Source organism: Scyliorhinus torazame, chromosome 17, assembly GCF_047496885.1.
Source record: "Scyliorhinus torazame isolate Kashiwa2021f chromosome 17, sScyTor2.1, whole genome shotgun sequence".
Classification (NCBI taxonomy): Eukaryota; Metazoa; Chordata; class Chondrichthyes; order Carcharhiniformes; family Scyliorhinidae; genus Scyliorhinus; species Scyliorhinus torazame.
In genome coordinates, this window is record NC_092723.1 from 144,818,996 (window position 1) to 145,972,428 (window position 1,153,433).

At 49.6% G+C, this 1,153,433-nt stretch overlaps 10 protein-coding genes across 21 annotated transcripts in view; 6 read left to right on the plus strand and 4 right to left on the minus strand.

Moving 5' to 3' along the window:
* Positions 1-1,121: 1,121 nt before the first annotated feature.
* On the plus strand, positions 1,122-30,040 carry LOC140394213 (SUMO-conjugating enzyme UBC9-B-like). Of its 2 annotated transcripts, none has more exons than XM_072481212.1 (7): positions 1,122-1,390; positions 9,447-9,523; positions 10,175-10,258; positions 10,343-10,415; positions 11,479-11,588; positions 23,706-23,785; positions 29,296-30,040. In XM_072481212.1, the coding sequence occupies exons 2-7, from the start codon at positions 9,458-9,460 to the stop codon at positions 29,357-29,359; spliced, it is 477 nt and encodes a 158-aa protein (XP_072337313.1). In that variant the 5' UTR covers positions 1,122-1,390; positions 9,447-9,457; the 3' UTR covers positions 29,360-30,040. The 2 variants fall into 2 exon arrangements, with proteins under 2 accessions (XP_072337313.1, XP_072337312.1); XM_072481211.1 differs by having other exon boundaries at positions 1,123-1,386.
* A 283,229-nt stretch (positions 30,041-313,269) lies between these two features.
* baiap3 (BAI1 associated protein 3) lies at positions 313,270-594,668 on the plus strand. Its single transcript, XM_072481213.1, has 34 exons — positions 313,270-313,321; positions 358,130-358,285; positions 405,254-405,344; positions 414,670-414,744; positions 415,336-415,443; positions 416,441-416,500; positions 426,782-426,848; positions 429,595-429,808; positions 438,223-438,267; positions 455,497-455,574; positions 457,624-457,723; positions 464,996-465,103; positions 466,537-466,629; positions 467,220-467,323; positions 478,024-478,141; positions 479,457-479,581; positions 481,255-481,345; positions 482,939-482,995; positions 498,550-498,647; positions 518,252-518,303; positions 519,336-519,487; positions 523,082-523,205; positions 523,526-523,669; positions 524,570-524,647; positions 531,519-531,734; positions 542,132-542,200; positions 543,402-543,481; positions 552,007-552,115; positions 571,313-571,384; positions 573,544-573,627; positions 576,039-576,159; positions 591,646-591,769; positions 592,785-592,990; positions 593,927-594,668. The coding sequence occupies exons 2-34, from the start codon at positions 358,191-358,193 to the stop codon at positions 594,025-594,027; spliced, it is 3,459 nt and encodes a 1,152-aa protein (XP_072337314.1). The 5' UTR covers positions 313,270-313,321; positions 358,130-358,190; the 3' UTR covers positions 594,028-594,668.
* Positions 594,669-595,519: 851 nt separating this feature from the next.
* Positions 595,520-602,055, minus strand: tsr3 (TSR3 ribosome maturation factor). Its single transcript, XM_072481220.1, has 6 exons — positions 601,902-602,055; positions 601,233-601,446; positions 600,627-600,820; positions 600,042-600,212; positions 599,703-599,763; positions 595,520-595,799 (listed from the first exon to the last, which is right to left on the minus strand). The coding sequence occupies exons 1-6, from the start codon at positions 602,023-602,025 to the stop codon at positions 595,616-595,618; spliced, it is 948 nt and encodes a 315-aa protein (XP_072337321.1). The 5' UTR covers positions 602,026-602,055; the 3' UTR covers positions 595,520-595,615.
* On the minus strand, positions 601,964-864,250 carry unkl (unk like zinc finger). 4 transcript variants are annotated; one of them, XM_072481215.1, is made up of 18 exons: positions 864,148-864,250; positions 863,679-863,888; positions 721,370-721,546; positions 698,577-698,710; positions 687,369-687,504; positions 680,965-681,082; positions 677,724-677,808; positions 673,969-674,150; positions 672,777-672,816; positions 672,628-672,701; positions 670,598-670,663; positions 669,285-669,450; positions 644,058-644,150; positions 642,506-642,724; positions 636,127-636,329; positions 632,856-633,113; positions 629,959-630,223; positions 601,964-602,081 (listed from the first exon to the last, which is right to left on the minus strand). In XM_072481215.1, exons 1-17 carry the CDS (start codon positions 864,213-864,215, stop codon positions 630,068-630,070), a joined length of 2,385 nt encoding a protein of 794 aa, XP_072337316.1. In that variant the 5' UTR covers positions 864,216-864,250; the 3' UTR covers positions 601,964-602,081; positions 629,959-630,067. The 4 variants fall into 4 exon arrangements, with proteins under 4 accessions (XP_072337316.1, XP_072337315.1, XP_072337317.1 ...); XM_072481214.1 differs by having other exon boundaries at positions 672,628-672,816; XM_072481216.1 differs by lacking the exons at positions 677,724-677,808; positions 680,965-681,082; positions 687,369-687,504; ... (2 more) ...; positions 863,679-863,888; positions 864,148-864,250 and adding an exon at positions 675,218-675,517.
* gnptg (N-acetylglucosamine-1-phosphate transferase subunit gamma) lies at positions 604,874-619,055 on the plus strand. Of its 2 annotated transcripts, none has more exons than XM_072481218.1 (11): positions 604,874-604,962; positions 605,580-605,634; positions 609,177-609,244; positions 609,740-609,794; positions 613,071-613,154; positions 614,115-614,208; positions 614,632-614,746; positions 615,048-615,130; positions 615,277-615,405; positions 615,591-615,672; positions 616,273-619,055. In XM_072481218.1, the coding sequence occupies exons 1-11, from the start codon at positions 604,917-604,919 to the stop codon at positions 616,362-616,364; spliced, it is 903 nt and encodes a 300-aa protein (XP_072337319.1). In that variant the 5' UTR covers positions 604,874-604,916; the 3' UTR covers positions 616,365-619,055. The 2 variants fall into 2 exon arrangements, with proteins under 2 accessions (XP_072337319.1, XP_072337320.1); XM_072481219.1 differs by lacking the exon at positions 604,874-604,962 and adding an exon at positions 605,402-605,424.
* Positions 864,251-984,339: 120,089 nt separating the features above from the next.
* Positions 984,340-986,712, plus strand: LOC140394219 (histone H3.3A). The gene is made up of 4 exons (XM_072481221.1): positions 984,340-984,468; positions 985,062-985,204; positions 985,493-985,646; positions 986,358-986,712. The coding sequence occupies exons 2-4, from the start codon at positions 985,077-985,079 to the stop codon at positions 986,484-986,486; spliced, it is 411 nt and encodes a 136-aa protein (XP_072337322.1). The 5' UTR covers positions 984,340-984,468; positions 985,062-985,076; the 3' UTR covers positions 986,487-986,712.
* A 16,049-nt stretch (positions 986,713-1,002,761) lies between these two features.
* Positions 1,002,762-1,017,043, minus strand: uqcc4 (ubiquinol-cytochrome c reductase complex assembly factor 4). Of its 2 annotated transcripts, none has more exons than XM_072481229.1 (3): positions 1,016,849-1,017,043; positions 1,015,600-1,015,792; positions 1,002,762-1,004,658 (listed from the first exon to the last, which is right to left on the minus strand). In XM_072481229.1, exons 1-3 carry the CDS (start codon positions 1,016,904-1,016,906, stop codon positions 1,004,283-1,004,285), a joined length of 627 nt encoding a protein of 208 aa, XP_072337330.1. In that variant the 5' UTR covers positions 1,016,907-1,017,043; the 3' UTR covers positions 1,002,762-1,004,282. The 2 variants fall into 2 exon arrangements, with proteins under 2 accessions (XP_072337330.1, XP_072337331.1); XM_072481230.1 differs by lacking the exon at positions 1,016,849-1,017,043 and adding an exon at positions 1,016,091-1,016,110.
* top3a (DNA topoisomerase III alpha) lies at positions 1,016,589-1,068,733 on the plus strand. 4 transcript variants are annotated; one of them, XM_072481226.1, is made up of 20 exons: positions 1,016,688-1,016,807; positions 1,019,227-1,019,504; positions 1,034,829-1,034,888; positions 1,037,306-1,037,379; positions 1,039,853-1,039,928; positions 1,040,232-1,040,340; positions 1,042,521-1,042,664; positions 1,043,052-1,043,222; positions 1,043,791-1,043,891; positions 1,045,265-1,045,339; positions 1,050,510-1,050,592; positions 1,051,247-1,051,454; positions 1,054,145-1,054,330; positions 1,055,146-1,055,275; positions 1,058,013-1,058,126; positions 1,059,885-1,060,050; positions 1,060,484-1,060,627; positions 1,062,341-1,062,463; positions 1,062,558-1,063,213; positions 1,064,478-1,068,733. In XM_072481226.1, the coding sequence occupies exons 4-20, from the start codon at positions 1,037,321-1,037,323 to the stop codon at positions 1,064,600-1,064,602; spliced, it is 2,670 nt and encodes an 889-aa protein (XP_072337327.1). In that variant the 5' UTR covers positions 1,016,688-1,016,807; positions 1,019,227-1,019,504; positions 1,034,829-1,034,888; positions 1,037,306-1,037,320; the 3' UTR covers positions 1,064,603-1,068,733. The 4 variants fall into 4 exon arrangements, with proteins under 4 accessions (XP_072337323.1, XP_072337326.1, XP_072337325.1 ...); XM_072481222.1 differs by lacking the exon at positions 1,019,227-1,019,504 and having other exon boundaries at positions 1,016,589-1,016,807; XM_072481225.1 differs by lacking the exons at positions 1,019,227-1,019,504; positions 1,054,145-1,054,330 and having other exon boundaries at positions 1,016,589-1,016,807.
* An 8,956-nt stretch (positions 1,068,734-1,077,689) lies between these two features.
* Positions 1,077,690-1,091,992, minus strand: LOC140394221 (mitochondrial dynamics protein MIEF1-like). Of its 2 annotated transcripts, none has more exons than XM_072481228.1 (4): positions 1,091,767-1,091,992; positions 1,089,169-1,089,326; positions 1,088,663-1,088,828; positions 1,077,690-1,082,371 (listed from the first exon to the last, which is right to left on the minus strand). In XM_072481228.1, exons 2-4 carry the CDS (start codon positions 1,089,310-1,089,312, stop codon positions 1,081,320-1,081,322), a joined length of 1,362 nt encoding a protein of 453 aa, XP_072337329.1. In that variant the 5' UTR covers positions 1,089,313-1,089,326; positions 1,091,767-1,091,992; the 3' UTR covers positions 1,077,690-1,081,319. The 2 variants fall into 2 exon arrangements, with proteins under 2 accessions (XP_072337329.1, XP_072337328.1); XM_072481227.1 differs by having other exon boundaries at positions 1,089,169-1,089,330.
* Positions 1,091,993-1,092,233: 241 nt separating this feature from the next.
* Positions 1,092,234-1,153,433, plus strand: part of flii (FLII actin remodeling protein) — a 108,392-nt gene continuing 47,192 nt past the window's right edge. Inside the window, exons 1-15 of one of the 2 annotated variants that reach the window (XM_072481231.1) lie at positions 1,092,234-1,092,348; positions 1,107,563-1,107,673; positions 1,108,717-1,108,788; positions 1,109,272-1,109,352; positions 1,110,530-1,110,615; positions 1,114,390-1,114,551; positions 1,116,360-1,116,463; positions 1,118,606-1,118,781; positions 1,126,033-1,126,190; positions 1,128,664-1,128,748; positions 1,132,129-1,132,276; positions 1,134,264-1,134,397; positions 1,135,919-1,136,131; positions 1,140,449-1,140,628; positions 1,145,849-1,145,928. In XM_072481231.1, coding sequence (XP_072337332.1) covers positions 1,092,286-1,092,348; positions 1,107,563-1,107,673; positions 1,108,717-1,108,788; positions 1,109,272-1,109,352; positions 1,110,530-1,110,615; positions 1,114,390-1,114,551; positions 1,116,360-1,116,463; positions 1,118,606-1,118,781; positions 1,126,033-1,126,190; positions 1,128,664-1,128,748; positions 1,132,129-1,132,276; positions 1,134,264-1,134,397; positions 1,135,919-1,136,131; positions 1,140,449-1,140,628; positions 1,145,849-1,145,928 — 1,853 coding nt within the window. In that variant the 5' untranslated portion in view covers positions 1,092,234-1,092,285. Of the gene's footprint in view, positions 1,092,349-1,107,562; positions 1,107,674-1,108,716; positions 1,108,789-1,109,271; positions 1,109,353-1,109,836; positions 1,109,886-1,110,529; positions 1,110,616-1,114,389; positions 1,114,552-1,116,359; positions 1,116,464-1,118,605; positions 1,118,782-1,126,032; positions 1,126,191-1,128,663; positions 1,128,749-1,132,128; positions 1,132,277-1,134,263; positions 1,134,398-1,135,918; positions 1,136,132-1,140,448; positions 1,140,629-1,145,848; positions 1,145,929-1,153,433 lie in introns of those variants that run through there. The other variant, XM_072481232.1, reaches the window with a different exon arrangement.

A 1,153,433-nucleotide genomic window follows, 5' to 3' on the forward strand; every position in this document is an offset into this window, starting at 1 on the left:
CTCCCCCTCCCTGGGCGCGATTCTCCACTCCCACACCGGTTGGGAGAATCGCCTGGGCCGCCAAAATTTCCGGGGACGCCGGTCCGACGCCCTCCCGCGATTCTCCCAAGTGGCGGGAACGGCGCGGTCGAGTTTCGCAGGCCGGAGAATCGGCGGAGACACCCAAAATGGCGATTCTCTGGCACCCCCGCTATTCTGAGGCCCAGATGGGCCAAGCGGCCAGGCCAAAACGGCGGGTTCCCCCCGGCGCCGTCCACACCTGGTCGCTGCAGTCGTGGGCGGTGCGTGAACGCTGGGGGGGCTGCCTGTGGGGGGGCGAGGGGGGATCCTGCACCGGGCTTCACCTGGAATGTGGGGTGGCCCGCGATCGGTGCCCACCGATCGTCGGGCCGTCCTCTCTGAAGGAGGACCTCCTTCCTTCCGCGGCCCCGCAAGATCCGTCCCCCATCTTCTTGCGGGGCGGATTTGGACAGGACAGCAACCACGGATGCGCGGGTGACGTCCGTTATGCGGCGCCAGCCGCGTCATCTATGCGGCGCTGCTTTTACGCGGGCGACAAGGCCTGGCGCGTGTAGATAACGCGGCCCCGATCCAGGCCCATTGTCAGGGCCTGAATCGGTCGGGGCCGGGGCCGTTCCGCGCCGTCGTGAACCTCGACGGCGTTCACGACGGCGCGGCCACTTCGGCGTGGGAGTGGAGAATCCCGCCCCGTCTTTCAAAGATCTGCAGCGGGATTCTCCGACCCACCAGCCGGGTCAGAGAATCCCCGGGGAGGGAGGGAGGGGGGCGAATCCCATCCCCGACGCCGCACTCCGTATTCTCCCGCGCCGGTTTTGGGGCGGGGGCGGGGTTCACGGCACGCCAGTTGGGAGCCGTTGGCAGTGGACCCGATGGGCCGAACGGCCGTCCATTTCTGGCCAGTCCCGCCGCCGTGGATTAGACATGGTCCCACACGGAGGGACCTGGCAGATAAGTCGTCTGGTGCTCAGTCGGGAGGGTCAGTGCAGACTGGATGGGCCGAAGCACAGCAGGGATTCGATGGGGGCGGGGCAGCTACTGGAGGTCATAGGTTATGGGGCGGAGTAACGCAAGAGCGGGTCAGAGGTTATAGGGCGGGGCAGGAAGGCTCGATTCGTTTCAGGCGACCAGCGTGGTGCCCGCACTGGGATATTTGGCGAGGTTTTCTGGTGTATTTTCCCTGTGCGGCTGAAAATCCAGGGAGGTTAGGCCGCGAGCGGGAAACCTCGACCTGCAGTGACTCGGTGCAGCGACGGATATCCCCGCCGCTCCCAGCAGGCGCTGCACAGGCCACCCCCGGCTGGAGGCCATCGGCTTCGGTTTGAAGAGCGGCTCGAGGTGGAAAGAGCGGGACCGCGAATAGAGAGAGTGAGTGAGTAAAGATCAAAACAGAGAGAGAGTAAAGATCAAAACAGAGAGAGAGAGTGAGTAAAGATCAAAACCGAGAGAGAGTGAGTAAAGATCAAAACCGAGAGAGAGTAAAGATCAAAACAGAGAGAGAGAGTGAGTAAAGATCAAAACAGAGAGAGTGAGTAAAGATCAAAACCGAGAGAGAGAGTGAGTAAAGATCAAAACAGAGAGAGAGAGTGAGTAAAGATCAAAACCGAGAGAGAATAAAGATCAAAACCGAGAGAGAGAGTGAGTAAAGATCAAAACCGAGAGAGAGTAAAGATCAAAACCGAGAGAGAGTGAGTAAAGATCAAAACCGAGAGAGAGTAAAGATCAAAACAGAGAGAGAGAGTGAGTAAAGATCAAAACCGAGAGAGTGAGTAAAGATCAAAACCGAGAGAGTGAGTAAAGATCAAAACAGAGAGAGAGAGTGAGTAAAGATCAAAACCGAGAGAGAGAGTGAGTAAAGATCAAAACCGAGAGAGAGAGAGTGAGTAAAGATCAAAACCGAGAGAGAGAGAGAGAGTAAAGATCAAAACCGAGAGAGAATAAAGATCAAAACCGAGAGAGAGAGTGAGTAAAGATCAAAACCGAGAGAGAGTGAGTAAAGATCAAAACAGAGAGTGAGTAAAGATCAAAACCGAGAGAGAGTGAGTAAAGATCAAAACCGAGAGAGAGTAAAGATCAAAACCGAGAGAGAGTAAAGATCAAAACAGAGAGAGAGTGAGTAAAGATCAAAACAGAGAGAGAGTGAGTAAAGATCAAAACCGAGAGAGAGTAAAGATCAAAACCGAGAGAGAGTAAAGATCAAAACCGAGAGAGAGTGAGTAAAGATCAAAACCGAGAGAGAGTAAAGATCAAAACCGAGAGAGAGTAAAGATCAAAACAGAGAGAGAGTGAGTAAAGATCAAAACCGAGAGAGAGTAAAGATCAAAACCGAGAGAGAGTAAAGATCAAAACCGAGAGAGAGTGAGTAAAGATCAAAACCGAGAGAGAGTAAAGATCAAAACCGAGAGAGAGTAAAGATCAAAACAGAGAGAGAGTGAGTAAAGATCAAAACCGAGAGAGAGTAAAGATCAAAACCGAGAGAGAGTAAAGATCAAAACAGAGAGAGAGTGAGTAAAGATCAAAACCGAGAGAGAGTAAAGATCAAAACCGAGAGAGAGTAAAGATCAAAACAGAGAGAGAGTGAGTAAAGATCAAAACCGAGAGAGAGTAAAGATCAAAACCGAGAGAGTGAGTAAAGATCAAAACCGAGAGAGTGAGTAAAGATCAAAACCGAGAGAGAGTGAGTAAAGATCAAAACAGAGAGAGAGAGTGAGTAAAGATCAAAACCGAGAGAGAGTAAAGATCAAAACAGAGAGAGAGTAAAGATCAAAACCGAGAGAGAGTAAAGATCAAAACCGAGAGAGAGTGAGTAAAGATCAAAACAGAGAGTGAGTAAAGATCAAAACAGAGAGAGAGTGAGTAAAGATCAAAACCGAGAGAGAGAGTGAGTAAAGATCAAAACCGAGAGAGAGTGAGTAAAGATCAAAACCGAGAGAGAGAGAGTGAGTAAAGATCAAAACAGAGAGTGAGTAAAGATCAAAACCGAGAGAGAGTGAGTAAAGATCAAAACCGAGAGAGAGAGAGTAAAGATCAAAACCGAGAGAGAGTGAGTAAAGATCAAAACCGAGAGAGAGAGAGTGAGTAAAGATCAAAACAGAGAGTGAGTAAAGATCAAAACCGAGAGAGAGTGAGTAAAGATCAAAACCGAGAGAGAGAGTGAGTAAAGATCAAAACCGAGAGAGTGAGTAAAGATCAAAACCGAGAGAGAGAGAGTGAGTAAAGATCAAAACCGAGAGAGAGTGAGTAAAGATCAAAACCGAGAGAGAGTAAAGATCAAAACCGAGAGAGAGTAAAGATCAAAACCGAGAGAGAGTGAGTAAAGATCAAAACCGAGAGAGAGTAAAGATCAAAACAGAGAGAGAGTGAGTAAAGATCAAAACCGAGAGAGAGTGAGTAAAGATCAAAACCGAGAGAGAGTGAGTAAAGATCAAAACAGAGAGAGAGTGAGTAAAGATCAAAACCGAGAGAGAGTAAAGATCAAAACCGAGAGAGAGTGAGTAAAGATCAAAACCGAGAGAGAGTAAAGATCAAAACTGAGAGTAAAGATCAAAACAGAGAGAGAGTGAGTAAAGATCACAACCGAGAGAGTGAGTAAAGATCAAAACCGAGAGAGAGAGTGAGTAAAGATCAAAACCGAGAGAGTGAGTAAAGATCAAAACAGAGAGAGAGAGTGAGTAAAGATCAAAACAGAGAGAGAGAGTGAGTAAAGATCAAAACCGAGAGAGAGAGTGAGTAAAGATCAAAACCGAGAGAGTGAGTAAAGATCAAAACCGAGAGAGAGAGTGAGTAAAGATCAAAACCGAGAGAGAGAGTGAGTAAAGATCAAAACCGAGAGAGAGAGTGAGTAAAGATCAAAACAGAGAGAGAGAGTGAGTAAAGATCAAAACCGAGAGAGAGAGTGAGTAAAGATCAAAACCGAGAGAGAGTAAAGATCAAAACCGAGAGAGAGAGTGAGTAAAGATCAAAACAGAGAGAGTAAAGATCAAAACCGAGAGAGAGTGAGTAAAGATCAAAACAGAGAGAGAGAGTGAGTAAAGATCAAAACCGAGAGAGAGAGTGAGTAAAGATCAAAACCGAGAGAGAGAGTGAGTAAAGATCAAAACCGAGAGAGAGAGTGAGTAAAGATCAAAACAGAGAGAGTGAGTAAAGATCAAAACCGAGAGAGAGAGTGAGTAAAGATCAAAACCGAGAGAGAGTAAAGATCAAAACCGAGAGAGAGAGTGAGTAAAGATCAAAACAGAGAGAGTGAGTAAAGATCAAAACCGAGAGAGAGAATGAGTAAAGATCAAAACCGAGAGAGAGAGTGAGTAAAGATCAAAACCGAGAGAGTGAGTAAAGATCAAAACAGAGAGAGTGAGTAAAGATCAAAACAGAGAGAGAGAGTGAGTAAAGATCAAAACAGAGAGAGAGAGTGAGTAAAGATCAAAACCGAGAGAGAGAGTGAGTAAAGATCAAAACCGAGAGAGAGTAAAGATCAAAACCGAGAGAGAGAGTGAGTAAAGATCAAAACAGAGAGAGTAAAGATCAAAACCGAGAGAGAGTGAGTAAAGATCAAAACAGAGAGAGAGAGTGAGTAAAGATCAAAACCGAGAGAGAGAGTGAGTAAAGATCAAAACCGAGAGAGAGAGTGAGTAAAGATCAAAACCGAGAGAGAGAGTGAGTAAAGATCAAAACAGAGAGAGTGAGTAAAGATCAAAACCGAGAGAGAGAGTGAGTAAAGATCAAAACCGAGAGAGAGTAAAGATCAAAACCGAGAGAGAGAGTGAGTAAAGATCAAAACAGAGAGAGTGAGTAAAGATCAAAACCGAGAGAGAGTGAGTAAAGATCAAAACAGAGAGAGAGTAAAGATCAAAACAGAGAGAGAGAGTGAGTAAAGATCAAAGCAGAGAGAGAGAGTGAGTAAAGATCAAAGCAGAGAGAGAGTGAGTAAAGATCAAAGCAGAGAGAGAGAGTGAGTAAGGATCAAAACAGAGAGAGTGAGTAAAGATCAAAACCGAGAGAGAGAGTGAGTAAAGACCAAAACCGAGAGAGAGAGTGAGTAAAGATCAAAACAGAGAGAGTGAGTAAAGATCAAAACAGAGAGAGAGAGTGAGTAAAGATCAAAGCAGAGAGAGAGAGTGAGTAAAGATCAAAGCAGAGAGAGAGAGTGAGTAAAGATCAAAACAGAGAGAGTGAGTAAAGATCAAAACCGAGAGAGAGAGTGAGTAAAGACCAAAACCGAGAGAGAGAGAGTGAGTAAAGATCAAAACAGAGAGAGTGAGTAAAGATCAAAACAGAGAGAGAGAGTGAGTAAAGATCAAAACCGAGAGAGAGTGAGTAAAGATCAAAACCGAGAGAGAGATCAATCCCGGGCTGGGAAGAGAGACGTGGAGAGCGTATAGAACAGTCCGAGCTTGAGGGGAGACAGAGTATAGATCAACCCAGGATCAGGGATGGAGAGTGAGTCTCGATCAATCCCAGTCCAGGGTTAACGGCACAGTGAGAGTGAGAAATTATCAATCCCAGGCCTGGTGAGAGAGAATATATAAATCCCAACCCAGCCGCGGTGGGGAAAATAAATGAACTCCAATCTGGGGTTCACTCCGTCGAGCCTCCAATCTGAGCTGTAGCCTTGGCAGGTGATTTTCTGTCATCTCTGGGGGTTTGTCCGCCGAGCCTGCGGCTCCCCCCCCCCCCCCCCCCCCCCCAGTGAGTGGGTCCAGCCGCCCAACAAAGTTTCCCCACCTCCCAAAGGATCTGCCTGCAGCCACAAAACTTGCATTGGGTTTAATTTCTAAGCTTTTATTTGCTTCTGGATATTCGACAATGGGGGCATCGCAGTCTGGCTTTGATCTATATTGCTTAGGGCAGTGATCCTAGGCAATTCATCTGGCCCCACACTTAGCCAGGCTGTGATCAATAGGGACCTGACTTCTGGTGGCGGCCATGGTGTGAATGGTCACACATTTGGTGGTTCCCACTCGTGGCGGTGTTTTTGGACCTTTTCCCCGGTTAATGGGCGGACTTATTGTGGAAAAAGATGCAGGAGTTGTGGAAGGAGAGGGTGTTCCACCGGTGGATGGATTTGTGGACCGGGAGTGGTTTTAAAAGGAAGGAGCAGTTGCGAGAAGTTGTACCTGTGACACAGAGGAAGATAGTCCGGGTAAGGGACTGGTCCTAATGTCTCAGTGGTGGGTGGAGCAGCTGGTGGACGGCTTGAACAAGAGGTTCACCCAGCAGAGGAAGGAGACTTTGGAGGACCTTGCAAGATCGGTGGACCCGATTAAGGCAGGGATCGACAGCCTGCAAACAAGGCTGGAAGCTCAGAGTCAGGTGATCCAGAGTGTTGAGGAGAGGGTGGGGGAACACGAGGACCAGCTCACCTCGATGGCGGGCGAATTGGGGGTGATGCGTGATACTCGGAGGTGGCTGCAGGAGAAGGCAGAGGATTTGGAGAACTGGTCCCGGAGGCAGAACCGGAGGATCGTGAGGCTGCCAGAGGGCAGCGAGGGAGCGGACGCTGGCTCAGATGCTCCTTAAGTTGCTGGGAGAGGAGACCTTTGAACAGCCCTTGGAGGTGGACCGGGCACACAGGGTGCTGATGAGGAAGCTGCCGAGGGCGATGGTGATGCGGCTGCATCGGTTTTTGGATAAAGGATGGATCCTGAGGTGGACCAGGCAGACAAGGCGATACCTGGGAGGGCAGTGAACTCTGGGTGTATCAGGCCAAGAGGAGAACGGGCTTCAACAAGGTGAAGGCTGCCTTCTTTAAGAAGGGAGTGAAATTTGGAATGTTGAACCCGACTCTCCTCACAATGGCCGCAAACTTTATTTTGGGTCGCCGGAGGAAGCGATGGAGTTTGTGAGGGACAATGGACTGGCAGAAGAATGCGGACATTGAACTTTGGATGAGGTATTTGTTTTTGTTCTTTATGGATTTTTTTCTTTGGTGGCCATTGTCCTGTGTTCTTCAGTGGGGCATGGGTAGTTGCTCTTTTCTTTGTTTTGGGTTTTGAATGTTGATGTTGTTTGCACCGGGATAGTAAATCAGTGGGGGCCAGGATGCTAGACGCCATGGGCGGCTAATTCACAGAAGTGCAGTGGGAGGTGAGCAGTGATTAGAGCGTTAGGTTGGGTTATTATGTTGTGGGGTGGGAGGCGGGGAACTGCTGACAGGGGAGCGGCTTTTGAAATTTTTGGCATGGGGAGGGTCGATGACGGTGGACATCCAAGGGTAGGCCTGAGGGGGTGCGGGACGCGAGCTGGGGGCTGGCCCAGTGGGGGATATGGTTGATCGGCCAGGGGGGGGGAGGCTGATCACATGGAATGTGAGAGGGTTGAATGGGCCGGTCAAGGGGCTTGCGTGATCGCACACCTGAGGAGTCTAAAGGCGGACGTGGCATTTCTGCAAGAAATGCATTTGAAGATTGGGGATCAAACTAGGCTTAGGAAAGGGTGGGTAGGGCAGGTATTTCATTCTGGATTGGACTTGAAGATGAGGGGGTTAGCAGTACTGATAATTGAATGGGTACTTTCGAAGTGGGGAGCATTGTGGCAGACTCTGGTGGGAAGTATGTTATGATGAGTGTGAAACTGGAAGGAATGCCAGTGGTATTTTTGAATGTTTATGCCCCGAACTGGGATGATGTAGAGTTCATGAGGCGGGTGCTGGGGAAGATCCCGGACCTGGACTCGCACCAGTTGATAATGGGGGGGGGGGCCAAGGTCGGGTCCGAGGGCGGGGAGAGTATCGGCGATGGCGAAGGGACTTATGGAGCGCATGGGGGGGCTAGATCTGTGGAGGTTTGACAGGCTAAGGGCGAAGGAATTTTTGTTTTTCTCCCACGTGCAGAGGTTGTACTCCCGAATAGGCTATTTTGTGTTGGATACAACGTTTTTGGCGGGGGTGGTCGGTTCAGAGTACTCAGCAATTCTAGTATCGGATTATGCACCGCATTGCAGGTAAAAGGGGGGGGGGGCGTGGAGGTTGGATGTGGGACTGTTGGCAGATGTGGTCTGTGAGCGGGTGAGGGCTGCCATTCGGGGATGTGTGGAGCTGAACGACACGGGTGAGGTATCGGCCATCACGCTGTGGGCAGCATTGAAGGCAGTAGTAAGGGGGGAGGTTATTTATATCCGGGCACACGGAGAGGACGGAGCGGGCGGAGATGGCGAGTTTAGTGGAGGAGATCTTGCAGGGGACATGAGGTATTCGGAAGCCCCGGCGGCAGGGCTGTTGAGGGAGTGGCAGAAACTGCAGATGGAATTTGGGTTATTATCTAAAGGGAAGGCGGTGGGGCAATTGAGGAGGGAGAAGGGGGAAGTCTATGAATATGGGTAAAAGGTGAGTAGGATGTTGGCACATCAACTGAGGAGGCAGCAAGAGTGATCAGAGGAAGGGAGGGGGACACGGTCTTGGAAATGGTGGGGGTGTTGGGGGATTTTTATAGGAGGCTGTATGAGTTGGAGCCCCAGCCGGGTGGAGGGAATGAGGTTGGAGTTCCCGAGGACCTGGTGGACCGGCCGGGGGCCCCCATTGGGCTGGTGGAGGTGGTGGAGGGTCTTGGGGGCGATGTAGGCCGGGGAGGCCCTGCACCCAGACAGGTTTCAGTGGAATTTTTTGAAAAGTTTTCAGGGGACAAAAGGTTTGGGGGTTGGGGGGGGGGGGGTGGGGGGGTGCGTAGGATCGAGCTATATGCGGATGAGTTGTTGCTGTATATCTCGGACCTGTTGGAAGGGATTAGGAGGATTTTGGAGGAATTCAGACGGTTCTCGAGGTATAAATTGAATGTTGGGAAGAGCGAGGTCTTTCCGATCCAGGCGAGGGGCAGGAGAAGAGGCTGGGGGAGTTGCCGTTTCGGATGGTGGGATTGTTTGGTACTTGGGCATTCTGGTGGTGCGAAGGTGGGGGCAGCTGAATTTCGCTCGGTTGGTGGAACAGATGAAGGGGGATTTTAGGAGGTGGGATGTGCTCCTGCTGTCATTGGCGGGACGGGTGCAATCGGAGAAATTGACGGTCCTCCCGAGGTTCTTGTTTGTGTTTCAGAATCTCCCGTTTTTTATTCCGAAGGCTTTTTTAAAAAAAGGTGAATGCAATGATTTCAGGGTTTGCTTGTATGCAGCAGCCACCTGAGTTGCAGGTTGTTCAACAGGAGGCGCCATCACAGCCAAGCCTTGTCCAGGGCTCTGAAATCCACACATGGTGGAGAGAGGGATTGCACTGTGAGTGGGTGTGGGGCTGGTTCATGTCCAAGCATGAAATACTACAACATTTATGCTGGTACAATGGTCCTTCCCTTCTGAACCTTGTGACCAGGTGCCTGACTCTTGTTGATTTTCTGCATAGCTTTTAACAGTGCTTTATAAAGGGTTCTATGCGGGGTCCACATTTTCATCTGCAATAGAAATAGTCAGATTAAGTCTTCTGCTTACTGTCTTCTCCCCATTCCTAGGGACTCAGAAGATGTCGGGGATCGCCCTGAATCGCCTCTCACAAGAAAGAAAAGCATGGAGGAAAGACCATCCATTTGTACGTATGTTTACAGAGGATGCTATCTAAAAACACACAATGTCTGTCTCTGTGACACTTGATGTAGGTTGATTTTTACAGCCATAAACCTTTTGAGTGAAAAGAAGCAAGAATTTGAATTCATACAGAGGGCAGTAGTATAGTGGCAATGTGACTGGACTAGAAATACTGAAGCCCGGACAAATGCTCTGGAAACAAGAGTTCAAATCCCACCATTGCAACTGGGGGAATTTCATTTAATTAATTAAAAAGCTGGCTATTCAAGAAGGTGGCTCATTACCACCACCCCAAGGAATTAGCGATGGACAACAAAATGCTGCTCTTGCCAGCGACACTTGCATCTCAAGAACAAAAACAATTCATCCTTGGTGCATCCCTGAGCAGTTCACAATCAAACTGCCTCTTGGAGAGCAGTTAACAGAGAGACGGGTGAAATGAGTTGAGGTGTCAAGTCTCTTTAGTGTGTGGGTATTTTGAGGGTCAGTGTCATTAATCTGAGGATCTGGATGGTATTTGGCAGGTCAGTGTCCTTGCGTAGGCTGGATGGTATTTCAGTGTCTCTAGTGCAGGTAACTGAATGGTATTTGAGGGGGCTGTGTTCATAGCATTGCTGTAATTTGTATGTTGTAAGCTCTTGTGACGGTTCTGCAGGGTTTTGTGGCTGTGCCTGTGAAGAATCCAGATGGCACGATGAACCTGATGAATTGGGAGTGTGGTATTCCAGGCAAAAAAGGGGTGAGTAAATTGACCAAGGACACATTGCACAGAATTAATCCAGTAAACTTTGATGTAAAACCATGTTGCCTTTCACATCAACAGACAACTTGGGAAGGAGGCTTGTTTAAACTACGGGTGCTTTTTAAGGATGACTATCCATCTTCACCACCAAAGTGTAAGTATCTGCAAAAGAGGGGCATCCTTGTGTAGAAGCAAAAAGTATGAAACATTCTCTTCTGGTCATCTTGTGTAGTGCAAGACCACTGGTTCCAGGGCAGTCTGCAGAACAGTCACAGTACATTACTGTCACACCGTTGTCTGGAGAAATTCCATCTGAACTATTCATTCATTGTATTTTGCTTTCATATGATGGTGAGAATAAATCAATTTGTTCGTGGGAAGTGAGTGTCACTGGCAAGGCCAAAATCTATCAGCACTTAGTGCTCATCCCTAATTTCCTTGAGAAGGTGATGGTGAGACTCCTCCTTGAGCCAATGGAATCCATGTGGTGTAGATACATCCAAAGTGCTATTAGGGAGAGTGTTCCAAGACCCAGCAACAGTGATGGTACAGTGATACAGTTCCAAGTCAGGATGGTGTGTGACTTCGATGCAAACTTGCGGTTGGTAGTGTTCTGCATCTGCTGCCCTTGTTTCTCTCAGTGGGTTTGGAAAGAGGCTTTGTGTGTTGCTACAGTGCATCTTGTAGATGGTAAACACTCCTTGCTGCTAGCTGTTCAACAGGCACAGACTCACTTAGTATCTGAGGGGTTGTGAATGGTGCTGAACATTGTGCTACCATAAGCAAATATCCTCACTTATGAAAGAGCTGAATATGATTGTGCCTAGGACACATTGAGGTCCAGGAACTGAGCTGATTGGCCTCCAAACACCACAACCATCGTTCTTTGATTTAGATATGACTCTAGTCAATTTAAATTAAGGATCGCTTTTAGATTATTTCAATTTGTAATTTACAGCTTTGTTGTACAGTCTACTCGTTCATTGAGTGTGGTTTAATGCTGATAATTGCAGACCTCATGTTCATGAATTAAGTACATTGTATCTGGGTGAACTCTCTGAGCTAAGTGACAACACGGCTGCATTGTGTGTCAATCACAATCTCAGCGAGTGTGATTTACACTTGCTATGCGTGCACATGGAATTACATCTGTTTTTCATTTGTTTAATTACCTCCATTGCTTTAGTTCCTTTCAAATTTTTGCTCTTTGTTTTAAGGCAAATTTGAGCCACCAATATTCCATCCAAATGTGTATCCATCGGGAACTGTGTGTCTGTCAATTCTAGAAGAGGAGAAGGACTGGAGACCAGCAATCACCATCAAACAGGTCAGTGTGAAATGAAATAGGATGTGACATGGGATTTAATCACAACTCTGCAGACAGCAATTTCACTAATTGTCATTGGATAATTTAGAAGTTTGATCCTTTCCTACTGGTGGGACTGAGGGATAATCTAGGGCATTGGAGGAATTAATCTGTCTAAATTTAGAGAAAGGAGATGCTATCTGCATGGTTACAATATCCTACAGTGACATAGCAGATTCTTTCTCTTTCCCCTTGGTATATTCGAATACTACTGTCTTCCCACTGCACCTCTCGATTCTCTTTGGCCCATTTCATGACCCTCTCCTTCGCCCGATAGCTGTGAAAACAGTCACCGCTTGTGGTGACTTAGTCACCCGTGGCTTCACTGGAGCAACCAGTGGGCCCTGTCCAGCTCGAGGGGGGACCCGATCCTCCTCCCCTAACAACTTTGCGACCATCGCAGCAAAGTACTCAGTTGGCCTCAGGCCTTCCACCCCCTCCGGCAACCCCATGGTTCTGCCTTGTCGACCTATTCTCCAGGTCCTTGACCTTAGCCCTCAGGCCCTTGTTCCAGTCCTCCACCATCAGCAGCTCAGCTTCCAATGAGGCTACCTGGTCGCTGTGTCGCAACAGGGTCTCCTCCAATCCTTTTAGCATCTCACCATTCTCCCGCACTGTCTCCAAGGTTCTTGCTAAAGCCTCCTTTATTGGGACCAGTGCATCCTCCACCAACGTTTTGAGAGTCTCCATCATCTAACCCCCTTGCCTCTCAAAATGTTTGCCAAATTGACTTTCAAATTCACTCGCCAATAACTCCATCAGCTTATCCACCATAATAGGTGCAGCCCCCGCCCATTGAGCTTGTCTCCGCCATCTTTGTTCCCAACGGACTCCGCACCTTTCCAAACGCCTCTGAAGGGCTACCACTCATACTCTTTACAGTATTCTTTCCTGCGGTCTTCGACATCTCCTTGCAAACAGCTACCAAATGGGATGGGTCTGCCCACAAATTACCCCTAGGAACCGGGTTAAAAGGGCCAAAAACCGAGTACTCTGGCGGAATCTACCTTACGTGCGACCTCTTTCTACATTCCGCCACCTCATTCCCCAGTCAGTTGATCCCAGTGAAGATCTCTCTTTGTTAAGTGACTGATATCAGAATTCAGCAGTTCATTTCCCTCAGCGTGCTCCCCTTCCTTCCCTGGAACGAACTCTCACTGGGGGCCCCACTGATATTCTCCCACATTCTCCATGTCACTGGAACATTTGCTTTTTGAAGATAATTGCAACAGGGCCTACCTACTTGTGTAAAAATCTAATTTTTCAGACCAAAAGTCAGAGAATTGACTTTTCCACAAGTAATGTTTTCAAGGGATTTATTTGAACCCAAAAATGGCTGTTGCAATGGAATGAAGTAAAAACCAACAATGCTAAAGAATTCATATTAATTCTCTCATACATTTATTTAGTTTATAATATTACGAACTATATATACATTTCATATAACACAATATAAGTATATAACATAACAAATTCAGTCCAACACTTCCCGCATTGAAATTCTTCAAAATCATCCCGATCACTATATGAATCATTGAGAAATTTGACCCGATATCCTGGTTGTATAACATCATTATATGAATCTTCCTCATCACTTAGCGGTAGTTCTGGTCACTCAGCATCTGTCCATAAGTAATCATCCTTGGTACTGTCAAACATGCTCGAAATTCCATATTTTAGAAATGATTTCTTGACGATGTTGGGATCAAGTTCATTCCACAAGTCTATGACCCATTGGCGCTATGTTGCTAGTGAGGATGTTCACATGTTTCCACCTTTAGTAGATGTTTTTTTTTGCCTTCCAACATCCAATTGTTCCACATCTTTTGGAAACTGCCCCTGAGAGATTTATTCATACATGCATCCTCCTGGCCTCAAATTCCACACTTCTTTGATCCATTTGTTGAATCCACCTTGCCCTTCTTGTGACTGGACAATGCCGTCTTTGTGAAACTGCTTTTTGAGGAGAGCTTTGCACATGAATATCACCTTCAGCTTTAATTTAGTGCCATCAACTACACAAGATGCCTTTTTCACTAATCCTGTCTAACAGTCTTGATTGCCACATGTGGAAGATCATCAGTGTTTCATCCATATTTCTAATGCAGACAATCAATATGCATTTTTCTCTTAATGCTGGATGAATTTGATGATTTTATCCTCTGGTTCCGGTGGTAGACGCTGTGAAACTTTTGTTTTCTCAGAGTACTAAATAATGCTTTTTCATGAATTTTATGCACCTGAAATACCATCTTTCATCACTACTCTGAGGACACAGTCAATGACACCAAGGGTGATATTATGACCATTTTACCGATGCTCATTAACCAATTTTGCCACTTTTTTCTCAAGTTTAAATTGAGCTGGTTACTTGTTATTCTTTCACGAAAGCATCATGATACATCATGTGGTACACTTAGACTTGTCGATTGGTTAGGAGATTGCCGCTAGAATTGGCAAGGAAAGAACGGTTCCAGTGTGTGTCTTCAGATTAATGAGCTGTAGGAATTTGTTTTTAAAATTAATTTATTGGATGTGGGTGTCACTGACTAGGCCAGCATTTATTTCCCATCCCTAATTGCTCTTGAGCAGGTGGTAGATTAGCTGCTTTATTGAACTGCTGTAGTCTCTGTGTTGTAGATTCATCCACTGTGCTGTTAGGGAGGGAGTTCCAGGGTTTTGACCCAGTGGCAGTGATGGGACAGCGATATATTTCCAAGTCAGGATGGTGAGTGATTTGAAGGGGAATTTAAAGGTAGCGGTGTTCCCAGGTATCTGCTGCTCTTGTCCTTCTAGATGGTAGTGGTCGTGGGTTTGGAATGTGCTGCCTAGGCAGACTTGATGAGTTCCTGCACTGCATCTTGTAGGTGGAACACACTGTTGGCATTGTTCATAGGTGGTGGACGGAGTGAATATTTGTGGAAGGGGTGCCAATCAAGCTTTGTCCTGGATGGTGACGAGCGCCTGAGTGTTGTTGGAGCTACACTCATCCAGACAAATGACGATTATTTCATCACACTCCTGACTTGTGCCTTGTAGGTCGTGGACAGGCTTTGGGGATTCAGGAGGTGAGTTACTCACCACAGCATTCCCAGTCTCTGACTTCTTGTAGCCACAGTATTTATCCGAAGAGTCCAGCTCAATTTCTGATCAATGGTAACCCCTAGGATGTTGATAGTGGGGGATTCAGCGATGGTAATGACATTGAGTGTCAAAGGGCGATGGTTAGATCGTCTCTTTTTGGAGATGGTCATTGCCTAGCACTTGTGTGGTGTGAATGTTACTTGCCACTTGTAAGCCTAAGTCTAGATATTGTCCCGGTCTTGTTGCATTTGGACATGGACTGCCTCAGTATCTGAGGAGATGCAATTGGTGCTGAACATGGTACAATCATCGGCGATCATCCTCACTTCTTTTTTATTTTTATTTTTTTTTTATTTTTTATATAAATATTTTATTGAAAATTTTTGGTCAACCAACACAGTACATTGTGCATCCTTTACACAACATTATAACAATACAGATAATAATGACCTTTTTTGTTTAAACAAAAAAAAACAACAACAAATAAATAAATATTAAATAACAAAAATAAAAACTAGCCCTAATTGGCAACTGCCTTGTCTCAGGCCACCCCACCCCCCCCCCCATCCCCCACCCCCCCACCCCCATCTCCTCCCCCCCACCCCCACCCCCAAGTCCTGGGCTGCTACTGCTGCCTTCTTTTTTTCCCCCATCTATCTTTCCGCAAGATATTCGACGACCGGTTGCCACCGCCTGGTGAACCCTTGAGCCGACCCCCTTAGGACGAACTTAATCCGCTCTAACTTTATGAACCCCGCCATGTCATTTATCCACGTCTCCACCCCCGGGGGCTTGGCTTCTTTCCACATTAGCAATATCCTGCGCCGGGCTACTAGGGACGCAAAGGCCAAAACATCGACCTCTCTCGCCTCCTGCACTCCCGGCTCTTGTGCAACCCCAAATATAGCCAACCCCCAGCTTGGTTCGACCCGGACTCCTACTACTTTCGAAAGCACCTTTGTCACCCCCATCCAAAACCCCTGTAGTGCCGGGCATGACCAAAACATATGGGTATGATTCGCTGGGCTTCTCGAGCACCTCGCACACCTATCCTCCACCCCAAAAAATTTACTGAGCCGTGTTCCAGTCATATGTGCCCTGTGTAATACCTTAAACTGAATCAGGCTTAGCCTGGCGCACGAGGACGACGAGTTTACCCTGCTTAGGGCATCTGCCCACAGCCCCTCCTCGACCTCCTCCCCTAGCTCTTCTTCCCATTTCCCTTTTAGTTCGTCCACCATAGTCTCCCCTTCGTCCCTCATTTCCCTATATATATCCGACACCTTACCATCCCCCACCCATTTCTTTGAGATGACTCTGTCCTGCACCTCTTGTGTCGGGAGCTGCGGGAATTCCCTCACCTGTTGCCTCGCAAAAGCCCTCAATTGCATGTACCTGAATGCATTCCCTTGGGGCAACCCATATTTCTCGGTCAGCGCTCCCAGACTCGCGAACTTCCCGTCCACAAATAGATCTTTCAGTTGCGTTATTCCTGCTCTTTGCCACATTCCATATCCCCCATCCATTCCCCCCGGGGCAAACCTATGGTTGTTTCTTATCGGGGACCCCCCCAATGCTCCGGTCTTTCCCCTATGTCGTCTCCACTGTCCCCAAATCTTCAGTGTAGCTACCACCACCGGACTCGTGGTATAGTTCCTCGGTGAGAACGGCAATGGGGCTGTCACCATAGCCTGCAGGCTGGTCCCCCTACAGGACGCCCTCTCTAATCTCTTCCACGCCGCTCCTTCCTCCTCTCCCATCCACTTACTCACCATTGAAATATTAGCGGCCCAATAATACTCACTTAGGCTCGGTAGTGCCAGCCCCCCCCTATCCCTACTACGCTGTAAGAATCCCTTCCTCACTCTCGGAGTCTTCCCGGCCCAAACAAAACCCATGATACTCTTTTCTATCCTTTTGAAAAAAGCCTTCGTGATCACCACCGGGAGGCACTGAAACACAAAGAGGAATCTCGGGAGGACCACCATCTTAACCGCCTGCACCCTCCCTGCCATTGACAGTGCTACCATATCCCATCTCTTGAAATCTTCCTCCATCTGTTCCACCAACCGCGTTAAATTTAGCCTGTGCAATGTGCCCCAATTCTTAGCTATCTGGATCCCCAGGTAACGAAAGTCTCTTGTTACCTTCCTCAACGGTAGGTCTTCTATTTCTCTACTCTGCTCCCCTGGATGCACCACAAACAGCTCACTCTTCCCCATGTTCAATTTATACCCTGAAAAATCCCCAAACTCCCCAAGTATCCGCATTATTTCTGGCATCCCCTCCGCCGGATCCGCCACATATAGTAGCAGATCATCCGCATATAAAGATACCCGGTGTTCTTCTCCTCCCCTAAGTATTCCCCTCCATCTCTTGGAACCTCTCAGCGCTATCGCCAGGGGCTCAATCGCCAGTGCAAACAGTAATGGGGACAGAGGACATCCCTGCCTTGTCCCTCTATGGAGCCGAAAATATGCCGATCCTCGTCCATTCGTGACCACACTCGCCACTGGGGCCCTATACAACAGCTGCACCCATCTAACAAACCCCTCTCCAAAACCAAATCTCCTCAACACCTCCCACAGATAATCCCATTCCACTCTATCAAATGCTTTCTCGGCATCCATCGCCACTACTATCTCCGTTTCACCCTCTGGTGGGGCCATCATCATTACCCCTAACAGCCTCCGTATATTCGTGTTCAGCTGTCTCCCCTTCACAAACCCAGTTTGGTCCTCATGAACCACCCCCGGGACACATTCCTCTATTCTCATTGCCATTACCTTGGCCAGGACCTTGGCATCCACATTTAGGAGGGAGATTGGTCTGTAGGACCCGCATTGTAGCGGATCCTTTTCCTTCTTTAAGAGAAGCGATATCGTTGCTTCAGACATAGTCGGGGGCAGTTGTCCCCTTTCCTTTGCCTCGTTAAAGGTCCTCGTCAGTAGCGGGGCGAGCAAGTCCAAATATTTTCTGTAAAATTCAACTGGGAATCCGTCCGGTCCCGGGGCCTTTCCCGTCTGCATGTTCCTAATTCCTTTCACCACTTCTTCTACCGTGATCTGTGCCCCCAGTCCCACCCTTTCCTGCTCTTCCACCTTGGGAATTTCCAGCCGATCCAAAAAATCCATCATTCTCTCCCTCCCATCCGGGGGTTGAGCTTCATACAATTTTTTATAAAATGTCTTGAACACTTCATTCACTCTCTCCGCTCCCCGCTCCGTCTCTCCTTCCTCGTCCCTCACTCCCCCTATTTCCCTCGCTGCTCCCCTTTTCCTCAATTGGTGTGCCAGCAATCTGCTCGCCTTCTCTCCATATTCATACTGTACACCCTGCGCCTTCCTCCATTGTGCCTCTGCAGTGCCTGTAGTCAGCAAGTCAAATTCCACATGCAGCCTTTGCCTTTCCCTGTACAGTCCCTCCTCCGGTGCTTCCGCATATTGTCTGTCCACCCTCAAAAGTTCTTGCAGCAACCGCTCCCGTTCCTTACTCTCCTGCTTCCCTTTATGTGTCCTTATTGATATCAGCTCCCCCCTAACCACCGCCTTCAACGCCTCCCAGACCACTCCCACCTGAACCTCCCCATTGTCATTGAGTTCCAAGTACTTTTCAATACATCCCCTCGCCCTTAGGCACACCCCCTCATCCACCATTAGTCCCATGTCCATTCTCCAGGGTGGGCGCCCTCCTGTTTCCTCCCCTATCTCCAAGTCTACCCAGTGTGGGGCATGATCCGAAATGGCTATAGCCGTATATTCCGTTCCCCTCACCCTCGGGATCAATGCCCTACCCAACACAAAAAAGTCTATGCGCGAATAGACTTTATGGACATAGGAGAAAAACGAGAACTCCTTACTCCTAGGTCTACTGAATCTCCACGGGTCCACCCCTCCCATCTGCTCCATAAAATCCTTAAGCACCTTGGCTGCTGCTGGCCTCCTACCAGTCCTGGACTTCGACCTATCCAGCCTTGGTTCCAACACCGTGTTAAAGTCTCCCCCCATTATCAGCTTTCCTGTCTCTAGGTCCGGGATGCGTCCTAGCATTCGCCTCATAAAGTTGGCATCGTCCCAGTTCGGGGCACACACGTTTACCAAAACCACCATCTCTCCCTGTAATTTGCCACTCACCATCACGTATCTGCCCCCGTTATCCGCCACTATAGTCTTTGCCTCGAACATTACCCGCTTCCCCACTAATATAGCCACCCCCTGTTTTTCGCATCCAGCCCCGAATGGAACACCTGCCCCACCCATCCTTTGCGCAGCCTAACCTGGTCTATCAGTTTCAGGTGCGTTTCCTGTAACATAACCACATCTGCTTTAAGTTTCTTAAGGTGTGCGAGTACTCGTGCCCTCTTTATCGGCCCGTTAAGCCCTCTCACGTTCCACGTGATCAGCCGAGTTGGGGGGCTTCCCACCCCCCACCCTTGCCGGTTAGCCATCATCTTTTTCCAGCTTCTCACCCAGTTCCCACGCAGCTGTATCTCCCCCAGGCGGTGCCCCCCCGCCCATCCTCTCCCGTACCCACTCCCCCCTTTCCCCAGCAGCAGCAAGCCAGTAATTCCCCCCTCCCACCCCCCCCCCCCGCTAGATCCCCCGCTAGCGTAATTACTCCCCCCATGTTGCTCCCAGAAGTCAGCAAACTCTGGCTGACCTCGGCTTCCTCCCGTGACCACGGCTCGCACCGTGCGACGCCCCCTCCTTCCTGCTTCTCTATTCCCGCCATAATTATCATAGCGCGGGAACCAAGCCCGCGCCTCTCCCTCGGCCCCGCCTCCCATGGCCAACGCCCCATCTCCTCTCCCTCCCCACCTCCCCCCATCACCACCTGTGGGAGAAAGAAAAGTTACCATACCACAGGATTAGAACATAAAACCCCTCTTCGCCCCCCCCCATTCGCCCCACCACTTTGTCCAAACGTTCTTTTTCATAATCCACTCATTCCAATTTTTCTTCTACAATAAAAGTCCACGCTTCATCCGCCGTCTCAAAGTAGTGGTGCCTCCCTTGATATGTGACCCACAGTCTTGCCGGTTGCAGCATTCCAAATTTTATCTTCCTTTTGTGAAGTACCCGCCTTGGCCCGATTAAAGCTCGCCCTCCTTCTCGCCACCTCCGCACTCCAATCTTGATAAACGCGGATCACCGCGTTCTCCCATTTACTGCACCGAGTTTTCTTCGCCCATCTAAGGACCATTTCTCTATCCTTAAAACGGAGGAATCTCACCACTATGGCTCTGGGAGTTTCTCCTGCTCTCGATCCTCGCACCATAACTCGGTATGCTCCCTCCACCTCCAACGGACCCGTCGGGGCCTCCGCTCCCATTAACGAGTGCAGCATCGTGCTCACATATGCCCCGACGTCCACCCCCTCCACACCTTCAGGAAGGCCAAGAATCCTCAAGTTGTTCCTCCTTGCGTTGTTTTCCAGTGCCTCCAACCTCTCCACACATCGTTTCTGGTGTGCCTCCTGTATCTCCGACTTCACCACCAGGCCCTGTATATCGTTCTCATTCTCAGCTGCTTTCGCCTTCACGACCCGAAGCTCCTGCTCCTGGGTCTTTTGTTCCTCTTTCAGCCCTTCGATCGCCTGTAATATCGGGGCCAACAACTCTTTCTTCATTTCCTTTTTAATCTCCTCCACGCAGCATTTCAAGAACTCTTGTTGTTCAGGGCCCCATATGAAACTGCCACCTTCCGACGCCATCTTGGTTTCTGCTTGCCTTCCTTGCCGTTGTTCCAAAGGATCCGCTGCAATCCGGCCACTTTCCTCTCCTTTTTCCATCCGTGTCCAGGGGGAACACCCTTCTGGTTTACCGCACGGTGTTTTTAGCCGTTAAAATTGCCGTTGGGGCTCCTATCAAGAGCCCAAAAGTCCGTTCCACCGGGAGCTGCCGAAACGTGCGACTTAGCTGGTCATCGCCGCACCCGGAAGTCCGATCATCCTCACTTCTAACCTTATGGTTGAGAAGGTCATTGGTGAAGCCACTGAAGATGGTTGGGCCTAGGACACTACCCTGAGGAATTCCTTCAGTGAGGTCCTGGAACTAAGATGTTTGACGTCCAACCAACATAACCATCTTCCTTTGTGCCAGGTATGACTCCACCCAACAGAGAGTTTTTCCCCTGATTCCCATTGACTCCAGTATTGCTAGGGCTCCTTGACACCACACTCAGTCAAATGCTGCCTTTATGTCACTTTTACCTCAGGAGGTCAGCTCTTTTGACAATGTTTGAACAAAGGCTGATTTGAGGTAAGAGGGTTGAGCGACCCTTGCGAAGCCCAAACTGAGCGTCAGTGAGCTGGTTATTGCTAAGCAAGTGCCTCTTGATAGCACTGTTGATGACCCCCTCCACCACTTTGCTTAAAGTAGACTGATGTTTTTTTTTTAAGTGTGTGGCGTAATCATCAAGCCAGGCAATAGCTTCCGTAGTGGCTAAATAGAGCTCTCTAAGCCCTCTGCTGAATTCTGTCAGGGGGCATTGATGTGAGTCATTGGTTTGGGGTGCAATGTTAGACATTTTAGTTGCTGTGATATGAAGAGTCTATGGGGTTCATCTTTCTATTGTAGGTTCTAATTGGGTTTCTGTCTTCATAATTTTCTTGTCTCGGTCTCCTTCTTTAGTCTTGAGCCCTGTTCGTAGCCATACGATTTCGCCATCCTGTTAGTGTATCTTCCATATTCTGCCTTATTGCAGGCTGACCTATTTGGGTCATCAGAGCCATCGGAATCGAATGTTTCCCCAGAAACTTTTGTAAAGCTTTTGTCATCTGTTCAAATAAGGTATCCTTATCAGTAAACTGAACTCCAGTCAAAACCAGGAGCCCATCCATGTTGCTCACTCTAGCACAGTCAAGTAATTTAAAGGCCAACACAGACTGTGGAAATTCCAGGTTGTGTTTCTGCAGCCTTTTATATAGTCTGCCAAATTCCATTATATAGTCGTCCATGGAGATATCCTCCATTTTCCGGAACTTAGCAAAATCCGACCATGCTTCATACGCACTTAACAAATCATCTTTCTTATAAATCTTATCCATATAATGTAATAAAGTCTCCAGACCTTCTTCTGAGTCTAACTCTTCCAATTCCAGCTCAGAAAGCACTTTGTTTCGAATATTACTGCCATATGGTAGAGAAAGAGCCAATGCCATACCTTGTTTTCTCTTTTCCAAAGCAGTTACCTTAGTCCACATAACTACTGCACTTCTCCATTGGTCGTATGATTCCCTTTCAGAAAATAAGGGAGGATAGTTATATCCAGCCACCTTTATCCTCGGTTCAGCCATATATCCCTTTTTATTTTTTTATTTTCTCATTCCTTGGTTTGATCTGGAAAAGTTGTATCTTTCAACCCTTCACATTTACACAGCAACCATCCTCTGCTACCAATTGTTAGACGTTTTAGTTGCTGTGATATGAAGAGTCTAAAGTTCTGTTCCTTTTTCACAAACACACATTTATTTCATTCCTACAGCCTTTGCACAAAACTCTAACTATACATCACCTGCCAGAGGCCACCTGAAGCCCCTTTACATATCAGTGTCAATTAATGGATACTTAACATAAATGAGACAACTAATTGCAATGTCTCTTAACCCATTACTTAACATTCAACACCCAGCCCAGGTTGTAGTCTGGGTTCCCTACAAGGCCCCACTTGTGCCGATTTGCTGCACAACGTCCTTGGGTCAGTGTGGAAACGGTTGAGGAGTGCCCCATGTTGGCATGGCAGGTTGAAGCTGATGGGGCCGTAATTGGCTGGGTTGAATTTGTTCAGATTTTCATGTACAGGACATATCTGGGCAATTTTCCACTTTGCCGGGTAGATGGCAGGTTTGGAGCTGTACTGGAACAGCTTGGCATGTCTTTAGCTGGAATGTTGTCCGGGCCCATAGCCTTTCCAGTTTTCAGTGCCTTCAGCCATTTTTTGATATCATTTGCAGTGAATTGAATTGGCTTAAGAGTGACATCTGTGATGCTGGGGACCTCCGGAGTAATTAATAATCACAACGTGGTTTGATCCCTGGAAAGCCAAGGGTCAATCTCTACACTAGGTATCTGAAAAATGATTTTTTTCTTTGAGACCCAAAATCACGGGGTCAACCTTTGGATGAGTTTTTTTGGTAATACTCCCCTCGTCAGATGTGCATTTGCCAGCTGGGTGGAGATCAGGTTTAGCCCAGTGGGCTAGACAGCTGGTTTGTGATGCAGAACAAGGCCAGCAGCGCGGGTTTAATTCCCGTACCAGCTGAGAATTCTGAATTCTCCCTCTGTGTACCCGAACAGGCGCCGGAATGAGGCGACTAGGGGCTTTTCACAGTAACTTCATTGCCGTGTTAATGTAAGCCTACTTGTGACAATAAAGATTATTTATTTTTTAGGTGCTTTGGGCTTTTAATTTTGCCCCTTTCCCTACCCACACTTCTGCACTTGGATTTCTGCCATGCTCAGATCAGCTAACACCGACTCAGCATCTTCTTGATTTGTGTGGCTCAACTCTACTTTGAGAGGCATTTCTCAAAAGAGCGGGGGCTCTTCCAGTGTCCCGGCCAACATTCCTCCTTCAAATAACTGCAAAAACAATGACCTCATCAGTCAGCTTGTTGCTGTTTGTGTACAGACTACAGCAACTTTGACTGCATGCCATATCTGAAGCACCTTTCAGGTCAGAGATATGACTATTGATATATGAGGAAAGAGTACATGAGGGCCCTGAAGTATTTCAAACCCCAAGGCTTCAAAGCTTTGATATTAGAATTGAGTAGCTCAAGTGACGGGATTATTAATATCGTAATAAACAGCAGTTAACAGTTCTCTTAGCCTCCGGATCCCCGGCCTTCAGGTAAAAAAAGTCTCTGTTTTCTTTCTTTGTTCTTTTGCCGGTCTCCCCAGGAGCATTGTCATTTTGGAGTAATACAAAGTATCTGGACTGCAAAGGTTGCATGCAGTGTTCACATTTTGCTTCTTTATTTTTATTCTCCTAGATATTATTAGGTATACAAGAACTTTTAAATGAACCAAATGTTCAGGATCCTGCACAAGCAGAAGCCTACACAATTTACTGGTAAGCATCAGCTCCTTGTGCATTTTGAACTGCTGCCTTTTTTTCGGGAACAGACCTCAAAATGCATGAGGTGGCCTTTTGTTGAAATTCTGCCAGCTCAGCTACATCTGCAATAGTTTCATTTTTTGTGTATGTCGATCCTGTCACGAAAGCAACCACTGAATGTAGTTTCAGAAGTCACTTTTTTAAAAATCCGATCACTTCATTGAGCTGGCCAGAGTGAATATTCAATCCACTCTTTCCCCTTTACTCCAGTCTGAATGCAGAAGGGCTGTTGTATAAGTGCTGTATTTGACTTCCGGTTGCGGCAATGCCTAGGTAGGTCGCACGTTCGGCAGCTCCCGCCGGGAACGGACCTTTGGGCTCTTCAGAGGGGCCCCAACGGCAATTGTTCGACGGCTTCCACTGTGGGAAGGTGACAGCAAGGTCCCCCCGACATTATATGGATTGGGCCAGGAGTGGAGCGGTTAAAAAAGTGATCCTGGTGCAGCGAAAAGTGCGAGTGAGGATAAGCAAGATGGCGGCAGGTGGAGATCAAGCAGCGTGGTCGCAGGAGTAGCAGGAGTTTCTTAAACACTGCTTTGAGGAGCTGAGGACAGAAATGCTGGCGCCAATGAAGGCGGCGATTGAGAAGCTTGTGGAGACCCAGAAGGCCCAAGGGGCAGCGATCCGGGAGGTGCGGCAAAAAGCCCCCGATCCGGCTGATAACTTGGAATGTGAGGGGCCTGAACGGGCCGGTCAGGAGGGCTCGGTTGTTCGCGCATTTAAAGGGACTGAAGGCAGACTTGGTTATGCTCCAGGAGACACATCTGAAGGTGGCAGATCAGGTTACGCTGAGAAAGGGATGGGTAGGGCAGGTCTTTCATTCAGGGCTGGATGCGAAGAACAGAGGGGTTGCAATACTTGTGGGGAAGCGGGTGTCGTTCGAGGCACTGAATATTGTAGTGGATAATGGAGGTCGATATGTGATGGTGAGTGGTAGGTTGCAGGGGGTGCGGGTGGTAGTGGCGAATGTATAGGCCCCGAATTGGGATGATGCCGGATTTATGAAACGCATGCTGGGTCGGATTCCGGATCTAGAGGTAGGAAGCTTGATAATGGGGGGGAGACTTCAACACGGTGCTGGACCCAGCAGTGGACCGTTCTAGGTCCAGGACGGGTAAGAGGCCAGCTGCGGCCAAGGTGCTCAGGGGGTTTATGGACCAGATGGGGTGAGTGGATCCAAGGAGGTTTGCCAGACCGCTGGCCAGGGAATTTTCCTTCTTTTCCCACGTCCATAGAGCCTACTCCAGGATAGATTTTTTTTCATGTTGAGTAGGGCGCTAATCCCAAAACTGGAGGGAACGGAATATTCGGCCATAGCCATCTCTGACCACGCCCCGCATTGGGTGGAGCTGGAGTTGGGGAGGAGAGGGACCAGCGCCCGCTGTGGCGCCTTGATGTGGGATTGTTGGCGGATGAGGGGGTGTGCGGGCAGGTGCAGGGGTGTATTGAAAGATATTTGGAGGCCAACGACAACGGGGAGGTGCAGGTGGGGGTAGTCTGGGAGGCGTTGAAGACGATGGTCAGAGGAGAGCTAATCTCCATTAGGGCCCACAGGGAGAAGAGAGAGGGGAGGGAGAGGTTGGTGGGGGAGATTTTAAGGGTGGGCAGGAGGTATGCAGAGGCCCCCCGAGGAGGGGCTACTCAGGGAGAGATGGAACCTCCAGACAGAATTCGACCTGTTGACCACTGGGAAAGCAGAGGCACAGTGGAGGAAAGCGCAGGGGCCGACGTAAGAGTATGGGGAGAAGGCGAGTCGGATGCTGGCACATCAGCTTCGTAAGAGGGAGGCAGCGAGGGAGATTGGTGGAGTTAAGGATAGAGGGGGGAATACGGTGCGGAGTGCAGTGAGAATACACAAGGTATTTAGCAACTTCTATGGGGAGCTGTACAGGTCTAAGCCCCCAGCGGGGGAGATGGGGATGCGACGATTCCTAGATCAACTGAGGTTCCCGAGGGTGGAGGAGGAGGAGGTGGCTGGTTTGGGGGCGCCGATTGGGCTGGAGGAGCTGGTTAAAGGATTGGGGAGCATGCAGGCGGGGAAGGCCCCAGGGCCGGATGGGTTCCCGGTTGGATTCTACAGGAAATACGTGGACCTGCTGGGCCCGTTGCTAGTGAGGACTTTTAATAAGGCGAGGGAGGGGGGGTCCTTGCCCCCGACAATGTCCAGGGCGCTGATTTCTTTGATCTTGAAGCGGGACAAGGATCCACTGCAATGTGGGTCGTATAGACCGATCTCACTCCTCAATGTTGACGCTAAGTTGCTGGCTACGAGAATTGAGGACTGTGTCCCGGGGTGATTCATAAGGACCAGACGGGATTTGTGAAGGGTAGGCAGCTAAATACAAATGTGCGGAGGCTCCTCAATGTGATTATGATGCCCTCGGTGGAGGGGGAAGCGGAGGTAGTGGCAGCTATGGATGCGGAGAAGGCCTTTGATCGGGTGGAGTGGGAGTATCTTTGGGAAGTGTTGCGGAGGTTTGGGTTCGGGGAGGGGTTCATCAGTTGGGTCAGGCTGCTATATATAGAGCCCTAGTGGCGAGTGTGGCTACGAACCAGCGGAGGTCGGAGTACTTTCGGCTGTACCGGGGGACGAGGCAGGGGTGCCCCTTATCCCCCTTGTTGTTTGCACTGGCAATTGAACCGCTGGCCATGGCACTGAGGGAGTCCAGGAAATGGAGGAGACTGGTCCGGGGGGGGGGGGGGGAGAGGAACACTGGGTGTCGCTGTATGCCGACGACCTGTTGTATGTGGCGGATCCAGTGGAGGGGATGGCGGAGGTCATGCGGATCCTTAGGGAGTTTGGAGACTTTTTGGGGTATAAACTCAACGTAGGGAAGAGTGAGCTCTTTGTGGTGCATTCAGGGGACCAGGGAAAGGGGATAGACGAGCTACCGCTGAAGAGGGCGGAAAGGAGCTTTCGGTACCTAGGGATCCAAGTAGCTAGGAGTTGGCCCCTGCACAAGCTCAATTTGACACGGTTGGTGGAGCAGATGGAGGAGGATTTTAAAAGATGGGATATGCTGCCACTCTCACTAGCGGGTAGGGTGCAGTCGGTCAAAATGACAGTCCTCCCGAGGTTTCTCTTTGTGTTCCAGTTATGATCCCCAAGGCCTTTTTTAAACGGGTAAGCAGGAGCATCATGGGATTTCTGTGGGCGAATAAGACCCCAAGGGTGTTTCTGGAGCGTAGCAGGGACAGGGGGGGGGCTGGCACTGCCGAATTTGTGTGGCTATTATTGGGCAGCCAATGTGGCGATGATCCGTAAGTGGGTAATGGAGGGAGAGGGGGCGGCGTGGAAGAGGCTAGAGATGGCGTCCTGTGTGGGCACGAGCCTGAGGGCACTGGTAACGGCACCGCCGACAAGGTACACCACGAGTCCGGTGGTGGCGGTGACGCTGAAGATATGGGGGCAGTGGAGGCAACACGGGCGAGGTGGGAGCCTCAGTTTGGTCCCCGATTCGGGAGAATCATCGGTTCGCCCCGGGAAGGATGGATGGGGGGTTTCGGAACTGGCATCGGGCAGGGATTAGAAGAATGGGGGACCTGTTCATCGATGGGACGTTTGCGAGCCTAGGGGCGCTGGAGGAGAAGTTTGGGCTACCCCCGGGAAACGCTTTCAGGTACATGCAAGTGAGGGCGTTTGTGAGGCGGCAGGTGAGGGAATTCCCGCTGCTTCCGGCACGTGGGATTCAGGACAGGGTGATTTTGGGTGTATGGGTTGGAGAAGGCAAGGTTTTGGCGATTTACCAGGAGCTGAAGGAAGCGGAGGAGGACTCGGTGGAGGGGTTAAAGTGCAAGTGGGAGGAGGAGCTTGGGGAGGAGATAGATGAGGGTCTGTGGGCTGATGCCCTGAGTAGGGTTAATTCTTCCTCCTCTTGCGCCAGGCTCAGCCTAATACAGTTCGAAGTTACTCACAGAGCGCATATGACAGGGGCGAGGTTGAGTAGGTTCTTTGGGGTGGAGGACAGATGTGGGAGGTGCTCGGGGAGCCCGGCAAATCATGTCCATATGTTCTGGTCGTGCCCGGCGCTGGATGGGTTTTGGAGGGGTTTTACGAGGACTATGTCCAAGGTGGTGAACGCCCAGGCCAAGCTGAGCTGGGGATTGGCATTATTTGGGGTATCGGACGAGCCGGGAGTTCAGGAGGTGAAAGAGGCCGGTATTCTGGCCTTTGCGTCCCTGGTAGCCCGGCGAAGGATTTTGCTACTATGGAAAGATGCGAAGCCCCCTAGTGTGGAAGCTTGGATCAATGACATGGCAGGGTTCATCAAGCTGGAGAGGATAAAGTTTGCCTTGCGAGGGTCTGTGCAAGGGTTCCTCAGGCGGTGGCAACCGTTTCTAGACTATTATGGACAATAAGGGAATAGTGTAGATGGGCTTTAGAGTGGTTTCACAGGTCGGCGCAACATCGAGGGCCGAAGGGCCTGTACTGCGCTGTAATGTTCTATGTTCTATCTCGCGGAACGCTAGGAGGAGGTCAGCAGCAGCAGCAGCCCAAGGGCGGGGAGGGAGGGGGGGGTTTCTTTTGGGGTGGCGTTTGGGTGAAGGTGGGGGGATTTTCCCTATTTGTGTTTTTAAATGTTATATGGGGGGGTTATTGTATATGGGCGAAACTCAATGTATAATTTCTGATTGTTGTGTTCTTGTTTCTTTCTTTTTGTTGTGGGGGGGGGGGGGGTTTGTTGAAAATTTGTTGGAAAATGTGAATAAATATATATTTTTTTAAAATAAATAAATGCTGTATTCTTCAAACTGCATTCAGTCTGGACTTCTCTCAAATATGCTGTTGAGTTCAGAAAGTGGGTGAGTATGGGGGGTGCCAATATTAATCTGAGTATAAAACCCTGGGAGTGGGGACTGTTAAGGTCTGATGTGTGAGTGAAGCCCTTGGCCAATAACTCACTAGTTCACTGTTCTTTCTGTGGTTATTTTTAAAATGTTTTTATTAAGATTTTTCATATTATACAGAGCAAAGATAAGCGTGAACATACGTTGAAAACAAAAAGAAAAGAAAAAAAATATTATACATTGGTCGTCTCTGTGGTTATAGCAGATTTTGGTAGTGTTCAAAAGTGGATCATTGGCTTGTTACTAATAGACTAAGATTTGGATAGTTGCCATTAATAGACTAAGACTTGATCCATCTTATTGTTAAATAATTACATGCTAAATTATGGGTTCTTCACTGATCTAGCTTGCTAATTGATGGCTCAGTAAGGTTTATTTAAGGAAATTTTAAAAAATAATATGTTAGAGAAAAGCCAGAGGGATTGCACTGGGATAGGTTAGGGTTTCTTAACAAAAATAAGACCCATTTGTGCGTTTGTTAACAATTGTCTCTGGCTGAGCCTCATTCACTTAACAGGGCCTCATTTTCTCCCATTCAGTAGATTGTATAGCCTTGCACGGTTAATGCCCAGTCTTGAACGTCTGGTTGGGTAATGCTGTTCGTATCCCTTTTGCAGCCAAAACCGTGTGGAATACGACAAGAGGATTCGTGCACAGGCCCGACGATTTACACCAACATAGATATGAGCCTGGGTTGTGGAATGGACGACAGAAGATGGCAAGGAAATTACTTGGCAAGACCTTGTGGTTTTTTTTAAACTAAAGTGACTAGGTTTCAAATTGGGCCTTTGTTTTATAAAGTCCCGGTGTATTCTTCCCACCAGGAACTATCTGATGACTGACACTTTGTTTGTTCTCCCTTTCCTTCAGTCCCTGGTTTTTGGTTTTGCTTCATATTGTTGCCCTGTGTTGAAATGAGCATTGGCCACCTAACAAGCCAGATACTTGCTGACTTGGTTTAAACCAAAATTCTTTCTGGCTCCTGACTGACAATTTGTATTTTTGATGGTTTATGATAAAATATAAAGATGAAATAAACTTGCTTTTATTTTAATAAAGAAGAAGCTGATATTCTGAGTGCTGTAAAAAGCTAAAATTTTTATACTTTCTATAATACACAAGTCCAGATAATAATGCCATCTCCATTTATTATTGTCAGTGTTTGATGAGAGGAATACTGTTTGTACTGTGCTGTTTATGCAGATGTAGAAGTCACATTTGAACCTGCTGGGGTTATTTTGTGCTGCACCAGGAAGCGGGTTCATCTCCGACTCGGCACAGTCTGTGCTATATTTCCTCTGTTTACACAGTCTTGTCTTAATTTGTGTCTTTAGAAAGATAATAAAGGATTCATACAAAATATTCTAGTGTGTCTGCTACTGCATCTTTCCTGGGCAGTACTGGTTTACCTGTTGTGTCTGTCCCACGGGGCCTGCCTCTCCTCGCCAACATGGAAGCTCAACGCCTGGCCATTTCTACTTACCCTGGTCCCAAATCCAGGAGCTAATTATATCAAGTCAGGCCGATAAAGAGAATCCAGGTGCAGTGTCTCAATCTTTACCCTTCCCCAACAGTTGTTCTTGCTACTTCTGTGGATTTGGGAAAAGTCTGTAGGGTGACATGAAACTGACCATGGCTCATGATATAGGTCATCATTCAAAGAACTGTGGCATGGAATGTGATAATAGGAGGGAATAGTATAGTCGCTGAGATAAGTACTGTTCTCTGCAGCCATGAACTGGAGTCCTGAAGATTATATTGTCTGCTGTTGCTAGGTTTAAAGACATCTCCTTAGAATTGGAAACAACTTTGAGAAGGGAAGATTCGGTTGGCATGGCCCATGTTGAAATCAACAACGTAGAATCATAGAAACCCTACAGTGAAAACGGAGGCCATTTGGCCCATCGAGTCTAGAACTAGGAATGAGATTCGGCTAGAAGAGTTTGAGGAACTTGTGGCGATTAAAACGCAGAACCTCACAGGTAATAATCTCTAGATTACTATCTGAATCATGTGCAAGTTGGCATAGGAACAAACAATTTAAACGGTTAAAAGGTCTATACCTAAATATGCAGCATTCATAACAAAACAGATGAAATGATAGTGCAGATGGAAATGAATAAGTACGATCTGAGAGCTGTTACAGAGACATTGCGACAGTATGACATATCTTGGGACCTGAATATTGAAGGGTACGTGACATTTAGGAAGGACAGGAAGTTAGGCAAAGGTGAACGGGTGGCTCTGTTAATTAATGATAGTATTAGCACATTAGAGAAGGATGGCCCAAGTTCAGAAAACCAGTTTGTAGAAGCAGTTTGGATTGGGATGAGAAATGGTAAAGACAAGGGGCTGGATTCCCCGCTCCCTGACGCCGAAATCGCCCTGCGATGCTCCGTCCTCAACCGGCTGCATTCCCAACGACGTTGGTTATGTGTGCTCACACCGTTTGGGAACCTCGTGTGGCGGCTGCGGACTCAGTCCGGCACAGTCGGGGGAGGGCCCATCCACTGGCAGGGGGGGCCTTCATTCAGGACTGGGGGCCCGGTGGTCCGGGGCACGCGAGGAGCCGAATGGGGGCACTATTGCGGTCTGAGTCCGCCATGAAGCACGGTGCCGCCGGTGTGCGCATGCACGGCCACGGAACCAGAAATGCTCAGGGCCGTATCGGCAGCCAGAGCTGCGAGCTCTACGCGGCCTCCCTGCGAGCCCCCAGAAATACGGGGCATCGGTGGCCGTTTTGCACCAGTTTTCCTGGCGTACAAGACCAGTGTTTTCAAGCCGGCGTGTGGACGTAGTCTCCCAAACTGAGAATCCAACCCAAGAAGTCACTTGTGGAATCCGTGCACAGGCCCCCTAATTGTAACTACACAGTAGGATAGAGTATAAATGAAGAGATAATGGGAGCTTGTCAGAAAGGTGTGGGGATACTCATGGGAGATTCTAATCTACATTTAGACTGGAAAAATCAGATGGGCAAAGCTAGCGTCTTCAGGATAGTTTTGCAGTGCAACACATTCTGGAGCTAACCAGAGAGCATCTGGAGCCAAACAGGCTATGTTTGTTTTATAAATTTAAAGTGGCCAATTTTTTTTCAAATTAAGGGGAATTTAGCATGGCCAAAATACCTACCCTGCACATCTTCTTTGTGTTGTGGGGGTGAGACCCACACAGACACAGACAGAATATGCAAACTCCAGACAGACAGTGACCCAGGGCTGGGGTCGAACCTGGGTGCTTGGCGCCGTGAGGCAGTAGTTTTAATAATAACCTTTATTGGCACAAGTCGGCTTACATTAATACTACAATGAAGTTACTGTGAAAAGCCCCTAGTCGCTACATTCGGGCGCTTGTTCGGGTACACAGTGGGAGAATTTCAGAATGTCCAAATTACCTAACCAGTGCTAACCACTGTGCCACTGTGTGCCCTCCCACGCAGGCTATATTAATATAAAGGCAAAATCCTGGAGATGCTAGAAATTTGAAATAAAAACAAAAATGCTAGAAAACCTCAGCAGGTTGGGTAGCACCTGTGAAGAGAGAAACAGAGTTAACGTTTCAAGTCAGTAAGGCTTCAGAACTGAAGAGAGATAGAAATGTGATGGACTAGACCTGGTAATGTCCAATGAGATAGGATTAATTGCTAATCTCATTAACGGTGCCCCTAGGTAGCAGCGATCATAATTTTGAATCCACATTCAGTTTGAGGGAGGGCTCCAAGACTAGTATTTCAAACTTAACTAAGGGCAATTATGAAGCTAGGAGAGCAGAGCTAGCTAAAGTGAACTTCGAAATGAGGTTAAGGGATAGGTCAATAGAGATTCAGTGGCAGACAGTACAGTTTCTGTAGATTTTTTAAAAAGAGTTCAAGTGAATGTTGGTCCTATAGAAATGAGTCTGGGGAATTAATAATGGAAAGAAAGGAGATGGCAGGTGCATTGAGCATGTAGTTTGCATTGGTCTTCACTATAGAATAACACCCGAGAAATAGCTGTGACTCAGGAAATTGGAGGGACAAAGAAACTTGGGAAAATTATGATCACATGGAAGTGGCCTTGTCACGACCGGTCCCGAGACGAGGACTCCTAATTTACTAATTCCAGGTGGGGTACCTCCAAATTGTTCTGCTCCTGGGTGAGAAGAGATGAACTGGCTTTGTGTCTTTATTTAATTTAAGGTTAATTTAAAAAAGATCCCTTTTGTGGCCAACCTTTCCCAGTCCAAGTGTACTGATGTTTTAAATGGAGCCAATTTAAGCAAGCTTTCTTGAGATAAAGAAAGTGAGTTTATTAGTTACAAAAACAAGAAAAGAAAATAACAAAACACAACGTACATACACACAGATTAGAAATGAGAAGTGAGTCTGAAAATTAAAGTTAAAAAAGATATATGAGTCAGTCTTTGACTTGTCCTCATGAGTAGATGGTGAAACATTGCAGCTGTAAGTTGGGTATTTCTGGTAGCACTGACTAAACTATAGGCCTCAACCGAAGCACTACATCCAGTTCTGAGCACCATACTTGAGGAAGGATGTGAAGACATTAGAGAGACTGGAGGAAATTCACAAGAATTATTCCTGGCATAAACAACTAGCCGCGAGGATAGATAAGAGAGCTTGGCATTGTTTTCCTTGGAGAAAAGAGAGCTGAGAGATATTCAAGATCCTGAGGGTAAATAATCAAGAATTAGAGGACACATTCAAAATAATGGGAAAAGGAATAGAAGTGATTTGAAGATTTATTTTTACCCAGAGATCTCGGGAGTCTGGAATGAACCTCCAGAGAGGGTGGTGGGACAGGTTCAATTGTGATGTTCAAAACGGAATTGGTTTGCTATCTGAAAATAAATAATGTGCAAGATTACAGGGGTACGGCAGGAGAGTAGGATTGGATAAAGTGCCCTTTTAGAGAGCCAGTGCAGATTTGATGGGTCAAATGGCCTCCTTCTGCACCATATAGATTCTCTGATTCTGTGACTTCTGGAGCTGATCAGTTTGGAGAATCTTGGTTCTGCAGGTTAGCTAAAAGGATTTGTCCTGTTTCCTTTTCAACCATGGCTTTGCTGACTTGCTTCCAGCAATCAGAGAGTGACGTTTTACCTGCAAGCAGCAAGGATGCCTAGTCGAGGTTCTTCAGCTGTGACCACCTCAATAGAGCTAGAACACGGAGACCAGGATTGTAGTTGACTTTTACCCATTTCTTGTTTATTCCTGGAAAGGAAAAAACACAACCTATGTCTGGGATATAATTCACAGGAGAGAGTTACTGCTGAGATGATAATCAGCTTCCATTAACTCCACAGGAGATTACAGTTCAGTTTGCATTGCATTTCTTCCTTTGAAATGTCTCTGAAAAAGGGTGCCACATTCCATTGTCTCTCTCGAAACTGGGTATAATCTGCGTAGGAATTTCAGTAAGTGGTTACTTTGTGGTCTCAGCCAGTTTTTGATGTATGCCCTTTTTTTTAAAAGTTCGATATCTCCATCCTTAATTAGGGTCTATGATCCATTGTCATGACAGTATTGTGCAAATTGTTGGAGTTGCAGACTGAGAAATCCCCAGGTCCTAATGGACTTCACCCGAGGGTCTTGAAAGAAGTAGATAGTGAGATGATTTATGAGTTGGTTTTAATTTTCCAAACTTCATAGATTCAGAGAAGATTCTGTTAGATTGAAAGATAGCAAATGTAACTCCTTTATTCAAAAAGTGAGGGAAACAGAAAGCAGGAAACTACAAGCAAGTTGGCTTAACATCTGTCATAGAATCATAGAATTTACAGTGCTGAGGGAGGCCATTTGACCCATCGAGTCTGCAACGGCCCTTGGAAAGAGCACCCTACTTAAGCCCACACCTCCACCCTATCCCAGTAACCCCATCTAACCTTTTTTGGACACAAGGGACAATTTTATCATGGCCAATCCACCTAACCTGCACATCTTTGGACTGTGGGAGAAACCAGAGCACCCGGAGGAAACCCACGCAGACACAGGGAGAAAGTGTAAACTCCAGATAGACAGTCACGCAAGGCCGGAATTGAACCCGGTCCCTGTGTTAAGTAATGGGTTAAGAGACATTGCAATTAAGTATCCATTAATTGACACTGATATGTAAAGGGGCTTCAGGTGGCCTCTGGCAGGTGATGTATAGTTAGAGTTTTGTGCAAAGGCTGTTGGAATGAAATAAATGTGTGTTTGTGAAAAAGGAACAGAACTTTAGACTCTTCATATCACAGCAACTAAAACGTCTAACAATTGGTAGCAGAGGATGGTTGCTGTGTAAATGTGAAGGGTTGAAAGATACAACTTTTCCAGATCAAACCAAGGAGTGAGTGAGAAAATAAAAAAATAAAAAGGGATATATGGCTGAACCAAGGGTAAAGGTGGCTGGATATAACTATCCTCCCTTATTTTCTGAAAGGGAATCGTACGACCAATGGAGAAGTGCAGTAGTTATGTGGACTAAGGTAACTGCTTTGGAAAAGAGAAAACAAGATATGGCATTGGCTCTTTCTCTACCATATGGCAGTAATATCCGAAACAAAGTGCTTTCTGAGCTGGAATTGGAAGAGTTAGACTCAGAAGAAGGTCTGGAGACTTTATTACATTATATGGATATGATTTATAAGAAAGATGATTTGTTAAGTGCGTATGAAGCATGGTCGGATTTTGATAAGTTCCGGAAAATGGAGGATATCTCCAAGGAAGACGATATAATGGAATTTGGCAGACTATATAAAAGGCTGCAGAAAAATAATCTGGAATTTCCACAGTCTGTGTTGGCCTTTAAATTACTTGACTGCTAGAGTGAGCAACATGGATAGGCTCCTGGTTTTGATAGGAGTTCAGTTTACTGATAAGGATACCTTATTCGAACAGATGACAAAAGCTTTACAAGAGTTTCTGGGGAAAAATTTGATTCCGATGGCTCTGATGACCCAAATAGGTCAGCCTGCAATAAGGCAGAATATGGAAGATACACTACTAACAGGATGGCAAAATCGTATGGCTACGAACAGGGCTCAAGACTAAAGGAGACCGAGACAAGAAAATTATGAAGACAGAAACCCAGTTTCTGTGGAGGAACACAACACCTCTGATGAATTAGAACAGGCCATTTTTCCGAAAGGGCAACTGCCAAAAGTTGGTACAAAAGTGACATACTTGCCTGAAGGGTCTAGTCAATGGAAGGATGCAACTGTTATTAGTCGAGCAGGGAAGGCCACTGGAAAGTATAAACATTGGTTGAATGTACAGCATTCAGGGGAAGGAGTCAAAACAATGGATTGGGAAAACGAAGTTCAAAAATGGAGGGCACAGAAATGCAATGCCAGTTCAGATAGTACATCGGATAGTGAACAGGTCCGCAGGAAAGGGTCGAGAACTATTGAAAGGACATCCCACAGCAGAAGGGAAAGATCAAGCAGTAGCAGTACAGAACGAGATACCAGGCGGGAGAGGGGACGTAGTTTATCAAGATCTCGGAACATGAGTAAGACTACGAATACTAATAGGAGTAGAAGCCCACATGCACGTGAGATTTTGGTGGCTTCAAATAAATTAGATGAAAAAGTTATTAAAGAAGCTAAACAGCAAGAATTGCATAGTTGGAGTGAATTTGGGGTATACACGGAAGTACCGGATAGGGGACAAAGAGCTCTATCCCACAGATGGATTTGCACAGAAAAAGTTCTTCCGGATGGAACTTATAAGGCAAAGGCCAGGCTTGTGGCAAGGGGATTTGAAGAAAACTTAGAAGATCAGGATTTAAGGGTAGATTCACCTACAGCAGGAAAGGTTATTTTAAAGAACTTCTTGGCTCGATAAGCCACAAACGCATGGGAATGCAAATCTATAGATATAAAAGCTGCCTTTTTGCAGGGGCATCAGCTCCAGAGAGACATTTTTCTCCGTCCTAAAGAAGCAGCTAACACAGAAGGGGTACACTGGAAGTTGAACAAATGTGTATATGGTTTAAATGATGCATCTAGAGTCTGGTATTTTTCAGTAAGGTCAGTTTTGTTAAAGTTAGGCTGTTGCCAGTTGAAAGCAGATCCTGCAATGTTTTACTGGCACGATAAAGGAAATCTTTCTGGAATTTTTATGATGCATGTCGATGATTTTTTGTGGGGTGGGACTAGTGATTTTGAAGCTATTGTAATCTCTGGTTTGAGGAAAGAATTCAGGGTTGGAAGTCAGGCTTCCGGTGCATTTAAATATATTGGACTCGAAATTGGACAGACTAAGTTAGGGGCAACTTTACGTCAGCAATCTTATTTGGAAAGCATCAGCCCAATAGCAATTAGTCGTGGCCGAGTTTCACAAAAAGACGCAATGGTTTCAAAGATAGAAAAAGAGCAACTGCAAAGTTTAATTGGGCAACTGAACTGGTTAGGTAGACAGACTAGACTGGACGTGAGTTTTGATGTCTTAGAGTTGAGTACAAAAATGAATGATCCCAAAGTGGAAGACATAAGAGCAAATAAAGCGTTGGCCAAACTAAAAATGCAGGAGTGTGTTTTGATGTTCCTGGTTTTAGGTGACCTTCGGCACTTGAAACTCATAGTTTATAGTGATGCGTCCTACGCAAATTTATGTGATGGGGTTTCAAGCGCAGGAGGTTTTATAATTTTCCTTTTGGGGAACAATGGTAAATGTTGCCCGCTTGTGTGGGAAACAAAGAAAACGAGGAGACTGGTAAAAAGCACTTTGGCTGCTGAGACGTTAAGCCTTGTAGAGGCGGTGGATATGGCCTTTTATATAAGTATGATATTGACAGAAATTTTGGGATGAGGGGATTTGGGTAACATACCTATTGACTGTCACATTGACAATAAATCCCTGTGGAAAAATGTGCACTCTACAAAAAGTGTCAATGAAAAGAGGTTACGGATAGACATCGCAAGTTTGAAGCAGATGTTGGACAGAGGGGAAATAACAAAAATTAAATGGGTCGACAGGAGCTATCAACTGTCAGACTCTTTTATGAAAAGAGGGGCGAGTCAACAGAACCTTTTGGATATTGTTAATGAAGGGCGCTTGTTTCTGTGACTGTTTTATTTTCTTTCTTGTCCAAACAAAAAAAAATGGGGAAATCATGTGTGTGTTTTTGAGTTTCTTGAAATTTTGTTTTCACCTAATTTTTTTTTCTCCAAGGGAGGGAAGACTGTTAAGTAATGGGTTAAGAGACATTGCAATTAGTTGTCTCATTTATGTTGTATCCATTAATTGACACTGATATGTAAAGGGGCTTCAGGTGGCCTCTGGCAGGTGATGTATAGTTAGAGTTTTGTGCAAAGGCTGTTGGAATGAAATAAATGTGTGTTTGTGAAAAAGGAACAGAACTTTAGACTCTTCATATCACAGCAACTAAAACATCTAACACCCTGGAGCTGTGAGGCAGCAGTGCTATCCACTGTGCCACCGTGCCGCCATCTGTCATTGTGAAAATGTTCAGAGTGATGATTAAAGATGAACTTAGAAAAATTCAAGGCAATCAGGCAGAGTCAACATAGTTTTGTGAAAGGGAAATTGTTATCCAATTTATCCAGTTTTTTGAAGGAATCACATGTACTGTGGATAAAAAAGTGGATGTACTGTACTTAGATTTCCAGAAGGCATTTGATAAGGCCTTCAAAGTTTATTGCAGAAAATAAAAGCTCATTGTGTAAGGGGTAACATATTAGCATGAGTAGATAATTGGCTAGCTAACATGACACAGAGTGAAGGTATAAACGGGTCTTTTCCTGGTTAGCAGGATGTGATGAGTGGTGTGACACAGTGCTGCGGCCACAACATTTTACTATTTATATAAATAACTTGGATGAAGAAACCAAAGGTATAGTTGCTAAATTTGGTGATGACACAAAGATAGGTAGGAACGTAAGTTGTGAAAAGAGCATAAGGAGAATCCAAAGGGGCATAAATAGGTTAAGTGAGTGGGCAAATGGAGTATAATGTGGGCAAATGTGAAATTGTCCATTTGGTAGGAAAAATGAAAAAAGCTTATTAGATGGTGAGAGATTGTAGAGCTCTGAAATGCGGAGGAATCTGGAGGTGATAGTGCAGGAATCAGAAAAGGCAGGTACAGGTATAAGAAATAATTTAGAACACTAATAGAATGTTATTATTTATAGAGGAGAATGAATTGCAAACACAGGGAAGTTGCTCACTGCGCTGAGGACTCAGGTTCAATCCTGGCCCTGGGTCACTGTCCATATGGAGTTTGCACATTCTCCCCGTGTCTGCCTGAGTCTCACCCCCTCAACCCAAAACAGATGTGCAGGGTAGGTGGATTGGCCACGCTAAATTGTCCCTTAATTGGGAAAAAAATAGTTGGATACTCTAAAAAAAAATGTTTTATGCTTCAGTTGTACAGAACACCGGGTGTGAGACCACACCTGGAGTAATGTGCACCGTATTGGTCACCTTATTTAATGGAAGATGTAAATGCGTTAGAAGCAGTTCTGAGAAGGTTTATGAGACTAGTACCAGGAATGGGTGGGTTGTCTTATGAGGAAATGTTGGTCAGGTTAGGCTTGTATCCACCAGAGTTTAGAAGAGTAAGAGGCAATTTTATTAAAACCTGTATGATCCTGAAGGAACTACTTTTTAAAATAATATTTTTATTAAGGCAGTATATATATATATATATATATACACATTAAACACAACCAAAATCAAAAAGAAAACACACAGCAAATCTTATAACAGATAAATAACACCTCATCGCCCCAGCCTCCCTGCCGTTCCCCCCCACCTACTCTGCCTTCCCCATTTTTGCCCCTCCCCCCCCACCCCACTGACATCTTAACTATCCTTGAAGAAGTCAATAAATGGCTTCCATCTCCCATCTCCGGGCAAACCCTCCCCCCCCCCCCCCCCGACCCCTCCACACACTGACCCCCTCAAGGCGAACTTGATTTTCTTTACAGCTTAAGGAATTTCGCGAGGTCGCTCACCCACACCCTGGCTTCGCGTCCCTCGTGTCCCTCCACCCCAACAAAATCCATATCCGGGCTACCAGGGAGGCAAAGGCCAAAATGTCGACCTCTCTCGCCCCGGACCTCCGGGTCTTCCGACACTCCGAAAACTACCACTTCTGGATGCTTCAGCACCTCGGACATTACGTCTGCGAACCCCTGCCAGAATCCCCTCAGCTTCGGACAAGCCCAAAACATGCGGCTGGTTCGCAAGGACCCCGGCGCACCGCCCACACCTGTCCTCCACCCCCTCAAAGAACCTGCTCATTCTGGCCACCGTCATATGCGCCCTTTGGACTACTTCGAATTGAATTGTGGTGGTATGTATTAGGGGTAATACGGTACACCATGAATGCCGAGGAGCTATTGGAGGACAGAAGCTGGGTCCCGATTGGATCTGCCGCCTACTGGGCTCCACCCAGATAGGCGGGGTATAAGAACCCGGTTTACTCCCCGCAGCTGCATTCTGTGACTGAGCTGCTGGGGAACAAGTCTGCTCAATAAAGCCTCGATTGAAGTTCTCTACGTCTCGCCTCGTGTGTGATCGATGGTGCTACAATTTATTGAGCAGACTTAAAAAGGAATATGGAGCTCCGGATCGCCCCGGAGTGCCTGCGAATCGGCCCCCAAGCAGATAACGCAACATCGGCGTTTAAACACTGGCTGGCGTGCTTTGAGGGGTACCTCCGAACGGCCCCCGGCAGACCAACGGAAGACCAGAAGGTGCAGGTCCTGCATTCCAGAGTGAGTCCCGAAATCTACGCACTCATCGAGGACGCGGAAGAATTCCCAGCGGCGATCAACTTGCTGAAACAGACCTACATTAGGCCCGTCAACCAGGTCTACGCACGCTACCTGCTCGCGACGAGACGACAAATCCCCGGGGAATCGCTGGATGAATTCTTCAATGTGCTGACGATCCTGCGAAGAAACTGCGACTGCCCAGCGGTAACGGCGAATGAACATCCGGACCTCCTGATCAGAGACGCTTACATAGCAGGTTTGGCATCGTCGCAAATTCGCCAGAGACTTTTAGAGAAAGACTCTCTCGGACTCACAGAGGTACGGGCCCTTGCAGCCTCCCTCGACGTGGCCTCCCAAAATGCCCGCGCCTATGCCCCCGACAGCACTACAGCCCCTTGGGCTCCGTGGACCCCCCGCCGTGACCGACCCCCCCCCCCCCCCCGGCATCCCCCACCCCTCCGCAAGCGTGCGCGGCCAGAATCCCAGACCTCCCGGGGGGCCCCGCTGCTACTTTTGCGGGCAGCCGAAACACCCCCGCCAGCGCTGCCCGGCCCACTCGGCCACCTGTAAAAGCTGCGGCAAAAAGGGGCACTACGCAGCGGTGTGCCAGTCCCGTGGGGTCGCCGCTATCTCCGGGGAATAAACGGGACCACGGGCTCAACCCCCCCAGCGACCCATGGGCGGCCAACGGGCACCGCCATTTTGGACCCCGGACACCACGAGGGGGGGACGGGCGCCGCCATCCTCCTACCCATGGGCCGCGTGCGATCCATGGGAGCGGCCATTTTGTCCACCCCCGGCCGCGTGCGACCCATTGGAGCGGCCATTTTGTCCACCCCCGGCAGCGTGCGATCCATGGACGCCGCCATCTTGGCTGACAGGCAAGGACCCCAGCGTGGACGGCTCCACACTGCCTGAAGACAACGATCTGATGCACCAACCACGTTTGGCATCGGTGACCCTCGACCAGTCGCTGCCCCGGACGCTCCAGGCGACAACGACAAAGGCGCTGGTGAACGGGCACGAGATGCCGTGTTTGATCGACTCGGGGAGCACGGAGAGTTTTATTCATCCGGACACAGTAAGACGCTGTTCCCTGGTAATTCGGCCAAGCACCCAAAAAATCTTCCTGGCGGCGGGGTCCCACTCCGTTGCAATCAAAGGGTTCTGCATCGCAAACCTAATGGTGCAGGGGAGAGAGTTCAAAAATTACCGGCTGTATGTCCTCCCCCATCTCTGCGCTCCCACTCTCCTGGGGTTGGACTTCCAATGCAACCTCCAGAGCTTAATATTTAAATTTGGCGGCCCTATACCCCCACTGACTATCTGCGGCCTCGCGACACTCAAGGTCGAACCGCCCTCCTTGTTTGCAAACCTCACCCCAGATTGCAAACCCGTCGCCACTAGGAGCAGATGGTACAGCACCCAGGACCAGGCGTTTATCAGGTCCGAAGTCCAGCGGCTGCTGAAGGAAGGCATAATCCAGGCCAGCAATAGTCCCTGGATAGCTCAGGTGGTAGTAGTGAAGACAGGGGAGAAGCAGAGGATGGTCGTAGACTACAGTCAGACTATCAACAGGTACACGCAGCTAGATGCGTACTCTCTTCCCCGCATAGCCGACATGGTCAATTGGATTGCACAGTACAAGGTCTTCTCCACTGTGGACCTTAAGTCCGCCTACCACCAGCTCCCCATTCGCCCCGGTGACCGTAAGTACACTGCCTTCGAAGCAGACGGGTGGCTATACCACTTCTTAAGGGTTCCATTCGGCGTCATGAACGGAGTCTTGGTCTTCCAACGGGAGATGGACCGAATGGTTGACCAGCACGGTTTACGGGCCACGTTCCCGTACCTCGACAACGTCACCATCTGCGGCCACGACCAGCAGGACCACGACGCCAAACTCCGCAAATTCCTCCAGACCGCTAACGCCCTCAACCTCACCTACAACGAGGAAAAATGCGTGTTTAGCACCGACCGTCTAGCCATCTTGGGCTACGTAGTGCGTAATGGAGTGATAGGCCCCGACCCTGAACGCATGCGCCCCCTCATGGAGTTCCCTCTTCCCCACTGTGCCAAAGCCCTGAAACGCTGCCTGGGCTTCTTTTCTTATTACGCCCAGTGGGTCCCCCAGTACGCAGACAAGGCCCGCCCACTAATCCAGTCCACTACTTTTCCCCTGTCGACTGAGGCCCGCCAGGCCTTGAGCCGCATCAAAGTGGATATCGCAAAGGCCACGATGCACGCCATCGACGAGTCCCTCCCCTTCCAAGTCGAGAGCGACGCATCCGACGTAGCTCTGGCGGCCACTCTCAACCAAGCGGGCAGACCCATGGCCTTTTTCTCCCGGACCCTCCACGCTTCAGAAATTCGCCACTCAGTAGAAATTCCTCAGTAGAAAAGGAGGCCCAAGCCATAGTGGAAGCTGTGCGACATTGGAGGCATTACCTGGCCGGTAGGAGATTCACTCTCCTCACTGACCAACGGTCGGTAGCCTTTATGTTCGATAATGCACAGCGGGGCAAGATAAAGAACGACAAGATCCTGCGGTGGAGGATCGAACACTCCACCTACAACTATGAGATCTTGTACCGTCCCGGAAAGCTGAACGAGCCGTCCGATGCCCTATCTCGCGGCACATGTGCCAACGCACAAGTGGACCGCCTCCAAGCCCTCCACGAGGACCTCTGCCACCCGGGGGTCACTCGCTTCTACCACTTTATAAAGGCCCGCAACCTCCCGCACTCCATCGAGGAGGTCCGAACAGTCACCAGGAACTGCCAAATCTGCGCAGAATGCAAACCACATTTTTTCAGGCCAGATAGAGCGCACCTGATAAAGGCTTCCCGTCCCTTTGAACGCCTCAGTCTGGATTTCAAAGGCCCCCTCCCCTCCACCGATCGCAACACGTACTTTCTTAACGTCGTTGATGAATACGCCCGTTTCCCCTTCGCCATCCCCTGCCCCGACATGACCGCGGCCACGGTCATTAAAGCCCTCTGCACCATCTTTACCCTGTTCGGTTTCCCCGCCTACATCCATAGCGATAGGGGGTCCTCCTTCATGAGTGACGAGCTGCGTCAATTCCTGCTCAGCAAGGGCATAGCCTCGAGCAGGATGACCAGCTACAACCCCCAGGGGAACGGGCAGGTAGAGAGGGAGAATGGAACGGTCTGGAAGACCGTCCTACTGGCCCTACGGTCTAGGAGTCTCCCAACTTCCCGCTGGCAGGAAGTCCTCCCGGATGCCCTTCATTCTATCCGGTCCCTGCTGTGCACCACCACGAACCAAACGCCGCACGAGCGCCTCCTTGTCTTCCCCAGGAAGTCCGCTTCTGGAATGTCACTTCCGACCTGGCTGGCAGCCCCGGGACCCATCCTGCTCCGGAAACATGTGCGGGCGCACAAATGAGACCCACTGGTGGAAAAGGTACATCTACTCCATGCCAACCCGCAGTACGCCTACGTGGCGTTCCCAGACGGCCGACAGGACACGGTCTCTCTGCGGGACCTGGTACCCGCCGGAGCTCCCCACACCCCCCCAACACCAATCACCACCCCCTCACTCCCGCCGGTGCACCCCACAGCCACCCCCTTCCCGGGGGGATCGGTTCTCCTCCCAGGCCCGTCCAGGAGTAAGGAAACAGAGGGGGACAGCGCGATGCTCCCAGAGTCAACCGGACCCGAGCCAGCACCACCACCACCACCTGGGCTGAGACGATCGGAGCGGGTGACCAGAGCACCATCTCGACTCATCGAGTCGACTTAAGATGTATATAATTCAGTGGCCCAGTAAAGCAGCATTGTTGTAAATTGTTAACGCTGCCAATCGGGTAAAATGTGAATAATTCAGTGGCCCAGTAAAAGTGGCATGGTTGTATATAGTTCAATGGTTAAGGCACCGACCCTGTAAACGCCTACCACCATACCACCCACCACCCCGCCGGGTTCCTTTTTAACAAGGGGAGAATGTGGTGGTATGTATTAGGGGTAATACGGTAAACCATGAATGCCGAGGAGCTATTGGAGGACAGATACTGGGTCCCGATTGGATCTGCCGCCTACTGGGCTCCACCCAGATAGGTGGGGTATAAGAACCCGATTTACTCCCCGCAGCTGCATTCTGTGACTGAGCTGCTGGGGAACAAGTCTGAACAAGTCTGCTCAATAAAGCCTCGATTGAAGTTCTCTACGTCTCGCCTCGTGTGTGTGATCGAACCCGGCTTCGGGTCCCTCGTGTCCCTCCACCCCAACAAAATCCATATCCGGGCTACCAGGGAGGCAAAGGCCAAAACGTCGACCTCTCTCGCCCCGGACTTCCGGGTCTTCCGACACTCCGAAAACTACCACTTCTGGATGCTTCAGCACCTCAGACATTACGTCTGCGAACCCCTGCCAGAATCCCCTCAACTTCGGACAAGCCCCAAACATGTGGCTGGTTCGCAAGGACCCCGGCGCACTGCCCACACCTGTCCTCCACCTCCTCAAAGAACCTGCTCATTCTGGCCACCGTCATATGCGCCCTTTGGACTACTTCGAATTGAATAAGGCTAACCCTGCACACGAAGAGGATGCAATCACTCTCCTCAGAACCTCCTCCCACACCCCAGCCTCCATTTCCCTTCCCAGCTCCTCCTCCCACTTCCGTTTAACTTCTCCTATCGGGGCTCCCTCCCAATCCATTAACTCCTTATAGATCTCCGACACCCTACCTTCGCCAACCCCTGTTTTTGACACCAACTTGTACTGCAGCCCCGAGGGTGGCAAGTCGGGAAAGGACGGCATTTGCTTCCTTTTTTTTTCTTTTTTTTTAAATTTAGAGCACCCAATTCTTTTTTCAAGTAAGAATCAATTTAGCATGGCCAATCCACCTAACCTGCTCATCTTTGGGTTGTGGGGGTGAGATCCACGCAGACACGGAGAGAATGTGCAAACTCCACACGGACAGTGACCTGGAGCCAGGATTGGACCCGGGTTCGTGGAGCCGTGAGGGACACCTGCTTCATGACATAGTACCGCACTTGTAAATACCGAAATCTATTCCCACTGGGCAGCTCATTCTCCTCTTCCAATTCCTCTAGACTCGAGAAGCTGCCCCTCCAGACACAGGTCCCCAAACCGTTCGATCCCGCCTGCCGCCACCCCCGGAACCCCGCGTCCAACCCCCCTGGTGCAAATCTGTGGTTCCCACAAATCGGTGCTCAGACCGAGGCACCCTCCAACCACCAACTGCTCCGTCGACCATTGGGGTGGTAGGGCCGGTCCCTTGTTCTCCACCATCTTTCCCTGTGTTGCACAACGGGTTTCTTGCTCTTCCAGCTCTTTTTTTCTAAATCCACTTCTGGTCCACGAATCCATCCATCGACCTCACCAGTGGAGTATTTTCTTTCCTCCACCACCTCTGCACCCTTTTCCTCCAAAACATCTGCCCGGCAACCGGGGAAAAGAACGGAAAAAACTGCCTCAAGCGGGAGCTGCCAAATGTGCGACCACTCAGTCCATGGCCGCCACTGGAAGTCCTGAGGGAACTACTTGAGAGGGTGGATGTGAAAAGGATGTTTCGTCTTGTGGGACAATCTAGAACTAGGGTTCAAGGTTTAAAAAAAAATTTGTGAAATTTTTTTTATTGAAGTTTTTGCATATTATACACTATACAATCAGTAAGGATAACTGTGCCGATGTACATGTCAATTTCCTTTGTTCCTTAGGGGTTCCTTTTCTTGTGGTCATATTCTCGCCTCCTTGGCTGTTTTCTGGCCTCCCCCTCCTTTTTCCCATAGCCTCCCCACCCGGGCCTCCCTGGCACCGTCACATTTGTCCTCCACCTCCAAGAAGAACCTGCTCAATTGGGATCTTGTCAGGTGTGCTCTGTGCACCAATTTCAGCTGCAGGAGACTTAGCCTTGCGCATGAGGAGGTGGAGTTGGCCCTGCACAATGCTTCGCTCCAGAGTCCCACCCTATTTCCATCCCTTGCTCTTCCTCCCATTTTACCTGAGTATCGTCCAGTGGATTTTTAAGAGTTGTCCATACAGCTTCCCACAGTTTCCTTCCGCAGACTGTCCGCGTCCAGTAACTCCTCGAGCATTTTGCTTCTCAGGGTTCATGGGTCTGTAGTCATCTCCTCGCGGAGAAGGTTTTTGACCTGTGGATGTTGGAGTTTGTTCCCATTTGGTAGTTCCCGTCTCTCTGTCAGCTCCTTTAAGGTCGTTAGTCTGTTGCCGGTGTAAAAGTCCCTAACTGTTAGTGTCCCCTCCGTCCTGTCCCTACCTCCTCAACGTGGCGTCGAGCATGGCTGATGCAAACTTATGGTTACCGCAGAAGGGGGCCATGATGGACACTTCGGTCAGACCCGAAATGTTGTCTCATCTGGTTCCAAGTTCTCACTGTCACTTCCACCACTAGGCTTGTTGAGTGTTTTGCTGGCGGGGATGGGAGCTCTGTCGTGGTGAGGGCCCGGAGGGTCGGACCTGTAGAGGAGGACTCCTCCATCCTCACCCATTCTGTGTTTGGGTCCTTTTCCCATCCCCTCAATCTTTCTGCTGTGGTTGCCCATGGTAGTATTTCACGTTCGGGAGCCCCCCCCTCCCATCTCTGTAGGTCCTTTTGACCTTCCTCCGCCAGACTGATCAGGTTCGGTGTCCAGACGTGGGCAATCTGGATCCCCAGGTAACGGAATTTGTTTGGGGCTATTTTAAATGTTAGACCCTCCAGCTCAGCCCCTCCCACTCTTGAGGTCACCAGGAAAACTTCGCTTTTGCCCAGGTTGAGTTTGTAGCCCGAGAAGGATCCGCGCTCTCCCAGGAACTTCATGATTTCTTTCATGCCGCTTTGCGGGTTCAAGGTGTAGAGGAGCAGGTCATCGCATAGACTCTGTGCTCTCTGCCCCCTCCTCGGATTCCCTTGCTGCTCTCAGGGCATCTTCCATCCATCCCTGGGTGGGGGGGCAGACTTGTTTTCCGGGTCATCGGTCTCCCTCTCTTGGGGCAGGCCGGGGGACCCCTCGGCTCGTGGGTCTGCCGACCCACTTGCTCGCTGCTCCTGTCCCTTGCTGCAATTCTTGGTTGTCCCTGCAGCCTCTCGAGCTGCTGCTTCCTGGCATATTTGTCGTCTGTGCTAATGTTGAGGGTGAGGGGATGTTTAAGTCCGATTTTGCAGGCTAAATTCGGCCAAAGTACCCATTTTTCTGTCTTATGGAGGAGAGCCACCTGATGTGTGACAGCTCAGCACATCACCAGAAGTCCATCATGGTTTAAAAATGAGAGGTCACTCACTTAAGACAGAAATGCGGAGAATTGTTTTCTCTTAGAGGGTCGTGAATCTTTGGAACTCTTCTTAAAAATGCAGTAGCTGCTAAGCTTTTCAATATTTTAAAGGCAATGCTAGATAGATTCTTGATTAACAAGGGGGTGAAAAGTTATTGGGGCAGACAGGAATGTGGGGTTGAGGTTGCAGTCAGGTTAGTCATGATGCTATTGAATGGCAGTGCAGGCTTGGGGAGCCGAGTGGCCGACCCCTGCTCCTAATTAGTATGTTCGTATGCAGGTTAACTTAGTGGTTGAGAGTTGCAATTTGTAAATCAAGGGCACTTGTGATGCACGATCAATGACTACTAAAGCGAGGTTGTAGTCCAACTGAAGGCTTTAATAAGCTAGATGTTTCCCCCAGCAGCTCAGGTACAGAATGAAGGCTGCTGGGGCGGCACAGGTTCTTATACCCCGCCTAGCAGGGCGGAGCTACCAAACAGCCCAACCAATAGAAAGCATACAGTTTCCACCAATAGTGCTTCAGCCTATCAGGTACCGTAATACCTATAATACCACAACCTGTAAGAAAGAGCTGTTCCATTGGCATGGGTTCCACTTCAACTTCAGTGTCCTGAAAAATTGAATAACTAGACCAGTAGATGGGACTTTAAACTGAAACTGTGGGTAGGAAGATTCAGGAAAGGATAAACTCAGTATGTGTAAAGGGCACGGCTGAAGAACAGAGAGGGGATATGGCTAAAAATAGGCAAGAAGGGACAGACAGCTTACAGGTAATAGGGTGTAAGGGCATGATCTGACAGAAACAAAAGAGTCCCTTCTGGACGGATAGGCCCCCCACCGAGGCTGCACTCAGTCGCATTTCCTGCACTAAGGAGGGGCAGGAAGAGATCGGGGCACTATTTTTAAATGTCGTCCCGATCTCTCAATCTCAACGTGACGCCCGAACCCCTCCCCGCCCAACTCATCTGTTGGGACGATCCCCAAGCCCACCGCACTCCACCTCATACAAGCAGGGCACCTCCAGCCCCAATCCCAGTACTGGTGCCACCTGAGCACCTTGGCAGTGCCAGGTGGCAATGCCACAGTGCCCGGGTGGCATCAGCCATGCCAAGGTGCCATCCTGCCCAAATACCAAATGCCCAGACTGGCAGTGCCAATGTGCCAGGCTGGCATTTTGGATGCACCGGAGATTGGGCCTAGGGGGCCCTGCCTGTGTGAGGTGGGGTGCGGGGGATCTGAGGTCTCCCTTATGGGTGCGTTGCGGCCTTCGGGAGGTCCGGGGCTCATTGGATCATTTAAATAAGGATATCTGGATCTTGCCCAGTGAGGGTGAGATCCAGATTGTGATGTCTCACGAGGTTCGGTTGAATCTCACGAAATGTCTCAAATGTCGCGAATCTCATGAGATTCAGCAGTCACATGTCACCTTGTCAGGTGGGACAAGGCTGGTAAATTGCGCCCATGGAATCAGTTTGCATGGAGCTAAGAAATAGCAAGAGGCAATATATATTTGGAGTAGTTTACGAAGTATATGTATATGTATATGTACTCAGGCAGGGTATAAATCAGGAAATTAGAGATGCATGCAACAAGTAATTACTCTCCATGTAAACTAAGCAAAACAAATTTGCAATAATAGTATGGAGGATGGGTTCAGTGAATGTATTCAAAATCAGAATGTCAGGGAAACAACAAGGCATCAGAATGTCAGGGAAACAACGAGGCAACAGACTGTTTTCGAACTAGTATTGAGCAATGAGCAACGTTTAATCACACTAGAAAAACAGGTTCCAGGAAAGTGTGATCATAATATGATTGAGTTTTATTTTGAGAATGATTTAAGTCTGAAACTAGGCTCTTAAATGTAAACAAAGTAAGCTATGTACGTATGAGGGGTGAGTTGACTAAACAAGATTGAGAAACCAGATTAAAAGATATGATGGTAAATATGCAATAAAAACATTTTAAAAATTAATTCATAATTTGCAACAATTATACATTCCCTTAGGAATAAATGACCCATGGGATAAGTGGGCCAAATGTGGCTAAAAGTAAATGACTAGCGTTTATATAGTGTTTTTAATGGCCATCGGATGTCTCAAAGCATTTTACAGTCAATGAAGTGTTTCTGAGGTGTGGTCAATGTTGTAATGCAAGAAATGCAACTGTCAATTTTGAGCACAGCAAGCTCACAAACAGCTATAACTAGATACCCTTTGTGAAGTCGACTGAGGAATAAATATTGGCCAGGCCAGGACCCCTTTAAAATAGTGCTATGGGGTCTTTTCCATCCACCACTGGAGTTGGATAGGGCCCTCAGTTTACAATTTCATCCAGAAGGCAGCACCCCTCCAACAGTGCAGCACGCTAAGAAGTGCGCATGGAGTGTCAACCTTAATTTTTGTGCTCAAGTTCCGGAGTGGGAGTTGAACGTTATGATTCAGAGATGAGACTGCTACCAAGTGAACCACAGCTGATACACAACAATTCCGTATATTACTCTTTTTTGGCATTCCCTCAGGATGGAGGATAACTTGCTGCCATTCCGGTTTGACGGGCTCTGAAATAGTTGGTAAGTCCAATGCGTGATCTGCAGACTCATGTGGGGCAGGTGGTGCTGGAAGGGTTGGGTAAATGAGTTTTTGGAAGGTTTGTGCACTGCACGAAGTCTCTGAATGTGTACGGTATCTTCCGAAATGAACCTTCTCCATTTTGGTCAGTCACAAGCCTAGAATTCCTATGAATTGGTGGAGATGGTTGATGTCTTCAGGAATGGTTTGACAATATCATTAAAGTCTTACCATTGTCCTGGGAGTCTTCTGTCACGATTGAATACCAAGTGAAGCACTCGCTTCGCGAGTCTAGTGTCGGGCATTTAAACAACATGTCCTGTCCAGCAAAGCTGTTTCGAGTGATTAGCGCCTCAATGCTGGGTGCATTGGCTTTGGAGGGGATGCTGCTGTTGGAACACCTTTCTTGCCTTCGGATTTGGACGATGTTGTGAAGGCATTGCTATTGGTACAGTTCCAGTGCTTTGAAGTGCAGATTAATGAAAGAAGTTCATAATATTGCCAGAAAGAGTAGTAAGCCTGAGAATTTTAAGATTCAGCAAAGAAACTGATAGACAGAAAGTGCCATTATCCCAGGGGACCATAGGCTGTTCTTATTTTGAGAGAGAACTGACAGGTGGTGATTTAACCTGAGGGTCACCACACCTCAAGCAAGGGGCATGGTTGAGAAGGTGGGCCTTCATGGTTAATCTCAGCCAGAACAGGAATTGAACCCATAGTGTTGTCGTGGCTCTGCATCACAAACCAGTCATCCAGCCAATTAAGCTAACGGAAAATAGGATAAAGAATAAACTAGTAAGGGAGATAAAAATGGATTGGTAAAGCTTTGATTGGTATGGATAAAGGAAGTGATTAGTAAAAGTGATTCAAGGGGTCCCTTAGAAACAGAGACTGGAGAAATTATAGTGGGAATTAAGAAATGGCAGTGATATTGAACAAATCCTTTCTATCTGTCTTCACAGTAGAAGAAGGCATTAAAACATTACTGAATAGCAAGGGTCTAACAAGAATGAGAAAATTAAATTGGTAGTAGTAAAGAAATTGTGCTGAAGAAATTAATGGGACTAAAAGTCAGCAAATCCACTGGACCTGATGGCCTGCACCCTAGGATTTCAGAAGAGGCATTATAACCCAACAGATGCAATTCCAAAGGAGGGGTGATTGCAGAAGCACAGAGACCTAGGGGTAAAAGTACATAAATCATTGAAGGTGGCAGGGCAGATTACATAAGGCATACTGTAGCCATCTGGGATGGCCACGTCTGGGTTACAAAATGGACACTTGTAAAGAATGCAGGGAAAATTGGACAATACTAAGAAACAAGCAGGTGCAAGGTCTGTCTGTTGATTAGAACCTTGAGCTCTCAGACAGGACAGAAACTGCTAAGCAATCTACATACTAATGAGCCATCTCCGGGAACAAAAGGGAAACATTTAGATGCACAATGTTAAGACAGACACCCCGGCGCCAGAAGAGACTAAAACAAAACAGACCAACGGTCACCTAGGACACGCCCAGCAATCGGAACCACCCCTCTATTGGAGGAACATCGATACAAATGATTGGGAAAGACCCAACTAAGTGAAGCCAAGTTCAAGGCCCGCCCAAAAGCGCGCAAAGCCCTTTTTAGTATAAAAGGTATTCCCCAAGGGAGAATCTTTCTTCTTTGGCTTGGGCTTTCAGCGAAGAGAGAGAGGCCAGCCTAGCAGCTACACCAGACCAAGTAAGTTCCAAGTCAACGCACGCTACGAGATAGACGCTCCTAGTTGCTACCCTGTAAACAGCTCAACCCAGCAGTCTCAGAACCGAGCAACGGCCATTGTTCCCCTGATTGACTGGGCACCCGAAGCGAAGTAGAGGCTTTAGTAATAGTGATAGTTTAGTTTGTAGAGTTTATGCATGAGTAGATTTCACTGTGTGTAATAAATGAGCATTGCTTTTGAACTTACTGACTGGTGTATCGAGTCTGTGATCAGTATTCGGCTCTGAACCTTGTGGCGGTGTCGAAAGATACCTGGCGACTCTTGAGCAAAAGTAATTAAACAGAGCCAAAGTAAGAGACAACACAGCAAAATTAGCAACAATACGGAATCCTGGGCTTTCTAATAGATTACAAAAGCAAGGAAATTATGATTAACCTTCACAAAAAATGTGTTCATCCTCAGCTAGAGTATTGTCTCCTATTCTGGCATATCACACTTTAGGAAGGATGTGAAGGTTTTAGAGAGGGTGCTGAAAAGATTTAGAAGAATGGTTCCAAGGATGAGTGACATCAGTTGCATCGATAGATTGGTCTGCTTTGAGTTTAGAGAAAAGAAGGTTGAGCGGAGATTTGGAGGTGCTCAACATCATGAGGTCTCTAGGCAGAGTGGATGGAGAGAAACTCTTCTTAATGGTGGAAGGGTCAAGATCAGAGGACACTGATTTAAAGTGATTGGCAAAATAATCAAAAGCAAAATCAGGAAAATCTTTTTTATGCAGCGAGTGGTTTTCTGGAATGCATTGCCGGGAATGGTGATAAAGCAGTTTCAACTGTTCTTTCCAAAGAAACTGTGGTTTTCCAAAGAGAGTCAGGTAAGCACCTGAAGGGAAACACTGCAGGTCTACAAGGAATGGGCAATGAAATGAAAGTAGCTAAACTGCACTTGAGAGCCAGCATGAGTTTGATGGGCCAAATGTCCTCCTATACTATACTCATTCCATTAAATAGGTAGCTAGAAAGATAATGATGCATTCACTTTTATCTTCCAGAATTCCTTAGATTCTAGAACGGTTATCATGAATTGGACTTTAGCATTTAGCAAATATAACCCTGCTATTTAAGAAAGGAAGGAGGGACAAAGCAGAGAACTATAGGCCAGTTAGTTAGCTCCACATCAGTAGTAGGGACAATATTAGAATTTAATATTGGGGACATGGTAACAGGGCACTTGGAAAATCATGATATGATTGGACAAATTTAACACAAATTTATGAAAGGGAAATTATATTTGTCACATCTTTGACTCTTTCAGATTGGGTCAGGAGTTGCAGATAATGGTGAACCATGGGATGTAGGATATTTGGATTTTAAGAAAGTATTCAAAGAAAGTATTCAATAAGGTGACATTCAAGAGGTTATTAAGCAAATGAGGGCTCATTGTATCAGATAGTTAGTATGAATTCATGATTGATCAATGGACAGAAAACAAAGGAATACATGGGTCACTTGTAATTGACAGGTTTAGCACTGGGATGGGTTATTACATCAACAGCCAACTATTAACAATCTATATCTATGACTTAAATCAGGGAACTGAATGTAATACATCCAAGTTTGCTAACAATACAAAGTTAGATGGAAAAATGAGCAGAATTCAAAGAGTTGCAAAGGGATATAGACACCTGTGACTTGATAATGTGAGTGGGCATTATCATGTCAGAAGGAATATAACGTGTAGAAGCATGTTATCCACTTTGCTGGGAAGAATGGAAAAGCAGAATATTTTTTAAATGTCAAGAGACGGAAATGTTGGTTTCAGAGGGACCTAGTGTCTTGTACACGTGTCACAAAACGTTAACATACAGATACAATCAGCAATTAGGAAAGGAAACATTATTTTAGTCTTTATTACAAATTATTCTCCCAGGCACAACCATCTTCGGCTGTTTCATCAATGACCTTCCTTCCAACATTAAGGTCAGATGTGGGGATGTTCACTGATGATTGCACCATCGCGACTCTTTGGACACTGAAGCAGTCCATGTGCAAATGCAGCAAGACCTGGGCAATATCCAGGCTTGGTCTGACATTCAAGTGTAGCCACCTGAGTTGGCCACTTCCCGACTTAAAATGGAGAACCGCAAAGGCTGAAGGGAAATTCAGCCAACACAGGCAAAGACTAGCAAATACAGAAATCATGTATATTGGAACGTGCAAAACAACCAGACAGCACCAAAACCAGCAGCCATCTGCATAGTAATGTAGCAGCCATCTACAATGTAATGTGCGATCCCCAGGCACAATGGCAACAGTAAAGGTAAACAAAGCCAAGCCAGACTCCTCGGCGCCAGCAGGAGCCAAGACAAAGGAAGGCCAATGGATACTTAGGACCGCCTAGCGATCAGGGAACCGCTCCAGCATTGGAGAAATCGATCCAAGTGATCGGAAAGTAGTCCAATCACTTGGAACCAGGTACGGGGTCCGCCCCGAAGGGCGGGAAGCCCCTGGGGACTATAAAGTAAAGCCCCCAAGTTCAAATCGTCCTTCTTGGCAGGGTCACTCAGCAGCGAATCAACCCTTGAGAGTGAACTGCCCAAGCTGTCTCCAAGCAAGTAAGTCTCAAGTCAACGCTCGCTACAAGATAGGCGCTCCGAGCTACCAGTCCATGCCAGCTTTTGAATCCCGTAGACTCAGGACCTGAACGAAAGGCCATTTATTCCCCTGACCTGGTGGGCCAGTCCAAAGCTAAGTATCGGCCTGTTAGTTATAGAGATAGTTTATTAAGTAGAATTTATGCATGAGTAGCGATTGACTGTGTATAATAAATGTGTTTTGATTTGAATCTTACTAATTGGTGTGTTGAGTTATTGATCATTACTTGAACTTGAACCTCGTGACGGTATCATAAAGATACCTGGCGACTCTAGAGCAAAGGTTATAAAACAGAGCCAATTGAACCAACCAAAAGTTAGCAACATATTACTGGCGACATCCTGACGGGACCCGATCTAGAAGTGGCTTAACCACTCCAGGAGAACCCAAAATTTGAATTAGAAATCCAATTGGGAACAGAAAAAACCACAAGTGTTCAAGCAGTTCTGATCAATCCTCACAATTCGGAAGTGTGTTAATGCATGTGTAACTAACAGGGCTATAAGGTAAACTGATAGATTTTTTGTTGCGACAAAACTGTCGGGAGTTTGTATTCCGGAAAATAGCGAAAGCCGTACCCGTAATTACAGCACCGCCTTAATACCCCTTGTTCCAAATTTCAAGAGAAGTATTCAGAGAGGAAAGATGGCAATGCAACGCCTCATGAACCCCGAAGTATTCGTGGTTGCAGCGACCAGCAGTAGAGTAAGACAGTGTCCCATTTGGGAAGAGGAAATCAGAAAGTACATCAAAGGGAAAGGATGGCCCCTTTGGAGCGAATTCTGTGAAAATGAGGAAACAGGTCCCGGGAGTATAGGACATACTTGGTGGGAGAACCTGAGCGAAATCCATAAGAAAAGCTTGGGAAAAGCTCGCAAGCCGATGGCAATCGTGGCCTGTTTGGCACAATTGCAAGGCACAGAGGAGGTCGTTAGGACGCTCCGGAAAGAGATAGAAGGCATACATCGAATGAGCAAGGTCGATGTCAGTGAGGTAGAGAAAGAGAATGTAGAATTAAAGAGGAAGTTAGCAGCAAAAGACGGAGAGGTGGATGATGCCAAGAGGGCACACCAGTCTTGTCTGGCGCACTTAAGCAGCTTCCAATCCCAGTATGAAAAGGCCTATCAGGACACGCAACGTGCAGTCCTGGTACGAGAGGAAACCGAGAAGCAGGTAGAGGCATTGCAGAGACAGTGTAGTGACCTGAAGGCAGCGTTAAGAGCACTCCATGCTGCCACCACGGAGCAAAGACAAAGCTCATTAGACCACGCAAAGTGCCAGAAGCAGATTGCACAACTGCAATCTCTGCTTTCAGTTCAAAAAGGATTCCAGGAAACCTTTGGATCACAGCTAGATGAGAAAGACGGCCCTGATTGGGAAGAATTGAGTGAGACAGCGCAGAGATATGTTCAGGGAACATGTGCGCAGGGAATGCCCCAGAAGGGAAAAGCGCCCCAACCCCCCACAGAGCAGATAGTTTAGGCTCCAATGAACCCAGTCACCACCCACCGCACAGCCACATCGGACGACACGGAATTTCTGTACACCACTCCCTTAACAGTGACCCAATTACGGGACGCGTGCGATAAAATCAAACCGTTCCTCTCCACCTCAGGCCCCCACCACTTCTTTGCCAGAATAAAGCAGCAAGCGACCATGTACAGCCTGGATGAGCGAGAGCAAGTAAAGCTCACAGTTTTGAGTTTAGACCCTTCAGTCGTAGCAGCCCTTCCCGACCCACAGAATGTAGGAGGAGGCACCCTTGCAGAAATGCAAACCGCGATCCTAGACGCGATCGGGTATAACAGGGGTGACCCCATAGAAGGCCTCAATAAGTGCAGGCAAAAGAAAACTGAGCACTCCACAGCGTTTGCTGGACACTTGTGGATCCATTTCGCAGCAGTTTTCGGAGACTTAGACCGCGCCCATTTGTCCCCAGACAACATGGCCAAATGGACCCGCACCCTTATCTCCCATGCCACAGAAACAGGACAAAAAGCTTGTGCCAATTATGATCCCTCAGAGGAGGCTCATAATGAGAAATGGGTTGTAAAAGGATTGTCCCGCACCTGGGAGCAATCTGTTCAAAACAAATCTGCGAACAAAAATCCTGAAGAACAGCAGGCGGAAGCAGACATACACACAGTTAAGGCACACCAGAACCCCGCATGGGTAAATGAAGGCAGGAACAACCCCCCACAAAAGCCACAGGAGTGTTACAACTGTGGACAGTTAGGACACTTTGCACGAGAATACAATGCCCCACAAAAGCCACAGAGAACCCTGCAGGCAGGCACTCTGAATAAGAATCATCTATGATGATAATCTATGAAGAATAGGACAGAGCCCATACATAGTGGGAGCACCCGTTCAGCCAAGACGGACCTGAACGGAACGGACTGACGGTGTTCGGGCTCCCCCAGTTGGGTCTGCGACACCCTTTGGGATAGGTCCGGCCGACCAGTAGTTGCAGCAAAGATACGGGGACAGCCCATCGAATTTCTCTGGGACACAGGAGGGTCCCACACCACAATCAATTCCTCCACCATATTCCAGAAAGACACGTGGCCCACTCCAGCCACCATCACCCTCAGCGGCTTTACAGGCCACTCACAGCAAGGACACATCACAGCCCCTGTACCCATTCAAATCGGCAACATCACCACCAGGCACCCCATAGTTTTAGTCAATCTACCCCACACAGCAGAACACATTTTAGGCATAGATTTTATTAATTCCCACAACCTATCCTTTGATCCAGTCAACCAATGTGTTTGGAAAATGGCAAAATCCGCAAGAGCCCCCGCAACGCTCACAATAGGCGAATACGCCAACAAGATTAGCGCGGTCGGCGAATTCTGGTTTGACCCGATCACAATTAGCACAGACAAGCAGGTTAGGGCAGTTCTGCAGAAGCACAGGACAGCATTCGCGACCCACAAACATGAATGTGGCCAGATGACTGGTTCCGTTCAAATCACAGGACCTGACCCTAGCCCCCAAAAGCAATACGGATTTCCCCAAGAGGCAGAGGGAAAAATCGCAAAAGTTATCGACAGCTTATTAGAGCAGGGCATACTCAGATCAGTAGCCTCCACTAATAATGCCCCGATTTGCCCAGTGAGAAAGCCCGATGGATCATGGCAACTGACCATCGATTACCGGGAACTCAACAAAGTCACCTCCGCAGCAGCCCCCACAGTAGCCACAAGTCCCGAGACCATGCTCAAACAGGGACTCAACTCACAATACTTTACAGTTTTGGACATCAGTAATGGATTCTGGTCCATTCCATTGGCAAAGGCGTGCCAATACAAATTTGCCTTCACTTTTAAAAATCAGCAATACACGTGGACATGCCTTCCACAAGGATTCCACAACTCCCCCTCCATTTTCCACCGACAGTTGGCAAATGGTTTGTCAAAATTTTCTCGCCCCGAATGTCTGGTCCAGTATGTGGACGACCTATTACTGCAGACAGACACCAAGGCAGAACACATCGAGCTTCTGGCCGAACTGCTGGAACTCCTGCAGAAAATTGGTTGTAAGGTAAACCCCAAAAAGGCCCAGATTTTGGAAAACAAGGTGATATATTTGGGTACAATTATCACACATGGTAAACGCGAGATCGGCACAAAAGAATTGACTCGATTGCCAAATTGCCCCTTTCCCAGAACCTTTCAGCCCTCCGGTCGTTTTTAGGACTGGTTGGCTACTGCCGAAACCACATTGACAGTTTCGCCAGCAAGGCAGCACCCCTCTCAGACCTCCTAAAGAAAGGAGTCCCCTGGGAATGGCTTCCGCAGCATATGGATGCTGTGGACTCTTTGAAAAGAGCACTCATAGCAGCCCCCGCACTACAAGTTCCAGACCCGCTTTCCCCCTATGCAATAGAGGTAACAAGCACAGACCGCACCCTTTCGGCCGTGCTCCTCCAGGAACGGCACGAACAGTTAAGGCCCATGGCTTACGCCTCCAGAGTCTTAGATGCTGTGGAGCAGGCCTGTGAAAGGCACCTGCTCGCAGTCTTTTGGGCAGTACAATATTTTTCTTACATAGCCGGACTGAACCCCATCACAATCCTGACGGAACACACCCCCACCCAACTTTTACTGGACGGACGACTTAAGGACGGTACAGTCAGTCAAATAAGAGCAGCCAGATGGACCCTTCTTTTGCAGGGACGGGACATCACTGTTAAAAGGACCAAGACCCACACTTTCTTAGCAGATAACCTACAGTACCCAGGCACCCCCCATGAATGTGAAATCATCTCACCACACCACAACACAGGCCACTTTATTGCAAAAACACCCCCCAGAAAGATAGGTAGTCCAACCCAGAGCCCCAAGCACACAGACACGTGCGAACTCATAAGAATGTGTGTGGAGGTAATAAACAAGTTTAGGGAGTTAGGCTGGAAGTTAAAAGCCAGGACAGACAGAGTTGTCATCTCTGGTTTGTTGCCGGTGCCACGTGATAGCGAGGCTAGGAATAGGGAGAGAGTGCAGTTGAACACGTGGCTGCAGGAATGGTGTAGGAGGGAGGGCTTCAGGTATTTGGATAATTGGAGCGCATTCTGGGGAAGGTGGGACCTGTACAAGCAGGACGGGTTGCATCTGAACCAGAGGGGCACCAATATCCTGGGAGGGAGGTTTTCTAGTACTCTTCGGGAGGGTTTAAACTAATTTGGCAGGGGAATGGGAACCGGATTTGTAGTCCAGAAACTAAGGTAGCCGATATTCAGGACGCCAAAGCGTGTAATGAGGCAGTGGGGAAGGGAACACTGACAAAGGAGAGTACTTGCAGGCACGGAGATGGGTTGAAGTGTGTATACTTCAACGCAAGAAGCATCAGGAATAAGGTGGGTGAACTTAAGGCATGGATCGGTACTTGGGACTATGATGTGGTGGCCATCACGGAAACTTGGATAGAAGAGGGGCAGAAATGGTTGTTGGAGGTCCCTGGTTATAGATGTTTCAATAAGATTAGGGAGGGTGGTAAAAGAGGTGGGGGGGTGGCATTATTAATTAGAGATAGTATAACAGCTGCAGAAAGGCAGTTCGAGGATTATCAGCCTACTGAGGTAGTATGGGTTGAAGTCAGAAATAGGAAAGGAGCAGTCACCTTGTTAGGAGTTTTCTATAGGCCCCCCAATAGTAGCAGAGATGTGGAGGAACAGATTGGGAAACAGATTTTGGAAAGGTGCAGAAGTCATAGGGTAGTAGTCATGGGCGACTTTAACTTCCCAAATATTGAGTGGAAACTCTTTAGATCAAATAGTTTGGATGGGGTGGTGTTTGTGCAGTGTGTCCAGGAAGCTTTTCTAACACAGTATGTAGATTGTCCGACCAGAGGAGGGGCAATATTGGATTTAGTACTGGGTAATGAGCCAGGGCAAGTGATAGATTTGTTAGTGGGGGAGCATTTTGGAGATAGTGACCACAATTCTGTGACTTTCACTTTAGTAATGGAGAGGGATAGGTACGTGCAACAGGGCAAGGTTTACAATTGGGGGAAGGGTAAATACGATGTTGTCAGACAAGAATTGAAGTGCATAAGTTGGGAACATAGGCTGGCAGGGAAGGACACAAGTGAAATGTGGAACTTATTCAAGGAACAGGTGCTACGTGTCCTTGATATGTATGTCCCTGTCAGGCAGGGAAGAGATGGTCGAGTGAGGGAACCATGGTTGACAAGAGAGATTGAATGTCTTGTTAAGAGGAAAAAGGTGACTTATGTAAGGCTGAGGAAACAAGGTTCAGACAGGGCATTGGAGGGATACAAGATAGCCAGGAGGGAACTGAAGAAAGGGATTAGGAGAGCTAAGAGAGGGCATGAACAATCTTTGGCGGGTAGGATCAAGGAAAACCCCAAGGCCTTTTACACATATGTGAGAAACATGAGAATGACTAGAGCGAGGGTAGGTCCGATCAAGGACAGTAGCGGGAGATTGTGTATTGAGTCTGAAGAGATAGGAGAAGTCTTGAACGAGTACTTTTCTTCTGTATTTACAAATGAGAGGGGCGATATTGTTGGAGAGGACAGTGTGAAACAGATTGGTAAGCTCGAGGAAATACTTGTTAGGAAGGAAGATGTGTTGGGCATTTTGAAAAACTTGAGGATAGACAAGTCCCCCGAGCCTGACGGGATATATCCAAGGATTCTATGGGAAGCAAGAGATGAAATTGCAGAGCCGTTGGCAATGATCTTTTCGTCCTCACTGTCAACAGGGGTGGTACCAGGGGATTGGAGAGTGGCGAATGTCGTGCCCCTGTTCAAAAAAGGGACTAGGGATAACCCTGGGAATTACAGGCCAGTTAGTCTTACTTCGGTGGTAGGCAAAGTAATGGAAAGTGTACTGAAGGATAGGATTTCTGAGCATCTGGAAAGACACTGCTTGATTAGGGATAGTCAGCACGGATTTGTGAGGGGTAGGTCTTGCCTTACAAATCTTATTGAATTCTTTGAGGAGGTGACCAAGCATGTGGATGAAGGTAAAGCTGTGGATGTAGTGTACATGGATTTTAGTAAGGCATTTGATAAAGTTCCCCATGGTAGGCTTATGCAGAAAGTAAGGAGGCATGGGATAGTGGGAAATTTGGCCAGTTGGATAACGAACTGGCTAACCGATAGAAGTCAGAGAGTGGTGGTGGATGCCAAAAATTCAGCCTGGATCCCAGTTACCAGTGGCGTACCGCAGGGATCAGTTCTGGGTCCTCTGCTGTTTGTGATTTTCATTAATGACTTGGATGAGGGAGTTGAACAAAGAACAACAAAGAACAAAGAAATGTACAGCACAGGAACAGGCCCTTCGGCCCTCCAAGCCCGTGCCGACCATGCTGCCCGACTAAACTACAATCTTCTACACTTCCTCGGTCCGTATCCCTCTATTCCCATCCTATTCATGTATTTGTCAAGATGCCCCTTAAATGTCACTATCATCCCTGCTTCCACCACCTCCTCCGGTAGCGAGTTCCAGGCACCCACTACCCTCCGCGTAAAAAACTTGCCTCGTACATCTACTCTAAACCTTGCCCCTCTCACCTTAAACCTATGCCCCCTAGTAATTGACCACTCTACCCGAGGGAAAAGCCTCTGACTATCCACTCTGTCTATGCCCCGCATAATTTTGTATACCTCTATCAGGTCTCCCCTCAACCTCCTTCGTTCCAGTGAGAACAAACCGAGTTTATTCAACCGCTCCTCATAGCTAATGCCCTCCATACCAGGCAACATTCTGGTAAATCTCTTCTGCACCCTCTCTAAAGCCTCCACATCCTTCTGGTAGTGTGGCGACCAGAATTGAACACTATACTCCAAGTGTGGCCTAACTAAGGTTCTATACAGCTGCAACATGACTTGCCAATTCTTATACTCAATGCCCCGGCCAATGAAGGCAAGCATGCCGTATGCCTTCTTGACTACCTTCTCCACCTGTGTTGCCCCTTTCAGTGACCTGTGGACCTGTACTCCTAGATCTCTTTGACTTTCAATACTCTTGAGGGTTCTACCATTCACCGTATATTCCCTACCTGCATTAGACCTTCCAAAATGCATTACCTCACATTTGTCCGGATTAAACTCCATCTGCCATCTCTCCGCCCAAGTCTCCAAACAATCTAAATCCTGCTGTATCCTCCGACAGTCCTCATCGCTATCCGCAATTCCACCAACCTTTGTGTCGTCTGCAAACTTACTAATCAGACCAGCTACATTTTCCTCCAAATCATTTATATATACTACAAAGAGCAAAGGCCCCAGCACTGATCCCTGTGGAACACCACTGGTCACAGCCCTCCAATTAGAAAAGCATCCTTCCATTGCTACTCTCTGCCTTCTATGGCCTAGCCAGTTCTGTATCCACCTTGCCAGCTCACCCCTGATCCCGTGTGACTTCACCTTTTGTACTAGTCTACCATGAGGGACCTTGTCAAAGGCCTTACTGAAGTCCATATAGACAACATCCACTGCCCTACCTGCATCAATCATCTTAATGACCTCCTCGAAAAACTCTATCAAGTTAGTGAGACACGACCTCCCCTTCACAAAACCATGCTGCCTCTCACTAATACGTCCATTTGCTTCCAAATGGGAGTAGATCCTGTCTCGAAGAATTCTCTCCAGTAATTTCCCTACCACTGAAGTAAGGCTCACCGGCCTGTAGTTCCCGGGATTATCCTTGCTACCCTTCTTAAACAGAGGAACAACATTGGCTATTCTCCAGTCCTCCGGGACATCCCCCGAAGACAGCGAGGATCCAAAGATTTCCGTCAAGGCCTCAGCAATTTCCTCTCCAGCCTCCTTCAGTATTCTGGGGTAGATCCCATCAGGCCCTGGGGACTTATCTACCTTAATATTTTTTAAGACACCCAACACCTCTTCTTTTTGGATCTCAATGTGACCCAGGCTATCTACACACCCTTCTCCAGACTCAACATCTACCAATTCCTTCTCTTTGGTGAATACTGATGCAAAGTATTCATTTAGTACCTCGCCCATTTCCTCTGGCTCCACACATAGATTCCCTTGCCTATCCTTCAGTGGGCCAACCCTTTCCCTGGCTACCCTTTTCCTTTTTATGTACGTGTAAAAAGCCTTGGGATTTTCCTTAACCCTATTTGCCAATGACTTTTCGTGACCCCTTCTAGCCCTCCTGACTCCTTGCTTAAGTTCCTTTCTACTTTCCTTATATTCCACGCAGGCTTCGTCTGTTCCCAACCTTTTAGCCCTGATAAATGCCTCCTTTTTCTTTTTGACGAGGCCTACAATATCTCGCGTCATCCAAGGTTCCCGAAAATTGCCGTATTTATCCTTCTTCCTCACCGGAACATGCCGGTCCTGAATCCCTTTCAACTGCCACTTGAAAGCCTCCCACATGTCAGATGTTGATTTGCCCTCAAACATCCGCCCCCAATCTATGTTCTTCAGTACCCGCCTAATATTGTTATAATTAGCCTTCCCCCAATGTAGCACATTCATCCTAGGACCACTCTTATCCTTGTCCACCAGTACTTTAAAACTTACTGAATTGTGGTCACTGTTACCGAAATGCTCCCCTACTGAAACATTTACCACCTGGCCGGGCTCATTCCCCAATACCAGGTCCAGTACCGCCCCTTCCCTAGTTGGACTGTCTACATATTGTTTTAAGAAGCCCTCCTGGATGCTCCTTACAAACTCCGCCCCGTCTAAGCCCCTGGCACTAAGTGAGTCCCAGTCAATATTGGGGAAGTTGAAGTCTCCCATCACCACAACCCTGTTGTTTTTACTCTTTTCCAAAATCTGTCTACCTATCTGCTCCTCTATCTCCCGCTGGCTGTTGGGAGGCCTGTAGTAAACCCCCAACATTGTGACTGCACCCTTCTTATTCCTGATCTTTACCCATATAGCCTCACTGCCCTCTGAGGTGTCCTCTCGCAGTACAGCTGTGATATTCTCCCGAACCAGTAGCGCAACTCCGCCTCCCCTTTTACATCCCCCTCTATCCCGCCTGAAACATCTAAATCCTGGAACGTTTAGCTGCCAATCCTGCCCTTCCCTCAACCAGGTCTCTGTAATGGCAACAATATCATAGTTCCAAGTACTAATCCAAGCTCTAAGTTCATCTGCCTTACCCGTAATACTTCTTGCATTAAAACATACGCACTTCAGGCCACCAGACCCGCTGTGTTCAGCAACTTCTCCCTGTCTGCTCTGCCTCAGAGCCACACTGTCCCTATTCCCTAGTTCTCCCTCAATGCTCTGACCTTCTGACCTATTGCTCCCGTGCCCACCCCCCTGCCATACTAGTTTAAACCCTCCCGTGTGACACTAGCAAACTTCGCGGCCAGGATATTTATGCCTCTCTGGTTTAGATGCAACCCGTCCTTCTTATACAGGTCAGTAAATTTGCTGAAGGGTGGGTCAGTAAATTTGCAGACGATACGAAGATTGGTGGAGTTGTGGATAGTAAGGAGGGCTGTTGTCGGCTGCAAAGAGACATAGATAGGATGCAGAGCTGGGCTGAGAAGTGGCAGATGGAGTTTAACCCTGAAAAGTGTGAGGTTGTCCATTTTGGAAGGACAAATATGAATGCGGAATACAGGGTTAACGGTAGAGTTCTTGGCAATGTGGAGGAGCAGAGAGATCTTGGGGTCTATGTTCATACATCTTTGAAAGTTGCCACTCAAGTGGATAGAGCTGTGAAGAAGGCCTATGGTGTGCTCGCGTTCATTAACAGAGGGATTGAATTTAAGAGCCGTGAGGTGATGATGCAGCTGTACAAAACTTTGGTAAGGCCACATTTCGAGTACTGTGTACAGTTCTGGTCGCCTCATTTTAGGAAGGATGTGGAAGCTTTGGAAAAGGTGCAAAGAAGATTTACCAGGATGTTGCCTGGAATGGAGAGTAGGTCTTATGAGGAAAGGTTGAGGGTGCTAGGCCTTTTCTCATTAGAACGGAGAAGGATGAGGGGCGACTTGATAGAGGTTTATAAGATGATCAGGGGAATAGATAGAGTAGACAGTCAGAGACTTTTTCCCCGGGTGGAACAAACCATTACAAGGGGACATAAATTTAAGGTGAAAGGTGGAAGATATAGGAGGGATATCAGAGGTAGGTTCTTTACCCAGAGAGTCGTGGGGGCATGGAATGCACTGCCTGTGGAAGTAGTTGAGTCGGAAACATTAGGGACCTTCAAGCAGCTATTGGATAGGTACATGGATTACGGTAAAATGATATAGTGTAGATTTATTTGTTCTCAAGGGCAGCACGGTAGCATTGTGGATAGCACAATTGCTTCACAGCTCCAGGGTCCCAGGTTCGATTCCGGCTTGGGTCACTGTCTGTGCGGAGTCTGCACGTCCTCCCTGTGTCTGCGTGGGTTTCCTCCGGGTGCTCCGGTTTCCTCCCACAGTCCAAAGATGTGCGGGTTAGGTGAATTGGCCAATGCTAAATTGCCCTTAATGTCCAAATTGCCCTTGGTGTTGGGTGGAGGTGTTGAGTTTGGGTGGGGTGCTCTTTCCGGGGGCCGGTGCGGACTCGGGGGGCCGAATGGCCTCCTTCTGCACTGTAGATTCAATGAGAATCTATGATTAATCTAGGACAAAGGTTCGGCACAACATCGTGGGCCGAAGGGCCTGTTCTGTGCTGTATTTTCTATGTTCTAATGTATGGGATGGATTTTCCACAATATTAGAAGGGAAGCGCATAACAGGATGCAGCATTTATGTCGAGGACATGCAGGGACGTGCCCTAGAAGAAATCACAATAAAACTTCCAGGACACTGAGGCGCACATGCGGCAGAACTAGCAGCCGTAGCGTACATTGTAGAACACCCAGATTCCGTCCCCAGCCCAGCAGACATATACTCGGACAGCCTCTATGTCTGCAACAGCCTGACAGAATTCCTACCCCTGTGGAAAGCAAGAGGATTTGTTTCCGCAGACGGAAACCCCCTCCCCTCAGCCCCATTGCTCCGTCACATTTTAGAAAAAGCACAGGGCAGGACTTTTGGAATAGTTAAAGTTCGAAGTCACCACCGTTTCTCCCCCCCTGGAAATGTAAAAGCTGATGCACTGGCAAAAGCAGGTTCCAGGCACGGATATTTTTGGACACCACCCGAGAGCGCACCAGTGAATGCAGTTCAGGTCTCGCAGACTAATATCGAGGATTTAGTACAGGCCCAGAAGCAGGATAACAATCTCAGGGAGATTTTAAAAGGACAATTTACGGCACCTTACGATAGATTTAAAAATGCACTGACCACACATGATGGTGTGTTGTTAAAAGACACCCTTTATGTGGTTCCTGAACAGGACAAGAATCAACTTATTTGTTTGTTCCATGACAGTCATGGACATCAGGGAATTGATCCCACGACAGCCCACCTCAGGCAGCTCTTTAGGTGGCCAAATTTAAAAGAAGACGTAACGCACGACGTTGAGAATTGCCTTATCTGTGCCCAGAACAATCCGGACAGATACGCCACAAAAGCTCAACTTAGTCACACCCGCCCCGTTAATGGCCCCTGGACTAACCTCCAGATTGATTTTATAGGACCATTGCCCCCTTGCAGGAATGTTATAAGTATGTACTCGTTGTGATAGACACGTTTACAAAATGGGTAGAGGCATTGCCATCCAGAACGAACACGGCAAAGACCACAGCCAAGATCCTAACCCACCACATCTTTACGAGATGGGGACTCCCCCGCAGCATTGAATCCGACCAAGGTTCCCATTTTACGGGACGTGTCATGAAGAACGTCCTCACGATATTTGGCATTACCCAAAAATTCCACATCGCATACCACCCCCAGTCAAGTGGTATCGTGGAGCGCATGAATCGGACCCTAAAATCAACCCTCAGAAAAATGGTCCAGCAAAACAACACCACTTGGGATTCAGTCCTCCCTTTTGCGCTGATGTTTTTGCGAAATACGGTTTCAACATCTACAGGTTACACCCCACACATCCTCATGACCGGACGCCCCATGAAAGGCACAGAATTTTTATTGGGATTAGATTTGACCAGCCCCGAAGTGACGGCCCTCACACACGAGAAAGCAGTAGAACAACTGGTAGAGAATGTTAAAACGGCTCAGCTAGCAGCCGCGGTACGATTAGGCACACGAAGGAAACAGAGCAAGGCCTGTTTCGATAAGACAGTACATGCGACTGAGTTCAGTGTTGGACAGCAAGTCATGCTCTCCATATACAACCCCAGCACATTCCTGTCACCGAAGTATTCGGGTCCGTATTCCATTGCGGACAAAGTAAGCCCCTCCGTGTACAAAATTAAGTACCCCAACGGAAAGACTGCATGGTTCCATATTAACCAGCTTAAGGCATATGGCCCACAGTCCAACCAAGCACACCACGTCATGCTCGACGCAGCAGACCACACCCCGCCCACAGCCAACGTATCCCTACACCCCCACAACACGCCCACCACATCCACGGACTCACCCTCGACTCCACCCCCGAACTCCAGACTCTGCCCCGGAACGCCCACAGACAGCAGCAGCAAAGACAGCGACTGAGACTCAGACAACAGCCACAGCACGCCCCCCTACTATCCCCATGCAACAGGACGCACACCCAGCGAATCTGACCACGATTCGAGTGATCTCTTCCTCATCACATTCCTCAATAAGCCCCACCAAAGACCACCACCGCCCTACGATTACGACCCCGATTCCGTCCCCACAGAACTAGACACCACCTTTTGGCACCGTGGCAACTCATACAGGCTCGTCCGGAACGACCAGGTGGACCCCAAATCGCACCATGCAGCCCTATCAGCCCTGATACATTCCAGAGTATGGCATCCGGGAGAAAATGACGACTTTGAGTCTGACTCCCAAAGCGAAAACCCCTTTGCGACCCTGTTCGCAACTGATAACTGAGGTGTCAAGATGATGTTTTAAAAAGGAACCGCTTGGGAGAAAACGGTGTCCTTTCTGATGGAACCTGCAGCATGTTTAATGTTGTTTGTAGTGGTATTGTTAAATGTTGTTTGTAAGATCGGAAATTTTTTCCACGGCCCCACGCCTTATTTTTCGGCCGAAACCTCTGAGAACTTGCCCGCACGCTCATCGGCAGAAACCGCTGAGAGCTTGCCAAACCCCCGTTCATAACTGCGCTTCTGGTTCGAAGGTAGAACCAATACGGCAACCCCCCACAATGACTACATTTCTTGCCCGTTCTTGTCAGTTGCTCAGGCAGTGGAGAAACGGCATTGGGACCCGCCCTGCCGGGAACCCCCCTCTGGTCAGCTACACTCGGGTAGAGCACACACCGCATTGGTCGCCGTCCTGCCTGGGGATTCCATCCAAATCTTACCCGTCGCGGCCCATACGCACCTCATTTCGGCACTTTTGGTTCAAAAAGTTTTGTTTGTTTCAGGCGACCCTTAGGTTGCCAACCCTATGCTATTTACATCCTCAAACATTTGGATGATAAATCGCACAGCCTGCGAGACGGCTCACACTGTTTCAGTATTTTTAAGTGTGTCTTGTCCTGAATATTCGGGTTTTTTTTTTAAATGAGGGAGTCACACATGGTGACAAATTGTAAAGGGAGAATTGGCACAAAAGGACAGACATACTAACAGACGAGATATTAAACCAAGATAGTAACAGACACTATGCTTGATCCCACAGAACCCCAGAAGCTCCAGGAAAAGAGACGAAACGAAGAGAAGAGAAAGAAAAAGAACCATGAGGACATCCTCCGTGTTGCTCATCACCCTAATGAACATTTGGTTGCGCGCGAACGTGAACTCCCTGACCCCAACCCCCCCCCGCCGTTAATGATTCACTTCCCCATAGCACCCAGAGCCCAGTAACAGGCAACACCACACCATCATGGTGTGATAAGCTCATAATGTGGTACCCCCTGTCCTACGTAGTCAAATCCCTATTAGTGTTGGCGATACTCTGCAGCATCGTGCAGACTATCTGCATGAGGACATGGAGAAGGAGAGCCTACTGCGCTCGAACCCCGGTATACAGAATAAGATCCCCAATGTTCAGTTATCCCCAGGACCCCGAACCCGTCGTCTATAATAAAGTACATTCGTTTGCATTCTTCTGTAAATAAAGAAATGGAAACATTGTACAACCCTGTGCTTGACTGCCAAGCCAGGAAAAATGTAAATGCTGCTTTCATTTTGTATTGTTTAGGAAGTTAGTATGATTGAATGTTTGAGTGAGTGTAGTTTAGTGAGGACAGTTAGAGGTACCGTTTTTTTATTTTGTAATGCATGTCCCTGTTTTGACATAGCGCCACTTAGAATGTTAGTTGAAATTTTTCTTGCATAGTTATGGTCAGTGTAGAGGCCATAGAAGAGTGCTCGCCGGGTCAGGGAATGAAGGCAACGCAGTTATGTGATCCTTCACGCTTCACGTTAGGATCACAAGGAGGGAGTGTAGCCACCTGAGTTGGCCACTTCCCGACTTAAAATGGAGAACCGCAAAGGCTGAAGGGAAATTCAGCCAACACAGGCAAAGACTAGCAAATACAGGAATCATGTATATTGGAACGTGCAAAACAACCAGACAGCACCAAAACCAGCAGCCATCTGCATAGTAATGTAGCAGCCATCTACATAGTAATGTGCGATCCCCAGGCACAATGGCAACAGTAAAGGTAAGCAAAGCCAAGCCAGACTCCTTGGCGCCAGCAGGAGCCAAGACAAAGGAAGGCCAACGGACACTTAGGACTGCCTAGCGATCAGGGAACCGCTCCAGCATTGGAGGAATCGATCCAAGTGATCGGAAAGTAGTCCAATCACTTGGAACCAGGTACGGGGTCCGCCCCGAAGGGCGGGAAGCCCCTGGGGACTATAAATTAAAGCCCCCAAGTTCAAATCGTCCTTCTTGGCAGGGTCACTCAGCAGCGAATCAACCCTTGAGAGTGCCCAAGCTGCCTCCGAGCAAGTAAGTCTCAAGTCAACGCTCGCTACGAGATAGGCGCTCCTAGCTACCAGTCCATGCCAGCTTTTGAATCCCGTAGACTCAGGACCTGAACGAAAGGCCATTTGTTCCCCTGACCTGGTGGGCTAGTCCAAAGCTAAGTATAGGCCTGTTAGTTATAGAGATAGTTTATTAAGTAGAATTTATGCATGAGTAGCGATTGACTGTGTATAATAAATATGTTTTGATTTGAATCTTACGAATTGGTGTGTTAAGTTATTGATCATTACTTGAACTTGAACCTCGTGGCGATATCATAAAGATACCTGGTGACTCTAGAGCAAAGGTATTAAAACAGAGCCAATTGAACCAACCAAAAGTTAGCAACAAAAGCCACAGAAGTGCCAGGCAATTATCATTTCCAATAAGAGAAAATCAAACCATTGCCCCTTGACATTCAATGGCATTACCATCACTGATTCCCCACAATCAACATCCTGGGAGTTACCATTGACCACAAACTGAACTGGACTAACCACATAAATACTGTGGCTACAAGAGCAGGTCAGAGGCTAGGAATCTTGCAGCTAGTAACTCACCTCCTGACTCCCCAAAGCCAGTCCACCCCTACAAGGCACAAATCAGGAGAGTGATGGAATACTCCCCACTTGCCTGTGTAGGTGAAAATATTTACAAATAGGCCTTTGAGTGAGTAAAGAAGCAATTTATTAATTTTCAGAGCTCAGGGAGAAAAGGCCTTTGACCCCCACGGTCTGTGCAGCACCTTTTCTCACCTGAGCTGAGGTCGCACTGGGTTAATATACAGAAGGAAAGCGGAATTAGTTTGCATTCGCATTTACATATACCCAATCAATTCTGTTTGCGTCACAATTCATTAAATGCATCTTCAATGCCATAAATGGTTACAAGTTAGCTCCTATAGCCTCTAATTGGCAGTTTGCCGTACCCGATCAATTAATTACATAGATAACGGTTACATAAAGTCATGGGGTCAATAGTCCAGCCACGTTGAACATGCCCTTCCTCATTCCGTGCTAGTTCCTTAATTTGGGGCCCCTTTGTCAGTTACAAGTAGCTAAGAATACAGACATTGGGCAAATTTTGCCAACGGCTCACTGTCTCTCCAGATGCATCTGGTTGTGGATCAATTGTTTTGCACAACGCTTTACTACTTCAGCAGCAGACACTGATAATAACATAGGGCCAAGAACATTGACAGAGTCCATTTTATATCAGGCGGCATCCATTTTGTATCTTCTGTCGTCCGTTCGGAATTCTACCTCTTCACCTGGATGAGTGCAACTCCAACAACACTCAAGCAGCTCGACACCATTAGGACAAAGCAGCCCGCTTTATTGGCACCCCTTTCACAAAAATTCACTCTCCACCACCGACACACAGTGGCATCAGTGTGTGCCATCTACAAGATGCACTGCAGAAACTCACCAGGCTCCTTAGGCAGCACCTTCCAAATCCACGACCACTATCATCTAGAAGGGCAAGGGCAGCAGATACACGGGAACACCAAGACATAGAAGTTCCCCTCCAAGTCACTCACCATATTGACTTGGAAATATGTCGCCCTTCCTTCACTGCTGCTGGGTCTAAATCCTGCAACTCCCTCCCTAATAGCACAGATAATGTACCTACATCACATAGACTGCAGCAGTTCAAGAAGCCACCTCACCACCACCGTCTCAAGGGCAGTTAGGGATGGGCAACAAATACTGGCCTAGCCAGTGAAGCCCACATCCCATAAAAATAAATTAAACAAAATATTGGATAAAGAAGCTGTGCTGCAATTTGTTCAAGGCCTTGGAGTACTGTGTACAATTTTGGTGTCCTTATCTAAGCAAGGACATACTTGTCCGAGAGGAAGGCAATGAAAGTTCACGAGACAGCCAGCATCCTTAAAAGCCACGCCTGAAAATTAGACAGCCCAGGAATGGGATCAGGAATCCCGGTATCGGGGCCTACCCACCATTTTAAAAGGCTCCCAAGTGATCTCAACTCGTTCAAAATCCAGGCCTATGGATTAAATATTAGAGGCTATGAAAAGTGAACAAGAGAAATATTTACTCAAGAGTTCTGGAGCTGTGGAATTCACTTACCAGATTAGAAATTGGGGCACAAAGTTGTTTAGTGACAAGTAGTCTTCATGTTTTTATCCAAGACAGGCATCAGCCCAGTCATTCACTCCAAATATTGATGCAGTGGTTCAAGCCAAGAGGTGCCAGATAATGAGAACAGCAGTGGCAGTGAATAAAAATTAAGTGTAAGGTGGCAATATAGTTTATCTTCAACTATTTCTGGTTTAATTAATTTTTCTGAATGCGGCCAATGCCAAGGGCTCGGACATCAGATTCAGTCCACGATAGGAAATGACTTTTAGACAACTGACCCAAATATGAGACTCACCAACAAAAGTAAGTGTGAGTAAAGGCTAGTTTGCCTCGGGCTACGGGATGGCTGTGATAGTAAGGGCCACTGCAGACAGCCGATGTGTGTATACAAGTGACACCTGGGGCGAAATTCTCCGGAAACGGCGCGATGTCCGCCGACTGGCGCACAAAACGGCGCAAAACTGACGGGCATCGCGCCACCCCAAAGGTGCGGAATGCTCCGCATCTTTCGGGGCCGAGCCCCAACCTTAAGGGGCTAGGTCGGCGCCGGACGAATTTCCGCCCCGCCAGCTGGCGGAAAGGGCCTTTGGTGCCCCGCCAGCTGGCGCGGAAATGACATCTCCAGGCGGCGCATGCGCGGGAGCGTCAGCGGCCGCTGACAGCTTCCCACGCATGCGCAGTGGAGGCAGTCTCTTCTGCCTCCGCCATGGTGGAGACCGTGGCGGAGGCGGAAGGGAAAGAGTGCCCCCACGGCACAGGCCCGCCCGCGGATCGGTGGGCCCCGATCGCAAGCCAGGCCACCGTGGGGGCACCCCCCGGGGCCAGATCGCCCCGCGCCCCCCACCAGGACCCTGGAGCCCGCCCGCGCCGCCTTGTCCTGCCGGTAAGGTAGGTGGTTTAATTTACGCTGGCGGGACAGGCATTTTAGCGGCGGGACTTCGGCCCATATGGGCCGGAGAATCGAGCGGGGGGGCCCGCCAACCGGCGCGGCGCGATTCCCGCCCCCGCCGAATATCCGGTGCCGGAGACTTCGGCAACCGGCGGGGGCGGGATTCACGCCAGCCCCCGCGATTCTCTGACCCGGCGGGGGGTCGGAGAATCTTGCCCCTGATCTCAACATATATATTTTTTTAAATGTTTTTATTCTCCATTTTCCTTCAAAGTTTACACCCCACCCACAGACAGTAAACGGTAACAAATACAAAATCAATCCGCTTAACAATAACAACGATCCCATCCTCCCACCACCCCAAACAACGGCCCACCTGTCAATGTATGCATCCAATAAAACAAACCCTCCCACGGTGGAAACAAAAAACAAAGGAGAAAAAGAAAAAGGAGCCCGGGACCGCCCATGGTCACCATTGACCTATAGAGTCCACTCCCCCTCCCCCCCCCTACACTCAACGCCATCCAACCTCTGAAAGAGTACCATACATGATACCCAAGAGTTGTAAACACCACCCCCTCTCCAACTCTTCCCGTCCACTACCTCTTGTAAAATCCCTCCCCCCAACCTCGGTTCCTTCCCCCCAACTTTCCACCCCGGCTAGACCCCTCGGACCATGTTCTGCCAGGCTCCAATGGCTGCGGCCCCTCCCCCACCTCACTCCCGTTCACTGGCCGGCTTAAACCGGCCAGTGTGGAGGCCCCCGCCCGGGTCCCTTTCCCCCTTGCCCGGCCCTAGGAAAGCCCAGAAACCCCCTTTTAGCACACAAGCCCCGCATATCCACCTACACCCCAAAGAGCCCTAATTTCGAGTGAATGTCCCATCACTTCCCTTGTCCAAATATATACAACATTGGCTCCTTTAGCCCATACACCCGCACGCAGTGAAACAAAAAAGAAGAAAATACAGTCATGAGGTTACATCGGCGCATAGCCATTTCTTAATTTCTCAGTTCTGCCACAGTCCTGCCTTCGCCAACTCCTCCGCTGCTTCCGCTGTTCCAAAATAAAAGTCCTTGAGCTTGTAAGTCACCCTCAGCTTCGTTGGATTTACAATGCCGCACTGCACCTTGCTAATGTACAGTGCCCTCTTCACCCGGTTGAAGGCAGCCCGCCTCCTCGCCAGCTCCACCGTAAAGTCCTGGTATACACGTATACCAGCTCCAGCCCACTGCACCACCCGCTTCTGCTTGGCCCAGCACAGGACCTTCTCCTTCACACTGTACCTACGGAAGCACAGAGGCACTACCCTTGGCGGCTCACTCGCCTTTGGTACAGGCCTCCACGACCAATGAGCCCAATCCAGTTCATATCAGGAGGGATCCTCCCCCTCCCCCAATAGTTTCGCCAGCATCGCGGCAAAATACTCAGTCGGCCTCGGTCCTTCAACTCCTTCGGGCAGCCTCACAATCCTCAAATTCAGTCGCCTGGATCTGTTTTCCAGGTCTCCCATTTTTCCTCGCAGATCCTTGTTAATCTCCATCACCTTCCGCATCTCCTTCCCCATCGAGGTAAGTTGATCAGCGTGCTGCAATAATGTCTCCTCCACTTCCTTCAGCGCCTCCCCTTGCTCCCGCAACTCTGCTGCTGCGCTCGCCACCGCCATCATCACCGGGGAAATCGCCTCCTCCACCAGCACACTCAAAACCTCCCTCATCTCCTTCCTCATTGTCTCCATGTATTTTGTAAACTGCCTTTCGAATTCCGCAGCCATCACCTTAGTTATTTCTTCAGCCGTAAGCAATGCGGCCTCCCCTGGTACTCCAGCCTCCATTTCCCTTGGTGACCCCGCAGTGACCTTTCCACTCCCCGACGGACCTTCAGCTGTTTTTTCTACGGCCGTTTATTTGCTCACTCTCGACATTTTCCTTTACTGTGCCTTCACTGTGCCTCCTCTGTGCCTTCTCCCTGCTTTTGCCGCCTCCGTGGACCCTGGGACCGGGCTTAAAGCCCCGAAAATGCCGTTCCCAAATGGGAGCTCTCTATTGTGCGGCTGCCTCCCGCCCACCATCACCGGAAGTCGATCTCAACATATTCTACATTATAGATCTGATATTAAGGTATTATTATGGGCCAACAGTACGCACACTGGGTCAGGAAGGGGACAGAGTTCTGTACACTTGATCACAGCCCAGTGACCCAGGTCACAAGTATGTGTGAATGGACATCTGTCGACGTTAACGTCAAGTTTGACAGTATTGTGTCCTCATTTGAATAGCCTGACACTGTAATAAGTGGGGAGTGGCTGCTTTGACAACAGATATGGGAGAAACCACTGGAACAGGAGCATTTTGAGAATCGGAATTCTATATTCTCAAATAGAATCTCCCGTTTCAGAATCTGTGGGTGGTTGGGGCTCTCCTGTTTTAGCTCCCTGCTGTGTTATCACTGTGCATATCAATTAACTGCCTTAAGGTGTCAGTGTTGTACACTCTAGAATTCAGTTTGTGCTTTCTCAATTTGTTTTTTTTTCCTGTACACCACCCCCATGCCCAGAGTATTCAATTACAACTTCCATAATATCTTTGACTCCACCTCACACATGGAGGTTATTCCAATATTCATCATGTTTTCAACGCATTTTTTCTCATAACTGCATTCATATGTAAATTATCCTTTTCTTGCTATGGGCCCACTGGACCCAGCTTCCCAACATGAGGAACATCCAACCTTCTAGGAGTTGGTACCAGATGCAATCCAAAACGTCTATGGTCTGCATACGGTATGTGAAAATCAAAACTCTGATACACACGCAAATGACTTTTTAGATTGTGCTGAAGGTGAAACATCTCCTCAAATATCACGCATTGTTTCATCTTTCCTGTCAGTCTTTGGTTCCATTTTACTGTGTCTAGATCTCCTCTTATCCCTTGGACGTTAGCCCTCTTCCTAGTTAGAAATTCAATTTTAGTCTGCTGCTTGCATTACAAATCTGAACTTCATGATACAATGATCATTCTTTCCCGAGTGTACCCCACAGACACTTGGTCTACTCAGCACACCTCACTCCCCAGCACCAGATCCAGCAGTGCCTCCTTCACAGAATCTTCAAAATGAATTAGACACAAGTGCTAGGAAAGCTGCTGATCTCTGAATGAGCCCCTATTTCCCTCAAACTGCTGAACTCCACTGTGTCTCTCCATCTGTGTGCGTGTGTATCTCCCTCTCTGTATCTCTTTATATCTGCCCCTCTGAGTGACTCTAACCATTTGTGTCTCTCTCCATTCCTCTGTGTCTCAATCCATCTGAGTGTGTGCGTGTCTCTCTCTCTCTATGCATGTCTCTCTCCTGACATAGAAAGTACAGAAGGAAGCCATTCAACCCATCAGACTTATCTGAGCCAAAAAAGAGCTCTACAATCTAATCCCACTTTCCAGCACTTAATCCATCATTCAGTAGGTTATAGCACTTCAAGTCTCAAATATTTTAAAAATGGCGATGAGTTTCTGACTTTACTACCTTTTGAGGGAGTGAACTCAAATTCCTCACCATCCTTCATATCCACTTATTCCTAGGTCCCTCATACCTTTTAACAAATTATTTAAATCTCTCGTCAGCCTCCTCAGTTTCAAAGGAAACCCTAGACTATTGCTATGGACAGGAGGGAGACAGGTTTGTTGTATTTATTTCCTCTTATCGCCTGTCCGTAAGCAGAAGTTGTTTTGAATTTGTTTTCAAATTATACAATGGTGTGTTTTCCCAATCCTTTGCTTCTTTTGTGATCCAATTTATTAATAATCCACACTTGAGTTAGGATTAACTAAAAAGGTTAAGCTTATTTCACATTCAAAAACACAGGGAAATAGTGTTCACAACAACCATTCCAAACGCGCACACACACACACACAAAAGAGGGGAATAGAAGTTTTACAGTACAAGAACCACAGAATTTAATATTAGTTCACATGATTCCAGAGTCCAAAGTCAGAGTCCAATCGGAAATTATTGCACATAGAAGGTAGAGTTCCGCAGGCTGAAGAGTAGCATTTGCTTCTCAGTTGGTGCTTACCACAAGATAAAGTAGGTACACAGACTGGGTTGGTTTTGTAGGGGATAATAATTATTATTATTATTGTCACAAGTAGGCTTACATTAACACTACAATGAAATCACTGTGAAAGTAAGCCTTGTGACAATAAAGATTATTATTATTATTATCGCCTACAGAACCACCCCTGGGGATGCAGGATAAGGTGTTGTCGAGAGAGGGGGTAGGGGATGGGAACGTGTCCGAGGTTTATAAGGAGCTGATGGACTGGAAGGGAGCCCTGAGGTGGGGGCATGGGGAGGGGGGATGGGGGTGGGTCACCAGAGTGGTGAGCGCTGGCTGGACTACGTTACCTAGGCCAACCCTACCCACAATATCCACCCATTCCCCCTCTCCAGCCCCTTGCACCCACTCTGCGGCCAGTCCAGACCAGCCCATCCCTCGCCCCCTTCTGACAGAGCACCGAGCCAGGTTGTAACGTTGTGCACAGGTATTTAATGTGAACAAATATATACAGGTTTCTTCTCTAGCCGCAAATGTTATACTGTGGCCTGCACCCGTGCCAACTTAACTATTGTCTAATTTTCTGGCCTCACGGGCTCTATCGCTATGCCAAGGTACATCCCAGGCGATACATCAGGAGAGAAGGCAGCCTGCTGCGGTTCCTGCCCTGTGATCTGGGTCCCCCCTTTGGCAGCTGTCTTCCAGGGCGACAGGGTCTGGATGGGCCCAGCTGCTGCTCGTGTGTCCCAGCTGGCATGGTACTGCCCTGTTCTGCCCACTGCCCATGTGATGTGGCAGGGACAGGAGGGAGATGCCCGAGGCGCTGCGGTGTTCCAGCACCTCCCCTGCAGTAGCTACCAGCAAGGGCCCCCCTCATCGCCTTCTTCCTCGGGGTGCCTGATGGCCTCCGGGCTACTCCATGGGATGGGGGATGCGAATGGAACTAACCCTTGAGACTCCCTCATCACCTGATGCTGCCAGCCCTGGAGGCCGGCTCTCGTCTCGAATAGGGTCTGCATGCTCACGGCCATGGAGCACAGGGAGTTGATCACCTCCTTTGGGACTCCGCCAGATCACACTGCGACTGTGCCACCACAGTCTGGGTCTGTGCCACATCAGCCAGTGACAACGCCATCTCCCTCTGATACTGGGCCACCTCCCTCTAGATCTGTGCCACATCGGCCAGTGCCTGGGCAATGCTGCCGCCGTTCTCAGCCATGGCCCGCTGTGACCTGGCCATGCTCTAGAGCATCGCTGCAATGTCCAGGTGGCTCTGGAACATGGCTGCCTGTGATAGGGCTGTCCCGGGCCTTGGCCACCGCCTGCACAGATTGCCCCAGGCCTTGGACATCGTGACCCAAGGCCTCCCCCGCGGATGCCACCTACGTGGTGTTGGCCTTGGTGGCATGCATGTTTGGCACCACCTCCTGCTCCTGCATGCGGTTGGACTCCTCCAACTGCACCTGCCGGTGCAGGATGCTTGCCGACTACCCCGTCCGCCCCCGTCAGCCCGAATACTTACAGCACAACCTCTCCCCTACGCCTTACTTACAAAGGTGGAAACCAAACTCTGACACTTAGAAAGCTTGGGTATCATACGGCCGGTCCAATTTGCAGAGTGGTCCGAGTGTGTTAATGTTGATTCGTCTCTGCGGCGATTATAAATTGACAGTGAACAGGGCCTCCCGGCTGGACCGATATCCCAAGCCGCGTGTAGAGGATCTGTACGCGAAGTTAACTGGTGGTCACTCGTTCACGAAACTGGACATGAGCCACGCATATCTCCAACTAGAGCTGGACGCAGTATCGTGGTCTATACGAGTATACCTCAGCTCCCCTTCGGGATCTCATCCACATGTGCGATATTCCAAAGGGTAATGGAAGACATCCCCTAGGGACTGCCCAAAGTGGCGGTACCTGGACAACATGCTCATTTTGGAGGCCACCAAGAAGGAACATTTGGACAACAGAGTTCCTCAGGTGGTTCTCTCAAGCAGGCATTTGCCCAAAGAGAGGCAAGTGTATGTTTCAAGCGAAGACAGTTTCATATCTGGGATATCGCGGGGACAAGGGTGGCTTGCACCAAGTGGAAGAAAAGGTCCAGGCCATATAGGGAGCACTGGAACTTACAGGGAGCACCACACCAGAAAACACGTACAAACTGAGATCATTTTTGGGGCTCGTGAACTATTATGGGAAACTTATTCTGAACTTAACTACTCTATTGACACCCCTACACTTGCTGCTGAAGAAGAACCAAAGATGGGCATGGTGAATGTCACAAGAGGAAGCATTTGCAAGGGTAAAGAGGCAGCTACTAACTTCCCAGCTGTTGACGCATTACAGCTCTTACGTGTACAGGTGCATCGCCCGGGTGTCCAGAGAGCAAACGTTGACATCCTCAGTCGACTCCTTCTGCCTGTGAGCCCCCCTCGACACCAGTAATGGCTGAGGTCATGGCAACACTGAATTTCAAAGACACTCTTCCGGTAACGGCCATACATAGACCCAGAGGGATGCTACGTTGGCAAAACTATGCCACATCATCCGGCATTGAAAGTTACAGGGAAGCCCCCTGGCAGTGCTACAGCCCTACATCACAAAGTAGCAGGAGCTCAGTATGCAGGATGGTATCCTCTGGGGAGCTCGCGTGATCATCCCGTGGCCGGATTGAGAGATGATCCTATATGATCTGCATTGTGGACACCCTAGGATCACGAAGATGAAGATGCTAGTGAGGAGTTATGTGTGGGGGCCTGGAATTAGCGATGACATTGAAAGCATGATAAAACAGTGCCCGACATGCCAGGAACATCAGACTTCGGCTTTGCTCCATCCCTGGGAATGGCTAGGGCACTCCTGGGTGCACTTGCACGCGAACTTCGCCGGACAGTTCATGGGGTTCATGTGGCTGATCCTTGTAGACACCCACTTCAAGTGGCTGGACATACACAACCCACCACCATCTCAAAAACTATCATGGATAAATTATGACAATTATTTAGCACCTTTGGGATACCGGAGGTACTAGTCACAGACAACGGGACTCTATTCACTAGTGAGGAGTCCCAATCATTTATGCGCGCCAACGGGGTTAAGCACATCCGGACTGCTCTGTATCACCAGTCCTCGAAAGGTTTGGCAGAGGGAGGGGTTCAAACATTCAAACAAGGTACGAGGAAACAGAATACGGGCTCACTTGATACAAAATTGGCAAGGTTTCTGTTCCATTGTTGGGCCATGCCCCACATCACAACAGGGGTAACACCAATGGAACTATTAATGTGCTGGGGCCTCCGAACCCGCCTGAGCCTGACATTTCCAAATCTAGGCAGGAAAGTAGAGACAAAGCAGGACCTCCAAAAGAAATGCCACGACCACGGGATGCCTGAGAGAGGCTTTAAACCGGGAGATGCTGTGCATGTCTGCAATTCCGGGGATGGCGCCCGTTGGGTCCCTGGGGTTGAGTTGGAGAGAACGGGTTGTTTTGTACATGGTCAGAACCCAAGAGAAGACCGTATGGAAACATATGGACCACCTCAAGGGCAGGGTATGTGCCTTAGTGGAAACATCAGTGCCTCCACCACCCCTCATACCGCCATACCTTCAAGAGATGCAACCCACTGTGGGCCACCATCCGATCCAACAGGAAGATGATGGCTCAGCCTCAAACATGGACACGGAAGCATAAAGGCCCCAGCAGTGACTTACTGCCGTTCATCACGGAAAAGGCGATTGATGACTCGATACACACCCCTCAATCCCACCCCACCCCTGGCAGAGGCGCAGCCACGCGCAAAGCGGCAAAGAAAGCCCCCTCAGCCAGCCACTGGATAGGAACTTTCAGAATTGGGGGAGGGGTGTGTAATAAACCCCATGAGGATACACTAATTGATCTCCACTTGTGTCTCATGGAATACAAGCTTCCCAGCTAGTGGGCGGAGGCCCGACCAGCTGGGGCGCATTCCTGGGCTATGTAAAAGCCAGCTTGGACAGGGACTGGCATCCCGGTGGTCCCGACGGGGATTTATTGTGTATACGCCATCGTAGCGGCCGTTTTCGATGACTACAATAAACTCACGTTTATTCACCGACAAGGGTCTCCTGGGTCTTTATACCCAACTACTCCAATCTAGCCATGTAACTAAAGTCTTTCATCACTGAATTTATTCTTGCAAACCTCTTCTGCACCCTCTCTAAAGCTTTCACATTCTTCCTAAAATATGAAGCCCAAAATTGAACACAATACTCCAGTTATGGCCAAACCTGTGTTTCATACAGGTTCATCATAACCTCCTTGCTATTGTACTCTAATCCTGTGTTTATAAAGCCCAGGATCCCAAATGCCTTGTTTACATCTTTCACAACCTGCCCTAACGCCTTTTGTACACATACTCCCAGGACTCACTGTTCCTGCACCCTGTTTAGAATTGTGCCCTTTATTTTATATTGCCTTTCATCTTCCTACCAAAATATACCACTTCACACTGTCTACGTCTTCTTGAAATCTATCACTATCCTCCTCATGGTTCACAATATTTCCAACTTTTATGTCATCTGCTAATTTCGAAACTGGGACCTGTACACCCAAGTCTGGGTAATTAATATAGATTAAAAAAAGCAGTCATCCTCTTCCAACCTCTGGTGAATCTCACTATATACCTCTCTTCAGTCCAAAAATAAATTGTTTGCCAGTGCTCTCTGTTTTTTGTCACTCAGCCATTGTACCCATTCTGCCACTCTCCCTTTCAGTCCTTTGTTGGCAAGCCAAATATTTATCATTTAATCAAACCCGTTTTGAATGGCCAGAAACACATCAACCACATTACCCGTATTAACCATCTGGTACCTCATCAAAAATTCTCCAATAAGTTAGTTTAACATGATCTGCACTTAACAAATCCATGCTGGTCTCCTTTAATTAATCAGCAACTTAGCGTCCACATTTAATAACGATATTTCCCGGTATTACCCACGCTGCACCAGATCTTGTCTTCCTTCAATATTAGGGATATGGACGCCTGCGATAATGTAAGGGTAGCTCCCCCTTTGCCCTCGCCTCATTATATGCCCTCACCAGCAGAGGCCCCTGATCCACCCCAAAACTTCTTACAAAATTCCACAGGGAACCCATCCGGTCCCCGAGCCTTCACTGCCTGCCCCCATACTCTCCATCATCTCCACCAGTCCAATGGGGGCCCCCAGCCCCTCCACCAGTTCCTTCTCCACCTTGGGGAACTCCAACCTATCCAGGATCCGCAGCATCCCACCCCCCCCACACAACCCCTCGCACCCCTCAACCGGGGGCTCTGATTCATAAAGCCTCCTGTAAAACTCCTCGAAAACCGCATAAAAGCAAATTACTGTGGATGCCCGAATCTGAAACTAAAGAGAAAATGCTGGAAAATCTCAGCAGGTCTGGCAGCATCTGTAGGGAGAGAAAAGAGCTAACGTTTCGAGTCCGATGACTCAAAAGCTTTGCAGATTTGACAAAGAGTTATCGGACTCGAAACGTTAGCTCTTTTCTCTCCCTACAGATGCTGCAAGACCTGCTGACATTTTCCAGCATTTTATCTTTCGTCCTCGAATACTGCATTCACCCCCACCGGATCCAGTGCCACCCTTCCCAGCCTGTCGATCCTCCTTCCAATTTCCCTCACCGCCTCCTGCTCCTTAAGTTGGTGGGCCAGTATCCTCCTCACCTTCTCCCTGTACTCATACACTGCCCCTCTGGTCCTCTGCAGCTGCCCTACTGCCTTCCCCATGGACAACAGCCTGAACTCCACCTGGAGCTCTGCCTCTCATTCAGCGACCTGGTTCCGGAACCTCTCCTTCAGCAACCCTCACCTGCTTCCGGAGCCTCCAAGTACCTCCCGTCCACCCGCAGAATCTCATCCACCAGCCTTGTCACCTCTGCTCGTTCCTCCTTTCCCTATGCGTCCGGATGAAAATGAACTCCCCCCAACAACTGCCTTGAGCGCCTCCCGTAGTGTGCCTGCTGAGACATCCCCATATCATTCAGTTCCACATATCCTCGGATGGCAGCCCTCACCCGCTCGCACACCTCTCCATCCACCAATAACCCCACATCCAATCTCCACTGTGGCCGCTGTGCACCTCGCACTCCCTCCCCCCCAAACCACCACGGGTCCAGCCCCACCCCTCCCATGTTCTCCATGATCCCCTTCACTTCCTTCACCACCGCCGACACCCTCCCTGACCTCGGGGACGACCGCTCCAGATCTGGTTCGATGATCGTGTTAAAATACCCCCCCATAATCAACCGGTGCGAGTCCTGGTCCGGGATCTTCCCCAACACCCAGCTCATAAATTCCACATTGTTCCAGTTTGGGGCATAAACATTAACCAAAACCACTGACAACCCCTCCAGCTTCCCACTCACCATCACAAACCTCCTCCTCTGAATCTGCCACAATGTTCCCCTCCACAAACACCACCCACTTGTTTAGCAGCACCATCACTCCCCTCGTCTTCATGTCCAACCCCGAGTGAAAGACCTAACCTACCCACCCTTTCCTTAACCTTGTCTGATCCCCGATCTTCAGATGTGTTTCTTGTAAAAAAGCCACGTCCACCTTCAAGCTCCTCAAGTGCGCGAATGCACATGACCGTTTGACTGGCCCATTCAGCCCTCTCACATTCCATGTGACCAGCCTGTTGGAGGGCATCTCGCCCCCCTTCCCCTGGCGGCCAACCATTTCCTTTTTTGGGTCAGCCTCCAGCCTGTGTCACGCGACCCTCCAGGCCCACCCTTTGATACCCACCATCATCCCTCCTTTTCTTGCTGTGCCACAGCAGCCACACCTTCGTCAGTAGAACCCCTTTCCCCCACGCTCCCAAACAAAACAACAACTCCATCCCCCTCCTCTACGCTAACCATCTGGCCATGCCCCCCCCCCCCCCCCCCCCCCCCCACTGTGCTCCCGTTAGCTAGCCCACCCAGCATCCTGGTAGCCCCCGCTGAAGGCTAACTAAGCCTCCTGCCTTCCCACTGATTCTGCCCTCCCTCCTTGCTCACACACCTCATTGGAACAAACAACAAAGAATCAGAAAAAAGATGCACTCACCCTCGACACTCCCCAGACATCCTGCCACCGAACCCAACAAAACATCTCACCAGAGAAAAGTTCTCCAAAAACCATCTAACGAAAAGACAGAAAAAGCAAAAAATCTCCTCACACCTCCTCCAAAGTTTCCACTTTCCCTTGCCAGTCCATTGTCTCTTAAAAATTCCATCCCCTCCTCTGGTATCCCGAAATAGTGTTCTCGGGTGTTAAAAGTCAACCAGTGGCAGGCTGGGTTCAGCACCCCAAACTTCACCCCCTTCATAAAGCGGGCAGCCTTCACCCGATTGAACCCGGCCCTCCTCTTCGCCAGGTCCGTGCCCAGATCCTGGTACACCCAAAGCTCATTCCCTTCCCAGGTGCACCTCCTCGTCTGCCTCACCAACTCAATATCTTTTCCTTATCCATGAACCGGTGGAGACGCACCACCATTGCCCTCGGCGGCTCATTCACCTGCGGGTTCCTCGTCAGCGCCCTGTACACTCGGTCGACCTTCAGGGGCAGGTCAACGGCCGCCTCCCCCATCGTGTTCTCCAGCATCTTGGCTACATACGTCCGCTCCCCTGATGCCTTCAAGCATCCCCAAGATTCGTAAATTCTGTCTCCTGGTGGAGCTCTCAAGGTCCTCCACCTTCTCCTCTAACCGCTTCAAAGTCTCCCACATCACACCTATTTCGGCTGTCAACGAGGCAAGCTGCTCCTCGTGCTCCCCCACCGTCTCCTCCACTTTCCGAATAGCCTGGCCCTGGGGCTCCAGCCTCTATACCGTGCGGTCAATTCCAGCTTATAGCAGTTCCACCACCTTGGCTGGATCCTCCTGGGCTTCCCTCCTCTGCTGGCTGAACTTCTTGTTTAAGAAGTCCACCAGTTGCTCCGTCGACACTGGTGGGCAGAACAGGCCCTTTACCCTCCGCCATTTTGATCTCTGGTGCACTAAGATTATCTTACTCCAACTGCACCCTTCTTTTCATGCCACTTCTGGTCCGTGGATCCATCCACCGGCCGCACCAGTGGAGTTTATCTTTCTCCAGTTACTCCTGCTCCTTTTTCCAGCAAAACATCACCTACAAGCGGGGAAAAGGTCCGAAAAACACGCCTCAAACGGGAGCTGCCAAATGTGAGACCACTCACTCCAGGTGCAGACACGGATTTCCTCCGGGTGCTCCGGTTTCCTCCCACAGTCCAAAGATGTACAGGCTAGGTGGATTGGCCATGCTAAATTGCCCTTAGTGCCCAAAAAGGTTAGGTGGGGGTCACTGGGTTAGGGGGTTACGGGGATAGGGTGGATGTGTGGGCTTAGGTAGGGTGCTCTTTCCAAGGGCCGGTGCAGACTCGATGGGCCGAATGGCCCCCTTCTGCATTGTAAATTCTATGGCCGCCATCGAAAGTCCAACTACACTAAATCTTATTGAATTCTGATCACGCCCACCAGAATTCTCCCCCATTGATATCCTTCACACTTTTCCAGATTAATTCCTTCTCTGTGTGGAATTTGCACGTTGTCCCCGTGCTCATGTGGCTTTCCTCCGGGTGCTCCGGTTTCCTCCCACAGTCCAAAGATATGCAAGGTTAGGTGGATTGGCCATGCTAAATTGCCCGTTAGTATCCAGGGATGTGCAGGTTAAGTTATGGGGTTATAGGAATGGGGCACAGACAGAATCCCCTCCCATAATACATAGTCAGAAATCTCAGCTTCTCCCCCCATAAACTCCCCCCTCCATAAACAAATATACAACACAAAATTATACAAAAAGAAAACAGTAAACTTTTAAAAAAATATATATTTTATTCAAGATTTTTGGCCAAATATAACAGTACGTAGTGTTTCTTTTACACAACAATAAAGCAATATAAATAACAGTGGCCAGTTTTAAACAAATAAATAAATAATATATATAAACAAAAACAAAACTGAATGGCAACTGCCTTGTCCAAAATAAATACTCTGTAAAAATACAATCCAATATACAATTACCTATAACAACTACCTATACATATTATACATATACAATAACATTTCTGAGAGTCCGTTCGATTCCCCCCCCCCCCCCCAACCCCCCCCCCCCCCCCCGCCCCACCCCCTCCCCCGGGTTGTTGCTGTTGTCTACTTCTTTCCCATTCCCTCTATCTTTCTGTGAGGTAATCGACGAACGGTTGCCACCGCCTGGTGAACCCCTGAGCCGAACCCCTTAACACAAACTTAATCCGTTCTAACTTTATAAACCCTGCCATGTCGTTTATTCAGGTCTCCACACCCGGGGGTTTGGCTTCCTTCCACATTAACAATATCCTGCGCCGGGCTACTAGGGATGCAAAGGCCAACACGTCAGCCTCTCTCGCCTCCTGCACTCCCGGCTCTTCTGCAACCCCAAATATAGCCAACCCCCAGCTTGGTTCGACCCGGACTCCCACCACCTTCGAAAGCACCTTTGCCACCCTCACCCAGAACCCCTGTAGTGCCGGGCATGACCAGAACATGTGGGTGTGATTCGCTGGGCCTCTCGAGCATCTCGCACACCTATCCTCTACCCCAAAAAATTTACTAAGCCGTGCTCCAGTCATATGCGCCCTGTGTAACACCTTAAATTGTATCAGGCTTAGCCTGGCACACGAGGACGATGAGTTTACCCTACGTAGGGCATCAGCCACTCCTCAATCTCCTCCCCCAGTTCTTCCCATTTCCCTTTCAGCTCATCTACCATGACCTCCCCCTCGTCCCTCATTTCCCTGTATATGTCCGACACCTTACCATCCCCCACCCATGTCTCTGAGATCACTCTATCCTGCACCTCCGGCGTCGGGAGCTGCGGGAATTCCCTCACCTGTTGCCTCGCAAAAGCCCTCAATTGCATGTACCGAAATGCATTCCCTTGGGGCAACCCATATTTTTCCGTCAGCGCTCCCAGACTCGCAAATGTCCCATCTACAAACAGATCTCTCAGTTGTACTACCCCAGCTCTTTGCCATGCTCCAAATCCCCCATCCATTCTCCCCGGAACAAACCTATGATTGTTTATTATCGGGGACCGCACCGAAGCTCCCGTCCTTCCCCTATGCCGTCTCCACTGCCCCCAAATTTTCAATGTAGCCACCACCACCGGGCTTGTGGTGTATTTCTTTGGTGAGAACGGCAACGGCGTCGTCACCATTGCTTGTAGGCTAGTCCCCCTGCAGGACGCCCTCTCCAATCTCTTCCATGCCGCTCCCTCCCCTTCTCCCATCCACTTACACGCCATTGAAACATTGGCGGCCCAGTAGTACTCACTTAGGCTCGGTAGTGCCAGCGCCCCCCTGTCCCTACTACGCTGCAAGAATCCCCTCCTCACTCTCGGGGTCTTCCCAGCCCACACAAAATTCATAATACTCTTCTCGATTCTTTTGAAAAAAGCCTTCGTGATCACCACCGGGAGGCACTGAAACACAAAAAGGAATCTCGGGAGGACCACCATTTTAACCGCCTGCACCCTACCTGCCAATGACAGGGACACCATGTCCCATCTCTTAAAGTCCTCTTCCATCTGTTCCACCAACCGCGTTAAATTAAGCCTATGTAATGTACCCCAATTCTTGGCTATCTGGATCCCCAAGTACCGGAAGTCCCTTGTTACCTTCCTCAACGGTAAATCCTCTATCTCTCTGCTCTGCTCCCCTGGATGCACCACAAACAACTCACTTTTCCCCATGTTCAGTTTATACCCTGAAAAATCCCCAAACTCCCCAAGTATCCGCATTATCTCTGGCATCCCCTCCGCCGGGTCCACCACATATAGCAACAAATCATTTGCATACAGAGATACCCGGTGTTCTTCTCCCCTCCTGAGTACTCCCCTCCACTTCCTGGAACCCCTCAATGCTATGGCCAGGGGTTCAATCGCCAATGCAAACAATAACGGGGACAGAGGACATCCCTGCCTCGTCACTCTATGGAGCCAAAAATAGTCAGACCCCCGTCCATTCGTGACCACGCTCGCCATCGGGGCCCTATACAGCAACTGTACCCACCTGATATACCCATCCCCAAAACCAAATCTCCTCAGCACCTCCCACAAATAATCCCACTCCACTCTATCAAATGCTTTCTTGGCATCCATCGCCACCACTATCTCCGCTTCCCCCTCTGGTGGGGGCATCATCATTACCCCTAGCAGCCTCCGTATATTTGTATTCAGCTGTCTCCCCTTCACAAACCCAGTTTGGTCCTCATGAACCACCCCCGGGACACAATCCTCTATCCTCATTGCCATTACCTTGGCCAGAATCTTAGCGTCCACATTCAGGAGGGAAATGGGCCTGTAGGACCCGCATTGCAGCGGGTCTTTTTCCTTCTTTAGGAGGAGCGATATCATTGCCTCTGACATAGTCGGGGGCAGCTGCCCCCTTTCCCTCGCCTCATTAAAGGTTCTCATCAGTAGCGGGGCCAGCAAGTCCATATATTTCCTATAGAATTCAACTGGGAATCCGTCTGGTCCCGGGGCCTTCCCCTCCTGCATGCTCCCAATCCCTTTCACCACCTCCTCCGTCTCAATCTGTGCTCCCAGTCCCACCCTCTCCTGCTCCTCCACCTTAGGAAATTCCAGCTGATCCAGAAAGCACATCATTCTCTCCTTCCCATCCGGGGGCTGAGCTTCATATAATCTTTCGTAAAATGCCTTGAACACTCCATTCACTCTCTCCGCTCCCCGCTCCATCTCTCCCTCCTCATCTCTCACCCCCCCTATCTCCCTCGCTGCTCCCCTTTTCCTCAGTTGGTGGGCCAGCAACCTGCTCGCCTTCTCCCCGTATTCGTACTGTACACCCTATGCCTTCCTCCATTGTGCCTCTGCATTACCCATAGTCAACAAGTCAAATTCTACATGTAGCCTTTGCCTTTCCCTGTACAGTCCCTCCTCCGGTGCCTCCGCATATTGTCTGTCCACCCTCAGAAGTTCTTTCAACAACCGCTCCCTTTCCCTACCCTCCTGCTTTCCTTTATGTGCCCTAATAGATATTAGCTCCCCTCTAACCACTGCCTTCAGCGCCTCCCAGACCACTCCCACCTGTACCTACCCATTATCATTGAGTTCCAAGTACCTTTCAATACACCCCTTCACCCTTAAACACACCCCCTCATCTGCCAATAATCCCATGTCCATTCTCCAGGGTGGACGCTGTTGTTTTTCTTCCCCTATCTCCAGGTCCACCCAATGTGGAGCATGATCCGAAATGGCTATAGCCGTGTACTCCACCCCCGTCACCTTTGGGATCAGTGCCCTTCCCAAAACAAAAAAATCTATTCGTGAATAAACTTTGTGGACATAGGAGAAAAACGAAAACTCCTTACTCCTAGGTCTACTAAATCTCCAGGGGTCTACTCCTCCCATCTGCTCCATAAAGTCCTTAAGCACCCTAGCTGCAGCCGGCCTCCTTCCGGTCCTGGACCTCGATCTGTCCAGCCCTGGGTCCAGCACCGTATTAAAATCTCCACCCATTACCAACTTCCCCACTTCTAGGTCCGGGATTCGTCCTAACATACGCCTCATAAAGTTGGCATCATCCCAGTTCGGGGCATACACGTTCACTAATACCACCGCCTCCCCTTGCAATTTGCCACTCACCATCACGTATCTGCCCCCACTATCTGCCACTATAGTCTTTGCCTCAAACATTTCCCGCTTCCCCACTAATATGGCCACACCCCTGTTTTTTGCGTCTAGCCCCGAATGAAACACCTGCCCCACCCATCCTTTGCGTAGTCTGACCTGGTCTATCAGCTTCAGATGCGCCTCCTGAAGCATAACCACATCTGCCTTAAGTTTCTTTAGGTGTGCGAGTAGCCGTGCCCTCTTAATCGGCCCGTTCAGCCCTCTCACATTCCACGTGATCAACCGGGTTGGGGGGCTCTTTACCCACCCCCCCCCCCCCCCCCCTGACGACTAGCCATCTCCATTTTCAATCCAGCTCCTCACCCGGTTCCCACGTAGCCGTATCTCCCCCAAGCGGTGCCCCCCCCCCCATACCAGCTCCCCCTTCTCCCCAGCAGCAGCAACCCAGTTAATCCTTTAAGGAAAGAGATAAATGGTTGCCATCGACAAATACATTTCTCTGTTGAACCCCTCATGACATATTTGATCTTCCCCAGATATAAAAAGGACATCAAGTCTTCGAACCAGGATGGGGCACTGGGTGGCTTGGGGGATTTCCAGCTCAATAAATTCCGCCTGCAAGTTATTAATGAAGCAAATGAGATAGATAACATCTGCTTTAATCTTAGTGAGACTGGTCAATATAGGTGAGATTCCGAATATGGCTGTTAAAGGACAGGGCTGTAGGTAAGTATCCAGAAAATTGGAATGAGTACCGAAAAAGGATGACCAGAAGCCAAACAGCTTTCGACATTACCAGAACATGTGGGTGTGGTCAGGGGGGGTAAACAAGCATCTGTCGCATTTGTTGTCTGTGTTGGGGAAAACCAGCTAATTCTGGCCTTGGTAAAGTGAATTCTGTGCAGAACTTTAAATTGAATTAAGCTTAACCGAGGAGATGAGTACATGGAGCTGACCCTAGATAGGGCCTCCTCTCACTTGTCGTCCATGAGGCTTAACCCAAGCTCAGGCTCCCGATCCTTTCTCCCTGTTATAACCCTCAAGGAGGTTACGGTTTCAGGACAATTAGATTCCAGGTGACTGCCTCTGAATATGAGTTCCCCCAGTAACGAGGGGGCGGGGTTCCCCCTTAACTGGGAGATCAGCGGCGAAATTCTCCGGTATCGGCGCGATGCCCGCCGACTGGCACCCAAAACGGCGCAAATCAGTCGGGCATCGCGCCGCCCCAAAGGTGCGGAATGCTCCGCATCTTTGGGGGCCGAGCCCCAACCTCAAGGGGCTAGGTCGGCGCCAGACGAATTTTAGCCCCTCCAGCTGGCGGAAAAGGCCTTTGGTGCCCCGCCAGCTGGCGTGGAAATGACATCTCCGGGCGGCGCATGCGCGGGAGCGTCAGCGGCCGCTGACGGCATTCCCGCGCATGCGCAGTGGAGGGAGTCTCTTCCGCCTCCGCCATGGTGGAGACCGTGGCGGAGGCGGAAGGGAAAGAGTGCCCCCACGGCACAGGCCCGCCTGCGGATCGGTGGGTGGGCCCCGATCGCGGGCCAGGCCACCGTGGGGCACCCCCCGGGGCCAGATTGCCCCGCTCCCCCCACAGGACCCCGGAGCCCGCCCGCGCCGCCTTGTCCCGCCAGTAAGGTAGGTGGTTTAATTTACGCCGGCGGGACAGGCATTTTAGCGGCGGGACTTCGGCCCATCCGGGCCGGAGAATCGCGGGGGGGAGCCCGCCAACCAGCGCGGCGCGATTCCCGCCCCCGCCGAATATCCGGTGGTGGAGAATTCGGCAACTGGCGGGGGCGGGATTCACGCCAGCCCCCGGCGATTCTCCGACCCGGCGGGGGGTCGGAGAACCCCCCCACGACCTCTAATATAAAAACCCCCGATCTGGGAGCAGGTCGGGGAGAGAGACCCTTCGGAGAGTGGAGAGTGTAATATCATAAATAAATATAATCTGTGTTTTCTATCTGCCTGGTCAAATGTGTGCTGCTTTAGCGGATTCTACACTGGCGACGGGAATGGGATAAGACATCTACATACCACCCCGTACCATCCAGCATCAAATGGATTGGCGGAACACACCATCCAAACTTTTAAGTTCAAAATGAAGAAGCAGGCCTTGGGGACTTGGGAGACGGGGCTGGTGAGGTTCCTTGTTTGTTACAGGATGACGTCACACATCCCAATGGGAGTCGCTCTTGCTGAATTGTTGATGGGCCACTGCCTGCGAACATGTTTGAGTTGAGCCCTCCCGGACATTGGCAGGAAATTCCGCCGGGGCCAGGATCGAGCCAAGGATGATGCCGGATGACGTTCACCCTTACACAACTTTGCGGTAGGAGACCTGGTGTACGACTGAAACTTTGGAGAAGGAGCCACGTGGACACCAGGCATCGTGTTGGCCCAGACAGGATGGGTCTCATATCGAGTCCAGGCACAAGGACGCATATCGATCCGGCATGTGGATCACATCCCAAGAGATGCCGGATCTGATTCAGGAGGTTTCAGATCAAAATGTCCCCCAGCTTGAACGGATCCCTCCACCCCAGTCACCATCAATGGTCCCAGGCGAACTTGCCATGGAGAAGCCAAATTCAGACGTAGAGGACGCTGAAATGCCGGACGAAGACCCACTACACTCTGATTCCGAGGTCGCCATGGATATATTGCTGCTGCCAGAGCCAACAGTGTCAACCTCAACGCCTACGACCCCGTCAAGGTGCCCCTCGAGGAAGCACCGCTCCCTAGTTCAGTACACGCTACCGGATATCGCACGTCTGGGCCAGGATGCCTAAGGCACCGTTAGACCCAGGTGCAGACATGAGCATGATGCATCTCCAGACTTGTGGGTGGCAAGGGATGTTATAACCCTCGAGGAGGTCACAAGATCAGGACAATTAAATTCCAGGTGACCGCCTCTGAATATGAGCACCCAGGCAACGAGGGGGCGGGGTTTCCCCTTAACTGAGAAATCAGACCTCTAGTGTAAAATCCCCGACCTTGAAGCAAGTCAGGGAGGGAGACCCTTCGGGAGTGGACAGTGTAATATCATAAATAAATAAAATCTGTGTTTTCTACCTGCCTGGTCAATGTGTGCTGCTTTAGCGGATTCTACACTCACCTTCTAGACAGGGGAGGACCCAGAGGATATCAAGGGTGGACCTGGAGGATGTCATGAGGTTATACAACCTTGAGATGGAACCACTACTGATTTGGGGCACAGACAGAATCCTCTCCAACAATGTACCTGGAGGTGGTTGATGGAAGGATGGAAAGTGTAAGCGGACGAAACCATGGACTTGAAAATAGCCACAGAGACAAGATTTAGGTTAATTAAATTTGTCTGGGAGACCGTTGAAACTGGCTTCAGCAGCGTGGACAACTTCAACGCGATTTATAGGTTCTATTGATAAAGCGAAGAGCAGAGGAGATATGGGACATCCCTGCCGGGTTCCCCTGGACAAGTACTCGGAATGCAAAAAGTTAGTGTGCACACTTGCAGTAGGGGAGATGTAAAGAAGGTGGATCCATGAGATACATTTTTGGCCAAACCCAAACTTACCCGATGTCATGTGACAGTACCTTTAAGAAATGTGTGTTTATAAATGGGTGTATATATAAATATCTGTAGTGAGAGTACCTTTAAGAAATGGGTGTTTACTACTGCAGTGATGTCAGAGAGTGGGTGGAGCTGGGCTGTCTGTCAGCTTTTTACTTTCGTTTTAGGCTGTTTGCTGCAGGGTGTGTTTTAGTTTCGTTTTCAGTGTTGGAGCTGAAGCCAGACAGAGCGGGTGTACTGTTGATCTCTCTGCCATGAAAAGACTATCTCTTGATCATTTGGTGAATTCAGAATTATAAATGTTCTCAGTAGTGAATGTAAACCTAATGTGCTTCTGTAAAAAGGTGTTTCTTTTGTCTTCTGGATGTTGTTTGAGAAGTTATTAAGGATTACTTAGTGTGGTATTCTTAGGGGGTTGCATTTGAATTGATGGTTGCTAAGATGTTCGCTGTATGTTTTAAAAGGGTTAATTTGAGTTCATAGAATAAACATTGTTTTGTTTTAAAAAATACTTTTCCATTTCTGCTGTACCATACCTGTAGAGTGGGCCGTGTGCTCCCCAGGGTCAGGTGAACTCCATGATACTTTGGGGTTCTCTAAACCCTGGCCCATAACACCAAGATTGTAAACAAATAATCCCATTCCACTCAGTCAAAAGCCTTCTCTGCATCCAGAGCGACAACCACCTCAGAGGCAATTGAGGCAGCTGGGGAAAGCATGACGTTGAAGAGACGGCATATGTTTGCAGATAATTGGCAGCCATTTACGAAGCCAGTTGGGTCCTCAGACATTATGTCAAGGAGACATAATGGTGCGCCAATACCCTGGCTCGCAGCTTTATCTCTGCATTTAGGAAAGAGATAGACCAATAAGAGCCGCACTCTTCAGCGGCCCTGTCTTTTTTGAGAATAAGTGAAATGGAGACATGGTTAAAGTCGGGGATAGGGACCCATGTCTAGCAGCAAGGGTGCAAGTTGAGTGGAGGACCTTTTGTAAAAATCAACAGGGAAGCCGTCACGGCCTATGGTTTTACCACTCTGCATCAACATAATGCAATTCATTATTTTGTCTAGGCATCAAGGGAGGGAGTGAGAAGGGATGTCCAGATTATTTTGGAAGTTAGCCATTGCCGAGCAATCCGAAGAAGAATCGGATTTATAGAGTTTACAGTAAAAGGAAGCAACGGTCAGATTCCCACCATGAGAAATACTGCCCCACCTCCTCCTATTAGTCAGCGGAACAATGTGTGCCGGATGTGACGTTAGGAAAGCTAATCACCTGTTGAATAATCTGGGTGCCAATCAGATAGAGCCAGGCAAAATGCTGTAGCTGGCAGTCCTGGCTGTCGTTCTCAACCTAAAAGCCGGTCACTGCCGTTGGGCGCTTCTGCGATCGGGAACGCCACAACCGGTCGCTCCGCGACCCTCCTGACACTTGCCCATGACCCACGAAGCTGAGTTTGAAATACCTTGCTTTAAGTAACCAACCTTGTTAGTAGGTGTAATAACCTGCCTGCTTACCATTGGCTGGGGACTAATGACAACCCCACAATCCTGTGGGAGTATGAGCTTCCCCAATGAGGGGGGCGGAGAAATCATTAGCCCTGGGCGGGATTCTTCACTCCCACGCCGAAGTGGCCGCGCCGTCGTGAACGCCATCGAGGTTCACGACGGCGCGGAACGGCCCCGGTCCCGACCGATTCAGGCCCTGACAATGGGCCAGTATCGGGGCCGCGTCATCTACCCGCGCCAGGCCTTGTCGCCCGTGTAAAAGCGGCGCCGCATAGATGACGCGGCAGGCGCCGCATAACGGACGTCATCCGCGCATGCGCGGATTGGCCAGCGCCAACCCGCGCATGCGTGGTTGCCGTCCTGTCCAAATCCGCCCCGCAAGAAGATGGGGGACGGATCTTGCGGGGCCGTGGAAGGAGGGAGGTCCTCCATCAGAGAGGACGGCCCGACGATCGGTGGGCACCAATCGCGGGCCACCCCACATTGCAGGTGAAGCCCGGTGCAGGATCCCCCCACAGGCCGCCCCCCCCCAGCGTTCACGCACCGCCCACGACTGCAGCGACCAGGTGTGGACGGCGCCGGGGGTAACCCGCCGTTTTGGCCTGGCCGCTCGGCTCATCCGGGCCTCAGAATCGCGGGGGTGCCGGAGAATCACCATTTTGGGTGTCTCCGGCGATTCTCCAGCCTGCGGCCCGCAAAACTCGACCGGGCTGTTCGCGCCGCTTGGGAGAATCGCGGGAGGGCATCCCCGGAAATTTTGGCGGCCCAGGCGATTCTCCCAACCGGCGTGGGAGTGGAGAATCGCGACCCCTGTATAAATAAAGCTGCCCAGTTTGGAACCAGCAGGAAGGAGTAAGCAGCAAGTAAGGTTGCTGCTGTTGTGTATATATATGTTATTGTAAATAAATGTTATTTCTTTGTATCCTTGAAACTCGTGCTGGATTCTTCATGGCCCTCACAAAACTGGCGACGAGGGTTAAAGTGAATAGCTGTCTACACTGCTGAAGCCACCTCCCAGGATTTTTGTTGGATACAGGTTGGAAGTTTTCTATTACACCATGCCTCTGTACGGACGTTTGGATGTTTTTGATGCTGCGCTGGAAAGCTGGGACCAGTATGCACAACAGATGCGTTACTATTTCCGGGCGAACAATATCACCGGAAACGAGCGCCAGGTGGTCATATTGCTCACCGCCTGCGGCCAGCATACGTTTGGGGTGATTAGGAGCCTTACGTACCCAGCTGCGCCGGACACCAAAACGTTTGATGAACTTGTGAATTTAGTGGGGCAGCATTTTAACCCAACCCCGTCCACGATAGTCCAACGTTACCGGTTTAATACCGCTGAGAGGACCCCAGGAGAATCCCTTGCTGACTTTCTATCCAGGCTACGCAGGATTGCGGAGTACTGTGACTATGGCGAGACCTTGTCAGAAATGTTACGCAACATTTTGGTTTACGGTATTAACAATGCGGCCACCCAGAGAAAGTTGTTAGCTCAGCCAACATTGACTTTTCAACAGGCCAGTCAAATAGTATTGTCCTGAGAGAGCGTAGAACGAGGAGTGCAGGAGATACAGGGAATGGAAGTGCATGCCTTGGGGTGCAACCCCTTCCGTCCAAAAACGTCCCCCCGCACTCCTGTGGTACCTTGGGTGAGACGACGTCCGGATCGACGCCAGTGGCTGTCGGACATTCCTCCCCGAAGGGAGCCTTCTCCAGAACCAATGGATGAGGAGCCATGTCCGTGTCAGACTTGTAGGCGCCGACCCCGTCGCGGACGCCGGTCCTGGGGGCGCCAAAGGCGCCGTCGTTCTGACCGAAACTGGGACCAGCCCAGGGGCCGTACCTTCCATGTGGATGAACCTGCGGCGACTACTCCTGAGGACGTGGAGACGGAGGACGACTACCTGCAGCTGCATTGTGTTGCAGCTCCCCGTTAAGGTGACAGTACAGGTCAATGGTCACCTGCTTGAGATGGAGTTGGACACTGGCGCAGCGGTCTCCATGATCGCCCAGAGGATATTCGACCACATAAAGCAGGGTATGCAGACCCTTACATTAACCGACACACAGGCCAGGTTGGCCACCTACACGGGGGAACCATTGGACATCGCAGGAACTACGATGACCCCTGTTGTTTATGGATGCCAGGAGGGGCGTTTCCCACTTATCGTGGTGCGCGGCCATGGGCCCAGCCTGTTGGGTCGGGACTGGTTGCGCCATTTGTGCTTGCAGTGGCAGCACATCCTCCAAACAGTTTCTGGAGGGTGGACTGAGGTGCTAGGACGATACCCAGATATATTCCAGCCCAGTTTGGGGAAAATAAAAGGGGCCGTAGCCCGTATCCAAGTCGAACCAGGAGCCACGCCGCGCTATTTCCGGGCACTACCGGTGCCTTACGCCTTGCTCGAGATGGTAGAAGGGGAGCTCACTCATTTGGAAACTTTGGGTATTATCAGGCCCGTCCGTTTCGCTGACTGGGCAGCACCAATTGTACCTGTAATGAAGCCAGATGCCACAGTTCGCTTGTGCGGCGATTATAAACTTACAGTGAATACAGCTTCCCGACTCGACCGATATCCAATGCCTCGCATAGAGGATCTCTACGCAAAGCTTGCAGGTGGACTCTCGCTCACAAAATTAGATATGAGTCACGCCTACCTACAGTTGGAGCTGGACCCTGCCTCTCGACCATATGTAACGATTAATACACACCGGGGCCTGTATGAATACACACGTTTGCCCATTGGAGTATCCTCTGCCTGCACTATTTTTCAACGCGTTATGGAGGGCATTTTCAGAGGTTTACCGCGTGTCGCTGACTACTTAGATGACGTTTTGATCACAGGGACGTCGGAGCAGGAACATTTGGAAAATCTGGAGGCTGTCCTCAGATGCTTTTCGGAGGCTGGAGTCCGTTTACGTCACACAAAGTGCGTCTTTCAGGCGAAGGAAGTAGTCTACCTGGGTTATCGGGTGGACCGTGAAGGTTTGCACCCCGTCGCAGGGAAGTTCCTCCCCAATCTGGCAACTACCCTGGCCCCATTGCATGTTCTGCTAAAGAAAAATCACACCTGGGTTTGGGGTCAGCCGCAAGAAACCGCTTTCCGGCGGGTAAAACAATTGTCGTCGTCTGGGTTACTAACCCACTATGATCCTGGAAAACCTTTGCTCGTCACATGTGATGCATCCCCGTATGGTATTGGGGCCGGCCACTACCGCATATTGCTTCAGCACGGATCCAGCGCTGGGCTTTGTTGCTCGCTGCATATGAGTATTCTCTGGCGCACACACCAGGAACGCAGACAGTGAATGCCGACGCACTGAGCCGATTGCCTTTATCGACTGGCCCAATGTCGACCCCCATGACCGGTGAGATGGTTGCAACCCTAAATTTTATGGACACCTTGCCTATCACGGCATCACAGATCCGTGAGTGGACCCACACAGAGCCAGTCCTGTCAAAGGTTCGACACATAGTCCTGTACGGTGGGCAGCATAGACAGCTCCCAGGCGCGTTGCGGGCATTTTCCTCCAAGCTGTCAGAATTCAGTGTGGAAGATGTGTAGCGCACAAAGACTCCGAGAGACTAATAGAGTGAAGTCGATGAGGCTTTATTAAGCGTGACTGTTCCCCCGCAGTTCAGTAGTATACTGCCTGCGGGGGAGGACTCCTGGTTCTTATACTCCGCCTTCAGGGCGGAGCTAGAGGTCAACGGCCAACCAGGACCCGGGATCTGTCAGCCAATGACATCACGGCTTCACAGTCCCACATGACCCCTAATGCATACTACCACAAGATGGCATTCTCTTGTGGGGGACATGTGTGATTGTCCCGGAAAAAGGACAGGAGCTGATACTAAGAGACTTGCACAATGGGCATCCAGGTGTGACCAAAATGAAAATGTTGGCCCGGAGTTATGTTTGGTGGTCAGGCCTCGACGCTGACATTGAGAAGGTGGCCCAAAACTGCTCCATTTGTCAGGAGCATCAGAAGCTTCCGCCGGCCGCGCCCCTACATCACTGGGAATGGCCAGGGCGGCCTTGGGCGCGCTTACATGCGGGTTTCGCCGCCCCGTTTCAATTATCGTCGTCTGGGTTACTTTTATTAATCGACGCCCAGTCTAAATGGCTAGAAGTGCATAAGATGCTAGGCACAATGTCCTGCGCAACAATTGAGAAGATGCATTTGTCTTTTACTACACATGGCCTCCCCGAGGTGCTGGTCACGGATAACGGCACTCCATTCACCAGTGAGGAGTTTGCGAGGTTCATGAAGATGAACGGCATACGCCATATCCGCACTGCCCCTTACCACCCAGCTTCAAATGGGTTGGCGGAGCGCGCAGTGCAGACATTCAAAAACAAGGCCTAAAGAAGCAGTCTTCCGGGTCAATGGACACGAGACTGGCTCGCTTTTTGTTTTTGTATAGGACCACCCCCCATGCGGTGACTGGGGTAGCTCCCGCAGAACTCCTAATGGGCCGGAGACGTCGCACCCACCTTAGTATGGTTTTCCCGGACATTGGCGCAAAAGTATGGCGCACACAAGAACGGCAGAGACAGGGTTTTTCTCGGCATCGGCCGGTTCGGCAGTTTGCGCCCGGTGACCCAGTGTTCGTTCGCAATTTTGCTGGTGGTGCCCAGTGGGCCCCTGGCATAATCTTTCGCCAAACGGGCCTTATATCTTACCAGGTGCAAGCCCAGGGTCGTCTCCAGCACAAACATGTAGACCACGTTCGGTCCAGAAGACTATCCCTTCCAAAGATTCCCCGCCCCCAGAGCTCATTTCTACAGCTGCAGAGACCAGAGACAATGGAAAGTAGTCCTCACAATCTTCCTCTGGTGCCTCACTCAAAGCCTGCGCAGATCGTTACAGGACCGCGCGGAGATCGAGACGCCGAGATGAGAGAGGCAGCAGACTCTGACTCCGAGATGGAGACACAGGACGCATCAGAGGGGGAATCCTCGGGCCCACGGGCCGTGGATGTACAACCATTACGCCATTCATCACGGAAGCGCCGGTCTCCGTCTCGTTAAACGCCGCCCGATCCAGCGCCTCGTGCAAATGGTGTCCGGCCTGCGGCAAAACAAGTCCGACGCCCTCCTTTGCCAGGGTCTTCGGTGGATTCCTTGGACTTTGGGGGGGGGGGGGATGTTATAACCTGCCTTCTTACCATTGGCTGGGGACTAATGACAATCCCACAATCCTGTGGGAGTATGAGCTTCCCCAATGAGGGGGGCGGAGAAATCATTAGCAGACTCCCTGTATAAATAAAGCTGGCCAGTTTGGAACCGGCAGGAAGGAGTAAGCATCAAGCAAGGTTGCTGCTGTTGTGTGTATATATGTTATTGTAAATAAATGTTATTTCTTTGTATCCTTGAAACTCGTGCTGGATTCTTTGTGGCCCTCAAAAAAGTAGGATATTCCCCCGAAGAGAAAATCTGCATTACTTAATATGCCAGACAGTTGCTTATTCTAACCACGTGGCAGGAGCAATGGTATAAATCAGCTGCGCTTAATTCAAGCGTATTAAATGGCCAATACAAATGTTGAAGAAAGGAAACCACATATTATACGATACCCAGAAACAAACGATACCGAATTGAGCAAGCCTTTTAAAAGTCAAGTACAGGGCAGCACGGTGGCGCGGTGGTTAACATTGCTGCCTAACTGCGCCGAGGTCCCAGGTTCGATTCCGGCTCTGGGTCACTGTCCGCGTGGACTTTGCACATTCTCCCCATGTTTGTGTGGGTTTTGCCCCCACAACCCAAAGATGTGCAGGGTAGGTGGATTGGCCACTAAATTGCTTCTTAAATGGAAAAAATTAATTGAGTACTCTCAATTTATTTTTTAAAAGTCAAGTATATGCCTCTGTAGAAATGTCTGCCTTGTCTTGTGCGTTGAAGAAATGGTCTTTCCCGTTGAGAGCGATTCAAAGTTGGGCAGGGTGTAGATCATCCCAAAGCCAATTATTTTTTTGTACAGCATGGAGGTGACGCTGCATCACCGGACAATGACCAGCTCCTCCTGATCTTGGAGATTGAAGAAGTGAACATGCAGGTCCACACTTATGTCCCGATATATCCTAATAGAGTGGCCCTGGTAGCCGAGGTCACGGTGTTCTCTCGCCCATTGTAAAAACAGCTCTTTATCTTTGCAGCTGTGGAACCAGGCTATAATGGTTTGTAGGCAATCACCAAGGTGAGGGTACGGTGGGACCGGTCCTACTCCAGAGGCTCAGGGAATGTGATAGCGGCCACCATATTTTTTTAAACCTCAGATATAAACTGAGGGGCTTTTCACAGTAACTTCATTTGAAGCCTACTTGTGACAATAAGCGATTTTCACTTCATTTTCATTTTTTTTTCGAGTAGGGGTGCAGCCTTCAGTCCCTTCTGGTAACCCAACAAAGCGTAGGTTCTGTGGTCTGGACCGGTTATCCAGATCATTGATTCTATTCCGCAGCACCATATTCTCTTTACTCACAGCAGCCGGCTCAGGCTCCACTGCGCTGATCCTGTTGCTGTGGTCAGAGAGGGCTGACTACATATTGGTGATGGCGCTGGCGTGGGAGTCAACAGTTAGGCAAGTGGAGTCGAGGGAGGATCAGATGGGGGGGGCAATGAAACTTTTATCTCCAGAGCCAATCTCCATCAGGACTTGTTCAGCTCGGCGATCAGAAGTTTGCTAAGAGTGTCGGATATTAGTAACGTGGGAGAGGCAACCGGCATCTTGGTTGAATCCAAATCGCCAGAGATGTCTATTTCATTTGAAGTTTATTGTCTAAAATTCTTTACTTTCTTGGCATTCTTAGAAGACATTTATAGCTTGTTCATTTACAACAATTTTTGTGGTCTCAACGGGGAGATAAAAGGGGAAAGTAGTGAGAATGTCAGGGGAGATACCACCTGTGTTACTTCACCTACATCACAAAACCGGATGTCTGCTCGATTTCATCCTTTATTAACAGAGTTTACCCCACCTTCCAAAATGTTAAATACCTTTGAATATTCATGTCCCAGCCACAGTCCCTTTGTAACCTGGTTGTCATATCATACTCATTTATTTCTAACTGTGCTATCAATTTATCCATCTTGGTATGAATGTTGTGTGCATTCAGATAAAGAGAATTTAATTATATTTTTCTTACCATCTTTACCTACTCCAACCTTATTGGCCGGTGCAGTCTTAGGTTTGTACATTCTGTCCCCTTCTGTCTCAATCTGGTTATTATCACCTGCATCACTACCCTGCATGATTGCCCTGTCCTTTCTCTTTAAATTTCCAAATCTCCCTCATATGAAACCCTATTTAGGTTAAAGCCTTCACTATAGCCCTAGCTTTATTGTTCAGTAGTGCACTGATCCCAGTGTGGTTCAGGTGAAGGTCATCCCAGTGGAACAACTCCCTCTTTCCCCAGTACTGGGGTGTCAGTGCCGCAGAATGAAAAGCCATTTTCCCTGCATCAATCTTTGAGCCATGCATTCAACTCTCTGATCTTATTTACCCAATGCCAATTTGCTTCTGGCTCAGATAGCAATCCAGAGATTATTACCTTTGCAGCTCTGCTTTTTAGTTTAGCCCCTATCAACTCATACGCCCTCAGCAGTACCCCATCCTTGGTCCTACCTATGTCATCAGTACCCAAGTGGACCACGCCAACTGGATCCTTAGCCTTCCACTCTAACTTCCTCTCCATCCCAGAGGAGATGTCCTTAACTCTGGCAACCAGGCAAGCACCACAGTCTTCAGGTCTCATGCTCTTTGTAGCAGAGAACCATATTTATACACTTAACTATTCTGTCCCCTACTACAACTACATTCCTTTTATTCCCCCTATTTGAATGACCTCCTGCACCTAAAACTAAGTCCAGAACTTTATTTTCTGGTGTACTCACCTCTACCTCGCAGAGGTTGAGTGGCAACTCTCAGACACCCCTCTACCTCCCCTGGACCATGAGCCCACTATCGAGCATCAAGTCATTGTTTCCAGACTGTCACTGACGTCATCTCCTCCAGAAATCTTCCCTCTAGAGCTTCCAAACTCATAGTCTTCCAACTCCAGACAGCCCGCTTCTACCTCCTCCCCCAAATCCATATACAGGACTGTCCTGGTAGGCCGATCATGTCAGCCTGTTCCTGCCCAACTGAACTAATTTCTTCCTATCTTGACTCCAACTTCTCTCAGTTTTGCCTGTCTCTTTTTGGGAACATTCCTTGTTCAAGTCCTACTCCAGCCCCCTCCCACAGCTCTTTTATCAATACATCGACAGCTGTTTTGGTGCCACTTCATGTTCCCGTCTTCCATTTTCACCCCTCCATCACCTTCACACAGTCCATATCCAACACTTCACTTCCCTGACCCCTTTATCTCCATTTCTGGGGATAGATTGTCCACAAGTATCCATTACAAGCCCACCGACTCCCACAGCTACCTTGACTACATCTCTTCACACACCACATCATGTAAGGACTCCATCCCATTCTCCCAATTCCTTCATATCCTTTGTATCTGTTCCGATGATGCCACTTTCCAAATCAGTGCTGCTGACATGTCTTCCTTAATTGTGGTTTCACACTCACTGTGGTTGACAGGGCTCTCAAGCGTGTCCGACCCATGTCCCGTACCTCTGCTCTCACCCCTTCCCTTCCTAGAACCATGATCGGGTCTCCCTTGACCTCACTTTTCACCCCACCAGCCTCCGCATTCAAGGGATCATCCTCCGCCAGTTCTGCCAACTCCAGCATGATACCACTAACAAACACATCTTCCCCTCACTCTCCCTGCCAACATTCCACAGGGACCGTTCCCTCTGAAATACCCTGATCCATTCTTCCATCAACTCTAACATCTCACTCTCTTCCCACGGCACCTTCCCACGCAATTGTTGAAGGTGCAACATCTGCCCTTTATCTTCTCTCTGCTCATAATCCCAGGGCCTAAACACTCCTGACAGGTGAAGCAGTGCTTCACATGAACCTCCATCAATCTGGTCTATTGCATTCGCTGCTCCCAATGCAGTCTACTCTGCATTGGAAAGACTAAACGCAGACTTGGTGATAGCTTTGTAGAACACCTTCGGTCCATTCCCAGCAGGACTCAGACCTTCCTGTCGTCAGCCATTTTTTAACACATCATCCTGCTCCCATGTCCTCATGTCCATCCTTGGCCTGTTGCAGAGTTCCAGTGAAGCCCAGCGCAAACTGGAGGAACAGCACCTCATCTTCCGATTAGTCACGTTACAGCCTTCCGGACTTAAAACATTGAGTTCAACAACTTCAGACCATGAACTCGCTCCTCCACCTGCACCCCATTTTTATTTCTATCAAGTTATTTTCATTTCTTCCATTGATTCATTTCTCCAACCCCCTTTTCATTCCATTTTACTTTTCACTTACTACGTCTACCTTCCCCCCACTCCACCACACCAGGGCCATCTGTTGCCTGTTCCAGGCTGCCTACACACTGCTTACCTTGTTCTGCCATTAACACTGATCTCTTAATAGGCCATTATCAACACCCTTCTTAGCCGTGATCACCACCATTTACGTTCTCTTTGTCTTTTTGTCCACGACATCTTTGTCAATCTCTCCCCAGCCTGCACCCATCTCTGGCCTTCCTTCCAGCCCATACTGCTCCAACCCAACAACAGTACAAATCTCATCCTATTTCCAGTTCTCTATAGCTTTGACAAAGAGTCATCCAGACTCGAAACATTAGGTCCGTTCTCTCTCCACAGATGCTGTCAGACCTGTTGAGATTTTCAAACATTTTCTGTTTTTGTTTCAGATTCCGGCATCCACAGTAATTTGCTTTTATCTTCCCCGTCTCTTGCTGGGCTTGCTCTGTCCTGGCTAAAATGTTCTCCTCACTCTGTGCCCTCTACACCTTTTACAGTGATAATTTTAAAATAAATTTAGAGTACCCAATTCTTTTTTTCTGATTAAGGGCCAATTTAACGTGGCCAATTCACCTACCTTGCACATCTATTTGGGTTGTGGGGTGAAACCCACGCAGACACGGGGAGAATGTGCAAACTCCACACAGACAGTGACTCGGGGTTTGGATCGAACCCGGGTCTTCAGCATGTAGGCAGCAGTGCTCACCAGGCGCCACCATGCCGCTCCCCACTGTGCCGCCCCCTGAGGCAGCAGTGACAACAACTGCCCTTTTTACAGTGATCTTACTCAATTAATTTTAGAATAATTGAAATCTCCCTACTGTTCCAAGTCTATAGTTTCTGCACTTTTCAGCAACTTCTCTACATATCTATTCTTCAATCTCTCTCTGACTGGGAAAATATAGTATACTGCCAGCGGTGTGACTGCCCTTTTTTGTTCCTCAGTTCAACCCATATGACCTAATCTGATGATACCTCTAGCATGTCATCCCTCCTCACAGCTGTGATTGTTTGTGTGTGTGTCTCTCGTCCTCTCCCTGAAGTGCTGGATACAAGTTCAGTTGCATAAATCTGTGAGCTGTAATTAGGAGCTGTGAGGATGAGATGGACTGAACATTGTGCATTAATGCGGAGGACAGCGCCAAATAGATCCACGAGGCTGTTGGTTACCAAGGTGACAGGCTGAAGATCAGAAACAGAGAGGGCATGAGGGCACAGTATTTTATATTTTGCTCAATCAAATTTTCAGAGAGAGCAAATGTTCACTTTCATAAATTCCTGAATCACATTGTTAACAGGAAATCATCAAGCATCACAATTCTGAATGTGCGTTTTCTAAAGCTATTCATCGATTTAATGCTGACCCCATTCTGGCTGAAAGAATTCAAGAGATTGTCGATAAACTGAGGGGGTACTCATGTTTTCCAAATGCAGTGAAAAATTAGGAAAATGGCACAACCCTGCCTTCAGTGTGAATGCTAAATATTTTGATAGTTTTTCTGCAACATCCAAATGCTGACACCCTGTACACTGGCACACAGTACACAGACACTGTACACCTGCACACTGGCACACCATATACTCACACATTGGCACATCGTACACTCACACACTGTACATCTGTACACTAGCACACTGCACTCAAAAAACTACACTCACACACTACACATTGGCACACTGCACACTCACGACTGTACACCGCCAAACTGTACACTCACACACTGTACACTCACACTATACACCTGGACACTGTATCCTGCCACACTATACTCTCACACACTGTACACACACTGGACACCAACACACTATATACCTGCATACTGTACACTCATACTGTACACTCACACACGGTACACACTGTAAACTCATTCACTGTACACTGGCACACTATACCTGCACACTATACACTTACTGTACACTCATAACACTGTGCACCGATACACTGCACAGTGTATTCATACACACTATACACTTATCCACTGTACAATGATACACCATCCACTGATACACTGAATACAGACATAATGTACATGCACACACTGTACATGGCACACTGTACACCAACACTGTACTCTGGCGCACTACACTGACACACTGTACACATTGTTCATTGACACACTACACTGGCACACTGTACACCCACACACTGTACACTCTGTTAAGAATATGGCCGACATTAAACATTGAAACATAGAAAATAGGAGCAGCAGGAGGCCATTCGGTCCTCCGAGCCTTCTCTGCCATTCATTATGATCATCCAACTCAATAGCCTAATCCTACCTTCCCCCCATATCCTTTAATCCCCTTCGCCCCAAGTGCTATATCTAACTGCTTCTTGAAAGCATACATGTTTTGGCCTCAACTACTTCCTGTGGTAATGAATTCCACAGGCTCACCATTCTGGCTGGGTGAGGAAATTTCTGTTCATCTCTGTCCTAAATGGTCTGCCCAGTAACCACAAACTGTGCCCCCTGGTTCTGGACATCCTGACCATCGGCGACATCCTTCTTGCATCTCCCCTGTCCAGTCCTGTTAGAGTTTTATAGTTTCTATGAGATCCCCCTCATTCTGAACTCCAGAGAATACAATCCTAACTGACTCAATCCCTCATACGTCCACCCTGCCATTCCAGCAATCAGTCTGGTAAACCTTTGCTTTACTCCCTCTGAAGCAAGAACATCCTTCCTCAGATAAAGGAGACCAAAACTGTGCACAATATTCCAGCTGTGGCCTCACCAAGGCCCTGAATAATTGCAGCAAGACATCCCTGCTCCTGTAATCGAATCTTCTCACAATGAAGGCCAGCATACCATTTGCCTTCTTTACTGCCTACTGTACCTGCATGCTTACATTCAGTGACTGGTGTACAAGGACACCCAGGTCTCGTTGCACATTCCCCTCTCCTAATTTATGGCCATTCAGATAATAGTCTACCTTCCCATCTTTGCTACCAAAGTGGATAACCCTGCATTTATCCAGATTATGCTGCATCTGCCATTCATTTGCCCACTCAACTTGTCCAAATCACATTGAAGGATCTTTGCATCCACCTCACAGCTCACCCTCCTACCCAAATTTGTGTTGTCTGCAAATTTGGAGATATTATATTTTATTCCCTCGTCCGAGTCAATAATATATAATGTGAACAGTTGAGGTCCGAACACAGATCCCGGTGGTACCCCAGTAGTCACTGCCTGCCAATCGAAAAAAGACCCATTTATTCCAGCTTTTTGCTTGCTGTCTGCTAACCAGCCTTTTTGGAGATATTACATTTTGTTTCCTCATCTAAATCATTAAAAAAACTGTGAATAGTTGGTGTCCCAGCACCGATTCCTTGAAAAATACCCATTAATTCCTACTCTTTGTTGCCTGTCTGCCAACCAGTTCTAATCATCTCAATACACTACCCGTAATCCAATGTGCTTTAATTTTACATGCTAATCTCTCATGCGGGACTTTGTCAAAAGCCTTCTGAAAAGGGCAGCACGGTGACGCAGTGATAGCACTGCAGTCTCATGGCGTCGAGGTCCCAGGTTCGATCCCGGCTCTGGGTCACTGTCCGTGTGGAGTTTGCGTGGGCTTCGCCCTCACAACCCAAAGATGTGCAAGGTAGGTGGATTGAACACGCTAAATTGCCCCTTAATTGGAAAAAATTAATTGGGTACTCTAAATTTATAAAAAAGAATTTTTTTAAAAGCCTACTGAAAGTCCAAATGAAGCACATGCACTGGCTTCCCCTCATCAACTATGCTTGTTACATCCTCGAAGAATTCCAGTAGATTGCCAAGCATGATTTCCCATTCATAAATCCATGCTGACTCTGTCCAATCCTGCCACTGTTTTCTAAGTGCTCTGCGATAAAATCTTAGATAATGAATTCTGGAACTTTCCCCACTACCAACATCAGGCTTACTGGTCTATAATTCCCTGTTTTCTCTCTACCTCCCTTTTTAAATAGTGGAGTTACATTAACTTTCCCCCAGTCTGTAGGAACTGTTCCAGAGTCTATAGAATCCTGGAAGATGACCACCAATGTATCCACTATTTCTAGAGCCACTTCCTTATGTACTCTGGGATATAGATTATCAGGCCCTGCAGATTTATCCTTCTTCAATCCCATCAATTTCCCCAACACCATTTCTCTACTAATATTGATCTCCTTCAGTTCCTCCCTCTCACTAAACTATGCATTCCCCAACATTTCTGGTATCTTATATGAGTCCTCATTTGTTAAGACAGAACCAAAGTATGTGTTTAGTGGCTCAGCCATATACATTCCCCTGTTTCTGACTGTAAGGGACCTAAACTTGGCTTCACCAATCTTTTTCTCTTCACGTACCTATAGAAACTTTTACAGTCAGTTTTTATGTTCCCTGCAAGCTTACTCGTGTACTCTATTTTCCTTTCCTGAATCAATCCCTTGGTTCTACTTTGCTGAATTCTAAACTGCTCCCAATCCTCAGTCTGTTGTTTTTCTTGGCCAATTTGAATGCTTCTTCCTTGGATCAAATACTATCTTTAATTTCCCTATTAAGCCATGGATTGGCCACCTGTCCCATTTTCCTTTTCTGCCAGACAAGAATAAACAATTATTGCAGTTCCCCCATGTACTCCTTCAATATTTTCCACAGTTGTCCCTTTAAGTAATGTTTCCCAATCAATCATAGCCAGCTCATATCATCGTAGTTTCCTTTATTGAGATGTAGGACCCTAGTCCCAGAATCAACAACTTCACTCTCCATGTTGATGAAAAGTTCTGTCATATTATGATCGCTCATGCCCAACGGGTCTCGCACAACAAGATTGCCAATGATTCCATTCTCATTTCGCTGTACCTAGTCTAGGATGGCCTGTTCTCTAGTTGGTTCCTCAACATATTGGTTCAGAAAACCATCTAGTAAACACTCCAGGAATTCTTCCTCTACGGTATTGTGGCTAATTTGATTTGCCCAATGTATATGCAGATTAAAATCACCCATAATTACCGATGTTCCTTTATTGCAAGCATCTCTAATTTCCTGTTTAATGCTATTCCCAACATGACCGCTACAGTTTGGGGATCTATATTAAACGCCCACTAACTTTTTTTGCCGCTTGGTGTTTCTCAGTTCGACCCATAGTTTCCACATTGTCAGAGTTAATATCCTTCCTCACTATTGCACTAATTTCCTCTTTAACCAGCACTGCAACTCCACCACTTTTCCTTTTTGTCTGTGCTTCGTAAATACTCAATACCCCTGGACATTCAGTTCCCATCCCTGGTCATCCTGCAGCCATGTCTCTCTAATCAATAAATGGCGGTTTATTCCAAATCCCAGAAAGGAAAGCCCTCAGCTATATTTTGCAATTTGATATAACGTGACATATTACGAACCCAGACCCCAACAGTGGATAGGATGCCCTACTGAAACCGCAGTATTTTAGTTTATTTGTAAGACTGTGCGGAAAGAATGATTCACTCCAGGAGTGATTGCATGAAGTAATAGGGCTTAGGTATTTCTACAACAAAACTTTAGTTTGAGTACAATATTAAACATTTTAACTTCACACCCAAAGAGTACAGCTTACTGCTACCCCTTAACACTACTATTCAATTTCCCATTAACCAACAAGAAAAGAAACATACAGCTCTCAATCTATCTTAAAATTAGCATCGCATAGAGTAATACTTGCTTTATAAAACAGACTTGGCTCATGTTAGAACCCCTTCACACTCTGGTTGAATGTCTTCAAAAATCTGGTTCATCTGCCATGTTTCAGCTTCTTCCTTGTCTCCAGTCAAGACTGTTCTGCTTTACAGATTATTACTCTTTTATAACTATCCGAATGCAAGAGAAATGTGGACTCAGTTTCAGGCAGATCAGAAACCAGCTCCTCTCTCTCCCAGAGAATCTCCAAAACTCACTGCCTCGCTGCATTCCTGGGCTCCACCCAGCAATGACCTCATCTCCCCAAACTGAAAAACTTCTCTGCAGGCTTCAAAAGCACAATTACACCCCAGTGACTTCCCCAGTCAAACCACAATCCTCTGGTTAATTTGCTGTTTCCCATAAGTTCCCAGGACTTTTAAAAACATGACCACTTCAGTCAAACACACTATAACCCCAGGCCTTTAACCTTTAAATTGTCCCAATATTCAGAAGCCAATATTGGTTAAAATCCTCCATTTGCCATTGAGTAAAGACTTAAAATCCAATAATCATGCCCCAGATGATTTTAGATAAGATAAATGTTTATAAAGAAATAAAATAAACTAGAAGTGTGCTTGACTAAGACAATGGCTATACACAGTATCACTAAGTTTACCCAGTTCCTAACAACCTTTATTTCACAACCTTCAGAGTGAATTCTCTCTGAAGGTTCCACAACATCTTACTAATTTTAAAAACGCTGAAAGAAAATCCAGTAACAGTTACCACACCTGGCAGTTATACCTCTTTTGGGGTTTCGTCTGAGGTAAAACAAAACAACTGGCTTGTCAATACAGACTTTCTTTCCAGACAATGCTTGCTGGGAGTTAAACAACTATTCCTGCTGTGGATGAGGTCTGAAACAGCTGCCTACATAGGTTTTGTCATCTCCTCATATACAGTTTTTCGCTTTTGATCTCTCTTATCTAAGCTAACTTCTTCAGAAGTCAAACTTAATTACGTTCTTTTTGTGAGTAGCTTTTAGGGTATAACTGCAAAGTTCACACCTTGTCCCTGCCTTTGAACCTCTCACACTTCATTAAAACCTTTATGATCTGTGACACATTGTTACCAGCTCGCCTTAGGTAAATATCTGTTTGCAGTGTAATTAGGCTCATCAACGTATCAAAAGTACTAGTTCCATTAGCACAGCCAAACAGTCCCTGCCTTAAGCAGCTTACATTTTTCCATAATATTGAGAAAACATTACAATTTATTGGGTTTCCCTGATATTTTCATGTCTTCACTATTTTTCCTGATAACTCACACACTGTACACTGACACGCTGTACTCTAACATGCTATGCACTGGCACTCTCTACACTAACACACATTACACTGACACTACACTGAGACACTGTACATTAACACATTGTACACTGACAAACAGCTGGCACACTGTAAACTAACACACAGTACATTGACACACTGCACTGATACGCAACACTGATACACAATATGCACTCTACACTGACACACTGTACACTGACAGACTTCACTGACACTACACTAACACACTGTACACTGACACACTGCACTGACACACTGTACACTGACACATTACACTGACACTACTTTAACGCACTGTACACTGACACACTGTATACTGGCACACTTACACACTACACTAACACATTATACACTGACAAACTGTACACACTGTACACTGACACAATGCACAATGACACACTGTGCACACTTTATACTGACACACTCACTGACATTGCACATTAACACTGTACATTGACACACATTACACTGACACACTACACTGACACTACACTAACGCACTGCACACTAACACACTGTGCACTGATACATTGAACTGTACACTGACACACTACACTGATACACTTACACACACTGACACATTGTACACTGACACAGTACACTGACAAACTGTACATGCGGTACACTGACACTACACTGATACTGTAGACTGACACATTACACTGACACTACACTAACGCACTGTATACTGACACACTGTACACTGATACATTACACTATACACTGACACAGTGTACACCAGTGTACTTTAGTGTATACCGACACTGCACATAATGGACACTGAATATCAGTTTATTGTACACACTGAATACTAATATTGTGAAAACTGTACACTCTGTACACAGCATACTGTATACAGCTTATGCCGACACACTGTACACTACACATACTGTACACATTAGTTACTGACACACTGTAAACACTACATACTGACACACCATACACTGGTACACTACAAACACTGTACACACTAATTACCAACACGCTGCACAATGTATACCAACACACCAACAATGACACACTCTACACGCTATACTGACACAGTGTATATCAACACTGTACATACAATACACATTGTACACTGACACATTGTATACCAGCACACTATACTGGCTGTATACCAACACACTGTCCACACTGAGCAGCAGTGCTCCCACATTCTCAGTGTATCTGCTGGCATTGATACATGAAATGTAGGATTTATTAACTCCATTCACCAACATCCTTTAAATACCCAGCTTCAATATCCATGTAAGGTTTTTTATCACTTCCGAGAGACCCTCTCATTTCCCCTCTTGCTTTCCCACTCAGCCTACCCTGGTTCCTCCAGTGTTACCAATGGCACAGGGGCAAACCATAAAACTGTCATCGTTACCCAGCTTCATTCAAAATTTTCTTTTGAAATTGTGCACGAGAAACAAACAAACTAATTAGCCTTCCTTATTAATCAAAGGTACACTTTGATGGCAATTCAAAGGCATCACGAGAAGCGAATTCTCCCCTTCCATCTCTGCTCCCTTACACAAGCATTATGCAGTACAGTGAAACCAGTCTTTCATCTCTGACAGGATCTCAGTGACAGGATACGTGAGGAAGAGAGCAATTATCTGAACTGATATTTGAATCAAAATGCAAAAGCGGTTGATTCTTGTTCAGATGTTCAATTCTTTTGAAATAATGAGACTGCCTGAGTTCTTTGTTGCTCATGGTAATTGAGGCTATTTTAGGGATATCATGGCAATGTACCAAGAGTTTGTGCAGTTTTAGGTAATTTTGCCATCGACTGGCTGAGCATTTCCCTATTACAAACCCTCCCTAATTAGTCTAGAGAAAGGGGCGAGTAAAGGGAGATTGGTGTCTCATCTTAATGGTGAGGACAATCTTCATTATATAATGCGAAACTAATATCACACTAATTGGAAAAAGATCTATCAACTCAAACCTGGGTCATCAGATGCAGCCACAGAACTGTATACAACAGTATAGAGTATAAAATGACATACTGCCACAGATAGGTGAAGTGAATGAGCAAAGTTCTGAAAGACAAGAGTTTAAGATGGCAAGTGTGAGGGCAACCACTTTGCATATAAAGAAGATAAATCGGAATATTTCCTAAATGGTGAAAGACTAGACACTATGGAAGTACAAAAATATTTGGGTGTCCAAGTGCAGAAATCATTAAAGGCTGGTGCACTGATACAAACAAAACACAATTAAAAAGGCTAATAAAGTTGATTTTTACCCAAAGGGGCAGAATCTGTACAGATTCTCGGTTAGACCCCACCCAGAATACTATGTACAGATTTAGACACCACGTCTCATAATGGATATTTATTGACCTTGGAGGAGGTGCAGTGTGAATTCATCAGAATGAAACAGAGAATTACGGGGAGGCAGTGGTGCAGTGGCATTGTCATTAGACAAGTAGTCCAGTGACCCAGGTTAATGCTCTGGGACAACAAAATCCTACTGTTTTGAATTCCATGAGAATGACTATGTCGTAAAAATCCATCTGGTTCACTAAAGGCCTCTCGCAGCCTTACCCGGTCTGGCCTACATGTGACTCCAGACCACAGCAAAGTGGTTGACTCTTTTTTATGAATAAAGTTAGAGTACCTAATTCATTTTTTTCCAATTCAGGGGCAATTTAGTGTGGCCAATCTACCTAGCCTGCACTTCTTTGGGTTGTGGGGGTGAGACGCACACAAACTAGGGTAGAATGTGCAAATTCCCCACGGACAGTGACCCAGGGCCGGGATCGAACCTAGGTACTCAGCGCCGTGACATGACAGTGCTAACCACTGCGCCACCGTGCCGCCCAATGTGGATGACTCTGAACTGCCTGCTGAAATGGCCTCGCAAGCCACTCACTCCGTTCATGGGTAGAATGCTTCCATTGCATGAATAGAAAAAACAAGTTTAGAGTGTGAATTATGAGACAAGGTTGCATATGTAATGTTAAACTAATACAGGGTATCACACTTATTGGAAAAAGATCCAGCTTCTCAATCCTGGGCCATCAGAAACAGCTGTGGAACTGTACACAATTACAACCTCATGCCCAGAACATTGCTCACTCTTCTATTCATCGTAGTCTTGAAAACCCAAATCGTCCCAACATCATCTTTTGGGGGAGATTTCCATAACCTTTGGGTGATAAGAACATTTCCTGATTTTCCTCACAAACGGCCTATCTATAATTTTAAAATTATGACCCCGACTACATTCTTGATATCCCAATTTATTTTTATCTACTATATCAAATCCATGAAACATTTTAAACACAACAATCAGATCTCTGCTCAATTTTCTAGACTAAGGGAATACAAACCGAATTCATGTAACCTTGCCTCATAATAATGGGTGGCACGGTAGCACTATGGTTAGCACAGTTGCTCCACAGCTCCAGGGTCCCAGATTCAATTCCCGGCTTGGGTCACTGTCTGTGCGGAGTTTGCACGTTCTCCCTGTCGTGTTATGTACTCTGGGATAACACAACTGGATGCAGCTTTAACCAAAAGATACTCCAGACCTTGAAGTTAGTTCAGTCTGATTTATTGAACCAGTAGCACAGTTAGCACAGTTCTCTATCAGTTCGACTCTCTGCTAACCTAAGTGTGGTTACTCTGTCTGACTGAACCAGACTAGCTCTTAGCCACGTGCTGGAGGGGTGATACTGGACATACACCCTGACTCTCTGTAGATGTTCATCAGTGGAAAGAGGCGGGGTGTGAGTGCCTTGTGCCTTTTATAGTGAGATACCACCCCTGAGTGTCCTGCCTGCTCATTGGTCATGTCCTGTTCTCTGTGTTCATTAGCTGGCTGTCTGTGCCTATCTGTATATCATTATCTGCATGTCATGACATCTCCCCCCTTTTTTTAATGTTTTGTTGGCACATGGGAACATATGTGGTGGCATATATTAACATATTTACAAGCGGTGGCATATGTGAACGTATTTACATCTGAAGACAGCTGTCTGATGTGAGAAAACAAAACATAGCAAACAAAACAAATGTTCATAAGTCCAGTCTCTGGGGCTTGCGTCTGATCCCTGTCGACCGCCGGAGAAGTGGTGGTGGGGACGACAGTGCCTTGACAGTGGGGATGGAAGCCTGACTGGTGGCCTCGTAGTTCGAAGTATCAGGAGGTGGCAAAACAACGGACGGAAACGGAGGAGAAAGCGGTTGCGGGCAGGCAACTTTGCACAGTGCCCTTCGGTTTCGTCGCAAAACAGAACCATCAGCCATACGTACAACATACGAGCAGGACGCAGCCTGTCGAACAACGACAGGTGGAGCAGACCAGCCACCATCCGGTATCTTGATCCTGACGGTGTCTGCCGGGGATAACACGGGCAAATCGGTGGCATGAGCATCTGCTTTTGCTGGTTTCGGAGCTGCTGCACCTTCTGCAGCACCGGGAGGTGATCCAGGTTGGGCAAGTATATGGCTGGAAGTGTCGTCCGCAGGTCCCTGTTCATCAGGAGTTGAGCCGGCGACATGCCAGTGGATAGTGGGGTCGCCCTGTACGCAAGCAGCGCGAGGTAGATGTCAGAAGCAGAATCCGCGGCCTTGCAGATGAGCTGTTTCACAATGTGCACCCCTTTTTCAACCTTCCCATTGGACTGCGGATAGTGTGGGCTGGAAGTGACACGTTTGAAATGGTATGACTTGGCAAACATAGACCACTCGTGACTGTTGAAGCATGGGCCATTGTCACTCATGACAGTGAGTGGGATACCATGCCTGGAGAACGTCTCCTTACAGGCCTTGATGACGGTCCGAGATGTGAGGCCTGAGAGCTTCACGACTTCAGGGTAATTGGAGAAATAGTCAATATCAACACGTAGTCACGACCATTCGCACGAAAGAGGTCGATGCCAACCTTGGACCACGGGGAGGTCTCGATTTCTGCTGGAGCGTCTCCTTGCTCTGCGCTGGCTGGAAGCGTTGACAGGTCGCACAGCTGAGGACCATGTTCGAGATGTCCTGGCTAATACCGGGCCAGTAGACAGCCTGCCTGGCTCTGCGTCTGCACTTCTTGATGCCAAGGTGTCCCTCATGGATTTGGTGGAGCACCAAGCTCTGGAGACTGAGTGGAATGACAATCCGGTCCAGCTTGAGGACGATACCATCAATCACCGTCAGGTCGTCCTTTACATTGTAAAACTGAGGGCACTGCCCTTTCTGCCAGCCATTGGCGAGGTGGTGCATGACACACTGCAAGAGGGGGTCTTTGGCTATCTCCTCGTGGATACAAACCACCTTCTCATCAGACCCCGGGAGGGTGCGAGCTCACAGCTGCACCTGTGATTCAATCTGCCGGATGATTTCCAGCGGTTCACTAGGCAATGTGATGGAGCGGGACAATGCATCAGCGATGATGAGCTCCTTGCCAGGCGTGTACACTAAGTCAAAGTCGTACCTTCTGAGTTTGAGGGGGATGCTCTGCAACCGAGGCGTCATGTTGTTCAGGTCCTTGTGGATAATGTGGACCAGAGGCCTATGATCCGTCTCGACAGTGAATGTCGGCAGGCCGTAGACATAGTCGTGAAACTTGAGAATGCCTGTGAGAAGACCCAGGCATTCCTTCTCTATTTGCACATACCTTGTTTCAGTAGGCATCATGGCCCTCGATGCGTAGGCTGCCAGTGCCCAGGATGAAGTGTCATCACGTTGAAGCAGCACCATACCGATGCCATTCTGGCTCGCATCTGTCAAGATCTTCGTCTCCCTCTCTGGGTCGAACAATGCCAAGACGGGTGCAGTGGTGAGCTTGGCTTTCAGCTCCAACCACTCTGCCTGACGTGCTGCCTCCCACTCAAAGGCAGTGGACTTTTGTACCAGATTTCGTAGGGCCGTGGTGTGTGAGGCCAGGTTTAGGATTAACTTGCCCAGAAAATTGGCCATGCCCAGGAAGCGCAGCACCGCCTTCTTGTCTTCAGGGACCTTCATGGCTTCGATGGCCTTGACCTTGTCTGTGCCCAGGCGCACGCCCTGCTGAGAGATCTGGTCACCTAGGAATTTGAGTGTTGACATGCCAAAGCAATATTTGGACCTGTTCAGCTTCAGGCCATTGGCATGGACATGGCGGAATACCTGCTGGAGACGGGAAACATGCTCTTCAGGGGTCGTGGACCATATGATGATGTCGTCCACGTACACACAAACCCTTTCAATGCCCTCCATCATCTGCTCCATGATGCGATGGAAGATCTCCGATGCCGAGACAATGCCAAACGACATGCGATTATGGCAGTATCTGTCAAACGGTGTGTTGAAGGTGCAGAGCCTTCTGCTGGACTCATCCAGCTGGATTTGCCAAAATCCATGTGACGCATCTAACTTGGTGAAAAAACGTGGGTGTGCCACCTCACTGGTGAGTTCCTCCCGTTTCAGGATGGGGTAGTGTCCACGCATTATATTCTTATTGAGATCCTTGGGATCAATGCAGATGCGCAGGTCTTTCGAAGGCTTTCTAACACATACCATCGAGCTGACCCAGTCAGTCGGTTCGGTTACCTTGGAAATGATGCTCTGTTGCTGAAGATCCTTGAGCTGTGCCTTCAGGCGCTCCCTCAGTGGAGCCGGGACCCAGCGTGGTGCGTGGACCATTGGCTTGGCATCAGGTCGTAACAGAATCTTGTATCGATATGGCAGCGTGCCCATCCCCTTGAACACATTTGGATACTGAGCAAGGATGTCGTCAATGCCGGCCTGAAGATCCACATTGGAGGATGTCATTGTGTAAGCCCGCTGCACGAGGTTCAGCTGCTTGCAGGCCTGCGCGCCAAGTCGGGATGCCCTGTCTGGCTTGACAATTTCAAAACGTAACCGTGCATGGGTGCTCTGGTTTGAGACGAGTAGATGGCAGGATCCCAGTGCCGTGATGGCATTTCCGTTGTAGTCCAGGAGCCTGCAGGCTGCTGGAAGGACCTTGGGGGGCTTCTTGATGCATTTAAAATCTGCTTGTGAGAGGAGGTTGGCAGAAGCACCTGTGGTTGACCTGCATCACCGCACACCATTCGTCTGCAGAATCCACAGTGAGGATGGATTGAATTTGTGATGAGTTGGATGTGGCATATTCACATTTGGTAATGATGCCCACACATTAGGCGGAGTCCAGGCACTCTTCCTTCTGGATCCGTTGTGCTGCTAGGATCAGAATCCTGTAATCGTTGTTGCACACTCTGAACGCGCCGTCGTCGGAATTGGGAGCGCTGGCCCCTGACTGGTTGTGCAGACCTGCACAAGGCTGCATAGTGTCCAGGCTTCCCGCAGTTGAAACATCTTGCAGGGCAGTGTTTCTTTAAGTGGGCGTTGCCGCAGTTCGAGCACGTCATGACGTCGGCGTCCTGACGCTCCCCACATCATCGCACATGCGCAGTGCGGGTGTCAGCCCCTTCATTATCCCGTCCGCATCGAGCATGCGTGGAGCCCCGGGAAAAGCGCGCAAAATGGCCGCTTTCATAATGCTGAGGCGCTGCATCCGGGAGATGGCCTGCACACTCTCTGCCTTGTGAGAGGCAAGTTTCTCATTTTCAGCCGATTTGTACTGGGCATAGTGATTTTTGGCGTGCTCATGCACTGCGCATGTTTCAATCGCGACTGGGAGGGTCATATGCTTGATTTTCAGTAGCTGCTCTCTCAGAGGATCAAAGTGAACTCCAAAAACGATTTGGTCTCTGATCATGGAGTCAGCAATATCACCAAAGTTGCAGGACAGTGCTAGCAGGCGGAGGTTAGTTAAGAAGGAGTTGAAAGATTCATCTTTACCTTGTAGACACTGTTTGAATATGGAGCACTCGAAGATTTCATTGGTGTCCACTTCACAATGACTGTCAAACTTGTCCAGAATGGTCTGAAACTTTGTCTTGTCCTGGCCTTCGGTGAAGTGAAAAGAGTTGAAGAGTTCGATGGCTTGATCACCTGCTGTTGAGAAGAGAAGTGCGATCTTCCTTGCATCAGACGCACCCTCGAGGTCTGAAGCTTCGATGTACAGAAGAAACTTTTGCTTGAATGTCTGCCAGTTGGCACTGAGATTGCCGAAGGTCCTGAGCTGGTGAGGAGCCTGAATCTTCTCCATGGTGCCGGGATACATTCGCTGGTTGTCACGGAACGGATTGAGGTAAACCACCTAAATTAACCAGACTCCTGGTAGCATGTCGTGTTATGTACTCTGGGATAACACAGGCTGCAACTGGATGCAGCTTTAACCAAAAGATACTCCAGACCTTGAAATTAGTTCAATCTGATTTATTGAACCAGTAGAACAGTTAGCACAGTTCTCTATGAGTTCGACTCTCTGCTAACCTAAGTGTGGTTACTCTGTCTGACTGAACCAGACTAGCTCTTAGCCACGTGTTGGAGGGGTGATACTGGACATACACCCTGACTCACTCTGTAGATGTTCATCAGTGGAAAGAGGGTGTGTGTGAGTGCCCCGTGCTTTTTATAGTGAGATACCACCCCTGAGTGTCCTGCCTGCTCATTGGCCATGTCCTGTTCTCTGTGTTCATTAGCTGCCTGTCTGTGCCTGTCTGTATATCATTATCTGCAAGTCTGCAGATCATGACACTCCCGTGTCTGCGTGGGTTTTCTCCGGGTGTACCGGTTTCTTCCCACAGTCCAAAGATGTGCAGGGTAGGTGATTGGCCATGCTAAATTCCCTTAGTGTCCAAAAAGGTTAGATGGGGTTACTGGGTTACGGGGATAGGGTGGAGGTGTGGGTTTAGATAGGGTGATCTTTCCATGGCCCCTGCAGATTTGATGGGCCGAATGGCCTCCTTCTGCACTGTAAATTCTAATTTGACTTGTTAAATCTCCATATCATTCTGATGAATTCACACTGCACCCTCTCCAAGGCTGATATATATCCTTCATGAGATGTGGTGTCCCCCCCCCCCCCCACATCGCTCACTGACATCCTCCATCCCTTCGAGCAGCCGGCTCATTTTGTGAGGTGCGCCCTGTACACTACCTTCAGCTGTGTCTGCCCCAGCCTCGTGCACAAAGTCGAGGCATTTACCCTCCGCAGCATCACCCCCAACTCTTCCTCCCACTTCTCCTTAACCCCCTCCATGGACACCCCATCCTCCTCCAAGATCCTCCTGTAAATCGCCACGGTAAGTCCCGTCTCCAAAACCCCCACTGACTGGTCCGCCTCCAGCAACGATGAGGCAGGCTTTATAGGGAAAACCTCCCTCGGAAAGTCCTGCACCTGCATATAACTAAAGCTTTTGCCCCGAGCCAACCTAAACTTCTCGCCCAACTCCTCCAAACTCACATATCGCCCTCCCAGAAACAAATGCTTCATTTCCTGAATCTCCCTCTCTTCCCATCCCCGTAATCTTGCATCCATCCTCCCCAGCTCAAACCCATGATTCCCCCTGATTGGCATCCTCCCTGACCCAACTCCCAACCTAAAATGCTTTCTAAACTGCCTCCAGATCTTCAACGTGGCCACCACCACCGGACTCACCTCCCTGGGACCATTGGGAGCGGAGCCGCTACCACCACCCGAGGCCCCGACCCCTTCAAGAGCCCGCCTCTGTCCTCGCCCACAAAGCCCCTCCCTCCCTGTTCCAACTCAGAACCTCCTCTGGATTTGCCGCCCAATAATAATACATCAAATTTCGGAGGACTATCTACCTTAGCCTTAAACTAGGTCACATCTCCCCTCACACCGCCTTCGGAGCCTCTCAGACTCCGACCGTGTGACCTCCCCTGTGCAATTAAACCCCAGCTGCTCCTCAAACACTTTCCCTACCTTGTCCCAAAAGCTCCGTTCCGGCAGTAACCCTACATCCATTCCCCACCCTGTCATCTGGGCTCCCTCTTCTCCAAAAACACATCCATCCAATGTGGAGCGTGATGACATTTACAGAGTACTCTGACCTCTTAACTACAGCTAACAGCGCCTTTCCCACCACAAAAAAGTCAATCATCGAAAACACCTCGTGCAACGGGGAGGAAAACAAATACTCTAGATCCCTTGGGTGGAAAAAACCTCCCCGGATCCACTCCCCCCATCTCCCTCATGAGCCCAGCCAACACCTTTGCACCCCCCACCCCACCCCCACCAACTGGGTCAGCGAACGCGGCTAGGACCTGTCCACCTTCGTTGCCAGCACTATGTTCCCCTGTCCACCTTTGTTGCCAGCACTATGTTCCAATCCCCCACTACTATCAGCTCATGGGTATCCAGATCCAGGATGACACCCAACGCTCTCTTCACGAACCCCGCATCATCCCAATTGGGGGCATATGAGTTTACCAGCGCCAACTACCTCCTCTCCAATGCGCCCGTCACTATCACGTACCTGCCCCCCTGATCAGCCACCACCATCTCAATTTGAAACCTCGCCCAGTAATATCACCACACCCTGAGCCCTACTATCGAACACCAGATTAAACACCTGACTCTCCCAACCCTTCCTAAGCCTCACCTGACCCTTCACCCTCAAATGGGTCTCCTGTAGCATCACCACATCAGCTTTTGAATTCTTCAAGTGCGCAAAAACTCTTGCTCTCTTCACCAGCCCCCCCTAACCCCCTCACGTTCCACGTCACTTTTCTGACAAGGGTTCTCTCAACCCCCCACCGCCCCTCCTATCCGCCATCACCATTACCCCAAGTCCTGCCCATCAGGCCAGGTCTACGCCATCTTTTTGTTACCGTTGAACCCTTCACACCCTCTCAGAATCGCACCCATCTATTTCTTCTTGCAAACACCTCACCCGGTATCGATCCCCTCCCCCCCACCACCATTCATACCTCCCATGTCCATCGAAACCAACTTGCCCAGGCTGCAACAACCGCGACCCCTCCCCCATCCTGTTCACGAGCCAACCTTTGTCTGCTAATGCGCTGACTCCCGCCAGAGTGCCCCCTCCTCAGTAATCCGACCGCACGTGCCCAAATACACACCTACCTGAAACCAAGAAACAATAATGAATCGCACCCATGAGGAAAGAAGAAAACCAAACCCCAATTAACTAGAAAACCCATCATAAGAAAAAATTAATTCCCGTCCCCACCAACCAAGTCCAAATACCAACTCTCAGCTCAGACCCAGTCCTTCGGCCTTAACAAACTCCTCCGCTGCCTTCACCATTTCGAAATAAAACTCCCACTCCAAATATCACTCTGTTGCCATACAATGCCGCCTTCACCCGTCCAAAAGCAGCCTGCCTTCTCGCCAGCTCCACCGTCGATTCCAGCTTGGGTCACTGTCTGTGCTGAGTCTGCATGTTCTCCGTGTCAGCTTGGGTTTCCTCCGGGTGCTCCGGGTTCCTCCCACAAGTCCTGAAAGATGTGCTGTTAGGTGAACTGGACATTCTGAATTCTCCCTCAGTCTACCTGAACAGGCGCCGAAGTGTGGTGACTAAGGGATTTTCACAGTAACTTCATTGCAGTGTTAATGTCAGCCCACTTGTGACAATAATAAAGATCATTATTATTAGGTCTTGGTATATTCGTATACCAACGCCTTCCCACTTCACATCTCTTCTCTGCTTCGCCCAGCTCGTAACCGTCTCCTTCATGTGGTAACTGAGAAAGCAGACTGTAACTGCCCTTGGTGGCACATTTGCTTTAGGCTTCGGTCTGAGTGACTGATGTGCCCTGTCCAACTCGTAGCAGGAGGATTCTTCCCCCTCCCCTATCAACTCCACAAACATCTTTGCAAAGTACTCGGTCGGCCTCGGGCCCTCCACCACCTCAGGCAGGCCCACAATTCTCAAATTTTGCCTCCTCAACCTCCAGGTCCTCCACCTTGGCTCTGAGCCTTTGTTGACCTTCGCCGCCCTCCGCAGCTCCTCACCCATCAAGGTGAACTGGTCGCTGTGTTACGAAAATGCCTCTTCCACCCCCTTCAACTTCTCCCCTTGCTCCTGCACCTCCACCGTCTTCATCACTGACACCTTTACCAGGGCAATTGCCTCCTCCACACACTCTTTCATCGCAGTCATCATCTCCCTCCAAAGCACCTCCATATGCTTGGCAAACAGCCCCTCAAACTCTACCAATATCACCTCGGTCAGGGTTTTCATCGTGAGGGGAGTGGCCCGACCCGTCAACCCAGCACCTTCCATCTTTCTTCCTGCAGGACTCACACTCTCACTCGATGGCGGACTTTCGCTCGCCCCCTTCTTACCAACACCCATCTTCTGGGTCTTCGACATTACTCGTCTTCCTTCTGACTTCCCACATCAAATCATTCACAAACTACCCAAAAACCAGAAACTAGCAGGAGCCACCTAATGTGCGACCTCCACCTACACATCTCTGCCGGAAATTGGCACCCAACTATTTTTGTTCCTCCACAATTCCTAGTCTTTCTCCATTTAGGAAATGTTGCAATTTATCTTCCTCATATGCAAAGTCGTTTCCCTCACATTTGCCCATCTTTAACTCTAGTCCTTCAAAACTTTGCACACTTACTTCACCTGTCTGTGTCAGTTTTTAATTTTATGCTCTACTTACACCCCACTTACTGACCCTCCTGATCTGTCTTTATTCTATATCAAGCGCGTACTGGAACTGCCAGGGAGTATTTGCTGGGGCAATGCAATTCAATATATAACCTGTGGTGTACCTGTCCTGGGAATGCTTGATGGGACAGTGCAGTGCGAGCTTCACTCTGTATCTAACCTGTGCTGCACTGGCCTGTTGTCGAAACATGGCACCAACCTTAAAAGAATAATTTTTCTCAGTACTGATACCTGTTTGGTAAACATAAAAATTCATCCAAGAATATAAATAAATAATTTCTTAAAAGGAACATTTTTAATTTTAATTAATAATTATGCTATTTCCGCTCCATTAAGGATCACAAGGGTGACATTTGCACTAAAAGATCATGCCATGGTTATTGAGTGAGGAGATGTTAAATTATGCAGGTAACAGAATAATTAAAACATTAGCATTTACAAAGGTGAGAATAGGGAAGGTCAATCCACAGTTTTAAGCATGTAATCTGATGTTTGAACTACAACCTGTAATAAAGCGGCCCTTAATTATTGTATACATTGCAGACACCTATAGTGGCTGAGTTTATCTCAGCTCGTCGTCCTTACTTTTGTCATTAACTTCCTCACTTTCCCCATGTGATTGCCTACTTCATGCTTCATTATAATTCCAATGGTTGTCCTCTGACATTAACCCCTCACAGTCCCACTGTATGTGCTTTGGCGGTAACTACAAGGGATACAATTCAATTAGTTGTTCTTTATTTACGGCTACCTCGACCTGGGGGCTGGTTTAGCTCAGTTGACTGGACAGCTAATTTGCACTCCAGAGTGAAACAAAACAGCATGTGTTCAATTCCTGCTGAGGTTATTCATGAAGGCTCCGCCTTCTCAACCTTGATCCTCAAGTTAAATCACCACCAGTCGGCTCTCCCCTTCAAAGGTCATTTGGGAGTGTGGTGACTTTACTTATTTTACCTCTTATTACCGTACAGTTCTACTGACTGTCCTTGGGCACTGCCCCCTTATTGAGCTACAATTACACTGGCTGCTCTCTTGCACTGACCCTTTACTGAGGTGTAGTTCCACTGGATGTCCTCTGGCACTGATCCCTTACTGAGATACAGTTCCATTGGCAGTGCTCTGGCACCGACCCTTTACTGAGGTACTGTTCTACTGATTGTCCTCTGGCATTGATCATTTACAAAGGTACAATTCCACTGGCTGTTCTCAGGTACTGACCCTTTACTGAATACAGTCCCACTGGCTATTCTCTGGCACTGATCCTTTACTGAGGTATGGTTCCACTAGCTGCCCTCAGACATTGACCCCCTTATTGAGATACAGTCCTATTGACTGTTTGCTGGCAATGACCCTTTACTGAAGTACAGTTCTATTGGCTGTTCTTTGGCAATGACCCCTTACTGAAGTACAGTTCTATTGGCTGTTCTTTGGCAATGACCCCTTACTGAAGTACAGTTCTATTGGCTGTTCTCTGGCAATGACTCCTTACTGAAGTACAGTTCTATTGGCTGTTCTCTGGCATTGACCTCATACTGAAGTACAGTTCTATCGGCTGTTCTCTGGTATTGACCTCTTACTGAAGTACAGTTCTATTGGCTGTTCTCTGGCAATGACTCCTTTCTGAACTACAGTTCTATTGGCTGTTCTCTGGCATTGACCTCTTACTGAAGTACAGTTCATTGGCTGTCTTCTGGAATTGATCCCTTACTGAAGTACAGTTCTATTGGCTGTTCTCTGGCAATGACCCCTTACTGAAGTACAGTTCTATTGGCTGTTCTCTGGCAATGACCCCTTACTGAAGTACAGTTCTATTGGCTGTTCTCTGGCAATGACCCCTTACTGAAGTACAGTTCTATTGGCTGTTTTCTGGCAATGACCCCTTACTGAAGTACAGTTCTATTGGCTGTTTTCTGGCAATGACCCCTTACTGAAGTACAGTTCTATTGGCTGTTCTCTGGCAATGACTCCTTACTGAAGTACAGTTCTATTGGCTGTTTTCTGGCAATGACCCCTTACTAAAGTACAGTTCTATTGGCTGTTCTCTGGCATTGACCTCTTACTGAAGTACAGTTCTATTGGCTGTTTTCTGGCAATGACCCCTTACTGAAATACAGTTCTATTGGCTGTTCTCTGGCATTGACCTCTTACTGAAGTACAGTTCTATTGGCTGTTCTCTGGCATTGACCTCTTACTGAAGTACAGTTCTATTGGCTGTTTTCTGGCAATGACCCCTTACTGAAGTACAGTTCTATTGGCTGTTCTCTGGCATTGACCTCTTACTGAAGTACAGTTCAATTGGCTGTTCTCTGGTATTGACCTCATACTGAAGCACAGTTCTATTGGCTGTTCTTTGGCAATGACCCCTTACTGAAGTACAGTTCTATTGGCTGTTCTTTGGCAATGACCCCTTACTGAAGTACAGTTCTATTGGCTGTTCTCTGGCATTGACCTCTTACTGAAGTACAGTTCTATTGGCTGTTCTCTGGCATTGACCTCATACTGAAGCACAGTTCTATTGGCTGTTCTCTGGCATTGACCTCTTACTGAAGTACAGTTCAATTGGCTGTCTTCTGGAATTGATCCCATACTGAGGTGCAGTTCCTTTGCCTATACACTGGCACTGGTCCCTTGCTTAGGAACCAACCAGGTTGCTACCAGATTAGCCAGGCTGCCACTTATTGGATGTGTTGCTGTAAGAAGGATTGTAAAAACATGTGCTTTTCATCCTGAGTGTGGCATCACATCAGGGAGTTCTCCCAAACAACAATCAAACCTCAACGAACTGAAGCCAAAAATGACAACCAGTCATTCATTTATTATTTAATTAATTTTTTAAAACTCATTTACGGGATGTGGGTGTTTCTGGCTAGGCCAGCATTTATTGCCCATCCCTAGTTACCCTTCAGAAGGTGGTGGTGAGTTGCCTTCTTGGACCTCTGCAGTCCTTCAGTTAAGGTACACCCACTGTGCTGTTAGGGAGCGAGTTCCAGGATTTTGTCCCAGCGACCTTGAAGGAACGACGATATATTTCCAAGTCAGGGTTGTGAGTGACTTGGAGGGGAACCTCCAGGTGAAGGGGTTCCCAGGTATCTGCTGCTCTTGTCCTAGGTGGTAGTGATCGTGGGTTTGGAAGGTGTTGTCTAAGGAACCTTGGTGAGCTACTGCAGTGCAGCTTGTAGATGGTACACAAGGCTGCCACTGTTCGTTGTAGGGTTTGAATGTTTGTGGAAGGGGGAGCAATCAAGCGGGCTGCTTTGTCCCGGATGGTGTTGAGCTTCTCGAGTGTTGTTGGAGCTGCAATCATCCAGGCAAGTGGAGAGTATTCCATTATACTCCTGACTTGTGCCTTGTAGATGATTGACATGTTTTGGGAGGTTAGGTGGTGAGTTACTCACCATAGAATTCCTAGCCTTTGACCTGCCCTGGTAGCGACCATATTAATGTGGCTAATCCAGTTCAATTTCTGATCAATGGTAATCCCCAGGATGTTGATTGTGGGGATTCAGCGGCGATGGTAATGCTATTGAATGTCAAGGGGCGGTGGTTCGATCCTCTCTTGTAGGAGATGGTCATTGCCTGGCACTTGTGTGGCGCGAATGTAACTTGCCACTTGTCAGCCCAAGCTTGGATATTGTCCAGGTCTTGCCGCATTTGGACATGGACTGCTTCATTTTTTTTTTGGAAATAATTTGTTGAAGCATTTGTAATTTTCTCAGTTTACAGTTTAACACATTCCTTAAACAACCGCACGGGCCGACACACGCAAAAAAACGAAAAACGTCCCCTACTACCCCCGCCCTAATTAACCATGTACGAAGTTCCCTGTCCTTATCTTACACTACCTGCCTCCTATTTCCCCCCCCCCCCACCGCCACCTCCTTACTGCTGATGTTCAATTTTTCTTGAAGAAGTCGATGAACGGCTGCCACCTACAGGTGAACCCCTGAGTTGATCCTCTCAAGGCGAACTTAATCTTTTCCAGCCTGAGAAACCCTGCCATGTCACTGACCCACACTCCTGACTTTGGGGGTTCCGAGTCTCTCCATCCCAGCAAAATCCGTCTCCGGGCCACCAGGGAGGCAAAGGCCAAAACATCGGCTTCTCTCCCCACCTTGGCCCCCGGATCTTCCGATACCCCAAATATTGCCAATTCTGGACTTGGAGTCACCCTCCCTTCCAGGACCTCTGACATGATGTCCACAAATCTATGCCAGAATCCCCTCAACTTCGGACACGCCCAGAACATATGTACATGATTCGCTAGGCTTCCCCCACAGCGTCCGCACCTATCCTCCACTTCCTCAAAAAACCTGCTCATCCGGGCTACAGTCATGTGGGCCCTGTGGACCACCTTGAACTGGATCAAGCTAAATCTGGCACATGACTAGGATGAATAAACTCTCTTCAAAACCTTTTCCCATAATTCAATTTCCAACTCTCCACCCAGCTCCTCTTTCCACTTCACCTCCCCGATAGGGATTCCTTCCCACTCCACACTCCATCAACTCCTATATCTCCGAGACCCTCCCCTCCCCAACCCCCATTTTTGACATCACCTTATCCTGCAGTCCCCTCAGGGGGAGGTGAGGAAAGCTTGGAACCTGCCTCCGGACAAAATCCCGTACCTGTAGGTACCGAAACCCGTTCCCACCCGGCTGCTCAAACTCCTCCTCTAATGCCTCCAGGCCTCCTGAATGAAGAGATCCCCAAATCTCTCAATCCCTGCCCGCTGCCACCTCCTAAAGCCCCCGTCTAACCCCCCGGAACAAAACGGCGATTGCCACAGATCGGTGACCACACTGACAATCCCATGTGTTGTCTCCATTGTCCCCACACCCTCAGGGCTGCCACTACCATTGGGCTTGTGGAGTACCGAGCCGGCGGGAACGGCAGGGGCGCCGTCAATAAAGCCTCCAAACCCGTACCCTTACAGGATGCCACCTCTACTCGCTCCCAAATCGATACCCCCCCCCCCACTACCCACTTCCTGACCATCGATATATTGACCGCCCAGTAATAATTAATATAACTCAGGAACACCAAGTCCCCCTCCCCGTGGCCCCGCCCCAGGAATGCCTTCTTCACCCTCGGGGTTTTACCAGCCCACACAAAACCCAAGATCGCCGCATTCATTTTCCTAAAAAAAGCCTTCGGGCCAAAAATCGGGAGACATTGAAAATAAAACAGCAGTCTCAGGAGGACTGTCATCTTCACCGTCTGTACCCTCTGCGCTACTTCCAGCTGCGGAAATCCCTTTTCATCTGATCGGCCTAAAGCTCCTCCGCACCACCTTAAAAGGTAACTCACTCAGTCTCCTTTCCTGCCCCCGTGCCTGAATCGCAAACACCTCGCTCTTTCCCATGTTTAATTTGTAGCCTGAAAACCGCCCAAATTCTTCCAGCGTCTCCATAATCCCAGCCATCCCCCCCCAAGGGGTCTGTGATATAAAGTAGTAAATCATCTGCGTAGAGCGAGACCCTATGCTCCACCCCCCCTCTCACTATCCCCTGCAAACATTCGATGACCTAAGGGCCATTGCCAAGGGCTCTATGGCCAGGGCAAACAATAGTGGGAAGAGCGGGCACCCCTGTCTTGTCCCCATACAGAGACTAAAATATTCTGACTGGACCCGGTTGGTTCTTACATTCGCCCCCGGAGCATGGTATAGCAACCGGACCCAATCCACAAATCCCTGCCCGAACATGAACCTGCCGAAGAATTTCCCATAGCTACTTCCACTCCACCCGGTCAAATGCCTTTTCTGCATCCATAGCTACTATCCACTCAACCTCGCGCCCCTCTGCTGGCATCATTATAACATTCAGGAGCCATTTAATGGTGCCTGCCCTTCACAAATCCTGTCTGGTCCTCCCCGATTACCTCCGGGACACAATCCTCTATAGGTGTGGCCAAGATCTTTGCCAGCAATTTAGCGTCTACGTTCAAAAGGGAAATCAGCCTGCATGATCCACAGCTCTCCGGGTCCTTGTCCCGCTTCAAGATGAGAGAGATTGATGCCTGTGATAGCGTTGGGGGGGAGCACTCTCAGCTCCTTAGACTTGTTAAAGGCCTTAACGAGGAGCGGCTCCAGTAACCCAGAAAACCTTTTATAAAACTCCAACAGTGTTCAGAACTGGACGCAGGTTGAAACTGACGAGCTGGAGATTTGGGACCAGATGTGAGGAAATGCTTCACACAATGGGATCAGCACATGGATTGAGCTAGTAAGCTTCAAGCTGGAAGAAAGCCAGGAAGACACTTTCACGAAACATTAATCAGATTCACTGATCCATTCTGAGGTTACTTCAGAGGGAAAATGAAAATATGCAGAAAGAAATTTAAGAATAAATCCAATCCATTTAGTGTAATTTACATTTCTTGAAAAGACAAAAGAGTTTTCAGCTGTAATGGTAATTAATCAAAGGAATTAGTAAATAGAGCCAGCAAATGCTATTCAAGCCTTCAGTCCCCTGTCACATTGGACTTGATGCTTTACAAGGATATTCTGTTGGGTACAGAGGTCGCTGACACTCAGCCACTCATACAGTCAGAGACCACTGGAAATACGTTTAGCAGATTACTGGATCTCAATTCCAGTGTCTGAAGCTCCTGCCTTTGACCCTGCATTCTGGCCTCTGACTCTGATTCCTAAGTATCCCACTCCATTTGCCCCATTATTTGAACCAGAATCTTCAGCTGCCTTGACCTCCTTCTTGTCTCCACAAAGCTCTGACCCGTTTTTCTTTTACTCCACTGTAGCCATCTGGGATGGCTACTTCCAACTAAGCACAGAGCAACTCGCAAAGAATGATGGGTAAACTGGACAAGCCAAGAGTCAGGCAGGTTCTGAGCCTGAAATGCATATTTGTCAGCAAAGTCCAGACGGTATCGAAACCCTGTCCTATTAGCATGTTAATCAGGCCGATTAGCAGGTGATGGCTCATCTCCCCCAACACAAAGGATTGGTACTCCAGCTACCGGGACAGTCCCAGGCATTTCGGCGCCACTCCCTGTCCAAGGGAAACACAAACAACGGGGTCAATGACCGCTTGAGACACGCCCAGTCATCCAGATCCCCGCCCACTTATTGGCTAAGGAATCAAACGGAGTGATCAGGGATTACCCAATTAGTAAGGCCCAAATCGAAGGACTGCCCAAAAGAGCGTGAAAGCCCCCAAGTATAAAGGAAGAGTTCGCCATATGCTCGCTCTCTTTTGGCCTTGGTACCCCGGTCACGACCATTGCCAACTGTAGCAACACCAGAAGCAAGTTCGAGTTCAACACCCACTACCAGACGGATGAGCCCAGCTGAGCAGCAGTTACCACTTTGAACCCAAGAGATCCTGAACAGCGGCCACTGTTTCCTGATCTAAACCGGGTGCCCGAAGTTAAGTACAGGTTGTCTTAGTAATAGGAGTAGTTACCTAGTAGTGTATGTAGCATGATTGATTGTATGTAAATAAAGTACCCTTGACCTTGAACTAACTAACTGGTGTTTGGCTCTTTGATCGATAGCCGGTTGAAACTTGTGGTGGTATCATTCGATACCTGGCCACTCTAAGCATTCGGACAGAGACAATACAGAAAGAAGGTAAATTCACTGATTGCCCTAATTGGAACAGAGGCAGAGTAAAGAGCATAGTAAAGAGTGGCAACACCACTCTCAGTTATCCTCTTACTGCTCCCTGTTATGCTGTTGTCCCTGTCATCTATTTCTCCCGATTTCTAAAGCATTTGAACACATGACTGGGTACAATCCCAACTCTGGCACTGACACCTCACTGGAGTTCATTCTTCCAACACTGACTTCCCACTATGGTACAGTCCTACTGTAAATACCGTGGTGCTAACTCATGGCTGGTTTAGCTCAGTGGGCTAAACAGCTGGCTTGTAATGCAGAACAAGGCCAGCAGCGCGGGTTCAATTCCCATACCAGCCTCCCTGAACAGGCGCAAGAATGTGGCGACTCGGGACTTTTCACAGTAACTTCATTGAAGCCTACTTGTGACAATAAGCGATTATTATTATTATTATTATTATGTGGTTACATTCCCACTGGCTGTCCTCTGGCATTGACTCCTCACTGCCTTACAAATCTATTGCCTATCCTATGGAGCTGGCTACTCACTGGGATGCAGTTCCACTGGTTTTCCTTTGGCTCCGACCTTTAGTTTTTTATGCTTTCATTGGATCTGAGCATTGCTGGCTAGGCCCTAATTGTTCTTGAGAATGTGGTGGTGAGCTGCCTTCTTGAACTGTTGCAGTCCATGTGATACGGGTACATCCACAGAGCTGTTCGGAAGAAAGTTCCAGGATTTTGACCCAGTGACAGTGAAGGAATGGTGACATAGTTCCAAGTTGGGATGGTGAGTGGCTTGGAGGGGGAGTTGCAGGTGGTGGTGTTTGCATATATCTGCTGCTCTTGTCCATCGAGGTGGAGCGGTTGCAGGTTTTGATGGTGCTGTCAAAGGAACCTTGGTAAGTTCTTGCAGTGCGGAGATTTAAAAAGCGCGGGAGCTGCGAGTCGGAGCGGAGATTTAAAAAGCACGGGAGCTGCGAGTCGGAGCGGAGATTTAAAAAGAGCGGGAGCTGCGAGTCGGAGCGGAGATTTAAAAAGAGCAGGAGCTGCGAGTCAGAGCGTTGATTTAAAAAGAGCAGGAGCTGAGAGTCGGAGTGGAGATTTAAAAAGAGCGGGAGCTGCGAGTCGGAGCAGAGATTTAAAAAGGTCGCGGCCTAGTTTCGGGAGCCGTTCGGAGGAGGAGGAGCAGTCTCTGTCAGGGAGAGAACCTGAGAACATTTAAGACCCTCAGAAGGTAAGAAGGTAAGTAAGTGATTTTTACTCATTTTTACTTTTATTACCTTTTCAAATTGTGTGTGTGTGTGTGTGGGGGGGGGGGGGGGGGCGCTGAGGTGACATCACAGAAAAGCTGTGACCTGAGTGGCTGGTTGGGAATCTACACGAAATTTAAAAAATTAAGCATTGGCAACCAATTAGACATAATTACTTAATCATAATTTCGAGGGGTAACTAAGCCAGAGATCAGAGAGTACTATATTTAGCTTTCACATTTATAGTAGAAATCTAGTGCTAGATAGTTAACAGTAACTTAACTTTTTTTAACTTTTAATTTTAATTTACTAATTAATTGACGCAATGTCAGTTAGAGGAGTGCAGTGCTCTGACTGTGAGATGTGGCAGGTCCGGGAGGCTTCCAGCGTCCCGGATGGCTTCATCTGCAGAAAGTGCACACAACTGGAGCTCCTCACAGACCGCATGGTTCGGTTGGAGCAGCAATTGGATGCACTTAGGAGCATGCAGGTGGCGGAAAGCGTCATAGATCGCAATTATATAAATGTGGTCACACCCAAGGTGCAGGCAGAGAAATGGGTGACCACCAGAAAGGGCAGGCAGTCAGCGCAGGAATCCCCTGTAGTTGTCCCCCTCTCGAACAGGTATACCCCTTTGGATACTGTCGGGGGGGATAGCCTATCAGGGGAAAACAGCAGCAGCCAGAGCAGTGGCACCACGGCTGGCTCTGATGTTCAGAAGGGAGGGTCAAAGCGCAGAAGAGCAATAGTAATAGGGGACTCTATCGTCAGGGGCACAGATAGGTGCTTCTGTGGACGTGAAAGAGACTCCAGGATGGTATGTTGCCTCCCTGGTGCCAGGGTTCAGGATGTCTCCGAACGGGTAGAGGGCACCCTGAAGGGGGAGGGCAAACAGGCAGAGGTCGTTGTACATATTGGTACTAACGACATAGGCAGGAAGGGGCATGAGGTCCTGCAGCAGGAGTTCAGGGAGCTAGGCAGAAAGTTAAAAGACAGGACCTCTAGGGTTGTAATCTCGGGATTACTCCCTGTGCCATGTGCCAGTGAGGCTAGAAATAGGAAGATAGAGCAGCTAAGCACGTGGCTAAACAGCTGGTGTAGAAGGGAGGGTTTCCGTTATCTGGACCACTGGGAGCTCTTCCGGGGCAGGTGTAACCTATATAAGAAGGACGGGTTGCATCTAAACTGGAGAGGCATAAATATCCTGGCCGCGAGGTTTGCTAGTGTCACACGGGAGGGTTTAAACTAGTATGGCAGGGGGGTGGGCACGGGAGCAATAGGTCAGAAGGTGAGAGCATTGAGGGAGAACTAGGGAATAAGGACAGTGTGGCTCTGAGGCAGAGCAGATAAACGTTCCAGGATTTAGATGTTTCAGGCGGATAGAGGGGGGTGTAAAAGGGGTGGTTGCGTTGCACTACTGGTTAGGGAGAATATCACAGCTGTACTACGGGAGGACACCTCAGAGGGCAGTGAGGCTATATGGGTAGAGATCAGGAATAATCATAGATCATAGAATTTACAGTGCAGAAGGAGGCCATTCGGCCCATCAAGTCTGCACCGGCTCTTGGAAAGAGCACCCTACCCAAGTTCAGCACCTCCACCCTATCCCCATATCCCAGTAACCCCACCCAACACTAAGGACAATTTTGGACACTAAGGGCAATTTATCATGACCAATCCACCTAACCCGCACATCTTTGGACTGTGGGAGGAAACCGGAGCACCCGGAGGAAACAATGTTGGGGGTTTACTACAGGCCTCCCAACTGCCAGCGGGAGATAGAGGAGCAGATAGGTAGACAGATTTTGGAAAAGAGTAAAACAACAGGGTTGTGATGATGGGAGACTTCAACTTCCCCAATATTGACTGGGACTCACTTAGTGCCAAGGGCTTAGACGGGGCAGAGTTTGTAAGGAGCAGCCAGGAGGGCTTCTTAAAACAATATGTAGACAGTCCAACTAGGGAAGGGGCGATACTGGACCTGGTATTGGGGAATGAGCCCGGCCAGGTGGTAGAAGTTTCAGTAGGGGAGAATTTTGGGAATAGTGACCACACTGAATAGTTACCTACTGTAAATAAGGCAGTCAATGAGGTTGCCCTCCTTCCTTTGGATATCAATATTCTATTGCTAAGAGTCGCCAGGTATCAAATGATACCACCACAAAGTTCAACCGGCTATCGATCAAAGGGCCAAACACCAGTTTGTTAGTTCAAGGTCAAGGGTACTTTATTTACACACACAATTAATCATGCAACATAAACACTACTAGTTAAACTACATCTATTGACTAAGACAATCTGTACTTAACTTCAGGCACCCGGCTTAGGTCAGAGGAACAGTGGCCGTTGTTCGGATCTGTATCAGGTCTGTAGAAGTAACTGCTGCTCAGCTGGGCTCATCCGTCTGGTAGCGAGCGTTGAACTTGAACTTGCTTCTGGTGGTGCTGCACTTGGAAGCAGACGTGGCCGGGGCAGCAGGTCCAAGAGAGGACAAACACATGGCGGTCTCTCTTTTATTCTTGGGGGTTTTCGCGCTCTTTCGGGCGGTCCTTCAGTTTGGATCCCACAAATTGGGTAATTCCTGATCATTGTGTTCGATTTGAACCAATAAATGGGCGGGTTCCTTGATGGCTGGGCGTGTCCCAAGCGGTCATTGACCCTGTTGTTTATGCTTCCTTAGTACAGGGAGTGGCGGCAAAATGTCTGGGACTGTATCGGTCGCTCAAGTATCAGTCCTTTGTCTGGCGGAGATGGGCCATCAAATGCTAATCGGTTGGGGGTTTCGATACCGTCTGGATTCCTCATTCGCAAATATACATTCAGGCTCTGAGCCTGCCTGAATCTCGCATTGTCCATTTTTCCCGCTATGCTTTGCGACCTTCCCTGTTCCTAGTTGCAAGTGGCCATCCCAGATGGCTACAGGTGGACTCCTGGAGGTTTGGGAGGGCAAAGGAGTTCTTGTATTTCTCCCATGTGCATCGGGTGTATTCTCGGATTGATTTTTTTCATGGTGGACAAAACGCTACTGGCGGGGGATGTAGACTCGGGTAGATTTGCGAGTGGACCGGTGGGGGGGGCACAAAGCACACAGTGGAGGTTGGATGTGTGGTTACCGGCGGATGAGGTGCGAGCAGGTGAGGGTCACGATCCAGGGTATGTGGAACTGAATGATACAGGTGAGGTCTCGGCCATCACGCTATGGGAGGCGCTCAAGGCAGTGGTTCGGGGGAAGTTCATTTTGATCCTGGCGCAAAAGGAAAAGGAGGAGCTAGCAGAGATGGCAAGGCTGGTTGATGAGATTCGGCGGGTGGATAGGAGGTATTCGGAGGCCCCAGAAGCAGCAGGGATGTTGAAGGAGAGGCAGAACCTCCAGATGGAGTTTGGGTTGGTGTCCATGGGGCAGGCGGTAGGGCAGCTGTGGAGATCCAAAGGGGCAGTGTATGAGTACGGGAAGAAGGCAAGTAGGATGCAGGCCCACCAACTTATGAACCAGGAGGCGACTCGGGAGATTGGGTGAAAGGGGTATTCGAAGAGATTTACAGGAGGCTTTATGAATCGGAGCCCCTAGCCGGGGGAGAGGGAATGCAGCGGTTCCTGGGTGGGCTGGAGATCCCCAAGGTGAAGGAGGAACAGGTGGAGGGGCTAGGAGCCACTATTCGGCTGGTGGAGGTGATGGAGAGCATGGGAGCAATGCAGGCAGGGAAGGCCCCTGGCCCAGATGGGCTCCCTGTGGAATTTTATAAGAAGTTTGGGGGGGATCTGGGGCCTCTACTGGTGAGGGCATACAATGAGGCTAGGGCAAAGGGGGAGCTACCCCCTACATTATCGCCGGCGTCCAAATCCGTAATATTGATGAAAGACAAAGATTCGGAGCAGTTTGGGTCAGACCACCCGATATCGCTATTAAATGTGGATGCTAAGTTGCTGGTGAAGATTCTGGCCCAGCTTATCCAGGACTGTGTGCCAGGGGTGATAGGAGGAGGCCAGACAGGGTTTGTAAAGGGGAGGCAATTGTCAGCGAATGTTAGGAGACGACTAAACATGATAACGATGCCCCCAGTGGGACAGGTTGTGGAGGTGGCAGTGGCAATGGATGCAGAGAAGGCTTTCGATCGGGTGGAGTGGGAGTATCTGTGGCAAGTGTTAGTACGGTTTGGGTTCGGGCAGGTTTTGTGGACTGGATCCGGCTATTGTACAAGGCGCTGGTAGCGAGTGTGCGGGCAAATCGGGTAGGTTCGGGGTACTTTGGGTTACATCGTGGGACAAAGCAGGGGTGCCCACTCTCCCCATTGCTTTTTGCCTTGGCAATAGAGCCACTGGCAATGGCGCTTAGAACGTCGCGGAGTTGAAGATGGATTGTGCGGGGTTGGAGATTTAACACAGGATCTCGCTATATGCAGCCGACCTGTTGCTGTATATCTCAAACCCATTGGGGGGTTTGGGGGGAATCATGAGCATCCTGGAGGAGTTTGGCCAGTTTATCGGATACAAGCTAAATATGGGAAGATTGAGGTGTTCCCGATCAAGGCCAGGGGGCAGGAGAGGAGGCTGGGAGAGCTGCTGTTCAAGGTGTTGAGGACGAGCTTCAGGTACTTGGGCATCCAGGTGGCATGGGATGGGCGCAGCTGCATAAGCTGAACCTGGCTCGATTGGTGGAGCAGATGGGTGTGAGTGAGAGACCTGGCGGAGTTCTTGAGATTGGGAAAAATCAAGTTAGTCTTGAGAGGGTTGGTCGATGGGTTTGCCCGGAGGTGGAAGCCGTTCATCGACTTCTTCAGGGAGGATTGAGGAGTCAGCAGCGGGAGGAGGAGGGGGGTGGAAAGGTGGGGGGGGGGGAAGGAAGGGAATGACAGGGGTGTTGGGGTGTTGATTAGTTATTTATTTATTATGATGTTCCTGTTCGTTCTTGTGTTTTTGTATTTAATGTCTTAATAAAAGTATATTTTTTTTAACGTTGGTGGATGAAGTGCCGGTGGGTAGGCTGATTTGTTCTGGGTGGCGTTGAGCTTCTTGAGTATTGTTGGAGCTGCACTCATCCAGGTATTCCATCCCTGACTTGTGCCTTGTTGAAGGTGGACAGACATTGGGGGGTCAGGAGTTGAATTACTTGCCACAGAATTCAGAGCCTCCGATTTGCTATCGTAGCCACAGTATTTATGTGGCTAGTTCAGTTCAGTTTCAGGGTAACCCCAGGATATTGATGGTGGGGGATTCAGTGACGGTGACATCATTTAATATCAAAAGGAGATGGTTAGATTATTTTTTTGCTGGAAATAGTCATTGCCTTGTGCCTGTCTGCCATGAATAGTGTTTGTCATTTATCAGCCTAAGCCTGAATGTTGTCCTTGTATTTTTACATTTGGCCGCGGACTGCTTCGGTATCTGAGGAGTCTCAAATGATAATAAACATTGAATAGTCACCAGCAAACATCCCCATTTCTGGCCTTATGATGAAGGGATGGTCATTAATGAAGCAGCTGAAGATGTTTGGGCCTGAGGAAGGATGTTCTTACTGTAGAGGTATAGTGTACGGTGTTCGATGTCTAGCAAGGAATCCACGGAACTGCTTGTGAATTGTCCAAACCAGGATATTTATTAATACATACGTGGTAAGATAACAATCTGATGCAGAGCAAAGTTATCATGGAGTTTCTTTATACTCCCCTGGAACTACCCCTATGCACGACAGTCTTCATGTACGTACCTTCTGAGGATCACCGGACCTGCCTTGACTTATATCTGAGTGTCTTGTCACATGACCACTGTCTCGAGACCGCATGATGGATCTGTACCTGCTGGTTGGAGGTCGCACCACCAACTATCTACAATATTGTTTATTGTCATATCACCACAAGAGAGGGTGCAGCGAAGGTTTACCAGGCTGATTCCTGGGATAGTGGGACTGTCATATGAGGAGAGACTAAGTCGGTTAGGATTACATTCATTGGAGTTTAGGAGAGTGAGAGGGGATCTCATATAAACTTAGACAGGGTAGATTCAGAAAGAATGATCCCGATGGTGAGGGTTTCAGAACTAGGGGCCATAGTTTGCGGATAAGGGGTAAACCTTTTAGGACTGAGGTGAGGAGACATTTCTTCACCCAGCGAGTGGTGAACCTACGGAATTCACTGCCACAGAAAGTAGTTGAGGCGAAAACGTTGCGGTAATTTCAAGAAGGAATTAGACATAGCTCTTGGGGCTAATGGAAACAAGGGATATGGGAAAGTGGGATCAGGATATTTGATCATAAGAAATGACAGAGCAGGCTCGAAGGGCCAAATGGCAGGTTATTTTTGTGTAAATGCTGCTTAATAGCATCGTCGACGAAAGCTTCTATAACTTTGCTGATGATCGAGACGAGGCTGATGGGGCAGTTATAGGCCGCTGTATCCGTCCCATTTTCTTGGTGGAGCAGCTGCAGGTTCAGTGGGGACTGATCTATTGACTAGCACTACCATGACATCGGTTCCACAAAGAGTTTGACTACCTTGCCTGTTCTTAGTCTCAGAAAACCTTAATCTCACACTTGAATACTCTCAATGCCTTTAATAAATATTTTAAGATGAAATAAACATGGTACCATGGAAACCAGAATAATGAGAATTGAAACGTAAACACATCAATAACAGTTCCCAAATGGCAATTTGATCATAAGGCCATTGCAACCAGATGTCTAGAATCCAATAAAAGACAAATTCATTCAGAAACAAGCAATTTATATCCAGATCCCATTGGGACTAGCCTGCGTCATAGTTGATAAATCACAAGGAGCTCCCAGTTGTATTTTTGAACCATGCACCTTGCCTCTAACCTGCTAAAGGTGAAAAGTCAGAATATGACCCCATAGTCTTGACAGTCTCTACCTTATCAACCCCTGGATTTGCCACCTCCCCACCACAGCAATACACAGCCTTGAAGGTTTGTCATTTTGAAAGATCAGGAACTCCAAACTGTAGCCAGTGATATGAAACTCCAAACTGTAGCCAGTAATAGTGAGTGGTTTCAGAAAGGGAAGACCTTTCATTCATCAAACCCCCATTATCCACAGTATTCCCTTCAGTCCAATGAGCTGCCTATCCCAAGTATTCCCACCTGTCCAGTAGGTCCTCCCCCCCAGTATTCACTTTATCCCATTGAGCCTGCCCCAGTATTCCCTTCGGCCCATCGAGCCCCCCCAGTACTCCCTAAAATCCATCAAGCCCCCCCAGTATTCCCTAAAATCCATTGAGCCGATCCCAGTATTCCCTAAAACCTATTGAGCCCCTCCCAGTATTCCCTTCAATGCATTGAGCCCCACCCAGTATTCCCTTCAGCCCATCGAGCCCCTCCCAGTATTCCCTAAAACCCATCCCCACCCCCAGTATTCCCTTCAATGCATTGAGCCCCTCCCAGTATTCCCTAAAATCCATCAAGCCCTCCCCAGTATCCCCTTCAATGCATTGAGCCCCCCCCAGTATTCCCTAAAACCCATCGAGCCCCCCCAGTGTTCCCTTCAGCCCATCGAGCCCCCCAGTATTCCCTAAAACCCATCCAACCCCCCCCAGTATTCCCTTCAATGCATTAAGCCCCTCGCAGTATTCCCTAAAACCCATTGAGCCCCTCCCAGTATTCCCTGCAACCTATTGAGCCCTCCAGTATTCCCTAAAATCCATCAAGCCCCCCCCCAAGTATTCTCTTCAATGCATCGAGCCCCCCCAGTATTCTCTTCAGTGCATCGAGCCCCCCCAGTATTCTCTTCAATGCATCGAGCCCCCCCCAGTATTCTCTTCAGTGCATCGAGCCCCCCCAGTATTCTCTTCAATGCATCAAGCCCCCCCAGTATTCTCTTCAATGCATCGAGCCCCCCCCCAGTATTCTCTTCAATGCATCGAGCCCCCCCAGTATTCCCTAAAACCCATCGAGCCCCTTCCAGTATCCTCTTCAATGCATCAAGCCCATCACAGTATTCCCTGCAACCCATTGAACCCCCCAGTATTCTCTTCAATGCATCGAGCTCCCCCCAGTATTCCCTAAAACCCATCAAGCCCCCCCAGTATTCCTTAAAACCCATCGAGCCCCCCCCAGTATTCGCTTCAATGTATCGAGCCCCTCCCAGTATTCCCTAAAACCTATTGAGCACCACCCCAGAATTCCCTTCAATGCATTGAGCCCCCCCCCAGTATTCCCTAAAACTCATCGAGCACCACCCCAGAATTCCCTTCAATGCATCGAGCCCCTCCCAGTATTCCCTAAATATTAAATTCTGGAAGTATGTTCTGCAGCCACCATGCTCCACCTATCCCCGCATGTTTTACATATGAATTTGTATTTTTCTCTGCAGATGGAGTTGCTTTAAAGAACTTTAGGAAACTCCATCACTATGTTGTGAGTTATGGTGAAACATCAAAATTGAGACTTGTGACCCGGGTTCGGATCCCGGCCCTGGGTCACTGTCCGTGTGGGGTTTGCACATTCTCCCCATGTTTTACCCCCACAACCCAAAGATGTGCAGGTTAGGTGGATTGGCCACGCTAAAGTGCCCCTTAATTGGAAAATAAAATAATTGGGTACTCTAAATTTACAAAAAAAAAGAAAGAAAAAAAAACTGAGGCTTATGACTGGAATCATAAGTCCCCTATTAACCTTCTGACACCAATCATACCGCTCTAAATTTTCAACGCTCTTCATAACTCTATGCCTCAATTCCTGGGATCATGTAAATGATGCTACACCTTTTCCACCCTTCCAATATTTTGTCATATAACATGGAGCTGTAAACTCCATATTACTCCATATTGCTGGGGAGGGCTTAAACTAATTTGCAGGGGAAGGAACCAGATTGTAATAATAGAAAGAAAAAACAAGGTGTACAAAGGATTAGGAGAAATTGCACTACAGTAAAAAATACTAAAGCAGTAGATGAGTCCGAATAAGATGCAATACAATCAGGTCTAAAGTACATATACTGTGTACGTATGTGAACGCACAGAGTATGGTAAATAAGATTGGTGAATTGCAGGCGCATATAGTCACCTGGGGAATATGATATTGTGGCAATAACAGGCATCTGGCTCAAAAAACAGCAGGCCAGGGTACTGAATATCCCTGCATACAAGGTCGTCAAGAGAGATATGGAAGAAAAGAAAGGAGGGGAAGTGGCAATATTGATAAAGGAGATTATCACAGTGACGGGAAAGGGGGTGGCACGGTGGCGCAGTGTTTAGCATTGCTGCCTACGCTTCTGAGGACCCGGGTTCGATCCCGGTTCCGGGTCACTGTCCCTGTGGAGATTGCACATTCTCCCCGTGTCTGCGTGGGTCTCACCCCCATAACCCAAAGATGTGCAGGTTAGGTAGAGTGGCCACACTAAATTGTCCCTTAATTGGAAAAAAAGAATTGGGTACTCTAAATTTATTTTAAAAAACAGTGACGGGAGAGAGACGATGGCCAGAATTTTCCGCTTTGGAAATAGGTTCAGTGGCGGGAGCAGGGAATCTTCCACTGGAGAGTGGGGCATGTGGACACACTGAATCGTAATTTTGGAGTACCCAATTCTTTTTTTCCAATTAAGGGACAATTTAGCATGACTAATTCACCTACCCGGCACATCTTTTTGGGTTGTGACGGTGAGACCCACGCAGACACGGGGAGAATGTGGAAACTCTGCATGGACGGTGACCCGGGGCCGGGATCGAATGCGGATCCTCAGCGCCGTGAGGAACCAGTGCAACCCACTGTGCCACCGTGCTGCCCCTTACCCGTCACTTCATTAACTATGCAGCTGTCAGCTTAATGTCTAGTCTTGTGGCAGGACGAACAGGAAGTTGCATGAATTGCTGTCATGTTCAGATGCCATATTTATAAGGCACCCAAGCAGCCATTCAGTCTCCTCGCCAAGACCTTTGGATCTCGGCATGTCATCTGACAAAACAGCAAGCTCTGACCCCATGCTTCAGCAATGACTCCCTGGAGATTCTCCACCAGGTGGATAGAGAGAACGCCTTGCCATTGGTGGAAGAAGGAAACCGGTTTGAAGATAATTGGCAAAAGAACCAAAAGTGGCATGAAGGGAAACGTCTTCACCCAGCGAGTGGTTAGGATCTGGAATGCATGGCCTGAGAGTGAAGTGGAGACAAAGTCAATTTGGTTTCCAAAAGAGATTTAGATCATTATCTGAGGAGAAAGGAGCAGGGCTGTGGGGAAAGAGCAATGGGAATGGGATTCGCTGAGTTTCTCTTGCAGATATGGCTGAATGACCTCCTTCTGTGCTCTCACCATTCTATGATTCCTTGATTATTCTCTGGCTGCGATCAATTCAGTGTCTGGATAGATTCATAACCTCTGAATTTTTGTTCCACATCCCAGGGAATAAACTTCCCCATTTTGAGTATGTTGCCCTGTGTCAGGTATATTTTTTTCTATTCCAGTTTAAATAATTCTCTATTCCTGATATGTGTTTCAATTCTCAAGTCTTTATTTGCTATAACTTGAATTTAATTGAACTTGCATTTATTTTAATATGCAATGCAGAGAGAACAGAGCAGGAGGAACAACAGAAATATTCCTGAAATTATATGGTGTACAGTAACTTGTTCCTCATTGTTCTTCCCCTCAAAGGTGCTGGCTTGTGCTGGGTTTCCTGCTCCTAGTCTGGGACTCCTTCCAAGTGGCCATCCTTCATTAGTACAAGTGAAAATTGAGAGGACACCACAGTTGGCAGATTTCTCTCCTCCCATATCCACCACTCATATACACTTCATCTCAGTGGAAAGTGGAAAAGTCACAAGATAACGATCAGCCGTGAGAGCCGAGCTCCCAGCCCAAGGGCCAGGGGTGCAGAGTAGCTAATTCAGCACAGATCAGGATTGAACCAGGAATGTGTGAACTCTGGAGAGAAGTGTATCACAGCTACTGGTAGAGGTGGCAATGCTATTGGCGAGCTCGGCTGTGTGGATTTGTGACCTGAGCTCTGATTAAAGTCCCTAGCACAAGCTCTTTTCCAATTATTTCCTGCAACAGTGAACTCTGCCTCCATCAGACAGCACATGCCCAAATCTCGCCCACGCATAAAAAGTCTCACAGGCGCCGCACCAAACCTTTAACTCTGATCTCAGTTAACAGGGAGTAATATGAAAGGAATGTGATTTGAAGAAAAGCCCTGTGATTCCCTTTCTGTTCAAGCACTTCAACAAAACACAAGAGAACATCAAAAGTATAATTAAAGCAAAATACTGGGATGCTGGTGTAGCGTACAATTACTTACGCGAGACGAGAAGCGATGAAGTCTATCTAGGCTTTATTAAGCGAGACTTGTTCCCCAGCAGCTCAGTAACAGCATGAGGCTGCAGGGAGAACTCGAGCTCTTATACTCCGCCTTCAGGGCGAAGCCAGAAGTCGGCAGATCCAACCAGGACCCGGGACCTGTCAGCCAATAGCCTCTCGGCTTCACAGGTACCATATTACCCCTTATACATACCACCACATTCACCCCTTGTTAAAAGGAACCCGGCGGGGTGGTGGTTCGCATGGTGGTAGGGGTTTACAAGGCTGGCCCTGGAACAAATTTCGAACTGTGGCTATACATATTTAGCCCAACATTTAGCTATGTACAAGTTTGTCAGAACTATTTACAATAAGGAAAAAGAAAATTATTTTACAACAAAATTCTTGCTTTCTTGGTGTCACGCGGATTCCACGAGTCGAGCGGGTGGTCTGGTCTTCCTCGTCGATCGCCTCAGCCCCGGTGGTGGTACAGGTGCTGGCTCGAGCGCTGTCGTCTCCGGGAGCGTTGCGCTGTTTGTTCCTGTTTTACTCCTGCGGGCACGGGAGGAGGACCGATCCCCCCGGGAAGGGGCCGGTCGTGGGGTGCGCTGGTGGCAGGGAGGGGGTGATCGGTGTTGGGGGTGTGTGTGTGTTGCCGGCGGGCGCCAGGTCCCGCAGGGAGACTGTGTCCTGTCGGCCGTCGGGGTACGCCACATAGGCGTACTGCGGGTTCACGTGGAGAAGGTGAACCCTCTCGACCAACAGGTCCGATTTGTGCGCCTGCACATGTTTCTGGAGCAAGATGGGTCCTGGGGCTGCCAGCCAGGTCGGCAGCGACGTTCCGGAGGAGGACTCCCTAGGGAAGACAAGGAGGCGCTCGTGAGGCGTTTGGGTAGTGGTGGCACACAGCAGAGACCGGATGGAGTGGAGAGCATCCGGGAGGACTTCCTGCCACCGGGAAACTGGGAGATCTCTGGACCGTAGGGCCAGTAGGACGGTCTTCCAGACTGTGCCGTTCTCCCTCTCTACCTGCCCGTTCCCCCAGGGGTCGTAGCTGGTCGTCCTGCTCGAGGCAATGCCCTTGCTGAACAGGAACTGACGCAGCTCGTCACTCATGAAGGAGGACCCCCTGTCGCTATGGATGTATGCGGGGAAGCCGAACAGTGTAAAGATGGTGCCCAGGGCTTTAATGACCGTGGCCGCTGTCATGTCGGGGCAGGGGATGGCGAAGGGGAAACGGGAGTACTCGTCCACCACGTTTAGGAAGTATGCCTTGCGGTCGGTGGAGGGGAGGGGCCCTTTGAAATCCAAACTGAGGCGTTCAAAGGGGCGGGAAGCCTTGATCAGGTGCGCTCTATCCGGCCTGAAAAAGTGCGGTTTGCACTCTGCGCAGATGTGCCAGTTCCTGGTGACTGTACGGACCTCCTCAACAGTGTAGGGAAGGTTGCGGAACTTTACGAAATGGTAGAATCGAGTGACCCCCGGGTGGCAGAGGTCCTCGTGGAGGGCTTGGAGGCGGTCTATTTGTGCGTTGGCCCATGTGCCGCGGGATAGGGCATCGGACGGCTCGTTCAGCTTTCCGGGACGATACAAGATCTCATAGTTATAGGTGGAGAGCTCGATCCTCCACCTTAAGATTTTGTCATTCTTAATTTTGCCCCGCTGTGCATTATCGAACATAAAGGCTACCGACCGTTGGTCGGTGAGGAGAGTGAATCTCCTGCCGGCCAGGTAATGTCTCCAATGTCGCACAGCTTCCACTATGGCTTGGGCTTCCTTTTCCACTGAGGAGTGGCGGATTTCTGAGGCGTGGAGGGTCCGGGAGAAAAAGGCCACGGGTCTGCCCGCTTGGTTAAGAGTGGCCGCCAGAGCTACATCGGATGTGTCGCTCTCGACCTGGAAGGGGAGGGACTCGTCGATGGCGTACATCGTGGCCTTTGCGATATCCGCTTTGATGCGGCTGAAGGCCTGGTGGGCCTCTGTCGACAGGGGGAAGGTAGTGGACTGTATTAGCGGGCGGGCCTGGTCTGCGTACTGGGGGACCCACTGGGCGTAATATGAAAAGAAGCCCAGGCAACGTTTCAGGGCTTTGGAGCAGTGGGGGAGGGGAAATTCCATAAGGGGGCGCATGCGTTCAGGGTCGGGGCCTATCACTCCATTACGCACTACGTATCCCAGGATGGCCAAACGGTTTGTGCTAAAAACGCATTTTTCCTCGTTATATGTGAGGTTCAGGGCGTTAGCGGTCTGGAGGAACTTTTGGAGGTTGGCGTCGTGGTCCTGCTGATCGTGTCCGCAGATGGTTACGTTGTCGAGATACGGGAACGTGGCCTGCAACCCGTGCTGGTCAACCATTCGGTCCATTTCGATGCCTTCGGGCATCCCCACGATCCTCAGGTTTTGTCTTCTGGAGCGATTCTCCAGATCTTCCACCTTCTACTTCAACCTCTTTTGGGTTTCCCACATCACCCCACCTCAGCCACCAATGAGGCCAACTGCTCCTCATGCTCCCCCACCGCCTCCTACACTTTCTGGATCGCCTGCCCCTGGAACCCCAGCCTCTGCTCCACTGTCTCGATCCCCGACTTAATCAGATCCACCACTTTGGCCAGGTCTTCCAGGGCCTCCTTCCTCTGCTGACAGAACATCGCATTTAGAAACTCTATCAGCTGCTTCATTGACCTTTCAATTTGAGTTCAGCCATTGCTGCTCAACTCCTGTTCTCATTACAGCCTTGATCCAAACAAAGACAAAAGAGCTGAACTCCAGAGGTGAGGTGAAAGTGACTGTTTTGACATCATGGCAGCATTTGACTGAATGTGGCATTCAGAAGCCCGAGCAAAACTGAAGCCAAAGCGAACAAGGGGGAATGTTCTCCACTGGTTGGAGTCATATCTGGTACAAGTGTTGAGATTGTTGGAGGTCAGTCATCTCAGTTCCAGGACATCACTGCAAGAGTTCTTCAGGGTTGTGTCATAGAAGCGTACAGAGAAACATACATAGAAAATAGGAGCAGGAGGAGGCCATTCGGCCCTTCAAGCCTGCTCTGTTATTCATTATGATCATTATGATCATGGCTGATCATCAAGTTCAATATCCTAATCCCACCTCCCCCCACATCCCTTGATTTCTTTAGCCCCAAGAGCTATGTCTATTTCCTTCTTGAAATTGCACAATGTTTTGGCCTCAAATGCTTTCTGTGGCAGTGAATTCCACAGGTTCACCAGTCGTTGGGCGAATACATTTTTCTTCACCTAGTTCTAAAAGGTTTATCCCTTACGCTCATCTATGACCCCTAGTTCTGGACTCTCCCATCATCGGGAACATTCTAGTGGCGACCCGGTGGCGCAGGGGCTAGCGCTGCTGCTTCACAGAGCCGAGGACCCAAGTTCAATCCCGGCCCCGGGTCACCGTCCGTGTGGGCTTTTCACATTGTCCCCGTGTCTATATGAAAGACAAAGTCCCATCAGAATGCGGTTCCTACAGACCCATCTCGCTGCTAAACAAAGTCGTGAAAATACAGGCCAAGGTCCTAGCCAAAAGGCTGGAGGGCTCCTTACCAGAGGTGGCAGCAGAAGACCAGACGAGCTTGGTCAAGGATAGACAGCTAACCTTGAACATCAGGCGCCTGCTAAACATGATCATGACCCATCCGGGGAGAAAACACCTGAGGTGATCGTCTCCCTGGACGCAGAAAAGGACTTCGACAGAATCGAATGGAAGTACGTCATAGAGGTACTGGAGCGGTACGGGTTTGGATCAGGGTTCACTACCTGGGTGAAACACCTGTACAATGCTCCAACAGCGAGCGTACGTACAATACCACCAGCTCGAAGTACTTCCAGCTGCACAGAGGCACGAGGCAGGGATGCCCATTGCCCCCGCTGCTGTTCGCCCCAGCGATCGAACCACTAGCGATCACGCTTAGGGCGGCAAGGAACTGTAATGCGATCTGGAGAGGAGACAGAAAGCACAGAGTTTCGCTCTATGCAGATGACCTGGTCCTCTACATCTCAGACCCGCAAAGTAGCATATAAGGAATCTTTTCGCTCTTGAAAGTGTTTGTAGCCTTCTCGGGCTACAAACTTAACCTGAGCAAAAGTGAGATCTTCACGGTGAACCTCCGCAAGGGGGAAAGGCAGCTCTGGAGGGAATGATATTTAAATAGGCCTGACACAAATTTCGCTAGCTGGGGATCCAAATCGCTCATGACTGGATAGGATCCACAAGTGGAACCTGACCAGCCTGATGGAGGAAGTAAAAAAGGACCTGCAGAGATGGAACATGTTCCCACTCTCCCTGGCAGGGAGAGTGCAGATGCTCAAGGTGAACGTACTGCCCAGGTTCCTCTTCCTGTTAAGATCTATTCTGATCTACATCCCCAAGGATTTTTCAACTCACTAGAAAAACTGATTATGATGTTTGGGGTGGGGGAAGAAGGCAAGGATCCCAAAAAGAGTACTGCAGAGAACGAGATCCATGGAGGGCCTAGCCCTCCCAAACCTGCAATATTGCCACTGGGTGGCAACCATGGAGAGTAAAGGGGTGGATAAAGGAGCCAGAAGCGGAGGAGGGTTCCTGCAGAGGGACCTCCCTCCGAGCCCTAGCCACGGTGGCACTAACATCCCCACCGAATAAATACTTAATGAGCCCAGTGGTTGTAGCAACACTCCGGTCGCGGAACCAACTGCAAAGCACTTCGGGTTAACCAAAATGTCCAACAAAGCCCCTGTGATAAAGCCAGGAGAGTCCAACGAGCTTCTTAAAAGTCCTTTATTTCAGCAACAGCATCATACATTCACAGGGCCCGGTTACCTTTCATCGGGTCCTCATTCCTTTTTAGCTGGCTCTACAGCTGCCTGCCTTTTATGCTGGTGCTGTGTTAACTCAGTCTAATTGAGCACAGGGAACAATCATCCCCAGCTGGATGAGTCCTGTGCAGGTTACTACAGTGATATACCCTCAATTATGACACGAGAGAGTGTACTCGTAAAACGAAGGCTTTAATAAACAGAGAACTTCGGCAGCCAGAGAGTTGAGTGCTCACTGAGCGCCGCCCACAGGACGTCACCTTATATCCGGCCCCTGGGCGGTGGAGCCGGAGGCGGAGTCCCCCGGAGTTCCAAACCCGGTCTTAAAGGGACATTACATGCATGATCTTAAAGGCACATTACCCATTCATCACATTCACCCTCTGTTTAAGAAAAACACAGAATACGTCGGGGGTGAAGTGGGATTACATGTCCATTCTCTTAGGAGGCCTGATCGTCCTTGTCGACCTTCTCAGCTCGGGCGGTGGTGCGGCGGACACGGACGCCTTCGATGAGGGTACATCCGGGAGCACGGTGGTCGGAGCTATTGTGCGGTGCGGGGGAGGGGGTTGGGGAGTAGGGAGGGTAGCTGGGGGTGGCGGTGACATCGCCGGCGTGGAGGAAGGAGGAGGAAGCGCGACAGGCGGTGTGGGGGTGCAAGGGGGAGCATCAGTAGGGGAACCAGTGGTTTCCAGATCCCGCAGGGAAACCGTATCTTGCCGTCCGTCCGAGTGCGCAACGTAGGCGTACTGGGGGTTTGCATGTAGCAGCTGGACCCTCTCAACCAGATGGTCCATCTTATGGCTCGTCGCGTGCCTCCGGAGAAGGACAGGTCCCGGAGTCGTCAGCCAAGGTGAAAGCGAGACCCCGGGGGTGGACTTCCTGGGGAAGACAAACAAGTGATTGTGAGGGGTCTCGTTTGTGGCTGTGCAGAGGAGTGACCTGTTGGGGTGGAGCGCGTCGGGTAGGACCTCCTGCCAGCGGGTGGTTGGGAGACTTCTAGACCGTAGGGCCAAAAGGACAGCCTTCCAAACTGTCGCGTTCTCCCTCTCCACCTGCCCGTTTCCCCACGGGTTGTAGCTGGTCATTCTGCTCGAGGCGATGCCCTTGCTGAGCAGGTACTGACGCAGCTCATCGCTCATGAACGATGTACCCCGGTCGCTGTGGATATAAGCGGGGAAACCGAACAGGGTGAAGATGCTGTGCAGTGCCTTTATAACGGTGGCCGAGGTCATGTCGGGGCAGGGGACAGTGAATGGTAAGCGGGAGAACTCGTCGATGACGGTTAAAAAATAGGTATTGCGGTTGGTGGACGGGAGGGGCCCTTTGAAGTCCATGCTTAGTCGCTCAAAGGGCCCAGAGGCCTTTACCAGGCGAGCCTTGTCTGGTCAATAGAAGTGCGGTTTGCACTCCGCGCAGATTTGGCAAGCCTTGGTCATGGCCCTGACCTCCTCGGTTGAGTAAGGTAGGTTGTGGGACTTAAGAAAATGGGCGAGCCGTGTGGCACCGGGTGACAGAGGTCATTGTGGATTGCCCGCAGGCGATCCTCCTGCGCGTTGGCGCACGTGCCGTGGGACACGGCATCTGGGGGCTCGTTGAGCTCCCCTGGACGATACTTAATATCGTACGTGTAGGTGGAGAGCTCGATTCTCCATCTCAGATCTTGTCAATTTTGATCTTGCCCCGCTGCGCGTTATCGAACATGAAGGCGACCGACCGTTGGTCAGTGACGAGGGTGAATCTCCTACCGGCTAGGTACTGCCTCCAGTGCCGCACGGCCTCCACAATAGCTTGCGCCTCCTTCTCAACTGCAGAGTGCCGGATCTCGGAGGCGTTGAGCGTTCGGGAAAAGAATGCTACTGGCCTGCCTGCCTGGTTAAGGGTAGCAGCCAGGGCGACGTCTGATGCATCGCTCTTGACTTGAAAAGGAATGGTTTCGTCCACCGCGTGCATAGCGGCCTTGATGTCAGCCTTGATACGGTTGAAGGCCGGGTAAGTAGCCCGCAGCCCGTACTGGTCCACCATTTGGTCCATCGTCCTCTGGAAGACGGAGACCCCATTAGTAACGCCGAAGAGGACCCTAAGGAAGTGGAAAAGCCGGCCGGCTGCTTCAAAAGCAGTATAGAGGCGGTCTTCCGGGCGGATAGGGAGCTGGTGGTAGGCAGATTTCAGGTCGACCGTGGAGAATACCCGGTATTGCGCAATCCGGTTGACCATCTCTGTTATGCGGGGGAGGGGGTATGCATCGAGCTGCGTGAAGCGGTTTATGGTCTGGCTGTAATCCACGACCATCCGTTTCTTTTCCCCGGACCGGACTACCAATACTCAGTAAACGCTGGACCTCTGACTTGATGAGTCATATCTTGGGCACTGTACCGCCGGCTCCTGGTGGCGATGGGCTTACAGTCGGGGGTGAGGCTCACGAATAGTGAGGGGGGAGGAACTTTCAGTGTTGCGAGGCTGCATACCGTGAGGGGGGGGAAAGGGTCCGCCGAACTTCAGGGTCAGGCTTCGGTGGCTACATTGGAAATGCAGGCTGAGCAGTAGGGGGGTGCAGAGGTGAGGGAGGATGTACAGCTTAAAACGGGTGTATTTGCTGACTTCCGGGTGCGGCGATGACCAGCTGAGTCGCACGTTTCGGCAGCTCCCTGTGAAACGGACTTTTGGGCTCTTGATAGGAGCCCCAACGGCAATTTTAACGGCTGAAAACACCGTGCGGTAAACCAGAAGGGTGTTCCCCCTGGACACGGATGGAAAAAGGAGAGGAAAGTGGCCGGATTGCAGCGGATCCTTTGGAACAACGGCAAGGAAGGCAAGCAGAAACCAAGATGGCGTCGGAAGGTGGCAGTTTCATATGGGGCCCTGAACAACAAGAGTTTTTGAAACGCTGCGTGGAGGAGATAAAAAAGGAAATGAAGAAAGAGTTGTTGGCCCCGATATTACAGGCGATTGAAGGGCTGAAAGAGGAACAAAAGACCCAGGAGCAGGAGCTTCGGGTCGTGAAGGCGAAAGCAGCAGAGAATGAAAACGACATACAGGGCCTGGTGGTGAAGTCGGAGATACAGGAGGCACACCAGAAACTATCTGTGGAGAGGTTGGAGGCACTGGAAAATAACGCAAGGAGGAACAACTTGAGGATTCTTGGCCTTCCTGAAGGTGTGGAGGGGGCGGACGTCGGGGCATATGTGAGCACGATGCTGCACTCGTTAATGGGAGTGGAGGCCCCGACGGGTCCGTTGGAGGTGGAGGGAGCATACCGAGTTATGGTGCGAGGACCGAGAGCAGGAGAAGCTCCCAGAGCCATAGTGGTGAGATTTCTCCGTTTTAAGGATAGAGAAATGGTCCTTAGATGGGCGAAGAAAACTCGGTGTAGTAAATGGGAGAACGCGGTGATCCGCGTCTATCAAGATTGGAGTGCGGAGGTGGCGAGAAGGAGGGCGAGCTTTAATCGGGCCAAAGCGGTACTTCACAAAAAAAAGATAAAGTTTGGAATGCTGCAACCGGCAAGACTGTGGGTCACATATCAAGGGAGGCACCACTACTTTGAGACGGCGGATGAAGCGTGGACTTTTATTGTAGAAGAAAAATTGGAATGATTGGACTACGAAAATGAACGTTTGGACAAAGTGGTGGGACGAGTGGGGGGGGGGGGGCCGAAGAGGGATTGTATGATTAATCCTGCGGTATGGTAACTTTTCTTTCTCCCACAGGTGGTGATGGGGGGAGGTGGGGAGGGAGAGGAGATGGGGCGTTGGCCATGGGAGGCGGGGCCGAGGGAGAGGCGCGGGCTTGGTTCCCGCGCTATGATAATTATGGCGGGAATAGAGAAGCAGGAAGGAGGGGGCGCCGCACGGGGCGAGCCGTGATCACGGGGGGAAGCCGAGGTCAGCCAGAGTTTGCTGACTTCTGGGAGCAACATGGGGGGAGTAATTACGCTAGCGGGGGGGGGGAGGGGGGAATTACTGGGTTGCTGCTGCTGGGGAAAGGGGGGAGTGGGTGCGGGAAAGGATGGGCGGGGGGGCACCGTCTGGGAGAAATACAGCCGCGTGGGAACTGGGCGAGAAGCTGGAAAAAGATGATGGCTAACCGGCAAGGGGGGGGGGGGGGTGGGAAGCCCCCCAACTCGGCTGATCACGTGGAACGTGAGGGGGCTTAACGGGCCGATAAAGAGGGCACGAGTACTCGCACACCTTAAGAAACTTAAAGCAGATGTGGTCATGTTACAGGAAACGCACCTGAAACTGATAGATCAGGTTAGGTTGCGCAAAGGATGGGTAGGGCAGGTGTTCCATTCGGGGCTGGATGCGAAAAACAGGGGGGTGGCTATATTAGTGGGGAAGCGGGTAATGTTCGAGGCAAAGACTATAGTGGCGGATAACGGGGGCAGATACGTGATGGTGAGTGGCAAATTACAGGGAGAGATGGTGGTGTTGGTAAACGTGTATGCCCCGAATTGGGACGATGCCAATTTTATGAGGCGAATGCTAGGACGCATCCCAGACCTAGAGACCGGAAAGCTGATAATGGGGGGAGACTTTAACACGGTGTTGGAACCAAGGCTGGATAGGTCGAAGTCCAGGACTGGTAGGAGGCCGGCAGCAGCCAAGGTGCTTAAGGATTTTATGGAGCAGATGGGAGGGGTGGACCCGTGGAGATTCAGTAGACCTAGGAGTAAGGAGTTCTCGTTTTTCTCCTATGTCCATAAAGTCTATTCACGCATAGACTTTTTTGTGTTGGGTAGGGCATTGATCCCGAGGGTGAGGGGAACGGAATATACGGCTATAGCCATTTCGGATCATGCCCCACACTGGGTAGACTTGGAGATAGGGGAGGAAACAAGAGGGCGTCCACCCTGGAGAATGGATATGGGACTAATGGCGGATGAGGGGGTGTGCTTAAGGGTGAGGGGATGCATTGAAAAGTACTTGGAACTCAATGACAATGGGGAGGTTCAGGTGGGAGTGGTCTGGGAGGCGTTGAAGGCGGTGGTTAGGGGGGAGCTGATATCAATAAGGACACATAAAGGGAAGCAGGAGAGTAAGGAACGGGAGCGGTTGTTGCAAGAACTTTTGAGGGTGGACAGACAGTATGCGGAAGCACCGGAGGAGGGACTGTATAGGGAAAGGCAAAGGCTGCATGTGGAATTTGACTTGCTGACCACAGGCACTGCTGACCAGAGGCACAATGGAGGAAGGCGCAGGGTGTACAGTATGAATATGGAGAGAAGGCGAGCAGATTGCTGGCACACCAATTGAGGAAAAGGGGAGCAGCGAGGGAAATAGGGGGGGTGAGAGACGAAGATGGAGAGACGGAGCGGGGAGCGGAGAGAGTGAATGAAGTGTTTAAGACATTTTATAAAAAACTGTATGAAGCTCAACCCCCGGATGGGAGGGAGAGAATGATGGAGTTTTTGGATCGGCTGGAAATTCCCAAGGTGGAAGAGCAGGAAAGGATGGGATTGGGAGCACAGATCACGGTAGAAGAAGTGGTGAAAGGAATTAGGAACATGCAGACGGGAAAGGCCCCGGGACCGGACGGATTCCCAGTTGAATTTTACAGAAAATATTTGGACTTGCTCGCCCCGCTACTGACGAGGACCTTCAACGAGGCAAAGGAAAGGGGACAACTGCCCCCGACTATGTCAGAAGCAACGATATCGCTTCTTTTAAAGAAGGAAAAGGATCCGCTACAATGCGGGTCCTACAGACCAATCTCCCTCCTCAATGTAGATGCCAAGGTCTTGGCCAAGGTAATGGCAATGAGAATAGAGGAATGTGTCCCGGGGGTGGTTCATGAGGACCAAACTGGGTTTGTGAAGGGGAGACAGCTGAACACGAACATACGGAGGTTGTTAGGGGTAATGATGATGGCCCCACCAGAGGGTGAAACGGAAATAGTAGTGGCGATGGATGCCGAGAAAGCATTTGATAGAGTGGAGTGGGATTATCTGTGGGAGGTGTTGAGGAGATTTGGGTTCGGAGAGGGGTATGTTAGATGGGTGCAGCTATTGTACAGGGCCCCAGTGGCGAGTGTGGTCACGAATGGACGGGGATCGGCATATTTTCGGCTCCATAGAGGGACAAGGCAGGGATGTCCTCTGTCCCCATTACTGTTTGCACTGGCGATTGAGCCCCTGGCGATAGCGCTGAGAGGTTCCAAGGGATGGAGGGGAATACTTAGGGGAGGAGAAGAACACCGGGTATCTTTATATGCGGATGATCTGCTACTATATGTGGCGGATCCAGCGGAGGGGATGCCAGAAATAATGCGGATACTTGGGGAGTTTGGGGATTTTTCAGGGTATAAATTGAACATGGGAAAGAGTGAGCTGTTTGTGGTGCATCCAGGGGAGCAGAGTAGAGAAATAGAAGACCTACCGTTGAGGAAGGTAACAAGAGACTTTCGTTACCTGGGGATCCAGATAGCTAAGAATTGGGGCACATTGCACAGGCTAAATTTGACGCGGTTGGTGGAACAGATGGAGGAAGATTTCAAGAGATGGGATATGGTAGCATTGTCAATGGCAGGGAGGGTGCAGGCAGTTAAGATGGTGGTCCTCCCGAGATTCCTTTTTGTGTTTCAGTGTCTCCCGGTGGTGATCACGGAGGCTTTTTTCAAAAGGATAGAAAAGAGTATCATGGGTTTTGTTTGGGCCGGGAAGACTCCGAGAGTGAGGAAGGGATTCTTACAGCGTAGTAGGGATAGGGGGGGGCTGGCACTACCGAGCCTAAGTGAGTATTATTGGGCCGCTAATATTTCAATGGTGAGTAAGTGGATGGGAGAGGAGGAAGGAGCGGCGTGGAAGAGATTAGAGAGGGCGTCCTGTAGGTGGACTAGCCTGCAGGCTATGGTGACAGCCCCATTGCCGTTCTCACCAAGGAACTATACCACGAGTCCGGTGGTGGTAGCTACACTGAAGATTTGGGGACAGTGGAGACGACATAGGGGAAAGACCGGAGCACTGGGGGGGTCCCCGATAAGAAACAACCATAGGTTTGCCCCGGGGGGAATGGATGGGGGATATGGAATGTGGCAAAGAGCAGGTATAACGCAATTGAAAGATCTATTTGTGGATGGGAAGTTTGCGAGTCTGGGAGCGCTGACCGAGAAATATGGGTTGCCCCAAGGGAATGCATTCAGGTACATGCAATTGAGGGCTTTTGCGAGGCAGCAGGTGAGGGAATTCCCGCAGCTCCCGACACAAGAGGTGCAGGACAGAGTCATCTCAAAGAAATGGGTGGGGGACGGTAAGGTGTCGGATATATATAGGGAAATGAGAGACGAAGGGGAGACTATGATGGACGAACTAAAAGGGAAATGGGAAGAAGAGCTAGGGGAGGAGCTCCGTGCTCTTGAAGTCGAAAAAGCAGTCAGGGTCGCGCCCGTTGATGGAGTTCTGCAGGTGCTTTGGCCGCGACTGGTCGAGGGTGATTGCTCCCAGCTGTACGTAGTCTGAGTCTTCTGCCGAGTTGGAGTCACAAAATGGCCGTCCCCGTCGGTCGCACGTGTCAGGTTTAGAAAATGGCCGCCGCCAAGATGGCCACCCCCATGACTCGCACGAGGCCGATGATGTGTCAAAAAGGGGCATGTCCGGACAGCGTGCGGGGCCTGTGGGCCTGTGAGCTCGATTTTCGGGCCTGTTGGGCTCTCTGTTTTTGGGCCTTGGGCCTGGTCAGGCAGACCCTCGCGAAATGCCCCTTCTTTCCACAGTCGCTACAGGTCGCGGAACGGGCTGGTCAGCGCTGTCGTGGATGCTGGCCCTGCCCACAGAAAAAGCACGGTGTGCCCCCGGTCTTGGCGGGTCGCCGCGCGGCGCAGGCCTGTGGCATTGCCGAGTTTGGGGAAGGCCGAGAGGGGCTCGCAGGGTCCACGGGATACGTGCCACGGTTCTGGTAGGCCACCTCCAGCAAGGTGGCAAGCGTTACCATTTCCTGCAGATCTTTCACCCCATTTTCCAGGAGTCGCTGTCTAATATAGTTCGATCGGATTCCTGACACATAGGTTCATGTGGACCTCCGCGGTCACATCTTAATGGTTACAATTTCTAGCGAGCATGGTGAGTTTTTCCAAATACCCGTCCAGCGATTCCCCTGAGCGCTGCCGGCGAGTAGAGAGCAGATGCCGTGCATGTACCTCATTGATGGGTTTTACGAAACGCTTCCTCAGAATCTCGATCGCCGCGCTGTAGTTGGCCGCCTTCTCGATCAGGCCGGAGATTCTGTAGCTCACCCGGGCGTGGAGTAGGCGCAGCTTGCGAGGCTCGGCAACGGGGTCTGCTGAGAAGTCTAGGTAGGCCTCAAATCACCGAAGCCAGTGTTCAAAAATTTCTTTGACTTCCGGCGTACGTGCGTCCAGGTTGAGTTTTTCTGGCTTGAGACCGCTATCCATCCTATCGTAATCTGTTTATTAAATTGATATACCCTCAATTATGACACGAGAGAGTGTACTCGTAAAACGAAGGCTTTAATAAACAGAGAACTTCGCCAGCCGGAGAGATGAGTGCCCACTGAGCGCCGCCCACAGGACATCACCTTATTTCCGGCCCCTGGGAGGTGGAGCCGGAGGCGGAATCCCCCGGGGTTCGAAACCAGGGGCGAAATTCTCCCCCAACGGCGGGATGTCCGCCGACTGGCGCCAAAGCCGGCGCCAATCAGACGGGCATCGCGCCGGCCCAAAGGTGCGGAATGCTCCGCATCTTTGGCGGCCTAGCCCCAACATTGAGGGGCTAGGCCAACGCCGGAGGGATTTCCGCCCCGCCAGCTGACGGAAATGGCGTTTGTTTCCCCGCCAGCTGGCGCGGAAATGCGGCGCATGCGCGGGAGCGTCAGCGGCCGCTGTCAGTTTCCCGCGCATGCGCAGTAGGGAGAGTCTCTTCCGCCTCCGCCATGGTGGAGGCCGTAGCGGAGGCGGAAGGGAAAGAGTGCCCCCACGGCACAGGCCCGCCCGCGGATCGGTGGGCCCCGATCGCGGGCCAGGCCACCGTGGGGGCACCCCCCGGGGTCAGATCGCCCCGCGCCCCCCCCCCCAGGACCCCGGAGCCCGCCCACGCCGCCTGGTCCCGCCGGTAAATACCAGCTTTGATTTACGCCGGCGGGACAGGCAATTTCTGGGCGGGACTTCGGCCCATCCGGGCCGGAGAATCCAGCGGGGGGTCCCGCCAACCGGCGCAGCCGGATTTCCGCCCCCGCCCAATCTCTGGGAGCGGAGACTTCGGCGGGGGCGGGATTCACGGCGGCCAACGGCCATTCTCAGACCCGGCGGGGGGTCGGAGAATGACGCCCCAGGTCTTAAAGGGACATTACATTCATGATCTTAAAGGCACATTACCCATTCATCACATACAGGTTATTACAGCCCCCATCGGCTAAACAACCACAGGTTCACGCCGGCGACAATGGACAGCACCATCAATGGTGGAGACAGGATGGGGGGGACCTGACAGTCAGGGACTTCTACAGTGACAACAGACTGACAACGTTTGAGGATCTGACGGGGGGAACGAACTAAGGTACATGCAGATCAAAACGTTCTTACGCAGGGAAACGAGGACATACCCACGACCACCACAACAATCACTGCTAGAAGACCTACTGGACACGGACATCCTAGGGAAAGGGAACTGTGGCGACATGTATGGGCGACTACTAGGGAGGGCTATCACTCAACTGGACGAGACGAGAGAGAAATGGGAGGAGGACTTGGGGTTTGAAATAGGGTGGGGACTCTGGACGAAGCACTGCACAGGGTCAACTCTACCTCCACAGGGACAAGGCTAATTCTAATGCAGCTAAAAGTGATACATGGAGCCCACTTAACCAGAACCCAAATGAGCAGATCTTCCCGAGGTGGAGGACAAATGTGAACAGTGCCATGGAGGCCCAGCCAACCACGCCCACATGTTCTGGTCTTGCCTCAGACTTGCCGGGTTTAGGACAGCCTTCTTTGAGGCAATGTCCAAGGTGGTGGGAATGAGGGTGGAGCCACGCCCAAGGGTAGCAGTCTTCAGGGTCTCAGAACAGTCAGATCTCTCATGGGGAGGAGGGCCAAAGCCCTTGTCTTTGCCTCTCTAATCACCCGCCGGAGAATCCTGCTCGGCTGGCGGTCAGCAGCACCACCCAAACCTGCAGACTGGCTGTCCAACCAATCGGAATTTCTCCAAAAATTAAATTCACCATTCGGGGGTTGGAAGAGGGCTTCCACAAAATGTGGGAGTCATTCACTGAGTTATTCCAAGACCTGTTTGTAGCCAACAGCCAATAAGCCAAAGCAAAGGAGAGGGTAGTCATGGTACAGCAAGAGAGGGGGGGGGGGGGAACAAAGAGGCATGGAACCCAGCCATGTCCAACAAATAACAAGAGATAAGGCATCATACCAACGCAACTGGAGCAGGGTAAAAGAACAGACACGGGGGGCGGGGGGGGGGGGGGCAGGAAGAAAAGGGGGAGGGGGAAACAGGGGACCCAGCCAGAATCAAAAGCCTACTGGAAAATGAAAGCATTGTAAATAACATAAGACGACTGATGTAAATAACAAAAGCAGACTGATGTATAAATATTTCTCTTTACCCTTTTTTTTCTTTTGTATGTCCACACTTTGTATACGCTCTATATACTACACAAACCTCAATAAAAACACTAAAAAAAGATATTTAGGGGTCCAAGTGCCTTGGGATTGGGCCCAACTTCATAAACTGAATTATACTAGTCTGGTTGGTAGAGACAAGACTATCCCTCAAAGGTGGGATAACTTTCCCCTGTCCTTGGCGGACAGAGTCCAGTTGATCAAGATTAATATTCTGCCACAATTTTTGTTTTAGTTCCAGTGTCTGCTGGATTTTCTTCCTAAATCTATTTTTGTGAGGATTGAGAAGTTGATATCATCCTTTATATTGGTGGGCAAGATCTTGAGGATTCATAGGGCAGTCCTTCAAAGGGATAGACAGTTGGGGGACATGGCGTTGCCGAACCTGATATTTTATTACTGGGCAGTAATGCAGAGAAGGTATTGGGTTGGTGAAGTGATCCAGGAGCTACGTGGCTGCAGATAGTTCATGTATGGGGTCTGATTCTGGGCATTAGTGACAGCTTCGCTCCCGTTCTCACCGATAAACTATTTGTCAAATCCAGTGGCTGTTTCCACTTTGAAGAGATGGAGACAATTTCAATAACATTTTAAATTGGGGCCAGTGTTGAAGCTGGCTCCCATTTGTGCTAATCATTTGTTCGAACCGGCGAGATTAGACGCCATGTTGGCGGGGTAGAAAGGGAAGGGGCTGGGGAGAGTGGGTGGTTTGTTCCCGAAGAATTGATGGAGAAGTTTAGAGTCTCGGGTTCAGATTCATTTAGATATCTTCAAGTTCGTATCTTTGCAAAACGGATTTCCCCGGCTTTCCCCATGGTGTCGCCAACATCTCTAATGGAGAGGACTCTTTCACTCACAGGGTTGGAGGAGGGGAGCACTTCCAGTATTTATGGATGGATTTTGTTGGAAGATTTGGTGTCAATGGAGGGGGTTAAGGCTAGGTGGGAGGCGGAGTTCGGGACCATATTAATGACAAAGTGTGGAGTGAGGCCCTTCGCAGGGTGAACTCCATGTCCTCGTGCGCAAGGCTTGGTTTGATCCAACTTAAGGTTGTTTTTAGGGCACGCCTGATCAAGTCTAGAATGAGTCTTTACAGGGGTGGAGGACAGATGCGAATGCTGTTCAAGAGGCCCAGCTAGCCACGCACACATGTTCTGGTCCTGTCCTAAGCTCGTGGGTTTTGGGTCTGCTTCATTAGCACCTTGTCAGCGATTCAGAAGATTGAGCTGGAGCCCAGTCCTTTAGTGGCCATATTTGGGGTGTCAGACTCGAGGGCCGATGTATTGGCCTTCATCTTGCTGATTGCCCGGAGACAAGTATTGATGTGGTGGAGGTCGCCATCTCCACCCAGTGCATCAGTGTGGCTGAGAGACCTGATGGTGTTCCGATACCTCGGGAAAGTCAAGTACACCGCAAGGGGAGCAATCAAAGGATTCTATCGGAGAAGCAGCCTTTTATTGGTAATTTCAAGGAATTGGTCACCGTTAATTGTTGAGGGGGGAGAAGAAGGGAGGTTAGGTTTTGTGAGGAGTTATTTTATGTTTTTTTATGTATGTAGCTGTGTTTACTCTTGTTATTTTCTATTGTATAAAGGGAAAAATGTGAATAAAAATATTTGTTTAAAAAAAATTTTAAGTTAGAAAAAATCTCAAAGTCTAAAGAAGGTGTTGATATGGCATAAAGGTAAGATAACAAAATGTGTTAATAGCAGAAGCAAAAACAGAAAGTTGGAAAATACAACAAGTTTGGCAGTATCCATAGGGAGAGAAAACAGAGTTAACATTTTCAGTCTGCATGACCCTTCTTCAGAACTAAAGGGAGGGAAAAATGTGATTATATAACAGAGGGGGTGGAACAGCTGGAACAGAAATTAGTGGGAGCTGGGTGAGATCGCAACAAAGATGCAGCAAAACTTCAGAACAGGTGACAGATGGCTGGCTGGGAGCGGGGGATGGAGGGCATTTGCATAGGAACAGAAACTGTTTTGGATATAAAAAGGAGGGGTACAGATGGTGGAGAAAGGTCACAGTCTAAAGTTGATGAACTCAATGTTGAGTCCTGAGGGCTGTAATGTGCCAATGGGATGATGAGCTGCTGCTCCTCCAGTTTGTGTTGGGCTTCACTGGAGCATTGCAGCAGGCCAGGGACAGACATGAGGGCATGAGAGCAAGGTGCTGAATGGTAAAGGCCTGTGACCGGAAGGTTGGGGTCACGCTTTTGAGCTGAGCGAAGATGTTCTGCAAAGCGGTCACCCAGTCTGTGTTTAGTCTCCCTAAAATAGAGGAGAGTGCATTGGGAGCAGCAAATACAATAGACCAAATTGAAGGAGTGAAAGCAAGTGAAATGTTGCTTGACCTGAAAGGAATGTTTGGGGCCTTGAATGGTGAACAAGGAGGTGTTGCACTTTCTGTGGTGGCAAGGGAAGAATCTGTGGGAAGGGGATCTGGAGTTGGGAGTGATGAAGGAATGGACCAGGGTGTCACTGGGTGTTCAGTCCCTGCTGAATGCTGAAAGGTGGTGTTTTCTGGGAGATTCATGCTGGAGTTGGCAGAAATGACCGGGGATTATCCTTTGAATGCAGCGGTTTGTGGGATGGGAAGTGAGGACAAGGGGACCCGATCATGTTTCTGGAAGGGATGAGGCCCGAGGTGTGGGAAATGGGTCGAACCTGGTTGAGTGCCATGTCAGCCACTGGTGGGAGGAGAGTATCCTTGGATAAGGAAGAAGCAGACATGTCAGAAGAACCATTTTCGAAGGTGACATCATCAGAATAGATGTGATGGAGGAAGAATGGAATGGAGTCCTTACAGGGAGCCAGGTGTGGGCAGCCAAAGTCGAGGCAGCTGTGGGAGTTGGTGGGCTTATAATGAGAAATGGAGACAGTGAGGTTAAGGAAGGGAAGGGAAGTGTCGGAGATGGACCCTGTGAGGATGAGAGAGGGCTGGAAATTGGAAGTAAAATCGATAAATCTTTCCAGACCCAGACAAGAGCATGAAACAATATTGATATAGTCATCAATGTGATGGAAAAAGAGATGTGGAAGGTGGCCTGAGTAGGATTGGAGGGCAGATCAGAGAGTTTGGGATGAGTAAGGAAAGAAGGAATGGGATCAGAGGGACGGGAATGTATGAAAGGGGTCTGGATGGGCATTGGTGTCAATAAGTTGTTGGAGCTTGCGTCCCTTAACACTTGAAAAAGTTTATTTTTAAGGTGTGGATGAGGCAGAGACTATAATAGAACTGGGCACCAGGAAAGCTTTGAGACAGGGTGAGTCAGTGCTGCTGGATACAAAATGGTGAACTGAAATGGCAAGCGATCGGGAGGTTGAGGTCATGTTTGTGGCCTGAGCAAAGGTGTTTCACAAAGTGGTCGCCAGTCCATGTTTAGCCTCCCCAATGTAAAAGAATCTGCATTGAGAACAATTAATACAGGAGACCAGATTGAAGCAGATAGAAATGAACCACTGCTTCACCTGAAAGACCTTGGACAGTGAGGGGCAGTTAGGAGTGATGGAGGGATGGACCAGAATGTTATGGAGCGGCCTTATCACGTTTCCTTCCTCAGCGACTGTCTCCTTCCCTGACTTACCCCACATGGATTCCCAACTGAAGTTCCATTCCTCATGTTTTGAATCCACCCAGGATTACCGGTATCTCTGGGATACACAGCGTTCCTCAGAATGCTGTTCTCACTGCATTCTGAGATCCACTCTTTATGTCATGCACCACCACATATACACACTCAACCTCTCTCTCCAGCAGCACTGCCTCACCCTACCTCATAGCTGTCCTTGACCTCAGTTCCTTTTTATTCTTCATCTCATCTGACCCTTTTTCTCTTCCTTTCAAGTGTTAAAGAAAACAATCCCCCAAAACCTTACTGATCCCAACGCCCATCCGGGACCTCCCACACCTTCCCGTACCCCTGATATCATTGCTTCTGCTAATTTCATCTCTTGCCATGCATTCACTATATCCTCTGACCTGCCCCTTTCTGCTGCTGAATGTTCTATACTCAGCAAAGGACACGGCTTCTTCCTCTTACATCCTCACATTAATGAATTTCAGGCCCGGCGCAATGCTGAACTCTTCTTCCATCAGCTCCGTCTCCGTCCTCACTTCTTCAAGCAGGAATCCTCACCCAGTTCAATGGACCCTTTCACCCGCCTCTAGTATTTATCCATCTACCTGGACCCCACCCTTTGGCCCCCTACCTACTCTTTATCTATTCATTGAGAACCGTTGGCACGACATTAGCCGTCTCAATTTCTCTGCCCCTCTCATCCACTCCAACCTGTCTTCCTCTGAACTTGCTGTCCTCTGTTCTCTTAGGTCCAACCTTTACCTTGTGATCAAACCTGCTGACAAGGATGGTGCCTGGCATACTGACTTCCACCTCACAGAGGCTGTGCGCCAACTCTCAGATATTTCCTCCTTCTTCTTGGGCAGTCCCTCAGGGTTGAGGATGACTTGCTTCCAATCCGAGGAGGGGGGGGGGGTGGTTCTGTGGTGGCTGAATAGTCCGATCCTGGATCCGCAAACACTGCCAGAGGTTTGACAGGTGGCGCTTGAGGAGGTGGGTGGATGGGATGCTCTGTATTCTGCACTCTTTCCGCTATTTCCGCTTGGTCTCCGCATGCTCCACCTGTGGCACTCGAGGTGATTGGCACCTTCGTGGATGCTTCTTCTCCAGTTTGTGCGTTCTAAGGCAAGCGACTCCCATGTGTCGATGGGGATATTGCATTTATTTAGGGAGGATTTCAGAGTGTCCATGTAGCATTTCCTCTGCCCTCCTAGTGATCGCTTGCCATTGCGGACCTCAGAGTAGAGCACTTGTTTTGGGAGACTTGCATCGGGCATGCGGGCAATGTGGTCCATCCATCGCAGCTGGTCAAACGTGACCAGTGCCCCGAAAATTCCCAAACTGACACTGCAAAGAAGAAAAATCAAAGGGGGTTTGGCCTTACCAAACCTACAATACTACCACTGGGCAGCAACGGCAGAAAGAGTGAGGAGATGGGTACAAGAACCCGACACAGATTGGGTACAAATGGAGGAGGCATCCTGTAAAGGAACGACCCTCCGGGCCCTGGCTACAGCAGCACTCCCATCCTTCTCAGCAAGATACACAACGATCCCAGTGGCAGCGGCCACGCTGAGAACGTGGACCCAGCTGAGACAGGACTTTGGGATAACTAAAATGACCCCCATGGCCCCCATCTGCGGCAATCACAGATTCCCCCCAGCCATGTTAGATACCACCTTCAAATGATGGAGGCGGGACGGGGGCACACTGACGGTCGGGGACTTCTACGTAGGGCACAGACTGGCGACACAGGATGAAATGACGAGGTGGTGGAAACTAGCAAAAGGACAGGAATTGAGACACCTCCAAATAAAACACTTCCTCCGCAAAGAGGCAGTAGGGTACCCCGGGGCTCCAGAAAACACACTACTAGAGGACCTGATAGGCACAAGCAACGAGAAGGGAGGCCTTTGTGGGAAAATATACGGACAGCTACTGGACAGAGCTCGAACACCACTGGACGAGACCAGACAAAACTGGGAGGATGAACTGGGGACAGAGGTAGGGTGGGGACTCTGGAGCGAAGCACTGAGCAGGGCGAACTCCACCTCCTCCTGCGCAAGACTAAGCCTAATGCAGCTCAAAGTGGTGCACAGAGCTCACCTGACCAGAACCCGAATGAGCAGGTTCTTCCCGGAGATGGAGGACAAATGTGGGCGGTGTCAGAGGGGCCCAGCCAACCACACCCACATGTTATGGGCTTGCCCCAAACTTTCTGAGTTCTGGACAGCCTTCTCCGAGGCAATATCCAAGGTTGTGGGGGTGAGGGCGAAGCCATGCCCAATAGTGGCAATCTTCGGGGTATCGGAGCAGCCAGAGTTACACATGGTGAAGGAAGGTGGGGAAACCACAAGAGAAGAGCAAAGGTGCTGAAGCCAAAGGGGGGGGGGAAGGAAGGGGGGGGGAATTATAGACCTATCCAGAGGGCAACAAAATGTACATAGAGTTAGTTAAATGGAAGACAAAATAAACCTCTCTGTACAATAAAGTAAATCAGCGCGGGCAAGAAAAATGTAATGTATACACATAACTGTTTATAAATAAGAGAAAAGCCAATAAAAAGATTTTCAAGAAAAGAAACGTGACCAGTGCCTCGATACTGGGGATATTAGCCTGGGAGAGGAAGCTCACCAAAAAGAAAATGCTGGATGCTCATGTTGGTATGCCTATCCTGCCAGTGGATTTGCAGGATTTTGTGGAGGCAACGCTGATGATATCGCTCCAAGGATTTGATGATGATGATGATGATTGATGGTTTGGTTTATTGTCACATGTACCGAAGTACAGTGAAAAGTATTTTTCTGCAGCCGAGGAATGTACACGGTACGTAAGATGTAAGACGTGAGATGTCTTCTGTACATTGTTGATGTTTCTGGTGCATACAGGAGGATGGGGACAACGGCTGCTCTGTGGACCATGAACTTGATGGCGGATTTGAGCTCTCGATCTGTTTCTCGGGCGTCCGAAGACTGCATTGGCGTATCAGAGTTGATGCTGGATTTCATCATCGATGTCTGTTCAGACTGATAGGGGGCTCCTGGCGTATGGGAACTGATCCACATTGTCCAGGAGCTCACTGTGGATCTTGATGGAAAGGGGGAGGTTTTGTGTGGCAGGAGTGGGTTGGTAGAGAACGTTTGTTTTCCGGATGTTTAGTCTGAGGCCCATTCTTTCAAATGCCTCAGTGAATGCATCAGCAATGGTTTGTAGCTCAGCCTCTGATTGTGCACGCACCCAGGCATCGTCTACATGCTGCAGCCCGATGACAGAGTTGCGATGGCCTTAGTTCTGGCCTGGAGGTGTAGGAGGCTAAACAATTTCCCACTTGTCCGGTGGGTTAACTCCACTCCAGTGGGGAGTTTCTGGGTGGTGGGGTGGAGTGTTGCTGTGAGGCAGGTGGAGAAGAACGTTGGTGCGATGACGCAGCCCTGTTTGACCCTGTTTGCACATGTTTGAGTCTGTGATGGTTCTCCTGGTGAGGATCATGGCATGCATGGCATTCCGGAGCAGACGGAGAATGGTGACAAATTTCTGTGGGCAGACAAATTTGAGGAGGATGTTCCACAATCCCTCATGATTGGCAGAGTCGAAGGCCTTTGTGAGATCGAAGAAGGCCATTTACAAAGATAGATGCTGCTCCCTTGCACTTTTCATACCTGTGTCGCGTGCCTCTTGATGGACAGAAGTTGCATTGAGACTCAGGGAAGAGCTCTTCAGCTACTGGGAAGAGGTGGTTGAGGAGGATTCTCGCACAAAACTCTCAGATACTTCCTCCTACCTCCTGCTGGACCAGAACCCCACCACCAAACATCAAGCCATTGTTTCCAGGACCAGCACTGACCTCATCACCTCTGGAGATCTTCCCTCCACAGCCTCCAACCTGATAGTCCCACAACCCCGCACAGCCCACTTTGACCTCCCTCCCAAAATCCACAAACTGCACTACCCTTGTAGACCCATTGCGCAGCCTGTTCCTGCCCCACCAAACATATTCCTTGCTATCTTGACTCTATCCCGTTACCCCTCGTCCAGTCTCTTCCCACCTACATTTGTGATTCCTCTGATGTCCTTGGTCATATCAACAATTTCCAGTCTCCTGTCCCCAATCACGTCCTTTTCACTTTGGATGCCAAATCCCTCTATCCCCCACCAGGATGGTCTAAGGGCTCTCCACATCTTCCTTGAGCAGAGGCCCGAACAATTCTCGTCCACCACTCTCCTCTGCTTAGCTGAACTTGTTCTCTCGCTCAAAAATTTCTCCTTTAACTTCTCTCACTTCAGGTAAACAAATGGTGCAGCTATGAGTATACGCAAGGGTCCCAGTGATGCCTCTCTTTTTTGAGGGGTTTGTGGAACATTCCTTGTTCTATTCCCTTGCATGCCCCCTGCCACAGCTCTTTTCCCATGATATTGTTGACTGCATTGGTGCTGCTTCATGTTCTTGTCTGTACCTGGAAACATTGATTGATTTTGCTTCCAATTTCCACCATCTTCACATGGTCCATCTCTGAAACTTCCCTTCTTTGACTTCACTGTCTACTTTACCGGTGATAGACTGTGCACTAATATTCATTACAAACCTACCAACTCCCACAGCTACCTTAACTACAGCTCCTCACACCTACTTCCTGCAAGGACTCCATCCTATTTTCCATTTTTTCTGTCTCTATTGTTAATGTTCCGAAGATGCCACCTTCAAAAATGGTGCTTCTGACATGTTTTAACTTGAGTTCATAGAATAAACATTGTTTTGCTTTAAAAAATACTTTTCCATTTCTGCTGCACCACGCCTGTAGAGTGGGCCGTGTGCTCCCCATACCACAATCTATTAAAAGTTGTGGGTCAGGTGAACTCCATGATACACTTTGGGGTTCTCTAAACCCTGGCCCATAGCAAATTGGGGCTCGTCCGGGTAAAAGATATTGGATTGGCTTTGTGAACTTAAAGATAGTGAGGGGTGAGCATATTGTGGTTGCTTTTCAGGTGTGGTATTTTAGTTTAAGTGGGGAGTGTGTTGTGGACAATGGCTCTTTTAGAGGCTCTGAAGTTTTTGGCAGTGGAGACGGTCACACGCAGTATCCTACGGACAGAGACTAAAAGCAGACTGTTACGTTTGGCAAAAACATTGCAGTTAACATTACCTGACAAAATCCAAAAAGATGAGATCATTATGGCAGTAGCGAAGCATTTAAAGTTGCCTGAGATACAGTTTGACTCATTGGAAATGGCAAAAATTCAGTTACAAATTAAACAAAAGGAACATGAGAAAGAATTAAAGCAGCTTGAATATGAAAGAGAGAGTGAGGAAAAAGAAAGAGAAAGAGAGAGAGAGGAAAAAGAGAGAGAAGAAAGGAAAACAGAATGAATAGCCCTAGCAGAACAAAAAGAAAGAGAAAGGGAGATATAGATCAGGAAAAAAGATAAAGGGAGAGAGTTTGAACTTCAGAAAATGGCCATGAAACATGATAGTCAGTTAAAATTGGCAGACGTAAAGGGAAATGTACAGTTGGTGGATAGTGATAGTGATAGTGGTGGATAGTTTAGGGCAGCACGGTAGCATTGTGGATAGCACAATTGGTTCACAGCTCCAAGGTCCCAGGTTAGATTCCGGCTTGGGTCACTGTCTGTGCGGAGTCTGCACATCCTCCCCGTGTGTGCGTGGGTTTCCTCCGGGTGCTCCGGTTTCCTCCCACAGTCCAAAAATGTGCAGGTTAGGTGGATTGGCCATTCTAAATTGCCCTCAGTGTCCAAAATTGCCCTTAGTGTTGGGTGGGGTTACTGGGTTATGCGGATAGGGTGGAGGTATGGATCTTGGGTAGGGTGCTCTTTCCAAGAGCCGGTGCAGACTTGATGGGCCGAATGGCCTCCTTCTGCACTGTAAATTCTATGAAATCTATGATGAGGATAGTGAGAAAGAGCGTCACAGTCGAAGGCTTGGTGGGAATCTATTTAAACATGTCCAAGCATTGCCAAGGTTTGACAAGAAGGTGGTGGAAGCCTTTTTCATTTCATTTGAGAAGGTGGCTAAACAAATGAAATGGCCACAGGACATGTGGGTATTACTGATTCAAACAAAGCTGATAGGTAGGGCTAGTGAAGTGCTTGCATCTCTACCGGAGGAGGTATCTGAGACGTATGAGGAGGTGAAAAAATCCATCTTAGATGCATATCAACTAGTGCCTGAAGCCCACAGACAAAGGTTTAGAAATTTAAGGAAAGAATTTTGTCAAACATACATGGAGTTTGAAAGGATCAAACAGAGTAGTTTTGATAGGTGGACAAGGGCTTTGAAAATAGACCAAGCGTATGAAGCTCTCAGAGAAATTATACTTTTGGAGGAGTTTAAAACTTCAATTCCTGATGTAGTGAGAACTCATGTGGAAGAACAGAGGGTTAAAACTGCAAGATTAGCAGCAGAAATGGCAGATGATTGTGAATTAGTTCATAAATCAAAGCTTGGTTTCCGACATCAATTTCAGCCTGTGAGGGATAGAAACTGGGGACATGAGAAATACTCAAGTGGTAAAGGTAAAGGTGATCTGATGGGAGATAAATGGACAGTGTACCTCAGATTTAAAAAGAAATCCAGGAGGGTGGAAAAGAAATTAAGCGCGAGATTCTCCGATATTGAGGCCAAGTGTTCACGCCGTCGTGAACGCCGTCGCATTTCACGATGGCGCGAACAGGGCCCGGGCACAACCTATTCTGGCCCCCATAGGGGGCCAGCACGGCGCTGGAACGGTTCACGCCGCTCCAGCCTCCTTATGCGGTGCCAAATGGGCGCCGCACCAACCCGCGCATGCGCAGTTGGGGCAGCTCAATCCTGTGCATGCGCAGTTGGGCCGTGCCATCCTGCGCATGTGCAGGGAACTTCTTATGCGTGCCAGCCCCCACCCAACATGGGGTCGGTGTTCAGGGGCCGGTGGGCAAGTAAGTAGGCCCGGGGGGGGGGAGAGGCCAGCCCGCCGATCGGTGGGCCCCGATCACGTGCCAGACCCCATCGGAGGCCCCCCCAGTTAAGGAGCCCCCCTCCCACCCCCACAGGCTGCCCCCCCAGCCTTCCTGCAGAGTTCCCACCGGCAGCGACCAGGGTTGAACGGCGCCGGCGGGACTGTCATTCTTTTCGCCGGCCGCTCGGCCCATCCGTGCCGGAGAATTGCCGCACAGCGTTTGCGGCGATTCTCCAAGCGGCCCGGCGCGATTCTCGCGGCACTGTTTTCGCCCTAAAAGTTTCACATGTTTTCACTGTAATAAACTAGGCCATGTAAAGTCACAGTGTTGGTGGTTGAAGAACAGCACTGGGAAGGCTGATGTGGTAAAACAGGATAAGACAGTGGGGTTTGTTAAAGTGGTAAAGGAAAGCCCAAGTGAAGCGAAGGAGGTGCAAAAGATTGTGCAGCCTGATCAAGAGGTGATTGATAAGAAGGTGCCAGATCTCTTTAAAGAATTTACTTGTGTGGGTAAAGTTTACTCATGTGTATCAGGAGGAGCAGGCAAAGAAGTCACAATTTTAAGAGATACGGGAGCTAGTCAATCTTTAATGGTGAGAAATGTGGAGTTATGTAGTTTGGGAAGAATGTTGCCAGAAAAGGTGGTAATATGTGGAATTCAAGGTGAGAGGAGTAGTATTCAATTTTATACGGTAAGGTTGGAAAGTCCAGTGAAGAGTGGTGAAGTGGTAGTAGGAGTAATAGATAAACTATCTTGTCCAGGAATACAGTTTATCTTGGGTAATGATATAGCTGGATCGCAGGTGGGAGTGATGCCTACTGTGGTTGATAAGCCAGTGCAAAATCAGACAACTGAAGTGTTGAAGGACGAATATCCTGGGATTTTTCCGGATTGTGTAGTAACAAGGTTGCAAAGTCACAGGTTACAACAAGAGGAGAAATCAAAGAGTGAAGATGAAGTTGAAGTGCAATTATCAGAAACGATTTTTGATCAGATGATTGAAAAAGAACAAGAACAGGTGGAGGATGAGGCGGATATTTTTAGTTCAGGAAAATTGGCGGAGTTACAACAAAAAGGATATAGAAATAAAACGGATGTATCAGAAAGCATACACGGAAGAGGAATCTGAGTGTATATCAGAGTGTTATTACCGTAAAAGTGATGTCTTGATGAGAAAATGGAGACCTTTACATATGCAGGCGGATGAAAAGTGGGCAGACGTTCATCAAGTAGTATTGCCGGTAGGGTATAGAAAGGAGGTGTTGTGAGTTGCACATGAGGTACCAGTGGGAAGTCATTTGGGAATAAGGAAAACTCAAGCTAAAATACAAAAACATTTTTATTGGCCTGGACTACATAAAGATGTAGTTAAATTTTGTCAATCATGTCACACTTGTCAAGTGATAGGGAAACCTCAAGCAGTGATAAAACCAGTGCCCTTAATACCCATTCCAGCATTTGAGGAACCTTTTACAAGGGTCCCAATTGATTGCGTGGGACCGCTTCCTAAAACAAAAAGTGGGAATCAATATCTTTTGACTATAATGGATGTGTCTACTAGACTTCCAGAGGCCATTCCAGTATGCAATATTACAGCTAAGAAGATTGTGGAGGAGTTACTTAAATTCTTTACTAGATATGGACTACCCACAGAAATACAATTGGATCAAGGATCGAATTTTACCTCAAGGTTATTCAAAGAAGTTATGGATAGTTTAGGAATAAAACCATTTAAATCAACTGCGTACCATCCAGAATCGCAGGGAGCGTTAGAAAGGTGGCATCAGACATTAAAGACAATGTTGAGGGCTTACTGTCAAGATTATCCAGAGGATTGGGATAAAGGAATTCCATTCGTACTGTTTGCAATTAGGGATGCACCTAATGAATCAACTAAATTCAGTCCTTTTGAACTAATGTTTGGTCATGAGGTAAGAGGACCACTTAAATTGATTCAGGAAAAATTGGTGAGTGAGAAATCGGAAATTACATTATTGGATTACGTGTCAAATTTTAGGGAACGATTAAACAGAGCAGGTGAATTGGCTAGACAACATTTAAAAGTTGCTCAAAATGTGATGGAACGGGTAGCGGACAAGAAATCCGAAGTTCGTAGTTTTGCCAGTGGAGATAAAGTTTTAGTATTGTTACCAGTGGTAGGTGAACCTTTAAAAGCAAGGTTTTGTGGACCTTATCAGATTGAAAGGAAATTAAGTGAGGTGAATTATGTGGTAAAAACGCCGGATAGAAGGAAAACTCACCGAGTGTATCATGTGAATATGCTTAAAAGGTACTTTGGTGGGGAAGGAGAGAAAAAGGAGGAGGTTTTAATGATTCTAACTCAAAGTGACAAAACAAATCCAGATGACTGTGAATTTGACATACCTTAAATTAAATTGGAAAACAAGGATGTTCTTAAAAATTGGGATAAATTGTTGAGTTACCTTTCAGAGGAAAAACAGACTGACCTGAAAGAGTTATTGATATCACATGGGCAGGTTTGTAGAGATAAATTGGGTAGTACTAAAATGGCTATACATGATGTAGATGTGGGAAATGCTGTTCCAATCAAACAACATCCGTACAGACTTAACCCTTTAAAATTGGCACAGGTTAACAAAGAGATTGAGAGTATGCTTAAAAATGGCATAATTGAAATGGGTTGCAGCCAATGGAGCTCACCCATAGTGTTGGAACCAAAACCAGATGGTACCCAACGGTTGTGTGTGGACTATAGAAAGGTTAACGCAGTTACAAGAACGGACTCTTATCCTATCCCACGTTTGGAGGATTGCATTGTGAAAGTGGGACAATCAACCTTTATTTCCAAACTGGATTTACTTAAAGGTTACTGGCAGGTACCTTTATCCGAAAGGGGGAAGGAGATTTCAGCTTTTGTGACTCCAGATGTTATATACCAATTCAAAGTTATGCCATTTGGCATGAAAAACACCCCAGCCACATTTCAACGGTTAACTAACAAAGTCGTTTCAGGATTATCCAATTGTGCGGTATACATTGACGATCTGGTAATTTTCAACCAGACATGGAGAGAACATTGGTGGTAAACCTAGACAAAAGTGAATTTGGAAAAGCCCAAGTCACTTTCCTTGGCCATACAATCGGACAGGGTTGAATGGTCACACGGGATGTGAAACCAACAGTTATTGAGGAGTTTCCGATACCCTCAAGACGAAGCGAAATAATGCGAGTTCTTGGCATGAGTGGATGTGATCGAATATTTGTACAAAAGATTTGTAGCGTGATTGCTCCACTGATGGACTTGCTGAAGAAGCGTAACAAATTCCAGTGGACAACGGAGTGTCAACAGGCATTTGACTGCCTGAAAGCTTTGATAACAATGCTCCTGTGTTGGAGAATTACAAGGAACTCTGTGATCAGATTGAACTAAAGTATCTGACTTTAAAGAGAAATGCCGAGGTGTAGAGAAATGGACGGATCAAGCAGAGACCTTCTTGTTCAACGAGACTGTCAATTGAGAAGGATTTCAGTTGGAGAAAGAAAAACGAAAAGAAATGGACTATATTATTGTACCTGTTTGCGTGTGTTGTTTTTTGAAACAAAAAAGTATATTTACTGTGTGCATTTCTTAAAGGATAGTTAAAAGGTGAAAAATGAAACCACCTTGAAGTTGATGGGTTTTCTTTCTTGGATGGAGGTGTCATGTGAGAGTACCTTTAAGAAATGGGTGTTTATAAATGGGTGTGTATATAAGTATCTGTAGTGAGAGTACCTTTAAGAAATAGGTGTTTATTACTGCAGTGATGTCATAGAGTGGGTGGAGCTGTGCTGCCTGTCAGCTTTTTACTTTTGTTTTAGGCTGTTTGCTGCAGGGTGTGTTTTAGTTTCGTTTTCAGAGCTGGGTAGCTGCAGTCACAGCCAGAAGGTGTATTAGAGACTCTCTCTGTAATCTAAAGGCTGTAAATTGATCCTGGTGATTTAAAACTAATAATAGTAGTGACTTTAACTTGATGTGCTTCTGGTAAAAGGTGTTTTAAGTCTTATGGATGTTAAAAGGAAAGCTTAAAGGATGACTTAGTGTTGTATTCTTTGGGGGTTGTATTTGAATTAATGGTTGCTAAGATGTTTACTGTATGTTTTAAAAAGGTTCACATGAGTTCATAGAATAAACACTGTTTTGCTTTAAAAAATACTTTTCCATTTCTGCTGTACCACACCTGTAGAGTGGGCCGTGGCCTCCCCATACCACAATCTATTAAAAGTTGTGGGTCAGGTGAACTCCATGATACACTTTGGGGTTCTCTAAACCCTGGCCCATAACACAAGGGTCTTCAACATACTTCACTGAGTTGCTAAAAGAATTGTGTGTGTGCATGTAACTGTAAGTATTTAATTTGTGACAGTGGTTGTGTGTTATCGATATTGCTTGTAGAGTTTTGTATTTTTCTTAACGTCTTTCCAGTTGAAACTGGGAAACCACCAGAACCTTTCCTAAGGTGGTGATGACAAGGAATTGCATGACCGATCTTGCTCCTCTCCTATCCGAACTTCCACAGCACTCGCCAGAAGCCAGAATCAAAGCTGCAACCTTGCAAGTCACTCTTTGTTATGTGTCACTCAATCCCAATCAAGTGGAGGTGAAAACAAGCCCACAAGTTAACTGTGATTTCTGCAACTTCATTATACTTAGCCAATGGAGCTAGATGTGGTGAAAAAGTGGAATGTTGCCCATTCCAAGAGCACCTTCCACAAATGTGTTTGAACATCACACAGATACTAAACACATACAGACTATCAGATGTCACACCCCAAACTAATTTTGAAGAAAGGTTGAGTGAGACACTTTCTGTGACATTTACTTTAATTTTGTTTCATGTACGAGGACAGTAGACTTCTTCAGTGTCTGTTTCTGTGAGAGGCTTTATTTTTAAAAAAAATATATTTTATTCGAGTTTTTTGGCCAAACATAACAATACGTAGTGTTTCTTTTACACAACAATAAAGCAATATAAATAGCCGTGGCCAGTTTTAAACAAATAAATAAATAATATATAAACAAAAACAAAAGAAAAACAAAACTAAATGGCAACTGCCTTGTCCAAAATAAATACTCTCCAAAATTACAGTCCAACAGTCCAATATACAATTACATATACCAAATACCTATACATGTACAATAACATCCCTGAGAGTCCGTCCGATTCCTCCCCCCACCCCCCCCCCCCGCCTCTCCCCCCCCTCCCCCCTGGGTTGCTGCTGTTATCTACTTCTTTTCCGTTCCCTCTATCTTTCTGTGAGGTAGTCGACGAACGGTTGCCACCGCCTGGTGAACCCCTGAGCCGAACCCCTTAACACAAACTTAATCCGTTCTAACTTTATGAACCCTGCCATATCGTTTATCCAGGTCTCCACCCCCGGGGGCTTAGCTTCCTTCCACATTAACAATATCCTGCGCTGGGCTACAAGGGACGCAAAGGCCAACACGTCAGCCTCTCTCGCCTCCTGCACTCCCGGCTCTTCTGCAACCCCAAATATAGCCAACCCCCAGCTTGGTTCGACCCGGACCCCCACCACCTTCGAAAGCACCTTTGCCACCCCCACCCAGAACCCCTGTAGTACCGGGCATGACCAGAACATGTGGGTGTGATTCGCTGGGCCTCTCGAGCATCTCGCACACCTATTCTCTACCCCAAAAAATTTACGAAGCCGTGCTCCAGTCATATGCGCCCTGTGTAGCACCTTAAATTGTATCAGGCTTAGCCTGGCACACGAGGACGATGAGTTTACCCTACGTAGGGCATCCGCCCACAGCCCCTCCTCAATCTCCTCCCCCAGTTCTTCTTCCCATTTCCCTTTCAGCTCATCTACCATGATCTCCCCCTCGTTCCTCATCTCCCTGTATATGTCCGCTACCTTACCGTCCCCCACCCATGTCTCTGAGATCACTCTATCCTGCACTTCCTGCGTCGGGAGCTGCGGGAATTCCCTCACCTGTTGCCTCACAAAAGCCCTCAATTGCATATACCGAAATGCATTCCCTTGGGGCAACCCATATTTCTCCGTCAGCGCTCCCAAACTCGCAAACGTCCCATCTACAAATAGATCTCTTAATTGTACTACCCCAGCTCTTTGCCATGCTCCAAATCCCCAATTCATTCTCCCCGGAACAAACCTATGATTGTTTCTTATCGGGGACCGCACCGAAGCTCCCGTCCCTCCCCTATGCCGTCTCCACTGCCCCCAAATTCTCAATGTAGCCACCACCACCGGGCTTGTGGTGTATTTCTTTGGTGAGAACGGCAACGGCGCCGTCACCATTGCTTGCAGGCTAGTCCCCTTGCAGGACGCCCTCTCCATTCTCTTCCACGCCCCTCCCTCCCCTTCTCCCATCCACTTACACACCATTGAAACATTGGCGGCCCAGTAGTACTCACTTAGGCTCGGTAGTGCCAGCCCCCCCTGCCCCTACTACGCTGCAAGAATCCCCGCCTCACTCTCGGGGTCTTCCCAGCCCACACAAAACTCATAATGCTCTTCTCAATTCTTTTGAAAAAAGCCTTCGTGATCACCACCGGGAGGCACTGGAACACAAAAAGAAATCTCGGGAGGACCACCATTTTAACCGCCTGCACCCTACCTGCCAATGACAAGGACACCATGTCCCATCTCTTGAAATCCTCCTCCATCTGTTCCACCAACCATGTGAAATTAAGCCTATGTAATGTACCCCAATTCTTTGCTATCTGGATCCCCAGGTACCGGAAGTCCCTTGTTACCTTCCTCAACGGTAAATCCTCTATCTCTCTGCTCTGCTCCCCCGGGTGCACCACAAATAACTCACTTTTCCCCATGTTCGGTTTATACCCTGAAAAATCCCCAAACTCCCCAAGTATCCGCATTATCTCTGGCATCCCCTCCGCCGGGTCCGCCACATATAGCAACAAATCGTCCGCATATAGAGATACCCGGTGTTCTTCTCCCTCCCTAAGTACTCCCCTCCACTTCCTGGAACCCCTCAGTGCCATGGCCAGGGGTTCAATCGCCAGTGCAAACAATAACGGGGACAGAGGACATCCCTGCCTCGTCCCTCTATGGAGCCGAAAATAGTCAGACCCCCGTCCATTCGTGACCACGCTCGCCATCGGGGCCCTATACACCAACTGTACCCACCTGATATACCCGTCCCCAAAGCCAAATCTCCTCAACACCTCCCACAAATAATCCCACTCCACTCTATCAAATGCTTTCTCGGCATCCATCGCCACCACTATCTCCGCTTCCCCCTCTGGTGAGGGCATCATCATTACCCCTAGCAGCCTCCGTATATTTGTATTTAGCTGTCTCCCCTTCACAAACCCAGTTTGGTCCTCATGGACCACCCCCGGGACACAATCCTCTATCCTCATTGCCATTACCTTGGCCAGGATCTTAGCATCCACATTCAGGAGGGAAATGGGCCTGTATGACCCGCATTGCAGCGGGTCTTTTTCCTTCTTTAGGAGGAGCGATATCGTTGCCTCTGACATAGTCGGGGGCACCTGCCCCCTTTCCCTCGCCTCATTAAAGGTTCTCATCAGTAGCGGGGCCAGCAAGTCCAAATATTTCTTATAGAATTCAACTGGGAATCCGTCTGGTCCCGGGGCCTTCCCCGCCTGCATGCTTCCAATCCCTTTCACTACTTCCTCCGTCTCAATCTGTGCTCCCAGCCCCACTCTCTCCTGTTCCTCCACCTTAGGAAATTCCAGCTGATCCAGAAAGCACATCATTCTCTCCTTCCCGTCCGGGGGCTGCGATTCATATAATCTTTCATAAAATGCCTTGAACACTCCATTCACTCTCTCCGCTCCCCGCTCCATCTCCCTCTCCTCATCTCTCACCCCCCCTATCTCCCTCGCTGCTCCCCTTTTCCTCAGTTGGTGGACCAACAACCTACTCGCCTTCTCCCCATATTCGTACTGTACACCCTGTGCCTTCCTCCATTTTGCCTCTGCCTTACCCGTAGTCAACAAGTCAAACTCTATATGTAGCCCTGTATAGTCCCTCCTCCGGTGCCTCCGCGTACTGTCTGTCCACCCTCAGCAGTTCTTTCAACAACCGCTCCCTTTCCCTACCCTCCTGCTTTCCTTTATGTGCCCTAATAGATATCAGCTCCCCTCTAACCACTGCCTTCAGTGCCTCCCAGACCACTCCCACCTGTACCTCCCCATTATCATTAATTTCCAAGTACCTTTCAATACACCCCCTCACCCTTAAACACCCCCCCTCATCTGCCAATAATCCCATGTCCATTCTCCAGGGTGGAAGCTGCTGTTTTTCTTCCCCTATCTCCAGGTCCACCCAGTGTGGAGCATGATCCGAGATGGCTATAGCCGTGTACTCCGTCCCCGTCACCTTTGGGATCAGTGCCCTTCCCAAAACAAAAAAATCTATTCGTGAAAATACTTTATGTACATAGGAGAAAAACGAAAACTCCTTACTCCTAGGTCTACTAAATCTCCAGGGATCTACTCCTCCCATCTGCACCATAAAATCCTTAAGCACCCTAGCTGCAGCCGGCCTCCTTCCGGTCCTGGACCTCGATCTGTCCAGCCCTGGGTCCGGCACCGTATTAAAGTCTCCACCCATTACCAACTTTCCCGCCTCTAGGTCCGGGATGCGTCCTAACATACGCCTCATAAAATTGGCATCATCCCAGTTCGGGGCATACATGTTCACCAATACCACCACCTCCCCTTGCAGTTTGCCACTTACCATCACGTATCTGCCCCCACAATCTGCCACTATAGTCTTTGCCTCAAACATTACCCGCTTCCCTACTAGTATGGCCACCCCCTTGTTTTTTGCATCCAGCCCCGAATGAAACACCTGCCCCACCCATCCTTTGCGATGTCTAACCTGGTCTGTCAGCTTCAGATGCGTCTCCTGAAGCATAACCACATCTGCCTTAAGTTTCTTTAGGTGTGCGAGTACCCGTGCCCTCTTAATCGGCCCGTTCAGCCCTCTCACATTCCACATGATCGACCGGGTTGTGGGGCTCTTTACCCCCCCCCCTTGACGACTAGCCATTTCCTTTTTCAATCCAGCTCCTCACCTGGTTCCCACGTAGCTGTATCCCCCCCAGGCGGTGCCCCCCTGCCCCGACCCCCCCCCCATACCAGCTCCCCCTTCTCCCCAGCAGCAGCAACCCAGTTAACCCCCCCCCCGCTAGATCCCAAGCTAGCGTAATTGCACCCCCCATGTTGCTCCCAGAAGTCAGCAAACTCTGGCCGACCTCGGCTTCCCCCCGTGACCTCGGCTCACACTGTGCGAGGCCCCCTCCTTCCTGCTTCCCTGTTCCCGCCATGATTACCATAGCGCGGGAACAAAGCCCGCGCTTCCCCTTTTGGCCCCGCCCCCAATGGCCGGCACCCACAGCTCCTCATCCTCCCTCACCCCCTCCCCCACGACATGGGGAAGAGAGAGAAGTTACAGGGTCGCAGGTTTAACAATCTGGGAAGTCTTCTCTTCCCCCTTTTCCCCCCTTCATCCCACAAATTCACCCCCCCCCCTTTTGTCCCAAACGTTCTTTTTCTTCTGGCCCGCTCACTCCAGCTTCTCCTCGACAATAAATGTCCACGCTTCGTCTGCCGTTTCGAAATAGTGGTGTTTCCCTAGATGTGTGACCCACAGTCTCGCCGGCTGCAACATTCCGAATTTGACCTTCCTTTTATGCAACACCGCCTTGGCCCGATTTAAAGCTTGCCCACCTTCTCGCCACCTCCGCACTCCAATCTTGATACACGCGGATCACCGCATTCTCCCACCTACTGTTCCGAGTTTTCTTTGCCCATCTGAGGACCATCTCTCTGTCCTTGTATCGGAGAAATCTCACAACTATTGCTCGAGGAGTTTCTCCAGCCCTCGGTCTTCGCGCCATAACTCGATAGGCTCCCTCCACCTCCAGCGGACCCGTCGGGGCCTCCGATCCCATTAACGAATGCAGCATCGTGCTCACATATGCCCCGACGTCCGCCCCCTCTGCACCTTCGGGAAGACCAAGAATCCTTAAGTTCTTCCTCCTCGCATTGTTCTCCAGCACCTCCAGCCTTTCCACACATCTTTTGTGTTGTGCCTCGTGGATCTCCGTTTTCACCACCAGGCCCTGTATGTCGTCCTCATTCTCAGCAGCCTTTTCCTTCACGACCCGAAGCTCCTGTTCCTGGGTCTTTTGCTCCTCCTTTAGCCCCTCAATCGCTTGTAATATCGGGGCCAACAGCTCCTTCTTCATCTCCTTTTTGAGTTCATCTACGCAACGCCGCAGGAACTCTTGTTGGTCAGGGCCCCATGTTAAACTGCCTTCTTCCGACGCCATCTTGCTTTGTGCCTGCCTTCCTGGCCGCTGCTCTTGAGGATCCACCGCAATCCGGCTACTTTCGTCTCTTTTTTCCATCCGTGTCCGGGGGGGATTCCCTTCTGGATTACCGCACAGTGTTATTTGCCGTTAAAATTGCCGATGGGGCTCCTATTAAGAGCCCAAAAGTCTTCCACCGGGAACTGCCGAAACGTGCGACTTAGCTGGTCATCGCCGCACCCGGAAGTCCTGTGAGAGGCTTTATTGAACTGATCTTAAGATGCCTGTCTCCAGAGGCAGCCTCGTGGCATAGTCACATGACTACAGAAAGCTAGAGGTGTCAGTCAGACTGGTTGCATTTTAAAACCCAGCTTCCCCTTTTCAACTCAAACAAAAGGTACAAGCATCCCCCTTTCCCTAGCAAACAAAAGTTATATTTGCATACATGATCCTGTGTGACTGTGAGTTGCCCAATTTTCTCATTCTATACCCATAGTTTCCATGCATTAACACTGTTTGTTATGCCAGTCAGTCACTACACCTGCCTAGCACACATAGGGCTCGATCGAACGGCGCGCTGCACCCGAAAAGCAGCCTGCCATGCATAACGTGGCCAATAGAAGCAATGGGAAACTGCTCCCAGGATCTACCTGGCTCGCAATGCCTCGCAAGATCCAACGCTAGTCCCAATGTAATATGCAGTTTCTTGATGCGTTGAGATCTATATCCTTTGCCTCGGAGACTTCAGGTGAGCGCCGTTCTGCACTGATCTCCACAAACGGGGACCAAACAGAATGGCATTCGTGGGGGTCTCCTAGGGAATCAGAAGCCCTAAGGTGCGTGCCCTTTCGACATCGTGGCACCTGGCACTGCTGGTACCACATGGGCACACTGGCACTGCCCAACTGGCACCCTGGCAGTGTCACCTGGGTGCAAACCTGGCACTGCCAATGTGCCCAGGTAGCATTGCCAACTGGCAGGAGCACTGCCAGGGTACCAGGTTGGCAGTGCCAAGGTGCCAATCTGCCATTTTTCACACGACAGCGATCGGGCCGGGCCTCGCCTCGGCCGTACATTCCCCTCTGAGGCCCCCTCTCTGACCCAAGTGCCATTTGAATACGTTGTGTTTCTCGGCACTGCGAGTGCCTGGAAACATGCGGCTAAAAGCGCTCACTATGGGACTTTGTTCCCATTTAGTTAAATCATGCCCATAGACTTTAAATATGTGGGTCTCTCAATGGAACGGGTGCACATTGACATTGGCATTTTGTCTGTGCGATGTTCCTTGTCCGGAGAGGGTCATTGCCATGGCCTTGTTGTTTTCATGACTGCTGTTGTTCCAATGTAATTGTTGAGGGCGCGTGGATCTTTGGGATTTATATTAGTTCTGTACTCAGTACAGCTGGTGAGCTTCCTTCCCGTGACAACCCTATTGCTGTGAAGGAACATCTTTGCAAGTTCGGATGTGCTTCTGGTTGCACTGTATATTTGATTATTCACTTCCACTGCATACAATTGAGGTGGCGATTTCTCTACACATGTGCCAACTTTCCACATGAGCTGACTCCTGTTAAGACTATTGAAGGTTTGCAACCTGACTGGCTCTCCAATGCTCTGTTGTGGTAATGGATTGGCAATCTTGTCAAACTGAAATTTAGCTTTCTGACATTTCACCTTGATCTTTTTCCTCAACCCTGTTACTACTGCTTTTTACTATTGAAAAAGTAGTTTGCATGTGGCATGACATAGTCTCTGAACAGGCCTACTTTCCATGCCTTCAGTCAGTATGTTTCTCCACTCAACGATTGTCTTGTATTTTACAGCCACATTTCCTTCCTCAGCGATTGAGTACGTTTCCAACTTACCCCACATGGATTCCAACTCAAGTTTCACCCCCTCATGTTTTTAACCCGTCCAGGGTTAGAGGTATCTCCAGAATATACAACATTCCTCGGACTGCTGTTCTCGCCACATCCTGAGATCCACGCTCAATGTCATACATTGCCATATGCACACACTCGATATCTCTCTCCAGCAGCCCTGACTCAAGCTCTCTCAAATTTATCCTTGTCCCCAATTTCAGTTCAGTCTTTGTCTCATCCAAGGCCTTAACAAAAAACCTTTTGTCTTCCTTTCAGATGTTAAGGAACCTAAGCTCCAACGACGCATCGATACCAACACCCATTCAGGACCCTCCACCCTTTCCCGTCCCTCGGACCCCATCCTTTCTAACCCCAACCCTTGCCGTGTATTCACCACAACCTCTGCCATTCCCCTCTCTGAGCCTGAGAGCGCTGTACTGAGTCCCCCCATTCAACAGATATTTTTATCCACTCCCGGCATTCTCCCTCCCAGCAGCCGCTTACCTGCTCTTGATCTCCCCATTTAGAACAGTCGGTGTGACATCGACAATCTCAATTTCTCTGCTCCTTTCACTCACTCTAACCTGTCTCCTTCAGAATTTGCTGCACTCCGCGTTCTGAAGTTCAACCTTGACTTTGCCATCAAACCCACCGGCAAGGGTGGGGCTGTTTTTGTCTGGCATACTGACCTCTACCTCACAGAGGCTGAGCGCTAACTCTAAAACACTTACTCCTACCTCCACCTGTACCTTGACCCCACCACCGAGCATCAGGCCATTGTTTCCAGGACCGTCACTGACCTCATCTCCTCCGGAGACATTCCCTCCACAGCTTCCAACCTCATAGACCCCAACCCTGGACAGCCCGCTTCTACTTCCTTCTCAAAATACACAGACAAGATGCCCCGGTTGGCCCATCGTGTCAGTTTCTTCTTGCCCCACTGAACCCATTTCCTCCTATCTTGACTCCATACTCCTCCTTTTGTCCAGTTCCTTCCCATCTACATCCGCGACTCCTCTGGTGCTCTACGTCATATCAACAGCTTCCAGTTTCCCGGTCCAAACCACCTCCTCGTTACCATGGATGTCCAATCCCTCTATGCCCCACCAGGATGGCCTGAGAACTCTTGTTTCTTCCTCGAACAGAGGCCTGAACAATCCCCATTCACCACCACTCCTCCGTCTGGCTGAACTTGTCCTCTTACTGAATAATGTCTCCTTTAACTTGTCTCACTTCCTCCAAAACAAAGGTGTGGCTCTGGGTACCAGCATGGGTCCCAGTTTTACCTGTCTCTTATGGCATATGTGGAACATTCTCTGTTCCAGTCCTACTCCTGCCCCAGCCCACAACTCTTTTATCGGTACACCAACAACTGTTTCGAAGCTGTTTCATGTTGCCTTCTGAACCTGAAAAAATGTATTAATTTCACTTCCAATTTCCACCCCTCTACCACCTTCACATGGTCCATCTCTGACACTTCCCTTCCCTTCCTTGACCTCTCTACCTCTCCAGCTCCATTTCTGGGGATAGAGGGTGGGATTCTCTGCAATCGGCGCAATCTTCGCCGACCGGCGTCAAAAGCGGCGCGAATCAGTCCAGCATTGCGCCGCCCCAAAGGTGCGGAATTCTCCGCAACTTGAGGGGCCGAGCCCTCACCTTGAGGGGCTAGGCCCGCGCCGGACTGATTTCCGCCCCGTCAGCTGGCGGGAAAGGCCTTTGGTGCCCCGCCAGCTGGCGTGGAAATGACTGCCGTGCGGCGCATGCGCGGGAGCGTCAGCGACCGCTCACGGCATCCCCGTGCATGCGCAGTGGAGGGGGTCTCTTCCGCCTCCGCCATAGTGGAGACCATGGCGAAGGCGGAAGGAAAAGATCACGGGCCAGGCCACCGTGGGGGCACCCCCCGGGACCAGATCGCCCCGAGCCCACCCCCCCCCCCCCCCAGGACCCCGGAGCCCGCCCGCGCCGCCTTGTCCCGCCGGTAAGAGAGGTGGTTTGATTCTCGCCAGCGGGACAGGCATTCCAGCAGCGGGACTTCGGCCCATCGCGGGCCGGAGAATCGCCGGGGGGGGCCCGCCAACCGGCGCGGCGCGATTCCCACCCCCGCCGAATATCCGGTGCCGGAGAATTCGGCAACCAGCAGGGGCGGGATTCACGCCAGCCCCCGCCGATTCTCCGACCTGGCGGGGGGTCGGAGAATCCCACCCAGAGTGTCCACTTGTATCCATTACAAACCCACTGATTCCTACAGCTACCTCAACAACAGCTATTCACACCCGACATCCTGTAAGGACTCCGTCCCATTCTCCCAGTTTCTTCACCTCCATTGCATCTGTTGCAATTGTGCTACTTTCCAAAACGGTGCTGCTGACATGTCTTCATTCTTCCTCAATCATGGTTTCCCAACCACTGTGGCCGAAATGGCTCTCAACCGTGTCTAACCCATCGCCCACACCTCTGCACTCACCCCTTCCCATCCCTTCCAGAACCAGAATAGGGTCCCCCTGGTCCTCACTTTTCACTCCACCAGCCACCTCATTCAAAGAATCATCCTCCATCAGATCTGCTAAATTCAGCATGATGTCACCACCAAACATATCTTCCCCTCACTCCCCCGTTAGCATCCTTCAGGGAATGTTTCCTCTGGGATACCCTGGTCCATTCCTGCATTACCCTCACACCTCACCCTCTTCCCAAGGCACCTTCCCATGCAATCGCAGAAGGTGAAACACCTGCCCCTTTGCTTCCTCCCTGCTCACAACCCAAGGGCCTATACGCTCTTTTCAGGTGAGGCAGCATTTCACGTCAATCTGTTCTATTTTATTCGCTGCTCCCAAGGCAGTGTACTCTACATTAGAATCCCTACAGTGCAGAAGGATGCCATTCGGCCCATCAAATCTGCACCAATCCTTGAAAACAGCACCCTATCTAGGCCTACCCTATCCCTGTAACCCAGTAGCCCCACCTAACCTTTTGGACACGAAGGGTCAATTTAGCATGGCCAATCCACCTCATCTGCACATCCTGGGCTGTGGGAGGAAACCGGAGAACCCAGAAGGCACCCACGCAGACATGGGGAGAACGTGCAAATTCCACACAGACAGTCACTCAAGGCCAGAATTGAATCGGGTTCTTGGCGCTATGAGGCAGCAGTGCCACCCACTGTGCCACCATGCCACCCATGGGCCCTAATTTTGCGCAGCCTCATGTGGCACCTTGTTGATTTTGTTTCATGGGTGTGGACATAACTGGCTAGGCCAGCATTTTTCCCATCCTTCAAGAATGTCTTTTAAAAATACAAATATTCTACATCCACTGGCTCCCCTTTATCTACCCTGCTAGTTACACCCTCAATAAATACAGATTTGTCAAACATGATTTCCCTTCTATCAAACCATATCCACTCTGCCTAACCACTAGTGATTTTTTACAAGTGACCAGTTTCCATATACTAAATAGATTCTCACAGTTTTCTTACTATTGATATCAGGCTAACTAGCTCATAGTCACCTGTTTTATCCCTCCTTTTTGAAACTCAAAATCAATGCACTCATTACCTTTGCAGCAATCTCTTTTAAAACCCCACATGTAGACCATCAGGTCCAGGGAATTTGTCAACTTTTAGCCCCATTAATTTCTCCAGCACTTTTGCTTTACCAATATTATCTTAAGTTCCTCATTCTTATTAGATCCTTGGTTGTCCACAATTTTCTTTTAAAAAAATATATTTTACTACAAACATGTATCAAAACAGGTTACAGCAAATTAACACCCCAGGAAGCATACTTCCGAACAGTCAACAATACAGTCTGTACAGAGTTTTCCCCTTTTTCACCACCCCACCCCCTCCCCCACTCCCCCTCCCCCACTCCCCCTTCCACTTCCCCCCACCCCCCTGCGACGAACAGCTCCTCAAACACGGTCACAAACATCCCCTCCTTTTCTCAAACTCCCCTGCTGAGCCCCTTAACTCATACTTTATCTTCTCTAACCTCAGGAAGTCGTACAGATCACCCAGCCATGCCGCTACCTCCGGTGGCGATGCCGAGTTCTCCACAATTTTCAGTTTGATGTCTTAAGTAGGCAAAGCAAAGGTAGATAAAATTCAGTGCAAACACTTATAAAGTACTGCAAAGGAAGTAAATAAAATGGGGAAAATAATTCTCCATGCAACACATATGAACTCCAGTGATCATAAAACTACTGGATTGTCATAAAAAACATTTAGTTCGTGAATGACCTTTAGGGAAGGAAATTTGGAGAAACTAAACACAGACTGAGTGACCACTTTGTAGAACACCTTTGGCCCATCCAGAAGCAGGACCCAGACCTTCCTGACGCTGCCATTCCAACTCACCGTCCTGCTCTCATGTCAATTCTTGGCCTGCTGCAATGTTCCAGTGAAGCCCAGCGCAAACTGGAGGAACAGCACCTCATCTTCCAATTAGGCACTTTACTGCATTCCGGACTTAACATTGAGTTCCACAACTTCCGACTGTGAATTCTCTCCTCCACCGTCACCCATTTTTATTTCTTTCAATTCATTTTCATTTCTTCCATTGATCTGTTTTCTCCTCACCATTCCTGCCCCCACCACCCCACTTGGGCCATTTGACCCCTGTCCCAGATTGTCCTTTGACACACTACTCACCTTTATTCTGCCATTAACACATTCTGATCTCTTAATGTGCCACTATCAGCACCCTCCTTAGTCATTATCTCCATAACTTACATTCCCTTTGTCTTTCTATCCACGGCATCTTTGCCAATTTCTGTCATGATATCAAGGTCAGCATATCATGGTGCAATCACACACACACTGATGGACAGGCATTTGGACCAACCAGCACACACACAACATCGCAGCCAATCACTAGTGAGAGCACACGCACTATAAAAGGGGGAACACGAGAGTTCCCGCTCATTCTGGTAGGAGACAGCTCGGGACACAGAGCTTGCAGCGTGACACTCAGACAGAGACCATGTGCTGAGTGCCTCACCAACATTAGTGATAGGGCTAGGTCCATAGGTTAGCTGGTAGCGAACATACCCAAGTCTATAGTTAGTTTCATTTGTTAGTTAACATAATAAAATCAAGTTGTACCATCTGATGCACTAAGCGTCAAGAACCACAAAGACATGTGAGACTTTAACCAAGGCTTTAATACACTACATAGGAAGCTTACCCGACACAGACGACCCCAGACAAAATGGGTCCGGTCTCAGAAGCTGGGTCTTATACCTAACTCCCGGGGGAGTGGCCAAGGCGGAGCTCTCCGTGGCCAGGTCAGGTTACATACAGGTGACCGAACCTCTACAGAGCTACAGTACAATACACAGTACAATACACAGGATTATTATATAACTATGTACAATGCTAGGGAAGTACAGTGGTGTATCACCACACCATCTACAGCCGTGTTGACTCATTTGTGTATCAGGACACCCAACACGACAATTTCCACCTATCAATGGCCCTCTATACAGTCCCACATACCCCCTACCCCTAGAACAATCGGATCCTATTTCCAGTTCTGTCTAGTTTTGACAAGGAGTCAGCCAGACTCATAATGTGAGCTCCATCCTCTCACCACAGATGCTGTCAGGCCTGCTGAGATTGTCTAGTTTTTTTCTGTTTTTGTTTGCCTTATATATGTCTCTGCTGGGGTGCAGGTTGCCCAGGAGTGCGGGGGGGGGGCTCCGCAGGTACAACATTTCTAGTTTGGTGGGGAGAGTGAAAGCTGATCTGGCAAGGTGGGATGGTCTCCCTCTGTCACTGGCGGGTCAGGTACAGGCGGTTAAAATGAACGTGTTGCCGCGATTTCTGTTTATTTTTCAATGCCCGCCAATTTTCCTGCCAAAGGCTTTTTTCAGAGAGATTGAGGTAAGGATTACTTCGTTCATATGGGGAAGGAAGATGGCCAGAGTTAGAAAGGTGCTGCTACAGAGGGGAAGGCAGGCAGGGGGGGGTGGGGGAGGGGGGGGGGGGGGGGGGGGCTTGGCTCTTCCGAACCTGATGTATTACTACTGGGCGGCGAATGTGGAGAAGGTGCGGAGCTGGGTCAGAAGGATTGATTCCCAGTGGGTCAGAATGGAGGAGAGTTTGTGCAGGGGGTTGGGATTGAAAGCATTAGCAACAGCGCCGCTCCCGATAGCCCCGGGGAAATACTCAGGGAGTCCGGTAATAATAGCTTTATTGAGAATTTGGAGGTCATCGTGGATAGCCCGTAGTCGGTCATATTGCGCGCTGGCGCATGTGCCGTGGACAGGGCATCTGGGGGCTCGTTGAGCTTCCCAGGACGATATACTATATCGTAATTATAGGTGGAGAGTTCGATCCTCCACCTCAAGATCTTATCATTCTTGATCTTGCCCCGCTGCGTATTATCAAACATGAAGGCAACCGATCGTTGGTCGGTGACGAGGGTAAACCTCCTACCAGCGAGGTAGTGCCTCCAGTGCCGCACGGCTTCTATGATGGCTTGGGCTTCTTTTTCGACCGAGGAGTGTCGAATTTCGGAGTTGGTGAGGGTGCGTGAAAAAAACGCTACCGGTCTGCCTGCTTGGTTGAGAGTGGCGGCGAGAGCGACCTCTGAGGCATTGCTCTCCACCTGGAAGGGGACGGACTCGTCCACCGCGCGCATCGCAGCTTTGCCGATGTCCGCCTCGATGCAGTTGAAGGCCTGGCGGACCTCGGCTACCAGTGGAAAGAGAGTGGCCTTAAATAGTGGCCGGGCTTTGTCCGCATACTGAGGGACCCACTGGGCGCAGTAGGAGAAAAATCCAAGGCACCGCTTCAAGGCCTTGGGACAGTGAGGGAGAGGGAGTTGTAGGAGGGGGCACATATGGTCAGGGTCGGGTCCTAGGACCCCGTTTTCCACGACGTAGCCGAGGATGGCTAGCCTGGTTGTGCGGAAAACGCATTTCTCCTTGTTGTAGGTGAGGTTGAGTTTTTGGGCGGTTTGGAGAAATCGGTGGAAGTTGGCGTCGTGGTCCTGCTGATCATGGCCGCAGATGGTGACATTATCCAAGTATGGAAACGTGGCCCGCAGCCCGTACTGGTCCACCATTCGGTCCATCGCTCATTGGAACACAGAAACCCCGTTCGTGACGCCAAAGGGGACCCGGAGGAAATGGAAAAGGCGGCCGTCTGCCTCAAACGCCGTGTAGTGGCGGTCCTCCGGGCCTATTGGGAGCTGGTGGTATGCAGACTTCAGATCCACCGTGGAGAACACGCGGTAGTGTGCGATCTGATTTACCATGTCTGCAATCCGGGGAAGGGGGTACGCACCGAGTTGCGTAAATCGGTTGATGGTCAGGCTGTAATCAACCACAATCCGGAACTTTTCCCCGGTCTTGACGACCACCACCTGAGCTCTCCAGGAGCTATTGCTGGCCTCTATGACCACCTCCCGCAAGAGACGCTGGACCTCGGACCTAATGAACGTCCTGTCCTGCATGCTATACCGCCTGCTTCTGGTGGCTCCTGGCTTGCAATCGGCAGTGAGGTTTGCGAAGAGTGGGGGGGGGGTCAATTTTTAGGGTCACGAGGCTGCATATGGTGAGCGGGGGCAGGGGCCCCCCGAACTTAAGAGTTAGGCTCCTGAGGTTGCACTGGAAGTCGAGTCCCAAAAAGGAGAGGCGCGCAGAGGTCTGGGAGCACATATAGTTGAAAATTAGCATACTCAGCGCCCTGTATCGCTAGGGTTGCAGTAGTGCACCCTTGGATTTGCACCGAGTGCGACCCAGAGGCGAGGGATATGGTTTGTTGCGTCGGGAATATTGGGAGCGAGCAGCGTCTTACCATGTCCGGGTGAATGAAGCTCTCTGTGATCCCGGAGTCAAAAAGTCAAGGTGTCTCGTACCCGTTAACCCGGACGGCCATCATGGAGCTCCGGAGGTGCTTAGGTCGCGACTGGTCCAGGGTGACTGCGCTGAGGTGTGGGTAGCCGGTGGCGTGATCGGAGGTGCTGGGGCGGCCTCGCGATGGCTGTCCGTGTAGGTTGTACGCGTCGAGCGGCATAGCAGATGGCGGCCAAGATGACGGCCCCCGTTGGTCGAGCGTGGCGGGCGGTGAGGAAGATGGCGTCCATGATGGCGGCCCCCATGGATCGCACGTGGCCGGCCACGTGGGGGAGGATGGCCAAGATAGCGGCCCCTATGAGTCGCACATGTTATGCGGAGGCGGAGTCGGCAGACACGCTGCCACCTTGCGGGGTCTGCGGGCCTGTGAGTCTGTGGATCGGGTCTGTGAGTTTGAGTTCTTAGACCTGGCCAGGCAGACCTTGGCGAAGTGTCCTTTTTGCCTGCAGCTGCTGCAGTTCGCGTTGCGGGCAGGGCAGTGCAGTCGGGGGTGTTGGGACTGGCCACAAGAGTAGCAGGGTAGCCCCCCATGATGGGCGGGCGGCTGCGCGGCACAGGCCTGGGGTAGTCTCGGGTCGGGGGCCCACGAGGGGGTCGCAGTAAGGCTCTGAAAAGCGGCCTCCAGAGAGGTAGCCAGTTTTACCGTGTCGTCAAGGTCCTGGGCCCCTTTTTCGAGCAGACGCTGTCTCACATAGTTCGATCGGACCCCCGCCACGTAAGCGTCTCGGACGGCGAGCTTCATATGCTGAGTGGCCGTAACGGCCTGGTAGTTACAGTTGCACGCGAGGGCTTTGAGGTCACGTAGGTAATCATCTAGCGACTCCCTGGGGCGCTGGCGGTGAGTGGTGAAGACGTGTCGCGCGTATACCTCGTTCACAGGCCGCACATAGAGGCGTTCAAGTAGTGCGAGGGCCTCTGTATAGGAAGCGGCTTCGTCGAGCTGGACAGAAATGCGATGGCTCACCCGTGCGTGGAGGAGGCTCAGCTTCTGTTCGTCAGTGACGGATGGTGTAGACGACGCGGCGAGATAGGCCTTGAAGCATCAAAGCCAATGTGAAAAAAATTATTTTGCCTCCGCGGCCTGTGGATCGTGTTCCAGTCTGTCAGGTTTGAGGGCTGATTCCATAGTAGTATTTTAAGCTGATTAAATTGATGCGACCATCAATTCACTTGAAGACACGTGGAGAAGTAAACCGTGGTTTTAATCAGCATAGAACTGAGCCTGCCTGTGACCGGTACAACACTGAAGGCGGCCCCGCATGTCAGCAGCTCTTATACTTCCTGTAAAGGAAGTGGAGCCATGGGCGGAGCCCGTACATGCCCCAACATATCCCCCTGTGGGTGAAGCCACACAATGGCCCATAGGTAGAGCCCACAGGGTTAATAACATAACAGTGCACTGGTGAATTATCAGTAATTATACATTCACCACAGGAGATACAGAGCTTCCCGGTGGAGCCGGCCTCCACATTGCTGGAGGAGGTGCTGACGACAGGGGGACTGGAGAAGGGGGTAGTGTCAGCAGTTTACGGAGCTATTTTGGAAGAGGAGAAGGCACCACTGGAAGGGATCAAAGCAAAGTGCGAGGAAGAGTTGGGAGAGGATATGGAGGAGGGGTTCCGGTGTGAGGTATTCCCAAGAGTTAATGCCTCCACCTCGTGCGCGAGGTTGGGGCTGGTACAGCTGAAGGTGGTATACAGAGCACACCTCACGAGGGCGAGGATGAGCCGATTCTTTGAAGGAGTAGAAGATGTGTGTGAACATTGCGGGGGAGGGGGGGCCCGCTAATTAATCACTTTCATATATTGTGGTCCTGTCCAAAGCTAGAGGATTACTGGAAGGAGGTTTTTAGGGTAATTTCTAAAGTGGTGCACGTGAAACTGGACCCGGGACCCCAAGAGGCCATATTCGGGGTGTCGTACCAGCCACGGTTGGAAACGGGTGCGGAGGCAGATGTTGTAGCGTTCGCCTCGTTGATCACCCGAAGGCAGATCTTGATAGGTTGGAGAGCAACCTCTCCACCCTGTGCCCTGGCGTAGCGGGGGGGACCTGTTGGAATTCTTGACTCTTGAGAAGGTTAAGTTTGAACTGAGGGGAAGGATGGAGGGGTTCTGCAATTCATGAGCATTATTCATTATGCACTTTCAAGAACTGGATAACATCGAACATTAGTTGGGGCGTGTGGATGGGAGGGTTGGGGAGAAGGGGGCTGTGTGTGTTAACGGCGACTATGGATGATCCCTAATTCCTTTTTGTCATTTGTTTGTGTGAACATGCGGGCTAATGTTTGGGGTTTGGTGGGAGGTTGGGATCATTGTTATTGATATGGGGATTGACATACTTGTTACTGATTATTGTTTATTGTTGGTGGGTGTAAATTTGGGAGAAAATGTGAAAAAGGAGAATAAAAAATATTTTAAAAAAATATATATATGTCTCTGCTAGATTTGCTTGATTTCCTGATGAGCACATTGAAGATCTTTACCGCCACCTCAGTCTTTGCATTGGTCTGGAGATAGTGTGGAGACGATGCATGTGCTGAATTTCCCAATCCTTTGTACATTATCAGTATTTCCTTCGTCCTTTTTTCCCACAGCAGCCAGTAATTTCACTTATAGCCTGAGTGTGCTTTTCTTTTGTCCATGTCGTTCAACAACTTTTTTTTGTTGCAGATTTTTATTTTTCTGAGTGTGTTTCTGAGCTGTCTCTCTTGCAACCTTTGTCTGTTTACCTCAGTTCTTTGCAGCAGGTTTTGTTTGCATTCTTGAATCTTTGAGTTCCTGGGTTCATAGTATCTATTCTGCTCCTTTTGCCCGGTTCAAAATCTATTTTTTATCCACTTTTATACACCATATTTCATGTATAAGGACAGCAGTCCTTTTTAGTGCCTTTTTTTGTGAGAGACTTTATTGGACTGATGTTAAGATGGCTGCTTCCAGAGCTAGGCTTATGGCATAGTCACATGACTAAGAAAAGCCACAGGTGTCAATCAGACTGGTTACAGTTGAAAACCCAACATCCCCCTTTCCATCTGAGACAAAGAGTGCAAACAGTCTTGGAGATTTTGAGATTTGAAAGAGTAGTTAGAGAGAAATATTTTCTCTAGTTGGAAGCTGGAACAAAGAGTTGAAATTAGAGCTGGACCATTTAGGAGTAAAATCTGAAAGTGCATTTTCACACAAAGGTTAAGGGAAGCTTGTACCTCTCTCTTCCTGAAAGCGATTGAGGTTGGAGCTGCTGAAAATTTCAAATATGCAAAAAGAAAGATTTTCATTTAAGTGTAAGGGATATGAAGCAAAGAAAGGTAAATGAAGTTAGGATGTAGAACAGCCATGATCTAATTGAATAGCAGACTAGGCTTGAGGGGCTGAATGATCTACTCCTGTTCCTATATTCCTGGTGTGTGTATGAAGCTCCTCTCTGTGTCCTCATGTGTGTGAATGTGTGCTCAGGTGCTTGATTGAGACAAGGTGGCGGAGAGGACACCAACATTTGTTAATTAGATTTTCTTTTTTTTAAATAAATTTAGAGTACCCAATTCATTTTTCCAATTAAGGGGCAATTTAGTGTGTTCAATCCACCTACCCTGCACATCTTTGCGTTGTGGGGGTGAAACCCATGCAAACACAGGGAGAATGTGCAAACTCCACATGGACAGTGACCCAGAATCAAACCTGGGACCTCGGCGCCGTGAGGCAACAGGGCTAACCCACTGCGCCACCATGCTGCCCTATTAATTAGATTTTCAAACACTAGTGAGAGATGGTGATGAGCAGTCCTGATTGCGTTGACTCACATCCCTTTTCCATAAATGCAGTGTAATTCGTCTTCACTGATGGGTCTGTTTTCCTATTGTACATTCTGGATCTTCCATCATTCCCTGAAGCCACATGTTTCATCTGACTGGCTCATTTTACATTTTGGGTTTTGTTTGTAAGTTCCTTGCTCTTAACAGTTGGGATTGATGAGTAATCGTCACAGCAACACTCCTCAATCCAAGTGTTAATAAACTTGTAAAGCAGCCCATCCATGAGAGAGCCCTGGCCATTTGTAACTAAGCAACAGCAGATAGCACTCTACTGATGTCACTCTCAGATGTAGCTGGGCCAGTTAAGTTGATGGGTTTTCTGTGTTCCAACTCCCACTGTGTAACAGGAAGTGCCGTTGGGCCTGGTGATGATAGGCAGAGTACATCTAAAAAAAAAGTTCAAAAAATTATTGGCATCTGACAAGGATGCAGCATGTTGGAGCCTTGATACCCATGTACTTCATTCTCTAGCCTACCAATTTCTCATACTCAGCTATACTATTCTGGAGAGTCATGAGCAGGATGCAGGTACCCTGCAGAATCTTCACTGCACCTTCCTATACACACGGACAACATACATATTATGAGCAGGAGTAGGCCAATTCAAAAAATGAAATGGGTACTTTAAATTATGGGCGGCACGGTAGCACAGTGGTTAGCACTGCTGCATCACAGTTCCAGGGACTCGGGTTCAATTCCGACTTCGGGTGACTATGTCAAGTTTGCACTTTCTCCCCGTGTCTGCGTGGATTTCCTCCGGGTGCTCCAGTTTCCTCCCACAGCCTAAAGATGTGCAGGTCAGGTGGATTGGCCATGCTAAATTGCCCCTTAGTGTTCAGGGATGTGCAGGTTAGGTTATGGGGTTACAGGGATAGGGCAGGGTGGACAGGGGAGTGGGCATGGGTTGAGTGTTCATTCGAAAGGTTACATTACAGGGGTAGGGCAGGGTGGACAGGGGAGAGGACATGGGTTGAGTTTCATTCGAAAGGTTACAGACTTGATGGCCCCTTCATGTTCTAAAGGTTAGGCAGGGTTACTGGGTTACGGGAATGGGGTGGAGGCATGGGCTTAAGTAGGGTGCTCTTTCTAAAGGCCAGTGCAGACCCGATGGGCCGAATTGCCTCCTTCTGCACTGTAGAGATTCTATATCCCACACTCCCTAGTAGGAGTAATTCTATAGGGATTAGGTGCCCAGTATCTGGGCTCATTTTTGCCCCTTACCGACTCAAAGGTAATAAGGACAATGGTTTCACCTTGCTGCTAATAGGCTGGGTTCATCTAACTCGGCAAAGTTTAGGGGCTTTGGGACTAGGCTCTATACGGCTCCATACTTCAAATCAAAAAAGCAGTTCTATTAAAGTTGTAAATAGATAACTCCCTGAGGCTTCACAGTGGGAAACTACAATTTTCAATTGAGAAATCCAATAAATATTCATTAGCAGCTTTATATTGTGTGCTGGCCAAGAGATCGTACGCAGAAGGTTACTGAATTTTATTAATATGCAAATACGACTGATGGGGATTAATACATTTCACAGAAACCAGAGTCTGTTTCTGTGGGTCTAATTAACAACAGTAATTGTAACAGAAAATATTCTCTTTCCTTTCCACAGCAACAGGAATTTGAAAGGAAAACACTGTCTCCATCACAAAGGATTCTCCGGGCATGTACAGCACAGTTACATACAACAACAACCTGCGCTTATAAAGCACATTTAATATAATAAAACATCCCAAGTCATTTCACAGGAGTGTTTACAAACACAATTTGGTGTGAGCTACATACGAAGGTATTCAGACTAATGACCAAAAGCCTGGTAAGTTTTAAGGAATGTCTTAAGGGAGAGGTGAAATAGGACGAGAAACAAGGAGATTTAGGGAGGGGGAAATCCAGAGTTTACAGACCAGACAGCTCAAGGCATGGCCACTAATGGTGGGGTGAAATCAGGAATGCCTAGAGGCCAGAATTAGAGGAACAGAGAGATTTGGGAGTGTTGTGGAGTTGAGGAAGGCTACAGATATAAGGATAGGTAAGGCAATGGAGGGATTGAAAAACAAGGATGAGCTAGTCTTTTGCATGTCCCTATAAAACATTATCCTTCCACTGCACTCCAACCCTCTTTCTGTGAAATAATTTCCCGTCATTTCTTTTCCAGTTCTTTTGTTTATTATTTGAAATCTATGGCCATTGGTTAATGACCCACTATCCTGAGGAAACCATTTCCCGTTAATTACTCTATCAAGACCATAATTTAGAATATCTCTATTATATCTCCCCTCAATCTTCACTGCTCTAGGGAGAACAATCTTAACTTTTCCAATCTCTCCACATTACTCAATCCCTTCACCCCTGCTATTATCCTGATGATCCTTCTCTCTGAGGCATGTCCTTATCATAGAATCATGGAATTTACAGTGCATAAGGAGGCCATTCGGCCCATCGAGTCTGCACCCTACCTAAGCCCACACTTCCGCCCTATCCATGTAACCCAGTAACCCCACCTAACTTTTTATTGGACACTAAGGGCAATTTAGCATAGCCAATCCACCTAACATGCATATCTTTGGACTGTAGGAGGGAACCGGAGCACCCGGAGGAAACCCACGCGGACACGGGGAAAATGTGCAGACTCCGCACAGACAGTGACCCAAGCCAGGAATTGAACCTGGGATCCTGGAGCTGTGAAACAACTGTGCTAACCACTGTGCTACCTTCTCAAAGCGTGGTGCCCAGAAGTGGACACAATACTTCAGATGCGGCCTAACCAGTGACTTGTACAGATTTTTAGTGTGATTCTTTTTATATTCAATGATGCTTTTTACAAAGCCAAGTATCTCATACACTTATTCAACGACATTCTCTACTTGCCCTGCCATTGTCAAGGATTTGTACACATGAATCCCCAAGTACCTGCGCTCTTGCATCCCCTCAAAACAGTACAATTTAGATTGTACATGTATCCATGTTGTTTCATCAAAATGTGCTTATACTTCATACTTACCCACAATAAATTGCATTTGCCGTTTCCATCCATTTCACCACCTATCTCTATCGTCCTGAAGTCTGCTGCTGCCCTCTTCACTCTTTACTAAGTCACTAAGTTTTATATCATCTATAATCTTTGAAATTATACTTCTTATAACCAAGACTAATGCATAAGCAAGAAAAACAATGGTCCTAATATTGACCCCTGAGGGAGCTCAATGTACCCTTCCCTTCAATCAGGAAAAACATTCATTCACTAATACACATTTGCCTCCAATCTCTCAGCCAATTACATTCTCAAGGTATGATTATCCCTTTAATTCCATGCACTTCTACTTTCAAAGTCAGTCTGTTATAAAAAAGACCTTTCAAATATCCATGTGCACTTCATCTACAGCACAACGTTCATCAAGATCCTCTATTGCCTCAACATTGAACTTAATCAGGCTAGTCATACACCATTTTCTTTTAACCATTTTATTCCGGCTGTCCATTATTAAACCAGGCTTCTCAGAAGTTAGAATTATTTTATCCCTTTTATTGAACAAGGGTGTAACATTTATTTTTTATTTATTTATTTATTTAATTTTAATTTTAGAGGACCCAATTCATTTTTTCTAATTAAGGGGCTTGGCCTGTCCACCTACCCTGCACATCTTTGGGTTGTGGGGGCGAAACCCACGCAGACACGGGGAGAATGTGCAAACTCCACACGGACAGTGACCCAGAGCCGGGATTGAACCTGGGACCTCAGCGGCGTGAGGCCGCAGTGCTAACCCACTGCGCCACCGTGCTGCCCAGGTGTAATATTTATAATCACCCAATCCGCAAGGTACCTCTCAAATATCCAAAGAGAATTGAAAGATTGTGGTCAGAACCTCTGCAATCTCCACTCTAACATACCTCAGCAACTAAGATCGAGCCAATCTAGACCAGGTGACTTGTTAACTTTGAGGGACACCAACTTATTTAACACCTACTTTGCCATCTATTTTTATCTCATCCAAAATCATCACTCCTTTGTCCTCCACTGGGAAATTAACTTAATTTTCCTACTTTGTGCAAATATGGCTTTTTTTTCATTTTTAAAATGTATTGTGACTTTCCAGAATCCATCTGGATGACATTTGACTAATAGGGAACCTGGTGAGACAACCTGGTGAGATGGGCTCTTGCAATTTTCAATACTCTTTAGTCAGGCCAAGCAGATCATGTCTCTCTTGTCAGCCCCATCATATTTTGCTTATTGCCTTTCTGAATATTTCACATCCACCACCCTGCCTGATCGAGACCTTGAGGATTTGCCAAACTCATCACCACTACAGTCACCAGCACATCTGACAGATCAATGGAAATTAAAAGCTCAGAACCATTAATAGAACGTTTTATTTTCTGAAATGGTTTTCATTTTCTTCTATTCCCAGGATTGGTACCCTGTGACCTTCATTCAAAACCATTGACCTGGATTCTGACTCCTGAACCCTCTGTAATCATTGCGGCTGAATAGTGACAAGGAGCAGACTCCGCAGACTTACAGATGCTCAGTTCCCAGGCTGGAAATGCTTTTTATTTAAGATTCTCCCTGTTTGGTTTCAAAGCATCTGTCATTCATTTATATCATGATCTTGATTTGCAGCTCAATTCGGTCAGAAGGAATTAAATTCCATGGGCGTACTGTTTGGGATGCTGTTTTGTGCAATTAGTTGTAATTGCAGATGAAAAAGCTATCAAAAATGTGTATTGTGACAATACAATAATAGCTTTCAGACAACTGGGAGTCATTTAGCACGTTTCAAAACTGTTAGCAGCTCTGATGCAAAAACTGTATTCATCCATGGTCCCCAGCAAGGGATTAAACAGCGATAAGAGAAGCTAAACATACAATGGGCCAAAATCTTCCGTGGAATGGCAATCACTATCAGTTTGACTCTCTACTCCTGATGGGTTAGGCAGGTAGGTTCGATGTGGACTGCACTCGATGCAGGGAAGCTAGAAACAGACGTCTAACACTGGAGAAAATCCAACACTGTTTTATTCAATGATAGAACTGATATACATATTCAGCTGTGGGTTGACACTGTACTGAACTGACTGGAGACCTTTTAGTAGCCTGACCAGATTTACTAGCTACTGCATGGTGTTTGCACTTGTTAGCTCTTGGACTCTGATTGTCTCAGTGGCTGGGTCCCGAGAGAGCGGGAAACCTAGTGCCTTCTGGCTTTATAGTGGTAGTGTCCTGTCTGGTGATTGGCTGCACTGTGTTGTGTGCTTACTGGTCATCCTGTGTGTCAATCACTGCCTGTCTGCATCTCATTATATACATGAGTGGATATTATGACAACCCCTATTTCCCTACCTTAGGCTGGAGCTTCACATTTTTCATCTGGACCTCCGACCTGCTGAGAAATGCAAAGTATAACTGCTCCTATAGTGTAGAAGCATCGGGAGAAATATAGAACGCTCCCTTTTTACAGCAATAGTTAATAATCATGCAGTTGGGGATGTTAGGGAGGATGTCGTGAGTGGGGGCGGGGAGGCTGTGGAGAGGGTAGTCGGGTGGCCTGGGGTAGCCAGGTTGCCTGGGGGATTGGGTTCCTCAATGAGGTGGGCATATTTATGGGGTCAGTTTGTAGGGGGATAATTGGGGATGGGGGGTCATTGGGTGGTTGGAGGTCGGGGAGGTGGTTGGGGAGTTGGTGGGTGAGTAGTTGAGTAGTCAGGGGGGTAGTCAAGTGGTGGAGGAGTGAAAGGTTAGTCGAGGGGTGGGAGAGGTAGTCAGGTGATGGATGGGGGGGGGGGGTTTAGTTGGGATGGGGACAGGGGATCAGTAGTGCAGTTACCCAGGTATTATAACCTTACCTGGGTGACTATTCTGCGAAGAGACAGGCGGAACCATTTGAAGTTCAGACTTTAAATCAGAATTTTGGAGGGTTCCAGATGCAAGGTAATTTCCTACGGAAGTTGAAACTTCCTGGACAATTCCCATAAATTCTTTCATGGGGACTTCCAAGCTGTCCCCCCCCCCCCCCAATGCATCTTGTGTGGTACGTCCCCCTCGCCCCTTCAGATTACAGAAACTCTGTTCCATGAGTTCTCCTTCATTTTTGCAGCTTTGATTGGCAGCTTGAGGAGCCAGTCCTTGACACTCAACTCTGAGGGCTGGGGAGAGTGGATGAGGGTGGTGGGCAGATGTTATGTTGTTTTGTCTGTGTCTTTTTATTCAGACAGAGTCACTCTAAAACAGTTTTGAGTCTGAAACATTTTGGGTGAGAAAAATAACTCTTGTTTTCTAAGGTTACTTCACTCAGCTCCGGGAACTCAAGATTTTGTAAAGCGAGTTCAACTCACAACAAAAGATGAATCAATCGAAAATGAATCCTACTGTTTGGTAGGCTCAGCTGTGAAATGAAATGAAATGAAAATCGCTTCTTGTCACAAGGAGGCTTCAATGAAGTTACTGTGAAAAGCCCCTGGTCGCCACATTCCAGCGCCTGTTCGGGGAGGCTGGTACAGGAATTGAACTCGCGCTGCTGGCCTGCCTTGGTCTGCTTTAAAAGCCAGCTATTTAGCCCAGTGTGCTAAACCAGCCCCGTCAATGGTCAATCAAAGTGGCAAATAAGAAAGAGGAGACACACCAATTGCACTCTCTGTTAGCTAAGACCTTACCTTGAATTAATTCAATTTTTTAAAATTAAGAATACAAATAACTTCCATGGTTAATGTTAGCGTTCACTCCTACCTAACCTGAAGAACAACCAAATCGAGGCCAAGCCAAAACAGAAAGTGCTGAACACTCATCAGGTCTGGCAGTATCTATGGAGAGAGAAGGGGGGGGGCATTTTGAGCCCGCGTTAGCAGCACGGGGTCGCGTTGCGGGTGCAAAATCTGGAGAGAATCAGAAAACGTGAATTCTGCCAGCAAGATCACAATTTCCGATTTTCAACTCCCCGCCAGAGGAGTAACGTGAATAACACCGCGGAAGTCCAGAAATCTCATTAAAAAATTGTTTTTTTTTTAATTCTCCTTTTTCACATTTTCTCCTAAATTTACACCCAACAATAAACAATAATCAGTAACGAATGTAATGTCAATCCCCATATCAATAACAACGATCCCATCCTCCCACCAAATGGCAAACATTGGCCCGCATGTTAACATAAACAAATGACAAAAAAGGAATCAGGAATCACCCATAGTCACCATTAACACATATCCCTCCCCCCAAGGGGAATCTCATTTTAATACATTTTAGCATGTCATTATCGAGCACTCACTCCGGGACTTCCCACCTCACTGAATATTCAGGGGTGTCACGCTGGTGTCATTTACAGCAGATTTATCTAAATGTGGGCCTGACCACCTCACCTCTGAAGAGGATATCGGAGCTGTGCGCTCAGGTCACCTACACCTTCACAGTACCAGTCACTGAGGGGGCAACAGAGGCGACACGGAGGATCCAGAAAAGTGTGACTTTGGGTTAGGAGAGGGGTTCAGTATCGCTTTCTTGTGGGTAGGGGCCACTTACAGTCCTTCCCTTCCCTTTATGTCGGGGTGCCTGCCCCTTGGTTTAAAGGGGTCTAGCGATTATCATGGAGGCAGCGTCTCCCTCATCCTCCTTGCTGGGCCTGTGTCGATATCGCCGCTAAGGGAGAGTCCTTCCAGTGTGGGAACTGGAAAGTGGCTGGGAGGAGGTGATTAGAGAGGGCTGTCACTGGGGGTGTCTGTGAGGTTCTTGTCTGGAATCCGATGATAGGTCAGGCTGTAAGGGCAGAATAGGGGATACAGGAAAGGGGTGCACCCTGGCCTGAGGAGGCCTGAAGACCCTCTCAACAGGAGGCAGATGACTGCTGTGAGCTTTGAACCCCACACTCAGGTAGCAGTGTGAGGACAAAGGGGTCAAGCTGCATGGAAGTTCAAGGCTGCTGGTTATAGAGGTTTGACCATCAGGGATTAGTGTCAGAGTAGAAGGCTGTTACAGGGATGGATTGTTTAATCCGCAGCCCTTAATAGATGGGGAAATTAGGGTGCCATCTAAGGATGAGGTTGACATGCTAATTTCAGTCTTCACACAAATCAGGTGTACCTCGCCTGCCACAAGAGGAAGCCAGTTGCCTGATAAGCTCCCTGACCCTTCCTTGACCAGTCAATTGTGCCAATGAAGTCAGCACAGCAAAATATGAGTGCGCCACTGATTGGGCCAAGATCGTAACCTTTTAGAAGCGTGAGCTGAGAGCACCTGGAGCTGGAACTGCTGCTACACTGCCTTTGCGTGGGGAGTAAGACCTCCCCAGGAGGAGGCTGTTACTATCTCTACTAAGTTATTGCTGGAGGTGGAGTGCACCTTTGCAGACCTGCGCCATTACTGAAGGGTCTACAGAACTGCTGATTGTGGGAACATTGCACAGACCTGCAGATTGGAGACAGAAGCCAGGACTGCAGTTTGGACCCTGGGACTGGGTTTGAGGCTGGGCCTGGGCCTGCAGCCCCTAATTACAGCATCCACAGAGGCCTGAAACTTTGCAACCCACAACACAAGGAGAAGAAAGTTGCTGCTTTGTGAAGGAGCGGGAGGTTTTCCTACCTGTTTTTGATTGTGCTGGGACAGGTGTGGAGGTAAAGATAACGGGCCGGATTCTCTGTCGGCGGGATCCTCCATTTCACCGGCAGCACACTCATGTCCACGGATTTCACGACAGCGTGGGGATGCCCACAGTGGGAAACCCCTATTCCTCGGCTGCCGGGACGGAGAATCCCGCTGCCAGAGGGGACGCGCGCACCAGAAAACAGGTGCAACAGGACAGAGAATAACATTTAGGGACATTTAGCCGGGCCCCTCCTTGGCTGAAGATATGTCTTCCCACTCACTGACTAACTGAGAAAACCCTGCAAGTTAAGACCCCCCTCTCCGCCTGGGACATCCATTCAACTTTGTGTCCCACCCATCATCCTCCCTTCTGTGCCTCCCTCTCTTCCCTCTCATCTCTCCTCTCTCTCTCGATCTTTTCAAAAGTCCTCACACCTGTGGGAGGGTGCCTTTTACAATTTGCTCTCCACCCCCAGCCATAAACACACCATTAATCACTTGGGGTGGGTGTAGCACTACCTAGATGGCGACACGATCTTCGCTAGTGCCGGGGCCCTCCAGGGCCCAGTGGCGGACCTACATTTTTGGGGCCCTGAAGCTTGAACTGTTATGGGGGCCCCTTCGCAACCAGCAACGAGGTCTTCAATGGGGTTTTTCCATGACAGATCACCACAAATTTTTTAAAACTTTAACCACTACATCTCAGATTTTGATTAAAATTGCTGTACTGGATTATCTCACATGTCAAAGTCACTGGTGTGCATAACAAATTCCTATGCCTTATAGTTTTCGAGTTATAGGGGGATGAAAATGAGGGAAATGTTATATACATGCTGTGGTATTATAGGTATTACGGTACCTGAGAGGCTAAAGTACCATTGGTAGAACCTGTATGCTTGCTATTGGCTAGAGTGTATAATAGCTCCGCCCTGATAGACGGGGTATAAGAACCCGTGCCGTCCCAGCAGCCCTCATTCTGTACCTGAGCTGCTGGGGGAAACATCTAGTTTATTAAAGCCTTCAGTTGGACTACAACCTCGTTTTAGTGGTCATTGATCGTGCATCACATGCATGATGCATCATAGAATGATGAAATAAAACATAGAAAAGACCACAGTCAATATAATCTTTTATTTTAGACACCTATGAGAATACATATTACATGAAGCACATTTTACAAAATACTCTTTTTTCTAGCAACATATTCACGTATAGTTTTGTCATATGAGAGCTTCCTTGCAATGTCATTTTCTAGAGACAATATGCATAAAGAATTTAAGCGCTCTTCAGTCATGGTAGACTGAAATTTGTTCTTCATAAAGGGTAGCTTTGAAAAATTCCTTTCTGCTTCACAGCTCGTGATAGACATTGTCAAGTACAGCTTAAGCGCAGCAGTAATATTGGGGAACACTTCAATTAGGTGTTGCTCACAAATAAGCTGAAGAACTTCTGCGCATTGCATTTTAGATGGCGTGTTTTCTTCTGTGTTCTGGGATTTCCTAAGGTGCAAATATTCTTTGAACTGATAACACTCGTTTACTAATTTGTGGTCTATATCATCTTTGTAATACAATATTATAAGTTTAATACTGTCCTCATCAATTTCAGAATTGTTCACCAATTCTGAGAGGAACTTGAACCTTTTCGCAGTCTGCTCATATGGGTCAATCCTCTTGCGTCACTGGATTATCAAGCAGTCATAGAGTTGATATAGAACTTCGATCCTAAATTTGTCAGCTCCTCTCAAAGAAGCAATACCACTTGTTCCATCTGAAAATTTCCTTGTAACAATGCGTTTGGAAGCATCAGAATAACTTGAGGTGATATCTTCACACAAACCTTTTGCTTCTGATTCATAGTGTGCAATCCTATCGGCTGAATTTTCTCTGAGTTCTTTAACAAACAAAAGCAAAGATGATAGCTGAAGAAAACCTTCAAATTTCATTTCGATTTTCATTTCATTTCATTTCAATACATGTCTATAATGAACATTGGTGCTGTGAGACCTGTATCACTGACTCTAAAATGAACATTGATACATTGAGACCTGTATGTCTGACTGTATTATAAACACTGATACAGTAAGACCTGTATCTCTCTCTGCATAATGAACACTGGTACAGTGAGACCTGTATCTTTGACTCTATAATGAACATTGGTACTGTGAGAACTGTATCTCTCTCTGCACAATGAACACTGATACAGTGGGACCTGTATCTCTGACTCTATAATGAGCATTGGTACAATGAGACCTGTATCTCTCTCTGCACAATGAACACTGATACAGTGGGACCTGTATCTCTGACTCTATAATGAACATTGGTACAATGAGACCTGTATCTCTCTCTGCACAATGAACACTGATACAGTGGGACCTGTATCTCTGACTCTATAATGAACATTGGTACAGTGAGATCTGTATCTCTGACTCTATAATGAGCACTGGTACAGTGAGATCTGTATCTCTGACTACAATGAACATTGGTACAGTGAGATCTGTATCTCTGACTCTATAATGAGCACTGGTACAGTGAGATCTGTATCTCTGACTATAATGAACATTGGTACAGTGAGATCTGTATCTCCGACTCTATAATGAGCACTGGTACAGTGAGACCTGTATCTCTGACTCTATAATGAGCACTGGTACAGTGAGATCTGTATCTCTGACTACAATGAACATTGGTACAGTGAGATCTGTATCTCTGACTCTATAATGAGCACTGGTACAGTGAGATCTGTATCTCTGACTACAATGAACATTGGTACAGTGAGATCTGTATCTCCGACTCTATAATGAGCACTGGTACAGTGAGATCTGTATCTCTGACTACAATGAACATTGGTACAGTGAGATCTGTATCTCTGACTCTATAATGAGCACTGGTACAGTGAGATCTGTATCTCTGACTACAATGAACATTGGTACAGTGAGATCTGTATCTCTGACTCTATAATGAGCACTGGTACAGTGAGATCTGTATCTCTGACTATAATGAACATTGGTACAGTGAGATCTGTATCTCCGACTCTATAATGAGCACTGGTACAGTGAGACCTGTATCTCTGACTCTATAATGAGCACTGGTACAGTGAGATCTGTATCTCTGACTATAATGAACATTGGTACAGTGAGATCTGTATCTCTGACTCTATAATGAGCACTGGTACAGTGAGATCTGTATCTCTGACTACAATGAACATTGGTACAGTGAGATCTGTATCTCTGACTCTATAATGAGCACTGGTACAGTGAGATCTGTATCTCTGACTACAATGAACATTGGTACAGTGAGATCTGTATCTCCGACTCTATAATGAGCACTGGTACAGTGAGATCTGTATCTCTGACTACAATGAACATTGGTACAGTGAGATCTGTATCTCCGACTCTATAATGAGCACTGGTACAGTGAGATCTGTATCTCTGACTACAATGAACATTGGTACAGTGAGATCTGTATCTCCGACTCTATAATGAGCACTGGTACAGTGAGATCTGTATCTCTGACTATAATGAACATTGGTACAGTGAGATCTGTATCTCTGACTCTATAATGAGCACTGGTACAGTGAGATCTGTATCTCTGACTATAATGAACATTGGTACAGTGAGATCTGTATTTCTGACTCTATAATGAGCACTGGTACACTGAGATCTGTATCTCTGACTCTAGAATGAGCACTGGTACAGCGAGACCTGTATCTCTGACTCTATAATGAGCACTGGTACAGTGAGATCTGTATCTCTGACTCTATAATGAACTCTGGCACAGTGAGACCTGTATCTCTGGCTCTATAATGAACTCTGGCACAGTGAGACCTGTATCTCTGGCTCTATAATGAACTCTGGCACAGTGAGACCTGTATCTCTGACTCTATAATGAACTCTGGCACAGTGAGACCTGTATCTCTGACTCTATAATGAACTCTGGCACAGTGAGACCTGTATCTCTGACTATAATGAACATTGGTACAGTGAGACCTATCTGTATAATGTTTCATCGGATATATTGTGGTTTGGTCTCACGCACAGGACTGCAAAGGGTTTTTTTCTTTTGTCTGTTTATCATTGATTGTCAAGTGCAGCAATCACAATATGTTATGGCAAACCTGAGAACTCATGAAACAAAAGCAGAAGCTGCATGGGCCACCGTACACACTCACAACATCCCAAGTGTCGGTGAACAAAATGAAATTTGTGCATTGAAAAACATATCTAGGCATATTGGAGCTGACAGCACAGGACCAGGGTGTTAACACAGCACATCGCACTTGTGTACGAATTGCACAGCAACAGATAGAGTTTTGCTGGTAAAAACTGAGATGAAGGCTGGGATAGTGAAATAGCAAGCCGGCAAAGGGGGACATCTGGGGCGAAATTCTCCCCCAAGGGCGCGATGTCCGCCGACTGGCGCCAAAAATGGCGCCAATCAGACGGGCATCGCGCCGGCCCAAAGGTGTGGAATGCTCCGCATTTTTGGAGGCCGAGCCCCAACATTGAGGGGCTAGGACGGCGCCGGAGGGATTTCCGCCCCGCCAGCTGGCGGAAATGGCGTTTGTTGCCCCGCCAGCTGGCGGAAATGGCGCTTGTTGCCCCGCCAGCTGGCGCGGAAATGCGGCGCATGCGCGGGAGCGTCAGCGGCCGCCGACAGTTTCCCGCGCATGCGCAGTGGGGAGAGTCTCTTCCGCCTCCGCCATGGTGGAGGCCGTGGCGGAGGCGGAAGGGAAAGAGTGCCCCCACGGCACAGGCCCGCCCGCGGATCGGTGGGCCCCGATCGCGGGCCAGGCCACCGTGGGGGCACCCCCCAGGGTCAGATCGCCCCGCGCCTCCCCCAGGACCCCGGAGCCCGCCCACGCCGCCTGGTCCCGCCGGTAAATACCAGCTTTGATTTACGCCGGCGGGACAGGCAATTTCTGGGCGGGACTTCGGCCCATCCCAGCCGGAGAATTGAGCGGGGGGTCCCGCCAACCGGCGCGGCCCGATTCCCGCCCCCGCCCAATCTCCGGTACCGGAGACTTCGACGTGGGCGGGATTCACGGGGGCCAACGGCCATTCTCCGACCCGGCGGGGGGTCGGAGAATGACGCCCCTGAATTCACACCGCGAGTTCCCAGGTTGAGTGAGCTTTGCGTTTCAAAGGAGGCAGAGAAAGGGCCTTGGGGCAGAATGTATCAACACTATGGCTAAAGACAAAACTAGCAAAGCAGGGCGCCAATGTTTGTGCTGAGGTTTGGAGCCAGCTCTTTCTCATTCCTCCGATACACAGCTGCAAAATATGTGATCCTAGTGAAACTGACCAAGTGAACAGTGCGTGAGGGGAGAGCAGTCCCGTGAGCCAGGCACATCAGCATTCTTTGAATACTCAATCACACACACACTGGCATTAACACAAACACTTACGCCGGGTGACACTCTTCATCGAGACACATCTACATTAGGAAGAGGAGGCAAATTTTGATCCTCAGCATTTCCTGATCGCATTTTTGCAGCAGAATAATCACTTTCCTTTTAACCTGGGACCCAGCACTGACTTATCTGCTGTCAGTGAAGTCCTGCCAATTAATTTATTACTGCCTTGTAAAGTCGCTTCTGGGGCCCCTCCGGGATTAGGGGCCCTGAAGCTTAAGCTTCATTAGTTTCATAGTCGATCCACCCCTGCCAGGGCCACTTATGCAGGAGTGCCGGCTTCCCAGGTCCCCGCTACTCCTGAAGTCCTGTCACCATTCAAACTGCTAACGAGGAAACTTGAGGTGAAATGCTACATCCACCCTACCATGACCATCAAGGCATGCGTGAAAGCAATGGCCGGGGTCGTCGGCCTCTCCACCATTGTCACAGCCTCTAAAATGTATCGTAAAGCCGAGCAGGCGGTCCACTTCTCCCGAGAAAAGGGGCTCATGGAGGGTGGGACCTTCCTGGTGATTGACCCTCTTAAGGCCACCGCTCAGAGAATCATCCTCTTTAATGTTTTGCCCTTCAACCCCATTGAGCGCCTGATCCCCCACCTCCATCAACAGGCAGAGATACGATCTGGAGTGGTGGTGACCCTGTTCGGTCTTAAAGAAGCTTTATTCCTTCTGGCGACAGGTTTATGTCTGCCTGACCTGGGAGGAGTGCACGGAGGGAGGCTACGATGTTATTCATGTAGGGGCCGTCTATCGTATCTTCTGGTCCACAGACATGAGCGGTGCCAGGCCTGCAAGGACGTGGGATATGACAAGGAGAACTGACCCGCCTCCATGGCCGCCAAAGACACCCAGGCGCCTGCAGCTGGCACCGCCGCAACGCCACCCCCACCACCACCACTCGATCTTCTCCCCTGCAAGAGGGAGTGACGCCAGCAGCAAATGAGACCACACCTGCTGCGGTACATCCGCACAGAAGGAAGGCGTAGAAAAAGACCAGGCACACTAATTCCGAACCCTCGCCCAATCCCCAGACACCACAACAGGCCGGCCTGGAGGGGGAATGAGAACTCCGGTCTCTGCATCGTGATCGCGTGTGGTCCCAGACCAGATGGCACCTCAGCCTGGATTTGGACCAGGTGTCATTCTTGTGTAGGATCCTGGGTCCAATGGAAATTGGAGCCAATAGAGCAAGAGAGGGGGAGGTCCTATGGAGGTCTCCTCCGACCACTGACCTCCCTGGAAGAGGCGCCACTCCCTAGAGAGTGGGGGGGGGGGGGGCGGGAGGGCGCGCGGAATTCTCCCACCAGGACAACCAAACCCACACCCACCTCCTGATGAGAGATGAGTGACATCCCCTTCTTCTGTGTCACCTTTCCACCCTCCAGGGGAACAGAGACCCACAATGAACTGCTTCAATGCCCTGAGCGGGGCCCCTCAGGGGTCGAGGAGGATACTGGCTCTGACACTATGCCCCTGAAACTCCAACCTGTGACCCTGGGGAGCCCATTGATTCGTTGGGGGATTGCAACAGCATCCCAAATGCTGGGTCATTGGGTGGTGGTGGTGAGGAGGGTCCCCTTCTCCATCCCAACCTTTAAAACCGGGCACTACCTTCTTGCGTTAGGAGCTTTTCCTGGACTAGCCGGGTAACCCGGCATCTGGGGCGGAGCAGGGATCTGAGCTGCCACCACCCTCCAAGAGGAACCTAGGGAGGACCCCGCTGTCATCGAATCTGCGGGTGGGATTGGGACAGAGTTAGGGCTGGATGGCAGGTCTGTGCTGTTTGCTTCACTCACTTTGGTGCAGGACTCAGACCCGGGAGGCAACTGCCTGGGGGGGGGGGGGACAGTTGCTCGGGGGGGGTGCGCTGGGGATGAGTGCAGTGAGGCAGTGAACTTCCTTCTGTCCCCCACCAAGTCACCCCTCAGCCCCCTGGGGAACTCCAGGACTTTCTGTTCCTGAGCCGCGGTCACCAGAACAGAGGTCAGCTGGTCGGAGCAGGAGCTGCTTGTCCAGTCCATCCACGTCTATAGTAAAGGGGTGCTGAACATGGACCAAAATGAGCAGCACCGGCTGAAAGGCCGGATGCGCATATGCGCCTCCTCTTCCTTCGAGCACTAAAGTGGTTATGGTGAAGTTAGCACTATAACTCTGACATGAAGGTGACCATAGCCAGCCTCAACATTAACGGCAGCAGAGAGGCACTACACAGATTTCAGAACTGGTAGGTCCTTAGGATGTAAAGTATGCGTCGTGCTCCCTGCAGGAAATCCACATCGATCCGGGAAACAAAGCCACGTGGGGGTTCCACATGAGTTACCTGGCCTCCAATTCTAGCAGGGTGGCTCGCTTGTTGGCCCCGCTATTTCAGCCAGAGATCTTGGAAGTCAAGGAGCATATACCAAGCCGATTGCTGCCCCTAACAGTCCACAAGGGGGGCATGGTGCTTCACTTTGTGAATGTCTTCTCTCCCCTGGCTGACCAGCAGCAAATCGCTTTCTTTGAACAAGTGCCCACTCATCTCGGTTCCATCGACATGGGCGAATACACCGTTCTTGGGGGCGGGAGATTTCAACTGCACCATCAAGGCCAGGGACTGCTTTGGAACCCTGCGCTACATGCCAGTGATGGAGAAGTTGAGGGACCTGGTCAGGTCCCTCAACCTGGTGGATGTCTGGCAGCATCTCCATCTTGACTCCAGCGTGTTCACTTACATGAGACCTGGACTTGGAGTGTGCTGAATAGACCGGCTTTACATTTTGAAGGCGTACATTTCTGGTGTAGGGAGCATCTGTTCCACTTTGCATTCTGCTGGGGCCTGTGTACTGGCACTTTAACAACCTGCTGCTGGATGTCGAGCGGTTCCTGGACTCATTTTGCTGCTTCTGGGATGGCAGGAGAAGGAAGCAGGGAGGCTTCGCATCTTGAGGCTAATGTAGGATGTGGGCAAGACTCACTTCTGTTTTCTGTCAGGAGTATGCGAAGGAGTTGACAAAATGGTGGAAATCCAGAATCGAAAAAGCGGAGAAGGAAGTGCTTGACCTGGAGTCACGTCCTGTCAGCCCTGTGGTAATACCAGGTATTGCGGTACCTGAGAGGTGGATGACCATTGGCTAGACCCAGGAGTCTACCATTGGCTGATGTACATAGCTCTGCCCTGAGAGGCGGAGTATAAGAACCGATGCCATCCCAGCAGCCTTCACTTTCTGTCTCAAAGCTGCTGGGGAACAGTTCTAGCAGATTAAAGCCTATTAGTTATGACTCACCTTGTCTCGAGAGTAATTGATTGTGCATCAAGCCCCATGATGACGCAGCCCTGCGGCTGGTGTATGAAAAGAAGAAGGGCGTGCTGAGAGACCTGTAACTCACCGGGCCTAAAGTGCATACATGAGGTCGCAGATCCAGTTCCCGGTGGAGGATCGAACTCTCCACCTACAATTACGAGATCTTGTACCGTCCGGGTAAGCTGAACGAGCCTCCTGATGCCCTGTCCCGCGGCACTTGTGCCACCGCACAAGTGGACCGTCTCCGATCCCTCCACGAGGACCTCTGCCACCCGGGGGTCACTCGTTTCTTTCATTTTATCAAGACCCGCAACCTGCCCTACTCCATCGAGGAGGTCAGGACCGTCACCAGGGACTGTCAAATCTGCGCGGAGTGCAAACCGCACTTCTACAGGCCAGAGAGGGCGCACCTTATAAAGGCTTCCCGTTCCTTTGAACACCTCAGCATGGATTTCAAAGGCCCCCTCCCCTCCACCGACCACAACACGTACTTCCTTAACGTGATTGACGAGTACTCCCGGTTCCCATTCGCCACCCCCTGCCCAGACATGACCACAACCACCATCATCAAGGCCCTCCAGGGTATCTTTACACTGTTCGGTTTCCCCGCGTACATACACAGCGATAGGGGGTCCTCCTTTATGAGTGACGAACTGCGTCAATTCCTGCTCAGCAAAGGCATCGCCTCGAGCAGGACGACGAGTTACAACCCCCGGGGAAACGGGCAGATTGAGAGGAAGAACGGCACGGTCTGGAAGACCGTCCTGCTGGCCCAACGGCCGAGGAATCTCCCAGTCTCCCGCTGGCAGGAAGTCCTCCCCGTGGCCCTTCACTCCATCCGGTCGCTGCTCTGTACTACCACAAATCAGACACCTCCTGAACGTCTCCTTGTTTTCCCCAGGAAGTCCTCCTTGGGGACCTCGCTCCCAACCTGGCTAGCGACACCCGGACCCATCCTGCTTCGGAAACAGGTGAGGGCGCACAAGTCGGACCCGTTGGTCGAGAGGGTCCACCTGCTGCACGCCAACCCCCAGTATGCCTATGTAGCATTCCCTGACGGCCGACAAGACACAGTCTCCCTTCGGGACCTGGCGCCCGCCGGAGCCCCACGTGCACCCACCCCCACCCTCCCCGCAGCACCTGACCGGAGGGTCAGTACTCCCGCTGCCCCTGCCTAGGCCCGAACAAGCACCGACGCCCCCTACAGGCGCCCCCCCCTGCCCACCTTTTGCCCCAACAATGCCGCCTAGGGGTGACAAAGCTGCCTGGGAGGACGACACCACGTTCTCGGAGTCGCAACCGCCGGGACCCCCATCAGGATCACCGCCGAAGCCCAGACGCTCCAGAAGGACGACCAGGCCACCCGATCGACTAATTGCTGCACCATGAACACTTTGCTATTACCCTCGACATCACAGCACCTCCATACCTGGTCCTACCATGCGAAAGGCGACATTAACGCTGGCCATCACCCCGCCGGGCTCTTTTTTTAACAGGGGGTGAATGTGGTAATACCAGGTATTGCGGTACCTGAGAGGTGGATGACCATTGGCTAGACCTAGGAGTCTATCATTGGCTGATGTACATAGCTCCGCCCTGAGAGGCGGAGTATAAGAACCGATGCCATCCCAGCAGCCTTCACTTTCTGTATCAAAGCTGCTGGGGAACAGTTCTAGCAGATTAAAGCCTATTAGTTATGACTCACCTTGTCTCGAGAGTAATTGATTGTGCATCAAGCCCCATGATGACGCAGCCCTGCGGCTGGCGTATGAAAAGAAGAAGGGCGTGCTGAGAGACCTGTAACTCGCCGGGCCTAAAGTGCATACATGAGGTCGCAGATCCAGTTCCTCACGGATCTGCACCGCGCCTCCCCTTCCTCTACTTGCTGAGAAAACGACAGGGGGTCTGTCAGCAGTTCTTTACGCTTCTGGATGGCGATGGATCCCTTGTCCCTGATCCAGAGTGCATTAAGGCTCTAAATTTCTACACTGCCGTTTTCTCTCCAGGTCCGTCCAATGAGGACGCTCACAGAGTTTTGTGGGACTTACCGCAGGTCAGCCTGGAGAGTGCTGGAAAGTTTGATGCTCCTGTGGTCAGCCTGGGGGAGCCCTCGACAGCCACTCCAGGGCAAGACCCCAGGGCTGGACGGCTGACCGTCGAGTTCTTCAGGACATCCTGGGGAATGACTATGCTGGGGTCCGGGGGAAGTGTATCATGACCGGGCAGATGCCCCTTTCATGGTGCAGGGTTATTATCCTGCTGCTCAAGAAGGGAATATCCAGCTGCTAAAAAAAACTACCGCCTGACCTCCCTCCTCAGCCCGGACTGTAAGATTTTTGCCAGTGCAATGTCTTCCCACCTTGGCACTGTTTTGGATTTCAAATTCGGTGGGCCTATTCCCCCCTCACTGCCTGCGGCCTCGCGACCCTCAAGGTCGATCCGCCTTCCCTGTTTGCGAACCTCACCCCGGATTGCAAACCCGTCGCCACCACGAGCAGATGGTACAGTGCCCAGGACCAGACCCTTATTAGGTCGGAGGTCCAGCAATTACTGAGGGAAGGTGTCTTTGAGGCTAGCAACAGCCCCTGGAGAGCTCAAGTAGTGTTGGAAAGACCGGGGAGAAGCATAAGATGGTCATAGACTACAGCCAGACCATCAACAGATATACGCAGCTTGACACGTACCCTCCCCCCGCATATCCGACCTGGTCAACGGGATCGCACAATACAACGTCTTTTCCCCGGTGGATGTAATGTCCGCCTACCACCAGCTCCTCATCCGCCCTAGCGACCGCAAGTACACTGCTTTCGAAGTAGATGGGCGGCTCTACCACTTCCTAAAGGTTCCCTTCGGTGTCACTAATGGGGTCTCGGTCTTCCAAAATCTCGACTGATGCCAGCCAATCCGGCATTGGAGCAGTGCTCCTGCAGCGGGATGACACGGCGTCATGGGCCCCAGTTGCCTCCGCCACCAGAGATTCGGCGGGTGCGGGAATCGCGCCGCGCCGGTCGGCGTACATCGCGCCAGTCGGCGGGCCCACTTCCGGCGATTCTCCGGTCCACGATGGGCTGAAGTCCCGCCGCTGTCAATCCATGCCAGCCGGCGTGGATTGAACCACCTTTCGAACGGCGGGACAAGGCAGCATGGGTGGGCTCCGGGGTCCTGGGGGGGCGTGGGGCGATCTGGCCCCGGGGGGTGCCCCCACGGTGGCCTGGCCCGCGATCGGGGCCCACCAATCCGCAGGCGGGCCTGTGCCGTGGGGGCACTCTTTTCCTTCAGCCTTCGCCATGGTCTTCACTATGGCGGAGGCGGAAGAGACCCCCTCCACTGCGCATGCGCGGGGATGCCGTGAGCGGCCGCGCATGTGTCGCACGGCAAAGACATTTCCGCGCCAGCTGGCGGTGCGCTAAAGGCCTTTCCCGCCAGCCGGCGGGGCGGAAATCACTCCGGCGCGGGCCTAGCCCCTCAAGGTGTGGGCTCGACCCCTCAAGATGCGAAGAATTCCGCACCTTTGGGGCGGCGCGATGCCGGACTGATTCGCGCCGTTTTTGGTGCCGGTCGGCGGACATCACGCCGATTGCGGAGAATCCCGCCCAGAGATTGCAGAATACACCAACACACAGATGGAAGTATAAACCAGCACACAGATGGAAGAATACATGAGCACACAGATGGAAGAATACAACAGCACACAGATGGAAGTATAAACCAGCACACAGATGGAAGAATACAACAGCACACAGATGGAAGAATAAACCAGCACACAGATGGAAGAATACATGAGCACACAGATGGAAGAATACAACAGCACACAGATGGAAGAATAAACCAGCACACAGATGGAAGAATACATGAGCACACAGATGGAAGAATACAACAGCACACAGATGGAAGTATAAACCAGCACACAGATGGAAGAATACAACAGCACACAGATGGAAGAATACAACAGCACACAGATGGAAGAATAAACCAGCACACAGATGGAAGAATACATGAGCACACAGATGGAGGAATACACAGCACACAGATGGAAGTATAAACCAGCACACAGATGGAAGTATAAACCAGCACACAGATGGAAGTATAAACCAGCACACAGATGGAAGTATAAACCAGCACACAGATGGAAGAATACAACAGCACACAGATGGAAGAATACAACAGCACACAGATGGAAGAATAAACCAGCACACAGATGGAAGTATAAACCAGCACACAGATGGAAGAATACAACAGCACACAGATGGAAGAATACAACAGCGCACAGATGGAAGAATACATGAGCACACAGATGGAAGAATACAACAGCACACAGATGGAAGAATAAACCAGCACACAGATGGAAGAATACAACAGCACACAGATGGAAGAATACAACAGCACACAGATGGAAGTATAAACCAGCACACAGATGGAAGAATACAACAGCACACAGATGGAAGAATACAACAGCACACAGATGGAAGAATACAACAGCACACAGATGGAAGAATACAACAGCACACAGATGGAAGAATACATGAGCACACAGATGGAAGAATACAACAGCACACAGATGGAAGAATACAACAGCACACAGATGGAAGAATACATGAGCACACAGATGGAAGAATACAACAGCACACAGATGGAAGTATAAACCAGCACACAGATGGAAGAATACATGAGCACACAGATGGAAGTATAAACCAGCACACAGATGGAAGAATACATGAGCACACAGATGGAAGAATACAACAGCACACAGATGGAAGTATAAACCAGCACACAGATGGAAGAATACAACAGCACACAGATGGAAGAATACAACAGCACACAGATGGAAGTATAAACCAGCACACAGATGGAAGAGTACAACAGCACACAGTTGGAAGAATACAACAGCACACAGATGGAAGTATAAACCAGCACACAGATGGAAGAATACACCAGCACACAGATGGAAGAATACAACAACACACAGATGGAAGAATACAACAGCACACAGATGGAAGAATACAACAGCACACAGATGGAAGAATACAACAGCACACAGATGGAAGAATACAACAGCACACAGATGGAAGAATACAACAGCACACAGATGGAAGTATAAACCAGCACACAGATGGAAGAATACAACAGCACACAGATGGAAGAATACAACAGCACACAGATGGAAGAATACATGAGCACACAGATGGAAGAATAAACCAGCACACAGATGGAAGAATACAACAGCACACAGATGGAAGAATAAACCAGCACACAGATGGAAGTATAAACCAGCACACAGATGGAAGAATACATGAGCACACAGATGGAAGAATACAACAGCACACAGATGGAAGTATAAACCAACACACACATGGAAGAATACATGAGCACACACATGGAAGAATACATGGGCACACAGATGGAAGAATACAACAGCACACAGATGGAAGTATAGACCAGCACACAGATGGAAGAATACACCAGGACACAAATGGAAGAATACACCAGGACACAAATGGAAGAATACACCAGCACACAGATGGAAGAATACTCCAGCACACAGATGTAGGAATACATCAGCACACAGATGGAAGAATACACCAGCACACAGATGGAAGAATACACCAGCCCACAGATAGAAGAATACTCCAGCACACAGATGTAGGAATACATCAGCACACAGATGGAAGAATACACCAGCCCACAGATAGAAGAATACACCAGCACAGAGATTGCAGAATACACCTGGGGCGGAATTCTCCGCAATCGGCGTGATGTCCGCGGACCGGCGCCAAAAACGGCGCGAATCAGTCCGGCATCGCGCCGCCCCAAAGGTGCGGAATCCTCCGCATCTTGAGCGGCCGAGCCCTAACCTTGAGGGGCTAGGTCCACGCTGGACTGATTTCCGCCCCGCCAGCTGGCGGGAAAGGCCTTTGGTGCCCCGCCAGCTGGCACGAAACTGACTTTGCAGGGCGGCGCATGCGCGGAGCGTCAGCGGCCGCTCATGGCATCCCCGCGCATGCGCAGTGGAGGGCACACAGCTGGAAAAATACGCAAGCATGCAGCAGGAAGAATACACCAGCACACAGCTGGAAGAAAACACCAGCACGCAGATGGAACAATACACCGACACACAGATGGAACAATACACCAGCACGCATCTGGAAAAATACGCAAGCACGCAGGAGGCAGAATACACCAGGACACAGATGGAGGAATACACAGCACACGGCTGGAATAATACACCAGCGCACAGATGGAAGAATACTCCAGCACACAGATGGAAGAATACACCAGAACACAGATGGAAATAAAAACCAGCACACAGATGGAAGAATACTCCAGCACACAGATGGAAAAATACGCCAGGACACAGATGGAAGAATACTCCAGCACACAGATGGAAAAATACGCCAGGACACAGATGGAAGAATACTCCAGCACACAGATGGAAGAATACACCAGAACACAGCTGGAAATAAAAACCAGCACACGGCTGGAATAATACACCAGCACACAGATGGAAGTATAAACCGGGGCGAAATTCTCCAGAAACGGCGCGATGTCCGCCGACTGGCGCCCAAAACGGCGCAAATCAGACGGGCATCGCGCCGCCCCAAAGGTGCGGAATGCTCCGCATCTTTGGGGGCCGAGCCCCAACCTTGAGGGGCTAGGTCAGCGCCGGATGAATTTCCGCCCCGCCAGCTGGCAGAAAAGGCCTTTGGTGCCCCGCCAGCTGGCGCGGAAATGACATCTCCGGGCGGCGCATGCACGGGAGCGTCAGCGGCCGCTGACAGCTTCCCACGCATGCGCAGTGGAGGGAGTCTCTTCTGCCTCCGCCATGGTAGAGAACGTGGCGGAGGCGGAAGGGAAAGAGTGCCCCCACAGCACAGGTCCGCCCGCGGATCAGTGGGCCCTGATCGCGGGCCAGGCCTCCGTGGGGGCACCCCCTGGGGCCAGATCGCCCCGTGCCCCCCCCCAGGACCCCGGAGCCTGCCCGCGCCACCTTGTCCCGCCGGTAAGGTTTAATTTACGCCGGCGGGACAGGCATTTTAGCGGCGGGACTTCGGCCCATCCGGGCCGGAGAATCGAGCGGGGGGGCCTGCCCACCGGCGCGGCACGATTCCCGCCCCCGCCGAATCTCTGGTGCCGTAGACTTCGGCAACCAGCGGGCGCGGGATTCATGCCAGCCCCCGGCGAATCTCCGACCCGGCGGGTGGTCGGAGGATCTCGCCCATCCACGCAGATTGAAGAATACACCAGCCCACAGATTGCAGAATACACCAACACACAGATGGAAGTATCAACCAGCACACAGATGGAAGAATACACCAGCCCACAGATAGAAGAATACACCAGAACAGAGATTGCAGAATACACCAACACACAGATGGAAGTATCAACCAGCACACACATGGAAGAATACACTAGCACACAGCTGGAAGAATGCACCAGCACACAAATGGAGGAATACACCAGCACACAGATGGAAGAATACATCAGCTCACAGACGGAATACCAGCACACATAAGAACATAAGAACTAGGAGCAGGAGCAGGCCATCTGGCCCCTTGAGCCTACTCCGCCATTCAATGAGATCATGGCTGATCTTTTGTGGACTCAGCTCCACACCATAACCCTTAATCCCTTTATTCTTCAAAAAACTATCTATCTTTATCTTAAAAACATTTAATGAAGGAGCCTCAACTGCATCACTGGGCAAGGAATTCCATAGATTCACACCCCTTTGGGTGAAGAAGTTCCTCCTAAGCTCAGTCCTAAATCTACTTCCCCTTATTTTGAGGCTGTGCCCCCTAGTTCTGCTTTCACCCGCCAGTGGAAACAACCTGCCCGCATCTATCCTATCTATTCTCTTCATAATTTTATACGTTTCTGTAAGAGCCCCCCGCATCCTTCTAAATTCCAACGAGTACAGTCCCAGTCGACTCAACCTCTCCTCCTAATCCACCCTCTTCAGCTCTGGGATTAACCTAGTGAATCTCCTCTGCACACCCTCCAGCACCAGTACGTCCTTTCTCAGGTAAGTAGACCAAAACTGAACACAATACTCCAGGTGTGGCCTCACTAACACCTTATACAATTGCAACATAACCTCCCTAGTCTTAAACTTCATCCCTCTAGCAATGAAGGACAAAATTCCATTTGCCTTCTTAATCACCTGTTGCACCTGTAAACCAACTTTTTGCGACTCATGCACTAGCACAATCAGGTCTCTCTGCACAGCAGCATGTTTTAATATTTTATCATTTAAATAATAATCCCTTTTGCTATTATTCCTACCAAAATGGATAACCTCACATTTGTCAACATTGTATTCCATCTGCCAGACCCTAGCCCATTCACTTAGCCTATCCAAATCCCTCTGCAGACTTCCGGTATCCTCTGCACTTTTTGCTTTACCACTTATCTTAGTGTCGTCTGCAAACTTGGACACATTGCCCTTGGTCCCCAACTCCAAATCATCTATGTAAATTGTGAACAATTGTGGGCCCAGCACTGAACCCTGAGGGACACCACTAGCTACTGATTGCCAACCAGAGAAACACCCATTAATCCCCACTCTTTGCATTCTATTAATTAACCAATCCTCTATCCATGCTACTACTTTCCCCTTAATGCCATGCATCTTTATCATATGCAGCAACCTTTTGTGTGGCACCTTGTCAAAGGCTTTCTGGAAATCCAGATATACCACATCCATTGGCTCCCCGTTATCTACCGCACTGGTAATGCCCTCAAATAATTCCACTAAATTAGTTAGGCACGACCTGCCCCTTGTGAACCGATGCTGCGTCTGCCCAATGGGACAATTTCCATCCAGGTGCCTCGCTTTTTCTAACTTGATGATCGATTCCAGCATCTTCCCTACTACCGAAGTTAAGCTAACTGGCCTATAATTACCCGCTTTCTGCCTATCTCCTTTTTTAAACAGTGGTGTCACGTTTGCTAATTTCCAATCCGCCGGGACCACCCCAGAATCTAGTGAATTTTGGTAAATTATCACTAGTGCATTTGCAATTTCCCTAGCCATCTCTTTTAGCACTCTGGGATGCATTCCATCAGGGCCAGGAGACTTGTCTACCTTTAGCCCCATTAGCTTGCCCATCGCTACTTCCTTATTGATAACAATCATCTCAAGATCCTCAGCTGTCATAGCCTCATTTCCATCAGTCACTGGCATGTTATTTGTGTCTTCCACTGTGAAGAGCGACCCAAAAAACCTGTTCAGTTCCTCAGCCATTTCCTCATCTCCCATTATTAAATCTCCCTTCTCATCCTCTAAAGGACCAATATTTACCTTAGCCATTCTTTTTTGTTTTATAAATTTGTAGAAACTTTTACTGTCTGTTTTTATATTCTGAGCAAGTTTACTCTCATAATCTATCTTACTCTTCTTTATCGCTTTTTTTAGTAGCTTTCTGTTGCCCCCTAAAGATTTTCCAGTCCTCTAGTCTCCCACTGAACTTTGCCACTTTGTATGCTTTTTCCTTCAATTTGATACTCTGCCTTATTTCCTGAGATATCCACAGTCGATTTTCCCTCTTTCTACCGTCCTTCCCTTTTGTTGGTATAAACCTTTGCTGAGTACTGTGAAAAATCGCTTGGAAGGTTCTCCACTGTTTCTCAACTGTTTCACCATAAAGTATTTGCTCCCAGTCTACCTTAGCTAGCTCTTCTCTCATCCCATTGTAATCTCCTTTGTTTAAGCACAAAACACTAGTGTTTGATTTTACCTTCTGACCCTCCACCTGTATTTTAAATTCCCCCATATTGTGATCGCTCCTTCCGAGAGGATCCCTAACTATGAGGTCATTAATCAATCCTGTCTCATTACACAGGACCAGATCTAGGACCGCTTGTTCCCTCGTAGGTTCCATTACATACTTTTCTTGGAAACTATCGCGGATACATTCTCTCAACTCCTCCTCAAGGCTGCCTTGACCGACCTGGTTAAACCACTCGACATGTAGATTAAAATCCCCCATGATAACTGCTGTACCATTTCTACATGCATCAGTTATTTCTTTGTTTATTGCCTGCTCCATCATAATGTTACTATTTGGTGGCCTATAGACGACTCCTATCAGTGACTTTTTCACCTTACTATTCCTGATTTCCACCCAAGTGGATTCAACCTTATCCTCCATAGCACCGATGGCATCCCTTACTATTGCCCGGATGTCATTCTTAAATAACAGAGATACACCACCTCCCTTACCAACCACTCTGTCCTTCCGAATAGTTTGATACCCGTGGATATTTAACTCCCAGTCGTGACCATCCTTTAACCATGTTTCAGTAATGGCCACTAAATCATAGTCATTCACGATGATTTGTGCCATCAACTCATTTACCTTATTCCGAATACTACAAGCATTCAGGTAAAGTACACTTATGTTGGCTTTTATACCTCTGTTTTGAATCTTAACACCTTGATCAGTAACCTCTCCTAAGTTATTTTACCGCTTAATGTTTCTCCTAATTTTCCTTGTCGTTGAACCCACACAGATGAAAGAATGCACCAGCAGAGAGCTGGAAGAATACACAAGCACACAGCTGGAAGAATACACCAACACACAGATGGAAGAATACACCAGCACACAGATGGAAGAATACACCAGGACACAGATGGAAGAATACTCCAGCACACAGGTGGAAGAATACACCAGGGCAGAAATGGAAGAATACACCAGCACACAGCTGGAAAAATACACCAGGGCAGAGATGGAAGAATACACAGCACACAACTGGAATAATACACCAGCCCATAGATGGAAGAATACACCAGGACACAAATGGAAGAATACAGCAGCACACAGAAGGAAGAATACACCAGGACACAGATAGAAGAATACACCAGCACACAGATGGAAGAATACACCAGCACACAGATGGAAGAATACACCAGCACACAGATGGAAGATTAAACCAGCACACAGATGGAAGAATACACCAGGACACAGAAGGAAGAATACACCAGCACACAGATGGAAGAATACACCAGTACACAGATGGAAGAATAAACCAGCACACAGATGGAAGAGTACACCAGCCCACAGCTGGAAATGTGCATGCGTCCACTGTTGGAAGTGTATGTCAGCTTACATCCTTTTGTGTTCTTGCTCCAGATCCCCCAGCCTGAATGTTTAACTGGCTGTCCTTTGCTGACTCTGTAGATAGTTTCTCTGATTATTTCCCAGTGTGATTCATGTCTGTTTCCTCCCTTAAATTTGCTCAGTCCTTGCCCTCCCTGATGCCATGGACCTTACTTTTCATCTCAGGCAGCGCAGCAACAAATGTCTGAACCACACTCTTGGTCCCATTTACAGTCTCCATGGAAACGGATCAAACTAGATTTGGATGAGCTCCATACAGACCCATCAATTTTCAATACAGACTGGTTTGCTCAAGCTATCGCTGTTCCCTCGAGGTCCCCAAATAGATCTTGGTCAGCCAGACCTGTGCCCCTATATGCCACTGCCCACTCCTCCCAACACACAAACACACATCACATTCTCTTCAGGCCAGTTCCTGCCTTGTCCCAGCAACAACCCTGCCCTGGTCACAGTTCTCAAACTTGCCGCTTGGAACAGTGTTTTTTTAAATTAATTTACGGGATGTGGGCGTCGCCGGTTAGGTCAGCATTTATTGCCCATCCCTAATTGCCCTTCAGAAGATGGTGGTGAGTTGCCTTCTTGAACCGATGCACTCCTCGAGGTGAAGGTACACCCACTGCGCTGTTCGGGAAGGAGCTCCAGGATTTTTCCCTACGACAGTGAAGGAACGGCGATATATTTCCATGTCAGGGTGGTGAGCGACTTAGAGGGGTACCGCCTGGTGGTGGGGATTCCACGTATCCCCTGCTCTTGTCCTTCTAGATGGTAGCGGTCGTGGGTTTGGAAGGTGCTGCCTAAGGAACCTTGGTGAGTTACTGCAGTGTATCTTGTAGATGTCACACACGGCTGCCACTGTTTGGCGGTGTGGAGGGTTTGAATGTTTGCCGAAGGAGAAGCAATCAAGTGGGCTGCTTTGTCCTGGATGGTGTCAAGCTACTTGAGTGTTGTTGGACCAGCACTCATCCAGGAATGTGGAAAGTATTCCATTAAATTCCTGACTTGTGCTTTGTAGATGGTGGACAGGCTTTGGGGGGTTCAGGAGGTGAGTTACTCGCAGTAGGATTTCTAGCCTTTGACCTACTCTGGTAGTGATAGTATTGATGTAGCTAGTCCAGTTCCGTTTCTGACCAATGGTAACCCCCAGGATGTTGATTCTGGGGGATTCAGCTATGGTAATGCCATTGAATGTCATGGGGCGATGATTAGATCTTCTCTTGTAGGAAATAGTCATTGGCTGGCACTTGTGTGGCATGAATGTAACTTGCCACTTGTCATCCCAAGTCTGGATATTGTCCAGGTCTTGTTACATTTGGACATGGACTGCTTCATTATCTGAGGAGTCGCTAATCATACTGAACATTGTGTAGTCATCCGCAAACATCCCCACTTCTGACCTTATCATGGGAGGTCATTGATGAAGCAGCTGAAGATGGTTGGGCCTAGGACACTACCCTGAGGAACTCCTGCAGTGATGTCTTGGAGCTGAGATGATTGACCGTCAATCACCACAACCATTTTCCTTTGGGTCAGATGTGACTCCAACCAGCGGAGAGTTTTTCCCTGAATCCCATTGACTCCAGTTTAGCTAGGGCTCCTTGATGCCATACTTGGCCAAATGTTGCCTTGATGTCAAGGACAGTCACTCTCACTTCACCTCTGGCATTCAGCTCTTTGTCCATGTTTGAACCAAGGCTGTAATGAGGTCAGGAGCTGAGTGACCCTGACGGAACCCAAACTGAGCATCAGTGAGTAGGTTATTGTTAGGTAAGTGCCACTTGATAGCACTGTTCATGACTCCTTCCATCACTTTGCTGATGAGGTAGTGTAGACTGACAGGGCGGTAATTGGCTAGGTTGGATTTGTCCTGTTTCTTGTGTACAGGACACACCTGGGCAATTTTCCACATTGTCGGGTAGATGCCGGTGTTGTAGCTGTACTGGAACAGCTTGGCTAGGGGTGTGGCAAGTTCTGGAGCACAAATCATTAGTACTGTTGCCGGAATATTATCAGGACCCATCGCATTTCCAGTATCCAGTGCTTTCAGCGGTTTCTTGATATCACATGGAGTGAATCGTAGTTGCGGAAGACTAACATCTGTGATGCTGGGGACCTCCGGAGGACACCAAGATGTATCATCTACTCGGCACTTCTGGCTGAAGATTGTTGCAAATGCCTCAGCTTTGTCTTTTGCACGTATGTGCTGGGCTCCTCCATCATTGAGATTGGGGATATTTATGGAGCCTCCTCCTCCAGTGAGTTGTTTAATTGTTCACCACCATTCGCGGTTGGATGTGGCAGGACTGTAGAGCTTAGACCTGATGCGTTCGTTGTGGAATCGCTTAGCTCTGTCTATTACTTGCTGCTTATGCTGTTTGGCACACAAGTAGTCCTGCGTTGTAGCTTCACCAGGTTGACACCTCACTTTTCGGTATGCCTGATGTTTTTCCCGGCATGCTCTCCTGCACTCTTCATTGAACCAGGGTTGATCCCCTGACTTGATAGGAATGGTAGAGTGGGGAATATGCCGGGCCATGAGGTTGCAGATTGTGGTTGAATACAATTCTGCTGCTGCTGATGGCCCACAATGCATCATGGATACCCAGTCTTGAGTTGCTAGATCTGTTTGAAGTCTATCCCATTTGGCTCAGTGGTAGTGCCACACATCACAATGGAGGGTATCCTCAATGTGAAGACAGAACTTTGTCTCCACAACGACTGTGCGGAGGTCACTTCTACCGATATGGTCATGGACAGATGCATCTGCAGCAGGCAGATTGGTGAGGATGAGGTCAAGTATGTTTTTCCCTCTTGTTGATTCCTTCACCACCTGCTGCATTCCCAGTCGAGCAGCTATGTCCTTTAGGACCCAGTCAGCTCGGTCAGTAGTGGTGCTACCGAGCCACTCCTGGTGATGGATATTGAAGACCCCACCCAGAGCATATTCTGTGCCCTTGCCACCCTCAGTGCTTCCTGCAAGTGGTGATCAACATGGAGGAGTACGGATTCATCAGCTGATGGTGCCTTTAACCTGAAGCCATGGGACTTCACGGGGCCCAGAGTCGATGTTGAGGACTCCCAGGGCAATTCCCTCCCAACAGTGTATCACTGTGCTGCCACCTCTGCTGGACTTGTCCTGCCGTTGAGACAGGACATACTCAGGAATTGGACATACACTGTCATACAGTGACAGGACATACACTGTCATACAGTGTCTGGGACATTGTAAGATATGATTCTGTGAGTATGACTATGTCAGGCTGTTGCTTAACTAGTCTGTGAAACAGCTCTCCCAACTTTGGCATAAGCCCCCAGGTGTTAGTAAGGAGGATTTTGCAGGGTCGGCAAGGCTGGGTTGTCATTGTCGTTTCCAGTCCCTAGTTCGATGCGAGGTAAGTCCATCCGGTTTCATTCCTTTTTCGTGTTTTGCAGCAGTTGAACACAACTGAGTGGCTTGCTCAGTCATTTCAGAGGACATTTAAGAGTCAACCACATTGCTGTGGATCTGGAGTCACATGTAGGCCAGACCAGGTATGGATGGCAGATTTCCTTCCCGAAAGGACATTAGTAAATCAAATGGGTTTTAAGACAATCGACAATCGTTTCACTGACATCATTTTAATTCCAGATATTTTATTGAGTTTAAATTGCATCACCTGCCATGGTGGGATTCGAACCCAGGTCCCCAGATCATTATCTTGGATCTTTCGATTACTAGTCCAGCGACAATGCCACTATGACACCGCCTCCCCTGTATCTCTTTTCTTCCTCATCCATTTTCCTGCAGCTCACAACACAGTTGGTCAGCCTGTCTTCCTCCAACCCCTTTCCACCAACTCTGCTCCACTGTCCATCCATGGAGTGTATTCTCTTGGCTGCACTCTTGCCTTAAATTGCTTCCCCTGCCTCCCTCACACAGCGACAGAAGACTCCATCCTTGACCGTCCCCCATTCCTAAACACAGTCCCATCATAGACCTAGCTGTGTGCAGTATAGAGACCCTGCTGAGAAGGGCACTGTAATTAGCTGCTGTTGATCGCCTCCTTGTGTTTGGACGAGGGGCAGAATTGATAGAGATCTCAAACAGGAAATGCTTCTCTTGTATCCCTTCTCTCTCGCATTCTTTTCTGTGTGCATCTCTTTCTCTGTCTCTCCATCTCCACCTTTATCTTGTCCTCTGCCTTCACTATTTCTCTTTGTCTGCCCCTTTCTATATCTCTACCTGTGTCCCTCCATCAATCAATGTTTCCTTACTCTCTTTCTCTGCTTCTCTCTGCCTGTATGTCTCTTCCTCTGTTTCTTATTCTGTCTCTACCTTTCCATCTTATTTTTTCTTTCTTTGTTTCTCTCCCTCTCTCTCTCAGAGAGCAGACAAATGATAAACATATTTGTTTGTTTCAATCACTACTTTCCTCTCTCTGCCCCATGCAAGCCTTCACCTTAATCTGTCTGGTAAACTGCTGCCTGAAGTCATTCCACCACCTCAGACACTGACTTCACAGCCTGTCTGCTCATTAAAATCACTTGTCTTCATCTAACCTTTAGATAATAGTTTCTTGAGTGATTGTAGATCATTTATTTCCTGATATTCATGCCTATTTTTATCACTAACAATTGTCTGTCCTGTTCCTTTTAATTGATGATGTTTTTTATTCTATTGATTGTAAAATTTCAGGTGTATTGTCTGCTGGAGGATGAAACTGGGCTGTAATTTCCACCAGGAATTGATTGTTTGCCTGACCTTTAATGAAGCAGGCGTGTTGCTGGCAGTGGTTCAGTTATTCACTCACAGTCCTCAATCGTAACAGCTCTATTGCTGGTCCAATGCCGACAACATTGCGCTTGTCCTCCTCCATTCCAGTGGGATGTTGTGTTCCTCAGTTTACAGCGACCCTTGTCTTTTCTTAGATCCTTGGTTGGGGCAAGAACTCTTGGCTCAACATGACCATTGACCCTGTATAGGACCCTGGGCCTCACTGCAACCTCAACTCTTTAAGACGATCCTTAAAACCTACACCTTTGTCCTTTATATGATCATCTGTCCTGAAAGAAGCTTCTGGGGTTTAGTGTGAACACATTGATTGATTATTCTCTTTTGAAACACCTTGGGACAATCGTCCCATGTTAAGTGTGCAATATAAAGGCAAGTTGTTGGTGTTAACCCAGACCTGAGTCTGGGTCCCGTGGTGGGCAGCACGGTAGCATTGTGGATAGCACAATTGCTTCACAGCTCCAGGGTCCCAGGTTCGATTCCGGGCTTGGGTCACTGTCTGTGCGGAGTCTGCACATCATCCCCGTGTGTGCGTGGGTTTCCGCCGGGTGCTCCGGTTTCCTCCCACAGTCCAAAGATGTGCAGGTTAGGTGGATTGGCCATGATAAATTGCCCTTAGTGTCCAAAATTGTCCTTAGTGGTGGGTGGGGTTACTGGGTTATGGGGATAGGGTGGAGGTGTTGACCTTGGGTAGGGTGCTCTTTCCAAGAACCGGTGCAGACTTGATGGGCCGAATGGCCTGTTTCTGCACTGTAAATTCTATGATTCTATGATTCTACACAATGCCTGATTGGCTGATTTGGCAGCTCTCAGAGCTCTGAGTCAGAATCTCCATGCAAAGATTACAGGCTGGCATGTCAGTAGTGTTCTGAGGGAGGGCTGCATTGTCACAGGTGCAGTGTTGAGGGAGTGCTGCACTGTCACAGGCGCTGTGCTGAGGGAGTGCTGCACTGTCACAGACACAATGCTGAGTGAGAGATGCACTGTCACGGGCACAGTGCTGAGGGAGAGCTGCACTGTCACAGGTGCAGTGCTGAGGGAGAGCTGCACTGTCACAGGTGCTGTGCTGAGGGAGTTCTGCATTGTCACAGGCGATGTGCTGAGGGAGTGCTGCACTGTCACAGGCACTGTGCTGAGGGAGAGCTGCACTGTCACAGGTGCTGTGATCAGGGAGTTCTGCATTGTCACAGGCACAGTGCTGAGGGAGAGCTGCACTCTCACAGGTGCAGTGCTGAGGGAGTGCTGCACTGTCACAGACACAATGCTGAGGGAGTGCTGCATTGTCACAGGCGCTGTGCTGAGGGAGAGCTGCACTGTCACAGGTGCAGTGCTGAGGCAGTGCTGCACTGTCACAGACACAATGCTGAGGGAGTGCTGCACTGTCACAGGCGCTGGGCTGAGGGAGTGCTGCACTGTCACAGGTGCAGTGCTGTAGGAGTTCTGCACTGTCACAGACACAATGCTGAGGGAGTGCTGCATTGTCACAAGCACTATGCTGAGGGAGTGCGGCACTATCACAGACACAATGCTGAGGGAGAGCTGCACTGTCACAGGCACTATGCTGAGGGAGTGCTGCACTGTCACAGACAAAATGCTGAGGGAGAGCTGCACTGTCACAGGTGCAGTGCTGAGGGAGTTCTGCACTGTCACAGACACAATGCTGAGGGAGTGCTGCATTGTCACAGACACAATGCTGAGGGAGTGCTGCACCGTCACAGGTGCAGTGCTGAGGGAGAGCTGCATTGTCACAGGCGCTGTGCTGAGGGAGAGCTGCACTGTCACAGGTGCAGTGCTGAGGCAGTGCTGCACTGTCACAGACACAATGCTGAGGGAGAGCTGCACTGTCATGGGCACAGTGCTGAGGGAGAGCTGCACTGTCACAGACACAATACTGAGGGACTGCTGCATTGTCACAGGCGCTGTGCTGAGGGAGTGCTGCACTGTCACAGGTGCAGTGCTGAAGGGGTTCTGCACTGTCACAGACACAATGCTGAGGGAGAGCTGCACTGTCATGGGCACAGTGCTGAGGGAGAGCTGCACTGTCAGAGACACAATGCTGAGGGAGTGCTGCATTGTCACAGGCGCTGTGCTGAGGGAGTGCTGCACTGTCACAGGTGCAGTGCTGAGGGAGAGCTGCATTGTCAGAGACACAATGCTGAGGGAGTGCTGCACTGTCAGAGACACAATGCTGAGGGAGTGCTGCATTGTCACAGGTGCTGTGCTGAGAGAGTGCTGCACTGTTGGAGCAACAGAGCTGAGAGGACCCAGTTCGAACCTGGCCCCAGGTCACTGTCCATGTGGAGTTTGCACATTCTCGCCGTGTCTGTGTGGGTCTCCCCCCACACAACTCAAACTGATATGCAGGATAGGTGGATTGGCCACGCTAAATTGCACCTTAATTGGAAAAAAAAGAATTGGACACATTAAATTTTTTTTAAATGAAAAAAAATTGGGGCAGCGTCTCCTGCTCTGTTCTTGTTAATGCTGCATTCTTGTTGACCAAAGTCTATATTCTCTTCTCTTGCTTGTGTGCTGACAGTTCCAACAATGGGCTGGATTCTCCGCCCCGCCACGCCGCATTTCTACCCCGACCCCCCGGCGAGATTCTCCGTTATGCCGGCCGGTCAATGGGGTTGCCCATTGTGGGGCAGCCCCATGCCGTCGGGAAACCCTAGTATTTTTCTTATACTGTTTTTGGGCCTAGCCATGTGCCATATTAGGTTACTGATTAGTTTACTCTCGAGTAGAGATAAAACCGCTTCTGAGCCAACCTGATTAGTTTACTATTATTTTATTATTGTCCTGACTAGTTGACCATTTTCTCATTATTGTCCATTGCTGTGTTGTTAATTTACATGTCCCTCATGCATGATGTTTTTCCTTATTAAACAACAGGCCATTGAACTGTCATGGTTAACATAACATATTTTTTTATCTTTACTATTGTCTTATTATGGAGTTCACCAGACAAAAAAGTTTATCTAAACTTCCAATCAGCCAAAGGTCAGAATACTCCCTGACTCAAGATTTCACAACAGTTTGACATTTCTTTCCACCGCACCCCCACCCCCACTCACAATGCATCAGAAGATGCTTACATTGACTAAATTGTTAACATTATGCATCGTTTCCCAGCATTTCCCGAAGTCATACTTCCATACCAACATGCAATTCATCTCTCAGCTGACATCACTCAACAGCCTGGGCTATAAACCATTCATTGACTGGCCCAACTTAAAGCAAACCTACAAACCTACGCTACTTAAAGCTACCCTGCACCTCTTAAAAACAACTCCACACATCACCTTTTTGTCTGTCCTCACCATCAAAGAGCTGGATACAGCACTGACACTCACCCAGAGTGCAAAGGTCACTTTGATCAGCGGCATCTCCTCAGAATTTCTCAAGAGCCAGGGCCCAAATGGACGAATGTGGTTTGCCAAACTTGCCTCCTTCACACTGAGATAATTCTGGAAGCCTGGAATTCCCCAAATCCACATTCCGGCCGACCCCCAATTACCTTTCACCTCCTTGCTTGTCAAGAATCTATCTAGCTCCGCCTGAAAAATATACAAAAACTTCCACTGCCTTTTGTCTAATAGGGCAGCCCTTATTTATAAACAGTGACCTCTTGTTCTAGATTCTCCTACAAGAGGAAGCGTCCTCTCCACATCCACCCTTGTCAAGACCCCTCAGAATCTTACATGTTTCAATCAAGTAATTTCTTACTCATCCAATCCCCAGTGGATGCTGCTGTGGATTCATGTTTGTTTAAGTTGGAACAAGGTTACTTTAAGAATCTTAGAATCATAGAATTTACAGTGCAGGAGGAGGCCATTCAGCCCATTGAGTCTGCACCGGCCTTTGGAAAGAGCACCCTACTTAAGCCCACACCTCCACCCTATCCCCGTAACCCAGTAACCCCACCTAACCTTTTGGACATTAATTTAGCATGACCAATCCACCTAATCCGCACATCTGTGGGAGGAAACCGGAGCACCCGGAGGAAACCCACGCAGACACAGGGAGAAAATGCAAACTCTATACAGACAGTCACCCGAGGCCGGAATTAAACCCGGGAGTTTGATTATGTGATGTATTGATGACATCATCGGCAGTTTGGGCGGGCTAACAGTCAGTCTATTCTAGGAGCATGTGAGAAAACATCTTTCCAATAAAACTCTTGTTTGTTTTGAACCTGAGTGATCTGCAAGCTTCCCTTTTAAAAATACTACAGATACAAGCCTAACCTGTCCAACCTTTCCTCATAAGACACTCCACTCATTCCAGGTAGATCCTCATACCTAACCCTCCTTCCACTATCCCACTTAACCCTTATCCCAAAATCTCTTTTTATTTACAAATTGCGCATGGTGTAAAAATGCATCTCCTGCTTTCTCTTCACTTACCCTCATCTCAAACCTTGCTCTTGTCATTTTTCTCCTTTCAGATGCCCAAGACTGCAATCTGGCCAGGCAGTGATGGGAGAGCAGCAAGACAGCAAAGATGAAGATTCACCATCACTCGATTTGGCATGAACAACCCCCCAGTTATTGGCCATTGAATTATCTTAGCAGAAAGCATGAAGACATGGTGAGACATTGGGCATTCGTGGTCCACAGCCAGGGCAGAGGGCAAGGATAGTGAAGCGGCTAGCTCACCAGAAGGGAAGTTCTGATGAGAACTTTGATGGTCCATGCTATGGAAGAAGGCTGATGGCTGTAAACAATGGAATGTTTGATGCATCGGCAAGCTTGCCAGAAAGCTTGATTCCAATATCCAGGCAAATGGAGAAATTCAGAACTAATCTGGCAGAGGCCTTACACAGCTTTGTGTGCAACTATTTCACCATGGAAACGGTGGTCAATTCCATCATTACACTTGTGGGCGCAACAATGATGCAGTGCCTGATAGCCGAGCTCTAAGCTTCCTTTACAGTACAAGTAGCTTCCACTAGAATTTTTGAGCACTCCAATGGAATCTCAAACTGAAGTCAGGCAAGGTCAGCTTGCTGACATCATGCCAGTGGACACCAGTATTCAAAGGTCTTGCAGGGTCTCCTAGCCGGTACATTAATCCATTCTCCAACAGATCACTCAGATTACTGAGGCACCACCCCAGGAGAGTGGCAATCACTCCGTGGAGCACAAACCTGTTGTCCTCTCTCAAGATGACAGCATTCATGCTCCCACCCTTGCCACTCCAAGTGCCCTTGCTGATGTCTATCGGTCAGCCATCCCAAACTGCTGCCACACATGTGGAGATGTTGCAATCTGAAGCCAGGCCTTCTGGGTCCAGATCTGCTCAAGGTTGTCCTCCAAAGCCAATGACATCTGCAGTGTCCTCCACGGAATGTCTGCAACCTTCCATCAGCCATGCTGGAGCCACATGGGTAGCACAGCATCGGAGTCATAGGTACACAAAGGCACACATTAGACTAAGGGAATGAAAAATGCTTATTAGTTTATTGTTGCATGAAATAGCACATGATTTAATTTATAAATTTGGACTGGATGGGTGCTTAATGTTCTTTTGTATCCCCCATCATGCTCTCTCTGGCCTCACCTTGTCCATTCGACAAAACTCCTGTTCCCTTGATTCTAATTCCGCTAAACTGCTGATCACCCAATTTCCCTCATGTTAGCCAATGTTGTAAATGGTTCTCTCTCTTCAGGTGTTCTCCCTCTCTCCTTTAATTCTGCCCTCGTCAATTCTCTCTTCAAAAATACAACCTTTGACCCCCCACCATCGTCACAAACTATCATTCTATCTCCAACCTCCCAAACCTCTCTGAGTTCTTTGCTGTTCCCATTTTCCCCAAATCCATGTCTGAACCCCTCCAATCAGGTTTCCACCCCTTCTCTATTACTGAAACAACTCTTATAGAGTCACAAATGGCATCCAGTGTGACTATGATAGAAGTAAACATTCCCTCCTTGTCCTTCTCGAGCTGTCCGCAGCCTTTGACATATTTGGATCACATCATCCTCCTGTAACACTTCTCGACAGTCGCCCAGCTGGGTGAGACTGCTGTCACCTGGTTCCAATCTTCTCTATCTAATCGTAGTATTAGATCAATTGTAATGACTTCTCTTTCCATTCCCACTCCTTTACCTCTGGTGTCTGCCAAGGATCTATCCTTGGCCCTTCCTATTTCTCACCCTTGGTGATATCATCTGGAAGCACAGTGTTAGTTTTCAAATGTACTCCCAGCTCCAACTCATCACCACCTCTTTTCAATCTTCCACAGTTGCTGCATTATCAGACTGCTTAAACGACATCCAGCACTGGATGAGCAGAAATTTCCTCCAAATAAAATATTTGGACGTTTTCAGTTCTTGCTTCAAATTCCGCTTTAATTGCCAACTCTAGCGCTTTCCCTGGCAACAGTCTGACATTAAGCAAGTCTGTTTGCAATCTTGGTCTCATAATTGATCCAAAGATGAGCTGCCAACCTCATATTCATGCTATTACTGAGACCTCCCTATTTCCACCTCCGTAACATCACTGGCTTTGCCCCTGTCTTAGCTCATCTGCTGCTGTAGCCCTCAGTCATGCTTTCATTACCTCCAGGCGCGACAATTCCAACACCACCTTGACATTTCAGTCTCAGTAAATTAGAAATTTACCAAAGCTCTGCTCCCTGTTTGCTAGCTCACAGGAAGTTTACTTCCCCCATCCCCTCGGTGCTCAATGACCTATATCGGCTCCCAGTCAAAGCAATGTTGTGATTTTTAGGTTCTCGGGCGGGATTCTCCGAGCCTCCGCTCCAAAATCGCGATCGGCGCAAGGGAGTAGAAAAGGTGTCAAACCCGAAATGCGGTCCGACCATGCTCCCGCGAGAATCGCCGCGAATCGCACATGCGCGGGCTACGCGGCACAGGTCAGGGGCCATTGACGGGACCCCGCAGCGATTCTCCGACGTAAACTGGCCGAGTTCCCGACGGCGTGGTTCTAACCACGTTTTGCCTATCGGGAACGGCCACCGCCCTGGTGGGGGGCCGGGGGGTATCCTTCACCGGGGGGGTCTCACAGGTGGCCAGGCTATCGATCGGGGGCCACCAATCCATGGGCGTGCGCGATCTCGGGGTTGGGGGGGCTATGTGTTTAGTGCCGGTCCGCGGTGTGGGTTCGCCATGGCACGCGGGGCGGACGACGCTGGCCTCTGCCATGTGCATGCGCGGACCCCCGACCGGAAGTGCAGGGCCCTGTATCAGCAGCCAGAGCGGCGAGGACTACTCTGGGGCCCTGCTAGCCCCCTTCAGGTAGGAAAATCACTCTAGAATTTCTTCAAGAAAGCCCATTATTGGAGAATCCTGCCCCATATCTATGTTTTTAAATCCCCCCCCCCCCATGTTCTCACCCCTTTCTATCGCTGCAATCTCCTCCAGCCCCACAACCCTCCGAGATATGTGTACTTCTCTAATTCTGGCCTCTTGTGCATTCCAATTTTCATCACTCCACCATCGGTTGCCCTATCTTCAATCACCTAGACCTCAAGCCCTGGAATTCCTTCCCTGAACATCTCCAGAAACGATTTACCAGGAAATAAACAGAGTCTCATTTTGCGCATGTTTAGTGGGCTATTTCTTGGCTCCTGCAGCACCGAGAACAACACGACCCCACTATCAATCGGGACTCTGGTTTCTTTTTGGCCTTGGCGAGGAACGCCCCGCCGAGGACACAGATGCCTTCATTTCATTTCTAAATGTCACCTGATCTTTGGACCCGTCTTGGCCATCTCCAGACACCCCACCAACGTATCTGCAAGAGGTCCTCGAGCTCCCCCCCACCCCACCTCATAAGGGCAGGGCACCCATGAGCCCGATCCCTGGCAGGGCCGACCTGACACCCAGGTACCTTTGCACTGCCACCCTGACAATGCCAGGCTGGCAGTGCCAAGGTGCCTAGGAGCCAGCTGTAGTGCCAGGACACCACCTTGCCCAGACCCCAACCACCTGGGGGCCTCCAAAGGCCTGGGAGACCATCCCCCACGTGCCATTACGCCGTGCCATGTTTGTGTGGACCAGTGCTAAACTGCGCCATGGCAGGTTCTCACAGGCATGGGCGTTCGTTCCCGGGCCTTGGGAGAATCTGCCACCGACACATTTAAGTGAGCCTAACTGCTCACTTAAATATGCAAATCTGGATCAGGCCCAGTGAGGGCGAGATCCAGATTGTGACAAATCTCGCGAGGCATCCTGAGTGTCGCAAATCTCACGAGTGGCCTCTAGCGATATTTAACAGCCTCATCCCGAGTTGGGCGCGACGAGGCCGTTCAATCGTCCTCTCCATCTCTCTCTGTCTTTCCTCTTTCCAAATACTCCTCAAAACTTACCTCTTTGATGAAGCTTTTTGGTTATCTGACCTGACATCTTCTTAAGTGGTTTAATGTCATACTTTGGTCTTGGTCTTGGGACATCTGAAAAAATGAAATGAAATGAAAATCGCTTATTGTCACAAGTAAGCTTCCAACGAAGTTACTGTGAAAAGCCCCTGCCTTTCATTGTGTTAAAGGCACTTTATAAATTATGTTGATGTTGGTTTTTATTTTTGATTGATGATCAAGTTGATGATATGGTGCTCAATGGTGTAAGGAAGGGAAGAGATGTACGACTGTTGGTGAACGGGGAATTGTGATTGTGATTACCGGTATTGTTGTTGAAACAGTTCTTTTTTAAAAAAATATATTTTATTCAAAATTTTTGGCCAACCATAACAGTACATTGTGTATCTTTTACACAGTAATATAACAATATAAATAACAATGGCCAGTTTTTTAAACAAGAAATAAATAATATATAAACAACATCAAAATTAAAAAACAAAACTAAATGGCAACTGCCTTGTCCCAAATAAATACTCTCCAAAATACAATTCAGCAGTCCAGTATACAATTACCTATAACAACAACCTATACATATTATACTTATACACTAACATCCCTGAGAATCCTTCTGGTCCCCCCCCCCCACCCCTCCGCCCCCCCCCCCCCCCCCCCCCCCCGGGTTGCTGCTGCTGTCTTCTTCTTTTCCATTCCCTCTATCTTTCTGTGAGGTATTCGACGAACGGTTGCCACCGCCTGGTGAACCCTTGAGCCGATCCCCTTAGGACGAACTTAATCCGTTCCAGCTTTATAAACCCTGCCATGTCATTTATCCAGGTCTCCACACCCGGGGGCTTGGCTTCCTTCCACATCAACAGTATCCTGCGCCGGGCTACTAGGGACGCAAAGGTCAAAACATCAGCCTCTTTCGCCTCCTGCACTCCCGGCTCTTCTGCAACCCCGAACATAGCCAACCCCCAGCTTGGTTCGACCTGGACCCCCACCACCTTCAAAAGCACCTTTGTCACCCCCACCCAAAACCCCTGTAGTGCCGGACATGACCAGAACATGTGGGTGTGATTCGCTGGGCTTCTCGAGCATCTCGCACACCTATCCTCTACTCCAAAAAATTTACTGAGCCGTGCTCCAGTCATATACGCCCTGTGTAACACCTTAAATTGTATCAGGCTTAGCCTGGCACACGAGGACGATGAGTTTACCCTACTTAGGGCATCAGCCCACAGCCCCTCCTCAATCTCCTCCCCCAGCTCTTCTTCCCATTTCCCTTTCAGCTCATCTACCATAATCTCCCCCTCGTCCCTCATTTCCCTATATATGTCTGATACCTTACCGTCCCCCACCCATGTCTTTGAGATCACTCTGTCCTGCACCTCCTGCATCGGGAGCTGCGGGAATTCCCTCACCTGTTGCCTCGCAAAAGCCCTCAGTTGCATATACCGGAACGCATTCCCTTGGGGCAACCCATATTTTTCGGTCAGCGCTCCCAGACTTGCAAACGTCCCATCTACAAACAGATCTCTCAATTGTGTTACTCCTGCTCTTTGCCATGTTCCAAATCCCCCATCCATTCTCCCCGGAGCAAACCTATGGTTATTTCTTATCGGGGACCACACCGAGGCTCCCGTCTTTCCCCTATGCCGCCTCCACTGCCCCCAAATTTTCACAGTAGCCACCACCACCGGGCTTGTGGTGTATTTCTTCGGTGAGAACGGCAACGGCGCCGTCACCATAGCTTGTAGGCTAGTCCCCCTGCAGGACACCCTCTCCAATCTCTTCCACGCCGCTCCCTCCTCTTCTCCCATCCACTTACCTACCATTGAAATATTGGCGGCCCAGTAGTACTCACTTAGGCTCGGTAGTGCCAGCCCCCCTCCCCCCCCCCCCCTATCCCTACTACGCTGCAAAAATCCCTTCCTCACTCTCGGGGTCTTCCCGGCCCACACAAAACTCATGATACTCTTCTCAATCTTTTTGAAAAAAGCCTTCGTGATCACCACCGGGAGGCACTGAAACACAAAGAGGAATCTCGGGAGGACCACCATTTTAACCGCCTGCACCCTCCCTGCCAGTGACCGGGATACCATGTCCCATCTCTTGAAGTCCTCCTCCATCTGTTCCACCAACCGCGTTAAATTTAACCAATGCAATGTACCCCAATTCTTGGCTATCTGGATCCCCAAGTAGTGAAAGTCCCTTGTTACCTTCCTCAGCGGTAAGTCCTCTATTTCTCTGCTCTGCTCCCCTGGATGCACCACAAACAACTCACTTTTCCCCATGTTCAGTTTATATCCTGAAAATTCTCCAAACTCCACAAGTATCCGCATTATCTCTGGCATCCCCTCCGCCGGGTCCGCCACATACAACAACAAATCGTCCGCATACAGAGATACCAGGTGTTCTTCTCCTCCCCTGAGTACTCCCCTCCACTTCCTGGAACCCCTCAATGCTATTGCCAGGGGCTCAATCGCCAGTGCAAACAATAATGGGGACAGAGGACATCCCTGTCTCGTCCCTCTATGGAGCCGAAAATACGCAGACCCCCGTCCATTCGTGACCACGCTCGCCATCGGGGCCCTATACAGCAGCTGTACCCATCTAATATACTCATCTCCAAAGCCAAATCTACTCAACACCTCCCACAAATAATCCCACTCCACTCTATCAAATGCTTTCTCGGCATCCATCGCCACCACTATCTCCGCTTCCCCCTCTGGTGGGGGCATCATCATTACCCCTAGCAGCCTCCGTATATTTGTATTCAGCTGTCTCCCCTTCACAAACCCAGTTTGGTCCTCATGGACCGCCCCCGGGACACAATCCTCTATCCTCATTGCCATTACCTTGGCCAGAATCTTAGCGTCTACGTTCAGGAGAGAAATAGGCCTATAGGACCCGCATTGCAGCGGGTCTTTTTCCTTCTTTAGGAGGTTGAAACAGTTCTTAACTTACAACCGTGGCAAGAAGGTTGCAGCTTCCCTTTGTCAGCCTCCTGTTCTTCATGCTCCTGCTCCTCAGCTTCTTGCCCTAAAGTTAGTGACAAGAGTTGTCCCTTCATGAAGACAAGGTTGTGCAGCATGTAACATGCCACCACAAATCTTGAGCCCACTCCAGCAAGTGCGACAGGATTCCTCCAGAGGCAGCAGAATCATTGTTTCAGCAGACCATTACTTGGCATGGCTCGCATTGTAGGCATACTGCACAAAGTTTTAAAAGTGAATTAATGGGATGTGGACATCGCTGACTGGGCCAGCATTTATTGCCCACACCTGAGGGCATTTAAGAATCAACCACATTGCTGTGTGTTGGAGTCACATGTAGGCCAGACTGGGTAAGGAAAACAGATTTCCTTCCCTAAAGGACATTAGTGAACTGGATGGGTTTTTACATGTTTTGCGGCCATCATTAGAGATTTTTAATTCCAGATTTTTATTGAATTCAAATTTCACCATCTGCCATGGTGGGATTCGAACCCAGGTCCCCAGAGCATTACCTGGGTCTCTGGATTACTAATCCAGCGACAATACTGCTACACACGTGCCTCCCCTATGTGACCTGCTTGTGATCTGGAGTCATCATCCATGTAGTCAGCGAATAGCTCTTGTTACCCAATAGCCATCCTTTGGCTTGTCACAGTGACACAAATGCAGCTGCCACAGTGGGCCCTGCGGAATGAAAGCATCATGATTGCTACGACAATACCTATGCATTGACATGCATGATTCACTGCCTTGGTCAAGTACCAACTGGATGTTGAGGGAGTGGAACCTCTTTTGGTTCTGCTGCATGACAGAATTGGTATGTGCCACCCATAAAACAATGTGCGTGTAGCCAATGGCACTGCAGCATGTGAAACCTGCAATCCTCGTGAAGCTGCATGATCACTTTGCCAGCTGCTCACCGCCGTGATGGATTGAAATGAAGTTACTGCTGTTAAGAGATTGCACAAAAGTTATTGATCCAGGCGAGACCCCTCGATTTGTCACCATCTGGTACAGTAGTTAGCACTGCTGCTGATCACGGTGCCAGGGATCTGGGTTCGATTCCGGCCTTGGGTGACTGTCTGTGTGAAGTTTGCACGTTCTCCCTGTGTCTGTGTGGGTCTCACCCCCACAACCCAAAGATGTGCAGGGTAGGTGGATTGGCCATGCTAAATTGCCCCTTAATTGGAATTCTTTTTAAAAAATTCAATGGATTAGAAATAGAAATTGGGTTCAATGGTAAGTAAATGTAAAAAGTTATATCAAACGGTCCTTGAGTTGTGAGGAGTAGTTGGTGAAACATTGCAGTTGTTACGAATTGATTCCAGTATAGTTGACTTCTGGTGAAAAGTTTATTCTTCAGTTCAGTTGTTCTGTGGTTTGGTAGAGATTTCAGTTCTTTTTTCCAGTTGTGATCCCTTTTTGCTGGCCAGTTGACTTCCACAGTCAGAGGGAGAGTTTTATATATTCCCGCAAAAGATGGTTATTTTCTTTCTTCAGAGGCTTGCATCTGGTACCGTATCTCACAGCATAAACACACACCGGGACAGACACAGGCAGGTGAGCAAGTATTGGGCAACTCTCTCATCTAGCTTTTAACCACCTTCCTTGTATATTCCAAGAGGAAACCAGAACACACTAGTATTCTAGGCAATTACATCCAGGGTCTTTGAGATAGGATAGCTATTACATTCCTTTATCTTTACCAGAAATAGTAATTAGTCTTCAGATTATTTTAGAAGTACCTTGTTTGGAACCACAGGGAGGGGTTCCAATGTTCCTTAGAGAAACCCCCTGCAGCCATTCCTGTTGGTGGCTAACTCACATTGTCTGCCACCTTCAGGGCATGTGTCCATCTTAAAATATAAAACTCAGGGGCAGGATTCTCAATCGGCTGATGCCAGAATCAGAAAACACGATTGGGCGGAGAATTTGGCGATAGCCAAAAATTGAGGTTGGTCCTGAGTGCCTTCAGTGCTGAGTGCTGGCGAGTGCCCCAGCAGCCCATAATTCACCCATACCCACCATCACAGCTTCCGAAGTCAGATTGGCCTTCCTGAAAGTGAACCCTCGGAAGGCGATGGGCACAGACGGGATCCCTAGTCGTGCACTCAGAGCCTGCGCAGACCAGCTGGCAGAGGTATTCACGGACATCTTTAACCTGTCCCTACTCCACTCCGAGGTCCCCACCTGCTTCAAGAAGACTACCATCATACCGGTACCAAAGAAGAACCAGGCAACGTGCCTCAAGGACTACCGACCAGTGGCCCTGACTTCAGTCGTAATGAAGTGCTTCGAGAGGTTGATCATGAAGCGCATCACCTCCATACTCCCAGAACGCCTTGATCCACTGCAATTCGCATACCGCTGCAACCAGTCCACATCAGACACCATTTCCCTGGCCCTACACTCATCCCTCGAGCATCTCGAAAACAAGGACTCCTACATTAGACTCCTATTTATTGACAACAGCTCCGCCTTCAACACCATAATCCCAGCCAAGCTCATATCAAAGCTCCAAAACCTAGGACTTGGCTCCCCACTCTGCAACTGGATCCTCGATTTTCTGACCAACAGACCACAATCAGTAAGAATGAACAACAACACCTCCTCCACAATAGTCCTCAACACCGGCGCCCCGCAAGGCTGCGTACTTAGCCCCCTACTCTACTCCCTGTACACACACGACTGCATGGCAAAACTTGGTTCCAACTCCATCTACAGGTTTGCTGATGACACGACCATAGTGGGCCGAATCTTGAACAACGATGAGTCCGAATACAGGAGGGAGATAGAGAACCTAGTGGAGTGGTGTAGCGACAACAATCTCTCCCTCAATGCCAGCAAAACTAAAGAGCTGGTAATTGACTTCAGGAAGCAAAGTACTGTCAGCATCAACGGGGCCGAGGTGGAGATGGTTAGCAGTTTCAAATTCCTAGGGGTGCACATCTCCAAAAATCTGTCCTGGTCCACCCACGTCGACGCTACCACCAAGAAAGCACAACAGCGCCTATACTTCCTCAGGAAACTAAGGAAATTCGGCATGTCCACATTGACTCTTACCAACTTTTACAGATGCACCATAGAAAGCATCCTATCAGGCTGCATCACAGCCTGGTATGGCAACTGCTCGGCCCAGGACCGCAAGAAACTTCAGAGAGTCGTGAACACCGCCCAGTCCATCACACGAACCTGCCTCCCATCCATTGACTCCATCTACACCTCCCGCTGCCTGGGGAAAGCGGCAGTACAATCAAAGACCCCTCCCACCCGGCTTACTCACTCTTCCAACTTCTTCCATCGGGCAGGAGATACAGAAGTCTGAGAACACGCACGAACAGATTCAAAAACAGCTTCTTCCTCACTGTCACCAGACTCCTAAATGACCCTCTTATGGACTGATTTCATTGACACTACACCCTGTATGCTTCATCCGATGCCAGTGCTTATGTAGTTACATTGTATATGTTGTGTTGCCCTATTATGTATTTTCTTTTATTCCCTTTTCTTCTCATGTACTTAATGATCTGTTGAGCTGCTCGCAGAAAAATACTTTTCACTGTACCTCGGTACACGTGACAATAAACAAATCCAATCCAATCCAATCCTTCAGGAGAACAGTGACCACAACACCACACTATCCTGCCATGGCAACCTCTGCAAGACGTGCCAGATCATCAACATGGGTACACCATTACACCCACCAGGTACGCAGTACACACTAGTGCGGCTCGGACAACCTCATACGCTGCAGGAAAGGATGTCCCGAGGCGTGGTACATTGGCGAGACCATGCAGACGCTGCGACAACGGATGAACGGACATCACGCGACAATCGCCAGGCAGGAATGTTCCCTTCCAGTCGGGGAACACTTTAGCAGTCAAGGGCATTCAGCTTCTGATCTTCGGGTTAGCGTTCTCCAAGGCGGCCTCCAGGACGCGCAACAATGCAGAATCACCGAGCAGAAAGTTCTGCACACATGAGTACGGCCTCAACCAGGAGCTTGGATTCATGTTTTATTACATTCACCCCCCACCATCTGGCCTGGGCTTATGAAATCCTACCAACTGTCCTGGCTTGAGACAATTCACACCTCTTTAACTTGTGAATATTCCTCTCTCCAGTCGCTCCGTCTGGACCTGTAAGGGCTTAATTACCTGCAAAGACTCGCATCCGAAGTGCCATCTTGCATCATTGACTTTGTCTATATATGTGGTTGTGGAACCTACCTCTTCACTCACTTGATGAAGGAGCTGCGCTCCAAAAGCTAGTGATTCGAAACAAACCTGTTGGAATTTAACCTGGTGTTGTAAGACTTCTTACTGTGCATACATTGCTAAGAGGTATGATTATACTATTGTACAAATACAAGGGGCGGGATTCTCCGCCGGCGTGATTCTCTGTTTTGCCGGCACCCAGGAGTTTCCCGACGGCGTGGGGCTGCCCCACAATGGGAAGCCCCATTGACTTGCTCGCGTAACGGAGAATCCCGACGGTGGGTCGAGGCTGAAAAGTGGCGTGGCGGGGCGGAGAATCCAGCCCAAGTTCTTTCTTACCCAGCCCAATGTATTCAGCCCTATAATCCTAGATCTGTGTACCCACGCTTCATAACAGGCAAATTTATTGATTATAATAATAATCTTTATTGCAACAAGTAGGCTGACATTACACTGCAATGAAGTTACTGTGAAAAGCTCCTAGTCGCCTGCTCTAAAACACAGAGGGAGAATTCAGAATATCCAATTCACCTAACAGCGCGTCTTTCGGGACTTGTGGGAGGAAACCGGAGCACCCGGAGGAAACCCACGCAGACACGGGGAGCATGTGCAGACTCCGCACAGACAGTGACCCAAGCCAGGAATCGAACCTGGGACCCTGGAGCTGTGAAGTAAGTGTTAACCACTGTGCTACCATGCCGCCCAGGATTGCAGGTTCCTGCAGGATGGAGATGGGTTCCCTGTTGTCAGGAAGCAGAAGTAATTTTTAAAAAAAAAATAATTTTTATTCAAATTTTCACAAAATATCAACAACAAAATACAGAAAGAAAAGAACAACCCACCCCCCCATATACATAAATAATAAATTAACAGCCTTCATCAACACAAAGGCAAATATACACGCCCACTCAAGAAGAACGAACCCCCCTCCGCCCGCCCCCCAGGTTGCTGCTGACCATCTTCTAACGTTCCGCCAGGAAGTCTAGGAACGGTTGCCACCGCCTGAATAACCCTTGCACCGATCCCCTAAAGGCAAATTTCACCCTCTCCAATTTAATAAATCCCGCCATATCGCTGATCCAGGATTCCACGCTTGGGGGCCTCGCATCCTTCCACTGAAGAAGAATCCTTTGCCGGGCTACCAGGGACGCAAAGTCCAGAATACCGGCCTCTTTCGCCTCCTGCACTCCCGGCTCCTCTGCCACCCCAAATATAGCGGGCCCCCAGCCCGGCATGACCCTGGAACCTACCACCCTCGACACCGTCTTCGCTACACCCTTCCAAAAGTCCTCCAGCGCTGGGCAAGCCCAGAACATGTGGGTGTGATTTGCTGGGCTCCCTGAGCACCTAACACACCTGTCCTCGCCCCCAAAGAACCGGCTTATTCTTGCCCTAGTCATGTGAGCCTTATGCAGCACCTTAAATTGTATGAGGCTGAGCCTCGCGCAAGATGAGGAAGACTTCACCCTCCCAGGGCATCCGCCCACATCCCCTCATCAATGTCCTCACCCAACTCCTCCTCCCACTTACCCTTTAGCACCTCCGCCGAGGCCTCCTCCTCCTCCTGCATCACCTGATACGTTGCCGAGATCCTCCCCTCTCCAACCCACACCCCCGACAGCACCCTGTCCTGGACCCCGCGTGGCGGCAACAGTGGGAACTCCACCACCTGCCGCCGAACAAACGCCCTTATCTGCATATATCTGAAGGTGTTCCCCGGGGGGAGCCCGAACGTCTCCTCCAGCTCACCCAGGCTCGCGAACTTCCCGTCCACAAACAGGTCCCCCCATCCTTCTAATACTTATCCTGTGCCAGCTCAGAAACCCTCCGTCCATCCTCCCCGGGACAAACCGGTGGTTCCCCCGAATTGGGGACCACACCGAGGCCCCCACCTCCCCCCTGTGACATCTCCATTGCCTCCAAATTTTGAGCGTAGCCACCACCACCGGGCTCGTGGTATACCTCGCTGGAGGAAGCGGCAGCGGCGCCGTCACCTGCGCCTCCAGGCTCGTGCCCACACAGGACGCCATCTCCAGCCTCTTCCATGCCGCCTCATCCCCCTCCATCACCCACTTATGCACCATCGCCACATTGGCGGCCCAATAATACCCACAGAGGTTAGGCAGCGCCAACCACCCCCCATCCCTGCACCGCTCCAGAAATACCCTTCTCACCCTCGGGGTCTTCTGCGCCCACACAAACCCCATAACACTCCTGTGAGCCCGCCTGAAGAAGGCCCTAGGGATCAGGATGGGGAGGAATTGGAACAGGAACAAAAACCTCGGGAGCACCGTCATTTTAACTGACTGCACCTGACCCGCCAGGGAGAGTGGCAGCACGTCCCACCTCATTAACCCCTCCTCCATCTGCTCCACCAGCCTCGTGAAGTTAAGCTTATGTAAGGCCCCCCAGCACCTAGCCACCTGGACCCCCGGGTACCTGAAACTCCTCTCCGCCCTTTTTAGCGGGAGCTCACCAATCCCCCTCTCCTGGTCCCCTGGGTGCACTACGAACAACTCGCTCTTCCCCATATTAAGCTTGTACCCGGAGAAATCTCCAAACTCCCTAAGGATCCTCATCACCTCCGGCATTCCCCCCACCAGGTAGCCACATATAGCAGCAAATCATCTGCATAGAGCGACACCCGATGCTCCTCCCCACCCCGCACCAGCCCCCTCCAGTTCCTCGACTTCCTCAACGTCATGGCCAGGGGTTCAATCGCCAGCGCAAAGAGCAGGGGGTACAGGGGCACCCCTGCCTCGTCCCCCGGTGTAGCCGGAAATACTCTGACCTCCTTCTGTTCATGGCCACACTCGCCACCGGGGCCTCATACAGCAGCCTCGCCCACCTGACGAACCCCTCCCCGAACCCGAACCTTTTCAACACCTCCCACAGGTACCCCCACTCCACCCTATCAAAGGCCTTCTCCGCATCCATCGCCGCCACTATCTCCGCCTCCCCTTCCAACGCCGGCATCATTATAACATTCAAGAGCCTCCGTACATTAGTATTCAACTGCTTCCCTTTCACGAACCCCGTCTGATCCTCGTGTATGACCTGCGGCACACAGTCCTCTATCCTCATGGCCAAAACCTTTGCCAGCAACTTTGCATCTACATTTAAGAGTGAGATCGGCCTATATGACCCACACTGTAGGGGATTCTTGTCCCGCTTCAGGATCAGGGAAATCAGTGCTCTAGACATCGTCGGGGGCAGAGCCCCCCCTTCCCTTGCCTCGTTAAAGGTCCTTACCAACAGCGGGCCCAGCAGGCCCGCATACTTCTTGTAAAATTCAACCATGAACCCATCCGACCCCGGTGCCTTCCCCGCCTGCATGTTCCCTATCCCTTTGAGCAACTCCTCCAACCCAACCAATGCCCCTAACCCCGCCAACTGCCCCTCCGCCACCCTCAGAAACCTCAGCCGGTCCAGGAAGCGACCCATCCCTCCCTCTTCCAGTGGGGGCTCAGACCGGTACAGTTCTTCGTAGAAGTCCCTGAAGACCCCATTGATACCCACCGCACTACACACCATGCTCCCTCCTCCATCCCTAACTCCCCCGATCTCCCTAGCCACGTGCCCGCGTCCCCCACACAACCCGTCCCCACAGCGGCCGAACCCCGCCCCGACCTCCTCTACCAACTCCAGCTCCACCTTGGCCATTCCAGCAGCAACCCGGTCCCCCCCCCCCCCCAACTAGGTCCCCCCCGAGCTGCATTGCTCCCCCCATTGCACTCCCGTAAGTCAGCTGACTCCTGCTGACCCCGGCCACTCCCACCGCTCCATCGACCCCCCCCCCCCAGTGTGGAACTCAACCCCCCCCCCCCCCCAGCAGGATCTCATCCATTCCACTCCCAGCGCGAGAGAAAAAGCCCGCGCTTCCCAGCTCCGGCCCCGTCCCTTCATCCCTAAACACGGGAAAAAGCCCGCGCTTTCACCTCGCCCGGTCCCACCTCCCCTGGCGCAACTCCCTTTCCAGGCCCGGTCCCACTACCCCCAACTCAGGCCTCTCCCCCCACCCCATGGGGCCCCATCTCCCCTACCGACCATCAACCCCTCAAGCAGTTTACCTCCCCCCCCCCCCGCCCCCCCGCATGAGCCCACCCGGCAGAACTGATCAAAACACTGCCCAAACAACCCCCAAAAAACAAGGAACCCCGCTCGAAACACAACCCAACAATCCCCAACCATCCTTCTACCGCGACCCCTCGTCCCCGACCATTAGTCCGAGTCCAGTTTTTCGGCCTGAACAAAGGCCCACGCCTCCTCCGGGAACTCAAAATAATGGTGTTGATCCTTATAGGTGACCCACAGACGCGCTGGCTGCAGCATACCGAACTTCACCCCCTTCCTGTGCAGCATTGCCTTCGCCCGGTTGTAACCGGCCCTCTTCTTCGCCACCTCCGCGCTCCAATCCTAGTAGATCCGGACCTCCGCGTTCTCCCACCTGCTGCTCCGCTCCTTCTTGGCCCACCTTAACACTCACTCTCGATCAGCAAACCGGTGGAACCACATCAGCACCGCCCGTGGCGGCTCGCTGGGCTTGGGCCTCCTCGCCAGCACTCGGTGGGCCCCTCCACGTCCGATCCCTCCAGCCCCTCCGGGAGACCCAGGATCCGCGGGTTTTTCCGTCTCAACCGGTTCTCCATCTCCTCGCCCCTCGCCTGCCATTTCTTGTGGAGCGCCTCGTGCGCCTCCACCTTCACCGCAAGGCCCAGGATCTCGTCCTCATTCTCCGAGACATCCTGCCAGACCTCCCGGATCGCCGCCCCTTGGGCCGTCTGGGTCTCCAGCAGCTTATCGATTGAAGCCTTCATTGGCTCCAGCAGCTCTGCTTTCAGTTCCTTAAAACAGCGCTGGAGAAGCTCCTGCTGCTCTTGCGCCCACTGCCTCCACGCTGCCTGGTCTCCGCCCGCCGCCATCTTGGTCCTCACTCGCACCTTTCTTTGCTTCAATACACTTTTTTAATCACCCCACTCCTGGTCCAATCCATACACTATCGGGGGAATGTTGCTGTCCCCTTCCCACACCGGGAAATGTCAAACAAGCGCCGTTACGGGCCTTAAAAAGAGCCCAAAAGTCAGTTTTTAGCAGGAGCTGCCGAACGTGCGACGTAGCTCCGCATAGCCGCAACCAGAAGTCTCAGCAGAAGTCATTTTAAGTGCTCTATAATTGTATTATTAAATGTTAGAAGTATGTATGGATCTAAGTGAGTTTAATTTAGTGTTTTTGTGTAGGAGATGGTATAATTCCCATTAGATTCATGTTAGACAAAGGTGTTTCTCTGTATGGGGATTTGGTTTCACTTCAAACTGTGGCTGTATTGTGCTGAGGACGTTTAAGATTTGAAAAGTAAACATGAGTTTGGGGAATGAGATGTTGCTTAGAAACCAGGGGCCACGTTAGGAGAGACAGACCTGGTGTTGTGTTTTAGCTGAATTCATAGCAGATGGAACTGGAAAGCTAGAGAGAGAACAGCGCTCTCAGCTCTACCAGAAGCAGGAGTAAGACAACGGAGCTCCAAAAAGAACACCAGAAACTAAAGAGAAGCTCGTTATGGAAACTCGAGATTGAAAAGAGGTGTTCTAGGAAGTTTGAAATCAAAGAAACAAACAGAAACTGGAACTGGAACAGAATGCTGTTCATTGAAGTCACAGACAGAGCTGAGAAGAAGGTGGCAAGTGAGAAACCAAAGATATCCAAAGTGATCCTAAGGTTTGTCATATTTTACTACAGCCTGTGAAGTGATAGTTGAAGCGATTAATGGCTGGGTCTCTGAGAGCTTGTGTAAAATCTCAAAAGCATTCAAGACAAAGAAATACTGAAAGGCGAGTTGGAAATCCCAGAGGCAGATCCTTGATGAAAAGAGCTGAGGGAAATCATTGTTTAAAAGAAGATTTTAAAGAGTGTATTTTTGAGGGGGGAAACATCCATGTAACAATCATTGGCAGGGAATTCGAGGGGGAATCCACCGAAGATAGATTGAGTGGCATCTGCCAGTTGGTTTCGGAGTGGGTTGTTGCCTGACCACAATTAGCCTGTTGGGTTACAGAGACTGTGCATTTACTGAAAAACTTATTTGAAACTTGTGTTATCCTTAAGATCTGTGTACATTTTCGAAGTTAAGTGGGAGTGAAGGAGTATTGTAACATAGTCAAACCTTTCATGTTTAACCATTTTTGTGGGGGAGGGGTTGTGCAGCAGGGATTCCAATGGGGATGGGTTCCCATGCAGGAATCCAGATGGAGATGAGTTCCCTGTGCAAGAATCCCAATAGAGACGGGTTCAAATGCAAAATTCCCGATGGAGATGGGTTCCTTGTGCCAGAATTCCTGATGGACATAGATCATAGATCATAGATCATAAATGGGTTCCCTGTGCAGGAATCCGAATGGGGATGAGATCCCTGTGCATGACTCCCAATGGAGATGAGTTCCCTGTGGAGGAACCACGATGGAGATGTGTTCCCTGTGCACGAATCCCAATGGAGATGAGTCCCTGTGCAGGAATCTGAATGGGGATGAGTTCCCTGTGCAGGAATCCAATTGGAGATGACTTCCCTGTGCAGGAATCCCAATGGAGATGAGGTCCCTGTGCAGGAGTCCCAATGGGGATGAGTTCCCTGTGGAGGAATCCCAATGGAGAGGAGTTCCCTGTGCAGGAATCCCGATGGAGCTGAGTTCCCTGTGGAGGAATCCCGATGGAGATGAGTTCCCTGTGCAGGAATCCCGATGGAGATGGTTTCCCTGGGCAGGGGTCCCGATGGAGATGAGGTCCCTGGGCAGGAAACCCGATGGAGATGTGTTCCCTGTGCAGGAATCCCGATGGAGAGGAGTTCCCCATACAGGAATCCTAATGGGGATGAGTTCCCTGTGCACGAATCCCAATGGAAATGAGTTCCCTGTGCAGGAATCCAAATGAAGAGGAGTTCCCTGTGCAGGAACCCTGAATGTGATGGGTTCCCTGAGCAGCAATCCCAATGGAGTTCCCGGTGGAGGAATCCCGATGGAGATGAGTTCCCTGAGCAGCAATCCCGATGGAGATGAGTTCCCTGTGCAGGAATCCCGATGGAGAGGAGTTCCCTGAGCAGGAATCCTGATGGAGAGGAGCTCCCTGTGCAGGAATACCGCTGGAGATGAGATCTCTGCACAGGAATCCCGATGGAGAGGAGTTCCCTGCGCAGGAACCCCGATTGTGATATGTTCGCTGAGCTGGAATCCCAATGAAGATGAGTTCCCTGTGCAGGAATCCCGATGGAGATGAATTTCCTGTGCAAGAATCCCGATGGAGCTGGGTCCCCTGTGCAAGAATTCCGATGGAGATGAGTTTCCTGTGCAGGAATCCAAATGGAGATGAGTTCCCTGTGCAAGAATCGCGATGGAGATGGGTTCGCTGAGCAGGAATCCCGATGCAGAGGAGTTCCCTGTGCAGGAATGCCGATGGAGATGAGTTTCCTGAGAAGGAATCCTAATGGAGATGAGTTCCCTGTGCAGGAATCCCAATGGAGAGGTGTTCCCTGTGCAGGAATCCCAATGGAGAGGAGTTCCCGGTGCAGGAATCCCAATGGAGATGGGTTCCCTGTGCAGGAATCCCAATGGAGAGGAGTTCCCTGTGCAGGACTCCCAATGGAGATAGGTTACCTGTGGAGGAACTCCGATGGAGGGGACTTCCCTGTGCAGGAATCCCAATGGGGATGAGTTCCCTGTGGAGGAATCCCGATGGAGATGGGTTCCCTGAGCAGGAATCCCAATGGAGATGAGTTCCCTGTGCAGGAATCCCAATGAAGAGGAGTTCCCTGTGCAGGAACCCCGATTGTGATGGGTTCCCTGAGCAGGAATCCCAATGGAGATGAGTTCCCTGTGGAGAAATCCCGATGGAGATGAGTTCCCTGAGCAGGAATCCCGATGGAGATGAGTTCCCTGTGCAGGAATCCCGATGGAGATGGGTTCCCTGAGCAGGAGTCCCAATGGAAATGGGTTCCCTGTGCAGGAATCCCAATGGACAGGAGTTCCCTGGGGAGTAACCCCGATGGAGAGGACTGCCCTGTGCAGGAATCCCAATGGGGATGAGTTCCCTGTGCAGGAAACCCAATGGGGATGAGTTCCCTGTTCAGGAATCCCAATCGAGAGGAGTTCCCTGTGCAGGACTCCCAATGGAGATGTGTTCCCTGTGGAGGAACCCCGATGGAGAGGAGTTCCCTGTGCAGGAATCCCGATGGAGAGGACATCCCTGTGCAGGAATCCCAATGGGGATGAGTTCCCTGTGCAGGAAACCCAATGGGGATGAGTTCCCTGTTCAGGAATCCCAATCGAGAGGAGTTCCCTGTGCAGGACTCCCAATGGAGATGTGTTCCCTGTGGAGGAACCCCGATGGAGAGGACTTCCCTGTGCAGGAATCCCAATGGGGATGAGTTCCCTGTGGAGGAACCCCGATGGAGAGGTGTTCCGTGTGCAGGAATCCCGATGGAGAGGAGTTGCCGGTGGAGGAACCCCGATGGAGATGAGTTCCCTGTGGAGGAACCCCGATGGAGAGGAGTTCCCTGTGCAGGAATCCCGATGGAGAGGAGTTCCCTGTGCAGGAATCCCGATGGCGATGAGTTTCCTGTGCAGGTGTCCCGATGGAGAGGTGTTCCCTGTGCAAGAAACCCGATGGAGATGGGTTCCCTGAGCAGGAATCAAAATGAAGATGAGTACCCTGTGCAGGAATCCCAATGGAGATGAGTTCCCTGTGCAGGAATCCCGATGGAGATGACTTCCCCGTGCAGGAATCCCAATGGAGATGAGTTCCCCGTGCAGGAATCCCAATGGGGATGAGTTCCCTGTGGAGGAATCCCGATGGAGATGAATTCCCAGTGCAGGAATCCCGATGGAGATGGTTCCCTGGGCAGGAATCCCGATGGAGATGTGTTCCCTGTGCAGGAATCCCGATGGAGAGGAGTTCCCCATACAGGAATCCCAATGGGGATGAGTTCCCTGTGCACGAATCCCAATGGAGATGATTCCATGTGCAGGAATCCGAATGGGGATGAGTTCCCTGTGCAAGACTCCCAATGGAGGTGAGTTCCCTGTAGAGGAAACCCGATGGAGAGGACTTCCCGGTTCAGGAATCCCAATGGGGATGAGTTTCCTGTGGAGGAACCCCGATGGAGAGGAGTTCCCAATGCAGGAATCCAAATGGAGAGGAGTTCCCTGTGCAGGAATCCCGATGGAGATGAGTTCCCTGTGCAGATATCCCGATGGGGAGCTGTTCCCTGTGAAAGAATCCCGATGGAAAGCTGTTCCCTGTGAAAGAATCCCGATGGTGATGGTTTCCCTGAGCAGGAATCAAAATGAAGATGAGTTCCCTGTGCAGGAATCCCAATGGAGATGAGTTCCCTGTGCAGGAAACCCGATGGTGATGGGTTCCCTGAGCAGGAATCCCAATGGAGATGAGTTCCTTGTGCAGGAATCCAAATGAAGAGGAGTTCCCTGTGCAGGAACCCCGATTATGATGGGTTCCCTGAGCAGGAATCCCAAAGGAGATGAGTTCCCTGTGGAGGAATCCCGATGGAGATGAGTTCCCTGAGCAGGAATCCCGATGGAGCTGAGTTCCCTGCAGAGGAATCCCGATGGAGAGGGGTTCCCTGTGCAGGAATCCTGATGGAGAGGAGTTCCCTGTGCAGGAATACCGATGGAGATGAGATCTCTGCACAGGAATCCCGATGGAGAGGAGTTCCCTGTGCAGGAATCCCGATGGAGAGGAGTTCCCTGGGCAGGAATCCCGATGGAGGTGTGTTCCCTGTGCAGGAATCCCGATGGAGAGGAGATCCCCGTACAGGAATCCCAATGGGGATGAGTTCCCTGTGCACGAATCCCAATGGAGATGAGTTCCCTGTGCAGGAATCCGAAAGGGGTTGAGTTCACTGTGCAGGACTCCCAATGGAGATGAGTTCCCTGTCGAGGAACCCCAATGGAGATGTGTTCCCTGTGCACGAATCCCGATGGAGATGAGTTCCCTGTGCAGGTATCCCGATGGATAGGTGTTCCCTGTGCAAGAATCCCAAGGGAGATGGGTTCCCTGAGCAGGAATCAAAATGAAGATGAGTTCCCTGTGCAGAATCAAAATGGAGATGAGTTCCCTGTGCAGGAATCGCAATGGAGATGTGTTCCCTGTGGAGGAACCCCGATGGAGAGGACTTCCCTGTGCAGGAATCCCAATGGGGATGAGTTCCCTGTGGAGGAACCCCGATGGAGAGGTGTTCCGTGTGCAGGAATCCCGATGGAGAGGAGTTGCCGGTGGAGGAACCCCGATGGAGATGAGTTCCCTGTGGAGGAACCCCGATGGAGAGGAGTTCCCTGTGCAGGAATCCCGATGGAGAGGAGTTCCCTGTGCAGGAATCCCGATGGCGATGAGTTTCCTGTGCAGGTGTCCCGATGGAGAGGTGTTCCCTGTGCAAGAAACCCGATGGAGATGGGTTCCCTGAGCAGGAATCGAAATGAAGATGAGTACCCTGTGCAGGAATCCCAATGGAGATGAGTTCCCTGTGCAGGAATCCCGATGGAGATGACTTCCCCGTGCAGGAATCCCAATGGAGATGAGTTCCCCGTGCAGGAATCCCAATGGGGATGAGTTCCCTGTGGAGGAATCCCGATGGAGATGAATTCCCAGTGCAGGAATCCCGATGGAGATGGTTCCCTGGGCAGGAATCCCGATGGAGATGTGTTCCCTGTGCAGGAATCCCGATGTAGAGGAGTTCCCCATACAGGAATCCCAATGGGGATGAGTTCCCTGTGCACGAATCCCAATGGAGATGATTCCATGTGCAGGAATCCGAATGGGGATGAGTTCCCTGTGCAAGACTCCCAATGGAGGTGAGTTCCCTGTAGAGGAAACCCGATGGAGAGGACTTCCCGGTTCAGGAATCCCAATGGGGATGAGTTTCCTGTGGAGGAACCCCGATGGAGAGGAGTTCCCAATGCAGGAATCCAAATGGAGAGGAGTTCCCTGTGCAGGAATCCCGATGGAGATGAGTTCCCTGTGCAGATATCCCGATGGGGAGCTGTTCCCTGTGAAAGAATCCCGATGGAAAGCTGTTCCCTGTGAAAGAATCCCGATGGTGATGGTTTCCCTGAGCAGGAATCAAAATGAAGATGAGTTCCCTGTGCAGGAATCCCAATGGAGATGAGTTCCCTGTGCAGGAAACCCGATGGTGATGGGTTCCCTGAGCAGGAATCCCAATGGAGATGAGTTCCTTGTGCAGGAATCCAAATGAAGAGGAGTTCCCTGTGCAGGAACCCCGATTATGATGGGTTCCCTGAGCAGGAATCCCAAAGGAGATGAGTTCCCTGTGGAGGAATCCCGATGGAGATGAGTTCCCTGAGCAGGAATCCCGATGGAGCTGAGTTCCCTGCAGAGGAATCCCGATGGAGAGGGGTTCCCTGTGCAGGAATCCTGATGGAGAGGAGTTCCCTGTGCAGGAATACCGATGGAGATGAGATCTCTGCACAGGAATCCCGATGGAGAGGAGTTCCCTGTGCAGGAATCCCGATGGAGAGGAGTTCCCTGGGCAGGAATCCCGATGGAGGTGTGTTCCCTGTGCAGGAATCCCGATGGAGAGGAGATCCCCGTACAGGAATCCCAATGGGGATGAGTTCCCTGTGCACGAATCCCAATGGAGATGAGTTCCCTGTGCAGGAATCCGAAAGGGGTTGAGTTCACTGTGCAGGACTCCCAATGGAGATGAGTTCCCTGTCGAGGAACCCCAATGGAGATGTGTTCCCTGTGCACGAATCCCGATGGAGATGAGTTCCCTGTGCAGGTATCCCGATGGATAGGTGTTCCCTGTGCAAGAATCCCAAGGGAGATGGGTTCCCTGAGCAGGAATCAAAATGAAGATGAGTTCCCTGTGCAGAATCAAAATGGAGATGAGTTCCCTGTGCAGGAATCGCAATGGAGATGTGTTCCCTGTGGAGGAACCCCGATGGAGAGGACTTCCCTGTGCAGGAATCCCAATGGGGATGAGTTCCCTGTGGAGGAACCCCGATGGAGAGGTGTTCCGTGTGCAGGAATCCCGATGGAGAGGAGTTGCCGGTGGAGGAACCCCGATGGAGATGAGTTCCCTGTGGAGGAACCCCGATGGAGAGGAGTTCCCTGTGCAGGAATCCCGATGGAGAGGAGTTCCCTGTGCAGGAATCCCGATGGCGATGAGTTTCCTGTGCAGGTGTCCCGATGGAGAGGTGTTCCCTGTGCAAGAAACCCGATGGAGATGGGTTCCCTGAGCAGGAATCGAAATGAAGATGAGTACCCTGTGCAGGAATCCCAATGGAGATGAGTTCCCTGTGCAGGAATCCCGATGGAGATGACTTCCCCGTGCAGGAATCCCAATGGAGATGAGTTCCCCGTGCAGGAATCCCAATGGGGATGAGTTCCCTGTGGAGGAATCCCGATGGAGATGAATTCCCAGTGCAGGAATCCCGATGGAGATGGTTCCCTGGGCAGGAATCCCGATGGAGATGTGTTCCCTGTGCAGGAATCCCGATGGAGAGGAGTTCCCCATACAGGAATCCCAATGGGGATGAGTTCCCTGTGCACGAATCCCAATGGAGATGATTCCATGTGCAGGAATCCGAATGGGGATGAGTTCCCTGTGCAAGACTCCCAATGGAGGTGAGTTCCCTGTAGAGGAAACCCGATGGAGAGGACTTCCCGGTTCAGGAATCCCAATGGGGATGAGTTTCCTGTGGAGGAACCCCGATGGAGAGGAGTTCCCAATGCAGGAATCCAAATGGAGAGGAGTTCCCTGTGCAGGAATCCCGATGGAGATGAGTTCCCTGTGCAGATATCCCGATGGGGAGCTGTTCCCTGTGAAAGAATCCCGATGGAAAGCTGTTCCCTGTGAAAGAATCCCGATGGTGATGGTTTCCCTGAGCAGGAATCAAAATGAAGATGAGTTCCCTGTGCAGGAATCCCAATGGAGATGAGTTCCCTGTGCAGGAAACCCGATGGTGATGGGTTCCCTGAGCAGGAATCCCAATGGAGATGAGTTCCTTGTGCAGGAATCCAAATGAAGAGGAGTTCCCTGTGCAGGAACCCCGATTATGATGGGTTCCCTGAGCAGGAATCCCAAAGGAGATGAGTTCCCTGTGGAGGAATCCCGATGGAGATGAGTTCCCTGAGCAGGAATCCCGATGGAGCTGAGTTCCCTGCAGAGGAATCCCGATGGAGAGGGGTTCCCTGTGCAGGAATCCTGATGGAGAGGAGTTCCCTGTGCAGGAATACCGATGGAGATGAGATCTCTGCACAGGAATCCCGATGGAGAGGAGTTCCCTGTGCAGGAATCCCGATGGAGAGGAGTTCCCTGGGCAGGAATCCCGATGGAGGTGTGTTCCCTGTGCAGGAATCCCGATGGAGAGGAGATCCCCGTACAGGAATCCCAATGGGGATGAGTTCCCTGTGCACGAATCCCAATGGAGATGAGTTCCCTGTGCAGGAATCCGAAAGGGGTTGAGTTCACTGTGCAGGACTCCCAATGGAGATGAGTTCCCTGTCGAGGAACCCCAATGGAGATGTGTTCCCTGTGCACGAATCCCGATGGAGATGAGTTCCCTGTGCAGGTATCCCGATGGATAGGTGTTCCCTGTGCAAGAATCCCAAGGGAGATGGGTTCCCTGAGCAGGAATCAAAATGAAGATGAGTTCCCTGTGCAGAATCAAAATGGAGATGAGTTCCCTGTGCAGGAATCGCAATGGAGATGGGACCCCTGAGCGGGAATCCAAATGGAGATGAGTTCCCTGTGCAGGAATCCAAATGAAGAGGAGTTCCCTGTGGAGGAGTCCCGATGGAGATGAGTTCCCTGAGAAGGAATCCCGATGGAGATGAGTTCCCTGTAGATGGATCACGGTGGAGAGGAGATCCCTGTGCAGGAATACCGATGGAGATGAGATCTCTGCGCAGGAATCCCGATGGAGAGGAGTTCCCTGTGCAGGAATCCCGATGGAGAGGAGTTCCCTGTGCAGGAATCCCGATGGAGATGGGTTCCCCGTACAGGAATCCCAATGGGGATGAGTTCCCTGTGCACGAATCCCAATGGAGATGAGATCTCTGCGCAGGAATCCCGATGGAGAGGAGTACCCTGTGCAGGAATACCGATGGAGATGAGATCTCTGCGCAGGAATACCGACGGAGAGGAGTTCCCTGTGCAGGAATCCCGATGGAGAAGAGTTCCCTGTGCAGGAATCCCGATGGAGATGGGTTCCCTGGGCAGGAGTCCCGATGGAGATGAGGTCCCTGGGCAGGAATCCCGATGGAGGTGTGTTCCATGTGCAGGAATCCCGATGGAGAGGAGTTCCCCGTACAGGAATCCCAATGGGGATGGGTTCACTGTGCACGAATCCCAAAGGAGATGAGTTCCCTGTGGAGGAATCCCGATGGTGATGAGTTCCCTGTGCAGGAATCCCGATGGAGATGGGTTCCCTGAGCAGGAATCCCAATGGAGATGAGTTCCTTGTGCAGGAATCCAAATGAAGAGGAGTTCCCTGTGCAGGAACCCCGATTATGATGGGTTCCCTGAGCAGGAATCCCAAAGGAGATGAGTTCCCTGTGGAGGAATCCCGATGGTGATGAGTTCCCTGTGGAGGAATCCCAATGGAGATGAGTTCCCTGAGCAGGAATCCCAATGGAGATGAGTTCCTTGTGCAGGAATCCAAATGAAGAGGAGTTCCCTGTGCAGGAACCCCGATTATGATGGGTTCCCTGAGCAGGAATCCCAAAGGAGATGAGTTCCCTGTGGAGGAATCCCGATGGTGATGAGTTCCCTGTGGAGGAATCCCAATGGAGATGAGTTCCCTGAGCAGGAATCCCGATGGAGATGAGTTCCCTGTAGAGGAATCCCGATGGAGAGGAGTTCCCTGTGCAGGGATCCTGATGGAGAGGAGTTCCCTGTGCAGGAATACCGATGGAGATGAGATCTCTGCGCAGGAATCCCGATGGAGAGGAGTTCCCTGTGCAGGAATCCTGATGGAGAGGAGTTCCCTGTGCAGGAATCCGAATGGTGATGAGTTCCGTGTGCAGGACTCCCAATGGAGATGAGTTCCCTGTCGAGGAACCCCGATGGAGATGTGTTCCCTGTGCACGAATCCCGATGGAGATGAGTTCCCTGTGCAGGTATCCCGATGGAGAGGTGTTCCCTGTGCAGGAATCCCGATGGAGAGGAGTTCCCTGTGCAGGAATCCCGATGGAGATGGGTTCCCTGGGCAGGAATCCCAATGGGGATGAGTTCCCTGTGGAGGAATCCCGATGGAGATGAGTTTCCTGTTCAGGAATCACGATGGAGCTGAGTTCCCTGTGGAGGAATCCCGATGGAGATGAATTCCCTGTGCAGGAATCCCGATGGAGATGGGTTCCCTGGGCAGGAATGCCAATTGGGATGTGTTCCCTGTGCAGGAATCCCGATGGAGAGGAGTTCCCCATACAGGAATCCCAATGGGGATGAGTTCCCTGTGCACGAATCCCAATGGAGATGATTCCATGTGCAGGAATCCGAATGGGGATGAGTTCCCTGTGCAAGACTCCCAATGGAGATGAGTCCCCTGTGGAGGAAACCCGATGGAGAGGACTTCCCGGTGCAGGAACCCCAATGGGGATGAGTTTCCTGTGGAGGAACACCGATGGAGAGGAGTTCCCAATGCAGGAATCCCAACGGAGAGGAGTTCCCTGTGCAGGAATCCCGATGGAGATGAGTTCCCTGTGCAGGTATCCCGCTGGAGAGCTGTTCCCTGTGAAAGAATCCCGATGGACAGCTGTTCCCTGTGAAAGAATCCCGATGGAGTTGGTTTCCCTGAGCAGGAATCAAAATGAAGATGAGTTCCCTGTGCAGAAAACCCGATGGTGATGAGTTCCCTGTGCAGGAATCCCGATGGAGCTGGGTTCCCTGAGCAGGAATCCCAGTGGAGATGAGTTCCTTGTGCAGGAATCCAAATGAAGAGGAGTTCCCTGTGCAGGAACCCCGATTATGATGGGTTCCCTGAGCAGGAATCCCAAAGTAGATGAGTTCCCTGTGGAGGAATCCCGATGGAGATGAGTTCCCTGAGTAGGAATCCCGATGGAGATGAGTTCCCTGTAGAGGAATCCCGATGGAGAGGAGTTCCCTGCGCAGGAATCCTGATGGAGAGGAGTTCCCTGTGCAGGAATACCGATGGAGATGAGATCTCTGCGCAGGAATCCCGACGGAGAGGAGTTCCCTGTGCAGGAATGCCGATGGAGAGGAGTTCCCTGTGCAGGAATCCCGATGGAGATGGGTTCCCTGGGCAGGAGTCCCGATGGAGATGAGGTCCCTAGGCAGGAATCCCGATGGAGGTGTGTTCCCTGTGCAGGAATCCCGATGGAGAGGAGATCCCCGCACAGGAATCCCAATGGGGATGAGTTCCCTGTGCACGAATCCCAATGGAGATGATTTCCCTGTCGAGGAACCCCGATGGAGATGTGTTCCATGTGCACGAATCCCGATGGAGATGAGTTCCCTATGCAGGTATCCCAATGGAGAGGTGTTCCCTGTGCAAGAATCCCGATGGAGATGGGTTCCCTGAGCAGGAATCAAAATGAAGATGAGTTCCCTGTGCAGAATCAAAATGGAGATGAGTTCCCCGTGCAGGAATCCCAATGGAGATGGGTTCCCTGAGCAGGAATCCCAATGGAGATGAGTTCCCTGCACAGGAATCCAAATGAAGAGGAGTTCCCTATGCAGGAACCCCGATTGTGATGGGTTCCCTGAGCAGGAATCCCAAAGGAGATGAGTTCCCTGTGGAGGAATCCCGATGGAGATGAGTTTCCTGAGCAGGAATCCCGATGGAGATGAGTTCCCTGTGCAGGAATACCGATGGAGATGAGATCTCTGCGCAGGAATCCCGATGGAGAGGAGTTCCCTGTGCAGGAATCCCGATGGAGAGGAGATCCCTGTGCAGGAATCCCGATGGCGATGGGCTCCCTGGGCAGGAATCCCGATGGAGATGTGTTCCCTGTGCAGGACTCCCGATGGAGAGGAGTTCCCCATACAGGAATCCCAATGGGGATGGGTTCCCTGTGCACGAATCCCAATGGAGATGAGTTCCCTGTGCAGGAATCCCAATGGCGATGGCTTCCCTCTGCAGGAATCCAATTGGAGATGAGTTCCCTGTGCAGGAATCCCAATGGGGATGAGTTCCCTGTCGAGCAATCCCGATGGAGGGGAGTTTCCTGTGCAGGAATCCCGATGGAGCTGAGTTCCCTGTGGAGGAATCCCGATGGAGATGAGTTCCCTGTGCAGGAATCCCGATGGAGATGGGTTCCCTGGGCAGGAATCCCGATGGAGATGTGTTCCCAGTGGAGGAATCCCGATGGAGAGGAGTTCCTCGTACAGGAATGCCAATGGGGATGAGTTCCCTGTGCACGAATCCCAATGGAGATGAGTTCCCTGTGCAGGAACCTGAATGGGGATGAGTTCCCTGTGCAGGACTCCCAATGGAGATGAGTTCCCTGTGGAGGAACCCCGATGGAGAGGACTTCCCGGTGCAGGAATCCCAATGGGGATGAGTTCCCTGTGGAGGAACCCCGATGGAGAGGAGTTCCCAATGAAGGAATCCCGATGGAGAAGAGTTCCCAGGGCAGGAATGCCGATTGAGAGGAGTTCCCTGTGCAGGTATCCCGATGGAGAGGTGTTCGCTGTCCAAGAATCCCGATGGAGATGAGTTCCCTGAGCAGGAATCAAAATGAAGATGAGTTCCCTGTGCAGGAATCCCAATGGAGATGAGTTCCCTGTGCAGGAATCCCGCTGGTGATGAGTTCCCTGTGCAGGAATCCCGATGGAGATGGGTTCCCTGAGCAGGAATCCAAATGAAGAGGAGTTCCCTGTGCAGGAACCCCGATAGGGATGAGTTCCCTAAGCAGGAATCTCAAAGGAGATGAGTTCCCTGTGGAGGAATCCCGATGGAGATGAGTTCCCTGAGCAGGAATCCCGATGCAGATGAGTTCCCTGTAGAGGAATCCCGATGGATAGGAGTTCCCTGTGCAGGAATCCTGATGGAGAGGAGTTCCCTGTGCATGAATACCGATGGAGATGAGATCTCTGCGCAGGAATCCCGATGGAGAGGAGTTCCCTGTGCAGGGAACCTGATGGAGAGGTGTTCCCTGTGCAGGAATCCCGATGGAGATGGGTTCCCTGGGCAAGAGTCCCGATGGAGATGAGGTCCCTGGGCAGGAATCCCGATGGAGATGTGTTCCCTGTGCAGGAATCGCGATGGAGAGGAGTTCCCCGTACAGGACTCACAATGGGGATGAGTTCCCTGTGCACGAATGCCAAAGGAGATGAGTTCCCTGTGCAGGAATCCGAATCGGGATGAGAGCCCTGTGCATGACTCCCAATTGAGATGAGTTCCCTGTGGAGGAACCCCGATGGAGATGTGTTCCCTGTGCACGAATCCCAATGGAGATGAGTTCCCTGTGCAGGAATCTGAATGGGGATGAGTTCCCTGGCAGGAATCCCGATGGAGATGACTTCCCTGTGCAGGAATCCCAATGGAGATGAGGTCCCTGTGCAGGAGTCCCAATGGGGATGAGTTCCCTGTGGAGGAATCCCGATGGAGAGGAGTTCCCTATGCAGGAATCCCGATGGAGCTGAGTTCCCTGTGGAGGAATCCCGATGGAGATGAGTTCCCTGTGCAGGAATCCCGAAGGAGATGGTTTCCCTGGGCAGGGGTCCTGATGGAGATGAGGTCCCTGGGCAGGAATCCCGATGGAGATGGGTTCCCTGTGCAGGAATCCCGATGGAGAGGAGTTGCCCGTACAGGAATCCTGATGAGGATGAGTTCCCTGTGCACGAATCCCAATGGAAATGAGATCCCTGTGCAGGAATCCAAATGAAGAGGAGTTCCCTGCGCAGGAACCCTGATTGTGATGGGTTCCCTGAGCGGGAATCCCAATGGAGATGAGTTCCCGGTGGAAGAATCCCGATGGAGATGAGTTCCCTGAGCAGCAATCCCGATGGAGATGATTTCCCTGTGCAGGAATCCCGATGGAGAGGAGTTCCCTGTGCAGGAATCCTGATGGAGAGGAGCTCCCTGTGCAGGAATACCGCTGGAGATGAGATCTCTGCACAGGAATCCCGATGGAGAGGAGTTCCCTGTGCAGCAATCCTGATGGAGAGGAGTTCCCTGCGCAGGAACCCCGATTGTGATATGTTCGCTGAGCTGGAATCCCAATGAAGATGAGTTCCCTGTGCAGGAATCCCGATGGAGATGAATTTCCTGTGCAAGAATCCCGATGGAGCTGGGTCCCCTGTGCAAGAATCCCGATGGAGATGAGTTTCCTGTGCAGGAATCCAAATGGAGATGAGTTCCCTGTGCAAGAATCGCGATGGAGATGGGTTCCCTGAGCAGGAATCCCGATGGAGAGGAGTTCCCTGTGCAGGAATGCCGATGGAGATGAGTTTCCTGAGCAGGAATCCTAATGGAGATGAGTTCCCTGTGCAGGAATCCCAATGGAGAGGTGTTCCCTGTGCAGGAATCCCAATGGAGAGGAGTTCCCGGTGCAGGAATCCCAATGGAGATGGGTTCCCTGTGCAGGAATCCCAATGGAGAGGAGTTCCCCGTACAGGAATCCCAATGGGGATGAGTTCCCTGTGCACGAATCCCAATGGAGATGAGTTCCCTGTGCAGAAATCCGAATGGGGATGAGTTCCCTGTGCAGGACTCCCAATGGAGATGAGTTCCCTGTCGAGGAACCCCGATGGAGATGTGTTCCCTGTGCACGAATCCCGATGGAGATGAGTTCCCTGTGCAGGTATCCCGATGGAGAGGTGTTCCCTGTGCAGGAATCCCGATAGAGAGGAGTTCCCTGTGCAGGAATCCCGATGGAGATGGGTTCCCTGGGCAGGAATCCCAATGGGGATGAGTTCCCTGTGGAGGAATCCCGATGGAGATGAGTTTCCTGTGCAGGAATCACGATGGAGCTGAGTTCCCTGTGGAGGAATCCCGATGGAGATGAATTCCCTGTGCAGGAATCCCGATGGAGCTGGGTTCCCTGGGCAGGAATCCCGATGGAGATGTGTTCCCTGTGCAGGAATCCCGATGGAGAGGAGTTCCCCATACAGGAATCCCAATGGGGATGAGTTCCCTGTGCACGAATCCCAATGGAGATGATTCCATGTGCAGGAATCCGAATGGGGATGAGTTCCCTGTGCAAGACTCCCAATGGAGATGAGTTCCCTGTGGAGGAAACCCGATGGAGTGGACTTCCCGGTGCAGGAATCCCAATGGGGATGAGTTTCCTGTGGAGGAACCCAGATGGAGAGGAGTTCCCAATGCAGGAATCCCACCGGAGAGGAGTTCCCTGTGCAGGAATCCCAATGGAGATGAGTTCCCTGTGCAGGTATCCCGATGGAGAGCTGTTCCCTGTGAAAGAATCCCGATGGAGAGCTGTTCCCTGTGAAAGAATCCCGATGGAGATGGTTTCCCTGAGCAGGAATCAAAATGAAGATGAGTTCCCTGTGCAGGAATCCCAATGGAGATGAGTTCCCTGTGCAGAAAACCCGATGGTGATGAGTTCCCTGTGCAGGAATCCCGATGGAGATGGGTTCCCTGAGCAGGAATCCCAATGGAGATGAGTTCCTTGTGCAGGAATCCAAATGAAGAGGAGTTCCCTGTGCAGGAACCCCGATTATGATGGGTTCCCTGAGCAGGAATCCCAAAGGAGATGAGTTCCCTGTGGAGGAATCCCGATGGAGATGAGTTCCCTGAGCAGGAATCCCGATGGAGATAAGTTCCCTGCAGAGGAATCCCGATGGAGAGGAGTTCCCTGTGCAGGAATGGCGATGAAGAGGAGTTCCCTGTGCAGGAATCCCGATGGAGATGGGTTCCAGGGGCAGGAGTCCCGATGGAGATGAGATCCCTGGGCAGGAATCCCGATGGAGGTGTGTTCACTGTGCAGGAATCCCGATGGAGAGATCATTGTACAGGAATCCCAAAGGAGATGAGTTCCCTGTGCAGGACCCCCAATGGAGATGAGTTCCCTGTCGAGGAACCCCGATGGAGATGTGTTCCCTGTTCACGAATCCCGATGGAGATGAGTTCCCTGTGCAGGTATCCCGATGGAGAAGTGTTCCCTGTGCAAGAATCCCGATGGAGATGGGTTCCCTGAGCAGGAATCAAAATGAAGATGAGTTCCCTGTGCAGAATCAAAATGGAGATGAGTTCGCTGTGCAGGAATCCCAATGGAGATGGGTTCCCTGAGCAGGAATCCCAATGGAGATGAGTTCCCTGTGCAGGAATCCAAATGAAGAGGAGTTCCCTGTGCAGGAACCCCGATTGTGATGGGTTCCCTGAGCAGGAATCCCAAAGGAGACGAGTTCCCTGTGGAGGAATCCCGATGGAGATGAGTTCCCTGAGCAGGAATCCAGATGGAGATGAGTTCCCTGTAGACGAATCACGATGGAGAGGAGTTCCCTGTGCAGGAATACCGATGGAGATGAGATCTCTGCGCAGGAACCCCGATGGAGAGCAGTTCCCTGTGCAGGAATCCCGATGGAGAGGAGTTCCCTGTGCAGGAATCCCGATGGCGATGGGTTCCCCGTACAGGAATCCCAATGGGGATGAGTTCCCCGTACAGGAATCCCAATGGGGATGAGTTCCCTGTGCACGAATCCCAATGGAGATGAGATCTCTGCGCAGGAATCCCGATGGAGAGGAGTTCCCTGTGCAGGAATACCGATGGAGATGAGATCTCTGCTTAGTAATCCCGACGGAGAGGAGTTCCCTGTGCAGGAATCCCGATGGAGAGGAGTTCCCTGTGCAGGAATCTCGATGGAGATGGGTTCCCTGGGCAGGAGTCCCGATGGAGGTGTGTTCCCTGTGCAGAAATCCCGATGGAGAGGAGATCCCCGTACAGGAATCCCAATGGGGATGAGTTCCCTGTGCACGAATCCCAATGGAGATGAGTTCCCTGTGCAGGAATCCGAATGGGGATGAGTTCCCTGTGCAGGACTCCCAATGGAGATGAGTTCCCTGTCGAGGAACCCTGATGGAGATGTGTTCCCTGTGCACGAATCCCGATGGAGATGAGTTCCCTGTGCAGGTATCCCGATGGAGAGGTGTTCCCTGTGCAAGAATCCCGAAGGAGATGGGTTCCCTGAGCAGGAATCAAAATGAAGATGAGTTCCCTGTGCAGAATCAAAATGGAGATGAGTTCCCTGTGCAGGAATCCCAATGGAGATGGGTTCCCTGAGCAGGAATCCCAATGCAGATGAGTTCCCTGTGCAATAATCCAAATGAAGAGGAGTTCCCTGTGGAGGAACCCCGATTGTGATGTGTTCCCTGAGCAGGAATCCCAAAGGAGATGAGTTCCCTGTGGAGGAATCCCGATGGAGATGAGTTCCCTGAGCAGGAATCCCGATGGAGATGAGTTCCCTGTAGACGAATCACGATGGAGAGGAGTTCCCTCTGCAGGAATCCCGATGGAGATGGGTTCCCTGGGCAGGAGTCCCGATGGAGATGAGGTCCCTGGGCAGGAATCCCGATGGAGGTGTGTTCCATGTGCAGGAATCCCGATGGAGAGGAGTTCCCTGTGCAGGAATACCGATGGAGATGAGATCTCTGCGCAGGAATCCCGATGGAGAGGAGTTCCCTGTGCAGGAATCCCGATGGAGAGGAGATCCCTGTGCAGGAATCCCGATGGAGATGGGCTCCCTGGGCAGGAATCCCGATGGAGATGTGTTCCCTGTGCAAGACTCCCGATGGAGAGGAGTTCCCCATACAGGAATCCCAATGGGGATGGGTTCCCTGTGCACGAATCCCAATGGAGATGAGTTCCCTGTGCAGGAATCCCAATGGCGATGGCTTCCCTCTGCAGGAATCCCATTGGAGATGAGTTCCCTGTGCAGGAATCCCAATGGGGATGAGTTCCCTGTCGAGCAATCCCGATGGAGGGGAGTTCCCTGTGCAGGAATCACGATGGAGCTGAGTTCCCTGTGGAGGAATCCCGATGGAGATGAGTTCCCTGAGCAGGAATCCCGATGGAGATGAGTTCCCTGTAGACGAATCACGATGGAGAGGAGTTCCCTCTGCAGGAATCCCGATGGAGATGGGTTCCCTGGGCAGGAGTCCCGATGGAGATGAGGTCCCTGGGCAGGAATCCCGATGGAGGTGTGTTCCATGTGCAGGAATCCCGATGGAGAGGAGTTCCCTGTGCAGGAATACCGATGGAGATGAGATCTCTGCGCAGGAATCCCGATGGAGAGGAGTTCCCTGTGCAGGAATCCCGATGGAGAGGAGATCCCTGTGCAGGAATCCCGATGGAGATGGGCTCCCTGGGCAGGAATCCCGATGGAGATGTGTTCCCTGTGCAAGACTCCCGATGGAGAGGAGTTCCCCATACAGGAATCCCAATGGGGATGGGTTCCCTGTGCACGAATCCCAATGGAGATGAGTTCCCTGTGCAGGAATCCCAATGGCGATGGCTTCCCTCTGCAGGAATCCCATTGGAGATGAGTTCCCTGTGCAGGAATCCCAATGGGGATGAGTTCCCTGTCGAGCAATCCCGATGGAGGGGAGTTCCCTGTGCAGGAATCACGATGGAGCTGAGTTCCCAGTGGAGGAATCCCGATGGAGAGGAGTTCTTCGTACAGGAATCCCAATGGGGATGAGTTCCCTGTGCACGAATCCCAATGGAGATGAGTTCCCTGTGCAGGAACCTGAATGGGGATGAATTCCCTGTGCAGGAAACCCAATGAAAAGGAGTTCCCTGTGCAGGAACCCCGATTGTGATGATTTCCCTGAGCAGGAATCCAGATGGAGATGAGTTCCCTGTGCAGGAATCTGAATGGGGATGAGTTCCCTGTGGAGGAATCCCGATGGAGAGGAGTTCCCTGTGCAGGAATCCCGATGGAGCTGAGTTCCCTGTGGAGGAATCCCGATGGAGATGAGCTCCCTGTGCAGGAATCCCGATGGAGATGGGTTCCCTGTGCAGGAATCCCGATGGAGCGAAGTTCCATGTGCAGGAATCCCGATGGAGAGGAGTTCCCTGTGCAGGAATCCCGATGGAGATGAGTTACTTGTGCAGGAATCCCGATGGAGATGAGTTCCTTTTCAGTAATCCCGATGGAGAGGAGTTTCCTGTGCCGGAATCCCGAGGGAGAGGAGTTCCTTGTGCAGGAATCTGGATGGAGATGAGGTCCCTGTGCAGGAATCCCAACGGAGATGGGTTCCCTGGGCAGGAATCCCGATGGAGATGTGTTCCCTGTGCAGGACTCCCGATGGAGAGGAGTTCCCCATACAGGAATCCCAATGGGGATGGGTTCCCTGTGCACGAATCCCAATGGAGATGAGTTCCCTGTGCAGGAATCCCAATGGCGATGGCTTCCCTCTGCAGGAATCCAATTGGAGATGAGTTCCCTGTGCAGGAATCCCAATGGGGATGAGTTCCCTGTCGAGCAATCCCGATGGAGGGGAGTTTCCTGTGCAGGAATCCCGATGGAGCTGAGTTCCCTGTGGAGGAATCCCGATGGAGATGAGTTCCCTGTGCAGGAATCCCGATGGAGATGAGTTCCCTGGGCAGGAATCCCGATGGAGATGTGTTCCCAGTGGAGGAATCCCGATGGAGAGGAGTTCCTCGTACAGGAATGCCAATGGGGATGAGTTCCCTGTGCACGAATCCCAATGGAGATGAGTTCCCTGTGCAGGAACCTGAATGGGGATGAGTTCCCTGTGCAGGACTCCCAATGGAGATGAGTTCCCTGTGGAGGAACCCCGATGGAGAGGACTTCCCGGTGCAGGAATCCCAATGGGGATGAGTTCCCTGTGGAGGAACCCCGATGGAGAGGAGTTCCCAATGAAGGAATCCCGATGGAGAAGAGTTCCCAGGGCAGGAATGCCGATTGAGAGGAGTTCCCTGTGCAGGTATCCCGATGGAGAGGTGTTCGCTGTCCAAGAATCCCGATGGAGATGAGTTCCCTGAGCAGGAATCAAAATGAAGATGAGTTCCCTGTGCAGGAATCCCAATGGAGATGAGTTCCCTGTGCAGGAATCCCGCTGGTGATGAGTTCCCTGTGCAGGAATCCCGATGGAGATGGGTTCCCTGAGCAGGAATCCAAATGAAGAGGAGTTCCCTGTGCAGGAACCCCGATAGGGATGAGTTCCCTAAGCAGGAATCTCAAAGGAGATGAGTTCCCTGTGGAGGAATCCCGATGGAGATGAGTTCCCTGAGCAGGAATCCCGATGCAGATGAGTTCCCTGTAGAGGAATCCCGATGGATAGGAGTTCCCTGTGCAGGAATCCTGATGGAGAGGAGTTCCCTGTGCATGAATACCGATGGAGATGAGATCTCTGCGCAGGAATCCCGATGGAGAGGAGTTCCCTGTGCAGGGAACCTGATGGAGAGGTGTTCCCTGTGCAGGAATCCCGATGGAGATGGGTTCCCTGGGCAAGAGTCCCGATGGAGATGAGGTCCCTGGGCAGGAATCCCGATGGAGATGTGTTCCCTGTGCAGGAATCGCGATGGAGAGGAGTTCCCCGTACAGGACTCACAATGGGGATGAGTTCCCTGTGCACGAATGCCAAAGGAGATGAGTTCCCTGTGCAGGAATCCGAATCGGGATGAGAGCCCTGTGCATGACTCCCAATTGAGATGAGTTCCCTGTGGAGGAACCCCGATGGAGATGTGTTCCCTGTGCACGAATCCCAATGGAGATGAGTTCCCTGTGCAGGAATCTGAATGGGGATGAGTTCCCTGGCAGGAATCCCGATGGAGATGACTTCCCTGTGCAGGAATCCCAATGGAGATGAGGTCCCTGTGCAGGAGTCCCAATGGGGATGAGTTCCCTGTGGAGGAATCCCGATGGAGAGGAGTTCCCTATGCAGGAATCCCGATGGAGCTGAGTTCCCTGTGGAGGAATCCCGATGGAGATGAGTTCCCTGTGCAGGAATCCCGAAGGAGATGGTTTCCCTGGGCAGGGGTCCTGATGGAGATGAGGTCCCTGGGCAGGAATCCCGATGGAGATGGGTTCCCTGTGCAGGAATCCCGATGGAGAGGAGTTGCCCGTACAGGAATCCTGATGAGGATGAGTTCCCTGTGCACGAATCCCAATGGAAATGAGATCCCTGTGCAGGAATCCAAATGAAGAGGAGTTCCCTGCGCAGGAACCCTGATTGTGATGGGTTCCCTGAGCGGGAATCCCAATGGAGATGAGTTCCCGGTGGAAGAATCCCGATGGAGATGAGTTCCCTGAGCAGCAATCCCGATGGAGATGATTTCCCTGTGCAGGAATCCCGATGGAGAGGAGTTCCCTGTGCAGGAATCCTGATGGAGAGGAGCTCCCTGTGCAGGAATACCGCTGGAGATGAGATCTCTGCACAGGAATCCCGATGGAGAGGAGTTCCCTGTGCAGCAATCCTGATGGAGAGGAGTTCCCTGCGCAGGAACCCCGATTGTGATATGTTCGCTGAGCTGGAATCCCAATGAAGATGAGTTCCCTGTGCAGGAACCCCGATGGAGATGAATTTCCTGTGCAAGAATCCCGATGGAGCTGGGTCCCCTGTGCAAGAATCCCGATGGAGATGAGTTTCCTGTGCAGGAATCCAAATGGAGATGAGTTCCCTGTGCAAGAATCGCGATGGAGATGGGTTCCCTGAGCAGGAATCCCGATGGAGAGGAGTTCCCTGTGCAGGAATGCCGATGGAGATGAGTTTCCTGAGCAGGAATCCTAATGGAGATGAGTTCCCTGTGCAGGAATCCCAATGGAGAGGTGTTCCCTGTGCAGGAATCCCAATGGAGAGGAGTTCCCGGTGCAGGAATCCCAATGGAGATGGGTTCCCTGTGCAGGAATCCCAATGGAGAGGAGTTCCCCGTACAGGAATCCCAATGGGGATGAGTTCCCTGTGCACGAATCCCAATGGAGATGAGTTCCCTGTGCAGAAATCCGAATGGGGATGAGTTCCCTGTGCAGGACTCCCAATGGAGATGAGTTCCCTGTCGAGGAACCCCGATGGAGATGTGTTCCCTGTGCACGAATCCCGATGGAGATGAGTTCCCTGTGCAGGTATCCCGATGGAGAGGTGTTCCCTGTGCAGGAATCCCGATAGAGAGGAGTTCCCTGTGCAGGAATCCCGATGGAGATGGGTTCCCTGGGCAGGAATCCCAATGGGGATGAGTTCCCTGTGGAGGAATCCCGATGGAGATGAGTTTCCTGTGCAGGAATCACGATGGAGCTGAGTTCCCTGTGGAGGAATCCCGATGGAGATGAATTCCCTGTGCAGGAATCCCGATGGAGCTGGGTTCCCTGGGCAGGAATCCCGATGGAGATGTGTTCCCTGTGCAGGAATCCCGATGGAGAGGAGTTCCCCATACAGGAATCCCAATGGGGATGAGTTCCCTGTGCACGAATCCCAATGGAGATGATTCCATGTGCAGGAATCCGAATGGGGATGAGTTCCCTGTGCAAGACTCCCAATGGAGATGAGTTCCCTGTGGAGGAAACCCGATGGAGTGGACTTCCCGGTGCAGGAATCCCAATGGGGATGAGTTTCCTGTGGAGGAACCCAGATGGAGAGGAGTTCCCAATGCAGGAATCCCACCGGAGAGGAGTTCCCTGTGCAGGAATCCCAATGGAGATGAGTTCCCTGTGCAGGTATCCCGATGGAGAGCTGTTCCCTGTGAAAGAATCCCGATGGAGAGCTGTTCCCTGTGAAAGAATCCCGATGGAGATGGTTTCCCTGAGCAGGAATCAAAATGAAGATGAGTTCCCTGTGCAGGAATCCCAATGGAGATGAGTTCCCTGTGCAGAAAACCCGATGGTGATGAGTTCCCTGTGCAGGAATCCCGATGGAGATGGGTTCCCTGAGCAGGAATCCCAATGGAGATGAGTTCCTTGTGCAGGAATCCAAATGAAGAGGAGTTCCCTGTGCAGGAACCCCGATTATGATGGGTTCCCTGAGCAGGAATCCCAAAGGAGATGAGTTCCCTGTGGAGGAATCCCGATGGAGATGAGTTCCCTGAGCAGGAATCCCGATGGAGATAAGTTCCCTGCAGAGGAATCCCGATGGAGAGGAGTTCCCTGTGCAGGAATGGCGATGAAGAGGAGTTCCCTGTGCAGGAATCCCGATGGAGATGGGTTCCAGGGGCAGGAGTCCCGATGGAGATGAGATCCCTGGGCAGGAATCCCGATGGAGGTGTGTTCACTGTGCAGGAATCCCGATGGAGAGATCATTGTACAGGAATCCCAAAGGAGATGAGTTCCCTGTGCAGGACCCCCAATGGAGATGAGTTCCCTGTCGAGGAACCCCGATGGAGATGTGTTCCCTGTTCACGAATCCCGATGGAGATGAGTTCCCTGTGCAGGTATCCCGATGGAGAAGTGTTCCCTGTGCAAGAATCCCGATGGAGATGGGTTCCCTGAGCAGGAATCAAAATGAAGATGAGTTCCCTGTGCAGAATCAAAATGGAGATGAGTTCGCTGTGCAGGAATCCCAATGGAGATGGGTTCCCTGAGCAGGAATCCCAATGGAGATGAGTTCCCTGTGCAGGAATCCAAATGAAGAGGAGTTCCCTGTGCAGGAACCCCGATTGTGATGGGTTCCCTGAGCAGGAATCCCAAAGGAGACGAGTTCCCTGTGGAGGAATCCCGATGGAGATGAGTTCCCTGAGCAGGAATCCAGATGGAGATGAGTTCCCTGTAGACGAATCACGATGGAGAGGAGTTCCCTGTGCAGGAATACCGATGGAGATGAGATCTCTGCGCAGGAACCCCGATGGAGAGCAGTTCCCTGTGCAGGAATCCCGATGGAGAGGAGTTCCCTGTGCAGGAATCCCGATGGCGATGGGTTCCCCGTACAGGAATCCCAATGGGGATGAGTTCCCCGTACAGGAATCCCAATGGGGATGAGTTCCCTGTGCACGAATCCCAATGGAGATGAGATCTCTGCGCAGGAATCCCGATGGAGAGGAGTTCCCTGTGCAGGAATACCGATGGAGATGAGATCTCTGCTTAGTAATCCCGACGGAGAGGAGTTCCCTGTGCAGGAATCCCGATGGAGAGGAGTTCCCTGTGCAGGAATCTCGATGGAGATGGGTTCCCTGGGCAGGAGTCCCGATGGAGGTGTGTTCCCTGTGCAGAAATCCCGATGGAGAGGAGATCCCCGTACAGGAATCCCAATGGGGATGAGTTCCCTGTGCACGAATCCCAATGGAGATGAGTTCCCTGTGCAGGAATCCGAATGGGGATGAGTTCCCTGTGCAGGACTCCCAATGGAGATGAGTTCCCTGTCGAGGAACCCTGATGGAGATGTGTTCCCTGTGCACGAATCCCGATGGAGATGAGTTCCCTGTGCAGGTATCCCGATGGAGAGGTGTTCCCTGTGCAAGAATCCCGAAGGAGATGGGTTCCCTGAGCAGGAATCAAAATGAAGATGAGTTCCCTGTGCAGAATCAAAATGGAGATGAGTTCCCTGTGCAGGAATCCCAATGGAGATGGGTTCCCTGAGCAGGAATCCCAATGCAGATGAGTTCCCTGTGCAATAATCCAAATGAAGAGGAGTTCCCTGTGCAGGAACCCCGATTGTGATGTGTTCCCTGAGCAGGAATCCCAAAGGAGATGAGTTCCCTGTGGAGGAATCCCGATGGAGATGAGTTCCCTGAGCAGGAATCCCGATGGAGATGAGTTCCCTGTAGACGAATCACGATGGAGAGGAGTTCCCTCTGCAGGAATCCCGATGGAGATGGGTTCCCTGGGCAGGAGTCCCGATGGAGATGAGGTCCCTGGGCAGGAATCCCGATGGAGGTGTGTTCCATGTGCAGGAATCCCGATGGAGAGGAGTTCCCTGTGCAGGAATACCGATGGAGATGAGATCTCTGCGCAGGAATCCCGATGGAGAGGAGTTCCCTGTGCAGGAATCCCGATGGAGAGGAGATCCCTGTGCAGGAATCCCGATGGAGATGGGCTCCCTGGGCAGGAATCCCGATGGAGATGTGTTCCCTGTGCAAGACTCCCGATGGAGAGGAGTTCCCCATACAGGAATCCCAATGGGGATGGGTTCCCTGTGCACGAATCCCAATGGAGATGAGTTCCCTGTGCAGGAATCCCAATGGCGATGGCTTCCCTCTGCAGGAATCCCATTGGAGATGAGTTCCCTGTGCAGGAATCCCAATGGGGATGAGTTCCCTGTCGAGCAATCCCGATGGAGGGGAGTTCCCTGTGCAGGAATCACGATGGAGCTGAGTTCCCTGTGGAGGAATCCCGATGGAGATGAGTTCCCTGAGCAGGAATCCCGATGGAGATGAGTTCCCTGTAGACGAATCACGATGGAGAGGAGTTCCCTCTGCAGGAATCCCGATGGAGATGGGTTCCCTGGGCAGGAGTCCCGATGGAGATGAGGTCCCTGGGCAGGAATCCCGATGGAGGTGTGTTCCATGTGCAGGAATCCCGATGGAGAGGAGTTCCCTGTGCAGGAATACCGATGGAGATGAGATCTCTGCGCAGGAATCCCGATGGAGAGGAGTTCCCTGTGCAGGAATCCCGATGGAGAGGAGATCCCTGTGCAGGAATCCCGATGGAGATGGGCTCCCTGGGCAGGAATCCCGATGGAGATGTGTTCCCTGTGCAAGACTCCCGATGGAGAGGAGTTCCCCATACAGGAATCCCAATGGGGATGGGTTCCCTGTGCACGAATCCCAATGGAGATGAGTTCCCTGTGCAGGAATCCCAATGGCGATGGCTTCCCTCTGCAGGAATCCCATTGGAGATGAGTTCCCTGTGCAGGAATCCCAATGGGGATGAGTTCCCTGTCGAGCAATCCCGATGGAGGGGAGTTCCCTGTGCAGGAATCACGATGGAGCTGAGTTCCCTGTGGAGGAATCCCGATGGAGATGAGTTCCCTGTGCAGGAATCCCGATGGAGATGGGTTCCCTGGGCAGGAATCCCGATGGAGTTGTGTTCCCAGTGGAGGAATCCCGATGGAGAGGAGTTCTTCGTACAGGAATCCCAATGGGGATGAGTTCCCTGTGCACGAATCCCAATGGAGATGAGTTCCCTGTGCAGGAACCTGAATGGGGATGAATTCCCTGTGCAGGAAACCCAATGAAAAGGAGTTCCCTGTGCAGGAACCCCGATTGTGATGATTTCCCTGAGCAGGAATCCAGATGGAGATGAGTTCCCTGTGCAGGAATCTGAATGGGGATGAGTTCCCTGTGGAGGAATCCCGATGGAGAGGAGTTCCCTGTGCAGGAATCCCGATGGAGCTGAGTTCCCTGTGGAGGAATCCCGATGGAGATGAGCTCCCTGTGCAGGAATCCCGATGGAGATGGGTTCCCTGTGCAGGAATCCCGATGGAGCGAAGTTCCATGTGCAGGAATCCCGATGGAGAGGAGTTCCCTGTGCAGGAATCCCGATGGAGATGAGTTACTTGTGCAGGAATCCCGATGGAGATGAGTTCCTTTTCAGTAATCCCGATGGAGAGGAGTTTCCTGTGCCGGAATCCCGAGGGAGAGGAGTTCCTTGTGCAGGAATCTGGATGGAGATGAGGTCCCTGTGCAGGAATCCCAACGGAGATGGGTTCCCTGGGCAGGAATCCTAATGGAGAGGAGTTCCCTGGGCAGGAATCCGGATGGTGATGAGTTCCCTGTGCAGGAATCCCGATGGAGATGGGTTCCCTGGGCAGGAATCCCGATGGAGATGAGTTCCCTGTGCACGAATCCCGATGGCGTTGAGTTCCCTGTGCAGGAATCCCGATGTAGATGGGTTCCCTGGGCAGGAATCCTAATGAAGAGGAGTTCCCTGGGCAGGAATCCGGATTGTGATGAGTTCCCTGTGCAGGAATCCCGATGGAGATGGGTTCCCTGGGCAGGAATCCCGATGGAGATGAGTTCCCTGGGCAGGCATCCCGATGGAGATGAGTTCCCTGTGCAGGAATCCCGATGGAGTTGAGTTCCCTGTGCAGGAATCCCGATGTAGATGGGTTACTTGGGCAGGAATTCCGATGGAGATGAGTTCCCTGTGCAGGAATCCCGATGGAAAGCAGATCCCTTTGCAGGAATCCCGATGGAGAAGCGTTCCCTGTGCAGGAATCCCGATGGAGAAGGATTCCCTGTGCAGGAATCCCGATGGAGATGGGTTCCCTGTGCACGAATCCCAATGGATGTGTGTTCCCTGTGCAGGAATCCCGATGGAGAGGAGTTTCCTGTGCAGGAATCCAGATGGAGATGGGTTCCCTGAGCCGGAATCCTGATGAAGATGGGTTCCCTGTGCAGGAATCCCGATGGAGAGGAGTTCCCTGAGCAGGAATCCCGATGGAGAGGCGTTCTCTGTGAAGGAATCCTGATGGAGATGAGTTCCCTGTGCAGGAATCCCGATGGAGAGGAGTTCCCTGTGTAGGAATCCCGATGGAGTGGAGTTCCCTGTGCAGGAATCCCGATGGAGATGAGTTACTTGTGCAGGAATCCCGATGGAGATGAGTTTCCTGTGCAGGAATCCAAATGGAGATGAGTTCCCTGTGCAAGAATCGCGATGGAGATGGGTTCCCTGAGCAGGAATCCCGATGGAGAGGAGTTCCCTGTGCAGGAATGCCGATGGAGATGAGTTTCCTGAGCAGGAATCCTAATGGAGATGAGTTCCCTGTGCAGGAATCCCAATGGAGAGGTGTTCCCTGTGCAGGAATCCCAATGGAGAGGAGTTCCCCGTACAGGAATCCCAATGGGGATGAGTTCCCTGTGCACGAATCCCAATGGAGATGAGTTCCCTGTGCAGAAATCCGAATGGGGATGAGTTCCCTGTGCAGGACTCCCAATGGAGATGAGTTCCCTGTCGAGGAACCCCGATGGAGATGTGTTCCCTGTGCACGAATCCCGATGGAGATGAGTTCCCTGTGCAGGTATCCCGATGGAGAGGTGTTCCCTGTGCAGGAATCCCGATAGAGAGGAGTTCCCTGTGCAGGAATCCCGATGGAGATGGGTTCCCTGGGCAGGAATCCCAATGGGGATGAGTTCCCTGTGGAGGAATCCCGATGGAGATGAGTTTCCTGTGCAGGAATCACGATGGAGCTGAGTTCCCTGTGGAGGAATCCCGATGGAGATGAATTCCCTGTGCAGGAATCCCGATGGAGCTGGGTTCCCTGGGCAGGAATCCCGATGGAGATGTGTTCCCTGTGCAGGAATCCCGATGGAGAGGAGTTCCCCATACAGGAATCCCAATGGGGATGAGTTCCCTGTGCACGAATCCCAATGGAGATGATTCCATGTGCAGGAATCCGAATGGGGATGAGTTCCCTGTGCAAGACTCCCAATGGAGATGAGTTCCCTGTGGAGGAAACCCGATGGAGAGGACTTCCCGGTGCAGGAATCCCAATGGGGATGAGTTTCCTGTGGAGGAACCCAGATGGAGAGGAGTTCCCAATGCAGGAATCCCAACGGAGAGGAGTTCCCTGTGCAGGAATCCCAATGGAGATGAGTTCCCTGTGCAGGTATCCCGATGGAGAGCTGTTCCCTGTGAAAGAATCCCGATGGAGAGCTGTTCCCTGTGAAAGAATCCCGATGGAGATGGTTTCCCTGAGCAGGAATCAAAATGAAGATGAGTTCCCTGTGCAGGAATCCCAATGGAGATGAGTTCCCTGTGCAGAAAACCCGATGGTGATGAGTTCCCTGTGCAGGAATCCCGATGGAGATGGGTTCCCTGAGCAGGAATCCCAATGGAGATGAGTTCCTTGTGCAGGAATCCAAATGAAGAGGAGTTCCCTGTGCAGGAACCCCGATTATGATGGGTTCCCTGAGCAGGAATCCCAAAGGAGATGAGTTCCCTGTGGAGGAATCCCGATGGAGATGAGTTCCCTGAGCAGGAATCCCGATGGAGATAAGTTCCCTGCAGAGGAATCCCGATGGAGAGGAGTTCCCTGTGCAGGAATGGCGATGAAGAGGAGTTCCCTGTGCAGGAATCCCGATGGAGATGGGTTCCAGGGGCAGGAGTCCCGATGGAGATGAGATCCCTGGGCAGGAATCCCGATGGAGGTGTGTTCACTGTGCAGGAATCCCGATGGAGAGATCATTGTACAGGAATCCCAAAGGAGATGAGTTCCCTGTGCAGGACCCCCAATGGAGATGAGTTCCCTGTCGAGGAACCCCGATGGAGATGTGTTCCCTGTTCACGAATCCCGATGGAGATGAGTTCCCTGTGCAGGTATCCCGATGGAGAAGTGTTCCCTGTGCAAGAATCCCGATGGAGATGGGTTCCCTGAGCAGGAATCAAAATGAAGATGAGTTCCCTGTGCAGAATCAAAATGGAGATGAGTTCGCTGTGCAGGAATCCCAATGGAGATGGGTTCCCTGAGCAGGAATCCCAATGGAGATGAGTTCCCTGTGCAGGAATCCAAATGAAGAGGAGTTCCCTGTGCAGGAACCCCGATTGTGATGGGTTCCCTGAGCAGGAATCCCAAAGGAGACGAGTTCCCTGTGGAGGAATCCCGATGGAGATGAGTTCCCTGAGCAGGAATCCAGATGGAGATGAGTTCCCTGTAGACGAATCACGATGGAGAGGAGTTCCCTGTGCAGGAATACCGATGGAGATGAGATCTCTGCGCAGGAACCCCGATGGAGAGCAGTTCCCTGTGCAGGAATCCCGATGGAGAGGAGTTCCCTGTGCAGGAATCCCGATGGCGATGGGTTCCCCGTACAGGAATCCCAATGGGGATGAGTTCCCCGTACAGGAATCCCAATGGGGATGAGTTCCCTGTGCAGGAATCCCGATGGAGTTGAGTTCCCTGTGCAGGAATCCCGATGTAGATGGGTTACTTGGGCAGGAATTCCGATGGAGATGAGTTCCCTGTGCAGGAATCCCGATGGAAAGCAGATCCCTTTGCAGGAATCCCGATGGAGAAGCGTTCCCTGTGCAGGAATCCCGATGGAGAAGGATTCCCTGTGCAGGAATCCCGATGGAGATGGGTTCCCTGTGCACGAATCCCAATGGATGTGTGTTCCCTGTGCAGGAATCCCGATGGAGAGGAGTTTCCTGTGCAGGAATCCAGATGGAGATGGGTTCCCTGAGCCGGAATCCTGATGAAGATGGGTTCCCTGTGCAGGAATCCCGATGGAGAGGAGTTCCCTGAGCAGGAATCCCGATGGAGAGGCGTTCTCTGTGAAGGAATCCTGATGGAGATGAGTTCCCTGTGCAGGAATCCCGATGGAGAGGAGTTCCCTGTGTAGGAATCCCGATGGAGTGGAGTTCCCTGTGCAGGAATCCCGATGGAGATGAGTTACTTGTGCAGGAATCCCGATGGAGATGAGTTTCCTGTGCAGGAATCCAAATGGAGATGAGTTCCCTGTGCAAGAATCGCGATGGAGATGGGTTCCCTGAGCAGGAATCCCGATGGAGAGGAGTTCCCTGTGCAGGAATGCCGATGGAGATGAGTTTCCTGAGCAGGAATCCTAATGGAGATGAGTTCCCTGTGCAGGAATCCCAATGGAGAGGTGTTCCCTGTGCAGGAATCCCAATGGAGAGGAGTTCCCGGTGCAGGAATCCCAATGGAGATGGGTTCCCTGTGCAGGAATCCCAATGGAGAGGAGTTCCCCGTACAGGAATCCCAATGGGGATGAGTTCCCTGTGCACGAATCCCAATGGAGATGAGTTCCCTGTGCAGAAATCCGAATGGGGATGAGTTCCCTGTGCAGGACTCCCAATGGAGATGAGTTCCCTGTCGAGGAACCCCGATGGAGATGTGTTCCCTGTGCACGAATCCCGATGGAGATGAGTTCCCTGTGCAGGTATCCCGATGGAGAGGTGTTCCCTGTGCAGGAATCCCGATAGAGAGGAGTTCCCTGTGCAGGAATCCCGATGGAGATGGGTTCCCTGGGCAGGAATCCCAATGGGGATGAGTTCCCTGTGGAGGAATCCCGATGGAGATGAGTTTCCTGTGCAGGAATCACGATGGAGCTGAGTTCCCTGTGGCGGAATCCCGATGGAGATGAATTCCCTGTGCAGGAATCCCGATGGAGCTGGGTTCCCTGGGCAGGAATCCCGATGGAGATGTGTTCCCTGTGCAGGAATCCCGATGGAGAGGAGTTCCCCATACAGGAATCCCAATGGGGATGAGTTCCCTGTGCACGAATCCCAATGGAGATGATTCCATGTGCAGGAATCCGAATGGGGATGAGTTCCCTGTGCAAGACTCCCAATGGAGATGAGTTCCCTGTGGAGGAAACCCGATGGAGAGGACTTCCCGGTGCAGGAATCCCAATGGGGATGAGTTTCCTGTGGAGGAACCCAGATGGAGAGGAGTTCCCAATGCAGGAATCCCAACGGAGAGGAGTTCCCTGTGCAGGAATCCCAATGGAGATGAGTTCCCTGTGCAGGTATCCCGATGGAGAGCTGTTCCCTGTGAAAGAATCCCGATGGAGAGCTGTTCCCTGTGAAAGAATCCCGATGGAGATGGTTTCCCTGAGCAGGAATCAAAATGAAGATGAGTTCCCTGTGCAGGAATCCCAATGGAGATGAGTTCCCTGTGCAGAAAACCCGATGGTGATGAGTTCCCTGTGCAGGAATCCCGATGGAGATGGGTTCCCTGAGCAGGAATCCCAATGGAGATGAGTTCCTTGTGCAGGAATCCAAATGAAGAGGAGTTCCCTGTGCAGGAACCCCGATTATGATGGGTTCCCTGAGCAGGAATCCCAAAGGAGATGAGTTCCCTGTGGAGGAATCCCGATGGAGATGAGTTCCCTGAGCAGGAATCCCGATGGAGATAAGTTCCCTGCAGAGGAATCCCGATGGAGAGGAGTTCCCTGTGCAGGAATGGCGATGAAGAGGAGTTCCCTGTGCAGGAATCCCGATGGAGATGGGTTCCAGGGGCAGGAGTCCCGATGGAGATGAGATCCCTGGGCAGGAATCCCGATGGAGGTGTGTTCACTGTGCAGGAATCCCGATGGAGAGATCATTGTACAGGAATCCCAAAGGAGATGAGTTCCCTGTGCAGGACCCCCAATGGAGATGAGTTCCCTGTCGAGGAACCCCGATGGAGATGTGTTCCCTGTTCACGAATCCCGATGGAGATGAGTTCCCTGTGCAGGTATCCCGATGGAGAAGTGTTCCCTGTGCAAGAATCCCGATGGAGATGGGTTCCCTGAGCAGGAATCAAAATGAAGATGAGTTCCCTGTGCAGAATCAAAATGGAGATGAGTTCGCTGTGCAGGAATCCCAATGGAGATGGGTTCCCTGAGCAGGAATCCCAATGGAGATGAGTTCCCTGTGCAGGAATCCAAATGAAGAGGAGTTCCCTGTGCAGGAACCCCGATTGTGATGGGTTCCCTGAGCAGGAATCCCAAAGGAGACGAGTTCCCTGTGGAGGAATCCCGATGGAGATGAGTTCCCTGAGCAGGAATCCAGATGGAGATGAGTTCCCTGTAGACGAATCACGATGGAGAGGAGTTCCCTGTGCAGGAATACCGATGGAGATGAGATCTCTGCGCAGGAACCCCGATGGAGAGCAGTTCCCTGTGCAGGAATCCCGATGGAGAGGAGTTCCCTGTGCAGGAATCCCGATGGCGATGGGTTCCCCGTACAGGAATCCCAATGGGGATGAGTTCCCCGTACAGGAATCCCAATGGGGATGAGTTCCCTGTGCACGAATCCCAATGGAGATGAGATCTCTGCGCAGGAATCCCGATGGAGAGGAGTTCCCTGTGCAGGAATACCGATGGAGATGAGATCTCTGCTTAGTAATCCCGACGGAGAGGAGTTCCCTGTGCAGGAATCCCGATGGAGAGGAGTTCCCTGTGCAGGAATCTCGATGGAGATGGGTTCCCTGGGCAGGAGTCCCGATGGAGGTGTGTTCCCTGTGCAGAAATCCCGATGGAGAGGAGATCCCCGTACAGGAATCCCAATGGGGATGAGTTCCCTGTGCACGAATCCCAATGGAGATGAGTTCCCTGTGCAGGAATCCGAATGGGGATGAGTTCCCTGTGCAGGACTCCCAATGGAGATGAGTTCCCTGTCGAGGAACCCTGATGGAGATGTGTTCCCTGTGCACGAATCCCGATGGAGATGAGTTCCCTGTGCAGGTATCCCGATGGAGAGGTGTTCCCTGTGCAAGAATCCCGAAGGAGATGGGTTCCCTGAGCAGGAATCAAAATGAAGATGAGTTCCCTGTGCAGAATCAAAATGGAGATGAGTTCCCTGTGCAGGAATCCCAATGGAGATGGGTTCCCTGAGCAGGAATCCCAATGCAGATGAGTTCCCTGTGCAATAATCCAAATGAAGAGGAGTTCCCTGTGCAGGAACCCCGATTGTGATGTGTTCCCTGAGCAGGAATCCCAAAGGAGATGAGTTCCCTGTGGAGGAATCCCGATGGAGATGAGTTCCCTGAGCAGGAATCCCGATGGAGATGAGTTCCCTGTAGACGAATCACGATGGAGAGGAGTTCCCTCTGCAGGAATCCCGATGGAGATGGGTTCCCTGGGCAGGAGTCCCGATGGAGATGAGGTCCCTGGGCAGGAATCCCGATGGAGGTGTGTTCCATGTGCAGGAATCCCGATGGGGAGGAGTTCCCTGTGCAGGAATACCGATGGAGATGAGATCTCTGCGCAGGAATCCCGATGGAGAGGAGTTCCCTGTGCAGGAATCCCGATGGAGAGGAGATCCCTGTGCAGGAATCCCGATGGAGATGGGCTCCCTGGGCAGGAATCCCGATGGAGATGTGTTCCCTGTGCAAGACTCCCGATGGAGAGGAGTTCCCCATACAGGAATCCCAATGGGGATGGGTTCCCTGTGCACGAATCCCAATGGAGATGAGTTCCCTGTGCAGGAATCCCAATGGCGATGGCTTCCCTCTGCAGGAATCCCATTGGAGATGAGTTCCCTGTGCAGGAATCCCAATGGGGATGAGTTCCCTGTCGAGCAATCCCGATGGAGGGGAGTTCCCTGTGCAGGAATCACGATGGAGCTGAGTTCCCTGTGGAGGAATCCCGATGGAGATGAGTTCCCTGAGCAGGAATCCCGATGGAGATGAGTTCCCTGTAGACGAATCACGATGGAGAGGAGTTCCCTCTGCAGGAATCCCGATGGAGATGGGTTCCCTGGGCAGGAGTCCCGATGGAGATGAGGTCCCTGGGCAGGAATCCCGATGGAGGTGTGTTCCATGTGCAGGAATCCCGATGGAGAGGAGTTCCCTGTGCAGGAATACCGATGGAGATGAGATCTCTGCGCAGGAATCCCGATGGAGAGGAGTTCCCTGTGCAGGAATCCCGATGGAGAGGAGATCCCTGTGCAGGAATCCCGATGGAGATGGGCTCCCTGGGCAGGAATCCCGATGGAGATGTGTTCCCTGTGCAAGACTCCCGATGGAGAGGAGTTCCCCATACAGGAATCCCAATGGGGATGGGTTCCCTGTGCACGAATCCCAATGGAGATGAGTTCCCTGTGCAGGAATCCCAATGGCGATGGCTTCCCTCTGCAGGAATCCCATTGGAGATGAGTTCCCTGTGCAGGAATCCCAATGGGGATGAGTTCCCTGTCGAGCAATCCCGATGGAGGGGAGTTCCCTGTGCAGGAATCACGATGGAGCTGAGTTCCCTGTGGAGGAATCCCGATGGAGATGAGTTCCCTGTGCAGGAATCCCGATGGAGATGGGTTCCCTGGGCAGGAATCCCGATGGAGTTGTGTTCCCAGTGGAGGAATCCCGATGGAGAGGAGTTCTTCGTACAGGAATCCCAATGGGGATGAGTTCCCTGTGCACGAATCCCAATGGAGATGAGTTCCCTGTGCAGGAACCTGAATGGGGATGAATTCCCTGTGCAGGAAACCCAATGAAAAGGAGTTCCCTGTGCAGGAACCCCGATTGTGATGATTTCCCTGAGCAGGAATCCAGATGGAGATGAGTTCCCTGTGCAGGAATCTGAATGGGGATGAGTTCCCTGTGGAGGAATCCCGATGGAGAGGAGTTCCCTGTGCAGGAATCCCGATGGAGCTGAGTTCCCTGTGGAGGAATCCCGATGGAGATGAGCTCCCTGTGCAGGAATCCCGATGGAGATGGGTTCCCTGTGCAGGAATCCCGATGGAGCGAAGTTCCATGTGCAGGAATCCCGATGGAGAGGAGTTCCCTGTGCAGGAATCCCGATGGAGATGAGTTACTTGTGCAGGAATCCCGATGGAGATGAGTTCCTTTTCAGTAATCCCGATGGAGAGGAGTTTCCTGTGCCGGAATCCCGAGGGAGAGGAGTTCCTTGTGCAGGAATCTGGATGGAGATGAGGTCCCTGTGCAGGAATCCCAACGGAGATGGGTTCCCTGGGCAGGAATCCTAATGGAGAGGAGTTCCCTGGGCAGGAATCCGGATGGTGATGAGTTCCCTGTGCAGGAATCCCGATGGAGATGGGTTCCCTGGGCAGGAATCCCGATGGAGATGAGTTCCCTGTGCACGAATCCCGATGGCGTTGAGTTCCCTGTGCAGGAATCCCGATGTAGATGGGTTCCCTGGGCAGGAATCCTAATGAAGAGGAGTTCCCTGGGCAGGAATCCGGATTGTGATGAGTTCCCTGTGCAGGAATCCCGATGGAGATGGGTTCCCTGGGCAGGAATCCCGATGGAGATGAGTTCCCTGGGCAGGCATCCCGATGGAGATGAGTTCCCTGTGCAGGAATCCCGATGGAGTTGAGTTCCCTGTGCAGGAATCCCGATGTAGATGGGTTACTTGGGCAGGAATTCCGATGGAGATGAGTTCCCTGTGCAGGAATCCCGATGGAAAGCAGATCCCTTTGCAGGAATCCCGATGGAGAAGCGTTCCCTGTGCAGGAATCCCGATGGAGAAGGATTCCCTGTGCAGGAATCCCGATGGAGATGGGTTCCCTGTGCACGAATCCCAATGGATGTGTGTTCCCTGTGCAGGAATCCCGATGGAGAGGAGTTTCCTGTGCAGGAATCCAGATGGAGATGGGTTCCCTGAGCCGGAATCCTGATGAAGATGGGTTCCCTGTGCAGGAATCCCGATGGAGAGGAGTTCCCTGAGCAGGAATCCCGATGGAGAGGCGTTCTCTGTGAAGGAATCCTGATGGAGATGAGTTCCCTGTGCAGGAATCCCGATGGAGAGGAGTTCCCTGTGTAGGAATCCCGATGGAGTGGAGTTCCCTGTGCAGGAATCCCGATGGAGATGAGTTACTTGTGCAGGAATCCCGATGGAGATGAGTTCCTTTTCAGGAATCCCGATGGAGAGGAGTTTCCTGTGCCGGAATCCCGAGGGAGAGGAGTTCCTTGTGCAAGAATCCCGATGGAGAGGAGTTCCCTGTGCACGAATCCCAATGGAGAGGAGTTCCCTCCTCAGGAATCCCGATGGGTATGAGGTCCCTGCGCAGGAATCCTTATGGAGAGGAGTTTCCTCCTCTGGAATCCCGATGGAGATGAGTTCCCTGTGCAGGAATCCCGATGGAGATGAGTTCCCTGCGAAGGAATCCCGATGGAGAGGAGCCTCCTGAGCAAGAATCCTGATGGAGATGAGTGCCCTGTCCGGGAATACCGATGGAGCGGAGTTCCCTGTGCAGGAAACCCGATGGAGAGGAGTTCCCTGAGCAGGAATCCCGATGGAGAGGCGTTCTCTGTGAAGGAATCCTGATGGAGATGAGTTCCCTGTGCAGGAATCCCGATGGAGATGAGTTACTTGTGCAGGAATCCCGATGGAGATGAGTTCCTTTTCAGGAATCCCGATGGAGAGGAGTTTCTTGTGCCGGAATCCCGAGGGAGAGGAGTTCCTTGTGCAAGAATCCCGATGGAGATGAGGTCCCTGTGCAGGAATCCCAACGGAGATGGGTTCCCTGGGCAGGAATCCCGATGGAGAGGGGTTCCCTGGGCAGGAATCCGGATGGTGATGAGTTCCCTGTGCAGGAATCCCGATGGAGATGGGTTCCCTGTGCAGGAATCCCGATGGAGATGAGTTCCCTGGGCAGGAATCCCGATGGAGATGAGTTCCCTGTCCAGGATTCCCGATGGAGATGGGTTCCCTGTGCATGAATCCCGATGGAGATGAGTTCCCTGTGCAGGAAATCCGATGGAGATGAGTTCCCTGTGCAGGAATCCCGATGGAGATGAGTTCCCTGTGCAGGAATCCCGATGTTGATGGGTTACCTGGGCAGGAATTCCGATGGAGATGAGTTCCCTGTGCAGGAATCCCGATGGAGAGCAGTTCCCTTTGCAGGAATCCCGATGGAGAAGCGTTCCCTGTGCAGGAATCCCGATGGAGAAGGATTCCCTGTGATGGAATCCCGATGGAGATGGGTTCCCTGTGCACGAATCCCAATGGATGTGTGTTCCCTGTGCAGGAATCCCGATGGAGAGGAGTTCCCGGTCCAGGATTCCCGATGGAGATGTGTTCCCTGTGCACGAATCCCGAAGGAGATGAGTTCCCTGTGCAGGTAATCCGATGGAGATGAGTTCCCTGTGCAGGAATCCCGATGGAGAGGTTCCCAGTGCAGGAATCCCAATGGAGAGGCGTTCCCTGTGCGGGAACCCCGATGGAGATGGGTTCCCTGTGCAGGAATCCCGATGGAGAAGGGTTCCCTGTGCAGGATTCCCGATGGAGATGGGTTCACTGTGCACAAATCCCAATGGATGTGTGTTCCCTGTGCAGGAATCCCTATGGAGAGGAGTTTCCTGTGCAGGAATCCAGATGGAGATGGGTTCCCTGAGCATGAATCCTGATGGAGCTGAGTTCCCTGTGCAGGAATACCGATGGATGTGAGTTCCCTGTGCAGGAATCCTGATGGATGTGAGTTCCCTGTGCACGCATACCAATGCATGTGAGTTCCCTGTGCAGGAATACCGATGGATGTGACTTCCCTGTGCAGGAATCCTGATGGATGTGAGTTCCCTGTGCAGCAATACCGATGGAGATGAGTTCCCTGTGCAGGAATACCGATGGAGAGGACTTCCCTGTGCAGGAATCCCGATGGAGATGAGTTTCCTGTGCAGGAATCCCGATGGAGATGAGTTCCCTGTGCAGGAATCCCGATGGAGATGAGTTCGTGAGCATGAATCCTGATGGAGAGGAGTTCCCTGTGCAGGAATCCCGATGGAGATGGGTTCCCAGAGCAGGAATCCCAATGGAGATGAGTTCCCTGTGGAGGAATCCCGATGGAGATGAGTTCCCTGTGCAGGAATCATGATGGAAATTGGTTCCCTTTGCAGGAATTCCAATGGAATGAGTTCCCTGTGCAGGAATTACGATGGAGAGGAGTTCCCTGAGCAGGAATCCCAATGGAGATGAGTTCCCTGTGCAGGAATCCCAATGGAGATGAGTTCCCTGTGCAGGAATCACAATGGAGAGGAGTTCCCTGAGCAGGAATCCCGATGGAGATGAGTTTCCTGTGCAGGAATCCCGATGGAGAGGCGTTGCCTGTGAAGGAATCCTGATGGAGATGAGTTCCCTGTGCAGGAATCCCGATGGAGATGGGTGCCCTGAGCAGGAATCCCAATGGAGATGAGTTGCCTGTGCAGGAAACCCAATGAAGAGGAGTTCCCTGTGCAGGTACCCCGATTGTGATGATTTCCCTGAGCAGGAATCCCAATGGAGATGAGTTCCCTGTGGAGGAATCCCGATGGAGATGAGTTCCCTGAGCAGGAATCCTGATGGAGATGAGTTCCCTGTGCAGGAATCTGAATGGGGATGAGTTTCCTGTGGAGGAATCCCGATGGAGAGGAGTTCCCTGTGCAGGAATCCCGATGGAGCTGAGTCCCCTGTGGAGGAATCCCGATGGAGATGAGCTCCCTGTGCAGGAATCCCGATGGAGATGGGTTCCCTGTGCAGGAATCCCGATGGAGCGGAGTTCCATGTGCAGGAATCCCGATGGTGAGGAATTCCCTGTGTAGGAATCCCGATGGAGAGGAGTTCCCTGTGCAGGAATCCCGATGGAGATGAGTTACTTGTGCCGGAATCCCGAGGGAGAGGAGTTCCTTGTGCAGGAAGCTGGATGGTGATGAGGTCCCTGTGCAGGAATCCCAACAGAGATCGGTTCCCTGGGCAGGAATCCCGATGGAGAGGGGTTCCCTGGGCTGGAATCCGGATGGTGATGAGTTCCCTGTGCAGGAATCCCGATGGAGATGGGTTCCCTGGGCAGGAATCCCGATGGAGATGAGTTTCCTGGGCAGGAATCCCGATGGAGATGAGTTCCCTCTCCAGGATTCCCGATGGAGATGGGTTCCCTGTGCATGAATCCCGATGGAGATGAGTTCCCTGTGCAGGAAATCCGATGGAGATGAGTTCCCTGTGCACGAATCCCGATGGAGTTGAGTTCCCTGTGCAGGAATCCCGATGTAGATGGGTTACCTGGGCAGGAATTCTGATGGAGATGAGTTCCCTGTGCAGGAATCCCGATGGAGAGCAGTTCCCTTTGCAGGAATCCCGATGGAGATGGCTTCCCTGGGCAGGAATCCTGATAGAGATGAGTTCCCTGTGCAGGAATCCCGATGCTGAGGAGTTCGCTGTGCAGAAATCCCGATGGAGAGCAGTTCCATGGGCAGGAATCCCGATGGTGATGAGTTCGCTGCGCAGGAATCCTTATGGCGATTGTGTCCCTGAGCAGGAATCCCGATGGAGAGCAGTTCCATGGGCAGGAATCCCGATGGTGATGAGTTCGCTGCGCAGGAATCCTTATGGCGATTGGGTCCCTGAGCAGGATTCCCGATGGAGATGAGTTCGTTGAGCAGGAATCCCGATGGAGAAGATCTCCCTGAGCAGGAATCCCGATGTAGATGAGTTCTCAGTGCAGGAATCCCGATGGTGATGGTGTCCCTGTGCAGGAATCCCGATGGAGAGGAGGTCCCTGTGCATGAATCCTGATGGATATGAGTTCCCTGTGCAGGAATGCCGATGACGATGAGGTCCCTGTACAGGAATCCCGATGGAGAATAGTTCCCTGTGCAGGAATCCTGATGGAGAGGAGTTCCGTGTGCAGGAACACCGATGGAGATGTGATCCCTGCGCAGGCATCCCGATGGAGATCAGTTCCCTGTGCAGGAATCCCGATGGAGCTGAGTTTCCTGTGCAGGAATCCCGATGAAGATGAGTTTCCTGTGCAGGAATCCCGATGGAGATGAGTTCCCTGTGCAGGAATCCCGATGGAGATGGGTTCCCTGAGCAGGAATCCCAATGGAGATGAGTTCCCTGTGCAGGAATCCCAATGGAATGAGTTCGCTGTGCAGGAATCACGATGGAGAGGAGTTCCCTGAGCAGGAATCCCAATGGAGATGAGTTCCCTGTGCAGGAATCACGATGGAGAGGAGTTCCCTGAGCAGGAATCCCGATGGAGATGAATTTCCTGTGCAGGAATCCCGATGGAGATGGGTTCCCAGAGCATTAATCAAAATGAAGATGAGTTCCCTGTGCAGGAATCCCAATGGAGATGAGTTCCCTGTGCAGGAATCCCGATGGGGATGGGTTCCCTTTGCCGCAATCCCGATGGAGATGAGTTCGCTGAGGAGGAATCCCAATGGGGATGAGTTCCCTGTGCAGGAATCCAAATGGAGATGAGTTCCCTGTGCAGGAACCCCGATTGTGATGGGTTCCCTGAGCAGGAATCCCTATGGAGAGGAGTTCCCTGTGCAGGAATCCTGATGGAGAGGAGTTCCCTGTGCAGGAATACCGATGGAGATGAGATCTCTGCGAAGGAATCCCGATGGAGAGGAGTTCCCTGTGCAGGATTCCCGATGGAGAGGAGTTCCCTACGCCGGAATCCTGATGGAGATGAGGTCGCTGCGCAGGAATCCTTATGGAGAGGAGTTCCCTGTGCAGGAATCCAGATGGAGATGAGTTCCCTGTGAAGGAATCCCGATGGAGAGGAGCCTCCTGAGCAAGAATCCTGATGGAGATGAGTGCCCTGTCCGGGAATACCGAGGGAGAGGTGTTCCCTGTGCAGGAAACCCGATGGAGAGGAGTTCCCTGAGCAGGAATCCCGATGGAGAGGCGTTCCCTGTGAAGGAATCCCGATGGAGATGGGTTCCCTGAGCAGGAATCCCAATGGAGATGAATTCCCTGTGCCGGAAACCCAATGAAGAGGGGTTCCCTGTGCAGGAACCCCGATTGTGATGATTTCCCTGAGCAGGAATCCCAATGGAGATGAGTTCCCTGTGGAGGAATCCCGATGGAGATGGGTTCCCTGAGCAGGAATCCCGATGGATATGACTTCCCTGTGCAGGAATCTGAATGGGGATGAGTTCCCTGTGGAGGAATCCCGTTGGAGAGGAGTTCCCTGTGGAGGAATCCCGATGGAGCTGAGTTCCCTGTGGAGGTATCCCGATGGAGATGAGCTCCCTGTGCAGGAATCCCGATGGAGATGGGATCCATGTGCAGGAATCCCGATGGAGCGGAGTTCCATGTGCAGGAATCCCGATGGAGAGGAGTTCCCTGTGTAGGAATCCCGATGGAGATGAGTTCCATGTGCAGGAATCCCGATGGAGAGGAGTTCCCTGTGTAGGAATCCCGATGGAGATGAGTTCCGTGTGCAGGAATCCCGATGGAGATGAGTTACTTGTGCAGGAATCCCGATGGAGATGAGTTCCTTTTCAGGAATCCCGATGGAGAGGAGTTCCCTGTGCCGGAATCCCGAGGGAAAGGAGTTCCCTGGGCAGGAATCGCGATGGAGATGAGTTCCCTGTGCAGGAATCCCAACGGAGATGAGTTCCCTGGGCAGGAATCCCGATGGAGAGGGGTTCCCTGGGCAGGAATCCGGATGGTGATGAGTTCCCTGTGCAGGAATCCCGATGGAGATGAGTGCCCTGGGCAGGAATCCCGATGGAGATGAGTTCCCTGTCCAGGATTCCCGATGGAGATGGGTTCCCTGTGCATGAATCCCGATGGAGATGAGTTCCCTGTGCAGGAAATCCGATGGAGATGAGTTCCCTGTGCAGGAATTCCGATGAAGTTGAGTTCCCTGTGCAGGAATCCCGATGTAGATGGGTTACCTGGGCAGGAATTCCGATGGAGAGCAATTCCATGGGCAGGAATCCCGATGGAGATGAGTTCCCTGCGCAGGAATCCTTATGGCGATTGGGTCCCTGAGCAGGGATCCCGATGGAGATGAGTTCCTTGAGCAGGAATCCCGATGGAGAAGAACTCCCTGAGCAGGAATCCCGATGCAGATGAGTTCCCTGTGCAGGAATCCCGATGGTGATGGTGTCCCTGTACAGGAATCCCGATGGAGAATCGTTCCCTGTGCAGGAATCCTGATGGAGAGGAGTTCCGTGTGCAGGAATACCGATGGAGATGAGATCCCTGCGCAGGCATCCCGATGGAGATCAGTTCCCTGTGCAGGAATCCCGATGGAGCTGAGTTTCCTGTGCAGCAATCCCGATGGAGATGAGTTCCTGTGCAGTAATCCCGATGCAGATGAGTTCCCTGTGCAGGAATCCCGATGGAGATGAGTTCCGTGAGCATGAATCCTGATGGAGAGGAGTTCCCTGTGCAGGAACCCCGATTGTGATGGTTTCCCTGAGCAGGAATCCCTATGGAGAGGAGTTCCCTGTGCAGGAATCCTGATGGAGAGGAGTTCCCTGTGCAGGAATACCGATGGAGATGAGATCTCTGCGAAGGAATCCCGATGGAGAGGAGTTCCCTGTGCAGGATTCCCGATGGAGAGGAGTTCCCTACGCCGGAATCCTGATGGAGATGAGGTCGCTGCGCAGGAATCCTTATGGAGAGGAGTTCCCTGTGCAGGAATCCAGATGGAGATGAGTTCCCTGTGAAGGAATCCCGATGGAGAGGAGCCTCCTGAGCAAGAATCCTGATGGAGATGAGTGCCCTGTCCGGGAATACCGAGGGAGAGGTGTTCCCTGTGCAGGAAACCCGATGGAGAGGAGTTCCCTGAGCAGGAATCCCGATGGAGAGGCGTTCCCTGTGAAGGAATCCCGATGGAGATGGGTTCCCTGAGCAGGAATCCCAATGGAGATGAATTCCCTGTGCAGGAAACCCAATGAAGAGGGGTTCCCTGTGCAGGAACCCCGATTGTGATGATTTCCCTGAGCAGGAATCCCAATGGAGATGAGTTCCCTGTGGAGGAATCCCGATGGAGATGGGTTCCCTGAGCAGGAATCCCGATGGAGATGACTTCCCTGTGCAGGAATCTGAATGGGGATGAGTTCCCTGTGGAGGAATCCCGTTGGAGAGGAGTTCCCTGTGGAGGAATCCCGATGGAGCTGAGTTCCCTGTGGAGGTATCCCGATGGAGATGAGCTCCCTGTGCAGGAATCCCGATGGAGATGGGATCCATGTGCAGGAATCCCGATGGAGCGGAGTTCCATGTGCAGGAATCCCGATGGAGAGGAGTTCCCTGTGTAGGAATCCCGATGGAGATGAGTTCCATGTGCAGGAATCCCGATGGAGATGAGTTCCGTGTGCAGGAATCCCGATGGAGATGAGTTACTTGTGCAGGAATCCCGATGGAGATGAGTTCCTTTTCAGGAATCCCGATGGAGAGGAGTTCTCTGTGCCGGAATCCCAAGGGAAAGGAGTTCCCTGGGCAGGAATCGCGATGGAGATGAGTTCCCTGTGCAGGAATCCCAACGGAGATGAGTTCCCTGGGCAGGAATCCCGATGGAGAGGGGTTCCCTGGGCAGGAATCCGGATGGTGATGAGTTCCCTGTGCAGGAATCCCGATGGAGATGAGTGCCCTGGGCAGGAATCCCGATGGAGATGAGTTCCCTGTCCAGGATTCCCGATGGAGATGGGTTCCCTGTGCATGAATCCCGATGGAGATGAGTTCCCTGTGCAGGAAATCCGATGGAGATGAGTTCCCTGTGCAGGAATCCCGATGAAGTTGAGTTCCCTGTGCAGGAATCCCGATGTAGATGGGTTACCTGGGCAGGAATTCCGATGGAGAGCAATTCCATGGGCAGGAATCCCGATGGAGATGAGTTCCCTGCGCAGGAATCCTTATGGCGATTGGGTCCCTGAGCAGGGATCCCGATGGAGATGAGTTCCTTGAGCAGGAATCCCGATGGAGAAGAACTCCCTGAGCAGGAATCCCGATGCAGATGAGTTCCCTGTGCAGGAATCCCGATGGTGATGGTGTCCCTGTACAGGAATCCCGATGGAGAATCGTTCCCTGTGCAGGAATCCTGATGGAGAGGAGTTCCATGTGCAGGAATACCGATGGAGATGAGATCCCTGCGCAGGCATCCCGATGGAGATCAGTTCCCTGTGCAGGAATCCCGATGGAGCTGAGTTTCCTGTGCAGGAATCCCGATGGAGATGAGTTCCTGTGCAGTAATCCCGATGCAGATGAGTTCCCTGTGCAGGAATCCCGATGGAGATGAGTTCCGTGAGCATGAATCCTGATGGAGAGGAGTTCCCTGTGCAGGAATCCCGATGGAGATGGGTTCCCTGAGCAGGAATCCCAATGGAGATGAGTTCCCTGTGCAGGAATCCCAATGGAATGAGTTCCCTATGCAGGAATCATGATGGAGATGAGTTCCCTTTGCAGGAATCCCAATGGAATGAGTTCCCTGTGCAGGAATTACGATGGAGAGGAGTTCCCCGAGCAGGAATCCCAATGGAGATGAGTTCCCTCTGCAGGAATCCCAATGGAGATGAGTTCCCTGTGCAGGAATCACGATGGAGAGGAGTTCCCTGAGCAGGAATCCCGATGGAGATGAGTTTCCTGTGCAGGAATCCTGATGGAGATGGGTTCCCTGTGAAGGAATCCCGATGGAGAGGAGCCTCCTGAGCAAGAATCCTGATGGAGATGAGTGCCCTGTCCGGGAATACCGAGGGAGAGGTGTTCCCTGTGCAGGAAACCCGATGGAGAGGAGTTCCCTGAGCAGGAATCCCGATGGAGAGGCGTTCCCTGTGAAGGAATCCCGATGGAGATGGGTTCCCTGAGCAGGAATCCCAATGGAGATGAATTCCCTGTGCAGGAAACCCAATGAAGAGGGGTTCCCTGTGCAGGAACCCCGATTGTGATGATTTCCCTGAGCAGGAATCCCAATGGAGATGAGTTCCCTGTGGAGGAATCCCGATGGAGATGGGTTCCCTGAGCAGGAATCCCGATGGAGATGACTTCCCTGTGCAGGAATCTGAATGGGGATGAGTTCCCTGTGGAGGAATCCCGTTGGAGAGGAGTTCCCTGTGGAGGAATCCCGATGGAGCTGAGTTCCCTGTGGAGGTATCCCGATGGAGATGAGCTCCCTGTGCAGGAATCCCGATGGAGATGGGATCCATGTGCAGGAATCCCGATGGAGCGGAGTTCCATGTGCAGGAATCCCGATGGAGAGGAGTTCCCTGTGTAGGAATCCCGATGGAGATGAGTTCCATGTGCAGGAATCCCGATGGAGATGAGTTCCGTGTGCAGGAATCCCGATGGAGATGAGTTACTTGTGCAGGAATCCCGATGGAGATGAGTTCCTTTTCAGGAATCCCGATGGAGAGGAGTTCTCTGTGCCGGAATCCCAAGGGAAAGGAGTTCCCTGGGCAGGAATCGCGATGGAGATGAGTTCCCTGTGCAGGAATCCCAACGGAGATGAGTTCCCTGGGCAGGAATCCCGATGGAGAGGGGTTCCCTGGGCAGGAATCCGGATGGTGATGAGTTCCCTGTCCAGGAATCCCGATGGTGATGAGTGCCCTGGGCAGGAATCCCGATGGAGATGAGTTCCCTGTCCAGGATTCCCGATGGAGATGGGTTCCCTGTGCATGAATCCCGATGGAGATGAGTTCCCTGTGCAGGAAATCCGATGGAGATGAGTTCCCTGTGCAGGAATCCCGATGAAGTTGAGTTCCCTGTGCAGGAATCCCGATGTAGATGGGTTACCTGGGCAGGAATTCCGATGGAGAGCAATTCCATGGGCAGGAATCCCGATGGAGATGAGTTCCCTGCGCAGGAATCCTTATGGCGATTGGGTCCCTGAGCAGGGATCCCGATGGAGATGAGTTCCTTGAGCAGGAATCCCGATGGAGAAGAACTCCCTGAGCAGGAATCCCGATGCAGATGAGTTCCCTGTGCAGGAATCCCGATGGTGATGGTGTCCCTGTACAGGAATCCCGATGGAGAATCGTTCCCTGTGCAGGAATCCTGATGGAGAGGAGTTCCATGTGCAGGAATACCGATGGAGATGAGATCCCTGCGCAGGCATCCCGATGGAGATCAGTTCCCTGTGCAGGAATCCCGATGGAGCTGAGTTTCCTGTGCAGGAATCCCGATGGAGATGAGTTCCTGTGCAGTAATCCCGATGCAGATGAGTTCCCTGTGCAGGAATCCCGATGGAGATGAGTTCCGTGAGCATGAATCCTGATGGAGAGGAGTTCCCTGTGCAGGAATCCCGATGGAGATGGGTTCCCTGAGCAGGAATCCCAATGGAGATGAGTTCCCTGTGCAGGAATCCCAATGGAATGAGTTCCCTATGCAGGAATCATGATGGAGATGAGTTCCCTTTGCAGGAATCCCAATGGAATGAGTTCCCTGTGCAGGAATTACGATGGAGAGGAGTTCCCCGAGCAGGAATCCCAATGGAGATGAGTTCCCTCTGCAGGAATCCCAATGGAGATGAGTTCCCTGTGCAGGAATCACGATGGAGAGGAGTTCCCTGAGCAGGAATCCCGATGGAGATGAGTTTCCTGTGCAGGAATCCTGATGGAGATGGGTTCCCTGAGCAGGAATCAAAATGAAGATGAGTACCCTGTGCAGGAATCCCAATGGAGATGAGATCCCTGTTTAGGAACCCCGATCGTGATGAGTTCCCTGTGCCGCAATCCCGATGGAGATGAGTTCGCTGAGGAGGAATCCCAATGGAGATGAGTTCCCTGTGCAGGAATCCAAATGGAGATGAGTTCCCTGCGCATGAACCCCGATTGTGATGGGTTCCCTGAGCAGGAATCTCAATGGAGATGAGTTCCCTGTGGAGGAATCCCGATGGAGATGAGTTCCCGGTACAGAAATCCCTATGGAGAGGAGTTCCCTGTGCAGGAATCCTGATGGAGAGGAGTTCCCTGTGCAGGAATACCGATGAAGATGAGATCACTGCGCAGGAATCCCAATGGAGAGGAGTTCCCTGTGCAGGAATCCCGATGGAGAGGAGTTCCCTACGCAGGAATCCTGATGGTGATGAGGTCCTTGCGCAGGAATCCTTATGGAGAGGAGTTCCCTGTGCAGGAATCCCGATGGAGAGTAGCCTCCTGAGCAAGAATCCTGATGGAGATGAGTGCCCTGTCCGGGAATACTGATGGAGAGGAGTTCCCTGTGCAGGAATCCCGATGGAGATGAGTTCCCTGGGCAGCAATCCCGATGGAGATGAGTTCCCTGTCCAGGATTCCCGATGGAGTTGGGTTCCCTGTGCATGAATCCCGATGGAGTTGAGTTCCCTGTGCAGGAATCCCGATGGAAAGGCGTTCGCTGTGAAGTAATCCTGATGGAGATTAGTTCCCTGTGCAGGAATCCCGATGGAGATGGGTTCCTTGAGCAGGAATCCCAATGGAGATGAGTTCCCTGTGCAGGAAACCCAATGAAGAGGAGTTCCCTGTGCAGGAACCCCGATTGTGATGATTTCCCTGAGCAGGAATCCCAATGGAGATGAGTTCCCTGTGGAGGAATCCCGATGGAGATGAGTTCCCTGAGCAGGAATCCCGATGGAGATGAGTTCCCTGTGCAGGAATCTGAATGGGGATGAGTTCCCTGTGGAGGAATCCCGATGGAGCTGAGTTCCCTGTGGAGGAATCCCGATGGAGATGAGCTCCCTGTGCAGGAATCCCGATGGAGATGAGCTCCCTGTGCAGGAATCCCGATGGAGATGGGTTCCCTGTGCAGGAATCGCGATGGAGCGGAGTTCCATGTGCAGGAATCCCGATGGAGAGGAGTTCCCTGTGTAGGAATCCCGATGGAGAGGAGTTCCCTGTGCAGGAATCCCGATGGAGAGGAGTTCCCTACGCAGGAATCCTGATGGTGATGAGGTCCTTGCGCAGGAATCCTTATGGAGAGGAGTTCCCTGTGCAGGAATCCCGATGGAGATGTGTTCCCTGTGAAGGAATCCCGATGGAGAGGAGCCTCCTGAGCAAGAATCCTGATGGAGATGAGTGCCCTGTCCGGGAATACTGATGGAGAGGAGTTCCCTGTGCAGGAATCCCGATGGAGATGAGTTCCCTGGGCAGCAATCCCGATGGAGATGAGTTCCCTGTCCAGGATTCCCGATGGAGATGGGTTCCCTGTGCATGAATCCCAATGGAGTTGAGTTCCCTGTGCAGGAATTCCGATGGAAAGGCGTTCGCTGTGAAGAAATCCTGATGGAGATTAGTTCCCTGTGCAGGAATCCCGATGGAGATGGGTTCCTTGAGCAGGAATCCCAATGGAGATGAGTTCCGTGTGCAGGAAACCCAATGAAGAGGAGTTCCCTGTGCAGGAACCCCGATTGTGATGATTTCCCTGAGCAGGAATCCCAATGGAGATGAGTTCCCTGTGGAGGAATCCCGATGGAGATGAGTTCCCTGAGCAGGAATCCCGATGGAGATGAGTTCCCTGTGCAGGAATCTGAATGGGGATGAGTTCCCTGTGGAGGAATCCCGATGGAGCTGAGTTCCCTGTGGAGGAATCCCGATGGAGATGAGCTCCCTGTGCAGGAATCCCGATGGAGATGAGCTCCCTGTGCAGGAATCCCGATGGAGATGGGTTCCCTGTGCAGGAATCGCGATGGAGCGGAGTTCCATGTGCAGGAATCCCGATGGAGAGGAGTTCCCTGTGTAGGAATCCCGATGGAGAGGAGTTCCCTGTGCAGGAATCCCGATGGAGAGAAGTTCCCTGTGCAGGAATTCCGATGGAGATGAGTTACTTGTGCAGGAATTCCGATGGAGATGAGTTCCTTTTCAGGAATCCTGATGGAGAGGAGTTCCCTGTGCCGGAATCCCGAGGGAGAGGAGTTCCTTGTGCAGGAATCTGGATGGATATGAGGTCCCTGTGCAGGAATCCCAATGGAGATGAGTTCCCTGGGCAGGAATCCCGATGGAGAGGGGTTCCCTGGGCAGGAATCCGGATGGTGATGAGTTCCCTGTGCAGGAATCCCGATGGAGATGGGTTCCCTGGGCAGGAATCCCGATGGAGATGAGTTCCCTGGGCAGGAATCCCGATGGAGATGAGTTTCCTGTCCAGGATTCCCGATGGAGATGGGTTCACTGTGCATGAATCCCGATGGAGATGAGTTCCCTGTGCAGGAATCCCGACGGAGTTGAGTTCCCTGTGCAGGAATCCCGATGTAGATGGGTTACCTGGGCAGGAATTCCGATGGAGATGAGTTCCCTGTGCAGGAATCCCGATGGAGAGCAGTTCCCTTTGCAGGAATCCCGATGGAGATGGCTTCCCTGGGCAGGAATCCAGATAGAAATGAGTTCCCTGTGCAGGAATCCCGATGCTGAGGAGTTCGCTGTGCAGGAATCCCGATGGAGAGCTGTTCCTTGGGCAGGAATCCCGATGGAGATGAGTTCCCTGCGCAGGAATCCTTGTGGCGATTGGGTCCCTGAGCAGGAATCCCAATGGAGATGAGTTCCTTGAGCAGGAATCCCGGTGGAGAAGAACTCCCTGAGCAGGAATCCCGATGTAGATGAGTTCCCTGTGCAGGAATCCCGATGGAGATGAGTTCCCTGTGCAGGAATGCCGATGGAGATGAGTTCCCTGAGCAGGAATCCCGATGGAGAGGAGTTGCCTGTGCAGGAATCCCGATGGAGATGTTTCCCTGTGCAGAAATCCCGATGGAGATGAGTTCCCTGTGCAGGAATCCAGATGCAGATGAGTTCCCTGAGCAGGAATCCCGACGGAGAGGAGTTCCCTGTGCAGGAATCCCGATGCAGATGGAGTTCCCTGTGCAGGAATCCCGATGGAGATGTTTCCCTGTGCAGGATTCCTGATGGAGACGCGTTCCCTGTGCAGGAATCCCGATGGAGAGGAGTTCCGTGTGCAGGAATCCCGATGGAGATGTTTTCGTGTGCAGGATTCCTCATGGAGACGCGTTCCCTGTGCAGGAGTGCCGAAGGAGATGAGTTCCCTGTGCAGGAATCCCAATGGAGATGAGTTCACTGTGCAGGAATCCCGATGGAGATGATTTCCTGTGCAGGAATTCTGATGGAGAGGAGTTCCCTGTGCAGGAATCTCGATAGAGATGAGTTCCCTGACGTCCGGGTGCGGCGATGACCAGCTGAGTCGCACATTTCGGCAGCTCCCTGTGAAACGGACTTTTGGGCTCTTGATAGGAGCCCCAACGGCAATTTTGACGGCTAAAAACACTGTACGGTAAACCAGAAGAGAATCCCCCCTGGATACGGTTGGAAAAAGGAGAGGGAAGTGGCCAGATTGCAGTGGATCCTTTAGAACAGCGGCAAGGAAGGCAAGCAAAAACCAAGATGGCGTCGGAAGGTGGCAGTTTAACATGGGGCCCTGAACAACAAGAGTTCTTGAAATGCTGTGTGGAAGAGATCAAAAAGGAAATGAAGAAAGAGCTGTTGGCCCCGATACTACAGGCGATCGAAGGGCTAAAGGAGCAACAAAAGACCCAGGAGCGGGAGCTTCGGGTCGTGAAGGCAAAGGCAGCCGAGAATGAGGACGATATACAGGGCCTGGTGGTGAAGACGGAGACGCAGGAGGCACATCAGAAACGATGTGTGGAAAGGTTGGAGGCACTGGAAAACAACGCAAGGAGGAACAACCTGAGGATTCTTGGTCTTCCTGAAGGTGTGGAGGGAGCAGACGTCGGGACATATGTGAGCACGATGCTGCACTCGTTAATGGGAGCGGAGGCCCCGGCAGGTCCGTTGGAGGTGGAGGGAGCATACCGAGTGATGGCGCGAGGACCGAGAGCAGGAGAAATTCCCAGAGCCATAGTGGTGAGATTCCTCCGTTTTAAGGATAGAGAAATGGTCCTTAGATGGGCGAAGAAAACTCGGAGTAGTAAATGGGAGAACGCGGTGATCCGCGTTTATCAAGACTGGAGTGCGGAGGTGGCGAGAAGGAGGGCGAGCTTTAATCGGGCCAAGGCGGTGCTTCATAAAAAGAAGATAAAATTTGGAATGCTGCAACCGGCAAGACTGTGGGTCACATATCGAGAGAGGCACCACTACTTTGAGACGGTGGATGAAGCGTGGACTTTTATTGTGGAAGAAAAACTGGAATGAGCGGGTTATTAAAAAGAACGTTCGAACAAAGTGGTGGGGCGAATGTGGGGGGCAAAGAGGGGTTTTATGTACTAATCCTGCGATGCGGTAATTTTTCTCTCTCCCACAGGTGGTGATGGGGGGAGGAGGGGAGGTGGAGGAGATGGGGCGTTGGCCATTGGGGGCGGGGCCAAGGGAGAAGCGCGGGCTTGGTTCCCGCGCTATGATAATCATGGCGGGAATAGAGAAGCAGGAAGGCGGGGGCGTCGCACGGTGCGAGCCGAGGTCACGGGGGGAAGCCGAGGTCAGCCAGAGTTTGCTGACTTCTGGGAGCAACATGGGGGGAGTAATTACGCTAGCGGGGGATCTAGCGGGGGGGGGGGGGTGGGAGGGGGGAATTACTGGGTTGCTGCTGCTGGGGAGAGGGGGGAGCTGGTATGGGAGAGGATGGGCGGGGGGGCACCGCCTGGGGGAGATACAGCTGCGTGGGAACCGGGTGAGGAGCTGGAAAAAGGTGATGGCTAATCGACAAGGGGGGGGGGGGGTAGGAAGCCCCCCAACTCGGCTGATCACGTGGAACGTGAGAGGGCTAAACGGGCCGATAAAGAGGGCACGGGTACTCGCACACCTTAAGAAACTTAAGGCAGATGTGGTTATGTTACAGGAAACGCAGCTGAAACTGATAGACCAGGTTAGGCTACGCAAAGGATGGGTGGGGCAGGTGTTCCATTCGGGGCTAGATGCGAAAAACAGGGGGGTGGCTATATTAGTGGGGAAGCGGGTAATGTTCGAGGCAAAGACTATAGTGGCGGATAACGGGGGCAGATACGTGATGGTGAGTGGCAAACTACAGGGGGAGACGGTGGTTTTGGTAAACGTATATGCCCCGAACTGGGGTGATGCCAATTTTATGAGGCGGATGCTAGGACGCATTCCGGACCTAGAGATGGGAAAGCTGATAATGGGGGGAGATTTTAATACGGTGTTGGAACCAGGGCTGGATAGGTCGAAGTCCAGGACTGGAAGGAGGCCGGCAGCAGCCAAGGTACTTAAAGATTTTATGGAGCAGATGGGAGGTGTAGACCCGTGGAGATTTAGCAGACCTAGGAGTAAGGAGTTCTCGTTTTTATCCTATGTCCATAAAGTCTACTCGCGAATAGACTTTTTTGTGCTGGGTAGGGCATTGATCCCGAAGGTGAGGGGAACGGAGTATACGGCTATAGCCATTTCGGATCACGCTCCACACTGGGTGGACTTGGAGATAGGGGAGGAAACAGGAGGGCGCCCACCCTGGAGAATGGACATGGGACTAATGGCAGATGAGGGGGTGTGTCTAAGGGTGAGGGGGTGCATTGAAAAGTACTTGGAACTCAATGATAATGGGGAGGTCCAGGTGGGAGTGGTCTGGGAGGCGTTGAAGCCGGTGGTTAGAGGGGAGCTGATATCAATAAGGGCACATAAAGGGAAGCAGGAGAGTAAGGAACGGGAGCGGTTGCTGCAAGAACTTTTGAGGGTGGACAGACAATATGCGGAAGCACCGGAGGAGGGACTGTACAGGGAAAGGCAAAGGCTACATGTAGAATTTGACTTGCTGACTACAGGCACTGCAGAGGCACAATGGAGGAAGGCACAGGGTGTACAGTACGAATATGGGGAGAAGGCGAGTAGGTTGCTGGCACACCAATTGAGGAAAAGGGGAGCAGCGAGGGAAATAGGGGGAGCGAGGGATGAGGAAGGAGAGATGGAGCGGGGAGCGGAGAGAGTGAATGGAGTGTTCAAGACATTTTATAAAAAATTATATGAAGCTCAACCCCCGGATGGGAGGGAGAGAATGATGGGCTTCTTGGATCGGCTGGAATTTCCCAAGGTGGAAGAGCAGGAAAGGGTGGGACTGGGAGCACAGATCGAGGTAGAAGAAGTGGTGAAAGGAATTAGGAGCATGCAGGCGGGAAAGGCCCCGGGACCGGATGGATTCCCAGTCGAATTCTATAGAAAATATGTGGACTTGCTCACCCCGGTACTGACGAGGACCTTTAATGAGGCAAAGGAAAGGGGACAACTGCCCCCGACTATGTCTGAAGCAACGATATCGCTTCTCTTAAAGAAGGAAAAGGACCCGCTACAATGCGGGTCCTATAGACCTATTTCCCTCCTAAATGTAGATGCCAAGATCCTGGCCAAGGTAATGGCAATGAGAATAGAGGAATGTGTCCCGGGGGTGGTCCACGTGAACCAAACTGGGTTTGTGAAGGGGAGACAGGTGAACACGAATATACGGAGGTTGTTAGGGGTAATGATGATGGCCCCACCAGAGGGAGAAACGGAGATAGTAGTGGCGATGGATGCCGAGAAAGCATTTGATAGAGCGGAGTGGGATTATTTGTGGGAGGTGTTGAGGAGATTTGGTTTTGGAGAGGGGTATGTTAGATGGGTGCAGCTGTTGTATAGGGCCCCAGTGGCGAGCGTGGTCACGAATGGACGGGGATCTGCATATTTTCGGCTCCATAGAGGGACAAGGCAGGGATGCCCTCTGTCCCCATTATTGTTTGCACTGGCGATTGAGCCCCTGGCGATAGCGTTGAGGGGTTCCAAGAAGTGGAGGGGAGTACTTAGGGGAGGAGAAGAGCACCGGGTATCTTTGTATGCGGACGATTTGCTACTATACGTGGCGGACCCGGCGGAGGGGATGCCAGAAATAATGCGGATACTTGGGGAGTTTGGGGAGTTTTCAGGGTATAAATTGAACATGGGGAAAAGTGAGTTGTTTGTGGTGCATCCAGGGGAGCAGAGTAGAGAAATAGAGGACCTACCGTTGAGGAAGGTAACAAGGGACTTTCGTTACCTGGGGATCCAGATAGCTAAGAATTGGGGCACATTGCATAGGTTAAATTTAACGCGGTTGGTGGAACAGATGGAGGAGGATTTCAAGAGATGGGATATGGTATCCCTGTCAATGGCAGGGAGGGTGCAGGCGGTTAAGATGGTGGTCCTCCCGAGATTCCTCTTTGTGTTTCAGTGCCTCCCGGTGGTGATTACGAAGGCTTTTTTTAAAAGGATTGAAAAGAGCATCATGGGTTTTGTGTGGGCCGGGAAGACCCCGAGAGTGAGGAAGGGATTCTTACAGCGTAGCAGGGATAGGGGGGGGCTGGCACTACCGAGCCTAAGTGAGTATTATTGGGCCGCTAATATTTCAATGGTGAGTAAGTGGATGGGAGAGGAGGAGGGAGCGGCGTGGAAGAGATTAGAGAGGGCGTCCTGTAGGGGGACTAGCCTACAGGCTATGGTGACAGCCCCATTGCCGTTCTCACCGAGGAACTACACCACAAGCCCGGTGGTGGTGGCTACACTGAAGATTTGGGGACAGTGGAGACGGCATAGGGGAAAGACTGGAGCCTTGGGGGGGTCCCCGATAAGAAACAACCATAGGTTTGCCCCGGGGGGAATGGATGGGGGATATGGAATGTGGCAAAGAGCAGGAATAACGCAACTGAAAGATCTGTTTGTGGATGGGAAGTTCGCGAGTCTGGGAGCGCTGACCGAGAAATATGGGTTGCCCCAAGGGAATGCATTCAGGTATATGCAACTGAGGGCTTTTGCGAGGCAACAGGTGAGGGAATTCCCGCAGCTCCCGACACAAGAGGTGCAGGACAGAGTGATCTCAAAGACATGGGTGGGGGATGGTAAGGTGTCAGATATATATAGGGAAATGAGGGACGAAGGGGAGACTATGGTAGATGAACTAAAAGGGAAATGGGAAGAAGAGCTGGGGGAGGAGATCGAGGAGGGGCTGTGGGCAGATGCCCTAAGCAGGGTAAACTCGTCATCCTCGTGTGCCAGGCTAAGCCTGATTCAGTTTAAGGTATTACACAGGGCACATATGACTGGAGCACGGCTCAGTAAATTTTTTGGGGTGGAGGATAGGTGTGCGAGGTGCTCGAGAAGCCCAGCGAATCATACCCATATGTTTTGGTCATGCCCGGCACTACAGGGGTTTTGGATGGGGGTGACAAAGGTGCTTTCAAAAGTAGTAGGAGTCCGGGTCGAACCAAGCTGGGGGTTGGCTATATTTGGGGTTGCACAAGAGCCGGGAGTGCAGGAGGCGAGAGAGGCCGATGTTTTGGCCTTTGCGTCCCTAGTAGCCCGGCGCAGGATATTGCTAATGTGGAAAGAAGCCAAGCCCCCGGGGGTGGAGACCTGGATAAATGACATGGCGGGGTTTATAAAGCTAGAGCGGATTAAGTTTGTCCTAAGGGGGTCGGCTCAAGGGTTCACCAGGCGGTGGCAACCGTTCGTCGAATACCTCGCAGAAAGATAGACGGAATGGGAAAAAGAAGGCAGCAGCAGCAGCCCAGGATCGGGGGGGGGGGGGAGGGAGGAACCAGAAGGACTCTCAGGGTTGTTAATATATACTGTATAGTATGTATAGGTCGTTGCTACAGATAATTATATATTGGACTGTTAAATTATATTTTTGGAGAGTGTTACTTGTGACAAGGCAGTTGCCAATTAGGGCTAGTTTTCATTTTTGTTATTTATTATTTATTCATTTTTTGTTTATAAAATAGGTCATTGTTATTTGGGTTGTTATAATATTGTGTAAAGGATGCACAATGTACTGTGTTGGTTGACCAAAAATTTTCAATAAAATATTTAATAAAAAAAAAAGAGATGAGTTCCCTGTGCAGGAATCCCGATATAGAGGAGTTCCCTGAGCAGGTATCCCGATGGAGATGAGTTCCCTGTGCAGGAATCCCAATGGATGTGTGTTCCCTGTGCAGGAATCCCGATGGAGATGAGGTCGCTCTGCAGGAATCCCGATGGAGATGGGTTCCCTGTGGAGGACTCCCGATGGAGATGAGTTCCCTGTGCAGGAATCCCGATGGAGAGCAGTTCCATTTGCAGGAATCCCGATGGAGATGGCTTCCCTGGGCAGGAATCCTGATGGAGATGAGTTCCCTGTGCAGGAATCCCGATGCTGAGGAGTTCACTGTGCAGGAATCCCGATGGAGAGCAGTTCCATGGGCAGGAATCCCGATGGAGATGAGTTCCCTGCGCAGGAATCCTTATGGCGATTGGGTACCTGAGCAGGAATCCCGATGGAGATGAGTTTCTTGAGCAGGAATCCCGATGGAGAAGAACTCCCTGAGCAGGAATCCCGATGGCGAGGAGTTCCCTGTGCTGGAATCCCGAAGAAGATGAGTTCCCTGTGCAGGAATCCCGATGGAGATGAGTTCCCTGTGCAGGAATCCAGATGCAGATGAGTTCCCTGAGCAGGAATCCCGACGGAGAGGAGTTCCCTGTGCAGGAATCCCGATGCAGAGGAGTTCCCTGTCCAAGAATCCCGATGGAGATGATTCCCTGTGCAGGATTCCTGATGGAGACGCGTTCCCTGTGCAGGAATCCCGATGGAGAGGAGTTCCCTGTGCTGGAATCCCGATGGAGATGTTTCCGTGTGCAAGATTCCTGATGGAGACGCGTTCCCTGTGCAGGAGTGCCGAAGGAGATGAGTTCCCTGTGCAGGAATCCCGATGGAGATGAGTTCCTTGTGCAGGAATCCCGATGGAGATGGGTACCCTGTGCACGAATCCCGATGGAGATGGGTTCACTGTGCAAGAATCCCGTTGGAGATGGGTTCCCTGGGCAGTAATCCCAATGGAGGTGAGTTCCCTGTGTAGGAATGCCGATGGAGATGAGTACACTGTGCAGGAATCCCGATGGAGATGCGTTCCCTGTGCAGGAATCCTGATGGAGAGGCGTTCCCTGTGCTGTAATCCCGATAGAGTTGAGTTCCCTGTGCAGGAATCCCGATTATAGAGGAGTTCCCTGAGCAGGAATCCCGATGGAGATGAGTTCCCTGTGCAGGAATCCCGATGGAAATGACCTCCCTGTGCAGGAATCCCGATGGAGAGGAGTTCCCTGTGCAGGAATCCCAATGGATGTGTGTTCCCTGTGCAGGAAATTCCGATGGAAATGACTTCCCTGTGCAAGAATCCTGATGGAGAAGAGTTCCCTGTGCAGGAATCCCAATGGATGTATGTTCCCTGTGCAGGAATCCCGATGGAGAGGAGTTCCCTGTGCAGGAATCCCAATGGAGATGGGTTCCCTGGGCAGGAATCCTGATGGAGATGAGTTCCCTGTGCAGGAGTGCCGAAGGAGATGAGTTCCCTGTGCAGGAATCCCGATGGAGATGAGTTCCCTGTGTAGGAATGCCGATGGAGATGAGTACACTGTGCAGGAATCCCGATGGATATGCGTTCCCTGTGCAGGAATCCTGATGGAGAGGAGTTCCCTGTGCTGTAATCCCGATAGAGTTGAGTTCCCTGTGCAGGAATCCCGATTATAGAGGAGTTCCCTGAGCAGGAATCCCAATGGAGATGAGTTCCCTGTGCAGGAATCCCGATGGAAATGACCTCCCTGTGCAGGAATCCCGATGGAGAGGAGTTCCCTGTGCAGGAATCCCAATGGATGTGTGTTCCCTGTGCAGGAATCCCGATGGAAATGACTTCCCTGTGCAGGAATCCTGATGGAGAGGAGTTCCCTGTGCAGGAATCCCAATGGATGTGTGTTCCCTGTGCAGGAATCCCGATGGAGAGGAGTTCCCTGTGCAGGAATCCCAATGGAGATGGGTTCCCTGGGCAGGAATCCTGATGGAGATGAGTTCCCTGCGCAGGAATCCTGATGGAAATGAGATCCCTGTGCAGGAATCCCAATGAAGATGAGTTCCCTGCGCAGGAATCCCAATGGACATGAGTTCCCTGTGCAGGAGTCCCAATGGAGTTGAGTTCCCTGCACAGGAATCCTCATGCAGATGAGTTCCCTGAGCAGGAATCCCGACGGAGAGGAGTTCCCTGTGCAGGAATCCCGATGCAGAGGAGTTCCCTGTCCAAGAATCCCGATGGAGATGATTCCCTGTGCAGGATTCCTGATGGAGACGCGTTCCCTGTGCAGGAATCCCGATGGAGAGGAGTTCCCTGTGCTGGAATCCCGATGGAGATGTTTCCGTGTGCAGGATTCCTGATGGAGACGCGTTCCCTGTGCAGGAGTGCCGAATGAGATGAGTTCCCTGTGCAGGAATCCCGATGGAGATGAGTTCCTTGTGCAGGAATCCCGATGGAGATGGGTACCCTGTGCACGAATCCCGATGGAGATGGGTTCACTGTGCAAGAATCCCGTTGGAGATGGGTTCCCTGGGCAGTAATCCCAATGGAGGTGAGTTCCCTGTGTAGGAATGCCGATGGAGATGAGTACACTGTGCAGGAATCCCGATGGAGATGCGTTCCCTGTGCAGGAATCCTGATGGAGAGGAGTTCCCTGTGCTGTAATCCCGATAGAGTTGAGTTCCCTGTGCAGGAATCCCGATTATAGAGGAGTTCCCTGAGCAGGAATCCCGATGGAGATGAGTTCCCTGTGCAGGAATCCCGATGGAAATGACCTCCCTGTGCAGGAATCCCGATGGAGAGGAGTTCCCTGTGCAGGAATCCCAATGGATGTGTGTTCCCTGTGCAGGAAATTCCGATGGAAATGACTTCCCTGTGCAAGAATCCTGATGGAGAAGAGTTCCCTGTGCAGGAATCCCAATGGATGTATGTTCCCTGTGCAGGAATCCCGATGGAGAGGAGTTCCCTGTGCAGGAATCCCAATGGAGATGGGTTCCCTGGGCAGGAATCCTGATGGAGATGAGTTCCCTGTGCAGGAGTGCCGAAGGAGATGAGTTCCCTGTGCAGGAATCCCGATGGAGATGAGTTCCCTGTGTAGGAATGCCGATGGAGATGAGTACACTGTGCAGGAATCCCGATGGATATGCGTTCCCTGTGCAGGAATCCTGATGGAGAGGAGTTCCCTGTGCTGTAATCCCGATAGAGTTGAGTTCCCTGTGCAGGAATCCCGATTATAGAGGAGTTCCCTGAGCAGGAATCCCAATGGAGATGAGTTCCCTGTGCAGGAATCCCGATGGAAATGACCTCCCTGTGCAGGAATCCCGATGGAGAGGAGTTCCCTGTGCAGGAATCCCAATGGATGTGTGTTCCCTGTGCAGGAATCCCGATGGAAATGACTTCCCTGTGCAGGAATCCTGATGGAGAGGAGTTCCCTGTGCAGGAATCCCAATGGATGTGTGTTCCCTGTGCAGGAAACCCGATGGAGAGGAGTTCCCTGTGCAGGAATCCCAATGGAGATGGGTTCCCTGGGCAGGAATCCTGATGGAGATGAGTTCCCTGCGCAGGAATCCTGATGGAAATGAGATCCCTGTGCAGGAATCCCAATGAAGATGAGTTCCCTGCGCAGGAATCCCAATGGACATGAGTTCCCTGTGCAGGAGTCCCAATGGAGTTGAGTTCCCTGCACAGGAATCCTCATGGAGATTGGCTCCCTGAGCAGGAATCCCGACGGAGATGAGTTCCCTGAGCAGCAATCCCGATGGAGAAGAACTCCCTGAGCAGGAATCCGGATGGAGATGAGTTCCCTGTGCAGGAATCCCGATGTAGATGAGTTCCCTGTGCAGGAATCCTGATGGAGATGAGTTCCCTGTGCAGGAATACTGATGGAGATGGGTGCGCTGTACAGGAATACTGATGGAGATGAGTTCCCTGTGCAGGTGTCCCGATGGAGATAAGTGCCCTGTGCAGCAATCCTGATGGAGATGAGTTCCTTGTGCAGGAATCCTAATGGAGATGAGTTCCCTGTGCAGGAATCCGGATGGAGATCAGTTCACTGTGCAGGAATCCAGATGGAGATGAGTTCCTTGTGCAGGAATTCTAATGGAGATGAGTTCCCTGTGCTAGAATCCCGGTGGAGATGAGTTCCCTGTGCAGGAATCCAGATGGAGATGAGTTCCCTGTGCAGCAATCCTGATGGAGATGAGTTCCCTGTGCAGGAATACCGATGGCGATGAGTTCCCTGTGCAGGAATCCCTATTGTGATGGGTTCCCAGTGCAGGAATCCGGATGGAGATGTGTTCCCTGTGCAGCAATCCTGATGGAGATGTGTTCCCCTTGCAGTTCACTCTGGTGGAAGCAACGAAAAGGAGAAGAGATGTCCCATAGCCACTGGGGGCCAGGAGACTCTCCAGACACACAATGACAGAGCCGTGGGACATTTAGTTGGGGGTGTCAATGCCAGGAGTCTGGCCCAAGGACCTGGATGTGGTGCCGGAAATAAATTCAATAATCTCACACAAGTGAGGTCAAGGCAGTAAATGCTTTCTCAAATGCTATAACCTACCAACAGCATAATTAATCTCAGCTACTCCTCAATTCACCACACTCACAATACTCACCTACCAACAATCTATATTGATCAGGACTATTAACCTAACATTAAAATGTGTCACCCCATCCTCACACACTTCATCATGTTACAAGATTCACACCCACATCTCACTGCTTGCGCACACTACCAGCTATTCAACCATGAACGCCACATCAACTAAAAACATTATACCATATTCATGAAAACACTTCTCCACCCTTGCAGGAGAAGTAGAAATTAATGAGACGGCGTATCATGACTGCATGTTCTAACTACAATGGACGAGATGACTATGACCATTATTCGGACTATGGCCAACAATGGCTGAAACCATTTTAGAATATGGTATCCTCATAATTTATCCTCCTTCTCACATCCCACTTTTTCTTTATTTATTCTTCCATGGGATGTGGGTATCACTGGCAAGGCCAGCATTTGTTGCCCATCCCTAATTGCCCTCAAACTGAGTGGCTTGTTCAGCTATTGGAAGGTCAATCACATTACTGATGATCTGGAGACAGATGTAGGCCAGATTGGGTAAGGAAGATAGATTTCCTTCCCTAAAGGGCATTAGTGACCAGATGGTTTTTTTAAAATTTAGAGTACCCAATTCATTTTTTCTAATTAAGGGGCAATTTAGCGTGGCCAATCCCCTACCCTGCACACCTTTGGGTTGTGGGGGCGAAACCCACGCAGACACGGGGAGAATGTGCAAAATCCACATGGACAGCGACCCAGAGCCGGGATCGAACCCGGGCTCTCGGCACCGTGCGGGAGCAATGCTAACCACTGCACCACCGTGTTGCCCTATTCAGATGGGGTTTTAAACCAGCGATGATAGCTGGTTACAGAGATTACTAGCTTTATATTCCAGATTTATTATTTGGATTTAAATTCCAGCAGCTGCTGTGGTGGGATTTTAACCCTTGTCTTTGGATCATTAGCCTGGGCCTTAAAGACCATTGTGGAGAGTGGGTGTGGGGAGAGGGGTGTTCTTCAAATAAAACAGAAAATCCTGGAAAACCTCAGCAGGCCTAGCAGCATCTGTGGAGAGAGAAACAGAGATAATGTTTCGAGTCTGCACCACTCTTCTTCAGAGCTAAAGAGAAGGAGAAAAGTGATAGATTTTAAATTGTTTATCAGGGTGTGGAGCAGTATAGTAAATTAGGGATAGGTGGGAACTAGAAGAGATTTGACAAATATGTTGTGGGCACAAGACAAAGAGAGTGTTAATGATAGTGTTAAAGATTAAAGAGGGTGCTGATAGTGACATACAGGTAAGATAAGAGAATGTGTTAATAGCAGAACGGAGATCAGCGCTCTGTGAAAGCAAAACTCTTCTCCATGCTGCTTAACCCATGTTCAGCTGTGTGAGATTAAGCGAGGGCCTGACTGAAGTATTGAGCTTCAGTACAGCAGATTGACATCATGTTGTGCCTGCTCTACATACTAACTGCTTGTATGCTAACACCTTGGCCAAGATGGAGCCAGGAAGCTTAACATGAGAGTGTATAATGTGGGTGGCACGGTAGCACAGTGGTTGGCATTGTGGCTTCACAACACCAGGGACCTGGGTTTGATTCCCAGCTTGGGTCACTGTCTGTGCAGAGTCTGCACATTCTCCCCGTGTCTGCGTGGGTTTCCTCCAGGAACTCCGGTTTCCTCCCACAAAGTTGTGCTGTTAGGTGAATTGGACATTCTGAATTCTCCCTCAATGTACCCAAACAGGGTGTGGCGACTAGGGAATTTTCACAGTAACTTCATTATAGTAAGCCTACTTGTGACACTAATAATGATTATTTATTTATTTAATGGACACCATCTTGCAACCCTAACTTGTAGTGCTCAAAACATGGGTGCTACTGAGCTCAATTTCACTCCTAACCGTGTTTTATTTTATGGCCTTATCAACTTGCTGCTTTTACGTGTCTTGAATCCCAATCCCAATGTCTGCTCTGATCAGAGTTTTATCACTTAAATGTATATTTACTCTCCTTATTCTCTTCCCCTAAAAATAGATCACTTCATATTTTGTTGCAGTAAATTAATTTGCCACCTGCCTGATGCACTAACAATGGTCCTGGTTAGTGGTTTCTGTGTTATTTATAAATGTTGAAATCTGAGCAGATACACCCTTCAATGACAAAGCTCTCTGGCCAAGCAAATACCCGATGACTCTTTGTAATAAATTCCGGTTTGCAGCAGATGTCATAAATGTTGATCGTGGAACCACAGAATCCCTCTGTGCAGAAGGAGGCCATTCGGCCTATCAAGTCCTCATGACCCTCCAAAAGAACATCCTACCTCAGCCCACTCCCCAACATCATCCCGGTAACCCCACCTAACCTGCACACCTTTGGACACTTTGGGGAATTTAACATTTTCCAATCCACTTAACCTGCACATCTCTGGACTGTGGGAGGAAACCAGAGCACCTGGAGGAAACTCACGTAGACACGGGAAGAACGTGCAAACTCTACACAGTCACCCAAGGCCAGAATCAAACCTGGGTCCCTGGTGCTGTGAGGCAGCAGTGTGCACCACTGTGCTACCGTGCCGCCCCAACATGATTGCACTGTGTGCAGTTTTGGGCAGGAATGTAATAACTGCTGGTTTGGACAGGACTGAACATTGAAATGTCTTTAAGGGATTATCAGGTTACATGCTCAGAGGCCATCATCTCTGCTCAGAGATTCTTGAACACAAGTCATTGACCCCAGGGTGAGGGGTCAGTGATTTTGAACTGAGAGTAGGGGAAATTCCTTTACTGGGAAGATTAATAATCCTTGGTATTATCTACTCTGGGATGGGAGGGGTGCTCAATGGTTGAGTATATTTAATTATTAGATAGGTAAATGCTATTGGGATCAATGGGAAGGTGGGGGGGGGGGGTAGATGGAATTGAAAGAGAATATGAGCCGTGGATATCTAAGGAAATAAGGGAGAGTATCAAATTGAAGGAAAAAACATACAAAGTTGCAAAGATCAGTGGGAGACTAGAGGACTGGGAAATCTTTAGGGGGCAACAGAAAGCTACTAAAAAAGCTATAAGGAAGAGTAAGATAGATTATGAGAGTAAACTTGCTCAGAATATAAAAACAGATCGTAAAAGTTTCTACAAATACATAAAACAAAAAAGAGTGGCTCAGGTAAATATTGGTCCTTTAGAGGATGAGAAGGGAGATTTAATAATGGGAGATGAGGAAATGGCTGAGGAACTGAACAGGTTTTTTGGGTCAGTCTTCACAGTGGAAGACACAAATAACATGCCAGTGACTGATGGAAATGAGGCTACAACAGGTGAGTACCTTGAGAGGATTGTTATCACCAAGGAGGTAGTGATGGGCAAGCTAATGGGGCTAAAGGTAGACAAGTCTCCTGGACCTGACGGAATGCATCCCAGAGTGCTAAAAGAGATGGCTAGGGAAATTGCAAATGCACTAGTGATAATTTACCAAAATTCACTAGACTCTGGGGTGGTCCCGGCAGATTGGAAATTAGCAAACGTGACACCACTGTTTAAAAAAGGAGGTAGGCAGAAAGCGGATAATTATAGGCCAGTGAGCTTAACTTCGGTAGTAGGGAAGATGCTGGAATCTATCATCAAGTAAGAAATAGCAAGGCATCTGGGTGGAAATTGTCCCATTGGGCAGACGCAGCATGGGTTCATAAAGGGCAGGTCGTGCCTAACTAATTTAGTGGAATCTTTTGAGGACATTAACAGTGCGGTAGATAACGGGGAGCCAATGGATGTGGTATATCTGGATTTCCAGAAAGCCTTTGACAAGGTGCCACACAAAAGATTGCTGCATAAGATAAAGATGCATGGCATTAAGGGGAAAGTAGTAGCATGGATAGAGGATTGGTTAATTAATAGAAAGCAAAGAGTGGGGATTAATGGGTGTTTCTCTGGTTGGCAATCAGTAGCTAGTGGTGTCCCTCAGGGATCAGTGTTGGGCCCACAACTGTTCACAATTTACATAGATGATTTGGAGTTGGGGACCAAGGGCAATGTGTCCAAGTTTGCAGACGACACTAAGATAAGTGGTAAAGCAAAAAGTGCAGAGGATACTGGAAATCTGCAGAGGGATTTGGATAGGCTAAGTGAATGGGCTAGGGTCTGGCAGATGGAATACAATGTTGACAAATGTGAGGTTATCCATTTTGGTAGGAATAACAGCAAAAGGGATTATTATTTAAATGAAAAAATATTAAAACATGCTGCTGTGCAGAGAGACCTGGGTGTGCTAGTGCATGATTCGTAAAAAGTTGGTTTACAGGTGCAACAGGTGATTAAGAAGGCAAATGGAATGTTGTCCTTCATTGCTAGAGGGATGGAGTTTAAGACTAGGGAGGTCCTGCTGCAATTGTATAAGGTGTTAGTGAGGCCACACCTGGAGTATTGTGTTCAGTTTTGGTCTCCTTACTTGAGAAAGGGCGTACTGGCACTGGAGTGTGTGCAGAGGAGATTCACTAGGTTAATCCCAGAGCTGAAGGGGTTGGATTACGAGGAGAGGTTGAGTAGACTGGGACTGTACTCATTGGAATTTAGAAGGATGAGGGCGGATCTTATAGAAACCTATAAGACTATGAACGGAATAGATAGGATAGATGCGGGCAGGTTGTTTCCACTGGCGGGTGAAAGCAGAACTAGGGGCTTAGCCTCAAAATAAGGGGAAGTAGATTTAGGACTGAGTTTAGGAGGAACGTCTTCACCCAAAGGGTTGTGAATCTATGGAATTCCTTGGAAGCAGTAGAGGCTCCTTCATTAAATGTTTTTAAGATAAAGATAGATAGTTTTTTGAAGAATAAAGGGATTAAGGGTCATGGTGTTCGGGCCGGAAAGTGGAGCTGAGTCCACAAAAGATCAGCCATGATCTCATTGAATGGTGGAGCAGGCTCGAGGGGCCAGATGGCCGACTCCTGCTCCTAGTTCTTATGTTCTTATTGAATGGCAGAGAAGACTGGAGGGGACAAGTCTGTCATGTCCCAAACACTGACCCCATCCCCTTTCTCTCCTCATCCCCTTTCTCTCCCCCCTCCCCATCCCCTTTCACTACCCCCTCCCCATCCCCTTTCTCTCGCCATCCCCTTTCTCTCCCCCTCCCAATCCCCTTTCTCTCCCCCCTCCCAATCCCCTTTCTCTCCCCCCCTCCAGCCCTTTCTCTCCCCCCTCCCCATCCCCTTTCTCTCCCCCCCTCCCCATCCCCTTTCTCTCCCCCCTCCCCGTCCCCTTTCTCTCCCCCCTCCCCAGCCCCTTTCTCTCCCCATCCCCCTCCCCATCCCCTTTCTCGCCCACCTCCCCATCCCCTTTGTCTCTCCCCCCTCCATCCCCTTTCTCTCCCCCCTCCATCCCCTTTCTCTCCCCCCTCCATCCCCTTTCTCTCCCCCACCCCATCCCCTTTGTCTCTCCCCCACCCCATCCTCTCCCCCCTCCAATCCCTTTCTCTCCCCCCCCTCCATCCCCTTTCTCTCCCCATCCCCTTTATTATGCTGTAATAAATGCAGGTTAGCACAGGACTGTGACAATTGTTTGTTTGGGCAAAAGTAATAAAAATGCAGCTTTTGGCTCGGTCTGTATTAATTGGACCAAGAAATTCGTCAACAAGGTTGTCAGCAGCTTGGTCGGTGATTTTAATCTCCAGAAACTTTGGCTCCTCCCGCCAGGCGAGCGATTGATGAGGCCGCTCCTGCTCTGATTGGGCTATGTTAGGTCCAGAGGTCCCGCCCCCGTTCCGCTTCTCCATTCCCGGCGCGATGCTGCCTGCAGCTGGCAGTGTGCAGTGGGCAGGGAGCGGCTGCAGCAGGTAAGGTGCTCGGGGCAGTGGGCAGGGAGTGGCTGCAGGGGGTGAGGTGTCCGGGCCAGGGAACGGCTGCAGGGGGTGAGGTGTCCGGGCCAGGGAGCGGCTGCAGGGGGCGAGGTGTCCGGGCCAGGGAGTGAGTAGCAGCAGTCACACCGCTGCAGGGGCTCTGATGTTCCAGAGTTGTAGCTTCTGGCTTTCTGTCAGCCCCTGTCCTGTTTACATTTCAGTAGCTGTGTGTGTCAGTCCCTCAGTCTCTCCCTCACACTTTCCCTCTCTCTCCCCCTCACTTTCCTTCTCTCTCGCCCTCACACTTTCCCGCTCTCTCCCCCACACTTCCTCTCCCTGTTCTGTGTCTCCCTTATTGCCTCTTCACGCTGACTTCATCCATTTCCACCTGTTGCCCTCCTCACCGCCTCCATCCCCTTTCTCTCCCCCCTCATCCTCTTTCTCTCCCCATCCCCTCTCTCTCTCCCCTCCCCTTTCTCTACCCATCTCCATCCCCTTTCTCTCCCCCTCCCCATCCCCTTTCTCTCCCCCTCCCCATCTCCTTTCTCTCCCCCTCCCCATCCCCTTTCTCTCCCCTCCCCATCCCCTTTCTCTCCCCCCATTTCCCCAACCCCTTTCTCTCCCCTTCCCCATCCCCTTTCTCTCCCCCTCCCCATCCCCTTTCTCTCCCCCTCCCCATCCCCTTTCTCTCCCCCCTCCCCATCCCCTTTCTCTCCCCCCTCCCCATCCCCTTTCTCTCCCCCTCCCCCTCCCCATCCCCTTTCTCTCCCCATACCCTTTCACTCCCCCCTCCATCCCCTTTCTCTCCCCCCTTCCCATCCCCTTTCTCTCCCCCCTTCCCATCCCCTTTCTCTCCCCCTCCCCATCCCCTTTCTCTCACCCCCCTCCCCTTTCTCTCACCCCCCTCCCCTTTCTCTCAACCCCCTCCCCTTTCTCTCACCCCCTCCCTTTTCTCTCACCCCCCCTCCCCTTTCTCTCACCCCCCTCCCCTTTCTCTCACCCCCCTCCCCTTTCTCTCACCCCCCTCCCCTTTCTCTCACCCCCCTCCCCTTTCTCTCACCCCCCCTCCCCTTTCACTCACCCCCCTCCCCTTTCTCTCCCCCTCCCCTTTCTCTCCCCCCTCCCCATCCCCTTTCTCTCCCCCCTCCCCATCCCCTTTCTCTCCCCCCTCCACCCCCTTTCTCTCCCCCCTCCCCATCCCCTTTCTCTCTCCCCATCCCGCCCCCATTTCCCTCCTTCCTGCTCAATCTGGGGGTCTGGCGAATTTCAGACGTCCAATAGGGAAATAGGCGCCCGAAATGACTTGATATCCAAAACGCAGGTGAAAAGATGTCTAATTTCCGACATCGGTGTCTGTGTGTCTTTCTCTGTCTTGTTTCATCTTTCTCTGTCTCATTTTCTATTTTCCTTTCTGTTTTTGTCTCTCACTGTTAATTTATGTTTTTCACTCTACCTTGACCATCTCTCTCCCTCTCCTCCTCTTGTATATGTGTTTGATCATCTCTCTCTCTCCCTGTAGGCTCCTGTGCTGTTTACAGTGTAAAGGACTGTAAATTGTTCTTTTCTGCTAATGCATTTACATCGCAAACACTGGCAGTCTCCATGACCATCTCTGACTCTGCCACACAGCATGTTCTCAACCTTCCATTCTGACTCTTTCGAATATAGTACATTTGCAAGTTGGGGAGGGGGGCTTGCCAAATCAATTTATTTTTGTCCCACTTTGCTATTTTTACTTTTTTTTGTCTTGTTTTTCTTCATTTTCAAATTACCTTGCCTTTGTGTTTGTTTTTGCCTCCACCTGTCCTGTTATTGGTGGGGAGTGCAGCTGTAGCGAGGCACTGAGTGCGGGTTCAGCACTGAGTAAACAGAGTCCGATTGGACAGTGGGACACTGAGGGAAGCTGGGCAGAGAGCTGGAGAACAGGGGCTGCCTGCTCCCCGGGGGGGGGGGGGGGGGAGAGATGCCTGCTCCCCGGGGGGGGAGAGAGGCTGCCTGCTCCCCGGGGGGTGGGCTGCCTGTTCCCCGGGGCGGGGGCTGCCTGCTCCACGGCGGGGGGGGGGGGGGGCTGCCTGTTCCCCGGGGCGGGGGGAGGCTGCCTGCTCCCCGGGGGGGAGGCTGCCTACTCCCCGGGGGGGGGGGGGGGTTGCTGCCTGCTCCCCAGGGGGGGGGGGGTCGGCTGCGTGCTCCCTGGGGGGGGGGGGGGGGGGAGGCGGCCTGCTCCCGGAGGGGGGCTCAGAGAGAGAGACAGGTCATGAGCGAGAAGTTAGGAAACACTTCCTTGCAAAGGCTGTTAAAGTTCGGAATTCTCTTTCTCGCAAAGAGGTGCAAGCTCAATTCACAATTTAAAAATTAGGCAGACAGCATGGATTCAAATACAACCCTGCCAGCCACATCTCATTGAAAGACGGAACAGGCTGGAGAGGCTGAATGGCCTCAACCGGTTCCTATATCCATGTAAAGGTCACTGCATTGGAGATTATTAGTTTACTCTCTTGGTGTCTCCGGTGTTCTGTCTCCTGATTCTCTCCTCTTTGGTACATTTTATCAATTTCATCTAATACCCATGCTGGGAGGAGGGTGGCTATTTCTTCTGGATCTGGCTGGTTTTGATTTGCTTCCTCTGCAGATCCTCTCCATCTCGCTGGGTTTCGATCAGAGAATTCATCTCTGTTGTTAGTCTCGTAAACGTGGTCCTTGGATGATGGCACCAGTGGATTGGTTGGCCATGTCCCTGGTGAGGCCGGGGTGGGATCAAAAACACATTGGAATTTGGAACATATCCATTGGTGAAAAAAATAATCAGAGAGATCTCAGATGAAATGATTGACGTAATCAAATTGTTTAATTTAAGCGACACATTTATGAATCCCCCTCCCCTCTCCCCTCCCCTCCCTCCCCAGGATGTCCAGCTCCAAGTTCACTACAGACTCTCGTTATTGCCATGGTCACTCCTCGGTAAGAGCTTCCTCCCTCTGTGCTTTATTCCCACTCACTCCGGCCATTCCCCGGGTTTCTCACACCATCCGCCAGTGTGGTGTATCTGTGCTCCACACTCAGCCCAGCAGCTCCATCCCCAGACCTGGCTCCTGTCCCCTGTCCCCAAAACCCGCCCTTTGGCTCGACACTCCCCCTCAAGTGGCTGCAGGACATTCTCTCCGAGTCTCTCACTGGACAAAGTGTCCCCCGGTTATTTGTCGCCTTCACATGGACATTGGAACTGGAAGATCCCAACAGCCCCTCTCTTCACTCCAGCGACCTGATTCGGTCCGGATCAGCGCCAGCCTCCAGTCAGAGTCTCTGATGGGAAGCGACCTTGAACCATTCCTCACAGACTGGGAGAAATCCCATTGGAAATCTAACCCTTTTATTTAAGTGGTTCATTTATGAACAATTAAACGACAACCATTTAAACACTGAACAAGGGGGCAGCTAGACAGCTGGACACGGAGAGACCACCCATTAAACAGCTGGACACGGGGAGACCACCTGTTAGACATCTGGACACGAGGAGACGACCCAGTAAACCCGTGTCCAGCTGTTTAATGGGTGGTCTCCCCGTGTCCAGCTGTCTAACAGGTGATCTCTTCGCGTCCAGCTGTCTAGCAGGTGGTCTCCTCGTGTCCAGCTGTCTAACAGGTGGTCTCCCCGTGTCCAGCTGTTTAATGGGTCGTCTCCTCGTGTCCAGATGTCTAACAGGTGGTCTCCCCGTGTCCTGCTGTTTAATGGGTGGTCTCTCCGTGTCCAGCTGTTTAACAGGTGGTCTCTCCATGTCCAGCTGTCTAGCAGGTGGTCTGTCCATGTCCAGCTGTTTAACAGGTGGTCACCCGTATCCAGCTGTCTAACAGGTGATCTCCTCGTGTCCAGTTGTCTAATGGGTGGTCTCCTCATGTCCAGCTGTCAAACAGGTGGTCTCCCCGTGTCCAGCTGTCTAACAGGTGATCTCTTCGTGTCCAGTTGTCTAACGGGTGGTCTCCTCATGTCCAGCTGTCAAACAGGTAGTCTCCCCGTGCCCAGCTGTCAAACAGGTGGTTTCCTCATGTCCAGTTGTCTAACGGGTGGTCTCCCTGTGTCCAGCTGTGTAACAGGTGGTTTCCTCGAGTCCAGCCGTCTAACCGGTGGTCTCCTCGTGTCCAGTTGTCTAACAGGTGGTCTCCTTGGGTCCAGTTGTTTAATGGGTGGTCTCTCCATGTCCAGCTGTGTAACGGGTGGTTTCCTCGTGTCCAGCCGTCTAACCGGTGGTCTCCTCGTGTCCAGTTGTTTAATGGGTGGTCTCTCCGTGTCCAGCTGTCTAGCAGGTGGTCTCTCCGTGACCAGCTGTTTAACAGGCGGTCTCCTCGTGTCCAGGTTTCCTGCCAATCCACATAAATAACAGTTAGACAACTGGACATGAGGAGACCACCTGTTAGACAGCTGGGCACGGGGAGACCACCTGTTTGACAGCTGGACATGAGGAGACCACCCATTAGACAACTGGACACGAGGAGATCACCTGTTAGACAGCTGGACACGGTGACCACCTGTTAAACAGCTGGACATGGACAGACCACCTGCTAGACAGCTGGACATGGAGAGACCACCCATTAAACAACTGGACCCAAGGAGACCACCTGTTGGACAGCTGGACATAGTGAGACCACCCATTAAACAACTGAACCCAAGGAGACCACCTCGTAGACAGCTGCACACAGAGAGACCACCCATTAAACAACTGGACCCAAGGAGACCACCTGTTAGACAGCTGGACATTGAGAGACCACCTTTTAGACAACTGGACACAAGGAGACCACCCGATAGACAGCTGAACACGAGGAAACCACCTGTTACACAGCTGGACACAGGGAGCCCACCTGTTAGACAGCTGGACATTGAGAGACCACCTTTTAGACAACTGGACACAAGGAGACCACCAGATAGACAGCTGGACACGAGGAAACCACCTGTTACACAGCTGGACACAGGGAGACCACCCGTTAGACAACTGGACACGAGGAGATCACCTGTTAGACAGCTGGGCATGGGGAGACTACCTGTTAGACAGCTGGACACAGGGAGACCACTCGTTAGACAACTGGACATGAGGAGACCACCTGTTAGACAGCTGGGCACAGGGAGACTACCTGTTAGACAGCTGGACATAGGGAGACCACTCGTTAGACAACTGGGCACAGGGAGACCACCCGTTAGACAACTGTACATGAGGAGACCACCTGGTTAGACAGCTGGGCACGTGGAGACCACCTGTAAGACAGCTGGACACGGGGAGACCACCTGCTAGACAGCTGGACATGGAGAGACCACCCATTAAACAATTGGACCCAAGGAGTCCACCCGTTAGACAACTGGACAGTGGGAGACCACCCTTTAAACAGCTGGACACGGGGAGACCATCTGTTAGACAGCTGGATAAGGGGAGACCATCTGTTAGACACCTGGACACGAGGAGACCGCCTGTTAAACAGCTGGTCACGGAGAGACCACCTGCTAGCCAGCTAGACACGGTGAGACCACCCATTAAACAACTGGATCCAAGGAGACCACCTGTTAAACAGCTGGACATGGAGAGACCACCCATTAAACAACTGGACCCAAGGAGACCACCTGTTAGACAGCTGGACATTGACAGACCACCTTTTAGACAACTGGACACAAGGAGACCACCGGTTAGACGGCTGGACACGAGGAAACCACCTGTTACACAGCTGGACACAGGGAGACCACCCGTTAGACAACTGGACACGAGGAGATCACCTGTTAGACAGCTAGACACAAGGAGACCACCGGTTAGACGGCTGGACACGAGGAAACCACCTGTTACACAGCTGGACACAGGGAGACCACCCGTTAGACAACTGGACATGAGGAGACCACCTGTTTGACAGCTGGGCACGGGGAGACTACCTGTTTGACAGCTGGACATGAGGAGACCACCCGTTAGACAACTGGACACGAAGAGATCACCTGTTAGACAGCTGGACACGGGGAGACCACCTGTTAAACAGCTGGACATGGACAGACCACCTGCTAGACAGCTGGACATGGAGAGACCACCCATTAAACAACTGGACCCAAGGAGACCACCTGTTGGACAGCTGGACACAGTGAGACCACCCATTAAACAACTGAACCCAAGGAGACCACCTGTTAGACAGCGGGACATTGGGAGACCACCTTTTAGACAACTGGACACAAGGAGACCACCCGATAGACAGCTGGACACGAGGAAACCACCTGTTACACAGCTGGACACAGGGAGACCACCCGTTAGACAACTGGACATGAGGAGACCACCTGTTAGACAGCTGGGCACAGGGAGACTACCTGTTAGACAGCTGGACACAGGGAGACCACTCGTTAGACAACTGGACATGAGGAGACCACCTGTTAGACAGCTGGGCACAGGGAGACCACTCGTTAGACAACTGGACACAGGGAGACCACCTGTTAGACAACTGGACATGAGGAGACCACCTGGTTAGACAGCTGGGCACGGGGAGACCACCTGTTTGACAGCTGGACATGAGGAGACCACCCGTTAGACAACTGGACACGAGGAGATCACCTGTTAGACAGCTGGACACGGGGAGACCACCTGTTAAACAGCTGGACATGGACAGACCACCTGCTAGACAGCTGGACATGGAGAGACCACCCATTAAACAACTGGACCCAAGGAGACCACCTGTTAGACAGCTGGACACAGTGAGACCACCCATTAAACAACTGAACCCAAGGAGACCACCTGTTAGACAGCTGGACATTGAGAGACCACCTTTTAGACAACTGGACACAAGGAGACCACCCGATAGACAACTGGACATGAGGAGACCACCTGTTAGACAGCTGGGCACTGGGAGACTACCTGTTAGACAGCTGGACACAGGGAGACCACTCGTTAGGCAATTGGACACAGGGAGACCACCCGTTAGACAACTGGACATGAGGAGACCACCTGGTTAGACAGCTGGTCACAGGGAGACCACTCGTTAGACGGCTGGACACGGGGAGACCACCTGTTAGACAGCTGGACTCAGGGAGACCACTTGTTAGACAACTAGACACAGGGAGACCACCTGTTAGACGGCTGGGCACGGGGAGACCACCTGTTAGACAGCTGGACACGAGGAGATCACCTGTTAGACAACTGGACGCGAGGAGACCATCTGTTAGACATTTGGACATGGCGAGACCACCTATTGCACAGTTGGACACGGGGAGACCTCTGTTAGACAGCTGTGCATGGGGAGACTACCTGTTACGCAATTGGACACAGGGAGACCTCTGTTACACATCTGGACACGGGGAGACCACCTGTTAGACATCTGGACACGGGGAGGCCATCTGTTAGACAGCTGGGCACGGGGAGACCACCTGTGAGACATCTAGACACGGAGAGACCACCCGTTAGACTTCTGGACACGAAGAGATCACCTGTTAGACAGCTGGACACGGGGAGACCACCTGTTAAACAGCTGGACATGGACAGACCACCTGCTAGACAGCTGGACATGGAGAGACCACCCATTAAACAGCTGGACCCAAGGAGGCCACCTGTTGGACAGCTGGACACAGTGAGACCACCCATTAAACAACTGAACCCAAGGAGACCACCTGTTAGACAGCTGGACATTGAGAGACCACCTTTTAGACAACTGGACACAAGGAGACCACCAGATAGACAGCTGGACACGAGGAAACCACCTGTTAGACAGCTGGGCACTGGGAGACTACCTGGTAGACAGCTGCACACGGAGAGACCACCCATTAAACAACTGGACCCAAGGAGACCACCTGTTAGACAGCTGGACATTGAGAGACCACCTTTTAGACAACTGGACACAAGGAGACCACCAGATAGACAGCTGGACACGAGGAAACCACCTGTTACACAGCTGGACACAGGGAGACCACCCGTTAGACAACTGGACACGAGGAGATCACCTGTTAGACAGCTGGGCATGGGGAGACTACCTGTTAGACAGCTGGACACAGGGAGACCACTCGTTAGACAACTGGACATGAGGAGACCACCTGTTAGACAGCTGGGCACAGGGAGACTACCTGTTAGACAGCTGGACATAGGGAGACCACTCGTTAGACAACTGGGCACAGGGAGACCACCCGTTAGACAACTGTACATGAGGAGACCACCTGGTTAGACAGCTGGGCACGTGGAGACCACCTGTAAGACAGCTGGACACGGGGAGACCACCTGCTAGACAGCTGGACATGGAGAGACCACCCATTAAACAACTGGACCCAAGGAGACCACCTGTTGGACAGCTGGACACAGTGAGACCACCCATTAAACAACTGAACCCAAGGAGACCACCTGTTAGACAGTTGGACATTGAGAGACCACCTTTTAGACAACTGGACACAAGGAGACCACCCGATAGACAGCTGGACACGAGGAAACCACCTGTTACACAGCTGGACACAGGGAGACCACCCATTAGACAACTGGACATGAGGAGACCACCTGTTAGACAGCTGGGCACAGGGAGACTACCTGTTAGACAGCTGGGCACAGGGAGACCACTCGTTAGGCAATTGGACACAGGGAGACCACCCGTTAGACAACTGGACATGAGGAGACCACCTGGTTAGACAGCTGGTCACAGGGAAACCACTCGCTAGACGGCTGGACACGGGGAGACCACCTGCTAGACAGCTGGACACAGGGAGACCACTTGTTAGACAACTAGACACGGAGACTACCTGTTAGACGGCTGGGCACGGGGAGACCACCTGTTAGACAGCTGGACACGAGGAGATCACCTGTTAGACAACTGGACGCGAGGAGACCATCTGTTAGACATTTGGAAATGGCGAGACCACCTATTGCACAGTTGGACACGGGGAGACCTCTGTTAGACAGTTGTGCATGGGGAGACTACCTGTTACGCAATTGGACACGGGGAGACCTCTGTTAGACATCTGGACACGGGGAGACCACCTGTTGGACATCTGGACACGGAGAGACCATCTGTTAGACAGCTGGGCACGGGGAGACCATCTGTTAGACAGCTGGGCATGGGGAGACCACCTGTTAGACAGCTGGACACGGAGAGACCACCTGTTAGGCACCTGGACACGAGGAGACCACCTGTTTGACATCTGGACATGAGAAGACGACCAATTAGACATCAGGACACGGGGAGACCACCTGTTCGACAATTGAACAGGAAGACCCCATCTGTTAGACAGCTGGACTCGAGGAGACCACCCATTAAACAGCTGGACATAGGGAGACCACGCATTAGAATGCTGGACACAGGGAGACCACCTGTTAGACAGCTGGGCACTAGGAGACCACCCATTAAACAGCTGGACATGGGGAGATCACCTGTTAGAAAACTGGACACGAGGAGACCACCTGTTAGACAGCTGGGGACAAGGAGACCACCCATTAAACAGCTGGACATGGGGAGACCATTTATTAGACAGCTGAATGCGGGGAGACCACCTGTTAGACAGCTGGGGACAAGGAGACCACCCATTAAACAGCTGGACACGGGGAGACCATTTATTAGACAGCTGAATGCGGGGAGACCACCTGTTAGACATCTGGACACGAGGAGACCACGAGTTAGCCATCTGGACCCTGGGAGACCACCTGTTAGACATCTGGACACGAGGAGACCACCTGTTAGACAGCTGGACTCGAGGAGACCACCCGTTAGCCATCTGGACATGGGGAGACCACCTGTACCCCCCATTGGACAGCTGGGCATTGGGAGACCATTTGTTAGGCCACCTGGTGGGCCAGATATAGCGCAGTCAGACATGGGGCGAATGTTCCTCGACTGCGACAATTCTTTGGTTCTGGTGTTCTTTGTGTTGTTGGAGCAGGTCAGCAGCAGATGATCAGTAGCCGAGATTCTGGTTAATTAGAACATAAGAACATAAGAACTAGGAGCAGAAGTAGGCCATCTGGCCCCTCGAGCCTGGTCCACCATTCAATGAGATCATGGCTGATCTTTTGTGGACTCAGCTCCACTTTCCGGCCCGAACACCATAACCCTTAATCCCTTTATTCTTCAAAAAACTATCTATCTTTATCTTAAAAACATTTAATGAAGGAGCCTCTACTACTTCACTGGGCAAGGAATTCCGTAGATTCACAACCCTTTGGGTGAAGAAGTTCCTCCTAAACTCAGTCCTAAATCTACTTCCCCTTATTTTGAGACCATGCCTCCCAGTTCTGCTTTCACCCGCCAGTGGAAACAACCTGCCCGCATCTATCCTATCTATTCTCTTCATAATCTTATATGTTTCTATAAGATCCCCCCTCATCCTTCTAAATTCCAACGAGTACAGTCCCAGTCTACTCAACCTCGCCTCGTAATCCAACCCCTTCAGCTCTGGGATTAACCTAGTGAATCTCCTCTGCACACCCTCCAGCACCAGTACGTCCTTTCTCAAGTAAGGAGACCAAAACTGAACACAATACTCCAGGTGTGGCCTCACTAACACCTTATACAATTGCAGCAGAACCTCCCTAGTCTTAAACTCCACCCCTCTAGCAATGAAGGACAACATTCCATTTGCCTTCTTAATCACCTGTTGCACCTGTAAACCAACTTTTTGCGACTCATGCACTAGCACACCCAGGTCTCTCTGCACAGCAGCATGTTTTAATATTTTATCATTTAAATAATAATCCCTTTTTACTGTTATTCCTATCAAAATGGATAACCTCACATTTGTCAACATTGTATTCCATCTGCCAGACCCTAGCCCATTCATTTAGCCTATCCAAATCCCTCTGCAGACTTCCAGTATCCTCTGCACTTTTTGCTTTACCACTTATCTTAGTGTCGTCTGCAAACTTGGACACATTGCCCTTGGTCCCCAACTCCAAATCATCTATGTAAATTGTGAACAGTTGTGGGCCCAACACTGATCCCTGAGGGACACAATTAGCACAATATCCATATACAAAAATCAGGAAATGAGCCCGAGCAGCTTCAGAATGAATCTAAATAAGCAGTCAGCTCTTGCCAGCATTTCTGTAACCAGCTGTCAATCACAGCTTCCTTTTTCCCTGCAATTTAGTAAGCTACTGTCTGAAAATCGATTGTAGTATGAAATTGTAATACCAGCCCTGGCCTCTAACAATGTCTGCAGGTTATAGAGCCCTCCCCACTCCCCAATCAGCCCGTCCCACCGTCAATCCCTCTCAAATACTGTCTAATTGCAAACTCTTGGATCTGTTATTGTTTTTTACATAACAGGGCTCCAACACTTAATTAAACTCCAGCCTTTAACTCACTCCCAGGTATCTGTCATTCTACGTATAATCCCCCCCCCCCCCCCCACCTCTCCCCCCACAATACCTTGATTCAATCCTGTCATCCCAGTCTGCCGCTCATTCTTGGGTATCTGCTATTTTTTATCTAAACATCAACCTCACCCGGAGCGGTGAAGTTGCTGAAAGACTGAAGTTGGGGAGCCCCCAACTCTCATTCAGATAGGAGAGGCGGTGGTGAATGTGGCATTGTCACTGAACTAGTAACCCAGAGACCCACGGTAATGCCCTGGGGAACCAAATTCGAATCCCACTAGGGCAGATTTCGATCTGGAATTAAAAGTCTAATGATGCCCATAAAACCATTGTTGAGTGTTGTATAAACCCATCTGGTTTACTAATGTCCTTTAGGGAAGGAAATTTGCCATCCATACCTGGGATGGTCTCCCTGTGACTCCAGACCCAGAGCAATGTGGTTGACTCTTAAATGTCCTCTAAAATAGTCTTATCAAGCCACTCAGTTCCAAGTGCAATTTGGGATCAGCAATAAGTGCTGGCCCAGCCAGAGTTGCCCACAGATTATATGCCAGACGATAACTCATCCCTGGATTATCTGTTATTCTATGAGTATAGCTTTCAGTTCCACAATGGGGTTCTGGAGGGTATGCAGGGAGAGTACACTCAGAATGTACACAGACACACACGGTCAAACATGTGGGTACTCACAGCTGAAATGCATCCCAAAATGCCGACAGTAGTAAATGCTTCAAGCTGTATCTAATATTGAAAAGCTCTGAGAATTATTTGAATGAACAGTGTCTGGAGAGACTGAAGCTGAAGGAATAAGAAAATGTTTGTTTACGCTTCAATGTCAAATTAAAGATTTTAGTGTGGGAGTGCAACGCAGACCTGGAGTATGGAGGCACTGTAACCCTTTGGCACTGAGTGATTGCTGAGCTGGTGGGTGGGGGGTGTCACCATTCTTCAAGTAAAGAGTGTGGGGGCGAGTTTATGACCAAAATATCTTCATCCGCGTCATGTGACGTCACTGTTGCTATTTTGTTTCGAAGACGTGAGGCTTTCATCAAGAGAATTAATTGGGAGGTGAGAAATGATGCAGAAATTCTCTCTGACACCCTGACCCAGATATTCTCTTTCTAGCAGTCCCTCAAGTGAGGAAGACACTTACCATGGAACCTGACAATTTTTGTTTTTATTTATTCATGGGATGTGGATGTCGGTAAGCCAGCATTTGTTGCCCATCCCAATTGCCCTCGAGAAGTTGCAGCGTAGCTGCCTTCTTAAACCGCTGCAGTCCATGTGGTGTTGGTACACCCACAGTGCTGTTAGGGAGGGAGTTCCTGAATTTTGACCCAGCAACAGTGAAGGAATGGTGATCTATTTCCAAGTCAGGATGGTGGGTGGCTTGGAGAGGAGTTTTCAGATGGTGGTGTTCCTGTGTGTCTGCTGCCCTTGTCCTTCTAATAATAATATATTAATAGGGGCAGCACGGTAGCAAGGGGCAGAGCACGGCAGCACAGTGGTTAACACTGTTGCTTCACAACGCCAGGGTCCCAGGTTCGATTCCCGGCTTAGATCACTGTCTGTGCGGAGTCTGCACGTTCTCCCCGTATCTGTGTGGGTTTCCTCCAGGTGCTCCGGTTCCCTCCCACAAGTCCTGAAAGACATGCTGTTAGGTGAATTGGACACTCTGAATTCTCCCTCTGTGTACCCGAACAGGTGCCGGAGTGTGGTAACGAGGGACTTTTCACAGTAACTTTATTGCAGTGTTAATGTAAGCCTACTTGTGACAATAAACATTATTTTTAAAAAAAGAGACAGCGGGGGTCAGACATTCCTGATCATCGGCAGGGATTGGGAGAAATCTCTTTACCCAGATAATTATTAGATCTTGACGTGCTTTGTTGCAGAAGATGTTTGAGGCAGAAATCATTGCATCTTTTAACAAGAAATTGGATAAATACATGAAGCAGAGGCAGTTCAGGGCTCTGCAAGGAGCTATACAGTTCCTCTGTGTCCAGATACTTAGCTGGGTCAATATCCAATCTGACATTGGTTTTCTTCCCCAGATCCCTCATCACTGACTCTCTGGGCAAAGGAAATAGTCTTCATTCACTCTTTCAAAACCTGCCTTCAGTGAAAACCTGGATTAAATTCCCCCCTCAGCCTCCTCTGCTCCAATCAATGGGAACAGTCCCAGTATTTCATCTCCTCTCATAATCTCCTGCCACTGGCTGCATCCAAGTGAATCTACACTGGCTGCTCTCCACTCCCCCCCCCCCTCCCCCCGGAGGATGGGTTCTTAGGCGGGGCGGGGGAGCACAAAATTGCAATGAGGGGATTCTCTCTGGGATCCTGTCCACCCCAACCCGGACAAAATTTTATGGTGGGTTGAGCAAGGCATCGAACAGGAAGACCGCCCATGCCCCAATTAATGCTCCTAAGTGCGCACTTTAAAAAAAATAAATTTAGAGTATCCAAACCATTTTTCCAATTAAGGGCAATTTAGCATGCTCAATTCACCTACCCTGCACATCGCTTTGCGTTGCAGACCCATGCAGACACGGCGAGAATGTACAACCCTGCATGGACAGTGACCCGCCCCTCCCCTCCCAAGCCTATGGCCTCACGACTCCTCTGGTGTTCCCTCACCTCCCCACCCGAGGACTCTTTCCTTTCCCTCTGGTTCCTGAGACTTAGTGCCAAGTGGCTCCTTTCACTGCCTTTTCAAGCCACTGAAACCAGAGCGATCCACTGAAACCCGGAGCGTTCCACTAAAAACCGAGCATGCCACTGTACCCGGAGCGTGCCACTGAAACCCGGAGCGTGCCACTGAAACCCGGAGCGTGCCACTGAAACCCGGAGCGTGCCACTGAAACCCGGGCTTGCAACTGAGACTCGAGTGTGCCACTGAAATGCGGAGCATACCACTGAAACCCGAGCGTACCACTGAAACCCGAGCGTGCTACTGAAACCCGAGCGTGCCACTGAAACCCGAGCGTGTCACTGAAACCCGAGCATGCTACTGAAGCCCGAGTGTGCCACTGAAACCCGAGCGTGCCACAGAAACCCGAGTGTGCCACTGAACCGGAGCGTGCCACCGAAACCCGGAGCGTGGCACTGAAACCCGGAGCGTGCCACTGAAACCCGGAGCTTACCACTGACACCCGAGCATGCCACTGAAACCCGGAGCGTGCCACTGAAACCCGAGCGTGCCACTGAATCCCGAGCATGCCACTGTACCTGGAGCGTGCCACTGAAATCCGAACCTGCCACTGAAACCCGAGCGTGCCACTGAAACCCGTGCCTGCCACTGAAACCCGAGCGTGCCACTGAAACCCGAGCGTGCCACTGAAACCCGAGCGTGCCACTGAAACCCGAGCGTGCCACTGAAACCCGAGCGTGCCACTGAAACCCGAGCGTGCCACTGAAACCCGGAGCGTGCCACTGAAACCCGAGCGTGCCACTGAAACCCGAGCTTGCCACCGAAACCCGGAGCGTGCCACTGAAACCCGAGCGCGCCACTGAAACCCGAGCGTGCCACTGAAACCCGAACGTGCCACTGAAACCCGAACGTGCCACTGAAACCCGAGCGTGCCACTGAAACCCGAACGTGCCACTGAAACCCGAGCGTGCCACTGAAACCCGGAGCGTACCACTGAAACCCGAGCGTGCCACTGAATCCCGAGCGTACCACTGAAACCCGAGCGTGCCACTGAAACCCGAGCGTGCCACTGAAACCCGAACGTGCCACTGAAAACCCGGAGCGTGCCACTGAAACCCGAGCGTGCCACTGAAACCCGAGCGTGCCACTGAAACCCGAACGTGCCACTGAAAACCCGGAGCGTGGCACTGAAATCCGAGCGTGCCACTGAAACCCGAGCGTACCACTGAAGCCCGAGCGTGCCACTGAAATCCGAACTTGCCACTGAAACCCGAGCGTGTCACTGAAACCCGAGCGTGCCACTGAAACCCGAGTGTGCCACGGAAACCCGAGTGTGCCACTGAAACCCGAGTGTGGCACTGAAATCCGAGCGTATCACTGAAACCTTAGCGTGTCACTGAAACCCGAGCGTGTCACTGAAACCCGAGCGTGTCACTGAAACCCGAGCGTGCCACTGAAACCCGAGCATTCCACTGAAACCCGAGCGTGCCACTGAAACCCGGAGCGTGCCACTGAAACCCGAGCGTGCCACTGAAACCCGAGTGTGCCACTGAAATCGGAGCGTTCCACTGAAACCCGAGCCTTCCACTGAAGCCCGAGCGTGCCACTGAAACCCGAGCGTGCCACTGAAACCCGGAGCGTGTCACTGAAACCCGAGCGTGCCACTGAAACCGGAGCGTTCCACTGAAACCCGGAGCGTGCCACTGAAACCCGGAGCATGCCACTGAAACCCGAGCGTGCCACTGAATCCCGAGCGTGCCACTGTACCTGGAGCGTGCCACTGAAACCCGAGCGTGCCACTGAAACCCGAGCGTGCCACTGAAACCCGAGCGTGCCACTGAAACCGGAGCGTTCCACTGAAACCCGAGCGTTCCACTGAAACCCGGAGCGTGCCACTGAAACCCGAGTGTACCACTGAAACCCGAGCGTGCCACTGAAACCTGAGTGTACCACTGAAACCCGAGCGTGCCACTGAAACCCGGGCTTGCCACTGAAACCCGAGCGTTCCACTGAAACCCGGAGCGTGCCACTGAAACCCGAGTGTACCACTGAAACCCGAGCGTGCCACTGAAACCCGAGTGAGCCACTGAAACCCGGAGCGTGCCACTGAAACCCGAGCGTGCCACTGAAACCCGAGCGTGCCACTGAAACCCGAGTGTACCACTGAAACCCGAGCGTACCACTGAAACCCGAGTGTGCCACTGAAACCCGAGCGTGCCACTGAAACCGGAGTGTTCCACTGAAACCCGAGCGTTCCACTGAAACCCGGAGCGTGCCACTGAAACCCGAGTGTACCACTGAAACCCGGGCGTGCCACTGAAACCCGAGCGTGCCACTGAAACCCGAGTGTGCCACTGAAACCCGAGCGTGTCACTGAAACCCGAGCGTGTCACTGAAACCTGAGCGTGCCACTGAAACCCGAGCGTGCCACTGAAACCCGAGCGTGCCACTGAAACCCGAGCGTGCCACTGAAACCCGGAGCGTGCCACTGAAACCCGAGCGTGCCACTGAATCCCGAGCGTGCCACTGTACCTGGAGCGTGCCACTGAAACCCGAGCGTGCCACTGAAACCCGAGCGTGCCACTGAAACCCGAGCGTGCCACTGAATCCCGAGCGTGCCACTGTACCTGGAGCATGCCACTGAAACCCGAGCGTGCCACTGAAACCCGAGCGTGCCACTGAATCCCGAGCGTGCCACTGAAACCCGAGCGTGCCACTGAAACCCGAGCGTGCCACTGAAACCCGAGCGTGCCACTGAAACCGGAGCGTGCCACTGGAACCCGGAGCGTGCCACTGAAACCCGGAGCGTGCCACTGAAACCCGAGCGTGCCACTGAAACCCGAGCGTGCCACTGAAACCCGAGCGTGCCACTGAAACCCGAGCGTGCCACTGAAACCCGGAGCGTGCCACTGAAACCCGAGCGTGCCACTGAATCCCGAGCGTGCCAGTGAAACCCGAGCGTGCCACTGAAACCCGGAGCGTGCCACTGAAACCCGAGCGTGCCACTGAATCCCGAGCGTGCCACTGAAACCCGAGCGTGCCACTGAATCCCGAGCGTGCCACTGAAACCCGAGCGTGCCACTGAAACCCGAGCGTGCCACTGAAACCCGAGCGTTCCACTGAAACCCGAGCCTTCCACTGAAACCCGAGCGTGCCACTGAAACCCGAGCGTGCCACTGAAACCCGGAGCGTGTCACTGAAACCCGGAGCGTGCCACTGAAACCCGAGCGTGCCACTGAATCCCGAGCGTGCCACTGAAACCCGAGCGTGCCACTGAAACCCGAGCGTGCCACTGAAACCCGAGCGTGCCACTGAAACCCGAGCGTGCCACTGAAACCGGAGCGTTCCACTGAAACCCGGAGTGTGCCACTGAAACCCGAGTGTACCACTGAAACCCGAGCGTGCCACTGAAACCTGAGTGTACCACTGAAACCCGAGCGTTCCACTGAAACCCGGAGCGTGCCACTGAAACCCGAGTGTACCACTGATACCCGAGCGTGCCACTGAAACCCGAGTGAGCCACTGAAACCCGGAGCGTGCCACTGAAACCCGAGCGTGCCACTGAAACCCGAGCGTGCCACTGAAACCCGAGTGTACCACTGAAACCCGAGCGTTCCACTGAAACCCGGAGCGTGCCACTGAAACCCGAGCGTACCACTGAAACCCGGGCGTGCCACTGAAACCCGAGCGTGCCACTGAAACCCGAGTGTGCCACTGAAACCCGAGCGTGTCACTGAAACCCGAGCGTGTCACTGAAACCTGAGCGTGCCACTGAAACCCGAGCGTGCCACTGAAACCCGAGCGTGCCACTGAAACCCGAGCGTGCCACTGAAACCCGAGCGTGCCACTGAAACCGGAGCGTTCCACTGAAACCCGGAGCGTGCCACTGAAACCCGGAGCATGCCACTGAAACCCGAGCGTGCCACTGAATCCCGAGCGTGCCACTGTACCTGGAGCGTGCCACTGAAACCCGAGCGTGCCACTGAAACCCGAGCGTGCCACTGAAACCCGAGCGTGCCACTGAATCCCGAGCGTGCCACTGTACCTGGAGCATGCCACTGAAACCCGAGCGTGCCACTGAAACCCGAGCGTGCCACTGAACACCGAGCGTGCCACTGAAACCCGAGCGTGCCACTGAAACCCGAGCGTGCCACTGAAACCCGAGCGTGCCACTGAAACCGGAGCGTGCCACTGGAACCCGGAGCGTGCCACTGAAACCCGGAGCATGCCACTGAAACCCGAGCGTGCCACTGAAACCCGAGCGTGCCACTGAAACCCGAGCGTGCCACTGAAACCCGAGCGTGCCACTGAAACCCGGAGCGTGCCACTGAAATCCGAGCGTGCCACTGAATCCCGAGCGTGCCACTGAAACCCGAGCGTGCCACTGAAACCCGGAGCGTGCCACTGAAACCCGAGCGTGCCACTGAATCCCGAGCGTGCCACTGAAACCCGAGCGTGCCACTGAATCCCGAGCGTGCCACTGAAACCCGAGCGTGCCACTGAAACCCGAGCGTGCCACTGAAACCCGAGCGTGCCACTGAAACCGGAGCGTGCCACTGAAACCCGGAGCGTGCCACTGAAACCCGGAGCATGCCACTGAAACCCGAGCGTGCCACTGAAACCCGAGCGTGCCACTGAAACCCGAGCGTGCCACTGAAACCCGGAGCGTGCCACTGAAACCCGAGCGTGCCACTGAATCCCGAGCGTGCCACTGAAACCCGAGCGTGCCACTGAAACCCGGAGCGTGCCACTGAAACCCGAGCGTGCCACTGAATCCCGAGCGTGCCACTGAAACCCGGAGCGTGCCACTGAAACCCGGAGCATGCCACTGAAACCCGAGAGTGCCACTGAATCCCGAGCGTGCCACTGTACCTGGAGCGTGCCACTGAAACCCGAGCGTGCCACTGAAACCCGAGCGTGCCACTGAATCCCGAGCGTGCCACTGAAACCCGAGCGTGCCACTGAAACCCGAGCGTGCCACTGAAACCCGAGCGTGCCACTGAATCCCGAGCATGCCACTGTACCTGGAGCGTGCCACTGAAATCCGAGCCTGCCACTGAAACCCGAGCGTGCCACTGAAACCCGTGCCTGCCACTGAAACCCGAGCGTGCCACTGAAACCCGAGCGTGCCACTGAAACCCGAGCGTGCCACTGAAACCCGAGCGTGCCACTGAAACCCGAGCGTGCCACTGAAACCCGAGCGTGCCACTGAAACCCGGAGCGTGCCACTGAAACCCGAGCGTGCCACTGAAACCCGAGCTTGCCACTGAAACCCAGAGCGTGCCACTGAAACCCGGAGCGTGCCACTGAAACCCGAGCGTGCCACCGAAACCCGGAGCGTGCCACTGAAACCCGAGCGCGCCACTGAAACCCGAGCGTGCCACTGAAACCCGAACGTGCCACTGAAACCCGAGCGTGCCACTGAAACCCGAACGTGCCACTGAAACCCGAGCGTGCCACTGAAACCCGAGCGTGCCACTGAAACCCGGAGCGTGCCACTGAAACCCGAGCGTGTCACTGAAACCCGAGCGTGCCACCGAAACCCGGAGCGTGCCACTGAAACCCGAGCGCGCCACTGAAACCCGAGCGTGCCACTGAAACCCGAGCGTGCCACTGAAACCCGAGCGTGCCACTGAAACCCGGAGCGTACCACTGAAACCCGAGCGTGCCACTGAATCCCGAGCGTACCACTGAAACCCGAGCGTGCCACTGAAACCCGAGCGTGCCACTGAAACCCGAGCGTGCCACTGAAACCCGAACGTGCCACTGAAAACCCGGAGCGTGGCACTGAAATCCGAGCGTGCCACTGAAACCCGAGCGTACCACTGAAGCCCGAGCGTGCCACTGGAATCCGAACTTGCCACTGAAACCCGAGCGTGTCACTGAAACCCGAGCGTGCCACTGAAACCCGAGTGTGCCACTGAAACCCGAGTGTGCCACTGAAACCCGAGCGTGTCACTGAAACCCGAGCGTGTCACTGAAACCTTAGCGTGTCACTGAAACCCGAGCGTGTCACTGAAACCCGAGCGTGTCACTGAAACCCGAGCGTGCCACTGAAACCCGAGCATTCCACTGAAACCCGAGCGTGCCACTGAAACCCGGAGCGTGCCACTGAAACCCGAGCGTGCCACTGAAACCCGAGTGTGCCACTGAAACCCGAGTGTGCCACTGAAACCCGAGCGTTCCACTGAAACCCGAGCATTCCACTGAAACCCGAGCGTGCCACTGAAACCCGAGCGTGCCACTGAAACCCGGAGCGTGTCACTGAAACCCGAGCGTGCCACTGAAACCGGAGCGTTCCACTGAAACCCGGAGCGTGCCACTGAAACCCGGAGCATGCCACTGAAACCCGAGCGTGCCACTGAATCCCGAGCGTGCCACTGTACCTGGAGCGTGCCACTGAAACCCGAGCGTGCCACTGAAACCCGAGCGTGCCACTGAAACCCGAGCGTGCCACTGAAACCCTAGCGTGCCACTGAAACCCGAGCGTGCCACTGAAACCCGAGCGTGCCACTGAAACCGGAGCGTTCCACTGAAACCCGAGCGTGCCACTGAAACCCGAGCGTGCCACTGAAACCTGAGTGTACCACTGAAACCCGAGCGTTCCACTGAAACCCGGAGCGTGCCACTGAAACCCGAGTGTACCACTGAAACCCGAGCGTGCCACTGAAACCCGAGTGAGCCACTGAAACCCGGAGCGTGCCACTGAAACCCGAGCGTGCCACTGAAACCCGAGCGTGCCACTGAAACCGGAGCGTTCCACTGAAACCCGAGCGTTCCACTGAAACCCGGAGCGTGCCACTGAAACCCGAGTGTACCACTGAAACCCGGGCGTGCCACAGAAACCCGAGCGTGCCACTGAAACCCGAGCGTGCCACTGAAACCCGAGCGTGCCACTGAAACCCGAGCGTGCCACTGAAACCCGAGCGTGCCACTGAAACCCGAGCGTGCCACTGAATCCCGAGCGTGCCACTGAAACCCGAGCGTGCCACTGAAACCCGAGCGTGCCACTGAATCCCGAGCGTGCCACTGTACCTGGAGCGTGCCACTGAAACCCGAGCGTGCCACTGAAACCCGAGGGTGCCACTGACACCCGAGTGTGCCACTGAAACCCGGAGCGTGCCACTGAAACCCGAGCGTGCCACTGAAACCCGGAGCGTGCCACTGAAACCCGAGCGTGCCACTGAATCCCGAGCGTGCCACTGAAACCCGAGCGTGCCACTGAAACCCGAGCGTGCCACTGAATCCCGAGTGTGCCACTGTACCTGGAGCGTGCCACTGAAACCCGAGCGTGCCACTGAAACCCGAGCGTGCCACTGAATCCCGAGCGTGCCACTGTACCTGGAGCGTGCCACTTAAACCCGAGCGTGCCACTGACACCCGAGTGTGCCACTGAAACCCGGAGCGTGCCACTGAAACCCGAGCGTGCCACTGAAACCCGGAGCGTGCCACTGAAACCCGGAGCGTGCCACTGAATCCCGAGCGTGCCACTGAAACCCGAGCGTGCCACTGAAACCCGAGCGTGCCACTGAATCCCGAGCGTGCCACTGTACCTGGAGCGTGCCACTGAAACCCGAGTGTGCCACTGAAACCCGAGCGAGCCACTGTACCTGGAGCATGCCACTGAAACCCGAGCGTGCCACTGAAACCCGAGCGTGCCACTGAAACCCGAGCGTGCCACTGAAACCCGAGCCTGCCACTGAATCCCGAGCGTGCCACTGAAACCCGAGCGTGCCACTGAAACCCGAGCGTGCCACTGAAACCCGAGCGTGCCACTGAAACCGGAGCGTGCCACTGAAACCCGGAGCGTGCCACTGAAACCCGGAGCATGCCACTGAAACCCGAGCGTGCCACTGAAACCCGAGCGTGCCACTGAAACCCGAGCATGCCACTGAAACCCGAGCGTGCCACTGAAACCCGAGCGTGCCACTGAAACCCGGAGCGTGCCACTGAAACCCGGAGCATGCCACTAAAACCTGAGCATGCCACTGAAACCCGGAGCGTGCCACTAAAACCCGAACGTGCCACTGAAACTCGGAGCGTGCCACTGAAACCCGGAGCGTGCCACTGAAACCCGGAGCGTGCCAATGAATTCCGAGCATGCCACTTATCCCAGAGCGTGCCACTGAAACCCGGAGCGTGCAACTAAAACCCGAACGTGCCACTGAAACCCGAGCGTGCCACTGAAACCCGAGCGTGCCACTGAAACCCGGAGCGTGCCACTGAAACCCGAACGTGCCACTGAATCCCGAACGTGTCACTGAAACCCGAGCGTGTCACTGAAACCCGAGCGTGCCACTGAAACCCGGAGCATGCCACTGAAACCCGAGCGTGCCACTGAAACCCGAGCGTGCCACTGAAACCCGAGCGTGCCACTGAAACCCGGAGCGTGCCACTGAAACCCGAGTGTACCACTGAAACCCGGAGCGTGCCACTGAAACCCAGAGCGTGCCACTGAAACCCGGAGCGTGCCTCTGAAACCCGAACGTGCCACTGAATCCCGAACGTGCCACTGAAACCCGGAGCGTGCCACTGAAACCCGGAGCGTGCCACTGAAACCCGGAGCGTGCCACTGAAAACCGGAGCGTGCCACTGAAACCTGAACTTGCCACTGAAACCCGAGCGTGCCACTGAAACCCGAGCGTGCCACTGAAACCCGAGCGTGCCACTGAAACCCGAGCGTACCACTGAAACCCGAGCGTGCCACTGAAACCCGAGCGTGCCACTGAAACCCGGAGCATGCCACTGAAACCCGAGCGTGCCACTGAAACCCGGAGCGTGCCACTGAAACCCGATCGTGTCACTGAAACCCGAGCGTGCCACTGAAACCCGGAGCATGCCACTGAAACCCGAGTGAGCCACTGAAACCCGGAGCATGCCACTGAAACCCGGAGCGTGCCACTGAAACCCGAGCGTCCCACTGAAACCCGAGCGTGCCACTGAAACCCGAGCGTGTCACTGAAACCCGAGCGTGCCACTGAAACCCGGAGCATGCCACTGAAACCCGAGCATGCCACTGAAACCTGAACTTGCCACTGAAACCCGAGCGTGCCACTGAAACCCGGAGCGTGCCACTGAAACCCGAGCGTGCCACTGAAACCCGAGCGTGCCACTGAAACCCAGAGCGTGCCACTGAAACCCGAGCGTGCCACTGAAACCCGAGCGTGCCACTGAAACCCGAACTTGCCACTGAAACCCGAGCGTACCACTGAAACCCGAGCGTGCCACTGGAATCCGAGCGTGCCACTGAAACCATGGAGCATGCCACTGAAACCCGAGCGTGCCACTGAAACCCGGAGCGTCCCACTGAAACCCGGAGCGTGCCACTGAGACTCGAGTGTGGCACTGAAACCCGGAGCGTGCCACTGGAATCCGAGTGTGGCACTGAAACCTGAGCATGCCACTGAAACCCGAGTGTGGCATTGAAACTCGGAGCGTGCCACTGAAACCCGAGTGTGGCACTGAAACCCGAGTGTGGCACTGAAACCCGGAGCGTGCCACTGAAACCCGAGTGTGGCACTGGAATCCGAGTGTACCACTGAAACCCGAGCCTGCCACTGAAACCCGAGCCTGCCACTGAAACCCGAGCGTACCACTGAAACCCGAGCCTGCCACTGAAACCCGAGCGTACCACTGAAACCCGAGCCTGCCACTGAAACCCGGAGCGTGCCACTGAAACCCGAGTGTGCCACTGAAACCCGAGCGTACCACTGAAACCCGAGCCTGCCACTGAAACCCGAGCGTGCCACTGAAACCCGGAGCGTTCCACTGAAACCCGAGCGTGCCACTGAAACCCGAGCGTGCCACTGAAACCCGAGCATACCACTGAAACCCGAGCCTGCCACTGAAACCCGAGCCTGCCACTGAAACCCGAGCGTGCCACTGAAACCCGGAGCGTTCCACTGAAACACGAGCGTGCCACTGAAACCCGAGCATACCACTGAAACCCGAGCCTGCCACTGAAACCCGAGCCTGCCACTGAAACCCGAGCCTGCCACTGAAACCCGAGCGTGCCACTGAAACCCGAGCGTACAACTGAAACCCGAGCGTGCCACTGAAACCCGAGCGTACCACTGAAACCCGAGCGTGCCACTGAAACCCGAGCGTGCCACTGAAACCCGAGCGTGCCACTGAAACCCGAGCGTGCCACTGAAACCCGGAGCGTGCCACTGAAACCCGAGCGTGCCACTGAAACCCGAGCTTGCCACTGAAACCCAGAGCGTGCCACTGAAACCTGGAGCATGCCACTGAAACCCGAGCGTGCCACTGAAACCCGGAGCGTGCCACTGAAACCCGAGCGTGTCACTGAAACCCGAGCGTGCCACTGAAACCCGGAGCGTGCCACTGAAACCCGAGCGTGCCACTGAAACCCGAGCGTGCCACTGAAACCCGAGCGTGCCACTGAAACCCGAGCGTGCCACTGAAACCCGAGCGTGCCACTGAAACCCGAGCGTGCCACTGAAACCCGAACGTGCCACTGAAAACCCGGAGCGTGGCACTGAAATCCGAGCGTGCCACAGAAAACCGAGCGTACCACTGAAACCCGAGCGTGCCACTGAAATCCGAACTTGCCACTGAAACCCGAGCGTGTCACTGAAACCCGAGCGTGCCACTGAAACCCGAGTGTGCCACTGAAACCCGAGCGTGCCACTGAAACCCGAGCGTGCCACTGATCCCGGAGCGTGCCACTGAAAGCCGAGCATGCCACTGAAACCCGGAGCGTGCCACTGAAACCCGAGCGTGCCACTGAAACCCGGAGCGTGCCACTGAAACCCGAGCGTGCCACTGAAACCCGGAGCATGCCACTGAGACCCGAGCGTGCCACTGAATCCCGAGCGTGCCACTGAAACCCGAGCGTGCCACTGAAACCCGGAGCGTGCCACTGATCCCGGAGCGTGCCACTGAAACCCGAGCGTGCCACTGAAACCCGGAGCATGCCACTGAGACCCGAGCGTGCCACTGAAACCCGGAGCGTGCCACTGAAACCCGGAGCGTACCACTGAAACCCGAGCGTGCCACTGAAACCCGGAGCGTGCCACTGAAACCCGAGCGTGCCACTGAAACCCGGAGCGTACCACTGAAACCCGAGCGTGCCACTGAATCCCGAGCGTACCACTGAAACCCGAGCGTGCCACTGAAACCCGAGCGTGCCACTGAAACCCGAGTGTGCCACTGAAACCCGAGCGTGCCACTGAAACCCGAGCGTGCCACTGAAACCCGAACGTGCCACTGAAAACCCGGAGCGTGGCACTGAAATCCGAGCGTGCCACTGAAAACCGAGCGTGCCACTGAAAACCCGGAGCGTGGCACTGAAATCCGAGCGTGCCACTGAAAACCGAGCGTGCCACTGAAATCCGAGCGTGTCACTGAAACCCGAGCGTGCCACTGAAACCCGAGTGTGCCACTGAAACCCGAGCGTGCCACTGAAACCCGAGCGTGCCACTGATCCCGGAGCGTGCCACTGAAAGCCGAGCATGCCACTGAAACCCGGGGCGTGCCACTGAAACCCGAGCGTGCCACTGAAACCCGGAGCGTGCCACTGAAACCCGAGCGTGCCACTGAAACCCGGAGCATGCCACTGAGAGCCGAGCGTGCCACTGAAACGCGAGCGTGCCACTGAAACCCGAGTGTGCCACTGAAACCCGGAGCGTGCCACTGATCCCGGAGCGTGCCACTGATCCCGGAGCATGCCACTGATCCTGGAGCGTGCCACTGATCCCGAAGCATGCCACTGAAACCCGAGTGTGCCACTGAAACCCGAGCGTGCCACTGAAACCCGAACGTGCCACTGAAAACCCGGAGCGTGTCACTGAAACCCGAGCGTGCCACTGAAACCCGGAGCATGCCACTGAGACCCGAGCGTGCCACTGAAACCCGAGCGTGCCACTGAAACCCGAGTGTGCCACTGAAACCCGGAGCGTGCCACTGATCCCGGAGCGTGCCACTGATCCCGGAGCATGCCACTGATCCTGGAGCGTGCCACTGATCCCGAAGCATGCCACTGAAACCCGAGTGTGCCACTGAAACCCGAGCGTACCACTGAAACCCGGAGCGTGCCACTGATCCCGGAGCATGCCACTGATCCTGGAGCGTGCCACTGATCCCGAAGCATGCCACTGAAACCCGGAGCATGCCACTGAAACCCGAACTTGCCACTGAAACCCGGAGCGTGCCACTGAAACCCGAACTTGCCACTGAAACCCGAGCGTGCCACTGAAACCCGAACTTGCCACTGAAACCCGAGCGTACCACTGAAACCCGAGCGTGCCACGGGAATCCGAGCGTGCCACTGAAACCATGGAGCGTGCCACTGAAACCCGAGCGTGCCACTGAAACCCGGAGCGTCCCATTGAAACCCGGAGCGTGCCACTGAGACTCGAGTGTGGCACTGAAACCCGGAGCGTGCCACTGGAATCCGAGTGTGGCACTGAAACCTGGGCATGCCACTGAAACCCGAGTGTGGCACTGAAACTCGGAGCGTGCCACTGAAACCCGAGTGTGGCACCGAAACCCGAGTGTGGCACTGAAACCCGGAGCGTGCCACTGATACCCGAGTGTGGCACTGGAATCCGAGTGTACCACTGAAACCCGAGCCTGCCACTGAAACCCGAGCGTACCACTGAAACCCGAGCCTGCCACTGAAACCCGAGCGTACCACTGAAACCCGAGCCTGCCACTGAAACCCGAGCGTACCACTGATACCCGAGTGTGGCACTGGAATCCGAGTGTACCACTGAAACCCGAGCGTGCCACTGAAACCCGAGCGTGCCACTGAAACCCGAGCGTACCACTGAAACCCGAGCGTACCACTGAAACCCGAGCGTACCACTGAAACCCGAGCCTGCCACTGAAACCCGGAGCGTGCCACTGAAACCCGAGCCTGCCACTGAAACCCGAGCGTACCACTGAAACCCGAGCGTACCACTGAAACCCGGAGCGTGCCACTGAAACCCGAGTGTGCCACTGAAACCCGAGCGTGCCACTGAAACCCGAGCATACCACTGAAACCCGAGCCTGCCACTGAAACCCGAGCCTGCCACTGAAACCCGAGCCTGCCACTGAAACCCGAGCGTGCCACTGAAACCCGAGCGTGCCATTGAAACCCGAGCGTGCCACTGAAACCCGAGCATACCACTGAAACCCGAGCCTGCCACTGAAACCCGAGCCTGCCACTGAAACCCGAGCCTGCCACTGAAACCCGAGCGTACCACTGAAACCCGAGCGTGCCACTGAAACACGGAGCGTTCCACTGAAACCCGAGCGTGCCACTGAAACCCGAGCGTGCCACTGAAACCCGAGCGTGCCACTGAAACCCGAGCGTGTCACTGAAACCCGAGCGTGCCACTGAAATCCGAGCGTGCCACTGAAACCCGAGCCTGCCACTGAAACCCGAGCGTGCCACTGAAACCCGAGCGTGCCACTGAAACCCGGAGCGTGCCACTGAAACCCGAGCGTGCCACTGAAACCCGAGCGTGCCACTGAAACCCGAGCGTGCCACTGAAACCCGAGCGTGTCACTGAAACCCGAGCGTGCCACTGAAACCCGAGCGTGCCACTGAAACCCGAGCCTGCCACTGAAACCCGAGCGTGCCACTGAAACCCGAGCGTGCCACTGAAACCCGGAGCGTGCCACTGAAACCCGAGCGTGCCACTGAAACCCGAGCGTGCCACTGAAACCCGAGCGTGCCACTGAAACCCGGAGCGTGCCACTGAAACCCGAGCGTGCCACTGAAACCCGAGCGTGCCACTGAAAACCCGGAGCGTGGCACTGAAATCCGAGCGTGCCACTGAATCCCGAGCGTGCCACTGAAACCCGGAGCGTGCCACTGAAACCCGAGCGTGCCACTGAAACCCGGAGCGTGCCACTGAAACCCGAGCGTGCCACTGAAACCCGAGCGTGCCACTGAAAACCGAGCGTACCACTGAAACCCGAGCGTGCCACTGAAACCCGAACGTGCCACTGAAATCCGAACTTGCCACTGAAACCCGAGCGTGTCACTGAAACCCGAGCGTGCCACTGAAACCCGAGTGTGCCACTGAAACCCGAGCGTGTCACTGAAACCCGAGCGTGTCACTGAAACCCGAGCGTTCCACTGAAACCCGAGCGTGCCACTGAAACCCGGAGCGTCCCACTGAAACCCGAGCGTGTCACTGAAACCCGAGCGTGCCACTGAAACCCGAGTGTGTCACTGAAACCCGGAGCGTGCCACTGAAACCCGAGCGTGCCACTGAAACCTGAACTTGCCACTGAAACCCGAGCATTCCACTGAAACCCGAGCGTGCCACTGAAACCCGGAGCGTGCCACTGAAACCCGAGCGTGCCACTGAAACCCGAGTGTGTCACTGAAACCCGGAGCGTGCCACTGAAACCCGAGCGTGCCACTGAAACCTGAACTTGCCACTGAAACCCGAGCATTCCACTGAAACCCGAGCATTCCACTGAAACCCGAGCGTGCCACTGAAACCCGAGCGTGCCACTGAAACCCGAGCGTACCACTGAAACCCGAGCGTTCCACTGAAACCCGGAGCGTGCCACTGAAACCCTAGCATTCCACTGAAACCCGAGCGTGTCACTGAAACCCGAGCGTGTCACTGAAACCCGAGCGTGTCACTGAAACCCGAGCGTGTCACTGAAACCCGAGCGTGTCACTGAAACCCGAGCGTGTCACTGAAACCCGAGCGTGCCACTGAAACCCGGAGCGTGCCACTGAAACCCGAGTGTGCCACTGAAACCCGGAGCGTGCCACTGAAACCCGGAGCGTGCCACTGAAACCCGAGCGTGCCACTGAAACCCGAGCGTGCCACTGAAACCCGGAGCATGCCACTGAGACCCGAGCGTGCCACTGAATCCCGAGCGTGCCACTGAAACCCGAGCGTGCCACTGAAACCCGGAGCGTGCCACTGAAACCTGGAGCGTGCCACTGAAACCCGAGCGTGCCACTGAAACCCGGAGCGTACCACTGAAACCCGAGCGTGCCACTGAATCCCGAGCGTACCACTGAAACCCGAGCGTGCCACTGAAACCCGAGCGTGCCACTGAAACCCGAGCGTGCCACTGAAACCCGAGCGTGCCACTGAAACCCGAACGTGCCACTGAAAACCCGGAGCGTGGCACTGAAATCCGAGCGTGCCACTGAAAACCGAGCGTACCACTGAAACCCGAGCGTGCCACTGAAATCCGAACTTGCCACTGAAACCCGAGCGTGTCACTGAAACCCGAGCGTGCCACTGAAACCCGAGTGTGCCACTGAAACCCGAGCGTGCCACTGAAACCCGAGCGTGCCACTGATCCCGGAGCGTGCCACTGAAAGCCGAGCGTGCCACTGAAACCCGGAGCGTGCCACTGAAACCCGAGCGTGCCACTGAAACCCGGAGCATGCCACTGAGACCCGAGCGTGCCACTGAAACACGAGCGTGCCACTGAAACCCGAGTGTGCCACTGAAACCCGGAGCGTGCCACTGATCCCGGAGCGTGCCACTGATCCCGGAGCATGCCACTGATCCTGGAGCGTGCCACTGATCCCGAAGCATGCCACTGAAACCAGAGTGTGCCACTGAAACCCGAGCGTACCACTGAAACCCGGAGCGTGCCACTGATCCCGGAGCATGCCACTGATCCTGGAGCGTGCCACTGATCCCGAAGCATGCCACTGAAACCCGGAGCATGCCACTGAAACCCGAACTTGCCACTGAAACCCGGAGCGTGCCACTGAAACCCGAACTTGCCACTGAAACCCGAGCGTGCCACTGAAACCCGAACTTGCCACTGAAACCCGAGCGTGCCACTGAAACCCGGAGCGTGCCACTGAAACCCGAGCGTGCCACGGGAATCCGAGCGTGCCACTGAAACCATGGAGCGTGCCACTGAAACCCGAGCGTGCCACTGAAACCCGGAGCGTCCCATTGAAACCCGGAGCGTGCCACTGAGACTCGAGTGTGGCACTGAAACCCGGAACGTGCCACTGGAATCCGAGTGTGGCACTGAAACCTGGGCATGCCACTGAAACCCGAGTGTGGCACTGAAACTCGGAGCGTGCCACTGAAACCCGAGTGTGGCACTGAAACCCGTGTGTGGCACTGAAACCCGGAGCGTGCCACTGATACCCGAGTGTGGCACTGGAATCCGAGTGTACCACTGAAACCCGAGCCTGCCACTGAAACCCGAGCGTACCACTGAAACCCGAGCCTGCCACTGAAACCCGAGCGTACCACTGAAACCCGAGCCTGCCACTGAAACCCGAGCGTACCACTGATACCCGAGTGTGGCACTGGAATCCGAGTGTACCACTGAAACCCGAGCGTGCCACTGAAACCCAAGCGTGCCACTGAAACCCGAGCGTACCACTGAAACCCGAGCGTACCACTGAAACCCGAGCGTACCACTGAAACCCGAGCCTGCCACTGAAACCCGGAGCGTGCCACTGAAACCCGAGCCTGCCACTGAAGCCCGAGCGTACCACTGAAACCCGAGCGTACCACTGAAACCCGGAGCGTGCCACTGAAACCCGAGTGTGCCACTGAAACCCGAGTGTGCCACTGAAACCCGAGCGTGCCACTGAAACCCGTGCCTGCCACTGAAATCCGAGCCTGCCACTGAAACCCGAGCCTGCCACTGAAACCCGAGCGTGCCACTGAAACCCGAGCGTGCCACTGAAACCCGAGCGTGCCACTGAAACCCGAGCATACCACTGAAACCCGAGCCTGCCACTGAAACCCGAGCCTGCCACTGAAACCCGAGCCTGCCACTGAAACCCGAGCGTACCACTGAAACCCGAGCGTGCCACTGAAACCCGGAGCGTTCCACTGAAACCCGAGCGTGCCACTGAAACCCGAGCATACCACTGAAACCCGAGCCTGCCACTGAAACCCGAGCCTGCCACTGAAACCCGAGCGTGCCACTGAAACCCGAGCGTGCCACTGAAACCCGAGCGTGCCACTGAAACCCGAGCCTGCCACTGAAACCCGAGCGTGCCACTGAAACCCGAGCGTGCCACTGAAACCCGGAGCGTGCCACTGAAACCCGAGCGTGCCACTGAAACCCGAGCGTGCCACTGAAACCCGAGCGTGCCACTGAAACCCGGAGCGTGCCACTGAAACCCGAGCGTGCCACTGAAACCCGAGCGTGCCACTGAAAACCCGGAGCGTGGCACTGAAATCCGAGCGTGCCACTGAATCCCGAGCGTGCCACTGAAACCCGGAGCGTGCCACTGAAACCCGAGCGTGCCACTGAAACCCGGAGCGTGCCACTGAAACCCGAGCGTGCCACTGAAACCCGAGCGTGCCACTGAAAACCGAGCGTACCACTGAAACCCGAGCGTGCCACTGAAACCCGAACGTGCCACTGAAATCCGAACTTGCCACTGAAACCCGAGCGTGTCACTGAAACCCGAGCGTGCCACTGAAACCCGAGTGTGCCACTGAAACCCGAGCGTGTCACTGAAACCCGAGCGTGTCACTGAAACCCGAGCGTTCCACTGAAACCCGGAGCGTCCCACTGAAACCCGAGCGTGTCACTGAAACCCGAGCGTGCCACTGAAACCCGAGTGTGTCACTGAAACCCGGAGCGTGCCACTGAAACCCGAGCGTGCCACTGAAACCCGAGCGTGCCACTGAAACCTGAACTTGCCACTGAAACCCGAGCATTCCACTGAAACCCGAGCGTGCCACTGAAACCCGGAGCGTGCCACTGAAACCCGAGTGTGTCACTGAAACCCGGAGCGTGCCACTGAAACCCGAGTGTGTCACTGAAACCCGGAGCGTGCCACTGAAACCCGAGCGTGCCACTGAAACCCGAGCATTCCACTGAAACCCGAGCATTCCACTGAAACCCGAGCGTGCCACTGAAACCCGAGCGTGCCACTGAAACCCGAGCGTACCACTGAAACCCGAGCGTTCCACTGAAACCCGGAGCGTGCCACTGAAACCCTAGCATTCCACTGAAACCCGAGCGTGTCACTGAAACCCGAGCGTGTCACTGAAACCCGAGCGTGCCACTGAAACCCGAGCGTGTCACTGAAACCCGAGCGTGTCACTGAAACCCGAGCGTGCCACTGAAACCCGGAGCGTGCCACTGAAACCCGAGTGTGCCACTGAAACCCGGAGCGTGCCACTGAAACCCGGAGCGTGCCACTGAAACCCGAGCGTGCCACTGAAACCCGGAGCGTGCCACTGAAACCCGAGTGTGCCACTGAAACCCGAGCGTGTCACTGAAACCCGAGCGTGCCACTGAAACCCGAGCATTCCACTGAAACCCGGAGCGTGCCACTGAAACCCGAGCGTGCCACTGAAACCCGAGCGTGTCACTGAAACCCGAGCGTGCCACTGAAACCCGAGCATTCCACTGAAACCCGAGCGTGCCACTGAAACCCGAGCGTGCCACTGAAACCCGAGCGTGTCACTGAAACCCGAGCGTGCCACTGAATCCCGAGCGTGCCACTGAAACCCGAGCGTGCCACTGAAACCCGAGCGTGTCACTGAAACCCGAGCATTCCACTGAAACCCGGAGCGTGCTACTGAAACCCGAGCGTGTCACTGAAACCCGAGCGTGCCACTGAAACCCGAGCATTCCACTGAATCCCGAGCGTGTCACTGAAACCCGAGCATTCCACTGAAACCCGGAGCGTGCTACTGAAACCCGAGTGTGTCACTGAAGCCCGAGCGTGCCACTGAAACCCGAGCTTTCCACTGAATCCCGAGCGTGTCACTGAAACCCGAGCGTGTCACTGAAACCCAGAGCGTGCCACTGAAACCCGAGCGTGTCACTGAAACCCGAGCATGCCACTGAAACCCGAGCATTCCACTGAATCCCGAGCGTGCCACTGAAACCCGAGCGTGTCACTGAAACCCGAGCGTGCCACTGAAACCCGAGCGTGCCACTGAAACCCGAGCGTGCCACTGAAACCCGAGCGTGTCACTGAAACCCGAGCATGCCACTGAAACCCGAGCATGCCACTGAAACCCGAGCGTGTCACTGAAACCCGAGCATGCCACTGAAACCCGAGCGTGTCACTGAAACCCGAGCGTGCCACTGAAACCCTAGCGTGTCACTGAAACCCGAGCATGCCACTGAAACCCGAGCATTCCACTGAATCCCGAGCGTGCCACTGAAACCCGAGCGTGTCACTGAAACCCGAGCGTGTCACTGAAACCCGAGCGTGCCACTGAAACCCTAGCGTGCCACTGAAACCCTAGCGTGCCACTGAAACCCTAGCGTGCCACTGAAACCCGAACGTGCCACTGAAACCCTAGCGTGCCACTGAAACCCTAGCGTGCCACTGAAACCCGAGTGTGCCACTGAAACCCGAGCGTGCCACTGAAACCCTAGCGTGCCACTGAAACCCTAGCGTGCCACTGAAACCCGAACGTGCCACTGAAACCCGAGCATGCCACTGAAACCCTAGCGTGCCACTGAAACCCGAGCGTGCCACTGAAACCCGGAGCGTGCCACTGAAACCCGGAGTGTGCCACTGAAACCGGAGCGTGCCACTGAAACCCGAGCGTGCCACTGAAACCCGAACGTGCCACTGAAACCTGAGCGTGCCACTGAAACCCGAACGTGCCACTGAAACCTGAGCGTGCCACTGAAACCCGAGTGTGCCACCGAAACCCGAGCGTGCCACTGTACCCGGAGCGTGCCACTGAAACCCGGAGCGTGCCACTGAGACTCAAGTGTGGCACTGAAACCCGGAGCGTGCCACTGATACCCGGAGCGTGCCACTGATCCTGAAGCGTGTCACTGAAACCCGAGCGTGCCACTGAAACCCGGAGCGTGCCACTGAAACCCGAGCGTGCCACTGAAACCCGAGCATCCCACTGAAACCCGGAGCGTGCCTCTGAAACCCGAGCGTGCCACTGAAACCCGGAGCGTGCCACTGAAACCCGGAGCGTGCCACTGATCCTGGAGCGTGCCACTGAAACCCGAGCGTGCCACTGAAACCCGAGCGTACCACTGAAACCCGAGCGTGCCACTGAAACCCGGAGCGTGCCACTGAAACCCGAGCGTGCCACTGAAACCCGAGCGTACCACTGAAACCCGAGCGTGTCACTGAAACCCGAGCGTGCCACTGAAACCCGGAGTGTGCCACTGAAACCCGGAGCGTACCACTGAAACCCGGAGCGTGCCACTGAAACCCGAGCGTGCCACTGAAACCCGGAGCGTGCCACTGAAACCCGAGCGTGCCACTGAAACCCGAGCGTACCACTGAAACCCGAGCGTGTCACTGAAACCCGAGCGTGCCACTGAAACCCGAGCGTGCCACTGAAACCCGAGCGTGCCACTGAAACCCGAGCATCCCACTGAAACCCGGAGCGTGCCTCTGAAACCCGGAGCGTGCCCCTGAAACCCGAGCGTGCCACTGAAACCCAAGCATCCCACTGAAACCCGGAGCGTGCCTCTGAAACCCGAGCGTGCCACTGAAACCCGGAGCGTGCCACTGAAACCCGGAGCGTGCCACTGAAACCCGGAGCGTGCCACTGAAACCCGAGCGTGCCACTGAAACCCGAGCGTGCCACTGAAACCCGAACGTGCCACTGAAACCTGAGCGTGCCACTGAAACCCGAACGTGCCACTGAAACCTGAGCGTGCCACTGAAACCCGAGTGTGCCACCGAAACCCGAGCGTGCCACTGTACCCGGAGCGTGCCACTGAAACCCGGAGCGTGCCACTGAGACTCAAGTGTGGCACTGAAACCCGGAGCGTGCCACTGATACCCGGAGCGTGCCACTGATCCTGAAGCGTGTCACTGAAACCCGAGCGTGCCACTGAAACCCGGAGCGTGCCACTGAAACCCGAGCGTGCCACTGAAACCCGAGCATCCCACTGAAACCCGGAGCGTGCCTCTGAAACCCGAGCGTGCCACTGAAACCCGGAGCGTGCCACTGAAACCCGGAGCGTGCCACTGATCCTGGAGCGTGCCACTGAAACCCGAGCGTGCCACTGAAACCCGAGCGTACCACTGAAACCCGAGCGTGCCACTGAAACCCGGAGCGTGCCACTGAAACCCGAGCGTGCCACTGAAACCCGAGCGTACCACTGAAACCCGAGCGTGTCACTGAAACCCGAGCGTGCCACTGAAACCCGGAGTGTGCCACTGAAACCCGGAGCGTACCACTGAAACCCGGAGCGTGCCACTGAAACCCGAGCGTGCCACTGAAACCCGGAGCGTGCCACTGAAACCCGAGCGTGCCACTGAAACCCGAGCGTACCACTGAAACCCAAGCGTGTCACTGAAACCCGAGCGTGCCACTGAAACCCGAGCGTGCCACTGAAACCCGAGCGTGCCACTGAAACCCGAGCATCCCACTGAAACCCGGAGCGTGCCTCTGAAACCCGGAGCGTGCCCCTGAAACCCGAGCGTGCCACTGAAACCCAAGCTTCCCACTGAAACCCGGAGCGTGCCTCTGAAACCCGAGCGTGCCACTGAAACCCGGAGCGTGCCACTGAAACCCGGAGCGTGCCACTGAAACCCGGAGCGTGCCACTGAAACCCGAGCGTGCCACTGAAACCCGAGCGTGCCACTGAAACCCGGAGCGTGCCACTGAAACCCGGAGCGTGCCACTGAAACCCGGAGCGTGCCACTGAAACCCGAGCGTGCCACTGAAACCCGAGCATCCCACTGAAACCCGGAGCGTGCCTCTGAAACCCGAGCGTGCCACTGAAACCCGGAGTGTGCCACTGAAACCCGGAGCGTGCCACTGATCCTGGAGCGTGCCACTGAAACCCGAGCGTGCCACTGAAACCCGAGCGTACCACTGAAACCCGAGCGTGCCACTGAAACCCGGAGCGTGCCACTGAAACCCGAGCGTGCCACTGAAACCCGAGCGTACCACTGAAACCCGAGCATGTCACTGAAACCCGAGCGTGCCACTGAAACCCGGAGTGTGCCACTGAAACCCGGAGCATACCACTGAAACCCGGAGCGTGCCACTGAAACCCGAGCGTGCCACTGAAACCCGGAGCGTGCCACTGAAACCCGAGCGTGCCACTGAAACCCGAGCGTACCACTGAAACCCGAGCGTGTCACTGAAACCCGAGCGTGCCACTGAAACCCGAGCGTGCCACTGAAACCCGAGCGTGCCACTGAAACCCGGAGCGTGCCACTGAAACCCGAGCGTGCCACTGAAACCCGAGCGTACCACTGAATCCCGAGCGTGCCACTGAAACCCGAGCGTGCCACTGAAACCCGAGCGTGTCACTGAAACCCGAGCATTCCACTGAAACCCGGAGCGTGCTACTGAAACCCGAGCGTGTCACTGAAACCCGAGCGTGCCACTGAAACCCGAGCATTCCACTGAATCCCGAGCGTGTCACTGAAACCCGAGCATTCCACTGAAACCCGGAGCGTGCTACTGAAACCCGAGTGTGTCACTGAAGCCCGAGCGTGCCACTGAAACCCGAGCTTTCCACTGAATCCCGAGCGTGTCACTGAAACCCGAGCGTGTCACTGAAACCCAGAGCGTGCCACTGAAACCCGAGCGTGTCACTGAAACCCGAGCATGCCACTGAAACCCGAGCATTCCACTGAATCCCGAGCGTGCCACTGAAACCCGAGCGTGTCACTGAAACCCGAGCGTGCCACTGAAACCCGAGCGTGCCACTGAAACCCGAGCGTGCCACTGAAACCCGAGCGTGTCACTGAAACCCGAGCATGCCACTGAAACCCGAGCATGCCACTGAAACCCGAGCGTGTCACTGAAACCCGAGCATGCCACTGAAACCCGAGCGTGTCACTGAAACCCGAGCGTGCCACTGAAACCCTAGCGTGTCACTGAAACCCGAGCATGCCACTGAAACCCGAGCATTCCACTGAATCCCGAGCGTGCCACTGAAACCCGAGCGTGTCACTGAAACCCGAGCGTGTCACTGAAACCCGAGCGTGCCACTGAAACCCTAGCGTGCCACTGAAACCCTAGCGTGCCACTGAAACCCTAGCGTGCCACTGAAACCCGAACGTGCCACTGAAACCCTAGCGTGCCACTGAAACCCTAGCGTGCCACTGAAACCCGAGTGTGCCACTGAAACCCGAGCGTGCCACTGAAACCCTAGCGTGCCACTGAAACCCTAGCGTGCCACTGAAACCCGAACGTGCCACTGAAACCCGAGCATGCCACTGAAACCCTAGCGTGCCACTGAAACCCGAGCGTGCCACTGAAACCCGGAGCGTGCCACTGAAACCCGGAGTGTGCCACTGAAACCGGAGCGTGCCACTGAAACCCGAGCGTGCCACTGAAACCCGAACGTGCCACTGAAACCTGAGCGTGCCACTGAAACCCGAACGTGCCACTGAAACCTGAGCGTGCCACTGAAACCCGAGTGTGCCACCGAAACCCGAGCGTGCCACTGTACCCGGAGCGTGCCACTGAAACCCGGAGCGTGCCACTGAGACTCAAGTGTGGCACTGAAACCCGGAGCGTGCCACTGATACCCGGAGCGTGCCACTGATCCTGAAGCGTGTCACTGAAACCCGAGCGTGCCACTGAAACCCGGAGCGTGCCACTGAAACCCGAGCGTGCCACTGAAACCCGAGCATCCCACTGAAACCCGGAGCGTGCCTCTGAAACCCGAGCGTGCCACTGAAACCCGGAGCGTGCCACTGAAACCCGGAGCGTGCCACTGATCCTGGAGCGTGCCACTGAAACCCGAGCGTGCCACTGAAACCCGAGCGTACCACTGAAACCCGAGCGTGCCACTGAAACCCGGAGCGTGCCACTGAAACCCGAGCGTGCCACTGAAACCCGAGCGTACCACTGAAACCCGAGCGTGTCACTGAAACCCGAGCGTGCCACTGAAACCCGGAGTGTGCCACTGAAACCCGGAGCGTACCACTGAAACCCGGAGCGTGCCACTGAAACCCGAGCGTGCCACTGAAACCCGGAGCGTGCCACTGAAACCCGAGCGTGCCACTGAAACCCGAGCGTACCACTGAAACCCGAGCGTGTCACTGAAACCCGAGCGTGCCACTGAAACCCGAGCGTGCCACTGAAACCCGAGCGTGCCACTGAAACCCGAGCATCCCACTGAAACCCGGAGCGTGCCTCTGAAACCCGGAGCGTGCCCCTGAAACCCGAGCGTGCCACTGAAACCCAAGCATCCCACTGAAACCCGGAGCGTGCCTCTGAAACCCGAGCGTGCCACTGAAACCCGGAGCGTGCCACTGAAACCCGGAGCGTGCCACTGAAACCCGGAGCGTGCCACTGAAACCCGAGCGTGCCACTGAAACCCGAGCGTGCCACTGAAACCCGAACGTGCCACTGAAACCTGAGCGTGCCACTGAAACCCGAACGTGCCACTGAAACCTGAGCGTGCCACTGAAACCCGAGTGTGCCACCGAAACCCGAGCGTGCCACTGTACCCGGAGCGTGCCACTGAAACCCGGAGCGTGCCACTGAGACTCAAGTGTGGCACTGAAACCCGGAGCGTGCCACTGATACCCGGAGCGTGCCACTGATCCTGAAGCGTGTCACTGAAACCCGAGCGTGCCACTGAAACCCGGAGCGTGCCACTGAAACCCGAGCGTGCCACTGAAACCCGAGCATCCCACTGAAACCCGGAGCGTGCCTCTGAAACCCGAGCGTGCCACTGAAACCCGGAGCGTGCCACTGAAACCCGGAGCGTGCCACTGATCCTGGAGCGTGCCACTGAAACCCGAGCGTGCCACTGAAACCCGAGCGTACCACTGAAACCCGAGCGTGCCACTGAAACCCGGAGCGTGCCACTGAAACCCGAGCGTGCCACTGAAACCCGAGCGTACCACTGAAACCCGAGCGTGTCACTGAAACCCGAGCGTGCCACTGAAACCCGGAGTGTGCCACTGAAACCCGGAGCGTACCACTGAAACCCGGAGCGTGCCACTGAAACCCGAGCGTGCCACTGAAACCCGGAGCGTGCCACTGAAACCCGAGCGTGCCACTGAAACCCGAGCGTACCACTGAAACCCGAGCGTGTCACTGAAACCCGAGCGTGCCACTGAAACCCGAGCGTGCCACTGAAACCCGAGCGTGCCACTGAAACCCGAGCATCCCACTGAAACCCGGAGCGTGCCTCTGAAACCCGGAGCGTGCCCCTGAAACCCGAGCGTGCCACTGAAACCCAAGCATCCCACTGAAACCCGGAGCGTGCCTCTGAAACCCGAGCGTGCCACTGAAACCCGGAGCGTGCCACTGAAACCCGGAGCGTGCCACTGAAACCCGAGCGTGCCACTGAAACCCGAGCGTGCCACTGAAACCCGGAGCGTGCCACTGAAACCCGGAGCGTGCCACTGAAACCCGGAGCGTGCCACTGAAACCCGAGCGTGCCACTGTAACCCGAGCATCCCACTGAAACCCGGAGCGTGCCTCTGAAACCCGAGCGTGCCACTGAAACCCGGAGTGTGCCACTGAAACCCGGAGCGTGCCACTGATCCTGGAGCGTGCCACTGAAACCCGAGCGTGCCACTGAAACCCGAGCGTACCACTGAAACCCGAGCGTGCCACTGAAACCCGGAGCGTGCCACTGAAACCCGAGCGTGCCACTGAAACCCGAGCGTACCACTGAAACCCGAGCATGTCACTGAAACCCGAGCGTGCCACTGAAACCCGGAGTGTGCCACTGAAACCCGGAGCATACCACTGAAACCCGGAGCGTGCCACTGAAACCCGAGCGTGCCACTGAAACCCGGAGCGTGCCACTGAAACCCGAGCGTGCCACTGAAACCCGAGCGTACCACTGAAACCCGAGCGTGTCACTGAAACCCGAGCGTGCCACTGAAACCCGAGCGTGCCACTGAAACCCGAGCGTGCCACTGAAACCCGGAGCGTGCCACTGAAACCCGAGCGTGCCACTGAAACCCGAGCGTACCACTGAAACCCGAGCGTGTCACTGAAACCCGAGCGTGCCACTGAAACCTGAGCGTGCCACTGAAACCCGGAGTGTGCCACTGAAACCCGAGCGTACCACTGAAACCCGGAGCGTGCCACTGAAACCCGGAGCGTGCCACTGAAACCCGAGCGTGCCACTGAAACCCGAGCGTGCCACTGAAACCCGGAGCGTACCACTGAAACCCGAGCGTGTCACTGAAACCCGAGCATGCCACTGAAACCTGAGCGTGCCACTGAAACCCGGAGCGCGCCACTGAAACCCGAGCGTGCCACTGAAACCCGAGCGTGCCACTGAAACCCGAGCGTGCCACTGAAACCCGAGCGTACCACTGAAATCCGAGCGTGCCACTGAATCCCGAGCGTTCCACTGAATCCCGAGCGTGCCACTGATCCCGGAGCGTGCCACTGTACCCGGAACGCGCCAATGAAACCCGGAGCGTGCCACTGAATCCGGAGCGTGCCACTGGAATCAGAGTGTACCACTGAATCCCGAGCGTGCCACTGAAACCCGGAGCGTGCCACTGGAATCCGAGTGTACCACTGAATCCCGAGCGTGCCACTGAAACCCGGAGCGTGCCACTGGAATCCGAGTGTACCACTGAATCCCGAGCGTGCCACTGAAACCCGGAGCATTCCACTGAAACCCGAGCATGCCACTGAAACCCGGAGCGTGCCACTGAAACCCGAGCGTGCCACTGAAACCGAGCATGCCACTGAAACCCGGAGCATTCCACTGAATCCCGAGCGTGACACTGAAACCCGAGCGTGCCACTGAAACCCGAGCGTGCCACTGAAACCCGAGCGTGCCACTGAAACCCGAGCGTGCCACTGAAACCCGAGCGTGCCACTGAAATCCGAGCGTCCCACTGAAACCCGGAGCGTGCCACTGAAATCCGAGCGTACCACTGAAACCCGAGCGTGCCACTGAATCCCGAGCGTGCCACTGAATCCCGAGCGTTCCACTGAATTGCGAGCGTGCCACTGAAACCCGAGCGTGCCACTGAAATCCGAGCGTACCACTGAAATCCGAGCGTGCCACTGAATCCCGAGCGTTCCACTGAATCCCGAGCGTGCCACTGATCCCGGAGCGTGCCACTGTACCCGGAACGTGCCAATGAAACCCGGAGCGTGCCACTGAATCCGGAGCGTGCCACTGTAACCGGAGCGTGCCACTGAACTCCGGGCATACCAGTGAACCCCTGCCACCACTGAACTCAGGTTATCTCCAACCTAAGAAAACCCATTTACCCCCAACTCTTTGTTTATCATTCATAAACCAACCTTCTACCCAAGCAGCAATACTCCCTCTTGTCCAATATTCCTGAATTTTTCTAACAAGAACCTCTTGTGTAACACCTTTTGAAAGTCTGCACACTGCAATACTACATTCCTTATCTCAATCCCATCAGGTCACATCTCCCCAAAACTGCTCAGGTTCTCAAACATGCGTTGTTAACAGACATCATGCTGCAGCCCTTGTTTAACACATGAGTTCCAAAAGGCTTACTAACTTTATCTCACATTAAAGGGAAAAAGAGTAACGAGGGACCGAGTAGGGCCTCTTAAGGATCAACAAGGACATCTATGTGCAGAGCCACAAGAGTTGGGTGAGATCCTGAATGAATATTTCTCATCGGTATTCACGGTGGAGAAAGGCATGGATGTTAGGAAACTAAGGGAAATAAATAGTGATGTCTTGAGAAGTGTGCATATTACAGAGGAGGAGGAGCTGGAAGTCTTAAAGCGCATCAAGGTAGATAAATCCCCGGGACCTGATGAAATGTATCCCAGGATGTTGTGGGAGGCTAGGGAGGAAATTGCGGGTCCCCTAACAGAGATATTTGAATCATCGGCAGCCACAGGTGAGGTGCCTGAAGATTGGAGAGTGGCGAATGTTGTGCCCTTGTTTAAGAAGGGCAGCAGGGAAAGGCCTGGGAACTACAGACCGGTGAGCCTAACGTCTGTAGTAGGTAAGTTGCTAGAAGGTATTCTGAAAGACAGGATCTACAAGCATTTAGAGAGGCAAGGACTGATTTGGAGCAGTCAGCATGGCTTTGTGCGTGGAAAATCATGTCTCACAAATTTGATTGAGTTTTTGAGGGGGTGACCAAGAAGGTAGATGAGGGCAGTGCAGTAGACGTTGTCTACATGGACTTTCGCAAAGCCTTTGACAAGGTACCGCATGGTAGGTTGTTGCAGAAGGTTAAAGCTCACGGGATCCAGGGGGAGGTTGCCAATTGGATTCAAAATTGGCTGGACGACAGAAGACAGAGGGTGGTTGTAGAGGGTTGTTTTTCAAACTGGAGGCCTGTGACCAGTGGTGTGCCTCAGGGATTGGTGCTGGGTCCACTGTTATTTGTGATTTATATTAATGATTTGGATGAGAATTTAGGAGGCATGGTTAGTAAGTTTGCAGATGACACCAAGATTGGTGGCACAGTGGATAGTGAAGAAGGTTATCTAGGATTGCAACGGGATCTTGACCAGTGGGCCGACGAATGGCAGATGGAGTTTAATTTAGATCAATGTGAGGTGATGCATTTTGGCAGATTGAATCAGGCCAGGACCTACTCAGTTAATGGTATGGCGTTGGGGAGAGTTATAGAACAAAGAGATCTAGGAGTACAGGTTCATAGCTCCTTGAAGGTGGAGTCGCAGGTGTACAGGGTGGTGAAGAAGGCATTCGGCGTGCTTGGTTTCATTGGTCAGAACATTGAATACAGGAGTTGGGACGTCTTGTTGAAGTTGTACAAGACATTGGTACGGCCACACTTGGAATACTGTGTGCAGTTCTGGTCACCCTATTATAGAAAGGATATTATTAAACTAGAAAGAGTGCAGAAAAGATTTACTAGGATGTTGCCGGGACTTGATGGTTCGAGTTATAAGGAGAGGCTGGATAGACTGGGACTTTTTTCCCTGGAGCGTAGGAGGCTTAGGGGTGATCTTATAGAGGTCTATAAAATAATGAGGGGCATAGATAAGGTAGATAGTCAACATCTTTTCCCAAAGGTAGGGGAGTCTAAAACTAGAGGGCATAGGTTTAAGGTGAGAGGGGAGAGATTCAGAAGGGCCCAGAGGGGCAATTTCTTCACTCAGAGGGTAGTGAGTGTCTGGAATGTGCTGCCAGAGGTAGTAGTAGAAGCGGGTACAATTGTGTCTTTTAAAAAGCATTTAGATAGTTACATGGGTAAGATGGGTATAGACGGTTATGGGCCAAGTGCGGGCAACTGGGACTAGCTTAATGGTAAAAACTGGGCGGCATGGACTGGTTGGGCCGAAGGGCCTGTTTCCATGCTGTAAACGTCTATAGGTTTGATATGATCCATTTTACACTGTCTGCTTGGCAGCGGGAGGTAGTTAGGGAGTTAAAGTGGTCATTTGGTTCTCGCTCCTGCCTTCCCAACACATTTAGACACTCACCCTGGGGGTCAGTACTTTAGACAGAAATCCTCTGGTAGCAGGTGAGTGTGGGTGGACATAGAACAAACTAAGAACAGGAATCAGGCATACATCACCACAACATCCCAGAATAAACCCTAGTGTTCTTTGTATTTTGAACATTTCAAAAATAGAGATCAGTAATAACAGGGAGCATGGCTTAGACTAGAATTTGCATATTATTTGTTTGAGGATTAGTTTTTGGAGAAGGGCAGGCTGGTGATGAACATTGCTATAAACTGAGGAAGTGGAAGAGATATTGTATATCCACACAGCATGTAGCAGGAAGGGTTCTGTCTACCAGTGAGTGTACACCAGGTGAAGCACCGCCTAACATTGTAGTGTTTACCGGGATAGATTTTGTGTACCCAAGTAGTGTACACCAGGAGAATTTCTGTGTACCTTTGTAGTGGACACCAAGTGAGGCTCTGTGTACACATGCAGTGTACACCAAGAGACATTTTGTGTACCTGTGTGGTGTACACTCGGAGATGTCCTGTGTACCCATGGAGTGCACACCAGAAAAGGTTCTGTGTACCTTTGTAGTGGACACCAGGTGAGGCTCTGTGTACACATGCAGTGTGCACCAGGAGACATTTTGTGTACCTGTGCAATGTACACTAGGAGAGGTTCTGTGTACCCATGTAGTGCACACTAAGAGAGGTTCAATATACGGATGTTGTATACATCAGGGGCTGGATTCTCTGCCCCGCCACGCCAGATTTCTGGTTCAGCACGCCGGCGGGATGCTCCGTTTTGCCGGCTGGTCAATGGGGTTTCCCATTGTGGTGCAGCCCCACGCCGTCGGGAAACCCCCGGGCTGCCGGCAAAACAGAGTATCCCGCCAGTGGAGAATCCCGCCCCAGATGTCCTGTGTACTCATGTCGTGCACACCAAGAGAGGCTCTGTGTCCCCATGTAGTGTACACCAGGAAATGTTCTGTGTCCCCTTGCAGTGTACACCAAGAGATGTTCTGTGTCCCCTTGCAGTGTACACCAAGAGAGGCTCTATGTCCCCATGTAGTGTACACCTGGAAACGCTCTGCACCTGTGTAGTGTACAACAGGAGAATTCCTGTGTCCCCATGTAGTGTATACCTAGAGGTTGTATGTTGCCATGTAATGTACACCAGGAAATGTTCTGCGTACCAGTGTAGTGTGCAACAGGAGAGGTTTTGAGTACCATCACAGTGGTTGGATTGGAGAAGTTAGTACAAATCTAATTTATATATTTGATTGAAATGAAAAGAAGAAGAGCACTTTGAAATCTCCAAAAATATGAACACTAGTTGCTTGGGGTGTGGAATAAGGCCGTCCATATGAGAGTTAAAGTCCTCAACTTTTGACCTTCGTGCCTCAGCATCCACAAGTCTTGTTTGTTTTGGAGTGGACACACTGCAAACTCTCAAAACATATGAAGTTGGGAGCCAAGTGCTGGCAGCTCACTAACCCTGTCTGTAATGACACCAGAGCTACAGAGTGGGTGGGCCACAGCTGGGGAGCTTGCTAAATTCTTGGCGCATTGCCAAGGGCACTCAAATAACTATTTTTATTTCGGTTATTCTTCCTTCAGTTTTGCATCACTTCCTGCTGCTCATTGAGTCTTTCCACCATCGAGGTGCTGTTTAATCTAAATGCAGCAGTTCCAGAGCCGCCAGTCGCACCGCAGGATGACAGCTCGCTCCGCGACCCGTGCAGAGGAAGGCCATGCCACTGCCAGTGAGCCCAGGTAAGGGGGATCAATGACCCACCCACCGCAACCTTCCCCACAGCTCAATACTCCTTTGAGCAATTCTCCTCCTTTTGGATGTAAAAAAAAATACAAGACGAGGACCCTGGACTGCGTTGTGCACTAAAACAAAATCTAAATGATAATTATTTATTGATAATTAATTCCGGGAATTCAGAAACTCTCCAAGTGACTCAGAGGGACTGTTTGGATTCCTGACAAACATTAGGTTTTCCACCCCCGGGAAATGCCTTTAGATATATGCAGGTGAGGGCTTTTGTGAGGCGACAGGTGAGGGAATTCCCGTTGCTCCCGGCACAAGAAGTTCAAGACAGGGTGATCTCGGGTGTATGGGTCGGGGAGGGCAAGTTGTCGGAAATACACCAGGAGTTGAAAGAAGAGGGGGAAGCGCTAGCAGAAGAGTTGAAGGGTAAATGGGAGGAGGAGCTGGGGGAGGAGATCGAGGAAGGTCTGTGGGCTGATGCCCTAGGTAGGGTTAATTCCTCCTCCTCGTATGCCAGGCTCAGCCTGATACAATTTAAGGTGGTCTACAGAGCGCACTTGATGGGGGCGAGGTTGAGTAGGTTCTTTGGGGTGGAGGACAGATGTGGAAGGTGCTCAGGGAGCCCGGCGAACCATGTCCATATGTTTTGGTCATGCCCGGCACTGGAGGGGTTCTGGAGAGGAGTGGCGGGAGCAATATCTCAGGTGGTGAAAGTCCGGGTCAAGCCAAGCTGGGGGCTAGCAATATTTGGAGTAGTGGATGAACCGGGAGTGCAGGAGGCGAAAGAGGCCGGCATTCTGGCCTTTGCGTCCCTAGTAGCCCGGCGAAGGATCTTGCTAATGTGGAAGGAGGCGAAGCCCCCCCAGCCTGGAGGCCTGGATAAACGACATGGCTGGGTTCATAAAGTTGGAGAGGATCAAGTTCGCCTTGAGAGGGTCTGCGCAGGGGTTCTACAGGCGGTGGCAACCGTTCCTAGACTATCTCGCGGAGCGTTAGAGGAAGGCCGGTCAGCAGCAGCAGCAACCTTGGGGGGGAGGGGGCGGGGGCGGGGGGGACACGTCCTGGGAGGGGGGGGGGGGGGGGGGGGAGGGGGGACCGCCTGGGAGGGTGGATGAGCAAGAGATAACATGACGGGTTGGGGAAACTGGCACATACGGGTGAGGGCCAGTGTACAAAGCTGTGTAAATATATCATTTTGCCATCTATATATCTTGCTCTGCACGATTTCTCGTTTTTTTTGTTACGAGGGGGGGGTGGGTTATTGTTTGTAAGGGAAAAAAATTGTGTTAAAAATCTTTAATAAATATATATTTTTAAAAAACATTAGGTTTTCCATTACTTTGTCAAAGAGATGTGGGGGTTCCGGGAGTGAATCCGAGAAAGACCCTTCTCCATTCTGAGCACACTGGGAACTACTCAGCTTTCGGAACACCAACCTCTGAGTCCCAGCAGCATAGGGCTGGAGAGCCAATTCCAAGGCTTTGTCCAGCGAAATGGGTCAGTAGTCTGTATCCCAATCCCCAGGGATTGGGGGTTGCAGAAGTGGGTCAGCAGTCTATATTCCATTCCCTGGGAATGGGGGGAGCAGTGGGTCAACAATCTGCACCCCAGTCCCTGGGAATGGGGGGTGGGGGGGTGAAGTGGGTCAACAGGCTTCAGTCATCAATGGCTATGCTCGTGAGCTGGAAAGGGGACTATAAGCATACACTGGCTCACTTTTCTCTTGGTGGTTTAGTGCCCAGGGCTGCAAGTTGCTTTTCAAAGTCATGTCTGATTTTCACCGGCAAAGTCCTCGAGGGGCAGGTTACAGATTTACTGGAAGTTGCAATTTATTTCAAACAGTGCATTTTGAATTATGTACCCATCAGGCAGCCAGGATAGAAAGAAATGTAATTGTGTCACCACATCCTGCCGAGTGTTTCCTGATCTCAGCTTCTCCGGTTTCCCTCCCACTCCATTCCCCAAACAGATATTTATCCACCTCCATTTTGAAAGCATTGACTGGCACAACATGAACAACCCTTGTCGCCTGTTCTCTGTTGGATTAAAGTTGGGTAATGGCTGTTGGGAGGGATGGGGAGGGGGGTAGAGAGAATCTGTTTCAGCTCTTTTGAAGTTTCTAAACTTCAAAAGTATTGGCTCTTGTACGTTATTTTGATTCTGCATCTGTGAAAGCCCTGGGAATGTTTTCCTATGTTAAAAACTCTTTGCGTAAGTGTAAATCATTATTCTTTAATCCACCACCACCTGATAATAAATGTAACTGTTTAGTGACTGACATGATTCACTATTATTGCTCCCGGGATGGCAGGCCTGTTAATCCAGACCCACACATAATGATTGACCCTTCACCCCTCAGGCCAGCTTGGGATAGGCAATAAATGTGGCAATTGCTGTTAAGTAAACACAGCAAAAGGTCTCCCATAGTTTGATGTTATTAGGTCAGGAAACATTCCCAAGAGGAAATATATATTTTTTAATAATCTACACATGAGGAATTTTAAGTTAGGAATCACAATGATCTTAATCTTCAGTTAGCAGAGGTTCAGCTGTGTGAATCTCTCCTAATAAGTTTACTAGGTTAAAATATTTGGAACTTGTAACATGTTGTTTCTATTTTAGTTGCAGAGATGAAAGATCATTGTTCTGCTTTCTCAATACTGAGCACTATACTCATCCCTCTCACCCTACCCTCACACTTCCTTCGGCTTCTCTTTCTTCATCACCCAGAGTAATTCTTCCTGTTTTTAAATTCCCCTTTTCCACACCCTAACTGGACCTAAAGCACAGGCAGGTCTGGAAGCCGAGGTAAATGGATTGTCCCCGAGGCCAGTGGGCTATTACAGATCAGTGGAAGGATCCAGGTGAACCCAGCTCTCGAAGAAAGCCTGGCAGTGAACAGGGTCAGAGTCAGTGCAGGAAATGAGGAGGTTAAGGTATCGGCGGGGGGCTAGGAACGCACAGGATCAGGAATGGAATGGGAAATCAGGAGATCGGGAATGAGTCAGGAAACCAGCAGATCGCAGATGGGGCTGAAAGCCAATAGGATAAGTGACGAGGATAGGTCGAGAAACCAGCAGGATTAAGGATGGAAACCGGGATAACATGCCGGATGCTGGGAAAAAGTAGCAGACACTGGGAACAATTACCAGATACTGGGAAATTTATACACATGAGGGGCAGGATTCTCCGGTGCCCCAGCTGCAGATTTCTTGGCGGCATGCCGTTCTCTGGCAGCTGGATTCTCCCATTCACTTGTCAATGGGAATTCCCATTGAAGCCACCTCTCACTGCCGGCAAGCCTGTGGATGGGAAAACGGAATCCCAATTGCCAGAGAATTCCTTTTTGTTTTATAAATTTAGAGTACCCAATTCATTTTTTCCAATTAAGGGGCAATTTAGCCTGGCCAATCCACCTACCCTGCACGTCTTTGAGTTGTGGGGGTGAAGCCCATGTAGACATGGGAGAATGTGCAAACTCCACGTAGACAGTGACCCAGGGCCGGGATCGAACCTGGGACCTCGGCGCTGTGAGGCAGCAGTGCTAACCACTGCGCCACAGTGCTGCCCACGGCCAGAGAAACCCTGTCAAGGATTGAACCTGGTCTGCAAGATTCGGTGGGATACTCCCTGACTTTGGGAAATGTGAACTCGGGGAAAGAATGAGTGTCTTGAAGCGGACATCTGTCCTGCAGAATTTAGTGAGGACCTGGATAGTGGAGACAGTCTCCATCAAAATCAGGACCAAGAGATAAAACCAGAAAATGCTGGAAAATTCAGCAAGTCTGGCAGCATCGGTGAGAAAGAAACAGAGTTAACGTTTTGAGTCCATATGACTCTTCTTCAGAGTTAAAGAGGAGTCATATTGAACAAAACATTTACTCTATTTCTCTCCACAGATGCTACCAGACCTTCTGAGTTTATCCATCATTTTCTGTTTTTATTTCAGATATCCGCGCTTGGGAGGGGGTCATTGAGGCTACAACCGGAATCATCGGAAACAGATGGATGAAGAAGAAAATTGGTTGTAGGTGAATCAATGGACAGGGAGAGGACACAATGGGAGGAGGGGTAACTGCAAAACACATAACCGATGGAAGTGTCAGAAATCGGACGTTGGAGCTGAGGCTGTTACGACACTTGGGAACTAGGAAGTAGTGGGAGTAAAACAGTTCTCAGAAGGTTATGGGGCTGCAGGAGGTTACAGAACGAGGAAGGGGTCGGGGCCATGGAGCGATTTGAAAATAATAACGAGAATTTTAACAGTGAGACATTGTTCAACTGGGAATCAGTGTAAACTGGACGGCACAGCAATGATGTGTGATCAACATGGTCTGAAGAAGAACTTTCGGTTGCGGCTATGCGGAGCTTAGTCGCACTTTCGGCAGCTCCTGCTAAAAATGGACTTTTGGGCTCTTTTTAAGGCCCGTAATGGCGCTTGTTCGACGTTTCCCGGTGTGGGAAGGGGACAGCAACTTTCCCCCGATAGTATATGGATTGGACCAGGAGTGGGGCGATTAAAAAAGTGGCATTGAAGCAAAGAAAGGTGCGAGTGAGGAGGACCAAGATGGCGGCGGGTGGAGACCAGGCAGCGTGGAGGCAGTGGGCGCAAGAGCAGCAGGAGCTTCTCCAGCGCTGTTTTAAGGAACGGAAAGCAGAGCTGCTGGAGCCAATGAAGGCTTCAATCGATAAGCTGCTGGAGACCCAGACGGCCCAAGGGGCGGCGATCCGGGAGGTCCGGCAGAAGGTCTCGGAGAACGAGGACGAGATCCTGGCCCTGGCGGTGAAGTTGGAGGCGCACGAGGCGCTCCACAAGAAATGGCAGGTGAGGTTCGAGGAGATGGAGAACAGGCGGACGAACCTGCGGATCCTGGGTCTCCCGGAGGGGCTGGAGGGATCGGACGTGGGGACCTATGTGGTCACCATGCTGAATTCGCTGATGGGAGCGGGGCCTTTCAGGGGCCCTTGGAGCTGGAGGGGGCCCACCGAGTGCTGGCAAGGAGGCCCAAGCCCAGCGAGCCGCCGTGGGCGGTGCTGGTGCAGTTCCACTAGTTTGCTGATCGAGAGTGTGTGTTAAGGTGGGCCGAGAAGGAGCGGAGCAGCAGGTGGGAGAAGTGGAGGTCCGGATCTACCAGGATTGGAGCGCGGAGGTGGCGAAGAAGAAGGCCGGTTACAACCGGACGAAGGCAGTGCTGCACAGGAAGGGGGTGAAGTTCGGTATGCTGCAGCCGGCGCGTCTGTGGGTCACTTATAAGGATCAATACCATTATTTCGAGTCCCTGGAGGAGGCGTGGGCCTTTGTTCAGGCCACAAAACTGGACTCAGACTAAGGGTCAGGGTCGGGGATGAGGAGTCGCGGTGGAGGGATGGTTGGGGATTGTTGGGTTGGGTTTCGAGGGGGGGTTCTTTGTTTTTTGGGGGTTGATTGGGCATTGTTTTAATTAGGTCCGCCGGGCGGGGTCGTGGGGGGGGTAGGTAAACTGCTTGGGGGGTTGATGGTCGGTAGGGGAGATGGGGCCCCGCTGGGGTGGGTGGGTGGGGGGGGGGGGCTGAGTTGGGGTAGTGGGACCGGGCCTGGAAAGGGAGCTGCGCCAGGGGAGGCGGGGCCGGGCGAGTGGAAAGCGCAGGCTTTTTCCCGCGTTTAGGGCGGAAAGGGCGGGGCAGGAGCTGGGAAGCGCGGGCTTTTTCTCCCGCGCTGGGAGTGGAATGGATGTGATCCCGCTGGTGGACAAGGGGGGGAGGGGAAGGTCCACACTGGGAAATGGGCCGGTCAAGCGGGCCCAGGTGTTCGCGCACCTGAAGGGGCTGAAGGCGGATGTGGCCATGCTTCAGGAGACGCACCTGAGGGTGGTGGATCAGGGTAGGGCAGGTGTTTCACTCGGGTTTGGATACAAAAAATCGGGGGGGTGGCGATCTTGGTGGGGAAGAGAGAGTCGTTCGAGGCGTCGAGCATTGTGGCAGACAATGGCGGTAGGTATGTGATGGTAAGTGGCAAGCTGCAGGGGGAGCAGGTGGTGTTGGTCAATGTCTATGCCCCGAATTGGGATGATGTGGGGTCCATGCGGCGTATGCTGTGCCGGATTCCGGTCCTGGAGACAGGGGCCTGATAATGGGGAGAGATTTCAACATTGTGCTGGACCCGGCATTGGATCGCTCTAGGTCTCGGCCGGGCAGGTGGCCGGCGGCGGCCAAGGTGCTGAGGGGGTTCATGGACCAGATGGGAGGGGTGGATTTGTGGAGGTTTGCGAGGCCGGGGGCCAGGAATTTTCATTCTTCTCCCATGTCCACAAGGCCTACTCCCGGATTGACTTTTTTGACATGAGCAGAGCGCTAATTCCGAGGGTGGAGGATACGGAGTACTCGGCGATAGCCATTTCTGATCATGCTTCGCACTGGGTGGATCTCGGGTTGGGGGAGGAGAGGGACCAGCGCCCGCTGTGGCGCCTAGAGGTGGGGTTGCTGGCGGACGAGGAGGTGAGCGGGCGGGTCCGGAAGTGTATAGAGAGGTACTGGAGGCTAATGACAATGGGGAGGTGCAAGTAGGGGTGGTCTGGGAGGCACTGAAGGCGGTGGTCAGAGGAGAGCTGATCTCCATTAGGGCACACAAGGAGAGGGGGGAGAGGAGAGAGAGGGAGACGTTGGCGGGGGAGATGGTGAGGGTGGATAGGAGGTACGCGGCGGCCCCGGAGGAGGGATTGCTTAGGGAGCGGCGTAGCCTCCAGGTTGAGTTTGATTTGTTGGCCACCAGGAAGGCGGAGGCGCAGTGGAGGAAGGCGCAGGGGGCGGTATATGAATACGGAGAAAAGGCGAGCCAGATGCTGGCGCACCAGCTTCGGAGGCAAGAGGCAGCTAGGGAGATCGGGGGAGTTAGGGATAGAGGAGGGAACACGGTGCGAAGTGCGGTGGGTATCAATGGGGTCTTCAGGGACTTCTACGAGGAACTGTACCAGTCTGAGCCCCCACTGGAAGAGGGAGGGATGGGTCACTTCCTGGACTGGCTGAAGTTTCCGAGGGTGGAGATGGGGCAGGTGGCAGGGTTGGGGGTGCCGGTTGGGTTGGAGGAGTTGTTCAAAGGGATATGGAACATGCAGGTGGGGAAGGCACCGGGGCCGGATGGGTTCCCGGTTGAACAAGAAATATGCGGACCTGCTGGGCCCGCTGTTGGTAAGGACTTTCAACGAGGCAAGGGAACGGGGGGCTCTGCCCCCGACGATGTCTAAAGCGCTGATTTCCCTGATCCTGAAGCGGGACAAAGATCCCCTACAGTGTGGGTCATATAGGCCGATCTCACTCTTAAATGTAGATGCAAAGTTGCTGGCAAAGATTTTGGCCATGAGGATAGAGGACTGTGTGCCGCAGGTCATCATAGATTATCATAGAATTTACAGTGCAGATACGAGGATCAGACGGGGTTCGTGAAAGGGAGGCAGTTGAATACTAATGTCCGGAGACTCTTGAATGTTATAATGATGCCGGCGTTGGAAGGGGAGGCGGAGATAGAGGCAGCGATGGATGCGGAGAAGGCCTTTGATAGGGTGGAGTGGGGGTACCTGTGGGAGGTGTTGAAAAGGTTCGGGTTCAGAGAGGACTTCATCAGGTGGTTGAGGCTGCTGTATGAGGCCCCGGTGGCGAGTGTGGCCATGAACAGAAGGAGGTCAGAGTATTTCCGGCTACACCGGGGGACGAGGCATGGGTGTCCCCTGTCCCCCCTGCTCTTTGCACTGGCGATTGAACCCCTGGCCATGGCGTTGAGGGAGTCGAGGAAGTGGAGGGGGCTGGTGCAGGTGCAGGGTGGGGAGGAGCATCGGGTGGCGCTCGATGTGGATGATTTGCTGCTCTATGTGGCGGACCCGGTGGGGGGAATGCCGGAGGTGATGAGGATCCTTAGGGAGTTTGGAGATTTCTCCGGGTACAAGCTTAATATGGGGGAGAGCGAGTTGTTCGTAGTGCACCCGGGGGACCAGGAGAGGGAGATTGGTGAGCACACGCTAAAAAGAGCGGAGAGGAGTTTCAGGTACCTGGGGGTCCAGGTGGCTAGGAGCTGGGGGGCCCTACATAAGCTTAACTTCACGAGGTTGGTGGAGCAGATGGAGGAGGAGTTTAAGAGGTGGGACGTGCTGCCACTCTCCCTGGTGGGTAAGGTGCAGTCAGTTAAAATGACGGTGCTCCCGAGGTTTTTGTTCCTGTTCCAATGCCTCCCCATCCTGATCCCTAGGGCCTTCTTCAGGCGGGCTCACAGGAGCGTTATGGGGTTTGTATGGGCGCAGAAGACCCCGAGGGTGAGAAGGGTGTTTCTGGAGCGGTGCAGGGATGGGGGGGGGTTGGCGCTGCCTAACCTCTGAGTATTATTGGACCGCCAACGTGGCGATGGTGCGTAAGTGGGTGATGGAGGGGGATGAGGCGGCATTGAAGAGGCTGGAGATGGCGTCCTGTGTGGGCACGAGCCTGGAGGCGCAGGTGACAGCGCCGCTGCCGCTTCCTCCAGCGAGGTATACCACGAGCCCGGTGGCGGCGGCTACTCTCAAAATTTGGGGGCAATGGAGACGTCACAGGGGGGAGGTGGGGGCCTCGGTGTGGTCCCCGATTCGGGGGAACCACCGGCTTGTCACGGGGAGGATGGACGGAGGGGTCCTGAGCTGGCACAGGGTTGGGATTAGAAGGATGGGGGACCTGTTTGTGGACGGGAAGTTCGCGAACCTGGGTGAGCTGGAAGAGAAGTTTGGGCTGCCCCCCCAGGGAACACCTTCAGATATATGCAGGTAAGGGCGTTTGTTCGGCGGCAGGTGGTGGAGTTCCCACTGTTGCCGCCACGCAGGGTCCAGGACAGGGTGCTGTCGGGTTTGTCGGTTGGAGGGGGCAGGATCTCGGCAACGTATCAGGTGATGCAGGAGGAGGAGGAGGCCTCGGTGGAGGAGCTAAAGGGTAAGTGGGAGGAGGAGTTGGGTGAGAAGATTGGCGAGGGGATGTGGGCGGATGCCCTGGGGAGGGTGAACTCTTCCTCCTCTTGCGCGAGGCTCAGCCTCATACAGTTTAAGGTGCTGCATAGGGCTCACATGACCTGGGCACGGATAAGCCGGTTCTTTGGGTGCGAGGACAGGTGTGTGAGGTGCTCAGGGAGCCCAGCAAATCACACCCACATGTTCTGGGGTTGCCCAGCGCTGGAGGACTTTTGGAAGGGTGTAGCGAGGACAGTGTCGAGGGTGGTAGGTTCCAGGGTCAAGCCGGGCTGGGGGCTCGCAATATTTGGGGTGGCAGAGGAGCCGGGAGTGCAGGAGGCGAAAGAGGCCGGTATTCTGGCCTTTGCGTCCCTGGTAGCCCGGTAAAGGATTCTTCTTCAGTGGAAGGATGCGAGGCCCCCAAGCGTGGAATCCTGGATCAGCGATATGGCGGGGTTTATTAAATTGGAGACGGTGAAATTCGCCTTAAGGGGATCGGTACAAGGGTTCTTTAGGCGGTGGCAACCGTTCTTAGACTTTCTGGCAGAACGGGAGAAGATGGTCAGAAGCAGCAACCTGGGGGGGGGGTGTTTGTTTTTCTTGAGTGAGCGTGTATTTTGGCCTTTGTGTTGATGAAGGCTGTTAATTTATTATTTTTGTATGTGGGGGGGGGTTTGTTCTTTTCTTTCTGTATTTTGTTGTTGATATTTTCTGAAAATTTGACTAAACATTTTTTTTTTTTAAAACATGGTCTGAAGAAGACACCAGCATTGGTTCTGTCTGGAGGGTCCTAATTCTATCATCTTTCATTCGGAATATATATTTCTAGCTTTCCGTTTCTTCTTGATCCTTTTCACTTAATTCCAGCCTCTTGCCCTGTCGCTTTCTTTTTTTCCCCTCCCCCTTTTCCCTCACTCACTTACCTGCACCTTCTCTCTCACCCTTTCCATGTCCTGGCTGTGTGTTTGTCTTCCTTTATGCTTGTTTCATTCTCTCTCCCTTTCTAACGCTGTTTTCCTCTTTCAATATCTCCAGCAACAGCTGCGAACAATTAAATTGATTTTCTTCCTGCAGATTTTTACTGACTTTTATTGTACGAATTTATTTAAAATCCATGTCTGTTTTTGAATGACTGTCTCTTGCAAATCGTATGAATCTGGCCATCAGGATGATCTGTAAGTGATGGTTCCCTAGCAACAGTTCAAGGTCCATGGTGATAGAACATTTGCAGCCAGAATCTCACTTGGTGGATCAACACTGCCTCTGTAAACCCAAACACACCACCTCCCCAAACAACACCCCCTCCCCAAACACACCACCCCCCCAAACACATCCCCTCCCCAAACCACACCCCCTCCCCAAACACACCCCCTCCCCAAACAACACCCCCTCCCCAAACACACCACCTCCCCAAACAACACACCGCCCCCCAAACAACACCCCCTCCCCAAACACACCCCCTCCCCAAACAACACCCCCTCCCCAAACACCGCCCCTCCCCAAACAACACCCCCTCCCCAAACAACACACCGCCCCCCAAACATAACACCGCCCCCCCAAACAACACCCCCTCCCCAAACACACCCCCTCCCCAAACAACACCCCCTCCCCAAACACAACCCCTCCCCAAGCAACACCCCCCCAACACACCGCCTCCCCAAACAACACCCCCTCCCCAAACACACCACCCCCCTCCCCAAACACCCCCTCCCCAAACAACACCCCCTCCCCAAACACCGCCCCCCCCAAACAACACCTCCTCCCCAAACACACCACCCCCTCCCCAAACACACTGCCCCCCCCCAAACAACACCCCCTCCTCAAACAACACACCGCCCCCCCAAACAACACCCCCTCCCGAAACACACCCCCTCCCCAAACACACCCCCTCCCCAAACAACACCCCCCTCCCCAAACAACACCCCCCTCCCCAAACACACCGTCCCCCAAACAACACCCCCTCCCCAAACAACACCCCCTCACCAAACAACAACCCCTCCCCAAACAACACCCCCTCCCCAAACACACCGTCCCCCAAACAACACCCCCTCCCCAAACACACCCCCTCCCCTAACACACCCCCTCCCCAAACAACACCCCCTCCCCAAACAACACCCCCTCCCCAAACAACACACTGCCCCCCAAACAACACCCCCTCCCCAAACAACACACCGCACCCCAAACAACACCCCCTCCCGAAACAGCACACCGCCCCCCAAACAACACCCCCTCCCCAAACACACTGCCACCCCAAACAACACCCCCTCCCCAAACAACACCCCCTCCCCAAACACACCGCCCCCCCCAAACAACACACTCTCCCCAAACAACACCCCCTCCCCAAACAACACACCCTCCCCAAACAACACCCCCTCCCCAAACACACCGCCCCCCCAAACAACACCCCCTCCCCAAACAACACCCCCTCCCCAAACACACCCCCTCCCCAAACACACCCCCTCCCCAAACACACCCCCTCCCCAAACAACACCCCCTCCCCAAACACACCGCCCCCTCAAACAACACCCCCTCCCCTCAAACAACACCCCCTCCCCAAACACACCGCCCCCCAAACAACACCCCCTCCCCAAACAACACACCGCCCCCCAAACAACACACCACCCCCCCAAACAACACCCCCTCCCCAAAAAACACCCCCTCGCCAAACAGCACCCCCTCCCCAAACAACACGCCGCCCCCCAAACAACACCCCCTCCCCAAACAACACACTGCCGCCCCAACCAACTCCCCCACCCCAAACAACACACCGCCCCTCCAAACAACACACCCTCCCCAAACAACACCCCCTCCCCAAACACACCGCCTCCCCAAACACACCCCCTCCCCAAACACAACCCCTCCCCAAACAACACCCCCTCCCCAAACACACCGCCCCCCTCAAACAACACCCCCTCCCCTCAAACAACACCCCCTCCCCAAACACACCGCCCCCGAAACAACACGCCCTCCCCAAACAACACACCGCCCCCCAAACAACACCCGCTCCCCAAACAACACACCGCCCCCCCAAACAACACCCCACTCCCCAAACAACACACCGCCCCCCCAAACAACACCCCCTCCCCAGACAACACACCGCCCCCCCAAACAGCACACCCTCCCCAAACAACAAACGCCCCCCAAAAACACCCCCTCCCCTAACAACACTCCGCCCCCCAAACAACACCCCCTCCCCAAACACACCGCCCCCCAAACAACACGCCCTCCCCAAACAACACACCGCCCCCCAAACAACACCCGCTCCCCAAACAACACACCGCCCACCCAAACAACACCCCACTCCCCAAACAACACACCGCCCCCCCAAACAACACCCCCTCCCCAAACAACACACCGCCCCCCCAAACAGCACCCCCTCCCCAAACAAGACAACACCCCCCCAAACAACACCCTCTCCCCAAACAACACACCGCCCCCCAAAGAGCACCCCCTCCCCAAACAACACACCGCCCCCCAAACAACACTCCCTCCCCAAACAACACACCGCCCCCCAAACATCACCCCCTCCCCAAACAACACTCCGCCCCCCCAAACAACACCCCCTCCCCAAACACACCGCCCCCCAAACAACACGCCCTCCCCAAACAACACACCGCCCCCCAAACAACACCCACTCCCCAAACAACACACCGCCCCCCAACAACAACCCCTCCCCAAACAACACACCGCCCCCCAAACAACACCCCCTCCACAAACAACACACCGCCCCAAAACAACACCCCCTCCACGAACAACACACCGTCCCCCCAAACAACACCCCCTCCCCAAACAACACACCGCCCCCCCAAACAACACACCCACCCCAAACAACGCACCGCCCCCCCCAAACAACACCCCCTCCCCAAACAACACACCGCCCCCCCAAACAACACACCGCCCCCCCAAACAACACCCCCTCCCCAAAAACACCGCCCCCCAAACAACACTCCCCTCCCCAAACAACACACCACCCCCAAACAACACCCCCTCGCCAAACAACACACCGCCCCCCAAACAACAGCCCCTCCCCAAACACACCGCCCCCCAAACAACACCCCCTCCCCAAACAACATCCCCCTCCCCAAACACACCGCCTCCCGAAACACACACCCTCCCCAAACAACACCCCCTCCCCAAACACACCGCCCCTCCAAACAACACCCCCCCCAAACACACCGCCCGCCAAACAACACACCCTCCCCAAACAACACACCGCCCCCCAAACAACACCCCCTCCCCAAACAACACACCGCCCCCCCCAAACAACACCCCCTCCCCAAACAACACACCACCCCCCCAAACAACACACCGCCCCCCCCAAACAACACACCCTCCCCAAACAACACCCCCTCCCCAAACAACACCCCTCCCCAAACAACACCCCCTCCCCAAACAACATACCGCCCCCCCAAACAACACCCCCTCCCAAACAACACACCTCCTACCCAAACAACACCCCCTCCCCAAACAACACACCGCCCCCCCCAAACAACACCCCCTCCCCAAACAACACATCGCCCACCCAAACAACTCCCCCTCCCCAAACTACACACCGCCCCCAAACAAAACCCCCTCCCCAAACAACACACCACCCCCCCAAACAATACCCCCTCCCCAAACAACACACCGCCCCCCCAAACGACACCCCGTCCCGAAACAACACACCGCCCCCCAAACAACACCCCCTCCCCAACCAACACACCGCCCCCCCAAACAACACCCCCTCCCCAAACAACACACCGCCCCCCCAAACAACAGCCCCTCCCCAAACAACAGCACCTCCCCAAACAACACACCGCCACCCAAACAACACCCCCTCCCCAAACAACACCCCCTCCCCAAACAACACACCGCCCCCCAAACAACACCCACTCCCCAAACAACACACCCCCTCCCCAAACAACACACCACCCCCCCAAACAATACCCCCTCCCCAAACAACACACCGCCCCCCCAAACGACACCCCGTCCCGAAACAACACACCGCCCCCCAAACAACACCCCCTCCCCAACCAACACACCGCCCCCCCAAACAACACCCCCTCCCCAAACAACACACCGCCCCCCCAAACAACAGCCCCTCCCCAAACAACAGCACCTCCCCAAACAACACACCGCCACCCAAACAACACCCCCTCCCCAAACAACACCCCCTCCCCAAACAACACACCGCCCCCCAAACAACACCCACTCCCCAAACAACACACCGCCTCCCCAAACAACACACCGCCCCCCCTAAACAACACCCCCTCCCCAAACAACACCCCCTCCCAAACAACACCCCCTCCCCAAACAACACACCGCCCCTCAAACAACACCCCCTCCCTAAACAACACACCGCCCCCCCAAACAACACCTCCTCCCCAAACAACACCCCCTCCACAAACAACACCCCCTCCCCAAACAACAACCCCTCCCCAAACAACACACCGCCCCCCCAACAACACCCCCTCCCCAAACAACACACCATCCCCCAAACAACACCCCCTCCCCAAACAACACACCGCCCCCCAAACAACAACCCCTCCCCAAACAACACACCGCCCCCCCAACAACACCCCCTCCCCAAACAACACACCATCCCCCAAACAACACCCCCTCCCCAAACAACACACCGCCCCCCAAACAACAACCCCTCCCCAAACAACACACCGCCCCCCAAACAACACCCCCTCCCCAAACAACACACCGCCCCCAAAACAGCACCCCCTCCCCAAACAACACACCGCCCCCCCAAACAACACGCCCTCCCCAAACACAGCGCCCCCCAAACAACACACCGCCCCCCCAAACAACACCTCCTCCCCAAACAACACCCCCTCCACAAACAACACCCCCTCCCCAAACAACAACCCCTCCCCAAACAACACACCGCCCCCCCAACAACACCCCCTCCCCAAACAACACACCATCCCCCAAACAACACCCCCTCCCCAAACAACACACCGCCCCCCAAACAACAACCCCTCCCCAAACAACACACCGCCCCCCCAACAACACCCCCTCACCAAACAACACACCATCCCCCAAACAACACCCCCTCCCCAAACAACACACCGCCCCCCAAACAACAACCCCTCCCCAAACAACACACCGCCCCCCAAACAACACCCCCTCCCCAAACAACACACCGCCCCCAAAACAGCACCCCCTCCCCAAACAACACACCGCCCCCCCAAACAACACGCCCTCCCCAAACACACCGCCCCCCAAACAACACCCCGTCCCCAAACAACACACCGCCCCCCCAAACAACACACCGCCCCCCCCAAACAACACCCCCTCCCCAAACAACACACCGCCTCCCCAAACAACACACCGCCCCCCCAAACAACACACCGCCCCCCCTAAACAACACCCCCTCCCCAAACAACACCCCCCAAACACCACACCACTCCCCAAACAACACCCCCTCCCCAAACAACAACCCCTCCCCAAACAACACACCGCCCCCCAACAACACCCCCTCCACAAACAACACGCCGCCCCCAAACAACAGCCCCTCCACAAACACACCGCCCCCCCAAACAACACACCCTCCCCAAACAACACACGCCCCCCAAAAAAACACCCCCTCCCCAAACAACACACCGCCCCCCCAACAACACCCCCTGCCCAAACAACACACCCTCCCCAAACAACACACCGCCCCCCAAACAACAACCCCTCCCCATCCAACACACCGCCCCCCCAAACAACACCCCCTCCCCAAACACCACACCACCCCCCAAACAACACCCCCTCCCCAAACAACACACCGCCCCCAAACAAAACCCCCTCCCCAAACAACACACCACCCCCCCAAACAATACCCCCTCCCCAAACAACACACCGCCCCCCCAAACGACACCCCGTCCCGAAACAACACACCGCCCCCCAAACAACACCCCCTCCCCAACCAACACACCGCCCCCCCAAACAACACCCCCTCCCCAAACAACACACCGCCCCCCCAAACAACAGCCCCTCCCCAAACAACAGCACCTCCCCAAACAACACACCGCCACCCAAACAACACCCCCTCCCCAAACAACACCCCCTCCCCAAACAACACACCGCCCCCCAAACAACACCCACTCCCCAAACAACACACCCCCTCCCCAAACAACACACCACCCCCCCAAACAATACCCCCTCCCCAAACAACACACCGCCCCCCCAAACGACACCCCGTCCCGAAACAACACACCGCCCCCCAAACAACACCCCCTCCCCAACCAACACACCGCCCCCCCAAACAACACCCCCTCCCCAAACAACACACCGCCCCCCCAAACAACAGCCCCTCCCCAAACAACAGCACCTCCCCAAACAACACACCGCCACCCAAACAACACCCCCTCCCCAAACAACACCCCCTCCCCAAACAACACACCGCCCCCCAAACAACACCCACTCCCCAAACAACACACCGCCTCCCCAAACAACACACCGCCCCCCCTAAACAACACCCCCTCCCCAAACAACACCCCCTCCCAAACAACACCCCCTCCCCAAACAACACACCGCCCCTCAAACAACACCCCCTCCCTAAACAACACACCGCCCCCCCAAACAACACCTCCTCCCCAAACAACACCCCCTCCACAAACAACACCCCCTCCCCAAACAACAACCCCTCCCCAAACAACACACCGCCCCCCCAACAACACCCCCTCCCCAAACAACACACCATCCCCCAAACAACACCCCCTCCCCAAACAACACACCGCCCCCCAAACAACAACCCCTCCCCAAACAACACACCGCCCCCCCAACAACACCCCCTCCCCAAACAACACACCATCCCCCAAACAACACCCCCTCCCCAAACAACACACCGCCCCCCAAACAACAACCCCTCCCCAAACAACACACCGCCCCCCAAACAACACCCCCTCCGCAAACAACACACTGCCCCCAAAACAGCACCCCCTCCCCAAACAACACACCGCCCCCCCAAACAACACGCCCTCCCCAAACACACCGCCCCCCAAACAACACACCGCCCCCCCAAACAACACCTCCTCCCCAAACAACACCCCCTCCACAAACAACACCCCCTCCCCAAACAACAACCCCTCCCCAAACAACACACCGCCCCCCCAACAACACCCCCTCCCCAAACAACACACCATCCCCCAAACAACACCCCCTCCCCAAACAACACACCGCCCCCCAAACAACAACCCCTCCCCAAACAACACACCGCCCCCCCAACAACACCCCCTCCCCAAACAACACACCATCCCCCAAACAACACCCCCTCCCCAAACAACACACCGCCCCCCAAACAACAACCCCTCCCCAAACAACACACCGCCCCCCAAACAACACCCCCTCCCCAAACAACACACCGCCCCCAAAACAGCACCCCCTCCCCAAACAACACACCGCCCCCCCAAACAACACGCCCTCCCCAAACACACCGCCCCCCAAACAACACCCCGTCCCCAAACAACACACCGCCCCCCCAAACAACACACCGCCCCCCAAACAACACCCCCTCCCCAAACAACACACCGCCCCCAAAACAGCACCCCCTCCCCAAACAACACACCGCCCCCCCAAACAACACGCCCTCCCCAAACACACCGCCCCCCAAACAACACCCCGTCCCCAAACAACACACCGCCCCCCCAAACAACACACCGCCCCCCCCAAACAACACCCCCTCCCCAAACAACACACCCCCTCCCCAAACAACACCCCCCCAAACACCACACCACTCCCCAAACAACACCCCCTCCCCAAACAACAACCCCTCCCCAAACAACACACCGCCCCCCAACAACACCCCCTCCACAAACAACACGCCGCCCCCAAACAACAGCCCCTCCACAAACACACCGCCCCCCCAAACAACACACCCTCCCCAAACAACACACGCCCCCCAAAAAAACACCCCCTCCCCAAACAACACACCGCCCCCCCAACAACACCCCCTCCCCAAACAACACACCCTCCCCAAACAACACACCGCCCCCCAAACAACAACCCCTCCCCATCCAACACACCGCCCCCCCAAACAACACCCCCTCCCCAAACACCACACCACCCCCCAAACAACACCCCCTCCCCAAACAACAACCCCTCCCCAAACAGCACACCACCCCCCAAACAACACCCCCTCCACAAACAACACACCGCCCCCAAACAACAGCCCCTCCACAAACAACACACCGCCCCCCCAAACAACATACCCTCCCCAAACAATACACGTCCCCCAAAAACACCCCCTCCCCAAACAACACTCCTCCCCCCCAAACAACACCCCCTCCCCAAACAACACACCGCCCCCCCAAACAACACGCCCTCCCCAAACAACACCCGCCCCCAAACAACACCCGCTCCCCAAACAACACACCGCCCCCCCAAACAACACCCTCCTCCCCAAACAACACCCCGCCCCCCCAACAACGCCCCCTCCCCAAACAACACACCGCCCCCCCAAACAGCACCCCCTCCCCAAACAACACACCACCCCCCCAAACAACACCCCCTCCGAAAACAACAGACCGCCCCCCTAAACAGCACCCCCTCCCCAAACAACACACCGCCCCCCAAACAACACCCCTCCCCAAACAACACACCGCCCCCCAAACAACACCCCCTCCCCATCCAACACACCGCCCCCCCAAAGAACGCCCCCTCCCCAAACACCTCACCACCCCCCAAACAACACCCCCTCCCCAAACAACAACCCCTCCCCAAACAACACACCACCCCCCAAACAACACCCCCTCCACAAACAACACACCGCCCCCAAACAACACACCGCCCCCAAACAACACCCCCTCCACAAACAACACACCGCCCCCCCAAACAACACCCCCTCCCCAAACAACACACCGCCCCCCCAAACAACACCCCCTCCCCAAACAACACACCGCCCCCCAAACAACACACCGCCCCCCCCAAACAACACCCCCTCCCCAAACACACCGTCCCCCAAACAACACACCCTCCCCAAACAACACACCGCCCCCCAAACAACAAACCGCCCCCCCCAAACAACACCCCCTCCCCAAACACACCGCCCCCCCAAACAACACTCCTTCCCCAAACAACAAATCACCCCCAAACAACACCCCCTCGCCAAACAACACACCGCCCCCAAACAACACCCCCTCCCCAAACACACCGCCCCCCCAAACAACACCCCCTCCCCAAACAACATCCCCCTCCCCAAACACACCGCCCCCCCAAACAACACCCCCCAAACACACCGCCCACCAAACAACACCCCCTCCCCAAACAACACACGCCCCCCAAACAACACCCCCTCCCCAAACAACACACCGCCCCCCCAAACAACACCCCCTCCCCAAACAACACACCGCCCCCCCAAACAACACACCGCCCCCCCAAAAAAACACACCCTCCCCAAACAACACCCCCTCCCCAAACAACACCCCCGCCCCAAACAACACACCGCCCCCCCAAACAATACGCCCTCCCCAAACAAACCCCCCCCCCAAACAACACCCGCCACCCAAACAACACCCGCTCCCCAAACAACACACCACCCCCCCAAACAACACCCCCTCCCCAAACAACACACCGCTCCCCCAAACAGCACCCCCTCCCCAAACAACACACCGCCCCCCAAACAACACCCCCTCCCCAAACAACACACCGCCCCCCAAACAACACCCACTCCCCATCCAACACACCGCCCCCCCAAACAACGCCCCCTCCCCAAACACCACACCACCCCCCAAACAACACCCCCTCCCCAAACAACAACCCCTCCCCAAACAACACACCGCCCCCCAAACAACACCCCCTCCACAAACAACACACCGCCCCCAAACAACACCCCCTCCACAAACAACACACCGTCCCCCGAAACAACACCCCCTCCCCAAACAACACACCGCCCCCCAAACAACACCCCCTCCCCAAACAACACCCCCTCCCCAAACAACACAGCGCCCCCCAAACAACACCCACTCCCCAAACAACACCCCCTCCCCAAACAACACACCGCCTCCATACAACACCCCCTCCCCAAACAACACACCGCCCCCCAAACAACACACCCTCCCCAAACAACACACTGCCCCCCCAAACAACACCCCCTCCCCAAACAACACACTGCCCCCCAAACAACACCCCCTCCCAACCAACACACCTCCCCCCAAACAACACCCCCTCCCCAAGCAACACAGCGCCCCCCAAATGACACCCCCTCCCCAAACAACACACCGCCCCCCAAAACAGAACCCCCTCCCCAAACAACACACTGCCCCCCCAAACAACACCCACTCCCCAATCAACACCCCTCCCCAAACAACACCCCCTCCCCAAACAACACCCTCCCCAAACAACACACCACCCCCCCAAACAACACCCCCTCCCCAAACAACACACCGCCCCCCAAACAACACCCCGTCCCCGAACAACACACCGCCCCCCATACAACACACCGCCCCCCCAAACAACACCCCCTCCCCAAACAACACACCGCCCCCCCCAAACAACATCCCCTCCCCAAACAACACACGCCCCCCAAACAACACCCCCTCCCCAAACAACACACCGCCCCCCAAACAACACCCCCTCCCCAAACAACACACCGCCCCCCAAACAACACCCCCTCCCCAAACAACACACCGCCCCCCCAAACAACACCCCCCTCCCCAAACAACACACCGCCCCCCCAAACAACACCCCCTCCCCCAAACAACACACCGTCCCCCCAAACAACACCCCCTCCCCAAACAACACCCCCTCCCCAAACAACACACCGCCCCCCCAAACAACACCCCCTCCCCAAACAACACACCGCACCCCCAAACAGCCCCCGCTCCCAAAACAACACACCGCCCCCCAAACAAAACCCCCTCCCCAAACAACACACCGCCCCCCAAACAACACACCGCCCCCCAAACAACACCCCCACCCCAAACAACACACCGGCCCCCCAAACAACACCCCCCTCCCGAAACAACACACCGTCCCCCCAAACAACACCCCCTCCCAAACAACACACCCTCTCCAAACAACACACGCCCCCCCAAACAACACCCCCTCCCCAAACAACACACCGCCCCCCCAAACAGCACCCCCTCCCCAAACAACACACCGCCCCCCCAAACAACACCCCCTCTCCAAACAACACACCGCCCCCCCAATCACCACCCCCTCCCTAAACAACACACGCCCCCCCAAACAACACCCCCTCCCCAAACAACACACCGCCCCCCAAACAACACCCCCTCCCCAAACAACACACCGCCCCCCCAAACAACACCCCCTCCCCAAACAACACACCGCCCCCCCAAACAACACCCCCCTCCCCAAACAACACACCGTCCCCCAAACAACACCCCCTCCCCAAACAACACACCGCCCCCCTAAACAACACACCCTCCCCAAACAACACACCGCCCCCCCAAACAACACCCCCTCCCCAAACAACACACCGCCCCCAAACAGCACACCACCCCCCCCAAACAACACCCCCTCCCCAAACAACACACCGCCCCCCAAACAACACCCCCTCCCCAAACAACACACCGCCCCGAAACAACACCCCCTCCCCAAACACACTGCCCCCCAAACAACACCCCCTCCCCAAACAACACCCCCTCCCCAAACAACACACCGCCTCCATACAACACCCCCTCCCCAAACAACACACCGCCCCCCAAACAACAAACCCTCCCCAAACAACACACTGCCCCCCTAAACAACACCCCCTCCCCAAACAACACACTGCCCCCCAAACAACACCCCCTCCCAACCAAAACACCTCCCCCAAACAACACCCCCTCCCCAAACAACACAGCGCCCACCAAATAACACCCCCTCCCCAAACAACACACCGCCCCCCAAAACAGAACCCCCTCCCCAAACAACACACCGCCCCCCCAAAGAACACCCCCTCCCCAATCAACACCCCTCCCCAAACAACACCCCCTCCCCAAACAACACCCTCCCCAAACAACACACCGCCCCCCCAAACAACACCCCCTCCCCAAACAACACACCGCCCCCCAAACAACACCCCGTCCCCAAACAACACACCGACCCCCATACAACACACCGCCCCCCCAAACAAAACACCCTCCCCAAACAACACACCGCCCCCCCCAAACAACATCCCCTCCCCAAACAACACACGCCCCCCAAACAACACCCCCTCCCCAAACAACACGCCGCCCCCCAAACAACACCCCCTCCCCAAACAACACACCGCCCCCCCCCAAACAACAACCCCCTCCCCAAACAACACACCGCCCCCCCAAACAACACCCCCTCCCCAAACAACACAATGTCCCCCCAAACAACACCCCCTCCCCAAACAACACCCCCTCCCCAAACAACACACCGCCCCCCCAAACAACACCCCCTCCCCAAACAACACACCGCACCCCCAAACAGCCCCCGCTCCCCAAACAACACACCGCCCCCCAAACAAAACCCCCTCCCCAAACAACACACCGCCCCCCAAACAACAGACCGCCCCCCAAACAACACCCCCACCCCAAACAACACACCGCCCCCCCAAACAACACCCCCCTCCCCAAACAACACACCGTCCCCCCAAACAACACCCCCTCCCCAAACAACACACCCTCTCCAAACAACACACGCCCCCCCCAAACAACACCCCCTCCCCAAACAACACACCGCCCCCCCAAACAGCACCCCCTCCCCAAACAACACACCGCCCCCCCCAAACAACACCCCCTCTCCAAACAACACACCGCCCCCCAATCACCACCCCCTCCCTAAACAACACACGCCGCCCCAAACAACAACCCCTCCCCAAACAACACACCGCCCCCCAAACAACACCCCCTCCCCAAACAACACACCGCCCCCCAAACAACACCCCCTCCCCAAACAACACACCGCCCCCCCAAACAACACCTCCCTCCCCAAACAACACACCGTCCCCCAAACAACACCCCCTCCCCAAACAACACACCGCCCCCCCAAACAACACACCCTCCCCAAACAACACACCGCCCCCCCAAACAGCACCCCCTCCCCAAACAACACCCCCTCCCCAAACAACACACCGCCCCCAAACAACACCCCCTCCCCAAACAACACACCGCCCCCCAAACAACACCCCCTCCCCAAACACACTGCCCCCAAACAACACCCCCTCCCCAAACAACACCCCCTCCCCAAACAACACCCCCTCCCCAAACACACCGCCCCCCCAAACAACACGCCCTCCCCAAACAACACCCCCTCCCCAAACACACCCCCTCCCCAAACACACCCCCTCCCCAAACAACACCCCCTCCCCAAACACACCGCCCCTTCAAACAACAGCCACTCCCCAAACACACCGCCCCCCGAACAACACCCCCTCACCAAACAACACACCGCCCCCCCAGCAACACCCCCTCCCCAAACAACACACCGCTCCCCCAAACAACACACCGCCCCCCGCAAACAACACCCCCTCCACAAAGAACACCCCCTCGCCAAACAACACACCCTCCCCAAACAACACACCGCACCCCCAAACAGCCCCCGCTCCCCAAACAACACACCGCCCCCCAAACAAAACCCCCTCCCCAAACAACACACCGCCCCCCAAACAACAGACCGCCCCCCAAACAACACCCCCACCCCAAACAACACACCGCCCCCCCAAACAACACCCCCACCCCAAACAACACACCGCCCCCCCAAACAACACCCCCCTCCCCAAACAACACACCGTCCCCCCAAACAACACCCCCTCCCCAAACAACACACCCTCTCCAAACAACACACGCCCCCCCCAAACAACACCCCCTCCCCAAACAACACACCGCCCCCCCAAACAGCACCCCCTCCCCAAACAACACACCGCCCCCCCCAAACAACACCCCCTCTCCAAACAACACACCGCCCCCCAATCACCACCCCCTCCCTAAACAACACACGCCGCCCCAAACAACACCCCCTCCCCAAACAACACACCGCCCCCCAAACAACACCCCCTCCCCAAACAACACACCGCCCCCCAAACAACACCCCCTCCCCAAACAACACACCGCCCCCCCAAACAACACCTCCCTCCCCAAACAACACACCGTCCCCCAAACAACATCCCCTCCCCAAACAACACACCGCCCCCCCAAACAACACACCCTCCCCAAACAACACACCGCCCCCCGAAACAGCACCCCCTCCCCAAACAACACCCCCTCCCCAAACAACACACCGCCCCCAAACAACACCCCCTCCCCAAACAACACACCGCCCCCCAAACAACACCCCCTCCCCAAACACACTGCCCCCAAACAACACCCCCTCCCCAAACAACACCCCCTCCCCAAACAACACCCCCTCCCCAAACACACCGCCCCCCCAAACAACACGCCCTCCCCAAACAACACCCCCTCCCCAAACACACCCCCTCCCCAAACACACCCCCTCCCCAAACAACACCCCCTCCCCAAACACACCGCCCCTTCAAACAACAGCCACTCCCCAAACACACCGCCCCCCGAACAACACCCCCTCACCAAACAACACACCGCCCCCCCAGCAACACCCCCTCCCCAAACAACACACCGCTCCCCCAAACAACACACCGCCCCCCGCAAACAACACCCCCTCCACAAAGAACACCCCCTCGCCAAACAACACACCCTCCCCAAACAACACGCCGCCCCGCAAACAACACCCCCTCCCCAAACAACACACCGCCCCCCCAAACAACTCTCCCTCCCCAAACAACACACCGCCCCCCCAAACAACACCCCCTCCCCAAACAACACACGCCCCCCAAAAACACCCCCTCCCCAAACAACACACCGCCCCCCCAAACAACACCCCCTCCCCAAACAACACAACGCCCCCCCAAACAACACCCCCCTCCCCAAACAACACACCGTCACCCCAAACAACACCCCCTCCCCAAACAGCACCCCCTCCCCAAACAACACACCGCCCCCCAAACAACACCCCCTCCCCAAACAACACATCATCCCCACAAACAGCACCCCCTCCCCAAACAACACACCGCCCCCCAAACAACCCCCCCTCCCCAAACAACACACCGCCCCCCCAAACAACACCCCCTCTCCATCAATCACACCGCCCCCCCAAACAACACCCCCTCCCAAAACACCACACCGCCCCCCAAACATCACCCCTCCCCAAACAACAACCCCTCCCCAAACAACACACCGCCCCCCCAAACCACACCTCCTCCCCAAACAACACACCGGCCCCCAAACAACACACCGCCCCCCCAAACAGCACCCCCACCCCAAACAACACACCGCCCCCCCAAACAACACCCCCTCCCCAAACAACACACCCCCTCCCCAGACAACACCCCCTCCCCAAACAACACACCCTCTCCAAACAACACACGCCCCCCCCAACAACACCCCCTCCCCAAACAACACACCGCCCCCCCAAACAGCACCCCCTCCCCAAACAACACACCGCCCCCCCAAACAACACCCCCTCTCCAAACAACACACCGCCCCCCCAATCACCACCCCCTCCCTAAACAACACACGCCCCCCCAAACAACACCCCCTCCCCAAACAACACACCGCCCCCCAAACAACACCCCCTCCCCAAACAACACACCGCCCCCCAAACAACACCCCCTCCCCAAACAACACACCGCCCCCCCCAAACAACACAGCCCTCCCCAAACAACACACCGTCCCCCAAACAACACCCCCTCCCCAAACAACAAACCGCCCCCCCAAACAACACACCCTCCCCAAACATCACATCGCCCCCCCAAACAACACCCGCTCCCCAAACAGCACCCCCTCCCCAAACAACACACCGCCCCCCAAACAACACCCCCTCCCCAAACAACACACCGCCCCCCAAACAACACCCCCTCCCCAAACACACTGCCCCCCAAACAACACCCCCTCCCCAAACAACACCCCCTCCCCAAACACACCGCCCCCCCAAACAACACCCCCTCCCCAAACAACACCCCCTCCCCAAACACACCCCCTCCCCAAACACACCCCCTCCCCAAACAACACCCCCTCCCCATACAACACACCGGCCCCCCAAACAACACACCGCCCCCCGGAAACAACACCCCCTCCACAAACAACACCCCCTCGCCAAACAACACACCCTCCCCAAACAACACGCCGCCCCCCAAACAACACCCCCTCCCCAAACAACACACCGCCCCCCCAAACAACTCTCCCTCCCCAAACAACACACCGCCCCCCCAAACAACACCCCCTCCCCAAACAACACACGCCCCCCAAAAACACCCCCTCCCCAAACAACACACCGCCCCCCAAACAACACCCCCTCCCCAAACAACACACCGCCCCCCCCAAACAACACCCCCTCCCCAAACAACACAACGCCCCCCCAAACAACACCCCCCTCCCCAAACAACACACCGTCCCCCCAAACAACACCCCCTCCCCAAACAGCACCCCCTCCCCAAACAACACACCGCCCCCCAAACAACACCCCCTCCCCAAACAACACACCGTCCCCACAAACAGCACCCCCTCCCCAAACAACACACCGCCCCCCAAACAACCCCCCCTCCCCAAACAACACACCGCCCCCCCAAACAACACCCCCTCTCCATCCAACACACCGTCCCCCCAAACAACACCCCCTCCCCAAACACCACACCGCCCCCCAAACAACACCCCCTCCCCAAACAACAACCCCTCCCCAAACAACACACCGCCCCCCCAAACCACACCTCCTCCCCAAACAACACACCGGCCCCCAAACAACACACCGCCCCCCCCAAACAACACCCCCCCCAATCAACACACCGCCCCCCAAACAACACCCCCTCCCCAAACAACACACCACCCCCAAACAACAGCCCCTCCCCAAACTACACCCCCTCCCCAAACAACACCCCCTCCCCAAACACACCGCCTCCCCAAACACACACCCTCCCCAAACAACACCCCCTCCCCAAACACACCGCCCCCCCAAACAACACCCCCTCCCCAAACACACCGCCCACCAAACAACACCACCTCCCCAAACAACACACAGCCCCCCAAACAACACCCCCTCCCCAAACAACACTCCGCCCCCCCAAACAACACCCCCTCCCCAAACAACACACCGCCCCCCCAAACAACACCCCCTCCCCAAACAACACACCGCCCCCCCAAACAACAACCCCTGCCCAAACAACACACCGCCCCCCCAAACAACACACCGCCCCCCGCAAACAACACCCCCTCCACAAACAACACCCCCTCGCCATACAACACGCCCTCCCCAAACAACACGCCGCCCCCCAAACAACACCCCCTCCCCAAACAACACACCGCCCCCCCAAACAACTCTCCCTCCCCAAACAACACACCGCCCCCCCCAAACAACATCCCCTCCCCAAACAACACACGCACCCCAAACAACACCCCCTCCCCAAACAACACGCCGCCCCCCAAACAACACCCCCTCCCCAAACAACACACCGCCCCCCCAAACAACACCCCCCTCCCCAAACAACACACCGCCCCCCCAAACAACACCCACTCCCCAAACAACACAACGTCCCCCCAAACAACACCCCCTCCCCAAACAACACCCCCTCCCCAAACAACACACCGCCCCCCCAAACAACACCCCCTCCCCAAACAACACACCGCACCCCCAAACAGCCCCCGCTCCCCAAACAACACACCGCCCCCAAACAAAACCCCCTCCCCAAACAACACACCGCCCCCCAAACAACAGACCGCCCCCCAAACAACACCCCCACCCCAAACAACACACCGCCCCCCCAAACAACACCCCCCTCCCCAAACAACACACCGTCCCCCCAAACAACACCCCCTCCCCAAACAACACACCCTCTCCAAACAACACACGCCCCCCCAAACAACACCCCCTCCCCAAACAACACACCGCCCCCCCAAACAGCACCCCCTCCCCAAACAACACACCGCCCCCCCAAACAACACCCCCTCGCCATACAACACGCCCTCCCCAAACAACACGCCGCCCCCCAAACAACACCCCCTCCCCAAACAACACACTGCCCCCCCAAACAACTCTCCCTCCCCAAACAACACACCGCCCCCCCCAAACAACAACCCCTGCCCAAACAACACACCGCCCCCCCAAACAACACACTGCCCCCCGCAAACAACACCCCCTCCACAAACAACACCCCCTCGCCATACAACACGCCCTCCCCAAACAACACGCCGCCCCCCCAAACAACACCCCCTCCCCAAACACCACACCGCCCCCAAACAACACCCCCTCCCCAAACAACAACCCCTCCCCAAACAACACACCGCCCCCCCAAACAACACACAGCCCCCCAAACAACACCCCCTCCCCAAGCAACACTCCGCCCCCCCAAACAACACCCCCTCCCCAAACAACACACCGCCCCCCCAAACAACACCCCCTCCCCAAACAACACACCGCCCCCCCCAAACAACAACCCCTGCCCAAACAACACACCGCCCCCCCAAACAACACACCGCCCCCCGCAAACAACACCCCCTCCACAAACAACACCCCCTCGCCATACAACACGCCCTCCCCAAACAACACACTGCCCCCCCAAACAACTCTCCCTCCCCAAACAACACACCGCCCCCCCAAACAACAACCCCTGCCCAAACAACACACCGCCCCCGCAAACAACACACCGCCCCCCGCAAACAACACCCCCTCCACAAACAACACCCCCTCGCCATACAACACGCCCTCCCCAAACAACACGCCGCCCCCCAAACAACACCCCCTCCCCAAACACCACACCGCCCCCAAACAACACCCCCTCCCCAAACAACAACCCCTCCCCAAACAACACACCGCCCCCCCAAACAACACCCCCTCCCCAAACAACACACCGCCCCCCAAACAACACACCGCCCCCCACAAACAACTCCCCCACCCCAAACAACACACCCCCCCCAAACAACACCCCCTCCCCAAACAACACACCGCCCCCCAAACAACACCCCCTCCCCAAACACACCGCCCTCCAAACAACACCCCCTCCCCAAACAACACCCCCTCCCCAAACAACACCCCCTCCGCAAACACACCGCCTCCCCAAACACACACCCTCCCCAAACAACACCCCCTCCCCAAACACACCGCCCTTCCAAACAACACCCCCTCCCCAAACACACCGCCCACCAAACAACACCCCCTCCCCAAACAACACACAGCGCCCCAAACAACACCCCTCCCCAAACACACCGCCCCCCCAAACAACACCCCCTCCCCAAACAACACCCCCTCCCCAAACACACCGCCCCTTCAAACAACAGCCCCTCCCCAAACACAACGCCCCCCAAACGACACCCCCTCCCCAAACAACACACCGCCCCCAAAACAACACCCGCTCCCCAAACAACACACCGCCCCCCCCAAACAACACCCCCTCCCCAAACAACACACCGCCCCCCCAAACAACACACCGCCCCCCGCAAACAACACCCCCTCCACAAACAACACCCCCTCGCCAAACAACACACCCTCCCCAAACAACACGCCGCCCCCCAAACAACACCCCCTCCCCAAACAACACACCGCCCCCCCAAACAACTCTCCCTCCCCAAACAACACACCGCCCCCCCCAAACAACACCCCCTCCCCAAACAACACACCGTCCCCCCAAACAACACCCCCTCCCCAAACAGCACCCCCTCCCCAAACAACACACCGTCCCCCCAAACAGCACCCCCTCCCCAAACAACACACCGCCCCCCAAACAACACCCCCTCCTCCAAACAACACACCGCCCCCCAAACAACACCCCCTCCCCAAACAACACACCGCCCCCCAAACAACACCCCCTCTCCATCCAACACACCGCCCCCCCAAACAACACCCCCTCCCCAAACACCACACCGCCCCCCAAACAACACCCCCTCCCCAAACAACAACCCCTCCCCAAACAACACACCGCCCCCCCAAACAACACCCCCTCCCCAAACAACACACCGCCCCCCAAACAACACCCCCTCCCCAAACAACACACCGCACCCCCAAACAACACACCGCCCCCCCAAACAACACCCCCTCCCCAAACAACACCCCCTCCCCAAACAACACCCCCTCTCCAAACAACACCCCCTCCCCAAACAACACCCCACCCCAAACAACACACCACCCCCCAAACAACACCCCCTCCCCAAACAACACACCACCCCCAAACAACACCCCCTCCCCAAACAACACCCCCTCCCCAAACAACACCCCCTCCGCAAACACACCGCCTCCCCAAACACACACCCTACCCAAACAACACCACTCCCCAAACACACCGCCGCCCCAAACAACACCCCCTCCCCAAACACGCCGCCCACCAAACAACACCCCCTCCCCAAACAACACACAGCCCCCCAAACAACACCCCCTCCCCAAACAACACACCGCCCCCCCCAAACAACACCCCCTCCCCAAACAACACACCGCCCCCCCAAACAACACCCCCTCCCCAAACAACACACCGCCCCCCCCCAAACAACACCCCTCCCCAAACAACACACTGCCCCCCAAACAACACACCGCCCCCCGCAAACAACACCCCCTCCACAAACAACACCCCCTCCCCAAACACACACCCTCCCCAAACACACCCCCTCCCCAAACAACACCCCCTCCCCAAACACACCGCCCCTTCAAACAACAGCCCCTCCCCAAACACAACGCCCCCCAAAAGACACCCCCTCCCCAAACAACACACCGCCCCCAAAACAACACCCCCTCCCCAAACAACACACCGCCCCCCCCCCCAAACAACACCCCCTCCCCAAACAACACACCGCCCCCCCAAACACCACACCGCCCCCCGCAAACAACACCCCCTCCACAAACAACACCCCCTCGCCAAACAACACACCCTCCCCAAACAACACGCCGCCCCCCAAACAACACCCCCTCCCCAAACAACACACCGCCCCCCCAAACAACTCTCCCTCCCCAAACAACACACCGCCCCCCCCAAAGAACACCCCCTCCCCAAACACCACACCGCCCCCAAACAACACCCCCTCCCCAAACAACAACCCCTCCCCAAACAACACACCGCCCCCCCAAACAACACACAGCCCCCCAAACAACACCCCCTCCCCAAGCAACACTCCGCCCCCCCAAACAACACCCCCTCCCCAAACAACACACCGCCCCCCCAAACAACACCCCCTCCCCAAACAACACACCGCCCCCCCCAAACAACAACCCCTGCCCAAACAACACACCGCCCCCCCAAACAACACACCGCCCCCCGCAAACAACACCCCCTCCACAAACAACACCCCCTCGCCATACAACACGCCCTCCCCAAACAACACGCCGCCCCCCAAACAACACCCCCTCCCCAAACAACACACTGCCCCCCCAAACAACTCTCCCTCCCCAAACAACACACCGCCCCCCCCAAACAACAACCCCTGCCCAAACAACACACCGCCCCCCCAAACAACACACCGCCCCCCGCAAGCAACACCCCCTCCACAAACAACACCCCCTCGCCATACAACACGCCCTCCCCAAACAACACGCCGCCCCCCAAACAACACCCCCTCCCCAAACACCACACCGCCCCCAAACAACACCCCCTCCCCAAACAACAACCCCTCCCCAAACAACACACCGCCACCCCAAACAACACCCCCTCCCCAAACAACACACCGCCCCCCAAACAACACACCGCCCCCCACAAACAACTCCCCCACCCCAAACAACACACCCCCCCCAAACAACACCCCCTCCCCAAACAACACACCGCCCCCCAAACAACACCCCCTCCCCAAACACACCGCCCTCCAAACAACACCCCCTCCCCAAACAACACCCCCTCCCCAAACAACACCCCCTCCGCAAACACACCGCCTCCCCAAACACACACCCTCCCCAAACAACACCCCCTCCCCAAACACACCGCCCTTCCAAACAACACCCCCTCCCCAAACACACCGCCCACCAAACAACACCCCCTCCCCAAACAACACACAGCGCCCCAAACAACACCCCTCCCCAAACACACCGCCCCCCCAAACAACACCCCCTCCCCAAACAACACCCCCTCCCCAAACACACACCCTCCCCAAACACAGCCCCTCCCCAAACAACACCCCCTGCCCAAACACACCGCCCCTTCAAACAACAGCCCCTCCCCAAACACAACGCCCCCCAAACGACACCCCCTCCCCAAACAACACACCGCCCCCAAAACAACACCCCCTCCCCAAACAACACACCGGCCCCCCCAAACAACACCCCCTCCCCAAACAACACACCGCCCCCCCAAACAACACACCGCCCCCCGCAAACAACACCCCCTCCACAAACAACACCCCCTCGCCAAACAACACACCCTCCCCAAACAACACGCCGCCCCCCAAACAACACCCCCTCCCCAAACAACACACCGCCCCCCCAAACAACTCTCCCTCCCCAAACAACACACCGCCCCCCCCAAACAACACCCCCTCCCCAAACAACACACCGTCCCCCCAAACAACACCCCCTCCCCAAACAGCACCCCCTCCCCAAACAACACACCGTCCCCCCAAACAGCACCCCCTCCCCAAACAACACACCGCCCCCCAAACAACACCCCCTCCCCCAAACAACACACCGCCCCCCAAACAACACCCCCTCCCCAAACAACACACCGCCCCCCAAACAACACCCCCTCTCCATCCAACACACCGCCCCCCCAAACAACACCCCCTCCCCAAACACCACACCGCCCCCCAAACAACACCCCCTCCCCAAACAACAACCCCTCCCCAAACAACACACCGCCCCCCCAAACAACACCCCCTCCCCAAACAACACACCGCCCCCCAAACAACACCCCCTCCCCAAACAACACACCGCACCCCCAAACAACACACCGCCCCCCCAAACAACACCCCCTCCCCAAACAACACCCCCTCCCCAAACAACACCCCCTCTCCAAACAACACCCCCTCCCCAAACAACACCCCACCCCAAACAACACACCACCCCCCAAACAACACCCCCTCCCCAAACAACACACCACCCCCAAACAACACCCACTCCCCAAACAACACCCCGTCCCCAAACAACACCCCCTCCGCAAACACACCGCCTCCCCAAACACACACCCTACCCAAACAACACCACTCCCCAAACACACCGCCCCCCCAAACAACACCCCCTCCCCAAACACGCCGCCCACCAAACAACACCCCCTCCCCAAACAACACACAGCCCCCCAAACAACACCCCCTCCCCAAACAACACACCGCCCCCCCCAAACAACACCCCCTCCCCAAACAACACACCGCCCCCCCAAACAACACCCCCTCCCCAAACAACACACCGCCCCCCCCAAACAACACCCCTCCCCAAACAACACACTGCCCCCCCAAACAACACACCGCCCCCCGCAAACAACACCCCCTCCACAAACAACACCCCCTCCCCAAACACACACCCTCCCCAAACACACCCCCTCCCCAAACAACACCCCCTCCCCAAACACACCGCCCCTTCAAACAACAGCCCCTCCCCAAACACAACGCCCCCCAAACGACACCCCCTCCCCAAACAACACACCGCCCCCAAAACAACACCCCCTCCCCAAACAACACACCGCCCCCCCCCCCAAACAACACCCCCTCCCCAAACAACACACCGCCCCCCCAAACACCACACCGCCCCCCGCAAACAACACCCCCTCCACAAACAACACCCCCTCGCCAAACAACACACCCTCCCCAAACAACACGCCGCCCCCCAAACAACACCCCCTCCCCAAACAACACACCGCCCCCCCAAACAACTCTCCCTCCCCAAACAACACACCGCCCCCCCCAAACAACACCCCCTCCCCAAACAACACACGCCCCCCAAAAACACCCCCTCCCCAAACAACACACCGCCTCCCAAACAACACCCCCTCCCCAAACAACACACCGCCCCCCCAAACAACACCCCCTTCCCAAACAACACAACGCCCCCCCAAACAACACCCCCCTCCCCAAACAACACACCGTCCCCCCAAACAACACCCCCTCCCCAAACAGCACCCCCTCCCCAAACAACACACCGCCCCCCAAACAACACCCCCTCCCCAAACAACACACCGTCCCCCCAAACAGCACCCCCTCCCCAAACAACACACCGCCCCCCAAACAACACACCCTCCCCCAAACAACACACCGCCCCCAAACAACACCCCCTCCCCAAACAACACACCGCCCCCCAAACAACACCCCCTCTCCATCCAACACACCGCCCCCCCAAACAACACCCCCTCCCCAAACACCACACCGCCCCCCAAACAACACCCCCTCCCCAAACAACAACTCCTCCCCAAACAACACACCGCCCCCCCAAACAACACCCCCTCCCCAAACAACACACCGCCCCCCAAACAACACCCCCTCCCCAAACAACACACCGCACCCCCAAACAACACACCGCCCCCCCAAACAACACCCCCTCCCCAAACAACACCCCCTCCCCAAACAACACCCCCTCTCAAAACAACACCCCCTCCCCAAACAACACCCCACCCCAAACAACACACCACCCCCCAAACAACACCCCCTCCCCAAACAACACACCACCCCCAAACAACACCCCCTCCCCAAACAACACCCCCTCCCCAAACAACACCCCCTCCGCAAACACACCGCCTCCCCAAACACACACCCTACCCAAACAACACCCCTCCCCAAACACACCGCCCCCCCAAACAACACCCCCTCCCCAAACAACACACCGCCCCCCCAAACAACACACCGCCCCCCCAAACAACACACCGCCCCCCCAAACAACACACCGCCCCCCGCAAACAACACCCCCTCCACAAACAACACCCCCCTCGCCAAACAACACACCCTCCCCAAACAACACGCCGCCCCCCAAACAACACCCCCTCCCCAAACAACACACCGCCCCCCCAAACAACTCTCCCTCCCCAAACAACACACCGCCCCCCCCCAAACAACACCCCCTCCCCAAACAACACACCGTCCCCCCAAACAACACCCCCTCCCCAAACAGCACCCCCTCCCCAAACAACACACCGTCCCCCCAAACAGCACCCCCTCCCCAAACAACACACCGCCCCCCCAAACAACACCCCCTCCCCCAAACAACACACCGCCCCCCAAACAACACCCCCTCCCCAAACAACACACCGCCCCCCAAACAACACCCCCTCTCCATCCAACACACCGCCCCCCCAAACAACACCCCCTCCCCAAACACCACACCGCCCCCCAAACAACACCCCCTCCCCAAACAACAACCCCTCCCCAAACAACACACCGCCCCCCCAAACAACACCCCCTCCCCAAACAACACACCGCCCCCCAAACAACACCCCCTCCCCAAACAACACACCGCACCCCCAAACAACACACCGCCCCCCCAAACAACACCCCCTCCCCAAACAACACCCCCTCCCCAAACAACACCCCCTCTCCAAACAACACCCCCTCCCCAAACAACACCCCACCCCAAACAACACACCACCCCCCAAACAACACCCCCTCCCCAAACAACACACCACCCCCAAACAACACCCACTCCCCAAACAACACCCCGTCCCCAAACAACACCCCCTCCGCAAACACACCGCCTCCCCAAACACACACCCTACCCAAACAACACCACTCCCCAAACACACCGCCCCCCCAAACAACACCCCCTCCCCAAACACGCCGCCCACCAAACAACACCCCCTCCCCAAACAACACACAGCCCCCCAAACAACACCCCCTCCCCAAACAACACACCGCCCCCCCCAAACAACACCCCCTCCCCAAACAACACACCGCCCCCCCAAACAACACCCCCTCCCCAAACAACACACCGCCCCCCCAAACAACACCCCTCCCCAAACAACACACTGCCCCCCCAAACAACACACCGCCCCCCGCAAACAACACCCCCTCCACAAACAACACCCCCTCCCCAAACACACACCCTCCCCAAACACACCCCCTCCCCAAACAACACCCCCTCCCCAAACACACCGCCCCTTCAAACAACAGCCCCTCCCCAAACACAACGCCCCCCAAACGACACCCCCTCCCCAAACAACACACCGCCCCCAAAACAACACCCCCTCCCCAAACAACACACCGCCCCCCCCCCCAAACAACACCCCCTCCCCAAACAACACACCGCCCCCCCCAAACACCACACCCGCCCCCCGCAAACAACACCCCCTCCACAAACAACACCCCCTCGCCAAACAACACACCCTCCCCAAACAACACGCCGCCCCCCAAACAACACCCCCTCCCCAAACAACACACCGCCCCCCCAAACAACTCTCCCTCCCCAAACAACACACCGCCCCCCCCAAACAACACCCCCTCCCCAAACAACACACGCCCCCCAAAAACACCCCCTCCCCAAACAACACACCGCCTCCCAAACAACACCCCCTCCCCAAACAACACACCGCCCCCCCAAACAACACCCCCTTCCCAAACAACACAACGCCCCCCCAAACAACACCCCCCTCCCCAAACAACACACCGTCCCCCCAAACAACACCCCCTCCCCAAACAGCACCCCCTCCCCAAACAACACACCGCCCCCCAAACAACACCCCCTCCCCAAACAACACACCGTCCCCCCAAACAGCACCCCCTCCCCAAACAACACATCGCCCCCCAAACAACACACCCTCCCCCAAACAACACACCGCCCCCAAACAACACCCCCTCCCCAAACAACACACCGCCCCCCAAACAACACCCCCTCTCCATCCAACACACCGCCCCCCCAAACAACACCCCCTCCCCAAACACCCACACCGCCCCCCAAACAACACCCCCTCCCCAAACAACAACTCCTCCCCAAACAACACACCGCCCCCCCAAACAACACCCCCTCCCCAAACAACACACCGCCCCCCAAACAACACCCCCTCCCCAAACAACACACCGCACCCCCAAACAACACACCGCCCCCCCAAACAACACCCCCTCCCCAAACAACACCCCCTCCCCAAACAACACCCCCTCTCAAAACAACACCCCCTCCCCAAACAACACCCCACCCCAAACAACACACCACCCCCCAAACAACACCCCCTCCCCAAACAACACACCACCCCCAAACAACACCCCCTCCCCAAACAACACCCCCTCCCCAAACAACACCCCCTCCGCAAACACACCGCCTCCCCAAACACACACCCTACCCAAACAACACCCCTCCCCAAACACACCGCCCCCCCAAACAACACCCCCTCCCCAAACACGCCGCCCACCAAACAACACCCCCTCCCCAAACAACACACAGCCCCCCAAACAACACCGCCTCCCCAAACAACACACCGCACCCCCAAACAACACCTCCTCCCCAAACAACACACCGCCCCCCCAAACAACACCCCCTCCCCAAACAACACACCGCCCCCCCCCCAAACAACACCCCTCCCCAAACAACACACCGCCCCCCCAAACAACACACCGCCCCCCGCAAACAACACCCCCTCCACAAACAACACCCCCTCGCCAAACAACACACCCTCCCGAAACAACACGCCGCCCCCCAAACAACACCCCCTCCCCAAACAACACACCGCCCCCACAAACAACTCTCCCTCCCCAAACAACACACCGCCCCCCCCAAACAACACCCCCTCCCCAAACAACACACGCCCCCCAAAAACACCCCCTCCCCAAACAACACAACGCCCCCCAAACAACAACCCCTCCTCAAACAACACACCGCCCCCCCAAACAACACCCCCTCCCCAAACAACACAACGCCCCCCCAAACAACACCCCCCTCCCCAAACAACACACCGTCCCCCCAAACAACACCCCCTCCCCAAACAGCACTCCCTCCCCAAACAACACACCGCCCCCCAAACAACACCCCCTCCCCAAACAACACACCGTCCCCCCAAACAGCACCCCCTCCCCAAACAACACACCGCCCCCCAAACAACACCCCCTCTCCATCCAACACACCGCCCCCCCAAACAACACCCCCTCCCCAAACACCACACTGCCCCCCAAACAACACCCCCTCCCCAAACAACAACCCCTCCCCAAACAACACACCGCCGCCCCAAACAACACCCCCTCCCCAAACAACACCCCCACCCCAAACAACACACCACCCCCCAAACAACACCCCCTCCCCAAACAACACACCACCCCCAAACAACACCCCCTCCCCAAACAGCACACCGCCCCCCAAACAACACCCCCTCCCCAAACACACCGCCCCCTAAACAACACCCCCTCCCCAAACAACACCCCCTCCCCAAACAACACCCCCTCCCCAAACAACACCCCCTCCGCAAACACACCGCCTCCCCAAACACACACCCTCCCCAAACAACACCCCCTCCCCAAACACACCGCCCCCCCAAACAACACCCCCTCCCCAAACACGCCGCCCACCAAACAACACCCCCTCCCCAAACAACACACAGCCCCCCAAACAACACCCCCTCCCCAAACAACACACCGCCCCCCCAAACAACACCCCCTCCCCAAACAACACACCGCCCCCCCAAACAACACCCCCTCCCCAAACAACACACCGCCCCCCCAAACAACACACCGCCCCCCGCAAACAACACCCCCTCCACAAACAACACCCCCTCGCCAAACAACACACCCTCCCCAAACAACACGCCGCCCCCCAAACAACACCCCCTCCCCAAACAACACACCGCCCCCACAAACAACTCTCCCTCCCCAAACAACACACCACCCCCCCAAACAAAACCCCCTCCCCAAACAACACACACCCCCCAAAAACACCCCCTCCCCAAACAACACAACACCCCCCAAACAACAACCCCTCCTCAAACAACACACCGCCCCCCCAAACAACACCCCCTCCCTAAACAACACAACGCCCCCCCAAACAACACCCCCCTCCCCAAACAACACACCGTCCCCCCAAACAACACCTCCTCCCCAAACAGCACCCCCTCCCCAAACAACACACCGCCCCCCAAACAACACCCCCTCCCCAAACAACACACCGTCCCCCCAAACAGCACCCCCTCCCCAAACAACACACCGCCCCCCAAACAACCCCCCCTCCCCAAACAACACACCGCCCCCCAAACAACACCCCCTCTCCATCCAACACACCGCCCCCCCAAACAACACCCCCTCCCCAAACACCACACCGCCCCCCAAACAACACCCCCTCCCCAAACAACAACCCCTCCTCAAACAACACACCGCCCCCCCAAACAACACCCCCTCCCCAAACAACACACCGCCCCCCAAACAACACACCGCCCCCCCCAAACAACACCCCCACCCCAAACAACACACCGCCCCCAAACAACACCCCCTCCCCAAACAATACACCACCCCCAAACAACACCCCCACCCCCAAACAACACACCGCCCCCCAAACAACACCCCCTCCCCAAACACACCGCCCCCCAAACAACACCCCCTCCCCAAACAACACCCCCTCCCCAAACAACACCCCCTCCGCAAACACACCGCCTCCCCAAACACACACCCTCCCCAAACAACACCCCCTCCCCAAACACACCGCCCTCCCAAACAACACCCCCTCCCCAAACACACCGCCCACCAAACAACACCCCCTCCCCAAACAACACACAGCCCCCCAAACAACACCCCCTCCCCAAACAACACACCGCCCCCCCAAACAACACCCCCTCCCCAAACAACACACCGCCCCCCAAACAACACACCGCCCCCCCCAAACAACACCCCCTCCCCAAACAACACCCCCTCCCCAAACAACACCCCCTCCCCAAACAACACCCCCTCCCCAAACAACACCCCCTCCCCAAACAACACACCGCCCCCCAAACAACACCCCCTCCCCAAACAACACACCGCCCCCCCCAAACAACACCCCCTCCCCAAACAACACCCCTCCCCAAACAACAGCCCTCCCCAAACAACACCCCCTCCCCAAACAACACACCGCTCCCCCAAACAACACCCCCTCCCCAAACAACACACCGCCCCCCAAAACAACACCCCCTCCCCAAACAATACACCGCCCCCCAAACAACACCCCCTCCCCAAACAACACCTCCTCCCCAAACAACACCCCCTCCCCAAACAACACACCGCCCCCCAAACAAAACCCCCTCCCCAAACAACACATCGCCCAAAACACCGCCCCCCAAACAACACCCCCTCCCCAAACAACACACCGCCCCCACAAACAACACCCCCTCCCCAAACAACACACCGCCCCCCCAAACAGCACCCCCTCCCCAAACAACACACCACCCCCCCAAACAACACCCCCTCCCCAAACAACACACCGCCACCCCAAACAACACCCCCTCCCCAAACAACACACGCCCCCCAAACAACATCCCCTCCCCAAACAACACACCGCCCCCCAAACAACACCCCCTCCCCAAACAACACACTGCCCCCCAAACAACACACCGCCCCCCAAAACAACACACCGTCCCCCCAAACAGCACCCCCTCCCCAAACAACACACTGCGCCCCAAACAAAACCCCCTTCCCAAAAAACACACCGCCTCCCAAACAGCACACCACCCCCCCAAACAACACACCGACCCCCAAACAACACACCGCCCCCCCAAACAACACCCCCTCCCCAAACACACCGCCCACCAAACAACACCCCCTCACCAAAAAACACACCGCCCCCCCCAAACAACACACCCTCCCCAAACAACACACCGCCCCCCAAACAACTCCCCCTCCCCAAACAACACACCGCCCCCAAACAACACACCGCCCCCCCAAACAACACCCCCTCCCCAAACAACACACCGCCCCCCAAACAACACCCCCTCCCCAAACAACACACCGCCCCCCAAACAACACCCCCTCCCCAAACAACACACCACCCCCCAAACAACACCCCCTCCCCAAACACACTGCCCCCCCCAAACAACACCCCCTCCCCAAACAACACATCGCCCCCCAAACAACCCCCCCTCCCCAAACAACACACCGCCCCCCCAAACAACACTCCCTCCCCAAACAACACACCACCCCTCCAAACAACACCCCCTCCCCAAACAGCGCCCCCTCCCCAAACAACATACTGCCCCCCCAAACAACACCCCCTCACCAAACTACACATCGCCCCCCCAAACAACACCCCCTCCCCAAACAACACACCGCCCCCCAAACAACACCCCCTCCCCAAACAACACACCGCCCCCCAAACACACCCTCCCCAAACAACACACCGCCCCCCAAACAACACCCCCTCCCCAAACAACACACGGCCCCCGCAAACAGCCCCCCTCCCCAAATAACCACCCTCCCTAACCCTGCCCTCCTAAACCAACAGCCCCTCCCCAAGCAACACCCCCTCCCCAGCACCCCCTCCACAAACTACACTCCTCCCTTCCCCAACACCCGCCAACAACCCCCATCCCCTCACCCTCTCCGAAGATCCACCCTCCCCAACACATCCTGTCCATAAACACTCCCCCTAAACAACCCATCACCAAACAAACACCCCTCCAGAACATTCCTCGCCCCCCAACAAACAGCCCCTCACCAAACAAACCCTCCCGAACACCCCCAAACAGACCCTCGCTAAAGAACTCACCCCCTACAAACACCCCCTCAAACAAACACCCTATCCAAGCAATCCCCCATACGCAAACTCCTCCTAAACACACCATCTCCAAACAATACCCACCCCACAAACATCGCTTCCCCAAAAGGCCTACTCCCTCCCAAACGCTATCCTTCCAAACCAACCACCCCTACCAAAAAACCCCTCCCCAACCCCCCAACCCTCTAACATTCTTCATATTTAATAAAAGTATACTCCAGATATTCTAACTTCACAACTTTTTGTGAGCCCAAAGACCTCCGTGAAACCCTAACCGGTGTCTATATGGGGCGGGGGGGGGCGGGGGGGGGGGGGGCGGGGGGGGGGGAAACCCAGATCACAGATTCCCCCCAGCCATGCTAGATACCACCTTCAAAAGATGGAGGCGGGAACGGGGGCACATTGAAGGTCGGGGACTTCTACGTAGGGCACAGACTGGCGACACTAGACGAACTGACGAGGAAATGGAGGCTAGCAAAAGGACAGGAAATGAGACACCTCCAAATAAAACACTTCCTCCGCAAAGAGACAGTGGGGTACCCTGGGGCCCCAGAAAGCACACCACTAGAGGACCTGATGGGCACAAGCAGTGAGAACGGGGAGCTATGTGGGAAAATATATGGACAGCTACTGGACAGAGCCCGTACTCCACTGGACGCGATCAGACAAAAATGGGAGGACGAACTGGGGACAGAGGTAGGATGGGGATTCTGGAGCGAAGCACTGAGCAGGGTGAGCTCCACCTCCTCCTGTGCAAGGCTAAGCCTAATGCAGCTCAAAGTGGTGCACAGAGCGTACCTGGCCAGAACCCGAATGAGCAGGTTCTTCCTGAAGGTGGAGGATAAATGTGAACGGTGTCAGAGGGGCCCGGCCAACCACACCCACATGGTTCGGGCTTGCCCCAAGCTTGCTTGGTTCTGGGCAGCCTTCTCCGAGGCAATGTCCAGTGTTGTGAGGGTGAAGCCATGCCCAATAGTGGCAATCTTCGGGCTATCGGAGCAGCCAGAGCTACACATGGGGAAGGGGGCCAACGCCCTCGCTTTCGCTTCCCTAATCGCACGCCGGAGAATCCTGCTCGGCTGCCGATCGGCAGCACCACCCACAGCTGCAGACTGGCTCACTGACCTCTCGGAATCTCTCCACCTGGAGAAGATTAAGTACGCCACCCGAGGGTCAGGGGAAGGCTTCCTGGATACTTGGGGGCAGTTTGTCGGTCTGTTCCAAAACCTGTTTGAGGTCAACAACGAGGAGTAACCTAATAAGAATTTTAAAAACAAACGCCAAGATAGATGAGGTACCAAAAGACTGCGCAACCCGGGGTGGGGGGGGGAGAAGGAAGGTGGGGAAACCATGAGAGATGAGGGGGGGGGGGGCTACTCCCCCCTATTTTTTTTTTTTCTCCACTGTGTCCGGAAAATAAACGAAAGGCACAGTCGAGAGGGAGGGGGGCAACGGTGGAGGCGGAGGAACCATAGACCGATCCAGAGGGTAACGAAATGCACATAGGGTCAGTTAAACGGAGGACAAACTTAAACCTCTTTGTATAATAAAGGAAATTAGCGCGGGCAAGAAAAATGTGATGTGTGTATATACAACTGCTTATAAATATGGGAAATGACAATAAAAAGATTTATGTTTAAAAAAGTATTCCATATGGAGGCTGTGTCTATATGGGGGGTCAGTATTCCATATGGAGGCTGTGTCTATATGGGGGTCAGTATTCAGTATGGGGGCTGTGTCTATATGGGGGTCAGTATTCAGTATGGGGCTGTGTCTATATGGGGGGTCAGTATTCAGTATGGAGGCTGTGTCTATATGGGGGGGTCAGTATTCAGTATGGGGCTGAGTCTATATGGGGGGGCAGTATTCAGTATGGGGCTGTGTCTATATGGGGGGTCAGTATTCCATATGGAGGCTGTGTCTATATGGGGGTCAGTATTCAGTATGGGGGCTGTGTCTATATGGGGGGTCAGTTGTCAGTATGGGGACTGTGTCTATATGGGGGGGGCAGTATTCAGTATGGAGGCTGTGTCTATATGGGGGGGGGGGTCAGTATCCGGTATGGGGGCTGTGTCTATATGGGGGGTCAGTATTCAGTATGGGGGCTGTGTCTATATGGGGGGTCAGTATTCAGTATGGGGGCTGTGTCTATATGGGGGGGTCAGTATTCAGTATGGGGGCTCTGTCTATATTGGGGGGGTCACTATTCAGTATGGAGGCTGTGTCTATATGGGGGGGAGTATTCAGTATGGGGCTGAGTCTATATGGGGGGGCAGTATTCAGTATGGGGCTGTGTCTATGTTGGGGGGGTTACTATTCAGTACGGAGGCTGTGTCTATATGGGGGGGAGTATTCGGTATGGGGCTGAGTCTATATGGGGGGGCAGTATTCAGTATGGGGCTGTGTCTATATGGGGGGTCAGTATTCGGTATGGAGGCTGTGTCTATATGGGGGGGTCAGTATTCAGTATGGAGGCTGTGTCTATATGGGGGGTCAGTATTCAGTATGGAGGGTGTGTCTATATGGGGGGTCAGTATTCAGTATGGAGGCTGTGTCTATATGGGGGGGGGTCAGTATTCAGTATGGAGGCTGTGTCTATATGGGGGGTCAGTATCCGGTATGGGGGCTGTGTCTATATGGGGGGTCAGTATTCAGTATGGAGGCTGTGTCTATATGGGGGGGTCAGTATTCAGTATGGAGGCTGTGTCTATATGGGGGGCCAGTACTCAGTATGGGGCTGTGTCTATATGGGGGGTCAGTATTCAGTATGGACGCTGTGTCTATATGGGGGGGTCAGTATTCGGTATGGAGGCTGTGTCTATATAGGGGGGGTCAGTATTCAGTATGGGGCTGTGTCTATATGGGGGGGTCAGTATTCAGTACGGAGGCTGTGTCTATATGGGGGGTCAGTATTCAGTATGGAGGCTGTCTATATGGGGGGGGAGTATTCAGTATGGGGGCTGTGTCTATATGGGGGGGTCAGTATTCAGTATGGGGACTGTGTCTATATGGGGGGTCAGTATTCAGTATGGAGGCTGTGTCTATATGGGGGGTCAGTATTCAGTATGGAGGCTGTGTCTATATGGGGGATCAGTATTCAGTATGGAGGCTGTGTCTATATGGGGTGGGGTCAGTATTCAGTATGGAGGCTGTGTCTATATGGGGGGTCAGTATTCAGTATGGAGGCTGTGTCTATATGGGGGGTCAGTATTCAGTATGGAGGCTGTGTCTATATGGGGAGGGGTCAGTATTCAGTATGGAGGCTGTGTCTATATGGGGGGTCAGTATCCGGTATGGGGGCTGTGTCTATATGGGGGGGTCAGTATTCAGTATGGAGGCTGTGTCTATATGGGGGGGCAGTATTCAGTATGGGGCTGTGTCTATATGGAGGGGCAGTATTCAGTATGGGCTGTGTGTATATGGGGGTCAGTATTCAGTATGGGGCTGTGTCTATATGGGGGGGGGGCAGTATTCAGTATGGGGCTGTGTCTATATGGGGGGGCAGTATTCAGTATGGGGCTGTGTCTATATGAGGGGTCAGTATTCAGTATGGGGCTGTGTCTATATGGGGGGTCAGTATTCAGTATGGGGCTGTGTCTAGATGGGGGGTCAGTATTCAGTATGGGGCTGTGTCTATATGGGGGTCAGTATTCAGTATGGGGCTGTGTCTATATGGGGGTCAGTATTCAGTATGGGGCTGTGTCTATATGGGGGGCAGTATTCAGTATGGGGCTGTGTCTATATGGGGGGGTCAGTATTCAGTATGGAGGCTCTGTCTATATGGGGGGTCAGTATTCAGTATGGAGGCTGTGTCTATATGGGGGGGGGGTCAGTATTCAGTATGGAGGCTGTGTCTATATGGGGGGTCAGTATTCAGTATGGAGGCTGTGTCTATATGGGGGGGGGTCAGTATTCAGTATGGAGGCTGTGTCTATATGGGGGGTCAGTGTTCAGTATGGAGGCTGTGTCTATATGGGGAGGGGGTCAGTATTCAGTATGGAGGCTGTGTCTATATGGGGGGTCAGTATTCAGTATGGGGCTGTGTCTATATGGGGGGCAGTATTCAGTATGGGGCTGTGTCTATATGGGGGCAGTATTCAGTATGGGGCTGTGTCTATATGGGGGGCAGTATTCAGTATGGGGCTGTGTCTATATGGGGGGGCAGTATTCAGTATGGGGCTGTGTCTATATGGGGGTCAGTATTCAGTATGGGGCTGTGTCTATATGGGGGTCAGTATTCAGTATGGGGCTGTGTCTATATGGGGGTCAGTATTCAGTATGGGGCTGTGTCTATATGGGGGGCAGTATTCAGTATGGGGGCTGTGTCTATATGGGGGGTCAGTATTCAGTATGGGGCTGTGTCTATATGGGGGGCAGTATTCAGTATGGAGGCTGTGTCTATATGGGGGGTCAGTATTCAGTATGGGGCTGTGTCTATATGGGGGTCAGTATTCAGTATGGGGGCTGTGTCTATATGGGGGTCAGTATTCAGTATGGGGACTGTGTATTTGTGGGGGGGAAGTTTTCAGTAAGTGGGCTGGGTCTATATATGGGGGGTCAGTATTCAGTATGGAGGCTGTGTCTATATGGGGGGGTCAGTATTCAGTATGGAGGCTGTGTCTATATGGGGGGTCAGTATTCAGTATGGGGCTGTGTCTATATGGGGGGCAGTATTCAGTATGGGGCTGTGTCTATATGGGGGTCAGTATTCAGTATGGGGCTGTGTCTATATGGGGGTCAGTATTCAGTATGGGGCTGTGTCTATATGGGGGTCAGTATTCAGTATGGGGCTGTGTCTATATGGGGGGCAGTATTCAGTATGGGGGCTGTGTCTATATGGGGGGTCAGTATTCAGTATGGGGCTGTGTCTATATGGGGGGCAGTATTCAGTATGGAGGCTGTGTCTATATGGGGGGGGTCAGTATTCAGTATGGGGCTGTGTCTATATGGGGGTCAGTATTCAGTATGGGGCTGTGTCTATATGGGGGTCAGTATTCAGTATGGGGACTGTGTATTTGTGGGGGGGAAGTTTTCAGTAAGTGGGCTGGGTCTATATATGGGGGGTCAGTATTCAGTATGGAGGCTGTGTCTATATGGGGGGGTCAGTATTCAGTATGGAGGCTGGGTCTATATGGGGGGTCAGTATTCAGTATGGGGCTGTGTCTATATGGGGGGTCAGTATTCAGTATGGGGCTGTGTCTATATGGGGGGCAGTATTCAGTATGGGGCTGTGTCTATATGGGGGGCAGTATTCAGTATGGGGACTGTGTATTTGTGGGGGGGAAGTTTTCAGTAAGTGGGCTGGGTCTATATAGGGGGGGTCAGTATTCAGTCTGGAGGCTGTGTCTATATTGGGGGGGTCAGTATTCAGTATGGGGCTGTGTCTATATGGGGGGTCAGTATTGAATATGGGGGCTGTGTCTATATTTGGGGGTCAGTATTCAGGAAGTGGCGGTGCTGTTTTGATGGCCCATCAAGCTGCTGTGTGTTGCTGACACGTCTTCCTGCTTCGGCATGTTGAAAATATATATTTTATCTATGCAACAGGACTGATGAAGAAGGCGATGGTGATTTCTTTGAAAAACTGACTGCTATTCAACGAAAGCAGGAGAGTATGCAGCGTCTGGACTACACAAAGGTACATTGCTGTCACTGCTCCTCACTCAGCCCCAGGGTAACCTGGCTGAATTCACTGACTTAACCCGTACTACTGTTTTTTCCAGAGTGACTGCTCTGTGATCACTGTGCTGCCTCGTGTGGGGGGGGGGGGGGCTGCCAGTGGTCACTGCCCATACTCAGTGCCAGTGGTCAATGCCCATACTCAGTGCCCGTGGCCAGTGACTGTGGTCACTGCCAATATTCAGTGTGCATGGCCACTGCCCGTGGTAAGGTGCTGTGATCAATGCTCCCAGTAAGTGCCTGAGGTCTGTGCCCAAGGTCAGTGCCCAAGGTCAGTGCCCATGGTAAGTTGCTGTGGGCAGTGCCTGATGCACTAGCAATTACGACTAGACGACAGTAGAATGTAATCAAGACTTTATTACACAGAGATGTGTGGCCTCCTACAGCAGCTTATGAAATGGCTGCAGTTCAGAGAACACACACATTTATACTCTGCCTCCTGGGCGGAGCCAGCAGGCAGGGATCTACCCCCGTACCTGTAGTACAGGGGCCTTACCATAATACCCATATATACAATATAATACAACAGTGGTGACTGCCACATTCACCCCCTGTTAAAAATGAGTCCAGCGGGGGTGGTGGAAAACTATATACATACAGATTGGTTTTAAAATTACAGAGAAGGTTACAAATTTAGACGATCGGGCGACTTGATCTGTCGTTGAGAGCGCCGCAGTGCTGGTGGCAACTCAGGCATCGGTTTGGTCTTCGGTGACTCCTGGAGCGTGTCGAAATCCTCTTCATCCCCGGGTGGGAGCAAGGGGAGGACGGGTTGTCCAGGAGCGGGGGCTGCGGTAGGGTGCGCCGGGGGAGGGGAGGGTGGCGCCGGGGCGGGGGGGGGGGGGGTGGGCAGCTGGTGCCAGATCCCTGAGGGAGACTGTGTCTTGGCGGTCGTCGGGGTACGCTACGTAGGCGTACCGTGGGTTTGCGTGGAGCAGCTGTACTCTCTCAACCAATGGGTCCGCCTTGTGGAGCCGCACGTGCTTGCGGAGGAGGACGGGTCCTGGAGCTGCCAGCCATGTTGGGAGCGAAATCCCGGAGGTGGACCTCCTGGGGAAGGCAAGGAGACGTTCATGGGGGGTTTCGTTGGTCGCGGTGCACAGGAGCGACCAAATGGAGTGAAGTGCGTCGGGGAGGACATCCTTCCAGCAGGAGGCCGGGAGATTTCTGGACCATAGGGCCAGCTGGACGGCCCTCCAAACCGTCCCATTCTCCCGCTCCACCTGCCCGTTTCCCCTGGGGTTGTAGCTGGTCGTCCTGCTCGATGCCCCTGTTGAGCAGGTACTGGTGCAGATCCTCGCTCATAAATGAGGATCCCCGGTCGCTGTGGACGTAGGCGGGGAAACCGAACAGAGCGAAGATGGTGTTGAGGGCCTTGATGACGGTGGCAGACGTCATATCGGGGCATGGGATGGCGAAGGGGAATCGGGAATACTCGTCGACCACATTAAGAAAGTACGTGTTGCGGTCGGTGGAGGGGAGGGGTCCTTTGAAGTCCACGCTGAGGCATTCAAAGGGGCGGGAGGCCTTCACCAGGCGCGCACGGTATGGCTGGTAGAAGTGCGGTTTACACTCTGCGCAGACCTGGCAGTCTCTGGTGATAGCCCTGACTTCCTCGATGGAGTAGGGCAGATTGCGGGCCCTAATGAAGTGGTAAAAGCAGGTGACTCCGGGTGGCAGAGATCGTCATGCAGGGTCCGGTGTCCATCCACTTGTGCGCTGGCACATGTACCTCGGGACAGGGCATTGGGGGGCTCGTTGAGCTTACCGGGGCGATACATAATCTCGTAATTGTTGGTGGAGAGCTCGATCCTCCACCTCAAGATTTTATCATTTTTGACCTTACCCCGCTGTGTGTTGTTAAACATGAAGGAAACCGACCGTTGGTCAGTGAGGAGAGTGAGTCTCCTGCCGGCCAGGTAATGCCTCCAATATTGCACAGCTGCAAGGGCCTCCTTTTCGACGGAGGAGTGCCACATTTCGGAGGCATGGAGGGTACGGGAAAAGAATGCCATGGGCCTGCCTGCCTGGTTGTGGGTGGCAGCCAAAGTGAAGTCTGATGCATCGCTCTCGACATGGAACGGGAGCGTCTTGTCGACTGCGTGCATTGCGGCGTTGGCGATGTCGGCCTTGATACGGTTGAAGGCCTGGTGAGCCTCGGCCGTCAGTGGGAAAGCGGTGGATTGGATGAGTGGGCGGGCCTTGTCCGCAAAGTTTGGGACCCATTGGGCGTAATACAAAAAGAACCCCAGGCATCGTTTGAGGGCCTTGGGGCAGTGGGGGAGAGGGAGTTCCATGATGGGGCGCATGCGATCGGGGTCGGGCCCTAGAACTCCGTTCTGAACCACATAGCCGAGGATGGCTAATCGGTTCGTGCTAAACACACACTTCTCCTTGTTGTAAGTTAGGTTGAGGAGTGTGGCGGTGTGGAGAAATTTGGAAAGGTTAGCGTCGTGGTCCTGCTGGTCATGGCCACAGATGGTGACATTATCCAGGTACGGGAAAGTGGCCCGCAGCCTGTACCAGTCAACCATTCGGTCCATCTCCCGTTGGAAGACCGAGAGCCCGTTGATGACGCCGAAGGGAACCCGAAGGAAATGGTAAAGGCGGCCGTCTGCTTCAAATGTAGTGTATGGGTGGTCCGCCTTACGGATGGGGAGCTGTGGTAGGCAGATTTCAGGTCCACTGTCGAGAAGACCCGGTACTGTGCAATCTGATTGACCATATCAGATAAGCATGGGAGGGGGTACGCGTCGAGCTGCGTGTACCGATTGATGGTCTGACTGTAGTCAACAACCATCTTGTTTTTCTCCCCGGTTTTCACCACTACCACTTGGGCTCTCCAGGGGCTGTTGCTGGCCTCGATGATACCTTCCCACAGCAGCCACTGGACCTCAGACCTGATGAAGGTCCTGCCCTGGGCGCTGTACCGTCTGCTCCTGGTGGCGACTGGTTTGCAATCCGGGGTGAGGTTTGCAAACGGGGAAGGCGGGTTGACCTTAAGGGTCTTACCCCGCAAACAGTAAGGGGTGGTAGGGGTCCGCCAAATTTCAAGGTTAGGCTCTGGTTAGGCCGAGTAGCAAGGCAGCGCAGAGGTTGGGGAGGACGTAGAGCCAGAAGCCGCTGAACTCTACGCCCTGAGGCACGATCAATTGGCCAAAGACGATAGTTGAATCCAACTGAGGCTTTATTGCTATTAGATGTGTGGCCTCCCACAGCAGCTGGCAAAATGGCTGCTAGCTGGAGGACACGCATATTTATACCCCGCATCCTGGGCAGAGCCAACAGGCAGGGACTACCGGCGAACCTGTAGTACAGGTCCTACCATACAACACCTAATACAGGTTCAACAGTGGTTTACCACATTCACCCCCTGTTTAAAATTGAGTCCGGCGGGGGTGGTGGATAACTATATACAACAATGAGTTAATATTTACAAGATTTGAGAAAACAAATGTCCTTTGATGTCCGGTGGACCGGTCAGAGGTTTAGCCGGTCCGGGGCCTTGATGTTCCTCTGGGAGCGACGCAGTGGTGTCGGCGATGTTGGTGCTGATCTGGTCGAAGGTGCCTCTGGGAGGGTGCCAAAATCCTCTTCATCGTCGGGCATGGGCAGAGGGGGGACAGACAGCCCTGGGAGGGGGGGGGGGTTGCTGTTGTGAGCAACGGGGGAGGGGAGGGTGGCGCCGGGGGCGAAGGAGGTGGTGAGGAGGTGGAACCTGCTGGTGCCAGGTCCCTGAGGGAGACGGTATCCTGGCGGACATCGGGGAACGCCACGTAGGCGTACTGGGGGTTTGCGTGGAGCAAGTGCACCCTCTCCACCAACGGGTCCGCCTTGTGGAGTCAGACGTGCTTACGGAGGAGCACGGTTCCCGGAGCTGTGAGCCAAGTCGGGAGCGACACCCCGGATGTGGACTTCCTGGGGAAGGCAAAAAGACGTTCATGCGGTGTATTGTTAGTGGTAGTGCAGAGTAATGAGTGAATGGAGTGGAGTGCATCAGGGAGGACCTCCTGCCAGCGGGAGGCTGGGAGGTTTCTGGACTATAGAGCCAGCTGGACGACCCTCCATACCGTCCCATTCCCCCTTTCTACTTGTCCGTTTCCCCGGGGGTTGTAGCTTGTCGTTCTGCTGGAGGCGATACCCCTGCTGAGCAGGAACTGACGCAGCTCATCACTCATGAATGTGGATCCCCTGTCACTGTGGATGTGGGCAGGGAAACCGAACAGAGTGAAGATTGTGTTGAGGGCTTTAATGACGGCGGCAGATGTCATGTCGGGGCATGGGATGGCAAAGGGGAACCTGGAGTATTCGTCGATCACACTGAGGAAATATGTGTGACGGTTGGTGGAGGGGAGGGGGCCTTTGAAGTCCATGCTGAGGCGTTCAAAGGGGTGGGAGGCCTTCACCAGGCACGCGCGGTCCGGCCGGTAGAAGTGCGGCTTGCACTCCGCACAGACCTGGCAGTCCCTGGTGATTGTCCTTACTTCTTCGACGGAGTTGGTCTACCTGTGTGCTGGCACATGTACCTTGTGATAGGGCGTCTGGGGGTTCATTGAGTTTGCTGGGGCGATACATAATCTCGTAATTATAGGTGGAGAGCTCGATTCTCCACCGCAAAATTTTATCATTTTTGTTCTTGCCCCGCTGTGTGTTGTTGAACATGAAGGCTACAGGCCGTTGGTCTGTGAGGAGTGTGAATCTCCTGCCGGCCAGGTAATGCCTCCAATGCCGCACAGTTTCAACGATAGCTTGGGCCACCTTTTCGACGGATGAGTGCCGAATTTCTGAGGCATGAAGGGTGCGGGAGAAGAATGCCACGGGCCTGCCTGCCTGGTTGAGTGTGGCGGCAAGAGCGACGTCTGATGCGTCGCTTTCTACTTGGAAGGGCAGTGTCTCATCTACAGCGTGCATTGTGGCCTTGGCAATATCAGCTCTGATCCGGGCGAAGGCCTGTTGGGCCTCGGCCGTCAGGGGAAACTGGGTGGTCTGTATGAGTGGGCGGGCCTTGTCCACGTAGTTTGGGACCCACTGAGCGTAGTACGAAACTAACCCCAGGCAGCGTTTGAGAGCCTTGGGGCAGTGGGGGAGGGGGAGCGCCATGAGGGGGCGCATGCGGTCGGGATCGGGCCCCAGAACTCCATTCTGGACCACATAGCCGAGGATGGCTAAGCGTTTCGTGCTGAACACGCACTTCTCCTTGTTGTAAGTGAGGTTTAGGATAGTAGCGGCGTGGAGAAATTTGGCGTCGTGGTCCTGCTGATCATGGCCACAGATGGTGACGTTGTCTAGGTACGGAAAGGTGGCCCGCAACCCGTACCGGTCGACCATTTGGTCCATCTCCCTTTGGAAGACCAAGACCCCATTTGTGATACTGAAGGGGACCCTAAGGAAGTGGTATAGGCGGCCATCTGCCTCGAAGGCGGTGTATGGACGGTCCGATTTACAGATGCGGAGCTGGTGGTAAGCGGATTTCAGGTCTACCGTTGAGAAGACCCGGTACTGCACAATCTGGTTAACCATGTCAGATATGCGTGGGAGGGGGTACGCGTCGAGCAGCGTGTGTGTACCTGTTGATGGTCCGGCTGTAGTCCATGACCATTCGGTGTTTCTCCGCAGTTTTAACCACTACCACTTGAGCTCTCCAGAGGCTGTTGCTGGCCTCGATGATGCCTTCCCGAAGCAGCCGCTGGACTTTGGACCTGATGAAGGTCTTATCCTGGGTGCTGTACCATCTGCTCCTGGTGGCGACGGGTTTGCAATCTGGAGTTAGATTGGCAAAGAGGGAAGTTGGGTCGACCTTTAGGGTCGCGAGGCCGCACACAGTGAGGGGTGGTAAGGGCCTGCCGAATTTCAGATTTAGGCTCTGGAGGTTACACTGGAAGTCCAGGCCGAGGATTAGTACAGCGCAGAGATTAGGGAGGACGTAGATCGGAAGCTGGTGAATTCTACGCCCTGGACCGTGAGCGTGACCGTACAGTATCCCCGGATCGCTACGCAATGGGATCCGGAGGCCAGGGAGATTTTTTGGTTGGCGGGGTGTATTGTGAGGGAGCAGCGCCTTACCGTATCCGGGTGTATGAAGCTTTCGGTGGTCCCGGAGTCCAGCAGGCAGGAGGTTACATGTCCGTCGACTTTCACGCTGGTGGATGCGTTGGTCAGGTTATGCCGACGAGACTGGTCGATTGACATGGAGGCGAGTCTTTGTTGGTCGTTGGGTAATGGGACAGCTGGTGAGCCCGGGTCCTGGAGCGCTGGTGGTGCCCATGTGCTGAGGGGTAGACAAGATGGCGGTGCCCGAAGATCTTGAGGGTAACAAAATGGCGGCGCCCATGGAACACGTTGCGGGGGGTGGAACGAGATTGCGGCGCCCATGAAACGCACGTGTCGCGTGGAGGGGAAGATGGCGGCGCCCACTGGCCGCACGTGGTCTGAGGGGGTGGGATGGTGACATTGTCTGTGACAGAGGGGGTGGGGCCGATAGCGGCTACTGAGCGGGCCTGGCACACCGCGGTGAAGTGGCCCTTCTTCCCGCAGGCTTTACAAAGGGCAGCGCGGGCCGGGCAGCGTTGGCAGGGGTATTTCTGTTGGCTGCAAAAATAGCATTGGGGGCCCCCGGGGTTCGCTGGCTGGCGTGCCGCGCAGGCTGGCCAGCGCCCCCGCTGGGGTGGCTGTCTGTGGGGTCCACGAAGCGCAGGAGGGGTGGGCCATGCGGTTGGGGGTGTAGGACTGGACATTGCGCAGGGCAACCGTCATGGAGAGCGCTAGCGTTTTAGTCTCCCTTCTAGGAGCCGCTGGCGTATGAGATCTGACCCAATTCCAGTCACAAAAGCGTCCCGCATCAGGAGGTCTGAGTGTTCCGTGGCCGTAACGGCCTGACAGTCACAGTTCCGGATTAGTGGGATTAGGGCCCGCCAGAAGTCTTCTATGGACTCACCAGGGAGTTGAGAGCGAGTGGCGAATGCGTGCCTGGCGAAGAGTGTGTTAGTTTCCTGTGCGTAGTTGTCCTTGAGTCGAGTCATGGCTTTGGCGTAGTTTGGCGCGTCCTGGATTAACGGGAAGACTTTGGAGCTCAACCTGGAATATAAAATCTGAATCTTCTGAGCCTCCGGAGCAGGGGTTGGTGCCACGTTGATATACGCTTCAAAGCAAGCTGGCCAGTGCTGGAAGTCCTTTCTGGCATCGCTTGTGTGCGGATCCAGCTGCAGGCGATCCGGTTTAATACGGAGGTCCATCCGTAGAAACTGATAGCAATAAATTGAGGCACGATCAATTGGACAAAGACGATAGTTGAATCCAACTGAGGCTTTATTGCTATCAGATGTGTGGCCTCCAACAGCAGCTGGCGAAATGGCTGCTAGCTGGAGGACACGCATATTTATACCCCGCCTCCTGGGCGGAGCCAGCAGGCAGGGGCTACCGGCGAACCTGTAGTACAGGTCCTACCGTACAACACCTAATACAGGTTCAACAGTGGTTTACCACACGCCCTGGACGGTGAGGGTGGCGATGCAGTACCCCCAGATCGCCACGGAGTGGGATCCAGAGGCCAGGGAGATTCTTTGGTTAGCGGGGTGTACCGCGAGGGAGCATGAAGCTCTCAGTGCTCCCAGAGTCCAGAAGGCAGGATATCTCGTGCCCGTCGACCTTCACCTTTGTTCAAGCGGTCGCGAGGTTGTGCGGTCGAGACTGGTCGATCGTGACCGAGGCGAGACGCGCTGGTTGTCGGTGGTTGCAGGCGATGAGCGGCCCGATGAGGTGCCTGATGGGCAGGGGTCCTGAGGCGGGTACGATGGCGGCGCCCTCGGGCCGCACGCGTCCTGGGGCAGGCAAGATGGCGGTGCCCATTGCTTCTGAGGCAAGCAAATGGCGGCGCCCATGGGCCGCACGTGTTGTGGGTGGAGCAAGATGGCGGCACCCACGGGCCGCATGTGGTCTGAGGAGAGGAAGATGGCGGCGCCCACTGGCCGTACGTGGAGGGTGCAGGGACAATAGCGGCGATTGAGCGGGCCTGGCAAACTGCAACGAAATGTCCCTTTTTGCCACAGGCCTTGCAGAGCACGCTCCGCGCCGGGCAGCGCTGCCTGGGGTGTTTTGTCTGTCCGCAGAAGTAGCACTTGGGTCCCCTGGGGTTGGTTGGTTGCCACACGCGCAGGCGTGGGGTTGACTGAGGACGGTCGCTGATGGGGTCCACGAAGGGGTGGCCACTGGCGGGGTCCACGATGCACAGGGGGGGTGGGCCATGCGGTCGGGGGCATACGCCTGTACGTTGCGTGAGGCGACCGTGAGCAAGAGCGCTAGTTTCTTGGTCACCGCGAGGTCATGCGTGGCCCCTTCTAAGAGGCGCTGGCGGATGCAGTCAGACCCGATGCCCGTAACGAACACGTCTCTCGTTAGCAGGTTCGAATGTTCAGTGGCCGAAACGGCCTGGCAGTCACAGTCTCTCACCAGGGCGAGCAGGGCACGCCAGAAATCTTCCACAGACTCACTGGGAAGTTGGTGCCGCATGGATAGGAGGTGCCTGGCGTAGATCTTGTTGGTCTGCTGAGCTTAATTCTCCTTCAGTAGCGCCACGGCCTCTGCGTAGGTAGGCACGTCCTGGACGAGGGGAAAAACATTGGAGCTCAGCCGCGTGTACAGAATCTGGAGCTTCTGTGCTTCTGATATTGGGTCTGGCTCAGACCCGATGTATGCGTCAAAGCAAGCTAGCCAATGTTGGAAGTCCTTTTTGGCGTTGTCTGCTTGAGGATGCAGCTGCAGGCGATCCGGCTTGATGCGGAGGTCCATCTCTGAAAAATCTCTGTGTAATAAATTGATGCACTATCAATTACGACGAGACGAGAGTAGAATGTAATCGAGGCTTTATTACACAGAGATGTGTGGTCTCCTACAGCAGCTTACGAAATGGCTGCTGTTCAGAGAGCACACACATTTATACTCCACCTCCTGGGCGGAGCCAGCAGGCAGGGATCTACCCCCGTACCTGTAGTACAGGGGCCTTACCATAATACTCATATATACAATATAATACAACAGTGGTGACTACCACAGTGCCCATGGTCAATGTCTGTGGTCAGTACCCGTGGTCAGTGCCTGTGGTCAGTGGCCATAGTCAATGTCTTTGAATGGTACCCGTGATCATTGGCTTTGAATGAGGCCTGCGCTCAGTGCCCATGGTCAGTGCCCGTGGTCAGTGCCCATGGTCAGTGCCCAGACCACAGTTTTCTGCCAGTATTTTTGAATTCCATGTGAAATATAACTTTTTTAATTTTCCCTCTTTTCCACAGCCTCTGGAAGAGGCCAGTGACATCTCTCCTCAAAGGACCGGACACCGAGTTGGGCTGAAGATGTCACATGGCGAGGTAACATTTACCTTCACCTTCACCTACAGCATGGACTATCTGGTGTGGAGAAAGAGAGGCACTGAGATCCAGGGAAGGGTGGGGTTGGTGACTGGGGCTGGGGAGCGGTTGCTGGGTGGTGTGGGGTGGTTGGTGATTGGAGGTGGTTGATGTGGTGAGTGCTGTTGGTGAAAAGGGAGGGGGTTTGGGAGGGTGGTTGTTGGGTGGGATGGGTGGTGGGTGTGGCTGTAGGTGGGGGCGTGATTGAGATGGGGTGAGGTGGTGGGTGTGAGTGTGATTGGGAGCTGGTTGGTGAGTGGGGGTGGGGTGGTTGGTGGGTGGTATGGGATGGTAGGTGATTGGAGGTGGGGGCGGGGGGCTAGTTGGTGAATGGGGTGGGGGGATGGTTGGTGAATGGGGGTGGGAGCTGGTTGGTGAATGGGGTGGGGGGATGGTTGGTGAATGGGGTGGGGGGCTAGTTGGAGAATTGGGAAGGGGGGCTGGTTGGTGGGTAGGGTTTATGGAAAAATGGGGAAGGGAGAGTGTGGTTGACGATGGGACTGGGAACAGTTCAGTACGCTTTCAGCCATTATGCTGTACCTGTCCCTATAGTTGCTGTTGCTGTATGAGGATGTGCTGTACACCCTGATCCACCGAACTGGTGTCCCCTCCGCGACACACATCACAGACCAGGATGAGATGCTCCGCTATTTGCAGAAGGTAATTCCAGAATTACAGTATCCCCACAATGTAACCCCAGCAATATATGCAGTGCCACATTGTAATCTCATCAGTACAGACAATGTCAGACTGTAACTTGAGTGACAGACAGCCTCCTGGGTGCAGGATGTCCTACACTGTAACTGTCACCACACAGACAATCCCACACTGAAATCCCAGAGATACAGGCAGTCCCACACTGAAATCCCAGGGATACAGGCAGTCCCACACTGTAACCTCAGGGGTACAGGCAGCCCCAATCTGTAATCACAGGGATACAGGCAGTCCCACACTGTAACCTCAGGGGTACAGGCAGTCCCAATCTGCAATCACAGGGATACAGGCAGTCCCACACTGTAACCCCAGGCAGTTGTAGGTAAGCATCAACAATATGTACAGTGTAGTTGTCTTGGGGAAAGGGAAGGAGGCAGAGAGGCTGAAATATACAAAAGGATACAGACAGAAAGAGAGCGAGGGAGGCCTGATTTAGAGATAATGTGATGGATTTCAACTTTCCCACCCGGGAATTAAAACTAGCACGGCGGATCAACCTCGCTACTGAAACTGCTTGAGTTTGATTGTGTTGAAGTGGTGTCTATAATGGGGCTGGCCCAGAACTGTAGGTTCACACCTGGATGGCTGGTGTGAAATGTGCACCAGAATAAGGAGTGTATCTATCCTTGCAATGCAAGCATCCAATTCCATAGATTCCTGGCCATCCACCATCCTCTTGGAAGAACTTCCTCCCTGGATAGGATGGGTTGAGAGTGGCCTGGCATTGGTCAGAGTTCTTGCTCCTGCCAGGAATTGCATGGTCATCAATGTCACGAGAATATAGGATCTTACTCAGCAGTGATATCCCCTTTAGTTGAATATGCTCACTGCCTAGGATTGCACCTGAAGACTGACTGCCTGGGACAGGGAATCAGTGCCTGGTGCTCAGTGTATAGTGATGTATTTAGAGTGTGAGAGGATAATGTGATTTTAAATGTTGCAGGTTTTCAGACTGGATGAAGGTGATTATGAGACTGTGATGCACAGAGTGAAAGAAGCAAAGGTAAGGCTATCAGCAGGTGTTAGAGCTCAGCACCAGAGGATTGCTGTCACCGTAAACCTGTGACTCTGATACAGGAAACAAATCCCCAATAAACCCATTCCCAATATTCCCAGTAAACCTGTGCGCTGAGCAGTATTGTTTTAATAAACATTTTATTGAGGTACTTATGGTTTTATAACAACAGAAGAAACAATGTACAAGAAACTATGAACACAGTGCAAAAGCTGTCTTCCTCCCTCACAGGTCCCACCTTTATTATCCCCCTACTCTAAACTAAACTAAGCCCCAACCCCCCCTTTCTGCTGACGGTTAATTTTCCCCAAAGTAATCGAAGAACGGTTGCCACCTCCGGGCGAACCCTAACATCGACCCTCTCAAGGCGAACTTAATTTTCTCCATACAGAGAAAGCGAGCCATGTCCGATAGCCAGGTCTCCGACTTCGGGGGCTTTGAGTCCCTCCATGCTAATAGTATCCGTCTCCCGGCTACCAGGGAAGCAAAGGCCAGAACATCTGCCTCTTTCTCCTCCTGGATTCCCGAGTCTTCCGACACTCCGAAAATCGCCACCTCTGGACTCGGTGCCACCCTTGTTTTTAACACCGTGGACATCATGTCCGCAAACCTCTGCCAAAATCCCCTAAGCTTCGGACATGCCCAGAACATATGAACATGGTTCACTGGTCCTCCCGCAAACCTTGTGCACCTGTCTTCCACCCCAAAGAACCTGCTCATCCGGGCCACTGTCATGTGAGCCCGGTGAACAACCTTAAACTGTATCAGGCTGAGCCTGGCACATGTGGACGTGTTGACTCTACTCAATGTGTCCGCCCAGAGGCCATCCTCTATCTCTCCTCCCAACTCCTCTTCCCACTTGTGCTTTAGCTCCTCAGTCTGTGTTTCCTCTGACCCCATGAGTTCCTTGTAAATGTCAGAAACTCTCCCTTCTCCCACCCACACTCTGGAAACTACCCTGTCCTGTATCCCCCTTGGCGGCAGGAGCGGGAAGGTTGAGACCTGCCTGCGTAGGAAGTCCCGCGCCTGTAGGTACCTAAACTCATTCCCTCCCGTCAATTCAAATTTCTCCTCCAACTCCCTCAGGCTGGAAAAGCTCCCCTCTATAACCATATCTCCCATCCTCTCGATCCCTGCTCTCTGCCATCTCTGGAACCTTCCATCCAGCCTCCCCGGGACAAACCAGCGATTATTACAGATTGGAGACCAGACCGATGCTCCCTCCGCTCCCACATGTTTCCTCCATTGTCCCCAGACCCTCAGGGACGCTACCACCACGGGGCTGGTGGAGTACTGTGCAGGTGGGAACAGCAGAGGCGCTGTTACCAATGCTCCCAAACTAATGCCCTTGCTATATTCGCCGCCCAATCATCGTTACTAAAGTTCGACAGCGCCAGCCCGCCCTCCCCCCGGCTCCGCTCCAGCATTCCCTTTTTTACTCGCGGGATCTTACCCACCCATTCAAAGCCAGTGATCACCTTATTGACCCTTTAAAGAAGGATCGTGGAATAAAGATGGGGAGATACTGAAACACAAACAGGAATCTCGGGAGGACCGTCATTTTCACTGTCTGCACCCTCCCAGCCAGTGACAACGGGAGCGCAGCCCACCTTCGGAAATCTTCCTTCATTTGGTCTACTAGTCGGGCCAGATTTAACTTGTGGAGCCGTTCCCATTCCCGCGCCACCTGGATGCCTAGGTACCAAAAGCTTCCCCCTATCACCCTAAACGGCAGCTACCCCAATCGCCTCTCCTGCCCCCTTGCCTGGATCTCACTTTTACCCATGTTCAATTTATAACCTGAAAACCGGCCAAATTCCCCCAGAATCCTCATAATTTCTTCCATCCCTTCTAGTGGGTCTGAAACATATAGGAGTAGGTCGTCTGTGTATAACGAGACTCTGTGTTCCACCCTCCCCGGACCAGCTCCTTCCATCCCCTTGAAGCTCTCAACGCAATTGCCAGCAGCTCTATGGCCAGCGCAAACAGCAGTGAGGAGAGGGGGCATCCCTGCCTTGTCCCCCGGTGCGGCCTAAAATAGTCCGATGTTGACCTGTTCGTCCGTACGTTCGCCACGGGAGCCTGATACAACAACTTGACCCAGTCGATAAACCCCCACCCAAATCCGAACCGTCTCAGTACCTCCCACAGATATTCCCATTCCACATGATCAAATGCCTTCTCCGCGTCCATTTCAACCACTACCTCCACGTCCCTACCTTCTGGGGGCATCATGATCACATTCAGAAACCTTCTTATGTTGGCCGGCAACTGCCTAACCTTAACGAATCCTGTCTGGTCCTCCCCAATCACGTCCAGAACGCAGTCTTCAATCCTAGAGGACAAGATTTTGGCCAGCAGTTTGGTGTCTACATTTAGTAGGGAGATCGGTCTGTAGTACCCGCAAAGCTCCAGGTCCTTGTCCTGCTTTAGGATCAATGAGATTGTGGCCTGTGACATCGTCGGGGGAAGCACCCCTCTCTCTACCTTGCCTCATTAAATGTCCTCATCAGCAGTGGCCCCAGTATCCCAGAGAACTTTTTATAAAACTCCACTGGGTACCCGTCCAGCCCCGGGGCTTCACCCGACTGCATGGTCTTCAGCCCATCTGCTATTTCCTCCAACCCGATCAGGGCCCCCAGCCCTTCTACCAACCCCTCGTCCACCTTTGGGAACGTCAGCCCGCTAAGAATTGCCTCATCCCCTCCGGCCCACTTGGGGGTTCCGACTCATACAACCTGCTGTAAAACTCCTTGAACGCCTTATTAACCCCTGCTGAATCTCCGACCAGGTTCCCATCTCCCCGTCCCTTAATTTCCCAATCTCCCTGGCCACCTCCCGCTTTCTGAGCTGCTGCGCAAGCATTCTGCTGGCCTTCACTCCATATTCATAAATCGCCCCCCTCGCCTTCATCAGCTGCTCCACCGCCTTTCCTGTAGTTAACAAGCCAAACTCCGCCTGTAGCCTCAGTCGTTCCCATAAAAGCCCTGCCTCTGCATAACTCCTGTTGACCTGTAGTATTTCCCTTATCAATCGGCCCATTTCTGCTTTGTCTGTCTTCTCCCCGTGGGCCCGTATCAAAATCAGTTTCCCTCTAACCTCCGCCTTCAGCGCCTCCCAGACCATTTCAGCCAAGACTTCCCCCGTGTCATTAACTTCCATGTAGTTCTGGATACATTTCCTCAGCCGCCCACACACCTCCTCGACCGCTAAAAGTCCAACATGCAGTCTCCAGTGCAGGCGTTGTTCACACTCCTTGCTCACCTGTAGGTCAACCCAGTGCAGGGCATGGTCTGAGATCGTGTTCGTTGAATACCCCGTGTCCACTACCCCCGCCAGTAAAGCCCTGTTCAAGATACAAAAGTCAATCCGGGAGTACACTTTATGCACATGTGAGTAGAAAGAGAACTCCTTCGCTCTCGGCTGCCCAAATCTCCATGGGTCCACCAGCCCATTTGCTCCATAAACCCCTTTAGCTCCTTTGCCATTGCTGGCACCCTGCCCATCCTTGAGCTCGACCGATCCAGCCCTGGATCAATGACTGCGTTAAAGTCCCCTCCTATGACCAACTTGTGCGAATCCAGGTCCGGGATCTTCCCCAACATCCTCTTTATGAACTCCACATCATCCCAATTTGGCGCACGCACATTCACGAGAACCACCGGCAGCCCCTCCAGCTTCCCACTAACCATAATGTAACGGCCTCCCACATTTGCAACTATTCTTCCTGCCTCGAATGTCACTCGCTTGTTAATCAGGATCGCGACCCCTCTAGCCTTAGAATCCAGCCCCGAGTAAAAAACCTGTCCGACCCATCCCTTCCTTAATCTAATCTGATCAGTTACTCTAAGGTACGTCTCCTGTGGTAAGGTACATTGCCACATCCGCCTTCAGTCCCCTCAAATGCGCGAACATGCATTCCCTCTTAACCGGCCCATTTAGCTCTCATGTTCACGTGATCAGCCTGGTTAGGGGGCTTATCGCACCCCCCCCCCCCACTCCGCCGATCAGCCATCACCTTCCTTGGGCCTGTCTCCAGCCCACGCCCCATGCACCCGCAGGCCCGCCCCCAGGCAGCCTCCGCCCCGACCTCCTCTTTGTCCCACAGCAAAAATCCCTCCCTTGTCAGCAGAACATTTTACCCCCCTCGCCCCCCCTAGTAACAACCCTCTGCAAACCATCCCCTTCAACAAGCATAATATCTGCTCACATCCCATTACGCCTCCATGAGCTAGCCTGCCCAGCTAACTTGGTGACCCCCGCCCATGGCGCCAGACATTTTCCCACCTATTGTTCCCTCCCCCCTCCGTCCCACTCTGACACACATACTCAAAAGAAAAACAATCCCAACACAATTGCCCGAAAGAAACACAAAATAAAATCCAACAGAAGATCTAACATCTAACATTCACACCTCCGTACCCCATCAGTGCAAATGCAAACTTTAGCTCACACAGCTCTGCAGCAGGCCCCAAATCAATACAGAAGGCATTACAAATAACGTCTGAAAAACAAGAAACTTTTTTAACACGAGTGCTGCAGCAAAGTTCGAAGACCTCCCTTTCCTTCTAGCGAAGTCCATCGCTTCCTCGGGCGACTCAAAATAAAAATGTTGCTCCTCATACGTGACCCAAAGACGGGCCGGATACAGCTGTCCAGACTTAACCTTTTTCTCAAAAAGGGTCGACTTTATCTGGTTGAACCCTCCTCTTCTCCTGGCCACATCCGCACTCAGATCCTGGTATATACGCAGGACGCTGTTCTCCCACTTACAGCTCCATGCTTGCCTGGCCCACCATAAAATACACTAATTGTCCAGGTATCTGTGGAATCTCACCACCATTGCCCTTGAGGGGCCCCCCACACGCGGCTTCCTCGCGAGCGCTCTGTGAGCCCTGTCCACCTCCAAGGGTCGGGAGAACGTCCCATCCCCCAGTAACTTCTCGAACATGCCCGCTATGTATGCCCCAGCGTCCGCTTCTTCGGACCCCTCCGGAAGACCAACGATTCTCAAGTTCTGCTGGCGGGACCTATTCTCTAGTTCCTCCACCTACTCCAGGAGCCTTTTCTGCTGGTCTCTCAGCATCCCTACCTCCAATTCCACTGCTGTTTGGTGTTCCTCCTGCTCAGTCTGTGCCTTCGCCACTTTCTGGATCGCCCGATCTTGAGCATCCAGTCTAAGTTCCAGCCACGCAATCGATTCCTTAATCGGGTCCAAGCATTCCTGTCACTGCTTGGCGAAGCTCTGCTGTATGAACTGCATCAGCTGCTCCGTTGACCACTGGGCCGTCAAGCCAGGAATCTGGTCATCCGCCATGCTTTTTCCCGCTGCAGCTTCAGCCCAAGCCTTCTCTGTTCGCCAATTTCTTCCTTTGCGAGCACTTCTGGTCCGCCTCTCCATGCACTGATGTAGGATTCCTTTTCACAATTGCCTCCACCATCAATTTTCCGAATGAAATCCGACAAAAATCGGGGGGAAAGGTCAAAAGGGCCGACCCGAGCGGGAACCACCAAATGTGCAACCTACTCCTTCATAGCCGCCACCGGAAGACTCTTGCGCTGATCAGTTTAAGGGAACTTTTTGCCCATTGTACAGTTGCAAATCTCTTTAGTTTAAATCTCTCCCAATTTACGTTCCCCGGATTTATACTCCTCCATTTGCAGCACCCCCTTGACCAACACTCCCCAATTTACACCCACCCCGCTTTACACCTCTCCATTTACAGCACCCCCAATCTACACACCCCAATTTACATCCCCCGCTATTTACTCCCCCCACCCCCTTATCTACTCCCCCTGATCTACTCCCCCTGATTTACTCCCCCCGATCTACTCCCCCTGATCTACTTCCCCTGATCTACTCCCCCTGATTTACACCCCCTGATTTACTCCCCCTGATCTACTCCCCCTGATTTACTCCGCCCTGAACTACTCCCCCTGATTTACACCTCCTGATCTACTCCGCCCTGATCTACTCCGCCCTGATTTACTCCCCCTGATTTACACCCCCTGATCTACTCCGCCCTGAACTACTCCCCCTGATTTATACCCCCCAGATCTACTCCGCCCTGATCTACTCCCCCTGATTTACTCCCCCTGATTTACTCCCCCTGATTTACTCCACCTGATCTACGTCCCTGATCTACTCCCCCTGATCTACTCCGCCCTGATCTACTCCCCCTGATTTACTCCCCCTGATTTACTCCACCTGATCTACGTCCCTGATCTACTCCCCCTGATCTACTCCGCCCTGAACTACTCCCCCTGATTTATACCCCCCAGATCTACTCCGCCCTGATCTACTCCGCCCTGATCTACTCCCCCTGATTTACTCCCCCTGATTTACTCCACCTGATCTACTCCCCCTGATTTACTCCCCCTGATTTACTCCCCCTGATTTACTCCCCCTGATTTACACCCCCTGATCTACTCCCCCTGATCTACTCCCCCTGATTTACACCCCCTGATTTACTCCCCCTGATTTACTCCCCCTGATTTACTCCCCCTGATTTGCTCCCCCTGATTTGCTCCCCCTGAACTACTCCCCCTAATTTACTCCCCCTGATCTACTCCGCCCTGATCTACTCCCCCTGATTTACTCCCCCTGATCTACTCCCCCTGATTTACTCCCCCTGATTTACTCCCCCTGATTTACTCCCCCTGATTTACTCCCCCTGATTTACTCCCCCTGATTTACTCCCCCTGATCTACTCCCCTGATTTACACCCCCTGATTTACTCCCGATTTACTCCCCCGATTTACTCCCCCTGATCTACTCCCCCAGATTTACTCCCCTTGATCTACTCCCCCATGATTTACTCCCACTGATCTACTCCGCCCTGATCTACTCCCCCTGATTTACTCCCCCTGATCTACTCCCCCTGATTTACTCCCCCTGATTTACTCCCCCTGATTTACTCCCCCTGATTTACTCCCCCTGATTTACTCCCCCTGATTTACTCCCCCTGATCTACTCCCCTGATTTACACCCCCTGATTTACTCCCGATTTACTCCCCCGATTTACTCCCCCTGATCTACTCCCCCAGATTTACTCCCCTTGATCTACTCCCCCATGATTTACTCCCACTGATTTACTCCGCCCTGATCTACTCCACCGGATTTACTCCGCCCTGATCTACTCCCCCGGATTTACTCCCCCCTGATTTACTCCGCCCTGATTTACTCCCCCTGATTTACTCCGCCCTGATTTACTCCCCCTGATTTACTCTGCCCTGATTCACTCCCCCTGATTTACTCCGCCCTGATTTACTCCCCCTGATTTACTCCACCCTGATTTATTCCGCCCTGATTTACTCCGCCCTGATCTACTCCCCCGGATTTACTCCCCCTGATTTACTCCCCGATTTACTCCCCCTGATCTACTCCCCCTGATCTACTCCCCCTGATCTACTCCCCCTGATCTACTCCCCCTAATTTACTCCCACTGATTTACTCCGCCCTGATCTACTCCCCCGGATTTACTCCGCCCTGATCTACTCCCCCGGATTTACACCGCCCTGATTTACTCCCCCTGATTTACTCCCCCTGATTTACTCCCCCTGATTTACTCCGCCCTGATTTACTCCGCCCTGATTTACTCCCCCTGGTTTACTCCACCCTGATCTACTCCCCCTGATCTACTCCCCCTAATTTACTCCCACTGATTTATTCCGCCCTGATCTACTCCCCCGGATTTACTCCGCCCTGATCTACTCCCCCGGATTTACTCCGCCCTGATTTACTCCCCCTGATTTACTCCGCCCTGATTTACTCCGCCCTGATTTACTCCGCCCTGATTTACTCCGCCCTGATTTACTCCGCCCTGATTTACTCCGCCCTGATTTACTCCCCCTGATCTACTCCGCCCTGATCTACTCCCCCTGATCTACTCACCCTGATCTACTCACCCTGATCTACTCCCCCTGATCTACCCCCCCTGATCTACCCCCCCCTGATCTACTCCCCCTGATCTACTCCCCCTGATTTACTCCCCCTGATCTACTCCCCCTGATCTACTCACCCTGATCTACTCCCCCTGATCTACTCCCCCTGATCTACTCCCCCTGATCTACTCCCCCTGATCTACTCCCCCTGATCTACTCCCCCTGATCTACTCCCCCTGATCTACTCCCCCTGATCTACTCCCCCTGATCTACTCCCCCTGATTTACTCCCCCTGATCTACTCCCCCTGATCTCCGCCTTGCTAATTTGAAGCCCTGTTAGCATGATATGAGTTGAATGGAAACATGCCAGAATCTACTATAAGGGATATGATAACTGAACTCTCAATAATGGTAAGATTGTGCAGATTCAACACGGATTCATAAAAAGAAAGTCATATTTGACAAACCTCGTAAACATTTTTAATGGATCAAACTAGCAGAATAGATAAGGGGGGACCAGTATATGTGGCCAGCATATTTAGTTTTTCAGAAGGTGTTTGATAAGATCTCACACAGGAGATTAGTGAGCAATGTTGGAGCATATGGGATTGGGGCAATATACTAGTACGGGCTCATCTTTATTTACTCTGTGAAATCTGTTTGTGATTTTGAACATCCCTATCAAATCTCTTCTTGGCTTCTCTACTGTGTGGAAATAATCCCAATTCCTATACAGAACAGAAGTCGCTCCTCGCAGAGTATTCCGATACATTTCTGTAAAGCATGGTTTCCAGAATTGAAACCAAATCAATGTTTAATGCAAGTTTAGCATAACTTCCTTACTTTTATATTCTATAAAATAGATATATGAACGGGCGGAGAACAGGGGGAAGTAGATCGTTGGAAAATAGGCGACAGGTTTAGATAAAGGATCTGGATGGGCGCAGGCTGGGAGGGCTGAAGGGCCTGTTCCTGTGCTGTAATTTTCTTTTGTTCTTTTATTCCCCTGTTTAAAAAGCTAATTATGTGTCAGTTTTAACAGACTTTTCAACTACCACGCACCCGCCCTCCCCAGTCCAGACAGATCATTCCAAACATGGAAAAAACATAGGACATACATAAATACACAATATGAGTACATAGACACAGGTGAAGCACATAGGAGTGTAGTACTACTCGGTAGAGAAGATGTTTGAAGAGATCAGATCAGTCCATAAGAGGGTAACAGCTGTTTTTGAATCTGTTAGTGTATGTTCTCAGACTTTTGCATCTCCTGCCTGATGGAAGAAGTTGGAAGAGTGAATACCCCGAGTGGGAAGGGTCTTTGATTATGCTGCCCGCTGTCCCAAGGTAGAAGGAGGTGTAGACAGAATCAATGGATGGGAGGCGGTTTTGCGTGATGAACTGGGCGGTGTTCATGACTCTCTGTAGTTTCTTATGGTCTTGGGCCGCGCAATTGCCATACCAGGCTGTGATGCAGCCAGACGGGATGCTTTCTATGGTGCCTCTGTAAAAATTGGTCGGAGTCAATATGGACATGCTGAATTTCCTTAGTGTCCTGAGAAAGTATAGGCCTTGTTGTGCCTTCATAGTCGTAACGTCGATATGGGTGGACCAGGACAGATTATTGATGATGTGCACACCTAGGAATTTGAATCTGTCAACCATCTCCTCCTCAGCACCATTGATAAAGACAGGGGTTTTGTACGATACTTTGCTTCCTGAAGTCAATCACCGGCTCTTTAATTTTGCTGACATTGAGGGGGAGATAGTCGTCGTCACACCACACCACTAAGTTCACTATCTCTCCACTGTACTCTGACTCATCGTTGTTCGAGATCCAACCCATTACGGTCGTATCATCAGCAAACTTGTAGATGGAGTTGGAGCCACATTTTGCCACACAGTTGTGTGTATATAGGGACTACAATATGGGGCTAAGTGCACAGCCTTGTGGGGCCCTGGTATTGAGGACTATCATGGAGAAGGTGTTGTTGGTCCTTACTGATTGTGGTCTATGGGTCAGGTATTCCAGGTAATTGATATCAACCTAAAAAAAAAGGCATCTTAGAACAGTATCAGACAGTCTGGGGGTTCCTACAGCATGAAACCCAACACTGCTGGAAGTTCTCTTCCTGATGCTTGGCCACTTTGCCGTTACTGACCGTCCTGTTGTGTAAAAGGAGTAACTTCTAGTTCTATCAAAAGTCTGATTTTAAAATGTGGAGCGCATGGCTTTTCCTGTTTGATGGTTGGGTTTGTACATCGGCTGCTTCCTTCCTCTCTTGCAGGTGTAGAAAGGAGAGCATTTTTGCCCTGTTCTTCTGGTCAGTGGTCAATAAGCACAAGCTTGGCTAATGCCTGATTCCTTGTGTCTCCTGTAGGTGCCCTCCTGCTCTCTGAAAGCGACAGTCGTGGAGGCTAGAAACCTACTGGCCAAGGATGCCAATGGTGAATAACCCAGAGTTTCCCATCTGACTGAGAGCCTGTGAAGTAGCAGCTGCATTGTGTTCATTTGTCTACTGCCGTTCTATATTAATCTTCAAAGGGGGGGGGGGGGAAAGAGATACTGAACCTGTTCAGTGAGGGGGCTTAAGTGAAGAGCAAGTTTGAAACTTCCTATCTATTTGCTAATGACCTGGGTTGAAAGTTGAGACACAGTAACTAACGTCAAAACAAACAAGGGGTTCAGGTAAATGAAACAATTACTCTGTGTATTAACAGAGATCTTTTCACCCTTGTCCTCAACCCCTCTTTAATATAGCATCCCACATGTGTTCAATTACTTCCAGCACCTCCTCTGCATGGTCAGTATTCAGCCTGAGCTCGGGCACTGAGTGTTAACAAGCTGTTCAACCACAGGTGGAAGCACCTACGAAGGTGGTGGTAATGTTTTAAACCTTACAACACTAACACTGAATGCACCTTTCATTAATAAGTGAAAACAAAGCCATAGTTTATCATCGTGCACAATCCTGACCGAGGAAATATATAGCCAGTGTGAGCACAGTCAACTAATCAGTTCACTTCTCCGTCAATGTAAAGGGACCTGTTAGTCATAATCCCAAATGGGGAGTTTGGGGATTTTTCAGGGTATAAATTGAACATGGGGAAGAGTGAGCTGTTTGTGGTGCATCCAGGGGAGCAGAGTAGAGAAATAGAAGACCTACCGTTGAGGAAGGTAACAAGAGACTTTCGTTACCTGGGGATCCAGATAGCTAAGAATTGGGGCACATTGCACAGGCTAAATTTGACGCGGTTGGTGGAACAGATGGAGGAAGATTTCAAGAGATGGGATATGGTAGCATTGTCAATGGCAGGGAGGGTGCAGGCGGTTAAGATGGTGGTCCTCCCGAGATTCCTTTTTGTGTTTCAGTGTCTCCCGGTGGTGATCACGAAGGCTTTTTTCAAAAGGATAGAAAAGAGTATCATGGGTTTTGTTTGGGCCGGGAAGACTCCGAGAGTGAGGAAGGGATTCTTACAGCGTAGTAGGGATAGGGGGGGGCTGGCGCTACCGAGCCTAAGTGAGTATTATTGGGCCGCTAATATTTCAATGGTGAGTAAGTGGATGGGAGAGGAGGAAGGAGCGGCGTGGAAGAGATTAGAGAGGGCGTCCTGTAGGGGGACCAGCCTGCAGGCTATGGTGACAGCCCCATTGCCGTTCTCACCAAGGAACTATACCACGAGTCCGGTGGTGGTAGCTACACTGAAGATTTGGGGACAGTGGAGACGACATAGGGGAAAGACCGGAGCACTGGGGGGGTCCCCGATAAGAAACAACCATAGGTTTGCCCCGGGGGGAATGGATGGGGGATATGGAATGTGGCAAAGAGCAGGTATAACGCAATTGAAAGATCTATTTGTGGATGGGAAGTTTGCGAGTCTGGGAGCGCTGACCGAGAAATATGGGTTGCCCCAAGGGAATGCATTCAGGTACATGCAATTGAGGGCTTTTGCGAGGCAACAGGTGAGGGAATTCCCGCAGTTCCCGACACAAGAGGTGCAGGACAGAGTCATCTCAAAGAAATGGGTGGGGGACAGTAAGGTGTCGGATATATATAGGGAAATGAGAGACGAAGGGGAGACTATGATGGACGAACTAAAAGGGAAATGGGAAGAAGAGCTAGGGGAGGAGATTGAGGAGGGGATGTGGGCAGATGCCCTAAATAGGGTAAACTCGTCGTCCTCGTGCGCCAGGCTAAGCCTGATTCAGTTTAAGGTATTACACAGGGCACATATGACTGGAACACGGCTCAGTAAATTTTTTGGGGTGGAGGATAGGTGTGCGAGGTGCTCGAGAAGCCCAGCGAATCATACCCATATGTTTTGGTCATGCCCGGCACTACAGGGGTTTTGGATGGGGGTGACAAAGGTGCTTTCGAAAGTAGTAGGAGTCCGGGTCGAACCAAGCTGGGGGTTGGCTATATTTGGGGTTGCACAAGAGCCGGGAGTGCAGGAGGCGAAAGAGGCCGATGTTTTGGCCTTTGCGTCCCTAGTAGCCCGGCGCAGAATATTGCTAATGTGGAAAGAAGCCAAGCCCCCGGGGGTGGAGACCTGGATAAATGATATGGCGGGGTTCATAAAGTTAGAGCGGATTAAGTTCGTCCTAAGGGGGTCGGCTCAAGGGTTTACTAGGCGGTGGCAACCGTTCGTCGAATATCTTGCGGAAAGATAGATAGGGGAGAACAAAGAAGGCAGCAGCAGCGGCCCAGGACTTGGGGGGGGGGAGGGATGGGGGGGGATGGGGGGGGGGGTGTGGCCTGAGACAAGACAGTTGCCAATTAGGGCTAGTTTTTATTTTTTTGTTATTTAATATTTATTTATTTGTTGTTGTTTTTGTTTAAATTTAAAAAGGTCATTATTATCTGTATTGTTACAATGTTGTGTAAAGGATGCACAATGTACTGTGTTGGTTGACCAAAAATTTTCAATAAAATATTATTTAAAAAAAAAAAAGTCATGATCCCAAAGATTACTGCATGATCCTGGGATACTCTGCAATCCTAATGATTGTTCTGCAATCCCAATGATTAGGCTGGGATATGGCCAATATCAGAGGTTAGTGTGCTCTCTCCACCACACCCCACCTCCCTATGCCGCTGTCCCACCTTTGGTTGAACGAGTGGCAACTGTGGTCCAATGAGTTTTGGCGACAGGTTGGGAGGCCACAAAGCATTCACTCTAATTCTCTGTCCAGGCTTCAGCGATCCCTACTGTATGTTGGGAATCACTCTCGGACAGACCATGCGGGAGACCGAGGAGAAGAAAGAGCGAAAATTCAGCTTCAGGAAGAAAAAGGACAGGATCGAGAAAAGGTCAAGCTTCAGAGAAACACTTCCTGCCAAGTACCTTCAGGTCACAGATGTCAAATCAAATACCCTGAATCCAGTGTGGAACCAAAGCTACGTGTTGTGAGTATCAATGCTACTGTGTGATGGGAAAGCTGCCTTGTCGGAGGAACAGTAGTGAGGGAGTGCTGCACTTCACTACTGTGGGAGTGCCACGCTGTCGGGGGACAGTATTGAGGGAGCGCCATGGGTGGCACGGTGGCACAGTGGTTAGCACTGCTACCTCACAGTGCCAGGGACGCGGGTTCAATGCAAGTCTTGGGAGACTGTCTGTGTGGAGATTGAACATTCTCCCCGTGTCTGCGTGGGTTTCATCCGGGTGCTCCGGTTTCCTACAGTCCAAAAGTGTGCAGGTTATGTGGATTGGTCATGTTAAATTGCCCCTCAGTCATAGAAACATAGAATTTACAGTGCAGAAGGAGACCATTCAGCCCATTGAGTCTGCACCGGCCCTTAGAAAGAGCATCCTACTTAAGCCCACACCTCTACCCTATCCCCGTAACCCAACCTAACCTTTTTGGATACGAAGGGCAATTTAGCATGACCAATCCACCTAACCTGCATATCTTTGATGTGGAGATGCCGACGTTGGACTGGGGTGAGCACAGTACGAAGTCTTACAACACCAGGTTAAAGTCCAACAGGTTTGTTTCGATGTCACTAGCTTTCGGAGCGCTGCTCCTTCCTCAGGTGAATGAAGAGGTCTGTTCCAGAAACACATATATAGACAAATTCAAAGATGCCAAACAATGCTTCGAATGCGACCATTAGCAGGTGATTAAATCTTTACAGATCCAGAGATGGGGTAACCCCAGGTTAAAGAGGTGTGAATTGCGTCAAGCCAGGACAGTTGGTAGGATTTTGCAGGCCAGGTGGTGGGGGATGAATGTAATGCGACATGAATCCCAGGTCCCGGTTGAGGCCGCACTAATGTGTGCGGAACTTGGCTATAAGTTTCTGCTTGGCGATTCTGCGTTGTTGCGCGTCCTGAAGGCCGCCTTGGAGAACGCTTACCTGGAGATCAGAGGCTTAATGACCTTGACTGCTGAAGTGTTCCCCGACTGGAAGGGAACATTCCTGCCTGAAGATTGTTGCGCCATGTCCGTTCATTCGTTGTCGCAGCGCCTGCATGGTCTCGCCAATGTACCACGCTTCGGGACATCCTTTCCTGCAGCGTATGAGGTAGACAACGTCGGCCGAGTCGCACGAGTATGTACCGCGTACCTGGTGGGTGGTGTTCTCACGTGTAATAGTGGTATCCATGTCGATGATCTGGCACGTCTTGCAGAGATTGCATTGGCAGGGTTGTGTGGTGTCGTGGTCACTGTTCTGAAGACTGGGTAGTTTGCTGCAAACAATGGCTTGTTTGAGGTTGCACGGTTGTTTGAAGGCAAGTAGTGGGGGTGTGGGGATGACCTTGGCAAGATGTTCATCGTCATCAATAGGGTTCCCGACTCTACGAAAGAAGACACGCAGGACTCCACACCGCAGTCCTTGCACGAACAAGAAGTGACTCCAGTGTCACAAGTCTCCACAGCGAGCTCGTGGACAGACTCCACGATAGAAGAAACGCAAGACTCCTGAGCACAGTCCTTGCAGGAACAAGACTATGAGGGTCTAGCAACCTCCTCTGACCAACTAGCGGCAGACGATGCAAGTCTGCCATTCTCAAGTAAACAGCAAGAAGACTATGAAAGTCCACCACGCTCCAGTGCACAGCAGGACGACCATGATGGTCTATCATGCTACAGTGAAGAACAAAGCGACGATGACAGTCCAAGCCCAAATGAAGGACAACAGCAAGACAATGACAGTCCACCCACATTGTTTGCGCCACCAGATGAAGACTCTGACAATTTACCCAACCCAAGTGAACAACAAGCAGCTACTGAGGATCTACCCACGGCATGTGAGACGAGTGATGACAGCATCCCACTTCCCATGCAAGATGTGCAAAGTGACAGACCTCAGCTCGTGTGTACAGAGGCACTCGACGATCACTGTGAGATCACTGGTGACTCCGGTGACACCATGATACTTCCACCCTCATTCGCTCGAACCTCTCCACACAAGTCAATGCATTCCTGCATGTTCCGACTCCAGATGTACATCTTCAAGAAATCTCAGCTGATTCCAGTGAACCTGCTCCGGACTCCGAGAGTGATTCCGGACTCCGGACGGGGAGCATCAACAAACCAACACTGACTCAGTTAAAACAGACCAGACTCCAGATGGGGAGCAACCAAATGCCGACAGATTCACATAAGCCGGACTTTACTCCAGACAGGGAGTGCTGCAACCTCAGTGATGGCACGCTCAGGGTGACAGCAGATGCCACAACGACAGGAGATGGATCACTTAACAATTACACTGGGTCAGTAATAACAAGCAGCGGCTACAATCCAAGAGGAATACACCAATATTCACCACAGCTATATCCACACATTTTTTCCACACCAGCAGTGCGGCCAATGACAACTCATGCTGGACAAACCCAGTATTCAGGCATGCAGCAGCCAGCAGTCTATGCAGCATACTCTCAAACAGGCCAGCACTACGGATTGCCCACTAATGGAATCAAGACCGAAGGAGGACTACCGCAAGCACAATCTGCACTACAGACTGGATGCCTTAGTTACAGCCCAGGATTTGCTGCACCCCAGCCTGGCTAGACGGCATATTCCTATCAGATGCAAGGTTCTAGTTTCACACCATCACCAGGTATTTATGCGAGCAGCAATTCTGTTTCCAATTCGACAACTTCAACGGTTCTCAGCAGGATCACCCTTCCAGCACAGCACGTGACCAGAACCAGTATGTACAGTCTTATCCAACTTCAACATATGGCACATCCATGACATATGGCACATCGAATGATACTGTTGATGGTACCGCTTCAACATCAACACCTCAGCTACAAGATGCCATCCGACAGCACCATCACAAACATCGAAAAAGAAAGGGACTCCAAATCAGACAGCGAAGTGATTTGACCACTTCTTGGTTCCTGTGGCACAGGGCATTGATGGCGTTCATAACCAAGAGAGACATTTGACCATGATGATTGATGGTTTTTGGACTCACACGAATGATTTGGACTTATTGTTTAATCACTGTTCCCATGACTTGTATATACCTTACCTTATCTACCTGTTCTTTGTTCAATTTTCTTAAAGTGTACAGAAAAGATGAACATATAAAAAAGGGGGGATGTGGTGATGTGCATCAATGTAAATACATGTCGGCTAACTAGACATTAGAGGGAGCACAAGAGACATCACACGCATACACTCAAACAATAGATCAGTTAGATAGGACATGACCAATGGACATTCACGATACACACGGAGGTGACATGACCACAGGGGGGCATTACACCAACCCATATATAATGGACACCACACACATGGTCTGCCTCTTTCCAGTGGAGACAGTCAGTGAATACAGACACAGGGTTGATTCAACATTACACCCACCACGTGGATTTCAGCAACTGGTTTGTCAGTCTGGGTAGCTATAGTAGGATTAGCAGTTGTGTCGAACCCCAGTAATAGAAGTGTAAATAGTTTAATAAACGTGTTGAAGTTATCTCCATGTCTGAACCTTCCTTTGTCAAGTGCACCACAAGGAAGCCGCTTATGTTACACCTAGAACATAACAAATCAATGTAGGTACGGGAAGGTGGCCCGCAGTCCGTACCGGTCAACCATTCGGTCCATCTCTCGCTGGAAGACCGAGACCTCGTTTGTGACGCTGAAGGGAACCCTAAGGAAGTGATAGAGGCGGCCATCTGCTTCGAACGCAGTGTATTGGTGGTCCTCCGGGCAGATGGGGAGTGGTGGTAGGTGGACTTCAGGTCCACTGTGGAAAAGACTCGATACTGCGCAATCTGATTGACCATGTCAGATATGCGTGGGAGAGTGTACTCATCGAGCTGCGTGTACCGGTTGATGGTCTGATTGTAGTCAATGACCATCCTGTGCTTCTTCCCAGTCTTTACTACTACCGCTTGAGCTCTCCAGGGGCTGTTGCTGGCCTCAATGACCCCTTCCCGCAGAAGCCGTTGGATCTCCGACCTGATGAAGGTCCTGTCCTGCGCACTGTACCGTCTGCTCCTAGTGGCGACGGGTTTGCAATCCGGGGTGAGGTTCGCAAACAGGGAAGGTGGATCGACCTTAAGGGCAGCACGGTAGCATAGTGGATAGCACAATTGCTTCACAGCTCCAGGGTCTCAGGTTCGATTCCGGCTTGGGTCACTGTCTGTGCGGAGTCTGCACATCCTCCCCGTGTGTGCGTGGGTTTCCTCCGGGTGCTCCGGTTTCCTCCCACAGTCCAAAGATGTGCAGGTTAGGTGGACTGGCCATGATAAATTGCCCTTCGTGTCCAAAATTGCCCTTAGTGTTGGGTGGGGTTACTGGGTTATGGGGATAGGGTGGAGGTGTGGACCTTGGGTAGGGTGCTCTTTCCAAGAGCCGGTGCAGACTCGATGGGCTGAATGGCCTCCTTCTGCACTGTAAATTCTATGAAATTAAGGGTCGTGAGGCCGCATACGGTGAGGGGGGGCAGGGGTCCGCCGAATTTTAAGGTTAGGCTTTGGAGATGGCACTGAAAGTCCAGGCCGAGTAACAGGGCAGCGCAGAGGTGGGGGAGGACGTAGAGCTGGAAGTTGCTGAACTCTACGGAGTGGGGTGGATGACGCTCTCTGTGCTCCTGGAGTCAAAAAGGCAGGTCGTCTCGTGCCCATCGATTTTCCCCGTCGTTGTTGCGGTCGCGAGGTTGCGGGGCCGGGACTGATCCAGGGTTATAGAGGCGAGCTGCGGCAGATGCTGGGAGGTCCTGGGCTGGTCAGCGGTGGTGGAGGTAGCGGCAGGCGATGAACGGCCAGACAAGCAGGGGTCCTGAGGTGCTGTCCAAAATGGCACCAAAGATGGCGGCGCCCACGAGGCGCACATGGCTTGCGAAGGGGAAAATGGCGGCGCCCCTGGGTCGCACGTGGAGGGTGTAGGAACGCGGGCCTGGAAACAGCGGCGACCGAACGGGCCTGGCAAACAGAAACAAAGTGCCCCTTCTTCCCACAGCCGTTGTAGGTCGCGCTCCGCGCCGGGCAGCGCTGCCTGGGGTGTTTGTTTTGCCCGCAAAAATAGCACTTGGGCCCCCCAGAGTTGGCTGGCTGCCACGCAGTGCAGGCTTGCGGCGAGCTGGAGTCGGCAGCTGGTGGGGCCCACGATGCCCATGAGGGTGCTGCGTGGTCGGGCGCGTACGACTAGACGTTACGGGAGGCCACTTCTATCGGATTAACGAGCTGCCTAGTTCCCGCAAGATCAAGCGTATCCCCTTCCAGTAGCCGCTGGCAGATGTACGCAGACTTCATGCCCGTAACGTAAGCGTCCCGAATAAAAGTTTGGTGTGCTGGACTGCCGAAACTGCCTGGCAGTCACAGTTCCTACCTAGTATGTGCAGGGAACGCCAGAAATCGTCCAGAGACTCCCTGGGGAGTTGCTGTCTTGTGGCCAGGAGGTGCCTGGCATATACTTGAGTGACTGGTCAAACGTAATGTCCCTTCAGGAGCTCCATCGCTTTGGAGTAGGTGCGCGCATCCCGGATGAGAGGAAAAATGTCCTGGCTCACCCGGGAATAGAGGACTTGGAGCTTCTGCGAGTCCGAGGGTTCCTCAGCGGCTGTTCGGAGGTAGCTTTCGAAGCAGGCTAGCCAGTGGTCAAAGGCGAACGTAGCGTTGGCTGCTTGAGGGCTCAGCTGCAGGTGATCAGGCTTGATGCAGAGATCCATCATTTAAAAAAAATCTCGTTCAATAAATTGATGCACTATCAATTACCACAAAGACGAGAGTCGTGGAATAATCAAGGCTTTATTGAGCAAGATGTTGTGCCTCCTGTAGCTGGAACCAGAATGGCTGCAGCACCGGCGAGCACACACATTTATACACCGCCTACTGGGCGGAGCCAGCAGGCAGGGATTTACCCATGTACCTCTACTATACGGGCAGTGCCGTAATACATGTAATAAACTACTAGTGGTGACTACCACAGTGGCTGCCTGCTTTCTCAGCTGGTGAGCCAATAGGCGGCCAGCCTTGTCTCCGTGTTCGTAGTAGGTCTCCCGTATCTGGCGGAGTTGGTACACTGCTTTCCTAGTGGATAGCAGGTTAAAGTCCATTTGCAGCCTATTTCTCTCTGCCAGTAGCTCTACAGTCGGGGCCTCGAAGTATTTTCTGTCGACTTCCAGGATGGAGTCCACCAGTTGTTACCTGGCCACCTTCTCTTCCCTATCTCTACTTGCCTCGTAGGCTATGATCTCTCCTCTAATCACGGCCTTCAGTGCCTCCCAGAACATGGAACAGAGAACTTACAGTGCAGAAGGAGGCCATTTGGCCCATCGAGTCTGCATCAAACCAGTTAAACCTTCACTTCCACCCTATCCCTGTAACCCAATAACCCCACCTAAACTTTTATGGTCACTAAGGGCAATTTATCATGGCCAATCCACCTAACCTGCACGTCTTTGGACTGTGGGAGGAAACTGGAGCACCCGGAGGAAACCGACGCAGACACGGGGAGAACGTGCAGACTCCGCACAGACAGTGACCCAGCAGGGAATCGAACCTGGGACCCTGGCGCTGTGAAGTCACAGGGCTAATTACTTGTGCTACCGCGCTGCCCGTTTTGATTGTTACTAACGTAGTCGCCAATGGCCCGCGATGTTTTTTGACGATGTTTTGTCGGCCACGAAGTCCGTGTCCAGCCTCCACGTGGGGCCGCTGGGCACGGCCTGTCTCCAACCTCACATCCATATCGTGTGGAGATTGTCAGAGATAATGATTGCGGAGTACTTCGTTCCCGTGATCCCTGGAAGCACCGATTTCCCCACGGCAAAGAAGTCGATACGGGTGCATACCTTGTGTACTTGTGAGAAGTATGAAAATTCCTTCTCTCCCTAGTGCAGGGACCTCCATGGGTCCACCGCCCCCATCTGCTCCATAAATGCTCTTAGTCCCCTAGCCATGTCAGTCTTTTTCCCTGCTCTGGGGTTTGATCGGTCGGTCAGTGGGTCCTGTACACAGTTGAAGTCGTCCCCCATGATCAGTCGGTGTGTGTCAAGGTCGGGGATTTCTGCCATGGTCTTCTTTATGAATTCTGTGTCGTCCCAGTTGGGAGAGTACACATTTACCAGTACGACCGGTGCCCCTTCCAGGACACCGCAAACTCGCCCCCTTTAACAAAATGACAAGATGGGAAGATCTCAACATGAACCTGCCGTTTCTCTGGAGAGAAACAGGCCAGTTTTTGGACTGAACCTGACATTATTCCATTTTGGGGGAAAATTTCACCCATATGTTCACCTGAAATCTTTGGACACTTAAGGGCAATTTTTTATTTATTTTTATTTTTTGCATGGCCAATCCACCTAACCTGCACATCTTTGGACTGTGGGAGGAAACTGGAGCAGCCGGAGGCAACCCACGCAGACACAGCGAGAACGCACAAACTCCACACAGACAGTCACTAAAGGCCACAATTGAACCCGGGTCCCTGGCGCTGTGAGGCAGCAGTGCTAACCACTCTGCAGCTGTGCCACCCCTCTGTTAACTCTGTTTCTGTAATAGCCCCACAAGGCCCACGGGGATGCCCTCATCGATCTCCCTGTGGAATACAGGCTGCCCTGCTAGTGGGTGGAGGCCCGGCCAGCTGGGGCTCATAATTAACTTGTTAAAGGCCGGCCCGCATAGGGACCAGCAGGCTGGTAGTCCCGATTGGGACTGATACCATGTGTATTTGCCGTCGTAGCAACCGTTCCCTTTGACTGTGAATACACGAGCGTTTACTCGTCTGCTTGGTCTCCTGGGCCTTTATGCTGGTGACAAGGGTGGGATTCAAAAATACACGTGCAAAATGGCCTCCTCAGACGACTGCTGAAGGGGAACCTTCTGACTTGGGAGGGTGAAGGGTGTAATAACTTCCACAAGGCCCACAGGGGTACCCTAATCGATCTCCCCATGGGACTTGTGGAATACGAGCTTCCCCGCAAGCGTGTCGCAACCTTCTCAGCTGGGGCTCATAATCAACTTGTATAAAGGTCGGCCCAGATAGGAACTGGTACGTTGGTAGTCCCAACAGGGGCTGATACTGTGTGCACTTGCCATAGGAGCGGCCATTTCCATTGACCATGGATAAACTAGTGTTTACTCGGCTATCCGGCCTCCTGGGTCTTCATAGTTTCTCTCTCCACAGATGCTGCCAGACCTGCTGAGATTTTCCAGCATTTTATTTCAGATTTCCAGAGTCTGCAGTATTTTGCTTTCGAGCACTGGTTGGCTGCTGCAATTCCTATATTGTGACTAAAGGTTAAAAGTGTTTCATCAACTGTAAAGTGTTTTGGAACATCCTGAGGTCAATGCAATATCTTCTTTCTTCCTTTCTTTGTTTAATGAATATTGATTTGCTGTTTATTCCCTGTTACAGTGATCTGGATGATATTCACAGTGACCAGCTCCACCTTGATATTTGGTGAGTTTTGCAGCCCTGGCTGTTTTTCATTATAGTATTCTCCATGTTCTGTTTACATTTCCTGCTTTCTTTCTTGGAAAAAATGAATCACTGGAAGAAATGAAAATAAATTGATAGAAATGAAATTGGGGTGAAGGTGGAGGAGAGAGATCACAGTCTCATGTTTTTGAACTCATTATTAAGTCTGGAAGGCTGTAACGTGACTAATTGGAAGACATGTGGACACAACAGCAGGACAGTGAGTTGAAATGGCAAACGACAGGAAGATCTTGATCCAGCTTGTGGACACACCAAAGGTGTTCTGCATAGCGGTCACCCAGTCTGAGTTTAGACTCTCCAATGTAGAATAGACTGCATTGGGAGCAGCGAATGCAATAGACCAGATTGAAGGAGGTGCACGTGAAGCGCTATTTCACCTGAAAGGAATGTTTAGGCCCTTGGATGGTGAGCAGAGAGGAGGTAAAGGGGCAGCTGTTACACCTTCTGCGATTGCATGGGAAGGTGCCGTGGCAAGGGGGTGAGGTGTTGGTGGTGATGGAAGAGTGGGCCAGGGTAGCCCGGAGGGAATAGTCCCTGGGGAATGCTGACAGGGGGAGTGAGGGGAAGATATTTTTGGTGGTGGGAGTTACCCGAACTGTGACCCTTTGAATGCAGAGAAAGGTGAGGACAATCGGACACTATCCTGAGGGAGAGGAAGGGGTGAGGACAGAAATGTGGTCAGACACAGTTGAGAGCCCTGTCAACCACTGTGGGGAAACTACGATTGAAGAAGAATGAAGACATGTCAGCAGCACCGTTTTGGAAAGTGGCATCATCGGAACAGATGGAACAGAAGCGAAGGAACTGGGAGAATGGGACGGAGTCCTTGCAGGATGTGGGGTGTGAATGGCTGTAGTCAAGGTAGCTGTGGGAGTCAGTGGGCTTGTAATGAATATAAGTGGACAGTCTATCCCCAGAAGTTGAAGTAGAAAGTTCAAGGAAGCGAAGTGAAGTGTTGAAGATGGACCATGTGAAGGTGATGGAAGGGTGGAAATTGGAAGCAAAATTCATAAATCTTTCCAGATCCAAACAGGAATATGAAGTGGCACCAAAACAGTCGTCGATGTACCGATAAATGAATTGTTACACAGGACAGGCCAACAGCATTGGTTCAATTACCATACCGGTTGAGGTTATTCATGAAGGCTCCGCCTTCTCAACCTTGCCCCTCGTCTGAGGTGTGGTGATCCTCAGGTTAAATCACCACCGGTCAGCTCTCCCCCTCAAAGGGGAAAGCAATCTATGGTCATCTGGGCCTATGGCAACTTTACTTTTACTTAAAAGAGTTGTGGAATGGGGCCGGAGTAGGACTGGAACAAGGAATGTTCCACATACCCCAAAAAGAGACAGGCAAAACTGGGACCCATGCTGGTACCCAGAGCCACACATTCTGTTTGGAGGAAGTGAGACAAGTTAAAGGAGAAATTGTTCAGGACACGTTCAGCCAGACGGAAGAGAGTGATGGTGGATGGGGATTGTTCAGGCCTCTGAGGAAGAAGCGGAGAGCCCTTGACCATCCTGGTGGGGAATGGAGGTATAGAGGAACTTGACATCCATGGTAAAGAGGAGGCAGTTAGGACCGGGGAACTGGAAGTTGTTGCAATAATGTAGGGCATCAGAGGAATCGTGGATGTAAGTGGAAGGGAGTGGGCAAGAGGGGAGAGGATGGAGTCAAGATAGGAAGAAATGAGTTCAGTGGGGCAGGAACAGGCTGACATGCTGAACCCACCGAGCAGTTCTGTTTGTGGATTTGGGGGAGGAGGTAGAAGCGGGCTGTCCAGGGTTGGGATCTATGAGGTTGGAAGCTGCAGAGGGAATATCTCCATAGGCGATGAGGTCAGTGACAGTCCTGGAAACAAGGGCTTGATGCTCGGTGCTGTGGGCAGGGTCCAGGGGAGGTAGGGAAAGTGTCTGAGAGTTGAAGCTCAGCCTCTGCGAGGTAGAGATCAGTACGCCAGACAACAGCTTATTGTTTAGTTCCAGTTATGCCTGATTCTCATCTCACTGAAATCGGTCCTCCTCCAATTCCATATTTTTACTCTGGATTGCTCGGAGTCCTTTTCCATTGCCAACCTAAACTTTAAGATACTATGATCATCAACTTCCAAACGTTCTCCTGCCGACATTTGATCCACTTGAAACTCCTCATTCCCCAGAACCTGACCCAGCAATGCTAGACTGGAAACATACTGGTGTCGAAAATACTCTTGAACATACTCCAGAAATCCTGCCCCCTCATGCTCTTTGAGCTCTTATTATCCCAGTCTATTAGGGTAATTAAATCCCTTATTCTATAGTTGCTGCCCATTTTGGCAATTTGCTTGCAAATTTTTCATCTACATCTTTCCCACTGGTTTGCTTCATATGGAATACTCTGAGCAGTGTAATGATAATTCTATTGACACGGAGCTGTAAGTGGGACAATAGCATCCTGCGGGTTTACCAAGACCTGAGCGTGGAGGTGACCAGGAGGAGAGCAGGCTTCAATCAGATCAGGGCGATCCTTTTCAAGAAAAAGGTGAAGTTTGGACTGTTATACCCAGCCCGTCTCTGGGTCACGCATGAGGATCAGCACTTTTACTTTGAGTCGCCTGAGGACGCGTTGGACTTTGCAAGAAAGAAAGGGCTGGCGAAGGACTGAGAACTTTTGAACTTGGCTGCAACGTTCGTGTTTCTGTTTTCTCTGTTTTGTTTCTGTTTTTGTGAAAAGTTTCTCGTTTTGCTTGGAACCAGCAGTAGAGCTGGGTGAGTTTAGGTTTTCATTTGCACTGTTGGGGGATGGAGGTGTGCTAGTTTTGATCTTGGTGTTCTTCGGTTGGGCAATTGTGTGGGGATTGTTTGATGTTGGAGTTTGTTTGCATGAGCGGGGGAGGGGGGAACAATAAGTGGGAGACTATCTGGCACCGGGGATGGGGGCCACCAAGCTGGCTGGGTGAGCTAGCTTTCGGAAGCCCAATGGGTGGGGGGGGTGGGGGCTGCATATGTTTGGTTTAGGAAAGGGATTGGGTTACAGAATGTTGTTGCTAGGGGGGGAGGGGGAATGAATGTTCTGCTGGCGAGAGAAGGACTTAGGCTGAGGGACAGAGAGGAGGTCGGGGGCTGGGGCTGCCTGGAGATGGACCTGTAGAGGTGCGGATCACAGGCTGGTGGCGGGCCTAAAAAAGGGGATGGCTGATCGGCGGCGGGGGGAGGCAATGAGCCCCCCAACTAGGCTGATCACCTGGAATGTTCGAGGGTTAAATTGGCCGGTCAAAAGGGCACATGTCTCCGCGCATCTTAGGGGATTGAAGACGGACGTAGTGATGTTGCAGGAGACGCACCTTCAGGTAACGGACCAGGTTAGATTGAGGAAAGGCTGGGTCAGCAAGGTGTTTCATTCGGGGCTAGATTCAAAGACCAGCAGGGTCACAAACCTGATCAATAAGGGGGGGTGTTTGAGGCGGGTAGAATAGTCTCGGACGTGGGAGGTCGGTATATTATAATTGAGATGATGTGGAGTTTATGAAGAAGATGCTCGGGAAGATACCGGACCTGGACTCGCACAGGTTGGTCATGGGAGGGGACTTCAATACAGTTATGGACCAGGGCTTAGACCGGTCAAGCTTGAAAGCGGGCAGGGTGCCAGCAATGGCAAAGGAACTAAGAGGGTTCATGGAGCTGACGGGGGGGGGGGGGGGGGGGGGGAGCCATGGGGGGGGGGGGGGGGGAGAGCAATGGGGGGGGGGGGGGAGAGCCATGGGGGGGGAGCCATGGGGGGGGAGCCATGGGGGGTGGGGGGGGGAGCCATGGGGGGGGTGGATCCATGGAGGTTTGGGCAGCCGAGGGTGAAGGAGTTCTCCTTCTACTCACACGTGCATAAAGCGTACTCCCGGATTTATTTCTTTATTTTGAGCAGGGTCTTTCTGGCTGGGGTAGTGGACATGGGGTACTCGGCGATTACAATCTCAGACCATGCTCCACACTGGGTTGACCTGCAGGTTAGTAAAGACAGTAATCAGCGCCCGCATCCGTAGATGTAGGACTTTTGGCGGATGAAGGGGTGTGCGAGCGGCTGAGGAAATGCTTTTAGAACTACCTGCAGATCAATGACAGGGGGGAAACTTCGGCAGCGGTGGTTTGGGAAGCATTGAAGGCGGTGGTAAGGGGGGAGCTGATCTCGATCCAGGCTCATAGGGAGTGTCATAATATGCACCCATGCACATCATGAGGTAAAAGCAGGCAGTGACAGACACCCAGGTTAGCCAATCAACATACAGGCAAGAACACAACCAATTACCAGACAGAACACCAATGGGGGCTTCCAACTGTAAAACACACGAGGAGGCATCAGCACTCCGCCTCTTTCCACTGGTGACAACTGGAATGACAGTCAGGGTGTATATATCAGTCAGCACCTTCCACACGTGGATCAGAGCTAGCCTGGTCTAGTAAGTTAGAGTTAGTACACTTAGAGTAGTAGAGTGTCAACCCACAGCCAGCTGTGTGCATTGTTACAGAAGTTCAATAAATCGTATTGAACCAACGCCTATGTTTGGTGTATGCTTTACAGTTCCTGCATCCTGGTGCAGTCCGTGTTACCCCAGGGTGAATAACACGACAGGGAGAAGGTTGACAGGGCAGAGACGGACAGACTGGTAAAGGAGATATTACAGATCGATAGGAGGTATGCGGAGACCCCAGAGGCAGGGCTCCTGAGGGAACGGCGGAGGCTGCAGGCGGAGTTTAGCTTGCTGACCACAGGGAGTCCGGTGGAGCAGCTGAGAAAGGCGAGGGGAGCGATTTATGAACATGGGGAGAAGGCCAGCACAATGCTTGCACAGCAGCTTAGGAAGAGGGAGGCAGCTTGGGAAATAGGGAAAGTAAAGGACGGTGAGGGGAACCTGGTTGGTGATTCGGTAGGGGTGAAAAAAGCGTTTAGGGATTTCTACAGCAGGCTGCACAGGTCGGAATCCCCAACGGGGCCGGAGGGGATGAGGCACTTCTTGGAGGGACTGAATTTCCCAATGGTGGACGGAGAGCGGATAGAAGGGCTGGGGGCCCCAATTGGACTGGAATAAATAGTGGAGGGCTTGAAGGCCATGCAGGCGGGTAAGGCCCCAGGTCCAGACGGGTACCCAGTGGAGTTTTATAAAACGTTATCTGGGATATTGGGGCCGGTGTTGTTGAGGATGTTCAATGAGGCAAGGGAAAGTGGGGTGCTGCCCCCGACGATGTCACAGGCAACGATTTAGCTGATTCTTAAGCGGGACAAGAACCCGGAGCTCTTTGGGTCCTACAGGCCGATCTCCCTGCTGAATGTGGATGCCAAGTTGCTGGCCAAAATCTTGTCCTCCAGGATTGAGGATTGTGTTCCGGATGTTATTGGGGAGGACCAGACGGGGTTTGTTAAGGGCTGGCAGTTGGTGGCCAATGTAAGAAGGTTGTTAAATGTGATCATGATGCCCCTGGAAGGTAGGGAGGTGGAGGTAGTGATCGCAATGAATGCAGAAAAGGCTTTTGATCGGGTAGAATGGGATTATCTGTGGGAGGTACTGGGACAGTTCGGATTTGGGCGGGGCTTTATTGACTGGGTCAGGTTACTGTATCAGGCTCCTGTGGCAAGTGTGCGGACGAACAGGACAACTTCGGACTATTTTAGACTGCACCGGGGGACGAGACAGGGATGCCCCCTCTCCCCACTGTTATTTGCGCTGGCTATAGAGCCGTTGGCAATTGCTCTGAGAGCTTCAAGGGGCTGGAGGGGACTGTTTGGGCGGGGGGGGGGGGGGGTGTGTGGAGCACAGGATTTCGCTCTATGCGGATGATCTGCTTCTGTATGTTTCGGACCCAGTAGAGGGGATGGAAGAAAACATGAAGATTTATGGGGAATTCGGACGGTTTTCGGGGTATAAGCTGAACATGGATAAGAGTGAGATGTTTGTGGTCCAGGCGAGGGGACAGGAGGGGCGACTGGGGGAGCTGCCGTTTAGGTCAGTAGGGGGTAGTTTTAGGTACTTGGGCATCCAAGTGGCGCGGGAATGGGACCGGCTGCATAAATTGAATCTGGCCCGGCTAGTGGATCAAATGAAGGATGATTTCCGGAGATGGGACGCGCTCCTGTTGTCGCTGGCCGGGAGGGCACAAACGGTGAAACTGACTGTCCTCCCGAGGTTCCTATTTGTATTTCAATGTCTCCCCATTTTTATTCCGCGGCCCTTTTTTAAGCGGGTCAACAGGGTGATCACGGGCTTTGTCTGGGCGGGCAAGACCCCGCGGGTAAGGAAGGTAATGCTCGAGCGGAGTCGGGGAGAGGGCGGGCTGGCGCTGCCAAATCTTAGCAATTATTACTGGGCGGCTAACATAGCCATGATCAGGGAGTGGGTGGTGGGGGAGGGGTCAGCGTGGGTGCGTATGGAGGCGGCTTCGTGCAAGGGCACCAGTCTGGGGGCATTGGTAACTGCGCATTTGCCACTCCCGTCGGCGAGGTAATCCACCAGCCCCGTGGTGGTGGCGGCCCTGAGAGTTTGGGGCCAGTGGAGGCAGCATGTGGGAGCAGTGGGAGCATCGGTCTGGGCCCCAATTTGTGATAACCACTGGTTTGCCCCGGGGAGTATGGATGGGGGGTTTGGGGTATGGCGGAGAGCGGGGATTGTTCATAGAGGGGAGCTTTCCGAGTATGAGGGCGCTGGAGGAAATGTTTGGGCTGGTGAGGGGAAACAAATTCAGATACTTGCAGTTGCGGGACTTCCTTCGTAAACAGGTGGCAACATTCCCGCTCCTACCGTTGAGGGGGATTCAGGACAGGGTAATTTCCAGAGGGTGGGTAGGTGAAGGAAGCGTCTCGGACTTCTATAAGGAGCTAATGAGGTTGGAGGAGGCGCAGACCGAGGAGCTGAAGCAAAAGTGGGAGGAGGAGCTGGGAGGTGAGATAGAGGATGGTTTATGAGCAGAGTCAACGCGTCTGCAACATGTGCCAGGCTCAGCCTGATACAATTTTTTTTTTCTTTTTAAATAAATATTTTTATTCTCCTTTTTCACATTTTCTCCCGCATTTACACCCATCAACAATAAACAATAATCAGCAAGATATGTCAGTCCCCATAATGACAACGATCCCATCCGCCCACCAACCCCCAAACCTCAGTCCGCATGTTTACAGAAACAAATGACAAAAAGGAATCAGGGATTTCCCATAGTCACCCTTAATCTACACAGCCCCCCTACCCCCCCCCCCCCCCAACTAATGTTCGATGTTATCCAGTTCTTGAAAGTGCATAATAAATAGTGCCCATGACTTGTAGAACCCCTCCGAGCTTCCCCTCAGTTCGAACGTAACCTTCTCAAGGGTCAAGTATTCCAACAGGTCCCCCCGCCACGCCAGGGCACAGGGTGGAGAGGCTGCTCTCCATCCCAACAGGATCCGCCTTCGGGCGATCGACGAGACGAAGGCTATGATATCTGCCTCCGCTCCCGTTTCCAACCCTGGCTGGTCCGACACCCCGAATATGGCCTCCTGGGGACCCGGGTCCAGTTTCACACGCACCACCTTGGAAATTACTCTAAACACCTCCTTCCAGTACTCCCCTAGCTTTGGACAGGACCAAAACATATGAACGTGATTCCCCCCCCCGCCCCCTCTCCTCCCCCCCCCCCCCGCAACGCTCACACACATCCTCTACTCCTTCAAAAAATCGGCTCATCCTCGCCCTCGTGAGGTGCGCTCTATATACCACCTTCAGCTGTATCAGCCCCAACCTCGCACATGAGGTGGAGGCATTCACTCTCCAGAACACCTCACAACAGACCCCCTCCTCTATAACCTCTCCAGATCTTCCTCCCACTTTGCTTTGATCCCTTCCAGTGGTGCCTTATCCTCTTCCAAAATAGCTCCGTACACCGCTGACACTGCCCCTTTCTCCAGTCCCCTTGTCGTCAGCACCTCCTCCAGCAGTGTGGAGGCCGGTTCCTCTGGGAAGCTCTGTATCTCCTTCCTGGCAAAATCCCGAACCTGCATGTACCGAAACACTTCTCCCTGCTCAAGCCCATACTTCGCTTCCAGCTCCCTCAATCCTGCAAACCGACCCCGAAGAAACAAATCTTTTAATCCCCTTCTCTTCCCATTTCCGAAAACTTCCATCCCACCTCCCTGGCTCAAATCTGTGGTTCCCCCGAATCGGCATTTCCCTTGACCCTAAACTCAACCTGAAGTGTTGGCGAAACTGCCTCCAGATTTTCAACTAAGCTATTATTACCGGACTCCCTGAATATTTCCCCGGAGCTATCGGGAGCGGCGCTGTGGCAAGTGCCTTCAGCCCCGACCCCCTGCACAAACTCTCCTCCATTCTGTCCCACTGAGAATCAACCACTCTGACCCAGCTCCGCACTCTCTCCACGTTCGCCGCCCAGTAGTAGTACAACAGGTTCGGGAGACCCAAACCCCCTGCCTGCCTTCCCCTCTGTAGCAGCACTTTTCTCACTCTGGCCACCTTCCCTCCACATATGAACGAGGTAATCCTTCCCTCAATCTCCCTGAAAAAAGACTTTGGCAGGAAAATCGGCAGGCATTGAAAAATAAACAGGAATCGCGGCAACACATTCATTTTAACCGCCTGTACCCGACCTGCCAGTGACAGAGGAAGGCCGTCCCACCTTGCCAGATCGGCTTTCACTCTCCCCACCAAACTAGTGATATTGTACCTGCAAAGCCTGCCCCACTCCCGGGCAACCTGCACCCCCAGATACCTAAAATGAGTCCTTCCTCTACGGAATGGCAGCCCCCCCACCCCTGCCCCCACCCCCAGCCGAGACACCACAAAGTACTCACTCTTGTCCACGTTCAACTTGTACCCCGAGAAAGACCCAATACCCGCAGTAGCTCTAATAGTCCTCCTATCGACGCACTCGGTTCCGACACATACAGCAGCAAGTCGTCGGCATATAAGGACACCCTATGCTCTATCCCCCCCGCACTTCCTTTCCATGCTCCCTAACTTCTCAATGCGATGGCCAACGGCTCAATCGCAAGTGCAAACAGCAGGGGGGACATAGGACATCCCTGTCTCGTCCCACGGTGGAGAGAAAAGTATCTCGAACTGATATTATTTGTGCGGACACTCGCCTTCGGTTCCTTATATAATAGCTTTACCCAGTTCACAAACCTTGGTCCAATCCCAAACCGCTCCAGCACTGCCATCAGGTACCCCCATTCTACCCGATCAAACGCCTTCTCGGCGTCCAATGCCACAACTACCTCTGTTTCCTTTCTTTTCGGCGGTGCCATAACAACGTTCAAAACCCTCCTAATGTTCGAAAACAGCTGCCTCTCTTTCACGAACCCCGTCTGATCCTCCCCTATTACCTTCAGGAGGCACTCCTCCAGCCTACCCGCCAGTACCTTCGCCAACACTTTTACGTCCACATTAAGAACTGATATGGGCCGATACGACCCACACTCCGTTGGATCCTTATCTTTTTTTAGCAACAGGGAAATCGATGCCTGCCCCAAGGTTTGTGGCAACACCCCCTTCCCTTTCGCCTCCTCAAACATCCCCACCATCAGGGGTGCCAACCTATCCTTAAATTTTTTATAATGTTCCACCGGAAACCCATCCGGCCCTGCCACCTTCCCCGACTGCATCCTCCCAATCGCATCCTTTATCTCCTGCTCCACTATTGCTCCTTCTAATGTAGCCCTGTCTCCCTCCCCTAACCTCGGGTACTCCAACCCATCTAGAAATTCTTGCATCTCACGGTCTCCCCCGGGTGGCTCTGACTTGTACAACCTCTCATAAAACTCCTCAAAAACCTTGTTAATCAGCATTGGAGCCACCACCAACTTCCCTGCCCTATCCTTCACCTGAAGAATTTCCCTTGCCGCTGCCTCCCTCCGGAGCTGACCTGCCTTATCTCCATGTTCATAAGCTGCACCCCTTGCTCGTCTCAGTTGGCGCACCGCCTTCCTGGTGGATAGTCGGTCGAAGCTCGCCTGTAGTTCCTTCCTCTTTCCCAGCTTCGACGGGTCCCCATCCTCTGCATACCTCCTATCTACCTCCAACATCTCATCTATTACCCTCTGCCGCTCCAACCTCTCCTCTTTATCCACCCTGGCCTTAAACAAAATTACCTCACTTCTCACCACCGCCTTTAGAGCCTCCCAGACGACTGCCTTCGACACCTCACTCGTACAATTGAAACCTACATATTCCTTAATTACCTTTTCAATTTTCTCACAGAACACTTGGTTCCCCAAAAGCCCCACATCCAGTTTCCACCCCGGTCTCTGCGCTGCCCCCTTCTCTAGCACCATATCCACCCAATGTGGAGCGTATCTGACACTGCAATTGCAGAGTATTCCGACCCCTTGACTCCAGCCAGCAAAGCCTTCCCCACCACAAAGAAGTCGATCTGCGAGTATACCTTATGGACTGCTGAGAAAAACGAGTACTCCCGTTCCCTTGGGTGCAGGAACCTCCAAGGGTCCACCCCTCCCATTTCCACCATTAGCCCAGCCAGCGCCTCCGCCACCCCCCCCCCCCCCCCGATGGGACCAGCGAGCGCGGCCGTGATCTGTCCAACCTTGGCTCCTGCACCAAATTCCAGTCCCCCCTCACTATCAGTTTGTGTGTGTCCAAGTCGGGATGGCCCCAAACACCTTCCTCGCGAATCCCACATCGTCCCAATTGGGACCGTATACACTTAACAGCGCCACTAATCTCCCCTCCAGCGCCCCTGCCACAATCACATATCTACCCCCCTGATCTGCCACCACTTTCTCCATCTGGAAGCGTACCCTTTTGCTGACCAGCACCGCTACCCCTCGAGCCCTTCCATCAAATCCGGAGTGAAACACTTGGCTAACCCAGCCCTTTTTAAGTCTCACCTGGTCCTTCACCCTCAAGTGAGTCTCCTGCAGCATTGCTACATCGGCTTTCAAACTTTTAAGATGTGCAAGCACCCTTGACCTCTTGACCGGACCTCCTAGCCCTCTCACGTTCCACGTGACTATCCTTACTGGGGGTCTCTCACCCCCCCCCCTCCTTTCTTATCCACCATCACCATACCACCGGGCCCTGCCCAATAAGCCTGACCCTCCCCTGTCCATTGTTAACATCGAACCCCTTCCTCCCCTCCCAAGAAGCCCCCTACAAAAACATCCCCCAAAATCCATCCCTCCATCCCCTCTTGCTTGCCTAGTAGGCCCATTGAAGCCTGCTATCCAGGCTCCAACGTCCGCAGTCCTCCTCCCACCTCACCACCGTTCACTAACTGACTTTAGTTAGCTAGCTCCCCCCGCCAAGACCTCTCGCCCCCTTCCACCCAGTCCCAGAGAAAGAAACACCAAAACAAACCCAACAATCCAACCCCTACAATTCACTAACATAACATTTAACCGTCGCAACACAGAACGCCATTAACTTGAACCCTGTAACAATGCAAAGAAAAGTAAATTTCAGTACAAATCAGTAAAAAGAAAGTTGTTAAATTTTGTACATTTTCCAGCCGCTCAAACACAGTCCACAGTCTCTCTTCCAGTTCCGCTCTTCACGTCTGTCCCAAGCCTTCTGCCCTCACGAACGCCTCAGCCGCCTCCGCTGTCTCAAAATAAAAGTCTTAGAACATAGAACATAGAAAATACAGCACAGAACAGGCCCTTCGGCCCACGATGTTGTGCCGAACCTTTGTCTTTGGCGTTATATGTTACTCTCAACTTCGCCGGGTACACCACACCAAACCGCACCCCCTTCTTGTACAAAGCCGCCTTCACTCGCCCAAACGCCGCTCGTCTTTTTGCCAACTCCACCATCAAGTCCTGATAGATCCGAACCGCAGTACCATCCCACAGCACCTCACGCTCCTGCTTCGCCCAGCTTAATACCTTCTCCTTCATGCAAAACTTATGGAAGCAGATAATTACTGCCCTTGGCGGCTCGTTCACTTTGGGCTTCGGCCTTAATGACCGATGAGCTCGGTCTAGCTCGTACAGGGTGGGGCTCTCACCCTCCCCCATCAGCTCCGCCAACTTCTTAGCGAAGTATTGCGTTGGTCTTGGGCCCTCTGTCCCTTCGGGCAAGCCCACAATTCTCAAATTGTGCCGCCTTGAGCGGTTTTCCAAGTCTTCCAGCTTTGCTCGGAGTCCTCTGTTAACCTCCACCACCCGCCGCAGCTCGTCCCCCATCGAGGTGACCTGGTCGCTGTGTCGTGTCACGGCCTCCTCCACCTCCTTCATCTTCTCGCCCTGCTCTCTCACCTCGGCCGATACCTTTGCCACCTCCACCCTCATCGGGCCGATTGCCTCCTCCACCAATGACTTCAACGCGACCGCCGTCTCCTTCCTCAAGGCCTCCATGTGCCTCACAAACTGTTTTTCCAGCTCCACCGCCATCACCTCGGTCATCTTCTCCACCGTAAGCAGTGCGGCCCCGCCTTGCAGTTCGGCTTCCGCCATCCTGTCAACACGTTTGCTCGTCTTCTCTTTCGGCGGCGAACCCACGTTTCCTCCTTTCTTCGACGCTGCTCTTCACATCCTTTAGCGGCTCATTGTTTTTTATCGTCTTTCTTTTCTCCTGTTTTACCCTCCTGCCCTTCATCAATCTGACATTCTTTTTTTGAAATAAAAAGGGGGGAGAAAGAAAAAAAAAACTTTCACCAAACTTCCTGAAACCTTCTTTCTTTCTCCTCTGCATTCACCTGGGACCAGGCTTCAACCTTCTTTCTTCTTCCTAGGTGGGAATCATCAGCAGACGGGGTGGGGGGGGGGGGAGTAGTTTAGGTTAGAGTAGGGGGGTAATAAGGGTGGGACCTGTACGAAAGGCAAACAGTTTTTGCACTATGCTTATGGTGTCATGTATCTTGTCTATTTTGTTGTTGTTTCCATCCCAAAAATACCTCAATAAAATGTTTATTTTTTTTTAAAAAATGATAATTCTATTGTTTCATGGCTCTAAAAGCATAAATTCTGTCCTTGATCTGTCTAGGACATCATGGGCGCGATTCTCCACTCCCACGCCGGTTGGGAGAATCACCTGGGCCGCCAAAATTTCCGGGGACGCCGGTCCGACGCCCTCCCGCGATTCTCCCAAGCGGCGGGAACGGTCCGGTCGAGTTTCGCGGGCCGCAGGCCGGAGAATTGCCGGAGACACCCAAAATGGCGATTCTCCGGCACCCCCGCTATTCTGAGGCCCGGATGGGACGAGCGGCCAGGCCTGGTCGCTGCAGTCGTGGGCGGTGCGTGAACGCTGGGGGGGGCGGCCTGTGGGGGGGCGAGGGGGGATCCTGCACCGGGCTTCACCTGAAATGTGGTGCAGAGGTCCTCTCTGAAGGAGGACCACCTTCCTTCCACGGCCCCGCAAGATCCGTCCCCCATCTTCTTGCGGGGGGGGGGGGACTTAGAGAGGACGGCAACCACGCATGCGCGGGTTGGCGCCGGCCAATCCGCGCATGCGCGGATGACGCCCGTTATGCGGCGCCGGCCGCGTCATCTATGCGGCACCGCTTTTACGCGGGCGACAAGGCCTGGCGCGTGTAGATGACGCGGCCCCGATCCTGGCCCATTGTCAGGGCCTGAATCGGTCGGGACCGGGGCCGTTCTGCGCCGTCGTGAACCTCGACGGCGTTCACGGCGGCGCGGCCACTTCGGCGCGGGAGTGGAGAATCGTGCCCCGTGTCTCCAACACTGTAATATTCTCCTTAATTGACACTCAGATTTCCCGCTTTCTTTCCTTCCCTTTCTTTCGTTACCACGGTGTGAGTATAGAGTAGTCCTGTGTACATGGTGCGAGTATAGAGCAGTCCTGTGTACATGGTGCGAGTATAGAGCAGTCCTGTGTACATGGTGCGAGTATAGAACAGTCCTGTGTACACTGTGTGTGTTTAATCCAGTCCTGTGTGCATGGTGCGTATATAGAAAAGTCCTGTATAGACTTGTATGGCGCCAGTATAGAGGAGTAAGTGTATGCTGCGTGAGTATAGAGCAGTCCTTTTTACATGGCATGTGTATAGAGCAGATCTGTGTATGTGCATGAGTATGGACCAGTCCTGTGTGCACTGTACAAGTATAAAGCAGTCCTGTGTACACTGCGCGAGTATCAAACTGTCCTGTGTACACTGCGCGAGTATCAAACTGTCCTGTGTACACTGCGCGAGTATCAAACTGTCCTGTGTACACTGCGCGAGTATCGAGCAGTCCTATGTACATTGTGTGATATAGAGCAGTCCTGTGTACTTGGTGCGAGTATAGAGCAGTCCTGTGTACATTGTGTGATATAGAGCAGTCCTGTGTACATGGTGCGAGTATCGAGCAGTCCTGTGTACATTGTGTGATATAGAGCAGTCCTGTGTACATGGTGCGAGTATCGAGCAGTCCTGTGTACATTGTGTGATATAGAGCAGTCCTGTGTACATGGTGCGAGTATCGAGCAGTCCTGTGTACATTGTGTGATATAGAGCAGTCCTGTGTACTTGGTGCGAGTATAGAGCAGTCCTGTGTACATTGTGTGATATAGAGCAGTCCTGTGTACATGGTGCGAGTATCGAGCAGTCCTGTGTACATTGTGTGATATAGAGCAGCCCTGTGTACATGGTGCGAGTATCGAGCAGTCCTGTGTACATTGTGTGATATAGAGCAGTCCTGTGTACATGGTGCGAGTATCGAGCAGTCCTGTGTACATTGTGTGATATAGGGCAGTCCTGTGTACATTGTGTGATATAGAGCAGTCCTGTGTACATGGTGCGAGTATCGAGCAATCCTGTGTACATTGTGTGATATAGAGCAGTCCTGTGTACATGGTGCGAGTATCGAGCAGTCCTGTGTACATTGCGTGATGTAGAGCAGTCCTGTAAATGGTGCGAGTATCGAGTAGTCCTGTGTACACTGCGTGATATAGAGCAGTCCTGTGTACATGGTGCGGGTATCGAGCAGTCCTGTGTACATTGTGTGATATAGAGCAGTCCTGTGTACATGGTGCGAGTATCGAGCAGTCCTGTGTACATTGCGTGATGTAGAGCAGTCCTGTAAATGGTGCGAGTATCGAGTAGTCCTGTGTACACTGCGTGATATAGAGCAGTCCTGTGTACATGGTGTGGGTATCGAGCAGTCCTGTGTACATTGTGTGATATAGAGCAGTCCTGTGTACATGGTGCGAGTATCGAGCAGTCCTGTGTACATTGCGTGATGTAGAGCAGTCCTGTAAATGGTGCGAGTATCGAGCAGTCCTGTGTACATTGTGTGATATAGAGCAGTCCTGTGTACATGGTGCGGGTATCGAGCAGTCCTGTGTACATTGTGTGATATAGAGCAGTCCTGTGTACATGGTGCGAGTATCGAGCAGTCCTGTGTACATTGTGTGATATAGAGCAGTCCTGTGTACATGGTGCGAGTATCGAGCAGTCCTGTGTACATTGCGTGATGTAGAGCAGTCCTGTAAATGGTGCGAGTATCGAGTAGTCCTGTGTACACTGCGTGATATAGAGCAGTCCTGTGTACATGGTGCGGGTATCGAGCAGTCCTGTGTACATTGTGTGATATAGAGCAGTCCTGTGTACATGGTGCGAGTATCGAGCAGTCCTGTGTACATTGCGTGATGTAGAGCAGTCCTGTAAATGGTGCGAGTATCGAGCAGTCCTGTGTACATTGTGTGATATAGAGCAGTCCTGTGTACATGGTGCGGGTATCGAGCAGTCCTGTGTACATTGTGTGATATAGGGCAGTCCTGTGTACATGGTGCGAGTATCGAGCAGTCCTGTGTACATTGTGTGATATAGAGCAGTCCTGTGTACATGGTGCGGGTATCGAGCAGTCCTGTGTACATTGTGTGATATAGGGCAGTCCTGTGTACATGGTGCGAGTATCGAGCAGTCCTGTGTACATTGTGTGATATAGGGCAGTCCTGTGTACATGGTGCGAGTATCGAGCAATCCTGTGTACATTGTGTGATATAGAGCAGTCCTGTGTACATGGTGCGGGTATCGAGCAGTCCTGTGTACATTGTGTGATATAGGGCAGTCCTGTGTACATGGTGCGAGTATCGAGCAATCCTGTGTACATTGTGTGATATAGAGCAGTCCTGTGTACATGGTGCGAGTATAGAGCAGTCCTGTGTACACTGCGTGATATAGAGCAGTCCTGTGTACATGGTGCGAGTATCGAGCAATCCTGTGTACACTGCGTGATATAGAGCAGTCCTGTGTACATGGTGCGGGTATCGAGCAGTCCTGTGTACATTGCGTGATATAGAGCAGTCCTGTGTACATGGTGCGAGTATCGAGCAATCCTGTGTACACTGCGTGATATAGAGCAGTCCTGTGTACATGGTGCGGGTATCGAGCAGTCCTGTGTACATTGTGTGATATAGAGCAGTCCTGTGTACATGGTGCGAGTATCGAGCAGTCCTGTGTACATTGTGTGATATAGGGCAGTCCTGTGTACATGGTGCGAGTATAGAGCAGTCCTGTGTACATGGTGCGAGTATCGAGCAGTCCTGTGTACATGGTGCGAGTATCGAGCAGTCCTGTGTACATGGTGCGAGTATCGAGCAATCCTGTGTACACTGCGTGATATAGAGCAGTCCTGTAAATGGTGCGAGTATCGAGCAATCCTGTGTACACTGCGTGATATAGAGCAGTCCTGTGTACATGGTGCGAGTATAGACAGTTGTCTTTTTAACACCTGACATGTGAGAGGAATGAAGACACAATGTGCGATTGAGGAAACAGTCCAACCTCCCAGGCTTCCCTCGCTCATTGCCAGAAGCTGCCTGCCTGTGTCTCTCCCAAGATGATCAAGCTTTAGGTGTGAGCCCAGAGTTGCTGACAAGTTATTTGACAATCTGGGGCATCAAGCTGATCCTACTCCATTTGAACTGAAGGTCCCAGTGTAGACCCAGATAGGGAACCCAGGCTCTCCCTCAACAAGCCAGAGTCATCAGCATCCACATCTCCTAATGCACTGTTGAGCATGCTCAATGCTGCGGCCAGTGTGCACTCACACACACAGCATTCACAGGTTGAGAGGCCTGTAGCACAGTACGCGAGCATTCGTTTAAAATTTTTTTTAGAGTAGCCAATTATTTTTCTTTTCCAATTGAGGGGCAATTAGCGTGGCCAATCCAACTAACCTGCACGTCTTTGGGTTGTGGGGGTGAAACCCACGCAGGCATGGGGAGAATGTGTACGCGAGCATTCATAACTAACTATTGTCATTGTGTCACTTCCCAGGGACCATGATGATGAAGTCTCAGTGGTAGATGCTTGCAAAACACTAAACCAGATCAGTGGGTTCAAAGGAATGGGAAGGTAAGCTAACATCCTGCTCAGATAGGCCCATCCAGCGTCCAATCAAACCCTCCCAGAGCATCGGAGCCACAGGTAAACTGTGGAGTGCCTGCCCCAATAGTTTTAAATGAGACAGTACAGAGGGAGCTTTACTCTCCATCTAATGCACGCTGGAACTTTCCTGGGAGTGTTTGATGAGACAGTGTGGAGGGAGCTTTAACCTGTATCTAATTCGTGCTCTGTATCTAACCATGTTCTGTATTTGTCCTGGGAGTATTTGATGGGGCAGTGTAGGGAGCTTTACTCTGTCTCTAACCCCGTGCTGTACCTGTCCTTGGGGTGTTTGGTGGGACAGTATAGAGGGAGCTTTACTCTGTCTCTGACCTCATGCTGTGCCTGTCCTAGGGGTGTTTGGTGGGATAGTGTATCTAACCTTGTTTTGTACCTGCCCAGGGTGTATTTGATGGGGATAGTGTAGAGAGGAAGTTTTATTCTAACCCACTCCTGTATCTGCCTGGGAGTATTTGATGGGGCAGTGTAGAAGGAGCTTTACTCTGTACCAACCCCGTGCTGTACCTGTCCTTGCCCTTGAAGTGTTTGATGGGGCAGTGTGGAGGCAGTTTTACTCTATATCTAACCTTGTTCTGTACCTGTCCTGGGAGTGTTTGATGGGGCAGTGTAGAGGCAGCTTTACTCTATATCTAACCTCGTTCTGTACCTGTTCTGGGAGTGTTTGATGGGGCAGTGTAGAGGCAGCTTTACTCTATATCTAACCTTGTTCTGTACCTGTCCTGGGAGTGTTTGATGGGACAGTGTAAGGAGCTTTACTCTGTATATAGGACTGTACTGTGCCAGCCCAGGGATTGTTTGATGGGACCATGTAGAGGGAGCTTTGTATCTAACCCCATGTTGTACCTGCCCAGGGAGTATTTGATGGGGCAGTGCAGAGGAAACTCTCCTCATTAGAGATTTTCTGCCGTCTGTATTTGGGTTAATATTTATACAAAGAATTCTGTGTTTGCCAAGATGCATTGGGTTTTGATTGTCATTATTGAATGTAAAAATGCACTCAAATGACAAAGGAATTGTTGAATTTAGGTTTAAAAGAACGTTCTCTGCAGCAGTGTGCCCACAGCTTTCTAACTCCACCTTACAGATTACCTCTCTTTTGTAAATGTCAGCGTTGTGACCAGCTATACTGTTGCTAAGGAAAGGTCTCCGGATTCTCATCTCTAAACTGATAATCCCATTGCAGGGCTAACAGGCAGTGCACTGCTGTCCAATTGCAGGGATAACAGACAGTGCGCCGCTGTCCCATTGCAGGGACAACAGGTAGTGCACTGCTGTCCCATTGCAGGGATAACAGGCAGTGCACTGCTGTCCCATTGCAGGGATAACAGGCAGTGCACTGCTGTCCCATTGCAGGGATAACAGGCAGCGCACCGCTGTCCCATTGCAGGGATAACAGGCAGTGCACTGCTGTCCCATTGCAGGGATAACAGGCAGTGCACTGCTGTCCCATTGCAGGGATAACAGGCAGTGCACTGCTGTCCCATTGCAGGGATAACAGGCAGCGCACCGCTGTTCCATTGCAGGGATAACAGGTAGTGCACTGCTGTCCCATTGCAGGGATAACAGGCAGTGCACTGCTGTCCCATTGCAGGGATAACAGGCAGTGCACTGCTGTCCCATTGCAGGGATAACAGGCAGTGCACCGCTGTCCCATTGCAGGGATAACAGGCAGTGCACCGCTGTCCCATTGCAGGGAGAACAGGTAGTGCACCGCTGTCCCATTGCAGGGATAACAGGCAGTGCACTGCTGTCCCATTGCAGGGAGAACAGGTAGTGCACCGCTGTCCCATTGCAGGGATAACAGGCAGTGCACTGCTGTCCCATTGCAGGGAGAACAGGTAGTGCACCGCTGTCCCATTGCAGGGATAACAGGCAGCGCACCGCTGTTCCATTGCAGGGATAACAGGCAGTGCATCGTTGTCTCTTCATGCCCCTTCACCCATTCACATTATTTGGTTTCTGTGCTGCATTTTTCTGATTGTTATTTTGATTGTGTAGATACTTCAAACAGATTGTGAAGTCGGCTCGAACCAACGCAGCTGCCGGATCGCAGGAAGAAAACGATGATTTCCTTGGCTGTCTTGATATCCCACTCAGCGTAAGTTTGACGGACAGAACAGAGGACTGGAACAGACTTCCAGAACAGTGCACAATGCAATCCTGGTTCATCTCCAGACACGCCCTCTCCTAGGAGTCCCAAACTAGGATGGAACTCCAGACTGTTCCCTCGATTCTGGACTGTACCACAAGCACCAATCTCTGCTTCAGGATCTAAGAGCATAAGAAATAGGAGTAGAGGCAAACCGTACAGTCACTTAAACCACTATTCGATACAATCATGGTTGATCTCCCTCAACACACCTTTCCTGCCTGCTCCTCATGTTCTTTTATTCCCTGAGAGATAGAAAATCTATCCAATGGGCTTCCCTGCTGCTTCGTCCCCCACATTAGGAGTTCCCCCCTCGCCAGCATTTACAACAGGTTTTGCAAAACTTGAACCAGGTGTACCCACTGGGGGATGCACAAGTAAGAATGCCCCCCGGGAGGAGAGGGACATGCCCAGGCAGTACCCTGGCACTGCTCCCTGGCACTGCCCTCAAGGTCAGCGCCAAGGGGTGGCCCTCTGAGGAGCTCCATTGGGGATGGTTCTCCTTATGCGATGGGGGGAGGTATTCCCGTGTCCATGGGTGTGGATCCCCTTGTGCCTGTGGGGGTGGGGGATCTCCGTGTATGTGGAGCGAGGTTGTGGGGGTGGGGGTGAGTGCATTGTTTTTTATTGGAGATCAGTGTGCCCTTCCCCTTCCCGCCAATGAGACAGCGTGGGCCACGCCTGCAGATTTCTGTTGCATCAAGTGTTGGGTTATCTGGCGCGAAAAGCAAGCTGTGCAGTCTCCAAGTTGCACGCCAGTTTCCTTGCCTCAGCCAGCACTTGGTGCGAAAATGGGAAAATTCCACCCTCTGTCTCTTCATGCATTGGTAAAATAGACAAATTCCAGCATTTGTTTGATGGCGGATTTCAGGCTGTCTGGCGTGTAGTTCTCTATTTTCTCTCTTCCTCCCTTCTTGAATAGTGTTACATTTGCTCATTTCCAATCTGCTCGGACCATTCAAGAATCTAGGAAATTATAGTTGGTGCATCGACTGTTTCTGCAGCCACCTCTTCTAGAACCCTAAAGAACCTACTCAGCCTCGCCCTCGTCATATGCGCTCTATGAACCACCTTAAATTGTATCAGGCTAAGCCTGGCACACAAAGAAGTAGAATTAACCCTACTTGGGGCCTTATCAGCCCATAGCCCCTCCTCAATCTCCTCCCCTTCAGCTCCTCTGCCAACGCCTCCCCTTCTTCTTTCATCTCCTGGTATATCGCCGACACCTTGCCCTCTCCGACCCATACACCCGAGATCACCCTGTCTTGAATCTCCTGTGCCGGGAGCAACGGGAATTCCCTCACCTGTCGCCTCACAAACGCCCTCACCTGCATGTATCTGAAAGCATTTCCCGGGGGTAGCCCAAATTCTCCTCCAGTGCCCAAAGGCTCGCAAACGTCCCATTAATGAACAGGTCCCCCATTCTTCTAATCTATGCTCGATGCCAGCTCTGAAACCCCCCGTCCATCCTCCCTGGGACAAACCGATGGTTACCCCTGATCGGGGACCACACCGAGGCTCCCATTACACCCCTGTGTCGTCTCCACTGGCCCCAGATCTTTAGCGTTGCCGCCACCACCGGACTCGTGGTGTACCTTGTCGGCGAGAGTGGCAGCGGTGCCGTCACCAGCGCCCCCAGGCTCGTTCCTTTGCAGGACGCCAACTCCAACCTCTTCCATGCCACCCCTTCTCCCTCCATTTACGGATCATCGCCACATTGGCTGCCCAGTAGTAGCCACCCAGATTCGGCAACGCCAACCCTCCTCGGTCCCTACTGCGCTCCAGAAACCCTCTCCTTACCCTCGGGGTCTTATTCGCCCACACAAAACCCATAATGCTCCTGTCTACCTTCTTAAAAAAGGCCTTGGTAATTACAATTGGAAGGCACTGGAACTCAAAAAGAAACCTCGGGAGGACCACCATTTTGACCGACTGCACTCTACCCGCTAGCGAGAGCGGCATCATGTCCCATTGTTTGAAGTCCTCCTCCATCTGCTCCACCAGCCTCGTCAGATTAAGTTTATGTAGGGCCCCCCAACTCCTAGCTATTTGGATCCCCAAGTACCGAAAGCTCCTTTCCGCCCTCCTCAATGGTAGATCGTCTATCCCCCTTTCCTGGTCTCCTGACTGTACTACAAAAAGCTCACTCTTCCCTACATTAAGCTTATAGCCCAAAAAATCCCTAAACTCCCTTAGAGTCTGCATGACCTCCACCATCCCCTCCACTGGATCCGCCACATCCTCTCCCCTCGGACCACCCCCCTCCATTTCCTAGACTCCCTTAATGACATGGCCAAGGGTTCAATTGCTAATGCAAACAACAGGGGGGACAGGGGGCACCCCTGCCTCGTCCCACGATACAGCCGAAAATACTCCGACCTCCGCCGATTCATAACCACACCCGCCACCGGGGCTCTGTATAGGAGCTTAACCCAACAAATAAACCCCTCCCCAAACCCAAAGCTCCGCAACACTTCCCAGAGGTACTCCGACTCTACTCGGTCAAAGGCCTTCTCCGCGTCCATGGCCGCCACTATCTCCGCTTCTCCCTCCACCGATGGCATCATTATCACGTTTAGGAGCCGCCGCACATTGGTGTTTAGCTGCCTGCCCTTTACAAATCCCGTCTGGTCCTCGTGAATCACCCCCGGGACACAGTCCTCGATCCTCGTAGCCAGCACTTTTGCCAGCAACTTAGCATCCACGTTGAGGAGCGAGATCGGCCTGTACCACCCACATTGCAGTGGGTCCCTGTCCCACTTCAGGATCAAAGAGATCGTCGCCTCAGACATTGTCGGGGGCAGGGTCCCTCCCTCCCTTGCCTCATTAAAAGTCCTCACTAGCAACGGGGCTAACAGGTCTACGTACTTCCGATAAAACGCGACCGGGAACCCGTCTGGTCCCGGGGCCTTCCCTGCCTGCATACTCCCCAGACCTTTGATCAGCTCCTCCAACCCAATTGGTGCCCCCAAACCAGCCACCTCCTGCTCCTCCACCCTCGGGAACCTCAGTTGGTCCAAGAATCGTCGCATCCCCTCTTCCCCTGCTGTGGGCTGGGATCTGTACAGCTCCTCATAGAAGGCCTTGAATGCCTCATTTACTTTCGTCACACTCCGCACCGTAGCTCCCCTTCCATCCTTGACTCCACCTATCTCCCTTGCTGCCATCCTCTTACGGAGCTGGTGTGCCAGCATTCGGCTCGCCTTCTCCCCATCTTCATACGTCGCCCCCTGTGCTTTCCTCCACTGTGCCTCTGCCTTCCCTGTGGTCAACAGGTTGAACTCCGTCTGGAGATGTCGCCTTTCCCTAAGTAGTCCCTCTTCAGGGGCCTCTGCGTATCTCCTGTCCACTCTTAAAATCTCCCCCACTAACCTCTCCCTTTCCACGCCCTCTATCTTCTCCCTATGAGCCCTAATGGAGATTAGCTCTCCCCTGATCACCGCCTTCAGCGCCTCCCATACCACCTGCACCTCCCCGTTGGAAAGGCCTCCAAGTACCTTTCAATGCACCCCCTCACCCTCCCACACACCGCCTCATCTGCCAGCAGTCCCACATCCAACCGCCACAACGGGCGTTGGTCCCTCTCCTCTCCCAACTCCAGTTCCACCCAGTGCGGGGCGTGGTCTGAAATGGCTATGGCCGAATACTCCGTTCCCTCCACTTTCGAGATCAGCGCCCTGCCCAGAACAAAAAAATCTATCCGGGAATAGGCTTTGTGGGAGAAAAAAGAAAATTCCTTGGCCTGCGGCCTGGCAAATCTCCACGGATCCACTCCCCCCATCTGGTCCATAAACAACCTAAGCACCTTGGCCACAGCCGGCCTCTTTCCGGTCCTAGATCTGGAGCGATCCAGTGCTGGGTCCAACACCGTATTAAAATCCCCACCCATTATCAAGCTTCCTACCTCCAGGTCCGGAATGCGCCCCAACATACGCTTCATGAATCCAGCATCATCCCAGTTCAGGGCGTATACATTTACCAATACCACCCATGTCCCCTGTAACTTACCGCTCACCATCACGTATCGACCTCCATTGTCCGCTACAATATTCTTGGCCTCAAACGACACCCGCTTCCCCACCAATATTGCCACCCCTCTGTTCTTCGCATCCAGCCCCGAATGGAATACCTGTCCTACCCATCCCTTTCTTAACCTGACCTGATCCGCCACCTTTAAATGTGTCTCCTGGAGCATGGCCACGTCTGCCTTCAGTCCCTTTAAGTGCGCGAACACTCGGGCCCTCTTTACCGGCCCATTCAGGCCCCTCGCATTCCACGTTATCAGCCGGATTGGGGGGCCTCCCTGCCCCCCCCTGCCGACTAGCCATCCCCTTTTCTAGGCCAGCCCCGTGCCCGCGCCGCCCTCACCCTCCAGTCCCCCAGACGGGGGACCCCCGCCCCGACCACATCTTCTGTGTCCAATTTCCCCTCGGCCAGTGCAGCAGCAACCCTATCCCCCCCCCCCCCCCCACCCCCACCCCGCTAGACCCATGTCTAGCTCTTTTGCTCCCCCCATAACACTCCCGTAAGTCAGCTGACTCCTGCTGACCCCGGCTTCCCCTGCCGTCCCATTGACCCCCCCGTGTGGGAATCTCCCCTTCAGTGTGCGCTCCTTCATTCTCCTCACCCCCCTCCATCCTTCCCTAGCGCGGGAAAAAGCCTGCGCTTTCCTCAGCCTGCCCCGCCCCCTCTGGCGCAGCTCCTGCCGCGGCCTTGTCTCATTTCCCTCATCCCCGAGCCTCCCCTCCCTCCAGCATCGGCGCCCACCGTCTCGTACAGTCTTCTCACCTGGTCCCTTTCCCCATCCCCATCCATCACCCAATCCGTGGAACATTTCCTGCGCGTGATTAACACGCTGTGCAAAACAAACATCGAACATCCCCCCCACCCTCACAAACCCTCAATTTGAGTCCAACTTTTCAGTTTGGATAAAGGTCCAAGCCTCCTCAGGCGTTTCAAAATAGTGATGTTGATCCTTGAATGTGACCCCCAATCGCGCTGGCTGCAGCATTCCGAATCTCACTCCCTTCCGATGCAGCACCGCCTTGGCCCGGTTGAAACCCGCTCTCTTCTTTGCTACTTCCGTGCTCCAGTCCGGGTAGATTCGGATCTCCGCATTCTCCCAGCTGCTGCTCCGCTCTTTCTTGGCCCATTTCAAGATCCTCTCTCTGTCCGTGAAACGGTGAAACCTCACCACAATCGCCCTTGGCGGCTCATTAGCCTTGGGTCTCCTCGCCAGCACCCGATGTGCCCCATCCAGCTCCAGAGGCCTCGGAGGGGCCTCCGCACCCATTAGCGACTCGAGCATCGTGCTCGCATATGCCCCGGCATCGGCCCCCTCCACTCCTTCAGGGAGACCCAGGATCCGAAGATTCTTTCTCCTCGACCTGTTCTCCAGGTCTTCGAATCTTTCCGCCCACCTTTTGTGCAGCGCCTCATGCGCCTCCACCTTCACCGCCAGGCCCAAGATCTCATCCTCGTTCTCATTAACTTTTTTCTGCACCTCCTGGATCTTTACCTCGTGGGCCTTCTGGGTCATCCCTAATCCTTCAATCGCCGACAGCATAGGCGCCAGCATCTCTTTCCGCAGCTCTTCAAAACCGTGCTTAATGAACTCTTGCAGCTCCGGCCCGCCGTCCACTTTATCTCCAGCCGCCGCCATCTTGTTTTTCTTCCCTTGCTTCTCTCGCTGCTCCAACGCCGCTTTTTTAGCCGTTTCACTTCTTGTCCGCTCCATATACACTCTCACCTTCCCACATGGAACGTCTTCAAAAAACTCCCGTTGGGGCTCCTCTGGAGAGCCTGAAAGTCCGTAATCGCGGGAGCTGCCGAATCGTGCGCCTTAGCTCCGCATCGCCGCAACCGGAAGTCATCACTAAATATTTTTAAAGCAGAGGTAATTAGATTCTATTCTTTTAAATTTAGAGTAGCCAATTATTTTTTCTTTTTTTTTCCGATTATGGGGCAATTTAGCGTGGCCAATCCACCTAACCAGCATATCTTTGGGTTCTGGGGGTGAAACCCACGCAGACATGGGGAGAATGTGCAAACTCCACATGGATAGTGACCCAGGGCCGGGATTCGAACCCGGGTCCTCAGCGCCGCAGTCCCAGTGCTAACCACTGTGCCACATGCTGCCCCGGTAAATAGATTCTTGTTGGACAAGGGAATCAAAGGTTATCGGATATAGATAGGAAATATGGAACACAACACAAACAGATCAGCCATGACCTTATTGAGTGGCACAGCAGTTTTGAGGGGCCGAATAGCCTACTTATGCTCCTACTTTGTATGTTTTTATGTGTTAACTCCTGCCTGAGCATAACTTACAATAGGTTACCTGACCTTCAGTATCTTTACTGGGCATGACAAATGCTCAAGGATTTTTCACTCCCCCGAACAGGCGCCGGAATGTGGTGACTAGGGGCTTTTCACAGAACTTCATTTGAAGCCTACTTGTGACAATAAGCGATTTTCATTTCATTTCATTTAATTTCATTCATTTTTATTTCATTACTAATTAAACCTGCCTCATTGCGCAATATTTGATATAAAATAGCTTTAGCCCCAGTTGGTTCCGCAACACATTGTCCCAGGAAACTGTTGTGAAAGCTTTCTCCAAGCTCATCATCCAGACTACCTTTGTCAATTTGATTTGTCCAGTCTATATAAGATTAAAACAATGGTTGTAACATTGTCTTTGTTACAACCACCAATTATATTTTGCTTGATGCTCTGTCCAACAATGTAATTTATTGTTAGGAGGCCGAAAATCTATTCCCACCAGAGTTTTCTGACCCTTGTTATTCCTAATCGCCACCCACACTGTTCCAGTTCCTGATCTTCTGAGCCAAGATCCTTTCTCACTACCATCCTTATGCCACCCTTTACTATATGGACTACTCCTCCTCCTTTTATTCTGTCTGATTTTTAAAAATGCTTTATACCATGCAATGTTATTTTCTCAACCTTATTCACCTTGCGACCATGCGTCTGTAGTGGCGATTAAATCAAAACCATTTATTTGTGCCACCAGGTGACCTACCTTATTATGAATGCTTCCTGCAGTAAACTAAAGAGTCTTTCATTTTACTTTTTTACTGCTAGTCAAACAGTGCACCTGGTCTGAATCCCAGGCCTGACAGTGACTCAAGCGCCAGCTCGCTCCCAGACTCCAGCTGATCTGATTCACAAACTGAATTTTTGCCGTTTGTTTTCCAGGAGATTCCGGTCGGAGGATTTGACAACTGGTTTAAACTAGAGCCTCGATCAAGCTCTTCTCGAGTGCAGGGAGATTGTCACCTCATCCTGACACTGACTATGTCACAGGTAATGGGCCAGGCAGTGAGGGAAAGGGACAGAGACATAATTTACCCAGTTTGCCTTGGGTCAGTGAGGTTTTGTCAAGTCTTCTTAATAATGCCCTTAAAATCAACAACGCCATGGCAGCTGACAGTAAACTCCCTGCCCTGAGTTGTGGACATGAGTTCATGTTGGAAGATTCTGTGAGAACCAACCCGCTGTCTGCACTCATTCATCAACATGGTCACTAGGCTGAGCATACGATTGCCATATTCTGTCAATGGAAATGTGCTCCAAGAGTCAGAGGAAAGGACCCAGACCCCAGTGAGAGTCAGCTCCTTCAGGAGAGATGAGGAACTGTACCCCAGTGAGAGTCAGTACCTTCAGGATAAGAAGGGACCCATACCCCAGTGAGAGTCAGCACCTTCAGGAGAGATGGGGAACTGTACCCCAGTGAGAGTCAGCACCTTCAGGAGAGATGAGGAACTGTACGCCAGTGAAAGTCAGCACCTTCAGGATAAGAAGGGACCCCTTACTCAGTGAGAGTCAGTACCTTTGAGAATGAAGGAGAACTGGTACCCCAGTGTGAGTCAGTACCTTCAGAAGAGATCAGGAACTGTACCCCAGTGAGAGTCAGCACCTTCAGGAGAGTTGGCACCTTCAAGAGAGGAGGTAACCTGTACCCCAATGAGACTCAGTACCTACAGGTGAGGAGGGGACTATACCCCAGTAGAGTCATACCTTCAGGAGAGTAAGGGAACTGTACCCCAGTGAGAGTTGGTATCTTCAGGAGAGGAGGGGAACTGTATGCCAGTGAGAGTCAGCACCTGCAGGAGAGGAGGTAACCTGTACCCAGTGAGAGTCAGCACCTTCAGGAGAGATGGGGAATTGTATGCCAGAGAGAGTCAGCACTTTCAAGAGAGGAGGTAACCTGTACCCCAGTGAGACTCAGTACCTACAGGTGAGGATGGGACTATACCCCAGTGAGGGTCAGTACCTTCATGAGAGGAGGTAACCTGTACCCCAGTGAGAGCCAGCACCTTCAGGAGAGGAGGTAACCTGTATCCCTGTGAGAGCCAGCACCTTCAGGAGAGGAGGAGAACTGTACCCCAGTGAGAGTCAGCACCTTCAGGAGAGGAGGTAACCTGTACCCCAGTGAGAGCCAGCACCTTCAGGAGAGGAGGGGAACTGTACCCCAGTGAGAGCCAGCACCTTCAGGAGAGGAGGTAACCTGTACCCCAGTGAGAGCCAGCACCTTCAGGAGAGGAGGTAACCTGTACCCCAGTGAGAGCCAGCACCTTCAGGAGAGGAGGAGAACTGTACCCCAGTGAGAATCAATACGTTCAGGAGAGATGGGGAACTGTATGCCAGTGAGAGTATGCACCTTTAGGAGAAGAAGTGAGAGAAGTAGGATAACCTCTCGTGATTTGAGACTGTTGTCACTATTGTTTCTTTTGCAGAGAGGTACAGAGTTGTGTAAGAAGATGAGTGGTGAGAGAATCCATGAGTTGTTGCTGAGGCAACTGTTGGAGTTTGAGAACCCTGATTTCCAGGTGAGCATCACTTCATTATAAACAGAAATAAACAGCGAGAGCGGTGGCTGGCTCCAGTGGATGATGTTATACTGGAATATTTAGTGTCCTTGGCAACTCCTGGCCCTCAATATATGAATTTGAACCTTTTGTGCCACCAATGTATGAAAAAATCCTAGCATATTGTCTATACATGGCACTTATAAATTGAAGTATCAGAATTGTTGGGTGGCCTCAGATTCCATTGCCAGGTGCTGCTGATATCAGCCAGGACTGTGCTGGGTTTAGTAACTAGTCTCCACATCCTTGGCTAAGAAGTCAGGACTCCTGCTCTTAACGCAGTGGAGATGGGGTGAAGTGGTGAGGGGATCAAATTTGATTGTGTCTCCCTCACTGTGGAGGAACCTCCTGGCTTCATTCACACCTGTAGAATGGGCACCTGGGTGGGGTGGGGGGTGGGGGGGGGGGGGGGGGGCGCAGAGATACCCTCAGCATCTGGGGACTTGCCGTGAAACACAGTTGCCTCATAGTGACGTCAACATCAGAGTTAAAAATACCCTTGCAAAACTAGTAACTGTGCAACTAATTGTATCACCACCTCTTTGCCACAGGAAGACCAAAACAGCTGGTCTGGCAAACTCAGCAGACATGCTGTGACCATTCTTTCCTACCATGCCATGCAAGTTGACTTTTCACTGCAACAGAAGGCAGCTGTGTGAGTACAACTTTCATATTAGCTTCTGCCTTGTTGGTAATCAGGAATTTCAAAAAGTAAAGCCTGATGTTCTTCTCAGTCATGGCTTTGTTTTAGTTTATTGTGCTCATCCCTTTCTTTAAATTGCTGTAAGTTAGAAAAGTGTATTATTTTTAAAGAAATAGCTACATTTGGATTTAAGTGAGAAACACCAGGTGTAAGGGGAAATTCAGTCCTACAGAAATAAAGTAATATAAATAAACCAAATTAAAATAAAGTTAACGTAAGCAAAGTGAGGTTAAGTAATGGCGGGATAGCTCGGTCAAATGGAATGTGTGGCCTGTAATATGTGGGAAGTCAAGGACACTGCCGGTGTCCTAGACGACCACATATTCAGGAAGTGTCACCAGCTGAAAAAATTTGAGCTCCAGGTTTCAGAGCTCGGGCAGCACCTGGAATTACTGTGGCACATGTACAAGGCCATGAGCTATGTTGATAGCAAATTCTGAGAGGTGTCCACACCGCAACTTAGGTTCCTGGAGACAGAAAGGGAATGGGTGACCATCAGTCAGTACAAGAGAACTAGACAGGCAGTTCAGGAATTCTCTGGTATCCTGCTCACAAATCGGTTTTCAACTTTTGAAGCTTGTGAGGGCACAGGTTCCTCAGAGGAGTGCAGTCAGAGCCAAGTCTGTGGCACTGCAAGCAGCTCAGCTGTACAAGAGGGGGCGGGGGGGGGGGGGCAAGAAGGAAGAGTAATAATTAGCAGGAATTCATTGGTTAAGGGAACAGACCGGCATTTATGCATCCGTAGACATGACGCCAGGATAGCATGTTGGAACCCAGGTGCCAGAATCAAGGATGCCACAGTGGCTGCAGGCCATTTGCGGAGCTAGGTAGAAAATTGTCCCAGAGTGTTCAAGAACAGAATCAATTTGGTTTGAGCTCGGGAACAAAAAGGAGCAATTACATTGTTCGATGTAGTCTATCGCCCACTGCTATGACACATTGGGCCAGTGCTTGGCCAATTCCAGCCCCACGTGACCCTGAGTCACAACACATTTGAATTAACCAATAATTCTTATAAATATCCCCAAAGTCTTTGTACCTTGGCTGCCAATAATTACGGTCACCAGGTTTGTAAGTTTAAACACAGTTACGTTTTATTTATAACAAGAACTATAATGAAATATGCAGTAAATACAACTGGTTAACTATCATTTAATTCTTAATCCCACACTCTAACTTGCCCCCACCCTCTATATGTATACACACACACACACAAGACAGACAAACACAGAGGGGAGGAGAGGGATGAAAATAATAAGTAAAAGGAAAAAGAGTCTTTGTTTGAGATGGTTGTCTTTAAGCAGACCTTCCTGCAAAGTAAGCTTTCAGATCCAAGTCTCTGTTTGCAGCCTGTAATGGTTTCACTGTAGATTCATTCAGGTCTCTGCAGTTTTAGGAATACAGAAACTCCTAGTCTGTTTAACTAGTGTTGAATAGGCTGTCAGTACATAAAGTTGACATGGCACCAGGACTGGATGAGATGCATCCAAGAATATTGAAGGAAGTGGGAGTGGAAATTGCAGGGGCGCTATCCATAACCTTTCAGTCTTTCCGAGACTCTGGGTAGGAACCAAAGGACTGGAGAATTGCAAACATTACCCCCTTGTTCAAAAAGAGTTGTTAGGATAGCCCCAGCATTTACAGACTAATCAGTTTAACCTCAGCTTGTAAGTATTCCAGATAGAATTAGTAGTCATGTGGAAAAGTGTTGGTCGATTAGGAAGAGCCAGCATAGATTCCTAAAGGAGAAATCGTGGTTGACTAATTTTCAGAGGGTTTTGAAGAGGTAACCGGGTGGTTTGATGAGGTTAATGCAGTTGATGTGGTGCACATGGATTTTCAAAAGGCATTCAATATAGTGCCACAAAACAGACTTGTAAGAAAAATTATAGCTCATTGAATAAAAAGTACAGTAGCAATATGGATACAACCTTTACTTGAGTAATAGGAAACAGAGTAATGGAGGAAGGTTTGAAGTGGAGTTCCCCAGGGGTCGGTATAGTTTTTCCTCTTAGAACCATAGAAATGTTACACCACAGAAAGAGGCCATTCAGCCCATCATGTCGGTGTCAGCCAAAAAAGAGAAAAGAGAAACTAGCTGCTCATTTTCCAGCACCTGGTCAGTTGCTTTGCAGTTTACAGCACTTTAGATGTAGATCCTTTTAAATGAGTTGCGCATTTCATCCTCAACCATCGATTTAGGCAGTGAATTCTAAACGCTCCCCACCCTCAGGGTAAAATAGCATTTTCTTGTGTCTCCTCAAATCCTTCTACCAATCACCTTAAATCTATGCTCCTGGTAACTGACCCCTCAGTTAGGGGAAGCAGGACTTTCCTGTCTACCAAATCTAGGAGGCTCATAATCTTTTACACCTCAATTAGGTCACCTCTCAGTCTCCTCTGTTCTTCGGTAAACAACCCTAGCCTACCCAATTGTTCCTCATAGCTGGAATTTTCAAGCCCTGGCAACATGTTTGTAAATCTCCTCTGCACTCTTTCCAGAGCAATTATGTCCTTCCTGTAATGTGGTGACCAGAACTGTGCACAATACCCCAGCTGTGGCCGAACCAGTGTTTTATACAGTTCCATCATTACATCCCTGCTTTTGTATTCAATATCTCACCCAATAAAGGAAAGCATTCCTTGCAAACCCCACACGGACAGTGTCCCAGGGTCAGGGTCGAACCCGGTTCTTCTGCACGTGAGGCAGCAGTGCTAACCACTGCGCCAATGTGCCACCCAAAGGGAAGGATTCTATATGCTTTCTTAACCACCTTGTCCATCTGTCTTGCCACATTCGGGGACCTGTGGATATGCACTCCAAGGTCTTTCATTTCCCAACCCCTCATACAATCATTACAGTGTAGAAGGAGGCCTTTTGGCCCATCGAGTCTGCACCGCCCTTCTGAAAGAGCGCCCTACCGAGGCCCATGTCCCCACCCTATTCCAGTAACCCAACCTAACCTTTTGGACGTTAAGGGGCAATTTAGCATGGCCAATCCGCCTAACCTGCACATCTTTGGATTGTGGGGGGAAACCGGAGCACCCGGAGGAAACCCACACAGACACGGGTAGAACATACATGCTTCACACACACAGTCACCCAGGGCTGGAGTTGAACCTGGGTCCCTGGAGCTGTGAGGTAACAATGCTAAACACTGTGCCGCACTTTCAATATCTTGCCATTGATTGAGTATTCCTATGCTTTGTTTGCCCTCCCCAAATGCATTACCTCACACTTTTCTGGATTGAATTCCATTTGCTACTTCCGTGCCCTCTCAATCAAACTATTGATATCATCTGGAGTAGGCAGCTATCCTCTTCACTATCAACTACGTGGCCGAATTTTGTGTCACCTGCAAATTTCCCAATCATCCCACCCACTTTTAAGTCTAAATCATTTATTCAGGGCAGCACGGTAGCATAGTGGTTAGCACAATGGCTTCACAGCACCAGGGTCCCAGGTTCGATTCCCGGCTTGGGTCACTGTCTGTGCGGAGTCTGCACGTTCTCCCCGTGTCTACGTGGGTTTCCTCCGGGTGCTCCGCTTTCCTCCCACAGTCCAAAGATGTGTAGGGGTAGGTGGATTGGCTATGCTAAATTGCCCTTAGGCCCAAAAAAGGTACGGTAACATGGGGTTACGGGGATAGGGTGGAGGTGTGGGCTTACGTGGGGTGCTCTTTCCAAGGGCCGGCGCAGACTCGATGGGCCGAATGGCCTTCTTGTGCACTGTAAATTCTGTGATTCTGTGATGTATACAACAAACAGCAAGTTCCCCAACACTGGGCCCTGTGGAACACCACTGGAAACTGTTTTCCATTTGCAAAAACATTCATCGACCATTGCCCTTTGTTTCCTGTCACTGAGCCCAATTTCAATTTTGGCTCCAACCTGCCACCTTCCCCTGTATCCCAAGAGAGCTAATTTTTCTGACCAGCTTGCCGTGTGGGACCTTGTCAAATGCCTTCCTGAAATCCATGTAGACAATATCCATGGCACTACCCTTATGAATCCCCCTTGTCACTTCCTCAAAGAATTCAGTTAGTAAGGCGCGATCTCGCCTGTCCCACCCCCTCCACAAAACTATACTGCTTATACCTGATCAGTCAGTGCCTTTCTAAGTGACAGTTTATCCTGCCTCTCACAATTTATTACAATAAATCACCCAGCGCCGAAGTCAGACTGATCAGCCTGTAATTCTCTAGCCTTTTCCTTTCACTTTTGAAATAATGATACAATGTTCGCAACATCCAATCCTCTAGGACTTCACCTGCATCTAGTGAGGATTGGAAAATTATCCTCAGAGCATTTGCTATTTCCTCCCTGGCTTCCTTGACCAGCCTGGGATGCAATCCATCTGGCCCTGGTGATATAACCAAGGATGCCAGACCCTCCAGTACTTCCTCTCACTGCGCTTACCGTATCTAATACTTCACATTCCTCTTTAACTAGAATGTCTGCATCATCCCTCTCCTTTGTGAAGACAGAGGCAGCGTGCTCTGTGAGAATCCAGCCACTCAATCAGCCTGCAAGTTACTTTTTGTACATCTTTGATAGGCTCTTATATCGATTAATGATCTAGATCTTGGTGTGCAGGGGACAATTTCAAAATTTGCGGACGATATAAACTGTTGAGGAGGATAGTATAGAACTTCAAAAGGGTATAGACAAGCTGGAGGAGTGGGAGATAGGTGGCAGACAAAGTTCAATGAGAAGTGTGAGGTGATACATTTTGTCAGGAAGAACATGAAGAGACTCTTCTTCAGAGGGTGCAGGAGCAAAGGGACTTGTGTGTATATGTGCATAGATCATTGAAGATGCAGGACAGGTGAAGAAAGCAGCTAATAAAGCAGATAGTATTCTGGGCTTTACTAATGGGAGCATAGAGTACAAAGATAGGAAGATTATGCTGAACTTGTATAAGACACTACTTATACCTCAGCTGGAGTATTGTGTACAGTTCAGGGCAGGACGAATGTGAACTAAGTGGAGAGAGTGCAGGAGAGGTTTACAAGAATGGTTCCAGGGTTGAGAAACTTCAGTTCAGAAGATAGTTTGAAGAGGTTGGGACTGTTCTCCTTGGAGAGAGGAAGGCTGAGAGGAGATTTGATAGAGATGTTCAAAATCATGAGGGAGCTGGACAGAGTAGACAGGGAGAAACTGTTCCCATTTGTAAAAGGATCAAGAACGAGAGGGCACGGATTTAAAGTGATTTGCAAAAGAAGCAAATGTGATGTGAGAAAAAACCTTTTCACACAACGAGTGGTTCGGGTCTGGAATGCACGGCCTGGAAGTGTGGTGGAGGCAGGTTCAATTGAGGAATTCAAGAGGGCATTAGATGATTACTTGAGTAAAATAAAGTTGCCATAATCCCAGATGACCATAGGCAGCTTTCCCCTTTGAGGGGGGTGAGCTGACTGGTGGTGATTTAACCTGAGGATCACCCCATCACGGGAGAGGGGCAAGGTTCATGAATAACCTCAACCAGTATTTGAATCGAAAACATGTGCAAGGGCACAGGAAAAAGGCGAGAGAAGGGCACTAGTTCATAACGTGCAATTGGAGAGATTCTGTGATGGGAACAATGTTAGTGTTGGGGAGACAATGCTCGCAGAGAGAACTACATCAAAATCTGCCAAGGCAGCTATAGAGTGGGTTGGATACAGAGTAAAGCTCCCTCTGCACTTCCCCATCAAGCTCTCCCAGGGCAGATACACCATAAATTAGGTACAGCAAAAAGCTCCCTTTGCCCTGTCTCTATCAATCGCTCCCAGGGCAGATACAGCACAAGGTTAGAAACAGCGTAAAGCTCCCTCTGCACTGTCCCCGGCAAATGCTCCTAGGGCAGCGATGTACCATCAATTACCACAAGACGAGAATAGTGCAACAATCGAGGCTTTATTGAACGAGGTGTTGTGCCTCCTGTAGCTGGAACCAGAATGGCTGCAGCATCGGAGAGCACACACTTTTATACGCCGCCTGCTGGGCGGAGCCAGCAGGCAGGGATTTACCAACGTATCTCTTAATATACGGGCAGTGCCGTAATACATATAATATACCACTAGTGGTATTCACCACATTCACCCCCTCTTAAAAAAGAGTCCGGCGGGAGTGGTGGAAACATTACAAATTAAGTCTGTCGGGGGCCTTGACCCTCCTCCGCGATCGCCTCAGTCCTGGTGGTGATGTGGGCGTCAACTTGGTCACCTGCGACTCCGGGAGCGTGTTGTCCTCGTCTTCATCGCCCCTGAGTGAATCCAGTGGGAGGACGGATCCTGCTGGGGTGGGGGCTGCGGTGAGGTTTGCTGGAGGGAGGGTGAGTGGCGCAGGGGTGAATGAGGCAACCGGGGGAGGGGGGGTTGTCAGGTCAGGGGTCGCGGGTGGGGGTCCAGCGGGTGCCAGGTCCCAGAGGGAGACTGTGTCTTGGCACCTGTCGGGGTGTGCCACGTAGGCGGGTTAGCATGTAAGAGGTGGACTTTTTCGACCAAGGGGTCCGACTTATGGGTCCGCACATGTTTCCGGAGAAGGACGGGTCCAGGGACTGTCAGCCATGTTGGGAGCACGACCCCGGAGGTGGACTTCCTGGGGAAGGCAAACACACATTCGTGAGGGGCCTCATTAGTCGCGGTGCTAGGAGCGATCGGATGTAGTGGAGCGCGTCGGGGAGGACCTCCTGCCAGCGGGAGACCGGGAGATTTTTAGACCGCAAGGCCAGTAGGACGGCCTTCCAGACCATCCTGTTCTCCCTCTCCCACCTGCCCGTTTCCCCGGGGGTTGTAGCTGGTCGTCCTGCTCGAGGCGATGCCCTTGCTGAGCAGGAACTGACGCAGCTCATCGCTCATGAAAGAGGATCCCCGATCGCTGTGAATGTAGGTGGGGAAACCGAACAGCGTGAAGATGCTGTGGAGGGCTTTGATTACCGTGGCGGAAGTCATATCGGGGCATGGGATGGCGAAAGGGAACTGGGAGTACTTGTCAGCCACGTTCAGGACGTACGTGTTGCAGTCGGTGGAGGGGAGGGGCCCTTTGAAGTCTATGCTGAGGCGCTCAAAGGGGCGGGAGGCCTTCACCAGGTGCGCTCTATCTGGCCGGTAGAAGTGCGTCTTGCACTCTGCGCAGAGTTGGCAGTCCCGGGTCACGGTCCTGACCTCCTCAATGGAGTATGGCAGGTTGCGGGCCTTGATAAAATGGAAGAACCGGGTGACCCCAGGGTGGCAGAGGTCATAGTGGAGAGCCCGGAGTCGGTCCACTTGTGCGCTGGCACATGTACCGCAGGATAGGGCATCAGGGGGCTTGTTGAGCTTCTCCGGGCGATACAAGATCTCATAATTAAAGGTGAAAAGCTCGATCCTCCACCTCAAGATCTTGTAATTTTTGATCTTGCCCCGCTATGTACTATTAAACATAAAGGCGACCGACTGTTAGTCAGTGAGGAGAGTGAATCTCCACCGACCAGGTAATGCCTCCAGTGTCGCACAGCTTCCACAATGGCTTGGGCCTCCTTTTCGACAGAGTGCCGAATTTCGGAGGCATGGAGGGTGCGGGAAAAGAAGGCCACGGGCTTGCCCGCCTGGTTGAGGGTGGCGGCCAGAGCTACGTCCGATGCATCGCTCTCCACCTGAAAGGGGAGGGACTCATCGACTGCGTGCATCGTGGACTTGGTGATGTCTGCCTTGATGCGGTTGAAGGCCTGGCGGGCCTCAGCCGTCAGTGAAAAAACTGTGGACTGAATGAGTGGGCGGGGCTTGTCCGCATAATTAGGGACCCTCTGGGCATAATAGGAGAAAAACCCCAGGCATCATTTCATGGCCTTGGGGCAGTGTTGGAGAGGGAGTTCCATGAGGGGGCGCATGCGGTCGGGGTCGGGCCCTAGGACTCCATTTTCCACTACGTAGCCAAGGATGGCTAAGCGGAACATTTCTCCTTGTTGTATGTGAGGTTAAGGAGTTTGCCGGTATGGAGGAATTTTTGGAGGTTAGCATCGTGGTCCTGCTGATCATGGCCGCAGATGATGACGTTATCTAGGTACGGGAAGGTGGCCCGCAGTCAACCATTTGGTCCATCTCTCGCTGGAAGACGATTGGTGACACCGAAGGGAACCCTAAGGAAGTGATAGAGGCGGCCATCTGCTTCGAACGCAGTGTATTGGCTTTCCTCCGGGCTGATGGGGAGCTGGTGGTAGGTGGACATCATGTCTACTGTGGAAAAGACTCGATACTGTGCAATCTGATACCTATGTCAGATAGGCGTGGGAGGGAGTACGCGTCGAGCTGCGAGTACCGACTGATGGTCTGACTATAGTCAATGACCATCCTGTGCTTCTCCCCAGTCTTCACTACCACTACTTGAGCTCTCCAGGGGCTGTTGCTGGCCTCAATGACCCCCTTCCCGCAGAAGCTGTTGGACCTCCGACCTGATGAAGGTCCTGTCCTGGGCAATGTACCGTCTGCTCCTCGTGGCGATGGGTTTGCAATCTGGGGTGAGGTTTGCAAACAGAGAAGGTGGATCGACCTTAAGGGTCGTGAGGCCGCAGACGGTGAGGGGGGGTAGGGGTCCGCCGAATTTTAAAGTCAGGCTTTGGAGATGGCACTGAAAACCCAGGCCGAGTAGCAGGGCAGCGCGGAGGTGGAGGAAGATATAGAGCTGGGAAGTTGCTGAACTCTACACCCTGGACGGTGAGGGTCGCGATACAGTACCCCCGGATTTCAACAGAATGGGATCTGGAGGCCAGGGAGACTTTCTGGGTGACGGGGTGTACCGCGAGGGAGCAGAGCCTTACCATGGTGGGGTGGATGAAGCCCTCTGTGCTCCCGGAGTCAAAAAGGCAGGTCATCTCGTGCCCATCGCTTTTCGCCGTCGCTGTTGCAGTCGCGAGCTTGCGGGGCCGGGACTGATCCAGGGTGATAGAGGCGAGCTGCGGAAGATGCTGGGGGGTCCCGTGCTGGACAGCGGTGGTGGAGGTAGTGGTAGGCGATGAACGGCCAGACGAGCAGAGGTCCTGAGGCGTTTTCCAAAATGGCGCCAAAGATGGCGGCGCCCACAGGCCACACGTGGCTTGCGAAAGGGAAGATAGCAGCGCCCCTGGGTCGCAAGTGGAGGGTATAGAAATGCCGGGCCTGGAAACAGCGGCGACCGACCGGGCCTGGCAAACAGAAACGAAGTGTCCTTTCTTCCCACACCCGTTGCAGGTTGCGCTCCGCGCCGAGCAGCGCTGCCTGGGGTGTTTGTTTTGTCCGCATAAATAACACTTGGGCCCCCCAGAGTTGGCTAGCTGCCGCGTGGCGCAGGCTTGCGGTGAGCTGGAGTCGGCAGCTAGTGGGGCCCACGATGCCCACGAGGGTGCCGCACGGTCGGGAGCGTAGGACTGAACGTTACGGGAGGCCACTTCTAACGAATTAGCAAGCTGCCTAGTCCCCGCAAGGTCGGGCGTACCCCCTTCGAGTAGCCGCTGGCGGATGTACGCAGACTTCATGCCCGTAACGTAAGCGTCTCGAATTAAAAGTTTGGTGTGCTTGACTGCCGAAATGCCTGGCAGTCACAGTTCCTACCTAGGATGTGCAGGGCAAGCCAGAAATCGTCCAGAGACTCCCCGGGGAGTTGCTGTCTCAAGGCCAGGAGGTGCCTGGCATATACATGATTCACCAGTCGAACGTAATGTCCCTTCAGGAGCACTATCGCTTGAGAGTAGGTGGGTGCATCCCGGATGAGGGGGAAAATGTCAGGGCTCACCCGTGAATAGAGGACTTGGAGCTTCTGCGAGTTCGGGGGTTCTTCAGCGGCTGTTCGGAGGTAGCTTTCGAAACAGGCGAGCCAGTGGTCAAAAGCGGACGTAGCGTTGGCTGCTTGAGGGCTCAGCTGCAGGTGATCAGGCTTGATGCAGAGATCCATCATTTAAAAAATCTTGTTCAATAAATTGATGCACCGTTAATTACCACAAGACGAGAATGGTCGAACAATCGAGGCTTTATTGAACGCGATGTTGTGCCTCCTGTAGCTGGAACCAGAATGGCTGCAGCACCGGCGAGCACACACATTTATACGCCGCCTGCTGGGCGGAGCCAGCAGGCAGGGATTTACCCATGTACCTCTATCATACGGGCAGTGCCGTAATACATGTAATACTGCTAGTGGTGACTACCACACAGAGTAAAGCTCCCTCTGCACTGTCCCCATCAAAAGCTCCTAGGGCAGGTACAGCAGAGGTTAGATACAGCGTAAAGTTCACTCTGTACCCTCCCAATCAAACACTCCCAGAGCAGGTACAACAAAGGTTAGATACAGCGTAAAGCTCCCTCTGCACTGTCCCCGTCAAACGCTCCTAGAGCAGGTACAGCACAGGTTAGATACAGAGTAAAGCTCCCTCTGCACTGTCCCCGTCAAACGCTCCTAGAGCAGGTACAGCACAGGTTAGATACAGAGTAAAGCTCCCTCTGCACCTTCCCAATCAAACACTCCCAGAGCAGGTACAGCAAGGGATTAGATAGAGTAAAATACCCTCTACACTGTCCCATCAAATATTCCCAAGGCAGATACAGTATGGGTTAGATCCAGAATAAAGGTTTTTCTAACATTCCTTCAAACAATCGGAAGTGTTCTGAAGGAAATGATCAGGAGCTGACTCAGCTAAAATGTTAATTTCCTTCTCCTGGCAGCGAGTGGCAGGCTTACAGCAAGCACCATCATTTCCGCTCCGTAGACTATGGTTTCCTTCTCCAACTCCTTGAGGGCCTGGACCAGACTTTGGAGTTTAATGTTCTTCTCAAAGAGCAGGTAAGATGCTCAGGATGTGGAGGAACAGTCTCTCGGGTGTTGGATGAGCATTCTTCACTACTTCACGTGCCTTCACGTGCCTGAATCGAAACAGTGGGTGTGGCAGGCTGTGTGTCTGCTAAAGCACAAGATGTGCAAGCTTTATGCCACTGAATTTTTAAAAGCGTTATTTTTAAACCGAGAATCTTTGATCTGCACGTGTATCTGTATGTGTGCGCACCTGTACATATGTGTAATGCACACACAACAATCCGCTTTAGATCTTACTTAAGATAGATACATGCCAGTGGCAGATTTAAACTCTCTTTCTCAGTGAAATGATCAAATTTCATTACTTGATATTGTTATTTCAATTTATGCATTTCTCAAATTCTAGTCAGTTCGTGTTTATTAGCTGAGAAAAGTTAGGAGCAGGAATATAGGAACAGGAGCAGACCATTGAGCCCAACCAACCTGCCCCATATCCCTTCATACCTTTAGTGAGGAAAGTTCTGTCAAACTCATATTTAAAATTAACAATTGACCCAGCATCCAAATTTCTACCACCTTTTGCACGGATGTTTCTTGAGTTCATTCATGAGAAATCTGGCTCTAATTTGTAGGCTCTGCACTGTAATCCTAGTCCAGGATTTTATGGCCCTGCCGTGACGTGTCTCCCCTGGTGGATGCGGCCAGCCAATTGAATCTTTGGTCAGTTTGACGGGATGATAATATCCCATCTGGCGGGCGGGGCCATAAAATCCTGGCCCGAGACTCCTCAACCAGCAGAAATAGTTTCTCTCCGTCGATTCTATCTGTTAACCTTAATATTGTGAAAACCTAGATCCAACTCACCCCTTAACCTTCTAAATTCCTTGAGGAATCCCAAGGACCTAGTTTGAGTCATCTCTCCTCAGAATGTGACTCTTTCAAGGCCAGGTTTCAGTCTAACAAATCCACTCTGCACTTCCTCCACATATCCTTCCTCTGGTGTGACTCCCAGAACTGCTCTCAGTCCTCAAGGTCTAACCACGGTTTCGTAGATCCAGGTCACCTCGATAACTCACATGTTTCGCAGAGGTTTGCACCTGCCCAGCTACCAAGGTGCATAGTGCACCAGCTGGCAGTCCAGACTGGGCTGTGGAGGACAGGGTGTAGATTGGAGGAGCTGTCCATGCTCCCCTACAACTCCCCTGCTAGCCCCAAGTCACACCAAAGAGTGCCCGGCTCTGTAGGTGATTACAGCATTCTTTGAGTGGCAGTTCACTCCTCACAGGAATCTCCTTTTTGATTGTTATTGCAGTTGTTTCATTTCTTTAATTTTTGTTTGTTGCAGGAAGAGTCCCTGGGTGACAATTTTGTCCTTTTCATTGACTACAGCTGGGACCTGCTGCAGAGGATGAGACACAGTTTTCCCTTCAATGATCCAGTGGCATTGAAGCAGCTGGAACTGATGCTGAGGTAATGCAGACTGAACTGAGCCATGTCAGGTCACACCAGACCGAGCCAGGACAGGTCAGACCAGACCAGACCGAGCCAGGACAGGCTAGACCAGACCAGGTCAGGCTAGACCAGATGTGTTGGGCCAGGCCAGACCAAGTTGAGCCAAGCCTGGGCCAGACCAGACCAGGTTGAGTCAGGCCAGGCCAGACCAGGTTGAGTCAGGCCAGGCCAGACCAGGTTGAGTCAGGCTAGGCCAAACCAGGTTGAGCCAGACCAGACCAACTTGAACCAGTCCAGACCAGACCAAACCAAGACAGACAAGGTCAGGCTGAGATGGACCAGGCTGAACTGAGCCAGGCCAAACTGAGACAAGCAGGCCTCTCAGTTGAGGGGGTGAGTGCATGTGGCAGTGTTTTTCTGTGTGCATCACAGAGGAACAAAAAATAAACCACCTGATCAACCCCGAGGTTTCCACTCATTGGGGTTCAGTCCTGTAATATCAGAGTGGGGCAGGAGATAGATCTTGTGACTCATTGGTAGCATTCCAACCTCTGGGAACACTAGGCTAAAGTCCCACTTCAGGATTCAATGGCCATGGAAGGTGTGTTTCTAATGTGGCCAAACAGGTTGATTATCAGCCTGTAAATTTATACAATACACTTGATGGAAGGTGGTAAGAGGAGGAGAGTTTCCTGGTCAGCCATAATACAGAAGGCAATGGCAGCTGCAGAACTTTGCCACGTATAACCATGGACCAATCCAATGGAAATCCATGATCGCCAGTGCCATCTTAAAGCATGATACCTGAAGGAGGAGGATAGCAATACAAACCTAAACACTTGAGTGTAGACAGATTATTTTACTCTGGAAAGCTTCAGGTGAACCACATCGTTCATCGAGCTCTTCATTAGATAGTGATCAGGAGTAAGAACTGTGGACAATTGTTTTTTTATACCTCTTGAACTCAGCACTGTGGCCAATTATGTTATGACATTCACAAACCTATTTTCAATCGGCTCAGCCCAGCACAGACTGACTCTCAAACCTGGGACTACCTGGTCCGTGTGCCTTAGCTACTCACTCAAAGTTAACTGTTGAGAAAGCAGCTACAAGTGCTTTAATGTAAGTTAACTTGTTTTGCCAAGAACATCTTTGGAATTAAGAATTCTCTCTCTCTCTGTTTCTCTGTCTGTCTATCTCTCTCTCCTTTTCTGTTCTCTTTCCCATTTTTGATCTTTTTACCCCTCTAATTCTCCCAACTCTCACTTCATCCCTTTCCTCCCACTTTCTGTCTCTCGAATGTTTTACTGACTCCCCTCGTCTCTGTCTTCCTCCATCCACCTCCTCCACATTGCCCTTCTCCTTGACACTGCCCTTTCTTTCCCCTTTCTCTTCATCTTCCACTTTCCCTTCTCTTCCTAATTCTGTCACTCTTACCTTGTTCCTCCATCTCTCGCCCCTGCCTGTCTCTCTTTGATCCATTTATCCTTTCCCCCAATTCTGTCTCTCCTGGTTTCCCTCTCTCCATCTCTATCTTACTATTGTTCTCTTCCTCCACCTATTTCCACATTCTTTTTTGTATGTTTGTGTGTGTCTCTCTCTTTCTGCGTCTCCTGGTCTCTCTCTCTCCCAATTTATCCCCCTCCGTCTCTCCTGTTTTATCTGTCTGTACTTGGTTTAATATTTTTCAGGTGTTTGTTAAAGATTTATTCCATGAAAGCCTTTCAAGTGGTCTGTCCTTTACATAACCAGCTACATGTGGATATTGCCACCGTGGTGAAGGTACAGTGTGGACTTCATTGTCAATATTCAGAAACCATGCCAGAATCTGATGATAAATGGCATTGACCTTAAAGGGAGAATCTCACCAAACCAACATTTTTAACGCAAGTTAGTGCAGGGGAGGGAGAATTAATTTGCTATAGTGTACCTCAACTTCCAGAACAGTTTCGAGAAAGTGCCACAGGAGAGACTTCTCCGTACACTAGACTCAGTTATCCCGGGTCTCAGTGTGCCTCAACTTCCAGAAGAACTTTGAGTAAGTGCCACAGGAGAGACTTCTCCACACACTAAACACAATTATCCTGGACGAGACCAAGTGACATTCTGTATTAACTGTTGAACAGAATGAAACAGCAGGCTATTGTAAAGGGTCAAAGGTCAAAGCAGATGGCCAGGGCTCTGTGCTGTTCCTGGTTTACAGAAACAACCTGGAATCGCAGTCACAACATGATTTCAATTCACTGATGGGTGGCACTGTGGTATAGTGGTTAGCACTGCTGCCTATGCCGCTGAGGACCTGGGTTTGATCCCGGCCCTGGGTCACTGTCCGTGTGGAGTTTGCACATTCTCCCAGTGTATGCGTGGGTTTCATCCCCAAGACCCAAAGACGTGCAGGTTAGGTGGATTGGTCACACTAAATTGGCCCTTAATTGGGGAGGAAAAAAAATTGGGTACTCTAAATTTATAAAAAACTAAAACAAAAACAAATTCACTGATAAATCAGTTAAAAATTGACTTGGAGGAGATGGTTAAGAGTTTATCAAAACTAAGCAACAAGATTTGCACTTGGATTGATTAATGTCAAATTAGGTTGATATGAACAATATGGTACAATATATTGGGAAAAAATAGTAGGCACACGGTTTTGATGAGGGAGAGAGAAGCTACCCTCGGGGAAGATGATAGAGTTCTTAGGCACTCACTAACTCCTCTGACACCAACTCCAATCTGAAGCAGAAAGCAACAAAGTGTGTTGCAGTGTTTTTGCACACATTCCAATGTTTATCTGGGGATTTAAACATCACCATCTGCAAGTTCTCCTCCAAGGTACACACTATCTTGACTCAGAACTAAATTTGTCCCTTCACTGTCACTGGGCCAAAATCCTGGAACTATCTTCCTACCACCACTGTGGATGTACCTACAGCACATGGACTGCAGAGGTTCAAGAAGGCTGCTCACCATTCAAGGACAATTAGGTTTGGGCAACAAAAACTGGCCTAGCCAGCGATGGCAGCATCCCGTGAATGAATGAAAAATAAATAAATGGGCAGACCTGTATGTCCGAAGGTACAGAGAGACCCCAGTCCCTCTGGTCACTGAACTGGGACATCCAGCTCTAGTGGCAGTGAGTGCTGAACCTGAGACACATTACCGTAGAGTTTCAGATCCCAATGTAAAGAGGAAGTAGCTTGTACCTTGGGTTCAATTTAGCTGAAAGACTGTCACGCAGATTAAAGAATGTATGCAGTTACACTTTGGCGAGTGGTATTGCATTGAGTGACATTGCATCAAGAGGCGCTACGTTGAGCGCAGTGCGGTTTGACACTACACCAACTGACTTTGCATTGGTTTGCCCTGTTCATTTTACAGAAATCCACAGCTGAATGGTATAGGAAAATGTGTGACAAATTCCAACCAAAAGTGAAGGTACGTGTGACTGTCTGAATAAACTAAACTGTCGATTGGCAGGAGAATTTGACTGTGCCGTATTAGGCGGTGTCTGTTGCTGTTGTGGGAACAGGGGATGTTTTTCATGTCTGTCTTGATCATTAATGAATTAATGAGCGGTTCTGCGATACAAACTGTGTGAAAGCAAGCTGTACTCAGAAGTTGTCAAATTGAGTCAAAGACAGCACTGAGCCAGCTGATCTGAGTTCTCGGAGCAACTGTGTTACCCCGGGATCACAGAGGGAATGGAGCTAATGTTCCTGATCCGAATCACCGTGAATCAGGGCAAATGACGGTTGAGTTCGATTGGGGTGTATTTTTTTTGGGGGGGGGGGGGCGGGGGGGGGGGGGGGGCGGGGGGGGGGGGGGGGGGGATGACAGTTAGGTGGGTTCAGGGAGTTGACAGTGAGGTGGGTTTGGGGGGTGACTGTGAGCTGGGTTTGGGGGTGACAGTGAATGGTTTGGGGGGTGACGGTGAGGTGGGTTTGGGGGGTGACGGAGAGGTGGGTTTGGAGGTTGACAGTGAGGTGGGTTTGGGGGGTGACGGTGAGGTGGGTTTGGGGTTGACGGTGAGCTGGGTTTGGGGGTGATGATGAGGTGGCTTTGGGGGGTGACGGAGAGGGGGGTTTGGGGGGTGACGGTGAAATGGGTTTGGAGGCTGACAGTGAGGTGGGTTTGGGGTTGACGGTGAGCTGGGTTTGGGGGTGACGATGAGGTGTGTTTGGGGGTTGATAGTAAGGTGGTTTTGGGGGTTGATAGTGAGGTGGGTTTGGGGGGTGACGGTGAGGTGGGTTTGGGGGTTGACGCTGAGTTGTGTTTGGGGGGTGATGGTGAGGTGGGTTTGGGGCGTGACAGTGAGGTGGGTTTGGGGGGTGACGGTGAGGTGGGTTTAGGGGGTGATGATGAGGTGGGTTGGGGGGTGACGGTGAGGTGGGTTTGGGGGTGACGGTGAGGTGGGTTTGGTGGGTGACGATGAGGTGTGTTTGTGGGTTGACGGTGAGGTGGGTTTGGGGGGTGACAGTGAGGTGGGTTGGGGGGGTGACAGTGAGGTGTGTTTGGGGGGTGACGGTGAGGTGTGTTTAGGGGGTGACGGTGAGGTTGGTTGGGGGGGTGAGAGTGAGGTGGGTTTGGAGGGTGACGATGAGGTGGGTTAGGGGGTGATGGTGAGGTGGTTATGGGGGGTGGCGTTGAGGTGGGTTAGGGGGGTGTCAGTGAGGTGGGTTTGGGGGGTGACGGTGAGGTGGGTTTGGGTGGTGACGGTGAGGTGGGTTTGGGGGGTGACGCTGAGGTGTGTTTGGGGGGAGACAGTGAGGTGGGTTTGGGGGGTGATGGTGCCGTGGGTTTGGGGGGGGTGACAGTTAGGTGTGTTTGGGGGGTGGCAGTGAGGTGGGTTTGGGGGGTGACGGTGAGGTGGGTTTGGGGGGTGACGGTGAGGTGGGTTGGGGTGTGACAGTGAGGTGGGTTTGGGGGGTGACGGTGAGGTGGGTTTGGGGGCTAGCGTGAGGTGTGTTTGTGGGGGTGACGGTGAGGTGGGTTTGGGGGGTGACAGTGAGGTGTGTTTGGGGGGTGACGGTGAGGTGGGTTGGGGGGTGAGGTTGAGGAGGGTTTGGTGGTTGACGGTGAGGTGGGTTTGGAGGCTGACAGTGAGGTGGGTTTCGGGGGTGACGGTGAGGTGGTTTTGGTGGATGACAGTGAGGTGGGTTTGGGGGGTGATGGTGAGGTAGTTTTGGGGGTGACAGTGAGGTGGGTTTGGGGGGTGATGGTGAGGTGGTTTGGGGAGTGAAAGTGACGTAGGTTTCGGGGGTGACAGTGAGTTGGGTTTGTAGTGTGACGGTGAGGTGGTTTTGGGGGGTGACGGTGAGGTGGGTTTGCGGGGGTGACGGTGAGGTGGGTTTTGGGGGCTGAAAGTGAGGTGGGTTTTGGGGGTGACGGTGAGGTGGTTTTGGGGGCTGACAGTGAGGTGGGTTTCGGGGGTGACGGTGAGGTGGTTTTGGGGGATGACAGTGAGGTGGGTTTGGGGGGTGATGGTGAGGTAGTTTTGGGGGTGACAGTGAGGTGGGTTTGGGGGGTGATGGTGAGGTGGTTTGGGGGGTGAAAGTGACGTAGGTTTCGGGGGTGACAGTGAGTTGGGTTTGGAGTGTGACGGTGAGGTGGTTTTGGGGGGTGACAGTGAGGTGGGTTGCGGGGGTGACGGTGAGGTGGGTTTGAGGGCTGAAAGTGAGGTGGGTTTTGGGGGTGACGGTGAGGTGGTTTTGGGGGCTGACAGTGAGGTGGGTTTGGGGTGTGACGGTGAGGTAGTTTTGGGGGTGATGGTGAGGTGGTTTTGGGGGTGAAAGTGAGGTAGGTTTCGGGGGTGACAGTGAGTTGGGTTTGGGGGGTGACGGTGAGGTAGTTTTGGGGGTGACAGTGAGGTGTGTTTGGGGGGTGATGGTGAGGTGGTTTTGGGGATGAAAGTGAGGTAGGTGTCGGGGGTGACAGTGAGTTGGGTTTGGGGCGTGACGGTGAGGTGGGTTTGGGGGGTGACAGTGAGGTGGGTTTGGGGGGTGACGGTGAGGTGGGTTTGGGGGGTGACGGTGAGGTGTGTTTGGGGGGTGACAGTGAGTTGTGTTTGGGGGGTGACGGTGAGGTGGTTTGGGGGCTGACGGTGAGGTGAGTATGGGGGGTGACAGTGAGGTGTGTTTGGGGGGTGACGGTGAGGTGGGTTGGGGGGTGACGATGAGGTGGGTTTGGGGTGTGACAGTTTGGTGTGTTTGGGGGGTGATAGTAAGGTGGTTTTGGGGGTTGATAGTGAGGTGGGTTTGGGGGGTGACGGTGAGGTGGGTTTGGGGGTTGACGCTGGGTTGTGTTTGGGGGGTGATGGTGAGGTGGGTTTGGGGCGTGACAGTGAGGTGGGTTTGGGGGGTGACGGTGAGGTGGGTTTAGGGGGTGATGATGAGGTGGGTTGGGGGGTGACGGTGAGGTGGGTTTGGGGGTGACGGTGAGGTGGGTTTGGTGGGTGACGATGAGGTGTGTTTGTGGGTTGACGGTGAGGTGGGTTTGGGGGGTGACAGTGAGGTGGGTTGGGGGGGTGACAGTGAGGTGTGTTTGGGGGGTGACGGTGAGGTGTGTTTAGGGGGTGACGGTGAGGTGGGTTGGGGGGGTGAGAGCGAGGTGGGTTTGGAGGGTGACGATGAGGTGGGTTAGGGGGTGATGGTGAGGTGGTTATGGGGGGTGGCGTTGAGGTGGGTTAGGGGGGTGTCAGTGAGGTGGGTTTGGGGGGTGACGGTGAGGTGGGTTTGGGTGGTGACGGTGAGGTGGGTTTGGGGGGTGACGCTGAGGTGTGTTTGGGGGGAGACAGTGAGGTGGGTTTGGGGGGTGATGGTGCCGTGGGTTTGGGGGGGTGACAGTGAGGTGTGTTTGGGCGGTGGCAGTGAGGTGGGTTTGGGGGGTGACGGTGAGGTGGGTTTGGGGGGTGACGGTGAGGTGGGTTGGGGTGTGACAGTGAGGTGGGTTTGGGGGGTGACGGTGAGGTGGGTTTGGGGGCTAGCGTGAGGTGTGTTTGTGGGGGTGACGGTGAGGTGGGTTTGGGGGGTGACAGTGAGGTGTGTTTGGGGGGTGACGGTGAGGTGGGTTGGGGGGTGAGGTTGAGGAGGGTTTGGTGGTTGACGGTGAGGTGGGTTTGGAGGCTGACAGTGAGGTGGGTTTCGGGGGTGACGGTGAGGTGGTTTTGGTGGATGACAGTGAGGTGGGTTTGGGGGGGTGATGGTGAGGTAGTTTTGGGGGTGACAGTGAGGTGGGTTTGGGGGGTGATGGTGAGGTGGTTTGGGGAGTGAAAGTGACGTAGGTTTCGGGGGTGACAGTGAGTTGGGTTTGGAGTGTGACGGTGAGGTGGTTTTGGGGGGTGACGGTGAGGTGGGTTTGCGGGGGTGACCGTGAGGTGGGTTTTGGGGGCTGAAAGTGAGGTGGGTTTCGGGGGTGACGGTGAGGTGGTTTTGGGGGATGACAGTGAGGTGGGTTTGGGGGGTGATGGTGAGGTAGTTTTGGGGGTGACAGTGAGGTGGGTTTGGGGGGTGATGGTGAGGTGGTTTGGGGGGTGAAAGTGACGTAGGTTTCGGGGGTGACAGTGAGTTGGGTTTGGAGTGTGACGGTGAGGTGGTTTTGGGGGGTGACAGTGAGGTGGGTTGCGGGGGTGACGGTGAGGTGGGTTTGAGGGCTGAAAGTGAGGTGGGTTTTGGGGGTGACGGTGAGGTGGTTTTGGGGGCTGACAGTGAGGTGGGTTTGGGGTGTGACGGTGAGGTAGTTTTGGGGGTGATGGTGAGGTGGTTTTGGGGGTGAAAGTGAGGTAGGTTTCGGGGGTGACAGTGAGTTGGGTTTGGGGGGTGACGGTGAGGTAGTTTTGGGGGTGACAGTGAGGTGTGTTTGGGGGGTGATGGTGAGGTGGTTTTGGGGATGAAAGTGAGGTAGGTGTCGGGGGTGACAGTGAGTTGGGTTTGGGGCGTGACGGTGAGGTGGGTTTGGGGGGTGACAGTGAGGTGGGTTTGGGGGGTGACGGTGAGGTGGGTTTGGGGGGTGACGGTGAGGTGTGTTTGGGGGGTGACAGTGAGTTGTGTTTGGGGGGTGACGGTGAGGTGGTTTGGGGGCTGACGGTGAGGTGAGTATGGGGGGTGACAGTGAGGTGTGTTTGGGGGGTGACGGTGAGGTGGGTTGGGGGGTGACGATGAGGTGGGTTTGGGGTGTGACAGTTTGGTGTGTTTGGGGGGTGATAGTAAGGTGGTTTTGGGGGTTGATAGTGAGGTGGGTTTGGGGGGTGACGGTGAGGTGGGTTTGGGGGTTGACGCTGAGTTGTGTTTGGGGGGTGATGGTGAGGTGGGTTTGGGGCGTGACAGTGAGGTGGGTTTGGGGGGTGACGGTGAGGTGGGTTTAGGGGGTGATGATGAGGTGGGTTGGGGGGTGACGGTGAGGTGGGTTTGGGGGTGACGGTGAGGTGGGTTTGGTGGGTGACGATGAGGTGTGTTTGTGGGTTGACGGTGAGGTGGGTTTGGGGGGTGACAGTGAGGTGGGTTGGGGGGGTGACAGTGAGGTGTGTTTGGGGGGTGACGGTGAGGTGTGTTTAGGGGGTGACGGTGAGGTGGGTTGGGGGGGTGAGAGCGAGGTGGGTTTGGAGGGTGACGATGAGGTGGGTTAGGGGGTGATGGTGAGGTGGTTATGGGGGGTGGCGTTGAGGTGGGTTAGGGGGGTGTCAGTGAGGTGGGTTTGGGGGGTGACGGTGAGGTGGGTTTGGGTGGTGACGGTGAGGTGGGTTTGGGGGGTGACGCTGAGGTGTGTTTGGGGGGAGACAGTGAGGTGGGTTTGGGGGGTGATGGTGCCGTGGGTTTGGGGGGGTGACAGTGAGGTGTGTTTGGGCGGTGGCAGTGAGGTGGGTTTGGGGGGTGACGGTGAGGTGGGTTTGGGGGGTGACGGTGAGGTGGGTTGGGGTGTGACAGTGAGGTGGGTTTGGGGGGTGACGGTGAGGTGGGTTTGGGGGCTAGCGTGAGGTGTGTTAGTGGGGGTGACGGTGAGGTGGGTTTGGGGGGTGACAGTGAGGTGTGTTTGGGGGGTGACGGTGAGGTGGGTTGGGGGGTGAGGTTGAGGAGGGTTTGGTGGTTGACGGTGCGGTGGTTTTGGAGGCTGACAGTGAGGTGTGTTTGGGGGGTGACGGTGAGGTGGGTTTGCGGGGGTGACGGTGAGGTGGGTTTGGGGGCTGAAAGTGAGGTGGGTTTCGGGGGTGACGGTGAGGTGGTTTTGGGGGCTGACAGTGAGGTGGGTTTGGGGGGTGATGGTGAGGTAGTTTTGGGGGTGACAGTGAGGTGGGTTTGGGGGGTGATGGTGAGGTGGTTTGGGGGGTGAAAGTGACGTAGGTTTCGGGGGTGACAGTGAGTTGGGTTTGGAGCGTGACGGTGAGGTGGTTTTGGGGGGTGACAGTGAGGTGGGTTGCGGGGGTGACGGTGAGGTGGGTTTGGGGGCTGAAAGTGAGGTGGGTTTTGGGGGTGACGGTGAGGTGGTTTTGGGGGCTGACAGTGAGGTGGGTTTGGGGTGTGACGGTGAGGTAGTTTTGGGGGTGATGGTGAGGTGGTTTTGGGGGTGAAAGTGAGGTAGGTTTCGGGGGTGACAGTGAGTTGGGTTTGGGGGGTGACGGTGAGGTAGTTTTGGGGGTGACAGTGAGGTGTGTTTGGGGGGTGATGGTGAGGTGGTTTTGGGGATGAAAGTGAGGTAGGTGTCGGGGGTGACAGTGAGTTGGGTTTGGGGCGTGACGGTGAGGTGGGTTTGGGGGGTGACAGTGAGGTGGGTTTGGGGGGTGACGGTGAGGTGGGTTTGGGGGGTGACGGTGAGGTGTGTTTGGGCGGTGACAGTGAGTTGTGTTTGGGGGGTGACGGTGAGGTGGTTTGGGGGCTGACGGTGAGGTGAGTATGGGGGGTGACAGTGAGGTGTGTTTGGGGGGTGACGGTGAGGTGGGTTGGGGGGTGACGATGAGGTGGGTTTGGGGTGTGACAGTTTGGTGTGTTTGGGGGGTGACGGTGAGGTGGGTTGGGGGGTTGACAGTGAGTTGGGTTTGGGGGGTGTCAATGAGGTGGGTTTGGGGGGTGACAGTGAGGTGTGTTTGGTGGGTGACGGTGAGGTGGGTTTGAGGTGTGACAGTGAGGTGAGTTTGAGGGGTGACAGTGAGGTGGGTTGGGGGGTGATGGTGAGGTGTGTTTGGGGGGTGACAGTGAGGTGGGTTTGGGGGGTGACGGTGAGGTGTGTTTGGGGGGTGACGGTGAGGTGGGTTTGGGGGGTGACGGTGAGGTGCGTTTGGGGGTGACAGTGAGGTGGGTTTGGGGGTTGACGGTGAGGTGGGTTTGGGGGCTGACGGTGAGGTGGGTTGGGGGGTGACGGTGAGGTGGGTTTGGGAGGTGACAGTGAGGTGGGTTTGGGGGGTGACGGTGAGGTGGGTTGGGGGGGTGGCAGTGAGGTGGGTTTGGGGGGTGACAGTGGTGGGTTTGGGGGGTGACGGTGAGGTGGGTTTGGTGGGTGATGGTGAGGTGGGTTGGGGGTGACGGTGAGGTGGGTTTGGGGGGTGACAGTGAGGTGGGTCAGGGGGGTGACAGTGAGGTGATTTGGGGGGTGACGGTGAGGTGGGTTTGGGGGGTGACAGTGGGATGTGTTTGGGTGGTGACGGTGAGGTGGGTTTGGGGGGTGACAGTGAGTTGTGTTTGGGGGGTGACGGTGAGGTGGTTTGGGGGCTGACGGTGAGGTGGGTATGGGGGGTGACAATAAGGTGTGTTTGGGGGGTGACGGTGAGGTGGGTTGGGGGTGACGATGAGGTGGGTTTGGGTTGTGACAGTTTGGTGTGTTTGGGGGGTGACGGTGAAGTGGGTTGGGGGGTTGACAGTGAGTTGGGTTTGGGGGGTGTCAATGAGGTGGGTTTGGGGGGTGATAGTGAGGTGTGTTTAGTGGGTGACGATGAGGTGGGTTTGGGGGGTGACGATGAGGTGGGTTTGGGGGGTGACAATGAGGTGGGTTGGGGGGTTGACAGTGAGTTGGGTTTGGAGCGTGACGGTGAGGTGGTTTTGGGGGGTGACAGTGAGGTGGGTTGCGGGGGTGACGGTGAGGTGGGTTTGGGGGCTGAAAGTGAGGTGGGATTTGGGGGTGACGGTGAGGTGGTTTTGGGGGCTGACAGTGAGGTGGGTTAGGGGTGTGACGGTGAGGTAGTTTTGGGGGTGATGGTGAGGTGGTTTTGGGGGTGAAAGTGAGGTAGGTTTCGGGGGTGACAGTGAGTTGGGTTTGGGGGGTGACGGTGAGGTAGTTTTGGGGGTGACAGTGAGGTGTGTTTGGGGGGTGATGGTGAGGTGGTTTTGGGGATGAAAGTGAGGTAGGTGTCGGGAGTGACAGTGAGTTGGGTTTGGGGCGTGACGGTGAGGTGGGTTTGGGGGGTGACAGTGAGGTGGGTTTGGGGGGTGACGGTGAGGTGGGTTTGGGGGGTGACGGTGAGGTGTGTTTGGGGGGTGACAGTGAGTTGTGTTTGGGGGGTGACGGTGAGGTGGTTTGGGGGCTGACGGTGAGGTGAGTATGGGGGGTGACAGTGAGGTGTGTTTGGGGGGTGACGGTGAGGTGGGTTGGGGGGTGACGATGAGGTGGGTTTGGGGTGTGACAGTTTGGTGTGTTTGGGGGGTGACGGTGAGGTGGGTTGGGGGGTTGACAGTGAGTTGGGTTTGGGGGGTGTCAATGAGGTGGGTTTGGGGGGTGACAGTGAGGTGTGTTTGGTGGGTGACGGTGAGGTGGGTTTGAGGTGTGACAGTGAGGTGAGTTTGAGGGGTGACAGTGAGGTGGGTTGGGGGGTGATGGTGAGGTGTGTTTGGGGGGTGACAGTGAGGTGGGTTTGGGGGGTGACGGTGAGGTGTGTTTGGGGGGTGACGGTGAGGTGGGTTTGGGGGGTGACGGTGAGGTGCGTTTGGGGGTGACAGTGAGTTGGGTTTGGGGGTTGACGGTGAGGTGGGTTTGGGGGCTGACGTGAGGTGGGTTGGGGGGTGACGGTGAGGTGGGTTTGGGAGGTGACAGTGAGGTGGGTTTGGGGGGTGACGGTGAGGTGGGTTGGGGGGGGTGGCAGTGAGGTGGGTTTGGGGGGTGACAGTGGTGGGTTTGGGGGGTGACGGTGAGGTGGGTTTGGTGGGTGATGGTGAGGTGGGTCAGGGGGGTGACAGTGAGGTGATTTGGGGGGTGACGGTGAGGTGGGTTTGGGGGGTGACAGTGGGATGTGTTTGGGTGGTGACGGTGAGGTGGGTTTGGGGGGTGACAGTGAGTTGTGTTTGGGGGGTGACGGTGAGGTGGTTTGGGGGCTGACGGTGAGGTGGGTATGGGGGGTGACAATAAGGTGTGTTTGGGGGGTGACGGTGAGGTGGGTTGGGGGTGACGATGAGGTGGGTTTGGGTTGTGACAGTTTGGTGTGTTTGGGGGGTGACGGTGAAGTGGGTTGGGGGGTTGACAGTGAGTTGGGTTTGGGGGGTGTCAATGAGGTGGGTTTGGGGGGTGATAGTGAGGTGTGTTTAGTGGGTGACGATGAGGTGGGTTTGGGGGGTGACGATGAGGTGGGTTTGGGGGGTGACAATGAGGTGGGTTGGGGGGTTGACAGTGAGTTGAGTTTGGGGGGGTGACAATGAGGTGGGTTTGGGGGGTGACGATGAGTTGGTTTGGGGGGTGACGGTGAGGTGGGTTGGGGGGTTCACAGTGAGTTGGGTTTGGGGGGTGACAGTGAGGTGTGTTTGGTGGGCGACGATGAGTTGGGTTTGGGGGGTGACAATGAGGGTTTGGGGGGTGACAGTGAGGTGTGTTTGGTAGGTTGCGATGAGGTGGGTTTGGGGGGGTGACGATGAGATGGGTTTGGGGGGTGACAGTGAGGTGTGTTTGGAGGGTGATGATGAGGTGGGTTTGGGGGGTGACGATGAGGTGGGTTTGGGGGGTGACGGTGAGGTGGGTTTGGGGGGTTCACAGTGAGTTGGGTTTGGGGGTGACAATGAGGGTTTGGGGGGTGACAGTGAGGTGTGTTTGGAGGGTGACGATGAGGTGGGTTTAGGGGGTGACAGTGAGGTGTGTTTGGAGGGTGCCGATGAGGTGGGTTTGGGGGGTGACGGTGAGGTGGGTTTGGGGGGTGATGGTGAGGTGGGTTTGGGGGGTGACAGTGAGGTGTGTTTGGAGGGTGACGGTGAGGTGGGTTTGGGGGGTGACGGTGTGGTGGGTTGGGGGGTTCACAGTGAGTTGGGTTTGGGGGTGACAATGAGGGTTTGGGGGGTGACAGTGAGGTGTGTTTGGAGGGTGACGATGAGGTGGGTTTGGGGGGTGACAGTGAGGCGTGTTTGGAGGGTGATGATGAGGTGGGTTTGGGGGGTGACGGTGAGGTGGGTTTGGGGGGTGACGGTGAGGTGGGTTTGGGGGGTGATAGTGAGGTGGGTTTGGGGGGTGGCGGTGAGGTGTGTTTGGAGGGTGACGATGAGGTGGGTTTGGGGGGTGACGGTGAGGTGGGTTTGGGGGGTGACTGTGAGTTGGGTTGGGGGTGTGACGATGAGGTGGGTTTGGGGGGTGACAGTGAGGTGTGTTTGGAGGGTGACGATGAGGTTGGTTTGGGGGGTGACGGTGAGGTGGGTTTGGTAGGTGACGATGAGGTGAGTTTGGGGGGTGACGATGAGGTGGGTTTGGGGGGTGACCGTGAGGTGGGTTTGAGGGGTGACGGTGAGGTGGGTTTGGGGGGTGACGGTGAGGTGGGTTGGGGGGGTGACGATGAGGTGAGTTTGGGGGGTGACGGTGAGGTGGGTTGGGGGGGTGACGATGAGGTGGGTTTGGGGGGTGACAGTGAGTTGTGTTTGGGGGGTGACGGTGAGGTGGTTTGGGGGCTGACGGTGAGGTGGGTATGAAGGGTGACAGTGAGGTGTGTTTGGGGGGTGACGGTGAGGTGGGTTGGGGGTGACATGAGGTGGGTTTGGGGTGTGACAGTTTGGTATGTTTGGTGGGTGACGATGAGGTGGGTTTGGGGGGTGACGATGAGGTGGGTTTGGGGGGTGACAATGAGGTGGGTTGGGGGGTTGAGAGTGAGTTGAGTTTGGGGGGGTGACAATGAGGTGGGTTTGGGGGGTGACGATGAGTTGGGTTTGGGGGGTGACAGTGAGGGTTTGGGGGGTGACAGTGAGGTGTGTTTGGTATGTTACGATGAGGTGGGTTTGGGGTGACGATGAGGTGGGTTTGGGGGGTGACGTTGAGGTAGTTTTGGGGGTGACAGTGAGGTTGGTTTGGGGGGTGATGGTGAGGTGGTTTTGGGGGTGAAAGTGAGGTAGGTGTCGGGGGTGACAGTGAGTTGTGTTTGGGGCGTGATGGTGAGGTGGGTTTGGGGGGGTGACAGTGAGGTGGGTTTGGGGGGTGACGGTGAGGTGGGTTTGGGGGTGTCGGTGAGGTGTGTTTGGGGGGTGACAGTGAGTTGTGTTTGGGGGGTGACGGTGAGGTGGTTTGGGGGCTGACGGTGAGGTGAGTATGGGGGGTGACAGTGAGGTGTGTTTGGGGGTGACGGTGAGGTGGGTTAGGGGTGACGATGAGGTGGGCTTGGGGTGTGACAGTTTGGTGTGTTTGGGGGTGACGGTGATGTGGGTTGGGGGGTTGACAGTGAGTTGGGTTTGGGGGGTGTCAATGAGGTGGGTTTGGGGGGTGACAGTGAGGTGTGTTTGGGGGGTGACGGTGAGGTGGGTTTGGGGGGTGACGGTGAGGTGCGTTTGGGGGTGACAGTGAGGTGGGTTTGGGGGGTGACGGTGAGGTGGGTTTGGGGGCTGACGGTGAGGTGGGTTGGGAGGTGACGGTGAGGTGGGTTTGGGTGGTGACAGTGAGGTGGGTTTGGGGGTGACGGTGAGGTGGGTTGGGGGGGTGGCAGTGAGGTGGGTTTGGGGGGTGACAGTGGTGGGTTTGGGGGGTGACGGTGAGGTGGGTTTGGTGGGTGATGGTGAGGTTGGTTGGGGGGTGACAGTGAGGTGGGTTTGCAGGGTGACAGTGAGGTGGGTTTGGGGGGTGACAGTGAGGTGGGTTTGGGGGGTGACGATGAGGTGGGTTTGGGGGGTGACGGTGAGGTGGGTTTGGGGGGTGACAGTGAGTTGGGTTGGGTGTGTGACGATGAGGTGGGTTGGGGGGTGACAGAGAGGTGTGTTTGGAGGGTGACGGTGAGGTGGTTTGGGGGCTGACGGTGAGGTGGGTATGGGGGGTGACAGTGAGGTGTGTTTGGGGGGTGACGGTGAGGTGGGTTGGGAGTGACGATGAGGCGGGTTTGGGGTGTGACAGTTTGGTGTGTTTGGGGGATGACGGTGAGGTGGGTTCGGGGTTGACAGTGAGTTGGGTTCGGGGGGTGTCAATGAGGTGGGTTTGGGGGGTGACAGTGATGTGTGTTTGGGGGGTGACAATGAGGTGGGTTTGGGGGGTGACAGTGAGGTGGGTTGGGTGGTTCACAGTGAGTTGGGTTTGGGGGTTGACAGTGAGATGTGTTTGGTGGGCGACGATGAGTTGGGTTTGGGGGGTGACAATGAAGGTTTGGGGGGGTGACAGTGAGGTGTGTTTGGTATGTTACGATGAGGTGGGTTTGGGGGTGACGATGAGGTGGGTTTGGGGGGGTGACAGTGAGGTGTGTTTGGAGAGTGACGATGAGGTGGGTTTGGGGGGTGACGATGTGGTGGGTTTGGGGGGTGACGATGAGGTGGGTTTGGGGGGTGACGATGAGGTGGGTTTGGGGGGTGACAATGGGGTGGGTTGGGGGGTTGACAGTGAGTTGAGTTTGGGGGGTGACAATGAGGTGGGTTTGGGGGGTGACAATGAGGTGGGTTTGGGGGGTGACAGTGAGGTGGGTTGGGTGGTTCACAGTGAGTTGGGTTTGGGGGTTGACAGTGAGATGTGTTTGGTGGGCGACGATGAGTTGGGTTTGGGGGGTGACAATGAAGGTTTGGGGGGGTGACAGTGAGGTGTGTTTGGTATGTTACGATGAGGTGGGTTTGGGGGTGACGATGAGGTGGGTTTGGGGGGTGACAGTGAGGTGTGTTTGGAGAGTGACGATGAGGTGGGTTTGGGGGGTGACGATGTGGTGGGTTTGGGGGGTGACGATGAGGTGGGTTTGGGGGTGACGGTGAGGTGGGTTGGGGGGTTCACAGTGAGTTGGGTTTGGGGGTGACAATGAGGGTTTAGGGGGTGACAGTGAGGTGTGTTTGGAGGTTGACGATGAGGTGGGTTTAGGGGGTGACAGTGAGGTGTGTTTGGATGGTGACGATGAGGTGGGTTTGGGGGGTGACTGTGAGGTGTGTTTGGAGGGTGACGATGAGGTGGGTTTGGGAGGCAACGCTGAGGTGGGTTTGGGGGGTGACGATGAGGTTGGTTTGGGGGGTGACGGTGAGGTGGGTTGGGGGGTGACAGTGAGGTGTGTTTGGAGGGTGACGATGAGGTGGGTTTGGGGGGTGACGGTGAGGTGGGTTTGAGGGGTGACGGAGAGGTGGGTTGGGGGGTGACGGTGAGGTGGGTTTGGGGGGTGACGGTGAGGTGGGTTTGGGGGGTGACGGTGAGGTGTGTTTGGAGGGTGACGGTGAGGTGGGTTTGGGACGTGACGGTGAGGTGAGTTTGGGGGGTGACGGTGAGGTGGGTTTGTGGGGTGACGGTGAGGTGGGTTTGGGGGGTGACAGTGAGGTGTGTTTGGAGGGTGACGATGAGGTCGGTTTGGGGGGTGATGGTGAGGTGGGTTTGGTAGGTGACGGTGAGGTGGGTTTGGGGGGTGACGGTGAGGTGGGTTGGGGGGTGACAGTGAGGTGTGTTTGGAGGGTGACGATGAGGTGGGTTTGGGGGGTGACGGTGAGGTGGGTTGGGGGTGACGGTGAGGTGGGTTGGGGGGTGACGGTGAGGTGGGTTTGGGAGGCAACGATGAGGTGGGTTTGGGGGGTGACGATGAGGTGGGTTTGGGGGGTGACGGTGAGGTGGGTTGGGGGGTGACAGTGAGGTGTGTTTGGAGGGTGACGATGAGGTGGGTTTGGGGGGTGATGGTGAGGTGGATTTGAGGGGTGACGGAGAGGTGGGTTGGGGGGTGACGGTTAGGTGGGTTTGGGGGGTGACGGTGAGGTGGGTTTGGGGGGTGACGGTGAGGTGTGTTTGGAGGGTGACGGTGAGGTGGGTTTGGGGGCGTGACGGTGAGGTGGGTTTGGGGGGTGACGGTGAGGTGGGTTTGTGGGGTGACGGTGAGGTGGGTTTGGGGGGTGACAGTGAGGTGTGTTTGGAGGGTGACGATGAGGTGGGTTTGGGGGGTGACGGTGAGGTGGGTTTGGTAGGTGACGGTGAGGTGGGTTTGGGGGGTGACGGTGAGGTGGGTTGGGGGGTGACAGTGAGGTGTGTTTGGAGGGTGACGATGAGGTGTGTTTGGGGGGTGACGGTGAGGTGGGTTGGGGGGTGACAGTGAGGTGGGTTGGGGGGTGACGGTGAGGTGGGTTTGGGGGGTGACGGTGAGGTGGGTTTGGCGGGTGAAGGTGAGGTGTGTTTGGAGGGTGACGGTGAGGTGGGTTTGGGGGGTGACGGTGAGGTGGGTTTGGGGGGTGACGGTGAGGTGGGTTTGGGGGGTGACGGTGAGGTGGGTTTGGTGGGTGACAGTGAGGTGTGTTTGGAGGGTGACGATGAGGTGGGTTTGGGGGGTGACGGTGAGCTGGGTTTGGGGGGTGACGGTGAGATGGGTTTGGGGGGTGACGGTGAGGTGGGTTTGGGGGGTGACGGTGAGGTGGGTTTGGGGGGTGACGGTGAGGTGGGTTTGGGGGGTGACGGTGAGGTGGGTTGGGGGGTGACAGTGAGGTGTGTTTGGAGGGTGACGATGAGGTGGGTTTGGGGGGTGACGGTGAGGTGGGTTGGGGGGTGACAGTGAGGTGGGTTGGGGGGTGACGGTGAGGTGGGTTTGGGGGGTGACGGTGAGGTGGGTTTGGCGGGTGAAGGTGAGGTGTGTTTGGAGGGTGACGGTGAGGTGGGTTTGGGGGGTGACGGTGAGGTGGGTTTGGGGGGTGACGGTGAGGTGGGTTTGGGGGGTGACGGTGAGGTGGGTTTGGTGGGTGACAGTGAGGTGTGTTTGGAGGGTGACGATGAGGTGGGTTTGGGGGGTGACGGTGAGGTGGGTTTGGTAGGTGACGGTGAGGTGGGTTTGGCGGGTGACGGTGAGCTGGGTTTGGGGGGTGACGGTGAGATGGGTTTGGGGGGTGACGGTGAAGTGGGTTGGGGGGTTGACGATGACGTGGGTTTGGGGGGTGACAGTGAGGTGTGTTTGGAGGGTGACGATGAGGTGGGTTTGGGGGGTGACGGTGAGGTGGGTTTGGTAGGTGACGATGAGGTGGGTTTGGGGGGTGACGATGAGGTGGGTTTGGGGGGTGACGGTGAAGTGGGTTGGGGGGTGACAGTGAGGTGTGTTTGCAGGGTGATGATGAGGTGGGTTTGGGGGGTTACGGTGAGGTGAGTTTGGAGGGTGACGATGAGGTGGGTTTTGGGGGTGACGATGAGGTGGGTTTGGGGGGTGACGGTGAGGTGGCTTGGGGGGTGACGGTGAGATGGGTTGGGGGGTGACGGTGAGGTGGGTTTGGGGGGTGACGGTGAGGTGGTTTGGGGGGTGACGGTGAGGTGGGTTGGGGGGATGACGATGAGGTGGGTTTGGAGGGTGACGATGAGGTGGGTTTGGAGGGTGACGATGAGGTGGGTTTGGGGGGTGACGGTGAGGTGGGTTTGGGGGATGACGGTGAGGTGGGTTGGGGGGTGACGGTGAGGTGGGTTGGGGGGTGACGGTGAGGTGGGTTGGGGGGTGACGGTGAGGTGGGTTGGGGGGTGACGGTGAGGTGGGTTGGGGGTGACGGTGAGGTGGGTTGGGGGGTGACGGTGAGGTGGGTTGGGGGGTGACGGTGAGGTGGGTTGGGGGGTGACGGTGAGGTGGGTTAGGTTTCTGCTGCTTTGTTGGTTTCGGAGATAAAAGATCCCTCACATTGTGAAGATTGTGATCTCAGGTTGACTTGATTTTTCAGCATGTACTGATTAAGCCGATGCGAGTGGTACAACAGGTTGACGCAGTTTGCACAGAACTACGTAAAAATCAAAACCAATACAACCAAATATTTGTCAGGTATTGACTCCTATGTTTCTACATTTTAGCATTGCAATTATTTTTTTTCAAATAAATTAAGCATTATAATGCGGGGAATACAGCCGATGACTCTTTGACACATGGGTGCAGCGGCCAACAGTTAGACACTCAGGAGCTGGGCTTCAGCACTGGCAATATCCTCGCAACCAAAGAGTGAGTCTTTGGGTCAGGGGAGGGCACCTGAGCACATGCTCCCTAATGTTCCCGGTAGGGGTCTGGGATCTGGATCTAGGGACTCCTGCTGTGGCTGGGGATGAGTGTGCAGAGCGAGGTTTTCCAGTACAACTGGCTTGGTGATTGGCACTCTGAGAGAAGGCGGGACACGCTAGGGTGGGGGTGGCTTGAGGGATTTAAGGATCCCAGAAGATGAAAGATAGGAAGCGGTGAGGGTTCAGTGTCTGTAGGGCAGGGAGGTCCTCATCCTTGCCCGCTTCTCATCGGACGAGGCTTTGTCCATCCATTTCTCCCCCCCTCCTGTCAGTCCCCACCACACTATTCCCCCCCTCCTCCCCCCGCACTCGCCAGAATGTCGCTGACATCCCCTCCTGAATGTCACAGCCATGCCATAGCGTCTGCATCAGCTCTGGGATAACTTTGCCCAGAGGCTTCCAATCTGATTGGGCCTCAGCTGAGTCCGTGGTTCCAGTGGATCACCGACTGCTGATTGCCTTGGATGTTCCTCCCTCCACATGATGTGCATCAGCATTTGTGTGGTGCTCACCAGATTGTGCCCCAGAAGCCTGTCCACTTGTGTCGCCCACCAAGGTGTGTGTCTCTGAACTGGTGGAAGGTAAGGATGATGGCTGTGACCACTCAATGTTGGTCTCCTGAGAGCTCTCCTCCTGGGTGTTCTCTTGGGTGGCGAGGGAAAGGGACTATCCTGGATGGTCTGGCCACATTGGGCAGAGATCCTGCGACAGAATGGAGATGTGGTCAGTGAAGGATCATTTTGTCTGACATAAAAAACTCACTTGAGGCAGGTCATCTGGGTGAATGGGCACTGGATCTTCACCTCTGCGGGGCAGGCCAACTTCGCAGTCGGTGACTGCCTCTCCTCTGACCACCCCGCGATCTCCAGGGCTTCCTCATAGAATCCCGACAGTGCAAAAGGAGACTTTTCCACCCATCAAGTCTTCACTGACCTTCCAAAAGAGCATCCTACTGTTGCTAATTGTGTTTCTCTGAATTTGGCTCTGAAGATGGCAGCCAATATGGTCGCCTTCCTTAATTCTAATTACGCTTGCTCTAGAGTCGCCAGGTAACTCTCGATATCACCACAAGGTTCAAAACCGAATACTGATCAAAGACTCGATACACCAGTTAGTAAGTTCAAACTCAATGCTCATTTACTTACACACACAGTCAAATATACTCATGCACAAAACTCTACAAACTAAACTATCTGCTAAAAGCCTATACTTAGCTTCGGACGCCCACTCAGTCAGAGGAACAATGACCGTTGTTCGGTTCTGAGGCTGCTGGGGTCGAATTGGTACGGAATAACAGCTAGGAGCATCTGTCTCGTAGCGTGCGTTGACCTTGGACTTACTTGTTCTGATGTTGCTGTTGGGCAGGTCTCTCCTTGGTGAGAGCCGGGGCCGCAAGAGAGCGATTCTCTCTTGGGGGATTCTTCTTATACCCAAAAGGGGCCAGTTTCCCAAAGGGATAGGAATTCCGTTAATTCCATTACAGACATACAAGCTGTCCGAATAGATGTCTGCTGGGGTCGGGAACGAGTTGGGGTGATCTACAATATAAGCGATTGCTGCCAGTTCTGCTGCCTGCGAGCCTAAGTGTCCTGGCAACTTCAATGAAATCTCATTTAGGGCACGTCCCTGCGCATCCTCTACATAAATGCCGCAACCGGTAATTCTCTTTCCATTCAAAACTGTGGAGGAGCCATCCACATAAATTTTCAGGGGTGCGCACGTGTCTGTGGGCTGGGGTCCCTGGGTTGTATTACCTGCTTTCCTGGGAGGTGTTTAAGTATAAATGGGCCTGTGTTGTATTTTGTGGTGATGATCTCACACTCATGAGGGGTTCCTGCATATTGCAAATTATCAGCTAGGAAGGTGTGGGTCTTGGTTCTTTTGACTGTAATGTCTTGTCCCTGTAAAAGAAGGGTCCAACGGGCTGCGCGGATTTGGCTGACTGTGCCATCTTTAAGTCGACCGTCTAATAATAGCTGTGTCGGGGTGTGTTCAGTGAGAATGGTGATGGGGTTGAGTCCTGAAATGTAGGCGAAGTACTGTACTGCACCAAGAACTGCGATCAGGTGCCTTTCGCAGGCAGAAAATCCTTGCTCGACAGGATCTAACACGCGTGAGATGTATGCTACGGGACGTAATTGGTCATGGCGTTCCTGGAGGAGCACGGCCAAAAGGGTTCGGTCGGTGCTTGCTACCTCAATAGCGTACGGGGAATGTGGATCTGGGACCTGTAGTGCGGGGGCTGTGCTGAGGGCTCTTTTTAAAGCATCCACGGCATCTGTGTGCTGTGGAAGCCATTCCCAAGGTGCCTGCTTCTTGAGAAGTTCGGAAAGGGGTGCTGCTTTAGTGGCAAAACCGTCAATATGGTTTCGGCAGTAGTCAACCAGTCCTCAAAATGACCGGAGGGCTAAGACATTGTGGGGAAGGGGCAATTTGACGATCGAGTCAGTTCTCTTTTGCTCGATCTCGCGTTTACCATGCGTGATCACTGTTCCCAAGTAAATCACTTTTTCCTGCAAAATCTGGGCCTTCTTGGGGTTGACTTTACATCCAATTTCTTTTAGGAGTGCTAGAAGTTCAGCAAGAAGCAAAATGTGCTCTCCCTTTGTGTCTGTCTGTAGTAACAAGTCGTCTACATACTGGACCAGACTATCGGGGCGGGAACATTTGCTAGTCCATTTGCCAGCTGTTGGTGGAAAATGGAGGGGGAGTTGTGGAAGCCTTATGGAAGGCACGTCCATGTATACTGCTGTCCCTGGAATGTAAAGGCGAATTTGTACTGGCACGCTTTATCCAATGGAATGGACAAAAAGCCGTTGCTAATGTCCAAAACCGAAATAAATTTTGACTGGAGTCCCTGTTTGAGCATGGTCTCGGGACTCGTGGCTACGGTGGGGGCTGCTACTGGGGTTACTTTGTTCAGTTTCCGGTAATCAATGGTCAGTCGCCATGATCCATCAGGTTTCCTGACGGGCCAAATTGGTGCGTTGTTTGTGGAGGATACTGATCTGAATACGCCTTGATCCAGCAAACTCTCTATTACCTTTGAGATTTCTCCCTCTGCCTCTTGGGGAAAACCATACTGCTTTTGGGGTCTGGGGTCGGGGCCTGTAATATTTACCAAGCCAGCTATTTTGCCACAATCGTGCTTGTGCTGTGCAAATGGTGCTTTGTGTTGCTGCAGGACATCCTTAACCTGTTTGGCCTGACTAACGGCTCGAGGGTCGAACCAGAAGTCTCCCACTGAGCTAATCCTATTTTCATAGTCTCCAACTGTGAGCATGGCGGATGCTCGTGCTGCTTTTGCCATTCTCCAAACACATTTATTAACTGGATCAAAAGAAAGGGAGTGGGAGCTCATAAAATCGATTCCTAGGATGTGTTCAACTGTCTGGGGTAGATCGACCAAAACTACAGGGTGTTTAGTTGTAATGTTCCCTATTTGTATCGCTACAGGGATTTGATGTGTCCTTGTTGTAAATGACCTGTAAAGCCACTGAGTGTGATGATGTCTGTTGTGGACCACGTGTCTCGCTGAAACATCGTGGAGGAATTGAGTGTGGTGCGGGACCCTCCTGTGTCCCAAAGAAATTCTACAGGGTGTCCCCGGACTTTGCCTGCTACGACCGGTCTACCAGACTTGTCCCAAAGGGTGTCGCAGACCCAATTTTGGGATCCCGAACACCGTCAGTCGGTGCCGTTCATGTCTATGTTCTCTGAACGGGCCTAATGCTATGGATTGGCTTTGCCCTATTCTTATTTAGGGTGCCTGTCTGTTGGCTTCTCTGCTGCTTTTGGGGCGCATTGCACTCTCGTGCAAAGTGTCCTAATTGTCCACAGTTGTAACATTCCTGGAGTTTTGGCTGTGGTGGGCTGTTCCTGCCCTCATTTACCCATGCGGGATTCTGGTGCGCTTTAACTGGATTCATGTCTGCCTGCTCTTCATCTGGTTTTGCAAATGCGGTTTTGCCTTGGACTGATTGTTCCCAAGTGCGGGACAATCTCTTCAAAACCCATTTCACGTTGTGGGCCTCGTCTGAGGGGTCGTAATTTGAGCAAGCTCTCTGTCCTGCGTCTTTCGCATGAGAGTCTAGGATTCAAGTCCATTTGGCCATGTTATCTGGGGACAAATGGGCGCGGGCTAACTCTCCGAAAACTGCTGTGAAATGTATCCACAAGTGTCCAGCAAACGCTGTGGGGTGCTCTGTCTTCTTTTGCCTACACTTGTTTAGGCCTTCTACGGGGTCGCCTCTGTTATAGCCGATCGCATCTAGGATCGCTGTGTGCATCTCTTGGAGTGTGCCTCCTCCTACATTCTGTGGGTCGGGATGCGTTGCCATGACTGAAGGGTCGAGGCTTAAAACTGTGAGCATCACTTGCTCCTTTTCGTCCAGGCCGTACATGGTAGCTTGCTGTTTAACTCTAGTGGTTAGGCCACTTCTAAGTCGAGTCCCGTCAGATGTCGCAGTAAATGTTGCTAATTGTGTTTCTCTTAATTTGGCTCTGAAGATGGCGGCCAATATGGTCGCCTTCCTTAATTCTAATTACGTTTGCTCTAGAGTCGCCAGGTATCTCTCGATACCGCCACAAGGTTCAAAACCGAATACTGATCAAAGACTCGATACACCAGTTAGTAAGTTGAAACTCAATGCTCATTTACTTACACACACAGTCAAATATACTCATGCATAAACTCTACAAACTAAACTATCACTACTGCTAAAGCCTATACTTAGCTTCGGACGTCCTCTCCGTCAGAGGAACAATGGCCATTGTTCGGTTCTGAGGTTGCTGGGGTCGAACTGGTATGGAATAACAGCTAAGAGCGTCTGTCTCGTAGCGTGCGTTGACCTTGGACTTACTTGTTCTGATGTTGCTGTTGGGCAGGTCTCTCCTTGGTGAGAGCCGGAGCCAAGAGAGCGATTCTCTCTTGGGGGATTCTTCTTATACCCAAAAGGGGCTTTGTGCACTTTTGGGCGGACCTTGAACTTGGCCCCAATTAATTGGGCCGTTTCCCAATAGTTCCTATTGATTTCCTCCAATAGAGGGGTGGGTGCCCTGATTGCTGGGCGTGTCCTAGGTGGCCATTAGTCTGCTTTGTTCTGGTCTCCTCTGGCGCCGGGGTGTCTGTCTTGGTATTTGTTTACTTAAATGTTACCTTTTTGTCCCTGGGGATGGCTCATTAGTATGGTAATGGTTTTGCAGTATCGGTCTTGTCTGGGAGCTACGGCTCCAATCAACAGACAAACCTTGCACCTGCTTGCTTTCTCAGTACTGTCCATTTTCCCTGCAATCTTTGCAAAGTGTCCATTTTGTAATCCGGAAGTGGCCATCCCAGATGGCTACACTACCTAGGCCCGCTGCACTATCCCCGTAGCCCCATAATCCCACCTAGCTTGTGGATCCAGCGCCAGGGATCCAGGGCTCAATTCTGACCTCAGGTGACTGTGCGGAGTCTGCACATTCTCCCCGTGCCTGCGAGGATTTCCTCCGGGTGCTCCGGTTTCCTCCCACAATCCAAAGATGTGCAGGTTAGGTGCTGGGTGATCAGGCAGTGGATCTGCATCTCTGTGGTGCAGGCCAACCTCAATGTCGGTGACTGCTCTCCCCTCAGACAACCCCGCGATCTCCAGGGCCCGTTACTCATTGAATCATAGAATCCCTACAGTGCAGGAGGAGTGCATTTGACCCATTGAGTCTGCACTGGCACCCTACCTAGGCCCAATCCCCTGCACAATCTCCCGAAGTCCATAATTCCACCTAACATGTGGACACTAAGAGGGGGTTTACTTTTAAAAAATATATATTTTTATTAAGGTATTTGAACATTTTTATAATAATAACAATAACAATGACATAAACATGGTATAATAAACATTTCCACCCCCAGCCCAATCTTCACACACCCCAACCATAAAACAACAATCCCCCCCCCACCCCCCCACCCCGGATATCTGGTGACATTTTAGTTTTCCCCGAGAAAGTCGACGAACGGCTGCCCCCTCCGGGTGAACCCTAACATTGACCCTCTTAAGGCGAACTTTATTTTCTCGAGACTGAGAAACCCAGCCATGTCACTAACCCAGGTCTCTGCACTCGGGGGTTTCGAGTCCCTCCACATTAACAAGATCTGTCTCCGGGCTACCAGGGAGGCAAAGGCCAAGACGTCGGCCTCTTTCGCCCCCTGAACTCCCGGCTCTTCCGACACTCCAAAGATCGCCACCTCCGGACTCGGCACCACCCGTGCTTTTAGTACCGTGGACATTGCCTGAGCAAAACCCTGCCAAAACCCTCAAGCTTCGGGCATGCCCAAAACATGTGGACATGATTGCTGGGCTTCCCACGCACCTCGCACACCTATCCTGTACCCCGAAAAAGTTGCTCATCCCAGCCACTGACATGTGTGCCCGGTGGACTACCTTAAATTGTATCAGGCTAAGCCTGGCACATGACGAGGAGGTATTAACCCTGCTTAGGGCATCCGCCCATAGACCTGCCTCTATCTCTCCTCCTAGCTCGTTCTCCCACTTGCCCTTAAGCTCCTCCACCAGAGTTTCCTCCGCTTCCGATAGCTCTTGGTAAATATCTGAAACCTTCCCCTCTCCCACCCAGGTACTGGAGACTACTCTGTCCTGTATCCCCATGGCGGCAGCAGCGGAAAGGCCCGAACCCCCTTTCTCAGGAAGTCTCGCACCTGCAAATACCTAAACTCCAAGGCTTTCAAACTGGAAATAGATTCCCCATCCTTCTAATTCCTGCCCTTTGCCATCTCCGGAACCATCCAGCCTACCCGGAACAAACCGTTGATTATTATAAATCAGGGTACAAACCGATGCTCCCTCCACTCTTTTATATCTCCTCCATTGCCCCCAGATATTCAGAGCTGCCACCACCACCGGACTTTTGGAGTATTGGGCCGGCGAGAACGGAAGAGGTGCTGTTATCAGTGCTCCCAAACTTGTGCCTTTGCATGGCGCCGCCTCCATCCGCTCCCACACCGACCCCTCCCCCACGACCCACTTCCTAATCATGGCTATATTAGCCGCCCAGTAGTATTTGCACGCGTTCGGCAACGCCAAACCACTCTACCCCCGACTGTGCTCCAGCAACACTTTCTTCACTCGCGGGGTTTTACCCGCCCACACAAAGCCCGAAATAACCTTATTCACCCGCCTAAAAAAGGCTTTTGGGACGAGGATGGGAGGCACTGAAAGACAAACAGAAATCTGGGGAGGACAGTCATTTTCACGGTCTGTACCCTCCCGCCAATGATAGCGGGAGCACATCCCATCTCTTAAAGTCCCCTTCCATTTGCTCTACCAACCGGGATAGGTTTAACTTGTGCAGTGCCTCCCATTCCCATGCCACCTGGATTCCCAGATATACCCCCCCCTCCATGGCCAATGGCTCTATGGCCAGAGCAAACAGTAACGGGCAGAGGGGGCACCCTTGCCTCGTCCCTCGGTGTAGTTTAAAATATCCCGACCTCAGCCGGTTCGTACGTACGCTCGCTACTGGTACCTGATAGAGCAACCGCACCCAGTCAATGAAGCCCTCACCAAACCCAAACCTTCCCAGCGCCTCCCACAGGTAATTCCACTCCACCCGATCAAAAGCCTTCTCCGCATCCATCGCTACCACCACCTCCATCGCACCCTCCTTCTGAGGGCATCATAATAACATAGCATTCGAACATTGGCCTTGAGTTGCCTGACCTTTACAAATCCCATCTGGTCTTCCCCGATCATCCCCGGGACACAGTCCTCTATCCTTGTGGCCAGTATCTTAGCCAGCAGTTTGGTGTCCACATTCAGTAGAGAAATTGGCCTGTATGACCTGCATTGCTCCGGATCCTTCTCCCGTTTCAGGATCAATGAAATCGATGCCTGCGACATTGTTGGGGGGAGGACTCCCTTCTCTCTTGCTTCATTAAATGTCCTCACCAGCAGCGGGCTCAATATCTCTGAAAACTTCTTATAGAATTCCACCGGATAGCCGTCAGGCCCCGGGGCCTTGCCCGACTGCATGCCCTCCAGCCCCTCAATTATTTCCTCAATCTCAATTAGGGCTCTCAGCCCCTCCACCAGGTCCTCCTCCACCCCCGAGAACCTCAACTGATCCAGAAACTGCCTCAGCCCCTCCACCCCAGCTGAGGGTTCCGACTCATATAGTTTACTATAAAGTCCTTAAACACCTCATTCACCCCCGCTGGGTCCAGGACAGTATTACCGTCTCTACTCTTTCCTTTACCTATCTGCCTGGCCGCCTCCTTTTTCCTGAGTTGGTGCGCTAACAGCCCGTTCCGTCTTTTCTCTGTGGGCCATATCAAGATTAATTCCCCTCTGACGACTGCCTTCAAAGCTTCCCAGACCGTCGCTGCAGAGACCTCCCCCGTATCATTTGTTTCCAGGTAGTTCTGGATGGACTTGTTAACCTGCCCACAAATCGCTTTGTCCGCGAGCAACCCCACATCTGGTCTCCACAGCGGGCGATGCCCTCTCTCCACACTAACCCGTAGATCCACCCAGTGTGGGGCATGATCCAACACTGCGATTGCCGATTACTCAGTATCCACCACCCCCGGTCGTGGCGCCCTGCTCAGAACAAAAAAGTTGATGTCCGAGTATACCTTGTGGACATGTGAGAAAAAAGAAAATTCCTTCGCCCTTGGCCATGCAAACCTCCATGGGTCTACTCCCCCTATATGTTCCATAAACCCCTTCAATTCCTTTGCCGCAGCCGGCCTCTTCCCTGTCCTGGATTTTGACCGGTCCAATTCCGGATCAATGACTGTTAAAATTTCCTCCCATAATCCGGTTATGTGACTCTAAGTCTGGGGTCTTACCGAACACCCGCCTCAAAAATTCCACATCGTCCCAATTTGGAGATATATGTTCACAAGTACCACTCGCACCCCCTCCAGCTTCCCACTCACCATTATGTACCTACCCCCCTTGTCTGACACGATTCTCCCTGCCTCGAATGCCACTTGTTTGCTGATCAAGATCGCTACCCCCCCTGGTCTTTGAGTCCAGCCCTGAGTGGAATACTTGGCTAACCCACCCCTTTCGCAATCTCGTCTGGTCTGTAACCTTTAGGTGTGTCTCTTGTAGCATTGCCACGTCCGCCTTCAGCCTCCTCAAATGCGCAAACACGCGAGCCCTCTTGACCGGCCCATTCAAGCCTCTAACGTTCCATGTAATCAGCCTGGTTGGGGGGCTCCCCCCTCTCCCCCCCGACTAGCCATCACCCTTTTTAGGCCAGCTTCTGGCTCGCGCCCTCCGCCTCCTCGAGCCCCCCATCGGGCATTTGCCGTTCCCGACCTCCCATTTGTCCCCTAGTAACGGTTCCGCACCTGTCAGCAAAGCAGCTCCCCACCTCTCCCTCCCCCCTAGCAACAACACTAGATACCCAACCCCCACGTCAAGTAAGGGGGGGTTTAAGACACGTGGCATGTGTGGGCACCACACCTCGACATGGAGGGGTTGTGCTGGAAGGTGCCAGGGTGCGCTGGGGCACAAGCGCAGTGATTGGATATGGGGAGAGGGTGAGGTGCCAATGACTGATTTCTACTGGGGGGGGGGGGGGGGGGTTGGAGATCAGAGAGGGTGGGGGCAGAGGTCAGGGGTGTGGCAGGCAGAACAATGCCAGGGGACCCATGTCCACTTACCGTGACAGCTTGGTGGAGGGTCTTGGTCCTCTTCCTGCACTGTACAATAGTCCTCCTGGTCACAGTGTCCTGAACTGACGGCTGCTGCCATTGCCGCCCAGGCGACATTGGGGGCCCTGCTGCTGCTGAATCTCTAATGTCCTGTCTCGCCTCCATGGCGTGCAGAAGCCTGGCCAAGTCAGCAACCCCAAAGCGTGGAGCAGCTCTGCATGGTACCATGCTTGCATGCTGACTGAGAGTGAAATTTGAGCAAGCATTTTTTAAAAAGCATTTTTTATTCCAAATTTTCAACATTGTTACAATTTGCAACAAACCCACACACCTCCCAACCCACCAAGCACCCCCCCTCCCCCCACCCCCCCAGCAATCAATGGTAACCAATCCTCAAAATGCAAGATAAACAAAGCCGAACAGTTGTAGAACCCAATACTCCCCCCCACCCCCCGCCCCCATCCCCACCCCCAGCAAACTTTATCCAGGGACAAAAATTCCAGCAGGTCCCCCCCGCCACGCAGAGGCACAGGGTTGTTATGGGCCAGGGTTTAGAGAACCCCAAAGTGTATCATGGAGTTCACCTGACCCACCACTTTTATCGATTGTGGTATGGGGAGCACACGGCCCACTCTACAGGTGTGGTACAGCAGAAATGGAAAAGTATTTTTTAAAGCAAAACAATGTTTATTCTATGAACTCAAGTTAACCTTTTTAAAACATACAGTGACCATCTTAGCAACCATTAATGCAAATACAACCCCCCAAAGAATACAACACTAAGTAATCCTTAATAACTTCCTAAACAACATCCAGAAGACAAAAGAAACACCTTTTAACAGAAGCACATTAGGTTTACATTCACTACTGAGAACATTTATAATTCTGAATTCACCAAATGATCAAGGATAGTCTTTTCATGGCAGAGAAATCAACAGTACACCTCTGTCTAGCTTCAGCTCCAACACAGAAAACGAAACTAAAACACATCCTGCAGCAAACAGCCTAAAATGAAAGTAAAAAGCTGACAGACAGCCCAGCTCCACACACACTTTGACATCACTAATAAACATCCATTTCTTAAAGGTACATTTCTTAAACACCCATTTCTTAAAGGTACTCTCACATGACAGGGTAGAGAAGCTGACCTCCACCCAACAAGACCCGCCTGTGGCCGATCAGCGAGGCGAAGGCTAAAACATCTGTCACGCACCTGCCTGCAGCTCCGGCCGGTCCAACACCCCAAATATGGATTCTAGGGGACTGGACTCCACGTCCATATGTAAACCCCCCGAAATGATGCTGAATATCATCGTCCAAAACTTTTCCAGCTTCAGGCAGGGTCAAAGCATATGTACATGGTTCACAGGGCCCTTCCACATCGCTCGCAGACATCCTCCACCCCCTCGAACAGCCGGCTCATCCGAGACTTTGTAAGGTGCCCCCTGTACACTACCTTCAGCTGCGTCAGCCCCAGCCTCGTGACAAAGTCGAGGCATTTACCCCCCGCAACATCACGTTGACCCTCCTCCAGCGCCATCCCCAACTCTTCCTCTCACCTCGCTTTAACTCTCTCTATGGACATTCCGTCCCTCAAACGTTCGCCCCACGCCAGCCCAAACCTCTCGCCCAGCTCCTCCAGACTCACAAATCGCTCTCCCAGAAACAGGGGCGTCATTCTCCACACGGCTTGTGTGTGTGGGTGCGGCGGGGGGGGGGGGGGGTGGTTAGAATAGGCTGGGCTCCGGGGGAGTGCCGGGAGGGGGTCCGTGCCGGGGAGGGGGATGGGGGGTCCGTGCCAGGGTGGAGGTTGGGAGGGGGTCCGTGCCGGGGAGGGGGATGGGGGGGGGGGTCCGTGCCGGGGAGGGGGATGGGGGGGTCCGTGCCGAGGTGGAGGTTGGGGGGGGGTCCGTGCCGGGGAGGGGGATGGGGGGGTCCGTGCCGGGGTGGAGGTTGGGGGGGTCCGGGGAGGGGGATGGGGGGGGGGGGTCCGTGCCGGGGAGGGGGATGGGGGTGTCCGTGCCGGGGTGGAGGTTGGGGGTGGCCGTGCCGGGGTGGAGGTTGGGGGGGGGGTTCGTGCTGGGGAGGGGGATGGGAGGGGGTCCGTGCCGGGGTGGAGGTTGGGGGGGGGTCCGTGCCGGGGTGGAGGTTGGGGGGGGTCCATGCCGGGGAGGGGGTTGGGGGTGTCCGTGCCGGGGTGGAGGTTGGGGGTGTCCGTGCCGGGGTGGAGGTTGGGGGGTGGTCCGTGCCGGGGAGGGGGATGGGGGTGTCTGTGCCGGGGTGGAGGCTGGGGGGGGGTCCGTGCCGAGGAGGGGGATGGGGGTGTCCGTGCCGGGGTGGAGGTTGGGGGTGTCCGTGCCGGGGTGGAGGTTGGGGGGGGGGTCCGTGCCGGGGAGGGGGATGGGGGGGTCCGTGCCGGGGTGGGGGATGGGGGTCCGTGCTGGGGTGGAGGTTGGGGGGGGTCCGTGCCGGGGGGGGGGGGGTCCCTGCTGGGGAGGGGGATGGGAGGGCAAGTGAGTTGGTCCACCTGGCCAGGTGCCAGCCTCCAACAGTTGGACCCATGTGGTCCATGCCACCTGGCTGGGGGGAGGAGGGGATATGGGCAATGATGACATGTCGTCGTTCCCCTCCCCCCACCAGGCCGTCATGTTTTCAGATCATCCAGCGATGTTGGCCGCCGTGGCGGCAGCCGCTCATGTCTATGTTGCCCTGGATGAGGAGGAGGAGGAGCGTGCCAGAGAGGCGGCGCAGGCTGCTGCAGAGGGGCAGGCGGCAGCCGCCCAGGCTGGAGGGACACCTGACCGACAGGACGAGGAGGGGGAGGAGGACGTCGCGGCCCCACGGCAACGGAGGCACCCGAGGGCGCCCCGTGTGTACCGGCCCCGGCAGTCATACCAGGACCTCACGGACCGGGAATGCAGGAGGAGACTCCGGATGAGCCGGGAAACCGTGGCACACATCTGCCACCTGCTGGCACTCCTGTCACCGCGTGGCACTGGCGGGGGACACCCTCTCCCCGTGTCCGTCAAGGTTACGGTGGCCCTGAACTTTTATGCAACGGGGTCATTCCAGGCACCGAGTGGGGACCTGTCCGGCATATCGCAGACATCGGTGCACCGGTGCATCCGGGCAGTGACAGATGCCCTATATGCCATGGCGCACTGCTACATCCGCTTCCCCGTGGACCGGGCCAGCCAAGATGCCCGGGCCGTGGGCCTCTCTGCCGTGGCCGGGTTCCCCATGGTCCAGGGCGCGATCGATGGGATGCACGTCGCCGTGCGGCCACCTGCAGATAACAGGACCGTGTTCACTAATAGGAAGGGGACCTATTCGATGAACGTACAGGTGGTCTGCGACCACCGCATGATGATCCTGCACGTCTGCGCCCGTCACCCAGGCAGTGTACACGACTCATTCGTGTTGTCGCGGTCATCCATCCCCGGCATGTACGAGGGACGCCATCCCCAGCTGAGGGGCTGGATGCTGGGCGACAGGGGCTACCCATTGCGATCGTGGCTGATGACTCCTATACGGAGGCCACGCAATGAGGCGGAGAACCGCTACAATGATGCCCATGTAGCGACAAGGGGAGTGATAGAGAGGTGCTTTGGCGTGCTGAAGATGCGTTTCAGGTGCCTGGACCTCTCTGGGGGCGCCCTCCAGTATCGGTCAGATAGGGTCGGCCGCATCATTGTGGTGTGCTGCGTCCTGCACAACATAGCCCAGCAGAGGGGCGATGTGCCGCAGGCAGAGGAGGGCGGAGTGGAGGAGCAGCAGGAAGAGGCCCAGTCCTCCCCAGATGAGGGGGATGGGGGTAATGGTCAGGGCAGACGGGGTAGACACAGGCGGGTGGCTGTCCACCGTTACCGGCTGGCCCAGCGGGCACGGGACAGACTGATAGACGCCCGCTTCACTGACTAGATGGGTGTGGGAATCGGGTAGTATGGCCACAGACCGCACAGCATGGCAACAGCCGACCCCCCACCCATCCACCCACCCAGCACCCTCACCCCCCCCCCCATTGCCGATCCACCTGCGGCACAACGGGCCGGGCTCACCCAGTTGCGGGTGGATGCGTGTCTATCGCAGGCCATGGAGGATGATGACAACCCGCCCTGCGGTGAGCTCCTGGCTCTACATCGTTGGACTATGTCTGACCCATGGCCACAGTACCACCATCCACCCGGACCATCCCTGCATGCGGCTGTGACACTGCAGCGCACGGTCCCGTCCTCTGCCCGGGGGATGTTGATGGCGGCCCAGGGGGAAGGGGGCAGACTCACCTGGGGCTGACGTAAGACCATCCCTCACACACACACTTGCGCTCAACGTACATGACACCCCCGCACACTTTGGCGAGCTGCCAGCCTGTCCTGCCCGTTGCCCACCCGATGCACCTGGGACGGAAGGGGGGGAGTCCGAGGTGTCGTAGTGTACCGGGACCTCCCCTACAGCGGGAGCCGGGACGGACCACACCACCTCCTCCTCCCTCGGGGTGCCCAATGGCCCCCAGGCCTCTACATGGGTGGGGGATGCGAACGGACTGGCCACCCGACGCCCCCCCGACATCTGGCGCTGCCAGTCCTGGAGGCCCGTGCTGGTATCGACAGGGGTCTGCAGGTTTGCAGCCATGGAGCCCAGGGGGTTGGCAAACCCTGTCTGTGACAGTGCGACGCCGGCTCGCACATGGCCACTGGCGCCGATGCCCTCAGTGATGGCCTGCAGAGACTGGGCCATGGCCTGCTGAGACTGGGCCATGGCCTGCAGAGACTGGGCCATGGCCTGCTGAGACTGGGCTATGGCGTTGAGCGCCTCTGCCATCTGGCGCTGGCACTGGCTCATGGCCTCCTGTGAGAGGGCAGCCATTTTCTGGGCCACAGACGCCGCCTGCACGGAAAGCCCCAGGCCTCGCAAACCGTTCCCCATGTCTGACACCGTCGCACCCATTGCCTCCACCACGGACGCCACCCGTGCGGTGTCGGCCTGGGTGGCACGCATGACCGGCACCACTCCCAGCTCCTGGACGCGGGTGGACTCCTCCACCTGCGACCGCAGCCGCCGCAAGCCGCCCGTCACCCTCTTCGCTTGTCTCCGGGTCGGTGGTTGCATCGGATCTATGTGTGGGTGTGGTAACTCCAGGAACCCGGGATCCATCTGGGCGGCAGATGTTCGCTTGGGCTGGGCTGCCCTCCGACCGCCCGGCCCCTCTGCTGCTCCTACCTCCACCTGCTGTACCGGGACGGCTGTGTTGTGCGCACCAGTGAGTGTACCAGACGCCTCATCACTAAAGTGCCCAACCGAGGTGAGTGTTTCTGCGATGGTGGAGGGTGTTGGTGACAGCAGTGGCGTTGTGTCGTGCTCTTCGTCCCACCCTGAGTCCATGGCACTTTGGGGTGGGGGTTCGTCTCCACCCATCCACTCTGAGTCACTGTCCGGTATTTCGTCTTCCTGGGTAGTGCTGTCCCGGGTACTGCTGTCCCGGGTAGTGGTGTCCCGGGTAGTGGTGTCCCGGGTAGTGGTGTCCCGGGTAGTGGTGTCCCGGGTAGTGCTGTCCCGGGTAGTGGTGTCCCGGGTAGTGGTGTCCCGGGTAGTGCTGTCCCGGGTAGTGGTGTCCCGGGTAGTGGTGTCCCGGGTAGTGGTGTCCCGGGTAGTGGTGTCCCGGGTAGTGGTGTCCTGGCTCGGATGTGACGGGGGCTTGTGGCTGCCCCCCTCATCGCTGGGTGGTCGCTCTCGCACGTGACGGGGGTGTCGTCTCCCTGTTGCTCCAGGTCTCTCCGTCTCCCGTGGTGTGCGAGGGGCATCCTGCGGGCGTCGCATGCTGGAGGGTGCGGGTCTCTCCATCTCCCGTGGTCTCCGAGGGGCATCCTGCGGGCGTCACATGCCGGAGGGTCCGGGTCTCTCCGTCTCCCGTGGCCTCCGAGGGGCATCCTGCGGGCGTCGCATGCCGGAGGGTCCGGGTCTCTCCGTCTCCCGTGGCCTCCGAGGGGCATCCTGCGGGCGGTCTGCATCTGCGGGGATGGGTGCCTGGACGTTTGGTCCTGCGATACACAATGAAGCATGCATGGTTAGACATCAGGCAGTGATCAGGTGATACGGGGGAGGGGGATATAGGGGAGGGGGGATATGGGGATGGGCTGTCGGTGGCTCACTTGCTAGTACGCCCCCGACCTCTGCATCAGCAACCTCCCGGTCCTCAGGTCCGCCAGCCAGTTCCAGGGCCCTTTCCTCGTGTTCGGTCAGTGGCCTCTCATCAGCGGGGTCTCCTCCAGTCCTCACATGCTCCCTATTGTTGTGAGCGCGCTTCTCCTGTGGCGGGGGTGGGGGGGGCGGGGGGGGGGGGGTGGCAGGGGTAAAAGGCAACACTGTTAGGCAGGTATATGAATGCACGCCATCGGTTGCGCGTGCATTGCAGAGGTTAAGGTTAGGGCTGGATTCACTTGGGGATATGGGGGAGAGGGGGATATGGGGGAGGGCGGGATATGGGGGAGGGCGGGATATGGGGGAGGGCGGGATATGGGGGAGGGGGGATATGGGGGAGGGGGGATATGGGGGAGGGGGGGATATGGAGGAGGGGGGGATATGGGGGAGGCTCACCCTGCCTGCTCTGACGAGGTCGTTCACCTTCTTGTGGCACTGGGTGCCTGTCCGTGGTGTCAGGGCCACAGCGGTGACGGCCTCTGCCACTTCCCTCCACAGACGCCGGCTGTGGCGTGGGGCAACTCTGCGGCCGTGCCCGGGATACAGGGCGTCCCTCCTCTGCTCCATCGCGTCCAGGAGCACCTCCACATCGCTTGACTCGAACCTCGGGGCTGAGCGACGGCCAGCCATCCAGTCGGGTGTTGCGGTCGGGTGTTCCGGTCGGGTGGGGGGGAGCTGCGCGACCTTATGAGCCGTCACGCCGTGCGGCGCGTAGGACGCTGCACGGCGTGAACCACTGCGCAAGCGCGGATCCCGTTACGTCGCTGCTAGCCCATTTCAGGCCGGAGACTATCGACCCACTTTTCCGACGTGACGCAAGTCGGATTTGCGCCGTTTTTTGCGCCGATCGGCGGACTTTCCGCCGATAACGGAGAATTTCGCCCCAGATCCTTCATTTCCTTAATCCCCTTCTCTTCCCATCCCCAAAACCTTGCGCCCATCCTCCCCGGCTCGAACCCGTGATCCCCTCTAATCGGCAATTCCCCCCCCCACCCAGCTTCCAACCTGAAATGGTGCCCAAACTGCCTCCAGATCTTCAGCGTAGCCACCTCCACTGGACTCACCGAATACTTCCCTGGGACCATCAGGAGCGGCACCATTACCAGCGTCCACAATCCGATCCCCTGCAAGAACCCACCGTCATCCTCACCCACAAAAGCCCCCACCTCCCTATTCCATCCCTGAATCTTCTCTGCATTTGCCGCCCAAGTGTAATACATCAGATTTGGGAGGCCATACCCCCCGTCCCCCCGCCTGCCGTCCCCTCTTCAGTATTACCTTCCTAATCCTACCCTCCCAAACAAACAAGATAGCCTGTCCACCCCCCTAAGAAACACCTTGGGCAAAAAGACCGGCAGGCATTGAAACAAGAACAGGAATCACGGCAAAACATGAATCTTTACTGCCTGTACCAACCAAGGACAGAGGGAGATTGTCCCACATCAACAAGTCAGCCTTCACCCTCCCCACCATGCTAGTGAAATTAAACTTCCGAAGCCCTGCCCAATCGTGGGCAACCTGCATCCCCAAATACCTAAAATGAGATGCACCAGGCGAAAGGGCAGCCCCCCCCCCCTCCACTTATCACACTCCCGGAGGGGAGACCATAAAGTACTCTCTGTTCTCTGAATTCAGTTTGTACCCTGAAAATGTCCCAAATCAATGAAGCAACCCCATTATACTCCCCACCGAAAAGCTCGGTTCTGAAATATACAGCAGTAAGTCATCTGAATATAAGGACACCCTGTGCTCCACACCCCCCTCTCTCTCCCCTACCACAACCCCGAGCTCCTCAGTGCAATAGCCATGGCTCTATAGCCAGTGCAAACAGAATGGGGGACAGGGGGCATCCCTGCCTTGTGCCCCAGTGCAATGCAAAATATCCTGAATTCATACTATTGGTGCCCATGCTCACCTTCGGCTCCTTATGTAACAGCTGCATGCACGCTACAAGCTTCGACCCAATCTCAAATCTCTCCAATACCGCCATTAAATAACTCCACTCTACCCGATCAAACGCCTTCTCCACATCCATCGGTACCACCGCCTCCGTCTCCCTTCCCTCTGCCCGGAGAAAGCACCATATTCAACAGTCTCCTCGCATTCGAGGCCAGCTGTCTGCCCTTTACGAACCCCGTCCGGTCCTCCCCAATCACCTGTAGAAGGAACCCTTCCAACCTTAACACCAACACCTTTGCCAATATCTTGGTGTCTACATTCAGCAGAGACATAGGCTTGTACAACCCACACTCCACCGGATCCTTATCCTTTTTAAGCAATAACAAGATGGAGGCTTGCCCCATCGTTTGCAGCAAGTCACCCCTGCCCATCACGTCCTTGAACATTCCTACCATCGGTGGCGCCAGCATATCCTTGAATATTTTATAAAATTCAACCGGGAACCCATCTGGCCCCGCCGTCTTCCCTGCCTGCATCCTCCCAATCGCCACCTTCACCTCCTCCACCCTGATCGGCTCCTCCAACCCTGCCCTCTGCACCACCCCCAACCTCAGGCTCTCTAACCCACCTAAAAACTCCCTCATCTCCCGCTCTTCCTCTGGTGGCTCCGACTTATACAGGTCCATATAGAACTCCTCAAACACCCTATTATTCTGTTCCAGAGTCATCACCAACTCCCCCGTCCTGTCCCACACCCAAACTATCTCGCCTCGCTGCAGCCTCCATACGGAGCTGACCTGCCAACATACGCCCTGCCTTCTCCCCTTACCCCCCTCACCCTTGAGAAGCACCCTCGCCTTTATCAACCGACACACTGCTTTCGCCGTGGACAATAGGTCAAACTTTGCATGAACCTCCTTCCTCTTTGCCAGGAGACCCAGGTCCTACTATCACCCCTACTATCAACGCGTGGGTATTCAGAACCAGGATGGCATCCAGCGCTCTCTTCACGAACCCTGGTGAGCGAGCGTTTAAAAGCAGCTCCCCATTGTTAGCGGGGAGGTGCTGGGTGCGAGTCTGGCGAATCAGCTGGTGGGAAGCCAATACCAGCATGAAGCTAGTGGGGGCTGATTTTCGGCACTACGTGCCGTTAGATACGTGCCGCGATCTTGCTGGTGCGGCCATCAGGCAAACACCCAGGAAATCGTGCCCAAAATGACACTCTGAACTTTTTCCGTTAAATTGCGCCCCGTGTGTTTGATTGACACAGCCAGGACATGTACGGGACAGGATAGGTCCCCAGTAAAGTTCCCTCTGCACTATCCCCAATGAATTCCTCAACAGTCTTGTGGGGCAGAGGCAACTTTTGTGGAACACGGCAAGCATTTCTGACTGCACAAATTATTGTGTTTTGACGCAATGGGTAACTGAGCTCAGCTGTAGGTGGCGTTCCCCCACCCCCATGCCTGCATCTCCAACGCACGGAGAGATGCCCTTTCGGTGGGGGTGTCGAGCACAAGTGGTCATGTCAATAAATTCTGCAGGTTGTGCCCCTGTCGGGTGGAGTAACTGAGCAAGGGCTCTTCATACTTGGAATAATTTCTGTCTTTTCCCAGTGTTGTGAAGATTGATTACTTCAGCATCACCTATCAACAACTGGAGAAACTGGTAAGGAGATTGTGTGAGGCTGTGAGTACTCAGAGCACATCTGTCCCCTCCATCCAACCCCATATGCTGGATCCTTCCAGGCCCAGAGAACCCCCCCCCCCCCCTCCCCCCCCTCATTGTGTGAGAAAGTGTGAGAAAGACCGTGTATGAAACTCTGATATTCCCTATGTGAGACTCCAAGCCCCTAACCCACCCAGGGACTTTAATCCCCAGAGACTCCAAGTTCCCTCCATGTGTGTGAGACTCTGAACTTCCCGAGGGAGAAAGACTTGTATTTAGCCAAGAGCTCCACAAACTGGAAAAATAAATATTGTCTCAGTTTATTTGACTCCAACTCCGGTTTTAAGTTGTCTCATTTTAGTTCTCTGTGTTGATTTTTTTTGCCCTCCCTCCATTTCTCTCATCCTCTCTTCTCCCTCTCTCCATTGCTCTGGCCTCTCCCTCCATCCCCTCCCTAACTCCCTCTCCCTCCTTTCCCAATCTCTTTCTCCACTCCCATCTCAGTCCCTCCCCATCTGCCACCCTCCCACCTCCCATTTGCCACTTGCCCATTTCCCCACCAGCTTATTTTGGGTTTCCTGGCTGACTGGATGATCTCGGGTCCCTGGAACCTCTCGGGAGCTGGCTGTCAGGATGTGTGAGGGGTTTGTTTTCTGCCCTTCCCACTGTCTGACAGAGGAGACTTCAGCATTTACTTCATAGTAGCTGCCTGGCCACTCTGGTCAGCACCTCTGGAGTAACATGCTGCCCACCACAACCTCACCCACCAGTCTGAGTGACCAGCTTCACTGTGGTTCCTCACTACAAACCCTTCATTAGAATCGCTCAGTTGCTGATAGACCCCTCCATCGTTGCAGATCTCTCAAAGTCCTGGAAAGAGTGGGGAAGAGCCTAACCCAGGACAGTGCCCAAGACCACCTGATTATCATGAGGAAGATGGGAACTTCTCCCCTCCTATTCCCCCCGCATCCCACCTAAGATAAATAGGTTAATGGCACTAAGTGTTTCCTTAAAACTATCTGCTTGGTGCAGGTCGCCGATGATGTTGTGTCACTGATGGAGGAGTTGGGTGCTGCCGTGGAAGAAGAGAGGTCGAAAATGACCCAGCAGATGGGGGAGACGCTGTTTGAGCTGTACCTGTCCCTCAAAGAACTGAAACATTTCAAGCAACTGATTCCATTGAAGTGAGTCAACAGAAGCTGCAACTACTTAATGGGGTTAAGAAGTCAGACTGAGCAGGAATTCCAGGGAATGTCAGAAGGTGAGGCTGAAATGGTGAGTTATGTAGTGAGGGAGAGAGCAACGGAGACCATTGGTGCTGACGATGCAGAGGTCAGGTGACAGTAACTCCAGTCTCAGAAGTCAAGTCTTGGGACTGGGAGGATTTGTGTGGAGCTTAGTGATGATAGGGGTAATCCTTGTACAATGACCTGGATTTGCCTGATCAGAGGATACAATCATTCAGCACATTCAGTCTTTTCTGCCTGTACCAGTTCTCTGGGAGAGCTATCCAATTATCCCACTCCTCTGCTCTTTTCCCCATAACCATGGCATAATTTTCCCTTCCGAGTGTTTATCCAATTCCTTTTCGAATGTTACTTGCTAATCAGTGAATTTCACGCCCTCTGCTCGCTGTCCTTTCTGCCACCGGAAAGAGTCCTTCTTTATTTACTCTTTCAAAACTATTCAGCATTTTGCACATCTGCATCAAATCTCCACTTACCCTTCTCTGCTTTATTGAAATCGACCCCACTAAACCTCCCAATAACTGCGAATAACTGAAGTCCCACATTTCCTGTACTATTTTGGTATTTCCCCACTGACATCATCCCCAAAAGGCAGTGCCCAGAATTTTAGCACCAGAGTCACGCTGGATCCTGTGGACAGGGAGTGGTCTATCACACTGGATCCTGTGGGCAGGGAGTGGTCTATCACACTGGATCCTGTGGGCAGGGAGTGGTCTATCACACTGGATCCTGTGGGCAGGGAGTGGTCTACACTTTGGATCCTGTGGGCAGGGAGTGATCTATCACATTGTATCCTGTGGACAGGGAGTGGTCTATCACACTGGATCCTGTGGACAGGGAGTGGTCTATCACAATGGATCCTGTGGACAGGGAGTGGTCTATCACACTGGATCCTGTGGACAGGGAGTGATCTATCACATTGTATCCTGTGGACAGGGAGTGGTCTATCACACTGGATCCTGTGGACAGGGAGTGGTCTATCACAATGGATCCTGTGGACAGGGAGTGGTCTCTCACACTGGATCCTGTGGACAGGGAGTGGTCTATCACACTGGATCCTGTGGGCAGTGAGTGGTCTATCACACTGGATCCTGTGGACAGGGAGTGGTCTATCGCACTGGCTCCTGTGGACAGGGAGTGGTCTATCACACTGGATCCTGTGGACAGGGAGTGGTCTATCACACTGGATCCTGTGGACAGGGAGTGGTCTATCACACTGGATCCTGTGGACAGGGAGTGGTCTGTCACACTGGATCCTGTGGACAGGGAGTGGTCTATCACACTGGATCCTGTGGGCAGCGAGTGGTCTGTCACACTGGATCCTGTGGGCAAGGAGTGTGTCACACTGGATCCTGTGGTCAGGGAGTGGTCTATCACACTGGATCCTGTGGACAGGGAGTGGTCTGTCACACTGGATCCTGTGGACAGGGAGTGGTCTGTCATACTGGACCCTGTGGGCAGCGAGTGGTCTAAAACACTGGATCCTGTGGACAGGGAGTGGTCTATCATGCTGGATCCTGTGGACAGGGAGTGGTCTATCACACTGGATCCTGTAGACAGGGAGTGGTCTATCACACTGGATCCTGTGGACTGGAAATGGTCTATCACACTGGATCCTGTGGGCAGGGAGTGGTCTGTCACATTGGAGCCTGTGGACCGGGAGTGGTCTATCACACTGGATCCTGTGGACAGGGAGTGGTCTATCACAATGGATCCTGTGGACTGGAAATGGTCTAGCACACTGGATCCTGTGGACAGCATGTGGTCTATAACACTGGATCCTGTGGACAGGATGTGGTCTATCACACTGGATCCTGTAGACTGGGATTAGTCTGTTACACTGGATCCTGTGGACAGGGAGTGGTCTATCACACTGGATCCTGTGGACAGGGAGTGGTCTATCACACTGGATCCTGTAGACAGGGAGTGGTCTATCACACTGGATCCTGTAGCCTGGGATTAGTCTGTTACACTGGATCCTGTGGACAGGGAGTGGTCTATCACACTGGATCCTGTGGACAGGGAGTGGTCTATCACACTGGATCCTGTGGACAGGGTGTGGCCTATCATGCTTGATCCTGTGGACAGGGAGTGGTCGATCACACTGGATCCTGTGGACAGGGAGTGGTCTATCACACTGGATCCTGTGGACAGGGAGTGGTCTATCACACTGGATCCTGAGGACAGGGAGTGGTCTATCACACTGGATCCTGTGGACAGGGAGTGGCCTATCATGCTTGATCCTGTGGACAGGGAGTGGTCGATCACACTGGATCCTGTGGACAGGGAGTGGTCTATCACACTGGATCCTGTGGACTGGAAATGGTCTAGCACACTGGATCCTGTGGGCAGGGAGTGGTCTATCACATTGTATCCTGTGGACAGGGAGTGGTCTATCACACTGGATCCTGTGGTCAGGGAGTGGTCCATCACACTGGATCCGGTGGACTGGAAATGGTCTATCACACTGGATCCTGTGGATAGGGAGCGGTCTATCACATTGGATCTGTGGGCAGGGAGTGGTCTATCACACTGGATCCTGTGGACAGGATGTGGTCTATCACACTGTATCCTGTGGACAGGGAGTGTGTCACACTGGATCCTGTGGGCAGGGAGTGGTCTATCACACTGGACCCCGTGGACAGGGAGTGATCACACTGGATCTTGTGGACAGGGAATGGTCTGTCACACTGGATCCTGTGGACAGGGAGTTGTCTATCACACTGGATCCTGTGGACAGGGAGTGGTCTATCACACTGGATCCTGTGGACAGGGAGTGGTCTATCACACTGGATCCTGTGGACAGGGAGTGGTCTATCACACTGGATCCTGTGGACAGGGAGTGGTCTATCACACTGGATCCTGTGGACAGGGAGTGGTCTGTCACACTGGATCCTGTGGACAGGGAGTGGTCTATCGCACTGGTTTTTGTGGACAGGGAGTGGTTTATTACACTGGCTCCTGTAGACTGGGATTAGTCTGTTACACTGGATCCTGTGGACAGGGAGTGGTCTATCACACTGTATCCTGTGGACAGGGAGTGGTCTATCACACTGGATCCTGTGGACAGGGAGTGGTCTGTCACACTGGATCCTGTGGACAGGGAGTGGTCTATCACACTGGATCCTGTGGACAGCGAGTGGTCTATCACACTGGCTTTTGGGACTGGGAGTGGTCTATTACACTGGCTCCTGTAGACTGGGATTAGTCTGTTACACTGGATCCTGTGGACAGGGAGTGGACTATCACACTGTATCTTGTGGACAGGGAGTGGTCTATCACACTGGATCCTGTGGACAGGGAGTGGTCTGTCACACTGGATCCTGTGGACAGGAAGTGGTCTATCACACTGGATCCTGTGGACAGGGAGTGGTCTATCACACATGGATCCTGTGGACAGGGAGTGATCTAACACACTGGATCTGTGGACAGGGAATGGTCTATCACACTGGATCTTGTGGACAGGGAGTGGTCCATCATACTGGATCCCACCAAGACTCTAAATCTGATTTGTTTTCCCACCCTCTATAGGGACTCAAAACCTCTGGCACTCACAAATTTCCACGATTGGTTTCAGATGTCCATTAACAAGTGGCTCCAAATCGTTTATGAGAAGTCATGTGAACGTATTACAAAGGCAGTGATGGTGGATCAGGTAAATGACCTCAGTAAGACATGATGACAAAGTTAAAGACCCATGATGTCCTCTTCTGTTCAACTGTGGTCAAGTAATTGTATTGTAACTGTGCCAGCATATGGTACATTGAGGGAACACGGATGAAGACTTGGGTCAGTTAAATCAAGAGAAACATTTGTACTCAAAGGGTAGTTGGATTTTGTGATGGGGAGATTTCACATGGGCTGTGGAAAGCTGAATGGCCTTTTCCCTCAATGGGGAACCTCAGAGAGAATTTTACGTTGCGTGTTGCTTTCTTGATTGACAATGGCGGTGAATGTTTGTGATTTTCTCCCCAGCTCGCTCCTGTTGACACTTTGTCCAAACACAGCAGCTCGGCTGTCGATGTAGTGACCTGTTTCACTCAGATCAAGAGCTTCTGGCTGCAGCTGGCCTGGCCTGACCCCATGGGAGCCTTTGTCTTTGTAACAAAAATCACTGACGTGAGTATGAGCACAACCTCTATGATTACTGCAGGTTTCTGCAATGGTGCTGTTTCTTGAGGGAGCCTCAACTACACAGTATATTGGCCCTGTTCTAGTGTCTCCCTCAATATGTACCCGTCCAACTGGAGTGGAAAGGCTTAGGAATGAGTGGAGGTCAGAGGGCAGGCCACTATTGTTTCACTAGTCCTGGGTTTCCGCTTACAGAGCAAAATCAACATGGCTCAGGAATAGCTCAGGTGTAGGGCCCTGTCACATTTTATTTCAATAGGTCTTGACTTTAGAGTGAGTCTTTGTTCTATATCCATTTCATAGCCCTTTAGTGTGTCCCATCCCTGGCTACACATGACCAGGGGGCAATTGTCACTGCAGGGACCCCCGTCTTTCGTTTCAGTACTTCTTTCTCCTCCAGCAAAAAGGGGCAGGGATATTTTCTGTGTTCGATGCATTATATATATCCAAGTTGCTGCTGTTCAATGTATTGCTGATTGAAGTTGTATTCCTGTGTGCTGTGCTTGTGTGGTTGTTGGGAGTATCATAGAATCCCTACAATGCAGAAGAGGCCATTTGTCCCATCAAGTCTGCACCGATCCTCCGAAAGAGCACCCTACCTAGGCCCAATCCCTGCCCTATCCCCGTAATCCCACCTAATCTTTGGACACCAAGGGGAAATTTAGCATGGCCAATCCACCTAACCTCTGGAGGAAACCCACACAGACATGAGGAGAGCGTACACACTCCACACAGTCACCCAAGGCCAGAATTGAACCCTGGTCCCTGGCACTGTGAGGCAGCAGTGCAAACCACTGTCTAACCGTGCTGCCTGTAATTGCAGTAACCAGTTTGTGTCCTGTGGTCTGTATTCCCAGGACCAATTGATATTTCCATGGTTTCTTTCAGGATATTTGTAATGCAGCCGTGATGTACTCGGAAATGGTGAGACAAAAGGCAGATGATCAGAAGAAAATTACACAACAGGTGAGTTCTGAGGAATTCTTGAGAACAGGAGGCACCACAACCAGATGTGGTTCATCTTTCATGGTGGATATCATATGGTTAATAATTCCATATAGAAACCCAATGAGCCAAACTCCTTCCCATTCACGCCCATTGTATAAATCTCAGTGAGTCAAATGTTTTCCATTCACTGTTAGTTTTGCACTGATGATGTAGAGTGACCACCTATAGTGTCCTTCCTGGGCTCTGGGTATAGTTCTGGATCTGCTCTGTTAGGCTGCTTATGGTGATGTCTCTTGTTCTCTTGTTTCACTGAATCACAGAATTGTTCTGGAGGCCATTTGGCCCATCGTGTCTGATGCACGATCAATGACCAGTAAAGCGAGGTTGTAGTCCAACTGAAGGCTTTAATAAGCTAGATGTTTCCCCCAGCAGCTCAGGTACAGAAAGAAGGCTGCTGGGGCGGCACTGGCTCTTATACCCCGCCTTGCAGGGCGGAGATACCATACAGCTTGACCTATAGGAAACATACAATATCTACCAATGGTGTTCCAGCATTAATCGGTACTACCACATTCACCCCCTGTTAAAAAAGAGTCCGGCGGGGGTGGTGGCTTGATATTACAAAATGGTAGAAATTATAGTTATGGAGGTACCGTAATACCTCCGTACAGTGTTTTGTCTTATTGTCGTACTATTTACAGATTCACAATTAACTATATACACTTTTAAAATGAAGCAATCAGTCGATCGGGGGCCCTGGTCGTCCTCTGTGATCGCCGAAGTTCTGGTGGTGACGCCGGTGGAGGCTCGGGCGTCTGTGGCTCCGGGAGCGTGGCCTCGATCTCTGTGGCAGCTTTGACACCCCTAGATGGCGTTGGTGGGGAAAACGGTTGACCTGGGAAGGGAGCTCCTGCGGGGTGCGTCGGTGGGTGGAGGGGCCTAGATGGGGCCAGCGGAAGGACCGATCCTCCTGGGAAGGCGGCGGCTGTAAGGTGCACCAGTGGGAGGGAGGGTGGGACTAGTGATTGGGGTGTGCGTGGGGTTCCAGCGGGCGCCAGGTCTCGTAGGGAGACTGTATATTGCCGGCCGTTGGGGTACGCCACGTAGACGTACTGGGGGATAGCATGGAGAAGATGGACCCTCTCGACCAACGGGACCGACTTGTGCGCCCGCACGTGTTTTCAGAGCAGGATGGGTCCGGGAGCTGCCAGCCAGGTCGGGAGCGAAGTCCCAGAGGAGGACTTCATGGGGAAGACAAGGAGACGTTAGTGAGGTGTTTGGTTGGTCGTGGTATAAAGCAGTGACCGGATGGAGTGGAGGGCATTCGGGAGGACTTCATGCCAGCGGGAGACTGGGAGATTCCTGGACCGTAGGGCCAGTAGGACGGTCTTCCAGACCGTTCCGTTCTCCCTCTCTACCTGTCCGTTACCCCGGGGGTTGTAACTGGTCGTCCTGCTCGAGGCGATGCCCTTGCTGAGCAGGAATTGACGCAGTTCGTCACTCATAAAGGAGGACCCCCTATCACTATGTATGTAAGCGGGGAACCCGAACAGCGTAAAGCTGCTATGGATGGCCTTGATGACGGTGGTTGCGGTCATGTCGGGGCAGAGGATGGCGAATGGGAACCGGGAGTACTCGTCAATCACGTTCAGGAAGTACGTGTTGCGGTCGGTGGAGGGGAGGGGGCCTTTGAAGTCCATGCTGAGGCATTCAAAGGAACGGGAAGCCTTTACCAGATGTGCTTTCTCTGGCCTGTAGGAGTGCGGTTTGCATTCCGCACAGATTTGGCAATTCCTGGTGGCTGACCTGACCTCCTCGATGGAGTAGGGCAGGTTGCGGGTCTTGATAAAGTGGAAGAAGTGAGTGACCCCCGGGTGGCAGAGGTCCTCGTGGAGGGCTCGGAGGCGGTCCACTTGTGCGGTGGCACATGTGCCGCGGGACAGGGCATCAGGAGGCTCGTTTAGCTTCCCGGGACGATACAAGATCTCGTAATTGTAGGTGGAGAGTTCGATCCTCCACCGCAAGATCTTATCGTTTTTTATCTTGCCCCGCTGTGAATTATCGAACATGAAAGCAACCGACTGTTGATCCGTGAGGAGAGTGAATCTCCTGCCGGACAGGTAATGCCTCCAATGTCGCACAGCTTCTACTATGGCCTGGGCCTCCTTTTCGACCGAGGAGTGGCGGATTTCAGAGGCATGGAGGGTAGGTGAGAAGAAGGACACAGGCATGCCCGCTTGGTTGAGGGTGGCGGCCAGAGCTACGTCAGACGCGTCGCTCTCGACCTGGAAGGGGAGGGACTCGTCAATGGTGCACATCGTGGCTTTTGCGATGTCCGCTTTGATGCGGCTGAAGGGTGGCGGGCCTCTATCGACAGGGGAAAAATTGTGGATTAGATCAGGGGACGGGCCTTGTCCGCATAGTTGGGGACCCACTAAGCAAAGTAAGAGAAAAACCCAAGGCAGCGCTTCAGGGCCTTGGAGCAGTGAGGGAGGGGGAACTCCAGAAGGGGGCGCATGCGCTCAAGGTCGGGGTCTATAACTCCATTTCGCACTACGTAGCCGAGGATGGCTAAGCGGTCGGTGCTAAACACGTATTTATCCTTGTTGTATGTAAGGTCAAGGATCTTTGCGGTCTGGAGGAATTTTCGGAGGTTGGTGTCGTGGTCCTGCTGGTCGTGGGCGCAGATGGTGACATCATCGAGATACGGGAACGTTGCCCGTAAACCGTACCAGTCAACCATTCGGTCCATCTCGCGCTGGAAGACCGAGACCCCGTTACTGACACCGAAGGAACCCTTAAGAAGTGGTAGAGCCGCCCATCTGCAGTGTACTTGTGGTCACTAATGCGGATGGGGAGCTGGTGGTAGGCGGACTTAAGACCCACCGTGGAGAAGACCTTGTAATGCGCGATCCTGTTTACCAGGTCGGATATGCGGGGGAGAGGGTACGTGTCCAGCTGCGTAAACCCGTTGATGGTCTGACTGCAGTCGATGACCATCCTATGCTTCTCCCCGGTCTTTACCACCACTACTTGAGCTCTCCAGGGACTGTTGCTAGCTCCAATGACTCCTTCCCTCAGTAGCCTTTGGACCTCTGACCTAATAAAGATCCGATCCTGGGCACTGTACCGTCTGCTCCTGGTGGTGACGGGTTTGCAATCCGGGGTGAGGTTCGCAAACAGGGAAGGCGAATCGACCTTGAGGGTCGCGAGGCCGCAGACAGTGAGGGGGGTATAGGGCCGCCGAATTTGAAAGTTAGACTTTGGAGATTGCACTGGAAGTCTAACCCTAGGAGTGTGGCCGCGCAGAGATGGGGAAGGGCGTAGAGCCAGTAATTTTTAAACTCCCTTCCCTGGACCTTGAGGTTTGCTGCACAAAACCCCTTTATCTCTACTGAGTGGGAACCGGAGGCCAGGGAGATTTTTTTGATTAATGGGGTGGACGAGTAGAGAACAGCGCCTTACCATGTCGGGGTGTATGAAGCTCTCCGTGGTCCCCGAATCGATTAAGCAGGACGTCTCGTGCCCGTTGATTAGTACTGTTGTTGTAGCAGTTGAGAGTGTTCGAGGCCGGGACTGATCCAGAGTCACCGAGGCTAATCGCAGCAGTTGAGTGTTCTCTTCGGGCGGTGTGCGGTCAGCTGAGCTGGGGTCCTGGGAGTCCATCAAGATGCCGGCTCCCATTGGTCGCACATGGCTGGGGGTGCACAAAATGGCGGCGCCCATCCATCGCACGTGGCGTCCGCAGGACAAGATGGCGGCTCCCAGGGGCCGCACGTGGCCCTGGAGGAGGAAGATGGCGGAACCCGCTGGCCGCACGGGGACCGTGGACAGGGTTGTGGTGGCGGTCCGCATTCGCCACCGGAGACCGCAGCGACCACATGGGCCTGGCATACCACCACGAAGTGGCCCTTTTTACCGTATCCCTTGCAGGTGGTTGAGCGGGCCGGACAGCGCTGCCGGGGGGTGCTTGGCCTGCTCGCAAAAGTAGCAGCGGGGCCCCCCGGGGTTGCCAGGCCTCCTTGCAGCACAAGCTTGTGGGGGGATGGGAGATGTATCGGGGTCGGCTGCGGAGGGGTTCCATGCTGCCCAGGGGGCTGCCGCGCGGTCGTGAACGGGCGGGCGTTTCGGGAGGCCACATCCAGGGAGCCTGCAAGGGCCCGTGCCTCCTTGAGGCCTAGGGTGTCTTTTTCCAGCAATCGCTGGCGGATTTGGGAGGACAGCATACCTGCCACAAAAGCATCCCGGATCAAAGGTTCTGTGTAGTCGCTCGCCGAAACTTGCGTGCAGCTGCAGTTTCTCCCCAACACCAGGAACGCACGATAGAATTCTTCCAGCGATTCCCCCAGGGATTTGTCACCTCGTTGCTAGCAGATGTCGGGCATAGACCTGGTTTACCAGGTGGATATAATGTCCTTTTAGCATTTCCATTGCTGCATCGAAGTCTTCCGCTTCCTCGATGAGGGTGTAAATCTCCGAGCTCACCCTCGAGTGCAGGACTTGCAATTTCTGTTCTCCTGTGGGTGTGTTTTTGGCCATTCTGAGATATCCTTTAAAACACGCCAGCCAGTGCTTGAAGGTTGCCGCTGAGTTCGCCGCGTGGGGGCTGTGTTGCAGACACTCCGGCTTGATTCGGAGCTCCATCCTTTAAAATCTAGCTTACTAAATTGATGCATGATCAATGACCACTAAAGCGAGGTTGTAGTCAAACTGATAAGCTAGATGTTTCCCCCAGCAGCTCAGGTACAGAAAGAAGGCTGCTGGGGCGGCACGGGCTCTTATACCCCGCCTTGCAGGGCGGAGCTACCATACAGCTTGACCAATAGGAAACATACAATATCTACCAATGGTGTTCCAGCATTACCAGGTACCGTAATACCTCTACACAGACTACCACAGTGTCTGCACCGGCTCTCCAAATGAGCATCGTGACTTTATGCCATTCCCCTGCCTTTTCCCCGCACCCCTGCACATTGTCTCTACTCAAATAATCATCTAATGCCTTCTTGAATGCCTGAAATGGATCCTCCTCCGCCACACTTGCATTCCAGACCCGAAAACGCACGTGTGAAAATATTTTTTTCTCACATCACATTTGCAATGGATCCAGTCTGGGGATAGACAGGCTGCCCATGACATCAATGCCCAAAGTGAGGATTAAACTCCAACTCAAGGGACCTCATTGGATCATAACACTGCTGTACTAACAAACAAATTAAGTCAAAGAAAATTCTTCCATTTTATACTGTGGGACTTTTGTAGATGGGAGTTATATAGGGAAGCAGAGTTCCCTGCACACAGTAGAGTATTAACTCCACAATGTGCATCCATTGACAAAATCCCTACTCAGTCAGCCTGATTGATAGATGCCGTCTGATTAGATAGAGAGGATTCCAGAGCAGATTGGTCTAAAGGTCTGATCTATAACCACTATGGCGAGGAGGGGCTCTGCCCCTGAGAAAGTCTCATCTCAGGTCTAATTGGGGGTTCTGATCTGGTGGAAGGCCGAATCTTAAACCCAGGGGCATCTGTATGGTTGGGGCAGTGCGGGGGAGTCAGGGGTATGGTGACATGCCTGTGCACAGTTCTGCATATACTTAGTAATGTGACCTCCAACCAGCTGGTGGCGATAGAGATCCATCACATGACTCAACCCACCCAGCAGTTGGTAGTAAGATGTACAAGAGGATAGTTGTATTTAGAGTAGCCCCAGGAGAATTCATTGAATTCATTTAGTAGCCATCATCTGTATTGTAGTTCCTTAGTTATCTTTTCCACGTGTTTATAAACAAATAATCTTTATAGTTAAACAACTATATGTTCTGTGTACATCATTACAACTGTTACAACACAGAACACAACAAGGGGTAAGCATTCTTGATCCACAAGTAATACTCTTCAAATGCACTGACTTTTGTCTCAAAGCTATCCTCACCTCCCATCAGCTGCTGGGGTTCCCGAAGCCTGGGAAACAGTACTGGCCTGGATTAACCCCGTAAAACAGGTTCAGTCAGAGGCCTGGGAAACATGACTGGCCTGGATTAATTCCATAAAGTACAATCAGAGGCCTGAGGCCTGGGAAACAGGACTGGCCTGGATTAACTCCGTAAAGTTCAATCGGAGGCCTGAGGCCTGGGAAACACGACTGGCCTGGATTAACCCTGTAAAACAGGTTCAATCAGATGGCTGAGGCCTGGGAAACAGGGCTGGCCTGGATTAACTCCCTAAAGTTCAATCAGAGGCCTGAGATCTGGGAATAATGACTGGTCAGGGCTAACCCCATAAAACAGATTAAGTCAGAGGCCACCAGTCTCATTTAAATATTTAAATTGCCCCTACTTCCTGCAAGCGGATTGGTTGCTCTTCCCTTGTCCAGTTGAACCCTGTTAAACCCAGGAGTGGTCAAATTGAAATCTCCGATATGTTTTGTGTTCAAATTCAACTTTTAGTACTTTGAACCGACATTGTCTCTTTCCACAATGATCTCGCTCTTTTGGAAAAAACTTCTTTAAGCAGTTGATAAACATTTGTTTGGATTTAAGATTAAGCGACAGAGTTGGTGAAATACTAATAGAACAATGCAGGGCTGTTCAACCCGTACCTTGGGAATGTGACTGATTAAGGTTCATCGCTGTCAGCTGTGTTGTTGCATTCAAATCCATAAAGTGTACTCTGTCACCTTCAGAACAAAGGGAAAACAGAAGATTGCAAACCTTTCTTGCCTGCTCTCTCTGAAATTCCTCACATCCCTTGGAAGATTGACCTGAATGGTCTAGCGTCATGCCTGTGACCACACTCATGCCCTTTACTCCTATCTGATCTGCAAGATTTTCTGCCATCTTCGAGCTCTTTCTTCCTCCCTGTGACTGTTTTTCTTCTCCCTCCTCAGCTGTGCATTGCCCTGAATAACATCGAGCATGTGCACACATACACCTGGAATTTGCCAAAGGAACTAGACTGGCAGGGAGTGGAGGCTTCCCTAGAGCAACTGTGTGGACAGGAAGGAAAGCAGCAAGTGCAAAGAGCATTGGGCACCCAGCTACAAAGCATCGACGCAGGCATGCAGCGACAGTCTAACTATATGATCAACCAGCTTGTGGAGAAGGTAATTAGCACAGAATGTACTGATGGGTGAGCGCACGATAGCAAAATGTAAGCTCTATTGTGATGGGGGGGGGTTTATTTGCTCTGGTAGAGATCGTTTTGCTTCGCTGGGGATTAGATTAGTTTGGTGGAGATCGGGTTTGTTTGGTGGGATAAAAGCAAATTACCGCAGATGCTGGAATCTGAAACTAAAACAGGAAATGCTGGACAATCTCAGCAGGTCTGACAGCATCTGTGGCGAGGGGACGGAGCTCATGTTTTGAGTCTGGATGACTCTTTATCAAAGCTGGAAAGAACTGGAAATAGGATAAGATTTACACAGTTGTGGTGGGGAGACGGTTGCTGAAGCAGTGGGGCTGGATAGAGGGCCAGAGATAGGTGGAGATTGACAAAGATGTCATGGACAAAAAGACAAAGGGAATGTAAATGGTGGAGATAATGACTAAGGAGGGTGCTGATATTGGCACATTAAGAGATCAGAATGTGTTAATGGCAGAACATGGAGTAAGAGCAGTGCTAAATGAATATTTTTCGTCAGTATTCACACAGGAAAAAGACAATGTTGTCGAGGAGAGTACTGAGATTCAGGCTACTAGACTAGAAGGGCTTGAGGTTCATAAGGAGGAGGTGTTAGCAATTCTGGAAAGTGTGAAAATAGATAAGTCCCCTGGGCCGGATGGGATTTACCCTAGGATTCTCTGGGAAGCTAGGGAGGAGATTGCTGAACCTTTGGCTTTGATCTTTAAGTCATCTTTGTCTACAGGAATAGTGCCAGAAGACTGGAGGATAGCAAATGTTGTCCCCTTGTTCAAGAAGGGGAGCAGAGACAACCCCGGTAACTATAGACCAGTGAGCCTTACTTCTGTTGTGGGCAAAATCTTGGAAAGGTTTATAAGAGATAGGATGTATAATCATCTGGAAAGGAATAATTTGATTAGAGATAGTCAACACGGTTTTGTGAAGGGTAGGTCGTGCCTCACAAACCTTATTGAGTTCTTTGAGAAAGTGACCAAACAGGTGGATGAGGGTAAAGCGGTTGATGTGGTGTATATGGATTTCAGTAAAGCGTTTGATAAGGTTTCCCATGGTAGGCTACTGCAGAAAATACAGAGGCATGTGATTTAGCAGTTTGGATCAGAAATTGGCTAGCTGGAAGAAGACAAAGGGTGGTGGTTGATGGGAAATGTTCAGACTGGAGTCCAGTTACTAGTGGTGTGCCACAAGGATCTGTTTTGGGGCCACTGCTGTTTGTCATTTTTATAAATGACCTGGAGGAGGGCGTAGAAGGATGGGTGAGTAAATTTGCAGATGACACTAAAGTCGGCGGAGTTGTGGACAGTGCGGACGGATGTTACAAGTTACAAAGGGACATAGATAAGCTGCAGCGCTGGGCTGAGAGGTGGCAAATGGAGTTTAATGCAAAAAATTTTGAGGTGATTCATTTTGGAAGGAATAACAGAAAGACAGATTACTGGGCTAATGGTAAGATTCTTGGCAGTGTGGATGAGCAGAAAGATCTCGGTGTCCATGTACATAGATCCCTGAAAATTGCCACCCAGGTTGAGAGGGTTGTTAAGAAGGCGTACGGTGTGTTAGCTTTTATTGGTAGAGGGATTGAGTTTCGGAGCCATGAGGCCATGTTGCAGCTGTACAAAACTCTGGTGCGGCCGCATTTGGAGTATTGCGTGCAATTCTGGTCGCCGCATTATAGGAAGGATGTGGAAGCATTGGAAAGGGTGCAGCGGAGATTTACCAAAATGTTGCCTGGTATGGAGGGAAGATCTTATGAGGAAAGGCTGAAGGACTTGAGGCTGTTTTCGTTAGAGAGAAGAAGGTTAAGAGGTGACTTAATTGAGGCATACAAGATGATCAGAGGATTGGATAGGGTGGACAGTGAGAGCCTTCTTCCTCGGATGGTGATGTCTAGCACGAGGGGACATAGCTTTAAATTGAGGGGAGATAGGTATAAGACAGATGTCAGAGGTAGGTTCTTTACTCAGAGAGTAGTAAGGGCGTGGAATGCCCTGCCTGCAACAGTAGTGGACTCGCCAACACTAAGGGCATTCAAATGGTCATTGGATAGACATATGGACGATAAGGGAATAGTGTAGATGGGCTTTAGAGTGGTTTCACAGGTCGGCGCAACACCGAGGGCCGAAGGGCCTGTACTGCGCTGTAATGTTCTATGTTGGAACAGGGAACAGATGGCTCAAATGGGATGAGGGAAAGGGAGACAATGGGAGGGCAGAAATGGATCAATGGAATAAATGAAAGTAAATTGATAGAAATAAAAATGGAATAAAGATGGAGGCAAGAGTTCACAGTCGGAAGTTGTTGGACTCAATATTAAATCCGGAAGGCTGTAACGTGACTAATCGGAAGATGAGTTGCTGTTCCGGCAGTTTGCGTTGGGCTTCACTGGAATATTGCAGCAGGCCAAGGACGGATATATGGACATGAGAGTTAAAATGGGGACTTCCGGCAGCGATCGCGAATGGAGCGGCTGCAGCAAAGACGCTCCCGCACAGCCACAAAATCACGGCTTTTTTGGGCATGTTTTCCCGGGGAATTTTCAGAAAAAGAAAAATTCTTTAGGCCCCGCGAATTTGGCCCTGCCCAGGCGCCAAAGCTCCGATCCACGGAGCTGGAGAGGAAGAGACAAAAAAAGGAGAGACTGGCCCCGGTGAGCTGCACGTGGAGGAGGAGTGGGGATCGCTCAGAAACAGCCTGAAAGTCGGAGCACGGAGAGGATCACAAGGACAAAATAAGAATTTTTAAATTCAATCTTCCTTGTTCCTCTCCTGCAAATTTTTTTTAAAAAAAGAAAAACTTTTTTAAAGGGAAAAAAAAATTTCAAAAAAAAAAATCCCTTTTTATAAAACAAAAATCGTTTTTAAAAGGAGAAAAAATAAACCCTTGGGGTTTTTTTTTTCTTTGGGAGGAACAAAAATAAAAGAATTTCTTTTTCACACCAAAACCCACGAGAAAAAGAGAAAGGCACAGACAGAAATATGCCTCCAAATAATAAATTGGGAGGACGGTGAGATGTAAGAAGGAACAGCAGCGAAGGCGAAGGAACAAAGCAGGAGCAGCGGCCGCGCAGGCAGACGACCCCATGGGGCGAGGCGGAGGTTCAGGAAGCGGAAAAGTTGGCGAGCCGAGCAGCGGAGCAGGAACAGGACGCGGCGACCCCGCACAGGCGTAGGAATGGGGAAGCGTGCTGAAAACGGAAATAAACGCCATAAAGGAGGAGATAAAAACGGAGATAAACGCCATGAGGGAGGCACTCGGGACGGAGCTCCACACAATGATGAAGGAGATGCTGGCAGAGACAACAGAAAAAATGCAGCGAACCATCAACGGCCTGGAAAGGAAGGTGGAGGTCCAGGAGAAAACTATTCAGGAGTTGGAGAGGGCCGCCTCGGACCAGAGCGACAGGATGGTAACTCAGGAAACCGAGGTGAAAAGGCTGGTAACGACCCAGGGAGCCTAAGAGGGAAAGTGGAGGACGAGGTTTACGGAAACCAAGACAGTTACGGACCCAGGGGGACGGTACGTCATGGTCAGCGGTGTCCTGGAAGGGGCACCGGTCGTACTGGTAAATGTGTACGCTCCCAACTGGGCGACACTGAATTCATAAAGAAGACCATGGCAGAAATCCCCGACCTTGACACACACCGACTGATCATGGGGGAGCAACTTCAACTGTGTATAGGACCCACTAACCAACCGATCAAACCCCAGAGCAGGGAAAAAGACTGGCATGGCGAGGGAAATAGGAGCAATTATGGAGCAGATGGGGGTGGTGGACCCATGGAGGTTCCTGCACTAGGGCGAGAAGGAATTTTCATACTTCTCACAAGTACACAAGGTATACACCCGTATCGACTTCTTTGCAGTGGGGAAATTGGTGCTTCCAGGGATCACGGGAACGGAGTACTCCGCGATCGTTATCTCTGACCATGCTCCACATTATATGGATGTGAGGTTGGAGACAGGCCCCACATGGAGGCTGGACACGGACCTCCTGGCCAACAAGGCCTTCTGTCAGAAAACATCGCGGGCCATAGGCGACTACGTGAGTAACAACAAAAACGGGGAGGTCTCACCCTCCACATTCTGAGAGGCACTGAAGGCCGTGATTAGAGGAGAGATCATAGCCTACAAGGCAAGTAGAGATAGGGAAGAGAAGGTGGCCAGGCAACAACTGGTGGACTCCATCCTAGAAGTCGACAGAAAATACTCCGAGGCCCCGACCGTAGGGCTGCTGGCGGAGAGGAAAAAGCTGCAAATGGACTTTAACCTGCTATCCACTTGGAAAGCAGTGTACCAACTCCATCAGACACGGGGGACCTTCTACGAACACGGAGACAAGGCTGGCCGCCTATTGGCTCGCCAGCTGAGAAAGCAGGCAGCCACAAGGGAAATAGCGCAGGTAAAGGATAGCAAAGGCAGACTGGTAACAGAACCAAAGGAGGTCAATCGGGCATTTGAGACCTTCTCCTGGGGACTGTACACCTCCGAGCCCCCCGACGGGGACACGGGGATGAAACTGTTCCTAGACGGACTGGAACTACCAGTTGTGGGGAAAGACAGATGGGTGGAGCTGGAAGCACCAATAAACCTGGGAGAAATCATGGAGAGTATCAGCTCCATGCAGGCGGGGAAGGCACCGGGACCCGATGGGTTCTCGGCGGACTTCTACAAAATATTTGCACCAGTCCTGGCCCCACACCTAAGGGACATGTTCGCGGACTCACTGGCAAGGGTAGCGCAGGCCACAATTTCACTGATACCCCAAAAAGATAAAGACCTGTCGGAATGTGGATCATACAGACCCATTTCACTGCTGAACGTGGATGCGAAAATACTCGCAAAGGTCCTGTCCAAAAGGCTGGAGGGCTGTGTACCAGAGGTGGTCGCAAAGGACCAAACTGGCTTTGTCAAGGGTAGGCAGCTCACAGCGAACATCAGGCGGCTGCTGAACGTAATAATGACCCCCTCTGGGGAGAGAACACCAGAGGTGATAATCTCCCTGGACGCAGAAAAGGCCTTCGACAGAGTCAAATGGAAATACCTCCTCGAGATACTGGAACGGTTTGGGCTAAGAGCGGGGTTCACCGCCTGGGTGAGGCTGTACAACGCTCCCAAAGCGAGCGTCCGAACTAACACCACCAGCTCTAAATACTTCCAGCTGCAGAGAGGAACAAGACAGGGCTGCCCCCTGTCCCCACTCTTGTTCGCGCTAGCCATCGAACCCCTGGCGATAGCCCTGTGGGACATGAAAAGCTGGAAGGGAATACGTAGAGGAGACAGAGAGCACAGAGTCTCACTCTATGCAGATGGCAATACTGTAAATGCTGAAAGAGTTTGGCACCTTCTCGGGCTACAAACTTAACCTGGGCAAAAGCGAGGCATTCCCAGTGAACCCAAATGGGGCAGGGAGAGAGCTCGAGGGGCTCCCGTTCAAAACAACCCAGAACAGATTCCGCTACCTGGGGATCCAGATAGCCAGAGACTGGTCACAGATCCACAAGTGGAACCTGACCAGCCTGGTGGAGGAAGTAAGAAGAGACCTTCAAAGGTGGGGCTCACTCCCACTCTCCCTGGCGGGGAGAGTGCAGACGATCAAGATGAACGTACTGCCAAGGTTCCTCTTCCTGTTTAGATCCAATCCGATCTTCATCCCCAAGGCCTTTTTCCAAAACGTAGACAGTCTAATCATGGCGTTTGTGTGTGGGGGGGTGGTAAGAACCGGAGAATCCCGAAACAGACACTGCAAAGAAGGAAAATCAAAGGGGACTTTTCCTTACTAAACCTACAATACTACCACTGGGCAGCAACGGCAGAAAGAGTGAGGGGATGGGTACAAGAACCTGACACAGATTGGGTACAAATGAAGGAGGCATCCTCCGGGCCCTGGCCATAGCAGCACTCCCATCCCCCTCAACAAGATACACAAGCCCAGTGGTAGCGGCCACGCTGAGAACATGGACCCAGCTCAGACAACACTTCGGGATAACTAAAATGTCCCCCATGGCCCCCATCTGTGGCAATCACAGATTCCCCCCAGCCATGCTAGATACCACCTTCAAAAGATGGAGGCGGGACGGGGGCACAGACTGGCGGGGACTTCTACGTAGGGCACAGACTGGCGACACTAGACGAACTGACGAGGAAGTGGAGGCTAGCAAAAGGACAGGAAATGAGACACCTCCAAATAAAACACTTCCTCCGCAAAGAGACAGTAGGGTACCCAGGGGCCCCAGAAACCACACTACTGGAGGACCTGATAGCAACGGGAAGGGGGGGGGACTATGTGGGAAAATATACGGACAGCTACTGGACAGAGCCCGGACTCCACTGGACGAGATCAGACAAAAATGGGAGGACGAACTGGGGACAGAGGTAGGATGGGACTCTGGAGCGAAGCACTGAGCAAGGTGAACTCCACCTCCTCCTGCTCAAGGCTAAGCCTAATGCAGCTCAAAGTGGTGCACAGAGCGCACCTGACTAGAACCTGAATGAGCAGGGTTGAGGACAAATGTGAGCGGTGCCAGAGGGGCCCGGCCAACCACACCCACATGTTTTGGGCTTGGGTGGGGGGTAGCGGAAGAAAGGCAGGGAAACCACGAGAGACGATTCCACTCTGTCTGGAAAATAAAAGAAAAGCACAGCTGAAGCCGGGGGGGGGGGGTTTCTTCGCTTGGATCCGTTTCCTTTGCTGGGATCAATTTGCTTTGCTGGGATCAATTTGCTTTGCTGGGATCAATTTGCTTTGCTGGGATCAATTTGCTTTGCTGAGGATCCATTTGCTTTGCTGGGGATCCATTTTGTTTGGTGGGATCCATTTTGTTTGGTGGGATCCATTTTGTTTGGTGGGATCCATTTTGTTTGGTGGATCCATTTTGTTTGGTGGGGATCCATTAGTTTGGTGGGGATCCATTAGTATGGTGGGGATCCATTTGCTTTGCTGGGGATTAGTTTGGTTTGGTGTGGATCAATTTGTTTTGTTGGGAATCAGTTTGGTTTGATGGATATTGGTATTTTCAAAGGGAGAGGTTAGTGGGGGAGATTTTGAGAGTGGACAGGAGATACGCAGAGGCCCCGGAGGAAAGATTACTTGGGGAAAGACAACGGCTCCAGACGGAGTTTGACCTGTTGACCACAGGGAAGGCAGAGGCACAGTGGAGGAAAGCGCAGGGGGCGACCTACGAGTATGGGGAAAAGGCTAGTCGGATGCTGGCATACCACCTCCGTAAGAGGACGGCAGCGGGGGAAATAGGGGGAGTCAAAGATGGAAGGGGAGCCACGGTTCGGAGTGCGACGAAAATAAACGAGGTATTCAAGGCCTTTTATGAAGAGCAGTACAGATCCCAGCCCCCAGCGGGGGAAGAGGGGATGAGACGATTCCTAGATCAGCTGAGATTCCCGAGGGTGGAGGAGCAAGAGCTGGCTGGTTTGGGGGCACCAATTGGGTTGGAGGAGCTGAGCAAGGGTTTGGGGAGCATGCAGGCGGGGAAGGCCCCGGGACCGGACGGATTCCCGGTGGAGTTCTACAGGAAGTACGCAGACCTGTTGGCCCCGCTACTAGTGAGGACCTTTAATGAGGCAAGAGAGGAGGGGACCCTGCCCCCGACAATGTCGGAAGCGACAATTTCTTTGATCCTAAAGCGGGACAAGGACCCACTGCAATGTGGATCGTACAGGCCGATCTCGCTCCTCAATGTGGATGCGAAGTTGCTGGCAAAAGTGCTGGCCACGAGGATCGAGGACTGTGTCCCGGGGGTAATCCACGAGGACCAGACGGGATTTGTAAAGGGCAGGCAACTAAACACCAATGTGCGGAGGCTCTTAAACGTGATAATGATGCCATCGGAGGAGGGAGAGGCGGAGATAGTGGCAGCTATGGACGCGGAGAAGGCCTTTGACCGAGTAGAGTGGGAGTACCTCTGGGAGGTGCTGCGCAGGTTTGGGTTCGGGGTAGGGTTTATCAATTGTGTTAAACTCCTTTACAGAGCCCCGATGGCAAGTGTAGTGACGAACCGGCGGAGGTCGGAGTACTTTCGACTGTACCGAGGGACGAGGCAGGGGTGCCCCCTGTCCCCCCTGTTGTTTGCATTGCCGATCGAACCATTGGCCATGTCATTGAGGGAGTCTAATAAATGGAAGGGGGTGGTCCGAGGGGGAGAAGAGCATCGGGTGTCGCTATATGCGGGTGACCTGTTGCTGTACGTGGCGGATCCAATGGAGGGGATGGTGGAGGTCATGCAGACTCTAAGGGAGTTTGGGGAGTTTTCGGGCTATAAGCTCAAAGTAGGGAAGAGTGAGCTCTTTGTATTACAGGTGGGGGACCTACCGCTGAGGAGGGCGGAGGGGAGCTTTCGGTATCTGGGGATCCAGTTAGCCAGGAGTTGGGGGACCCTAAATAAACTGAATCTGACGAGGCTGGTGGAGCAAATGGAGGAGGATTTCAAAAGATGGGACATGTTACCGCTCTCGCTGGCGGGTAGAGTGCAGTCGGTCAAAATGGTGGTTCTTCCGAGGTTTCTGTTTGTGTCTCAGTGCCTTCCCATCGTGATCACTAAGGCCTTTTTTAAGAGAGTAGGCAGGAGTATTATGGGGTTTGTGGGCGAATAAGACCCCGAGAGTAAGGAGAGGGTTCCTGGAACGCAGTAGGGACCGAGGAGGGTTGGCGCTGCCAAACCTGGGGAGCTACTACTGGGCAGCAAATGTGGCGATGATCCGCAAGTGGGTTATGGAGGGAGAGGGGGCAGCATGGAAGAGGATGGAGACGGCGTCCTGTAAAGGAACGAGCCTGGGGGCGTTGGTGACGGCACCGCTGCCGCTCTCGCGGACCAAGTATACCACGAGCCCGGTGGTGGCCGCAACGCTAAGGATCTGGGGCCAGTGGAGATGGCACCGGGGTGCAATGGGAGCATCGGTGTGGTCCCCGATCAGGGGTAACCACCGGTTTGTCCCGGGGAAGATGGACGGGGGGTTCCAGAGCTGGCATCGGGCGGGGATTGGAAGAATGGGGGACCTGTTCATCGACAGGACGTTTGCGAGCCTAGGGGCACTGGAGGAGAAGTTTGAGTTACCCCCGGGAAATGCCTTTAGATATATGCAGGTGAGGGCTTTTGTGAGGCGACAGGTGAGGGAATTCCCGTTGCTCCCGGCACAAGAAGTTCAAGATAGGGTGATCTCGGGTGTATGGGTCGGGGAGGGCAAGGTGTCGGAAATACACCAGGAGTTGAAAGAAGAGGGGGAAGCGCTGGTAGAAGAGTTGAAGGGTAAATGGGAGGAGGAGCTGGGGGAGGAGATCAAGGAAGGTCTGTGGGCTGATGCCCTAGGTAGGGTTAATTCCTCCTCCTCGTGTGCCAGGCTCAGCCTGATACAATTTAAGGTGGTCCACAGAGCGCACTTGACGGGGGCGAGGTTGAGTAGGTTCTTTGGGGTAGAGGACAGATGTGGAAGATGCTCAGGGAGCCCGCCGAACCATGTCCATATGTTTTGGTCATGCCCGGCACTGGAGGGGTTCTGGAGAGGAGTGGCGGGAGCAATATCTCAGGTGGTGAAAGTCCGGGTCAAGCCAAGCTGGGGGCTAGCAATATTTGGGGTAGTGGACGAGCCGGGAGTGCAGGAGGCGAAAGAGGCCGGCATTCTGGCCTTTGCGTCCCTAGTAGCCCGACGAAGGATCTTGTTAATGTGGAAGGAGGCGAAGCCCCCCCAGCCTGCAGGCCTGGATAAATGATATGGCTGGGTTCATAAAGTTGGAGAGGATTAAGTTCGCCTTGAGAGGGTCTGCGCAGGGGTTTTACAGGCGGTGGCAACCGTTCCTGGACTATCTCGCGGAGCGTTAGAGGAAGGTCGGTCAGCAGCAGCAGCAACCTTGCGGGGGGGATGGGGGGGGGGACGGGACATCCTGGGAGGGGGGGGGGGAGAGGGGGGGACTGCCTGGGAGGGTGGATGAGCAAGAGATAACATGAAGGGTTGGGGAAACTGGCACGTACGGGTGAGGGCCAGTGTACAAAGCTGTGTAAATATATCATTTTGCCATGTATATATCTTGCTCTGCGCGATTTCTCGTTTTTTTTTGTTACGGGGGGGGGGGTTATTATTTGTAAGGGAGAAAAATTGTGTTAAAAAACTTTAATAAATATATATTTTTTTAAAAAGATATTGGTATTTTCTCATTGGGGGGTCTACTTGCCCTGTTGGGGATCAGTTTGCTCTGCTGAGATCAGTTTGCTTTGTTGGGATCATTTCCGTGCAGAAGTGGCCACAAACCAAGCTGTGACTGACTTCCAGGGGAAACGAGACCGTTTGACGAGGGATGTGTGCAACCTCAAACCCCAGTCCAATACTAAACTGTTTCCTGTGTTTGGTTCTTTACAGATGGTCCCTGACTTGCGAAAATACATTCAGCACATCAGCCTATCACCAGACTCCATCCAGCCCGATGATGTAGGTGTCTTGGAGACTATTTCACGCAGAAATATTTGGGAGCCCATCGCAGGAGACACACACCCCAGCTGAAGCCATCCCCTTCTCGTACATCCACCCAGCTCTTTAAGCGGCAATCAATGGTGCTGAGATGCATCAAATCTATAGCAAGGCCTCAGTGAATTTAAAAAGGGAATGGCTGGGCCAGGCTAACCAGGCCAGCAAGGGGTTGACCTGTGCCTCTGATGATCCATCAGGAGAGGGAGCTATCTCCATCTCACTGGGACCAGAGGAGAAAATGGACCCGATTTCCAATAGTTTTTGCTCACGTGTGTCTCTGTGACTTTTGGGTGAGGACAGAATTGAACTCAACTGCGAGGCCCTCTCTCTTGAAAATTTCAGTGTTTCACATAGTTACAGCCACACAATGGGTCCAGAATGAATCGACACCTCCAGGGAGGAACGACACACATGGGAACATTCTGAGCTATGTTTTTTAATGGAAACATTGGGCGGAATTCTGTGTAGCCTGACACCAAAACCGGGAACAGCGATCAGGCAGAAAATGGCCGGAATTGGGGCAGGCGCCGGTTTGATGCCGGTTCGCGATGCTCCGCCCCCTCCAAATCGGCATTATCGGGCCCTGCGCCGCTGCAAGGGCGTTGGCACGTCACTAGCCGGCCCACCCGCGATGCTCCGCCTCCGATGTGCCCTGTTCCCAACGGCACGGGCCACCTGTGGTCCCAGCGGTCATGAGCCTGGCGTGCCGGCGTGCGGGCAATGTCCAGCACCGCCACACTCGGCCGGGATCCGTGCTGCTGGCTGGGGGACCTCTGCTTAAGGCCGGGGGGAGTGGTGAGGGATGGCCAGGGGTTAGGCTGTGGGTTCGGGGTGGGTGGGTATGCGGTCCAGCAAAGCCGGGACCATGTTTTCCGGTGTGAGCGGTGGGGGTGTAGGTGTGCACGGCTGCAGCTTGTCAGCCCTGCGCATGCGTGGCCCGAGACCCAGCGATTTTCCACGCGATCCGCGGGTGTATCACGTGGGGCCGGTGCTAGCCCCTCACCGGTTGCGGAATTGGTGAGGGTTTCGTGCCGATTTTCCCGTCGTGAAACTCCACAGAGCCTTTGTTGTTGCCGGTACTTAGCCTCAGGGACGGAGAACTCCACTTAACTGTGTGAATTCAATTCATTCTTTTAACAACTGTTCCCTGTGTGGTTTGCAGGCTGTCTCTCCTCTTATGAAGTTCCTGGATGACAATCTAATTATCCTGAGTGAGTGGCTAGTGAGGAAGAATCTCAGCAGGTAAGTAGGAACAATGAAATGAATGAAAATCGTTTATTGTCACAAGTAGGCTTCAAATGAAGTTACTGTGAAAAGCCCCTAGTCGCCACATTCCAGCACCTGTTCGGGGAGGCTGTTACGGGAATTGAACCGTGCTGCTGGCCTGCCTTGGTCTGCTTTCAAAGCCAGCGATTTAGCCCTGTGCTAAACAGCCATCAAAGTTCACTGAGATAAATATAGTAAGAGAAGAATGGATCGCATACAATGCAGGTCACTGGCTTCAGTAACAGCTCAATACAGATAGGCCGGAAGTAGGTCTGATAGGCCTTAAACGCTGTCTCTCTTAGGCCCTGTGCTCAAATCCAACCTGGACTGAAAGGTTTCTCACTCTGTCTCCAGTGAGGGAGTTTAGCTTTATCTACTGGCGCTGGGAGAAATTGATGCAACAGTGTAGAGAAAGCATTACTCTGTATCTAACCCATGTTGTACCTAGGAGTGATTGATGGGACAATGTAGAGGGAGGTTCACCCAATGTGGTAGTACCAGGCATTACGGTACCTAAGAGGCTGATGACCATTGGTTAAACCCAGGAATTTACCATTGGCTGTTGTTAAGTAGCTCCGTCCTGACAGGCGGAGTATAAGAAACGGTGCTGTCCCAGCAGCCTTCACTTTCTGTACCGAAGCTGCTGGGGAACAAGTTCTAGTAGATTAAAGCCTTCAGTTATGAAATCACTTCGTCTTGAGTGTAATTGATAGCGCGTCAATTTAATCTACTGGACTTAATCTGGAAGGATGGATCTCTGAATCAAACCGGAGTGCCTTCAACTCAGCCCCCACGCGGAGAACTCGGCTGCAATATTTAAACACTGGCTGGCGTGCTTTAAAGGCTACCTCGAGACGGCCGGAGGCACCCCCACAGAAGGACAGAAAATGCATCTCCTGCGCTCAAGGGTCAGCCCTGGGATCTACACCCTTATCGAGGAGGCGGAGGACTATGATACCGCGATCGAACTGTTAGAAGGACATTATATCCGCCCTGTAAATCAGGTCTACGCACGTCACCTGCTTGCAACTAGATGGCAAAGCCCCGGGGAATCGTTGGAAGGTTTCTACCGGGCGCTACTGGTGCTGGGCCGAAACTGTGGCTGCCCGCAAGTTTCGGGGAGCGAACACACGGAACTTTTAATCAGAGATGCTTTCATAGCAGGTATGAGCTCCCCAGATATCCGCCGAAGACTCATAGAAAAGGACGCCCTGGGACTTAGAGAGGACGTTGCCTACAAAAACGCGCAGTCCTATGCGCCCAACTGCGTGGCGGCCTCCTGGGCTGCGTGGCACCCCGCAGCGGCAGCCCCACAGACCTTCCTCCTGACCCCACAGGCCTGCGCTACGAGACGGCCTGCTAACGCCGCCGGGCCCCGCGGTTTCTTTTGCGGGCAGGCGAATCATCCAAGCCCGTGCTGCCCGGCCCGCACCGCCGCCTACAAAGGGTGCGGCAGGAAGGGCCACTTTGTGGGGATCTGCCAGGCCCGCGCCGTGGCCGTGGTCTGCAGCGACTCCGGACCGCCGCGGCAACCCCCCCTTCAGGCCCTGACCGGCCAGCGCTCACCGCCACCCCGCGGTCTCCAGCGACTCCGGACCGCCGCGGCAACCCCCCCTTCAGGCCCCGACTGGCCAGCGCTCACCGCCACACCCCTATCCTAGGGCCACGTGCAACCCACGGGCATGGCCATCTTGCCCCCGGACACCACGCTGGACGGGTGGGCACCCCCATTTTGTCCATCTCCACCGCCATCTTGTTCATCCCCGGACACCATGTGCGACCCATGGGTGACGCCATCTTGGATGGGGCCCCAGGCCCCCAGCACGGCCGACAACGCGCTGCCCGATCAGAACTCGCAACTACTTCATCTGGCCTCGGTGACACTGGACCAAAGTCGACCTCGGACACTCGCAACAGCTACAACGATGGTCTTCATCAACGGCCACGAGACGTTTTGCCTGATTGACTCTGGGAGCACGGAAAGCTTTGTTCACCCCGACACGGTAAGGTGCTGTTCACTTGTAACCCACCCTGTAAACCAAAGGATCTCCCTGGCCTCCGGGTCACACTCAGTGGAGATAAAGGGGTTCTGCCTAGCGAACCTCACTGTCCAAGGCAGGGAATTCGACAATTTCCGCCTGTACGTCCTGCCCCACCTCTGCGCGGCTACCATCCTGGGGCTGGACTTCCAATGTAACTTGCAAAGCCTGACCTTCAAATTCTATACCTCCTATACCTCCCCTTACTGTCTGCGGCCTCACGACCCTTAAGGTCGACCCGCCTTCCCTGTTTGTGAACTTCACCCCGGATTGCAAACCCGTCACCACCAGGAGCCGACGGTACAGTGCCCAGGACCGGACCTTCATCAGGTCAGAGGTCCAAAGGCTGCTGGGGGAAGGGGTCATCGAAGCGAGCAACAGTCCCTGGAGAGCTCAAGTAGTGGTGGTAAAGACCGGGGAGAAGCATAGGATGGTCATTGACTGCAGCCAGACCATCAACAGGTTTACGCAGTTGGACGCGTACCCTCTCCCCCGGATAGCCGACTTGGTAAACAGGAACGCACAATACAAGGTCTTCTCCACGGTGGATCTCAAGTCTGCCTACCACCAGCTACCCCTCCATAATAGTGACCGCAAGTACACTGCCTTCGAAGCAGATGGGCGGCTCTATCAAGAGTTCCCTTTGGTGTCACTAATGGGGTCTCGGTCTTCCAGCGAGAGATGGACCGAATGGTTGACTGGTACGGCTTACGCGCAACGTTCCCGTATCTGGATAAAGTCACCATCTGCGGCCATGACCAGCAGGACCACGACACCAACCTCCGCAAATTTCTCCAGACCACGAAAATCCTTAACCTGACATACAATAAGGATAAATGCATGTTTAGCACCAACCGTCTAGCCATTCTAGGCTACGTAGTGCGAAATGGAGTTATAGGCCCCGACCCTGAGCGCATGCGCCCCCTTATGGAGTTCCCCCTCCCTCACTGCTCCAAGGCCCTGGAGCTGGCTCGGGTTTTTCAGCTATTACGCCCAGTGGGTCCCCAACTACGCAGACAAAGCCCAACACCAAATCCAGTCCACAACCTTCCCCCTGTCGACGGAGGCCCGCCAGGCCTTCAGCCGCATCAAAGCAGACAATTCAAAGGCCACGATGCGCGCCATCGACGAGTCCCTCCCCTTCCAGGTTGAGAGCGATGCGTCCGACGTAGCTCTGGCGGCCACCCTCAACCAAGCGGGCAGGCCCGTGGCTTTCTTCTCCCGTACCCTCCATGCTTCCGAAATTCGCCATTCCTCGGTCAAAAAAGAGGCACAAGCCATAGTAGAAGCTGTGGGACATTGGAGGCATTACCTGGCCGGCAGGAGATTCACTCTCCTCACGGGCCAACGGTCGGTTGCCTTCATGTTCGATAATGCACAGCGGGGCAAGATTAAAAACGACAAGATCTTGCGATGGAGGATCGAACTCTCCACCTTCAACTACGAGATCTTGTACCGGCCGGGGAAGCTAAACGAGCCTCCTGATGCCCTGTCCCGCGGCACTTGTGCCACTGCACAAGTGGACCACCTCCGAGCCCTCCACGAGGACCTCTGCCACCTGGGGGTCACTCGTTTCTTCCACTTCATCAAGACCCGCAACCTGCCCTACTCCATCGAGGAGGTCAGGACAGTCACCAGGGACTGCCAAATCTGCACAGAGTGCAAACCGCACTTCTACCGGCCAGAGAGGGCGCACCTGATAAAGGCTTCCCGTCCCTTTGAACGCCTCAGCATGGATTTCAAAGGCCCCCTCCCCTCCACCGACCGCAACACGTATTTCCTGAACGTGATTGACGAGTACTCCCGGTTCCCATTTGCCATCCCCTGCCCAGACATGACCACAACCACCGTCATCAAGGCCCTCCAGGGTATCTTTACACTGTTCGGTTTCCCCGCATACATACACAGTGATAGGGGGTCCTCCTTTATGAGCGACGAACTGCGTCAATTCCTGCTCAGCAAGGGCATCACCTCGAGCAAGACGACCAGTTACAACTCCCAGGAAAACGGGCAGGTGGAGAGGGAGAACGGAACGGTCTGGAAGACTGTTCTACTGGCCCTACGGTCCAGGAATCTCCCAGTCCCCCGCTGGCAAGAAGTCCTCCCGATGGCCCTCCACGCCATCCGGTCACTGCTCTGTACAACCACAAATCAGACACCTCATGAACGCCTCCTTGTTTTCCCCAGGAAGTCCTCCTCCGGGACCTCGCTCCCAACCTGGCTAGCGACACCCGGATCCATCCTGCTTCGGAAGCACGTGCGGGCGCACAAGTCGGACCCGTTGGTAGAGAGGGTCCACCTGCTGCACGCTAACCCCCAGTACGCCTACGTGCCGTTCCCTGACGGCCGGCAAGATACAGTCTCCCTTCGGGGCCTGGCGCCCGCCGGAACCCCACGCGCACCCGAACCATTACCCCCCCCCCCCACAGCAGTGGGAGGGGTCAGTACTCCCGCCGCTCCTGCCTAGGCCCGCCCACCCACCGACGCCCCCTACAGGGCCCCCCCCCGTGTCAACCGTTTGCCCCAACAGCGCTGCCTAGGGGTGACGAAGCTGCCAGGGAGGCCAAAACCACGCTCCCGGAGTCGCAACCACCGGGACCCCCACCAGAATCACCACCGAAGCCCAGACCCTCCAGAAGGACGACCAGGCCACCCGATCGACTGATTGCTTCGCTGTGACTTTAACTGTGAACGAACACTTTGTAAATATCCTCGACAGCACGGTACCTCCATACCTGATCATACCATGTTAAAGGCGACTGTTACCACTGGCCACCACCCCCGCCGGACTCTTTTTTAACAGGGGGTGAATATGGTAGTACCAGGTATTGCGGTACCTAAGAGACTGATGACCATTGGTTAGACCCAGGAATTTACCATTGGCTGTTGTTACGTAGCTCCGCCCTGACAGGCGGAGTATAAGAAACGGTGCCGTCCCAGCAGCCTTCACTTTCTGTACCGAAGCTGCTGGGGAACAAGTTCTAGTAGATTAAAGCCTTCAGTTATCAAATCACTTCGTCTTGAGTGTAATTGATCGCGCATCACCCAATATCTAACCCTTGCTGTACGAGCATCATCATCCCTCTCCGAGGATAAAAATCAACTCGCCGTTCTCCTAAACTATCATCCCTGCTCCAACTTCCATACCCACCTTTCCTGTACTCCATTCTTCAGTCCCTCCAATCAGGTTTCCATCCCTGCCACGGTGATCAAAGTCACAAATAACATCCTATAGAACTGTGACAAAGGTAATCATTATCCACCTTTCTGCAGTCTTCCACACTCCCCAGGTCCAACCACTCTCACAGTCTTCCAGCTGGGAGGGCCTCCTCTCTCACGGTCTCTTTTTAGTGATCTAATTGTAGCCAGAACATGGGTTGCAATGGCTTTGCTTCTTGTTCCCACACCATTACCTCTGGTGTTCCACCCAAGGATCTATCCTTGGGCCCCTCCTATTTCTCATCTATGCGCTGCCCCTCGGTGATATCCAGAAAGAACAGTGTTAGATTTCACATGTACGCAGGCAGCACGCAGCTCGAACTAACCCCCACCTCTCTCTCGACTCCTCCACTGGTGCTAATTTATCAGACCCGTTGTCCACCATCCAGTACGGGATGAGCAGACACTTCTTCCAGTTAAACATTGGGAAAACTGAAGCCATTGCTTTAGGCCCCCGCTCCAAACTCCGTTCCCTAGCTATTGACTCCATCCCTAACTTTGATCTCTGTTTAAACTCGAGCCAGACTGACTGCAAACTTGACCTTGAGATGATCTTCCAGCCATTTATACATGCCACCACCAGGACTGCCTATTTCCACCTCCATAACATCGCCTGACCCCACGAAGGTCAGCTGCTGCTGAGACACTCATCCTTTGTTAACTCTACACGTGAGCATTCCAGTGTACTCCTGTGTGGCTTCCCACATTCTATCCTTCCTGCTGAAAGTTTTTTAAAAACGTCTGTTTATTAGAGGTTTTCAAATGTTTATACAAATACGCACAGAACAAACATAAGGAAAAAGACAGCGACAGATGTCAATGTGCAACAGGTACAGCCCAGAACAACAGTTACCACAGAGATAGGAACAGTAAGACGAGATGAATCAGGGACAAAATCCCCAACAGGTTCCCCCTGTGGTATTCTTTGTGTTGCTTATTTCGGGATAGTTGGTGTAGTGTTTCACAAAGATCACAAAATAGCTTTAACTTAGACAAAGCTATGATTTTATTTACACCATTAACTAGAATTCGACACATAGTCCTTAAGAATACACAACTGATCAATAACATCTAATTACACTCATCTACTGCTAATCTCACTAATTGTATAAACTATAATCTAAATTTAGTTGCACTTTCTGCTCTTCTGACCTTCACTAGCTATCTCCTGCATACACGCCTCCCCTAAGGTCTAGCATCACTGCCTTATATAGTTATGTAACTGTAGCTCCATCTAGTGGCTACACTCGACACTGCATTAACCCTTGCAATGCTGATTGTTATGATAATACCACATCCCCCCCACAGATAAATTACTTGTCTGCACCCAAATAGGATACAGGCAACAACTTAGATCTACATCACACCCACAGCTTAAAATAGAGTGACAGAAGAAGAAAATAATACCCGAGAACCCCAGTACAGTGCAACTTGAACTCTTCTCCTGACCTAGACTGGAACAGGCAGCGGCCCTCAAATTCAAGATGACAAAAGATGAAGACAAATTCAAGGAGAGGACTGGGCTCAACCGGAGACCTGTTAATAAACCATGGTCTCCCACAAAGAAAGTAAAAAGTGAGCAAGAACAAGAGCTAATACTGAAGAATTGGACCTCCCACTACCCCATTACCCCGCCCCGGGATCAAGGACAAAACAGAACACCGGACCACTAACACCACCACCACCACAACCACCACCATGCCCCCTCCCCACCCCAACCACTGAGACCATCATCACGAGGAAAGGATTCCGCCACCCAAAAACCAACAAAAATCGTTCCATGTTTGTCTGCGTCACCAAGGTCCACCTTCCAACATCACCGCCACTAGCCCGCAAGGGCATCAAAACTAAGAAGGATATACGTGACATTCTTAACACCTCACCTAGCCCAAAGAAAAATTACGAGGAGGAAGAACTGTCAGAACTAACCCCTCGGATCCACTATATTACGACAAAACAAAACCGGCCAAAAAACCACTACGAGGGCCCGCTTATCTCTCAGGAGGAATTAACCAAGGGTAAGAACTGGGCCCCATCTTCAGACTGACCCCATCTCAACGTCTCTCCAAATGTGGTTCATCCACTTCTAGTCCCCTACGGCCCACCCAAAGGAAGGATCATCGCCAAAGGAGCAACAGGAAAATGACCACAGCACATGAAATAACTGATCTTTCTATCCAACACCACCCCCTCAAAGCTAGGTCCGTCCAGTCCCGTGTGAAACACAGCACCTAAAGAAACCCTCTTGAGAGGGACCACCCCACCAGATACATCACCCACCACCAAACCTATTAAGGATATTAAGGCCGACCTCGCCACAAACTTTCAGACAGCAGAAGAACAGTCAAAAAGGGAGACCCAATTCTGGACAACTGACCAACACCCACCTAAAGGGAGCTCGGCGAACCCCCATTATCAACAGGATAAACTCCGGCTTGGGTCACTGTCTGTGCGGAGTCTGCACATCCTCCCCGTGTGTACGTGGGTTTCCTCCGAGTGCTCTGGTTTCCTCCCACAGTCCAAAGATGTGCAGGTTAGGTGGATTGGCCAGGATAAATTGCCCTTAGTGTCCAAAATTGCCCTTGGTGTTGGGTGGGGTTACTGGGTTATGGGGATAGGGTGGAGGTGTTGACCTTGGGTAGGGTGCTCTTTCCAAGAGCCGGTGCAGACTCGATGGGCCGAATGGCCTCCTTCTGCACTGTAAATTCTATGATCTATGATCTACCTAGGTCCGAAGTTTGAAATTTCTCCGTCTTTCTCCTACTTTCTAAACACTCTTCTTCGACCAAGCTTTTGGTCATCTACCCCAATGTAGCTCGGTATAAAATTGTGTTTTCTATCACTTCTCTGAAGCCCCTTGGGATTTTTATTACATTAAATAAAAGTTGTTTTTGTACCTTCTCTGGGAATGTTTGATTGGTTAAAGTAGAGGAAGTTTTTTACGCTGCATCTAATCTGTGCCTGTCCTGGGAGTATATTTGACAGCTTGGAGGGAGATTTACGCTGTATTTAACTCAGGCTGCATCTTTACTTGCAGTGTTTGATTGAGCTTTGCAGAGGAACCTTATTTAACTCATGCCCAGCCTGGTTACTGACTGTAGTAGAAAGTGTTGGAATTATAGGCACCTTTAAAGGCACCTCTTCTCGATAATGTCAGAGTTAAAGTCGTGTCCAGTACCATGCATCTCAGTGTACATGTTCTCCCCCAGCTAATCTGCCATTGCTTTTTCTGTCTTTCTCCAGGATACTGATTGCACTGTGGAAACTGTTGTTGGATTTGTTTGTTGAGGAATTAGCTACAAACATTGGGATGTCTGCTGAATTCTACGAACGATTTCACTTCACTCTGGAGGTTAGAACAGAGGGGCAAGGATACGGTTAACAGTCACCAGTGTACCACACCTTAATATCCCATTACTGTCCCCTTGTACAGGGTCTCCCAGTGTCCCTGGACAGATAGGGTCTTCCAGTGTCCCTGTACGTGGTTTCCCAGTCTCCCTGTATGGGGTCTCCCGGTCCCAGTGTCCCTGTGCGGGGTCTCCCAGTGTCCCTGTGCGGAGTCTCCCAGTGTCCCTGTGCGGGGTCTCCCAGTCTCCCTGTGCGGGGTTTCCCAGTGTCCCTGTGCGGGGTTTCCCAGTGTCCCTGTGCGGGGTCTCCCAGTGTCCCTGTGCGGGGTCTCCCAGTGTCCCTGTGCAGGGTCTCCCAGCCTCCCTGTACGGGGTCTCCCGGTGTCCCTGTGCGGGGTTTCCCACTGTCCCTGTGCGGGGTCTCCCAGTGTCCCTGTGCGGGGTCTCCCAGTGTCCCTGTGCGGGGTCTCCCAGTATCCCTGTGCGGGGTCTCCCAGTGTCCCTGTGCGGGGTCTCCCAGTGTCCCTGTGCGGGGTCTCCCAGTGTCCCTGTGCGGAGTCTCCCAGTGTCCCTGTGCGGGGTCTCCCAGTGTCCCTGTACGGGGTCTCCCAGTGTCCCTGTGCGGGGTTTCCCAGTGTCCCTGTGCGGGGTCTCCCAGTGTCCCTGTGCGGGGTCTCCCAGTGTCCCTGTGCGAGGTCTCCCAGTGTCCCTGTGCGGGGTCTCCCAGTGTCCCTGTGCGGGGTCTCCCAGTGTCCCTGTGCGGGGTCTCCCAGTCTCCCTGTGCGGGGTCTCCCAGTGTCCCTGTGCGGGGTCTCCCAGTGTCCCTGTGCGGGGTCTCCCAGTGTCCCTGTGCGGGGTCTCCCAGTCTCCCTGTGCGGGGTCTCCCAGTGTCCCTGTGCGGGGTCTCCCAGTGTCCCTGTGCGGGGTCTCCCAGTGTCCCTGTGCGGGGTCTCCCAGTGTCCCTGTGCGGGGTCTCCCAGTGTCCCTGTGCGGGGTCTCCCAGTGTCCCTGTGCGGGGTCTCCCAGTGTCCCTGTGCAGAGTTTCCCAGTGTCCCTGTACGGGGTCTCCCAGTGTCCCTGTGCGGGGTTTCCCAGTGTCCCTGTGCGGGGTCTCCCAGTGTCCCTGTGCGGGGTCTCCCAGTGTCCCTGTGCGAGGTCTCCCAGTGTCCCTGTGCGGGGTCTCCCAGTGTCCCTGTGCGGGGTCTCCCAGTGTCCCTGTGCGGGGTCTCCCAGTGTCCCTGTGCGGGGTCTCCCAGTGTCCCTGTGCGGGGTCTCCCAGTGTCCCTGTGCGGAGTCTCCCAGTGTCCCTGTGCGGGGTCTCCCAGTGTCCCTGTGCGGGGTCTCCCAGTGTCCCTGTGCGGGGTCTCCCAGTGTCCCTGTGCGGGGTCTCCCAGTGTCCCTGTGCGGGGTTTCCCAGTGTCCCTGTGCGGGGTCTCCCAGTGTCCCTGTGCGGGGTCTCCCAGTGTCCCTGTGCGGGGTCTCCCAGTGTCCCTGTGCGGGGTCTCCCAGTGTCCCTGTGCGGGGTCTCCCAGTGTCCCTGTGCGGGGTCTCCCAGTGTCCCTGTGCGGGGTCTCCCAGTGTCCCTGTGCGGGGTCTCCCAGTGTCCCTGTGCGGGGTCTCCCAGTGTCCCTGTGCATTGTTTCCCAGTGTCCCTGTGCGGGGTCTCCCAGTGTCCCTGTGCGGGGTTTCCCAGTGTCCCTGTGCGGGGTCTCCCAGTGTCCCTGTGCAGGGTCTCTCAGTGTCCCTGTGCATTGTTTCCCAGTGTCCCTGTGCGGGGTCTCCCAGTGTCCCTGTGTGGGGTCTCCCAGTGTCCCTGTGCGGGGTCTCCCAGTGTCCCTGTGCATTGTTTCCCAGTGTCCCTGTGCGGGGTCTCCCAGTGTCCCTGTGCACGGTCTCCCAGTGTCCCTGTGCGGGGTCTCCCAGTGTCCCTGTGCGGGGTCTCCCAGTGTCCCTGTGCGGGGTCTCCCAGTGTCCCTGTGCATTGTTTCCCAGTGTCCTTGTGCAGCGTTTCCTTTTTTAAACTTCATTTTTGCTGGATATGGGCTTTGCTGGCTAGGTCAGCATTTGTTGCCCATCCCTAGTTGCCCTTTAGAAGGTGGTGGTGAGCTGCCTTCTTCAACTGCTGCCGTCCATGTGGTGTAGGCACACTTGTGTTTTTAGGGAGGGAGTTCCAGGATTTTGATCCAGCGGCAGCGAAGGAACGGCGATATATTTCCAAGCCAGGATGGTGAGTGTATTGGAGGGGTGTTGGTGTTCCCGTGTATCTGCTTTCCCTGTCCTTCTGGATGGTAACAGTCTTGGGTTGGAGAGGTGCTGCCCAAGGAACCTTGCTGAGTTCCTGCAGTGTCTTGTCGATGGTACATGTTACGTTCTGGTGCTTGGCCGGTCGGAATAAATGCACTAGGGAACATCTAGTCCGTGACGAGTTAAATGTTTATTGTTAAACAATAACGTGGGTAAGATAACAATAAGAAAATTATCAAAAACTATTAGAAATTATCTAAGCGCTAATACAAATGCGACTATCCACTACGACGACTTTCTCCAGACTCCCTGAGGTAGCAGTGTCATGTGGTTATTCCCTACTGCCACCTGCTGGGTGGAAAGCGTATACATTACTATTTACATGATTGCTTATGCATATCATCACAGTACACACTGCTGCTACTGTGCGACGGTGGTGGAGAGAATGAATGGTTGTGGAATGGGTGCCAATCAAGCGGGCTGCTGTGTTCTGGATGGTGTCGAGCTTCTTGAGTGTTTTCGGAGCTGCACTCATCCAGGCAAGTGGGGAGTGGCCCATCACTCTCCTAATTTGTGCCTCTTAGATGGTGGGCAGGCTCTGGGGCGGCAGGAGGTGAGTTACTCGCCACAGAATTCCCAGCCTCTGACCTGCTCTTGTAGCCACAGTATTAATATGGCTAGTCAAGTTCAGTTTGTAGTTAATGGTAACCCGCAGGATGTTGATAGTGGGGGATTCAACGATGGTAATGCCACTGAATGTCAAGGGCGATATTTTGATCCTCTCTTATCAGAGATGGTCATTGCCTGGCACTTTTGTGGCATGAATGATACTTGCCACTTGTCAGCCGAAGACTAGATATTATCCAGTTTTGCTGCATTTGCATGTGGACTGCTTCAGTGTGTAATGAGTCATGCATAGTGCTGAATATTGTGCAGTCATCAGCAAACATCCCCACATCTGACCTTATGTTAGAAGAAAGGTCATTGATGATGCAGCTGAAGATGGTTGGGTTTAGGACACTACCCTGAGGAACATCTGTAGTGATGTCCCGGGACTGAGATGGCTGACCTCTAATAACCCCAACCATTTTCCTTTGTGCTCGGTATGACTCCAACCAGTGGAGACTTTCCCCCCGACTCCCATTGGTGCAGTTTTGCTAGGGCTCCTTTATGCCATAGTCGATCAAACGCTGCCTTGGTGTCAAGGGCAGTCACTCTCACCTCAGGTTACTGTTAAATAAGTGCCGCTCGATAGCACTGTTGATGATCCTTTCCATCACTTTACTGATGATTGAGAGTAGACTGAAAGGGCAGTAATTGGCCGGGTTGGATTTGTCATTCCTGGGTAGATGCCATTATTGTAGCTGTACTGGAACAGCTTGGCTAGGGACGCGGCAAGTTCTGGAGCAGAAGTCTTCAGTACTATTGCCAGAATATTGTCAGGGCCCAGTGCCTTCAGCCGTTTTTAGTGAGGAGCTGAAGGAAATTAGTATTAGTAAAGAAATGGTTTGGGGGAAATTATTGGGATTGAAGGCGGACGAATCTCCAGGGCCTGATAATCTTCATCCCAGAGTGCTTAAGGGAGTGGCCCTAATAACAGTAGATCCATTGGTGGTCATTTTCCAAAATTATTTGGACTCTGGAATAGTTCCTACAGATTGGAGGGAAGCTAATATAACCCTGCTGTTCAAAAGGGAAAAAACAGGGAGCTATAGACCAGTGAGCCTAACATCGGTAATAGCGAAGTTGTTAGAGTCTATTATCAAGGATTTCATAGCACAGCATTTGGAAAGCAGTGGTGTAATCAGACAAAGTCAGCATGGATTTACAAAAGGGAAATCATGCTTGACAAATCTACTAGAATTCTTTGAAGATGATAACTAGTAGAGTTGAACAGGGAGAACCGGTGGATGTGGTTTATTTAGGCTTCCAGAAGGCTTTCGACAAGGTTTCACACAGCAGATTACTATGTAAAGTTAAAGCACATGGGATTATGGATAGTGCCATGAGATGGATAGAAAGCTGGTTAATTGGAATAAATGGGTCTTTTTCTGATTGGCAGGCAGTGACTAGGGGGGTACCGCAGGGATCTGTGCTAGGACCCCATCTGTTCACATTATATATTAATGATTTGGACAAGGAAACTAAATGTATTATCTCCAAATTTGCAGATGATACAAAGTTTGGTAAGATTGTGAGCTGTGAGGAGGATGCAGAGACGCTTCAGTTGGATTTGGGCAAGCTGAGTGAGATGGAGTATTGTGTGCAGTTTTGGTGTCCTTACCTGGGGAAGGATGTTCTTGCTATGGAGGGAGTGCAGCGAACGTTTAGCAGGCTGATTCTTGAGATGGCGGGACTGTCATATGAGAAGTGATTAAGTCGGTTAGGATTAAATTATTTGGAGTTTAGAAGAGTGAGAGAGGATCTCATAGAAACTTACAAAACTCAAACAGGATTAGACAGGGTAGATTCAGAAAGTATATTCCTGATGGTGGGGGAAATCCAGAACTAGGGGTCATAGTTTTAGGACTGAGGTGAAGAGAAATTTCTTCACCCAGAGAGTAGTTGAGGCCAAATGTTACGTAATTTCAAGAAAGAACTAGATATAGCTCTTGGGACTCGAGAGATATGGGGGGAAGGCGGGATCAGGGTATTGCAACTTGATGATCAGAATGAATGGCGGAGCAGGCTTGAAGGGCCGAATGGCCTCCTCTTGCTTCTATTTTCTATGTATGTATGTTTCTACGTATGTTTCTTATCACATGGGGTGAATCAAGTTGGCTAAAGATGGGCATCTGTGACGCTGGGGATCTCCGGAGGAGACTGAGATGGATCATCCACTCAGCACTTCTGGCTGAAGATTGTTGCGAATGCTTCAGCCTTGTCTTTTGCACAGATGTGCTGGACCTCTCCACCATTGAGGATGGGGATATTTTTGGAGCTTCCTCCTCCAGTGAGTTGCTTAATTGTCCACTACTATTCATGACTGGATGTGGCATGACTGCAGAGCTTAGATATGATCTGTTGGTTGTGGGATCGCTTAGCTCTGTCTATCACTTGCCGCTTATGTTGTTTGGCAAGTAAGAAGTCCTCACCAGGTTGACACCTCACTTTTCAGTACGCCTGGTGCTGTTCCTGGCATGCTCTCCTGCACGCTTCATTGAACCAGGGTTGATCCGCTGACTTGATGGTAATAGTAGTGTGGGGGATATAAGACCATAAGACATAGGAGCAGAATTAAGCCACTCAGCCCATCGAGTCTGTTCCGCCATTCAATCGTGGCTGATATTTTTCTCATCCCCATTCTCCTGCCTTCTCCCCATAACCCCTTATCCCATTATTATACCAGGCCAGGAGGTTACAGGTGGTTGAATACAATTCTGATGCCACTGATTGCCCACAGTGTCTCATGGATGCCTATATCTGTTTTGAAACTATCTCATTTAGCACGGTGGTATGTCACATAACATAAAGGACAGTATCCTCAATGTGAAGATTGTACTTTGTCCCCACAAGGACTATGCAGTGCTCACTCCTCCTGATTCAGACATGAACAGATTGCAGCAGTCAGGTTGGTGAGGATGAGGTTTAGTATTGTTGGTTCTGTCACCACCTGTCGCAGACCCAGTCTAGCAGTTGTATTCTTTAGGACTCAACTAGCTGGGTCTGTGGAGGTACTACCTAGCCACTCCTGGTGATGAACATTGAAGACCCCACCCAGAGTGCATCCTGCGCCCCTGCCACCCTCAGTGCTTCCTCCAAGTTCCCAGAAAGTAAAACAAGAGTATGTGCAGTTGAGAAATAAGAGACCTCCCATTTGACACAGTCCGATGTCAAGATTCACACCCTTCGATTCTCAGTTAAACTCTCCCTCTCAATAAGAATGATACTGTTGTAGGGAAAAATCCCTTGTACCAGTGCAGTCAAGAGGCCGAGTCTCAAGGCAAGGTTCAAAGCGTTGTTCTTTATTGTACAATTACTGAAGCCTTCAGGGAGACCCACGCAGCCAGCTCAAACAGTGGCTTGGCCACGTTGATATCGACAATTACACATTCGCTCTGGATTTTTATAGGAATCCAAATTCGAGCGGGAACATTTGCTCATACATAATAGTTAAAGGGTAGTTTTGATTTAGATCTCAGGTTTAAACTGGGAATATGCATCTTTGTCAATTTGCATCTGTATGGTGTGTGTCCGTGTTGATGAGATTATCTGTGCTTGCTCCGCGGGTCCCTCCCTTGTCAATTTGCATCTGTATGGAGTGTGTTCGTGTTGATGAGATTATCTGTGCTTGCTCCGAGGGTCCTTCCCCTCTTTAATTTGTTTCCCATTATCCCCCTGATGTGTCTCCTTAACTAAATCGACCTCCGATGTCTGTGGCTGTGCTATGCGTTTATTTCTGTGTTTGCTAGATGAGGTGTTAATGTCATCTTTGTCCTGTGTGTGGGGGACGCTAATCTAATTTATACATTTCTTTTATTCCTTCTATTCTGGTTTCTTTGCCTGCCTTGGTCGATAGTGAATAACTCTTGTGGGAGCCACCCTGGTGTCGCGATGAATAGGGAGTTTACTGACCGCGCTGAAGGGTAACAAGCGGTCCTATTCCCATAGATCTGAATGTGTGTTCTCAGGAATAGGTTTTCTTCCACGATTGGTGGTGTTGCTCCCATAATCCTCATGTGTTGGATCGTATCTACAATGGTCATGGCTATCATCAAATGTGTCCCTATTCCCATATCGTTTTTTTTTACAACAGCATTTTTTATAATTATAGTATATACAGAAAATAAACCGGTAATTCAATTAAAATTTGTTTGTTTCGACGTCTTGATAGTAGATCTGGTCCTGGTCCCTGTGGAATTTAAATATAAAAGAAAAATAGTATCTTTAATTCATTTGTCTTCATTACAGCTTCAATTGGGTCCAGTGTTTCCAGATTCCCTGTCCCCTTATATCTATACAGGCACAGGTATCTCCGCTAATAACGACCACGTAAGGTCCGTGCCATTTCGGGGCAAATCCTGGTTTTGCAGGAAGCATTTTTGTTAAGACCCGGCTCCCGGCTTTTGGGACCTCCGGTAATATTTCTGAGTCCTCCTTTGTGTCGACCTGTGCCTGATTTAAAATTACGGACCGGCGCATCCCCTTTAATTGGGTGCTAAGGTCTCGGATGCATTGACGGATCTTATCCTTTATCGGGCCCACATCTGTCCCCGTGGAACTCCATCTGGCAGTCCCAGCCCTGGGGCTGAAACTAACCTAGCTTTCAACTCTGCATATGCTGTCTCTTGCTCCTGTCCCCACTTTATACTTTCTAAGGCTGGCTTTCCTCCCTTCGCTAGTCTCTGAATTGGCTCTGCGATTCTTGCGAAGTCAGGGATAAAATTCCTACTGTAATTGAATAGTCCTAAAACTTTCCGACCCCTCTTACTGTAACTGGTCGCGGCATCCTTTTAATCGCGGTTTTGCGATCTTCAGGCATTTCTTTAATTCCCTGGGAAATTAGGTTTCCTAAGTACAGGACCTGAGGTTTTTCAATTTGTGCCTTATGTGGGCTGACTCTCAGCCCGGCATTCGCCAATCCTTTTAATACTGAATACAGGGCTGCTTTGTGCCCTTCTTCTGTTTTGGTCGCTATTAATACATCGTCCACATACTGGAGGACCGTATTGTCCTCATGCAATTTCACCCTACTCAGGATATTACTCATTGTTCTGTGAAATATGGCGGGGCTGTTGTGAAATCCCTGTGGGAGGCGAGTCCATGTGTACTGTTTTTCTCCCACAGTGAAGGCGAATTTGTTTTGGGATTCTGTGTCCAGTGGACGGGGCCAGAACCCATTTGCTATATCCAATACCGTGAAAATGTTGTGGTCTTGTGCCAATCCGTTTAAAATAGTCGAGGGGTTTGCCACAATGGGGTGTAATTTAGGTGTCACTTTGTTCAAACCTGTGTAATCGATGGTGAGCCGGTAGCTCCCATCAGATTTTATGACTGGCCATGTGGGGGAATTGGTGGTACTGGTGGTTTCCCTGAGGATTCCCTTTTCTACCAAACCCTTGACTATGTCTATGTGGTAGTATGCATTAGGGGTCATGTGGGACTGTGAAGCCGTGATGTCATTGGCTGACAGATCCCGGGTCCTGGTTGGCTGTTGACCTCTAGCTCCGCCCTGAAGGCGGAGTATAAGAACCAGGAGTTCTCCCCCGCAGGCCAGTCTGTTGCTGAACTGCGGGGAACAAGTCACGCTTAATAAAGCCTCATCGACTTCATCTCTATTCGTCTCTCGTGAGTCTTTGTGCGCTACAATTTATTAAGCGTGCTTAAAGGACGATGGAGCTCAGGATATCCCGGAATGCCTGAGGATCAGCCCCCACGCAGTGAACTCAGCAGCAGCTTTTAAACACTGGCAGACTTGTTTCGAAGCCTACCTCAGAACGGCCCCCGGCCGGGTCACAGAAGACCAGAAACTACAGGTCTTGCACTCGAGGGTAAGCCCGGAAATTTACCCTCTCATAGAAGACGCAGAGGATTTCCAGATGGCGTTCGCAGCACTAAAAAGCATCTATGTTCGCCCAGTGAACCAGATCTACGCACGCTACCAACTCGCAACGCGACGGCAAAGTCCCGGAGAATCGCTAGACGAAGTCTACGCCGCGCTGCTAATTTTGGGACGGGCCTGCAGCTGCCCGCCGGTAAACACGATGGAACACACGGACATGTTGATGCGCGATGCGTTTGTGGCTGGTATGAACTCTCCCCAAATCCGCCAAAGACTTTTAGAAAAAGAGTCGCTAGGACTCTCAGAGGCACGGGCCCTTGCAGCCTCACTAGATGTGGCCGCGCGAAACGCCCGCACGTACGGCCCCGACCGCGCGGCAGCCCCTTGGGCTCCGTGGACCCCCGTCGCGACAACCCCCCCCCCCCCACCCCACAGGCTTGCGCGGTTCAGACGCCAAGTCGTCCCGGGGGAGCCCGCTGCTATTTCTGCGGCCAGGCGAAACACCCCCGGCAGCGCTGCCCGGCCCGCGCAGCGATTTGCAAGAGCTGCGGGAAAAAGGGCCATTTCGCGGCTGCGTGCCGGTCCCGGGAGGTCGCCGCTGTCCCCGGAGAACAAGGAGTCCTGCGCGTTTCTAACGCTCCCCAACCCCCCCAGCGCCCCATGGACCCGCAAGCGCAACCATTTTGGGTTCCGGCCACCGCTGTCCCCGGAGAACAAGGAGTCCTGCGCGTTTCAAACGCTCCCCAACCCCCCCAGCGCCCCATGTGCGACCCGCAGGCGCCGCCATTTTGGGTCCCGGCCACCACGAGGGGAGGAGGGGCGCCGCCATCTTGGGACCCCCCAGCCCTGTGCGACGCATGGGGGTGGCCATTTTGTCCACCCCCGCCGCCATCTTGTGACCCCCCAGCCATGTGTGATGCATGGGGTGGCCATTTTGTTCACCCCCGCCGCCATCTTGGACGGCAACAATGGACCCCAGCATCGACGGCTCCACGGGGTTCGAGGAAGAAGCTGAAGCACTACGACCACGTCTGGCCTCAATGACGCTGGACCAAGCACGGCCCCGGACGCTCCAGACGACGACAACAACGGTGCTGATCAACGGGCACGAGACACCATGCCTGGTCGACTCCGGGAGCACAGAAAGCTTCATCCACCCCGACACGGTAAGACGCTGTTTTTTGACCATCCGTCCCAGTGCGCAAAGGATTTCCCTAGCTGCAGGATCCCACTCCGTACAGATCAAAGGCTTCTGCGTAGTGACCCTAACGGTGCAAGGGAGGGAGTTTAAAAACTACAGGCTCTACGTCCTTCCCCAACTCTGCGCGCCCACATGACTGGGATTAGACTTCCAGTGCAATCTGCAGAGCCTAACCTTCAAATTCGGCGGCCCAATACCCCCACTCACTATCTGCGGCCTCGCAACCCTCAAGGTTGAGCCCCATCCTTGTTTGCAAACCTCACCCCGGATTGCAAACCCGTCGCCACTAGGAGCAGACGGTACAGCGCCCAGGACCGGACATTCATTCGGTCCGAAGTCCAGCGGCTACTGAAGGAAGGCATAATCCAGGCCAGCAATAGTCCCTGGAGAGCACAGGTGGTAGTAGTAAAGACAGGGGAGAAGCAAAGGATGGTCATAGACTATAGCCAGACCATCAACATGTACACACAGCTAGATGCGTACCCTCTCCCCCGCATATCCGACATGGTCAATCGGATTGCCCAATATAAGTTCTTCTCCACCGTGGACCTCAAGTCCGCCTACCACCAGCTCCCCATCTGCCCAAGTGACCGCAAGTACACAGCCTTCGGGGCAGACGGGCGATTATACCACTTCCTAAGGGTCCCATTTGGCATCACAAACGGGGTCTCGGTCTTCCAACGAGAGATGGACCGAATGGTTGATCAACACGGGTTGCAGGCCACGTTCCCGTATCTCGACAACGTAACCATCTGCGGCCACGATCAGCAGGACCACGACGCCAACCTCCAAAAATTCCTCCAGACCGCTAAAGCCTTGAACCTCACATACAACGAGGACAAGTGCGTTTTTAGCACAAACCGGCTAGCCATCTTGGGATATGTAGTGCGCAATGGGATAATAGGCCCCGACCCCGAACGTATGCGCCCCCTCATGGAATTTCCCCTCCCTCACTGCTCAAAAGCCCTAAAACGCTGCCTGGGGTTCTTTTCATATTACGCCCAGTGGGTCCCCCAGTACGCAGACAAGGCCCGCCCCCTAATACAGACCACGACCTTCCCTCTGTCGACAGAGGCTTGCCAGGCCTTCAGCCGCATCAAAGCGGATATCGCAAAGGCCACGATGCGCACCATCGACGAGTCCCTCCCCTTCCAGGTCGAGAGCGACGCCTCCGATGTAGCTCTAGCGGCCACCCTTAACCAAGCGGGCAGACCCGTGGCCTTTTTCTCCCGAACCCTCCACGCCTCAGAAATCCGCCACTCCTCAGTGGAAAAGGAAGCCCAAGCCATAGTGGAAGCTGTGCGACATTGGAGGCATTACCTGGCCGGCAGGAGATTCACTCTCCTCACTGACCAACGGTCGGTAGCTTTCATGTTCGATAATGCACAGCGGGGCAAAATTAAAAATGACAAGATCTTAAGGTGGAGGATCGAGCTCTCCACCTTCAACTATGAGATCTTGTACCATCCCGGAAAGCTGAACGAGCCGTCCGATGCCCTATCCCGCGGCACATGTGCCAACGCACAAATTAACCGTCTCCAAACCCTCCACGAGGACCTCTGCCACCCGGGGGTCACTCGGTTCTACCATTTTATAAAGTCCCGCAACCTCCCCTACTCCGTGGAGGAGGTCCGTACCGTCACAAGGAACTGCCACATCTGCGCAGAGTGCAAACCGCATTTTTTCAGGCCGGATAGTGCGCACCTGATCAAGACCTCCCGTCCCTTTGAACGCCTCAGTCTGGATTTCAAAGGGCCCCTCCCCTCCACCGACCGCAACACATACTTCCTGAACGTGGTGGACGAGTACTCCAGTTTCCCCTTCGCCATCCCCTGCCCTGACATGACAGCGGCCACAGTCATTAAAGCCCTTAACACCATATTCACACTGTTCGGTTGCCCCGCATACGTCCATAGCGACAGGGGGTCCTCCTTCATGAGTGACGAGCTGCGCCAGTTCCTGCTCAGCAAGGGTATAGCCTCGAGCAGGACGACCAGCTACAACCCCCGGGGGAACGGGCAAGTAGAGAGGGAGAACGGCACGGTCTGGAAGACCGTCCTACTGGCCCTACGGTCCAGGGATCTCCCAGTTTCACGGTGGCAGGAGGTCCTCCCGGACGCCCTCCACTCCATCCGGTCGCTACTGTGTACCACTACTAACCAAACGCCTCATGAGCGCCTCCTTGTCTTCCCCAGGAAGTCCTCCTCTGGAACGTCACTGCCGACCTGGCTGGCGGCCCCAGGACCCATCTTGCTCCGGAAACATGTGCAGGCGCACAAGTCGGACCCATTGGTCGAGAGGGTTCACCTCCTCCACGCGAACCCGCAGTACGCCTACGTGGAGTACCCCGACAGCCGACAGGACACGGTCTCCCTGCGAGATCTGGCGCCCGCCGGCAACACGCACACCCCCCCGACACCAATCACCCCCTCCCTGCCACCGGCGCACCCCGCGACCGCCCCCTTCCCGGGAGGATCGGTCCTCCTCCCAGGTCCGACCAGAAGTGAAGCTGAAGCAGAAACCGTAAAGCTCCCGGAGACGACAACACTGGAACAAGCACCACCACCACCGGGGCTGAGGCAATCGACAAGGACGACCAGACCGCCCGACCGACTTGTGGCACCGGTGTAACACTAGAATGTTGTGGACTTTAACGAGAATTTTTTTCCCTTTTTCCCTCTTACGAATACTGTAAATAGTTCAAAACAAAAAAAAACCCTGTACATACTGTGATGACATGCAAAAGTTTTTCCTCCCAGGACCAACCTTGTAAACCCTACCACCATGCGAAGCACCACCCCGCCGGGTTCATTTTTAACAAGGGGTGAATGTGGTAGTATGCATTAGGGGTCATGTGGGACTGTGAAGCCGTGATGTCATTGGCTGACAGATCCCGGGTCCTGGTTGGCTGTTGACCTCTAGCTCCGCCCTGAGGGTGGAGTATAAGAACCAGGAGTTCTCCCCCGCAGGCCAGTCTGTTGCTGAACTGCGGGGAACGAGTCACGCTTAATAAAGCCTCATCGACTTCATCTCTATTCGTCTCTCGTGAGTCTTTGTGCACTACAGTCTACCACTGCCGCTTGCGCTTCTCGCTTGATAGGGTATTGCCGGTGGGGCTTGTGTTCCGGTCCTGGGACTTTTATCGGTTCTGTGTCGGTTAGCCCGGTATCTAATTTCGTCCTAGCCCAGGCTACGGGAATGGAAGCGCAGATGGCTCCGAACCCTTCTCTTTCCTTATCCCAATCTTGGGCCACAATGGGGGCTATCCCGATCGTCCCCAGGTGGCTTGCTAAAGTCCCTATTTCGGTCTTCCTACCGTCAGGTTGTGGCCAAATTAGTTTCCCTTTCCCACAATCTATCAGCACCTGGTATTCCCGCATTAAGTCATTCCCCATGATTGTGCCCTCATTATTCTGACATACGTAAAATTGCATTGGAATGTACTTGTGGTTGACTTCTACCAATGTGGTCTCGCAAAGATAGGCGGGCATTTTCTCTCCCCCTACCCCGGTTATGTATATTCTTTTGTTGGTCAGTGGCAAGGGCAGGTTTGTAATTGATATTGCTGCTCCCGTATCTACTAACATGTGGCATTCCCTACCCCCCACCAAGGCTTCCACATATATCCTATCTCCCTCTTTACTGCTTTGAATGGGAGCTACGGGTTGTGAGATTTCGACCGGTGTTGGTCTACGCGTGGGGTGTGTGGACACCGGCTTCTGTCGGGATTCACTGTCTTCTGTGGGCGTGGCTACACTAATCCTCCCCTGTCTCCCATCTCCCGGGTTTGGGGTCCCTTCTAGTCACCCTTGTGAATTCCGGGGATGTGGTGCCTCCGGGGCTGGTCTGTAGTGGTCTTGGGGTCTCCCATGTTTCCCCCAACACGTTGCCTCGGTGTGCCCTGCCCTGTGGCAGTGGTCACAGCGGGGTCCGCCATTCTCTGGTCTCCCCCTGAATGGTGCTGCCCTGCAGAATCTAGCCATGTGCCCTGGCTGGCCACACGTGTAGCAGCTGAGCCCGGTTCTCCCCTCCCCTCCGTTATGGGGGGTTCCGGTCCTCTCTGGTCTGGGCTTTGTCTGGGCAACCTTCCCTTCCTTTATCCCGCTAGCCCACTCGACTAAATCGTCATAGTCCTGGGATGCTATCACCCCCATCTTAAGGATCTCTTGGTGTACCTCTGATAGCCCGTCCTTGAATGCCTGGATAAAAGCCCTGTCTCCCCTATCCACATTGTCCTGTCCTGAACACTCCTGATATACCTGGAATAATCTCTCTCCAAATTCCGATGCACTTTCCACCCGTCCTTGTTTAGTATTTGTGATCCTGCTCCAATTAGTGGGGGAGTTCCCTAAGACCCGTTGGATTTCTGTCTTAAATAATGTGAAGGGTGCCTGCTGGGCGTCTATCTCAGCCGTTACAGGAACGGCATGTGTCCACCTTCCTCCATTATAGTCCTGTGCTGCTTGGGTCGCTGGCCCTCCTGCCACTAGCCTCCATTTATCCGCTGGACAGGCTGCCCTGACCAGCTGGTGTATGTCCCTTAAATGTAACTGGTGCCCTACCCAGAGTGTATCTAATTCGCCTCAAAATTCCAGGTTTGCGCTTCTGGGTTTTAACTTCCCCAGTGAGGCCATAATCAGCTGCCTTTCCCCTGGGGTGAAAGGCTTATAGGTTGCTTTCGGTTGTGCTGCCGTCCCTCCTCTGGTGACTGGCGCTAGATTGTAATTTTTTATGTCCCATTCTGATAGTGGAGCGGTTGCATCGCTCTGCACTGACTCGTATGAGGGCAGAGGGTCCGTTTCCTTTGATCTCTGCGCTATCTCCGCAGTGTGGTTTCTGCGTTCTAGTTCCCTCACTCTCTCCTGCAACACCTTAATTTGTTCTATCTCTTTGTGTCTCTCCTCCATGGAGGCATTTACCCTCTCAATTAGTCCAGCTAACTGGGTCACCAACATTACTCCCATTACTTTTGTTTTGTCCCGTTTTACTCCATCCACCCATTTTCTTTGATCTTCCAAAGGTTGTGATGCGTTCCACCCTTTCCGTTTCATCTTTGCAACTATCGCTTCTCTGGCTAACAAATACTTAAAAATGCGAGCTACTGCAGTTTCTCCCTTAGTAACGTGGTCTGCCATTTTTCTGTCTAGCAGTCCTGCAACCCCCGTGTGCTGGTTCTAACAGTAAAAGCGCCCCAACTCTCTCTCTCTTATCACTGATACTGCTCCAGCACCGTCTGTATTGCTGTAGGGTCTCATAGTGGGGCCCCAGTGAGTCTCGGCCCCTGTGCTCCCCCAACTATTCCTGACACCTCACGCTTGGTCTATTTTGTGTTGTCTTATTGGGATGTGTGCTGGTCTTTAGTGGGTTTGTCGGCCCCTGTCCCCAGCCCCTTTAAGTACAACGCCTCCCGCTTGGCCACCACCTCCACTAGCAAGGCTGATCCGTCACCCCAAAGAGGGAGCCTCAGCTCCCTGGTACCCTGCTATGGATTGTGGTGTTCCCTACAAACGAACAAGGTTATCAAACTCCGCCCAGGCCCCTAATGGACTCTCCGTCGTCGTGTCTCTTGGTCAGGGTGGATCGGGTCCCCTTTTCCTCAAAACTTACACATGTGTATCTGTTATCAAAGCCCCTGTTATAATTAATAACTGTGTCGACTCTGCGTTGTTCGCCCCTACAGAGTCTGTGCTGTTACCCGATTTACGCTGTCCGTGCCTTGCACCCTGAGTGCCTGTGCCTCTCAGTGCCCGCTTCAATACCCAACCTTAGCGTGGGAGATTCCTCCTCTTAACGTTCGATTTAAGGTAGGGCACCTTGAGTCAAGCACTCCCTTGTCCTATTGCCTTGGCACAGACAGCGGTTTCACTTACAATCCTGGGTTAGTCACACCAATTAGTTCTGCATGCGGTTCTTATCCTTATTTTAGTCTTAATTCCTTATCCCCGTTATCAAAATACCCCAAAAACTGCTATCTTTACCTCTGGTCCTCTATTACTGCTATTAAAAGTTTCACATAAGGTCTTACTTACCTTCTTCCACGTGGTCGTTTTGACCTATACCTCTTTAACGCACAGTATCTCTGTCCGGCGTCCTCTTTTCCTCAAAAAAATTCTCTGTTTTACTTCAAAAAAAAAACTTAGGCAAGATTATACAATTCTCTAGGACAACATTTAAACAGACAAACCCTAGCCCTTAAAGGTACCTTACTTTGAACGGAGACTTGTACCCGTTGTTGACTGCCCTGGATTTTTATCAGATTCGTTTGAATTTTTTTCCGGTTTCCAGACCGTGGCCACCAGTCAGAAGTCAGATATCAAACCTTGCTCGCAGCGCCATTTTGTTGTAGGGAAAAATCCCTTGTACCAGTGCAGTCAAGAGGCCGAGTCTCAAGGCAAGGTTCAAAGCGTTGTTCTTTATTGTACAATTACTGAAGCCTTCAGGGAGACCCACGCAGCCAGCTCAGAAACAGTGGCTTGGCCACATTGATCTCGACAATTACACATTCGCTCTGGATTTTTATAGGAATCCAAATTCGAGCGGGAACATTTGCTCATACATAATAGTTAAAGGGTAGTTTTGATTTAGATCTCTCAAACAGGTTTAAACTGAGAATGAATATGCATCTTTGTCAATTTGCATCTGTATGGTGTGTGTCCGTGTTGATGAGATTATCTGTGCTTGCTCCGAGTGTCCCTCCCTTGTCAATTTGCATCTGTATGGAGTGTGTTCGTGTTGATGAGATTATCTGTGCTTGCTCCGAGTGTCCTTCCCTTCTTTAATGTGTTTCCCATTATCCCCCTGATGTGTCTCCTTAGCTAAATCGACCTCCGATGTCTGTGGCTGTGCTATGCGTTTATTTCTGTGTTTGCTAGATGAGGTGTTAATGTTATCTTTGTTCTGCTGTGTGTGATGGGGACGCTAATCTAATTTATACATTTCTTTTATTCCTTCTATTCTGGTTTCTTTGCCTGCCTTGGCCATTTTATTAATATATTATTTCATTCTTTCATAAGTCTTTGCAATACAGTTGTGCCATATATCCCACTGCCAGGGTCTTGACTCGCAGATATCCCGATCTCCTGGCCATGGGGCTGTTTTAAGATGCAGCCTCGTGCTGTTGCTGGGCAGAACAAGGGTCTTCCATCAATTTCGAATTAAAGGTCTCTCAGCTGTGCAGAAGGGGATTTAAACGAATGTCCATCCGGGTGTCCCCTTCTGCATTGTGGGCACATTATAAACGGTGCCAATCGGTCCAATAAAACAGTCCAATAACTGTTAAACGGTGCCAATCGGTCCAATAAAACAGTCCAATGAATGAAGAATGTTTGATGAGATGAGATAAAAATATGATCTTGGAAAATGGCCTACTTCAATACATTGTCACTTCCCCAGCATTTCCCTGTTGTTCAATGGGATTTGTGCTGGGTAACCACAATCTGTTTGTGATGTTTGAAGAGGGTGGAATGTTGAGCAGGATACCGCTAAATCTCTAGCTTTATTTATAAGAGTGCCCTGGAGCCTTTAACACCCACCTGAATTTGTTGTAACATCTAGGACATCTCTGACAGTGCAGCATTTCCTCAGTGTCAGCCTAGACAAGGGTGTTTCAAACTTATTTTCCCGGGACCCAATTACCAGCCAGCCAACCTTCGCGACTCACGTCGGCCGACCTTCAGGACCCACGTCAGCTGACCTTCGCAAGCCATGCCAGCCGACCTTCGCGGTCCACGTCGGCCGACTTTCGCGGGCGACCTTCGCGGTCCACGTCGGCCGACCGTTGCGACCCACCATTTTCACTTGCCTTTAATGCGACACTTGCTTTGTCATTCAATGTTACATTTCTGCTTAGGACTTCAGCTGACGATTTAAGTTCCCGCAGCATCCTTTGAAAAAAATCAAGAAGTTTGTCCTTGAACTTGCCAAATGGCTTTGACATTTTGAGGGTTTTTAACTTTCATTTCTCAGTATTTTCCTGCATATAACACACATGGGCTTTACAGCCTGTATTGTAAAAATTAACAATGCAATAGGGCATGGTGGCACAGTGGTTAGCACTGCTGCCTCAGCGCCAGGCACCCAGGTTTGATTCCGACCTTGGGTGACTGTGTGGAGTCTGCACATTCTCCCCGTGCCTGCGTGAGTTTCCTCCGGGTGCTCTGGTTTCCTCCCACAGTCCAAAGATGTACAGGTTATGTGGATTGGACATTCTAAATTGCCCCTTAGTGCCCAAAAGGTTAGGTGGGGTTACCGGGTTACGGGGATAGGGGATGAAGCTGTGGGTCTAAGTAGGGTGTTCTTTCGAGGGGCAGTGCAGAATCATTGGGCCGAATAGCCTCCTTCTGTACTGTAGTGATTCGATTCTATACCTCAAGAAATCAACTTTATACTGCTTTGTTCCAAATTTCAGATTCTTCTTCATGGGTTGTTCACCAGAGGCCCTGGAGCTCAGCGTACAGCTCACACCAGCACTGCTTTGTCCTGCTGTGGACTCTCCTGTGTAGCTCTCTCCAGCAGATTCAATTGTGAGATCCTGGCCTGTTTGTGTCTCTGGCTCTCTTCCTTATTACAAAACGATCCATCTTCAGTTCTTACACAATCCTGTTGCTTACTTGCTGGCAGCTACAAAATGGAGGAATCTTTCCTCCATGATTTTGCACCCAAAGCATGGACGTACAGGGACTTGACATCAGTGGATGTGCCGGGCGTGTGACCTGTTCTCTGCCGCCGCTTCTGGCAGGAAGGCGGCAGCATTCGCATTTAACGGCCGGTCGCGGCCGGCATTCTCAACTTAAAAGCCAGCTGCGGCCGGCATTCGGAAAAGCCGGTCCTGGCTGCAGGGCGCTTCTCCTGGATCAGGAACACCACAACCAATCATTCCGCGACTCTCCTGTCACCCGCCTGCAACCCACCCGCGTGTTGGCAACCCTTAGTTTGAAAAACCCTGGCCTGGGCTACGGACTCAAGTGGGGCCAGAGTGTGACCAAGTGAGCCAAGAGAGGGGTACGGGGAGTGGCCAAGGTCCCAACGAACTCAATCCCCATAATAAAGCAGGCACAATTTGCATTATCAAACCCTGTTCTTAATTCCTTATATTTACTGAATGAAATGATTAAAATTTCCAAGGAGCCAAAGGTGTTCCATTCCTCAAGATAGCTTGGTTTACATCCTCCGTAGCATCTCTGTAAAACGTTTAGCGTGGTGTTTGAATGCTGTGTGTTTCTGGAATGTTGACCATGTCGCTCTGTCTCTCTATAGGCTCTCGTGGTGTTTTTCCATGCTGAGGGACAGGGATTGCCACTTGACAACTTGCAGAATGACAAATATAAGGTAAACGGTACAGGTTACTCACTTACCTGTTCCTGGGACCTCACAGAAAGTATTTAACCAAAATGTGGAAAATTATGGAAAGATCAAATAATGAGTTCAAAAATGACTAGGTGAATAGGGAAAGATTCTTTTGAATGGTCAGCGAGTCATTAACAGGTGGAAACTCCCGATTTGCAACTGGAAGCATGAAAAGGGAGATTGAGTAAGTGTTTGACAGAAATGGTGACTGGATGTGGGATCCATTCCCACAGGGAGGTGATGGAAACTGAGTCGTTCACAGAGGGAATCAGAGAGTCGCTGACAGAGGCAAAATATTAAAGGGGAAAAGACAGGGAAACAGGACCAGATAATCCAGGGAATTATAGACCTGTGAGCTTGACGTCAGTGGTAGGCAAACTGTTGGAGAAGATACTGAGGGATAGGATCTATTCACATTTGGAAGAAAATAGACTAATCAGTGATAGGCAGCATGGTTTTGTGCAGGGAAGGTCAAGTCTTACAAACCTAATAGAACTCTTTGAGGAAGTGACAACGTTAATTGATGAGGGAAGGGCTGTAGATGTCATATACATGGACTTCAGTAAGGCATTTGATAAGGTTCCCCATGGTAGGCTGATGGAGAAAGTGAAGTCTCATGGGGTCCAGGGTGTACTAGCTAGATGGATAAAGAACTGGCTGGGCAACAGGAGACAGAGAGTAGTAGTGGAAGGGAGTTTCTCAAAATGGAGAACTGTGACCAGTGGTGTTCCACAGGGATCCGTGCTGGGACCACTGTTGTTTGTGATATACATAAATGATCTGGAGGACGGTATAGGTGGTCTGATTAGCAAGTTTGCAGATGACACTAAGATTGGTGGAGTAGCAGATAGTGAAGGGGACTGTCAGAGAATACAGCAGAATATAGATAGATTGGAGAGTTGGGCGGAGAAATGGCAGATGGAGTTCAATCCGGGCAAATGGGAGGTGATACATTTTGGAAGATCCAATTCAACAGCGAACTATACGCTAAATGAAAAAGCCCTGGGGAAAATTGATGTACAGAGAGATCTGGGTGTTCAGGTCCATTGTACCCTGAAGGTGGCTGCGCAGGTCGATAGAGGGTCAAGAAGGCATACGGCATGCTTTCCTTCATCGGAAGGGGTATTGAGTACAAGAGTTGGCAGGTCATGTTACAGTTGTATAAGATTTGGTTCGGCCACATTTGGAATACTGCGTACAGTTCTGGTCGCCACATTACCAAAAGGATGTGGATGCTTTGGAGAAGGTGCAGAGGAGGTTCACCAGGATGTTGCCTGGTATGGAGGGTGCGAGCTATGAAGAGTGGTTGAGTAGATTAGGATTATTTTCATTAGAAAGACGGAGGTTGAGGGGGAGGACCGCATTGAGGTCTACAAAATCATGAGAGGTATAGATAGGATGGATAGCAAGAAGCTTATTCCCAGAGTGGGGGACTCAATTACTAGGGGTCACAAGTTCAAGGTGAGAGGGGAAAAGTTTAAGGGAGATATGCATGGAAAGTTCTTTACGCAGATGGTGGTGGGTGCCTGGAACGCATTGCCGGCGGAGGTAGTAGAGGCGGGCACGATAGTGTCATTTAAGATGTATCTAGACAGATACATGAATGGGCAGGGAGCAGAGGATACAGATCCTTAGAAAATAGGCGACAGTTTTAGATAGAGGATCTGGATCGGCGCAGGCTTGGAGGGCCGAAGGGCCTGTTCCTGTGCTGTAATTTTTCTTTGTTCTTTATCTGTAGATGTCTGTTACGCTTCTCCCTATCTAATCAGATCCTGTGTATACAGAGGGCTTTTCCAAAGGGGATGGCTTCTTTAGTGTGTTTAGGGTGGAAGCTGGAGAAGTGGAGCATTGTGAGGTTATCTATGGGCTTATGTTTCTGGAATATACCTCTTCATTCACCTGAGGAAGGAGCAGTGCTCCGAAAGCTAGTGATTTGAAACAAACCTGTTGGACTTTAACCTGTGTTGTAAGACTTCTTACTTTTTAAATGAGTCGAGTATTTCAGCTTCAACCTCTGAATTAGGCTGTGAATTCCAAATGCTCACCACCCTCTGCATGAAAACATTTTCCATCCGGGCTCTGTGTTGCAGACAGACCATGTAAATACCATTTTATTACTCACTGGCCCATTGATTCCACAGGATCTGAAGGAAGAGCTGCGACTAAATAAGTGCTCAACACAGACGCTGATTGAACACTCTTATCAGGCCAAAATCCGCCAACAGGTACCATGTGCACCCAGTCATTCCAAATCACATTATTAATTTGTTTGTTTCTGGTGAATGTTTTGTTGATCATAGAATCATAGAATTTACAGTGCAGAAGGAGGCCATTCGGCCCATCGAGTCTGCGCCGGTCCTTACAAAGAAGCCCACGTATCTATCCTATCCCAGAAACCCCCACTTAACATTTTTTGGACACTAAGGGCAATTTAGCACGGCCAATCCACCTACCCTGCACATCTTTGGACTGTGGGAGGAAACCGGAGCACCCGGAGGAAACCCACATAAACACGGGGATTACGTGCAGACTTCGCACAGCCAGTGACCCAGCCGGGAATCGAACCTGGGACCCTGGAGCTGTGAAGCAACTGTGCTAACCACTATGCTACCGTGCTGCCTAATGATCTTGATAATTATTAGTTCTGGGAATCAGGACAATCCCATTTTATGGAAATAGTATCAGCATCAAACATCCTCAGGGTAGGTACACCACAGGCTGATACAGAGTGTTGTGGTGAAGTTCTGTGAACTGTTCACAGGAGACCCAGCCACAGGTTACAATTGTTTATTCAAGATTTAAGCATGCAGGGAGAGTATGGAAACGGCACTCTGCGAAGTCACAGATTTCCACTCTATTTGTACACTGTTGGTCACATACACAGAACATTGTTTAAATTCCAATCTTGTCTACATATAGGTTTACATTAAACAAATGTATTTGGTTTCATGCATATAGATCACCAAGCAGAGCATCAGAGGCTACATTAATTGAGCTCTGACTCAAAGTCTGACCCTTTAAGAGTAAACAAACTTGATTCCCAAGACTTGCTGGAGCGTTCTGCTACTTCTGGTCCTTGCGGGATGTAAATGTTGCCACAGTCCCAGGGGACCAACAGCTGTTCTCCCCTTTGAGTGCTGACTGGTGGTGGTTTAACCTGAGGGTCACCACACCTCAGGTGGTGGGGCCTTCACGAATAACCTCAGCTGGTACAGGAATTGAAACCATGCAGCCAACTGAGCTAACCAATAACAAGGTTCATCAGGCAACCCATGCTACTGATATGGGCCCTTAGAGTGTGCAAGGTTCACTGGTGTACAGAGTTCAACAGCTGACTAGCATGTGCTCTTAGTGTAAGTCAAGAGTGTTAGCTCTAAACACCTTTTATTTCCTCTAACAAGAGTACCTTCTAGACTGTTCCATTGAACATTGCCAGGGCATGTACCCCACAGAGTAAAACTCCCTCTATATTCTTCCATTGAACACTGCCAAGGCAGGCACAACAAAGGCTGGATACAGAGTAAATCTCCCTCTATAGTATCACATTGAACAATGCCAGGCACACGCATCATGGGTTAGATACAGAGTAAAGCTCCGTCTATACTATCCCATTGAACACTGTTCGGGCGGGTACGACATGGGTTAGATATCGAGTAAAGTTCTCTCTAATTGATCGAACTTTGGGCGCGATTCTCTGCTCCCGCGACTAAGTGCCCACGCCGTCGTGAACGCCGTCGAGGTTCACGACGGCGCGAAACGGCCCCGATCTCGACCAATTCAGGGCCCGAAAATGGGCTAGGATCAGGGCCGCGAGAAACTCGGGGGACGTGTCGCGAAAGCAGCGTCGTCAGCGCGCACCGGGCATTGGCGCCGCGTAAAAGCGGTGCCGCATAAATGACGCGGCCGGCGCCGCATAACTGGCATCACCCGCGCATGCGTGGTTGCTGTCCTCCCCGAGGCCGCCCCGCACGATGTCGGATGGATCTTGCGGGGCGAGGAGGAAAGTAGGTCCTCCTTCAGAGAGGCCGGCCCGCCGATCGGTGGGCACCGATCGCGGGCCAGACCCCATTTGAGGCCCCCCCCGGTGCAGGAATCCCCCCTCCCCCCCCCACAGGCCGTCCCCCCAGCGTTCCCGTGACCAGGTGTGGACGGCACCGGTGGGAACCCGTCGTATTGGGCGGGCCAGAGAATAGCGGGGATAGCGGAGAATCGCCATTTTGTTGTCTCGGGCGATTCTTCGGCCTGCGCCGCGCAGACACGACGGGGCCGTTCTCGCCGCTTGGGTGAATCGTGGGAGGGCGTCGGACCGGCGTTGCGGGGAAAAATGGTGCCGCCAGGCGAATGTCCCAACCGGCGCGGGAGCGGAGAATCGCGCCCATGATACCTTAGTCTCACCATCAGTTGTGTTCCCCGTTCTGCACATGTCTACAATTTTCCTACTTCTTTCAACATTCATTCTGTTCAGTTGTGAGTTGAAGATGGTGTGTTTTCTTCCCATTGTGAGTCAGAGTCAGATGGATATAGAATTTGCAAATCGGGCTCAATGATGAGACAACTGCAGCACTCAGCGCTTGGGAAGCAGAGAAGGTAAATAATGAATCCACTTTATTCACGTTAATTGTGTGTTCCTTCTTAGAAGTCCACAGAATCCAGCCCGTTTGGGATGCTTTGCATCAAATGTCACTATGAAGCTGCTGAGTCCAAACTGTGCATTGACGTTTTGCACGCTACGAACCTGATTGCCTTGGATGCAAATGGTGAGAGTGCAACATTTGCCAGCGCCGGCACAACACTAATTGTTTGCCCTATCCAAATCAGTAAAAATAGAAATACACAGGCAGCATGAGTGGAGAAAGACACGTTGATATGTATTGTGCTTAATCCTGGGTTCATCAGTACAATCAAAGAAAGGAGAGAGGGAGTATAAAAGAAATAGAAACCTTAGGGAGGGAAGAATCGTGCAGAATGTGTCATTAGTCACTCCAGTGGTGATGCCTCTCAGGTTTATCTGAATGTTTGAGTCATATCCTTTGGTGGGATTAGGACATTTCTGTCAATTATAAATTCCAAAACACTGACAGACCTCGAGAGGGCCGGGATTCTCCGAGCCCGGGCCGGGTCAGAGAATCTCGGGGGGGGAGGGGGGGGGGGGGGGTGAAACGCGAATCCCGCCATGCCGCTCCGATGTTGGGCCGCCTATTCCGGCAACCAGGGAATCGGCGGCCATCGCGCCGGCGCGGTTGCGCAGCGCCGGTCGGGGGCCGCCCGAGGTGATTCTGCGCGCTCGACGGACCGAGTGCCTCGGGGGGCCGGTGATGAGACGGCCATGGCGGTGGACCCGCGCCGGCCCGGCTTTCGGCGCCAGAGCAGCAGATAATACTCTGGCGCCGAGGATGGGGAGAATGACTGGGCTTGGAGGCCGGAGTCGCTCGCGCCGGTTTTGACGCCGGCGTCAACACTTGGCCTTGTTTTCGGAGAATCCTGGGGTTCCAAAGCAGTAGGGAACATTTCACCCAACTTGAAAATGGTGACTGATGTCATAGAACCAAAAATGACTTTGAATTGAACGTCACATGTTTGCCTTTCCAAATAAATAACAATTTTGGACTTGCTAAAAGCTGGATAGAGCTGTTGGGTAAATGTTTTAAGTAGAGGAAGGTGCAGGGTTATGGGGAGAGTGAGGAAGTGCCATCAGTTTGGATTGATGCAGGATTGTGGGGAGGGCAGGGTTGTGGGATTAGTTTGGATTAATACTGGGCTATGGGGGAAAGTACATTAGAACATAAGAACTAGGAGCAGGAGTAGGCCATCTGGCCCCTCGAGCCTGCTTCACCATTCAATGAGATCATGCCTGATCTTGTGTGGACTCAGCTCCACTTTCCGGCCCGAACACCATAACCCTTAATCCCTTTATTCTTCAAAAAACTATCTATCTTTATCTTAAAAACATTTAATGAAGGAGCATCTACTGCTTCACTGGGCAAGGAATTCCATAGATTCACAACCCTTTGGGTGAAGAAGTTCCTCCTAAACTCAGTCCTAAATCTACTTCCCCTTATTTTGAGACTATGCCCCCTAGTTCTGCTTTAACCCGCCAGTGGAAATAACCTGCCCGCATCTATCCTATCTATTGCCTTAGTAATCTTATATGTTTCTATAAGATCCCCCCTCATCCTTCTAAATTCCAACGAGTACAGTCCCAGTCTACTCAACCTCTCCTCGTAATCCAACCCCTGCAGCTCTGGGATCAACCTAGTGAATCTCCTCTGCACACCCTCCAGTGCCAGTACGTCCTTTCTCAAGTAAGGAGACCAAAACTGAACACAATACTCCAGGTGTGGCCTCACTAACACCTTATACAATTGCAGCAGAACCTCCCTAGTCTTAAACTCCATCCCTCTTGCAATGAAGGACAAAATTCCATTTGCCTTCTTAATCACCTGTTGCACCTGTAAACCAACTTTTTGCGACTCATGCACTAGCACCCCCAGGTCTCTCTGCACAGCAGCATGTTTTAATATTTTATCATTTAAATAATAATCCCTTTTGCTGTTATTCCTACCAAAATGGAGAACCTCACATTTGTCAACATTGTATTCCATCTGCCAGACCCTAGCCCATTCACTTAGCCTATCCAAATCCCTCTGCAGACTTCCAATATCCTCTGCACTTTTTGCTTTACCACTTATCTTAGTGTCGTCTGCAAACTTGGACACATTGCCCTTGGTCCCCAATTCCAAATCATCTATGTAAATTGTGAACAGTTGTGGGCCCAACACTGATCCCTGAGGGACACCACTAGCTACTGATTGCCAACCAGAGAAACACCCATTAATCCCCACTCTTTGCTTTCTATTAATTAACCAAACCTCTATCCATGCTACTACTTTCCCCTTAATGCCATGCATCTTTATCTTATGCAACAACCTTTTGTGTGGCACCTTGTCAAAGGCTTTCTGGAAATCCAGATATACCACATCCATTGGCTCCCCGTTATCTACCGCACTGTTAATGTCCTCACAAAATTCCACTAAATTAGTTAGGCACGACCTGCCCTTTATGAACCCATGCTGCGTCTGCCCAATGGGACAATTTCCATCCAGATGTCTCGCTATTTCTTCCTCGATGATAGATTCCAGCATCTTCCCTAGTACCGAAGTTAAGCTCACTGGCCTATAATTACCCGCTTTCTGCCTACCTCCTTTTTTAAACAGTGGTGTCACGTTTGCTAATTTCCAATCCGCCGGGACCACCCCAGAGTCTAGTGAATTTTGGTAAATTATCACTAGTGCATTTGCAATTTCCCTAGCCATCTCTTTTAGCACTCTGGGATGCATTCCATCAGGTCCAGGAGACTTGTCTACCTTTAGCCCCATTAGCTTGCCCATCACTACCTCCTTGGTGATAACAATCCTCAAAAGGTCCTCACCTGTCATAGCCTCATTTCCATCAGTCACTGGCATGTTATTTGTGTCTTCCACTGTGAAGACCGACCCAAAAAACCTGTTCAGTTCCTCAGCCATTTCCTCATCTTCCATTATTAAATCTCCCTTCTCATCCTCTAAAGGACCAATATTTACCTTAGCCACTCTTTTTTGTTTTATGTATTTGTAGAAACTTTTACTATCTGTTTTTATATTCTGAGCAAGTTTACTCTCATAATCTATCTTACTCTTCTTTATAGCTTTTTTAGTGGCTTTCTGTTGCCCCCTAAAGATTTCCCAGTCCTCTAGTCTCCCACTGATCTTTGCTACTTTGTATGTTTTTTCCTTCAATTTGATACTCTCCCTTATTTCCTTAGATATCCACGGTCGATTTTCCCTCTTTTTACCGTCCTTCCTTTTTGTTGGTATAAACCTTTGCTGAGCACTGTGAAAAATCACTTGGAAGGTTCTCCACTGTTCCTCAACTGTTGCACTATAAAGTCTTTGCTCCCAGTCTACCTTAGCTAGTTCTTCTCTCATCCCATTGTAATCTCCTTTGTTTAAGCACAAAACACTAGTGCTTGATTTTACCTTGTCACCCTCCATCTGTATTTTAAATTCCACCATATTGTGATCGCTCCTTCCGAGAGGATCCCTAACTATGAGATCCTGAATCAATCCTGTCTCATTACACAGGACCAGATCTAGGACCGCTTGTTCCCTCGTAGGTTCCATTTCATACTGTTCTAGGAAACTATCGCGGATACATTCTATAAACTCCTCCTCAAGGCTGCCTTGACCGACCTGGTTAAACCAATCAACATGTAGATTAAAATCCCCCATGATAACTGCTGTACCATTTCTGCATGCATCTGTTATTTCTTTGTTTATTGCCTGCCCCACCATAATGTTACTATTTGGTGGCCTATAGATTACTCCTATCAGTGACTTTTTCGCCTTACTATTCCTGATTTCCACCCAAATGGATTCAACCTTATCCTCCATAGCACCGATGTCATCCCTTACTGTTGCCCGGATGTCATCCTTAAATAACAGAGCTACGCCACCTCCCTTACCATCCACTCTGTCCTTCCGAAAAGTTTGATACCCTCGGATATTTAACTACCAGTCATGACCATCCTTTAACCATGTTTCAGTAATGGCCACTAAATCATAGTCATTCACGATGATTTGCGCCATCAACTCATTTACCTTATTCCGAATACTACGAGCATTCAGGTAAAGTACACTTATGTTGGCTTTTTTTACCTCTGTTCTGAATCTTAACACCTTGATCAGTAACCTCTCCTAAGTTATATTTCTTCTTCACCTTTCTCCTAATTTTCCTTGTCGTTGAACCCATATCTTCTTGTAACAACCTGCCGCGTCGCTTACCATTAATGTTTTCACTTCCCGTTTTATTTCTTTTAGTATTCCTGGTCCTATTCACTGAGCTCCCCTCAGTCACTGTACCTTGTATTGTCGCCCTTTTTGATTTTTGACCATGGCTTCTCTGCCTTACACTTTCCCCCTTCCTGCCTTTTATTTCTGTCCCTGTTTTACTACCTTCCAACTTCCTGCATCGGTTCCCATCCCCCTGCCACATTAGTTTAAACTCTCCCCAACAGCTCTAGCAAACACATCGGTTCCAGTCCTGCCCAGGTGCAGACCGTCCGGTTTGTACTGGTCCCACCTCCCCCAGAATCGGTTCCAATGTCCCAGAAATTTGAATCCCTCCCTCTTGCACCATCTCTCGAGCCACGCATTCATCCTCTCTATCCTGACATTCCTACTCTGACTAGCTCGTGGCACTGGTAGCAATCCTGAGATTACTACCTTTGTGGTCCTACTTTTTAGTTTAACTCCTAGCTCCCTAAATTCAGCTTGTAGGACTTCGTCCCGTCTTTTACCTATATCGTTGGTGCCTATGTGCACCACGACAGCTGGCTGTTCACCCTCCCCCTCCAGAATGTCCTGCAGCCGCTCCGAGACATCCTTTACCCTTGCACCAGGGAGGCAACATACCATCCTGGAGTCTCGATTGCGTCCGCAGAACCGCCTGTCTATTCCCCTTACAATTGAGTCCCCTATCACAATAGCCCTGCCATTCTTCTTCCTGCCCAGCTGCGCAGCAGAGCCAGCCACGGTGCCATGAACCTGGCTGCTGCTGCCTTCCCCTGGTGAGCCATCTCCCTCAACAGTATCCAAAGCGGTATATCGGTTTTGCAGGGAGATGACCGCAGAGGACACCTGCACTGCCTTTCTACTCTTGCTCTGTCTTTTGGTCCCCCATTTTCTATCTCCCTCAGTACCTTTCACCTGCGGTGTGACCAACTCGCTAAACGTGCTATCCACGACGTCCTCAGCATCGCGGATGCTCCAAAGTGAGGGGCTGTGGGATTAGTTTGGATTGATACAGGACTGTTGGGAGGGTGGGGCTGTGGGATTAGTTTGGATTGATACAGGACTGTGGGGAGGGGGTGGGGCTGTGGGATTAGTTTGGATTGATACAGGGCTGTGGGGAGGGGGTGGGGCTGTGGGATTAGTTTGGATTGATACAGGACTGTGGAGAGGGGTTGGGGCTGTGGGATTAGTTTGGATTGTTACAGGACTGGGAGGGGGTGGGGCTGTGGGATTAGTTTGGATTGATACAGGGCTGGGAGAGGGTGGGGCTGTGGGGTTAGTTTGGATTGATACAGGACTGTGGGGAGGGGGTGGGGCTGTGGGATTAGTTTGGATTGATACAGGACTGTGGGGAGGGGGTGGGGCTGTGGGATGAGTTTGGATTGATACAGGGCTGTGGGGAGGGGGTGGGGCTGTGGGATTAGTTTGGATTGATACAGGGCTGTGGGGAGGGGGTGGGGCTGTGGGATTAGTTTGGATTGATACAGGACTGTGGGGAGGGGATGGGGCTGTGGGATTAGTTTGGATTGATACAGGACTGTGGGGAGGGGGTGGGGCTGTGGGATTAGTTTGGATTGATACAGGACTGTGGGGAGGGGGTGGGGCTGTGGGATGAGTTTGGATTGATACAGGACAGGGAGAGGGTGGGGCTGTGGGATTAGTTTGGATTGATACAGGACTGTGGGAGAGGGTGGGGCTGTGGGATTAGTTTGGATTGATACAGGACTGTGGGGAGGGGGTGGGGCTGTGGGATTAGTTTGGATTGATACAGGACTGTGGGGAGGGGGTGGGGCTGTGGGATTAGTTTGGATTGATACAGGGCTGTGGGGAGGGGGTGGGGCTGTGGGATTAGTTTGGATTGATACAGGGCTGTGGGGAGGGGGTGGGGCTGTGGGATTAGTTTGGATTGATACAGGACAGGGAGAGGGTGGGGCTGTGGGATTAGTTTGGATTGATACAGGACTGTGGGGAGAGGGTGGGGCTGTGGGATTAGTTTGGATTGATACAGGACTGTGGGGAGGGGGTGGGGCTGTGGGATTAGTTTGGATTGATACAGGACTGTGGGGAGAGGGTGGGGCTGTGGGATTAGTTTGGATTGATACAGGACTGTGGGGAGAGGGTGGGGCTGTGGGATTAGTTTGGATTGATACAGGACTGTGGGGAGAGGGTGGGGCTGTGGGATTAGTTTGGATTGATACAGGACTGTGGGGAGAGGGTGGGGCTGTGGGATTAGTTTGGATTGATACAGAACTGTGGGGAGGGTGGGGCTGTGGGATTAGTTTGGATTGATACAGGACTGTGGGGAGGGGGTGGGGCTGTGGGATTAGTTTGGATTGATACAGGACTGGGGAGGGGGTGGGGCTGTGGGATTAGTTTGGATTGATACAGGACTGTGGGGAGGGGGTGGGGCTGTGGGAATAGTTTGGATTGATACAGGACTGTGGGGAGGGGGCGGGGCTGTGGGATTAGTTTGGATTGATACAGGACTGTGGGGAGGGGGTGGGGCTGTGGGATTAGTTTGGATTGATACAGGATTGTGGGGAGGGGGTGGGGCTGTGGGATTAGTTTGTATTGATACAGGACTGTGGGGAGGGGGTGGGACTGTGGGATTAGTTTGGATTGATACAGGACTGTGGGGAGGGGGTGGGGCTGTGGGATTAGTTTGGGTTGATACAGGGCTCTGGGGAGGGGGTGGGGCTGTGGGATTAGTTTGGATTGATACAGGGCTGTGGGGAGGGGGTGGGGCTGTGGGATTAGTTTGGATTGATACAGGACTGTGGGGAGAGGGTGGGGCTGTGGGATTAGTTTGGATTGATACAGGACTGTGGGGAGAGGGTGGGGCTGTGGGATTAGTTTGGATTGATACAGGACTGTGGGGAGAGGGTGGGGCTGTGGGATTAGTTTGGATTGATACAGGACTGTGGGGAGAGGGTGGGGCTGTGGGATTAGTTTGGATTGATACAGAACTGTGGGGAGGGTGGGGCTGTGGGATTAGTTTGGATTGATACAGGACTGTGGGGAGGGGGTGGGGCTGTGGGATTAGTTTGGATTGATACAGGACTGGGGAGGGGGTGGGGCTGTGGGATTAGTTTGGATTGATACAGGACTGTGGGGAGGGGGTGGGGCTGTGGGAATAGTTTGGATTGATACAGGACTGTGGGGAGGGGGCGGGGCTGTGGGATTAGTTTGGATTGATACAGGACTGTGGGGAGGGGGTGGGGCTGTGGGATTAGTTTGGATTGATACAGGATTGTGGGGAGGGGGTGGGGCTGTGGGATTAGTTTGTATTGATACAGGACTGTGGGGAGGGGGTGGGGCTGTGGGATTAGTTTGGATTGATACAGGACTGTGGGGAGGGGGTGGGACTGTGGGATTAGTTTGGATTGATACAGGACTGTGGGGAGGGGGTGGTGCTGTGGGATTAGTTTGGATTGGTACAGGACTGTGGAGAGGGTGGGGCTGTGGGATTAGTTTGGATTGATACAGGACTGTTGGGAGGGTGGGGCTGTGGGATTAGTTTGGATTGATACAGGACTGTTGGGAGGGTGTGGGGCTGTGGGATTAGTTTGGATTGATACAGGGCTGTGGGGAGGGGGTGGGGCTGTGGGATTAGTTTGGATTGATACAGGACTGTGGAGAGGGGTTGGGGCTGTGGGATTAGTTTGGATTGATACAGGACTGGGAGGGGGTGGGGCTGTGGGATTAGTTTGGATTGATACAGGACTGTGGGAGGGTGTGGGGCTGTGGGATTAGTTTGGATTGATACAGGGCTGTGGGGAGGGGGTGGGGCTGTGGGATTAGTTTGGATTGATACAGGACTGTGGAGAGGGGTTGGGGCTGTGGGATTAGTTTGGATTGATACAGGACTGGGAGGGGGTGGGGCTGTGGGATTAGTTTGGATTGATACAGGGCTGGGAGAGGGTGGGGCTGTGGGATTAGTTTGGATTGATACAGGACTGTGGGGAGGGGGTGGGGCTGTGGGATTAGTTTGGATTGATACAGGACTGTGGGGAGGGGGTGGGGCTGTGGGATGAGTTTGGATTGATACAGGGCTGTGGGGAGGGGGTGGGGCTGTGGGATTAGTTTGGATTGATACAGGGCTGTGGGGAGGGGGTGGGGCTGTGGGATTAGTTTGGATTGATACAGGACTGTGGGGAGGGGATGGGGCTGTGGGATTAGTTTGGATTGATACAGGACTGTGGGGAGGGGGTGGGGCTGTGGGATTAGTTTGGATTGATACAGGACTGTGGGGAGGGGGTGGGGCTGTGGGATGAGTTTGGATTGATACAGGACAGGGAGAGGGTGGGGCTGTGGGATTAGTTTGGATTGATACAGGACTGTGGGAGAGGGTGGGGCTGTGGGATTAGTTTGGATTGATACAGGACTGTGGGGAGGGGGTGGGGCTGTGGGATTAGTTTGGATTGATACAGGACTGTGGGGAGAGGGTGGGGCTGTGGGATTAGTTTGGATTGATACAGGACTGTGGGGAGGGGGTGGGGCTGTGGGATTAGTTTGGATTGATACAGGGCTGTGGGGAGGGGGTGGGGCTGTGGGATTAGTTTGGATTGATACAGGACTGTGGGGAGGGGGTGGGGCTGTGGGATTAGTTTGGATTGATACAGGACTGTGGGGAGGGGGTGGGGCTGTGGGATTAGTTTGGATTGATACAGGACAGGGAGAGGGTGGGGCTGTGGGATTAGTTTGGATTGATACAGGACTGTGGGGAGAGGGTGGGGCTGTGGGATTAGTTTGGATTGATACAGGACTGTGGGGAGGGGGTGGGGCTGTGGGATTAGTTTGGATTGATACAGGACTGTGGGGAGAGGGTGGGGCTGTGGGATTAGTTTGGATTGATACAGGGCTGTGGGGAGGGGGTGGGGCTGTGGGATTAGTTTGGATTGATACAGGGCTGTGGGGAGGGGGTGGGGCTGTGGGATTAGTTTGGATTGATACAGGACTGTGGGGAGGGGATGGGGCTGTGGGATTAGTTTGGATTGATACAGGACTGTGGGGAGGGGGTGGGGCTGTGGGATTAGTTTGGATTGATACAGGACTGTGGGGAGGGGGTGGGGCTGTGGGATGAGTTTGGATTGATACAGGACAGGGAGAGGGTGGGGCTGTGGGATTAGTTTGGATTGATACAGGACTGTGGGAGAGGGTGGGGCTGTGGGATTAGTTTGGATTGATACAGGACTGTGGGGAGGGGGTGGGGCTGTGGGATTAGTTTGGATTGATACAGGACTGTGGGGAGAGGGTGGGGCTGTGGGATTAGTTTGGATTGATACAGGACTGTGGGGAGGGGGTGGGGCTGTGGGATTAGTTTGGATTGATACAGGGCTGTGGGGAGGGGGTGGGGCTGTGGGATTAGTTTGGATTGATACAGGACTGTGGGGAGGGGGTGGGGCTGTGGGATTAGTTTGGATTGATACAGGACTGTGGGGAGGGGGTGGGGCTGTGGGATTAGTTTGGATTGATACAGGACAGGGAGAGGGTGGGGCTGTGGGATTAGTTTGGATTGATACAGGACTGTGGGGAGAGGGTGGGGCTGTGGGATTAGTTTGGATTGATACAGGACTGTGGGGAGGGGGTGGGGCTGTGGGATTAGTTTGGATTGATACAGGACTGTGGGGAGAGGGTGGGGCTGTGGGATTAGTTTGGATTGATACAGGACTGTGGGGAGAGGGTGGGGCTGTGGGATTAGTTTGGATTGATACAGGACTGTGGGGAGAGGGTGGGGCTGTGGGATTAGTTTGGATTGATACAGAACTGTGGGGAGGGTGGGGCTGTGGGATTAGTTTGGATTGATACAGGACTGTGGGGAGGGGGTGGGGCTGTGGGATTAGTTTGGATTGATACAGGACTGGGGAGGGGGTGGGGCTGTGGGATTAGTTTGGATTGATACAGGACTGTGGGGAGGGAGTGGGGCTGTGGGATTAGTTTGGATTGATACAGGACTGTGGGGAGGGGGTGGGGCTGTGGGATTAGTTTGGATTGATACAGGACTGGGAGGGGGTGGGGCTGTGGGATTAGTTTGGATTGATACAGGACTGTGGGAGAGGGTGCGGCTGTGGGATTAGTTTGGATTGATACAGGACTGTGGGGAGGGGGTGGGGCTGTGGGAATAGTTTGGATTGATACAGGACTGTGGGGAGGGGGCGGGGCTGTGGGATTAGTTTGGATTGATACAGGACTGTGGGGAGGGGGTGGGGCTGTGGGATTAGTTTGGATTGATACAGGATTGTGGGGAGGGGGTGGGGCTGTGGGATTAGTTTGTATTGATACAGGACTGTGGGGAGGGGGTGGGACTGTGGGATTAGTTTGGATTGATACAGGACTGTGGGGAGGGGGTGGGGCTGTGGGATTAGTTTGGATTGATACAGGATTGTGGGGAGGGGGTGGGGCTGTGGGGCTGTGGGATTAGTTTGGATTGATACAGGGCTGTGGGGAGGGGGTGGGGCTGTGGGATTAGTTTGGATTGATACAGGACTGTGGGGAGAGGGTGGGGCTGTGGGATTAGTTTGGATTGATACAGGACTGGGAGAGGGTGGGGCTGTGGGATTAGTTTGGATTGATACAGGACTGTGGGGAGGGGGTGGGGCTGTGGGATTAGTTTGGATTGATACAGGACTGTGGGAGAGGGTGGGGCTGTGGTATTAGTTTGGATTGATACAGGGCTGTGGGGAGGGGATGGGGCTGTGGGATTAGTTTGGATTGATACAGGGCTGTGGGGAGGGGGTGGGGCTGTGGGATTAGTTTGGATTGATACATGACTGAGGGGAGGGGGTGGGGCTGTGGTATTAGTTTGGATTGATACAGGGCTGTGGGGAGGGGATGGGGCTGTGGGATTAGTTTGGATTGATACAGGACTGTGGGGAGGGGATGGGGCTGTGGGATTAGTTTGGATTGATACAGGACTGTGGAGAGGGGGTGGGGCTGTGGGATCAGTTTGGATTGATACAGGACTGTGGGGAGGGGGTGGGGCTGTGGGAATAGTTTGGATTGATACAGGACTGTGGGGAGGGGATGGGGCTGTGGGATTAGTTTGGATTGATACAGGACTGTGGAGAGGGGGTGGGGCTGTGGGATTAGTTTGGATTGATACAGGACTGTGGAGAGGGGGTGGGGCTGTGGGATTAGTTTGGATTGATACAGGACTGTGGGGAGGGGGTGGGGCTGTGGGATTAGTTTGGATTGATACAGGACTGTGGGGAGAGGGTGGGGCTGTGGGATTAGTTTGGATTGATACAGGACTGTGGGGAGGGGGTGGGGCTGTGGGATTAGTTTGGATTGATACAGGGCTGTGGGGAGGGGATGGGGCTGTGGGATTAGTTTGGATTGATACAGGACTGTGGGGAGGGGGTGGGGCTGTGGGATTCGTTTGGATTGATACAGGGCTGTGGGGAGGGGGTGGGGCTGTGGGATTAGTTTGGATTGATACAGGACTGTGGGGAGGGGTTGGGGCTGTGGGATTAGTTTGGATTGATACAGGGCTGTGGGGAGGGGGTGGGGCTGTGGGATTAGTTTGGATTGATACAGGACTGTGGGGAGGGGATGGGGCTGTGGGATTAGTTTGGATTGATACAGGACTGTGGAGAGGGGGTGGGGCTGTGGGATTAGTTTGGATTGATACAGGACTGTGGGGAGGGGGTGGGGCTGTGGGATTAGTTTGGATTGATACAGGACTGTGGGGAGAGGGTGGGGCTGTGGGATTAGTTTGGATTGATACAGGACTGTGGGGAGGGGGTGGGGCTGTGGGATTAGATTGGATTGATACAGGGCTGTGGGGAGGGGGTGGGGCTGTGGGATTAGTTTGGATTGATACAGGGCTGTGGGGAGGGGGTGGGGCTGTGGGATTAGTTTGGATTGATACAGGACTGTGGGGAGGGGGTGGGGCTGTGGGATTAGTTTGGATTGATACAGGACTGTGGGGAGAGGGTGGGGCTGTGGGATTAGTTTGGATTGATACAGGACTGTGGGGAGGGGTGGGGCTGTGGGATTAGTTTGGATTGATACAGGACTTTGGGGAGGGGGTGGGGCTGTGGGATTAGTTTGGATTGATACAGGACTGTGGGAGAGGGTGGGGCTGTGGGATTAGTTTGGATTGATACAGGACTGTGGGGAGAGGGTGGGGCTGTGCGATTAGTTTGGATTGATACAGGACTGTGGGGAGGGGTGGGGCTGTGGGATTAGTTTGGATTGATACAGGACTGTGGGGAGGGGGTGGGGCTGTGGGAATAGTTTGGATTGATACTGGACTGGGATAGGGTGGGGCTGTGGGAATAGTTTGGATTGATACAGGACTGTGGGGAGGGGGTGGGGCTGTGGGATTAGTTTGGATTGATACAGGACTGTGGGGAGGGGGTGGGGCTGTGGGATTAGTTTGGATTGATACAGGACTGTGGGGAGGGGGTGGGGCTGTGGGATTAGTTTGGATTGATACAGGACTGTGGGAGAGGGTGGGGCTGTGGGATTAGTTTGGATTGATACAGGACTGTGGGGAGGGGGTGGGGCTGTGGGATTAGTTTGGATTGATACAGGACTGTTGGAAGAGGGTGGGGCTGTGGGATTAGTTTGGATTGATACAGGACTGTGAGGGGGGGTGGGGCTGTGGGATTAGTTTGGATTGATACAGGACAGGGAGAGGGTGGGGCTGTGGGATTAGTTTGGATTGATACAGGACTGTGGGGAGAGGGTGGGGCTGTGGGATTAGTTTGGATGGATACAGGACTGTGGGGAGAGGGTGGGGCTGTGGGATTAGTTTGGATGGATACAGGACTGTGGGAGAGCGTGGGGCTGTGGGATTAGTTTGGATTGATACATGACTGGGAGAGGGTGGGGCTGTGGGATTAGTTTGGATTGATACAGGACTGTGGGGAGGAGGTGGGGCTGTGGGATTAGTTTGGATTGATACAGGACTGTGGGGAGGGGGTGGGGCTGTGGGATTAGTTTGGATTGATACAGGACTGTGGGGAGGAGGTGGGGCTGTGGGATTAGTTTGGATTGATACAGGACTGTGGGGAGGGGGTGGGGCTGTGGGATTAGTTTGGATTGATACAGGGCTGTGGGGAGGAGGTGGGGCTGTGGGATTAGTTTGGATTGATACAGGACTGTGGGGAGGGGGTGGGGCTGTGGGATTAGTTTGGATTGATACAGGACTGTGGGGAGGGGGTGGGGCTGTGGGATTAGTTTGGATTGATACAGGGCTGTGGGTGGGGCTGTGGGATTAGTTTGGATTGGTACAGGACTGGGAGGGGGTGGGGCTGTGGGATTAGTTTGGATTGATACAGGGCTGTGGGGAGAGGGTGGGGCTGTGGGATTAGTTTGGATTGATACAGGACTGTGGGGAGGGGGTGGGGCTGTGGGATTAGTTTGGATTGATACAGGACTGTGGGGAGGGGGTGGGGCTGTGGGATTAGTTTGGATTGATACAGGACTGTGGGGAGAGGGTGGGGCTGTGGGATTAGTTTGGATTGATACAGGACTGTGGGGAGGGTGGGGCTGTGGGATTAGTTTGGATTGATACAGGGCTGTGGGGAGGGGGTGGGGCTGTGGGATTAGTTTGGATTGATACAGGACTGTGGGGAGGGGGTGGGGCTGTGGGATTAGATTGGATTGGTACAGGACTGGGAGGGGGTGGGGCTGTGGGATTAGTTTGGATTGATACAGGACTGTGGGGAGAGGGTGGGGCTGTGGGATTAGTTTGGATTGATACAGGACTGTGGGGAGGGTGGGGCTGTGGGATTAGTTTGGATTGATACAGGACTGTGGGGAGGGGGTGGGGCTGTGGGATTAGTTTGGATTGATAAGGACTGTGGGGAGGGGGTGGGGCTGTGGGATTAGTTTGGATTGATACAGGACTGTGGGGAGGGGGTGGGGCTGTGGGATTAGTTTGGATTGATACAGGACTGTGGGGAGGGGGTGGGGCTGTGGGATTAGTTTGGATTGATACAGGACTGTGGGGAGGGGGTGGGGCTGTGGGATTAGTTTGGATTGATACAGGGCTGTGGGGAGAGGGTGGGGCTGTGGGATTAGTTTGGATTGATACAGGACTGTGGGGAGGGGGTGGGGCTGTGGGATTAGTTTGGATTGATACAGGACTGTGGGGAGAGGGTGGGGCTGTGGGATTAGTTTGGATTGATACAGGACTGTGGGGAGGGGGTGGGGCTGTGGGATTAGTTTGGATTGATACAGGGCTGTGGGGAGAGGGTGGGGCTGTGGGATTAGTTTGGATTGATACAGGACTGTGGGGAGGGTGGGGCTGTGGGATTAGTTTGGATTGATACAGGACTGTGGGAGAGGGTGGGGCTGTGGGATTAGTTTGGATTGATACAGGACTGTGGGGAGGGGGTGGGGCTGTGGGATTAGTTTGGATTGATACAGGACTGTGGGGAGGGTGGGGCTGTGGGATTAGTTTGGATTGATACAGGACTGTGGGGAGGGGGTGGGGCTGTGGGATTAGTTTGGATTGATACAGGACTGTGGGGAGGGGGTGGGGCTGTGGGATTAGTTTGGATGGTGCTGGGCGATGGGAACAGAATGGGCAAATCATTTGGTCACATCTCAGTGCTCTTTGTGGGATCTTACTGTGTGCAAAATTGTTGCTGAGTTTCTTGCATTACAACTGGCAACACTTCAAAACGACTGGCTGCCAAGCACTTCGGGATATCCTGGGGTTATGAAAGGTGCTATATAAATGCAAATTCTTTCTATCTGAGATGATCAATATGTGAGTTCCTGGATGATTAGCACCGATTAGTGATTAGGCCAGTGGAGGGGCTGACACCCAGAGGACCTGTGAAGGGCTGTGCATCCCATCACACCATCAGGAGGGCTGCTCTCCAATGGTAGACCACCAGAACTATTTTCGAGGCCATACCTGATTTTAATTTGATTGACATACTTGACAAGGCCGACAGGCAGCATGAGTGAGGATGGAAGCTGGAAATCCAGCAACTCCTTTGCAGGGCTGAGTTGGAAATAAGCTTTTAAAAGGTGGATGGGTGCCCAGCGTTGGTCATTCCAGAAAGAATATTTGCATTCCTGCTACCTGTAGAAACATCAATGCTGAATCAGCAGTTCTTCGAGGGATCCCAATAGGTATATGGCTGTGTCAGAATGACCTGCTGGGGTCCCTCTAAGAACCACTGACCGAACCATGCTGCACTGAACCCTGATTTAAATATTTAAACAGGTTCCCATTCGCTTTAGGAAAGCACCCGTTTTGTATGACCCAGTCTGGGCCGTATATGATCATACACTGCATGTCTCAAATATATGCTACACATCTAAACATAAAGAGAAATACAGTTTTAAATGCTTGCAATTACCCTGGAAATCTGTGCTGATTTTGGCCGGGTTGAGGTGGATGAGGTCAGGAGATCACCAATCACTCTCTTTTTGTCTCTGTGTTGACAGGTCTCAGTGATCCTTTTGTCATTATCGAACTCGCTCCTTTCCACCTCTTCCCAGGTGCAAAGGGCCAGCGAACACAAGTCAAGAATAAAACACTGCACCCAATCTTCGATGAACAGTTTAACTTGTCAGTATTTTTGATTCATTACTTCATGTGTTGAATTTATCGTCCCATCAAACACTCCCAGGGCAGTTGCAGAAGGATGTTAAATACAGAGTAAAGCTCTCTCAACACTGTTCCCCCCTCAAACACTCCCAGGGCAGGTACAGCAGGAGGTTAGATATGGAGTAAAGCTCCCTCGTCACTGTCCCATCAAACACTCCCAGGACAGATACAGCACGGGGTTTGGTGCAGACTAAAGCTCCCTCGACATTGTCCCCCCTCAAACACTCCCAAGGCAGGTATAGCAGGGGGTTAGGTGCAAAGTAACGCTCCCTCGACACTCCCATCAAACACTCCCATGGCAGGTACAGCAGGGGGTTAGATTTGGAGTAAAGCTCCCTCGTCACTGTCCCATCAAACACTCCCAGGACAAGTACAGCTCAGGGTTAGATACTGATTAAAGCTCCTTTGCTGCAACAGGGTCAAGTTAGATTTGAGCCTGGATCTCCCTCCGCTTGACTGGCATGCAATCCATAACTTTCCACATTCACTCCCCCCACAACTGATACCCAGCAGTGTGTACAATCTGCAGGATGCATTGGAAACACCTTTCATACCTGCACCATCACCACCTGCAGTTTCCCTCCAAGCCACACACCATCCAGACTTTGAACTATATCATCGCCCCTTCACAGCCACCTGGATCCCTGGAATTTCCTTCCTAATAGCACTCTGTGTATAGCTACAGCACATACAGTAGTAGCTCACGAAGGCTCACCAATCACCATTGCTTTCTTATGGGTAATTAGGGATGAGCACTAAATGCTAGTCTTGTCAGTGAAACTCACATCCCCTTGAAAGTATTTTAAAAAATAGAGTTGTGCTCCTTTCTATTCCAGTCTCCAGTTTACTTGTCCCATGCACATGTCTCAGCCTCTGTTAGTTTACTGACCTCTCATATTCATTCCAGTGTCTGTGGATTACATTCTTCTTCTTTGGAGTGTACATGTTGCATAGCAATCTGCTTTATCTCTTTCAGCACAGTAACGCGGGAGCAGTGCAGTAACAGCACTGCCTGCATTCACTTCACAGTCATGGACCACGACTGGCTCTCAACCAATGACTTTGCCGGGGAGGCCGTGTTGCAACTGCAGGAGGTTCACGGGTTCCATAAAACTGCCGTCAGCAGAGAAGCAAAAAACATTTCCCCAGTATTCCTGAAACTGACACACCCCGATCCCAGTGGTAAAGAAAATCAGAGTTCAATATCTATATTTTAAAATTGTATCTGCATGAAATTCCTGTCAACATTTTCTTTCATACAACAAACATGCTCATATTTACAACGGAGACTGCCTATGTAAACATGTCACTGTAATTTCACCCACCCACCAGTGGTGGCAATGTAGTTTAATCAGTAAATTTACAGTGTTGGTATCATCTTGATGCAGGGATCAGTAGTAAGGATCGACCATCTTGAGGGTTTATTTCCTTGCAACTTCTACCATTACATCATTATGACTTTGCCAGATATCCTGTTTTGAATTGAACTTATTGGTGAAACAGGAGGTGCTCCAAGGGAATTATCCCTGCCTGCAAACTCGCTTCACCTGAAGACAACTTAACTGGCCCTGGGCAGTTCCAAAGAAGAGCAACTAATATGTAATGAATTTGGTTTGTATCTGGGAATAGATCTTTATTCAAAATTTAAATTTCTCCTGTGTGTAGCAGCTCATCGATCCATGATCCTGCCATCCCCCCCCTCCAGCGGTTTTTAAAATACTTCAGTAAATGTCATTAGATGATTTGACAGTTGTACAGTGTTGGGGGTGGGTGTCAAAGCTGAATCTGATCCTGGCCTCACCAATGTCTGCCCAGTCCAGCAGGAGTCACTGGACAGCAGGATCCTGGCCTCACCAATGTCTGCCCAGTCCAGCAGGAGTCACTGGACAGCAGGATCCTGGCCTCACCAATGTCTGCCCAGTCCAGCAGGAGTCACTGGACAGCAGCCAGGTGGAGGAGGAATCAGGGTTGATTTTTGTTCACCAAATGTGTCATGGCCAGCGGCAGTGTCCTTGTTCGCAAAAACCAGGGAGTCACATTTGTGACCCTCCCACTGCAACATCTGCTCTTGCAATACACAAACTCAGTGCTGTTAGTTACAGATGTTTGTTTTTACAGTGATGAAGCCAATCACGAAGATGCTGGAAGGCCGGACGGCTGACAAAGAAGCACAGGAGTTTGTTAAGAAGATGAAGGAGCTAGAGATATCTCCAGAGTAAATCCAAGCAGATTTGAAATAGAAGTGAATTAATACGTGAACATAAATCAAACATTCAGAACTGCACAATGTCAAATGTTGGAGTGGTGCTTTGTCGTGATGCTAGTGAAGCTATCTATGCAGGAGCTCCTCAGCATTGGGATGATTATTGATCTGGTGCTGTGGCTTCTTACTGTCACCATTGTGGAAATACTGAAGTTGTATTGTCGCTCCTCAATCTCGTGCAATTGTGGAGCCAATGTGGAGCTCCTCATCATTGTGATGATATTGATCCAGTGCCGTAGCCTCGTTGTCATGGTGATTACTGATCCAGTGCTGAAACTGCTCACTGTCCTGTGATACACATCGTGCTGGCCCACCTCACTGTGGTGATATGGATCCTGTGCCGACACACCTCACCATCGTTGTGATACAGATCCCGTGCTGTAGTGGTATCTCCTCTCCCACAACCTCTTTGTCCTCCCGTTTTACAATAACAGGCAATTGTGCTTTTTGAGTGTTTTTTAAGATTAAATTTGATGACCTCTGTCTTGTAAGTATTACAAAGAAATATTGTATAGTTGTGATAACTTTGTCTGAGAATGTCAGATTTTTGTATTGTAGTTTTGAAAACGTTTAAAAGAATAACTCAAAGTAAGACAACCTCTGGTTTTGATTTCCTGATGAGACTTTAAGCTGAGCACAGATCTGTTCAGTTCAGTCCCATGATCGTATCTCCAGGATTTTAACTGTGCCCAGTGTCGAAGCCCAACATTCGTTATTTAACCAATACCAGGTTAACCGAGCGTTCATTTCATTAGAGTCTTTGTGCTAAATGGCTACCACATTTACCTACTTATGCCACAGCACTTTCATGTAATTCACTCTACATGAAATGCTGCAAGACCTTTTTGGAAACATGCCTTGTAAAGGCAAAGCTTCCCTTTATACGGCCACAAATAATGCTTTCCGGGACATTGCCCAAGGGTCCATTTTTACTTACTTACTAGAGCATGGAACGGAGGTGACTGGGTGAGAATAGGATTAGAAAACATGAAGGGTAAGGTGGCACAGTGGTTAGCACTGCTGCCTCATGGCGCTGAGAACCTGGGTTCAATCCCGGCCCCAGGTCACTTTCTATGTGGAGTTTGCACATTCTCCTCGTGTCTGCGTGGGTCACACTCCCTCAACCCAAAAAGATGTGCAGTGTCGGTGAATTGACCACGCTAAATTGCCCCTGAATTGAAAAAAAGAATTGGATACTCTAAATATATAAACAAAAAAGAAAACATGAACAGCATAATCACTCAAAGAATATAATCTGGCTATTATCTCTGTTCATTGCGGGATCCTGATGTATGTATGTTTACTGACACATCCCCCCCAACACATTAAGACAGCAATTACATGTTAAAAGTATTCCACTGGCTGTTATTCACCTTGGAATGTCCTGCGATGGTGGAAAGTGTTGTAAATCCAAGTTCTTTTATTTTACCAATTTAAGCAGATCCCAGTTTGTTATAAATAATTTTATTTTGTAAAGCTTTAATAATTTTTTTTTATAAAGTCTGTCATCAGGGAATACTCCTGCTTCCTCATTTTATCCAACCTCAATCCTCTGCACTGTGGCCGGCCTTCACAGTAGGTTTCTCCTTTCTGCATGCTTCATGGTCTCCCCTTTGACTATGGCCATCTGCAGAATTCCCTTCATCTGGTTTACTGTCTTCATTTTCCTTCTCGCCATCAGCACCATCATCATCAACATCTTCACTATCCTCTTCAGTTTCCACAGCCCTTGATAAACCAATGTTAAATAAAGTATTAAAAGAACTGTGAAAGCTGCAAAATCTGCAATGAAAACTGGAAGTAACGGAAAAGCAGTAGGCTAGGGGCTATCCTTTCCTTGGATTAAATATCACCCAAAGATAATCGTTACTCTCTTTAACCTGTGCTAGATCTGCCCTTGGGAGTGTTTGATGGGACAGTGTAGAAGGAGCTTTACTCTGCATCAAAACCTATAATTGATTGATTGTAAATAGTACTGCAATATTCTAGTCTTCCCAATCAGTCCAAAGCGCTTCCGCTTCAAATAAATGGAGTATCTCAATGATCCAGGGCGGGGAAAATCTACCACAGCTTATAAATCTTTACAGGAGCGGAAGCAATTGACCGAATTTCTAATGGAGAGTGGTTTCATTTTATTAAAAATTCAAAATACGAATTAAAGAGACACAACTTTCTTCTTGTTCCTGAACATGTCCTGGTCCATCCTTATCACTTGAGCTTTACAATTATAATAAATTTAAAAGATCTGGGGTTTTAGGGTCAAAATTTACAAAATATGCCCGACACTGCCAGGTTTGATGCAGTGAAATTGCATCTAAGTTTCTCTGCAAATTCACTAGCATTTGCCAAACACAAAATCTCCTATGAGTCGAGAAATGTAATTGATTTGTGACTGGAAAGGGGGAAAAAAAAAATCACATTCAGCTGGAGGGTGGTAACCATAAGGTAAATAGCACATCTCAGTCTTGTAACCTTTAAAAAACTTTAGACAGTAAATTGAATAATTATATCATCACTTAAAAGTTGTAGTTGCATTCCTGAAAAATGAATCACTTAGATTTCCCCATTAAAACCAATACAAAATCTGCAGTTAAAGACCTTTTGCATCAGAAAAGCACTAAAATATTATACCCTGTAAGTTGAAATACTTTACATTGCCAAACTCCTACATTGGTAAATGAAATAATTTTTCAAATAATTTTTTTAAAAAAAATAAGAAATGTGCTAACTTTCTACCATCTCTTGCTCACTGCCTCTCCTGCTCGCCCCTAATTTTACTTACTGGACCTCTCACTCCCTGACCCTCCCTATCACTATATGCCCTGCCACTCACCAAAGCTTCTGTTCGTGCCCCCCTGCTCCCCTCTCCCTCGCTGACATGGAGATGAGCAGCTAGAGGCAGGAAGAGGGGCTTCCACTTGCAGAAGATAAGCCCAATGCTGGAGGATCAGGGACCAGAAAAGGCCAACAACCAGGGGGTCAGCAACAAAATGGTGGGCCAGGGAGTAGCAGAGGTCACTCCAAAATGGTGCCAATTGGGTCATGGGGCCCTATGGCAGACCTGGCGTGAAACAATTTTAAAACAAAATTCACAACACTAAAAAGTGAATGTGGGCCTTATTATTTGACCAATGTTAAAGGGAAACAACTTAAAAGGAGGAAACTAAATAGGGAGTTCTTGTACCATTAACGATTTCTACAGAGGGAGAAGAGCAACCCCTGGTTGCTTCAATTAACACTGTATTCCTGTAAAGACAGCTACCTTTGCACCACAGAGTGTGGTCACAATGTGATCATCCCCCATTCTCACTATCTGAAGTAGGCACCAGAACACACCTCTCCAATCCATAGGTGTAATCACTTTAGCGCTTAAAAATCAGTGATGATCTGTGCTATTTGATTTGCTGTTGATTTTCTTGCCAATTTGGAATTTGCATTTTGTGAAGAGCGCAGTGCCACCCGAAACCTGCTGGTGGTGCTGCCAAGCTGTTGCTGGTGCTGTCACAGCGCCCCTAGCAGGAGGTCAGCAACACTGCAGCTTCAGGACTGTTCTTGTTTATTTTGTCCAGGACAAGAAGGCTGGTTTTCTATACATATTCTCGTACAAAATATTCCACTGGAGAGAACAGTCCAAGCAGCAGTGGAATATTTAGCACAGTTGACCACACACATGATTGAAGAAGTTGATTTTGAGGGGGAGGGAAGTCACAGCAGAAGGAGGAAGGATCAAGCCCATGGGAAGAAAGCTGCAGGACAGTGTGGAGCCTGTGAGCGGAAGAAGCACAACAGCTGACAGGTTAAAGCCATGAGGATTGCTAACTGTAGCCAAGGATGTGGAATTGGATGCGCTGTCAAATCCACATCCATCTGTCTTCAACCACATTTGAGTTTCTTCAATCAAATGTGTCCCACACAACGCAGAAATAGCTTTACTCAAACTGACAAATCAGATTCTCCATAACGGTGACTTCTCTGCAATTTTTGATTTATTTGATCACACTGTTCTCCTCCATTATCCAGCTCAGGAGAACTCCCCTCATTTGTTTCCCTGATCTGAATGTTGCCAAAGAATCTCCACCAATTACTTCGCTTCTCACACTTGGAATCCATATGCAAACTCAATACCCAGCTTTATCTCTCCATCTCTCTCAACTCCTACACAGTCTCCATCTTGTCAGGTTGCTTGTCCAATATCAAGTCTTAGCTAAACCATAAATTTCCTCCAACTGAAACACAGAAGTCTGGAGGCAGTCTTTGGTGCCCAGCATCAACTCTGCTGTATTGGTCACACACTGAGGAATTCCCTGCCTACACCCATCTACACCTTCAAACCCCACCACTGGGCAGCACAGTAGCTAGCACTGCTACATCACAGCACCAGGGACCCGGGTTCGATTCTGACCTTGGGCGACTGTCTGTGCGGAGTTTGCATTTTCTCCCAGTGTCTGCATGGGTTTCCTCCGGGCGTTCTGGTTTCCTCCTACTGTCCAAAGATGTGCAGGTTATGCGGGTTATAGGGATAGGGCGACAGAGGGTGCTCTTTCAGAGGTTGGCGCAAACTTGATGGGCTGAATGGCCTCCTTCTGCACTAGGTATTCTATGGATAATCTTGACTAAGCAGGTGACCGCCTCAGATTGCTGGTTTCTTGTCACGATGCTGAAGCAGCTGGCAATATTTTTCTCCATTAAAGCTGCTGTACATGGTTGGTGACTTGGGAGTATATGTGCAAAAGTCATTGAAGGTGGCAAGACAGGTTGAGAAAGCAGTGAATCAGGTATTTGACAGACCCTGGGCTTTACAAATAGAGGCATCAATACAAAAGCAACATAGTTTTAATGAACATTTATAAGACACTGGTTCAGCCTCAATTGGAGTATTATGTACAATTCTCCATTAAGGAACGTGAGGGTTTGGGGTGACTGCAAAAAGATTTATGAGAACAGTTCCTGAAATAAGGGACTTGGTTGTGTGGATGAATTGGAGACGCTGAGGTTGTTCTGCTCCAAGAAGAGGAGAGACCCGAGAGGAGAGTTGATGAAGGTGTTCAAAATCATGAGGCATCTAGACAAAGTGAATGGAGAGAAATTGTTCTTGTTGCTGGAAGGATCGAGGGCTAGAGGACATCAATTGAGGGTGAAAACAGGGAAGACATGAGGGAAATAGTTTTTATGCAGCAAGTGGTTAGGATATAGAACACAAGAGCATTGTGGTGGAAGATTCAATCATAGTTTTCAAGAGAAAATTGGATAAACACTTGAAAAGAAAGAAAATGCAAGGTTACAGGGAAAGAATAGGGAAGTGGGATGAGCGGAGTTGGTCCAGCAGAGAGCCAGCAAAATGGGCTGAATGGCCTCCTCTTTGTAATCATTCTAGATATAAAAACAATGGAAAATGCTGAAATACTCCAGCAGCATCCGTGGGGAGAAACAGAGTTAACATTCCAGGTCAATGAAACAGTAACTCTCTTTCTTTCCACAGATGCTGCCTCAATAGCGGAGTATTTCCTGTTGGGATTTCAGATTTCCGGCATTTAGTGGGAGCTGAATATAGTGGTTTTAGAGTTTCTCAATATTCAACTGGTGAAAATTCAATGACTTAAAACGAACCGAGTACAAACACTTTGACTTTACCTTCCCAGGTTTGGTCTATTAGGATTGCAGAATTCTTTTCCCGAATCAACATCAAAAGGATCTGCAAAATAAAAGCTGCATTAAATAAGATGGCCACAATGACCTTCAGCCCTTTGCTCACTGCATATGTGCACCCTTGCTGACTCTCATTGGGTTCCAGGTTATATACACAGACCTCCTTCTCCTGATCACCAGCCAGCAATATCTGCTGGAACTGAGCCAAGCTTGAATACCTTGCCAATATTCAGTTTAAGTTCATAAAAGGAAGGGCCACTTGAGTGAGGGTGACTGACAAGGAGCAAATGCCTTCGGGAAAGATTGTACAAAATGAGATTTTACCCTCCTGATCCTCTGGCTCCGTCTTTGCAGCCAGCCACTCCTGCTCGACGTGTAGCACTTCCGCCTCGCTCCGGCACACACTGTACTTCTCCAGCAATGCTTGGTTCAGGTGTAGAAACGTATTCCCCCATTTGAATTTCTGTAGTAGAACCTCAGCCAGCTCCGGGAACCCTAATAGAAGCAGACAGTGTGAAAAGGAAGACCTTTCTCCCTTCAGTCTCCCAAACTCATGCCCAGCCCCGCCCTCTCCATCATCGGAGCCCTGCTTCATCCCACTTCCACCCTCTCCTCCATACCGATCTGCCTCGCTGCAACCCACCCTACGTATACCATTCTGCCCCAGTTAGGGCCCCTGCTTGTCTCATCCCACCCAGCCCTCCATATCCGTATTCAAAAATGGCAGAAAGTGAGGATCATTCGTAGCTGTTATTCTATCCACAGTCTAACAACTTACTCTGCCTGTCTGCACTCACTGGTGAAATACTGTTGGGGGAGGGAAGGGGACTGGATTCTATGAAACATGATGTCAAAGTGATTCAGTGGCAAGTACACTGGAAATAAAGAACAAATAGACATCCCACTTACCCACAATACAGAAAGTGGCAGCAAATGCTTCAACACAGGACAGCTTGCAGGGCCGTCCATAATTCACTGGGTTAGCAGCAACGAGGTAGGGTAACAGCCTGGGGCATCTGCCTCTCATTTTTGTGAATGGAGTGTCCTCTAGTCTAGCCCAGGAGCAGTCGATGACAGCCACACCCCCCTGTGCCACGATCTCTCTGGAGAAAAGGAAAGCACTCGTCCATTTAAAAACGTCAAAACCAACATTACTTGCCTGCCTTACTATCAGCTTCCTGTCACTGGGAACAATTTTGAGTGGAGGGAGTAAAATAGAAATTCTTTCAAGGTGAGAAGTGGGATTTTACTCTATACCCAACCCATGCTGTACCTATCACAGGACTATTTGATGGGTCGGTGTAGGGGGAGATTTTATTCATATTTTATTTCATATCTCTGCAAGCTCTGCCTGTTTGGTGCCATTAAAAAAAGTAAATTAATGGGAGTATATTTATATACAGGAGGAAATTTCCGTCTCAATTTAACATGAATTTTGTTATAGCTTTCTATTTAATACTCCCTTGCCATTTCTCCATCCAGATTACTCTTCTTTTTAATCAGCATTTTGCTTACCGGTCAGAGGGGGAGACATATTTGGTTCCCATGGGTGTCAGAACCAGTCCACTGAATCTCTCATTGATACGTAGGTTGCGGACAAACCCTTTGCGAGCGAGCTTCCTGCCTGTACACCGTTTTGTGTCACAGTGTCCGAGTTCCCACATGGCCAACGGACATGGGAACCGGAATGTGGGACATGTCCCATCCTCGGAGGCGCCGTCATCAAAAGCTGCAAATCAACCATATTCACAGGTTACAGAACACACCCACAAACACAAGGCAAATAACATTTAAAATAGTTCATTAGAGCAAAGTATGCTTCCTGGGATCTGGAAACGACAAACACCGGGTAAATATTAACAGCAGGTTGACAGGGTTTTGCATATTCGGTCTGGTGAATGTACTGGTTGTGCTTCACTGTTTCAGTGAGAGTGACTGATCAGGAAAGATCCACTCAAGAGTGCAATCTAAACAGGAGCACTGATCATAGCGTGAACACAATACAATACAAATACACTCAGTCAGGATTAAAGATAAGAGAGGATGCCCTATCAGACGATATTTCCTCCGTATCCTGTCTCAAAGCAAGAGGAAACATGAAATAGCCTTCCAGATATAGGGGCAGCTTTACAACTTGGGCAAATATGCTCTTCCTTGGGTTGAGAGAGAGTGGCTGTCACCCACCTTGCAGAGCCTCGTGAACATCCTCGGTGAACGACTCCAAGCAGCGTCCCTTCTGCTGATGCCGAGCATCTTTCCATTTCAGCGGGCCTCGCTCCCCTTTCTGTGACTGTTTCTTCCGCCCCATTTGAACAAGAAGTGCTGTGAGGGAGTTGAAGCTGCTAACAGCTCAGCCCATGGCACCTGACAAAACATTTATAGTCAACTAAATATTACCAAATTTATTCCATTATCTCAAACAACTTTTAAAAAATTCATAGAATTTACAGTGCAGAAGGAGGCCATTCGGCCCATCAAGTCTGCTCCGGCTCTTGGATAGAGCACCCCACCCAAGGTCCACACCTCCACCCCATCCCCATAACCCACCCCACCCAACACTAAGTGCAATTTTGGACACTATGGGCAATTTAGCATGGCCAATCCATCTAACCTGCACAAATTTGGACTGTGGGAGGAAACCGGAGCACCCGGTGGAAACCCACGCACACACGGGGAGAATGTGCAGACTCCGCACAGACAGTGACCCAAGCCGGGAATCGAACCTGGGACCCTGGAGCTGCGAAGCAATTGTGCTACCGTGCTGCCCATTAACTTGGATTAAAACCAGAAATATTTCCACAACAGACCATTCAGTTCAGCAGGTCTGCACCAGAACTTTGAGACAGTGATCCAAAAGTAATCCCACCGTCCCGCCCTCACCCCAAACCCCTCCCCCTAGCTCTGCCAATCAAACAACTGCTTCAACACCGTACGCCAATCTGTGAGAGTTTACATTCCATGACACAACTGGGTCGTCGCTCTCAAGTGTTAATTCTTCGCCCAATTCTCAACATTGATGATTTATTTACAAGCTGCTGAATATTTTCATATATTTCCAAGTGATTTCTCTCTTCATGGGGTCCTGCTGCTGCCCCAAAACAACACCCAGAAAGCTTCCCTCAGACAGGAACTGACACCAAGGCTGAGGTTGACCAATGGATTGCCCCTTTCCCAAGAAAATGATCCCCAAATTGATCTATCACCGCTCACGCCTGTCTGGAGCTAACCTAGGAACAGACCCATGGACAGGGACTGATGCCAGGACCGAAGAACATGAGAAATAGGAGCAGAAGATGATCATGTGGCCTGTCAATGCCACTGCCATTCAAGATGATCTTGGCTGATATTCTTCCTCAGCTCCATTTTCCCACCTGCTCCCCATATCCTTAATTCCTGGAGACACCAAAAATCTATCATGGCCGCATGTCCTATGTTTTTCATGTATGGAACTATCTGTCTGGACTGTACACAGAACAATATTTTTCACTGTATCCCCACTCGTGACAATAAATCAAATCAAACATTCAACGATGCAGCATCCACAACCCTCTGGGGAAGACAATTCCCAACAATCCTTTGAGCGAAGAAGTCTTTCCTTTCCTCAGTCCTAAATGACCAAACTCTTATCCTGTGCCCCCATGTTTTAGATTCCTCAGCCAGTGTTTACCCTGTCAAGCCTCTTCAGAAAATCTATATTTTACTTAGATCATCTCTCATTCTTCTAAAGTCCAAACAGTATAGGCCCAATTTAGTCAATCTCTCCTCATGGCACAACTCTCCTCCAAGGAACCAATCTCATGAATATTCAGCAGCTTGTAAATAAACCATCAATGGTGAAAACTGGGTGAAGAATTAGCACTTTAGAGTGAGTGCCTGGTTGTGTGATGTAATCTACTACCAATTAAGGTATATCCTTCCTTAGATCTAGAGATGAAAACTGTGCGCCATGGTCCAGTTGTGATCTCATTAAAGCCCTATACAATTGTAGCAAAACCTTTTTATTCCTATATTCCAAACTCCTTGCAATTAAAAGCCAATATGCCATTTGCCTTCCTAATTGCTTCCTGCATCCGCATGTTACATTTATGTGCTCCACAAATTAGTACACCAAAGCCTCCCTGTACATAAATGTCAAAAGTGTCATTCCTTTTAAAAAATATTTGGCTTTTCTCCTATACTTTTACTTTTCTATCGTGCCAAATTGAATAATCACATACTTTCCCACATTATACTCCAGCAGCCATCTCTTGCCCACTCACTTAACCTGTTCATATCTCTTTGCAGCCTCTTTAAATGTCTTCCTCATAGCTTACATTCCTGCCTAGCTTTGTATAGTCTGCAAACTTGAATATATTACTCGCAATCGTTTCGTCCAAGTTATTAATACGGATTGTTAGACTCCAGCATTGTTCCTTGCAGCCTTCGACTATTTAGTGTGCCAACTGGAAAACAGCCCGTTTATCCTTGCTCTCCTGTTATGCCTCCTGTTAACCAATCCTCTATGTATGCTAATATTAACCCTGATTCCATGAGCCCATACTCAGCATATTAACCTTTCCTGTGGCACCTTATACAAATCCACGTTTACTACATCAACTGATTCTCATTACTCAACCTAGCTAGTTACAACCTTTTAAAAAAAAAAAAATCCAATAAATTTGTAAAACACAATTTCCCTTCCGTAAGACCATGTCGACTTTGTCTGACTGCACTTTGATTTTCTAAGTGCATTGCTAAGGCTTTCTTAATGCCCCCAGACTTGAATGATGCACTCCAGTATTTTCCTGTCCACTGATGTCAGGCTGAGCGGCCTGTATACATATCCGCATCTGCTCTCTCCCTACTTCCTTGAACAGCAGAGTTTTGCATTTGCTGACTTCCAATCAACTGGATTCTGCTGCTGCAGACTGAATCCCAGGATTGGGGCCCAGGACAAGTGGTGGATAGGGGTTGACCCACCCTGGATGGAGCTCCGGACTGACCCCACCCCCTGGATGGAACTCCGGACTGACTCCCCCTCCCCCGGCTGGAACTCCGGACTGACCCCCACCCCCTGGATGGCGCTCCGGACTGACCCTCAAGCTCCGCTTTTTTGGAAATTGCGAAGATTGATGACATAATATACCAGAAAGCCGCAGAATGGTTCCGGGTTACCCGGAAGCTGGGGGAGGGTTTCCGGTTCAACCGGAAGCGGTCTCCATGGCGATGGGCGGCTCGGGGCTCCTGTTGCCCTGGCTGCTGCCGGGTGAGTGTCTGCCGCCTATTTGGCCGCCGCCTGCGCAGCTGATTTTGGTCTCCAGACTGACCAGTGGCCGGAGCGGGGAGCTGGGCCGGTACCGCATCCCCCACCCCGCACTCCGGCCCCTGACTAACTCAGAACTGTACGAAGTCTTACAACACCAGGTTAAAGACAACAGCTTTGTTTCGATGTCACTAGCTTTCGGAGCGCTGCTCCTTCCTCAGGTGAGGAATTAGCCTTCACCTGGTCCTTCACCTGAGGGAGGAGCAGCACTCCGAAAGCTAGTGACATCGAAACAAACCTGTTGGACTTTAACCTGGTGTTGTAAGACTTCGTACTGTGCTCACCCCAGTCCAACGCCAACATCTCCACATCATAACTCAGAACTGACCCGGGGACTTTCCTGCTCAGTCTGCGTTAAGTCCACACTGGGCAGCAGCTGCTTGGAGTTCTCTGCCTCGGAGGCTGGTACGGGAATTGAACCGTGCTGCTGGCCTGCCTTGGTCTGCTTTCAAAACCAGCGATTTAACCCTGTGCTAAACCAGCCCCTACTTCTTTTGGTGAATGTTGTAACTCCTCAACCTTTTGGATAATAACAGATTTTATTTTTGCTTCATTTACAGTTTTTATCGTCTCCGCTGGTAAAATGAAAATTGTGGAAGAGCCAAACACTTACGGGTAAATAAATACCAAGCATGGCGCAACTTATAGGTGCAGGGCAGCGCGCAGGGAACCTTTATTTGTCTTTATTTCCTCCCTGACTCAGTACCCCGGTGCCCTCTTTCTAATGATATTGAAAAGTGACAAATCCCCCAAGACCAAGTAGTTTCCACCCTAGGGTTTTAAAGGTGGTAGGTGAGAACATTGCAGAAGCCCAATGAGTGCCACACAATTGCCAATGCCCCCCCCCCCAATAAAAAGAAATTCAATTGCATTACTACAGTTGAACCCCCCCTCCCAAAAATGAAATTCAATTACATTACTACAGTTGAACCCCCCCCCAACAAAATGAAATTCAATTGCATTACTACAGTTGAACCCCCCCTCCCAAAAATGAAATTCAATTGCATTACTACAGTTGACCCCCCCCCCCCAAACAAAATGAAATTCAATTGCATTACTACAGTTGAACCCCCCCCGCCCAAAAATGAAATTCAATTGCATTACTACAGTTGAACCCCCCCGCCCAAAAATGAAATTCAATTGCATTACTACAGTTGAACCCCCCCGCCCAAAAATGAAATTCAATTGCATTACTACAGTTGACACCCCCCCTCCCAAAAATGAAATTCAATTACATTACTACAGTTGAACCCCCCCCAACAAAATGAAATTCAATTGCATTACTACAGTTGAACCCCCCCTCCCAAAAATGAAATTCAATTGCATTACTACAGTTGACCCCCCCCCCCAAACAAAATGAAATTCAATTGCATTACTACAGTTGAACCCCCCCGCCCAAAAATGAAATTCAATTGCATTACTACAGTTGAACCCCCCCGCCCAAAAATGAAATTCAATTGCATTACTACAGTTGACACCCCCCCCCCCCCCAAAAAACCATCCTGGGGAGCTACCATCGACTGAACTGGTCCAACGATATACGAGCAGGTCAAAGACTGGGAATTCTGAGAATAACTCTCAGCCTCAAAACCTGTCAACCATCGACAAGGCAAAATACTCTGCACTTTCCCGGAAAAGTGTATCTCCAACAACATTCCAGAAGCTTCACACCATCCATAACAAAGCAGCCTGCTTGGTCAGTCCCTCAGTAAACAAACTTTACTTCCTCCACTGCCAACAGTGATTGACAGCAGTGCTTATGATATCCAAGATGCACTGCAACAACTCGTCAAGGCTCCTTCCAAATTCACAACCTCATCACCTTGAAGGACAACGGCAGCAGATGCTTTGGAACACCACCACCTGCAATTTCCCCTCCAAGTCACACATCGACCAGACTTGGAACTTTATCACTGTCCCTTCGTCAAAATCATGGGACTCATCCTAACCACATTTGTACGTACTTCTGAAGGCAAATTAGGGATGGGCAACAAAGGCTGGCTTGCCAGCGGTGCTCATATCCATAGAATTTACAGTGCAGGAGGAAATTCGGCCCATTGAGTCTGAACCGCCCCTTGGAAAGCCTCCACCCTATCCCTACCTAACCTTTTGGGCAGTAAGGAGCAATTTATCATGATCAATCCACCTAACCTGCACCGTTGGACTATGGGAGGAAACCAACGCAGATACGGGGAGGAAGTGCAAACTCCACAGTCACCCGAGGCCAGAAATGGTCCCGGGCGCTGTGAGGCAGCAGTGCTAACCACTGTGCCGCCCCTGAAAAACATTTTAAAAACCCAATAATCTTCTAAAGTTGTGCATGTCAGCCTGCTACCTAAGAAAGGAAAGTAGGGAATTATAGACCAGTTAGCCTAACATCTATTATGTGGTAATTACTGGTGTCTATAATTAAGGAGTAACTGAAAAGCTTAAATTCTCAGGTGATCAAGAAAACCAATGATTTGTAAATGTCTGATTTCTCTTTCTCTGAAGAGGTGACTAAAGGAGTGGATAGGGGAAATGTCTGTGGATTTTGTTTATATGTTCTTCCCAATAAACACTTAGCTAAAGTTGCAACTCATAAAATTGAAGATTATTTACCCCATTAGGAAATCAGCCGAGTGGCAGGAGACAAATTAAGGATAATTACTCTTAATTGGCAAGGTGACGAGTGGCATCCTGCGAAGATGTGTTGTCTCAACTATCCACACTATTTATTAACAAATTAAATTAGATAACGGGATAGAAAGTCATGTATCGAAGTTTGCCGATGACACAGGTGATATTTGTCAGCATTGTAGATGGAAGCATTACGTTAGGTAATGGCAGAATAAGTGACTGAGCAATTTTGTGGCAAATGGATTTCAATGTAAGCAAAAGTGGCATCATCATTTTGGACCTATAAAGTATAGAGCGGGTATTTTCTAAATGGCAAAGTTAGAAAGTGAAGGCCCAATTAGGTTTGAGTACACATCATTTTACGTGATGAATGGGTATAGAAAATATTCAAGAATGGAATGTTGGGCTTTATATCGAGAGGATTAGAATACAAGGGGTAGAAACCAAGTTCCAGCTCTAGTTAAACTGCACCTGAACTATTGTGAGCAATTACGAGCATCACACCATAGGAAAGATTTATTGGCCCTGGAGGAAGCGCATCATAGATTTACCAGAATGATTACTGGACTTCAAGAGTAAGATTACAAGGAGAGATTACACAAACTAGTGTTGGATTCTTTGGAATTTAGAATATTAAGGGGTGATTTTAATAAAGTTTGAGATATTAAGGGGAACATATATTAAATAGAAAGAAACTGGGGGCGTGTGGTATAGGGGATCATAGTCTTACGAATTAGAGGCAAGCCTTTCAGAAGTGAATTTAGGAAATACACAAAGTGCGCACCCTTTTCCCAAATTGGCCATTGATGCTAGGTCAATTGTTAAATCTAAATCTGGGTTTGATAGATTTTTGTTAGCCAGAGGTATTAAGGAAAAAAGCAGATGGACAGAGTTAAGTCACAGATCAGCCAATCTCATTGAGCAGTAACAGAATAGGCTTGATGAGTTGAATGGTCTACTCCTGTTCCTATGTCACTGAGCTGGTGCTCTCATCTCCACACAATATTTCCAGTGATGATTCCAATGTGAGTGAGTTAGCCTGAGTACTGAAGCACGGAGGCAAGTTGTTCTGTTTTGGATTGGCTAATTATGCACAGACCCTGGATGAAGCCTAGGACTCCGGAAATGACTTCTGATCTATCAGGAGTATGAGGCCGTTGTAATTTATGATCCCGGGGCACATAGCAAGGAGGGAATCAGCTTCACCCTGCCCCATCACCCAATGTTTCCTGTAAGCTGTACAGCAATTAGACGAAACACTGCTCAGGTCACACACAAGTTGGCCCCTTTAATTTACCATGAATGCCTGCTGTGCAAAAAAAAAATTAAAGGGCCACTCACTTGATAAAACATCCAAATGGTCCAAAAACTAATTAGAGAGAATATTGTCCTCAAGTCCTAGGTATCTTGAAGGCCAGTGTTGTTAGAAGCCTAGGATATGGGCCTTTCTCTGCCAGAATATACCTGAGACACGTGCAGCGAGAAAATTATATCTGACCCCCTGCTCCACCGAACAATTAAATCTATTTCTTTTTCAGGCTAAATAATCCTTTCCTGTCCCAAGTGAACAGACTTCAACCAAAAATCAGACCCGCTGCAATTTCAGGTAAAGAATATGGATGGGAGGCTCCCCTCCCACACATGTTTTCTGACCCTGCCTGCCTTGGGACAATTGGGTATGTGACTGATTCTGATCATGCCTGGACAGTGCAACTCTGCCCAGGGGAAGGGCTAATGGATGTGACTCCATCTGGGGAGGGGTGCTGATCAGAGCATGATTCTGCCTGGGATGGTACTCTGCCCAGATGTCTGGTAAATATGTGACCCCAAGAGGGGTTGGGATTCTGTCTCCACCCAGGGGAGGTGCTGTGTTTCAGATGCCACAGCGGGTGGGGGAGCTGAGTTTCACACTCCAGGGCTGAGGTTATGACTTCACCCATGAAAGGGACTGAGACTCTGTCTAAGGGTGGGGCTGATGGGTGACTGTGCCCAGGGGAAAGGCTGAGATAGTGACTTCAATTAGAAGACGGGTTGGTGAGAGAATGGCAGTTTTGGTGTCTGGTACACAAAGTCAGCAATTTGCTGTGCTTTTTTATTCTAGGCCCTGCTCATCTGCACAAACTTGCTGGGAAATGCTTCAGTATGACGGAGTCTGCGTGAGTATCAATTTTACTGATTGCAGTAACTATAAACTGTGCTAGGGGTCTGGTACATTTTATTGGCATTTTGTATGAAATATTTTTAAGGGAAACTGCAACACTGTAATTGAGGGATGGCTTCAGGCAATTCTGAAAGGTGCGGTCGCACAGTGGTTAGCACTGTTGTTCACAGCTCCAGGGTCCCAGGTATGATTCCGGCTTTGGTCACTGTGTGGAGTCTGCATGTTCTCCCTGTGTCTGCGTGGGTTTCCTCCAAGTTCTCTGGTTTCCTCCCACAAGTCCTGAAAGAAGCGCTGTTAGGTAATTTGGACATTCTGAATTATCCCTCTTGTGTATCTGAACAGGCGCCGGAGTGTGGCGACTAGGGGCCTTTCTCAGTAACTTCATTGCAGTGTTAATGTAAGCCTACTTGTGACAATAAAGATTTATTATTATTAAGGCAAGACTCTTAAACTATCACCCATCTCTTTAAGTAAATAAAACTTTTTGAACTGAAGGTTGTTTCTTAGAAGGTTAAGAGGATATTTGAAAGGTGTCCAAAATCATGAAGGATTTGAATGGAGTAAATAAATGTGTAATTGTTTCCAAGGGCAGGAGTGTGGTTACCAGGGAACACAGATTTAAGGTGATTGACAACAGAACCAGAAATGAAATTAAAATAAATATTTTTGTGCAGCTAGTTATAATGTATTGCTTGGAAAGGTGATGAAGGCAGATTCTCAGTTTTCTGTGTTTCAGGCAGTTGCTATCCAGTTTTCTACTTGGCCCGACTCAGCATACTCTGACTTTATTTGTTAGTCTATCATGTGGTACCTCGTCAAAGGCCTTTTGGAAATCTTGTTTTACTTCATCCACACCCCCATTTTCTACTCTGTGCTTTTTAAGAAGAAAATGTTATTGGGCTATAGGGAAATAGCAGGGACCTCTAGCAGGAAATCAATCAGTGAGGTTTGGGAGACTCCCAAATTTCAGGTTCCCCACAACAGCCTGACTGACCCAGTGTATTGGAACACCTCAAATGTAACACTATTGGAAAAAGGAGAGACAGAAACCAGGAAACTTGCTACAGAGGGAGTGCAGCGAAGGTTTACCAGACTGATTCCTGGGATGGTGGGACTGACACATGAGAAGGGATTGAGTCGGTTAGGATTATATTCGCTGGAGTTCAGAAGAACGAGGAGGGGTCTCATAGAAACCTGTAAAATTCTAACAGGACTAGAGAGGGTAGATGCAAGGAGGAGGTTCTCGATGGTGGCGGTGTCCAGAATCAGGTGTCATAGCCGGAGGATACAGGGTACACTATTTAGGACGGAGATGAGAAGAACACTTCACCCAGAGTAGTGAACCTGTGGAATTTGTTACCACAGGAAGTAGTTGAGGTCAAAATATTGCTTTCAAAAAGCAGTTAGATATAGCACTTGGGGCGAGGGAGATCAAAGGATATGGGGGGGGGGGGGGGGGGGGGGCGGAAAAGGTAGGATTAAGCTATTGAGTTGGATGATTAGCTATGATCATAATGGCGGAGCAGGCTCGAAGGGATGAATGGCCTCCTCCTATTTTCTATGTTTCTATAGGCCAGTTCGTCTAACATGTCATTGGAAAAATACTAGAATCTGTTAAGGAGGGACTAACAGGACTTCCGGTGGCGGCGGGCGGGAGGTAGCCGTACAATGGAGGGCTCCCGTTCGGGAACGGCATTTTCGGGGCTTTAAGCCCAGTCCCAGGGTCCACAGTGGCGGCAAAAGCAGGGAGAAGGCACAGAGGTGGCAGAGGGAAGAAAAATGTCGAGGGTGAGCAAAAGAACGTCCGTCAGGAAAACAGCTGAAGGTCTGTCGGGGAGTGGGACGGTCACCGCGGGGTCACCAAGGAAAATGGAGGCTGGAGCACCAGTGGAGGCCGCATTGCTTACGGCTGAAGAAATAACTAAGGTGATGGCTGCGGAATTTGAAAGGCAATTTACAAAATACATGGAGACAATGAGGAAGATGAGAGAGGTTTTGAGTGTGCTGGTGGAGGAGGCGATTTCCCCAGTGACGAAGGCGGTGGCGAGCGCAGTGGCGGAGGTGCGAGAGCAAGGGGAGGCGCTGAAGGAAGTGGAGGAGACGGTATTGCAGCATGGTGATCAACTTGCCTCGATGGGGAAGGTGATGGACATTAACAAGGATCTGTGAGGAAAAATGGAAGACCTGGAAAACAGATCCAGGCGACAGAATTTGAGGATTGTGGGGCTGCCCGAAGGAGTTGAAGGACCGAGGCCGACTGAGTATTTTGCCGCGATGCTGGCGAAACTATTGGGGGAGGGAGAGGATCCCTCCCGATATGAACTGGATCGGGCTCATCGGTCGTGGAGGCCTGTACCAAAGGCGAGTGAGCCGCCAAGGGTAGTGACTCTGTGCTTCCCTAGGTACAGTGTGAAGGAGAAGGTCCTGAGCTGGGCCAAGCAGAAGCGGGTGGTGCAGTGGGCTGGAGCTGGTATACGTGTATACCAGGACTTTACGGTGAGCTGGCGAGGAGGCGGGCTGCCTTCAACCGGGTGAAGAGAGCACTGTACATTAGCAAGGCGCAGTGCGACATTGTATATGCAGCGAAGCTGAGGGTGACTTACAAGCTCAGGGACTTTTATTTTGGAATGGCGGAAGCAGCGGAGGAGTTTGCGAAGGCAGAAGGACTGTTGCAGAACTGAGAAATTGAGAAATGGCCATGTGCCGATGTAACCTCATGACTGTATTTTCTTCTTTTTTGTTTCACTGTGTGTGGGTGTATGGGCTGAAGGTTGGGCCGAAACTCATTCGGGTTTAGAAGATGAGAGGTGATCTATTTGAAAAGTAAAAGATTCTGAGGGAGCTTGACCGGGTAAATGCAGAGAGAATATTTCCCCTTGGGGGTGTGGCGAGAGAGAATCTAGGTGACACCATTTAAAAATGGAATCTCCCATTTAAGACAGATGAGATTTTTTTCTCCCAGAGGGTTGTTATCTTCTGGATTTTTTTCCACAGAGAGCAATGGAGACTTGGTCATCAAACATATTCAAGGTTGAGTTAGACAGATTTTTGATAAAGAGAGCTGAGGGTTATAAGAGATAGGAGAGTGGACTTAAAGCCAGAATATGATCAAATGGCAGAGCAGGCTCATTGAGCCATATGGCCTACTCCTATTTCTCATGATCTCATGGACCAATTGGATAGCTCTTTAAAAGAGCTGATACAAGCACAATGGCAATTGGCCTTCCACACTGTCTAATCCTATTTTTACATGCTGTCTCTTTTTTCACAGGTACAAGTATGAGTTCTGTCCCTTCCACAATATCACACAACATGAGCAGACATTCCGCTGGAATGCATACAGTGGGATCCTGGGGTACGTATATCATTGGGAGTTGGGTGGAAAGGTGGTTGCAACGGGAGGAAAAGAGATGGAGGGGGGTTTTGGAGAGAGATGGCTATGGAAAGAGGTGTGGGGGGGTTGTTGAGAGGGAAAGTGATAGTGGCCTGCAGAAAGAGGATGCAGGGGATGGTTTATTTCTGGGATGTGGAAAGTACTTGTCCCAATTCACAGGTTGGATATTTTAAGTGCTTTTCTGGAGTAACATTTGTCTGTGATCTGGTGGAAATTGAGCTTTATTGCAGTTTGTGTTTGTTCAAAAGAAAAGCAGCATTGTAATTGGTGGCTATCCACAACTCTTCTGGTGATGTGATTCTCCCTGTGGTACACTTGAGTCCATGTAAGATTGGGAAGACTGATTACCCCAGATGTTTTGTGACAAAAGCAACAGAATATGATGGACGTGCTGAAAATTGTCAAAGGCTTTGAACTCATTGGACCCTAAGAAACCTTTCTACTCTGTATATCCACAAGGGGTCATATTTACTAGGACAGCTTTCAAAATTCTGGAATTTCTTTTACTAAAAGGACAGCGTGTCTGTGGGATAGATTACTGGCTTATTGTGAGGAGAGAATAGTGTAACAAGAGACTTTAATGGGCTTCACAAAAATAAAACAGACATGTTTATCATCAGCAAATCGGTTCAAGATTATTAGAAATGCATGAAGGGCCAAGGATTGGAAGCTTGATAAGACTTGGGGAAATGGAAGGATACAAAATTAGAGTAGCATTTGAATTCTACTAACCATCCGTTATTTGGTTTGTCCTCTTCTATGGAAGATCGAGTGTTGATAAGAGATTGGGGTAAGGATAGAAATGGGATAAATCTTTATGGTGCAGATTGCTTTTAGACCTAACCTGAGGAACAATACTGGAGTGTATCAGGATTAAGGGAGGATGAATGAGAATCGAATCTGACAGATTTTGTTCTACAGAATATGGCAGGAATGGGAGATTGAGAACAACACGTTTGTGGGAATGTGGATGAAGGAAGGAGATTCCTGTGGCACCAAAAACAGACAGACCAAGGTACATGTTCCTTGTTTTCCTGTGCCTGAGGTGTTAACATATCAGCAGCACCTCTGCCATTCTTGCTGTGTAAACCCAGACAATGTTTTACCAGGTTGTTCCTCTGCAAGAGGCAGTCACCTGCATGGATTACTGGGGCATAATCAGGAATTGGTATCCAACTGATTTTCACCCCCCAAACTAAAAACAAACCCTTCCTCTTGCCTCATATCAGTTAACAAGAGACAGCATAAATAGGATCTGGGCTGCATGGTGATGCATTTATGAACTGAGCCATTTGGAGCGCGATTATTTGTTTTTCACCAAGCTGCTCAAAAGATGATTCCAGTCTGTGTTACAGTCTTACTGACCCAGATAATGGATCACTCTAGCAAATTGTGAACCATTTAATACACATGTGAAACTCAGCTCTCTTTTTCACAGGTCCTTCTAAAATGTGGACTCAGCCACAAACTGGTTCACGTATCCGAGCCCGACACTTGTATCTACTCTGTGAGCTTCGAGACACCGTTGGTTTGCCACTCCCATTCCTTACTTGGTGAGTAAGGAAAATACGGCCATTTGCACATGGCTGAGTCAGGTGAAGGAGTATTGCTCTCCCACAATAGCAACTCCTATGGAGCTGAATGACTTTGCTGCTAAGCCACATACTGAAGGCCTGGAACTAAACTGGGGTTTGCAGGGTTGGAAAGTGATGCTTTGGGAGAAGAGGGTTTTTTTTGGAGGTGGTGAAGTTTGAGTGGGAGGGGATACGCGTGTGTGGTGTGGGGAAAGGTCTGCAGATGATGTGTGGGGAAGGGGATTATACTGTTTGTGCTCAGATTTATTTATTTCTGCAGTTTACCCAAATCTTAAGAAAGAGCTGCAGAATCGATGGGACCAGGTGGAACAATCACTCTACGATGACTTAATTACTCAGCAAGTAAGTACTGTGTTTGATAAAATCGGAATCCGGGCCACTGAGAAGCTGAATAAGTCCCTTGTTGAGAAAGCGTTGTACATGTCACTAAACAAACTTGGGGACAATGCAGCCACTGACTAATGTTGTTTATGCTCTGTGTATTTCAGGGCTATAGGAAGTTGCTACGAGTAATATTTGAAGATGCGGGTTACTTAAAAACCATTGGGGAACAACAGGCTCAACAGGAGCCAGAGGAACAGAACCACTCACAGGAGACTATGGGCAGGTGCAATGAGGTAAAGTGAGGGAACGGTTGAGCAGCCTATATTTTACCCGCGTTTCATGTCCGTCTCTCTTGTATCCATTCAATGCAAGATATAAAGGAGAAAATGGTAGAGTTTCAGGACGAGTCAATCGAGGATCTACCATTCAGTTTAATGTAACTTATTCTGTTCATTGTTTGTCTCCTATTCCAATTCAGGAGCGAAATAAATTCTCGGCAGAAATCCAGAGGCTAAAGGATTTACTGACCCACCACAACATCTCCTTCACAATACCGACTGGTCAGTATTCTTTTAACTCTTTACAAAGTCTTCCCCTCCCCAAAAGTGTTGTCTTCTGGTTGGGTTCAGTTCCAGGCAGCTATGTGACCAATGTGTTTGTAATTGAGCCGATCAAGCTGACTGCCTGGACTCGGGCCAGACTAGGCTTCTTGGCCAGTGCCCTTAATGGGGACTGGCTGCTGGGTATTGCTGTTATTGTTTGCTGAGGTTTGTGAACATTGCTGGGCAAATGTATAAGGGGCGGCTGTCTCCACCCATCCATTTAGATTCTCTCCATAGTCACATCACACTGATCCTATCAACCCTTTAGTGTGTTCTCGCCATCATGCAATTGGTAATCGAGCTATTCAAGCCAGAGTGTCCCACACTCACCGTAGGCTTTATTACTTCTCTCCCTTTCTTATAAAACCTACATTGCCTCTCCATGTTTCTTCAGTCATCTTTTCTGAATGTACCAGGGCAAGGAATTTCAAAGAGGATTTGGGGGGTGGGGGGCTCGGCAGCACCGGAAAGCAAAGGTTATCGGAAAGTTAAGAGGGATGAAGAGTTTTGCTTTGAGTGCAAGTATCGTTGTCTAAATAACATTTCTTGTTCCCTCAGTGAGTGAAGAAATCCCCAGATTAACTGGACACCAAACTCCGAGGAGCCAACAGCTGCGAGGAGACCTGGGGCTCCGTGATGATGCAGTGTGATCAGTACCCACCAGACAGACAGTCTGGTCTTCCAGATTGTTTGCTCTCCCCAGGAAAAGGAAAGCTCCAGAGACATTCCTCAATCAGCTGCTGCTTGTGAAAATCTTGCTTATTTTAAATGTGGGACTCGGTCTGTAAAAGTCCCACTCCATTCTGACTAGGAATTGATTGTGTTTCAATTCAGGAACTTCACTTAAAAAGTTGAATATGTCCAGTTTGTTTCTAAATTTCCAAATGTAAAACATTATTCCTAGCTCAGAAATATAAAGAGGACCAATATTGACAACCCAAGTGATGCTGAAAATCCACCAGAGGTGGAAAAAGTTTTTGGAATGAAAGAAATGATGGGCAGGGGGAGGGACGGTGTGCGAGCTCCAGCCAGACACCATGGAAGAGCTGGTCAGAAGTGGGGGAAGGACCTACTTGGTCTTCATTTTTCAAAATTTAGAGTACCCAATTATTTTTTTCCAATTAAGGGGCAATTTAGTGTGGCCAATCCACTTAACCTGCACATCTTTGGATTGTGGGGGTGAAACCAATGCAGACACGGGAGAAAGTGCAAACTCCACACAGACAGTGACCCGGGGCCGGGATCGAACCCGGGTCCTCGGCGCAGTAGGCAACAGTGCTAGCCACAGCTACTCGGTCTTCAAAGTTAAACAAAATACAACTTTAATTTTGCTTTAACCTTGCACTTGGCAACACATTGGTTGTTTCTGTAACCTTTAGTCATCAACGATTAAAAGTTACTTTAATGGTGTTATTAACAGGAGGAGAGTGCACAAGGTCCAAAACACTGCAGCTAGCATGTTTTGGATTGTTTTTGTAAATGGAGTTCTCATCTTTGTCCAGACTTAGCAGCTACAGCTTCAGACCTGGAAGACTGCCAGTAAAAAAGAATCAGAAGTCAGTTATTGACAGTACCTGCAAGTACAGATTTGATTTAACATTCACCATTTCTTTGGCACATTGACTATAATTTGGCTGCTTGTTTGCTTTGGGGGAAAGTATTTTATTGAAATGTGCAGCTTGGGATCTAACTAACAATACCTCCAATTTGATCATCTTTTAAAATATAATTTTTAAAAATCCACTGTTTATTATGTGACCTTTGGGCAGCCGTGTTTTAAAAAAAAAAAGAAATCAGAACTGTGGGTAAGAAAACTAGTACACCTGTGGAACACTCGATTCACCCTCTGTCTGTACGAAGGGATAAACAAAGTTAAAAATTCAGTGTGTTCTTTGTAATGGATGGAAAACGGTCCCATTGGTTAGCCTTCAATAGCCACTTCCTGCAAAAGGACTGGCGTCCTAACCACATTAAAAAATGCTTAGTTATGTATGCATACAATACGCAGTAATAAAGCGGACATCTGATCCAGATTGTGCACCCCACGTCAGGAGCAACACCACTAAATACATTCCCTACAAATGTTTGAGAGAAATTCTTGTGGGTTGTTTGTCAGTCAGAACAGATACTGCTGCTACATTCTGCTTTCTAGGCTTACTAGAAAAACTACAAAGTGCCCCAAAAGTCTGTGAAGATCAAGTGTAGGCACAAAGTGGATTTTTTGACTAATTTCAAAAGAATCGGGAGGTAGATCATTGAATTGAAGACATTACGAACTGGACTCCAAGCTCCACAAAATTAAGATACTTTTTTTCCAGCAGCAAATGAACAGCCAAATTGGAGTACATTTGCTGATTTTACCAACATGGAGATGCGTTGACCAGTGAACTCAAGAACCCTGCCAAAGCAATGATGACGTAAATTAAAATCAAATGAATTTCCTACTCTTGACTGACAATTGATTTTTTTTTAAGCCAGTCAGCCAAGAAGCTGCATGAATGTCTTTCCCGCTCTCAATTAGTCAGGTTTTAAAAATTAACCATTGATTAAACTGATGTTTGCCAAACGAGAGCTGGAGCTGACAGCAGAACAGTGATGGAACAGCAGCAGGAACAGGAAAGACAAAGCTGCTCCTCCAGTCAGATTCTGTATTTCCTATGCTGGATTAATGCATATTCTTCGGTTTGTTCTGGTGATTTGCTTGCCAAGCTATTTTTCTGGTGCTATTGGTTCATCTCTCCCTCCTGACAATTACTCTGGCCATTTCTGCACTGGACAATTTGTGACATCATCCAGGAGGCCAAAGGAAAGCAAAAGAAAATGAGAGAACAGATGGTAGTCTGCTGGTAATGAGGGCAAAGCAAGACTGGCAGAGCTGATGCTCAGCCTTTTGTCTGCAGCACAAGTCACTCCTTGGGAATTGAAACTTTGCTTCTAGTGATATGGAGTTATCTTGAACAATGTGAATAAGTCTGAAGGGAGTTTAGGCAACAGCAATGAATGGGGCTGTCCCCTCTTCTCCCTTTCTCTTTAACAATGCAAACTGTGCACGGAGAGCGTCTTTCTTTTCTACAATAAAAAATTAGTCAATCTATAAAATAAAACTGGAAAGGTTATCTTCCAATCTAATCTGGGTTGCAGGTATTGATTTTCCCCCCAAATATGAATTTATTTTCATCATTTATATATGGTGCAACATGCAGAACATGTTAATATTGAGGCAGTCAAATGTTATTGGCTGCAGTGTCATAAATAATCAATCTGATATTTGCCTGTCAAATTAACAGTATTGCACAATGCTGTTTAAATAAAATTGATATCTGGTTTATTAGTTTAAAAAATTCATTTACATGATATGGGCATCGCTGGCTAGGCCAGCATTTATTTCCCATCCCTAGCTGCCCTTAAGGTGGTGTTGGAGAGCTACAATTCCTCCTGAGATGTAGGTACACCCACAGTGCTGTTAGGGAGGGAGTTCCAGCATTTTGATCAAACGACAGTGAAGGAATGGCGATATATTTCCAAGTCAAGGTGTTGAATGATTTGGAAGGAAAGCTCCAAGTGACAGTGGTGTTCCCAGGTATCTGCTGCCCTTGCCCTTCTAGATGGTAGTGGTTGCAGGTTGGGAAGGTGTTGCCTACGGAGCCTTGGTGAGTTCCTGCAGTTCATTTTGTAGATGGTATACATTGCTGCCACTGTGGGTCAGTGGTGGGGGGATTGAAGCAGGCTGCTTTGTCCTGGATGGTGTTGAGCTTCTTCACTGTTGTTGGAACTGCACTCCTCCAGGCAAGCAGAGTATTCCAACACACTCCTGACTTGTGCCTTGTAGATGGAGGACAGGCTTTGGGGAGTCAGGAGATGATGTACTCGCTGTAGGATTCCTAGCCTTTGGCCTGCTCTTATAGCCACAGTATTTATATGGCAAGTCCAGTTTCAAGTCAGTGGTCTCCCCAAGGACTTTGACAGGGAATTCAGCAATGGTATTGCCATTGAATTTCATGGGGTGATTGTGAAGATTCCCTCTTGTTGCAGATGGCCATTGCCTGGCACAAATATTACTTACTTGTCTGCCAAGCCTGGATATTGTCCTGGTCTTGTTGCATTTGGACATGGACTGCTCCAGTATCTGAGGAGTTGTGAATGATGCTAAACATTGTACAACCATGTACCCACTTCTGACCTCATGAAAGGTCCTTATTTATGAAGCAGCTGAAGATGGTTGGGCCTACAACATTGCCCTGAGGAATTCCTGCAGTGATGTCCTGGAGTTGTGATGGTTGATGCCCGATCACCAGAACAAACTTGTCCCACCTATTTGTCCCGATAACCCATATGACCCTCTCCCTTACGGATGGGGCTCATTAATTTAGCTGCTACCCACAGCATCTGATCCTGATTAGGCCCTGTGCTCGTCTCGGGTAGCTCCAGTCATGCAGTGATCCAGGTTAAAGAGCTGGAAGTGGATAGCAAATTATCGCAATGTGATTAATCACAACCAATCAGTATTGCAGAACCAGCACCAGAATGTTCCAAAAGAAAGTGAATGCTTTGCAGGTTCGATTTTTCTCTCAAAGCTTTGTCCGGCTATCAAATGATACTCTGACCCCTATTGCCATCACCCTCTGCTCATTTGGGTGGGAAGGCACAGCATCACCGCACAGCCACACAAATCAGTAGTTGTAAAGCAGAAAGGAGAGTTGCTTCCTCCCAGCCCAACATAGACAAAACCCAAATTACTGCCTCAGGTGTGACAGGAAATTAAACTGAATCAGTGGGAGAGAAATAGAGCTCAATGTTTCAGCCACACTTTAATTGTGCAATACATTTATTCCAGGACTGTTGGTAGGTCTAGAGAAGAACCCTGCCCTCAATCCAAGCTTTCATCTGGTTTCTCCACCTATGTCCCTCAGCATCAAATTCTTGACCCAGCTCATTTAGATGAGTCAGTATTGAATGTGTGCTTTTCTTTGTATGGTAGGTTTGGTAACGCCAGATTAACTACAAAAAATATTAAACTGCATTTCTGACCTATGAGACTGGGGTGGAAGAACCTACATTCTGCCAGAAACTAAACGGTCATTGCACCATCAGAAGCAGCGTACTCCCAATGCTCCATTCTGTGCATTTGTGTGTGATACTACTGGGGCTGCAGTGTTTATAGGATCGTTAACTCCAACATTACAGAGAGCTTAAAGATAATAGGGCCTTTTCTTTAAAAACTGCTCACTCCTGAGGACAGGCAATTGTAGCTGAGCACGATGATCCTCCTTCCTTCCAAACCTTCAACAAAAATGTGACGGTTTCAGTGGGAGAATGGCTGTTAACCAAAGAACATTGATTTAAGATGATTGGCAAAACATCTAGAGTCAAGATGAAACATTTCTCTGTTACACAGAGAGTTAAGATGTGGAATGCACTGATAGGGTGTTGCAAACTAATTCAACTGTGACTTTCAGAGAGGGATTTGATAAATACTTGGAAGATATTTTTCATGGCTACGGGGAGGTACTAACTGGATGGCTCTTTCAAAGAACAACCATGGGCACCCAAATCCACCTTCAATGTTGCATCATCGTGAAATTTCAATTATTTTGTATCATTTGGTAGTAAGGCATTGCTGCCCCTTGCGGGTGGAGTCAAACTGCACTACAGCCCAGTTGAAGATGTGTGCAGGGGTAACTTTCAGATGACTCAGTGTCTCATCTGCTGGTTCAGGTGGATATGGAAAATCCCAATGGCACTATTCAGGAAAGCTCTCCATGTGTCTCTTAGCTATCACCAAAACCGTAAGAAGTCTTACAACACCAGGTTAAAGTCCAACAGGTTTGTTTCGAATCACTAGCTTTCGGAGCGCAGCTCCTTCATCAGGTGAGTGAACCTGATGAAGGAGCTGCGCTCTGAAAGCTAGTAATTCAAAACAAACCTGTTGGACTTTAACCTGTTGTTGGAAGGCTTCTTACTCTGCCAGCCCCAGTCCAACGCCGGCATCTCCACATCATGATCACCAAATCAGATTATGTATTCGTTCATCTCATTGTAGGAACTCACTCGGCTGATTTGCTGAATAAACAGAATGAAAATGTTTGTTTATTGATTGATATGCGAGGCAGTGATTTTTGTGTAAATACGTCATTCTTTACACCTACAGCCCAACTAGAACAGGAGCTTGCCACATGAGGGACGGCGTTGCAAGCCTGGCCATAACTTGCTTCTTAATGCTAATATCTCAAATTTAGAAAAGGAACCTTTACAGCAGGTCCAACCTTTCATACCAGTCAAGCCAGATTGAATGAAACCATTAATGTGTGTCAAGTTATGAGCTATTTTTGGAGTTGATTTGCAGTATGGAGACAAGAGGACCGTTGTTAATACTCAATTGTCCAATCCCCTGAATTTCTAGTTTTAAACAATTAGTACTGCATAAAAACTGGGGCAGGTAGGTAAAGCCCAAAATCCAGTGCAAGAAATGGTAGTTAGAGAATCAGAATGTAGAAATGAAATTACATCAAACTTCAGTTTCAAAAGGCTGTAGACGGGAAGAAGAGAAGTCTGGGAGAAAAAAAAGGCAAGCAATTAATATGGAATATTTTGAGGATCAAAAATTATTTTAATTCCCATATTGATAATAAAAATAATTCCATGAATTCTGTAAACCACTGCATAAATGCTATAGTGTAAAAATTTTAAGTGTTAACAATTTAAACAATGAACTAGAGTAAAATGATTATGCATTTATAAATACCTTCTAAAAGAACATTCCATTCAAATCGCCATTCTGTTTGTGTACACTCACCTAGACCACATACAACAGGCTTCCATAAATTAATACACAAAAATGAAAAAAATTCCCATAATATTCAATTAAGGTCTTGTTTTGACCACACAAAAAAATTAATATATCAAGACAATATTTCAGTAATAGTTAAACACTAGTTAAGATATGAGCTATTCCACGTCAATACATAAATCACCGAGTCAGGGATATGTTACTATTGTAATACATTTTTTTGCCAGTAATGTCATTGAATTCTTGCACCTCCCATGATTTTTCTTGAATGTCAAAATTCCCAGGAGTACCCAGTGGATGAAATACTTGGTTCCAGATCTGAATTAATTTTTCACTGGTTTGGCTGTACGCTACCCGTGCAATGACATCTGAAATTAGTCAACTTATTATGCCCTGTGATAAAACAATGCTGTAGAGACATACATTATTATTAAGAGTAAAATGGGCAGGGCTTATTAGGTTTTCGTTGTATATGAACAGGTGATATGCACAGAAACTGGCACAACTGCTTGGTTGCTGGATTCTTCCAACAGCCCATCTTTACTGTTGCCCAGTCATAATACTATCCCCATTCAGCGAGCTTCCTAGATAAACATATATAAATGCAGCTTGGCTTCCATAGAATGCTTTACAAACTCTCATTACAGATTGTTCCTTTTACCCTGAGAAAATAGTTTTTCCTCCTGTTTCATTGCTCTTCCCAGGCTGAGGAACTTGCATATAAAGAATCTGAAAGTGTGTTCACATAGAAACCATCCCCATTAAGAAATTAATTATTTTCAAAAGGTAATTTAAAGATCTTAAGTCTAAAATAATTTTAGTCTATACTTGTCCATTAGTAGACTTGTTAAATGCTTTGATGTTTAATCACAGACTCAGTGTCTCAGTCACCATCCATCACATCTACTTTCTGCCAATGACTACACGTTGAATCCCTTTAGTAAAACGTTACAAACACTGAGCTAAAATAAATGCAAAGCTCAAATCTTCAAGAATTTATTGTTGGCTTATGACCTTAAAAATTAGAAGTTGCCCAGACTCATGTTTCCCAACAGAGTGTCAGTGTTGGGTGAAAAGCACACTGCCAGAAGTTCTTAATTTTTTGCACATGGCCAATGGTGAAGCTTAGCACTTTTAAGTTTATAAACTTGATCAGATATAACAATTTAAGTTTGCCCTGTAATCCCTGAAGTAGTTTGGTACTGCAACAGTCACAGAAATACAAGATTTTATTGAACATGGCAGCAAGTTATTTCTGTAGTGATGCATTAGCTAATGTATTACAGCAAACACGTCTTGGGGCACACTCACTGATCAATAAACCATATCACTCAGCAAGAGTTCAGGTTTATTCATATATTGAAGTGCAGTACCTTTGCAGAGGGCTATTGGGCAATCTGAAAATAGGCAATGAATTGTCACGCAGAAATAATAATAGAACCATAATGAACTACACCATACTTGTGTAATTACCCACCAAAAAGGAGCACAACAAAGCACCAGGTTCATGGGAAAGAAAAATATCTGTGGAGTCAAAAGAAGGGGCTGTGGCATTCAACATAAGTTGGAATGGGTCACTATGTCCTTTTGTCTTGCAGGTCCATTAATTGTGAAAAGTCAATCAGCTTGCTAATGGAAATAAAAACTGAAAATGCTGGTTAAACTCAGCAGGTCTGGTAGCATCTGTGGAGAGAGAAACAGAGATAATGTTCCAAGTCTGTTGCTAGTGGAAATGCCATCTGGTAAATCACACCAGTGAAATTTCAGTAAAGCACCTGTAAATGTCCATTGATTGAAAAATAAAAGAGCCAAGTGGTCTTCTCGAATTGTGCAAAGATTTTGCTCCACCCTGGAAGCAGACACCCAACACTTCACTGTCGTGCAGGGGGATAGTTTATATACAAACACACCTTCAGTAACTTCACACACCCGGGAGAGATTAATTTCAACCTGTTATACAGCAAATGACAAGCTACCCACTATGGGAATTTCAGCAATTCACTCGTTACCACACTGCATGTAACCACACCACCTTCCTGATTCTAAATGACTGGTTCTAAAATTTTAATCTGTTCATTATAAAGGATACCAAGTGATCTTCAGATATCTCCCTCTGAAATATTTTTGTAATATTGTTGGACTGCTATTAATTTTTCTGTAAAATTATTTATTGGGGAAGTATTTGGCATCTAATAGTTTTGAATGATTTTTAAGGCAGTTTTGGAACTTGTACATTTATTTCTAAATGCTCTTTTGCTGACCATTTACAATTTTGTACTGGTTTGGCACCATTCATGATAAGTATTTCCTTTGAGTTAGTTATGTGCATATTTCACATTTAATATCTACAAGGGAGAATGCAGTTAAGGAAAACGAAATTTAATCCATAAATAAATTTACTTTTCACTAACAATACACAAAATATACCTGACAAATGGGAGAAACACAGAAAAAAAATTCAAACACTGGTTTACTTAGGAAGGAAGCAGCTGCATAAGTGTTGGTTAATTATTTGGGGATAATTTTATGTGTCCCAGGATTGTCCACTGCACATTTTCGTTAAGTGCTCTGAGAGTGCTTGTGATGGGTTTTTGGGTTCTCATTTACACAGAAGTTAAAGTGGTGCCAAGCAGTGGGACAGTCAGAAGTGCAGTGTTCCAGTGGGACATTGTGAGGCAGTAGCCCACAGTGCAGGCTTTCACAGTCCCAGATCATTCAATAGCTTGTATAGCCATTTAAAAAAAAAATCACCAATGGAGATGCCCAGATTCTGTTCCAATTTACTTTTGTTTCTGTAGAAATAAGGGGAAAATAGCACACAAACCCTGCAAATGCACAAACTGAGCAAACATCCATTTGGACTTGGGTTTCACTTGCACAATATTCTGTTTCTGGTGAACTCTGTTGCTTTAATTTTGACTATAGTGTGAGTGAGAGCTAGGCAGAATGAGAGATGAATGTTTGCTGGTTGATTTTGGGTGTATCTACACTATTGGATGAAGAGAGCAAATTTTTTGAACGCGATGTGGGGATTGACTGTTTGCACTGTGGTAAGGAATCTGCAATTTGTATTCAAAAGCTTCAGCAGCTGGGATTTCCCAGAGTTCTATGCCAGTGCTTGGAGAGCCAGACTGCGTGATCTGACTGTTTACAGCCTAAGTTTATTGCTGCAGCGAAGATGCCAATGTTGGAGTAAATGCATCCTTAAATAACGGAAAAATACTGGATTCAGGTGGGATGACTAAGGCTTGTGGCTCAGACAACTTCTCCAGTAGGTAATGGCTATCTCACCAGGAAGATTCATGCACAATATTGACAAATATAGCCATTTCATTTGCTAGCTCAGGTTGTCTGCATTACTTTGAAGCACAGATGAACAAAAACAGATTACTTTCAGAATTAAAGATCTGGAATCTAAATAGTTTAAATAAACTAATTTGGACACTGATCAGGGACGTTGTGCATGAATCAGCTTATGGTCTGTTAGAATAACATCCCACAATGTTCAAGTGGGCAGGGGAGGAGAGCAACAAAATTGCAAACAAACTGACGTTTTCAGTTCAGCAAAATATTTACATGTCTTTGGTGTTGGGAGCTAAAGGAGCAGTATTTGGAAAAGGGGTTGCAAATTACCCCTCTATAATTGAGAGTTGACTAGATTTTGATGATTTTGCCCTAAAGTGACATGAATTCTCAATTCTGGTTTAGATTAGCTCTCATTTCCAATTACTTTTGCCTGTCTGGCTTGCCAAGTTTGTGAAAAGGGTGTTGGGCTTTGACTAACTTATCAAATATATATTTAGTTCTGCACATCATCCAATAGTGCCACATCCCAGTCCACAACTGTGTAGATAAAACAGTGATTTGTTTTTTTCAAAAAACAAAGTCTTTGTATGATGAATGTGGCAGAGTACAGTACATGCAGTAACGAACGAGCTAGTTTTGTTACAGTTCCTCTTGAATGCCGACAGTAGTGCACAAGCATTAATATGTAATAGGCTTACCATTAACGGGACAAATTTCAATAGAACAAAAAAAAAATCTACAAAATTCTTATAAGCAATTTAACTACGCATTGATGCATATGGCCACTATATTTCTTTAAAAAAAACAAAATACCAAGCAAAATTTAACTTCACAATAATCTTGAACGAATGTAAGTAAACCTTGAATTCTGGACTGCTTTTATGTAATGTTGCTGTTTTCCCAATACAATGTACTTTATAACTGTAGAACTTCATACATTCCACATTCTTCTCAAAGTAATGTTAGCAGTCTGTGATCAAAGAGCATTTCATGTAATAAGCTTCATTTTTATACAAAAAAGTGGAATCTCTTTTCCCTTACTGAGAACACAATACAGAATTAAAATTTCTAATTTTGGTCACTGTTTCAGTAATTCTGCCTAGAACTAGCTACCATTTAGTATTTACATGTCTTGTTAAAACTACAGATAATAATAAATTGCTATACAGAAAAGTTCTTTGGCAAAGACTACATGTGGTCCAGAAGTCCATTATAACTCTTCAGCAAAATGCAGAATGCTTGTTTTTGTATGCATGCATCTCAGCAACAGTTAATATCTCACTGCCTCACAAGGAGGGCAGGGGGACCTGTAATTGGAGATTACCTAGTAAGAGTGTATTTACCGAGGCATTTTGTAGGGACATTAAAGTTCATGTGCAAACTGAGATATGACATCAAATGCTAGGAATTCTGTACCCAAACTTTGCCCTGATGGAATTGCAGTCTGTGTACCCACAGTGAACTCGTGTGCAAATTACTCAGTTTACTATAAGTAATCCAAATGTTTCCTTATAGCAATGGACAATGGCAGTGTGCTTCATTCACTGACTGTGAAGTTGGTCCTTAACCGTTACATTAAGTTAACTTCATTATACTACAGAGTTACCGGCAACAGACTTTCACACAACCATGGCCCCAACCTTTATTAGGTTCCCATAAACTTAAGACATTAAAAATTTGAAAAAACATTTTAAATACACTTGAAACAGGAAATCAGTTTAAATCAGCATAGGGGTTTTGAATTGGTTACATTAATCCATCAACGAATACACCAATGGTGTTTGGATACTTGAAATTTTCTTTTTACTCTTTCACGGGATGTGGGCATCTCTGGTTGGGCCAGCATTTATTGCCAGCCCGTCGCAAATTACACTTGAACTGAGCGGCATGTTAGACTATTTCAAGAGTCAACCACTTTGTTGTGGGTCTGGAGTCACATGGAGGCCAGACCAGGTAGGGATGGCAGATTTCCTTTCCTAAAGGACAGATGGGTTTTACGACAATCAACAATGGTTTCATGTTCATTATTAAACTTTAATTCCAGATTTTTATGGAATTCAAATTTCACCACTTGCCATGGTAAGATTTCAACCCTTGTTCCCAGAGCAGTACCACGAGGCCACTGCCTCCCCAAAGATATTTTTTGGGGAAAAAGTCAAATTATATTTTATAGGCTCATTGAAAATCTAACATTTCTGATTAAATGTTGCTATTTAAAAAGTATTTAAAAATTCAGTCTGTTCTTGCATCAGTTTCTGCTAAGGGAACAAGTTGGGCTGGTGCAAGCTTAAATAGTAGCAATTGTTTGTGGCTGCACCATTCATGAAAATAACAATTGAATTTTATGCTGAACTGGACATTTCTAATGTAACATTTAAAATGTTACTTGTATCAAGTGATCCAGCTAGGACCAGAGATCTTCCTTGTTTGCACATAGACTTTACAATGGTCAGTGCTCACTATAAACCCCCCATTTAAAAATCTCTCAGGCTTGCACTGATTGGCTAATGATATCACGAACATGATCTATTAACAGTTTCATTCACTCCAAATACAGTTTGCAATTCCACGCGAACCAGTCATTTATGTATTTTTCAAACAAGTTGGTTTAATTGAACAGTTGGTATCTTCTCATACTAACTAGCAATTCCACATTTTGATGGAAATAATAATGGACTTCTGATACAGAATGACAAGAAGTGAAGACAAACCATTTCAATTAACACAGTCATAGGTCAATTTTTCATTCTTAATTACAACCTGTACATATTATCCTGTTCAGTCAAGTGAGCAGTGTATGTAAAAGAGAGCACAGATTATGCCCTCTGGTGTTAAGCATACTTTAAATCAGACAGAACAAGAAATGGTGGCAATTTCAACATCTATGTTCAATATAAGTTCATCCTGAATTTTATGCACTAACTTCTTTACAGTTAGAGAAAGCTGGTCTATGGGTTTGCATTAATTATATATTTAAATATATAGGTGTAAATGTATTTATATATATATATATATAATATATATATATAATCAGTGCAAAGATTTCGCATCAAAGTACCTTTGCCTGACAGACGTTGTTGTTGCAATTTAGGTTTAGGCAAGGCAGAAGGCACTTGGTAACAGTGGCCAGAAATTAGACATTGTCATTTAAAATGCTTACAAGGCTAAGAGTTGCACCAACTGAAGGAAAAAAAAAACAATTCATTAAAACTTTCATGATACTAGCTACAAAAATCTCCAACCACATGCTGGTCAATGCAGCTTGTTTCAGAGAAGAAACAAAAAAAAGACTGGTTCATTTTATTATATAAAATAGCAAACTTCTCTTCAGACTGCTTGTTTGCTCAGATTAGCATTATGTGCCATTATGAAATTGCTGCTGGTTATCCTTTTAAGCATTAAAAGTTTGCACTTAATTTATAAATTGAAAAAAGTAAAAATCCTAGCAAGTTGCACAATACTAATATTTATAATAGTACTTAATTAGAATAGGAAATCTAACAATATTCACTGTACTATGATTTAACAGTAAGAATCTGAATACCAAATATCTATTAACAGAGTTTCACAGTACACATACAAAGCTTTATATTATCACATGTTCTGGAAAAAAAACTACAAAGCAGCTTGAAAGCAATTTATTATAACCTCTAAACAAAAAAAAAAACCCAGGTTAACAAAGTGCGTTACAGGAAATTAAACCTCTTCACATAACCTAGTATTTTTTTTCTTTTTAATTTTATATGTAAAATACTAGAACATAAAAATGCTAAAGCTGCAGTGTTCTGCATGCAATATTCATTGGAAATACACAGCAAGTCGATCCTACACTATGAGTCGGTATCTGAAGTGCCTTAAGTTACTTCAATTTTATTTCTGAATGCATGCGGTAAAGAACCAGCTGTAAACACAGGGCATTTGCAAAATTGATGGAAACGCAGCAACATTGAGAAGCACATCAGTCAGACTAAAGCAAACTGTATGGCTAACGTGCTCAAGAATGGACTGAGTAAGTCACCGATTGACTGGTCCACCAGGATGTGTGTTGTGAGTTTTCCCAGGGGGAAAATAGAGCTTATACGTATTAAAAAATAATTCAGTAAAGAAATACAGACACAAATGCCATATTTTATAGGGTAGGATATACTCACTGCGTAATTTAAAATATTTCCGACATGAGGGGGTCACTACAGCTTCGAATTGTTAGAATAGTGTAGTCGTTCTTCAAAAGGCTAGTCCCATGTACCTAGAATATATTCATCACCAATTCATTACTTTTGTTTTGCAATAGGGACATTCAATTTTGTTAGGTGCACAGTGCTCACAGAGGACATAATGCTGGCAAGGCTGAAGTAATATAGAACGGTCCCGCTCCTGGCATACAATGCATTTCTTCGACTGGAGCTGATAAATTACCTGTTTTGAATGGAAACATAAGATGTGATCAGCATGTTGTGATTTCTTTAGTTTTTTAAACTCCCAACATTTTCTAACAAAATATGTTTTTTAAAAACTAGTCAGGCTGAACTTTAAAAAAAATTACGACTGAGTTTTTGTTCAGCACATGTTTATACTTTGATACCTTCAATGAATGGTCTATTCAATTACATTCACAGGGCTGAAATACCCAGCCTACTGCAGGCCGGGGGACGTCAGGACAGATCCCTTATGCATTCCTGCCTCTGGTAGACTTTCTTAGGAAGGACTGGGAACTGGGTCAGCTGCCTACTCCAAAGAAGTGCGTTACCAATTTATTCAATTAAAGCCCCTACTTAATGGTCATTTTGTGGTGACGCTGCTGTATTCCTGCCGTACAGTGCTCCTCTGCTGTGTGTGGAAGCCTTTCACACACAGCTCATTCAGGGTTGTCTTCCAGTGGCAGGCCAGAGAATCATCAGAGACACAGGCTCCATGTCCAATGTCAGAGTGCCAAGTCAAAGGAAGCAATCCTGCCATGAATAGGCCTGCATTGTGGTCCTCTCTACCCCAATGTCCCAACTGGCTTTGGGCCTCTTTAATTCTGCAGACAACTTGCCTGCCTGGGGAGTGCCTGCATCCCTGTGGGACTGACAACCTGACATCACAGTAGGCCCTCTAATTGGGCATACAGCCTTGGAAGACCTACTTAACAGGTTGGCAAGCATGGAGACAGTTAATTGGGAGGCCATATTTGTTGCATCGATAAGTGCCCTGACAATATGATTGTGCTCAGGACATCAGGGTTCTGATGTCCCTTGGAAAATTCAGCCCCTACATCTTAACTCCACCATCATCAAGAAGAATACTGCGAGCCTGAGGTTCTGGTCAAATAATGCAGTTGATTTCGATAAATTGACTTTTTTTAAAAACTGCAACAGGTTTCCCCAAACAGGTTTCCCAGGCGGGATTCCCCCAGCCCCGCGGCGGGCCGGAGAATCCCCGCAACCGCGCCACGCCGCCGGCACGCAATTCTCCACGGAGCAAAGAATCGGCGCCAGTGCGTTTGGCACGGCGCCGGTTGCGGGCCGCCGATTCTCCGGCCCGTATGGGCCGAGCGGCCGCTCTAAAAAGGCAGAGTCCTTCTGCCGCCGTCCACACCTGGTCGCAGCCAGCGGGAACTCTGTGCGCAGAGTCGGGGGGCTCCGACCCCAGGGGGGGGTGGTCTCCAATGGGGCCTGGCCCACCAATCGGCGGGCCGGCCTCTGTGGCTGGGGGCCTCCTTTCCTACGTGCCGGCCCCTGTAGCTATGCACCATGTTGCGTCAAGGCCGGCACATTGAAGGAGGTCACTGCGTTTGCGCGTGTTGGCGCTGGCGCCACTGCGCATGTCCTGGTTGGCACCGGCGCAACTGTGCATGCGTGGATCCCGCGGCGCACAGTTCACGCCGTCGTAAACCGCAACGGTGTTTACGACGGAGTGGACACTCTGCCGCGGGACTGAAGAATCCCCCCCCACCCCCTCATCTCCCCTTAGGGCACCAACTCTCATTGTGGTGAAGGCACCAGCCATCATTTTGGACTTCATTGTTAAGGCTGCTTTTCACATGCATGCCAACACAGACAGTGCTAGAGTGCTATTCAATCATCGGTGCGATCACAACCAGCAGATATACACCCACACACTTTCCACTGATTGGATAGCAGTTAAGAGTGGGAACCCCAGGCTGTTTTCCTTTTCTACTGCAGGGATGAGATGATGAGTTGAACGCTCTTATGCGGAGATAAATCAATTCAGTGCTGAGCAGCAATGAAGCTGGGATTTTAAAAATAATTGTTCTAGGGACGTGAGCGTTGCTGGCAAGGTCAGTATTTTTATCCCCAAAGGGAGTTCCAGGATTTTGACCCAACGACAGTTAAAGATTGGCAATATAGTTATAAGTCAGGATGGTGCGCGATTGGGAGGCAACTTGCAGGTGGTGGTGTTCCCATGCATCTGCTGCCCTTTTCCTTCTAGGTGGCAGACACAGAGGGCTGCAAGAAGCTGCTGAAGAAACTTTGGTGAGTTGCTGCAGTGCACTTGGTAGATGGAACACACTGCTGCCACAGTGCGCCTATGGTGGAAGGAGTGAATGTTGAAAATGGGAAAGGTTGCTAATCAAGTGAACTACTTTGTTTTGGATAGTGTCAAGCTCAAGTTGTTTTGGTGTCGCATTGTAGGTGAGTTACTCACTTCAGAATTCCTAGCCTCTGATCTGTTCTTGTGGCCAAGGTATTTATGTGCTGGTCCAGTTATGTATCTGGCCATTGATAACCTCCAGGATGTTGATAGTGGGGGATTCAGCAATGGTAATACCGTTGAATGTCATGAAGAGATTATTAGATTCTCTCTTATTGGATTTGGCCATTGTCTGGCACTTGTGTGGCACAAATGTTACTTGCCACCCATCAGTCCAATGCTGTTCTGATCTTCCTGGCATGTATAGGACTTATTGTACATGGGCTGTGTATTCTTATACACAGCCTGAAGAATTCAACAGAGCTTTTAAATGGAGTGGACTGTGGTGGTGGTGCCAATGGTTCAAAATTCTCTATCTCTATTTCTTATGTACTAAACTCAAGTTCCAACTCACCCCATCTACAAGGTCCAAATCTGCACGCAATTGACTTTGTATAGAATGAAGCTTTGGTAGTGGAAGCTTGTCTATATCTCCATAGTTTCTAAGAAGAGGAAAATTTGGAGATCGGTATAAAGCATCAAAGTCCTCCTGTAGCTTTTTAAGCTGCTTATCCACTTCTTCTTTCTGCTGTAATACTACTTGCCGGTCAGCATCAGCCACTTTTGCCCTTTCTTTGGACTCTTGAGCTTCCTTCTGCCATGCATCACATGCCTGATAACAGAAACAGCATTGTAAATATGCACAGGAAGAAACAGGGGCACACAGTTCTTATGGACTAATTTATTTATCCTGAGAAATGAAGCGATCACATACAACAAAAGTGTATCATTGAGAAAGCTCAATTCACGACCCAACATACACTTAGTCCCCTACTCTACTCCCTATACACACATGACTGTGTGGCAAAATTCAGCTCCTACAATTCCTTCTACAAGTTTGCTGTGGACACGGCCGTAGTGGTTCGGATCTCAAACAACGATGAGTCAGAGTTCAGGAAGGAGATAGAGAACCTAGTGGCAATGACAACAATCTCTCCCTCAACGTCAGCAGAAGTAAGGAGCTGGTCATCGACTTCAGGAAGCAAAGTATCGTACACACCCCTGTCAGCATCAATGGTGCCGAGGTGGTGATGGTTGACAGATTCACATTCCAAGATGAACACAACACCAACAATCTGTCTGGTCTACCCACGTCGATGCTACAACCAGAAAAGCACAACAGCGCCTATACTTCCTCAGGAAACTCTACATGACCACATCGACTCTTACCAATTTTTACAGATGCACCATAGAAATCATCCTATCTGGCTAAATCACAGCTTGGTTTGGTAGTCTGGCAGCACAGTGGTTAGCACTGTTGCTTCACAACTCCAGGGTACCTGGTTCGATTCCCACTTGGGTCACTGTCCATGTGGAGTCTGCACGCATTTCCTCCGGGTGCTCTGGTTTCTTCCCACAAGTCTCAAAAGGCGTGCTGTTAGGTAATTTGGACATTCTGAAATCTCCCTCTGTGTACCTGGACACGCGCTGGAATGTGGCGACTAGGAGCTTTTCACAGTAACTTCACTGTAGTGTTAATGTAAGCCTACTTGTGACAATAAAGATTACTATTAACTGCTCGGCCTAAGACCGTAAGAAACAACAGAGAGTTGTGAACACAGCCCAGTCCATCATATGAACCCACCTCCCATCCACTAACTCCGTCTACACCTCCCGTTGCCTTGGGAAAGCAGGCAGCAAAATCAAAAGACCCCTCCCACCAGGATTATTCTCTCTTCCACCGGGCAGAAGATACAGAATTCTGAGAACACGCACTAACCGATTCAAAAACAGCTCTTCCGTGCTGTTACCAGACTCTTGAATAGTCCTCTTATGGACTGAACTGATCTCTCAACGCATCTTCTCTACTGTTGTAGCACTGTTCTCCGTATGCTTCACCCGATGTCCATGTCTATGTATTTACATTGTGTATTTATCGTACATCCTATGTTTTTCATGTGGAATGACCTGCCTGGACTATACGCAGAACAATGCTTTTCGGTACACATGACAATAAATCTAAATCTTGGATACGAAACACTGCATGAGTAAGAATATTGACTAATGCAAAATAATAATAAGGTAGAGACTTCAATTAGATATTTGGTGATATTCAAAAACTAGATGTTAGACTTCATTATGTTAACACATGTGTAATTAATGAGGCTCGAGTTATCAAATTGTACTGTACATAAGTTTAGTGATGAAAAGCTTTAATTTGTATGCATTACTGTTAAGTCATTAAGAAGTTTTTAAATTGGCAGCTTAGTGCCAAAATACTGTATTGTAGCTTTCAAAATGAAGATGTGGAGTTATAGCAAGGACATAATTGGGCACCAGTGAGTCTAACATTATCAGCTGATTGGCTAGAATGATGGCTAGATGTACCAGGGATTCTGGTCAAAAAGGTAAAAGTTAAGGTTAGTGTGTTATAGGGAAGCCAGAAGTACTTTTTCCATTGGTCAAGAATTGCAAATATTTGGTTACAGTTATTAGTTATGTTGACACATGTGCACAGACTTGGGCTGAATATTGCAAATGCTGCCCATGAAGGGGTATAAAAATAGGGGAGCTTCACTATGGTCTCTGTATTTGCCAGGGGATAGCCTTTGTCAGAGGACACTTGCTGGGGATATTTGTCGGGACAGAAAGTTAGGAGTTCGAAGTAGAGCATTTGCTAGGAAGTTTGCACTTGCGTGGAGCATTACCCCAGTCAATAGGCAATGAGGATTTCCATAAGAATCCAGTATAAAGGTAAGTATTAGAATCCAGTATTAGGGGTAAAGGCAAGAGAAATTGAATAGTCTTTATTAATAAGATGCTTTCAGCTTGAAAAAGAGAGAAGCATTCAGCATGCATCTGTGAAATGTGCAGTTCCAGCAGTTAAGTTGAACTTGGAAACTAGAATAAACACTGTAAAGGGGTTTGTATGAATGTTAGATTTAAGTTGACCAAGTTGAAATCTTAAAGGAAGTCATGATTCAAGTGACCAGGTTCCAGGAACCAAGATGGGAAGACTCTAGAAGTCCCGGGATTCATGGGAAGACAGACCGACTTGTTGAACTTGTGTGTTGTGCCATGCCTCCACTAGTGCATTGTTACGTATTGATCTTTGTTTTTCATTAAACCTCGTTATTGGCATTCTAAATTAATAATTGTCCTTTTTGCCAATAGGTTTATACCTCGACAATAATTTTTTAAATCTGAGATTAGATATCGAGTCCAAATCCCTACATAAATTAAGTCAATTTTTTTGTGACTATAATGTTGGTGGAATGTTTTTGTTTAGCTTATTGTCCATCTCTTGATATTCTATTTTTACAGTGGATGCTGAATGTGTCACATTCAATTAGTGTGATGTAATAGTACAGCACACATCCAAAATCAACTGATAATCAGCAACTTAACTAGACTGGAAAAGGTCACTCTTTCCATCAAATCCAATCACACAAAGCCTATGCACGGCTACTTCATTAATGGGCTAACCCACTCTGCCCAGGATTTCTTACCAACTCCAATTTGAGTCAAACTGACCCATCTGCAAGTTTATAACCTCAATCTGCTTTTAGATTAGTACCGATCCAATTTCTTTACAAAGGCATCAACTGATTTCAAAACTTACATTTTGTCCATTAATCTGTTTCATATGTCCATGATTCTGCAGGGTGCAGCTCTTTCGCACATACCTGCTTCACTTGCTGCCAGGAGTCTTCCCACTGTTTTATCTTCCGCTTAGCCTCCTCAAGTTCTCTTCGCACTCTGGAAAGGTCACTACTGCTGGAGCCAGCAGTGGTGGTTGTGACACTACTACTGAATACTGGAGATGGGCTGGGAGAGAAATTTCCACTAACAAAATGATCCCAGATGCTTCCAGAAACACCATTCAAACCTAATTAGAGGAAAACAGATTTGAGATTAAATGCAGAATTTGGACATCAAAATGACATACAGCTTCTCTTATTATTTTTTGTCCTGTTTTACATAGAATTTACAGTGCAGAAGGAGGCCATTCGGCCCATCGAGTCTGCACCGGCTCTTGGAAAGAGCACCCGACCCAAGGTCCACACCTCCACCCTATCCCCAGTAACCCCACCCAACACTAAGGGCAATTTTGGACACTAAGGGCAATTTAGCATGGCCAATCCACCTAACCTGCACATCTTTGGACTGTGGGAGGAAACCGGAGCACCCGGAGGAAACCCACGCACACACGGGGAGAACGTGCAGACTCCGCACAGACAGTAACCTGGGGTCGGCATCGAACCCGGGTCCTCGGCGCTGTGAGGCAGCAGTGCTAACCACTGCGGCACCATACTGCCAGGAGGAGCAAATTTGCAAGGAAATTACAGAGAGGTGCAAGAACGATAGTGTAATTATAAGGGGGAACTTTAGATATCCAAATATAAACTGCAATTATAGTCCTGCAAAGAGTAGAGAAGGGAAGAGTTGCAAGTGTGCTTTCAGGAGAACTTTCTATAGCAGTATGTTTTCAGTTCAAAGAGAAAGGAGGCATTGTCAGACTTGACTCTTGGAAATGAGGTGGGCCAAGTGGATCAAGTTATCAGTAGGGGAACATTTAGGGGATAGTAATCATTGTAACTTAAAGTTTAGATTGGCTATGGAAAAGGACAAGGAACAATCCAGAGTAAGGATTAACAGGGGTAAAGCCAACTTCAGTGGCATAAGAATTGATCTGACCCAGATTAAATGGAATCAAAGGTTGGCAGGCAAAATTGTAACTGAACAATGGGATGCCTTTGAAGAACAAAAGGTTCAGGTAGTCATAGTATATTCTCAGAAAAGGAGAAAGGTTGAGAAACAAATACAGAGATTCCTGGAAGACAAAAGATAGAGGTTAAAAATGAAGAAAAAGTATTACGACAGATGTCAGGTGGTCAACATAACCGAGAACCAGGCTGAATACGAGGAGAAATTGAAAAAGCAAATAAGACAAGTAAAAAGTGAGAGTATGAAAAGAGACTGGTAGCTAACATAAAAGGGAATCCAAAAGTTCTATAGGTATATAAATAGCAAAAGGGCGATAAAATGAGGACTTGCACATGGGAGGCAGAGGCATGGTGAAGGTGTTAAATTAATACTTTGCATCTGTCTTTACCAAGGAAGGGCGGCAGTGGCGTAGTGGTTAGCACTGCTGCCTACAGCATTGAGAACCCTGGTTCGAACCTGGCCCTGGGTCACTGGCCGTGGTGGAGTTTGCACATTCTCCCCGTGCCTGCGTGAGTTTCACCCCATCAACCCAAAGATGTGCAGGGTAGGTGGATTGGCCATGCTACAATTGCCCCTTATTTGGAAAAAAAATAATTGGGTACTCTAAATTGCTATTAAAAAATGTTTTTAAAATTAAATTTAAAAAATAAAAGTCTTTACCAAAGAAGAACATGCTACCCAGGCCACGATAGAAGAGGTAACTAATACACTGCAAGGATTTAAGATTGACAAGGAAAGGTATTGGTTAGGCTGTCTGTACTTAAACCTGATAAGGCATCAGCATCAGATGAGATGCACCCAAGGATATTGAAGGAAGTGAGGTGAAATCACAGAGGCACAGGCCATAATTTCCCAATCTTCCTTGGATTTAGGTGGCACCAGAGGACTGGAGAAAGGTGTAACGATAAGCCCAGCAAATAGAGGCCAGCTGAATCTTAGTGGTGGGGATGCTTCCAGAAACAATAATTCGGAACGAAATTAATAGTCACTTAGACAACTGCGGGTTAATTAAGGAAAGCCAGCATGGATTTGATACAGGTAAATAGTGTTTGACTAATTGCTTGAGCTTTTCAGTGAAGTAGCTGAGGGGGTCGATGAGGATAATGCAGGTGAAATGATGTACATGGACTTTCAAAAGCCATTTGATAAAGTGCTGCACAATAGACCTGTGGAGCAAAATTAGAGCACATGGAATAAAAGGGACAGTAGCAACAAGGACACAAAATCAGCTGAGTGACAAGAAACAGAGAATACTGGTTGCTTTTTGGACCAGTTTAGTTCTAGAAGGGTCAATGTTTGGGATAAAAACAAAATATTGTGGATGCCTGAAATCTGAAATAAAAGTAGAAAATGCTGGAAAAGTTCAGCGGGTTTGGCAGCATCTGTGGAGAGAGAAACAGAGTTAATGTTTCAAGTCCGTATGACTATTCTTCAGAGCTAGAGTCAGTGTTAGGACCCTGGGAATGGACTGTACTATAGCTTAGTTTGCTCAAATGAAGATAGGTAGGAAAGCAAATTGTATGTTGATACAATGTCTGCAAACGGATGCATTTAGTTTAAGCGAGTGAGCAAAATTTTGCTAGCTGGAGTATTGTGGTGGGGGGGGGAAATGTGAAATTATCCAGTTTGCAGGATGAACAGAAACGGAAAATATTATTTCAATTAAAAGGGTTTATTAAAAGAGGCATTGATTACAAGAGCAAAACGGTCATGTTGAACTTGTACAAGATACTAGTACAGCCTCAGCTGGAGTATTGATCCAGTTTTGGGCTCCACGTTTTAGGAAGGAGGCATTGGAGAGTGCAGAAAATATTCACAAGAACGGTTCCAGTGATGAATAACCGGTTATGAAGATAGATTGGAGAAATTAGGACTATTTCCATAGAGAAAAGGTGGCTGAGAAGGGATTTGAAAGACGCATTCAAAATCATGAGGGGACTGGTCAATGTAGAAAGGAATAAACTGTTCTCACTTGCGAAAGGATTGAAAACTCAACGGCACAGATCTAAAATAACTGGCGAAAGAAGCAAAAGTTAGATGAGAAAAAACTATCACGCAGCAAGTGGTCAAGGTCGGAAATCTGGAATGCACTGCCTGGAGTGTGGGAGGCAGGTTCAATCGAAGCATTCAACATGGACTGGACTGTTATCTGAAGGGGATAAATTTTGCAGGGTTATGGGGAGAATACAGAAAAATGGCACAAAGCGAACCAGGGAACAAGTGCAGACATGATGTGCAAAATGGTATCCTTCTGCACTGTAACAAATCTGTGATGCCGAGTGAGATTAGGTTTAGCACTCAGGGCTAAATCGCTGGCTTTTAAAGCAGACCAAGGCAGGCCAGCAGCACGGTTCGATTCCCGTACCAGCCTCCCCGAACAGGCGCCGGAATGTGGCGACTAGGGGCTTTTCACAGTAACTTCATTGAAGCCTACTCGTGACAATAAGCGATTTTCATTTCATTTCAATTCTGCAGGACAGGGTGATCTGGCTGTCCTTGTTCATGAATCTCTAAAAGTCAGCATGCAAGTGTAACAAGTAATCAGGGAGACAAATTGAATGTTGGTCTTTATTGCAAGGAGGATGAAGTATAAAAGTAGGGAGTCTTGCTACAATGGCATTTGTGAAACCATACCTGGAGTTTTGCTCACCTTACTTAAGGAGGGACATCCTTGTATTGGAAGCGGTTCAGAGAAGGTTCACTAGGATGAGGAGTATGACTTACAAGGAAAGGTTGCGCAGTTTGGGCCTATACTGATTGTAGTTTAGAAGAATGAGAGGTGATCTTATTGAAACATCCAAGATTCTGAGGGGGCTTAACAAGGGAGATGCTGAGAGGATGTTTCCTCTCGTGGCGGAATCTAGAACTAGTTTAAAAATAAAGGTCTCCCAGTTAGGACAGAGATGAGTAAAAGGGTCGTTACTGTTTGGCACTCTCTCCCCAATGAGCAATGGAGATTGGGTCATTGAATATATTCAAGGCCGAGTTGGATAGATTTTTGATTGCCAAGGGTTATACGGGGCAGACAGGAGATCAGATCAGTCATGATCTTATTGAATGGCGGAACAACCTCAAGAGGCCAAATGGTCCAATCCTGCTCCTATTTCTTAAGTTCTTATGATTCCTGCTCTTCCTTTTTAAAAAAATTAATTTAGAGTACCCAATTTTTTTTTCCAATTAAGGGGCAATTTAGTGTGGCCAATCCACCTACCCTGCACATCTGTTTGGGATGCGAGAGTGAAACCCACGCTGACACGGGGAGAATATGCAAACTCCACATGGACAGTGATCCAGGGCCCTGATCGCACCTGGGACTTCGGCACCGTAAGGCAGCAGTGCTAACCATTGCACTGCTGTGCTGCCCTAGCCCCCTGCTCTTCCTGATATATATCCAAACCTTAGTGTATAGGGCACAATTTTAGAAATTGCAGATGATACAAAAATCAGAAAGTAGCTGTGATGAATAGTGGAGAACTTCAAAAGGACATAGACAGGTTGATGGACTGGGAAGACAAGTGGAAGATCAAATGTAATGCAGTGAAGTGTGAAGTGGTTCATTTTGGTCGGAAGAACAGGGAGAGGAAGAACACAGAGACAATATAAAACAAAGGGTACAATTCGAAATGGGATGCAGGAGCATAAACTGGGTGTCTCTGTACATAAATCATTGAAGGTAGCAGGACAGGTGGAGAGCACAGTTAACAAAGTATACAGCATCCTAGAATTTATCAATGGGGCAGAGTACAAAAGCAAGAAAGCGATGTTAAACCTTTAGAACAACTAGAGCATTACGTCCAGTTCTCAGCAGGATGCGTCAAGAATGATGTGAAGCATCAGAGAGCATACAGAAGAGATTCACGAGAATGGTTCTGGGGATGAGAAACTTCAGTTACATAGATAGATTGGAGAAATTGGGACTGTTTTCTTTGGAAAAGAGAAGGTTGTCACACTAGATTTGATAGATGCATTCAAACTCATGAGGGGTCTGGACAGAGTAGAAGGGGTGAAACCTTTTCCATTGGTGCAAGGATCAGAGATTAAAGGTAATTTGAAGAAAAAAAACAATGGCAACATGAGGAAAATTCTTTTCACATAGCGAGTGGTTAGGATCTGGAATACACAGCCTGAGAGTCTGGGCATGTTCAGCTGAGGCAATCAAGAAGGAATTGAATTATTATCTAAGAAGGAGAATGTGCAGGACTGTGGGGAGAAGACGAGCCAGAACAGACACGATAGGCCAAATGGCCTCTTCCATTCTATGACTAACTGCATTGTTCACATCAAGCGAAGGTGTGAAAAAGGGGGTAGATTTGGTTTCATTATTGCATGGAATGATAGTGTAATCACCATAATAATAAAGGTTTTATACTTACTTGTATGAAAGCTTATTTTTACTATTACTTTTCATTTATTGAGCATTTATCGCCGCCTGCCCATACAATTTGGAGTGTTCCCACCCCTGTGCTATACAGTGCAGAGGGAGGATAGTGCATAGCTGAAGAGATGGTGCAGAAATGGTGGCTTTAGATTCCTGGGGCATTGGGATTGGCTCTGGATGGTGGGACCTGTATGAGTGAGGCAGATAGCACTTTGACAAAGCTGGGGCCAATATTGTGGCAGAAATCATTTGTTTATGCTATTCTGTAGGGTTTCAACTAACTTGGTGGGAAATGGGAACCTGAATGTAGATTTGCAAGGGAAAGAAGTGAAGTTGGAAATTGAATGTAGAAAATTGGTAACCGAGTATTTCTCTAGTTAACTGAATTTATGTAAATCACAGCAAAGAAAGCAATAATATAAGTAAACACCCAAACTTACATAAAATGATAAAGGGCCAAGTGAAAACATTTCATACATTTAAAACAATACGTAGCCACCAAATCCTCCTTGAGCCAATAAACGTTTTCTTCGATACTCTGAAAAATTCATCATTTTGAGCTGCACCTGCATTACCACCAGCAGCCAACTTCGTGTCCCCACTAACCTGCCCGCTACCTTGTGGATCAAGGCATACTTTCGAGCCACAAGCCCCATTTGAAAGGACAATGGGCATTTTTTCTCCACAACAACAGAGATCTGACACACCTATTATGATAACACTGGAATGCTGATAATATAAATATCTAAATGCACACTCATTAATGTGAAGTTCCCACAGTTTCCTCTTTACAAATTGCTCAGTGTGCTACACAAGACAATATTGTTTAAAAGTCCTCGAAAGATGGAATACAACTACAGAAATATTACTACAAAATGTAAGGTCTGTCCTCAGTTCAGTTACAGACTTTTAAAGTCAAAATGCACAACACAAATCTGGGAAAGACTGTGGTAGCTTACCTAAGGAACTGTGAGAAGAAGCTGAAGTACCCAGGAGGGCATGCTCAGACTTTGACGGCTGCTGAGATTGCTGTTGTGGAGCCATGCTGGATGAAAGGAAAGATTGAGAAAGGGAACCAAGTGGAGAAGCAGATAGGGAGGAAGAAGAATGTAAGGATGAAGACCGAGCAAGTGATCCTGGAATATTTACAGGAGCTGAACTGCCCAACAACCTCTGACCTGTGAAAACAAAATAAATGACAATTGGAAGATGCACTTTTGCCCTGCCAGGAAGACATGTTGCACCACAAAAGTTTATGCTTTTAATGGGTATCTTCATTTGATGCTGAGGCACAAACAGCTTAGAGTTCAGTTGAAGATCTGAAATCTGTGAACACCACTGCCCCCTTCTTCTTCATTCTGTGCTATTTGGTTGCTCTCAATCTAACCCGCCAGAATGTCAATAGGCCAGGGTTTCCTTGAAGAAACGAATGTGCCACTGGAAGAATGGCATACACCAGTAGGGACCAGAGAAAGGAAAACACTGCTGAAAATACACACAAAGTGAATCAAAGCTATGTAACTTCAAAATGTTCTTTAAAATTGCAGGTCAAGATCCATCCAGAGACTTGAGTATAGGGGCAGCATGGTGGCACAGTGGTTAGCACTGCTGCCCCACAGCGCCAGGGACCTGGATCTGGTTCCAGCCTTGGGTGACTATCTGTGTGGAGATTGTACGTTCTCCCTGTGTCTGCGTGGGTTTCCTAGACTGCTCCGGTTTCCTCCCACAGTCCAAAGATGTGCAGGTTAGGTCGATTGGCCACGCTAAATTGCTGCTCAGTGTCAAAAAAGTTAGGTAGGGTTACTGGGTTAGGGGGATAGATTGAGGGAGTGGGCCTAGGTAGGATGCTCTTTCAGAGGGTACAGACTTGATGGGCTGAATGGCCTCCTTCTGCACTAAGGAATTCTATAATCCATGCCAACACTCCAATGCAGTACTGAGAGGGCATTGCACTGCCAGAGGGTCAGTATCAAGGGATGGATTATTACTGTTTGTGGGGTGTTGTTCGCAGATTTTGCTCTCCATTTCTCTACAAAACCCTGATTACACTTAAAAAGTAATGCACTAGGAAGTACTTTGTAACATCCGAAACACTTGAAAGCTATCTAAATGCAAGCAATTTCTTACAAAGCTCTTGATTTGAGATTTAAACTTTTAATTCTGAATTATTTTAAGATTCTCAGAATGTACCAACTAGGTGGAAGTCTGGGTACTATTAGTCTGCATCCCGGGAGAACAGCTGAGGAATACAAGCCAGAGACCCTGCTGGAAGGGCTGAATATGTAACGAGATATGAGGGGCCCATGATGTCATCACGTTGCTGTCGGTAAAATATCTTGCCAAGTGACACTGCCTGCACTCGCAGGTAAATTTGGGCAAAGTAACAGTTCAGTTGCACCTGCAAAACCGAAGACCGAGAGTGGGTACAGGTAGTATTCTAGCAGTCACCTTCAGTGTTGGGCTGAGGTTACTTTCTCCTTATTTGCTGAATTCAGCTGTGTTGTTGATTACCTTTTAATCCTATGTCACCAGTATCTTGATCTTCTAATTCTTTATCAAGAGAAGCAACATTTACATCACTAAAATGAAGATCTAAAGCAGAACCTAAAGTAGGAAAAGAAACATTGTTATTCCAAGCAAAATCATGTGAATATCTTAAACATATTCGGTGCTCCTTCCATTGATCATTCATTCATGTGATGAGCTCTCAATCTTAGTCCTTAGGACATTGTGGGGAATTGCAAGTAATTATCAACATCAGTGGTCAGTTATATCGGGCATTACACTGGGTGTTAGCTATTCACACAGCATCATTGTCAGGACAATGTATGACACAGCAAGATCAGGAAATGTAGCTTTTCCAGCACAAGGCGTAACTTCAAATAAAATGTTCACCTTCTTTGCGATACGCACTGCTAAGAGTCTTGGAAAGCGAGTCGGGTATAACATTTTAGCAGTACATTAGTTACCACTGTGTTTTGCATGGAAGCTGATTTTGGAAAAACTCAATGAATAGGATGTCACTTATGTATTTATGGCACTAAGAAAGTAATTCCAGAACTCAATTACTGTCAATAAACTGACAATCATTGCTTTTCTTTATAGTTTTAATGCATACTCTGAATGGGTGTTCAGAAAATCTTCCGAGGGGATGAGAATGGTGAAACATCAATTAATTAAGCAGGACTTTAGTACGCTGCCATGGAGCTCCAAATTTGGTATATTAAACTATGATAACAAAAGGATCCCATTCATTGTTTGTGCAGACCTACCTGACTTCAGTCATAATAGGAGTGGCTGTTAGAATTGGGCTCAGCTCTTGAGAATTAGTTCCTGATCACTAGCCAGTGACCTCAGTCCTATCTGCTCCAACCATACATTTGTGCAGACAAAGCTCCGCTATGATGGCTTCCCTGGTTAAATGGGCTATGGACACATATCAATTCGGCTGAGTTATGGAGAATGATAACTTTAGCAAGACAGTGGAACCACAGAAGAGAAACAGTCAATGTCTTCAGAAGCAAAAGAGCATTTGGAGGTCATAACACAGGAATCAGTACCTAAAATAAATACAGAGTACAAGTCTTAATCCACGCCAACTTTCGCAAACCTCTGTTGCTAAGTTGCCCATTCTGCCCCTCTATTATGAAGGCTATGACACCTCACTAAAGTACAGTTCCTGTTAAAAACCCAGGGTCTTGGCCTTATTCATGCGTGACCATCTTCATGGATTGCCATCATGCATTGCCAGTAGAGGAGGAGATCATTGCGCAACAATCAGGAGCAGGAACCCCAAGATGTTTACCTCTGCCTAACTGAGGGAGCCGAGGCCAAATGCATGAACCTACCACCTTCCTGTTTGAAATAATGAACTCTGCATTGAACAAGAAATTGAACCAGCACCCTTGTGCTTAACCCCCCCACCCCCACTATTTCTAGTTTAATCGTCTTAGGAAAAATTAACTGTTCCAATCAAAATCAAATGCAAACTTTTTATCTTTAACAATTGATTTTGAAGGAAACCTTAATTGCAAAAATTAGGTGCTTTCATTTCTACCAATATAAAACAAATTAGGCTATAATTACCAACAGCATCAAATTACAATTTATCAGTCTATGCTATATTGATGGTATAAGTTAAAAGAGCACCACTATAGCAACGGTTGTCAAAGGGCACAGCCGGTAGCCAGCATGGTCCCTTACCAGGTGTTTTATAAACAGGGAATACACCAAGCCAATTAGTGCAATGAAAGTACGTGAGCAGAGGTATAACTAAGGGCATCTGTTCTATTTATAACCAATAAAGCACAAGATCAAGAACACAACCTTACATGTTACATAACGGATTTGATGGGCATTACTTCTGAAGTTATAGTGGAGGGTTAAATTAAAGTACAATATCTAGTACAATAATAAACTGCCTTCACTTCGTAATTTTGAGCAACCTCAGGGCTATTAAAGGTCAAATTTCATCAACACTCATCTCCTGAAGGCATCACAGGGGTACTGATGTTGGGGCGTTGCCAGCCCTCCAGTACCTTGCCCATGTGGCCATTAATCATGCTCAAACCTCAACAGCCAGTGTCGCAGGACAGCAAACTGCTGAGGATGTCAATTGCCTGCCATTCATACATACATTTCTGCCACAGACTGTTGTACAGTGACCTGGACTTGGCTTTCCCCCATCCTCGAACCTAGCAAGCACCAAGTCCCATTGTAGCAACCCAACAGCATAGAGAGATTGGCTGACTCAACAGACAGGAACTTTATTGCTAATCCACCAAGGGAAATTGTTGACTTAACAGCTACGCATATTTTTAGGGTTTAATATGAAACTTTATATATTCCAACCCCTTTACAACATACTTTTAAAATGTTTTAGTCAACACTACAACACTGAGTGAGCGGCAAACAGAGCTAATATGGTAGCTGTGCTGAACACAAGCAGGCTTGTATAAAACCATTCTAAATATAAACTGCATTAAATACTGAACAAGTCGCATTCGTTCTGCAGTCAAACACCAACACCTTGACCTGTTCAAACTATGATACTGTCACTTGCCAACAAACCACGCAATTCAGACCAACTTGTGGGTATTTTCCCTAATATGAGTTTGCTTTCGTTACTGTGACGCTCATTAGAAAATCATACAAAGCAATGCTGTAGTTACAATGAAACGTTACTGCTAAACAGAGCTGAGCAGAAAGAGGTCATAGCAAGTTGTGAATTCTCACAGTAAATGTATTCTCACCTTGGTGGAATGAGCTGTGCAGTTCAGGACTCGTGCTGGCCTTCTGACTGCTGAGTCACTCTGCACCAGCCTCAATTCCACACCCATTTACAGTTGAACACCTCCCCCACCCCTTCACAAACTGACTAATCACAGCAATTTACATCACGTGTTTTCAGTAGCCTAACAGCACTGCCAGAGCAATCTGACACCTCGAATGGAGAAGCTGGCTGAGTTAGTCATCCAACTTCATTTAACACTATAATCACCTAGTCACCTCAGTATTGCAGCATCACTGTGATTCTGAACATGACCCAACAGTATAATCAGTAAGCCTGCTCATTACAATACTCTGATAATATGATCAAGCCTGCTCAACATTGTATCACGAGGTAAAGGTACGGTAAAGCTGCCATATTCCCGATGACCATAGGCTGCTTTCCCCTTTGAGTGAGAGAGCTGACTGGTGGTTTAACCTGAGGATCACCACACCTAAAGTGAGGGGCAAGGTTGAGAAGGCAGGCCTTCATGAATAACTCAGCCGGTATGGGAATTGAACCCGCGCTGCTGGCTTAGTTCAGCATCATAAATGAGTTGTCTAGCCAACGGAGATAAACCAGTCCCCCCACATCACTACTGACCAGTGCATACCAAATATTTCCTGAACAGCAAGAGTTCAGCACATCAACTCATTATGGAATGAAGGAGAAAAATGTATTAAAAATAAGATCAGCCCTCTGGGGGTCGGGAATTCCAAAAGTTAAACAACCCTGAGTGAAGAAAGTTCTGCTCATCTTCGACCTAAATAGCTAACCCATTACCTGAAGATTATGAAGTTCTAGACTCTTCGCCCAGGGCAAACAGCTTCTCAGGGCATGCCAAACCCTCTCAGAATCATATATTCACTGAGATAATTTCTCATCCTCTAAACACGAGAAAGTATAGGCCCATTGTCGTCAATCTCCACGGTTGCCTGGTTTTCATTTAAAATATGAGCAAGGAAAACCAGCAGAAGTCTGGTTTTCAAATGCTCATTGTATTATCAAGAAGGTAATAAACTGGGTGGGGAATTTTTGAAAAATGCCTCAACCATCTGTCATGTGAGAGTATCTTTAAAAAATGGGTGTTTAAGAAATGTACCTTTAAGAAATGGGTGTTTATCAGTGATGTCAGAGTGTGGGTGGAGCTGGGCTGTCTCAGATTTTTACTTTCGTTTTAGGCTGTTTGCTGCAGGGTGTGTTTTAGTTTCATTTTCAGTGTTGGAGCTGAAGCCAGACAAAGCTGGTGTACTGTTGATCTCTCTTCCATGAAAAGACTATCTCTTGATCATTTGGTGAATTCAGAATTATAAATGTTTTCAGTAGTGAATGTAAACCTGATGTACTTCTTTGAAAAGGTGTTTCTTTTGTCTTCTGGATGTTGTTTGGGAAGTTATTAAGGATTACTTAGTGTTATATGCTTTGGGGGTTGTATTGGAATTAATGGTTGCTAAGATGTTAACTGTATGTTTTAAAAAGGTTAACTTGAGTTCATAGAATAAACATTGTTTTGCTTTGAAAAATACTTTTCCATTTCTGCTCTACCACACCTGTAGAGTGGGCCGTGTGCTCCCCATACCACAATCTATTAACAGTTGAAGGTCAGGGGCGGCAATGACCAGCTAAGCCGCACGTTTCGGCGGCTCCAGCTTAGATGGACCTTCGGGCTCTTTTAAGAGCCCCAACGGGAAATTTTTTTGCGACGAAACCCGGTGTGGGGTGAAGCAACAGGGAATTCACCCCAGTAGGAAAGAAAAAGATCGGCGGCGGCGGCCAGATCTTGGAGGATCCTCGAGGGCAGCGGCAGAGGAAAGAAAGGAACAAGATGGCGTAGGAGGGAGCCCAGGCGACATGGGGACTGGACCAGGATGAATTTTTAAGACGGTGTGTGGAGCTGCTAAAAAAGGAGGTGCTGGCCCCGATGCTACAGGCAATCAAGGGGCTTAAAGAGACACAAAAGGCCCAGGAGATAGAGCTCTGTGTGGTGGAGCAGAAGGTAACGGACAACGAGGACGAGATCCTGGGCCTAGCGGTCAAAATGCAGACGCACGAGGCGCTCCATAAGAAGTGCATCGAAAGAATTGAAGTCCTGGAAAATAGATCAAGGAGAAAGAACCTCCGGATCCTGGGTCTCCCCGAGGGAGTGGAAGGAGCTGACGGCGGGGCTTATGCGAGCACGATGCTACGCTCGCTAATGGGAGCTGAGGCCCCCTCGGGCCCCTTGGAAGTGGAAGGGGCCCCAACCGGGTCCCTGTGAGGAGACCAAAGGCTGGAGAACCATCTAGGGCGATGGTCGTGCGATTTCACCGCTTCAATGACAGAGAGGCTGTTCTGAGATGGGCCAAGAAGGTACGAAGTTCAGATGGGAGAATGCGGTGATACGAGTGTATCAGGATTGGAATGCGGAGGTGGCGAGAAGGAGGGCGAGTTTCAATCGAGCCAAGGTGGTGCTGCATAAGAAGAAAGTGAAATTCGGGATGTTGCAGCCGGCGCGATTATGGGTCACGCACCAGGATAGACATTACTATTTTGAAACGTCAGAAGAAGCATGGACCTTCGTTCAAAAAGAGAAACTAGACCAGAACTGAGGGACTGATGTTGGAGGGGAAACGACAATGCTGATGTATAGAGGTGTAAACTGGGGAGGGGGGGGGACACTGAGAAATGTGGGCGCCGGTGGGGGGGAAAAAAGAGACACTGGCGGGGGATGGGGAATGGGAACGGGGCTGTAGGGGGAGCTGCGCCATGGGGGGGCGGGATGGTTCTAGAAAGCGCAGGGTTTCTTTTTATTTTCCCGCGCCAGAGAGATGATGGTGGGAAGATAGGCGCAAGGAGGATGGGAGATCCTCACAAGGGGGGGGGGGGGAGGTCAAGGAGAGAGCGGGAGAAGCCGGGGTCAGTTGAAGTCAGCTGACTTTCGGAAGCAATATGGGGGGAGTAACCATGCTAGATGGGGAGACAACTGGGTTGCTGCTGCTGCTGAGATCGAAAGGGAGCTGGTAAGAGAAACGGTGGTCGAGGCGGGACTGCGCCGCCTGGGGGACGCGTGGGTGCGCGGAACCGGGACGTGGGACTGGCCCAGAGAGGGTGATGGCTAGTCGACAGGGGAGGGGGGCGGGCAGCCCCCCAGTCCGGCTGATCACGTGGAACGTGAGAGGCCTAAATGGGCCGATTAAGAGGGCCTGAGTGTTCGCGCACTTAAAAGGACTGAAGGCAGACCTGGCCATGCTTCAAGAGACGCATCTGAAGGTGGTGGACCAGGTTAGGTTAAGGAAAGGATGGGTGGGACAGGTGTTCCACTCAGGGCTGGACGCAAAGAATAGAGGGGTGGCCATATTGGTGGGGAAACGGGTGTCGTTCGAGGCTAGGAACATTGTAGCGGACAGCGGGGGCAGATATGTGATGGTGAGTGGCAGACTGCAGGGAATGGAGGTCGTGCTGGTCAACGTATATGCCCCGAACTGGGATGATGCGGGATTTATGAAGCGGATGCTGGGACGCATCCCGGACCTGGAGGTAGGAAACCTGGTAATGGGGGGGGGGACGGACTTCAACACCGTGATAGACCCAGGGTTAGATAGATCTAGATCCAGGACCGGAAGAAGGCCGGCAGCGGCCAAGGTGCTTAGGGGGTTTATGGACCAAATGGGGGGAGTGGATCCGTGGAGAGTTGCTAGGCCGTTGGCCAAAGAGTTCTCCTTTTTCTCCCATGTCCATAAGGTATACTCCCGGATAGATTTCTTCGTTTTTGGAAGGTCACTAATTTTGAGGGTGGAAGGAACGAAGTACTCGGCCATAGCTGTTTCAGACCATGCCCCACATTGGGTGGATCTGGAACTAGGAGAGGAGAGGGAACAGCATCCACTCTGGCGACTGGATGTGGGATTATTGGCGGATGAGGGAGTCTGCGGAAGGGTGCGGGGATGTATCGAAAGGTACCTGGAGGCCAATGATGATGGGGAGGTCCGAGTGGGGGTAGTATGGGAAGCGCTGAAGGCGGTGGTCAGGGGAGAGTTGATCTCCATCAGGGCTCATAAGGGGAAAACAGAGGCCAAAGAGAGGGAAAGATTACTGGGGCAGATTTTGTGTGTGGATAAAAAATATGCGGAGGCCCCGGACAAAGGACTATATAGGGAGAGGCGAAGACTCCAGACGGAGTTTGACCTGCTGACCACAGGGAAGGCAGAGGCACAGTGGAGGAAGGCACAGGGGATGAGATATGAATATGGGGAAAAGGCAAGTCGCCTGTTGGCCCACCAGCTTCGTAAGAGGACAGCGGCGAGGGAAATAGGGGGAGTTAGGGATGAAACGGGAACCACGGTGCGGAGAGCAGGGAAGGTAAATGAGGTGTTCAAGACCTTTTATGAGAGGTTATATAGGTCCCAACCCCCGGAGGGAAAAGAGGGGATGCAGCAGTTTCTGGACCAACTAAGGTTCCCGAGGGTGGAGGAGCAGGAGGTGGCAGGCCTGGGGGCGCCAATTGGGGTGGACGAGGTGACCAAAGGGCTGGGGAACATGCAGGCAGGGAAGGCCCCGGTGGAATTTTAAAGGAAATACGTGGACTTGTTGGCCCCGCTGCTGGTAAGAACCTTTAACAAGGCCAGAGAAGGGGGGACCCTACCCCCGACAATGTCGGAGGCGACGATATCACTAATCCTGAAGCGAGATAAAGACCCGCATACCAGCAGGTCTTACAGGCCTATCTCGCTCCTGAATGTGGACGCCAAGTTGTTGGCAAAAGTGCTGACAATGAGGATAGAGGATTGTGTCCCGGGGGTGGTGCACGAAGATCAGACAGGGTTCGTAAAGGGGAGACAATTGAATGTCAACGTGCGACGGCTATTGGGGGTGATAATGATGCCCCCAGCAGAGGGGGAGGCAGAGATAGTGGTGGCAATGGATGCAGAGAAGGCATTTGATAGGGTAGAGTGGGAGTATTTATGGGAGGTGCTGAGGAGGTTTGGGTTCGGGGAGGGGTTTGTCAGCTGGGTTAAACTCCTCTATGGGGCCCCAATGGCAAGTGTAGTCACAAATCGGCAAAGATCGGAGTATTTTCGACTATATAGGGGAACAAGACAGGGGTGCCCTCTGTCCCCATTACTGTTCGTGCTGGCAATTGAACCACTGGCCATAGCGCTGAGAGACTCCAGGAAATGGAGAGGGGTGGTTAGAGGGGGAGAGGAACACCGAGTGTCACTCTATGCAGATGACCTACTGCTGTATGTGGCGGATCCAGTGGGGGGGATGACAGAGGTTATGCAAATATTGAGGGAGTTTGGCGATTTCTCGGGATATAGGCTTAACATGGGAAAGAGTGAGCTTTTCGTAATACACCCTGACATCAGAGTAGAGGGATAGATGGCCGACCGCTAAGGAGAGTGGAAAGAAGCTTCCGATACCTGGGGATTCAGATAGCCAGGAGCTGGGGAACCCTACACAGACTCAATCTGACTCAGCTGATGGAGCAAATGGAAGAGGATTTCAAAAGGTGGGATATGCAGCCGCTGTCACTGGCGGGCAGAGTGCAGGCGATTAAGATGATGGTCCTCCCGAGGTTCTTATTTGTGTTTCAATGTCTCCCTATAGTGATCACCAAGGCCTTTTTCAAGAAAATAGATAGGAGCATCATGAGCTTTGTGAGGGCAGGGAAGGCCCCGAGGGTAAGGAGGGGGTTCCTGCAACTTAGCAGGGACAGAGGGGGACTGGCGTTGCCGAATTTGGGCGACTATTACTGGGCCGCCAACGTGGCGATGATTTGTAAGTGGATGATAGAGGGAGAGGGGGCGGCGTGGAAAAGGCTGGAGATGGTGTCCTGTAAAGGAACGAGCTTAAAAGCGCTGGTGACGGCGCCACTACCGCTCTCCCCAAAAAGGTTTACCACAAACCCAGTGGTGGCGGCAACACTAAGTATCTGGGGGCAATGGAGGCGACAGAGGGGTGTGTTGGGAGCCTCGGTGTGGTCCCCGATCAGGAACAACCATAGGTTTGCCCCAGGGAGGTTGGACGGAGGGTTCCAGAGCTGGCACCGGGCAGGAATTAGGAGAGTGGGAGACTTATTTATAAATGGGACGTTTGCGAGCATGGGAGCGCTAGAGGAAAGGTATGAGCTGCCTCCGGGGAACATCTTTAGGCATATGCAGGTGAGGGCGTTTACGAGACAGCAGGTGAGGGAATTTCCGCTGCTCCCGACACAGGGGATCCAGGATAGAGTGCTTTTGGGGGGGGTGGGTCGGGGAGGGCAAAGTGTCCGAAATATACCGGGAGATGAGAGAAGAGGGGGAGGAGCTGGTAGAAGAGCTGAAAGGAAAATGGGAAGAAAAGCTCGGGGAAGAGATTGAGGAGGGTTTGTGGGCTGATGCCCTAAGTAGGGTAAATTCCTCTTCCTTGTGTGCCAGGCTTAGCCTGATCCAATTTAAGGTGCAACATAGAGCACATATAACAGGAGCGAGGTTGGGCAGGTTCCTCGGAGTGGAGGACAGGTGCGGGAGGTGCGGGGGAAGCCCGGCGAACCACACACATGTTTTGGTCGTGTCCGGCACTGGAGGGGTATTGGAGGGGAGTGGCGGGCGTGATCTCGAAGGTGGTGACGGTCCGGGTCAAGCCAAGCTGGGGGTTAGCTATATTTGGGGTAGCGGATGAGCCGGGAGTGCAGGAGGCGAAAGAGGCCGATATTGTGGCCTTTGCGTCCCTAGTAGCCCAGCTCATGTGGAAGGAAACGAAACCCCCCGGCGTGGAGGCCTGGATAAATGATATGGCAGGGTTCATAAAACTGGAGCGGATGAAGTTTGCGCTGAGAGGATCGGTTCAGGGGTTCACCAGGCGGTGGCAACCGTTCCTCGACTATCTAGCGTAACGTTAGGGGGAAAATAGATAGCCAGCAGAAGCAGCCCAGCAAGGGGGGGGGGGGGGATTGTTTTTGTTCTAGATGGGGTGAAGGGGCGGGAGGGAGCACTATTTCATGTTATTTTGTTAGTTCACTATTTTATTTAAACAATGTTATCTATCAGTTATCATGTTACCGTTTTTGTTGATTTGTAAGGGGGAAAAATTGTGTTTGAAAACTTTAATAAAATATATATATATTTTTTTTTTTTTTAAAGTTGAGGGTCAGGTGAACTCCATGATACACTTTGGGGTTCTCTAAACTCTGGCCCATAACAAATTGGGGGCTCGAGGGGGATTAAAGTCTATCAATTGGATTGGCTTAGTGAACTTAAAGACAGTGAGGGGTGAGCATATTGTGGTTGCTTTTCAGGTGTGGTATTTCAGTTTAAGTGGGGTGTGTGTCGTGGACAATGGCTCTTTCAGAGGCTCTGAGGTTTTTGGGGTGGAGACAGTCACATGCAGTACCTTAAGGACAGAGACTAAAAGCAGACTGTTAGATTTGGCAAAAAACATTGCAGTTAACATTACCTGACAAAATGCGAAAAGATGAGGGGCGGGATTCTCCGACCCCCCGTCGGGTCGGAGAATCGCCGGGGGTCGGCGTGAATCCCGCCCCCGGCGGCCTCAGAATTCTCCCACCCCCCAAAAACCGGCGTGGCGTGAGTCGCGCCGCCCGACTCGGAGAATGACGGGGTCCGGCGCGACTCAATGGGCCCCGGGGCCACCCGAATTCTCCGGCCCGCGATGGGCCGAAGTCCCGCCCGCGTATAGCCAGTCCCGCCACCGTAAATTGGAGTTGGTCACTTACCGGCGGGATCTGGCGGCGCGGACGGCTTCGGGATGTGCCCCCACGGTGGTCTGGCCCGCGGTCGGGGCCCACTGATCCGCGCGCGGGCCTGTGCCGTGGGGGCACTCTATTCCTTCCGCACCGGAGGCCATGGTCACCCGCCATTCCCGGTGCGGAAGTGACTCCATGTGCGCATGCGCGGGTATGACGCTAGCAAACGCTAACGCTCCCGCGCATGCGCGGACCCGGGCCGGCCGGCGGAGTCCCTTCGGCCCCGGCGCCAAAGGCCTTCCACGACGGCCAGCGGGGCACAAACCACTCCAGCGCCAGCTTAGCTCCTGATGCGCAGAGAATTCTGCACCTTTGGGGTGGCCCGACGCCGGAGTGGTTCCCGCCACTCCACTGCACTGTTTCTGCCCGCCCCAATTCCCCGAGAATCCCGCCCGAAGTAATTATGGCGGTGGCTAAGCATTTAAAGTTGCCTGAGATACAGTTTGACTCATTGGAAATGGCAAAAATTCAGTTACAACTTAAACAAGTGGAACATGAGGAAGAATTAAAGCAGCTTGAATGTGAAAGAGAAAGAGAGGAAAAAGAAAGGGAGAGAGAAGAAAGGAGAAAAGAAAGAATAACCCTAGCAGAACAAAAAGAGAAAGGGAGATACAGATCAGGGAAAAAGATAAAGAGAGAGAGTTTGAACTTTATGTCCAAGCATTGTCACGATTTGAGGAGAAGGAGGTGGAAGCCTGTTTCATTGCTAAACAAATGAAATGGCCACAGGACATGTGGGTATTACTGATTCAAACAAAGCTGGTAGGTAGGGCTAGTGAAGTGCTTGTATCTCTACCGGAGGAGGTATCTGAGACGTATGAGGAGGTGTAAAATTCCATCTTAGATGCATATGAACTAGTGCCTGAAGCCTACAGACAAAGGTTTAGAAATTTAAGGAAATAATTTGGTCAAACATACATGGAGTTTGAAAGGATCAAACAGAGTAATTTTATAGGTGGCTAAGGGCTTTGAAAAAAGACCAAACGTCTGAAGCTCTCAGAGAAATTTAACTTTTGGAGGAGTTTAAAAATGTAATTCCTGATGTAGTGAGAACTCATGTGGAAGAGCAGAGGGTTAAAGCTGCGAGGTTAGCAGCAGAAATGGCAGATAATTATGAATTAGTTCATAAATCAAAGCTTGGTTTCCGACATCAGTTTCAGCCTCTGAGGGATAGAAACTGGGGACATGAGAAATACTCAAGTGGTAAAGATAAAGGTGATCTGATGGGAGATAATAAGGAGAGTGTACCTCAGATTAAGAAGGAAATCCAGGAGGGTGGAAAAGAAATGAAAAGTTTCAAATGTTTTCACTGTAATAAACTAGGCCATGTAAAGTCACAGTGTTGGTGGTTGAAGAAAAGCATTGGGAAGGCTAATGTGGTAAAACAGAATAAAACAGTGGGGTTTGTTAAAGTGGTAAAGGAAAGCCCAAGTGAAGCGACGGATGTGCAAAAGATTGTACAGCCTGATCAAGAGGTGATTGATAAGAAGGTGCCAGATGTCTTTAAAGAATTTACTTGTGGGTAAAGTTTACTCATGTGTATCAAGAGGAGCAGGTAAAGAAGTCACAATTTTAAGAGATACGGGAGCTAGTCAATCTTTAATGGTAAGAGATGAGCAGTTATGTAGTTTGGGAAGAATATTGTCAGAAAAGGTGGTAATATGTGGAATTCAGGGTGAGAGGAGTAGCGTTCCATTACATAAGGTAAGGTTGGAAAGTCCAGTGAAGAGTGGTGAAGTGGTAGTAGGAGGAATAGAGGAACAATCTTATCCACAAATACAGTTTATCTTGGGTAATGATATAGCTGGATCGCAGGTGGGAGTGATGCCTACTGTGGTTGATAAGCCAGTGGAAAATCAGACAACTGAAGTATTGAAGGACGAATATCCTGGGATTTTTCTGGATTGTGTAGTAACAAGGTCGCAAAGTCACAGGTTAAGACAAGAACAAGATGAGAAACCATAGAGTGAAGACGAAGTTGAAGTGCAATTATCAGAAACGATTTTTGATCAGATGGTGGAGGATGAGGCGGATATTTTTAGTTCAGGAAACTTGGCGGAGCTACATCAGAAAGATGTAGAAATAAACCGTATGTATCAGAAAGCATAGACAGAAGAGGAATCGGAGTCTATACCAGAGTGTTATTACCGTAAAAGTGATGTCTTGATGAGAAAATGGAGACCTTTACATATGCAGGCGGATGAAAAGTGGGCAGAAGTTCATCAAGTAGTATTGCCGGTAGGGTATAGAAAGGAGGTGTTGCGAGTTGCACATGAGGTACCTGTGGGAGGCCGTTTGGGAAGAAGGAAAACTCAAGCTAAATTACAAAAACATTTTTATTGGCCTGGACTACATTAAGATATAGTTAAATTTTGTCAATCATGTCACACATGTCAAGTGATAGGGAAACCTCGATCAGCGATAAAACCAGCGCCCTTAATACCCATTCCAGCATTTGAGGAACCTTTTCCAAGGGTCCTAATTGATTGCATAGGACCACTTCCTAAAACAAAAAGTTGGAATCAATATTTTTTGACGATAATGGATATGTCTACTAGGTTTCCAAAAGGCCATTCCAGTATGTAATATTACAGCTAAAATGATGTGGAGGAGTTACTGAAATTCTTTACTAGATATGGACTACCCACAGAAATACAATCGGATCAAGGATCAAATTTTACCTCAAGGTAATTCAAAGAAGTTATGGGATAGCTTAGGAATAAAACAATTTCAATCAACTGCGTACCGTCCAGAATCGCAGGGAGCGTTAGAAAGGTGGCATCAGACATTAAAGACAATGTTGAGGGCTTGTCAAGATTATCCAGAGGATTGGGATAAAGGAATTCCATTCGCCCTGTTTGCAGTTAGGGATGCACAAAATTCAGTCCTTTTGAACTAATTTTTGGTCATGAGGTAAGAGGGCCACTTTGATGAAGGAAAATTGGCGAGTGAGAATTCGGAAATTACATTATTGGATTAAGTGTCAAATTTTAGGGAACGATTAAATAGGGCAGGTGAATTGGCTAGACATCTTTTAAAAGTTGCACAAAATGGGGTGAAACGGGTAGCAGACAAGAAATCCAAAGTTTGTAGTTTTGCCAGTGGAGATAAAGTTTTAGTGTTGTTACCAGTTGTAGGTGAACCTTTAAAAGCTAAGTTTTGTGGACTGATCAGATTAAAAGGAAATTAAGTGAGGTGAATTGTGTGGTAAAAACGCCAGATTGAAGGAAAGCTCACAGTGTGTCATGTGAATATGCTTAAAGGGCGAAACATGATGTAGATGTGGGAAATGCTGTTCCAATCAAACAACTTCCATATAGACTTAGCCCTTTAAAATTGGCACAGGTTAACAAAGAGATTGAGAGTATGCTTAAAAATGGCATAATTGAAGTGGGTTGCAGCCAATGGAGCTCACCCATCGTGATGGTACCTAAACCAGATGGTACCCAACGATTATGTGTGGACTACAGCAAGGTTAATGCAGTTAATGCATTTCCGGGAGCGGGAGAGAGAGCTGGAGTGCAGCTTGGGATTCAGATAGGTGTTTAAACTTGCCCCCAGGTTCCAGCGGCCTTCATTTCCGGGAGCGGGAGACAGAGAGGGAGGCGGAGCGCAGCTTGGGAATCAAGTAGGTGCTAAAGTGTTTGATTTTTGCCTCTATTTAAGTTGGGCGGTTGCTAAACCCAAGACACTATACTTGTAGTGTCTCCCACCCTTCCACCTCCTCTAACCCAAGGGGGTGAGTGAATATCAGGTAAGCTCTCTCTTTTCTTTTTCTTTTATCCGCAAGTTATAGCTTCAGATTTTCGTCGGGAGCAGTGGCCAGGGGTCTGTCGGGAAGGTAAGCTTACCCTTTAAAAATTTACCTTGCAGGAAAAGCGGCCTTCAGATTTTCGGCGGGAGCAGTGGCCAGGGGTCTGTCGGGAAGGTAAGTAGCTGGGAGAAATTTAATTCTTCGTGGGTTGGTAAGTATTGTGATTGGTAAGTAAAATCCTTATTCCTTTCAGTTATTCATTATTTGATGTTATATATGTAATCAGTTAAGGTAAAGTGTAAAAATGGCAGGAGATCCCAGACCTGTGTTATGCTCTCCATGCTCAATGTGGGAGTTCAGGGACGCGGCCGATGCCCCTGACTCCTTCATGTGCGGGAAGTGTGTCCAGCTGCAGCTCCTGTTAAACCGCACGACGGCTCTGGAGCTGCGGATGGACTCACTTTGGAGCATCCACGATGCTGAGGGGGTCGTGGATAGCACGTTCAATCAGTTGGTCACACCACAGATTAGGATTGGTGAGGGAGATAGGGAATGGGTGACCAAAAGGCAGAGAAAGAGCAGGAAGGCAGTGCAGGTATCCCCTGCGGTCATCTCCCTCCAAAACAGGTATACCGTTTTGGATACTGTTGGGGGAGATGACTCACCAGGGGAAGGCAGTAGTAGCCAGGCTCATGGCACCGTGGCTGGCTCTGCTGCACAGAAGGGCGGGAAAAAGACTGGCAGGGCTATAGTCATAGGGGATTCAATCGTAAGGGGAGTAGACAGGCGTTTCTGTGGTCGAAAACGAGACTCCCAAATGGTATGTTGCCTCCCGGGTGCATGGGTCAGGAATGTCTCAGATCGGCTGCAGGACATACTGAAGGGGGAGGGTGAACAACCAGTTGTCATGGTGCATATAGGCACCAACGATATAGGTAAAAAATGGGCTGAGGTCCTACAATCAGAATTTAGGGAGTTAGGAGATAAGTTAAAAAGTAGGACCTCAAAGGTAGTAATCTCAGAATTGCTACCAGTGCCACGAGACAGTCAGAGTAGAAATTCAAGAATAGTCAGAATGAATACGTGGCTTGAGAGATGATGCAGGAGGGAGGGGGTTCAGATTTTTGGGACATTGGAACCGGTTCTGGGGGCGGTGGGACCATTACAAATCGGATGGTCTACACCTGGGCAGGACTGGAACCAATGTCCTAGGGGGTGCTTTTGCTAACACTGTTGGGGAGGTTTCAAACTAATGTGGCAGGGGTATAGGAACCAGATTAGGAAGTTAGAGGTCAGTAAAGAGGCAGCAACTAAAGCCAGTAAGGTACTAGATAATAAACTCAATGTGACTAAGGGGAAGAGTAGACAGGGAAGAGATGATGAACGCAAAGGGACAGGTGGTCTGAGATGCATTTGTTTTAATGCGAGAAGTGTAGCAGGTAAGGCAGATGAATTTAAGGCTTGGATTAGTACCTGGGAATATGATATAATTGGTATTACGGAGACTTGGTTGAGGGAATGGCAAGACTGGCAACTAAATATCCCTGGGTATAGATGCTTCAGGAGGGATAGAGAGGGAGGTAAAAGGGGTGGAGGAGTTGCATTACTGGTCAGAGATGATATCACAGCTATGATTAAGGAGGGCACGATGGAGGATTTGAGCACTGAGGCAATATGGGTAGAGCTAAGAAATAGGAAGGGTGCACTAACATTGTTGGGACTTTACTACAGGCCTCCCAAAAGCGAGCGTGAAGTAGAGGTACAAATATGCAGACAGATTATTTTTAAAATGTAGGAGCAATAGGGTGGCCGTAATGGGAGATTTTAACTTCCCCAACATTGAATGGGACTCATGTAGTGTTGGAGGCGTAGATGGAGCAGAATTTGTAAGGAGCATCCAGGAGAGTTTTTTAGAGCAGTCTGTAAATAGTCCAACTCGGGAAGGGTCCATACTGGACCTGGTATTGGGGAATGATCCCGGCCAGGTGGTTAAAGTTTCAGTCGGTGATTACTTTGTGAATAGCGATCACAATTCCGTAAGTTTTAGAATACACATGGACAAAGACGAGAGTGGTCCTAAAGGAAGAGTGCTAAATTGGGAAAAGGCCAAGTATAACAAAATTCGGCAGGAGCTAGGGAATGTGGATTGGGAGCAGCTCTTTAAGGGTAAATCCACATTTGAAATGTGGGAGTCGTTTAAGGAAAGGTTGATTCGAGTGCAGGACAGACATGTCCCTGTGAAAATGAGGGATAGAAATGGCAAGATTAGGGAACCATGGATGACGGGTGGAATTGTGAGGCTATCTAAGATGAAAAAGGAAGCATACACAAGATCTAGGCGACTTAAATCTGATGAAGCTTTGGAGGAATATCGGGAAAGTAGGACAAATCTCAAACGCGCAATAAAGAGGGCTAAAAGGGGTCATGAAATATCTTTGGCTAACAGGGTTGAGGAAAATTCCAAAGCCTTTTATTCGTATATAAGGAGCAAGAGGGTAACTAGAGAAAGGATTGGCCCACTCAAAGACAAAAGAGGGAATTTATGCATGGAGTCAGAGGAAATGGGTGAGATTCTTAATGAGTACTTTGCATCGGTATTCACCAAGGAGAGGGACATGACGGATGTTGAGGCTAGGGATGGATGTTTAAATACTCTAGGTCAAGTCGGCATAAGGGGGAAGTTTTGGGTATTCTAAAAGGCATTAAGGTGGACAAGTTCCCAGGTCCGGATGGGATCTATCCCAGGTTACTGAGGGAAGCGAGGGAAGAAATAGCTGGGGCCTTAACAGATATCTTTGCAGCATCCCTGAGCACGGGTGAGGTCCCGGAGGACTGGAGAATTGCTAATGTTGTCCCTTTGTTCAAGAAGGGTAGCAGGGATAATCCAGGGAATTACAGACCTGTGAGCTTGACGTCAGTGGTAGGCAAACTGTTGGAGAAGATACTGAGGGATAGGATCTATTCACATTTGGAAGAAAATAGACTAATCAGTGATAGGCAGCATGGTTTTGTGCAGGGAAGATCAAGTCTTACAAACCTAATAGAACTCTTTGAGGAAGTGACAACGTTAATTGATGAGGGAAGGGCTGTAGATGTCATATACATGGACTTCATTAATGCGTTTGATAAAGTTTCCCATGGCAGGTTGATGGAAAAAGTGAAGTTGTATGGGGTTCAGGGTGTACTAGGTAGATGGATAAAGAACTGGCTGGGCAACAGGAGACTGGGAGTAGTGGTGGAAAGGAGTGTCTCAAAATGGAGACAGGTGACTAGTGGTGTCCCACAGGGATCCGTGCTCGGATCACTGTTGTTTGTGATATACATAAATGATCTGGACAATGGTATAGGTAGTCAGATTAGCAAGTTTGCAGATGATACTAAGATTGGTGGAGTTGCAGGTAGCGAGGAGGACTGTCAGAGAATACAGCAAAATATAAATAGATTGGAGAGTTGGGCAGAGAAATGGGAGATGGAGTTCAATCCAGGCAAATGTGAAGTGATGCATTTTGGAAGATCTCACCCAAGAGCTGACTATACGGTCAATGGAAGAGTCCTGGGGAAAATTGATGTACAGAGAGATCTGGGAGTTCAGGTCATTGTACCCTGAAGGTGGCAACGCAGGTCGATAGAGTGGTCAAGAAGGCATACAGCATGCTTGCCTTCATCGGATGGGGTATTGAGTACAAGAGTCGGCAGGTCATGTTACAGTTGTATAGGACTTTGGTTAGGCCACATTTGGAATACTGCGTGCAGTTCTGGTCGCCACATTACCAGAAGGATGTGGATGCTTTAGAGAGGGTGCAGAGGAGGTTCACCAGGATGTTGCCTGGTATGGAGGGTGCTAGCTATGAAGAAAGGTTGAGTAGATTAGGATTGTTTTCGTTGGAAGGATGAAGGTTGAGGGGGGACCTGATTGAGGTCTACACAATTATGAGGTATGGACAGGGTGGATAGCAACACGCTTTTTCCAAGAGTGGTGGTGTCAATTATAACGGGTCACAATTTCAAGGTGAGAGGGGGAAAGTTTAAGGGAGATGTGTGGGGAAAGTTTTTTTACGCAGCGGGTGGTGGGTGCCTGGAACGCTTTTCCAGCGGAGGTGGTAGAGGCGGGCACAATAGCATCATTTAAGATACATCTAGACAGATATATGAACGGGCGGGGAACAGAGGGAAGTAGATCCTTGCAAAATAGGTGACAGCTTTAGATAAAGGATCTGGATCGGCGCAGGCTGGGAGGGCCGAAGGGCCTATTCCTGTGCTGTAATTTTCTTTGTCACAAGAACGGACTCTTATCCTATCCCACATTTGGAGGATTGCATTGAGAAAGTGGGACAATCAGCTTTTATTTCCAAACTGGATTTACTTAAAAGGTTGCTGGCAGGTACCTTTATCCAAAAGGGCAAAGGAGATTTCAGCTTTTGTGACTCCAGATGGTACATACCAATTCAAAGTTATGCCATTTGGCATGAAAAACGCCCGAGGCACATTTCAACGGTTAACTAACAAGGTCATTTCAGGATTACCCAATTGTGCGGGATACATCGACGATCTGGTCATTTTCAGCCAGACATGGACAGAACATTTGAAACATCTGGTGGAATTATTCGATCGCTTGGCCATACAATCGGACAGGGTCGAATGGTCACACGGGATGTGAAACCAACAGTTATTGAGGAGTTTTCAAAACTCTCAAGACGAAGGGAAATAGTGCGATTTCTTGGCATGAGTGGATTTGATCGAACATTTGTGCAAAGGTTTTGCAGCGTGGTTGCTCCACTGATGGACTTGCTGAAGAAACGTCAAATATTTCAGTGGACAGCGGACTTTCAATAGGCATTTGACGGCCTGAAAGCTGTGATAACCAATGCTCCTGTGTTGGAGAATTGCAAGGGACTCTTGTGGTCAGATTGAACTAAAGTATCTGACTTTAAAGAGACATGTCGAGGGGGGAGAGGAATAGATGGATCATGCAGAGACCTTCTTGTTCAATGAGACTGTCAATCGAGAAGGATTTCAGTTGGAGGAAGACGAACAAAAAATAAAATGGACTATATTATTATACCTGTTTGCGTATGTTGTTTTTTGAAACAAAAAAGTATATTTACTGTGTGCATTTCTTAAAGGATAGTGAAAAGGTGAAAAATGAAACCATCTTGAAGTTGATGGTTTATTTTTTTTTCTTGCGGGGAGGTGTCATGCGAGAGCACCTTTAAGAAATAGGTGTTTAAGAAATGTACCTTTAAGAAATGGGTGTTTATCAGTGATGTCAGAGTGTGGGTGGAGCTGGGCTGTCTGTCAACTTTCGTTTTAGGCTCTTTGCTGCAGGGTGAGTTTCGTTTTCAGTGTTGGAGCAGAAGCCAGACAAAGCAGGTGTACTGATCTCTCTGCCATGAAAAGATTATCTCTTGATCATTTGGTGAATTCAGAATTAGAAATGTTTTCAGTAGTGAATGTAAACCTGATGTGCTTCATTTAAAAGGTGTTTCTTTTGTCTTCTGGATGTTGTTTGGGAAGTTATTAAGGATTACTTAGTGTTGTATTCTTTGGGGGTTGTATTTGAATTAATGGTTGCTAAGATGTTCACTGTATGTTTTAAAAAGGTTAACTTGAGTTCATAGAATAAACATTGTTTTGCTTTGAAAAATACTTTTCCATTTCTGCTCTACCACACCTGTAGAGTGGGCCGTGTGCTCCCCATACCACAATCTATTAAAAGTTGTGGGTCAGGTGAACTCCATGATACACTTTGGGATTCTCTAAACTCTGGCCCATAACACAATCTTCCCTGCAGATTGGGTAAAGTGCCTGTTTGAACAGTGCCCGTGTACTGTCACACAATCATTATTTTACATTAAAATCAATTCTATCAAGAAAGATTAATACTGCTCTGAAAACGGGCTTTGTCTGTATTTCTTTGAAGCAAACCTCACTCGACCTTTACTAGTTTCAATGCACAACTCCCCTCCTTGGCAACTGTTTGAAGCTACACCTGTTCACAACATTTATGTCATATGTAACCAGAATATCTGGTCACATACCTACACCAGCACCAAGATTGTCAATTTTTTACCTTTGTAACATCTCTCAACTCTGCACCTACTTCAGCTCATCTGCTGCTGAAGTGCTCATTCATGCCTTTGTTCCTTCAATTCAATACCGTTGACGATTCCAGTGCACCCCTGGCCAGCCTTTTGTTTTTTTGAAGGCACAGCGGCTTTTCGGGGAGGGATTAAAATCAAGGATGCTCAAGACGCCAGAATTGGAGTGCAGCTATTGTAGTGCTCTGCAAACCTCAGCTTATCCAAAACTCTGCTGTCCATGGCCTAATACTGCTCCCATCCTAGAACCTCTGTGGTCATCGACTTATAATGGTTCCTATCTGGCAACACATCAATTTCGAAGTTCATCCCTTCCCAATCTGTGCAATCCCCTAGAGCATTACAATATCTGCACTCCAATCCTAGAGCACTACAATAGCTGCACTCCAATTCTGGCGCCTTGAGCATCCCTGATTTTAATCCCTCCCCGAAAAGCCACTGTGCCTTCAGCTGCCAAGACAATAAGCTCTTCAATTCCGCCACCCCACCTCCTTTTTCTCTTTAAGATACTCCTTAAACGAGTGTGCCTGCGCGGGCCTGCAGCCGGGTCTGGAGCCTGTGGCTCGAGTGTAGCCTCCAGGAGGAGGAGGAGGATGGTGTTTTGCAGTTCTTGTCTGTCCCCTCTGATGTCTGGGGTGAGGTTCCTGTCCTGTGGAGCTGTGTCTTGTGCGGGGAGTAAATGGTGCCTTGGAATTGGTATGTCCAAGGAGTGTAAGTGAGTATAGACCCCTAATAGACCTGCTGGACTGGTCTTTCGCAGATGAAACACCGGCTCCTCCGTTGAAGGGACAGATTCAAAGGTGTCAGGAGTCTGAAAAGATGGCGAGGCGGATTGTGATGCTGACCAATGAGCTGGAGAAGGAGAGGTGGGCAACAGCAGGCTCATCTCCAACGACAAGAACAGGAACTACAGCTCAATCTGCCCATTCCCAAAGGATACAAACATGGAGGAAGTCTCCGAACACAGAGTCAGAGCCCCAAGAAATACAAAATAAAATCTGGATAGAAGCCCTCCCCCCAAAAAAGATACTCCTTAACACATACCTTTTGACGATGCTTTTGATCATCTGTTCTAATATCTCTTTATGTGGCTATAACACAAAGAGATGAAGAGCCAAGTGTGTTACCACATTAACAAGTACTATACAAATGCATATTGTTGTTCTAATTTAATCCGCTCCTTATCAATATCAACAGGCATATTTGAGGATGAAGAGAGCCAAGGATTTACTGCAACAGTTCTTAAAGAAGTTGGATATTTTATGTTCAACCTCTAATTCTAAGATCACCATACGCTTAGTCAAAATGGCTGGTACAGAACGTGCTCTTCAGCCTCTGCTTACATTTCTTGTATTCTGGGGATTATTCAAATCTCTCCCTGTCCCAATTCTACTGCAATAGATATCTCACTGACCCCTCCTGCTGACTTATTGTTGTGGAAAAAACTAGGCAGCACTTCGAGGTTTCGCAAAAGGTCTTTTATTATAACACTAAGTTCGTGGAGGGAGTTAGAGTGACCACCGTCCTTTTAATTGTCCCCACTTTACAAGAGTATAGCAGTACTTTATATGGTTTAATAAGCAATATTTAGAAAAAACGAGGCATTCCTTTGATAAGCCCAGACACAGAAAAGCGAGCAGAGTTAAACAACAGGCCTTGAATTCCAAGATTAAGAACAATAATAATTGTCTACTCTCAGCAAAATGTGCAGCTGTGCACTTGTTTACATAGTCTGACCTTCTGCCTATTACATGCAGAACGTCTTGACTGAAATAAAGCTAATATATCCATCATGCTTTGCCAAGTGCCTATTGACATGAAATATAGTCAAGCGGCCAGTTAAGAAGGAATACAGGGTATTAAGGCAACTCATCCGCCAACTAAAGTTCCTTCTACACTTATGATGCAATACGGATATCTTCCCTGTCCTGTCCCATTGCCTTACGCTGCAATGCGAAATCTCCCTGCCCTGCTGCCTTATGCTATGATACAGATCTATCCCCTGTCCTGCTGACAAGTACCCTCTATATGTTTTTGCAGTGCGGCTGATTTGGCGAAGTTGTGAAGTGCTTTTGTTTTATTTTGCCTAGCTGTGATAAATTGAAGGGACTGACTTGTGTGCAGCTTGCACAGGACTCCTGTGTTGGTGTAGAAGCAAAGTTGCTGCAGACTTATTCTGCAATACTGCAATCTTCCCTCTCCTGCTGCCTTATGCTGCGATATTTCAACAGATGGTAGTGGCCCGAAAGTATCTTGCTCAAGTGGACATTTTTCCACCAGCAAGTGTAGACCCTTGAGTACGAGTAGACTGGAGCAGCAGGGGGAAGATGAAAAAATGAGAGGTGACCTTCAAGCTGATTCAGTCCTCAATGAACATGCTTGCAACGAGGAGCAGAAACTGGAGCTCATTTCCTTGCTCTCCACCACACATCAGAGGCCAATAGTAGCGTCCCTATTGGAACCTAAATGGTACATATGCTTAATACACCAATTATCAAATGATTTCTAAATGTAAGCATTGACAACCAAAATAAATTAAATTACTTGATCAATGAAATCAAAAATAGCTAGAATGAAAAACACTACTTCTCCTTTCACATGTGTAAAATCTGTATCTCTGCTCCATAACAGTCAAAGGAATAATTTATTATGGCCTTGTTCTATTGAACCTCTGCACACAAAAAAATGCAAGTAAACAAGAAATCTCTGGCACACATAGGCAGGAGAGAAAACTTCCCAGAGGATTACACAATTCCTCAGAGTTGGCACAGAGGAGCTTAAAAGCAGATCTGACAGCCCCAGAAAACCATCACCAACCTCTTGGGACTCTTAACTCTTCATATGGAAGATTGGCACAAGACAATAAAGTGGAGCAAAAAAGATGCAATTACTATGGAAAATTCTTGGTGCGATTGCTTTGGGTAATCAAACTACTTTAGATGACATTTCATGACCAGAATACACATCGACTCATGCTAATGAGTTTTTACTACTAAAAACAAAAGTTAAATCATTCTCCTTATTGCAGCTTAAGACAAGCATTTTCCACATTCTTGAAGTGTTTATTAGTCACATATCAAGATGTTCATGCTTGCTCGTCAAAAACTCAATCCTTCCCCAACCTCAAATAGGCACTTATAGCATTTGATTCAAGGCGTGAGAAAAATAAATCAGGAATGCCATCTAGTTCCAAACCCAAATAATTTTAATTTCCCTCCAACCCTCTTACTTTTAAAAAGAAATGTCCTTCTTACACCCTCAATTCTCGCCTTTTCCCGGCATCACTCTTTAGGCTGGCAATCTATTCTGATTCCTCTTCGAACAGTCATATATATGTGCTCTACAAGGAGACTGACCCTGACAGTTATGAGCATCAACAAGTTTTCAGCTCCTAGAACTCATCTGTAATAATACTGAAAAGATATCCATTATTACCAATACAGCATAATTTCCCTCAAATTTCTTCCCAACATCGCTGGCTTTGAAAGCAGACCACGGCAGGCCAGCAGCACGGTTCAATTCCCGTACCAGCCTCCCCAAACAGGCGCCGGAATGTGGCGACTAGGGGCTTTTCACAGTAACTTCATTTGAAGCATACTTGTGACAATAAGCGATTTTCATTCATTTCGTTTCATTTTTCCTCTTCAGAAAGCACTGACATACACAAATATCTAGTTCTATGACCAGCAGTGACCCTTGTAACAAGCATGCTCAGCACGAGATTGATCTTGGAATCTTAGAATTTACAGTGCTGAAGGTATTGATGATGGTATTCAACAAACACACACATGTACATGTACACCTGATCTTGTCTGATCTCTGAAGGTAAGCAGTATTTGGATAGGAGGCAATCCATATTAGAATATTTGATCACAAGAGGCCAGAGGCAAAACAGACTCAGTGCTCAACCAATATCCAATGTCATCACATCCAACAGAGCCACCAGGAAGAGGAAATGGTGAGGTTCACTGTAGCACCTTGCTGTCACCTAAGAATTGTTTATTCAGCACAGGCAATGCTTTAAACCAGGTACCTTTCTGGTCCACACAGATTAACACCACAACACTAACCCACTGCAGGTGGTATTTTGGAGATATAACTTAAAACATCAAATGTTGACCCAATGATGTTACAATGAAACAATGAACCTTGAAGATTCCGACCAAATCACCCAATGAAACAATAACTGTCAAGTGAAAGGTGGTAACAAGGAAGGCACAATTGGAGTTGGAAGAACAGTTCTGAAGCATAAGGAAGCTACGAAGTTGGTCTTCGTTTGCCCTCTTCTAGCCAAGAACGAAAAAAATGTTTGACAGTAGGGCCGATCACAGCCAAACCACCGTGATTCTCAATTAACATGCATCTCCAGCAGGACTCACTATACAAGGGGTTGAATTCTCCATTATTGAGACTATGGCCCCACACCGACGTCAAAACGCGAGCATCCCGACTGGCAATAACAAGTTAGTTCCACGCCATCGGGAACTCGGCCAGTTGGGGGCGAATGATTGCTGAGCGGGCCTCTGGCAATGGCCCCTCGGCGGCGCGGCGTACTCCCCGTTGACACCGATTTTAGGTGCCTGGAGAATTGCCGAACCGGCGGCAGGCCCGATTACGGCGTCAAACTGGATTCTCCGCCCTGGCGCTGGCCGCGATTTCGGCGTCGGGGTGCGAAGAATCCAGCCCAAGAACTCTGTACTTTGATGTACTTCTGAAGTTCAGTCAACACCGCACAATGATCTGATAGGAGTGTACAATTTAGCAGCGTAATCTAAACAAAGACTGTTCTCTTATAAAGAAAGTACATCTTAATCACGGAGGATCATTTTCAATAATCCAAAAACACAAGCTCTAGTGAGGTTCAAATAGGTGACTGAATTAAATTAGGACTTACCAATTACTGATTCTACTGTATTACTAGCAGGGTAAAATGGAACTGCTTTGGCATTCATTGTTGACAATGTGGAGGGAGATGAAGTATCAGATCCAATACTAGATGCCAAACTAGATGTTATACTGGAGGCTAGTGGATTTACCACTGAAAATACATTTAAAAGGTTCTGCAAGGTACAGAAGGGATTTGATTAGAACAAGGGTGTGAACATACTTGCCAACATGAATTAATTTCTTACAGCATTTATTAAATGCAATCATGGAGAAACTCCATTATGTGAAAAGTTAATCTAATCTATTCATAAATCAATTTTTCCCCAAAAAACAATTCCAAATGATTTTTCCCAGTTAAAAGAGTACTCTGTGATAAGCATTTCGGTCAGAATGTTATTCACCTTTAATTAAGGAATGAATGCTCAAATGCACTGTGCTGCAAGATAACCACAACATATTTTTGCATCACAATAGCAACTTTAGATTTTGCCCATGTTGTTAAGTGCCAAGGGTAGGAATTCATTGGGGAAATCAAGTTGCAGAATTACTCCTGCTGATTTCACATTTCCCAATAGCAGGTTCTCTCTTAGCAAAATACAGGTCAGTGCAGTGAAACACCAAGGTGAAAGGAGGAGAAACAAATCCAAATATGTTAGAATAAAAAACTCAAGCATTGGGTCTTTCAGAAATGCAACATCGGGACTTGTAGTATACAGACGCCAGAGAAATCTGGTTGTGTTTGCTGAGAGATCTAAGCTCAGCCAGCACAGTTGTTCCTGGGTTAAAATTACAGCAGGAAAAAATAGCCAGCCAGGTATCATCTGCCAGTGACCCCTGGAGCAAGTGCTTGGATTTGGATGCTAGGATTAGAGTTGGCAGAGATGTTGCTCATGTTCCCATTGTCTGCTAATGATCACTGCCCAAGCTCACACAAGACCGGCCATTTAAGGTGGGATACTGGATGGTCACGAGCCGGAGCAGATCTATGTGGAATCATTGGGGGGAGGGGGGGGAATGGGGAAAGAAATCAACGTTATTGCCCCCGCAAGATCCTGCGTAAACATTCAAACCACTGTATTAATGTGAATTAAATATTTTCTAAAAGAAAGAAGAATATTTTTCATCAAATCCATTAAACAAACACCCATACACTAAAACAGTGCACCAAATACACATCTAATGCTCAGGTAATTGTGAGAGAGAGTCACTTTTCTGCATCTGGAAACCAACAGAGAGCAAATGTTAATGTGGCCTAATTTATCACAAAGTGGTGAAACCATTACAATCAAAATCAATTTTTAAATTTCAGCTCTCACTCACCTGTTTACTATCATGTTCATTTAATTTCTGGTTATTTTCTAGTGTTTGGTTTTTATGTTGCTTTGCCTGCAAGTAATTAAACAGTTGTAAGCACTTCAGCTCCAATCCAAATATCTCACCTACTCCAGTTAAAATAACGTCTTCCCTCATCAGTACTCAATCCCAGGTGCAGAAGAATGAAGAATTCAAGCAGTCACGTCACACCTGTTTACCATCTCTCAAAGGAGCATTTGGGTAGCAATCATTTCAGATAAGCTGGTGGAAGATACCCAGTTATCTCACAACATTGCAATCGGCAAACATTTGAAAATGCTGCACTTATCTTACCACATCCACCTCAACACCTAAGAAGGTGAACTCAAGAAACTGCCAGCTTTTTTCACAATTTCTAGCACTGGTAAAAACATATTTTGGCTTAAATTGACAGAACAATTAAGTTCACCATGGGTACCTGAATTGCCTTTGACCTCCAACATTATCCATTGAACAGTTTTGTGCAAGATCATGCTTTTTTTCTGCAAGGTGCAATATTCAGTCACGTGCTGCCTGATCTGTCACTGTCCAGATAGTTCATTCCACATTCAAGCAAAGATTACGTCAAGAAAATCTCTTAAACTTTCTTTCCTTGGGCACTGCCAGAAGATTGATCACACTGGAACATCATGTGACAGCACATAGTTTGTGGTGGTGACACCTTAAATCCTAATACCATAGGAATACATAGATGTTGAAGACAGCAAGAGGCCATTCAGCCCAGCCAGTGTGTGTTAGTGTGCCCCTCCAAAAGGAAACAATCCGAATCACAATTACCCAACCCTTTTCCCACAATCCTCCTCCCCTTTTCTTTCAACAAGTAATTTGGAATGTTGGCAGTTACTGCCTCGATCACTGATCTTGGAAGTGAATTCCAGTCGCACAATTTTGTGCATGTGATGATGTTTCATTGCCCTCCATTCTAGATCTCTTAGAATCTTGCACTCACATCACTCTCGACTCTTAATTATTGGAAACAGCTAGGCAGCATGTGGCGCAGTGGTTAGCATTGGGACTGTGGCGCTGAGGACCTGGGTTCAAATCCTGGCCCTGAGTCACTGGCTGTGTGGAGTTTGCACATTCTCCCCATGTCTGCGTGGGTTTCATCCCCACAACCCAAAAATGTGCAGGTTAGGTGGATTGGCCACACTAAATTGCCCCTTAATTGGGAAATTAAAAATAATTAGGTACTCGAAATTTATTTTAAAAAATTATTGGAAACAGCCAACTTCCGTCTACCCAGCTCCATCCCTTCAGATTTTGAAACACTACAATTATATAATCCTGTAATCTTTGTTATTCTAAATTTGGGAAGATGCTAGGCCATTGCATTGTACTTCCGCAGGTTGAAATTAAGAGGCAAGGGTGGGCCAGGGGGTGGGGACTGGTGGTGGTACAAGGAACAGAGCAACAGACAGAAGACCAATGTGACTTGCACCCTTTCCAGCAGTGAGTTAAAAAGCTCTGGAACAGACCAGAGTACAGGTCAACCTGATGCTCACATGGGAAACATGCAAAAGCATGGGAAGAGAGTGAAAGCCAGTAAACAGATTGAGGAGGAAGAACAGGAGAGCATTACTGTCCTTCCAATATGTTCAAAAGTAAACTCAAACCCCTTTTACTTGGTCTTCATTAAATGGTGCTCTGAAAATGGCTCTGGTTTCAAATTTAAGATTAATTCACCTGCATTGACTTAAAAAAAAAAACATACCATAATCCTGGAACTCTTAACTGGCAGACACCCGAGTCTAGGCAGAGACATCAATTGACAAAAGTGGTCAAAACTGCTCCAAACTGCCAAATCATATTAGCATAGAGATAAACCCCACTACTGCGTACAAAAGACAAGCTACAAGCACTGGAATTCACAGCTTTAAGTACAGGATTGGAAAGGTTTCGGAGTGGAAAACTTCAAACACAGAATGGGGTAAGATATATTTAGAAAAGAAACAAGCTTTCAGCCCCAGTTATAAGGAGATATTTTGTATGCGAATTACCTGATCTTCTCGTTCAAACCCCGGTGCTTTTGGATATGTAGATGTCGGTGATGAAACACTGGACGTCGCAGGATCTGAACATAAACTACCATTAGTGAAATATTTGGGCCTACTTATTGGTCCAATAGGAGATAATGAACTGTTACTACCTGAACTTGAAGTAACCGTTGGGCTGCTAGAAGATGAAACCTGAAAATTAAAAGTCATAAGATAACTTACCAGTCAAGTAATTATTCTAGTTTCAGAATTGTGTAAATATTAAGTACAATTTAAATGTCAGACTCAGCTGGGAAACAGTATTTCTTTTTTAATGTCCCAGTGTCTCTTCCTGGGATAGATTTAAGTGAGCTCTGGAGGTCCACTGACCTGGACATCATTCACAGAAGCCGAGATAGTGACTGTTTGTCTATGGTTGCCAACTTACACCAAGACACATTCACCTATCAATCCTGGCTTGTTGACCTATACAGTAGGAACCAGTTCACACTAGTCACCTGATTCACAATGGATAGAGGGCTGGAAAGCCACAACTATCCAATGGCTGTTGGGCTGGTAGCCTTCCTGTTTCCCCATCATAATGAGTTTCCAGTGTGACTTGAGCTAACAGTTGTAAGTTGCTTCCTCATCAGTGGACTTACCTACCTCTAAATCTACACAAAAAATAATTAGTTGCACAAGCTATACAGTACAGGGGCTGGTTCAGCTCACTTGGCTAGACAGCTGATTTGTGATGCAAAGCAAGCCAAGCAGCGCGGGTTTGATTCCTGTACTGGCTGAGGTTATTCATGAAGGCTCCGTCTTCTCAACCTCGCCCCTAGCCCGAGGTGTGGTGATCCCCAGGTTAAATCACCACCAGTCAGCTCTCGCCCTCAAAGGGGAAAACAGCCTATGGTCATCCGGGGCTATGGCGGCTTTACAGTACAAAGCAAGAGTATAATTTGCTTAAATAAAGGGAAGCCGCTTCTTTAAAATTAACATGCACCAATGTTTTTTTTTTTTTTTAAAAGATAAAAAGAGGAAAATAATTAAGGATTCATGCCCAGGTCAGAAACAAGTGCCACCATGCTTGTAGGACCACATTGATCAATCACAAAGCCATTTATATCACAACTAGATGTGAAAACAGCAGTGATCACATTCAGGTTATTTGTAGGTGCCACAGTATTGTACTTCAAATATTAATAACATTAAAACTCTCACAACAAAACTAGATAAGATAGTATAGGAATTAACAAGACTTTTAAAATTCTGTCCAAGGTAGTCAGGATACAAGTAGTACAAGACAAGCAGCTTGTTGGCACTGACATAGCAACATGTAATATGGTTAAGAGATACACTCACGTTTCCTGTCTGTCCATTATTGCTGCCTGAGTTAATACTTGTGCCCCAGTCATTTGTAGATCCAAGACTTTCTGTAGAATACAGCCGAGCACCTTGCTTGGGCTGAGCACCTGCCGCAGCCCCTGCCTGCACAATGGATGCTACCTGATTCATAATCTGCACCTCCTCAGTAGAAGGAATTCCTACAAAAAAATAATTTTAAATTCATAACAGAAAACTCATGTTCTGCTCTACTTAGTCAACAAAGCAAATAGCAAACAAGCATTAGGATTTTCAAGAGTTCAGGAACAACTTGAAACTTATAAACAATGGAAAATAGAAGCACTTCACTTTTAAAAATCCCATCAGCTCACAGCATCATGAACTTGTTTGAACGTATACCACTGCAAACCAGCTGGCCTATCACTCAAGGATTGCAGCAATATATTTGAAGACCGTACCCTGCTCGATCTCTCAAAAATTATTAACTGCATGATGCAGGATACCAAATCTCCAGGTCTGCAACCACTGAATGGACAGGAAACAAAGTGGAAGAATTGGTGCAGGACTGACATCTGTCATTGGTTCACTTCAGTATATCCACATCCAGACATAGGAACAGCTGCTTCCCCACAGTTACTCGACTCCTCAACAACTCTCCCTTGGACTGATCTGTTCCCTGTAAGAACACGATTCACTACGCCCTGTGCTGTTCTCGTTTGGCCTTGTTCCGCACTGTAACCAATCACTATTTGTTGATGCACCACTGTCAATGTACTCTGTCGATTATTCTTTTATCTACTATGTACATACCGTGTATGTTCCCTTGGCCGCAGAAAAATACTTTTCACTATACTTCGGTACATGTGACAATAAATATCAATCAATCAATATAAAAGACATGAAAGCTTCCATGACAGAAAGCAGCCTACGTCAGTTCTGTTCTGAGCCAGAACAAACCATAACAGTCCCGTTGCCTTGCTCTTTCCACATATCCCTTTATTTTCCCAACCTTCCCAAGTCACCCCCAACTCTTCAGTATTCAAGTGCTCTTTGACCTTCTAACTCTCCAGCTGCTGACCCAGGCTTGGACCCCTCTTAACTAAGCCTGAAGTTTCCCTCCAGGCCTCTTGACACCTTTTGAAGGGTTCAGCGAAGCACTCACTGCTGTCTCATTACGAGAAGTGACCCAAATGCACCACCTTTCTCTCTTGCTGCCCTTCCTGTCCAGTGGGCCTAATTTTGTTAAATTCCTCACTATCCAACTCACCCCTCTCGTTGCCAACCCTGTGGATTGTCTGTCAGCAGATCAGTTATGTCTCCTCATCTCCCTCCAGAAAGTCCATTCATTTGTGCACAAAGCCCTGCCATCCATGAGCTTAACTGTTGATGATTGTTATCAGCATCATGACCTTGCCATCCTCGTTGACGGGTGATGATGGTTCGGGCGCAGTTAGACCGTGCGTAGCTTTGGGCTCCCGACCATAGGAAAAACATTAAAGCCGCAGCATTGATTCACCAGGATGATGTCAGAGATGAAAAACTATAGTTGAGAGACTTGAGGTACTGTGATAATTTCCAGCGAAGCAGAAAAGGCAAAGAAGGGATTATTAAAATAATCAAATCCTTTTCTAGATTAATGTCTTTTACTTTGGGCAGTCAGTTACCAGTCAGATTAAAATTGTCGCTAATTCAAAGTAGGGGGAAGTTCGGGAAAAAATTCTTTATGCTGAAAATAATTGTAGTATCGAATGCTTTGCTAGACTGATTGACTGAGGCAAAGACCACTGAATTTTTAAGGGACAATTGAATAAATATATAAACAACTTATATTTATCTAGCACCACTGACATACTAGAACGATACCCAAGGCATTTCATAGGAAAATGATAAAACAAAATAATGAACTGAGCCACGTAAGGAGTGAGCCATTAGGTCAGTTGACCAAACACTTGGTCAAAGAGGTAAGATTTAAGGAACATCTTAATGGGGCAAAGCGAGTAGCGAGGCAAACAGATGTAGGGAGGATATTTCAGTGCTTAGGACTGAGTCAACTGAAGGCTTAAACCACCAAAGTGGAATGATTAAAATCAGGGGTGCTCAAGATACCAGAGTTAGAAGAGCACAGATATCCCTGAAGGTTGTGAGGCTTGAGGAGATTAAAGATGTATGGATGGATTTGAAAACAAGGGTGAGAATTTTAAAATCAAGACATTGCTTGATCAAGTGGCAGCATGTAGATTAAAAAAAGGAGGGGTGAAGTATATATCCTTGGGAGACACCAGAGATCATGGTGTCGGAGCAGGAAGAAAAGTGATTCTCTGGCTAAAATTAGAGAAAAAAATGGAATCAGATGAGAACAGTCCAACCGTACTGGACCAAAGTAGAGAGGTAGAGGGTGGTGGTATTGTCAACCATGGCAAATGTTGCCAAGAAGTCAAAAAGGATGAGGGGGGAAAGTTTACCTTTGTCACAGTCACATCGGATGTTGCTCGTGACTTTGATAAGACCTGTCTTGGCACAGTGGCAGGAGCAGAAACCTGATTGGAGGGATTCAAACGTGGAGTTTTGGAAAAGATAGGCCTGGATTTGATAGGTGACAACACATTCATGGACTTGAGAGGAAAGGGCAGTTAGAGGTGAGACAGTAGTTTGCAAACACAATGGGGTCTACGGGTTTTTTTGATGGGGTGATGATGGCAGATATAAAGGAAAGAGGGAAAGCACCTGAAGGAAGAGAACGGTTAGCAGCATCAGCTAACGTGGGGATCAGGAGTGGATGCTGGGTGACCAGCAGTTCAGTGGGAATAGGGCTGAGAGGGCAGGAGTTGGCCAACGTGGAAAAGATGAACTCATAAGAGCACATAGAGAGATAGGGGATAAACTAGAAAAAGATGGCTAGGACAGAGGGCAGCGTTCGAGGAAGTTTGGTCAGGTGGGCTCGTAGAAGGGAGCAGATCAGATTGCCTTGATTTCAGTAACAAAGAAGTCCTTAAGTTCCTTGCACTTATTATTGGAAATGCAGATGGTCAGTGGAAAGATGATCAAGACGATGGTTTACCGTAGAGAAGAGTAATCAGGGGTTATTGCCTTAGCAAATTCCTTCTGAAAAACATTACATGACATATTTACTGTATTCCCTTCATTTATCGTCAGAAAACTCAAATTTGTAAAATTAAACTTGCATTTAACCAGTCCATGCTGGGTGTTCTGGTTTTCCTTTGCATGTCTAAATATTATCTAAATTAACCTCAAATTATGGATTTGAAGACTTTGCCTACAACTGACATTGGACAAATACAAGTATCCCATTTATCCTTCCTTGAAACAAGTGTCATATTGGTTACCAAACTCCCACTTTCCCACAAACTAGTATATCTAAGTGAGAGTGAAAGAGCACCTCTGCTAACTCTTCTCCACAGTCCTTCAATGATGTTAAAAAAATATATACTTCGCAGGATGGTTGAGTTCACAACATATTAAAATAAGCACCTCAAGTGAATGTGACATTTAAAGAATATGGAATACTTGGTTTAGTGACAAGCATTTGAATCTCTTCTGCTGTAAATTTTGCTGTAGAAAAGAAAAAGATGGAGCAAGAGTACAACAAATTTTAATGAAGTGGCAGGACAATAAAAGTGATTCCCACTGCATGTGTGACATTTTTGGTCAATAGTAGTTGTGTTTCAACAGAATAACTCTGCACCCATTGCAGAACCAAATAACCTCAGAAAATGGAACACCCTCAATGAGTGATACATGGAATGCTAACTTACGTTCAACATGTGCAAATGCACAAAAAGGCCCACGTGGGCAGTATCCCGTCTGCCGCATATCATTGCATTTTGTAGACTTGTAAATCTAGAAAGGGGGAAAGCGATTAATGCAAAGATAAATATCCGTTATCTCATCTACATGCTGAAACTCTCATTAATGGCTCAGTTACCTTTTCCGACTCAACTATTCCAATCCTCTTCTGTCTGGCCTCACATCCTCCACACCCTGCAATGTTTAACTCACCCAAACCTCTGCTACCTATATTCTATCCCACATCAAACCCTGCTCATTCATCACTCCTGCTCTTGCTGACTTACACTGGCCACACTGGCCTCAGGTTTTCCAACACCTCAAATTCTCATCTTTGTGGTTAAATATCTTCATGACCTCACTTCTCACTGTTACTGTAACCGTTTCCTGGCCTAAAATGCCTCTACTACTCTCCACACTCTCTCCAGCCTTCGTGCTCCATTACATTTGAAAGATTTGGAATGTTTTTCTACATTAAAATGAGTTATCTGAAAGCAAATTTGTATTTATATACGTATGCGTAAAAACAAACAGTACATAAAGGCAACTGGTGCATAAATGCAGGTAATATGTGTAGTAGTAATAATAATAAACTTTATTGTCACAAGTAGGCTTACATTAACACTGCAATGAAGTTACTGTGAAAATCCCCTAGTCGCCACATTCCAGCGCCTGTTCAGGTACACAGAGGAAGAATTCAGAGTGTCTAATTCACCTAACAGCACGTCTTTTGGGACTTGTGGTAGGAAACTGAAGCACCCGGAGGAAACCCACGCACACACGGGAAGAACGTGCAGACTGCTCACAGTGACCCAAGCGGGAATCAAACCTGGGACCCTGGCACTGTGAAGCAACAGTGCTAACTACTGTGCTGCCACCATACTGCCCCTAAATTTTAACCCTCCTCTTCCACATGTTAGCAGAGTGGGGGAGGGCTCAGTAGACTTTTCAAAAGGTTTTTCATTTCAACAAAGGAATCCTATTGTATGTACCCAAATCAGGCAATTTTCTGATTAATAGCTGACCAAGTCACAGAACATTCTGTTTCTGGACAAATCTGGCAAATGGTGAAAGAGCAGAATGCCAAACGATCTTTCTCAATTGTATCTAACTTGTGTACACTAAAAAAGGCTAGGTTACAAATTGACAACATATACCAAGAGTCCTTCAACACTTTAAATGCTCTTGATTGTCCTTCAGTTTTATGTTTAAATTGTATCGATAGATGTTCACAAGCCAGTTACACTTTTGTAATGTCCATTTTAGTTCTAATAACATTCACATAAGCACGCACATCCATCAAGAATCATTTTGTGATGTAGCATTCATTTTTGGATCAGGATGGGAGAGAAGAATCGGCAATACTGATCCTTGTTCATGAGACAATGGCCCTCAGGTCCTGTCACAATCTGGATCATAGCAGCAACAATGCACCTGCAATCCTACAAGTAATGACTTTGCAACCTTGGTCTGTGTCTACAGTGAGATGTCCAAGTGTAGGTGAGGCACTTTTCATAGACATGGGAGTGAGAAGTAAATCCATGAATCTTCCCTTAGCACACAAAAAAGGAAAATTACAAATATAATCCTTTGTCTTTATTTATTTTTGCCCAAGAACTAGTGGACTCAACAAGTGCAGCTAATTTAACGATTGGAAGCCAGCTCGTATCTTACTTTGAGATTCCTGTTGGAATTGTGGATCAAGCTTGGATCTGATGGGAGGAAGGAGAATGTGCATTTATAATGCTCTTTTCTTATTTTCAGGGCATCCAAAAGCACTGCACAGCCAACAAATTATTTTTGATGTGCAGTCACTATTGTTTTATATGGAAAAATGGCAGCCAATTTGAAACAGCAAAGTCCCACAAACAGCAATGAGATAATAGACATAGAATTTACAGTGCAGAAGGAGGCCATTCAGCTCAGCGAGTCTGCATCAGCCCTCGGAAAGAGGACCCTACCCGATCCCACACCTCCACCTCATCTCCGTAACCCAGTAACCCCACCTCACCTTTTTCTTTGGACATTAAGGGCAAGTTAGCGTGGCCAATCGACCTAACCTGCACATCTTTGAACTGTGGGAGGAAACCAGGGCACCCGGAGAAAACCCACGCAAACACAGGGACAAGGTGCAGACTCCGCACAGACAGTGAGCCAAGCCGGGAATCGAATCTGGGACCCTGGAGCTGTGAAGCAACTGTGCTAACCACTGTGCTACCGTGCCGTCCCCTTATTGTCACAGGTAGGCTTACATTAACAATGCAATCAAGTTACTGTGAAAATCCCCTAGTCGCCACATTCCGGCGCCTGTTCGGGTACACTGAGGGAGAATTCAGAATGTCCAAAGTACCTAACAGCACGTCTTTCGGGACTTGTGGGAGGAAACCAGAGCACCCGGATGAAATTCACGCAGACACGGGGAGAGCGTGCAGACTGCTCACAAACAGTGACCCAAGCCGGGAATCAAACCCGGGTCCCTGACACTGTGAAACAATCAGCAATCTGTTCTTTTGGTGAGGAAGAAGAACCAAAGCAGAAGAACTCCCTAGCTCTCCGAGCATAGAATATGCTGTGGGATCTTTTACATTCACTTCAAGGGACAGACAGAAATCGTTCTACTCCAGAAAGCGTGGTGGCAAAGGATAGAAATGGAGCCAATCTTTATAAGCTTTTCATTACTGAGGTACGCATTACAAAACATGCATCGCCTAACCCAACAACTTGAGTTTTAGTCTGTTCCTGTCCATACCGCCACAAGTAAATCCCCAGCAAATGCCTATCTGCTTACAATTTCAGAACCCATGTCTCATCTGAAAGAGGTGCTCCAATGAAGTCAGATAGTTAAATAACTTTCTGTATATGGTTAGCACAGTTGGCTAGATGTTTAGCATGTGGTCTAGAATAACACTAACAAGTGCTGGTTCGATTCTCGTTCCGGTTGAAATAGATTTGGGACCTGCCTCCAGCGAGTGGAAGTTAATGACAAACCATCACTGCCAAGAAAATAGTTCAGGATGAAGCATCAGCAGACACAAGCTAAGGATCTACCTTCGGGCAAAGCATGAATGAACAAGGTTATACAACAAGAATGGTGACTAAGTAACTTCACCAGGATTTTGCACCAAATTATCTTAGGATCCATTCCATCTTTTAACACCCTTTTATCAGATGGCTCTACTTCTCATAACCGTACATATTTCACAGCCTTACCTCTGGATGGAACTGCTGTTCAGTTCGAGAATGACAGTACTGACAGTTATCTCCACTCTCACATTTTGTGGGCTCTCCCCATTCATCTCCATGTTTGACATTAGGACAAGGTGTTGATCTACAAAATGAAACAGGGGGAAATTATTCTGTAGTGTAGAGTAATTCAACCCATCCTGAAGAGGGATTGCAGACATTGCAACCTGTGCATATGTACAACTTTCAGTGCACTAATATTTCTCTCTTTCTATAAGGGATTGACAATAATAAATCAACACCTTCTTTGCAGCTTACCATCTTCAGCCAGAAGTGCTGAGTGAATGATCCATCTCAGCCTTCTCCCATGATCCCCAGCATTACAGATGTCAGTATTCAGCAAATTCATAAGGTCATAAGATATAGGAGCAGAATTAGGCCATTCAGCTCATAGAATGGCGGAGCAGACTCAATCATGGCTGATATGTTCCTCATCTGCTATCTACAATGTTACAGACCAAGAGCTGGATTGCGAAATCAGCCAGAGCATCTCCTCACGAGATCACATGACCTAAGAGCGGGAATAGGCAATTTAGCCTCCCGAACCTAACACGCTCAATGTGATCATGGCTGATCCCATCCTGGCCTCAACTCGACCGCCCTGCCCGTTCTCCATAACCCCTCAACCCATTACCAATTAAAAATGTCTAACACCTCCTTAAATTTACTCACTGTCCCTGCATCCACCGTACTCTGGGGTAGTGAATTCCACAGATTCACAACCCTTTGGGAGAAGTAGTTTTCCTCAAATCTGTTTTAAATTTGCTACCTCTTATTCTAAGATTATGACCTCTCTTTTTAGAATGCCCCACAAGAGAAAGCATCAGCTCCACATCTACTTTATCTGTACCTTTTAGCATCTTGTATACCTCAATTAAATCGCTCTTCATTCTTCTGAACTCTAGAGTATAGGCCTAAACTGTTCAATCTCTCCTCATATGACAAACCCCTAATCTCTGCAATCAATCTAGTGAACCTCTCTCCGTGCGGCCTGACCGGTCTCTCAGACTGCGCTCGGCTGGTGCCCGCATGGATTTTGACTCGAAGCCCAACTGGGCCAACCAGGTGGAGGAGGAGGGAGCCGAGGATAAAAGTACTGAAAATGCATTTGAAAGAGATGTGGATGGATCGAAGCAGAGAGGCCCCCTGCCTTCACCTAAAGAACAGATCAAAGGAATATTCAAACCACCATTTACAAAATCAATGAGGATGGAAAGGAATTGAAGATTATCTGCACATTCCGAATTGAAACGAGGAAAGCTTCAAAAGCTTGCGCGATGGAGCCAATTGACGCAGAGAGTCAATGCAGACAAATCGTAGAGCGAGTGACAATGTCACACTCCATGTCACTAACCTCTCGGCAGACACACGAGAAACTGACCTGCAGGAGATGTTCAGGCCCTTCGGTTCCATTTCTAGAATCTACTTGGCAAGGACAAAAACACGGGCCAGTTCAAGGGTTTCGCCTTTATTAGTTTCCATCGCCATGAGGATGCTGCCAGAGCCATTGCTGGTGTTTCAGGCTTTGGTTACGACCACTTAATCCTGAATGTGGAATGGGCCAAACCATCAAACAGCTGAGAGGTTACCGAGGAGCTGAACTAACGGCACTTGCCAGTTCAAGTTAATTTGTCATCCCCAAATAAAGTTTCTGGACCATCAAAAAAAGAAAACCTAGTGAATCTCCTCTGAACTGCCTCCAATGCCACTACATCTTTCCTCAAATAAGGGGATCAAAACTGTGCACAATACTCCAGATGCGGTCTTACCAATGCCTTGTATAGTTGCAACAACACTTCCTTACCTATATACTCAATTCCTTTTGCGATAAATGACAACATTCCATTTGCTTTACTTATTATTTGCTGCACCAGCATGCTCGTTTTCTGTGATTCATGCACGAGGACACCCAGATCTCTCTGCATCGGAGCCCCCCGAAGTCTCTCCCCATTTAGATAATAAGTTGCCTTTCCATTTTTCCGACCAAAATGCATGACCTCACACTTATCCACGTTAAACTCCATCTGCCACATTTTGGCCCACTCTCTAAACTATCTATAACCATTTGTACGGTTCTTAGTTCCTCATTCAATTCACTCCAAGTGATATCAAGAAATGGCTGAACGCATTGGATACTGCAAAGGCTCCAGAACGTTCTGTGCCTCTAGCCAAACTGTTCCAGTGCAGCTACAATGTTGACACCTACCTGGCAATGTGTAAAATCGCCCAGGTATGCCCCGTCCATGAAGCACAGAACAAATTCAATCCAGCCAATTACTGTCCCATCAGTCTACTCTCGACCATCAACAAAGTGATGGATGGGGTGATCAACTGTGCTATCCAGTGGGACTTACTCAACCTGTGCAGTGACACTCAGCTTGGGGTCTGCCAGGTCCACTCAGTTTCTGACCTCATTCCAGCCTCGGTCCAAATAAGGACAAACTAACTGGACTCAAGAGGTGAGGCCAGAGTGACTGTCCTTGACATCAAGTAGACATTTGATTGGGTGTGGCATCAAGTGTCCGTAGCAACATTGAAGTCAATGGGAATCAGGGGGAAAACAGTCTGCTGGTTGGTATCATATTTATCACAAAGGAATTTGGTTGTGGTGGGTGGAGGCCAATCATCTCAGTTCCAGGACATCACTTCAGGAGTTCCTCGAGGTAGTGAACTAGGGCCAACCATCTTCAGCTACTTCATCAATGACCTTCCCTCCATCATAAGGTCAGAAGTGGGAATGTTCACTGATGACTGCAGAATGTTCAGCACTGTTGGAAACTCCTCAGATACTGAACCAGTCCAAGTCCATATGTAGCAAGAGCAGGATAGAGGCTGGGAACGTGGCAAGTAACTCGCTTCCTAACTTCCTGTAGCCTGTCCACTACCCACAAGGCATAAATTAACAGAATGATTGAATACTCTCCAGTTGCCTGGATGAGTGCAGCTCCAACAACATTCAAGAAGCTCTACACCATCCAGGACAAAGCAGCCCACTTCATTGGTACCCTATCCACCATTGTTGGATTCAACAATTATAGAGGGAGGTCCTTTAAAATATGAGCTGAAATGATTCTTGAAAATTACTGAATTTGTAGAAATATGAGTACATTATAAAATTGGCTAATCTTTTGAATACTGTCCATGACTGTCTCAAATGTTACGAACAGTGTACTGCAAGTACACTCATCAGTACTTTTACTTACATGAGGTACATTCAATGAGTTTGAAACAATCTCGTAACTGAGACCAGACGTGAGGTAGGGAATTTAAATGTGGGACAAGAGTCATGGAAATAAAATTAATTTGGAGTGATTGATTAATGGTTAATTAACCAATTGCCTGTTAAGTGACTGACACGTTCCTGAACGAACCAAGGGGTTCTCAGCTGAGAATTAGAACCAATGAAACTAAGTAAGGGGCTAAACCCCGATTCCCTTGAGAATGTAATCCGTTTAACTGATTAGCAGAGAAATTTTAGCCGTCGGAGAATCCTTGGAGCATTGGTAAAAATTACTTTTAAAGGCCTTTGTTGAATGACTTTTAATTTTGTAAATCTGAAGTCACTTTTAGCTTGTAATTTTTGCTTCCACTCATTGGTGTCTCAAGGACATTTCGAGACACACAAGAAAAAAGTATTTTCCAGTTAATTTTGTGTGAATGCACCAAAATATGTTCTTAAAGAAATAAACATAACTGACATTCATTCAACCGGACTGACTTATCTATGAGCGAGAGATAAGGCAAATCTTACTACCACCCATGCAGAATGCAGAAGTGTGTACTATCTGGCAGACCCCAGGGGTGAAAGAATAGCATCTCCTTGTGACCAGTTAGACATTTGTTATTTTTACACATATAGACAACCAAATTGCCCTTTGTGAGCTGAACTTAATGGCCACAGCAGTGGCTCCATCCACCAGCTAGAGAACCAGTGGGAACCCTGCCACAGTCATTTCTATTATTCTCGATGGGCCCGCCCCTGACTTAATTGGGGGGGGGGTTATTAAATTCCATCCCTGGGAGTACCTATATCACACAAATTGCAGTGGTTCAAGGAAAAGGTCCACCATCATCTCGATGACAACTAGCAATAGGTTAAAAAAAATGTCAGCAAAGCCCTATGCCAACAATAAATACATTCTTAAAAAGATGCTTTAAAAAATCCCTCTTAATGTGATTCTTATTTTCAAACGTTGGATAAATGATCTAAATAATCCCGAAACAGGACAACTATCCTCTTAATCTTTCTTTCAGCATTCATTCACTTCCTTACATTTCCATGAAGCACCCAAAAATATTTCAACAATAAATATAAACTGCTGCTGTTTAACATTGAATTGTACTGCAGTAGAGGTTCACTATGTTACAAGTGCGAGGAAACACTACTGAAGTGAGCTGTAACTGGCGCCGAATTACAGGTTTCACAAAACTGCAACATTGTCAGTGATGGGCGAGCTTCATCAATCTGCCATTAGTAGCTTCGCAGACATTTTAGGAGCATGGAATGCTCCATCAGAATGGCTAAAGCAGAAACATTTACATCTTCTCAGTAAAAACTATTTCAAATGCAGGTGGCCGAAGAGCGATGTAGAGAGAACAGTGAAATTATATTGGCTATAGATTGCTCTCAAAGTCAGCATAGACCCAATCTGTCCTCCTTACATTCTGTAATCTTCTAGAATTCTATAAGGAATCAGTGTTCCCTTTGCTATATAGCAAAGTGCTGTACTGTCCACACCCCCAAAATAATTTTAATGTACTGTTCCAGAAATGCCCCTCATAATCTGGCCTCCAAATACATTATATAATAAATTTTGTTATTATCCCAGCCAATTGTCAAAACAATAGTGTATGGTAGTGGTGGGGTGGGGCGGGGTAGCAGCAGCAGAGCAGGGAAGAAGATTACTGCTTAGTTCAATGGGGGTATTCATCCAAGCGCATTACTGGAAAGAACACCATGCATTTACATAGCACTTTTCACGACGACCAGACGCCACAAATTGCTTTACAACCAATGAAGTACTTTTTCAAGCGGAGTCAATTTTGGTGTGTAAGAAATGCAGTTAATTTCCGCTCAGCAAACTCCAACAAACAGCAATGTGAATTGAGCAGATAATCTGTTTTCCTGTGATATTGATAAATATTGGCCAGGACAGTGAGATAACTCTCCTGCTCTTCTTTGAAATAATGCCAAGAGATCCTTTACATCCCCCAAAGTTGGTAGATGGGGACACTGTTTAACGTCTTATCCAAAAGATAGAGCGTCCAATAGTGCAGTGATCCCTCGGTATTGCACTGACACGTCCCTTTTGTGCTCAAGCCCTTGGAGTGGGACATAACCTCAGAAGCTTGTGATTCAAAGACAAATTTGCGACAAACTAAGCCACCGCCGATACAAAAGAAGAAAAAAAAAAAGGCTCTCCCATGAGAAGGGGATAAAATAATGAAGGGGAAAACCAATCACGGTGCTGCTTTTGCATATTTGGGGGTAGCTTGCAACATCACAGCCATGGGAGATCATAAGGGGAGGAACAAAAAGAGAAACGAGCGATCGGGCATCATTGTACCAGCTTCTAATCCAATCTATTCCTAGCACCAAAATGAACTGATTCCTCTCTGCTTTCAGTCTCCTTCCCTCTATTCTCTACAGTCTATTATAATCCAACCTTGAAATATCGAATTCTCAATTTCTGTCCTACTCTTTTCACCATGGTGGCAAGGTGCCCTATGAGATTGGCCTCACCTTATCTTTTAAGAGTACTCAACTCATTTTTTCCAATTAAGGGACAATTTAGCGTGGCCAATCCATCTATCCTGCACATCAGTGGGTTGTGGGGGCGAAATCCACGCAAACACGGGGAGAATGTGCAAAATCCACATGGACAGTGTCCCAGAGCCAGGATTGAACCTGGGACCTTAGGCGCAGTGAGGCAGCAGTGCTAACCACTGTTCCACCGTGCTGTCCATCCTCGCTTTATCTTATACCCTTGTAATCACTGCTTCATGTCAGGATCAATCAGGAACCATTCCATTAAAATTTAAGGAAGTGATTTTGCAGAAATTGTTCAGTCACTGAATATGAGAGTTGATTAAATGAGGAATGTGAGGATAGGCAGTAAAGAATTTTCCCAATCTTCTGTCGCATTCTTATCAAGCTCCCTGACTGGTTGCAAAGTACATGCAGTTGTGCTTTATTTTCTTGTATAATCACAATTTTAAGTGAAACATTGAATAGCTTAAAAACAGATAAACCATGCGGCAAATAATTCAAATGTACATATCTTGGCAGGTGGAAGTGAGGGGTTGATGTTCAGGTGTAAGTTAGGGTTACACAAAAGAAAACACCCTGCAAAAATGGAATAGATTATTACCTGTATTTAAATTTTCTAGGGTTCCTTCTTCTGTCCCTGCTGTTATGATAATGAGGGCAGGCATAGCCTTGTCGACAGAGTCTAGGTGGTTTATTACACTGTTCAGTCTTATAATTTGCAAGCACAAAGTTTGTTTCTGCAAGATAAATACATTTTGTCAAGACTAAAACGTTCAGAATGTCGGCCAAGTGTAATCTGCGCTTCTCAAAATTGAGATTTCAGAAATACGCACTTAAAGTTATTACCCCCAACACACAGACCTCTCTCCCACTCCAACCCATACACATGCAGAAATTCCCTCACCAGACACACAGACTTATATGGACCTGTTCACTGCATTATATCCAAGGCCTTATTCTCTCTTCGGCACTCCCCACCTGGAACCAAACATCATAAAAGTGGACCGCTGAAATGCTATCTTCAGAGCAAACATTGTGACTCTTTTTATTGGCTATTTTGAGACTTACGCCTTCCATCCAGAGACACAAAATATAAAAATGCCATTTAACGTGTTCATAAAAGGGTAGCATTAGAAATATTACCCTCTTTGCTTCAAAGAAAAATACAAGCATAAGAAACAGTTCTAACCATAAAAGCTTTAAATTTCAAAGAATATGAAAGTGTAAACGTCCCACTATATCAAGCAACCTGCCTGCAAGTTTTTAAAATGTTAATTCTTGCAGCTTAAATCTCAGGATTTTTATGATGTAGATACATACTTGAGGAGGAAGTGCTGCTGGAGATTTTACTAATCAACAACAATCATGATTGTAATTTCTGCATGATCAGCATTACCAACACACGATAGATAGGATTATAATCAGTAGCTTTAAATGTACTTTCCTTGTGTGGGCTGGTGTAGCACATTGGGCTAAATAACTGGCTTCTAAAGTAGACCAAGGCAGGCCAGCAGCACGTTTCAATTCCTGTACCAGCCTCCCCGAACAGGCGCAGGAATGTGGCAACTAGGGGCTTTTCACAGTAACTTCATTTGAAGCCTACTTGTGACAATAAGCGATTTTCATTTCATTTCATTTACAACACAAAAGTATTTATTGATTCTATTGTTGGTTTGATGTGAAAATGACAATGCATAATCATTTATCTGTTGCTTAATGAAATATTCACCAAAATATATGGGCACGGTTCTTAATATAGAGCTCAGTTAAATTATAAACAATACAAGAGGAAGAAAAAGTGTCGTTCTCACTAGATTTCAAATTCCCTCCAGAGCCTTGTCCCTTCACATCTCTAACTCCACCAGCCCTAAAGGTTTTAATTCACTGCACTCTGCGAATTTTGGCATCTTGTGCATTCCTAATTCTAAATTGCTGCACTGTTGGTGGCCATGTCTTCCTTTGTCTTGACCCTAAAATCGAATTCCTTCCTTAAGCCTCTCTGCTCCTTTACTCCTTTTAAATCTCCCTCACTGACAAAGTTTTACCTATCACTTGTGGTTAGGTTTTGTTTTGTTAGATAATTCATCTGTGAAGTGCCTTAGGGTATTTTACTACAATTAAGTTGTGGTAAAATTGCAAGTTGTCATTTTGAAAAAGGAGGGAACTGCATAAAGTGAGCCATAGGAAAAACATCAATTTGAAAGCAGTCTACACGAAATGCAAAGCTACATGGGAAAGGACATTATATGGAAAAAAGTGCCGTTCCATTGTGTCAAACTGAATAAACAAAGTTCTCAGGTGACAGTGCCCTCTGTTATACTGCTACATTAGAGCTCTCGTGATAACTACAACATTCTAAACCCACCTATGATTCTGACACAGATAAAAGCCAGGTTCCCTGATGCAAGGAACCAGAGTCCCGGGATTCTATCTCAGCAAGTAAGAGTGTGTCTACAATTCTGTTTTATTGAGGAATTAAGTGGATCTTGATTAATCAATACAGTAACATTAATGTCCAACAGTAGACTCTCATACTGATTTGCTTTCAACGCAAATTGCAAAATACCACTTAAGAGCCATGGGGTATGCTTAGATATCAGGCTAATAATTCTGGGCAGCACGGTAGTACAGTGGTTAGCACTGTTGCCAGGGTCCCAGGTTCGATTCCCGGCTTGGGTCACTGCCTGTGCAGAGTCTGCACGTTCTCCACCTGTCCCGAGTTGGTTTCCTCCAGTAGCTCCCACAAGTCCCGAAAGAAGGGCTGTTAGGTACTTAGAACATTCTGAATTCTCCCTCAGTGTACCCGAACAGGTGCCGGAATGTGGCGACTAGGGGATTTCACAGTAACTGCATTGCAGTGTTAATGTATGCCTACTTGTGACAATAAAGATTATTATTATTACAACTGGGAGTGTATTATTTTATGTGCTGTTTAGTGAAGGTTATAAATTACTTCCCCACTTGCTAACTTGCAATTAGAAATTGCTCCTTGTCCTTCACTGTCATAGACCATAGGACACAGGAGCAGAATTAGGCCACTCGGCCCATCGAGTCTGCTCTGCCATTCAATCATGGCTGATATTTTCTCATGTCCATTCTCCTGCCTTTTCCCCAAGAAACCCATATCCCCATATTAATCATGAACCTACCTATCTCTGTCTTAAAGACACTTAGTGAATTGGCCTCCACACCCTTCTGCGGCAAAGAGTTCAACAGATTCACCACCCTCTGGCGAAAGAAATTCCCCCTCATCTCTGTTTTAAAGGATCGTCCCTTTAGTCTGAGATGGTGTCCTCTGGTTCTAGTTTTTCCTACAAGTGGAAACATCCTCTCCACGTCCACTCTATCCAGGCCTCGCAGTATCTTGTCAGTTTCAATAAGATCCCCACTCATCCTTCTAAACTCCAACGGGTACAGACCCCAGAGTCCTCAAACGTTCCACATACGACAAGTTCTTTATTCCAGGGATCATTCTTGTGAACCTCCTCTGGACACTTTCCAAGGCCAGCACATCCTTCCTTAGATACGGGGCCCAAAACTGCTCACAATATCCAAATGGGGTCTGACCAGAGCCTTAAACAACCTCAGAAGTACATTCCTGGTCTTGTATTCTAGCCCTCTTGACATGAATGCTAACATTGCATTTGCCTTCTTAACTGCCGACTGAACCTGAACGTTAACCTTAAGAGAATCAGGAACAAAAAATTCCCAAGTCCCTTTGTGCTTCTGAATTCCGAAGCATTTCCCCATTTAGTTTGTCATGTGACAAACCTCTGCATTCTGCTGACAAATCAGTAATTCCATCTCCATGCGGGTAGCAATCAGCTCCATAATCCTTCACCAATTCGAAAGAAGGCTCGTGACAGCATCCCGGGAAGACTGGTCTGTCCACAATAAACCCACTGTTGGGGTTGGCGACTTCACTCATGGAACTTTCATTGCTTCCTTCTCTTGAAGGCGCTGATGCTGGCTACAGTATGACCCATATGTTCACACACTTCCAAGTTGAGATCAATATATGGGACAACAATCATGATCGAGAACCTGATCTAATTTCCTCCGCACTTCAGAAGCCAATTTTTGCTGTGCCAAGTGTTGTGTTATGTAATTTGGAATAACACAAGCTGCCACTTGATGCAGTTTTGAGTAAAAGATACTCCAGACTTTGAAGTGAGTTCAATGTGTTTTATTGAACTATTAGCACAGTTCTCAATGAGTACTACTCTCTGCTAATCTAAATGTAGTAACTCAGTCTATGAATGAATGTGAATGAGTCTGACTAACGTGACTGACGGAGGACAACAGAACAGAGCAAACAAAACAAGTATTCACAAGTCCAGTCTCTGATGCTTGTATCTGATCCTGGTCAACCGCCAGAGAGGTGGCCCGGGGGGGAGGAGAGACGGCGCCTTGACAGGCAGGATGGAAGCCTGACTGGTGGCCTCATGGTGCGAGGTATCAGGAGGTGGCAATTCAACATATGGAAATGGAGGAGAAAGTGGTTGCGGGCAGGCAACTTTGCACCGTGCCCGTCGATTCCTTCGCACGATGGAGCCATCAGCCAAAAGTACAACATAAGAGTGGGGCACAGCCTGTCGAACGACAGCCGGGGCAGACCACCTACCATCCGGTATCTTGATCCTAACAGTGTCTGCCGGGGATAGCACGGCCAGATCGGTGGCATGGGCATCATAGCCCTGCTTTTGACGGTCTGTGAGCTGCTGCATCTTCTGCAGCACCGGGAGGTGATCCAGGTTGGGCAGGTGTATGGCTGGAAGCGTCGTCCGCAGGTCCCTGTTCATCAGGAGTTGAGCCGGCGACATGCCAGTGGACAATGGAGTCGCCCTGTACGCGAGCAGTGCAAGGTGTAGGTCGGAAGGAGAGTCCGCGGCCTTGCAGATGAGCTGTTTCACAATGTGCACCCCTTTCTCGACTTTTCCATTGGACTGCTGATAGTGCGGACTGGAGGTGACATGCTGGAAATTGTATGACCTGGCAAACGTGGACCATTCTCGACTGGTAAAGCACGGGAGCCATTGTCGCTCATGACAGTGATTGGGATGCCATGCCTTGAGAACGTCTCCTTACAGGCTTTGATGACGGTCCGAGAGGCGAGGTCCGGGAGCTTCAGCACCTCAGGGTAATTCGAGAAATAGTCGATGATCAATACGTAGTCGCATGAAAGAGGTCGATGCCAACCGTGTTCCACGGTGAGGTCACTATGTCATGCTGTTGGAGCGTCCTTGCTGGCTGGAACCGCTGACAGATAGCACAGTTCAGGACTATGCTTGTGATGTCCTGGCTGATGCCGGGCCAGTAGACAGCTTGCCGGGCTTTGCGTCTGCACTTCGCGACGCCCAGTTGTCACTCATGAATCTGGCGCAGCACTAAGCTCTGGAGACTGAGCGGAATGACAATCCTGCCCAGCTTGAGGAGGATACCATCAATCACCATCAGGTCATCCTTCACATTGTAAAATTGTGGGCACTGCCCTTTCTGCCAGCCATTGGTGAGGTTGTGGATGACGCGCTGCAAAAAGGGGGTCTTTGGCTGTCTCATCGCGGATGAGAACTACTTTCTCACCTGTCGCCGGGAGAGTGCTAGCACACAGCTGCACCTGCGATTCGATGTGCTGGATGATCTCCAGCGGCTCACTGGGCGAGGTGACGGAGCGGGACAATGCATCAGCGATGATGAGTTCCTTGCCAAGTGTGTACACCAAGTTGAAGTCATACTTCCTAAATTTAAGCAGGACTCTCTGCAACCGAGGCGTCATTTCGTTCAGGTCCTTGTGGATGATGTGGACCAGAGGCCTATGATCCGTCTCGACAGTGAATGTCGGCAGGCCGTAGACATAATCATGAAATTTGAGGATGCCGGTGAGAAGACCCAAGCACTCCTTCTCAATCTGAGCACATCTGCTTTCAGTGGGCGTCATCGCCCTTGATGCGTAGGCTACTGGTGCCCAGGATGATGTCATCTCGTTGAAGCAACACCGCACCGATGCCATCCTGACTCGCATCTGGGGATATCTTTGTCTCCCGGTCCGGGTCGAAGAATGCCAGGACTGGTGCAGTGGTGAACTTGGCTTTCAGCTCCAGCCACTCTGTCTGGTGTGCCGCCTTCCACTCAGAAGGCAGTTGACTTTTTCACCAGGTTGCGTAGGGCCGTGGTGTGTGTGTGGCCATGTTTGGAATGAACTTGCCCAGAAAATTGACCATACCCAAGCGCAGCACCGCCTTTTTGTCCTCAGGGACCTTCATCGCCTCGATGGCCTTGATTTTGCCTGTGTCCGGGCGCACACCGTGCTGTGAGATCTGGTCACCTAGGAACTTGAGCGTCGATGTGCCTAAACAACATTTGAACCGGTTTAACTTTAGGCCGTTGGCATGTACACGGCGGAATACCTTCTGGAGACGGAACACATGTTCTTCAGGGGTGGTGGACCATATGATGATGTTGTCCACGTACACATGAACCCCTTCAATGCCTTCCATCATCTGCTCCATGATGCGATGGAATATCTCCGATGCGGAGATGATGCCAAATGGCATGCGATTGTAGCAGTACCTGCCAAAAGGAGTGTTGAAGCTGCAGAGTCTTCTACTGGACTCTTCCAGCTGGATTTGCCAAAATCCCTGTGATGCATCCAATTTGGTGAAGAAGCACATGTGTGCCATCTCACTCGTGAGTTCCTCCCACTTCGGGATGGGGTAGTGCTCCCGCATGATATTCCTACTGAGATCCTTGGGATCAACGCAGATGTGCAGGTCCCCCGAAGGCTTCTTTACGTACACTCATTGAGCTGACCCAGTCAGTCGGTTCGGTGACCTTGGATACAATGCCATTTTGCTGAAGATCCTTGAGCTGTGCCTTCAGGCGCTCTCTCAGTGGAGCAGGGACACGTCGTGGTGCGTGGACCACTGGCTTGGCATCAGGTCGTAGCAGAATCTTGTATCGATACGGCAGCACCTAGTAGGGATGCCCTGTCCGGCTTAACAATTTCAAAGCGTAACCGTGCTTGTGTGTGTCGGTTGGATATGTGAAGATGGCAGGATCCCAGTGCCATGATGGCATTCCCGTTGTAATCCAGGAGCTTGCAAGCAGCTGGAAGGACCGTGGGGGGCTTCTTAATGCGTCTGAAGTCTGCCTGGAGAGGAGGTTGGCAGAGGCACCCGTGTCCAGCTTGAACTGAATGAGGCAGTGTTTGACCTTCATCACTGCTCGCCATTAGTCCTCGGAATCCACAGCTAGGATTGACTGGACTTGCGATGAGTCAGGTGTGGCATATTCACACGTTGATAATGCCCACACGGTAGGCGTTGTCCAGGCATTCATCATCTGGATCCGTTGCACTGCCCGGATCAGAATCCTGTCGGCGTTGTCGCACACTCCGGATGCGCCGTCGTCGGAATTGGGAACGCTGGTTCCTGACTGGTGGTGCAGATCTGCACAGGGCTGCATAGTGGCCTGGCTTCCCGCAGTTCAAACAGCGTCTACCTCTTGCAGAGCAGTGTTTCTTTAAATGGGTGGTGCCACAGTTCGAACCCGTCATGACGTCAGCGCCCTGACGCTCCATGCGTCGTTGCACATGCACAGTGCGGTTCTCGGGAACTTCGTTGTCCCGTTCGCATCGCGCATGCGTCAGGCCCCGGGAAGAGCGCACAAAATGGCTGCTTTCATCAATGTTAAGGCGCTGCATCCAGAGATGGCCTGCACACTCTCCGCCTCGTGGGAGGCTAGTTTATCATTTTCTGCCGTTTTGTACTGGGAATAGCGATTTTCAGCGTGCTCATGCACTATGCATGTTTCAATCGCGACTGGCAGGGTCATATGCTTGATCTTCAGTAACTGCTCTCTCAGATGACCAGAGTGAACTCCAAAAACGATTTGGTCTCTGATCATGGAGTCAGTGATATCACCGAAGTTGCAGGATTGCGCTAGCAGCCTACGGTTAGTTAAATATGAGCTGAAGGATTGGTCTTTACCTTGCAATCGCTGCTTGAATATGTAGCGCTCGAAGATTTTGTTGGTGTCCACCTCAGTGGCTGTCAAACTTGTCCAGGATGGTCTGAAACTTTGTCTTGTCCTGGTCTTCGGCGAAATGAAAGGAGTTGCATAGTTCCAAGGCGTGATCACCAACTGTGGTGAGGAAAAGAGCTATCTTCCGTGCATCAGACGCACCATTGAGATCTGATGCTTCGACGTAAAGCTGAAATTTCTGCTTGAATGTCCGCCAGTTGGCACTGAGATTGCCGGAGGTCCTGAGCTGGTGAGGAGCTGGAATCTTTTCCATTGTGCCAGTATACATTCGCTGGTCATAGATTATCATATAATTTACAGTGCAGAAAGAGGCCATTTGGCCCATCGAGTCTGCACCGGCTCTTGGAAAGAGCACCCTACCCAAGGTCAACACCTCCACCCTATCCCCATAACCCAGCAACCCCACCCAAAACTAAGGGCAATTTTGGACACTAAGGGCAATTGATCATGGCCAATCCACCTAACCTGCACATCTTTGGACTGTGGGAGGAAATCGGAGCACCCGGAGGAAACCCACGCACACACGGGGAGGATGTGCAGACTCCGCACAGACAGTGACCCAAGCCGGAATCGAACCTGGGATCCTGGAGCTGTGAAGCAATTGTGCTATCCACAATGCTACCGTGCTGGTCGTCACAGATCTTGCTGAGTTGAACTAACTAGATTGAACAGACTCCTGGTATCATGTTTTGTTATGTAATTTGGAATAACACAAGCTGCCACTTGATGCAGTTTTGAGTAAAAGATGCACCAGACTTTGAAGTGAGTTCAATGTGCTTTATTGAACTATTAGCACAGTTCTCAATGAGTTCAACTCTCTGCTAATCTAAATGTAGTAACTCAGTCTAACTGAACCAGCCTTGCTCTAAGCCACGTGCTGGGGTGTGATGCTGAGGATACACCCTGTCTCACTCTGTAGATGTTGGTCTGTGGAAAGAGGCGGGGTGCGAGTGCCTCTTCCCTTTTATAGTGAGATACCACCCCTGAGTGTCCTGACTGCTCATTGGTCGTGTCCTATTCTATGTGTTCATTAGCTGCATGTTTGCATATAATGACACCAAGATCAGAAAATTCAGCAGAGGCTGGGAATCAAACTTGGGGCCTCTGGCTCTTCGTCAACTGATCCCATCAGGAAAGTTAATCTCAATTATGAGCATAAAACAATATTTGCACCACTGTTAATAACATTGTAAAGATACCAAGTTTGTTTAATACCCAGAAGGAAAAAAACAGTCAAATAAGAACATTGGTCCAGACTGGTCTTGTACACATTAAAATGAAACACCAGAAAAAAATGAGAAATAAGATACTGGTCTGAGCCGTTTTTTCCCCTATTGTATGGAACGATGCTATTTGGTCATCAGCATTGTTGCTGAACTGAGCTATCCAGCAGGTGGCAATGTGTACTGACTGCATCGTAGGAAACAAAGCTGCAGCCACAAAACTGCTCGACACATCTTCTTCAAACGACAATCTTTGAAAGGAGCGAGACTGCAATATTTCACCCTAGAGATATTTTAATAATGACATGAAATCCCAAATGAAGCGATATTAAAAGCATAATATTGTAGATGCTGGAAATCTGAAATAAACACAATGTTGCAAATACTCAGATCTGGCAGCACCTGTGGAGAGAAACCCCCCAAAAAGTGACCTGTTTTTTCTTTTGAAAACCGTTCCCCTCCCCTATTTTCTCTTCTCCTCTCCTGAAAGTGACAAACTCCTCGCTGCATCATTCCACTGCCACCTTCTGCTATCTCTCAAAAGTGGTCACTACACACCTGTGTGATTTAACAGTGTGCAAATAGACTGTTTAACCTCAGAAATTAGTCTCATCCTTTCCCAAACTCAACATTCGCACATGCCTATATAGTTCCAGTAAGCATAGGTGTGGGAGTAAGGACAGGCCTCAGCTCCACTATCTGCATTGTCCCAGCAGAGAACTGACATCAATCCCAACGTCTTTGATCTCAACTAAGTTCGACTTAGGGGCAGCATGTGGCGCAGGGATTAGCACTGGGACTGCGGCGCTGAGGACCCGAGTTCGAATCCCGGGACTGGTCAATGTCCGTGTGGAGTTTGCACATTCCCCCCATGTCTGCCTGGGTTATCGCCCCCACAACATAAAGATGTGAAGGTTAGGTGGATTGGCCACGCTAAATTGCCCCTTAATTGGAAAATAAATAATTGGATACTCTAAATTTTGTTATTTTTTTAAAAAACTAAGTTCTGCTTAGCTTTGAGCCATCAGAATAGCTTCAAATTTTCAAGGCAGATCCGTCTGACACCTCGCACATCCTAATGAGACCAAAAAGCTGGTCACCACCAATTCTGAACTAATTCGTTCCAGACCTATTCAGTTAAGGTGGAATTAATAGTTTTGAATAGAAATTAAAATTTAGTTACTGTTTGCCAAATTGTTAATTTCACTGTCTTCAAGAATTGTTCATTTCAATCTCTTCAAGTGGGCGGCACGATAGCACAGTGGTTATGACTGTTGCTTCACAGCGCCAAGGTCCCAGGTTCGATTCCCGGCTTGAGTCTGCACGTTCTCCCAGTGTCTGAGTGGGTTTCCTCCCGGTGCTCCTGTTTCCTCCCACATGTCCTGAAAGATGTGCTGTTAGGTAATTTGGACATTCTGAATTCTCCCTCCGTGTACCCGAACAGGCGCCGGAATGTGGCGACTAGGGGCTTTTCACAGTAGCTTCATTGCAGTGTTAATGTATGCCTACTTGTGACAATAAAGATGATTATTATAGTGTGTCTCCAAGTAAATTTTTAAAAATCTCTGCTACAAGTATTTTTTCTATTAAAAACAGTGATTCAAATTAATGTGAGCAAGAAAAGTAGCTTCGCTGCATGAAAACATTTGCATCCTCAAGAATTAACCAATAATTATTTTAAAAATGCCGTCTTTGGTCCTTGGTTGCCAAATAATTATAGTCACCAGGTTTGCAAATTTAAACAATTATTTTTTTATTAATAACAAGAACTGGAATGAAATCTGCAGCAAATATTTTTGTTATCTAATTCCCCACTTTAACTTCCCCCCTTCCCCCATACACACACACAAGACAGACAAACATACAAGGGAAGGGGTAAAAATAAATAGCTCCTTGGGACTCTTAAAATCATTCCACTTGGACAGGATCCAATCACCACCAGCTACCAGGCAGAGTACGGCCTTTAGGGCCAATTCATTGGCCCCCAGCCAATCAATCAAACCAAGTTCTACCCCATCTCTCTCTCTCTGCTGCCGAAAAGTCTGAAGCTCCTGTCCAAACTCGTAGAGTTCTCTCCTGTAACTTCTGAATTCCTCATTCTCTCTGCAGGTTGACTTAGATACATGTCCATTAATCACCCATGGATCAAAAATGATATCGGCTAAATAAAAGAAAGGGGAAATAAGGAAATAAACAGGACGGACCCTTTCAATATAAAACCTTAATTCAAATTCTCAAACCATCACAGTGGGATTTGGCCTCACATTTTCTGGACTATGAATCAAGGTCTCCGGAGTACTCATCCAGTAACGTAATCATTACGCTACTGTACTTTTATTGTATAAAGTGCTTTGTTTTAATGTGATAATGAGCTATACAAATAGAAGTTTTATGTTGTTATTGTACAAGAAACTGAGCAGATGAATAAACAAAACTACTGAATTTAGAAGGAACAAAATAACATGGTATCTAGTGATTAAAAAGAGTTTAAAGTAACATTTCAGAAAAGCTCCCAGCACAGATGGATCATTCACATTCCTTACCCTGCCATCTTGGATCTTCAGACAGTGTTTTCTCTATCATAGCTTGACTAGCCAGCACCCCTGGCTGTAGATCAGGAAGGCCTTCTCCTGCCCCGAGCTGACCATTCTGCAATGCTTCCTGTGCTTGGAGTTCTCTAGAAAAGGAAATAGGTCTTTAAACTGTGGGCCATGGGATTGTAAGAAGTTGCTCCAACTCAAGACACTGGACTAATGTAGTTTGGGACATACCTAGTCCGTGTGGATTTTTTATCTTCATTTCAGTGGGGAAAAGAATGGCAGACACAATTATGATCAATATAAATGGAATCCTGGCATCTCATGATGAACAATGGAATTCTTTCTTCCTCCAAAATATATAAAAATCTAGTAACCTTTGTTTGACATTGAAGTGAAAGACTGCTCCAGCAAATACAATTCCAACTAGAAGCAAAGAATGATTCTGCAACTTCTAAAATATGTCTTTTAAAAATTAAACCAAATTACAGGTTGGCTTTCAAACTTTTCTAGTCTAAACTCTACTTTGCCATTAAAAAAAATGTTTTTAAAAATAAAAAACATTCACACACCATTTCATGAGCAAGAAAACAGCTTTGCTGCTGGACTCCCTAACAGAAGTTGCAGGCAAGTGACTTGATGTAAAAGCATATGACCCTGCCAGTCGCGATTGGAGGTTTTAATTTTAAGGTTGCCAAGCTGGACTCTTGGGAGACAAAGCGCAAATTATCATAGAATTTACAGTGCAGAATGAGGCCATTCGGCCCATCGAGTCTGCACCGGCTCTTGGAAAGAGCACCCTACCCAAGGTCAACACCTCCACCCTATCCCCATAACCCAGTAACCCCACCCAACACTAAGGGCAATTTTGGACACTCAGGGCAATTTATCATGGCCAATCCACCTAACCTGCACATCTTTGGGCTGTGGGAGGAAACCGGAGCACCCGGAGGAAACCCACACACACACGGGGAGGATGTGCAGACTCCGCACAGACAGTGACCCAAGCCGGAATCGAACCTGGGACCCTGGAGCTGTGAAGCAATTGTGCTATCCACAATGCTACCGTGCTGCCCGTGCAAAGAAACAAACTAGAGCACAACTCTTTCACACTCTTAACACAGTTTAGTTAGCCATTAGGCAGTGAACAATGCTTATTGGTATTCCTCTCTCTTCTTCTCCCCCCCTCCCCTTTGCAGGTAGCAAAAGGGAAAACGGAAAACTGCTGCACATCAACCGTGGCAAGATCCAACAGTGAGCAGACAGGGAGCTACATGCAGTGGTGGATCACAGGAGAAATGTGAGCTGGACAAGTTGCCTTGACTCAAGCAAGCATCACTTTTTCCCCAGAAGAGTTATATAGCTCTTTTAAAAATAACACTAAGTTCCTTTTGGCCTGGATTTTCATCGATTTAGGGTGACTCAGGAGCCCTTTAAAAATGGCAGTCAGGAACCGATTCCTGGGTTCCCAACCCCATTCCTGGGGTTTGTGATTTATGGGAATGTCTTTTAACCGTGCAGGCTGGTTCAGATCTCGGGGCTGCACCCTGCCCTACTGACTTGGTCAGCTCCACTGCAAAGATAGGTATGGCATAGTCCTCCACAGTCTTCATGGAGTCAAACCAGGTTTTTTAAATCAGTCATGGTTCTTGGCATCTCAGGAGGGGTTATGACTAGCACCTGCATGAGGAGACTTACTTAAAAAAAACAATTCAAACGGTCCTCCTCATGCAGCACGGTAGCCTTGTGGATAGCACAATTGCTTCACAGCTCCAGGGTCCCAGGTTCGATTCTGGCTTGGTTCACTGTCTGTGCGGAGTCTGCACATTCCCCCCGTGTGTGCGTGGGTTTCCTCCGGGTGCTCCGGTTTCCTCCCACAGTCCAAAGATGTGCGGGTTAGGTGGATTGGCCATGATAAATTGCCCTTAGTGTTGGGTGGGGTTACTGGGTTATGGGGATAGGGTGGCGGTATTGACTTTGGGTAGGGTGCTCTTTCCAAGAGCCGGTGCAGACTCGATGGGCTGAATGGCCTCCTTCGGCACTGTAAATTCTATGATAATTCTATGCCCTCCATGCCAAGGTATGCACCCCACCCACTGTGGCATTTCCTTGCCCTTTCACTCACTATACATTATATAGAACTAATGAACTCTATCGTGTCATGGCTAGTTTTCCATTTTACTACATCCTGATACAAGTGTCAATCATCCCAACCTTTTTATCGGTTTCAACAGCTGAAACTGAAAGCACTTAAAACCTCTTAATTCCTTATACTCATTTTCAAACCCAGGGTTGCGACCTGCAGGTGGCTCGAGGAACCATGCGTTGCGGCGTTTCCGATCTCAGGATAAGTGCTCAACGGCGCGACCCGCTTTTAAAAATGCCAGCTGTTCCGCGCATGCGTGTGCGGTCACAAATGAGCAGGCCTGGAGCCCAGCGGAGCAGAACGCCTCCTCCTGACATCAGCATGCTGATCCGGGAGCAGATTTATTTTTAATAAATTGCTGGAGACTTCCTGCCTGGAGTGGTGGCAGAGAGCAGATCACACGCCTTGAACACTGACGTCACGTGCTCTGGGCACGCAAGAACGATTCCTCCATTTTGTAGCTGCCACAAATGCTGGTGTGAACTCCAGGGCCTCCGGTGTACAACCCATGAAGCAGCTGAAAACAGGAACAAAGCAGCATAAAGATGATTACTTGAGGTGTGGGTTATGTTATAACCCCCTACAGGACAGTTGTATAGCATCTGATTCCCCTCCTACAAATAGGAGTTTGTTGACAACTCAAGAATACACAAGAATCAGCATCATGCTAAAAAAGTCACGAAAATCAATAATATGCGAAAAGCATAAACAAAAGGTGCCCAACCGAGCAGCACAGACCACCGGAAAAGGACATACCAGTGCCCTGCCCTAACGGCAGCCCCCAACATCAGTGGAAAGGAACTCAATGAGAAGCGCAGACCACGGAACAGGACACACTGATAGCGAGCATGGCAGAAGAGCGAGGGCGAGAACTCCCTGGACAATAAAAAAAAGACAAAATACAGAGAAACCACAATAAACTCAACAAACAATAAAGTACAAGGCAAAGCCGCCAGCACTCAAGCCAACCCCCCCCCCCCGAAGCAACAGCCCCTCGTTGGTGGAGCAAACAGCTCAGTCCACCGGAAAATGATAGGCAGCACATGCTTGAGGAGAGAGAGAACACACCCCTCCCCCTCACTAGCACCGGGATGGACCCCCTTGATCTCCAATGCACAGAAGCAGGAGGGCCTCAACAGGCGAGCACCAAGCCTCTAGGCACAAAAAAAAAACCACACAAAAAATACAATAATCACCATACAATACCCCAACCGTAAAACAAAACAAACATCAGTACAATCAGTATTCATAAGTCAATTGCTCCTCCGCCCTGCTGCTCTCAGTTCCGGCATCCGATCTTTGGACACCATCCGGTCCCAAACTGCAAAAGCAAGTCCGTTCTCCTCCACTTTCAGCCCGGTAGCAGGCCAATCAAAATCTGCCCCGGCTCCACTCCCAGCCAATAAGCAGGAAGGCCGCCAGTAAAGTACGGGTCCCAGGCGTGGCAACTGCAAGCTCTTTTCTCTCGCTACCCTGCAAGCAACTGGCAGCAGCAACAGGCTCCTCTTGCCTTCCATCCAACTGTCGTAGCACCGTTCTCCCTTGACGTAATCCAGGTCTCGAAGTTTAAAAACGTCAGCCAGCATACAGAATAACACACCAGATGCGGAAGCAAAGTTACAGCCAGAAGCTGGAGCTCAGAAAAAGATTCCCCTCCTGCACCTCAAGAGTATGAGCTACCAGGTGACTATGGGACGGAGCTTTCTCCCAATTGGAGTAGCTCCCCACAAAATATCAACCCCGACCTGGAAGCAGTTTGGGGAAAGAGACTCTGCGGGGAGCGGAGAGGAGTGATTATTGTGACTATGTGGAATAAAATGAGTCGTACCCGGTCAGCCTGGCCTTTCATGGAGTCTTTGCCTCGGTTTACAACAGGTTATTAATTGTGCCACTGCAAATTAGGATTCAAAGTTTGTGTGTTATATGCAGGGAAGTACTGGCAAATGAAAGTTTAAAACCTTCAAAACTTCAAAGACATTTAAAAAAAATATATATTTTTTTTTAAAGTTTTTCGATCAAAAAGAATTTTCCATTTTTACAACTTTGTAACAAAATGTAACATTGACCGTTATTTAAATAATATATTAACTAACAGCAAGTGCCGAAAACAAAGAAACAAGAAAAAAAAAGAAATAGTAACACTGAAAAAATAAATATCACCAACTAGCATGTAACAAAACAAAAAACCCCAAATACCCGAATGCACCCTCTCCCCCCCACCCCCTGGGTTGCTGCTGCTGTCTTTCCTGTTTTCCCTTATCGCTCTGCGAGATAGTCGAGGAACGGTTGCCACCGCCTGGTGAACCCCTGAGCCGAACCTCATAGTGCATACTTTATTCGCTCCAATTTTATAAACCCTGCCATGTCGTTTATCCAGGCCTCCACGCCCGGGGGTTTAGCTTCTTTCCACATAAGTAGAATCCTTCGCCGGGCTACTAGGGACGCAAAGGCCAAAACATCAGCCTCTCTCGCCTCCTGCACTCCCGGCTCTTCTGCAACCCCAAATATAGCCAACCCCCAGCTTGGTTTGACACGGACCCCCACCACCTTTGAAATCACTCTTGCCACACCCACCCAGAACCCATGCAATACCAGACATGACCAGAACATGTGGGTATGGTTCGCCGGGCTTCCCGCGCACCTCCCGCACCTATCCTCCACTCCAAAAAATCTACTCAGCCTTGCTCCAGTCATATGCGCCCGGTGTAGAACCTTGAATTGGATCAGGCTGAGCCTGGCACACGAGGACGAGGAATTTACCCTACTTAGGGCATCTGCCCACAGCCCCTCCTCAATCCCTTCCCCCAGCTTCTCCTCCCATTTACCCTTCAGCTCCTCTACCATCGTCTCCCCCTCATCTCTCATTTCCCTGTATATATCGGACACTTTACCATCACCAACCCATGCCCCCAAAATCACTCTGTCCTGGATTCCTTGCGCCGGGAGTTGCGGAAATTCCCTCACCTGTTGCCTCGCAAATGCCCTCACTTGCATATATCGGAATGCATTCCCAGGTGGCAACTCGTATTTTCCTACCAGTGCTCCCAGACTCGCGAACGTCCCGTCCAAGAACAAGCCCTTCAGCTTCACAATTCCTACTCGCTGCCAAGATTGAAATCCCCCATCTATCCTTCCCGGGACAAACCTGTGATTGTTCCTTATCGGGGACCACACCGAGGCACCAGTCACTCCCCTATGTCGTCTCCACTGCCCCCAAATCTTCAAAGTCGCCACCACCACTGGGTTTGTGGTGTATTTTTTCGGGGAGAACGGTAACGGCGCAGTCGCCAGTGCTTTTAAACTAGTTCCCCTACAGGACGCCATCTCCAGCCTTCTCCACGCCGCTCCTTCTTCTTCCCTCATCCACTTACATATCATAGACACGTTGGCGGCCCAATAATAATCACTCAGACTCGGCAGTGCCAGTCCCCCTCTATCCCTACTGCGCTGCAGGAACCCCCTCTTTACCCTTGGGGTCTTTCCAGCGCACACAAAGCTCATAATACTCCTATCCACCTTCTTGAAAAAGGCCTTTGTAATCAGTATGGGAAGGCACTGAAACACGAAAAGAAACCTCGGGATGACCACCATTTTAACCGCTGCACCCTACCCGCCAATGACAGGGGCACCATGTCCCACCTCCTAAAGTCCTCTTCCATCTGCTCTACCAGTCCTGTCAAGTTAAGTTTATGCAAGGTTCCCCAGTTCCTGGCCACCTGGATCCCTAGATATCGGAAGTCCCTTGCTACTCTCCTCAGCGGCAGATCGTCTATTCCCCTGCCCTGTTCCCCGGGGTGCATCACAAATAGTTCACTCTTTCCCATATTCAATTTGTATCCCGAGTGTCTGCATTATCTCAGGCATCCCCTCCACTGGGTCCGCCACATATAGCAGCAAATAATCCGCATATAATGACACCCGATGTTCCTCTCCTCCTCTAAGCACACCTCTCCACTTCTTAGAGCCCCTCAGCGATATGGCCAATGGCTCAATTGCCAACGCAAACAGTAACGGGGACAGGGGGCACCCCTGTCATGTGCCCCTATGTAATCGGAAATAGTCGGATCGTTGCCTGTTTGTAACCACGCTTGCCACCGGGGCCCCGTGCAGGAGCTGAACCCATCTGATGAACCCCTCTCCAAATCCAAATCTCTTCAGTACCTCCCACAGGTAATCCCACTCGACTCTATCGAATGCCTTCTCTGCATCCATCGCCACCACTATCTCTGCCTCCCCCTCCGCTGGGGGCATCATCATCACCCCCAGCAACCTTTGTATATTGGCATTCAATTGCCTCCCTTTAACAAACCCTGTCTGGTCGCCATGTACCACCCCTGGGCCACAGTCCTCTATCCTTGTCGCCATCACTTTGGCCAGTAACTTGGCATCTACGTTCAAGAGGGAAATAGGCCTGTATGACCCACACTGCAGTGGGTCTTTGTCTCTTTTCAGGATCAGCGATATCGTCGCCTCCGACATCGTCGGGGGTAGTGTCCCCCTTTCCTTAGCCTCATTGAAGGTTCTCGTCAGAAGTGGGGCCAGTAGGTCCACATATTTCCTGTAAAATTCCACCGGGAACCCATCTGGTCCCGGGGCCTTTCCTGCCTGCATGTTCCCGATTCCTTTTACCACCTCCTCCACCTCAATCTGCGCTCCCAGTCCTGTCATCTCCTGTTCCTCAACCTTCGGGAACTCCAACTGGTCCAGGAAATGTATCATTCCCTCTTTCCCCTCCGGGGGTTGGGACTTATACAGCCTCTCATAAAATGACTTAAACACCCCGTTCACCCTCTCCGCCCTCTGTTCCATTCTTCCCTCCCCGTCCCCGACTCCTCCAATCTCTCTCGCCGCCCCCCTCTTCCTAAGTTGTTGGGCCAGCAGTCGGCTCGCCTTTTACCCATATTCGTATTGTATTCCCTGTGCCTTCCTCCACTGCGTCTCTGCCTTACCGTGGTCAGCAGGTCAAAGTCCGTGTGTAGTCTCCGTCTTTCCCTGTATAGCCCTTCATCCGGGGCCTCCACATATTGCCTATCCACCATCAGAATCTCCCCAATCAGTCTCTTCCTTTCTTTACCCTCTTGTTTCCCCTTGTGGGCCCTTATGGAAATCAGCTCCCACCTAACCACCGCCTCCCATACTACTCCCACCTGGACCTCTCCATCATCATTGACCTCTAGGTATCTTTCAATACATCCCCTCACCCTTCCACATACCCCCTCATCCGCCAACAGTCCCATGTCTAATCTCCAAAGTGGGCGCTGCTCCTTCTCCTCTCCTAGATCTAGATCTACCCAATGTGGTGCGTGATCTGAAACGGCTATAGCCGAATATTCCGTTCCTGCCACTTTCGGGATCAGCGCCCTTCCCAGGACAAAAAAGTCTATCCAGGAGTACACTTTGTGGACGTGGGAAAAGAAGGAAAACTCTTTACTCCTTGGTCTAGCAAATCTCCAGGGATCTACTCCTCCCATCTGCTCCATAAACCCCTTAAGCACCTTGGCCGCTGCCGGCCTCCTCCCAGTCCTAGATCTGGACCGGTCCAGCACCGTGTTGAAGTCCGTCCCCCCCCCCCCCATTACCAAATTTCCCATCTCTAGGTCCGGGATGCGCCGCAACATACACTTCATAAAACACGCGTCATCCCAGTTCGGGGCATATACGTTCATCAGCACCACCGCCTCACCTTGCAATCTGCCACTCACCATCACGTATCTACCCCCACTGTCCACCACTGTGGTCTTCGCCTCAAACGATACCCGTTTCCCCACCAGCATTGCCACTCCTCTATTTTTCGCATCCAAGCCCTAGTGGAATACCTGTCCCACCCATCCTTTTCTTAATCTGACCTGATCCGCCAGTTTCAGTGCGTCTCCTGAAGCATGACCACGTCTGCCTTTAGCTTCTTTAGGTGCGCAAATACCCTTGCCCTCTTAATCGGCCCATTCAACCCTCTCACGTTCCACATGATCAACCGGGTTGGGGGGCTCTTTACACCCCCCCCCCCCCCCCCCAATCGTCGACTAGCCATCCTCTTTTTTAAACCAGCTCCTCACCTGGGTCCCACGCTCCAGTTTGTCCCCCAGACGGCGCCCTCCCATCCCGACCATCCCATCCTGTATCAGCTCCCCCTTCCCCTCAGCAGCAGCAACCCAGTTAATCTCCCCTCTTTTTCTCCCCCACCCCCCGCTAGATTCCCTTCTAGCTTGATTGCTCCCCCCAAATTGCTTCCGGGAGTCAGCAAACTCTGGGAATTCTCCCATCTAACATTTTTACAGACAAGCCCTCCCCCTCTCCCACCTTTACAATTCCTTGCCACCACCTCGCTACTTCTTTCCAAACATCCATTCCTCAAATCTAGTCCAACTTCTCTTCTTGAATAAGTGTCCACGCCTCCTCTGCCGTCTCGAAGTAGTGGTGTTTGCCCTGGTGTGTAACCCACAGTCTCGCCGGCTGCAACTTTCCAAATTTCACTTTCTTCCTGTGGAGCACCGCCTTGGCATGATTGAAACTCGCCCTCCTTCTCGCCACCTCCGCACTCCAATCTTGGTACACGCGGAGCACCGCGTTCTCCCATCTGCTACTCCGTGTCTTCTTAGCCCATCTCAGCACCATCTCCCTGTCCTTGTAGCGGTGGAATCTCACCACTATTGCTCGCGGTATTTCCCCTGCCTTTGGTCTTCTCACGAGGACCCGGTATGCTCCCTCCACTTCCAGGGGGCCCGTCGGGGCCTCAGCTCCCATTAAAGTATGGAGCATCGTACTCACATACGCCCCAACATCCGCTCCCTCTGTCCCTTCGGGAAGACCCAAAATCCTTAAATTCTTCCTCCTCGAGCTATTTTCCAGGGCTTCCAGCCTTTCTGTGCACCTCTTATGTAGTGCCTCATGCATCTCCGTCTTCACCACCAAGCCCTGTATCACGTCTTCATTCTCGGCAGCCTTTGCCTTCACTCCACGGAGCTCCATCGCCTGAGTCTTTTGCGTCTCCTTCAATCCCTCAAATCGCCAGCAACATCGGCGTCAGCACCTCCTTCTTGATCTCCTCCACACATCGCCGGAGGAACTCCTGCTGTTCCGGACCCATACCATCTGGGCTCCCTCAGCCGCCATCTTGCTTCTCACTTCTCTTCTCTGCTGCTGCTCCAGAGGATCCTCCGCAATCTGGCCACTACTATCGCTTCTTTCCATCCACACCCGGGGGGACTCCTTCCTTTGTCGCCTCACACTGGGTTTAGCCGTGAAAAATTTCCGTTGGGGCTCCCGATAAGAGCCCAAAAGTCCGTTAAAACGGGAGGTGCCGAAACGTGCGACTTAGCTGGTCATCGCCGCAACCGGAAGTCCTTCAAAGACATTTTAAGACTAAGTATGGTGAGTTTGAGGAAAAACCTCCTTATTTTTTCCAATGGATGCAGTGAGATCTTAAATCATCAGCTGAAGTCATTATCAAAAATGTAACATTGAATAACAAGGAAAGTGAGATCATGAGGACCAAGCAGATCACCTGTCACATTAAAGGTAAGTGAAAATGGTGGGTAGCGAAGGTCAGCCTGCGTGAGTTGTGACAGTCAGCTGGCATGGGCCTGGGCAAAAACATTTGAAAAACACTGCTCTAGCGGATGTCTGGGGCTTGCAGCCAAGAAAACATAATGAGGTTTGGGGTGCGAGCCCAGACATCTATTAGCCTGTTGAAACACCTTGAGCCCCAGAAAAATATATTGCTAATTGACAGCTCTGGCTCTCTGGTCGATGCTGTTTATTTCACAATGTTTATTTACACAATATAAAGACGTTTTTGAAGTTTCAGTTACTGATGCGTTAAACTATCTAGATGATTGACACTTTCATTAGCCTGTTGTAAATTTTGTAAAGAAAGCAGAAAGTCATCAATTCCCTAATTGCCAAAGTTTTTGCACACCCTACTGATGCTATAGAGTTCATTAGTTCTGTACAGTATAGTGGGTGAATGGCCATGAAGTCCATGGCTTGGCATGAGGGCCATGGGGGGGTGGGGGGGAATGAATGAGATGGCATGGATGGGGAATGTGTGGAGATTAGGGTCATGAGGATTTGTTTCTATTTTAACAGGATGAACTCCCACAATACCGAGTCGGACCTTTTAAACAGCTCACCTTGGCACCAAGCAGCTCCCCTGTGGCTGCCTCCGAACACTGTGCTGGGTTGGCAGGCCCTACTCCAGCATGCACCCACTCACCCACCCACCACCACAATAAGAATTCTGTCCTTGCATTTTACCAATCCCACTACGTGCCTCAAGGATGAAAATCTAGGCCACTGTTCTGATTTGAGCCATTAAGTGCCAGGATTCTAGCCAATTAGACGCTATACAGTCTTCAGTCATTCTCCAATAGAACAAGAAATGCTTATTCCTGCAACATATATTACCTGACAAATATGTGGAACAAATACCACGGATGGCTCCTTGCCTTAACAACTGCAATAATGACCTTCCTCTGCCAGAATGCACAGATCATTGCGGAAATTCAAAACTTGATCAAAATTGATTCAAAACTGGCCTGCGTTATGTTGCACATAGTTGCATTCCACTGGATTTCTCCCACAATCCTGACATGAAAACACGGAAGACCTGAAAATTCAGAACCTCCAGGAATACATCCAACCAAAGTTGGCATTGCCCATACAGACGCACGGGAGCTCGGATGATTCTTCTTCTCCCTAGCTGAGAAATATAGAGACAAATTGTAATGCCCAAGCTTTAGGCCTGGGTGAGGTTAATTAACAGCATGGATCAGGATTAAAGATTGCATCTTCCTTGGCTGCATAGTTCAGGAGTGCAGCAGCTGCATATACCCATAGCATTTGAGAAGAGGGGAAACATTGGAACTGGAAAAAAGGACCATCCTGCTGTATGTCTCTGCAGCTCATCAGCTTCCACAAATGAGTGGCCTGGGTGGACCATTTCAGTTTTTCTCTATTAAAGATGAGACCTTGTTGCTGAGTACGCTGTGCATTCCTTCTCTGCAACTGGTGCAATTACCGAGTTTATATTTGAAAATAATCCAATATTATAATGCAAAATGGACGGAGGAACTTTTAAAGTACATTTATTTGATATATTTCAAGTGGATATTCAAAAATAAGGTTGCAGGTGACTTCCACATTATTTCTTGAAGTTTTGGGGGGCCCAGTGGTTAACACTGCTCCCTCACAGCGCCAGGGACCCAGGTTCAATTCAACCTTGGGTGACTGTGTGGACACAAACTCCCCGTATATGCATGGGTTTTCTCCGGTTTCCTCCCATACTCCAACGGCATGCAGGTTAGGTGGATTGGCCATGCTAAATTTCCCCTTAGTGTCCAAAGATGTGTAGATTTGGTGAGGTTACCGGGATAGAGGGAGTGGGTCTCGGTGGGGTGCTCTTTCATGGGTCGGTGCAGACTCGATGGGCCAAATGGCCTCCTTCTGCACTGTAAGAATTCCAGGGTTCTAACACCATCAATAAAACATTATAATTTGCTCAGAGTAGTAATTATGTAACCACACCACAATTAGATAACATTCAGGCTGCAACAGGATTTATAAATTGCGAGTCAATTACCTTCTGCCTGGAGAATCAAATGTAATGTTTGTGTAGTACTTTATCAAGCATTTGCTTACAGCATGTACAAAAGTGAAAGCTATCCAAGATAACTGTCTGAATAAGATTTAGACATGCTCTCTGCTTCCTATATTTATGTGGTTACAGAAAAGTCACTCATGGCATTTAACTCCCTTTTACAAGATTATAAGAGAGGCCAGAGTACATGTTGTCCAATGCACAAAGTCAAAGAAAGAGGATGATTTTGAACCTGCAATGCTGCAGGCTAAAATCTAATTGTTCAAGGAGAATGACAGTCTAGAGGGATTGGACTCCCACCTCAATTATCTTTAGAAAACATTTCTTTTTTAAAAAATCGTGTGTGACTCATCTAAAAACCAGAAATTCCTTGTCACTGCAAAACAGGCACAGGTTAGTGCTGTTTACCTCCAGAACATTCATTATAATGACAGCTGTGATTTCACATCAGCCTCCGGAGGCTGTCCACAAAATAGGCTTCTGCCTTTGATGAAAAATCAACAGGAATTACACTTCAAAAATTAACTAATTAGCCATGAGGTGAAATGTTCTGAGGCTGTGAAAGACACTTTATAAATGCAAGTACATTCTTTTCAGATGAAGAATTTGCCCCTGTGCCCTGGAGCTGCTTCATTAAAAATAACAGAAAACATGACCGTTAATTAGTCAGACTGGCAATCTGAATGTTCAAAACTCGGGGAAACAGTGGTGCAGGCTTTAGATGCTGCATAGCAGAGGTGAGAATCACTGTACAAAGCGAAAAGATTATCTGAGGTTGAGAAATATAAAAATCCAATTGAACCCAAGTTACAACTGTCACAGCAGAACAAAGCATCAAGCATTTATATTCAGGGAGGAATCTTACGGGCCTTAAGATTTTCTGAGGTTGAGACAAAAAGAGGACCTTAACTGTACTGGTGATGCACTTGTATGATCTTACCAGAGGTGGCTAATTAAAAGGCTGCTTTCAGCAGCGTTATCCAATTAAGGACAGTGGGCGGAAGAAGCACTCAGCTGGCCTAATGTGAGATTCATGGCGATGTCTTGCTGGCAGTCCCCCACGGAGAGCTAGGTCCTGCTGCGGAAGGCAGGAAACGGTATGGGCGCTCAGGGGATGTGTAAAATTATCAGCGTCCACAGCTTCTGAGCAATCGTTAAGGAGGGAGTGGGGGAGACTCTCTTCACAGGATAGGTCTGCGGCCACAGCTGTGGCCCTGCAGCAGAGAGGAATAAAGGGGGCTAGCAGCCTGGAGACCATGTCCCCAAGAGATGATCCTATTGGAAACCCCAAATTTGGCACCAAGTGCCCAGCTAATTGCCACTAATTGGCTACCTATTGCTGATGGGCAGGTTGCCACTTCCATTGCTCACCCTCTGCCAGCAGGATCGCCCAGAGGGAGGAACACGTCGGCCCATAGATCCAATGTGACCATCGGGTTTTCCCTCCTGGTCTCACCTTCAGCCTAGCCTCTGGAGTTTCATGAGATTCCGCCCAAAGTAGCTGCACTTTGAACATGGAATTATCAGCACTTGTCGCAATTGCGGTGGTTATGCAATTATGTTGCATTTCTTTTTTTAATATATCAGCAATATATTTTGGAAATAAAAACACAATAAATTTATAGCCCTGTCCCAGGCAGATTTAAAACAGCATGAGCCACGCAAAGTGCAAGGTAAACCTTGTAGGGGGGAAAAATAGGAATATTATTCTCAACGTTGTCAGCCACTGATACAGTACAAGTTTTGCACAAATGTTGAAACTGCCTACTGAGTTTCTCCTGATGGAAGGAAAGCATAATTATGGATTCTCCATTGCTTACCTTCAAAAGGTAATCAAACAGGATTCTAAATCAACACATTTGCTTATCTTCTCATTTTTCAGAAGTTGGGAGAAAATTAGGAGACATCTGAACATAACCCACTGGAGCAGATGGCATTTTAACAATGCCACATAGGATTTTGGGGGGGGAGAAAGGTGGGCTGGAAATAGGGAAATAACTGTCTAGTTATTTTCTTCTCTCTCTTTCTCCAAGGTTCAGCAGTTCAAATTACATTCACATTCATCCCAAAACTTATAGAGATAAGTTTTGATCCAGTACAAACCAATAAATAAAAGACCTCTCTCAATATAATTCACACACAAAATGATTTTCAACCTAATGTAAGAGTCCTTCCTGTTTACTTCCTTTGTTCCCATTTCTTTTATGTTATTTAATTATTTTGATCCGTGGACCCATAATCGGAATGTGCCTTTAATCAGGAGACTCAGTCAAAGAAGTCTGCTTGTCAGGACACTGTTCCCAGGTTTCATTTCTGGAAAGGAGAAGTCCTACTCCTCGGTACGGAGTGGAGTTTAGGAACCAGGTTTGGAGGGAGTCAGATCGATTGGTCGGTTGACACTGGTTGTTGGCCAGGGACAGTGTTTTGCCTGACAATGATTGGTTCCTGCATGATGCATTGCAAGAACTGGGCAGAAGCATTTAGATCTTGAAAGTGAATGGAACGCTGTCCTGCTCATTGAAATAAAAGAGCTGCTTTATTGTTCTAAAAGCAGTGAGTGCGCGGCACATCCTTTGCTGTGAACTCGGAATGATGCGGAGTCTGCAGAGAAGATGGAAAACCTTGCCAGAGAAACCCATCTTATGTCTGGAAGGACGAAGCATCAAAACGAAAGCTGAACTTTGGAGAGACACTAACCAGAAATCATCCCAGCGCATCAAATATCTGGATTGGATTGGATTTGTTTATTGTCACCTGTACCGAGGTACAGTGAAAAGTATTTTTCTGCGAGCAGCTCAACAGATTATTAAGTACATGGGAAGAAAAGGGAAGAAAAGAAAATACATAATAGGGCAACACAAGGTATACAATGTAACTACATAAGCACCGGCATCGGATGAAGCATACTGGGTGTAGTGTCAATGAGGTCAATCCATAAGAGGGTCATTTAGGAGTCTGGTAACAGAGGGGATGAAGCTGTTTTTGAGTCTGTTTGTGCATGTTCTCAGACTTCTGTATCTCCTGCCCGATAGAAGAAGTTGGGAGAGTGAGTAAGCCAGGTGGGAGGGGTCTTTGATTATGCTGCCCGTTTTCCCCAGGCAGCGGGAGGTGTAGATGGAGTCAATGGATGGGAGGCAGGTTTGTGTGATGGACTCGGCGGTGTTCACGACTCTCTGAAGTTTCTTGCGGTCCTGGGCCGAGCAGTTGCCATACCAGGCTGTGATGCAGCCAGATAGGATGCTTTCTATGGTGCATCTGTAAAAGTTGGTAAGGATTAATGTGGACATGCCGAATTTCCTTAGTTTCCTGAGGAGGTATAGGCGCTGTTGTGCTTTCTTGGTGGTAGCGTCGACGTGGGTGGACCAGGACAAATGTTTGGAGATGTGCACCCCTAGGAATTTGAAATACCTTTACCCTTTTTGTTATTTTCTTTACCTTTCCACCACCCTGTGTGTGTATATAATATATATAGTTAGGAAAGGAGGGTTTTGGGAAAGGGATATTAGATAATCAATTACCTTTTCTGTCCATTTAATAATGTTGTACATAATAAAAGGCTACTTGTGTTAAAGTTACAAGCCTGATGATTGCAGTTTATTGGGCTCAGCAAAGGATCTCCGGCATTTTAAATGAAATCTAATTTTACCTGTGTTGCAACTTCAGGCCAAGTGGGGTTGGAATTGACCGCGCACCAGTACAGGCTGTCGTGGCACAATCAACCGAGGACTTTAAATAAATGGGGAACCAGTTCATTCATCCTCTTCTGGTCGTAATAGTAGATAAATACAAATTCTCCCTAGTTGCTTCATTCTGCTCAACTTCCCAATCCTTCTGTGCTTGTAATTCTTTCTCCAGTTTTTCCAGATATAATTCTCTATATCTCTCTTTCTCCCTTGCCTGAAATTTTAACTCTAACCTCTAATCTTCAAGGCGAATTTTGGCTAAGGTAACCTGGCCTGTCTCAGGTCCATAACTTGCGTCTGTTCCATGTCCAGCTGAGGGTAAATTGCTCAACCAGCACTTTTAATATCTCTGGCTTCCATGCTTGATGATGTCCATGAAATTCTATGCTTAGCTATAGCTTTTAGTTGCTCTATGGTTAGGGATGCTAATTTAGTCCAAGTTAAGTCCTTCTGTTGCACAAATGCTTTTACATCAAAGTTAGCCATCTTACTTTCTACTGTCAGTCTTCATGAATCTTATTATTGGAATTGATGTTTTTGTTTCAAATCATTTTGCCGATGTCACTTTTTCCTTCTAATTCCAATCCTTTATGTCCAATTTGGCTAATTTGCTCCAAAGGATATAAATCCCAAGTGCAACCCCAATTCTGTCACGGTCAGAATGTTCTTCCATTCTTGCTGCCTGTAATCAGTATGTTTTGTATGGAATGGGGCGTGACTTTTTTTAAACCCTTGGACCTGCATGCCAATTAAATCATTCAGCAGCAAGTTTTTGCTTGCTTTAAATAGACAACCATTTATACTTGAGCACTTCCGCCAAATGCACGCAACTCCATACACACTGTCTCACGAATGTACACAAATGCACAAAGATTGGATACTGATACAAATAGTGCACATTAACAGAGAACAGTGAATTTACGATTTACAGTTTCAATTTCCGGTCTAGCTTGTGGATTCAATGATTTAAATTTGCAGTGAGGGTCTTGTAAAACAGAGTTCATAGCCGGTTTCAGTCGAATATCAAGGCAGTTGCGTCTCAGCTGAACTTTGTACATTGGCTGCTTGATGACTTGCAGCTAGTTTGAATGTGGTTCTCAGATTGGCTGGCAACTGATGGATCGGAGATGGGACAGTCGTTTCTGCAGCTGTTGTCTTGCCGGTTATCTGCAGTCTACCCCAGTGTCTTCTGGCCCTTGGATAATTCAGGATCTCCAGAATACAGAAGCGAGTTTGGGTCACATGGCCAATGTCCACCAGAATGATTTAAAGCAAAAGGTCATTATTATAGAAGAGATAGATGGAGGCCTTTCACATTTAACTTGTGGAAAACTGGTCTTGACAGCTGTCTTTTGTTAAATTGCAAACTTATAGATAAAGAATGCAGGTGTCCGCTGACTCGGTTTTAAATAAGCTACGAACAATGATCCCCATATAACATTCACCTTGGTATCTCCATTCCAGGAGTGTCCCCCATCCATGTTTATTCAATTTGGAACTTTCTGGAAACATGATAGTCTGTGTTGAATAAGAGGTCACCTGACACCTTGGCAGCCATCCTAACAGCCCAGTGTCCATTTTGAATAAATAAAATAGTTCAAGAAACTTCCATACAAGCTCAGTCCATGTGGAAAGTTATGTAAATCACATGCCTTTACGAAGCAATTCAAAAAAAACTTAACATAACTCAAAATGCAAACATTTGATGCAGTTGGACGGCTCTTTGAATTAAGGTTGTGGCAGACTGTGGGGAGTTCTATTTTGAATGCAGCTGGTGCTATTTATAACCTGAGAGCTCAACACATTTTGATTGGGAATGAGGTGGGATTGCCAACATTTGTCCCATTGATGAATAGAAATTGTGCAAGAAATATCCTGATGCTAACTGGGGCAGGGGCAAGGGGACTGCAGGGCTCTTCCTTTTGGATTAATTAAGATAAATCAAATAGCATAACCCATCTTGTGAATAACTATTTTAAAAAGCCTATAAGTCAGTTGTATGAATTTTCTTTTTCTGTTGAAACCTTTTAGGACCACAGAGTCACGGAAATTCAGAAAAAGCCAAGTCAATTCTGGATGCCTTGATTGTCCAATTAAACAAGTTCTACTGCAGTGGGCTATCATACACACAGGTAAAGTTAACAACCAAACATGCAGTCTGATCACTGTAATGGAAAGTGGGCCACCTGCTGGAAAATGGACTTTGTGGAAGTTTAGCGTAATTTTGTTGGAGCAGACTCCATGGACCAAAGGGCCTCTTCTGTACTGTATAACTCTATGCACGTAGTCAATAACAGCAACAATATGCATTTATGTACACAATGCTGCATATAAAAACCTACACCCATTTTTAAGACAACACCTTTTTCACAATATAGGTTTGCAAACATCTATATTGATACAACACGTGCTGCACTGAAAACATTTTACTTGAAGTCTCAATCCATAAACTCAGAGCACACATGAATTTTGGGTCATTCAGATGATGAATTCTGTTTTGCAGGAGAGAAGGGGTGAACTGGCTCCCCTTTATTCAATCTCCTTAGTTGATCACAACAAAGGTTTAAGTTTACTTTTTACAAGGATATGCAAGAATGCCTAGGGTACTAGATTTTAGTGCAACCAAACTATTTTCAGGTTAATTCAAGTTATATGCATCACAATGAAAAGTTAAAATATCACTGTGTACTAACACTGATAGAAGAAGCCAGTTTGATATTGTTAACCTTTAACAACAAACTAATCCAAAACTATTACGAAGCAATCACTGACTGGCAACAGATTTTTTCAATAGAAGTACCTCAATTACTCTGGTAATTGATGGTTAAGTAATTAATAATCAGTAGATAATTAGAAGTCACTATGTTATTTCTGTATTTCTCCGTTAGCTTTCCTTATGAGCAAATTAAAGTACTTAACAGCTGGGAAAGAAATGGCATAAGCCTTGGACTCCCTCCACATCAGCAACACACAATGTTCCTCATTGTCAAGTCTGTCTTAATGAAAGGGACTTCAGTAAAGATATTAAGAGTCACAGCTTGATAAAGTCGGACATAAGAGATCAGTGTGCAAAATTAAACCATATGAGATTGCAAGTAATATATTGGCATCGATTGAGAATTGGTTAGCAAACAGCAACAAAGAGTAGGAATAAATGGGTCTTTTTCAAAGTGGCAGGCAGTGATTAGTGCTTGGGTCCCGGCTATTCACCATATATGTCAATGATTTGGATGAGGGAACCAAAAGTAATATTTCCAAGTTTTCTGATGACAAATCTTGGTGGGAATGTGAGTGGTGAGAAGGATGTTCAGAGGATTCAAGGTGATTTAGACACGTTGAGTGAGTGGGCAAATACATGGCAGATGCAGTATAATGTGAATAAATGTGATGGAGAAACAGAATGGGAGAGTATTATTTAAATGGTGATAAATTGGGGAATATTGATGTACAAAAAGGGCCATGGGTGTCCAGTACACCAGTCACCGAAAGCAAGCGTGCAGGTACAGCAAGCAGTTGGAAAGCAAATGGTTTTTAGTCTTCATTGCAAGAGGACGACAATACAGGAGTTAAGACCCGGGATCCTCCGCCGGCATGATTCTCCGTTATGCCGACGCCCGGAGGTTTCCCGACGTAGTGCGGCTGCCCCACAATGGAAAACCCCATTGACCAACCTGCGTAACGGAGAATCCCGCCGGCCAGAAATGTGGCGCAGGCGGGCGGAGAATCCCGCCAAAGATGTCTAACTGCAGCAAGGCCTTGGTAAGACCACATCTGGAGTAGCGTGTGCAGTTTTGGACTTCTTATCAAAGAAAGGATATACTTGCCATTGAGAATGTGCAGCAAAGGTTGACCAGGCTTAATCCTGGAATGGCAGGATTGTCTTACGAGGAGCGATTGGGTCAACTGGGCCTGTATTCACTTTAGAAGAATGAGAGGGGATCGATTTGAAATGTGTACAAATTCTCACAGGGTTGGAAAGACTGGATGCAGGAGTGTTGTTTCCTCTGGCTGGAGGGTCGAGAGCAAGGGGTCACAGTCTCAGGACATGGGGTAAGCTATTTAGGACTGAGATGAGGAGAAATGTGTTCATTCAGAGGTGAACTTATGCAATTCTCTACTACAGAAGTCTGTGGAGGCCAAATCTGAATATAGTTAAAGAGGAAATAGATAAGATTCCTAGACTCTTAAAGGTGTTAAGAGGCACAGGGAGAGTACTGAAGTATGGCATCAAGATAGAGGATCAGCCATGATCATGTTGAATGGCAGGGGACGCTGGAAGGGTAAATGGCCTACTGCTCCGGTTTCCTATATTAAAAGAAAGCATTGTCTAAGTTGAAAACAATGCGCATAATTAGCCAGAACCATTGGCGTTAACCTCAGCTTCTTGACAAATTAGCTATTTCCAACAACTGGACTATGGTGGGCTACAATATCGTTAGAGTATAAAAAAGGGATTTGGGGAACCACCTTTGCGCACAGGAAGTGTGGAAGAACCAGGTTAGATCTTCAGGGGTATTTGAACATCCTATCAGCATGAAGGATCGTTTCCAATGAACTTCAGGACTGGTATAGAGTGCAGTTAGTACTAGAACTGATTCAGTGACGGACACCCTGAACGTCAAAATCCCAGGAAAATGTAGTGCTTCTCAGAGGCAGTGACTATTTCTCTTTTGGCACAGGGAGATCAAGTTGTTGTCCACTTCTCTTGGATTCATCACTCATTTTAAAGTGTGGCATCGGGGTGGTTTCATTGGTAAGTATACTTTACCTATATTTTGCCTCTGTTAGTTAGTTGCCAAGTTTCTAAAACTTGCCTATACACAATAAAGTTTGGTACTATTTACTGAGTTGGTGTCTGAGTCTTTGCCTGATGGTTCTCTCTGTCGAATTCAAACAGTTTAAAAGGGCAATTTGGGTTCCAGTATTAGGCCATACAGAGCCTAATTAGAACAGTTTAAAATACCAAAACACCTTTGATTAAACTTGTAACAGATATGCCTTTTCAAAATATATTTAAGGTGTGAGAAATAAGGAACCAATCAAATAGTTTCTTGAATCAACGAAACTGGGAATTTATTTACCATGGCCCAAAACACATCACAAAAACTCAATGTCAAGCATTCAGCCCTTGCGCAGCCAGGAGCGAACACACATACACACTCTCCCACTTATTATGAGATATCAGTGCATTGGTAGGTTTCTGGTAGAGTTGGCTTCTTGAACCAAGCAACACGCTTATTCCAAAAGAGAGAGTGTGGAGAGCATGCAGCCCTCATCTTGATTTCTCGGAAGGTTTTCTCGACATAGCCTGGGCAAGGCATTCTTACCTTGAAATACTTCACCCATTATGTATTCCCAAGAGGTTTTGGGTGAGTCTTTCTGTAGCAGCCATTGTTTCTATATCTAATACTTGGGTATTTTCAATATCTCTTCCTGAGACAGTTAAGAGTTTTGATGGGTGTCTGGACATGTTTCCTTCTTCACACTCTCAAAGGGTGATTTGGTTGTTTCTAATTTCGATCTTGGTATGTGGCTGTACATTTTTAAGCTGTTTGCTCTGTCTCAGTTCAAACTGCAAAATTTCCAAGTCGTTGAAAGTTGAAAAACTATGTTTTCAAAAATAATAGCCTCGTAACAATTCTCAGTACCATTCATGATGGTGACAAAGTAACCCTGGATTAGTAACCCAGAGGCCCAGGCTACTGCTCCGTGAACATGCGTTCGAATCGCACCATAGCATAAAACCATAGAAATGTTACAGCACAGGAGGCCATTCAGCCCATCTTGCCCATGCTAGCCTGAGCACAGCCAGTTACCCTTTCTAATCCCTCCTTCCTGCATCCGGTCCATAGCTTACAGCACTTACGGTGCAGATCCAGGAAATGTTAAAACAGTTTCCGGTATCTGCCTCCACCACCACCTCAGGCAGCAAATTCCAGACTCCCACTAACCTCTGTGTAAAACAAGTTCTTTCTCATGTCCCTGCTACACCTTCTGGCACTCATCTTAAATCTATGTCCACCAGTTCTAGAATTCTCCACCAAGATAAACAATTTTATTCTGTCCACTCTATCTTTTACTCTCATAATTTTGTACACCTCCATCAAGTCACCTCTTAGCCTTCTTTGTTCCAAGAAAAATAACCCCAACCTATCCAATCTCTCCTTACAGCCTCGCCTTTTAGCCCTGGCACCATTCTTGTAAGCCTCTTATGCACTCTCTCCAGGGCAATTACGTCCTTCCTGTAATGTTGTGATCAGAATTGCACACAATACTCCAGTTGTAATCTCACCAGTGTTTTATACAATTCCAACATTATATCCTCACTTTTATATTCTATATCTCTCCTAACAAAGGAGAGCATTCAATGTGCTTTGTTTACAACTTTGTCTATTTGAACTGTTGCCTTGTGTACTTGTACACCAAGATCTCTCACTTCATCGACCTTCTTAGTATATTCCTATTTATTGTGTACTCCCTATTTATTGTTTACTCCCTAGAACTGTTTGACCTTCTTAAATGCATGACCTCACACTTCTCTCTGTTAAATTCCATCTGCCATTTTATTGCCCACTCCACCAACCTATCTATATCATTTTGGAGATATATATCCTCTACATTGTCCACTGCTCGGCCAATCATTGCCGTCTGCAAATTTCCCAATCGTGCACCCCACATTCACATCCAAATTGTCAATATATAATACCAACAGTAAGGGTCCCAACTCCGAGCCCTGTGGAACACCACTTGAAACAACTTTCCATTTATAAGGGTAGCCATCGACCATGACCCGTTGTTTCCTGTTACTGAGCTAACTTTTTATCCAGTTTGCCACATTTGCCATGCATCCCATGGGCTTTTATTTTTTTGACCAGCTGGTAAAATTTGAATTATTTTTTTAAAAATCTGATATTGAAAGCTTGACTCAGCAATGGTGACCACCTATTCATCAATTGCCATAAAAAAAACCATCAAATTCATTAATGCCCTTTGGGGAAGAAAATCTGCCTTCCTGACCTGGTCTGCCCCATATGTGACTGCAGATCCATAGAAATGTGGTTGATACCTAACTGCCCTCTGAAATAGCATAACAAGCCACTCAATTCAAGGTATTTAGAAATGGAACCACAAATATTGACCTTGCCAGCGACACCCACATCCCAATTAAAAACTTGTTGAAATAAAAACCAGAGAGCTCAAAGAATAATGCAGCTAAAATCAGAGTGACAGTTTCACTTGGAAAATGGGTGGAAAGAGAGAAGCGCAGCACCTGCTAGCGGCAGTTCGGAAAATATATAACAAGCAGCACAAGTACAAGAGTTAACAGACAGTCTGAAAATTATATGCAAGCTATAATTACATAAATCAGGAGTACCTTATGTCATATACTGGAGGGCGAAGGTCATGTGGGCCATGAGCAAATGCACAGTGAAGTCCATTTTTCACACAGTGCCCACGCGCATCTGTTTCATGGATGCATGTACCAGTCTTATAATAGCGTAGATGATACTTTCTTTCTGTGTCCCCAGTTGTTCGATGGAGATATGGACAACTAAAAAGGAAAAAAAGTTTGTTTACATCATTAACTGCAACTCTACCACACCAACTGTTCATTGCAAATTTGAAATACTGTATAAGATCTATTAGACATATTGTCTTAGGCAAATTGAATTCCATTTTTTTTTTAAATCTATAACTTCAGGTACTCTTCAGTGTCCAGTGCAATTTATTAGGAAAGACAGTGTCACAATCATGTGGAGGTACATCTGGAATTAATGATCTCCGCTCAATTGCCAGTCACAGGGGTTCCTTCAGTAGGTTGCATTTTTGGAGATGCAAGAAAACCATAAAAACTTTTTAACCAGAGGGTCATTCGACTGAAGCCACAGATCAAGAGCATCAAGTGGGTTACAACAAGAAAGCCTATTTGCCTCTTGTACAACTGTATCATGAAGAGAAAGGAAATTAACGTCAATTAAAAGAGAATGATGCAATTGGTCTTTCGACAGAAGGAAAGTTGCAGTATTGTCCATTATCCAGCAAGGTGGCACACTCGCATATACTCACACCCAAGTTCCACTTCATTTATTGAAAATTAGGTATTTCAAAGTAACAACAATTACATTGGCTCTTTGTTCTGTCATCAGATGCAAGCATCGCACACTTTAAGTCGCTTCCCTCTTTATACAAGTGGTTTCATAAGAATTTGGATTAGATTCGATTGATTATTCAAAATGCAAATTTACATGGCCTGAACACTTTGGGGATAAACGGCATGATTAGCAAGTGTCCAGTGGCATCTGAAAATATGCAGCTCTGACAATAAGCAGTTTCAGAAAGACGCTAAAATTAATATGTAAATTGAAGTGGTATATGTTGATGCAAAGTTGTAGATGTCCTTCTCAGAAGGTTACGCCAATAGCCTAAAATACATTTATCATTCTAATCAGTAACTATGGAAACAAGATAAAGTGGCAGCAAGCCACTGATCAATCCCATTCCACGATAGCCTAACTAATTAAAGACATTCAATGTTTTTGATAAGGTCAAAGTACTTTTCCATCTTCTTCCCCCACAGTAAACACATTAGCTATGATGAAATTGCTCCAAGGCTCCAATACGCTCTAAGATAGTCCTTAAAGTTTTCCCTACTCATTTGAAGGGCATAGGTCTGCTAAGCAGAAGGACGAACGGTGGAAATCAAAACCTCGTTCAGTGTCATACCACGACACATTGGAACAGTCGACTACTGGTTTTGACAAGGCAGGTATTAACTTGAGAAACTTAAATGCGGAATGCATGTTCCGCTTTGATGAAAAGCTAAACAAAGGATCACAATTACCCAATTTTATTTTTTCAGTTAAGGAGCAATTTAGCATGGCCAATCCACCTACCCTGCACATCTTTGGGTTGTAGAGCCGAGACCCATGCAGAATGTGCAAACTCCACACAGACAGAGATCAGGAGCCAGGATCGAATCCGGGTTCTCAGCGGCATGAGGCAGCAGTGCTAACCATTGCGCCAATGTGCGGCCCCAGGGGATCACAATTAAATAACTTATAACAGTGATCACAATTTAACTAATAAGTTCCTTGAAGTCCAAAGTAGGAAACATTTAGTTGGAGGAAACAAGGTTTCCAAAGGACTTGTCAAATTTGTCAGCAAATCATGAATGTAAGTCCACAATGCTATGCCTAGAAATACATCAGAAAAGCTGCACTTTGTATATTTATTTTAAAATGTTAATTTCTACTACAATCCTTCTGTCACCCCTATATTAACAGTTTTGCTGATTTTGAGAGCAGTTCAAAACCACAAAAGCCTAAATCTAGGCTTCAAATACATTAGCTGATGCAAATGCCCAAGAATAATTTACAAATTGCACGAAAAGTGAATTGTAAAACATGTTTATGTGTACTGAGTTTGGAACTCAAGGACTACAGAAGTGTATTGTGTGTTTCTAGGACTATTCAAGAGAAATGTGCAATAATTAAGACAAATGTAAAAGAAACATTAACCCAGTATCAACACAAATGGCCAATTCAAACAACCAGCTGGTTATGTTGCAACTTCAGAATATTTTTTCCCATAATACAGCAAATAAGGACAAAATATTATCACCTATAACAAACTATTCATATGCTATAAATTCTACTTAACCTACATTATTGAAATTTTATAACGAAGCAGGAAAATAGGAACATTATTAATACAAGCTTTTTTTAAAAACTGCATGAAAAAACACATCAATTCTTAAAATGAAATTAAACTGCTTCAAGGTGCAAAATGTCAGTTAAAAATCAGACTGCAATTTTATTAATGCTAAAAGATGAGTGTGCTTAGTTGACCAAGAACAGCATTAACAGTTGCAACACTTCATCAGTTAGCTGAATGAGCCAATGCTGGTCATTCTGGTCACAGATTCACTCACGCCGTACAGAATCTGCCCAAGAATACCAAAAGGCAATGCGATAATACTTCAACTGCTCATCAAGCACAACAGTTTTCTGTGGATGATTTTCTATCCACAACTGTTTAGCCACCAGACTTTGGTTGACATAAGCTACTATTAGGAAACAAAGGTAGTTTTAAGGGATTTGTATTTGTATTGGTGAACATTAGAAATAAGGTGAAATTTTAATTTAATGTTTGTGTGCCTGGAATTGTAAAACCTATAATTCGATTCATGCTGGACAACGGTGCATGTGTGTGTGAGAGTTGGTTTAAATTCCAACTGTGTTTCTATTGTGCTTATAGATTGTGTAGTTTCTACAACAGTTGAAAATCTTAAAGGGGAAGTAGTAAAATGTGGATACTGGATTCGTTGTTAAAAGTGGAGTGAAAGCTTTGATTCATTTGGAAAATCTGGACTGGATTTCGGTATGTGAACTGCTAATGGGAAACATTATTATGAAATATTTTAAAGCATGGTTTTGTGAGTGGAGTTTGGAAACTCTCACGTGACAATCAGCTGGGGAAATTCACAGACACTAACTTGGGCTCAGAGCATAATGTGTGTATTTGACCATAGCCAATCTGTGTGCTCGAAGGGACTGTGTGTTAGTGAGACCATTGTAGCTTAAGATGTATATTGTAATCTAGGTTAATCTTTAAATCCATGTGTATTTGTTAAACTTGGTGGGAGGGAGAGGATTAAAGAAGTGTTGGATCATTATTCGATTTTTCTATGTATATATGTTTTTTCTCGTTATTAAAACTAATTAGCGACCCTGTGACTTTGTTCCACCACGGTTTGTTTTTAATAGTTATGTTCCTTTGAGCCAAGATTCCATTCTGGGATCTTCTGGTCCAGTTACAACACCAACAGGGATCATAACACTACCAACTATTTCACATCCCATGCAAGCAGAAGCAGTAAATAATTGATAACACCAGCTGAGCGCTGCAGTCCTGGAGAAATTCCTGCCTCGGTGGCTAAAGATCAAGTTAACTGGGGCCAGCACCAAGCTCCGTCACTGCTGGGTCATATTCAACTTGGCCATGAAAATTCATTTCTAGAAATCGTGATTTTTTTTTTGGTACTTGCGGCCTTCTCAACATCATATTTGGTAGAATACTTGCACTGGAGCTCAATGAAATTTGCAATGAAGACTCTTGCCTCAGCAGAAGTTTGTGAATTCGAGTCCCATTCCAGAGTGTTGAGCACATAATCTAGGCTGGCATTCAGTACAGTACTGAAAGGGTGCTGCACTATCGGAGTACAATCTTTCAGGTGAGGTGTTAATTTAAAACCTCATTGTTCTGTTCGGTGGATAGAAAAGATCTCTCGACTTGATTTGATGAGAAGCCAGAGTGCTCTCCGGTGTTCTGGCCAACATCTCAAACTGATTTGCTGGTCACTATCACATTGTTGTTTGTGGGAGCTTGCGATACATCAATTTGCTGCCACGTTTCCTACATTATAACGATGTCTACACTTCAAAAAGTACCCTGTAAGCTGTAAAGCCCTTTGGCACATTGAGGTTGTGAAAAGTGCTATATAATTGCAAGTCATTCCTTTTGACATTTGGCTGTCACACATTTGTAAACAGAATTTTCTCTATTCAGATTGAAGAAATGTATGAATTGTGAATGCCAAGAATAAGGAAATTATCAACTACTCGCGTCTACAAATTATCAATTATAGCATTTCCGCTGTATTTTTATAGGAATAACTTGTCTTCAGGAAAGTAAATTATAGTCTTATTTTAAATATTTCAGAAGGAATTTGAATATCCCAGATTTATGGTTAAACACCAAGTAGATTTGGAAAAAGGACAACAGATTTCATCAGAAATTTCCCAACACGAGTTTTGTACCTCACAGTTCAATGTCACACTGATACCAAATGTGGCAAAAGACAACCAAACTTGCTAAATTAAGCTTGGCAGCAGCAATAACTACTTTTCAAAATGGAAACAAAATATTGCATTTAATAAAGAGAAATCATTAAAAAGGGTAATTAAGAAATCATATGGTCTAGGCCAATAATATTTATACTGTGTTCAGGTTCTTATGCAATTGCAAAATGGGTTTGCTTTATCCTGGGGGGGGGGGGGGATCGGAATATAATATTCACCTTTCAAGCATGTGCAGCACAGCCACAGAACACATTTAATCGGTAGACAGATTTCTTAAAATAAAGCAATTGTTCTGTCAGTCGTTCAATTCTTCTTGACAAAACAAAGGGTTCTGGATGACAGGCACATGGCCTATTACAGAACTGATGTAGAGCTGTTGAGAAAAAGCTGAATCTGAAAATTTACGAAGTACTCAGTTATATTTTTGCCCAATAAAATTGGACGTGTGCAGAGCCCAATGGGTCAAGCACAATCGATTGCCCCTGCAAGTTCAATTCAGTGCCACCTTAAATCCAATTATATCAATTAGAAACATCAGGAAATTAAAATAGACAAATTACAGAAATGTTACAGAGCAAAGTTGGACAACATAAAAATTTAGCAATTCTCCATGTAATTAGAAAGAGTAGGTGACAATTCAAAAAGAATTTGTACATCAAAGTGCATACAGGGGTATTTTGAGAGATCCCATCACCAGTAGGGTTAGCTGAATGAAAATTGCAGCAACACTGCACAGGATTGGAAACCTGAAATATCCACGAGAAGTATTTAGCATCTCAGAGGTCATCATTATTCTGAGCATGTCCATCATTTAAAAAAGAGTACTGCATGTTTAACTGTAAACATTTTAACTGAAGATATCACAAGTCTATTTATCATAATCCACAAAGGAACCTTGTTCATAAAACATCAGTTTCCCTCCAACTAACTTTGGTTTCATCTAACCCACAGAGATCTACTCAAGTAACTTGCTCAATATCTACACACAGACGGCGATAAATCCCTCAACCACTCTACATCTGTTTAGTGCTACATTGTTATTATTAATTTTTTTCCCCCAATTTTCCATTTCTCTCCATAGTAATTTAATAAATTGTGGGATTAGTCAGATACCTGCCTTTCTCCAATTCCACCAAATTGTAAAAATGAAACCATACATATTATAGTGAACAAACCCATTTCAAAACAAATCACATGAAAAGTCGTCCCTTGCATACTGCAAGTGATAAATCAGGATTTACCAATCAACATGTGGAATTAATGCCTACAAGTCGGCATAAAATGTCTCCAGAACTTGCTCCGTTGTGAACTTCCAATATGGTCTTTGCAGTAAATTATATTCAAAAGAACGTTAAATGCATAACTCAAAACATTTACCGCAAATAGAACATGTTATTACATTATTAATAATAATAATCTTTATTATTGTCACATGTAGGCTTACATCAACACTGCAATGAAGTTACTATGAAAATCTCTTAGTCGCTACATTTCCAGTGAGTTCTCCCAGTGAGCCAGAGAAGACAGAGCCAGGAGTGAGACGCAGCTAAGAGTGAGTTTGGGAATTTGAATCTAGGTGGGAATTGAATTAAATCAGTAAGGCAGCTCCTTTTAAATTTCAGGAGTTTAAATTAATTTAAATTAAGCTAGTATTGTGCAGTGTGGGTTAACAAGGGCTGCCCCACCCACTCACATAACTGGTTGGCAGTTAAGTGTCAGTCACTTAAATGTACCTTGATCTAAAAGCAGGTGGGGGAGGGGAGTCAATTGAGGACAGTTTAAAAAGAGCAACTTGTAAACTCACTCCCAGTGAGGTCTCCCAGTGAGCCAGAGCCAGGAGTGAGACACAGCTAAGAGTGAGTTTGGGAATTCAAAGCTAGGTGGGAATTCAAAGCTAGGTGGGAATTCAAAGCTGGGTGGGAATTCAAAGCTGGGTGGGAATTCAAAGCTTTGGGGGGGGGGGGGGGGGGGGGGGGGGGGGGGGGGGGGGGGGGGGGGGGGGGGGTGCATTTTATCCCTGGTAAGTGACTGGTAAGTAGTGTTTCTGTTTCTTTTCATTGGTATATTTATTTATTTTTTCTTTGTTTTTTTTTTGTTGAAATTGTAGTTGTTGAAGTTAACCGAAGGTTTAAGACATGGCAGGAGATCTCAGACCCGTGTCATGCTCCTCATGTGCGATGTGGGAGATCAGGGACACGTCCACTGTCCCTGGCTCCTTCACGTGCAAGAAGTATGTCCAGTTGCAGCTCCTGTTAGACCGCTTGACGGCTCTGGAGCTACGGATGGACTCACTTTGGAACATCCGCGATGCTGAGGACGTCGTGGATAGCACGTTTAGCAAGTTGGTCACACCGCAGGTGAAAGGTACTGAGGGAGATAGAAAATGGGTGACCAAAAGACAGAGCAAGAGTAGGAAGGCAGTGCAGGTGTCCTCTGCGGTCATCTCCCTGCAAAACAGATATACCGCTTTGGATACTGTTGAGGGAGATGGCTCACCAGGGGAAGGCAGCAGCAGCCAGGTTCATGGCACCGTGGCTGGAAGAAGAATGGCAGGGCTATAGTGATAGGGGACTCAATTGTAAGGGGAATAGACAGGCGGTTCTGCGGACGCAATCGAGACTCCAGGATGGTATGTTGCCTCCCTGATGCAAGGGTCAAGGATGTCTCGGAGCGGCTGCAGGACATTCTGGAGGGGGAGGGTGAACAGCCAGCTGTCGTGGTGCACATAGGCACCAACGATATAGGTAAAAAATGGGACGAGTTCCTACAAGCTGAATTTAGGGAGCTAGGAGTTAAACTAAAAAGTAGGACCTCAAAGGTAGTAATCTCAGGATTGCTACCAGTGCCACGAGCTAGTCAGAGTAGGAATGTCAGGATAGAGAGGATGAATGCGTGGCTCGAGAGATGGTGCAAGAGGGAGGGATTCAAATTCCTGGGACATTGGAACCGGTTCTGTGGGAGGTGGGACCAGTACAAACCGGACGGTCTGCACCTGGGCAGGACTGGAACCCATGTCCTGGGGGGGGTGGGGGTGTTTGCTAGAGCTGTTGGGGAGAGTTTAAACTAATGTGGCAGGGGGATGGGAACCGATGCAGGAAGTTGGAAGGTAGTAAAACAGGGACAGAAATAAAAGGCAGGAAGGGGGAAAGTGTAAGGCAGAGAAGCCATAGTCAAAAATCAAAAAGGGCGACAATACAAGGTACAGTGACTGAGGGGAGCTCAGTGAATAGGACCAGGAATACTAAAAGAAATAAAACGGGAAGTGAAAACATTAATGGTAAGCGACGCGGCAGGTTGTTACAAGAAGATATGGGTTCAACGACAAGGAAAATTAGGAGAAAGGTGAAGAAGAAATATAACTTAGGAGAGGTTTCTGATCAAGGTGTTAAGATTCAGAACAGAGGTAAAAAAGCCAACATAAGTGTACTTTACCTGAATGCTCGTAGTATTCGGAATAAGGTAAAGGAGTTGATGGCGCAAATCATCGTGAATGACTATGATTTAGTGGCCATTACTGAAACATGGTTAAAGGATGGTCATGGCTGGGAGTTAAATATCCGAGGGTATCAAACTTTTCGGAAGGACAGAGTAGATGGTAAGGGAGGTGGTGTAGCTCTGTTATTTAAGGATGACATCCGGGCAACAGTAAGGGATGACATCGGTGCTATGGAGGATAAGGTTGAATCCATTTGGGTGGAAATCAGGAATAGTAAGGCGAAAAAGTCACTGATAGGAGTAATCTATAGGCCACCAAATAGTAACATTATGGTGGGGCAGGCAATAAACAAAGAAATAACAGATGCATGCAGAAATGGTACAGCAGTTATCATGGGGGATTTTAATCTACATGTTGATTGGTTTAACCAGGTCGGTCAAGGCAGCCTTGAGGAGGAGTTTATAGAATGTATCCGCGATAGTTTCCTAGAACAGTATGAAATGGAACCTACGAGGGAACAAGCGGTCCTAGATCTGGTCCTGTGTAATGAGACAGGATTGATTCAGGATCTCATAGTTAGGGATCCTCTCGGAAGGAGCGATCACAATATGGTGGAATTTAAAATACAGATGGAGGGTGACAAGGTAAAATCAAGCACTAGTGTTTTGTGCTTAAACAAAGATTACAATGGGATGAGAGAAGAACTAGCTAAGGTAGACTGGGAGCAAAGACTTTGTGGTGAAACAGTTGAGGAACAGTGGAGAACCTTCCAAGTGATTTTTCACAATGCTCAGCAAAGGTTTATACCAACAAAAAGGAAGGACAGTAAAATGAGGGAAAATCGACCGTGGATATCTAAGGAAATAAGGGAGAGTATCAAATTGAAGGAAAAAACATACAAAGTAGCAAAGATCAGTGGGAGACTAGAGGACTGGGAAATCTTCAGGGGGCAACAGAAAGCTACTAAAAAAGCTATAAAGAAGAGTAACATAGATTATGAGAGTAAACTTGCTCAGAATATAAAAACAGATAGTAAAAGTTTCTACAAATACATAAAACAAAAAAGAGTGGCTAAGGTAAATATTGGTCCTTTAGAGGATGAGAAGGGAGATTTAATAATGGGAGATGAGGAAATGGCTGAGGAACTGAACAGGTTTCTTGGGTCGGTCTTCACAGTGGAAGACACAAATAACATGCCAGTGACTGGTGGAAATGAGGCTATGACAGGTGAGGACCTTGAGAGGATTGTTATCACCAAGGAGGTAGTGATGGGCAAGCTAATGGGGCTAAAGGTAGACAAGTCTCCTGGACCTGATGGAATGCATCCCAGAGTGCTAAAAGAGATGGCTAGGGAAATTGCAAATGCACTAGTGATAATTTACCAAAATTCACTAGACTCTGGGGTGGTCCCGGCGGATTGGAAATTAGCAAACGTGACACCACTGTTTAAAAAAGGAGGTAGGCAGAAAGCGGGTAATTATAGGCCAGTGAGCTTAACTTCGGTAGTAGGGAAGATGCTGGAATCTATCATCGAGGAAGAAATAGCGAGGCATCTGGATGGAAATTGTCCCATTGGGCAGACGCAGCATGGGTTCATGAAGGGCAGGTCGTGCCTAACTAATTTAGTGGAATTTTGTGAGGACATTAACAGTGCGGTAGATAACGGGGAGCCAATGGATGTGGTATATCTGGATTTCCAGAAAGCCTTTGACAAGGTGCCACACAAAAGGTTGTTGCATAAGATAAAGATGCATGGCATTAAGGGGAAAGTAATAGCATGGATAGAGGATTGGTTAATTAATAGACAGCAAAGAGTGGGAATTAATGGGTGTTTCTCTGGTTGGCAATCAGTAGCTAGTGGTGTCCCTCAGGGATCAGTGTTGGGCCCACAACTGTTCACAATTTACATAGATGATTTGGAGTCGGGGACTAAGGGCAATGAGTCCAAGTTTGCAGACGACACTAAGATAAGTGGTAAAGCAAAAAGTGCAGAGGATACTGGAAGTCTGCAGAGGGATTTGGATAGGCTAAGTGAATGGGCTAGGGTCTGGCAGATGGAAAACAATGTTGACAAATGTGAGGTTCTCCATTTTGGTAGGAACAACAGCAAAAGGGATTATTTAAATGATAAAATATTAAAACATGCTGCTGTGCAGAGAGACCTGGGCGTGCTAGTGCACAAGTCGCAAAAAGTTGGTTTACAGGTGCAACAGGTGATTAAGAAGGCAAATGGAATTTTGTCCTTCATTGCTAGAGGGATGGAGTTTAAAACTAGGGAGGTTCTTCTGCAATTGTATAAGGTGTTAGTGAGGCCACACCTGGAGTATTGTGTTCAGTTTTGGTCTCCTTATTTGAGAAAGGACGTACTGGCACTGGAGGGTGTGCAGAGGAGATTCACTAGGTTAATCCCAGAGCTGAAGGGGTTGGATTACGAGGAGAGGTTGAGTAGACTGGGACTGTACTCGTTGGAATTTAGAAGGATGAGGGCGGATCTTATAGAAACATATAAGATTATGAAGGGAATAGATAGGATAGATGTGGGCAGGTTGTTTCCACTGGCGGATGAAAGCAGAACTAGGGGGCTTAGCCTCAAAATAAGGGGAAGTAGATTTAGGACTGAGTTTAGGAGGAACTTCTTCACCCAAAGGGTTGTGAATCTATGGAATTCCTTGCCCAGTGAAGCAGTAGAGGCTCCTTCATTAAATTTTTAAAGATAAAGATAGATAGTTTTTTGAAGAATAAAGGGATTAAGGGTTATGGTGTTTGGGCCGGAAAGTGGAGCCGAGTCCACAAAAGATCAGCCATGATCTCATTGAATGGTGGAGCAGGCTCGAGGGGCCAGATGGCCTACTCCTGCTCCTAGTTCTTATTTCGACGCCTGTTCAAAAGGCATCTCAACAAATACATGGATAGGATGGGAATAGAGGGATATGGCACTCGGAAGTGCTGAGGGTTTGGACCAAGGGTGGTATCATGACCGGTACAGGCTTGGCGGGCCGACTGGCATGTTTCTGTGCTGTATTGTTCATTGTACATGCTTTTTGAACAAAACTGATGAGATGACATTTCACTTGATATGATCATGAAACATTCTATCCTTGCTTTATAAACAATCTCATCCTATCAAAAACACACAATATTTTACAAATAAGATTTCTTTATACTCAGTTTTAACAATGCCAATTTTGAGGGCAGCACAGTGGTGCAGTGGTTAGCACTGCAGTCTCACGGTGACAAGGTCCCAGGTTCGATGCGGGCTCTGGGTCACCGTCCGTGTGGAGTTTGCACATTCTCCTCGTGTTTGCATGGGTTTCGCCCCCACAAAGCAAAAGATGTGCAGGGATTGACCACGCTAAATCACCCCTTAATTGGAAAAATGAATTGGGTGCCCTAAATTTATTTTTTAAAAAGTAGACGAGAGTGGCTACTGTCAGAGCAGCATTTAACAAATGATAAGCAAGTCAATTGTTCAACGAGGCACAGAGGGCCTTTTATGAGCATGGGGAGAAGACTAGCCGCCTGCTGGCTCACCAGCTGAGAAAGCTGGCAGCCACGAGGGAAATAACTGAAGTAAAGGGCAGCCGAGGCAGACTGGTAGCCTAACCAAAAAAGGTCAACGAAGCATTCAAGGCCTTCCACCGGGGACTGTACACCTCAGAGTCTCCCAACGGGGACTCGTGATAAAACGGTTCCTCAATGTACTGGACATGCTAGTCGTGGGGGACGATAGGCGGAGGAGCTGGAAGCACCACTGGGACTGGGAGAGGTGATATGGGTGCGGGGAAGTCGCCGGGACCCAACAGGTTCCCGGAGGACGTTTACAAAAGATTTGCGTCGGCACTCGCCCCTCACCTGCAGATTTTTGGAAACTTACTAGTATGGGGCACCCTGCTGCCAACGCTAACGCAGGCCACCCTATCGCTGATACCCAAAAAAGACAAAGACCCATCAGAATGCGGATCATCCGGGGAGAGAACACAAGAGGAGATCGTCTCTCTGGACGCGGGGACGGCCTTCGACAGAGTCGAGTTGGTATGCCTCATTGAGGTACACAGGGTTCACCTGATGGGTGAAAATCCTCTACAACGCCCCCAAGGCGAGCATTTGGACCAACACCACCAGCTCTGAATACTTCCAGTTGCACAGAGGCACAAGGCAGGGATGCACTCCCGCTTTCCTTGGCGGGGAGGGTTCAGACAATCAAGATGAACGTACTGCTCAGGTTCCTCTTCCTGCTCAGATCCATACTGATCTACATCCCCAAGGCCTTTTTCCACGCAGACATCCAAAATGATAATGCCGATCCAAGAAAGTACTACAAAGAGAAGCATGGTAGGCCTGGCCCTCCCGGACCTGCAATACTACCACTGGGCAGCCAGGGCCGAAAAAGGTGAGGGGACGGGCGAAGAAACCAAATACAGAATGGGGGAGGTTGGAGGAATCATCCTGTACAGGAAAGACCCTCCGGGCCCTCACCACGACAGCACTCTAATCCCCGCCAACAAAAAACTCAACAAGCCCAATGGTGGTAGCAACCCTGAGAACCTAGAACCAAATGAAGCAGCACTTTGATCTAACTGAGATATCCACCATGGCCCCCATCTGTGGCAACCACAGGCTTCCACCAGCTATGCTTAACGCCACCTTTAAGAGGTGGAGACAGGACCAGGGGACACTGACCGTTAGGAACTATTACACAGGGAACAGACTAACGACCTTAAGAGGAACTGACGGAGACTGGAACTACCGAACGGGAATGAACTCTGACACAGGCAGCCCAAAAACGTTTTCCGCAAAGTGATGACAACGTACCCAAGGACCGCAAGAAGCACAATGTTAGAGGAGTTACTGGACGTGGACAGTCTGGGGAAGGGGAACTGCGGGGACCTGTATGGACAACCTTTAGAAGGGACACACTCCCCACTGTACAAAAGAGAAAAATGGGAGGAAGAGCTGGGGACGGAAATAAGGTGGGGACTCAGGAGCGAAGCACTGAACAGGGCCAACTCCACCTCCTCCTGCGCAAGGCTAAGCTTCATGTAGCTAAACGTGGTGCACAGAGCACACCTGACAAAAACACGAATGAGCAGATTCTTCCCGGAGGTGGAGGATAAATGTCAGGCTGTCAGGAAGGCCAGGTGAACCACGCCCATGTGCTCTGGGCCTGCCTCAGTCTTGTGGGGTTCTGGACAGCCTTCTTCGAAGCAATGTCCAACGTTATGGGGGTGGAGTTGTGCCCGAGAGAGGCATTCTTTGGGGTTTCGGACTAGCCAGCACTACATATGGGGAAGAGGGCTGACGCCCTTGTCTTTACTGCCCTAATTGCACGCCGCTGAAACCTGCTCGGCTGGCGATAAGCAGCACCACCAACAGCTGCAGAATGACTGGCAGTCCTATCGGAACTTCTCCACCTGGAGAAAATTAAGTTTACCATTTGAGGGTCAGAGGAGGGCTTTGACAAAACGTGGAGGCCATTCACTAACTTGTTCCAAGACTTGTTCAAAGCCAACAACCAACAGAGTGGGGGAGGACACACGGGAGCCAACGGGACCACATGGAACAGACAGAAATGGGGGGGGGGGGGGGGGGGGGGAGGAGAACCAGAGGAAATAACAAGGGGGAGGCCAGAAAGTGGCCGACACAGAGACCAGAGGGCCCAAACAAGGCCACACGAAAGAGAGCTCTCAAAAGCAGACAATAGGATGGGAGGACAAGCAACAGAGAGGGGGAGGAAAGGGAGGAGGGCACTGCCCACACATATACACCTGACAACTACCCACAGTGAAGTAACAACCAAGGAAAGGACCCTGAAACAGCAAGAGGTGGAGGTGGGGGCACCAGCGAAAATGAACTTGTAAATTGTAGCCAGTGCATCTATCTTTAACAAGTGTACAGTGTATAAAATGTAAAAATTTCCAATAAAAATATTTTTTCTAAAAACAGATTAAAAAATTCAAATTCCTTCAACCACTTGACCCATTATAAAACGGGTATTTTAGGGTGACACGGTGGATAACGGCTAGCACCACTGCCTCAGTGCACCGAGGACACGGGTCACTGTCCGTGTGGAGTTTGCATATTCTCCCCGTGTTAGCGTGGGCCTTACCCCCACCCCCAAAGATGGCAGGGTAGGTGGATTGGCCCTGCTAAATTGCCCCTTAATTTGAAACATTTGAAAAAATAGATTTCATGCAAGTACTTATTCCATTATAAAAACAAACATTTGTATTCATAGCCAAATAATTTAAACACTTGGGCCTGTCAATCAAACTGCTGACCTATATGCCCCCCACTGTGACAAAAATAGGTTGTGTAATCAGTCTTGCAGCACTGATCCTATAATTGTAACCCTCGGGTTCTGTCAACAGAGGGTGAAATTGCAAATAGCCTCAGCAGACTGTTTTGTTTACATAAAGGGCATGGCAATTTAAATGCCATGAAAGAGTCAATCTTTATTCACTTTTATGCAGATTTGTATCTAATTTTAGCAATCCCAAAGGGATACCCTAGCTCCCTCAAAGGGTACTCCTACTCTCCAAACGATTCCAACAGCATTAGACCTCTGACCCAAGTATCCAACTGCCCGAGTTGGGTTGCGCATCCCAATAAAGAAACCTGCATCTGATATAGCCATGATCAGGGAGTGTGTGGTGAGGGAGGGGTAGGCATGGGAGCGAATGGAGGCGGCTTCCTGCAAGGGCACCAGTTTGGGGGCGTTGGTAACTGCACCTCTGCCATTCCCGCCGGCACGGTACTCCACCAGCCCCGTGGTGGTGGCGGCCCTGAGAGTCTGGGGGCAATGGAGGAGACATGTGGGAGCAGAGGGAACATCGGTCTGGTCCCCACTCTAATAATCACCAGTTTGCCCCGGGAAGTATGGATGGGAGGTTCCGGATATGGCGGAGAGCAGGGATTGAGAGGATGGGGAATATGTTTATAGAGGGGGGGCTTTCCTAGTATGAGAGCCCTGGAGGAGAAGTTTGGGTTGGCGAGGGAAAACTAATTCAGGTATCTGCAGGTGCGGGACTTCCTGTGTAAACAGGTGTCAGCCTTCCCGCTCCTACCGCTAAGGGGGATTCAGGACAGGGTAGTTTCCAGAGGGTGGGTAGGAGAAGGGAGCGTCTCAGACATTTACAAGGAACTTCTGGGGTCAGAGGAGACGCAGACCGAGGAGCTGAAGCGCAAGTGGGAGGACGAGCTAGGAGGAGAGATAGAGGATGGTCTATGGGCGGACGCGTTGAGTAGAGTCAATGCATCCGCAACATGTGCCAGTCTCAGCCTGATAAAATTTAAAGTTGTTCACCGGGCTCACATGACAGTGGCCCGGATGAGCAGATTCTTTGGGGTGGAAGACAGGTGTGCAAAATGTGCGGGAGGACCAGCGAACCATGTCCACATGTTCTGGGCATGTCCGAAGCTTAGTGGATTTTGGCAGGGGTTTGCAGATGTCATGTCCACGGTGTTAAAAACAAGGGTGGCACAGAGTCCAGAGATGCCGATTTTTGGGGTGTCGAAAGACCCGTGAATCCAGGAGGAGAAAGAGGCAGACGTTCTGGCATTTGCTTCCCTGGTAGCCCGGAGACGGATACTATTAGCTTGGAGGGATTCAAAGCCCCCGAAGTCGGACCTGGCTATCGGACATGGCTAGCTTTCTCTGTTTGGAGAAAATCAAGTTCACCTTGAGAGGGTCACTGCTAGGGTTCGCCCAGAGGTGGCAACCGTTCGTCGACTTCTTCGCAGAAAATTAATCATCAGCGGAAGGGGGGGGGGGGGGGGGGGGGTAGTTTAGATTACAGTAGGGGGTTAATAAAGGTGGGACCTGTAAGGAAGGGAGACGGCTTTTGCACTATGTTTATAGTTTCATGTACATTGTTTATTGTGTTGTTATAATACCAAAAAATACCTTAATAAAATGTTTATTAAAAAAAAAAGAAACCTGCATCTGTTGGAAGGCTTTTATATGTACAGCTACTGCCATCAATCATAGATCTGCAATCTACAGACACCACCACCACCCCACTTCCCGCATGCCAAAAAGGTGGGTGTAGAGTTCAGGGCTTCCAGAAGCAGCGCTCCAGTGCCATTTTGGACTACTGAATGGAACATAGCAAATAAAGTACGAAGTCTTACAACACCTTGTTAAAGTCCAACAGGTTTGTTTCGATGTCACTAGCTTTCGGAGCGCTGCTCCTTCCTCAGGTGAATGAAGAGGTCTGTTCCAGAAACACATATATAGACAAATTCAAAGATGCCAAACAATGCTTGGAATGCGAGTATTAGCAGGTGATTAAATCTTTACAGATCCAGAGATGGGGTAACCCCAGGTTAAAGAGGTGTGAATTGTACCAAGCCAGGACAGTTGGTAGGATTTCGCAGGCCAGATGGTGGGGGGTGAATGTAATGCGACATGAATCCCAGGTCCCGGTTGAGGCCGCACTCATGTGTGCGGAACTTGGCTATAAGTTTCTGCTCGGCGATTCTGCGTTGTCGCGGGTCCTGAAGGCCGCCTTGGAGAACGCTTACCCGGAGATCAGAGGCTGAATGCCCTTGACTGCTGAAGTGTTCCCCGACTGGAAGGGAACATTCCTGCCTGGTGATTGTTGCGCGATGTCCGTTCATTCGTTGTCGCAGCGTCTGCATGGTCTCGCCAATGTACCACGCTTCGGGACATCCTTTCCTGCAGCGTATGAGGTAGACAACGTTGGCCGAGTCGCACGAGTATGTACCGCGTACCTGGTAGGTGGTGTTCTCACGTGTAATAGTGGTATCCATGTCGATGATCTGGCACGTCTTGCAGAGATTGCCATGACAGGGTTGTGTGGTGTCGTGGTCACTGTTCTGAAGACTGGGTAGTTTGCTGCAAACAATGGTTCGTTTGAGGTTGCGCGGTTGTTTGAAGGCAAGTAGTGGGGGTGTGGGGATGACCGTGGCAAGATGTTCATCGTCATCAATGACGTGTTGAAGGCTGTGAAGAAGATGACGTAGTTTCTCCGCTCCGGGGAAGTACTGGACGACGAAGGGTATTCTGTCGGTTGTGTCCCATGTTTGTCTTCGGAGGAGGTCGGTCCGGTTTTTCGCTGTGGCGCGTTGGAACTGTCGATCGATGAGTCGAGTGCCATATCCTGTTCGTACGAGGGCATCTTTCAACGTCTGTAGATGTCTGTTACGCTCCTCCTCGTCTGAGCAGATGCTGTGTATACGGAGCGCTTGTCCACAGGGGATGGTTTCTTTAATGTGTTTAGGGTGGAAGCTGGAGAAGTGGACCAGCTTCCACCCTAAACACATTAAAGAAGCCATCCCCTATGGACAAGCGCTCCGTATACACAGGATCTGCTCAGACGAGGAGGAGCGTAACAGACATCTACAGACGTTGAAAGATGCCCTCGTACGAACAGGATATGGCACTCGACTCATCGATCGACAGTTCCAACGCGCCACAGCGAAAAACCGGACCGACCTCCTCAGAAGACAAACATGGGACACAACCGACAGAATACCCTTCGTCGTCCAGTACTTCCCCGGAGCGGAGAAACTACGTCATCTTCTTCACAGCCTTCAACACGTCATTGATGACGATGAACATCTTGCCACGGTCATCCCCACACCCCCACTACTTGCCTTCAAACAACCGCGCAACCTCAAACGAACCATTGTTTGCAGCAAACTACCCAGTCTTCAGAACAGTGACCACGACACCACACAACCCTGTCATGGCAATCTCTGCAAGATGTGCCAGATCATCGACATGGATACCACTATTACACGTGAGAACACCACCCACCAGGTACGCGGCACATACTCGCGCGACTCGGCCAACGTTGTCTACCTCATACGCTGCAGGAAAGGATGTCCCGAAGCGTGGTACATTGGCGAGACCATGCAGACGCTGCGACAACGAATGAACGGACATCGCGCAACAATCACCAGGCAGGAATGTTCCCTTCCAGTCGGGGAACACTTCAGCAGTCAAGGGCATTCAGCCTCTGATCTCCGGGTAAGCGTTCTCCAAGGCGGCCTTCAGGACCCGCGACAACGCAGAATCGCCGAGCAGAAACTTATAGCCAAGTTCCGCACACATGAGTGCGGCCTCAACCGGGACCTGGGATTCATGTCGCATTACATTCATCCCCCACCATCTGGCCTGCAAAATCCTACCAACTGTCCTGGCTTGGTACAATTCACACCTCTTTAACCTGGGGTTACCCCATCTCTGGATCTGTAAAGATTTAATCACCTGCTAATGCTCGCATTCCAAGCATTGTTTGGCATCTTTGAATTTGTCTATATATGTGTTTCTGGAACAGACCTCTTCATTCACCTGAGGAAGGAGCAGCGCTCCGAAAGCTAGTGACATCGAAACAAACCTGTTGGACTTTAACCTGGTGTTGTAAGACTTCGTACTGTGCTCACCCCAGTCCAACGCCGGCATCTCCACATCATAGCAAATAAAAGCAGGACTCGGTCATACGACCCCTCAAACCTGCTGTGCCGTTAAACTAAATTATGCTGCTTTTCTATCTGAATGCCATTTTCCTACAGTATCCCCTTATATCTAGAAATCTATCTTATTAACATACAAATTAGGAACATTCGGCCACTTGGTCCCTTAAGCCTGCTACTCCATTCAATAAGATTATGGCTGATCCAATTGTAAACTAAACTCTACATCTCCACCTACCCTTGATAACCTTTCGCCCCTTTTCTCATCAAGAACTTATTTGGCTTTGACTTTAAAATATTCAATACGTGTTTGATAACCGCACAGACATGATGGGCAGAAGGGCCTCTTTCATGCTGTAAAAACTCTATGACTCAATGACTATCTCAGTCTTGAACATACTCAGACTGAGCCTCAAAGCCCTCTGGGATGAAGAATTCCAAAGACACCCTCTGAACAAAGAGATTCCTCTTCATCTCAGTCCTAAATGGCCTACCTCTTACTCGGAGACTGCGTCCCCTGATTCTAGATGTCCCCTGACAGGGGAATGCCAGCGTTTCCAAACTCTGGTAATTATGTATGGATCTAAAAGTGGAGTCACTTACAAAGATAAATTTGGTGTAATGGACAAAACAGAGTTAGGTCCCCTATCAAAGGCCTGCTTCAGAACCATTTGATCTCAAATTGGCATTAAACAAACCATGTTTTTCATTAAAACATTCAGCAGAGCATAAGTCTTGTAGCACTCAGTTACTTACTGCAAAGTCAGTGATCTGTTACATGCTTTAAATATCCTTACATATTAAATATGTAAAAAAGTGTTGTATTTCATACAAATCATAGAAAATTCATGATACAGGAGACCCTTCACCTCAACATGTCCATCCATATCAGTCAAAGAAGAGTTACTCAGCCTAATTCTGTCTTCCTGCACTAGCTCTGCAGACTTGCAGGTCATGGTTCTTCGCATAAGCTCTGCGATTTTTGTTAAACACTTTAAAGGCCGTGTCCCCTACTTCTTCGACTGGTCCCCTACTGATTAGTAAGTTTGCAGACGACACAAAGGTTGGTGGAATTGCGGATAGCGATGAGGACTGTCAGAGGATACAGCAGGATTTAGATCGTTTGGGGACTTGGGTGGAGAGATGGCAGATGGAGTTTAATCTGGACAAATGTGAGGTAATGCATTTTGGAAGGTCTAATGCAGGTAGGGAATATACAGTGAATGGTAGAATCCTCGAGAGTATTGACAGTCAGAGAGATCTAGGTGTACAGGTCCACAGGTCACTGAAAGGGGAGAAGGTGGAGAAGGTAGTCAAGAAGGCATACGGCATGCTTGCCTGCATTGGCCAGGGCATTGAGTATAAAAATTGGCAAGTCGTGTTGCAGCTGTATAGAACCTTAGTTAGGCCACACTTGGAGTATAGTGTTCAATTCTGGTCGCCACACTACCAGAAGGATGTGGCGGTTTAGAGAGGTGCAGAAGAGATTTACCAGGATGTTGCCTGGTATGGAGGGCATTAGATCAGTGTAGATTAGATTGCAGGATGTGTGAATCTTGACAAAAACATGAATAGGATGGGAATAGAGGGATACGGATCCCGGAAGTGCAGAAGATTTTAGTTTAGACGGGCAGCATGGTCGGCACAGGCTTGGAAGGCCGAAGGGCCTGTTCCTGTGCTGTACTTTTGTTTGTTCTTTGTTCTTGATCCCATGGCAGGGAGAAATTTCTCCCTATATACTTTGTCCAGACCCTTCTCAACCTCCTTTTCGTAAAATGAGAACAACCCCAGCTTCTCCAATCTATCCACTCATCCCTGAAATTACTCACGCGGTTTTCTGCATCCTCTCTAATGCTTTCACACACTTGTTACAACGTGTGTCTAGTATGAAACAAAATAGTCCAGTTGAGAATGAATCAGTGCTAAAGGGTCACTGTCAATGTCTTGCTTTTAATGAGGGACACATTGACTACAGTTTGGAATTGCACTCATTGGGACAAACAAAAATGCCACATTTCAAACTATCAGAATAATTCATGCTGCAGGAGAAAATGCTGCTGATTAGTTGGCTAGTCGACTCTAATTGGCTGAGATCTGCAATGGGAAACTTATAGGTTCTCCAAGCTCCCAGGCAAAGTATCTCAAAAATCAGAACAGCAGGTTAATCAAGCAGTGGCTATATAAGTGCCACTTTCGAACAGGATTCTGTCATTCAGTCCAAAAAGGCATCTGTCTACCACACAATTGAGAAAGTGGTGTATGAATTTCAGTGCTAGAACAATGCCAGGTGTGTACCATATGCCCAAATAACTGGCTGATTGAATCAAACAGCATTATCCTTCGGTTGTTCACAATAGGCAGAGTACAGACCATACACAACCAGACCATTGCTTGCAAAACCCAAATTAACTGTTAGATGTGATTCTGCAATTGCGCTGAATGTGCTACACTAACACCAATTTAAGATAACCAGCCAAGCTAGTAATGTGGTTCATTTACAATTGTTAGAAGCGACATACATTGATACACAGGGATCCATTCTCTGCAAACAAAAGATTTCCGTCTTTTTTGAATGGCCAATTGACTTGCCAAACAATCAGCACCGTTTTCTCCTGTAGCAATTTGTGATTGTTGAAAATTTGGCATTATTGCATTTCTCCTGATGTTATGGGCAAGGGTTTAGAAAACTCCATAAGTATATTTGTGTATGCTGGTTTAGCACACTGGACTAAATAGCTGGCTTGTAATGCAGAACAAGGCAGCAGCACGGGTTCAATTCCCGTACCAGCCTCCCCGAACAGGTGCCAGAATGTGGCGACTAGGAGCTTTTCACAGCAACTTAATTGAAGCCTACTTGTGACAATAAGCGATTATTATTATGGGGTTCACCTGACTTATAACTTTTATGATGAATTTGGCTAGGATGACCAAAGGGCCTACCTTTCAGTGTTATTCAAAAGACTTCTTAGGCTCTTTTAATCAAAAAAACAAGCTTTATTCTAAGAATTTAGTTAACATTTGTATAAACACACACAGTAAGAATTATTATCAACTACAAACACAAAGACCCCATGGCATAATACAGCTACAGTAATCTACGTATAACCCTTAATGAATTTCCCCTTAACTGTTCCAATTCAATAACAAGTTCCCCTAAACCAAAAAACATTTTTACCAAAACAGCAGGTATCTATACTCATTGGGTTTCTTCCTTGGGATAACTCTTGAAAATTGAAAATAGAAAGACAGGCCAAAATACTTCTGTCTGAATCTACAGCAGCCAAAAGTGAAAACAAAAGTAAAAACTCAGAGACACAGCCCAACTCCACACACACAATGACATCACTGAAGCCATGTGATAAGACAAAAACCTTTCTTGAAGGGACACTCCCATGATACTGATAAGTGCAAGACAAAAAGCTTCAGCAACAGGTTTCTCATTTCAGTTGACGGGGAATGGGCGATGGTGCACAAGTGGAACCTGACAAAGTTGTTGGAGGAGGTTAGGGAGGACTTTAGGAGATGGGATACGTTACACCTGACATTGGCGGGGGTGGTCCAGGTAGTAAAAATGAAATGCCACGGTTCCAGTTTGTTTTCCAAACCCTCCCAATCTTTTTACCGGAGGCCTTTTTCCGGAATCTGGATGCAGCGACTTTGGAGTTTATATGGGAGGGAAAGGTACCGAGGGAGAAGAGGGCCCTGTTACAGAGGTAGAAAGGGGGGTTGGCGCTACTAAACATGCTGCAGTACTACTGAGCAGCGAATGCGGAGAAGGGAAGACGGTGGTGGGAAAGAGAAGGATTAGAGCGGGTTAGGCTGGAGGAGAGGTCATGGTGACGGTGGCACTTCCGCTGGCACCGAGGTACACGGTGAGCCCGATGGTACAGTCCACGATTCGGGTGTGGAACCAGATAAGGAGACACTTTAGGATGGAGGGGATGTTGGTGTGTGGGAACCATGGTTGTGTGGGAACCCTGGGTTTAAGCCAGGGGAGATGGATGGCATGTATAGGCAGTGGAAAGAGGTGGGGCTGGTGAGGACAAGGGATTTATATATGGAGGAGAGATTTGCAAGTCTGGAAGAGCTGCCAAAGGGAAGCGAGTTCAGACATATGCAAGTGAGGGACTTCACGCGGAACAAATGGAGGTTTCCCAAGCTGCTGGAGTATACCCTGTTGCTGCTCCCTGATGTGGAAGGGGAGGGTAGGATCCAGGATATATATGGGTGGCTGGGTGGTGAGGATTAAGGATGGAGTGAGGTGGGAAGGGGGGTTAATAGGATGGGGAGTGTGGAATGAGGCACATGGTGATTTTGACCTCCTCGTGTGCGAGGATGAGTTTGATTCAGTTTAAGGTTGTGCATAGGGTGCATATGACTCGGGCGAGGATCAGTGGGCTCTTCCAGGGGATGGCAGACGAGTGTGAGAAGTATGGGCGAGGACCAGAAAATTACGCACATATGTTCTGGGGCTGCAAGACGTTGGAGAGATACTGAGAGGTGGTGTTTGTGATGCCAGCAAAGATGGTGGGGGTAGAGGCTGGGCCGGACCCTCTGGTGGCGATTTTTGGTATCGGAATATGCTGGAGCTGATGGAGTGGAAGAAGGCCGACATTGTGGCCTTCACCTCTCTTGTTGCCCGGCTGGATACTGTTGGAATGGTGGTCAACAATGCCAATGGGTATGACGGCCTGGCTGGGGGACCTGTATGACTTTGTCCGGCTGGAAAAGATCAATTTTCGAATTGAGGGGATCAGCGGAGAGCTTTGAGACGCGGTGGGAACTGTTCATGACTATGTTTTGAGGAATTGTATGTCGGGGTGTGAAAAGCGGGCTCGGGCTCAGCCTGAGAGAGAAGAAAGGAGAGTCTAAGCCCAAGCGAGCGCGAGAGAGCCTGAGCCCGAGCGAGCGCGAGAGAGCCTGAGCCCGAGCCCGAGAGCCTGAGCCTGTTCCTGAGCCTGAGCCTGTTCCCGAGCCCGAGAGCCTGAGCCTGTTCCCGAGCGAGCGCCTGAGCCTGATCCCGAGCGAGCGCCTGAGCCTGATCCCGAGCGAGCGCCTGAGCCTGATCCCGGGCGAGCGCCTGAGCCTGATCCCGGGCGAGCGCCTGAGCCTGATCCCGGGCGAGCGCCTGAGCCTGATCCCGGGCGAGCGCCTGAGCCTGATCCCGGGCGAGCGCCTGAGCCTGATCCCGGGCGAGCGCGAGAGCCTGATCCCGGGCGAGCGCGAGAGCCTGATCCCGGGCGAGCGCGAGAGCCTGATCCCGGGCGAGCGCGAGAGCCTGATCCCGGGCGAGCGCGAGAGCCTGATCCCGGGCGAGCGCGAGAGCCTGATCCCGGGCGAGCGCGAGAGCCTGATCCCGGGCGAGCGCGAGAGCCTGATCCCGGGCGAGCGCGAGAGAGCCTGAGCCCGAGCCCGAGAGCCTGAGCCTGTTCCTGAGCCTGAGCCTGTTCCCGAGCCCGAGAGCCTGAGCCTGTTCCCGAGCGAGCGCCTGAGCCTGATCCCGAGCGAGCGCCTGAGCCTGTTCCCGAGCGAGCGCCTGAGCCTGATCCCGAGCCTGTTCCCGAGCGAACGCCTGAGCCTGATCCCGAGCCTGTTCCCGAGCGAGCGCCTGATCCCGCGCCCGATCCCGGGCGGGCGCCTGCGCCCGATCCCGGGCGGGCGCCTGCGCCCGATCCCGGGCGGGCGCCTGCGCCCGATCCCGGGCGGGCGCCTGCGCCCGATCCCGGGCGGGCGCCTGAGGCCGATCCCGGGCGGGCGCCTGAGGCCGATCCCGGGCGGGCGCCTGAGGCCGATCCCGGGCGGGCGCCTGAGGCCGATCCCGGGCGGGCGCCTGAGCCCGATCCCGGGCGGGCGCCTGAGCCCGATCCCGGGCGGGCGCCTGAGCCCGATCCCGGGCGGGCGCCTGAGCCCGATCCCGGGCGGGCGCCTGAGCCCGATCCCGGGCGAGCGCCTGAGCCCGATCCCGGGCGAGCGCCTGAGCCCGATCCCGGGCGAGCGCCTGAGCCCGATCCCGGGCGAGCGCCTGAGCCCGATCCCGGGCGAGCGCCTGAGCCCGATCCCGGGCGAGCGCCTGAGCCCGATGCCGGGCGAGCGCGAGAGCCCGAGCCCGAGAGCCCGAGCCCGAGCCCGAGCCCGAGAGCCCGAGCGCGAGAGCCCGAGCCCGAGCGCGAGAGCCCGAGCGCGAGAGCCCGAGCCTGAGCCCGAAAGCCTGAGCCCGAGCCCGAGCCCGAGAGCCTGAGCCTGAGCCCGAGACCGAGCCCGAGAGCCCGAGCCTGAGCCTGAGCCCGAGCGAGCGCGAGAGCCCGAGCCCGAGCCCGAGCGCGAGAGCCCGAGCCCGAGCCCGAGCGCGAGAGCCTGAGCCTGAGCCCGAGCGAGCGCGAGAGCCCGAGCCCGAGAGCCCGAGAGCCCGAGCCCGAGCGCGAGAGCCCGAGCCCGAGCCCGAGCGCGAGAGCCCGAGCCCGAGCGCGAGAGCCTGAGCCTGAGCCCGAGCCCGAGAGCCTGAGCCTGAGCCCGAGCGAGCGCGAGAGCCCGAGCCCGAGCGCGAGAGCCCGAGCGCGAGAGCCCGAGCGCGAGAGCCCGAGCCTGAGCCCGAAAGCCTGAGCCCGAGCGCGAGAGCCCGAGCCCGAGCGCGAGCGCCTGAGCCTGAGCCTGAGCCCGAGCGAGCGCGAGAGCCCGAGCCCGAGCCCGAGCCCGAGCCCCCGAGCCCGAGCCCGAGCCCGAGCCCGAGCCCGAGCCCGAGCCCGAGCGCGAGAGCCCGAGCCTGAGCGCGAGCGCGAGAGCCCGAGCGCGAGAGCCCGAGCGCGAGAGCCCGAGCGCGAGAGCCCGAGCGCGAGAGCCCGAGCGCGAGAGCCCGAGCGCGAGAGCCCGAGCGCGAGAGCCCGAAAGCCTGAGCCCGAGCGCGAGAGCCCGAGCCTGAGCGCGAGCGCGAGAGCGCGAGCGCGAGAGCCCGAGCGCGAGAGCCCGAGCGCGAGAGCCCGAGCGCGAGAGCCCGAGCGCGAGAGCCCGAGCGCGAGAGCCCGAGCGCGAGCCCGAAAGCCTGAGCCCGAGCCCGAGCGCGAGAGCCCGAGCCCGAGCCCGAGCCCGAGCCCGAGCCCGAGCCCAAGCCCAAGCCCAAGCGCGAGCGCGAGCGCGAGAGCCCGAGCGCGAGAGCCCGAGCGCGAGAGCCCGAGCGAGCGCGAGAGCCCGAGCCTGAGCCCGAGCGAGCGCGAGAGCCCGAGCCCGAGCGCGAGAGCCCGAGCCCGAGCCCGAGAGCCCGAGAGCCTGAGCGCGAGCGCGAGAGCCCGAGCGCGAGAGCCCGAGCGCGAGAGCCCGAGCGCGAGAGCCCGAGCGCGAGAGCCCGAGCGCGAGAGCCCGAGCGCGAGAGCCCGAGCGCGAGAGCCCGAGCCTGAGCCCGAAAGCCTGAGCCCGAGCCCGAGAGCCTGAGCCTGAGCCCGAGACCGAGCGCGAGAGCCCGAGCCCGAGCCCGAGCGCGAGAGCCCGAGCCCGAGCGCGAGAGCCTGAGCCTGAGCCTGAGCCCGAGCGAGCGCGAGAGCCCGAGCCCGAGCGCGAGAGCCCGAGCCCGAGCCCGAGCGCGAGAGCCCGAGCCCGATAGCCCGAGCCCGAGAGCCCGAGCCAGAGAGCCTGAGCCCAAGCGCGAGAGCCTGAGCCTGAGCCCGAGCGCGAGAGCCTGAGCCCGAGCGCGAGAGCCTGAGCCTGAGCCCGAGCGCGAGAGCCTGAGCCCGAGCGCGAGAGCCTGAGCCCGAGGGCGAGAGCCTGAGCCTGAGCCCGAGCCCGAGCGCGAGAGCCCAAGCCCGAGCCCGAGCGCGAGCCCGAGCGCGAGAGCCCGAGCCCGAGAGCCTGAGCGCGAGAGCCCGAGCCCGAGAGCCTGAGCCCGAGCGCGAGAGCCTGAGCCTGAGCCCGAGCGCGAGCGCGAGCGCGAGAGCCTGAGCCCGAGCGCGAGAGCCTGAGCCTGAGCCCGAGCGCGAGAGCCTGAGCCCGAGCGCGAGAGCCTGAGCCCGAGCGCGAGAGCCTGAGCCCGAGCGCGAGAGCCTGAGCCCGAGCGCGAGAGCCTGAGCCTGAGCCCGAGCGCGAGCGCGAGAGCCTGAGCCCGAGCGCGAGAGCCTGAGCCTGAGCCCGAGCGCGAGAGCCTGAGCCCGAGCGCGAGAGCCTGAGCCCGAGGGCGAGAGCCTGAGCCTGAGCCCGAGCCCGAGCGCGAGAGCCCGAGCCCGAGCCCGAGCCCGAGCCCGAGAGCCTGAGCCTGAGCCTGAGCCCGAGAGCCTGAGCCTGAGCCTGAGAGCCCGAGCGCGAGAGCCTGAGCCCGAGCCCGAGAGCCTGAGCCCGAGCCCGAGAGCCTGAGCCCGAGCCCGAGCGCGAGAGCCTGAGCCTGAGCCTGAGCCTGAGCCTGAGCCTGAGCCCGAGCCCGAGCCCGAGCCCGAGCGCGAGAGCTCGAGCCCGAGCCTGAGCCTGAACCTGAGCCTGAACCTGAGCCTGAGCCTGAGCCTAAGCCTGAGCCTGAGCGCGAGAGCCCGAGCGCGAGAGCCTGAGCCCGAGCGCGAGAGCCTGAGCCTGAGCCCGAGCGCGAGAGCCTGAGCCCGAGGGCGAGAGCCTGAGCCCGAGCCCGAGCGCGAGAGCCTGAGCCCGAGCGCGAGAGCCTGAGTCCGAGCGCGAGAGCTTGAGTCCGAGCGCGAGAGCTTGAGTCCGAGCGAGCGCGAGAGCCTGAGCCCGAGCGAGCGCGAGAGCCTGAGCCCGAGCGAGCGCGAGAGCCTGAGCCCGAGCGAGCGCGAGAGCCTGAGCCCGAGCGAGCGCGAGAGCCTGAGCCCGAGCGAGCGCGAGAGCCTGAGCCCGAGCGAGCGCGAGAGCCTGAGCCCGAGCGAGCGCGAGAGCCTGAGCCCGAGCGAGCGCGAGAGCCTGAGCCCGAGCGAGCGCGAGAGCCTGAGCCCGAGCGAGCGCGAGAGCCTGAGCCCGAGCGAGCGCGAGAGCCTGAGCCCGAGCGAGCGCGAGAGCCTGAGCCCGAGCGAGCGCGAGAGCCTGAGCCCGAGCGAGCGCGAGAGCCTGAGCCCGAGCGAGCGCGAGAGCCTGAGCCCGAGCGAGCGCGAGAGCCTGAGCCCGAGCGAGCGCGAGAGCCTGAGCCCGAGCGAGCGCGAGAGCCTGAGCCCGAGCGAGCGCGAGAGCCTGAGCCCGAGCGAGCGCGAGAGCCTGAGCCCGAGCGAGCGCGAGAGCCTGAGCCCGAGCGAGCGCGAGAGCCTGAGCCCGAGCGAGCGCGAGAGCCTGAGCCCGAGCGAACGCTAGAGCTAGCGCCTGAGTTCGAGCGCGAGAGCCTGAGCCCGAGCCCGAGCGCGAGAGACTGAGCCCGAGCGCGAGAGCCTGAGCCCGAGCGAGCGCGAGAGCCTGAGCCCGAGCGAACGCTAGAGCTAGCGCCTGAGTTCGAGCGCGAGAGCCCGAGCCCGAGCCCGAGCGCGAGAGCCCGAGCCCGAGCCCGAGCCCAAGCGCGAGCGCGAGCGCGAGAGCCCGCGCGCGAGAGCCCGAGCGCGAGAGCCCGAGCGCGAGAGCCCGAGCGCGAGAGCCCGAGCCTGAGCCTGAGCCCGAGCGAGCGCGAGAGCCCGAGCCTGAGCCTGAGCCCGAGCGAGCGCGAGAGCCCGAGCCCGAGCGCGAGAGCCCGAGCCCGAGCCCGAGCGCGAGAGCCCGAGCCCGAGCCCGAGCCCGAGAGCCCGAGAGCCTGAGCGCGAGCGCGAGAGCCCGAGCGCGAGAGCCCGAGCGCGAGAGCCCGAGCGCGAGAGCCCGAGCGCGAGAGCCCGAAAGCCTGAGCCCGAGCCCGAGAGCCTGAGCCTGAGCCCGAGACCGAGCGCGAGAGCCCGAGCCCGAGCGCGAGAGCCCGAGCCCGAGCGCGAGAGCATGAGCCTGAGCCTGAGCCCGAGCGAGCGCGAGAGCCCGAGCCCGAGCCCGAGCGCGAGCGCGAGAGCCCGAGCCCGAGCCCGAGCGCGAGAGCCCGAGCCCGAGAGCCCGAGCCAGAGAGCCCGAGCCAGAGAGCCTGAGCCCAAGCGCGAGAGCCTGAGCCTGAGCCCGAGCGCGAGAGCCTGAGCCCGAGCCCGAGCGCGAGAGCCTGAGCCCGAGCGCGAGAGCCTGAGCCTGAGCCCGAGCGCGAGAGCCTGAGCCCGAGCGCGAGAGCCTGAGCCCGAGGGCGAGAGCCTGAGCCTGAGCCCGAGCCCGAGCGTGAGAGCCCGAGCCCGAGCCTGAGCCCGAGCGAGCGCGAGAGCCCAAGCCCGAGCCCGAGCGCGAGCCCGAGCGCGAGAGCCCGAGCGCGAGAGCCCGAGCCCGAGCCCGAGAGCCTGAGCGCGAGAGCTCGAGCCCGAGAGCCTGAGCCCGAGCGCGAGAGCCTGAGCCTGAGCCCGAGCGCGAGCGCGAGCGCGAGAGCCTGAGCCCGAGCGCGAGAGCCTGAGCCTGAGCCCGAGCGCGAGCGCGAGCGCGAGAGCCTGAGCCCGAGCGCGAGAGCCTGAGCCTGAGCCCGAGCGCGAGAGCCTGAGCCTGAGCCCGAGCGCGAGAGCCTGAGCCCGAGCGCGAGAGCCTGAGCCCGAGCGCGAGAGCCTGAGCCCGAGCGCGAGAGCCTGAGCCTGAGCCCGAGCGCGAGCGCGAGAGCCTGAGCCCGAGCGCGAGAGCCTGAGCCTGAGCCCGAGCGCGAGAGCCTGAGCCCGAGCGCGAGAGCCTGAGCCCGAGGGCGAGAGCCTGAGCCTGAGCCCGAGCCCGAGCGCGAGAGCCCGAGCCCGAGCCCGAGCGCGAGCCCGAGCCCGAGAGCCTGAGCCTGAGCCTGAGAGCCCGAGCGCGAGAGCCTGAGCCCGAGCCCGAGAGCCTGAGCCCGAGCCCGAGAGCCTGAGCCCGAGCGCGAGAGCCTGAGCCTGAGCCTGAGCCCGAGCCCGAGCCCGAGCCCGAGCCCGAGCGCGAGAGCCCGAGCCCGAGCCTGAGCCTGAACCTGAGCCTGAGCCTGAGCCTGAGCCTGAGCCTGAGCCTGAGCCTAAGCCTGAGCCTGAGCGCGAGAGCCCGAGCGCGAGAGCCTGAGCCCGAGCGCGAGAGCCTGAGCCTGAGCCCGAGCGCGAGAGCCTGAGCCTGAGCCCGAGCGCGAGAGCCTGAGCCCGAGCCCGAGCGCGAGAGCCCGAGCCCGAGAGCCCGAGCCCGAGAGCCCGAGCCAGAGAGCCTGAGCCCAAGCGCGAGAGCCTGAGCCTGAGCCCGAGCGCGAGAGCCTGAGCCTGAGCCCGAGCGCGAGAGCCCGAGCCCGAGCCCGAGCGCGAGAGCCCGAGCCCGAGAGCCCGAGCCCGAGAGCCCGAGCCAGAGAGCCTGAGCCCAAGCGCGAGAGCCTGAGCCTGAGCCCGAGCGCGAGAGCCTGAGCCCGAGCGCGAGAGCCTGAGCCTGAGCCCGAGCGCGAGAGCCTGAGCCCGAGCGCGAGAGCCTGAGCCCGAGGGCGAGAGCCTGAGCCTGAGCCCGAGCCCGAGCGTGAGAGCCCGAGCCCGAGCCTGAGCCCGAGCGAGCGCGAGAGCCCAAGCCCGAGCCAGAGCGCGAGCCCGAGCGCGAGAGCCCGAGCCCGAGAGCCTGAGCGCGAGAGCCCGAGCCCGAGAGCCTGAGCCCGAGCGCGAGAGCCTGAGCCTGAGCCCGAGCGCGAGCGCGAGCGCGAGCGCGAGCGCGAGAGCCTGAGCGCGAGAGCCTGAGCCTGAGCCCGAGCGCGAGAGCCTGAGCCCGAGCGCGAGAGCCTGAGCCCGAGCGCGAGAGCCTGAGCCTGAGCCCGAGCGCGAGCGCGAGAGCCTGAGCCCGAGCGCGAGAGCCTGAGCCCGAGCGCGAGAGCCTGAGCCTGAGCCCGAGCGCGAGAGCCTGAGCCCGAGCGCGAGAGCCTGAGCCCGAGGGCGAGAGCCTGAGCCTGAGCCCGAGCCCGAGCGCGAGAGCCCGAGCCCGAGCCCGAGCGCGAGCCCGAGCCCGAGAGCCTGAGCCTGAGCCTGAGAGCCCGAGCGCGAGAGCCTGAGCCCGAGCCCGAGAGCCTGAGCCCGAGCCCGAGAGCCTGAGCCCGAGCGCGAGAGCCTGAGCCTGAGCCTGAGCCTGAGCCCGAGCCCGAGCCCGAGCCCGAGCCCGAGCGCGAGAGCCCGAGCCCGAGCCTGAGCCTGAACCTGAGCCTGAACCTGAGCCTGAGCCTGAGCCTAAGCCTGAGCCTGAGCGCGAGAGCCCGAGCGCGAGAGCCTGAGCCCGAGCGCGAGAGCCTGAGCCTGAGCCCGAGCGCGAGAGCCTGAGCCCGAGGGCGAGAGCCTGAGCCTGAGCCCGAGCCCGAGCGCGAGAGCCTGAGCCCGAGCGCGAGAGCCTGAGTCCGAGCGCGAGAGCTTGAGTCCGAGCGCGAGAGCTTGAGTCCGAGCGAGCGCGAGAGCCTGAGCCCGAGCGAGCGCGAGAGCCTGAGCCCGAGCGAGCGCGAGAGCCTGAGCCCGAGCGAGCGCGAGAGCCTGAGCCCGAGCGAGCGCGAGAGCCTGAGCCCGAGCGAGCGCGAGAGCCTGAGCCCGAGCGAGCGCGAGAGCCTGAGCCCGAGCGAGCGCGAGAGCCTGAGCCCGAGCGAGCGCGAGAGCCTGAGCCCGAGCGAGCGCGAGAGCCTGAGCCCGAGCGAGCGCGAGAGCCTGAGCCCGAGCGAGCGCGAGAGCCTGAGCCCGAGCGAGCGCGAGAGCCTGAGCCCGAGCGAGCGCGAGAGCCTGAGCCCGAGCGAGCGCGAGAGCCTGAGCCCGAGCGAGCGCGAGAGCCTGAGCCCGAGCGAGCGCGAGAGCCTGAGCCCGAGCGAGCGCGAGAGCCTGAGCCCGAGCGAGCGCGAGAGCCTGAGCCCGAGCGAGCGCGAGAGCCTGAGCCCGAGCGAGCGCGAGAGCCTGAGCCCGAGCGAACGCTAGAGCTAGCGCCTGAGTTCGAGCGCGAGAGCCTGAGCCCGAGCCCGAGCGCGAGAGACTGAGCCCGAGCGCGAGAGCCTGAGCCCGAGCGAGCGCGAGAGCCTGAGCCCGAGCGAACGCTAGAGCTAGCGCCTGAGTTCGAGCGCGAGAGCCCGAGCCCGAGCCCGAGCGCGAGAGCCCGAGCCCGAGCCCGAGCGCGAGAGCCCGAGCCCGAGCCCGAGCCCGAGCCCGAGCGCGAGAGCCCGAGCGCGAGAGCCCGAGCGCGAGAGCCCGAGCGCGAGAGCCCGAGCGCGAGAGCCCGAGCGCGAGAGCCCGAGCGCGAGAGCCTGAGCCCGAGCGAGCGCGAGAGCCCGAGCCTGAGCCTGAGCCCGAGCGAGCGCGAGAGCCCGAGCCCGAGCGCGAGAGCCCGAGCCCGAGCCCGAGCGCGAGAGCCCGAGCCCGAGCCCGAGCCCGAGAGCCCGAGAGCCTGAGCGCGAGAGCCCGAGCGCGAGAGCCCGAGCGCGAGAGCCCGAGCGCGAGAGCCCGAAAGCCTGAGCCCGAGCCCGAGAGCCTGAGCCTGAGCCCGAGACCGAGCGCGAGAGCCCGAGCCCGAGCCCGAGCGCGAGAGCCCGAGCCCGAGCGCGAGAGCATGAGCCTGAGCCTGAGCCCGAGCGAGCGCGAGAGCCCGAGCCCGAGCCCGAGCGCGAGAGCCCGAGCCCGAGCCCGAGCGCGAGAGCCCGAGCCCGAGAGCCCGAGCCAGAGAGCCCGAGCCAGAGAGCCTGAGCCCAAGCGCGAGAGCCTGAGCCTGAGCCCGAGCGCGAGAGCCTGAGCCCGAGCGCGAGAGCCTGAGCCTGAGCCCGAGCGCGAGAGCCTGAGCCCGAGCGCGAGAGCCTGAGCCCGAGGGCGAGAGCCTGAGCCTGAGCCCGAGCCCGAGCGTGAGAGCCCGAGCCCGAGCCTGAGCCCGAGCGAGCGCGAGAGCCCAAGCCCGAGCCCGAGCGCGAGCCCGAGCGCGAGAGCCCGAGCCCGAGAGCCCGAGCCCGAGAGCCTGAGCGCGAGAGCTCGAGCCCGAGAGCCTGAGCCCGAGCGCGAGAGCCTGAGCCTGAGCCCGAGCGCGAGCGCGAGAGCCTGAGCCCGAGCGCGAGAGCCTGAGCCTGAGCCCGAGCGCGAGAGCCTGAGCCTGAGCCCGAGCGCGAGAGCCTGAGCCCGAGCGCGAGAGCCTGAGCCTGAGCCCGAGCGCGAGCGCGAGAGCCTGAGCCCGAGCGCGAGAGCCTGAGCCTGAGCCCGAGCGCGAGAGCCTGAGCCCGAGCGCGAGAGCCTGAGCCCGAGGGCGAGAGCCTGAGCCTGAGCCCGAGCCCGAGCGTGAGAGCCCGAGCCCGAGCCTGAGCCCGAGCGAGCGCGAGAGCCCAAGCCCGAGCCCGAGCGCGAGCCCGAGCGCGAGAGCCCGAGCCCGAGAGCCCGAGCCCGAGCCCGAGAGCCTGAGCGCGAGAGCTCGAGCCCGAGAGCCTGAGCCCGAGCGCGAGAGCCTGAGCCTGAGCCCGAGCGCGAGCGCGAGAGCCTGAGCCCGAGCGCGAGAGCCTGAGCCTGAGCCCGAGCGCGAGAGCCTGAGCCCGAGCGCGAGAGCCTGAGCCTGAGCCCGAGCGCGAGAGCCTGAGCCTGAGCCCGAGCGCGAGCGCGAGAGCCTGAGCCCGAGCGCGAGAGCCTGAGCCTGAGCCCGAGCCCGAGCGCGAGAGCCCGAGCCCGAGCCCGAGCGCGAGCCCGAGCCCGAGAGCCTGAGCCTGAGCCTGAGAGCCCGAGCGCGAGAGCCTGAGCCCGAGCCCGAGAGCCTGAGCCCGAGCCCGAGAGCCTGAGCCCGAGCGCGAGAGCCTGAGCCTGAGCCTGAGCCCGAGCCCGAGCCCGAGCCCGAGCCCGAGCCCGAGCGCGAGAGCCCGAGCCCGAGCCTGAGCCTGAGCCTGAGCCTGAGCCTGAGCCTGAGCCTGAGCCTGAGCCTGAGCCTAAGCCTGAGCCTGAGCGCGAGAGCCCGAGCGCGAGAGCCTGAGCCCGAGCGCGAGAGCCTGAGCCTGAGCCCGAGCGCGAGAGCCTGAGCCTGAGCCCGAGCGCGAGAGCCTGAGCCCGAGGGCGAGAGCCTGAGCCTGAGCCCGAGCCCGAGCGCGAGAGCCTGAGCCCGAGCGCGAGAGCCTGAGTCCGAGCGCGAGAGCTTGAGTCCGAGCGCGAGAGCTTGAGTCCGAGCGAGCGCGAGAGCCTGAGCCCGAGCGAGCGCGAGAGCCTGAGCCCGAGCGAGCGCGAGAGCCTGAGCCCGAGCGAGCGCGAGAGCCTGAGCCCGAGCGAGAGCCTGAGCCCGAGCGAGCGCGAGAGCCTGAGCCCGAGCGAGCGCGAGAGCCTGAGCCCGAGCGAGCGCGAGAGCCTGAGCCCGAGCGAGCGCGAGAGCCTGAGCCCGAGCGAACGCTAGAGCTAGCGCCTGAGTTCGAGCGCGAGAGCCTGAGCCCGAGCGCGAGAGACTGAGCCCGAGCGCGAGAGACTGAGCCCGAGCGAGCGCGAGATCCTGAGCCCGAGCCCGAGCCCGAGCGCCTGAGCCTGAGCCCGAGCGCGAGATCCTGAGCCCGAGCAAGCGCGAGATCCTGAGCCCGAGCAAGCGCGAGATCCTGAGCCCGAGCAAGCGCGAGATCCTGAGCCCGAGCGAGAGCCTGAGCCCGAGCGAGAGCCTGAGCCCGAGCGAGAGCCTGAGCCCAAGCGAGCGCGAGAGCCTGAGCCCGAGCGAGCGCGAGAGCCTGAGCCCGAGCGGGCGCAAGAGCCCAAGCAAGCGTGAGAGCCTGAGCCCGAGCGAGCGCGAGAGCCAGAGCCAGAGCCAGAGCCAGAGCCAGAGCCAGAGCCTGAGCCAGAGCCTGAGCCTGAGCCAGAGCCAGAGCCAGAGCCAGAGCCAGAGCCGGTGCCAACACGAGAGCCAGGGCGAGAGCCAGAACCAGGGCCAGGTCGAGCGCGAGAGCCAAAGCCAGGGCCAGGGCCAGGGCCAGAGACAGGGCCAGAGACAGGGCCAGAGACTTACCGAGCGCGAGAAACGTACCGAGCGCGAGAAACGTACCGAGCGCGAGAAACGTACCGAGCGCGAGAAACGTACCGAGCGCGACAAACGTACCGAGCGCGAGAAACGTACCGAGCGCGACAAACGTACCGAGCGCGACAAACGTACCGAGCGCGACAAACGTACCGAGCGCGACAAACGTACCGAGCGCGACAAACGTACCGAGCGCGACAAACGTACCGAGCGCGACAAACGTACCGAGCGCGAGAAACGTACCGAGCGCGACAAACGTACCGAGCGCGACAAACGTACCGAGCGCGACAAACGTACCGAGCGCGACAAACGTACCGAGCGCGACAAACGGACCGAGCGCGACAAACGGACCGAGCGCGACAAACGGACCGAGCGCGACAAACGGACCGAGCGCGACAAACGGACCGAGCGCGACAAACGGACCGAGCGCGACAAACGGACCGAGCGCGACAAACGGACCGAGCGCGACAAACGGACCGAGCGCGACAAACGTACCGAGCGCGAGAAACGTACCGAGCGCGAGAAACGTACCGAGCGCGAGAAACGTACCGAGCGCGAGAAACGGTGAGCACGGGAAACAGAGAGCACGGGAAACAGAGAGCACGGGAAACAGAGAGCACGGGAAACAGAGAGCACGAGACAGAATGACAGAGAGAGACAGTTACAGGCAGAAGGCGATGGAAATCGAGCAGAGAAGTTATGAATGTTGCCACCATGGTTGGCTTTGGAAAAGGATTCTGTCCCTGACAGAAGAAATTTTGCTTCGTAAATGCAAGCATTGACTTTGTCTGCCTGTGATAGGACCATAAAACCATAAGACATAGGAGTAGAAGTAAGGCCATTCGGCCCATCGAGTCCACTCCACCATTCAATCATGGCTGATTTCAACTCCATTTACCCGCTCTCTCTCCATAGCCCTTAATTCCTCGAGAAATCACGAATTATTCAACTTCTGTCTTAAAGACACTCAACGTCCCGGCCTCCACCGCCCTCTGTGGCAATGAATTCCACAGACCCACCACTCTCTGGCTGAAGAAATTTCTCCTCATCTCTGTTCTAAAGTGACTCCCTTTTATTCTAAGGCTGTGCCCCCGGGTCCTAGTCTCCCCTGCTAATGGAAACAACTTCCCTACGTCCACCCTATCTAAGCCATTCATTATCTTGTAAGTTTCTATTAGATCTCCCCTCAACCTCCTAAACTCCAATGAATATAATCCCAGGATCCTCAGACGTTCATCGTATGTTAGGCCTACCATTCCTGGGATCATCCGTGTGAATCTCCGCTGGACCCGCTCCAGTGCCAGTATGTCCTTCCTGAGGTGTGGGGCCCAAAATTGCTCACAGTATTCTAAATGGGGCCTAACTAATGCTTTATAAAGCTTCAGAAGTACATCCCTGCTTTTATATTCCAAGCCTCTTGAGATGAATGACAACATTGCATTTGCTTTCTTAATTACGGACTCAACCTGCAAGTTTACCTTTAGAGAATCCTGGACTAGGACTCCCAAGTCCCTTTGCACTTCAGCATTATGAATTTTGTCACCGTTTAGAAAATAGTCCATGCCTCTATTCTTTTTTCCAAAGTGAAAGACCTCGCACTTGCCCACGTTGAATTTCATCAGCCATTTCTTGGACCACTCTCCTAAACTGTCTAAATCTTTCTGCAGCCTCCCCACCTCCTCCATACTACCTGCCCCTCCACCTATCTTTGTATCATCGGCAAACTTAGCCAGAATGCCCTCAGTCCCGTCATCTAGATCGTTAATATATAAAGAGAACAGCTGTGGCCCCAACACTGAACCCTGCGGGACACCACTCGTCACCGGTTGCCATTCCGAAAAAGAACATTTTATCCCAACTCTCTGCCTTCTGCCTGACAGCCAGTCGTCAATCTATGTTAGTACCTTACCTCGAATACCATGGGCCCTTATTTTACTCAGCAGTCTCCCTTATCAAAGGCCTTTTGGAAGTCAAGATCGATAACATACATTGACTCTCCTTGGTCTAACCTATTTGTTATCTCTTCAAAGAACTCTAACAGGTTTGTCAGGCACGACCTCCCCTTACTAAATCATAGAACATAGAACAATACAGCGCAGTACAGGCCCTTCGGCCCACGATGTTGCACCGAAACAAAAGCCATCTAACCTACACTATGCCATTATCATCCATAAATCCATGTTGACTTGTCCTAATCCGACCCTGCACTTCCAAGAATTTAGAAATCTCATCCTTAACAATGGACTCTAGAATCTTGCCAACAACCGAGGTTAGGCTAATTGGCCTATAATTTTCCATCTTTTTCCTTGTTCCCTTCTTGAACAGGGGGGTTACAACAGCGATTTTCCAATCCTCTGGTACTTTCCCTGACTCCAGTGACTTTTGAGACATCATCACCAACGCCTCCACTATTTCTTCAGCTATCTCCTTTAGAACTCTAGGATGTAGCCCATCTGGGCCCGGAGATTTATCAATTTTTAGACCTCTTAGTTTCTCTAGCACTTTCTCCTTTGTGATGGCTACCATATTCAACTCTGTCCCCTGACTCTCTGGAATTGTTGGGATATTACTCATGTCTTCTACTGTGAAGACTGAGGCAAAGTACTTATTCAGTTCCTCGGCTATTTCCTTGTCTCCCATCACAAAATTACCAGCGTCATTTTGGAGCGGCCTAATGTCAACTTTTGCCTCCCGTTTGTTTTTAATGTATTTAAAGAAACTTTTACTATCATTCCTAATGTTACTGGCTCGCCTACCTTCAAATTTGATCCTCTCTTTCCTTATCTCTCTCTTTGTTATCCTCTGTTTGTTTTTGTAGCCTTCCCAATCTTCTGACTTCCCACTACTCTTTGCCACATTATAGGCTTTCTCTTTTGCTTTGATGCATTCCCTAACTTCCCCTCTGATAACCTTTCTTTTCTTTGGGATGAACCTCTGTGCTGTGTCCTCAATTACTCCCAGAAACTCCTGCCATTGCTGTTCTACTGTCTTTCCCACTTGGCTCTGCTCCCAGTCGATTTTCGTCAGTTCCTCCCTCATGCCCCTGTAGTTACCTTTATTTAACTGTAACACCTTTACATCTGATTCTACCTTCTTTCTTTCAAATTGGAGATTGAATTCGACCATATTATGATCACTGCCTCCTAAGTGCTCCCTTACTTTAAGATCTTTAATCAAGTCTGGCTCATTACATAACACTAAGTCCAGAATGGCCTGTTCCTTCGTGGGCTCCATCACAAGCTGTTCCAAAAAGCCCTCCTGTAAACATTCAATGAATTCCCTTTCCTTGGGTCCACTGGCAGTATTATTTACCCAGTCCACCTGCATATTAAAGTCCCCCATGATCACTGTGACCTTGCCTTTCTGACATGCACTTTCTATTTTGTGGTGCATCTTGTGCCCCTGGTCCTGACCACTGTTAGGAGGCCTGTACATAACTCCATTATGGTTTTTTTGCCTTTGTGGTTCCTCAACTCTACCCACACAGACTCCACATCATCCGACCCCATGTCGTTTAGTGCTATTGATTTAATTTCATTCCTAATTAACAAGGCAACCCCGCCCCCTCTGCTCACCTCTCTGTCTTTTCGATAGGTTGTAAATCCCTGGATGTTTAAATGCCAGTCCTGAACCCCCTGCAACCATGTCTCTGTGATGCCTACCACATCATACCTGCCAGTCACAATCTGGGCCACAAGCTCATCTACCTTGTTCCGTACACTGCGCGCATTTAAATATAGCACCTTTAATTCTCTATTGACCGTCCCTTTTTGTTTTCTTAGTGTGGTGGACCTTGGTTTACTGAGCCTTTCCCTACACTGTCATATTTTGTGGGATGGGGACTATTGTAACCTCTCCTGAGTTCTGTCTTTTCGTGCTTTTTTGTATTCCTAAGCAGCTACGCTTCCCACTGATTACTTCACCTCTTGGTTCCCTGACTTTCCCTTCCCCCCCCAATCTTTAGTTTAAAGTCCTATTGACCACCCTATTTACTCTTTTCGCCAGAACACTGGTCCCAGCTCGGTTCAGGTGGAGACCATCCCAACGGTATAGGTCCGCCCTGTCCCAAAACTGATGCCAGTGTCCCATGAAAAGGAACCCCTCATTCCCACACCACTCTTTCAGCCACGTGTTAACTTCCCTTATTCGTGCCTCCCTATGTCAATTTGCACGTGGCTCGGGCAGTAATCCGGAGATTTTGACCCTTGAGGACCTGTTTTTTTTTTTAATTTGAATCCTAGCTCTTTATAATCTCTAAACAGGTCCTCTTTCCTAGACTTGCCTATGTTGTTGGTACCAACATGGACCACAACAACTGGATCCTCCCCCTCCCTCTCCAGTATCCTTTCAAGCCGGTCAGAGATGTCCCGCACCCTAGCACCGGGCAGGCAACATATCATGCGGGACTCTTTATCCTGCTCACAAAGGATACTATCTATCCCCCTGATAATAGAATCCCCTACAACTACAACTTGCCTATTTACTCCCTCCCCTTGAATGGCCTGCTGAACCATGGTGCCTTGGTCAGCTGACCCATCCTTCCTGCAACCCTGTTCGCCATCCACACAGGGAGCAAGTGCCTCATACCTGTTGGACAGAGTCAAGGGCTGAGGCTCCTGAGTTCCTGACTGCTGGTTCCCTTTACCTGCCTGACTTGCAGTCACACCCTGCTGTCCCTGGCCATTAGCAGGATTTAAACTACTTACTCTGACAGGTGTGACTGCCTCCTGAAACAGTGTCCAGGTAAGTCTCCCCCTCCCGGATGTGCCTCAGTGTTTGAAGCTCAGACTCCAGCTCATCAACTCTGAGCCGGAGCTCTTCGAGCAGCCAACACTTGCTGTAGATGTGGTCGCTGCAGCTCGCAATGTGATCTGCCAGCTCCCACATCAAGCAGCTCAAGCACATCACCTGACCAGCCATCACTAATTAATTAATTTAATTTAAGTTTATGGTGGGGGCAGCTTCAGCCAATCAGACAGTGATAGTGGAAGAAGAGCTGCATGTTCATGTACAGTGTGGTTTAATGGGACTTGGGTGATAAAGTTAACAAACTGCAGGTAATCTGTTCAAGCTGAAGTAAAGGTTTAAATACTGTTTTCTTTTCTTTCAATAAAGTTTGATAATAAAATAATCAAGCCCTATTTCTTGTATTATCACTCCTGGAACAAATCCCTCTTTCCACACCGCATTAAAACTTAAAATCGGTAGTCTGGTTCAGTATCTGAGCCATTGTTGAGGAATGACGAGACGTCTGTAACAGACCCTCTGAAAGAGCATCCTACCTAAGCCATGAGAGCCTTGAGCTGTGCAAGATATATGCGACTTGACAGCTCCCTGGGAAGCCAGCACTGATGTGCATTATTCTTTTCCTGTAGCTACACACCAATTACAAGTTCATGGAGTGAAACCATTTAAGATTTACAAATAAAGCTGGCTGTTCCCAGGAAGTATTTATGATCATGTCAGCACTCAAGAAAACCCAGTGGTGACACTGAACGGAGCTGACCTTGTAGCATACCAGCCTTCATCAGTGGTGAAGTGGCCAAAATCAGTGTCATGACATAATGAGGCATTGGTCATTTCTTTTATATGCAACAATGGGTAGCAACTTGTGAGAAGTCATATGTCGGCCGTTGCACCCTGGAAGGCAGCGCTGGTGTAGAAACTGAGTGCTCCTGTAGTCTCGAGAGCCACTGGCAATAGGGTTCACACCAAATCCATGTGGCTGCACATTTTGAAGACCAATCTGTTAGGGTCCCAGTTGATGTTACGACTGGACAGTCAGGTGCCAGAATGGAACCCTGGCTTAACAGACCGTAACTCTTTATTTTTTTTGTTTTGAGACGTGGATGACAAGAGACTGTCAAGTAACTTTTAACAAAAGAATAACACATTCATTAAACATGAGAAGATTGACTATAACACAATGCTCTTTCATGCCACCTGTATCTTCACAGATGTATGCAGGTTTTAAAGGGAAACATGAGGTACAAAATACATCTTAAACTCCAATGTTTTTGCTCAGTACACAGACCATGAAAGCCAACGTGCATGTCACTGTAGTCAGAACGGCACATTCTGAAACCAAGCAGCAGATGCCACCCAATATAACTTGTATGGATTTCTCACACCTCACTGGGAGCCAATTGGTCTCACTGGAACTCGGACCTCCATAAGAGTGTTTCTAAAGCCTAATTTCGGAAAAAAAGGTCCTATTCCCATGCAACACTTTCTCTCTGGTGCCTTCATCAAGGATCTACTTCCAAGATTTCAAACTCCTATCAGTATTCCTTTCTTAAAAAAAATATAAATTTAGAATATCGAATTATTTTTTCCAATTAAGGGGCAATTTAGCATGGCCAATCCACCTACCCTGCACATCCTTTGGGTTGTTGGGGTGAGACCCACGCAGCCACGGGGAGAATGCGCAAACTCCACACGGACAGTGATCGAATCTGGGATCTCGCGCTGAGAGGCAGCAGTGCTAACCACTGCGCCACCCTCCTTTCAGTATTCTTGTGCTTTGGATTACCTCTAGCTCTCACCCAATCGCTCAGATACACAGCATGCCAACAGAACGTTACTGGTTCACAGGCTGTAGTAAGAGGCCACCAAACGTTTCATTTACCGCAGGTGTCTGGCTTCTCATTTTAAATCTGGTCCTTGCATTGGCTCTTAACTCTGAGCATTTTTTCGTTTTTTTACATAAAACATACATAGAAAATACAGCACAGAACAGGCCCTTCGGCCCACAATGTTGTGCCGAACCTTTGTCCTAGATTAATCATAGATTATCATTGAATTTACAGTGCAGAAGGAGGCCATTCGGCCCCGAGTCTGCACCGGCTCTTGGAAAGAGCACCCCACCCAAACTCAACACCTCCACCCAACACCAAGGGCAATTTGGACATTAAGGGCAATTTATCATTGGCCAATTCACCTAACCCGCACATCTTTGGACTGTGGGAGGAAACCGGAGCACCCGGAGGAAACCCACGCAGACACGGGGAGGACGTGCAGACTCCGCACAGACAATGACCCAAGCCGGAATCGAACCTGGGACCATGGATCTGTGAAGCAATTGTGCTATCCACAATGCTACCGTGCTGCCCTTAAGAACAAATAAATCTACACTATATCATTTTACCGTAATCCATGTACCTATCCAACAGATGCTTGAAGGTCCCTAATGTTTCCGACTCAACTACTTCCACAGGCAGTGCATTCCATGCCCCCACTACTCTCTGGGTAAAGAACCTACCTCTGATATCCCTCCTATATCTTCCACCTTTCACCTTAAATTTATGTCCCCTTGTAATGGTTTGTTCCACCCAGGGAAAAAGTCTCTGACTGTCTACTCTATCTATTCCCCTGATCATCTTATAAACCTCTATCAAGTCGCCCCTCATCCTTCTCCGCTCTAATGAGAAAAGGCCTAGCACCCTCAACCTTTCCTCGTAAGACCTACTCTCCATTCCAGGCAACATCCTGGTAAATCTTCTTTGCACCTTTTCCAGAGCTTCCACATCCTTCCTAAAATGAGGCGACCAAAACTGTACACAGTACTCCAAATGTGGCCTTACCAAAGTTTTGTACAGCTGCATCATCACCTCACGGCTCTTAAATTCAATCCCTCTGTTAATGAACGCGAGCACACCATAGGCCTTCTTCACAGCTCTATCCACTTGAGTGGCAACTTTCAAAGATGTATGAACATAGACCCCAAGGTCTCTCTGCTCCTCCACAATGCCAAGAACTCTACCGTTAACCCTGTATTCCGCATTCATATTTGTCCTTCCAAAATGGACAACCTCACACTTCTCAGGGTTAAACTCCATCTGCCACTTCTCAGCCCAGCTCTGCATCCTACCTATGTCTCTTTGCAGCCGACAACAGCCCTCCTTACTATCCACACCTCCACCAATCTTCGTATCGTCTGCAAATTTACTGACCCACCCTTCAACTCCCTCATCCAAGTCATTAATGAAAATCACAAACAGCAGAGTACCCAGAACTGATCCCTGCGGTACACCACTGGTAACTGGGATCCAGGCTGAATATTTGCCATCCACCACCACTCTCTGACTTCTATCGGTTAGCCAGTTTGTTATCCAACTGGCCAAATTTCCCACTATCCCATGCCTCCTTACTTTGTGCAGAAGCCTACCATGGGGAACTTTATCAAATGCCTTACTAAAATCCATGTACACTACATCCACTGCTTTACCTTCATCCACATGCTTGGTCACCTCCTCAAAGAAGTCAATAAGATTTGTAAGGCAAGACCTACCCCTCACAAATCCGTGCTGACTATCCCTAATCAAGCAGTGTCTTTCCAGATGCTCAGAAATCCCATCCTTCAGTACCCTTTCCATTACTTTGCCTACCACCGAAGTAAGACTAACTGGCCTGTAATTCCCAGGGTTATCCCTAGTTCCTTTTTTGAACAGGGGCACGACATTCGCCACTCTCCAATCCCCTGGTACCACCCCTGTTGACAGTGAGGACGAAAAGATCATTGCCAACGGCTCTGCAATTTCATCTCTTGCTTCCCATAGAATCCTTGGATATATCCCGTCAGGCCCGGGGGACTTGTCTATCCTCAAGTTTTTCAAAATGCCCAACACATCTTCCTTCCTAACAAGTATTTCCTCGAGCTTACCAATCTGTTTCACACTGTCCTCTCCAACAATATCGCCCCTCTCATTTGTAAATACAGAAGAAAAGTACTCATTCAAGACCTCTCCTATCTCTTCAGACTCAATACACAATCTCCCGCTACTGTCCTTGATCGGACCTACCCTCGCTCTAGTCATTCTCATATTTCTCACATATGTGTAAAAGGCCTTGGGGTTTTCCTTGATCCTACCCACCAAAGATTGTTCATGCCCTCTCTTAGCTCTCCTAATCCCTTTCTTTAGTTCCCTCCTGGCTATCTTGTATCCCTCCAATGCCCTGTCTGAACCTTGTTTCCTCAGCCTTACATAAGTCACCTTTTTCCTCTTAACAAGACATTCAACCTCTCTTGTCAACCATGGTTCCCTCACTCGACCATCTCTTCCCTGCCTGACAGGGACATACATATCAAGGACACGTAGCACCTGTTCCTTGAACAAGTTCCACATTTCACTTGTGTCCTTCCCTGCCAGCCTATGTTCCCAACTTATGCACTTCAATTCTTGTCTGACAACATCGTATTTACCCTTCCCCCAATTGTAAACCTTGCCCTGTTGCGCGTACCTATCCCTCTCCATTACTAAAGTGAAAGTCACAGAATTGTGGTCACTATCTCCAAAATGCTCCCCCACTAACAAATCTATCACTTGCCCTGGTTCATTACCCAGTACTAAATCCAATATTGCCCCTCCTCTGGTCGGACAATCTACATACTGTGTTAGAAAAGCTTCCTGGACACACTGCACAAACACCACCCCATCCAAACTATTTGATCTAAAGAGTTTCCACTCAATATTTGGGAAGTTAAAGTCGCCCATGACTACTACCCTATGACTTCTGCACCTTTCCAAAATCTGTTTCCCAATCTGTTCCTCCACATCTCTGCTACTATTGGGGGGCCTATAGAAAACTCCTAACAAGGTGACTGCTCCTTTCCTATTTCTGACTTCAACCCATACTACCTCAATAGGGTGATACTCCTCGAACTGCCTTTCTGCAGCTGTTATACTATCTCTAATTAATAATGCCACCCCCCCCCACCTCTTTTACCACCCTCCCTAATCTTATTGAAACATCTATAACCATCCAACAACCATTTCTGCCCCTCTTCTATCCAAGTTTCCGTGATGGCCACCATATCGTAGTCCCAAGTACCGATCCATGCCTTAAGTTCACCCACCTTATTCCTGATTTACTTTAGCTTCACTCTACAGGACCTTGCTCAACTTCTTGCTCTTTGTTCCTTTAACTTAACTCTCTTCCTGAGACAGGCAATTTTTAAAAATATATATATTCTATTCAAATTTTTCGGCAAAACAAAACCATACAAAGGTTTTTCCTTTTTACAACAATAAAACAATATAAATAACAGTGACCATTTTTTAACAAATAGATAAATAATATATAAACTAAATGGCAACTGCCATAGCAAAAATAATAACTCTCCCAAATAATAAAATCAAACAATCCAGTATATATAACCAAGTACAAATATCTATACAAAAACACCCCTGAGGACCCACCTGAGCCCCCCCCCCTCCACCTCCACCACCACCACCACCCCCCCCCCCCCCCCCCCTGGGTTGCTGCTGCTGCCTTCCCATTTCCTTTATCGTTCTGCGAGGTAGTCAATGAACGGTTGCCACCGCCTGGTGAACCCCTGAGCCGAACCCCTTAGTACAAACTTTATCCGTTCTAGTTTTATAAACCCTGCCATGTCGTTTATCCAGGTCTCCACGCCCGGGGGTTTGGCTTCCTTCCACATAAGCAATATCCTTCGCCGGGCTACTAGGGACGCAAAGGCCAAAACATCAGCCTCTCTCGCCTCCTGCACTCCCAGCTCTTCTGCAACCCCAAATATAGCCAACCCCCAGCTTGGCTCGACCCAGACCCCCACCACCTTCGAAAGCACATTCGCCACCCCCACCCAGAACCCCTGCAGTGCCGGGCATGACCAAAACATGTGGGTGTGGTTTGCTGGGCTCCTCGAGCATCTCCCACACCTATCCTCTACCCCGAAAACTTTACTGAGCCTTGCTCCGGTCATATGCGCCCTGTGCAAAACCTTGAATTGTATCAGGCTAAGCCTGGCGCACGAGGACGAAGAGTTTACCCTACGTAGGGCATCTGCCCACAGCCCCTCTTCAATCTCTTGCCCCAGCTCTTCTTCCCATTTTCCCTTCAGCTCATCCACCATGATCTCCCCCTCGTCTCTCATTTCCCTGTATATATCCGACACCCTACCATCCCCCACCCATGTCCCCGAGATCACTCTATCCTGAATCTCCTGCGTCGGGAGCTGCGGGAATTCCCTCACCTGTTGCCTCGCAAAAGCCCTCAGTTGCATGTACCGAAATGCATTCCCTTGGGGCAACCCATATTTTTCCGTCAGCGCTCCCAGACTCGCAAACGTCCCGTCTAAGAACAGATCCCTCAGTTGCACAATCCCAGCTCTCTGCCAAGCTCTAAATCCCCCATCTATTCTCCCCGGGACAAACCTATGATTATTTCTTATCGGGGACCGCACCGAGGCTCCAGTCATTCCCCTATGCAGTCTCCACTGCCCCCAAATTTTCAGTGTTGCCTCCACCACTGGACTTGTGGTGTATTTCTTCGGAGAGAACGGCAACGGCGCCGTCGCCAGTGCTTGTAAGCTGTTTCCTTTGCAGGACGCCATCTCCAATCTCTTCCACGCCGCTCCCTCCCCTTCTCCCATCCACTTACACACCATTGAGATATTGGCGGCCCAATAGTACTCACTTAAGCTCGGTAGTGCCAGTCCCCCCCTATCCCTGCTACGCTGCAAAAACCCCCTCCTCACTCTCGGGGTCTTCCCAGCCCACACAAAACTCATAACACTTTTCTGGATTTTCTTGAAAAAAGCCTTCGTGACCATCACCGGGAGGCACTGAAACACAAAAAGGAATCTCGGGAGGACTACCATTTTGACCGCCTGCACCCTACCCACCAGTGACAGGGGCACCATGTCCTATCTCTTAAAATCCTCCTCCATCTGTTCCACCAATTGTGTTAGATTAAGCCTATGTAAGGTTCCCCAACTCCTGGCTATCTGAATCCCTAAGTACCGGAAATCTCTTGCTACCTTCCTCAGCGGTAGATCATCTATTCCCCTGCTCTGCTCCCCCGAATGCACCACAAACAACTCACGCTTCCCCATATTCAATTTATACCCCGGGAATTCCCCAAACTCCCCGAGTGTCCGCATTATCTCTGGCATCCCCTCCACCGGGTCCGCAACATACAGCAATAAGTCATCTGCATACAATGATACCCGGTGTCTTTTCCTCGCCTGAGTACTCCTCTCCACTTCCTGGAGCCCCTCAGTGCTATGGCCAGGGGCTCAATTGCTAATGCAAACAGTAACGGAGACAGGGGACACCCCTGCCTCGTCCCTCTATAAAGACGGAAGTAGTCAGACGTCTGCCAGTTCGTGACCACACTTGCCACCGGGGCCCTATATAGCAGTTGTACCCATTCAATAAACCCTTCTCCAAAGCCAAATCTCCTCAACACTTCCCACAGATAATCCCACTCCACTCTGTCGAATGCTTTCTCGGCGTCCATCGCCACCACTATCTCCGCCTCCCCCTCTGGTGGGGGCATCATCATCACCCCTAGCAGCCTCCGTATATTCGTGTTCAGCTGTCTCCCCTTAACGAACCCAGTTTGATCCTCGTGGACCACCACCGGGACACAATCCTCTATCCACGTCGCCATCACCTTGGCCAGGAGCTTAGCATCTACATTCAAAAGGGAAATGGGCCTGTAGAACCCACACTGCAGCGGGTCTTTATCCTTCTTCAAAAGTAGCGGTATCGTCGCCTCCGACATAGTCGGGGGCAATTTCCCCTTTTCCCTGGCCTCATTAAAGGTTCTCGTCAAGAGAGGGGCCAGTAGGTCCATATATTTCCTATAAAATTCCACCGGGAACCCATCCGGTCCCGGGGCCTTCCCCGCCTGCAGGCTCCCAATCCCCTTTACCACCTCCTCCATCTCAATCTGCGCTCCCAGCCCCGCCCTCTCCTGCTCCTCCACCTTCGGGAATTCCAGCTGATCCAGGAAACACATCATTCCCTCCTTCCCTTCCGGGGGCTGAGCCTTATATAACCTCTCATAGAATGCCTTGAACACCCCGTTTACTCTCTCCGCTCCCCGTTCCATCTCTCCCTCCTCGTCTCTCACCCCACCTATCTCCCTCGCCGCTCCCCTCTTCCTCAATTGGTGGGCCAGTAGCCGACTCGCCTTCTCTCCATACTCATACTGTACACCCTGTGCCCTCCTCCACTGTGCCTCTGCCTTACCCGTGGTCAGCAGGTCAAATTCCACATGTAACCTTTGTCTTTCCCTGTACTGTCCCTCCTCCGGTGCCTCTGCATATTGCCTGTCCACCCTCAGAAGTTCTCTCAACAATCGCTCCCTTTCTTTACCCTCTTGCTTCCCTTTATGTGCCCTTATGGATATCAGTTCCCCTCTGACCACTGCCTTCAACGCCTCCCAGACCACTCTCACCTGAACCTCTCCGTTGTCATTAAGCTCCAAGTACCTTTCGATACACCCCCTCAGCCTTAGACATACCCCCTCATCCGCCAATAAGCCCATATCCATTCTCCAGAGTGGGTGCTGTTCTTTTTCCTCTCCTACCTCCAGATCTACCCAATGTGGAGCGTGGTCCGAAATGGCTATGGCCATATACTCCGTCCCTGTCACCTTCAGAATCAGTGCTCTTCACAAGACAAAAAAGTCTATCCGTGAATATACCTTGTGAACATGGGAGAAAAATGAGAACTCCTTACTCCTAGGCCTAATAAATCTCCAGGGGTCTACTCCTCCCATCTGCTCCATGAAGTCCTTGAGCACCCGGGCCGCTGCCGGCCTCCTCCCGGTCCTGGACCTCGACCGGTCCAGCCCTGGATCAAGCACCGTATTGAAGTCTCCCCCCATTACCAACTTTCCCGCCTCCAGGTCCAGGATACGCCCCAACATACGCCTCAAAGTTTGCATCATCCCAGTTCGGGGCATATACGTTCACCAGAACCACCGCCTCCCCTTGCAATCTGCCACTCACCATCACATATCTACCCCCACTAACCGCCACTATAGTCTTTGCCTCAAACAGTACCCGTTTCCCCACTAGGATAGCCACCCCCCTATTCTTCGCATCTAAACCCGAATGAAACACCTGCCCCACCCATCCTTTACGTAGTCTGACCTGGTCTATCAGTTTCAAGTGCGTCTCCTGCAACATAACCACATCTGCCTTTAATTTCTTTAGGTGTGCGAGTACCCGTGCCCTTTTAATCGGCCCGTTCAGCCCTCTCACGTTCCACGTGATCAGCCGGGTTGGGGGGCTCTTTACTACCCCCCCCCCTTGTCGACTAGGGGAACTAGGACTAGCCATCCTCTTTTTTAACCCAGCTCCTCACCCGGTTCCCACGTACCTGTATATCCCACCGACGGTGCCCCCCAGTCTCGACCACAACAGCTCCCCCTTCTCCTTGGCAGCAGCAACCCAGTTAACTCCCCCCCCCCCCACCCCCACCCCGCTAGATCCCCCTCTAGCGTAGTTGCACCCCCCATGTTGCTCCCAGAAGTCAGCGAACTCTGGCTGACCTCGGCTTCCCCCTTTGCCCTCGGCCCCTCACTGTGCGAGGCCCCCTCCTTCCTGCGTCCCTGTTCCCGCCACAATTATCATAACGCGGGAGCAAAGCCAGTGTTTCCCACTCAACCCGCCCCTAATGGCGCATTTCCCTTCTCCTTCCCCTTTCCTTCCCACCGGCACCCACAGTTCCTCATGCTCCCCCCTCTCCCCCCAACGAGGGGAAGAGAGAAAAGTTACAGGGTCGAAGGATTAACAAATTGAAAAAATCATCCCGCCCCCTTCCCCTTCCTCGTCCCACATAATCACCCCACCACTTTATCCCAGAAGCTCATTCTCTCGCCAGACTATTCCAGCTTCTCGTCCACAATGAATGTCCACGCCTCTTCTGCCGTCTCAAAGTAGTGGTGCTTCCCTTGGTGTGTGACCCACAGTCTCGCCGGTTGCAACATTCCAAATTGAACCTTCTTTTTGTGAAGCACCGCCTTAGCCCGATTGAAACTTGCCCTCCTTCTCGCCACCTCCGCACTCCAATCCTGGTATACGCGGATCACCGCGTTCTCCCACCTACAGCTCCGAGTTTTCTTCGCCCATCTGAGGGCCGTCTCTCTGTCATTGTAGCGGAGAAACCTCACCACTATAGCTCGAGGTATTTCTCCAGCCTTTGGTCTTCGCGCCACAACTCGATAAGCTCCCTCCACCTCCAAGGGGCCAGTCGGGGCCTCCGATCCCATTAGCGAGTGAAGCATCGTGCTTACATATGCCCCGACGTCCGCCCCCTCTGCGCCTTCGGGAAGACCCAGGACTCTTAAATTCTTCCTCCTCGAATTATTCTCCAGGGCTTCCAACCTCTCCACACACCTTTTGTGCTGTGCCTCGTGCTTCTCGGTCTTCACCACCAGGCCCTGTATTTCATCTTAGTTTTCAGCAGCCTTTGCCTTCACGACCCGAAGCTCCAGCTCCTGGGTCCTCTGCTCCTCCTTTAGCCCTTCAATCGCCTGTAATATCGGGGCCAACAGCTCCTTCTTCAACTCTTTCTTCAGCTCTTCCACACAGCGCCGCAGGAACTCTTGTTGCTCTGGGCCCCATAACAAACGGCCGCCTTCCGACGCCATCTTGCTTCGAGCTTCCCTTCCTTGCCGCTGCTCCAGAGGATCTTCTGCAATCCGGCCGCTATCCTCTCCTTTTTCCATGTGTATCCGGGGGGGATTCCCTTCTAGTTTACCGCACAGTAATTCTGGCCGTTTAAATTGCCGTTGGGGCTCCTATCAAGAGCCCAAAAGTCCGTTCCAACGGGAGGTGCCGAAACGTGCGACTCAGCTGGTCATTGCCGCACCAGGAAGTCCCTGAGACAGGCATTTTGCCCAACTCCCTGTCTTCTGGACTTCCTTTTGTACTTTTGGGAAGTCTGCTTCCTGCAGCTCCCTGATTCTGTCCAGTTTCTTCTGGGCCCAGTTGAAACAAAGTTCTTTCTAACCTAGGGTTGCCCCAGGTTGCTAAACAACAGCCTATTCTTTCTTGAAACCCAATTTATTTTCACATTGTAAACCTTTTAATTACAATGCAGGCACAGTTCATAGTGAGTATAACCAACAGATATGCAGATAACTATGAATCTAACTAAAGTTTCAACCCTTTCTTACAGAAACACATATCATACCTTGTTTCTAATACTCACAAATACAAATATAGATTTCTTAAAACTACCTGTTTCCTGGCAAATCCAACTCATCTCAATGACAATTTCCTGGAACATCTTTTTTTGGGGGGTAAATTGTAGTTTTATTGGAAAAAAATATACAACTTGGAATGGATTTCAGGCATGTCAGTGCCAAAGCAGATTTCAGAAAGAAATAAGTGACTAAACAAAATTTTGAAAGAGCACAGTAAGAAAACAAGAATGCTTCCTTGTATGGAACAGCAAATACAAAAAGGTTTAGTGTACGAGTACCTGGATGATACACCCGTTTTGCTATAGTGCAATGCTGAGAAATTTTAGGCTTTCTGTCCTTACTCTATGCAGAGTGATAACTCTGCATTTAAACAGCAATGCAACACATGCTGATACCAGCCATTTCCTCACAGCAGCATACCCAGATGATCCCTCGTTAAACCACAAGTCCTTATGTAGCTTTGAATGTGTAGAAGAGCTTGGATGCACTTCAAGATAAAGCCACATGCAACTTTTGTTACACCAAAGGCTTGTCTCAAATGTGAAAGAAAACAATGACAAGATGATATTGTTGAAGGGAAGGAAAATAACATGGACTTACTCTACCCACTATACATGCACATGTTATAGACAGTAGGGGCAGGAGAGAAACATTACAGAAATTACAAACAAAGGAAAGGCAAATAAACAATGCTTATTTATTTTACAAGAAAATTAAAAGGTTTTCTGTACAAGATCTTCACTTTGCAGTCTTCCTGGAACATCTTCAAATGTCTCTAGCATTACCTCTGAAATTTGGAGATAGTATGTTTTTGTCCTCTGGATGCAATGAGACACCAGTGCCCATCTTCACCAATGCCTTCCCTGGATGTCCGTGTCCTGACCAGCCTCCCTCTCTGGTCCTGACTGTTAGTGGCCTGCAGCTTCCAAGCAAGAGCTCTCTTTCTTCACATTCTCGCCTTCTGCTTCTGAGGTTGCAAGAATATCAGGTGAATGAGATCCATGGTTATGGCAGTAATTGCATGAGGGTAGACGTACATGAGTATGGTTGCCCATGGTTCTCACCAATTTATCTAATTATTAGGGAGTCCCTTTAATCAACCAGCTGCACAGAACATCAACTCCACCCATCCCAAACAACTCTCCTTCTCTCTTCAACCCATCCTATTTCAATCTTATTTCACAAAAGCTGCACTAAGAGATATTCAAATTATGGTGCATGTTACATGTCAATCCTGATCCTGTACTTTCTATGCCCCCCTAACCAATTCAACCTTGACCCACCCAGCATTATGTTTCTTCTCCCATCTGTTACCCTTGAACGTCCGTCTAACCATTACAGGACCCTATTGCCATTTCCGAACACATGCCTCTATCCCCCCCCCAACCACCCCAAAGCCCACTCTGACCCCCAACCTTCCCATTAACTTCGATACTTGCGTTTGGTCCCATGACCCACCCCATGAGACCTTCCAACACCCGATTCGGACTTGGAACCTGCCCCCATACAATGATTGCGACTGTTCCCTCTGCCACCCAGAACCCTCAGTTCAACCCTCTGGTTCTCACCACTGATGGTACCAAACCCATCCTTTAGGCCCGTCATCCATCTTTCAATCCCTGCCTTGACCAGCCCACCCCTTTAGCATTCCCTTTTTTCGCCCTTTATTTTTGCTGTTATTATTTTGATCCATGGATGCTAAATGGACATATATCTTGAAGTCCAGCAGAAGTGAGAAATTCAAAAGTTACAAAAGAGAACACGCTTTTGCCTTTGTCAGCAGAACTTAGGCTTTGTGGTACCCAAGAGAGATCGGAGGGATTCAGTTCGATTATTTGGCTGGTGGCCAACGGCCATATTCTGCCGAGTAACAGGTGGTAACTGGATGCTGCCCGAGTGGGATGATTTTAAGAGAACCAGGGAAACATAGTTTGAGTCCTGGATGGCCGAAGGAAAACCCGGCTCTCTCTCCCTTGTGTTCTCTTCACAAAAGCTTTTGTAGTTCTGAAACTGCAGAGACCTGAATGAATCTGCAGTGAAAACCTCAAACTGGAAGCCTAAATTTAAGAAAGGTGTCCTATAAGACAACCATCTAAAACAAAAACTTTTATCCCCCTAAATCTGGCGACTGTAGTTATTGGGCAGCTACGGGCCAAAGACTTTGGGTGTTGCGACTCTGGGTGAAGAGGCACTAGAATTGACTGTGCACTAGCCCAGGATCGTCCAGGTTCTTTGGAATGGTAAAAGGCGGGTTACAGTATAAAGTAAAAAGAGACACCAGGTTTGTAGCAATAGAACAGGATGGCCCTGGAAGCTGATGAGATTTTTCTTCAGGTGGACGACTTGCCTTTGGTTATTTAAAAGGCCTTCAAAAAGACAAGCTAATCGAATTGCCGGGTGAATTAAAAAGAGGTGCCAGCTGAAGCTAGGATGGCAGAGAGATAGGAGTTTTAAATATTATTAAGGCATTTACATAAGCAGTAAATACATAAAGAGCAAGAACAAACAGGATCATAATAAACTAGCTATTTAACACCCAACCCCCCCCCCCCAACCCCGTCCTTCCCCTCCTATTGTCCTGCCTTCCCCATTTTAACCCCTTTATCCCCCCCCCCCCCCCCCCCCCCTCGCTTCTGCTGACTCCTCAATCCTCCCTGAAGAAGTCGATGAACGGCTTCCACCTCCGGGGAAACCCATCGACCGACCTTCTCAAGGCGAACTTGATTTTCCCCAATCTCAAGAACTCCGCCAGGTCGCTCACTCACACCCCTGATTCCGGTGGCTCCGGGTCCCTCCACCCAGGCAAAATCCGTCTCTGGGCTATCAGGGAAGCAAAGGCCAGGCCATCGGCCTCTCTCGCTCCTTGGACTCCCGGGTCTGCCGACACTCCAAATATTGCCACTTCTGGACACGGGACCACCTTCACCCATAACACCTTGGAAATTATACGTCCGCGAACCCCTGCCAGAACCCCTTCAGTTTCGGACATGCCCAGGACATGTGAACATGGTTTGCGGGGCCCCCTGCGCACCGCCAGCACCTATCCTCCACCCCCTCAAAAAACGTACTCATCCTAGCCAAACGTGCTCCCTGTGAACTACCTTAAACTGGATAAGGTAAACTCGCCTTGCACACGAGGACGCTTTCACCCTCCTCAGGGCCACCTCCCACACCCCACTCCCATTCCTCCCCCTCCCCTTAATTTCTTCTCCCCTGTCCATCTGGCTTCTCCTATCAGGCACCCTCCCAATCCATTAGCTCCTTATAAATCTCAGACACCTTACCCTTACCCACTCCCTCCCTCGACAGCACCATATCCTACAACCCCAACGGTGGTAAACCAGGAAAGGACGGCACCCCCTTCCTCACAAAGTACCGAACCTGTAAGTATCTAAACCCATTCCCGCTGGGCAGCTCATATTCCTCCTCCAGGTCCTCTAAACTTGCAAAGTGCCCCCCCTACAAACAGGTCACCAAACCATTTGATCCCCGCCTGCAGCCACCTGGGGAACCTTGCATCCAGCTCGCGCCCCCCCCTCCTCTCCAGTGTAGACATGTGATTGCCACAGATTGATGCCCACACCGAGGCACCTTCGAACCTCATATGCTGCTGCTGCTGCCACTGCCCCCATACCCTCAGGGTCGCCACCACTACTGGGCTCATGGGCGGTGAGAAGGCAGAGGCACCATCAACCGTGCTCCGAAACTCACCCCCCCCTACAAGAGTCCGCCTCGATCCGTGCCCACGGCGACCCCTCCCCCACTACCCATTTCCTAACCATAGCTATATTAGCTGCCCAATAATAATTCATTATATTGACTTCCGGTTGCGGCTATGCGGAGCTAAGCCGCACGATTCGGCAGCTCCCGCTATTACGAACTTTCGGGCTCGATAGAGGAGCCCCAACGGAATTTTTTCGAAAGACAACCCGCGGGGAAGGGAAGAGAGAGGTCCCCCTCCAACCTTTATGGGCCGGACCAGAAGTGCAACGGCCAGAAAAGCTGCATTGGAGCAGCGGGAGAAGAGAGGGGAAAAAAAATCAAAATGGCGGCGGCCGGGGACAAAGCGGAATGCGGGCCGGAGTTGCAGGAGTTCATCAAGCGCTGCTTCGATGAGCTGCGCAAGGAGATGCTGGCGCCTATGTTTTCGGCAATTGAAGGACTAGGGATCACCCAGAAGGCCCACGAGGTAAAGATCCAGGAGGTACAGAAAAGAGTTAGTGAGAATGAGGACGAGCTCTTGGGCCTGGCGGTGAGAGTGGAGCAGCAAGAGGCGTTACACAAGAGGTGGGCGGGAAGACTCGAAGACCTGGAGAACAGGTCGAGGAGAAAGAATCTGCGGATCCTGGGTCTCCCTGAAGGAGTGGAGGGGGCGATGCCGGGGCATACGCGAGCACGATGCTCGGGGCGATGATGGGCGCGGAGGCTCCTTCGAGGTCACTGGAATTGGACGGGGCACACCGGGTGCTGGCGAGGAAGCCCAAGGCAAATGAGCCGCCAAGGGCGATGGTGGTGAGGTTTCACCGGTTCACAGACAGAGAGAGGGTCCTGTAATGGGCCAAGAAGGAGCGGAGCAGTAAGTGGGACAATGCAGAGATCCGAATATACCCGGACTGGAGTACGGAGGTTGCAAAGCGGAGAGCGGGTTTCAACCGGGCCAAAGCGGTGTTGCACCGGAAAGGAGTGAAATTTGGAATGCTGCAGCCAGCGCGACTGTGGGTCACATACAAGGACCAACACTATTACTTTGAAACGCCTGAAGAGGCGCGGACCTTCATACATACCGAAAAGTTGGACTCTAACTGAGGGTTTGTGAGGGTGGGGGGGGATGTTTGAGGTTTGATGTGTGATGGTTGTTGTATATAGGGGGTCAATCACGCGCAGGAAATGTTACATGGGCTGGGGGAGAGAGACAAGGCCACGACAGGAGCTGCGCCAGAGGGGGGCGGAGCGGGCTTTGGAAAGCGCGGAGTTTTTCCCGCGCGCGGGGAGAAATGCGGGAAGGGGAACGAAGGTACGCATATTGATTGGGAGACTCCCACACGGGGAGGTTAATGGGACGGCGGGGGAAGCCGGGGTCAGCAGGTGTCAGCTGACTTACGGAAGTGACATGGGGGGAGCAAAAAAGCTAGACAGGGGTCTGGGGGGGGGGGGGGGGGGGGGGGTGTGTTGCTGCTGCACTGGCCGCAAGGGAATGGGACACAGAAGAGGTGATCGGGACGGGGGTCCCCCGTCTGGGGGACTGGAGGGTGAGGGAGACGCGGACACGGGACTGGCCCAGAAAAGGAGATGGCAAGTCGGGGGGGGGGGGGGGGCTGTTGTTGACAGCCCCTCCAATCCGGCTGATAATTAAAGGGACTGAAGGCAGACGTGGTCATGCTCCAAGAGACACACCTGAAGGTGGCCGAGCAGGTCAGGTTAAGAAAGGGATGGGTAGGACAGGTATTCCACTTGGGACTGGACGCGAAGAATAGAGGGGTGGCAATATTGGTGGGAAAGCGGGTGTCATTTGAGGCCAAGACTACCGTAGTGGACAATGGAGGGCGATATGTGATGGTGAGCGATAGGTTGCAAGGGACGTGGGTGGTGTTGGTAAACGTATATGCCCCGAACTGGGATGATGCAGGATTCATGAAGCGCATGTTGGGGCGCATTCCGGACCTGGAGATAGGGGGCCTGATAATGGGAGGGGACTTCAATACAGTGTTGGATCCAGCACTGGACCGCTCCAAATCAAGGACTGGAAAGAGGCCGGCGGCGGCCAAGGTGCTTAGGGGGTTTATGGATCAGATTGGGGGGGGGGGGGGGTGGACCCATGGCGGTTTGCAAGGCCGCAGGCCAGGGAATTTTCCTTTTTCTGCCATGTGCACAAAGCCTACTCCCGGATAGATTTTTTTTGTTCTGGGCAGGGCGCTCATCCCAAGGGTGGAGGGGACGGAGTATTCGGCCATAGCCGTTTCGGACCACGCCCCGCACTGGGTGGAACTGGAGCTGGGAGAGGCGAGGGACCAACGGCCGCTGTGGCGGCTGGATGTGGGATTGCTGGCGCATGAGGTGGTGTGTGGGAAGGTGAGGGGGTGTATCAAAAGGTACTTGGAGGCCAACGACAACAGGGAGGTGCGGGTGGGGGTGGTATGGGAGGCGTTGAAGGCGGTGATCAGGGGAGAGCTAATCTCCATCAGGGCTCATAGGGAGAAGACAGAGGGCATGGAAAGGGAGAGGTTAGTGGGGGAGATTTTGAGAGTGGACAGGAGATACGCAGAGGCCCCAGAGGAAAGATTACTTGGGGAAAGACGACGGCTCCAGACGGAGTTTGACCTGTTGACCACAGGGAAGGCGGAGGCACAGTGGAGGACGGCGCAGGGGCGAACCTACGAGTAGGGAGAAAAGGTTAGTCGGATGCTGGCACACCAGCTCCGTAAGAGGATGGCAGCGAAGGAAATAGGGGGAGTCAAAGATGGAAGGGGAGCCACGGTTCGGAGTGCGACGAAAATAAAAGAGGTATTTAAGGCCTTTTATGAAGAGCTGTACAGATCCCAGCCCCCAGCGGGGGAAGAGGGGATGAGACGATTCCTAGACCAACTGAGATTCCAGAGGGTGGAGGAGCAAGAGGTGGCTGGTTTGGGGGCACCAATTGGGTTGGAGGAGCTGAGCAAGGGTTTGGGGAGTATGCAGGCAGGGAAGGCCCCGGGACCGGACGGGTTCCCGGTGGAGTTCTACAGGAAGTACGTAGACCTGTTGGCCCCGCTACTAGTGAGGACCTTTAATGAGGCAAAAGAGGAGGGGACCCTGCCCCCGACAACGTCGGAAGCGACAATTTCTTTGATCCTAAAGCGGGACAAGGACCCACTGCAATGTGGATCGTACAGGCCGATCTCGCTCCTCAATGTGGATGCTAAGTTACTGGCAAAAGTGTTGGCCACGAGGCTCGAGGACTGTGTCCCGGGGGTGATCCACGAGGACCAGACGGGATTCGTAAAGGGCAGGCAATTAAACACTAACGTGCGGCGGCTCTTAAACGTGATGATGATGCCATTGGAGGAGGGAGAGGCGGAGATAGTGGCAGCCATGGACGCGGAGAAGGCCTTTGACCGAGTAGAGTGGGAGTACCTCTGGGAGGTGCTGCGTAGGTTTGAGTTCGGGGGAGGGTTTATCAGTTGGGTTAAACTCCTTTACAGAGCCCCGGTGGCGAGTGTGGTGACGAACCGGCGGAGGTCGGAGTAATTTCGACTGTACTGAAGGACGAGGCAGGTGTGCCCATCCCCCGTTTGTTTGCATTGGCGATTGAACCATTGGCCATGTCATTGAGGGAGTCTAATAAATGGAGGGGGGTGGTCCGAGGGGTAGAAGAGCATCGGGTGTCGCTATATGCGGATGACCTGTTGCTGTACGTGGCGGACCCAATGGAGGGGATGGTGGAGGTCATGCAGACTCTAAGGGAGTTTGGGGAGTTTTCGGGCTATAAGCTCAATGTAGGGAAGAGTGAGCTCTTTGTATTACAGGCAGGGGACCAAGAAAGAGGGATAGGGGACCTACCACTGAGGAGGGCGGAGGGGAGCTTTCGGTATCTGGGGATCCAGATAGCCAGGAGTTGGGGGGCCCTACATAAACTGAATCTGACGAGATTGGTGGAGCAAATGGAGGAGGACTTCAAAAGATGGGACATGTTACCGCTCTCGCTGGCGGGTAGAGTGCAGTCAGTCAAAAAGGTGGTCCTCCCGAGGTTTCTGTTTGTGTTTCAGTGCCTTCCCATCGTGATCACCAAGGCCTTTTTTAAGAGAGTAGGTAGGAGTATTATGGGGTTTGTGTGGGCGAATAAGACCCCGAGGGTAAGGAGAGGGTTCCTGGAACGCAGTAGGGACCGAGGAGGGTTGGTGCTGCCAAACCTAGGGAGCTACTACTGGGCAGCAAATGTGACGATGATCCGCAAGTGGGTTATGGAGGGAGAGGGGGCAGCATGGAAGAGGATGGAGATGGCGTCCTGTAAAGGAACGAGCCTGGAGGCGTTGGCGACGGCACCGCTGCCGCTCTCGCTGTCAAAGTATACCACGAGCCCGGTGGTGGCGGCAACGCTAAGGATCTGGGGCCAGTGGAGACGGCACCGGGGTGCAATGGGAGCATCGGTGTGGTCCCCGATCAGGGGTAACCACCGGTTTGTCCCGGGGAAGATGGACGGGGGGGTTCCAGAGCTGGCATCGGGCGGGGATTGGAAGACTGGGGGACCTGTTCATCGACGGGACGTTTGCAAGCCTAGGGGCACTGGAGGAGAAGTTCGAGTTACCCCCGGGAAATGCCTTTAGATATATGCAGTTGAGGGCTTTTGAGAGGCGACAGGTGAGGGAATTCCCGTTGCTCCCGGCACAAGAAATTCAAGACAGGGTGATCTCGGGTGCATGGGCCGGGGAGGGCAAGGTGTCGGCAATACACCAGGAGATGAAAGAAGAGGGGGAAGTGCTGGTAGAAGAGTTGAAGGGTAAATGGGAGGAGGAGCTGGGGGAGGAGATCGAGGAAGGTCTGTGGGCTGATGCCCTAGGTAGGGTTAATTCCTCCTCGTGTGCCAGGCTTAGCCTGATACAATTTAAGGTGGTTCACAGAGCTCACTTGACGGGGGCGAGGTTGAGCAGGTTCTTTGGGGTAGAGGACAGATGTGGAAGGTGCTCAGGAAGCCCGGCGAACCATGTCCATATGTTTTGGTCATGCCCGGCACTGGAGGGGTTCTGGAGAGGAGTGGTGGGAGCAATATCTCAGGTGGTGAAAGTCCAGGTCAAGCCAAGCTGGGGGCTAGCAATATTTGGAGTAGTGGACAAACCGGGAGTGCAGGAGGCGAAAGAGGCCGGCATTCTGGCCTTTGCGTCCCTAGTAGCCCGGCGAAGGATCTTGCTAATGTGGAAGGAGGCGAAGCCCCCAGCGTTAAAATTGTGTTAAAAAACTTTAATAAATATATATATTTTTTTTAATTATTCATTATATTTGGAAAGGCAAGCCCACTCTGCTCCCCTCAAATAACACCTTCTTAACCCGCGGGGTTTTCCCCGCCGACACAAACCCCAAAATCAAAGCGTTAACTTTCTTAAAAAAAGATTTCAGGATGAAGATCGAGATTCTGAAAGACACACAAGAGCCTTGGGAGCACCGTTATTTACACTGTCTGCACCCGCCCCACCAGCGATGTCGCATCTCACCTCTTAAAATCCCCCTTCATTTACTCCATCAACCGAGCCAGGTTCAACTTATGCAACTGCGGCCATGCCCGCGCCACCTGGATGCCCAAGTATCTAAAGCTCACCCCCGCCCCAACTTGAACGGCAACTCTCCCAACCCACTCTCCCCCCGACCTCAATCGGGCCACCTCACTCTTCCCCATATTTAGCTTGTATCCAGAAAATTGGCCAAAGTCCTCCAGGATACTTATGATTCCCCCAATGGGTCCGAGATACACAGCGAGACCCTGTGCTCAGCACCCGCCCCTGCACAATTCCTCTCCAACTCCTCGACGGTCTATGCGCTATTGCCAGTGACTCTATTGCCAAGACAACTCTGCCGATCAACCATATGCTTTTTTGGGTCAACCCCCGGCCCATGTCACATGACGACACACACCCCCCCCCCCCCCCCCCCCCGACATCACTGCTTTTTTTTTTTTTTTTTTTTTTTTTTTTTTTTTTTTTTTTTGGCTGCACCACAGCAGCCCCCCTGCCCCAACAAAACAACTCCATCCCCCTCCTCTATGCTAACCACCTCGCCACCCCCTACTGTGCTGCCATTAGCTAACCCACCCAGTTAGCCTGGCAGCCCCCACCCAAGGCCACTGAGCCTCCTACCCCCCACCGATTCCCCCCCCACCTCCATGGAATAAACAACAAAGAAACAGAAAAAAGGTGCACTCACCCTCGACGCTCCCCAAGCATCCCACCACCAGACCCAAAAGTTCTCCAACAACTGACGAAAAGACAGACAAAGCAAACATCTCCTCATGCCTCCTCCGAACTTGTGTCCTCCTTCTCCTGTCTCTTAAAATTCCATCGCCTCCTCTGGTGTCCCGAAATAGTGTCTCGGCTGTTAAAAGTCACCCAGAGGCGGGCCAAACTTCACTCTCTTCTTAAAGAGGGCAGTCTTCACCCGATTAAACCCGGCCCTCCTCTTCGCCAGGCCCGCACCCAGGTCCTGGTACATCCAAACCTCGTTCCCTTCCCAGGTGCACTTCCTCGTCTGCCTCGCCAATCTCAATATATTTTTCTTAACCAGGAACCTGTGGAGACGCTCCACCATCGCCCTCGGTGGCTCGATCGCCTGTGGCTTCGTCATCAGCGCCCTGTGCACTCAGTTGACCTCCAGGGGCCGGTCAAACACCCTCTCCCCCATCATCTTCTCCAGCACCTTGGCCACATAAGTGCCAGCTTCCACTCCCTCGATGCCTTCAGGTATACTCACGATTCATACATTGTCTCCCGGAGCGATTACCCAGGTCCTCCGCCTTCTCCTTTAACCGCTTCGGAACCTCCCGACTCTCACCTATTTCGGCCGCCAATGAGGCAAGCAGCTCCTCGTGCTCCCTCACTGTCTCCTCCCCTTTCTGAACAGCCTGGCCCTGGGGCTCCAGCCTCTGTTCCAAGAGGTCTATTCCCGATTTCAATGGTTCCACCTTCTTGGCTAGGTCGTCCTGGGCTTCCCTCCTCTGGCGGCTGAACTTCTCATTTAACAAGTTCACCAGTTGCTCCGTCGGCTACTGGGCAGGCAGAACAGGCTCTTTACCCTCCACCATCTTAACCTGTGGAGCATGAAGATTCTCTTGCTCCAACTGCTCCCTTCTTTTCACTCCACTTCTGGTCCGTGGATCCATCCACCAGCCACACCTGTGGAATTTAGCTTTCTCCAGTCACTCCTGCACCTTTTTTCACTAAAACATCCACCCAACCAGCGGGGAGCAGGGGAAAGGTCCGAAAAAAACGCCTTGAGCGGGATCTGCCAAATGGGCGACAACTCATTCCATGGCCACCACCATAGATTCCAGTGATACATGGTTTATTGGTTGAATGCTTTTGTCTGTTAGAAACACAGCAGGGAAAATAGCAATCCAAACGACACTGATTATCTCAGACATGATGTTGAAGAAAGAAGGCCAAAAGCTTACCAACTTGGGACAAGACCAGAACTTAGTAGTGTGGTTAGCTGGCCCGACAGCAGCACTCACACTTGTCCGTCACCTCAAGAGAAAAAGCCACTCATCCTCGCTTTTGTTAGATGCGCTCTGTGCACCATCTTGAATTGGATCAGACTTAGCCGAGCATGAAGACGGAGAGTTGACTGTGTGAAGGGCCTCCCTACAAACCTTATGTTCCAGAATGGGACGCAACTCACCCTCCCATTTCGGTCTCGCCTTACTCAACAGAGATGACTCTGCTGAGAGGATATGGCCATATGTGCCCGAAATAGTCCCATCGGACCCAGCCAAAGACAAAATCCTCTTCAGAAATGGGTGGAGCCTAGGGAAAGGAGGGAAAAGCCTTGCGCAAAAATGATGAATCTTCTGAAAAGACTGGAACGAGTTGGAATTTCTCTGCCAACTCCTTAAAACTGGCAAACCTCCTTTCCTCAAACAGGTCTCCAGACCCTTCCCCTCCCACGAATTAAAAGTTGAGTCTAAACCCGCTGCAGGAAAAGGAGGTTGTTGCAGATGGGGCTAGCGAAGACAGGCAACAGAGCTTAAAATGCTGCCTGAACTGTTCTAAATATTCAAGATGGATACCACCACTGGATTCAGGGAAAGCCTTACCAGAGAGAAAGGCAACCATGTGGTTACTGTTGCACCAAGGCTAGAAACAGTGCAGGAGCTCGCTTCCATCTGTCCCCATATGGAACACAACCGTATCTTCTGAATATTGGCTGCCCAATAGTAAAACAATAAATTAGTAGAGCCAAGCCCCCTGACCGCCTCGCTCTTTGGAGCAAAGCCCCAGATATCCTTGGAGTCTTACCTGCACATATAAAGGAGGACTTTAATTTATTGACTATGACACAAAAGGACTTGGGGAGCAAAATGGAGAGACGTCAGTGTTTATAGAATTTTGTCGCCAAAGTACTCGAAAGCACCTCAGCCGTTAGTAGAGTGGCCGGAGCCCCAGAGGCTGCCTCCACCATTTTGTTTATTGACGAGCTCAGAGAGGCCTCAGATTCCGTTGACGAACTTCCACTGTCCGTCTTCCTTCCCCTAACTTTTCTGGGAATTTCACTTATATAGAGTTCTTACACCATAATTATGTGGGTTTTCAAAAGAAAATAACCCTCTGAAACTAAGAGAAAAGGGCAAAAAGTGCAGTACTCTAGCGAGAGCCACCTCGTGCTCTCGTCCCCCTACATTATGCCACCGGAATTCCTCAGTGCCAAGCTTCTCGAGTGTTGTAGGAGCTGTATTCATCCAGGCACAGGTATTCCATCACATCTTGAAGTACTTTCTTGATGGTAGGCAAGCTTTGGGTAATCGGAGTTGTTTGCTGCTAACTTCCAGCCTCTAACCTGCTTTTGTATCCAGTCTTTATTTGGCTGGTCCAGTTAGTTTCTGGTCAATGGTAATTTTTGATGAGAAATTAATAAGTGCTAATGCTGTTTAATAGCGCCAGGAGATAGTGATATTTGTTCCTATTGTACATGGACATTGCTTTGCATTTCTGTGGTGTGAAATGTTGGTTGCTACTTTATCAGCTCAAGCCAAAACATTGTCCAGGTGTTGCTGCATGCGGGAGTTTTCCCCGATTCCCATTCCAGTTTGTTCCTTGATGCGACATTCAGTCAAATGCCACCTTGATAATGACACGGACAGTCACTAACACCAGCTCTTGAATTCAGCTTTTTTTTATTCATGTTTGGACCAAGACAGCAATGAAATCTTGAGTTGAGTAGCTCCAGAGGAACTCAAATGAGCATTGGTGAACATGCTATTGCTGAGTAAGTGCCACTTAAAAGCACGGTCAACAACACCTTCCAACATTTTGCTGATGATCAACATAGACTTATGGGTGGTATTTGACTGGATTGGATATGTCCTTTTTCTTTTGTGGTCAGGACATAACTGGGGAGTTTTCACACATTGTTGGGTAGATGCCAGTGGCATAGTTATTCCAGAACATCTTGGCATGAAGCACAACTATTTGTGGAGCATAAGTCTTCAATACTCCAGCCCTGATGTTGCCAGCGCCCATAGCCTTTGTTGCATCCAGTACCTTCAGTCATTTCTTGATATCTTGTGGGGTGAACTTTATTGGTTGAAGACTAGCATCCGTGATGCTGGGGACCTCAGGAAGAGACCAAGATGGATGATTCACTTGGCACTTCTAGCAGAGAATGGTAACAAATGCTTCAACCTTGTCCTTTGCACTGATGTCCTGCCCCCCCCGGCCCCATTACGGAGGATGGGTATGTTTGTGGAACCTCCTCCTCTGGTTCGTTAATTATCCACCACCATGACTGGATTTGGGAGAACCACATAGCTTTCTGATTGTTGGCTGTGGGGTAGTTTTGTTCTGTCCATTACATTCTGTTTCTGTTATTTAACATGCATTCTGTCCTCAATTGTAGTTTCACCAAGTTGGCACCTCATCTTTCAATATGCTTGGTGCTGCTCCTGGAATGCCTCCTGTACTCTTCTGGTTTGATGGTAATAGTAGAGGGAGGTTTATACACCAGGTCATGTGGTTACAGTTATGATTGAATACAATTCTGTTGCTGAAAGCTCACAATGCCTCAGGGTGCAGTTGTGAAGTGCTAGATCTGTTCTAAATCTATTCCATTTAGCACGGTGTTCGTACCTGTTATAACCTGCCTACTTACCATTGGCTGGGGACTAATGACTATCCCACAATCCTGTGGGAGTATGAGCTTCCCCAATGAGGGGGGCGGAGAAACTCCTAGTATAAATAAGCTGGCCAGTTCAGGAACCAGGAGGAAGGAGTATGTAGCAAGGGAAGTTACTGCTACTGTTATGTATATATGTTATAGTAAATAAATGTTATTACTTTGTATCCTTAAAACTCGTGCTGGATTCTTCGTGGCCCTTCCAAAAGTACCATATAACACAATGGAGCATGTCTGCAGCACGTCCTTAGTCGCACAAGGACTGTGCGTTGGTCATCTATATCAACACGGTCATGGACCGATGCATCAGACTCAGATGGATTGGTGATGAGATCATTTTGTTTTAAATTTAGAGTACCCAATTCATTTTTTCCAATTAAGGGGCAATATAGCGTGTCCAATCCACCTACCTTGAACATCTTTGTGTTGTGGGGGCGAAACCGACGCAAACATGATGAGTATGTGCAAACTCCACACAGACAGTGACCCAGAGCCGGGATAAGACCTGGGACCTCGGCGCAGTGAGACCGCAGTGCTAACCACTGCGCCATCATGCTGCCCCTGGTGATGATATCATTAAGTAGGTTCTTCCCTCGTGTTGGTTCTCTCACCACCAGACAATACACCCAGTGTGGCAAATAAGCCCTTCAGCACTTGGCCAGCTCAATCTGTTGTGGTGAAACCAAGTCACTCTTGGTGATGGGCATTGAAATTCCCACCCAGTGTACATTGTTTCCTTGCTACCCTAAGTGCTTCATCCAAATGATGTTTATCATGGAGGAGCATTGATTCATCAGCCAAAGGAGAACAGTAGGTGGCAATCAGCAAGATTGTGTGTTTGACTAGATACCATGAGACTTCACAGGATCCAAAGTGTTCGGAAAACAAAGGTAGTTTTAAGGGATCTTTATTTGCATTGATAAACCTTAGAAATAAGGTATTGTTTTAAGTGGGTTTAATGTAATGTTTCTGTGTTTGGAAGGGTAAAACCTATAGTTATATTCATGCTGGTCATGTATATGACCAGCATGAATAAGTGCTTGTATCTGTGGAGGTTGGTGGAAATGCCAACTGTGACTCTATTGTGCTTAGAGAGCATTAGGAGGTGAAGAAGAGAGGGAGCGAGCAGGGGTTGCTTAGAAACTGGAGGTCCTTGTAAGGATTCAAAAGGCTTTTACGTTTTAGCTTTGGCTGAATTTGTTGACAGTTAGCCAGGGACTCGGAAAGTCTCTCAACTCTGCCAGAAAAAAGACTGGACAGGTTGGGGGCTGCAAAGGGGGAATCTTCCGAAAGTACAAGTTACAGTCCAGATAATCAGGAAATTGGGACGGAAAGAATGTTTAAGACGACTGGCGTTGCGGCAGCGCAGTGGTTAGCACTGCTGCCTCACGGCGCCGAGGACCCAGGTCCCATCCCAGCCCCGTGTGGAGTTTGCACATTTTCCCACAGTATGCGTGGGTCTCACCCCCACAACCCAAAGATGTGCAGGGTAGGTGGATGCCTCTTAATTGGAAAAGAAATGAATTGGGTATTCTAAATTAAAAGAAAAGACGACTGGCGCTAAGTGAACCGAGACCAGAAGAATTTAACGAAGAGTAAACAAAGTGTTGGGAGTTAAAGAGACAACTGCGGTAACCAAATTTAAAGGGGACAGCAGCCTTCAAAGCGATATCAAACGCCTGATGCCATTTTTATGCAGTAAAGGAATTGTGAGCAGTTTGAACAACAGTCAAGACAAATAAATAATTTATTGGAATAAATTTAGAGTATTCAATTACTCTTTTTTCCAATTAAGGGGCAATTGAGCATGGCTAATCCACCTACTCTGCACATCCTTTTGGGTTGTGAGGGGTGGGATCCACGCAGACACAGGGAGAACTTGTGAGTTCCACACAGACAGTGGCTCAGGGCTGGGATCGAACCTGGGTCCTCTTCGGGGTGAAACAGCAGTGCTAATTACTGCACCACAGTGCCGCTCTAAGACAAAGAAATCCTTATGGGTTTAGTGGAAAATTGTGGACTAGATTCACTGCTAAAATAGAGTGGAAGCTGTGTACCATACTTATCATAGAATTTACAGTGCAGAAGGAGGCCATTCGGCCCATCGAGTCTGCACTGGCTCTTGGAAAGAGCCATAACCCAGTAATCCCAGACCCCATAACCCAGTAATCCCACCCAACACTAAGGGCAATTTAGCATGGCCAATCCACCTAACCTGCACATCTTTGGACTGTGGGAGGAAACCGGAGCACCCGGAGGAAGCCCACGCGCACACGGGGAGAATGTGCAGACTCCGCACAGACAGTGACCCAAGCCATTGTTCTAACCACAATGCTACCATGTTGCCCATAAAATCGCTTATTGTCACAAGTAGGCTTCAAACGAAGTTACTGTGAAAAACCCCTAGTCGCCACATTCCGGCACCTGTTCGGGGAGGCTGGTACGGGAATTGAACCGTGCTGCTGGCCTGCCTTGGTCTGCTTTCAAAGCCAGCGATTTAGCCCGGTGCTAAACAGCCCCTGTATCTAAGTGTCATTTGGAAAACCTGGTTTGGGATTCAGAATGCAAACCATTAAGGGAAAGCATAATTATGAGATAAACTTTAAAGCATGTTTTGTGTGTGGAGTCTGAAAACTCACATGACAATAATCTTGGGGGATTCGGAGGACACATCCTACAAACATTCCTTTGGGGTTCAGAGTGGAGGGTGTATTTGCCCACAGTCATCTTGTGTGCTTAAAAGAGACTGTGTTAAATGAGACCATTTTAAATTAAGGTGCACTTGATAATCAGTGTCAATCCTAAACCAGTGTGTAATTGTTAAGCTAAAGGAGGGAGGGGAGAGAACAACGACATAGTGCATCATGATCCAATTTTTTCATAGTTAATAAATATTTTTTTCTTGGAAAAATTAATTGGTGGTCCCGTGACTCTGTTACTCCATGTTTTTTTTTTTTTTAAATCTAATAGTACGCATTTTTTGAGCCAGGGTTCCATTCTGGAATCTTCCGTCCAGTTATAACATCTACTGGGATCCTAATAAACATTCATGGAAAGAACTTCCAGGGCATCAACTGAGATCATAACAAACGTTAATGGTGAGAATTTCCACGGCCACTCCTGCTGACTATATACCATTGGGCCTTTTCATCTTTTCATTGTGCCTGTTCTGTTGGTATGATAGTACATACTCAGTTACAATGATGGAGTAGTCGGAGATATTGAAGGTATGATTTAGTGAGTATGACTATGTCAGGCTGTCACCGGACTCAACTGGGCCAGCTATCTCAATTTTGGCACGAATCCCAAGATGTTAGTGAGAAGGACTGAGCGGGGATGACTGAGCACTGTGTGCCTTTGTCATTTCCAATGCCTAGGCCGTTGCAAGGTGGTCTGTCTTCAATTTTTTTTGTTGTGGTTCAACACAACTGGAGGGTTTGGCAGGAAATTTCAGAGAGCGTTTAAGAGTCAGTCACATTGTTGTGGGTCTGGAGTCACATGCAGACTCAGCTCGAGCAAGAACTGCAGACTGCCTTTCCTAAAGGACATTTTTTTTTCAACAAAAATGCAGTAATTTCAGTATGCTCCTAGCTTTTTATTCCAGATTTTCTTAATTAATTGAATTTAAATTCCACCTATAGCAGTGGTCCTCCACGTCCAGGCCGTTTGCTTACTAGTCTGATAACATTAGCACAATCCTGCCATTCCACTTCTATTACCATAGAGTACCATAGAATTTACAGTGCAGAAGGAGGACACTCGGCCCGTCGAGTCTGCACCAGCTCTTGGAAAGAGCACCCACCCAAGGTCAACACCACCACCGTATCCCCGTAACCCAGTAACCCCACCCAACACTAAGGGCAATTTTGGACACTAAGGGCAATTTAACATGGCCAATCCACCTAACCTGCACATCTTTGGACTGTGGGAGGAAACCGGAGCACCCGGAGGAAACCCACGCACACACAGGGAGGATGTGCAGACTCCGCACAGACAGTGACCCAAGCCGGAATCGAACCTGGGACCCTGCAGCTGTGAAGCAATTGTGCTATGCACAATGCTACCGTGCTGCTACCAGATCCATTTGTTCCTCTACCCCATTTAGATTCTTGTTTGCCAGATAACATGACCTCATTATTCTTACCAAAATGTAATAGAATCATAATGGTTAAAGCAGAGAAAGAGATTATTCAACCCATCATGTCTGCGAGACCAGCTCAGATGTCCCACTTCCCCACCATTTTCCTGCAACCCTTCTCTTCAAATAATCATCCAATTCTCTTTTGAAAGCCATGATTGAATCTGCCTCCACTACACACTCAGGACATGAATTTCAGATCCTAATCACTGGCTGTATAAAAAAGCTTTCCCTAGAGTCACCTTTAGTGCTTTTAGCATTCGCCTTAAATCACTGTCCCTTGGTTCTCAACCCTTTTGTCAATGGGTCTATCCAGACACCCAATTGTGAGCATCTGCATCAAATTATTTCTCAACCTTCTTTTCTCGAAGGAAGATAATCCTAACTTCTCCAAACTATCCATCTGTTTTCTGCCTTGCAGCCAACTAGCTATTCATTCTGCTACTTGTGCCTCATTTTGCATGTCCTGACCTTATCCACCAGTCTATTCCCGATCAAAGATCTTTTGGAAATCTAAACATCTGCTCAATCACCATTGAAGAAGTAACAGAAAGATTAGACAAAGTGGTTAGACAAAGTAGGCAAGGTTGATCAAGCAAAGCTTTCCCTTTTGAAATAAAGTGAAGATAAAAGTCCTCTAATGTATGGAATTTATACCTGGATAAGAAATATGATTTGATCTGGCATGTGTCTATGTAGAGTCATTTGTGCCAGGTCAACATTGTAAATTGTGCACTATAACTTTGGAACATTTCAATGTTTTTCAGAAACAAATCTGCAATATTAGTTTAAAACCACTGAGCCTATACATTTTAACATGAGGCAATTTTAAAAACGGTGATTTCTAGAATATTATGAAACAGCTTGATGCATGGCCCAAGCCATATTGCGAAAAATAATCTTCTGTATATCCCTCCTCCCTATCTTAAGTTTATTTTTGACTACATGCACAGGGATGACATTGCACACAAGATTTGCTGTCCTTAACTTAAACATTATTGAAAATTCAAGCATAAAGATGATGATTGAAATGGATAGAGCTGGTCAGAGACACAGACTGACATGTGGTGTGGGATGGGAAACAGGAGTACAATGAAGTTCTAAAATGGCAATTCTGCAGGCCGCCCAACAGATCATTCTACCAGCACATCAATGGACAAAAAACAAAATCCTATATATTTGTAATTCTTCAAATCAATTTGTGAACAAGAGCGGAGTCATATCTTTTCTCAACCCACATGTGCGAACATGTGTCTGGACATTTGTTATTCTGGTTAAAGCCTCTTCACACACTCAGTCTCCAGTCTATTTTCCTCCTTCAGAGTTGAAGAACTTCTAGCTTTCCTGCATTGTTCACAATGTTTTTTTTTTAAATCAGGCAGGGGAAGAGAGGGAATAAAGAAAACAAAGGAAAACCTGTGGTCCCAATGAACTATGCCATGGTCAGTTCTTCTTAAATCAATGAACCGTTCCTATTCCCTGGCTAATAACTACTCCTTGGTATAAAACATATATTATGCAAATAGATATTGTGATGAAGGACAAAGATAGCTGGAACAAATTGGGGCCCAGTATCAATCTCCTCGCTCATTTCTTTTCTGTGAAGTACCTTGAACTTTTTTGTGAAACAGCAATGGCATATTAATGTAAATTACTGTTGTTGAAACAGTTAACTTTTTCATTCCATTCTAGAATACACATTAAACACACAGCTTTTGTTTCTCTCCCCCACCCACCACATTCGCTCTACAGAAATATATATACAATATAGTTTCAATTTTAACAAGAAAAAACTTTACGTTAAAAAAAATTGATGTTGCAAAGATACACAACACATGGTCCAGATCTGAAAGAGAAAAGACATGTCTGATTTGAAACTTCGCACCATCAGTTGAAATGCTAAATAACGTACCTTCCATTTTTAAAATTCTAAAACTAACAAGTTTCCTAGTCTTAATTCTACATCAGTTTTTCTTCCTTCATCATAATGCAGGTTGAAGTGGGCCAGAGTATCTACAGAAGTTGCAATGGGACAAAAAGCAAGAAACAAAACTATTTTGGAATACGGGATTACGGAATAGTTCTCTGCAATGGCTAACATTTGTCAGGAGTCATCCTCCTACAGCCAGGGCAGTCTGGCTCAAAGTCTTCACTGCTATACTCAACATTGCACCTCACCAGCCAGCAGGATAAGATCTTCTCTTTGTAGCTCCATTTCGTATTTACTTCTGCTCACATTCTGTAATGTCAGCAGTTACTCCAGCCATTGTTTCAACAGTTTAAGCTTATATCATCAATTTGGAATAGTGGCTTGGAGGAAGCAACAGGCTGAAAACTGCACTACCTGGTTTCAGCTTTCTCTGCATATCTTTCTGTGATTCTTCTTTTCTTTCTCGTATATTTTGAATTGCTTTCATCTCTCCTCACTTTCCTGCTACGCCTTTCCTTTAATTGAAAGAAGGATAACAGCAACATTAGTTTCTTTGTGAATATACAAGTCTCTCCTTTTCTTATTTTCAAGTAGTTGCTCACTGTTAACTACACTTTCCCAGTTAATTCTTCTCATCAAATTTTCCCCATCATACAGCTTTCGTCTCCTTCCTGGTTTCTGACGTGCATCTTTCTTTCGCTTGATCAGAACTCTCTGTAAAGAATAGTAGACACTAAAGCATAAAAAGAACAGCTCTTACTGCTCCATTGAGTCAGTCAATAATCTAAGCAAGGTGGAAAAAGACAATTGTGCCTATTAGCAAAATACTCGAGTAACCAAAATTGAACATACAATAAAATGTTAACACCAATTATAACATTTATCAAGGCTTACATACGAAAGAGAGAGAAGGCTATTCAGCTTCTTGAGCTTGTTTTACCATTGAATAAGATCATGGCTGATTTGATTACAGACTCAAACTCCACTTTCCTGTTGACCTCCATACCCTTTGACTCCCTTTTCAATCAAGAATCTGACCAACTTAGCCTTAAAAATACTCCATGACCCTGCCTCCACTTCTCATTGGGGAAGGATGGTCCAGACTAATGACCACTCATCTCTGTCTTAAATGGGAAACCCCTTATTTTGAAAGTGTCCCCTAGTTCTAGTCTCTTTCAGTCGTTGAAAACATTTTCTCAGCAAAGGAAAATATTCTCAAGTATAATGAGGCAGGTTTAATAAACAATCTCAGAGTAAAAGATCCACGAGGAAGAGGTGGCCATAACATGGTAGAATGTAGCATTCAATTTGAGAGTGAGAAACTTGGGTCAGACACAACTTTACTAAATTTAAATAAGGGTAATTATAAAGGAACAAGCGCAGAGTTGGTTGGAGTGGACTGCGAAAGGAGTCAGGAAAGATGGTTGATCAGTGATGGCAGATGCTTATAAAAATAGTTTATAGGCAGCACGGTGGGGCAGTGGTAGCACTGCAGTCTCACGGCGCAGAGGTCCAGGTTCGATCCCGGCTCTGGGTCACTGTCCGTGTGGATTTTGCACATTCTCCCCGTGTTTGCGTGGGTTTCGCCCCCATAACCCAAAAGATGTGCAAGGTATGTGGATTGAACACGCTAAATTGCCCCTTAATTGGAAAATGAATTGGGTACTCTAGATTTATTTTTTAAAAGTTTGTGACTCACCACAAAGAAATATCCCAGTGAAGAAAAAGGACTCTAGGAAGGGGATATATCAACCATGGTTAACCAAGGAAGTGAAGGATAGTATTATCATAAAATCCCTACAATGCAGAAGGAGGCCGTTGGGCCATCAAGTCTGCAACAACCCTCTGAAAGAGCAACCTACCTAGGCCCACTCCCCCGTAATCGTACCTAACGTTTTGGACACTAAAGGGCAATTTAGAATATCCAATTCAACTAACCTGCACCTTTGGGCTGTGTGAGGAAACCAAAGTACCCGGAGGAAACCCACGCAGACCACAGGGAGAATGTGCAAACACCACAGACAATCACCAACAGTTGGAATCGAACCCGGGTCCCTGGCACTGTGAGGCAGCAGTGCTAACCACCGTGCCACCCCGGCAGTATTAAACGGAAAGGAAAACCATACAATTTGGCAACGATTCCAGGAGGATTTGGAAAGCTTTAAAAGCCTACAAAATATGACCAAAAAATAAGAGATAGAGAAGATAAACTACGAGGGTAAACTAACAAGTATTATAAAAATGGACAGCGATACTTTCGTTAAATATATAAAAAGGAAGAGAGTTCAAAGTAAACATAGGCTCCTTGGATAATGAGATTGGGGAAATAATAATGAAGAACCAGGAGTTGGCAGAGGAGTTGAACAATTACTTTGCGGTGGAAGACACTAATAACATTCCAAAATAATTAATCTAGGGGTTGGCAGGGAGAAAATAAATACAACAACAATCACTGGGGTAAAAGTACTGGGGGAACTAATGGATCTAAATGTCGATAAGTCCCTTGGACCTGATGGGGTGCAGGAAGTAGCTAGAGACAGTGGGTGCACTGGTAGTGATCTTCCAAGAATCCTTAAATTCTGGAAAAGTCCCAGAGGGTTGGGAAACTGCCAATGCCCTTTTTCAAAAAACAAGAAACTATAGGCCAGTTAGCTTAACTTCTGTCATTGGGAAAATGTTAAAAGTCCATTTTAAAGGACGTAACAGCAGAGCATTTAGAAATGCATAATATAATCAAGTAGAATCAGCATGGCTGATTCAAGCCTGACAAATGTATTAGAATTCTTTGAGGTGGTAACGATAATGGTATAGGAAGGGGAACCAGTAGATGTAATATACTTGGATGCAGTGTTCGATAAGGTACCAAACAAAAGTCTACATAATAAGAGCGCATGGCTTTGGCAGTTGTAAATCATCATGGATAGAGGATTGGCTAACTGATCAAAGACAGAGTGGGATAAGAGGATCATTTTCAGGGTGGCAACGTGTAACTAGTGGAATGCCACAGGAATCTGTGCTGGGGCCACAATTATTCACAATATATATTAATGACTTGAACGAATGGAGTGAATACATTGTAGCCAAGTTTGTAGATACTCAAAAATAGGTGGGAACCGTGCGGAGTTTGCACATTCTCCCCGTGTTTGCTTGGGTTTGCCTTTATTTCAAAGGAAATGGAGTATAAAACAAGGAAGTCCTGCTAAAACTATACAAGGCACTAATTGGATTACACCTTAAATACTGTGCACAGTTGTGGCCCACTCATCTAAGAAAAAATATACTGGCACTGGAGACAGTCCAGAGAAGGTTCACGAGGTTGATTCCGGGTATGGTGGGATCTTCTTATGAGGCGGGGTTGAATAGGTTAGGCCTGTACTCATTGGAGTTTAGAAGAGTGGGAGGTAACCTTATTGAGACATATCGGATTCTCTGGGGACTTGACAGGCTAGATGCTGAGAGGCTGTTTCCTCTAGTGGGAGAGTCTAGGACCAGAGAGCATAATCTCAGAGCAAGAGATGAGCCATTTAAATCAAAGATAAGGAGGTATTTCTGCTTCCAGAGGGTAGTGAATCTGTGGAATTCTTTACCGGAGAGAATTTGAGGCTGGGTCGTTAGGTATGCTCACGGTAGAGTTAGACAATCAGCAGGGGAATCAAGGGTTATGGAGATAAGGAGGGAAAGTGGATATGAAAATTATATCAGATCAGCCACGATCTCATTGAATGGCGGAGCAGACTCGATGGGCCGAGTGACCAAATTCTGCTCCTACGTCTTATAGTCTTATCCCTCCGCACTGCAGAGTTCAGCAATTTCTCTTCATTTAAATAATATTCCACTTTCTAGTTTTCCGACCAAAATGGACAAGTTCATATTTTTTCACATCTGCCAATTTTTGTGTACTCACGTAACCTAACTAAATCCTTTTGTAGATGATGTCCTCCTCACAATTTACTTTCCTACCTATCTTTGTGTCATCCGCAAATTTAGCAACCTACTTTTTGGTCCCTTCACCCACATCATCAATATAAATTGTAAATAGTTGAGGTCCCAGCACTTATCACTTTGGCACTGTTCTGGTTATAGCTTGCCATGCCAAAAATGATCCACTTCTCTCTGCTACCTGTTAGCTAACCAATTCTATATTTATGCTAATATGTTAACCCTTACACCAAGAGCTCTTATTTTGTGCAGTAACCTTTCTTGTGGCACCCTGTCAAAGTCCTTTTGGAAATTCAAGTACATCATATTTATGAGTTCTCCTTTATCCACGCTATTGGTTACTTCCTCCTGAAATAATTCTACTAAATTAGTCAAACAAAATTTCCTTTTCACAAAACCATGATGACTACCTGATTGCATTAACATTTCCTAAATGCCCTGCTATAACCTCAGAGTTTTCCTTATGACTGATGTTAGGCTACCTGGCTTGAGGTTTGTTGCTTTCTGTCTCCTTTCTTGAATAGAGGCTTACATTTTCTCTTTTCCAGTCTGATAGGACCTTTTCAAAGTTTGGGGAATCTTAGGAAATTACAATCAATGCATCTACTATACCTGCAACCATTTATTTTAAGACCCTAGGATAAGACCGTCTGGTCCTGAGGACTTGTTAACCTTTAGTACTAATATTTTTCTCAGTACCCTTTCTTTGGTGATTGCAGTTGTTTTCAGTTTCTCCCTTTGGTTTACAGATATTTGATTTACAAATATTTCTCGTGTTTTATCGGTGTTTTGTACAGTGAAGATATGCAAACTATCTGTTCAATACTTGTGCCATTTCCTTATTTACCCTTATTAATTCCCCAGACATCACAGCTTTGCTTCAGAGTTCCAGGAACTCTATATTTATGAATCTGTCTGCATTTACACTGCTAAAACCAGCAGCAGAATTATTAACCTTCCTTAAAAATGACTGACATATAATCCTCTCCAGAATATGAGAGCAAGACTTAAAAGTGCAAACAACTGGAGATGGCCTATGGGCATATTCCCAGAATCCAAACCCAGCAAGCGGTGTGTGAAAAGTCTTAGGATTCTTCCATGCAATTACTGTGTAAAAAAAAAACATCTAGCACTGTTGAACTTGCTGTTCATTATATTTCAAGCTAAAAAATGTTGAACACCTCAACTCACTGTGAAACAGGAAGCTGAAATCCCATGTAAGCAATTTGTTTGTGGTAGAGGTGACAACTTGTGCATTTTTATATCGACACCAGTTTGAACAAAAATATGAAAAACAGAATCAGTTCTAATTTCTGTTGCATTATGAAAGGGACCTGTGACCAGCCAGATTATCCAAGAAACTGCAACACGGTGACTTTTTAATATTGCAGAATATTAGGTGACTTTTCCATATTGCCAATTAATTTAGCACTTCTTAGGGTTATGAATCCAAATATTTTTTTAATGTAGATTTTTAGCAAAGCAAGTTAAGCTATAATTTTCATATTTGTTGTTTATCCTCATCAAGTTATTTTTCAACAGCAATATGAAAATTTCTTAGAAATTCAAAAAATTGGCCTATTTATGGTTCCGTAATATACTGATTCAGTGGCTCCCGTTGGTATTTTTACAATTCCACAACCATATTGACTGCCAATGACTCCCAGAATTTCCATTTAAAATTTGGTAATGTAAGTTAACCCGCTAAATATGTGATATGTTTGCACAATCCAACAGATTCTCAATTAATTGCCCATATTGCCAATACTGTACATTAGATTTAGAGATTCCAAAGAACAAAAAAAAAAACTACAGGTAAGACAATATTTAAATGTATCTTGTAATCTGGGAGCAATGACACAGAACAGAACTCCGTGCATTACTTACACCTCATTAAAAAAAATCATTGAAAATAATCAACCTCTCATCTAACCTGTCTATATCCCTCTGTAAACTGTGTTATCCTCACCAGTTGTCTTCCCACCTATTTTTGAGTATCTGCAAACTTGGCTACAATGCATTCATTCCATTCGTTCAAGTCATTATAATATATATTGTGAATAATTGTGCCCCCAGCACAGATTCCTGTGGCATTCCACTAGTTACAGGTTGCCATCCCGAAAATGTCCCTCTTATCCCAACTCGATCTTTGATCAGTTAGCCAATACTCTATCCATGCAAATATACTACTGCCAACACCATGGGCTCCTATTATGTAATCCTTTGTTTGGTACCTTATTAAGCACAGAATCCAAGCATATTACACATCTACTGGTTCCCCTTCATATACCCTTATCGTTACCACCTCAAAAAAATTCTAATAAATTTATCAGCCATGATTTCCCCTTCATGAAACCATGCTGATTACAACTCATGGGTATTTTTCTTTCAGCGTATACAAGCTTGGAACAATATATGCACACAAATAACCCAATGTAACACAGAACTAATTAGGTTTCTGTTATATAAAATTTAAAAATGTTAAGGAATCAAACAGGGGGCTTCTAATTGCCATCTAAATCAATGACTCAGTGCATAAAGTAATACTGGTAAAACATTGTGCCAAACAAGGCGGAGTACAATAGCACATTTGATTACGGTGTGCAATACATTTGTTAATGACGGTCAATGAAGCATTTGAAGGTCTAAACTGAGCTTAGTCACAACCAAAATAAAAAAGGTACACACCAGTCATGTCGAACAATTGGAAAATTTTCCAAATGACATTTGAGATATACACAAAAAATGAACAGAAATGGGTTAATAGTTACTTGATTTCCAGAAAACTACTCCATGTATTACATACAAGTTGCATAACCGTGCATAATACATAGCAAAGACAACCAAGGAGAAATTAAAATTAGAAAAGAGAAAAACGAAAGAGAGAAAACTAAAACCGAAACAAACCAAGATCATTATCTATATTTGCATACACTTGACTCCCCTCCCTCCGAGGTCCGCCTTTGGCCAAATCTGCCTCTGCTGTACTCCTTAATGTGGCACAAACGTATATTAACCGATGTGTTCTTGTTGTTCATTTTGGCTTCCGTGTTCCCTTGGGCCTGTCCCCTACGGATTTGTCTCTTGTCCCCCGCATTCGTTTTGTGGGCCTTCGTGTTCCATTTCCTTTGGGCTCGCCCGTGTCTCCCACCTCCCCCTTGCTCTCCTGGTTGTTGGCTATGAACGTGTCTTGGAACAAGTTGGTAACATGGAAGCCATGTTCCGACCAATTTCCAAGAGCCGGTGCAGACTCAATGGGCCGAATGGCTTCCTTCTGCACTGTAAATTCAATGATAATCTATGATTAATCTAGGACAAAGGTTCGGCACAACATCGTGGGCCGAAGGGCCTGTTCTGTGCTGTATTTTTCTATGTTTTCTATGAGTTAGCAATGTACAGTAGTGGTTTTGAGTGTAGGGGAGGATTACAGAAAATCCAGGTTATTAATACAACCTCCTAAACCACTTGAGTTGCAATCGGATGTTTCATCAGGTCATCTTGATCCATTACTCATTGCACAGAGTTATTTTCATTAAAGTATTGAAAGAAGAGGTGATTGCCCTGAAAATAGGGCAATAAACTTTGCAGGACAGTAAACATATTTTCATCTAAATTAATCAATAGATGTTGCCATAAAGTACAAATAGAAGTTAAAATACATGGGTCACCTTCTCTTCCTCCTCATAATTAAATAACAAAAATACCAGAGTTAAAATTATCAACAAAATGGAAATCCAAAGATTTAGGAACTATAATTCAGGCTTGCAGAAAGAATAAATTTCCAAAGACTGCAATGTAGCCACCTGAGTTGGCCAATTTCCGACTTAAAATGGAGAACCGCAATGGCTGAAGGGAAATTCATCCAACACAGGCAAAGACTAGCAAATACAGAAATCATGTGTATTGAAACCTGTAAGGAACCAGACAGCACTGAAACCAGCAGCCATCTGCATAGTAATGCAGCAGCCATCTGCATAGTAATGAGCAATTCCACGGCACAATCGCAACAGTTAAGGTGAATAAAGCCAAGCCAAACTCCTCGGCGCCAGCAGGAGCCAAGACAAAGGGAGACCAACGGACACTTGGGGACCGCCCAGACATCAGGGAACCGCTCTAGCATTGGAGAAATCGATCCAAGTGATCGGAAAGTAGTCCAATCACTTGGAACCAGGTAAGGGGTCCGCCCTGAAGGGCGGGAAGCCCCTGTAGACTATAAAGTAAAGCCACCAAGTTCAAATTGTCCTTCTTTGGCAGGGTCACTCAGCAACTTGAATCAACCCGTGACAGTGACCTGCCTCGCTGCCATCAACCAAGTAATTCTCAAGTCAACGCTCGCTACGAGATAGGCGCTCCTAGCTACAAGTCCATACCAGCTTTTGAATACTGCAGACTCAGGACCTAAACGAAAGGCCATTTGTTCCCCTGACCTGGTGGGCCTGTCCGAAGCTAAGTATAGGCCTTTTAGTGATAGGAATAGCCTAGAAAGTAGAGTTTATGCATGAGTAGCGATTTACTGTGTATAATAAATGTGTTTTGATTTGAATCTTACTAATTGGTGTGTTGAGTTGATCATTACTTGAACTTGAACCTCGTGGCGGTACATAAAGATACCTGGTGACTCTAGAGCAAAGGTTAAACAGACAGAGCAAATTACGAATTAAGAGCCAACCAAAAGTTAGCAACATATTACTGGCGACATCCTGGCGGGACCTGATCTAGAAGTGGCTTAACCACTCCGGGAGAACCCAAAATTTGAATTAGAAATCCAATTGGGAACAGAAAAACCACAAGTGTTCAAGCAGTTCTGATCAATCCTCACAATTCGGAAGTGTGTTAATGCATGCGTAACTAACAGGGCTATAAGGTAAACTGACAGATTTTTGTTGCGACAAAACTGTCGGGAGTTTGTATTCTGGAAAATAGTGAAAGCCTTACCCGTAATTACAGCACCGCCTTAATACCCCTCGGTCTAAATTTTAAGAGAAGTATTCAGAGAGGAAAGATGGCAATGCAGGCAATGCAACGCCTCATGAATCCTGAAGAATTTGTGGTCGCAGCGACCAGCAGAGTAGGTCAGTGCCCCGTTTGGGAAGAGGAAATCAGGAAATATCTCAAAGGGAAAGGATGGCCCCTTTGGAGTGAGTTCTGTGACAATGAGGAAACAGGACCCAGGAGTATAGGACAGACTTGGTGGGAAAACCTGTCAGAGATTCCTAAGAAAAGCTTGGTAAAAGCTCGCAAGCCGATGGCAATCGTGTCCTGTTTGGCACAATTGCGAGGCACAGAGGAGGTCGTTCGGACGCTCCGTAAAGCGATAGAAGGAGTACATCGAATGAGCAAGGTCGATGTAAGTGAGGTTGAGAATGAGAACCTAGAGTTGAGAAGGAAGTTAGCAGCAAAGGACGGAGAGGTAGATGATGTCAAGTGGGCACACCAGTCTTGTCTGGCGCATTTAAGCAGCTTCCAGACACAGTACGAAATGGCCTATCAGGACACGCAACATGCAGTCCTGGTAAGAGAGGAAACGGAAAAACAGGTAGAGGCATTGCAAAGGCAGTGTAGTGACCTGAAAGCAGCATTACGAGCACTCCGTGCTACCACCACAGACAGAGGTCATTAGATCATGCGAAGTGCAGGAAGCAGATTGCAGAACTGCAGTCTTTGCTTTCAGTTCAGAATGGATTCCACAGCACCTTTGGATCCCAGTTAGATACAGAAGATGGCCCGGATTGGGATGAATTAAATTAGACCGCGCAAAAATATGTTCAGGGAACATGTGCGCAAGGAAAGCCCCAGAAGAGAAAAGTGCCCTAACCCCCCACATCGCAGATAGTTCAGGCACCAATGAATCCAGTAACCACCCACCACACAGTCACGTCGGACAGAGATACAGAATTTCTTTATACCACCCCCTTAACCGTGACCCAATTACGGGACGCGTGCGAGAAAATCACACCGTTCCTCCCCTCTCAGACCCCCGCCACGTTTTTGCTAGAGTAAAGCAGCAGGCGACCATGTACAGCCTGGACGAGCGTGAGCACGTGAAGCTCACAGTTTTGAGCTTAGACCCTTCGGTCATAGCAGCCCTTCCCGGTCCACAAAATGTAGGAGGAGGCACCCTTGCAGAAATGCACGCAGCGATCCCAGATGTGATCGACTACAACAGAGGTGACCCCGTAGAAGGCCTGAATAAGTGCAGGCAGAGAAAGACGGAACACCCCACAGAGTTTGCTGGATGCCTGTGGATCCATTTCACAGCAGTTTTTGGAAATTTAGAATGCGCCCATTTGTCCCAAGACGGTATGGCCAAATGGACCCGCACCCTTATCTCCCATGCCACAGAGGCAGGACAAAAAGCCTGTACGAATTATGACCCCTCAGAGGAAGCCCACAATGAGAAATGGGTTTTATAAAGATTGTCACGCACCTGGAAGTAGTCTGTACAAAACAAACTCGCAGTTAGGAAACCCGAGGAACAGCAGGCAGAAGCAGACATCCAAGCGGTGAAAACGCACCAGAACCTCGCATGGGTGAACGAAGGCAGGAACAGCCCCCCACAAAAGCCACAGGAGTGTTACAACTGTGGACAGTTAGGACACTTTGCACGAGAATGCAATGCCCCACGAAAGCCACAGAGAGCCCAGCAGGCAGGCACTCTGAATAAGAATAGGACAGAGCCCATACATAGTGTGAGCACCCGTTCGGACCAGACGGACCTGAACGGAACGGACTGACGGTGTTCGGGCTTCCCCCAGTTGGGTCTGCGACACCCTTTGGGATAGGTCCGGCCGACAGCTATGGGGACAGCCCATCGAATTTCTCTGGGACACAGGAGGGTCCCGCACCACAATCAATTCCTCCACCATTTTCCAGAAAGACACGTGGCCCACTACAGCCACCATCACCCTCAGCGGCTTCACAGGCCATTCACAGCAGGGACACATCACAGACCCTGTACCCATTCAGATTGGCAATATAACGACAAAGCACCCCATAGTTTTAGTCGACCTACCCCACGCAGCAGAACACATTTTGGGCATTGATTTTATGAATTCCCACAACCTGTCCTTAGATCCAGTAACCGATGTGTTTGAGAATGGCAAAATCTGCAAGAGCCCCCGCAACGCTCACAATAGGTGAATACGCAAACAAGATTAGCGCAGTCGGCAGATTCTGGTTTGACCCGACCACAATTAGCACAGACAAGCTGGTTAGGGCAGTTCTGCAGAAGCACAGGACAGCATTCACGACCCACAAACACGACTGTGGCCGGATGACTGGTTCCGTTCAAATCAAAAGACCTGACCCGAGACCCCAAAAGTAATACGGATTTCACCAAGAGGCAGAGGGAGAAATCGCAAAAGTTATCGACAGCTTATTAGAGCAGGATGTACTCAGATCAGTAGCCTCCACTAATAATGCTCTGATTGGCCAGTGAGAAAGCCCGATGGATCATGGCGACTGACCATCGATTACCGGGAACTCAACAAAGTCACCCCCGCAGCAGCCCCCACGGTAGCAACAAGTCACGAGACCATGCCCAAACAGGGACTCAACTCACAATACTTTACGGTTTTGGACATCAGTAATGGATTCTGGTCCATTCCATTGGCAAAAGCGTGCCAATACAAATTTGCCTTCACTTTTAAAAATCAGCAGTACACGTGGACATGCCTTCCACAAGGATTCCACAACTCCCCTTCCATTTTCTACCGACAGCTGGCAAATGGTTTAGCCAAATTCTCTCGCCTCGAATGTCTGGTTCAGTACGTAGACGACCTACTACTGCAGACAGACACCAAGGAAGAGCACATCGAGCTTCTGTCCGAACTCCTGGAACTCTTACACTCACTCGTTTGTAAAGTCAACCCCAAAAAGGCCCAGATTTTGGAAGATAAGGTGATATATTTGGGAACAATTATCACACATGGTAAACGCGAGATCGAGCATAAAAGGATTGACTCGATTGCTAAATTGCCCCTTCCCCAGAACGTTTCAGCCCTCCGGTCGTTTTTAGGACTGGTGGGCTCCTGCCAAAACCACATTGACGGTTTCGCCAGCAAGGCAGCACCCTTCTCAGACCTCCTAAAGAAAGGAGCTCCCTGGGAATGGCTTCCGCAGCATACGGATGCTGTGGATGCGTTGGAGCAATCACTCATAGCAGCCCCCGCACTACAAGTTACAGTCCCGCTTTCCCCTTACGCCATAGAGGTAGCAACCACAGACCGCAGCCTTTCGGCCGTGCTCCTCCAGGAACGGCACGACCAGTTAAGGCCCGTAGCTTACGCCTCCAGAATTTTAGATGCAGTGGAGCAGGGATTTTCAGCCTGTGAGAGGCACCTGCTCGCAGTATTTTGGGCAGTTCAGTATTTTTCGTACATTACCAGACAGAACCCCATCACAATCCTCACAGAACACACCACCACCCAACTTTTACTGGACGAACGACTCAAGGACGGTACAGTCAGTCAAATAAGAACAGCCAGATGGACCCTTCTTTTGCAGGGACAGGACATCACTGTGAAACGGACAAAGACCCACACTTTTTTAGCTGACAACCTACAGTACCCCGGAACCCCCCATGAATGTGAAATTCTCTCTCCACACCACAACACAGGCCCCTTTATTGCGAAAACACCCCCCAGAAAGATAGGTAGCTCAACCCAGAGCCCCCAGCACACAGACACGTGCGAGCCCATGAGGGGCAGCACGGTAGCATTGTGGATAGCACAAATGCTTCGCAGCTCCAGGGTCCCAGGTTCGATTCCGGCTTGGGTCACTGTCTGTGCGGAGTCTGCACATCCTCCCAGTGTGCGCGTGGGTTTCCTCCGGGTGCTCCAGTTTCCTCCCACAGTCCAAAGATGTGCGGGTTAGGTGGATTGGCTATGCTAAATTGGCCATAGTGTCCAAAATTGTTGGGTGGGGTTACTGGGTTATGGGGATAGGGTGGAGGTGTGGACCTTGGGTGGGGTGCTCTTTCCAAGAGCCGGTGCAGACTCGATGGGCCGAATGGCCTCCTTCTGCACTGTAAATTCTATGATTCTATGATCTATGATATATGTGGATGGATCTTCCACAGTATTGGATGGGAAGCGCATAACTGGTTGCAGTATTTGTGTCGAGGACGCGCAGGGACACGCCCTAGAAAAAATAGCAATAAAACTTCCAGGACACTTAGGCGCGCAGGCAGCAGAACCTGCGGCAATCGCGTATATAGTGGAACATCCAGATTCCTTCCCCAGCCCAGCAGACATATACTCAGACAGCCTCTATGTCTGCAACAGCCTTACGGAATTCCTGCCCCTCTGGAAAGCAAGAGGATTTGTTTCCGCAGACGGAAAAACCCTCCCCTCAGCCCCATTGCTCCGTCACATTTTAGAGAGAGCACAGAACAGGACTTTTGGGATAGTCAAAGTTAGAAGTCACCATCGTTCCTCCCCCCCTGGAAATGTAAAAGCCAGACATGGATATTTTTGGAAACCCCCCGAAAGCGCACCGGTGAATGCAGTTCAGGTCTCACAGACTAGGATCGAGGATCTAGTGGAGGCCCAGAAGCAGGACAGCAATCTCAGGGAGATTTTAAAAGGAAAATATCCAGCACCCTACTAGAAATTTAAAAATGCTCTGGCCACACATGATGGTGTGGTGTTCAAAGACGCCCTTTATGTGGTTCCTGAACAGGACAGGAATCAACTGATTTGCTTATTCCATGGCGGTCACGGACATCAGGGAATCAATCCCACTACAGCCCACCTCAAGCAGCTTTGTTGGTGGCAGAATTTAAAGGACGATGTAAATCACTACATCGAGAATTGTCTTATCTGCGCCCAGAATAATCCGGAAAGATACGCAAAGAAAGCTCAACTTAGCCACACCCGCCCCGTTAATGGCCCCTGGACTAACCTCCAGATCGATTTAATAGAACCATTGCCCCCTTGCAGGAATGGTTACAAGTACGTATTTGTCATCATAGACACTTTTACGAAATGGGTAGAGGCATTCCCATCCAGGACGAACACTGCAAAGACCACAGCCAAGATTTTGACCCACCACATCTTCACAAGATGGGGACTCCCCTGCAGCATTGAATCCGACCAAGGTTCCCATTTTACGGGACGTGTAATGAAGAACGTCCTCACGATATTTGGCATTACCCAAAAATTCACATCGCATACCACCCCCAGTCAAGTGGTATCGTGGAGCGCATGAATCGGACCCTAAAAGCCACCCTCAGAAAAATGGTCCAACAAAACAACAACACTTGGGATTCAGTCCTCCCTTTTGCGCTGATGTTTTTGAGAAATACTGTCTCAACTTCCACAGGTTTCACCCCACACACTCTCACGACCGGACGTCCCATGAAAGGCACAGAATTTTTATTAGGATTGGACTTGACCAGCCCCGAAGTGATGGTCCTCACACACGAGAATGCAGTCAAGCAATTAATCGAAAATGTAAAAATGGCTCAGCTAGCAGCCGCAGCGAGATTAGGCACACGGAAGAAACAGAGCAAGCCTCAGTGCATGCCACTGAGTTTGAGGTAGGACAGCAGGTCATGCTCTCAATTTACAACCCCAGCACATTCCTGTCACCGAAGTATTCGGGTCCGTACTCCATTGCGGACAAAGTAAGCCCCTCCGTCTATAACATTAAGTACCCCAACAGAAAGACTGCGTGGTTCCATATTAACCAGCTTAAGGCATAATGCCCACAGTCCAACCACACACACCACGTCATGCTGGACGCAGCAGACCATACCCCACCCACAGCCAACGTATCCCTACCCTCCCCCAACACGCCCACCACATCCATGGACTCGCCCTCGACTGCACCCCCGACCTCTAGACTCCGCCCCGGAACGCCCACAGACAGCAGAAGCGACAGCGACTGTGACTCAGACAATAGCCACAGCACGCCTCCCTACTATCCCCATGCAACAGGACCCACACCCAGCGAATCTGACAATTCAAGTGATCCCTTCCTCATCACCTTCCTCAACAAACCACACGAAACAGCACCGCCCTACGATGACGATTCCATCCCCACAGAACTAGACACCACCTTTTGGCACCGCGACAACTCATACAGGCTCGTCCGGAACGGCGAGGTGGACCCCAAATCGCACCATGCAGCCCTATCAGCCCTTATACATTCGAGAGTATGGCATCCGGGAGAAGATGACGACTTTGAGTCTGACTCCCAAAGCGAGAACCCCTTTGCGACCCTGTTCGCAACTGATAACGGAGGTGTCCAGATGATGCTTTAAAAAGGAACCGCTTGGGAGAAACGGTGTCCTTTCTGATTGAACCTGCAGCATGTTTAATGGTGTTTGTTACTGTTAGTGTTAAATGTTGTTTGTAAGATCGGAATTCCCCCCCCCCCCCCCCCCCCCACCACGGCCCCACGCCATATTTTTGGGCCGAAACCTTGGAGTACTTGCCCGCATGCTCATTGGCAGAAACTACTGAGAGCTAGCCAGCCCCCGTTCATAACTGCTCTTCCGGTTCGAAGGTAGAACCAATACGGCAACCCCCCACGATAACTACATTTTTGCCCGTTGTTGTCGGTTGCTCAGGCAGTGGAGAAACGGCATTGGTCTCCGCCCTGCCTGAGGATCCCCCCTCTGGTCAGCTACGCTCGGGTAGAGCACACACGGCATTGATCGCCGTCATACCCAGGGATTCCATCCAATTCTTACCCGTCGAGGCCCACACGCACCTCATTTCAGCACTTTTGGTTGAAAGTTTTGTTTTGTTTTCAGGCAACCCTTAGGTTGCCATCCCTATGCTATTTACATCCTCAAAACATTTGGATGGTAAATCGCACAGCCTGTGAGATGGCTCGCACTGTTTCAGTATTTTTAAGTGCGTCTTCTCCTAAATATTCGTTTTTTAAAAGAAATAAGGGAGTCACACATGGTGACAAATTATAAAGGGAGAATTGGCACTAAAGGACAGACATACTAACGCACGAGATATTAACCAAGATAGTAACAGACACTATGCTTGATCCACAAAACCCCAGAAGCTCCAGGAAAAGAGACAAAACGGAAAGGAAGAGACAAAAAGGAAAGAAGACAATAATGAAGACGCCATACGTGTATTTTGTCGTTATTGCAATGTGCATTCGGTTGCGCGCAAACGCGAACCCCGACACCAACCCCCCCCCCCCCCCCCCCCCCGGGCCGTTAATGATTCATTTCCCCATAGCACCCAGAGCCCAGTACAGGCAACTCCACACCATCATGGTGTGATAAGCTCATAACGTGGTACTCCCTTTCCTACATAGTCGAATCCCTATTAGTGTTGGCAATATTCTGCAGCATCGTGCAGACTATCCGCATGAGGAAATGGAGAAAGAGAGCCTACCGCGCTAGCACCCCGGTATACAGAATGAGATCCCCTATTTTCGGTTTTCACCAGGCCCCCGAACCCCTCGATCTATAAGGGACATTCGGTTGCGTTCTTCTGTAAATAAAGAAATGGAAAGATTGTACAACCCTGTGTTTGACTGCCAAGCCAGGAAAAATGTAAATGCCGCTTTCATTTTGTATTGTTTAGGAGGTTAATATGAGTGAATGTTTAGTGAGTGTAGTTTATTGAGGACAGTTAGAGTTACCGTTTTTTTAAATTTTGTAATGCATGTCCCTGTTTTGACATAGCGCCACTTAGAAATTGTTAGTTAAAGTTTTTCTTGCATAGTTATGGTCAGTGTAGATAGAAGAGTGCTCGCCGGGTCAGGGAATGAAGACAACGCAGTTATGTGATCCTTCACGCTTCGCGTTAGGATCACAAGGAGGGTATGTAGCCACCTGAGTTGGCCACTTCCCGACTTAAAATGGAGAACCGCAAAGGCTGAAGGGAAATTCAGCCAACACAGGCAAAGACTAGCAAATACAGAAATCATGTGTATTGAAACCTGTAAGGGACCAGACAGCACTGAAACCAGCAGCCACCTGCATAGTAATGCAGCAGCCACCTGCATAGTAATGAGTGATTCCCAGGAACAATCAAAACATTTGAGATAAACAAGGCCAAGCCAGACTCCTCGGCGCCAGCGGGAGCCAACACAAAAGAGGTTAACGGACACCTCAAGACCGCCCATCAATCAGGGAATCGCTCCAGTATTGGAGAAATCGAACCAAGCGATTGGAACGCAGTCCAATCACTTGGAACCAGGTACGGGGTCCACCCCGAAGGGCGGGAAGCCCCTGGGGACTATAAAGTAAAGCCCCCAAGTTCAAATTGTCCTTCTTTGGCAGGGTCACTCAGCAACTTGAATCAACCCGTGAAAGTGACCTGTCTCGCTGCCATCAACTAAGTAAGTCTCAAGTCAACGCTCGCTACGAGATATGCGCTCCTAGCAACAAGTCCATACCAGCTTTTGAATCCTGCAGACTCAGGACCTGAACAAAAGGCCATTTATTCCCCTGACCTGGTGGGCCAATTCTGAAGCTAAGTATAGGCCTTTTAGTGATAGAGAATAGTCTAGAAAGTAGAGTTTATGCATGAGTAGCGATTTACTGTGTATAATAAATGTGTTTTGAATTGAATCTTACTAATTGGTGTGTTGAGTTATTGATCATTACTTGAACTTGAACCTCGTGGCGGTATCATAAAGATACCTGGCGACTCTAGAGCAAAGGTTAAACAAACCGAGCAAATTACGAATTAAGAGCCAACCAAAAGTTAGCAACAGCAATAAAAGCAAAATACTGCGGATGCTGGAATTGAGAAATAAAAACAGAAAATGTTGGAAAAACTCAGGTCAGGCAGCATCTGTATCAAGAGAAACAGAGTTAACGTTTTGAGTTAGTCTGTAGGATCTCTTATTTTTCAAATAAGAGACGAGGATCCGATGGTAGTGCGAGATTGAGTTTTATTGCAAAGTTAGTACACTTCAAAAACTACTGAACAAAATAAACAAAAGCCCAGTGGGGCATATGGAAGAAAACAATGGAAGGAGAATAAAGGCGAAGAGAGATGGCAACACGTGCGCTAGCAACTTCATACCTGGATGGTTTGATAACCCCATCCTCTTTGCCCCCTATTGGTTTACATGTTGTCAGTTGTGACTTCTGAATAGTGGTCTTTACCATCACTCACACAGTGGTATCTAATTTACTGGCTGTACTCCCTTTGTTACATTGTCACAAATGCAGTCTTGGTTCTGTAAAATTGATGCGTTCCCACTGTATACTTTCCCACAGGCACGTGAAAATTCAGAATTTAACTATTTCCCTACAGACTTAAAACTCGAATTGTTAACTCTGCTTCTCTCTCCACAGAGGCTTCCAGGCCTGCTGAATTTTCCCAACATTTTCTGTTTTATCCCCAAGATTAGAGTTGTGCGGTTTACTGCCAATCTATAGGCCTCCATCAACTGCAATATTACATGTAAACAGTGATTAGGTTCAGTTCGCTATGGTGGTGACGGAGTTCCCCTGGATCGCAACCAGCTGGAAACTAACTCAACTGTCCTGTAAATGCAGGGAGCTGTTTTAATTCAGCAATCATGCATTAGAGCACAAAGTATGAAGAAAGAGGAATGCTTTTGTGCAGAACGGAGGAGGTGGTGGAAGCAGGGACGATAGTGACATTTAAGGGGCATCTTGACAAATACATGAATAGGATGGGAATAGAGGGATACGGACCCAGGAAGTGTAGAAGATTGTAGTTTAGTCGGGCAGCATGGTCGGCACAGGCTTGGAGGGCCGAAGGGCCTGTTCCTGTGCTGTACTTTTCTTTGTTCTTTGTTCGTTGTATAATCATGTTAGTACATTAATGATGGATAGGCAATAGTTCTAAAGCTGGTAAAAGGCACTTTACTCCAATGAACCAATTTATGACATACAAGAGGAAATGACATATTCCTACAGTTTGCAGCGTCAACATTTTTGAGTGAACTGGTTCTCAAATTATTTCATTTATATTTAATTCCTCACATTCCACCCTACAAGTTCCCACTGAACCAAAACATTCAGTACATTAAAGCGCAAAAAAAATCTATTTGGACTTCAAAGTTTTCGACCTATCAATAGCATCCCTACAATGCAGGAGGCGGCCATTGGGCCCATCGAGTCTGCACCGACCTCCAAAAGAAAACTCGAACCAAGCCCATTTCCCCACCCTATCCACATAACCCCGTGCGTTGATCATGGCCAATCCACCTAACCTGCACATCCTCGAATGTGGGAGGAAACTGAAGCACCGGAGGACACTGGGAGAACATGTAATCACCAGACAGTCACCAAAGGCCGGAATCAAACCGGGATCCCTGGCACTGTGTCACCGTCAATATGACTTTGAGCACCAATGTTTGAGCTAAAGAATGAGAGCAGGGCTGAAGCAGAACAATTTTTTTTAAATTTCTAGTTAAGGGGCAATTTTAACATGGCTAATTCACCTACCCTGCACATCTTTGGGTTGTGGGGTGAGACCCATGCAGACACGGGGAGAATGTGCAAACTCCACACGGACAGTGACCCAGGGCTGGGATCGAACCTGGGTCCTCAGTGCAGTGAGGCAGCAGTATTAACCACTGCGCTACCATGCCACCCTAGAACAATTTTTTTAATTTATTTATTTATTTTTTAAAAAGGTACCTTCACACACTTTCATTCATTTGGGGAATGGTGGGGAGGTGGAAGAAGGATTCCTGAGCTGATTATTAGCCCGTCGAACTGCGCCACAAATGACCCTACTGTCAGGAGAATGTATCTTTAAGAAATCGGTGTTTATCAAATAGCTGCAGTGATGTCAGTGTGTGGGTGGAGCTGGGCTGTCTGTCTGTCTGTCACTTTGGTTTTTGAGCTGGCAGCTGCAGTGTGTTTTTGGTTTCGGTTTCAGAGGTGAAGAGTTGCATTCACAGCAAGAAGATGTTATGATCTCTCTCTCTGCAATCTAAAGATCACTTGATGATTTAAAAGAAATACCTGTTTCTGTAGAGAATTTAAGCCTGCCGTCTTTATTTTAAAAAGGTTTAACTTGTGGATGTTGTTTGGAAAGTTATCACGGGTTATCTAGAAGAGTACTGTATCTTTTGTGGGGTGGTCAGGATTGGTAGTTGATAAAACTGCTTACTGTGGGTTTATAAAATGTTAATTGAATTCATAGAATAAACATAGTTTTGTTTTAAACATACTTTAGTTCTCTGTTGCACCACACCTATAAAGCGGGCCCTTGTGCTCCCCATAACCAAATCTATTTAAAGTTGTGGGTCAGGTGAACATTCATGAAAGGTTCTCTAAATCCTGGCCCATAATACTACCATAACCAACAAGTGCTGACGTGGGACTTCAATCACGACCTTTTTGTTCAGAGGTGAGGATGTTACCAGTATGCCACAAGGCCTCATGAGTAGAACAATGAAGTACAGGGAAGCTTTAGTTGAACAAACTTTATAAACTGACTACAGAAGATCAGCATATTATTCTGTCATGTCATCCATGCAGGAGTTGGACAGCAAGCATAATATTCAGTCAAAGTTAAGCCTGGTCCTAACCTCACCACACGGTGACATTTCCATCAACAAATTTTACTTCCAAGAACCAAGGAATACTTGTGTCAATCAAAGTGTCCTGACCACAGTTCCCTCTGGCCCTGTACAGCTAAAATGCTTACTAGATAAAGATTGATAAATTGTGTGTGGTGGTGGTGGTGGTGGTGGGGATGGGGGGTAGCAGCAGCAGCAGAATGTGCAATTTATTTGTTTAAATATGAACAGTGTATCTTGAGTATCATGGCATTTTGAGGAGAATGTACCTTTCTGTAGCGTGCCAGTCATGAGCCAATGCTTCCTTTGCAGCACAGCAAATTGATCACAATTTACTGTGATTTCAATCATAAGTCAGAGATCAAGCTGAACATAAACCACAAGATACGATGTTGGGAATGAGTGATTACAAAGCTGCAACAACAAAAAATTTGCTACAGAAGGCAATCTCACTGAATCATGCTGGTGAAACAGTACAGCCACATCAAACTATGGACGAGTCACAAAATTAACTATTAAATTATGAATACAACAGTGATTATGTCATATTCTTTTGCATTGGGAATTGGTGCTCAGATGAGCAGTGCCAATAAATGGTCACAAAACCAAATGAAAGTACAGAAGAACTTTCCCGATGGCTCAGTTGGTAAGCTAATTAAGGAACTAAACCACAAATAGACCAGGATGGACAATACTGTAGCTCAATTCCCATTATGTGCCGAGTTAGCTTATCTCAACCAGCAAATGGTTGAAATCTGATATTCTCAAAATGTAGAGTGATTCACACCTGTTCTACATTGACCACAGCTTGAATTGCCTATTGGACATGAATAACAGAGGGACAGAGGGTTATGTTCCTAACACCTTCACTAACATCTGTATCAGAGGGGATCTGCAATGCACAAACAGGGGCAGGGAGGATGTATTCATAAAAGTGTAATATAAAAAAAACAAATTACCTGCAGTAATCCAAATAAATTATAAACAGGAACAGGGGAACAGCACTTTGGGTATACCGACACCACATAGACTACAGTGGTTCAAGAAGGCAGCTCTCCACCACCTTCTCAAGGGCAATTAGGGATAGGCAATATATGCTGGCTGGTGAGTGAATTTTAAAAATTCTCTATTTTTTTTATTGATGGTTTTAGAAGCAGTAGCACAAGTCTGCTATATATTTTTTTGATTGATCTGATTGATCTTTTAATGTCTAAACTCTGGGGCATAGAAATATTTAAAAATTGTCCTCAGATCAAAAACCTGACATTATATCCTAGAACTATGAACATAAGAAATGTGAGGAGACACCTAATGGCCCCTCCAACCTGCTCTGCCATTCAATGCCCTCATTATTGATCTTCTGCCTCAACTCCACTTTTCCACCTACTCCCCAAATCCCTCTATTTCCTGATCAACGGATGATATTTGGTCTATCTCGCCCTTTAAATATATTCAATGATGGAGCATTCATGGGGTATACAATTTCAAAGATTCTCAATCATGTGAGTGAAGAAATTTCTCCTGATCGTAGCCTGAAATGAATGAGCCCTTTCCCTGAGATGTCACCAAAATTCCCCAGTAAGGGTTTCAATAATCTGTCAGTATCTACCTTGTCAAACCCCTTCAAAATCGGGGTTTCAATTAGATCACCTCTCATTCTTCCAAAATCCAAAGAATGTTGGCCCAATGTCTTCTCACGATAGAACACCCTCCTCCCAGGAAGCAATCGAGTCAGTCTTTGCTGTAAAGTCTCCAGGGCAGGTATATATTTCCATAGATGTGGAGACTCAAAGTGTGCACAGTACTCCAGGAATGGCCTCACCAACATTGTAAACAATTGCAGCAAGACATCCGTATTTGTCTACTCCAATCCCTTTGCTATATGGGCTAACATGCCACTTATCTTCCTAATTGCTTGCTATTCGCTTTCTGTTCCCTGAAGAGTACACCCAAGTTCCTCCAAATATCAACATTTAAAAGATTTCACACCTGTCCAAATTTATTTTGCTTTTCTATTCTTACTACCAAAATGAATAGCCTCTCATTTACCCACATTATATTCCATCTGCCACCTATGTGCCCATTCACTGGTCTATATATTTTGGAAGCCTTTCTGTCCTCCTCATATTCATACAAACATACGAGTTAGGAGAAAGAGTAGCCTCGATAATCTTTCACTCCTTGGTTGATCAAGAATCTATCTAGCTCTGCCTTAAAAACATTCTAATACTCTGCTCCACTGTCTTTTGAGGAAGAGTGTTCCAAAGACTCACGACCCTCAGAAAAAATTGAGATTATGTCTGTCCAGATGACATGCATCCAAGAATATTGAAGGAAGCGAGAATGGAAATTAAAGGGGTGTTGGACATAATCGTCCAGTCTTCGCTAGATTCAGGGGAGGTGCCAGAGGACTGGAGACTTGCAAATGTTATGTCTTTGTTAGGATAGTCCCAGAAAGTTTGACCAGGTAGCAAGGCGGTGCAGTGGTTAGCACTGCTGTCTCACAGCACCGAGGTCCCAGGTTCGATTCCAGCTCTGGGTCACTGTCCGTGTGGAGTTTGCACATTCTCCCTGTGTTTGCGTGGGTTTCGCCCCCACAACCCAAATTGTGCAGGGTAGGTGGATTGACCATGCTAAATTGCCCCTTAATTGGAAAAAAAATGAATTGGGTACTCTAAAATTATATTTTTTTAAAAAATAAATTATTGACCAGTCAGTTTAACATCAGAGGTGGGCAAGCTTTTAGAAACAATTATTCGGGATATAATTAGTAGTCACATGGAAAAACGTGGTTTAATTAGGAAGAGCCAGAAATGATATGGTTTTTTTTTGGGGTGGTAACAGAAAGGGTTGATGAATCCCACCATCCCAGGGATTAATCTGATGAACTTCTGTTGCACTTCCTCTATGGCAAGTGTATCACTCCTTCGATAAAGGGATCAAAACTGTACACAGTACTCCAGGTGATGTCTCACCAAGGCTCTGTACATGGACTTTCAGAAGGCATTTGATACAGTGCCACACAACAGGTATTCCACAGAGGTCGATATTGGGGCCCTTGTCTTGCCTGACATATATTAATCATCTAGATCTCGGTGTACAGGGCACAATTTAAAACTTTGCAGATGATATGGGAAGGGTTTAAACTAATGTGGCAGGGGGGTGGGAAGTAAAACGGGGCCAGAAACAAAAAGCAGTAAGGGGGAAAGTGTAAGGCAGAGAAGCCATAGTCAAAAACCAAAAAAGGCCACAGTACAGGGTACAGTGACTGAGGAGAGCTCAGTGAATAGGCCCAGTAATACTAAAAGGAATAAAATGGGAAGTAAAAACATAAATGGAAAGTGAAGCATCAGGTTTATTACATGAAGATATGGGTTCCACGATAAAGAAAATTAGGAGAAAAGTTAAAAGGAAAAATAACTTAGGAGAGGTTACTGATAGAGGTGTTAAGATTTAAAACGAAGGTATAAAAACCAACATACGGGTACTTTACTTGAATGTTCGTAGCATTCGGAATAAGGTAAATAAGTTGATGGTGCAAATCATCATGAATGACTATGATTTAGTGGCCATTACCGAAACATGGTTAAAGGATGGTCACGACTGGGAGTTAAATATCCACGGGTATCAAACTATTCGGAAGTTCAGAGTGGATGATAAGGGAGGTGGTGTAGCTCTGTTATTTAAGGATGACATCCGGGCAGTAGTGAGGGATGACATCGATGCGATGGAGGATAAGAATGAATCCATTTGGGTGGAAATCAGGAATAGTAAGGCGAAAAAGTCACTGATAGGAGTAGTCTATACGCCACCAAATAGTAATATTACGGTGGGGTGGGCAATAAACAAAGATAAACAGATGCATGTAGAAATGGTACAGCAGTTATCATGGGGGATTTTAATCTACCTGTCAATTGGTTTGACCAAGTCGGTCAAGGCAGCCTTGAGGAGTTTATAGAATGTATCCGCGATAGTTTCCTAGAACAGTATGTAATGCAGCCTACGAGGGAACAAGCGATCCTAGATCTGGTCTTGTGTAATGAGACAGGATTGATTAATGATCTCTAAGTTAGGGACCCTCTAGGAAGGAGTGATCACAATATGGTGGAATTTAAAATAGAGATGGAGGATGAGAAGGTAAAATCAAACACAAGTGTTTTGTGCTCAAACAAAGGAGATTGCAATGGGATGAGAGAAGAGCTGGCTAAGGTAGACTGGGAGCAAAGACTTTATGGTGAAACAGTTGTGGAACAGTGGAGAACCTTCCAAGTGATTTTTCACAGTGCTCAGCAAAAGTTTGTTTTAATTTTCTTTTTATATTATTTTTATTCTCCTCCTTTTTCACATTTTCTTCCGCATTTACACCCATCAACAATAAACAATAACCAGCAAGATATGTCAATCCCCATAATAACAACGATCCCATCCGCCCACCAACCCCCAAACATCAGCCCGCATGTTTACATAAACAAATGACAAAAAGAAATCAGGGATTACCCAGGCACCCTTAATCTACACAGCCCACCCACCCACCCACCCCCTCCCCCAACTAATGTTCAATGTTATCCAGTTCTTGAAAGTGCATAATAAATAGTGCCCATGACTTGTAGAACCCCTACGAGCTTCCCCTCAGTTCGAACTTAACCTTCTCAAGGGTTAAGTATTCCAACAGGACCCCCCCCCCCCCGGCCATGCCAGGGCACTGGGTGGAGAGGGTGCTCTCCATCCCAGCAGGATCCGCCTTCGGGCGATCAACGAGGCGAAGACTATGATATCTGCCTCCGCTCCAGTTTCCAACCCTGGCTGGTCCGACACCCCGAATATGGCCTCCTGGGGACCCGGGTCCAGTTTCACACGCACCACCTTGAAAATTACCCTAAACACCTCCTTCCAGTACTCCCCTAGCTTTGGACAGGACTAAAACATATGAACGTGATTCACGGGCCCCTCCCCCGCAACGCTCACACACATCCTCTACTCCTTCCAAAAATCGGCTCATCCTCACCCTCGTGAGATGCGCTCTATATACCACCTTCAGTTGTATCAGCCCCAGCCTCGCACACAAGGTGGAGGCATTCACTCTCCGGAGCACCTCACACCAGACCCCCTCCTCTATAACCTTTCCCAGCTCTTCCTCCTACTTTGCTTTGATCCCTTCCGGTGGTGCCTTATCCTCTTCCAGAATAGCTCCGTACACCGCTGACACTGCCCCTTTCTCCAGTCCCCTTGTCGTCAACACCTCCTCCAGCAATGTGGAGGACGGTTCCTCTGGGAAGCTCTGTATCTCCTTCCTGGCAAAATCCCAAACCTGCATGTACCGAAACACTTCTCCCTGCTCTAGCCCATACTTCGCTTCCAGCTCCCTCAATCCTGCAAACCGACCCCGAAGAAACAAATCTTTTAATCCCCTTCTCTTCCCATTTCCGAAAACTTCCATCCCACCTCCCTGGCTCAAATCTGTGGTTCCCCCGAATCGACATTTCCCTTGACCCTAAACCCAACCCGAAGTGTTGGCGAAACTGCCTCCAGATTTTCAATGAAGCCATTATTACCGGACTCCCTGAATATTTCCCCGGAGCTATCGGGAGCGGCGCTGTTGCAAGTGCCTTCAGCCCCGACCCCCTGCACAAACTCTCCTCCATTCTGACCCACTGAGAATCAACCACTCTGACCCAGCTCCGCACTCTCTCCACGTTCGCCGCCCAGTAGTAGTACAACAGGTTCAAAAGACCCAAACCCCATGCCTGCCTTCGCCTCTGTAGCAGCACCTTTCTCACTCTGGCCACCTTCCCTCCCCATATGAATGAGGTAATCCTTCCCTCAATCTCCCTGAAAAAAGACTTTGGCAGGAAAATCGGTAGGCATTGAAAAATAAACAGGAATCGCAGCAACACATTCATTTTAACCGCCTGTACCCGACCTGCCAGTGACAGAGGAAGGCCGTCCCACCTTGCCAGATCGGCTTTCACTCTCCCCACCAAACTAGTGATGTTGTACCTGTGAAGCCTGCCCCACTCCCGGGCAACCTGCACCCCCAGATACCTAAAAGGAGTCCCTGCTCTACGGAATGGCAGCCCCCCCCACCCCTGGCCCCATCCCCGGCCGAGACACCACAAAGTACTGACTCTTGTCCAGGTTCAACCTGTACCCCGAGAAAGACCGAAATACCCGCAGTAGCTCCAATATTCCTCCTATCAACGCACTCTGTTCCGACACATACAGCAGCAAGTCGTCGGCATATAAGGGCACCCTATGCTCTATCCCCCCCCGCACTATTCCTTTCCATGCTCCCTAACTTCTCAATGCGATGGCCAACGGCTCAATCGCAAGTGCAAACAGCAGGGGGGACATAGGACATCCCTGTCTCGTCCCACGGTGGAGAGAAAAGTATCTCAAACTGATATTATTTGTGCGGACCCTCGCCTTCGGTTCCTTATATAATAGCTTTACCCAGTTCACAAACCTTGGTCCAATCCCAAACCGCTCCAGCACTGCCATCAGGTACCCCCATTCTACCCGATCAAACGCCTTCTCGGCGTCCAATGCCACAACTACCTTGGTTTCCTTTCTTTCCGACGGTGCCATAACAACGTTCAAAACCCTCCTAATGTTCGAAAGCAGCTGCCTCCCTTTCACGAACCCAGTCTGATCCTCCCCTATCACCTTCGGGAGACACTCCTCCAGCCTACCCGCCAGTACCTTCGCCAACACTTTTACGCCCACATTCAGAAGTGATATGGGCCGATACGACCCACACTCCGTCGGCTCCTTATCTTTTTTTAGCAACAGGGAAATCGATGCCTGCCCCAAGGTTTGCGGCAACACCCCCTTCCCTATCACCTCCTCAAACATCCCCACCATCAGGGGTGCCAACCTATCCTTAAATTTTTTATAATATTCCACCGGAAACCCATCCGGCCCTGCCACCTTCCCCAACTGCATCCTCCCAATCGCATCCTTTATCTCCTGCTCCACTATTGCTCCTTCGAATGTAGCCCTGTCCCTCTCCCCTAGCCTCGGGTACTCCAACCCATCTAGAAATTCCTGCATCTCACGGTCTCCCCCGGGTGGCTCTGACTTGTACAACCTCTCATAAAACTCCTCAAAAACCTTGTTAATCAGCACTGGAGCCACCACCAACTTCCCTGCCCTATCCTTCACCTGAAGAATTTCCCTCGCCGCTGCCTCCCTCCGGAGCGGACCTGCTAACATACATCTTATCTCCATGTTCATAAACTGCACCCCTTGCTTGTCTCAATTGGCACACCACTTTCCTGGTGGACAGTTGGTCGAAGCTCGCCTGTAGTTCCTTCCTCTTCTCCAGCTTCGCAGGGTCCCCATCCTCTGCATACCTCCTATCTACCTCCAACATCTCATCTATTACCCTCTGCCGCTCCAACCTCCTCTTTATCCACCCTGGCCTTAAACAAAATTACCTCCCCTCTCACCACCGCCTTTAGAGCCTCCCAGACACCTCACCCGTACAACAATTGAAACCTACATAATCCTTAATTACCCCGAAATCGCCGCGAATCGCGGCCACCGGCGGGAGCTCTTGTTGTTGCGGCCGCCCTGCTCGCCCACGCCACCAGAAGTCGTGCTCAGCAAAAGTTTATGCCAACAAAAAGGACGGTAGAAAGAGGGAAAATCGACCGTGGATATCTAAGGAAATAAGGGAGAGTATCAAATTGAAGGAAAAAGCATACAAAGTGGCAAAGATTAGTGGGAGACTAGAGAGTTGGGAAATCTTTAGGGGGCAACAGAAAGCTACTAAAAAAGCTATAAAGAAGAGCCAGATAGATTATGAGAGTAAACTTGCTCAGAATATAAAAACAGAGAGCAAAAGTTTCTACAAATACAGAAAACAAAAAGAGTGGCTGAGGTAAAGATTGGTCCTTTGGAGGATGAGAAGGGAGATTTAATAATGGGAGATGTGAAAATGTCGGAGGAACTGAACAGGTTTTTTGGGTCGGTCTGCACAGTGGAAGACACAAATAACATGCCAGCGACTGATGGAAATGAGACTATGAAAGGTGAGGACCGTCAGACAATTGTTATCACTAAGGAGGTAGCGATGGGCAAGCTAATGGGGCTAAAGATAAACAAGATGGAATGCATCCCAGGGTACTAAAAGAGATGGCTAGGGAAATTGCAAATGCACTCATGATAATTTACCAAAATTCACTCGACCCTGGGGTGGTCCCAGTGGATTGGAAAATAGCACACGTGACACCACTGTTTAAAAAAGGTAGGCAAAAAGCAAAAAGCGGGTATTTATAGGCCAGTTAGCTTAACTTCAGTTGTGGGAAGATGCTGGAATCTATCAAGGAAGAACGAGGCATCTGGATGGTAATTGTCCCATTGGACAGACACAGCATGGGTTCATAAAGGGCGTGCCCAACTAATTTAATGGAATTTTTTTGAGGACATTACCAGTGCGGTAGATAACGGGGAGCCAATGGATGTGGTATATCTGGATTTCCAGAAAGATTTTGGCAAGGTGCCACACAAGAGGTTGCTGCATCAGATAGATGCATGCGTTAAGGGTAAAGTAGTAGTATGGATAGAGGATTGGGTAATTAATAGAAAGCAAAGAGTGGGGATTAATGGGTGTTTCTCTGGTTGGCAATCAGTAGCTAGTGGTCTCCCTCAGGGATCAGTGTTGGGCCCACAATTGTTCACAATTTATATAGATGATTTGGAGTTGGGAACCAAGTGCAATGGTGTCCAAGTTTGCAAGCGACAGTAAGATGAGTGGTAAAGCAAAAAGTGCAGAGGATACTGGAAGTCTGCAGAGGCATTTGGATCGTTTAATTGAATGGGCTAGGGTCTGGCAGATGGAATACAATGTTGACAAATGTGAGGTTATCCATTTTGGTAGGAGTAACAACAAAAGGGATTATCTAAATGATAAAATATTAAAACATGCTGCTGCGCAGAGAGACCTGGGTGTGCTAGTGCATGATTCGCAAAAAGTTGGTTTACAGGTGCAACAGGTGATTAAGAACGCGAATGGAACATTGTCCTTCATTGCTAGAGAGATGGAGTTTAAGACTAGGGAGGTTATGCTGCAACTGTATAGGGTGTTAGTGAGGCCACACCTGGAGTAGTGTATTCAGTTTTGGTCTCCCTTGCCTGAGAAAGGATGTACTGGTGCTGGAGGGTGTGCAGAGGAGATTCACTAGGTTAATCCCAGAGTTGAGGGGGTTGTATTAAGTGGGGAGCTCGAGTGGACTGGGACTGTACTCATTGGAATTTAGAAGGATGCGGGGCGGATCTTATGGAAACATATAAAATTCTGACGGGAATAGATAGGATAGATGTGGGGAAGTTGTTTCCACTGGCGGGTGAAAGCAGAACTAGGGGGCAGAGCCTCAAAATAAGGGGAAGTAGATTTAGGACTGAGCTCAGGAGGAACTTAGTCACCCAAAGGGTTGTGAATCTATGGAATTCCCTGCCCAGTGAAGCAGTTGAGGTTCCTTCATTGAATGTTTTCAAGATAAAGATAGATAGTTTTTTGAAGAATAAAGGAATAAAGTGTGTGGGCGGGAAAGTGGAGCTGAGTCCACAAAAGATCAGCCATGATCTCATTGAATGGCGGAGCAGGCTCGAAGGGCAAGGTGGCCTACTCCTGCTCCTAGTTGTTATGTTCTTATGTAAACTTGGAAGTATTGTAAATTGCAAAGTGGACGGTGCAGAACTTCAAAAGGACCATTTGGTGGAACAGGCAGATAGGTGGACGATAAAGTTCAATGCAAAGAAGTGCGAGGTGATGTCTTTTGGTAGGAAGAGCATGAACACCCAACTGAAAATAAGCGGTAAAATACTTAAATGGGTGCAGGAGCAGAGGGGCCTGGGTGTATTATACATGCACAAGTCATTAAAAAGTGGCAGGGCAAGTGGAGAGAGCAGTTAATAAAGCATCTAGCATTCTGGGTTTTATTTATAGGAGCATAGAGTACAAGAACAAGGAGGTTATGCTGAATGTATACAAGGCAATAGTTAGATCCCAACTGGAATACAGATTACAACTCTGGGTTCCACATTATAGGAGAGATGTGACCGCATCAGAGAGAGTACAGAAGAGGTTTACAAGAATGGTTCCAGAGATGAGAAACTTCAGTTAGTAAGATATATTGGAGATGTTATGACTGTTCTCCTTGGAGAGAAGAAGGCTAAGAGGAGATTTGATAGAGATCATGAGGGAGCTGGACAGAGTAGATAGGGAGAAACAATTCCCACTCATAAAATAATCAAGAATGAGAGGGCACAAATTGAAAGTGATTTACAAAAGAAGCAATGTGATGTGAGAAAAAAAAAACTTTTTCTCCCAGAGTAGTCTGGACTGGACTACCTGGAAGTGTAGACTAGAAGCTTTTTTAAAAAATAATCTTTATTGTCACAAGTAGGCTTCCATTAACACTGCAATGAAGTTACTGTGAAAAGCCCCTAGTCGCCACATTCAAGCACCTGTTCAGGTACACAGAGGGAGAATTCAGAATGTCCAAATTATCTAACAGCACGTCTTTCTGGACTTGTGGGAGGAAACGGAGCACCCGGAGGAAACCCACGCAGACAAGGGAGAACGTGCAGACTCCACACAGACAGTGACCCAAGCCAGGAATCAAACCTGGGACCCTGGAGCTGTGAAGCAACAGTGCTACTCACTGTGCTAGTTCAGACATTAGGTAATTATTTGAATAGAAACAATGTGCAGGGGTATGGAGAAAAGACAGCTGAATAGCACTAAGTCATGATGCTCGTTTGGAGAGCCAGTGAGAACACAACGGGCAAAATGGCCTCTTTCTGCGCCATGACGATTTTGTGATTCTGAAATGAGCAGCCACTTATTTCTAAACGGAGAAACCTATTTCTAAATTCTCCCACAAGTGGAAATATCCTCTCCACATCCACCCTGGAACCATTCTTGTAAACCTCTGTGCATAATCTCCACAACCTCTCCACATCCACCTTCAGGATCATAAAGGTTTCTATCAAATCACTTATTCTTCCACACTCATGAACACAAACCTAATCTTTCCGACCTTTCCTCATAAGGCAACCCGCCAATTAGTCTAGCAAACCTTCTCTTGAACTGCTTCTCACAAATTTACATTTTTCCTTAAATAACAAGACCAATACTCCCGATGTGATCTCACCAATGTCCTGTACAACTGAAGCATAATCTCTCTACTTTTCGAATCAATTCCCCTTACAAGAGATAATAACATTGTATTAGTTTTCCTAATTACTTGCTGTACCTGCATATTAGCCTTTTGTTATTCATGCACTAGAACACCCAGATCCATATGCACCCCAGAGCTCCGCAGTCTCAACATTTAGATAATATGTGGTTAACACTGCTGCCTCACGGTCAGAGGTCCCAGGTTCGATCCCGGCCCTGGGTCACTGTCCGTGTGGAGTTTGCACATTCTCCCCGTGTTTGCATGGGTTTCGCCCCCACAACCCAAAGATGTGCAGGGTAGGTGGATTGGCAACACAAAATTGCCCCTTAATTGGAAAAAATGAATGGAGTATTCTAAATTTATTTTCAAAAAGATTTTTAATTCCAGATTTGATTACAAATTTCACCATGACTCAAACCCTGGTCCCCAGAGCATTACCCAGGGTCTTTGGATTATTAGTCCAATGATAATGCCACTGTGTCACCGCCTCACTCTGATTGCCTTGAATTTTTCTAACTGTGGGCAAGGGGGCAGGAACGGGGCAGGGAGCAATGAACAGAAAGTGTGACTAACACAAGTCAGGAGCTTAATGAACAGAAAGTGTGACTAACACAAGTCAGAAGCTTGGAGATGATCTGGGCGAAAACATGGGACACAAACTAAAAATGTTGCTGAAAGGGTTAAGATAAGTGAGAAATTGGTGGATTATCAATCGTTGAGCAGTTGTGGAGGAAATAAGAAAATATCTGTTTAAACAACTCAATCTTTTGATTTGAATATAATATGGATTGTCACCATTTTCCAGATCATCCTAGTGCAATCGGTGCATCAAGAAGGTTAATATTGTGGACTCCCGGGTGCGGCGATGACCAGCTAAGTCGCACGTTTCGGCAGCTCCCGGTGGAACGGACTTTTGGGCTCTTAATAGGAGCCCCAACGGCAATTTTAACGGCAAAAAACACTGTGCGGTAATCCAGAAGGGAATCCCCCCCTGGACACGGATGGAAAAAAGAGAGGAAAGTAGCCGGATTGCGGTGGATCCTCTAGAGCAGCGGCCAGGAAGGCAGGCACAAAGCAAGATGGCGTCGGAAGGAGGCAGTTTAATATGGGGCCCTGACCAACAAGAGTTCCTGCGGCGTTGCGTGGAAGAACTCAAAAAGGAGATGAAGAAGGAGCTGTTGGCCCCGATATTACAAGCGATTGAGGGGCTAAAGGAGGAGCAAAAGACCCAGGAACAGGAGCTTCGGGTCGTGAAGGCAAAGGCTGCTGAGAATGAGGACATACAGGGCCTGGTGGTGAAAACGGAGATGCACGAGGCACAACACAAAAGGTGTGTGGAAAGGCTGGAGGTGCTGGAGAATAATGCGAGGAGGAAGAATTTAAGGGTTCTTGGTCTTCCCGAAGGTGTAGAAGGGGCGGACGTCGGGGCATACGTGAGCACGATGCTGCACTCGTTAATGGGATCGGAGGCCCCGACAGGTCCGCTGGAGGTGGAGGGAGCCTATCGAGTTATGGCGCGAAGACCGAGGGCTGGAGAAATTCCTCAAGCCATAGTGGTGAGATTTCTCCGATATAAGGACAGAGAGATGGTCCTCAGATGGGCAAAGAAAACTCGGAGCAGTAGGTGGGAGAACGCGGTGATCCGCGTATATCAAGATAGGAGTACGGAGGTGGCGAGAAGGAGGGCAAGCTTTAATCGGGCCAAGGCAGTGCTGCACAAACGGAAGATTAAATTTGGAATGCTGCAACCGGCAAGACTGTGGGTCACACATCAAGGGAAACACCACTACTTCGAAACGGCAGATGAGGCGTGGACATTTATTGTCGAGGAGAAACTGGAGTGAGCGGGCCAGAAAAAGAACGTTTGGGACAAAGTGGGGGGGGTGAATATGTGGGATGAAGGGGGGGAAAAGAGGGAAGAGATGACTTCCCAAGTTGTTAATCCTGCGACCCTGTAACTTTTCTCTCTTCCCCATGTCGCGCGGGGGGGGGGGGGGGGGGGGGGGGGGGGGGGGGGGGGATGAGGAGCTGAGGGCGCCGGACATTGGGGGCGGGGCCAAAAGGGAAGCGTGGGCTTTGTTCCCGCGCTATGGTAATCATGGCGGGAACAGGGAAGCAAGCAGGAGGGGGCCTCGCACAGTGTGAGCCGAGGTCACGGGGGAAGCCGAGGTTGGCCAGAGTTCCCCCCCCCCCCCCACATGAACCCCCTCAGTTCCCTTGCCATCGCTGGGAACCTACCCGTTCTGGAGCATGACCTGTCTAGTCCGGGGTCGAGGACCGTGTTGAAGCCCCCACCCATGATCAGCTTGCGTGAATCGAAGTCTGGGATTTTCCCCAGCACCCTTTTAATGAAGTCAGCATTGTCCCAATTTGGAGCATATACATTCACCAGGACTACACTCACTCCCTCAAGCGTACCCCGGACCAAAATAAATCTACCACCTCCGTTTGCAATTGTGCCCTCCGCCTCAAAATGAACCCGTTTATTGTTCATGATTGCCACCCCCTGGACTTGCAGTCCAAGCCCGAGTGGAAGACCTGGCTAATCCAGCCCTTCCTTAGTCTGGTCTGGTCAATCACTTTCAGATGTGTCTCCTGCAACATGATTACGTCCGCCTTTAGAACCCACAAATGCGCGAACACATGCGCCCTCTTGACTGGCCCGTTTAGCCCTCTGACATTCCAGATGATCAGCCTGGTTGGAGGGCACTTGCCACCCTCCACTTGCCGATCAACCATCCCTCTTCTTGGACCCGACCACCTACTTTAGATCCCTCCCATGTTAGCAAAACTCTCTCCTTCTCCCCCCCCCCCCCACTCTCCTCCCCTCCCCCCCCCCCCCCCCCCTAGCAACAACACCCCTCTGTAACCCGACCCCTGCCATGTACTGGCCGTATGCATCCCCCCCACCTGACTCCCTTAACTAGCTTTCCGTTAGCCCGGTGACTCATCCCTCCCGCGCCCGCTTGTCTCGCTCCCATTGTTCCCCCGAGCTCATCCCCCCCACCCATCCCCCTGATGTGGCATGCTCGAGCAGTCTCCCTGCAGTAAGGGAGCTCAAACAAAAAACATGGGCAATCAAACAAAGACCCGAGACCGCTCCAGCTATTATTGGGGATGTTTAATGACTCTTTATCTCCTGGGTGTTGCTGACCACGTTGGCACAGGCGTTGATCTCTTTGATGCCATAGAAGGATAAAGATCTGTCATGGGAATGTCACTTGAAGAAATGTTTGTCTTCTCAAGTGGCTGCAGTGATGTCAGTGTGTGGGTGGAGCTGGGCTCTGGCTCTACTTTTTACTTTCGTTTTGAGCAGGAAGCGGTTTTAGGCTCGGAGTTTTAGTTTTGTTTTCAGTTAGAAAGCTACATTCAAACCAAGGAGGTGTATTTTGGTCTCTCTCTCTGCATGCTAAACAATGTCTCCAGATCACTTCAGCGTTGGTAGTTGATAAGATGTTTACGGTGTGTTTATAAAATGTTAACTGGATTCATAGAATAAACATTGTCTTTGTTTAAAAATACTTTAGATCTCTGTTGTATCACACCTGTAAAGTGGGCACTTGTGCTCCCCATAACCAAAATCTATTAAAAGTTGTGGGTCAGGTGAACTCCATGATATACTTTGGTGTTCTCTAAACCGTGGCTCATAATAGATCCCTTGGGAGTGTGGGTCTTACAGGCCTATCTCACTGTTGAATACCGACGCAAAAGTAGTAGCTAAGGTGCTGCCGATGCATCTGGAGGGCTGCTTGCCGGAGGTGATCTGTGAGGACAAGACGGGGTATAACAAGGGCCAACAGTTGTCGGCCCAGACCAGGAGACTTTAAACTGTGGAGTGGAGGTATCTCTGGAGATTTGGGAGCAATTTTGTTTGGGCCAACATTTATCCCCGGGTGGGCCTGCTGAATAGTGCCCCCACGGCTCGTGGCTGAACCAATGTGGTGAGTTCAGGTTACTTCCAGTTGCACAGGGCACAAGGCAAGATGCCCGCTCTCAACATGAGTGTTTGCGCCGGCGATTGAGCCATTAGCCATTTTGCTGAGATGGTCAGGCGGGTGGAGGTGTTTAGAGACAGGGGGGTAAGGAACATAGGGTGACCCTTTATGCGGACAACTTGTTACTATATGTTTCAGACCCTCTCCCTTGTGTGGGGAGGATAATGGAGCTATTGAGGAAGTTTGCTTCTTTCTCAGGATACAAAGTAAATGTGACTAAGAGTGAGATCTTTCCAGTCAGCCCCTGGGGAAGGGAGCAAATTTGAGGAGGCTGTCGTTTAGGGTGGCCAAGACATGGTTCAGGTATTTAGGGATACAGGTGGCGCATGACTAGACCATGCTACATAAATTGAACCAGGCCAGTCTGGTGGAGGAGGTGAAGGGATTGTCCTTGGTGAGGCGAGTACAGGCAGTCAAAATGAATATTCTGCCGAGGTTTTTAATTGTGTTCCAGCGGCCTTCAATAGGGCAATGGTGGTGACTTACAATAAGGGCGTGAGGTTTGGAGTGATATGCCTGGCGCGTTTGCGGGTTACAATGGATTTGAATGATCATTTTTCTGACACGCTGGAGCAAGTGGAGGCCTTCATCGGAGAAGATGTTGGACCGTTGTGAAGCAGACCATTTTGGACTCATGTTTGAAGGGGGCATTTGTATGATGTAGAGATGTTACTGTTTTCAACACCATTTCACTTTTGTTCTGTTGGGGGAAGGAAGTGGTTGTAAAAAGAGGATTGGTAGGTGTTCTTTTGTTTTTTTTCTTCTCTTGGAGGGGAGAGAGGTTTGTTGATCTTTTTGGGGTTTGGGTACAGTTGGGGTGAGAAGGGACATATTGGTTGTTGTTTAAGGTGATATGTTACGGGGACTCTATTTGGGAGCCACTTTACTAGTGATGAGGAGAGGAGAGTGGGGGTGGAAAAGCCTGTTGGGCCCGGTTGAGAGGGGCGCAATAGGTCTAGCTATAGTTTTGTGCTTGTGTGGTGGTGGTGGTGATTGGGGGGGGTGGGGGAGGAGAGAGAAACTGTGACATGGGGCTTGTATTTGTCTCGCAATGTGGGTGGGGCTGGTGGCCATCTTAGATGGGACTGGAACCCCAGGAATTTGGGATGGGATATTGCACTATGGTGCAAATGCCTGACTCGAGGGCGAGGGGCCCCAGTGAGGTTGATAACCGGAAGTGGGGCTTGTGGTGTGGGGGGCACTGCGAAGAGAGCATGAGTTTTTTTCCCATTTAAAAGGGCTGCGGGCCAGGGCAGCACAGTGGCAAAGTGGTGAGCACTGCTGCCTCATGGCGCCGTGGTCCCAGGTTCAATCCCCACCCCCACCCCCCCGGGTCACTGGCCATGTGGAGTTTGCACATTCTCCCCGTGTGTCACCCAAAGATGTGCAGGGTAGGTGAATTGGTAAGTCTAAATTGTCCTTTAATTGGGAAAAAAAAAAAGAAGAATTGAGCACTCTAAATTTATTTTTAAAAAGCGCTGGAGGCCAATGTCGAGTTCCTACAGGAAACTCACATGCAGGTGCAGGACCAGGCCAGGTTACAAAAAGCCTGGGTGAATCAGGCTTTCACTCAGGATTTATAATCTTTATTAGTGTCACAAGTAGGCTTACATTAATACTGCAATGAAGTTACTGTGAAAAGCCCCTAGTCGCCATACTCCAGCACCTGTTCAAGTGCACTGAGGGATAATTCAGAATGTCCAATTCACCTAACAAGCACGTCTTTCAGGACTTGTGGGAGGAAACCGGAGCACCTGTAGGAAACCCACGCAGGCACAGGAAGAACGTGTAGACTCCACACAGACTGACCCAAGGCGGGAATCGAACCCGGGTCCCTAGCGCTGTGAAGCAATAGTGCTAACCACTGTGCTATCGTGCCGCCCCTTTGAGAATTTGATTCCATGGGGAGTGAGGGAGTTGGAATTCTGATTAGTAGGTACGTCCGTTTTCAGGTGCTCGCGGTGGGGGCGGAGCCTGGGGGTCGGTATGTAATCGTCACTGGTACATTGGAGAGGAGGGCTGTGGTCATGGTGAACATATATTGGGACGATGTCAAGTTTCCGAGATGGTTGCTGGCTGCCATTCCAGAACTGGACACGTGGCAGCTGATTTTTGTTGTTGTTTGGGGGATGACTTAATGGCATTTATGGAAGAGACAGGAAGGAGGAGTGGATCAGTGGTTTATGCACTCAGGGGTGGTAAGGAGCTTTTCCGCCAGTATTTAAGGTATGCTCGCAGATCGATATTTTCGTTATGGGTAGGACCTTGCTACCTGGGGTGAAAGGTCTGGAGTACTTGACGGTGGTTATTTCAGACCACGTACCTCTTCTAGTTGACTTAAAGTTCGGGGGGGGGGGGGGGGGGGCCTGAGTGCAGCACGTGGGTTGGAGGCTGGCCTGAGTCTACTAGCAGGTCTCGGGTTCGGCGCGAAGATTTCAGGGGCTATAAAGAACTACGTTAAATGGAATGAGAATGAGATGGTCTCGTCATCTCCGGTGTGGGAGGCATTAAAGGTGGTGGATTAGTGCCGGGTTCGGCGCGAAGATTTCAGGGGCTATAAAGAACTACGTTAAATGGAATGAGAATGAGATGGTCTTGTCATCTCCAGTGTGGGAGGCATTAAAGGTGGTGGATTAGTGCCGGGGGGGGGGGGGGGGGGGGGGGGGGGGGACCCGGGGCCGGGATTGAACCTGGGTCCTTGGTGCCGTGATGCAGCAGTGCTAACCAATGTGCCATCGTGCCGTCAGTGGATGAAATTCTGGCTGTAGATAGGGAGCATGCGAGTGACCCAACACCAGAGCTTTTGGCGTGCAGGAAGATGCTGCAAATGCAGTTGGACCTACATCCACAGGCTGGGTGGTGCAACAGCTACGTGCTTATTGGGGATGGTATACGCGTATGGGGAGAAGGTTAGCCAACTATTTGCACATCAGTTAAGGCAGCAAGAGGATGCCTCATGAAGCTGATGCAGATGCGGGAATCTGGGAGTGGGTTAGTCTCTTCCCCAGAGAAAAGTAATGAGGTGTATCGTTCCTTTAATGGGGTCTTTACAGGTTGGAGCTCCCAGAGGATGAGCAGGAGATGGTTGAGTTTTTGGAGGGCTTGGAATTTCCTCAAATGGGGTTGAGTTGCGGGAGACATTGGAGGAGTCAATGAGGTTGGAGGAGGTCTGCAGTAAGATGCAGGTGGGAAGGCGTCTGGGGCCGATGGATTCCCAGTAGAATTTTATAAGACGTTCAGCTGGCCCCAATGGTGTTTAATGACTCATCCACGCGGGGTTCCCTTCCGGAGACATTGAGGCAGGCGTTTATCTCCCTCCTTCTGAGGAAGGACAAAAACCCCACAAGTGTGGGTCATACCGCCCAATCTCTCCGCTTAACATGGATGCAAAACCTTTGGTCAAAATCTTAGCTGGAGCCCAGCCTCCTGGAACTAGTAGAACAAGACCAGACAGGGATTGTGAGGGACAGAAAATGGTCTTCCGACATGAGTCAGCTACTTAATGTAGTTCTCACACCGGCAGTGGGACCAAAACGGGAGATTATGGTGTCTCTGGACTTCGAAAAGGCACTCGTTAGGTCGAATGGAGCTTCTTGTTCGTGGTTCTGGAGATGTTTGGGATTGGTCCTGGGCTCGGATCGTAGGTCCAGCTGATATATGAAGTGTCGGTTGCTGCTGTTTGAATTAACAGCATGAGTTCAGGGTCGTTCAGGCTGCACAGGGGCCTATGTCACAGCTGTTGTTCGCATTGGCGATTGAACCATTGACGGTTGCTTTGAGTGCCTCAGAAAAGTGGAGGGAAATTGTCAGGAGTGGAGTAGAGCACAGGCTGTCCCTCTACGCAGACAACGTTTTATTGCATGTTAGGAATCCAGGGCCAGTTATGGGGGAGATAATGGAGCTATTGCAGAGGTCCGGTTCCTTTTCAGGATATAAACAAAATGTTGGGAAGAGCAAATATTTTGTGGTTAGCCCTCTGAGGGGAGATGCTGGTTTGGGAGATTGCCATTCCGTCAGGCTGGGACCTGCTTTCGCTATTTGGGGGTTCAGGTGGCCCGGGATTAGACGTGACTTCGCAAACTGAATTTTACACTTGGCAAGCAGGGTTAGAGCAGACTTGCTGAGGTGAGACAGCCTTCCACTGTGCTGGTGGCCAAGTTGAATCCATTAAGATGAACATTTTGCCAAGATTGGTGTTCTTATTTTAATGCCTCCCCATGTTTCTGCCGAAGTAGTTTTTTCGGGAGATAGAATGGCTCATGATGGGCTTCATATGTACGGATGAGAACTTGGATTTGGAGGGGGGTCCTACAGAGGGAAAGGCAGATGGAGGGTTTTGCACTGACAAATTTGTTGCTGGGCGGCCAATGCAGAGAAGGTGTTGGGGTGGTTTGTGGATCAGGTTAGTTGAGTACAGGTGGATCGGGACGGTAGAGGGACGGTCTGGAGGCCCTAGTGACGGCATCTCTTTTTTTTTTGGTAAAAAATTTTAATGAGGTATTTTTGGCATTACAAACAACAGTATAAAAACAATGTACAAAGAGCAATAAACATAGTGCAATCACCGACTCCCATCCCGCCAAGATCCTCCGAATTGACCCCCTATTCTACGCTACCCTAACCGCCCCCCTGCTGACGATTAATTCTCCACGAAGAAGTCGATGAATGGTTGTCACCTCCGGGTGAACCCTAACAGTGACCCTCTCAAGGCAAACTTAATCTTCTCTGGGCCTAGAAAGCTTGCCAGTTAGCCAGGTCTCCGTCTTTGGGGGCTTGGAGTCCCTCCAAGCTAGCAGTATCCGTCTCCAGGCTACCAGGGAAGCAAAGGCCAAAACGTCAGCCTCTTTCTCCTCCTGGACTCCCGGGTCCTTCGCAACCCCAAAAATCGGCACCTCTGGACTCATTGCCACCCTTGTTTTCAATACTCTGGACATGACATCCACAAACTCCTGCCAATATCCCCCAAGTCTTGGACACGCACAGAACATGTGAACATGGTTCGCTGGTCCTCCCGCACATTTTGCACACCTGTCCTCTAACCCAAAGAACCTACTCATCCGGGCCCCTGTCATGTGGGCCCGGTGGACCACCTTGAATTGGGTCAAGCTGAGCCTAGCGCATGTTGCGGCCGCGTTGACTCTGCTCAACGCGTCCGCCCATAAGCCACTCTCCATCTCACCACCAAGCTCCTCCTCCCACTTACGCTGCTGCTCCTCGGTCTGCATCTCCTCCACCCCCATGAGTTCTTTGTAGATGTCTGAGACTTTCCCTCCCCCACCCATCCCCTAGACACTACCCTATCCTGGATCCTCCTTAGTGGCAGGAGTGGGAAGGATGAAACCTGCCTACGCAGAAAGTCCCGCACCTGTAAATATCTAATTTTGTTCCCCCTTGCCAACCCAAACTTCTCCTCCAGCGCCCTCAAACTAGGGAAGCTCCCCTCTAAAAACACGTCCCCCATCTTCTCAATTCCCACCCTTCGCCATACTCTGAATCCCCCCCATCCAAGCTCCCCGGGGCAAATCGGTGATTGTCACATATTGGGGACCAGACCGATGCTCCCACTGCTCCAGTGTACCTCCTCCGCTGACTCCAAATTCTCAGGGCCTCACTCCAAATTCTCAGGGCCGCCACCACTACGGGGCTGGTGGAGAACCGCGCCGGCAGGAACGGCAGAGGTGCCGTTACCAACGCCCCCAGACTGGTGCCCCTACACGAAGCTGCCTCCATCCGCTCCCAAACCGACCCCACCCCCACCACCCACTTCCTTATCATGGCTATGTTAGCCGCCCAGTAATAATTGTTAAAATTCGGCTGCGCAAGCCCCCCCTCCCCCAGGTTCCGCTCAAGCATCACCTTCTTCACTCACGGGGACTTACCCGCCCACACAAAGCCCAGGACGATTTTATTGACCCTCTTAAAAAAGGACCGCAGAATGAAAATTGGGAGAGACTGAAATATGAACAGAAAGAGAGGTAGGACCGTCATTTTGACCATCTGCACTCTGCCAGCTAGCGACAGCGGGAGCGCATCCCATCTCCGAAACTCGCCATTTATCTGTTCGACCAACCGGGACAAGTTCAACTTGTGTAACCGGCCCCAGTCGCGCGCCACTTGTATCCCCAAGTACCTGAAACTGTCCCCTACTAACCTAAATGGCAGCTCCCTCAGCCGACCCACCTGGTCCCTCGCCTTAACTGCAATCATCTCACTCTTTACAATATTCAGTTTATACCCCGAAAACCGGCCAAATTCCCCCAAATCGCCATAATTTTGCCCATCCCTGCCCCATGATCCGATACATACAAGAGCAGGTCGTCCGTGTACAGCGAGACTCTATGTTCCATCTCCCAAACCAGCCCCTTGAAGCTCTCAGAGCAATTGCCAGCGGTTCTATAGCTAACGCGAACAGCAGTGGGGAGAGGGGGCACCCCTGTCTTGTCCCCGGTACAGTCTAAAATAGTCCGAGGTCGGCCTATTCGTCCTTACACTAGCCTCCGAGGCCTGGTAGAACCGCGTGACGCAGTTGATAAAGCCCTTTCCGAACCCAAATCGTCCCAGCACCTCCCATAAATAGCCCCACTCCACCGGTCGAACGCCTTTTCCGCATCCATTGCCACAACTACCTCAACCTCCTTGCTCTCCGGGGGGCATCATGATCACATTCAGCAGCCTTCTTATATTGGCCACCAACTGCCTGCCCTTGACAAACCCAGTTTGGTCCTACATAATAACATGTAGCCCCCTAAAATGGCTGATTCCAGAGTAAAATGGCCAAACCCTGATGTAAAATGGCAATCTAAATAGGCTGATGGGAAAATCAGCCAACAGGACTCAAACGGACAGCTGCAGTGTATTCGGCTCTGGGGAAGTCGGCCCAGACCGATACCTGCGACCATTAGCAGCACATCAACCCAGCCACCTGCATTTTAATCGGCCATCCCCGGGAACAATTGCTACAAATTAGCAATTGAAAGCCGATCCAGACCTTTCGGCACCAGCAGTGGCCGAGACAAAGGAAGGTGGACAACCACCCCCCGATCAAGAAATCGCCCCATTATTGGAGCATATCAAACCCAGTGATTGGGACCAAGTCTAATCACTTGGGACCAGGGTCAAGGTCCGCCCCGAGAGGCGGGAAGCCCCTAGGGACTATAAAAATAGGGGCCAAGTTCAGATCGACCCTTCTTCTCCTACTCACAAACTTAGAGGCCCTTCGACGAAAAAACAAGTAAGTCTTACTCCAGCGATCGCTACCAGATAGGTGTTCCAGACTATCGACCCGTACCAGCCTTTTTGAATCCCGCAGGCCAGACCCAATTCAATAGACCATTCGTTTCCATGACCTGGTGGGCCATCACCAAAGTTAAGTATTGGCCTTTAGTGGTAGGTAATAGTCTAGAAGTAGGATTATTGTATAAGTATTTGTTGCTGTATATAATAAATGATCGTTGATTTAACATTTACTAAGCGGTGTGTTGCATTATTAATCATTACTTGAGCTTGAACCACGTGGCGGTATCAGAAAGATACCTGGCGACTCGTGAGCAAAGGTGACAGAATTAGAGCTAATAAAACTAAGGCTAATAAGAGGAACAAACATCCGGCACACAATCTTCAATCCTGGAGGCCAATGGTTTGGCCAGCAACTTGGCATCCACATTAAGCTGGGAGATCGGCCTATATGTCCCGCTTCAATATCAATGAGATAATAGCCTGTGACATCGTTGGGGCATCACCCCTCTGTCCCTTGCCTCATTGAAAACCTTGACCAGCAACGGCCCTAAAATCCCCGAGAACTTTTACTGACGGCATCTCTGCCACTTACGCCAGCAAAATATTCTGAGAGTCCACTGGTAGTGTCCACGTTGAAAATGTGGCGGCGACTCAGTCAGCATTTTAAGCTGAGGGTGGTGTCAAGGTCGGCCCCAATCTGTAGGAGCCATTTATTTGAGCCGGCTAAATTGGATGTTACATTCAGGGGCTGGAGGGGTTGACAGATTTATTTCTGGAGGGGTGGTTTGCGAGTTGAGAGGAGTTGAAGGAAAAGCAAGAGAAAGGACCTGATATGTTCAGATATTTCCAGGTGTGGGACTTTGTTTGGCGGGCATTTTCGATTTTCCCCAGAGGCACCACCCACTAGAAGGAATACTCTCCTGTGCGGGGTCAGAGGAGGGCAGCACGTCTGGGATATATGGGCGACGCATGGGGGAACAGCAGTTTGGTGGATGAGGTGATGGCCAGGTGGGAGGAGGAGCTATGACCCATTTTGGAGGTGTGGAATGAGTCCCTTCGTAGGTTGAATTCGATATAATCCTGCGCTAAGTTGAACTTGATACAGCTAAAGGTGGGGTTTAGGGCTTGCCTCACCAGGGGCAGGATGATTCAATTTTTTCAGGGGGTCATAAGTGCTCGAGGGGGCCTGCTCACCATATGCACATGTTTTGGTCCTGTCCCAAGCTGGTGGAATTTTGGGGGGGGGGTTTCCACACCATATTGGCAATCTGGAGTATTGGCTTAGAGCCCTGTCCATTAGTCCAAACTTTTTTTTCCCCAGGACCCACATTTGCCAACAGGCCAAGCTTCGGGATCCACACCAAGTTCACTTTCCCAGTCTATCCTGAGTCAAGACAGTGTTTAGGACACTAGTTTTCTTGCCCTAGGTAAGGGAGAGAAGGAAAATCATCTAGTTTTCCTGTTCATAGGGCAGCACGGTGGCACAGTAGTTAGCATTGCTGCCTCACGGCGCCGAGGTCCCAGGTTCGATCCGGGCTCTGGGTCACTGTCCATGTGTAGTTTGCACATTCTCCCCGTGTTTGTATGGGTTTCGCTCCCACAACCCAAAGATGTGCAGGGTAGGTGGATTGGTTACACTAAATTGCCCCTTAATTGGAAAAAATGAATTGGGTACTCTAAAATTTTTTTTTTAAAGTTTTCCTGCTCATAATCACTATGCAGTAGCCTCTGGTGCATTGAATTTATGTCAGCATTGAGTGAGGACAGGATCAGACATGCACAGCTGTGATATCCTCCTATCTATGAAAATTCACTGTCCAAGGCCACACATGAGAGATACTAGAGGAATTATATGAATCATTAATCCTTGGGGAAAGAACATTTTGTATACATTCAATGAATGGCCTATTTTCACTGGGTGCTCGCTGTCTTGGGTGCCAAGTGCTTACATCGCCTCTTGCAAAATCCAGGAATAAAAATAACAGACAGAGTCTCCCAAGAATCAGAGGAGCAGCCTCAGCTTCTTGATGAAGATCTGGCCGTTTCTCCCGACGCCTCCGACTCCACAGCAACAACCTCGGCCGGTCCCATCAACCCCCGTGCCCACCAGGATCCCATTAAGGAAATGAAATATCTTTCTTCCTGGCTTTCAATCAAATCAAGTATTCCTTTGTGCTTTCAGCATAAACATTAAGACCTAAGGATCGTTGCAATGCTACCCTTCAGTGGTGTTACCTCGGAGCTTCATATTCAGTCAATGACTTGTTAAATTATTCTTCTTACGTGGGAGCAGCTTCCCCTTATGAAATACAGAATTGTTATCGGCTGTGTGGGTCTGTGACCCTTCTGACACCTGTCAACAACCCACCTGCGGGTCACGACCCACACTTTGAAAAACCCTGTGTTAGTCGCTGTAATGGTGTCAGACCAACCAGAGTAGGGGGCAGGACAGATGCGTTGGCATTCGCATCGCTGTAGGCCCAGCAACAGATACGGCTGAACTGGATGCCACCCAGTGCCAAAGGGTTCTATCGTAGATGCCGGCTGTTTATGTGGCACTTTAAAGATCTGGCCATTGTTAGCTGTTAGTGTGGGGAAGGAGGGCGGGCGGGGGGGGGGGGGGGGAAAGAAGAAGAGGAGAATTGTTCTGGGTGACATTTTGATTATTAGGGTTCCTGTTACTGCTTGTATTTTGTGCGGAAACAGAAGAGCTCCTAGGTGGCTGCTTGGAGACAGTGGACTGGTCCATATTTAAGAACTCAGCGACCAACCTCAATGAGTATGCCACCACAGTCACACACCTCATCAGCAAATGTGTGGACGACTTTGTGCCAAAGAAAGCAGTATGTACGTTCCCCAACCGGAAACCATGGCTTAATCGGGAGATTGACTCCCTACTGAAGGGCAGGTCTGAGGCGTTCAAGTCAGGCGACCCGGACCTATACATGAAATCCAGGTACGACCTCCGCAATGCCATCTGGGATGCCAAGAGACAATATCAGACCAAGGTAGAGTCACAGACTAGCGTTACAGACTCTCGGCGGTTGTGGCAAGGCCTAAACAACATATCGGGTTACAAAGCAAAGCCAAGCAGTATCTCCGGCAGCCGTGCACCCCTCCCCGATGAACTCAATTCATTCTATGCTCGGTTCGAGCAGGAAACCATCGATCCGCTACCGAGTGCCCCAGGAGCCCAAAATACACCCATACCCACCGTCACAGCTTCTGAAGTCAGATCGGCCTTCTTGAAAAAGTGAACCTTCAGAAGGCAACGGGTCCGGACGGGATCCCTGGTCGTGCACTCAGAACCTGTGCCGACCAGCTGGCAGATATGTTTGCGGAATTTTTCACTGTACCTCGGTACATGTAACAATAAATAAATCCAATATATATATGTGTTGCTACTGTTGTGTTGTTTGATACCGAATGTTAAAATTTCAATAAAAATATTGTTAAAACAAAAAAAATGTGGAGGAAGAGAGAGGTGGTGATGGTGTACGGCCAGGTGTCATTAGCGTAAATGCGAAAACTAACAGTTCCTTCAGATGATGTTGTCAAGGGGCAGTATGTAGGTGAGAAATAGAAGGGGGAAAGGGATGGATACCAAGTGACAAGCATGAAGATTAGTAACAAACACAGATTCAGGAATTTTACAGATATTTAAAAACATGCAAAAATCAAGTCTTCTTGAGATCCTACGTACAAGTTTACTTTATGTGATATTTCTGCCTTCTCAGACAGGCAGTTTTTTGCCTGTTCCCATCTATATCTAAAAGTGAGCTGAGATAGCACAACTAAATTGGACTTAAAACCATCAGTCAAAATAATTCAATCCAACAGTTCCACAAGCTAAAAAGAATCCCGTCTGATTGAACTTGTACCAGTGCATTTACGTTTTTCTACTGTTTAAATACAAGATGAAATTCTGAGCAATTAATTAGGTGTCACAAAAGGTAAAACAAGAATTTTGTGAAGAATTACCCATGTAATTCCCATCTTTGCTGCACTAAAGCAATTATTCAGCACAGTCTGGAGATTTAAAAATCTGGCAAGCAACAGCAAGGTATTCATAGTCTATTAAATACCTTGCCTTGAACACATATGAATTTGATTATGCTCTACTTGTTTTCACTTTTCTTCACACGCTTATGCCAGTTTGCAACCATCATTATGAATATGTGCACTCATATTTATAATGGAAATCACCTATGTAACCAACCATTTAAAAAAATTTTTAGAGTACCCAATTCATTTTTTCCAATTAAGTGCAAATTTAGTGTAGCCAATCCACCTACCCTGCACATCTTTGGGTTGTGGGGGCGAAACCCACGCAAACACGGGGAGAATGTGCAAACTCCACATGGACAGTGACCCGGAGCCGGGATTGAACCTGGGACCTCGGCGCCGTGAGGCCGCTGTGCTAACCCACCTGCGCCACCATGCTGCCCTCCATGTAACCAATCATCATATAATTACACAATCACATCAAGAGACTTTTCCACATAATTCATTCAGAACATTTTTGGAAACATTTTGAGCCCAAAATGTTACTTCCTCCATAAATGTAACTTCCAAGCGTCCAAAGCAAGGGTTCAACTTAAATTTGGAACATGTAAAAAATTCCAATTTCACAACAACAATTAAATGTGCATATTCAAGCATTTATAATGGTTATGTTATTACTTCCAAGGCTTCAGCTTCTGCCAAAAGCCTGAGCTTTGACTTATTTTTACCGAAGGCCGTAATACTAAGCTAAATTGTGTAGTAAGAGCACGTGCAGCTTAATAATTTCTCAGGATACAATACCATTCACCTGTACTGATTAAATATTCTTCTTTACTTTTTCAGCTTTTCGGTTATTTTTAAAAATTATACTTGAAGCAAGCTAGGAAGACAAATTTCAAAAAAAGGTGGCAGCCTTGGAACCTGTATTGGTTCAGAAACAGGATAAAACAACGATTTACAATATAAAGCTCCTCTAATGTTGTCAAAGGTCCAGAGTCGCTTCACAGAAGTGCAATCAGAGAAAATAAATTGACAGAGATAAAGAAAAAGTGTACCAAATTTGCAGGGTGTGGAAAAGTGGACAGGGATTTAGCTCGTCACCATTTCCTTCATCCAAGTCATTGATAAGAGTTGAATGTCCAAGTTTACAGACGACACTAAATTTGAATGCATAATAGGTTGTTGCATAGATGGAAGCAGAAAGTTACAAAGGGGTTGAGGCAGATTAAGTCAGTAGGAAATAATGCACCAGAGTTCAATGTGGGAGCTTCCGGCTGCGGCGATGACCAGCTAAGCCGCACATTTCGGCACCTCCCGTTTCAATGGACTTTTGGGCTCTTATCGGGAGCCCCTACGGAAATTTTTTACGGCCAAACCCAGTGTGAGGTGACAAAGGAAGAAGTCCCCCCGGGTGTGGATGGAAAGGAGTGTCAGCAGTGTCCAGATTGCGGAGGATCCTCTGGAGCAGCGGCAGGGAAGAGAAGGGAGAAGCAAGATGGCGGCCGAGGGAGCCCAGATGGTATGGGGCCCGGAACAGCAGGAGTTCCTCTGACGATGTGTGGAGGAGCTCAAGAAAGAGGTGCTGGCGCCGATGTTACTGGCAATCGAGGGACTGAAGGAAACACAAAAGGTCCAGGCGGGGATGGAACTCCGTGGAGTGAAGGCAAAGGCAGCTGAGAACGAAGACGAGATACAGGGCCTGGTGGTAAAAACGGAGACACACGAGGCACTACATAAGAGGTGCATAGAAAGGCTGGAAGCCCTGGAGGCAGGAAGAATCTAAGGATTTTAGGTCTCCCTGAAGGGACAGAGGGGGCTGATGCTGGGGCGTATGCGAGTACGATGCTCCATACCCTAATGGGAGCTGAGGCCCCAACGGGCCCCCTGGAAGTGGAGGGAGCGTACCGGGTCCTTGTGAGAAGACCAAAGGCAGGGGAAACACCACGAGCAATAGTGGTGAGGTTCCATCACTACAGGGACAGGGAGATGGTCCTGAGTTGGCCTAAGAGGACACGGAGCAGCAAGTGTGAGAACGCGGTGATACGCGTATATCAAGATTGGAGTGTGGAGGTGGCGAGAAGGAGGGCGAGCTTCAATCAGGCCAAGGCGGTGCTCCATAGGAAGAAAGTCAAATTTGGGATGCTGCAGCCGGCAAGATTGTGGGTCACACACCAGGGCAAACACCACTACTTCGAGACGGCGGAGGAGGCATGGACATTCATTCAGGAAGAGAAATTGGACTAGACTTGAGAAATTGATGTCTGGAGAGAGGTAGCGAGGTGGTGGCACAGAAATGTAAAGTGGGGAGAGGGAGGGCTAATACGTAAGAATGTTGGACGGGGAATTCCCCCCCCCCCCCCCCCCCCGCCCCGAGAGGGAAGCGCAGGTTTTTTTCCCGCGCTATAGAAATTGAGGCGGGAAAAAGGGCGCAGGAAGGAAGGGGGCCTCACACGCAGGGAGGTCAAAGGATAAACAGGGGAAGCCGAGGTCAGCCAGAGTTAGCTGACTCCCGGAAGCAATATGGAGGGAGCAATCAAGCTAGAGGGGTGGCAATACTGGTGGGGAAACGGGTATCGTTCGAAGCGAAGACCATAGTGGTGGATAGTGGGGGCAGGTACGTGATGGTGAGTGGCAGATTGCAAGGTGAGGCGGTGGTGAACGTATATGCCCCGAACTGGGATGACGCGGGACTCATGAAGCGAATGCTGGGACGTATCCCGGACCTGGAGGCGGAAGCTTGGTAATGGGGGGGGATTTTAACACAGGGCTGGACCAGTCCAGATCCAGGACCGGGAGAAGGCCGGCAGCGGCCAAGGTGCTTAAGGGATTTATGGAGCAGATGGGAGGGGTAGATCCGTGGAGATTTGCTAGTCCGATGGGGAAAGAGTTTTCCTTCTTCTCCCACGTCCATAAAGTATACTCCCGGATAGACTTTTTTGTCTTGGGAAGGGTGCTGATCCCGAAAGTGGCAGGAACGGAGTACTCGGCTAAAGCCGTTTCAGATCACGCCCCACATTGGGTGGATCTGGATCTAGGAGAGGAAAAGGAGCAGCGCCCACTTTGGAGATTAGACATGCGACTACTGGCGGACGAGGGGGTATGCAGAAGGGTGAGGGGATGCATCGAAAGATACCTGGAGGTCAATGATGGTGGGGAGAGTATGGGAAGCGCTGAAGGCGGTGGTTAGAGGAGAGCTGATTTCCATTAGAGCCCACAAGGGGAAACAAGAGGGTAAAGAAAGAGAGAGATTGGTAGGGGAAATTCTGAGGGTAGATAGGCAGTATGCGGAGGCCCCAGATGAAGGACTATACAGGGAAAGACGAAGACTACAGACGGAGTTTGACCTGCTGACCACGGGAAAGGCGGAAACGCAGTGGAGGAAGGCACAGGGAATACAATATGAATATGGGGAAAATGCAAGCCGGCTGCTGGCCCAACAACTTCGAAAGAGGGGGGCAGCGAGAGAGATCGGAGGAGTTAGGGACGAAACGGGAAAGATGGAGCAGAGAGCAGGGAAAGTGAACGAGGTGTTCAAGACATTTTATGAGAGGCTGTATAAGTCCCAACCCCCGGGGGGGGAAAGAGGGAATGATGCACTTTTTGGACCAGCTGGAGTTCCCGAGGGTGGAGGAGCGGGAGGTGGCAGATCTTGGGGCGCAGATTGAGGTGGAGGAGGTGATCAAAGGAATTGGGAATATGCAAGCAGGGAAGGCCCCGGGACCAGATGGGTTCCCGGTGGAATTTTACAAGAAGTATATGGACCTGCTGGCCCCACTTCTGGCGAGAACCTTCAATGAGGCTAAGGAAAGGGGGACACTACCCCCAACAATGTCGGAGGCGACGATATCGTTAATTCTGAAACGAGACAAAGACCCGCTGCAGTGCGGGTCATACAGGCCCATCTCCCTCCTAAACGTAGACGCCAAACTGCTGGCCAAAGTGATGGCAACAAGGATAGAGTGCATCCCAGGGGTGGTACATGACGACCAGAGAGGGTTTGTTAAAGGGAGACAATTGAACGCCAATATACGAAGGTTGCTGGGGGTGATGATGATGCCCCCACCGGAGGGGGAGGCAGAGATAGTGGTGGCGATGGATGCAGAGAAGGCATTCGGTAGAGTGGAGTGGGACTATTTGTGGGAGGTGCTGAAGAGATTTGGGTTCGGGGAGGGGTTCATTAGATGGGTTAGACTCCTGTACGGGGCCCCGGTGGCAAGCGTTGTTGCAAATAGGCAAAGATCGGGGCACTTCCGATTACATAGGGGTACAAGACAGGGGTGCCCCCTGTCCCCGTTACTGTTCACGTTGGCAATTGAGCCATTGGCCATAGCGCTGAGGGACTCTAAGAAGTGGAGGGGGGTGCTTAGAGGGGGAGAGGAACATCGAGTGTCACTATATGCAGACGATTTACTGCTATATGTGGCGGACCCAGTAGAGGGGATGCCAGAGGTAACGCAGATACTGAGGGAGTTTGGAGAGTTCTCGGGATATAAATTAAATATGGGAAAGAGCGAACTTTTTGTGATGCACCCCGGGGAACAGGGCAGGGGGATAGATGCCTTGCCGCTGAGGAGAATGACAGGGAATTTTCGATACCTGGGGATTCAGGTGGCCAGGAACTGGGGAACCCTACACAAACTTAACCTGACGCGACTGGTAGAGCAGATGGAGGAGGACTTTAAGAGGTGGGATATGGTGCCCCTGTCATTGGCGGGCAGAGTACAGGCGGTCAAGATGGTGGTCCTCCCGAGGTTTCTTTTCTTGTTTCAGTGCCTCCCCATCTTGATTACTAAGGCCTTTTTTTTTGAAATAGATAGGAGCATTACGAGCTTTGTATGGGCGGGAAAGACCCCGAGGGTAAAGAGGGGGTTCCTGCAGCGCAGAAGGGACAGAGGGGGATTGGCACTGCCGAGTCTGAGTGACTACTATTGGGCCGCCAATGTGTCGATGGTCCGTAAGTGGATGAGGGAAGAGGAAGGTGCGGCGTGGAAAAGGCTGGAGATGGCGTCCTGTAAGGGAACAAGCCTGAAAGCGCTGGCGACGGCGCCGCTACCATTCTCCCCGAAAAGGTACACCACAAACCCAGTGGTGGTGGCGACCTTGAAGAACTGGGGGCAGTGGAGACGACACAGGGGAGTGACGGGTGCCTCGGTGTGGTCCCCAATAAGGAATAACCACAGGTTCGTCCCGGGGAGGACAGATGGGGGATTTCAAAGTTGGCAGCGAGCAGGAATTAGGAAGCTGAAGGACCTGTTTGTGGACGGGACGTTTGAGAGTTTGGGAGCATTGGAACAAAAATATAAGTTGCCACCAGGGAATGCTTTCCGATACATGCAAGTGAGGGCATTTACGAGGCAACAGGTGAGGGAATTTCCGCAACTCCCGACGCAAGGGATCCAGGATAGAGTGATTTCGGGGGCATGGGTTGGAGAAGGTAAAGTGTCGGAAATATACAGGGAGATGAGAGACGAGGGGGAGACGATGGTAGACTTGCTGAAGGGAAAATGGGAAGAGGAGCTGGGGGAAGAGATTGAGGAGAGGCTGTGGGCAGATGCCCTAAGCAGGGTGAATTCCTCGTCCTCACGTGCCAGGCTTAGCCTGGTTCAATTTAAGGTTCTACACAGGGCGCATATGACGGGAGCAAGACTGAACAGGTTTTTTGGGGTGGAGGATAGGTGTGGGAGGTGCTCGGGAAGCTCTGCGAACCACACCCACATGTTCTGGTCGTGTCCGGCACTGCATGAGTTCTGGGAGGGTGTGGCAAGAGTGGTCTCAAAGGTGGTGGGGGTCCGGGTCAAACCAAGCTGGAGGTTAGCTATATTTGGGGTTGCAGAAGAACCGGGGGTGCAGGAGACGAAAGAGGCCGACGTTCTGGCCTTTGCGTCCCTAGTAGCCCGGCGAAGGATTCTACTCATGTGGAAAGAAGCGAAGCCCCCGGGCTTGGAGGCCTGGATAAACGACATGGCAGGGTTCATAAGGCTGGAGCGAATAAAATATGCGTTAAGAGGATGGGCTCAGGGGTTCACCAGGCGGTGGCAACCGTTCCTTGACTATCTCGCGGAACGATAATGGGAAAACAGAAAGGACAGCAGCAGCAACCTAGGGGGGAGGGGGGTATTATCCTGTGTTTTTGTTTTTTGCCAGTTGTTGATATATGCTTTTTGATTATATCTTTTTTTCATTTGTTGTTAGTTTAATATATTATTTAAATAACGTTTAATGCATATTTCTTTATTATGTTGTAAAAATGGAAAATCTCGGTTTGAAAAATGTCAATAAATTATATATATATATTTTTTTTTAAGAGTTCAATGTGGGGAAGTGCAAGGTCATCAAGTTCAAATCCAAGTCAGAGAAACTGAAACTTTCTAAAGACTGGAGCGAATAAAATATGCGTTAAGAGGATCGGCTCAGGGGTTCACCAGGCGGTGGCAACCGTTCCTTGACTATCTCGCGGAACGATAATGGGAAAACAGAAAGGACAGCAGCAGCAACCTAGGGGGGAGGGGGGTATTATCCTGTGTTTTTGTTTTTTGCCAGTTGTTGATATTTGCTTTTTGTTTATATCTTTTTTTCATTTGTTAGTTTAATATATTATTTAAATAACGTTTAATGCATATTTCTTTATTATGTTGTAAAAATGGAAAATCTCGGTTTGAAAAATGTCAATAAATTATATATATATATTTTGTTTTTTTAAAAGAGTTCAATGTGGGGAAGTGCAAGGTCATCAAGTTCAAATCCAAGTCAGAGAAACTGAAACTTTCTAAATGGAGAGGCAAAACACTATGAAGGAGGAAAGGGATTTGGATGTGATTTACTCAGGGCTAATGCACAGGTACAAATATTCATCAAAAAAGCTAGCACTATATTGGTATTTTACTTCAGTGGGCTGGAACACAAGGGAAAGGAACCTGTAGTTAACTATCAAATCCCATTAGGAAAACAATGTTTAGTTTGTGTGCTGCACCTCAGAAAATAATATACCAGCATTGGGAGGGGGCAAATGATGGAGGTAAACTTGTGTTTATATAGCGTCTTTCATGACTTTGGGACACCTCAAAGTTCTTTACAGCCAATAAAACACTTGACACTAATACTGTAGGAAATGCAGCAGTCAATTTGAGTACAGCAAGTTCCCACAAACAGAAATAAAAAAACAGGAAAAGGCAGGAGGGGGGAAACTAGCCAAGTTGCTCTTGCAGAGAGCCAGCACAAACATGAGGGACAAAATGACAGTAACAGCACAAGAGATAGGAGCAGCAGTAGGCCATTTGGCCCCTTAAGCCTGTTCCACCATTCAATAAGATCAATGAGGATCTGATTGTGGGTTTAACTCAATTTTCTGTGCAGTAATCATTCTATGATTGATCAGATCTATCATGTTTGTGATGCTGACATACATATGGACCAGGACACCTGTTCTTCTTCGAAACAATGCCATGGGATCTTTTATTTTCACCTCAAAAAACATTCAGAGTTACTGCTTGATGGCTTATCCAAAAAAACAGTAGCTGTGACTTTGCAGCAACTCCCTCAGTACTGCACTGGAGTGTCAACCTAGCTTTTGTGCTCAAGTATCTGGAGTGGAACGTGAATCCACAACCTTGTGATTCAGAAGCAAAAAAGTAATACAAACTAAGCCATAGCTGAAGGAAAGAGCACATAGATTTTCCAGAATGATAGTGGAGGTCAAATGGTTAAGCCAGGATTAATGATGGGGTTAATGCCCTTGAGTTTAGATCACGAGGCGATCACAACATAGTGTTAAAAATTATTAAAGGATTCAACAGAAATGTTTTAAAATTCATTTTATAGGATATGAATGTCACTGGCGAGGCCAGCATTTTTATATCCCATCCCTAGTTGCCCTTGAGAAGGCGGTGGTGAACTGCCTTCTTGAACTGCAGCAGTCCCCTAGGTGTAGGTACACCCACAATGCTGTTAGGGAGGGACTTCCAGGATTTTGACTCAGTGACAGGGAAAGAAAAGCACCCTACTTCCAAGTTAGGGTGGCAAGTGACTGAGGTGTACCTTCAGATGGTGGTGTTCCCAAGTATCTGCTGCTCGTTCTTCTTCTAAATGGTAGTGGTCATGGATTTGGAAGATGCTGCCAACGGAATCTTGCCGAGTTCCTGCAGTGTATCTTGCAAACAGTACACACAGCTGCTACTATTCGCCAATGGTGGAAGAAGTAAATGTTTGTGACTGGGGTGCTAATCAAGCAGGCTGCTTTGTCCTGGATGGTGTCAAGCTTAGAGTGTTGTTGGAGCTACACTCATCCAGGCAAATAGAGAGTATTCCATTACACTCCTGATTTGTGCATTATAGATGGTGGACAAGATTTGGTGAGTCAGAAAGTGAGTTACTTGCTGCATGATTCCTAGCCTTTTGATCTGCTCCAGCAGCCACAGTATTTATATGGCTAATCCAGTTCAGTTTCTGGTTAATGGTAACCCCCAGTTGAAAGTAGGGAATTCAGCGATAGCAATGCCATTAAAGTCATGGGGCTACTGCTACAGAGGGGAAGGCGGGGGAGGAGATTTGGGGGGGGGGGGGGGGGGGTCGTCTTCCGAAACTGATGTATTACTACTGGGGGGCAAGTGTGGAGAAGGTGCGGAGCTGGGTCAGAGGGTTTAATTCCCAGTGGGTCAGAATAGCGGAGAGTTTGTGCAGGGGTCAGGGTTGAAAGCACTAGCAATAGCGCCGCTCCCGATGGCCCCGGGGAAATACTCGGGAGTCCGGTAATAATAGCTTCATTGAGAATTTGGAGGCAGTTTGCCAATACTTCGGGTTGGGGGCAGGGTCAAGGGAAATCCCGATTCGGGGGAACCACAGATTTGAACCAGGGAAGTGGGATGGAAATTTTCAGAAATGGGAGGAGAAGGGGATTAAGACACTAAAAGATTTGTTTCTTAGGGGTCGGTTTGCAGGATTGAAGGAGCTGGAAGCGAAGCATGGGCTGGAGCAGGGAGAAATGATTAGATACAGAGCTTCCCGGTGGAGCCGGCCTCCACATTGGAGGAGGTGCTGACGACAGGGGGACTGGAGAAGGGGATAGTGTCGGCGGTTTACGGAGCTATTTTGGAAGAGGAGAAGGCACCACTGGAAGGGATCAAAGCAAAGTGGGAGGAAGAGTTGGGAGAGGATATGGAGGGGGGGTTCTGGTGTGAGGTGCTCCGGAGAGTGAATGCCTCCACCTCGTACGTGAGGTTGGGGCTGATACAGCTGAAGGTGGTAATACAGAGCACACCTCACGAGGGCGAGGATGAGCCGATTCTTTGAAGGAGTAGAATATGCGTGTGAACGTTGCGGGGGGGCCCCGCTAATCACATTCATATGTTTTGATCCTGTCCAAACTAGAGGATTACTGGAAGGAGGTTTTTAAGGTAATTTCTAAAGTGGTACACGTGAAACTGGACCTGGGCTCCCGGGAGGCCATATTCGGGGTGTCGGACCAGCCAGGATTGGAAACGGGTGCGGAGGCAGATGTTGTAGCCTTCGCCTCGTTGATCGCCCAAAGGCGGATCCTGATGGTGGAGAGCAACCTCTCCACCCTGTGCCCTGGCGTAGCGGGGGGGACCTGTTGGAATTCTTGACTCTTGAGAAGGTTAAGTTTGAACTGAAGGGAAGGATGGAGGGGTTCTACAATTCATGGGTATTATTCATTATGCACTTTCAAGACCTGAATAACATCGAACATTACTGGGGGGGGACTGTGTGTGATAATGGCGATTATGGATGATCCCAAATTCCTTTTTGTCATTTGTTTGTGTGAACATGCGGGCTAATGTTTGGGGTTTGGTGGGAGGATGGGATCGTTGTTATTGATATGGGGATTGACATATTTGTTACTGATTATTGTTTATTGTTGGTGGGTGTAAATTTCGGAGAAAATGTGAAAAAGGAGAATAAAAAATATTTTAAAATGTCATGGGGCGACGGTTAGGTCCTCTCTTATTCGAGATGGTCATTTCCTGGCACTTGTGGTGCCACTTGTCAGCCTGAGCCTGGATATTGTCCACGTCTTGCTGCATTTGGACATGGACTGCTTCATTATCTGAGGAATCGCGAATAGTAGTGAACATTGTGCAGTCATCAGCAGCGAACATCTCATTTCTGACCTTGTGATGGGAAGAAAAATCATTGATGAAGCTGCTGAAGATTAAGCCTAAAATACTACCCTGAAGAACTCCTGCAGTGATGTCCTGGAACAGAGATGATTGGCATCTAACTATTTGGATCCTGGACCAGGCCCCAACAGTTGCTAGGATACTGGACAGAAACCCCAATATTTTATTTTAATTTTGCAATGATGAAAGGATACCCTGCCCCTGGATTAATTTTGGAATAATGAAAGAATACCCTGCCCCTGGAGTGATTTCACACAAAATAGGGATATTTTTAACACCACACAAGAATTACCCCTGAAACAATGCTAATCAATATTGACACAACAACCCTTAACTGCCATCTTGATTTCCACTCAAGCAACAAAATCACCTCCGGTCCCAATCCACTTTTTTTTTTTTTAAATTTAGTGTACCCAATTCATTTTTCCAATAAAGGGGCAATTTAGCGTGGCCAATCCACCTACCCTGCACATCTTTTGGGCTGCTGGGGCGAAACCGACTCAAACACGGGGAGAATGTGCAAACTCCACACAGACAGTGACCCAGAGCTGGGATCGAACCTGGGTGCTCGGCGCTGTGAGGCAGCATCACTATCCACTGTGCCACCGTGCTGCCCTCCCAATCCACTTTTAAATATAGTAAGCAGACTCAATGATATTTATTTAAAGAAATGCCTTGAATACTCCACTTTAAGAGATCTTTTGAGACTGCTTCAAAGACTGAGACCTGACCCCCTGTCAGAATAGTGCAGAATCGCTGGCTGTATTCCTTCAGAAACCTTCTCAGCTCACCTCCCAGCCAAAATCTAGTTCTGAACCCCAACATCTGACTGCTCCCATTAACTACTTCATCTCACTAAGCTGAACACAACGTCTCTAATTATCTACTCCTGAGGGAACCCTCAATCCAAATAAAAGTCCATTAGCCCAAACTTTTACGACGCTTTAATTGCACGCTGTCTCCAAAAAGCCTAGCGGTCTTTCAAACCCGGATTTTTTAAAACATGACTGCAGCAGTCACATACTATCCCATGCTTTTAATCCTTTTTGCATCTAATTCAAAACAGCTGAAATTCCTACATTCATCACACAACCATCTTCCTTTGTGCCATGTATGACTCCAAGGTGGGGAGGGTTTCCACCTATTCCCAGCCAAGTGTTGCCTTGATGTCAAGAGGCCATCACTCTCACCTTTGGCGATCAGCTCTTTTGCCTGTGTTTAAACGAAGGCTATAATGAAGTCAGGAGCTGAGTGAGCCTGGCGGAGCCCAAACTGAGGGTCCGTGAGCTGGTTAATGTTAAGCTGTCTGTAATGTGTGCATCCTTTCGGAGATTGTCAGCTTGCTGTGATGGAGGGACTTGCGTGTCCCAATGAACCAGAGAACTACACGTCTGGAGCGCACAATCCTGGTAGGGTCTCCCATGGCGGTACGGTCAAAGGGGAGGTTCCAAACAAAGAACAATCCAAGTCGTCCTCAACGGCAGAGCAGGTGGAGGGGGGGCAGTGGCCCCAATGGTTGTGACGGTGGAAGAAGCCTGCAACAGGGAAGTGGCCCCAGTCGCTGTGGTCCACCATGCAACTGAATCTGGCCACCAACACGCTAAACAATGTCACACACAGGCCTCGGTCAGGCAAAAGCAAAATCTCTGTGGCTGTGGGAGATTGGCGACAGGACAGGCCTGTGATACCTGGAGGCTCCCAGCCAAGATGCTGAACACAGGCGGTGGCCGGTGCTTGATGGTCGTCGTGGACATGTGCCAGGGCAGGGGTGTCTTTCGGCAATTGTATCCACGGCTGAGCAGCCCTCTGCTGACCCCAACAGGGAGGAGGCTAGAATGGGTGTCGCAAAAAATAGACTGCCCCATTTATCCTAGTTGAGAAACCGCACCCAGTGGGATCACCATTTTTGTGGTCAAAGAAAGACGCTAAACCTTGAAATCTAGAATGTGAGAACGTTCATTGACAAACCAAAGATTGCCCGCCCGGAAAGTCGAACGACCATCGTGCCCCGGGAGCTAGCAAAATATAGCATCAATATTGCTGCTCTTAGATAACCCGGCTCGCTGGGAGGGGCAGCTGAGAGAGACCAGTGGACAGTACACCTTCTTCTGGATAGGCAAATCAAATAGTGATCCCCTGCATCCACGGAGTTGGTTTCGCCATGAGGAACAAGATCATCGCCAAGCTCTCCAAACTCCTCTGGAGTGTCAGTGAGAGCTTGATGGCCTAAGCCAACAAATCTCAGTTGTAACCAATGCGCTACTATCATCAGCACATACGCCCTGACTTCAGATCCCAACCATCAAGTTAAGTAGAGGTTCTACTCTGATCTCGATGGCATCCTTTCTCCCATCCCCAAGGACAACAAGGTCATCCTCCCAGGTGACTTGAAGGACCGAATTGGAGGTGACGAAATCTGGAGTACAACTATTGACAGGAATGGTATGGGGAGGCCAATGACAACTGCATCCTATTCGTGACCAAGTGTGCCCAATATGGTCTAATGTAACAAACAAGAGTTTTCCTCCAGAAGAACCAGCTCAAGACCACGTGGAGGCACCGAAGGTCAGGACATTGGCATCTCCTGTACTACATCTCTGTCCGAGGGACAAGAGGGGCGTGCTTGTCACGAGGGGCATGAAGAGTTCAGAATATTGCTGGCCAGACCACCAACTTGTACACTTTAACATCGGTGTTCAACAGCTGCCTGACACCGAGATACCAGAGGATCCAAAAGGCCACAGGGAGAAAGCTGAATGTTGCAGCATTGAAGGATCCAAGGCAGCGGGAAGAGTTCCAGGTGCAGTTGCACAGTGCACTGAAGCAAGTGCCCATCACTTCACCCAGGTGCACTGGGAGCAACTCAAATATGCTGTCTTGGACACGTACGCAAAGATTATCGGGTTTGTGCCACAATGGAACCACGGCTGATTTGACACCAATGACACAGTGATCCACAATCTCCTCGAACCTTCAGAGCCTGGCAGTCACCTACAAACCTGGCAAAACACATCAATGTACCACCAACTGAAGGCTGTGGTTTGCGACATGAAGAGTACTGGTAGGTGGAGAAGACACATGAGATTCAGGTCTACACCAACCAGCATGACATGTGCACCTTCTTCCCAGCTACCAAGACAACCGACAGATCCCACTTGGTCGGACAAAGCCCTCTCTGATCACAGGACAATGACGCTATCCATCAGGGTTAAAAGAAGTACTTCAAACTACTCCTCAACCAGGACTGCACTGATCGGAGGAGACGGTCCAGGCTGTCCGACATTCTGTGAAGAATTCTCTCCACAATCTACCAACCATCGATGAGCTTAAGCAGGCCAACGAACAGGTGAAAGCCAACGTAATTGGAGGCCAGATTGTAAACTTGCATAGGTCTACTATGCCTGTGGCTATCAGCTCATGTCACGACTCCCAATTGTTCATCCTCTGGCTCTGGGACGAAGAGGGCCATCCCCAGATCTCAGGAACACGACCTTCATTACTATCCAATGGGGTAAAAATCTTCTTTTTTTTTTAAATTTAGAGTACCCAATTCTTTTTTTCCAATTAAGGGGCAATTTAGTGTGGCCAACCCACTACCCGGCATATCCTTTGGGTTGTGGGAGTCAGACCCATGCAGACATGGGGAGAATGTGCAAACTCCACACGACAGGGTCAAAACCGGGTCCTCGACGCCATGAGGCATCAGTATGGGGTATAAATCTAATTGGAAAACTACAGGAGCTCCCGTATTTACTATATTATTACTGGGTGGTGAATACTGAAAAGGGGAGGAGCTGGCTGGCTTGGGGGGGGGGGGGGGGGGGGCACTCCCAGTGAGTTAGAATGGAGGAGAGTCTGTGCAGGGGATCGGGGTTGAGGCGTTGGCAACAGCACCGCTCCCGATGGCCCCAGGAAGTAACAGAGTTGGTTGGCCACATTGGTGAGGAATAAAATCCACAATCTTGACAAAATACATCAGAATTTAGAGTAAAACTATCAGGGAGAGGGATTTATTGAGCGGGTTAGTCACTCAGGGTTATGATGGAGAGATCAAATACAAAGTTTTAACAGTATTAGTCTCCAGGATACACTAAATAATCATTGCTCTAAAGTTCAGACATTCCCCCCCTCCCACCATCCTTAGGAAACCATATCCATTTTTTGTCAACTAGCAGCGCCAGCCAACTCTACCTCCTTCTGCACAAGGCTATTGCAGCTTTAAGTGGTGCACAGAGCACACCTGATAAGAACCCAAATGAGCAGATTCTTCCCGGAGGTGGAGGACAAATGTGAACGGTGCAAGGGAGGTCCGGCCAACCACGCTCACGTGTTCTTGGCTTGCCGGGAACTAGACACACTTCTTCAAGGCTTGCCAGGATCTAGACACCCTTTTGAGGCAATATTCAAGGTTGTGGGGATGAGGGTGGAGCCATGCCCAAGAGTGGCAGTCTTCGGGGTATCAGATCAGCAGAACTACATGTGGGGAAGAGGGCTAACGCCCTTGCTTTTGTCTCCCTAATCACCCGCCGGAGAATCCTGCTCAGTTGGCAATCAGCACCATCACCCAGGGCTGCAGACTGGCTGGCAGACCTATCGGAATTTCTCCATCTGGGGAAGATCAAATACACCATCCAAGGGTTTCTCAAAGCGTGGGGGCAATTCATCAGTCTGTTCCAGGACATGTTTGAAGCCAACAACAGATAGGAAGGGAGGGGAATATGCATGGGAGCCACCAGGACCACAGAAAGCAGAAAGGAACAAAGGGTGGGCGGTGGGTAACAGGGGAGAGACCTAAGGAAACGCCAGGAGGGAACTCAGTGAGAGGCCGAAGTGGGGGCCAAAGGGTCCCTCCACAAAGCTATAAGAGCAAATAAACAATCGACGGCGGAGAAAAGGGCCGAAGATAGGGCCCGAAAATAGTAGAAATGGAAAAACGGAACAGCATGTAAATTGTAAATAATAATTCTTTCAGTCATGTCCTGCACAGTGCAAGAATGTAAACTGCAATAAAAAATATACATTTTTTTTTAAACATGGCAGCATCAGCAGCTGTCCCAATACAGAACAGCAAAGCCACACAGACCACAAACAACCCAGATCTCATCTCAAGCCCGTGCTATTTTAGGCATGGCATACATACACTTCAGATTCTCCCCTCTATTCCTAGTTTTTCCCCCTTGGCTGCTCGATATCCTCCACACCCCATTGATCATTTCAGAGACAAAAATAGACCAGCCTTGGCTTACTGGTGTGCACTCTTGCCTCCGAGTCAGTTTGTGTTGAATCCCACTTCAGAGACTTAAGCACATAATCTAGGTTGGCAATTCAGAGCACTAACGAGAATGTGTGGTATGGTACATTCGGAGTTGCCACCTTTCTTCTGAGGTGCTAAACCAGGACCCCCACCTGCCCATTCAGATGGAGGAAAATATTTCATGCTATTATTTTGAAGAGCAAGAGAACTTTGCCCACCGTCTCAACCAATAATTCCAAAGCAGATGATTTGTTCATGATCACATTGCTATTTGCTGTCTGTCGGATCTTGTCCTGCATACACTGGCTGCCACATTCCTTATAATCACAACAGTGGCATAACTTTGAAAGTACGCTATTGCTTGAAAAGCAATTTGGGATATTGAGGTTCTGAAAGACTTTTTTTTTTTTAAATTTAGAGTACCCAATTCACGTTTTCCAATTAAGGGGCAATTTAGCGTGGCCAATCCACCTACCCTGCACATCTTTGGTTTGTGGGGGCAAAATCCACGCAAACACGGGGAGAATGGGAAAACTCCACACGGACAGTCACCCAGAGCCGGGATCGAACCTGGGACCTCGGCGCCATGATGCAGTAGTGTTAACCACTACGCCACCATGCTGCCCCTTGAGGTTCTGAAAGACACTATACAAATTCAAGTTATTAATTTCCAAAATGTACAGCAACTTTGGATTAGGGAAAAAAGAAAAAAATCAGCCAAGACTCTTGGCCACCAGCTAGGTGACCCCCACTGGAAGATGCTTGCAAGGACGTATCCAGTTAAGTGCAGTAAAGCAATCTGCTAACACCAAGAAATTAATGATGTACTGAAAAGGCAATCAATGCTAAAACAAGGGAGCAAAATAAAATTGGCAAGAGGCATGCTAAAATAACAAAAGTTTTCACTTTTACTAAATATTACTGCTTCAAAATTCCACCAACTAAATTACAATGACCACGTTCTCAACTGTTTTAGACAGTAATTTGAGACTCCCTACTGTTTTAGACAGTAATTTTGAGACTCCCTACATCGGTCAGTCAAAACGATAAACCATTCCAGTCTTTCCATTTTAGCTGGCCAAAAAAAAATACAAGTTAAGAATCAAAATGTCCAGGGCAGCACGATGGCACAGTGGTTAGCACTGCTGCCTCATGGCGCCGAGGTCCCAGGTTCGATCCCGGCTCTGGGTCACTGTCCTTGTGGAGTTTGCATTCTCCCAGTGTTTGCGTGGGTTTTGCCTCAAAGATGTGCAGGGTAGGTGGATTGGCTACACTAAATTTGCACTTAATTGGGGGGAAAAAATTAATTTGGTGCTCTAAATTTTAAAAAGAATCAAAATTTCCCTATTTTCTTTTACTCATGCAACTAAAAGGAGTTCTGCTTAAACTTCACTTTTTCCACACACTCGCCGTACATAAATATCAAACTAACAGTGCACCGGCCCTTGGAAAGAGCACCCTACACCCTATCCCTGTAACCCCACCTAACCTGTTTGGACACTAAAGGCAATTTAGCATGGCCAATCCACCTAACTTGCACATCTTTGGACTGTGGGAGGAAACCGGAGGAAACCCACGCAGATGAGAGAGAATGTGCAGACTCCGCACAGACAGTGAGCCAAGTCGGGAATCGAACCTGGGATCCTGGCCCTGTGAAGCAATAGCGGACAAGGCTCCATTTTGACATTAAGAATCTCTGACATGGTGTTGAGGAAAGAGGCCCAAAAGCTTAACAACTTGGGACACAACCAGAACCCTGTGCACCATCTTGTACTTGATCAAATTAAGCCGAACACAGGAGGATGTGGAGTTGACCCTACGAAGACGATCGCGCCACACCACATCATCCAGGATAGGACCCATTCATCCTCCCATTTCACCTTCACCTCATTCAACAGAGCCGTCTCCGCGGATAGGATCTGCCCATAAATACCCGAGATACTCCCCCTCCCAAAAAAACCACAAATCTGGATCTAAACAAGTTGGTTGCAGGGAGCTGAAATTTTTCCAACTGTCTTATTATTTTTATTCATTCACTGGCAAAGCCAAATCTATTGTCTATACCTTCCAATCCTGAAACTATGGAAGGGGGTCTGAAAAGGCAACGAAGTTTAGTTATTCTGATCTTTAAAAGAAATTAAATCTTTATTCATGATTTATGATATTGCATAATAATGTGGCAGACAGACAGGTCACCATCATTAGTCCACTCTGTAATTTGTGTAAATTACCCTCTTCAAATAAAGATAGATTTAAAGATTAGCACCTGTAAATATTAATACTGGTGGGCCACAGTCACTTACTGTACTTTTTGTAATGTTTTAATAATATTGGCAACGGTAATACTGTATTGTGCTAGAAAACCAATAAACGCAGAAAAATTAAAAAAATTGAGACACTGCTTGCGTTATATACAGCTCCAGACAAACTAACCATATGGCTTCACCAATCCACTGTAAATCCTGCTTGAATCTCCTGGGATCCAGTTTTTTTTTTTTTTTAAATTGGAGTCTATGCCCAAACTGAGAGCAAACTAAATAAACGCCTAATTTATTCTAAAGTAATAGTTACATTTTATTTATATTGAAGAACAGATTCAAATGGGATTAAAAATATTTTAATTAAGAGCAGGGTTTTTTTAAAGTATGGTTGCAAGCAGGTAACAATGTCTTTCAGCATTCAGTTCTCCATTCGGATGTCTAATTTCACAGGACATTAAGGATATTCCAGATTAATAAGATCATTAAAAAGTCAAATGGTTCTATTCAGTTCTAATTTTAGGTTCTATCCCAAGAGATACAAAATGAGTCGAGTTGTAACAATGAGCCTGTAGTGCGAGTGCTGTGTGCAGTGTTTGGCTGCACAATACAGAAAAGACATCGAGATATTGGAGTATGCAATGAAGATTCACCGAGATATCACCGCCTGATTTGAGGAAAGACAAATATGAAGACAGATGAAAAATAGGTTATTCCCCCATTATAAAAATGTAAATTGAAGCAATATTATTAAGTGTTTACAATTATGTAGGGTTGGATGAAAGTATATAGAAACAGGCTAGTCTCATTGTTTGTTTGTTTTTTATAAATTTAGAGTACCCAATTCATTTTTTCCAATTAAAGGGGCAATTTAGTGTGTTCAATCCACCTACCTTGCACATCTTTGTGTTGTGGGGCGAAACCCATGCAAACACGGGGAGAATGTGCAAACTCCACACGAACAGTGACCCAGAGCCGATATCGAACCTGGGACCTCCCCGCCGTGAGACTGCAGTGCCCACCTTGCTGCCCAAAGTCTCATTATTGAAGGGTCACGGATGAGGGATATTTTTAAGATCCCTGTAGATCAACTTTTAAAAAGAGACAAATTTCCCAAACGACCAACGGAAATAAACCAACTGACATTTTTATAATACCTTTATTGCTTCAAACAAACTGAAATCAACAGTTTGAACATTAATTAACAGGGAACTAACACATCAAACTAAAGAAAAATATCAGTTTTGCATAAACTAACATAGCTGAATTAGGTCTGAGGAAATATTTTTATTTTATGTCACACTTCTGACATATGTAGCATTAAAGGAACAATCATAAAGTCATTCACACCAGACATTCACCTCTCCCTGCCATACTCGAACATAGAACATTACAGCGTAGTACAGGCCCTTCGGCCCTCGATGTTGCGCCGACCTGTGAAACCACTCTAAAGCCCATCTACACTATTCCCTTATCGTCCATATGTCTATCCAATGACCATTTGAATGCCCTTAGTGTTGGCGAGTCCACTACTGTTGCAGGCAGGGCATTCCATGCCCTTACTACTCTCTGAATAAAGAATCTACCTCTGACATCTGTCTTATATCTATCTCCCCTCAATTTAAAGCTATGTCCCCTCGCGCTAAACATCACCATCTGAGGAATAAGGCTCTCACTGTCCACCCTATCCAATCCGCTGATCATCTTGTATGCCTCAATTAAGTCACCTCTTAACCTTCTTCTCTCTAACGAAAACAGCCTCAAGTCCCTCAGCCTTTCCTCATAAGATCTTCCCTCCATACCAGGCAACATTTTGGTAAATCTCCGCTGCACCCTTTCCAATGCTTGCACATCCTTCCTATAATGCGGCGACCAGAATTGCACGCAATACCCCAAATGCGGCCGCACCAGAGTTTTGTACAACTGCAACATGACCTCATGGCTCCGAAACTCAATCCCTCTACCAATAAAAGCTAACACACCGTACGCCTTCTTAACAACCCTCTCAACCTGGGTGGCAACTTTCAGGGATCTATGTACATGGACACCGAGATCTCTCTGCTCATCCACACTGCCAAGAATCTTACCATAAGCCCAGTAATGTCTTCCTGTTATTTCTTCCAAAATGAATCACCTCACACTTTTCTGCATTAAACTCCATTTGCCACCTCTCAGCCCAGCGCTGCAGCTTATCTATGTCCCTCTGTAACTTGTAACATCCGTCCGCACTGTCCACAACTCCACCGACTTTAGTGTCATGCGCAAATTTACTCACCCATCCTTCTACCCCCTCCTCCTGGTCATTTATAAAAATGACAAACAGCAGTGGCCCCAAAACAGATCCTTGTGGTACACCACTAGTAACTGGACTCCAGTCTGAACACTTCCCATCAACCACCACCCTTCGTCTTCTTCCAGCTAGCCAATTTCTGATCCAACCTGCTAAATCACCCTGAATCCCATGCCTCCGTATTTTCTGCAGTAGCCTACCGTGGAGAACCTTATCAAACCCTTAACTGAAATCCATATACACCACATCAACTGCTTTACCCTCATCCACCTGTTTGGTCACCTTCTCAAAGAACTCAATAAGGTTTGTGAGGCCGACCTACCCTTCACAAAACCGTGTTGACTATCTCTAATCAAATTATTCCTTTCCAGATGATTATACATCCTATCTCTTATAAACCTTTCCAAGATTTTGCCCACAACAGAAGTAAGGCTCACTGGTCTATAGTTACCGGGGTTGTCTCTGCTCCCCTTCTTGAACAAGGGGACAACATTTGCTATCCTCCAGTCTTCTGGCACTATTCCTGTAGACAAAGATGACTTAAAGATTAAAGCCAAAGGCTCAGCAACCTACCCCATAGCTTCCCAAAGAATCCTAGGATAAATCCCATCCGGCCCAGGGGACTTATCTATTTTCACACTTTCCAGAATTGTTAACACCTCCTGCTTATCAACCTCAAGCCCTTCTAGTTTAGTAGCCTGAATCTCAGTATTCTTCTCGACAACACTGTATTTTTCCTGTGTGAATACTGACGAAAAATATTCATTTAGCACCTCTCCTATTTCCTCGGACTCAACGCACAACTTCCCACTACTGTACTTGACTGGCCTTACTCTTACCCAAGTCATTCTTTTATTCCTGACATATCTATAGAAAGCTTTAGGGTTATCCTTGATCCTACCTGCCAAAGACTTCTCATGTTCCCTCCTGGCTCTTCTTAGCTCTCTCTTTAGGTCCTTCCTATCTAACTTGTAACTCTCGAGCACCCTAACTGAACCTTCATGTCTCATCTTTACATAAGCCTCCTTCTTCCTCTTGACAAGTGTTTCGACTGCTTTAGTAAACCACGGTTCCCTTGCTCGACCACTTCCTCCCTGACTGACAGGTACATACTTATCAAGGACACGCAGTAGCTGTTCCTTGAACAAGCTCCACATTTCCATTGTGCCCATCCCCTGGAGTTTTCCCCTCCATCCGATGCATCGCAAGTCTTGCCTCATCGCATCATAATTGCCTTTCCCCCAGATACCGGGTCAAATATTCCATTGTCCTCTCACACTTGCACCATTCAGTCTGAATTTTGTCCAGCTACAATTATCACCAGCAAGGTACAACTCAATGATTCTCCTTCCACAGGTCATAACATTCAAACAATCCAGAATTCCAGAGTTTACTGTGTCCAATTCCTTTAAACAGTTTAATCAGTTCTACATAGAGAGCTTTACTACTTCTCCCCATTTCTTATATGACAACGAAGAAAGTTCCAATTCTGCTGCCCGTATTTCTGCAGCAACTGTTCTTTGCTCTGAGAGAAAGGTGCTAAACTGCCACTTGACAACTCGATGAGTTTCAATTTTCTATTCAAGTTCCTCTTGAGGCCCGAGATCACATGGACATTTCTCCAAAATAAAGAGTTTATCAAGAATTCATCATCCCCTTTTCAGGACGGTCTGTTTCATCGAGCTAAAGGAACATTTTTAAACAATCATCGTGTAAAGTTAAGTGGTCATGACATCATTGATACACAGTTAAATGCAGGAAATTTAGAACAAGAGGGCAGGAAAAACTTCTTCACACAGTTGAAAGACTGGAATTTATTTCCAGGTTAGTGGTTAAGGTAGAAACTGTCAATATTCAAGTTAGCTTGGACAGGTGAGTGAAGGGACGAGAACAGAACAGATAAATGTGATTAGAATTATTTTCAAGTGGAGGGTAAACATGGCTTGGGGATTGAGTGGCCTGATTTCAATTGCTCCTCCATTGGTGACCATGCCTTCAGCTACCAAAGAGCTGAGTTTTGCAATTCCCTTCGATGTACATCTGGTAAAGTACAATGATATAATGGGAGGCATGGTGGCACAGTGGTTAGCACTGTTGCCTCACCGTGCCGAAGAACCGGATTCGATCCTGGCCCTTGGCCACTGCCCCTGTGGAGTTTGCACATTCTCCCCATGTCAGCTTGGGTCTCAACCCCACAACGCAAAGATGTGCAGTGTAGGTGGATTGACCGTGCTAAAATTGCACCTTCTGGAGGGAAAAAAAGAATTGGCCACTTTAAATTTTGGGAAAAGTACAATGATATAATTCATAATTTTTTTTTAAAGTCCAATTATATAATCCATAATTTCATACAAATGGTAAACTTTTAAAGAATCATTATTTCACAAAAGATGCAAACAGTTATTGTACTAAAATAATAGTCCAAAAAAGAGCAGAATTATGTACCTGTTGGCTGTTATTTTAAAAAGCTTCTGTGAGTGAATCATTAAAGATGCACACCATAATTTTAAGCACAAGTGCAATGGCACACAATATTTTGACTTCAGAGATTTTCATGAGAAACATGTACACCGATGATAGAATAGCAACTCTGGAGGAGATCACGGAGACGTTCCAACTATCAAAAGGAAACAAACGGAGACACACACAGGTCACAAACATTTGCTGCAAGGAAACAACGATGTAACCCCAATGGACGAGCAGGACACTCACTAGTCGAGGAACTGTTGGGCACGGGCGACCCAGGGAGGGGGAACTATGAGAACTGTACGGGCGACTGTTGGAGGATGTACGCTCCCCCAAGACGAGACAACCACATCCACATGTTCTGGGCCTGCTCCAGACTTATCGGGTTCTGGACTACCTTCTTTGAGGCAATGTCCAAGGTTGCAGGGGTGAGTGTGGAGCTGTGCCCAAAGGTGCCGGTCTTCAGGGTCTCAGAGCAGCCAAGACTAATTATGGGGAGTGGGGCTGACGCCCAAACTTTTGCCTCCCTGATCGCCCGCCGGAGAATCCTGCTCGGCTGGTGATCGGCAGCACCACCCAAAGCTGCAGACTGGCTGTCCGAACTGGCGGAATTCCTCCAACTAGTTGAGATACAATTTGCCATTTGAAGGTCATAGAACATAGAAAAATACAGCCCAGAACAGGCCCTTTGGCCCACGATGTTGTGCCGAACCTTTGTCCTAGATTAATCATAGATTATCATTGAATTTACAGTGCAGGAGGCCATTCGGCCCATTGAGTCTGCACCGGCTCTTGGAAATTGGTCGGAACATGGCTTCCACGTTACCAACTTGTTCCAAGACACGTTCATAGACAACAACCAGGAGAGCAAGGGGGAGGTGGGAGACACGGGCGAACCCAATGGAAACGGAACACGAAGGCCCACAAAACGAATGCGGGGGACAAGAGACAAATCCGTAGGGGACAGGCCCAAGGGCACACGGAAGCCAGAATGAACAACAAGAACACATCGGTTAATATACGTTTGTGCCACATTGAGTACAGCAGAGGCAGATTGGCCAAAGGAGGACCTCGGAGGGAGGGGAGTCAAGTGTATGCAAATATAGATAATGATCTTGGTTTGTTTCGGTTTTAGTTTTCTCTCTTTCGTTTTTCTCTTTTCTAATTTTAATTTCTCCTTGGTTGTCTTTGCTATGTATTGTGCACGGTTATGCAACTTGTAATTTAACTTTCAAGTTAAATGTGAAACAAACTGTGAAAACCAATAAAAGACATTTCTTTTAACTTTCATGAAATGTTAAACGTGACATCTTCAAATGTTTACTCTGACCATGAAACTAGCCTTCCATTGACGCAGTCTAGTTTCATCTGTTTTATAGAAACCAGTCAGCAAAAGTTAACAGAATGCACCAGCATGCTACTGCAAATTATTCAAATAACATAATTTCAAGCAATAGTTACTTGTGGTGTGCCACAAACAGTGCAAACCACACAATTACAATAGTGACGACTCTTCAAAAGTACCAAATTGACTGTGAAGTCATTTAGGACAACCTGAGATTGACAGAATAATTTTAGGACAGCCTGAGAATAATTACATAATTTCCTTGTTTCACATTTCCAAAAAGTCAAGCTTTGAAGCACCATTTGAGTGAAAAAAAACAATTACACCTCACTACAAAGAAATACTTTAAGCTTCAATCTATTGATGGATTCATATTTAATTAATGATTCATCTTTCAGACTCCATAACTGTGAAAAGTTTGAACTTCAGAAACGACCCTTAATTTTCTAATTTACAGAGCTAGAATGCAGTTTCTACGTTAAAAGTTCACTATTTGACATTAAAAATAATTCAAGAGCTCCAAAAGCAGTATACATTTACACTGCACTTTGATGTAGAAAAAATGAGGCTTTACAGATGTATGGGGAGAATAAGAGCAAAAATTAGAGATTAGGTAAGGTGGCTAAATATAATAAACAGAATCGCACGTGCAGATGAAAAACTACTGCATCCTTATGCCCACAGAAAGAAAAACTGACTTTATCACCTCTCAGGTCTCTAACCACATGACATAAATTGCTTTGAAAGGTAGTGATTGCTTTGAAAGGTAGTGATATATACAAGGTAAGATGCAAATTTGTTACATTCTGTATTTAAAATTATATACAAGACCAAAGTTTTAAAAAGTCCCAAGAAATAATTTAATCTTTCAACCAAATCATTTACAAACAAGGGCTCCTTTCGAAACCAATGTATACATAACTTCTGAAATATCAACGTGATGTTAAGGATACAAACACAAAATACTGAAACTGAAACTACAAATGTTCCATATTTCAGTTTAATCTGTGATCACCATAAAAACACACCTATAGGTAACATATTGCCAAACATTAAATTCGATACCGAGTAGAGAAATAAGCACAAGTCCCCATCGCCTTAAAGTTTGCAACTTTTTGCAAGCTTCATTTCATTCAAACTATCCCAAAGATTGCTGACAGCGAATGCGAAACATTCTTAGATCATCTATAACTACCATATAGTTTTTTAATGGAAATAAATTTCCCAAGTACACAAACCCACTTTCCCGCAACTCTCGCATTTAATACAACTCCAAGTACGTGTGAATTTCAGGCAGATGATGTGAAGCCCAGTCGCCACAGGAGCGAAAATTCAACTCAAATGTACAACACGGCTAGTCTCCCGCTCAAACACAGCGGCCCGCGGTCCACTGTAAACAGCCGTGACTAGAGTGGGCGATTCTCAACCACAAACACTGCCCGCCAACACAAACACCCACAGCCCGTGGTGACAGAAACACAACAACCGAGCGAGGCAGACCCAGACTCCCCCGAAAACACCACCCGAGGCCCCGCCAAAAAAAAACCGTGCCCGATCCACTCACTCATCTCCGTCCGGGCAGATTCCCGTCGTCTCGTCGTATTTGGTGCAATAAACGTCCGGGCTGTAGTTGAAGGTGCCGTCCCGCCTCCTGATGGGCCTCCTCCGCCGCTGATTGAGGAAATGCCAGTGGAAGCAGGTGAAGGGCCTGTGCTGGGCGCACTTGTGCTGCAGGAAGAGCGGGCATTGCTCCGTCCGAAACTCCTTCAGATACCTACAACAAAAAGCCCTGAAATTAGCGGCTGCTGAGGGGGCGGGGAGGGAGGAGGGGATGGGGTGGTGAGCTGGGCCTGACGGGCCCACGGCCTGGGCTCCGCTCCGTGCGGGGGAGGGTCGTTGCTCCGGGGCTAAATTAGATTGGGGGGGGGGATCTTTGATGCACTTTTTCCCGTTATCTTTTTGGCAACGGGCAGGTCCTGGCAGGCGCTGGCTGCAGTTGCAGTGGGACTGCTGCAGGCGGGATCGGTACTTACGTGTAATGAGACGGTTTCTCCGTCTGAGGAGAAGCGCTCGTCGCAGCAGCTTTCGAAACCGACGGCATTTTTAGTCAAAACAATGGACTGCGCGTGCGCGGCGCGAAGCGCGCTGGGTAATTGGCGGGATGGTTCGAGTGTTGGTCTCGGGACATGTGGTTATAGCTCTGGACAGACAGGCCAAGAGCTTCTCATTGAGATCTTAGACAATGCACAGGTTCAGGGGATGGCCATCCAACCCCTCGAGCTCGTTACATTGCGTATTTGGACCATGGCTAATCTGTGTCTTAACTCCATTCACCTACCCGCCTTGGTCAAGAGTAGCAAAGGCGACGGGAAAAACACAAACCTATTAGTCTCAATTTGGAAATGTCAACCCCCCCCTCCCCACAGCAACCCCCCCTCCCCACAGCAACCCCCCCTCCCCACAGCAACCCCCCCTCAATTTGGAAATGTCAACCCCCCCTCCCCACAGCAACCCCCCCTCAATTTGGAAATGTCAACCCCCCCCCCTCCCCACAGCAACCCCCCCTCCCCCACAGCAACCCCCCCTCCCCCACAGCAACCCCCCCTCCCCCACAGCAACCCCCCCTCCCCCACAGCAACCCCCCCTCCCCCACAGCAACCCCCCCTCCCCCACAGCAACCCCCCCTCCCCCACAGCAACCCCCCCTCCCCCACAGCAACCCCCCCTCCCCCACAGCAACCCCCCCTCCCCCACAGCAACCCCCCCTCCCCCACAGCAACCCCCCTCCCAAAAAAATCCTTTTGCAATATAAATCCAGATTTATAAACCCCTTTCAGATGAAGAAGTGCTTCCTGGCATCATCGCTCAATGGTTCATATCTAATTTTAACGGTTTTTAATTAATTATTTTATGGGATGGCAAGTCCAGCATTCTCTATCCATAAGACGCAGGTACAACTAAACCACATTGCCGTGAGCCTGTAGATCAACCCAACAAAAGAGCACAGATTTAAACTGAAGTCAAATTTAGGACTGATGTGAGGAAGTTCCTCACATTCGGAATTCCCTACATCACAACAGTGGCCAAACCTCTAAAGTACACCATTGGCTGTGAAGCGCTGGGAGATGCCCTGGACTAGCCACATGAACGACGCTGTAGTCTTTGTAACAATGGTTGCCCTTCGGGCCGTGCAGTGGCTGCAAAGCCGTTGCGTCGGGTGGACGTGTAGGTTCTATCGAATGGATGAACTCGAATGGGCCAAATATTTTTCTCAGTCGATCTTCAGCTTTATATGCTCCGTGCTCTTCTTCGAACGTTAGAATGGGGTGTTTCCACCCTCATGAACGATTGGAACAGGCAGACATTTTCACATCTCGTCAAGGCACGATATCCTGAACAGTGCAGCAGTGACCCAGCACTGACTGCCAGACCTGCGTCTCAGCCCCTACAGCCCTCTGCAGCAGGATTGAGAGTGTTCAATCAAATACAAACGGAACATATCCGCGACTCTATATGTTTCAAACTTGTGCATTCGACTCTACCCTGTCTTAACTTAAATATAAACCGCAGGACATTATACAGGAACAGACCAGAGTAAAACCCCGGCCCCATCGCATTGATAAACTCCCGGCACAATAATTGAATTTTAAAGCGACAACCACTGAACCAAACTGTAACTTCGACCAAGCTAGTTAACTCTGCCACCGATGTAAGTGCATGTGCGTGAATCCCAGTCTACACCACGTCTCCGTTAACGATTATTGGACCGTGCTTTCGGTGACAATCTTCCCTGTAAACAACAGCAAATATCGGAATTTTTAATCACGGACCTTGGGAACGATTGAGAACACGGAACCTCTTTGTGGGCGATCTGGGCTGGATCGAAATTCTTTTACTTGACACTTGCTATAATTCTGTAACCAACGGAGACATTAAATCAGCCTCCTGGGCTAAATTGTCTACATTGGGCAGATGCAGCATGTGTTCATGTTTAACTAATTTACTGGAATTCTTTGAGGACATTACCAGCACGGTGGATGTGGTGTATCTGGATTTCCAGAAGGCATTCGACAAGGTGCCCCACAAAAAGCTGCTGCATGAGGTAAAGGTGCAGGCGTTACTGGTAATGTATTAGCATGGATGGAGGATTGGTTAATGAGTGGGGTTAAATGGGTGTTTTTCTGGTTGGCGATCAGTGGCTGGTGGTGTGCCTCAGGGATCAGTGTTGGGACCGCAATTGTTTCCAATTTACATAGATGATTTGGAGTTGGGAACCAAGTGCAATGTGCCAAAGTTCGCAAATGACACTAAGATGAGTGGGAGAGTAAAATGTGCAAAGGATACTAAAAGTCTGCAGAGGGACATAAATAGTTTGAGTGGGCAAGAGTCTTGCAGATGGAGTACAATGTTAGTAAATGCGAGGTCATCCATTTTGGGAGGAATAACAGCAAAATTGACTACTATTTAAATGGTAAAACATTGCAGTATGTTGCTGTGCAGAGGGACCTGGGTTTCCTTGTAAATGAATCACAAAACGTTGGTTTGCAGGTGCAGCAGGTAGTTACGAAGGCAAATGGAATTTTGTCCTTCATTGCTGGAAGGGATGGATTTTAAAAACAGGGAGGTTATGTTGCAGCTGATGAGGCCACACCTGGAATACTGTGCACAGTTTTGGTCCCCTTACTCGAGAAAGGATGTACTGGCACTGGAGGATGTGCAGAGGAGATTCACTAGGTTGATTCCGGAGTTTAAGAGCATTGCCTTATGAGGAGAGACTGAGTAGACTGGGACTCTACTCATTGGAATTTAGAAGAATGAGGGGGGGATCTTAAAGAAACATAAAATTGTGAAGGGAATAGATAAGATAGAAGCAGGGAGGTTGTTTCCACTGGTGGGTGAAACTGGAACTAGGGGGCATAGTCTCAAAATAAGGGGGAGCAGATTTAGGACTGAGTTGAGGAGGAACTTCTTCACCCAAACGGTTGTGAATCTGTGGAATTCCCTGCCCAGTGAAGCAGTTGAGGCTACCTCGTTGCATGTTTTTAAGGCAAAGATAGATAGATTTTTGAACAGTAAAGAAATTAAGAGTTACAGGCAAGTAAGTGGAGACGAGTCCACAAAAAGATCAGCCATGATCTTATTGAATGGTGGAGTAGGCTCAAGGGGCTAGGTGGCCTACTCCTGCTCCTAGTTCTTATGTTCTCATGTTCTGATGTACATCTCTCTAGACCAGCATTTTTCAAACTGCGGGTCACATCCTGTGGGTAGGTCGCGGACAGGTGCCGGGAGGATTGTGGAGCGATCGGTCATGGCATTCCCGATTGTGGGATAAATGCCCAATGGCCGCGACTGGCTATAAATGTGAACGATACAGTCTTCCCGCTAGAAGTGGCGGCAGAGAGCAGGTCACACACACAACACATACACTAATGACACATGCCCTGTACGTCCGTGCTTTTGGCGCGCAATTGCAATCACGGAGGAGAAATACCCCATTTGCTAGCTGCGAGTAAGCAAGGCAACAGATCTATGAAGAACTGAAAATGGATTGTTTTGTTATATGGAAGAGCGGGCCAGAGACACAAACAGACCAGGATCTCACAACTGAATCTGCTAGAGAGAGCTGATCAGGAGAGTCCACGGCAGGACAAAGCAGTGTTAATGTGAGCTGTTTACAGATTTCCAGGGCCTCTGTCTACAAAGTAGAAACTGAAATCAGGAACAAAGCAGTATAAAGATTATTTCTTGAGGTATGGCTTTGTTTTTTTTTTAAATAATTTTTATGAAAGGTTTTCATAAAATATCAATAACAAAATGAGAAAGAAAAAAGAACCCGTCAGGGTTAAGTACAAAACACAATCTAAAAAAACAACCCCCCAAATCCCTCCCTCCCCCCCCCCCCCCCCCCCCACTGTACATAAATAATAAATTACCATTAACACCCCAACTTAAGACAACAGGTGTATACACCCCCTCAGACCCTTCCAGTGTAAATAACATAAATCAAAATAAAGTAAACCCCCCCCCCCCCGAGCTGCTGCTGCCATTGACCAATGTCTATCATTCTGCCAGAAAGTCTAAGAACGGTTGCCACCGCCTAAAGAACCCTTGTACCGACCCTCTCAAGGCGAATTTCACCCTCTCCAATTTAATGAACCCTGCCATATCGCTAATCCAGGATTCCACGCTTGGGGGCCTCGCATCTTTCCACTGAAGGAGAATCCTTCGCCGGGCTACCAGGGACGCAAAGGCCAGAATTCCGGCCTCTTTCGCCTCCTGCACTCCCGGATCCTCTGCCACCCCAAATATTGCGAGCCCCCAGCCCGGCTTGACCCTGGATCCTACCACCCTCGACACCGTCCTCGCTACGCCCTTTCAAAATTCCTCCAGCGCTGGGCATGCCCAGAACATATGGGTGTGATTTGCTGGGCTCCCTGAGCACCTAACACACCTGTCCTCACTCCCAAAGAACCTGCTCATCCTTGTCCCGGTCACGTGTGCCCTGTGAAGCACCTTAAACTGTATGAGGCTGAGCCTCGCGCACGAAGAGGAAGAATTCACCCTCCCTAGGGCATCTGCCCACGTCCCCTCTTCGATCTCCTCTCCCAACTCCTCCTCCCACTTACCTCTCAACTCCACCACCGAGGCCTCCTCCTCCTCCTGCATCACCTGGTAAGTTTCCGAGATCTTCCCCACTCCCACCCACCCCCCCGAGAGCACCCTGTCCTGTACTGTGTGTGGCAGTAGCCGCGGGAATTCCACCACCTGCCGTCTGGCAAACGCCCTTACCTGTAAGTACCGGAAGGTGTTCCCCGGGGGGAGCCCGTACGTCTCCTCCAGCTCACCCAAGCTCGCGAACTTCCCGTCCACAAACAGGTCCCCCAACTTTCGTATCCCTGCCCTGTGCCACCCCGAAAACCCGCCACCTGTTCTTCCTGGGGCGAACCTGTGGTTCCCCCGTAATGGGGTCCACGCCGAGGCCCTAACATCCCCCCCTATGCCGCCTCCACTGCCCCCAAATTCTGAGGGCCGCCACCACCACCGGGCTTGTGGTATACCTCCTTGGAGGGAGCGACAGTGGCGCCGTTGCCAGCGCCCCCAGACTCATACCCACACAGGACCCCGCCTCCAGCCTCTTCCATGCAGCCCCCTCCCCCTCCATCACTCACTTGCGCACTATTGTCGCATTGGCGGCCCAGTAGTACCCACAGAGGTTGGGCAGCGCCAGCCCCCCCTATCTCTACTCCGCTCCAGGAACACCCTTCTCACCCTCGGAGTCCCTCGCGCCCACACAAACCCCATTATACTCCTGTTAACCCGCCTGAAAAAAGCCTTCGGGATAAGCACGGGCAGACACTGGAACAGGAACAAAAACCTTGGGAGCACCGTCATTTTGATTGACTGCACCCTACCCGCCAGGGACAGCGGCAACGCATCCCACCTCTTGAACTCCTCCTCCATTTGCTCCACCAGCCTTGTAAAGTTAAGCCTATGCAGGGCCCCCCAGCTCCTGGCCACCTGGACCCCCAAATATCTGAAGCTCCTCTCCGCCCTTTTTAGTGGAAGCTCACCAATCCCCCTCTCCTGGCCCCCTAGCTGAGCTACGAACAGCTCGCTCTTCCCCATATTGAGTTTGTACCCCGAAAAGTCCCCAAATTCCCTAAGGATCTTCATTACCTCTGGAATTCCTCCCACCGGGTCCGCCACATACAGCAGCAGGTCGTCCGCATAAAGCGACACCCTATGTTCCTCCCCACCCCGCACCAACCCCCTCCAGTTCCTCGACTCTCTCAGTGCCATAGCCAGGGGTTCAATCGCCAGTGCGAAGAGCAGGGGGGACAGGGGACACCCCTGTCTCGTCCCTCGGTGCAACCGAAAATACTCGGACCTCCTCCTATTTGTGGCCACACTCGCCATCAGGACCTCATACAACAGCCTAACCCACCTGACAAACCCCTCCCCAAACCCGAACCTCTTCAGCACCTCCCACAGGTACCCCCACTCTACCCTATCGAAGGCTTTCTCAGCGTCCATCGCCACCACTATCTCCGCCTCCCCCTCCCTCGCCGGCATCATGATAACGTTCAAAAGCCTCCACACATTCGCATTCAACTGTCTCCCCTTCACAAACCCCCGTCTGGTCTTCATGGATGATCTGCGGCACACAATCCTCAATCCTCGTGGCTAAGACCTTCGCCAGCACCTTGGCATCTACATTTAGCAAGGAAATCGGTCTGTAAGACCCACATTGCAGGGGATCCTTGTCCCGCTTCAGGATCAAGGAGATCAGTGCCCGGGACATCGTCGGGGGTAAAGCCCCCTCCTCCCTTGCCTCATTGAAGGTCCTAACTAACAGCGGGCCCAACAGGTCCATATATTTTTTATAGAACTCGACCGGGAAACCGTCCGGCCCCGGTGCCTTCCCCGCCTGCATGCTTCCTATCCCTTTGATCAGCTCCTCCAGCCCAATCGGGGCCCCCAGTCCCGCCACCAGTCCCTCTTCCACCTTTGGAAACCTCAATTGGTACAGGAAACGGCCCATCCCTCCCTCCTCCCGTGGGGGCTCGGATCGGTACAATTCCTCGTAGAAGTCCCTGAAGACCCCATTGATGCCAACCCCACTCCGCACCACACTGCCTGCCCTGTCCTTAACTCCCCCGATCTCCCTAGCTGCGTCCCGCTTCCGAAGCTGATGCGCCAGCATCCGGCTTGCCTTTTCCCCATACTCGTAGACCGCACCCTGGGCCTTCCTCCACTGCACCTCCGCCTTCCTGGTGGTCACCAGGTCGAATTCGGCCTCGAGGCTGTGCCTCTTGCTCAACAATCCTTCCTCAGGCTCTTCCGCGTACCTCCTGTCTACCCTCACCATCTCCCCCACCAGCCTCTCCCTCTCCCCCCCGCTCCCTCCGCTCCTTGTGGGCCCTAATGGAGATCAGCTCTCCCCTCACCACCGCCTTCAGTGCCTCCCATACCATCCCCACTCGGACCTCCCCTTTGTCGTTGGTCTCCAAGTACCTCTCTATACTTCCTCGGACCCGCTCGCTCACCTCCTCGTCCGCCAACAGCCCCACCTCTAAGCGCCACAGCGGGCGCTGGTCCCTCTCCTCCCCATCTCCAAGTCCACCCAATGCAGGGCGTGGTCCGAAATGGCTATTGCCGAATACTCGGTATCCTCTACTCTCGCTATCAGCGCCCTACTCAAAATGAAAAAGTCGATTTGAGAATAAGCCTCATGGACATGTGAGAAGAATGAAAATTCCCTAGCCCCCGGCCTTGCAAATCTCCAAGGGTCCACCCCTCCCATTTGGTCCATAAATCCCCTCAACACTCTAGCCGCCGCCGGCTTCCTACCCGTCCTAGACCTGGAGCGATCCAGTGCCGGATCCAACACCGTGTTAAAGTCTCCCCCCATTATCAGGCCCCCCACTTCCAAGTCTGGGATCCGACCCAACATACGCCGCATAAAACCCGCATCGTCCCAGTTCGGAGCATACACATTGACCAGTACCACCCTCTCTCCCTGCAACTTACCACTTACCATTATGTACCTACCGCCATTATCTGCCACAATGCTCGACGCCTCGAATGACACCTTCTTTCCCACCAAGATCGCCACCCCTCGATTTTTGGCGTCTAGCCCCGAGTGAAACACCTGACCGACCCACCCTTTCCTCAGTCTTACCTGGTTTGCCACCTTCAGGTGTGTCTCCTGGGGCATAACCACATCCGCATCAGGTGCGCGAACACGCGGGCCCGCTTAACCGGCCCATTCAGTCCCCTTACATTCCAGGTTATCAGCCGGATCAGGGGGCTACCCACCCCCTCCCCCGCCGACTAGCCATGACCCCTCCTCGGCCAGCCACGCGCCCACACCCCACACCCAGCCCATTCCCCACAGTGGCACACCCCCGTCTCAAACCCCCCCCCTGGCTAGGACCCATCCTAGCTGGTTTACTCCCCCCATTGCACTTCCGCAAGTCAGCTGACTCCTGCTGACCCCGGCCACTCCCGCCTCCCCTTCGACTCTTCCCATTGTGTGGCACACCCTCCTCCTGCTCCCCATTCACAGGCTCTCCCCCCTCCCTTCTAAGCGCGGGAAACAATCCTCGCTTCCCCGCCCAGTCTTCGGCGCGGGAAAAAAGCCCGCGCCCTCCACCTACCAGGCCCGCCACCAACCAAAACAGTGCCCAACCCGCCCCATCCACCCTCCCCAACCCGAAAGAGAAAAACACCGAGAAAAAGAAACCCAAAACAATGCAAAGGCCCCCCACCCCCCCGAACCAAAAATAGGCATAACATATCCACCGCAGTCCCCAATCGCCCATCCAGACCCTCAGTCTGTGTCCAGCTTCTGAACAAAGGCCCACGCCTTCTCCGGCAACTCAAAATAATGGTGCCGGTCCTTGTAGGTAACCCACAGTCACGCCGGCTGCAACATGCCAAACTTCACCCCCTTCCTGTGCAGCACCGCCTTCGCTCGATTGTACCCGGCCCTCCTCTTCGCCACCTCCGCGTTCCAGTCCTGATATATCCGAACCTCCGCGTTCTCCCACCTGCTGCTCCTCTCCTTCTTGGCCCACCTGGGCACACACTCCCGATCGATGAACCGATGGAACCGCACCAGCACCGCCCACGGAGGATCGTTAGCCTTGGGCCTCCTCGCCAACACTCTATGGGCCCCTTCCAGCTCTAGGGGCCCCTGGAAGGACCCCGCTCCCATCAGCGAGTTCAACATGGTGACCACATAGGCCCCCACGTCCGGTCCCTCCAGGAGGCCCAGAATCCGCAGATTCTTCCGCCTCGACCGATTCTCCATCTCCTCGAACCGCTCCTGCCATTTCTTGTGGAGCGCCTCGTGCGCCTCCACCTTCACTGCCAGGCCTAAGATCTCGTCCTCATTGTCGGAGATCTTTTGCGAGCCTCTCGGATCGCCACCCCCTGGGCCGTCTGTGTCTCTAGCAGCTTATCAATAGAAGCCTTCATCGGCTCTAGCAGGTCCGTTTTAATCTCTGAGGCAGCGCTGGATACCCTCCTGTTGCTCCTCCGCCCACTGCCTCCACACTGCCTGGTCTCCGCCCGCCGCCATTTTGTCCTTCTTCCCTCCCTTCTTCTGGTCCACCACCACCTTTTTTGTCGCCCCGCTCCTAGTTAAAGCCATATACTGACGGGGAGCCATTATTAACTCCTTCCCACACCGGGAAACGTCAAAAAAGTGCCCTTGGGGGCCCTGAAAAGAGCCCAAAAGTCAGTTTTTGCGGGAGCCGCCGAATGTGCGACTTAGCTCCGCATAGCCGCAACCGGAAGTCTCGGGAGGGAATCCTTTTGGCAGTGTTCGCTTCACCAATCTGCCCCAAAATGTCTGTGGAAACTCCTGAAAAAGGTCTAAGAGTCTGTTCCAGACGGGAGCTGCCGAATGCGCGACCTACTCCTCCATGGCCGCCACCGGAAGCCTCGTCCCCGCTTCTTCAGTGGCCTTGGTGAGATCTTTTCATAGTTGTTCCCTCTGCTGCTAGAATTCACCTTTGATAAAGGCCCTCAGGTCAGCTTGCAGCTTTAAGCTTGCCCTTCCCCCGCCTGCATGTTGGATGAGGCCCTGTTTATCCTGCTGTTGCAGCCAAATCTTTTACTGTTTCTACCGGGTCTGGTAACCAAAAGACATCCCATTCCTGGGGTCACTGTCAGGGGAATGTTGCAGTCTTCTTCCCACACCGGGAAATGTCAAACAAATGCCGTGGGGGCCCTGTAAAAGAGCCCAAAAGTCCGTTCCAAGCGGGAGCTACCAAATATGCGACCTAGCTCTGCATAGCCACACGCGGAAGTCTCAGGTATGGCTTTGTTAATTGCGCCAGTGCAAAGCCCATGTGCATTCTACGCAGGGAAGTATTAGCAAATGAAAGTTGGATGCTAACAACGTCTTACCTTGTAGGCATTTTTGCCATTCTAAATGAACTGAACCCCAAACTGCAAGGAAAGTATGGTGATTGCTTTCTGCTCTGTGAAGAAATAAATGCTTTCCAAAAGTCATTGAAAGTTTTCCAAGTGCGAGTACAAAGTCAAAACTACTTACTACATGTCCCCCACACTGCTACGACACATCAAAGAAAACAGTGTTAGTAAGGGAACTGTCAATAGACTGACAATACTTATTCAGTCGCATCTGGCTGCGCTGATCAACAGTTTTTGTCACTACTTTCCAGAGGAGAAGTTTCAGATATTGAAAGAGAAGAGGTGGGTGAAAAATCCTTTCGCGCTTAAGACCCCAGAGTCAATTATTAACATACAGCTGACTCCAAATGAAGAGATCGAACATCGGCGCCTCACTTGTGATAGCACAGTAAAAACAAGCCAGAAGGGCAGCATGGTATCACAGTGGTTAGCATTGCTGCTTCATGGCGCCGAGGTCCCAGGTTCGATCCCGGCTCTGGGACACTGTCCGAGTGGAGTTTGCACATTCTCCCCGTGTTTGCGTGGGTTTCGCCCCCACAATCCAAAAAAGATGTGCACGGTAAGTGGATTGGTCACGCTAACTTGCCCCTTAATTCAAAAAAATTAATTGGGTACACTAGATTTTTAAAAAAACAAGCCAGATGCCCATGAGGCTGTCAGCATTCTAGAGTAGCATCTCTGAGGAATATCCAACGCTGAGTAAAACAAGCATTTTGATGTTATTGCCCTTCACAGCAACTACATGTGCGGGGTTGGATTTTCCATCCTCACAAAGATGAAGACAGCACAAAGGAACCGGCTGAACTATGCACCTGATATGTGCATTGCTCTCTCCTCCTGTGAACCTGATTGGAGTGAGATTGTGAAGACCAAGCAGGCTCACCTGTCGCATTAAAAGTGAAAATGGGGCAGCATGGTGGCGCAGTGGTTAGCACTGCAGTCTCATGGCACTGAGGTCCCAGATTCGATCCTGGCTCTGGGTCACTGTCTGTGTGGAGTTTGCACATTCTCCCCGCGTTTGCCTGGGTTTCGCTCCACAACCCAAAGATGTGCAAGGTAGGTGGATTGAACATGCTAAATTGCCTCTTAATCGGAAAAAATGAATTGGGTACTCTAAATTTATTTTTAAAAAGTGAAAATGTTGTGTTGCGAAGGTTGCCCAGTCTGGGTCACAAAAGTCGGCCAGCGTGGGACCTGAAGGTCGGCTTGTTGGTAAAAACGCATCCTGGGGTAAAAAGTTTGAGAAGCACTTCCCTAGACATCTAACTGCAGCGAACGTTCCTGGAAATGCCTCAACCTCTCGGTGAGGCGCTGTAGCCAACATAGCCTCTCTGCCTAATTCCTGCTCCGGAATCTGCTTTTACAAAGCTTTGACAAAGGGCCATCTGGACTCGAAACATTCGCTCTTTTCTCTCCCTACAGATGCTGCCAAACCTGTTGAGATTTTCCAGCATTTTCTCTTTGGTTCCGGAACCTCTGCCATCGGTCTCACTTATTGGATGCAGTTCACAAGTTTACTCAAACCTTGACATCTCTCACACTCCAGCCGATGAAAGCCCGGGACAAATCTATTCCTGTACGGGTTAGCCATGATTCAGAGACATGATTAACGATACTTCCTAAGGACTTCCGGGTGCGGCGATGACCAGCTAAGTCACACGTTTCGGCACCTCCCGTTTTAACGGACTTTTGGGCTCTTATCGGGAGCCCCAACGGCAATTTCCAAAGGCTAAACCCACTGTGGGGGCGACATAGAAGGGAGTCCCCCCCGGATGTGAATGGACAGAAGAGATAATAGTGGCCAGATTGCGGAGGATCCTCTGGAGCAGCGGCAAAGAAGGGAAGTGAGAAGCAAGATGGCGGCGGAGGGAGGCCAGTTGGTATGGGGCCTGGAACAGCAGGAGTTCCTCCGGCGATGTGTGGAGGAGCTCAAGAAGGAGGTGCTGGCGCCGATGCTGCAGGCGATTGAGGGGTTAAAGGAGGTGCAGAAGACCCAAGAGATGGAGCTCCATGGAGTGAAGGCAAAAGCTGCCGAAAATGAGGACGAGATACAGGGCTTGGTGGTGAAGACGGAGACACACGAGGCACTGCATAAGAGGTGTATGGAGAGACTGGAAGCCCTGGAAAATAGCTTGAGGAGGAAGAACTTAAGAATCTTGGGTCTTCCCGAAGGGGCAGAGGGAGCGGACGTTGTGGCGTATGTGAGCACGATGCTCCATACCTTAATGGGAGCTGAGGCCCCAACGGGCCCCCTGGAAGTGGAGGGAGCGTATCGAGTCCTCGTGAGAAGACCAAAGGCAGGAGAAATACCTCGAGCAATAGTGGTGAGGTTCCACCGCTACAAGGACAGGGAGATGGTCCTGAGATGGGCGAAAAAGACACGGAGCAGCAGGTGGGAGAACGCGGTGATCCGCGTGTATCAGGATTGGAGTGCGGAGGTGGCAAGAAGGAGGGCGAGTTTCAATCGGGCCAAGGCGGTGCTCCACAATCGGAAAGTGAAGTTTGGAATGTTGCAGCCGGCAAGACTGTGGGTTACACACCAGGATAAACACCACTACTTCGAGACGGCAGAAGAGGCGTGGACATTTATCGAAGAGGAGAAGTTGGACTAGATTGGAGAAAGTGTGTTTGAAATGAAGTAGTGAGGTGGTGGCAAGGGACTGTGAATCAGATGGGGTAAAATTTTCTTTCCCCCCGAAGGGGGGGGACACGAAGAAATGTGGGCGCCGGTGGGGAAGGGGAGGGGGAAGGAGAGAGGGAGCTGCGCCATCAGGGGCGGGGCCGAGAGGGAAGTGCGGGCTTTGTTCCCGCGCTATGGAAATTGTGGCGGGAAAAGGGGGCGCAGGAAGGAGGGGGCCTCACATGATGGGAGGCTAAGGATAAACGGGAGAAGCCGAGGTCAGCCAGAGTTTGCTGACTTCTAGAAGCAATATGGGGGGAGCAACTAAGCTAGAGAGGGATCTGGGGGGGGGGGGGGGGGGGCTGTGGTTAACTGGGTTGCTCCTGCTAAGGGGAAGGGGGAGCTGTTACGGGATGGGATGGTCGGGACGGGAGGGCGCCGTCGGGGGGATAAGCGGGTGCGTGGGAACCGGGTGAGGAGCTGGTCTAAAAAAGGGGATGGCTAGTCGACGAGGGGGGGGGGGTAAAGAGCCCCCCAACCTGGTTGATCACGTGGAATGTGAGAGGGTTGAATGGGCCGATTAAGAGGGCAAGGGTACTTGCGCACCTAAAGAAGCTAAAGGCAGGCGTGGTCATGCTTCAGGAGACGCACCTGAAACTGGCGGATCAGGTCAGATTAAGAAAAGGATGGGTGGGACAGGTATTCCCCTCGGGCTTGGATGCGAAAAATAGAGGGGTGGCTATACTGGTGGGGAAACGGGTATTGTTTGATGCGAAGACCATAGTGGCGGACAGTGGAGGTAGATACGTGATGGTGAGTGGCAGATTGCAAGGTGAGGCGGTGGTGCTGGTGAATGTATATAACCCGAACTGGGATGACGCAAACTTTATGAAGCATATGTTGGGGCGCATCCCGGACCTGGAGATGGGAAAGTTGGTAATGGGGGGGGGGACTTCAACACGGTGCTGGACCGGTCCAGATCTAGGACCGGGAGGAGGCCGGCAGCGGCCAAGGTGCTTAAGGGCTTTATGGAGCAGATGGGAGGAGTGGATCCCTGGAGATTTACTAGGCCAAGGAGTAAAGAGTTTTCCTTCTTCTCCCATGTCCACAAAGTGTACTACCGGATAGACTTCTTTGTCCTGGGAAGGGCGCTGATCCCGAAGGTGGCAGGAACGGAGTATTCGGCTATAGCCATTTCAGATCATGCCCCACATTGGGTAGATCTGGAAGTAGGAGAGGAAAAGGAACAGCGCCCACTCTGGAGATTAGATATGGGACTGTTGGCGGACGAGGGGGTATGTGTAAGGGTGAGGGGATGTATTGAAAGGTACCTAGAGATTAATGAAGACGGAGAGGTCCAGGTGGGAGTGGTCTGGGAGGCGCTGAAGGCGGTGGTTAGAGGGGAGCTGATCTCCACAAGGGCCCATAAGGGGAAACAAGAGGGTAAAGAAAGGAGGAGATTGTTGAGGGAGATTTTGAGGGTGGATAGGCAATATGCGGAGGCTCCAGATGAAGGGCTATACAGGGAAAGACGGAGATTGCACACGGACTTTGACTTGTTGACCATGGGTAAGGCGGAGGCACAATGGAGGAAGGCACAGGGAGTGCAGTATGAATATGGAGAGAAGGCGAGCCGGCTGCTGGCCCAACAACTTAGGAAGAGGGGGGCGGCGAGAGAGATCGGAGGGGTAAGAGACGAGGAGGGTAAGATGGAACGGGGAGCGGAGAGGGTGAACGGGGTGTTTAAGGTATTTTATGAGAGGCTATATAAGGCCCAACCCCCGGAAGGGAAAGAGGGAATGATGCGTTTCCTAGACCAGCTGGAGTTCCCGAAGGTTGAGGAACAGGAGATGACAGGACTGGGAGCGTAGATTGAGGTGGAGGAGGTGGTAAAAGGAATTGGGAACATGCAGGCAGGGAAGGCCCCGGGACCGGATGGGTTCCCGGTGGAGTTCTATAGGAAATACGTGGACCTGCTGGCCCCACTTCTGACGAGAACCTTTAATGAGGCTAGGGAAAGGGGGACATTACTCCCGACGATGTCGGATGTGACGATATCGCTGATCCTGAAAAGAGACAAAGACCCGCTGCAGTGCAGGTCATACAGGCCTATTTCCCTGTTGAACGTAGATGCCAAGCTTTTGGCCAAGGTGATGGCGACGAGGATAGAGGACTGTGTCCCTGGGGTGGTGCATGATGATCAAACGGGGTTTGTTAAAGGGAGGCAATTGAATGCTAATATACGGAGGCTGCTGGGGGTGATGATGATGCCCCCACCGGAGGGGGAGGCGGAGATAGTGGTGGCGATGGATGCAGAGAAAGCATTTGATAGAGTGGAGTGGGACTACCTGTGGGAAGTACTGAGGAGATTTGGATTTGGAGAGGGGTTCATTAGATGGGTTCAGCTCCTGTCCAGGGCCCCGGTGGCAAGTGTGATTACAAATAGGCAACGATCTGACCACTTCCGATTATATAGAGGTACAAGACAGGGATGTCCCCAGTCCCCGTTACTGTTTGCGTTGGCAATTGAGCCACTGGCCATAGCGCTGAGGGGCTCTAGGAAGTGGAGGGGGGTACTTAGAGGAGGAGAAGAGCATCGGGTGTCATTATACACGGATGATTTGTTGTTGTATGTCACGGACCCAGTGGAGGGGATGCCTGAGATAATGCAGACACTCAGGGAGTTTGGAGAATTTTCAGGATATAAATTGAATATGGGGAAGAGTGAACTGTTTGTGATGCACCCCTGGGAACAGGGCAGGGGAATAGACGATTTACCGTTGAGGAAGGTAACAAGGGATTTCCGGTATTTAGGGATCCAGGTGGCCAGGAACTGGGGAATCTTGCATAAGCTTAACTTGGCACGACTGGTAGAGCAGATGGAAGAGGACTTTAGGAGGTGGGACATGGCGCCCCTGTCATTGGCGGGCAGGGTGCAGGCGGTTAAAATGGTGGTCCTTCCGAGGTTTCTTTTTGTGTTCCAGTGCCTCCCTGTACTGATTACAAAGGCCTTTTTTAAGAAGGTGGACAAGAGTATTATGAGCTTTGTGTGGGCTGGAAAGACCCCAAGAGTAAAGAGGGGGTTCCTGCAGCGCAGTAGGGACAGAGGGGGACTGGCACTGCCGAGTCTAAGTGATTATTATTGGGCCGCCAACGTGTCAATGATATGTAAGTGGATGAGGGAAGGGGAAGGAGCGGCGTGGAAAAGACTGGAGCTGGCGTCCTGTAGGGGAACTAGCTTAAAAGCACTGGCGACGGCGCCGTTACCGTTCTCCCCGAAAAAATACACCACAAACCCAGTGGTGGTGGCAACTCTGAAAATTTGGGGGCAGTGGAGACGACATAAGGGAGTGACGGGTGCCTCAGTGTGGTCCCGATAAGGAACAACCATAGGTTCGTCCCGGGAAGGATAGATGGGGGATTTAAATCTTGGCAGTGAGCAGGAATTGCGAAATTGAAGGACTTGTTCTTAGACGGGACGTTTGCGAGTCTGGGAGCACTGACAGAAAAATATGGGTTGCCACCTGGGAATGCATTTCGCTATATGCAAGTGAGGGCATTTGTGAGGCAACAGGTGAGGGAATTTCCGCAGCTCCCAGCGCAAGAGATCCAGGACAGAGTGATTTTGGGGGCACGGGTGGGTGATGGTAGGGTGTCAGATATATATAGGGAAATGAGAAACGAGGGGGAGACGATGGTAGAGGAGCTGAAGGGAAAATGGGAGGAGGAGCTGGGGGAAGAGATTGAGGAGGGGCTGTGGGCAGATGCCCTAAGTAGGGTAAACTCTTCGTCCTCGTGTGCCAGGCTCAGCCTGATACAATTCAAGGTTCTACACAGGGCGCATATGACGGGAGCAAGGCTGAGTAGATTTTTTGGAGTGGAGGATAGGTGTGGGAGATGCGCGGGAAGCCCGGCGAACCACACCCACATGTTTTGGTCATGTCCGGTATTGCATGGGTTCTGGGTGGGTGTGGCAAAAGTGATTTCAAAGGTGGTGGGGGTCCGGGTCGAACCAGGCTGGGGGTTGGCTATATTTGGGGTTGCAGATGAGCCGGGAGTGCAGGAGGCGAGAGAGGCCGATGTTTTGGCCTTTGCGTCCCTAGTAGCCCGGCGAAGGATTCTACTTATGTGGAAAGAAGCTAAACCCCCGGGCGTGGAGGCCTGGATAAACAACGTGGCAGGGTTCATAAAATTGGAGCGGATAAAGTACGCACTAAGAGGTTCGGCTCAAGGGTTCACCAGGTGGTGGCAACCGTTCCTCGACTATCTCGCAGAACGATAAGGGAAATGGAGAAGGTAGCAGCAGCAACCCAGGGGGGGGGAGGGGGGGAGGACTCATTTGGGTCCTATGGGGTTTTTATGTGTGTGTTTATATATTAGTTATTTATATTAGATTTTACGAAGTTACTATTTTAGTTAATATTTCTGTTGTTTCTTATTTTGTTGTTGGCAGTTGCCATTAGTTAACATATTATTTATTTCAAAAACGATCAATGTATATATTATTACAAAGTTGTAAAATGGGAAATTTTTGTTTTTGTTTGATCGAAAAACTTTAATAAAATATATATTTTTAAAAAAACTATACTTCCTAAGATCACCCTGTCCCTTAGATCACTCTTTAACTTCCCAACCGGACTCGATCAAAACTTGGGATCTGGAACAGACGCCAATCTCTCCTCCTTCAGGAATGTTCTGACTGACATTTAGAATCCGCTATTTTTGACAGATTACACCACTTGCTGACATAAGAAATTACAACACCAGGTTAAAGTCCAACAGGTTTGGGGGATGGATGGCGGGCAGGAGGCAGCCGCACACTGGAGGGCTCCCGCTCGGGAATAGGAATTTCAGAGTTTTAACGCCCAGTCCCGGGGGCAACGGAAGCTGAAAAGGCTGTAAGAAGGCACAGGGAGGAGAAATGTCCAAGTTTGGGAGAAAAACGGCCGTGAAAAACGGGATTTACGGAAGTCCGCCGGGGAGTAAAAAAGTCAGTGCTGGAGCACCAGGGGAGGCCGCATCATTCATGGCAGAAGAAATGACCAAGGTGATGGCTGTGGAACTTGAAAAACAGTTTCAAAAAATACATGGAAGCGATGAAGAAGGAGATGGGGGCAGTATTGAAAGTGCTGGTGGAGGAGGCGATTGCCCCGGTGAGGGCAGCGGTATCAAGCGCAGCGGCGGAGGTGCGGAGCAAGGTGAGACACTGGAGGAAGTGGAAGAGGCATTATCGCAGCATAGTGGTCAACTCACCTCGATGGGGAAGGAGTTGCGGAGGGTGATAGAGACCAACAAGGGTCTGCGAGCCAAAATGGAAGACCTGGAAAACCGATCCAGGTGACAGAATCTGAGGATTGTGGGTCTGCCCGAAGGGGTGGAAGGCCCGAAGCCGACAGAATATTTTGCCACGATGGTGGCGAAGTTATTGGGGGAGGGGGATGATCCCTCCCGATATGAACTGGATCGGGCTCATCGGTCGTGGAAGCATATACCAAAGGCGAGTGAGCCGCCAAGAGTAGTAACTCTGTGTTTCCGTAGGTATAGCGTGAAGGAGAATGTCCCGTGCTGGGCAAAACAGAAATGGGTGGTGCAGTGGGCTGGAGCTGGTATATGCATATACCAGGACTTTGCGGTGGAGCTGGCGAAGAGGCAGGCTGCCTTCAGCCAGGTGAAGAAGGCACTGTACATCAGCAAGGTGCAGTAGCATAGTATGTCCAGCTAAGTTGAGGATGACCTACAATTCCAAGGACTTTTATTTGGGGATGGCGGAAGCAGCGGAGGAGTTTGCAAAGGCAGAAGGACTGTGGCAGAATTGAGAAATGGTCGTGTACCGATGTAGCCTCATGTAACTTTATTTTTTCACTGTGTGTTAGTGTATGTACTAAATGAGTCGACGCTGTATATATTTGGACAAGGGAAGAGATGGGACTTTCATTTGCAATGATGGTTCTTTGGGGCTTGGGTGTGTATGCAGGGGTTGTGTGCTCAAGGGGATTTCTTGCAATTCACCTGAGGAAGGAGCAGTGCTCCGAAAGCTAGTGATTCGAAACAAACCTGTTGGACTTTAACACTTTAACCTGGTGTAAGACTTCTTACTGTACTCACCCCAGTCCAGCGGCAGCATCTCCACATCATAAAGAATCCAACCCGTTTTAACACGTGTAGAAGCGATTACTTTCAAACTGACACATCCCACTCTCTGGGTGAGTCAGCGAATGGTGAAATATTAATACCACCCTCTGATGTAAAAATGTCTCAAATGCCTACATACAATATACTTTGAAACAAAGTGGTGTTTCTTGCTGTGATCAGCTCTGCCATACCTTCGCCAAGTTCGTGTCTGGTTCAGGAAAAGGAATCGATCGCCCTTGATTCTTCCAGAACAGTAGCATCATCGGGACCTGGATTGAAGTTTCAAGTCTACAGTAAATGTATGAAATGAACACGTGAAAAATTACTTACAGTAACGTGGCTTTTATCTCACTCCTTAAAGCGATAAAGTAATTGAGCTAAACTTAACTTTTGTAGCTAACTTTTAAATACATTCACTTGTACTTCTCTTTCGAGATTGTTGAACTGCTTCGAATTCGACTCTTGAAATGTTTTGTAAATGTCTCATCTGATTCTTTTGCTGCTCCACAATGCCCAGAGAGGGAATGGTGATATTGACGATCCAGCCTTTCAAATTCAAAAGGAAATTGCCACCCCATAACAAACTGAACAATCACCAGGCCTGTATATGTGTTCAATATGAGGGGCTGGTTTAGCACACTGGGCTAAATCGCTGGCTTTTAAAGCCGACCAAGGCAGGTCAGCAGCACGGTTCAATTCCCGTACCAGCCTCCCCGAACAGGCGCCGGAATGTGGCGACTAGGGGCTTTTCACAGTAACTTCATTTGAAGCCTACTTGTGACAATAAGCGATTTTCATTTCATTTTTCATTTCAACTCCCCCCCCCCCCCCCCCCCCCCCCCGCCCCAGCGTTCGTTTCGACGGAGGCCACAGCAACACACCTTGCATTAACATGGGCGGATCTGGCAAAGACCTTTCTGGGTGAATCTTTAGCTCCTTGTTCAATGACTGGGGGGGGGGGGGGGGGGGGAGACCTCATCAGAAACTTAAAACGACGCATAATTTTTGCCCCATGTATGCAAGAGGTTAGACATTTGGATCACTATTTGGGGTTAAAGGTAGGGAGGGGGCTGTTTGGGATTCAGTGGGGGGTTTTCCTGGATGGCACTGCCCCTTGTCCTTAGAGCAAAGTAATGTGCATCTGGCCCACTTCTGCTCTCCAAGCTGCTCGTCTTCCTTCAGCACTTAACTGTTCTTCTTGTACTGTTTTCCGGGGTTGGATTCTTGTTGTTTATGTCACGTGATCTCTTCACTAGCGACTGGTGTCTTTTATTCACTAGCTACAACCAAAATTGCACATTTGGTTACTGGCCCCATAATATATGAATAGGTGTAAGATCCAGACAGAGCGACCACAAGGAAGCGATGATGAGAGCAACAAAAGTTTTAATTACACAATAAATTACGATATACAACTCCACTCCCCGAAGGGTCTCCCACCCTGACTCACATCCGGGTCGGAGTTTTTATGTTCAGTTGGCTTTCCTTGTTAAGGGAAAGCCCTGCCCCTTAACGGGGAAGTTCGTATTCATCCGAGGTCATGGGAACCTGACAGTCCACACCCTGTGACTCTCGTGAGGGTCGCAACCCCCCCCCCCCCCAAAGTCCGGAACGGCGTCTGCCGTGATGGGTTGTTGGGCAGAACCCATGTCCTCTTTGCCTTGGGTTGGTGCTCGGGCAGCAGCGTGTAGTGCACCATGGGGACCTTGGGTTTCTTGGACCCATGATGGCGGTTCCAGTGCCAACGGTGGTGGAGATGGCAACAACGATGCTGGTTCATCCGAGTGAGAGTCGCCAATGTCGGAGTATGGCTACGGAGGTGATCCATGTGCCGATTCAATTCTCAACCCTGTGCCTGTGCCATGTATGACACCAGCCCTGTCTGCTTAAGTACGACGGCCGGAACCCTTCGGTGTGTCCGCAAGCAGGACCCAGGCCTTCCTGTCACTTGCCATTTCAACTCACCGCCCTGCTCTCATGTCCACATGTCTGTCCTTGGCCTGCTACAATGTTCCATTGAAGCCCAGCACAAACTCGAGGAACTTCATCTTCTGATTAGGCACGTTACAGCTTTCAGGATTTAACATTGAGTTCAACAACCTCCGATTGTGAACTCTCTCCTCCACCTTCACCTCATTTTTATTTCTATCAATTCATTTCTTCCATCGATCTGTTCTTCCTTCACCCTTGACCCCCCACCCCATTGGGCCACCTGTTTCTTGTTCCAGGTTGTCTTTTGACACACTGCTCACCTTTGTTATGCCAAGAAACACATTCTGATCTCTTAATGTGCCATTATCAGCACCCTTCTTAGTCACTGGGTGCGATTTAATGGCCCCAGTGCGCCCGAGAAGCAACTCGCCACAGCACAGCATGACCAATAAAAGCCGGGAAACCCTGCCCCCTGGATCTACCCAGCTCGCAAAGCCTTGTGAGATCTAACAAGATCAACTGTGGGCATGATGACATTTTAGTAAATCTGTATATTAAAGCGAGTCAGCGAGCCTCACTTTAATGTGCAGATTAAAGTGTTACCCGAAGTGTGGGATCAACGTTCCTCACTTCGGAGACCTCTGGCAAGCACTGTAATAATAATCTTATAATAATCTTTATTGTCGCAAGTAGGCTTACATTAGGCTGCAATGAAGTTACTGTGAAAATCCCCTAGTTGCCACATTCAGGCGCCTGTTCGGGTACACAGAGGGAGAAATCAGAATGTCCAAATTACCTAACAGCACATCTTCCGGACTTGTGGGAGGAAACTGGAGCATCCCAGAGGAAACCCACGCAGACACAGGGAGAACATGCAGACGCCGCACGGACAGTGACCCAAGCCGGGAATTGAACCTGGAACTGTGAAGCTACAGTGCTAACCACTGTGCTACTATACTGCCTGTTCAGTACTGGTCTCCAGAATGGCCCAGGGGATCGGAGACCCACAGGTACATGCCCTTTGGGCAGGGTGGCACTGCTGGTGCCAACTGGGCACCCTAGCAGTGCCAGCTATGCACCCTGGCAGTGCCACCTGGGTGCCAGCCTAGCACTGCAAAGGTGCCTGGTTGCATTGCCAGCTGACAGGGGCACTGCCGGGTGCCAGGTTGGCACTGCCAAGGAACTGAACTGGTATTTTTTGTGCGTTGGTTGGGGGTGACCTGCGTGGGTGTTGGCGAGGTACGGGTGGGCTGCGGACCCTCCCATAGTGCATTGGTGCTTGGGGGGGGCATTCGGGTCACTTTGGGGACTCTGAAATCGGGACACCATTTAAAAATGGTGTCCCAATCTCTCGCTACACTGAGGAGCTCCGGCGAGTGGAGTTCTCTTCTCTCTCCACAGATACTGTCAGACCTGCTGAGATTGTCCAGTATTTGCTGTTTTTGTTTCAGTAATTGATCGCTAGCCAGGTGGTAAATATTAATTATTTAGAATTAAATGTCGGGGGCATGTATTAGAGTTTAGAGGTGATACTAAAATTGGTCATTTGGTTAACAGCGACTAAAACAGGATGCAGGTGTTGCTGGCTAGCCCAGCATTTATTGCCCACCCATAATTACCCTTGAGAAGGTCATAAGCTGCCTTCTTGAACCACTGCAGTCCATGTGGTAGTATAGGTGCACCCACAGTGTTGTTAGGAAGGGATGTCCTTCCCGGCCTTGGGTCACTGTCCGTGTGCAGTTTGCACATTCTCCCCAAGTCTGTGTGGTCTCACCCCCACAACCCAAAGCTGTGCAGGGTAGGTGGATTGGCCACTCTAAATTGCCTCTTAATTTGAAAAACAAATAATTGGGTATTCTAAATTTTTTTAAAAGAAGGAAGGAATTTCCTGGATTTTGATTCTGTCAACGAACATTGATATATTTGCAAGTCAGGATGCTGTGTGACTTGGAGGGGAACCTCCAGGTGCTGGTGTTCCCATGTGTATACTTCCCTTGACCTTCTGGCTGGGACTGCAGGAAGATATTAATAGATTGGCGAGTTTGACAGGAAAGCGACAATTGAAATTCAATCTAGACAAGTGCAAGGTAATGCATTTGGAGAGGACAAACAAGGCAAGGGAGTACATAATGAGTAGTATGGTATTGAGTTGTAAAAGGCACTTGGTGCACATGTCCCTGTGGTAAACCACTGTATTGTATTATACCTGCTGTATGTAACATGCCTGGGCTTGCCCCTGCTGGCTGCGCCTGTGGCTCCTCCCCTCGGGCTCAGGTATAAAGGTGGCCAACCTCCGACCCTGTCTTCAGTCTGGGGCTGGCTGCCAGCAGGTATCTTTAAGCTAATTAAAGCCACAGTTTCACTCTTAAATTGATGGTACATCAATTTAATTAGCTTAAAGTTTTAAGATGGACCAATCACTCAAACCTGATCGCCTGGAGCTGGACCCCCAAGCAGCCGACGCCACTACCACGTTCGAATACTGGCTACGCTGCTTCGAATCCTACATCGAATCCTCCGCCATCGCCGTCGCCGAGACCCACCAGCTGCGAATTCTCAACTCCCGGGTGAGCCCGCAAGTATGCCTTATTATCAGGGACGCTGCCTCAGACGCGGATGCGATAATGCTGTTGAAAGGACAGTATGTCAGGAAAGTCAACGAGGTGTACGCTAGGCATCTCCTTGCCATGAGGCGACAGCGTCCCGGAGAATCGCAAGCTGAATTTCTGCGCGCATTGCGGGTACTCGGCCGGAACTGCAATTGTAAGGCGGTATCGGTTGTTGAGCACACAGAGTTGTTGATCCCGGGATGCCTATGTCGCAAGCATAAAATCTAATTACATCGGCCAGCGCCTACTAGAAAGGGGTACACCTGGCCTCCAAGAGACAGTGCAGCTTTCGGACTCGTGAGAAGTGGCCTTCCACAACATGGATGCCTACACCTCCGACCACGCTGCACCCTCATGGACCTCGTGGGCGCCGCCATCACCCGACCCGGGGGGGGCCACAAGCCTGTGCCGTGCAGCAACCCACCAATTCCGGAGCCCCAAAGTGCTACTTCTGTGGCCAGGATAAGCACCCCAGACAACGCTGCCCAGCGAGGAGCGCGACCTGCAACGGGTGCGGAAAGAAGGGCCATTTCGCTAAAGTCTGCCAGGCCCGTCCTGTTTTTAAACCCAGCAGCACTGCGTGTAGCCCGTGGAGGCCGCCATCTTCACCGCCACTCACCCCGTGCGACCCCTGGGGGCTGCCATCTTTGAATCACCCAGCCATCTTCCGGAACCCCTGCTCACCTGATCGTAAGCTGGCCTCTGCTACCCTCAATCAGCCTGCTCACCTTCCGCAGCTCGACTCCATCACACTCGACCAGTCTCGACCGCATCACCTCGCCAACTCCACGATGGCCGTCCGGATCAACGGCCACGTGACGACCTGCCTTTTCGAGTCCGGGAGCACAGAGAGTTTTGTTCATCCAGATACGGTACGGCGCTGCTCCCTCCCAATCTTACCAGCGACCCAGAAAATCTCCCTGGCTTCCGAATCGCATAACGTGGAAGTCCGTGGGTACTGTGTTGCAACCCTTACAGTACGGGGAGTTGAGTACAAAAACTTCAAACTCTATGTCCTCCCACAACTCTGCGCTGCCGTGCTACTGGGGCTCGATTTCCAGTGCCATCTCAAAAGTGTTACCTTGGAGTTCAATGGACACCTGCCCCCCCTCACCGTCTGTAGCCTCTCGACCCTTAAGGTTGCCCCACCCCTGCTCTTCGCTAACCTCACCCCGGATTGTAAGCCCGTCGCCACTAGGAGCAGACGATACAGTGCTCGGGACAAGGCCTTTATCAGGTCGGAGGTCCAGCGATTCCTGCGGGAAGGGATCATAAAGGCCAGTACTAGCCCCTGGAAAGTCCAAGTGGTGGTCGTCAAGACTGGGGAGAAGCACCGGTTGGTCATCGACTACAGTCAGACTATCAACTGGTACACGCAGCTCGGTGCGTACCCCCTCCCCCGCATATCTGACATGGTCAATCAGATTGCGCAGTACCGAGTCTTCTCCACCATTGATCTGAAATCCGCATACCACCAGCTCCCTATCCGCCCGGAGAACCGCCAATACACTGCCTTTGAGGCAGATGGCCGCCTCTATCATGTCTTCAGGGTCTCGGTCTTCCAAAGGGAGATGGACCGAATGGTTGACCAGTACGAGCTGCGTATGTCACCATCTGCGGCCATGACCAGCAGGAACATGACGCTAACCTCCAAAAATTCCTCCACACCGCCAAGCTCCTTAACCTCACGTACAATAAGGAGAAATGCATTTTCCGCACAACCCGCCTAGCCATCCTTGGCTACGTTGTGGAAAACGGAGTCCTAGGGCCCGACCCTGACCGCATGCGCCCCCTTCTGGAACTTCCCCTTCCCCACTGCCTCAAAGCCCTGAAGCGATGCCTGGGGTTCTTTTCCTACTATGCCCAGTGGGTCCCCAATTATGCGGACAAGGCCCATCCACTCATTAAATCCACCCTTTTTCCCCTGACGGCTGAGGCCCGCCTGGCCTTCAACCACATCAAAGCAGATATTGCCAAGGCCGCAATGCCTGCAGTAGACAAGTCCATCCCGTTCCAGGTGGAGAGCGATGCGTTTGACTTTGCCCTGGCCGCTACCCTCAACCAGGCGGGCAGGCCCGTGGCTTTCTTCTCCCGTACCCTCCAGAGCTCTGAAATGCGACACTCCTCCGTCGAAAAGGAAGCCCAAGCCATTGTGGAAGCTGTGCGACATTGGAGGCATTACCTGGCTGGCAGGAGATTCACTCTCCTCACTGACCAACCGTTGGTTGCCTTCATGTTCAATAACACACAGCGGCAAAGATCAAGAATGACAAAATCCTAAGGTGGAGGATCGAACTCTCCACCTATAATTATGATATCTTGTATCGACCTGGGAAGCTCAATGAGCCCCCAGATGCCCTATCCCGCGGTACATGTGCCAGCGCACAAGTGCGCCGACTCCGGGCCCTCCACAATGACCTCTGTCACCCAGGGGTCACCCGGTTTTTCCACTTTATCAAGGCCCGCAACCTGCCTTACTCCATCGAGGAGGTCAGGACCATGACCAGGCACTGCCAGGTCTGTGCAGAGTACAAACCACACTTCTATCAGCCAGACAGAGCACACCTGGTAAAGGCCTCCCGCCCCTTTGAGCGCCACAGCGTCGATTTCAAAGGGCCCCTCCCCTCCACTGACCGTAACGTGTACTTCCTCAATATCATTGATGAGTACTCACATTTCCCTTTCGCCATCCCGTGCCCTGACATGACCTCTGTCACAGTCATCAAGGCCCTGCACGGCCTCTTCACCTTGTTCGGTTTCCCCAACTCCATCCATAGTGACCGGGGTTCCTCCTTCATGAGTGATGAACTGCATCAGTTCCTGCTTACCAAGGGCATCGCCTCAAGCAGGACTACCAGCTACAAACCCCGGGGGAACGGACAGGTGGAGAGGGAGAACATGACGGTCTGGAAGGCCGCCCTTCTTGCCCTACGGTATAGAAGTCTCCCTGTCTCCCATTGGCAGGAGGTCCTTCCCGATGCGATTCAAGTGAGACATGCACTTGAAATACGGTAACCTTCAGACCAAGAGCTGGCAAGAAAGATTAGGCTGGATAGTTTCTGGGTGACCCAGACACAATGGGTTGAATGGCCTCTTTCTGTGATGTAATTTTCTATCTTTCTATTTAATCACATAAATGGGACATGGGAACTTTTTTTGTCCTGTGGTTGTCAGAATATAAAATTGTCTTCAACAGCATTTGTTGAAGCAAGATTTACTTTTTCAAATAAAATTAAGTTTGATAATGAAATGTGCCTGTGCGAATAATAAACTCTTTCACTAGTGTTATGGGTCAGGGTTCAGACAACCCAAGGTGTATCATGGAGTTCACCTGAACCACAGCTGTTACTAGTTTGTGGTATGGGGAGCACACGGACCACTCTAGCAGAAGTGGGAAAGTATTTTTTAAAGCAAAACAATGTTTATTCTATGAACTCAAGTTAACCTTTTTAAAACAAACAGTGAACATCTTAGCAACCATTAATTCAAATACAACCCCCAAAGAATACAGCACTAAGCAATCTTTTAAGCTTTCCTTTTACCATCTTTTGTGAGGGCCACGAAGAATCCAGCACGAGTTTCAAGGATACAAAGAAATAACATTTATTTACAATAACATATATATACACAACAGCAGCAACCTCACTTGCTGCTTACTTCTTCCTGCTGGTTCCAAACTAGCCAGCTTTATTTATACAGGGAGTCTGCTAATGATTTCTCCACCCGCCCCTAATTGGGGAAGCTCATACTCCCATAGGATTGTGGGATTGTCATTAGTCCCCAGCCAATGGTAAGCAGGCAGGTTATAACATCCCCCCCCCCCACCCCACCCCCCCCCCCCCCCCCCCCCCCCCCCACCAAAGTCCAAGGAATCCACCGAAGACCCTGGCGATGGATGGCGTAAGACTCGTTTTGCCGCAGGCCGGACACCATTTGCACGAGGCGCTGGATCGGGCGGCGTGTAACGAGATGGAGACCGGCGCTTCCGTGATGAACGGCGTAACGTTTGTACATCCACGGCCCGTGGGCCCGAGGATTCCCCCTCTGATGCGTCCTGTATCTCCATCTCGGAGTCAGAGTCTGCTGCCTCTGTCATCTCGGCGTCTCTATCTCCGCGCGGTTCTGTAACGACCTGCGCAGGCTTTGAGTGAGGCACCAGAGGAAGATTGTGAGGGCTACCTTCCCTTGTCTCTGGTCTCTGCGGCTGTAGAAATGAGCTCCGGGGGCGGGGAATCTTTGGAAGGGATAGTCTTCTGGACCGAACGTGGTCTACATGTTTGCGCTGGAGATGACCCTGGCTTGCACCTGGTAAGATATAGGGCCCGTTTGGCGAAAGATTACGCCAGGGACCCACTGGGCACCACCAGCAAAATTGCGATCGAACACTGGGTCACCGGGCGCAAACTGCCAAATCGGCCGATGCCGAGGAAAACCCTGTCCGTGCCGTTCTTGTGTGCGGCGTACGTTTGCGCCAATGTCCGGGAAACCATACTAAGGCGGGTGCGAAGTCTCCGGCCCATTAGGAGTTCTGCGGGAGCTACCACAGTCACCGCATGGGGGGTGGTCCTATACGAAAACAAAAAGCGAGCCAGTCTCGTGTCCATTGACCCCGAAGTCTGCTTCTTTAGGCCTTGTTTCAATGTCTACACAGCCGGGTGGTAAGGGGCAGTGCGGATATGGCGTAGGCCGTTCATCTTCGTGAACCTCGCAAACTCCTCACTCATGAATGGAGTGCCGTTATCCGTGACCAGCCCCTCGGGGAGGCCATGTGTACTAAAAGACAAACGCATCTTTTCAATTGTTGCGCAGGACGTTGTGCCCTGCATCTTATGCACCTCTAGCCATTTAGACTGGGCGTCGATTAATAGAAGGAACATGGATCCATGAAACGGGCCAACGAAATCCACATGCAAGCGCGCCCAAGGCCGCCCTGGCCATTCCCAGTGATGTAGGGGCGTGTCCGGCGGAAGCTTCTGATGCTCCTGACAAATGGAGCAGTTTTGGGCCACCTTCTCAATGTCGGCATTGAGGCCTGGCCACCAAACATAACTCCGGGCCAATATTTTAATTTTGGTCACACCTGGATGCCCATTAGCATCGGCTCCTGTCCTTTTTCCGGGACAATCACACGCGTCCCCCACAAGAGGATGCCGTCTTCCACGCTGAATTCTGACAGCTTGGAGGAAAATGCCCGCAACTCGCCTGGGAGCTGTCTATGCTGCCCACCATACAGGACTATGTGTCAAACCTTTGACAGGACTGGCTCCGTCTGGGTCCACTCACGATGCTGTGACAGACAAGGTGTCCATAAAATTTAGGGTTGCAACCACCTCCCCGTTCGTGGGAGTCGACATGGGGCCGGTCAATTAAGGCAATCGACTCAGTGCGTCGGCATTCGCTATCTGCGTTCCTGGTTTGTGCTCCAGAGAATACTCGTATGCAGCGAGCAACAAAGCCCAGCACTGAATCTGTGCAGAAGCAATGGGCGGTATTGGCTTATCCTCTCTGAAAAGTCCCAGCAGAGGCTTATGATCAGTCACGATAGTGAAGTGGCGGCCATACACGTACTGGTGGAAACGTTTCACCGCAAAGACCACTGCCAGGCCCTCCTTCTCGATCTGCGCGTACTTTTTTTCCGCCGCAGTCAATGTGCGGGAGGCGAAAGCTATCGGTCGCTCGGCCCCGTTCTCCATCTTGTGGGACAGGACGACCCCAATACCATACGGGGATGCATCACATGTGACGAGCAAAGGCTTTCCAGGATCATAGTGGGTTAGTAACCCAGACGACGACAATTGTTGTTTTACCCGCCGGAAAGCGGTTTCTTGCGGCTGACCCCAAACCCAGGTGTGATTTTTCTTTAGCAGAAGATGCAACGGGGCCAGCGTAGTTGCCAGATTGGGGAGGAACTTCCCGTAATAGTTTACGAGACCGAGAAAAGAACGAAGATGCAAAGTGTCAGTCGGGGCGGGGGCCTGTTGAATTGCGCGCACCTTCTCTGCGACGGGATGCAAACCTTCGCGGTCCACCCGATAACCCAGGTAGACTACTTCCTTCGCCTGAAAGACGCACTTTGTGCGACGTAAACGGACTCCAGCCTCCGAAAAGCATCTAAGGACAGCCTCCAGATTTTCCAAATGTTACTGCTCCGACGTCCCTGTGATCAAAACGTCATCTAAGTAGACAGCGACACGCGGTAAACCTCTCAAAATGTCCTCCATAATGCGTTGAAAAATAGCGCAGGCAGAGGATACTCCAAAGGGCAAACGGGTATATTCATACAGGCCCCGGTGTGTATTAATCGTTACATATGGCCGGGAGGCAGGGTCCAGCTCCAACTGTAGGTAGGCGTGACTCATATCTAATTTTGTGAACGAGAGTCCACCTGCAAGCTCTGCGTAGAGATCCTCTATGCGAGGCATTGGATATCGGTCGGGTCGGGAAGCCGTATTCACTGTAGTTTATAGTCGCCGCACAAGCGAACTGTGGCATCTGGCTTCATTACAGGTACAATTGGTGCTGCCCAGTCAGCGAAACGGATGGGCCTGATAATACCCAAAGTTTCCAAACGAGTGAGCTCCCCTTCTACCTTCTCGAGCAAGGCGTAAGGCACCGGGCACACCCGGAAATAGCGCGGCGTGGCTCCTGGTTCGACTTGGATACGGGCTACGGCCCCTTTTATTTTCCCCAAACCAGGCTGGAATACATCTGGGTATTGTCCTAGCACCTCAGTCAACCCTCCAGAAACTGTTTGGAGGATGTGCTGCCACTGCAAACGCAAATGGCGCAACCAGTCCCGACCCAACAGGCTGGGCCCATGGCCACGCATCACGATAAGTGGGAAACGCCCCTCCTGGCGTCCATAAACAACAGGGGTCATCGTAGTTCCTGCAATGTCCAATGGTTCCCCCGTGTCGGTGGCCAACCTGGCCTGTGAGTCGGTTACTGTAAGGGTCTGTATACCCTGCTTGATGCGGTCGAATGTCCTCTGGGCGATCATGGAGACCGCTGCGCCAGTGTCCAACTCCATCTCAAGCGGTGACCATTGACCCATACTGTCACCTTAATGGGGGACACACGGGGAGCTGTCACACAATGGAGCTGCAGGCAGTCGTCCTCCGTCTCCACGTCCTCAGGAGTAGTCGCCGCAGGTTCATCCACATGGAAGGTACGGCCTCTGGGCTGGTCCCAGTTTTGGTTGGAACGACGGCGCCTCCAGGACCGGCATCCGCGACAGGGTCAGCGCCTACAGTCTAACACGGACATGGCTCCTCGTCCATTGGTTCTGGAGAAGGCTCCCTTCGAGGAGGAATGTCCGACGGCCACTAGCGTCGATCCAGACGTCGTCTCACCCAAGGTATCGCAGGAGTGCGGGGGGACGTTTTCGGACGGAAGGGGTTGCGCCCCAAGGCATGCACTTCCATTCCCTGTATCTCCTGCACTCCTCGTTCTGCGCTCTCTCGGGACAATACTATTTGAATGGCCTGTTGAAAAGTCAATGTTGGCTGAGCTAACAACTTTCTCTGGGTGGCCGCATTGTTAATACCGCAAACCAAACGGTCGCGTAACATTTCTGACAAGGTCTCACCATAGTCACAGTACTCCGCAATCCTGCGTAGCCTGGATAGAAAATCGGCAAGGGATTCTCCAGGGGTCCTCTCAGCGGTATTAAACCGGTAACGCTGGACTATCGTGGACGGGGTTGGGTTAAAATGCTGCCCCACTAAATTCACAAGTTCATCAAACGTTTTGGTGTCCGGCGCAGCTGGGTACGTAAGGCTCCTAATCACCCCAAACATATGCGGGCCACAGGCAGTGAGCAATATGACCACCTGGCGCTTGTTTTTGGTGATATTGTTTGCCCGGAAATAGTAACACATCCGCTGTGCATACTGGTTCCAGCTTTCCAGTGCAGCATCAAAAACATCCAAATGTCCGTACAGAGGCATGGTATAATAGAAAACAACTTCCAACCTGTATCCAACAAAAATCCAGGGAGGTGGCTTCAGCAATGTAGACAGCTATTCACTTTAACCCTCGTCGCCAGTTTTGTGAGGGCCACGAAGAATCCAGCACGAGTTTCAAGGATACAAAGAAATAACATTTATTTACAATAACATATATATACACAACAGCAGCAACCTCACTTGCTGCTTACTCCTTCCTGCTGGTTCCAAACTGGCCAGCTTTATTTATACAAGGAGTCTGCTAATGATTTCTCCGCCGCCCCCCCCCCCCCCCCCCCTCATTGGGGAAGCTCATACTCCCACAGGATTGTGGGATTGTCATTAGTCCCCAGCCAATGGTAAGCAGGCAGGTTATAACAACATCCATAAGACTTAAAACACCTGTTACCAGAAGCACATCAGGTTAAAGTCACTACTGTTATTAGTTTTAAATCACCAGGATCGATTTACAGTTTTTAGATTACAGAGAGAGACTAATACACCTTCTGGCTGTGACTGCAGCTATCCAGCTCTGAAAACGAAACTAAAACACACCCTGCAGCAAACAGCCTAAAACAAAAGTAAAAAGCTGACAGACAGCCCAGCTCCACCCACTCTCTGACATCACTGCAGTAGTAAACACCCATTTCTTAAAGGTACTCTCACTACAGATATTTATATACACACCCATTTATAAACACCCATTTCTTAAAGGTACTCTCACTACAGATATTTATATACACACCCATTTATAAACACCCATTTCTTAAAGGTACTCTCACTACAGATATTTATATACACACCCATTTATAAACACCCATTTCTTAAAGGTACTCTCACATGACACTAGTAATAAACTCATTGTAACTGGCAGATAATGCCTTAATTTGTTCTTGTGCCTTCAACTGAAAGACAAATAATGCTCTGACAGAAAAATAATGCTCCGACAGACTACAGATCTCAGGATGCAAACTACCAATGAGGTTTATCAGCTGAATTCACTGTCTTACAACTGTTAATCCTTGCTTTCGAATCAGCACTTTAAACAGGTAACAAAAATGATAAGCCTCTCATAACTTTAATAATTTGCTTGTGAATTGCACCAAACGTATATGTGAAAAGAAGTTTATGCATGAAATGGAATATCGACGGAATGTTTGCATTCGGCTGGGGAAACACAAATTCACTAAAGAGACCTTTCGACTTTGAAAGCTTAACTGAGATCAATAAAAAATATATCTTTCACAATTAAATACTGCTGTCAACTACAGAACGACTTAAAGGTATTAAACTGGTTGTCCCATTTCCCTGATATTACCACTAATTTCTCCTTCCTTCCATTCTATCACAGACTACTTTTTTCTTTCCCTCACCCTTACGCATCTTTTTTTGCCTTTGTACCTGCTTCAAACTTGTCACATCTCTAACTTATTCAAGCTCTCACGAAAGAGTGCTGATCTTAAAGGTTAACTCTCGTTCTCCCTCCACTTATACTGCTTGCCCAGCTGAGAATTTCCAGCATTTTGTTTTTATTTTGGATCTTCAGCTTTCACTGTATTTGGCTTTTGCACGATTGGATACATATTTGGAAAGGGGATGTGTTTGTCAGTGACTGTGATAAAGTGTTTCCTACTCCAGCTTTCAATGGAATGATATACGATGAATCAACTCATATGAGACTATACACTTCACTCTGGAATTCTAGTAACTGGTGATCATGCTACTGTAGTTTGTGGCTGTTTGCTGCAAATAGCTCATCTCTGAGAACCTGAAATACAAACAGTTTGACTTTTGCCAAAGCCACTTAAAAGGAGTAGGTAGATGAATCACCTCTCTCTAGGTAGACAGCTTAAAGAGTGTTAGTTGGCAAGTTCACAAATGTGACACAAATGTTTATATTGATTACCTATTTGTGAGGAGACACGTCTAATAGTTTGAGATTGATAACCCAGGGCTGTGGGAGGAGGGAGGTCTGATCTTGTTCTACATGAGTTACATTGTTTCTTTGATGTAAGTAAAGAAACATAAGATGGATCTGGTGAATGGTAATGGCAGAATCAAATTGATTCGATTATTTTTATTCTTTTGTTTATTTCATTCTCAGGCTCACTGCCAATCCCCAAGCCCAGCATTACTCCTGGGCCTCTCTGAATAAAAACATGTTTTTATTATCCCTTTCTCCTGAATGTTTTGCTCCTTATCATGCTTTATAATCCACATGGAAAAAAAAGTTACAACACAGAAACAGGCTAATTGGTCCAATCAGTATATGACAGTGTTTACCGTCACAGGAACAAATAGTTCTATCATATTTATCCATCCTGTCCCCATATCCATAATATCATAAGAAATAGGAACAGGACCACAGTAATTGTGTGGTGGCTCTGGAGGTGGAGGTGGGGCTCCTAGGAGTCTTTTGTAAAACGCTGAGCAAAGGTGGAGGAGCAGGGGAATGCCTCGAGAAGGCAGAACCTGCGAATAGTGGGCCTGCCTGAAGGAGTGGACGGTGTGAGTGCCACGAGGTGCATCTCGAGGATGCTGGCGGGACTGGAAGTGGACCGAGCGCATAGGTCTCTGAGGCAAAAGCCTAGAGCTGGGGAGCCGCCACGGGCGGTGATCGTGAGACTCCATAAATTTGTGGAGAAAGAGATAATTCTACGGTGGGCCAGGGAGAAGCGTAGCTGCGACTGGGAGGGAAATAACGTCCATATTTATCAGGACAACGGAGCCGAGTTGACAAAACGGCGGGCAGGTTTCAACAAGGCCAAGGCGGTGCTGTACCGGCGGCAGATCAGGTTTGGGGTGCTCGACCCGGCGAAATTATGGTTGACGTTCGGAGTCCGGGTGCATTATTTCGAGACCCCAGAAGCAGCCAAAGACTTCATTAAGGAGCATAAACTGGGGGAGAACTGAGTGGACAATGCTTGGGAACCGGGGTGCTGGCACTATGTAATTGTCGGGAGCATGTTTGAAGTGGGTGTAGGGATTGGGGGATTTTCGCCTTTTTTTGTGGGGGCGGGGTTCTGTTCAATATTGAGCTTGTAAGGAGTTGTAGGGGTGAAAAGCTTATGTGGGGATGGATGTTCCCATTTCCCTCCTGTTTTATGGGAATGTTTGTGTTTAACATCTGTTTGTTTGCTTTTGGAGAAGGCTACCTGAAGTTCAGGAGAAGTCCTTGTTTGGGTGGGGGAGGGCAAGGCCAGCAGGAGAGCTTCTTCTTTGAGCTGTGGAGTTGGGGGAGAGGGAAGGGGAGGTCATTAGGACGTGCCTTTGGGCAGGGGCAGCCATGCTAGCAGGTAATGCTGGTGAATGGAAGTGAGGTGGTGGGGGAGAAGGCCAAGAGAGGTGGCCGGGGGGAGGGGGGATAGGGGAAGTGGGGGGGAAGAAGGGGAAGGGGAAAAGCGGGGGAAGGGGGGGGGTTTCTGCGACATGGCAGGGGGTGAGAGATGACATGGTCAAGGGCAAAGAAAGGGGCCATCTGGGATGGGCTAGGTACAGAGTGGGATTAAAGGGGCAGGAGTTCAGTGGGGAAGATGATGGACGGCAGAGGGGATTGGAGGCGCAAGCCTCCGGTAAGGTTGGTAACGTGGAACGTCTGGAGACTGAATGGGCCGGTTAAAAGGTTGTGGGTGTTCGCGCACCTCAGGACCTTGAAAGCGGTGGTTGTCTTTTTGCAGGAGACACCTCTGTGTGAAGGACCAGGTTAGGTTAAGGAAAGAGTGGGTCGGCAGGTTTTTCACTCGGGGTTTGATTTGAAATCGAGGGGTGTGGCGATTTTAATGAGCAGAAAAATAGGATTCGTGAGTGCGAAGGAGGTGAGGGATCCAGGTGGGAGATATGTGATTGTGAGTGGGTTATTGGAAGGGGCACCGGTAGTGTTGGTAAATGTGTATGCCCTGTTAAGTAATGGGTTAAGAGCTAAGTAATGCATTAAGAGACATTGCAATTAGTTGTCTCATTTATGTTAAGTATCCAATGATTGACACTGATATGTAAAGGGGCTTCAGGTGGCCCTTGTGTCAAGTGGTGTTGTTAGAGTTTTTGTGCAGAGGCTGTGGAAGTGAAATAAATGGTGTTTGGTGAAAAGGAACAGAACTTTTGACTCTTCATACAACGGTAACTAAAACGTATAACATGCCCCAAATTGGGATGATGTGGGTTTTATGAGGGGGTTGCTGGCAGCAATTTGGCCACGTACAAGTTGATTATGGGAGGAGATTTTAACTGTGTCCTGGAGCCGAGGGTGGATAAATCGAGCCCCAGGTCGATGGATAGGGGACGAATGGCAAGGGAGCTGTGGGGGGTTTATGGAGAGGCTGGATATGGTGGATCCATGGCGCTTTCAGAACCCAGGGGAAAGGGAGTTTTCCATCTTTTCACACGTCTATAAGGTGTATTCGAGGATTGATTACTTTGTAGTGAGTCGGGAGATTTTGGTTGGGGTGGAGGGGGCAGAGTATGCGGGGATAGTTATCTCGGACCATGCACCCCACTGGCTGGATATTCGGTTCAGTACGGGACGAGAGCAGAGGCCGGGGTGGAGGTTTGACTCGGGGTTGTTGGCGGATGGAGGTCTTTGTGATCAGGTGCGGTTGCCGATTAGGGATTATGTGGAGTTCAGTCAGAATGGGAGGCATTTTTGGGAAGCACTGAAGGCAGTGTTCCTGGGAGAAATTATCTCATTTACGGTTTGTGCGAATAAGGAAAGGAGGGCGGAACATGACCGTCTAGTGAGCGAGATAGTGGAGGTGGGCAGGGAATATTCAAGGGTGCCCACCGTGGAGGGATTAGCGAGGAGGAAAAAGTTGCAGTGGCAATTTGACAGGCTGACAACCGGGAGGGTGGTAGGGCAACTGCGTAGGGCAAGAGGGGTGCAATACGAGTATGGGGAGAAGGCGAGCCACATGCTGGCGCACCAGCTGCGGAGGCAGGCTGCGTTCAGGGAAATATTGAAGATCCGGACTGAGGCTGGGGATGTGGTGTCAGAGCCAGGGAAGATAAATGAGGCATTTAGAGAGTATTACCAGGGACTTTACGAGGCAGACCCGGGGGAGAGGAGGGGGACATGGGGTGGTTTCTGGACGAGCTGGAATTTCCCCAGGTGGAGGAAGCAAAGAGGCAGGTGTTGGAGGAGCCTCTGGGACTGAGAGAGGTGCTGGATAGTATCAGGGGTATGAAGTCGGGGAAGGCCCCTGGGCCGGATGGGTGCCCGGCAGAATTTTATAAGGAATTTGCGGCGGACCTGGCACCACATCTGTTGGGGGCGTTTAATGAAGCACTGGAGAAGGGGGAGTTACCGGAGACGATGAAGCAGGCAGTAATCACACTAATCCCCAAAAAAGGAAAGGATCTGGTAGAATGTGGGTCCTATAGACCCATATCACTATTGAACACGGATGTGAAAGTATTGACTAAGTTGTTGGTGCGGAGGATGGAGGATTGTGTCGCGGGGGTGGTTGCAGAAGATCAAACAGGCTTCGTGAAGGGCAGGCAGCTCGCGAGTAATATAAGACGGCTGTTGAATGTGGTGATGAATCCGTCAGGAGCTCTGGTACCGGAGGTGGTGGTGTCCATAGACGCGGAGAAAGCATTTCATCGGGTGGAATGGTGGTACTTGTTCGAAGTTTTGGGAAGGTTTGGGTTTGGGCTGAGATTTGTGGCATGGGTGCGGTTGCTGTATGTGGCGCCAAGAGCGAGGGTGAGGACAAATGATATCAGCTCACGAAGCTTTGACTTACACAGGGGTAGGAGGCAGGGGTGCCCGCTGTCGCCGCTGCTGTTTGCGCTGGCCATAGAGCCATTGGCGATGGCTCTCAGGGGGTCAGCAGAGTGGCAGGGGACAGTAGGAGCATCTGGTGTCGCTCTACGCCGATGACCTTTTGCTGTATGTTTCGGATCCGTTGGAGAGTATGGGAAGGATTATGGGCCTGTTGGGAAGTTTGGAGGGTTCTCGGGATACAAGCTGAATGTAGGGAAAAGTAAGGTATTCCCGGTGAATGAGCTGGCACAGCGGGCTAATTTAGGGGGGATGCCATTTATGGTAACGAGGGATAGGTTTTGGTACTTGGGGATTCAGGTAGCGAGGGAATGGACAGGGCTCCATAAGTGGAACTTAACAAAGCTGGTGGAGGAGGCCGGGGAGGATCTTGAGAGGTGGGATACACTACACTTAACGTTGGCGGGGAGGGTCCAAGTGGAGAAAATGAATATTCTGCCGAGGTTCTTGTTTATCTTTCAGGCTCTCCCGATCTTTATACCAAAGCCCTTTTTTTCGGAAAGTGGACACAATCATCTCTGACTTTGTATGGGCGGGGAAGGTGCCGAGGGTGGGGAGGACCCTGCTACAGAGGCAGAGGCAGCAGGGGGGGTTGGCGTTGCCAAATTTGTTTCAATTATTATTGGGCGGCGAATGTGGACAAGGTGCGGCGATGGTGGGAAGGAGAAGGGGTAGAGTGAGTTAGGGTGGAGGAGGAATCTTGTAAGGTGTCTAGTTTGAGGGCAATGGTGACGGCAGCATTGCCAATGGCTCCGAGTAGGTATTCAGGGAGCCCAGTGGTGCAGTCCTTGGTGAAGATAGGGAATCAGCTGAGGAGGCATTTTAGGGTGGAAGGGATGTCGGTGCGAATGCCCCTGTACGAGAATCATGGGTTTGAGCTGGGGGGGGGGGGGGGGGGGGGGGCTGGATAGTGTTTCCAGGAGGTGGGGGGAAGTGGGGCTGGTCAAGGTGAGGGATTTGTATTTGGAGGAAGGGTTCGCCAGTCTGGAGGAGCTAAGGGAGAGGGTAGAGCTGCCAAGGGGTCGTGAGTTCAGGTATCTACAGGTTAGGGACTTTGCACAAAATATCTGGAAGGGGTTCCCTAGATTGCCGGGATACAGCAACTGCTGCTTCCGGATGTGGAGGGGGAGGGAAGAATTGGGGATATATGTAAGTGGCTGGGGGAGTAGGGAGGCGAGCGGGTGGTGAAGATCAAGGAGAAATGGGAAGCGGAGTTGGGAAAGGAGATCAATTGGGGAGTATGAGGTGAGGCACTGCCAAGGGTAAACGGGACCTCCTCTTGTGCAAGGATGAGCCTGATACAGTTTAAGGTGGTGCACAGGGTGCATATGACTCGGGCGAGAATGAGTGGGTTCTTTCAGGAGGTAGCAGATGAGTGTGAGAGTTGTGGGCGGGGGCCAGCGAATCATGCGCACATGTTTTGGGGTTGAGAAAAATTGGGAAGTTTCAGGGTGGGAGTGTTCGCGGTCTTAGCCAGGATAGTGGAGGAGAGAGTGGACCCTTTGGTGGCGATATTTGGGGTTTCAGAGAAGCCGGAGCTCATGGAGAGGAGGAAGGCCGATGTCTTTATGTTATTCTCTAAGTCTGAATAAAGATTGTAGACTTCCAGTTAACATAAATACTTTATTCAGTGGGTGTGTTCTGTTTCCAGAGCTTAACTAGATATAATACAGTCAAGAGGTATGGTCAGTGAAGCTAAGGTAAACTGCCTATGCTGAGCTGTCTCTGTCTGCTGCTGCTCACTAGCCCTGTGCTCCTGAAGGAGGCGGATCCTACCTTGGGCTGGACCCTTTATACTCGTCTCTGATGCTGCCCTCTAGTGATGCTGTGGCTGTTACATCTGTCTGTAGTCCCTGGTGTATGTGCAGATGTATGTTCAGATGTACAGATCACTACGGTCTTGGCGTTCGCCTCTTTGATTGCACGGCGACAAATTTTGCTAGAGTGGCGGTCGGCATGGCCACCGTGGGTAGCAGCATGGTTGGGTGTCCTGTATTACTTCCTGCAGTTAGAGAAGATAAAGTATGAGTTAAGGGGCTCAGCAGGGGAGTTTGAGAAAAGGTGGGGGATGTTTGTGACCGTGTTTGAGGAGCTGTTCGTCGCAGGGGGGTGGGAAGGAGAAAAATCTGTACAAACTGTGTCGTTGATTGTTGGGAGGAATGTTTACCGGGGTGTTTACCTGCTGTAACCTACTTTGATACAAGTTTGAATAAAATGCGTTGAAAAAAAATAGGAACAGGAGTAGACCAGTCAGCCCTTCAAGCCAGTTCCGCCGTTTAATAAGATCATGGCCGATCAGATACTCAGCAAGTCTATTTTGCTGCCTTATCTCCGTAACCCTTAATTCCCCTACTGATTAAAATCCTATTGATCTCAGCCTTGAAATTGTTCAAGCACTCGGCCTCCACAGCTTCCTGGGATAAAGAATTCCAAAGATTCACCACTCTTTGAGAGAAGAAATTCTTCCTCAAATCCAACTTCATAGAATTTCATAGAATTTACAGTGCAGAAGGAGGCCTTTCGGCCCATCGAGTCTGCACCGGCTCTTGGAAAGAGCACCCTACCCAAGGTCCACACCTCCACCCTATCCCCATAACCCAGTAACCCCACCCAACACTAAGGGCAATTTTGGACACTAAGGGCAATTTAGCATGGCCAATCCACCTTACCTGCACATCTTTGGACTGTTGGAGGAAACCGGAGCACCCGGAGGAAACCCACGCACACACGGGGAGGATGTGCAGACTCCGCACAGACAGTGACCCAAGCCGGAATCGAACCTGGAACCCTGGAGCTGTGAAGCAATTATGCTATGACTGTGCCCACTCGTTGTACACTCTCCCATGAGTGGAAACATCCTGCCAACATTTATCCTGTCTAACTCCCTCAGAATCTTATATGTTACAATCACATCACCTCTCATTCTTCCAAACTTCAAGGAGTACAGACTCAACCAGTTTAGTCTTTTCTCATATGGCAGGCCCTCCATACCCAGGCTCACCCTAACAACCCTCCTCTGAACTGCCTCCAGTGATAATATATCTTTCCTTAAATAAGGGCCCAAAACTGTACACAGTATTCTAAATGTGGCCTCACTCTTACCTTATACAGTGCAGCAACACCTCTTAACTTTTATACTCCAGCCCCCTTGAAATAAAAGCTAGTATTCCATTGGCCTTCCCTATTACCTTCGGCACCTGTGTCTTAGCTTTCTGAGTTTCATGAATGAGGACTCCCAAGTCTCTTTGTACTACAGCTTTCTGCAGTTTCTCACAGTTTAAATAATAATCTGCTTTTAAATTCAGTCATAACCCCCAAGAGGACCATTGGGAAACAATCATTGATCTCCCTGTAGGACCCGTGGAGTACGAGCTTCCTAGGCAGGGGGCGGAGGCCGTCATCTGGGGCTGGTTATGAGCAAGGTATAAAAGCAGGCCCAAGTAAAGGCCTGGTGTAACAAATCCTCCCAGCTAGGATTGCAATGGGAGTGAGATGCTGCATTACGCAGACTATTGTAAATTTGGAAATAAATGAATCTTCGTTAACGACAGCTTCCTTCTGAGTTACTATACATTCTTTCTTCCAAAATGAACAATCTCACATTTTCCCACGTTGAATTACTTTTGCCAATTTTCTGCCCACTCACTTAACCTGCCACTATCCCTCTGTAAACTATTTATATCCTCCTTCCAACCTGCCTCCCCCCCCACTCCCCCACCCCCAACCTTTGTACCATCTGCAAATTTGGCTCAGTACTATCTGTTCCTTCCTGCAAATCATAAATATATATTGTGAAGAGCTGCAGTCCCAGCACTGATCGCTGTGGCACTACACTGGTTATTGCCCTCCAATCTGAGAAAGGCCCCTTTATCGCTACTCACTGCTTCCTGTTAGTTAGCCAATCCTCTAGCCATGCCAGAATATCACCTCTAACATCATGGGTTCCTATCTTGCACAGTAACTTTTAATGTGGCGCCTTATTAAATGCCTTTTGAAAATCCAAATATAAAACATCGACTGGTTCTCCTCAATCTACTCTGGCTGATACATCCTCAAAGAACTTTAGTAACTTTGTCAGGCAGGGGCAGCACGGTGGCATAGTGGTTAGCACTGCTGCCTCACGGTGCCGAAGTCCCATGTTCTACCCCAATTCTGGGTCACTGTCCATGTGGAGTTTGCACATTCTCCCCGTGTTTGCGTGGGTTTCGCTCCCACAACCCAAAGATGCGCAGGGGGGGTGGATTGGCCACGTTAAATTCCCCCTTAATTGGAAAGAATGAATTGGATAGTCTCAATTTCTTTTAAAAACTTTGTCAGACATGATTTCCCCTTCAAGAAACCATGCTAACTCTGCTTGATCAGGTTTGTGAGGACCAGGAAGAATCCAGCACGGGTTTGTAGAGTCAAGCAGAGGGCAGCACGGTGCGCAGTTGATTAACCCTGCTGCCTCACGGCGCCGAGGTCCCAGGTTCGATCCCGGCTCTGGGTCACTGTCCGTGTGGAGTTTGCACATTCTTCCCGTGTTTGCGTGGATCGTGCCCCCACAACCCAAAGATGTGCAGGCTAGGTAGATTGGCCATGCTAAATTGCCCCTTAATTGGAAAAAAATGAATTGAGTATCAGCTCTATTTATACAGCTGTACTGCCAATTATTGCGCCCCCCCCCACCCACTCATGGGGGAGCTCATATTCCTCAAGTGACATGGGGTAACTGGGCCTGGCGAAGCTCACCATTACCTGGTCCAGACAGCAGGCGATCAAGGGGATTGTCCAGCTGGACTGCCTGCCCCTCTTCTGCAGCTCCATTCACGGCCGGGTGTCCCCGGAGAGGGAGCATGCGGTGTCCACGGGCACTCTCGATGCCTTCCATGCCCAGTGGGCACCCCATGGGTTGGATTGCTTTATCGTCCCCACTTTTCACATTATGATTTGATCTTTGCTAATTTCCGTTGTGATTTGTTATCTTTGGGCAGTGCCCCTACCAGGAGTGGCTCCATTTAAGTTATCTCAGAGTTTATTTTTGTTATTCTATTAAGTTGATTGGACCCTAGAATACAACATGGGGTAACCAATTAAGCCCAGCCAATGGGATCCTGGCAGGTTATAACAATCGGATTATGACTTTCCAACTGCACCGTTTATTCTGTCCTTGAAGTTAGATTAACTGGCCTGTACTTTCCTGCATTTTGCCTCCTTCCGTATTTGAACAAGGCAATTTTCTAATCCTTTGGCACAGTTCCAGAATCCAGAGATTTTTGGAAAATGACTACCAATGCATCCACAATCTCTGTAGCTACCTCCTTTAAAATCCTGGATCAAACTATCAAGTCCAGGGGACTTGTCAGCCTTTAATCTGGTGATGTTGACTGTATTTAATTCCCCCACAGTTTTTACTATTTCTGGGATGCTATGGTATCCTCTACAGTAAAGACAAATGCAAAATATCTATTTAACTCCTTTGCCATTTCCTTGTTCCCCATAATTACTTACTGGCGGACATTCGGTGGAGGATTGGCAGGCCGAGCGCAAAGGAGTTTTTATACTTCTCCCTTGTCCACTGGGTGTATTCTTGGATTGATTTTTTTGTGATGAACAAGGAGCTGCTGGCGGGTTGGTCAACTTAGAGTATTCAGCGATTGTGGTTTCTGACCACACACTGCCTTGGGTGGCCATGGAGTGAGTGGTGGCACATTTGGTGGCTCCCACTCTCAAGGTGGGTTTTGTTGATCCTTCGCAGCCCATATGGAGGGGGACTTTTTCAGTGCAATAGATGTGTGAGTGCCCAGGGAAGGTAATACTCCTCTGGTGAGATCGGAATATGGATCAGAGGAAAAGAAATGCCACAAGAAAGAGAGAGCAGCTGGTGGAGTCTTTGAATGGAAAATTCCAGCAGCAGAGAAGGAGGCTTCGGATGACCCGGCTAAGGTGGTGGAGTTGCTCAGAACTGCGACTGAGAGAGTGGGGCAGAGGCTGGATGCTCAGGGCCTTGTGATTCAGAAGATGGAGGAGGCAGTCGGGGAGCATGAGGAGAGGATGGCCTCGCTCGAGACTGAGTTGGGGATGGTGTTGGACAGCCAGAAGAGGCTGAGGGAGAAATTAGAGGACCTGGATAACCGTTCCAGGGGACAGAAACTGAAGATTGCCCGGATGTCTGAGGGCATCGAGGGATCGGAGTTCGCCAAGTAGGTGGCGAGGATGCTGGAGAGGTTGATGGGGGAGGGAGCCTGAGTCCGGCCCCTTGTGGTGGATCGGGCGCACAGCGTGCTGAGGTGAGGCCGCAGGTGGGGGAGCTGCCGAGGGCGATGGGGGTGAGGCTGCTTCGATTCTTGGACAAAGAAAAAATCTTAAAATGGCCGAGGCAGACCAGGAAATGCACCTGGGAAGGGAGTGAGCTGCGGGTCTACCAAGACCTGGGTGCGGAGTTGGCAAAGAGGAGAGCCGGTTTCAACCGGATAAAGGCTGCCCTCTTTCAGAAGGGGGTAAAGTTTGGTGTTTTATACCCTGCCCGTTTGTGGGTGACACGTCCGAAGCAGGAGTTTTATTTTGACTCACCAGAGGAGGCGATGGACTTTTTGAGGGACCATGGACTAGGAGGAGTGCGAGGACACGGAACCTTGCTGTATAAAGTGTAATGGGAGGGTAGTTTGGGGTGGGCTTCAACGGGGGACCGGCAATGGTGAGTGTGCCTTTTGTTGGCGATTGGGAGGATGGGGGGGGGACACGGACAGACTGGAGGGGTGAGGCGAAGTCAGAGGCCTTGGGCGGGGGCCACCATGTAAGCTGGGCAGGCTAGCTAACGGGAGTGAGGTGGGAGGTTGTCAGGAGGAAGGCGTGGGGGGGGGATGAGGTGTTTTTCTGTGTGACGGTGGAGGGGGAGGGGGAAGGGGAGGGGCGGGGGAGGGGCTGGGTTGCTGACGCGGGTGTGGTTGGTGTAGCGCAGTTGGGAAGGGAGAGATGACGGCGGACATCCAAGGGGTGCGAGACGTGGGCTGGGAGCTGGATGAAAAAGGAGAATGGTTGATCATTGGGGGAAGAGGATGGGTAGCTCCCGGACCAGGCTGGTCACATGGAATTTGAGAGGGTTGAATGGGCCGTTTAAACGGTTGCGTATGTTCACACATTTGAGAAGTTTAAAGGTGGATGCGGTGTTTTTACTGGAGACACACCTGAAGCTGGGGGATCAGACTAGGCTGAGTGGGACAGATGTTTCACTCGGGCTGGATATGAAGATGAGGTGGGTGGTGGTGTTGGTTAACATGAGGGTGGCGTTTGAAGTGGGGTGCATTGTGGCTGATCTGGGGGTAAGTATGTGATAGTCAGTGAGAAGCTGGAGGGGTTGCCGGTAGTCCTGGTAAATATTTGGGACAATGTGGATTTTATGAGGCATATGTTGGGGAAGATTCTGGACGTGGACACATATCGGTTGATTATGGGGGGGTGATTTCAATCTAGTCCTAGACCCGGGCCTGAACCGGTCGATTCTTCAGTCGTCAAGGATATTGGCAGTGGCTAGGGAGCTGAGGGGGTTCCTGGAGCACATGGCAGGAGCAGACCCGTGGAGGATTGGCAGGCCGAGCGCAAAGGAGTTTTCATACTTCTCCCTTGTCCACTGGGTGTATTCTTGGATTGATTTTTTTGTGATGAACAAGGAGCTGCTGGCGGGTTGGTCAACTTAGAGTATTCAGCGATTGTGGTTTCTGACCACACGCTGCCTTGGGTGGATTTGTGGGTGGTTCAGGGGGAGGCCCAACGGCTGCAGTGGAGGTTAGATGTGGGGCTGTTGGCTGATGAGGGGGTGCGTTAGCGGGTCTGGGCTGCCATTCAGGTCTATGTGGAGTTGAACGACACGGGGGAAGGTCACAGTTGCCACGTTGTGGGAGGCACTCGAGGGAGATTGTGAGAGTGAGGAACGAGAGGGGTAAGGTGGTGATGGACCCAGAGGGGGTGAATGGGACATTTGAGGCCTTTTATAGGAGGCTGTGTGAGTCAGAGCCTCTGACAGGGGAAGAGGGGATGCCTTGGTTCCTGGATATATTGGAGTTCCCACGTTGGAGGAGGGGTGGGTTAAGGGCCTGGGGACCCCAATTGGGCTGAGGGAGGTAATGGAGGGCATGGGGGCGTGACAGGCAGGGATGACCCCAGGGCTGGACGGGTTTCCAATAGATTTGTATATAAAGTTTGGGATGAGGGGCAGCATGGTGTGTAATTGAAAATATGGAAAGATGTGTCATTTGAAACATGGAAGTCTGGCAATATCTGGTCTGAGAGAAGCATGAGAGAATACAGGGCAAGATCCCACAAAGGGTTAACAGCAGCTACAAAGAGCAGGATTGTAAAATGCAGATAGCCTTGGTCAAGCAGGCTTAGCAAACAAAACAAACAGGATTTTTGTATGAAGCTAAAAACAATGGCCTTCACTGAAATTAACCATCTTAGTAAGAATCTGGAAAAGCATGGATGAGGGTTTCAGTTGAATTAGATGACGAATGTTTAAAACAGGCAGGTCTTTCAAGTCATAACCAAGTGGAATTTAGCATACAGCTAAAAGCAATGAAGTAAAATCAGCAGATAGAAAAGAATGACTAGGGAGACAAATATATAGGGGTGAAATTCTGCTAACACCAAGTAAATTAAAGAAAATTGGAGACTATCAGTCTACGAGAAACATAATTTAAAGCCAAAATCAAAATCAAAATTATGAGCTGGGGACACAATTGGAAAATAAAACTATAGAAATGACAGGAACCAAAATTCACACCCCTATTAAAACCAAAGCATTTTTGAATATCACAAAGGAACTTTAAACATCACAAAGGAAACAATGTAATCAGAGACCTGAGAGGTCATGTCAAAACGAATACTTAGGCATGTTAGAAAAATTTAGATTAAAGGTACCTTTTACAATCCAAATGAAATAAAAGTTACTTTACAATAAAGTCATAAAATCTTAATAACTTAAAAAAATATATAAACCCTGGGAAAGGGGCAGAGAGAAGAGAAGCAGACAAGCAGAGAAGGAACAAGAGAAGCAAGCAGAGTCAGCTTACAGTCAGCTCGGTCATGGGAAAGGGACAGAGCCAAGTAGCCGAGCTAAAACAGCTAATACATCTAAGGAAGACCAGAATTTAAAGAGGAGGCAGAGTCAGCTCAGAGACAGCCAGCGCAGCCAGCTCTCACAGCTCGGTACATGGGAAAGATAAGACATAGCAACCGAGCTAACCAGCAAATACATCTAAAGAAGACCAGACTTTAAAGAAGGTTGATTGTCAAGGTGGGCCTGAACGTCCCTTCAACCAATCAGAAGGATCCAGAAGCAAGATCTTTTTATTTTTCCGTAAAGATAGTGATTGCAGCTTTTAAAAGAAAAAATATATAATAATAAAATAACTTAAAAGTTTTAACCTGAAACAGTGGTTATTCCAAAGTCTACTTTACGTACTTAGCAATGCGGGACCCAGGATCGATGCTACTAAGTGGTAAGTAGATGACATCTTCTGTGAAGGTATGGGTTATACCGGGAGATAACTTGAAAATATAGTTTGACCTGAATAGCACCCACCGAAGCTTGCATAGGAGTCGGGGAGTGAGAATCCCTGTTCACCATTTAGAATGTCGGCCCTTTTTGGTATAGGGGGACTTCTAAGAATAGTGGTGAGCTTTCAACAACAGGTGGCTCAGTGGTTAGCGCTGCTGCCTCATGGCGCCGAGGTCCCAGGTTCGATCCCGGCTCTGTCCGTGTGGAATTTGCAAAGTCTCCCCGTGTTTGAGTGGGTTTCGCCCCCACAACCCAAAGATATGCAGTAAATTGTCCCCTAATTGGAAAAAATGAATTGGATACTTAATTTTTTTTTTAAAGTTTGGGGTGGAGTTGGGACTACTACTGGTGAGGACGTGCAATGAGGCGAGGGAGAGGGGGGATCTCCCCATGACTTTGTTGCATGCTTCCATTTCCCTGATTTTAAGGAAGGGTAAGGACCCAGAGCAGTCATCCTTACCACTGTCATGTGTGCCCGGTGAACTACCTTAAACGGAATATGGTTGAGCTTTGCACATGATGAGGACGCATTCACCCTCCGCAGGACCTCGTCCCATGTCCCGGTCTCCACCTCCCCCCCCCCCCCCCCCCCCCCAAGCTCCTCCTTCTGTGGTGATATGCATCACTGTAAATGCACAAGGGGTTAATGTAGATACACGACACCTAGCTAGACACTAGAGGGAGCACCAGAGACATCATGACACACAGACATTCAACCAATAGGTCAGTAAGATAGGACATGACCAATGGGCAGTCATGACACACACACAGGTGACACTACCACAAGGGGGCATTACACCAACACATATATAAGGACACAGCACACATGATCTTTCTCTTTCCAGTGGAGACACTTAGTGAGTACAGACAGGGTTGATTGAAACACATCACACCCATTGTAGCAGACTGGTTAGTCAGTCTGAGTAGCTATAGCAGGATTAACAGGAGAGTCAACTCCAAGTAGGAGAATCGTTAACAGTAATAAACGTGTTAAAGGTATCTCCAAGTCTCAACCTTCCTTTGTCAGAGTGCACATCAAGGAAGCAGCATATGCTACGTCAAGAGCGTAACAAAACATGGTACCAAGGAGTGACTGTTTAAATCCATATAGTTTCAACTCAGCAAACCATGACAACCAGAAACCGCACCCAGGCAAGATGATCGAGATTCCGGTTCCACAGCGGCTCAGGTGCCACGTCAATCTCAGTGCAAACTGGCGTGCGTTCAGGCAAAGTTTTGAGATCTTCCTGGTAGCAGCCGACCTACAAGACTTGGCCGATGCTGAAAAGGCAGAGCTTCTGCTCACAATTGTGGGTGCAAATGCAGAACAAATCGACAAAACCTTCAAGTATTCCAGAGGGCAAGAAAAGAGAGACTTCCAGACAGTCCTGGACAAGTTCGAACAATACTGCGAGGAAAACACAAAAGAACCAACAGAAAACGGTAAAAGAGGCGCCAATACTAACCACGAGGCCGAGGTAGGCGACCAACGAAGGACAATTTTGATTGGTGGCCATCTTGGAAAAGGTGCCGCACATGCGCAATTGAGAGAAGGGCGCAAAGTAAAGGAACAGCGATCTGCGCATGCGCAATCCATTCCTACACTCTACGTCACAAGCGTCATGACGTCAGAGGCCCCAGACCATGTCCACTTAAAGGGGAAATGTCCCAAAACAAGGGAAAAAAATTTTACCGTCTCAAAACAAGATTCTTTCACCTGGTTCAACAGCACAATGCCTGATCTTCGACAAGTAACTGAAAGTAACCTCCACAGAACCCTGCAACAAGCAGTTAGCACCTTGAAGACTATGACTCAGACCTTGAATTCTTCTTTGGACATCGCGAGCCCAATGCCAGCTCCAACACAAAACGTGATGATATGGTCTTGGAAGACACCGACTCAGACGAAGCTTTCACCTTGGGAGGCTACCCCAGTACCAAATCCGAACCGCAATTAGACGTGTTGCACATTGATGACCCCGACGACGGGTTCTTCGGATTTGAGGATCTTCAGCCCAGCAGATATGACATCCCGATTCGTGAGTGCAGGATTATGCTACGGCCTGACACCAAGAGACAGAGAGCGGTACAAACCCACAGAGAGCGGCCTACTGCCACACAGAGAGTGGTCCACGCACCGCGAAGAATCCCCGACTCCACACAGAGAGTGGTCCACACACCACGAAGGGTCCCAGCCTCCACACAGAAAGCGATGAAAGACTCCACAGCGAGACAACTGCACGTCTCCACACAGAAAGTGACTCCAGTGACACAAGCCTCCACAACGAGCTTGTGGACAGCCTCCACGATAGAAGCAACGCAAGACTCCAGAGCGCAGTCCTTGCATGAACAAGACCGTGAGGGTCCAGCAACCTCCTCTGAGCAACCAGCAGCAGACGATGCAAGTCTGCCACGCTCAAGTGAACAGCAAGAAGACTATGACAGTCAACCACGCTCAAGTGAACGACAAGAAGACACTGAGGCTCTACCCACTGTATGTGCGACAAGTGACGACGGCATCCCACTTCCCATACCAGATGTGCAACGTGACAGACCTCAGCTAGTGTGTACAGAGGCACTCGACAATCACAGTGAGACTACTGGTGACTCCGGTGACACCACGTTAATTCAAACCTCATCCGCTGGAGCCTCTCCACAAGCAAGTGCATTCCTGAATGTTTTGACTCCGGACGGGGAGCATCAAGAAACCTCAGAAGATTCAAGTGAACCTGAAATGACTCTGGACGGGGAGCATCAAGAAACCTCAGCTGACTCAAGTGAACCTGCAATGACTCCAGATGGGGAGCGTCAAGAAACCAAAGCTGATTCAGGTGAACCAGAAACGACTCCAGGCAGGGAGCATCGACAAGCCAAAGCTGATTCAAGTAAGCCGGACATGACTCCAGACTGGGTGCGCCGCAAACTCAGTGACAGCAGATGCCACCAAGGAAGCTGACACGAGTAACTGTGTGAAGGACTCGTATTATCCACAGAGTGTGGTCCTTGAGTGCAGCAAACACGACAACAAAATCAACCAACACGACAACAACATCAAAGACAATAACAAGAAGCGTACCAAAGGCAACAACGTCGACAACAAGCACGACAAAAACAACACCAATGGAACTACGACTGGTACGACATGGAACAACTCTGCAAATGAGGGACACTGTTACTGCTCAGCTCAGTACAATGACATACCATGGCAGGACGATGCATCTTACCAATTCACGTTTGCTGCACTACCAACAGGCAACCTGGCTTTCAGGACAGATGCCATCAAGAATTGCCACCATAAGCATCGAAAGAAAAAGAAACAGACTCCAAACCAGTCAATGAAGTGATTTGAACACTTGAACACCTCCTGATGACCTAACACCAGGACACTGACGAAGTTCACAAGGGAATGACAACGTCACCATTGACACTTCCATACCAGACCATATAAATTCATGAAATTTGGACTCATAACTTTTATTTTGTATTGTCTTATCTTCCCCAGCACCGAACTCATAAACTCTATATCGTCCCAGTTTGGAGCATAAACATTTACCAAAACCACCGGCATCTCCTCCTGCTTCCCACTCACCATCATGAACCGCCCCTGAATCCACCACAGTGTTCCCCACCTTGAACGCCACCCGCTTATTCACCAACACCGCCACACTCCTCATCTTCATGTTCAATCCTGAATGGAACACCTGCCCTACCCATCCTTTCCTCAACTTTGCCTGATCCCCTATTTTTAAATGCGCCTCTTGTAAAAAAAAAGTCACGTCCGCCTTCAAACTCCTCAGGTGCACGAACACACGTCACCGTTTGACTGGCCCATTCAACCCCCTCACGTCCACATGACCAGTCTGGTTGGAGGGCTCCACACCTCCTTTCCTTGCCAATCAACCTTATTCCTTTTTGGGCCGGCACTAGGCCCATGTCACACGACCCTCCAGGCCCATCCTCGATGTCCAACGTCATCACTCTCTTCCCTTTTTAAAAATAAATTTAGAATGCCCAATTCATTTTTTCCAATTAAGGGGCAATTTAGCGTGGCCAATCCACCTACCCTGCACATCTTGGGGTTGTGGAGGCGAAACCCACGCAAACACAGGGAGAATATGCAAACTCCACACGGACAGTGACCCAGAGCCGGGATCGAACCTGGGACCTCAGCGCTGTGTGACAGGAGTGTTAACCACTGCGCCACCGTGCTGCCCCCTACACTCCCTTTCCTGCTGCGCCACACCAACAACACCCTTATCAGCACCCCCCTCCCCTGCACCAACCACCTGACCGCCCTCCACAGTGCCCCCGTTAACTCATCCGCCCAGCTCGCCTGGCAGCCCCCGCCAAAGGCCTCCAAGCCTCCCACCACCCCCACTGATTCCCCTCCTCACCCCACCCTCATTCGCACTCCCGCAAGAAACAAAGAAATGGAAAAAAGGTACACTCACCCTTGATGCTCCCCAAGCACTCCGCTACCAAGCCCAATAAAACACTTTGATGGAGAAAAAGCTCTCCAACAACCACCAAAGGAAACCACCTCCTCAAAAGTTCAATGTCCTCCTTCTCCTGCCAGTCCATTGTCCCTCAAAAATTCCATCACCTCCTCTGGCGTACCAAAATAACATTCCCAATTCTGGAAAGTCACTCAGAGGCGGGCCGGGTACAGCACCCCAAACTTTACACCTTTCTTGAAGAGGGCAGCCTTGACCCGGTTGAACCCGGCCCTCCACTTCGCCAGTTCTGCGCCTAGGTCCTGGCACACCCGAATCTTGTTCCCTTCCCAGGTGCACCTCCTCGTCTGCCTCGCCCATTGCAGAATCTTCTCCTTCTCCAGGAAACGATGCAACCACACCACCATCACCCTCGGCGGCTCACCCGCTTGTAGCCTCCTCATCAGTGCCCTGTGTGTTTGGTCGATGTCCAAGGGCCGATCAAAGGCTCCCTCCCCCATCAGTTTTGCCAACATCGGGGGCAGCAGATAGCGTAGTGGTTAGCACTGGGTCTACGGCGCTGAGGACCCAAATTCGAATCCTGGCCCTGGGTCACTGTCCGTGTGGAGTTTGCACACTCTCTCTGTGTCTGTGTGGGTTTCACACCGCAGCCCAAAGATGTGCAGGTTAGGTGGATTGGCCACGTGAAATTGCCCCTTAATTGGAAATAAAATAATAATTGGATCCTCTAAATTTATTTTAAAAAGCTTTGCCACATTTTGGCCACAAACGTGCCGGCATCTGATCCTTCAATGCCTTCGGGCATCCCACGATTCGCAAGTTTTGATTTCTGGAGAAGTTCTTCAGGTCCTCCACCTTCTCCTTCAGCCGCTATTGGGTCTCCCTCATCATTCCCATCTTGGCCACCAATGAGGCAAGCTGCTCCTCGTGCTCCCCCACCGTCTCCTCCACTTTCTGAATCGCCTGGCCCTGGGACTCCAGCCTCTGCTCCACACGGTCAATCCCTGCTTTAAGCGGCTCTACTGTTGCCAATCGGCACCGGAGTCGCCAATGATGTTGCCAAATTAACTAGGTATGGCAGTTATTAATGATAATATTGCTTTTCAGAGTCGTCAGGTATAAAATGATACCAGCACAAGGCTTTACCGGATATCGATCAAAGACCAAACAACCAGTTAGTCAGTTCAAGTTCAAAGATAGTTTATTTACACAAGGATTACTTCGACATGCAACATGAAACACTACAAGTTAAACTACACCTAACCATTGCAATAACCTATACTTAACTTTAGGGCAACCGGCTCTTTGCAGATGAACAAGGCCTTTGTTCGGATCTTGCGTGGCTGGGTAGAAGAAGTGGCTTCGTTACTGCTGGGCTCATCGGTCTGATAGCGATCGTTGGTCTTTTCTGGTCGTAATGCTACACTTTGTTTTAGGTGTAGGCCGGGGCCAAGAGAGACCGAACACATGGTTGTGTCTCTTTTTATCCCTCTGGGATTTCGCGCTCTTTGGGGCGGTACTTAGCTTTGGATCCAATAATTTGACAGGCTTCGATCACTGCCTTTGATTTTGGCCAATAAAGGGGCAGGTGCCTTGATGGCTGGGCGTGTCCTGAGCGGTCATTGACCTTGGCTGTTTGGGCTTTCTTAGCAAAGGGAGTGGTGCCAGTTAGTCTGCATCTGTATCAGTTACCTGAGTACAGTCCTTTTGTTCTGGGGAAATGGGCCATTAGAATGCAAACGAGCGGGGGTTTTGATCGCGTCTAGCTATCTGGGTTGCAAATACACACACAAGCGCTGAGTGTGTCTGAGTCCTGGGTTGGCCATAATTCCCATGGTCCTTTGCAGGTGGCCATCTGAGATGGATACATCCCGTCCTCTTGATCCTGAATGCGAAGCGTGGTGGATCACACTGTTGATTCCTCATCCGTCCTTGAGTGTGCCGGTTACCCTTGGTCAAGGACAGGTTCTACATTACTCTGTCCTATGTTTTGGAGCATTTACCTAAGTTTTATTAACACATCATACATCCATAATCTCTAACGGGTCACTATAAAACATTCAACTATTACACATTTAACTTATTCGCACAAGAGATTATCTAACTATCACTATCTAAGCTACTCTCATGCTGCTGGCAAATATAAAAAGGAACTTATGTACAATACAAAAATTTTAAACCAATGGCAGCATCACATTTCTACTTAACTTATCAACGGTACAGAGGTGTACAATCTTTATTTTTATCGGTGGTTACATTGTTTGTTGGGTTGGGTGAATTCCGAAGAAGGGGGCTGGGAATGTATATATCGGGGAGCGGGGTGCTCTTTTTTTGAAGGAGTCTAAGTGTCTGGATGACACTGCAGATTATCGCTATCACCAGAAGGGCCTCTAATGTGCAGGAAATGGAATATCATTTAACAATGTTTTCTCACCAAGTGGGAGTATCAGTTTTATCTCTATGTGTGGTGTGGTGTCCGGGCTAGGGGTGTCATGTTGTGTGGTGGTGTTTGGGGCTGGTGTGGTGTAGGGTACAGAGGCTTGTAACGCGCGCAGTTGTAGGAGTCCAGTGATGATCACAATGGAGGTCATCAGTCCTCTCTTCATCTTGTCTTCTGTTCTTCGTATATTCCTGGGAGTGCAAGCATAATATCTGTTATTATCTTTGGTTAACATCTCGTTTTGTTTGTCTTTCTCTCCTTAACTTCAATTACCCATTAGAATCGTCACCCTGTGTGACTCCCTCATTTTTTTCTTTGAAATATCATTTTGGAGAGAAGAAATGCAAATTTTTAAAGTACAGACTCTCACAGCTTGTGGTCGATGCTCGGAGCGGGCGGACAATTTCTTCGACCAGTCTTTCTTACATCACAATCATGGGAGGTTGAGGCGTATCTTAACCAGCCGAATTTTAGGGCGACCGGTTTTATAAAGTTTCTTCGTCCCAGGGTCCAGAGGTAGTTCACGTATAGCAGCATATATGTGGCAACCAAGTGTGTCAATCATGTAAATAGCAGGTGGGAAACGACCAAAGAGTTGCGGAAGGTAAAGAGTTGAGTGCACAGACTGTGGCAAAGGGCATTCTTTAAACCACAATAAGAGCAGAGAAGGCAAAACTAAGACCAGCCAAAGACAGTGAAAAGTGTAAAGAACCATTCCAGAGTACTCAAAGTGATGGGAACATGAGATGCGTGTGGGCCGCGGCAAGGCAAGAATGGGGGGGATTCCCAGTTAGGGCCATTGCTCCACTACCCGAGCTTAGCTGCCCGGATGCTATTGGGGTCCTCAGGCAGGGCGGGGATTAGTGTCGTTGCTCCCTACCTGGGTGACCGAAACGAGCGGAAAGAATTTGTAACACATGTGAGATCCAACAATTGTTCCTTTAACGGCCATTGGTCAGTCAATAACGTCGGGAGAGTAGCTATGACTGTATCAAGAAATTGGGTGTCAGGCCGACATTAATTAAAACATGTCGCAATGAGAAAGAAAGGAGGAAATAAAAGGCGGGCAGGCTCCATCAGTAAGTAGGACACCGTAATTCTTATGCGGCTCCTTTTTCTCATCATCTGGACACCTCAGGGTTCTGTATTGAAAAGAGTTGTAAAAGGGTTACCGTAACGGGAGTCAGACTCGGAATCGTCACCATCTCCCGGTTGCCAGACTCATGTCTGTAATTTTTGTGCTGTGGCCTCGTGGGCCATCATGGATTCCGAATTGTCATGTCTTACCGATCTACAAGAGTTGTCACGGTGCCAAAAAGGGGTTCGTTTGTCATGAGGCGTAGGGGCGGTGGCAGTGAAGGGCAAATTACTGTTGTCGGGCGGTGGCAGTGGCTCTGGCTGTGGAAGGGGATATTGGGGACCAAACATGGCCTGGTCATGGTTCCAGGGGCTGGAGTGACTGGAGCCGGGGAGGTAGTACCAGTGGTCAGTGATCGTGGTCAATTTGGGGAGGCTGAATCAAGCTCAAGGTGGAAAGTTGTACTTGTGGGCGGCGACAAGGTTGGGTCTGTGGGCGTGGATGTGCTGTCATGGCTGGGGGAGGGTTGGACTAGGTTGTTGATGGGCGGGGCAGAATCGTCTGCTATTGCCAGGGAGATGTGGTGGGAGTGGCTACATTGGGTTCCATAGACTTTGAGCTAGTTGATGTGGAACCAACCAGTTTTACCATTGGGTACATTATCTTGTACACAGAGGGGCTCACTTTGCCCGAAATGGAGTAAAGTCCTGCAATTCTAGGGGAGAGGAACGTACTGGGATTGTACAGGGAAACCATCACTTGCTGACCGATTGTATACTCCAAGGGGTGGACTGTTTTATCAAAGTAGGCCTTACTCTGCTTTTTCCTAGTCCTAGTCGGCCAGCTGCAGCGAGCTGGGCTGCCTTAATATTTTCCGTGACTTATTGGACTGCTTTTTCATGGGTGAGGGCGGTTACTGTGGGGCTTGCCAAATCAAGACCTAATAAATATTCAGTTCCTTTCATGGGCCGTCTGGTCATGAGAGTGTGGGGGGTGAAACCTGTGGAACTGGATACTGTGTTCCTAATAAACATAAGGGCGAATGGGAGGACTGTGTCCCATGTGGTGTTATGCTGTTGCACCATTTTTCTAATGGTCGTTCAACAATGCCGCTGGATTGGGGGTGATACGCTATGTGAAATTTTTGCTTGATTCCAAAAATCGTTAGGGCATTTTGCATGTCCCTGCCGGTGAAATGGGAACTTTTGTCTGAATCAATGCTGCGGGGAAGATCCCAGCGTGTGAATATCTGTTGGATCAAAATCTTAGCTGTGGCTTTCGCTGTGTTCACCCGGGAGGGAAATGCTTCTACCCATTTTGTAAAGGTGTTGATTACCACTAATACATATATATATATTTTTTTATGTTTTTATTAAAGCTTTTCCAACCAACGACACCCGAGTGTCCAAAATCCTAGACATCTCCCTCGCAAAACCCTGCCAGAATTCTTTAAGCGCCGGGCATGCCCATAACATATGGGCATGGTTTGCCGGACTCCCTGCACATCACGCGCACCTATCCTCCACCCCAAAGAAATTACTCATTCTCGCCGCCATCATGTGAGCCCGATGCACCACCTTAAACTGATTTAAGCTGAGCCTGGCACATGATGATGAGGAATTCACCCTGCCCAGGGCATCAGGCCCTCATGCAGCTCCTCGCCGAGGTCCTCCTCCCACTTGCCCTTCAACTCCTCCACTGAAGTTTCCTCCACCTCCTGCACTTCCTGATATAGTCCGACACCTTCCCCTCCCCTACCCAGATGCCAGACACAACCCTTTCCTGAATCCTACACAGGGCAGCAGGGGAAATGTCCCTACCTGCTTTTTAAGAAAGTCCCGAACCTGGAGGTACCTGAACACATTCCCCGGGGCAGGCCAAACTTCTCCTCCAGCGCCTGCATGCTGGGGAAAGTCCTGTCTATAAACAGGTCCCCCATTCTCCTAATACCTGCCCTATACCAGCCTTGGAACCCCCCATCTATCCTACCCGGAGCAAATTTGTGGTTATTCCATATCGGGGTCCACACTGAGGTCCCCTCCTCCTGCCTATATCTCCTCCACTGCCCCCAAATCCTCAGCGCCGCCGTCACCACCGGACTTGTGGTGTATCGCGCCGGCGAGAACGGCAGCGGCGCCGTGACGAGCGCCCCTAGGCTGGTGCCTTTGCATGACGCCGCCTCCAGCCGCCCCCAAGCCGCCCCCTCCTCCACCATCCACTTCCTAATCATGGCCACATTGGCCGCCCAATAATAGCTGCAGAAGTTCGGCAGAGCCAGTCCTCCCCTCCCCGGCTACGCTCCAAGAATGCCCTTTGAACTCGCGGGGTTTTATTCGCCCACACGAATCCCGTAACAATCCCATTCACCTGCTTAAAAAAGGACTTGGGGATAAAAATGGGGAGGCACTGAAAGACGAACAGGAACCTTGCGAGACCCGTCATCTTCACAGTCTGCACCCGTCCCGCCAGGGAAAGTGGGAGCATGTCCCACCTTTTAAAATCTCCCTCCATCTGCTCCACAAGCCGGGTTAAGTTGAGCCTGTGCAGGGCATCCCAGTTCCTGGCCACTTGTATACCCAAGTACCGTAAGCTCCTCTCCACTATCTTGAGCGGGAGCTCCCTCAGTCTCTCCTCCTGGCCCCTAGCATGGACCATGAACAGCTCACTCTTCCCCACGTTCAATTTATACCCCGAAAAGCTTCCAAAGTTCCTCAGGATCCGCATGACCTCCCCCATCCCCTCTAGCGGGTCTGAAATGTACAACAATGGGTCATCCGCGTAGAGGGAGACCTGGTTTTCCTCCCCCCCGCGCACCAGCCCCTCCAATCCCTTGAAGTCAACGAATACATATTTAAAGCCATTTCTGCAGGGGGGGGGAGGGCACCAATGTAGTCGAGCTGTAAATTTGTCCATGGGCCACTAACAGGTCGGGTGTCTCTCAATTGTCCTTTCTTGGAGTACCTTTCAGGATTGTTCTGTGCACAGATTAAACAATTCTCAACATAATGCGTGACGTCTGCTTTTAAATCAGGCCATCAACACAAAGGTCTTAAATGGGCAATGGTATTGTCTATCCCCTGATGTTCGAGTCCGTCATGAAACTGGTAAATTATCTGGTCCTTGGTGGGGACCACATAAATTCCATTTTTCAAAACTATACGGTCCTGTACCATCAGTGAGTCTTTGAATTTGTCGTAGGGGGCTGGAAGTTACCGTCTAAAACTTGCTTAAGAGTGCTGACTGCCTTTTGGACCTGGGATAGATCTTCGATATTGGTCTGAGAAACCTCGACTATGTGTATCGGTTCACTCTCGGGGGGGGGGGGGGGGGTTGCCAAAAGTGTCCGTGGCGTGATCCTGACTTGGCTAAGGCGTCTGCCTTTACGTTACCGGGTGGGGAGGAACGATGATGGCTTCTCACTTTGATTATGCCATATGTTCGGTCTTTTGCTGTCTCAAGAATATGCTTCAACAATGGGGCTGAGGTAAGGAACCATCAGCGGATACGAATCCTTGAGATTCCCATAGGGGCAGGAATTCTGTCAAACTATTGCAGACATATGAACTGTCCGAATGTATGTCCGCTGGGGTCGGAAAGGAATCTGGGTTCTGCACTACATTTGCTATAGCTGCTAATTCGGCTGCTTGTGATCCTAGGTGGCCGGGCAATTTTAAAGATATTTCCTCTAATGCGTATCCCTGTGTGTTTTCCACATAAATTCCACAACCAGTTATTCTCTTTCCATTTTCTATGGTGGAGGAACCGTCTACATAAATCTTTAAAGCGTTGTCCGTGGTCTGGGGATTCTGGGTTCTGATGCCTGTTCGTGTGTGTAGTGACTTGGGAATAAAGGGTCCTGTGTGGTGTTCGGCTACAATGATCTGGCACTCATGTGGGGTTCCTGCATACTGAAGGCTGTCTGCTAAAAATGTGTGGGTCTTTGTACATTTAACTGTAATGTCCCTTCCTTGTAACAACAGTGTCCAGCGAGCTGCTTTATTCTGGCTGACTGAACCGTCCTTTAACCTACCATCTAACAATTGCTGCGTTGGGGTGTGCTCGGTTAAAATCGTGTGGTAATCACCACTGTTGTATATATTAGGAGATGTGTGGTATGGCCCTGTACTACAGGTACGGGGGTAGTCCCTGCTTGCTGGCTTCGCCCAGTAGGCGGAGTATAAATATGTGTGCTCCCTATACAGCAGCCATTTCGCCAGCTGCTGTAGGAGGCCACACATCTTAGAGTAATAAAGCCTCAGTTGTATTTAACTCTCGTCTCTGTGCAATTGATCGTGCATCAATTTATTACTCTAAGATTTTCAGAAGATGAACCTCCGCATCAAGCTGGATCGCCTACAGCTGGATCTGCAATCAAACGACGCCAAAAAGGACTTTCAACACTGGCGAGCTTGTTTCGAAGCTCACATCAGGTCTGCACCAGACCCAATTCCGGAAGCTCAGAAGATCCAGGTACTCTACTCGCGGCTGAGCTCCAACGTCTTTCCTCTTATCCAGGACGCGCCGAACTACGACGTAGCCATGGCGCTACTGAAAGAGAATTACGCCCAGCAGACGAACACGCTCTTTGCCAGACACTTACTCTACTCGCAGTCAACTCCCTGGTGAGTCCGTAGAAGATTTCTGCCGTGCTTTAATTCCTCTGGTCAGAGACTGTGACTGTCAGGCTGTCACGGCCACGGAACATTCGAACCTCCTCATGCGGGACGCCTTCGTTACGGGGATAGGGTCAGACCTCATACGCCAGCGACTTTTAGAGGGGGCCTCGCAGCAACAAAAAAACTGGTGCCATCGATGACGGTCACCTCGCGCAATATTCAGGCCTACACCCCCAGCCGCGCGGCCCACCCCTCCTACACATCGTGGACTCCGCAGACTGCCGCCCCACCGGGGGCCTCACCCAGTCAATACTGCTGTGCCACGCGCCAGCCAGCCAACCCCGGGGGCCCCCGATGGTACTTCTGCGGGCAACAGAAACACCCCCGCCAACGCTACCCAGCCCGCACCGCCCTTTGCAAGGCCTGTGGCAAGAAGGGGCACTTCGCTGCGGTGTGCCAGGCCCGCTCAGTCGCTGCTATTGCCCCGACCCCCCTCGCGTATGGACAATGGGTGCCGCCATCTTCACCTCTCCGGACCACGCGCGTGGCCAGTGGGTGCCGCCATCTTCTCCCCCTCAGACCATGCGTGGCCAGTGGCCGCCGCCATCTTCTCCCCCTCAGACAAGGCGCAGCTAGTGGGCGCTGCCATCTTCTCCCCCTCAGACCGCGTGCGGCCCGTGGGCGCCGCCATCTTGTCCACCCCAAGATCATCAGGTGCCGCCATCTTGTCTTCCCCACGGCACATGGGCACCACCATTGTCCAAGGACCCGTGCCCCCCGGGCACCCCATTGTTCAGACTCGCCTCGGTCACGATCGACCAGTCTCTCTCGCCCGCACAATCTAGCTACCGCCTCGACAAGCGTGAAGTTCGATGTGCACGAGACCTCTTGCCTGCTGGACTCCGGGGGCACCGAAAGCTTCATCCATCCAGATACGGTAAGGCGCTGCTCCTTTGCGGTACACCCCGCCAATCAAAGAATCTCCCTGGCCTCCGGATCCCACTCCGTGGCGATCCAGGGGTACTGTATAGTCACACTCACGGTCCAGAGCATAGAATTCAGCGGCTTCCGCCTATACGTCCTCCCCAACCTTTGCGCTGCCCTGCTACTCGGCCTGGACTTCCAGTGTAACCTCCAGAGCCTAACCTTGAAATTCGGTGGGCCCCTACCACCCCTTACTGTGTGCGGCCTCGCTACCCTAAAGGTCGACTCACCTTCCCTATTTGCAAACCTAACCCCGGATTGCAAACCCGTCGCCACCAGGAGCAGACGGTACAGCACCCAGGACAGGACCTTCATCAGGTCCGAGGTCCAGTGGCTGCTTCGGGAAGACATCATCGAGGCAAGCAACAGCCCCTGGAGAGCCCAAGTGGTAGTGGTGAAAACTGGGGAGAAATACAGAATGGTCGTGGACTACAGCCAAACCATCAATAGGTACACGCAGCTCAACGCGTACCCCCTCCCACGCATATCTGATATGGTCAATCAGATTGCACAGTACCGGGTCTTCTCAACTGTAGACCTCAAACCCGCCTACCACCAGCTCCCCATCAGTAAGGCGGACCGCCCATACACTGCCTTCAAGGCAGATGGCCGCCTCTACCATTTTCTCAGGGTTCCCTTCGGCGTCACCAACGGGGTCTCGGTCTTCCAAAGGGAGATGGACTGAATGGACGACCGTATGGGTTGCGGGCCACCTTCCCGTACCTAGACAATGTCACTGATGTGTTAAGTAAGTTGGTTCAACGTTGACTGCAACTGGGTGCAGTGAAACTAGAAACAGGCTTCTGACACAGGAGATGGTCCAACACTGTTTTATTGAACTTGCTGATTGCTGTACATAGTCTGCTGTGAGTTGACACCCTATCAATCTAACTGATAACCTCCCACTGGCTTGACCAGACTAACTCTCTACCTCATGGTGATAGTGCTCACTGGCTTGTGCACTCTTACTATCTCAGTAGCTGTGTCCTGTAGAGAGAGAGGGAGAGTCTTAATGCCCTGTGTGCTTTATAGTGGTGGTGTCCTGTCTGGTGATTGGTTGTTATGTGTTGTGTGTGTTCATTGGTTATCCTGTGTGTCAATCACTGCCTATCTGCATCTCATTATATACATGAGTGGATATTATGACATCTCCCCTTTTTGAAGTAAATTTTGGAACGTGGCGATATATATACAAGCATGATTATATACAAGTGGTGAGTGAATGAACATATGTACATGGGAAGGTGTCTATCGTGCAGATACAGAGCAAACTGAACAAAATTTACAAAATTTAAGTCAATAGATTCAGTCTTTGTGGCGGGCGATTAATTCTTATCGATCGCCTCAGAGGTGGAGGGGGGGGCGCTGGCACCTGGACAGGCGGGACTACTGCCATGGCGGTGGCCTCATGGAGAGGCGGGATCGCTGCCAGATCGATGGCCTCGTGGTGCGAGATGTCCGGAGGAGGCATGATGACATGCGGAGAAATGCGGCCAGGCGGTGGGCAGGGAACTTTTCGTAGCGCCCTCCTGTTGCGCCGTAGAATGAAGCCATCAGCCATTTGGACAACGAAGGACCTGGGGGCAGCCTGCCTGGCGACAATAGCTGGGGCTGACCAACCTCCCTCAGGCAACTGGACGCGAACAACATCGTCTGGAGCCAGAGCAGGTAGATCCTTGGCATGAGCATCATACGTGATCTGCTGCTGGTCCCTGAATCGCTGCACTTTCTGCAGCACCGTGAGGCGGTCAAGGTCTGGAACATGGATGGCTGGAACAGTCGTCCTCAAGTTGCGGTTCATGAGCAGCTGCGCCGGAGACAAACCAGTCGACAGAGGGGTTGCCTTGTATGCCAACAGCGCCACGTTGAAGTCCGAGGCTGAGTCTGCAGCCTTGCACAGCAACCACTTTACAATATGGACTCCTTTTTCGGCCTTCCCGTTTGATTGCGGGCAATGGGGACTGGATGTGATGTGATTGAAGTGGTAGGATTGTGCAAAGTCGGACCACTCTTGGCTGTAGAAACATGGACCGTTGTCACTCATTACTGTGAGTGGTATGCCGTGCCTGGCAAACGTCTCTTTGCAGGCTTTAATCACTGACTTGAACGTGAGGTCCGACAGTTTCACCACTTCCGGGTAGCTGGAGACGTAGTCGACTAAAAGCACGTAATCATGCCCATTTGCGTGAAAGAGGTCTATCCCCACCTTGGACTACGGAGAAGTCACGATCTCGTGCTGTTGCACTGTTTCCTTGGGCTGAGCTGGTTGAAACTTCTGGCATGTTGTGCAGTTGAGGACCGTGTTGGCAATGTCCTGGCTGATGCCAGGCCAGTAGACTGCCTGCCGAGCTCTGTGTTGACATTTTTTGACCCGAAGGTGACCCTCATGGATCTGTCTGAGCACCATGACTTGCATGCTTTGGGGAATGACGATTCTATCTAGTTTCAGAAGGATCCCCTCGACAACCATTAACTCGTCCTTAACGTTGAAGAGCTGGGGCACTGCCCCTTTTGCCAGCCCTGGGCAAGGTGTTGCATCACACGCTGCAGTAGAGGATCTTTGGCAGTTTCTTCGCGTATCTGGACAACCAGTTCATCAGTGGCTGGGAGGTTGCTGGCACACAACTGCCCCTGTGCCTCAATGTGGCGAATGAAGTCGCCCGGTTCACACGGCATGGTGATGGATCGGGATAGGGCATCCGCGATGATCAGCTCCTTACCCGATGTGTAGACGAGTTCGAAGTCATATCGGCGGAGACGAAGAAGAATTCGCTGCAGCCGAGGTGTCATAGTCATTTAAATCCTTCTGGATTATGTGGACTAAAGGCCTGTGGTCTGTTTCCACCGTGAACTTCGGCAGACCGTATACGTAGTCATGAAACTTGACTATTCCTGTCAGGAGACCCAGACACTCCTTTTCAATCTGGGCATACCGTTGTTCAGTCGGAGTCATGGCCCTGGAGGCATATGCCACTGGAGCCCAGGACAAGGAATCGCCTCGCTGGAGGAGCACCGTCCTAATGCCACCCTGTCTTGCGTCTGTGGGTATCTTGGTATCCTTGGTTGGGTCAAAGAACGCCAGGACTGGGGCTGTGGTGAGCTTCGCCTTCAGCTCAAGCCATTCCGCTTGATGTGCGGGAAGCCACTGGAACACTGTCGACTTTTTAACGAGATGCCGGAGGGCCATGGTGTGGGATTGTTGGGAATGAATTTTCCAAGAAAATTTACCATCCCGAGGAAGCGGAGGACCGCCTTTTTGTCCTCTGGTGTCTTCATGGCATTGATTGCCAGCACCTTGTCGGCGTCAGGTTGCACACCTTGCTGTGAAATGTGGTCACCTAAAAACTTGATAGCGGACCGCCCAAACGAGCATTTGGCCCTGTTGAGCTGGAGGCCATTTTCATGAATCCTCTGGAAAACCTGTTTGAGGTGAGCAATGTGATCCTCGGGCGTCGTGGACCAGATGATCACGTCGTCCACATAGACTCGCACGCCCTCGATACTCTCCATCATTTGCTCCATTATGCGATGAAATACTTCGGAAGCTGATATGATACCAAAAGGCCTGCGGTTGTAGCAATACCAGCCGAACGGAGTGTTAAAAGTGCACAGCTTCCGACTGGACTCGTCCAGCTGAATTTGCCAGAGGCCACGGGAGGCGTCCAGCTTGGTAAAGAATTTAGCGTGAGCCATCTCACAGGTCAATTCTTCACACTTCGGGATCGGGTAATGCTCTCGCATGATGTTGCGATTCAGGTCTTTGGGATCAATGCAAATGCGGAGTTCGCCAGAGGGTTTCTTGACGCAGACCATGGAGCTGACCCAGTCTGTGGGTTCCATGACCTTTGAGATGATGCCCTGGTCTTGGAGCTCTCATAGCTGCGTTTTCAGACGATCCTTGAGAGGAGCCGGCACCCGGCGTGGTGCATGGATGACTGGGGTGGTATTCGGCTTGAGCAATATCTTGTGGCCACGATCAGCAGGACCATGATGCCAACCTTGCCAAATTTCTCCACACCGCCACTCTCCTAAACCTCACCTATAACAAGGAGAAGTGCGTATTCAGCACAAACCGCTTAGCCATCCTCGGCTATGTGGTCCAGAACGGAGTTCTGGGGCCTGATCCCGACCGCATGCGCCCCCTCATGGAGCTCCCCCTCCCCCACTGCCCCAAGGCCCTCAAACGCTGCCTGGGGTTCTTTTCATACTATGCCCAGTGGGTCCCAAACTACACGGACAAGGCCCGCCACTCATACAGTCCACCCTTTTCCCCCTGACGGCCAAGGCTCAACATGCCTTCAACCGCATTAGAACCAATATCGCCAAGGCCGGGATGCACGCAGTAGACGAGACTCTGCCCTTTCAAGTGTAGTGCGACGCATCAGACGTCGCCCTGGCCGCCACCCTCAATCAGGCGGGCAGGCCCGTGGCATTCTTTTCCCGCACCCTTCATGCCTCCGAAATTTGGCACTCCTCCGTCGAAAAAGAGGCCCAAGCCATCGTTGAAGCTGTGCGGCATTGGAGGCATTACCTGGCCGGTAGGAGATTCACTCTCCTCACTGACCAACGGTCGGTAGCCTTCATATTCAATAACACACAGCGGGGCAAGATCAAAAATGATAAAATCTTGAGGTGGAGGATCGAGCTCTCCACCGACAGTTACGAGATTTTGTATCGCCCCGGCAAGCTCAACGAGCCCCCAGATGCCCTATTCCGAGGTACATGTGCCAGCGCACAGGTGACCCGACTCCGGACCCTGCACGATAACCTTTGTCACCCAGGAGTCACACAGTTGTACCATTTCATAAAGGCCCGCAATCTGCCGTACTCCGTCGAGGAAGTCAGGGCAATCACCAGGGACTGCCAGGTCTGTGCGGAGTGCAAACCGTACTTCTACCAGCCGGACTGCGCGCGCCTGGTGAAGGCCTCCCGCCCCTTTGAACGCTTCAGCGTGGATTTCAAAGGGCCCCTCCCCTCCACTGACCGTAACACGTATTTCCTCCGTGTGGTCGATGAACACTCCAGATTCCCTTCGCCATCCCATGCCCCGACATGACGTCTGCCACCGTCATCAAAGCCCTCAACACAATCTTCGTGCTGTTCGGCTTCCCCGCCTACATCCACAGTGACAGGGGATCCTCATTCATGAGTGATGAGCTGCGTCAGTTCCTGCTCAGCAGGGGTATCGTCTCCAGCAGGATGACCAGCTATAACCCCCGGCGAAATGGGCAGGTGGAGAGGGAGAACGGGGCGGCCTGGAGGGCCGTCCAACTGGCCCTATGGTCCAGAAATCTCCCGGCCTCCCGCTGCATTGCACTCCAATCTCCCCGATGCACTGCACTCCATTCGGTCGCTACTATGCACCGCCACTAACGACACACCCCATGAACGTCTCTTTGCCTTCCCCAGGAAGTCCACATCCGGGGTGTCGCTCCCGACTTGGCTCGCAGCTCCAGGATCCGTACTCCTCCGTAGGCACGTCCGACTCCACAAGGCGGACCCATTGGTTGAAAGGGTGCAGTTATTCCACGCTAACCCCAAGTATGCCTACGGGGCGTACCCCGACGGCCGCCAAGATACTGTCTCCCTCAGGGACCTGGCACCAGCAAGTTCCACACACACACGCACCCCTCCGGCCCGGCTCCACCCCCTCTCCCCCGGCGCACCCAGCAGCAACCCCCCCAGGCCCATCCGTCCTCCCCTGCCCACGCCCGAGGATGAAGAGGATTTCGGCACGCTCCCGGAGTCACCGAGGACCAGACCAACACCAGAATCACCGCCACCACTGCGTCGCTCCCAACGCCACATCAAGGCCCCAGACCGGTTAAATCTACCATTGGCTCAGGACTATCAAACCACCTTGTACTGGACTTCAGAAATATTCTGTATATTAAACTTGCTCTGTATATAGTTCTCCACTACCCCCGCCGGACTCAATTTTAACAGGCGGTGAATGTGGCTATCACCACTTTTGTATATATTAGGAGATGTGTGGCAAGGCCCTGTACTACAGGTACGGGGGTTGTCCCTGCCTGCTGGCTCCGCCCAGTAGGCGGAGTATAAATGTGTGTGCTCCCTATACAGCAGCCATTTCGGCAGCTGCTGTAGGAGGCCACACATCTTAGAGTAATAAAGCCTCAGTTGTATTCAACTCTCGTCTCTGTGCAATTGATCGTGCATCAAATCGTTACTGGGTTAAGGCCTGTGATATATGCAAAATACTGCACTGCCCAAAAGACTGCGAGCAAGTGCCGTTCGCAGGCTGAAAATCCTTGCTCTACGGGATCCAAACTTCATGAGGCATAGGCTACGGGTCCTAATCGGTCATGTCTTTCCTGTAGGAGTTCTGCTGATAGGGTTCGGTCAGTGGTCGCTACTTCTATGGCGTAGGGAGAGTGTGGGTCTGGAACTTGCAAAGCGGGGGCTGTGCCTAGGGCACGTTTTAATTCATCGATGGCATCCGTGTGCTGAGGTTGCCATTCCCATGGGGCGTTCTTTTTTCGGAGCACTGAGAGTGGGGCTGCTTTTGTGGCAAAACCATCTATATGGTTCCTACAATATCCAACTAATCCTAAGAATGACCGGAGTGCAGTGACATTGTGGGGCAGGGGCAATTTAACTATTGACTCAATTCGTTTCTGTTCAATCTCTCTCTTCCCGTGGGTGATAATGGTACCTAAATAAAGGACCTTTTCTTTTAGGATCTAGGCTTTTTTCAGGCTAACCTTGCATCCAATTGATTGTAAGAGACCTAGCAATTCTGAAAGAAGCTTAACATGCTCTTCCTTTGTGTCCGTCTGTAGGAGTAAGTCGTTCACATACTGAATAAGGCATTCGGGGCGGGAACATTTGGAAAGTCCGTTGGCCAATTGTCGGTGAAAAATGGAGGGGGAGTTGTGGAAACCTTGCGGGAGGCATGTCCATGTATACTGCTGTCCTTGAAATGTGAACGTGAACTTGTATTGATAGGCCTTATCTAAGGGAATGGACCAAAAGCCATTGCTAATGTCCAGCACTGTAAAGTACTTTGCATGTACTCCCTGTTTGAGCATGGTTTCGGGACTCGTGGCAATGGTGGGGGCTGCTAATGGGGTGACCTTGTTGAACTCTCGGTAATCAATGGTTAATCTCCATGAACCGTTGGGTTTCTTTACGGGCCAAATTGGGGCATTGTTGAGGCTACAGGCCAAATTACTCTTTGATCAAGTAAGCTATTGATGACTTTTGAGATCTCACCCTCGGCTTGCTGTGGGAAACCGTATTGCTTCTGGGGCTTGGGTTCGGGACCTGAAATTGTGACCATGCCTGGGATCGTCCCACAATCGTGTTTGTGTTGGGCGAAGACTGCTTTATGTTTTCTGAGGACATCTCTAATTGTCTGGTCTGTACTAATTGTTTGCGGATTGTGGTGAATGTATTCACCATAATGCATGACACTGTAACCATTGTATCCACCTAATGTAACCTTTGACCTGGAAGTGGTGATACGAGCTGCTTCCAGGTACTGTACTGTAATCCCAGTGGGCACTGCCTCTGGCTCCGCCCTCACCGGGGCCATCTATAACCTGGCCACCTGCGGGTGGCACTCATCTGCACAACCGACTCTGGCTAGGCAGGTTCACGACTAATAAAGCCTTATGTTCACTCGCTCTCTCGGCCTCTTGGTGAATTGAAGGTATATCAATTTATTAGTCGTCGACAGCACCATGGAAGCCGCTCTAAAGCCAGACAGGCTCAAACTCGACGCCTGCGCGTCCGAAGCCAAGGAAATATTTGAACATTGGCTTTGATGCTTTGAGGCCTACATCGACTCCTCTACAACAGCTCCCTCGGAGACCCTCAAACTGTGACTCCTCCATGCTCGGGTGAGCCATCAAATCTCGGTAATGATTGAGAAAGCGGCCACGGACGAGGAGGTGCTCGCAACCCTCAAGGCGCACTTTGTGAAGCCCGTAAACGAGGTGTTCGCTAGATACCTCCTCACTACTCGCCGTCAACGCGACGGAGAATCACTGGACGAGTATCTGGAAACCCTGACTCTACTCGCGAGGAACTGCAGCTATCGAGATGCGACGGCGGAAGAGTGTATGAACTCACAGATCCGAGATACCTACATGGCGGGGGTCCGCTCAAACTATATCAGGCAGCGCCTGTTGGAAAACGGGACCTCTGACCTGCGGGACACGGTAAAGCTAGCTACCTCGCTAGAGGTGGCCTACCAGAACCTTAGCGCGTTCCCCGAGGGCCCGACGAAACCCTCGTGGACACTATCGTCGCGGCCCCCATTGGACCCGCCGACGTCGCAGCCTTGCGCCGCCGTCTGCCAACCCAGCCCAGAGAACCGCAATGCTTCTTCTGCGGCCAGGGCCAACACCCCCGGCAGCGTTGCCCAGCCCGCTCAGCAACATGCAGCGACTGCGGGAAAAAGGGGCACTATGCGAGAATCTGTCTGGGCCGATCTAAGGCCCAGAAATCGAAAACGCACCAGGCCTGACCTATGGACTCGCAGCCCCACAGACCCCGCAATGTGGCTGCATGCCTGCCCGGAGCGCCCCCTCCAGACGCGTCATCGGCATTGTGCGAATCGTGGGGGCCACCATCTTGGCCGCCGGCCCCAACACCGACCGACACATGCGGCCGATGGGTGCAGCCATCTTGGTCGCCATCTTCGATCCTGCCATCTTGTGACTCCACCGACCACGCAGGCTACCTGCAGCTGGGCGCGGTGACCCTCGACCAGTCGCAGCCGAAACCGCTAAAGAACTCCATGATGGTTGTCCGGGTCAACGGGCACGAGACCCCCTGCCTCTTCGACTCCGGGAGCACGGGGAACTTTGTCCACCCCGACATGGTAAGGTGCTGCTCCCTCCACACCTACCCCGCCTCACAAACCATCTCCCTTGCCTCCGGGTCTCATTCAGTCCAGAACCGGGGGTACTGTATCACCAATCTCGCAATGCAGGGCGTGGAGTATACTCGCTTTAAGCTCCACGTCCTCCCCCACCGCTGCGCCCCTCTACTGCTCGGAAAGGATTTTCAGTGTAATCACCGAAGCCTGACCCGACAGTTCGGCGGAGCCTTGCCCCCCCCCTCACAGTATGCAGCCTCGCGACCCTCAAGGTCCCCCCGCCCCTTTACTCTTTGCGAATCTCACTCCAGACTGTAAGCCCATTAGCCCATTGCCACCAGGAGCAGGCAGTACAGCTCGCTAGACGTGGTATTTATCAAGTCGGAGGTCCAACGACTGTTGAATGAAGGGATCATAGAGGCCAGCAACAGCCCCTGGAGAGCGCAAGTGGTGGTCATCTGGACCGGGGAAAAAGAACCGGATGGTTGTGGACTACAGTCAGACAATTAACCGGTTCACGCAACTGGATGCGTACCCCCACCCCTGCATAGCGGAGATGGTCAACCAGATCGCGCAGTACCGTGTGTTCTCCACGGTCGATCTGAAGTCGGCCTACCACCAGCTCCCAATCCGCCCGGAAGAGCGCCACTACACTGCCTTTGAAGCCGACTCTTCCACTTCCTCAGAGTTCCCTTCGGCGTCACTAATGGGGTCTCGGTCTTTCAGAGAACGATGGACTGAATGGTGGACCAGTACGGTTTGCGGGCAACATACCCGTACCTGGACAACGCGGCCATGATCAGCAGGAACATGACGTCAACCTTCAGAGGTTCCTCCAGGCCGCCCAATCCCTCAATCTTACATTCAACAAAGAAACGTGTGTCTTCTGTATTACCCGACTGGCCATCCTCGGCATACGTCGTGGAGAACGGAGTCCGAGGGCCCGACCCCGACCGTATGCGCCCCCTCACAACTCCCCCCTCCCCACAGCCTCAAGGCCCTAAAACGATGCCTGGGGCTGTTCTCCTACTACGCCTAGTGGGTCCACAACTACGTGGACAAAGCCCGCCCACTTATTCAAACCACCAGTTTTCCCTTGACGGATGAGCCCGCTCGGCCTTCAGCAGCATAAAGGCAATGCACGTGGTGGTCGAGTCCGCCCCCTTCCAGGTAGAGAGCGCCACCCTTAACCAGGCGGGCAAGCCAGTAGCATTCTTTTCTCGGACCCTCCACGCGACCGAAATCCGACACTCATCAGTCGCGAAGGAAGCACAAGCCATAGTGGAAGCCGTGCGGCACTGGAGGCACTACCCAGCTGGTAGGAGGTTCACCCTCGTCACCGACCAGCCGTCGGTCGCCTTCATGTTCGACAATGCACAACAGGGCAAAATAAAAAGTGACAAAATCCTGAGGTGGAGGATCGAACTCTCCACCTACAATTACGATATCAAGTATCGTCCTGGGAAGCTCAACGAGCCCCCAGATGCCATGTCCCGCGGCACATACGCCAGCGCGCAAGATGACCGACTTCGGGCTATCCACAATGACCTCTGTCACCCGGGGGGTCTCCCGACTTACGCACTTCATTAAGGCCCGCAATCTGCCCTTCTCCACCGAGGAGGTCAAGGCAATGACCAGGGACTGCCAAGTCTGCGCGGAGTGCAAACCGCATTTCTACCGGCCAGACAAGGCCCGCCTGGTAAAGGCCTCCCGGCCCTTTGAGCGCCTAAGTATAGATTTCAAAGGGCCCCTCCCCTCCACCAACCGTAATATATATTTTCTCACCGTCATCGACGAGTACTCCCGCTTCCCCTTTGCTGTCCCCTGCCCCGACATGACCTCGGCCACTGTAATAAAGGCACTGCACAGCATCTTCACACTGTTCGGTTTCCCTGCCTACATCCACAGCGAACGGGGTACATCGTTCATGAGCGATGAGCTACGCCAATACCTGCTCAGCAAAGGCATCGCCTCGAGCAGGTCTACGAGCTATAACCCGCAGGGAAACGGGCAGGTGGAGAGGGAGAACGCGATGGTATGGAAGGCCGTCTTTCTGACCCTCAGGTCTAGAAGTCTCCCAATCCCCCGCTGGCAGGAGGTCCTCCCCGACGCCCTCCACTCCATCAGATCACTCCTCTGCACAGCCACGAACGAGACCCCTCACAATCGTTTGTTTATCTTCCCCAGGAAGTCCATCTCCGGGGTCTCGCTTCCACCTTGGCTGTCAACTCCGGGACCTGTCCTTCTCCGGAGGCACATGAGGAGCCAGAAGACCGACCCGCTGGTCGAGAGGGTCCAGCTGCTCCACGCCAACCCCCAGTACACCTACATCGCGCACCAGGTCGGACGGCAAGGAGGGGAACCTGGCACCAGCTGGTTCCCCTGCCAACGCGCCCCCCCGCTACCCACCCCCACCCCCAGCGCCCCGTACGCCCCCCTGGGTCTCCTGTACTGTCCCGCGCCGACACTGCTCCCACCCACCCCCCCCCCCCCCCCCCCCTGTCTACCCCCACATCCCAACCGTCTCCGACTCGCCGGACAGAGGCTCCAGCTCCAGACACAACGCCCCTGGAGTCACCACCTGCAACAACCGTGCCCGCCGCACCGCCAGAGCTGAGGAGGTCGAAGAGAACGATCCGGCCCACAGGGAGACTGAATATGTAATGACCCCACATCACCCCCGCTGGACTTGATTTTTTAACGGGGTGAATGTGGTGAATGTATTCAGAACGGCCCCCTAGTTCTGCTTTCACCCGCCAGTGGAAACAACCTGCCCGCATTTATCCTATCCATTCCCTTCATAATTTTATATGTTTCTATAAGATCCCCCCTCATCCTTCTAAATTCCAATGAGTACAGTCCCAGTCTACTCAAACTCTCCTCGTAATCCAACCCCTTCAGCTCTGGGATTAACCTGGTGAATCTCCTCTGCACACCCTCCAGTGCCAGTACGTCCTTTCTCAAGTAAGGAGACCAAAACTGAACACAATACTCCAGGTGTGGCCTCACTAACACCTTATACAATTGCAGCAGAACCTCCCTGGTCTTAAACTCCATCCCTCTAGCAATGAAGGACAAAATTCCATTCGCCTTCTTAATCACCTGTTGCACCTGTAAACCAACTTTTTGCGACTCATGCACAAGCACACCCAGGTCTCTCTGCACAGCAGCATGTTTTAATATTTTATCATTTAAATAATAATCCCTTTTGCTGTTATTCCTACCAAAATGGATAACCTCACATTTGTCAACATTGTATTCCATCTGCCAGACCCTAGCCCATTCACTTAGCCTATCCAAATCCCTCTGCAGACTTCCAGTATCCTCTGCACTTTTTGCTTTACCACTCACCTTAGTGTCGTCTGCAAACTTGGACACATTGCCCTTGGTCCCCAACTCCAAATCATCTATGTAAATTGTGAAGAGTTGTGGACCCAACACTGATCCCTGAGGGACAACACTAGTTACTGATTGCCAACCAGAGAAACACCTATTAATCCCCACTCTTTGCTTTCTATTAATTAACCAATCCTCTATCCATGCTACTACGTTCCCCTTAATGCCATGCATCTTTATCTTATGCAGAAACCTTTTGTGTGCCACCTTGTCAAAGGCTTTCTGGGAATCCAGATATACCACATTCATTGGCTCCCTGTTATCTACCGCAGTGGTAATGTCCTCAAAAAAATTCCACTAAATTAGTTCGGCACGACCTGCCCTTTATGAACCCATGCTGCGTCTGCCCAATGGGACAATTTCCATCCAGATGCCTCGCTATTTCTTCCTTGATGATAGATTCCAGCATCTTCCCTACTACCGAAGTTAAGCTCACTGGCCTATAATTAACCACTTTCTGCCTACCTCCTTTTTTAAACAGTGGTGTCATGTTTGCTAATTTCCAACCCGCTGGGACCACCCCAGAGTCTAGTGAATTTTGGTAAATTATCACTAGTGCATTTGCAATTTCCCTAGCCATCTCTTTTAGCACTCTGGGATGCATTCCATCAGGGCCAGGAGATGTGTCTACCTTTAGCCCCATTAGCTTGCCCATCACTACCTCCTTAGTGATAACAATCCTCTCAAGGTCCTCACCTGTCATAGCCTCATTTCTATCAGTCACTGGCATGTTATTTGTGTCTTCCACTGTGAAGACCGACCCAAGAAACCTGTTAAGTTCCTCAGCCATTTCCTCATCTCCCATTATTAAATCTCCCTTCTCATCCTCTAAAGGACCAATATTTACCTTAGCCACTCTTTTTTGTTTTATATATTTGTAGAAACTTTTACTATCTGTTTTTATATTCTGAGCAAGTTTACTCTCATAATCTATCTGACTCTTCTTTATAGCTTTTTTAGTAGCTTTCTGTTGCCCTCTAAAGATTTCCCAGTCCTCTAGTCTCCCACTGATCTTTGCCACTTTGTATGCCTTTTCCTTCAATTTGATACTCTTCCTTATTTCCTTAGATATCCACGGTCGATTTTCCCTCTTTCTACCGTCCTTCCTTTTTGTTGGTATAAACCTTTGCTGAGCACTGTGAAAAATTGCTTGGAAGGTTCTCCACTGTTCCTCAACTGTTTCACCATAAAGTCTTTGCTCCCAGTCTACCTTAGCTTGTTCTTCTCTCATCCCATTGTAATCTCCTTTGTTTAAGCACAAAACACTAGTGCTTGATTTTACCTTCTCACCCTCCATCTGTATTTTAAATTCCACCATATTGTGATCGCTCCTTCCGAGAGGATCCCTAACTATGAGATCATGAATCAATCCTGTCTCATTACACAGGACCAGATCTAGGACCGCTTGTTCCCTTGTAGGTTCCATTACATACTGTTCTTTTTTTTTAATTAAATATTTTATTGAAAATTTTTGATCAACCAACACAGTACATTGTGCATCCTTTACACAATATTATAACAACACAAATAACAATGACCTATTTTATAAACAAAAAATGAATAAATAATAAATAACAAAAATAAAAACTAGCCCTAATTGGCAACTGCCTTGTCACAAGTAACACTTTCCAAAAATATAATTTAACAGTCCAATATATAATTATCTGTAGCAACGACCTATACATACTATACAGTATATATTAACAACCCTGAGAGTCCTTCTGGTTCCTCCTCCCCCCCCCCCCCCCCCCCCCCCCCCCCTGATCCTGGGCTGCTGCTGCTGCCTTCTTTTTCCCATTCCGTCTATCTTTCTGCGAGGTATTCGACGAACGGTTGCCACCGCCTGGTGAACCCTTGAGCCGACCCCCTTAGGACGAACTTAATCCGCTCTAGCTTTATAAACCCCGCCATGTCATTTATCCAGGTCTCCACCCCCGGGGGCTTGGCTTCCTTCCACATTAGCAATATCCTGCGCCGGGCTACTAGGGACGCAAAGGCCAAAACATCGGCCTCTCTCGCCTCCTGCACTCCCGGCTCTTGTGCAACCCCAAATATAGCCAACCCCCAGCTTGGTTCGACCCGGACTCCTACTACTTTCGAAAGCACCTTTGTCACCCCCATCCAAAACCCCTGTAGTGCCGGGCATGACCAAAACATATGGGTATGATTCGCTGGGCTTCTCGAGCACCTCGCACACCTATCCTCCACCCCAAAAGATTTACTGAGCCGTGCTCCAGTCATATGTGCCCTGTGTAATACCTTAAACTGAATCAGGCTTAGCCTGGCACACGAGGACGACGAGTTTACCCTGCTTAGGGCATCTGCCCACAGCCCCTCATCGATCTCCTCCCCCAGCTCTTCTTCCCATTTCCCTTTTAGTTCATCTACCATAGTCTCCCCTTCGTCCCTCATTTCCCTATATATATCTGACACCTTACCATCCCCCACCCATGTCTTTGAGATCACTCTGTCCTGCACCTCTTGTGTCGGGAGCTGTGGGAATTCCCTCACCTGTTGCCTCGCAAAAGCCCTCAGTTGCATATACCTGAATGCATTCCCTTGAGGCAACCCATATTTCTCGGTCAGCGCTCCCAGACTCGCGAACTTCCCATCCACAAACAGATCTTTCAGTTGCGTTATTCCTGCTCTTTGCCACATTCCATATCCCCCATCCATTCCCCCCGGGGCAAACCTATGGTTGTTTCTTATCGGGGACCCCCCCAAGGCTCCAGTCTTTCCCCTATGCCGTCTCCACTGTTCCCAAATCTTCAGTGTAGCCACCACCACCGGGCTTGTGGTGTAGTTCCTCGGTGAGAACGGCAATGGGGCTGTCACCATAGCCTGTAGGCTAGTCCCCCTACAGGACGCCCTCTCTAATCTCTTCCACGCCGCTCCCTCCTCCTCTCCCATCCACTTACTCACCATTGAAATATTAGCGGCCCAATAATACTCACTTAGGCTCGGTAGTGCCAGCCCCCCCCTATCCCTGCTACGCTGTAAGAATCCCTTCCTCACTCTCGGGGTCTTCCCGGCCCACACAAAACCCACGATGGTCTTTTCAATCCTTTTAAAAAAAGCCTTCGTGATCACCACCGGGAGGCACTGAAACACAAAGAGGAATCTCGGGAGGACCACCATCTTAACCGCCTGCACCCTCCCTGCCGTTGACAGGGATACCATATCCCATCTCTTGAAATCCTCCTCCATCTGTTCCACCAACCGCGTTAAATTTAACCTATGCAATGTGCCCCAATTCTTAGCTATCTGGATCCCCAGGTAACGAAAGTCCCTTGTTACCTTCCTCAACGGTAGGTCCTCTATTTCTCTACTCTGCTCCCCTGGATGCACGACAAACAACTCACTTTTCCCCATGTTCAATTTATACCCTGAAAAATCCCCAAACTCCCCAAGTATCCGCATTATTTCTCCCATCCCCTCCGCCGGGTCCGCCACGTATAGTAGCAAATCGTCCGCATACAAAGATACCCGGTGCTCTTCTCCTCCCCTAAGTACTCCCCTCCACTTCTTGGAACCCCTCAACGCTATCGCCAGGGGCTCAATCGCCAGTGCAAACAATAATGGGGACAGAGGGCATCCCTGCCTTGTCCCTCTATGGAGCCGAAAATACGCAGATCCCCGTCCATTCGTGACCACTACTCGGCATCCATCGCCACTACTATCTCCGTTTCTCCCTCTGGTGGGGCCATCATCATTACCCCTAACAACCTCCGTATATTTGTGTTCAGCTGTCTCCCCTTCACAAACCCAGTTTGGTCCTCGTGGACCACCCCCGGGACACATTCCTCTATTCTCATTGCCATTACCTTGGCCAGGACCTTGGCATCTACATTTAGGAGGGAAATAGGTCTATAGGACCCGCATTGTAGCGGGTCCTTTTCCTTCTTTAAGAGAAGCGATATCGTTGCTTCAGACACAGTCGGGGGCAGTTGTCCCCTTTCCTTTGCCTCATTAAAGGTCCTCGTCAGTACCGGGGCGAGCAAGTCCACATATTTTCTATAGAATTCGACTGGGAATCCATCCGGTCCCGGGGCTTTTCCCGCCTGCATGCTCCTAATTCCTTTCACCACTTCTTCTACCTCGATCTGTGCTCCCAGTCCCACCCTTTCCTGCTCTTCCACCTTGGGAAATTCCAGCTGATCCAAGAAGCCCATCATTCTCTCCCTCCCATCCGGGGGTTGAGCTTCATATAATTTTTTATAAAATGTCTTGAACACTCCATTCACTCTCTCCGCTCCCCGCTCCATCTCTCCTTCCTCATCCCTCACTCCCCCTATTTCCCTCGCTGCTCCCCTTTTCCTCAATTGGTGTGCCAGCAACCTGCTCGCCTTCTCCCCATATTCGTACTGTACACCCTGTGCCTTCCTCCATTGTGCCTCTGCAGTGCCTGTAGTCAGCAAGTCAAATTCTACATGTAGCCTTTGCCTTTCCCTGTACAGTCCCTCCTCCGGTGCTTCCGCATATTGTCTGTCCACCCTCAAAAGTTCTTGCAGCAACCGCTCCCGTTCCTTACTCTCCTGCTTCCCTTTATGTGCCCTTATTGATATCAGCTCCCCTCTAACCACCGCCTTCAACGCCTCCCAGACCACTCCCACCTGGACTTCCCCATTATCATTGAGTTCCAAGTACTTTTCAATGCACCTCCTCACCCTTAGACACCCCCCCTCATCTGCCATTAGTCCCATGTCCATTCTCCAGGGTGGGCGCCCTCCTGTTTCCTCCCCTATCTCCAAGTCCACCCAGTGTGGAGCGTGATCCGAAATGGCTATAGCCGTATACTCCGTTTCCCTCACCTTCGGGATCAATGCCCTACCCAGCACAAAAAAGTCTATTCGCGAGTAGACTTTATGGACATAGGAGAAAAACGAGAACTCCTTACTCCTAGGTCTGCTAAATCTCCACGGGTCTACACCTCCCATCTGCTCCATAAAATCTTTAAGTATCTTGGCTGCTGCCGGCATTACATACTGTTCTAGGAAACTATCGCGGATACATTCTATAAACTCCTCCTCAAGGCTGCCTTGACCGACCTGGTTAAACCAATCGACATGTAGATTAAAATCCCCCATGATAACTGCAGTACCATTTCTACATGCATCCGTTATTTCTTTGTTTATTGCCTGCACCACCATAATGTTACTATTTGGTGGCCTACAGACGACTCCTATCAGTGACTTTTTCGCCTTACTATTCCTGATTTCCACCCAAATGGATTCAATCTTATCCTCCATAGCACCAATGTCATCCCTTACTGTTGCCCGGATGTCATCCTTAAATAACAGAGCTACAACACCTCCCTTACCATCTACTCTGTCCTTCCGAATAGTTTGATACCCTTGGATATTTAACTCTCAGTCGTGACCATCCTTTAACCATGTTTAAGTAATGGCCACTAAATCATAGTCATTCACGATGATGTAACCTTTGACCTGGAAGTGGTGATACGAGCTGCTTCCAGGTACTGTACTGTAACCCCGGTGGGCTCCGCCTCTGGCTCCACCCTCACCGGGGCCATATATAATCTGGCCACCTGCGGGTGGCACTCATCTGCACAACCGACTCTGGCTCGGCAAGTTCACGACTAATAAAGTCTTATGTTCACTCGCTCTCTCGGCCTCTTGGTGAATTGAAGGTATATCACGGATCAAATCAATAGTCTCCTACTGAGCAAATCCTATGTTCGTAGTCCCCTACTGTGAGCGTGGCGGGGGCTCTCGCTGTTTTCGCCATTTCCATTCACACCTATTCACGGGGTCAAAGGAAAGATTGTGGGAGCTTATAAAGTCGATTCCTAGAATGTGCTCGGCTGTTTGGGGCAAGTCGGCTAAAACAACAGGGTGCCCGGAGTTTATGGTTCCTATCTGAATACGGGGGCTGTAATGTACCCTGCCGTACATGTCCTGTAAATCCACTCAGGGTGATAGTGTCTGTGGTGGGCCATTTGTCATACTGAAACATTGTGGAGGAGTTTCAGGTGGTGCGGGATCCTCCTGTGTCCCAAAGGAACTCTACTGGATGTCCCCTGACTGTGCTTATGACTATTGGTCTGCCTGATTTGTCCCAGATTGTGTCGCAGACCCAAGTTGGGGAGTCTGAACACCGTCAATCTGTGGTGTTGGTTACTGCATTATCTGTTCGGGCGCTAATTCTATGTATGGGCCTAACATTGTTCCTAGGTGGGGCGTTCGATTACTGGTTCCGTTGCTGGTTCAGGGGGTTTTGTCTGCATTCGCGGGCATAATGTCCCATGTGTCCACAATTATAGTAACCTTGTGGTGCCTGTGCTCTGGGGTGCTGTCCTTCATGTCTGCCCTCATTTACCCATGCTGGGTCCTGATTAGTCCTGACTGGGTGCATATTCGCCTCTGCCTTTTCCTGATCTGCCTTCCTATGCAGGGATTGTTCCCAAACACTGGAGAGTCGCTTTAAAACCCAAACTTCATTATGTGTGGCGTCTGCGGGGTCGTAATGTACACAAGCCTTTTGACCTTCTGTGGCTTGGAAGACGAAAGTGCAGGCCCATTTAGTTGTGTCATCTTCGTTTAAGTGTGCGCGGTTCAAATCCTCAAATACTGCTTTAAAATGGATCCAAAGGCGACCTGCAAATGCAATCGGATGCTCTTTCTTCTTTTTCCTACAACGGTTCAAAGCTTCTACTGGGTTTCCCTTGTTGTACCTGATCGCATCTAAAGTGGCCGTTTTCATCTCCTGTATGGTTCCTCCTCCTACATACTGGGGTTCTGGTAAAGCTGAGCTAACGGACGGGTCAAGGCTCATGACTATAAGCTTAACTTCCTCCGGTTCGTCTAGACCATACATGACCGTTTGCTGTCGTGCTCTCTCAAAGAAATTTTGTGGGTCTGCGGTGGGTTCGAATGGTTCAATTTTGGCGCAGGCATCTCTCAATTGGGTGATGGTTAGTGGGGTGGTGTAAACAAAATCAGGCTCATCCCGACACGATGACTTGCGCTGTGTGGTGACTGGATTCGTGGGGGTGTGTGCTGCCTGTGCAGTTGGTGGTGTGGGTGCTTTCCTTTTCGGTGCCTGGGGGGCTCTATTGTGATTTTCCATATCCTCCACATACCTATGGGCGGTTTCATTTAGTTCTTGCCAATTGGGGCCATTCTCCTCATCTAAATCTTGTCCAAAGATATCTCTGAATCCGTTTTGCACTGACAGCAGTGACTGCAACTTCTCTATTCGTCGTCTACATTTTGCGTGATCTACTGTACTCTGTCTTTGTTCCGTTGTGGAACTATGGAGCGCTCGTAAAGCTGCCTTTAAATCTGCGCATTGTCTTGTTAACTGTGCTACCTGCTGTTCTGTCTCTTCTCGTACCAAAATTGCGCGCTGTGTATCTTGGTAGGCTTTATCGTACTGGCTCTGAAAGCTGCGAAGGTGAACTAAACAAGATTGGTGCGCCCGTTTGACATCAGCCATCTCTTTATCTTTAGCTGCCAACTGTTCCCGGAGTTGCTCATTAATCTTTTCACATTCACTATTGTTTCTCTCATTCTTCTCCTCTTTCTCAACTAGCTGTCTGCAGAGCGTCCTCACGACCACCTCTGTGCCTTGCAACTGTGCCAAATAGGACACTATTGCCATTGGCTTACGAACTTTCGCTGCATTCTTCTTATGTACCTCGGTTAGGTTGTCCCACCAGGTTTGTCCTATGCTTCCTGGACCTGACTCATCATTTGAACAAAACTCGGACCAAAGGGGCCATCCTTTCCCCTTCAAATACTTCCTCAACTTTTCTTCCCATATGGGGCACTGCTTTGCTCTGTTGGTCGCTGCGGCCTCGGGTTCCTGCGGGTTCATTAGGCGTTCCATCGCTTTTGCGTCCATTGCTACTATTATCTCTGTTTTCATAGAACATAGAACATAGAAAATACAGCACAGAACAGGCCCTTCGGCCCACGATGTTGTGCCGAACCTTTGTCCTAGATTAATCATAGATTATCATTGAATTTACAGTGCAGAAGGAGGCCATTCGGCCCCCTGAGTCTGCACCGGCTCTTGGAAAGAGTACCCCACCCAAACTCAACACCTCCACCCAACACCAAGGGCAATTTTGGACACTAAGGGCAATTTATCATGGCCAATCCACCTACCCTGCACATCTTTGGACTGTGGGAGGAAACCGGAGCACCCGGAGGAAACCCACGCAGACACTGGGAGGACGTGCAGACTCCGCACAGACAGTGACCCAAGCCGGAATCGATCCTGGGACCCTGGAGCTGTGAAGCAATTGTGCTATCCACAATGCTACCGTGCTGCCCTTAAGAACAAATAAATCTACACTATATAATTTTACCGTAATCCATGTACCTATCCAGTAGCTGCTTGAAGGTCCCTAATGTTTCCGATTCAACTACTTCCACAGGCAGTGCATTCCATGCCCCCACTACTCTCTGGGTAAAGAACCTACCTCTGATATCCCTCCTATATCGTCCACCTTTCACCTTAAATTTATGTCCCCTTGTAATGGTTTGTTCCACCCGGGGAAAAAGTCTCTGACTGTCTACTCTATCTATTCCCCTGATCATCTTATAAACCTCTATCAAGTCGCCCCTCATCCTTTTCCGTTCTAATGAGAAAAGGCCTACCACCCTCAACCTTTCCTCGTAAGACCTACTCTCCATTCCAGGTAATATCCTGGTAAATCTTCTTTGCACCTTTTCCAAAGCTTCCACATCCTTCCTAAAATGAGGTGACCAGAACTGTGCACAGTACTCCAAATGTGGCCTTACCAAAGTTTTGTACAGCTGCATCATCACCTCACGGCTCTTAAATTCAATCCCTCTGTTAATGAACGCGAGCACACCATAGGCCTTCTTCACAGCTCTATCCACTTGAGTGGCAACTTTCAAAGATGTATGAACATAGACCCCAAGATCTCTCTGCTCCTCCACATTGCCAAGAACTCTACCGTGAACCCTGTATTCCGCATTCATATTTGTCCTTCCAAAATGGACAACCTCACACTTTTCAGGGTTAAACTCCATCTGCCACTTCTCAGCCCAGCTCTGCATCCTATCTATGTCTCTTTGCAGCCGACAACAGCCCTCCTTACTATCCACAACTCCACCAATCTTCGTACCGTCTGCAAATTTACTGACCCACCCTTCAACTCCCTCATTCCCTCATCCAAGTCATTAATGAAAATCACAAACAGCAGAGGACCCAGAACTGATCCCTGCGGTACGCCACTGGTAACTGGGATCCAGGCTGAATATTTGCCATCCACCACCACTCTGTGACTTCTATTGGTTAGCCAGTTCATTATCCAACTGGCCAAATTTCCCACTATCCCATGCCTCCTTACTTTGTGCAGAAGCCTACCATGGGGAACCTTATCAAATGCCTTACTAAAATCCATGTACGCTACATCCACTGCTTTACCTTCATCCACATGCTTGGTCACCTCCTCAAAGAATTCAATAAGATTTATAAGGCAAGACCTACCCCTCACAAATCCGTGCTGACTATCCCTAATCAAGCAGTGTCTTTCCAGATGCTCAGAAATCCTATCCTTCAGTACCCTTTCCATTACTTTGCCTACCACCGAAGTAAGACTAACTGGCCTGTAATTCCCAGGGTTATCCCTAGTCCCTTTTTTGAACAGGGGCACGACATTCGCCACTCTCCAATCCCCTGGTACCACCCCTGTTGACAGTGAGGACGAAAAGATCATTGCCAACGGCTCTGCAATTTCATCTCTTGCTTCCCATAGAATCCTTGGATATATCCCGTCAGGCCCGGGGGACTTGTCTATCCTCAAGTTTTTCAAAATGCCCAACACATCTTCCTTCCTAACAAGTATTTCCTCGAGCTTCCCAGTCTGTTTCACACTGTCCTCTCCAACAATATCGCCCCTCTCATTTGTAAATACAGAAGAAAAGTACTCATTCAAGACCTCTCCTATCTCTTCAGACTCAATACACAATCTCCCGCTACTGTCCTTGATCGGACCTACCCTCGCTCTAGTCATTCTCATATTTCTCACGTATGTGTAAAAGGCCTTGGGGTTTTCCTTGATCCTACCCGCCAAAGATTGTTCATGCCCTCTCTTAGCTCTCCTAATCCCTTTCTTCAGTTCCCTCCTGGCTATCTTGTATCCCTCCAATGCCCTGTCTGAACCTTGTTTCCTCAGCCTTACATAAGTCTCCTTTTTCCTCTTAACAAGACATTCAACCTCTCTTGTCAACCATGGTTCCCTCACTCGACCATCTCTTCCCTGCCTGACAAGGACATACATATCAAGGACACGTAGTACCTGTTCCTTGAACAAGTTCCACATTTCACTTGTGTCCTTCCCTGACAGCCTATGTTCCCAACTTATGCACTTCAATTCTTGTCTGACAACATCGTATTTACCCTTCCCCCAGTTGTAAACCTTGCCCTGTTGCACGCACCTATCCCTCTCCATTACTAAAGTGAAAGTCACAGAATTGTGGTCACTATCTCCAAAATGCTCCCCCACTAACAAATCTATCACTTACCCTGGTTCATTACCAAGTACTAAATCCAATATTGCCCCTCCTCTGGTCGGACAATCTACATACTGTGTTAGAAAAGCTTCCTGGACACACTGCACAAACACCACCCCATCCAAACTATTTGATCTAAAGAGTTTCCACTCAATATTTGGGAAGTTAAAGTCACCCATAACTACTACCCTGTGACTTCTGCACCTTTCCAAAATCTGTTTCCCAATCTGTTCCTCCACATCTCTGCTACTATTGGGGGGCCTATAGAAAACTCCTAACAAGGTGACTGCTCCTTTCCTATTTCTGACTTTAACCCATACTACCTCATTAGGGTGATACTCCTCGAACTGCCTTTCTGCAGCTGTTATACTATCTCTAATTAACAATGCCACGCCCCCACCTCTTTTACCACCCTCCCTAATCTTATTGAAACATCTATAACCAGGGACCTCCAACAACCATTTCTGCCTCTCTTCTATCCAAGTTTCCGTGATGGCCACCACATCGTAGTCCCAAGTACCGATCCATGCCTTAAGTTCACCCACCTTATTCCTGATGCTTCTTGCGTTGAAGTATACACACTTCAACCCATCTCCGTGCCTGCAAGTACTCTCCTTTGTCAGTGTTCCCTTCCCCAGTGCCTCATTACACGCTTTGGCGTCCTGAATATCGGCTACCTTAGTTGCTGGACTACAAATCCGGTTCCCATTCCCCTGCCAAATTAGTTTAAACCCTCCCGAAGAGTACTAGAAAACCTCCCTCCCAGGATATTGGTGCCCCTCTGGTTCAGATGCAACCCGTCCTGCTTGTACAGGTCCCACCTTCCCCAGAATGCGCTCCAATTATCCAAATACCTGAAGCCCTCTCTCCTACACCATTCCTGCAGCCACGTGTTCAACTGCACTCTCTCCCTATTCCTAGCCTCGCTATCATGTGGCACCGGCAACAAGCCAGAGATGACAACTCTGTCTGTCCTGGCTTTTAACTCCCAGCCTAACTCCCTAAACTTGTTTATTACCGCCACATCCCTTTTCCTACCTATGTCGTTGGTACCAATGTGCACCACGACTTCTGGCTGCTCGCCCTCCCCCTTAAGGATCCTGAAGACACGATCCGAGACATCCCTGACCTTGGCACCCGGGAGGCAACATACCTTCCGGGAGTCTCGCTCGCGACCACAGAATCTCCTATCTATTCCCCTAACCATTGAATCTCCTACAACTATTGCTTTTCTATTCTCCCCCTTCCCTTCTGAGCCCCAGAGCCAGACTCAGTGCCAGAGACCTGGCCGCTAGGGCCTTCCCCCGGTAGGTCATCCCCCCCCAACAGCATCCAAAACGGTATACTTGTTTTGAAGGGGAATGGCCACGAGGGATCCCTGCACTGTCTGCTTGTTTGGTTTTTTTCCCCCTGACGGTAACCCAGCTATTCTTTTCCTACCGTTAAGTTCTCTGTTTTCCGACCTCTAAGTTCTCTTTTGCTCTGCTTCTAACTTCTCTTTTCCTACCATCAATTTGGGACAGGGGAATAAGGCGGTGATTCAAACAGCGGGTATGGCCTCGGCTATTTTCCGGTTCACAACACTCCCGATAGTTTTACGCAAAATCTAATAAGTTTACCTTATATCCCTGTTAGTACGCATGCAGGTTAATACACACTTCCGAACCTTGGTGATTTGCTCGATACGGGCCTGCACTTGTGGTTTCTTTCACTTTTCCGCAATTGGATTTCTAATGCAAAGTTTTGTGGGTTCTCTCGGAGTGACAAAATCACTTCTAGATCAAGTCCCACCAGAGTCGCCAATAATGTTGCCAATCGGCACCGGAGTCGCCAATAATATTGCCAAATGAACTAGATATGGCAGTTATTAATGATAATATTGCTTTTCAGAGTCGCCAGGTGTCAAATGATACCAACACAAGGCTTTACCGGATATCGATCAAAGACCAAACAACCAGTTAGTCAGTTCAAGTTCAAGGATAGTTTATTTACACAAGGATTACTTCGACATGCAACATAAAACACTACAAATTAAACTACACCTAACAACTACAATAACCTTAACTTTAGGGCAACCGGCTCTTTGCAGATGAACAAGGCCTTTGTCCGGATCTTGTGTGGCTGGGTAGAAGAATTGGCTTCATTACTGCTGGGCTCATCCGTCTGGTAGCGATAGTTGGCCTTGAACTTGTCTTCTGGTCGTAATGCTACACTTAGTTTTAGGCGTAGGCCGGGGCCAAGAGAGACCGAACACATGGCTGTGTCTCTTTTTATCCCTCTGGGATTTTGCGCTCTTTGGGGCGGTCCTTAGCTTTGGACCCAATAATTCGACAGGCTTTGATCACTGCCTTCGATGTTGGCCAATAAAGGGGCAGGTGCCTTGATGGCTGGGCATGTCCTGAGCGGTCATTGACCTTGGCTGTTTGGGCTTTCTTAGCAAAAGGTGTGGTGGCGGTTAGTCTGCATCTGTATCGGTTACCTGAGTACAGTCCTTTTGTTCTGGGTAAATGGGCCATTAGAATGCAAACGAGCAGGGGTTTCGATCGCGTCTAGCTATCTGGGTTGCAAATACACACACAAGCTCTGAGTGTGTCTGAGTCCTGGGTTGGCCATAGTTCCCATGGACCTTTGCAGGTTGCCATCTCAGATGGCTGCACTACCACCCTGGCTAGGTCCTCCTGGGCTTCTCTTCTCTATTGGCTGAACTTCCCATTTAAGAAATCCACCAGCTGCTCCGTTGACCACTGGGTGGGCAGAACAGGCCCTTTACCCTCTGCCATTTTGACCTGTGGCGCATGAAGTTTCTCCTGCTTCACCAGCTCCCTTCTTGACCCACTTCTGGTCCCTGGCTCCATCTACCAGCCACACCAGTGGAGTCTCACTTTGTCCTGGCACTCACACCATTTTCCATCCAAGCTTCCACACTACGAATGGGGAATGGTCAAAAAAATTCACCTTGAGCTGGAACTACCAAATGTGTGCCCACTCACTCCATGGCCGCACACGGAAGTCCCTACCCTGCACATGTTTTTTGTGTTGTGGGGGTGAGACCCATGCAGACACAGGGAGAATATGCAAACTCCACATGGACAGCGACTGGGACCGGGATCGAACCCGGGTCCTTGGCATCTTGAGGCAGCAGTGCTAACCACTGCACCACCGTGCTGTCCTTCCTCTTTCAACTTAATACCTTCCTTAACTTCTTTGCTTGTCAATGGTAGAGTCTTTCCGCCTCATTGGGATGTATTTTTGCTGTGAGTCATGAATTATCTACCTAAATGTCTGCCACTTCTCAACTATTGTCTGACCTACTAATTTATATGACCAGTTCACTTTGGCCAATTCTATCTGCATATCTTTGTAATTCCCCTTCTTTATGTTTAACACTGGGACAGCACGGTGGCGCAGTGGGTTAGCCCTGCAGCCTCACGGCACCGAGGTCCCAGGTTCAATCCTGGCTCTGGGTCACTGTCCATGTGGCGTTTGCACATTCTCCCCGTGTTTGCATGAGTTTCGGCCCCACAACCCAAAAGATGTGCAGGCTAGGTGGATTGAACACGCTAAATTGCCCCTTGATTGGAAAAAATGAATTGGGTACTCTAAATTATTTTTGTTTTGCAAGTTTAACACTGATATTTCAGTCCCAACTTTCTCACATTGAAGCTGAATGCTAAATTCTATCACACTGTGATCAATACTTCCTAGGGGACCCTTAACTTTGAGAGACTTTATTAAACCTCCCTCATTACACTTTACCAGATCCAAAATAGCCTGATTCCTAGTTGGCTCCATGACAAATTGCACCAAGAAACAATCCCAAATGCACTCCCCTCCTCCCTTCCCTCCCGCCCCCTGCTTTTCCTACCTATCTCCTTTCCCCCCAGCCCTTTTTCTTTTCCTTTCTCTGGTTCGGTCCCATCATCTGCCCCTCCACGCCTCCCTCATTGGTTGCTGGTCATGAACAGGACCTGGAACAGGCTGGTAAATTGCTTCCACGTGTTGCGAAAGCCTTATTCCAATCTTCTAATGGCAAATTTTATCTTCCCAATTTGAGGAATTCTGCCAAGTCAGACAGCCACTCTGCGGCCTGTGTGGTGCTGCTGATTTCCAGGCAAGCAGGAGTCACCGGCGGGCGATCAGAGAGGTGAAGGCTAGGGCATCTGCCCCTCTCCCTGTAAAGAGGTCTGGCTGTTCCGATACCCTGAAGACCACCACTAGTGGGCATGGCTCCCCCAAAACCTTGGACATGGCCTTGAAGAAGGCTGTCCAGTACTCAACAAGTCTGGGACAGGACCACAACATGTGGGTATGGTTGGCCAGGCCTCCCTGGCACCGTTCACATTTATCTTCCACCTCCGGGAAGAACCCGCTCATGCGTATTCTGGTCAAGTATGCCCTGTGCAACACCTTCAGTTGTGTTAGGCTCAGCCCTGCACATGAGGAGGTGGAGTTCGCTCTATGTAGTGCTTCGATCCAGAATCCTCCCCCTATCCTCATGCTCCTCCTTCCATGTCTCGTCCTGTAGGGCCCTTACCTCTTCCAGTATTCATCCATGCATTTTGGCACATCACCATCCCTAGTTCATCCGATGGGTGTGTCTGGCAGCTGGGAGAATGTTGTAGTCTCCTTGAGGAGGAAGTTTTCCTTAGTAGTGTACCGAATTATTTTTTTCCAATTAAGGGGCAATTTAGCATGGCCAATTCACCTAACCTGCACGTCTTTGGATTGTTGGGGTGAGACCCACGCAGACACGGGGAGAATCTGCAAACTCCACACAGACAATGACCCGGGGCTGGGATTGAACCCAGGTCCTCAGAGTCATGAAGCAGCAGTGCTAACCACTACACCACCGTGATGCCTGGGAAGTTCTTTAGGTGCATGTATCGGAGCTTGTTCCCTTTCAGGTGTTGGAGCGTATCCATTAGTTCCCCCAGGCTCTCTACTCTGCCCTCTATGTACAGGTCCTTTACCATCAGTACTTCTTCATCCTGTCTCCACTTTTTAATGGAGGGGTCAGTTGTTGTTGGGATGAATTTATGGTTTATACAGATGAGGGCCATGGCAGACATCACACCCGGATTGAAATGGTGCCCCAGCTGATTCTAGGTCCATTGCATGGCCACCACCACCGGATTTCTTGAGTACTTGGCTGGGGGAAATGGAAGTGGGCCATGGCCAGTGCTCGGAGAGATGTCCCTGTGCAGGAGCTCTCCTCCATTTTCACCCATTCCGCCTCTGGCTCTCTGATCCACCCCTGTACCCTTTCTGCGTTAGCCGGCCAGTGGTAGGATAGGATGTTTGGAAGTGCCAGGTCCCCATATTCCTCCTTTGTCGGACGCTTTTACGGATCCTTGAGTTTTCCCCACCCCACACAAACACCATGATTAGTTTGTCTACTTTGGTGAAGAAGGCCTTGGGAGATGAAGATCGGGAGGGATCTGAATAGGAAGAGGAATCTTGGCAGCACGTTCATTTTTATTGTCTGCACTCTTCCTGCCAGGGAGAGTGGGAGTGAGTCCCACCTTCACAGGTCTCTCTTTATGTCTTCCACTAGACTCAATAGGTCCACTGATGGATCCGTGTCCAGTCGTGGGCTATCTGGATCCCCAGGTATCAGAATTTGGTTTGAGTCAACTTGAACAGCAGCTTACGCAGCTCTGATTCTAGCCCCCCACCTTCCAGACATATTCAAAAATACAAAAAATAATCTGGGGAACATTCTCCCCAACTCACATTTGAAATGAAATGAAAAATGAAATGAAAATCGCTTATTGTCACAAGTAAGCTTCAAATGAAGTTGCTGTGAAAAGCCCCTAGTCAACACATTCCAGCGCCTGTTCGGGGAGGCTGGTACGGGAATTGAACTGTGCTGCCGGCCTGCCTTGGTCTGCTTTCAAAGCCAGTGATTTAGCCCTGTGCTAAACCAACCACTTTAAACTGTTGAAGTTTTTCCTCTTCCTCTCACCCGCCCCCCCATCTCCTCCTCCCATTTCTCCTTGATCCTCACCACTTGCGCTTCCACCCTGCTCCCCCAGTCACCTGTATATGTCCCAATCCTACCCTCCTTTTCCAATTCCAGATGCAGCAACCATTGGGCAGAACGGTAGCTAGTGGTTAGCACAGTTGCTTCACAGCTCCAGGTTCCCAGGTTCGATTCCCGGCTTGAGTCACAGTCTGTGCGGAGTCTGCACGTTCTCCCTGTGACTTTGTGGGTTTCCTCCGGGTGCTCCGGTTTCCTCCCACAGTCCAAAGATGTGTAGGTTAGGCAGGTTGGCCATGCTAAATTGCCCTTAGTGTCCAAAAAGGTTAGGTGGGGTTACTGGGTTACGCAAATAGGGTAGAGGTGTGGTGTGTTCTTTCCAAGGGCCGGTGAAGATTGGATGGGCCGAATGGCCTCTTTCTGCACTGTAAATCCTATGTCTATTCCAAAAGGGCATAGTTTAGGTCAGCATGGTGGTGCAGTGGTAGCACTGCAGTCTCACGGCGCAGAGGTCCCAGGTTCGATCCCGGCTCTGGGTCACTGTCCGTGTGGAGTTTGCACATTCTCCCCGTGTATGTGTGGGTTTCACCCCCACAACCCAAAGATGTGCAGGCTAGGTGGATTGGCCACACTAAATTGCCCCTTAATTGGAAAAATGAATTGGGTACTCTAAATTTAAAAAAAAAAGGGCATATTTTGGCAGCCTGGGAAACCCTTTCCACACCTTGCGTGCAAAGTCCCTCACTTGTCAAAACCTAAATTCACTTCCCTTCGGGAGCTCTACCCTCTCTCGCAGCTCTTCCAGACTTACGAACCTCCCCCAAATATAGACCCCTCACCCTCAGCAACTCCACTTTTCGCCTCTGCCTCTGTAGCAGGGCCCTCATTACCCTAGGTACCTTCCCCACCCATATAAACTCCAAAATTACTCCGTCCAGCTTCCGGAAAAAGGCCTTCGGAATAAAAATCGGGAGTGTCTAGAATACGAATAGGAATCTTGGCAGGTCATTCATTTTTACCACTTGGACCCTCCCCACCATCGTCAGGTGCAGTGTATCTCACCACCTAAAGTCCTCCTTTATCTCCTCCATCCACATTGTTAAGATTCACTTGCGTAATGTCGGCCAGTCCCCCGTCACCTGGATCCCCAGATACCTAAACCTATCCCTGACTACCCTAAATGGCACCTGCCCTAAATTAGCTCCACGACCCACCTCACTCACCGGGAACACCTCGCTTTTTCCCACGTTCAACTTATAACCCGAGAAATACCCGAACCTCTCTAATAGGCTCATAATCCTCCCCATACTCTCCAGTGGATCTGACACATATAACGACAGGTCACCCGCATACAGTGACACCCGGTGCTCCCTATTCCCCCTCATAAACCCCTGCCACTCTGCTGATCCCCTAAGGGCCATCGCCTAGGGCCTATCGCACAAACAACAGCGGCGACAGCAGACACCCTGCCTTATTTCCCTATGCAGCCCAAAACTCCATGAGCTCATCTTATTGGACTGCACACTCGCCACCAGAGCCACGCCCAGCAGATCATAGATGCACCCATGTCACAAACTTCGGCCCAAACCAAACCTTCCCAGGACCTCGAACAGGTACCGCCATTCCACCCAGTCAAATCCCTTCTCCGCGTCCATAGATACCACTACCCCCAGTGCCCGTCCTCTCGACAGGGTCATGATCACATTCAATAATCGCCTTATATTACTCGAGAGTTGCCTGCCCTTCACGAAGCCCATTTGATCCTCTGCAACCACCCCCAGAATGCCTGCTTCCATCCTCCCTGCCACTAACGTAGCCAACACTTTCATGTCTGCATTCAACAGTGATATGGGCCTGTATGACCCACACCCTAATGGGTCCTTCCCTTTCTTTGGTATTGGCATAATCATCGCCTGTGTCATTGTCTGAGCAGCTCCCCCTGCTCCAGCACCTCGCTAAATACCCCGAGTAGATGTGGTGCCAACTCCACCGCAAACTCCTTTATAAAACTCCGCCAGGTAACCGTCCTGCCCTGGGGCCTTTCCTGACTTCATCCCTCTTATGCTTTCCATTACCTCTCTCAACTTTAAAGGCTCCTCTAGCTCCTGCCTCTTCTCCTTATCCAGCTGTGGGAATTACAGCCCATCCAAAAACCGCCCCATATCCCATTCCTCACCCCCCCGATCGGCCCTGTACAATTCCTCATAATACTCTCTAAACACCTCATTTATCCTCCCCAGTTCTGACACCACCTGCCCCTGGCCAAGCCGTACCCTCAGGATTTCCCTGGGCATGGCCTTCCTCCGTAGCTGATGGGCTAGCATGCAGCTTGCCTTCTGTACATATACATACGGCACCCCCCTCCCCCAGGTCACTGTTTCTGTGGAGTTTGCACATTCTCCCCGTGTCTGCGTGGGTTTCACCCCACAACCCAAAGATGTGCAGGGTAGGTGGATTTGCCATGCTAAATTACCCCTTGATTGGAAAAAAAACTGATTAGGTACTCTATATATTTTTTTTAATACTGCATCCCCCCCTAGCCTTCCGTAGCTGCCCAATAGCCCTTCCCGTCGTCAGCCTATCAAACTGTCCCTGTAACTTTGTTATCTTTGCCAATCCATCCACAGTGGGGGTCCTCGAATATTCTTCGAATACTCCCTATCCACCTCGACTATCTTGCCCAATAATCGTTCGTATTGATTTACCCTCAAACATCTGCCCACAATCTAGATTCTTCAGTTCCTGCTTAATATTGTTATAATTAGCCTTCCCCCAATTTAGCACCTTCACCCGAGAACTACTCTTATCTTTATCCAACAGTACCCTAAAACTTACTGAATTATGGTCACTGTTCCCAAAGTGCTCCCCTACTGAAACTTCGACCACCTGGCCAGGCTCATTCCCAACATCAGGTCCAGTAAGGCCCCTCCCCTAGTTGGACTATCTACATATTGTTTCAGGAAGCCCTCCAGGATGCTCCTTACAAACTCTACCCCTTCCAAGCCCATAGCACGAAATGAGTCCCAGTCAATATAGGGGAAGTTAAAAATCACCCACCATAACAACCCTGTTGCTTTTGCACCTTTCCAAAATCTACCTATATATCTGGTCCTCTATCTGCTGCTGGCTGTTGGGAGGCCTGTAGTAAGCCCCCAACATTATGACTGCACCCTTTGTATTCCTGAGCTCTATCCATATTGCCCAGCTGCATGAGCCCTCTGAGGTGTCCTCCTGCAGTACTGCTGTGATACTCTCCTTAACCAGTAGTGCAACTCCTCCACCCCTTTTACATCCCCCTTTATCCCGCCTGAAACATCTAAATCCTTGGATGTTTAGCTGCCAGTCCTGTACCTCCCTCAACCAAGTCTCTATAATGAACATCATAGTTCCAAGTACTAATCCTAAAGCTCTATGTTCATCTGCTTTACCTGTTATACTGCTCGCATTGAAACAAATGCACTTCAGACCACCAGTCCTGCTGTGTTCCGCGACATCGCCCTGCCTGCTCTTCCTCTGGGTCTTACTGGCCCTATTCTCTAATTCCCCCTCAGTTATTCCACCTTCTGACCTATTGTTCCGGTTCCCACCCCCTGCCACACTACTTTAAACCCTCCCATGTGACACTAGCAAACATCGCAGCCAGGATATTTATGCCCCTCCAGTGTAGATGCAACACATCCTTCTTGTATTGGTCCCACCTCAACCGGAAGAGGTCCCATTGGTCCAGACAGCGAGTGGAAGTGGATGGAAAGTACTCCGCCTGGATATCGGTGACCAGTGGTGTCCTGCAAAGATCAGTTCTGGGACCTCTGCTCTTTGTATTTTTTATGAATGACTTGGATGAGGAACTGGAAGGGTGGGTTAGTAAATTTGCCGATGACACGAAGGTTGGTGGAGTTGCAGATGGTGTCGAGAGCGTGGGATGGTCTCCCTCTGTCATTGGCGGGTAGGGTACATGTAGTTAAAATGAATGTGCTGCCGTGATTCCTGTTTATTTGTCAATGCCTGCCGATTTTCCTGCCAAAGGCATTTTTTAGAGAGATTGAAGGGATGATTACCTCGTTCATATGGGGAGGGAAGGTGGCCATAATTAAAAAGGAAGGCAGGCAGGAGGTTTAGGACTTCCGAACCAGGGGCGAAATTCTCCGGTATCGGCACGATGTCCGCCGACCGGCGCCCAAAACGGCGCAAATCAGTCGGGCATCGCACCGCCCCAAAGGTGCGGATCCTCCGCATCTTGGAGGGCCGAGCCCCAACCTTAAGGGCTCGGCCCGCGCCGGATTAATTTCCGCCCCGCCAGCTGGCGGAAAAGGCCTTTGGTGCCCCGCCAGCTGGCGCAGAAATGACATCTCCGGGCGGCGCATGCGCGGGAGCATCAGCGGCCGCTCACGACATCCCCGCGCATGCGCTGTGGAGGGAGTCTCTTCCACCTCCGCCATGGTGGAGACCGTGGCGAAGGCGGAAGGAAAAGAGTGCTCCCACGGCACAGGCCCACCCGCGGGTCGGTGGGCCCCGATCGCGGGCCAGGCCACCGTGGGGGCACCCCCCGGGGCCAGATCGCCTCGCGCCCCCACGAGGACCCCGGGGCCCGCCCGCACCGCCTTGTCCGGAGAATCGCGGGGGGGGGGGCCCGCCAAACGGCGCGGCGCGATTCCCGCCTGTGGTAGTATGCATTAGGGGTCATGTGGGACTGTGAAGCCGTGATGTCATTGGCTGACAGATCCCAGGTCCTGGTTGGACGTTGACCTCTAGCTCCGCCCTGAAGGCGGAGTATAAGTACCTGGAGTCCTCCCCCGCTGGCAGTCTACTACTGAACTGCGGGGGAACAGTCACGCTTAATAAAGCCTCATCGACTTCACTCTATTCGTCTCTCGGAGTCTTTGTGCGCGACAATTTATTAAGCGTGACTAAAGGACTATGGAGCTCAGGATCATCCCGGAATGCCTGAGGATCAGCCCCCACGCAGTGAACGTGGCAGCAGCTTTCAAGCACTGGCAGACTTGTTTCGAGGCCTACCTCAGAACGGCCACCGGCCGGGTCACAGGAGACCAAAAACTACAGGTCCTGCACTCTAGGTTAAGCACGGAGATTTTCTCTCTCATCGAAGACGCAGAGGATTTCCAGACGGCGTTCGCAGCACTAAAAAGTCTCTATGTCCGCCCAGTAAACCAGATCTACGCTCGCTATCAACTCGCAACGAGACGGCAAAGTCCCGGAGAATCGATAGATGAATTCTACGCCGCGCTACTAATTTTGGGACGAGCCTGCAGCTGCCCGCCGGTGAACGCAAATGAACACACGGACATGTTAATGCGCGATGCTTTTGTGGCAGGTATGAACTCCTCCCAAATCCGCCAAAGACTTCTAGAAAAAGAGTCGCTAGGACTCTCAGAGGCACGGGCCCTAGCAGCCTCCCTAGACGTGGCCGCGCGAAATACCCGCGCCTACGGCCCCGACCGCGCGGCAGCCCATTGGGCTCCGTACGTACCCGTCGCGACAAACCCACCCCCCCCCCCGGACACCCCACAGGCTTGCGCGGTCCAAACGCCAAGTCGCACCGGGGGTGCCCGCTGCTATTTCTGCGGCCAGGCGAAACACCCCCGGCAGCGCTGCCCGGCCCGCGCAGCGATCTGTAAGAGCTGCGGGAAAAAGGGCCATTTCGCGGCTGTGTGCCGGTCCCGCGAGGTCGCCGCTGTCCCGGGAGAACAGGGAGCCATGCAAGCCGTTTACGCTCCCCAACCCCCCCAGCGCCCCATGTACGACCCGCAGGCGCAGCCGCTCTGGGTCCCGACCACCGCGGTCCCGGGAGAACAGGGAGCCCTGCACGCCGCTTATGCTCCCCAACCCCGGCGGCGCTACCACTTTGGGTCCCGGCCACCGCTGTCCCCAGAGAAGAGGGAGTCCTGCGTGTTCCCAACGCTCCCCAACCCCCCCAGCGCCCCATGTGCGACCCGCAGACGCCGCCATTTTGGGTCCCGGCCACCACGAGGGGAGGAAGGGCGCCGCCATCTTGGACCATCCCAGACCTGTGCGACGCATGGGGGCGGCCATTTTATCCACCCCCGCCGCCATCTTGTGACCCCCCAGCCATGTGCGATGCATGGGGGCAGCCATCTTGTTCACCCCCGACGCCATCTTGGACGGCAACAACGGACCCCAGTGTCGACGGCTCCATGGGGTTCGAAGAAGACGCTCAACCACTACAACCACGTCTGGCTTAAATGACGCTGGACCAAGCTCGGCCCCGGACGCTCCAGACGACGACGACAACGGTGCTGATAAACGGGCACGAGACACCATGCCTAGTCGACTCCGGGAGCACGGAGAGCTTTATCCACCCCGACACGGTAAGACGCTGTTCTTTGACCATCCATCCCAGCGCACAAAAGATTTCCCTAGCTGCAGGATCCCACTCCGTACAGATCAAAGGCTTCTGCATAGTTACCCTAACGGTGCAAGGGAGGGAGTTCAAAAACTACAGGCTCTACGTCCTTCCCCAACTCTGCGCCCCCACATTACTGGGATTAGACTTCCAGTGCAATCTACAGAGCCTAACCTTCAAATTCGGCGGCCCAATACCCCCATTCACTATCTGCGGCCTCGCAACCATCAAGGTGCAACCCCCATCCTTGTTTGCAAACCTCACCCCGGATTGCAAACCCGTCGCCACTAGGAGCAGACGGTACAGCGCCCAGGACCGGACCTTCATTCGGTCCGAAGTCCAGCGGCTACTAAAGAAAGGCATAATCCAGGCCAGCAATAGTCCCTGGAGAGCACAGGTGGTAGTAGTAAAGACAGGGGAGAAGCAAAGGATGGTCATAGACTATAGCCAGACCATCAACAGGTACACACAACTAGACGCGTACCCTCTCCCCTGCATATCCGACATGGTCAATCGGATTGCCCAATATAAGGTCTTCTCCACCGTGGACCTCAAGTCTGCCTACCATCAGCTCCCCATCCGCCCAAGTGACCGCAAGTACACAGCCTTCGAGGCAGACGGGCGATTATACCATTTCCTAAGGGTCCCATTTGGCGTCACAAACGGGGTCTCGGTCTTCCAACGAGAGATGGACCGAATGGTTGATCAACACGGGTTACGGGCCACGTTCCCGTATCTCGACAATGTAACCATCTGCGGCCACGATCAGCAGGACCACGACGCCAACCTCCAAAAATTCCTCCAGACCGCGAAAGCCTTGAACCTCACGTACAACGAGGACAAGTGCGTCTTTAGCACAAACCGGCTAGCCATCCTGGGCTACGTAGTGCGCAATGGGATAATAGGCCCCGACCCCGAACGTATGCGCGCCCTCATGGAATTTCCCCTCCCGCACTGCTCAAAAGCCCTAAAACGCTGCCTGGGGTTCTTTTCATATTACGCCCAGTGGGTCCCCCAGTACGCAGACAAGGCCCTCCCCCTAATACAGACCACGACCTTCCCTCTGTCGACAGAGGCTTGCCAGGCCTTCAGCCGCATCAAAGCGGATATCGCAAAGGCCACGATGCGCGCATCGACGAGTCCCTCCCCTTCCAGGTCGAGAGCGATGCCTCCGACGTAGCTCTAGCGGCCACCCTTAACCAAGCGGGCAGACCCGTGGCCTTTTTCTCCCGAACCCTCCACGCTTCAGAAATCCGCCACTCCTCAGTGGAAAAGGAAGCCCAAGCCATAGTGGAAGCTGTGCGACATTGGAGGCATTACCTGGCCGGCAGGAGATTCACTCTCCTCACGGACCAACGGTCGGTAGCCTTCATGTTCGATAATGCACAGCGGGGCAAAATCAAAAACGACAAGATCTTAAGGTGGAGGATCGAGCTCTCTACCTTCAACTACGTGATCTTGTATCGTCCCGGAAAGCTGAACGAGCCGCCCAATGCCCTATCCCGCGGCACATGTGCCAACGCACAAATTAACCGCCTCCAAACCCTCCACGAGGACCTCTGCCACCCGGGGGTCACTCGGTTTTACCACTTTATTAAGTCCCGCAACCTCCCATACTCTTTAGAGGAGGTCCGTACAGTCACAAGGAACTGCCACATCTGCGCAGAGTGCAAACCGCATTTTTTCAGGCCGGATGGTGCGCACCTGATTAAGGCTTCCCGCCCCTTTGAACGCCTTAGTCTGGATTTCAAAGGACCCCTCCCCTCCACCGACCGCAACATATACTTCCTTAATGTGGTGGACGAGTACTCCCGCTTCCCATTCGCCATCCCATGTTCGGACATGACCGCGGCCACAGTCATTAAAGCCCTGAACACCATATTCACACTGTTCGGTTGCCCCGCATACGTCCACAGCGACAGGGGGTCCTCCTTCATGAGTGACGAGCTGCGCCAGTTCCTGCTCAGCAACGGTATAGCCTCGAGCAGGACGACCAGCTACAACTCCCGGGGGAACGGGCAAGTGGAGAGGGAGAACGGCACGGTCTGGAAGACCGTCCTACTGGCCCTACGGTCCAGGGACCTCCCAGTTTCACGGTGGCAGGAGGTCCTCCCAGACGCCCTCCACTCCATCCGGTCACTACTGTGTACTAGCACTAACCAAACGCCTCAGGAAGTCCTCCTCTGGAACGTCGCTGCCGACCTGGCTGGTGGCCCCAGGACCCATCTTGCTCCGAAAACATGTGCGGGCGCACAAGTCGGACCCGTTGGTCGAAAGGGTTCACCTCCTTCACGCGAACCTGCAGTACGCTTACGTGGAGTACCCCAACGGCCGACAGGACACGGTCTCCCTGCGAGATCTGGCGCCCGCCGGCAACACACACACCCCCCCGGCACCAATCACCCAACCCCCCCCCCCTTCCTGCCACCGCCGCACCCCGCGACCGCCCCCTTCCCAGGAGGATCGGTCCTCCTCCCAGGCCCGACCAGGAATGAAGCCCAAGCTGAAACCGTAAGGCTCCCGGAGACGACAACACCGGAACAAGCACCACCACCACCACCGGGGCCGAGGCGATCGACACGGACGACCAGACCGCCCGACCGACTCGTGGCGTCGATCTAACAGTACAATATGTGGACTTTTAACGAGAACATTTTGTCTTTTCCTGACGATTACTGTAAATAGTTTGAAACAAAAAAAAACCTTGTACATACTGTAATAACATGCGAAAGTTTTCCTCCCAGGACCAGCCTTGTAAACCCTTACCACCATGCAAAGCATCACCCCGCCGGGTTCATTTTAACAAGGGATGAATGTGGTAGTATGCATTAGGGGCCATGTGGGACTGTGAAGCCGTGATGTCATTGGCTGACAGATCCCGGGTCCTGGTTGGACGTTGACCTCTAGCTCCGCCCTGAAGGCGGAGTATAAGTACCTGGAGTCCTCCCCCGCTGGCAGTCTACTACTGAACTGCGGGGGAACAGTCACGCTTAATAAAGCCTCATCGACTTCACTCTATTCGTCTCTCGGAGTCTTTGTGCGCTACACCGCCCCCGCCGAATATCCGGTGCCGGAGAATTCGGCAACCGGCGGGATCGGGATTCACGCCAGCCCCTGGCGATTCTCCGACCCGGCAGGGGGGTTCGGAAAATCTCGCCCCTGATGTATTATTATTCGGCGGCGAATGTGGAGAAGATACGGAGCTGGGTCAGAGGGGTTGACTCCCAATGGGTCAGAATGGAGGAGAGTTTGGGTAGGGGGTCGGGATTGAAGGCGCTAGCGACAGCGCCACTCCCGATTGCATCGGGGAGATACTCAGGCAGTCCGATAGTAATAGTTTCATTGAGAATTTGGAGGCAGTTTCGACAGTACTTCAGGTTGGGGGCAGGGTCAAGGGAAATGCCATTCGGGGGAACCATAGATTTGAGCTAGGGAGGTAGGATGGAAATTTTCGGAGATGGAAGGAGAAAGGAATTAGGACACTAAAAGATTTATTTCTTGGGGGTCGTTTTGCAGGATTGAAGGAGCTGGGAGCGAAGTATGGGCTGGAGCAGAAGGAAATATTTAGATACATGCAGGTTCGAGACTTTGCCAGAAAGGAGATACAGAGCTTCCCAGTAGAGGCGGCTTTCACATTGCTGGAGGAGGTGATGACGACAGGGGGGCTGGAGAAGGAGGTAGTATCGGCGGTTTACGGGGCTATTTTGGAGGAGAAGAAGGCGCCGCTAGAAGGGATCAAGGCAAAGTGGGAGGAAGAGTTGGGAGAGGGTATGGAGGAGGGGTTCTGGTGTGAGGTGCTCCGGAGGGTGAACGCCTTCACCTCTCCACCTCGTGTGTGAGGTTTGGGCTGATACAGCTGATGGTGGTGTATAGAACGCACCTTACAAGGGCATGGATGAGCTGGCTCTTTGAATGGGTAGAAGATGTGTGTGAATGTTGCGGGAGGGGGGGGGGGGGGGGGGGGGGGGGTGTGGGGCGGCGCAAACCACGTTCATATGTTTTGGTTCTGTCCAAAGCTGGAGGATTACTGGTAGGAGGTGTTTAGGGTAATCTCTAAAGTGGCGCACGTGAAACTGGACCCGGGCCCTCGGGGTGTATTCAGGGTGTCGGACCAACCAGGGTTGAAAACGGGCGCGGAGGCAGATGTTGTAGCCTTCGCCTCATTGATCGCCCGAAGGCGGGTCCTGTTAAGGTGGAGATCAACCTCTCCACCCTGTGCTCTGGTGTGGCGGTGGGACCTGTTGGAATTCTTAACGCTTGAAAAGGTCAAATTTGAACTGAGGGGAAGGATGGAGGGATTCTACAATTCATGGGCGTTATTCATTATGTACTTTCGAGAATTGGATCACATCGAACATTAGGGGGGTTGGGGGGGGAGGGGGACTGTATGTGTTAATGGTGACTATGGGTGATTCCTTTTTGCCATTTGTTTATGTTAACATGCGGGCTAATGTATGGGGTTTGGTGAGAGGATGGGATCGTTGTTATTGATATGGGGATTGACATTACATTCGTTACTGATTATTGTTTATTTTTGGGTGTAAATTTGGGAGCAAATGTGAAAAAGGAGAATAAAAAATATTTTTAAAAAGATAGTGTCGAGAGCTGTTGCAGGTTACAACCGGACATTAACAGGATGTAGAGCTGGGCTGAGAAGTGGCAAATGTGAAGTGATTCATTTTCGAAGGTCAAATTTGAATGCTGAATACAGGGTTAAAGGCAGGATTCTTGGAATTGTGGAGGAACAGAGGGATCTTGGGGTCCACGAGCATAGATCCCTCAAAGTTGCCACCCAGGTTGATAGGGTTGTTAAGAAGGCATATGGTGTGTTGGCTTTCATTAAGAGCCATGAGGTTTTGCTGCAGCTTTATAAAACCCTGGTTTGACCACACTTGGGATATTGTGTCCAGTTCTGGTCGCCTCATTATAGGAAGGATGTGGACGCTTTGGAGAGGGTACAGCGGAGATTTACCAGGATGCTGCCTGGACTGGAGGGCATGTCTTATGAAGAAAGGTTGAGGGAGTTAGGGCTTTTCTCACTGGAGCGAAGAAGGCAGAGAGGTGACTTCATAGAGGCGTACAAGGTGATGAGAGGCATGGATAAAGTGGGTAGCGAGAGACTTTTCCCCAGAGTGGAAATGGCTGTTAAGAGGAGACATAATTTTAAGGTGATTGGAGGAAGGTATAGGGGAGATGTCAGAGGTAGGTTCTTTACACCCTGGTGGGTGTGTGGAATGCACTGCCAGCAGAGGTGGTGGAGTCAGAGTCATTAGGGACATTTAAGTGACTCTTGGACAGGCACATGGACAGCAGTAAATTGAAGGGGTGTAGGTTAGGTTGATCTTAGATTAGGATAAATGGTTGGCACAACATTGTGGGCCAAAGGGCCTGTACTGTGCTGTACTGTTCTATATCTGAAACCCTCCCTCCCATACCAGATGTTTAGCCACGTATTTACCTGTACTATTTTCCTATTTCTAACCTCACTGGCAGGTGGCACAGGGAGTAATCCCGAGATTACAACCCTAGAGGTCCGTTTTTTAACTCTCTGCCTAACTCCCTGAACTCCTGCAGGACCCCGTCACTCTTCCTACCTATGTCAATATGTACCTCGACCTCTGGCTGTTCGCCCCCCCCTTTCAGAATGCTTTTTGCCTGTTCAGAGACATCTTAGTCTCTGGCACCAAGTGGCAACATTCCATCCTGGAGTCTATTTCGTGTCCACAGAAGCGTTCTTCTGCACTTTGTCCCTTCCCGCTTAACAACAGAGCCAGCTGTGGTGCCACTGCTCTGGCTGCTGCTGCTGTTTTTCCCTGATAGGCCATCCCCCCAACATTATCCAAAAAGGTATACTTGTTACAGAGGGGGACAGTCACAGGATATTCCTGCACTGACTGCCTGCCCTTCTAGCAGTCACCCATCTATCTTCCTGCATCTTGGGTGTAACCATGCCTCAAAAACTCCTGTCTACGACACTTTCTGCCACCTTCATGCTCCTAAGTCCAACCTACGATATTTTCTGCCACCTTCATGCTCCTAAGTCCATCCAACTACTGCTCCAACCAATCCATGCAGTCTGTGAGGAGCTGCAATTGAGTGCACTTCCTGCAGATGTAGTTGTTCAGAATGGTGGAAGCTTCACAGACTACCCACATCTCACAGGTGAAGCATTTTACCTATCTAACTGCCATTTCTAGAACTAATTGATAAATTATTTAAAAATAGACTCTAGAATATTCCCCAGTACCGACATCAGGCTGACTGGTCTATGATTCCATGTTTTCTCTCTACCTCCCTGTTGTGTCTAAAATCTCACACACTAGTGTATTAATCAAAAGTTTTACCTGTCATAATATACACCAGTATATCATGGTGCAGACACACACTGATGGACACACAGTGCGACCAATCAACACACACACCGCAACCAATCACCAGTGAGAGCACACGCGCTATAAAGACAGGGGGCATCAGAGTTCCCGCTCATTCGAGTAGCAGCTAGCTAGGAGCACAGAGCTCACAGCCTGCAACACAAACATTCACCATGTGCTGAGTGCATCGACTGGTTAGGACAAGGCAAAGGTCTTTAGTTAAAGCTAGTATCGTATTAACCCACAGTCTGAGTATGTTTAAACAGTTAGTGATTCAATAAAATAGTGTTGCACTATTTCAAGTGTTGGTGACCTGTATGTGATCCAGAACACCCAACACATCATTACCCAGATAACTTTATTGACGAGGCAAACAAAGGACAACACACATGTACAAATCAAATAACTTTATTCAACAAACAATAAAAATCAGTTCCCCTTAAATTATCCCAAAAAATTACTAAAAGGTCCCAAGTTTCCTAATACTACCTGATGTACTCAGTCGCTCTGTGGGTTCAATTCTTTGAGTCTCAATATCTTTGGGGTCTTCCTTCGTTGCGAAGGTAGATCTCACACGCTGCTTCCTTCCGCCTCTGCTCCATGGAGTCTTCACTGCTGGGCGGTCTGGGTGTTTGATTCTTTCAAGAATTTTCTCCGTCCCGTCCCCGCCCCCGATGAGGTCACAAGGTGGGAATGGCACCATTCAATGGCGTTACAAATGGCTACCCAGCAGGACATCAGGGGTCTGTTTCCTGATGCTTTGTTTGTATGCAACCTTGTTTACTCAAAACAATCGTTCCATGAATAGAGCTGATTATCTCTTGATGGGTGATTGATTTACTGAACCATTGAATGGAGCCAATTGTCTCTGATGGGTGATCGATAGGGCAGGTCCAGACATGTCCTTGCAGCTTCAGTGCATTCGGACTTGGCCAAGTTCGAATTCCCATTAGGCTGTTATCTGGAGCTGACTGTGGCTTGATTTAAAATGAACAATATTTTAATTTAAAATGTACTGGTCCTAAAATCCATGCCATTCCATATTATCACAGTCGCTTTTTAAATCGTGAGGCTACATCAGCTACCTTCCAATCTGTCGGGACTGTTCCAGAATCTCTGTAGGGACTGTTCCAGAGTCTATAGAAGCTTGGAAGCGGACTGCCAATGCATCCACTATTTCTAGGTCACTTCCTTAAGGTAAGTTGTCAGGTCCTGGGGATTTATTGGCCTTCAATACCATCAATTTCCACAACAACATTTCCCTACTAATACTGATTTCTTTCAGTTCTTCCTGCTCACTAAACCCTGTGTTCCCCAACATTTCTGGTATTTTACTTCATAGAATAGAATCATAGAAGTTTACAGCATGGAAACAGGCCCTTCGGCCCAACCAGTCCATGCCGCCCAGTTTTTTACCATTAAGCTAGTCCCAGTTGCCCGCACTTGGCCCATAACCCTCTATACCCATCTTACCCATGTAACCATCTAAATGCTTTTTGAAAGACACAATTGTACCCGCTTCTACTACTACCTCTGGCAGCCCATTCCAGACACTCACTACCCTCTGAGTGAAGAAATTGCCCCTCTGGGCCCTTCTGAATCTCTCCCCTCTCACCTTAAACCTATGCCCTCTAGTTTTAGACTCCCCTGCCTTTGGGAAAAGATGTTGACTATCTACCTTATCTATGCCCCTCATTATTTTATAGACCTCTATAAGATCACCCCTAAGCCTCCTACGCTCCAGGGAAAAAAGTCCCAGTCTATCCAGCCTCTCCTTATAACTCAAACCATCAAGTCCCGGCAACATCCTAGTAAATCTTTTCTGCACTCTTTCTAGTTTAATAATATCCTTTCTATAATAGGGTGACCAGAACTGCACACAGTATTCCAAGTGTGGCCGTACCAATGTCTTGTACAACTTCAACAAGACGTCCCAACTCCTATATTCAATGTTCTGACCAATGAAACCAAGCATGCCGAATGCCTTCTTCACCACCCTGTCCACCTGCGACTCCACCTTCAAGGAGCTATGAACCTGTACTCCTAGATCTCTTTGTTCTATAACTCTCCCCAACGCCATACCATTAACTGAGTAGGTCCTGGCCTGATTCGATCTGCCAAAATGCATCACCTCACATTTATCTAAATTAAACTCCATCTGCCATTCGTCGGCCCACTGGCCTAATTGATCAAGATCCCGTTGCAATCCTAGATAACCTTCTTCACTATCCACTGTGCCACCAATCTTGGTGTCATCTGCAAACTTACTAACCATGCCTCCTAAATTTTCATCCAAATCATTAATATAAATCACAAATAACAGTGGACCCAGCACCGATCCCTGAGGCACACCACTGGTCACAGGCCTCCAGTTTGAAAAACAACCCTCTACAACCACCCTCTGCCTTCTGTCGTCCAGCCAATTTTGAATCCAATTGGCAACCTCACCCTGGATCCCGTGAGCTTTAACCTTCTGCAACAACCTACCATGCGGTACCTTGTCAAAGGCTTTGCTAAAGTCCATGTAGACAACGTCTACTGCACTACCCTCATCTACCTTCTTGGTCACTCCCTTGTGCTCTGCTTTGTGAAGACAGAACCAAAGTATGTATTTAATTGGTTGACCATTTCTCTTCGCCATTATAAATTCCCCTGTTCCTGCGGGTAAGGGGCTAATATTTGTCTTCACCAATCCTTTTCTCTTCACACACCTGTAGAACTTTTTACAGTCAGTTTTTATGTTGTTGTGGGTGAGGCATTTTCAGAACCCCAAAATGTATCATGGAGTTCAACCAACCTCTCCCTTTAATGGATTTGTTGCTTTTCCTAGCACACGGCTTTTCCCTAGGTGTGGGATTACAATTATGGACAGATGGGTTTTTAAACACAAAACACTGTTTATTCCATGAACTCAACTTAACATCTTAAATAAACATTAGATCTCTTAACACTCCTTACTTCACAGATAACTCAGGAAATATTGCAACAGTAAATAACTCCTTAAACTGTTCCTTCAAACTTCCAAGAGTTAACACCTTTAAACAGTATCACATCAGGTTAAAGGATATATATTTTTTCTGTAGAATGGCAGAGATTATTAGCTTGGTTGACTTCAGCTCCAGCACCCTGCTTTCTTCCTGCAGCTCTCTGGAAACACACACACACACACCCAAGCTGCTTTCTCAAACCTGGCTTTCTCCCTTCAAGCAGATCACAGCAAACCAGAACTTCTCAAGCTGCTGTCTCAAACTGGCTTTCTACTTTTAAACTGCTCTCAGCAAAACCAGCCAGGTACTTTTTAGCTGCTCTCAGCAAAACCAGCCAGGCACTTTTCAAACTGTGTCACACCCTTATACTACAATGGGTCATGTGGTGTGCAAGTCTTGCACCGTCTTTGCAGTGATTTGGGGAGCACTGACTGTGGAGTGAGCAGTGATTAGGGAAATAGTGACTGGGAGAATGCTGACTGGGAAAACACTGACCAGTGAGAGGGCACTGATGTGCTTGACACAGAAGGACGTTAAGGACGAGATAGATTTTAAGCAAAGAACAGGGATTTAACATCAGTATCACACCATTCTGAGCATTGGTTCCTTGAACTCACTCTCTCCTCAGCTAGCACATCCTCTCGGTTCAAGTGGCCTTTATCATAAAAAGTTGCAAAAGAATCTTTCCGCTTCTCAGGTCCCTAAGATCATTGTCTTCAATGCAGTACCGTGGTGCAGTGGTTAGCACAGCTGTCTCACGGCACCGAAGTCCCAGGTTCGATCCCAACTCTGGGTCACTGTCCGTGTGGAGTTTGCACATTCTCCCGGTGTTTGTGTGGGTTTCACCCCCACAACCCAAAGATGTGCAGGTTAGCTGGATTGGCTAAATTGCCCCTTAATTGGAAAAAATGAATTGGGTACTCTAAATTTAAAACAAAGGTCATACATAGTCTTCTCACTACAATAGTCCACTCCTTTCCTTAGTGCTGATCGTTCTGTCCTCCCAGCTCCTCCAGAAGGAGGAGCCTATTCTCCTAATCTTTCATCGGGGTCTAGCTCTCTGTTCCATATTGAGTGTCGCCTTTAAACTGGTGACACACAAAAATCAGAAGCTGCTCAGCAATCTTAGTGCCTCATCAGAGAGAGGACCTGCCAAGCTCCGGGAGGTGAGATTAATGGGAGAATTGAATTTCCGCTTTTATTTTCTGCTGTTGATGTCATGTAACACAAGATGGAGTGAGATAGAGCCATAGCTGCCATGGGCACAGTGAATGATTTATGATGACATGCATCATTGACTTTCAGTATATCTGCAATTACAGCAGAGAATGACTGGAGATGAGGCAGCATCCAGTGCAGGGGGTTACTGAGTTCAGCATGGGTGCACAGAAAATACTGGAGGGTTTGGGATTCTGCACTGGCTGGTGTGAAACTTGGTCACACAGATCATTCCCAGTTCAATCCCTGGTTCAACCAGTTACTCCAAGTTTGTGCAATTCAATCAAAGACAAAATGGTGGAATAACTGGATGGACTCACTGTTGTGGTTTGCATATAAAACATGGTTGTTCAAATTTAGTGTTAAACCTATCGCCAATCCATACGAATCCGAGAGAATGTTTTCATCAGCAGTCAGCACCTGAAGGAAATGGAGGAGAAAATAAGTCTGGAACATCCTCAAACATTGCAGTCTAAATCCTCATCTTCTCCCTGTCCCAGTCTGAGCCCAATGATCTTATTATCATCTATATTGGGATCGCCAGCTTCAATACAGTAGTTGCAAATTTACGACCCAGTACCTGGGCTGCATAGCTCAATTCCACATTTAAAAATTTATTTATATTGCATCATGTCACCCAGGACAGCTAAAAGCACTTTAGAAAAAGTAACCGACTTGAAACGTTAACTTTCCATCTTTCTTCATAGATGCTGCCTGGCCTGCATTCCAGCATTGTATGGTTTTACTTCAGATTCCTAGCAACCGCAGCATTTTGCTTTTGAATAAGTTGATGAATGTAAGAATTTCAGATATATTTTATTAGGGCGGTGCGGTGGCACAGTAGTTAACACTGCTACCTCACAGCACTGGGGACCCTGGTTCAACTCTACCCTTGGGTGACTGTCTGTGTCTGTGTGGGTTTCCTCTGAGTGCTCCAGTTTTGTCCTGCAGTCCACAAATGTGCAGGTTAGGTGGATTGGCCATGCTAAATTGTACCTTAGTGTGTAGAGATGTACAGGTTAGGTTACATGAATAGGGAGAGGTGGGTCGGGGAGTGAACCTGGGTAGAGTGTTCTTTTGGAGGGTCAGTGCAGACTCAATGAGTTGAATGGCCTTCTTCTGCACTGCATGGATTCTATGATATGTATTTGGTGCAGTAAGAGTTAAAAGCCTTGGTCAGTATGTGACTGCTGCAGTCCGGTTTTTTAAAAAAAAGTTTAAAAGGCAGTAGACCTTTTGGAGACATGTGTGCAATTAAAGCATCGTAAAAGTAAGATCTTAATTCATTCCAGCCATGGATATTGTTTGCTGAAGTTGGGCTCATGGGATTTTGTAAACATTAAGATGGTTCCCTGGGGAGTAGATAATTAGAAACATTGTGTTTAGTTTCAGTAAGATGATGTAGTTAATGGGAGCAGCCAGGGGCTGAAGCAATCAGGTGTTGAGGTTGCAGTTTAAAACCTTTTAGATTGGAATGGGAACAGACAAGAAGCTGTGGTCTAAATATAGTGAGGTTAGGTCTGTCTGTGAGCAGACTAGCTGTTTCTCCTAGTCAGTTAAAAATTTGATTGGAGACAGACCAGACAAGCAGCATTTCCATACAGTGAGTTAAAGATTTGCTTGTGAACAGAACAGAGGTTTCAGAAAAGGCTAACAGTTAAAACAGTATTTTGAGACGGGCAAGATTCTGCAAGCTGGTTCTTGAAGGATCTTTCTTTCTCAAATTTATCCAAGACATCTCTTTACAGCAAGTATTTCCGAGTCTACTAACTGCATTTAAAAGTGGATCATGACCTGAGATGGGTTTTTGTTTGACTGGAGATAAAGATAGCAGTTTATATTGTTTCATAGTATTGGTAAGCATTGTTTAACTGGTAATTGAAATCTATTTGTCTTTATGATGTTAAAGTTAGTAATGTTTGTTTAATTATACCATATCTCTATTTGTGCGTGAAATTATTCCTGGAGCAAAGTACTCTTTCACAGTTTTATAAAATATTGGGGTTCTTGTCCAGTATCCTAGCAATTGTTGGTGTCTGGTGAAGCCACCTGGGTTGGCCACTTCCGACCTAAAATGGAGATCCGCAAAGACTACAGGGAAATTCAGCCAACACAGGCAAAAACTAGCAGGTGCAAAGTCTACTGTGTATTAGACTTTACAGAAACCCAGACAACACTGAAACCAGCAGCCATCTGCATATTAATGAGCGATCCCCGGGAACAATGGAAACATTTAAGGGGAATAAGGCCAAGCCAGACTCCTCGGTGCCAGCAGGAGCCAAGACAAAGGAAGGCCAACGGACACCTAGGGACCGCCCAGCGATCAGAGAACGGCTCCAGTATGTGAGAAATCGATCCAAATGATCGGAACGCAGTCCAATCACTTGGAACCAGATACGGGGTCCGCCCCGAACGGCGCAAAGCCCCTGGGGACTATAACGTAGAGTCCCCAAGTTCAAATCGTCCTTCTTGGCAGGGTCACTCAGCAGCGCGAAACAACCCTTGACAGTGAACTGCCTAAGCTGCCGCATCAACCAAGTAAGTCTCCAGTCAACGCACGGTACGAGATAGGCGCTCCTGCAGGCTCAGAATCGAACAAAAGGCCATTTGTTCCCCTGACCTGGTGGGGCAGTTCCAAGCTAAGTATAGGCCTTTTAGTGATAGAGATAGCCTAGTGAGTAGAGTTTTATGCATGAGTAGTGATTGACTGTGTATAATAAATGTGTTTTGATTTGAATCTTACTAATTGGTGTGTCGAGTTATTTTTAAAAATATATATATTTTATTAAAGTTTTTCGATCAAACAAAAATTTCTCATTTTACAACTTTGTAATAATATATACATTGATCGTTTTTTAAATAAACAATATGCTGACTAACGGCAACTGCCAATAACAAAATAAGAAACAGAAATAATAACTAAAATAGTAACTTTGTGAAATCAAATATAAATAACTTATATATAAACACACACATAAAACCCCTGAAGGCCCAAATGAGCCCCCCCCCCCTTCCCCCTGGGCTGCTGCTGCTGCCTTTCCTATTTTCCCTTATCACTCTGCGAGATAGTCGAGGAACGGTTGTCACCGCCCGGTGACCCCTGAGCCGAACCTCTTAATGCATATTTTATCCGTTCCAGTTTTATGAACCCTGCCATGTTGTTTATCCAGGCCTCCACACCCGGGGGCTTAGCTTCTTTCCACATAAGTAGAATCCTTCGCCGGGCTACTAGGGACGCAAAGGCCAACACGTCGGCCTCTCTCGCCTCCTGCACTCCCGGCTCATCTGCAACCCCAAATATAGCCAACCCCCACCACCTTCGAGATCACTTTTGCCACACCCACCCAGAACCCATGCAATACCGGACATGATCAAAGCATGTGGGTGTGGTTCGCCGGGCTTCCCGCGCATTTCCCGCACCTATCCTCCACTCCAAAAAATCTACTCAGCCTTGCTCCAGTCATATGCGCCCTGTGTAGAACCTTGAATTGTATCAGGCTGAGCCTGGCACACGAGGACGAAGAGTTTACCCTACTTAGGGCATCTGCCCACAGCCCCTCCTCAATCTCTTCCTCCAGCTCCTCCTCCCATTTTCCCTTCAGCTCCTCTACCATCGTCTCCCATTTCCTATATATATCTGACACCCTACCATCACCCACCCATGCCCCCGAAATCACTCTCTCCTGGATCTCTTGCGCCGGGAAATGCATTCCCAGGTGGCAACCCATATTTTTCTGTCAATGCTCCCAGACTCGCGAACGTCCCGTCTAAGAACAAGTCCTGCAATTTCGCAATTCCTGCTTGCTGCCAAGATTTAAATCCCCCATCTATCCTTCCCGGGACAAACCTATGGTTGTTCCTTATCGGGGACCACACTGAGGCACCCGTCACTCCTTTATGTCGTCTCCACTGCCCCCAAATTTTCAGAGTTGCCACCACCACTGGGTTTGTGGTGTATTTTTTCGGGGAGAACGGTAATGGCGCTGTCGCCAGTGCTTTTAAGCTAGTTCCCCTACAGGACGCCAGCTCCAGTCTTTTCCACGCCGCTCCTTCCCCTTCCCTCATCCACTTACATATCATTGACACGTGGGCGGCCCAATAATAATCACTTAGACTCGGCAGTGCCAGTCCCCCTCTGTCCCTACTGCGCTGCAGGAACCCCCTCTTTACTCTTGGGGTCTTTCCAGCCCACACAAAGCTCATAATACTCTTGTCCACCTTCTTAAAAAAGGCCTTTGTAATCAGTACAGGGAGGCACTGGAACACAAAAAGAAACCTCGGAAGGACCACCATTTTAACCGCCTGCACCCTGCCCGCCAATGACAGGGGCGCCATGTCCCACCTCCTAAAGTCCTCTTCCATCTGCTCTACCAGTCGTGCCAAGTTAAGCTTATGCAAGGTTCCCCAGTTCCTGGCCACCTGGATCCCTAAATACCGGAAATCTCTTCTTACCCTCCTCAACGGTAAATAGTCTATTCCCCTGCCCTGTTCCCTGGGGTGCATCACAAACCGTTCACTCTTCCCCATATTCAATTTATATCCTGAAAATTCTCCAAACTCCCTGAGTGTCTGCATTATCTCAGGCATCCCCTCCACTGGGTCCGCGACATACAACAAATCATCCGCGTATAATGACACCCGATGCTCTTCTCCTCCTCTAAGTACCCCCCTCCACTTCCTAGAGCCCCTCAGCGCTATGGCCAATGGCTCAATTGCCAACGCAAACAGTAACGGGGACAGGAGACATCCCTGTCTTGTACCCCTATATAGTCGGAAGTGGTCAGATCGTTGCCTATTTGTAATCACACTTGCCACCGGGGCCCTGTACAGGAGCTGAACCCATCTAATGAACCCCTCTCCAAATCCAAATCTCCTCAGTACTTCCCACAGGTAGTCCCACTCCACTCTATCAAATGCTTTCTCTGCATCCATCGCCACCACTATCTCCGCCTCCCCCTCCGGTGGGGGCATCATCATCACCCCCAATAGCCTCCATATGTTAGCATTCAATTGCCTCCCTTTAACAAACCCCGTTTGATCATCATGCACCACCCCAGGGACACAGTCCTCTATCCTCGTCGCCATCACCTTGGCATCTACGTTCAAGAGGGAAATAGGCCTGTATGACCCACACTGCAGTGGGTCTTTGTCTTTTCAGGATCAGCGATATCGTCGCCTCTGACATCGTCGGGGGTAGTGTCCCCCTTTCCCTAGCCTCATTTAAGGTTCTCGTTAGAAGTGGGGCCAGCAGGTCCATGTATTTCCTATAGAACTCCACCGGGAACCCATCCGGTCCCGGGGCCTTCCCTGCCTGCATGTTCCCAATTCCTTTTACTACCTCCTCCACCTCAATCTGCGCTCCCAGTCCTGTCATCTCCTGTTCCTCAACCTTCGGGAACTCCAGCTGATCTAGGAAATGCATCATTCCCTCTTTCCCTTCCGGGGGTTGAGCCTTATATAGCCTCTCGTAAAATACCTTAAACACCACGTTCACCCTCTCCGCTCCCCGTTCCATCTTTCCCTCCTCGTCTCTAACCCCTCCGATCTCTCTCGCCGCCCCCCTCTTCCTAAGTTGTTGGGCCAGCAGCCGGCTCGCCTTCTCTCCATATTCATACTGCACTCCCTGTGCCTTCCTCCATTGTGCCTCCGCCTTACCCGTGGTCAACAAGTCAAAGTCCGTGTGCAATCTCCGTCTTTCCCTGTATAGCCCTTCATCTGGAGCCTCCGCATATTGCCTATCCACCTTCAAAATCTCCCTCAACAATCTCTCCCTTTCTTTACCCTCTTGTTTCCCCTTATGGGCCCTTATGGAGATCAGCTCCCCTCTAACCACCGCCTTCAGCGTCTCCCAGACCACTCCCACCTGGACCTCTCCGTCATCATTGATCTCTAGGTACCTTTCAATACATCCCCTCACCCTTACACATACCCCTCGTCCGCCAACAGTCCCATATCTAATCTCCAGAGTGGGCACTGCTCCTTTTCCTCTCCTACTTCCAGATCTACCCAATGTGGGGCATGATCTGAAATGGCTATAGCCGAATACTCCATTCCTGCCACCTTCGGGATCAGCGCCCTTCCCAGGACAAAGAAGTCTATCCGGGAGTACACTTTGTGGACATGGGAGAAGAAGGAAAACTCTTTACTCCTTGGTCTAGTAAATCTCCAGGGATCCACTCCTCCCATCTGCTCCATAAAGCCATTAAGCACCTTGGCCGCTGCCGGCCTCCTCCCGGTCCTAGATCTGGACCGGTCCAGCCCTGGGTCCAGCACCGTGGTGAAGTCCCCCCCCATTACCAACTTTCCCATCTCCAGGTCCGGGATGCGCCCCAACATACGCTTCATAAAGTTTGCATCATCCCAGTTCGGGGCATTTACATTCATCAGCACCACCGCCTCACCTTGCAATCTGCCACTCACCATCACGTATCTACCCCCACTGTCCACCACTGTGGTCTTCGCCTCAAAACAATACCCGTTTCCCCACCAGTATTGCCACCCCAAGCCCGAGTGGAATACCTGTCCCACCCATCCTTTTCTTAATCTGACCTGATCCGCCAGTTTCAGGTGCGTCTCCTGAAGCATGACCACGTCTGCCTTTAGCTTCTTTAGGTGCGCAAGTACCCTTGCCCTCTTAATCGGCCCATTCAACCCTCTCACGTTCCACGTGATCAACCGGGTTGGGGGGCTCTTTACCCCCCCCCCTCGTCGAACTAGCCATCCCCTTTTTTAGACCAGCTCCTCACCCGGTTCCCACGCACCCGCTTATCCCCCGGACGGTGCCCTCCCGTCCCGACCACCCCATCCCGTAACAGCTCCCCCTTCCCCTTAGCAGCAGCAACCCAGTTAGCGCCCCCCCCCCCCCCCCCCCGCTAGATCCCTCTCTAGCTTAGTTGCTCCCCCCATATTGCTTCCGGAAGTCAGCAAACTCTGGCTGACCTCGGCTTCCCCCGTTTATCCTTAGCCTCCCATTATGTGAGGCCCCCTCCTTCCTGCGCCCCCTTTTCCCGCCACAATTTCCATAGCGCGGGAACAAAGCCCGCGCTTCCCTCTCGTCCCAGCCCCTGATGGCATAGCTCCCTCTCTCCTTCCCCCTCCCCTACCGGCGCCCACATTTCTTCGTGTGTGTCCCCTTCGAGGGGAAAGAAAATTTTCCCCCATCTGATTCACAGTCCCTTGCCACCACCTCGCTACTTCATTTCAAACACTCTTTCTCAAATCTAGTCCAACTTCTCCTCTTCAATAAATGTCCACGCCTCCTCTGCCGTCTCGAAGTAGTGGTGTTTACCCTGGTGTGTAACCCACAGTCTTGCCGGCTGCAACATTCCGAATTTCACTTTCCTCTTGTGGAGCACCGCCTTGGCCCGATTGAAACTCGCCCTCCTTCTCGCCACCTCTGCACTCCAATCCTGATACACGCGGATCACCGCGTTCTCCCACCTGCTGCTCCGTGTCTTTTTCGCCCATCTCAGGACCATCTCCCTGTCCTTGTAGCGGTGGAACCTCACCACTATTGCTCAAGGTATTTCTCCTGCCTTTGGTCTTCTCACGAGGACTCGGTACGCTCCCTCCACTTCCAGGGGGCCCGTCGGGGCCTCAGCTCCCATTAAGGTATGGAGCATCGTGCTCACATACGCCTCAACGTCCGCTCCCTCTGCCCCTTCGGGAAGACCCAAGATTCTTAAGTTTTTCCTCCTTGAGCTATTTTCCAGGGCTTCCAGTCTCTCCATACACCTCTTATGCAGTACCTCGTGCGTCTCCGTCTTCACCACCAAGCCCTGTATCTCATCCTCATTTTCGGCAGCTTTTGCCTTCACTCCACGGAGCTCCATCTCTTGGGTCTTCTGCGCCTCCTTTAACCCCTCAATCGCCTGCAGCATTGGCGCCAGCTCCTCCTTCTTGAGCTCCTCCACACATCGCCGGAGGAACTCCTGCTGTTCCAGGCCCCATACCAACTGGCCTCCCTCCGCCGCCATCTTGCTTCTCACTTCCCTTCTTTGCCGCTGCTCCAGAGGATCCTCCGCAATCTGGCCACTATTATCTCTTCTGTCCATTCACATCCGTGGGGACTCCCTTCTATGTCGCCTCACAGTGGGTTTAGCCTTCGAAAATTGCCGTTGGGGCTCCCGATAAGAGCCCAAAAGTCCGTTAAAAAGGGAGGTGCCGAAACGTGCGACTTAGCTGGTCATCGCCGCACCCGGAAGTCGGTGTGTCGAGTTATTGATCAGTACTTGAACTTGAACCTCGTGGCGGTATCATAAAGATACCTGGCGACTCTAGAGCAAAGGTTATAGAAACAGAGCAAATTAAGTAAAGATACAACGGGCAACATTTAAGAGCCAACCAAACGTTAGCAACGCTGGTTCGTGATGGTAACAAGAACTGGCATATTATGCATTGCTAATGTAGAGATTGAGGTCTAATCCAATTAAACACATTTTCTTGAAATAAAGCAACCAAAAAAACACAATTAATCTTACCAAATAAATTAAAATTTCATTACACATTTATTTATAAGATAAACTATCTCCTGGAGTGACCACTGATTGTGGCAGGCCCCAAGCATGCTGGTGGGAACCACATGTTCACTTTTCAAGGCCACCCTGACATGGAGCAGACCTCTGATGACGCTCTCTACATCATCTAGCTGAAGATCAACAACCGGGTTAGTGGAGGAACAGCCCCTCAAATAAGTGAATAGGGGATGACTTTACAGGTGTTTTGGGACTAATGGCCTCCATCTATTTCTTGGACAGCAAGGAGATAAAGGTATTAAAATGAATCAAACAAAAAATTCTGTCATTTTAATGGAGCCGTCCCTTTGTGTATCGTAAAATCCCATGAGTAATTTAAATGTAATGTACTATATGCTATATATTTCCAGAATGTCTGCATTTTTTCTTGCATTAAAATTGGATTACAGGGCAGCACGGTGGCACAGTGGTTACCACTGCTGTCCCATTGCGCTGAGGTCCCAGGTTCGATCTGGCTCTGGGTCACTGTCCGTGTGGAGTTTGCGCATACTCCGTGTTTGCGTGGATTTTGCCCCACAACCCAAAGATGTGCAGGTTAGGTGGATTGGCCAAACTAAATTGCCTCTTAATTGGAAAAAATGAATTGGGTGCACTAAATTCATAAAAACAAAAATTGGATTACCTTTTTGCATAATTTATGCAGTATCGTAGCCTGCTCCCCAAATCATTAGCGAGTTGGCTGAGCTAACCAAACATTAAAACTCTTGAAAATACCCGGTTATAAAATAGTCACATTTTGTATAAATAAGATACAAGTGAGGGAATCTATGGTTTCTGATGTACCGTCAATTACCACGAGACGAGAATGGTGAAGCAATCGAGGCTTTATTGCACAAGATGTTGTGCCTCCTGCAGCTGGAACCAGAATGGGAGCAGCGCAGGAAAGCTTACACTTTTATACGCCGCCTGCTGGGAGGAGCCAGCAGGCAGGGATTTACCGTAGTACCTTTAATTCACAGGCAGTGCCGTAATACATACAATATCACAAGTGGTGTATACCACTTTCACCCCCTGTTTAAAAAAAGAGTCCGGCGGGGGTGAAGAACATTACAGATTATGTCTGTCGGGGGCTTTGACTCTCCGCTGCGATTGCCTCAGTCCTGGTGGTGATGTGGGCGCCGACGTGGTCACCTGCGACTCCTGGAGCGTGTTGGCCTCTCCTTCGTCACCCCTGAGTGGATCCCGTGGGAGGACGGATCCTGCTGGAGTGGGGGCTGCGGTGAGGTTCGCTGGAGGGAGGGTGGGTGGCACAGGGGTGAATGTGGCAACCACGGGGGGGGGGGGGGGGGGTCGTGGGTGGGGACCCAGTGGGTGCCAGGTCCTGGAGGGAGACTGTGTCCTGGCGCCCGCCGGGGTGTGCCACGTACACGTACTGCGGGTTGGCATGGAGGAGGTGGGCTTTCTCGACCAAGGGGTCCGATTTATGGCTCCGCACATGCTTCCGAAGGAGGACGGGTCCAAGAACTGTCAGCCATGTTGGGAGCGAGACCCCGGAGGTGGACTTCCTGGGGAAGGCAAACACACGTTCGTGAGGCGTCTCATTAGTGGCAGTGCAGAGGAGAGACCGAATGGAGTGCAGCGCGTCGGGGAGGACCTCCTGCCAGTGGGAGACTGGAAGATTTTTAGACCATAGGGCCAGCAGGACGGCCTTCCAGACCGTCCCATTCTCCCTCTCCACCTGCCCGTTTCCCCGGGGGTTGTAGCTGGTCGTCATGCTTGTGGCGATGCCCTTGCTGAACAGGAGCTGGCACAGCTCATCGCCCATGAAAGAGGATCCCAGGTTGCTGTGGATGTAGGTGGGGAAACCGAACAGAGTGAAGATGCTGTGCAGGGCTTTAATGATCATGGCAGAAGTCATGTCGGGGCATGGCATGGGATGGCGAAGGGGAACCGGGAGTACTCATCAATTACGTTGAGAAAGTACACGTTGTGGTCGGTAGAAGGGAGGGGCCCTTTGAAATCCATGCTGAGGCGCTCAAAGGGGCAGGAGGCCTTCACCAGGTGCGCTCTATCTGGCTGGTAGAAGAGAGGCTTGCACTCTGCGCAGACTTGGCAGTCTCTGGTTACAATGGAGTAGGGCAGGTTGCGGGCCTTGACAAAATAGAAGAACCGGGTGACCCCCACGTGGCAGAGGTCATAGTGGAGAGCCCGGAGTCGGCGCACTTGTGCGCTGGCACATGTACCGCGGGATAGGGCATCAGGAGGCTCATTGAGCTTCCCCAGGCGATACAAGATCTGATAGTTATAAGTGGAGAGCTCGATCCTCCACCTCAAGATCTTGTCATTCTTGATCTTGCCCCGCTGCTTAATTAAACATGAAGGCAACCGACTGTTGATCAGTGAGGAGAGTGAATCTCCTGCCGGCCAGGTAATGCCTCCAATGTCGCACAGCTTCCACAGTGGCTTGGGCCTCCTTTACGACAGAGGAGTGCAGTATTTTGGAGGCATGGAGGGTGCGGGAAAAGAAAGCCACGGGTCTGCCCGCCTGGTTGAGGGTGGCGACCAGAGCTACGTCTGATGCATCGCTCTCCACCTGAAAGGGGAGGGTCTCGTCGACCGCGTGCATCATGGCAGTGGCGATGTTCGCTTGATACGGTTGAAGGCCTGGCGGGCCTCAGCCATCAGGGGAAAAACTGTGGACTTGATAAGTGGGTGCGCCTTGTCCGCATAATTTGGGACCCACTGGGTGTAATACGAGAAAAACCCCAGGCATCGTTTCAGGGCCTTGGGGCAGTGGGGGAGAGGAGGGGATACGGCATACGGTCGGGCCCGGGCCCTAGGACTCCATTTTCCACAACGTAGCCAAGGATGGCTAAGCGGTTGGTGCGGAACACGCATTTCTCCTTATTGTAGTTGAGGTTAAGGAGTTTGGCGGTATGGAGGACTTTTTAAGAGGTTTGTGTCGTGGTCCTGCTGATCGTGGCCGCAGATGGTGATGTTATCTAGGTACGGGAAGGTGGCCCGCAGCCCGTACTGGTCAACCATTCGGTCCATCTCTCACTGGAAGACCGTGACCCCATTGGTGACGCCGAAAGGAACTCTGAGGAAATGATAGAGGCGGTCATCTGTTTTGAATGCAGCGTATTGGCTGTCCTCCGGGCGGATGGGGAGCTGGTGGTAGGTGGACATCAAGTCTGCTGTGGAGAAGACTCGATACTGCACAATCTGGTTGACCATGTCAGATATGCGTGGGAGCGGGTATGCGTCGAGCTGCGTGTACGGTTGATGGTCTGGCTGTAGTCAATGACCATCTTGTGCTTCTCCCCAGTCTTCACTACCACCACTTTTTTTTTTTAAATTTAGAGTACCCAATTATTTTTTCCATTTAAGGGGCAATTTAGCATGGCCAATCCGCCTATCCTGCACATCTTTGGGTTGTGGGGGTGAAACCCACGCAGACACGGGGAGAACGTGCAAACTCCATACGGACAACGACCCAGGGCCGGGATACGAACCCAAGTCCTCAGCGCCGTAGGCAGCAATGCTAACCACTGTGCCACCATGCTGCCCTTCACTACCACCACTTGAGCTCTCCAGGGGCTGTTGCTGGCCTCAATGATCCCCTCCCGCAGGAGCCGTTGGACCTCCGACCTGATAAATGGCCTGTCCTGCGCACTGTACCATCTGCTCCTGTGACTGGCGATGGGCTTGCAGTCCGGGGTGAGGTTCGCAAACAGCGAGGGTGGATCGACCTTAAGGGTAGTGAGGCCGCAGACGGTGAAGGGGCGGGGGAGGGGGGCAGGGGTCCGCCGAATTTCAAAGTAAGACTTTGGAGGTGGCATTGGAAATCAAGGCCTAGTGACAGGGCAGTGCAGAGGTGGGGGAGGATGTAGAGCCTGAAGTTGCTGAACTCTACGCCCTGGACAGTGAGGGTCGCGACACAGTACCCCCGGATTTCAACGGAACGGGATCCGGAGGCCAGGGAAATTTTCCCTCATGATTTCCGTGAGGGAGCAGCGCCTTACCGTAGCAGGGTGGATGAAACTCTGTGCTCCCGGAGTCAAAGAGGCAGGTCGTCTTGTGCCCGTTGATCTTCACCGTTGTCGTAGCGGTCGCGAGGTTGCGGGGCCGAGACTGATCCAGGGTGATGGAGGCGGAAGATGCTGGGAGGTCCCGGGCTGATCAGCGATGGCGGAGGTAACAGTAGGCAGCGAACGGCCAGGCGAGCAGGGGTCCTGAGGCGCGGTTCAAAATGGTGCCGAAGATGGCGGCGCCGACGGGGTGCACATGACGGGCGGCATCAAAGATGGCGGCGCCCACGGGCCACATGTGGCTTGCGGTGGTGAAGATGGCGGCGCCCCTGGATCGCACGTGGGGAGTGTAGTAATGCCGGGCCTGGAAACAGCGGCGGCCGACCGGGCCTGGCAAACGGAAACAAAGTGTCCCTTCTTCCCACACTGTAGGTCGCGCTCCGCCTGGGGTGTTTACTCTGTCCACAGAAATAACACTTTGGCCCCCCCCAGAGTTGGCTGGCTGCCGCCTGGCGCAGGCTTGCAGTGAGCTGGAGTCGGCAGCTGGTGGAGCCCACGAGTGTGCCGCGTGGTTGGGGTGTAGGCCTCCAGATTACGGGAGGCCACTTCTAGTGAATTGGCAAGCTGTCTAGTCTCTGCAAGATCGAGCTTACCCCCTTCCAATAGTCGCTGGCGAACGTACGTAGACTTCATGCCCATGACATAAGCGTCTCTGATTAAAAGTTTGGTGTGTTGGACTGCCGAAACTGCCTGGCAGTCACAGTTCCTACCGAGAATCTGTAGGGCCCGCAAGAAATCGTCCAGAATTTCCCCAGGGAGTTGCCGTCTCTTGGCCTGGAGCTGCCTGGCGTACACTTGATTCACACTGACTTAAACGTAATGTCCTTTCAGTGGCATCATCGCTTCTGTGTAGGTAGGCGCATCCCGGATGAGGGTGAAAATTTCAGGGCTCACCCGTGAGTAGAGGACTTGGAGCTTCTGTGGGTCCGAGAGTTCTTCAGTGGCTGCTCTGAGGTAGCCTTCAAAGCAGGCTAGCCAGTGCTCGAAGGCGGGCGTGGCGTTGGCTGCGTGAGGGCTCAGCTGCAGGCAATCAGGCTTGATTAGGAAGTCCATCTTTTAAAATCCTGTGCAATAAATTGATGCACCGTCAATTACCACGAGACGAGAATGGTAAAGCAATCGAGGCTTTATTGCACAAGATGTTGTGCCTCCTGCAGCTGGAACCAGAATGGGAACAGCGCAGGAGAGCTTACACTTTTATACGCAGCCTGCTGGGAGGAGCCAGCAGGCAGGGGATTTAACGTAGTACCTTTAGTACACAGGCAGTGCCATAATACATACAATATCACTAGTGGTGTTTACCAGTTTCTGAAAATAAACCTCGCGTGCGTTCGTCATCATGTTAACGATATTCCGGAGTTTCAAGGCAGCTTCCACTTGGTAGTAAATGCGTAAGCCACTTAAAGTTGACGAAAATGTTTTCTGGAGATTCATTGAAACCACGCAACAACACAAACCGGTTTGAAGCTGAATGAAAACACAGTGGGAGGAAAACGAGTGGGTGCGAGGTGCCCTGAGGACAACTCCAGCGCTCACATACAATTAAACACGAAAACTGCCTCATCCTCCCTGCCATCATCAAAAACAAACCCCCTCGATTGTATAGGGGGGGAAGCAATAGGTAATTATGTTAAAATCAATTGCAACATGAATTTTAAAATGCCCTGGTTTTGAATATATTTTTAAAAAAATGAAAAACACAGCCATTAGGTTTTGGAGAGAGGGACAGATGGTGTTTGCGTAGAGCAGGTTAAATTACATGAACATATAGCTCTCGACTGCTGTAATAATAATTCTCTTGTTTATGTGGATTAACGTGAAGGAGGAACTGTGCAGAATCCGAGCAAGAGGGCGGGGCCAACGCAGCTCATTACCATACTACAATAGCTACAAGGAGGGCTGACCAATGGGCTTCAAGGACAGTCTGTTGTGGAACGTTGACCCTAGAATGATGTCACAGAGGTTATAAATAGCAGCAGCAAAGCGGCAGCAACTCACAGTGCGGCTCCTATTTCAGGTGGTGAGGTTGGTAAGTGGTGAAGCTCTGCCAGCTACTTGTTATTGTTCAAATTCTGGCCACCATTTGATTGTAATCTGTTGGCTTCGCTAGTTTTCGTCTTCAGTTCGGCCGTTGGCTTGTGGGTCCGTGTGGTCGGCGGGGGGATCCGGGTTTTGGCAGCGTGCGGAGGTCGGGGTTCCGGGCTCGGCCTACGGCGGCGTTGTGTTTTTTTTTGTCTCCAGTTTGGAGAGTGAGACGGAGTTGGGGTTTGTCTCCGGGCGGCGCTGGGGGTCCCGGAACCGTAATGTAAGCGGTTCCAGTCATCGACGTCTCGATTGCGGCCTGTGTCGGCCGCTCACTCGGCTGCGATTGTAATGGGACGAGCCCCGGCCTGGCGTGCTTGCCTGATCTGGTGGGGTCCGCCTCCACCCCGCGGTTGGGTGATTTCCCAGCCTTTGGTCCAGTCGGCTGCCAAACGGCCGCCATTTCGTTGCGAAAATTCAGGTTGATGCAAATCCCGCCTCCGCTTGCCCTGATTGGAGTGGGCGCCGCCACTCAGTACGGGGCGGGTTCAGTGGGCGGCAGAGTAGCCCGTTCTATACTGACTGTTCTCTTATCTGTAGATCCGGTGAGTGGAGATGGCTCGTACCAAGCAGACTGCCCGTAAATCCACCGGCGGCAAAGCGCCCAGGAAGCAACTGGCCACCAAGGCAGCCCGGAAAAGTGCCCCGTCCACCGGCGGAGTGAAGAAACCTCATCGCTACAGGTGAGCGTGTAGCTTGTACTCGGATTAGCTGGTGTAAATCGGTTGCTTCATCTTTGGAGACACGTCAACGCGGCAATCCCTTCTTCATCTGCGCCCCATCATCCCTTGTGCCTGCGAATTTCACTTTTAACTTTCACTATCTAAACCGGGCTTGGTGCGTATGGTGGTTAATGTCGATCCCTATATGAAATTTGAATGATACTTATTGGATTGGCCCTCACACTGCTTTGCCTTGTAAATCATTGGCGTGAATTTGTATTTCTGATTAACCTGTCTTGCCACAATTAGGCCGGGTACAGTCGCTCTCCGAGAAATCCGACGATATCAGAAGTCCACAGAGTTGCTTATCCGTAAACTGCCCTTCCAGCGTCTGGTGAGGGAAATTGCCCAGGACTTCAAAACTGACCTGAGGTTTCAGAGTGCTGCAATTGGAGCTTTACAGGTATGGCATCCTGTATTTGTGACCCTGGTTGATATACGATTGTCTGCTCTAATATACTTGTTTTTAAAAAGATATTGGACCTTTATTGGTGTACATTCGAATTTTCCTTTCCGCATCATTGCTATCAAATTTTGTGGTTCTGCTTGGCAGACAGTAATAGTATCTATCAGCTGGGATGTGATAGAAGTTAATTTTTGATTTCAAATCCAGCCCCTCTAATCTGTTTTATGATCAGCTATTTTGAGTGTACTGTTAAACACGCAGTGTGGTCCTGCTTCCCTCTGCTCTTTGTTTTGACTATCCCTCGAGACATTCTTATGGGGATTCCTTATTATCCTAATTGATGATCTAATTATTTTGTAATAATGTAGCATTAGTGATTGTAAAGCTTTTTTGGTCTGGGTTTGATCCATAGCTAATTCTTTTCCATGGCCCACTTCCATCTCTGAACTTCAATGACTAGCTTGCTAACAGTCCGTATGCAAGTACTTTGATACTTGAGAAACCTTGGGGGAGCTGATAGTGGGAAGAGAATTGGAGTTAATAAAACAGCATCCAAATTACTACATGTACACATTACTGGAGGAGTTGTAATATTTAAATGGGCCTTTGGTAGTTATTTTATTGGGAATTGGCAGTTGTCAACAAGGACTGGGGCAGGACTGAACTGTTGTAAGTGTTCTCTGAAGAATTAACTGTTTGTTGTTGCAGGAAGCCAGTGAGGCCTACTTGGTTGGCCTGTTTGAGGACACCAACCTGTGTGCCATCCATGCCAAAAGAGTGACCATTATGCCCAAAGACATACAGCTGGCACGGCGGATCCGGGGGGAGCGTGCTTAACTCTTCGCTTCATTACATTTTCTCCAGACTATTTTGAAGTGACATTTATCAATTTCTAAAACATTATTGGACTGTAAACCTGGCTTCTTGTGGAAGCTGGGCCTTTATTTTGTATTTTTGTTAGTACTGAGTATTGATTGTGACTTAGTGTGGAAGTAGCAAAACATTTTGTAAACATTCCTTCAAACACTTGGCTCAGGTTGCAAAATAAAACATTTGTATCTTTTGTCTGTGCTACCTCCTGATTTTATTGTGTTAAGGCTGACTCTTATCTTGCATGCAATGGGGGGGTGGGAAATAGTAGGTTTTACCTTTGCATTGTGCTGATTTTCAATGGGGTTGTAAATAAAACCTTTTCACTACCTCAGCTATATTTTATTGTCTTTTCTTCAAGTTAACAAAATAAGCTGCAGTGCTCGACAATGATTCTGGAAATAGTTGCACTGTTATCCAAAGTATTCAAAATGGTTTGTTGTAACTAATTATAGTAGTTGCATGCAAAGTGTCCCAGAAGTGATGTCTGCAAAGTGAGACCGGTCAGGATGTTAGGTTAGTTTGCTTCTCATGGTGCCTTGAACACCCCAGGACAATGCTGCATAGATTGAACCAGATTTAGGGCCGTTGCTGCGTTAACTGAGCCAAGTGAATGCAAGAGCAGCATCAAATAATGGGGAATGTCTTGCTTTTCTGGGTGCTTTTGGCTCGAGTAATGCAAAAATCACTTGGCAAATAACTTGTTGGCTAGTGGTGCCTAAATCTTTTTGGGGGTAGGGTACTAGAAGAGATGGGTTGTGCTGTTGACAACCAAATTGCTTTTTAAAAGTCTCACTGCAATGATAGTTACTGTGGTTTACGTTAGATTTCCTGGTTGGGGAGTCAGTTATGAGACTTGTTCTGCCAATGTGGGTAGGTGTCCTATCAAAGTACTATATAATGCAGTCAATTCATCAGCTAATAGTTTATAATCAAAGTGAGGTCACAGGGATCCAATATGCTCTTTACTTTCCCTATGGCCTTCAGTTTTACTGGTGGACATACTTGTCCAATATATAGAATTTTCCCTTCAAAGGAAAAGCTGAAGTCCCTGCCAAGTGATGCTGGGAGATAATCCTTGTTCCTAGATCTCTCTCCCACTTTATTCTTGTATAGATGATTGGTGCAAAGGTCAAATCTTATGGATCCCTCAGTCTCACTGTTGCATACTTTCCATAGTTCACCACATGTTAAAGGACAGCAGGGATTTGATGGTTGGTGTGGAATTAGAGGCCAATTGTTCCTTCCCATTTCAAACTGATGGCAATGTTCCACACAATGGAAAATATCTCTTCCCTTGAGCCATGCGTTCACCTGCCGAGACTGCCTATCCCTATATAATTTCCATGTGGTTCAGGTAATACTTGAGATTGTAACTGTCAAGGTTCTGTTCTTTAATTTGGTTCTAGTACTCAAACAGAATTTGTCAGTTCTGGGATGTTTTAAAGTATTGTAGATCAAGATTTAGATCAAGTCATTGCTGCATTAGTAATAAATTACAATTTTTTTTTTCTTTATAAATTTAGAGTACCCAATTCATTTTTTTTTAAATTAAGGGGCAATTTAGCGTGGCCAACCCACCTACCCTGCTGTGGGGGCAAAACCCGTGCAAACTACACGGACAGTGACCCAGAGCTGGGAGTGAAGCTGGGACCTCGGTGCCGTGAGACAGCAGTGCTATCCACTGTGCCATTGTGCTGCCCCAATAACAAAAATTTATTGATGAGGATAGTTGAGAAAGGTTTGCCAAATAACCTTTTGCCTGTTATGTTTGGATGAACAGGCTCTATCCTGTGTAGGCTGGGACCAGAGTTCACATGGAAAGGATAAATTGGGGATCATAAAAACTTTAAATTTGGTTCAGCTGCAAAATGGTAAGAGACAGGAATTGGGCGGTAAAGAAAAAAATAAACGTGTAAAGTTATTAAACTGGGAAAGAATAAGAACACTGAATAAATCATTAGAAGTGAAGAACAGGCTAGGTTTTTTTAATGCAAGTAGGTAAGACAAATGTGTGTAATGAGCAAATCAAATGAATTGCAAGTGCAAAATTCATCAGAGGGTATTGCATAACTGCAAGATGATGTAACCAAAGTCTGGAACGTACTGTCCAGAGACTGACAGATAGAGGAGAAGGTCTCCCACTAACACACCAGCTCATTCTGCCAAGACATTCACTCCGGGCAGTTCACTTAAAAATTTTTTGTCTTGGTTAAGTCTATCATATCTACTTTTTCATTTGTTTTTTAAAAAATTGTCAATACTGTCTACAGCTTACTCGAACCACTACAATCGTTATAAAAGTAAAACCCCTCATTCCCAACTTTTGCACTCTGCCAGCAACTCTTCAGCAGACACTGTCCATGAGGATTGGTAAAGGGTGTCAGATGAAAAAAAGGTGTAAGGAGTGGGGTATGGGGTTGTGCTAACTTTGTAATGATATTGGTAATGTGTAAAAGAGTAAGATCTTGGAGGGCTAGAGGAAGGAGTGAGGTCACGGAACAACTTGAAAACAAAGATAAATATTTTAAAACTAAGTACAAGGAGCCAATCTAGATCAGTGGGCAGAGAATAGAGGGTGAATAGGACTCAATCCTAGTTAAAACATGGGCAGGATAGCTTGTGAGTTCAAGATGACGATTTGGGGGGGGGGGGAAGAGATTGGATTGGATTGGAGACTGGCCAGAAATGTATTAGAACATAGAACAATACAGCGCAGTACAGGCCCTTCGGCCCACGATGTTGCACCAAAACAAAAGCCATCTAACCTACACTATGCCATTATCATCCATATGTTTATCCAATAAACTTTTAAATGCCCTCAATGTTGGCGAGTTCACTACTGTAGCAGGTAGGGCATTCCACGGCCTCACTACTCTTTGCGTAAAGAACCTACCTCTGACCTCTGTCCTATATCTATTACCCCTCAGTTTAAAGTTATGTCCCCTCGTGCCAACCATATCCATCCGCGGGAGAAGGCTCTCACTGTCCACCCTACCCAACCCCCTGATCATTTTGTATTCCTCTATTAAGTCTCTTAACCTTCTTCTCTCCAACGAAAACAACCTCAAGTCCATCAGCCTTTCCTCATAAGATTTTCCCTCCATACCAGGCAACATCCTGGTAAATCTCCTCTGCACCCGCTCCAAAGCCTCCACGTCCTTCCTATAATGCGGTGACCAGAACTGTACGCAATACTCCAAATGCGGCCGTACCAGAGTTCTGTACAGCTGCAACATGACCTCCCGACTCCGGAACTCAATCCCTCTACCAATAAAGGCCAACACTCCATAGGCCTTCTTCACAACCCTATCAACCTGGGTGGCAACTTTCAGGGATCTATGTACATGGACACCTAGATCCCTCTGCTCATCCACACTTTCAAGAACTTTACCATTAGCCAAATATTCCGCATTCCTGTTATTCCTTCCAAAGTGAATCACCTCACACTTCTCTACATTAAACTCCATTTGCCACCTCTCAGCCCAGCTCTGCAGCTTATCTATATCCCTCTGTAACCTGCTACATCCTTCCACACTATCGACAACACCACCGACTTTAGTATCGTCTGCAAATTTACTCACCCACCCTTCTGCGCCTTCCTCTAGGTCATTGATAAAAATGACAAACAGCAACGGACCCAGAACAGATCCTTGTGGTACTCCACTTGTGACTACTCCATTCTGAACATTTCCCATCAACCACCACCCTCTGTCTTCTTTCAGCTAGCCAATTTCTGATCCACATCTCTAAATCACCCTCAATCCCCAGCCTCCGTATTTTTTGCAATAGCCTACCGTGGGGAACCTTATCAAACGCTTTGCTGAAATCCATATACACCACATCAACTGCTCTACCCTCGTCTACCTGTTCAGTCACCTTCTCAAAGAACTCAATAAGGTTTGTGAGGCATGACCTACCCTTCACAAAGCCATGCTGACTATCCCTGATCATATTATTCCTATCTAGATGATTATAAATCTTGTCTCTTATAATCCCCTCCAAGACTTTACCCACTACAGACGTGAGGCTCACCGTCTATAGTTGCCGGGGTTGTCTCTGCTCCCCTTTTTGAACAAAGGGACCACATTTGCTGTCCTCCAGTCCTCTGGCACTATTCCTGTAGCCAATGATGACATAAAAATCAAAGCCAAAGGTCCAGCAATCTCTTCCCTGGCCTCCCAGAGAATCCTAGGATAAATCCCATCAGGTCCCGGGGACTTATCTATTTTCAGCCTGTCCAGAATTGCCAACACCTCTTCCCTACGTACCTCAATGCCATCTATTCTATTAGCCTGGGGCTCAGCATTCTCCTCCACAACATTATCTTTTTCCTGAGTGAATACTGACGAAAAATATTCATTTAGTACCTCGCCTATCTCTTCAGACTCCACACACAATTTCCCATCCCTGTCCTTGACTGGTCCTACTCTTTCCCTAGTCATTCGCTTATTCCTGACATACCTATAGAAAGCTTTTGGGTTTTCCTTGATCCTTCCTGCCAAATACTTCTCATGTCCCCTCCTTGCTCGTCTTAGCTCTCTCTTTAGATCCTTCCTCGCTACCTTGTAACTATCCATCGCCCCAACCGAAACTTCACACCTCATCTTCACATAGGCCTCCTTCTTTTAACAAGAGATTCCACTTCCTTGGTAAACCACGGTTCCCTCGCTCGACGCCTTCCTCCCTGCCTGACCGGTACATACTTATCAAGAACACGCAGTAGCTGATCCTTGAACAAGCCCCACTTATCCAGTGTGCCCAACACTTGCAGCCTACTTCTCCACCTTATCCCCCCCAAGTCACGTCTAATGGCATCATAATTGCCCTTCCCCCAGCTATAACTCTTGCCCTGCGGTGTATACTTATCCCTTTCCATCATTAACGTAAACGTCACCGAATTGTGGTCACTGTCCCCAAAGTGCTCTCCTACCTCCAAATCCAACACCTGGCCTGGTTCATTACCCAAAACCAAATCCAACGTGGCCTCGCCTCTTGTTGGCCTGTCAACATATTGTTTCAGGAAACCCTCCTGCACACACTGTACAAAAAACGACCCATCTATTGTACTCGAACTATATCTTTTCCAGTCAATATTTGGAAAGTTAAAGTCTCCCATAATAACTACCCTGTTACTTTCGCTCTTATCCAGAATCATCTTCGCCATCCTTTCCTCTACATCCCTAGAACTATTAGGAGGCCTATAAAAAACTCCCAACAGGGTGACCTCTCCTTTCCTGTTTCTAACTTCAGCCCATACTACCTCGGAAGAAGAGTCCCCAGCTAGCATCCTCTCCGCCACCGTAATACTGCTCTTGACTAGCAGCGCCACACCTCCCCCTCTTTTGCCTCCTTCTCTGAGCTTACTAAAACACCTAAACCCCGGAACCTGCAACATCCATTCCTGTCCCTGCTCTATCCATGTCTCCGAAATGGTATTGGAATAGGTAAATCCAGAAACAACAGGTATTTAGGAGGATTTCAGCAGGCGGTGAGCTGCGGCAGAGGTCAAATAGGACACAAATGTTAGAAACTGGTTTAGGTTCTGTAGCCACGTAAAATGGCTGCGTTCCGATTAATCTGGCCAAAACCCAGTTTGAAATGGCTAACCCGAAAGACTGCTGGGAAAAGCAGCTAACAAGACACAAGCAGGCAGCTGCAGACAGTATTGCATATTCGGCTCTGGGGAAGTTAGCCCAGATCGATACTCAGGGCTATCAACAGCCCATCAACCCAGGTATTTGCAGTTACATTCAGGACTGTTTGCAGCCCATCTATCCAGACATCTGCAGTTAAATCGGCTATCCCCAGGAACAATTGTAACATTAGCAATTGAATACCGGGCCAGACCTGTCGGCGCCTGCAGTGGCCGAAACAAAGACAGGTGAACGACCACCCCCCGATCAAGGAATCGCCTCACCATTGGACACATCGACCCCAGGGATTGGGAACAAATCCAATCACTTGGGACTCAGGGTCAAGGGCCGCCCCGGGAAGCCCCTGGGCCCTATAAAAGTGAGGGGCCAAGTTCAGATCTCTCTCTCCTCTTCGCCTGCTCGAGACCTTCGCAATACCAGCAACCGGCAACTGTAAGTTTGAATCCAGCGATCGCTATCCGGTAGAGACACCTAGCCACCGACCTGTAGCAGCCTTTTGAATCCCGCGGGCCAGATCTGATTGGACAAGCCATTCGTTTCCCTGACCTGGTGGGCTCTTCCTAAGTTAAGTATTGGCCAGTAGTGATAGGTTTATTATATAGAAAGTAGTATTAGGGTATTAATATTGCTCTTTGTATATAATAAATGACCGTTGTTTTAATCCTTACTAAGCGGTGTGCTGTATTATTAATCATAACCTGAACTTGAACCACGTGGCGGTATCATAAAGATACCTGGCGACTCGTGAGCAAAGGTGACGTAATCAGAGCCAATAGACTAAAAAGAGCAACATAATTGGCGACTCCACCGGGACCCGACTTAGAAGTGGAAAACCACTCCGGGAGAACCCCAACATTTGAATTTGAATCCAATCGGAAAAAAAAAAGCACAAGTGTTCAAGCGGTTCCGGTTAATAATTCACAATTCGGAAGTGTGTATATGCATGCGTAACTAACAGGGTTATAAGGCAAAACTGATAGATTTTTTGTTGCGTCAAAACTATCTGCAGTTGGTATTTCGGAAATTAGCACAAGCCGTACCCGCATCTACCACACCACCTTAGCCCCGTTCCAAATTTGAACGTAACGAGCAGATAAGAGAGAGCCATGCAGGCAATGCAAGCGATGAAGCGCCTCATGAACCCTGAAGATTTTGCTGTCGCACCAGTCAGCAGCGTAGGAGCGGGACAGTGTCCCATTTGGGAAGTGGAAATCCGCAAAATTCTGCAGGGCAAAGGATGGCCCATGTGGAAGGATTTCTGCAATAACGACGACTCAGGTCCTGGAAGTATAGGGCATACTTGGTGGGAGAACCTGAGTGAGATCCACAAAAAAAGTTTAGCAAAAGCGCGCAAGCCGATGGCAATTGTGTCCTGTCTGGCACAATTGCGAGGCACCGAGGAGGTCGACAGGACGCTCCGCAAAGAAATAGAAGGCATACATCGGACGAGTAAAATCGATGTATGCGAAATTGAGAAAGAGAACCTGGAGTTAAAAGGGAAATTAGCAGCAAAGGACGAAGAGGTGGCTGACGCCAAACGTCACCAATCTTGTCTGGCGCACTTGAGTAGTTTCCAGTCACAATATGAAAAGGCTTAACAGGACCTGCAGCGTGCAGTCCTGGTAAAGAAAGAAACAGAAAACCAGTTAGAGACGCTCCAGAAACAACGCAGTGATCTCAAGGCAGCCTTGAGAGCGCTCCACGCCACAACCACAAAACAAAGGCAGAGTACTTTGGACCATGCAAAGTGCCGAAAGCAGAATGCAGACTTGAAAGCACTGCTTTCTGTCCAAAAGGGATTTCAAGAAACCTTTGGGGAAAGTTTAGACCAGGAAGACGGCCCTGATTGGGAAGAATTGCAAGAGACAGCGCAGAGATATGTTCAGGGAACATGTGCGCAGGGAAAACCCCAAAGGAAGAAAGCACCCCCACCCCCCACACAACAGATAATACAGGCTCCCATGAACCCTGTAACCACCCACCGCACCGCCACAGCAGACGAGGCGGAGGTCTTATATTCCACCCCCCTCACAGTGACCCAATTACGGTACGCGTGTGCCAAAATCACACCGTTCCTCCCCGCTTCAGACCCACACCATTTCTTTGCCACCGTCAAACACCAGGCGACCATGTACGGCCTGGATGAGAAAGAGCAGGTAAAGCTCACGGTCCTCAGCTTAGACCCATCGGTCGCAGCAGCCCTTCCCGACCCACAGAATGTAGGAGGAGGCACCCTTGCAGAAATGCATACCGCGATCCTGGATGCGATCGGGTACAACCGGGGCGACCCCGTAGACGGTCTGAATAAATGCAGACAGAAAAAGTCTGAACACCCCACAGCGTTCGCAGGACGCTTGTGGATTCATTTTGAAGCCGTTTTCGGCAACGTAGATCGTGCCCATTTGTCCCCAGACAATATGGCCAAGTGGACCCGCACCCTTATCTCCCATGCCACGGAAGCAGGACAGAATGCCTGTAGCAATTATGACCCCTCGGAGGAGGCTCATAATGAAAAGTGGGTGGTCAAAAGATTGTCCTGCGTTTGGGAACAAGCGGCTCACGGCAAATCAGCAACTAGAACCCCCGAGGAAAACCAAGCCGCCGCAGACGTGCAGGCAGTAAGAACCACTCTCCACAACCCCGCCTTGGTAAACGAGGGAAAGAACAGCCCCCCAGCCAAACCGCAAGAGTGCTACAATTGCAGACACTTGGGACATTTTGCTAGAGAATGCAATGGCCCTAAAAAACCACAGAGAGCCCATCAGACCGGCACTCCCAATAAGAAAAAGGCAGAGCCCATACATAGCGTTAGCGCCCAATCCGATCAGACAGACGTGACCGGAACGGACTGACGGTGTATAGGCTCCCCCAGCTGGGTCTGCGATACCCTTTGGGATAGGTCAGGACGACCCGTAGTCGCAGCAAAGGTTATGGGACAGCCGATCGAGCCTCTCTGGGACACAGGAGGGTCCCGCACAACCTTAAATTCCTCCACCCTTGGTAAGGACACGTGGCCCACCACATCCACTATCACCCTCAGCGGCTTCACAGGCCACTCACAACAGGGGCATATCACGACCCCTGTACCCATCCAGATCGGAAATATTAATACAAAGCACCCCGTAGTGTTAGTCGACCTGCCCCCAACAGCAGAGCACATTTTAGGGATCGATTTTATGAACTCACACCACCTCTCCTTCGATCCAGTCAACCAGTGTGTCTGGAAGATGGCGAAATCCGCTAGAGCCCCCGCAACACTCAATATAGGGGACTACATGAACAAAATCAGCGCCGTAGGCGAGTTTTGGTTTAACCCCAGCACACTCAGCACGGACAGACAGGTTAGGGAAGTCCTGCAGAAAAACAGGGCAGCATTTGCAACCCATAAACACGACTGTGGACGGATGACCGGCTCCGTACAGATAACCGGACCGGACTCAAGACCCCAGAAACAGTACGGATTTCCCCTAGAAGCAGAGGGAGAAATCCTAAAGGTCATAGAAAGCTTGTTAGAACAGGGCGTCCTAAGACCGGTAGCCTCGACTAACAATGCCCCGATTTGGCCAGTAAGGAAACCCGACGGATCATGGCGTTTAACCATTGATTATCGGGAACTCAATAAAGTCACCCCCGCAGCAGCCCCCACCGTTGCAACAAGTCCCGAGACCATGCTCAAACAGGGACTCCATGCCCGATATTTCACGGTTTTGGACGTCAGTAATGGGTTCTGGTCCATTCCATTGGCAAAGGCGTGCCAGTACAAATTTGCCTTCACTTTCCGAGCTCAGCAGTACACGTGGACATGTCTGCCACAAGGCTTCCACAACTCCCCCTCCATTTTCCATCGACAGCTGGCAAATGGACTAGCAAAATTTTCTAGCCCCGAATGTCTGGTACAGTATGTAGACGACCTACTACTGCAGACAGACACAAAGGCAGAGCACATTCAGCTTCTGTCCGAACTCCTGGAGTTACTACACTCCAATGGCTGTAAAGTAAACCCCAAGAAGGCCCAAATATTGGAAGAAAAGGTGATATATTTGGGTACTATCATCACACACGGCAAACGCGAGATCGAGCACAAAAGAATTGACTCGATCGCTAAATTGCCCCTTCCCCAACATGTGTCAGCCCTCCGGTCGTTTTTAGGACTGGTTGGCTACTGCTGAAACCACATTGACGGTTTCGCCAGCAAGGCAGCGCCCCTCTCAGACCTCCTCAAGAAAGGAATCCCCTGGGAATGGCTTCCGCAGCATACGGAGGCTGTGGAATCACTAAAACAGGCACTCATAGCCGCCCCCGCACTACAAGTTCCCGACCCGCTTTCCCCTTTCGCCATAGAGGTAGCGACCACAGACCGCACCCTTTCAGCCGTGCTCCTGCAGGAACGGCACGACCAGCTAAGACCCGTATCTTATGTCTCCCGAATTTTAGATGCTGTGGAGCAGGGATTTTCAGCCTATGAGAGGCACCTGCTCGCAGTTTTCTGGGCAGTCCAGTACTTTTCCTACATTACCGGATTGAACCCCATCACCATCTTGACCGAACACACCCCCACACAACTTTTACTGGACGGACGACTTAAAGACGGTACCGTCAGCCAAATCCGTGCTGCTAGGTGACCCTTCTCTTACAAGGACGGGACATCACAGTAAAACGGACAAAGACTCACACATACTTAGCGGACAATCTACAATACCCCGGAACCCCCCATGAGTGTGAAATCATCTCGCCCCACCATAATACAGGCCCCTTTATAGCCAGAACACCCCCCAGAAAACTAGCCACTCCATCTCAGAAGCCCCCTCACCCGGACAGGTGTGACCCCATCAGGATTTATGTGGATGGATCTTCCACAATCCTGGATGGGCAACGCATAACAGGTTGTGGGATTTATGTGGAGGACGCGCAGGGACGCGCCCTCGAAGAAATCGCATTAAAATTGCCCGGGCACTTAGGCGCGCAGGCTGCAGAGCTTGCGGCCATCGCCTACATTGTAGACCACCCAGATTCCTTCCCCAGCCCAGCAGACATATATTCAGACAGTCTGTACGTCTGCAACAGCCTCACCGAATTTCTGCCCCTCTGGGAAACAAGAGGATTTGTTTCCGCGGATGGAAAACCCCTCCCCTCAGCCCCATTACTCCGCCATATTCTGGAAAAGGCCAAGAACAGGACTTTTGGCATTATATAAAAGTCCGCAGCCACCATCGTTCTTCCCCCCCCTGGAAATGTAAAAGCCGACGCGCTGGCTAAGGCAGGATCCAGGCATGGGTACTTTTGGAAGCCCCCCGGGAGCGCCCCAGTGAGTGCGCCAGTGAGTGCAGTTCAGGTCGCGCAGACTAGGATCGAGGATTTAGTAGCGGCCCAGAAGCAGGATAGTGCTCTCACTGAGATCGTGAAAGGGAAGTTTCCAGCCTCATACGAGAGGTTCCGGAATACCATAACCACACATGTTGGTGTGGTGCTAAAAGGCAGCCTTTACGTGATTCCTGTACAAGATAGGGATCAGATGATATGTCTATTCCATGACGGCCATGGACACCAGGGAATAGAACCCACCGCAGCCCACCTCAAGCAGCTTTGTTGGTGGCCAAATCTTAAAGAGGATGTATCCCATTACATCGAAAATTGCCTCATATGCGCGCAAAACAACCCAGATAGGTATGCCAAAAAGGCACATCTCAGCCACACCCGACCCGTTAACGGCCCCTGGACTAACCTCCAGATCGATTTTATAGATCCATTGCCCCCTTGCAGGAATGGCTATAAATATGTTCTGGTGGTCATTGACACTTTTACAAAGTGGGTGGAAGCATTTCCAGCCCGCACCAACACCGCGAAAACAATAACCCACCACATCTTCACAAGATGGGGACTCCCCCACAGTATTGAATCGGACCAAGGTTCTCACTTTACGGGACGGGTCATGCAGAACAACCTCACGATATTTGGCATAACCCAAAAATTTCACATTGCGTACCACCCTCAGTCGAGTGGTATAGTGGAGCGCATGAATCGGACCCTAAAAACCACCCTTAGAAAAATGGTCCAGCAAAACAACACCACTTGGGATTCGGTCCTCCCCTTTGCGCTGATGTTTTTGCGTAACACTGTTTCCACCTCCACAGGTTTCACCCCGCACACGCTCATGACCGGACGCCCCATGAAAGGGACAGACTACTTGCTAGGTTTCGACCTAACCAGCCCCGAAGTCATGGCCCTCACCCATGAGAAGGCCGTGGAACAACTACTTGCAAATATAAAAACGGCTCAGCTAGCAGCCGCTGTTAAACTGGGCACTAAAAGAAAACAGAGCAAGGCCTGTTTTGCTAAGGCAGTACATGCCACGGAGTACAACATAGGACAGCAAGTAATGTTGTCCGTGTACAACCCCAGCACGTTTCTGTCTCCAAAATACTCGGGTCCCTATTCAATTACGGACAAAATAAGCCCGTCGGTATATAAAATTAAATACCAAAATGGTAAGACTGCATGGTTTCACATAAACCAGCTCAAGGTTTATGGAGCACAGTCAAACCACTCCCACCACGTCATGCTTGACGCAGCCGACCAAACCCCGCCCACATCCAACGTGACCACTCCCACCCCTTCCACGTCCAGCCCAGACACGGACTCTCCACCGACGAACTTTACTCTCCGCCCCGGAACGCCCACAGACTGCAGCAGCACAGACAGCGATTGTGACTCTGATGACAGCCACAGCACGCCTCCCTACCATCCTGGTCCCACACCCAGCAACTCCGACCTCGACTCCAGTGACCCCTTCCTCATCACCTACTTAAATAAACCCCACCACCGATCACCGAACTACATGGACGACCCCGACTTTGTCCCCACCCAACTCGACACCACTCATTGGCACCGCGACAACTCCTGCAGACTCGTCCGCAACGACGAGGACGATCCCAACTCACACCATGCAGCCCTTTCCACCCTGATCCACTCCAGAGTTTGGCACCCGGGAGAAGGTGACGACCTCGGGCCTGACTCCGCCAACCCCCAACCCTTTTGCGACCCTGTTCGCAACCGAGAACTGAGGTGTCCACATGATGATTTAAAGGAGACACTTGGTGAAAAGTGTTGTCCTTCCTGATGGAACCTGCAGAATGTTTTATGTTGTCTGTCTGTTTGTTAAATGTTGTTTGTCCTACAGGAGAATTTTCTCACCGCCCCACACCCATTCACCTGAACTTTTTAACTTTTCCCACTGACACCCACCGCGGCCACACGCCCATTCTGCCGATACCTCTGAGGACTTGCCTCAGACACCCACCACCGCCACACGCCCATTCGGCTGATACCTCTGAGGACTTGCCTCAGACACCCGATCGTAGCTACTCTTCCGATTTGATGGTAGAATCAGAACAGTAACCCCACCATGATGACTACATTTTTGTCCGTTCTTTGGTCGCTCAGGCAGTGGAGAAACGGCGTGAGACCCGCCCTTCCTGGGGACCCCCCCCCGTTGGTCAAAAACACTCAAGTAGGGAAGATACGGTATTGGTAGCCGTCCTACCCGGGGACTCCACCCAAATCATACCCGTCGCGGCCCACACGCACCTCATTCGAACTTTTCTTTCAAAAACAGTTTATTTTATTTAGGCAACCTTTGGGTTGCTGCCACATGCTATTTACATCCTGGAACATTTGGATGATAAATCTAGCACTGGTCCACCATTGGGAAGTGTGCTGTGTCCAAACATTTGTTTTGAAAAAAAAAAAAAATGGTGGGAGAGTCACATACTGTGACCAATTATAAGGGTTTAATTGGCCCCAAGAAGGACAGACACACTAACACACCAGATATTAAACCGAAGTATTTACACACACTATGCATGTCTTACAGAACTCCAGAAGCTCCAAGTCCGGAGAAAACCAGCGAACACAGGAAAAGGAAAGAAAGAAGACAGCCATGAGGACTCCTTTCTCCGTGCTCAACATGTTTGTGCTGGACTTTTGGTTGCGCGGGAACGCGGACCCCATCACTCCAAACCCCTTTACTGTTAACACTTCACGGCCCAGTAGTACCGAGGGCCCAGTCACCAACCACGCTGCATTATCCTGGTGTGCCAAGTTCATAACTTGGTACTCCTTATCGTACATCATTGAGGCACTATTGGCATTGGCTATACTCGGTTGTGCAGTACAGACCATGCGCCTCCGCAAGTGGAAAAGGAGAGTGTACCGCGCTCGAACCCCGGTCTATCGGATCCGATCCCCGATATTCGGCTATGACCAGACCCCAGAACCCCACGTCATATGAATAATAAAACATGCCCTGGCGGTTTTTCCTGCAAATAAAAAGAAAATGTATGGAAATGTATGATCCTGAGCTTGACTGCCAAGCCAGGAAAGAATATATTAAAGGTTGTGACTGTTATTGTATGTTTAGAGAGATAAGATTGTATAATGCTTGAAGAATTGTTTAGGTAAAATTAGAGGTTCCCAGTTTATTTTTCTTATAGATACATGCCCCTGCCTGACATAGCGCCCTCAAGAATTGTTTAGGTAAATTTTTGTGCATAGCTAGGGCCAGAGTAGTGGCCATGTAGGAGGTGCCCCCCCCCCCCGCAGGTCAGGGATCGAAGAGGACAAAATTTATGTGATCCTTCACGCTTCGCGTTAGGATCACAAGGCGGGTGTGTAGCCACGTAAAATGGCTGCATTCCGATTAATCTGGCCAAAACCCAGTTTGAAATGGCTAACCCGAAAGACTGCTGGGAAAAGCAGCTAACAAGACACAAGCAGGCAGCTGCAGACAGTATTGCATATTCGGCTCTGGGGAAGTTAGCCCAGATCGATACTCAGGGCTATCAACAGCCCATCAACCCAGGTATTTGCAGTTACATTCAGGACTGTTTGCAGCCCATCTGTCCAGACATCTGCAGTTAAATCGGCTATCCCCGGGAACAATTGTAACATATTAGCAATTGAATACCGGGCCAGACCTGTCGGCGTGGCCGAAACAAAGACAGGTGAATGACCACCCCCCAATCGAGGAATCGCCTCACCATTGGACACATCGACCCCAGGGATTGGGAACAAATCCAATCACTTGGGACTCAGGGTCAAGGGCCGCCCCGGGAGGCGGGAAGCCCCTGGGCCCTATAAAAGTGAGGGGCCAAGTTCAGATCTATCTCTCTCTCCTCTTCGCCTGCTCGAGACCTTTACAAGACCAGCAACCGGCAACTGTAAGTTTGAATCCAGCGATCGCTATCCGGTAGAGACACCTAGCCACCGACCTGTAGCAGCCTTTTGAACCCCGCGGGCCAGATCTGATTGGACAAGCCATTCGTTTCCCTGACCTGGTGGGCTCTTCCTAAGTTAAGTATTGGCCAGTAGTGATAGGTTTATTATATAGAAAGTAGTATTAGGGTATTAATATTGCTCTTTGTATATAATAAATTACCGTTGTTTTAATCCTTACTAAGCGGTGTGCTGTATTATTAATCATAACCTGAACTTGAACCACGTGGCGGTATCATAAAGATACCTGGCGACTCGTGAGCAAAGGTGACGTAATCAGAGCCAATAGACTAAGGCTAAAAAGAGCAACAGTTCAGAGGGATGTAATCTATGGAATGGAATTTCTGGCAGGGTACGAGAGGTCCTGCCTAACAATTTGATTGAAACTTTAAAAAATAAATTTAGAGTACCCAATTTCCAATTAAGGGGCAATTTAACGTGGCCAATCCACCTACCCTGCACATCTTTGGGTTGTGGGGGCGAAATTCACACAACCTCGGGGAGAATATGCAAACTCCACACGGACAGTGACCCGCCGTGAGACAGCAGTGCTAACCACTGTGCTGTGAGGAAAAACATTTTCACTCAGAGGGAATGCACTGCCTGGGAGGGAGGTAGAGGAGGGTTGCCTCACCCTTTAAAAAGTACCTTGATAGGGTCGGCATGGTGGCACAGTGGTTAGCGCTGCGGCCCCGGGCACTGTGTGGAGTTTGCACATTCTCCCAGTGTCTGCATGGGTCTCACCCCCACAACCCAAAGATGTGCAGGTTAGGTGGATTGGAAAGGCTAAATTGCCCCTTAATTGGAAAAATAATAATTGGGTACTCTAAATTTATATTTAAAAAATAAATAAATAAAAAGTACATGGATGAGCACTTGGCACATCATAGCATTCAAGGCTATGGGCCAAGTGCTGGCAAATGGGATTAGGTAGGTAGGTTATGTGTTTTTCATGTGTTGGTGTAATCGATTGGCCAAAGGGCCTCTTCTACTCTGTGATACCATGACTGAAGACAGAGACTTGGATTTTCCTAGTATTTAGTTGGAAGAAATTTCTTCTCACCCAGCACTGAATGTAAGACTGTTTTATGCAGAGATAACGGAGGTAAAATTAATGTAAAAAGAAGCGAGAAGATTTAGGCCAGCAAAATGGGCTGAAAACCCATGATGCCTCAGAGATGGATTGCATTCACCCCATAATACTGCAAGAAGGGGAGATGACTGAAGCAACCATTACGAGCAAGAGTGTTACTGGTCCATGAAGGAAGTGTAGGTCAACGTAGTGTCCCATGTTCACAAACGGCAACAAAAAAACCACAGGCAATGACATTATAATTGATCAATTGTCAGGATTATCCACACAATATATAACCAGCAGTCAGCATGGATCCAGAAAAGAGAGCTCCTGCTTTTGAGGCAATAACAATCGGAGTTATCAAAAACAGACTAAATTCACTGTTCGACTGTTTAAACTTGAAACAAGGCCATTTTGATTGTTGGACTGGACGGAGATCCTATGCGAAGCCAAGGGTAAGTCTAGCAGGTGGAAGTGAGCATCAGACATTTATTAGAGATTTGACAATTGAACTGATTCATAAAAAAATACATATCTGTATGAAAGATCTTTTGTTTCTATTCTCTGGTTAACTGTGGTAATATTCAGAAGCCCCTCCCTGTTGTATAATTCTACCCCCGCCTCCCCCAAGCAAATTCCCACCCGTTTGCTCTCCCTTTGGAGAACATTGGGGGGCACACTTGCCCTGACTGGGCACAGATCAAGAATTGAATTTTGTATTTTGGGATCATTATGGCTATTGCTACACTGTCTTTGCGGCTGTAGTATTTACAGTAATGGATCTCTTACTTATGAATCAAGAACATGGCAGATGCAGTACTGGTGTTTTAGCTCAACGGCAATGGCAGTCTGGTAGCCATGTGGCAATGCCAATCTCTGTTGGGCTATAAATCTCCATTTCTCATCACTCATTATCCGACCACTCGAGTTGTCAAGGAGTAAACGTGAGGTTTAGTTTATCTGTTACTCTTCTCCTCCCCCCCCCCCCCCCCCCACCACTCCCAATGGTTACACCCACTCCACTGAAGATGGGACTTGTTAGTGGACAGTTCCGCAGGCAATGGGCAACCTTCAAGCGGCCAAAATCTCCACTCCCAACATTAACATAATCAAATAAGTAGAAGATTTGTTTTTAAAATAAATTTAGAGTACCCAATTCCTTTCTTTCCAATTAAGGGACAATTTAGCATGGCCAATTCACCTACCCTGCACATCTTTTTGGGTTGTAGGGGCGAAACCCACGCAAACACGGGGAGAATGTGTGCAAACTCCACACAGTGTGATCCGGGGCCGGTATCGAATCCGGGTTCTCAGCGCCATGAGGCAGCTGTACTAAAGCACAACACAGGGACACAGAGACAAATTGCAGCTACAAAAGCCGCAATCAGTTAACTGAACAGAGAATAAGGATCAAACACAATCTTTCGCCAATATATCTAAATAGGGAGAAGGCAGAGAAGAGTGGCTCATCTCTAAAACCCACCTGCAATGTCTCAATCAAATTCCAAATTCTCCAAAATTTACACAAGTTTTAAAACAGTCTGCAGTTACACCACCTGTTCTTTTACTCTTGTATAAAATATTTTGAATGTGCAGTAAAGTATTGCTGCCTGTTCGTGGGAGGCTATTCATTTGTTATTGTTCATTCGTTATGTTCCTTAATCCAAACTGACAAAAGACTATCAATCTGAACAGTTGACTCTGTTTCTCTCTTTGCAGATGCTGTCAGACCTGCTCAATAATTCCAGTATTTTTTGGTTTTCATCTCCGATTTCCAGTAGCAGCAGCATTTTGCATTTGTTTTATGTTTCTTTGATTGCCGTGCTCCTCTGGTTCAATAGCAGGCTTCTTGAAATCAGGCAAATGGTCAAGCAATGTCTGGTCCAGTGTGCTATCAATTTCAGTTTCTTTGCGTAGGAAACACCAGATTAAAAATGCAATTCCAGCAAGGCTCAGAGGGAGAACCTTCCACCAAGGTTTCTGGTAATTACTGCCCAGGGATTTGTCCACTGTCCAAACACGGTAGCTTGCCTTACTGGTGCTGAATTTTATGGCTCCATCATTATCATTGCTTTTTGGTGAAGACTTGTCATCACCTGGAGTTGTAGAGAAGAAAGCTTTTGCTGCATTGTTGTTCCTGAGAAAAGTTCGAACAGTTAGTCAGAGGCAGACCAGAAGCTGTAGGTTAGATTACTCAAACACAAATCACAGTCATTTTCTCCCCTTCTCCCATCAATGGCTCTGAGATTCAAATAAAAACTTGAGTAATAGGGTCAGAAGTTGGCCATATGATCCCTCAAGCCTGATCCACTATTCAATAAGATCATGGGTGAACTTCCAGTTCAACTCCATTTTCTCACCCAATCCCAATAACACTTGATTCCCTCAGTGCCAAAAATCTATCAATCTTGAATATATGCATCAACTGAGCATTCACAGTTCTCTGGGGTAGGGAACTCCAAAGATTCATAGCCACTGACAGTAGAAATATCTTGTCTCCTCAATCTTAAATGGCCAACCCTTTATCTTGAGATTATGACCCCTGAGCTCTGGACTTCCCAAACAGGGAGGGCAGTCTCTCCATGTCTACGCTTTCAAGCCTCTTACGGATTTTCTATGTTATATATAATGAGATCATCTTTCATTCTTCTAAATGCAGAGAATGCAAGTCCAAATTGGCATAGGGTACATAAAATTAGAGATGACTATTTGGCTCAAAGACTGGTAAGGGAGAAGTGGGTTTTGGTTCATGGGGCACTGGCATCTAGTGGGGAAAGTGCGGGCTGTACAGTTGGGATGGCCTACCTCTGAACTGCGTATTTGCAAGTATTCTTGCAAATTGCGTAACTGGGGAAGTAAAGAGGGCTTTAAACTAAATTGTGTGTGTATGGGGAGTGGAGAGATGCTTTTGGAGAGGGATATGTAGGCTTACAAAGCAAAAGGATATTGCAGCATTACAAGGCAGCTATTTAGATAATATCCAGAGTATGAGAGGAAGGGATAGAGAGTACAAACATTAAAAAACAGCAGCAAGTAAGGAATAAATGGTAATCAGGCAAAATTAATAGCTCTTGGGATGGCACAGTGGTTAGCACTGCTGCCTCACGATGCCTAGGACCCAGGTTCGAACCCAACCCCGAATCACTGTCTGTGTTGAGTTTGTACATTCTCCCAGTGTCTGCGTGGGTCTCACCTCAACAACCCGAAAATTTGTGCAGGGTAGATTTGCCCCTTAATTGGAAAATAAAAATGGGTACTCTAAATTTAAGAAAAAATAATAGCTCTTTATTTAAATACATGTGGTATTCGAAAAATGAATTAAGTAAAGTCATAGATTGAGGTTAATGGGTATGATCTTATAGCCATTACAGAGATGTGGTTACAAGGAGATCAAGTAGGGCAGTGCGATAGCACAGTGGTTAGCATAGTTGCTTCACAGCTCCAGGGTCCCAGGTTGAATTCCCAGCTTGGGTCTCTGTCTGTGCGGAGTCTGCACATTCTCTCCGTGTCTGCGTGGCTTTCCTCCGGGTGCTCTGGTTTCCTCCCACAGTCCAAAGATGTGCAGGTTAGGTGGATTGGCCATGATAAATTGCCCTTAGTGTCCAAAAAAAAAAGGTTGGGTTGGGTTATGGGTGTGGGCTTAAGTGGGGTGCTAATTCTAAGGGCCGATGCAGATTCGATGGGCCAAATGGCCTCCTTCTGCACTGTAAATTCTATTCTATGAAAGCTGGGGGCTAAATATTCAGGGTTATGTGACTTTTTGTAAGTACAGGAAGGAATGGGTGGTGGGGTAGCTTTGTTAGTACGGGATGAAATAAGTAAGGTAGCAAAAGATGACCCTGGATAGGATGATGTAGAATCCATATGGATGGGGGTAAGAAATAGGGGGAAGAAGACACTAGTGGAACTCGTGTCTAGGTCCTTTAACTGTAGCTATACTGTAGGATGGTGAATACATCAGGAGATAATGAGAGCATGTAACAAAGGCAGTACATTAATCATGGGTGACTTTAATCTCCATGTGGCTTGGGAAAAATCAATCCACAGAGGTAGCATGGGGAACAATCCATAGTGTGTTCGGGACAGTTTCCTCGAACAATATGTTGTGGATCCAACCAGAGATCAGGCTATTTGGACTTGGTAATATGTAATGACACAGGTTTAATGAACAATCTCAGAGTACAAGATCGTCTGGGAAACAGTGACCATAAGCTTTGCGCATGTGAAGTTGGAGACAGTTTGAATGAGGCAGCCAGAGTGGGGATTGAAGGTTGGTAATTTGGAGCAGTGTGGTAATTCGGTACAGAGTGGGAGGAGGTGCTTTTTCCCTTTTTGTTTTGTTTTGTTTCTTCTTGCTTTGTAACTGTTAATCTGCAGGGAGAGACCCAGAGAGCATCCTGGGAAGGTAAGTGATATAAAGACCTACCTCAGGTATCTGCAGCGATAAGTGAAGGTAAGAGTTTAATCCACGTTCTTTAAAAATTTAATTGGTGATAGAAATGTTGGTCAGTGGGGTTAAGTGCTGCACTTATGAGATGTGGGAGATCCGTGACGCTTCCAGCGTCTCGGCTGACTACATCTACAGGAAGTGCACCCAATTGCAGCACCTCACAGACCACATGGATAGGTTAGAGCAGCAGTTTTAAAAATAATCTTTATTGTCACAAGTAGGCTTACATTAACACTGCAATGAAGTTACTGTGAAAAGCCGCTAGTCGCAACATTCCGGCACTTGTACGGGTACACTGAGGGAGAATTCAGAATATCCAATTCACCTAACAGCAAGTCTGTCGGGACGTTTAGGAGGAAACCGGAGCACCCGGAGGAAACACACGCAGACACGGGGAGAATGTGCTGTCCACACAGACAGGGACCCTGGAACTGTGAAGCAACAGTGCTAACCACTATGCTACCCATAGTGGTTGCACGTAGGAGCAAGGTGGTGGTGGAAAGCATCATAGACAGGAGTTTTAGTGGTGTGGTGACATCCAAAGTGCAGGCAGATAGATGGGTGACTGCTAGGAGGGGCTGGCTGTCAGTCAGGAATCTCCTGTGGTTGTCCCCCTCTTGAAGAAGGATACTGTTGGGGGGGGTATGGCCTATCAGGAGATAACAGCAGCAGCAGCCAGAGCAGTGGCACCACGGTTGGCTCTGTTATTAAGCAGGATGAGCCAGGGTGTCTTTGAATGGGCAGAAAGCATTCTGAAGGGAGAGGGTGAACAACCAGAGGTCGTAGTACAGATAGGTACAAACAATATAGGCAATAAAAGCGATGAGGTCCTGCAGAAGGAGTTCAAGGAGTTAGGCAGTAAGCTAAAAAGCAGGACCTCTGGGGTTCTAATCTCCAGATTACTCCCTGTGCCACGTGTCAGTAAGGCTAGAAATAGGAGGATAGTGCAGCTAAATACGTGGATAAACTGGTGGTGTAGGAGGGTGGGTTTCAGATTTCTGGACCATTGGGATCTCTTCTCTTCTGGGGCAGGTGGGACCTGTACAAGAAGGACGGGTTGCATCTAAACTGGAGGGGCACCAATATCATGGCTGGGACGTTTTCTAGAGTCACTCACAAGAATTTAAACAAGTACGGCAGGGGGGTGGGAACCAGGGTGTTAGCTTAGAAGGTGTAATAACTGAAGGGGAAATAGAGAACAAAAATAAGAAAACAACATCACCCGGTCTGCTCAAATGCAGTGGTCTGAAGTGTATTTGTTTCATCGCCAGAAGTATAGCAGGTAAGGTAGATGAACCCAAGAGCACTGATTAGTACTTGGAACTATGATGTTGTGGCCATCACAGAAACGTGGTTAAAGGAAGGGCAGGATTGTCAGCTGAACATTGGAGGATATAGATGCTTCAGGAGAGATGGAGGGGTATGTAAACTAGTAGCATTACTGGTTAAGGAAAATATTATAGATATACTGTGGGAGGACACCTCAAAAGCTCATATAATGAGGCAATCTGGGTAGAGCTCAGGAACAGGAAGGGAGCAATCACAATGTTGGGGGTTTATTACAGGCTTCCCAACTGCCAGCGAGAGCTAGAGGAGCAATTAGGTAGAGAGATTTTGGATAGATGCAAAAGTAACAGGGTTGTTGTGGTAAGGGATTTTAACTCCCCCGATATTGACTGGGACTCACTTAATGCTAGGGGCTTGGATGGGGCAGAGTTTGTAAGGTTTTTTGATGCAATACGTAGATAGTCCAACTAGGGAAGGGGCAGTACTGGACCTGGTATTGGTGAATGAGCCTGGACAGGTGGTTGAGGTTTCAGTAGCAAAACCTTTTGGGAGTAGTGACCACAATTCTTTAGGTTTTAGGGTACTTTTGGATAGGGATGAGGGTAACCCTCAGGTTAAGGTGCTAATCTGGGGAAAGGCAAATTACGATACCATTAGACAGGAATTGAAGATTGGGTGCGGCTGTTGGAGGGTAAATCAACATTGGACATGTGCGAGTCTTTGAAGTGACAGTTGATTAGGATTTTGGAAAGTCACGTTCCAGAAGGAACGAAGGATAAGTATGGGAAGTTTAGGGGGCCTTGGATAACGAGGGATATTGTGAAACTTGTCAAAAAGAAAAAGGAGGCTTGTGTATGGTTTAGAACGGTGGGGACAGTCAAAACCCTTGAGGAATATAAAGTACGAAGGTACTTAAGCAGGAAATTAGGGGGTCATGAAAAATCCTTGGCAAGTAGGATTACGGTGAATCCCAAAGCTTTTTTTCATTTGTAAAAAGCAAGAGGGTGGCCAGGGAAAGGATTGGACCACTTAAGGATAGTGGGGGAAATTTATGTATTGAGCCAGAGGAAATGGACAAGGTACTAAATGAGTACTTTGCATCAGTGTTCACCAAAGAAAAGGACTTTGTGGAAGATGATTCTTGGGTAGGGTGTGTGGATAGTCTGGGTCATGGTGACATCAAAAAGGTGGTGGTATTGGGTGTTTTAAAAGATATTAAGGTAGATAAGTCGCCTAAGCCTGATGGGATTTACCCCAGAATACGGAGGAAAACAAGAGAGGGAATTGCTGGGGTCTTGACTGACATCTTTGTATCCTCACTGGCTACAGTCGAGGTCCCAGAGGACTGGAGAATAGCTAATGTAGTACCGCTGTTTAAGAAAGGTAGCAGGGATAATACAGGAAACTATAGGCTGGTGAGCCTCACGTCGGTAGTAGGTAGATTATTGGAGAGAATTCTCAAGGACAGGATTTATACCATTTAGAAACAAATGGACTCATTAGCGATAGACAGCATGGTTTGTGAAGGGGAGGTGGTGCCTCACTAACTTGATCATGTTTTCTGAGGAGGCGACAAAGATGATTGATGAGGGGTGGGCGTAGGATGTTGTTTACATGGACTTCAGTAAAGCCTTTGACAAAGCCTCTGCCTTACGTCAGACTGGTACAAAAGGTGAAGTCACACGGGATCAGACGCGAGGTGGCAAGATGGATACAGAACTGGCTCGGTCACAAAAAGCAGAGGGTAGCAGTAGAAGGGTGTTTTTCTGAATGGAAGGTTGTGACTTGTGGTGTTACACGGATCGGTGCTGGGCCTCTGTTGTTTATAGTATACATAAACAATTTGGAGATCGCTTCTCGACCTTTTGAAAGTGGCAACACAAGTTGACAAGGTAGTCATGAAAGCATATGGAATGCTTTCCTTCATTGAACGGGGCATTGAGTATAAAAACTGGCAAGTCATGCATAGTCACGTTGTATAGAATCTTGGTAAGGCCACACTTGGAATATTGCGCACACTTGGAATTCCTGTCGCCACACTACCAGAAGGATGTGGAGGTTTTGGAGAGGGTGCAGAGGAGGTTTACCAGGATGTTGCCTAGTCTGGAGGGTGTTAGCTATGCAGAGAGGCTGAATAGATTTGGACTGTTTTTATTGGAACAACGGAGGTTGAGGGGTGACCTGATAGAGGTCTACAAGATTATGAGAGGTATGGATAGAGTGGATTGGCAGGCACTCTTTCCCAGGGTGGAGGGGTCAGCCACTTAAGGGGCATAGGTTTAAGGTCCGTGGGGCAAAGTTTAGAGATGTGGGAGGCAGGTTTTTTTCCCTTTTTTTTTCACAGAGGGTGCCGAGTGCCTGGAACGTGTTGCCAGGGGAGGTTGTGGAAGCAGATACATTAACAGCGTTCAAAAGGTATTTTGACAAATACATGGATAGGATGAGAATAGAGGGATACGGCACTAGAAAGTGCTGAGGGTTTTGGCAAAGGGTGGTATCATGACTGATAAAGGCTTGAAGGTCCTGTTCCTGCGCTGTACTGTTCTTTGTTCTTATAACATGGTAGAATTTAGCATTCAGTTTGAGAGTGAGAAACTTGGGTCAGAAACATAATTATTATTTTTTTAATTTATAAATTTAGAGTACCCAATTCATTTTTCCAATTAAGGGGCAATTTAGTGTGGCTAATCCACCTAGTCTGCACATCTTTGGGTCGTGGGGGCGAAACCCACGCAAGCACGAGGAGAATGTGCAAACTCCACAGGAACAGTGACCCAGAGCCGGGATCGAACCTGGGACCTCGGTGCCATGAGGCAGCAGGGCTAACCCACTGCCCCACCATGCTGCCGGGTAATAAGGGTAATTATAAAGGAATAAGGGCAGAGTTGGTTGGAGTGGACTGGGAAAGCAGTTTGGTAGGAAAGACGGTTGATCAGAAATGGCAGATGTTTGTGGAAATAGCTCATGACTCACAACAAAGATACATCCCAGTGTGTAAGAAGCATTCTAGGATGGGGCTAAATCAACCATGGTTAACCAAGGAAGTTAAGGTTAAATTGAAAGAAAAAACATACAATGTGGCAAAGATAAGTGGTGAGCCAGAGAATTTGGAAAGTTTTAAAAGCCAACAAAAATTAACAAAAATATAATAGAGGGGAGAAGATAAACTATGAGGGTAAACTAGCAAGCAATACAAAAACAGACAGTAAGAGCTTCTTTAAATGTATAAAAAGGAAGAGCCCCTTAGAGAATGAGATTGCAGAAATAATAATGGGGAAGCAGGAAATGGCAGAGGAGTTAAACAAAGACTTTGCTTCATTCCAAAAATACTAAATAATTAAGGGGCAAAAGCAGGGAGGAAATAAATAGAATAACTATCACTAGAGAAAAAGTACTAGGGAAACGAATGGGGTTAAAGGCTAATAGGTCCCCTGGACCTGATGGGTTGCATCCTAGGAGATTAAAGAAAGTAGCTGCAGAGATAATGGATGCACTGGTAACAATCCTTAAATTTTGGAAAAGTCCCAAGGATTGGAAAACTGCCAACACCCTTACTCAATAGGGAGAGAGACGCCAAACAGGTCTGTAATTCCTTGGCTCATCTCTACCACCCTTCTTGAATAGTGGAACCACATTAGCAGTCCTCTGGTACCTCCTCTAAACCAGAGAGGAATTAAAAATTTGGGTCAGAGCCCTTATAATTACCTCCTTTGACTCCCACAGCAGCTCGGGATACAACTCATCTGAACCTGAGGATTTGTCCACTTTTAAGCCTGCCAAAATGTCCAGTCCATCCTCACTCCCTTTGTCAAACTGCTCAAGATCCTCAGTCCCTCTGTCTGAGTTGTGGGGAAAGTGGAGTTGAGGATTATCTTATCAGGTCGGTCATGATCCCACTGAATGGTGGAGCAGACTCAATGGGCCAAATGTCCGACTTTTGCTCATATATCTTATTATATTCAATCTCGCCTGATATGGCAACCCTCTCATCACAGCAAGTATTTCTTCTAAGGCAATTACATCCTTTCTTAGGTGAGTGGACCAAAACTGTACACAGCCCTCCAGGTCTAGTCTCACCAAAGGCCTGTCAAATTGTGGAAAGATTTCCTTACTCTTGAATTTGAATTGTCACTTGTATCGAGGTACAGTGAAAAGTATTGTTCTGCGTACGGTCCAAACAGATCGCTTTATACATGAAAAATATAGGACATATGATAAATACACAATGTAAATACATAGACATTGCATGAAGCATGTGGAGTGTAGTGCTAAACAGTAGAGAAGTTGTGTGAAGAGATCAGTTCAGTCCATAAGAGGGTCATTCAGGAGTCTGGTAACAGCGAGGCAGAAGGTGTTTTTGAACCCGTTTGTGTGTGTTCTCAGACTTTTGTATCTCCTGCCCGATGGAGGGAGAAGTTGGAAGAGAGAATAACCCGGGTAGAAGGGGTCTTTGATTATGCTGCCTGCTTTCCCAAGGCAGCGAGAGGTGTAGACAGAATCAATTGATGGGAGGAGGGTTCACGTGATGGACTGGGCTGTGTTCACGACTTTCTGTAGATTGTTACAGCCGTGGGCTGAGCAGTTGCCATACTAGGCTGCAATGCAGCCAGATAGATGGTCATAGAATTTACAGTGCAGAAGGAGGCCATTCGACCCATCGAGTTTGCACCGGCTCCCGGAAAGAGCACCCTACCCAAGGTCAACACCTCCATACCATCAGCATAACCCAGTAACCCCACCCAACACTAAGGGCAATTTTGGACACGAAGGGCAATTTATCATGGCCAATCCACCTAACCTGCACATCTTTGGACTGTGGGAGGAAACCGGAGCACCCGGAGGAAACCCACGCGCACACGGGGAGGATGTGCAGACTCCGCACAGACAGTGACCCAAGCCGGAATCGAACCTGGGACTCTGGAGCTGTGAAGCAATTGTGCTATCCACAATGCTACCGTGCTGCCCTTGTAATTCCTTGGCTAGATAGGATGCTTTCTATGGTGCATCTGTAATAATTGGTAAGAATGGATGTGGACATGCCGAATTTCCTTAGTTTTATGAGGAAGTATAGGTGATGTTTTGCTTTCTTGGTCGTAGCGTCGCCATGGGTGGACCAGGACAGATGTAGGAATTTGAAACTATCAACCATCTCTCTCTTATACCCAAACCGCCTTGAATGACTGGTAAAGTTGGCTGGTGTGTCAATACTCACCATTGAAGCTCAAGCACAAATAATAGTTATTTGAATAAAGTACACAAAGGTGGCTGGTGCATCCTGTCATGCGAGAGTACCTTTAAGAAATAGGTATTTATAAATATGTATATAAATATCTGTAGTGAGAGTACCTTTAAGAAATGGGTGTTTACTACTGCAGTGATGTCAGAGAGTGGGTGGAGCTGGGCTGTCTTGTCAGCTTTTTACTTTTGTTTTAGGCTGTGGGGTGTGTTTTAGTTTCGTTTTCAGAGCTGGATAGCTGCAGTCACAGCCAGAAAGTGTATGAGTCTCTCTCTCTCTGGAATCTAAAAACTGTAAATCGATCCTTTGGTGATTTAAAACTAATAACTGCTCTCAGTAGTGACTTTATCCTGATGTGCTTCTGTTAAAGGTTTTATTTTTTAGTCTTATGGATGTTAAAAGGACAGCGTAAGCATTACTTAGTGTTGTATTCTTTGGGGGTTGTATTTGAATTGATGGTTGCTAAGATGTTCACTGTATGTTTCAAAAAGGTTAACTTGAGTTCATAGAATAAACATTGTTTTGCTTTAAAAAATACTTTTCCATTTCTGCTGTACCACACCTGTAGAGTGGGCCGTATGCTCCCCATACCCCAATCTATTAAATGTTGTGGGTCATGTGAACTCCATGATACACTTTGGGGTTCTCTAAATCCTGGCCCATAACAATCCAGACAAATCTCAGCATTGGGCTCTCTCATCAATAAGTACAATTCATTTAAAAATAGGCTACAGGAGAGGAAAAACTTTACAAAATTGTCTACTTTCAGATAGAGCGAATAGTGCTTTAAGTTCTTGCTAGTTTCCTGATCTGAACCATAGATGGTGCTGATGTCATGTAAGAAATACTCTTGACAGCTTGAGTCTACGACTGTAACTCTATATATTATGACCAGTGAGAAAAAATGTTAACTTGGAGTTCTCAAAAGCTGCTACTGCATCACTGATTATTTTGCAGGAGCAACTGCGAGGAATTTTGCAACCAGGCAAAATAATCCACAGGCAAAAAAATGTTAAATTTTTGGCACAACCCAATGAAGCAAATAGATCATAGAATCCCTACAATGGAGACCCATCGAGTCTACACTATCCCTCTGAAAGAGTATCCTAACTAGGCCGCCCACCCCCTCCTTGTAACCCCACCTAACCTTTGGACACTATGGCAATTTAACATGACCAATCCACCTAACCCGCACATTTTTGGACTGTGGGAGGAAACCGGAATACCCGGAGGAAACCACGCAGACACAAGGGAAAATGTACAAACGTCACAGATAGTCATCCAGGCTGGAATTGAACCCTGGTCCCTGTGAGGCTGCAGTGCTAACCTCTTAGCTCCAAGTTTAAAAAAAAACCTGATGTCTTGTACATTCAAAATCTGCCTAGGTGCCATCAGAAATTAATCAAACATTTCTATCACTGTGCAGGGGGAAAATACTCAAGAGCCATCACCTTCCTGCCATATCTTCACTGTGCTGAGATCAAGGCTCGTTTCGCCGCCTAACTCAATTTTCCCTCGGAGTTAAAAACAGAAACGTTGAATTTCTTTCTGTTCTACTTGCAAACAAAGCTTTTAAAATCCATGCAATGTTCGCATCCGCTGGCAGAAGACTGAACTGGACTTGCAATGTGGCAAAGTATATGTATGCAATCTTCCTATGCACCCCAAATCTTGCAAAAACAGCACCGCCTGAGGTGGTTCTATTGTCAACCGTCCGTCGCCAAACAGCACACGATGAAAATAATTTGCAAATAAAATATAACGGAGGGGTTTAAGGGTGACGTAACAGCAGGGGAGAGGAACGAGCTTTACCCAAATCCCGCTGATAATTTCATGATGTGGGTATGGGTTGCAGAAAAACATACCAATTGTGGCCGTTCATCTTCCTTCAAAGGTTTAAACAAAAATATCAAATCACTTATTAAATTGCTGTGCTTAATGCCCACACGCCTACTTGGACCTTCCACTGTATGAGGAACACTCTCAAGGTCCTAGGGGGCATTGTAGGTTGCAACTGTAGACTGATGGGAGTCAGGCAAAATGAACAGCGCATAACCCCCATTGCGTCGAACCACCCCGAGAGCTTTCGCCCATCATCAACGCACCTCCGTGGCACGAAACCGGTGAAAGTTGCTCCCAGCCGGTGGCAGGCTGAGGGTGAAGGGATCCCGAGGGCCCGCACAAGGCCCGCGCCGGCCGCCGCCCCAATCATCATCCGCATCCCCACGGCAACACGGTCCGACTGTCCGCTCGCTTCCCCCGACACCCGGTCCGCCGCCTCAACAGGTCCGCCTGACACTGCGGCAGAAAAACAGCGACCCAAACACAAGTCAATAAACAACGGTGGCTGCTGCCAAACGACAATCATTTCGATTCATAATTATCCCCAGAATCTCCATTTCTCAAAACATTTTGTGACTTAAACTGAATAATCGTTTTATCACAGTTCGTCATGCATAATACCAATACTGCGTGGTGGGGTTAAACCAAGAGGGAGCGATCAGTTACAACGCCAAATTTATATTTTTGGAACACGGGCGGAAATGGGAAATAAAAAGTATAACATTCTGGCAATGTTCAGCAGAGCTGGCAGCACCTGTCGTGATAGAAACAACAGGGCTAAATAGCTGGCTTGTAAAGCAGACCAATGCCGGCCAGCAGCGTGCGTTCAATTCCCGTACCAGCCTCCCCGAACAGGCGCCGACCAGGGGCTTTTCACAGTAACTTCATTTGAAGCCTACTTGTGACAATAAGCGATTTTCATTTCAACGTTTTGTGTCTGTGGGGCCGTGGGTCAGCTGAAACGTTGACTATGTCTCTATTTTTGGCTCTTGTGATTTCTCAGACTGCAACACATGAACCTTTTTTTTTCCATTTCACCTTGTATTTCTATTTTCTTTGTATGACGCCGGCTGCAACCCACTCCCCCCTCTTTAACGTACAGGAATGGGTTTATTTAAAGTGATCTGCGCTAAAAGCACCCTGATTTACACTGTAGGCGAGCCGCTGTCAATCATGATGATTGACAGGTGGGCGGGTCCCTCTGGTCGCTGGCCGACCGCCCGGAGCATGCGCACACTTGGTGTTCGGCTTGGCGCTCAGTGGCGGGTGAGGGTGGCGCGCGGTCCGAGGGTGGCGCCATGGTAACCAGGCCTGAGCCCGACTCCAGCCCGGTATGATACCGGTCTTCAGCCGGACAATGAGCAGCGCGATGGCCCGGCGACTGCAGGTCCGCCAGGTTTTGTGTGTGGCCGAGAAGAATGACGCGGCCAAAAACATTGCGGACATCATGTCAGGCGGCCGCTTCCGGAGGGTAAGAGGAATAAACATTACTTCCGAAGTAATGAAGTCTACCTGTCGTAATCTCAGCTTCAGTCATCGACGCAAACAGCTTCCTAACTACCAACCGCATCCCTGTTTAGAATCCATCTGCTCTTTCTTTGAGTCTACGTTTGTGTGGTGTTGTCCATTACAGTTGACTGTGGAAACGTTGGAGACTGTTATCGTCTTTGTTTAGCAATGTTTGTGTATGTTTTTCATTTTAGCCTTTCTAAAACTTGTTCATTCAAATATAGCAAACCGGAATTTTATCACAAAGAATAGTTTTTGAATAGTGATGCCCGATCAATTGCACAAAGACTAAAGTTGGGTACAACTGTGGCTTTATTACAGTCAGATGCGTGGCCTGCTGCAGCTGGCGAAATGGCAGGGCACTGGAGGTCATGCATATTTATACAGTTCTCCGTGGGCGGAGCCAGCTGGCAGGAGCTACCGGCGAACCTGTAGTGCAGGCTCTACCTTACATCTCCTATTACAGTGGTTCACCACATTCACCCCCTGTTAAAAATGAGTCCGGCGGGGGTGACGTGAAACTATATACAATTAGTGCAATTATGTACAGTGGTAGGGAAAGAAAAGTCCATGTTGACGGGCCGGAGTCCGTCAAAGGTTCAGCTGGTCTGGTGCTTTGGTGCTTCGTTGGGAGCGGCGTAACGGTGGTGGCGAAGTCGGTGGTGGAGGTGGCACCGGTGGTGGTGGTGCTGATGCTGGCCAGTCATCGGGGAACTCCGGGAGTGTGCAGAAGTCCTCTTTGTCCTCTTGTGCGGAAAAGGGGAGGGGGGTTGCTCTGGTGGGGTCAATATTGGTGGCGCGGTGGGAGGGGAGGGGAGGGGGGGGGCGCATTGGTGGGGGTGTGTGTTGGGGTGGAACCTGATGGTGCCAGGTCCCTGAGTGAGACAGTATCCTGGCGGCCGTCGGGGAACTCAACGTAGGCATGTTGAGGGTTGGCGTGGAGCAGGTGAACCCTGTCCACCAAGGGGTCCGCCTTGTGGAGTCGGACGTGCCTACGGAGAAGGACCGGTCCTGGAGCAGCGAGCCAAGTCGGGAGCGACACCCCGGATGTGGACTTCATGGGGAAGGTAAAAACACGTTAATGGGGTGTGTTATTAGTGGCGGTGCACAATAGTGACCGGATGGAGTGTAGAGTGTCAGGGAGGATCTCCTGCCAGCGAGAGGCTGGGAGGTTCCTGGACCGTAGGGCCAGCTGGACGGCCCTCCAAATCGTCCCATTCTCCCGTTCTACTTGCCCGTTTCCCCGGGGGTTGTAGCTGGTCGTCCTGCTGGAGGCTACACCCCTGCTGAGCAGAAACTGACGCAGCTCATCGCTCATGAATGAGGATCCCCTGTCACTGTGGATGTAGGCGGAGAAACTGAACAGAGCGAAGATGGTGCTGAGGGCCTTGACGGTGGCAGACGTCATATCGGGGCATGGGATGGCGAAGGGGAATCTGGAGTACTCATCGACCACACTGAGAATGTACGTGTTACACGCTGTGGCGTTCAAAGGGGCGGGAAGCCTTCACCAGGCGCGCACGGTCTGGCCGGTAGAAGTGTGGCTTGCACTCCGCACAGACCTGGCAGTCCCTGGTGACTGTCTTTACTTCCTCGACGGAGTAGGGCAGATTGCGAGCTTTGACCAGATGGTACAATCGAGTGACCCCCGGGTGACAAAGGCTGTTGTGTAGGGCCCGGAGTTGGTCCACTTGTATGCTGGCACATGTACCTCGTGAGAGGGCGTCTGGGGGCTCGTTGAGTTTACCGGGGCGATACAAGATCTTGTAATTATATGTGGAGAGCTCGATTCTCCACCGCAAGATTTTATCATTTTTGATCTTGCCCCGCTGTGTTTTATTGAACATGAAGAATACCGACCGTTGGTCCGTCAGGAGAGTGAATCTCTTACCGGCCAGGTAATGCCTCCAATGCCGCACAGCTTCAACGATAGTTTGGGCCTCCTTTTCGACAGATGAGTGTCGAATTTCAGAGGCATGAAGGGTGCGGGAAAAGAATGCCATGGGTCTGCCTGCCTGGTTTAGAGTAGCGGCAAGGGCGACGTCTGAAGCCTCGCTTTCTACTTGGAAAGGCAGTGACTCGTCCACTGCGCGCATCCCGGCCTTGTCGATGTCTGCTCTGATGCAGGCGAAAGCGTGTTGTGCCTCGGCCGCGAGGGGGAATTGGGTGGACTGAATGAGTGGGTGGGCCTTGTCCGCATAGTTTGGGACCCACTGAGTGTAGTAGGAAAAGAACCCCAGGCAGCGTTTGAGGACAGTGGGGGAGGGGAAGTTCCATGAGGGGGCGCATGCGGTCAGTCGGGCCCGAGAAGTCCGTTTTGGACTATATAGCCGAGAATGGCTAACCAGGTCGTGCTGAACACACACTTCTCTTTGTTGTAGGTCGGGTTGAGAAGAGTGGCAGTGCGGAGGAATTTATCGAGGTTGGCATCGTGGTCCTGCTGGTCATGGCCGCAGGTGGTGACATTATCTAAGTACGGAAAGGTGGCCCGCAAACCGTACTGGTCGACCATTTGGTCCATCTCTCTTTGGAAGACCGAGACCCCATTTGTGACACCGAAAGGGACCCTAAGGAAGTGGTAGAGGCGACCGTCCGCCTCGAAGGCAGTGTATGGCTGGTCTGACTTCCGGATGGGGAGCTGGTGGTAGGCGGATTTCAGGTCAGTTGTTGAGAAGACCCAGTACTGCACAATCTGATTGACCATATCAGATATGCGTGGGAGGGGGTACGCATCGAGCTGCGTGTACCGATTGATGGTCTGGCTGTAGTCCATGACATTTGACATAGAATTTACAGTGCAGAAGGAGGCCATTCGGCCCATCGAGTCTGCACTGGTTCTTGGAAAGAGCACCCTACCCAAGGTCCAAACCTCCACCCTATCCCCATAACCCAGTAACCCCACCTAATCCCCATAACCCAGTAACCCCACCCTACACTAGGCAATTTTGGACACTATGGGCAATTTAGCATGGCCAATCCACCTAACCATCCTGTGTTTCTCCCCAGTTTTAACCACTACCACTTGGGCTCTCCAGGGGCTGTTGCTGGCCTCTATAATACCCTTCTTAAGCAGCTGCTGGACTTCGGACCTGATGAAGGTCTTGTCCTGGGTGCTGTACCGTCTGCTCCTAGTGGCAACGGGCTTGCAATCCGCAGTTGGATTGGCAAAAAAGGGAGGGGGAATCAACCTTGAGGGTCGCAAGGCCGCAAACGGTAAGGGGGGATAAGGGCCAGCCGAATTTGAGGGTGAGGCTCTGGAGGTTGCACTGGAAGTCCAGGCCCAACAAGAGTGCAGCGCAGAGATTAGGAAGGACATAGAGGCAGAAGTTACTAATTGTATAATTTGTGGCGTCTTGGATCAACGGGAACACACTGGAGCTCAGTCTGGAGTACAGGGCGTTTATCTTCTGAGCCTCCGTTGGCTCGGGGTCTGCAGCCTTGATTAGGCCTCAAAACATGCTAGCCAGTGAGTAAAGTCTTTTCTGGCGTCGGGCGAGTGCGGATCCAGCTGCAGGCGATCAGGCTTAATTCCTGATATCCATTCTGTGAAAAATCTGACTATAATAAATTGATGCACGATCAATTGCACAAAGACTAAAGTTGGGTACAACTGTGGCTTTATTACAGACAGATGCGTGGCCTCCTGCTGCAGCTGGCAAAATGGCAGGGCACCGGAGGTCATGCATATTTATACAGTTCTCCATGGGCGGAGCCAGCCGGCAGGAGCTACCGGCGAACCTGTAGTGCAGATCCTACCTTACATCTCCTATTACAGTGGTTCACCACAAATAGTAAGTTGTATTAAGTAATTGTCCCTGTGATTATGCCACACGTAACCAATCCCACCATCTCATCCACCCCTCCCATGCCATTCCATAGTTAGGAACATTCTTATCTCTGAGTCACAAAGTTCTGGGTTCAACGACAAAAGCTGGAGCACAAAAATCAAGGCTCACACTCCAGTGTTGTACTGAGGGGTTGCTGCTCTGTCATTAAACAGGTCCCATCTGACTGCTTGGGTAGATGTAAAAGATCCCACGGCACTGTTTTGAAGAAGAGTTGGGGAATTATTATTTGGCAAATATTATTCCCTGCATCCCTATCACAAAACAGATTATCTGGCCATTATTACATAGGTGTTGGTGGGAAGTTGCTATGTGCAACTTGACAGCTGTGGTTTTGATATTACAACAGTGACTACACTTCAAACGTACTTCATTTGTTGTAAAGTGCTTTTGGATGCCTGGTAGTTGTGAAAAGTGCAATAGAAATGCTATTCCTATTCTTGTTTCATGCCATCTCCATCCCTTCCATAAATGTCATCCCATCTCATGGAAATTCTCGCCCCAGCCACGCTAACTTTGTTTGACTTACCTTTCTCTGTTTTTGTTCTCCACAAACCTCCTTACCTTACTGTGCTGCTTCCAACAACTGTTGGCCGTGCAAACACATTCCTCTGAGTAACAGGTTGCTTAAACCAGTGTTCTTCAAACTTTTTTTCCGAGGACCCATTTTTACCAACCGGCCAACCTTCGGGACCCAACCCGGCCGACCTTCGCGACCCACGCCGGCTGGCAAAAATGGAGGAAATGGTTTTGGGTCCCTTTGGCCCTCGTACACGCTCCTCCAATGGAACCTGTTGGATGAAGATGAAGCCTTCTGGTGTCAGAAAGTATGGATTCTCCATCTGTCCAAAGTTCAGAATTTTTTTCCTGTAAAACTTTATCAAATAAACCCACCCCCGAACTTGTAAAAAAAATAAAAATAAAATGAGTAAAATAAATGAAAAAAATGAATAAAACCCCCTGAAGTTGTAAAAAAAAAAGAAAAATGAATAAAATCCCCCAGAACTTGTAAAAAAAAATTAAATGAATAAAAACCACTACAGAACTTATAAAACAAAAAGCTGCAACCGTTTAAAAACATCATAGCGGCCGCACTGCGCATGCGTGCCCGATCATCGGGCGCGCATGCGCAATGCGGCCAAATTAATTTTTAAAAACATTTTCGTGGCCGTTGGCAGCCGGCGTTCTGAAAAGCCGGCTGCTGCGCGGGGATTTGTGCGATCGGGAGCACCGCAGACAAACGCTCCGCGAACCTCCCGACACCCGCCCGCGACCTACCCGCAGGTCGCACCACCGACTTTGAAGAACACTGGCTTAAACCATTGTTTTTCAAACTTATTTTGCCGAGTCCCAATTTTACCAACCGGCTGACCTTTGCGACCCACGGTGGCTGATCTTTGCGAGACACCATTTACCTTTAAGGCGACAGGTGAGCCTGCTTGGTCCACATGATCTCACTTGCTTTGTCATTTCAATGTTACGTTTCTGCTAAGGACTTCATAGGAACATAGGAATTAGGAGCAGAAGTAGGCAATTCAGCCCCTCGAGCCTGCTCCACCATTCGATCAGATCATGGCTGATCTCTTCCTGGTCTCAAATCCATCCCCCTACCTGTTCACCTTTTCCCTTTAACCCAATTCTTATGAGAAATATATCTTATCACCTCCCGGCTCTGGGTCACTGTCCGTGTGGAGTTTACACATTCTCCCCGTGTTTGCGTGGGTTTCGCCCCCACAATCCAAAAATGTTCAGGGTAGATGGATTGGCTACACTAAATTGCCCCTTAATTGGAAAAACTGAATTGGGTACTCAAAATTAAAAAAAAAAGTTATATATCTATCTCCTCATTGAAACCATTTAATAACTCCGACTCCACCGCACTATGGGGCAGTGAGTTCCACAAGACTTTCATCCCCAGAATCAATCTGGTGAACCTCCTCTGAACTGCGTCCAATGCCACCACATCCTTTCTCAAATAAGGAGACCAAAACTGGACACAATACTCCAGATGTGGTCTCATCGACACCCGCCCATTGCAACAACACTTCTCTACTTTTAATACTCCAGTCCTTTTCCAATAAACACGAATATCCATTTGCCTTTCTGATTACCTGCTGTACTTACATACCGGCATTCTGCGATTCATGAACAAAGACACCCAGATCCCTCTGCCCAGACTCTTTATTTAAAACATTTTTTTTTAGAGTACCCAATTCATCTTTTCCAATTAAGGGGCAATTTAGAGTGGCCAATCCACCTACCTTGCACATCTTTGGGTTGTGGGGGTGAAACCCACGCAGACACTGGGAGAATGTGCAAACTCCACACGGACAGTGACCCAGAGCTGGGATCGAACCTGGGATCTCGGCGCCGTGAGGCAGCAGGGATAACCTACTGCACCACCGTGCTGCCCTGCCCAGACTCATTTTGAATCTGCTTTCCGTTTAGATAATTTGCCTTGCTATTTTTTTCAGCCAAAATGATAACCTCACACTTAAATCCATATTAAACTCCATCTGCAACATTTTGACACAGTCTCCTAGCCCAAGGGTTTTCAAACTCAGGGTCACAACTCGAGGGTGGGTTGAGGGCAGGGTTTGGGAGGGTCGAGCTGATCAGTTATGGCGTTACCAATTGTGATAGGAATGCCCAACGGCTGTGGCTGGCTTTTAAAATGCTGAGATTTTGAGACTTTTGAGATTGCCGGCGTTCTCGCACATGCATGCCAGATCAAGCAGTGCACAGGGTCGGAGTCTAGTGGGGTGGACTGCCTCCTCTTGACGTCAGCGGGCTATCCAGCACCAGTTTTGTTTCAGCAAACAAAGGAGCCCTCCCACCGGAAGCAGCTGCAGAGTGCAAGTCACGTTCCCCCTACACTGATGTCGCGGGTTCTGGGCACGAGAGAGATTCCTCCATTTTGTAGCTGCTAGCAGTGCTGGTGTGAACTCCTGGGTCTCTGGTGAACATTCCATGAAGAAGAAGCTGTAAAGCTGCTTAAAGATGATTACTTGAGGTATGGGTTATTAATTGTGCCACTGCAAATCAGGATTCAAAGTTCACGTGTGTTATATGCAGGGAAGTACTGGCAAATGAAAGTTTAAAACCCTCAAAACTTCAAAGACATTTGAAGACTAAACATAGCGAGTTCGAGGACAAACCTCTTTATTTTTTCCAATGATGCAATGAGATCTTAAATCATCAGCTCATTATCAGAAATGTAGCATTGAATAACAAAGCAAGTGGGATCGTGAGGATCAAGCAGTCTCACCTGTCACATTAAAGGTAAGTGAAAATGGTGGGTCGTGAAGGTCGGCCGGCGTGGGTCGCGAAGGCCGGCCGGAATGGGTCGCGAAGGTCGGCCAGCGTGGGTCGCGAAGGTCGGCCGGCGTGGGTCATGAAGGTCGGCTGGTTGGTAAAAATTGGTCGCGAGCAAGAAAAAAACACTGTACTAGCCTATTTATATCTGTGTGTAAAATCTTTATTTCATCTTTGCTACCTGCTTTCCCGCCTATTTTAGGATCATCTGCAAATTTTGTGATGTTACGCTCGGTCCCTGCTTGCAGATCATTTATATACATTGTAAACAGTTGAGTTCTGAGGACTGAACCCTGAGGCTAGTTGAGTTTGCCAGCCAGAGAAGGCCCCATTTATTCCGACCCTCTGCTTTCTGTCAGTCAGCCAATCCTCAATCCAATCTAGTACTGTACCCCAACCCTCTGTGATCTCACCTCTGGCTCATTCTTTTAAATGTATTTTATTACAAACATGTATCAAAACAGGTTACAGCGAACAAACATCCAGAGAAACATGCTTCCCTACAATCAACTATACAGTGTGTACAGATTTTTCCACTTTTTCACTCCCTGCTCCCCCGCGATGAACAGCCCTCAAACACGGTCACAAATATCTCCCACCTTTCCTCAAACCCGCCTGTAGAGCGCCTTAACTCATACTTTATCTTCTCTAATCGCATAAAGTTGTACAGGTCACCCAAGCAAGCCGCTATCCCCAGTGGCGATGCCGACTGCCACTCCAGCAAAATTCACCGCCGTGCAATCAGAGCGGCAAAGGCCAAGACATCGGCCTGCCTCCTCTCCATGAGCTCCAGCTTCTTCGAGACGCCAGACATTGCCACAAAAGGGTCCGGATCCACCTCCTCCTCCACTATCCTGGCTAAGACTGCAAACACTCCTGCCCAGAATCGTCCCAATTTTTCTCAACCCCAAAACATGTGCGCGTGATTCGCTGGCCCCCGCCCACACCTCTCGCATTCGTCTGCTACCCCCTGAAAGAACCCACTCATTCTTGCCCGAGTCATATGCACCCTGTACACCACTTTAAATTGTATCAGGCTCATCCTTGCACACAAGTTGGTCCGTTTACCCTACATAGTGCCTCACTCCATGCTCCCCAATTGATCTCCCCTCCCAACTCCGCTTCCCATTTCTCTTTGATCTTCACCACCCGCTCGCCTCCCTGCTACCCTAGCCACTTGTATATATTGGATCATTCTTTTATGCGGCACCTTGTCAAATGCCTTCTGGAAGTCTAGAATACTACATCCTCATGTTCCCCATTATCTACCTTGCTTGTTACGTCTTCAAAGAACCCGAGCAAGTTTGGCAAGCATGACTTACCCTTCATAAAACCATGCTGACAATAGTGAATTGAGCTTTACCTTACCAAATGTTCAGTCATATCCTCCTTAATGATTGATTCCAGCAACTTCTCCATCACAGAGCTCAAGCTAACGGGTCTATAGTTTCCTACGTTTTGCCTCTCCCTTTTTGAATATGGGCGTCACAATAGCGAGTTTCCAATCCACCAGGACTCTTCCAGAATCCAGGGAATTCTGAAATATCATAACCAGTGCATCCACCATCTCTGCTGCCACTTCCCTTATTACCCTAGGGTGCAGGCCATCAGGTCCCGGAGGCCATCAGGTGCCTTTAGACCCATTAGTTTATTCAATACCATCTCACTAGTGATGGTTATTGCACCAAATTCCTCGGCATTAACTGCAGTTTTTGGAAATTTTTTGTTATCCTCTACTGTGAAGAGAAGCAAAATATTGGTTCAGTGCCTCCACCATCTCTGTGTTCTCCATTATTACCTCCCTAATATCGTCCTCTAAAGGACCAACATTTACTTTGGGTACTCTTCCTTTTTATATACTTATAGAAGCTGCGTAATGTTTTCTGCTAGTTTCCTTTCGTCGTCTCTTTTGATGTTATTTTTAGGAGCCTTTTGTTGAACCTTGATCTTTTCCCAAACCTCCAGCTTACCACTAGCTTTTGCAGTATGATGTGCCCTAGTTTTTACATTCATGTCTTCCTTGACTTCCTTGTTTAGTGATGGAACGTTTTTCTCCCATTTACAATTCCTCTTGTTCTTTGGACTATACTTTATTTGAAATGAAATTTAATACCTCACTGAACATTTGCCATTGTTCCTCAACTGTCCTACCCTCAATTATTTGTTCCCAGGGCAGCACGTGACACAGTGGTTAGCATTGCTGCCTATGGCGCTGAGGACCCGGGTTTGAATCCCGGCCCTGGGTCACTGTCTGTGTGGAGTCTGCACATTCTCCCCATGTCTGTGTGGGTTTCACCCCCACAACCCAAAGATGTGCTGGTTAGGTGGATTGACCACGCTAAATTGCGCCTTAATTTAAAAAAAATAAAATTGGGTACTCTAAATTAAAGAAAAAATAATAATTATTATTTGTGCCCAGCCTATTTGGGCCAACTCTTTCCTCAGGCCTGTATAATTACCTCTGCCCGATGCTAAAACACGAGTATGGCACTCTGTCTTCTCTCGCCCAATCTGTATTTGAAATTCTAGCATGCCGTGATCACTTCTTCCAAGAGGCTCCTTAATGACAAGACTATTCATAAACCCCTCTTCATTACATTTTTTAAAAAAGTAATAAATTTAGAGTAGCTAATTATTTATTTCCAATTAAGGGGCAAATTAGCCTGGCCAATCCACATACCTTACACATCTTTGGGTTGTGGTGGTGAGACCCACGCTGACACGGGGAGAATGTGCAAACTCCACACAGACAGTGACCCGGGGCGGGATCGAACCTCGGGGCTGTGAGGCAGCAGTGCTAACCACTGCGCCATCGTGCTGTCCTCCCTCTTTGTTACATAATACTAAATCTGAAATAGTCTGCTCCAAAACATATTGCTCTCAGAAACAATCCCTCATACCCTCTATGAAATCTCCCTTGAGTCTACCCATGAGAATTTGATTAATCCAGTCAATGTACATTTTAAAATCATCCATGATAACCATTGTGCCCTTCTCACAAGCCCTCATTATTCCTTGGTTTATATTGTGCCCCACTTTGGAAGAATTGCTCGGGGCCTATAAATTACCCCTACCGGGGAGGTTTTACCTTGATTTTTTTTTCTCCCCAGATCTATTCAACGTTTTGGCACTTAGTGCCAATATAATTTCTTAATGCAGCCTTGATGTCATCTTTAACTAATAAAGCAACTCCACCTCCTGTTCCATCCTGTCCATCCTTTTAGAATACTGAGTACCCATGTACATTCAAATACCAGTCCCCGTCTTCCTACAACCATGGTTCAGTAATCCCTACCAATCGTACCCATTTTTCTCTATTTGTACCATCAGCTCATTGACCTTATTGATCTTGACACTTCTTGGGCACCAACTCTCTTCGGAAATCCGAATACTGCATTTAGGTACAAGGTTTTAAAATATGTCCTACTGATTTGTCTTTCCCTTTTAGGATTTTCTTGTGCACTTCAGCTGACGATTTAAGTTCTCGCTGCTTTATTTGAAAAAAGCTAAGAGATTTGTCCTCAAGCTCACCATCCTTAGTCTTCAAATGGCTTTGAAGTTTTGAAGGTTTTAAACTTTCATTTGCCAGTACTTCCTGCACATAACAGATATTGATATTGCATCCTGATTTGCATTGACACAACTAACAAAACCACACCTAAAGAAATCATCTTTATACTGCTTTCTTCCCGATTTCAGTTTCTTCTTAATAAGTTGTTCTCCAGAGGCTCTGAGCTCTGCATATGGCTCACACCACTTTGTTTTGCCGTGGACTGTCCAGAAATGTGCTCTCCGGCAAAATCAGTTGTGAGATCCTGGCCTGTTTGTGTCTCTGGCCCCCTCTTCCTTGTTGTTACAAAATGACCTATCTTCAGTTCTTCACTCAGTCCTGCTGCTTGCTTGCTGGCAGCTACAAAATGGAGAAATCTCTCATCCGTGATGTTGCACTCAAAGCATGGACGTACAGGGCGCATGACGCCAGTGTATGTGCCGAGCATGTGACCTGCCCTCTGCGGCCACTTCTGGCAGGAAGACTCCATCGTTTGTATTTAAAAGCTGGTTGCGGCTGTTGGATGCTTCTTCCGCGATCGGGAATGCCGTGATGACCTTGAGTTTGAACAACCCTGGCTTAAACTGACTAATACAGACAATCCAACGTGCCAAAAATGGACTATTATAGAGTAGGTGGAACCAGTAGGAGGGAATGCATTCATAAGTTGGGTTCACAGTGTGCGTGAATGCATAAAGTGTGATAAGGTTGGTGAATTACAGGCCCAGATAACCACATGGAAATATGATGATAACGGACACCTGGTTTAAGAAAGGGCAAGACTGGATACTAAATATTCCTGAATTTAAGATGTTCTGGATATATGAGAAAGGAGAAAGAAAGGGTGACAGTATTGACTGAGGAGGATATTAGAATACTGAAGAGAGTTGGTGCCCGAGAAGTGTCAAGATCAAAAATCTACTTGGTTAGAGTTAGGAAACAATAGCACTACTATTCCACAACTAGGTGTTGTTTTCTGTAGGCTTCCAACTAGTAAGGAAGGTGTGGAGGACCAAATTACAAAAACTAAAGTGATAATGGGGGATCCTAATATGAACTGGGATAACGGTGTACAGGGCAAGAAAAGGGGAAATGTTTCTGAAGTGATCAATATGTTTCCGGCCCTCTGAGGAAGGTGGCATTGTTGGATCAGGTTCTGAGGAAGAAAGTAGGTCAAGTGTCCGTAGGGGAATATTTGGGGTACAATGATCATAGTTCAGAAGATTTAGATAATTATGGAAAATGACAACAAGAAATGTAAAGTACAAAATACAGGGGCCGAACGGTGGCGTAGTGGTTAGCACTGCTGCCTCATGGCGCTGAGGACCCGGGTTCGATCCCAGCCCCAGGTCACTGCCTGTGTGGAGTTTGCACATTCTCCCTGTGTCTGCGTGGGTCTCACCCCCACAACCCAAAGATGTACAGGGTAGGTGGATTGGTCGCACTAAATTGCCCCTTAATTGGATACTGTATAAAAAATTAAAGTACAAAATAGTTAATTGGAGGAGGGCCAATTTCAAGGGGTGTGGAATCAAATGATACAAACACATGTATTAGTAGCAGGAGTAGACCACTTGGCTCCTGGAGCCTGTTCCGCCATTCATTGAAATCATGGTTGATTTGATTGTAACTTCAACCTCATATTCCTCCCTACCCCTGATAACCTTTCATCCCATGTTAATCAAGAATCTATCTAGTTGAACCTTAAAATATCCAAATACTATGCTTCCACTGCCTTTTGTGGAAGAGAGTCCCAGAGACCTCACTTCTGTGTCAAACGAGTGATCCTTTATTTTTAAACAGTGACCCCTAGTTGTACATTCTCTGACAAGTGGAAATATCCTGTCCACATTCACCCTGTCTTAACCCCTCAGGACCTTCAAAGTTTTGATCAAGTCACCTAGTGGATACAAAGCTAACCTCTCCAACCGTTCCTCAAGACAACCCGCCCATTCTTGGTATTAATCTAGTAAACCCTCTCTGAACTGCTTCTAATGCATTTCCATTTTAATTAAGTAATGTAAGGGCCCTTCCTGTTGATTCCCCTTTCCCTCATTTTTTATTTTTGCTGTTATCATTTTGATCCATGGATGCTTAATGGGCACATATCTTCAAGTCGAGCAGGGGAAATTAGCGACTTGAAAGTTACAACATGGTGCTCATGTGCTAGCTTTGGACAGCAAAACTCAGACTTTTAGCCCCTGAGAGATCAGTGGAAGCCGGTTCGATTGGTTTGCTGGTGATTTGGCTAAACGGCCGTATTCTGCCCAGTAACAGGTTGGTGAATGGGTTGGAGACCTGGAGGACCTGTGCTGCTCTCCCTCAGACCTGAATTAATCTACAGTAACGACCATTATAAAGTGGAAAGCAGAAATCTCGACCTGAAAGCCTAGTTTGAAGGAAAGTGTGCTTAAACACAACCATCTGAAACAAAGACTCTTTACTTATTATTTTCACCCCTCTCTTCCCTCTGTGTTTGTTTGTCATGTGTGTATGTATATTTATACATTATATGGGGGGCAAGTTAACATGGGGGCGAATTGGGGATTAGATAATAATTAGCCAGTTGTATTTGCTGCATATTTAATTATAATTATTGTTAATAAACTGAATTGTGTTTACATTTACAAATCTGGTGACTGTAATTATTGGGCAAGTCAGATCCAAAGACTTGGGTATTTTTCCATGAATTCTTGGTTAATTCAATTGTGTTGCGACTCTGGGTCCAGTGGGGCTAGAATTGACTTCCCACTAGCCTCTGGGGTGGGGGGGGCTGTACAACTGAAATATAACCTCCCTACTTTTCTGATAAATTCCCCTCACAACAAATGATAATGTTCGATTAGTTTCCATAATTACTTGCTGTACCTGTAAACTAGCCTTTTGAATTAATTCATTCTCTTTTTAAAAAGTAATTTTTATTAAGATTTTCCTAAAATATCAATAACAAAATCAAAAAGGAACCCAACAGGGTTAAGTACAAAACACAGTCCAAAAAAGCAACCCTCCATACCCCCTCCCCCCTGTACATAAATAATAATTTAACGTTAACACCCCGACTTAACACAACAAATATATAAACACCCCCTCAGACCCCCCCCCCCCCCCCAGTGTAAATAACAAAAACAAAACATAAGGTTAATCCCAATCTACCCCCCCCCCCCCCCCCGAGTTTCTGCTGCCATTGACCAATGTCTACCGTTCTGCCAGGAAGTCTAAGAACGGTTGGCACCGCCTAAAGAACCCTTGTACAACCCTCTCAAGGCGAATTTCACCCTCTCCAACTTAATAAACCCCGCCATATCGTTGATCCAGGATTCCATGCTTGGGGGCCTCGCATCCTTCCACTGAAGAAAAATCCTCTGCCGGGCTACCAGGGACGCAAAGGCCAGAATACCGGCATCTTTTGCGTCCTGCACTCCTGGCTCCTCTGCCACCCCAAATATTGCGAGCCCCCAGCCCGGCTTGACCCTGGAACCTACCACCCTTGACACCGTCCTCGCTACACCCTTCCAAAATTCCTCCAGCGCTGGGCATGCCCAGAACATATGGGTGTGATTCGCTGGACTCCCCAAGCACCTAACACACCTGTCCTCGCCCCCAAAGAACCGGCTCATCCTTGTCCCGGTCATGTGTGCCCTATGCAGCACCTTATGAGGCTGAGCCTCGCGCACGATGAGGAAGAGTTCACCCTCCCTAGGGCACCTGCCCACATCCCCTCTTCGATCTCCTCTCCCAACTCCTCCTCCTACTTACCTTTCACCTCCACCACCGAGTCCTCCTCCTCCTCCTGCATCACCTGGTAAGTTTCTGAGATCTTCCTCACTCCCATCCACCCCCCCGAGAGCACCCTGTCCTGTACTGTGCGTGGAATTAATTCATTCTCTAGGACTCCCATACACTCTGCACCTCAGCTCTGTAATCACTCTCCATATGGATAATAAGCTTTTTAAATTATTCCTACAGAAATGGACAATTTCACATTTGCCTATATTATACTCCCATTTGTCATAGTTTTTCCCATCCACTTAACATTTCCATGTCCCATTGTAGCCTCCTTATGTCCTCTTTACAATTTACTTTCTTATTTATCTTTGTGTTGTCAGCAAATTTAACCACCCTACCGTCAGTCCATTCATCCAAGCCGTTTACACAAATTGGAGCACTGATCTCTGTGGCACATCACTTGACACATTCTGCCAACCAGAAAAGACTCATTTATGTCAACTTTATATCCTGTTGACTAGCCAATTTTCAATCCAAGCCAATATGTTGCCACCTGCACCATGAGCCTTTATTTTAACAATAATCTTTGATGTGGCCCCTTATCAAATGGCAGGCAAAATTGGAAATGAACAATAGTTTGTGTTTAATGAGGCGATGGTTTGGGTACAGTTGAGGTACATTCCCATGCAAGAGATAGGTAGGGAACACAAAGTCAGAGCTCCATGGATGAAGGATGGGATTAAGAATAAAATTAAGCAGAAAAAGGGTGCAGGTGACAGACATCGAGTTGATAATAAAAATAAAATGGCTTGAATGTAGAATGTTCGGAGGCGAAGTGAAATTAGAAATGAGAGGGGTAAAGAGTATGAGAACAGACTGACAGCTAACATAAAAGGGAATCCAAAAGCATATAAATACTCAATTAGTGGTAAGAGGTGGGTTGGGCCCAAGTGGGTCCCAGAGAGAAAAAAAAAGACTTTCATTTATTTAGCACTTTTCATAACCACCCAATGGCTTAAAGCACTTTACAGCCAATGAAGTACTGTTTGAGATGTAGTTACTATTGTAATGTAGAAAAAAAGTGAAACTGTGCTGGAGGTACTAAGTGGCTGAGGTACTAAATTAGTATTTTGCAGCTGTCTTTACCAAGGAAGAAGACACTGCTGAAATCATAGAAAGAGGAGGTTGAGACACTGGAAAGATTAATAAGAAGGAGCTATTAGAAAGGATGCTGTGCGTAAAGTTGATTAGTCACCAGGACAAGGTGGGATGCACATCCACATAACTTCCTCACTCTCTTTAGAAGTTGGTACTGGAAGACTGGGGACTTGCACCCATGTTTGGGAAAGGGTGTAAGGATCGACCTAGCAGCTATATCAATTTGTTTAACTTGAGTTGTGGGAAAAACTTTTGAAATGATAATCTGTGACAGCATTAACAGTCATTTTGAAAAATGTGGACTAATTAAAGAAAGCCAATGTGCATTTGTTCACGCCAAATTGTTTAACTTGACTGAGTTTTTTGTGCTAATCGAAAGGGGGAGCTAAGAGTAATGTGATTCATGTGGCATGCATGAACTTTCAAAAGGTGTTTGATAAAGTGCCCCATTATAGGCTTGTGAGCAAGTGAAAACCCGTAGAATGAAAGCATGGATATGAAGTTGGCTTAATGACAGGAGACAGTAGTGTTGAACAGTTGTGTTTCAGGCTGGAGGAAGGTATATAGTGGGGTTCCTCAGGGGCTCATTCTAAGGCCACTGATATTAATAACCTAGACTTGGGTTTACACAACACCATTTCAAAATTAGCAGATGACACAAAGCTTGGAAATTCTGTGGAGGACAATGATAGACTTCAACAGGACATAGACTGGTGAATGGGCAGACATGTGGCAGATGAAACTTAATGCAGAGAAGTGTGAAGTAGTACAGTTTGGTAGGAAGAACGAGGAAAGGCAGAATGCGGAGTGTAATTCTAATGGGGTTGCAGGAAGAGTGCCCTGGAGGTATATGTGCACAAAATAGAGGCATAGAGTTCAACAGCAAGAAGGTTATGATGCACTTCCATAAAACACTGGTTTGGTCTCCACTGGGGTATTTTCTCCAATTCTAAACACCATACTTTAGAAAGGATGTAAAGGCTTTAGCGAGGGTGAGGAAACATTTATGGGAATAGTTCCCGGGATGAAGAACTTCAGTTACATGGATAGATTGGAGAAACTGGAATTGTTCTCCTTGGAGAAGGTTGAGAGAGATTTGAAAGAACTGCTCAAAGTCCTGATGGCTCTAGACAGAGTGGGTAGACACTGTTAATATTGGCAGAAGGGTCAAAAACTGGAGGATATTCATATAAGGGGAATGACAAATGACGCACCAGTGTCATAAGGAAAAACGCAAGGGGTGATTTTTAAAAAACGCAATGCCTGAAAGTGTGGGAGGGAGATTCACTCTTGGTTTTCAGAAGTGCATTGATGAGCGCTTGATGAGAGACAATTTGCAGGTCTACGGAAGGGCATAGGTGTGGTAATTGCTCTTGCGGAGAGCAAGCATAAGTCCACACTTGTGGTGCAAATAGTCTCCTCCTAGCTGTAACCATTCTATCTATGATTGTACATACCCTCTGAATCTGTGTATTCCCAGCCACCACCCTGGTGTGTCCAGCCTTTGTTCTCCCACCAGACCCACCCCTCTCATATCCTCTGCCCACTGATTATCCCCCCAATGACCTGGAAGCCAGCTCCCATTCCCGAAGTTGCAGTTGTTGCTTGGCTAGCCAGTTGACTTATTCCCTGAATTTACAGCACTATGTTCACTCTGCTGGTTTGGCTGCATGTGTTTTAAGTCAGCTGAAATGGCTCAAGTGCCACTGATGTTGTAGTTTCATGGATTTTGCACACTTGACTAACCAGCTGTTTGGTTGCTTTGAACAATGTAGCAGGGTCTTGTTCACACGTGCTAGCACCCCCCCCCCCCCCCCCCTGATGAAGTGCAGGGAGGATCAGATGCCCATAAGGGAGCATAAGGACCTTTCAAGCAACTAATTTAAAAACAACAGGAATTTGGGGTACAGCTGTGCAATTCTCCTGGTCAGTATTGATGCAAAATCATTTTGGTTTGGTGATTTGAACTGGATTGGGGACTGAAGAATGCTGGGTACCGTCAGTACTCCTGAGAGTGCCCAGGCTGTGAATTTTAACAGGTATTTCAACTATTGTGATCATAACAGCTGAGCCAAATCTGTCTTCACCAGATATATTCACCAGATAACCATACAGATGAGTTCTTTCTGAGATTTTCATTCCATCGGAAACGGGAAAATGGTTCCTGTTTTTTCTCTCTCTCATTTGTCTTACCTACTACTGCTTTTCTGTAATCAGTAAATTCATGCAGCAATATGATGGAGCCTGGATTTTTAGTCTGGAGAGTTCAGTGGCAGCCCAGGTCGTGCCCACACTTGAAAACATAGCATTTGTTTTGATAGTTTACTTGAATTTTATTTAATTTTCAAATACTATTTCTCTATAACCTTCCTGTTTTTGCTTCAACTAGAGAGAAGGACAGTCAAAATTCAACAAGATCTATGAGTATGATTATCATCTGTTCGGTCAGGTATGCCTTCAGATTCATAAACTCTTTTAAAAACACTTCCTGAATTTTCTTCTGTTTATCTCTTTTCTCACTAAGACACCTGTTGTGAGAGGTGGAGTCTAGTAACTGCTTACAAGCCTCATCCAGAGGTTTGTATGATCTGGCGTTAAGAGGGGTTACAAGGGTGACTTGTCAGGTGGTGGTGTGCATGTGGTGAATTATTCCAACCATTTTTGCCACCCCTTTCTATGCTACTCTTGATTGTAGAGCTAGGGTGGGTACGACCAGTTGATCACATATACAATGTGTCCAACAGATTGTGCTGTTGAAAGCCGGTTCGTGATGGATAGAACTTGAGCCAGTCTTTACACTATAAGCATTGATCTTTAACTGAAGTATTAAAAAATATCATTCTTGAGTGTGGGTAGGCTGGCATTTAGTGCCCATCCCTAATTACCCATAAGAAGGTGACAGTCAGCTGTCTTCTTGAATTGCTGCAGTCCATGTGATGTAGGTACACTGACAATGCAACTAGGGAGGCTGTTCCAGGATTTTGACCCAGTGGCAGTGGAGGGACGGCAATATATTTCTAAGTTGGGATAGTGGGTGGCTTAAAAGGGAATTTCCAGGTGGTGGTGGTCGTATGCATCTGCTGCCCATGTCCATCTGGATGGTAGTGGGTTTGGAAGATGCTTCCTGAGGAGTCTTAATGAGTTGCTGCAGTGCATCTTGTAGATGGAGCACATTGCTGCTACTGTGCATCAGAGGTGGAAGGAGTGAATATTTGTGGTTGGTGTGCCATTCAAGCAGGCTGCTTTGTCCTGGATAGTGTCAAGCCTCGTGAGTGTTGTTGGACTCATCAGGCAATTGGAGAGTATTCCATCACACTCCTGATCTGTGCCTTGTGGAATGTGGGCAGGCTTTGGAGAGTCAGGGGAGTTTCTTAGCGCATAATTCCAAGCCTCTGACCAGGGTATTTATATGGCTAGTCCAGTTCAGTTTCTGATCAATGGTAACACCAGGATGTTGCGAGTGGGGGACTCACCAATGGTTATGCCATTGAATGACAAGGGGCGATGTTTAGATGATTCTCTCTTATTGGGATGGTCATTACCTGGCCCTTTTGTAGCATAAATGTTACTGACCACTTGGCAGCCAAAGTCTTGAATTGTCCAGGTCTTTGCTGCTTCTGCACATGGACAGAATCTGAGGAGTCATGAATGATGACTGCACAGAATCTGAGGAGTCATGAATGATGACTGCACAATGTTCAGCAGCAGCACACATCTCTACTTTTGACCTTATGAAGAAAGGAAAGTCATTATTGAAGCAGCTGAAGATGGTTGGGTGTAGGATACTACCCTGAGGAATTCCTGCACTGATGTCCTGGAGCTGAGATGATTAACCTTCACAACCATCTGCCTTTGTGCCAGGTATGACTCCAACTAGTGGAGAGTTTCTCCACTGATTCTTATTGACTCCAGTTTTGCTAGGGCTTCTTGATGCCATACTCTTATCAAATGCTGCCTTGATGTCAAGGGCAGTTACTCATACCTCACCCCTGGTTCTTTTGTCAGTTTCAGTCTGTGCCAATTTATAAGGGCACAAGTGAATCTCAAGTTAATGCTCCAGCACATGCAGACAATTGAACACAATTAATATAGAATTAATTTGTGCCATTGTGTTGCGTCCCTCTGGTGTAGTAATTTTTTGAAAATTCCTAGAGATGGAGGTGTATTCTGGATAGGGGAAAGACCATCTACAATCTCAAATTTCTGATCCTTACCTGTACAGTTAAAAGGAAAAAGCAGATTGTTTTGTTTAATATATGTTGGACCACCAAAATGTCCTTCCCAGCACTTCATAGTCTTATGAAAATTAGGGATGGCCTCTTGGAATTCAAGCATGGAATGAGGATAAAGAAGTGCTAGAATTTTGTGAGTTGCGAATGATATGATTTTAAAACAAAGACTTAGGAAGAATGGCCAAAAGGAGAGGCGCAGTGCACTTGTATACTGTTACACAAGGCCAGATTCAAAACAGTCACCTACTGGTAGAGGGCAGCAAATACCATCCACTGTTATCAGCTCCTGCTATAGGTCAGTTCAAAATTTACATTAATAATAAGATAAATGGAGACGGTCTTCTGTCAGGAAGTGAGTGAAAATACATTTTCTTTCTTTGTCTGTGTGTGAGGGTGTGGGCAAGTAAAATCTCAAAATGTACACACAAAAATTATGCAATGTCTGTATGGGTTTCTCCCCCACAATCCACAGATGTGCAGGTTAGGTGGATTGGCTACGCTAAATTGCCCCTTAATTTGAAAAAACAATAATTGGGTACTCTAAATTTATTTTTAAAAGTATGTAATGTAAATTTGACTTTGTTGCAAGTATAGTTTATTTGATTTCACTCAATTTTTTTTCTCATACATACAGAATGTTGCTGTAGTGATGACCTCTGTCTCGGGTCACCTCCTTGAGTTAGAGTTTAAGTCACCTTTTCAGAAGTGGTAAGTTTCTATTTTAATTTTGGATTCATGTTCAAACTCATCTCTTATATATGGACCTTGGTTAGCAGGTAGGGGGGATATTGATCTCAGGATTGGATAGATGATTAAGCCTGTTCTCATAGCCCACTAATCAAATGAACAAGGACGAACTGTAAACTATATGCCAAAATAAAATGATCGAACTTTAAAGTATTCGCATAGAAGCAAAAATAATATGGGTGGGATTCTGTGTTCCAGAGACTAAATGCTCTCGACAAAGAGAATTGGTAACTGGCATGCTGATGCTAGGAGCATCGTCGAGTTAGAATTCACAGACCTTTGCTATGCAAAATAATGCAGAGTGGTGAGCACTCAGGTTTCCCAAGTGTCGGACTGCCATTTTGAACAGGCGCCCCGATCCCAGTGTTGAGATAGCACCCCCCCCCCCCCCCCCCCACAATGCAAATGTTGACTCTCTCCACCCCGCTGATGAGCAGAGAAACCCTAACCCCTCATCAAGCCCCTCCCACCACACCACCACAGGAATAACGACTCCCCCTACGCTATAAACGACAAGGGTGACCCAACCCCCCCCCCCCCCCCCCCCCCCTTTCAGTGGCTGCCCCCTGGCATTTCCAATGGTGCATTGCTTCCGGGCACCATGGCACTGACAAACTGGCAGTGACACCCTAGCCTGGCACCCTGGACCTCAAGGGGATTAGCCCATTGCTTATGTGCCCCACTGCCGTGGTCAGGTTGCAGAGGAAAGGTCCCCCAAAGGTCCAGGGAGTTGTCCTGGGATTCTCCATTCTGCACCGCTAAGATCGGGAATTCCGATTGAGGGAAGAATCCCATGTCGGCCCAAAAACGGGATTGGCGCTATGCGACAGACCAGACCCAGTCTCCGCTACCGCCCCGGTGGCCACAGTGAACTTCCCACCTCACGCCGGTAGGAACATGCAAACAGCTCATATGCATTCATTAGAATGCTTGTAACGGGCTAGAAGCCCAAATCTCCACACCCACACTCCACCATTCCTCCCCCTTCGCCCCCCATTATGCTCTGACCCCCACAGTGGGGAGAATGTGCAAACTCCACACAACAGTGACCCGGGACCAGGATCGTCTGGACTGCCCCTTACAGCCCTGGTAACCTGAAGATCACTCCTTGCACGGTAATCTCAGGCAGCTCTCTGTTCAAAATCATCATCATGGTCTGATCTGTTTAAACTCTGAGCTGGCCTTCTCACTCTGAGCAGCTCTGCCTGAAAGCTGATGAGCAGACCAGACATTTCATTGAAGATTCAAGCCAGGAAAAATTTCCCTCTCCTCACATCTGCTCCCTCAGCCCTATGCTTTTGAAACCTGTGTTTTTTAAGTGTCAGAGCCTACCTAGAAAGCCCCCAACACTTGAAAAGTCTTGAAATTACCTGAGATCCGTTGAAATGTCCAGCATTCATTCAATTTCCCAGTGCAGTACCTTCAACTGGCCTTTGATTGACTGCTTAAAGGTTTAAACACAGCTGGCAGGTTGATTTATCTTTCCCTTCATGCTTGAATGCATCCGAAGTACCCTCCAGATCCTAACTCCAAAGCTTATAAACAACCTTATTCTGATTGACAGCTGATGACCACTTCAACACTCCTAAGTGCTTTCAGGGTTAGATAAGAAGTGAAAGCAGTTAGCTGGTATGAAGCAGCCAGGAGTTGCCAATCAGAACAAGAATGCTTATAAGGGAAAGTCTTGTTGGCTTGATTCTTCACTGAACTGTCTGGTCTGTTCTTTAGCTGTCACGCAGAGCAGTTCAGAGTGAGTAGGCCACTTCCAAGTTTAAACAGGTCAGGGATGATGATTTTGAACAGAGGGTTCCTGAGACCTCCATGCCAAGAGTAATCTTCAGGTTTCTCAGGGCTGGGAGGTGCAGTCCAGTCACGGGCGCCTATCCCGAGGGAAAGTCCTGGGCTCACCCCTTAGCCACATCCCGCCCAAATGCTAGTGGGAGTCCTTTTAGAGAAGCACAGTATCAGAGTACGTGTATAGCCCATGTTGTTTCCCTCTTCTAAATCTATTGTTCTGATACAAAAGCTCTTTTTAAATTAAAAAAATAATTGTCACTTTCGTAATTGTATTGGCGGAACAAAACATTGCAGAAAAGCATTCCATTGGATGATTTAACAAGTCTTGATCAATGGTTTGTGCCACTTTACTTTGGGTGATGTCAAACCTCTTTTTATTTACTTGTAATGTAGGCTATCATTGATAGGAACACGGGAACGAGGAGTGGGCCATTCTGTCCCTCGAGCCTTTTCCACCATTTAGTTAATCCCGGCCAATAATTTTGTTTATTCACTCCACGGTGTCAGAAGAACATAAAACTTATCCTGCCCTCATTTTAAGAAAACAATTTTCAGAATTCAACAATATCTCACAATGAGAAGAATCTTTTTGGTAAGTCTGGATTTCGCTCATTGAAGCTTGCTTTCCAATATCTAGGCACAGCTGCAACCCTGTGACTCTCTTTGACGCAGAGGTGGAGAAGTACTGCCCGGAGAACTACGTAGATATTAAGGTACAGTCATTATCATATCAATGGCTCAGGAACATGTGCTTTTATATATATAATCCATTGTGTACCTGCTGTGGGAGTGTTTGATGGGACTCTACCTAACGTGCTGTACCTGCTCTAGAAATGTTTTATGAGGTTAAAAGTGCTCGATTCCCCAGTGTTATCACCTTGATGATCAGATAAATGAATGAAATTGTGCAGATTTCAAATAATGAATCTTTGCATGAAAAGCTGATGCTGTTTGGTTAGGAGTTCATCACAGGACATAATAATTGCAGCTAATTCTTGGCTTCTGTTTGTTTATAGAGAACCCTGGAGCGAGAGGTGAGGAAATGTCAGGCCTTGATCCTTTGGACTGACTGTGATCGTGAAGGGGAGAACATTGGATTTGAGATCGTTCACGTCTGTAAAGCAGGTTTGTGTACACTGGCATGATTACATGCTTTGTTCGATGCTGGTAGCGTGGAGTGTGCCTGTACGTTTCAGTAATCATTGAAGGATTTTATTTTCATAGATTTCCAGGAATATCTGTTGATTTTGTGTGGCAGGTGGGGGAAAGGATTTACTCTTTCGCTCGACTTTTCATTAGGGTAGTGATAGGCAACCTAAGCTTGTTTGTGGCCCTCCTTCATCTCAGTGGGCTGCAAGATTGAAATGGGGCTTGTTCACTAACCATGCCCCCATGAATTTTTATTTTTTATTTTATATTTTTATTTTATAAATAAATTTAGAGTATCCAATTATTATTTATTTTTCCAATTAAGGGGCAATTTAGTGTGGCCAATCCGTCTAACCTGCACATCTTTGGGTTATGGGGGTGAAACCCATACAGACACAGGGAGAATGTGCAGCCATGATCCCATGAATAAGAATAAATACACTTCATACATGCTGAATATTTTATAATGACTTATAGAAAATTATATATTAATAGAGCTATCATCAACTTCAAATGGTAAAAACAAAATAAATGTTTACACTTTTGATGCAGAGGGAGCACACGACTCTTCCAGTCCATGTTGTGAGTGATCAGCATGCACCTCACTTCGCTTGCACTTTACGTGCGTACCACTTCAGCCATAGCGGTAGAAAAAAACTACACAGGCTGAAAGTGGTAAACCTGCGATTGAACAAGGATCAACTAATTGTCTTGAGGGCCACATGTGGATCTAGGGCCACAGGTTGCCCACCACTGTGTTAGGGTCTCTGTAGCTTAGGCAATGCTTGGAACGAGACATCTTTTAGACCTCTGCTAACCCTGCCCTGAACTGACAACACATGTCAAGCAGCTATGTAGAATCATAGAATTTACAGTGCAGAAGGGGGCCATTCAGCCCATCGAGTCTGCACCTTCTCTTGGAAGGAGCACCCTACCCAAGCCCACACCTCCACCCTTTCCCCGCAACCCAGAAACCCCACCCAACCTTTTTGAACACTTCAGGGCAATTTAGCATGGCCAATTCACCTAAGTTACACGTCTTTGGACTGTGGGAGGAAACCAAAGTACCCGGACGAAACCCACGCAGCCATGGGGAGAACGTGCAGACTCCGCACAGACAGTGGCCCAAGCCGGGAATCGAACCTGGGACCCTGGAGCTGTGAAGCAACTGTGCTAACCACTCTGCCTTCATACCTGTGGCTAGAAACTCAATAGTGTTTGTATCATTGATGGGAGTGTGTGCTATAATGTTCTCTCATCTGTTCTGTGTTAGCCTTCTCTGCATTTTATTTGGAAAATAACTGATGAAATGAATTGAAAAATGAAATGAAAATTGCTTATTGTCACAAGTAGGCTTCAAATGAAGTTACTGTGAAAAGCCCCTAGACGCCACATTCCGGCATCTGTTTGGGGAGGCTGGTACGGGAATTGAACTCGCGCTGCTGGCCTGCCATGGTCTGCTTTAAAAGCCAGCTATTTAGCCCTGTGCTAAACCAGCCCCTGAGGGTTGGGATGAGGTCAGTTTTTGTAATTAACATGTGAGTTTGTGAATGCAGTTTTTGAAGAGGATGCACTTGGTCCAGTTCTGGTAGTCCAGGGAGCAGCATTACTTGGTACAGTCCTGAGGGAAATAAATCATAATGAGATGCGATCCTCAATACATAGTCAACTAGTCAGTATTAGCCAGGGTGGCATTGCAGTTGGTGTTTGAGTATCTCTTAAGGTGTGAAGAAGACAACTAGCTGATCAGTGCAGGAAAAGCTTGCCGGTTGACATCTGGCAAGAACTGGGTTTGGGTGAAGCTGTGATTTTTGTAATTTTGAGTTTCCATTGTTTCTTGCAGAAGGACAACATTGTGGTGCATTGATTAGCATTGCTGCCTCACAGCGCCGAAGTCCCAGGTTCGATCCCGGCTCTGGCTCACTAGCCATGTGGAGTTTGCACATTCTCCCCGTGTTTGCATGGGTTTTGCCCCACAACCCAAAGATATGCAGGATAGGTGGATTGGCCACGCTTGATTGGGGAAAAATTAATTGGGTACTCTAAATTTATAAAGAAAGAAAAACATTAATCAAAAAACAAAGGAAAAGCTTGCAGGAAGACTTTGGTGCGTGTTTGTTAATGATAATCACTCTGCCTTGTCTCTCTCTGGGCAGTGAAGCCCAATCTACAGGTGCTGCGCGCACGATTTTCTGAGATTACACCTCGCTCTATCAGACAGGCCTGTGAGAATCTGGTTGAACCTGACCAGAAAGTCAGCGATGCTGTCGATGTAAGACAGGAGTTGGACCTTAGGATAGGTAAGAGGCCCAAAGGCACTTCAATATCGGTTGTTTGCCCTGTGCTTTTTCATGTGAAAATAACTTGTAAGTTGCTCACACCTCCCAATCCTCCAAAAACTTTGAACTTACCCATTATCAGTGGCTCCAACATGGTCCACTTAATTTGTTTTGTGATGTTAAATGTTGAATAGTGATTCTGAGATCAGAAGAACTCCCCTGTTATTGTATCTGACTAACTAAGAACGGACCTTAATGCATCTCAATATTGTGTGCTTGCTTCTGGAGTGAGGTTTGAACCCACGACCACTCAAGAATACTATCGACTGAGTCAAGATGACAGAAATATAACTGATATTTGTCTTTGCAGTACTGCTTGAATGGAGTTATGTAATTCTATCTATATAGGTGCCTCATTCACCCGGTTTCAGACATTGCGATTACAGAAAATATTCCCGAATGTGCTGTCAAATCAACTCATCAGCTATGGCAGCTGTCAGTTTCCCACGCTGGGGTTTGTGGTCGAGCGTTTCAAAGCAATCCAAGCTTTTATCCAGGAAACGTTCTTTAAAATCAAAGGTATGATGCAGCTGTTAGATGTTTCTGAACCCTGTTGGAAGTGTGTGTCAGTGGGTATCAAGTGATAGGGGGATCATGCTCTGGCACGTTGCCTCTGCCTGCTTGCACAGTTGAATGGCGCCATGATGTTTGCACATAAGAAGTAACAACTTGGGGCGAGGTGGGCAGAGAGCTGGGGCATGTGTGAAATCTGACCCTAGAATGAGTCTCTGCCATCAAGGAAAAGGGAAGAAAAAATAATGTTGATTCCCAGGATTTTAATATAACAGATTCTGACAAAAGGTCACTAACGTGTATTAGTTCTGTAAATTAAATGGTGGTCAGATATTTGAATAATTGAAGTCTAAACTTCTGAAAATGCAATCATGGATCCATGCCCAAAATACAGTATATGTGGATTCTGAAGGGGTGGGTAACTGGATAAGGACCTTTTGGTGACAGGTGCATTTTTACAGAGTTCCCTTATTTTTTTCTTCTATTTTGATAACATGGTACAAGTAATCAGGGTTTGTTTGTGGGCTTTTATTCATGTCAAATGTGCTAGACATCAGGGAGTTTTGTCTTTCAGTTACGCACGAGACTGAAGATGGAAACGTAGAATTTAACTGGAAAAGACATCGCCTCTTCAACCACACAGCATGCCTTGTACTTTATCAGATCTGCATGGAGGTGAACATGTGTTTAATTCTGATTATCCTGAATCCCTAAAATATTTGGAAGTGGGGAAGGATAGCAAACTGGATAAAAAGTTGGTTGGGTGGAAGAAAATAGAGAGGAGAAGCTAAAGGTTATAATTCACTGTAGTTGGAACTGGGTTGTGGTATCCCATGGGGTTATGGGACTACTTCTGTTCACTATTAATAATTTGGATAGCGGCCCAGAGAGAGTTCAGATGGTACATCAAATAGGGAGAATTAATTCTGTAGAAGGGTGAAGGAAGCTGCAAAGGGATATCGACAAGATTGAGGAATTGCCCAAAATGTGTCCAATGGAATTCAATATGCTTTAGTGTCAGGAGATGCATTTTTCTTTAAAAAGAACTATCAGCTGTAATTGTAGAGTAAATACAAGTGGGCTCAATGCTGTGGGATTTTTGGGAACAGGTTCACAGGACACTAAAGACTCAAGTTGATCTGGCTGTGAAAATATGAAACTTAGAAATTAATATCAAAAAATAAATAAAAAGAAGTTTAGAAAATGCTGGAAATATTTAGCAGCTCAAGAGGCAGCTGTGGAGGGAGAAAAAGTTGTTTCAGCTTGACTACCTTTCATCAGACTAGAAACAAAAATGGAATTTGAGGTTTCATCTTAAGAGGTATAGAATATAAACATGAGGAAATGATGATCTTGTATTCATTTTAATTTAATCCTCTTTGTTTATCGGGCTCCATCTCATTGAATGATATTGAGACTTGACAGAGTAAAGTGCTGCCTGAGGAATCACAAATTGGAAGACGTGCTTGAGTAATTGGGTCTTTTCTCGATAGAGCAACACAATTATAACAGGAGTGTGTAAAATTCTGAAGGGATGGAACAGGGTAGATAGACAAACCGGTTCTAGTAATTGAAAGGCCTAGAATTAGAAGCCATAGAAACAGGATTAAATATAAGAGCACAGAACAGAGATGGGGAAACATCTTTGCACATGGTTGTAAAGCTGAGGAATTTGCAATGTGGCTGAGGCAGGATCTCCAAATGTTTGGAATTAGTTTGGATAGGTTATTGAGGGAAATCTGGATCCAGCGAAATGGGAACTGACTGTGTACATGATATGACAAATTTCTGAGTGAAACCGTTTTTTTGTGTGGCTGAGCTTGTGGCTCTTGGGAAGCCCATTCTGCAGGGCTGTGATTGAGGTGGGGATGATGTGTGTGAAAGGGCCGTGAGTGGAATCCTGTTCATGAATAAGATGTCTCTCAGCTGCTCGTTGCACATCATGGTATTTAAGTGAACCCAGGAATAGATAAATAAAACCTCAATTTTGTAAAACACTTGTGTGTTTTTTAAATGCTCTCTTGATATCCTTTCTTTGCTGATTACAGGATCCAGTTGCGACTGTCCTTGACGTTTTTACTAAACCAAAGAGCAAATGGAGACCATTACCCCTTGACACTGTGGTGTGTATCTAGATATAGTTCACCTTCTATTGTTTTTAAAAAATATTGCTTTGTGATTATGAATGCTTTTTTTAAAAAACAAGAGTGGGCCTGTGTCGAAATATAGTTGTGACGTGCTGCAGCAGCATGAAATTTAGATGTTTCTATTTTTAATTATTTTATATTGAATGCTCTCATTCTGTGCTTTTAAAAATTATTTATAATGGAATTCTACCTGCTACTTAGCTCAATGGATTTATGACAGACAAACCAGGAAAATCCCAGCATTGACCCCTGGTCTGTGCCAGGTTAGCTGACCTTGGCCAGGCCAGTACATTTGCCTTTATGTCTGGGTTAGAAGGGAGAGATGAGCCAGGACTCTTGGTCAGTGCCCAGGGACCCCTGATAGAAGAACTGGGATGTCCATTGACAGCACTGTGATGCAGTGGTTAGCACTGTTGCCTCACAGAGCCAGGGACCCAGGTACGATTCCGACCTTTTGTAACTATCTGGGGCGACTGTGTGGACTTTGCATATTCTCCCCATGTCTGCATGGGTTTTCTCCGGGTGCTCTGGTTTCCTTCCACAGTCCAAAGATGTGCCGGTTAGGTGGGTTGACCATGCTAAGTTGCCCTTTCGCGTCCAGTGGTTAGGTGGGGTTACGTGGATAGGGCTGGAAAGTTGGCCTGAGTTAGGGTGCTCTTTTGGAGGGTCGGTGCAGATTTGATGGACGGAATGGTCTCTTCCTGCACTGTAGGAATTCTATGTAAGAACTGGAAACTACCTCCATGGTCAACACAGTTGAAGCTCATGTTTGTATATTGACCATGTGTAGATTTGGAGTTCGGCTGACATCAATGGGACATTCAGCTAACGAGGAGTCAGTGACCGTAGGAAGGAAGGACCATGTGCTTCCCTGTTCCGCAGATCCAGGAACAATGAAGCCAAATAGTTGCACCAGCTGAGATCACCTGACATGATAGAGGCAGCAGCAGCCCTACAATCTCCCTGACCATGGTGACTTCAATACTACATTGCGCTTGCTCACTGAACCTATTGTGGTGTCGTTATTTTCAAGTCATACTGTTTAATCGTATCAGGATTATAATGGAATTAATTTGAAGTTCTGAACTTGGATGTTAAAAATGATGGTGGTGCCCTCTTTCCTTCCCTGTCCTGTCCTGACAGTGCCAATTCTTACTGGAGTAGAACTGCACAATCCTCCTGTGTTTATTGACAGAGAGTGTTCACTCGTTGTGGTGGGAGGGGTAACCACAGCTGAGCCTGCCGTCTCAAGATTTGTGCGTTCCCATCACTGCCGGGAAGTGGTTTATAACTGAGCCCCAAGACTCTTTCCTTTTTCTTTCCTTATCAAGCTCAAGCTATGAAAAGTCATCAGAATTCTCCATTATTTTATTTAAAGGGCATTGAGCGTGTATTCTCCTTCGCATATTGAAGTCTGATTATCCTGAGCTGATCAATTATAAAATGTACATTTTAGTTAGTATCTGAAAACTCTCAAATGTGAGGTACCTGGCATTGATGATTACTATGATTGTGCAGGCTGGCATAACACATAATAATAATCTTTATTATTACATTAACACGGCAATGAAGTTACTACGAAAAGTACCTAGTCGCCACATTCTGGCGCCTGTTCGGGTACACAGAGGAGAATTCCGAATGTCCAAATTACCTAACTACGTCTTTCGGGACTTGCTGGAGGAAACTGGAGCACCCGGAGGAAACCCACACAGACACGGGGGGAACATGCAGACTCTACACAGACAGTGACCCGCGCCGGGAATCGAACCTGGGACCCTGGAGTTGGGAAGCAATAGTGCTAACCACTATGCTACTGTGCCGCCCATGGCTGACAGAGCATGAGGGTTTTAAAAATGAATTTTCCATTTTTCCCAAAAATTTGCCTCAAACAAACAAAAGTCGAAAGATAGCAATAGGTATCAATGTAGAGCAGGTACAGCACAAAACAATAGTCATTACATAATTGGAAACAAAACTAGATGAATTAGGGACAAAATCCCCAACATGCTCCCCCCACAATAAATGATGTCTATACCAGAACAGGATACAGACAACATTTTAGACCTACATCTCACTCATAGCTACAAAACAAAATGACAGAAGTGATAAACAATACCTCGAGAACCCCAGTGCCAAGGGGAAATCGATAAACTCTTCAGCTCAATTTAAACTTAAACTCTTCAGATTCAGATTGGGACAGGCAGCCATCCTGTACCTTCAAGATGACAAAATAGCAAAAACAAAGTCAGAGAGAGGGCACAACCAAACCTTGATACTCAGCCTAGGGTCTCCTGTAGAAATAAAAAGAGAGTAAGAGCAAAAGCCAAGAGCAAGAGTCCGAACTTCCACACTCCCATCTATTGGCCCCAGATCCAAAGATAAAACAAATCACCAGACCACCAGTACCATCCTCAAACCAACAACAGGATATTGTGGGGCCAAGAAACAAAAGGAGCATAAACTGGTCCCAATCATTAAACGGAGGAAACGCAGGAGAGATGTAAGAGCGATCCCCAAACTGGGAAGCGCCCTCAAGAGGAAGGGCACCCCCACAAACCCCCAGAACCATGGGACCACCGCCCCCCCAATAGCCTAGACCGCTCAAAAAAAAAGGAATAATAATTAGGCCACTCAAAAGCCAACATAGATCCGCATCCATGACAGTTTGGGCCTGGAGAAGAAAATGTACAGCTATTAAATTATAGGGACCTACTTAGAACATTGCAAGGACAGAACTAACCTTCCACCCATCCCTCCAGCTATGCTCAGCCCCTAAACACCCCCCCCCCACACACACACACACAGAATGAAAGAAACTGCACAAATCTTTAAATCCTGAAAGCTTAACATGATAAATTCTTGTCAACCCGCAATATTTACTACCCTGCAAACAGATAAATTGCCACCATTAACAAAACATGATTATCAGTGAGTAAATTCCAGGATAACAACTGAAGAACGAAAGCGGGATCTGAAATGGAGAGCACTCTCCCAGATCTTCGAAGGATTCCACCAATCTGGACATGAGCCTCATTACTTCCAATATGATGACTAGACCAAGCACAGAGAGTCAACAATCTAGACTCCCTGAGTGGGGGATGACACAGCCGGCTCAGGCGACCCCAATCCCTCTCAACTGACAGCAGGAACAGAACTGCCAACCCAAGATTGGAAGACCAACCCAACCACAGGCCTCGGGGACAGGATTAAATGTCCTCCATCGACTTTCAGCTGCCCAACCTCCAGATCAAGATTTCAAAACATGGCAGCCAGTTCTCAAACTCGGCTGGGAACCTCTCCACCAGAGACACCAGGCACATCTGGACTTCCCACTGGTTGCTCTTCCTCACCCAAACTCCCCAGGATGGACGACAGGCCGTGCAACAGGAACTCAACCGCACAGAGGTGGGCTTCCACCAAAGACAGTACTCTCTCTGCAACCAGGACTTCCTAGTGCGTTGCCGTCATCTCCATAAAGATGCCTCACAGCTCTTTAAATTGGGCTTCAACGTCCTGCACTGAAGAGGCACCACCCTAACTCCCGCTAGGCACTACGACCAACGAGGGTTAAAGCATTTGTGTGACGAATCTAGGAATTTCATATATATCTTGTATTATATGTGGCTGGTGCAGTAATGATTAATAGCCTGGGTTAGGGTGTGTATCGGACTTGCTGCAATAATGTTTTTTTTAAATCCGGGTTTGAAAGACAACCAGGCTTTGTGGCTACAGAGGTGCATTTAAAGCATCATAAAAGTAAGATCATAATTCATTCCAACCATGGATTCCAATTCAGCTAATGGAATTTTGTTTATAGAATGGAAGTTCCTGGGGAGTAGATAATTAGAGACATTGTGTTTAGCTGTAGTAAGATGGCCATAACCCAGTTAGTGGGATTGAGATGATTTAGTTAATGGGAGGGGCCAGGGGCTGAAGCAGTTCAGTTATTGAGGTCAGTTTTAGATCTGTCTGTGAACAGACTAGCAGCTTCTGAACACAGTGAGTTAAAGATTTGACTGTGAACACAACAGGAACTTTTTTACCATATTCTGAGAAGTTAAACAGTAGTTTGACACAGGTAATCTGCAGGCTGGTTCCTGAAGCATCTCTCTCTCAGAACAGTTTATCCAAGACATCGCTATACAGCAAGTAAACTTTGGTCTGCTAACTGCACTTAAAAGTGGGTTTTGACCTGAGATGGGTTTGCTTGATTGTAGATGTAAAGATAGCAGTTGGGAAATAAAGTATTTTATTTTATTGTTGAGCATTGTTTAACTGGTAATTGCAAGATAGTTTCCTTTGTGAGATTAAAGTTAGTTTAAGACTGTGCTAATAATAAAGTTTGTTTTAATACACCATACCCTCATTTATACATGCAATTACTCCTGGAGCGAAGTATCCTTTCCTCACAGTCTGACAAATTAAATATAATATGAGGATTTCTGACCAGTATCCTAGCAACTGTTAGGATCTGGTCTGGGATTGTGATAATCGTCTCTACTCAATAGTGCTGGAACGTTTGATTGACCAACCAGTCTCGGAACATGGGCGAAGCATGTAAACCAAAAATAGACATCACAAGGCGTGCACAAGGATAAAAATAAAGATTAAACAATGAGCAGAGCTAATGAAAACACAGCTGCTCCTGTGATGTCGCCATGAGGGCTTTTTAATATTTAATTTTTTTTTTTAAGAGTAACCAATTATATTTTTTCTAATTAAGGAGCAATTTAGCGTGACCAGTCCACTTATCCTGCACATGAGGGTTATGGGGGTGAGACCGACGCAGACACTGGGAGAATGCAAACTCCACACAGATAGTGACCAGAGGCCGGAATCGAACCTAGGTCCTTGGCTCCATGAGGCAGCAGTGCTAACCACTGTGCCATCATGCCACCCTGTGGATTTTTTAACATTGATCCTGTATATCCTTTCCTTCTTTTAAATCTTTTTCTTGCCTTCCCCAATTCTTCTCCGCTTGATGTTTCAACTCTGCCGTTGCCTGTTGGAAGCCTTTTGTGGCCGTTTGCTACATTAAGGGCACGTACAAGGAAGGATTGGTTGTTAGCAGAAAGTATTTGAACAATCTTAATCAGGACTGGCATTTGAATTTTAAAAAAAAGAACAACTTCTGTTTCCAATTTAGGAATTGGAGAAGCTGTCTTCAAGGAAGCTGAAGATCAATGCAAAGGAGACAATGAAGATAGCGGAGAAGCTGTACACACAAGGGTGAGGCACAGCGTTCTGTTGCAGTCTAGCTGTTGTTAGAATATATATTTTACTATATGAGTATATATATTTTACTATATGAGTAATGTTAATTTTTTACCATGTATTTTAGAGCCTTCAGCTGTCTTGATTCTACTCGCAATCTTTCTCCCTTGGCCCGTGTCTCACTACATCTCTCCCAGTCTATAAAATCTTTTCAAATGTTTCTTCCATTGTGCTTTTGGTCCTATTTCTTGACTCTGCTATATTTGCTTTTACTGAAAACTTTGGGCTACTCACTGCATTAAATGTATTGTATAAATGTGAGTTGGTGTCTTTGTGAATGGTGAGTCATGGGAAGTCGAAAAATGAGTTCAATTCATGGGTATACTCCCTTTCACTGATGTGGATGGTGGATGAGGACTGGGTCAGGCTTGGCTGTGCTGCCCTTACTCATGTTGTACCATTTATAGAGACTTACTGTCCAGGCTCAAACAGAGAGTGGATGATTTGGGTGAGATACAAGGGGTTGCTGCCCATTCCACTCAAACCTTGGCATGAAGCTGCCCAGGACAGAGGCCGATTAAGATAGTGTGGGATTGAGAATATTTGTGATATTAAAGAGATCACTCAATTTCATGCTTATTAAGTTGCTCCTCGTTTCTATTTGTGCAGATACATCAGCTACCCTCGCACTGAAACCAACATCTTCCCCAAAGACCTGAACCTCTCCACATTGGTGCAGCAGCAAACCGTGGACCCACATTGGGGGGCATTTGCTCAGGGTATTTTGGACAGAGGTGGGCCAACACCCCGAAATGGAAGCAAATCCGACCAGGCCCATCCACCTATCCATCCGACTAAATACACCAACAACCTGCAGGTAATTACCCTGTCTTGCAATTGGCACCTTTAAGAATGCATTGTAACCTTGCTTTGCTTGTTTAATCTATTATTTTAATAAAGTGAACCTATCTTGGGAAAAGTTTGCAAATACATCTGTAAATGGTGAGAATTTTTATTCTTTTCATCAAATTAAAAGTTACATTTGCAAAAAAAATTATCATGAGAGAAGTCATGTGGGTTGTGGAAGGACAATAGAGAGAGTTGCTCCCAAGTGTAACTGACAGCAGCTGAGTCAGAGAAAGTGGATCTACTTTTGGTCTTTGCTTTGACAGACGTCTCTTACATGGTGACTAATAGGGAGTGGTTATAGGGAATAGAATAATTGAATGCAGTTTAAAAATACTAAGACAGCAAACAGCACTAATTTGGCCTACTTGGTAAATTGAACTTTTTAAGGATCGCGAACCACCCATTGCCGCAGTGGCATTGTGTTCAGGCACTGGGAGAGCACAATCAAGCAGAAAGATTGATTGGAAATGTAACACTGATGAAAGATTAGAGGAGCTTAATCGCTGCAGTCATTACAGGCAGAGTGCCCACCTCATGACGGTGCATAGCTGAGACGAACCCAGAATGTTCAGGATAGGTCAGGTAGTGGGACTAGAAGAAGTAAATTTCAATGAAATTTCAGAAGTAGTTAGAAAACACTTCCCCACTCAAAGAATAATGAGCTGTTAATCTGTTGTGCAAGGCTATGGAGACCGTTATCAAGGTGTTCAAACATAAATTGGATGTTGACCTGGAAAGGTGGACTGTATTTACAACATAACGTAAACATTGATGTGAAGGGTTTTGCCTTTGCACTGACATTGAACTTGTTCTGTGTAAATCCCTTCAGTTGGCCATGATCTGTGGCACATGCAGGGCAGGGTGACTTGGGGTGGCAGTGTGGGGGAGGACCTGCAGCCCTGGGGAGGAGGGTGGGTTGGATGGGCTAATCTGTGGCTGACCCTGCAGCACAAGGGGGTCGAGGACGGCTGACCTGCGGCTCACATAAGACCATAAGACATAGGAGCGGAAGTAAGGCCATTCGGCCCATCGTGTCCACTCCACCATTCAATCATGGCTGATTTCAAATCCATTTACCCGCTCTCTCTCCATAGCCCTTAATTCCTCGAGAAATCAAGAATTTATCAACTTCTGTCTTGAAGACACTCAACGTCCCGGCCTCCACCGCCCTCTGTGGCAATGAATTCCACAGACCCACCACTCTCTGGCTGAAGAATTTTCTCCTCATCTCTGTTCTAAAGTGACTCCCTTTTATTCTAAGGCTGTGCCCCCGGGTCCTAGTCTCCCCTGCTAATGGAAACAACTTCCCTACGTCCACCCTATCTAAGCCATTCATTATCTTGTAAGTTTCTATTAGATCTCCCCTCAACCTCCTAAACTCCAATGAATATAATCCCAGGATCCTCAGACGTTCATCGTATGTTAGGCCTACCATTCCTGGGATCATCCGTGTGAATCTCCGCTGGACCCGCTCCAGTGCCAGTATGTCCTTCCTGAGGTCTGGGGCCCAAAATTGCTCACAATATTCTAAATGGGGCCTAACTAATGCTTTATAAAGCTTCAGAAGTACATCCCTGCTTTTATATTCCAAGCCTCTTGAGATGAATGACAACATTGCATTTGCTTTCTTAATTACGGACTCAACCTGCAAGTTTACCTTTAGAGAATCCTGGACTAGGACTCCCAAGTCCCTTTGCACTTCAGCATTATGAATTTTGTCACCGTTTAGAAAATAGTCCATGCCTCTATTCTTTTTTCCAAAGTGCAAGACCTCGCACTTGCCCACGTTGAATTTCATCAGCCATTTCTTGGACCACTCTCCTAAACTGTCTAAATCTTTCTGCAGCCTCCCCACCTCCTCCATACTACCTGCCCCTCCACCTATCTTTGTATCATCGGCAAACTTAGCCAGAATGCCCCCAGTCCCGTCATCTAGATCGTTAATATATAAAGAGAACAGCTGTGGCCCCAACACTGAACCCTGCGGGACACCATTTGTCACCGGTTGCCATTCCGAAAAAGAACCTTTTATCCCAACTTTCTGCCTGACAGCCAATTGTCAATCCATGTTAGTACCTTGCCTCGAATACCATGGGCCCTTATTTTACTCAGCAGTCTCCCGTGAGGCACCTTATCAAAGGCCTTTTGGAAGTCAAGATAGATAACATCCATTGGATCTCCTTGGTCTAACCTATTTGTTATCTCTTCAAAGAACTCTAACAGGTTTGTCAGGCACGACCTCGCCTTACTAAATCCATGCTGACTTGTCCTAATCCGACCCTGCACTTCCAAGAATTTAGAAATCTCATCCTTAACAATGGATTCTAGAATCTTGCCAACAACCGAGGTTAGGCTAATTGGCCTATAATTTTCCATCTTTTTCCTTGTTCACTTTGCTCACAGGGTGGAGCAAAGCTGACCTCTGGTCCACTGGGTTGGGGGAGAGCTGAGTTGAACTGTTGACAGATCGATGAATCTGGGGGATTCAGTTCTAAAATTAACCAATTCTGCCATCTTGAATTTGAATGGCATATGTTGAAGTCTATTCTGTTTGGAATATACTGAGCTGTTAGAATACTTAGTATATGAGTATGCAGTACTTAGTGTAGTATTTTTGGAAATATTTAGATTTGCTAAATATTTTCCCCTGTTTTTTAGGGAAATGAACAGCGTGTCTATGAGTTTGTTGTGCGCCATTTTCTGGCATGCTGCTCCCAGGATGCGCAGGGACAGGAAACCACCGTGGAGATAGATATTGCAAGAGAGCTCTTTGCCGGCCACGGCCTAATGATTGTTTCACGGAATTATCTGGAGGTTTATCCATATGACAAATGGAACACTAAGGTATTGTGTGTAAACCGAAGTAAAGGCATTTAAAAAAATTTAGAGGACCCAATTTTTTTCCAATTAATGGGCAATTTGGTGTGGCCAATCCACCGAACCTGCACATCTTTGGGCTAAGGGGTTGAAACCCACGCAGACACTGGGAGAATGTGCAAACTCCACACGGGCTGGGATCGAACCCGGATCCTCATCGCCGTAGGCAGCAGTGCTAACCAATGAGCCACACTGCCGCCCCAGTAAAGACATTTTTATCTGTGTTCTCGCCCACCCTGATTATAGCAGGGAGTGGTTTATTGTATTGTATTATGTTGCTATCCGGACGGGGCAAACCTTTATCATTGTATTGGGGACTGGAGCAAAATTGTAAAATTTGGTTAGTAAATTAAGCTAATGATTTGCATATGTTGAATGTTTAATTTGTTCAGGAGTGTGGCTTGTAATTGTCCTCAGCACTGCTGGACATGGGAGGTGTTCCTGCTCCTGCTCTGATTGGACATCCTGCAAAGTTAAACTGATAAATCTATTGGAGGTAGTGTAGTGTATGTCAGAGGTTAGGGTTGGGCAAACGTGACAGGATTGGGTCTAACTGTGAATTCTTTTTCAGTAAAATAATGTTGCTCAAACCCACTCAAGGCTCACTTACAGAGGATTGTTTGTATGGAAAGGAGAGAATAGCTGGTAAAAATAATGGAAGCTTGGTAGGATTCCAGAGCTCATCCTGGTCCTCAACCAAGAGTCATCTGGGGAGATTTGGGGGAAAAAAGTGATTGTTCAGGAGTTAATGTGGTTCTAAAGTGATGGAGTCTCTGTTCCAGGTTATACCTGTGTATGAGAGAGGCAAGAAGTTCCAGCCCACTACTATTGAGATGGTCGATGGCGAAACAAGTCCACCTCAACTCCTAACTGAGGCTGATCTTATTGCTCTAATGGAGAAGCATGGCATAGGTTAGTCTAAAGCCTGGGATTCCTCTTATTAAGCAGTCTTAAATGGCTCTGTGGCTGAATGCACTGCCTTGGTGTGATACTGAACCATGTTGACCTGAATCTTGGATTTGATCCTGGTTTTTGCAGAGTTAGAGTGGCCACTGCTATTAGGGGTCGGAAAGTAATTCCTGCCTCTTCAGTTGCTCGTGCTGGCATGTGTGGGCATTGGGTGAAGACAGTTTGAGTGCTTGAATGTGGTTCTCCTGGCTCTGCTTTAATGTTGAGAGGTTTTCCCCTCCTTTGTTAGAATGGGTTTTGATTTAATTTGCGTTAAATGCAATTATATTTGATTCGGTTTGTGGAACCAGATGAGAGAGACAACAGGAATGCATGGTAGGGTAGAATTGAACAACAGGTTTATTGCGATATACACAAATAACAAAACTGCGACTCCTCTCCCCGAAGGGCCACCCTCCCTCACCTGCATCCAGGGTTTTTAGACTGAATGGTTCCATCGTGTTGAGGGGAAACCCCGCCCTCAGTTACCAGGGGAGTTCATACTCAGCTGTAAAGGGGGGAATTGTATTCAGCGCAGTCCTTGGCCCCCAAAGGGGTCGTAACATAGTTCACAAAGGTTAAGTCCAGAGATAGGTAAGATCTCTGGGAGGATCAGAAATACCAGTTGAATCTATCGCCTCGGGTGTGTCCTCTCTTTCCACATTCAAGCTGTTGAGCACAAATCCTGACTCGAGCTAATACCCCTTCATGCCAGAATGTTTTTTGTTCAGTGTGCCCAGTAGGGGGGTTAGCTAATTAGACTATTTAGTTTCTTCAGCTCCTTGCAAAGCAGGAGGTTTCTTTTTCAAGGTGGTACCTTTGATTGGCAGCTTGATGAACCAATCCAAAACAACACAGAGCTGAGGGAGGGGTCAGAAGTCAACCTTTCCCTTTCTGCCTCTGCAAGTCAGTGTAAGGTAAATCAATACCTGGAACAGCAAGTGAGAGGCTCTTCAAGTAAGCCAAAGACTGACTTGAGAATACATTTGACCTGTTCAGTAAAAAATGAGTCCCAACCAGTTTAGAGACTGCTAATTTGTAAATTGAGTTTGGCCCATCAGTACATACAAATCGGGAGCGGGTGTAGGCCACTCGGCCCCTCGAGCCTGCTGTGCCTATCAATAAGATCATAGAATCCCTACAGTGCAGAAAGAGACCATTTGGCCCATCGAGCCTGCACTAACCCTCTGAAAGTATACTCTACCTAAGCCCAATCCCCCGTCCTATCCCCATAACCCAGTGCATTATCAAGGCCAATCCACCTAACCTGCACATCTTTGGACTGAGAGGGAACCGGAGCGCCTGGAGGAAACCCGTGGAGAATGTGTAAACTCCACACGGCCAGTTACAAAAGGCAGGAAACAAACATGGGTCCCTGGTGCGGTGAGGTAATGGTGCTAATCACTGTGCTGCTCTCTGATTGTAACTTCAGCCCCATATTCGCACTTATTCCTGATAATCTTTGACCCCCTTGCCTGTCAAGAATCTGTCGAGCTCTGCCTTTTGAGGAAGAGAGTTCCAGAGACTCACGGCCCTCCGAGAGAAAACATTTCTCCTCATTTCTGTCTTAAATGTCGATGGGCCGAATGGCCTAATTCTGCTCCTATGTCTTATGGTCGTATACTGAATTTCTTTAAGACCGATAGATGGGTTCTTGATTAATACGGGGATCATTAGTTATCGGGAGAAGGCAGGAGAAAGGGGATGAGAAACATAGCCATGATTGACTGCCGGAGCAGACTCGATGAGCCGAATGGCCTAAATCTGCTCCTATGTCTTATGGCCTTAAATGAGTGAGCCCTAGTTCTGGAGTCTCCCCTAAAGGACACATCCTCTCCACATCCACCCTATCAAAACCCCTCAAGATCTTGTATGTTTCAATCAAGTCGCTTCTTGCTCTTCTGAGCTCCAGCAGATACAAGCCTAACTTTTCCAACCTTTCCTCATAACACAACCCTCACATTCCAGGTACTAGTCCAGTACTCCTTCTCTGAGCTGCTTCCAAAGCACTTCAAACATTCCTCAAATAAGGAGACCAGTCCAGTACATAATAGTCCAGCCACCAATGCTCTTGTGTAATTCAAGGGACAGAGTGGATTGTTTCCTTATTTTCCAAGGTACACGAAGCCTTAAGAAATAGATGCATTTTTTACTTTCTCTGCAATCACCTGTCTTGTGCAAACTGAACCAGTTTGTTGGAGAAAGGTTGGCCCACAGTTACTAGTGAGCTAAATTTTTCTTTCTGAAATGAGTGCATGTGGCAGTATGTGTTGGAGATCAGTGTGAGTAAGTGTAACAAAAGGTTACCATAGTTCCTGCATTGTTGAATTAGACATTAAGCAATAACGATGCACTTTGGGATCATAAGAGCTATGAGGTCTGCTTACAGGAGTGACTGGTGACACTGAACTGAAATAATATTCAATGCAGACTCATTGCGTTGCTCAACAGAGAGGATGTTTGTTGCTTTGCCAAAGGTTACATCAGCAGAGGCTTAGATTTAGCTTCTGTGTTTGGATTCACCTGGTCCTCTGTTGGTGGTCCTCTCTCGGTCTCTTTCCCCCCTGTCCCCTGACAAAAATCAATGGGGGCAGCCTTGGCAGGGGCAGAGGAGCACCCCAGAGTCTGTGTATGCGTGTGATAATACATTGGAGCCTGTGGGGTTATGTTGCCACTGACATGTATATTTGTTTCCTCTCAGGGACTGATGCCACTCACGCAGAACACATTGAAACGATCAAATCTCGAATGTATGTGGGCTTGACACCAGATCAAAGATTCCTCCCGGGGGAATTAGGAATGGGTTTGGTAGAAGGTGACAGCAAAAGTTCTAAAACGCTTTTTTAAACAAATGCAACATTTTATTTTCTGAAATCATTTTCTGCAGAACTTTATGTATTGATGTAATTATAAATCTAGCTTCTTCACTCAGTAACCTCTAACTTGGTTCCCCTCGGTGAAATTAAATTAATTAGTAAATTGTACTGTCTATGTGAATGCTAATTGAGTGTGGAGGAGGGAGCTGCACAGATTTCGCCAGTTAGGGGCACAGTTTTTGTGTTGGAACTGAAGTCACTAAGAAATCCAAGAAAAATATCTCCCAGTTTAGGGAATTTGGTGTCCCAGATGGTCATTGATGTAGAACCAAATCTGGAAAAGGAAAAAATATCTATTAGTGATATAGCAAGAAGCAAGGGAACTGGGGTTGACCATAAGACGTAGGAGCAGAAGTAGGCCACTTGGCCCATCGAGTCAATGAGATCATCACTGATCTAAAATGATAATCCTCAACTCTACTTTCCCACCGTAGTCCCATAACCTTTGATTCCTTTACTGATTAAAAATCTGTCTATCTGAACCTCGAACGTACTGAATGACCCAGCCTCTCCGGCCCTCTGCAGTAACAAATTCCACAGACTCACTACTCTCTGAGAGAAGAAATTCCTCCTTCTCTCTGTCTTAAATGACCTCTTACTCTGAGATTGTGTCCTCTGGCCCTAGACTCTTCCACAAGTGGAAACAACCTCACAGCATCTACCTTGTCAAGCCCGCTGAGAATCCTATATATCTCCATAAGGTCGCCTCTCATTCTTCTAAATTCCAGTGAATACAGGTTCAACCTACTCAACCTCCACTCATAAAAAAAATCCCTCCCAATACCGGGATCAACCTAGTGAACCTTCTTTGAACTGCCTCCAATGCCAGTATATCTTTCCCTAGATAAGGGCACTAAAACTGTTCACAGTATACATGAGAGAGTGAGAGTACTGATGTAACTATGAAAATAGTGCAGCAGGTCCAATGGGCCAATGTTCCTGCACTCTTGCTTTCTGTGGTGTTGGGACATGGAAATACTTCCATTAACAGAGCATCTTATTATGTAATTGACACCTCAAAGTGGTGCCACGTTGTGTTGCGTGAAGGATAATGACTTGCTTGGGGAGGGGGGGGGGGGAGGGAAGAGATTGTTTAGGCTGTCTGGATGTAACCTTGGGGGAGGGAAAGGTTGCTTCCAAACAAGGGCAGCACGGTAGCATAGTGGTTAGCACAATTGCTTCACAGCTCCAGGTTCCCTGGTTCGATTCCCGGCTTGGGTCACTGTCTGTGCGAAGTCTGCACGTTCTCCCCGTGTGTGCGTGGGTTTCCTCCGGGTGCTCCGGTTTCCTCCCACAGTCCAAAGATGTGCAGGTTAGGTGGCTTGGCCATGATAAATTGCCCTTAGTGTCCAATATTGCCCTTAGTATTGGGTGGGGTTACTGGGTTATGGGGATAGGGTGGAGGTGTGGGCTTGGGTAGCGTGCTCTTTCCAAGAGCCGGTGCAGACTCGATGGGCCAAATGGCCTCCTTCTGCACTGTTACTTCTATGATTCCAGGGTACCCGATCCTGCAACCTCCCCACCCCCAAATAATGGGCACTGGGATTTGAACTCTGTTGTTCCTGCCAGGGAAACTCACAGCTTGTGCATTGCAGATACTCGAGCTTAATCCCACACAGATAAATGCTTGACTCCCTTAGCTCAGTGTATCTGGATTTTAATATCTGGAGTGTTAACTGTTTGTGCCTTTGCTGCAGGGTACGACTCCATGGGATATGAGATGTCTAAGCCAGATCTACGAGCTGAGCTTGAGGCAGATCTGAAGCTTATTTGCGAGGGAAAAAAGGACAAGTTTAGTGTGCTGCACCAGCAAGTTCAGAAATACAAGCAGGTGTTCATCGAGGCAGTGGCAAAGGCAAAGAAGTGAGTGTGTTTTAAATTACTTGTTCCTGGGGTGTGGATGACACTGGCATGGCTAGCATTTATTGTCCATGCCCAATTGTGTACTAACATTAGATAGAGCTGAATGTCTTGTTTGGCCACTTAAGGGCACAGTTACGTGTCCACGTGTTTGTATCCCATATTGGTCCTGACCTGGAAGGGATGGCAAATGGGCTTTTAATGACAATCTGACAGATTCATGGTCACTTTTACTGAAACTAACTTTTCAGTTCTTCTGCGCATTGTTTTTATGATTGGGTTAACTTCTCAAACTGCCCTGGAGGGACTTATTCTTGAATTCTTTAAATTATTAGTCCATGCTTCTGAGGGTTGTAGCAACTTTTGGAGCATTTTATCTTGAACTATATGACAGTGATGCACAGACACTAAGTGTTCAGTGATGTGTTTTTTACAGACTGGATGAGGCTCTATCCCATTACTTCGGGAACGTGACTGAAATGACACAGTCCGAGGAGCTCCTAATGGAGATTTCGGAACCTGTTAGAAAATGTCCTCAGTGTGGTTGGGACATGGTTCTCAAATCAAAGAAACATGGAGGGTAAGTATATCTTTATACATAGGCCGTTCAGCTATTTGAGCCTGTTTTGCCATTCAGTTAGATCATGGCTAATTCTTACCTCAACTTCATTTATCTGTCTTTGCTCCATATCCGTTGATTACCTGTACCCAACAAAACTCCTCCTGCCTCTGTTGCTGTGATGCCCTGGTGGTGATGTTTTTTCCAGGTCCTGCAAATGTTTCTCATTTTTGCATAATTAGTTAGGAGCATATGTAATATTACATTTTCCTATGGATTTCACCACCTGTTTAAGAAAATATTTTTCAAGGACTTCAGTAAACTCTCACATATACTGTAGAACACGGCACCCGTCCAAAACATTAAAATGCCTCACATATATATCAAGACATTTCACTAATCTTTGTTTTGCTCCCACTGTTGTCTATTCCCTCCGTTTTTATTCTCTGAGGTCTTTGAACATTTTCTTGCCATTCATTCTTCCTCCTTTCTATGCTGCAGAACCACTTACTACAGTTATGAGGATAGATTGGAGAGAAGAAGGCTGAGAGGAGATTTGATAGAGATGTTTGAAGTCATGAGAGGGCTGGACAGAGTAGATAGGGAGAAATTGTTCCCCCTCATAAAAGGATCAGGAACGAGAGGGCACAGATTTAAGGTGATTTGCAAAAGCAGCAAATGTGATGTGAGAAAAAGCATTTTCATACAATCAGTAGTTCATGTCTGGAATGCACTGATTGGAAGTGTGGTGGAGGCAAGTTAAATCGAGGCATTCAAGAGGACATTAGATGATTATAATAATGTGCAGGGGTACAGGGAAAAGGCAAAAGAATGGCACAAAGCCATAACGCTCATTTGGATAGCTGGTGCAGACATGATGGGCCAAATTGTCATGATATGCAGACACACACATAATGATATACAGACAAGCAGCTAATGGACACAGAGAACAGGACATGATCAATAAGCAGGCAGGACACTCGGGGGTGGGATCCGACTATAAAAGACACGAGGCACTCACACTCCGCCTCTTTCCACTGATGAACATCTAGAGAGTTAGTCAAGGGTGTTGTTACAATATCACACCTCCACCACGTGGCTAAGAGCTAGTCTGGTTCAGTCAGACAGAGTAACCACACTTAAGTTAGCAGAGAGTCAAACTCACAGAGAACTGTGCTGTTAGTTCAATAAACCTGATTGAACTAACTTCAAGGTCTGGAGTATCTTTCTAAGCTGCATCCAGTGTACCTAACACGACACAAATGGCCTCCTTCCGTTGTGTAAAAAATTTGTGATCTATCAATACCAGTCCCCTGGTAAACAGTGCAATCCACTTCCAGTGTGAATCTCTCCAGTTGTATTTTTTTTTGTGGGCTCAGCTCCATTAATGCTATCCTTTTTGGAATTCACATCATGACTCTCTCTGCACTTCTTCTCTTCCGATAAAATGCTCCTTAAACCCCAAGTTTACAACCAGGTTTTTGGTCACTGCCCTAATACCAAATTTGTTAATTACTCCAATGTTGTTTTATTCCATTAAAGCTGCTATATGAGAACATAAATTATTCTGCTGCCAAGATGGGCTGAGTTGTTTAATGAATAACATTTTGTGATGTGGGAGTAGTTGGCAGGACTGATTTTTTTAATGCTTGCCCCTCATTGCCCTTGTGAGGGTAGTGGTGAGTTGCAGTGGTGTTACTGCCATTGACTGTGCTTTATTCTTGTTTGTTGCAGGTTTTATCTTTCGTGTACAGGGTATCCAAACTGTAAGTCTGCAGTCTGGTTTCCTGACTCTGTTCTGGGTGTCAGCAGAGATGAAAGTGTATGCCCCACATGTAAACCTCACCCTATTCACAGGTAAGGACTAAGGCAGCAAAATGTAAACCCAACAAATCTTAGTTTCTCAGGATAAAAAAAACCTATGTTCACTTTATTTCTTTCAAACTTTCAGGTTAAAGTTCAAGTTCAAACGAGGCAGCGTTCCTCCACTGGTTCCCCTGGAGTTTATTGGTTGTATTGGGGGGTGTGATGAAATGCTAAGAGAAATCTTGGAACTGAGGTATTTACGAGGAGCGTCACAATCAAACAATCAAACTGCAAACCATTTGCCACAGAACAGGTCAGAGAACCGGTCTTTCCAGGATCACAGGAACACTCTGCCCAAGAATCGAGAGGTTGCTGTGAAACCAGTATCCAGGACTGTCCCTTCACAGATGGCAGCTGATAATGTAGTTGTGTGTAACTGTGGCCAGGAAGCGCTGCTACTGACGGTTCGGAAGGAGGGACCAAACCAGGGACGGAGGTTTTATAAATGTAACATTGGCAGCTGCAATTTTTTCCTGTGGGCTGACCAGGATGCAGGTGACTCAGGTCATGGAGGACCGGTTGGTAGGGGGAGTGCGGCCCCTGGTGCAGGAGGCTTCCAACGAGCTGGAGGCCGTGGAACCTCAGGTGGAGGGGATGCAATGTGCATGTGTAATCAGTTAGCCGTGACACGCACTGTGCAGAAAGATGGACCTAACAAGGGACGGGCGTTCCATACCTGCTCTAAGCCCAGAGATCAGCAGTGTGGCTTCTTCCAGTGGGCTGATGAGAATGTTCCACCAGGTACGTGACACGGTAACTGGACCTCAAGTCAGGACTGTCCTTGTTTCTTCATCAAACACACTGCCCAGCACTGCTTACTGGCAAATTGTAGCTCTCTAACTTATTTCTGAAATCCCATAGCTTGTAATTAATGTGTGTGGATAACACATGATTTCATGTCTATGGTGTGTATACATAATAGTCTTTATTACTGTCACAAATAGGCTTACATTAACACTGCAATGAAAGGGCGGCACAGTGGTTAGCATTGCTGCCTACGGTGCTGAGGACCCGGATTCGAATCCCAGCCCTGGGTCACTGTCTGTGGAGTTTGCACATTCTCCCCGCGACTGCGTGGGTTTCACCCCCACAACCCAAAGATGTGCAGGGTAGGTGGATTGGCCACGCTAAATTGCCCCCTTAATTGAAAAGTAATAATTGGGTACTCTAAATTTATATTTTTAAAAAACACTGCAATGAAGTTACTGTGAAAATCCTCTGGTCGCCACATTACGGCGCCTGTTCGGGTTCACAGAAGGAGAATTCAGAATGTCCAATTCACTTAACAAGTACATCTTTCGGGACTTGTGGGTCAAAACTGGAGCGCCCGGAGGAAACCCACGCAGACACGGGAAGAACGTACAGATTCCACACATTCAGTGACCCAAGCCGGGAATCGAACCCGGGTCCAGAGCACTGTGAAGCAGCAGTGCTAACCACTGTGCTGCCCATGAAGAAGAGAGTGAGTTATTTAGAGTCATAGAACATTTATAGAGTGGCAGAAATGTTGATTAAAATTCCTCATTAACCACTTTGAATTTACTCCTGTTGCTTATTGTACTGAGCTTGGCTGTTGGCTTGGCTGAGGGGAGTTGATGGCATTGAATGGCACCACCAATTAGATATCTAGAAGCGAGGGCGGTGTGTGGCGTGGTGGCTAGCAATGGGACTGCGGCGCTGAGGACCCGGGTTCGAATCCCGGTCCTGGGTCACTGTCCGTGTGGAGTTTGCACACTCTCCCCATGTGTGTGTGGGTTTCTCCCCCACAACCCAGAGATGTGCAGGGTAGGTGGATGGGCCACGCTAAATTGCCCCTTATTTGGAGAAAAAATAATTGGGTACTCTAAATTTATATTATAAAAATGATATCTAGAAACTATTGTTTGGCCTGCAGTGAATTAAGTGAATGACTGCTTTGTTATGAAATGATTTTAACTCATTCGCAGAAGTTGGTATTTGAGTCATTCAAAGCTTCCAATCTAATATATTTTTTCTCCTGTCTCAGGGGTGACAAATAAACGGCCGGATGGAAACTCCTCCAGAAATGGTCCAACTGCAAAAAGGCCACGATCCTGTGGGTTGTGTCACCAGCCGGGACACACCAGGACAAAGTGTCCCCAAAACCGATGATTCTTTCCCCAGTACTGACATTTCGCAACAAACTAGAAAACATTTGACTGCAGAGAAATCTGCAAGTTCCACCATTCTCGCCTTTCCTGCCAAAACCGACAGAGTCCCTTACAAACAGCTTTTAATGTGCTGCCAGACTTTACGTAGAGCTTGCGGCTTCATTTCTGGTTTCACTAATGTAGACTTTTAACCATACAGCACCTGGTTATAAGTTTCTTAAGCACAGCTACTCTTGTAGTGTTTGTGCAGATGTGTGGTGTGAGCGGGTGGTGAACCGTGCTGCATTGTGTTGGGTGCCCAGTTGAAGATTCTGGAAATCATATTGGGCCCTGTTATTAAACCCAGTCATCAGAAGCTTCTGATTCAAAACCCCATTTGTGAATTTTATTCCTGAAAATGGTATTGGTGATTTGGTGAATCAAATCATTCTAGAGATGGTGCATTTTACACTGGGGAATCCGGGGTGAGGGGTGGGGGGGTGGAGGGGTTGGTGAGGGAGGGTGGTGGCCAGATTGAGATTAATGGGGAACAATACATTTTATTCCGGTCTCTTGGTCTGAATTTTAACAGGTGCTGGCTGCTCAGAGAATTATATTTTCATATAACTCCACACAGGGTAATATTCAGGTGTATTGCAGAGTTATCTTTCAGTTTAAGATGTTGGTATTTACTTTGGTTTAAATCAGCTGCAAATATCAACCATGTTTCAGGAGTAGGCTGGCTGTTAGTACATTGCTGTACTAACTACTGTGGGTTCCTTTTCACATCATGCACAATAGTTTGTGACTAAGGAGTAAGTTATAGGCAGCATCGTTACTCATTTTAGTGACATGCAAGTGTGAAACTTACCTTCCATATTCCCTTGGTATGGAAAAAAACGACAAATGTTCTCAATTCCAGACTTTAGTGGTGGCCGGGGAGAGTGTTTCTGCTTTATAAACACTGGAATTTCAGTTCTAGTGGGTACAGTTCGGTCACTATATACCATTGGATGGAGACGGGTCTGGATACAACACTGGGGCACTTTGATGGGTATAGCTCTTTCACTGCGAGGCTCTGCCACTTTTTTTTATTTTGGAGTACCCAATTCATTTTTTCCAATTAAGGGGCAATTTAGCATGGCCAATCCACCTTGCTTGCACATTTTTGGGTTGTGGGGGCGAAATCCACGCAAACACGGGGAGAATGTGCAAATACCACACGGACAGTGACCCAGAGCCGGGATCGAACCTGGGACCTCGGTGCCGTGAGGCTGCAGTGCTAACCCACTGCGCCGCCCCTCTGTCACTATCTTTAACACCGAGATACAGTCTATACCTGTCATTGTCCTATAACACTGAAATATAGTCCTGGTGTGTACAGATCTGCTTTTGTAGAACACAAGGGTGCTGGTAGGCATAGGTCTCCTATTGTAACACTGGGCTACAGTACATGTGGGTGTATGTGTATCAGTAACACTGGTGCAGTACAGCATTAATGACCGTTGTGCTGTTTCCCTGTGATGTGTTAATTGTGCGCAGTTATAGTACTTCCCTGGATCTGCTCCCTGTTTATATGTGGTTTATTACACTAATTCTATATTTCTACAATGTTCACTTCAGTGTTAGGTTTCTTCCTTGTTCATGTACAGCTGCTTCCCCACAGAACTGGCCATTGGGAGCTGTGACTGGCTCTTCAGGGATTTGACTTGGGTCCTACTTTCACTCCGATGAGCTGTAAATGTTACAATATGACTGAATTGTTTGTCAGCATTCCAAAGTCAGGTGGATCTTGTGTAGCTGCCATGACACTTGTTCAGTAATAAACATTTAGCAGAGTACTGGGAGAGACCTTAAAGAATAATTAAATATAGAAAATCAGCTACATTTTAATGCTGAGCTATTGTTCATTTTGGTATTATTTTTAAAATTTGAATGATATAAATCAAATTTATTTTCCAAGCTGTTGGTTCGTTTATATTCATGACATTTAATCTGAAAGTGTGATATCCCAAGGATAATAATGATAAACTATCTGTCTCATGTTTAGGACATGGATCTCTCCCAGTGTATGACACTATGGTTGAGGAAATTAAATACATTTGTAATCCATGTCACAGTATCAGCTGTTCCAAGTTTTCATAAGAACAGGATGAAGTCACTCAACTCCTTAAACCTGTTTTACTTTTTGTAAGAAATAATAATAATCTTTATTAGTGTCACGGGTAGGCTTACATTAACACTGCAATGAAGTTACTGTGAAAATCCCCTAGTCGCCACACCACGGCGCCTGTTCGGGTATCCTGAGGGAGAATTCAGAATGTCCAATTTATCTAACAAGCACGTCTTTCGGAATTTGTGGGAGGAAACCAAAGCAGCCGGAGGAAACCCACGCAGACATGGGGAAAATGCGCACTCCGCATAGACAAGAGACCCGGGTCCCTGAGTATGTACTCTATTTGCATGTTCGCAGTTTCAGCAGATCACCTTTGGTCTACCTATCTGCAGTACTCCCTTGGTGCATTTGTAAGAACTACTACCCAACTTGTAGTTCCTGCCAATCCTCATTTATACTAATACCAGTAATTCATATGTATTTTTAATTATACAGGAACAAAAGGAGTATAAAGAATTCAACTTCTACATTACTGTGACTTGTTTTCAGAATAGTTTCTAAGATCTTGATTCTTTTCAGAATCCTTTTTAGTAAGCACAGTTTGATTTTGGAGCTGATTTATATCAAATAGAACAGATCTTTGTAACAATTGGAACACTTCTCTGATATGAAATCGGATCAAAGCCATTATCTCTTACAAAATGAATCTTCTTTTGGTTATTTATTTATAATCACTCTATTAATCGACAACATTAGCTTTTATTGCAACAGATTTGCCTGATGCTGGACTAGGTCTTTTTGATAATTTAATACAGGCCAGCCACAATCATATTTAATGTTGGGACAGGCATGAGTGCCTCATACTCTTCCTATGGTCTTAAAAATGATCCCAGTAAACACATACCCATTGTGATTAATTTTCTTTCTTCTGACACTGCAACTTGTAACCTTCTCTGGAACAGGCTGTCCTGTTACTAGTGGTCCTACATGACAAACTTTGGACGTAGTGTTCTGTTATTACATCATGTTGACTGCATAATCTGTGACCATTGGCATTCATTTTTTCCATTCCTGGAAAAAATTTAATTCAAGCTGAAGCCCCTCCCTGTCAGAACTGGTAATATGTAAAATAATACATATTATAGGTCAAAGCAGGAACGTTGCTGTGAGTGGACATGTCCATTGGCCTGAACAGCAATTGCCAAAGCTGAATTATCTCAGTTTATGCTGAGGCCTATTACTTAACTGAACTCCTTCGAGTCTTGTCTCAAGATTGTTGTCAGATACAGCCTAAAACCTCTACCACAAGCAACGTCCTGGAAACACAATTCTGACAGATGTACATCACCATTCCTCCCTAACACCACACTCTCATCACATGTGTAGTGGGTTAAGGAGGAAGCTCACTAGCACCATGATAAAAGGCAAATAAGGGTGGGCAATAAATGCCAGTTTTGCTAGTGACATCAACACCTCAGGATAAAATTTTACATCATTTGTATTGAGACCAAAAACAGACTTGTATCAATTACAGTTTAATAATGAATGATTGAAATGAGCTGTGCACTTTAATGTTTTGCACAGAAGCCATTATTTATCACTGGCAGTTGTCATTTATGATGGCATTAGGTTGCCTGGGTGTCAATCAAAAATACATTTAATAAACATGTCCCTTTTTAAAAAGGAAACTTAAATAATTGTTTTCTCTGCCTATAATGCATGCTATTTTCTCCTCGTGTTCATTTGTGTACATTTTCAGTGACCATTCTATCCTCTGCAAGCTACTTAATTGTGTTGGACTTTTTTTTTCAATCAGCTATCACAGATCTGACATTGCTCAAGGCTAATTCACAAGGTGCTGTTTGAGGAAGGACAGCTGTTTTGTAATTTGTGTATTATCCTGCTATATTGGAAATGTGCCTTTAAACCCAGATTATGATAAATGTGTGGTCATTCACACTTTGTCCAGGGGATGTTATTGAATGAAGTGTTTATTCAGTTGCAAAATAATGGGCATATTAAAAGAATGACCCAGTGGCTACAGTGTAGTCCTACTGTTTAAAGGAACACCATCCTCCATCAATTTTCAATATTAAACAAACTATCCACTACCACACTGGAGCAAAACATCTTACTAATAAGAAAATATTTATTATCTAATCTGTGAGTCCACATCCCCTCTTCCCTGCTCCCCACCAGAAGTAACAGCAATAGTTTCAAATGCAAAACCCTCCCTGATCCATTCCAGCTTAGTGATATCGGTTATGTTGTCACCATCAAGACATATTGAAAAACACAACCCTGGACTGCTGGACAGAACATGTACATGGCAATGTCTAGTTACTGCTGTTGGAAAGTGGCTGAGAGTAACGAGAAATTATAGAATTGGGCTGCGATATCTGGTTAAATTCTGCTCTCTCCGTCTCAACTTGGGTAAACTATGGTAAATTTGTTCAAGTGCAGGTCATAGAACTGTATCCTCCCATGAAGTAACACATTTAGAAAGGCAAAAAACTTGGTGTGTAGGGAAGAATAAATATCTTGTGGATGAAAGGAGGAGTAGTATTGTACACTTTCTTGAGCAGGGCTTTTTAAATTCATTCCTGGGATGGAGGAATCACTGGCTAGGTGATGGACCATCAATAACAGACAAAGTGAGTTATAGAACTAAATTGTGGCTTTAATACACTGAGATGTGTGCTTGCCTGCTGCTGATCCCTCACTGGGGGCAGGGCCACAGATCAGCCAACTATATACAAAGCCTGAGGGGTGGAGCCAACAGAAGCAACAACAACAGTAAGTAACAATGGAACAAACAATAACAGTGAATATATATATATATATATATATACAGCTGTGAGTAACAGTGGAACGTGGTTCACCACACTAGGACAGCATTTATTGCCCATCCTTAAGTATCCTTTATGGTGGTGGTGAGCTGCCTTCTTGAACCCTTACAATCATTTTAATGCTGATTATACTTTGTGATTGCGATTTGGTGACTCAGTAGGCCATTTCAAAGGACAGTTTAAAGTCAGCCACAATGCTATGGATCTGGAGTTACATAGGGAAGACCAGGTAACAACAGCAAATTTCCTTCCCTAAAGTGCATTAGTAAAACCGATCATGGTCTTTTCTGGATTTATTTAACTGGATCATTAAATTCCCCCGCTGCTTTGTTTGAACACGTCTCTCTGGATCATTTGTCAGCCTCTAGATTACTAGTTGAGCAACATAATCACTGTACTGCTGTTCCTGTATCGATGGTTTGTGCTGATGTTGAAATTACCGTAAATCTAAAGTCAATGGCTGTTGATAATTTGGCTTCCATTCAACTCAAACCTGCTGTCCTCAATACCAGCACTCATTATTTTAATCAAAGAATGGAGTTAACATTTCCTCTAACTTGTTCTGTACAGTTTTCTCTGACCTCAAAGTACACTGACTAATCTGATTCTAGTGAGTCCTGCAAACACTCCAGTACCAGGTCCTGTAAAAACCTGGATAGTGAAAGTGAGCAAATTCTTCCACTGTGGAGCATCTCATGTAGACTCTTACGGTACAGGTGGAGAGACCTTTAGCCAGTAAAAACTATTAAATTAATTCCATTCCCCTTCTCTTTCCCCATCGCCCCACAATTCTTTTCTCATCAACTATTTATCCAGTTTCCATTTGAAAGTTATTAAATCTGCTTCTGCCCCTCCTTCTCGGGCATCACTTTCCAGATCATAGTTTGCTGTGTATTTAAAAAAATCTGATCAATCCTTTGATTCTGTTTTTGAAATCTATTCTGCTTTCCTAATGCTCACACAAGCAGTGTATATATAGCAGGGGCCTGGGCTAGTGAGCAAGATTGGGAACTTTCTGGCTCATTAAATAGCAGAGGCCCAAGCTAGTGAGCAAGATTAGGAACTTTCTGGCTCATTATTGGCAAGAATGATCTTTTAAATTAGATCCTGAGAATGAGAGTTTTGTATGTTTTGGCTGTTTTCTAAAATTTTCGTTTCGGTACCAAGTACAAGTAGAGATATTGCAAAATGAAACATCACATGATGATCTCTAAGCACTGTAATCTGAATGTAGGTGAAAAAATTAGTCATTTTAAAATAACAATACCATAAATAGATCCAGCTGAAATTGGCTTCACTTCTCACCTGCAATAAAATAGGCAATTTTAAATTTAAAGATTGTCATGCAGGCTGCAAAGAGCTGATGCTCTGGTGATAAATAAACCCAGCAGCTCCAGTCTGTTGAATTCATTGTTAAAATTACATCAGCTTCATCTAAGACAGCAATAATAAGAGAGAAAATGATAGGAAGGTAGCCTTGGGATTTAACAGGAAAAACAAAATAGTTGGACTGAAACCTCCAAAACACTAGTAAAAAGCTTGGAACTGCAACCACTTTCCATAAAAGTGACTCTTTCCAGCTGATTAAACCACAGCTCTGAACAGAACGGTTTACGGAATTTACAGTGCAGAAGGAGACCATTCGGCCCATCGAGTCTGCACCGACCCTTTGAAAGAGCACCCCCATTTAAGCCCACACTTCCAACCTATCCCCATAACTCCACCTAACCTTTTTTTTGGACACGTAGAGCAATTTGTTAGCATAGCCAATCCACCTAACCTGCACATCTTTGAACTGTGGGAGGCAACCGGAGGAAACCCACGCAGACATGGTGTGAACGTGCAGACTCCACACAAACAGTGACCCAAGCTGGGAATCGAACCTGGGACCCTGGAGCTGTGAAGCAACTGTGCTACCAACTGGGGTTGATGAAAGGTCAAAAAATAGGGATGACAGATTCCGAATCATTTATAAAGCAAGAACCAGGGAGTAATCATTGGTGAATTAAAGCTTTGCTTCTTTCATAATCCCCATGAGAACCAAGAGGAAACCATCATTGATCTTGTTGAAATCGTGGAGTACGAGCCTCCTAGATGGATTGGGGGGGAGGGGCAGAGGCCACCCATCTGGGGTTCATTATGAACTGAGGTAAAAGGGCCTGGTGAGTTTAGTCCTCCCAGCAGGGACTACTGGGAGTGACATGCTGCCTTCAGCAGGACTTTGTAAATAGTCAAATAAAGTTATGTTCATTTACTATCGTCTTCATTTGGGGCATTAAACTGGCAACGAGGATAAAGGAAACTCCAGATTTGCTTGTAGATTTGCCTAGCCGCCAGAGGTTTGTGTGGATCATCACGTCAGAACTTCGGAAAGTTGTGAAGTTTTTGACGCGAGTCTGGAAGATTGAAAACAGTATGCGGAGCTCATGAAACAATCCAGGCAAGCTGGATTTTGGGCGAAGATTGATGGAAAGTCCTTGTCCTCACCTCCTGCAGAGCCCACACCGAGTCTGACTTGGCAAGATGCACCAGACTCCCAAATCCTTTGATACGCTGGTTGCATTGGTTTCATAACACACTGACCCCCAAGCCTTCTGTAATTATGCAACGGTATCATTTTAATGCGGCTGTGTGGTCTTCGGTCAAGTCAGTCATCGACTTCTTGACCCAGCTGCGGCCTCTGGATGAGCACTGCGAATTAGGCCATCCCTCTCCCAGATGTTGAGGGACTAGCTCGTGTGTGGCATTAACAATATGGCAACAGAGTTAGCTGTTGGTGGAAACCACCCTCGATTCGAAATGGGCCATTGAACTTTCCCTATCTTGAGAGCACATGGAGAAAGGTGAGCAGGAGCTGCAGGGGTCCATGGACTATGGCGTCTATAGTTTGGCCTGCCCTTCCTTCCGAACTCCCTCTGCATCACAGAATGGTGTTGGTCTTGCAAAACTTCCTCCGAAAGGGTCGCCTCAGAGGCAAGATCGCAGCAGAGTTCAAATCTTGGACGCTACCGCTGGGATACCTCGTCCAAGGATGAAAGGAAGAACTGGCAGCATTGCCAACTGTGTGGTCGGCGTACTCATGAGGCAGGGCCACTGATTTTGGTGCAGAAGATGGGGGAACAGTGATGGTCTGCCCCAGTGGAGGATAAAGTTTGTGCTATAAAAGTGGCCCCAACGCCACTGAGCTCAAGACTTTTTTGGGATTGGTCAACTACTATGGAAGTTCATTGTCAACCTGGCCACTCGGTTAGCTCTACTCCATATGCTGTTAAGGAAGGACCAGGAATGGCGCCAGGACGCTTCACAGAACAAAGCATTTCCGTCCATTCTCCATACAGCTTCTAACACATTATGACCTGGTGTATCTAACTTTGCCTTAGTTTAATTGCTCTGTTTTATCACCTTTGCTCTTGAGTCGCCAGGTATCTTTATGATACCGCCACGTGGTTCAAGTCCGAGTAATGATCAATAATCCAATACACCGATTAGTAAGATTTAAATCAAAGCACATTCATTATACACAGTAAGGACACCCTGCTATAGGACCTGCATGATGGTCATCCAGGAGTATCTAAAATGAAAATGTTGGCCCGCAGTTATGTCTGGTGGCCCAGCATCGATGAGGACATCGTGCACAGATGGCCAGCATGCCAGGAGCATCAGAAACTCTTGCCAACAGCGTCCCTCCACTCTTGGGAATGGCCAGACGGCCATGGGTTCGCTTACATGCAGACTTGAAAAAATAAATTTAGAATACCCAGTTATTTTTTTTCCAAGGGGCAATTTAGCATGGCCAATTCACATAACCTGCACATCTTTGGGTTGTGGGGGTGAAACCCATGCAGACACGGGGAGAATGTGCAAACTCTAAACAGTGACCCAGGGCCAGGATCGAACCCAGGTCCTCAGCGCCGTTGCAGCAGTGCTAACCACTGCACCGCCCTCTTACTTTGCCAGAAACTTCCATGGGGTCTACCTTCCTCGCGATTGTGGATACCCGCACGAAGTGTGCAAGTTGATCTCAACATCTTGGCGACTGAAGGTGGACTTTCGTACTTTGGGGTGTGGGAGAGGTGTCAGAAGCCCTACGAGAGCCAAGAGGAAACCATCATTGATCTCGCCGTGGGACTTGTGGGAGTATGAGTTTCCTAGAGAGAGAGGGGGCGGGCATAGGCCACCCATCTGGGGCTCGTTATGAACCAAGATAAAGCAGGTCCAAAGCCAGGCCTAGTGAGTTTAGTCCTCCCAGCAGCGAGTGACGAGGTGCCTCCAGCAGGACTTTGTAAATAATTGAATAAAGTATGTTCATTTGCCACCAGCTTCCTCTGAATAATTAAAGCTGCTTTGTAGTTTTAAAATAGACCTAACCCACCAAATTGCATTCTGCAGCATTGAAGAGATCCCACCAAGGTATCATAGAATTTACAGTGCAGAAGGAGGCCATTCGGCCCATCGAGTCTGCACCTGCTCATATTCCGGTTGCGGCGATGCGGCGCTAAGCCGCACGATTCGGCAGCTCCCGCGATCACAGACTTTCGGGCTCTCCAGAGGAGCCCCAACGGGAATTTTTTGAAGACGTTCCGTGTGGGAAGGTGAGAGTGAGGTCCCCCTTCACTGTCTATGGAACGGACAAGAAGCAAAACGGCAAAAAAAGCAGCGTTGGAGCAGAGAGAGAAGCGAGGGAAGAAACACAAGATGGCGGCGGCCAGGGATAAAGTGGACGGCGGGCCGGAGCTGCAAGAGTTCATTAAGCACGGTTTTGAGGAGCTGCGGAAAGAGATGCTGGTGCCTATGCTGTCGGCGATTGAAGGATTAGGGATGACCCAGAAGGCCCACGAGGTAAAGATCCAGGAGGTGCAGAAAAAAGTTAATGAGAACGAGGATGAGATCTTGGGCCTGAAGGTGGAGGCGCACGAGGCGCTGCACAAAAGGTGGGCGGAAAGATTCGAAGACCTGGAGAACAGGTCGAGGGGAAAGAATCTTCAGATCCTGGGTCTCCCTGAAGGAGTGGAGGGGGCCGATTCCGGGGCATATGCGAGCACGATGCTCGAGTCGCTAATGGGTGTGGAGGCCCCTCCGAGGTCTCTGGAGCTGGATGGGGCACATCGGGTGCAGGCGAGGAGACCCAAGGCTAATGAGCCGTCAAGGGCGATTGTGGTGAGGTTTCACCGGTTCACCGTCAGAGGGTCTTGAAATGGGCCAAGAAAGAGCGGAGTAGCAGATGGGAGAAAGCGGAGATCCGAATATACCCGGACTGGAGCACGGAGGTAGCAAAGAGGAGAGCGGGTTTCAACCAGGCCAAGGCGGTGCTGCATCGGAAAGGAGATTCGGAATGCTGCAGCCAGCGCGATTGTGGGTCACATTCAAGGATCAACATCACTATTTTGAAACGCCCGAGGAGGCTTGGACCTTTATTCAAACTGAAAAGTTGGACTCAAACTGAGGGTTTGTGAGGTTGGGGGGGGGGGGGGGGGGATGTTCGATGTTTATTGTACATAGGGCGTTAATCACGCGCATGAAATGTTCCACAGATTGGGTGATGGATGGGGAAAGGGACCGGGTGAGAAGACTGTACGAGACGGTGGGCGCCGGTGCTGGAGGGAGGGGAGGCTCGGGGATGAGGGAAATGAGACAAGGCCGCGACAGGAGCTGCGCCAGAGGGGGCAGGGCAGGCTTAGGAAAGCGCAGGCTTTTTCCCGCCCTAGGGAAGGATGGAGGGGGGTGAGGAGAATGAAGGAGCGCACACTGAAGGGGAGATTCCCACACGGGGGGGGGTCAATGGGACGGCGGGGGAAGCCGGGGTCAGCAGACTTACGGGAGTGCTATGGGGGGGAGCAAAAGAGCTAGACATGTGTCTAGCGCGGGGGGGGGGGGGGGGGGGGGGGGAATAGGGCCGCTGCTGCACTGGCCGAGGGGGAATTGGACACAGAAGAGGTGGTCGCGGCGGGGGTCCCCCGTCCGGGGGACTGGAGGGCGGCGCGGGCACGGGGCTGGCCTAGAAAAGGGGATGGCTAGTCGGCGGGGGGGGGGGGGGGCAGGGAGGCCCCCCAATCTGGCTGATAACGTGGAATGCGAGGGGCCTGAATGGGCCGGTAAAGAGGGCCCGAGTGTTCGCGCACTTAAAGGGACTGAAGGCAGACGTGGTCGTGCTCCAGGAGACACATTTGAAGGAGGCGGATCAGGTCAGGTTAAGAAAGGGATGGGTAGGACAGGTATTCCATTCAGGGCTGGATGCGAACAGAGGCGTGGCAATATTTGTGGGGAAGCAGGTGTCATTTGAGGCCAAGAATATCGTAGCAGACAATGGAAGTCGATACGTGATGGTGAGCGGTAAGTTGCAGGGGACGTGGGTGGTATTGGTAAATGTATACGCCCCAAACTGGGATGATGCTGGATTCATGAAGCGTATGTTAGGGCGCATTCCGGACCTGGAGGTAGGAAGCTTGATAATGGGTGGGGATTTTATTATGGTGTTGGATCCAGCACTGGATCGCTCCAGATCTAGGACCGGAAAGAGGCCGGCTGCAGCCAAGGTGCTTAGGGGTTTTATGGACCAAATGGGGGGAGTAGATCCATGGAGGTTTGCCAGGCCGCAGGCCAGGGAATTTTCTTTTTTCTCCCATGTGCACAAAGCCTACTCCCGGATATAGCCATTTCAGATCACGCCCCGCACTGGGTGGAACTGGAGTTGGGAGAGGAGAGGGACCAACGCCCGTTGTGGCGGTTGGATGTAGGACTGCTGACAGATGAGGCGGTGTGTGGGAGGGTGAGGGGGTGCATTGAAAGGTACTTGGAGGCCAACGACAACAGGGAGGTGCAGGTGGTATGGGAGGCGCTGAAGGCGGTGATCAGGGGAGAGCTAATCTCCATCAGGGCTCATAGGGAGAAGATAGAGGGCAGGGAAAGGGAGAGGTTAGTGGGGGAGATTTTAAGAGTGGACAGGAGATACGCAGAGGCCCCTGAAGAGGGACTACTTAGGGAAAGGCGACATCTCCATACGGAGTTCGACCTGTTGACCACAGGGAAGGCAGAGGCACAGTGGAGGAAAGCACAGGGGGCGACGTATGAGTATGGGGAGAAGGCGAGCCGGATGCTGGCACACCAGCTCCGTAAGAGGATGGCAGCGAGGGAGATAGGTGGAGTCAAGGATGGAAGGTGAGCTACGGTGCGGAGTGCGACGAAAGTAAATGAGGCATTCAAGGCCTTCTATGAGGAGCTGTACAGATCCCAGCCCCCAGCGGGGGAAGAGGGGATGTGACGATTCTTGGACCAACTGAGGTTCCCGAGGGTGGAGGAGCAGGAGGTGGCTGGTTTGGGGGCACCGATTGGGTTGGAGGAGCTGACCAAAGGTCTGGGGATATTGCAGGCAGGGAAGGCCCCGGGACCAGACGGGTTCCCGGTCGCGTTTTATCGGAAGTACGTACACCTGTTAGCCCCGTTGCTAGTGAGGACTTTTAATGAGGCAAGGGAGGGAGGGACCCTGCCCCCGACAATGTCTGAGGCGACGATCTCTTTGATCCTGAAACGGGACAAGGACCCACTGCAATGTGGATCATACAGGCCGATCTCGCTCCTCAACGTGGCTGCTAAGTTGCTGGCAAAGGTGCTGGCTACGAGGATCGAGGACTGTGTCCCGGGGGTGATCACTTAAATCATAGAATCACAGAATTTACAGAGGAGGCCATTCGGCCCATCGAGTCTGCACCAGCCCTTACAAAGACCACCCTGCTCAAGCCTACATCTCTACCCTATCCCGGTAACCCAGTAACCCCCACTTAACCTTATTGGACACTAAGGGCAATTGAGCATGGCCAATCCACCTGACCTGCACATCTTTGGACTGTGGGAGGAAACCGGAGCACCCGGAGGAAACCCACACAGACACAGGGAGAATGTGCAGACTCCGCACAGCCAGTGACCCAAGCCGGGAATCGAACCTGGCATTCTGGAGCTGTGAAATAACTGTGCTAACCACTATGCTACCGTGCTGGCCTCAATTGGTATAATTCTGAATGGTCAACCATACAGTTCACAATTGAAATTTTAATTAATGTTTAACCCCAAAGAGCCTCTATTTAACGCACATACCATTGGTCCAATATCTATTTCCAATTGTTAATTAATTTTTCATCAACACATGAAAGCATGCTTTATATGGTTTTTAATTTATGGAGAACATTTTTCTGCTCCCAAGTAGCGACATCTTACAGCTGGTTAAACTGCAGAGAGAAACTGTAAATGTCAGAACAGCTTTTTAATTGAACTTGATTAGTTGGTAGTTAATAGGACTCTAATCCCAGGATTCTGGGTTTGAGCCCCACATTGAGTAATTATTTTTCTTAAATTTAAAACTCAAGCTATATTAATAGATTGACACTGCATCTGCACAATCGGAGTCTGAATGTTTAAAGTAAGAGATACTTTTAGAGTACCCAATTCATTTGTCCCAATTAAGGGGCAATTTAGCATGGCCAATCTACCTAACCGGCACATCTTTGTGTTGTGGGGGTGAAACCCACGCAAACACGGGGAGAATATGCAAACTCCACGCGGACAGTGACCCAGGGCCAGGATCGAACCTGGGACCTCGGCGCCGTGAGGCAGCAATACGAACCACTGCACCACCGTGCTGCCCTAAAGTAAGAGATACTTAAGTGAAGCTCTGCTTTGTTGCTAAATAACTAAAGGACAGTTTAAGACACCATCATTCACAAAAATGCATAATTTCAGCAACAAAACTGTTGCCTCACTTCACAGACTGGAGATTGACTTTGCATTTGCACGTGTGCAGGATTTGCTGTCCCTCATATTGCAGCACAAATAAATGGCACTTCCTGATTTGGATAATTGTATTTCCAGATTCCTTTGGCCCCAGAAGTTACAGTAACAGCTTTTGTTCTGGATTCTATCTTCAAACTTAAATAGTAGGACACAGCCACAATCCTAATTTTATACCTTCACCACTGTTTGGACAAGAGGGGCCACGGACCTCAACCTTTCGCCAGGGAGGGGTGTTCAGAGGGACTGAAGGTGGGTTATCTGTGGTGGTGGGGGGGGGGGGGGGGGGAAAGAGAAAGAGAGACAGCTGATTTGGAACAGAAAACATACCATCTTTGTGTATACAACTATAGTGAAAAGGGAAGCACCTAAAAATCTAGCCAGTCACTGATCCAGTGTACATGATTAGCTCCCGAGAGATCAGCATCAGTTCTCATAATTCGTTATGCTTTATTTCGCTTTTAGTTTTCACTGAAGCAACATCCAAAGACTTCGAGATAGTGTGAAACCTTTGTGTATATAAAAAATACCCAGAGCAGGATTCCAGGGTGGAATGGAAGGGCTGGGATTCAAAAAAAAAAAAGTCGGAAAAAGACAAGTACTCCAAACAATGCGATTTATATCCCTGTGCGGTGGTCTCTGCTTCCTGGCAGCCAAAAGAAAACCCAATCTGTGAGAAACCTTCCCGCCACGACTGCTGGAACATTTTAAATTCAATTCATCCAACTGGAAAGTCTTCAGCAGAGGAAAAGGAAAACTGTGGCAGCAGCAGATATTATACCTTCTCGGCTACCGCTCTGAAGGACGGGAGTGTGCAGGTCAAACGAGTGGTTGAGGAAAGAATGGAAGACTCTGAAGGCAATGTTGAAGTGGTAAGATAGTCAATATTGAATATGAATATGAAGAAGATGACAATGAAGTGAGGCCAACTTTCCAGTAGAATGAGAAGATACTCGAATTGTCTCCAATACTGACCACATCGCCCTGTCTCAAGATAGAATAGCAAGGCACGAAAACAACTTGTGAAGATAAAGCAGAAACCCAAAAACAGAAGAAACTATTTTGCCAAGAATATAGTGTGTTTACTCACTATGCCAAAACGAGTGAAGAAACATTTGCAGTGGTTGAACATTGCTTGGAGTTCTATTTCAAACAGCATTGTGATGTTCTTGCTGCTTCGTACAAACATGCTAAAAAGAGGACTATCCAAAAAGACTTCAAACTTCTAATGAAAAGACAGGGATTTGTGACTGCCAAGACACCCTTGAATCTACTGATACTTTGTTACGACAACAGATAGATTTGTAGATCCCAAAGAGAAAATGCTGGCAAATTTCAGCAGGTCTGGCAGCATCTGTAGGGAGAGAAAAGAGCTAGTGTTTGAGTCCAGATGCCCCTTTGTTAAAGCTAAAAGACAAAGTGGGAAATATTTATACTGTGGAGTGAGAGTGTGGAGTGAGAGAATGAAAGATGAGTCATAACCACAGAAACCAAGGGAACTGGGTGCTAATTGCCACAGAAACCAAGAGTGCTAATGGCTGTCCCCAGAGAGAACAGAATATGTGAAAGGCCAAACAGCAGAGAAACTATCAGGTGATAAACTTGTGACAGATGTAGATGTGGGGAGAGGGTTAAATATGTATATATATATATACACACATGAAAGACCAGAAAGAAGGAAATGGTAACAGATAGTTAAAATGAAATGGGATGAAAACAAAGGGATTGAGGTGGGGTAGAGCTAATCATCTGAAGTTGTTGAATTCAATGTTGAGACTCCGGAAGGCTGTAGCGTGCCTAACAGGAAGAGATGTTGTTCCTTCAGTTTGCTTTGAGCATTGGAACATTGTAGCAGGTCAAGAACAGACATGTGGGCATGGGAGCAGGGTCTTGTGCAAGCAACGGAAAGGTCCGGGTCTGAATTCGCACAGACCGAAGGTGCTCAGCAAAACGATCACCCAGTCTGTGTTTGAGCTCTCCGATATAGAGAATTTGTAGATACTGCATTTATATAAAAAAAAAAAAAGAGCTTCTACACCTCTATTTTGGAGTTTTGCATTTTGACCCAGACATGACTTCCATGCCCAATGTTTGAGAACACTATAATGTTTTGTAATTGTTTTAAGGAAAACCTGCATCTAGTTCAGTAAAACTGGATCTGACCCTTCTACTTATATAATCTTTAAATTCCCATTATTCATATCCATCCAATAACAGCTCCAAATACCCTAGTAAGTTTCTTGTAATTTCAAGTATTTTAAATTACTTCATGTTTTATTGGTTTACAAAGTAAATAACAAAGCTAATTTCTTTTTAAAATTTAGAGTACCCAATTCATTTTTTTCAATTAAGGGGCAATTTAGCATCGCCAATCCACCTACCCTGCCCATCTTTGGGTTATGGGGGCAAAACCCACGCAACATGGGGAGAATGTGCAAACTCCCCACGGACAGTGACCCTGAGCCGGGCTCAAATCTGGGACCACGGTGCCATGAGGCAGCAGTGCTAACCACTGAGCCACTGTGCTGCCCTAACAAAGCTAATTTGACTTGTTAAAAGTATAGAAATAATAGGAAGTGATGAATCATGGCAGTAATTTATGCCACTTCTGCAAATGTCAATTGTAACTACAACATGTATCTCTGCATTGTTCATTTCTGTTTGGAATATTTCAGTCTTATCAACTGTAATGTTTGTAAGTCTGTAGAATACATAATAAAGGCATCAAATTATTTGTAGAAAAAAAACCTCAGTAGGTCTGGCAGCATTTGTGGAGAGAAAATAACGGTTAGAGTCCATTTGACGCCTCTGCAGTTCTGAAGAAGTCCTATGGACTCACGTTAACTTAGTTTCTCTCTCCCCATATGCTACCAGACTTGCTGAGTTTATCCAGCATTTTCTGTTACTATTACCTAAAATTTAAAGAAGTGTTCCAATACTGTAGATTTAAAAACCCTCTGATTTGAAGTTAGTGTGACATTACATTGCAGTTCCTGTCACTTAAACAGAATGTCCAAATGTGACACAGCACAGTAGAGGGTATAACCAATCTCATCAACCTCTTCCTCTGACAAATCGGACAACAGATTCACCTTGTTGTTCAGGTAGGCTGGCAGGCAGCCCATTTCCAAGTAGCCAATAAGCTCTTTGAGTGTTTGAGTAACCCGTTCAGCCAGTACTTCCTTGGTCCAGTCTTTTTCCAGTTGGCTCAGGTGCAGGATAACATTGGTTAGTTGGCTGCCCGTCAGCTTCCGCAGTGATAGCTGGTCCCTGCAGACTGCTTTCAGTACTTTTAAACAGAAGGATCTGAAGCCCAGGTCTGCACTGTCCAAGGATCGTAGCCTGCTGGTCTCAGCAGTCCAGAAACTCTGCTGCCATATATTTACAAGATTGCCTCTTATTTGTGGCTTGGAGACGAGTACGGTACCCTCCATTTCAATTACGGGCAGGATATCAATGCACAGGAGTTTCTCCCCATTGTGCTGTACTTTCAACTGCAGGACTTCAGCAGAAGCCTCTGGTCGAATAATGCAATCCAGTAAAGTACTGATCACCATCCAGTTCATACTCTCCAGCACCATCTTATGGAATACCTCAACGATTAACTTTGGTGACAGGTACCTTCCCACAATAAATCGATCCCAATAACTGATGCCTCGGGGAAAATATTCAGTGTTGTCCCTCCGTACCATCCATAGATCAGGGATGTTCAGTATGGTTTCTTCCCCTGCAACTAGGATCCACAGGTTTTCCTCAAGCAGCAGCGGCAGCATCAGGCAAACGTTGTCAGGGGCCACCATTTGGAGATCGTTGTACAGACTACCACTGAGGTACAGCTCTCCCAGGGGCACGCTTGGGTGCTTACTTTGAACAAATTTCTGCAGCTCAGTGCAGATGTTCATTGCGCACTGCTTGGCTTGGTTTAGCTCTACAGGAGGGATTGATCGGAGTGTGTAATAAGCTAGAAGCTTCTCCTGCAGACTGTCGCTGTGGTCAGCTTTACTGCTATCAGGTGTCACACTCTCCAATAAATAATCTTGGCAATTCCCTAGAAAATACAATCAGAGTTAATTGGAACATTAAAAAAATTCAATATATGAATTTTATACTCATCAAGATGAGGAACGTAATTTAACTTGTACGTCCCAAGGGTAGATACAGCATAAGGTTAGATCCAGTAAAGCGGCCTCTAGACTGTCCCATCAAACACTCTCCGAGCAGGTACAGTGCAAATTAGTTACAGGCAAAGAACCCTCAACTTTCCAAATATTGAGGGCAGCACGGTGGCACAGTGGTTAGTACTGCTGCCTCATGGCACCGAGGTCCCAGGTTCGATCCCAAATATTTAGGTGAAACAGATCTGGGAAAAGTAATCTCTGCTGTGGAGTGAAAGTTCAAGAATCAACCTGTGATCTTGCTGGTTTCAACATGGTTCAGAGCTATTCCTCAGTACCTTTATCCACAGAGCTTTTAAACATTCCAAAACTTTATTGCAACTGATTTGATTTCTAGAGAATAGTTTCAATGCACAATGAGAAGTAATTGACAAGAGTGCAGTCCCCGAGGCTAGGGACCTGATGTGTGATATTCTACCTGGAAATTATCTGGATGTATATGGAATAAGAAAGGCACAGAAAGAGGTTAATGAGCCCAACCAGTCCATGCCTGTGGTGTTAATAGTGCACTCATGCTTTCTCCCCTCTTTGCTCATCCAAATCCATTATTGTAACCCTCTACTTTCTCCCTCAAATGCTCGTCTAGCATCCCCTTAAAAAAAGTCTATACTATTCAACCACTCCGTGGTAGCTATTTCCACATTCTCGTCACTATTTTAGTAAAGAAGTTTCTTCTGAATTCCCTATTGGATTTCTTGGTGACAATATTATATTAGCCTCTGGTTACGCTCATCCCAATGACGAATGTGATATAAAATAGTTACTTTAGAGTTACTAGTTAATGTAATGTAGAAATAAGCCACTTTGATTCTTGCAGTTAGGGACAAAGGAATTTGAGACCGCATGGAAAAAGCAGGAAGAGGTGGGTCTATGAGAGTGATGCTGCATTGATAGGGGCCAGAGAAAGGGATTGGAAGTGAGCCAATCAGAATAGATCGAACAGGTCAGGAGGGACATAGGCTGACCTATGTCCGTCGAGTATGTGAAACTTGATACCATTTGAATTGATTTTGCAGAGATCCCTTTGTCTTTTAGTTCAGTCGTTTTCTGGGATGTAAGAAGCTGGATGTCTCTTACATTTCTGTAAGATGATTCAAGCTTGCAAGCTAAATAAATAACTTCTGTTTACGTGCGAATCCGTCTCAACTTTTATTGAGGCCAGACTGACAGAGAAAGAAATTTGGAGATCTACACCAACAGGAGGAATCATTCTCTCTCTATGTACTTTTCGGTCATCCCTCAGCCTTATTTCTTTCAAGAGAAAAAAAAAAAGATTTCCTGCCAATCTTTTCCTGATGTGTATACCCACACATTTCTGGTATAATTCTTGAAAGTTTCCTCTGCACCCTCTCCAGTGCCTGCACATTTTTATATATGGCAAACAGAACTGCACACAAGTATGATCTAGGGGCAGCACATGGTACAATGGTTAGCATTGCTGCCTACGGTGCTGTGGACCTGGGTTCGAATTCTGGCCCTGGGTCACTGTCCCCGTGTCCGTGTGGGTTTCACCCCCACAACCCAAAGATGTGCAGGTTAGGTGGATTGGCCATGCTAAATTGCCCCTTAATTGGGGAAAAACAAATAATTGGGTACTCTAAATTTATAAAAAAGAAAAAAAAAGTATGATCTAACCAAAGTTCTATATAGGTTCAGCATAACTTTCCTAAATTTTAATTCTATTCCTCTGGGAATCAATGATGTGGACCTGCTGTTGTAAGACTTCTTACTGTTCTGGGAATCAAGTCAGTGCTTGGTTTTCTGGCTCTGTTAACATATGGTGCAACATTCAGTGACTGGTGTATTTGTATTTTGATCCCCTTGTTCCTCTGCACCACCTAGACTTGCACCTTCCAAATAATAAGTGAATTCCTATTCTTCTTTGTCAAATGAAATTCAACATAGATAAATTGAGGTAGTATTTTACTATTATTTGCCCATACTGTGTGTTTACTAACATCTTCGTGTAGTTTGTTGGATTCCTCCCCCACTCCCCTCATATAATCTGCAAATTTTAAAATTGTGCTTTTGATTCCAAAATCCGAATTGTTAATGTAAATAGCGAACAGTATTGGTCCCAGCACTGATCCTTGTGGGACACCATGTCCCAACTTCTGCCACTCTCAATAACGCCCCTTTACTTTCGCTGTCTTGAGGCCAGCTCACAATTCATTCTTCCACTTGCCTGAATCCACATTATCTAGCCATATTCATTAGTATATTATTATGGGACATTTTATAGAATACCTTTTGAAAATCCAGATAAATTACCAAGTCTACTCAGTTAACTTCTCAAAAACTTCAATAAAGGCTGAACAAGCTAGATTTTCCCCTTTGAAATTCATGCTGGATATTCATTATTGTATTTCTCTTTTCTAGATGTTCTCGATTAATTTTCATAATAACAATATTGAGCTTGGTCTCCACCTTCTTGAATAAAATAGTTACACTAGTCATCCTTCAGTCCTCTGCCACTACTTTTTCTAATACATTCTTAAATGTTTAGTAATGCCTCTGTTATTTCTTCCCCAAGATTATTTTAAAATAAGTGGATGCAATCCATCCAGAACAGGGGTTTTAATCCAGAGTTTGATTAGTTTATTTAATACATCCTTTTTTTTTTTTAATTAAAAGAGTGCTGATCTCATTGCTCATTTGATCTTCTGTGCCGGTCTACCTGTTCCATCTCCCTAGTAGTTAACAAAGCAAAGCTATTTAATATGTCTACCATATTTGTATCATTATCCTATCTATCCCTCCTATTCCCGAAAGGTCCTATTCCCATGAGTCTTCCTTTTTTCCAATGATGTGCCTGAAAAATATTTTACTATTCTGTTTTATGTTCTTTAATATTTTGATTTCACTGATCCTCTTGGACTTCCGAATTGTCTTATCTCCCAATCTCTTCATCTTCTGTTATTTTCTGTCCCTCTGCTGCCTATATCGCAACAGGAGTAGGCCATTCAGCCCATCAAGCCTACTGCTTTATTCAAATCAATCATGGCTGATCGGTCACTTCTACACTAATCGGAAATCTATCAATCTCTATCTTAAACATACTCAATGACTGAAATCCCACAGCCCTCTGGGGCACAGAATTCCAAAGATTCACAACATTTTGTGGAAAGCAATTTCTCCTCATCTCGGTCAAGAGTGGCATCCCCCTTATTTTGAAATTGTGCCTCCAGGTTGTAGCTCCCCAACTAAAGGAAACTTTTTACCTGCACCTACACTATTCTTTTTTAAAAATAAATTGAGTGTACCCAATTCAGTTTTTCCAATTAAGGGGCAATTTAGCGTGGCCAATCCACCTACCCAGTACACCTTTGGGTTGTGGGGGCGAAATCCACGCAAACCCCACACGGACAGTGACCCAGAGCCGGGATCGATACCCTATTCTTTAAGTATTTTGTAGATTTCAATAAGATCACCTCCCATTCTTTGAAACTTTAAGAATACAGGCCCAGTTTGCCCAATCTCTCTTCATAAGGCAGTCCCACCATCCCAGAATAAGTATGACAAACCTTTATTCTACTCCCTCTATGGTAATAATATCCTTTGAGGTAAGGGAACCAAAACTTCACACACTACTCCAGGTGCGGTCTAACCAAGCTTCTGTACAACTGAAACAAGACCGCAGTTCTCCTATATGCAAATCCTCTTGAGATATCCTTAACATATGCTTTATATCTTTATTCATCTAGGGAGAACCACTAGTGTTGCATTTGTTCTTTCCTTTTAGCTTAATCTATTTTATATTCGCTCTGAACACAGTTTCAAATGTTTGCCTAAATTGTTCCAAATTATTTTAGGAAAAAGGTAGTTTTAAGGAATTTAAGTTATATTAGTAAACATTAGAAGTAAGCTATAGCTTTAGGCAGGCTTAATTTGATGTTTCTGTGCCTGGAAGGATCTTATAGTTAGATTCATACTGGACAAAGATGTTTTTGTGTGTGTGTTGGGGGGTTGGTTAAGTTAAAACTGATAGAGGCAGCTACAGTGTGAAGAGTAAATATAGTTGTTTGGAGCCCCCCCCCCCCCCCTGTTCTTTAGTTTAGCTGGAAGCTATAACACTTGGCGGGGAGGGGTGGGGACATTTCTCTCAGCTTTGCCAGAAGAAAAATCAGACAAAGGAGTAATGATTAAGAAAGCCAGTGCCAGAAATCTCAAGGAAACTGGAGAAATGAAGAGGAGTTTCCAGGGAGCCTGAAGTTAAAGGAACAAAGAGGAACTGGGAGCAGAACAGTGTACTGTTCATTTCAGGTCATAGAACTGTAAAGAAGCTGGCTAGTGAGAAGTCACAAAGATATCTGAAGTAGCTCTAAGGTTTGTGATACTTTGCTACAGTTTTGAGAAGTTAATTGAACGAATTGTGGGAACCGGTGGCTAGATGAGTAAAAGTAGCAAAGACACAAATTTCCTAAAAGGGGTTGGTGTAAATTCTGGAGTAGATTCGCTGGTAGACGTGGAGCAGAAACTGTTCAAAAGAGTCCTTTGAATTCAAATGCAACCTGCTAATGGAAACCCTTATTACAAGAGAAGATTTTAAAATGTGTTTTTGGGATTAGAGTTTGGGGGATTCCGAGGAAGAAATCCACAGACACTAACTTGGTCTCAGAGCAGAGTGTGTATTTGACCACAGCTAAATCAGTGTGCCTTAAAAAATGAACTTGACCAGTGTAGCTTCAAAAGTACTTCTGTCATCCGCATTACAACCTCTCTCTAAATGTCAGAAACACCAAGGAACTGATCATCGACTTCAGGAAGCGTAACACGACACACACTCCGGTCTGCATCAATGGCTCCGAAGTGGAGATGGTCGATAGCTTTAAGTTCCTGGGGGTCACCATCACCAACAGTCTGTCCTGGTCCACTCACGTTGATGCAGCAATCAGGAAAGCCCAACAATGTCTCTACTTCCTACAGAAGCTAAAGAAACTTGGCATGTCTGCATCAACTCTCACAAACTTGTGCAAATGTGCGATAGAGAGCATCCTATCCAGCTACATCACAGCCTGGTATGGCAACTGCTCGTTCCAAGATCGCAAGAAGCTGCAGAGTGTGGTGAACTCAGCCCAACGTATCACACAAGCTTGCCACCCCCACATTGATTCTGTATACACCTCCCGCTGCCTCAGAAGGCTGACAGCATTGTCAGAGACCTCTCCCACCCAGGCATTGCCTTCTTCCAGAACCTTCCATCAGCCAGAAGGTTCAGAAGTCTAAAGACCCACACATCCAGACATAGGAACAGCTTCTTCCCCACAGCTACAAGACTCCTCAACGACTCCCCCTCGGACTGATCTGTTCTCTGTAAGAACACTATTCTCAACGCCCTATGCTGCTCTGGCTCATTTATTTGCTTTGTTTGGCCCCTTGTTCCGTGCTGTAATCAATCACTGTTTGTTGATGTATCATTTGTCAATGTCCTCTGTTGATTATTCTTTTTGTACGTACGTTCCCTCGGCCGCAGAAAAATACTTTTCACTGTGCTTGGTACATGTGACAATAAATCAAATCAAATTAATCTTAAAGCCTATGTGTAACTGTTAAGATAAAGGGGGAGTAAAGGAGTGTTGTATTATAATCCAATTTTTCCATTTTTTTTGTTAAAGTTAATTAGTGGTCTGTGACTCTTCCTCCACGTTTGATTTTATAAAAAGTAAAAGTTGCAGTCATTTGAGCCAGGGTTCCTCCCATCTATTTATATCAACTAGATTGTACCAATTGATGTTTGTCAAGGTTGTTGTCCATTTTATTTTCCCAAGTTCTATTCTCAGTCTCTCAAAATCAGCTTTATCTAATTTCTTCACTTGTTGTCTAGATGCTTTACTTCTCATATCTGCTCAGGTTCATTCCCTGGTACTAGATCCAACAACAAACCTTCCCCTATTTGACTTTTTTTAAAATCAAAAGGCAGAATACTGCAGGTGCTGGAAATCTAAAATAAAAATAGAAAACGTTGGAAAAATCTTTCCTTATTTGAAAATACACATTGGGAACTCCATTTCCTTCTCCCCATACTTACCTTTTCTGTCCAATTAATATCAGGATAGTTATAATTCCTGATGATGATTAGTCTATGTTTTTATATTCAATTCCCTAATTTGTCCTCCTCCACCTCCCTTCCACTAGAGAATTACAGTTTAGGAGCACAGCTTTACCGTGTTCATGGTTGGATTTGGTACTCGGCATTCCGTGCAGAGATTCATCTGTCTGCATGTTCACCAGTTTTGGAGGTGCATCAATCCAGGTGTAATCTTGCTTCACTGGCTGTGTGACTATCTTGTCCAGGGAGCTGTCTGGTGGATCACTGGCCTTGTCAAACATCTAAAAGAATACAAAAGGATCTCAACAAGTTTGCTTTGCTTTGTTCCATGTAAAATCTCAATCGTTAATAACTTGACAGACCTCAATCTGAACAATCCCAAAGGGGTGAATACAGAGTAGTTAAAACAGGGACTCATGATTGATTTGACCTCCACCTTTGTCCAGTGTCATAAGGGACATACTGTCCATACTATAAAATTGTGTGGGTGATGCTGAATTAATGTGATCTGTTCCCCCCTCCCAAAAGAGATCCTCAGCTTATTCATCCCTTTCAAAACATCAACCCACAGATGCGATACAATAGGAAGCCCATAGAAAACTCTTAGCGGTACCAACTCACCCGTTTAACAGCCACCGTGGCAATAGCGAGTACAGCAGCCCCTCCAACACCCAACACCAGCCGGGCATTTGCCAGCAGGAAGTCAATGACATCTCCCAGCCCACTGTCCCTCCACTTTCCTTTTCCCTGAGCGATATTGGCCATCCTGAAGCAAAACTCTAGCTGGGAAAACATTACAAACAATACATTTTAAAACCTTCAATAACAGTTTTACTCAGTTTCTTCCCCGTTCCCAAAAGTAGTAATGTCTGCTGGCACGAGGTTCCATAAGCACCAGGAGTGGTTCCATAAGGAGTCTTCATGAGTGAAAAATATTGATGGGTTTAAAAAAAAAAAAAAATTTAGAGTACCCAATTCATTTTTTTCAATTGAGGGGCAATTTAGCGTGGCCAATCCACCTACTCTGCACATCTTTGGGTTGTGGGGGCGAAACCCACACAAACACAGGGAGAATGTGCAAACTCTGCATGGACAGTGACCCAGAACCAGGATCGGACCTTGGCGCCGATTGATGGGTTACTTAACTGTGGAAGGCACTGCAGCAATGCCAAAATTCTGTAGAACCTAGCCAACACATTCATGGTCATAAAGATACTCAGAACCCAATGAATTACGGAGAAGTGCAGTTACAGTTGGGAGTTGTTCCAAAGGTCTGCCCTGTGCTCAGTGACAATGCCCAAGGGGCTGCTTTGATGTTCACACACTGCACCAGCAATACATGGATAGCAATCAGAAGCGGATCATTTTAGTTTTGTTTAAGTGCCTTAACTCCCTGCTGACCTAGTTTTCATTTTCAAAGGCAGTATTCAACAAAAGAAAAATAGATAGAAGTGTATTCAGTTATCGGCAAGGTACAGAGAAGGGCACATTTAAATCCCAGAATTTATATGAACAACAGATTAGGAAAGATGACAATCCGGAGGCTTTCCTCCCTTGAAAATAGGAGACTGTCATGTTATCAAAGATATTGTACAATACACAAGCATTATAGAATTTCTACAATGCAGAAGGATGCCATTCGGCCCATCAAGTCTGCACCGACTTTTGGGAAGAGTACCCTACCTCAGCCCACACCCCCACCCTATCCCCGTAACTCAGTAACATCACCTAACCTTTTGGACACCAAGGGATAATTTAGCATGGCCAATCCACCTAACTAACCTGCACATCTTAAGACTGTGGGAGGAAACCACACAGACATGGGGAGAAAGTGCGAACTCCACAGTGACTCAAGGCTGAAATTGAACCCAGGTCCCTGGTGCTGTGAGGCAGCAGTGCTAGCCAGTGCTGCCCACCCACCCCATTTACTATCTAGTTATTCTCCTCTCTCACCATTCCGTCACAGTAAACCGAGTGTCCATTGACACCTGTAGCTGCAGCCTTAGGAACAAAGGGTCTTAATGCCACATTAAAAAATGGAAACGGAACTAGTTTGAATATTAGCAGATACTTTGGTTAACTTTTTCCTGCACATCAGAGATGGTTCAGAAGAAGTTTACTGGATTGATACCTAGAATGAGTGGGGTTTTTTGTGAAGATAGGTTGGAAATACAGCCGTTTCCACTAGAGTTAAGAGTATACCTGTGTCTAGGGCAGCACGATGGCACAGTGGTTACCATTGCTGCCTCACTGCTCCGAGGTCCCAGGTGGGGTTACAGGGATAGGGGACAGGAGATTGAGACTAAGTAGGGTGCTCATCAGAGCAAGGGCCAGTGCAGACTCAATGGGCTGAATGGCCTCCTTCTACAATGTAGGGAATCTATGAAAACTTGATTGAAGTATAAAAGATCCTGAACGGTATTGACAAGCTAGGTGTTGAAAGGATGTTCTCTCTTATGGGCGTCGGTCCAGAACTAGAGGGAAACGGTTTTAAAATTAGGAAGTCACCCTTAGAGATGAGAATTTTTTTCTTTCAATGGGGGGGGGGGGGGGGAGAGATGGGGAATGTGGAACTCAACAGAATGTGGAACTGGTTTGCTGTCTCGACTTGGCAGCAAACCAGTGCCATGCCGGCCCGTGCAACAGGGACCGATGGAGCAGTACCGTGCAGAAGCGGGAGAGGGCTCAGAGCCCCACATTATTGTAACCTGCTGAAAGAAATACCAGACCGGCCTCTGGACGGCCAGCACTTGGACCTGCGGAACCCATTTTATAAAGGAAAACTATCATTTAAAAAATAAATATTGGCATTAAAGCAAAATACTGCTGGAGATACGAAACAAAAGAACTCAACAGGTCTGACAGCATGCGTGGAGAGAGAAAAGCGATAACCTTTCCAGTCCAAATGAGACCCTTCGGAACAGATGCTGTCAGCCCTGCTGAGTTTTTTTCCAGCACTTTCTGCGTCTATAGACATAAACGTGACTGCGGCGAAAAAAAAATCCGCATTCGGTTGAGAGATTGACAAAAAAAGTCACCTGGTAATTAATTTAAAAAAATCATAATTCGCAATTTCAAATGGAGATGCACATCTGACCTTAAAAATAACTGTCCAAAGTCAATATTCCCATTTCATAATTAATAATTGATTATAATTAGAGTAATTAATCCTATAATTCAATTTAGAAATTGTTTTTTTTTAAAAAATCTACGACTTACATTTTGGGACGATTGATGTTTAAATCATAGACAGGTGAGCCGGGCACAAGTTCCTGTCAATCATTCAGTGACCGGTGGTGGGGGGGAATCTTTATTGGATGTCCTGGAACCTGACTGTCTCAGACAACGACTAAAAGACGAGCGGCCGGGCTATCACTCGCCACCTGGGGAGACATTTTCAACCGCTTCCTCCAGCTTCGCGCGGACACCCGTCTTTCTCAATTTCTTCTTGGAAGCGACGCGCGATCCACACAGCGCCCCGCCCATTAATAGTGACTGACAGCAGACCTGATCAATCACCGACGGTGGCTGGGCAGTGAGGGGTGGGTGGGAGCTGGAAGGTGACGTCACTTCGAGAGGCGGGAGAACCGGGTGGTCACCGAACCTGATGGCCGCGCTGTGATTGACGGAACTCTGGACCAATCACAGCGTCAAAAGGCCCGGAAGGCGTGGGGAGCGGAGGGGTGGGGCTTAGAGGCGGTTGGTTGAGGGACGCCGCGAACAACTGTCACAGTCAACATGGCTGCAACTGGGGTCCTACCCTTCATCAGAGGCGTAGATTTAAGTGGAAATGATTTTAAAGTAAGTTAGTCACATTATTGTCAATACAAATACACTGTAATTAAGTTGGGTGTTAAATACCAGGGGTTTGTCGCTCAGTTTCTTCAGTCAGTGAGGCTGAAAAGGCCCAGAGCCTCGGCCTGGGTGTCGACCCTTCTCTAATTTAATATTTACGTTCCCATATAATTTGATATATTCCCTGATGTCTGTACAATATCTGCAAAGTGCTTGATACCTTTATATAGTTGTTAATTTAACAGCAACAATAGCTTGTATTTACGTAGCTCTTTTAATAAGAATATAAGAAATAGGAACTGAATTAGGTCATTTAGCTCTTCGTGCCTACTTCCGTCATTCAACAACAGTATGGCTGATTTCCTGTTGCAACTCCCATCTTCCTGCACTATTTCCATTTCCCTTAATTCCCTTAATACTCAAAACTCTATCCAACTCTGTCTTGAATATACTCAAGCGACTGGCATCCACAGCTCTCTGGTCTAGAGAATTCTAAAGATTCACAAGGATGACTCCTTATTCTGTATCTGTGCCCCATGTGTTCTAGAATCCTCAACTGGGGAAACATTTTCTCAGTATTTGCCCTGTCAAGCCCCTTAAAATGTTTAATTTACATCACTTCTCATTATTCTAAACTCCTGGGAATATAGGCTGAGTCTACCTTATCTTGTCACAGGACAATCTCCCCATCCCAGGAGCTAGTCTAGTGAACCATTGTTGTGCTTGCTCTAGGACAAGTATGTTCTTCCTTGGTAAGGAGACCAAAACTGCACACTACTGCCAGTGTGGCCTCTCCAATGTCCTGTGTAATTGTAGTAAGACTCCTTTACTCATACACTCCAATCCCTTTGTAACAAAAATAGCATGTCAATTACCTTTCTACTTGCCTGCTGTAGCTATGTGCTAACTTTATGTGATTCCTGTACAAGGAAATCCAGGTTCCACTGAATGCAAATGTTTCTTAGTGTCTCACCATTCAGAAAATATTATTTAAAATTTTCTTACTGAAATGGATAAGTTTCACCACATTGTGTTCCATCTGCCATGTTCTCTCTATGACCCTCTGCAACATCTCTGTATTCCCCTGTCCACTTACTTTCCCACCTGGGCAGCACGGTAGCACAATGGCTAGCACTGTTGCCTCACAGCACCAGAGTCCCAGGTTCTGTGCAGAGTCTGCACGTTCTCCCCATGTCTGCGTGGGTTTCCTCCGGTGCTCCGGTTTCCTCCCACAAGTCCCGAAAGACGTGCTGTTAGGTAATTTGGACATTCTGAATTCTCCCTCTGTGTACCTGAACAGGCGCTGAAATGTGGCGACTAGGAGCTTTACACAATAATGTCATTGCAGCATTAATGTAAGCCTACTTGTGACACTAATAAAGATTATTAATTATTAACAGTGTATTGTCAACAAAATTGGGTGTGTTACACCCGTCTATGCCTTTAATATAGATTGAGATTACTCTCCGATTAGTCATGATCTTCTTAAACGACAAAGTAGGTTCGAGGGGCTGGTGATCTACTCCTTGTTCGTGTTGTAAATAGCTGATGTAGCAAAACATTCCAAGGTACTTCACAGAATGTTATGGACATTGAGCCACATAATGAGAAATTAGAGCAGATGACCAAAAGCTTGGTCAAAGAGTTAGATTTTAAGGAATGGCCAAAAGCAGAGTAGAGAGGTTCAGTGAGGGAGTGCCAGAGCTTCGTGGCTTGGCAGCTGAAAGAATAACTGCCAATGGTAGAGTGATTAGAACAAGGAACAATACAGCACAGGAACAGGTCCTTCGGCCCTCCAAGCCTGCGCCGATCACGTGTCCTATCTAGACCAATGACCTGTATCCTTCTATACCCTGTATTTTCATGTGGCTATCCAGATAAGTCTTTAAAGTCGCTAACTTATCTTCCTCAACCACCTCACTTGGCAGTGCATTCTAGGCCACCACCACTCTCTGTGTAAAAAAACTTCCCCCATACATCTCCACTGAACCTATCCCCCTTCACCGTGAACTTGTGCCTCTTTGTAATTGTCATTTCCACCCTGGGAAAAGCCTCCAACTGTTCATCCTATCTATACCCCACATAATTTTGCAAATGTCTATCAGGTCACCCCTCAGCCTCCGTCTCTCTAGGGAGAACAATCCAGTTTATTCAATCTCTCCTCATAGCTAATACCCTCCATACCAGGCAACAGCCTGGTAAACCTTTTCTGCACTCTCTCCATGTCCTTCTGGTAGTGTGGTGACCAGAATTGGACACAGTATTCCAAATGTGGCCTTACCAACGTTCTATATAACTGTAACATGGGCAGCATGATGGCGCAAGTGGTTAGCACGGTTGCCTCACGGCGCCGAGGTCCCAGGTTCGATCCCGGTTCTGGGTCACTGTCCATGTGGAGTTTGCACATTCTCCCCGTGTTTGCGTGGGATTCGCCCCCACAACCCAAAAGATGTGCAGGGTAGGTGGATTGGCCATGCTAAAATTGCCCCTTAATTGGAAAAAAATTAATTGGATACTCTAAAATTAAAATAAATAGATAACTGTAACATAATTTGCGAGCTTTTATACTTGATACCCCGACCGATGAAAGCAAGCATGCCATATGCTTTCATTACCACCATTTCTACCTGTGCTACCACTTTTAAGGATCTGTGGACCTGCACGCCCAGATCTCTCTGTGTGCCTATGTTCCTGATGGTTCTGCCATTTATTTTATAGCTCCCTCCTGAATTGAATCTACCAAAATGCATCACCTTGCATTTGTCTGGGTTAAATTCCATCTGCCATTTCTCCACCCAAAAGATTATAATCATATTTTTTTTTCATAAATTTAAAGTACCCAATTCATTTTTTTCCAATTAAGGGGCAATTTAGCGTGGCCGGTCCACCTAGCCAGCACATCTTTGGGTTGTGGGGGCGAAACCCACGCAAATTCCTCACGGACAGTGACCCAGAGCCAGGATCGAAACTGGGACCTCGACGCCGTGAGGTAGCAGGGCTAACCCACTGCGCCACCGTGCTGCCCTAAAGTCATATCCTTAAGAGGCCAGAAATTGAGGACTGAGAAATCTAATTGAAGTTGTGCAGCTGAAGGAGATTGCGGAGATAATGGGTGAGGCCATGAAACAATTTAAAACAAGGATGAGAATTTTAAAATTAAGAGGTTGCTTGACTGGTTGACTGGGTGCCAATGTATGTTCGCAAATCCAGGGAGTCGAGTGCTATACATGACCTCAGTAACCAGGTGGAGTGCATGGGACCTGGTGTGACATGGGCAACAGAATTTTGAATAACTTTGAATTTGCAAAGTAAAGAATGAGGAAGACCAGCAGGACATGCATTGGAATACTTAAGTCAAAATTTTTCAGGGTTTCATTAGCAGATGGGCATGGACAAATTTGGGTGTTACATTATTGTCAAATTTAATGTGTCAATAGTTTGTGAATCCCTCTTCCTGTCAAAGTTTTAAGCTGTTATCAAGATGGTACTTTGTTCATAACAATAAAAACTTTACATGTTATATTTCCAAGTTATTAATCGTAGTTTAATTTTTCTTTACACATAATTTGCTGGTGAAATAATGCAAATAAATAAAGGAATTTCTTGTAAAATGAAACAGTTCTGCCTGGTGCTCTCCCAATATTTATATCTCAAGCCTAATCATTTACATTACCTATTCATTTATCTCATTGCTGGTTTGGGACCATATTCTACGCAAAGTGGCTGCTGTGTTGCCTACATTACAATGGTGATTTAAGCATCATGTTGATTTCTCATATTTATTTAGAACATGAGTAGCTATGAGCTTGTCAGTAGCTGGCCTATGGGAGTACCATGTTTGTGGAGGATGGGAAAGGTTAATTAATATGATCACTTTTGCAATAGCATGGTGGTTAAAATCAAATCTGTCCTGATACTTCAATTCTCTCATGGTTAGGTTTTTAACTCAAAGTCTGAGATTGACCAGTTCAGTTCCTTATGATTCTCTAGTATGGAAAATTACAGCAGTATTACAAAACTAAATGATAAAGATTGTTACATTTAACTTTCAATATTAAGTGCGGAAACATGATTCTGAACCGCTTACTAGTGCTTCTCTCTTTCCCCGCCCCAAGTCGATGTCTTTGTTATTTTTAATATGAAAATAGAAAATGCTGGGAATACTCAGCAAGTGAGTTTGCATCTGCGGAGAGAAATAGCTTTAACAATTCGGATCAAATTGCCTTTCATGAGAATAGTATTTTGCTTTTCATTGTTTATAACTTTGAGATTCACTCTCTGGCTAGTGATATACTTTATAATTATTTCTAATCGTTTTACATATTTCTATAAGAGTGAACATTTCACAATTATTTTGCCGCCTTTTCCCTGTTTTAGAGGTGCAAGCAAGATGTGTTTGGGGAAAGGCCAGTTTTTAAGTACTCATGACAGATGTGCAACGCTAAAGACTTATTTCAGACCCCAAAACCCACCAGCAGCTGGCTACATTAGACATTTGTAGCATTTGGGAGTTTAAAGAAGTCAATGCACAAAATTGATAACAAAACTTTGGAACAAAATAAAGTACTGCCAGTGAAACCACTATTTTCAGTAATGCACTGTATTATTGCCCAATGAATCAAAAATATGTCAATATAATGGTGCAGCATTTATGTGCTGGGGGTTGATCTGCATTAGTTATAAAACTAGAATGATAAAATAATATTTCAATGTTCCAATATTTAATTGTTTTCTTTGTTTACAAATATAGGTTATGGTGCAGAAAAAAAGGCTGTTCAGCCCATTGTGTCTGCACCGGCCAATACAGATGAAAAATAGATTAACCGCTCATTTCAATCCAATTTCCAGCCCTTGGTCTGTAACCTTGCAGGTTATAGCATGTCAGGTGCAGACCCAGGTACCTTTAAATGAGTTGAGAGCTTTCGCCTCACCACCAACTTAGTGAATTCCAAACACCCACCACCCACTAGGTGAAAAGGTTTTTCCTCATGATCCCTCTAATCCTTCTACCAATTACCATGGATCTATACTCCTGGTAATTGACCCTTCAGATAGCAGAGATAAGTCTTTCCTATCCTGTCTAGACCCCTAATAACTTTGTACACTTCAAGTAGGTCACCCCTTAGTCTCTGTTCTAAGGAAAACAACCCTAGCCCATTCAATCACTCTTCATAGTTGCAATTTTCAAGCCATGGCAATATTATTGTAAATCTCCTCTGCACTCTTTCCCGAGTAATTATGTCCTTCCTGTAATGTGGTGAACAGAACAGTACACAATACTCCAGCTATGCCGAAACAAACATTTTGTACAGTTCCATCATTAGATGCCTACTTTATATTCAGTACTTCGTCCAAGAAAGGAAAGCATACCATATGTTTTCTTGACCATCTTGTGTCCTGCTACCTTCAAGGCCCTGTGGACATGTGCTGTAAGGTCCCTCGCCTCCTCAACCCCTCTTAATACCATACAATTTATCAAGATTCCCATGCTTTGTTTACTCTCCTCAAATGTATTACCTCACACTTTTCCACTATCAACTACATGGCCAATTTTTGTGTCATCTGCAAATTTCTCAATCATGCCATGCACATTTAAGTCTATATCATTAATATATACAATAAACAGCAAGGCCCCCAACACTGAACCCTGTGGAACACCTCTGGAAATGATTTTCCATTCGCAAAAGCACCCATCAACCATTACCCTTTGTTTTCTGTCACTGAGCCGAGCCAATTTTCGATCCAACTCGCCAACTTCCCTTGCATACTATGGGGTCTCGCTTTTCAGACCAGCTTTCCATGTGGGGCATTGTCAAATGCCTTACTGAAATCCATGTAGACAATATCTACTGCCGTACCCTCAACATTTCTCAAAAAACGTTCTCAATTTTTTATTAAATTAGTAAGACACGATCTTCCCCTTAACAAAACCATCCTGACTATATCTGATCAATTTGTGCCTTTTTTGATATTTTTTTAATTAGAGTTTTTTCATTTTTACAAATAACACAATAAACCCTGAAAACTGATAACTTACTGCATGAATATTTCTCCATATATGAATACAGAAAAAAACAGGAGCACACCAACGTAGTTGGTTCAGTTTAATCATTATGCTGCTGCCTCTGTTGACAGAAAAGAAACATTGAAATGACAAGTGAGAGGATAAGGGAAAAAAGGATAAAGCTATGGAAACATGGCAGGATGGTGCACACCCTCCTGAACAGCATGTTAAAGAAACCTTGTCGGTGTGAGTCAGACATCACTGAACCTATATATTTGAGATAGGGGTCCCATACTTTTCAGAATGCATCTGATTTGGATCAGAGTATGCAGGTTAGGGATTTCATTGGGATACATTCCACGATAATTCAATGCCAATTCTGAACTGAGGGAGGACATTCTTCGGCAAATGTTAGGATATTATACAACCTTTTTATTAGCTACAATTATCTTTCTATCTGGGAGCCCCAGACGTAAAGAGAAAAGGATCAAATTTTACGGCCATATCGAATACCTTCTCGCGTTTTCTAAGTACACCAGAGTAGTAGGATTTATGTAGATTACCTTGCACTTTTGGCACAGCGAAGGTCAAACCTGTGTCTTAGGCTTGGTGTGATGTGCAGATGGTGTAATACTTTAAATTGAGTCTCCTTCATTCTGTTACAGCCTGAGATTCCATTGGCATTTTCCCATACTACCCCATGTATCCTCATCAATATTCACAACAAAATCTTTTTCCCTAGACTGCAGAGTCTCTGGGATATTCACACAAGATCTAGAATACAAAGTGACAGAAAACCTGTTGATGAATTGCTTGCGTTCTGTGGATGTCAGGATTTTTTTAACCAGTGTGACATATTCAGTGAAATGCAGAGATGTCTTATTAATAATCTTTATTAATGCCACAAGTATGCTTACATTAACACTGCAATGAAGTTACTGTGAAAATCCCCTAGTCGCCACACTCCATCGCCTGTTCAGGTTCACTGAAGGAGAATTCAGAATGTCCAAATTACCTAACAGTATGTCTTCAATATCTTTTTTTTAAAAATATGTTTTTATTAAGAATTTTTTAACAACAATATTTTCCACCTTACAAACAACACCCCCCCCCCCCACACACCCGTAGCAAAGAAAATAAAAAGAGCTCGCGTGGCAAGACATGAACATGGCAAGTCAATAAGATACAGAACTTTGTACATTGGAATCTTCCCGTACATGTCAGTTTCCGGATCATTCATGTGCTTTCTTGCTCAAATGCCCCCCAGCGGAACCCCCCTCCCTCTTTCTCCCCCCCCTCCCCCCTGGGTTGCTGTTGCTGCTGTTCGACCTTCATCTAACGCTCCGCGAGATGATCTAGGAACGGTTACCACCGCCTGCAGAACCCCTGCGCAGACCCTCTCGAGGCAAACTTTATACTTTATCCTTTCCAACTTGATAAACACTGCCATATCATTTATCCAGGCCTCCACGCTGGGGGGCTTCGCCTCCTTCCACATTAGCAAGATCCTTCGCCGGGCTACTAGGGACGCAAAGGCCAGAATGCCGGCCTCTTTCGCCTCCTGCACTCCCGGCTCGTCCACTACTCCAAATAGTGCTAGCCCCCAGCTTGGCTTGACCCGGACTTTCACCACCTTAGATACTGTTCCCGCAACTCCCCTCCAGTGCCGGGCATGACCAAAACATATGGACATGGTTCGCCGGACTTCCTGAGCACCTCCCACATCTGTCCTTCACCCCAAAGAACCTACTCAGCCTCGCCCCCGTCATAGGCGCTCTATGAACCACCTTAAATTGTATCAGGCTAAGCCTGGCATACGAGGAAGAGGAATTAACCCTACTTAGGGCATCAGCCCATAGCCCCTTTTCAATCTCCTCCCCCAACTCCTCCTCCCATTTACCCTTCAGCTCCTCTACCAAAGCCTCCCCCTCTTCTTTCATCTCCTGGTATATCGCCGACACCTTGCCCTCTCCGACCCATACGCCCGAAATCACCCTATCTTGAATCCCCTGTGCCGGGAGTAGTGGAAATTCCCTCACCTGCCGCCTCACAAACGCCCTCACTTGCATGTACCTGAAAGCGCTTCCCGGGGGTAGCCCAAACTTCTCTTCCAACGCCCCTAAACTCGCAAACGTCCCGTCAATGAACAGGTCCCCCATTCTTCTAATCCCTACCCGATGCCAGCTCTGAAATCCCCCGTCCATCCTTCCTGGGACAAACCGATGGTTGTCGCTGATCGGAGACCACACCGAAGCTCCCGTCGCACCCCTGTGCCGTCTCCACTGCCCCCAGATCTTTAGCGTTGCCGCCACCACTGGGCTCGTGGTATACCTTGTCGGCGGCAGCGGTGCCGTCACCAGTGCCCCCAGGCTCGTTCCTTTGCAGGACGCCATCTCCAACCTCTTCCACGCCGCCCTCTCTCCCTCCATCACCCACTTACGGATCATTGCCACGTTGGCTGCCCAATAATAACCACCCAAATTCGGCAACGCCAACCCTCCTCTATCTCTGCTACACTCCAAGAACCCCCTCCTTACCCGCGGGGTCTTGCTCGCCCACACAAATCCCGTAATGCTCCTGCTTATCCTCTTAAAAAAGGCCTTAGTAATCACAATTGGGAGGCATTGGAATACAAAAAGAAATCTCGGGAGGACCACCATTTTAACCGACTGTACCCTACCCGCCAGCGAGAGTGGCAACATGTCCCACCTTTTAAAATCCTCCTCCATCTGTTCCACCAACCGCGTCAAATTAGGTTTGTGCAGTGCCCTCCAGCTCCTAGCTACCTGAATGCCCAAGTATCGAAAGCTCCTTTCCGCCCTCCTCAACGGTAGGTCGTCTATCCCTCTTCCCTGGTCCTCCGGATGGATCACGAAGAGCTCACTCTTTCCCACATTGAGCTTATAGCCCGAAAAGTCTCCAAACTCCCGTAGGATCTGCATTACCTCAACCATCCCCTCCACTGGATCCGTCACATACAGCAACAGATCGTCTGCGTACAGCGGCACTCTATGTTCCTCTCCCCCTCGAACCACCCCCTTCCATTTCCCCGACTCCCTTAACGCCATGGCCAAAGGTTCAATTGCTAATGCAAACAGCAGAGGGGACAGGGGGCACCCCTGCCTCGTCCCTCGGTGCAGCCGGAAATACTCCGACCTCCGTCGGTTCGTGACCACACTCGCCACCGGGGCTTTATACAGGAGCTTAACCCAACTAATAAACCCTCCCCCGAACCCAAACCTCCTCAACACATCCCAGAGATACTCCCACTCTACCCGATCAAAGGCCTTCTCCGCGTCCATGGCTGTCACTATCTCTACTTTTCCCTCCACCGATGGCATCATCATCACATTTAGGAGCCTTTGCACATTAGTATTTAACTACCTGCCCTTTACGAATCCCATCTGGTCCTCGTGAATCATCCCCGGGACATAGTCCTCAATCCTCATGGCCAACATTTTTGCAAGCAACTTAGCATCTACATTAAGGAACGAGATCGGTCTATACCACCCACATTGCAGTGGGTCCTTATCCCGCTTCAAGATCAAAGAGATCGTCGCCTCCGACATTGTCAGGGGCAGGGTCCCCCCCTCCCTTGCCTCATTGAAGGTCCTTACCAGCAACGGGGCTAACAGGTCTACATACTTCCTGTAGAACTCCACCGGGAACCCATCTGGCCCCGGGGCCTTCCCTGCCTACATGCTCCCCAGTCCTTTAACCAGCTCCTCCACCCCAATTGGCGCCCCCAAACCAACCACCACCTGCACCTCCACCCTTGGGAACCTCAATTGGTCCAAGAATCGCCACATCCCCTCTTTTCCCCCTGGGGGCTGGGACCTATACAGTTCCTCGTAAAAGGCCTTAAAAGCCTCATTCACTTTCCCTGCACTCCGCACCGTGGTTCCCCTGCCATCTTTGATTCCGCCTGTTTCCCTCGCTGCCATCCTCTTACGGAGCTGGTGTGCCAGCATCCGGCTTGCCTTCTCCCCATATTCATATATCGCCCCCTGTGCCTTCCTCCACTGTGCCTCTGCCTTTCCTGTGGTCAACAGGTCGAACACCGTCTGGAGACTTTGTCTCTCCCTGAGTAGTCCCTCATCAGGAGCCTCTGTATAGCTCCTGTCCACCCTTAAAATCTCCCCCACTAACCCCTCCCTTTCCCTGCCCTCTCTCTTCACCCTGTGAGCCCTGATGGAGATTAACTCTCCCCTGACCACTGCCTTCAGCGCCTCCCATACTACTCCCACCTGCACCTCCCCATTGTCGTTGGCCTCCAGATACCTTTCAATGCACCCCCGCACCCTCCCGCTCACTTCCTCGTCTGCCAGCAGTCCCACATCCAACCTCCACAACAGGCGTTGGTCCCTCTCCTCCCCCAGCTCCAACTCCACCCAGTGCGGGGCATGGTCTGAAATGGCTATGGCCGAATACTCTGTTCCCTCCACTTTCGGGATCAAGCCCTGCCCAGAACAAAAAAATCTATCCGGGAGTAGGCCTTAGGTACGTGGGAAAAAAAAAGAAAATTCTCTGGCCAAAGGCCTGGCAAATCTCCACGGATCTACTCTCCCCATCTGATCCATAAACCCCCTAAGCACCTTGGCTGCAGCCGACCTCTTCCCCGTCCTAGATCTGGAACGATCTAATGCTGGGTCCAGCACCGTGTTAAAATCCCCACCCATTATCAAGCTCCCTACCTCCAGGTTCGGAATACGCCCCAACATCCGTTTCATGAATCCCAGTTCGGGGCATATACATTCACCAGTACCACCTCCGTCCCCTGCAACCTACCACTCACCATCACGTATCGGCCTCCCTTGTCCGCTACTATGTTCTTGGCCTCAAAAGACACCCGCTTTCCCACCAGTATTGCCACCCCACTATTCTTCGCATCCAGCCCCGAATGAACACCTGGCCCACCCATCCCTTCCTTAACCTGACCTGATCTGCCACCTTCAGATGTGTCTCCTGAAGCATGACCACGTCTGCCTTCAGTCCCTTTAGGTGCGCGGACACTCGGGCCCTCTTAACCGGCCCATTTAGGCCTCTCACATTCCACGTGATCAGCCGGATTGGGGGGTTACCCCCCCCCCCCTGCCAACTAGCCATCTCCTATCTTAGGCCAGTCCCGTGCCCGTGCCTCCCGCACCGTCCAGTCCCCCAGGGGGGGAACCCCCACCCCGACCACCTCTTCCATTTTCAGTTCCCCCTCGGACAGTGCAGCAGCAACCCTAGAATCCCCCCCCCCCCCCCCCCCCCCGCCCGCTAGATCCTCATCTAGCTCTTTTGCTCCCCCATATTACTTCCGTGAGTCAGCTGACTTCTGCTGACCGTGACTTCCCCCGCCTTCCCGTTGATCTCCCCCGTGTGGGAGTCTCTCCTCCTCCTTACCTTCCTCCATCCCCCCCCCCCCCCGGCCCCTTTTGGCGCGGGAAAAAGCCCGCGCTTTCCTGAACCAGCCCCGCCCCCTGTGGCGTAGCTCCTGTTGCGGCCATTATCCCAGTTCCCTCATCCCCGAGTCTCACCTCCCTCCAGCACCGACGCCCACATTCCCCATCATCATCATCTCGTCTACAGAAAAGAAAAAAGGAAATTTTAGGAATTTTAACTAGAACTCTACCCACATCCCCATCCATCATCCCACCCATGAAATATTCATTACCCATATTTACAACCCCATATACAACCAACATCTCCCCCCACAACCACATCCCCTCAGTTCGAGTCCAGTTTTTCCGTCTGAATAAAGGTCCAAGCCTCTTCTGGCGTTTCAAAATAATGGTGTCGGTCCTGATAAGTGACCCACAGTCACGCAGGCTGCAGCATGCCGAACCTGACTTTTTTGTGCAGCACCGCCTTGGCCCGGTTGAAGCCAGCTCTCCTCTTTGCCACCTCTGCGCTCCAACCCTGGTATACTCGGATCACCGCGTTCTCCCATCTACTGCTCCGCACCTTCTTGGCCCATCTCAGCACACTTTCTTTGTCCGCGAAGCGATGGAACCTTGCCACTAACGCCCTTGGCGGCTCATCAGCCTTGGGTCTCCTCGCCAGAACCCGGTGAGCCCCTTCCAGCTCCAGGGGGGTCGGAGAGGCCTCCGCTCCCATCAGCGCATGGAGCATCGTACTCACATATGCCCCGGCATCAGCTCCCTCCACTCCTTCGGGAAGACCCAGAATCCGGAGGTTCTGCCTCCTCGACCTGTTCTCCAGGACCTCAATTCTCTCGGCCCACCTCTTGTGCACCGCCTCGTGCGCCTCCACCTTTACCGCCAGGCCCAGGATCTCGTCCTCGTTGTCATTCATTTTGTCTTTCACCTCACGAAGCTCCACCGCCTGGGTCTTCTGGGTCTCCTTCAGGCCCTCAATTGCCAACCGCATTGGCGCCAGCACCTCCTTTTTCAGCTCCTCCACACAGCGCTTAAGGAACTCCTGCTGGTCAGGCCCCCATGCTGCTCGCTCTCCACCCTCCGCCATCTTGCTTTTTCCCCCTCTATGTTGCCGCTGTTCCAGAGCCTCTTTTTTTCGTCGCTCCACCGCTGATCTCGGCCATATATCGAAAGGGGGGACCTTACTGCACCTTCCCACACGGGATCAATTCAACAAAAGTTGGAGCCCAAAAGTCCGTTGTCGCGGGAGCTGCCGAAACGTGCGGCTTAGCTCTGCATCGCCGCAACCGGAAGTCTTGTGTCTTCAATATCAAGCCAAATGGAGGGAATGCCCACTCTGACCCATTCCCATGTGAATTTAAGATGCAAAGTTAACTGAAACATCTTGATATTCAGCATCCCTTAACCCTTCTTTGAACTGGGAAGCTGCATTTTGGCTGGTTTTAAGCAAGGTTTCTTTTTGTTCCAAATAAAAGAACTATGCACCCCATTAATTTCCTTTAGGACCTTAGCAGAAAGTAAGATTAGCAGCATCTGTAAAGTATACAATAACCGAGGCAAGACATTCATTTTGAGCAGTGCTAGCCTGCCCACCCATATATCAGTAAGGAGGCCGAAAGATGTAGATCCCACTTTTAATGCAAGAAAGGGGGGGAGGGGTGGGTCATACAAATGCCTGAAAGAGGGTTAATAAAAATACCCAAATAAGTAAAACCTGAGGTTCCCATCTAAATGGCAAATTAGCAAAAGGGGAGGTGTCCCTCAGCCTTTGCAACGTCATGACCTCAGACTTCATAAAACTGATTTTATAACCCATGAAGAGATTGAATCTGCCCACCACATAAATAATAGCGGGAACAGAATAGATGAGCTCAGATGGCTTGACAGCTGGTTCGTGATGCAAAGCAAGGCCAACAGCTCGGGTTCAATTCCTGTACCAGTGCAGTGAAGTTATTCATGAGGGTCCCGCCTTCTCAACCTTGCCTCTTGCCTGAGGTGTGGTGATCCTCAAGTTAAGTCACCACGTCAGCTCTCCCCCTCAAAGGGGAAAACAGCCTATGCTCATCTGGAAATATGGCGACTTTATTTAATAACCTCCTGACCTTATTACATGAATTCTGGCACTTTATGAGGCCAGTCTGATAACCCTGGATAATCATAGGGTACTCTGGATCATAGAATTCTTTCTAGTGCCGTGCCAACACCTTAGACAACAATTTCAAATCTATATTCAGGAATGCGGATTTGCCTATAGAATGCACACTTACCTACCTTCAAAATTAAGGAAATATTCGCTTCACGTAGCGTCTGTGGCATCAGACCTGCTTCAAAAGAGTGATTATACAGACCAGTCAAAGGCTCTATTATCAAGTCTTTAAATTCTTTGTAAAATTCACATCCAAAGCCATCAGGCCCTGGGGCCGTACCAGATTGAAGTTCCCTCAGGGCAAGAGCCACTCGCCAGAAATGGGAGCATTCAGGATCAACCTTTGGTCATCAGAAATTGTTAGGAGTTTAAAGAAGGAGAAGAAACTCTCCACATGCATCAATGCATTCTCAGACAGGTCTGTTTTCGAAAAGTTGACATGAAAACCTTTAAATGCCCTGTTAATGTCCCTTCTGTTTCTCTGGTGTCTTGCACAAAGGGAATAACCCTGCAGTCTGCCCTGTTCCTAATAAGAAAAAACAGAACTCCCTCCTCTTGTTTCCAAACTCATAACTTTTGTTTGGTAACTCCTCTCAGCATGTTTAGTCAACAAGGATTCCAGTGCCATCCGAGTTGCATTAATTTCTTTCAGCAACGATTGGCTAGGATTCCTGTCATACTCCTTCTCTGTTTTAGCCAATTTTACCTCCAACTGGCGCTGTCCCTGTAGCATTTAACACCTTCTGTTGGCTGTATACAAAATTACCAAACCCCGAGCATAAGCCTTGCTAGTTTCCCACAGAGTTGAGGAGCTTACATCAGAGAGAATTGACTGAGTAGAAGAGAACAAATTCAGTTTTAAAAGTACAAGATAAAGTAAATCTCCCAAGGGTGGAGGGATGGGTCCCCTTGAGTAAACCTGTGCCTTTCTAAATGACAGTTTATCTTGTCTCTCAGAATTGTTTCCAATAATTTTCCCACCGTGGAAGTCTGACTGGCCAGCCTATAGTACTCTGGCTTACCCTCATACCCTTTTTAAATAATGGCAAATGTTTGCAGGCCTCCAGTCCTCTGGTATCTCACCTATATCCACCGAAGATTGGGAAATGATCCTCGGAGCATCCACTATTTCCTTCCTGGCTTCTGGCTTCCTTCACCAGCCAGGGATACAATCCATCTGGCCTTGTTGATTTATCCACCGTCAAAGATTCTGGTCCCTCCAGTACTTCCTCTTCAATATGCTTATTTAAAAAAAAATAAAAAAATTTAGCATACCCAATTATTTTCTTTTCCAATTAAGGGGCAATTTAGTGTCGACAATCCACCTAACCAGCACATCTTTGGGTTGTGGGGGTGATTGTGGGGCCGGGATTCGAACCCGGGTCCTCAGTGCCGCAGTCCCAGTGCTAACCACTGTGCCACATGCCGCCCTTCAATATGCTTATTGTATTTCCTCCTTTGTTGTATTTGCTCCCACTGTTTATCTAACAACACAAAACTGTTATTTTAGACAGTGTCTTTGCAATTTTTGATAAATAATGAACCAGTTGCAGTCGTGTCCTTTAGTTATGTAATACCTGTTGAAGCAACAGATGCTGTATATATAAGTAACAGTGAAATCTTTTGATGCCTGACAAAGACCTGTTACATTTTAATTGCTAATTCATAGTTCTTTTCCTTTCTAAGGGTGGATATTTTCCAGAACACGTTAAATGCATGACCAGCTTGAGATGGCTGAAGCTGAACCGGACAGGACTCTGCTACTTACCAGAGGAATTAGCTTCTCTTCAGAAACTGGTAAAGCATCAAGTTGGATTTGATACATGATATTATGATGTGTAGTAGTGTTCTTTGTCAATAGTTTTCCTTTGGTCATAGTCTTTACGTGTTTTAAAAATTAATTCACAGGATGTGAGCCATCATTTATTGCCCTTCCCTAATTGTCCCTTGCTAGGCCGCTTCAGAGGGAATTTAAGAGTCAACCACATTTCTGTGAATCTGGAGTTACATAAAAGCCAGATTCCCTTCCCTAAAGGACATTGATGAATCAGATGGATTTTTACAACAATTGACAATGGTTTTGTGGTCATCATTAGATTCCAGACTCAAATTTCACCATTTGCCATGCCGGGTCCCCAGCGCATTACCCTGGGTCTCTAAATCACTAATCCAGTGACAATATCACTGCGCCACTGCCACCCCTACATCTGTTGCCAGAAAAGTAGAGGGAGCAGCAATGGACTCCAGCTTGGTCAACATCTCACAGCTACTTAGGATTACAGGGGAAAAGGAAATTATTGCAATTAAGTACCAATCTATGGAATTACATGTTACGCTTGCCAGCAGAGGAGGAAAGACTCTGGAATCCTGAGTAGTCGTTTTGGGAGACCAGGGAGGAAGTCGGCCAGGGTTCCTGCTTCTCCTTACTATCAAGAGACTACTCTGCTGGTAACTATTTTTGTCGGAGAACGATCAAGCTTGGTGTGATGCTTCTCATCACCTAATAGCCTTCTGACTTTGTGTCAAGGTGTATATATGAAGGGAGGAAGGAAGGAATCGCTGGGCCTTATGAGGAAATTGTTCCATCTGTAAGGTGTACTATGCTGAAAATTGGGTTATATTAGTTATTCTGGTGGAAAATTCTATGTTCTGACTCAAAAGCTTTGGATCTTGTTTAAGATAAATTATAAGAGTGGGAGAGAGACACACTGGGCAATCTGTTTTCAAAACTGGTCCATCATCTGTGTCATTGTCAATTTTATATGCACACTACAAATTAAAGGAAACATATAAAATGATTTACTCCACTCTAACTTGGAATTCTTTTGGCTTTGTTGCAGGAACACTTGTCAGTAAGTCACAACAGCCTGACGACACTTCATGGGGAGCTGTCTAGCCTGCCATGCTTGCGGGTGAGTAATTAATAAAGCCAAGAATTCTGGAAAGCACTGTGGGAACCGTAATTGCAACCGTTGTACTACTAATGAGCTATAAAATCAACATTTTTTTGAAAGGATTATGTCTTAATGGTGGATGCCTCCTTCACAGTTCCTGGCCCTGACCTAAATTCCAAATCTCTCTGATGCCTATTCAATGTGCTCAATTTCACAATTTTACCTCCTATGATCCTGGGGAATCACTAGATTGTCATACCTCATCGTGTCAGAAAACTTCATGGTTATAAATATATAATTGGTATTATGTAACAGACATACAGGTCATAAAGTTCATGAAATAAACTAATAATAGCTTTTAAAGTAGACTCTGAATTCTGTGATCCATTTGAGACTCCAGTGTATTAACATGATTAATCACAAAAAACAGTACAATCAAAATGTTTTCCCACATTATCTGAGAATTGAAGTTGTGTGTAATGTACTCTGTGCTCTCTGTAGGCCATTGTTGCCCGAGCTAATAATCTGAAGAATTCTGGTGTTCCTGATGACATTTTCCAGTTGGATGATCTCTCTGTGCTGGTATGTTGACTGAAAGGGTTTGGTATAGACCAGTCATTGTGTGCAATTTGGGGGAAACCTGTTGTGAATAAAAGAGCCATCTGGGCTTGTGCTTTGAGATTAACTTAACAATAAAATGAAAACCCATAATAGCAGCCAGGAGTGCATTTGAAGTTCTGTTTGTTGCATATTTGGTACATAACTGATATAGAGAAAATATTAATAAAATTCTGGTGCTTCAATTCTTTCTTCATGTCTTTTTTGGATTCTTTGCAAATGCAATTGAGTACTATTAACAAATATGGCAGAAGCATCCATCCTATCCAATTTTATATCCTTTCAAATGATTGATACGATTTTGTGGGAGGTGAAGTGCTCCAATGTTTAACCGATGGCTCTCCTCCTGTGTGAACTGAGATGATGAGTGACAGCAGGCTTTTTAATGGGTTAACGTTAAATTTAGTTCATTTTTTGTCCCATTTCCCCCATGATACCTGACCTCCAGCTCAGCGTGTCCCGAGGTATAAGGTCAAAGATTGGAAGCGATGATGTTGGTAGGATTCAAATTTATTGCATTTTATAAAATAAATTTAGAGTACCCAATTCTTTTTTTTTTCCAATTAAGGGGCAATTTAGCGTGGCCAGTATGGACGATAAGGGAATAGTGTAGAGTGGTTTCACAGGTCGGCGCAACATCGAGGGCCGAAGGGCCTGTACTGCGCTGTAATGTTCTATGTTCTATAACCTGCACATCTTTTTGGGTTGTGGGGGTAAGACCAATGCAGACACAGGGAGACTATGCAAACTCCACACGGACAGTGACCCATGGTCGGGATCGAACCCAGCTCCTCGGCACTGTGAGGCAGCAGTGCTAACCACTGTGCCACCATGCTGCCCTAGGATTTGAATTTATAATGCCACTTCCATGATGCAATGTTGGATCTAAGGAGTGAAGGTGGAGGAATAGTTAGTGGTTTAATTATTCTTCATCTACAGCATTCTTAAATAATTTATGCAATGTTTGTTAAATGGGAATGCAACTTGCGGTAATTGCTTGAGATGTATGATCTGTGCATTAAAACATAGGACAAAAAAATATGTTCAATACAAACAGTTTTTGAGAGAGGATTTTTTCCAAACAAAATTGAACTTCTGTTTTGAAATTTGTGTCAACCAAAAATATGTTCTTGTGTTTCAGGACCTCAGCTATAATCAGCTGACTGAGATTCCTAGGGAGCTGGAGAATGCGAAAAACATGCTTGTGCTCAATTTGAGCCGTAACAGGTAAGCTCATGATAAAAACGATAGGGAATATAATTTTGTATTTTTCCTTTTTTTTCTTTAGTTATAGAAAAATTAATAACTCAAATTAATAACTTTGTTATAAAACAAGAGAATACGGTCATAATCTGAAAAAAGGTTAATTCAATCTAAGGCAATACTTTGTGCAAGAATGAAAACAATCAAGCTAGAGAATGTTGCTCTTTTTAGCCTTAGTTTATTAGCTCTGATTACGTCACCTTTGCTCACGAGTCGCCAGGTATCTTTCTGATACCGCCACGTGGTTCAAGTTCAAGTTATGATTAATAAGTCAGCCCACCGCTTCGTAAGATTGAAATCAACGGTCATTTATCATATACAACAAGTAACGTTTACACAATAATCCTACTATCTATATAATAAACCTATCACTTGGCAATTGAACCTCTGGCCATGGCGTTGAGAGACTCCAGGAAATGGAGAGGGGTGATTAGAGGGGGAGAAGAACACCGAGTCTCGTTATATGCGGATGACCTATTGTTATACGTGTCGGACCCAGCGGGGGGAATGATAGAGATTATGCGAATTTTGAGGGGGTTCGGGGATTTCTCGGGGTATAGGCTAAACATGGGGAAGAGTGAATTATTTGTGATACATCCAGGGGACCAGAGTAGAGAGATAGAAGGCTTGCCTCTAAGGAAAGTGGAAAGAAACTTCCGATACCTGGGGATTCAGATCGCTAGGAGCTGGGGAACCTTGCACAGACTTAATCTGACACGGTTGGTAGAACAAATGGAGGAGGACTTCAAGAGGTGGGACATGCAGCCTCTATCGCTGGCGGGCAGGGTGCAAGCAATTAAGATGATGGTCCTCCCGAGGTTCTTATTTGTATTTCAATGTCTCCCTATACTAATCACTAAGACCTTTTTTAATAAAATAGACAGGAGCATCACGAGCTTCGTGTGGGCAGGGAAAGTTCCGAGAGTAAGGAGGGGGTTCCTTCAGCGTAGTAGGGACAGAGGAGGATTGGCACTACCGAACTTGGGCGATTACTATTGGGCCGCCAATGTGGCAATGATACGTAAATGGATGATGGAGGGTGAGGGAGCGGCGTGGGAAAGACTGGAGAGAAAGTCCTGTAAAGGGACGAGTTTAGAGGCGCTGGTGACGGCGCCGCTACCGATCTCACCTAAAAAGTTTACCACGAACCCGGTGGTGGCGGCAACATTGAATATCTGGGGACAGTGGAGGCGACAGAGAGGGGTGCGGGGAGCCCTGGTGGGGTCCCCAATCAGGAACAACCATAGGTTCGCCCCAGGAAGAATGGATGGAGGATTTCAGAGCTGGTTCCAGTCGGGAATTAGGAGGGTGGGAGATTTATTTATAGATGGGACTTTTGTGAGCTTGGGAGCATTGGAGGAAAAGTATAAGTTGCCCCGGGGAAATTTCTTGAGATATATGCAGGTGAGGGCATTTACTAGACAACAGGTGAGGGAATTTCCATTGCTCCCGACACAGGGGATACAGGACAGGGTGCTTTCAGGGGTGTGGGTCGGAGAGGGCAAGGTGTCAGAGATTTACCGAGAGATGAGGGAAGAGGGGGAGGAGTCGATGGGCGAACTAAAAGGAAAGTGGGAAGAAGAACTAGGGGAGGAGATAGAGGAGGGTATGTGGGCTGATGCCCTAAGCAGGGTAAATTCCTCTTCCTCATGCGCCAGGCTTAGCCTGATTCAATTTAAGGTGCTACATAGAGCACACATAACGGGAGCAAGATTGAGCAGGTTCTTTGGAGTGGAGGACAAATGTGGGAGGTGTGGCGGGAGCCCGGCAAACCACGCACATATGTTTTGGGCATGCCCGGCACTGGAAGGGTATTGGAAGGGAGTGACGGGAGTGATTTCGCGGGTGGTGAAGGCCCGGGTCAAACCAGGCTGGGGGTTAGCTCTATTTGGAGTTGCGGAAGAGCCGGGAGTGCAGGAGGCGAAAGAGGCCGACGTTGTGGCCTTTGCGTCCCTAGTAGCCCGGCGCAGGATCCTACTCATGTGGAAGGAGGCGAAACCCCCCGGACTGGAGGCCTGGGTAAATGATATGGCGGGGTTCATTAAACTGGAGCAGATAAAGTTTGCCCTGAGAGGATCGGCTCAAGGGTTCACCAGGCGGTGGCAGCCATTTCTCGACTACCTAGGGGAACGTTAGAGGGAAGACAGATGACCAGCAGCAGCAACCCAGGGGGAGGGGGGGGGGGGAGGGTTAGTTTAGGTCAAAGATAAAGGGGTTTTGTTACTTGTGTATTGTTTAAAATTTCTGTATTGTTATTGTTGCGTTTGCTTTGTAAGAGGGGAAAAATTGTTGTTTGGGAAAAAAATTTCAATAAAACATTTATAAAAAAAAAAACAATAAACCTATCACTACTGGCCAATACCTAACTTTAGGAAGAGCCCACCAGGTCAGGGAAATGAATGGCTTATCCAATCGGATCTGGCCCGCGGGATTCAAAAGGCTGCTACAGGTCGATGGCTAGGAGTCTTTACCGGATAGCGATCGCTGGATTCAAACTTACAGTTGCCGGTTGCTGTTCTTGCGAAGGTCTCGAGCAGGCGAAGAAGGGAGAGAGAGAGAGATCTGAACTTGGCCCCTCACTTTATAGGGCCCAGGGACTTCCCGCCTCCCGGGGCGGCCATTGACCCCGAGTCCCAAGTGATTGGACTTGTTCCCAATCACTGGGGTCGATACGTCAAATTGCGAGGCGATTCCCCGATCGGGGGGGGGGATGGTCGTTCACCTGCCTTTGTTTCGGCCACTGCAGGCGCCGACAGGTCTGGCCCGATTCAATTGCTAATATGTTGCAATTGTTCCCGGGGATAGCTGATTAAACTGCAGATGTCTGGGTGGATGGGCTGTTAATAGCCCTGAGTATCGATCTGGGCCAACTTCCCCAGAGCCGAATATGCTATTCTGTCTGCAGCTGTCCGTTTCTGTCTTGTTACCTGCTTTTCCCAGCAGCCTTTCCGGTTAGCCATTTAAAATCTGGTTTTGGCCAAATTAATCGGGAAGCAGCCATTTTACGTGGCTACAAGAAATGCATTTTTCAATATACATAAATGTGTGGTATCTTTGTGGGTATTCTATTATTTGTTCAGAACTGCAACAAAGGTCAGAGAGAACATAGGTGCACTTTGTATTCTCCCCTTCCCTGGGATGCTGAGATTGAGTATCACTTTCTGGATACTGGCGCTCTGATTTTAGTTAGCAGGACAATGTGTGTGTTTGATTCTTTGCTTTTCTCTTTTTAACTGCTCAAAGATTGAGCATTCATTCTAGAGAACTGAAGATACAATCTTGTGTCATGAACTTTCAAGAGAAAATGGGCCAATATACGAACTGAATCTTCAGTTTAACGAACCGATAGTTATTCAGCTATATTATTAGAATTTCTTTGTGTTTATAAGAGGCACTTTCTCGTTTTTTTCCTTTTTATCCTTGCCCAGGAGGTGCGATGTTTACTCGCTTGAACTTTGCTAGTGAGGTGTTGGCTGCTTGAAGTTATAGGCCTGAATGTAATTCTTTGTTCAATTCTTCCTCTACAAACAGCAAGGAAAGATCCTAGCTCCAGCTCGAGGCTACATCGCTGTCCTATAGCTCAATATTGATAGCACGAGGGCTGGAACCCATCTTACTAAGCCAGAGCGATGTGTCATTGCCGGAGCATATTACATTCCTGGAATACTTGTCTGCCCTTTCTAATACTTTTGCACCATGGTACTATTCCAGCTTCTAATGCCATGTATTTCTTTGCAGTATCGACAACATCCCAAACCAACTGTTTATAAATTTGACGGATCTGCTTTACCTGGACCTAAGCGATAATAACCTAGAGAGTCTGCCTCCTCAGATGAGGCGTCTGGTTCATCTCCAGACACTGATTTTGAATAACAACCCACTCATGCATGCCCAACTGCGGTAAGGAGCAACCAGCAGAAGATCTCTGCTGCTGCATAATTACACAATGTAAAATAATCAAGAATAACAAAGTACGTTGAATGTGATGAATGTAAGAAATTGGCGTATTTTATATTTTTTGCAGTAATGTTATTAAAACCTCAGTTAAGGTGAATACAGACAGTTGACTGCCAGAATAATGATTACGATGTAAAAGTGCGCCAATCCTTTATTTGCAGGTGAAGTATTCAGCTAATGGATCTGGAGAACCATTTACTTGTTTACAGTTAGTTAGCGAATGGAATATTGTTTAGGTTTGAAGGGCCCCCTGGGGTGTAGATAATTTGAGGGGTATTGTGTTCGGTCCTGGTTAAACAAGTCAAGGAACATCTTGTAAGAAGGGACAAGAGAATGCCTTATGTTTTGGGTACAGGTGACGTAGTTAATGGGACGAGCCAGGTCTGTCTGAAAAGTCAATAAGTTCTAGAACTCTCAGCTGAGCAGAGGTTTCAATTTGGTCCTGAATGGTTCTCTCTCCGAAGATGCGGCGCAGAGAAAGGCAAGTAAAACCTTGGTTGTTAACTTTATTTGTTTATTTTTAAAATACGTTTAGAGTACCATGGCCAATCCAATTATCTTGCACATTTTTGGGTTCTGGGGGTGAGACCCACGCAGACACTGGGAGAATGTGCAAACTCCACACAGACAGTTACCCGGGGCCGGAATTGAACCCGGGTCCTCGGCGCCATGAGATTGCTGACCACTGCGTCACCGAGCCGCCCCAACTTTATTCATGAGTGGAATTTGATATATATTAGTTTACTTAATTGGAATATAGTGGCAGGTTTAGGAAGTAAGTTAATTTACTTAAGAACTGTTAACTGTAAAGCTATTCCGTTGTTGCCAATGTGGTTAATTCTGTGATTAAATTAAAGGTTGCTTTAACATAAAAGATACCTATTGGTCAGTGTTATCAGTCCTGTGGTGCAGTAACATTTCCTCACATATTTACAAATTGAAAATCGTTGGGTTCTCGTTTGGAATCCTACCAAATGATTCTGATGAACTAATGGCACCGTAATAGAGACGAAAACCCTGAAATTTTCAGAAATGTTAGATGCTGTGGTGAGAATGCCTATGTTTATAGTTAGTGAATTAAGATAGGCTGAATGTCCCTTCTCATTTGTCTCTTGTGATTTCATTGACTGGCAATAATATAATGCACTGAGCAGTGTGATATTGAGACACCTTAGACTAGGAAGGCATGATTTTCCCTTGAGGAACCATGATGGAATAGTGACTGAGTTTTGAACTTAAGAAAAGTTGGGTCCAGTGCACTTTGCTTTGAGACTTGTGGAGCTGGGAGACTGACTTGATTCTTTAAATTTTTTTTTAAAGTGCTCAAATATATTTTTTTTCCAATTAAGGGGCAATTTAGTAGGTGGCCAATCCACCTAACCTGCACATCTTTGGGTTATGGGGGTGAAACGCACGCAAACGCGGGGAGGATGTGCAAACTCCACACGGACAGTGACCCAGAGCCGGGATCGAACCTGTGACCTCAGTGCCGTGAGGCAGCAGTGCTAACCACTGTGCCACCATGTTGCCCCATACTCTGCACATCTTTGGGTTGTGGGGGTGAGACCCACACAAGCACTGGGAGAATATGCAAACTCACACGGACAGTGGTCCGGGATTGAACCCAGGACCTCGGAGCCATGAGGCAGCAGTGCTAACCATTGCGCCACCCAATTAAGACCGAACACAATTAAGTCCCTGATTGACTTAATTCTGATACCTGTCTAATTCAGTGTATTGCTGTCTTGCAGGCAACTTCCTGCAATGACTGCTTTACAGACATTGCATCTCCGGAATACGCAACGCACACAGAGCAACCTGCCCACGAGTCTGGAAGGCCTGTCCAGTTTGCTAGGTAAGCTGAGCTCTTTGTTACATTGTGCTGTTAATGCAAGTTTGAATAAATCTGTTTGAAAAATAAATGACCTGTTCTCATAAATTAATGCTCTTTTTCACAAAGCCGTTTGTAGCATTATAACCCCAGCTCTTGCAATTTTCTATAAACTTCTGTTTCAACCTCAGCCTTGCAGTTCTTGAACTTTGATGTCCATTACGCATTTGCCTCAGGCTTCCCCGATTGCTGCTCACACACCCTAATGCAAAAGCAGACACTGCATTTAACCAATAACTCAACATAAGCCATAACTCTCTAGTTTAAAGTTATTTTTACCTTGTGCTCTGGGGTCAGTCTCTTCCCCACTTCAGATGGGAAAGTGTTGAGTTTTTGCTTCTCATTTTTGAGACTGCCCAGTGTATTCTATTCACTTGTGGTAAGCCAGCCATGTACCACATCCTGAAAGAACCCATGACCACACAGTTGCTTGGTTGCAATCCTAATGAATGAGCCTGTTTACGCCCAAAAAACTCCTTGTCCCTCCCTGTTACATTTCCCACCCCAACAATATATAGTTTTTTAAATTTTTATAAATTTAGAATACCCAATTCTTTTTTTTTCCAATTAAGGGACAATTTAGCGTAGCCAATCCACCTAACTACCCCTTTGGGTTGTGGGGATGAAACCCATGCGTTCACGGGCAGAATTAAATATATCTAGTCAATGAACTGTTTCATTAAATTTCACTCTGTACCAAGACAGTAGTGTTTTTAAGTCCTCTTTCGTACAATACAGAGCAGCAAAATTGACACAAGTAAGTTTGGGCTGGACATATCCATGTGCCTGTCTGGCAGCACGGGCACTGATGATACTTTGCTATCAAAGAAGGTATGCAGAAGATAAGCCTACTATTGATCGTGGTGCCTTGTTTAATTTGCAGATGCAGCTCCATACCATTCTTTCCTTCCTCTTTCAGCTTATGTTATCTATGTTACATGGGGTCACCACAATGTTAGTTGATCACTCTCTCATGTCAACCATTAATGTTGGATTTGGTAGGTAATTTTACAGCCAGATGCCTTTCCTGCAGATAACCTCCTTCATTTATTTGGCCTGGAGATTTGCACTGAAGTGTTGGCATGCCTGCACCCGTGACTGGATTAGAGACAGCTCCATACTATAAGCTGGATATTCTATTATTGGTCTTAAAATTATTCTTTGAAACACTTAATTGAATATCCACATTGAGAGTGCATAGGTTTTCTGGATGATAAATTATTTTACCAATGGGTAAGGTTTTGTGTCAGCAGATTTCTTAGTGATTCCCATCACACAATTAGTTTGGTGACAATAACACCGCTCGTGATTCATTCACTGATGTTTTTTGTAATAACGAGCTTTACCACTGTGGCTGCTTTTGGTCTTTGATTTATAAATCAAATAAATCATTATTTATTAAATGGTGATATGCAAATAATATACCTGGTTCCCAGACTTTAACTACTTCCAAGAATGCTCCCTGAAGTCAGAGAATTGTGGTGACTCTGTGTGGAGTTTGCATTTCTCCAGACCCTTGAATACTCTGGAGTTAAAGAGAATCCAGTTCTAATGTCTGAAGAAGAGTCATATGGACTCGAAAGGTTAACTCGATTTCTCTCTTCACAAATACTGCCATACTGCTAAGTTTTTCCAGCATTTCCAGTTTTTATGTCCGATTTCCAGCATCTGCAGTATTTCACTTTTAGTTTAAGGTTTCATAATAAACCTTGGCCTGTGCTTATATAACACAAAGATTCATAATTTGTAGATTGCACATTCAGCTGAGGCTACATTTGTACTTGTTTACCCAGCTTATACTTCTTTCATCCATTGTGTCTGGTACAAGTGTTGTTTCTTGTACAATAAGCACTTGGGACAAAAGAGACAGAATTAAGATTTTACTTTCTCTCCCATTTGCTCTACCATTACAAATGTTAAAAGAAAAAAATATATTATCATTTATTTTAGTAGTATGATTTTACATCATTAAGCCATTATGATAAGTTCATCAATGACCTATATTTTCTGGAACTATAAATACCTACCTGTTCTGTGAACCATATGTATTCCAGTAGAATCAGACAAATGTTTTGACATCTCAAAAAAACTTTGCTTGTTTCTCAGATGTGGACATTTCCTGTAATGATCTCAGCCGGGTGCCTGAGTGCTTGTATACCCTTTCTTCTCTACGCCGGCTGAACCTCAGTACAAACCAGATCTCCGAGCTCTCACTTTGCATTGATCAGTGGACACAACTGGAGATGCTGAACTTGTCCCGTAACCAGCTGACTTCACTTCCTGTATGAATGTTAAATTTCATTATTGATGTTTAATTTAATGTAGTGCATGTCTTTTGTTCTGATTGTTTTCTGGAAAGATAACCTCAGCTGTTATTGTGGATGGTGTGAAAGATTATTTTTACGGTCCTGATCCTGTTTCATTGCTGAATTCATTTGAGATGTTTGATGTAAGATTTGCAATTCCAGAGACCGTGGCCTTTTTCTAACAGCCGAAGAAATGAGGTGGTTTGGACAGGCAACATTGCAGGAAGCTGAGACAAACATATCTGCCAGGAACCGGGTTTACGTAGAATTCGTTGTCAGCCTAATTTTAAAAAAAATTCATTTGCAGGATTTGGGTTTTGTTGGCGAGGCCATAATTTATTGCCCATCCCGTATTGCCCTTAGGAAGGTGGTGGTGATGAGCTGACTCCTTCAACTGTTGTAATCGCTGTAGTGTGCATGCACCCACAGTGGTGCTAGGGAGGGAGTTTCAGGATTTTGACCAAGCGACTGTGAAGTAACTGCAATTATAGTCCCAGGTCAGAATGGTGTGGTGAGTGATTTAGAGGGGGTGCTGATGTTCCCATGTGTCTACTGCCCTTGTCCTTCTGGATAGTAGTGAGCGTGGGTTTGGAAGGTGTGCCTAAGGAGCCTTGGTGAGATCCTGCAGTGCATCCTGTAGATGGTACATAATGCTGCTACTGTACATCGGTGGTGGCGGGATTGAATGTTTGTGGATGGGGTGCCAATCAAGTGGCTGCTTTGTCCTGGATGGTGTCGAGTTTCTTAAGTGTTGTTGGAGCTGCACTCATCCAGGTAAGTAGTGACTATTCCATCATACTCCTGACTTGTGCCTTGTAGATGGTGGACAGGCTCTGGGGAGTCAGGAGGAGAGTTACATGTTGCAGGGTTCCTAGCCCCAGACCTGTTCATGTAGCCACAGTAGTTATATGGTAGTCCTATTCAGTATCTGGTCAATGGCAACCCCAGGATGTTGAACGTGAGGGTTCAGCAATGGCAATGCCATTGGAAGTCAAGTTCGATGGTTTAATTCGCTCTTGTTTGAGATGGCCATTGCCTGGTGCAAATGTTATTTGCCATTTATCAGGCTAGGCCTGGAAATTGTCCAGGCTTTGTTGCATTTGAACATGAATTGCTTCAGTATCTGAGGAGTCACGAATGGTTCTGAATGTTGTGCAGCCATCAGTGAACATCCCTACTTCAGACCTTGTGTAAGGAAGGTTATTGACAAAGCAGCTGAAAATGGTTGGGCCTAAGATACTACCCAGAGGAACCCCTGCAGTGATATACTGGGATTGATAATTAACCTCCAGCAACCAAAACCAACTTCTTTTGTGCCAGGTATGACTCCAACCAACAGAGATTTTTCCCCTTAATCTCCATTGACCTCAGTTTTGCCAGGGCTACTTAATAATAATCGCTTATTGTCACAAGTAGGCTTCAATTAAGTTACTGTGAAAAGCCCCTAGTCGCCACATTCCGGCGCCTGTTCAGGGAGGCCAGTACAGGAATTGAACCCGTGCTGCTGGCATTGTTCTGCAATAGCCCTCTGTGCTAAACCAGCCCACTTGGTGCTACACCTGGTCAAATGCTGCCTTGATGTCAAGGGTAGTCACTCTCTATGCAGTGGCTTCACTGCTTCATTGACTCCTGAAATGCGTGTGTGTTAGGTGATGGTGAAATTGGGCTTCACTGTGTCAGAATCAAACACATTACCAATATGAATGATAGGTGAGAGATAAACATCAACCTTGGCAGAACTTCCTCTGCTCTTCAAACTAATGCTCTTCTAATAGTGGCCGTGGAATCTTTTATATCTACCTGACAATACACACAACCCTGGTTTAATATCCTGCTTTCATCTCTTGCTGAAGTTCCATCGGTTACCCTGTCAGAACTTACACCGGTTCCCACATGAATGTGATGCCTAGTCAAACTCCAGCCGCAGTCCATGTTTTCAAAAAGAAAATTGATGCCAAAAAAAGTAGCCTTCCGTCCACTCTACCAACTCTGCAAGCAAATCCTAAATTAGGCTTTTTGCAGCTTTCTCTTCCTCCTTTAATCCATTCATCCTCAGCAAACCCCAGCCAAATGGGAAAGCTAAGCAACATATTTTTCTGATACCCACACCAAGTGTCAGTCAAGTGAACGTGGAACAAGGCAGTGGGTGAGCAGGTGCTGCCTGCATGTTGGGGAAACACCAAGATACCTGTGAACTTGGAGCTAGGTCTGACCCCAGGCAAAGATAATTAAAGTCCTTGGCATGTGCTGCTGTTGTGTGTGAAATCTCTTCAAAATGTGTATGCGCCTGTAATGGAGCAAAAGTAACTTGCCCTTCAATTGCTGAATGATATAAGTGAGAGTATTTGCAGAGAGGTTATGTCCCTTTCAAGTATTTGAATAAATGTGACACAAAATGTAAAAAAAAAAAGGGTAGTCACTCTCTCATCACTTAGAACCATAGAATGAATAGAACCTAGCATTCACACAGTGCAGAAAGAGCCCATTTGGCCCATCAAATGCACAGACCCCCTGAAAGAGTACCCTACTTCGTCCCACTCCCCTACCCTATCTCCGTAACTCCACCTCACCTGTTCATCTTTGGACACTAAGGGGCAATTAATATGGCTGATCCACCTAACCTGCACATCTTTGGACTGCGGGAGGAAACCCACGCAGCGGGCAACATGGTGGCACAATGGTTAGCACTGCTGCCTCACAGCACCGGGGACCCGGGTTTGCAGATGATACGACTGTGGTGGGTTGTACCTCAAACAACGACGAATCAGACTACAGAAGGGAGATGGATCACTTGGTTGCATGGTGTACCGGAAACAACTCTCACTAAATGTTGGAAAGACCAAGGAACTGAATGGCTCCGAAGTGGAGATGGTCGATAGCTTTAAGTTCCTGGGGGTCACCATCATGAACAGTCTGTCCTGGTCCACTCACAATGATGCGACAAGTCAAGAAAGCCCAACAACATCTCTACTTCCTACGGATCCTCTCCGGTTGCATTACAGCTGGTATGGCAACTGCTCGGCCCAAGATCGCAAGAAACTACGGAGTGTGGTGAACTCAGCCCAACGCATTACACAAGCTTGCCATCCTCCCATTAATTCTGTATACACCTCCCGCTGCCTCAGGAAGGCAGACAGCATTGTCAGAGACTCCTCACACCCAGGCTTTGCCCTCTTCCAGACCCTTCCATCAGGTAGAAGATACAGAAGCCTGAAGACCCGCACATCCAGACATAGGAACAGCCTTCTCCCCACAGCTACTAGACTCCTCAACGGCTCTCCCTTGAACTGATCTGTTCCATGTAAGAACACTATTCACGACGCCTTATGCTGCTCCTGTTTGGCCCTTGTTCCGCGCTGTAACCAATCACTATTTGTTGATGTACCATTGTCAATGCACTCTGTCGATTATTGTTTTGTCTACTTTGTACGCGCTGTGTACATTCCCTTGGGCTGCAGAAAAATACTTTTCACTGTACTTCGGTACATGTGACAATAAATATCAATCAATCAATTCCAGCCGTTGGTCAATGTCTGTGCGGAGTCTGCACATTCTCCCCGTGTCTGTGGGTTTCCTCCGGGTGCTCCGTTTTCCTCCCACAATCCAAAGATGTCCAGGTTGGGTGGATTGGTCATGCTAAATCGCCCCTTAGTGTCCAAAAGGTTTAATTGGGATTAGTAGGTTCTGGGAGTAGGGAGGGTGCTCTTTCAGGGGGCTGGTGCAGACTTGATGGGCTAAATGGCCTCCTTCTGCACTGTTAGGGATTCTATGACACGGAGAAAATGCAAACCCCACACAGAGTCACCCAAGGCTGGAATTGAACCCGGGTCCCTGGCGCTGTGAGGCAGGAGTGCTCACTACTGTGCGTCCCCTAAATTCCAGACACTTCGACCAATTTATTACTCAAAACATTTTACCTAGATGCCCTTATCTGTGAGATGAACAAAGGACAAACACAAATTCACGATTCAACTCCAGTTTATTTTCAAACACAGTAAAACAGTTTTTGCTTAAATTATCTAATCTATTGTATGCCTTAAGATTTTTAATGAACTGGATCGAGCTGTGGGTCAAAATCTCGGTTGTCTCCGGGCCTTCGTCTGCGAAGGTGGGTCTCGCGTGCTGCTTCCTTCTGTGCTCTGGTCCACCACTGATCTTCTCCGCTGCCTCTGCATCGAGCCTTCACTGGGGAGGGTCTCTGGAAGCCTCTTCCTTATACCCCTCTTCGTGCCCTTCCAGAAGCTTCTCTGGTCGGTCTGGGGTTGGGGTCGCAGATTGCAACTCGGCAGGATACCAGGAACCCACCCCCAGGGATCCATATTCAGGTGCATTGTTCACACCTGAGTGGCAGGAAATCTAGGTGCCAGAAAATCTGACTTCATTTGGGCAACCCACAACAATCGATCCATTTGAATGGGACCGATTATCTTCAACGTCTTGTTTGCAGAGCAGGCCCAAGTTTGCCCCGGCTGTCTGTCTCAGTGTATTCAAACTTGGCTGTTCAAATTTCCATCAGGCCTGTGGTTCTGACTATGGTTTAATTTAAAGTGTCCAATTCTGTATCTAAAATTCAGGCCAGTGGCCATTTTACCACAATAACTTTCTATTAGATCACCTCATTTGAGATCAATTCAGCACAACAAATCTAAAAATTACTGTTGTCCTTTTGTACTTGAGTGTGGATACCAGAAATGTCACTGTCCTAAATTGATTTGAGACTGCTGCAGCACGGTGGCGCAGTGGTGAGCTCTGCTGCCTCACAGCGCTGAGAACCTGGATTAAATCCTGAACTCGGGTCAATCGATCCTCGTGCTCCCCCACCGTCTCCTCCATCTTTTTGATTGCCAGGCCCTGTGTCACTGGCCGTGTGGTGTTTGCACATTATCCCCGTGTCTGTGTGGGCCTCACCCCCACAACCTAAAAGATGTGCAGGATAGGTAGATTGGCCACGCTAAATTGCTCCTTAATTGGAAAAAAAAATTTGGTACTCTAAATTTATTTTTAAAAAGGAGACTGCTACAGCATAATAGTTTCATGCTTGTGTGAGATTATGCTTTGGTGCGGTATGACAATGAATGCTCTGTTTTCACTGGTCTAACTTGCAGATTTAAAAAAAATTATGTTTAGATCTGAAGCGCATTATATCGATGCATGTATGTGATTTATTAGGAGTGAGGGAAAATGCAAGTATGACTTTGTGTAAAAACACTTTTAATTGCAGGTACCATTCATTGATACTCTGTGGTGTTTGATGGCAAAACATGCATGAGTACTGAGGAAATGGTCAAGAAATGGGCGGTGGAGGAGGGGTCGGTTTGGGGGCAGATGGAGGCAGCGTTGTGTAAGGGGACGAGTCTGAGAGTGCAGTCGTGGCCCCCCTCCCGTTCTCACCGGCCTGGTATTCGGTGAACCCGATGGTGGTCTCAGCTTTGCGAGTCTGGAACCAGTGCAGGCAACGTTTCAGGTTGGAAGGCATCTCTCTGTGGGTGCCGCTGTGCGATAATCATAGGTTTTTGCCAGCAGGGCTGGATGTGAGGTTCCGAGGTTGGCAGCGGAAGGGGATAGAGTACTTCAGGATCTTGGTTGTAGGGGATAAGTTTGTAGGCCAGGAAGAGCTTGAGGAAACGTATCAGTTGCCTAAGGGAAATGGGTTCAGGTACCTGCAGGTGAGGGACTATGTGAGGAGAGAGGTGCCGTCCTTCCTGGGGCTGCTACCTCCGGTGCTACAAGATAGGTTGCTGACATTGGGGTGGGGAGAATGGCAGACATTTATGGAGAGCTAATGGCGAGGGAGGGCATGCCGGTGCAGGAGATCAGGCGTAAATGGGAGGAGGAGCTGAGTGGGGTGGTGAGGGCCGGGCTGTGGAAGGAAGCCCTAAAGAGGGCGAACGTGTCCTCGTCATGTGCAAGGCTAAACCTCATTAAATTTAAGGTTGTGCATAGGGCCCACATGACGGTTGTGAGGATGGGACGGTTCTTTGCAGGGGTGGAGGACAGGTGTGGGCGGTGTGCGAGGGGGTCCGCGAATCATGTTCACATGTTCTGATGGGGTTCTGGCAGAGGTTCTCTGATGTTATGTTCGAGATAGGGGTGGCCGTGAGTCCGGAGGTGAGGATATTTGGAATGTTGGAAGAGCTGTGAGTCCAGGTGGGGAGCGAGGCTGATGTCTTGGCCTTTGCCTCTCTGATAGCCTGGAGTCGGATTCTGTTGAGCTGGCGGGACTCGGAGTCGTCAAAGGCGGAGGTGTGGGTGAGTGACCTGGCTAAATTCCTGGACTTGGAGAAGGTTCCTCTTATGGGGACCGGAGGAGGGGTTCACCCTGAGGTGGAAGCCATTTATCGGCTTTAAAGTGAATTAAGGTGTCAGCGGGGTGGGGGGTTAGTTTTTTTTTTCTTTGCTTCAGGGTGGGGGGTTGGTTCGAGATAGTGGGGGGGGAATTAAGGGGCGGGGAGAGTTGTGTGCTTGGTATCAGTGGCTGCAGTTGGCTTGAGTTTCTGTATCTGGATTTCTGATATTTTTATGCACATAAATGGGGATGAATTTCTTCAGCCAGAGGGTGGTGAATCTGTGGAACTCTTTGCCACAGAAGGCTGTGGAGGCCAAATCACCGAGTGTCTTTTAAGACCGAGATAGATAGGTTCTTAATTTATAAAGGGATCAGGGGTTATGGGCAGGAAAATGGGGATGAGAAAAATATTAGCCATGATTGAATGGCGGAGCAAACCCATTGGGCCGAGTGGTCTAATTCTGCTCCTATGTCTTATGGTCTTAACCGCAAAATGCCTTTAATACAAATATATCTTTTTTAAAAAAGCAATAGCTTCTCCAGATTTATCCATCAAGTCTTTTAATCATCTTAAATATCTCATGTAAATCACCCCTTATTCGTTTGATCTGAGGAAAAATGAGCTAACTTCCTATCCTTGTAATTTAACCTATCATTTTGGTGAATTTACATTGTACCTCCTACAATGTCAATATATCTGTTCTGAGGTGTTGTACTCCAAATTCAATGCAGTACTTCAGATGAAGTCTGACTAGGGCTTTGCAGATTGGGGCTCTGAGGAATAAAATCAACATTTCATGAACTGTTTTGGTTACTATGCAAAAAGAACTGATGGCGATGAAATGACTAACAAATTATGCGTATTGAGGGTGGCAAAACCCTTAAAACATATGTTTGCAGTCTGTACAGCTCCAAAACCATATGTATCTTTTCCTCTTCAGTCAGCCATTTGCAAGTTGGTAAAGCTGAAGAAATTGTATTTGAACTCGAATAAGCTGGACTTCGATGGGATCCCGTCAGGCATTGGAAAACTGGCAAGTTTAGAGGAATTTATGGCAGCCAATAATAACCTTGAACTTGTCCCAGAAAGTTTATGCAGGTATGAGCTTTGTTCTTTCTTCAGCTTCTGCTGGCAATTAAATGTCCACAAGTCAACCTAGCAGTGTTCAAAATGCATTTATCTCCATGATCTTCAAGGCACTAAGTCATGCTGGGAGAGGAGTAGAGCATTAGTCATTGGAGACTCCATAGTTAGGGGGATAGATAGGAGATTCTGTGGGAACGAGAGAGACTCGCGGTTGGTGTGTTGCCTCCCAGGTGCCAGATGTCTCGGATCGTGTTTTCGGGATCCTTAAGGGGGAGGGGGAGCAGCCCCAAGTCGTGGTCCACATAGGTACCAACGACATAAGTAGGAAAAGGGATAGGGATGTAAGGCAGGAATTCAGGGAGCTAGGGTGGAAACTTAGATCTCGGACAAACAGAGTTATTATCTCTGGGTTGTTCCCGTTCCACGTGCTAGCGAGACGAGAAATAGGGAGAGAGAGCAGTTGAACACGTGGCTACATGGATGGTGCAGGAGGGAGGGTTTCAGATTCCTGGATAATTGGGGCTCATTCTGGGGTAGGTGGGACCTCTACAAACGGGATGGTCTACACCTGGACCAGAAGGGTACCAATATCCTGGGGGGGATATTTGCTAATGCTCTTTGGGAGGGTTTAAACTCGTTCAGCAGGGGCTTGGGAACCTGAATTGTAGCTCCAGTATACAGGAGGTTGAGAGTAGTGAGGTCATGAGTAAGGTTTCAAAGTTTCAGGAGTGTACCGGCAGACAGGAAGGTGGTTTAATGTGTGTCTACTTCAATGCCAGGAGCATCCGGAATAAGGTGGGTGAACTTGCGGCATGGGTTGGTACCTGAGACTTCGATGTTGTGGCCATCTCCGAGACATCGATAGAGCAGGGACAGGAATGGTTGTCGCAGGTGCCGGGGTTTAGATATTTCAGTAAGCTCAGGGAAGGTGGTAAAAGAGGGGGATGGGTGGCATTGTTAGTCAAGGACAGTATTATGGTGGCAGAAAGAACGTTTGATGAGGACTCATCTACTGAGGTAGTATGGGCTGAAGTTAGAAACCGGAAAGGTGAGGTCACCCTGTTGGGGGTTTTCTATAGGCCTCCGAAAAGTTCCAGAGATGTAGAGGAAAGGATTATAAAGATGATTCTGGACAGGAGCGAAAGTAACAGGGTAGTTGTTATGGGGGACTTTAACTTTATCAAATATTGACTGGAAACGCTATAGTTTGAGTACTTTAGATGGGTCCGATTATGTCCCATGTGTGCAGGAGGGTTTCCTGACGCAGTATGTAGAGAGGCGAGGCCATATTGGATTTGGTACTGGGTAATGAACCAGGACAGGTGTTAGATTTGGAGGTAGGTGAGCACTTTGGTGATAGTGACCACAATTCGATTACGTTTACTTTAGTGATGGAAAGGGTTTGATATATACCGCAGGGCAAGAGTTATATCTGGGGGAAAGGCAATTATGATGCGATGAGGCAAGACTTAGGATGCATTGGATGGAGAGGAAAACTGCAGGGGATGGGCACGATGGAAATATGGAACTTGTTCAAGGAACAGCTACTGCGTGTCCTTGATAAGTATGTACCTGTCAGGCAGGGAGGATGTGGTCGAGCGAGGGAACTGTGGTTTACTAAAGCAGTTGAAACACTTGTCAAAAGGAAGAAGGAGGCTTATGTAAAGATGAGACGTGAAGGTTCAGTTAGGGCACTCGAGAGTTACAAGTTAGCTAGGAAGGACCTAAAGAGAGAGCTAAGAAGAGCCAGGAGGGGACATGAGAAGTCTTTGGCAGGTAGGATCAAGGATAACCCTAAAGCTTTCTATAGATATGTCAGGAATAAAAGAATGACTAGGGTAAGAGTAGGGCCAGTCAAGGACAGTAGTGGGAAGTTGTGCGTGGAGTCCGAGGAGATAGGAGAGGTGCTAAATGAATATTTTGCGTCAGTATTCACACAGGAAAAGGACAATGTTGTCGAGGAGAATATTGAGATACAGACTACTAGACTAGAAGGGCTTGAGGTTCATGAGGAAGTGTTAGCAATTCTGGAAAGTGTAAAAACAGATAAGTCCCCTGGGTCGGATGGAATTTATCCTAGGATTCTCTGGGAAGCTGTAGCACTTCAATGTCTTCCATCTCGAGTGACTATTCATCATGCTGGGACCGGGGCAATGAATATTGGCAGATTTATTTGTACGCAGAGGGCATAATGGTCAGGCTTGATCCTATCCCCACCTGATATCCGCATGTTCATTTTCTAGCAGAAGTCATTGTTTGGCAGTCAGAGATGTTGGCCTCCTTTGCTGATTTTAGTACTTCCCCTCCTTAACCCTGGACGGTTATAGTGCCCCTGCTAACTGGCTTCACTTGGATTTGCTAATGGTGCAGACTAATGATTATGCCTGTGGCTCTAGTTTTGTGTAGCAAACTTACAAAGGGAGTCATGGAAAAATTATCCTTTTATCCTTTAAAAAGTGGAAATTCTAACTTGGACATCTTGCAGATGTGGAAAATTGAAGAAGCTGGTTCTTAATAAAAATCGCCTGGTCACTTTGCCTGAAGCCATCCATTTTCTTACAGACCTTGAGGTAAGGGTAATTTTAACAAACAATTTCTTTGAAATGTTTGTAGATTTAAAAAAAAAAACTCTGGTAACACAATGTCATACTTGGCCAGTGGAGCTGCTTGCATCTTAATTATGTGTGATGGCAATGCTAGAAATCCAGGGGTAGCCTGTTTTCAGATTAGTGTATGGTTAGTATAGTATTCCTGGTTGGTTGGAAGAAAGACAGAAAGGCTGATTTTAGTTAAATTATGTCCCCTCTGAGTCCAACATTTGAAAATATTGCAAGCCTCACAGCAATACAAGTGTGCACAAGCTAGGCTGACATGCGAGATGCAGACTTTTTACTGAAGCTCTGTCTGCTTATAATGACAGTTCTGGTGGACGTTCAAATATCCAGAGGTACCATTTGGAAAGGATTAGAATTTTCTCCGTGGCCTTGCCAACATGTTTTTTTTCCTCAAACAAAATCTTCCAAAAGATCCTAACTAACAGCATCCTAACAGGCTTATTCTTCCAATTGTTATTCATGGAAACTTGATCTGAACCCTGTCTCCCTCAAAACTGCCATCACCATCCCTCTGCTCAATAATCCAACCCAAGACCGCACTATCTTTGCAATACCTGCCCCACTTCCAACTACTCTTTCCTCTCTAAAGTCCTTGAATATATTGTTGCCTCCCAACTCCTTTTTCTTCCTTCCCAGAACTCACTCCAATCAGGTTACTACCCCTCTACAGTACCGATGGACTCTTTATCAAGGTCGCAAATCACATCCTTTGTGACGTGACAAAGGTAAACAAATATTTCCTTTCCCTGTCATCGAGCTGTTTGGAACTGCAAATCTGAAGCCATTTTTATCTGTCTGATCAGAGGCAGAGAATCACATAAAATGGCTTCTCATCTGGCTCCCACACTGATACGTCTGGTGCCTTCCAAGGATCCAACTTTGGCCCTCTCCTTTCTCTCATCTACATGCTCAGTGCCAACATCCAAATTCTCAGCTTTTTTTGCAAATTTCCTGATGACACCCAGTTGGACCTCACTTCTACCACTCTTGACTCCTCCATTGTCACTAAATTACCCTACTGATTATCCAGAAATGTTCTCCAATTTAATATTGGGAAGATTGAATCTATTGCCGTTGGTCCCTGCGACATACTTAATTACATTTCTACCTACTCCATCCGTTTCCATGCAACAGCCTGGTGCTGAACATATTTTGCCTTGACATTAGCTTCCGACCACACATTTCCGTCAGCTCCAAGACTGCCTGTTCCACCTCCATAATTTCACTTGACTTCACCCCCACCTCAGCTTGATTTTAATTACTCCATCATTGGTGGCCATGCCTTCAGTTTCCTCGACTCTTCAATCGTGGAATTCCACCATTGATTCCACATTCCACATGGATTCATGTCGCATTACATTCATCCCCCACTATCTGGCCTGGGCTTGCAAAATCCTACCAACTGTCCTGGCTTGAGACAATTCACACATCTTTATCCTGGGGTTACCCCTATCTCTGGATCTGTAAAGACTTAATTACCTGCAAATGCTCGCATTCAAAGCATTGTTGCATCTTTGACTTTGTCTATATATATATATATATGTTTCTGGAACATACCTCTTCATTCACCTGAGGAAGGAGCAGAGCTCCGAAAGCTAGTGATTTGAAACAAACCTGTTGGACTTTAACCTGGTGTTGTAAGACTTCTTATGCTGTCCAAGAAAATATTTTCCAATACGTTTGAACCTTGCACTATCTTGTTACAGGCTATTGAAAGTCTTATTTCAATTTTTTTCTCGGATCTTGGGCTGTTACTTTGGAATTTTGTATAGTAACTTTCTCCATCCACTTTTGTCCCTAACTCAGAGACATTGAGGCCAAACTCAAGAGACATTGAGGTCAAATGTGTTCTGTAATAACCTGCACAGGACTCATCCACCTGGGGATGATTGTTCCCTGTGTTCAATTGGACTGAGTTAACCCAGCACTAGCATAAAAGGCAGACAGCTGTAGAGCCAGCTAAAAAAGGATCCGGTGAAAGGGAACCGAGCCCTGTGTAGGTATGATGCTGTTGCTGAAATAAAGGACTTTTCAGAAGCTCGTTGGACTCCCCTGGCTTTATCACATTGGCGATGATGATGAATTGGAGCTGTCGGCGTGCTGCTTGTTCGGCTGAGCTACCTCCCGGGAATTATTTTTTTAAAAGAGTGGACTACGGTACGGAGTTTGTTTTTGTGTTTTTTTTTTTAGAGCCTCTAATGTTATGGAAGGCGAGAGCCGGGTCGAGTTTTTTTTTTTTTCTGCCGGCTTGTGAAGTGTGTCAGCTGGGAGTGATCTGGAGTCTGATGTGTCCGGCAGTACCAGATGCGGTATCATTCTGGTGTGGGTCGCGTAGCGTTTTGTCCATCTCTGTCTGCTGTTGTTTCTTGATGCTGGCAGAGCGGTCCACCGGGGAGTCCGTTCTCGAGTTGCCACCGCCGTTTTGGAACGTCATTCTGGTCGTGAGTGCAGCGTTGTGTTTGGAAGACTGTTCTGCGGCAGCTTGGACTGTGGGATTTGCAACAGTGATGTTTTGTCTGCGACCTGACAGTCATTGTACGATTGCAGGTTTTGTGCCTAAAGACTCTGGTGTGGAGTTGACTGGACATTCCATATGTGACTTCTGGTCCTGTGGATGCTGTTGCTGAAATAAAGGACTTTTCAGAAGCTCGTTGGACTCCCCTGGCTTTATCACATGTTCATATCATAAACCAAAGAATTGCATCAGTATGCTCTATTTTTGCTTGGACTGCTAGAACTTGTTTTTTTTTCAAAAGAGTGACCAAGGCAAAAGATCTGGGAGGTGATTTCATATTTCCAGTGTTTCTCTCAGAAAAACTGAGAGTATTTGCATGAGAAAAAGAACAGCAACAACTGTATGGTGCTTTTACTGCAATAAACATCGCAAAGCCCTTCGCAGGAATGTGATAAAACAAGATACGACTTTGGGCCTAAAAACAATATAGTACGTCAGAAGACGAAAAGCTTGGTCAGAGTTGGGTTTAAGGAGTGTCTTGAAGGAGCAAAGCAAGGTAGAGAACAGTAATCAGTATAAATGGAATGAATTCTGAGGAAACATTACAAAAAGCTTTACACTCTTGGATGATTAGGCAGTAATCCGGATGACTTCGAAGTAAGCCTAGATAGAGAACTAGAAGGCATGAATGGAAATCAATTAAAAAATAAATTTAGAAACGTTTTCTGAAAATATGTAATGAAGATCAATAAATATGTAAAATAGTCAATCAAGCAATAGAGTGCTGAAACATTGGGATAACTCAGCAATTTGCAGATGTCATGGAGAATTTGTGTTATGGGGAATGCCGATTAAACTTTGATTCTATTTTAATTCTTAGGTTCTGGATGTTCGGGAGAACCCTAATTTGGTTATGCCTCCTAAGCCAGTGGATCAGACAGCAGAGTTTTACAACATCGATTTCTCCTTGCAGAACCAGCTTCGATTGGCTGGTGCATCACCAGCCACAGTAGCAGCGGCTGGCGGAGGTACAGATAATTGGGACCTAACATAATTTATTCACTTCATGCAAGATGTTTTCATCTATTCTAATACACTGAATGCTTCAGATCCAAAAGATACTTTGTTCAATTATATATATATATATTATATAATAGCAACAAAATATGACCAGAGGATGATGGGCTGGAGCCCGGTCAATAGGTTTGAACCGGTGGTGAATAATTGACTGTCAGCGATAAGAGGCAGTAGTTGACAAAAACCACGATGTCAGGAGGAGTCTGGAATCATCACCAGTAAGGTATGAAGAGCTAAAGTGGGTCACAGCAAGGTTTGAATGTAGGCATCTTTAATCTGGCTCTTGTCATGTTTTTGCTTCTCCCTGCCCACCCTAGTTTTTTTTTCTCAAGGCATTAATTCAACCTGTAGTCACACTTCCACAGACTTCCATGTGATTTTACTTTCCCTCCTATAACTGCGATTCTTCATCCCCAGCCTCGCTCCCAGGCTTCTTTCAGGCTGTCAAATTATTGTACTTGACGTCTATTTGGATTAAAATTTAAACGCGATTTGAAAATTAGCTATTTGAAAATTAAAATGATAATTTAGTGGCAATTGAGACGGTGGGGAGCCAGGTGAGTTATGGACAGGTTGAAAAATCTGAAGCAAGGGCAGCACAGTGGCACAGTCATTAGCACTGCTGCCTCACGGAGCTGAGGACCCGGGTTTGATCCCAGCCTCGGGATACTGTCTGTGTTGAGTTTGCACATTCTTCCCGTGTCTGTGTAGGTCTCACACCCACAACCCAAAAAGATGTGCAGGGTAGGTGGATTTGTCACGCTAAATTGCCCCTTAATTGGAAAATAGAATTGGGTACTCTAAATTTATAATAAATAAATAAAAAAGGAAAGACTGAAGCATTTTGGAGGAGGACAGTATCGTTAATTGCAAGGACAAGATGGAGGGGGCAGAGCTGAATGTGGGAGAATTGGGAAAGGACAATGAAGTGACGACACCTTCAGGAAGCCAGAGCCGGAGGTGGCTATGCAGCCTGAGTTGGGGTGGACACGTGTGATTAAAATCAGTAAAGAAATGGAAAGATTAAAAATATAAGACACCAAATATAGAATGAACAGAGCTCTTTAAACATTAGAACTTAGGCTGAAATGATGGGGGGATGCAGAAGGACTTGGACAGGCGAAGAGAGTGGGCAAGGAAGTGGCAGATGGAATACAATGTGGAAAAGTGTAATGTTATGCATGTTGATAGGAAAGATGGAGGCATAGACTATTCTCTAAACCGGAAAAGGCTTAGGAAATCAGAAGCACAAAGGGACTTGGGAGTCCTAGTTCAAGAATTTCTCAAGGCTAGCATGTAGGTTTAGTCATCAGTTAGGAAGGCAAATGCAATGAAAAATGTTTATTATACCAATTGCATACAAAATTCTATGCCTGTAAATTATAAGATGTATTCTTGCTTTCGGATTGTTTCAGCACTGAGCACTGATATGAGGGAGCAGTAGCATGGTGCTCATGATACTTCGTGGGGAGCTGTAGTGATCCAGAGCACAGTGCGCACAACACAGTGATGGAGATGTATGATGAGCAGTACAGTAAAAATCAGAAACCGTGTTACAGGCCATTATTGGCACCTCAGGATATCTATAACGTTTTTCTCAAGTGAAGGATGTTAATGCAGGGAAACACTATTTCAATACTCTGCTATCAGCATCAGGCATTAATTTAGTCTCTTTCAATAATGTATCTCAGACCTAAATTCTACTGTACCACTTTTGGTGTATTGTATGTGTCTCTGGATGGCTAAAGCTTTTCAGTATCTCATTCAAGTGGTTGTTTTTCCACATACGAGCTAACGTCAAGCTGTTTGACCTAGTTGGGATCATGTGTCCCTGCCCAACATCTATGTCAGGCGAATGGCGTTAAATATCCAAACTGGAGTGTGAACACAAATGTTGAATTTAAGGGTTGATTTTTTTTCTTTTTCTCCTGACAATAGGAGTCACTGTTCGAGATCCTATAGCCCGCAAAATGCGACTGCGGAGGAGGAAGGACTCTACTCAAGATGACCAGGCCAAACAAGTGCTGAAAGGAATGAGTGATGTGGCACAGGAAAAAAACAAAAAATTGGAGGTAAGTAGTAAAGGAGCAATTTTGATTTTTGAAAACATGTAGCAGAATTGATGTGGACAGGTGTTTAACATGTATAACTCTTGTCTAACAATTTAAAGCTAATTTATAAATATATAGACTGCGCATCTTCCTTCTAAAGTGTTTTGGGATCATTGGCAGACTTCTGCATATTCATGTTGAAAAATGCTTCATGTACAAGATTGTGTTTTTAGAAGATAGGGAGTGTTGCATTTAAAACACTGAAAACCTCTGGTTCCACAACATTTTCTATTGTTACATGTATCCATTCTCATCATTTTATGCATCCCAGCATTTGGGTCGATCATGATTTCAAAATCTATATGGTTTCCAAGGTGGGAATGGTCAAGGCCATGCTGGCCAATGGAGGTCCTTAGGTGTCCATTTTTGTTCCAGTTAGGAGCCTCATCCTGCAACCATTGGTATTCTACTAGTTACGGGTGGAATTCCGTTATGTAAACCATGGCAGGCATGCCTATGATTTGGTAAGAGGGGGGGGGGGCCTCATAGGCTGCGCCCAACAGAGATCTCCTGGTGTGAAGACTACTGCCTTCCCTTACTCGCATCCCTTCATTCCCATGCACTCCTCCTAGGCCTTGCTGACTGGCTGATTTTACCTTGCTTAACTTCACTCCAGGGCCTCCCGTGATATTCTGGAGCCTGGGTCAATGGCATTATTGGCAGTGGCCACTGCTTCCAGTACTTGCCAGTACAGGTGAACTGCAGGCCTCTGGCTAGCAGCTCTCCAAGGTGGGAACACCCCCTGACCACTACCAGGAATCCATCGTCAGCCAGGTTGAGTGCCTCTTCGGCATTAAATTGGGTCAGGAGGAAGCTAGTAATGGCCTTGGCGGGCTTGCCACTGGCTTACTTGCCAATGGACAGACCCATCACTGCCACCATTAAATTCTGGCCACGGTTACCAAAGAGAGTGAGTCCTCCTATCAGTAGACTTTATTAGCATGTAAAAATTATGTCATTGGTTGTTAATCATCTAAAAGGGATGCTATAAGAGAGTAGATTTATTGGTGAGATCTCAGCTTATGTGCCAAATACCAAACTTAATTGTTGCATTTTACTTCACCAAATCCCTACAGCCCTTCCTTGACTGCACTAATTCCTTTGACAGTTTATCCATTCTTTATTAATCTAGACCAGCAAATGTTGGTAAGCTGTTCAATTATGGGGCCACCATAACTGAGACCAATCCTATCTTTGCCAGATATTGACTATGAATTTATTTCCTTTCCCAGAGACTGTTAAGTTGTAGTACTCCAATGGATTGGAGATCAAATGTAGCCTGCCTTGGATCTGTGTGGCACAGCAGTACATCTCGCACAGTATTTGCTCATTGAATTATCTAATGAGTTTCCAATCTAATGTAAATGGGGGGCTACATTGACTTTTTTCGTATTCCGCAATTGCCTAACCTCCAATTGTAAATAGTGATAAATTGGCATGAAAATAGCATGTTCTATTACTGAGGCACCTGTTTACTTGCAGGAACTGGGGGAGGTGAAGAGCACAGACCTGAAGACCAGGCGCTGGGATCAAGGCCTTGAGAAGCCTCCACTTGATTACTCCGAGTTCTTCACTGAGGATATTGGTCAGATCCCAGGGGTCATGGTTTGGCATATTGAGAATTTTATTCCAAGTCAAATTGATGAGGCTTTTCATGGAAAGTTCTACGAAGCAGACTGTTACATTGTGCTGAAGGTAACTACATGGAAAGCGTATGATAGAATTTTGGATCAGCATAATTCATGTATCCTGTATCCTACTTAAATTGATTAATACTTTTGTAAAAGTAGCATGCAGGAATGGGGAACAAGTGCGGTAAGTGTTCAGTCATGAATTTTGCTTAATTGAAAATTCTATCTGAGTCAGTTATTTATTTTAAAGATTATAAATTTCTCCTTTTTTTGGCCTTTTTTCTGCATTGTTTGTATTTATAAGGATGCACTTTATGTGACGAGGCACAATTCTGGACTTTAGCAGGCACTATCTAGAAACAAATCAATGTCTTCCTGTACTGTTATCTGAAAGGGCCACAGACCAGATATAAGCTTTGTACTATGGAACAATGCAACCGAGATTGTGAGCTTACTTGTTGGAAAGGTGGAAAATGCCACACTAATAATCACAGTTTATTTACAAGAAAAATAATTAATAGCAGGCTGCAGAATATAATCAGTGGCCAGTCCAATGTTTATCTTGAAGAGAACTTGAACTCTACTGAAATCAATAGTGCAAAATCTAGCAGTTCTTCACAGAATTTTTTTAACAGATCCCTGATGAGCATTATTTCTCCAGCTGGTTGTGACTGCTCTTACCTGGTTTCATTCTCATCTATCAATCGCTACAATGGCTTCTCTTTCTTTTTAAAAATAAATTTAGAGTACCCAACTATTTCTTTTCCAATTAAGGGGCAGTTTAGCATGGCCAATCCACCTACCCTGCACATCTTTTTGGGTTGTGGGAGTGAGACCCACGCAGACACTGGGAGAATGTGCAAACTCCACACGGACAGTGACCCGGGGTCAGGATCGAATCCGGGTCCTCAGCGCCGTGAGGCAGCAGTGCTAACTACTGCATCACCGTACCACCCTGCTTTCCTCCTTTTAAGATCCTTTTTAGCACTGACCTCCTTTGACCAAGTGATCTGACCATGTGGCTCAGTATCATGCTTTAAAAAAGTCCTGTGAAGCGCTTTGGGGGGCTATGTCAATCTAAGTTGTTGGTGAATCCATTTCACTTCCTCGACAATCAAATCTGAAAATTGGACTGCTGATCAGATTTATATTTTTACCTTTCTTTGACCATAAAGCTTGGTTTCTTTGAAGAAAAAAGTTAATTCTTTTTCAATAATGAAGCATTCATAATGAGTATTTTCAAGTAGATAAGCTGTTGATGGCAATATCATGACTCTTTGGTAAGTCATTTGCTCTCCATATGTGGCTGCTTGAAATTACTTGGACTGACACGGCTTTAACATTTCAAAACTGGGTACTGATCAAGTAATATTAGTCTGATCAGATTTTGATTACAGATGTTGACTGCAGTTATGGATTTTCATCTCACCTCAAAATTGATAGCTTCTGTCGAATAATTTTTTTCCCCTCATAAAAACCATCAAACCATATAAAGTTACGGTGCAGAAACAGGCTATTCAGTCACACATGTCATCACCATCAAAAAAGAGAAAAAAATAAATTGACCACCATTTTCCAGCACTTGGTCCGTGGCCTTGCAGGTTACAGCACTTCAGGTGCCGATCTGGGTACCTTTTAAATGGGTTGAGCATTTCCACCTCCACCACCAACTTAGCCAGTGAATTACAGTTGCCCACCATTTTCTGGGTGAAAAGGTTTCTCCTCATGCCCTCTCTAATCCTTCTACCGATCGTCTTAAATCTGTGCCCCCTAGTAATTGGCCCCTCAGCTGGGGAAAATAAGTCTTTCCTGTCTACCCTGTCTAGGCCCCTCCTAATTTTGTACACCTCTATTAGGTCACTCATTAGCCTCCTCTGTTCTCAGGAAAACAAGCCCAAACTATCCAAGCTCTCCTCATTGCTGCAATTTTTGAGCCTGGCAACATTATTGTAAATCTCCTCTATATCCCGCCAGAACAATTATTGCCCTTCCTGTAATGTGGTGACACAAAACCCCAGTTGTGGCCTAACCAGTGTTTTATACAGTTCCCTCATCAGATCCCTACTTTTGTATTCCAATTCCTTGCCCAATAAAGGGAAAGCATTCCATATGCTTTCTTGACCACTTTATCCACCAGTCCTGCCACCTTCAAGGACCCGTGGACATGTACTCCAAGGTCTCTGACTTCCACAAACTCTCTCAACATTGTGACAAATGGAGCATTTTAGGAATATAGGCTTTTAAATATTGGGGTGATTTAAGGATTAAAATCCTAGGGTTGTAGTGTGTTTGACTGCAGTGGTCATGTTTTTTAAAAGGATTCTGTGTTTCAGTACCTGGGAGATTTTAGGAGTTAAAAGGTGAAATTGACCAGAGCAATGTGGTTTCCAGTCTGTGGGTTGACTGGGGAAAGTCCCTGGGGAATTAATGTGCTTTCAGCCTGGAGAGTTAAGTCTGCAGCTTGGGGAAATGATGTCATTGCTGTGTGGAGCTAAGGGATGAAGAGGCATTTTGGAAAAGCTTTGGAGAGGAGTTGTCTGATCTGCCTGACACTGAGTCCACAATTCTCTTGCCGTAAGATAGTTAGGAAAAGGATAATATTTAAAGCAGAACAATCTTGTCTGAGGACAAGGAAGAAAGTGAAACACACCAAGTGAACAAGCATTTTGAAGACATTCAGCCAGGGTCTGAAGGGGTTCGAACAGGAGCCAAATCTGTTCTGCAAAGCAAGTATTACTCTATGCCATGCTGATTTGAAGATGGATTGAGAGCTGCATGTTTCTTTTCTTGTTTAATGGGGAATTGGGTAGTAGTGTTTAAGGGGTTATTGAAAGCTGTTCTTTTCAGGTGTGAAGTTAAAGAGTTTAATATTGTATTTCTATAAAGTTTTGTTTTAAAAGTGCCAAAACCCTATTTCTTCATGCAGTTATTCCTGGAGCAAATCATTCTTTCTGCACAGTCTTAACAAACAAACCAAAATATTGGGGTTTCAGGCCAATATCCTAGCAACTGTTGAGGTCTGATCTGGGATTGTAATATTTTCCTATTCATTGCATATTCCCTTGCTTTGTTTGCCCTCCGCAAATGCATTACCTCACATTTTTATGGATAGAATTCTATTTGTGACTTCTCTGCCCACTCAACCAAAGCATTAATATCATGCTAGAGTCGATAGCAATCCTCTTCACTATCAATTACACGGTCAATTTTTGTGTCATCTGCAAATTTCCCAATTATGCCCTCAATATTTAAGTCTAAAACATTGATATAAGAAACAGCAATGGCCCCAACATTGAGCCCTGTGGAACACCACTGGAAACTGTTTTCCATTTGCAAAAACATCCATTGACCATTGCCCTTTGTTTCCTGTTACTGAGCCAACTTTGGACCCAACCTGCCACTTCCCCTGTATTCCATGAAATCTCACAACAGAAGAAGTCCTAAAAATATAGCACATTGCCTGGTCCATCCTATTTTAAAAAATTGCATAGATTGGTTCTCTTATGAGGTATAACTAAATGCTGCCGTTTGCAAGCTCTTCCCTAGTTTTCTATCCCGTACCTCTGACTATGCTAACTGGTACTAGTATATGCTTCCACAGACACTGGGAGGTTTCAGTATCTGGGTGGATATTCTTTGTAGATGAACCCAGACAGTGAGTATTTATAGACTATTTCACCCTGGGAGCTAGCACAGTGTTTTTGTTTTCCTTGATATTTACACAATTGACATCCTTTGAAAAACACTGGGAGCAGAAACCATTATTCCTATTTCCTTTCTCTCCGCTCCTCACCAGCTTTTGACCTAGCCCAAGAGCAATGTGGCCAATTATGCCTCCTTACTGTTGCTTTACCAAGTTATATAAATCAGTTTTATGCTAGTGTTACCGATGCCTTATCAGCTCTCAACAGTTGCTAAGATTCTGAACCAGAGCCATAACTTTTTAAGTTGTAAGACGGTGCGGAAAGATTAATTTGTTCAAGGATTGATAATATAAGACATAGGGCTTGGTTATATTTTAAACAAACTTTATTAAAACAATAGAAAAGAAAACCATATTTAAACTTTTATAACAACACTCTACAATGAATATGCAGCGCTCGTGTCACTTACACAGAAGGACAAAGGCAATTTCTCTCCTCCCCCCCCCCCCCCCCCCCCATTCACCTGTAGATAATCCTGAATTAACAGGTGTTATAAATTCTTCTGAGAATATGGTAGTGGGCTTTCTTGAACTTCTGCAGTCCTTGTGCTGGTGGTGATTCTTATTATTCAGTGCCAACTGTTGGAAACAACCTTGCACTCTTTGCCCTCTTTTAAAAAAAAAAAAAAAAATTTTGAATTTTTATTTTGTAATGCTTAATGCTATCTTATTTTGCAGACCAACCTTGATGAAAATGGTGCTTTGAACTGGCAGATTTTCTACTGGATAGGACAGGAAGCTACTATGGATAAGAAAGCTTGTGCTGCTATCCACGCTGTCAATCTCCGGAATTTCCTAGGTGCGCAGTGCAGGTCAATCCGTGAGGAAATGGGCGATGAGAGTGAAGAATTTAATTTGGTCAGTACAAGTATAAAAGCTGATTGCACTTGAATATCGGTATTGTCTCGGTTGTTATCTGGAATGTGCCTGATTGATTAATGTGAATTATTCACTATTGTGTACCATTTATTTTTGTCCTCCCCTAGTGATAAAAGATTATTATTATTATCTTCCCCCTTTTTCAAAAAACTGACTAATGATAGGGTCCAGTTTCATTCACAGTAATAGACATTCACCAATATGCCAAAGCAGCTGCCTTCATGGGTAAGCCTAGGCCCAGAATGCTGGCAAGATATTCAAACACAGCTGAGAGTGATTCTGTCTCTCTCTGTTTTCACAAATGTGCTTTTCAGAGAATTGTTGATGCTGATGAAGAGTGTAAATTCTTACCTTCCTTTAGACTAATTATTGCATTTTTACTGAGGTCAGTTAAGTTACTTCAGATTGAGGCCAAACACTGTGACCTTTTTGGCCTGCATACTGTGCATTTAATTGCTTACAGCTTTTTTAAAAAAAATATTTTTTAAATTAAAGTTTTGCAGAGTTTTTCATAATAAATAGTAATAATCCTAACACAGCAAAATAGAGTGAACATTAACATAGTGCAAAAAGAGAATATACAATAGCAATTGACTAGACGTGACCCCATGCGCCTCAGTCTTCCCACACCCTCCCAACGGAGCACTCGCCCCCACTCCCCTCCGGGTCGCTGCTGCTGCTTACGTTTTAATTTTCCCTGAGAAGCCATCGGACGGTATTATGCCCCCGCTCAACAGCAGCAGCTCTGTACACTTGGCAAAATTATTTACACACATAAGTAGGCATCTGTCCGTGGTGTTGTCGTCCCTTGCTTCTCCCAGATGGTGTTCGCTGCCGTTGTCGTCTCGTTTCGCTTCTGTGCACTTCCGCTTCTGTGGCCCTCCCGTCTTCCCCGTTTTCTCTGTTCCTGTGGACGTTTTGGCTACTCTCCCCTGTTTCTTGGCTACCTGGCTATTCTTCTGCTTGTTTGTTGGCCACAAACAGGTCTCGGAACAATTGGGTGAATGGCTCCCACGTTCTGTGGAAGCAGTCGTCTGACCCTCGGATGGCGAATTTGATTTTCTCCATTTGGAGAGATTCCGAGAGGTCGGACAGCCAGTCTGCAGCATTGGGTGGTGCTGCTGACCGCCAGCCGAACAGGATTCTACGGCGGGCGATCAGGGAGGCAAAGGCAAGGGCGTCCGCCCTCCTCCCCAGGAATAGATCTGGCTGGTCTGAAACCCCGAAGACAGCCACTTTTGGGCATGGCTCCACCCTCATCCCCATCACTTTGGACATTGCCTCGAAGAAGGCTGTCCAGTACTCCACAAGTCTGGGGCAGGACCAGAACATGTGGACGTGTGGGGCTGGGCCTCCTTGGCACCGCTCACATCTGCCCTCCACCTCCGGGAAGAACCTACTCATACGGGTTCTTGTTAAGTGGGCTCTATGTACCACTTTTAGTTGCGTCAGGCTGAGCCTTGCGCACGTGGAGGTGGAGTTGACCCTATGCAGTGTTTCACTCCAGAGTCCCCACCCTATTTCGATCCCCAGGTCCTCCTCCTACTTCATTCTTGTTGCGTCCAATACGGTGTCGGCCCCTTTTACCAGTCGGTCATACATGTCACTACAGTTCCTTTATCTAGTATGCTTGTGTCCAGTAACTCTTCCAGTAGTGTCTGTCGTGGTGGTTGTGGGTATGTCCCTGTCTCCTTTCGTAGGAAGTTTATTAGTTGCAGGTATCTTAGCTCATTCCCCCTGGCTAGCTGGAATTTCTCTGTCAGTTCACCCAGTGTTGTAATCCTGCCGTCCGTGTATAGGTCCCTGACTGTCAGTGTCCTTCTGTCCTGTCCCCACCTTTTGAAGTTGGTGTCAGTCAGCGCTGGCGTGAACCTATGGTTGTTGCAGATGGAAGCTTTACCCGACATTCTGGTCAGGCCAAATTGTTGCCGTAGTTGGTTCCAGGACTGGAGGGTGGCTATTACCACCGGGCTGCTGGAGTGTTTTTTGGATGGGGATGGGAGCGCCACCGTGGCGAGTGCCCGGAGGGAGGTCCCCATGCAGGAGGCCTCTTCCGCGCACACCCACTCGGCTTCTGGCTCCTTGATCCATCCCCAGTGGTAAAGTTGTAGGTTTGGGAGACAAGCCCCCACCCCCCATACGAACGCCATGATTAGTTTGTCTAGTGCTTTGAAAAAGGCCTTGGGGATGTAGATCAGGATGGATCTGAATAAGAAGAGGTACCTGGGCAACACGTTCATTTTGATCGTCTGGACTCTCCCCGCGAGGGAGAGTGGGAGTGTGTTCCATCTTTGCAGGTCCTTTTTTTTATTTCCTCTGTCAGACTGATGAGATTCCATTTGTGGATCCCTTTCCAGTCATGGGCTATTTGGATCCCCAGGTAGCGGAATTTGTGTCAGGCTTGTTTAAGCGGCAGTCCCTTTAGGGCTGCCCCACCTACTTGTGGGTGTACCGGGAAGATCTCGCTTTTGCTCATGTTGAGTTTGTAGCCCGAGAAGGCGCCAAACTCTTTCAGGAGCGCGATGATTTTGTCCATGCTGCTCTGTGGATCCGAAATGTAGAGGAGCAGGTCATCTGCATAGAGTGAGACTCTGTGCTCTCTGCCTCCCCTTCGGACCCCCCTCCAGCTTTTTGCTGCTCTGAGTGTGATTGCTAATGGTTCGATCGCTAGATTAAACAGCAGTGGGGACAGTGGGCATCCTTGTCTGGTGCCCCTGTGCAGCTGGAAGTATCGGGAGTTGATAGTGTTGGTCCGTACGCTCGCCATGGGAGCGTTGTATAGGAGCTTTGCCCAGGAGGTGAACCCTGTTCCAAGCCCGAACCGCTGCAGTATCTCTGAGGTATTTCCATTCGACTCTGTCGAAGGCCTTTTCTACATCTAGGGAGACGATCACCTCTGGTGTTCTCTCCCCGGAGGGGGTCATTATCACGTTCAGCAGGCACCTGATGTTCGAGGTAAGCTGTTAACTTTGACAAAGCCCTCTGGTCCTCTGCGACCACCTCAGGTACACATCTTCTAACCTTTTGGCTAGGATTTTGGCCAGTATTTTGGCGTCTGCATTCAGCAGTAAGATGGGTCTGTATGACCCACATTCCGTTGGGTCTTTGTCTTTCTTAGGTATCAGCGAGATTGAGGCCTGTGCTAGCGTGGGCGGCAGTGTGCCCGCAGGTGCTGGGTCTGTGAACATCTCCCGCAGGTGCGGGGTAATTGCTTACATCTTGAGGATTTGTATAAACATACCAATCTCTAGAGAGATGAGGAGGCGGGGGTGTAGTATGGGGTGGACATGTTTGGCCGTACCCCAGAAGATGCACTGGAGGGCTCCCTGGATGTCCTCGCGCAAGGGCTTCAGGGCACTTGCCTGCGAAGTTTAAACTTCCAGTGCTTCCAATGGGCAATTACCCTGCACCAGGAACAGTCCGATACTCCGATTTAAATTGGAGACATTGGATAGTTCCAACTGTTTGAGCAGAATAATTATCCAGGAAATGTTAGAAGGATTAATCTTTCTAACTCCTGGGTAACTATGGTACTGACCCCCTTGACTCATCCTATCATATACACTTACACTTTGAGAAGCCAGGGAGAAGGTATTTAAACATTAGGACCTTTAAACTTACCTGGTTTAAGGTAACAAGTTCTGTAAAAGGAGGATATGGCTTTATTTGCCCCTCTCTAGAAAGCCTCGGGAGCCAGGTACACTGCACATTTCTTGCACTAGCCTAGGTCAGAAGTGCAGGCGAGAAATGTGTAGCTCCCGAACTGGGTAAGTAAAAAGTAGTGGAGTGGTAATCTGACTGTGATTGTCACTCCTTGGATGTTCTGGCCCAGTATGCTTCCTCTTTGCATAATATTTTAGTATTAAAGTTATGATTGCAGTGTTTAAATAATTGACATCAATATGGCATCCAATCAGCTCAAACATGGTACAGATGCCTCCTGACCTGGTGAGTATTTCCAATGTTTTCTGTTTCTATTTGAGTTCCAGTATCTATTATATCAATGTTTTCTTGATAGTTTGGTACTAGGAATGGCCCATTTCAAATCCCATGCAGCAGCAATTCTGAGCTTGTTGTTAATATTTGTAGTCTGTTAAACTTGAGTTTTAATTTGAAGCTCCTGGTGTGATTATAATCTCACCAAATGAGGTGTGGCAACTTGCTCTCTTTAGACAGGAGTTGATAGATTCATTATCATCAGCATGGTGGCACAGTACTTAGCACAGCTGCCTCACAGCACCATGGACCAGGGTTCAGTTCCGTGCTTGGGCGACTATGTGGAGTTTGCACATTCTCCCTGTGTCTGCGTGGGTTTCCTCCAGGTGCTCCGGTTCCCTCCCACAGTCCAAAGATGTGCAGCTTAAGTGGATTGACCATGCTAAATTGCCCCTTAGTGTCCAACGGTTAGGTGGGGTCATGGGGAATGGGCAGGGGAATGGGCCTGAATAAGTGCTCTTTCAGTGCATCGGTGCAGATTTGATGGACCGAATGACCACCTTCTGCACTGAAAATATAGATTTAAAAAAAAAAAAAATTTATTCAAGGCATTTTCACATAGGAAAAGCAGAAAGACAACCAACACCCACTCTCCCAATACTACCCCTTCTCCCATTCTGCCTTCCCCATTCTACCCCCCCCCCCCCCCCACCCATTGCTGACCCTTCAAACTTCCTTAAAGAAATCATTAAATAGCTTTTACCTCCGAGTGAACCCACAATCGACCCCCCTCAAGATGGATTTGACCTCCAGCCTCAGGAATTCTGCCAGGCTGCTCACCCAAACCCCCGCTTTTCGTGTCTGAGTCCCTCCACCCGAGCAAAATCCGTCTCCGGGCTATCAGGGAGGCAAAGGCCAAAACATTGGCCTCACTTACCCCTGAACTCCCAGGACTTCTGACACCCTGAATATCGCCACCTCTGGACTCAGGGCCACCTTCACTCCAGCACCTGGGACATTACGTCTGCGAACCCCTGCCAGAACTCCTTCAGCTTCGAACATGCCAAAACATGTGGGTTTGATTCGCGCCCTGCCCCTGCTCACACCTATCCTCCACCCCCCTCAATAAACCTATTCATCTATAAGTATTCTGTGATTCTATACTGGAGACAAATTTCAGCATGGATTTCAGTTTTACCAAATTGGGTATCTATTAAATGAATGTATAATTTTTGATAGTTTTAATATGTATTTTTGCTGCAGGTATTTGATAAAATTTCCTACATTGAGGGGGGAACAGCTAGTGGCTTTTACACAGTGGAAGAGACGCAATACATCACCAGGTAAAGGACTGGAGGGGATTTGGCTTTCTAACACAGCGGGTAGAATGAAGAGAGTCAAACTTTACGAATGGGGTTGTTGGTCTTGGGTTTGTTGAGTTTTGTTTTACCAATTCAGTGAAGGAAAGATCTTAATTAAAGAGGATATGCTTTAATGTAGTGTAATATTTTTCTTGCCTTTTGTTTCTAATTCACCCCACAAGATAATTGTTCCATTAGTCCTGACCGGAGGTCTTGTGATGCAGTGGGTAACGTTTCTGCTTCTGAGCCAGAATCTCTGGGTTCAAGTCAAGCTCCAGATCTTGATGGGCAAGGAATGTGTGTTCATGATGTGGCAAAACAAGTTGAATATCAACTTGTCAATCCTTCCAACATATGCCAATTGTAGTTGGTACGAGTGGGAATGATTCCTGGTCAGCCATGTGACGGAAAGGAATTGGAGCGTCGACCATCCCTATCCACAGCTCCAGGCTTCAGCGTGCATGTAAAAATGTCACAGCAGCTCTGACTCCTTGGAGGGCAGGTTGGCTCAGTTGGCTGGTCGGTTGGTATGGAACAGATTGGTGCTAACAGCACTGGGTTCAATCCACATTTCAGCTGGGGTGGATTTGGGATTTGCCTCTTTGCGCTTTCCTTGGTGGAGATTACGCTGCTGTGGGTTAGAACTGTCTTTGGGCAGAGAACTGAAAAGAAGTCCCGACCACTGGAATATAGTGTCCATTATCTTGATTAATTTCTTGATTAATAAGGGGATCAGGGATTATGGGGAGAAGGCAGGAGAATGGGGATGAGAAAATATCAGGCATGATTGAATGGCGGAGCAGACTCGATGGGCCAAGTGGCCTAATTCTGCTCCTATGTCTTATCACAATTTATCTCTGAACACAAATAGAAAGAGCCAAATCTGTAACTTAATTGCATGAATGTATGTTTTCACAGATCGAGCGAAAGGTAGGGTATAATGCAGACCCTTGTATTTTACTGAAATCTTGTGTGTCTATGTTAATATAATTAGATAATAGATATGTTTAATTATCCATGATATTGCACATGAGGTGCAAGCAAAAATCAATGTGTAGCCTTCAAGTCAAATGAGCTTAAGAGAGTCAGATATAATTGAATCAGTGCTCAGCTGTATTCCCCACATTTAAATTATGTATTCTGTGATTATTAAAATGGACACGGGAATTTATTTTTTGAAAATATTTTTATTGGTTTTATTGTTACTTATAATAGCATTTACTAGGGCTATCAACAACGGGGAGGGAAAAATTGGTGTACAAAAGGAAAAAATAGACAGACCATACGGCATATATTTCTGAAATGGTTGCTGGTCACTAACAGATCTTGGATCAGGCTGGTGAATAGCTTCCGTCTGTTGTGGAAGCCTTTCTCCAATCCCCGAATGGAGAATTTTATTTTTTCTAATTTAAGGAATTCTGCCAAGTTAGTCAGCCAGTCTACGGCCTTGGGTGATACTACTGATCTCCAGCTGAGCATGAGTCTTTGGCGGGTGATCAGGGAGGCAAAGGCTAAGGCGTCTGCCCCGCTCCCCAGTTCTGGCTGCTCTGATACCCTGAAGACTGCCACTAGTGGGCATGGCTCCACTCTCTTCCCCATAATCTTGGATATGGCCTTGAAAGGGTGGTCCACTACCCAACACGTCTGGGACAGGACCAGATTATATGGATATGACTAGCCTGGACACTCTAGAACTGTTCACATTCGTCCTCTACCTCTCCTACTCGTGTGTTCTGGTCAAGTAAGCCCTGTGCACTACCTTCAGCTGCGTTAGGCTCAGCCCTGTGCATGAGGAGGTGGAGTTTGCCCTGTGCAGTGCTTTGATCCAGAGTCCTCCCCCTAGCTCCATGCCCAGTTCTTCCCATTTATTCCATGTCTCGTCCAGCAGTGACCGTACTTCCTCTCGTAGTCATCCATGCAGTTACCGTCCCCTAGTTCTCCTGCAGTCAGACGTCTGTCCAGTAGGGCGTGTCCTGGTAGATGAAGGACTGTTGCTGTCTCCTTGCGGAGGAAGTTCTTTATTTGTATATATCAGAGCGCGTTCCCTTTCGGAAGCTGGAGCTTGTCCGTGAGTTCCCCCAGGGTCGCTACTCTACCGTCTACATATAGGTTCCATGCCGCCATTTCCTCTTTGTCCTGTTTCCACCTTTTAAAGGAGGTGTCCATTAATGTGGGGGTGAATTTATGGTTTCCTGCAGATGGGGGCCATGGTGGACATTGTGACCAGACCAAAGTGGTGTCTAAGTTGGTGAAGGAACCTAGGCAACACGTTCATTTTGATTGTATGCACTCTCCCCACCAGGGGCTGTTTGAATCCCTAAATATCGGGATCTGGTTTGGGCCATAAGGCCATAAGACCTCATACCTTGTAACCTGTGAAGGCTCCAAACTCCCTTAGGCGTTTCATTGTTCCTTCCACGCTGGCTAGGGAGTTTGAGACATAGAGGAGCAGGTCATCTGCATAGAGTGAGACTCTCTGCTCCCTGTGTCCTCTCTGGATGTCTCTCCACCCCTTCGCTGATAATAGCGATGGTCAGTGGCTCAATTTCTAGCGCAAATAACAGTGTGGCCAATGGACATCTCTTCCTTGTGCCTCTGTGCAGCCGGAAGTATTCAGAGCCAGTGGTGTTTGTCTGTACGCTTGCCGTAGGAGCGCTGTAAGCAGTCTCACCCACGAGGTGAACCCTGGTCTATCCCAAACTGTTTCAGTACCTCCTCCATTCGACTCTGCTGAAGGCCATCTCTGAGTCCAGGGAGATGATCATTTCTGGTGTCTCCTCCCCAGTGGGGGTCATAATCACGTTCAGTAGGCGTCTGATGTTCGGCATTAGTTGTCTGCCCTTGAAAAAGCCCGTCTGATCCTTGCGTCTACCACCGGCACGCAACGTTCCAGTCGCCTTGCCAGGGTCTTCACCAGAACTTTAGGAACTCAGTGTTTAGAGTGTGATGGGTATGTATGACCTGCATTCCATCGAGTCTTTGTCTTCTTCAGGGATCAGCGATATCGAGGCCTGCGCCAATGTGGGTGGCAGGGTCCCTCTTGATAGCATGTTGTTGAACACCTTCCACAGCTACAGGACCAGAGCTGTCACAAATTTTTCATAGACGTTCACTAAGCCCTGACTGCATGGGCTTAATACTCTCCAGGACTTCCCCCAGTTCTAGTGCCGCTTCCAGACCCCGTTTCTTTTCCTCCCCCACCACTAGTATCCAGCCTGCCAAGGAACCATTTAATCTCCAAGTCAGCCTCCGGGGGCTTGGAGGTGTATGGCCCTCGGTACAAAGTCACAAAGGCCTCATTGATGTTGTGTGGCACTGCTACTAGTTTGCCATTATGTCTTTCTCAGCTAGCGAGCCGTCAGGCTGGCCTTTTCTCCATGCTCATAAAGGGTCCCGCGTGTCTGGCGGAGTTGGTGGACTGCTTTCCTGGTGGAGAGCAGATCAAAGTTCTATTTGTAATTTTTTCCCTCTCTGCCAGTACTTCCACGGTCGGGGCCGTAGAGTACCATTGATCTACCTCCAATATGGAGTCAATCAGCTGTTGCCTAGCTTTCCTCTCTTTCCTGTCCCTGAGTTCCCTGTAAGCTATTACCTACCCCCCTTATCACTGCTTTCGGTGCCTCCCAGAATGTGGAGGCTGAGACCTCCCCGTTCTGGTTGCAGTTTGTGTATCTGTCCATGGCCTGTGACATTCTCTCTTAGAATGCCTTGTCACCGAGGAGGGCTGTGTCCAGCCTCCATGGGGGGGCGGTGGACCTGGCCAGCCTCCCGCCTCACATCCACGTCGTGTGGCGCGTGGTCGGTAAGTACTATTGCGGAGTATTTTACCCCTGGAAGCACCGATTTCCCCATAAGAAGTCAGTGCGGGAGTATACTTTGTGGACTCTGGAAAAGAAGGGGAACGCCTCCTCCCCCGGGTGTGTGAACCTCCATGGGTCCCCCCCATGATGAGTTGGTGAGAGTCCAGGTCGGCGATTTTGATACAGTCTGCATCATCCCAGTTAGGGGTGTTTAGATTCATAAGGCACCGCTGGTGCCCTTTAGCGTTACATGCCGTTCTCCCCGGGTCCGTTGCCATGTTTGTCGCTGTAAAGGTCTTTGCCTCACTGAACAGTATGGCCACCCTCCAAGCCCTCGTCCCGTAGCACACTTGTTAGGTCTGTCCTATGCAACTCTTTCTTGCACTCAGTCGGCCTTTCTCCTTCAGATACATTTTTTTTTTTATAAATACTTTATTGAAAATTTTTGGTCAACCAACACAGTACATTGTGCATCCTTTACACAATATTATAACAACACAAATAACAATGACCTATTTTATAAACAAAAAATGAATAAATAATAAATAACAAAAATGAAAACTAACCCTAATTGGCAACTGCCTTATCACAAGTAACACTCCCCAAAAATATAATTTAACAGTCCAATATATAATTATCTGTAGCAATGACCTATACATATTATACAGTATATATTAACAACCCTGAGAGTCCTTCTGGTTCCTCCTCCCCCCCCCCCCCCAGATCCCGGGCTGCTGCTGCTGCCTTCTTTTTTCCATTCCATCTATCTTTCTGCGAGGTATTCGACGAACGGTTGCCACCGCCTGGTGAACCCTTGAGCTGACCCCCTTCGGACGAACTTAATCCGCTCTAGCTTTATAAACCCCGCCATGTCATTTATCCAGGTCTCCACCCCCGGGGGCTTGGCTTCTTTCCACATTAGCAATATCCTGCGCCGGGCTACTAGGGACGCAAAGGCCAAAACATCGGCCTCTCTCGCCTCCTGCACTCCCGGCTCTTGTGCAACCCCAAATATAGCCAACCCCCAGCTTGGTTCGACCCGGACCCCCACTACTTTTGAAAGCACCTTTGTCACCCCCATCCAAAACCCCTGTAGTGCCGGGCATGACCAAAACATATGGGTATGATTCGCTGGGCTTCTCGAGCACCTCGCACACCTATCCTCCACCCCAAAAAATTTACTGAGCCGTGCTCCAGTCATATGCGCCCTGTGTAATACCTTAAACTGAATCAGGCTTAGCCTGGCACACGAGGACGACGAGTTTACCCTGCTTAGGGCATCTGCCCACAGCCCCTCCTCGATCTCCTCCCCCAGCTCTTCTTCCCATTTCCCTTTTAGTTCATCTACCATAGTCTCCCCTTCGTCCCTCATTTCCCTATATATATCTGACACCTTACCATCCCCCACCCATGTCTTTGAGATCACTCTGTCCTGCACCTCTTGTGTCGGGAGCTGCGGGAATTCCCTCACCTGTTGCCTCGCAAAAGCCCTCAGTTGCATATACCTGAATGCATTCCCTTGGGGCAACCCATATTTCTCGGTCAGCGCTCCCAGACTCGCGAACTTCCCATCCACAAACAGATCTTTCAGTTGCGTTATTCCTGCTCTTTGCCACATTCCATATCCCCCATCCATTCCCCCCGGGGCAAACCTATGGTTGTTTCTTATCGGGGACCCCCCAAGGCTCCAGTCTTTCCCCAATGCCGTCTCCACTGTCCCCAAATCTTCAGTGTAGCCACCACCACCGGGCTTGTGGTGTAGTTCCTCGGTGAGAACGGCAATGGGGCTGTCACCATAGCCTGTAGGCTAGTCCCCCTACAGGACGCCCTCTCTAATCTCTTCCACGCCGCTCCCTCCTCCTCTCCCATCCACTTACTCACCATTGAAATATTAGCGGCCCAATAATACTCACTTAGGCTCGGTAGTGCCAGCCCCCCCCCTATCCCTGCTACGCTGTAAGAATCCCTTCCTCACTCTCGGGGTCTTCCCGGCCCACACAAAACCCATGATGCTCTTTTCAATCCTTTTAAAAAAAAGCCTTCGTGATCACCACCAGGAGGCACTGAAACACAAAGAGGAATCTCGGGAGGACCACCATCTTAACCGCCTGCACCCTCCCTGCCAGTGACAGGGATACCATATCCCATCTCTTGAAATCCTCCTCCATTTGTTCCACCAACCGCGTTAAATTTAACCTATGCAATGTGCCCCAATTCTTGGCTATCATGATCCCCAGGTAACGAAAGTCCCTTGTTACCTTCCTCAACGGTAGGTCCTCTATTTCTCTACTCTGCTCCCCTGGATGCACCACAAACAACTCACTTTTCCCCATGTTCAATTTATACCCTGAAAAATCCCCAAACTCCCCAAGTATCCGCATTATTTCTGGCATCCCCTCCGCCGGGTCTGCCACGTATAGTAGCAAATCGTCCGCATACAAAGATACCCGGTGTTCTTCTCCTCCTCTAAGTACTCCCCTCCACTTCTTGGAACCCCTCAACGCTATCGCCAGGGGCTCAATCGCCAGTGCAAACAATAATGGGGACAGAGGGCATCCCTGCCTTGTCCCTCTATGGAGCCGAAAATATGCAGATCCCCGTCCATTCGTGACCACGCTCGCCATTGGGGCCCGATACAACAGCTGCACCCATCTAACATTCCCCTCTCCAAAACCAAATCTCCTCAACACCTCCCACAAATAATCCCACTCCACTCTATCAAATGCTTTCTCGGCATCCATTGCCACTACTATCTCCGTTTCCCCCTCTGGTGGGGCCATCATCATTACCCCTAACAGCCTCCGTATATTCGTGTTCAGCTGTCTCCCCTTCACAAACCCAGTTTGGTCCTCGTGGACCACCCCCGGGACACATTCCTCTATTCTCATTGCCATTACCTTGGCCAGGATCTTGGCATCTACATTTAGGAGGGAAATAGGTCTATAGGACCCGCATTGTAGCGGGTCCTTTTCCTTCTTTAAGAGAAGCAATATCGTTGCTTCAGACGTAGTCGGGGGTAGTTGTCCCCTTTCCTTTGCCTCATTAAAGGTCCTCGTCAATACCGGGGCGAGCAAGTCCACATATTTTCTATAGAATTCGACTGGGAATCCATCCGGTCCCGAGGCCTTTCCCGCCTGCATGCTCCTAATTCCTTTCACCACTTCTTCTACCTCGATCTGTGCTCCCAGTCCCACCCTTTCCTGCTCTTCCACCTTGGGAAATTCCAGCCGATCCAAGAAGCCCATCATTCTCTCCCTCCCATCCGGGGGTTGAGCTTCATATAATTTTTTATAAAATGTCTTGAACACTCCATTCACTCTCTCCGCTCCCCGCTCCATCTCTCCTTCCTCATCCCTCACTCCCCCCATTTCCCTCGCTGCTCCCCTTTTCCTCAATTGGTGTGCCAGCAACCTGCTCGCCTTCTCCCCATATTCGTACTGTACACCCTGTGCCTTCCTCCATTGTGCCTCTGCAGTGCCCGTAGTCAGCAAGTCAAATTCTACATGTAGCCTTTGCCTTTCCCTGTACAGTCCCTCCTCCGGTACTTCCGCATATTGTCTGTCCACCCTCAAAAGTTCTTGCAGCAACCGCTCCCGTTCCTTACTCTCCTGCTTCCCTTTATGTGCCCTTATTGATATCAGCTCCCCTCTAACCACCGCCTTCAACGCCTCCCAGACCACTCCCACC

Bases quoted from the DNA above. Each gene is read 5' to 3' on its own strand.
- gnptg (XM_072481218.1), top strand. From the start codon at position 604,917: ATGGCGATGGGCGGCTCGGGGCTCCTGTTGCCCTGGCTGCTGCCGG. The intron at 609,795-613,070 runs GTGAGTATCAAT...CTTTTTTCACAG, and splicing joins TTCAGTATGACGGAGTCTGC to GTACAAGTATGAGTTCTGTC. The intron at 614,209-614,631 runs GTACATGTTCCT...TCTTTTTCACAG, and splicing joins CCAAAAACAGACAGACCAAG to GTCCTTCTAAAATGTGGACT.
- LOC140394221 (XM_072481228.1), bottom strand. From the start codon at position 1,089,312: ATGGCCAATATCGCTCAGGGAAAAGGAAAGTGGAGGGACAGTGGGCTG. The intron at 1,088,829-1,089,168 runs GTGAGTTGGTAC...GTATTCTTTTAG, and splicing joins CCACGGTGGCTGTTAAACGG to ATGTTTGACAAGGCCAGTGA. The intron at 1,082,372-1,088,662 runs GTAAAGCTGTGC...TGTATTTTCTAG, and splicing joins CAAATCCAACCATGAACACG to GGAATTGCCAAGATTATTTA.
- tsr3 (XM_072481220.1), bottom strand. From the start codon at position 602,025: ATGGGGCGGAAGAAACAGTCACAGAAAGGGGAGCGAGGCCCGCTGAAA. The intron at 601,447-601,901 runs GTGGGTGACAGC...GTTGATTTGCAG, and splicing joins TGTTCACGAGGCTCTGCAAG to CTTTTGATGACGGCGCCTCC. The intron at 599,764-600,041 runs GTAAAATCTCAT...TTTATTTTGCAG, and splicing joins GGAGCCAGAGGATCAGGAGG to ATCCTTTTGATGTTGATTCG.
- uqcc4 (XM_072481229.1), bottom strand. From the start codon at position 1,016,906: ATGCGGTTGGTAGTTAGGAAGCTGTTTGCGTCGATGACTGAAGCTGAG. The intron at 1,015,793-1,016,848 runs GTAGACTTCATT...TTTCTGCCGCAG, and splicing joins TGAAGCTGAGATTACGACAG to TGTCAGGCGGACCTGTTGAG. The intron at 1,004,659-1,015,599 runs GTGCGTTGATGA...AACTTTTCTCAG, and splicing joins ACCGGTTTCGTGCCACGGAG to GAACAACAATGCAGCAAAAG.
- LOC140394219 (XM_072481221.1), top strand. From the start codon at position 985,077: ATGGCTCGTACCAAGCAGACTGCCCGTAAATCCACCGGCGGCAAAGCG. The intron at 985,205-985,492 runs GTGAGCGTGTAG...TGCCACAATTAG, and splicing joins AAGAAACCTCATCGCTACAG to GCCGGGTACAGTCGCTCTCC. The intron at 985,647-986,357 runs GTATGGCATCCT...TTGTTGTTGCAG, and splicing joins CTGCAATTGGAGCTTTACAG to GAAGCCAGTGAGGCCTACTT.
- baiap3 (XM_072481213.1), top strand. From the start codon at position 358,191: ATGCAGCAGTTCCAGAGCCGCCAGTCGCACCGCAGGATGACAGCTCGC. The intron at 465,104-466,536 runs GTAATGGGCCAG...TTTCTTTTGCAG, and splicing joins TGACACTGACTATGTCACAG to AGAGGTACAGAGTTGTGTAA. The intron at 571,385-573,543 runs GTAAACGGTACA...TTGATTCCACAG, and splicing joins TGCAGAATGACAAATATAAG to GATCTGAAGGAAGAGCTGCG.
- top3a (XM_072481222.1), top strand. From the start codon at position 1,016,670: ATGATACCGGTCTTCAGCCGGACAATGAGCAGCGCGATGGCCCGGCGA. The intron at 1,042,665-1,043,051 runs GTAAGAGGCCCA...CTATCTATATAG, and splicing joins GGAGTTGGACCTTAGGATAG to GTGCCTCATTCACCCGGTTT. The intron at 1,051,455-1,054,144 runs GTAATTACCCTG...CCTGTTTTTTAG, and splicing joins AATACACCAACAACCTGCAG to GGAAATGAACAGCGTGTCTA.
- LOC140394213 (XM_072481212.1), top strand. From the start codon at position 9,458: ATGTCGGGGATCGCCCTGAATCGCCTCTCACAAGAAAGAAAAGCATGG. The intron at 9,524-10,174 runs GTACGTATGTTT...ACGGTTCTGCAG, and splicing joins GGAGGAAAGACCATCCATTT to GGTTTTGTGGCTGTGCCTGT. The intron at 23,786-29,295 runs GTAAGCATCAGC...TCCCTTTTGCAG, and splicing joins GAAGCCTACACAATTTACTG to CCAAAACCGTGTGGAATACG.
- unkl (XM_072481214.1), bottom strand. From the start codon at position 864,215: ATGCCGTCGGTTTCGAAAGCTGCTGCGACGAGCGCTTCTCCTCAGACG. The intron at 863,889-864,147 runs GTAAGTACCGAT...TTTTTGTTGTAG, and splicing joins GAGAAACCGTCTCATTACAC to GTATCTGAAGGAGTTTCGGA. The intron at 644,151-669,284 runs GTAAGTCCTAAT...TTCCTACTTTAG, and splicing joins TACAGTAGAATCAGTAATTG to GTTCTGCTTTAGATCTTCAT.